The 863047-nt window shown below is 42.0% G+C and overlaps 6 protein-coding genes, 1 long non-coding RNA gene and 3 pseudogenes across 59 annotated transcripts; 8 read left to right on the top strand and 2 right to left on the bottom strand.

Annotated features, from left to right (window-relative positions):
• The first annotated feature begins 153070 nt into the window (after positions 1-153070).
• On the top strand, positions 153071-153988 carry LOC100054963 (small ribosomal subunit protein uS2-like; annotated as a pseudogene).
• Positions 153989-201197: 47209 nt separating this feature from the next.
• LOC138924778 (uncharacterized) lies at positions 201198-203446 on the bottom strand. The gene is made up of 5 exons (XR_011439997.1): positions 203392-203446; positions 203190-203271; positions 202845-203033; positions 202471-202578; positions 201198-201813 (listed from the first exon to the last, which is right to left on the bottom strand). It is a non-coding gene; the product is annotated as an uncharacterized lncRNA (long non-coding RNA).
• An 8654-nt stretch (positions 203447-212100) lies between these two features.
• ONECUT1 (one cut homeobox 1) lies at positions 212101-244948 on the top strand. Of its 2 annotated transcripts, XM_070271091.1 has the most exons (3): positions 212103-213644; positions 216792-216884; positions 242754-244948. In XM_070271091.1, the coding sequence occupies exons 1-3, from the start codon at positions 212540-212542 to the stop codon at positions 243041-243043; spliced, it is 1488 nt and encodes a 495-aa protein (XP_070127192.1). In that variant the 5' UTR covers positions 212103-212539; the 3' UTR covers positions 243044-244948. The 2 variants fall into 2 exon arrangements, with proteins under 2 accessions (XP_023472931.1, XP_070127192.1); XM_023617163.2 differs by lacking the exon at positions 216792-216884 and having other exon boundaries at positions 212101-213644.
• A 50809-nt stretch (positions 244949-295757) lies between these two features.
• Positions 295758-405139, top strand: ATOSA (atos homolog A). 37 transcript variants are annotated; one of them, XM_070271228.1, is made up of 15 exons: positions 313999-314253; positions 315582-315698; positions 366698-366820; positions 370246-370396; positions 378065-378249; positions 379230-379432; positions 379710-379835; positions 380576-382406; positions 384275-384394; positions 387589-387668; positions 388372-388480; positions 393748-393906; positions 398854-398922; positions 401186-401385; positions 404131-405139. In XM_070271228.1, the coding sequence occupies exons 6-15, from the start codon at positions 379293-379295 to the stop codon at positions 404282-404284; spliced, it is 2988 nt and encodes a 995-aa protein (XP_070127329.1). In that variant the 5' UTR covers positions 313999-314253; positions 315582-315698; positions 366698-366820; positions 370246-370396; positions 378065-378249; positions 379230-379292; the 3' UTR covers positions 404285-405139. The 37 variants fall into 37 exon arrangements, 27 of the variants coding, with proteins under 27 accessions (XP_023472971.1, XP_023472967.1, XP_070127252.1 ...); XM_070271244.1 differs by lacking the exon at positions 366698-366820 and having other exon boundaries at positions 314040-314253; positions 384278-384394; XM_070271215.1 differs by lacking the exon at positions 366698-366820 and having other exon boundaries at positions 314042-314253.
• On the bottom strand, positions 311846-311947 carry LOC111769787 (U2 spliceosomal RNA; annotated as a pseudogene).
• A 4865-nt stretch (positions 405140-410004) lies between the features above and the next one.
• On the top strand, positions 410005-440188 carry ARPP19 (cAMP regulated phosphoprotein 19). Of its 11 annotated transcripts, none has more exons than XR_011440663.1 (6): positions 410548-410642; positions 410868-410922; positions 420708-420830; positions 425790-425986; positions 430797-430845; positions 432456-440188. XR_011440663.1 is itself a non-coding variant. In XM_070273218.1 (5 exons), the coding sequence occupies exons 3-5, from the start codon at positions 410878-410880 to the stop codon at positions 425958-425960; spliced, it is 339 nt and encodes a 112-aa protein (XP_070129319.1). In that variant the 5' UTR covers positions 410005-410170; positions 410543-410642; positions 410868-410877; the 3' UTR covers positions 425961-429935.
• Positions 440189-445920: 5732 nt separating this feature from the next.
• MYO5A (myosin VA) lies at positions 445921-633509 on the top strand. Of its 5 annotated transcripts, none has more exons than XM_070271278.1 (41): positions 445921-446486; positions 512615-512725; positions 516191-516362; positions 518646-518790; positions 531293-531449; positions 535824-535967; positions 538147-538228; positions 538859-538966; positions 541648-541754; positions 547026-547291; positions 547788-547869; positions 554702-554842; positions 556562-556687; positions 557977-558060; positions 563022-563183; positions 564383-564480; positions 566407-566493; positions 566581-566689; positions 568946-569157; positions 570080-570236; positions 573817-574056; positions 575065-575313; positions 577946-578039; positions 580337-580485; positions 584730-584843; positions 591337-591480; positions 591738-591791; positions 595653-595880; positions 600727-600827; positions 603958-604038; positions 605848-606046; positions 608819-608893; positions 610137-610230; positions 615318-615464; positions 617514-617668; positions 619772-619861; positions 621451-621601; positions 623812-624094; positions 625592-625766; positions 626940-627020; positions 627309-633509. In XM_070271278.1, exons 1-41 carry the CDS (start codon positions 446460-446462, stop codon positions 627459-627461), a joined length of 5634 nt encoding a protein of 1877 aa, XP_070127379.1. In that variant the 5' UTR covers positions 445921-446459; the 3' UTR covers positions 627462-633509. The 5 variants fall into 5 exon arrangements, with proteins under 5 accessions (XP_070127379.1, XP_023473052.1, XP_070127384.1 ...); XM_070271297.1 differs by lacking the exon at positions 445921-446486 and adding an exon at positions 496616-496799; XM_023617284.2 differs by lacking the exon at positions 608819-608893 and having other exon boundaries at positions 446312-446486.
• Positions 633510-644061: 10552 nt separating this feature from the next.
• MYO5C (myosin VC) lies at positions 644062-736429 on the top strand. 2 transcript variants are annotated; one of them, XM_005603044.4, is made up of 41 exons: positions 644062-644277; positions 654724-654834; positions 657652-657817; positions 658418-658562; positions 661528-661684; positions 663490-663633; positions 664422-664503; positions 665695-665802; positions 671406-671512; positions 674857-675122; positions 678668-678749; positions 682196-682336; positions 683798-683923; positions 686202-686285; positions 688438-688572; positions 689011-689108; positions 690188-690274; positions 690792-690903; positions 691695-691906; positions 694447-694612; positions 694938-695084; positions 696541-696705; positions 698223-698316; positions 701007-701070; positions 703135-703315; positions 705369-705462; positions 705792-705855; positions 705941-706021; positions 707118-707298; positions 708955-709048; positions 709513-709576; positions 710661-710829; positions 716081-716168; positions 718914-719012; positions 720296-720450; positions 722441-722530; positions 724791-724941; positions 725593-725875; positions 733073-733247; positions 733755-733835; positions 735030-736429. In XM_005603044.4, the coding sequence occupies exons 1-41, from the start codon at positions 644251-644253 to the stop codon at positions 735180-735182; spliced, it is 5229 nt and encodes a 1742-aa protein (XP_005603101.2). In that variant the 5' UTR covers positions 644062-644250; the 3' UTR covers positions 735183-736429. The 2 variants fall into 2 exon arrangements, with proteins under 2 accessions (XP_005603101.2, XP_070092519.1); XM_070236418.1 differs by having other exon boundaries at positions 644092-644277; positions 654689-654834.
• A 10018-nt stretch (positions 736430-746447) lies between these two features.
• GNB5 (G protein subunit beta 5) lies at positions 746448-783332 on the top strand. The gene is made up of 11 exons (XM_023617306.2): positions 746448-746709; positions 757467-757603; positions 761349-761390; positions 763613-763689; positions 766914-767046; positions 771755-771898; positions 773867-773958; positions 776301-776349; positions 778613-778709; positions 779634-779800; positions 781031-783332. Exons 1-11 carry the CDS (start codon positions 746598-746600, stop codon positions 781040-781042), a joined length of 1062 nt encoding a protein of 353 aa, XP_023473074.1. The 5' UTR covers positions 746448-746597; the 3' UTR covers positions 781043-783332.
• A 10825-nt stretch (positions 783333-794157) lies between these two features.
• On the top strand, positions 794158-796121 carry LOC100069629 (T-complex protein 1 subunit delta pseudogene; annotated as a pseudogene).
• Positions 796122-863047: the final 66926 nt, after the last annotated feature.

Consider the following 863047-nt stretch of genomic DNA (forward strand, 5'->3'; position numbering starts at 1 on the left):
GGCCCTGAGCTAACATCCGTGCCCATCTTCCTCCACTTTATACATGGAACGCCTACCACAGCATGGCTTAGCCAAGTGGTGCCATGTCCACACCCAGGATTCGAACCAGCAAACCCTGGGCCACCGAAGCAGAACATGTGAACATAACCACTGTGCCACTGGGCCTGCCCCTCGATTATTTACTTTTTTTTTTTTTTAAAGATTTTATTTTTTCCTTTTTCTCCCCAAAGTCCCCCGGTACATAGTTGTATATTCTTCGTTGTGGGTCCTTCTAGTTGTGGCATGTGGGATGCCGCCTCAGTGTGGCTTGATGAGCAGTGTCATGTCCGTGCCCAGGATTCGAACCAACGAAACACTGGGCCGCCTGCAGCAGAGCGCGGGAACTTAACCGCTCGGCCACGGGGCCAGCCCCCTTGATTATTTACATTTTTAAATACAACTTTTTTTCCCCTAAATTCAGTTAAATAGCTCTATGAGAACAGAATCCTGATCTGATTCATCTTTCCTCCCTCACTTAGCAAGCTCAATACCTGGCACACAGATATTGATAAATGAGAAAACTGTTAGTGTTTCTAAATGCAGCCTATTGCCTACTTTTTCCTTTTTTTTTTTAACCAGAAATTGATGTGTGGTCATCAAACCTCATGTCTGAATCACACACAGTCTAATCTACCACAGTCTTTCTCCATGGCCCCATGACTTGTTTGGACCAGAACTCATGCCATCATTATTAGGGCCCTTGTAAGAAGCCACGGTAAATAGCACTGCCTGTTTTCCACATGGCTGGTAGCACTGAGAATGCAGAGCAACAATCACAACTCTGTATTCTTCTGGAAATAGTCTGAATCACTCCTGAGAAAGCTATTTCTAACAGACTTAGCCTTCATGTAAATGGAGCCTTTTAAAGAGTCATAATACTTCAGAGCCAAAAGGCTGCATATAAATTATCTGGTCCATCCCCTATTTGACAGACGGGGACACACAGGCCCAGAAAGACAGGGGTCTGGCCTGCGGTCACATGTCTGGTTGGTAACAGGACTGTAATAAGAGGCCCAGCCTGTGTCCCCACTTTTCTCCGCTCTAACTCCTTCTTCTCCTTCAGCTCTGAACTTAAAGCTTTCGCTGACCTCCACCCCCTCCCAAGTCAGATCCCCCTCCTCACAGTCCTCTCTACCTTTGTACGTTGGTTTGTGGGACTCCGTGTTGAATGTCTGCTCTCCACCAGGACTACCCACTGTTAGTAGCTTGCCGGGCACAGAACAGTCAATACGATTTGTAGAATCAATGGGCAAATGAATGAATGAGTGAGTGAAGAACCCTCTCCAATGCCTTTCCCATTACACTATACAGCTCTTATTTATTGATGTATCTAACACTATGCTTTTTTTTTTACCTATCCTCAAAAAATTGCCTTTTCTGTCTATCCAGAAACATTGGTAAGGAAAACAAAGATTTAAAAAAAAATGTCTCTTTATAAAAATAAGTAAGAGTTTCTAGACATACTAGAAATAGAAGTTTTATAAATCATTTTTGGGGACCCCTTCAGCCCTCAAGGGCTAGGACCATAATTTCTTGATCTTCCTGCCCATTGCTCAGCACATGGTAGGAGCAGCAAGTAGCAGAAAATCAAAAAGCGTTTATTGAATAAAAGAATGAAGAAATGAGTAAGAGATGTATACTGTACATGCAGCCAGGTGTTAGTAAATTATCTGAATGATAAGCTGAAATATCACCTAGAATTTTTTTTTTTTTTTTTACATTTTCTCCAGGATGAGCCATTCGTATCTTCCGGACAGAGCCACATTCTAAGAACTAAGCAGGAGGTTGATGGCACAGCGTTTGAACCCAAAGTGACTACTTGATCTCCGTTACAAGAGGTTAGGAGCCCTGTGTCCTCAAAAGTGAGAATGCGTTGGGGTCACAAAGAGGACAAGGAGTACACCATCCCCTGCCTGCCACAGTAGCAGAGACTCTGGAGCCAGGCTGTCCTTTGCTGTTTATCAAAACCCAGCCAACGCTGCAGCCCGCTGGCTGAGCAACAGCTGAAGAGAAGCCACCCACTGCTCCAATAGAGCCCCCACACAGCCGTGAGGGCAGGAGTGGCTGCCCCCACACAGCTAGGCTGGCCTGACTGTGCCCTTCAAACAGAAGCCTTCTCTGAATTTCAGAGAGACCGACGGCAGCCATCCCTGCAGCAGCCTTGGGTTAAGTCCACGAAAGCAAGGGTTAACATGCAGTGCTGTGTGGTGAAAGCACCGCCTGAATTATGTTAAACCTCCTTTATGTAAAAGGAAAAATCCGACTGTTGTGCAGAAAATCCCTACCCTTTCCGATCGATGCTTCCTACCACTAGGGCATCTAGTAATTTCTGATTCAGTCTTCTGTAGCCTTTACTTCAATGACAGGGCTCAGCAGGCCAGGGGCAGACAGCAGCCAGGCTCCGCAGGGCAAAGCATCAGCCCTGCCAAGAGGTGTGAGTGTTGAGGGGTGATGCGCAAAGCGGAGGGGATGTCACTATGGGTCGTACTGGGACTGTTTTAAGCCATGCCCAGGTCCTCAATCATGGACTCAGAGTTCAAAGGGCCATTAGGCTCTCGGTCACTGATCTCATCTCAAGGTGATAGCCACCTCTGGCCTTTCAGCAGACAGCAAGCCTGCTGTCCATCCATCTTGGAGCAGCTCCACGCTGGATTCTCTACCCATTTTACAGCCAGTGAACATTCCCTATTGATTTATTGATCCGTGTCTGCCTGTGGAGGGAGCTCGGAACAGACTCTGTGTGCACTCACAGCCTCCCGCATGGATTTTTTTTCCCCTCTTTTCTTTTCTCCTTTTTACCAAGGCATGTTAGCAGTCCCGGGTGCAGCGGGAATTAGAGCATGCAGGAGCCCAATTTACCGGTTGTGAATGTGCCCAGCTCCCGTTGGTCAGTCGAGTCTACTTATCTTTTCTTTCCTTTTCCCTTTTTTTGATTTTGTGCCAAACTCTCTGAAATACCCATCCCTCACTCATTCTTGTTTTGTCCTGTGAGTCCATCTTTTCCCTTACCTTTATTTGAGACAGTTCTTAAACCCGACACAGAGCAAGCGGAGAGAAGGGGGCAAGGAGAGCTAACATAGTATGCTTCTCCCTATTGTCTGTTTGCTGTCACATCCCATTACAGGCAGCGCCTTATTTCCAAAAGCAAAAGAGTTCCTCCTTACCCTTGGCTTTTGAATAGGCAATATTTGATTTCTTTGAATCACTTATAATTCAATTCTGAGTCATTCTGCTTGCACAGGTTTCTCTTCTAAAAAAATATTTTTTTTCAGCACACTCATCCTTACTAGAATTTTATGAATGAGCATTCTAAAGTCATGAAATCTGTGTGGTCCTTAAGCTTTTTAATCAGCAGAGCAAGGTTAAGAAAGTGCCTGTGAAGCAAATCCCTTTCTTCAAGGGAGAGACAGAAAGTGCAAAATCCTTATAAACACCACACATCTACCAGGTATAAGATGCAACAATAGAAATCATTCAAACAACAGCTAGTGTGTCTTATAAGCAGACCACATGGCTATGCTTAGCAGTAATTACTTCCAAGGCATCTCAGACGGGATCTACAAATCACACCTCTGGATCCCACGGTTCTTCGCTGCCTTTGGAGTTTTCCATGAAAGGAATCATTTATCTCCTGATAGTAATTAGATGGAAAGATGACCATGGTGTCTTATGAGTAAAATATTACATTGATCTGGACATTGGATACCAAGACCATATTTTATTCACAAATATAGTTTCTCAAAAAATAATAATTTGTTTTGCTTGAAATAAACAAATAGTTCTCACGAGAGCAAAATTTCCCAAATGGACACACTGGAGGGTAAGGCTGCTTCAAATGCCTGCTATTCAGCCTCAGTGTTCTAAAAATTTCTGAAAATATATGGAGTGATTGAAGGCCCTAGTTGCCCCATTTTAATCCCAACCCTTGAAATAAACCTTCTCACTCTGCTTGGAGCTATCAGTTGTCCAAGAAACCTAATTTGACCAATATAAGCTAATTTCCTGTGTTTCCATCTGTTTATTTAATCATATAAGTGGGTTACAGAATTTTAAGTTTTTTAATTATTTGTATCTAATGTTTTTAATTTAATTGAACTAGAGTTTCCAGAGATAAACAAAGTAAGGAAAGACAAAAACAAAATCAAAAAATGCAAATTAAAACAGGTTATCATTTTTTAGCTATTAATTATCAAAAAAATTATTTATAAGACTGGTGAAATATGGTGAAATAAACATACTATAGGCAGTTTAAGTTAGTAAAACCATTTTGAAAAATAATTGAACAGCATATATCGTCTTTAGAATGAATACATCTTTTTGATCTAATCTAAAGAAATAATTTTACATAATAAAAAAATTTATGTTTAGAGAGGTTCATAGCAGTAGTGCATGAAAATAGCACAAAAAAAGAGGAAACAATCTACATTTCAAAAATATAGAATGATTAAGTTGTGGCATAGTTACCTAAGGTAATGAGCCATTATAAAGCATGGATGGCTATGAAAAACGTAATAAGGAAAAATTCCTCTACTGTAGTATTAAGTGGAGGGGACTACCCAACATCATCAACGATACAATTATAACTAGATGGAGGGAAGTGGGCACAGAGGAAATATACGGGAAAGTTCTCTAAATGCCAGCAATAACGTCAGGTTGGAACTATGAGATTATAAATAATCAGTTTTACCCTTACCCAAATGTTCTCTCAATTTGCACACGTGTTTCTAATAAAAATAAACATAAAAACTTGGGAAAAGTGGGACAATATTTTGCCTTTGAAATCATTTGGGATGTTTTTCAAACATGTAAAGAACGTTTCGTATTTTCATTTTCCTAACTGAGAAATCACCTATGGAACAGAGGTAAGGAACTGAGCTATCTGCTTTAGTAAAATGGCTTTGAAAGTAGTTGGACTTTTTTCCCCATAAGCTGTAGAAAGCTTTTCAGCACTGGAGAGCCAGCAAGCCAACAATAGGACAGGAACGAGTAGATATCTTGAAATAGTGCAGCGTAGTAGGAAAAGGCTTTTGGTCAAACACTCTGGATTCAAGATCCAATACTGCCATTAACTAATGGGAAAAAAAAGACCACTGAACTTCTCCCCACGTTAGTATTTTTTCCATTCAAATAGATAAAATCACTTTTAATCCATAAAACTAAAAAGTAATGATAGTTCATTGGGTAAAACATCTGACATTGGGCAAAATAGCTGACATCAGTTCCAACTCTCACTCTCCGTCTAGAATAATAATTACTTGACTTTTTTCACCCTTCTTCTGGCTGGACTGGCCACTTTATAAAGCAACCCCTCAGTTTCATCATCTAGACTGGTGTCAGTGTAGATGTCACTCACTCCTGTAGCGGGATGATTGTCCCAATTTCCACTGCACACACCCAGGCTGATGGTGAGCCCCTCCTGAGGGATGTGCTGACCAATAGCACAGGCCCCCAGGGGGGTGTGGCACAAGGACAAGCTAAGCAAGTCCACTGACCTGTCTATATCTGGGAGCTGGGCTGCAAGAACAAACAAAAGTGATATGTCAGCCCAGATGTCCCAGCCAGAGAACAAAGGTTGAAGCTAGGCATAGCTCTAACAAGATCAAGACAACAGTTGGACAGAATTTTCTAACTAGGTTTCTCTTCTGATGCAGAGTCACAGTCGTCAGATCCAAGCATCACGTTAACACATTCTCCACAAAAATGGCCAGAAGTCTAAGTGACTGTCTTCCTTGCTAAGAACAAATACGAGTGCTTTTCCCAGAGCTACTCGAAGAGTCTAGATGGTCAAGTCACTTGTAAGACCTGCAGAGGCAGGTCTTGAAATGATTCCTTTATTCAACTAGCATTGATAAAGCTCCACAATGTACTAAGCAAAGAGGATGCAACAAAGAATAGGCACAATTCTGGTCTCTGAGGGTTTTGCAGTCCACTGGAAATCATAACCAAATATTACACACTTAGCATCCCGTATAAGATCTGGTGCTTTCCCTGCTGTGCTGCATTTAGCCTCCCAGTAGCCCTATGATTCTTGCTACACAAAAATGTAGCAGTCCATGATGGGCATAGGCTGCCAGACTGGGGAAAGGACACAGTTATGACTAAAAGAGCCTCCTGTGTCCATGTTTGGGATAGGCAAATATCCCAAGAGCAAGGAGAAAATGGGCACAGAATGTGGAAAGCCCACAAAGTTGAAAGAGCATATAGGAATGAGAATCAATCAATCACAGCATGCTATTCTCTTGTGCAAAGAAGCAAAGAAACACATTTGCATATTCTTCACCACAGTGTGCCCTGAGGGTCCCAGGTAGGAGTGCTAAGGAGAAGCAAAGTCCTTTGGGACCCTCCCTTCAGAAGGGAGGGTGACTGTAATTCCTCTGGCTGTGGGGTTCCAGCACCATCAGGCCCCATCCTGAGGTCCAGAGAACTGGGAGTTGCTAAGAGGAAACTCCAGGGAAAAGCTGTGGAGTTGACCCACCCAGCTACAAATTTGGTGCCTATTTTTCCCATCAAGTAGGCTAGAATTCACGTACTGAGAAACTATTTTCCCAGGAGGCAGAGAGCCCTGAACCACCCCTATTCTGCTCAAACCAATGCCCTGTCTTGCTGCCGCAATCTTCCTGGCCCTGAGTAAAGCCTATGGGGAAAAAAAGCATACTATGTCAGAACTGGAAGGAAACTTGGAAATCATTTTGTGCAGTCTCTCATTTTATAAATAGAAAAATGGGAGCCCATACTTTGCCCAAGAGATCACAAATTGGCCTAAGACCACTCAGCCAATCTCCAAACTTTTTGTGACGTGGGCCAAGGAAAATCTACCTGTTCATATATATCTATGCGTCTGTTCATCCATGCAATACTAGAGCAAGCGAGTAACAGGCGTAGAAGCCCATATACACCACTTTCTGTATATTTGTCATGTCAAGGACCACCTGTGCTAGGTTAAACTATGGTTCATACTGCAAAGGAAATACATTTTGGCCAGGACTTCTTTCCCATCTCTGTATTGTAAACATGAACTTGGGGATAAAAGCAAACACAAATGTGGACACTGATGTTATCTTAAAATGGTTTCACCAATGTTGGCAGTGGTATTCCTCATTGATTAGAACCTGCTTTTGACTTATTCATGGCTTAATATTGCTTGTTAAAGAAAATAAATCAGACTCCTAACCATCCAACACACCCGAGGTGTGATACTTGCAGCTTTCAACATGTACTGGTTAGACAAGCTGACAATGATACAAAATCATTCATTCTTGCCACCTTTCTGCCAAACCATTCCTGTGCACAAACACCCCAGCCCTCTGGCCCCTTCTGCCCTGCCACTTGCTGATGCTATTTGCCAGAAAGTCAAGGTGTCTGTGAGGTCTGAAAATTGGATCACAGGGACAGCTCCACACTGGCCCCAGTCATGCTGACGGCAAGACTGATCAATCAATACCCTGTGTGACACTTTTAGAATTCATTGGAAATGATGCCCTTTTCAAATGACACCCACATTTTATTGAGGGCAGCCCTAGTGGGAGAAAAAAAACACCACACCAATGTGTTTTTCTTAGATATACTCGGTTCCAGTAAACTTCGTTGGTTAGAACCTGGAAGAAAAAATGAGTCTGTGTTTCCAACCTCCCCTCTCCCATCTCAAAGACTGAACAGAAGGAGATACAACATTTAGGCCACATTGCAAGTTGACTTTTTCTGAGCCCATAAATCTCACATATAGCATAGAAGATGGTCACACTTCTTTCAACATAATGGGTTTTTAAAGTTCTAAGTTTTGGGGGGACTTCCAGAACACCAGGCTTGTAGAGAAAACAAATGGAAATTTTCTTCCAGAATGAAAGCTTAAAATTGCCAGGCTGCTGTTCTAAATACTTTGACTGGCTTGACCCTTACCTTTCCCCTGTGACACTAGAGAGACACAAAGGCAATAGTTGCTTTCTTTGCAGTAAGTAAGGCCAGCCCAGAAGGCTAGCAGTGTTGCTCAATGAAACCAGAGGGGAAGCTCTGGTTTAATCCCAAGTTCTAATGAGGTGACAGAGAAAGTGTTCCCAGCACATCCTAACATCAGGCAGCCCACCAGGCCCCAGGACTACAGGTTTCAAAGAGCCTTAAGGGACTGAGGAACATGAGAGGTGACTCTTTGACTCTGGAAGACTTGGGAGGAAAGGATGAGAGAAGGGAGCAGACAGAATTAGGACCCCAGCTGCCACGGTTTGAATAAAACCCCAGATACTAAGAGTTAACAGCAGTGATTCTCAGCTTGAGCAGCATCAGGACCACCTGGAGGGCTTGTTCAACTACAGCTTGCTGGGACCCACCCCCAGAGTTTTGGATTCAGTCGGTCTGGGGTGGGGCCCTGGATTTTGCATGTCTAACAAGCTGGCATGTGGTACTGCTGCTGCTGTTCTGCGGACCACATTTTGAGTACTGCCGATTCAGAGCATCTTTAAACTACCTACAAAGCAAATAAACCCAGTTGTGTAAATAGCACTAGAATTTTCCTTATTTTATTGTGCTGATCAGGGTAGATAACGATGAAGCATGTCTTGGACCAATTCCTCAAAATGTTATGGGGTTTTTGTTTGTTTTTCGCTTTTGCTTTTTGTTTTGTTTTTTCTGCCTGGCACTATGAAAGAATAAAGGTGGACTGTGAATTTTCTTCTCTGACAATGACAGTTCTGCAAACAAACAGGCATGCGACTAGTCTTTGGCAGTTCAACCTCCCCTTCAGGTTCAGGGAGCAATCACTGGGGCCTTGGGTATCCAGGTCAACTGAGTTAACCAGACGCTGGTCAATCACGGGCTTTGGGCTGTCACAATGAATGGGCAATCAATGGGCCCTCCCTTTCAGTTGTTCAACACAAAATCTAATGGCTGACCATTTCAGGATCTGGTTATCATGAAATCCAAGTGAGCTATCTTTAAATGGCCAAGTTCTCAAACAAGAAGTAATTTGATCGGTCTCTCAGCAATTTTTTCCCTCAGCCAATCAGGTTAATTATCAAGAACTGCCCAAAAGTCCCAAAATAAAACAATTAAGATAAACTCCACCTTCCTAACAGAAGTTCAAGAAGATTTTATGAGGAACCACTATCGTCTCTGTTTAGGATATCAAATGAAGACAAATCTATGAGCACACGAATGTTAAAATTGCATATAGAGTGTCTCTCTCAAGCCCTAAGCATACTCTACAGAATTCCAGTATCTGTGGGTTTGCTTCTGGGCCGCTTCGTGGCAACTATGAGAATTTCACTTTCAGTTACAGTGTATGAGATGTATGAGTCCCTCCGACTGGGGATAATTAGAAAAAGAGAAAGTAGTGTAGAGAATAGGAAAAGGAGTAAAAAAAGACAGCAGAACATGGATGGGAGTTTTTTCAATGCTTTTCCGTCTCTCAGGACACTGAGAAAATGTAAAATCTGTCCTTAGAAGGGCACACCTGTGCCTGCTCGAAGGCAGGAAGCAGAGATACGATTCTGGGGGCTGAGCACACTTTGTCATGAAGCTAGCTGAGCGAGAGAGTGTCTCAATCTCTGTGTATTAGAGACAGGAGGTGAGAAATACCTACTCAGTAAGAACGAATAGGGTAAATAAAATTTTCCCAAAGGCTTAGGGTTTGCTTATTTGTTAGTTTTTATGTCTCTATATTTTTTTTAATCTTTAACATCCAAGTCACTCTGCATTTCTGAACACAAGAGGATTTGAGAAGAAACAACTCTAAGCCATGATATTTGAAAAGGTACTAAATATTTGAACAGTGGGGAAGACACAAAGAAACGCCCCTTCAACATGAATATGATCTGGAAGAAAGAGGAAGGAGATGAATTCATCTTTTAAAAAGTGTTAAAACAATGGTAGGGGGAATCCTAAAATATTTTGCAGTAACCAAAGAGTGGTAAATAGAAATTAACTGCAATGTAACTTTTATAACCAACTAATAATGAGTAATATCTCACTTTATTGTGTTCTCTTTACTTAGTGGATTAATTTTACAGTTTTATTTTCATCTCATTAAATAGTTTAAATGATTTTTTGTGTGTCTGTCCTCTTCCTCAGTTCCCTACCTCTTTTGCCTATAAGATCATCTGATTCTCAACCATGAATCGTCCTATCTGAGGACTTTCAATAACCTAATCCTTATGGATTTAGAAGCAACTCCTATATTGCAAATGCAAGTCAATAAGCTCTAATCAATTACTGGAGCCGTGCACAGCACTGTATGAGGCAGGAGGCAGAGGAAAGGAAAGGACAGGAAAGAGAGTTAAGACATGTTCCTTGACCTTAAAGAGCTCACAATCTCATGGTGGGGCAGATTAACAAACAACAAACTACACTACAAGTGGGAAGTAAAGAAAAAGTGTCCACGGTGTTTCAGGACCTCTGTTTTTGCAAGAAGGAAGGTTCTAGAAATTTTCACAATGGAAGACACATTAAAATTGAACTCTGAAAAACACACAAGACTTCACCATGCTAGAAATGGGGTAAGAAGAAGGGAATATTCTGGGGTCAAAGTCTGTGGCCTATTCAAGAAAACTACCTGTATCAGTTAGTGTTCACAGCCACCATGCATATTATGGAAATAAGGGATTTATCTTAGGAATTAAGACCTTATACCAATGTGGGACGAACTGGGGAAGTGAAGGTCTGGTTGGGGCAGTCAGGGGATCAAGGAAAAGTCATTAAGCAATCCACCTGGAGCATTGGCAAGGGAGGACAAGTCACAGCTTACTGGGAAATACAAGAAACCAATCCAGCCAGTCAACCAAGTGAAACTACAGAGGAGGAGCTTAAGGGAGGACTAAGGGAAGCTACTCCTTCTTAAATAGCCAACAGCTCAGCACATCCACAGTGAAGAGTCTGATGGTGGGCTTGAGTCCATTACCACTCAGCAGAGCAGCAATTGGGAAGACGAGCTAGACACAGAATGGAGGAGAGCAAGGACCAGCTAGAACCCATCGGGCTCTGCATTGACCAGGACAAACTTCTGGGAGAAATACCTGCTGCTCCTCTCCTACCTTCCAAATTTCATTCAAATTCTTCTTCTGAACAACTCTAGCTGGGAACCATACATCAAGGGAGTTCTGAGAAATATAGTTCCTAGCTTAAACAAGTTGATGTAGCCTTATCCCAAAACACAGTTGTAAGAAAGAAAACCAGAAAGAGTGCTTTAAGACCACGTAATTTGTCTCCTGTTCTGAAGAAACTGGGGAGTCATTAAAAGTTGTAACCACAGATTGCATATCCAATTTCTCTTTATAAAAAATAACTTAAGTGGCTGTATGCCACATATCACAGATGGGGAATGAAGAGGAGATTCTTTCACATCTCTCTGACTTTACTCAAGTTACTTCTCACTGAATTGCAACTCTTCTTGCCCATCCAGTGAAAACTCTTCCTTCCCACAGATTCCACTCAAACATCACCTCCTCTGTGACGACTTCCCTGTCTTCCCACCCGGAATTCTTCATTTCCCTGTCTGGGATCCCATAACATCTTGTACATATTTCTATCGAAGTACTTTTAATGTTATGCTATGGTTTTCTGTTTTCATGTTTCTTTTTCTTCAGTTAACCATTAAGAAGAGGGACCAGGTTTTATTAATCATCGTGTACCCAAAATCTGGTTCATAGTAAGTGCTCAATAAACATGGAGTGACTAAAAGAATGAATGAATGAAACCCAGTGAGGACATTAAGTCAATAGTCCAGGCTAAAGACCCAGAAGGCTTGGATTAGAAGAGTGGCAATAGGAAGGTAGAGAGTGGGAAATATCCAAATAACATTTTAAGAACAGAATGGCTAGGATTTGGTACCAATTGTGGAGGATGTAGAAGACAGACTCTGATAAATGCTATGAATGAAATAAACAAAGTGTAAGGTTGTAGAGGGGTCATGGTTAAGTTTCATGGAAGAGGTGGAATTATTATAACATTAAGAAAATGATATGTCCATAAAGTAAAATGCCGTCAAAGCACTATCTAACAAATGGGCCCAATTTATCAGGTAGTCAAACAACTGAGAGGTGAATAGTATTATATATTAGAATTTTCTATAGGAAACCTTAATTTCTATATTTCCACCTCTATTGTCATTTTGTTTCACTTGGCAGTTATCACCAGGCAGCTTTAATGGAATCAAAAGAACTATAAAAACACATAATGACTTTCAATGCAATTTTAGCATGAAACATCTGGCATTGTTGGTTCATCATAGATTTCCAAAATGGCCCCACACTGAGCTAAACAAGCGAGCTCGCTTTTTCTTTTATTTTGTTTCTTTATTTTTGATAAGCTGAATCTTCTTTGACACCAGCTTGGGCTTGCATTCCAGCTCTACTCCATATTAGCTGAATGATCTCAGACAAGTCTCTTAAGCTTCTGCATCTGTTTTCACATCTGTAAAACTATCTGACCTATGGGGTGGACTGATCCTTGTTTGTTTGCTTTTCCAATATTTTATTTTATTTAAAAAGTTTGAGATAAGTAATACATATATATAGTGCAAAATTCAAAAAGGCTCTAAAGGGGTATTCACTGAAAAGAAATTCTTCTTCCCTCCCTGCCTTCTAGCCACTTGAGTCTCTCTCCAAAGGAAATCACTGTTATTAGCTTTGGAAATATACAATGCGTTTTTCCTACACACAAATGTTTCACTTTATATGCTATTCTGAACCCTGTTTTTTCATTCACTTAACTTTGATGAGCTTTCCGGATAAGTATATACTGCACTGTACATTCCTTTTTTAACAGCTGTTTTATACTTTATTATATGGATCTTTCAAAAATTATTTAAGTGGTCTCTATTAAAGAACATTTCGGTTAGTTTTAATCTTTTGATATTGCAAATAATGTTGCAAAGAGTATGCTAGGACATACATTATTTCACTCACATACAATTGTATCTATGAAATAAATAACTAAAAGTGGAAATGTTGGGTCAAAGGATACATGTATATATATTTTTTAATCATTTTCAGGAAAATACACAAAATAAAAAATGCACATCTCAACGAATTATCACAATGACGTCCCATGCAACCACTGCCCCAGCCAAGAAACAGAATGATGCCAGAATCACAGAAGCCACCTATTCCTAATCAACAACACTTATATCCCCTCAAGGCAACTTCTATCCTGGTTTCTCTGGAAATCCCTCCTTGCCAAAACTCACGCCAAAAATGCTTCACCAAACACCAGAGCCCACCTTTGGCTGTTCTTGGAACTCTGCATAGATGGCATCACAATGCAGGTATGCTTTCAAATCCAGCTTCATTCACTCAAAATTATACTTACAAGTAGCATCCATGTTGTCGCATTTACATGTAGTTTATTCGTTTTCGTGGCCATATAGTATTTCATTATATGAATATACCACAATTCATGTATCCATTCTAGATAGGACATCTGGGTTGTTTACAGTTTCAGCTGTTGGAATAATACTGCTATGAACATTCTTGTATATGTCTCCTGGTGCACATGTGCTCACATTAATATCGGGTATACATCTAGGACTGTAACTGCTGGTCATAGAATACACGTATCTCTGACTTTGATAGATAATACCAAACTGTTTTCCAAAGTGATCCTACCAATATACATTTCAGTGTATCTGAGCTTTCCTTGCTCTATATCTCCAACAAAGCTACGCATTTGTCAGTCCTATTAATTTTAGCTATTCAGAAAGACAGCTAATAGTATCTTCTTATGGTACTAATTTGCATTCCCTTGACTACCAAGGAAATTAAGAACATTTCACATATCTTTTGGCCATTTGAATTTTACATTTTGTGGAGTGCCTGTTCAAGTCTAATATATTTATTAGGTTATTTTTAAATTTCTTTTTTATCCTACATTTTGAATCTAAGTTCTTTGTAATATTTATTGCAAATATCTTCTTGTCTTTTAAGCCTGTTATAGTGAAAAGAAGTTCTGAATTTTAATGTAGCCATTTTGTCTTTTTCTTCTATAGGTAGTGCTTTTCCTACCCTGGACCATAAAGACGTTCCTCTGTATTATCTTCTGGAATGTTATTGTTTTATTTCCTCCATTTGCATCTACAATCTACCAGGAACTGATTTTTTTTTTCATGTTTTTTAATTTTGGTTTTTTTTGAGCAAGATTAGCCCTAAGCTAACATCTGCTGCAATCCTCCTCTTTTTTTTGTTGAGGAAGATTTGCCCTGAGCTAACATCTGTGCCCATCTTCCTCTACTTTATATGTGGGACACCTGCTACAGCATGGCTTGATGAGTGGTGTGTAGGTCCACACCCAGGATCCGAACCAGCGAACCCCAGACAGCCAAAGCCAAACGTGCAAACTTAACCGCTGCGCCACCGGGCTGGCCCCATTTCTCAGATTCTTAAGATGGATGCTTAGCTCATTCATTTCAGCCTCCATCTTTGCTAACATATGCACTTAAGGCTACAAATTTCCTACTAAGCAAAGCTTTGCCATATCCGATAAGTTTTTTTTATTGAAGTATAATTGGCATACAATATTTTATTAGTTTCAGCTCTACATCATAGTGATTTGATATTTATATACATTACCAAATGACTACCAAGTTTAGTTACCATCTGTCACCATATAAACTTAATTACAATATTATTAGCTATATTCCCTATGTTATACATAACAGCCCATGACATTTATTTCATAACTGGAAGTGTATACCTCTTAATCCCTTTCAGCTATTTTGCCCAACCCCATACCCCTCCCATCCCTGGTAACTACCAGTTTATTTCCTGTATCTATGAGTCTGTTTCTGTTTTGTTTTATTTGTTTTGTTTTTTAGATTTCACATATAAGTGAAATCATACGGTATTTGTCTTTCTCTGTTTATTTTACTTAGCATAATACCCTCTAGGTCCATCCATTTCATTCCTTTTTATGGCTGAGTAATATTCCATTGTGTGCATATATATATATATATATATATATATATACCACATCTCCTTTATCCACTCATCTCTTGGTGGACACTCAGGTTGCTTCCATATCTTGGCTATGGTAAATAGTGCTGCAAGGAACATAGGGGTGGTTACATCTCTTTGAATTAGTATTTTCATTTTCTTCAGATAAATATCCAGGAGTGGAATTGCTGAATTGTATGGTAGTTCAATTTTTAGTTTTTTGAGGAACTCCTGTATTGTTTTTCAAGGTGGCTCCAACTGATTTACATTCCTATCAACAGCGTACGAGGGTTCCCTTTTCTCCACATCCTCACCAACACTTGCTATTGCTTGTATTTTGATAACAGCTATTTTGACAGGTATGAGGTGGCATCTCATTGTCGTTTTGATTTGTATTTTCCTGATGATTAGTAATATTGAGCATCTTTTCACGTGCCTATTGGCCATCTGTATGTCTTCTTTGGAAAAATGTCTGTTCAAGTGCTCTGTCCATTTTTTAATTGGGTTGTTTTTTTTGATATTGAGTCGTGTAAGTTCTTTATGTTTTGGATATTAACCCCTTATCAGATGTATGGTTTGCAAATATCTCCTCCCATTCAGTAGGTTGCCTTTTTGTTTTGTGGATGTTGTCCTTTGCTGTGCAAAAGTCTTTTAGTTTGATGCAATCTTAGTTTAATGCAAAATCTTTTAGTTTGCTTACTTTTGCTTTTGTTGCCCTTGCCGGAAGAGATTGGCCCAAAAAATTATTGCTAAGATTGATGTCAAAGAGCTGACTGCCTATGTTTTCGTCTAGGAGTTTTATGGTTTCAGGTCTTACATTCAAGTCTTTAATCCATTATGAATTTATTTTTGCAGATGGTGTAAGACAATGGTCCAGTTTCATTCTTTTGCATGTAGCTGTCCAGTTTTCCAAACACCATTTATTGAAGAAACTGTCTTTCCCTATTCTATATTCTTTCCTCCTTTGTCATAGATTAATGTATCCCAGTTTTGATATGTAAAGTTTCGATATGTAAAATTTTTAGTCATTCAATTCAAAACATTTTCAAATTTTCATCACAATTTCTGCTTTAATGCATGGGTTATTATTTAGAAGGCTATATCTTAACTTTCCAAATGTTTGGAAATTTTCTAGCTTCATTTTTGTTATTGACTTTTAGCTGTGAGTTTTTTTTTCTTATTTTACTTAGTGAGTTGTTTCTAGTCCAGAGCAAATTTTTGTACTTCCTGGCTCACTGTTCAAATAGTTCATGGATGTAGCCAAGTCACAGGTAAAATTCAACTTTTGAATCACATTTCAAAGCTGGCTCTGAAGCCAGCACACCTCCCTAGCTCAGTTACCTTAGTAAATGGTGATTCCCATTATGTACAGGATTCTATTGTTCAGAACAGAAACTTTTCCTCCCACTCTAACTCTACCCACAAATGGTTTTCTGAAACTAGATGAAAAACCCCAACAACCTCTGATTTCAAAAATTCACAGAGATCTCTCTGTGAATGGTCTCAAACATTGCCTAGGCCTCAATATGGTGGCCTTGCTAAGGCTGATCGGCTTTCACCAGTGGGGTCTCTCCTTCAGAACAGCTAAGACACAATGAGTTGAGACCCAAAGCCACGCACTCTCTAAGAATGTGGTCATTAGGGCTATATCATCCGTCACCTTTGGGTGGTAATTAGAAAGGGGAAGTCAATAACAATAGTACATAACACTACTTTACCAAGATTTAAACAAGTTGTAATCTGTGGAACATCTATTGATGAGTCCAAATGTGCCACAGGCTATTGAGTACAGGAGGGCTTTGACGGGAGGCTTTTCATTATTAATTTGATGGGGTGAGGTTTATAGACGTCACAGCGTACATTTTCATTTGTTACATGAGCCCAAGCTTCCCACAGCCATCAAATCTAATCAGCATCTTGTGGGGTGACATCTAAGGTAACAGGGGGAATGCCTCAGAGGTCTGTTTCTGGCACTTCTAACACCACGAAGGGAAAAAACCAAGTCTTGTTGACTTTGTAAGGTTCTTTCCTAAGTGTAGGCAATACTCTAGGGAAGCAAAAGAATGGAACCTGTGATCCTTGGTAAAAAGAACCTCTGGGCTAGGAATCAAGAAGACTGGGTTTAAGTTAAGCTCTGCTAATATCTAGTTCTGTGCCCCTAGGTAGAAGCCTAATGTCACTTTACCTGTCTGGGTTGGAGTTTCTTCATCTATAAAATTATAATCTCTTTTTTTTTTTTTTAAAGATTTTATTTTTTCCTTTTTCTCCCCAAAGCCCCCCTGTACATAGTTGTATATTCTTCGTTGTGGGTCCTTCTAGTTGTGGCATTGTGGGACGCCGCCTCAGCGTGGTCTGATGAGCAGTGCCATGTCCACGCCCAGGATTCGAACCAACGAAACACTGGGCCGCCTGCAGCGGAGCGCGCGAACTTAACCACTCGGCCACGGGGCCAGCCCCTAAAATTATAATCTCTTAAAGTGACTTTCAAGCCCAATATTCTACGATTTCTCTGTCTTGGGTTATCTCTTCCAGTCTCTTGGTTTAAATAACATCTATATGCTAGTGCTTCCTATTTTTATCTCCATCCCTAACCTCTCTCCTGAACTCCAGATTTATATATACAACTGCCTTCTTGACAAATTCGCTTGGATGGCATCTCAAATTTCACATATTCAAAACCACTCTTGCCTTCTTCCTAAAGCCTGCTTCTCCCCAGCCCACCCCATCCCTATCCCAGTCTTTTCATCACAGTAAATGGCAACTACATTCCAGAACTTTCTTTTCAATCTTTTTCCTCCCACATTGCAAATCTAATTCTTTAGCAAATTTTGCTAGTCCTATCTTCGAAATATGCCCATAATCGGATGCCCTCCCCCTGAACATCCTAGTCCAGTGTCCATCTTCTCTCAACCTACCTGGTAGCTCTTCCTTCATTTGTGCCCATCCCTGGACTATTCTCCACACACCAGCAAGAATAATCTCTCCTCTCTTCTTCCCCTAGATATCTAATTTTCTCCTCACTTCCTTCAAGTCTCCAATCAAACTCATTAAAGAGAAGACTTTCCTAACCATCCCATTTAAAATAGTATTTGTACTAGTTTTTTATGCTGCATAGCAAATTACCACAAACTTAGTGGCTTGAAACAGCATGGATTTATTTTCTCACAGTTTCTGTGGGTCAGGAGTCTGGGCACATCTTACTCTCTCAAGGCTGCAATCAAAGTGTTGCCTGGGCTGTATTCTCATCAGAAGGCTTGACAAGGGAAGAATTTGCTTCCAAATTCATTCGGGTTTTTGGCTGAATATATTTCCTTGTGGCTGTATGACTGAGATTCCTGTTTTCTTACTAGTGGAAAGCGGAGGCTGCTCTCAGTTCTTAGAGTCTGCCCTCAGTCCTTGTTATGGGGACCCTTCCATGGGCAGTTCACAACATAGCTGCTCACTTCTTCAGGGCCAATAGGAGAAATTCTCTCTAACCTCAGGTAGGACCCAGTTCCTCTTTTAAAGGCTTTTATCTGATTAAGTCAGGCCCATCCAGGAAAAATCTCCCTTCTGATTAATTAGAATCAACTTATTTGGGACTTTAAAACTTATTTGGGACATCTTCAAAATCCCTCCACTGTATAACATAACGTAATCATAGAAGTGGCATTCCATGATATTCACAGGTCCCATTCAGACTTAAGGTGGGGGAGTGGGTGAGGGTTGGTTATACAAGGAGTATAATCAGGAGCAGGAATCTTGGGGGCCATCTTAGAATTCCACCTATCACAGCATTCCTCTGTAACCTTTACCCCATCTCTTTTTATATTCTTTGCCCCCAACATGTGATTTGTTTACTTATTATTCAACTTCCCCTAAGTAGAATGAAAGATTCCTGAAAGCAAGGACTTTATATTGCTCATTGTCATTTCTCTGGCAACTAGAACAGTGTCTGGCATATAATCAAAGCTGAATAAATATTTGTTGAATGAACAAATGAATGAATGATAAACTCATGTTTATCATGATAAACATGTCTCCTTGACCCCTTCTCATCCCAGGAAGTCCAATGTGTTATCTCCCATACTTTATTATTCTCTATCAGATCCTGGTCACATGCAAGTCAGCTGCAGTGAATATTTATTGAGCACTTACTCTTTACCAGTCACTTGAACACACTGTAGCTAATCCTCACAATAATCCTCTCTAAATCTCACAATCTCTTCTGAGCCTGGCTGGTGGGAAATTGAATTTCAGGCATACTTTGGGGAGTCCTGGACTCCTATCATGGGTACTAAGTATTTATCTATTCTCTCCTTCTTCTATTTAGTAATAAAACTCCTTAGTTTTAGCCGGCCAAATGGCGCCCTGATTATAGAACACCTAACCCAGTTTTTCTTGAAGCTGGTTGTGGCCATAAGTCTAGGTTCAAGTCAGTGGAATGTGAGAACTGATGGGCACAATTTCATCTCTGTAAAGACCAGATTTCTTGCCCTGGACTTCTCTTTTTCTCTTTTGTTAGTGCTGGAGCCATACATAGAGGTGAGCCAGCTTCAACACCCCAGGACAGGGTCTTTAACCTGGGATTGACAGATCTTCAAAGGGGCCGTGGATAGAATTCAGGGGGTCCAGAAACTTGGATGAGAAGTTACATCTTTATTTTCAGTAAGGTCTAATTGAAATTCAGCATTTTCTTTTATTGAATGTAGGCAACAAACCACAGTGGTATTCAGAGTATCTATGACCTTCTCACTATCAGAAACCACAGATATTTTCATATCTACATTTATACAGATATATACATTTATACAGATATCATGAACTAACAGTTCGTGCTTATCACTATTTTGAAACTAAAATACTTATTGGATACACCATTGGATCATGTTAATAATTAATAAAGAAGCATATGCATTAGTATACCACAAATTGTCTTTTTAACATTGTAATAATTGCATTTTATTATAATTTACTTCCTTTATAATCCTCTTATGTATTTTTTTTATTCATTTAAAACCATTATTTGAGACAGAGTTCACACACTTCACCAGATTGCCCAAAAGGGGCCAGGGTGTAAGGTTTTAAAATCCCGTTCTAGGAGATGGTGAGGCACCCAGAAAAGGAACATGGAATCCTAAACATCCTTGCAGTGCAGAGCTGCTTTCCAGACCAGGACAGCTCACTTATTTCCAGACTGCTGGGAGAGAGAGAAAAAAATCTTCCAACTTGTTTGAGCCTCTGTATTTTGAAGTCTCTGTGTTGCAGCAGCTAAGCTTATACCCTAGTTAATATCCCCACCCTAATGTCAAGGCAAAGTCCAAGAGTGACCCTATGCTGTACAAAGCACTTAGGGAAAGACTCTCCAGTCTTCAGACTGCCCTATTACAACTGATGAGCTTACTGTGCAAGCCTCTATGGTTCCTAGAAGACAAGCAACAGTGGGCGCTGGGGCTTTTTAATGTCTGCTGGTCCTAGGGCAATGGCTCTTAAGGTTTGGCCCATCCATCACCCCAGCCTTACCCATCAGAAGTCCTAGTAACTCCACTGTCAGGGAGCACAGTAATGTTCCTGACTCCATGAAACTTACCAAACCCCACACTCTTCCTCATCTCAAAAGGAATTCTCTTTAAACAAAACCTCCCTCATCTTTAGCTTGGCCCACTTCTTCCTCCCAAATTTAATCATTCATCTCTATCTTCCCTACCCCTAAGAATAATCCTAAATAATTCTCTTCAGTGAGCTTCGGCTTTTGCAAACAAAATCCTAGTTAGGTGTTATCTGGAAACTGCTCTTTTTCCCATATCTACTCTCCTTCACACAATTTCCAGAGGCAAAGAACACAAAAGCTAGGTTGCCATCTTGTTGTGGGGGAAAGAAAAACTCCTATAGCAGTGTGGAAAAGGTTATTATCTCAATACGTTATGTTATAGCTACTGCAACAATCCAAATATGAGGTCAAAAGAGCGAATTTTGAAAGGTGGCGAGAGTGGAAAGCGAAAGGAGGGTGGAGATTATAGAGAATTTGTGGAGGTAGAATAAAAACAAATAGTGACTGGTTAGACATGGAAGGACCATGGAAAAAGAAAAATCAAAGTTGGCTGTAAGATTGAAGTTTGAGAAAAAGAGTGATACATGAAAGAGAAACACAAGGAGGAAAATTATTTTGGAGAAGACAACAGCTTTTAAATAAGTTGACTTTGAAAATCCAAGTGGAAATTCCCAAGAGGTATGGGATGAGAGCTCTAAGATCAGTATCCAGATGGAGATGTTGAGAGGCCAAGAGAATGAAGGAGCTCACTGGGGCAGAGAATTAAGAAGGGAAAAGGCAGAAGGCCTCCTCTCATCCTTGAGGAACTCTCACATTTAGTGAACAGAAGAAACCATCAAATGAGACAGAAAAGAAATGATTAGAAAAAGAAGAAGAAAGTTAGGATAGCACAATGTCACAGATAACATGAGTTTTGAGCAAAATGCGTAGAGAAACTAAAGATAAGAACTGAGCAAAGGCTAGCAGATTATGCAATAAAAAAATAGTTGGTTAGCAGATAGCTTATTAATAAGAGGTATACATATAAATAAGTCACCCTGAGGTATAGATATTAGCAGAGACGGAGGCTGACAAGATTCTTTTCAGAGCTATAACGGAGCCACAATCTTCCCTTAACACCTTTGTTACAATTTCTGGCAAACTCACTACAAAAAGTATGTCTACTTGCTATTTACAATCATAAAATGTTCCTGGTTTGAAAAATATCTTCATCCAAGAAGGCATAATTCAAAGGCAAATGGGTTTGGAATTATTAAATGTATTCCATTGGATTGATATCATGAAGAATACTTATTTTCATTTCACTTATCAGAAAACTACATGTATTACATACAGCAGCTCTTAATATATGAAACATTTTCCACAAAGCTGTTCAAATGAAGATATTTCCCTACATTTTCATCCTATATTGAAGGAATAATGTAAGTCCTATTTAGGGTACTCGCTACTGCTGGCCTAAACCCTGCAAATGTTCACCCACGATGGAATCAATAGATGGAATATAGAATTCATCTCACAGATGAATGACGCCTAATGGACCCTTGATTTTAATTCTGAGACATAAACCCAAACTGAAAAGCAAAAAGAAAAGAAAAGAAAGAACAAGTTGTTCTCCAAGTCAGAAATAAACAGAAGTGTATGTATTTAGACAAAGGAAAATTATGCAATTAACAAAGCTCTCATAACCTCTCTGGTGAGCATGAATAAAACATTAACAGATATTATACAGGTTAAATATTGAGGTGCTGGATGCTGGCACTAACCACAAATAATAAGAGCTTTTACACTGATCAGTTATTTACTTATTAAAAGATCTGTGAAACTCAGAAAGAACCATGATCAGACAGAAATTAAAGAAGCATCTTTTCTCTACCATTACCCCTGAAAGAAAAGGAAAATGACAAATTTAGGTTATGCTCAACTTGCCTAACATCTGATAATTTAAAACATTCTCATGGTTGCATGAATTTTTCAATTTCCCTCCAGATATCTGGCAGCATTTGGATGCAGACCTGTGTTCGGTCTCCACATTCTGTTTTCATTAAAGTCAACTGTGTTGTTGCTGGCTACGCGGTCAGACCATCAGCAGTAGATGGCACTGGGCAGGCTCCAATCTGATACAAGTTTCAGGAAGCTGAAATGAGGGGATCTGAGTGATGTCCCTAATGACAGTTCCTCTAGTAGTTACTGTACACTCTTCCCCCACACTCAATCTTAGGATTTCCTCCACCCTCTTGGCCACTGCTCTACTTTGCTGAAATTGGAATTCCCAGCACACACTTCCTCACCAACCCTTGCCCTCCGTCTGTCTTTGAACCCATCATTCCCTCCAGTCTCGTGATAAAATGAGCCTCATTTTCCCCAAGGTAAATCCTCCCACCACTCAGCTTCTCTTTTTCCCTTTATCCACCCTTAGGAGATGGCAGTCATGGAATCCTCAACCCTTTTCAAGCATTTCCACTGGCTCCCCACCCTCAGCCACAAACATCCATTGGCTTCTCCCATTTTGGTTTTGGGGAAAGAACGACCCACCTTCATTTGCAGAGGGGCCTCATTTGTCAATGCATATGTCCATAGACCTCCTTTTCTTCTCTGTCAACCTTTTCTAATAAGTCATCTACAGTGAGCAAAATAAATATGCCGTAGTTAACAGTTAGAAAATAAAAAGGAAAAATGCCATTCACAAAATCAAAAAAATGTGGTAAATATAAGGAAAAACTTAACCCAAAAAATATGCCTTTAGGAAGAACATCACAATACCGAGAGACATAAATTCTTAATAAATAGAGGGTGTTCTGGAGGGGAAAATTGACTAGAAAAAAAATCCCCCCAAAATGTTGGAATATAACTTGGAGAATTTGTCCTGGAGTACATTTTGTTTATGCCCATCAAGAACCTTAAAAAATTGACTATGTCCTTTCGACTCAGTAACAGCATTTCTAGGAATCTACCTGACAGAATTACAGATCAAAATGTGTGTACATTTCATATATTTATGTGTATGTTCATTTCAGTTTTATATGCGATTGTAAAAAAAAACTGGAGACACCCTAAATTTCCAACAAAAGATGAATTATTAAAAAATTTATGGTTTGGGGCCAGCCTGGTGGCACAGCAGTTAAGTGTGCACGTTCTGCTTCGGCAGCCCAGGGTTCACCGGTTCAGATCCCGGGTGCAGACGTGACACCACTTGGCAAGCCATGCTGTGGTAGGCGTCCCACATATAAAGTAGAGAAAGATGGGCACGGATGTTAGCTCAGGGCCAGTCTTCCTCAGCAAAAAGAGGAGGATTGGCAGCAGTTAGCTCAGGGTTAATCTTCCTCAAAAAAAAAAATTTATGGCACATCTAAACAATAAAATGTTTGCCACTGCTAAGGTTCAAGTGACTAAGTGTTTTGGGAAATGCTTATTTTGTACCATTAAGGCCAACAGTGATATGAACTAGTATAAATTCAACTATGCGAAACACTGTACAAGATATTAGAGGAAAGTAGGTCAACATTTTAATAGAAATGGCCTCTGTGGAATGGATTTATGATAAATTTTTTTCTGTTCATTTATACTTTTCTATACTTTCAACTTGTCTAAAATGAGCATGCTATTTTTAAAACATGAAGTTATGAAATTGGGAGAAAAATTAAAAGGAGGGGGTGAGGAGCTCCCAAAACAGTAGAGCTTCGTTTAGGTACATAGTTTTGGCATCAAGCAAACAGTTTCAAGTCCCAATTCTGCCCTTTCTAGTTTTGTGACTTTGGGAAGATACTTCACCCTCTGGAGCTCAGTAGCCGCCTTGGAAAAGGGATGATAACAGAACTGACTCATAGGGTTACTGGAATGATTAAATTATATCATGCATACCCTGGCTGCATATAGAAAAAGTCCTCAAATTAGGCTGCTATTACACCTAATCTAATTCCCCTGATGTAGGAACAGTCTCCTTCCTGCAAGGATGGGTCCCCTTTGCCCCCTGCCAAACCCCCACCAATTCTCTTCCAGAAAAAACTCTCACAAAGGGGAGCAGAGCGGATCTACCTTTACAGAAGAAAAAGACAGATGACTTTCTCATTCTGACGGGAGGTCTGCTTCTGGGGTTTGAGCGGCAGGTAGCAAAGGACTGAGAAGGCAAGCAAAGAGGCCTGAACTGTGAGCTCCATCACCATTCCCTGTGGCTGCATAGACCTGAGCCTTCAAGGGAGAATGTCCAGACAGAATGTGTAGCTGGCCTGGACAGGAATCCAGACTGACTGTGGCTGAAACAGTCGTGAGCCCACACTCTCATTTGCCAAAGGGAAAGTTAGTTCCCATTCATATGACCTACCATACCCCTTCCACCCTCTGATTGTTTATTCACAGACTTCCTCCTGCTAGGAGGCACCCCTACTACTCTACCTGATGCCATCACCCTTTAGGGACCAGCTCCAGAACCACTTTCCCCTGGAGATCCTTCTCAGTCACCCAGTTCACTGGACTCCCCCTGCCCTCACCTCTTGCTGTAGAGACTGTGGCCCCACCCTCAAGCCTGACTCGCTCCCTGCTCTTTCCTGCCAAACAGCTACTCCTTGTAGCCTTCTCTCATCTCCCTACTGGATCATAAGAAGTGGTCTTCACTGTCCTACTGTAACTGTGTGACACAAAAAACCGGTGGGGCTTGAGAAGCCTTTGAATGAATAAATTAGTTTCCTGTTCAGGCAGGGATTAACAAAACTTGTTCCATGGGTAATTTCCCTGTCCTTCAATTTCCCAGGTACAAGAGAACACAGGAGTAAGCCCCCTTCTCCTGCATTTTTCATTTCAACAAAGAATCAGGACGCTGGTGCAGGTAGAATGCTCCTTTTTGTGACCTGCAGCCCTGCAGCGGCTGCCTTAAATCGTGGCCGACTGTATGGATTTTTAGTTTTGAATCTGCCGTACGTACAGTCTCATCTCTCAGAAATCAGATATTGATCCCTGTCTCACTGGGTCTACACAAACTGGATTGCCTGAATTCAGAGATTGTTTTTTAAGGAACAAATTCAGTAAATTAAATGGAGTGGAGTTTTTTCCTACACTATGCCAAATAGCGGCTTTAACTGTCTTTTGCTTTTTATCTAGCTTTTCTGGTGACACAGAAATCTACAACACAGAACAGTTATAGGGAGGCCATTTATTCATGGTTCATCAAAAAATGTACCATAGGTGTAATTTTTGCCAACTTTGTCAAAGGAATAATTGTACCCAAGAAAGCCCTAAAATCAGGGGGCACAAAGCCCAAGAGAAGAGTTAAAGAGGACAAAGCCCAATCCAGGGTCTAATTCACAGATCGCAACAAACATCACAGGTGTTGCCTCCATGGTGAGCCAGCCAGAGAGTCTGCAAATATTTACTGCGCACCTCATGATGAGCCAGATGCAGGAAACAAGGCAGACATGGTCCCTGTCCTCAGAGGCTTTCAGTCCAGTGGGAAAGACAGACCTTAAACTAGTCACTACACCTGTGATGCGGGAGCCTAGAAGTAAAAAGTGCTGTAAACACTCGGCCAGATCTAACCTAGCCTGGAGAGTAGTCCTTAAGGACTTATCATTTTAACAGAACCCTGAACGATGAGTAGGAGTTGACTAGGTTAGTTGGAGCCTAAAGGTGGGTGGGGGTTCAAAGGGAGAAAGGTCATTCCAGACAGAAGGAGCAGCATGCCCCAGGGTCCTGGGATAAAAGAAAGCATGGCCTGTTGGAGAAACAGAGAGATGTCCTCAATGGCCAAAGGTACAAAAACAAGAGGGAAGCCATGAGAGTTGAGACTGGAAGTGTAAGTAATTCAGAATCTAGAAGGCCAGGTAAATATTCTGAACTTCTTCCTACACACAGTGAGAAGGTATTTATGAGTTTTGAGTTTGGTTGTTTTGGATGCAATAAAGAGAACTGTTTGGAAAGGAAAGGATAGACTCAGAGAGGGGACTTAGGAGGCTGCTGCTACAGCCCAAGCAGGAGATGGTGGTGGCCTGGGTAGCACAGTGACAGTGGGCATGGAGAAGAGGACAGACTGGAGGGAGAGTTCCAAAACAGAGTCAATCCTCAGAATCTCGCTGCTACCTCCTTTTACTGAGTCACCACTCAACTCATCCCCCATGGCCAACCTCCCATATCCCACCATCCTTGCCTCTCCCGAGAATATGAAAGTGGCGAGACAAACCACCTTTCTCTTCAGCCATGAAGCATTTTTGAGAATTTATCTATCACAATATCGATTGGAAAGAGGCCCTCTGCCATTACACATGCATATCCCCATTTCCATATCAAATTAACCAATGGTGGCCCTCAGTTCTTCAAAAGGGAAGATATCAGTCCCAGCAAAGCCACCAGGAACCAGAAGTGAAGCCTAAAATTGAGTCTTCCATCTCCTCCCCATCCAGGGTTCTGTCCACTTGACAGTCCAAAGAGAAGGTGGTCAGCCTCAGGCTGCCCTGAGGAGGTGGGAGGCTAACTGCCCTTCCCCTTCGCTTTCATAAAGCCCCAACCACTTCAGGACGAAAATGGACGTTGATCACGGATTCCTAAGAGGAAACAAGTAATATGTTCCCTGCTCTATTGTGTATTTTCCCTAGAAACCTCCTACGAAAGGTTTTTGTTATCCAAGGTAGCTTTTTAGATGTCACTCCAGCCCTAAGTGTATTTGCATTAAGATGCAGCTTATTTCTTGTGTCTCCCAGAACCTTGCCCTCTCGCTATTAGTACATTCACAACCCCTCACACTCACAACAGAACAAGAGATGTCGAAGTAGATGAAAGGGACCAGATCCATTTGCTCCTAACCAGGCCCCTTAAGAGCCTCTTAGAGGATCCCAGGTTACAAATATGTTCATCTTTTCCATTCACGAATACCTTTTTGAAGGCAAAGGCAGGTCTATAAAATGGGACAAGAATAAAGTCTGTTTTTCCCACTGCCCCTTCCAGCATCCTTTTTTCAAAATGTTTTTATCTGCTCTCCACGAGACTGGCTTTAGATGTATACCATTTGTTCCCAAATGTGTTTTAAACATGTAACTCCTTCCCCGGGATTATGGGTTTCTGTGGCAATCAACCTACTGAAAGGTGTGAACAAGGAAAGGACTGGATCCTCTTGTTTTGAAGGACAGAGAGAGAAACCAGGATTTTATGACCACATCTCTATCAGCAGAATTGCATGCACTTTAACAGAAACTTTGTATCGACTTCAAAACCTTTGCAGGGACAACTGCTGGTTTCCATGACAACCACATCTACAGCATCTAGCTTTCCCCCTGCACATTGGTGACACAAGACAGAGGAAGCCACATGTTACGGGTGCAGTTATGCATCAGTTGCAGCCAGGGATATTCAAGAAAGACCACAATTTACCCCGTACCTTGAGAGTTTAAGATGTTATGTAGCCGACATGATGCTGTGGGCAAAGCATGAGGGCATGTGAAAATACAGATCTGCTATAAGCTTGCCTGTGAGCCTTGAACACGGCTGGATTTATGCCTCACATCAGAATGCATTTTTCAGTGAGCCCTGGTGCCTGGATGCAAAATACATAAGGAGTGTTTAATTTCCCTTGATTTTTTCCCCTTCTTTTTCTCAAAGGCTCGTTTTCATTTTTAGACTGGAACAACGACAAAAAACACATTAAACATGAGAATGAGAATCCTAATCTGAACTATCCTTCCAGGCATCCTACTGGAGATACTTATCCTATGAATTAGAGGATTCCTCACGAAAAACATCTTTATGAGAAAGATAAAATAGGTTCTAGGAAAATCATTCTCTCCCAGGGGTTTGACTGTTGATTTCTGTCCTGGTCATACAGAAAGTGCTGCTCGGTGGTTAAGCACAGACAGCCATGAGTCGGGTAGACCTGTGCTCCATCTGGCTCTGTCACTTACAGCTGTGAGGCCTCCGCAAGTTACTTACCATATAAATTCCAGTTTCTTTTTCTATAAACTGGCAATAAAAACTATTTCATAGGATTATTAGGCGTAAGATAATCTGCAGAAAGAGCTTAGCATTGTGCCTGACAGCTGTATTATTCATATTCATGTTAACTATTATTGTATTCATTATACTTCAGTTCAGTACAAGGAGTTATCATCATGTTCTTTTAGGTTAGTATGATGAAATGTTAAGTTATAACTATGATACTCATAATCCAGGGCCTAATTTTTTATCACACCTTGTTAGTAAGTGAATGAAATGTTTTTCTTTAATTCAGTCCAAAAATATTATTTTAATTAAATTTATAATTAATAAATTTATATTTATGGATAATTCCTCAAAATAATATTTTACTTAAATTACCCAAATAATGGCTTCAGTTCTCCACCTTCCATTTGAAGAGACTGTAGATGTGTCAATGACATTCTAAACTGTCGCTCTACATCAGTGTTTTTAAAAATTGGTCTATTTGGACAAACTTTAGCAAAGCCATACTAGGACTTCTAGTAGCCATGGGGAAATTTTGACTATCCAGCCCCTGAAATGCCTTTAAACTTCCTTTATGAATTTAAAAATATTTTTTAATGACATAAAAGTAAAATAAGGATCTGATTCAACAATTTCTTTCCTTAAGACATAAACCTGTTGTTGAAAGAGAATCCCACTGTCCCTCCCAAACACTGTGAACTGTCATTTGCTCAACTCAATTACTGAGGAGCTTTCTCTAGACTAAATCTGAATACAAACTCAACAGCATTAACTACGGCCTCTTCCTTCCAGGAGAGAGTTAAGACTGAGCAGCTAGGCGGTCAAACCAGATTGACCGCTAGATCTCAACCTTTGTTGAAAGCAGTACCCACCACCAAACCAGCTGTTTGTTTAGAACAATCTGGGCTTCAGTTGATTTGCTTTGACCACCAAAACAGTCTTTCAATGCCTGCTGGATGCCTTCTGTCTGCCAAGGCTCAGCTGTTAGCACACCAGCCCTCCCTCAACTCTGCCTTTTGGTTGCCTTGGAATAGACTGAAGTCCCTTCTGCCCTATATCTAGAGCACTTAGGTGCTCTGTCCCTGCTGAGAGAATCACCACTTCTTTTTCTATCAGTCAAAATGGGGGAACCGAAAGACTAATGAAGGCACTATTTATAAGAGTGTGGGCAACTTAAGAGAAACCATCAGGGGTTGGTAAAGCACCCATTAATAGCCCAAAGCCTGACAGATCAAGCAGAGGGGGCCAATTCCAGAACAGGAGTTGTAGCTGTAGCTTTGAAATGCCTCCCTGATAGGCGATATGGACTTCAATAGAGACAAACAAGGACTGTCCACCCACAGCCCAGACAATGAGGGAGCAGAGTAGTAACACCTTTCTCTTTCTCCTCCTGCTCTTTCCTCTTTTGATAGTGTCTTTCATTGGCCAAATTCAACCAGAAGCCACAGAGCAAGAGAACCAGATGGATGTAACCCACAGAGCTCAGCCTTTCGGGGCAAAGCCCAAGGTAAAGAAAGGTGAAGAGCTGATCTGGAAGGTCAAATGGAAAATAGCCAGCATAAACCTATTAGGATCCTCTCTAGCTGTCCACCCTCCCATGAGAACATCATTCACAAGTATGCCAATTTTTCAGAATCCAAAGCAATTTTGCAAGCATCTATAAAACTGATATAATAGGCCACAGTTGCCCTGCCCTCACATTTGTGATGATGACTTTCCCTAATTTAGTGCTTGAAACAAGGTACAGAGACCCTGGAAGTATCCCGTTCATGCCTCAGTCCAATTACTCAAATAGGAGAGATGAAATTCAGGCAGGTAGAAGGGACAGGGGTAGTGATGAAGCTGAGGAACGATGCAGGTAGATTGCTGAAAGTGGGCAAAAGAAGCCAAAGAGGAAGCTGCATGTTTCCAGCAGTGAAAGGGGACAGAGATGCATGTAATCTGCCAGGTATCCGGGAAACATGGGTGAATCTAGCAGTAGAGGACACCCAAGACTGGGACAGACCACGTGGGCAGGGCTCCAGGACAAGGATCTGGGTAGATGAGCTGGGTCAGTGAGCAATAATCAAATAGTTTGGAGGGAAAATTTATTCTTCTTATACAGCTGGCCAGTATTTTTAATAGATCACATGATGGATATAATCATGCTTTTTAAATATGCCATGGGAAACAACATTTGCTATCAATTTTTGAGTGCCTACTATGTACCCTTTGCCATATGGGACAACTTACATACATTATCTCATTTAGTCCTCACAAATCTCACACAAGATTATCTTAGCAGTAGAGATGATAATGTAGGGTCAGAAAGATTAAGTAGCACATTCAAGGATATGCACCTACTAAATAGTGACACTTGGATTCCATCTCAGCTTTGTTTACTCCAAGCCCTGTGCCTTTTCTAGTATGCTTTTGACAATCTCAGTAAAATGTATTACTCCATATTACCTTCCTGTACTCTGTGTATAACAAGTTTCTTCCCTTTAAATTTGATATGAAAAGAGATTACCTTTTATAGTAAAAATACCATGATCATTAATATCCAGTCCTTTAGAATAGCTATCCACAGCAGGAGAAAGTAATTTTCAATCTACTAACTGTGCTTTTGCTTGCATAATTACCCTCAAAGTTAATTATTTCTTTAGTTAACCTACCTTCCCACTCTCTACATTAATTAGACATATTAGCACTCGAAAATGCATCAATGCAGGAGAAGTTGTCTCACATGGTGAGAGTTTAAGCAACTTTCTGCAGAGATCCCTCTATTTCTGCCTCCCTAAGAAGTGCGTAGAAACCATTCACATATTCCAAGAAATTCTGAGTCAGTAGCTCAAAGTTTTATTCCATTTCATATGAAAGTTTAGAAAGTACTTAAGAAAGCAATATACATATGCTGCTAGACATGGGGAAGATATATTGTGATTCAGAATTAAATGCAGTGGAAGATTTAGGACAAAATGCAAAAAGGAAAATAGAATGAAACCTTTGTATATGGATCCACCCAAGGAACACTTGGGCCTGATCTGAAGAGGACCGAAATCACTAAGCAAAAGCAAAAAGATCTATAAGAGACAACATAGGCATCATTTGTATTAAGAGAGTCTAACTGCTGTGATGTTTTATTTTTTTCCTTGGAACTAGGTTTTAACTGGTTTCAACTTCACACTAACCCACTGGCTATGTGTGAAATGGTTGAGAGGTAGGACTAATCAAGCCCCAACAGCCCCTTATAGAGAGAATCAATGATTGTTCAAATATAGTTCAAATTTTATTTATATTTAGCTCTAAGCCCAGAACTCTCTCTCGCCATCCTGTTCCCACTCCACCCAGACTGCTTCTTGGGGTATCATCACTTAATCCAGGGCCCTGGAAAGCATGAAACATAAATTAAATATTTGCAATCCACAGTGTTTCCTCTAATTTTAAAAATTGTATTTTGTCCCTGAAAAGGTAGCCCTATAAGATGAGGGCCAAAGAAAGACTTTGATTGAAAAGAGAGGGTGAATATGTCAATGTAGACTCAATGTGAGAGGCCATATGTGATTTAATTTTTTTTCCTTTTAATTCAGAATCATGGGTAAATCATCATCATACCCCCTCCATGTGGAATTCAAAGACTTGTCAGTCATGTGAGCATTTTTGGTTAGGCTATACAATGTTCATGGAAGAAAGTGGATCTATCATCTGCTCAATTGATCTTTAAGCATATGAATTGTTCCTTAATCACCAACTCACAATATGTACACCATAGCCTCCAGCCAAAGCATATAACTGTGAATTTCCAACAAATAAACTTCTACGACAAGGCCAATTATGCAACATTGTGCTTATTTCTCTTTTAGTGTTGTGTCACCTCCACTGAATTATAAGCCATCCCACCACAAATCTGGCTATTCAGGACTGCATCCTTAGGTTAAGCCATACTATCTAAAAGTTACCTTTCCTATCTTCTTAGCCTCTCACAGAATTGCTTTCACTGAACTGTGCTATGGCTTTTGCCTTTGGCTTAAATCGATACACAACATAAAAAACAAGTTTATGAAATCTATTTTTTTCCAAAAAGTCATTGAGGACATTATCTATTTAATCACTCTGTGACTCCTACATGTAGACAAGGAGGAAGACTATCTTGAGACATAAAGTAAGAAAAAGCTTTGTTTCCCCTGAGGAACAAGTGTGTCTTGCCTTTCCCATTCTCAATTCTTCTCCATGGGCAAGGTGAGTATGTAACTGATGAGGTATCTCTTTGCCTTGGCTGCCAGGAAGCTCAGAGTTAACTTCAGTGAGCAAGCATAATATTAATATAGAACTCTAAGATCTACATGTTTTTACCCTAACTTTCACTCACTCTTTATTTTCTATTGTATTCATACATAGGGTAATTCTCATTTTTAATTAAATTTTTATAAGCCACATCAAATCTGTGAAAAGTGAAGTAAAAAGTAAGAAAGTCAGGAAGAAACAAAAAATTGAACAATATTTATCAAACACCTTTAGTGTAAAGGTGTTATGAGCTTATACCAACAGAAGACTTGTCATTCTGGTTCTCCACAGCTTGTCCACATAACCCTGAAAGTGAGAACACTCTGAAATTAATAATCAGACTCCTCAACTCTTTTTATACTGTAGACAGTTGTAAAGGCATACACTAGCTTTACTGAAAGACATCTTCATCCAGCAACATTTACTGAGCACACACTATTTGCAGTGCAAGTACTGCAGAGAACAAAAAGTGAGTAGAGTGTTTCAGAACACAGACTCTGGAGCCAAACTGCCTGGGTGTGAATCCTGGATCTACCACTAACAAGCTCTGTGACCTTGAGCAAGTTATCCAACCTCTCTGTGCTTCCTTTCCTCATCCGTATAATGGGCTTACTAATAGTACTCATTTCATAGGGCTGTTATGAGAGTGAAGTGAGTTGATACTGCAGGACAGTGCCTGGCAATAGCAGATACTCTGTGAGCTACTATTACGATGAAGAAGAAAAAAGAAGACACAGCTCTTGGTCCCAAGAATCTCAGTGTATAGTAGGAAGACAGATACATAAAAAGGGTTGTTTTTTTTTTTGAGAAATAAGTGCTACCCAAAGACAAGTACAAATTGTCAAGGGTACAAAGGATAGTGTCATTGCTACTGTGTTTGACAACAAGCTCATTCAAAAATAGTGCAGTGCCCACGTATTTACATTCTTGTCATTTTCTGTATGTAATGTGCCTCCGAGAGAATTCTCTTCCTCGAATTCGCATCTAACAACATGTGGTAGTTAATACTTCATTGACATTTAATCTAATTGCCCATACATAATAGCAACAATTACAGTATTTTGTCCCTGACATTTATGTTGCCTGAACACTATACGGCTTAAATTGGCCCACAAGCTGTAACTGTCTTCCATTGCTGTCTGTCTTCAATTTTCCCAAGTTGAGAACATAATTTTAGCACCAGAGTACACACTCTTTCACGTGCAAACCAACCACACGCACAAGCACATATGTACACACAAAGGAGGTGCCTGGTGCCGTAAATGAATCTATCCTAGCCCAGTCAATCTGCTATTATTTTTTATCATTTCAATCGACTGTGCAGCAGTCAACTGGACCGATCACGTGGCAACCCGACCTGGTCATTAAGACAGCTGTGATCATCAGTCAGCTGGGAGACAGTTACTTTGTTCATCCAGAGATGCCAAGAGTCTCCCATGGCAAAAAATTTTGCAACCCGCCCAGGGAGATTTATTGTTTTAAACCAGCATTTCTTTTTCAGGCCACTCACATAATTGGGATTTAATTATCAGGTTCATTTAAAGCATCACTTTTTGAAACGAGCACGCAGGATGTGCAATCGAAACTTGGAAGGTATGTGCTACATCTGCAGAGACTCCCCTCTTAAATAATGCAGTTGGAAAGAGGCACCACGGAGACAAGCAGGCTTTTTGGCTCCTGCATAAAAGGCTGAATTCTTATGGTGCTTAATTTCCCAAGTCGTAATTTCGAAGTCTGCGCAGTGGCAGTGTCTAGTTAGCTACATCTTCATGTCCTGCAGGGTGGTGGGTGCAGCTGGACAGCAGCAGGCTGCTGGTTCAGTTTGATTGTGTGGCCCTGGCTGAAGAGCCTCCTGGGAGCGGCAGTGTTCTGCAAATTAAAGTCGGCCTGGCCTGAAGGTCAGCAGCCATCCCCCAGCAGTCACTGGCCGTCCCAGCCCACTGCCCTTGAGAAATTGGTGCACTGCAAAACATATTTGCTCAGATACGGAGAGAAAGCGATTCTTCAACTAATTACATCCATTTGGCTCCGAACAGATAGATCAGGTCTCTTTGTGGGGGGAACAAAGCAAGAAGGAAAGGGATGTTTATGTTTATCTGTTTGTTAAATCTCTTCAAAATTTTTGTGGGGAAGCTGTGTCGCTAAAATTAGATAAGGAGTGTTTATGCTTTGCGAATTGTACACACTCATAAAAGAGGGAAATAAAGAGTAGGAGAAGGATGGGAAGAAAGAGGGAGGGTGAGAGTGTGCACCCCGCTGTCAGACTGTCTTGCAGAAATGGCCACAGTAAATCCCCATCTACAAATAGCTCTCAACCACAAAAGGCTCCTCTCTAGCCTCTGCCAAAATAACAGTCATTCTCCATCATTCAAGAGCCTCTCTGAGTGCTGCTATCCAATCTTCCTCGGGTCTTTCCAATGTCTTTACTCGTTTGCGAAGAGAGCTAAGTTTCAGCCAGGCACTTCTCATGTAAGCTACTCTGCTAGCTAAGGGTTAAATCAGTGGACAGAGAAGCCCAGAGGAATGTTCTGAAAGTACCCATGCAGCAGCTTGAGAGCCACACCACACTGGTGTGCCGGCCCATGGAGGCAGGGCCAATTGACCTCAAGGCTATTTGGGCCAAATTGCAAAGCAGGTTACAGTCTCTTTGGCCATAAAGGATTCCAGAGCCTTTGCCCACTATATTTGCTCTCAGTTGGTGTTCAGAACGAGTTCCCTCATTCTTTGTCTATTCTTTCCCCACCTCCATCCTCACTATCATCACTCCTTTAATTTTGTCCTCTTAGGCCATTTATTCACACTAAAATATGACAGTCCTCCTAAGTTCAGTTATATTTTAATTGGGGTCAACATCAAAGAGAGAGATCCCTAGATGGAATTTCAGGCCTTGATCAGGGAAGGATTTAGGGTCTTGTGAGACTCTGTGACATCCTTAAACATCCTACCCTGCTGGAGGTCACCACTTTCCCTGTTCTGTGCTGTGCCCCCAGGATCATCCCCACATGGCTGAAGCTTTTCCTGCACAGCCATGCAGAGGGATGACTCAGAAATTATCTTGAGCGCAATGTTCGGTCCAGGAGCCCTGTGAAAATACAGCCCTGGAGAACAAAGGCAGGTGAAAGAGCTGGACTGAGAGCCAACTTTCTCCCCCAACTCCACCAAATTCATCTGAAAAATGAGGATGTTCGCTACCAACTCTTTCTCACACAGCGCCCTGCAGAAGGCAGTGGAAGCCTGTCTTAGAAAGGCTTTGAAACCCTCAGATTAAAGGGATTGTACAGTTTAAGAACAAAGGGTTACAAAGCCCTAATGTACAGTTTAAAACATTATTACCGTCCTGGTTTCTGGTCTTTCAGAGAGAGCCACAGCTTTTCTAGTTATTTTATCTTAATTTCCAAGCAGTCCTAGCTGAATTGTTCATTTATTTCCAAGATCATGCTGTTAGTTACAAGGTTAAGACTCAAATGGGCAAGGGAAAATAAAAAGAAGCAAGGCGGTGGTAAGAAAAGTGAACTCCCTGATCTTCAGTAAGTATTTTGTTTGCAAAGCAAGCATTTCACTCCAGCTGATGGTGAAAACAAACAGATGCGGGAAAGGATCTCTTCACTTTCGGCTCCACAGCATCCTAAGGTTTAGGGTCTGTCCGACTCTCCAACCCTGGCTTGGGCGGAACACCTTTGGAGTCCTGTTCTGGGAGCACTCTCTCTGTTAGACTGACCATGTGAAATGCCCTATTCTTGGTGAGTCCATAGAAAACTCTGAAAATGGAGGTTTGTCTTGGAGAGTCACAAATCTGGCCTTAAGAAAAAACACATAATTTGATTCAAACACTAAACCATAGTTATATTCAGCTCAGAAAACTCCATGCTAAGGAAAGAAGAAAGAAGGAAAGAAGTGAAAAAGACCAGCAATGTGAAGGTGTGTTAAGTACACCAACACTTAATATACTTAGTCGAAGCATATTAACAAATCTTGTCCACTATGTCCTATTAGTGGATCCATAGCTCAATACAAAATTGTATTCAATTTTTAAAAAGAAAAAGAGAGAAAAGAACAAGACTGACTTTTTTGATTCTGTCATTAACTGTGGTAAAGGGATGGTTTTTCAGCCCCTAGATAGCTAAGGGCACTTCATAATAGAATCCAGCGCCTTTCACCCCTAAATCACTGATTTGAATCCAACCCAGGTCACTATTGACAGAATGTTATTACCTCTAGGTGCTGTCTGGTGGCCCATATGGAATGAGTTGATGGTCGCTGTCCTGTTCCATATGGACAGTTGCCCACATCACCCCGTTGTCAGTTTCAAACGAGAAGCCAAGGAGTTAATGGATGTGGAGCCCGAGCCCCCCTCACACCATGAGGTGGTGCCCTCCAGGTCGGAGTGGAGGGCACTGCCTGTGATGTGTGAAGCCGGGCCCCGATCTCCCTCATCACTTTCCGGGACATCAATCCATCTCGTTCTTCCACAATCACCTTTGCTAGGGACAAAGAATAAAAAACATGGCTGGGGTTTTAGCCAGGATTTGTTTCCATTTTTGCTGGCATGGGAGGCTCCCAGTGATGAATGCTGCTTATATTAACTTTCACTTCTCAACTTTTCAGTTCAGAAAAACAGGAATTTGTAACACTAAAGCAAAGCCATATGAAAATTCAGTTTGCAAATCAAATGTTATTGAATTATGTTTCCTACTTGCTTTGAGGTCATAGATTTTGCTGCAGAATAAATCATCTGAATTCAACCAAAGCCACAGGCATAATACTGGAATATCTGTTCAAGAGCGTAAAGACACACGGTTGAGGGATAACGACCATGTATACTCCATACTCCATGACTGTATATATTCCTACCCGGATGAAACTTTAGAGATCATGTCATTCAACCCTCTCATTTTTCTGCAATGAGAAAACTGACGCCCACATTGGCAAAGTGTCTTGTTCAAGGTCACACAGTAAGAAAATAACATGACTAAGATTGATGAGGAAGTCCCTGGACCCATACTGCCGTGCCCTTTCACAGAGGCATTTCATTTCGTTTCACTTAGATGTTTACTGAACACTTCCTGTGAGCCAGGCGCTCTGCCACGTCCTGTGATGGTGGCAGCAGTAGCGATGGTGATAGAAACAGGGGAGTGGGTACAAGAAGAAGAAAGAGAAATTCTCCCAGCTCGGCATCAGCACACAGTCTGGCATATGTCAATAAACAAGCAAGGATGTATGAACAAAAGTTTACATAGAAGGGTTATTTTCTGTGTGGTTTTACCAGAGACATCCTGAGACACAGATGTGAGTGAAAGTAGTTTATTTGGGAGGTAATGCCAGGAAGCAGTGGTAAAGGAGAGGGGAAGTGAGAGAGGGAAGGAAAGAACGGCATGCAAATGCTGAGTGCACTAGAGAGTAGCTTGCTGCTGAGGGCAACTGGGGCTCAGTGTCACTGGGGATGTGTGAAAGATGGTGAGAACACACCTCAGAGTTGTCCCACTAAGACCTGAGGAAGCTGGGGTATCTAGCCACCAACTCCCATCCATCACTCATTGAGAGCCACACAAGCAGCACATCTGGCCTGCCTGTGTGGCAACCAAGCACATTCCCGCAGCTACAGATGACCCTCAGATAGAGGGTCACAGGTGCTGGCAGCAGGACACTATCAGCCTTTCTAGAAACTGTGAATATGGAGGGGGTCTGAGTAGGGCACCAACAGCTTCTGTTATAAGGGTTCATGATCTGGTTAAGAACATATCTAATATTAAAAGATGGTCAATAACACAGAACAAAAATGGCAGGTTTAGAGAAGAAATACAACATGGGCAGTGACTGCTGTGTGTGCTCAGCACAGGAGCAGGGACAAGAGAAGACGCTGCTCCCCATGGAGCATGGCCTTAGCTGTCAGCGCTGTTCCCCTTCTCATTTGCAGCCAGCAACTCGGCGTTCTCCACTCCCTCCACCTCTTCCCCTCTCTGTTCTGCCACCTTCGTAGCCTGCATCCTCCCTAATGGCTCCTCTGTAGAATTCCTTTCTTCCCAAGTCCCTCCCTGGCCTTCAATGCCCGACTTCCAGCCCCATCAAAGCAGCTCCCTCTTTCTTATTGTCTCACTCTCAGAGCCAGCAAAACTGGAGTTTCTGCCTCATTCCATCTTCCAAATATCTTCCTGTTTTTCCGTCTCCTCTCCAACATCCATGGTAATAAATTGGGATTTGCTTCTGAATAACAACAGAGAAGAGTTACTTAAGAGATTCAGTGAATCAATGAATCACCACATTACTAAGTCAAGCTGCCAGAAGTGCTCATAGGAGAACAGGCCAGAGACTGAACTGAGAATTTCCTAGCAACTTTCAGTCCAATTCCTGAAGAAAATTAGACAGACACCACAGCCCTCAGGAATCAGCTGGGTTCCAACGATGTTTGCTGTTACAACTAGAGAAAAAAACCCTTGGAATTCTCATGCCCAAGCACTGTGCAATTCCCAGAACCTTCCTCCAGCTCCAATTTCCCTCAAAGAAACTATCTCAGTAATGTACACAGCATAGCAAGATTGCTTCCATGCACAGTTGCACAGGCATTGAAATAAGGTGCAGGGAGGGAAATCTGTCTCAGAAGATGTCAGGGGAAATGAGAAATCGTCCTCCATTTCCCTCTTGGGCAAACTATAAGGATTTTGGAGGGGAAAGGTCATGCAGAAATGGTGATAAGAATTTTTTTAATTATCTTTTCTTTTGCGGAGGCTGCCCAATAGTTAAGTGCCTATTGTGTGCAAGGAGCTATGTCAAGTGCTTTATACAATATTTAATTTAATCCTAATAAAACCTTATGAATAATAATAAGAACAAGTGGCAATATTTATTGAGGCCATATTCTGGGCACTATGCTAACAAATTTAATATGTTATCTTTCTCAACCCTCACAATATCTTATGAGGTAGGTACAATTATTATCCTTATTTTACTCATGTGTAAACTGAGGTTTTGAAATGTTCTATATCTTCCCAGTCACACAGCTCACTTGGAACTTCTGGATCTGGGATCCATACACCACTTGTCTGACTGTATAAGCCATTCTGTTTCTACCATACCCCACTGTCACGGGGAAAGCCCAGTGGTCCTCCACCCAGGATCTTCCTTATATGGTGGCTCAAATGTCATGAGGTAAGGGGGCATATGGTTACCTTCAGGAATGTCAACGTCAGAAAGTTTGGGACACACATCCCCAAGACCTCACTCCTATAATAATCCATGGATGTGGCATCCATGAATATCCAAGGCTTTGAGACTGTACACACAGGAGGGTCACTTCTAGTCTTCACTGTCACCTTTGCAATCCCACTAGGGCCAAGAATCAGTGAGAGGAAATAGTTTCCTCCACTTTTGCAAACCACAACCTCATGCTGGAGGCAGGCTGAGCTCTGCAGAGTCAGGAGTGGAGTTTTGTGCCTAGCTCCCAACACTAGCCCAAGTCAGCAGAGACTGGGAAATGAGAGCAGCAGGAGAAGGCCCAATGCACATCCATCTCAAGGGAGACATACTCATCTGAGGGACCAATGGCTAAGGCTGTTTTGTGTTGAGCCCTGAGAAAGTCTTGACTCTAATCTGTAGAGCCCACAAACACCAAAAGGTAAGCAGGTAACAAACAACTTAAGAAAGAATGATCCAAAAGGGCATTGTTGGGTCAAAAAGCCAAAAACAAAGCTTTCTGGCTCCTTACTAGACTCATGGCCTCAATCACGGTGGTCATCCCCAGCCTACAATAGTAGTTATTTGAACTATTCTCTGGCTTGTCATTTAATACAGACCCCAAGTTATAATCTGGCTGAACTCACGAGGGCCTCAAGAAGTAATTCAGAACTAACATTTCCTGGGGATGCAGCATTGTTACGAATAAGGGTTTCCAGGGCAGCCCATGAAAACCACCTTAATCTATCATGTATTGTACTTCCATTTGGGATGATGAGACTCTGTCTGCCGCTGACCCCTATTCTGGAGCAGACACGCACTGAACAGATTCAGGTTTTGGGGATGGCACTTTGGAAAGTGGCATGGGACTTGGGCACTGTGGTTGAGCCCCATGCGATACTACCCCAAGGAGATCCGACCCTGGACAGAGGTTCACCAGCTTGTCCATCAGTAGCACCTTCCACGAGAGCAAACACTGGAAGCAAAACAGGGTGTAGGGAGCAACTGCCCCTGGCACATGGTGAGGAGGCACCTGAGGGGCCATAGAAAGAGTTCTGAATTGGGAGACACACAATGGGAGCTGGATGACTTCAACTCTCATCCGCAATATGTGGGCCATGACTAATATCTCACCCACAGGCTACTGTGAGGATTCAGTGAGAAAGTGGAGCTCAAAGTGCCTAGCATGGCAGGTGGCACTTGGTATACACCAAACACATGTTTTTTAAGAGTATATTTGTATTGTAAAAGGAAAACTTTATATTATAATCATAATCATAATACTTTAGACTTGCACATGATGTCTCATTTCATAAAGTGGTTGTGAATATCTGAACTCCAATCTTTGCAACAGTCTTAAGGGTGAGCATTAATATTGTTCCCACTTTGCAAATGAGAAAATTGGCTCAAGACAATTCAATGGCTTGCCCACAGCACACACAGAAAAAGTGGTAGAATGAGACCTTAGGCCCAGGGACTTCTGACTCTACTCTATTGGGGTGTCGGTCATAGACTTCTTGGCTCACCACTTCATGTCTAGAAACAGTGGCATGTAACCTCTCAGGGTCAAAGCGAGAATGGGGTGGGCCATCACCACCCTCCTGAGCCCCACAAATTTGCCCTGTGGAAAAATCAGACGTAAGTAAGAACAATGATGAAGTGGAACAAAGACGTCTACAAGGACCTGGCCCTCTGACTTCTATTTCTCGTCTACCCCAATTCCCTCCACAGGGGAAAGACAACTGGTTCTGACGCTCTCTTCACTGGCCTCCTGTATGCTTCCAGGAACAGCTCAGCTCATTATCTGAGCACTCACACCCCTTCCTTCCATTTCCCAGCCAGCTAAAGCTTCAGAAAAGAGGCCATTGGCTAGTCCAACTCCTCCCTGTTTTCTGGAAGTCAGCAAAGCCTGCCAAATTTCTCCAAGAGCCAACTCTCATCTTTACTTCTTCCAGTGTCACGGGGCAGACGTGGTTGGGAGGGGGGTCAGGGATGAGCGGGGCCCGCAGTCATCATTCTAGTCCACACCATACAGCTCAGCCACCGCCGCTAGACATGCGCACATTTTAAAGCCGAGGCTCTTTTTTATTTGTTTGACCTTTCTTTTCCCATCAGCCTCTGACATTACCACACCTAGACACAGGTTTACAGAAGAGGGAAGCAGGAACCTCTCTTGTCTGTTTGTTTTCTCAAACTGCAGTCACAAAAAGTCCACTCAGAACAAAGATGTTCTCTGTACCCTTCATCTGGCTCATGGCTCTGGCAAGAAAAACTGTATTTAGTCGTGTGATAGAAGAAAGAGAGCTGAAAGCTATAACCCCACATGAACACCATGCCACTTCCTTTTCCGGCTCCTTCCTACAGCTGCCCTGTAACAATGGACAACATGTACAGAGGGGAAAAATTATTTCTGGGGCTAAACGTTAAAACCAAGCCAGCCCAGAGCTAGTTAATTCTTCGAATGGGACAAACATAAATGGTGTGTGGATGTGCAATAAGGTGTAAAAGAGGAAGTGAGATGCATTAGAAGCAGGAGTGCATAATGTATTATCAACAGCTCTGCGGCTTTGATGGGTGAAGGCTTTTTATACAGACGCCGTATTGATAGGTATTTCAACCAGCAGTAAAAAACCGTTCTTGACATTCATCTATAGGGAAAAATATCCATGTACTCTTGGCTGTAGGACCAATTAGTCTGTGAAAGCAGCGGGGAGGGGGGACAGAATATAAATGCAGGATGCATCCGCACTTGATTACTCTAATGAAATGTCCATTGATTCCTATAGATTAATGTGAGAAGAACAGCAGCTGCAGAGTGGCTAACACCTCCAGGTCAGCAGCTGTGTGTGGCGGGGGGTGCACACGTGTGCATGTGTGTGTGCACACACACACCCACCCTGAGTCTTGTGCTGTGGAGAAGAGAGAAATGAGAGGATCACGCATGTGTGTGTGTGTGTTGGGGTGAGACTGATTATGCTGGACAGAATCAAAGAAAGGAAGGGTCTGGCTCCTTTAGAGCTTGAGGGGTGGCTGTGCAAAGTAGTGGACAACAGGAATTCAGCTCAGCCACTTGAAGGCACCAGGACTGAGGGCTCCATTTCCCTTTCCTCTCCCCTCTCTCCTCCCACATTTGACCTTGCTGGGAGGGGGACAGAGCTCACAGGTCACCTAGTTTGGTTCAATTAATTTCATATAGCCTTTAACCACCCAGAGCAAATGTGGAGCTCACAGATGGCTCTCTGCCCACTCACTGGTGCCCACTCTTCCCTTCCCCCTCCTACCCCAAAGCTGATGTTGGCTCGCCCAAGCCACTATTGCACCCTGGGTAAATGTGCCACACTACGTGATAAACTCCTAAGCTTAAAGGACCCACCAACCCTGCGAAATTACTGAGGAACTACTCTATCTCTTCTGGACCTGGCATTAACTTAAACTCTCCATCTCAAGAACAAGGATGTTTAAAAGATGCTCTCTTCATTGCCAGGCAAACAACTCTCCCATGGCTGCAAGGGTCTCCTTTAGAAAATGTTATCTACACAGCCCTGCAACAGAAGGCCCAGGGTCTGCTCAGGGTTTTACCTAAAATCTCTCCTGGTGAGATGAGTGCACACAAATCATTTCCATAAAAATTTGAATCAGCTAGTATATCTTTGCTCCACCTGGTTGGCAACAATTTCTACATACAGAAAAGGAAGTGGCAGAAAAGTCTGGGAACCAGGAGAGCATGCAGGCATCCAACAGCTGCAGAGTTGCTCTGAGAAAGAGCAAGTCTGCCGCACCTGCCCCAGAAGGGAGAACTCAGAGCTTGCTGGGGCTATCTGCAGAGGTGTCTGCAGAAGAGCAAAGATAGGAAAGCTAGTGAGAAGCAGTCAGCCCCGGAAATCTTTTCACACCCAGAGAAGAACTTCTGCTCAGGCAGAACTCAGCACCCAACAGACATGGACTCCTGCTAAGCCCAATAAGATAGGAAACAATAGCCTCAGGGTTCAAAGCCATTTCCTTCTTACTTCCTCAGAGGACCCTAATGGCTAATCAGAACATGCTGATCACCCTCAGTTCTTTGTCTCTGAACCACTGTTTGTTAAAGACCAGCAGGAAAGGGACCCTTCACTGGAAAGTCAAGAAAATGGATGACCAGGGCAGCCTGGTGGTGCAGCAGTTAAGTTCACAAGTTTCCCTTCAGTGGCCCAGGGTTCACCGGTTCGGATCTCAGGTGCAGACGTACGCACCACTTGTCAAGCCATGCTGTGGCAGGTGTCCCACAGATAAAGTAGAGGAAGATAGGTAGGGATGTTAGGTCAGAGCCAGTCTTCCTCAGCAAAAAGAGGAGGATTGGTGGCAGATGTTAGCTCAAGGCTAATCTTCCTCAAAAGAAAAATAAACGAAAGAAAGAAAATGGATGACCAGGACAGAATGCACTAGTGATGCTGCTAGTTAGATATTTAGCATGGAGAGAGAACTCTGCACACTTTACTGCAAAATGCATACATTCAGCATCCATGTATTCGCTCAGCTCATTATCATGAACCTGCTTTTAGATATGGTTAGAGACAGAACCCTAAACCAGAATTTTTTGGAAATATATATATACAGATTTCCAAATATACTGCTACTGTGTGCAAATCTGGTAGATAGATAGATGTTTAATTTTAAATGTAAATAGACCATATTCCTGATTTCTTTCCAACTAACACAAGGCTTTCCAAGTCTCCTTCACCTGTTGGCACCATATAAGTCTGTGTTTTAAGGAGTATAAGCCCAACACTCTTTTTTATTGAGAAGCTGCAGAACTCTAACCGGTGGTTCAATAAATTGTATTACATCTCCCTCACACTGAATGCCCTACACGCTTTGGCTTTCCATGTGTAATTGCAAGCTGTTATTAGCCCTGAGCTGTGTCCGTTACTGGCCACACTCTTGCTGAGCGGTCAATTTTTTCCCCTGCCATTTCCTTTGCTCACACCATGCTGACCACGTTGGCCAGAGGCGGCCCGAGGTTTATAGTGCAGCATTGATTTTTCTTTTCTCTCAATACTGACAGAATCATAGATCCAAGGCAAATAAAGAAATGCATTCTGGGGTGATGAAACGTCTTTCATTCAGGCTGGATTGAATCAAAGCCCATCACAGAAATATAGGGCTCTGAAATGTGAGGGAAGCTCATGCCTCAAATTGTGGAAAAATAAATTTTATGTTTTCTCCACTTTCCTTTGGATTTGTAAATCACTGGGGACTGGGAAAGTCCAACCAGTGACCAACTTGGGCAATGGGGCCATTGTAAACCAAGAGCAGCTGTTACCACCTTCATTAATTGGGGCATTGCTTGTAATTCTGCTTGAAGGATAGTCATTTATTAGCTTAAGTAACACCCAGAGTCTTCCAAAGAACTGTCCTCCTGTAAAAATATTGACTGAGGTTCAGCCTTTGCTAAGAAATGCAAGACAGCAATTCACACAGACTTGTGAAATTCAAGCACATTGCCTATTACCGAGGGGCAGCCGTGACTGACTGCAATAAATTGAGGAAATCTTCACTCAAACAAATAGCTCAAGTTGACACTCGGTGAAGGGTAAATATGACCTTCACTAATTAATTTGGTGATATTCATACCTTGTTTATAGACATTAATCCAAGTTTGATCTTTGGCACACACAAGAGTACATGTTCACAGAGACAGCAGGATATTCAATGGAAACACTCTTAGAGTGGGAAGTCAGGAAACCTGAATTTTCATCCTCACTCTTCCGTTAACAACAAACCATTAGCCCTGAACACAGTACTACACACGTCTTGGTCTTGTTTCCTTATGTACAAAATGGACATGTAATATCCACCATGGGTGGTTTTGATGGTTCCAGTTGGATAACGTATATAAAGCGGCGGCACAGAGCCTGGCACATGTCATTCCTTTGTGCAACATGAGATGTTGAGCATTTACCTACTATGTGGAGGCAACCAGTAGGTACTAAGGACACAGCAGTAATCAAACAGCTGGTTCCTGCCTTCATGACGACTACAGTCTGGTGCACGTCATACAAGTAACAAATGCTCAAGATGTCTGCTATATTATGATTACTGTCATTGGTTGTAGTAGTATGTTTTAGAAATGGAAGGGTTGGGCTGCATGAATTTAGGTCCTTTCCAGCTTTCAGACTCTTTAATCCATGATCAATAATAACTATCTATTTGTGTGTGTATGTTTGTATGTGTATCTGATTATAAGTATAATTAGTATGCAGTAGAGGTTTGCACTTAAGCAGATCTGTCTGCCAAATGGCTCATTTTCTATGTTCAAGTTTGGGACCATTCAAGACTTATGTGTATATTTATTTGTTTTCAACTTGGACTAATTCCAAAAAGTAATTTGAAATAGTATATCATTTTAAATGTAAATTTAAGGAATGCACAAAAAATAACTCACATTGTTCTTTGTCTGACACATCAAATCCAGATCCCCAAAATCTGAAAATGCTACAAGGATACCCAATAAGTTTGACTTATTATAAGTACTTGGAGATACCAAATAGCACAAGGACATCTCTTTGATTTCTGCTGATCTTAAATACTAGACACATCTCTACTTCTATGATATTTAAGTTCCTGGGAAGGAGAAATTTCTGTCATTTTTCATTCATCCAAGGTGCTTGGCACATAATAGGTGCTTAATGAATGTTAGTCAACTAATCAATTAGTGCCCCAATCAGTCAGGCAGTCAGCTCTGCTCCAGGTCCTTCCATAAGCAAACTGTAAAGGCATCAGTTTTCCTTTGTGAATGATCATAGCTAAAAGCTAGGTAGCCATGACACATTTTGGCTTACAGTGCTCAAGGATATCTACAATTTGAAATTCAAAGGCTCTTACCTGTAACCCAGGAAAAATCTCTATAGTTCCTTGAGTTTTGGAAGACTTGAATGCAGAAACCCATGGGAGAGGAGTAATTCTACAATTCAGAAATTCCTAGTATCTTCTCCCTGTACCAACTGGGGTTGGAGAAGGAAGCAAGTCTTTTCATCTCTGCTTCTCACTGATCCTGTCTCAAATTGTCCTCTGGGAAGGATGCCCTCTTCATTGTGTTTGTTTGATTTTTTTTAAAGCCCGAGAGAATACTTCTCTCCAAGTTTATTGACACTTAAGTTGGTTTTGAACAGCTCTTACCATTTTTCTTCATTTGGGCAGTGAGTCACTCTTTTGGACATCTGTTTAACTTTTGGCATATGACAAAATTCCAACAGCTGAGCCAGAATTATAAGCTTAAATGGCAATACTTATAAAATGCTAACATGTATAAAATGCACTCCTTCTGTTTTTGAGAAAAGGGTCTAGTCAATGTGTGAAAGCCATTATTCATACAAGGAACATATGTCAATTTAAACTGTTCTTAATTCTAGCGTCTACTATTCTTAGGTCATTTATGTATAATGGGTTTTATAATTGCTTGGGGTAGAAAGTACTCTGCTCAGTTCTACCTTTGGTCCTGAGGAATGTGCATTCCACAAGCATTTTCTAAGCATCCATGACTGAGATCTGTCCTGGATACCCTTGCAGAAACAAATGCAAGCAAATGGTGAAGACTTAGCTGACAGGGGCCATGACAGAGATTGTGCCTGGTGCTAAAGGATGGTTTGCAGTTGGAGTAAGAGGCATGAGCCAGAAAACACTTCCCAGGCCTTTCTGGACTGAGTCTTAAAGGAAGCATAAGACTAAGGGCAAAGGAAGTTGAAGCCAAGAAAGCAGCATATATAAAGGCCTCTGGGAGTCAAGGAAATTTGTTCCAAAGTTTCCAGAGGGGTATTCTCTTGTGTTCACTCCTTAGATTGTCCCTGAGCTATTCAAAGGAACATCCAAAAATGTCACAGTACTGGGAGGGGGAAACTTCCAGGCCCAGGAGTGGGGGACAGGGTGAGAAAAAAGGGCCCATACCTTGTGATTTTTCCCCAGCTCGACACAGCATGAAGCTATGAGTGGTTCCCTCCAATACTCGCACATGGGGAGTCGCACACTCACAACCTAGAATCTCTGGGTTCTAAACCCCTATAAATTTTCCACACAGACTCAGCCTCCCTCAGCAGGCCTTGGGGATTTTGACCATGGCCAAATGGGGTATCTAGAAAGACAAAGCCCCTTGGTAACTGCTCAGGGTCACCTAGACTTGAGGTTGGCACAGCAGGGCTCAGCTGCTGCCTCTGTGGCTGGAGGTGGGAATGGGGTGGGAGGTGAGGCAGAGAGAGAAGGTCAGCTTTGGTGAAGAGAGAAAAGCAGAGCTAGAGTCAGCCTGAGGCCAGGAGGACAAAGAAAATTCACCCTGAAAACTCACCCAGTCGGCTCCCAGGAGGCAGTCTGACAGCGCATGTTTATCATTCACCTTAGTTCAAATCAATTCTGATTTGCAGGAACATCAGCTGTTTGAAGAGATAGGTGACTTCGCCAATACATTCTTGCTTATCTTTCTTACTGACTAAATTAGTAAATTTAACAACAACAAAAAAACTTCAGGGATTTGGTGAGGAAAAATGTTTGGGTGGAATCACGTAGATCAAAAAGGGTTGATTGAATGTTCACTGTGTGTGTGCACGTGTCCATGGCCACAGAGAGAGAGCATTTTCTGACTTTACAGGAAACTTCAGATCATTTAGAGAATCAACCATACCAGGCACATTAGGCGCCAAAATGTAATACGCTAAAAGTGAATAAAGGGTTATTATTAATATTAATACAACTTAAATATTTTGGAGCAAGATAGATGTAAGTTTTTAATTGTGCAGTACTATTCCTGTACTGGTTACTTTTAGAAAACTTCAGAAGTAATAAATGCTCTGATGTTATCCAGCATCTGGAAGGCCACACACATCCCAGTTTGGGTGGATTTTATATGAACTTAACCGGCTTTATTCTCTCCCTAGAATCTAAAGCTACAACTTAAGAAAGAGCATCTGGTGCCTTTCTCTGGAATTGAGAATTCCACCTACAGGAGAAACCAAACCTTGAGGACCAGTATGGAAATGATGTGTTCACTGCTGTATCCCCAGCACCTAGAACAGTGCCTCGCACATCAGAGCTACTCAGTAAATATCTGTTGAATGAATCAGTGAATGAACGAACGAATGCGTGGGCAAAAGCCTTGTTTCTGATAAACTCACCCATTACTAACATAGCACACTGGACAGCGCCTTCCAGACTCATATGATGTTTCCTCTGCCTAGAGTATTCTTTTCCCAGGTTTCCACCTGGCTGACTCCCCATCATTCAGGTTTATGCCAGTTATCACCTCCTCAGAGTGACCCTCCCCGACAACAGTATTAGAGAAAAAAAAAAATCCATCCCACTCACAGTCACCAGCTATCTCCTTCTCCTGTATTATCTTCTTCAGAGTAATTATTACTCTCACAAGATACATTCATATAATGTATTAGTTTTCTATGGCTGCTGTAACAAATTACCACAGTCCTACTGGCTTCAAACAACACAAGTTTATTATCTTACAGTTCTGTAGGTCGGAAGTTCGACGTGGATCTCACTGGCAAAAATCAAGATGTCAGTAGGGTTGCATTCCTTTCTGGAGACTCTAGGGGGAAATTGGTTTGCTCACCTTTTCTAGCTTTTAGAGCCCACCCACATCCCTTGAAGCCTGGATCCTTCCTCCAACCTCAGAGCAGCAATACTGCATCTCTCGGACCATTCTGCTGTAGTCATGTCTCCTGACCACAGCCAGGAAATATTTTCTACTTTTAAGATCTTCTGTGATTAGACTGGGCACATGGAATAATATAGGATAATCTCCCCATCTCAAGGTCCCTAACTTAATCACATTTGTAAAGTCTCTTTTGCTATTTAAGGCAATATATTCACAGGGCCCTGGAATTAGAATGTGGACATCTTTTGGGGGGCCATTATTCTGTCTACTACAGAAGACAGTCATTTATTTTTTTCTTGTTTATTATCTGATTCCCACAGGCTGTAAGCTCCATGGCAGCCAAGGTTTTTTCTCATTTGCTACTGTATCTGTATCACCTAAAACAGGGACTTGCACACATTGGGCACTTAGTATATATTTGCAAAAGAAATGAATGCCCCCCTGTGTATGGAATAAGTTGTTTGGTCTAATCTTTTGCTGCCCCAGTTTTTATCCCTCGGTAAAGTATTTAGGATCCACCTAAGTCATCCTCTACATATGTGTAGTAATGCCGTAATTACTCAAAATTCTCCAAGAGCTAAAATAGGGCAACGGCATTTTTGTTAATGTTTGAATGTTTCACATCCATTTATTTACTCTCAATGAAAAAGCAGTTGTAGGATTTATTGGAATCAAGTTTTACTAGTACGCCCCTTCCTTTAGCAATTTCTTGCTACATAGACTAAGACTGGTTTAAGCAAGATTGCATGTACTTTGAGAGAGATGGAAAGATTTACATCTATAACCCTTTCTTTCCAATTAAGGATGTTATGCAATTTGGTTCAAAGAGAGATGGATTAACAAATTGCAGGGCTTCCAGTTCACAGAGGGTAGTGTGGTATTATATAAAGAATATCAAAATTAAAGAGACCTAGGTCTCAGTCCTGGTTCCACCACTTTCTAATTGTGTTTTTCTGGGCAATCTCCTTAATTACCAGCCTCAGCATTCTCATCCACAAAAATGGGGGGTAAACGTACCTCTCAGAATGCTGCCATCAGGGACTAGATGAGATGATATATGTCAAAGCATGTATGGCACACATAAAGCACTGGGTAAACATCAGTTCCTTTTCCCTCCTCCTCACTGATCTCATATCCTGAAAGGTTGGAGGATGGGAGAAAGGAAGGTGAGAGCAAGCAGGAAAGGGAACAAAGACACTTGGACAGAATGGAGGAACGAGAGCATGCTGGCAGAAGAGGTGGCTCTTTCAGACAGAAAAAAAAAAAAATCACCTGGATATAAATATCCAAGGAAAACATGTGGGTCTTTCTCATTGTATCGGGGAGGATAACTGAAGCCTGGCATTCAAGTCTTCCATTTCTAACCTTCCCCAATTCCATTGAAAATGACGTGCTTACATTCTCTCTGAAAGAAGAATTCAAGACAACTGTCCATCAGAACAAAGGACACACTGAAATGATTCAATCTTTGTTGAAAGATTCATTGCGTGACACTGCACATGGATTGTTATTTCAGTTTGTCCAACTACAAAATAAATATTTGGCAATAGTTGAAGCATCTGCCCCCCAAGCACATTATAAAGAGAAGTCTTAGCTGACTTTTAAGAGAAAAGAAAACTTAAGGAACTATTATTTTGCTATGACTCCTTCCGTATCATTTGTGACATCTCCCCTATCCAGAATGTCCTATTTATTTCTCCCTATCCCAATCTTATCCATCTTTCAAGGCCCAGCTCAAATTCTTCTATTAAGTCTTTCCTGATCACCCTCAGCCCTAGATGATCTTTTCACCCCCCAATTCTTTAGCTTTTATTATCTCTACTACTGATTCCCAAACCTGGTCAATCATCAAAATCCCCTGGTTAAGGATAGGCCAGATTATGCTACAATAACAAACATGCCAACATTTCAATGGTTTAACACAACAAAGGTTTATTTATTGCTGATGCAAAACCCAGGGCTGGTCTGGGCAACTTTCTAGCACCATTTTGTTCCACGCAGTGACTCAAAGATCCAGGCTAATGAAGACTCCACCATCCTGTACCTGACCTGTCTGGAACACATGGCCTCCCCTGATTGGCACAGCAATGGAAGAGAATGCTAGAAGTTCTGATACTGCCAATTAAATGCTTTAACCCAAAAGTGATATACATAACTTCCACTCTCAACCCACTGGCCAGAATTAGTCATATGGTGCACCCATCCAAAAAGGGCTGGGGAAGTGTAATTTTGCAAGTAGCAAGAAGAAGAATAAAGCAGGATATGGATGAGTCTCTTCCACACCTATAGTCCTTCCTAAAAATACAGGGTCCCAGGAATACACCACAGACCTGTCAAATCCAAACCTCTCTGGGTGGGTCACAAAAATCCCACTTTGAGACCCCACTTTGAGAACTCTTCGTTCATACCACTCATTCTGGTCTACTACTTATTTCCCAGTATTTTCTCTTTTCATGTTCATATAAGCAAGGTCCTTGAAGACAAGTATTACATCTCCATTTAATTCAGGAAATATTTACTAGTCATGGTGACAGAACATGAACATTTGTCTGGCAATCCAAAAACACGGTTACTCACCACATTTCTGCTAGTGGTTAAGTCACTGGTAAAACCTTTTTTTTTTTTTTTTTTTAAAGATTTTATTTTTTCCTTTTTTCTCCCCAAAGTCCCCCGGTACATAGTTGTGTATTTTTAGCTGTGAGTCCTTCTAGTTGTGGCATGTGGGACGCTGCCTCAGCGTGGTTTGATGAGCAGCGCCATGTCCGCACCCAGGATTCGAACCAACGAAACACTGGGCCGCCTGCAGTGGAGTGCGCGAACTTAACCACTCGGCCACGGGGCCAGCCCCAAACCTTTTTTATTTTCAATTGAGATATAATTCACATACCATACAACCCACTTTTAAAATGTACAATTCAATAGTTTTTAGTATATTTGCGAGGTTGCACAGCCATCACCACTATCTAATTCCAGAACATTTCACCACCCCAAAAAGAAACTCCATACCTGTTAGCAGTCATTCCCAATTCCCCAACCCCATTCCCGCCCCTGTCAATCACTAATCTATCTACTGCCTGTCTCTGAGGATTTACCTATTCTGGATATTTCATATAAGCGGAATCATGCAACGCGTGGCCTTTTTTATCTGTATTCTTTCACTTAGAACAATGTTTTCAAAGTTCATCTTTGTTTTGAAGCATGTATCAGTAATTCATTCTTTTTTATTACTAAATATTATTCCATTGTATGGATATATCACAGTTTGTTTATCCATTAACCCACTGATGGTCATTTGGGTTGTTTCCATTTTTACGCTATTATGTACAATGCGGCTATGAACATGTATGTGCCAGTCATTTGCAATTCTCTTGGGTATATCCCTAGAAATAGAATCGCTGGGTCATATGGCAACTCTACATCTCACAGAACCTTGTTAAGTTTGTTATCTATAAAATACGGTGAATAGCCCCCTGACCTGTGAATTCCAAGAGGATGTTACGAGTATCAAATATAAAAGTATTTTGTGAACACTAAAATACTAATAAGCTCTGGGTCTTATCATCCTACTTTAGAAGCACTATGCACAACATCTTACACATGGCAGATGCTCCGTAAAGACGTGTGTGCTGATTGATTTGTGCAATTAACAAACAAGGAGAAAAAGATAGATCATTAGGTGGTATTAAATCCTAAGTATTGTCCCAAACAAGTAGAAGCATGAATACCATGAGCCTGCGTTTGATTTGTTTTCCTGAAGCAGAACGATGAATGCGTTCTTGAAATAAAATACAATTGACTTGATGTCTTTAAAGGGTTTCCACACTGGCTATCTATTTCTTTAGACAGGCTCTGGAGTGAACTGCCTGTGTCCACCAGGGCCGTGCGATATTTAGGAAAGCTGCTCCACCCCAGCTCCTTTGAAGAAGAGCTCTGCCCACTCTCATTTCTTTTCAGGGGTTAAATGTGGAGTCACACCCCTCCCCAACAACTCTAAGGAGGAAGCAGCATTTTTTCAATAAACTGTAAATTGGCATCCATTCATAGCAGACATGTCACTACCATTTCAGTAGTGTGTTCATTCAGGTGTTCTGTCTGAATTGAGACTTTTAGGCACTAATAATAATTAACTACTTTCTTAGCAATGAAAAAAGTCTTAAATGCCTATTTACTTAATGGTCCCCTAGGGTGTCTTTGTTTTGAATGGGATAAAAAAAAAATCTTAGCTGCAAAATAAGCAGGTGATTCTAATCAATAAAGCCAGAGGACTATATTGATTACAAGAACTCCATTCTTTAGTCATTAACCCTGTGAATTCTCTACCAAAGCCAAGTAGGACTATCTCTACCCAGTTGAACATAGAAAGGCTCACTGAGAAACTGGAATCTCATTCCACTTTCATGCCTTCCACTTAGCTCACAGCGCCTATTTAGGGAGTCCATTCCACAGGAAGCACATGTGGGGAGATGCCTCTCGTGACCCTCTCTCAGGAGGGTGTGTGCTTGGAAGTGTTTGGCGGTTTTTTCCCCATTGGTGGCGGATTTGACGTCACGGCATTAAGCCTAGCCTGGGAATTTCCTCCAGCGGGGCAGGAAGTTTCCTCTCCTCTTTGGTGATTGCCAACACTTCTGCATTTCAGAGAGAGTGTAAGGATGAGACAGCCTTGATTTTATTAGTGAGAAACAGCAGTTCATGTGATCCATAGACGGTAGAGCAGGCTTACTCAGCCTGGATACTTCAATCTGGCTGAAGTGGCAAAGTTTAGGTTCAGTGGAATATGTTGTAATTGAACTAGGCATAGTTTCCAATCATTGCTTTCCTCTGAAGTCCCATAGCACCTCATAACAAGGGGTGACACACTGTACACATACTCCACCAAGAATCGGGGGCTGTGGTTTCATGTCCTGACTCTCCCACTAAACCAGCCAAGTTATTTCATCCTTCAGTGCCTGTTTATTCACCTGTAAAATAGATTTGGACCAGATCTGTCCTTCTCAAGTTTTAATGGGAATATGAATCACCTCGGGATCTGGTTAAAAGGCAGATTCTGATTCAGTCTCAAATAGGGCTCAAGATTCTACCCAGGTGAAGCTGAACAGGCTGGCTCGTGGACACATTTGGAGAAGCAGGGACCAGATGATATCCGAGGTTACCTCACTCTAACATCATGGCTCTATGACCTTTGTGTTTCTGATGGCATCAGTATGTTTCTGCTTCGTGCTTTGGATATTTATGTAAATCCCTAATTAAACTTCAAGCTCTGTGATGGCAGAATAATTGTTTCTTGAACTCTGTGTCTTCTCTGTATCCCCTAGGCTGCACAATGTTTTTTATACAGTAGGTGCTCAATAAATATTTACTAAGAAAGGAATGAATAAGGAAATCTGGAATCTTTGCTCATTCTTTCTAAGAATATTCCTTTAGATTCAGAGAGCTGGAAGGAGAGTTTGAAGGAGGAGTCTAGAGAATATTTAGGTTGACAAATTTGCAGTAAATTCTCTTCTGGATATAACTAAATTGCCAGACTGGCACCAGGTAGCCTCAGCAGATTGACAGCCTTCCCATCCTTTGTCTACTCCCTTTTAACTTGAGTAGATGGACATAGTACTAATCTACTGTTTGATAAGGGAAATTTGCTAAATTCCCATGCTACTGGGTGCAAAAATTACTGCTGCAGTGAAAATTATAATGATTATATCATTAATACTTTTTGGTAAAGGAAATTTGCTAAATCACCAGGCTACTGTGTACAGAAATTACTGCTGTAGTGAAATTATATTTATATTATTACTCATTCAACAAAATTTACAGAAGTATGAAGTGCATGAAAGGGAACTTATATCAAGATTAGAGCCATAAGTAAGGGCAGATCATAATAGCTCAGTCTGCCGACAGAGAGGGGAGTCCCGGCAGGGTTTTAAGCCTGGGAGCATCCTGCTTAGATCTGAGCCCTCAGGAGAGAACTCCAGCAGAATGGATAGAGGGGAGACAAGGCAGGAGGCTGAGAGCTCAAATGGGAGGCTGCTACAGAAGGATCTGTAAATAGGGATCTGTATGTTGTTACAGGTTGAATCTCAAATTTGGCTCTGAGCATCCTAGAAACCAAAGGGAAAACAGAGACATGGGTAGTTCTTAGTGTCCAAATAGACCAAAAACATAAAATACCTAAAAACGGCTCTTCATAGGAAACAAAGCCTTCAGCAGTCAGGAAAAACACAAATGTCACATGAGCTTTCATCTAGGAGGCACTGCAGCATGGCATCACAAGGCTCTAGCAGCATCCTTCATGTAAGTGTAGGAGCGACTTTACTCAGTGCATCTCTGGTAGAGGCCTCAATGGAATAACTACATAGTCAGCACAGAAAGACCTTGTCAAGGCAATGGCACATCAACATTTAACAAAGAAAAGAACAGGGGCTGGCCCAGTGGCGCAGCAGCTAAGTTCGCACGTTCCGTTTTGGCGGCCCAGGGTTCGCTGGTCTGGATCCCAGGTGCAGACATGGAACCGCTTGGCAAACCATGCTGTGGTAGGCATCCCACATAGAAAGTAGAGGAAGATGGGCACGGATGTTAGCTCAGGGCCAGTCCTCCTCAGCAAAAAGAGGAGGATTGGCAGCAGATGTTAGCTCAGGGCTAATCTTCCTCAAAAAAAATAATAAAATAAAATAAAATAAGAAGGAAGAGAATAAGCCAATTGACTCACCTCAGAAATCTTAATGAAGTGGCTGCCATTTCTTGATTACAGCTTCTGCTCAAATTCCTGACTATGAAGCTGAGTGATTTTTTTGTTGTTTTTGTTGTTGTTTTTCTCTAACCACTTAACAATCGGCCATTAAGATAGCCCCAATTGCTATAACCAGTTTTGCTCTCAGGGTTGGTCCATTTCTAGCGGATGGTAAGCATCTACCCATTTTAGCTTTAAATAGGGATTGGTCTGGTTTAAAGCAACACAGGAGCATCTATCAGGTCTTATTCAAGGCATCGGTGGTCTGTTTTCTATTTAGAAAAGCTGAAGTGATGCCCAGGTCCCTTTATGTCAAGACTGCCTTGGCTTTGTTTTCTTGGGGTCTTTAGAAAAGTTATCTTTTAAATCCCTAATGGGGACATTAATTTATCACAGATCCTTGTAATCATTTTTTACTTAATTGAAGGAGGAGGAGGAGCGAGAGGAGTAGAAAGAAAAAAGAAAGAGAAAAAAAGAGGCTAGAAAGAAAGATGGGATAACTATTTCCAAAGTATTTAAAAGGCAAAGTCCTCAAGGAAAATCAGAGCACCTTAAGCAAGAGTGAGGACAAGCTATTTTCACCAAGGAAAGACGTTTTGCTAAGCTTGCCTAAAAAGGAGAGAAAGGACATCCTTTAGACAGAATCAGCCATAAATGTAACACTACTGATTTCTCTGTGATTTGACCAGTTTCAGCTTACAGATGTGGTTACCCACATGACCATTTTATCCCTGAGCCTGACTCGTCTGTCTCCACCACACAGCTCCATGTGAAAACACTTCCTGGGCCTGACGCTAGCAGGCCACCTCTGAATGGCGGCGTCTTATAAACACCATCAAAGAGGAAACCAAATCACTAACTGGTATCTCAAAAACTCTGAGTCAACCTACCCACAAGCCCAAATAAGTTCATGCTGACCTTTCAAAATACTTCCTTTTAATTCCTGTATGCCACTGAGAATGCCTTCTTTCCCTAATACCTATGTGGCTCCCTATGGAGTACCAGAGTTGGTTTCTCCAGGTACTGACAGGTGTTAAACAAGGAGGGACGATTGTCTCTGATGGGATTCTGTGAGCTCAGTGAGGGCAAAGATTTTATCTGTTTTGCTAACTGCTCAACCCTCAGTGCCTGGAACAATGTCTGGTACTCTGTAGGTCTTCCATCAAAATACGGTGAATGAATTACCAAGTGTTGGCCATGAGAACTCCATGTCTGACTTGGGAGGGCCCTGCTTCTGTGAAAATAGACGTGCCGGTTTATAGGAATGTTTCTAGAACAATAGAATGTTAGAATTGGACAAAAACTTAGAGGTGTTCTAGTCTAGCCTGAGGTTTAGAAAATACTGACAATGATGATATTAGTAGTAGTAATAATAATAATAGATATTTGCTAAGTACAGCAAAGTTAAGTGACTTCCTCAAGCCACACAGTGAATCTACAGCAAAGCCGAAGCCCCACCCCAGCCTCCCGACTTCTAAGTCGCTGTCCTCTGCACTGCCCCACACAGTCCCCAGGCATTAACTCCACATCCAGGTTCTGAGCTTGACCAAGAGGCTCACAAAGCTGACTGGTCTCAAAGGAAACGGGCGGAAAGTCCAACTTTGATTCTGGGTCCTGTGCATCATGGAGGATAGGGCTAGAAAAATCCATGGGAAAAGGGATGGGGATGAAAAAGGGTTATCCCTAAGGAATATAAGCACCACCCCCCACCCTGCACCCTGAAAGGTCTAGAATAATAACCCTCATGCGTGTCCAGCATTTACTGTACATCTTCACAGTACTTTTGCAGCCATTCTGCATTGAATGTCATGAACTAGCATCCTGCTGGCCTAAACTAGTCCACAGACATACTGTGCATTGACCCATAAATTGATACTCCTATCCTTATTACGGGCTTTTCATTTCTGAAAAACTGATGGTAAAACGAAAAGCCATTAAAAAAAAATTCCATCCATTTGGATGGGAAAAATGGTGATATGTTCTATCCCAAATCAAGATGCCCAAACTACTTTCTCAGGTTTAAAAAAAAAAGGTGGGGCCGGCCCCATAGCCAAGTGGCTAAGTTCGCATGCTCTGCTTTGGCAGCCCAGGGTTCCCCCCTGTTGGGATCCTGGGTGCAGACATGGGACCACTCATCAAGCCATGCTGAGGCAGCATCCCACACAGTAGAACCAGAAGGACCCACACCTAAAAATACAAAACTATGTACTGGGGGGCTTTGGGGAGAAGAAGAAGGGAAAAAAAAAAAAAAGATTAGCAACAGATGTTAGCTCAGGTGCCAATCTCTAAAAATAAAAGAGTATACTGTGGGCCAGCCCGTGGCATAGTGGTTAAGCTCAGCACACTCCACTTTGATGGCCCGGGTTCATGGGTTCAGATCCCAGGCGTGGACCTACCGCACTCATCAGCCATGCTGAGGAGGCATCCAACATATAAATTTGAGGAAGATTGGCACAGTTGTTAGCTCAGGGCTAATCTTCCTCAGCAAAAAAAAAAAAAGGGCATAGCGATTGAACAATGAAAATGAGTATATAAGTAATAAACAACGATTTAAAAGTGAACAAATACAGTTTGCACATAAAATATAATGTGAATATGATGAAGGTTTATTGTGCTCATTTTTTTCCTTCTTTCCACATCATTTTCTTCATCAATTTTTCAACATTTTGGGGGTTCAGGGTCATCTTGCACTCAAACTGCACTTGAAAATAAAGTTATAACACAGAAAAACACCCTCCAGGCAAAATAAAAGCTAAATCAGAGAGCAGTTCAAAATGCGGAAATAGCACACACATGCAGTTGCTGGACAGTCATGAGAAGGTGCTATTTCTTCACCCCTGGCACTTGCATCCATCCACAAAGCAAAGCATTATGGGTTTATACAAACAGTGTGTGTAATTCAAATTCAACCGATATGACACACTCTGACTAGAAACTACTATGTTGAATACATTGGCAAGTGCATTTTTGCCTAGAACCATAATATAAAAATATCACTTTTTACAAATGCATTTATGTAATGTGTATACAAGTGAATAAGTCATTATACACACACCAAAAAAGGGAGGCCAAAAGGAGGTGTAATTTTCCAAAAGCCATTAAGGGTGAAAAGCCTTTAACTAAGGAATTATTATATGTCTGTATTTTAAAGTCAGAATTATTCAGAAACAGTTAAAAATAAAGACTATCACACAGAAATATATAATTCTGGCTTCTCCTGAGAAAGTGGATGATCTCAGTTCACTGGTCTCCAAGTTCTTGCACAGCCACAACTGACCAGAGTAGTGGCTGCCCAGTCAGAGGGCCCCACACACTCCGGTACAACGCAGTCCCCACCAGGCCCACTTCACTCATTTCTATGTCTTGCCTGGTCCCTCTAGACACCCTCAGTCTGGGGATCCTATTTCATTTGACCATTTATTCCAACGCTCCTACATGTGCAGGCTACCTTCCCACATAACCTGCATTCCACAGAAGGACTTGGGCTCCAAAAACAATGAGCTCTTCCAGGATAGACGCCTTGCAGGGCATCGGGCCCAAGGGAAAGAAAATCGGGCAGTTTGGGAGCAGCTATGATGACAAGCTACTGCCTGGGCCGGGTGAACAGGGAAGATCTGGAGTCTAGAAGTTCTGCATGCCCCCTGCTCCTGTCAGCACTCCATACCTTGGACTGTGAATATTCTAGTGCATGTCTTTTCTCCTCTGTTAAACTCTAGGTTTCTTTTATATCTATTCTCTGCCACCCCCATCCTCCCCACGCTCCCACTGACCACCACACATGCACATAGAGCTCCTCCTAGCACAATGCTACACGTTCAAGATGGGAGTAGGGTAATCTTATTATTAAACCCTCACCTTCGGTGTTCCCTCCTGCAGAAGCTCCAGTGCAGGAATAGTAGCTAGATGGGAACCAGAGTGCGCCAAAGCTGTGGTAAACTGTGCTGAGAACCTGCTTAAATTACTACCCATCCAGTAGAGACGTCAGGACTGGAGAGAGGTCCACCATCTCTGCCGGCCACAGAGGCAGAGCCTATACAGAAGGGTTTCCCACATGGGAGCAGGAAGTGCTAAAGAACAGGGGAAGCTTCTGTCTCTATAGCTCTCCCCTCCCGCAGGGAAAACACGGCCCAGTGAAAACCCTAGACTCCGGTCCATCATGGTATTAGCTCCCTTTCCCCGGGAGCAGAATCTAGGAAGTGGGTAACGGAAGGGTGGGAGTATCCCTTCCCAGTGATAGGTACTCAAGAGACTTGACTAATATTTGTTTAGGCAGCCCAGGCATTGTTATCCCCATCGTGCTGGAGAAACTGAGGCCCCAAGATGTCATGTGATATGTTCGAGCCTGGAAATGTAGAACTGGACTAAAATCTAGGTATTTTGACTCAAATTCTCCATCCAGAGCATAGAAGTACTAAGTGGTGCCACTGCTACAAGGTCTGTCCACAAGATTCGGACCATTTCACTAAACGTATCGGGAGGTCATATGTGGAGGGTCTGGAAACAGGTCTAATTTTCTTCACCAGCCTCTCTGACCCCCGTTCTTCCCAGGTGTGTGGTGCTTGTTGTTCCTGAAGGACAGCATCTGGGATCATCTTTCAGTCACAGGAATGTTCTCAACATTGACTGCACCTTGGGTTCACCTGGGGAGTTTAACACATATTGATTCCATCGCTGCACTCCTGAAGATCCCGGTTGAATCATCTGGGTGCAGCCCGGCAGCAGGAGTTCTCAAAGCTGCCCGGGTCATTCTACTGTGGAGCCAGCACTGAGCGGCACAGCGGCAAACTCTCCCCTAGGCTGAGGCTGCACCACTTGCTGAGAAAGTCCTGGCTTTCCCGGGGGCAAGGAGAGTTAATGCCCCTTTCCTACCACCCAGGCCACACAGGGAACTGGGAGCTGATTCCTGTTCCTGAATGTTAAGGCTTCACTTGCCAAATCCAAGGACCCTGTTAGTAATAATAATCATCGTTACTATTTAGGGAGCACTTACTTTGTGCCAAGAACCATACTATCGCTTTGTGTACAGGATCTCATTTAAACTTCAAAAGCGCTCTCTGAGGCAGGCACTACGATTTTCTTTCCCATTTCCAAGACGAAAGCTCAAACAGTTTACACGATTTCGCCAAGTTCATCTAGTTCCTAAGAGGCGGAGCTGGATTCCACCATGGCCTGACCCGGAAGCCTGAGATCTTAAACAATCATGCCACACCGTCCAACCCAGAACTTGCCAGTAGTCCATGCATGTTTTTTATTTATGTAAAACACATAATACAATTTCAATGCTACTAGCAAAAATAGAGTTTTGTTGGCTCTTGGTTAAGAGCAAGGGCTCTGGGGCCACAGTCAGAGTACTGGCCCCAGCCCCTTCACTCATGGCCTGGGTGACTTCGGCTATGGCACTTAACCTTCATCAATTTCAACTAACTTCCTCCTGAAGGGGGCTAATCATAGTCCCTAGACCATAGAGCTGTGATTAGGAGTAAATGACATTAGCAGATTGAAAACACACAGCATGGTGCTTGATTCAGTATTTAATAAATAGCATATTAAATTTTATTTTTTTATCATCATCATAATTATTATTACTATGCAACATCCAGGAAGACAAGGGCTTGGCCCTTAGACCTGTTGGCATAGTTGAGTACAGGCCTAGATTCTACTTTTGTCTGTGATACTTAACAACACATTCAGTTCCATAATATATCTGATACATGCTATTAAATACAGGCCTCCAATTCAATATATATACAGTCATACATTGCTTAACAGTGGGGTTATGCTATGAGAAATGCATCATTAGGTTATTTTGTTATTGTGCAAACATAGATTGTGAATTTACACAAGCCTAGATGGTATAGCCTACTATACACTTAGGCTATAAGATACTACTCTTATGGGACCACCTTTGCCTATGCGGTCTGTTGACCCAAAGGTCATTATGCAGCGCATGACTGCATAGAGAATTAGGACAAGTATCAAGGAAAGAAGTTATAATAAGATGGATCTAAAGGACCCTCTTTTCTGATGGGTCAGCAATTTGCCATCAAATTTGCACGTGCCCTACAGCATCAGAAAGCACCAAGACCAGGGAGCTAATTATATTCTCTTGCTAAAATAGAGAGTTGAGGTCTTGGAGTAAATTTACTCTGGAGGAATTTATAATCCAGATCAGATAGCTACCCAAGATACACAAACCAGCAAACAAGGCTCAATAAAGAGTCTCAACTCACATGAGAATAAAGGAAGATAGTATTCCAACTTTGTAATAATGAGAGGTAAACATATGCTCTGAAAGAGTAAAGGAAGGTAATAGGTTGTTTGAAATTCCAGGGATCAGAGGGGTCTTTCTAGAAGACATACAACATTTAGCACATTGACATGGACAAGTAGGCACTTCATAAGTGTTTTATTATGATAGTAATTAGAATTCAGAACTACTTACTTGTAGTTTAACCTTCTGAATTATTGTTTCGAGGGCCGTTCTCCAAAGGCTTTCTTATTATAATTTCACCTCTGAGTATAATTTCAACTCTGAAAAGAGAGTGGGGAAGGCTAAGAAAATGTTCTGAATGTTTAGAACATTCAAGAGCCCACATATGCTACCTGGATGCTCTGACCTGCTCGTTCTAAATTGGCTGTTGAAGCAGGCTTTGTTCCCTGTGGTCTGTCAGTTGTACTCCCAGTTTGCTGCTTAATCGATCCACATATGTAGATATGTGTCTGAGTGTTAGGATACTTTGCATTTTAGAAAAAAAAAAGACAAGAGGTCTTAGCAATGTGTCTGATACAATTATAGGAGCCCACAAAAAAGCACAGAAAGATTCGATGGAGCCCACAGTGGGAGAAGAATCCAGAACAACTTTATTGGTGGTCTTGAAGAGCTGGGCTAATACACCTCAATGAGCCATTAAAGGAGGAAGGGGAAAGAAAGAGGGTGATAAAGATGCATCTTAGACCCAAATGTACTCATCACAAAAAGCCTACCTTTTCCATATGGACTATACCCAACTGCCTTTCATTTTTAAGTAGTGATCAGAGCTATTGAAGTAGACAGGACCCTTACCTGGAACACCATTAACAAAAACTCTCAACCAGAGGTGGGCAAGGGCTTCTGACCACACATTTATCTTTTCAGCTAAATGCATATGCTCAGGAAGCAATTCTGTTCAAGGGTTATCTTCAAAAAACAAACATACACATTTTGCTCTTGAGCTAAATACATGGTACAAGATGCTCATCTATCTGGCAAAGCCCACACGCAAAATACAGCCCCTTTTCAAAGCTGGCCTTTCTGAAACTCTGTGAGCAGAACTCATCCAAGCATGCAAAACTATTTTATTCAGGATAAAATAAAAACAACAAGGTAATATTATAGCACTTTTAACTGCATTGAAAAATCAACAAGTTCTTTTAAGGAAGTGAATTCCTATTTGTATACAACAGCTGACTTTTAATTAAATAAACAAGATCTTTACAAAGTTAAATTTCAACTTCCCAGTCATTTTTCTCTCTTCTTTAGGTATTTGGGATTGTCAAGGAAGAGGCACTGTTTCTTTTCTGTCCCTCCTCTTCCAACACAGGACTCCAGAAGTTTATCCAAAGCCACAAGGCAACAAATTAAAGATAGGCTGACTTAAAACTCCAAAATTCTTGAGAACATCACCCACAGTCAATGAGAGAACCCAAGAAGTCCAGATTAGAAGATGTCTTAGTCTGTTTGTGCTGCTGTAACAAAATACCATAGACTGGGTGGCTTATAAATAATAGAAATTTATTTCTCACAGTTCTGGAGGCTGGGAAGTCCAAGGTCATGATGCCAGCAGATTAAGTGTCTACTGAGAGCCCACTTCCTAGTTCACAGATAGTGGTCTCTTTTGCTGAGTCCTCTCATGGCAGAAGGGGCAAGGGAGATTTGTGGAACCTCTTTTATAAGGACATTAATCCCATTCATGAGTACTCCACCCTTATGATCTAATCACTTCCCAAAGGCCCCAGCTCCTAATACCATCACAGTGGGAATTAAGTTTCAACATATGAATTTTGAGGGGACACATCCAGTATCTATCATTCCACTCCCGTCCCCCCAAAATTCATGTCCTTCTCACATGCAAAATACATTCATTCCATTCTAATAGCCATGAATGTCTTAACTATTCCAGCATCAACTTTAAAGTCTAAGCCCAAAGTATCATCTAGATATTATGTAAACCTGATATGGGTGAGACTCAAAGTAGGATTCATGCTGAGACAAACTGCACTCTGGCTGTGAACCTATGAAACCAGTATGTTATGCGCTTCCAAAGCACTGTGATGGGGCAGTCCCAAAAGGAGAAATGGGAAAGAAGAAATGCTAACAAATCTCAAGTCCAAACTACAAGGCAAATTCCTCCAGATCTTAAGGCTGAAGAATAATCCTCTTTGGCTTGATACTCTGCCCTCTAGGCTCACTAGGGCAGAGGTCCCACCTTCTGGGTCTACTGAGGCAGTGGTCCTGCCCCTGCAGTTTTGCTAGGCAACAGTTAGGCCCTCATAGCTTAGGGCAGCCCCACCCTAATGACCCCGGCTTAGCAGTTCTTTGCCTGGCCCAGCAGATCTCCAGGACTGGAGCCCAGTGCCCAAGGCTCTGCCAGTAGACTTCATCCTTTGAAATCTAGGTGAAGGTAGTCATGCCCCAACAGCTCTACTGGGTGCCATCCACACAGCTCTGGCGCCCACCATAGAGGTGCACAGGGTGGCCAAGGAGAACAGAGGAGTGTGGGCATGGAGACTGTGATGGGAGGTGCTGGGCAGCCTGCAGAGGTTCCATAGGCACTGGCTGCTCCTCCCTTACAATCTTCCATTATCTTGAACAATAGCCCCTGGCTTCTGTTGAGACGGCTGAATAATCTCATCAAAAGGCGGTTTGGCCACACCCTTAGTGTTCTCTCCCAACCACACTTCTTCTTTTTTTACAATGTGGATAGGCTGGGAATTTCCCAAATCTTTAAGTTCTCTTCCTTCTTTTTTTTTTTTTTTTTTTTTTTTGAGGAAGATTAGCCCTGAGCTAACATCCACCACCAATCTGCCCGTTTTGCTGAGGAAGATTGGCCCTGAGCTAACATCTGCACCCATCTTCCTTTATTTTATACATAGGACAACTGCCACTGCATGTCTTGATAAGCAGTGCGTAGGTCCATGCTCAGGATCCAAACCGGCAAACCTTGGGCTGCCAAAATGGAGTATGCAAACTTAACCATTCAGCCACAGGGCAGGCCCCTGGGGTCTCTTTTATAAGAACATCAATCTCATTCATGAGGGTTCTACCCTCATGACCTAATCACCTCCCAAAGGCCCCACCTCCAAATACCATCACATTGGGGATTAGATTTCAAGATACGAATTTAGGGGGACACAAACATTCAGTCTATAGCAGAAGAAAATAAAAAAAGAAAACTAGAACCAGGATTAAAGATGTCTGAGTTCTAGTCTCAAGATGGTGTCTGACTTCGGTTGAGTCATTTCTTCCTATAAAATCAATAAGTTGGACTGAGGTCTCTTCCAGGATTTTATAAAGTAGGACAACTATAGGAGATAAAACCAATGCTGAGGTGGGGGAAAGGGCATCCAGAGTCAGCAGCAGACCTGTAACAGAGCTACAAAGTGGTAAGTAAGAGCAGAAGAGGAAGTGACTAGTTCTAACTTGAGGACAGCAAGTGCCTCAGAAGATCTGAGCTTCAGTGACTTGGTGTCCAAGGTCACCAAAGAAATGGGGCATCATTTTCTAGCTATTATGGAAGATCTCTTTCAATATGTCCAAGAGATGAGGACTACCTCATTAAAAGTGCCTGGAGGTTATATTTGGAGCTAGTCTTCATTTCACGGTCCTGAGTCTACTCTAAGGCTTGATTAGATCAATGATTTTTTTCACTCTTGACAGAACCCCAGTTCCTGTTCAGAACCCACTCTCAAATGCAAAGATACAAGCTCGCCTCACCACTCCACCCAGGATCAATTCTGCAATGACTCTAAGGCTTCCAGGTCTTATTAACACCCAACCCAGGATAGAAGATGTGCTCACCCATCTGACAGGGATACCAAAGGATCTCAGCAGATCCTTGGATCCTGACTATCTTTATTTATTCATTTCTTTACTCATTTATTCATTTATTTATTCATTCTCAGAAATATTGAGTGTTCACTATGTATAAAACACTATGAAGAAGAAAAACATTAAGAAGCTGTCCCTTTTCTCAAGGAGTTCTTACCCTTGAGTTCTGATCCGCTGGGAAAAAGATTAAGTTGAAGGTGAAATGTCCAATTATTGAGGCACAAAATGCTATGGTACCACAAAGATTGTGGTCCCATGTAAAAAGATTGAAAGTATCCTCAAAAATGACTGCATTCTCACTAGCCTAACTGAGCCTCTTGATGCTCCCCTCCTCTTAGCCTACGTTGAGCACTACTGACCTCATCTGCGGAACCAAGCTATTGCTTGACCTTAGACAATCCTTAGACCTAGCAGGTAACATCTGCATTGGTCATTGCCCAAGCGAGTATTGGGGAATTTGACCAACTGGGAATACTTGTCACATTGTCAAATTGCCTGCCACCCATGAGGAAGGAGGGTGGTCCCAGCATCTCCAGTCAGATTACCAACTTGGAATACTAGGAAAAGCTTCCCAGAGGAGGTGGATTTTGAGCCAGCTGTTGAAAAACTAAATACCATTTTAATACTGCTTGTATATCTCTGTTGGAGGCCAAAGGAAAGGTGAGAAAAAGGGCATTCCAGGCAAAAAGAGATGGTAAGAAAACAAGCACAAAAATGGTACATGTATTCTCTCAGGTACACAACAGGGACAGAAGTTAACACTGTGCCAGTAGAGAATACAGAGGTAGTTACATCAAGCTTCAGGTGGCTTTTGAGCCCCTTTGCCAAATGGGAATATTCATGGATACTAAAGTCCCTACCACAGTGCTAAACACATATAATAGGTAAATAAAACAAAAACTTGTGGAATAATTTAATTACCTCAGCAATTGAGATATATCACCTAAATGCTGTGATCTTAAAGTCCTGGAGACTCACGGTTTGTTAAAATAAATTTGGACAACAGAACTTTTGACTACTTAGGTATACAGTGAAAAGATATTGATTAAACTATCTTTGAACACTATCCTCTTGTTATCATATGTGAAGACCAAATTTAACTGATGAGTAATAGTACAATGAGCCCAAGAAAGCACTAGAAACTAGTCTACAAAGTTTCAAGAACAGATCCTTGTCAGGTTTTAGGGATAGAGGCTAGAGGAAGAATAAGATGGCCAGCACCTACTCACCATCAATCCTTGTGTAAGGATGCTGAGGAAGCCTCACCGTGTCTGAGGCCCCACATCCTGGCTCAGTCTGTCTGGGTGGGCTGGGGAGGCTGGGTACACTGCAGTTCCCCACCCGCAAGGCTTCCTCAACAGCTTCTAGAGCCCCTTAGTCAGCCCTTTGGCCTGGCGGCTGTGGAAGCCACCAGCTAAGAACTGAGTGATTATCTTCCAGAACCAAGCAGAGAGTGAGAAAGGAGGACAGAATTTGGGCAATTCCTCCTCATCTAGCTCTGTCAGGTATGAATGGCAGAGAGAAGAAGTAACTTTCTCTTTGCAAACCTGTTTTCCATCCTGCTTTTATTTGTTTCCACTCCCTTCAAGCTATCCCTGGGGTTTCAATTCCTCTCCATCAAACAACCAGCTTGGTGTGCAGTGCATAAGGAAAATTGTCAGGAGTGGCATTTGCTACTTGACATTTTCCACCAGAATGATAAAAAAAAAAAGTACAGAAAACATTTACAATAAAAAAGCAGGTAAATCATTCATCTTCTGCAGATGCTGCTGGTATGTGAAGACGAAGGCTAATCTGACATTCAATTTTGCTTTCAGTGACCTCTACCCCTAAAATTAACTGCACAGAGGCCTTAACCCAGCAACAATTCTGCCACAGTCTGCTCAATGCCCATTCATCCATATTCAGAGGGAACTCAGGCCAAAAGCCAGGCAGGGTGCATGCCAACATCATTTGAATTCAAGCTTCTTAATGCCAAACTCTGTGCACCAGATGTACCCTTCTATTGATGTTAAACTTGAGCTCTATTGAATTATTTTACATTCCCTGAACCCATACAGTCAAAGGCATTCAATTAATTCCACAAATACTTATTAAGTACTGCTGTGTGTCAGGCATTGTTCTAGATGCTTGGGATATGGCAGTTCACAAGAGAGACAAAACATTGTTTTTACAAAAACACAATAAAGGGAGGGAGGGAGAGAAGGATGAAGAGAAGGAGAGAGGGAGGGAAGCAGGAAAGGTAGTGATTAATTAAATGAAGAAAAATAAAATTAATTAGATAGACAGTGACAGGGTAATGGGAACGAGGAGCTGCTGTTTTAAACAAGGTGATCCAAGAAGACTCTGATATGGAAATATTTGAGCCAAGCCCAAAATGAAGTGAGGGAGCAAGCCATGCAGATATCTAGGGGAACAGTACAGCAGAAAGAGGAGATTGTCAGCACAGAGCAGTGAGGAGCATGCTTGGGGTGTGCAATAAACAGCAAGGGACCATTGTGCTGAAACACAGCAAGCAAGGGGAGGAATGGTCAGAAACAAAGTTGGAACAGTAGGATGTAAGGGGGCGGGGGGTGGTTTCCCTTAGATCATGTAGGGCCTTGTAGACCATTGTGAAACCTCAGCTTTTATTCTGAGAAAGCCATTGCAAGATTTTGAGCAGAGACATAACATCATTGACATGTTTTGGAAGGATCATTCTTGCTGCTGTGTAGAAAGCAGCGTGTATGGGGGACAATCAGCCTCAACACTAACTTCCCAGTCTCCCAGGGGAGCAGATATGAGCCAGGGAGCCTCTTGTCCCCCTCAGCTCTCACCCAGTGGAACTGCTCTCTTTACTCCATAAAATAGTTCTAAAATATTCACCATGCAACTTTAGAGAAGCATTTGATTTCTTAATGCACTTCTCCCTTGAGGTTATTGTTCAGGGATGAGCAAGGAAAGCCACAATTCAGATCCTGAGATGAGGCCAGTGCTACCAACAGACAATTCCCACCATCTTCCTATCTTTTTTCAGTTACCAAGGCAATAAGTGGCCCGACCTCATTGGATACATCCTAAATTACACTAGGTGTTACTCCGTGCATGCATAAGGTGTGGACCCCATTCCAAGTAAATTTCTTAAAAGGGGAACATAAGAAAGAACCTTTGAATCAGAAAAGTTATTTCTGGTCCTAACTGCTATCAACTCACTCTCTGTCCTTGGGAAAGTCTTGGTGTCCTCCTGTGAAAATATGAGGACACTAAGGCCCATCCTTCCATTCATTCATTCCACTCACATTTAACCAGCACGTTTCATGGTCCAGGCCCCTGTCCAAAGTGCTGAAGATAAAAAGATAAGATTTGGGGGGCTGGCCCCATGGCCGAGTGGTTAAGTTCACGCACTCCGCTGCAGGCGGCCCAGTGTTTCGTTGGTTCGAATCCTGGGCGCGGACATGGCACTGCTCATCAAACCACGCTGAGGCAGCGTCCCACATACCACAACTAGAAGAACCCACAACGAAGAATATACAACTATGTACCAGGGGCTTTGGGGAGTAAAAGGAAAAAATAAAATCTTTTTAAAAAAAAAAAAAAAGATAAGATTTGGTCCCTGCTCTCAAGGAGCCTGCAATAAATTGAGAGAAATGGCTTGTTAATTACACATAATATGATGTGATAATTACAATAATAGAGATGAGAACAAAAGCTCTGGAGGGTGCAAAAGAGGAAACTATGTCTAAGTATCTTTGCAACTCCAGCACTCTAATGACCTCTGAATCCACTCTGGAAAATCTGCCACCAGTGGCCTTAGGAAAGCCTTCCCCTAAATAACAATACCCCAACTTTGGCTCACTGAAGTCAGTTCTTCAATAAAATGCTCACTTCACTCTTAGCAGCCAATAGGAAAGAGTCATCAAGAAAGTCAGCCTTTTCTACTAAATTTAGAAAAACTGGCACCACCCCAATTTAAAAAAAATATACATCTCTGAAAAAGCATCATCTGAATCTTGGTGAAGTGTCTCAAAGTGGCTGCCCTAGGGGCATGTGGACCTTGGCTTAGCAGTCTGAGGAGAGGACAGCCCCTTGAGGATACTGGGGAGGCTGGCACCAGTGACTCCTCCATCTGACTGGCACCAATTCCTGCAGCCATATCTCGACAGTTCATTCATTAGCCCCTTGACTGATTATAGGCCCACATGAAGCACAGAGGGACTCTGACCTGGACAGTTTTTTTCATTCACTCAAACATCCATTCTCAAAGAATGCCTGTAGCAGTTGGTATATGCTCATCTCTACACCGGGATGTAAGAATCCCCGTGTTCCTTGGAAGCATAGCTAAACTTGACCCATCAGTCCCTAGCCTCCTGATGTCCTGTGCCTTCCTGTGGCCTTGGGGAGCTCCCAGAACCTTCTGCTAAAGCGTCACTATATCTCATGGGCCAGCAGCAGCACATGCTGCCTCCGTTCCCACTTCATGTTGATTTTAGTGCAAATATCAGCCCACAATAAGTTTTTGCAATGCCAATTACATATACACACACACAAACAGAAAAAAATATTCACTCAAAGCCAAGCATTTAGTGAATTAACCTTACTGAAGATTTTGGAGTAGGGTCAGAGGAAGGGACTATAAGGTCTGTAACATCAGAGAACTGACAGCCTTCCAGCCTGACTCCACCCAGCTTTCTTTTTCTTCTCTTCTTCCCTTATCTCCCCAGAGCAACAGACAAGACACTCCTCTCTTCCCATGCAGAACACACATGCCCACCGTCAGGGCTCCTCTTGGAGGTCTCTTTTTTACACCAAGCTTCCATCAAAGCATTTCCCGCAAACAAATATGGCACCTTTCCTAGGAAGAATTCTGGTTAATAAGGTGTCCTCCGTTTGTTGCATAAAGGATTATGCAAATAAAGAAATTCCAGAGGAGCAGACAGACATCATCAGATCAATGTTATTTGAAAACTGCAGCAGATGAGAATATAGGGGAATTCTTAAAGGTTAACTAATAACTAGGTACAACCTAGTTGCAAGTATTTGAAGTCATTTAACATAACCTTATTCTTTTTTTTTTCTTTGAGGAAGATTAGCCCTGAGCTAACATCTGCTGCCAATCCTCCTCTTTTTGTTGAGGAAAACTGGCCCTGAGCTAACATCCATACCCATCTTCCTCTACTTTATATGTGGGATGCCTACCACAGCATGGCTTGCCAAGCAGTGCCATATCTGTACCCAGGATCCAAACCAGCGAACCCCGGGCCGCAGAAATAGAACATGCGCACTTAACCTCTGCACCACTGGGCCGACCTCAAATAACCTTATTCTTTTAACAAATGTGTATTGAGCGTCAACTCTGTGCCAGGCACTATGGTAAGGTATGATACTTTTTAAAAGAATGCTTAACTACTACTCCCTGCTTCACTGAACTCCATATTTGCTAAAGGAAGAAAGATGAATAATAATATAATGTCAGAGAATAATAAGTGCTGGGAAAAAAAGTAAATCTTAGTGGAACTTTGCTAAGGAGCTTGTGTAACCCACTTAAGTGTAGGCATGCAAAGATTAAACAGGAATCCACCAGGAAGAAATTTCAAAGCCACTGTGAGAGACTATGCCTTACAACACTTCTTTTCTCTCTTAAGGTCAAGAAAATCTATAAAACCCCTCATCCCTAGTCCTTGAAGAGATTCACCAACAACTGCTCTTTAACATTGAAGGAAAGTCACACCTCTCACATTTGCATGGATTTTGCAGTTAGTAATTAAGCACATAAATAGCTTGGAATCTAAGAAGGCAATTTATAAGCCTGTGTAGCATAAGCCAAAACTCTGGCCCTTAGAGACTAAACTTGGAGTAATTGCCAATGTAGACACTGAGTGTTCTCTATCATTGGTATGCTAGTTCTGATACAAGAAGTGCCAAGTCTAACATGGACCATGGATGCCTAAGGTCACCTGAATCGTGGCAAAGCCAGGGTCAGCCTGAAACATTAAGATACATAAACAGAAGAACAAAAACCACACTAAATAGCAGTTCCCTGGATACTCCTGTCTAAAAACCCCACCAATATCCTGGTGAGATCGTGTGAGAATTAACACCAAAACACAGCGAGTTTCCACCTGTATTTGGTATTTGGTGTTCCATGCATGCACACATAGAGTAGAAGCCTTCTCACCATTACAATACTCCATAGCTGATGAGCTAATTGAAAGAGTAAGTTAGGAAGGAAATAAAAATAGTGATGGATTCATACTTTAAACTTTGTTATTTAATCTTAAAGCACATGTATATATTCATTTGTTAATCTTTTGAAGCAGGGCCAACACCCGAGTGTGGGTCGTCTGACTGGGGTCTGTAGTCTTGCTTATGGTCACTACACTCATAACGCCTTGCCTACAATTCCTAGTTTCCATTTCCTTAAAGGAGAACAATAACCTACATGCATTTACAAAGCATCTGATTTGTAGGTTTTTATAATTTCTTCCAATTATTTATAGTTATCTCATCCACACCTATACAAGAGCAAAAATTTTAGAGACTTGATTTTACTAAGACTTTCCAAAGCATTCAGATTAGTTCTGGTAGAAACAATTCTTTCCTTTTTATGCTCACACTTGATTGATTTATGTAATATTTAATTAAACTATATAGTTACAGTAATAAGTGTACGTGGCAGAAACAGGTTTGGAGCAAACACAACTGCCTCTTGGTAAGCATTAACTCACCTGGTGGAGCATCCTGAGTGCCAGCCCACTGGCTGCAGGTGTTGAATGTGCCTTGGGCTCAGTCAGTACATTCTCCAGAGGGAATGGAGAAGCAGGTTAAGTGGAGGTTGGATGAGAGAGATGCTACAGTACAAGCAGTATGTGCGTGTGCATGTACACATAGATTAGAAGTCAAAATAATCCCTTTCTGCTTGAGTGGTCCACCCCGTATGGCTTCAACTGAGAAAGAATGCCTTCTCATTCCCTTTTTGACTGAACTTCATGCATGCAGAGGAAAGGGTCATAGGATATGCCGGTGTCTCTCTGCTGTAATTCCTAAGTCTTCAGCTAAATAAAATAGTGAGGTAAAAAATGCAATGGGAATAGCTGAGATATTGTGAAGGGGCAGCGGCAGGGCCAGCTTTCAGCTCAGTGGAATGAGATAGTTACCACATTGCTACCCTGCCTCAAAATATCACCTCCACGAGTGTTGAAATCATTTATATCCATGTTTATTGACTGAGGCTTATTGTAAGACAAAGAGAAGGCTAATTTTCTCTACATAATATAGTAACTGAGTTTTTATTTTCTGATTTCCTGGAGCATCCTCAAGAGACAGAGGGGCTGCCAGCCCTGGACCTAAGAAAAGAGGAGAGGAGAGAGAAGTGGCCTGGAATGGAAAGTTATCTAGCATCAGGCAGGGAATCAAAGGAAAGATGGCCAAGGAGAGGTTCTGTTATAGAGAAGATTGGAGAACTTCAGGATAACTATGCTGACCATATTTATTTAGTGTATTTACTTATCTGTGCAGTGATGTACCACCCCTCAGATTCCCCAAAACCTCCTGTCAAAGTCTATGACTTGTGATACCTTTCGTTGATGGCATTTTGGGCACAGCACTTCTGTTCCCTGGTAATAGCAATGTGGGCTTACAGAAAGCAGAAGCTTCAGGATGCAAAACATTGGATGGGGACAGAGAATCAAGCAGAGGCAAGAATTTGAAGCAAGAGGAGACAGAAGTCCCTTGGGATAGCCATAGGAACAAGAGACACTGTTCAAGATATTATAAGCAGACTATGCCATCAAGAAGCTTACAGTCTTATCAAGGAAACTGTATGTGTCCACATGAAATATGAACATAAGAGAAGATACCATATACTAATGTGAATGGCAAGTCACTTATATAGTGAAAGTTATACACTAAGCAGGCGGCAGTACTGACTGAAAAGTATTTAACAGGTCAGAAAAGAGAGGATATGCTTTGATCTCATGAAATTCTTATCAGAAACTATTGTTTACATCTAGAAGAAAACAAAGGCACTGAAAAAACAGGATACTTTCTCAGACCCATCCCCACGACTGTTCATCTCTCTATGAGAAGCATGGAGTGCATGAATAATTTCCAATGTCACAAATCTGGACACATTTTCACACTGATTTTTGCTCTAAAACTTTAGTTTACCAATATTTGAAATACACTGACATAAAGAAACTGAACTTTTCTATATCGATAGGCAAGTGTTCCAGGATGTATGGATGGAAAACACTCAAAACCCTGGGCCCAAGAGGCACATGGTCATTACTCATATTCCTCAGATCCTATGATGCGTGTCCTGACAGGGAGCACAGCTTCCTTTGTCACTGTCCACTCTCTCTGCAGTGGCCCACGGTGGCCCTTTCCATGGTACCATGGCTGCAGTTCTCAGCAGGGCAGAGATACACGTAAAATGAATATATGTGGAGCCTGCCTGGGCCCAGGTCACTCCAGCTGAGACTCCCAGAAAGACACCTGAAAACATCTGTGGAACTGAATGGTTGCCAACCTTCACAGATTTCTAAAAGGAAATTTTTAAACATTCTAGTGTGCACAAGTGTATTGACAAGGAATAAAATGAGAGAATCAAAGTTTCCAGTATGGGTCCTTGGATAAGTCTGCCCACTCCATCGTTGTCACATGCTTTAAGTAATTATTACTTACTGTGGGAAAGGAAAATGGTTTTCTCAAACCATTTTTCCCCCACCCATCTGCTGTCAGAAAGGTCATTATGATGGAAGACGTGTCTGCAGAATTGCACAGGACAAACGAACACAGCACTGCTACCAAAAGGCAATAGTGCGTTCACATAAGAGAATGTGAGGTCCCTGTGCTCCATCCCGGTAGTGTGCCCTAGGTTATTATGCACATATTCGTAAGATGGAATGAGACAGAAACTGCACAGGCACACGCTGTGTCCTTCACGTACATCCACACATTTAACTTTAAATGAAAAAATCCTAAAGTCACGTTTTAGCCCATAATTCCCTACACCCTTCATAATCCTGGTTTTGAACTTTACTTTCAACGTGCTGTGTTTATTATTCTTAAAAGGTAGGGGATATAGAGCTGGCAATAACGCTCAGTCATTTGGAGCATGCATTATAAGTTACAGAGAAAACAGAGGTTCTGGTTTATTATGCTGAAGCTGTAAAGCCACGAATACAAAATATGGCTGGCAGTCACCTTGCTTTATTCTTCTTTTAACAACTTACTAACAGTGTGTAAATATAAAAGCAAACTTTGATTTTTCCATCAGAGCTCTCTGAAATGGATACTGGAGTGCATTTAACATTGTGACCAGAAATATTGAAATTTGACAGCTGAGAGGTTAAAGGTCTCAAATTTATACATTGAGGTGTTTGTTCCTGTCATCGTCCCGGCAGCTTGCTCAGAATAACCCCTTTTGCTTACTGAACCTTTGAGAAACAGAGAACATTAAGTAATACATCTTGGCAGACGTCCTGAGATTCTACTTCCACCAGAAAGCAAGCCATCCTAAGCTCACTGAAAGAATTCCAGGGGTATGAAAAGCCATTCGTGCAACCTTTAACTATATTGTGTAGAAAAATCTCCTATTGTTTGGGCCCCCACTCTAAATATGTTAGCCTAAAATTCTGGACTTTGCAGACGTCCTGAGATTCTACTTCCACCAGAAAGCAAGCCATCCTAAGCTCACTGAAAGAATTCCAGGGGTATGAAAGGCCATTCGTGCAACCTTTAACTATATTGTGTAGAAAAATCTCGTATTGTTTGGGCCCCCACTCTAAATATGTTAGCCTAAAATTCTGGACTTTGTTTTAGGACTTTTGTTTTTGCTTAGTTTTCTGCATACCTCTCATCTGACACTTCCTTCTGCTGAAATTATATTTGCTGATAATATAGAAAACGATTGCTTGAACTCGTCCTGAAAAAGCGGGAATACTACCTCACCCAGGCAAAATTTATCTTCAGCACCAACACTCCCTTCCATTTCACTGCCCATTTCAGTGCCTTCCTCCCATTTCAGGCAACATCTCACCCTCCACCCCCACTCCCCAAGCCCCCAGACTGCCCTTTCCTCCACACTGCCCATTAAAACTAGCCAGCTGATCAGAATCCACACTGTGGATATGGAGAAGGGTCTACCACAAAATCTTGACTCTCCAAATGTATAAATCCAGTAGCCAATTAGGCTCATGTCATTTTGTACTCTCTCTTTTTTTCTTTCTTTTTTTTTTACAGAAAGCAACAAAATGGCCATGATTTTTTTTAAGCTGTCTTAGGATAAAGATTCTGGGTAGTCTGCTAGGCTCACTCACTAGGGAAGAATATGACCACTTCCATTGCAAAATGTACAGTTACTAAATGTCATGAATCTTCAAGATCACTTGCAAATCACTGAAGCTTAGAACGGTAAATCCTGGAATACCAGGGTTCTGCCACAAATCCATTCTTAATAAAAAATATTTCATTAAGCAGTTAACATGTTATCCCCCCCACCAGGGATATTTGTCATCTAATAATATCTTAAACCAGAGGGATTAATAGTCAAAGATTGAACACTAGGCACCACCTTTCTGCAAAGAAGGAGAGATGTTTTTGTATCCTTTCAGATTGTGCCAGACCAAATAACCATTTCTCCATCCATGTACAAAGCCTTACTGATGGAAGTAAGACAAAACACGCAGGCCAGACTCGGCACTGCTGCACCTCTGCTTCCAGGTTTTTCAGAAGGAAAGGACATAAAAACCATAACTGAACAGTTAGGAAATGAAATACAATTATTTATTTTTCATGCACAGATGATACTTGGGAACTGCCCCACTAATGCTATGCTAATAAGAAAAAACTTGAAACGTTTCCTTCAACATTCCCTGCATCGGAATGATTTGGAAGGATTGTTAAAACACAGATTGTTGGGCCCCAAATCAGCGTTTCTGATTCTACATTTCCAACAAGTTCCCAAGTAATGCTGATGCTGCTGATCCAAGGACTACACTTTAGAAACAAATGCTTCTTGCCATGGTAGGCAAAGAATGTGTTGGATTTCCCTAGGTGTTTTGGGATGAATGAAGAAGCTAATAGAGGTTCATTTCTAGTAGTGATTCTCAGGGTAGCTCTCAGCATCTATCATGTACTGAACTCTTGTAATGCGCCAAACACTATGCTAGGCATTGAGGGAGACATAGTTCGGGAGATAGACATCAGTGCGTCACACTCAGGGAGGTGAGAAGGTGAGGCTGGAGCTGAGATCTGCAAGATGAATGAGAGTCAGTGCAGCCAAGTGCCTTGGGAAGAGCTTTCCACCAGGAAAAGATCAGATCAACAGACGCTGCAGAGTCAGACTGGGCGAGACTGGCCAGGGAGGCTGAGCTGGAGGCCCCCAGGGCTGTGGAGAGTCAGATCAGCAGCAGGACAGGGAGAGAACTATGCTTCTCAGACCCATGGCCTCCACTGGGGTACCCAAGACCGGGTGGAGGAGGCAGTGCACACAAACATGCACACACCCCTCAGAAACTGCACAAAACAGAGGAGGTAGATGGAAATGACCCCTTTGGGTAAGGGGACTCACACCAAGGGTGATCAGTTTATTTCCCTCCAAAGAAATTGATATTGACATGAACTTCCCCCAAACCTAAGCAGAAGCATAGAGTGAAAAGGAAAAAAAACGCTACAAATAAATAGGCATTTTATGTGTCTGCCATGAAACACCTGCATAAAAGAGAAAAGGGAGGAAAATCTATTTTACACCTCAAATCTAAAGATTTTACATTCCCCTCAAGTTTTTATATTAAGGTCTGGACTTGGCGTTTTATACGTGTAGCCCACTCTTTATAGCTCTCTGATAAAATGAATATGAGGGGGAAAACAGTCTAGACGAGTTACCACATTGCCCCTTCCTCATATTTTGTGAAAATTATCTTTTCTAAGACTCACAAAAGCCTCAAACTCTGCATGATTTACTAGGAAGGCTTTAGAAGCCAAAGGTTTTGTAGACCATTCAGCCATGGCATATGGGCTCAAGTTTTTCTTAGCTCATCTGCAGGTACCAGATTTACTACCCCTCATGGTCAGAAAAACACAACCATGCCATGTGAAGTTTTGAATGATCTGGAATCCATCTTTTGCCTCCATTATGTCCTCTAAAGTTTGAATAAAACTGTTTCAGAAGCCATGAAATCTATTTTCCTACTTCTCATCTAAGAACAAGCTAATAAGCTGCTCGATATCTTCACATCAGCTGTTCTTGATTCCTGGAATGAAAGTCCATCTGTTCGGCCCAGCATCCCTTCCCAAAAAGGCACACTCTCTGTTGATGCCCACACATCACAGCTTCTTTGGGTAATGCATTTTCCCTCAAGCCCTAAAACTTGTTATTAATGGGCCTACAGCACCATTTATGGTGCTTGGAAGCAAGCCTCTCACTAATAAATATTAAATCTCTTGGGTCAATGAGGTCCTCCAGGTTCCCTGGCAGATAGAGTGAGAAAAGATGCCATTTTTTCTTTGGCTACCTAATGAATCACTAACTGCTGATTTGTTTCCCTTTTCAGTCTGGCATAGACAAAAAGGCTTGCAACCCCCTTCCATGGTCGCCTAAGCTCACCAGCCACCGTGCAAAGACAGCAATTTTTCATTATTGATAAAATGTAATGTCATAATGTCATGGCCTTTCAGGTCATCATCTTGGTAAGTCAGCAATGACATTATCACGTTTTATAATGATAACAAATGGCCATAACGTTTGCAAGTAATTTTCATTGGCTCCTTCAGAATGCGGATGGAACTCAATAGCAACTTCAGATGTCTAATTCCTTAGATCCGCTCAAGGCTAATAGTAAAATCTGCATGAATCAAGGCTCATTAAAGGTACAAGGGCCATTTTCCCCGCTTTGAATGAATGTTGTACTTTTAGAATGAAGAATTTTTGCAGAATGTATTTGTACTGTTGAATTTGATCATGTAAATGTATTAAGTGTATCTGCTTGCTATTCATTCATGAACTCTCACTAACCCCTTTCTGTCCTGTGCCTGCCTGTGCTTCCCCAATCTGTCTAGTGAATTCCGAGTACCGTGTTCTGCCTGTTTCACGGTAATCATAGAACACTAATTGGTCTAAATGATAAGAATCATTCATGGAGCACTTATTTCCATATATTAGCCTTCTGACTCCCCTCCTCGCTGAGACAGTGGAAATAATTCATTGTCCAAGCCCAGAACTAAAAACTGCATTCTTTAGAAAGCCTTTTTTTTTTCTGATTCATTGACAACAGAGAGTAGCAAAGTAGAGCTAGAACCAATTTGTATTCCAGTTCTAAATACACTAAGTCTAAAACACACCTGGATGATCTCAATAAACATTTTACAACTCATTTAGCACTTCATGAAGAAGGAAGGAAAGGAGGAGAGGAGGAAAATTATCATTCACTGAGCTCCGGGCTCAGTGAGTATGTTTATATGTATCATCTCATCTAATCTTCACATCTTTGTTGTGAAGATTATCCCAAAAAGATAAGAATCATTCTCTGCTTTAATAGATGAGGAAACTGAGGTTCAGGGAGACTACACAGCTCATGAGTCACAAAACCAGCACTCAGACTTAGCAGTTCTGATTCCTAAATCCATGAGTGTTCCATTCCACAAAACTCCCAAAGCAGATATTCCACTACAGAAGGAAGAATCAAATCTCCCAGCCAGCCCGAAATAAAACCATCATATATTCAGAGAACCAAGAGGTGTGAGGATATTTCAGATGCAGAAACTCTTTATCTTACCATTAATATATCCATTTAGACTGTGATTGGTACCACATTCTCAGAGCAGGCACATCTTAATTGAGTTAATGGCTTCAATGCATCTGTGTGATTCCTTATTGATGTCCTTTCCACCTATTCAGTAGATTTCACTATTGTCATTGAAAACTGAGCCAAATTAGGTAGTTTCATCAGGTTTGTAAATCAGCAGCCCTTTAGCTGACACAATAAAACCATGTGAAAGAGTATATAATGGTGTTGGTATGAGAGCTTCCCAAGCTGGCTCTAGTCAATCAGGGGAGGTGCTCACTACCACTTCCACTTAAAATAACAAAGATTTCTAAAGATTTTACTGCTCACAAAGCACTATCCATTAAACCATTGCATTTATCCTCACAGGTAAGGAAACAGATTACTTGACTTGTCTGAGTTCACGGAGATACCAACTGGCAAAAATAAGAGAGGTCTTTTGGCTCAACTGTCCATGTTCTTTCCACTCTAACAAGGCCTTTACTGTATTTAGGGCAAGTGATTTCTAAAAGCAATGCACCAATATCCAGGGAAAGATCAGCCCTCCCTCTAAAGGGCAGGTCAGGCAAACGTCAGAACCTCAGAGCAATTGAAGGCTTCTGGAAATGGAATGCTGGTATGGGGGAGTGTAGAGGACGGACTTCCAGAGAATGAGGTTTAACAAGCTATTCTATCCAATAAACTGTAAGTACATGCTGGAGAAGCGGAAAGGCTTTCCTTCATTCCTCTTCATTCATTCAACAGATCCTTGGAGTTTCCTCTTCATTCATTCATTCATTTTTTCATTCATTTAATAAATATTACTGAGCACCTCCTCCAGGCCAACATTATGCCAAGCACTGAGGATACAACGGTGAGTGAGACAACACTGACCTGCCCTCATGGAGCTCAAATTTGTTCAGATGAGTTAAACAACTAATGTCATGACAAATCATCTCACTACCCTTTGGTATACGTGAAGACCAGTTTTGAGGATGGAGTGTTACAAGAGGATTCGACCAATCCCAAGGAGTTGAGGAAGACCTCTCTAAGGATGACACATTTAAATTGAGATTTGAAGCATGAATGAATAGGAATCACAAGGCAAAAAACATCAGGGAACCAAGAGAATTGTCCATTCTTGCCACCATCCTTAAGGCTCTTTCCTGCTTGGTTTCTCTTCATTTATTAGCCAAATGTCATGGCCACCATCATGGTTACTAGCTGAACCTTAATTCAGAACTTATCTTGTCTAATTCATTGACAATTTTGAGACCCATATATGTGTCACTTTGGCAGGTCAGAGGCAGCCTGACTGACATGGCTGATGATTTTCTGCCAAGTCTGATTTTAAATTATAGCTAGTGTGGCAATCGGTACATTGACCATCCCTCTTTCCATTTCCTCTCCCTTTGTACGACTCCCCACACTGAGCCAGACATGCCGCTCTGCGCACTAGGCCATGCAAAACTCCACATTGCCTTCCTTCTGTGTCCTCTCTTTCCTTTTACTATTTTTCTGTACATGGATTGCTATGGACTGAATTGTGGCATAATTTATATGATGAAGCCCTAACCCACAATGTGACTGTATTTGGAGATAGGGCCTTTAGAGATGTAATTTAGGTTAAATGAGGTCATAAGGGTGGGCCTTAATCCAATAGGACTGGTGTCCTTAGAAGAAGAGGAAGAGACACCAGAGAGCTCCCTCTCCGTCTTTCTCCCCACTCACACTTTCCTCACACCCACATGTGAGGACACAGTGAGAAGGGGGCTATCCACAAGCCAGAAAGAGAGGCCTCACTAGAAACCAACCCTGCTGGCACTTTGATCTTGGGCTTCCAGCCTCTAGAACTGTGAGAAAATAAATTTCCGTGGTTTAAGCCACCCAGTCTGTGATATTTCGTTAGGGCAGCCCAAGATGACTAATGAAGATTTGAAAACAGAAAATTGCAAGGTAAGCACATGCATAAGAAGTGTTAATGGGGCTGTATACGAGTGTTGCAAAGGTAGTAACTGCACAACTTGTGCTCCTAGCTCTGGTACCTAAGAGGAGGAAATGAAAGTGGCCTGGGGAAAGAAAGAATAATTGTGGAGATTGTCCAGATAAACAGGCTGTGAACTTGCACAGGCACCACTGCATCATTGCAGGTAAATGACAAAAATTTCAGATGTCTATTCTAAAAGCTTGATTTTGAGTTATTGTCACCATATTCTATAATTCTGTTTTCCAAGCAGGGGATACAGACCCTTCCTGAAGAATTTGAGAATGGTTTGTATCAGACAGAGCTGGCAGCCATCAGGGTACTAGGAGCAACCTCCTTGTCTAAAGACAAAGACAATAAAGACATTCCTTTCCAATAAGGGATAGATCTGGAAAGGAGAGAAGTTTTAAAGAAAAGTAAAGATTTTGATAAGGCTTTTCAGATTTGGCAAACTAAATCTCACGGAACTTCATATTCTTGGTGGCCATACAGGTGCCAGATGTAACTATTTTCCCTTGTTCAGTCGTAGGCACGTCAGAGGGAAAGGATCCAAACCACCCCAGCTGATTTGTAGCTCCAGTAATGAAATTGGAGCCTTTCCTTGGGTTAACTGGGAAGCAGACAGAATGCTTCACTCAGGATTAAGTCGTCATCTCCCAAGATTTCCAACACTGAGTAACCTAAAGGAAAAGGCATTGTCTCAGTCAGTTATATGCAACAATGCTGTGTAACAGGCCACCCTAAAACTCAGGGACAATTAACAATAAAGATTCATTGCTCACTCACAAATCAGGGGGTCAGCTGCAGTTTGGCTGATCTAAGCGAGACTTGACTGCAGGTTGGGTTCAGGTCTGCTCCACCAGTCTCATCCTCCTTAGACCAGTAGCTACTCAGACATATTATTCTCCTAGCAAAATTCAGAAGCACAAGAAGGCAAGCACAGCTCCAGAAGGACATCTTAAGCCTTTTCTTTAAGCCTTGGTCAAAGCAAATCCCATAACCAGGCCCAAAATCAAAGTGCAGGGAAGTACATTCCACTCACCATGAGACCCAAACAAGGTATATGGCCAAGCCCAACATCAATGGGGTGGGAAAGTATACTCCTCCCATGGGGGGAGGGGGAGGAAAAGGAGACCAAATATTTGTTTAACTATAATCTAATTAACCATAGGAACGTTATCTGTATTTCACAAACAAGAAAACTGAGGTCACTTGCCCAAAACACAGAGCTAGGATTTGAATCCTAGCCTATGTTTTTCCAAAGTTCACATTCTTTTCATTCAACTGCTACCCAGGTAAAAGAAGGGACAAAATAAGGAAACATTGTCATAGTGGCAATAAATAGCAATAGATTAAAGAGACGTGGTTATAAACTAGGATGGAGGAAAGCCCAGAGGTAGAAAAAACAGATAGAAGTTAGTCTAGCAAACACACATTCACTGCATTTCATCATTCAAAAAATATTTATTGAGCACCCACAATGCACTGAGCACTGTGGTAGGAACTGGAGAAAGACAGGCTCACCATCCTGGATAGGCGTCTGTCAGTTAGGCGACGCCTAGTTAAATGAAGCCAAGCTGTACAGGCCGTGTCTTCCTAGATCCTTTTGAGGGCTTCTTTTATGCCCTCCCTGCCTTCTAACCGCCCCACCCTGCCAGACCCAACCACCTAGACTCCTATCCCCCAAAGCCCTCCTCCACGGCCAGCCAGCTCAGCTCTTTAGAGCAGCTCAGGCCTCTGTCAGCCAAGATCAAGCACCACAAGACCATTCTGACATGGGGCCCATCACTGGAATAACTTCCTAAGCCATCTAGCACTTTCTACCCCATTTATCTTGACTCTCCCTACTACAGTTTTCTTGCTATCTCTCCTATCACCACCCTTTCACGTTATATGTATACACGACTCCAGGTCTCCTGACTACATTCTCTGCTCGTCCAACAGCAAATACTGTCTCTCCATCATAATAATAAATTCTTGGGTTATTTCATGTAACCTATATAAAGCTCAAGCACCTTGCAGTCCAGTCCTGCATGAAGTAATTTAATAGTTCCTGAAGTTGCCCAAAGATGTCATCCATAGCACACAGTGAAGCTTTCTAAAATCCCTTTCACCACATCTCTCTTTATCCCACACATGTGGCACCTAACCCAAAAATTTCTTTCTTTCACCCAAAACTCCCCTAAAATTCTCAGGTGTCCAGCCCCCACTGAGTCCTTTTTCTTATCTTTCCTTCCCCTCTATCCTTTCATTCCTTCACTGCTCTAGAGTGCACTCAATGAGCCACGTGCCCTCCAGCCTCAGCGTCTTGGCCTGGCTGTTCTCTCCGCCCAGAAATGCTCTTCACCTCCATGTCCACCTGGTCCACTCTTGCTCCTCCCTCAGGCCCCTGCTCACATGCCACGTTCGCTGTGAGGCCTCCTCAGCCCATGCCGGGTAAAAGTGCATGCTCCCATCACACACTCCACACCCCCACGCTCCTTCCCTGCTTTCTCTATTTCCATAGCATGCATCCCCATCTGACATACTATATCTTCCACTTCTTCATCTTCTGTCTCCCCTCACCAGAGTGCAAGCTCCATAAAGGTAAGGGTTGTTGTCTGTTTTGTTCACTGCTATATCCCCAGCACAGTGCCCAGTACACAGTGGGCCTTCAAAAATATGTGTCCACCCATTAGTCTTACACTGCAAAATAAAGTACCAAAAAGAAATTGACAAAATTGAGGATGGTGGGGGAGGTGAAAGGGATGGGAGCTATGAATACTCAGCATGTAATATATTTTGTTTTTTTTACTCTGTCATACTGCAGCATTGTCTTTGATCTGACTCAGCCCCCAAGATCATCCTACCTGTACAGGTACCTGCCCACACCCCTCCTCTGGCCCCTCCATGCCACCCTATAACCATTCTGGGTTCCCTCATTCCCTCACATTCTCTCCAGTGTTCTGTCGCCCTCCCAGAAAGAGGTAATCCTTTCATCCACTTTATATATACTCAGTCTACAGATCCAATGACTCCTCGTAAAGCAATGCAGTGCTGTCTGGGGTTATTCTTAAAGCACTTCCCATAAAGACAAGGACTTATCCTATAGGAATAACTCTCTAATGGTTAGAGATTAGGCCTATGAGCCAATCTCTAACCTGAGACACCATCAGCCATAGTTCCTCTGGAGAAAAGCAGCTCATCTACATGCCATAGGAGAGGATTTTTTTCTTTCGTGGAAACAAGATTGCCCACATAGACCACAGATCTCTGTGATGTGATCATGGAAAGACACCTAAAGTGCTCTGCCCTCAAAATGTAAGGCCATCAGAATGTTTCTGAGCACAGACATGTCCTGAAATGTGGTTGGGAGATTATCAGTACATGTATATTTTATCCTTATTCTTCGTAGCTCCCCTTTACCATAGATAATTAGGAATTGACCATATCAGATGGACAGTAAATAGGCGTGTAATTTATTTCTAGTAAAATCAAATCAACTGCTTGTACTCCTCTCTTTCATCATCTACTTCTTTACACTGTTAGTTAAGATAAACTATGACATATATATTATATATATGTAAATATATCACTTAAACAGCCAGAAGGATAAAATGAATTCAAAAAGCAACAAGAAGAAACTATGGGTAAATAGTTATCTGATCTATGTAAGGGAAGTAATATTTAATTATGAAAAGAAAGAAACAAACAACAAAGGAAAATATATTTTATTTTATAAAATATAAAACTGTAACTATTATTTTCATCAAATGATGAGAAAAGGTTTAACATATCTTATATATAAAGAGTTCTTGCAAATTAATAAGAAAAATATGAGCAGCCTGTAGAAATAAATAAATGAAATTATGGACAGCCAATGAACAAAAGAAGAAAATACAGAATCATGAATAAACATATAAAAAAAGTTTAACCTTACCAATAATCAAGAAAGTTGATATAAAAGCAAAATCATGTTTTCTGCCTAAAAATTTGCAAAGATTTCTCTAAATCCTTATATTCAATGAAGATGAGGATGCAGAAACATAAACACTTTTAGATAATGCTGCTAGAAAACTGGTGTCACCTTTCTGGAGAGCAATTTGGCAATTTATACATATTCTTATTTGTTATATAATAATTTCATCCTTAATAACTTATCCTAAGGAAATAATCAGAGATTTCCACAAACACTTATTTATAGTAATGTTTGTTCTCTATAGGGTTTTTTTTCTATTGGAAACACCCTATATGCTTAACAATAAAGAAAGGCTAAGTAAATGGTGATGGTCATGCAGTAAAATTCTATGCAACCACTGAAATTATTTAATTTTGTCACATTGTATTTTCCAAAAATGACTGCAATAATATTTCTGGTCACATGTGCTCTTCCAGAGCCTTCCCATTTCCCACCGTGGCAGGCTGAATAATGGGCCCCCGAAGATATCCACATCCTAATCCCTGTTGTGAATATGTTACCTTACATGGTAAAAGGAACTTTGCAGATGGGATTAAGCTAAGGATTTTGAGATGGGGAGATTATTCGAGACTATACAGGTGAGTCCAATGTAATCATAGGAGTTCTTATAAGAGGGAGGCAGGAGGATCCAAGTCAGAAGAAGAAAATGAAATGATGAGAGCATGGGGTCACGGTCAGAGATCTGAAGATTCTGGGCTGCTGGCCTCATAGATGGAGAAAGGGGCCATGAGCCAAGGAATGCAGGAAGCCTCTTAAAGCTGGAAAAGGCAGGGAGATGGATTGTCCACTAGGGCCTCATAGGAATACAGCCCTGCTGATATCTCGATTTTGGCCCGGTGAAACCCACTTCAGACTTCTGACCTCCAAAACTGTAGGGTAATAAATCTGTGTTGTTTTGAATTTGTGACATCAGTGATAGGAAACTAACAAACATTCCAGAGGTCTATTCAAGGGCAGAGCTTCTGTGGGCTTTTGGCTGGGTTTTTGTGATTGCCTTGGTGAATGGCATGTGGGAAAAGGAATGCTGTGTGACTTCCAAAACCAGGTCATAAAAGGTGAGCTGTCTTCAGACTGACATTTCTCTACGAACATGCACTTGTCACAGAGCCCTGAGCTGCCATACAAGGCGCATGGCTACACTGAAGCCAGCATGCAAGAGAGACCACATTAGAGATGGGAGAAATGTCCAAGAAACCCAGCTGCTTGAGTCTCTCCAGACCGGACACCAGACGTATGTAAGTAAAGCTCAGATAATATGCCCAAGCCACCACCTGACTACAAGTGCATGAAAGACCCTGAGCGAGAACGACTTAGCTGAGCTTCGTCAACTCCCAGAACTCCGAAAGGTAATTATTCTGTGTTTTATGCCACTAGGTTTTGGGGTGGTTTATTATGCATTAGTAACTAACTAATACATTAATAATAAATAGAAATGTTCAGAACATACTATTAAATGAAAAAGTAGTCTATAGGCTAAATATGTGCGTGTGTACATAGAAAAACTAGGAGTCACCAGAATACGCTGCATAAAATGGTTATCTCTGTGTGCTGGGTAAGTAAATTAATATCTTCTTTATATTTTTCTATATTTCCAAAGTCTATATGATATCCATGCATTACTTTTATAATCAGGGAAATATTTTTAAGCTCTTGGGATACTATTACTTGTAAATAAATCATGATTGCAAGTGACATGTGAATGCATCCTGGGTGGGAACACACACACACAGGCACGTATGTGCATATTAAAGATAAAATAGGGAGAACAGGGGAAGAGGGTCACTTGGTTAATCTGAATGAGAACATGAACCTTTAAGTCCTCCTTTTACTCCTCCCTTTCCTACAGTAGCATGGCAGCAGTACCTTTAACAGGCAGTCAAGTACCTAAACCTTTCAGCCACTCCCAACTCAACTGTAATTGACTTACGCAACCGGGTGTGGATTCTTCTCTGTGACACAGATAAAACACTGTCTATAGCTTCTCCTGGAAGGAGGAAAGTAAGCTATACCTTTGAAAATCACCCCTTTGTCTGGGCACAGTGCCTAAAATTCTCTATTTTTGCTGTTCCCCGTCGGTACCTCTGAAAGATGGGCAGTTGGAGAAGAGTGAGGGGTGAGATGAGAGAGTGGAAAGGAAGTAGCGATCCTTGGTCCCAGGACTCCATAGCATCCCATTTCATTCTCACGATAACCCTGGGGGTGGGATTAACAATGCCCATTTTACAGATGAGAAGATTGACGCTCAGAAAGATTAAGTGATTTACCCAAGTTAAAGAGCTATTAATAAATGGCAGAGCTGAATTTCTGATACAAAGTTTCTTATTGTGATAAAACTGCATTTATCTTCTCTTTGCCTGGGTTTCCTGGTTCCTACCTTCAGAGTTGTAGTGTGAATTTTTGAGGATAGAATGAAATTTTGGAGTATACGTTATCACATCATAGTCTCTGGAACAATGTCTACCACTTGAGAACACCATATTATTAGTGTTAGCTGCCATTTCAATTGTATGACTCTAAGTCACATCAGAAAGCGCAAGCAGGCACTGGAGACCCACAACTGTCCTCCTTTCAGAAATCTGTGTTCACTATCTTAGGGTAGGACAGCAACCTACCCAGCAATGGTTGTTTTTCCATGAACACGAAAGCCAGATCCGGAGCCCACAAAGTAGTGACCTAGTGACCCACGTCAGACACATTTTCCTTGCTCTTTTTCAAATTGCACCACAGCTCTCACAGAGTCCAAGGGCTATCATTAAAAGTCAGCTGCTCTCCGAATATGTCGATTCTGGTGGCACTGACAAGTGAGGGTGGGAGGCAGGCGGCCTCCCCCCGTATAAACTGGTGGCTTCTATAAAATAAATGAGGAGGGAAATGGTGGTGGGGTGGGATCTGCCTTCTAAATGCACTGAGAACTGAGGCTCCTGTCTTTTGGCGTTTCCTAAAAGGCCTCTTGAGCTTTCTTTGGCAAGCCTTGAGATTGAGGGTACTCTTAGCTGTTTAAGCCTTCCCCTTCTAACAGGGGTCAAAGGGCTGGAAAGATCTTCTCAAAAGGATAGAGAAGGAATCATTAAAAGGGAGGAGAAGGGAAGCGACAGAAGGTCAGCCTTTTTTTTCCTAATGGGTGGGTCCCTGAGGGTCAGGCTCTGTGGCTGCGTGCTACACACAGGCACCCAGCTTCCAGAAACCTGCAGCAATTCGATTCACACTTCCCTGAGCAGGGGACCCAGAGGAAGCTCAAACCAGCAGCCCACGGAGGGTGTGGAGATGAAAACAGACACGACAGAAACCTGACTGTGATGAGTAAATTTCACTGATCACATTCACTTAAAACAGCAATAGTTTCAATGAGCAAGAAAGAACAAATCCTTGAAATCTTTATGTGTTGTGAGTCTGCCATAAAGCTTATTTCCTTCAAATATAAATTTACACTAAAAATGTCACTTACTGCATCGCACAAAGCTTTATCTAAGGACTGGTTTGGGATTAAAATTCACCTTTACATGCAACACAAGCACACAAATAGTGAAGGTTCTCACTGATTTGCAGTCAACAAGCAATAAACTGCATTTGCACTGACACACCTAGTCCTAACACCCCATCTGGTAACATTTCCACGTTTCAAGGAAAGAAATCAATAGCAATAATCCGTGAGGGACTCATAGGGTGTATATTTTTTATCACACTGCCATTTGAGAAAAAAAATTTCCCTATTTACTTAGAGCAAAAGATTGTTCTTTTTATATGTTCACGTGGAAATGGCACCACTATTATTGGGGAGAGAGTGGATAGAAGGGAAAGGGAGATGAGTCAATTAAAATAAACGTGAGAAAATCTAAACACGTCTTTTTAACAACGCAGGTTCTATTTGAACAACCCAAACGATAAACAGTGCACAAACTGAAAAATCCCCAATCAACCTACAAAGTTCAAAATGATGTTTTGACTCTGTTTCTAAGGAAAGGATGGCTAACTGCGCGTGGATGTAACTTCGAGAGGAACGCTATCCTGCTTTCAACTTGCAGTGCAGGCAGAAAACACCATGCCCAAACCCTGAAATTTAGAACTATGTCATGGCTGATCTTCTGTGCGAGAAGGAAATATGATTCTTTGTTACTGCTCTTATCTATTGCAGACCTTGTCTGGAATCTGGTATTGAAGCTGTGCTTGATGAGTGGCCGCCTTGAACTTTCCACTGATCAATGCCGACGCTGCTGCTGCTGCATCAAAGAATAGCTTTCCGGAGGAGCCACGATCGCGTGGGAAACCTAGCGCGCTTTTTAAAAAATGGGCCAGAGTCTTGTATGCTTAAACTTCGGAACATGCCCCCTCCCAAAAAAAAGATGGCAAATGGTGACCGGCCATTTGGAAATTGGAATGTCACAACAGCAAGAGGTAAGGTGAAAAGCAGAAATCCTCTTTACAGTGAAATGACCAGACACCTCGGGATGAAAACGTGTAGGAAAAAGGAAGGCTAATATGAAGCAAGAGGACAGGAATCATATTTCTTCTCAGCGGGGTGACAAATAAAAAGTTGCCTTTATTTTTCTGTGCAAATAAACTTTACTTTAGGAATTGTGGTAGCGGGTTGGATTCCCATAAAACAGGCTTTATCTGCTGTGGTGACAACCTAAGGCGGGGAGGGGTTAGAGGCAGGGTAATTGCCATCTTTTCCATTATTTTTGTCAATATTTTTGTTATTTTGTGGAGAGATTGCAGGAGAAGTCTAGACAAATGCTATTAAGAATGAAGGGCCAAGAGAAAGGGTTTAATCTAATTCTTCGGCAGTTCGCGTGCAGAGCATGTGTCACTGGCGTTGGCCGGGATGGAATCTTCGAACACATCCAGGTGGGTCTCTGAGTAAAAACCCCCGCCTGTCCACAAGTTCTACATTTTAGGGGCTTCCCTGAATGGGTTACCTATGATAAAAGCATCCACTGGGCAGAAAGTAACCTTTGAGAGAGAAGTACAAGCCATTAGTAGCTGTTGGAAGCCAATGCCTTCTGGAGGGCCCCAGCCAACAATCAAAAGCCATAGAAATCGGGACAAGCCATGAACCTCCATCTAGACTAAGCAACGAAACAAGAGTGAGATCTGAGGCTCAGTATGTTTAACTTAGCTACCTTCACACACTGTCTGTCCATCTTCCTGGGCTGTTCGTGGACAATCAGTATTTTAAATGATTGTTAATCCTACCATGAGTTACTTACATGTTTCATCATTTTTCCCTCCTCCAGACACTCCTAACACTTTCTACTTCCTCTGGTCATGATTTGTGTGCATGCCACACCTTCCCACTCCAGACTCCCCACTGCTTGGTTTAGGTCTTTCCTTCCTTGTACCCTTTATGGTTCCTGGCTCTGTGCTCCATTTATAGTAGGCATCCACATGTTTGTTGAATGACTGATTGATTGAATGAATATATGAGGGCCTCATCCCTAAGTATTGCCATTAAAAATTCACAGCAGAAAATCTCCTCCAGCTCCTGTTCCTATTCCAGTCTGCCTGTCCCATCTCTGGGCCTCTAGACCAACCGTCACACCCATACTCAGGCACTAGCACCCAGCGAGAAGGCGCTTTAGGCTGCTGTTCCTATTCACTAAAACCATCTAAGAGTTGCTTGCTCCTCCACCCTTCTGGCTCCTTCTCAAGCCCTGTTTTCCTGACTCTGACATTGGAATAATATTGCCAGCTCCCAGCCCCAAGACAGAATGGACTATCTGATTTTGCAGCTCCCGGCTTACCCTGAGTGCGGTTTTGTACTTACCTTCCAGCTCTCTCCACATCCAGGTGCCGCTCCCCTCCTTGGAATTACATTCCCCCTACATCTACTTCAGGCAGCAGCCCCCTTGACTGACACTTCCCAGGTCAGACCTGGTCCTCCACGTCAGGGAGTGCTGCCATACCCACAGCCTAATCCTAGTTGGCAATCCCACTCCTTGGCCACACCACCCGGCCTAGACCACTGTGAGTGTCACAACCAGTCAGAGAGAACTACAACACCCCAGTTCTTATTCCAAGGATGGGAAGGCAGGTTCTCTGGCTGCTCAAAGGAAAGGAGATGCCCCTGGATGCTTTATGAGCAAAAGTAGAGACCCTTGAAACTTACAGGAAGACCACGGTCCTGCTTTCCTTACAAAGACACCATAATCAGCATTTGCTGGAGGTGGTCAGACTTGGCACCAGCCCACATGGTGCCCAGTACTGAAGAGAATGCATCCATGATGCAATCCTTGATTTCAATGCATAGCATTGTTCTTTTGTTTATAAAGTTCCATCACAAATATTTCCACGTTTGATCCAAAGCCCCGTTGGGTGGGTAGGACAGTTTTAATTGTGGTCCCATGTAACCCTTTAGAATGGGAGGTACTTCCCAGAGAGTACCATGCATCATGCATTACACACATGCACACACACATTCGCACATGCACACAAATGCTTGCACACACATGTGCTTAGACTGAGACTAACTTCTACATGCAGACAGCAGAGTATCTGGATAAATACTGTTAAATGAATGAACCTGTTGAGTGAGTTCTCAGACTCAGACTGAAACAGTCAGCCTATTTCATTCTAAACCATTGCAACCTCAGAGAAAGTAATTAAGAACTGCTGCTCCCTCTATGCCATTTGGCAATGTCTGGAGGCATTTTTGATATTCACAACCATGGGAAGTGCTATTGGCATCTAGTGGGTAGAGACCAGAGATGCTGCTAATATCCTACATGACCGGACAGCCCCGCTCCCCGACAACAAAGAATCAACCTGCCCCATATGGCAATAGTGCCCAGCTTAAGAAGCCCTGCTCTACACCCTACTTTCAAGTAGCCACCTCTGATGGATCTTAAGATGCCCCACCAACACACAAAGAGAAGGCTCCAGGCCATCCTTAGGGAATAGCCTGAAATTTGTGAAGAGTGTCTTTTTTACCCTCAAATTCTTTTCTCCTTGTCCTCTTGCCATCTCCAAAGACCTGAAAGGTGGCACATATCAGTCCCTTTCATTTCCAAGAAAGTAGCCAGAGGACTAAGCAGAGAGTCTTCAATGCCTGATGATGAGAAAGAAGAGGAGAATCTCAGAAAAGGACTGATTGAAGAGCGGCAGCCCAGAGTCTCTCTGGAGAGGAGAATGTGCACCCTCACACTCACAACCTTCTGTCGCCCTGGAGTCAATGCATTCTGCTTCCTTTCTAAACTTCGGCAGGACAGAGTCAAGTCACAAAGAGTAGGAGACACTGTCATTTATATTGTGCCCTTATCACTGCAGAAATGTGGGTCCATTCGTGAAGACACTGGGAGTGACTCCCACTTCATCCCTCCACCCTCACCACTGTAGCACACTGCTCTGGAGAGCAGTCGTTCTGGCTTGGTTGTGCCTGTGCCCTCACACCTTCTCCTGACCGCTATCCATAAGCCCTGGCTTCTAGGAGCAAGGGGTCAATGGAGCCAGCCTAGGGGGAGAACAAGTAAACAGGCAAATGGTGTCCTGGGCAAAAGGGAGAGCAGCACATACACCAAAAGAACCCACTCCAGGTGTAGAATATGCTCTCTCTCAGTCCACATCAACTCAAAGACTGATCCAGTATCAGTCATCCACAGTTTAGTATAAATAAATTTCCAGGTCCAATTGGAACTGCTGGTGGCCAATCCCAGAAACTGTCTTCTTCAACCCTACGGTGCACTACTGTAACAAGAGCTAACCTTTACTGGACCTGTCCCACAGACAAGGTTCTTGGCACTTTACAATTATTCTCCAATTCAAATCTCTCTATGACCTTAAGATAAAATTATTATTCTTATTATCCCCATTTTACAGATAAGTAAACTGAAGCACAAAAAGCTTAAGTAACTTTCCCTGTGAGTAAGTAGTGAGGACAAGATTCTGATGCAGGCAATCTGGCTCCAAAGTTTGAGCTCTTAACTGCTGCCCTTGGTCTTAAGCTGTTCCTTATCCAGGAGTACTGAGGCAAGGGTACTCTAACCCAGGATCAGTATGCACGCTCTAAGCCTTCTTTTTCTTATCTATAAAATGGGAATAATAAAAGTGCCCATCTCATAGAGCAATTGTGAGGAATAAATTAGATAATATGTGAAACACTTATCCCAGTGCATGGCACACAGCAAGTCCTCTAAGACTGTTATCATTATTATAATTGTTATTATTATCACAAAGCTAGTGAGTGGTGGGGTCAGGAAGCAACTCAGTTTTCTCCAGCTTTGAAGTCTAGACTGGGGAACTATCAAAGGAAAAAAAAGAAATAGTTTAAAAATTTAACTGTTTAGAAGTAAGCCTCTTCCCAATTAAAGATAACTGCCCAACACAAAAATCATTGAACACATTGCAATAATTTAGTGGTCTTATTCTTTTTAATCCTAACCTGTGTTCCTGTAGGCTTCATGGACTTACAGCTCTGGTTCAGACAGATTGTCTGCACTTTAAGAATCCGAAGAGGGGATGATAATGATTCCATAAGTCTGGGCTAAATTTAAAACTAATGTTGGAGGCTTATGGTCTGAACATTATGTGAGTTTGGTCCAGAGCCAAAGAATCATTAAACCATGGAGCTTAACCAAAGGGACTTCCAGTAGTCACACAAGCCATCCCTCTGTATCCAGAGGGACAGAAGCCCATTTTACTTCACTTAGCCACTTGGCATCTTCTGAAAAAAGAAAGCATTACACTGCAGCTAACGATCTTCTTCAGCACACGTTGAAAACATAAATAGCAATTGTGCTCCTTAAGAAACGGATTTTCATATATATAAATGAAGTTTTTTCAAATTCAATTCTTCTATTTCAATACAATTTTTCTGGCCATTCTTCTATTACAGTTTTCCAAATCCACAAAGCTTGTTATAGGTTCAGTATAATATCACCCCAGTGAGAAAGCTAAAAGTACCTAACACAGCATTTGGCACTTAGCATACAATCACTAAATAAGTGATAAAGGCCATGACACCTGGCAGTCCATTCTAGGTCAGCCTTTGGGGGTAGTTTCCTGTCTTCCTCATTTGAGTTAATAAGGAACACCCACACCAAGCCGATTACAGGTCCTTGAAACCCCTTTACATGGCAATTAAAAGTTTATGAGCAGTTAGCATGATCTGAACTTTGTTGCATTCAGCATCCCATCCCTAAGAAGCTTATCCTCCATGTGAATCCCCATTCCATAGCTTTTGCAAGGCCACCATGTTGCATAACTCCAGGGGTACCACAAACACCATGGTCTATGTAGTCCAACCATGGACTTGGTCAACCCTCTTGGTTATTTTCAGTGTACAACCTGCACAGTTGTATACAATAGCTTCTTACAGTTCAGAGACATTTTAGCAAAAGGAGTCCACCATTTTGTGAGAAGGATCCAGTTGCATTTTCCTAAACTACTTGAGCAGAAAAAAGGAGAGAAGTCAGTTCTTTTTGGTGAAATTCCTAACAGACATGGAAAAATTAAAGGTAAGTCTTGCTCCCTGCAGAGACGCCAGCAAATCTCAAAGTGGTGATGTAGTGAAAACCATGAATTCAGAGCTTTACTAGTTCATGGTTCTAATATTTTAGTTAGGGAGCCCTCTCTTGAGACCTTGGTCCTGATAACAGCATTTCTGATCCTGAAAAAACCAAAATGATGCTTCTTCAAAGCCCAAAGAGTATCCCTTTTTTATTGGAAAGCACTCCAAGCAAACAGCTTTCACTTTTCCCTTTGGCTTCAATTTATCATTTAGCCAAATGCAGATTCTATTTATTTCCTTCTGTGCACTTCTACCGTCAACGCTAATTAACTTGTAAGAGTTTCAGTTTTTCAAGTTCTTTAATTTAATCGTGTAATTGCAAATGTCTTAAACCCACAAGACTTCTGTTAAACCACATATGTCTAGAGAATAATGATTTCCAGTTGAATTAGGTGTCAATCTCTTTTGAATGCCTAATTTAGGCACAATGTTCTAACTATAAAATTAGACCAACAGAAAGGTTTTACTTTTTAGAAATTTCATATTTTAACATATGTGATAACCATTTGTTGCAACCTAGGTTGGGGTATGTTCTTAAAAGTCATTTTATATGTGAATGTCTCGTTGAATTTCATGAGCATATTAGTATCACTTAACTGCATGGTTTAATCATCCATGGGAGGTTATTTAGTTCAGTAACTTGTCTTCACTCAAGTAAATATCTGACTAGATGAGATCTCGTGTTGCTCAGTGAAGAGTGATTACTCTAGAAGAAGTCAAGACATGGCGTGTAGGGCACTCCTTCCAGGAGTCTGACTGGAAAAGGGGATGAGGACAAATGGGGCAAGGAGGAGAACAGAAGATCCAGGATGATTGGGTTTTTGTTTCAAAAGTGGGAGAAATTTGAACATGTCTGAATTTGAAAGAAAAGAGCCAACAGAGACAGAGAGACTGTAGAGTGGACAATCACTAGAGCACATCCCTGAAGAGACGTAGGGAATAGGACCCAGGAAACAGTGGAGGGATTCGTCTTCCATAGGAGGAGAAATGCTGCATCTGGCGACAGTTTGTTGAATGCAGGGAGAAGCTGAAGGAGTTCCAACCAGTTAGTCTCTGTTTCCTCTGACCACTATGATTCCAGGTCAAACCACTATAAACTGGAGAAAATTTGGGGGTTTAATGTACCTCTAAATACCATTTTGTTCTTTGCACTGTATTTCACTTTACTCTGTTCCCTTCTTCCACAATTATGCATTAATATTCATTTGCAAATATTTTTACTTAATTGCTCATAAAATATCAAAAAATTTTATGTTCTCTGTTCCTAAGATTTTCTTAAGAGAAATTTGAAATCCATTAGTATTTTTAATTGCTGCACTTTCCAAATAGATGTGAATATTTTTTGCTTAGGTAGAAAGATTGCAGGGAGATGATTCAAAGTGATAACCACATCTCTGCGGTTTTTAAAACCCTCAAGCAGAACAAAACCAGAACTTCAAAAGGGTCTCTATCACTGTCCTGAAACTGCTCTCTCGAAAGTCACTATTCACTAATTTCTTGTCAAACCCAAGTCTTTTTCTCTAGATACCTTGCCAGATATGTCACTTTTAAATTCAACTCCACAAGCATTGCTGAGCATTGGTGATGCGCAAAAATCTATGTGAGTGAGTGGTGAGAGACAGTGAATAAGACATAGCCCAAGGCTTCAAGTCGTTTACAAAATAAAAAGCCAACACACACACACACACACACACCCCACTAACTATAATATAATGTAGTAAGTGCTGCACAAAGAGTACGCTCAAAGGGCTTGGGGAACCAATGGGAGAACAACTAAGTCTGTCCAGAGCAGATCAGGAAAGCCATGACAGGAAGGATTCCCCTGGGCCTTGAAGGATGAAGAGGAGACTGAGATATCAGCTGTTGTGCAGCCATCACAGCACTTTCCCCTTCACCAGGAATTCCTCTCCCCATTCTAAAGGTAGCTCTCCCAGCTCTACTCCAACCCCAACCAAGCCTGCCCTCACTTTTTATTCTTCTCCATAGACACTCGCTCTGTCAGCTCGTCTCCTCTCATTGCTTCTAATTATCAATTTTCTGATGATGTTGCCAGCCAAACCTCTCTCCTGTGGTCTTTCTCCCTTCACAGGACATTTCTACTCATGAGATGCTCCACAACCCAGAACTCAATACTCTCAGACCTGACCTCACTTTCTTGGCCATGACTGGTCTTCTGGGCCCTCTTCCTGAGTGAATATGACTTCCAGGATCACCAAAGCTCACCAGGACCTCTCCCTTTCCCAAAATCTGTTATCTTCCTATCCCTGCACAGTTTAAACTTGTACTGTATACTGTCTGCAACTGTCGCACCAGCTCACATCATTCCTCTCCAACTAAACCACAAGTTTCTTTGGTTAAGAACGATATCTATAGCTTCTCTAGAGACACTTCTCACCCACTCATCCCTACTCTCCCCATTTCCTTAGGGCCTAATCATGGAAAGTAGATGTATGCCATAAAAGCTCCCCTTGGCCATCCTGTGTTTATGGTAGACATGAGCAATCAGGCACAAAATCCAAATTTGCCTCACGATCCTTTTCAACAAAATGTTTCAGGCAGCTACTACCAATCCAGTGGAAAAAGGGCTCTCAGATGAAAATCTACTACCTAATACCTTAATAGACACAGATTTGCTCTTTAATCCATATTTGTTGATTGGTTGGATTTTGGCCTTCTTAGTAAAGTGGCCACAAAATTCTTAAAAACGATTGTATATTAAGTATAATAACTAGCATTAGGTAGTGGCTATATAGGAGAGGATTTGTAGTTTCATTGATAACACATGCTGAATTCTAGTTTCCACTTAAGATGTAGAAAGTTGAAAGAGTTTTGCCCCCACGCTTACAATGAGGGGAAAGCCAGATAATATTCAAAATCATAATTTTTCTTGAACCCATGCAAGAGCTGAGGTTGCAGGGCAAATAAGAAGCCTGAAATCTAAGGAGAGACAAGTGTCTTCAAGAAGAAACAGAACACAAGCTCTGATTTACCTGGGATAGACAATGGCCACCATACAAGCTGGTAAGGAGAATTCAGCTAAAATTATTAACCACTTGCTAAAGGCTGAAAGTGGGCCAGCATGAGACCATGGAACCTCTGGAAGCCACAGACATAGGGAAATCCACACTCATTCACAGGTTCTTCACAGGCCTCAATAGGTGCTCACAAGAAAGACTAGTGTAGAGTGGGAGGCCAGAGAAAACCATCCTCAGTGGTACAGGCCTGGAAAAGGAGAGAAGTCGCCACCGCAGGAAAAACACAATGTCCTGCCCACAGTCTTCCCCAAAGGAACAAAAACTTTAAGTTGTTGGGGAGAGGGCAATAAAACCAGTCACCCACAGGGCACAGGTGAAGATCACTGCAGCTGGGAAAAAGAAAGAGAAAAAACCTCTATCTCTTGGGGAGAGGCAGGAAACAAGACAGGCCCAAACCATTAAAGATCCCTAACATTGGGAAGGGACAAGATTACTGAGAAGACCCCACCATCAAGACTCAAGAGCACAGAGCCTGCCAAAGACTGAAGCCGAACCATGGAAACAGAACATTTCCCATCCCACTACTCCAATACCAGAGTAACAAGAATCAAGTAGCAAGCAACAGCAGAGAAACAAGCGCATGAGAGAGAAACTCTCCGAAATGCAGGCTCACTGGATGGCCTAAGGCTGAGGATGGAACAAAAACATTGAGAAAAAACTTCCAGAAGCTGAGCACCAATCTAAACACAAATTCATACTAGAGAAATGAATTTGTAAAACCTATGATGCACTGAGGGTAACCACAGCAACAACAAAATCCTGATCAACTCCTGACTAGATTGACTCATACACACACACACACTAAGGGCCTAGGGAAAAAAAGAGGTATGCCCATTTTGGACATACAAATATTTACTTCAGCTTCTAATGTCCTACATTAGAAAGATGTCCAGCTTTCAACCAAAAAGTATGAGACACACAAGGAAGCAAGAAAAAACAACACAACACACTGTCTAGAGAAAAAACAACGAACAGAACTGTACTCAGATATGACCCATATGTTGGAACTATCAGACATGGAATTTGAAATAATTCTGATTGACACATTAAAGGTTCAAGTGTAAAAGGTGGAAAGCATGCATGAACAGATGGGGAATTCAGCAGAAGGAGAACTACCAACCAATATCCCTCAGAACATAGATACAAAAATACTCAACATACTTAAAATTGAATCTAGCAATATATAAAAAGAAGAGTACATCGTGACCAAGTGGGATTTATCTCAGGGAATGCAAGGCTGATTCAACATTTGAAAATGAATTGACTTACTTTACCATATCAAAGATTAAAGAAAAAAGCCCTATAGTCATCTCAATAGTTGCAGAAAAACCCATTGGCAAAATCCAAAATCTATTCCTGATTTAAAAAAAAAAACAAAACTTAAAAAACTAGGCATAAAAAACATTCACAACTTGACAAAGAGCATCTACAAAAAATCTACAGCTAACATCTTACTCAACAGTGAATGACTAACTGCTTTTCCCTTAAGGTTGAAAACAAAGCAAGGTTGTCTGCTCTCTACTCATACTCAACATCATATTGGAGGTTCTAGCCACTGCAGTAAAACAATACAAAGGAATAAAAACATACATATTGTAAACAGAAGAAATAAAACTCTCTCCTCATAGGTGACATGACTGTCTGCATGGGAAAATCCTCAAGAAGCTGCCAAAAAAGCTACTACAAGTCCACACACCCATTAGAATAGCCAAAATCTGGACCACTCACAACACCAAATGCCGGTGAACACCTGGAGCAACAGGAACTCTCATTCACTGGTGGAGGGAATGCAAAATGACACAGCCACTTTGGAAGACAGTTTGCCAGTTTCTCACAAAATTGAATATACTCTTATCATACAATCCAGCAATCAGCCTCCTTGGTATTTACCCAAAGAAGTTGAAAACTTATGTCCACACAAAAACCTGCACACGGGCCAGCCCAGTGGCATAGTGGTTAAGTTCATGCATTCTGCTTCGGCAGCCTGGGTTTGGAGCCTGGGTTCACGGGTGTGGATCCTGGGCACAGACCCGTACATTACCCATCAAGCCATGCTATGGTGGCATCCCACATACAAAATAGAAGAAAATTGGCACAGGTATCAGCTCAGTGACAGCCTTCCTTAAGCAAAAAGAGGAAGATTGGCAACAGATGTTAGCTGGGGGCTAATCTTCCTCACCAAAAAAAATAATAATAATAACCTGCACACACATGTTTATAACTGGCTCATTCATAATGGCCAAACTTGGAAGCAACTAAGATGTCCTTCAGTAGGTGAATGGATAAATAAAATGAGTACATGCAGATAATGGAATGTTATTCAGCACTGAAAGAAAATGAGCTACCAAACCATGAAAAGACATGGAGAGGAAACTGAAATGCAGATTACAAAGTGAAAGAAACCAATGTGAAAAGGCTGCATACTATATGCTTCCAACTATAAGATATTCTCGAAAAGGCAAAACAATGGAAACAGTAAAAGGACTCGTGGTTGCCAGGGGTGGGGGAAAGGGAGGGATGAATAGACAGGGCACAGAGGACTTCTACAGAGAGTTTTTACGACAGTGAAACTACCCTGTATGATACCCTAATGATGGATACGTGTCATTGTACATTTGTCCAAACCCATAGAATATACAACACAAAGGGTGAACCTTAATGTAAACTATGGACTTTGGGTGATGATGTGTCAAAGTAGGTTCTTCAGTCATAACAAATGGACCACTCTAGTCGGGGATGTTGATAATGGGGGAGGCTACCCATGTGTTGGGGCAGGGAGTACATGAGAAACCTCTATACCTTCTTCTCAGTCTTGCAGTGAACCTAAAACTGCTCTAAAAAGTAAAGCGTATTTTTTAAAAAAGCAACTAGAACTAATAAGTGAGTTGAGCAATATCAATATACAAAAAATCAATTGTATTTCTATATAATAGCAATGAGCCACTGGAAATTGAAAATTAAAACATAGTATCATTTAAAATAGCACAAAACAAATAAAATACTTAAGCATAAATCTAACAAAATTTGTGCAAGATCTGTATACTGAAAACTATTGAACACCAATAAAAGAAATAAACAGAGACCAAATAAGTGGAGAGATACTGTGTTTGTGGGTTGAAAGCCTCAATATTATTAACATGTTAATTCTCCTCAAACTGATGTGCAGGTTCAACACAAGTTCAATAAAAGTCCCAGCAGGATATTTTGCAAAAACTGACAAGCTGATTCTAAAATTTAAATGGAAAGGCAAAGAAACTAGAGTGAACAAAATAATCTTGAAAAAAAAAAAAGAAGAATGTTGGAAAAGTCACACTACCTGATGCTAAGATATACTATGAAGCTACAGCAATCCAGACAGTGTGTACTGACAGAAGGGTAAACATATATCAATGGGACAGAACAGATACTCTACACACATATGGTCAACTGATTATGGACAAAGGTGCGAAGTCAACTCAATGAGAAAATGCAGTCTTTGTGACAAATGGTGCAGGACCACTTGGATATCCACATGCAAAAATACAAACTTCAATTTACACTCCTACCACATATAAAAATTAACTCAAAATGAATCAGACCTCATTGTGAAACCTAAAACTATAAAACTTCTAGAAGAAAACAGAGGAGAAAATCTTTGTGACACTGGGTTAGGCAAAGATACAAGAGCAAAAGCACAATCCATAAAAGAAAAAGATTGATAAACTGAACATCTTAAAAACCAATAATTTTGGCTCTTCAAAAGACACTATTACTTATATGTGGAAGATAAACAAAAACATGGATAAGGAGAACAGATTAGTGGGTACCAGAGGGGAAGTGGGTGGGAGGAGGGCAAAAGAGGTAAAGGGTATGTATGTATGGTGACGGATAAAAAATAGACTACTGGGGGGTCGACCCAGTGGCATAGTGGTTAAGTTTGCGCACTCTGCTTCAGTGGCCCAGGGTATGCAGTTTCCAGTCTCAGGCACAGACCTAGCAGTGCTCGTCAAGCCATGCTGTGGCAGCATCCTGCATAAAACGGAAGAAGATTGGCACAGATGTGAGCTCAGTAACAATCTTCCTCAAGCAAAAAGAGGAAGATTGGCAACAGATGTTAACTCAGGGCCCATCTTCCTCACCAAAAAAAAAATTAGACTATTGATGGCGAACATGATGCAGTCTATACAGAAACTGAAATACAATAATGTACACCTAAAATGTACACAATGTTTAAGCCAATATGACCTCAATAAAATAATTAAACAAAAAATAAAAACAAAAAACAAAACAGAACAAAAAGGCACTATTACAAGAATGAAAAGATAAGCCACAGACCAGGAAAAAGTACTAGCAAATCTTATATTTGATATAGGACATTGTACACAGAAAATATGAAAAGGTCTCAAAACTTAAGAAGAAGAAAACAAACAACCCAACTAAAAGACAAGCAAAAGATTTAAACGGCATTTTACCAAAGATGATATATGGGTGGGAAATAAGCACATTAAAAGATGTCCAACATCATTAGTCATTACGGAAATGCAAATTAAAATCACAATGAGATACCATTACATGCCTACCAGTATAGCTAAAAAAAATTTTTTTAACTGATAATGCCAAATGCTGATAAGAATAATTGTAACCCGTATACATTGCTGATATGAATGCAAAATGGTGCAACAATTTTGGAAAACAGTTTGGTAGTTTCTTATAAAGTTAAATATACCTTACCATATAACACAACAATCCCATTCCATTTCATTTACCCATGTGAAATGAAAACGTCTGTTCACCAAAAAAAAAAAAACTGTACTTGAATGGTTATAGTAGCTTTATTCATAATCACCACAAACTAGAAATTTGAGTTCTGAATGGATAGACAAACTGGTATACCATGCAATGGAATACTATACAGCAATAAAAAGGAAACAGCTACTGAGACACTCAGCAACATGAGTGAATATCAAATGCAATATGCTAAATGAAAGAAGGCTACATACTGTATGATTTCATTTACATGACATTCTCAAAAAAGCAAAACACAAGGTCAAAGAACACATCAGTGGTTACCTCAGGCTGGAAAGAGGGTTTGATCATAAAGAAGCAAAGGGAATTTTTTGGAATGATAGAACTGTTTTATATCTTGATTGCGGTCGTAGTAATATGACTTATACATTAGTCAGAACTTGTAAAACTATATACTAAAAACGGAGAATTTTACTGTTTGTAAATTATATCTTAAGAAAAAAAGTAGGCTGGGGAGAATGTAAGCTTGTGATCATAGATTGAAGTTCCTGCAACATTCTCTGTGGCCATGTCTTAGACTGAATAGAACTGCATGCATAGATAGCTCCCAAATCCATCCACAAGGAATTTATAATCAAGGTGTTTGTACCCATATCATTTTGAGGATACGTGAGGCCAGGCAGCCTCTTACAACTAGTATGAAAAAAGGATGAGGAGAGGCATCCAACTCTGCCTCTTTGTCTAGCAGGAATGGAGGGAGAGACAGAGGGTGAAAGTCAGGGATTTATAGGTGCATAACTGACACACCATGCCTGTAGACAAACTTTTTGGCCATTAAGGCATCGAAGAAATCCATGCTAGCCTTAAAGTTTGTTCAATATAGTACCTGGTAAAATCCATGTTAGTTTTGGTAATCCCTAATTTACTGATGCAAACAGTCAAGTCAATGAGAGATTTATTCTAGGCAGCCAAGGCACCATGTCATGTGTTAGGGTCAATAAACATGAAAATATATATAATGCGTTCTTTGTAACCTAAGTGATTCTAAATGGACAATCCTGAAAGCTTAGCAAATTTACAAAGCAGCCCAAGTCACATTGACTTGCTTCATCAATTGGACAAATGAAGACAAACAGCTCTTATGCCAAGGAGACTTTATATTTATAATTTCCACTATAAAGAAATTTGTCCCAGAGTTTGCTATTTCCCAGGATTCACCAAGAGCAATAAAACTTCACTGGTCTACAAATTTCACACACAACGCTTATTCTCACGACCTAGGACTATTTATTAAGGCCCCACAAGCAAATGGTACTGTGAAACAAGTCAGCCACTACTCCTGCACTAAACAGATTATAACCTCAATAGACTGCATTCATGTGGACAAATGGCGCACAATGGTACAATGGACAACAGCAAATAATAATTTAACTAAATTACTAATTCAATATCTTCTGCATGTAGGGGTATTATGTGACAAATATTGGAGTATAGTTTAGCAGCCTCATTAGATCCAGAAGGCTTTGTCAACACTACACGAGAACCTGACTGTTGAGTGGACCAGACTGCTGGGTATTAGATAAAGGAGGTAGCAAGGTAGCTGAGCAGGGAATGAATTGAAGGATCAAGGGAAGAAGAAATTATGTAGACAAGCTTGTCTAGGGGAGGTAATTATTTAAAAGAAATTTCCTTTTGAAGATGGGAAATTATTAATAGTTTTTGGATCAAGGTAATAGTCTTGATCACCATCATGTGATTAAGATGGTGCCAGAGGAAAATTACTTTGCAAGAGTGTGTTTGACAGATAATAAAGGGCAAGGGCCAGAGGCAATGAGATCAGGCTGCAGATCAGATGGAATAGATCAGAGGCAGAGCTCCTGAGAAAGAGCGGATGCAGCAGAGGGCAGCAAGAAGTGGAGGGTACAGAGATTTGCTGTACAACAGAGTACCTATAGCCAACGATAAGGTGTGGCGCACTTTAAAATATGTTAAGAGGACAGGTCTAATGTTAAGTGTTCTTACCAACACACACACACACACAAGAACACAAGGAAATTTTTGGAGGTGATGGATATATTTAGTACCTTGGTTGTGGCGATGGTATCACAGATATATACATATGACCAAACTCATCAAGATGTATACATTAAATGTGCGCAATTTTTTGTATACAAATTATATCTCAATAAAGCTAAAAAAAAAAGAAGTTCTTATATATTAAAAATAAAATATTACTCTTTAAAAAAAGTAGAGGGTGAATCCAGGAAATTTGCATGTTTTGCTATGAAGGAAAACAAGATGAATACACGGTACAGACTAAAAGGAGCCCCACGATTGTGAAAATCAGAGACACTAAAGATGCTTATGAGACGAGATCTCAGAGACCAAAGAACATGCAGAGAGAGTAGGGATTGCCAGAACTGGACAAAGGTCAGAAGGAGGGCTGGACAGACAACCACTCACTTTAGTGCAAGCTTACCCACGCCAAACTTCGTGGAGCCTATATTTGCAAAATAAAAGGATGAAAACAAATACCCAGGCAAGGGATTACCTAAGTCAGGTGTTTTCAAATTCTTTTTTTTTTTTTTTAGGATCAGAACCTTTGTTCAAAGGCTACCTTACATGAATATGCAAACAAATACAGTAAACGTAAGTGAGTCTGCTCTGGCTGGGGAGGAGCCCCACCTGGTAAATGCTCTCCTCCCTCCCACCTTAGCAGTGTCACGGCGGGAGGCTCTAGGATCTCAAGGGGTCCGTAAAGCAAAGTTCAAAACCTCTAGAAGTCACCCCAAAGAGATGTTTCCTCTCTCCCTTCTGTAAAACGTGTCCAAGAATGCTGCTCAAATTAACCTACCACGGCAAATATCCTAAAACTACTGCCTCTTCAAACAAACACAGAGGGCCCTGGCTTATCCATCGACGAAAATGCTATCCATCCTTCTTTAATTAAATTCTTCAACCATACATAGAATCTTAAAGTGAACACCAAAGTACCCACCACTTATGTCTAATGGATGTGAATATTTTGCCATACTTGATTACATCATTTTTAAAGAAATAAAACTTTACAGAAGCAGGTGAAAACCCCTTTTTTCTCCTCCCCAATCCCATTCTCCTCTGCGTCTCTCAGCCCAGATACCCACTGTCCTGAGGCTAGTGTTTATTCTTGCTATTAACGAATTCCTTCTTTTACTCTACACGCATATATCCCTGAACCTGCATATTATTTTCTATGTTTTTATAATGACATATGTTATACTGTATTCATCCTTCTGCAGCTTGCTTTTTTTACTCAACATGATGTTTCCAAGATCTATCCATAATGATACACATAAATCTGGCTCGCTTCTTTTAAGGGCTAAATATTACTCCATTACTTGGCTATTCCACATTTATTCATTTCCCTATTGCGGGCATTTAGTTTGCTTCCAAGTTTTCACCATGACAAACAATGCTATAATGAACATCCATGCTTGCCTTATTGTGTGCATGTTCATGACCTCCTTTAGGATATAACTGAGGTGGAATTACTGAGTATAAACAAGTGTCGATCTTTGAAGCCTCAGTTCAATTGCCACCTCCTTCAAGAGGCCTCCCCTGGCCTGCTTGAACAGAATTAAATGCTTTCTCTTCTCTGATCCTAAAAGATCTAGCAAACACCTCTATCTTGTCTTGCACTCACCAGAGGGGTGCAACCATCTCTTTGTATGTCTGTCTCCCCAAGTGAGCCGTGAGCCCCCAGAGGGCAGGGATCCCGTGCCTGGCACACAGTAGGTTCTTAACCAGTGCTCGCTGCATAAAAATTGAGGTTAACTGACAAAAGAAGGCCTGTGGCTGTGTCGGAAGTTATGGGAATGGCAACGTAAACTCCAGGACATGGCACAGATTCCATGCAGAGAGCTGTGCATAAGCCCAAGAGGGGGCCCAAATCAAGAAAAGAGATTGCATGAAATCTGAGGAGAACAGACTGCTTCTGGGTCACATTGCAAAGGAAAACTAGCTGAGCCCAACACCTTGGAGGACCCCATTATTGGTAAAATAAGAAAACAGGCCTAAAAGTAATGAAGACATTTGCCTGAAGTAAAAACTAAGGCACAAAGTCATAGACAATAAAGAGAGGAAGGACCAGGGATTACAATAGTTAAGGCTAAGACAGATATTGAAGTATTTATAGTTCTGTAAGTCTTAATTTTGCCCTACATGTGTCTATTTTTCAATTGCGTGGTTTTGTTGGTAAACATACACTCTCAGATCTTCTTAGCAGGTGTGTGAATTGGTGTACCCTTGTTCAACAACGCCTAGCACAATGATAACTGTGAGCGTCTTTTGACCCATCAACAGCACTGCTAGAATTTGTCTTGTGAATAAATGTGTTTACAAAGTCATAAAACAATTACAGTGGTAAAAGCCGTAAATGACCTAAACGCTCAACAACAGAGGACTATATAAATTATCAGGCCTCCATAGAATAGAATATTGTATGGCCATTAAAAAGAATAAGTTAGAGTTACTCCTGAAAAGGAGCTTACACAACGTGTTAAGTGGGGAAAATATGCTGTTGAATCCAAAAAGAAAAAAAAGGAATAAGGCAATATAAATAAGTATGATTTCATTTCTGTAAAACGGATACATGCTGCAAAAGACACTAGAAAATCAACAGTGTTACCTTTGGATTTTGAAGAGTATAGGGAGTAGAATTAGTTTTTACTGTTCATTTATGCCTTTTGATATTATTTGAATTTATGCGTGTGTGCTGTATTACCTTTTTTTTTTATATTTCAAAATGTCAAAAAATGAATTACTTGAGGTAGGTTGTGGTGTTTATCTGTCTTAACAGTTATGGTCATTGTCACATTTTGAGAAAAGGATGAGGCGAAAAATCATGTAACTGTCTTACAGGCAACAAGGAACGCTGCAGTCTAAGCTGCTTGTCCACACTCCAGCTCATTTCCTAGGTTCCACATTGACTTAAAAAGGCACATCCCGACAAGGCACAATAAAAGGAAAACGAGCAGCCTCTTGCCAGAAGAAACTGAGCTTCTGCGCATTTGAATAAGCCCTGAGAATTCCTTGCAGCTTTTCTGGTATAATCAGAACTCTCCCCAACCCAAGTATCACTTCATCTCATTTTTTAAAATCAACACTAATATACGAAATACAGGGCAATTAAGTTCAGAGCTGCATTTCTTTAATATTTAGGTAAATGGCCTAGTACAAACCACAGTTACGGTCTTTGACTATTCAAATTCTCATACATTCCAGTTGGGGTGGCCCACTTGGGTTTCATCTTGTGTACAAAGAGCACAGAGCCTGTTCGACTCTAATCAGATGTCCTCCTGAGAGCTCCTTCTCCCTCTTCCCTTGTGGCCAAGCCCATCCTAGCAGGGGCTGAGGTCTCCCTAGGGGATTTGGTGCAATATTTTGTCATTTTGATTGAAATGTGTGCTGTCTGGTCCCTATAGTTTAATTTAGAACGATTAAGGTTCAAGGTACATGAGCTGGCAAAGCACATTACAAACAATGGCTGCAGAATCCACTGCAAATCAATCCCCACTAAATCACCCTGAAAATCCCGGCCAGCGCCGCAAAGCCAGCCCGACCCGGCCCTTCCTCCTCTCCCCGCCCATCGTCGCCACAATAAGGAAGTCTCCATTGTTCGGTTTTGTCATGATTTCCAGAAGCGTTCATCCTTCTGGATGTAAAACTTCACAGTCTTGGTCTGGGGTCAAGGGCAGATGGGAAAAGGATGCTGAGATAGGAAAAGGATCCACACAAATGGGGAATACTTTTTCTGTTTCTCAACTCAGCTATTGACACACTATGGAAATGCGGCACCACACCAGGCTGTCTTACCTTATCGGAAATCTTTGCTCTTTCTTCATCTTCTGGTTTATTTAGACTCCTGAGAGGCAACTCCTTCCTTCCTTACCCCTCTATGCACATCTGCCCCATAAAGCTACTTGGTCCAAGAGGATGAACCGCCAATAGAAGAATCTTCTTCAGCTACAACCTACAAACATCCTATGGACCCACCTTCAGCATCCCTTATTACCGTAAAAATGGCTGAGGGCTGGCATGAGCAGCTCACCCTGTTGTCCCAGGTGGGGACACTGCAGGTTGGCACAGACCGCATTTCCAAATTCAAAGGAAGTTATGAAAGCACATTGCATGACATCAAAATTTTAAATGTGCACATCCTTCCATCTAGCAATTCCACTATTAGGGTTTTTTCCAGTAGAACCCTTTTCCCAAAAAGGCAAAGATAGATATGTGAACATTCCTTGAAATGTCGTATAGTATAGAGAAAAATTATAACCAATCTGAATTTCCACCAAGAGGGGAGTGGATAAATAAATGATGCAATTATGCAATAGAAACTCTGCAACCCTTAAAAAGAAATGTACATCTATATGAACTGATTGAGAAAAACTTTCTTAAGATGCAGCTAAATTTACAAATAAATCATAGAATGGATTGAACAGTCTGAACTCATTTTTATAAAATGCATATATGTTAGTATATGCTTTTTTTAAAAAAAATCAGGGAAAATAGATACAATGTCCTTAACAATAGGGGGCCAGCCCCATGGCCAAGTGGTTAAGTTTGCGTGCTCCACTCCAGTGGCCCAGGGTTTCGCCTGTTCTGATCCTGGGCATAGACATGGCACCATTCATCAAGCCATGCTGAGGCAGCAACCCACATGGCACAGCCAGAAGGACCTACAACTAGAATATACAACTACGTACTGGGGAGCTGTGAGGAGAAGAAGAAGAAGGAAAAAGAAAAAGAGAGAAGACTGGCAACAGATGTTAGCTCAGGTGCCAATCTTTAAAAAAAAAAATCCTTGGGGCCAGCCCAGTGGCGCAGCGGTTAAATTCACACATTCCACTTCTCGGCGGCCCGGGGTTCACGGGTTCGGATCCTAGGTGCAGACATGGCACCGCTTGTCAAGCCATGCTGTGGTAGGCGTCCCACATATAAAGTAGAGGAAGATGGGCATGGATGTTAGCTCAGGGCCAGTCTTCCTCAGCAAAAAGAGGAAGATTGGCAGTAGCTGGCTCAGGGCTAATACTCCTGAAAAAAAAAAAATCCTTAACAATAGTTATCTCTGGAGGTGGAATTTCAAGGGAATTTTTTTCTTTACATATTTTCATTTTGTTCAATTTTTTATAAGAAGCATATATTACTTTTTTAATCAGCAAATATATATACACAAATGTAAACATATATAGTAAAGCATGATGTAAACAATGGAATTATCTTCCATTTTGCCTCATTTCTCTATCCATTCGTCATTCAACAGACAGTTGTCAAAAGTCTGTTGATCTGCTGAATGCCACTGTGGTAGGTGGCAAGCCTTTAGAGAGGTTATAATCTAACGATAGGAAACACTACTCTCTATACTTCCATTAGAGCCCACAATCTTGGGCTGGCTTCCCAAACAAGCAAGATAAAGAATTCAAATAATGACCCTGATCAACTCAAGTTCTTTGTCTTCCCCTAAACTCACCTATTATGAATAGACATAAAGGTGATAACTGCCACTCTACAACTCAGGGGCTGGTCATTTGAGATCCTTCCAGCCTCTCGATGCTCAAATCTTCTCAGGGCTTACTAATAGTATAAGTATAATCACTAGCATTTATTCAGCACTTACTGTGTGTCAGACACTGCACCAAATTCTTTACCCATGTTATCTCATGTTGTCCTCACAGCAGCCTTAAGAAATAGTTACCATTATATATATTATCTTTTTTTTTTTTTTTACAGACATGACAGCACAGATCTGCCAAGGTCATCCAGCTAACGCATGGCAAAGCCAAGACTGCATACAGCGCAAATCTTCAGACCCCTCCAGCTGTGCTGGGCATACAGTGAGTGCTCACACCAGAAGTGGTCACTGCGGTAGCTGGTAATTCTAGTAACATTTGCTAAGCTGTCAGCCTGAGAAAGGAAACTGATGAAGCAAGGGAAAAACAAAACACAATTATGAGATTTGGAAAGTCCATGCCAGTAACCTGTCAAACTCATGATTTATGAAAAGCGTTAATGAAGTATAAACAATTCCAGGTGGGTCATTCAATCAAGCTCCTGATGGTGAGCTTTCACTGTTTGCAATCTGGGTGGCTACTGAATAGAATACTAATTCCTTATGGGAAAAAACTTCAGATTGAATTATGTTGTAATTATGAACTCAGGAAGGGGCTGGCATATAAGTATCTGTGTGCTGAGCGTGTGTATTGGCTACAAGACCAGGTCCTATTGCATCAAGCCCTCATGGAATGCAGGATGCTCTGGATTCAAGTCTAAGCTGTGATTATAGGATTTGAGAAGTGAACCCACCTCACCTTCAGTCTCCTCCCCAGCCAGTGAGGATACTGGAGCTGCCCATCTCATAGCAAAGACAATGTGTAGAAGCCAATGCAACAGGTAATCCTTGCTGGGCTCCCATCTCTTAACACTTCAGGCTCAACTTCCTCCCCAATTTCATCTAATAAATAATCTTCTAGCATCTAGCATATGACAGAAACTGTGCTTCAACACAAAGTCAAAAAAGCACATCTCTACCCCTAAGTAGTTCAAAAATCTGGTCAGGGAGCTCAATCCTGGTAGGGGGTCTACAGATAACTTCCCAGGCAGCACACTTTTAGCATGCTACTCCCTTCTGAAGAACCATTAAAAGCTGCCTACCTATTCTCAGATCAAATATAAAATTTACCTACCTTCTAACCCAAAGCATAACTTGTCTTCCTGATAAAACTCTCCAGTTCACAGCTGTCTTTCCTCAACTCCGAATGACTTCAGCATCAGTGCTTAAAATACGTTTTGGATCTCAGAGTTTTTCCTAACCCCATGCTGGGCACACAATTGGATTTTAAAAACATTTTGATCAAAATAATAAAGAAAATGCAATTACAAATGGGGAAAGGGGGATATTAGTATTAACATATTCTTCCTATTCTCATAATGAAGTTAGGCTTCTTTTACTTACTATCAAATTGCTAATTACTTACATGCTTCTGGTGTTTTTAGAACCAAACAGATCCTCAGAAGTCATCTAATTCAACCTCTCATTTTCCAGATGAAAAAATTGCCATCCAGAGAGAGAAAATGATATGTGGATTACAAATCCATCCATTTATTTATTTGATAAATATTTATTGAACATTTATTGCATGCTAGCACTATTCTGGGCCCTGGGGAAATTGACAAAGTCCCAACCCTCATGGAGTTTACATTGTAATGGAGGAGAAAGACAATAAACAAGTAAACAAATGAATATATGCCATAATTTCAAGAAGAGATGAGTGCCATGAAGGAAAAATGGAGTAAAGAGATGGTGGGGTTGGCATGTTACTTCAGATAAAATGTCAGGGAAAGGGAGCAGCAAGTGCAAAGGTCCTGAGGGAAGAATGAACTTAGTGTGCTTAAAGGACTGAGAGAAGTCTGGTGTCATTGGAGCATGGCAAATGAGGAGTAAGAGAGTTTAAAAAACAGAAAAGGACAACATTTTTAGGGCCATGTAAGCTAGGATAGACTTTGGGTTTCACCCTAAGTGAGTTAGGAAACCATTTGTAGACTCTTAAGTACAGGAATGACATGATTATATTACACTTTTAAGAGATCATTCTGTGTGGGGCAATAGGAACTCACATTCATTGCTAATGGGAATACAAAATGGTACAGCCACTTTGGAAGACAATTTGCCGATTTCTTAAAAAACTAAACATCATATCATACAACAATAGTGCTCCTTGGTATTTACCTAAAGGAGTTGAAAACTTAGGTCCACACAAAAACCTGCACATGGATGTTTATGATAGCTTTATTCATAATTGCCAACCTTGGAGACAAGCAAGATGTCCTTCAGTAGGTGAATGGATAGATAAACTGTACTACATCCAGACAATGGAATATTATTCAGCACTGGAAAGAAATGAGCTAGCAAACCATGAAAAGACATGGAGGAATCTGAAATGCATATTAATGAAAGAAGTGAAAGAAGACAATCTGAAAAGGCTGCACACTATATGCTTCCAACTATATGACATTCTGTAAAGTGCAAAACTATGGAGACAGTAAAAAGATGAGTGGTTGCCAGGGGCTGGGGAGAGGGAGGGATAAATAGGCAGAGCAGAGAGGATTTTTAGGACAGTGAAGCTATACTCTGTATGACACTATAATGGTAGATACACGTCATTATACATTTGTCCAGACCCAGAGAATGTACAACACCAAGAGTGAGCCCTACTGTAAACTATGGACTTTGGGCCATAATGATGTGTCAATGTAGGTTCATCAGTTGTAACAAATGTACAGCTCTGGTGGAGGATGTTGATAGTGGGGAAGGCTATGCATGAGGGCAAGGAGTGTATGGAAAAATCTCTGTACATTCCACTCAATTTTGCTGTGAACTTAAAACTGCTCTACAAAACAAAGTCTAAATCAAAATAAAAGGATCATTCTAGCAGCTATATGGAAAATAAAATAGAGATCAGTGAATGGATAAGTAGAGAAATCACTGAAGAGGCTACTGCTAGTCTAGATAAGAAAGAAAGGAAGCGAGGACTAAGATGGGAATGGGGGAGGTAGTGAGAGAGGGTCAGAATTGGAGTATATTTTGAAGGTATAATTGACAGACTTGTTGTTGAACTAGATGTGAAATGCGAAGGAAAAACAGATCTTTGACCTGATGATGCTGAGAAGAGAAGACTGAGGAGGAAACAGATTTGAAGTGAAATCAAAGTCTCCGCTCTGGACCCTTTAAATCTGAAATGCTGTGTTGGACACCTGGGTGGAAACGTCGAGCAGCAGCTGAATATAAATATCTGAGATTCAGGGCTAGTGACAGAAAATTGGGGATCATCAACTTGTATACAGCATCAAGAGCTATGGGACTAGATGAGGTGACCAGGAAGAGTAAATAGCAAAGCAAACAGTAGTCAACTGAACACTGCCCAGGAGCAGGCCAACATTTAGAGTCCAATAAGAAGATATTGACTAAAAGTCACATACCAGTGTGAAAGCAGCAGGGATTTAAGGAGACAGACAAGAACTAAGATCCTCACCAGCCAGAATCTTGAACCAGGAACCCAGAATCTTGAACCAGAATACTGAAATAGTACAGCCTCTATCCCTTTCATATGGATATCAGAAGGCAAGGACCATGAGAGGGGGCACAAATGCACTTGCTTGTGCTTTCTCAGTTGAGGTAAGCTGAGTATGCTTCTATACCCTTGGTACAGCCTCCTGCCTAAGAGGAAAGAAAGCTTTTAACTACAGCAGCAAGAAAGTTGTCTAAACCTTCAGCATGAATAACCAGTGTCAGATCATGGGCAGTAGACAAAAACAAAGAAAAGAACTCATTAGGTGGAGAACAAGGAAGGCAATGCCTTTTGCTTTGAGAAAGTGGGAACCTTCCACAAGTAAAATGGCTCCAACAATCATGAAATGCTGTGGGCAAGTCCTGTGTTGGATACTACAGGGCAGCTGCAGAAATGTGTAAGACAAATCCCAGCTCTTCAAAGAGATGCCAGCCAAGTGGATTGAGGAGAAAGTGGCTAGAAGCTGGACGCCTAACCTGATGTGTGGAAGAAGCCTCACTTCACATCACCCTCCACCCTCACCTTCCTGGAAGCTCACTGTGAAAAGTAAGCTTGATTTTCCAATGTACCATGTTAAAAGGGATCTCGGAGGTGTGTGCCTCGGACAGTCCTGGAGCAAGCTCCCATGTCCACCTCCTGCATCTGATAGTCCTGGTCTCCTGCTACAAGAGTTCACAGTAGCATGCCAATCAAAGCTCTCTTGACAGCAGGGAGGATAAAAGAGTTTGTACAGAAACCATCCCAGTAAGAAATAGGAGAGATTTTCACAACTGTTTGACTGGCACCCTTCAAAAGCCCAGTGGTCTAAAGCTCTCTACCTCTTCTTAATGGGACTTGGGTTCTGCTCCTGACTCTCTTGACCTGTAAGGAGGTTCTGTTGCTGATTTTTAAAAAAACAAAAAAAAACAAAATGAGCAGTGTTACATTGTGTATTGCAGCATTTGCCTGGGGCAAATACCTGTCTTATGTACCTTCTCTCTCCAATCCTTCACTCATGGCAGGCATCACTAATCAATCCTGGTAGACTTCTCCACTGCATCAGGATGCAGCCTCAGAGTCCTTTTCATCACAGCACTGTAGGCAACACTATTAATGAAAATTACTATGTGAGGTGAAACCTATTTCCCAACTCTGGCATAGTAGTTAGCAGCAGAGCTTTTAGAATCAAACACAGTTCTGAATCCTACTTCTCTGTTATTACTAGCCCTGAGACCCTGGGTCTGTTTCACTTCTTCTTAGCTGTTTAATTTTGGATACATTAACTAAATCTCTCTATGCCTCAATTTCTTCATTTGTTCTTCAGAGGAAAAGTCCATGTTCCTATGAGAGCTTAAGATGAGGGGGACACATTTGGACTGAGAGGAGTCAGGCAAGGCTTCCCTGAAGAGGGAGCACTCGGGCTGAGATGTGAGGGAGGACGAGAGCACGCTCACCGCAGGGGAGGAGCATGCTGCATGACAGAAGGTCCATGAATGGACAACAGCGATCAAGGGCTCATCAGGCAAGGGCCAGACTACATAAGGCTTTTGGAGCTTGTTAAAAATTTTGGTCATTAACCAAAATGCCAGGGTTGACCATGCAAAGGATTAAGCAAGGTAGGTGATGTGATCAGTTTCCAATCTGGAAGACATTTCCACTGTCTCTCCTATGGGGAAAACATACCAGAGGGAGACAAGGGGTGAGATGAGACCAGTTGGAAGATGTCTACAGCGCTCAGGGGAAAGCTGCAGTAACTCAGACTAGGGAGGCAGCTTTGGAGACTGGGAGAAGGGAAGAAAATTCAGAGATCTACAAAAGGTTAAAAAGTTGAGGAGGACTTGGTGATGAATTCAGGGAGAGATCAAGGATAATTCCTGGGGTTTTGTCTTAGCTTTTTAGGTGGATGGTGGTGGCATAAACTAAGACAGTGAACATCAAAGAAGACAAGCTCTTTGGGGGGTTTTGTTTTGTATTTTTGTGGGGGAAGATTTGCAGATGCAAGTAAAAGTGTTAAATAGGTAGATGGATAAACAAGAAGGATCCAAATTAAAGATGAAATCATGGAGTCCAAAATCAGTCTTGCTGGCGTATTTAATCAATGCACGAACTCTCACATAGTCTCAAAAGTGCCCCTCCCCAAGATCGCTGAGAAAAGAGGGAATCAGCTGAGTCTCCCATCCCAGCCTGAACACACTACACCTACAGCAGTGCTGACATCTACCCAAATCCCACCTACACTAAGAATACTTGTCCTTGCTGCTTTCGCCTCGAGTCTGGATCCTGAGTAATCCTGGTATCATAGAAAATTAGCTCTAGAAGGAGATACAGAGATCATCCAATGGCACTGTATGCCCACAAGGAGATATGGTGGGACGCAACCAGTTGGACAGAAAGGGCACTGCCCCAGAGAGAGAACACTGGATAATTGCCTTGCTCACTAATACTCTGCTGACCTCATTTTACAGATCTGAAAACTGAGGCCCTTCAAAGTGAAATGATTTGTTCAAGGTTATAAAAGGAGTTAGCTGCAGGGCAGGGACCTAAATCCACATACTCCCAAAACTTTCAGCATTTCCAATTTTTCAAAAATTTTTAAATCCATAATTATAATGAGTACCTGGAGGAGGTATTAGCAAATCCATGAACTTAACCCCCATCCAGACTTCTAGTTTCACTCATTCATTCAACAAAATACACATTGATAACCTCTAAGTGTCAGACACAGGGCCAAAGAGAAGTGCTGGTATAAACTCAGATTTAGTTCATCCAAGGACTGGGTAAATGGCCTGACTGTACGGGTGAAATATAAAGTTGTGAAAATTCAATCACATTTGTGGAAATTCAAAAACATTTTCCAGCTCTCTAAAGGTAGTTACAAAGACCCACACAAGAGCTGACTTGCATCAAATGATTTGCCATCATGAAGTCAGAGGGATAGAAGCTCAAGTACCCATAAGGATCTGATTTGAACACAGGGCAAGAGCACATAAAAGGTGTGACTCCTGCCTGCTTTCTGCAAGGAACATGCTTCCTCATGTGGGATCAGAAAGATTGTGTTCCACAGGTAACAATGGCTGTCTCATGAGGGTCATAGATTTAGCTCAGTGAGGCCCCGGAAAGTTCAGATCTCTATCAGGAACAGCTCAACATAGTTGAGCCCCTTTGATATCTGGTTATCGGGATGAGAACAGGACTTCCGGCACCAGATACTGCTGATGCGCCACAGTAGGTAAGGGGTGTTTATTGCTGTTCTGCTTGGAGTCAGCTTTAAAAAGCTGAATAAAAGAGAAGAGCAAAGGAAAAGATAAACTGGCGCTTTCCAAACCTTAAACTTGCCATTATAGTTCATGTTTTGCACAAACTTCAGACTCCTTGTTCTTTTCACCCACTGTGTGGGACATTGGATGACTTATTTACCATCATTTAAGTTGTGACTAAAAGCAAATGAGAGTATTCACCCACACGTGTACTTTGACATTCTCCCTATGCTTGGATTGCCTACGCAAATTTGAGACCTAGAAGGGTAAGTCTGATCATACAAAATGGATGGGACATTTTTGCAATCATGAAAATTAAAAATAAAAAGACTAGACCGCAACCAAAATAATGTTTATGATGTAATATTAATAAAAGATTGCAAACTGTCACATGTTCTGATTGTGACTTGTGAAAACAGGTCTGCTTACAGTAAGACTAGATACAGACGTAAATGGCATATCATTGTTTGTAAAAGATAGTGTTGTATTAAAATGAAAGGATTAAGGATTAGTAGTGGAAAAGAATATTTTTCAATTTTCTGTAGTGTGGTTTGTTTGAGGGCTATTTTAAGTTATTTTTTTGACAGGGTGAGAACTCCCTATGGTATAGAGAAATAGTCCCCACAAGAAGTAGGTGATAGAATGGAATGCTCTCACTTCTTCCTTTTGTCTGTGTGTCTGTAATCAATATTTGTCCAATTTCAGCCAGTAATAAAGTAGAAGACACATATTTGAAGTCTTGATGAAAATTTCACAGGGAGTAGCTAACATCCTTGGGTCCAGGTACACAGGGAACATCTGTGGAGTTTCAAAAAATGCTGCATTCAAATCCCAACCTGGCCATTTCCCGCATTTCCTTGTCTGTTAAGTGGGAAGAAGGAGAAGGAAGGAATGTTTGCTGAGTGCTTACTATGTACCAAGCTCTGGGCTTGGCAATTTTTCATACGTCTTTTCACCTAATCTTCACATCGGCCCCATGAGACAGGTGTTAGCCTACAGTTTACTGGTGATACACTGAGGCTTCAAGACACTAAATAATGCACTTGCAGTCACACAGCTAGTAAGTGGCCAAGCCAGGATCCAAACTGAGGATTGTCTGTCCCCAGAATCTGCTGCTTTCACTCGGCAACTTCCCAGGGTTATTGTGGGATTGAATTAGCTAATGGGTCAGGCTCACACTGGGGGCATGATAAATATTTGTTGAATCAGAACCTCACTATCACCATCAAAACCCTGTGAGCCCCCACTCTAGTTTCTTCAGCTCCCTTGAACTGCCTAGGAAAGAGAAGTTTCCCCTTTGCCATTGAGTGAGCCTCTGCCTACCCATCCCATGGAGAACGGTCACCCATGTGCCTCCAGTGAGTGGGAGGCAGGCATCTCTCCACCCTGGCAGAACAGCAGCCTGGAGGGATCTGAGGCAGGGCAGCATATGGGCACCTGGCAGCTTCCCCAGGGCCCGGGTCCTGAGCATTCTCCAAGCCCAACAGCACATTGATGCGCAGGCTCAGGTAAGAAATTCTGCACTGCCCTGTTAGAGGAGAAAGAGGACTCAGGAGAAGGAAGAGGGAGCGCTGGGGGGATATCCAAGGGCTCCCTCTTCCCCCCATCACAGCCTCTTCAGCCACAGGCTTCAGCACACTCCAAAGGGACAGTGTTCTGGCTCCTTTGTAAAACAGATCCCTAACCCCAATTCAACATTGCTCCACAGACAGCACATAAAGGTATTTATTTTCTTAGAGTCACCATAATCACATAAACAGAACTTGCCTTTCCTTTTCTCCTTTTGTTCACAGTGAGATACAGATGATTTCCCTCTTTTTAATCCGATCAAGACAATTATTTTCCTTCAAATGCAAGAAAAGAGTAGAAACATTAACAACCCCAAACTGTCCCAGAATATAGTCTTTTCACTGGCCTTTTCACATTACAATACATTTAAAGGCTCAGATGGAGAACAAAATTAAAGACACACGCTTCCCTAGTATTTTGAAATCATTATGAGTTACAATCCTTTTGATGCAAAGGGCTTCTTTTTTTTAACCACGACGTCTTTTATGTGAATAGCAAAAAAATGTTCACAGTAACAAATGCACCAGGAAAAAAAAGATTTGGAAAAAAAAATAAAAATCCTGTTTGTGTCCATAGGTGAATCACTGCTGTGAGGCGGCGGCAATTTGACTTTGTACAAAAAGGGTCACTGAACAGAAGGTCAGGCAGCTGGCCATTTCCATTTCAAAGATGCTATCAAAAGGCCAAGAGGCAGTTCACCCAGCAGCCCTTTAGCAAACAAGATTTTCTCCCCTCTCATTTATGATATTTTTTTATGCCAAGATAGTTTAGCGAGAAAGTCCCTGATTCATTTCTCCCTGAACACAGTGGCTTGTGTGAGGTTTGGGGAGGACTTTAGTTTAAGGAATTGGAAGAGTTTTGAGTAATGAGGAGCCATTTAGTGGCCACTTATCAAAGGTTTTGCAGCGAGGTAATAAATCACAGCAGAGCCCCTTCACTCCGGGCCGAGACAAGTGGGAAAAGGTAGCTCCGTTATTACGAATTATGGCTTGTCACGTCTGCAATGAGAGAACTCAGTTTTACAAACACCTCGCTGGCATTAATTAAGAGCCCCTTGTAAAAACCATAGGAGGAAGGCACAAAATTTGGGGAGATTATGATTTGGGTTGAGTTTGAGGTCTTAGTAGTTAGATCTGACCTAGTAGCCATTGCCAGGCCAAATGATGCAGGGAGAGCTGGAAGTTACCAAGTCCTAAATTTCATGCGCCTATGTGATATAAACACAACAGGAGTAGAAGGCAACTTAGAATGGGAAGAGCAATCCCCCCAGTTCAATATAGTTCACTGTTGAAATTCCTTGTGGATGTTACTATGAGCAGGTCTCCAGTCACTAGAGGAAAAAAAAAAAAAAATGCAGAGGTTAACATTAAAACACCACTCTTTGGTCTGCCCATCAGGGAGGCCGGGGCAGGCTGGACCAATGCTAAGAGAGTCTTGGCCCACTTGTGATCAGAACCACCAGCATGAGGCCAACTCAGAGGACAAGCCAGTCCTAGCAGTGCCAAAAGTCAAGACCAGGGTAGTCCCATCCACCAATTGATCCTAGAAATGCTGAAGAAAGCTAAGAAAAGGTCAGGAGCTGCATAAATGCAGGAACAGGTTAATGCAAAGAGCAAGGATGGATGAAAAACACAAGGTCCATGATAATTACTTTGAATGAGGTGTTTAACAGAACGGGGCTTTGTGGTGAGAGGAGGGATGGTATCTAGTGAGGTCTCAAGGCATAAGCCAGGTCAGATACATATGGGTTGTAATGTTCCCCTAGCTGTCTTTAAGAAGCCCTCATATTTTGCCATCTTTAACCCTTTTCTCTGTAAAATGATACAAATGGCTTCTCAGATGGTGTTTTTGCCCCCATGATAGCATGAGACTTGATTGACCCATCCCTGGATGGCCAGCCATTAAGGGCACAGGGCAGCCATGGAAATCTTGCAGAGGTCAAGGTGGGGTCTGGAAACAGCCCCCTGGGAGAGTACACTAGCAATTTCTTTGCTGCTTTGTGAGCTCTGTGCCCAATGATAAAAATAATTCTAACACTCTTGAGGAATAAATCAAGAGTATGACTAATAACTGATCTGTTTTGAAGACGTACTTAATACCACGAAGGAAAAGTGTGATTACTCCCAATATTCTAGTAGTTTTAATTGAGTGATGTCTAAAATCTAACATAATGAATGACCTTGTATTTTCTTATCATTACATCTTTAAAAGAAACCCTTATTTAAGTCATCTTATGCTTATAGGGGCAAAGAGGATATCCCCTCCTGCTCTTTACATTTTTCCAGCAATTTTCTGTCTCTAGTGCTTAAAAGAAATGTCTGCTGGTGGGAAGGGAGAGGGAGTGGGAGGGAGAGAGAAAAGAAAGGAAGAAAGGAAGGAAAGAAGAGAAGGAGGAAGGGAGGAAGGAAAGAAGAGGGAGAGAGATCCGACACTACACTGGCTGCTGCTCCAAGAAGCAATCACTGGCATCTGTAAGAAGTCCCAATAAATGAGGGCCAGCCTTATCAGGGGTTTGCTCTGCTCCTGTACACCTAATTGTGTGGCCTTGACTATGATGGAATTTGTTCCTTAAGGAAAAGGGGAAACGTAAGCCTTGGTGCTTTAATAGCAAGGTATCTTCTGAAGTAATAAATGACCCGGAGGTTGGTTTTGGCAGCAAGAGAGGCTACTTCCTGTGTTCTCCCCAGAGGTGTCACAACCAGCTGTGATCATTGGAGAGAGAAGGGAGTTTGGGAGGAAGATGGCGTGAGCAGAGAGGATGGGAGGAAAAGTGTGAGGTGATGGCATGGAGGAGAGAAATGGCCTTGCTGGATTCTCTGCCCATTACAGCCAGGTTTTTACCTGTTTGGAAGAATACACTTCAAATAGAATGAGTTGTAGCTCTTTAGTTATCGGGCAAATTCATTAATAAGAACCTTTAAGAGCCGCTGCCTGGTAGTTCCCCAGTGGCAGCTAGTGGGCTTCTAGAACAAGAGAGACTAAGTGCAGACTCACAGTGATGTTGTCACTGCCCTTAATGTTATCTCTGACCTCATTCTGCAGGCAGTCTCTCCTTGCACTCCAGTCCTGCATCCTGTGCCCCACCCCTTGCAGAGTCCCTACAAGGCGGAGAGAATACCATGTTCAAATCCCCAGGACAGGCTCCCATGGCTGGCCCCCTGCATGAGCCTCAGCCCAGAGAGCAACCAGCAGAAGTAAAGAGCGCACACGTGTCTGTGATCGGATTTTCACATTCCCACCTGCACGGGAATCCTATGATCCCCCTGAGAACTCCTAGAGGGGGAAAAAAGAATGTCGGCATCCAAGAGTGTGGGCCAGAAATCGTCTGACCAAAATTTATCCTCTAGGCATGAGAATAATTGAGGGAGCTTGCAATAGCCTCTAATACGAATGCCTTCCTTTTCTTCAACGTGAAAGCCTTTTCATCTACCTACTTTCTTTATTCGTATAGAATGAAAATCCTGTCCAGTTGTTACTATCCTTCCCATTTAATATATGAGGAAAACCGAGGCTTGGATAGGCTAAATGGCTGCTCCAAGGTAGTGAATGGCAGAGCCAGGACAGACATTCTGATCCCCCAACCGCAAGTCCAGTCATCGCAGAGACAGGACTGGGTCTGCTTGAGGGATATGAAAAGTTCTTCCCATCTAAACAATAAATCCCTAATAGACCCGCGATCGTGCTGGCGATCCCCACTGTTTGACATTGCTTTGGGTTAGAGAACAGAATCTCCAGCGTCTTCTCTGGACTGGGCAAATCAGACGGCGTCTCTTAGCCTCAAGTGAGGCAACAAGACAAGAGGAACAGGGAACCAGTTCCTCGTGCCCGCAAATCCTGGTGAGCGGAGGGCAGCCAGGGGGACGTCAGGACTTTCAGAAAGCAGTCAGGAGGTCTCTGATACCAGGTAAAGAGCAGAGAGGTTGGAGGCAAAGAGCTAGGATAAAAGAAAGGAACAATAGAGACTTTCCACTCACAGAGAGGGGAGCAACAAGGAATGGTAAGGTGGCTACAGGAGGCAACAAATTTGCCTCTCCTCTGGATAAGGCTGATGCGGCACCAGTTAGAGGTGGGGAGAGAGAGAGAGCCCAGGGGTACATCTTGGGGGAATGCCCTGGCCCGGTCCACATCCCCTCCCAAGCCCTCTGGACCTCAATCTAAAAATCTCAGATAACACGCTTTACCCTGGGTTTCTTGCAAACCGAGCCGATTTCCAGCTGACAGGGATCACCCTGCCACACTCGGGCTTGTGGGGGAACAATTTATATAATCAGCCCCTCAAAACTCAGTGGTTGTCAAGACAAGGACACCTGGGCTAAAGTGAAAAGAGCACTGGCCTATCTGGAACAGGGGAGGAAAGAACCAACATCTACAGAGTTCCCACTATGTACCAGCCACCGTGCCAGGCACTGCATATGTATTGCTCATTTAATCCTCCCTAGGGACCCTATAAGGTAGGCGTGATTATCCTCATTTTACAGCTGAGGAAACTGAAATTCAGAGATGAAGTAACCTGTCCAAGGTCACACAGCTAGTTAAGCAGCAAAGGCAGAATTTGAGCAATCCAGCACAGACTATGCTCTTTCCATCACACTAAGTAGCTTCAGCAAATCTCATAGAATTTTTCCAAAAATTAAATAAATGTTAATAAAACTACAGATAAACCCAAAGCACTATGCAAAAATTAGCTCTGTGCGCACGTATGTGTACAAACCATACTTACATATAGGCAAGTGTTCATATCTACATTTCCTTGTACAAAACAGCCATGTGAATTAGTCTCACTGGCATGTTTCTCTGCAGAAAGCAAATATGTGTACCTTACACAATTCCCCTGTGAACCCCGTCATCACCACGGCCATTAAGTGTGGTCCCCAGATGAAGTATGAGCATGCTGGTCAAAAATGGATATTCACAGGCTGAAAGCACTTTATGATTACCAAGGGACAAAAAATGAATTAAAATCACACCCTGCTAAGTGCCACAGAAGTATTTTCAAATTAGCATCGAAGCTGCTATCTCCCCGGTCCCTGGCATGTGGGTTGTACCTGCTGACATGTCCCTCAGGAAAACTAATATGTTCAAATCGGACCCGAGACGGCTGATTACAGTTTATTTTCCATACCAATGACAACAGAAACAGGCCCGTTTTGTCAAAGGGGTAAAGTGCTGTGGGCTTTCTCCCTGTCCTAATGAAATGTGTGCCTTTGCTGAGGGTCATTTCCATGAAATAGAAATTCCTAGCAAGGCTGGGACTAGGGTGAGGCAAGAAAGCCTCAAAATTTAAGGAAGAACTGATTCTCCGGTTGTGCAAGTGCTGACCCCGTACTTGCACGTCCCTGATGGTGAACGCCACCTTAGAGCTTGTTCCCCAGGCCCCTTGCTTGCTCACCTTAGTGCAGGTCCTGAATTTCCTAATACCAGCACAGGTACCTTACCGTGAAAGAAAGCAGGAGTCGCTCAGAAGACAGTGGCTGCCCTGAGAGAACGCCGCCAATGCCTCCCTGAGTCCAGTGATACGTTTTCCTAAACTACAAGGCAAAAGAAACCAACAGATGGAAATACACAAGGGCCACACAACACTATTGCTCCAGCACTTGGAAACCATGATAGACACTCTACTGCTCAGGTCCCCACCCTTCCATTATCCCAAATTCTGAGCCACGGGAAGAAGGCAGAGCAAGACTAACTGCTGTGTCTTTGCAGCCTGTCCGTCCTCCTCCCCAGCCCTGAGCTCTAACACACCTCAGAGGAAGGAATGAGGGCGTGACAAAGGGCTTTTCTGCCTGCCCACCTTCCATCAATGTTAGAAGCCTCAGCCTAATGCAACACCAAGTCACAGGTGAGAACTTGCTGTACAATCAAATGTGCTTCATGAACTCAGGAAATGATCAGACAGGAGTCCAGGTTAGACAGGAATCCTTTCTACACCACGCCCCTGTGGATCAGGGTACCCTAGCTCTGTCATTGAAGGGATCAGAGGTAAAGGTTTCAGTGTTCAGATGATCCAGGTTGCATTTTTAGCAAATGGGTACAAACAAACATGCAGGTGGGGCCTGGACACCTCAGACGGTGTGAACCGACTAAGCATAGTTTGGACACTGCATTCTATGGAGCCTAGTAATAGCCGTGTCTATCAATGATGCCATAGGAGAATGGAATCGGTATTCTATTGTGTTCCCAGGAATACAATGTCCACAGAAGCAGTGAGTAGGGGCCCGCCATCCACCTGCCAGGCAGTGAGACTGGAAACCCTCCTCCCCCAGCTCCAAAAGAAAGCTTCCTGAGGTAGGGAATGAGAGGAAAGCTGAGAGAAAGTGAGGGGTCTCCGGAAGGCAAAGGGTGAAGGAGATATGGCTGCCTCCTCACGCTGCAACTCTAAGCCCTCACACAAATCCCCAGGTGAACAGCTGTTCACCCACTTTCTGTAATTCTTTGGACTCCAGAGAGTGGCCCTTTCCATTGTCACCACGTACAACTTCCAAACCGGGTCTCTCCCCTAAAACAGATGGAAAACAGACATCACTTACCAGCTGTGGGACCGCAGGTAAGTCAACTTTTCTGAACCTCAGTTTCCTTATCCATAAAAGAGCAAAAAAGCCTAGCACCAGGCTTAGTTCTCGCTAAATGTTAGCTGCTTCCCTCGTACTGCTGGTTCAAATAGAGATTATTTTTTAAATAGAGATACTACATTAAAGTGGAAAACTGAGCCTAGCTCAAAACGCATGCATAATAAATCCATTCTTCTTGCTCCTCCCTCCCCTCCCCTGCCAAGTCCACACAACACATCCTTTTTGTAATCTGGTCCACATAGGTCCAGACAGAGGCACAATCTCTGTGTGCTCAAAAGGTAGAGGGATCACCAAGATTTAAGCTTTCCTGGGTATTTCATCATCACAGAAGCTCACCCTGGAGCAGAGATGGAGACCCTGGAGTAAAAACCCAAGTGGGATCTGGTTGAGTGGAGCCTTCAAGGAGAAGGGATGAAACTAAGAACCCTGAGACAACCAGCCTCAGCAGTGGAGGAGTGACAGGAGAGCGACCTTCTCATCACCTTTCCCTCTTCCCACCTAACTTGCCATTCACACCCTGAATGATGGGAGATGCAGAAATGGTGGGAATGAGATGACAGACAATTCCAGTCAGCTGCATGCTAAGGGGGCAGGTGAATGAGAAAGGCAGAAGAATCCTGTGGCCACCATACCAAGCAACCCAGGCAGCTTTTTCTAAGAGACATTCCAATTCCAGAGATCGAAGTTAGGAACTGACTGTATTTCCATCTCCAGCATGTGTATTCGGTTAATAACCACTCTCCCTAGGCACAGGGCTGCATGAAACAAGTTACTACACCAACCTTCATTAAGTGAAGAAGCCCAATCAGCCAGAAACTCCAGATCCAAAAAACTGCCTGAAACCCAAATGATGTAGATGTTTTTGACCTGAATTATCCTGATAATAACCTAAATTGTCTACTTGAGTTCTGGAGTGTAGGACCAACCTGCTCCCCTGCTGACCAAAGGCCACACCTTATTGAATGGACCATTCTCTCTTTGCTTACTTTCTAAAAGACATGATCCATGTAAGTGTATAAAATCCTGTATACCTGCAGATTTTCTTAAGATTAGTCATGCTAGTATTTCACCTCTCTTAACAGGAAATCACTTTTCCCTTTATATTTGCCATTTTTTAATTCTAGAAAAGGTAAAACTATAGTGACAGAAGCAGACCAGTGTTTGCCTGGGACTGGGGTTCAGGGGAGTGGATTGACTGCAAATAGGCAGAAGGAAACTTTTTAGGGTTTGAAGGGGGGAGACTCATCAAACTGTATGCATAGAATTACCAAATTTTATTATATGTAAAGTGTACCTCAATAGAGCTGAAAATGTCATTTTGTCACAGTGGAGCAGCATAACTTAAGAATGTCAGTGAAAACGTTTCTGTTACACAGAGATGGAAATATTAGGTCTGCCAAAATGTCTCAATAACAGGGTACTTCATCAGAATATGTCAATATTTCGTGGTATAAATCACCATCTGTCAGCTGTCTGAGGTGGAGCTGTGTAACACTGAACATGCCCAGAGTGTATGTTTCTCCATCACATCCTCAAGGAGCGTTAGTTAACCCATTAGAAGTTAAAGGCAATAGCACTCCTCAGATGGCCAATCTGTAGGGCAGTCTGGTACACAAGAAAAAGAAGGCAAGGGTCAACATAGAACTCTGTCTTTCCATAGCCCAAACATGTGGGTTGCCAGAGACTTATCCTAATGCCATTTCCACATTTACTTGGCAAATCAAAAACTTTTGGCCCAAATGTTTTGCCTTACTCATTTGCTTTACCGAGGGACAGCCTGGTGGCACCCCAAATCCTCTGGGAATCCATAAGGTTGGAGGCTGGTGATAGTAGAAGAAATTTCTCCTACCTTGTTATCCCCAGGGGTGAGGCATCTAGGGCTGTGTAGGTAAAAGTATTGCTCCACCCTTTTTAAGGGTATGCTTGAGTGCCCCCCTCTCAGACCCACCCAGAAGTGCCTGGAGGTCCATGGGGACACTGCATACCCCTTTTGGAATCCCACACAGCCAACCCTAAAAGGAAGGGATAGATGAGGTCTTAGGTTGAGGGCCTGGCACTCAGACTTCTAAATGAAATGTCAGGCTGGGAGTAGAAAGAGGAAACCAATGGTCTACTTATGTCTCTCACTCGACACACCTCCAAGTCACAATTTCAAAAAGAACAACCAGGGGCTGGCCCCATGGCCAAGCGATTGGGTTCGCGTGCTCCACTTCAGTGGCCCAGGGTTTCATCAGTTCGGATCCTGGGCACCAACATGACACCGCTCATCAGGCCGTGCTGGGGCAGCATCTCACACAGCACAACCAGAAGGACCTGCAACTAGAAAACTAGAATATACAACTATGCACTGGGGGGCTTTGGGGAGAAAAAGAAGAAGATTGGCAATAGACGTTACTCAGGTGCCAATCTTTAAAAAAAACAGAGAAGAGAGAGAGACAGAGAGAGAACAACCATTGTTATTTTCAGTCCATCAATTCTTTGTTGATGACATCTAAGAGGAAACTGGATCTGGGAGCTAGAAGGAGCACTTCATTAATTTATGCACTTCAATTCAACATTTTCTAAGCTTCTGCTGGGTAGAAGGCACTGACAGTGTTGTCTTCAGCACTGTCTGTCTTGTCTTCCTCTCCCTAGGTGATCCCATCCACCCCTCAGCTTTGATTGCCAGATTCTCTCTGATGATTTCTAAAACCCCCAGCTCAGCTCCCTCCCTAGCAATGGATTTCCACCTGTCCACTGACCATGGCTTCCTGGATGTTTGGCAAGAAACCCTAATTCAATGAGAGCAAATCCAAACTCAGCATCATTACTCACAAAATATACCCCTCACCCGGACCCGTAAACCAGAGATTAGCACCCAGACAATAGGCACTCAATCACCCAAGCCCCAAACTGAGAGGGTACCTGGAATCCTCTCTCCTCTTCAACCACCATCATATCCAATTGGTTACCGAATTCCATCAATTCTATCTCATAGATATTTCTTAAGTCCACCCACTTCTCTGTCCCCACTGCCACACATCACACTTTTCCTGACAACTCATAGTTTGTTCCTCTACTTCCAGCAGGATTATGTTTTGATTCATCCTCTATAGTCGACACTTCTGGAGCCCACCCATGTGCCCTTTACTACCTGATGCACTTAGTCCCTAGATGCTACAGGTTCAGACTACTAACAGCTCACACCTACGTTCTTTTCTGGAAAACTCTCCACAGCTGATGGAGCCATCTTACCTGGAGATGCCTGAGATGCCATCCTTCCCTTGGAGGCAGCAGGACAACATCTGAAATGAAGTTCTGGCTCCAGGCCTCCCTCAGGATGAAACTGAGGCTGGATTCTTCCTGAAACCACATATTTGCCCAGCTTCTTCCCCTGCCCTGTCCCACTTCCCTCACTCCCTTAAAGTATATTTTTCTCTGAGAGCACTCCTTAAATAAGTCACTTACACAAGGATAAGGATCCCCATCTCGGGCTCTGCTTCTAGGGAGTCCAACCTAAGACATCCTTTATATTGGCAGAGAATAATTTATTTTTAAGGGCGTAGTTTATCATGTAACTCCTTGGCATACATTTTCAAAATTTATACCTCATTATGTACATATAACCCAAGAACCTTAGTGTATCATAAGTTCTTGCCTATTTCTCCAGACACTTTGCCCACCTAGCCCCTGTCCCAAGTTCCCCACTCTAACCAGCCCTTCTATCCTTCCACTCTACTAAACTACCTCACTTCCCCCAAAAACATGCTCTTTCATGCCTCTATATAAGCTCATGTTCTTCTCTTTGCCTGAAATCCATTTCACCATCTTATCTAAGCTCCTGTTCATCCTTGAAGACTCAGATGAAACATCACCTCCTCCTTGAACTTTTCCTGAGGCTTCCTGCCCATTTAGGAGGAGTCAGATACCCAATCCTTCATAATCAAGAGGTGTCATGTATCCACCTCTATTACCACATTTGCCCAGTTGTGTTGTATTTCCTTGTTACCACCAAGATAATTCAGTGCATGTTACTGTGAGTTTTATCAGGTCAGGGACTGTGTCTTAGACATCTTTGTATCCTCAGCGCCTACCAAAGTGCCAGCACAGAGTAAGTGGCAACAAATATTTGTTGAATACATGTATAACCAGGAAGTCTTCCATTCTCTAGCCCTAGGAATACCCTTTCCTTTTGTTTCCATTGTTTTAAAAACAATGGTTTGGGCTCCTTGTTCCACCTTATCCTGCTTCCTATAAAGTCCAGTCTTTACCCTGGTTTCCATCCCCAGGTATTCCCGGGGTGGCTAAGGGATAGATTTGTATCCCAGGGGTCATCTTGGCTGCCACTTGTCATGTGTAGATCTGGAATACCACTCTAGGCTTCTCTGTGGCTCATTACTTGGCTTGGCAAGCTTCTCCAAGTCACCTAAGAATGCTCAGTACCAATTCGTTCCAAGTAATGCCACTGACTCTCCCTTACTTTCCAAGCACACAGTCTTAGGCAGGCTTCAGTGTTCAGCATACCTTTACTAAAGGCTTGGGGGTACCAGAGGGGAGTTATAACCCAGGGAAGACCCACAAAACTTGGTGGGAGCAATCACCGTTTCCAGAGTCCATGGAGTCATGGCTCTGAAGATACCTCTCTCCTTAGTCCCCCAATACACATGCCACTATGTTTCAAAGCCAACCTACTACCTCCATGGACAGAAGCTTTCCACCTAGAAACCAACGCCTGACACCCCCTTCACTTCAGCTGGAGGAGGAACTCTCTCCTTTGTTTCTCAGTCAGTATCAAAACAACCTCTGCAGAGATGCAACTCTCTCACAGTGAACCACATATTACATGATTTTGAGTTTGGCTCCTTTCTCATGGTCTCAAACTATCCTTTCCAAGCAGGATCTGCACTTTACCTTTGTGTTACCAAAGGCATAGTAAAATGTCAGAGTCCCTGGACTAAAAGAAAAGGAAAGAGAGAGAATAGTCCTCCTGGCTTCCAAAATATAAAATCTCTCCCTCTGAAAAACAAAACTGCTATTATCTTTGCAATAGAAAATTTCACTCACTATCAAGCTTTCACATTGTATTCTAGGCTCAGAGTATTGCCCCCTAATGAAATGAATAAATACATAAATGGGTGAAAGAGTAAACCCAAAATATACACATGAAGATATTAAGTAAGCTTTAGGAAAGGGATTTGAGAAAAGAGATCATTTAAACTTACAGAGAAAGAGGAAACTCATTCCAGGTGAAAGAAACCACAGAGCAAAGGTCATAGCCCAGCAAACGGAAACTTTACTGCACTTTCTGGGGAAATCATGGAAGATTTATGCATCAATTAGGAGCAATCAGACCGGAAGGTGAATAAGATCCCTTTCAGTGCAGACATCTACTCTTTCTATAAGGGAAGTGACTTGAATTAAAATATGTACTTAAAGTGATAAGCAATGGCAAATCTTTCAAGGTTTTTACTGTAGTCTTATACCACTTTGTATGTTGCTAACTTTTGGTAGAAATGGTTGCACTGAACCATGTCATTGGATTAGAAAAAGATGTAAGAAAAAAGTGCCAAAATGTTAAGAGTGCATGCCTCTTGATGGCAAAATTATGGATGAGTTGTTGTTGTTGCTGCTACTTTATATATTTCTGCATGTCTCAAAGTTTTTGGAAGGAGCATTTACCATTTATGATTAATTTAAAGAAAAGCATTGCTACAATATTCTTAATTCTTAAAACAAACTCTAGGAGAATGATGTCAGCATCATGGTGGAGTGAGCTCTTCCTTTAGTCTCTCCCCACTAAGATACAATGCAAAGGACATTCATAAACTAACAGAGGACATTCACACAACACAACAGACATCTGAGAGGCCCACACAGCCATACATCTGAAGGGGAGGGTGCTGGATCCCCCAGGAGGCAATGGAAGGAGTTAAGGGGATCTCCTCTCCCTCCTAAATGGAAGTGATCTAAGATGTATGACCTTGCATGATGCCAGTATGTGACTCTGAGAGGAGGGGGGGAAAGGGCAGCCCTCTGGAAGAAGACCTTTGCTCTCGGAGTTGCCTCCAAGCCCAAGAAGGCTAAGCAACTGCAGGGGCTTATTCACCAAACTGAGCAGCCCAGGAGGGCAGGCAGTGAGTGCAGAGCAGGAGCTCCTGGGATCACATGTGCAAAAGGCAGCTCCCCTCCCCCCTCCTGCCTGGCACACCAGCTCAGCTGGTCGGCCAGAGCAGGGGACCCCTGCCAGAGTGCCCACATGCCTATATGTGTAAAGCAGCAGTGGCCAGGAGGCAAATGCAGACAGGCCCTGTCAGCACAGCTTCCAACAGACAGGCACAGCTGCCAGGGATCGTGGCAGGCTCAGAATACACAGCTCCTGCCCACTCCCAGTGGCAGCAGGTGGAATCTGCGACAAGAAACTACCACTATGTGACAGCACAAGTCCACCCCATCAAATAGCATGAAGAGGTATATTAACACTACAGACCAGAAGAAAAATGCAAGTACCCAGAAATCAATCCTGAAGTCTGAGAAATTTGAAATCTAAATGATAGAGAATTCAAAATAGTTATCATAAAGAAACTCAAAGAGTTATGAGAAAACTCAGAAAGACAGTTCAATGAAATCAGGAATAAAATTAAGGAAGAGAGGGCAGTCTTCACAAGAGATTGAAACTATAAATAAAAACCAAGCAGAAATGTTGGAGATGAAAAACACAAGTGAGATAAATAAAAATCTGGAAATCTTAAATAACAGAGCTTATATTATGAAGGACAGAATTAGCAATTTAGAGGACAGAAATATAGAAATGCTTCAGATGGAGGAAGAGAGAACTAAGACTAAGAAGAAATGAAGAAATTATCTGAGAAATATCTGACTCAATTAGGAAATGCAACATAAAGATTATAGGTATTCCAGAGGGAGAAGAGAAGGAGAAAGGAGCAGAGAGCTTCTTCAAAGAAATAATAGCCAAGAACTTTCCAAACCTGGGGAAGCAGCTGGAATTACACATAAATGAAGCTAATAAAACTCATAATTACATCAATGTAAAAAGACTTTCTCCAAGGCATATATTAGTAAAACTGGCAAAAGTCAATGACAAAGAAACACTATTAAGGACAGCAAGGTAGAAGGAAATAACCTACAAGGAAACCCCATCAGACTTTCAGTGGATGTCTCAGCAGAAACCTTACAGGCTCGGAAACAGTGGAATGATATATTCAAAATTCTGAAAGACAAAAACTTTCAGCCAAGAATAATCTACTCAGTGAAAATATCCTTCAGATATGATGGAGAAATGAAAACTTTCCCAGACAAACAAAAGCTAAAGGAGTCCATCGCCATAAGAAACCCCCTACAAGAAATGATCAAGAAGGTGCTCATACCTGAAAAAAACAAAAAGAAAGGGTTTACAAAGCCTTGAGTAAGGGGATAAACAGACAAAATCAGAAAATTGCAACTCTCTATCAGAACAGGTTAGGGACCGGCCCTGTGGCCGAGTGGTTAAGTCTGAATGCTCCGCTGCAGCGGCCCAGGGTTTTGTCGGTTCAGATCCTGGGTGTGGACATGGCACTGCTCGTCAGGCCCCGTTGAAGCGGCATCCCACATGCCACAACTAGAAGGATCTGCAGCTAAGATATACAACTATGTACTGGGGGGATTTGGAGAGATAAAGCAGAAAATAAAAAGATTGGCAACATTTGTTAGCTCAGGTGCCAATCTTTAAAAAAAAAAAAAAGAACAGGTTAACAAACACTTAATTATAACATTAAAGATAAAGGGGAGGAAAATATAAAAAATAACTAGAATCACTCCATTCTAATCACAAACTCACAGCACAAAATGGAATAGGTTGTGACAACAATAACTTAGATGAAGAAGAGGAAAGGGATGGAACCTACTAGACTAAGGAAATAAGAGGCTATCAGAAGATGGAATATCTCATCTACAAGATCTTTTATACAAACCTCACAGGAACCACTACACAAAAAAGTCAGAACAGAGATACATATGATGAATAAAGAGGAAACTGAGAAAACCATCATAGAGAACCACCAAACTGAATTGGCAGTCAGAAATACATGGGACAAGAAAAAAGCAAAAAACAGAACAACCAGAAATCAAGTGACAAAATGGCAGTATTAAACCCTCGTATATCAATAATCACTCTAAATGTAAATGGATTAAATTCTCCAGTCAAAAGACACACAGTGGCTGGATGGATTAAAAAACAAGACCCAAGAATATGCTGCCTCCAGGAAACACATCTCAGCTCTAAAGACAAACATAGGCTCAGAGTGAAGGAATGGAAGACAATACTTCAAGTTAATGGCAAGCAAAAGAAAGCAGGTGTTGCTATGCTTATATCAGACAAGGCAGACTTCAAGATAAAAAAGGCAATGAGAGACAAAGAGGGGCAATGTATAATGACAAAAGGGACACTCCACCAAGAGGACATAACACTTATGAATATATATGCACCTAACATAGGAGCACCAAAGTACATAAAGCAACTATTAACAGACCTAAAAGGAGAATTTAACAGCAACACAATAACAGTAAGGGACCTCAACACCCCACTTACGTCAATGGATAGATCATCCAGACAGAACATCAAAAAAGAAATGGTGGAATTAAATGAAAATCTATACCAGATGGACTTAATAGATATATATAGAACACTCCATCCAAAAAGAGCAGAACACACATTCTTCTCAAGTGTATATGGAACATTCTCAAAGACAGATCATATGCTGGGATACAGGGCAGGCCTCAAGAAATTTAAAAAGATTGAAATCATATCAAGCATCCTTTCTGACCATAATGCCATGAAACTAGAAATTAATTACCAGAAAAAAAAGCTGGGAAAGTGACAAATATGTGGAAACTAAACAACATGCTACTAAATAACCAATGGATCAATGAAGATATTAAAGGAGAAATCAAAAAATATCTATAGACAAATGAAAATGAAAATACACCATACCAATTCATATGGTATGCAGCAAAAGCAGTCCTAGAAGGAAATTCACAGCAATACAGTCCACCTTAACAAGAAAAATCTCAAATAAACAATCTTAAACTACACCTAACAGAACTAGAAAGAGAAGAACAAACAAAGCCCCAAGTCAGCAGAAGGAGGGAAACAATAAAAATTAGAGCAACAACAAAGGAAATTGAAACCAAAAGTACAGTAGAAAGGATCAATGAAACTAAGAGCTAGTTCTTTGAGAAGATAAACAAAATTGACAAACCCTAGCAAGACTCACTAAGAAAAAAGAGAGAAGGCTCAAATAAATAAAATTAGAAATGAAAGAGGAGAAATTACAATGGATACCAGAGAATCACAAAGGATTATAAGAGAACACTATGAAAAATGATATACCCACAAATTGGACAATCTAGAAGAAATGGATAAATTGTTAGACTCATACAACCTCCGAAAACTGGACCAAGAAGAAGTAGAGAATCTGAACAGACCAATCACAAGAGATTGAAACAGTAATCAAAAACCTCCCAAAAAATAAAATTCCAGGACCAGGTGGCTTCTCTGGAGAATTCTACCAAATATTCAAAGAAAATTTAATACCTATCCTTCTCAAACTATTCCAAAAAATTGAAGAAGACAAAACACTTCCTAACACATTCCACGAGGCCAACATCACCCTGATCTCAAAGCCAAACAAGGACAACTCAAAGAAGGAAAATTACAGGCCAATTAGCTGACGAACATCAATGCAAAAATCCTCAACAAACTAGTGGCAAACCAAATACAGCAATACATTAAAAGTATCATTTATACCAGGGATGCAGGGATGGTTCAACATCCACGAATCAATCAATGTGATACACCACATTAACAAAATGAGCAATAAATATCACATGATCATCTCAATAAATGCAGAGAAAGGATTTGACAAGATCCAACATCCATTTGTGATAAAAATTCTCAATAAAATGGGTATAGAAGGATAGTACCTCAACATAATGAAGGCCATATATGAGAAACCCACGGCCAACATCACACTCAACAGGGAAAACTGAAAGCCATCCCTCTGAGAACAGGAACAAGACAAGGGTGCCCACTCTCAACACTCCTATTCTACATAGTACTGAAAGTTTGGGCCAGAGCAATTAGGCAAGAAAAATAAATAAAAGGTATCCATATTGGCAAGGAAGAAGTGAAACTCTCATTGTTTGCAGACGAGATGATTTTATATACAGAAAACCCTAAAGAATCCATTGGAAAACTATTAGAAATAATCAACAACTACAGCAAAGTTGCAGGGTACAAAATCAACTTAGAAAAATCAACTGCATTTCTATACTTTAATAATGAACTAACAGGAAGAGAACTCAAGAATACAAACCCACTTACAATCACAACAAAAAGAATAAAATATCTAGGAATGAATTTAACCAAGGAGGTGAAAGACTTATACAATGAAAACTATAAGACATTATTGAAAGAAATTGATGATGACATAAAGAAATGGAATAATATTCCATGCACATGGATTGGAAGAATAAACATAGTTAAAATGTCCATACTATCTAAAGAATCTACAGATTCAACGCAATCCCAATCAGAACCCCAATGACCTTCTTCACGGAAATAGATCAAAGAATCCTAAAATTCGTATAGTGCAACAAAATACGCCGAATAGCTGAAGCAATCTTGAGAAAAAAGCTGGAGGCATCACAATCCCTGACTTCAAAATATACCACAAAGCTATAGTAATCACAACAGCATGGTACTGGTACCAAAAAAGACACACAGATCAATGGAACATAATTGAAAGCCCAGAAAAAGAACCACATATCTACGGACAGCCAATCTTTGACAAAGGAGCCAAGAACATACTATGGAGAAACAAAAGTCTCTTCAATAAATGGTGTTTGGAAAACTGGACAGCCACCTGCAAAAGAATGAAAGTGGACCATTATCTTTCACCATACACAAAAATTAACTCAAAATGGATTAAAGACTTGAAGGTAAGACATGAAACCATAAAACTCCTTGAAGAAAATATAGGCAGTACGCTCTTTGACATAAGTCTTCGAAGGATCTTTTCAAATACCATTTCTACTCAGGCAAGAGAAACAAAAGAAAAAATAAACAAATGGGACTACATAAGACTAAAGAGCTTCTGCAGGGCAAAGGAAACCAGACATAAAATGAAAAGACAATCCACCAACTGGGAGAAAATATTTGCAAATCATATGTCTTACAAGGGATTAATCTCCAAAATATGTAAAGAATTCATAGAACTCAACAACGAAATAACAAACAACCCAATCAAAAAATGGGCAGAGAATACAAACAGACATTTTCCCAAAGAAGACATACAGATGGTCAACAGGCTTATGAAAAGATGTCCTTAGGGAAGCGTAAATCAACATCATTAATCATTAGAGAAGTGAAAATCAAAACTACAATGATATATCACCTTACACCTGTTTGAATGGCTATATTTACCAAGACAGAAAATAACAAGTGTCAGAGAGGATGTGGTGAAAAGGGAACCCTCAGACACTGCTAATGGGAATGAAAACTGGTGCAGCCACTGTGGGAAACAGTATGGAGATTTCTCAAAAAATTAAAAATAAAAACCATATGATCCAGCTATCCCACTGCTGGGTATTTATCCAAAGAACTTGAAATCAACAATTCAAAGAGACTTATGCATCCCTATTTCATTGCAGCATTATTCACAATAGCAGAGAAGTGGAAGCAACCCAGGTGCCCAACAACTGATGAATGGAGAAAGAAGATATGGTATATATACACAATGGAACACTACTCAGCCATAAAAAACACAAAACTGTGCCATTTGCAACAACATGGATGGACTTTGAGGGTATGATGTTAAGCAAAACATGCCAGACAGAGAAAGACAAACACCATATGATTTCACTCATTCGTGGAAGTAAACAAACACATGACAAAGAGAACAGCTTAGTGGTTGTCAGAGGGGAAGGGAGTTGGAGGTGGCGTTTAAGGGGTATAGGGGCACATTTACATGGTGACTGACAAATGATAATGTACAACTGAAATTTCACAATGTTATAAACTATTATGACCTCAATAAAATACATTTTAAAAATAATTGTATTTAAAATGATAAAAAGAATAAGCATTTAAAGTTTTAAAAAATAAGCTGCACAAGGAAAAAAACCAAACCATAGAGGGATACAAATTTTCATTACCCAAATTTCTTTTTTGACTTTTTTTCCTATAATGCTAGGTTTCTATAAATTATACATGAGAATATTTACTTGAAGTTTAGTTTGGTAGAATAAATCCTAATTTGTAAGCCATAACTGCCATTTTCTGGTTCAGTTACTTTCTCAAAGCACATTGTTTCCCAATCATAAAGCAGTATTTCAGATACTATTCAAGATTCCCTCAATCCTAGAAAAGGTTCATTTCAAAATCCATTCTAATAAAGATGACAAGAACAATATCCATTTTAAAAAAACCTCTAAGGAAGATCCTGGAAAACAGTCAAATTAAAAGAAAGAATCTTCATTTAGCAAACTTAGCCCTCTCTAATGGCACATTAACTAAGATAATTCAGCCCCAAAAGCATTGCTCTCAAAAACTGCAGAGAATGGCAATGACGAAGTCATCATTAAAATCTGAAGAAGTGTATCTCCTTAGTCTGTGCTCAAGCCACCTTATGTTGATGAGGGTACAGAGGCAGAAATATTCCTTTGGGAAAATCTTAGCAAGAGCCAGAGACAAGCAGCACGGTATGGAGGGTTTTGCTTCATCCCAGAAACCCATCTTGTAGGAGCTAAATCGAGAAAGAAGTGGTATGTGTGTGCAGAGCAAGTAACCTCACCTGCTGGCTAGTTACTGAGAGTCTCTAAAAAGGGAGTTGGATTAGAGATTCCAAACAACTGAAGCTCATACTGGAGGAGGAATGAATGAGTTCAAAATGATGTGCTTCTCAGAAAGAAAGCTTTCAAAGAGATATGAAAAAGGAGGACCTAGAGTTAGAATGTGGCCTTACCCATGGGGTGAAAGAAATCCTTCATGGACTTGGGAATCATCACCAAGATTAATGCCAACTCACATAGAGAGCATGAGGCATTGTTTGGAAGATGGAAGCAATATCATGAAATACCTGAGCAAGCCTAAAAGGTGGCAAAACGATGCCTGGAAATGAAAAGACAATGGAGGGGCCAGGTGATCATTCAAAGAAAACACATGGAGAAGGTAAAGGTTGATGGTGAGATGGGAAGAGCTGCCAGTGGGAAGAGCTGGATGAAGGATGAAGTGAGCACAGGGCAGTGGAAAAGGAGTATCAAATGAAAAGGTCATCATACCATATGCGACCTTCTTTGTGGGGGACTCGGCCACCAGCCAACAATTCTTCAGGATAGAAAAGAAATTATCTGCCAGTTTCGAGCTCCGTGACTGTCATCATTCATAGCTAAGCTTTTGCCTGGGTGCTCCAGATCAGCACATTTTAAGAAATTTTGAAATAAAGTAAGTCAGTAGATTCGGGCCATAAGTCTGAGTCTTAAAGCAAAAAGTAGTAAACATTCAGGGAAACACTAGCTGGGAAACACAGATTAGCAATCCAAAGGGTTTTCTAGCTCAGAGGAGGGGTCACACCAGGGTTTTAGGCTTGGTCACTGTGGAATTGCCCCGTCCAAACCAATGGAAAATCCCTGAAAAGTGTATTAAGGGAATCCCAATTCTACAGACAGGACTTAAAAAAGAGGTCTGCAAATGGAAGACAGGAAGTGAAGAAAGAACACATACATTTCCTTATTACCCTCAGGGAAGAGAGAGGGAGGCTGACCAGCCATGGGATACTGAGAAAGAGAAAGGTTGGACTTAACCAAAGATAAAACAAAGGCCACACAGCTACACAGAGACTCACAAGGCAAATAAAAGGTCATTTTTCATGGGCAGAGGATATGAACAGACATTTTTCCAAAGAAGATACACAGATGGCCAACAGGCACATGAAAAGATGTTCAATATCACTAATCATTAGGGAAATGCAAGTGAAAACTACAATGAGATATCACCTCACACCCATCAGAATGGCTATAATTAACAAGACAAAAAATAACAAATGTCAGGGAGGATGTGGAGAAAAAGGAACCCTCATACACTACAGGTGGGAATGCAAACTGGTGTAGCCACTATGGAAAACAGTATGGAGATTTCTCAAAAAGTTAAAAATAGAAATACCATATGACCCAGCTATCTCACTATGGGTACTTATCTAAAGAACCTGAAATTAACAATTCAAAAGATTTATGCATCCATGGCATTATTTACAGTAGCCAACATGTGGAAGCAACTCAAGTGCTCATCAACAGATGAATGGATAAAGAAGATGTGGTGTTTATATATACAACAGAATACTACTCAGCCACAAAAAAGACAAAATCGTCCCATTTGCAACAACATGGATGGACCTAGAGGGTATGATGTTACGTGAAATAAGCCAGACAGAGAAAAACAAACACTGTATGATTTCACTCATATGTGGAAGATAACCAAATATATAGATAAAGAGAACAGATCAGTGGTTACCAGAGGGGAAGAGGATGGGGCAGGGGGTGAAAGGAATAAAGGGGCACATATGTATGATGATGGATAAAAAATAGACTATTAGTGGTGAATTCAATGTAGTCTATACAGAACCTAATATATAATAACGTACACTTGAAATTATACAAGGTTATAAGCCAATATGACCTCAATAAAATAAATTTTTTCGAAAAGTTCATTTTTCTTTTAATTGATTTTATACCCTCAGATAACATTTGTAATCTATTGGCACTAAAGTGGGCTCTAGTTATTCTCTATCACACATGGACTAATATATGCAAGAGAAGTTACATAATAATATACATGGAAGAAGTAGGAATGATGTCTGTCCCACGACTGGTACTCGACAGATAGCATATAGTCATTCACTGATTTATTCATTTAGCAATACTTATTGACTGTCTACTATATGCAAGGCACTGTTCTAGGCACTAAGAATTCAGCATTAAAAAAAAAAAGAAAGACAAAGCCCTCGTGGAGCTTACACTCTGGTGGAAGAGAGTGGCAAATATGCAAATATATACATAACAAAGGCGGAGAGTAGTAAGTGCTATGAAGAAAAAGCAGCAGATTAAGGAAATGGAGAGTGGCTAGGGGGGTCTTCAGATAGGACAGGTGGGAAGGTCTCTCTGAGGAGGTGGCATTCCAGGGGAGACCTGGATGAAACGAGGGAGCCAGCCCCACAGATATCTGAGGAAGCGCCGTGCAGAAAGGGGGCACATGCAACGCCCTGAGTCAAGAAGCGGCAAGGAGGTAAGTGAGGCTGGATCAGAGTGAGGGAAGAGAGAAGGGGTGGGGACTGGGGCTGGAGAGGGAGGTGAGGACCAGGTTGTGGTGACCTTTGTGGGCCATGGGAAGGACTTTGGATAGTATTCCAGATGTGGGGGAAAGCCACTGGAGGGTCCATGCAGGGGAACCACATGACCTGATTTCCAGTTTAAAATAATCACTCTGAGGAGTCTGTAGAGAGTAGACTGTGGAGGTGAGAAAGCAAGAGTAGAAACAGGGAGGCCACTGGACCAAGGAGTGAGGAGATGATGACAGCTTAGTGATGAAATAGAAGGCCATCTCCCTTCCCCAAAGGGAAGGTCCCCAAAGAGTATTTTGGCCAACTTGAATATACAATTTCCAGAATGTGTATGAAATAGTTGAATTTCTACTTAGAACGTTAGGACTTTAATTTCATTCACACACATATTCAAATTACATCTACAGAATCAATGTAGAAATATCAATTTATAAATATTTCTTTCTTGTCACTCTCATATTATATGAGGTAATTATACTCAGACTCATCACAAGCATGTCTGACATCAGTGTCTTTTTAGAGCCACTTTTTGGGTCACTTCACACAAATTTCCAGGGCACGCCATCTTCACTTCCATCCAGGCCTGTTTTGAATCCACGTGTAATGCAGAAGCTGGGTGTTTATCCCAATCTATTGGTGAGGATTCAGATTTTAAAGTAGGACTTACATCAGGGATGTTGTTTTGTTAACTACTGTATCCCAGTGCCTAGAGCAGAGATCATCAAATATGGCCTCTGGGCCAATTTGTGAATAAAGATTTTGTAAACAAAGTTTCACTACAGTCCAGCCCGAGATTTGAGTTCTGTCTGTGGCTGCTTTTGCTCTGTAAAGGCAGACCTGAACAGTGTGGCTTGCAAAGCCTAAAATATTTACTATCTAGCCCTTTACAGAAAGTTTACTGACGCCTGGTCTGGAGCATTGACTAGCACATAGAAGGCACTCAACAAAAATTTGGTATTGACTAAATGGCTATAAGAAATGCCTTATTTTCTGAAGGACAATTTAGAGAAAGGAAAAAACCAAAACCTTACATCCTGCAGTATTTGTTGAATCCGTCCTCAAGCGCCCTCCACACCGGCCCCTTCTAGCGGTTCTTTCCAAGCGCTAAGTGGTATAAAGCCTTTCCGTCTCACTCTTAAAGGAGCGTTTTCTGAGGCAGCTCTCCTCCCCTCCGTGCCACGAATAACTCTAAAGACATCCCTTCTCTCTTCTCTGCCTCCATTTTCCTCAACTTGAAAAGAGAGTGTTTGTGGAACTCGTGTGTCAAGTGTTTTCAGAGAAAAGGCACTGAAGTAGGAGTGTTTGACTTTCATATCTGGAAAAAGCAAAAGGGCAGGAGTGTGGAAAGTCCATACACACGTGCAGGATGGAGGGGCCGGTGGGCAGCTGGAGCCAGGGGGGCGAGGCCCGTGAGAAGAGAGCACCTTTTGAAAAGGGACTTCCTCCTCCATGTGTTTGAGCCACTCTTAGAAGAGCGTGCTTTGAAGGGCTCCTGAAACTCTGTTCCATTCCATGTTCAAAAACTAGGAAGGCAATTTTCTGATCTTTATGGAGCATGCAGGCTCTCTCGGAAAGGAGTTCCCGCCAGCACTCCTGTGGAGGGACTTTGGAAAGATTCGCAGGGAACTCAGCCCAGCTAAGTCTGTCAGCAGCGACACCGCTGGATACCAAACCACCTGAAAGAACTCCAAGCTAGAAAACTGACAGAACGATGATTGCTTGCTTTCTTCTTGTAGAGCAAAGTGGAAATTCCCTCCCTCTGTTGAGAGAGAATCTAGTCTTAGGAGGCAGAAAGACTCCGTTTTTTGGCATTGTAAATGCTCAAAAATGTACTGTTTCCCCCGGTCTCTTTTGTTTTCTCCCACCTCGAAAGGAGCAGAGAGGAGCTGAGAGAACTGAGCGACCCTTTTAAAGTATTTTAGCAACAATTTGTGCTAGAGAACCATCCTAGGAGTGACTTTTTTTTTTTTTTGGTAGCCTGAAATACCCTCAGGGGCAGCAAAGAGAAGCTATGAGGGCTTCTGTGGCTGAGGCTGAAGACCTGGAGGCACGACCCTGCCCCAGAGCGCCCGGGAGACCACAGAGTGAGGCAGCCAGAAGCCCGCGATGGAAGCCACGCTGATGACTGAGCCCGGCTTTCCTCATTAAACATCATTACACGACGGTACTGAAAGAATTAACTCATAATAAATGTGAGAGCACCTATGGCAAATAGGTCACCTTAGTGTGGGATCCCCCTGAGGCAGACCCAGGGTGAGGCACGGTCGTGTATTTGAGAGGCACTGGAAACACGAGTAGGCGAGTGAGGAAGTGAGACCAGGAAAAAAGGAAGCAACAAAGGGTCTCACATCAAGCCACTTACCATTGTGGGTGACTAGGGTTTAGTCCCAGGGAGAAACTCTAGGACACATCGTGTAACAAGAACCTCTGGGTTATCCCACCCCAGGGGCAAGGGAGCTGGGCTCAGTGATTGATTGATAGCTGCCCAGGGCGGTGTTAATTCCCCAGGTACACCCACCCTGGGCGAAGAGATGCGGATACTGGCCAGAAGCCGGAAGTGGCTGGAGTACCTTGATATGGTGAATTCCAATGTATATGGGTGACACCCCCACAACATCTGCGACAGAACCTCTCAGTAAATTTCCTCTTGTCTTTCCTTGCCCACATGCCACTCCTTCATGTACTTGGAAACAAGAAGTTGCCTGGGATGGAGCAATGACATCTGCCACATTTGTAGGGCCCATTATCTTTTGAATAGACTTCCTCTGTCTGGGGACATCCCTGCATTGTGAAGCCAACCTCGCCAAAGTAGAACACAAATGCCCAGCCTCCCTTCAACTAGGACCCGGGCCTGAGGTTTAGGCTCTGCCAGGCAGGCACACAAAGGTGACACTGTGTTTTGGAAGTGAGCAATGTATAAGGCTGAGGGAGGACATCCCTTGGTCCTGGGGAGAGGAGTGACAGAGGCATGCAGTTTTGGGTAGTGGAGGCAGCAATGTCCATGGAGGTTGACTAGTAGTTCAGGGTAGAATTTCTGGCAAAAATGTGGCAGCAGGCAGAGCCGGGCCCGTGGCCTAGTGGTCAAGTTCGGTACACTCCGCTTCAGCAGGCTAGGTTTGGTTTCCAGGTGCAGACCTACACCACTTGTCAGTGGCCATTCTGTGCAGGCAACCCACATACAAAATAGAGGAAGACTGGCACAGATGTTAGCTCAAGGCAAATCTTCCTCAAGCAAAAAGAGGAAGATTGGCAACAGATGTTAGCTCTGGGCAACTTTTCCTCAGCAAAAAAAAAAAAAAAAGTGGCAGCAGGGCTGGTGGTTTAGCACTTGCAGTAACTTTGGTTGTCTGGCATCTGATGCTCAACAGCTTCAGGGCTTTCCCATCAGGCCAGTTTCTGCAACTAGGTGTAAAAAGCCTCCTGGAAGCCTGACCCCAAGCCTGTTTCTCCCAGCTTCAATCTCCTTATGTCAACCCCTTCCTTGCTTAAACTAACCAGAGAGGACTCTGTTCTTCTTGACTGAGCCCGTGACCGATAAATGGGAAAGAATACAGTGTGACATGTGTATCATTTTATAAAAGCATAAAGAAACCCAAAGGGGCTATTTGGTGTCTCCTGTTCCTTACAAAGACAGTTATCTATAAACCATCTCAAACAAGAAACTGATTTTCAAGTCTCCAGGGAGAAAAATCTGCACAACCTAAGCAAGTCCATAATTCCAGGAAACTACAACACCCAACGCTGGAGAGTTCGACCTTAGGACTCAAGGAGATACAAGAACTTTTCATAGTCATTTAAAAGAAAATGTATTTAAATCACCCATTTTCTCACTGAATTTACCCTTAATGGTTTTAATTTTATTATACATGGAGCTGCCAACTGCCAAACATTAGGGAATCATCATCTCCATTTTTTTCCAATTTAACGTGAGTCAGACGAAAACTTGAGAAAAGATAAAGACATCAATATTATATTTAATATAAAAGGACACTGTTTCCATGTCACATGGGCATAAAACACTTGTTTTCAAAAAAGAGCTGACTTCCAGTTTCCCCTCTACTCCTGGTCTTTTTAGGCCAAAGGAGGAAGTCAGGAATACTTCCTCAAATCTCTAGATCAAAAGTCAACATGAGGGGCCAGGCTGGTGGCACAGCAGTTAAGTTCACATGTTCTGTCTGCTTCGGCGGCCCAGGGTTCACAAGTTTGGATCGCGGGTGCGGACCTACGCACCACTTGGCATGCCATGCTGCAGTAGGCGTCCCACATATAAAGTAGAGGAAGATGGGTGCGGATGTTAGCTCAGAGCCAGTCTTCCTCAGCAAAAAAGAGGAGGATTGGCAGCAGTTAGGGCTAATCTTCCTCAAAAAAAAAAGTCAACATGAGGAAGTCCACCTGAATTCCTTCTTTCTCTTGTGAAAATGACAGTCCTCTTTCAAGGGCATAAATTCATCTTCCTCCAGATCTGGAAGGAGGTCTGTCCTGTGATGTTAGCACTTAATGGCAAGAGTTGTGACGACGATGATTACATTTCTATCGGTGGTTTTCAGAAGTCATTTGGGGACTGGGTCTCAGTAGTATTTCATTAACATTTTACCTTATATATTTTACTCCTCGACCTTAAAATACTTCAAAATTCATATTTTTCTTAAAAATTACTGGAAAATGTTATAAGTTAACATAATACGCATGGTGTTTCATGAACAAATCAGGTTGTACTGCATAGGGAAGAAAACCTGGGATCAGACAAGCCTGGACGCTGAGGAAGGACCCGCCCTAATTATAAGTCCACTTCCGTAGTTAACTATGCACCTTGAGCAAGTCAGTTAATTCTCTTAGGAAGATTAGCCCTGAGCTAACTACTGCCAGTCCTCCTCTTTTTGCTGAGGAAGACTGGCCCTGAACTAACATCCCTGCCCACCTTCCTCTACTTTATATGTGGGACTCCTACCACAGCATGGCGTGCCAAGCGGTGCCATGTCCACACCCGGGATCCGAAGCAGTGAACCCCGGGCCGCCGAGAAGCGGAACGTGTGAACTTAACTGCTGCGCCACTGGGCCGGACCCACTTAGACTTAGTTTCTTCATCTGTAAAATGGGGTCACAATACCTGCCACATAGGAGTATTGTGAGGATTAATTGAGATAATATGTAAAGTAAGTAAAACATGCCCAATGTATAATAAAAATTCAGTAAATGGTAGCTGTTTTTCTTTCTTCTTCATTTGACCATGCATCTTACATCTGTACATGATTATTTTCAAATAAATATTACATATATTTCAAGGTGGATGAAATTTTTCTTTTATCTCTTGGCTTCAAAATTTCACAAAGTTTTGCATACCTCATCTTCTGTGATGTGAGCTGTTGTCATCACTTTGTTAAACTTTTGTGTTGAGGACCGTCTCCTCCATCATACCTTCTGACTGGTGCCAAAGTTCTTTTTCCCGAGGATGTGATGAGCACGCCAGCCCGCAATTAATGTGCCAGAGTGGTTTCTCATTGCCCTGCAGATCCAGTTCAAGCTCTTTCTCACTCCAAACACTATTTCAGTCTCCCCACTATGGTCTTTCTCCCACTCCCCAGCTGCGTATCACAGAGTCTGGGAGGCTTAAAATTACATTCCACAGACTCCCTTGCTTAATAAAGTATACCTACAGGAAGTAAAGTTGTGGAATCCTTAGTGATACCAGTGCCCCAACATCAAGGGTCACCAAATGCCCCCCATCCCAGATCTAGGTAGGACCCTAATATGACTATGCTTTTAAAAATTGCTCCTCCACTCTCATTCCAACTTCAAATTTATCTCCTGGATACTTCAGCTCAAACTCAACCCTCCCTCTGTATTTCTTCTCACTCCTCTGAATTCTCTGAGCCCACATTGGTCTCCCTTAGATTGCAAGCTGCTTAAGGGCAAAGAGAGTATCTTGTTCATGGCAGTAAACTATCCTCTCACCCTCCCCACAGGACACACGTGCTCCTGGCAAACTGCTTTGGTACACTGTAGCTCGTTCAAAACAATGCTTTTTTGCATATCTTCACAAAGTTAAGCAATCTTCTCTTTGAATTCAGAACTCAATGGGTTGTTTTGCCCATGGAGCCCAAAATTGTCTCCAGAGAATTGGGCACACATTCCAGGATGACTCCACTGTTTTGCAGAGAATTCTACACAGTCACAAGATAATTGAGATAGGAAGGACCACGGGGGTCATATTGCCCGATCTCTTCAATGGGTAGGTGAAGAAACAGGACAAGAAAGGAGAAAGTGACTTGCCCAAGGGCATTGAGATGTTCTGCCCAGGAAGGGCCTGGAGCCCCCAGCCTCTCTCCACTTGATCCCCCTCTATTGCACTGCATGGCCTGAGGAGGTCAAACCACTCTTGGTGGTGTCCGGAAAGCCCTTCCATCCTTTACGGGGCCAGTGAGAAACCAAAAGTGAACCAGGCAGCAGACTCTCCCCAGCATTCCTGGGTAACAGTCAGGACAGTGACCTCAGTGACGGGTCCCTGAGCACTCCCTCAGCATCCCTGTATCTTGCCCTCCCAACAATCAATCCTTTCTAACTCTTCATTTATCACCCCAGAACTTGAGAGTGAACTCAGAAGGAGAAAAGGCCACCATTACTGTGCATCCTCCAGATCACTCCTCCTGTGCACAATCTCTGGGTAATGATTCCTTTTGCCAGAAGCCCAGCTCCCGAAATAGTGTGCTGCATTGGCGGAGGTCCAGGAGCTAATAGGGACAGCGGCATTATGTCTTACGACCCGTTTTAACTGAGCTAATTTAGAATTTACCTGACCAAGAGTACCATAAAACGTACTCCTCAAGATGAGATTGTTAATTACCACAGGATGATGCGCCTGTGTTTGGCAGCTGGGGGAGAGCTGGAGGGGAAAGGCTGGGTTCCAGAAATAATCCTTCCCTCCTCACCAAATAGGAATTAAATGTGGGAAAGGGGATGGGCGGAGAGATTCACCCACAGGAACTAAATAGGGCTATAATTAGTTTGTGTGTTTGCAGGTGTCATCTTTCACCCTCTGCCCGTGGAGGAGACTGTGGGTAAGCTCAGAATCCTTTGTGTCTCTTGGAGAAGGGCACTGAGATCCTTGGGGTATTCAAGGAAGAGCTGGAAGCAAGATGACTGCTAGGAGCAAGGCAAGTGAAGTCTCTGTGGTGCAGAGAGATGCCCGATGCAATGACCCCCCGAATACAACACTGTTTCCTGACAGCAGCTCGCCTCAGCTATTACAGCGCCGCCTGAGAGAGTCCTAATTAGTGAGGGTTGTCAGCACTCCCATTATAATCCCCAGCTGAGTGAGCTCAGTGTTTATCTCAGCCACTTCAAGTCGCAGCCTCTGAAACACAGCCTTGAGTGGCCAGTTTCAATTTGTTTGTACTCCATGACTTATTCTAACCATCTTTGTGTTTCACATGTGTCTCAAATATATATTTAGACAGAGTCATCTCCTACAAAGCCGTCTCATTGCTGAGATATCTATCATTTTACAAAAGTGTTCTCTCGAAGCACTGTCTTTCGAAATGTTTCCAAGAAATGAGATATAAGTTGGATTCCAAGCATCTTCTTCCACCGTCTCATTTGCTGTTTTCTCTCCCGCTAGCTCTGTACACTGGGTCTTGACCTCACCACAGTGGTTCTGAGTAAGCAGAAATTTGCTCCTGCTCTTGCCTATATTAGACTGTAGTCTTGCGTATTAATCAGTCGGCAATTGTGTTCCGTGAATTCATCCTAAGCATGCTCTCCTTTATATTCATTAATTCATGAAACCCACGTGGAATTTCGACTGTGTTAAATGTTTAATCTTACTGTTATGCCATAAACCTTTACATGACATGATCTCCCTTGATGTATAGACCAGTCCTATTAAAAGAAATGCGTGTCTTGCATTCTGAATCAAGAGAGCATTTTGAAGAACAGGAATAAAACTCAAATGGGATGATATATGTGTAAAAACATAATTCACGTAGATGCAGTCTTGTGAGCACTGCCTCCCTTCTCAGCAAGCCCCTTCTCCACAGCCACAATTGTCAGGAGAATTGCAGGGTGAGGGGGTGGGGGGAGGGCCTTATTTTCTTGAAGTACCAGACAATACCCTAGGTAAGTATATCGAATGTCAGGCTTCCCTTAGACGGTGCAGAGCTGACCTAAGCTTAAGTCTGACACTCAAACCAGTGGTTCTGTGAAACAAGAAGAGTCCAAAAGGTACTAAGAAAATACAGCCCACATTGAACCCTTTTTCAGACCCAAGTAAAATTAACATTAAAGATGCTTGATGTGACTCCATCTATTAAACAACAGTCAAATCCAGTGTGATTTCAATTCACAGAGCCATAATCCAACACTTCAAGAAATTTAATAGCATTTTTAACTTTGTATTATGGAGATTTCCAAATATATACAAAAGCAGAGAGAATACTTTAATGAGCCCCATATATCCATCACCCAGCTTTAATACTATGAACTCCTGGAAAATCTTATTTCATCTCTACTCACCATCACCACCTCTACCCACACACCCCCAGATTATTTTAAAACTAAATTCAGACTATTTTAAGAAATTTACACAGGTGTTTCGCCGTCTTAGCGAGTCCATCTTACGATGGATTGCCATCTCTAGTTAGTGCATTGGACCTACCCCTGCTATACTCTCATACCCCTACCACCCTCAAGAAGGCCTCAAAACTGACCACAGACCCCAGAGAAGTCCTAGCAGGGATGTCTTCAAACATACCATGAGCCCCATCAGTGGCCCGGAATTCAAGGAAGTGACTGGGTGCCCCAAGTAAGAGCAATTGCCGGATAAATCTTACAAGCCAAGGAGCAGCACTACCCATGGCCTGAGAACGGCCCACATGAGCCAGCACAGGACGACATTTCCCAGGCACTAAGGCAACAACAGCAAGTGCTTTATTATCAGAGTTAAAAACAAGAAAGCATCATCCTTACTACAGAAAAGCTCCGTTTCCTTAAAAACCAAAATAAACGCACACATGTGGTTTGTGAACAAGCATAGACTTCATTCTACAGAAATGCATATGGAGAGTGGTATCACTGCAATGAAACCCCCCTAAAAAAAATTAAAAGAGAGTTTGTGATATAATACCAAAACTGGAGACTCCCATAGTCCTCACTACTCATTATATATCTGCCACTATTCTTTCTGGAGTCACATTTAAAAACATGCAAAGAAGAAACCACATTTGCACCCCCTGGAAAGCTACTTAACTTACTCCTAGAGAGTATATGAGCTTGAGGGTGTTGAAAAATGTACAAAATAAATATCTCAGGTGGTAATGACCAGTGAGAATTTTAAGGGTCTGAAAATATTTTTTATATCAGCAAGCCCCTGATCTTGGCACATAAGCAGCTACTACAATACTAAAATGATCTGCCTAGAAAGCATAGGAAAATCAAAGACATTCTCCACTGAGAAGCAAACAAGTTTGATTAGCAAGATGAGCCTGTACTAAACTTCTGATCTTCCCCATCAGAGCAATGGTAAGTCGAGCCATTAATGAGCAAACATACGTTTTTAGATGACATTCTAGAAATACACATCAGAGAGAACGTGCGTCCGCAGAATAGCTAAGTCAGAAAGAAGGCGCGCATCTGAGATACTGGTTAGCAGGAAAAAAGAAAGGAGACCTTTGTAATCAGCCTTTGTCAATCACCACCTGAAACACAAGGAGAATGGCAACACTAGTTACCAGGCCTTGTCAGCAGGGACGGCAGAGCTGGAGGAACCCCAAGAGTTAAAACCCTGTTTACGATGTCTGGGGGTAGTGCAATCTATATACCAATCACTGAAGTCATTTGAGGCTTGCCTGTTGCTGACAAATGTAGATGGACAGATATGTAAAGATGATGCGTCATGAACTACAGCTGATGAATTTCCTGCAGAAGCCCCTGTACTCACATCAGAAGTGTCAAGAGGTGACAGAGCTACATCACACCGAGTCTGGCAGTTTAATTTGGTGTCGGCTATTAGTGTTGACTCTCAGCGCTATTGCCATTCAGTGTTTCTGCTGGCAAGGTGACACAGCCTCAGAGATTGCTAAATTTCTTTGTTGAGTGAAAGAGAGGTTGCATGGTTTGCACAGTAATCCATTGCTGAACAATGGGGATTGCAGAGGAGCAGGGGGAGGAAACAGAGGGAAAAGGAACTCGTTTCACAGGGTTCCCCTAAAACTTCCCTTGCATAGTTTCAGATAAGAATCTGATGGTTTTCTTGGGTAAAAAACAAACGCTGGGGCAAGGATGATTTATGTTGAAGGTTTGGCTTGGCTGAATTAGAAGCTACTGAGTGCACCAGCATCACGGAAGTACTCTCCCCACATCATCCCGGTGAAACCACCACATTCGCTCAGGAAGGAGGACTTGATGCATCGCTCTGACCTCTGGGTGTCACCCAATGAGTCCAGTTCCCTTTTCCTGGCCCCACACTTGTGGGAAAGGCAGGCTTTGGCAGTGTACCCAAGGACTCTTCAAAACCTTCCTTGGTTACCCTTTCTCCAGAGAAAAGAGAAACAGTGCCTATACCCTACATCCCTCCCTACCCCAAGCTACTGCTGGCAGGGTGGCAAGACATGGGGTGCAGGCCAGGGAGGCGCTGGCAGCACCACACCACCTAAAGGAAGCCTGACATTGACTCAAGGGAATTTGGTCAAAGACTAATAATAGATAGTACCTTCTCCACTCTGCCCAGGACAGCACTGCCATAAATGGATGTCCCAGCCCTCACATCATGGAGGCCACAGGAAGGGGATAAAGATTACTAGCTCCTAGGATACACCCTTCCAGAACTGACTATGAGAGTGGGGGAGGGGTTGGAAAAACATGGAGCAGGAGTTACAGTTATTAGTAGTAAAATAATCTCTGTAGCAACAAGAAAAACATGGCTCAAAGTTTAAACAGTTTGTCCAGTTAGGATCAGAGTAGGGCAAAGAGGAAATGCTGTAGGTGTTCCATATTATAAGAAGCAGAGCAGATTGCAACACTCCTTAGCTCCTGCCCTACTACGTTAGACAAGAGCACGCTCACAATACCGGGCTCCTCATATTTTCATGGAATTTCATACTTGTCTGTGGTTTTACTACCATTATCTCATTGAGCCACATTCATTCCACGGCTTCCTGAAGCCGATCCCAGAGGCCACCCTCTGGTTCTGTTCTCTTCCAATATTCCAACTTCTCCCCACACTCTTCCCCTATAGACAGAAAAGCTGCATATTCCAGGAGAATTTCACCCAGTGCCATGGAGCTGACCAATCCGAGACCATCACAATAGGACAACCCAGGCTTTCCAGGGTGGAAGAGCTGGGTAAATTTCTAAGAGGAAAATAGATAGGTTAGTCCAAGGAATTCTGTATAAACAAGGAATGTCTGGGATAACTAAACATTTTAAAAGAACATCCTCAGGATGACTTTACAATCTAAAAGTTTTTGGAGATATAAATTCACAATTACAGTGTTCTCGTGGGGGTTTTTTCCCTGTGAAAATTTCTCCAGTTGAAGGATCCTAGCCCTAATATTCTAAGGATCCTATGTCCCTGATTTCTGCTTTCTGAAACCATCTCCCTTCCATAGACATCTTTATAAAAGTTTCAGAAACATCCTGTAAGGGATATCGGGCTAGATACCTGGACAGACTGCACAGCATAAGTTCAGTGAGAGTCCCTGCTCCATGCTGGTCACCCGCCTGGAATCTCGTGTCCAGTTGTGGAAGCCACACTTTACAAGACGTATCGGCCAGTGGGGCGCATCCACAGGAAAGCAGCTGGGACTGTGAGGAGTCAACCACCCCACAGAGCGTGGTTAAGGGTCCTGGGCCAAAGAAGACAAGAATAAGTACAGTCTAAGTCTTCAATCAGTTGGAGAGATGTCCTGTGAAAACCAAGAGGTGTTATGAAAAACAGAGCAAGGTCTTTCTGCGCTACCCATAGAGGGGTCCGTCTGCACTGTTCTGGGTTCCCGCAGTAACTTAAAGGGAAACTTTCACAATGTCCAGAGCCCTTGATGTCCTGCAAATGAAGAAGGAGGATTTTCTCAAATTCCTTGCAGCAGGAATTCACTTAGGTGGCATCAACCTTGACTTCCAAATGGAACAGTACATCCTCAAAAGGAAAAGTGATGGCCTCTACATCAATCTGAAGAGAACCTGGGAAAAGCTTCTGCAAGCAGCTTGTGCCATTGTTGCCACTGAAAACCCGGCTGATGTCCAAGTCATTTCCTTCAGGAATACCGGCCAATGAGCTGTGCTGAAGTTTGCTGCTGCAGGTAAACCCACTCCTTTGGAGGCCACTTCACTCAGCGGTTCCAGGGGGCCTTCCTGCAGCTCCAACCTCCGCTGGTTACTGATCCCAGGGCCGACCACCAGCCTCTCACAGAGGAGTCCTACGTTAACCTGCCAACCATTGTTATATAACACAGACCCTCCTCTGCCATGTGGACAGTGCCATCCCGTGCAACCACAGGGAGCTCACTGAGCGGGACTGAGATGATGGATGCTGGTCCGGGAAATTCTGCGCATGCGTGGCGCCATCCCATGAACTCCCTTGGAGGTCGCGTCTCGTCTCTACTTCTCAGAGATCCTGAAGAGATTGAAAAGGAAGAACAGGCCGCGGCTGAAACGGCTGTGGCCAGGAGGAATTTCAGGGTGAATGGACTGCTCCAACTCCCGAATTTACTGCTACCCAACCAGAGGTCGCCGGCTGGTCGGAAGGTGCAGGTGTCCCCTGAGCCTGTTCAGCAGTTCCCTACTGAGTCTGACTGGTCTGCAACTGCCACTGCTCAGGCCACCAAACGGGTGGGTACAACCACTGAATGGTCTTAGTCTGTCCTTCCACAGACTGTTCAACAGAAAATGGAAGTAAGGTTGATGGAAAATAAACAGTTTCTAAGAAAAAAGAACGAAAACAGAGCGAGACTCAAACAGTGAGAGTGTCAGAAGGGAAAATCTCAGGTAAGGAAGCCTTCTCTAGTGGCTGGCCTGCCTTGGAAGGGGCTGCGTCAGGAGGCCATGAGTTGCCTCCACAGGGAGGCTAAGTGCTTTGGGGAATGTTGTGAAAGGATCCCTTCATCATATAAGGAGTTGGAATAAATTCTTGCTCAGGTCTCCTCCCACTCTAATGTTCCACGGTCCTGGAATCTTCTCCACTTAAACCTCAATGAATTATAGAATCGTGAAGGAACTTCAGCCATTGCATTGTCCTGTCCATGGGTGAGGAATAAACTGTTGTGGTCAATGAGGCAGAGAAGTTTGAGGTAAGGAAAATGACTCGGTGGGCCCCTTACAATGCGTCTCCAGGTTTCCTTCCTTTTGTTTCGGAGAGGCTTCAAGTCAGAAGTCGGTGCTGGTGAGGAAGGTCCACCTTATTCCAAATCTGACTGGATTTGACTGGCTGGCTGTTTTTTGCAGGCTCAGCTATAGAAACGATACCTTGAGGGTCCAGCACATACAGAGAATAGCAGCCATTTCTGTCCTGTTTCCTCTGCTGTTTAGGAAGGGGTCTCACAGACCACCTGGTCGAAACTCTTCATCTTTTAGATAAGGAAACTGAGACCCAGAAAGGTCAACTGTGTATATCCCAAGGTCATACTGATAATTACTAGCAAAGCTGGGTCTTGAGAATGGACCTCCTGGTCTCCTACCCAGTGGTCTTTCTTCCAATAAAGACCATTTTATCCAGTGGGGATACAAATAGCAGTTTCTCCAACAAATCAATGGCATGGGAAGTGAATAGATTAAAAGAATCAACTAAATGCACTGGTTGGAACTTGTTTGAATTCTCACTCAAGAAAAACAACTAGAAAAAGACATTTTGGAAACATTAGCAAAACTGAATATGAACTAGGTATTAAATAATATTATTTATTGGAATTTTTATTAGATGTGATAATGGCATCAGGTGTATGTAACATTTTTTTAAAGTCCTTATCAGTTTGAACGCATACTGTATTGGCGAGTTACAAAACATGATGTCTTGGATTTGCTTTAAAATACTTCAGAAAAATGAGGGGAGGTGGTCATGGATGAAGTAAGACTGGCAGATGTTGATAATTGCTGAAGCAGGGTAATGGGTACATGTGGGCCTATTAAGCTACTCTCTCTTTGTGTGTACTCGAAAATGTCCGTTTTAAACATATTTAAAAAAAAAATGCTAATCTAGACTTAAGGCTGGGCAGGTTGAAAGCAGAACGTCTCCCCTGTCTTCAGTCAAGCAGCTCTGGGAGTGGGAGTAGAGGGGGCTGCGCCTAGACCACCGCTGCTCCTTCACTCACCCCACTATCTTCTCCTCACTGAAGATGCCAGGTAGGGGGCAGGGCGGGAAATCATACTGTGCTTTATACATATTTATCTGTACGTTAGTTAACAGCAAACTGGAAACTTAGTAGGCCTGTGCTGTGTTTCCCAGACTCTGAAGCTTTGTTAAAATTTAAAAAATAAAAAAAATTAAATTAAGAAACCCTTACCCTCACCCCATGCACAATGTCCTGTTAAATCACATACAGTCTTAGGCTCATCAATAGTTTACTCATGTCACCAATTCTCACCCTCTCTTTGTAGTGTGTCTTCCTCTACACACCCACACACACACACAGCATGAGCCATTCACTGTGCAGGAACCCAGTTTGGTTGCATATTAATCACAAGGATCCTTGGATCCAAATGGAAATTGCCTGCAACGTGGATTCAGAGTGTGGTTTGGCTTTGAACTGCATCTTTTCCCCTGGTAATTTTCTCAAGGGACTTGAGTAAGTTGGGCTTTCATAATTAAAGAAATTGTGTCTTTGTGGGAACATTTGAAATAACTTTGGTCTTGAATCTATTTACCATTGGAATCTCAATCTAATGGCTTGTAATAGTGAATCCAAGGGCATTCACAGGCCTCCACCCAGTGACATAATGAAATAGATTAGAGATGGAAGAGGGGAGAGGGAAAAAACCCACAACCCAGCCTTGGAAAATTTCTTAAAATGATCAGGACTACATAAATTACCTACAACCAAAAAAAATTTAGCTTGATCCTATCACATTTGCTCCTTTCCTGGCCCTAACCATCCCCATCTCCTTTCATTCCTGTTATCTCTCTAGGCCATGATCTTTCAACATCAATGATGCTGTCAGTCATCATAGAGATCCCTTTGACAAGTCAGAAACTTGCCAAATATTACTGTGGCCAATGCTATTGTGAAGGAAACAGGAAGAAACATGATTCTCTGTACCAAGGTTTGGACTCTTAGCAATAAAGCCTGGAAGCGTGAAGTCATGGGGTTTGACTCTAGGCCCCCACATATTGAAAGAAAGCATTCATTAATAATTGCAAAGGACATACTCCAGCCCCGCTCCTTCCCTGTAATGCAGACCCTGTGTGGGTAGGAATTAATATGAGTATAGGGACCATATCTCCCCCTTCTTTGTGTCTCCCACATAGCTCAGCACAGTGCTTGCCGCTTCATAAGAACTCAATAAGTGATTAATAGATTAAAGTGGAGAGTTCCTAGTTAGCAATCTCACACCAGGCACAAAATTCATGAGACTCACCATTGCTGGTGCCTATGTAAATTCATCCTGCTCAGCCCTATGTGCAAATACAGTGGGTTTGTAGCCCTAAAGTTTTGAAGGCATTGATGTGTCCAATCTGGAGAAATTAAGGTATTTTATCCGGTTGCATCTTTCAGTTTAAGATAGTGTATTTGACTAGAACAGAGATTGTAACTTTTACTCAAGAGATATCTCTTCTGGTCTCATTCTATTAGTTACAGTAAGGTCCCATCATTAAAGACTTTACTCCTTTGCTGGGAGAGAACTTGTGATGAGTGACTGACTTCAACAATTGGCTGAGGGAACAAGATTCATTCATTGAATCAAAGAAAAAGAATGTCAAGGAAAGACGAGATTGTCAAAGAATAATTCTCTGATGTGGAGAAAAGGGAACCCTTGTAGACTGCTGGTGGGAATGGAAACTGGTGCAGCCACTGTGGAAAACAGTATGCAGATTTCTCAAAAAATTAAGAATAGAAATACCATACGATCCAGCTATCCCACTACTGGGTTTTTATCCAAAGATCTTCAAATCAACAATCCAAAGAAATTTATGCCCGTATGTTCATTGCAGCATTATTCACAGTAGCCAAGATGTGGAAGCAACCCACTGCCCCGCTACAGATCAATGGATAAAGAAGATGTGGGGTGTGTGTGTGTGTGTGTGTGTGCATATATATATATATATATATATATATATATATAATGGAATACTACTCAGCCATAAAAAAAGACAAAATCGTCCCATTTACAACAACATGAATGGACCTCGAGGGTATGATGTTAAGCAAAATAGTCCAGAGAGAGAAAGACAAATACTGCATGATTTCACTCATATGTGGAAGATAAACTAACACATGGACAAAGAGAACAGATTAGTGGATACCAGAGGGGAAGGGGGCTGGAGGGAGGGCAAAAGGGGTACATATGTATGGTGATGCATAAAAACTAGACTATTGGTGGTGAGCACAATGCAGTCTATACAGAAACTGATAAATCATAATGTACACTGGAAATTATACAGTTATAAACCTTTATGATTTCAATAAAATAATTGGGAAAAAAAGGAATAATTCTCTGAGCTCACTTTTTTTTTTCTTTCCTTGGGTCAGACTACTAGCAGCTTTCTTGGAAATGAGGTAACACTTAGAAGGTGGACCTGAGTGCTCAAGTGCCTTTAGTGGGTCTGTAGCATTCATTAAGCACTGACTGCATACAAATCCTTCAGTGGGATAGCTGCAGCTGGAGAACCCACTGCAGACCTGATCCATGCAGTCTCTGCGTGAGAAGCTTATTATCTCATTAAGAAGCCCTAAAACAGGGGCATGCCCAGCGGCGCAGTGGTTAAGTGTGCATGTTCCGCTTCGGTGGCCTGGGGTTCGCCAGTTTGGATCCCAGATGTGGACATGGTACAGCTTGTCAAGCCATGCTGTGGTAGGTGTCCCACATATAAAGTAGAGGAAGTTGGGCACTGATGTTAGCTCAGGGCCAGTCTTCCTCAGAAAAACAGGAGGATTGGCAGCAGATGTTAGCTCAGGGCTAATCTCCCCCCCCCAAAAAATAGATAAGTAACAACAAAAAAAAAGACCTAAAACAGAGGAGAGGCATTTTTCAGAATAAATAAGAAACAGCATAAAAACCAGTGGAAAATAATAAGGTGCAAATGAAACACCAAAGGGCCAGGGAAAGTTGGATTAAGGCCACATAGAAATCAACATAGAAAATAACAAATAATTGCTTCTATTTGTACAATACTCCAGTTTTCTAAATATTCACACCCATAACCTCTCTTAATTTTCAAACAATTTTATGCAGTAGGCTTTATCTCCCCCAATTTCTCGATGAGAAAACTGAGTCCCACAAAGGTGAGGTGATGTGTCCAAGGACCCTGAGCTATAGGTGGCAGAGCCCAACAGAAGATAATTCAGGGCCCTCATCTGCTGACTTCTAGCCACAGCTGCTTCCACTTCCCCACATTATCACTCAACACTGCATACCTGGGCAGAGCTTTACTTTTACAAAGTATTTCCGCAGACACTTTATCATTCGGTCCTCTCAGCAGCCCAACGAAGAGAGGCAGAGCACAAATTCCAGAGGAGCTCAAACGAAGATCTTGGTGAGTTTTCCCACTTGAAGTCACCCAACCAGAGAGTCAGTGCATCCTGACTCCCAGTACAGGGACCGTTCCTTCGTACCTAATTGTGATCTCACCACAGGGCTGAGCAGGAGAAAGGATAAGTGCAAACTGGGGACATACACTTGCATTTCCTCCTGGATCTGTATCTGTTAGGTATCAGTTCGAACCATGAGACTGGGAGAGGCGCTGAGATCCATATAAGCCTGTTCTCTCAGCAGCTTCCTTGCTTTTCAGAGCATCAGGAATGGTGGGGGTTCCTCCCATCTCCCCCACGCCCCCAAATCTCCCTGGACTCCTTTGCTTGGATCAAGGTGATGGAGTTGGACGGTGAATTTAAACTAAGTCCCCAGTTCCCCGTGCTAACCTGTCTAGCCTGTCAAGGGAACTGCCACAGCCTCCCCTGTTTTGCCTGCCCTCTGTGAAGAAGGAGACGGAGAGAAAGATAACCCCAGGGTGAGCAGGAGAACCACTTTGGGAAATGTATTCCCGCAGCACCCGGGAAGGAGCGGGCTAATTGGCTCCAGAGGCGGCGCGGGCAGGTAGGATCGCGCCGTCCTGTAGGATCGCGCCGTCCTTTATTGACTGGTGCAGTCACTTGTTGGGAACCCGTGTTCATTAGCTGTGTGTAAAGTGATATTAGAGGAGAGACGCTGGGTCCTGTGCTGAATGATTGAGCGCCCCACCTGATGGGAGGTGCATTATGTAAAAGGGCCTGCCAGAGTAATCGAGTTACTTAAGTGGATGTGTTGAGCGTATCGGAGAGGGTGCTGCTGCGAGAATGCAAGATCAGGGACGCTGAAATGTGAAAGGCGATTCTACCTTGACTCTAATAAGCCCTCAGCCTTTTGATACCCATTCTCCACATCTCTCTCTAGTGACTCTGAAACTAAAGGGTCTTCCCACTTGGCCTGTGCTAATTCTTCGGGTTTCTATGGCAAAGGTGGGTAAGCGAGCTGCCAGGATCTGTTTGTCCAGCAGACCCAGGAGGAAAGTGGAGAGGTCAGCTCTTCTTCCTTCAAATCTTCCTTAGTCCTTTCTGTGACATGAGGAAGCTCACTGGCTAGTCCCTAGACTTTAAAATATTCAAGAAATTTTTTAAAAGCTGCTATACCAAGGGTGTCTCCTAGGGTGTTGTAGCTCAAGTCAAAAGTGGCAAAGAGCTCACTGTATTTGCCCCCACACCCCCCAACCTTTGGAGGCATAGAAAGAAAAAGAGCCTGGTTAGATCAGCCTTGTAAGCCCAAACCAGTAGACCAAGCCCCATAATGGGATGTGACAAAGGGCCACATCTCCATCACGGGGGCTCCACAAAATCTCTGTCATCAGTCCTCCCTTGTCCACTGCCCTCCCAGGCCCCTCCTCTTCTCTTAACCGCAGCTCCCCAGTGAGACAATGACGTTGGCACAAAAGCATTTCTCTGGCTCTACCCTCATCCACTCTGCAGGACCTACAGACATCCCCCCGCCCCCCCCCCGCCCCCTCCCCCATCCCGTTCATCTCAAGAATCCCCAGAGGCGTTTCCTAGGAGCTCCAAAACCAAACTTCTGGGCTACCAGTGTCTGCTGTTGTATACTTACGGGGTTATAGGAGGCAACTCCCACTACAGCTGGCACCAAAAGTAACATCTAAGTGCCTCGTAAAGTCTAAGACTCTGGATCCCTCAGGCAGATAGACCCTGGCTGGGTCTATGCTCCTTACCCCAGTCCTCCAGACATGCCACATTCTAAGGCGAGCACAGCTTCAGCTCACACCAGGGCCCAGCCCACCGTCAGCGGCTCCCAACTACCTGCGCAATGCAGCCCAGTTCTTCAGCACAGCATTCAAGGCCCCAGTCACTCTGCTTCCACTGCAGCTCCACTTCTCGCAATCCTGTCCACACACCCAATGCCCCGCCCACCGCCCAGACTGCTTACCTTTCACCAAAACTCTGAATGCTCTCTGCCGTGAGCCTTTATCCTAAAGGTTTCCTGCATCTGACCTGCCCTCCCCTCCACCCACTGCTGCCTTTTGAAGTCCAGCCTGTCAACCAACAAGATCCAGCTCCACACAGTGGCTTTCCTCCTCTCCTGAAGACCAGCTTACGTGAGTCGGTGGTATGTGTCCCTCCCTAAAGTGTGCATTCTGGAGGGCAGGGATTGCATCTCATTTATCTAAATCCCTGTTGTCATAACAGAGTGCTTTGCACATAGTGGCTGCTCAGTAAGCAGTTACTGGATTGAAGAGGCTATAGGCACCCAAAAGATGATGCCTGGGGAAAATAAATCATTTATGCCTAATTATGAAATCGTGTATCCATTTTGTTTCTTTCACCGGACGGTGATCTGGGGAAATAGGGCCCAGAACTGACAAGGTTTGATCGACAAGGTTAGGAATGGGAAATGCCTGAAGCGTGGTCCATGGGACAGCGACGTGTAAGGTCCTTACCACCAGTGGGAACCAGCGAAGACAGAGTAAACGGAGAAACAGAGTGAGGGAAGGTGACAGTCAAAGCAGAGGAGCACATCACCTTCTCTTTCAGGTCTGACCCCCCACCACCACCAATGACTGCTGGTTGATATCCTTCGACCTTTTTATTTCAACTTTCTTTCACAGAGCTAACAAAAGTTGGGATCATTAAATATTAGAATTACATGGTCTAGCCCCTTCATTTTACAGAGCCAGAAATGGAGGCTCAGAGAGGTCCAATGACTTCCCCAAGGTCACACAGCCAATTAGTGTTAACATCAGAACTAAAACCCAGGTCTCCTGACTATACGTGCATATGTTTTAGTAATGTTCTTGTCTTTTCTTCCCATCTCTTTATCATTCATTTTCATAAGAGAAATGGGAATGAAATGAAAGGATGAGGAGGCAAAGAAAGGGAAACTAAAAAGGAATATTCATTCATAAATCTTTGCCATATTTCCAGTGATGCCCCAACATAATCAGTAGAAGGCTTTTGTAAATTCCCTTGTTTTCATGAAAAGGGACAAGAAGACATGGAATTCACAAGTGACTGTGTGTCCAGATGCTGAATGCTAGGTTCCCCTTGCTACATATGGGCCCCTAGCCCTCCTTGATAGGATTGGGGTGGGCTGAGCACACAAGTAGGAGGCCAGATTCTTGACATCATTGTCTTTAGCACTAGTCCCTAATCCTACCAGGCTTTCCTCTCTGATTTATTACCACAAACCCAACACTCTAAAAATATAATTACTGCGTTTAGAGTGTGTTTCCTGTCTATAGGCTGCAGGGGCTTAAGCAGCACATAAACTCTTCTGACACTAAACTATACCCTGGAAACCCAAATCTGTGCACTTTGCAAAGCCAGCCTGACAGCTGGATGATCCAGTGGGCTGCAGACACGGGGTGATGCTCATCAGCAGCTGCCACGTGAATGATGGCAGTAATCATTTTTAACATAAAGTACATCATTTACAGCGAGGGAGGCCGCCTCACAGGTCTTTCTTGATTAGCTTAATATGGGCTGTTTCCTGAGTTTTAAAATATACTTCCAGATTCTCACCCTCAATCTAGAGAGAAACTATAGAATCTCTTTGTGATGTTACTAATATAAGACAAGTGAAAGAGACAAGTTAGGCGTCACGTTTGAATGAAAGGAGTGTCTGGGAGACACAGCTCGTCTTGAGCATGAGTGCTTCAAGCTCTTCCCTCTCCCACCCCTTTGCATCCCCTTTAAACCCCCAAGTGGACTAGTGTCTTGTGCGCCTCAGTCTCCAGGCCCCTCTGGGACTCTGAGAAGGACTTGAGGTGCAGTGATTTAGGGCTCATCCCATCTCTGCCGTGAGTTTGCTGTGCGAGCATGGGAACATGGCTCTCTGTGTCACGGCTACAAAATGGGAATCATATCCTTGCCGTGTGAGCGTGCTGGGCCACCATGACAAAATACCACAGACCGGGCGGCGTAAACAGCAGTATTGTCTTCCTCGCAGTCCTGGATGCTGTAAGTCCAAGATCAAGGTGTTGGCAGAGTTCATTTTATTCCGAGGCCTCTTTCCTCGGCTTGCAGGAGGCTGCCCTCTCCCTGTGTCCCCATATGTTCTTTCCTCTGTGCTTGCACAGCCTTGGTGTCTCTCTGTGTGCCCCAATTTTCTTTCCTTATAAAGACACGAGTTAGATCGGATTAGTGTTCACCCTAACAGCCTTGTTTTAACTTAATCACCTCTTTAAAGGCCTTATCTCCAAATATGATTACATTATGAGACACTAGGGGTTAGGACGTCAACCAATGAATTTGGGGGAGACATAGTCAGCCCATAACACCATGACGTGATGGTGAGAATCAAATGCAGTAATGAATACAAAGTGGCTAACATAGGCTTTCTACACAGTAAATGCACAGTAAATGTCAACTATTACTATTATCATTATTGTGCCTCTTGATAATATAATTTTGAGCTTTAAATAAAATTCAGAGCTCATCATGTGTATTCCCCATTTAGAAAATTTGCAGTGCCAGTGGAAGCTTTTGGCCAGAATAAAGTTCTAAACACCTTAGCGTTACTTACAAAACTCTTCAGAACCTGGGTTTGACCTATCTTTTCTACCTTAGACACTCTTTCACGTACCTGATGCTCTCTGTCACTCCAGACTTCCTGCTGTTCTCCAGACCTGCTGGCTCCATTACACATACAGATACTTCTTCCTTTCACTACACACTTGGTGAACTCCTACACATCCTTCAAGACCCACATTAAATTTTACCTCTTTTGTGAAACCTTTCCCTTAACCCTGAGTCAAAGTCAGTTTCTCTTATTGCTATGCAACTAAATCACTTTGCATATAAATTTACAATATCATATATTTCTTTGTATTTTAACTGTTTTCTATATATGACTGTCTGTGGCTTATTTACCCTTTTTCACATGGTAGGTGAAATTGTATTGCAATACCAAACAAAACTCGTATTGGAATTGAATAAAATTGTATTGGAAGGAAGTGAGGAAGGAAGGGAGACAAAAGAAGAGGGAGTCAGAGAATAAAAGAGAGAAAAAGAAAAGCGGGAAATAAAGGGAGAAAGTCCAGCAAACCAAACCTATGAAAAAGTTATAAAGAGCAGAGGCAATGGAAGCCAGAGTTCAAGCCAAAAGACTAAACTCATCGTGTCCTCATTGATGCAGTGCCCAAGAGAAGACCAAAATCACCAAACAGATAGAAAAGCAGATGTCACCAAAGATGCAAATCTTTTTCAAGAGCATCATACTTCCATTGGCAAAGCGGTGCCTTTTAACTTCAAAGCTGGTGGAAGGCAGAGACCATGTCACCTACTGCCTCCAGAGGATCTAGCCCAATGCATGTTAAATAAATATGAAATAGGGAGCACTCCTAACAACTTCTGACTTGGTGCTGCCTGACTCAAATTGATTTTTGCTCAAATAAACTCTTAAAATTTTTTTTTAATTTTTTAATTTTTATTTTTTTTGGATGTACATCATATTTCAAAAACTCTTAAAATTTTTAATATGCCTTGGTTTATCTTTTAACAGTTCTGGTGTCAGAAGAGGGAACCAAAGGAGACCCCCAAGGGCCCCCAGGGGCACCGAGCAACCAGATGTAGGTACTTGCTGAGTCCTTGAGCTTGCTGCTTTCTCACTGGTTCTATGGGTCGTGGTTAAATCCCTCTTGGACCCTGGGTCCTAGCTCTGCAACTGTTGTGTTATGACTTTCAGACTTTATTTGAGCATTTCTGGTTTTGGACTAAGTCTGGAAGCCTGCCAGAGTCAGACTGGTTCCAACTTAAAAACCAGACTGGGTCCAGTGTTCGATTGGTTCTGACTTAGAAATGGGACCGGTCTGGGGTAGACTGGGTCTGACTTAAACTCGACTGCATCCAGTGTGAGGCCTCAGGTGACTAAAATTCTGTTCTAAGACTGGGCAAGTATGTTAACCTCACCGAAGATAATCTTGAATTACAGCGGCCACAGTGGAGAACTTTTAACCATCTTAGACAAGCTTATCCATTTGTGAGGTGCTCTAGAGAACAAGGGGTCTCAGCCAGGCACTCACTATAAAGGGCAGAAGGAAAATTATTTTTCCTCCTCTACGGTTTCTGGTGACCAAGATGAAACGCTCCAGGACACCCCACTCACTCCAGAGCCTGCAGACAGCATCCTGGGAAAAATGGCAGAAGCTGGCAAAGGGTGAGAATTCTTACCAAAGTCAGCCCTCCTAGGTCTGTGGCTGTAGTGCCTGGTTGAGAGAGGAAAGTAAAACTTTATGTTGTCCCTTCTTTTCCAAATTCAGATTGGCAGGGAAAGAAAACATTGGTTATGGATACTTTCTCTCCCAGGCACAGCTATTGCCTTCTTGTTTGTCTCATTTTGCATCATGAGAACTTAACTTGGCAACTGTCAGGTTGGGGGACCCCAAAAATATGACTGGACAGAAATGTGAGTTGCACCCCACTTGTAGCTAGATCATTTCCAAATAAGATAAAGATAAGATTACTTATGAAAATCCAGTCTTCTCAATATTAAAACAGCTAAGTTTTATTCAAAATATATATATTCATATATATATATGAAATGATGGTCCACGTGCCATTCCCTTGCCTCAGAACAGTGCAGCTGGCAGCATCTGGTTCATTCCTCTGGTTGTTCCTTGCACCTTTCTAAGAGCAATCCATCTGGTCGTGCCCAGCTGAGGGCCACAGAGAGTATATTACAACCCTGGTACCCACTGCCCTTACCCTGAGCCTCTCAACTTCCTGGTGGCTCTCAAGGAGGAATATGGAGCAGGATGCAGATTGTGACAGATTTGGAAGGTACCAGAAAGGCCCTCTAGTCAAAAGTATTCTCCATCCCATGACCTGCTTCACACATACAACTACTCACAGAAAACTAAGTTCTAGATGTTAAGATCATCTAGTTAAGGTTTTTCGCTTGAAAGATGAGAAAATGAGGCCAAAAGATATTGAGATTTAACCCAGGATCAACCTTCCTGGGACCTTCATGTTTGTAAAGGGGTATCTGGAGAGAGGGAAATGCTTGCTGTTCAGAATCAGGAGACTTGGACTAAAATCCTGTTAGCCGGCTAACATCTCTATCACCTGTGATTTCGTTTTACCTGAACAGCGTGGGAACAGCAGAACGTTCCATGACTGGGCTGGTGAAGAGGGAGGTAGAAGCAAGATGAGGAGGTACCCACAGGACCTAGAAAAACATGAGAGACAAGTTTTACCACCTTGACCACTTTGCCTAGGCCCCTGGAGCTAAGTAAGCTAGTGCGGAGACAGCAGGCTTTACATCTCTAAGTGCTCAGATAGCATCTTCTAGAAGAGAGGATGCTGGGGGAACAAAGGGATAGGAGCCTTTGACAGTCAGTTCTCCTCTTATCCCCAACTTCCCCAGCCACACCCTGGGCCAGCCATCATGGAATTACCATTCTCTCTTTGCCTCTCCATGCCTCGTTTTCCCTCACAGGAATGTTTACGATTCAATGATGAATTTTTGCCTTGTCAAGAGAGCACACTGGAATACTAGAAATAGAAAGAGAGAGAGACTTAAATGCAAGATGCTATTGTCGTCACATACCTCAGATAGGTATATGCTACCTGGCCACTGGCCTCAGATAGGAGCTGTGCGTCCTGACTCAGGGCTCGCCCAGCTGCCAGAGAAAGGAGAGGAGGAGCTGCTGCCCACTTGCTGTGAGTGGCCCCAAGATGATCAAGGGCTGCAAAGGACTCAAAATGTGACATCACGACAGAAAATTTGGGCTGGAAAACAAAGAAATAAAACATCCTGGATTTCCCAAGAAATTCTTTCTGTAGAAATTCTCTAGTTATTTCAGATGAAATGTTTTATATTGATCACATGTTACGTGAACACAGAAAAAGGCATATCGACATTACAATTATAACTGCAAAAAGTGTAACTATGATAGTATTATAATAGCCAATGTCTATACAGTATATTATGTGGGTTATGCACTGTACTAAACACTTTACAAGCATTATCCCAATTAACACTCACAAAAATCAGTGGATACGTGCAGTAGTATTTTTTGTTATTCTCATTTTACAGATTCAGAAACAAAAGTGTGCAAATTTAAGCAGTTTGCCTAAGATCACCCAGTAAGTGGCTGCACCAGGATTTGAACCTAGACCTATCTTGTGCTGGAGGTATTGCCTTTGACTGTTCTGTAACACTCTGGCTCTGTGAATAAGTATGTAAAGGGATTGGGAGGGAGCAAGAAAAAAATTAATGTAGATGAGCTGGAAAGGGTAGGAAAATTATGGATTATTTTAATTTTATTATTTTTAGCAGGGGCTGGGCCGGTGGCACAGTGGTTAAGTTCACACATTCCGCTTCTCAGAGGCCCAGGGTTCGCCTGTTAGGATCCCAGGTGTGGACATGGCACCGATTGGCAAAAGCCATGCTGTGGTAGGCGTCCCACATATAAAGTAGAGGAAGATGGGCATGGATGTTAACTCAGGGCCAATCTTCCTCAGCAAAAAGAGGAGGAGGACTGGCAGATGTTAGCTCAGGGATAATCTTCCTCAGAAAAGAGTTGTCACTTATTATTTTTAACAGTATTTGCCCAATAAATATCAAAAACTCATCTGAATAATACATATATATAGTCTCATATATATATCATTACATATTATATGTATTACATTATCTGTATATTACCTTTAGGGTAAGTCATTTATATATTGCACCTCAGTGTTTCTTACTCTGAGATTTCTAAGCTCTGTCCTTTTTAAAGGTTTGATATAAAACCATCCACAAGATCAAAAACCTTCCCAACTGAGAAAGCCTAGCAGATCCCTATCTCCAAGCCACGGTCCAAAAGACAGGCCATGATGGGCTGGCCTGGTGGTGTAGTGGTTAAGTTCCCACCCTCCACTACTGCGGCCAGGGGTTCACTGGCCCAGATCCTGAGCTGGACCTACTCCATTCATCAGCCATGCTGTGGAGGCATCCCACATACAAAACAGAGGAAGGTTGGCACAGATGTCAGCTCAGGGCAAATCTTCCTCACAAAAAAAAAAAAAAAAAAAAGCACCTTCAAACATTTGTCCAAGAAATAAAGTCCATCAGTGGGATTGCCTATGTAACATGGAGCTTCAGCCTTTGCAGAAGAGAACCTCTGACACAGCTCTACCCCCGACTGTCTGTGTGACCTCTAGAAAATCACCTAAGCTCTCTAGGCCTCAGCTTAGAAAAAGAGAGAGAGAGAAATTGTGAAACTACCAAAGAGCTGGGGCTGACCAAGAAAATTTGACGTCCTCTCCATCCATTGGTGTTGGATTTCTCTTGTTTCCCACCAGCTTCGGACACCTTTAAGCACTGCAACAGGTATAAGAGTCAGTGTGTTTGGAAATACACTCAATCGGGAAATAAAGGAAAGGAAGGGCTCATCTGTTTGAATCCAGATAAACTCTCAGTAGTCAGAAGTATCTGAAGATTAGAAGCATCACAAGAAGCTGTGTCTGTTCTTTCCTGCTAGGGATGAATGAGAAAGAACGTGGCCCTGGGGGCTGCTGCAGCCACCTTGTAACCACCAAGGGAGAGTCGGCCTGAGAACGGGGGAATGAGGAAGGTGGGTAGAGAAATGGAGAGAAGTCGGGTCTCCCCATTTGAGCCCCAGATCACACCATCCATAAAGGTTCTGTTCCATGAACCAAAAAATTCCCTTTGTTGTTAAAAAATTTAAAAGAAAGCAGCAACAGAAACTGCAAAGGATAGGTCTCAAAAGAGCACAAAATCTGAGGTGCTCAAAGCTTATTTTGACCAGTTGGAGGTCCTTCTCTTTCTGGAGCAGGTGAATACCAGCTGTTTCTGAAGGCCTTGGCCAAGGCCTTCCTCTCGTCCTCACATCACATGAGAGATGGGTCGCAACTACTTAAGAGGCCCCTTGACGAACCAGAATACCCCAAGAAGAGAAAAGGAAACAGAAGATGCTAGAGCAAATCATATGAGGAAAACTTGGAAGTATTCAGGACATTCACCCAAAAAAAGAGAAGTCCAAGGACAGAAGGTGCTGCCTTCAAATATTTGAAAGGCTGGCAGGTAGAAAATGAAGGAAGTTTATTCTATATGACACCAAAACTGTGTTTACAAAAGGGTTCTGTGGAACATCAAACCTGCAAGATGTGTGATCACAAAGGGTTCCTTGGTCAAATTAGTTTTGGAAATATTACAAACCATCCCTCTGCTTGGAAAATCACAATACACATTAGCATATATTAAAGAATCTGAGAAGTCTTGCAGTAAAAAAACCATGTTTTGCACTGTTTAGTACAGCGTATTCGTCAAGGTTGTCCAGAGAAACAGAACCAATACAATAGAGAGAAAGATATTTATTATATGGAATTGGCTCACACAAGTATGGAGGCTGAGAAGTCCCAAGATCTACAGTTGGCAAGCTGGAGACCCAGGAGAGCCAATGGTCTAGTTCCAGACTGAATCTGAAGGCCTGAGAAGCTAGAAAGCCAATGGTGTAGGTTCTAGTCCAAAAGCCAGTAGGCTCAAAAAGAGTCAAGTTTTCAGTTCAAGTCCAAAGGCAGGAAACTCGTGTCCTGGCTCAAGCAGTCAGGCAGGAGTTCCCTCTTACTCAGCCTTTTTGTTCTATTCAGATCTTCAACTGATTGGATGAGGCCCCCTGCATTAGGGAGGACAATATGCTTTACTCGGTCTACTCATTCAAATGTTAATCTCATCCAGAAACACCTTCACAGACACACTCAGAATATTGTTTGACCAAAGGTCTGGGCATCCCACATCCCAGTCAAGTTGACACATGAAATTAACCATCACACATGGTGTTTCCCAAAACTTCTCCCACCTCAGGTTGCCTCTCTAGAACAGGGTTTCTCTGACACTGGTGGTCCATGGATTACCTATCTCAGAATTACCCGGGCTGTTCTCTTAGAGATCCTCATTCAGAGGTCTGCCTTGTGTCCATGAATCAGTACTTTCAGGACAGTAACACCTGAACCCGTGGCTCAATCTCAGCACCACTAGAAGAGGAAGTCCTCCTGCTGTGACACAGGAGGAAGCACACAGCGCCACCCATCATGTATTCTTGCCCCACAAATGGAACTAAATCTAAACAAGTCTCAGGTCTAAGTGACTATCCGTTAACAGGAAATAGTGGCAAACTAATTAAAATTCACTATTAGGATTCAATCAGCCAAATCCAGAATGTGGTACATTCTATAGGATGAACGATTTGTTTTCTTCAACAAATAAGTGGTACTTTTTTAAATGGATGAGGGACAGTCATAAATTAAAAGACATGAAGAAAAAAAAAAACAATGCAGTGTATAATATATAGAAACCACCTTTAAAAGACACTTTGGAGACAAGGCAATATGAATATGGACTGGGTACTGGCTAATATTAGGAAATTATTGTTAATTTTGTTATATGTGATAATGGCACTGTAAATGCATACAAAGAAGTTGTCATCTGGCAGAGAAGAACTGAAGTATATGCAGATGCAATTATATGATGACTCAGATTTGCTTTAAATTACTCCATTAAAAAAGCAGGAGAGAGAGATGAAATTATGTTTTCAAAGCAATTGATAACTGTTGAAAGTGGGTGATGAGGACATAATTTTTTACACAATTTTCTCTACTATTATATTGTGTATAAAATTTTCCACAATAAAATTAAGAGAAGAGAAAAGGAAAAAGCACCCCTGGGTGATTCTTATACATGCTAAAGTTCTGCTCTCCAGGTAGTGCTAGGACAAATGGGTCATAAGGAGGCAGAAATCAACTCAATATTTCAGAAGGCTTCCATCAGTTAGACATAGCTGACTCTGCGGGTGCTCAGGGAAGGTCAGGGGTAAGGGAAGCTGCAGATGGGACTGTCTGTGTTGTTTCGGGGGCTGGGCAATGACCCATCTAGCCAACAGCTTGTCCACTCCAATGCCTTCCCCTCACCACTCCTGGCTGCACTGATCTCCAAGGGACATTCAGGTTGCCAGGTCCCAGCCAGTTGTCCTCACTCAACATAGTCACAACTCCCATGTTACAGAATCTCTGACCCCCAGCCCTGAGTATGGCGAGGATCCATGGAACCTTTTGTATGACTCACCACCCGCTTTGAACTTTTAAAGTGGCCTGTGCCAAACAAAGGCAGTGGATCACTCACCTGAGCGTCTCTCCAGCCGGCAATTTGAAATATTTGACAGGCCTTGCAAATAGCCACTTGCTCAGGGCAAGAAACTATTTATTAGGGGCACATAGAAAGGGATATTAATTTCACTTACTGGGCTACGTGTATTTGTCCCTGGAGGGCAAGGAGAGATCTAGTTTTTAAAAAAAAGAAAAAGAAAAAGCTATTATGGGCTAAGAGGAATGTAGAATTTTTTAAGTGTGCTGTTTTAAGAATGTAGTCGATTTGAATATCACAAACAAATTCATGTGCTAATTGTCTAGCTTCCCCATTTCCTAACAGAGAACACTTGGAATTGTGAGAAATCCCAGATAATGAGGGAAAATGAGTAATGTCCATTTGTCACTATGGTGCTCATGCTGGAGACAGGCTAATGAAGTTGGCTTGCAAAGTGTCATTTATACTTTGCTCTTAAGGTTATCTGGAGCGTTTTCGTTTCCTTCATTTTTTGCCCTTGAAAGGTTTTCTAGCACTTTTGCTTGTAAAATCCACCTTTGCTAGTAGTGGCACAATTGAACATAGAAATGTGCTCCCTGTTTCAATTCAGAATCCCACACACACAGTTATTCAGTGACTTTTCCCATCAGCCATGTCCATGATAGCTGCACGGCAAGGGGTGCCACCCACAGTTATTTTTCTTCTGCAAATTAATGGTGTTACATGTCTCTGTTAAAATAAGTGTGTTCGACTTTTCTATTAAGGTGTATTATCCTAAATGGGTTGTCAGTCAGATTGTCCTCATTAGGAATTCAAAACGCCAAGTTCATCAGGGAATAGATTTAGAATGGCTAATGATGTTACAAAGCTGCCAACCCTTATTCATAAGAAAAATCAGCTCTGTGATATCTCGGGAATTCATCTCTTCCTTTCTCTTCCCACAAAAATTGCTCTAATTCAGGCCTTCCCTACATCTGGCCTATACAAAAGCCTTCCCCCCGCCGTCTCCACCTACTTCTCTGGGCCTATACACACACACACACACACACACACACACACAGCTTTGCACTTCACTCTGACATTCAAAGCACCAAACCATCTTTCTAGCTTTATCACCATTCCCATCCTCCCACCAACTGAATTGATGTCACAATCAAACCACATCCCATGGTTATCAAGCCCTGAACAGATTTAGCATGCATCCCTTTCCGCTCCTCCCTGCCTGGATGTCCATAGTGCACATCCACACCTGTCAAGTCCTGTTCAAAGCTTCTACATCCAGGAGGGCTTCTCATGTCTTCCAAATAGAATTAAAGTCTTCCTCCTAGTTTCATTCTTTTAACTCTGCTTACACTATTCTTATAGCCTATATTTTTATTATTTATATATTTATAAATATTTGTATATTTTATTATTAATGCATACAGCCTATATTTTTTATAATTACCCAGGTACATACCTTCTCCTCCACCAGAACATGAGCCCGGAAGACAGAGGCCTGTAGTGTTCGTCATTAATTCCCAGGCAACACCTAGCACATGGTAGGTGTTCCACATGTTTTGGGGTCACAGCGAAATGCTAGGCAGTCATTCAAAAAAGATATGAAACTATGGACAACATATAATATTAAGTAAAAAGCAAAGACAGAAAAGTATTTATACTATGCTCCCATCCATGTAAAATAAAATCAGAGGTGGATAGTCATAGATAGACATATAAATTGATTGATCCCTGATACATCTCTCAAGGGATACAAACATACACACACACACACACACACACACACACACACACACAAACTCTGATCAGTGGTTGTCATTGAGGAGCGGGTAGCTACACAGGGTCAGCAGTGGGCGAGAGTCTTACTTTCTCCGTGTACCATTTTATACTGTCTGAATTTTATTACCAGTGCATATATTACCTTGTGCATATTCTACCCACATTACCTATTCAAAGGTAACAATTCAATTCAATTCAATTGAAAGTAATAAAATAAATGTTTGATTTTAATTGAAGCTGAACTGAACAACCCTGAAATTAATAATAGAACTGGCTGGAGTAGTCACATTACCCATTCCCAATGAGTTCAGCATTCAGAGAGAGAATTTTATTCCTCTAATTATATGAGGATCCATTGCCAAGTTGAATTCATTAGTTTTAATAATAGTAATAATAATGAATATGCTTATAAAATTAATAGATCAGATATAATTTTTTTATATTGAGAAATTTTATCCAAGACTGTTTAAATTCTATCAGCTTAGAAAAGCAGTTCACTAACAATGTGAGCTCTCAGCAGTCATTTTTTTACCCAGTGTTATTATTGGAAGGGGTTGCCAAATAGCAAAAGCTGAAACATTGCAATAAATATATCATTAAATTGTACGATTGCATAAATTATATCAGTAAATCCTTGCTGGAAATGTGTGCATAGAGGGAATAAAAACTGTCCTTAGAGTTCAAGGTATGATATAGCCCGAGAAAGCCCTGTCCACGAAGAACATGGTATTTGTGGCTAAGAGGTTTCCAGACTGGGCTGTATGGCCAGGCTTGCAAAGGTCTGTGGAGAAGGTCATCCTTCTAATTTCCTCTGTACAATGAAAGCACTCACTCTATCATACCAACTCAAAACATCATCGTTCCTCTTTAGCTACTTTTATATCATTCCTTCCCTCATGATCTGTTAGCAAATACATGAACATTCAAAGGAAGATCAAAAAAATTAAAAGAATCCCTTCCACAGCATGCGTGGACTGCCAGGTCCCTTCTTCACCCTATCTGGTGAAAAGACCCTGCTCTGGACCCTGGGGTTTCATTGCTTTCATCATTATCCTAGCCTCTGGAGCTACAAATGTTACACATGGCCAGTAAATTATCCGGCCATCGCTAAGATCCCTTTTTAAAGAGTCACCTATGATGTATGAGCAGCAGTGAAACCCACTCCTGAAGACTCTCAGTGGAACGTCGGGGGCAGAACGGAGACCCAGGCTGCAGCAGCAGATCCTGGGGACGCTAATGAGGGGCAGGCCAGTGCTCAAGAGAAGCACTACCTATTATTAACACATTAGCCTCTCAGGGCACTGTGCCAGTTTTAATAAGCAACCAATCTGGCATGCTGCTCAGCGATGAAAGATCTGGAAACTCAGGAAAAAATATCTGCCTCTATTGTAACACCTCATTTCCAGCAGTGCCCAGGAAAACACTTCATAACAACAAAGTCTCAGGCACTGCTAGTCACTTAAATAATCTTAAGTATTATTGCTAATAACAGACATGACTGTTATTACTCTCTACAACCAGTATGGTTATTATAGAGCGAATATACTAAATACACTACCATAGGATTCATGCTAACAATAATAAACTATCACAATATATTTTGTTCACCATTGTACCCCCAGAGACTAGCCTGGGATATGGCAGGTGCCTGATATTTGTTGAATCTAATTGAGTATTTTATACAATATGGTAGATAATATACTATCCTATTTCCAAGAAAAAAGACTCGATTCTTGAAAAGTGATTTCTGACTCCCATATATTTTTATCTTCAGATATCATCATTTACTTGAAAATCAAAAAAAAAAATAAGGAAACAGATAAGTCAGAGATGGGCTCCACCAGAATAAAGACACTAAGGAGAAGGGGCCTTCTGAGCAGCTGTCCAAGGTCAGTTTCTAGCTGCCTTGCCTCTCCTTCCTGCAGTCAGTCTCCCCTGGAAAAGCGTGGGGAGTAGTCCTCTCTTTAGACAAGAAAGCTTGTAATATGTGAGCCTCTGACTCTTCCCTTTAGTGCCTGTCCCTTCTCTGTGTCCTCTGATCCAGGACAGACTCTGAACCGCTTATAGAAAGTATTTGGAACCACTTTCCCCAGAATTGGGAAAAGACATCAGCCATGCCCTTCAAGTTCCAGGTTCTAGTTGTATACTACAGGTTGGCAAGAATATTGGTACAAGGCTTTGAAGAGCAATTTGGCAATGTATTAGCAAGAGCTCTAGAATCGTGCATCCCATTTGGCCCAATAATTCACCTTCTGAAAAGCCAACCTAGGGAAATCATCCAAAATACATAAAAGGCTTTCTAGTCAAATTCATTCAGAATCTCGTCTATAATAGTGAAAATCTGGATGCAAGCTGAATTTCTAATAATAGCAGAATGTTTTATTCCACTCACATATTAGAACATTACATGACCATTAAAAATTCCTTATGAAAAGCATGTAACAAGGATGAATCCTTGTGTTTTAATTATAAGGGGGAAAATATGTGTATATAGAATGATCTTAACTGTATAAAAATGTATGCACAAAAATAAAGAGCTCAATTTCACTGAGGGAAATGCAAATAAAAATTACAATGAGATACCATTTCACACCATCCAATCAGCAGAATTTAAAGGCTAACAACAGTAAATGTTGGTGAGACTGTGGAATGATGAGAACTGGTACCATAAGTTGGCAATATCTAGTAAAACTGAAGAATTTCCTTTCCTGGTATATACCCAAGAGAAACTTTCTACTTGTACATAAAGAGACAACCACAGAAATTTTTACTGCTTGTAATAGGGAACCATGAAAACAACTTATTAATTATTAATAAGAGAATGAATAAATAAATGGTAGTCAATTCCTACAACAGAATACTATACAGCAATGAAAATGGAAGAACTAGAACTACATCAACAAGGCTAACTCTTACACACGTAATATTAAGCATCAAATGCAAATTGCCAATAAAATAGTTATATAAATCTTAAGAACATGTAAAGAAATATCTTGTATTACTTAATGATAGGTGCACATGAATATAAGAATACAAAGAGATGCAGTATAAAGGTTATCTCTTAGGGACAGGGAAAGAGACATGACAGGAAAAGGGTACAAAGGGAGATTCGGTAGAGTGAACACATGTTTTATTTCTTAAGCAGGATGGTGGGTTCCTTGGTATTGGCTTTATTTTTCTTTATATCTTTTGGTATATCTTAAATTGTTCATATGAACTTTAAATTACATGATAAATAAATACACGACACAAAAGAGAAGGGAGTTAACTACATCCAAACAATACAATGTCTACGTCTCTATGGTGGGATAGAGGTGAGATTCTTCTGCTTTCTACTTTTCACTATTTGCTAAGCAACTATGGAAACTAAGCAACCTGGAAACTATGAAACTTATTTACGAATAAATAGGCACCAGTCAGAACCAGGAACTGTAGAGACAGTGGCATTTAGGCGAGTGTGACCAAAGTGACGATGAAAGGGCATCCTTCCTGGATCCCAACTGGTGAGTTCCTTTCCTCTGAGTGATCCCTATGCTCAGTCAGCTCGGATTGACTGGGCCTAGAACACCACAGCCATCTACTGCAGCTCCTGTGAGCTCAATTCAGTTGGTCAATCATACGCAGAAGACCTGCAATGACCTGGCACAGTAGAACAGTCTTGGCTGGTCTCTTCCCTGTACCCACCCACCCTAGACTAAAGGCTCAGTTCTGGCTGCTACCAATGTGCCCAAGGTGCCATCCAAAACTAATCAGGCATGAGGTAGGCATGATTAATATGTCATGTTATGGATGAGGAAACTGAGGCACAAGATCACATAGCTACCAGGTAGTGGAACTGGGAGTCAGACCTAAGCAGCTGGGCTTCAGAACCCAGTCTACTCATCAGTGCTGGACTGCCACTCTACGCACACGAGCTTGTAGGTAGTGGGAATATAAATCCATGTTTTGTCAATAGCCAGATAAAGATAAGACTCCATGTTCCATTGTTTATACTGGGGCCTCACTGGTTCTTATAGGCCCAGAATTTGCCAACAAAAACCCAATAATATGACCCATCTCCACCTGCTATGGACTAACCAAAGATCATGAGCCTTACCAGACTTAAAACCACTCATTCACCCTCTTAGGACCCAGTCCCCACCACCCCACCAATCATCACCATTTGTTCAAATGGCTTATTCTGGCAAGAAGTTTGAGAGAGCAGACCAGTTCTCAGTTCAGGGGTCTCCAGTCAACCTCAGAGGAGGAAGGGACCCTTGCCGGGAGCTGGAAGTGCTCAATGAAGACAGCTTTCAAGATTGAAAGTCAAAATAACAGCAAAATACTTGTCTTTGATTTTTTGCCAGAATGGCAAAAGGTTTTTTTTACTGAATATACACACATATTTTAGAATGGGTGGGGAAACAGGCATTCTCATACACTGTTAGAAAGTATATATTAGTACATTTTGGGTGGAGATATTTTAATAAATCTGTTTAAAAATTTTTCAGTGTGTATACTCTTTAACCCCGCAATTCCACCGCTAGGAAAACACACACACACACACACACACACACACACACGGCTATGAGTGGCAGTAATGCTTGCTATAATAACAAAAAAAAATCAGAAAAAAACTAAATATCCATTATTTAATATAATTTTTAAAATTATAGCACATCTATACAATGGAATACCTCACAGCCCTGACAAAAAATTAGGTAGATCCTGTTCAAATGGAATGGAAATGTGTTTAAAATATATTATCAAATGAAACCCAAAAAAAACTCACTTTAGTAGATGTAATATGCTCCATTCGCTTAAATGTTTTAAAAGCATTTGCCTGCATACACATGGAGAAATTTAAAATTTCTTTCATGGGTCAGCCCCGTGGCTGAGCGGTTAAATTCTCACACTCCACTTCAGTGGCCCAGGGTTTCACCAGCCTGGATCCAGGGCACGGACCTAGCACCACTCATCAGGCCACGCTGAGGCACATCCCACACAGCACAACCAGAGGCACTCACAACTAGAATACACACCTATGTACTAGGAGGCTTTGGGGAGAAGAAGAAGGGAAAAAAAAAAGAAGATTGGCAACAGATGTTAGCGCAGGTCCCAATCTTTAAAAAAAATAAAGAAGGAAAAATTTTTTAATGTAAAAGACTACATGAGAAACTGCTGACAGTGATTCCTGGGGGTGAGGAGTATATAGAGAAAGAGTTTTATTTTTCATTTTATACCCTACTGAATTTTTAATGTATGTATTATTAACCTCAGCTATATTGTTTTTATTTTAACTGTTTCTCTGATTTGTTTAGAAGTAAGTACCTATAATTGTATTTATTCAAGTGCATGTATAGATATATTTATATGTACATGTGCATATTTATGTAAGTGTATGTATGTGTGTGTGTGTATATAAATATATATATATATATATATATGATAAAAAACAAACAAAAGAAGCTCCACTGGATCCACACTAATAGAGACATCAAATATTACACAGTTATTGTGGACATTAAATGATACTGACTTTAAAAAACTTGAAAATATAATTCTATTTCTTAAACCCTCTTTCATTTCCCTTTCTTCCACTTCTGTACATTGTGTTTGTTCTTTTAGGTAGAATGACAAAATATTTCTAATGGACAATATAAAGCCAAATCAGCTATTACAAGTTTCAAGTAAATAGTCCAAATTAATCACTTCGTAGAAATTTTTCCTTTGCGACCCCACAAGATACCTATTATTGTGGAGGCTTCTTAAAGAATATGAGTATTCAGAACAGCAATTGATGGCTAAAAGTGGGAGGGCAGTCACAGGAGGGAGAGAGAATATTTAGGCAAGAGAGTGAAAAACTGAAAAGAAAAAGCTAGACAAGACAGGAAAATATTTCTGTGTCTGTTGGGGATATTGGTGAGAAGTAAATGTGGTTACAAGGGAAGGAGTGTTTCTTTGTAACTGAAACTTGGCAGGAAGGACATTAAGTATGACAGAGTTTGAAAGACTAGATTTGGAAAGGCAAAATCATAAAGCTGTAAGAAACTCTAAGAGATTTCCCACGGTCTTGAAATGACTAGCAATTATTTGATGATATACTGAAAACTTGTGAGGCGAAATTCAACATCATAAGAATATAAATCTGTACCCTGGGTAGATCAGCAAAAGCAATCTTAAAGTGGAAAAAAAAAAGACGCTTGTCTGCTGTGTTTTTACAGATATCTTGGAATAGGGATCATATGCTTGTGAACACACTTCTACAAAGTACAGTGACCGGTCATCACAATTTGCCTGGAACTAAGAGGTTCCTGGGGTGCTGGGCTTTCAGTGCTAAACCCAGGACAGTCTCAGGCCAACTGGGGACAAATTGGTCATCCTAACACAGAGATCCATAGACATAAAGATAGATAGGTAGACAGAGAGATAGATAGATAGATAAACGAATATAGATATTCTTTCATACAGGTCTCTGATACATGTTGTAGAGCATTGCAAAAAAATTAAGATTTTTGCTGTGGCTCCTATTACTTTTTAAGAATTTATTTTTTAGAGCAGTTTTAGGTTCACAACAAGATTGAGAGCAAAGTACAGAGACACTGCAAAATTGAGCAGAAAGTACACAGATTTCCAATAGACACCCTGCCCCGCATAAGCACAGTCGTCCCCATTATCAACATCCTCAACCAGGGTAGTGCATTTGTTACAGCTGAAGAACTGCACTGATGGATAGTCATCGTCCAAAGTCCACAGTTTACATTAGGGTTCACACTAGGCGGTGAACACTGTATCAGTTTGAACAAATGTATAATGACATGTATCCACCATTATAGTATCATACAAAATAGTTTCACTGCCCAAAAACCCTCTGTGCTCCACTGATTTATCTCTTCCTTCCCCTTAACCCCTGGTCTTTTTACTGTCTCCATAGTTTGGCTTTTCCAGAATGTCATATAGTTGGAATCATACAGTATGTAGCCTTTTCAGATTAGCTTCTTTCACTCGGTAATATGCGTTTCAGTTTCCTCCATGGCTTTTCATGGTTTGATAGTTCATTTCTTTTTGTGCTGAATAATATTCCATTGTTTGGATGTACCACAGTTTATTTATTCATTCACTTACTGAAGGACATCTTGGTTGCTTCCAAGTTTTGTTCCATTATGAACAAAGCTAGCATAAACATCCGTGTGCATGCAGGTTTTGTGTGGACAGAAGTTTTCAACTCCTTTGAGTAAATAACAAGGAGAGCAATTGCTGGATTATATGATAAGCGTATGTTTAGTTTTGTAAGAAACTGTCAAATTGTCTTCCAAAGTGGCTGTACCATTCTGCATTCCCATTATCAATGAGAGTTGCCATTGCTCCACACCCTCGTCAGCATTTAGTTTTGTCGGTGTTCCAGATTTTGACCATTCTAATAAGGATATAGTGATATCTCGTTGTTTTAATTTGCTTTTCCCTGATAACATATGATGTGGAATATATTCTCATAAGCTTATTTGCCATCTGTAAATCTTCTTTGATGAGGTGTCAGTTAAGGTCTTTAGCCCATTTTTTAATTAGGTTGTTTGTTTTCTTATTGTTGAATTTTAAAAGTTCTTTGAGTATTTTGGATAACAGCCCTTTATCAGATGTGCCTTTTGCAAATATCCTCTCCCAGTCTATGTCTTATCTTCTCATAATCTTGATGCTGTCTTTCACAGAGCAGAAGTTTTATTTTTAATGAAGTCCAGCTTATTAATTATTTCTTCCATGGATTGTGCTTTTGGTGTTGTATCTAAAAAGGCATTACCATACCCAAAGTAATATAGGTTTGCTCCTATGTTATCTTCTAAGAATTTTATAGTTTTGTGGTTTACATTTAGGTCTGTGATCCATGTTCAGTTAGTTTTTGTGAAGGACGTAAAGTCTGTCTCTAGATTCATTCTTTTGCATGTGGATGTCCAGTTGTTTCAGAACCATTTGTTGAAAAGACTATCTTTGCTCCCTTGTATTGCTTTTGCTCCTTTGTCAAATATCATTGACTGTATTTATGGAGGTCTATCTCTGTCCTTTCTATTCTGTTCCATTGATCTATTTGTTATTTTTCACCAGTACCACACTGTTTTTATAGGAAGTCTTGAAGTCAAGCAGTGTCAGTCCTCCAAAGTCAAGTAATGTCAGTCCCCTAACTTTGTTCTTCTCCTTCAATATTGTGTGGGCTGTTCTCAATCTTTTGCCTCTCCATATAAACTGTATAATCAGTTTGTCATTATCCACAAGGTAACTTGCTGGAATTTTGATTGGAATTGCATTGAATCTATAAATCAAGTTGAGAAGAACTGACATCTTGACAATATTGAGTCATTCTATCCATGAACATGGAATATCTCTCCATTTATTTAGGGGTTTTATTTCATTCATCAGAGTTTTGTAGTTTTCTTCCTATAGGTCCTGCACATATTTGTACATTTGCTAGATTTATAACTAAGTATTTCATTTTGGGGGACTTCAAATTAAATTTTTCATAAAAATAATATAAGTTGAACTCAGCCACTGTTGAAGCCACCTCCAGTAGTGACATTTTCCAAGCAAAATGGCATGGTTTAGTGAAATTCTGCCTACTCTGCACCTAGAAGAAAATGCCTAACATGCCAGTCAAGATTATTACAGTTGAGTTAATTTAAGATCTATTTGCATCCAACTTGATAAGAGAATAGAGCTGATACTTCATAACATTCTTAGATTTTCTTCTTAACTAAGTAGGGCAATTTCTGGCATATGAGAATTATCAGAGTTCATCCACTTATTCAACAAACATTTACTGGGCATCTAGTTTGTGTTATATCATTAATATAATGCAACCAAAATTGTTAATGTAGGAGCGTTCACAGCCTTTTCTCTAACCCCACTCTGCCAGAGATAAAACTATATTTTTCAGCCTAATTTCTCCTCCTTCCCATTCCAAAAGGAGAAAGATTGATCTACATAGTAAAGACTTTGGAAGTGAGGTGGGAGGGAAAAGCAGCATCAAGCTGGACTTAGGAGGAGGTTTGAGGTGAATTGTGGAGCAAAATGCCTTATTGCAGCTGGGGATTGTGAAAGAAGTGGGTGGGAAAGGAAAGAAGATTTTAAGTGTTTCAGTGGATTATATATGTGAATCTTTTCCACATTTTTGAGAAGTACAAGTAAAGAATTTGAGCTATTCTCAACATGTTTTTGGTTATTGGACTGTGTTTAATTGCCAAACTCCAAGAATGAGCCACATGGTTGCTTGCTTTATAGGGATAACATCCAAAACAAAAACACTGTGATTCTCAGGGGCAGTAAAGCAGCTGAGTTGTGTACCATTATACCCATACGTAAAACTTTTTCCCTCTGAAGCCCTTGTACCCGCTTAAGCTCCCCACCCCCATGAGTTCCACAATATCCTCTGCCAAATTATTTCCATGTTGTAAACAGTAAAATCAAACAAAGCAAGTATTGCTTGTTTGCATTTTATTTCTGGTTTTCACAAAAGATTCTACAAGATGATTGAAGCCCAATTGTTCTTCAGACCACAGTGGACACATATGTTTTGGGAGATTAGCTTATCAATCTAAGTACCAAGCCAGAGGTACACAGGCATTTCAAATAAGTGATTTCCACTCAAATCTAAGGGGTGAAGAAAACAATAAGATGATTTGGCTTAGTTAAAATGTAAACTGTGGGTTTTACTGATTTTTGTATTGAATTGTCAAATTTTGCAAGAACAATAGACAACAAAAACCTTAGCAATATAATGGTATTTAGAACAGGAAAACACGTGCTACACAGTGTGAAAAAACTGTTTACAACTTTTCACATCAGCAAATTAAATACTGCATTGGAAAAAGGCAAATATACCAAAATTTTCCACACCATTTATACTTGCAAGCTTAAGGATTTAACAGTACACATCTACAGAGATTCAAAGGTGTGCAGAAGAAAACGAAAACTTAGAGATTATTTGGTACAACTCCTTCCTTTTACAAGGGAAAAATTGAGGTCCAGGGGAATTCAACAACTTTTCTAAAGCCATGTGACTCCAGAGGTGATTAAGTTACTTGAACCCAATCTTTTGACTTGAAATCTATGTCTCACCATAATATGCTGCAACTCGCACAACATTTGCAATATATTTTTCTAAATGATTATCTACATTCACCTTAGACATTTTTATTATAAGAGCAATTTCTTCATGATGGAAATTAAAAGAGACTCCAATTGTTTTTATGCTAACAGAAAAAGATGAAGTCATATCAACTGAAAATATATTTTGTCAAAGATATTTTCACTGTGTCTAGGAAGAACAATTGATGAAGTAGTCACAGAGGTCTAAAAAGAAATTAAATCTTAAGAGAATCTGATATCACGTAAAAAAAAGTTATAAAGTTGGAATAAGGAAAGCTTTTTGGAAATGCTACAAATTCCAATGGCCATAAACAAAAATATAAATTTGCTTACATAAAAATGTAAATAAGACTAATAATGAGACACTATTTTTTACATATCAGACTTAGAAAGATCATTAAGTTTAAAGAAATACAGTGTTGGAAAGAATACAAGGCAATATTTTCAGTCATTATTGGTAGGAATGTAAACTGAAGCAACCTCTTTTCAGTGAAAATTGACAATATCTCAAATTAAATATACTTATAACATTTAACACAACAAAACTTCTTTTAACTTCCACTTGATAAAGAGCATCTACGATAAATCTACAGCTAATATATCTAATGTAATGGTGAAAGACTGAGTGCTTTTTCTCTAAGATGAGGAACAAGGCAAGAACATCCACTCTCCCCACTCTTATTCAACATCGTACTGGCAGTACAATAGGTTAAGAAAAAGAAGGCGAAAATGTACAGATTCTAAAGGAAGAAATAAATCTGTTCCCATTTGCACCTGACATTATTGTCTAGGTAGAAAATTCCAGATAGTATACATTTTTAAAAAATGAAAACCTCCTAAAACTAAGAAGTGAGATCAGCAAAGTCACAGGATTCAAGATCAACACCCAAAAATGAATTGCATATCTGTATATTCACAATGAACATGTGGAAACTTAAAACATGTGGAAACTTAAAACATGTGGAAATTTAAAACAAAATGCCACTTATAATCACCCCAAAGAAAATGAAATATTTAGTATAAACTTAAGCATGTACAGGACTGCTATACTAAAAATTACAAAATTCTGATAAGAGAAATCAAAAGAGATCTAAATAAATGGAAAGAAATAACGTTTGGAAACCATCAACGAAATGAAAAGGTAAACTACAGAACGGGAGAAAATATTTGCAAATCATATATCTGATAAGGGGTCGATATCCAAAATACATAAAGAACTCACACAGCTCAATAGCAAAAAAACAAACAATCCGATTTAAAAAATGGGCAGAGGAACTGAGTAGTTTTCCAAAGAAGACAGACAAATGGCCAACAGGTACATGTGAAAAGGTGCTCAACAACACTAATTATCAGGGAAATGCAAACCAAAACCACAGTGAGATAGCACCTCACATTTGTTAGAATGACTATCAACAAAAAGACAAGCAATAACAAGTGTTGGTGAGGATGTGGAGGAAAGGGAAGCCTTGTACACTGTTGGCGGGAATGTAAATTGGAACAGCAGCCACAGAAAACAGGGTGAGATTTCCTCAAAAAGTTAAAAATAGAACTACCACATGACCCATCAATCTCGCTTCTGTGTATATATCCAAGGGAAATGAAAACAAGATATTGAAGAGATATCTTCACGCTCATGTTCATTGCAGCATTATTCACAATAGCCAAGATATAGAAACAACCTAAGTGTCCTTCAACGAATGAATGAATAAAGAAGATGTGGTATATATATATACACACATATACACAAAGGAATAGTATTCAGCCATAACAAAGAGGGAAATCCTGTTATTTATGATAATGTGGATGGACCCAGAGGGCATTATGCTAGGTGAAATAAGCCAGACAGAGAAAGACAAATACTGCACGGTATCACTTATATGTGGAATCTGAAAAAAAAAAAAAAAAAAAAAAGGTCAAACTCACAGAAACAGAGAGTAGAAAAGTGGTTGCCAGGAACTGGGAGGTGGGAGGTGGGGGAAATAGGATGAGGTTGGTAAAAGGGTACAAACTTTCAGCTATCAGATGGGTAAGGTCTGAGGATCTTATGTATAAACTCGTGATGATAGTTGATAACACTGTATGTTCAATGGAAATTTGCTAAGAGATTAGAACTTAAATGTTATCACCAGAAAAAATAATCAATACATATGTGTGTGTGTATGAGTAGTGAAGGATGTGTCAATTTACTAGATGAGAAGAATCCTTTCACAAGGTACACATATACAAATCATCACAGCATACATTTGAAATGCCTTATAAGTTTATTTGTTAATTATACCTCAAGAAAGCTGGGAAAAAATGAAAAGAAATACCATATTCATGAATGGAAGACAACAAAGTAAAGATGTCAATTCTCCCCAAGTTGATATATGGGTTTAATGCAATTCCTATCAAAATCCCAGCGAGATTTTGTAGATAAAGACGAGCTTATTCTAAAATTTATACAGAAAAACACAGGCCCTAAAATAAGCTTGATGAAGAAAAATAATGTGGGAGAAACTAGTCCTACCTGATGTTAAGGCTCACTATATAGCTACAATAATCACAACAATATGATATTAACTGAGGGATAGACACATATATGACTGAAACAGAATAAAGAGCTCAGACACAGACCCAAACAAATATACCCAGGTGATTGTTTTTATATTTTCATCTTTGGCATATTTAACTATATGAAAAATACATATCATGCATTCTTTTTTAAATTTTGTATTGAAAACAATTCATATACCATAAAATTCATCTTTACAAAGTGTACAAGTCAGTGATTTTTATTGTGTGCAGAAGTTATGCAACCATCACCACTACGTAATTCCAGAATATTTTCATCACCCCAAAAAGCAACTCCATACCCATTAGCAGTCACGTCCCATTCCCTCCTAATTCCAGCCCCTGGCATCCACTAATCCATGTTCTCTCTCTATGGATTTGGCTATTCTGAACATTTCATATAAATGGAATCATACAAGATATGGCCTTTTGTGTCTGGCTTCCTTCACGTAAAGTTTTCAAGATTCATCCATGTTGTAGCATCTATCTGTGCCTCATTCCTTTTTATGCTGAATAGTAAACCGTTGTATGAATATTTTATTTATTCACAGATATGTCACTAGACTTTTGAGTTGTTTCCACTTTTTAGCTGTTATGAATAACGCTGCTTCAAACATTCACGTACAGATTTTTGTGTGGACATGTGTTTTCAGTTCTTTTAGATATATACCTAGAACCGGAATTGCTGGGTCATGTGGTAACTCTATCTTTGACTTTTTATGGAAATGCCAAACTGTTTTCCAAAGCAGCTGCATCATTTTGCATTCCCACTAGCAATGTAAGAGGGTTCCAATTTCTCCACACCCTCTCCAACACTTGTTATTGTCAATCTTTTTGATTATAGACATCCTAGTGGGTAAACTGGTATCTCTTTGTGGTTTGAATTTATGTTTCCCTAATGACTAATAACGTTGAGCATCTTTTCATGTGCATATTGGCCATTTGTATATCTTCTTTGGAGAAATGTCTATTCAAGTCCTTTGCCCATTTATTTCGGAAGTAGCATAACTCACACTTGAAGACCAATTAATGTCAGAAGTAAAGGAAAGGAAGGTATTTAAGATGTATCTGAACCTTCTATTAGGCTGAGTAATGTAAAATTGCCATGTTTGTAAGTCAAAAATTATTGAATTTCACCAATTTAAAATGTCTCAAATGAGAGACTCAGCAAATAGTAGTTCTATAAAAGCAAAATACGGCAAACAGGTAGACTAGCTTATTTGGGAGTAAAGACATGATATTTATTAAACAAAAGAATTGAAGGGTTAATTTCCAGTTTCCAAAGGTAGGCTTAGAGAGATACTTTGTCAGATATGAGGGGAGAGTTCTGTACCTCCTTTCCTTTAAATCAAAGATGGCTTCAGCAAAGCGCAAAGGATGAACCGTGAACTCAAGAACAGGGTCTTTCAGAACTAAGAGACCCGTATCCAATGCTCACCACTGTTTTCTTTCCTCCTGGACACAAAGCTAACCTTCATTCCGCATCATCCCTTGCAGGTGGACGTGGGTGACCAATAGAATGTAGGTGGAAGTGATGGGCACTACTGGACCTTGCACATAAGACCTCTGAGGGGTGGCCCTCATTTTCTTTCCTACCTCCCAAACCAGTGCAGAGGCTCTATCAGAGGACACCAAGCTGGAAGGGCCTTGCATCCCTGAGTGACCACAGTGAAGGCTATCCATCAACCAGGAACATCCATGCTAGACTTTCTTGAACAAGAAATAAACGTTCGCTGGGGTAAGCCATTGAAGTTTTTTTTTTTTGGAAGATTAGCCATGAGCTAAGTACTGCCAATCCTTCTCTTTTTGCTGGGGAAGACTGGCCCTGAGCTAACATCCGTGCCCATCTTCCTCTGCTTTATATGTGGGACACCTACCACAGCATGGCTTTTGCCAAGCGGTGCCATGTCCACACCTGGGATCCAAACCGGCGAACCCCAGGCCGCCGAGAAGCGGAACATGCGAACTTAACTGCTGCACCACTGGGCCAGCCCAGCCATTGAAGTTTTTGAGGTTAGTTTGTTATAGCAGATAGTCTACCCTAACATAAGATCTATAAGAAATAGTCAAGGACTTTGGGTAACGATTTCTTTGCCACTGTGCATCAGTATTGCCTCCTTCAGAGTCATAGAGGGAAAAGTAAATCCATGGTTATGTTCCAGCAGCAATTTCTCATGATGAGTATCCTCCTACTGTTTTCAAAGTGCAAGCCACTCTCCTCTTTCTAACAGGCTGATCAAGCTGACACATTACAGCACTTCAATAAAATCCTGAAAAACAATTTAAAAAAATCATTCAAACGTCGGTTCATCAGGAAAACAAATAAAGTGGGTCCAAAGGTCACTTTATTAACATAACAAGAGACACCTTTATCATTCTCATCACTTAGGAAATTCCAAGGGTTTGGGGAGCTCTGCCAGAAATGGGGACGAACACCAAATATATATTTCTTATTATAAATCACAATATCACAATGTTCATCAAGGATATTGGCCTGTAGTTTTCCTTTCTTTTGAAGTCTTTGTCTGGTTTTGATATCAGGGTAATGTTGACCTCATAAAATGAGTTTGGAAGTGTTCCCTCTTCTTCAATTTTTCTGGAAGAGTTTGAGAAAGATTGGTGTCCAAAAGTTCCATTTTCCTCCCTCTCCACAGCCACCGCTTTCATCTCTCACTTGAAACCATCATCTGTCACCTGAAGCTGCAATAGCCTGTAAACGTTCCCCACGTCCACTCTTGAACTCTTACTCTTCATTCCCCATAGAGCAGCCAGAGGAATCTTTTAAAACACAAATTAGATCATGCCACTGTTAAAATTTCTTCCCATGTTTCCCATTGCATTTGGAATACAATGCAGACATCTTTATCATGACCCACCAAGCCCTGTGTAGTCCAGGCCCTGCTCGAGTCTCCAGTGTTGTCTGGTGCCACTGTAGCACTCAACTACTGTTCTTTAACTATCAAGTGAGTCCATCTTAACAGACACATTTATTGATTTGAGCAAGCATGTCTCAACTTTATTGGAGTCAATAGAAGGAAGGTGGCATACCATCTATATCACCAAACAAAATAAATGATTATCCTAATACATCCATCTCTGTCCTTTTTTAGAAAATCTAACTTGGCATTGCCTTATTTGTGCCTCTTAAATAAAATTTGAAACAAGTAGGAAGATAGCATTGTTCTTTTTTGACAATTGGAAAATTGAAATGAAGCATGCAGAGAAGTCATGATGCATGAAATAGCCATATCTACTTCAACTTAAATGTAAATTAAATGTTAATGGAACTTCAGACTATAATTCATCCTGCAGAGTAATATTAAGTCAGTATCAAATATACACCCTATTGCAAAATCCTTAAGAATGATAATGTTATGTCTCTTACATTCATTTTTAAAGAACCATGTTTTAAACATCTGTATCACTCTGTAGCTCTGCAAATTGTGATATTATTCCAATTCAGATTATCTCTATAAAGCAAAATTGCATTTGAATTGTCATTATGGAAAAAAAAAACTCTTGAAATACGTAAACCACCTATGTTAATAAGGAACTATCATTAATTTTCTAATATCATAAAATCTAGTTAGGGATCTTTGACATTTCATAACAAAACTAAAAACTCAAAAAAACAAGTGGAATATTTTTATCAATATGGGTCAAGACATTTTTATTTGAATGCTAATTTTTAAAAGAGAATTTTTCATTGTATTTGTTCATTTGTTAGTAATCACAGATTTTCCTAAGAATGAGAACTAAATTATCCAGAGGTGCTGAAAATACTGATTACATATGCCTACTTAAGGTCAACAAAAAGAGTAGTAAACAATGCTTTCCCATAGGTTTTGGAGATAAATTCTTTACCCAAACTAATTCATACCCAAAATATTTTATAAAATGGAACTACTCTGCTTTGAGCGGGGCTAAAAGTCCAGATCTCTACCTGTAGGGTAACCTTCTCACCCCAGCTTTCCTAAGAAGAACATAAGGTTTATTAGATTCCTGCTTTATAGTCCACAAAAGTCACTGAAATTTTATTTTTGGTCCCATTGAAAATGATGGATTTTTAACACAAATTTAAGAAGCATTATAGCTTCAATTTGGCTTAAAGTATTATTTCTACTTCTATTCCTATTTCAAACAGCCTATCACTCTCTCTCTCCTTAGATGAGTCACTCTATTTTTATTCTGTTTCCAGACCTACATTTCAGTGACTATGAGTTCTGAATCTCTAGAACACAAGAAGGAAGGAACACACATTTCAAGGAATAGATTCAGCATTTTCATGTATCAGTGTTTTGTTTTAGGAACTTTAGATCAAATGAGTCATAAGACACTGGCCATTGTAATGTGTAACTGGACACCATGCTCAGGAACAACAACAAAAGTCGGTAGTTTGAAGCCAAATGCTCCAGTGTTGAAATAAAAGCAATAACAGAAAAAGGCGTGTGAAGACAGATTTCTACAGATTTGGGGATTTTGTTATTTGTTTCAATAAATCTGAATGGAAAAGTGTATATCGCAACAGAAAATATGATAGTGCTATAAGTTTCAAAGGAGATAGGAATAGATTAATCAAACTCAAGTACAAGAGAAACCCTTAATTGCATGCTTTGTGGACAAGGTCATTTAGGGCATCCTCTTACTAACCAATGTTTCATTCTTTTCAGTCGATGCATAATAGTCTCCATCACTTTCAGCCCCACCTGGATGCAGGCCTGCCTCAGGACCCAGCCCATGTCAGCCTGGGTAAGCAGACATTTTGTGTAACAGTGTCTGGAAGAGAACTGATCAACCTAATCAGACCCAATTCCCCCTTTATTAACAAATATTTCATTACGTCTCCTTTACTACCTTAAAGTATAATTAATTAATAATATAACCTACTGATGCTCACATTTATAATGCTCTAATAGTGATGTAAAGAAGAAATGAAAATAAAGCAATTTATCATTTGAGAGTATATATTTCAAAATATAAATGCTCAAAGATATGCTCACTGAAGATCTAACGAAGTAATTGGAAGCTTACAACTGTCAATAATGAATAAGTCTGGTTTAAGAAGTATAAGAAAATCCAAGGGCCGGCCCTGAGGCCGAGTGGTTAAGTTCGAGTGCTCCACTTCGGCGGCCCAGGGTTTTGCCAGTTCAGATCCTGGGCACGGACTTGGCACTACTCATCAAGCCATGCTGGGGTGGCGTCCTGCATAGCAGAGCCAGAGGGACCTGCGACTAGAATATACAACTATGTACTAGGGGGCTTTGAGGGGAAGAAGAAAAAAATGAAGAAGATTGGCAACAGATGTTAGCTCAGGTGCCAATCTTAAAAAAAAAAAAGAAAGAAAGAAATATGAGAAAATCCAAAGCCATTTCATATGAGAAACAGAGATAAATAAAAGAAGACATATGAATGGGAGCACATACAATAAAAACTAGTGTTAGGATAAGTAACAAGAAATCCAAATGTACCTGTATGCAGTAAGACAAAAAGGGAAATAACCAATATGCCATGATAAGTTACAGACTGTCAAAGTGAAGAAAATGAGGAAATATGATACTTTTGATTGATTAATAATGTCAATACACCCCTGCAAGGATTGCCAGATTTTAGAATCTACTTTCAAAATCTGTGGAGGCTGTATCACTTAGAAATACATTTAGCTGCTAGTAACACATCTGAAATAAGCTTGACTTAAATACGATAAAGGCCTATTTCTCTCCTGTGAAAAAAATCCAGAGGTACACAATTAAAAGCTGAAATGATGGCTCCATGATCATCAGGAACCAGGCTCCTTCTATCTTTCTGCTGTGCCATCTTTAACACATAGCTTTTATCCTCAAAATTGCCTCATAGTGGCAAGATGATCACTGCAGCTCCAACCATCAAGTCTACGATCCAGGCATCAGGAAAAAGAAAGGGGCAAGGATGGAAGGTCACACATCCCAGCTGATTCAGCCCCTTTTAATGTACTTTTCTGGAAGTCTCACCACAAGACACCTGCTTATCTCTCATGGACCACTACTCTTTTCTTCAAGAAAGATTGAGAGATACAGTTGCATATCTGGGCACATTGCTATCCAGCAATATAGGAATTTCATTAGGAAGGAAGAGGGGGAGAAACTTGGGGGGAAGAACAAAGAGATGTTTAAAGATGAACTTTAGGAAGTTTAATGTGTGAGGGCCATATGAGAAAGGGCAGTGTAGGTTTTAAGACACTTTCGAGAAGACATATAGTGAAGATCCACTCTATTCTGCAAGGCTTTTTGAGCTGCTTAGCGTTTTGTTTGAATATGACCAGCTCGCACTGCCAGTGAAGACAAGCTTCCAATCCAGGGACAATGGCTGTCTGCAGAAAACATCCATATCAGGTTCAACAGAGAACGACAAGATTGAAAGGCGAGGCTATGGGGTACTTATTGTAATAGAAGGGAAAATTAACCAAAAGTAATAGTAAACAGAAAAAATCACACATTCTCCTCAGATAAGTTTGATACTATGACTTCTCTGTGGTTAAATAAGAAAAATGGGGATTTGGAAAATCATTTGATGAATTAGGGCTTCACATACACCAGTAGTATGGATACCAGTTGTGTTTTGGTTTGCTGTTTTTGTCGTTTTTATACTGGCCTTCCTGTCCCCAATCTTATTCTGGCACCAGTTATTTTCCTAAGCAATAAATTTGATCATCTCACTTGCCTGCTTAAAAACTTCTGTTGGTTCCCTGTTGAGTAAATGATATCCAAACCCAGCTTGGCAACAAGGCCCTTCACAGGCCCCGGCTGACTTTCTTCTTGAGCTGTACACCTCACGCCCGCCAGGCTGAACACTCAGACTGTAGTGCCTTTGCACATAGTATTCATTCTCTTTGCCTCTATGTCCTTCCCCGTTCTCATCTTCATCTGCCCAACTCCATCTCTCCTCCTCAGTCTGAGGGGGTGTCTCCTTAGGTAAAGCTTTTGATGACAAACTCCCTGGCCCAGGCAGCTACGTACCCCCTCTACTTTGAAAGCTTTCTTCAGATCTCTGAAATAGCATCTAAATATCTATCACTTCCCTCAGATCAGTAACAGGGACCACTTCTTATTTCCTCTTAAATCCTGTGCCCAGCAAGGTGCCGGGCACACAGTGGGCAGTGGATGGCGTAGCAAACATGACGTTTTCCATACTGCTAATCTCTTTCCACCCTCTTCCTAAGATCTTCAGGGGCAACTCCCCATAGCTTAACTCCAAGAGGTCCATTGCCCTCACTCAGGAGGCCCAAGAAGCAGGTAATGAGAGTTTCTAAGCCCACAGCAAGCATTCCCATAGAAGGAATGGTGTCCCCAGAAAGTAACATTCTGGGACACAGCCCTGGGAGCCACTCGTCAAAAACATAGAATAAAAACTAGGTACCTCAAAACAAAATGTTGCGGCGGGGGGCATGCAAAACGTTCCCTTTCTATTTAATGTATCATGACAAAGCAGAAAGAGAAAATGAGAGAGGAAGTGACAGACAGCAGGAGAGTGGAAGAGCAGCACAAGGAAGAAAGAGTGAGCTATCCAGTGCCAGCTTCTGCTATCTGTCTGCCAATACTTCCTACTACTATCTGCTACTTGGGAAACTGTCCAAGCCAATCCCCTACCCCTTTCCAATTGATCTTTTTATCTGGGCTTTTCTATTGCTAACCAAGAACAAAAAGGAAAATTTGATTTGTACCAAAGATCAAAAGGATACGGTTTTACTACGATATTTACTGTATCTAGATAAATATCTATCTTGTCAATATTGATGCCTATATTACATTAAGTAGTATTTATTTTGTGCTGGCAAATAAGAATAATTCAAGGTTTCTATTGTCTCTGTAACCAGCAACATCCAACAAGTCAATTCAATTTTTTCCTCAAATTCTTTGAGAAATATTCTCAGAATAAGATGGGTTGTCTTTGCAAGGTTTTCCATTTAAACGGTGCGAAGCTTCTTTTCCTTTCTTCAGCTGTTTAATGTTCAGCATCTACAGATTCTAGGCCCGGATTTGGATCAGGCTGGAGAGTTTCTAATTTCTTGAACTCTCCGTTCTGGCCCGATTCGTGCCCCCTGGGAAATTTAATGCTGCTTCTGGAATCTTTCTAAACCACACAAGGACTGTTGTGTAAGGACGTTTCAGTGATCAGAGTTTATGACTCAGAGCTCTTGAAAGTCTAAATTCTTGTATCTGTTCTTACATCATCTCTTGGTCCAGGCTGAGGCCTCTCAGTTTCTCCCCACTTCGCATCACAGAAACTAGATCCAAAAATGGATGAGACAAACAACATTTGCAAATATATTGTTAGATTATGGTAACCGGTTATTTCAGAGAAGACAAGAATAAATATAAGGGGAGAGAAAGGTTAATGAACATTTGGCAGGCATTTAGGAATTAACCCAGTATTAATTATCTACTGTATGCCCAGCAATTCCACATATATTCTTCCATTTGATCTTTAAAGTAACCTTGGGGCATAGACATTAATTATCTCCATATTAAAAGAGAAAACTGAGGATCAGAGGGGTTAAATCCTTTGCCCAAGGGTCTTGCTGTTAGTAAGTGTCACAGGATTTGAACTTAGGTCCTTTGACTCCTAGTTTAGAAACCTATTCACTGCACCACTCTGTTGAAAAGACTAGGACGTTCCATAGTTGGAAATTTGTCACCCATTATCTATGATCCACTTTTTAATGTAAGCTGTACTAAAATAAATTCATTTTTATTCTAGTATGACCTCAAAATATTGCCTTGTCTAGAAAAATGAAATTGGGAGGTCGTCCCTATTCTTAGGATGGTCTCACGTAAGCAAGAACTGGGAAAGGTGGAATTTGTAGAGACGTGACACTGCTCCCAGCATCCTTTACAAACAGGACTAAACCCCTATCTAATGCAGACTACTCAATGCCCCCGTCCTTTTGGACTAAATGGGGCCCTTTTACCGAGGAAGCTGCTAATATGGCATCAGGCTATTAATGGGAAAAGCATTTACTTTAGATTAAGAACAGTGTAAAGTAGAGTGGGGGCCCTCTATGACTGGCTATTAGGGATGTTAATTAAATATTTATAATGTCTAAATTAGCATAGTGAAAGCTCAATTCATCAATTTGTTCTGGTCTGTTTGTAAGGGGGAAAAAAATAACTCCAAATGCCCCTGAAGAAAGATGCTACATGAGTCAATAGGAAGATGACTGAACAATTTATTAGGATTGCGGTAAACTTTTTATTTTGATTTTATTTAAAGGCAGTACTTGTTGAAGCACCTTACCTTAAAGACCATTTACCACAGTCAATATACTGGAGGGCCATGCATTATTCATTGTTATCCAATGAAAAATTTGCGAAGGTGCTTCAATGCTGAATGTCTGATTGATTAATTGATTTCTTGATAGTTACTTCCAAAAAGTAGGGACTAGGTTTAATGTTGAGAACTGGGGCTGGAAGCCAGAAGCCCTGGGTCCTTCCTCTATTACTAAGTTGCCTGCTGAAGGACCTAGTTTTCCAAGCCTTGAAATGCTATCTTGCTAATAGAGTTGTTTTCAGGCTTCATGGTTAATAATTGAGAGGAATAGTTGAATCTTCCACTGAAAACTGCTATGTGGCTGCTTCTCCCTCTCTCTAGTGTTAACACCTAAATGTCCACAGCATGTGGATGCTTAATGAATGTATTTTATGAATTCCATTAGTTAAAATTACTTTTTTACCTCATTTTTTTACAGGAAAGTCCCAAAAGGGAAAGGCCCACTGTCCAACCTATTTTCAACTGTAGATGAGGCTGGCTGCAATGGAGACTTTTCATCACCAACATTTTAAATGGAGTTGTCTGTAGCTGGCTGGGGCTCAGCACCACTCACTTAATTATGTTAGTTAAGTCTGGAATTTTTTTTTTAAGATTTTACTTTTTCCTTTTTCTCCCCAAAGCCCCCCGGTACGTAGTTGTATATTGTTCGTTGTGGGTCCCTTGAGTTGTGGCATGTGGGACACTGCCTCAGCGTGGTTTGATGAGCAGTGCCACGTCTGAGCCCAGGATCCCAACCAACGAAACACTGGGCCGCCTGCAGCGGAGCGCGCAAACCTAACCACTCGGCCACGGGGCCAGCCCCAAGTCTGGAATTTTCTCCCCATTCTCCCCACCCTAGCCCAGCAGTTCCATGATCACACTTAATGAATGTACTTCATCCCCAAAACTAAAAATTAAGAAACAAAACTTTATGAAGACCTTGGAGTTTGTTTTAGCTATAAGGAACTGCTTTTCTTCTTACAGGTTTTCTTCTCTTACAGAGAAGTGGCCAGAAATATAGTTTGACCCCTCTTTATTATGGGTGCATCTGATCTCCCTCTCTTTCTTTCCTCCTTCAGACAAGCTGGCCTTCCCTAGAGGGAGGGCTGGTGTGAAAGGGTTAAAGGTTCTCTGGTCAAAATGACCCAACAGAAGGAGCCCGGCCCAGAGCTGAAATCTAAGTGCTAATGACCGCTGCCCTTCACCCCGCTGCTGTCCACCGGCCGGACCTGCGGCCGGGGTGGGGGCCCGGCCTGGGAGAGGACACAATGTTCTGCATTTAACATTTGAACTTCTCCTATCCGAGGCAGCAGGCCGTTTTGTCCTGGGGTCGCTGACCCTGGCTCCTCCATCAGCTGCCCTGAAACCTTAATTGAATGACAGATGGTCATCTTCGGGGGCGCCAGAAGCTGCGGGCTGCCAGCCGAGCGGGGGCCGCGGCCCCAGGCCCCAGCGGTCCTGCCCCGGCTGTGCCAGCAACGCGCGGGCAGCAGAGGCAGCAGGCGGCCTGCGGGACAAGCCCGGCCCGCGGCGCGGCGGGGTCGCTGGGCCTCGGCCAGACGCGCCGCCCCGCGCTCCCGGAGGAAACCAGGGCCCGAGAGGCCGCGCCGGCGAAAAACGGCCGGATCTCGGCGGCCCTGCCAGCCTCCGAGGCCGACGCCCGACGCAGAGCGGGCCCAAGCTAGGCCTGCAGCATGGCTTCCGCCAGGCCTCCGGCAGCCGGGCCCGGCCTCAGGCCCTGGAAGGCGGCCGGTGAGGGACAAAACTTCTCGCCTTCTACGCCGGAAGGCCGGGCTTCCAGCATCCCGACCGTCGAGGTCTGGAGCCTGGGCGGCCTCCGAGCCCAAGATGCCCATCCCCGGGCCTGGCCTGCAGAGGAAAGGCCGGATCCCGCGCCGCACGCCCTGCAGCACGCGGCCTGCCCTGAGCGGCCAGGAGCGCGTTCGCGCGAGCGCCATTCCCGGCGAGAAGCCCAGCGAGCCTCACGGTGCCGGCGGCCCCCGGCCCGGGCCCAGCTAAGACCCGCGCGCTGGAATCCCAAAACCACCCCACGGCGGGGAGCTTTCAGGGCTCTAGGGTAAAAGACGCCGCACGAGGCGCCCGGAGGCCCCGCGGCCCAGCCGCGCTGCTTCAGCCGCCCGCCCGCGCCCTAGTGTCCTATTTCTTTAAAATAAAAGCCGCGAGCCCTACAATTACTGGGATTACAGTGAGCGGGTATTGATCTGCAGCCGGCATTGTAGGATCAAGCAGGCGGGCGGAGGCGGACATCGCCGCCCCCACCCCTCGCAGTCGCCGAGTCCTGCAAAGCGCTAGAAACCGTTTCTAAATGTCTGATTTCAGAAGCACCGTCAACACCTGCTGCAAAAGAATGGACACCCCCCACCCCCCGCCCACCCGAGGGGCCGCACCTCCTCCCCTCCGCCCGTGGGCCGCCCAGGCCTGAGCCAGCTACGCCGCTACCTTCAGCCCTTTTTTTCTTCCCTTTTTTTAATCACTGAGGGAAAATATACACATAAGAAAAAAAACAAAAAGGCTCCCTGGCAGGCGCGAGCGGGGGTGGTGAGGAGGCCGGCGAAGGCAGTAATGCAACCCTAATGCACAGATAGCTGACATCAACTTCCGTCAGGCAGCTCCTGGAGATCGAACCTTTCGATTGTAACTGGGACAATTTGCATAGTGATTCCCTTTCAGAGCTTTCCCGGGTCCATAACAAGCCCAGGCAGCTATTCAAATGCAAGTTGCAACCCCAAATGAGAGGCTGGCCTGACCAAAAAGAGCCATCCGGCGCCCGGGAGAAACAAGAATGGTGCTACGGTTCTCATCCTTTTCTCTTCTTTCTTCTCTCTTTCTCTTCTCCGGTTCCTGATTTAGCTGGGAGCTGTTTATTTATGGCTGCAAATGTGTGTGTGCAAGAGAGAGGGAGAATTGATCTTTGCCTGGACTTAAAGATGGAGCCGAAGGCGCTGGAGGGAATTTGGGTTTGTGCGTCTGGCTCAGACCCTGGGCGCCGAACGGGGCCGCTTGGCACGGAGCCCGAGGTCTTTCTTTGCCGCACCCCTCACCTCGAGACCTTGCAGGAATCCGCGGGCCCAGGAGCGGCCTGACGGGCCCATCTGCCCCGGGCCCGGCTGCCGAGAAAGGCTTCGTGGAGGGGGCCATCCAGTCCCTGTCTTTAAAATGAGCGCAATAAAAGGTATCACCTGCGACGTGTGCGGATTACAATTACTGTGCATTGGCGCGGGGGTAGGGGGTGGCGGGGGTACTTGTAGGTTCGGGGTAGAGGGGAATTAGGGGGCTTGAAATTAGGCTCCCCCGTTTCCTGATTACTTTCTTATTTGAAATTATGCAGATTGACTCTCGTTTCCCTCCCTCCTAGGGGGCAAATCCTCAAACGCGAACCTGATCGCTTGTCACAGAAGCAACTTGCCATGAAATCCGCTAATGCGCCGCGACTCGCCCACCGGGGTAAGCCAGTCTCACAGGCGCATGCGGGGGGTTAGGCCCGGGCAGGGGCTCCAGGGGCCCAGCCACGCTGGTCCACTGCTGAGCCTGCGGCCACGCAAACAGGGTGGGAGCCAAGGGCGGAAGGCAGCAGCCGCGTCACGGCCGGGGAACCGAGGGGGGGCGCCCCCCTTCCAGCTTCTGCCACTAACAGGTCCTCCTGGGGAGTTTAAAGTAGCAAAAGAGGGCGGGGAGGAAGCCTCCCGCACAGCGTGTAAATATCCGGGCGTGCCCAGCGCGGCAGCCGGTGCGCGAGCTCGCGTCTGCGGTTTGTGCGCGGTTCTCCTGGGAAGCAGCGTACGGCGGCAGAACCGCACCTGCATTCGGGTGCGTCGTAGAAAGGGAGCCAGCCAGATTCATTCACCTGGGGAAATCCACAGCTTGGACTTTGCCTGCACTTCCCTGGGCTGGTTCCCGCTAAGTCTCCCAGGTTGATAGGCTGTCTCTCCAAATCCAGCCCAAAGCTGCCAAAGATGATCCCAGGCCACTGTTCTTGTAACACTGACCGTTATCTCGGTGACAGAACCAGCTCCTCTGGTCAGAGGGCATAAAGCGGCGGCTAAATTCGTGTCTTTTCTTTTTTAAGTGATGAGAAAATGTAAGCTTCTTAAACCCACAGAAGCAGCCAAACACACATTTCCCAATGTTCTTTCCTTGTATTGGTTCCAGTGCTGGAAGCTGTCTGGCTATGAGCTTTTTCGTTGCACCTGTTTTACGCAGAGCATTCGGGATATTTTTCTCATTTTTCAAGTCTTGGTATCTTTAAAAATATGTAGAATGCTTTCTCGATCGTTTCACAATAGGTTTCTTAGGGACCAGGTACGTAGAGGAATGTTTGAGATTGAACGGTGAGAAAAGCAGGCTGGAAGGTGCAAATTGAGAACAAAGTGAACAGACAAAATGAGTATGAAAGTAGATGAGGGAATTAACTAGTCTGGAAAGAGCGAGTTTAAGGTCTGAATTTTCCAGATTTAATGGCCATCTATTATAAATCAAAAGTAATTAAATCTATTCCTTTGCCTGTGCATGCACAACCAAAGAACACAGCCCATCGGAGGGCTCTTGGTCAAGTGCACATTTTGAGGCATTTCAAAGGACAATTCAGCTTTGGGAGGCTTTCCTATTTTTTCTGTAAACTACAACCAGTTAGGTGACCTTTAGTTCTGATGGAAAACAATTTAAAATTATTTCTCGCTGTAGGAAAAAAAAAGAAAAAATTTAAAACCCTGATAGTTAAATTATTACTGGTTTCTAAGGGGTTAATTTGATGTAAATAACCTCCATGCCGTTGAGCACAGAAGGAGGAAGGTAGAGGCCCTGGCAGCAAGGAGCCTCTGTCTGGTGGTAGCAGAGCTTTGTGGGTCTAGGGCCGGTGTGGGGTGGCTCTGAACCTAGCTTTGGGTTTGTTGCATCCCTCTCGCTCTCTTAAAACAGTGTCTCAAGATGTAAGTAAAAGTGTTTTCATTTTTTATTGATCCTGCTAACATCTTTCATTATCCAGCATGTAGCCACAGCAAATTATTGCTCATTTGATACCAAGAATTCTATTGACTATCGCTTTCGTTGGAGAGAGAATTCTAACTACTAGGCTGCTATGTAGTCAGTCAGAGCTGAGGCTGAGGACGTTCCTTAGCTAAAACCGAAGTAAATTGAGCCCTCTGCCTCCAGGAATTGATGGAGATGTGTTCATTACATTGAGCCACGTGAACATGCATAGAAATCTGCTTTTTACTCTCCTGGCCTTGCCCCCACTCGTGCGAAAGGTCGGCCCCTTTGGAACACATCTCCCTACTTGGAAGCCTGGGCATTCATTTGCCTCTCCTGGATTCCTTCTGGCAACTTCTTTTCAGCTCTGGCCAGGAAAGCTCTAGGGCACAAGAAACGATGCAATGGAAGCCTGCTCCCAAGGTCAATCCTGTGCTCAAACCACCCCAATTTGGACACCTGCAGAAATCATTAACCTCCCCCCCCCCAAAAAAAATCCTAAAATATCCAGATGAGTGACTTTATTGTCTTGATATCATTTCCGGAATTTAATTGTCCACACCCATGTCATCAGAGAGGAATAAGGAGGGAAGGGAGCCGTGAGATCAGCATCTGTTCTCTCTTTGGTTTGCAATGGGTGCCCTGACTGCAATGACCAGACTCGTGACTCGCGCCATGCCAACGGCTGTGCGGAGAGGAAACCCGGGCCTAGTGAAGGCCTAACCTTTGACCCTCTGCCGGCAGCTCCCTGGTGCTCGAGGCTGGAGAGGGAGGCCGGTCCGGAAAAGAGGCTGGAGAGAGGTACCGGGAAGGGGAAAAAAGAGGTCTGGTTTGTTCCCCCGAGGAACTGGTGGCTGAATCTGCAGAAAGGAGCCCGAGCCGCCCCCCAGCAGGGGCCACCCGACGTCCTAACCCTCCCGCTGCTGTTCTGCTCCCCAAGGAGGCCTCTTCAGGCCACGCGCCCTCACCACCTCCCTTCAGCGTCTGTGGGAAAGGTGACCCGATTCGAGGGTGCGCTGGCCCGGTACGACAGGGGCGGACAGGGGCGAACAGGGAGACGCCGAGGCCGACAGCGGGTGGCAGCTGAGCTAGTGGGGCTCCACCACTGTTAGCCCGGCGTCGGCGCCCAACCGGGCCTGTCTGATTTGCAAGTAACAAATAATCCACTACTGCTTTACCAGGAGGCCAGGATGACCTTGGCTGAGCCCTGCCCCAAGGGACTCCGTGGAAGAGAAGGTTTGGTTGGGTTCCATTTCAGCAACCGCCAGGAGATAAGCCCTCTTGTTTCCAGAACAAAAGGAGGACCAATTAAGTACTTTAACAAATGAGTCCTCTGGCGTGTGCAGCCCTCTAAACAGTGCCAGCTCCAAATCGGAAGGCGCGTCTGGGGCTCTTAGGGACCCGGCTTGGTAGCTATTTTCTTAATGGTGCTAAGTGTTTGTGAAGGTATTCGCTCGCTCTCGAGGGCCGCACTCCATGAACCCTCACGCGTTTGGGAGCCACTTTGTTCTAGAACAAGGCAGTGGACGGTTGGGAGCTGCTCCGTGCACTCTGGACTCTCACTCAAGAGCAGCAGCCGAGAGATGAGGGTAGATTCTAACTCGGCTTTTGGGATTTGGGGGATAGGGGAGAGGAGTTTAAGCTGAGATTCACACGGTGGATTTTTTTTTTTTTTTCTTTTGGTTTTTCTTTTTGTTTTTAACGTAGATCAGTAACCCCCGGCATTGGTGTAACCAGCGCGCGCCCAATGCAGTCGTATTCCTCGAATGCGCGCACCGCCCGCCACACTTGGAGAATCCAGCCCACAGAGGTTTCGGAAACCCCATTTTCCTGATTGCAGCCCAGACTCTGGAACCCCGCAAGCCTTCCGGGGAAGCGAGCCCAATCCAGACCAAGCAGACCTCTGGCGCTGCCGGGTTCGTACAACCACTAAAGCAGCGTCATCTTGAGAGTTATTTTGGGGAAAAAGACCTGGGACCTGGGTTTGAGTTAAAGACGTTAGAGGCAAGGGACAGATGGCCCAGCATTTCTTTGGAACGAGGCAGAACTGAGAACTACCCAGCTGGACCAGCATTGCCGAAAACTGGAGATTAGGAAATGTATTCTCCTCGCACACACAGTAGCACACATCTCCTCCGACGGCGAGTTCACCCCTACGCCAGGGGCCTCTGGCTCCGCCGCTGCGTTTCCCAGACGCCCTTTCGGCCTTCTCCAGGTTTTGCCAGGCAAATGAAACGAGCAGAACTCGATGGTAAATTATTTTGTTCAGCCTTCCGTCTTTTTATAAAAATAAAAGGCAACACTTTGTCATTTTTAATCATATAAGCAGACAATAAACCTAATTTTGATATTGATTTTTTTTCCAGAATCAAGTGATTTTGTGCAGTATCTGTTGTGTTTCCTTTCCGAGGAAGGGCCGTTTGCTGGTAGATTGTCTGGCTATAAGGCTGCCTCCACACCCGGCCAGTGCACTTATCTGAAACACGTAGTCAGTTGTGGACTTTGAAGCTGGATAGCTGAGAAGGGGCTCTTCCTGGGTGGCAGGAAGTTTGGGTTTTGTCTAATTATCTAGATAATGGTTTCAACTGGGCCATCCTTGGTGCCTTAGGGTAGATTTAAGGCTTGGCTGGTGCTTTTAGGAGTTATGGCCTCAGAGACTCACTTTGTTTAATTTTTACTTTTCAAAATACAATCAAATAAATAAAAACAACAACCAAAAAATCTTGCTGATGTCAGGGGCCCAGCTGGCGCCGTGGGGAGCGTTAGCAAAAGGGACGCCCTTGGACGCCCGGGCCCCAAGCTCGGGAAGGGGGCAGGATCCTGAGCCGGCTAGGACGTGGACCCTGCAAAGGCCCAGCTGAGAAGTGTCAGGGGAGCCACGGGGAAAGAGCCCGGAGGTGCAGGTGCTCCCTCCGCATGCCAGTGCTCACTTACCTCTTTCCTTTTTCAAAATAAGATTATTTGCTGTCGATGTAGAATGGAATCAGCACCTTTCATGTGAAAGTCTCAAGGTGCAGAGGGGTGGGCCAGGCCTCCACCTAGCTATAGAAGGAAGAAAAGGAGCGAGGGATGAGGGGAGAAAGCTGCAGAAAAGAAAAGAATGTGAAAGAGGTAGAAAGAAAGAAGGAAAGATAGGAAGAAAAGAAAAGAAAGAAAGAAGGAAGGAAAGATAAGGAAGAAAGGAAGGGAGGAGAAAATGAGAAAGGAGAGGTAGAGAGGAAAAAACAAACGGAAGGAAAGGGGAAAGATAGAAATAAAAGATATGGAAAAAGGGGACTGGCCCGGTGGCGCAGCGGTGAAGTTCCCACCTTCCGCTTCAGCGGCTGAGGTTGGCCGGTTCAGATCCCAGGTGCAGGCCTATGCACCCCTTGTCAAGCCATGCTGTGGCAGGCGTCCCACAGATAAAGCAGAGGAAGATGGACACGGATGTTAGCTCAGGGCCAGTCTTCCTCAGTAAAAAGAGGAGGATTGGTGGCAGATGTTAGCCCAGGGCTAATCTTCCTCAAAAAAAGAAAATGAATTTAAAAAGAAAATTTTAAAGATAGGGAAAAGGAGAAGTGAAAAGGGTGGTGAAGGAGAGTGAAGGAAGGAAAAGGAGGAAAAACAGATTTTAAAGGACCTAATAAAGAAACAGTACAAAATTACAAAATTACCCCATCCTTGGGAGGGAAACTGCGATTGCCCTGGGGACTCCGTGGGACTTTTCCTGAAGCTTCTAGTGGCTTCTCCTCCCTCCTGAAACCCAGAACAAATGATAGTCCTGAGCATAAATTAAAAGCCCCCCAACTTCCTACTCCAATCCAAAAGACTAGACTCAGAGCGCGCCCGGACTGCGATGTCAGACTTGGGACCCACCCGCCACGCTAGCGTCCGCCGACCCGGGCCAGGGCTGGTAGGAGTCACCCTCCCTGCTCCTCCCTCGCCGGTTCCGTGGGCCAGGACCCTGGCTGGGGGAGGGGACCTGGTGGCTCTATGCCTGGCAGAGAGGGATGGAACCTTGGGCCTGTGAGTGACCCTCGGGCTCTGACCTTTCCCGTCGCCCTCCAGGGTCAGTATTTAACCTTTCGCTCCCTGCCCCCCCCCCCCACCTCTGCCACTCAGTGGCCCTCGGCTGGGGAGAGTGGGTCGATATTTGGGACCAGCCGAGGCGGGGCGGGGGGGGCGGGGGGGGGGCCGCCTAGGCCGAATTGCACGAAGATGAGTCCTAAACCAGCGCGCTCCTTCCTCTCCCCACGGCCAGAAAACCGAGCCTCGAGGATCCCGTGCTTGCCTGGCGCCGGTGCCAAGGCCCAGTTAAACCCCGTGCCTGGTAAAGAACCCGCTGGGGCACGGAGGAGGAGAGTGGGCTACTTTCCCAGTTTCCCTGTCCTGTTTAGGGCAGTTTCTTTTCATCCAAAGCTACACACACACACACACACACACACACACACACACACGCTCAGACACCAGTCATCCGTTTGCTTTTTGGGGATCCTGAGAGCCTTGGCCAAATGGGCCGGTGGCGACAGTGCAAGAGTCAGACTTGCGCCCCCCCCACCCTCAAGCCCAAAGCATTTGGCTCCTCCGGGAACGAATGCCAAGAGAACCAGTGAAGAAATCCGTCCAAAGTCCAGGCTACCCGGCCCCACCGATGGCCTCACCGTCCCCGCCGGGACAGTGAGGACCAGCCTCGAGCCTGCCCCGTTCCGCTAACTTCCAAAAGCACCTGCCGCCGGCGCCCCAGAGGGCTCTCCCGGCGGGGACGGGGGAAGGCGGGCGGCAAACCGGAGGCTGCCGAGGCGGGCAGAGCGTCCCCCGCCCCCCAGCCCCCCGCGGCTTGGGGTTTTCGCGGTCTCCCCAGCTGGAGCCGGGGCCGCCAGGAGCCGAGAGCGTTAGGTTCAAATGCATCAGGGCTCTGAAGTCATTTATCCGGTTTCATAAATAATTTTCTTATTATACTTAAGCCCGATTCCTGCCCCCTTCCCGTTTTTATTGCGGGGTTTCAGCGACTAAAAAGTTTCTAAGTCGGGTGGGCCGTTGTTTTCCTTTTTCCATCATTAACATCATTAATATAAGCTATCAATAACCCTGTCGTTCCAAGCCGAGTTTCACGGTATTGATCCACGGGGCTATTCATCTCTGCCATGCAAGACACGGAATAATTTTCGCATTACAGTAGCTTGGATTTGCTTTTAATTCATATTTAAAGCTGCAACCGGCTCGGTGGAGCGCTCTGCGAAAGACTAGAGGCGCCTAATTAATAATAAGTTAGAAACGAAGGAAGGCACTGGCGAATAAATAATTAATACAGACATCTATGTCTCTTTGAATATTGCTCCTTTAAAAATTTAGACTTACCAGGGCCATACTGTAAGTCTGCAATTTATATTATGGGGATGATTTAAGAAAGCTATTTTTTTTCCTTGAAATACAATACTAAATTATTTACAGTGTTTTGCAAACCTAAGTTCCTTCATTAGTCAGTCCCTCCGGTTTGTTTCTTCCAGGTGGAAAACACCAATTTCTTAAAATAATCATAATAAGAATCATAGAGGCTGGTCTGGTGGCATAGTGGTTGGGTTTGGGAAGCCGTGCTGGGGTGCTGGGGTTCGCAGGTTCGGATCCTGGGCGGGGACATACACACCACTTGTCCGGCCATGCTCAGGCAGCGACCCACATAGAAGAATTAGTGGGACCTACAACTAGGATATACAACTATGTACTGGGGCTTTGGGGAGAAAAAAAAAAAGAGGAAGATTGGCAACAGATGTTAGCTTGGGCCAATCTTCCTCACCAAAAAAACAAAAACAAAAACAAAAAAAACCCCATAAACTCCTAACAAGAACCACCAGCTGCGATTAGCTGCAGGTGGCAAGGAGTCTCCAGCCCTCAGAGGGGCTGAGGGCTGCCATACAGGGTTTTTGTTAAGGAGGGAAGACAAAAGCCAAAGTCTTGGGCAGTGACTTTGGGCATCCACTGGTGCTGGAAGGGACAGAGTTGGAGGTTAATTCAGAGTCCTCAAAGGGCCTCAGGAAGGGAAGAGGCTGGGATTTGGAGCGTCCCAGTTTCCCCTCTTGGCAAAAAAAAAAAAAAAAAAAAAAAATACAGGATTTTTAGAGAAAGGCCATTGAAAGCCAGGACTGGATTCTGGACTAGCTAGGAACTGCCAGTGGGATAGGAGAAATAACAAAATTCAAGTGAGTAGGAGTGACTGAAAATCGGACAACGTTTTTGTGTGAGAGACTAGGATTTGTTTGCAATATTGTTAGCAATATTGATTTTTTTGTTACTTGGATTAATGTATGTTAAACAGGAAAGTACAGGCATTAGTCAAGTACATTATAATCATCTATTGTTGAGAGCGACATTTCTCAGGTGACTGCCAGAAACTCGGGGCTGTGAGGCAGTTCCAGGGGCAGGAGACCATCCAGGCACAGGTTGGGGCAGCTCTAGCCCTCAGGGGCTGGCAGTGTGCGAAGGCGGAGGCACCTTCATCTCCAGCTCGCTCTTCCTCCCCTCTCTTAGAATTACAGCCCCGTGTTTAACGAAGCCAATACCCAAGTGTGTCAGGCTCGACCTCTGCCGGGTTAACTGATGATGAGAGAAATCGACAGGTGGACGTGTTCTTGGCCACCGGGGTCCCCCAAAATTCTTCATCGTGCCCACCCATCTTCCCTACAGCCTTCTAACCCTACCTCCAGGTCTCTTGGCCCCGGGGACCATTCCTATAACCCTCATGGGTCTTGACCCAGAGCTGGGGGTTCCTACATCCCAGCGTCGGTGGCCTGACGCCAGGCGGGGCGCACAGCTGGCGCCCCTGCGCAAATACAAGCACAGACACTTACACATGCACCCACACCCGTTAGGCCTGAGAAAAAACATGAGGTGGGGAGGGAGACACACGAGCGGCTCTTCATAAACGCCTGGAGACCCTCCCGCCCGGCTCCTGAACCTTGGGCGCTGGCCCGACCCTGAAAAGTGTGCCTCGGAGACGACCCACATCCCCTACACGTCGATCGCCAGGGACGCCGCTCCCCGCAGGCTCTGCCTCCTCGCCCCGCGTTCGGGGATTGGGGGCCAAAGTCGCGCTCTCAGCTTTTCGTCTCATCTCTGCTCCTGCGCCTGGGGTCCCCGCATTTACAAGGCCAGACCCCGCGACGCACGCAGGCCCCACCGCGCAAGTGAAGGTCTTTTCCGAGCTCCACTGAAGTTAAAGGGCACGCACAGGACCTCTGGGGCCTAGGACGTCCAAGAAAGGGCGAGAGGTTGAGCTTCAGGGTTAGAGGGTGAGGGTCCGGGGAAAAGACTTCAGGGCGCTGACGACTCCATAATCCCGCGCCCGAATGGCGCTCGGGCCAAAGGGCAGGCGCGCTCGCCCGGAACCCGAAGGGTCCCACCGGCCACGGAGTGGAAAGAGATGAGGAGGCCGAGACGTGCAAAGCAGGCGGACAGAGCCGGATCGGCAAGAAAAGAAGGAAAAGAGTGGAGAGTGGGAGTGGGAAAGGAGAGACGAAGGGAAGGAGGGAAAGAGGAAGCTCGGCCTGGAGAAAAGAAAAGGCCCGGCGGGGGCCAGCAGGCCTGGTGGGAGGCGCAGGCAAGGAGTGGGGAGCCGGCACACCGGCGTTTCGTTTTTAAATCTTCTAGGTGTCTGCGGGTCACATAAAGACAAGGGCGGTAACGATTATTCTGTTAAATCTATGGTACTTGACTGCGCAAACACTAATTGATTAGACACCAAAATGATTTGTTTAAAGAGTTTTCCTTCCCAACTGCAGCTGCTCTCGGGCCAGGGTCGGCGTTGTCCTGAGAGGCTGCGGAGAAGCTCGCCAAGTGGGCCGCGCGCCCGGCCGCCGAGCCCGCAGTGGGCCCGGGTGGGGGTGGCTGGCCCACGTCCCTCCGGCCTGAGGCTCCTGGCCGGGCTGCGACTCGCGACTTCCGCCCTTCCTGTCCTTCAGGGTAGGAGGACGGTGCACCTGGAGACCGTCGTGAGCCGACTTTGCCCTCCGCTCTGAGTTTTCCTCACTTCGGGACACTTTGACTGGCACTGGCGCGAGGGTTCCGTCTCCCCGCCCCTGTCGTCGCCACCCCCAGCCCTGGCTCTCTATCCCCGCGCGCGGCTAATCCAGAGAAGGACCCCAGATGCTGAGGCACCAGAAGAGGAGCCTTAACCACCGCCCCAAACCAGGAAAATTCATTGCCCTTCGTGGCGGGCACAGATCTGCTTTGTGATACACTTCAACAATGTAAAGATAAGACCAAGAAAGAAAATCCACTGAAGTGTTGGCGAGAGAAGGGCAACTCCCCGGGAATAGAGCTGGCTGCGTCCAGCGCGGGTTCCTGCGGCCAAAGCGGCACCCCTGGACCACTCTTGCAGCCCCACGGCACCAGAACCCCCCCAATTCCTTCAACGCTTTCGGCCTGAGGTCTTGAAAAGCCCTCACCGAAGTGGGCGACCGCCGGAACGGATCTAAGCCCAAGAGAAGCCGCCTCTAGTTTATGTGATGGCCCAGGAGAGGAAGTAACTGGAGATGCTTGCAGAGGGGTCTGACGTCCGGGGACCGTTGCCCTGGCCGCCCGCGGCGTCTTCTAGAACCCGGAGTCAGCTGGGCTGGGCACGAGCTGTCAAGAGCCCTTCACCAGAGCATCTTCTCTTTGGGATTTGGAAGGGGTTGGTAGGAAATGGAACAAAGGAGAGTAGAAAAATACAGAGTAAAAAAACATATTGTCATGGACAAAAATCGTAATTTGTTAAGAAGGAAAAAAGTTAACGGAACAGGTGATTTAAAACTATAGGCGAAATAGAAGATCTAAGATTGACAAAGAAGGCTAGAATAATTGCTTGCCACTTCCTTGGCCCCCAGAAAGTGAAGTCATTGATTAATTTTAAAAAATATTTTTCAATAGTGAATCACTAGGCCACCCCCTTCTGAATTTCTTGGTGTTCTGTTTTAAGCCAACAACAATTTTCTGAATAAAATTTCTGCAGAGGTGGGAGGAAGACAGGAGGCTTGCAGGAAGCACCCAGGACCAAATTCTTCACCGCACAGTTATCAAGTGCCTACTGTTGCCCGACACCAAAGAAATGTTTTCTCTCCAGGAGTTTAATTCTAGACTTACTATAGAAATCAGACACACTGGCGAATTACCTTCTGAGGCTCTAGCCAAAGGGTCAGCCTTCCCCTGGAGCTCTGGGTGGGCAATCTGCCGTGACTCCCAGCCTTGCTGTTTGTCTGGTCAACAATGGGAAGTAAACATTTGACGGCTCAGAGGGGCTAGGAACATTTCCTTGGAATGGTCCTGAAAACTGGGACTGGGTAAAATGTTGTATCTCTAATCACTCACAAAGAGCACTAAAGCAATAACTTGGAAACTGATTCGGCCAGCATGTGGAGGAATGGCTTTATTCTCATTCTCTTGTCTAAGCCTGGTGAGGTTACTTGGCAAGCTCTAGCCCACCCAGCATAGGAAGGATTGTACCTGCCCAAGCATCACCACCACCACCCTGACATTTACAAAATAAGCAGTCTGAAATCCTTGCTTCCCCACTGAAAATATTGCCAGCAACAAGCATCCAGTGGATAGTCTTATTTCCCTTTTTCTTAAATATACACATGCACATAATTTTGTGGTGGTGATTGACACTATTTTCTTCTTGAAGTTTCCTGCAGCTACTCAAAATCTAACCAGCTGACAGTAGGCCCTCCCCTCAAACTTCTTGGCTGGTATAATGAATTATGCAGCATCTTGTAATCGCATACACTTGGACAACTAAGTAGTTTCAATGGACCCCCTCCTTGGGCTCTAATTCTTTTAACCCCCACAGTGCACCTGATGGATGCCAGGCACTGTGCTGGGCACTGGAAGGGAGAAGGGATGAGAGAGGCAAAATGACAAAAGACTATCCCAGCCTTCCAGCAGATTGCAATCTGCCTGGTGTCCCTCCCACACGTATGCACACATGCACATTCACCTTGACTAGGCCTGAGAGCATCCTTCCCACTCATCACACATCCTTAGTAATAGGAAAAATTTTTGAGAGGTCAAGTAAAATAAAATGTTTCTGAGAAATCGCTGCAATTCGGTCAACTACAGGAAAACAATGGTTAAATAAAAGGCATGAATAGCCACAAAAGATTAGGGAGATTTGCAACCAAAGCAAGTCCTGTGTACATGTTAGCCCAACATATATAATATTTATCCAGATCTTGTCTTTGGCTGACTTTTCCTTTAGGGACCAACACGGGACCAGGACCCCTTTTCATAAGTTGGGGGGCACTGAGCTCACCTGATCCCAGCCCTCTTCATTTAGCCTCCAGGAGCTCAGCTAGGAGCCTCACATGGAGGAGGATTTCCAGGGTCAAGTCCCTAATTAGTTACACAAAGAGAAAACCATGAACAATTTGTGCACTTGCTGGTATTTACTTCTTTCTTTCTTTGAACAAAGTGCCTTTTGGGAAGAGAGTTGTCATAGGGCAAATCAATCATTTTGGGGAGATTAAAATGTGGGGAGGACAACAGGTTAGCTCAAGGGCTGCCTGCTACTTTAACCCAATGTTTGGTCTCATATGAGAGCCACGTGTTCAATGCTATAAGAAAAGAGAACAGAAACAATAAGGAACCAAAGACGCAGCTTCCCATCAACATATTGGAATCCAGAAAATGTATGTTTTATGCTTGTATGTATGTGGGTATGACAAGATAGATATAAGTTTAAATAGAATAATTTTGTTTCCTGAGTTCCTTTATGTCTGTGTTTTTTCCCCCAAAGATCTTTTTTCTCTCTGGGGGCCTTAAATTCCTAAATGTTCTCTGTATAGGTAGATGCTAAGTCCACTGAGATGGACTCCCATTTCCAGGGCCTCCATAGGCATTGTTTGCACAAGATAGGAGTGTCTCTGGTGATGAAACCAGGCAGATTAACCAATCCCAGGACATGACCACTTTCAAGGAAGTCAGGTTGACTGTACCCACTGGCCTTGACCTGCCTAGATCATGATGTTGCTTTGGTGGTGGCAGGGACCAGGGCAAAGAGATGGGCCTGCTCATGCCTTAGCTGGTGAGAAGTGTCCTCCAAGGGTGGCTGGCCCAAGATTTTGCCTAGGGGACCCAGCCACCACTACTACCACCACCCCAGCCCTGGCCTCTCCCAGGGTCTGGGAACATTTCCAGTAGGGACACTGCTGGTGGGCTCCAACCGGGTGCCCCAGCAAAGGAACATACAGTCTGAGTTTGGCCCAGGCCAGGCCACACACACTGTTCCATATCCGGGCCCAGATACCCAGGCTCTGAGAGGCAGTCCCCCATTGTGACCACCACTTGCCTGGGGCTGAGGCTCGGCGCTGACCCGGTCGTAACTGCCAAGGGCTGGACAATGGGCACATCTGTCCTTTCTCTGAGGGATGAAAGCACCTAAGCGGACACGGCTCTGCCTTTTGTTACGGATTTTTTCCCCCTTTCTTTTGTAAATGAAAGAAAGCCGCGGCATGTGGTGGTCTGGTGTACGTCCCACACTGGGGGCCTCCCCACGCGTCCCCACCAGGCCCAAGGACCGGGTTCGATTCCGGATTGGAGCGCGATTGTGAGAAGAGGACAATTATGCCCGAAGCTGAATTGATTTTCAAATCTGGAGGCTTCTCTCGGGGACGCCGGGAAGAGGGCATCCCTACGGGCCAAGCGGAGACTGGCGCGCCCTGTCCCCCCTGCCGGCGTCAGTCCTTCACCAAAGCAGCGGCCTCAGGGTGCTTTACCAGGAGGGCCGTGGAGCAACCGCAGGAACCGCCCGAACCTCAGCGGCCCCACTAGCACCCAGAAGTTAACATGGGAACCCACCAGGGCGCTCCCCCCACCACACACACACACACACAAGCCAAGCCGTTGGCGAAGCCGGCACGCCGCCTTAATTATCAACTGAGCCGGAGAGGGACCCAGGCGGCGGGGGACAGCGAGGTATGGCCCGGGCCCGGACTCTTGGCACTGAGCGCGCCTCTCCCCAGCGCATGGAAGAGGAAAGGTGGGCAGAGGATTATCAGGGAAGATAGAGGTTGCTAGGTCAACTGCCACCAAGCTGACCAAGGCTTTTAAAATATGTGGTCCCCTCCCCCGCAAAAGGACAAGCACCTAGGGAAGCGGAGAGCGCGGACTCCCAGAAGCCCTCCGGGAAATCAAGCTTAGTGGGCTAGGGCGGAAGCAGTGATGACACAGTCCTCAGCTCCTCGGGCAACCTGCGCCGGGAGGCAGCAACTGGAGAGAGAGGCGACGGCTCTCCAGGCACAGCGCGCCACCCGGGATGCGAGCCTGGCAACGGCGGCCCGAGGCTGGGATGAGAGCCCACGCGGGCCAGGGAGCCGAGAGGGGCGCAAGTCTCTCGGGGTTGCGGCGGCGGCCCTAGGTTGCACTCTAGGCCGGGCGTCCCCAGGTGCGCGCCGCTTCCCCGCCACCGGGCGCCGCCAGTAAGGCGCGGGCCCCCCTCCTTCATTTGTACAGGGAAGTCACGGGCCGCGCGCGCGGGGGCCGAGGGGGCGGGGCCAGTCGCGCGCCTGCGCGCTGCGCCTGGCGGGCGTGAGGGCGGGCCGCGGCGGCAGCGGCGGCGGCGGAACCGCGGCCGGAGTCTGCAACAGTAACCCAGCCATGGCTCGAGCTGGCCAGCGGCGCGGGCAGGCAGCAGCCGCGGAAGGCGCGCGGGCTGCGTCAGGGGAGCCGGGGACCTCACAATTCTAAGAAGGAGAGGGGCGAGAGGGGGCCGGGGGCGGGAGGGCCGGGGGCACCGCGCTCGCCCAACGGCGCGGATCCTTTTTGGAAATTAATATTTAAAAAAAAAAAAAAGCGGAGGACGCAGAGGGGAAGGTGGGGGCAAGAGGGAAGGCGAGACACACAGAGAGGGAGACAGAGCCCCACAGTGAGAGGAAGGAAGGAAGGAAGGCAACAGTCGCCAGCAGCCGCTGTGAACACCGGACTCCGTGCGCCCTTCGCCGCCTCTGCCCGGCCTCATCGATGTTGTGTCCGCCGCCCGCTCGCCCGGATCACGATGAACGCACAGCTGACCATGGAGGCGATCGGCGAGCTGCACGGGGTGAGCCATGAGCCGGTTCCAGCCCCTGCCGACCTGCTGGGCGGCAGTCCCCACGCGCGAAGCTCCGTGGCGCACCGCGGCAGCCACCTGCCCCCCGCGCACCCGCGCTCCATGGGCATGGCGTCCCTGCTGGACGGCGGCGGCGGCGGCAGCGATTACCACCACCACCACCGGGCCCCCGAGCACAGCCTGGCTGGCCCCCTGCACCCTACCATGACCATGGCCTGCGAGACTCCCCCAGGTATGAGCATGCCCACCACCTACACCACCTTAACCCCTCTGCAGCCGCTGCCGCCCATCTCCACCGTCTCGGACAAGTTCCCCCACCATCACCACCACCACCATCACCACCATCACCCGCACCACCACCAGCGCCTGGCGGGCAACGTGAGCGGTAGCTTCACGCTCATGCGGGACGAGCGCGGGCTGGCCTCCATGAATAACCTCTATACCCCCTATCACAAGGACGTGGCCGGCATGGGCCAGAGCCTCTCGCCCCTCTCCGGCTCCGGTCTGGGCGGCATCCACAACTCCCAGCAAGGGCTCCCTCACTATGCCCACCCGGGCGCCGCCATGCCCACCGACAAGATGCTCACCCCCAACGGCTTCGAAGCCCACCACCCGGCCATGCTCGGCCGTCACGGGGAGCAGCACCTCACGCCCACCTCGGCCGGCATGGTGCCCATCAACGGCCTTCCTCCGCACCACCCCCACGCCCACCTGAACGCCCAGGGCCACGGGCAGCTCCTGGGCACGGCCCGGGAACCCAACCCTTCGGTGACCGGTGCGCAGGTTAGCAATGGAAGTAATTCAGGGCAGATGGAAGAGATCAATACCAAAGAGGTGGCGCAGCGTATCACCACCGAGCTCAAGCGCTACAGCATCCCACAGGCCATCTTCGCGCAGAGGGTGCTCTGCCGCTCCCAAGGGACCCTCTCGGACCTCCTGCGCAACCCCAAACCCTGGAGCAAACTCAAGTCCGGCCGAGAGACCTTCCGGAGGATGTGGAAGTGGCTGCAGGAGCCAGAGTTCCAGCGCATGTCTGCGCTCCGCTTAGCAGGTGAGCGGGCCAAGGAGCTGGGCGCGCGGAGAGATAAGGGATGGGGAAGCAGGAGGGAGGGAAGGAGGACTGGGAACGCTTCATTCTGTCCCCCTTTCCCTGAGGGGTGGGGGAGATCTCTGGGCCTGGGAGAGCCAGCACCCGGCTCCCGGGAGCAGATCGCCTTCTCCAGGACGATGGGCTGTGGAAGGCTCCGGGAGCTCAGCGGCGCGACCTTCGCGACTGCAGGGGCGCGTTTGTGCTCAGAGACGGCGCTGGAAGGTCGCACGGCCCGAGGCGGAGAGAAATCCCCGCTTCTGGCTGGACACGGTCTGTGCGTCGCTTCTCTGGTTGGGCACTCTGGGTTTGGGGATAGGGAAGCGACGAGTGCGTGGAACTGCGCGCAGGTGCTGCGAGCCAGTACCCCTGGCATATACCCGGGCGCTGGGCTGGAGTGTGCCGGAGTTCCCCGCCAGTGTGTGGCTGATATCGCTGCGGTAACCACCTCCCGCGTTCACTCTACTGGAGCGGGGTGGGGGGATGGGAGAGCGCACTCTGAGAGTTCCGGCAAAAGGTTCCGAAGCCGCGGGGCAGTGGGTGTGTGGCGCGGGCGCTGTGTAAGGCGTAACACGCACTCTGCGCCGGCACCCGGCGGTGGAAAGGAAAGGGAGGCAGACGGTGCCGAGGTCTCGGTGAGGGAGATTTCAGCCGAGCCCAGGGACCGCCTTCGCTGCCGACTCGCTTAGGACTTCGTATTCCGTTTTATTCCTCTGCGCGATTCTTCGTCTGAAAAATGCAGGAGGTTGGGAGGGTGGATGACTCCCAAGTCAGCGAGCAGAGGTTTCCCTGGCCGGGTGTTTCCGATTTGAGCGGGCATGTCCCGGCGGCGCTGCACCGACCCCACGCCTAGCTCCTGCAGCCTCTCTAGGCCAAGGTGCGTGGAAGGCTATGGCCAGAGTAGCCGAGGGGACAGCTGAGCCCAGCCCGAATTGCACCGGGGATTTGAAGCGGATTCGGCGACCCTGAGGGCGGAGGACACAGGGGAGGTAGAGCCAAGGGCAGCCGAGGGCGGACTGGGTTTGATGAGACCCGGGCTGGGCTGATTGACTCCTGGGTCCATGTCCCCCTCCCCTCAATCTCAGCCCTGCGCCCTAGCCTGAGTCCTGGCGAAGAGAAAGGTAAAAAGCCGGAATGAGGGTTTGTTAATTAACTGATCGTTCTCTATTAATTCGTCCCTGGAGGACGAGAGACAGTCAATCCGCTCAGAGCCGGGGGCACTGAGCCGTTTCACAGTCTAAAATCAAAGCGAGAGGCCAGAGCCCCCTCCCCCGCCTCGGGCGGGCCAATGAGAAGCTAGAGAGAGGCAGGTGCCACCGTGCCCGCGAGCCTGCGACTCGAGCCCCGATGCGACCCAAAGCACTCCCAGGGTCTGGGCGCTCGTGGCCTCGCCGCCCTAGCGCCGCGCTGACTGAGCCTCCGCCGGCCCCGCGCTCGTTCGCTCCCAGCGAAGTCCTCGTGCGGGCTCTTGCAGCCCGCGCCTGGAAGCCGGGCGAGGCGGGGGTGGGGGAAGGCTGGGGGAAGGGAGAGATGGACCAGGTGCCCTCTGGGGCTTTCGCGATTCCACCCTCTGGCCTTGTGTGCAGCCACCATATCGCCCCCCCGTGGGCTGACCGAGACCCCAGGGCAGCCGAAGTTCCAGAAGGGGTGGGCAAAACGGCTGCTCCTCTGCCTGACTGCTCCGCCTCCGCCGGCGCCCGAGGTCGTCAGAGCCTTTTCACACGCGCACGCCGGCCCGGAGCCCCGGCTTCAGGACCTTTTACCCAGGCGGTGCCGGCAGAGGCCGGCGAGGGGCGGGGGAAGAGAGGAAGGGAGTGGAAATGGAGAGGGGTGCCCCCAGGGAAGCTCGGTCCACACCCCCGCCCCGTGAAGGCGCTTGCTCGGGACTTCAATGACCTTCCTCCCCCGCTGCCTCCTGTCACCCCTTGGAAAGACAGACTGACAGGTTTTGTTCAGAGACGACTCCTGAGCCCTAGAAACCCGGCCTCGGGCCCTGCCCTGCCCGAGCGCCCCCTCCCCCGATCCCCCCGCGTGGGCACCGCAGTGCAGATGAGGGGACAGTCCCAGTACTGCGACCCGCACACGGGAGGCGCGAGCGGGGTGCCGGCCAGGGCTCACCGGACCCAAGAGGTTCTCGAAGGGGCGCCTACCTGGCACCCAGCAGCCCTCGGCCCTAGGCACGTGGCCTTTTCCTGGGGGAACAAAAAAAAAGGGGGGAAATAGGAGACTCTGTCCGGACATGCATTTGGCGCCAAACCACAAGCGGACTCCGCGTCCTAAGACCCAGATGGAGCGTCACCTCTCTTTCATTTTCCTTTCTTTAACTTAATTAAAGGGGTGGGGACCGCTGGGAGGAGGGCGCGTGCAGAGCGAACCGGGAGCAATCCCATTACCCTGCGAAAGCCACGACCTATTTTTAAGTCACTGAAGAACATCAAGCCGTCCCGTTAACGTTTTCATTTAGGAAAAAAAAAAAAAGTGAGGCCGTTTCCTGAACCCTCCAAATGATCTCTAGTTGGCTCTGCCTGACTGTAGGAGGCTTAAAACGAATACAGGGCACCTTGGCCGCGGCTGTGGGCCGCTGCCGTCTCCTCCCCACCGCAGGCTCCCGTGCACAGAGGTGCCCCTCGCAGCTCTGCTCTCTGCTGCACTCAGAGACCGCTCAGCCTTGTCCCTACCCCATTGGAGGCCGGGCCTACCGAGGTCGGTGCCTTGGCTCGGTGGCAGGAGAGGGGCTTCTCCATGCCCCTCCCTGTACCACAGGCTCGGCGCAGCCTGTGGAGGGTCCAGACCCTCGGCACGTGGCGGCGTGTTTGGGCAGGCGATTTCTCCTTACGAAATTACGTAGGCTGGTGGAAGACGGGAGACAGGAGGAAATTCTCACCAAATTAACTACCTTTAAAAAATCAATATATGTTCCCTCAATGTAATACTTGCCGCTGCCCCATTAAAGTGCAGCGCAACCAGGCCCGCGCGTGTCTTGTCCCAGGTGGGGTGGGCGGGCTGGGCTGTGCCGGTGGGTGGGTGCCCCGCCTCTGACGTGGGCGCCTATTAAGATGTGAGCAGATTAGTTTCCAATTAAAGATTTCAGAAGGCTTCCTTCGTCCACAGAAGGGGAGCTGCCTGCGCAGGAAGAGGCTGTTACGCGCACCCACCAGCCGGTGCAGCACCACGGACCCAGGAGGCGAGGCCCGCAGGCCCCAGGTTCGGGCAGGGGTGGGTGCAGGGCCACTCCGACCCTGCGGTACCTGGAGGTTGGAAACCTCCAAACAGAGCTGGGGGGGGAGGGGGGCGCGGCCGGGTCTTTGCACTCTCTGCGCCCCTCCCTGTCCGGGATTTGCCCCGCCTGAGCCCGGGGCGGGGTTGGGGGGGAGCCGGTCCGGCCAAGAGGTGGCCATGAGAAAGTCTCGCCGGGACCAACCTGGGCCGTGTTTGCCATAAGTGGCCTTGTGGCCTGGTTGATTGATAACTGGCCCCCGCGCAAGTCCATTTGCTTTTTGTTAATATTTATCCCAGTGGTGACATTTCAACTGTCCCCTCGCCTCCCTGGGCCACGGGAGCCAAACAGAAGGAGTGCGGTGCTGAGCCCTGGGAACCCCACTTGCCCAATCCTCGAAGACACCCTGGCCGGGGGAAAAGCCAGGACTGGGCTTGTGGTATGCGGGAACTGGAATGCTTCCTGTACCCGAGAGTAGGAGGAGAAGGCGCCAAGCGGACTGGTTCCGTCGCGCCCCGCGTCTTGGCGCTGCGGGACTCGCGCAGCGCAGCTGCTCCCAGCCGCCAGCAGCGGCGTGAACAAAGGGCCGGCGGGGCACGGCCGACCGCGTCCGCCTCGCAGCCCAGCGGCAAGGGAGGCTGCCGTGGGGAGCTTCTCCTCGGGAGGCCTGGGGTGGCCTCCTCCTCGTGTGGCCGCGGGACCGACCAGTTGTCAGGCGGAGGCCCAGGAGTCCCAGAGTCCCCCCTCCCAAGCCGAATGGTGGCCTTGCGCCAGAGGAGTTGCCTGGGGACCCCTCACACACATCAGCCGAGCAGGAGGAAACCAAAGCGTCTCGCTCTTGGAAACAATCACAAGAAGGCTCTGCGTGGGCCTTTCTCACAGCCATGTCAGACCCCTCGAGGGTGTGGGACAGTAGTTCCCTCTTGCAGTCCCCACTAGGGAGCACAAACCCCAGTGAGGAGAGAAAGGAGTGCATGGGGTTAAAAAGAAGAGTGTGTGTGGTGAAGACTGGAGCCGATAGTTTGACCAGAGTAGAGGAGACTGGCTTCTGGGTCTTGAGGAGGCCTGACGGTTGCTGTGTGGCAACCCTGGTGTCAGCGCATGGAGGACTACCGCCTGAGACAAATAAACCCCGAGGCCTGCTCGGAGGGCAGCTGGCTGTCTCGCCAGCCGGTGCAGCCCCCAGCCACTTGGAAGCGCCTAGAGGGCGATCGGGGTCGGCCAGGGCGACCCACCCGGCCCAGGGCTGTGGCAGTCACTAGAGACCCAGCCCTGCCATCAATGTTTTGTAACTGGCACTTGGGAAGACTATACCAACAATAACACTGTTGTGCAGTAGCAGCCAAGCGACTCAAAGCCCAGGGCGCGTCTTTCTCTATCTTCAAGCCCCGAGCCCTCAGCGCGCCGCGGGGAGCTGGACTCCTGCCCTCCCTGATGCCCCACATTGGGCTCACCTTCTCCCGGTAGCCGGACGGGCTGGCGATAGCTGCGCGCGCCCCCTATGGGACGCCGGGGCCCCGCGCCGGGCAAACCTCGGCGGGTCAACCCGCTGCGAGAGGAAAGGGATATTTGCTGCGGCTTTGTGTTCAGAACACCGTTGTCCTAGTGGTTTTCAAAACGATAACTATTTTGATAGGAAGAGGGTGTGAAGGAGGGAAAAAAAGGATACCGAGTGGGATCTATCTTGGTCCGCAACAATGCCTGGGTATTACCCCACTGATGAGACAAAATTGCCATCCTCAGAAAGTACACCCCTGCTCCAACCTCTCCAAGCAAGATGCATGTTTAGATTTCCTATCTGAATTATGCTTTTGCTGGAATGTTTTTATTTGAGAAAAGCAGAGTCAGAGTAGCAAAGGGGACTCTGGATGTCTGAAGTAGGAGGTTAGGGCTGGGGGATTTGGCACGAGAGGGCGGATTAGCGGTTCCTTTGTTTGGTTGTTTCCCCTTTCAGCTAACTGACTGGAGTTCGGAGGCTGCCCTGAGGCTTTGAGCTTGGAGGTCTTTGTCTCCTCTCGTGTGGGGTGGGGGAAAGGGCGTTTGCAGACGGGCCTGGAGCCCTGGTGCGGCGTCAGGACCCTGGACAGGGCCCCGCCAGCACTTCGCCTGCTCTAGTTTCTCTTCACCCCTGGAAGGTGGCTAGGATGCCTTTGAAGAGTTGTAGTAAGGAAACGAAAACTATCAGCTAATATTCTGAAGTTTATGAGAAATCATGAGGCCCCGCCAGGCATATACACCGGCACAGTCACGGAATCGAAAAGATCAAACCTGTCCTCGTCGATCAGGTGGTTGATCTTTCCTCCCTCCTTGGCTGCTTTCTGCGTGCATCTGACTGCACGTGCACACCTGCTTATAAAATCGGAATTCGAGTCCCAATGGGTGTGACGGGGTTGGATCATTAAGCGAAAACGTTCAATTCACTCCCTTTGATCCGTGCTGGGGAAAATCTATAGTCATCTCTAATCTACGAGGTCTTTAAGGAGGTTGTTACACGAGCTGTTTTGATGTCATCATTTCCACATTCATGGCCAATTCAGCTAATCAAACAGACGCTGCTACCCAAAGTTCTCAGAAGAAATAGTTCTTACAGAGTGTACTGGTAAAATTTATTCTTGATTTCCTTGTAAGAAGGAAAATCCTCAAGTCTGATGAAGGTGGGTAACTAAAAAGAAGGTCGTTGGCTGTCTTGCTCCTCAAAATCCATAATTAGAAACCTTGCCCTTGAAGTAAGTGTTCAGTGCTCTTTGTAAACTCCACGCATTGGAATAAACACCAACTTAATACTTTTAATCAACCAAGGACCTTTGATGGATTGGATGAGAAATGACTAGTTTCATTTCTGTCCCCATTAAAACAGTAGAATTTCCACTTTGGGTAAAACTGAATAGTCCCCAAACTAGAGTAGCAACAGGAGGGCCTTATTGAAGTTATGGTAGTTAGAGGTTAGATTTCTTATAATTCTGGATAAAAGCATTCAACAAGTGTTCATTAAACACTATTTTCATTATGTCTCTATTTAAATAAGATGAAGAAGTACCTTTGAGAGAAGAAAGTCACTTTATTTCCACATAAAAAGTGTCAGCCTCACAGAGCTCAGTAAAAAGCAAAAACTTATTTCCAACAGGAATGAATTTAGTGCACAATCATAAATTCCTATTTTCTTTCCATAGATTTGCACAGGTTTTTCTTTTAACACAAGTGTGTTAACACTAATGACGTTTAATTTCCTCCTGAAGTGATAGGATTGGGTTAGACGACAAGACCAACCACAAGACAATCTGATTATTTTGGCACAAACACACGAATTTATGTTTTATCACCGGCGCTAACTATCAAGTCATCTACACTGTGTTCCTCCCAAAAGATGCTACGTTATCACAAAGTTAGCTTCTAGAAACTTTCTTCTCCTTTAAGTGAGACAGTTTGATAAGACAACAGCTGAACAGAACCAGACCCTGAAATACAACCCATCACGTTTGTCCTGGCAATTGGGAAGGAAGGAGCTTGTATCTGCCGTGCACATTCTATTGGTCAGGTACCGTGCTAGGCACATAGACTTTCTCATTTAATACTTACCATCGATTCCAGTGGCTCCCAAATCTTGCTACACATTGGAATCATTTAGGGATCTTTTTTTTTTTTTTAAATGATTCCTGGCTAAAATCCCAGATCTTCTGTTGTAATTATATAGGGCATGACCTGGCATTGGAATGTTTAAGAGCTTTGAGGTGATTTTAATGCGCAGCAAAGTTTGGGAGCCACTAGTTTATACGCTAGTTGCCGTTATTTTCCCTGTTTCTCTGTTCAGTGAGGTTAAATAACTTGCCTGTGGTAACACAGCTGGAAATCACTCATGCCTTGAACTCAGCTTTCCCGGCTCAAAGCCCAGAACCCTCTGATCCTCTCCCCTGTGCCTCTGTTACTAGTACAGGTCTGCCAGGTCAGTGGGCCCAGAAGGTGGAAATGTCTGAGTCACTGTCATAAACACCCAATCTAGAAAGTCTGTGCATAATAAAAGTCTTGAAATTAAAGAATGCAGATCTCCCCTCTGGGACTCTCAGAGAGTTACTTGTGGAAACTTATTTCTTTTTTACTCAAGACTTATAAGAGAGACTTTTTATTGCTCTCTTTTGAAGAAGTGGCCAGAGGGAATATAAGGCAGTAACAGAGCTGGACGTGGAACCGAAGTCTCCCTATCCATTTGTTCACTTAAACAATTGTTGATGGGCAAGACCCATCTCATTAGATGTGTTCTGTGGGTAGGACTGGTCCACTGGGATGGACGCCTGGAGGAAGGCCCAGAGGCCCGAACCTTGCCCACTTTCAGGCATTGGTGTTCTGATCTGCACTCACACTGCAATTACATTTCTTGGCTTCACATCTGTGCCTGTCTTGCCTGTTACTCATATTTTAGGACTCTGCACTAAAAAATAATAAATTGACTAAAACTCTGTGTATATGTTGGCAATCATCCAGAGGGCAACTTACAATTTCCGTCAAACACCGCATGTTTCCAGTTATCCATGTGTTTCTCATCTTCCTTTGCATATGCCATAGGGTACTCAGAATCGACAGTTTCTGAAATCACTGCTTTCGTTTTCGCATCTGGTGATGATCTCATACTCCCAAAGAGAGGTTATCAAAGGAACACAATAAACTATGTGCTTTTCGCTTTCTTTCCTGTTGTCTTCTAAAACAGATCAATGGGGAAAATTAAATAAATAAACGAGCGAAGCGCGCCACCTAGTGACCCCCGTGCTCACTGCAGGTGGAGTGCGTGAGAGGAGTGGCTAACGCGATTCTAGTATTGATGGAGTCACAAAAATCGTTCATTAAGGCAATTTAATCTTTGCTATTAAATGTCCTTTCAATTCATTTGGGGTAATTAAGATGCAGTTAAAGTGATTAAATTCTAATTACTTATGCTAGACAAAGACATATTTGTCACACTAATGCGGTTAACTAAGGACTCAGAAAGAAAGTTAACATTTACTTCAAATGATGCAACTGGAAAAATCAGTTCCTCTTTTCATCATTAATCCAGTGAGCTGGGTGATTATGTAATGGCACTACAAGCTCATTAAATAGGGGAAGTGCTGATTAAAATGGCTGCTAAGAGGAAAACCTGCTCCAGGAGTACCTCAGTACCGTTGGGTCAGCATTCTCAGCAAAATTACTTAGTGTTCTTTCTCTCCACGCCCCCACCCCAAAGTAATAACCAGCTCCTGGGTTCCATCCTGATGTTAAAAGAGGGATGGCTCACAGAAAGCTTTTATTGCCAGCCTCCAGACAGAGTTAAACCAAAAACTAGTTTTAAATGGTAAATGCGTTCTTGGGGTAGAGGACCAAGGCACATGGCAGGGTGGGTAGGGGGACAGATTCCTGAAACAAACAGCTCCAGAAAGAGATTTTCCACTGCAGGCTTCGGAGCCACTTCCCTTCAAACAGACACCTTTCCTATTAAGTGTTCCTTCTTCCTTCCCCACTTCCACTTTTACTGCCTTTGATGCATGGGGACAGAGTCCTCTACACAAGATCATGCCACCTTTGATTGTTATGCACACTCTGAAGAGCGCTAAGTACCTCAGTTCCGAATTGGTCTCTTTGCAGTGTTTTTCTACATTCATATGTAAAGCCATCTGAGATTATGAACTATCAGGTAACTAAGCCTATTTTGCCATAATGTCCACAAACAGCTCCCAGCTTCTGACTGTTCATAAGAGGAGGATGAATTTAAACTTAGAATTTGAAGTTTGCCTTCCTCACAAAAATGGCTTCTTAAGGCAGTGCCTAGCATCTGCCTGGGAGGATGAGCCAAGGACGGGATGATCAGTCAGAAAATTGGGAATTATTTTCCCCAGGAGATCAGTGTCTTTTAAAAAATATTTGTTAAATTTGCATATTGAAAACTATAATTGTGGAGGTTGCGTCTTTCCCCTATTTATCCCATTGAAATTTAATATTACCCGTGTTTATTTCATAAGCAAAGAAGCTAAAGTTATCAAATTCATCAGTCACTTAAGTCAAACAACTGCCTTTAAAAAATAAATTGGCAGTTATTTGAATATTTAAAGAGTCACTATGAATTTAATAGATCATCTTATGCCATCTTAAATTAATAAAACAAAGGGACAAATGTAAAAAAAAAAAAAAAACGAAAAGCAAAAACCCTGGACTAAGAATCAAGAGCCCAGGAGACAGGTTTTTGCACTAATTAGCTCTGAGAACCTGTCAAGTCATTTAACCTTTCTGGGCCTCAGTCTCCTAAAATGTAGAATGAAGGATTTGGCCTTAGGCTCCTTCCAGGTCCCACATTCTATGATTGATTGCCCTCTATGATGACGGTGTATCCACAGCAAAGTCTCTGATCTCAGTTTAGTGCTCTGTCCTGAAATCAGGATTGAACAAGGTGTAAGGCCCGGGGGCCGATCTCTTGGGCAGAGTCTCAGGCCAGGCTTTCCTGTCAGATGGCCAGGAGGAAACAGCCCATGCAGTCAGGAGTGCCACCTTCTGGCACAAAAATGCTGCCGTTTGAGATTACAATTCCTGTGTCTTAATAATACAAGCTGTTGGCAAGGATATGGATCATCAGGAACTCGCACACAGCTGGTGGGAATGTAAATTGGCACCGTTGCTTCAAAAGATAATTTGGCATTGTCTTATAAACCTGACCCTACACCTATCCAGCAATTCTAATCTTTGGTATATACCTTAGGTAAACTCACAGACACTCCTGGAGACAAGTACGAGACTGCATTGTTCAAAAGAGCAAAAACCCAGAAACAGCCCAAATGTCCACTAAAAAGGAGTGCATAAATAAATTGTGATATATTCATATAAAGCAATAGAATATTGCGATGGAAATGAATGAACCACAGCTATACACAACAGCATGGCTGAATCTTAGCAACAATGTTGAATTTAAAAGAAAGAAAAAGCTAGAGAAGATCACACATTTTTTACAGAGATCAAAAGCCAGCAACGCTAAACTTGCTGCTTAGAGATGCGTAAGTATGTGGTAAAAAACTATTTTAAAGAAACAAATGAATAATAAATACAAATTCAGGAGAGTGGTTACTTCTGTAGGGGAAGACAGGATGATAAGAGGAGAACCCTTGTATTTTATCAAAAAGCAGCTGATATTCTAATTCTTTTGTTGGGTGCTGCCTTCACGGATGGTCATTTTGTTGCTATGCTTCCTATCTTAAATATGTATATTGTTTTGTAAAAGGTAAATATTATTTAATTTTAATATTGGGGAGGAAAAAGATTGTTTTTGTCTGGTTCCCCAACCCAAACAAATTGGACCAAACACACCCCATGACATTGGTATTGTCATTTACTCAGTTCCCAGCCCTGTACTGAATGTCAGCCCTCTTAGGAATTATATCTAACCAGTTGCGGACAAGGCATAAGAAGTGAAAGAGGAAATTTCATTAGATATGGAGAGAGGGGTTCATTCAGTACTGGGGATGGCAGGTCCAGCAGACTTGTCCCCTTGGAACCCACAGTCTAGTAGGGAAGAGAGACAAACAGCTGTTCATATCCTTCTTCTCGGCTGTTTTTTTGTGTGTGTGTGTGCCAAGAAGGAGAAGTTTGGGGTGTAATGAAGGGGCAATTTTGAAGATCCAGAAAATGCATAGGACTTGAGCCAGAAATGGAGGAAGCGGTTTCCAGGCAGAGGGAACAACAGCATGTGTGGAGGCCCTGGCAGAAATCCCTTTGCAGAAGATTTCTTGGATCTGAATTATTATAGAGTCGGAAGCTTCTTTCTTCCCTGGCACAGCTGAGTGACACAGTACCTTCACAGCAATAACAAAGGCCTTCTCCAAGCTGTGGTTTTCAGAGGTGGGGAGGGGTGGGCAGAGGGTTCAGATTCCTCTCAGGGAGCAAATCTGATTGATGGAGAAGAAAGGGGGAGAAGATAGTGCTGGTTAAAAAACCTCCCAGGCGATTCTAATATAACTTCAGGTGGAGAATTAGCATGCTGATACTGAGAATTTAAGAGCAGATGACTTTGGGTTTTGCCCCTTTATTATTTATTTATTTTACCTTTTTTTCTGGAATAACATAGTTTCATAGTTTAATATATATAAAAATATTATATAATGTATGATATAGATATTATATATCATTATATACTATTTCACTTATTTTTATCTCTTTTGAGATCAAAAGTTCACTCAAAAATTCAAGATTCCTGTAAGAATAATTGTTTCCATACTCTCCTCCATCTAAAAAATTATTATTGTTCTCGGGTCAGCCTGGGGCCTAACAGCTAAGTTCCTGCGCTCTGCTTCCGTGCCAGGGCTTCACAGGTTTGGACCCCATGCCCACCCCTGCACCCCCACCCCCACAAGGACCTACACACCACTCATCAGCCATGCTGTGGCGGCATCCCACATACAAAACAGAGGAAGATTGGCCCAGATGTTAGCTCAGGGACATCCTTCCTCACACACACACACAAAAAATAGACTAATAAAATAAATAAATAATTATTACTGTTCTGTAGGTCCTTAGTACTCAAAGTGTGGTGCCCAGACCAGCAGCTTTGGCCTTCTCTGGGAACTTGTATGAAATGCAGATGCCCAGGTTCTACCCCAGACCTACTGAATTGAAATCACCCATAGCCCCTACACAGAGATAACCCATTCTTTTCTTCTGAATATCCTTGGAATCTTTTCTCAAGGGGATGATACATACATACTATTTTGTAACTTTTTAAATTACCCCATATTATTAAATTTACGGTGGAATATTTGAAAATACGTAAAAGAATAATAGAGACAATAAAAAAAAAAAGCCTAATAATTCCACCATTCCTGCTCCCTCCCGAATACCTCAGGAGTAGCATTCATTCATTCAACAGATACATAGGTGTAGATAGATGTTTACAATTTGCAAGACAGCAGAGAAAGAGGTACAAGCGCTCCCTGTGCTCCTGGAACACTCTGTTAGAAAACATTCTACAGGGGCCACCCGAGGCCGGGTGGTTAAGTTCACGTGCTCCACTTCGGCCACCCAGGGTTTCGCTGGTTCAGATCCTGGGCTCGGACATGGTGCCCGCTCATTAGCCCACGTTGAGGCAGCATCCCACATACCACAACTATAAGGACCCACAGCTAAAAGTATACAACTATGTACCAGGGGGCTTTGGGGAGAAAAAGCAGGAAAAAAAAAAAAGGAAGATTGGCAACCGTTGTTGGCACAGGTACCAATCTAGGAAAAAAAAAAGAAAGAAAACATTCTACAGATTTTGTGTTTTACAGCTATGCTATGAGTTAACCAATCCTCTATTTTTGGACACTTAGGTTGGTCCATAAATGGATTGGGTAAACATAAATTTTTACGACTCTATAATATTTTAGAAGTATCATAATTTATATAACCTCTCCAACAACCTTTCCTGTCATTGGACATTTCAATGATTTCAGGTTTTTTTTGTTTGGTTTTGTTTTTCTTATTATTAATGAATGACACGGCAGTCAGCTACCTTATACATGAAACTTAACTGAATATTCGTTTTCCTCTTTCAAAAATTTTCTCTAGTTATTAAAGTAATACATGCTCAATGTAGAAACTTTGGGAAATATGAAACATTATAAACAATACAACAGAGTCAAGCCATCCATAATTGCCTAACCCAGAGATGATACCTGTTTATAGTTGATTTGTTTCCTTCTAGCTTTTTAAGAGTACACAAATAAGATACATCTAAAATTTTTGTATTTCAAAAAGTTGAGCTTATAGAGAATTTATAATTGAACATATCTCGGTGTCCTTAAATATTATGCAAAAGCAATGTTTTTAAAATTTCTATTTGGAAATTATTTCAAAATTTTTAAAGGTACAAAAATAAAATAGTACAAAGAACATCCATATACCCTTTACCCAATTGTTAACATGACCAACTGACCAATTGTTAACATTGTGCCCCATTTGCTTTATCATTTGTACACACATGCTTGAGCTCGCTCTCTCTCTCTCTCTCTCTCTCTCTCTCTCTCTCTCTCTCTCTCTCGTACAGCATTTTTTCCATGGAGCATTTGAGGGTACATGTATGTAGGTAACATGATGCTACATGTGCCATGGCCCCTAACCCCTAACTACTTAGGAATGCATTTCCAATACTAGGGATATTCCCTTATGTATCCACAGTTCACTTTTGTCAGTTGACCCAATAATGTCCTTCATAGCATTCTTCTCCTCCAGTACAAAATCTAGTCTCAGGTTAGTTGTCATATCTCTTTTTTTCTTTAATCTGAAACATTTCCACAGTCTTTCTTTACCTTTTATAATATTGACAAGTTTGAAGAATACAGTCCCCACTTTTTAAAAAAAATATTTCTCAGTCTGTGTTTATCTGATGTATCATCATGTTTACATTGAGGTGATGCTTTCTCGCCCAGAAAGCTGCGTGGGTGAGGTGTGTCCTTCTCAGGGGATCACATGTGGAGGCCCATGAAGTCTGTCTGTTCCTCACTTAGCTGGTGAGTCCATTTTGATCACCCCGTCAAGGTGTTGCCTAATTTCTCTACTGTTTAATCATTGTTTTGGGTGTGAGAGGGTTCTCCCTTACAACTAATAAGCAATCTGTGGAGAGACACTTTAAGATCATGCAAATAGGCCACTCCTCGTCAAAATTCCTCGTAGATTTAGCATCTATTGTTTCTCACCTGACGTAATCTTTATCACCATGGTTTCAAAATGACTTTCCATCTCCAGCACTCCTGCCATGTTTAACAGTCAGCTTTCAGGTTTCTTCCATGAGCAAGAGCACCCGTCCCTCTCTTTTATTTATCCATTTATTATTTGTGTAGACTCATGCATTCCTTCTTTTCCAACAGTTTGCCATTCATTCTTGCACTTACCTTCTTGGGTGCTCAAATTGTCCCAGATTTGGCCAGTGGGAGACCTTTAATCTGGCTCCTGTGTTCTTGCGACATCCTCCCATCTTTTTTTTTTTTTAATTTTTGGCATTATAATAAGATGTTCCAAGCTCATCTGTTACCTACCTTGCCCCAGCCCTAGAATCTGCCCCTTCTTTGATGAGGTTTATTTTGGTGGGAAATGGTATTAGAGAAGACCCAAGAAGATGTGGACACTAGGTGGGCTCATGGCTACTAGGGTGACTTTGTTTTTTGGCCACCTCAGAAAAAGCCAGGAAAAATATGCATGTATATTTACACACACACAAATATACATACACTCATCCATACATAATATACATGTGCACACAAACATGCTTACGTACATACTTTAAAAATCATGAGTTCACACCAGGACCTCCACATCCAATTGCAGTATATCGCCATAGGATTTGTCCTTACCTTCCCCCACTCCGTATTTGTGTGTTCCTTCCTCTACGGTGAGAACCTGGCACCCAATCACCTCTCTCTCCATCTCTCTCTCTCCCCCATGCACACACACACGCACACTTACTCTATTTGCTCAATCCTATGATACATATAAAATAATTTCAAAATTGCTTTACCTATACCCGTAAAATAAACAAACCTGTTAAAAAATATTTAGAGCTCATTTGCAATTCTTCCCCCATACATACACTACAGCATCATATGGAAGCTTGTTAGAAATCCTACTGATTCAGAAACTCTGGGGTAGAGCCCAGTAATCTGTGTTTTTACAAGCTCTTGAAGAGATTCTAAAGCATCGTAAAGTTTGAGAAGCGCATCCCAAATTATGCAGCATGGGTTTACCATATGTGTATGTGCATGTGCCTCCATGTAATTATGTAAAATAATACTTTAGACGTACTCTAAATGTGACAGCCATGAAACATGTCCAGAGCAGACTAATAGGGGTCCTCTGTCAGAGCATGAGTGTGGAGGTGTAGATGTAAAAGAAAATAAACCCCCAGTTTTTTGTTTTTCTCCTGGTGCCAGGGCGGTGGACAATCAGGAGGAAGAGGGAGCAGGTGGGTGTGAAGTACCCTCGCTTGCCGGAGGGGGCGCTCTCCAGCTCCACAGCCGCTGTCCCGCCTCCCTCTGCTTTATGCGTTTGGCCTAAACTCAAGTTGAAGGAGGTTCTGTCAGTGCTGAAACGATCACAGCCAGTAATCTGATCCTTTCCCCTGGTTCTCACCCAACTTCCTCTTTTCTAAGAATCACAGAACAAAAACCTCTGCCTCCAGCACTGAACACCGTGGATGCTTCCACCTCTGGGCTGCCCCAATCCCACACACATCCGCTTCTGTTCCTCTGCAGATGGTCTATGATCGTCCGTGTAGCTGGATTTTACAGGGACAGGTTTATGGTGGAGAGAGGGAGAAGGGTTACCTGGACCTTCCGCAGCCCCACCGAAAGATCTCACCAAGCAGGCTTTCCTCAACCTGAAATCAGAGAGATCACCTGGCACTCTTCTTAAAATACAGATTCCCAGGCCACTACTAAAATTCGAATTTAGCCCGTCTGTATTTTTGACAACCGTATGGGTTGATTCTTTTGGTCTTGGCAAGTGGCTCTCCGACTTTATTGGGCGTCTGAATTACCTGGGAAGCTTATTTAAAATGTATGTTTGTTGATCCCATTCTCTCCGAGAATCTAATTCAGTAGGGATAGAATGGGCTTCTGGAATGTGCATTTTCAACAAGCTTCCCCTTCATGCTCCCAGGTGATGTTGATGTATTTGGCCTACACCTTAGTTAGAGTTTCTGCTCCGGACTCTAGACCGTGGTTACTCAGAGAGCTGTCCTGGACCAGCAGCTGGGGGTTACCTGGGAGCTTGTTAGATGGCAGAATCTCCAGCCCCACCCAGGCCTGCTGAATCAGACAATCATCTTAACAAGACATCCAAATGACTCAAATTTGTACACTCAAGTTGGAGCAGCACTGGTTTAGAGTAGTGGTGCATCCTTGGGTATGTGTTAAAATCTCCTGGAATCTTTGAAAAATCCCAGGCCCAGGCCTCCACTAGGCTGAATAAATCAGAATCTCTGAAGATCCATCCCAGGCATCAGTGTTCTTGAAGTTTCCTGGGTGATTCCAATTTATAGCAAAGGCTAAGAACTTCTGAGGGTCCCTCCAGCCTCTCCCACTGCAAAATTCAGGCCAATCCTGAAACCCAGGGGAAATGACACCCCCACCCATGGATCCAGGCCACCAACAGCCAGAGGCCCTACCCAAGAAGTCCAATGACTTGGCAGTTGCCAGAAGAAAAAGAAACAAAGTGGTATTTCATTTCGCCTTCTTTATAAAGCATTCTTCATCTGAGTCCTTCATCCTGTCAATTGAATTTCTCCAAGATTATTCCCCTGGGGTCATCTCATTAATTTATTGTTATGGTTTCCACCGCACAGACTCTGCAATGGATATTTGCTGAGATTATCCATAAATCAGATCTTTATCAACTCTGTACTTGACTAAGGTATATCTCGACCAATCACCACCCAGACTTAGCAAAAGCAGACACAGACAGTATCCCTCTGCCCTCTGATACCCAGTGCCCCACCTGGGCACCTCATCTGGGTGGGGATGATTGCCCTATTCCTAGCTCATTTCAGTGCCCCAGCCCAAATTCAGCCCCTCCGCACCTTCTGCTCTTCCAGCTCTGTTACTGTAGCCTCCTCCCTACCTGGCCCTGAACCACCTTCTGACTCAATCCTAAGTGTGGTGACACTACCAGCTTCCTTCACCAGGAGCTCAGCCCCTCTTTCACTGACTTCTCAATGACAATTCAGAAATATCCCCCCACAATGTCATTAAACTGCTTCAAAATAAATTATCCAGTAAAAGGATTAAGGAGATCTCATGGAGCTTCACCCTATGTACCCATTTTTGAAAGATAAAGAGTTGTGTCTTGAGCATCTCCATTTTCTATGGGGCCACATCCAACTTATTTATCCAACAAGCATGCTGAGCATACCACAGAAAGAAGCCATGGTCTACTCTTATGGAACTCATGGTCTGGGGAGAGAGGTGGGTAGGGAGATAACTAATTATTCAGGGGGCTCTATCAGCACAGGAGACAGAAGTTCTCCCTGGGTGGGAGAGGAGATGGAGAAGACAGCAGAAAACGAAAGGCTTGAGCTGAGCTTTGATCACATAGGGAACCTTTCGTATGGAAAAAAAAGAGAAGGAAGGACATCAAAGAAAAGGAAGGAAGGAACGATTTGAACAAAGGAATCGAGGTGTGAAAGTTCATAGTGGTTGCAGGACTGACATCTGAGCAGTGTGGCTCAGTGTGGGTGGTGGGTGGGCACCAGAGCGAGTGAGATGGGAAAGGTGGTTGGGGTCAGAGTGTCAAGGTCCTTGAATATCATGATGGAGCAGCAACCAAGGGCTTTCCTCTCAGGCTTTCGGGAGACCCTTGTGAGGCTAATTGTATGATACATGTGATTGGGAGACTGGCATTTACAATTTGACTCTACTGACAACTTTCCAGAAATGGAAACAAGGAAAACCAGTAATTTGAAATTGTTTGTGGAAAATGTCTGATGACTTAGTGAATAGTCAAAATTGTAGGTTATTTTTGAAGGAATTCCATTTTGTAACTTTAAATTGATGTGAATGTTATGAAGTATTATATACAGCTATTAATTAAAGAAATGGGATCAAGCCACTAAGACTTAGAATTCGCAGTAGGCCTATATGAGATAACAATGCGTAATAAGTGTGTAAGTCATCAGATGAGTCATTTGTTTTGACTGTTTTGTGGAATCATCATAACTAGGGCCTCAGTATCATGTATTTCCAATGATTGGGGTCCAGACTATTGGGGGGGCTCTTTAAGATGAGGGATACTGATGTAATAAAATGCCAATGGATCAGGCATTAACAGAAGTTTAGGAATTTAAAAATCAGAATTCCTGAAGCAACCGTTCAGAAAAGAGCCACGTTACCTTTCGTCACTAACTGAAGAGCAGGCGCAAGGCAGCGGCTTCTCTCCCCACCAGTTTCTCTGAAGCCGCAATGCAGGGAAAGGGCTTCATGGAGAGAGGGTCAGAGGGTGGTGTCTCTTCCTGTGAGTATGAGAAACCTTGAGCCTGTGCTCAGGAAGATGTGTGCCTGTGAGCGGGAGCGGGCAGCAAGAGGATGATGCAAGACTCTTAGCGGTTTGGACGTGCGTTCCTTCAACAAGGATGCCCAGCTCATCTTCCTGTCTCAGGTTCAGCCTGTGCCAGAGGGAATACAGGATAAAAAGAGTTTGGGGAGAAGAATGAAGATAGTCTAAAATCACACAAAAAGGGCTGTTTGAGGAGCCATGAAAAGTAGAAGCTGGTAATTCCCTGACTTCCCCCCTGTGCCAGAAGAATACCCAGGCCACATGCCCTGGTCTCCTCCAGGACCATTGCTGGGCCCCCGCACGGGCTCAAACACCTGCTCCACCGTTTACTGGCAAGGTGACGTTGGGCCAGTCTCTTAACCTCTGAGCCTCAGGCTGCCCTCTTTTAAACTAGAGATAATAGTGATACCTATCTCCCATTGTTGTCGTGAGGCTCTGTAAAGTGGTGCGCTTGCTGGCTTAGCACAGAGGAAGCAGCCATATGTTTCAGCTGGTCCTGTTCCACCCTTCCCAGGTCCAGGCATCTTCTGCCCTCCTTTGATGGTAAAGTCCAATAGGCCTGCCTCTCCTGGACTACAGCTAGGGAGCTGTATCTATAGAAGAGCGGTTGATGGAAATGTTTTCTCTGCTGACTTCAGAAGACTCCAGGCAGCAGGTTCGTGGGAAGGCAGGTCTCTGTCCTGGACAGCTCTGTTAAAAAAGCAAACCAAGTGGAGTGGTGAGAGGTTTGGGCGACTTTCCAACCTGAGTTTGATGGAACAGACCTCTCTTAGCTGTAGCTGAAGCCCACCTTCCCCATTTTTCCTTTTCCCGTGGGTCAGCTCAGTTTCCTTCAGTTTTCTCTCAAAGCCAAGAACCATGTGGAGACAGTGTTCTTCTGCACCCCTACTGAAACCAGACTCACTCCGGTCCCTCTCCCAGGCCAGTGTGGGTGTGCAGTCCCCTATGCTGCCCGAACCCCCACCATCTCAGCTTCCATGCAGCCCACTTTCCTGCGTGGGCCAACACAATCCTTTTAGCCACAGCCAGGCAGGTCTGGCTGACAGCCAGCCCGCTGCCCGCAGGCCAACTGCTCCCGTTCCGCTCACCCTGGCTGCGGGTTCCCTGGGCTCCCCTTCCCCAGCTGCTCCTGCCTGTTGAACCATCCTAGGGAAAGTTTTCATGATGTGTCCACTGTGCTGACATCTGCCTCCAGGGCACAGTGGAGTTGGAGGTCCCCAACTTTTAGCTGTGTGCCCATAGGCAAGTTACCTAACCTGACATTGTGTTCTTCATCTACAGAAAAGGAAATATTACCCATTTCTACCTCCCCTGAGTTTTGTGGGGATCACATAGTCAGGCTTTATGGAGGTGGTCTAAGCACTGTAAAGCAAGGTACAGGGGTGAGTTACAGGGATCGTTCCCGACTGGGGATGTCTGCTCTTTGTGTGTTTTCACTAAGCCTTTCGTGTCCATGCTCAGGAGAGTCTCTGCAGGTGCTCCGGCTACCCACAAACTCACAGACACAAGCACAGCTAGCCGTGTCCAGCACGTTGCATTGGCTCCACCTCCCTCTCCTGGGCGTCTCACTTTCCTGACAGTCGGTGCACAAGTTCGCTTCCCGTGCAAGGCTGCCCTTGTCCCTATCAGTTAGAACTCACTAGAGCGGCTTTTCAAATTGGACATTGTGCTGTGCCCTCTAAATTTGCCACTTGAGAGCTGCCTCATTCCAAAAACAGTTGGGGGACCCGGCTTATAAATATATGCACAGTGCAGCAAAATAATCTGAAGCAAAGCAGGTAACGTGATGACCCAGGACTCCTGGAGTCAAAGCTCTAATCCTGAGGCTGTGGCTTTGACCTCCACAGTGTGGGTACTGGCCTGTAAAATGGGTTCAGGAACCTGCCACGTTCGCTCCCATAGCTCCCCTTTATGTCCCTCCCGGCCCCGATCTTGTTTTACTGAAATCTGTTGTATTTGCATGCTTGCTCATCCATATACATCATCTTGTAGAGTTAACTTTGAAAAACAGCTTCAGCTGTCAAGAAGAGGTCTTTGGGGGCTCAGTAGACCTCAGTAACAGCCGACCCCCTCTTGTCCTTGCCACAGTCCAGAAAGGTTCCCTCTCAGTGGCAGACAGGGGGGCAGGAGGGGTGAGAGCAGAGGGCTCGCCCTGTGTGCATGCCCAGCTGCTTTTTTCTTAAACAATTTTATTGAGATATACTTTACGTGCCATACAATTTACCCATTTAGAGTATATAATTCAGTGGCTTTTAGTATAGTCACAGAGCTATGCAGCTATTACCACAATCAATTTTAGAACCTTTCATTGCCTCCAAAAAAAGAAACTCTAAACCATTAGCACTCAATCCCATTTCCTTCCACCACTTGCTCCCATGGGCAACCACCAACCTACTTTCTGTCCCTATGGATTTGCCTATTCTGGCCCGGCTGCTTTTTTATCCTTTTTTCCTGCCCCTGAAGCCCCCAGCTCCCCTGAGCAGAGGTGCAGGGATGTCCCTGCCAAGCCCATCTGGAATTTGGGTAGAATCAAGGGTGTGCTTTTGCCTCACCCGTGCACCCTCCCTGCCCCCAGAGGCACTGGAGCAGCAGAGGAGCTGAGGGGCCTCGGCCGTGCCTGGCTTTCCTCTATATCCAGGCTTGCGACTGGGGACATCACAGGCTTACCTGCTCAAAAGTCCTTGACCTTGTGGCTTGCCATTTTCAGCACTGGCATTGGCCTTTGGGGTGAAGACACTGGGCCTTTAGCAGCCCCTATTAAATGCCACGCTGTCTTTAGGTGGCAAGGCAGTTTCATGGTGCCCTGAAAATCTCAGCCTTTCTCCTTTCCTGCTCTCCCCTGCAATCACGTGAGGACAGCAGGCACTCAGGAGTTTGGAGGGAGAAACTGTGTGGCCACAGTGTAAAGACTCACAGGGTACAAGCCACACGTGAATGGGGAAGCTGTAGGCATAGTCTCCTTCTTCAGTCCATTCGATTTGGACTACCAAGTAAATCTGACTTCAGTCACTCAGGCCTGGCTCTGCGCCAGCCCCCTCAATCCTTGCATCCTGTCTCTAGGGTTCTCCATCCAGACTTCGAGGCTGAAACTGTCCTCTCCTCAGGTTAAGTTCCTCAATTTCCTTTAGCCCATCAAATGCAACACCTCAGAGAGCTGTTGCCAAAATTAAATAAATAATGTGTCTAAAGCGGGAGACACACGGTTTACCATTCATTGGCTCCACTCCCGTCTTATTCTGTCAGATGCCATGCCGCCCTAGAAGTGCGCCAATCCCTGATTTTCTCCTGTCTGTTTGTGCACCCACCGTCCCCCCACCAAAAACACGCATTCTCCATTCTCCTCCTGAGTGTAACTAAGATAAGCTAGAATTTCCCAAAGATTTACAAAATTACATAAATTTACGAATTATGTCTAAGAATAACTCAATTGATGAAGTCCAATTTTCTGACCTTACCTGATAATATTGTTTACTAAGCACACAGGTCTTGTTTCCTTTCCTACCTCATCTAAAGGTGCTCTCCTCCCCAAACTGCCCCCTTCCCCCCCTCCCCCGGCCCATCTTTGCCTGCCAGGAGTGACATGCAGGTAGTGGTATGTGGATAGTCTGACCAAAGAGGGGCATGGACTGGAAGGGTGGCCCAGCTGCCCCTAGAGTGAACAGCTTAACCCTCACACTCTCCAGGCGCCCATTTATGATGTAGAAACCAATGGTCCTGCCTGTACGGTACCACCTGCTGCTTCCCCCAGAGGGATGTTGACAGCTGTTTACACACATCCAGTCATAGAGCGGCACCTAGAAGGGACTGTAAGTTACTTAGTGCAATCCCTTCGTTATACAACCAAAGAACCTGGACCCAGCTTGGTTAAGGGATTTGACCCAGTCATTCAACTAATTCATGACAGAGCCAGGACCAGAACCCAGACCTTCTGACAGCTAGTGCAATGTGTTTGACAGAAGCTTCCTCCGTCATAAGCCAGGAATGTAGAGCACCCTCTGACTAGAGCTGGACCATCAGCGTACTTCCAGAAAGTACACACTGGAACACACACAGCTCTGCTGCCCCCAAGAAGACAGCCTATTCTAATCCACAGTTGCATTCTATGTGAAGCAACCAATTCTGGGACAAATATACCAAGGACCTCAGGAAGCAAGTTAAACAAATTGTCCTACAATTTTAATGAAAAGTAGGAACTCAGTAAAAATATAGTACCTGTCGTTTAATGGCTCAGAGTCCTAGGCAGGTAGATACTTGACTATCCGCAGGGTCTGTGGTGATGGTGGTAGTTGTTTTAACCTCTAAGCTCATGAGGTCAAAGGAACTGTGAGCTTATGTTGTATCACCTTCATTCAGATGAACGTGGTGTGGAGGATTGGCTGGACCGGCTGATGTCCCTGCACAGCCATTGTCTGCTCTCTCTGAGCAGCCGTAGGGATGGAGAAGATGCGGTGGAAAAGTCAACAGAGTGGCGATGTATTCTAAGTGATGGGCTAAGGTTAGCTCGGATGTTTTGAACTGAGAGAATGAGAGCCTTTGGAATCCGGGGGCACCCTGCAGCCGTGCATTTGTTGACTCCAGGGCTTTCGAGCCCGCAGGGGCCTTAGAACACAGCCTGCTCGTTTGATCAAGTGATGCATCCAAGTTCACAGCACAGGCTAGAGACAGCAGAGATGCAAGCCTGCTTTGTAATTCGACGTTTATCCTTTCGTCTCAACTAAAGAAGGAAGGAAGGATCAGAAAATCAAGTTGCAAACGTCTAGAATACTCCTTGAGAGTTTATAGTTTTAACAGTCGCTTCAGTATATCTTATTTAATTCCTATGACAATCTTGTGAGGAAAGAAGGCCACTGTCCCCTGTTTTACAACTGGGTAAACTAAGGCTCAAAGAGGGTGAGGGACTTGCCCCAGATCACACATCTGTCAGTGGCCACAGAGCTGGGACTTGAGCTTGTCTCCTCTGAGCCCAGGTTCATCTAAGAAGTTGTATTATAAATCCCTCTGGCTTTATAAGTGTCTCCCAGGCCAATATGTCTGTGCCTACATACTCCCAGACGAATTCTTGGCAGACGTTTGCACAGCTCGATCAGCAGTTTCCACGCTGTAACGTCCTTTGTGTCATTAAATCAGGAAAATGGATATAAGTTGGTACACGAATGCTTGGCTGACAGTGATTCTAGGATGTTTCTCTGTACCATGTTTGATAAAGTGTGCTCTAAGGCAGGGCTTCTTAAACTCTATGTAGTAAAGGACTAGTTGTTCATTTCTAATTTCCATTTGTCCTGGACCAATAGTTTTGATAGTACAAAAAAAATAATCACACACTTGAATGTTGCAGCAATGTCAAACTGCCGTAAAAATTTCTAATTACTTTTTCTCAATTTTCTGTACTGATCTTGCTGCAGGTCAGTGACAGTTCACAGACCAGCATGGGTCTGGCAACCCCATTTTGAAGAACACTGTTGTAAGCAATACCATTCCTGAGAGAAATTTCCTGAATAAAGAGTTCCTAAATCAAATAAGTTTGGGAGACTCCATAAACTAGAAAGTATCAGTGCATATTAGCATATTAAAGGCTCTGAGAAGTCCTGCAATGAAGAAGCTTGTTTAATTGTTCATTAGCTCAGCATTTCCGAAACTGACTGACCTGAAAACTCATTGTGCATGGAATATCTTTCAATATCATTCAGAATTCATATTTCCTGGAGTACCCTTGGCTCTGTCTTGCCAACTGTGGGCAAAGCACGGGCCCTGGCATACCTGAAATGAAAGCCTCTGTCCTTTGCCCACATCCTCATGCATTGCCTTTTGCTTTTTTTTTTTTTACTCATTATGATCTTTTATTCTTGTGGTGCACAAAGTCATGCTCTGCCTTTTACCATCTTCCATGCCAACTTCTTCCTCCTATGTGGTACCAACTGTGGGTGACCTCACCCACAGAGAAGATCAAAGTCACCTGTCTGAGACAGCCCTGACGACACTTTGCCACTGCATCCTCCAGATACATCTGCTTGCCCACGTCGTGGAGGTGACTCATGACAGGTCATCTTCCTTTTCAGTACTGCCTTTCACAAACGATAGGAATCTCCTTCTCTTTAACCCAGTTGGATAATAAATACTTCTCTATTCTTAGTGGAAACTGCATACCCAAACAGAAAATTTCATATAAAACACAAAATAACTTTCACATAAAACACGTGCAGTACTGCTCCCCAAGCAACAGTAACTCTTGTCATGCTCCGCTCCCACTCCCTTACTCTCTCTGCCTTGCACACTTGTGTGGACTCTCGTGTGCTCCACTTGGGGGCTTCCTACCTTATAATGAGTAATCTCTGCCCTGCAATGAATTCCGTGGAAATTCCAAAACATTGCTCTCATTCATGTTCTCTTAACAGTTCCAAAAACTATAATTTTGTACAACCTTCTAGAAGCATGGTTTTATTTATGTGGGTTGCCTCTCCTAGCCTCCTTGTTGAGATCACCCAGTGACCCTCAACAAATTTTATTCCACTCTCCATTCTGCTGATGTCTCTGCTTTCTTATTAAGCAACTTCAACTTCTACACAGAGTTCTCTCCAAATATACCACGTGCATTTAGTCACAGACACCCCCTCCAGGACCCACACGGGTACTGAGCTCCCCTTCAAGCCAGACACTATGCCAGGATGCCCTGGAGACACAGAATGAGCCAGCCAGGCTCCCTGCTCTGGGAGAATCTCCCTTCCCAGGTTCTGACACTGTGATGTCGACAATGCTTGAGAGCTGGGGGCAGAAACTCCCAAACTGTGTTTCCCCAACGTTAGTAATGGAGGAGACATTATTAGATGGTCTCTACCAAACAGGGTTCTGGGGTTAAGGAAATTTTGGAAATAGAATTACACATGCTAAACACATATTATGAATGTTGAGGAGGAGGCGATATATAGTAGGTTTTTCTAAATGTACTTGACCTGCAAACCATCTTTTCAAGGAACCCCTATTTGAGACAGTATCATTCCTCTGACGCCATTTGGGAGCTGCTGGCTGGAAAGTAGCTTCAGCCCAGTCAGTCCTGCCAAATGCCAAGGACCAAATTGAAGTCATTCGAACATACATCCTGGTTAGGTGGAAAACGGATATCTCTTTGTGACTTCCCTTAGCTATGCCCTTTGAATGATAAAGAAGTTGTGTGCACCTGACACTCAGTTATTTACTTTTCCATATGTGTGTGTTCTATGTAACTTACCATCTAGAGCCCTAATGACTTCCCAGTCTATACTCCTAGCCCAGACCTCTCCCCTGAGCTCCAGACCCCATATATCCTGCTATCTGCTGGACAACCACCTATTGGAGATCTTTAACAGAATGTCCAACAAGCACTTCAAATGCAATTTGTCCCACACAGAAGTGATTACTGCCCTCATAAAACCCAGTTCTCTATCCACATTCCCTAATGGCCCCATTACTACCATCCAAGCAGAAACCTGGGAGATCTTCTGAACTTCACCCTCCCAGCCAAGTAGTCATTAAGTCTTCCTGATTCTACTTTCCAAGAAGCTCTTGAATTTTCTCCCTATTTTCCATCCTCAACTGCCATCATCTAATTTGGGGTCCTCACTGTAGTGGTTTTCTAATTGGCTTCTATCTTAGGCCAGGTTTTCTGGGAAACAGACTCTGGGTTTCTGAGACTTGCATGCAGGAAGGTTATTGGAGAGAGCTATGGAGAATAACTCCAGGGGGGCAGAGGAGAGGGTGGAGAGCAGAGGAAGTAAGCCCAGGCAGAGGGAGAAGTTGAACTTTGATGTAGTTGGGAGAATAGCCTCAACGAATCCTATGGAATGTTCTGGAACTGGATGACCCTTCAGACCTGTCCCAACTTGCTGCAAGGGGATGGGAGGTGGGAGCCTTCAACCAACACATTCCCACTCTCTTCAGCCTCCACCCTCCATACCCACATTCCCTATCCTCCCACCCCCACTGGATGTGGGCAGCCCCCCTCTCCCCCCAAGGGTGGTGCAACCTTTGGCCAATGGCAATTCCAGAATGGACCTCAGCTGAGAGCCACCAGCCCCCAACTCTTACAGCAGGTGGAGGAATGTGTGCCTTAGTCTTGAGGGGGATCAGGGTGATGCGCCACAGCATCCTTGGCCCTAACCTTGCTACTTTCCAATTCATGCCCCACAACAGCGAAGTTTTCTAAACCCAAATTTAATCACACTACACCCTCATTCAAGACCTTTCAATAACTCTTCCTTGCCTACAAGATAATTCATATCTAGTCTCTAGCCTTGCTCCCACAGCTTTCCTCTTTGCATGCACTATTGTGCCACTAACACCAATCTACTAATACTTATCAATCCTTCACAGATGCTGCTCCCCCTGCTGGGAATGAGTTTTCCCCACTTCTCTTGCTAGCAAACTCGTATTCATCCTTTAGGGCCCAGCGTAAGCACCCCCTCCTCTGTGATGCCTTCCTTAATGTGCTCAGGCAGTACTAACATCCTGTATACTCTCTTTATACTCTTGCAGTTATTTACTTATGTGACTGCTAGACTGACCTCCTTAAGAGCAGAGCCTGGGTTATATTCAGTTTTGAATGTGAGTGAACCCATCAGCCATACACATCAGTATTGCATAAAGCTGCGTCCACATGGGTTGTCTCAAACTAATTGAAGCTTACTTCAGTCTAGTCAGCTGTGTTTTCAGGGACTTAATCCAGTTGCTCAATGAAGGCTTAGGTCCCTGGGGGGAGGGACTCTGTTTGGGGCATCTCATCTGGTTCAGTATATGCAGCTCAACACTTTGAGGGAATTGGGCATCAAATGAATACTTCTCATGATGTTGATGCCGCCCCTCACGCAGGGCAGGGGGCATAGCCAGTGACCTACGGGATATGTTATGAAAGGTACCGTAAGGCCTGACTTGCCTAAAAATCTCTCTTTGATGACTGGGGTCTCCCTTCGCGTCCATTCTGAAATTCTTACCCTTATTTTTCCTAACGGTTGGACCAGTCGTCCTGTGAGGGGGGTGAGAGCACTCTAGAGCCTGGGCAAGCTGATGCCTCTGTTGAAGGGAATTTGTATGTCTATTTATTTTTATTTTATGAATGCTTTGTAATGTCCATAATATAGTAATACAATAATACATATATATATAATTTATAAACAAATAATATAAGAGAGTATACACTCAAAACATTTTTTACTAAGTAGTACATCATTAAAAAATCTGAAGACCCCTCAATTGGACTCGAAAGACTGGAAATGTCTTCACCCTTCACCTATTAGCTTCTCAGCGGATCTGATTGTTGGGCACCTAAGGCCTTAGGGGAACTCTGAAATCCAGGATATGGACAGCTAAGAATGACAGGTAGGGGCAGGCAGGGGAGCAGAGCGACATGGGGAGCAGAGGCTACACGTAGCCAGAGCTGGTGGACACCTAGTGAGAGACTGAGAACTGGGATATAGAAAGGCAGGGGGTGGAGCAGGAAACAGCAACAGGCAGGGCAGCCAACTGGAGGACTGGGGAGATACAAAAGAGCAACAGTCCCAACCTCCACCAGGAAGATGGCCCACCTGCCTCTCACTATGGTTGGAGCGCATGTCAGAGTGAGCCAGCCAGATATGAAGATAGCAGTGGCTGCTCTAGAACGCCTACCTAGGGGCCCAAGAGACAGCAATCTGATAGGAGTCAGGGCAGAGGAGCCTTGTCTTAAAGTTGCATCAGCATAACCAGAGCACTGCTTTTACTTGAGTCATATGGTTCTTTGGGGATGGCCGTAGGGATGATGGTGGAGAGTGAGAGGCGGTTAGCAATGCAGCCCTCAGTGCCCCTCTGGCAGGTGGAAGCCAGTGAGCCACATTAGGCTAGAAAGAGGAGGACAGCTTCTGAGGTGGGGAGAGACCCTGACCCAGCACCAAGCCCTGGGGGCCTGAGGGCAGCTTGTGATAGGGTGCTCCATAATAGCTCTAGTAGCCAAGAAGCAGCTTCATGATCCAGGACCAAAGGGCATGAGCAAGGAATGGACCTTCTCAGTGGGAGATGAGGTAAGGGAAGAGGGGGCTCCAAGGGCAAGACTCTCACCACGATCAAAAAGGAGGCCCAGAGAGACCCCAAAGGTGAACACGGCTCACTCGACAGCTTTAGCCCCACAGTGAGGAAGCTGGCTTCACACTGCCACCAGTCCCAGTGCCACTAAAGAGTCAGTGGAAGACTGTTTGATGGGCGTGGTGGGACACGATATGCAGAATCTTCTTACATACAGAGTTTCCTGGAAAACAAAAAAGATCAGAAGGGAAACAAATGCAATTATTTTTTATTTGGTTTTAAGAGTCTCACTTAGGCTCTTGGTATTCTACCAGCAGCAGACTAAAGCCTTTGAAGAATACACCCACTTCTAGCTAATAATATTTTACGTTTGTAAAGCACTTCGGTAAACATAAACTTTTACATGTATTATTTCACATATCCCTACAGCAACCCAGCAAGGTAGGTATTCTCATAACCATTTTGCAGATGATGTTATAAAAATTCAAACAATAAGTTCATTTAGCCAGGACCCTACGTTCTGCTATGAGGAATCTGAGGCCCAGGTAGGGTTAATTGATTTACCACAGACAAAATGCAGATGCTTTTCAAAGCCAGGACCCAGCCCAGGACTCACGGAATTCCCCCTCCTCCTAATTCTCTATCCTTTTGTTACACTTCCCTCCCAGCCCACCATGGCCCTGAAATCAGAAGTCAGCAGACAGAAAGCGGGCGTGAAGAATGACTAACAAATTTTATTGGCTCTACTTTTCTACTCTTGATTCCCCCGGGCAGTTTATCCTAACATCCTCTGTGTTTCTTTGCAGCATGCAAAAGGAAAGAGCAAGAACACGGGAAGGATAGAGGCAACACACCCAAAAAGCCCAGGTTGGTCTTCACAGATGTCCAGCGTCGAACTCTCCATGCAATATTCAAGGAAAATAAGCGTCCATCCAAAGAATTACAAATCACCATTTCCCAGCAGCTGGGGTTGGAGCTGAGCACCGTCAGCAACTTCTTCATGAACGCGAGGAGGAGGAGTCTGGACAAGTGGCAGGACGAGGGCAGCTCCAATTCAGGCAACTCATCTTCATCAAGCACTTGTACCAAAGCATGAAGGAGTAACCACAAACTGAAACCTCGGTGGAAAAGCTTTAAATAAAAAAAAAATTTTTAAAAGACCAGGACCTCAAGATAGCAGGTTTATACTTAGAAATATTTGAAGAAAAAAAAGTGTTATTTATAGTCCAAAGAAACCAAAGACTGAGCTCACCTGCATTCTGACTTTGTTTGGAGACACACACTTCAGCGGGGCGACAACTTGGCAAGAAAAATTATGAGCGGGAAGACACCAGTGGATCTCATCCCTTTAATCTAGGATTGTTCTCGCTGTGCTTGGCTGTTTTGTGGTTTGGAGCATAGTGGTTGGGAGCCGTTGAGTGGACATCTCTTAAGATCGAACTTTCTTATCTGTTCCACTATGCCACGAAGGTGTACGGTGTCTCAGTACTGTGTGTGCATGTGTGCGTGTGTACACACACATGCACACACACACACACACACACCCCACCAGTGGTTAGGGACTTAGGCAGGGCTGGTCTTCAGGAACGGTTGTGCTGTAGGAGTGCAACCAACACAGTGTGGGGTTGTCTGAGTTCATTGGATTCGGAGTGTGGTTTCGCTCGCCTAGCCTAGAGTGTTTGAACCTGCCAGGCCCGCAACCGAAATGCAGATTCAAACCCAGCAGAGGAAATTTGAATGACACCTAAACCAGTGCATTCTCTTTGTTTGTTAAGGAATGTTCAGATATTTTTTAAGAAATGAAACAAGAATCCACCCATTAAAAAAAAATCACCTAGGTACCAAAGAACACACTTAATATTATAGTGCAGGTATTTTATTGCAATGATTTTAATAACCAAAGCTATTTTTACACAAGATACTATGTAAAGTTATACGTGTGAACTGATCTAGCTGTAATACACATGCCACATAGAACCATGACTATTATTTATGACTCTGGAAGCATTTGAAATATTAGTTTTCAGAACTGGCAAGAAAGAATGTAGCTTCAGGGAAGCAATTAATATCATAACAGAGAGGTCGATGCAGAACACGTGTACATCCAGATGGCACACTCCCTTTCGGGATCCATAAATGTCGCATAAGTAGACACAGACATGATTCCATAATCTGTTCACAGCTGAGAAAACCTGGAGATTCTTCCAAAGTAGGGCCCCGTTTGTAAACTACACAACTATGTTTAACAGGGCAGGTAACTAAATTGGAAAATTTGTTCCAAGTAATGCTTTTTAGTAAAAGACCACTGAATAAAAGACTCCATACTTAGGTTAATTTGACTTAAATTCACTTTATGCATTTGACACCAAATAGCTTTTTAAAATACTTTACAAACACAAATAGAGTGAGTAGACCAACAATATTATTAAAATTAACTATATAGTATTTGTAATCATCCTTAAAATGTAATCCAACTGATTTTATTGCCAGTCCCAGACATTTTATGACTTGGACATCAACAAAAATAGCAGGTACGACCAAGAAATGGTAGAATTGGTGGAACTGCATAGAAAAAGCCTGAGCTCTAGTGAAAGACAAGACATTGGGTTCTATACGTATGAAGCTATTTATTTCACAGCATAGCCTCTAAAACATACTGCATTCTTTCTTGCTACTGCATTAAGCTGGAAGCTTTATAACATAAATTCCACTCTCTAGCAGGGACAGATGAAAAACTAGACCTGGGCTTCGAAATACGACATTTTAAATTTCTACTTTTTCAAATCACTTAACCAGGGCTATAGAAATCAAGGCCAAAAAAAAAGATAACAGTTGTAAAAGTAGTACCTGAATGAATCACTTGATTCCTAGAAAAATTCTCTGAATTCCGTTGAATTGTAACTCATATAAGTGGATGCCTTTTGCACTGTTAAGTAAGAATTGGATACTGTTGGTTAATTAACACACCTAACTAGAAATATAAACTTAAATATTAGCTGAACAATAAGTTGTTTATTGAGATTCACTAAAACACTAAAGAAAAAAAATTCAACTATCTTGACACAAAACCTAACTCCTTAGGATCAAATCTCAGCATCTTGTCTAGGTCTGGAAGAGGCAGGCACCTGGAGGAAGGAGGCCAGACCAACAAACCATCTGTGTCTCCTGCGTGTTTGCTGTATAACGAGAAAAGGAAACGAACACCTCCTTCTCCTTTGATGAAATAGCGCGTTTGCCTTGACACATTTTGTCTGAGTATTTTTTTTAATCTCACCCCAAATTCCAGCTTAAAGTTTTCCCTTCTAAATATGGCACAATTATAATTCAGCTGTTAAAGACACCATTTAAATGGCCACCCTTTGAGATTTGCTAAAAATATCATCTTGTCAATGACATAAACAAAAAGGAAAAAAACTGATTAACTTTTTCCCTCTCTCCAGGAATGGAGGGGGCCAAGGGTACAGCTATATAAGGTATTTATAATTTAGGAGGGAGGAAAGCCTTATTTATTTAAAACATGAGAATTTTAAAGGCAGGGAAATTCAAGCTGTGTCTACACACAATCTTACCAAATTCAATACCCTAGGAAAAATGAAAGTTGAATTCAGACAACCATGGGTTTTTTTTGTTTGTTTTTATTATATTACTCCCTCAAATTTATCCAACTGCATTTTAAATTTTCAACCAAGAATTTTAGTACTGTGTAGACACAGTCTCAAAGAATATTACTACATTTTTAATATTCCCACCATAATGGTTTTTTGAAAAATAACCAGTGATCCTCTTTGCTAACACCAAAGATAATTTTCATACCAGCATTGAATTTGCACCCATTATGCAATTTCAGGGGCTAGAGATATATTTTCTCATAAACAGATGCACAAATCAGAGCCTGAAAAGCAATTTTTTTACTTGACTGTTTAAGCATACTCACAGCCTTTGCTTTTTAGAAATCGTAGTGAACAAACTCAGCTTCTCCCAAGCAATACACTACTCCCATCATGTATGACTGGTTCTTTACTGCTTCTGCTTGGCATGTAGAGAGAAAATGCTTCCATTCCCCTTTCATATGGCATTAAGTTATGGCTCAGCTTTCTTAACCTGCCGCATTCAACAGAGCAGATCACGTGCCATTTGTTCACCCTTCATTTCTCAATCCTTTAGCAAAATTCATCTCAAAAGGTATGCCACTCTTTTATTTTTATGTTTGTTTACTCCAAAACTGCACTGCAAATAACATGTTTTGGGGTTTTTTTTGGTAGAATGAAAGTTAGACTGTTTTGGCCATAAACCATTCAGGTCCTCTCGTGACCGGAAGCTTCCCTGAAAGGGGGTCAAGAGAAAGATGGGAGATGTGACGTCTGGACACCCCACAAGCCCAGACTTCAGGCAATGTTCAGGTGAAAGAATTCTGGATGTCAGTAAGTGAGTATTTCAGTCCCTGGATGCAGCTGGAACAGACCCCCCAAACCAAAGAAAATGTGTGGGGAAATTCAGAAGTTCCAACTGAACACGTCACTCACTCTGCCCAAAGAAAGCGTAATTAATTTTCCAGGAAAAAAAGTCAAAGCATTATGTTATGGTGGGACTCATGCCACTCCCATTGCTACCCCAGGTGAATGACCCGCCTTTGCAGGTTAGATGCAAATTTCGCTATACCAAAGAGTCCTAGGACATTTTCACATGAGCTATAAAGGCATTTTCCCTAAGAAAGGTCCTCCCTTCTTTGTACATAAAGAATGAAAACTATGCATTTAGCAAACAAAGAGAAAGCACTTCTTTTCCTATCTAGTTGTTTAGGGTTCATTCAAACCCCAGAGGCTGTTTTGAGACACGATGGGCCTTCTGGACTATTCTTGTGGTGTGGTTAGCTTTACAATACATTTGGTAACTATTTCCTAAATAGTAAGGACAAAGAAACAGAAGGTAAGAAATAGCTACTTCCACGTGTAAAAAAAAAAAAAAAAAAAAAGTGTAAAGATCTACTATTTATAGTGTGAACCAAAGACGCTACCTCACTCGATTTCCATTGGTGATTTTAATCACATTGATGATACCAAAGAATACCAAAGATATTTTCATGCACGGCCTTGGTCTGCAGAGGGAACTCCGCCCCTTTCCCTTTCCCCTCCCCCACCTCCTCTCCCACCCTCCTCACTCTTCACTCAGTGTGTAAACTTGTCTTCATTCTTAATAATAATGATACAATAATAACAACAACGTTAGGAAATACTACTCTTATTACTGCTAGTTCTACTTGTAAATCTCTAGGCAAACATGTTGCAAACTTTGTAAACTCCTAGGATGAGTGCCTTGCTTGAACCAAAGTGTTAAACCGCTGTTGACCTCTCTCACCTTATACTCTTTGAATACCTCAGCCTCTTAGAAAGGCCACTAATGAAAAAAAAAAAAAAACGAATAATTATTCACCGTGGTGCTTTTTCCGTGCAACCATGCAATGAAACTTTCTTTGATACCAAAGGATGACTTTTTGTTCCCAATTTCTTGCTGATAAACCAAAGCTCCTCCTGCTCCTCGTTCCCTCTCAAGGCTCCCCCCACTTCACCGGGTCCCTTCCCCAGGCAGGCCGTGCATCACTTTTACCAATTCTTCCAAATACCTCATAGTAATAAAGTTTTAGGGTTATGTCGTATAGAGAGTCTATGTGATAAGGCAGAACTTACTAGTTTGATAATTGTTAAGGTTACTTTTAAAAGAAACTTTATAATTCTTATTTATTTTGTAGTTTGTATGTTTGGGATGTTCCCCCCCACCCCACCCTCTTCGGTTTGGGGTTTATTTTCTTGGCGGAACTGCTCTGATGCTCAAGGAAGAATTAATTTCTGGAGATGTCCCCCAGGTGGGTTAAGGGTTGTGTAAAAATGCAAGAATGGAATAAGAAATGATTTTCATTTTGGTGGTTACTTATGAAGTTTTTGTGTTTCGTAGTAAATTTGTTTCCACAGGGTAAAATATATATATATAATCTCTTTTTTGTGAAACTGGTTCCTATTTTTCTCTCTAATGTGCTGTGATTTTTTTAATTTAATTACATTTTATATGAGCTTATTTAATCACTGCTTTAATTTATGACTGTGTAGTTTTTAAAATGTATATAGTAGATTCGAAATGGCCAAAGCTTTCTGTTACAATCTTTTCGTTCTTGATGCTAAGATAAGCTGAAGGCAAGAGCTTCTCTTAACTGCAGGGTGTATCTTTAGCTTTTTCTTAGCAGGCACTTCAGTGTGTGTTGTGAACACTGCCAGGTTCCCCCCTCGAAAAATTTGTACATGCCAAAATGAGTGTTTCAAGGTCGTCCTTTTTGTCACTTAGAAAGAAGAAAGGCATTATTTGTATTCTTCCTTTAATTTATTAATTTTTCTTTTTTTGGGAAAAGATTACTTTGCAGGTTAGACCTGAATGAAATTCCAGAGAATTTAAGACTCATTTAATGTTTCAAAGCACCGGCATTGGTGAGATACTTTGCATTTTTTTTTTAAAACCATTCGCACGGGTATGAGAAGTCATGAGTGTGAAAACGCAAAGAGACAAGCTAACTTGAGTTTGGAAATCCTCTGAAGTTTCACCAAGTCTCTGAACTGCTTCAAGGCAGCGGGCAAGGCAGGGAGACAGAGTTCCTTTTGCAGAGCTGGGAGGAGAGGATAATGGCTTTACGCCCTTACGGAGAAATTCCAGACTGTTCTGGGACCAGGCTCCTTGCCCATGTGGTTAACCCATGCAAGAAGCAAAACATGGTTGCTGGACCCCAACTAGCTATCGAGTTTAAAGAAAAGGTTTCAAAGTTACGTATTCCTCCCCACATCTGTTTCTTGGAATCTGCTACCCACAGTTACCCCCTCCCCTCCCCAACCACGCCCACGCCAACAAAATTGGAAGAATTCTCCTCGAATGTCAGGGCCCCGGGTGAATGGACCCCAAGCCTATTTGGGTTTGTCGTTTCCCACTCTTCATCCTCCCACTAGTTTTCTTTTCCACACTAGAGATGATCCCTGCCCCAGGCCCTCTTAATCGAGGCTGTTCAGATACTTGGCTCAGCTTTAAGATCGGCACACACACACAGAGTTCTCAGCTGCCTGGTGGCATCCTCAGAATGCCCAGTACCCACTATTTTAGTTTATTTTGCTGAAATAAGTTATTTCAACTACATGGGATAAATCCATAGATGTAAATACTTTTCCTCCCAATACAAGAATTTGACCTTATTTTCTTTTGCAGGGGTGTTTGGGGTGGGGGGGAAGCAAAGGGAGGGCTTAGACTTTTGGTCAAATGTTACATTTTCTTAGAAACATTTTTATACAGGTTATGTATTTGAATAGGGCAATAAATCTGCTCTGAGTTGCAGGACCATTCAGTGCTCTGGTGGTAAACACTGACTATTTGTTTTTAACACAAACGCTGTGCAGTGAGTTATAGAAAGCCCAGGAAAATGGTTGAGGGAGTAGATTTTTACCATCAGCAGTGAAACGCTGAACAGAGTTGTATTCACAAGGTCATATTTTCTGTTTCTCTCTTAGTCTCGATTTGTTCGTGGTATGTTCTGCATTTATTACATAATCATTGTGGGCTCCTTTTAGATTTGTCGTCTGAACCAAGTGACAAGTATTTTCTAACAAAATAAACTTTAAAACATTGTCTTCCACTTGCTTTGGTAGTTGTCTTCATATCTCCTGTGTTTCTTGTCCCTTCTGGAGTCAGCCCATCTGTCACTCACTTAGGTCTGTCCCTTCCCCCTCTTCTATTTTCAGTATACCTTTACCCTTAGCTATTGTTTGAGTGTGACTCAGTTTCCCTGTTCAAGATAGCTTGATGGTTTATTATGTAAGGAGGGTGCCTAAGACAATCATCAGGTAAAAAAAAAATTAAAATTAAATTAAAATTAAAAAAAAGATCAGTAGAGTAGGAAATTTTCCAAGAGCAGAGGGAGTTCATCCTTAGCAATGAAAAAAAAAAAAAGGTAAATACATAATTAAATAATTAATTTAAAAACCTAACCATGAGGGGCTTAGAAGATTTTTTGATAAAAGACAAATGTTGCTGTCATTTTCTTTGTCAATTAGAAAGCAGTAGTAGTTTCTATGTTGCATCTACATTTCAGACTAAATGATTATTGTACCCAGTTACGGTTGTTTGCAAATATTTTGTCTCTCTCTCTTTCTCTCTGTCCAATGCTTCTTCTGTATTTTTGTGTGTAGCAACAAAAAGTGTAATGCATTAGGCATTATTCTGGTTTGTTTATGAGTATTTCCTGTACTGCATTAAGGTTTCTTTTATTTTTTTTTAAGCTTCGCTACTGTTCTCACTTTATGCCGTGCAATATCATCTGCTGTGTTTGCTAAGCAAAAAAGAAAAAAAGAAAAAAAAGCAAGTGATGATGCCATCATGCTTTTCAGTGTTAAAATGTTTCAGCATTTATGTAGTCACCAAAATGTAGTAAATAAAATGTTGGATTTTCCAGCACTTTAAATTTAGAGAATTCTTGCCTTCTTTTGTTTTTATTCTCTCTGCAATCCTCAGCAAGTCACTCATGGATTTCGTTGGAGGCAGGGTGAAGCCGGGAGGACAAGACACTTGAGAACTAAAGTCACTGCCATGGTTTACAGAAAGATGAATTAAGGGGAAAAAAGAAGGAGGTGTTCTCTAGTGGAGCAAGAGGATGTTTTTAAATGGAAGTGGAACATTCTATTTGTGGATGTTAGCCATTTATAGTATTAACCTGATTGACTCTCGGAAGAAATAAAAATTATTCTTAGAGAGGATGGCCTTTAAAAGTCCTTTCCAGTAAGATAATGTGTGTGTGTGTGTGTGTGTGTCTCAGGAGCTAGAGGCAAGCCGGGAAATTAGGATCCACTTGTATTTAATAGAGTGTAGTGATTGATCAAGAGGCCTAGCTCTGAGAAAAGGAAAACTGGGTTTGAATTCCTGTCATGCTGATTACTAGCTGTGTGACCTCGGGCAAGTGATTTTTCGGTAGTTATTTAACTTCCCCAAATCTCAGTTTCCTCATCTGTAAAATAGGGATAAATGTCTATATTACAGGATTGCTTTGAAGTTTGGAAATTAGAAGTAAGTAAAGCTTAGCACAGTGTCTAGCGTATAACAAACCCTCAATAAATCTTAGCTATTTTTATTATTATCAGTAAACATCTTAAAATGCAGATGTTTTTTCCAATTTAAAAAAATCACTCATTTCTAAGTCAGGTTTTTCATTTTTTAAAATATAAGAACAGGGCTGCTTTCTTCACATAATTCTAGTAATTATGATAATTATTCTCTAAAGGTAAGGGGAAGAAGCTGTGGAATAAAATGTGAATGGGGCCCTCTCAAGTGGTCCAGTGCATTGACCCTGAAGCAGTCTCTAGCTTAATGTCTAAGTACCAGGACACCAGAAAGGAAAAAACAGTTCTCTGTGAAGAAGAAATTTTTGAAGGACGAGTTGACTTTGAACCTTACAGAGGAGGAAGAGACTCCTGGAGGCATCCCAAACAGTGTCCCATGAAAGCCTCAACTGTAGAATCTACAGGAGACTGGAGCTAATTTGGGTAGATTTGGAAAGCTCCACAGGGAGATCCTATGGAAGCTAAGAGTACCTGAGGAAAATGTTATAAATGAAGCCCAGGGGAGGAAAGCCAGAAGAAAAATGGAAGCCTCCCAGATGGGGTCAGTATTGTTCTTCTATCTCATTAAAGCACTGAAAATAGTGTACATACTGACTGCAGATGGCAAATAAAGATCTATAAACTTTAATTGGTTTCCATTACTTCCAAAGCAGTTTTTCCTATTTCTACCCTATTGGGCGGGTCCTTGCTTCCAGCGACCGCATTCATGAAGAGCATGAGCACTCAATAGAGGTGTTCATGAGCATGAAGAGGGTGATGGGAAAGAATTCACCTTGCTCTCTTTTCAGGTGTTTAAACCTTTACTCCCACCTCTAACCCTTTGATGTGTTACCCCTAGAAGTCTCCGAAACCAGGTCATTCACTTCCCTCCACTTGAATTTTAATCAAGTTGCCATGGTCAGGACCACACATTGTTTATTCTATCAGCCGGTTCCTTAGAAAACATTAAGCAGGAGTATTTTTGTTTTGGCTTCTTCCTTAAGGATTTTTGTTTTTGGGGGAAAAAGGGTTAGATCTCAAAAGCCATCTCTCCAAAACAGCAAGAATTTCAGTCATAGGATACAGCACTTTTTCTTAACCAGCAGCCTAAGAAAACAGCTGTTGAAACTGACATCTGGGGAATGATATCAACATTGGTCAAATAAGAAGTCGTTCACTCCTATCCTCTCTTCAACAATAACAACTTGGCATCCATCTGTCCATGCATCCATGGACAAAAGTGGCTTTGTGGGGGCTATGGGATCCAGCACCATAAGCCAAGGGACTTGAGAGGAGTCTCGCCCACCCGTGCATTGAGTAATAGGCATACAGACCTCAGTGCTGGCTGTAGACCCTACTGTGGACCCTGCAATGGACTGTGAACTGGCTCCAGCCCCTCTTGGCCATGGTCCAGGAGCTCCTGGCGAACACTGTCTTAGACAATTACCCATGGACGAGAGAGCTGTTGTGGAAGTCCAGGAGTCCAGCAGAGAAGCTCCAACACACTATTGGAGCAAAAACATATGATTTTGGATGCACTGGAGAGGGTAAGAGAAAGGTTTGACTTTACCTGCGTCATCCCTCCCCCAAGGCGGCACAGCTCCGGGCCAAGAGAGACCTTCTTGGCCCGTGATTTCTCCCACAGGGGAAAGTGAGAGCATATGAGTGAGCACCCAGCTTCCCCAGCTGTGCAGGATGCTGCCAAAGTGGCCCATTTCTCTCTCACTCCATTCAGAATACTAAACCATGAGCTCACAAGTGGGGCGTGGGAAATGGCTGGGAGAGTCACAGATAGGATTCTCAGAGGGCAATAGGAGATGCAGATCCTTTGCCATGGAATCCATCAAGAAGCTCATGCATGATCTACTCGGGAGGCCTCACCTGCAGATCCCCCAACTGGCCACAGGCACCCCCAGCACTCCTCAAGCCTCACCTACACCCCCTACATCCTGTGACAAGCTCCCTGTGTGTGCTCCCGACAGCAGTGAAAGAGCTAGTGAGCACACACAGAAAGACAGTCCGTATCCACGGGCCAGAGTGAGACCACAAACTTGAGCTTTAGCACCACGCTTGGGAAAGCAAAAGGGAGGCTGTCTGCACTTGGCCTGGTGTGTTGCAGGATCAAGAGAAGGCATACAAGCTTAATAATTCTGCCACAAGAGGGAGAAAGAAGTGTGGAGCAGACGTATCCATAGAAGATTTGAGAAAGCCTCAGAATCCCTAGCAGAGCTTATGGAAAGTATTTCTCTCCTGAAGTCAGTCATTAAAGACTGGAGGAGGTGACTGTGGCTTAAAATGTGAAGATAGCAATGCAAGACTTCAAGGGACATGAAAAAAATTAAGGAAGCATGAGACTACCAAAGGATTACAATAATCTTCCAGTAAACTTCCCCAAGGACATGGAGATCTGTGATTTCACCTAATAAAGAATTCAAAACAGCTATTTTAGTGAAGCTCTATGAGCTACAAGAAAACATAGAAAGACAATTCAATGAAATCAGGAAAACAATACAGGAACCAAATGAGAAGTTTAACAGAAAGATAGAAATCATAAAAAAGAACCACACAGAAATTCTGGAGCTGAAGAATATAATGAATGAGATATAAAATGAAATATAAATATAAAATATAAAACAGTGGAGTAGAAAGCATCAACAACAGAATGGATCAGGCAGAAGAAAAACACCTGTGAATTAGAAGACAGGACTTTTGAAATTATCCAATCAGAGGAGAACAAAGAAAAAAGAATGAAAAAGATTAAGGACAGCCTATGTGATCTATGGGATACCATCAAAGAAACAATCTGTGAATTATTGGAGTCTCAGAAGGAGAAGAGAGGGAGAAGGAAGCAGAGAGCTTATTTAAAGAAGTAATGGCTGAGAACTCAAAATGGCTGAAAGAAAAAAAAATATGCCAATCAAGAATACTCTATCTGGCAAAATTGTCCTTTAGAAACAAAGGAGAGACAAAGACTTTTCCAGACAGACAAAACTTAACGGAGTTCATCACCACTAGATCTGCCTTACAAGAAACACTGAAAGGCATTCTTCATGCTGAAATAAAAGGATGTTAATTAGTAACATGAAAACATTAAAATGTACAACACACTGATAAAGGTAAGCGTATATTCAAATTCTGAATACTATAATATGGTGGTGGGTTAACCACTTACCTCTGGTATAAAAGTTAAAGGACAAAAGTATTAAAAATAACTATAATTACAATAATTTGTTAATGAATACAAAATATAAAGAGAGATAAATTGTGATGTCAAAAACATAAAAGGGAAGGAGTAAAAGGGTAGAATTTTTGTAGACAATAAAAATTAAGTTGTTATCAGTGTAAAATAGACTGTTATATCTATGAAAGTTTTATATAAGCCTCATGGTAACCACAAAGTAAAAACCTACAGTAGATATACAAAAGGCAAAGAGAAGGGAATCAAAATATACCACTATGGAAAATCATCAATTCACAAAGGAAGGCAGCAAGAGAGGAGGAAAGGAACAAGGGAACTATAAAACAGCCAGAAAACAATTAGATGGCATTACTAAGTCCTTGCCTATCAATAATTACTCTAAATGTGAATGGATTAAATTCTCCAATCGAAAGGCACAGAGTGGCTGAATGCATAGAAAAACAAGACCCAGAGTCAGGCTGACAGAGGAGGAGGTGCAGGCCATGGTGCCTGCACTGTGGTACCTGGGCAGAGCCTTCAGATGAGCCCAAGGGGGCTTCCCTGGGGCCTTGTGCATGGCATGCTGTCCACACTCGAGGGGCCCTTGCCACTGCACCAAGTTGGCCTCAGGGCCCAGTCTGCACTCTGCACTGCTGCTTCCAGATGCCTTGTGCCTGCTGGTATCCCTGGTCCAGCCCCTGTCTGTGCCCCTACTCCTCCCTCTGCCCCCATGCTCCTGCTCCACTCTCTGGCCAGACATGAGAGGAGGCGGCATCCTGTGGAGCCCTGACTCCACCTTGGACTTGGAAGCTCCCTACAGGATTCATGGGTCCTGCTTGTGGGCCAGAGGAAAAGCACAAGGCAGGTAATGTTGAGTGGAGGTCAGGAGCAGCTCTCTCTCCCCTTCCTGTCCACTGTGGGCTGGTCATTGAGGCTTTTAAAGGGTTTCTAAGAAGTAATTAAATGGTGACATTTGAAAACAAACAAACAAACAAATAAGACCCAACTACATGCTGCCTACAAGGGACTCACTTCAACTTCAAGGACATACGTAGGCTCAAAGTGAAGGGATGGAAAAAGATATTCCATGCAAGTGGAAACCAAAAGAGATCATGGGTAGCTATACTTATATCAGAGAATATAGACTTTAACTCAGAATTTGTAGAGGGGATGTCAGCATCGTGGCAAACTGAATTGTTCCTTTAGTCTCTCCCCTTTAAGTTAAATGGACATTCATTAACCAGCAGAGGATTACCTGCACAGCACAACAGGACGTCTGAGAGATCCATGCAGCTGTGCATCTGAAGGTGGGTGGACTGCATCCCCAGGAGGCAGTGGAACTAGGTGAGCACACCCCTCCCCCACCCCAGTGGCAGCAAGCCAGGTCATGGACCCTCACACAGCATCCAGTGCAACAATAAGAGGAGGCAGGGACAGCCCAATCTGCAAAAGCACTTTTGGAGTTGCAGCCCAGCCCATGCGAGTATCTCCCATGCCATGGTGGCCCCACTGGCAGGAAAGCTCTATACCAAGTGGCAGTGGCTCAGCCCCCAACAAAGGCACCCACCTGCTGAACACAGGACACTTTAGAAGGTGCTATACCTACTATGAAGGTGCCCCTGCTTGTGGAACACAGCAAACTGCAGGACCCACTGAGTGGTGGTTCAGCCCCTGTATAGACACCCCTCCTGCCTAGTGCACAGCAGCTCAGCCAGTCCCATGCTGGGACACAGAGGCCCTGCCTATGGTTCCCAATGTGCCCACCCACGCAGAGGCCCTGCCCACATGAGCACAACCTGCAGAGTGGCTGTGGCCAGCTCAGGCAAATGCAGAGTAGCCCTACCCACAAAACTTCCAGCAGATGGGGCAGGATCAGAAACACAGCTCCTCCTCCACCACCCCCCCAGCAGTAGCAGGTAGAATCTGCAACCTGATACTACTACAAATGTGCTGGCAAAGGATCATTTCATCAAACACCACTAAGAACTACATTGACACTTCAGAGTAGAAGGAAAATGACAAGTCTCCAGAAACCAATCCTGAACTCACAGAAATTTACAATCTAAATGACATGGAATTCAAAACAGATATCACAGAGAAACTCAATGAGTTACAAGAAAACTGAGAGAGACAGTTCAATGAGCTCAGGAATAAAATCAACGAGCAGAAGAAATACTTCACCAAAGAGATGGAAACTCGGGAAAAAACCAAACAGAAATTCTGGAGATGAAGAACACGATTAATGAGATAAAAAAAAAAATCTAGACTCCATAAAAAATACAGCTGCCATTATGGAGGACAGAATTAGTGATTGAGAGGATAGAAATATAGAAATGCTTCTAGTGGAGGAGGAGAAAGAACTAAGATTTTTTTAAAAATGAAGAAATTCTTTGAGAAATATCTGACAATTAGGAAAAGCAACATAAGAATTATAGGTATTCCAGAGGGAGAAGAGAAGCAGAAAGACACAGAGAGCTTGTTCAAAGAAATAATAGCTGAGAATTTCCCAAACCTGGGGAAGAAACTGGACTTACAAGTACATGAAGCCAATAGAACTCCTAATTATATTAAAGCAAAAAGACCTTCTCCAAGGCATATAGTTTTAAAACTGGTGAAAGTCAATGACAAAGAAAAAATATTAAGGGCAGAAAGACAGAAGAAAATAAACTACAAAAGAACCCCTATCAGGCTTTCAGCAGATTTCTCAGCAGAAACTTTACACACTAAGAAAGAATGGAATGATACATTCGAAACATTGAGAGACAAAAACTTTCAGCCAAGAATACTCTATCCAGTGAAACTATCCTTCAGATATCATGGAGAAATAAAAGCTTTCCGAGATAAACAAAAGCTGAAGGAGTTCATCACCACAAGACCTCGTTTACAAGAAATGATGAAGGAAGCCCTCCTACCTGTAACAAAAAGGCAAAGGTTTGCAAAACCTTGAACAAGAGGATAAATAGACAGACAGAATCAGAAAGCTGCAGCTCTATTTCAGAATAGGTCAGTAACCAATTATAACATAAAAGACAAAAGGGAGGAAATCATCAAAAATAACTATAAACACTTCAATTTAGTTGCAGACTTACAACAAAAAAAAGGAACAATTTGTGACAGCACTAACTCAGAGGAGAAGAGGAAAGGGATGAAACCTGCTTGGGCTAAAGGAGATAAGAGGCTATCAGAATATGGACCGTCTCATCTATGAGATCTTTTATATAAACCTCATGGTAGCCACCAAGCAAAAAATGAGAGCAGAGCCACAAATTATAAATAAAGAGAAAAACTGAGAAAATCATCACCATCACCAAACTGAATTGGCAGTCCAAAATACAAGGGGAAAAAACAATGGAAATATAGAACAACTAGAAAACAAGAGATAAAATGGCAGTATTAAGCCCTCATATATCAATAATCACTTTAAATGTAAATGGATTGAATTCTGCAATCAAAAGACACAGAGTGGTGGGATGGATTAAAAAACAAGACTCAAAAATATGCTGCCTCCTGCAATTCCAAAAGTCCCATGCACCCTTATGTTCATCGCAGCATTATTTGCAATAGCCAAGACATGGAACCAACCTAAGTGCCCAGCAACTGATGATTGGATAAAGAAGATACAGTATATATATACAATGGAATACTACTCAGCCGTAAAAAAGGACAAAATCGTCCCATTCCCAACAACATAGTTGGACCTTGAGGGCATTATGTTAAGTGAAATAAGCCAGACAGAGAAAGACAAACTCTGTATGACTCCACTCATAGGTGGAAGTTATCATATACACAAAGAGAACTGATCAGCGGTTACCAGGGAAAAGGGGGAGTGGGGGGAGGGCACAAAGTGTGAAGTGGTGTACCCACAACATGACTAACAATAATGTACAACTGAAATTTCACAAGGTTGTAAACTATCATAATCTTAATTTAAAAAAAAATATGTTGCCTCCAAGAAACACATCTCAGCTCTAAAAACAAACATAGCCTCAAAGTGAAGGGATGGAAGATGATACTCCAAGCTAAGAGCAAGCAAAAGAAAGCAGATGTTGCCATACTTATATCAGACAAAGCAGACTTCAAGATAAAAAAAGACAATGAGAGACAAAGAGAGGCAGTATATAATGAAAAAGGGACATTCCACCAAGAGGACATAGCACATGAATATACATGCACCTAACACAGGAGCACCAAAATACATAAAGCAACTATTAACAGACCTAAAGGAAGAAGTTGACAGCAACACAATAATAGTGGGAGACCTCAACACCATACTTACATCAATGGATAGATCATCCAGACAGAAAGTCTACAAGGAAATAGTATTTCATTTAAAGGAACAAAATACTAGAACAGACGGACTTAATAGATATATATAGAACATTCCATCCAAAAACAGCAGAATACACATTCTTCTCAAGTAGAGAATAGTCTCAAAGATAGACCATATGTTGGGAAACAAGACAACTCAATAAACTTAGGAAGAAGGAAATCATATCAAGCATCTTTTTTCACCGCAATGCTGTGAAACTAGAAAGCAACTACAAGAAAATGGCAGGGAAAGTTAAAAATATGTGGAGACTAAACAACATGCTACTGAACAACCATTGGATCAATGAAGAAATAAAAGGAGAAATTAAAAAAATACCTGGAGGGCCAGCCCAGTGGCTCAGCACTTAGGTTTGCATGTTCTGCTTCGGTGGCCCAGGGTTCACCGGTTCGGATCCCGGATGCGGACATGGTGCCGCTTGGCAAGCTATGCTGTGGTGGGCGTCCCACATATAAAGTGGAGGAAGATGGGCACGGATGTCAGCTCAGGGCTGGTCTTCCTCAGCAAAAAAATTTAAAAATTTAAAACCTACCTAGAGACAAATGAAAATGAAAACAACATACCAACTCTTATGGGATGCAGCAAAAGTGGTGCTAAGAGGGAAATTTATAGCAATACATGCTTACTTCAACAAACAAGAAAAATCTCAAATAAGTAATCTTAAACTACACCTAACAGAATTAGAAAACGAAGAACAAACAAAGCCCAAAGCCAGAAGAAGGAGGGAAATAATAAAAATTAGAGCAGAAATATATGAAATAGAGACTAAAAAAACAATAGAAAGGATCAGTGAGAGCTGGTTCTTTGAGAACATAAACAAAACTGACAAGCCTTTAGCCAGATTCACTAAGGAAAAAAGAGACAAGTCTCAAATAAATAAAATTAAAAATGAAAGAGAAGTTGGGGCCCGCCCCATGGCATAGCGGTTTAAGTTTGCATGCTCAGCTTTGACAGCCTAGAGTTCGCCAGTTCAGATCCCAGGCGTAGACATATGTACCACTTGTCAAGCCACACTGTGGCAGGCTTCCCACATATAAAGTAGAGGAAGATGGCCACAGATGTTAGCTCAGGGCCGATCTTCCTCAAAAAAATAAAATGAAAGAGAAATAATTACAATGGATACCATAGAAATAGAAAGGATTATAAGATGAGAAACTATATTTCAACAAATTGGACAACCTAGAAGAAATTGATAAATTCTTAGAATCGTACAACTTCCCAAAACTGAATCAACAAGAAACAGAGAATCTGAATAGACCAATCACAAGAGATTGAAACAGTAAACAAAAACCTCCCAGGGGCTGAAAACTGGACAGCCATGTGCAAAAGAATGGAAGCAGACCATTATCTCATGCCATACAGAAAAATAAACTCAAAATGGATCAAAAACTTGAAGATAAGTCCTGAAACCATAAAACTCCTGGAAGATAATATAGGTAGTACACTCTGACATCAAACTTAAAAGAATCTTTTCAAATACCATGTCTTTTCAGACAAGCAAAACAAAAGAAAAAATAAACAGGTGGGACTTCATTAGACTAAAGAGCTTCTGCAAGGCAAAAGAAATGAGGATCAAAACAAAAAGATAACCCACCAATTGGAAGAAGACATTTGCAAATCATATATCCGATAAGGGGTTAATCTCCATAATATATAAGGAACTCACATAACTAAACAACAAAAACCAACAGCCCGATCATAAAATGGGCAGAGGATATGAACAGACATTTTTCCAAAGAAGATATACAGGGGCCAATAAACACATGAAAAGATGTACAGCATCACTAATCATCAGGAAAATGCAAATCAAAACTACACTAAGATACCACCTTATGCCTGTTAAAATGGCTATAGTCACTAAGACTAAAAATAACAAATCTTGGAGAGGGTGTGGAGAAAAGAGAACTCTCATACACTGCTGGTAGAAATGCAAACGGGTGCAGCCACCTTGGAAAACAGTATGGAGATTCTTCAAAAAACTGAAAATAGGGCCTGGCCCTGTGGCCAAGTGGTTAAGTTCGCACGCTCCACTTCGGCAGCCCAGGGTTTCCCTGGTTCGGATCCTGGGTGACGACATAGCACCGTTTGTCAGGCCATGCTCAGGCGGTGTCCCACATAGCACAACCAGAGGCAGTCACAACTAGAATATACAACTAGGCACTGGGGGGATTTGGGGAGAAAAAGCAGAAAAAATAAAAAGAAGATTGGCAACATTTGTTAGCTCAGGTGCCAATCTTTAAAAAAAAAAACAACTAAAAACAGAACTACCATATGACCCAGCTATCCCACTACTGCATATCTACCCAAACACTTGAAATCAGCAATCCAAAGTAACATATGTATCCCTATGTTCGCTGCAGCACTGTTCACAATAACCAAGGCATGGAAGCAACCCAAGTGCCCATCAACTAATGATTGGATAAAGAAGATGTGGTACACGCTGAGGCAGCGTCCCACATGCCACAACTAGAAGAACCCACAACAAAGAATATACAACTAAGTACTGGGGGGCTTTGGGGAGAAAAAGGAAAAAATAAAATCTTTAAAAAAAAAAAAAAGATGTGGTATATATATATATATATATATATATACACACACACACACACACAATAGAATACTACTCAGCCAAAAAAAAAAAGACAAAATCATCCCATTTGCAACAATACGGATGGACCTTATGCTGGTCCATCAACAGCATGGAGGGAATTATGCTAAGCAAAATAAGCCAGACTGAGAAAGACAAACACAAGATTATTTCACTCATATGTGGAATATAAACAAACACATGGACAAAGAAAACAGTTCAGTGGTTACCAGAAGAAGGGGGTGTGGGTGGGCACAGGGAGAGAGGGGAGCACTTATGTGGTGACAGACAAGAAATAATGTACAACTGAAACTTCACAATGATATAAACTGTTATGAACTCAAATTTTAAAAAAAGACCTCCCAGGGGCTGGCCCGGTGGTATAGTGGTTAAGTTTGTGCACTCCACTTTAGCAGCCCAGAGTCCATGGGTTTGGATCCCTGGCACAGACCCACACACCACTCATCAAGCCATGCTGTGGTGGTGTCCCACATACAAAAGAGAGGACGATTGGCACAGATGTTAGCTCAGCAGCAATCTTCCTCAAGCAAAAAGAAGAAGATTGGTGACGGATGTTAGCTCAAAACCAATCTTCCTCGCCAAAACAAAACAAACAAACAAACCCAAAAAACAAAAGCCCAGGACCAGGTGTTGTCTCTGGAGAATTCTATCAAACATTCAAAAAAGATTTACTACCTATATTTCTCAAACTATTCCAAAAAATTGAAGAAGACAGAATGCTTCCTAACTCATTCTATGAGACCAACATTACCCTGATACCAAAACCAGATAAGGACAACACAAAGAAGGAAAACTACAGGCCAATATAGCTGATAAACACTGAAACAAAAATCCTCAACAAAATAGTGGCAAACTGAATACAGCAATACGTTAAAAGGATCATACACCGTGATCAAGTGGGATTTATACAAGGGATGCAGGGATGATTCAACATCCACAAATCAATCAATGTGATACACCACATTAACAAAATGAGGAATAAAAATCACATGATCATCTCAATAGATGCAGAGAAAGCATTTGACAAGACCCAACACCCATTTATGATAAAAACTCTCAATAAAACGAGTATAGAAGGAAAGTACCTCAACATGATAAAGGCCATATATGACAGACCCACAGCCAACATCATACTTAATGGTGAAAAACTGAAAGCCATCCCTCTGCAAACAGGAACAAGGGTGCCCACTCTCACCACTCCTATTCAACAGAGTACTGGAGGTTTTGGCAAGTGCAATTAGGCAAGAACAAGAAATAAAAGGTATCCAAATTGGAAAAGACGAATTGAAACTCTTGCTGTTTGTGGACGACATGATTTTACATATAGAAAACCCTAAAGAATCTCCCAGAAAGCTATTAGAAATAATCAACAACTACAGCAAAGTTGCAGAGTACAAAATCAGCTTACAAAAATCAGTTGCATTTCTATATGCTAATAATGTACTAGCAGAAAGAAAAGTCAAGGATACAATCCCATTTACAATCACAACAAAAAGAATAAAATATCTAGGAATAAATTTAACCAAGGAGGTGAAAGACCTATACACTGAAAACTATAAAACATTATTGAAACAAATCGAAGAAGATGTAAAGAAATGGAAAGATATTTCATGCTCATGGATTGGAAGAATAAACATAGTTAAAATGTCTATGTTACCTAAAGCAATCTACAGATTCAATACGATGCCAATCAGAATCCCAGTGACATTCTTAATGGAAATAGAACAAAGAATCCTAAAATTTATATGGAACAACAAAAGACCCCAAATAGCCAAAGCAATCCTGAGAAATAAGAACAAAGCTGGAGGCATCACAACCCCTGACTTCAAAATATACTACAAAGCTATATAATCAAAACAGCATGGTACTGGTACAAAAACAGAGACACAGATCAATAGAACAGCATTGAAAGCCCAGAAATAAAACCACACATCTATGGACAGCTAATCTTCGACAAAGGAGCCAAGACAATACAATGGCGAAAGGAAAGTCTCTTCAATAAATGGTGTTGGGAAAACTGGACAGCCACATGCAAAAGAATGAAAGTAGACCATTATCTTACACCATACACAAAAATTAACTCGAAATGGATTAAAGACTTGAATGTAAGACCTGAAACCATAAAACTCCTTGAAAAAAATATAGGTAGTACGCTTTTTGACATCAGTCTTAGAAGGATCTTTTTGTATACGATGTCTACTCGGATGAGAGAAACAGAAGAAAAGATTAAAAACATGGGACTTGGGGCTGGCCCTGTGGCCGAGTGGTTAAGTTTGTGTGCTCTGCTTCAGAGGCCCAGGGTTTTGCTGGTTCAGATCCTGGGAGCAGACATGGCACTACTCCTCAGGCCACACTGAGGTGGCATCCCACGTGCCACGACTAGAAGGACCCACAACTAAAAAATATACAACTATATACTGGGGGGATTTGGGGAGAAAAAAAGAAGATTGCCAACAGTTGTTAGCTCAGGTGCCAATCTTAAAAAAAAAAAAAAATGGGACTACATCAGACTAAAAAGCTTCTGCAAGGCAAAGGATACCATGAACAAAATGGAAAGACAACCCACCAACTGGAAGAAGATATTTGCAAATCATATATCTGATAAGGGATTAATTTCCAAAATCTATAAAGCACTCATACAACTAAGCAACAAAAAAAAACAACCTCATCAAAAAATGGGCAGAGGATATGAACAGACATTTTTCTAAGGAAGATATACAGATAGCAAACAGGCTATCAAAAGATGCTCAACATCACTAATTATTAGAGAAACGCAAATTAAAACTACAATGAGATATCACCTTACACCTGTCAGAATGGCTATAATCACCAAGACAAAAAATAACAAACATTGGAGAAGATGTGGAGAAAAGGGAACCCTCATACACTGCTGGTGGGAATACAAACTGGTGTAGCCACTATGGAAAACAGTATGGAGATTTCTCAAAAAATTAAAAATAGAAATACCAGGGAAAGCCCCAGGGGCCTAGTGTTTAAGTTCTGCATTCTCTGCTTTGGCAGCCTGGGTTCCATTTCTGGGTGCAGACCTACACCATTTGTCTGTCAGTGGCCATGCTGTGGCAGTGGCTCACATACAAAAAAAAAAAAAAAGAGAGAAAGATTGGCAATAGATGTTAGCTCAGGGTGAATCTTCCTGAGCAAAAAAAATTATATATGTATATATAGAAATACCACACCCTCCAGCTATCCCACTACTGGATATTTATCCAAAGAACATGAAATCAACAATTCAAAGAGATTTATGCACCCCTATGTTCATTGCAGGGTTACTCACAATAGCCAAGATGTGGAAGCAACCCAAGTGCCCATAGACTGATGAATGGATAAAGAAGATGTGGTATATATATATACAATGGAATACTACACAGCTATAAAAAAATACAAAATCATCCCATTTGCAACAACATGGATGGACCTTGAGGGTATTATGTTAAGCAAAATAAGCCAGACAGAAAACAGAAACACCACATGAATTCACTCATATGTGGCAGATAGACAAACACATGGATAAAGAGAACAGATTAGTGGTTACCAGAGGGGAAGGGGGTGGAAGAGGTAAAGGGGCATATATGTATGGTGATTGATAAAAATTAGACTATTGGTGGTGAGCACAATGCAGTCTATACAGAAACTAATATATAATAATGTACATCTGAAATTACACAATGTTATAAACCAAAATGACCTCAATAAAATAATTGAAAACAACATTGTAACAAGAGACAAAGAAGATCATTACATAATGGTAAAGGGGTCAACTCATTGAGGGATATAACAATTGTAAATATATATATGGTCAACACTGGAGCACGTAAATATATTAAACAAGTACTACCAAATCTGTAGGGAGAAATAGACAACACTACAATAACAGTAGGGAACCTCATTAGCTCACTGTCAACAATTTGATGAGGTCTGTGGAACAGTCTGGGTAAGAGCTGGTTGGGTTTAACCTTCCCTTACTTTGTGGCCCAGTCAAACTTCCCAATCAAGATTTTTCTCCTGGGGCCCGCCTGGTGGCAAGTAGTTAAGTTCACACATTCTGCCCCAGCAGCCCGGGGTTCGCTGGTCCGGATTCCGGGTGTGGATCTACGCACCGCTCATCAAGCCACGCTGTGGCAAGCGTCCCACGTATAAGTAGAGGAAGACAGGCACAGATGTTAGCTCAGGGCCAGTCTTCCTCAGCAAAAAGAGGAGGATTGGCAGCAGATGTTAGCTCAGGGCTAATCTTCCTCAAAAAAAAAAAAAAAAAATCCAAAGATTTTTCTCGTCCCTCAAACCCATGGCTTTCCATTGCACATAGGATAAAATTCATATTCTTTATATGTATGTTGCTTACCATAGCCAATAAGTAAGATGACCACAAAAGTTATCGTCTAAACAATATGCTCAGCAAACCAGGACACACAGTCACTTAAAGACCCTGCAGGAGCTGGCCCCTTACTGACCTCCTAAACATCATGCCATCTTCCGCAGGCTTGGCTTCCCAGCCCAGCCTGCCTTAAACTTTGAAGGCCATTCCTTCTGTCTGCAATGCTGTCCTTCCCTTCACCATGCAAAATTGCTCACTGATCTTCACACTACTGGCTCCTCATCCTTTAAGTCTCTTAAGTATTTTTTCCTCATGCCTGACCACCTGAAATAGTTGGTTCCCTCCCTCTGATTCCTTAGCAAAGCCTCCTGGCCCTCATCTCCACCACACTTTTCTTAATTTTTAACTATGTATTTATTTGCCTGCTTTTGTCTGTCTGCTCTTCCAGCGTGTGCATGCACACAGACACACACTCACTCCGGGTGAGTGGACACTGGATCTGTCTTGCTCAGTTGGGCATACAGCCTATGAGATCATTCCTCACAAAATATCTGTTCATCACCATGCTTTCCTGTTACTTAGACTTTGCATTCACAACTATCTGAACTTCCTATCACAACTTAGGAAGTGAACTAACCTAAAGACATTTTCAGAGTCAAAATGTCTGTTAGCTTTCTCAGGAACCTCACATAACACATCATGTTCTCAAAGTGCGGACTCAGAAAAGGGCATGTGAAGTCCTTTTCCCCGATCACAATTCACTGTGCCCAACCCAGGCCCTCAGGACTTTTACATTTTACCCTGAGGAAAAACAGACTTGGCGTGACAAAAGTAACAACATGGTGAAGTTACAAAGGTTTAAAAAAATCTTGAGTTCTGAAGATGTTACCACTGGCCTGTGGTTGCTGGCTTCCTTGCTGAGAGGGCACCTGGACATCAGCTCTGTGCCTTCGTCCTTAGGGCAGAGAGGTGGCAGAATAAAGATCTGCAAAAAGCCACTCCTCCATAACAGCAATGTCAACACTAGCAAAAATTGTCAAAATCAACTTTTTCAGAACTCTAGAAGTTAACTAAAGGCTTATACAATCTGAAGAATGTTTATTTAAGCAAACAGCTGAATCTCAGTAAAAACAGCCAGCTCTGTGGCATTTTAATGTGTGCTATTCCCATCTATTCCCTCCCCTCTTCAGCAGTAGCCTTGACAACTAACAGTCCTGTAATCAGAGTGAAAGCCAACAACCTAGCAGCCACTGGAGGGGGCAAAAGGGGTTGGAGCTCTCCCAAAACACCATTCTCAGAGAATTATCATTATCTGACCTGTCTGAAAGTTCCCTGGAAACTTCCCTTGACAGGGCTTTTTTTAATTTGACCTGACTCAGAGCTCACTCAATTCCAACAAATTTTTCCCTGGGGAATTTGTTGAAAATAATCAGGGACAATTGTTTAATATTGCAGCTGCCTGAGGCAGTGACAACAGTTGGGAGAAACAAGAAGCTGACCGAAAAACTTAAAAGGAAAAGCTGGGAAATGAGATATCCATAAAGGGCTTTGAAAAGCTCTGACATATTCCTGGGAATCTGGACATCTATGTGCACCTGTGTGGGGTAATCTCCTTTACTTACAGTCAACTAATTACAAATAGTAATCAGATCCACAGTCACAGTCACAGCAACATCTAGATTAGTGTTTAATTGAATAACTGGTGACTAGCAACTAGACAAGTTGACACACAAAACTGACCATCACAGGAGAGAACAGAGCTATACAGGAGCAAAATTTTTATATGCTATTGAAATAAAGTTGGTATTAATCATCCTTGAGGCAGAGATCAGCATACTCCCACTATCACACTGGCAGGTCCAAAGCCTACTCATGACTATATATGTGTAAGTGTTAAGAGGTAAATGGACATGATATATGCAACTTGTTCTCCAAAGTTTCAGAGAAAAAACAATAATGTAAACATATACATAAAGAATGATAAAGCAGATGTGACAAAATGTTAAACACTGGGGAGTCTGGCTAATGGGAGTACAAGAATTCTTTATACTATTCTTGCAACTTTTCTGTAAGTTTGAAATTATTTCAAAATAAAATATGTTTTTTAAAACTGTCCACAAAAAGCCTTGTACAAGAAGATTCATATCATCTTTACTAAAAATAGCCAAAAACTGGAAACAGCCCAGGTGTCCATCACTGGGAGAATGGCTAACAAACCATGGTACACAGTAGAATACTACTCAGCACTAAAAAAGACAAACTACTGATACACATTTGCCTACTGAAAGAAGCCACACATCTGAAAAAATAACAGACTGCATGATTCCATTTATGTGACTTTCTAAAATAGGTAAAACTAGTCTTTGGTGATAGAAATCATATCAGTAGTTACTTCTTGAGGTGTTGATTAGGGAAGGGGCACAAGAGAACTTTCTAGAGTGATGGAAATGTTCAGTTTCATGATAGGAGCATGGGTTACAAGAGTATATGCATTTGTCGAAACTGTTTGAAGTATACTTAAAATCTGTAAATTTTACTATGTATAAATTAAAATTGAACAAAAATTAATGATAAAAACTGGATTATTAAAACATCCTCCCAGGAAGCCAGCCCCGTGGCCCAGTGGTTAAGTTCTCTCACTCCACTTCAGCGGCCCAGGGTTTCGCAGATTCGGATCCTGGGCACAGACATGGCACTGCTCATCAGGCCACATTGAGGTGGCATCCCACATGCCACAACTAGAAGAACTCACAACTAAAATATACAACTATATACTGGTGAGATTTGGGGAGAAAAAGCAGAAAGAAAGAAAGAAAAACATTGGTGACAGTTGTTAGCTCAGGTGCCAATCTTAAAAAAAAAAAAGAAAATTCTAAGGGATCTACAAAAAATTATTAGAACTAATAAACTCAGCTAGATTGCAGGATATAAGATCATGATACAAAGGTAAATTTTATTTCTATACACTAGCAATGGACAATCCAAAAATGAAATTAAGAAAAAATTCTACTTACATTAGCATCAAAAATAAAAAAAGACTTAGGAGTACATTTAACAAAAGTAGTGCAAGACTTGTACACTGATGGGGCCGGCCTGGTGGCACAGCGGTTAAGTGCACACCTTCTGCTTCAGCGGCCCAGGGTTCTCCGGTTCAGATCCTGGGTGTGGACATGGCGCCGCTTGGCATGCCATGCTGTGGTAGGCATCCCACATATAAAGTAGAGGAAGATGGGCATGGATGTTAGCTCAGGGCTAGTCTTTGTCAGCAAAAAGAGGAGGATTGGCAGCAGATGTTAGCTCAGGGCTGATCTTCCTCAAAAAAGACTTGTACACTGAAAACTGCATCACATCATTGAAAGAAATTAAATATGGTCTAAGTAAATTAAAATCAGATATACAAATGTCAGGGCAGATAAGCACATGAAAAGATGCTCAGCATCCTTAGTCGTTAGGGAAATGCAAATCAGAACCACAAGGAAATATTGCTTCATACCCACTAGGATGGCTGTAGTAAAAAAAGATATTAACAAGTGTTGTTGATGCTGTAGCGAAGTTGGAACCCTCGTTCATTGCTGGTGAGGATGTACAAAGGTGAGGCCCATTTAGAAAACGATTGGACAGTTCTTCAAAAAGTAAGTCATAGAGTTACCATTTGATCCAGCAATTCTACAAGTAGGTGTATAACCAAAAGAACTGAAAACATATTTTCACACAAAACTCTGTGCACAAATGTTCATAGCAGCATTAGTCATAATAGCCAAAAAGTAGAAACAAGCCAAATGTTCATTATCTGGATAAACGGATAAACAAAACGTGGTATGTTCACATAATTCATTATTATTCACCTATAAAAAGAACTGATTCATGCTACAACATGGGTGAACCTCCAAAACACTATGCTAAATGAAAGAAGCCAGACACAAAAGGCCACATATTATATGATTCCATTTATACAAAATGTCCGGAATAGGCAAGTCCATAGAAAAAGAAAGTAGACTTGTGGTTGCCAGGGGCTGAGGGAAAGGGGAAATGGGGAGTGACTGCTAATGGGTATGGGGGTTTCTTTTGGGGGGTGATTAAAACATTCTAGAATTAGACAGTCGTGATAGTTGCACAATTTTGTGAATATACTAAAACCCACTGAATTGTACACTTTAAAAGTGTGAATTTTATGGTATGTGAATTATATGTTAATAACACTGTTATACAAAAAAAAGAAAAAACTGATGGGGCATGTTGAAAGGCACAGGCGCAGACTTACAAGAGCTCCAAAGGCCTTGGACATTTTTTTAAGATTGGCACCTAACCTAACATCTGTTGCCAATCTTTTTTCTTCTTCTCCTCCTCCTCCCCAAAGTCCCCCAGTATACAGCTGTATATTCTAGTTGGAGGTCCTTCTGGTTGTGCTATGTGGGACACTGCCACAGCATGGCCTGATGAGCTGTGCCATGTCCACACCCAGGATCCAAGCTGGTGAAACCCTGGGCCGCCAAAGCAGATCTCATGAACTTAACCACTTGGCCATGGGGCTGGCCCTGAGCCTTGGATGTTTTGAAGAATAAAATAAATAATGATGGTATTAAATTACAACCCATGGAATAAAATAAATATCCATGAGTCCATACTGATATAAATACATAACTGAGTAAATAAACAAATGGGTAGGGAGGAGGGGAAGCCCTTCCTCATAGGGGAATTCCAATTTAAAAATGTAGGAGAGATGGAAATAGATAATCACCACTAGGCAAATACCACAGTAATAATTGCTGCAGGCAACAACCATTGATGAATGCTAAAATCAGCAGGTGAAAGTATGATGAGGAATAGGATATGTGCAATATCTCAGTATCTACCCACAAGATACTTATTAATGACAAAGCTGAAAATAGTAACTTTACAGCAGAGAAACCTGACAGACATCTCCTTAACCAAGAAATCAAAGTTAGTGTAGGGGAGGAAGACATTTCCTCTACCCACTCTGGGTTCTTCTGGCCGGAGAACAAATTAAATTCACATGAGACAGAATAACAGGAGAAAATTAAACAAAGCTTTATAACATGTGTACACGGGAGAGGCTCAGGAAACCTGAGCAACTTGCCAAAATGGCTGAAGCCACCACCTTAAATATCATCTTCAGCTAAAGACAAAGGAGGATGTTGGGAGTGGAGGGGGAGTGATCATGGGAGATTACCACACAAGTACAGTAAACAAGAGTCAGGTTATTATGCAGACTTGAGTCCTTGCCTTCCTCATTGATAAGAGTTTCTAGAGATAAGGTCATCCCCCCTTCTTCCTGGTACAGAGAGGAAGACACCTTTACAGATGGAGATTTCCTTTACAATGTAAATGTCTCTTAACAAAGGGTAAGTAAATTCTACTTTTCAGAGTTCCTTTCCTGTCTGCAGTTTTTAAAAGTAACCAGCCCAAAATAATCCTCATGCAAAAGAGACACATCTAGGGGTGACCAATTCCAGTCCCCCACATTAGCATCACTATTTATAAATAAGGTGTATCAACATCATGTACCCCCTGATGTGATGCACTGCCCGAAATGCATGTCTTCAGTCTATTTCTTTATGAGAAAGTATCAGACAAACTGAGGGACGTTATCCAAAATAACTGACCAGTACTCTTCAAACGTGTTAAGGTCAAGAAAGACTGAGAAACTGAGAAAACAGTCAAAATTCAAATTAACTGTAGAGTAGCTAAAAGTATCACATTGATGTTAATTTCCCAGTTTCAATAATTGCACTATGGTTATGTAAAATGTTAATATAGGGGAGTCTAAGTAAAGGGTAAACAGCATTCACTGTACTATTTGGGCAAATTTCTCTAAGTCAAATTATTTCAACATAAAAAGTTGAAAAACTCTGATTTAAACCATTATGTCCAGATTCACCTTTCTCTGAAAGTACAGTTGTGGAACACTTCTTTGCTTTATAAGTTGCTAACAGAATAATGTAAAAAGCAGCGCCTCGGTGACTTAGAACACAGCACATTGTCTTGGAAACCTTAAGTTTTAACATTTTCCATGCCAGAGTGCCTTAGTTATATAGACTTTGGCCAGTAGGTGGCAGCACATGACCAGTTTCTCATCCGCACAATCCAGGAAGAGAGAGGCGACTGAAGAGAGGGAGGTAGAACAATGAGACATCCCGGACACAGGAGCTGAAGGTAACAACGTCATTATTCCGCGTACAGTCACTATAGGGAGATGCCGTTTTTATGAGCACTTAAGTGGTGAGGCACGGAGGAAAGAACTTGTAAACGGTGATGTAAGGCTTGGAGGCAAAATTATCTACCCCGCCCTCTCCCCACCCTGCCCCACCCCCAGCCTGGGGCCTCGGGAAGATGTCCCAGGAGCTGCCTCCACCGGGGGCTACTGCCACACTGTTGAAAGACTAACAAAGGGGGCCTTGCAAATTTTTAAAGACGTTCCAAGAATGAATTACAAAGAAACTATAAATTAGTAGGAGTATAGGAAGTTTAATAATTTTTAAATAAGACTATTATCAAATTTTTAGTTAGTTTTTCTTACAACTGTGGGCCTGGAAGGAAGTCTGCTGGATTCTCTTTCTCCTCTCTTCTGCCTTTTCTCTCAAACCCCATCAAAGTGGAGTACTGAACGCAATTATCTCAGCTACCTTTAGTTGTTGTGGGCTCTGGGGGTGGGGGTGGGGCAAGAGACTTGTTTAAAACACCACAGCCAGCAAGTTGCAGAGCTGGGACACAAAGCCAAGACTTGGGTGAGTCCAGTCCTCCTGCCACGGAGTGAAACCCATCCTAAGCACAGCCTTTTACCTGTGAAGAAGTGGGCTCAGAGGCTGATGACAGCAGCGGGCACTGCCCTGATGAAGTTGAGTGATGCTAACTAAGCCCAACCCTCCCCACAATAATTAAGACATGTAAAATATGTATGTTAATAACGTCTTATGTTCTGATTTTCCTAGACTGAGAACTTTTGTTCCTCATTCCACAGCCCCACCCAGCTAGCCTTTTCTTTCCCCCATTGAAGTGGAAGGACAATGGTCATGAAATGTAAAACCCAGAGCTCCCGGCTCCTCTGAAGCTTCTCCCAGAGTGACCTCAATCACTAGGCCTGAAACCAAACAAACAAAAAAAGAAATCTATTTAAAGATATCCTTTCTACCACTCCTAATCCATAGCCGACTGCTAATGGACAGATGGGCATCGTGGTGCCCGCTCAGAGAGAGCCCCAGCAGTATTCAAACACTCAGTTAACACTCACTGCCTGGCATCCTGACCCTGCCCCCCAGCCCTTTCAGCAAAGCAGCAGGTTGGAAGGAGACATGGAAGGACGTGGCCTTCAGAATCAGCCAGAAGCAGCAGGGATCCCTGAGGCCTAGGCTGGAAAGATATGAGGACTGACAGGGATGAGCTTAAAGAATCAGTTCCAACAGGAGCTGTTCCTGACTTTCTGGTCCAGGCCCGGGGGGGTTGGGGGGGGAGGGGGGCACCGAGGGCAGCTGTATCTGTGGGAGTCTCAAGGTCTAGACCAAACCAGCCAGCCCTGAGAGCTGGAGGGCCCAGATAATAGGTGGTTCTTCTCGTTGGTTCCTCCTGAGAAAGGACTCCTTGGAAGGTAGAGGCACAGACACGATTCTGAGGTCTGCATGCTTGGGGGACATGGAAGTCCCATCTGCCTTCTCTCCCAACCAGAGTCTGCGCTGTCCACTTTGACCCACAATAGACTGAGGCCCAGAGCATGGGTTGCAGGCTCAGGGCAGGCCTTTTGTGCTGCTTTGGAGCATCTTGCCACATCTGCTGCTGAATGTGACAGGATGTGGGTAAGAGGACTTACATACCATGATGCAAGAATGCACGGCTTTACACAAGACATGCCCCGCTCTGCTGACCACGAGAAACTTCGTACCAGAACTCAGCGCTTGCACAGAGGCGACTCAAGGAAGACAGCCACGCATAGCCACCAACATTTTGATTTGCTGTTGTGTCTTCCCCACATGCCCCACCCCCAGTTGTCGATGATGACGCTTGCTTTTAACCAGAATGAAAATGAAAATGTAACACAGCTTGGTTACCCTACCCTGATCTGGTAACCTTCATTTTAAGCGCTCAAAGTTTTGGGGGCGGCGGGGGAAAGACACGTATTTGTTGTTTACCTTCAGTGTACGTCTTTTTAAAATAACATTTTTCTACTGTCAAAATAACATTTTCACATTTGACCAAATTGAATTATATAATTATATTCCTTAATATAGAATTCCTTGTTAAAATTCAGATTTCCCAAATTGTCCTTAAAAATGTCCTTTATAGTTGGTTCGTCTAAACTAGGATCCAGTGCCCGGACATACATTGCGCCTCTTTTTTATGTCCTTATCATCTCTTCATCTACAACATTCCCTCTTGTCATACTCCTGACTCTTGAAAGACCGGGTTCAGCTGACCTGGAGAATGCCTGCCTTCTAGGTGTGTCTGGTGGCTTTTTCCAAATGTGGTTTAGCTTGTTTCTCTATCCTTTGAATTTCCTGTAACATGGAAGTTAGAATGAAAAGTTTGAGATTCAGGTAAACATTTTTAAAGTGCCAGAATTCTAAGTTTATTTTATAAATGTTGAAAGTATCCCACAGAAAAGCTGAATTACGTAAATGACAAAGTGTCCCGCGTGGGTTAACTGGTACCGCTCAGTTAGACCACATTTATCTTAATCTCATCCAACACAAAACCTACTTCCTTATTCATTATGTGGATGGAAGTCTACGCATAATTCTGCCTTTAGAATCTCGTAAGTCACAAATATGTGGTCTGCTATGGTTTGGAAGAAATTGGCATGAAAGCAATCAGAATATTTAAACTTTTTTTAGGGAACACTTGTGTTTTCTCTTGGGAAATAGATCAGTGTCCACTTTTTTGACTCACAGCCCTACCCTGACCCCACTCCTGGTTCTGCTCCCAGTCCAAGCCCGCTGCTTCCCACCGGCTCTGCCAGGTCCTCACCTCAGCCCTAAACCCGTACGTGACAAAATCAAGAACAACAACAACAAATCCAGGTAGAAGTTTAGACATTTGAAGTTCTACCTTGTTGTCAAAGATTACAAGAGCTTCTAATTGCAAAACTTCATTTACCTCAAATTCTAAATATTTTGCAATGTTTCGTGGAATAAATAATGTGTTCCTTGAGCTTGTGTCTCACTCAAACAAGTCACCTTACGTGATCTTGGCCATTTTTTCTCTGCAAGGAAATGTGGCACCTCCTGACCATCCTTGGGACAGGTCAGCTCTGCCCTCTGTCGTGGTGATCATGGGACACTGGGCAGCTGCTGGGGAGGGTAAGCTCTGTCTCCAGGTGCCAATTTACCCTCCGAGTCAATCAGTCCATAAGGAAAAGCAAGGAGGAAAAAAAAAAAAAAAGGCAAGGAGCCACAGCTGTGTGCTCACATGCAGGTTAAAACAAAGGTGGAGAGGCTGGCCTGGTGGCGTAGTGGTTAAGTTTGCATGTTCAGCCTCGGCAACCCGGTGTTCGCCAGTTCATATCCTGGGCATGGGCCCACACACCACTCATCAAGCCGTACTGAGGCGGCATCCCACATAGAAGAACCAGAAGGGGCCGGCCCGGTGGTGCAGTGGTTAAGTGCACACGTTCTGCTTCAGTGGCCGGGGGTTCTCCAGTTCAGATCCCTGGTGCAGACATGGCACTGCTTGGCAAGCCATGCTGTGGAAGGCATCCCACATATAAAGTAGGGGAAGAAGGGCATGGATGTTAGCTCAGGGCCAGTCTTCCTCAGCAGAAAGAGGAGGATTGGCAGCAGCAGATGTTAGCTTGGGGCTAATCTTCCTCAAAAAAGGGAAGAACCAGAAGGACGTATAACTAGGACATGCAACTATGTATTGGGGCTTTGGGGAGGTAAAAAAAGGGGGAAGATTAGCAACAGATATTAGCTCAGGGCCAATCTTCCTCACACACGCAAAAAAAAGGTGGAGGCTTTAATGGGACACCTATCTTACATATGCCTGAATATGTATGTGATATGTCTGAAAGGATATATGAGTCTGATGACTATAATTGCTGGCGTAGGGGTGGGGGCGTTGAGGGTATGGGGTGGGAGAAAGATTAATATTAATATACAACCTTTAGTACTATTTTTACCATGTGACTTTTCCAACAACCACCAATTGTTTTTTTATGGTTTGTTTACTGCCTTGATCTGTAGTGTTACCATTCTGGGGAGGATTTGCATTTTCACGTGTCTTCAGCTAAAGGCATCTGTCAGTGATAGAATTTCAGGTGGCTGGGCAGGGCAGGTATTTTCCCCGGGAGAACGCCTTTCCCAACGCTTCCTCTTCCCAACCACCACCCCTGTCCAAGGTGAAGCCTGCTCTCCCCCAGCCAGAGCAGCGAGAGGTATTTTTAACCTGGTGTTGGCTTACACTGAGGTTCAGGTATTCCCCAGGGTGTACTAGGAGACAAGAAAGCTGAGAGCCGACACTTAGACTCATTTGCCCTACCTCAATGTGCTGGTTTTATGCACCTTGGAGAATTGGACTATAAAAGCTGTAATAAGTGAAAACTATTTATTACACTCCCCCAGAAACCCTTTGGATATCATCTTTTTTTTTTTTTTTTGAGGAAGACTAGCCCTGAGCTAACATCTGCCGCCAATCCTCCTCCTTTTGCTGAGGAAGACTGGCCCTGAGCTAACATCTGTGCCCATCTTCCTCTATTTTATATGTCACACGCCTACCACAGCATGGTGTGCCAAGCGGTGCCGTGTCCGCACTGAGGATCTAAACCGCCAAACCCAGGGCAGCCAAAGCAGAATGTGTGCACTTAACCGCTGCGCCACCGGGCCGGCCCCAGGATATCATCTTGCTTTTCTTTCTGACGAAGAAGGGCAGTGCAGCTATGGGTAGCTAACCCCACCCCCTACCCCCATGGGGAAGAGGACAGAAAAATTACCTCCATATCCCCTACCTCAACTAGACCAGGAAGAGAAACCAGATGTGAGTCTATTAGAAAAGAACTCGAATTATACATAAGCTGTTTAGATCCTCTTCAGAAGGTGGGGTGTATGAGTCATAGATCTAATGGCATGTGCATGAGACAAATCAAGTCAACAGGAAGTTGATCATGTTTCTGTGACATGAAGACCAAAGCTGAAGCATGTGTGCTACACAGAAGATTCTTAGGAAATTGGGGGATCATGGATCTTTTTGTCACCAAACCAGAGAGTGAAGGGATACTGATTTACAGATTTCCTAAGGAAAGAGGGATGCAGACACATCACTAAAGTAAACATACATCCCAGCCAGCCACTAGCGACCTGGGCTAGAAAGTAACTAGTCTGGGCCCATTTGGAGATAATGGTCCCTTTGCTTAAGAGAAAGGAAGGAAAACTTAAGCAGGTCGTAAGTTTGTTTCAAAAAAGAAACAATAGGAAGATAAACTCTATAAAGACCCTCAAAATTCTCATTACATGGCTGCATGATCCTTTAATTCCTTGGCCTCTCAGAAAACAGAGCCCACTGAAAAATCGAAATCAAATTGAGTCCAGGTTTTTTGGGTGCACACTGGTCTGTGAATACACTTGCTCCTAGCAGGCTCTCAGATCACCATAAACTAAGAACTGGCTCCTCTTGTATCACTGACGTAGAATGATCCCAGGTGCAAGGTAGGACAGGGTAACATATAGTTTATACCTGTCTCTCTTGTTCCAGATTCCAAAGACTTATTGGGAACCTGTCAAAAGAGCTCCTGAGGGCTGGAAGAAAGGAGGACTGCTTCCAGATTTGTGAATCACCCCAAAAAGGTAACTTTGGTACCCAACTCCTCTCATCTGGGGCGTATCTCCATCTCATCCCTCCAGTCGTGCCTCCCAACTACACATCCCTCTTTTTCCTTTTGGATCTTATCTGTTAGCTTTTTAAAAATCAAACTCTAAGATAATCAAATTATTCTGACATGTAACTATATAACTACTAAATCTTTATTTTCCATTTAATTCCTTTTCATTTCTTCAGCAATATGAAATGGCATAATTGACAGAAGAAACCTGAAATCTTGGTAATTTTAAAAATCAGAATTCATTTTACAGACTAAGTCCCCATGTTGTAAGAGACTTCATGTAGTTATGGCCTAATATCTGTTGCCACACAGACTTAACTAAACAATCTTTGTGCTTCTGTCTTGCTTTTTAATTGGAAGAGGAACCTGGAAATCATTGCCAAATAGGCTGCATGAGTCACAACAGGTGACTGTATTTTCCTCTCTGGTGCGAGGCCGTGCAAGATAAATTTAGTTTCTATTATTTTGTTGTTTCTCAGGAAGAGCAGGACTTGCAAAATAAGTTAGGATTACTGATCTGATTCACCTCAGTTTTCGTTTCCCTCGGGAGTGTTTCTGACCAATAATGGAAGGTCTTTTCATTAACTTCTCAAAGGCTGTCTGTCAATCGAGCCTCAGATGTGATCTTTTTGTTCTTAAAATATATTTGGGCCACTTAATAGCCACAACCCATTCTATGGTTCGTGCAGTCAGTTCAGAGTAATACTGACAGCCAGCAGAGTTTTAGTCCTTTGTTTTTCACTTTATATTCACTCATTTCTTAATCATGAAATCCGTGCCTATGGTGCCTAGGATTGTCTCAGCTGTGGGAGAGAAGAAAGGGTGAGATTTGGCCTCTGATTTCAAGGAAATAGTTGGTGACTAGTTGTAAGGTAGCCTAAATGGCAATACGTAATGTGTATTTAAACGCTAAATGTTTAAGGAGGGGAAGTTGCCATAGGAGAAGATTACTCAGGAAGATATCACAGAAGAAGGAAGAGTTAAATTGGTAACTAAGAAAGTGATCGGATTGGAAGCCCTTCTGGCGGCTTGGTGGGCTGGATACTCTGAGTAGATTCCCTAACAAAACGACTAGGTCTGCAAGGAAACTTACTTTTCCTTGCATCAGGGAGCTTGTAGGAAGTAAGGGAAATTTCCCAGGGGCAGAGATTAAAATGTAAGCTGGAACCAGCAGTGGTGAGTGATAAGCACATGGGAGGAAAGCTGTAGTTACCTAAGGACCTGCACTCTGGAGCCACTATTGGTCTGCTTGGGCAGCCGTAACAGAGTACAACAGACTGGCTGGCTTACACGACAGAAATGGATTTTCTCACAATTCTGAAGGCTAGAAGTCTAAGATCAAGGTGCCAACAGGGTTGGGTTCTTCTGAGGCCTCTCTCTCTTTGGCCTGAAGACTGTCACCCTCTTACTGCCTTTTCACATGGTCATCTCTGGGGTCCCTCCCTTTTATAAGGACACCAGTCTTATTGGATCAGGGTTCCACCCTAACGGCCTCATTTTAACCTTATCACCTCTTTAATGACCTTATCTCCTAATATGGTTACATTCTGAGATACTGGGGATTGGGGTTTCAACATATGAATTTTTGGGGGGTGGGGGAGACACAATTCAGCCCATCACAGAGCTTAAGCCTTGGGTTACAGAGCTGAACCTTAGACTCCAGATTAAGCCAAGGACCCTGGAAGGAGCCAAAAGGTCCCAGAAGGTTAGTGCCACCTGTATGCAGATGCAAATGAAAATTTCCTCTGAAATTTTAGGCCCTGAGAGTTCCTACAGATTAAGAGCAAATTTGCACTCATTAGCAAAGATCAATAAAGAAAAAAGGTACCATGGGTGAGCATCAGCAAAAACAACAAACGACAGAGTTAGAGCCCCCCAAAACTTTAAGTACTAGAATTAGAAAATGAAGAATATAAATAATAATATAGGAAATGTTTAAATAAATAAAAGTTGGGATCACAAAAATGGCAAAAAAGAGACAATCAAAAATGTTGGGCCTGATTGGGAAAAGGTCCATATAGAACTTTTAAAATAAAAAATATAAATATAGAAATTTTTAAAAGCTCAATGGAGAGATAAAATAGCAGATTAGAAACAGTTGAAGCAAAAATTGGCTACCAATTAACCAGAATGTAGCACAAAGAGAAAAGCTAAGACAGAAAAAAAGAACAGGAGGCCAGCCTGGTGGTGTAGTGGTTAAGTTTGTGCACTCTTCTTGGCCCAGGGTTCACGGGTTTGGATCCTGGGCATGCACCCATACACTGCTCATCAAGCCATGCTGTGGCAGTGTCCCACATATAAAAATAGAGGAAGATTGGCACAGATGTTAGCTCAGGGACAGTCTTGCTCACACACACAAAAAAGGAACACTGTTTAGCATATGTCTAATCAGTCTCAAGGAGATATCAGAGAGAATGCAAGAGAGACAATATTTCAAGAGCTCGTTGCTGAGGATTTTCCAGAATGATGAAAGACGAGAATCTACAGATACAGTAAGAACAATCTATGCCAAAAAAGGATAAATTTCTTAAAAATCTAAACCTAGTTATGTCTTAGTAAAATCTGCAGAACACCAGAGACAAAGAAAAGATCTTTTCTCAGAGAGAAAAAACAGATCTCCTACTAAGAAACAGTGATTGGAATGACAGTGGATGATGGCATAACACTTTCAAAGTTAGAGAGAAAACAGCTGACAACCTAGGACTATGTATCCAGCAGAACTCTTTCCCAAGAATAAGAATGAAGTGAAGATGTCTTCAGAGAAACAAAACTGAATTTGCCACCAAGAAACCTGCACTAAGGGAACTTCTGAAGGATCTTGTCTTTGTTGGGGTCCCCCAAAAGTATGCTCTGATTGAGTGAAAGTGGTTTATTTGAGAGGTGATCCCAGGAAACACTTGTAGGAAAGTGGGGAAGTGAGAGAGGAGAAAAAGGAAGCCAGAAATGTGCATCACCATCAAGCAAGTCACCACCATGGGCGACTGGAGCTTCATCCCACTGAGGAGCCCTGCGGCCAGGGTAGAAAACGTCTTAGAGTTTTCCTGCCCGAAGGGCAAGAGAGCTGGGGTGTCCACCAACTCTCTGCTCCCAGGAGGCTTTACTCCCCCGACACTTCTTGCATGCGCCTGGCGGGAGCAGAGGGGCTGCAGCAGCCTGATAGAGCCCTCAGGCCGAGGTGCAGGTGCTGAGAGTTGGAAGTAGGCCGGCCGAGCTTGGAAATGGGAAGTGTTGAGGTGCTATGAACGGCCCCGTACTACCCATGTGCTGCAGGAAAGCTGCAAAACGATTCTGGAAGGGGAAGGTCTGATGTGCTGTGAGGAATAATGACTCAATAAATTGGCAACTGGGTGGGTGCATCTAAACAAACACTGTTAGTATAAAATTATCGTGTTAGTATCTAATATGTAGTCCAACACAAAACAGAACACAACTAAAATATTGGATACCAGCATGTTTTAAAATGACTGCGTGACCATCCTGGGCAAGAAATGCAAAGTTAGGAACCGTTAGTTTTTTGAAAAGAATAATTTGACCACCTGGATTGGTGGAAGGAGGAGAAAGGTATGTCAACGGAGGTTACCTAATGGAAGAGATGCTTAGAGGGGAGCTTGGAGCAGCGTGAGCTTCCAGAAATGGCAGCTTGATTGGAGGAGCTGTGGTGGGGAATGGCTGGAGATGGAAGGCAAGGGGAGGGTGGCTGGAGAAGAACCTCGAAGAGCTAACATTTTATCCTGGAGGCCAAGGGTCCACCATTTTTTTGTCACACACCTCATCCATTATTATGTTATGAGCTTGTATCCCTATATGTAATACTCATACTATCTTACTAATTTATACATTATAAAGCATACTCAAAAAGAATTTTTTATGAGATAGATTAAATAAGCATTTTAAAATACTTTTTAATATTTGTTCTTCCTAAATATGATATTAATAATTTAGGCTTGAGCAATAAGATGGGCTAGGTTTCCTTAGTTCGGAATCTTGACTTACAGAGTATGGTGTACTTTGACATTGGGTTTTAGTGGCTGATATGGCTGACACAAGATACCTCACCAAAATGAAGCAGACCCAAAGGAAGAGGGTGCTTATAAATCATGGTAATTATTTTTTAAATCCCACATACTCATTATGCAAGCATTTTTGTTCAAATTCAGCTAGGAAATTTCCATGTTCTCTGATTTCAATCAGAGGTAATGGCGTACTAATCAGAAAGGGCTGATTTATAGTTTTTTTAACAAATGAGTCCAAACCCCATTGAAATTCTTCATCAGAACAATTTTTAAACAAATTGGAAAATTATGTTTCTGAGGTTTTTAAGCAGGCTGTGCCAGGAGGCCACTGTGGTGTGTGGGTAGGAGGTTGAAGGCCCTCTGGTCAAGAGGCAAGTGTAGAAAGGAGGGGTCTGAGGACACATGTGGCAGCGTTTGGTAATGGCATATGGGAGAGGGAACAAAGAGAACGAGAAGGCTAGGATTGTAAGACCCTGGGAAAGTTAGGTTCTTTCAGGTTGCAAGACACAAAGAAATAATCAACATACCTCCATGAAAGGGAGTGTATTATGAGGATATGAGGAAAACTACAGGGGACAAGGGACCACCTCCATAAGGCATTGCTGGCTGCGTGGAAATGTTGCTCCTGACCTTTCAAGATACTCGTGGCTCTTATAATCCAGAGGCTCGACTGCAGGCATCCTTGATGCCAAGTTTGTGACTCACTTCCTCAGAGCCTGCTCTCAGCTTGCTTTTTCCCTCCTTCCCCACAGTGGACTGACTCCCTGCTTTCCCCATCCACCCTCTGCTCCTGCTACCCACCGTTTCTACTGCCTCACGGCTCCTCTTTGCTGCTTTCTCTGTGTCTCTCTCAGCGAACACCAGTTCACTTGTTCAGCATCCCCTCCCTGCCTCACACTAAAAGTCACAAAGGGAGAGAGGCTGACTGGTCCAGTCACCACGGTGTTGGCCAAAGGTCTCAGGTGAGGCCAACCCATGGGTCCTCGGGTGTCTTTGCAACAGGTGTTCATGCCTGGGGTGGTGGGTCATGTCTCCGGGGCACAATTTAGAGCAGCCTATGCACAAGGAACTCCTCAGAATGGACTGTGATGCTATAAACAACTTGAGGCTTCGCACAGTGAGCTGGATAATGAGCCTGCTGCTTAGACAATCTGTCCATGATAGTCTGGGAGACGGGAAGACAGGATATTCTGGATGTAGCTTATTACGTAACAAAGGCCAGTGACGTGCATGCATGTGTTTCAGTTAATAAGTAAAGCTCCAGGCATTAACATAGGCAATAACAATTAAGAAGTTAGCGTTATTACAGTAGTGCCCCCCTTATCAGCCGGGGACACATTCCAAGATGCCCAGTGGATGCCTGAAACCACAGATAGTACCAAACCCCGTATATGCTATGATTTTCCTATACATACATACCCATGATAAAGTTTAATTTATAAATTAGGCACAGTAAGAGATTAACAACAATAACTAATAATAAAAGAGAACAATTATAACAAGATACTGTAATAAAAGTCATGTCAGAATATCTTATTGTACCATACTCACCCTTCTTCTTGTGATGACGCAAGATGCTACAATGCCTATGTGATGAGATGAAGTGAGGTGAATGACGGACGTGTTGTGACGTAGTGTTATTTTCAGATGGTGATTAACCACAGGTAGCTGAAGCCGTGGAAAGAAAAGCTACAGGTAAGGGAGGACCACAGTGCTAGTAGCAGAAGTATGAGATGCCATGTGGTTAAGATCACAGACTTTGGAACTAGCCTGCCTGGGGTCATATCCCCTGCACTCTCTCTCTGGCTGTACGACCTTGGGCAAATTACTTAACTGATCTGTGCTGCAGTTTTCTCATCTGTCAAGAGAGTATAATAAGACCTATCTCATTGGGTTGTTATGAGAATTAAATCAGTTAATATATTTAAGTCACTTAGAACAGTGCCTGGCATATAATTAGCATTACATGCGTATTTGCTCTTTTACTGTCAATCATGAGTTGAACTCCACCTGTGTCCCAGCATCCATGCATTGTATCTGCCGTTTTAGTCTCTCTGATTTAAGTTCAGTCTCTGACTAAACGTTATTTTGCACTGTTTTCGAATTATTTCCTGTGGCTAGTCTTGGCTCTCTAATAATATTTTATACTTTAATATGTATAAAATAAATATTTTCTTACTCAGAATTTTAAAACTACTCTTTGTGTTCATTTCACAGCCAATTGTAGGACTTCTGAGTCTAAGTCAGAGGGTCAAATTCTAGAAAGGAAATAACTCGTATCATACTAAATATTTTTATTTCCCTTGCTCTTATGTTTGTTTCAGGGTGTTTGTTATATTGTCATGGTTTGATTGATTTCCCTCCGGAGAAGGTCAAGTTCCCTGGAACGTTTGATGTCTTTATTTAGAGATGAAATAGGTGTTACATATTTATTAAAAGTGATCCACAAGAGTGATTCAGAAACCAGGAGGTATACATTGATATTTTTTCCCTCAGTAGTTGTTTTTTTTTTTTTTTTTTGGTGAGGAAGATTGACCCTGAGCTAATGTCTGTTGCCAATCTTCCTCTTATAGCTTGAGAAAGATTGTCCCTGAGCTAACATCTGTGCCAATCTTCCTTTATTTTGTATGTGTGACGGGGCCACAACATGGTTTGATGAGTGGTGTGTAGCTCTGTGCCCAGGACTTGAACCCGCAAACCCCAGGCCACCAAAGCGGAGTGTGTGAACCCAACCAGTACGCCACCGGGCTGGCCCCTGCCTCAGTAGTCTTGCTGGCATGTTTACATACTTGAATTTGAATGCTGGTTCAGATTAATCTTTTATACAATGATCAATAGTTGCTAAGATTTGCTCCAAGTATTGAAACTGCAATGTAAATTTAAACAAACCTTCATGATGTCATTATATTCTTAGATTGCACACCGTAACTGTGGGACATAAATCTACATGGCAACAAGCCAGTAGATACATGAACCAGTAGACTCATCACTCCTGGGACATGGGGTCATCCCATCCTGAACTGAACCCCAAACTCAACCCCAAACCTTACCCTGTCACTGCAACAGTCTTCACTGGCTTCACCTCTGAGGAGTCTGGTTTAGAGCCTGTGTGGGTCTCCTCTCTTTCCTGCCCCTTGGGGTCAACCACTGAGCCAGAGCAGTAACTCACAGACCATCCTGCTTCCCCAAAGCCCTGGAGAGAAAGCCAGCTCCTGCCTCCGGTTTCCCTCTCAGATGGTAGAAGCCACCAGCATGATCGCTAACCCTCCTAGCACATTCTCTTTGTGGATTATTACCGCATCAGTCAGTCTGGGCTTTCCCTCTTCCCCACTGAACCTGGTACAGGTCAGATGCCACTATTGATGGGAGAGAGGGAGGTGAGGATTTTCAAATCAGATGGTTCAAAGGGGCAGGGCGCATGTTTCCACGTTAAAGTCAATGCTGTAGGGTTACGGAGGTGATATATTAAACAGAGAGATTTCATTCCTTCCCATCTTTATCCAATACTGAATTCCTTTTAGATTAGTAATGGTAACCACCATCTCCAAGAGCTCCTCCTCAGGCTGTATGTGCCCCAGGATCTCCAACACCCGACATAGGGTCAAATGGAATCACAGGGACTTGGTGCCTTCCAGCAAACTCAAATGTCCATACTCACACAAGGTGCGGGAATATAAACTTGCGACCCTCCCTGTCATCAATGCAGCACTCGCTAAGCCCAAACTGTGTACTCAGTTCTGGGTGCTGAGGAAATACCAAGATGTGTAAGAGATTTTTCATGTCCTGAAGAAAAGTATAATTTTATTAGAGAGCCAGGACTAGCCACAGGATATAATTTGAAAACAATACAAAATAACATCTCATCAGAAATCATAACTTAAATCAGGGAGAACAAAATGGCAGATACCATGCACCCTGGGGTATCTGGCCTTGGGAGAAGCATTTGTTCTTTCTGGAGCTGACTTTTTGTGTTGATTTTTGTTTTGTTTTTAGGGAGGAATAATATTAATCCTTTACTGTCTCTCCAAGGATCCTGTGATGTACAAACGTAACAGAATATGTCAGCATTTTGAAAAATTCTTTTTTTTTTTTTTGAGGAAGATTAGCCCTGAGCTAACTACTGCCAATCCTCCTCTTTCTGCTGAGGAAAACTGGCCCTGAGCTAACATCCATGCCCCTCTTCCTCTACTTTATACATGGGATGCCTACCACAGCATGGCTTTTGCCAAGCGGTGCCATGTCCACACCCAGGATCCGAACCAGTGAACCCCAGGCCACCGAGAAGCGGAATGTGCAAACTTAACCGCCTTGCCACCGGGATGGCCCCTTAAAGTTTTTTTTTTTTTTTTGAGGAAGATTAGCCGTGGGCTAACATCAGCTGCCAATCCTCCTCTATTTTGCTGAGGAAGACTGGCCCTGAGTTAATATCCGTGCCTGTCTTCCTCTACTTTATATGTGGGATGCCTACCACAGCATGCCTTGACAAGTGTTGCCATGTCCGTACCCGGGATCCTAATCAGTGAACCCCAGGCCACCAAAGTAGAACGTGAGAACTTAACCGCTACACCACAGGGCCAGCTGAAAAATTCTTAATACTATTGAAATGTAAGGCATTATTACTAAATCTGTGATCATTGTCATTGTGATTATTAATACAATACTTGGAGTTCAGAGAGGGGAGGGGTCCTGGTACTCCGGGATGACTGCCCAGAGAAGGAAGTATCTGAAAACCTGAGCCAGCTTCAAAAGATGTGCCAGATTTCGAAGATGGATGGTGGTGGGGAGAGAGCACTATGAGCAGAGCCAGGAGAGGAGAGTGAAGGACACGAGGCATCAATCGGGTGCCCTTGTGGCTGAGCAGAGGGATTGCCGTGGGGAGGGGCAGAACACATACCTGGATGGATGAGGAGGCTGACCCAGCACAGACGTCCCCATCAAGGTGGAGCGTGTGCATGAGTCCTGCAGCTAGAAAGGGAGAAGTTGGCATTGCCTTTCTTCAAGACTAGGGGTTTGCATAGAAAAAGCAAAATATACTTACCAGTTCAGAGGTCTAGAGAATTAAAATGTTTTATTCTACTTCCCTTCCCATGCACTGTCCTGTTCTTCCTAGTGAGGATATTCTTTCCCCATGGCCCAGGGCTTAGCAGATAAGTACCCGAAACTACTGGCTGAATTCAATCCGTACCGCCTGTATTATCTTTCACCATCACTGCTGCTGCTGCTCCCCAATTCCTCTGAGTTACCAGTGACCTCAGTCTATACCAGTCATGGTCATTTCTTTGCCTTCATCCTTGATGACCTCTGCGGAATCTGTGCCTCGTCCTTACTCATTCCGCATTTTCACAGAAGGCTGCATTGTCTCCTGGGTGCCGGGAACAATTCCATCCCCAATTCCCAGGCAAGCAACTTCAGAATTCTGCCTGAAATTTAAACCACTGAGACGTTTATGTCTGTAAACCAGTGTTTTCTTTTAAAATACAACTGCATCCAAGGTGGCTAGAGAGGGCTAACTCTCACATTTCATTCTTAATTATTTTAATTAATCTCTTTCTCTCCTACCCATCTACCTATGAGCTGCGCTTGAAGGAATGAAGGAATGCTTGTTTTGACAAGTTTAGATGGAAGGAAAGGTCATCTGGAAGATGAGGGAATCATGCGGGAGGGCTTTGGTCAAATGAAGAGCAGATTGAGGAGACCAGAGATGAACCTGATTTTCAAAGTTTTGCCAAAACTCCGCCTGGCTCACGCACACATGTCTAGGATCCCCTCACCCAGCCTCCCTTCCCTCCCCCACGGCCCAAACCCAGGCTTTTCTCCCCCCCACCCCCACCCCCACTGACTCAGAAGGGAGACACCTTTCATTCCTCAGGGCAGCTTCAGATGAAAATAAGTATAAATTACTTTCTTCCCTCCAAACACGTCCTGTGGGGTTCTCACGAGGGAATCCTTAGCTCCTTTTCAGGATTGATCTCGGAGTTTCAGTTGCAAACGCTCAAACTGCAAATGACATCTGCTTCCCCCACTCTCCACCCCCACGAGCAACAAGGAGAGAACGTTACCCAGCTCTGCCCTGATTAAAACCTGGGATCGTTTAAAAATATAACTTCCAGGACCCACCTGTTCTGGAATGTTCTTCTGAGAGGATAAGACTGAGTCACAGGAGGGAACACTTCTCTCCTTATTCTCATGTTTCATCCTTGACCCCTCAAATAGTAACTTCTATCCACACTTTGTCCCCTCAGGGAAGCCAGAAAGTGTTCCCAGCTCTGCCTTTGGGGGAGGAGTGACCGCTGGGACCCGGCAGATGGTGTAAAGGTTGTCCTGCTATCTCACTCTCTCTGGCTGAGACCTGCCTGCACATTCTCCTCTCTGATTTTTGTTCTCAAGAAGAAAGCAGAGCTGGGTGGAGGCTCAGGGGCTCCCTTCTGGAGGCTGAGGTCTTCCTGGGCCTCCTCTCTGAGTCTGAGAGGGAGTGAGGGCAGAAAGGCCCTTTCCTGCAGAGGCAGGTCAAGTGTGCTCTCCGCACCCCAGGCAGAACTGAAGGCCCTACCAAGGCCACAGGTGCAAGCTGTGTTCTCAAGTCCAGCTTTATCATTAATAAAGAAGTGGTTTTACACCCACTAGACTCGTGCACCTATTTCTCAACTGATTCAAAACCAGAAGGGAGGAAGCATGTGACTGACCAGCATCCCTTAGATGTCAACGATGACTTGAGAAGAATTGCTTAGCAATGATGTCTACTCCCTTGCTTCTCAGTGCCCTCTGAAGAACAAGAATCTGTTCTATTTTCTTAGAGATCTTGCCCCCAACCCTTACCTCCATCTCTAGCCTTCACCTTTCACCTCCCCGATTTGAGCCTTAGGGATTGTCAAATATATTCCACAGGATGGAGAACACCTAACGTTGGAGATGAGGACCTAGTCACCTACAAGTTATATCCTGTTCCCCTCCCTTTCAGTGTCCCTCAGGCTCTGATTTGGGGCACACTGTGGATTACCAGTGTATGTGGAATGCTCTAAGGGCCCTCAACCCAAGATACACTTAAATCTATGTGGTTTCCCTGCATAGTTATCGATATTAAGAGAAAGAGTGGATCTTTTTTTTTTTTGAGGAAGATCAGCCCTGAACTAACATCTGCTGCCAATCCTCCTCTTTTTGCTGAGGAAGACTGGCCACGAGCTAACATCCACGCCCATCTTCCTCTGCTTTATATGTGGGATGCCTACCACAGCATGGCTTGCCAAGCGGTGCCATGTCCACACCCGGGACCCGAACAGGCGAACCCCGGGCCACTGAAGCACAGCATGTGAACCTAACTAACCGCTGCGCCACCGGGCTGGCCCTGAACCATTTTTTAAATCCTTATTATCCTTTAGGAAGATCAACTGTGGGAATACTGTTATTTATTATTTATCAATGGGACCTTTCATAAGACTAAATATTTTTATCTTTCAAGCAAACATTTGATGGATTACTTTTAAAGAAAGACACATTTTTGTTTCTCATATTACAAGTGGGTTTAGAACAATAACTCTAGAATTCAATTACATTGTCAGAGTTATCTGGCACAAACTATTATTGCAAGGTCTCTTAAAAAGCAATGAAATGAAAAAATAACCATTGTTTTTATGATTGGAATGTTGGCTGGCTGGCTGTCATGGCAATATTCCAATTAGAATAATTATATTTCGTTTACATATTTTCCACTTACAATTCAGCTGGATTGACCCGTAATGAGAAAAGTCATGTCTCAGACTTTTGAGAACTCAGGCTTAGTAAAATCTCACCCCGTTCCACTCTAGAAATAGGCTTTAAAAATTAGTGAGAAAGCAGGGGCCGGCCCTGTGGTGGAGTGGTTGAGTTGGCACGCTCTGCTTCGGTGGCCCAGGGTTTCGCCAGTTTGGATCCTAGGCATGGACCTAGAACCACTCATCAAGCCATGCTGAGGCAGCGTCCTACATAGCAGAACTAAAAGGACCTACAACTAGAATATATAACTATGTACTGGGGGGCTTTGGGGAGAAGAAGAAGAAAAAAGAAGATTGGCAACAGATATTAGCTCAGGGCCAACCTTTTTTTTTTTTTTAGGAAGATCAGTCAATCCTCCTCTTTTTGCTGAGGAAGACTGGCCCTGAGCTAACATCCGTGCCCCTCTTCCTCCACTTTATATGTGGGACGCCTACCACAGCATGGCTTGCCAAGTGGGGTGCCATGTCCGTACCAGGGATCTGAAATGGTGAACCCTGGGCCGCCGGAGCAGAACATGTGAACTTAACCGCTGCGCCACCAGCTGGCCCCAGGGCCAATCTTAAAAAAAAAAAAAATAGTGATAAAGCAATTTCAATAGCCCTGTTTTGCAGCTTATCAAATTCTTAGCCATAAAGGCTACAGAATGAAGTTCATTTGCATGCCTTGAGGTAACATAATATTTAAATAGAAATCACTTATCTTTCTAAAGTATGTTGCTATAAGATATTGCTGTTAAATATTTTTAAGCAAAATTGTTCTTATATCTCATGCTTGGGGCAAATGTTTCAATATCTGCACTACTCTGAACACATATGGTTGAGTGACCATTCTGTTTGAAAATATTTGAGAAAGGGTGTTGCTCAATCACAAAAAACCATACGTGCTAACAAAAATCTGAGATTTCCTATGTCAGAGGGGTTCCTCTGGACCCCACCAATAACCCAGGATTCAAAATTTAGCATCTTCTGTTGCCTCCTTTCTTTTTCGTTCTCCCACATCTTGGTATTTCTAATTACTAGGAAACCTTCCTGTGTGACCTTCCCAATTCTTGTCTTCTTTTCATTCGGTCACAGCCTGGTCACCCTTCACTGGGACTTTTGCAAGAGCCTTGTAACCGCAGTGCAGTTCTCACACCCAGGCGAGAGGGGCCCCCGCCCTGGCCCTCTCTGGCTGTGTCCTTCTGCACAAAGCCAGGATACTGTGGACAGAGCTCAGGGACATGCCACTTGGAATCCAACTCCCCACTTCTAGACCGCTATTGGAACACTGTTGTTCGGATCCTGGGATTTCTTGTCCAAATAGTCCTGAGCCTACTTCCAGAACCTGTGCAGGCTTTTTCCTGGGGTCCATCTTCCCAGCAGTGAATGTTACTACCATTATGCGCACCTCTGGGCCTAAAGGGTGGTCTAGGGCTGGCTGTTTGAAGTGGGTGTGGATGTGCAGTTCGGACGTGGGAGGTAGGGTGTCTACTTACATATGAGAGAGGACTTCACAGAGCTGGATGGTGTCAGGGGAAGAAAAGGGGTGGGCTCTGGGGCAGGGCTGGGAGCCAGGGTCAGCTCTCTCTGTGATGCCACATTTTGATATGAGTTTCCGAGAACTTAAAATTCAAACCTCGCTCTCCAGATTGTTATGAAGGTGTATTGGTGAAGGTAGGAGGATAAAACATATTTTATTTAACAATTGGTCAGCTTTATTTACAACTTTTTTTTTCTGCTTTATCTCCCCAAACCCCCCCTGTACACAGTTGTATATCTTAGTTGCATGTCCTTCTAGTTGTGGGATGTGGGACGCCATCTCAATGTGGCCTTACGAGCAGTGCCATGTCTGCGCCCAGGATTCAAACCCTGGGCCGCCGCAGCGGAGCGCGTGAACTTAACCATCGGCCACAGAGCCGGCCCCTATTTACAACTTTTAAATACTTAGACATACAGTGTACGGGCCTCTGTCTATACTCTTGCCTGCGCCCACTAGCATTAGCGAAAGGCCTGCTACTTGGTCTCCCTACACCCGGAAGTTTTCAAGGTGAGCAACAGATCCTGCCACTCCTACGCTCATGGGGAGACATCAGTGGTATCTTAGGTTTTATCTCTAAGAATCTTTGGAGATGTGCTTTAAGGTTTTGCCCTCAATTATGCATTTTGTGTCATTTTCAAAGAGGTAGAAAAGAAAGCAGCTCGTTGAAACAACTAACTGCACAGGTGAGTCCATCAGCGTCCCCAGCCAATCAAGTTACTAAGGAGTCCAGAGTCCCATTTCTGCGAGCAGAGAGCGCTACATACTAGCACAGAGCAAGCAAATCCATCAACCGCCTATATTTGCATAAGCCTCCATGTAGCTCGTTACCTCATTTGACCCTGACAACTTACTCCATAGGGCATCTAGGTACAATATCATTCCCGTTTGTAGATGAGAAAACAGGCTTGGAGAAGGTGAAGGAGTTAGTAAATTGCCTAAAATGATACAGCTAATAAATGGCAGAGTCTGCTAAGGCCTGATTCCAAATTCCTGCCTCTCAGGGATATGGGATCCAGACTTACTCCAAGACATACACATGGACTTTTTGTGTTTGGAAAAACTACCCTAGGAAAGTGCATTTCGCTTCCGGTTCTGGTTTGGCACTGACCAGTGTTTCTTGGGGAAGTCATCCAACAGAGGTAGGCCTCAGTTTCCATCATTGAGATAAAGGAGTTGAAATTGATCATCTCGAAGGTTTCTTCCAGCTCTGTGGTTCTTGTACAGTCTACACCCCAGATTGCTTTTCACATTCGTGAAAGCCACCCTGAAACCCAGGCAACACGGTTGTGTTATGTTAATGAGTCTTTATCAAATGGCCCCAGGTGTCCTCCATCCCCACAGGTTCATCAGATCATCTGGCACCAGTTTAATCAGAAGTTAAAAATGAACGCTGGGGACAAAATGGCAAACCAACAGTGCTTTTTTGTTGCTATTTCCCAACAGTTTTAGAGACAAGACCACAGGGCAGTGTTTTCCACAGTGTACCAGTTCCAAGGGATATTAACAGGATCTCCTTCAAAAGGGAGCTCTGTGGTCACTGGGTGAAACAACGTCAAACAGGTTTCTCTTGTGGAGATCCTTTAATACTTATATGGGTTATCAATTATTAAGCTCCAGGAGGAAGATTCCTCATCTCCAGGAACTGGTGCTCAGATCATAGTTTTGGAAAACTCCATTCGAAAGCGTTCGGAATCTATGAAGTGTTACCAGCACCTCAGAATTTATCCCCAAAGCAAAGTGTAGCTTTTGGTGACGGCTGTCTATACTAAATGTGATATAAGATGATCAAGCTATTTGTTTGCTTTCTAATAAGCACAAATGCAAGAATTTACCTGTCTACATTGGCAGTTCTCCAAATACTCCCCTAGGAGATGAGAAACTTAGTGCAATGCCCAGTCAAATCTGCCATGGTAATTGATGGGATGATGCTGGTGGTTTTAAAAGTTCCAAAAGTGATCCTTTGAAATTGAATTCTGACTAGATGTGATCCACAGAAGGAAATATTCTTATTATTTAATGGTCAGACTTCTCTCTTTTTTTTTTTTTTTGGAGGAAGATTAGCCCTGAGCTAACATCTGCTGCCAGTCCTCCTCTTTTTGCTGAGGAAGACTGGCCCCTAGCTAACATCCATGCCCATCTTCCTCTACTTTATATATGGGACGCCTGCCATAGCATGGCTTGCCAAGTGGTGCGTAGGTCCGTACCCAGGACCCAAACCGGCAAAACCTGGGCCACCAAAGCAGAACATGCAAACTTAACTGCTGTGTCACTGGGCCGGCCCCAGACTTCTCATTTTTTGAATCCAAGAACAGTTTCACTCATCTACATTTTTCATCAAACTTAACTCCTAATGACTTTCAGCTATTTTTGAAAGTCACTGTGGCAGATTTTATTTTCCAAAGATGCCCACAATAATCCCATCCCACATGCTCTTCTTACAAGAGATCTTGAGCCAGGTCATAAAAGTATCATGCACGTCTCTCTTGCTCTCTTGGGACACTCATTTTTCTTACCGTGCTGTGAGGCAGTCCAGACAAGCCTGTGTGGAAAGACCACAACGAGCGACCTTGTGTAGGTATGCCTAGCCATTAGCCCGCGTCAACTGCCAGACATGGATGACAATGTCTCCATCTGATTCCATCCTTCAGCCCTTGGATCACCCCAGCCTTCTTCCCAGCTGAGGACCCAGAATCACAGAGCAGACGCAAGCTGTCCCCTCTCCGCTCCATCAGAATTCCTAGCTCACAGAATCCACAAGCAGAATAAAATAATTATTTTATGTCCCTAAGTTTCAGGGTGGTTTGTTAGGCAGTAATAGTAACTAAATAACCACCAAAGGAGAAAATTTGTTCTTGCCGAGGAAGTTCAAAAGAATGTGGCAGGGGCCAGCCCCGTGGCCGAGTGGTTAAGTTCGCGCGCTCTGCTGCAGGCGGCCCAGTGTTTCTTCGGTTCGAATCCTGGGCACGGACATGGCGCTGCTCAGCGAGCCATGCTGAGGTGGCGTCCCACATGCCACAACTAGAAGGATCCACAACTAAGAATATACAACTATGTACCAGGGGACTTTGGGGAGAAAAAGGAAAAAATAAAATCTTTAAAAAAAATAAAAAAGAATGTGCAAAAACATTTTATTTTATGAATCGTTATGATTTAAGATTTATAATCCTAGCTTCTTGGGCCTCTTTGTGTTGAAGATTTTTGGACTTGGTACCCAAATTGCTACCATTTTAGCATTTGAATGTCCCCAAATCATAGTTTAACGGAAAATTTCCAGCCATTTCAGAATCCTAAAACTCTCAACATGTCCAGCCCAATGTCTAGAAGCAGGGCCCACAAAATCAAATGCCTTCAGGGGCCTGACAGGTAAAAGAAATGAGTCAAGTAGAGACTTGGGGGCCTGACGGAAACTAGAAGGTTCCAACAAAATTATTGGTGTGTGGCTTCTCGTAGAGGAAAGTGACCTGGTGCCAACTTGCCCTTTCTGAAACTTTAATGGAAGCCCTGTTGGCATATTGCAATCCTTGCCTCATGCCAGATTTCTTTTACAAGCTCTAAAGGACACTCGGAGCCCTGGGACATCCCCAGAATCTGAAATGTTTGAATGTTGAAACATGGATTCAAAGGTTAATCTCAAATTAAACTCACTGAACCTGAAAACTATGCTGATGCCACAGTGCACTCTTGATTAGAATCCCAGCAGAAAATTAGTCTGAGAACTAGAAATAGGTCATTTGCTCCATGGGATCCCATCAAGTTTCCAGGAATAAAATCCTTCTATCAATTCATAAATGTGGCACAGATTCTTGAGAATTCCAGGCTCTGTGGCTGACAGCTCGCCTCCCCCACCAACACTTCTGGTACGTATATTCATAGCAATCTGGGACCAAACAAGCAATTTCTTATTTGTTTAGTGTTTTTTAAGACACAATTTCAATTAATTGATTATTATTTTAATGATTGTCTTCTCTTCTAAACTGGAAGTCTCCTTGAAGGAGCCTTGGCCAGTCTTGTTTGCTGTTATATCTCCAGCACTCAGTGCAATGCCAAGTACCCAATAATGCTTAGTCAATAAATGAATGGTGTCCCATTCATTTAGTCAAAGCACATCTGTTAAACACCTACTATGTGTCAGGCATTGATCTTGGAAGTGGGGATCATGTTGTGAGCAATAAAGGCCCAACTCTGCCCTCATGGCACTTAGAATCTAGTGAGGGGAGGGGAATGGAGAAATACCCAAGTAAACAAACTCAGTAGTTTCAGGTAGTGCTAACGGCTGTGAAGAAAACAAAAGTGTCCTATACCTGAAGGGGGAGTCAGGAGAAAACCTTAGAAAGACTGTTACTCAATGCGCTAATGTATGATGAGGAGCCAGATATTTATGTCAAAGGAGAGAGAGCAGTACCAGTGGGATAAATGTTCCAGTAGCAGAAATAGCCAGTGCAAATGTCCTGAGGCAGAACATGTTTAGCTTATTTAAGGTATATGGTACATTGAGAACACACTGTAGCTGGAGCATAGGGAAAGACGGTCACATGGTAGGTGATAAAGTTGAGATGCTGGCAGGGTCAGAGCAGGGAGGACCTTGTTAGCCATGATAGAGACTGATTCTAGGGCGTGCAAAGAGCAATCTGCAACAAGAGACAAGGAGCTGGTAGGCCCAGGCCTCTCCCCCAAGGACCTCAAATAACGTATAAATACACATACAACAGGAACAGAAAGTTCACTAGTTAACAGCTGCCGTCTTCCAGGTGCCAACTCTCACGCCAGGCCTCTGAACTCTGGGACACCTGGCCTCACTGCTGCCTTTCTTTGGGATCACCTGCCAGCAATACAGCGCCCCAGGGACTGGGCAGCAACTCATTAGCTCTAGAAATTTGGAGTTCTGAGTTCTTGTGGGACAGAGGTCAACCGGGTTTAACATCATTATCATTCTAACAATAAGAAACATCCTGAGCTGCTTCCCTGCAGGTCGGAGGAATCATTCTGCAGGATCTGGAACCAGGCCTTACAACAAAACTATTTGGGGTTAGCCGGGCTGTGACAGTCCAAGGGCCTCCTCCAGCAAGCCAGAGCTCCAGGCCGCCTCCACCTCTCCCTGGAGAACTGCCCTCGGGCTGCCCCTCCCACAGACTCTGCCCTCCTCCTATTTAAAGCAGCCACCTGGGTAGCAGCTACTATCTCCAGACTCCCAGATCCTCATCTTATCTTGTGTGGTGGGGGAGACTTCTGGCCCCTGTGGACAACACTTAGTAGGTATGTGTCTGGAGAAAGGGGGGAGTGGGAAGAGAGAAAAGATAGGAAGGGGTGCATGGGGGTACTGGGTGGGGGTGAAGGGGTAGAGGAGACTAGGCAAGATGAAGGGTTCAGATAGCTTTGTAAGCGGACCTGGAGGATTCGAGGGGTTTAGAACGGAAATTGGGTGCAATCTGGCACTTGTATGCATTTTATGTTAAAAGGTCAATGTGAAAAATAATCCATGCCTTGTTGTTTTGTAATCGGTAGCTTGGTCCTTTAAGAAAGGCAGCAGAATTCGAGATTTGGGGCAAAGTTCTGCAAATACGGGAAACATTTTATGTGAACTTCTCATTCAATAGTAACCACTCTGCTTACAGGCCAGTGATTTTGCAGTGATAGGTGACCAGCAAGAGCCACACAGGTTAATAAATACTGGGAAAGGGGTTTCACACCAGTTACCATGCCAAATGTGAAATTTCAAAATAATCCATCCTGGGATTTGGGAGCTAAAAGGGAATCCAGACATCCTCTGATCTAGAGGAGGCAGAGCTGGCCCACTTGCTGAGATGTGTTTTGTTTGGTCTGCACAGTGACCATCTTTTTTTTTTTTTTTTTTTAATGTGAGGGCTTTCGGGCAGGGCATGCTATCCCCATTGGCCCAGTCCCCACCACTCCCTAAGGCTCACCTCACCTCAGCCAGCTTCACAGAATCCTGTTACCTGGTTGGGTCCTGGAGGCATTTGAGCTTGTGACCTCTGATCAACTAAGAAACCCTATTATACCAGGGAGGAAGGGAGAAGACTCCCATAATGTTTTGGTGTTTTGTTTTTTTCTCCCCAAATCCCCCCAGTACATAGTTGCATATTTTTAGCTGTGGATCCTCCTAGTTGTGGCATATGGGACGCCGCCTCAATATGGCCTGATGTGCGGTGCCATGTCCGCGCCCAGGATCCGAACCACTGAAACCCTGGGCCGCCGAAGCGGAGCTCGTGAACTTAACCACTTGGCCATGGGGCCGGCCCCCCATAATATGTTAATGAAGCAGTTAGCCATCTGTGAACAATTGGATAATATTGGGGTGAGTAACCTAAGGGTTAAAGCAAAAGGCTTGAGGAGAATTTGGTCAGCCCAACTGGAATAGAAAAAAATATATATGCAATTTTAAATTGGTCCTATATTAATTCTTTCCTAAAGGAGTTTAACAGAAACTCTCTCTTTAGTTCCAACAATTTTGTGAGGTAGATTTTTACAAATATAGCTATTCCCACTTTACAGATTGAGAAACAGAGACCGAGTGCCTTGATTTAACCCCTGTACCTTGATTCAAAAATTCTCCCAAAGCGGCGCTCTATTATAAAGCAGTCTGATAGACACACTTTATAAATCCTGCAAGCAGGAAAGCTTGTGCCCTCCATTTTAGTAACAATGATCCCATCAAGGGTTTTAGTTCACTAGGAATCCTAGAATTAACTATCAGCAAATTATAAAGGTAATAAGGACCTCTCTTTTCCTCTTTCTTCCTCCCTCTCTTTACAGCCCAGAAATTTATTTTTTTCCTTTTTCTCAATGGCTCTCTGTTCCAAAACAAGAAAATCTATTGCTAGTTTTTTCTTAGTTCTTTACAATTGTGGAGTGGACTGGTTAGATTCGTTTGCTGTTGACACTTGAGCAGGAATGCATTTTCATGTTTGTGTTACTCTGGTCCATTTATTTGCATTTGAAGACTTTATTGCAAATAAAAGGATTTGCTCTCAGTTTAAAGGATTAAGACTCAGGTGAGTTTATTTTGGGTGGGGAGTGGGAATCAGGAAGCGCCTTTACCAAGGCTAGATCTGAAAGTACTTGATTCACCTTTTGGAACCTGAAAGAATGTGCCCCTCCTTTCTTCCCTCCCTTTTCTTAGGATGTTTTTATGCAAAAGTTTAAATTTTTATGTAGTCAAATGCATTTGTCTTTTCTTTAATTGCATCTGGATTTTGAATCAGTTAGAAATTCTTGGGGCCAGCCTGGTGGCGCAGCAGTTAAGTTCGAATGTTCCATTTGGGCAGCCTGGGGTTCGCTGGTTCGGATCCTGGGTGTGGACCTACACGCTGCTTGTCAAGCCACGCTGTGTCAGGTGTCCCACATATAAAGTAGAAGAAGATGGGCATGGATGTTAGCTCAGGGCCAGCCTTCCTCAGCAAAAAGAGGAGGATTGGTGGCAGATGTTAGCTCAGGGCTAATCCTCCTAAAAAAAAAAAAAAAAAAAAGAAATTCTTTCCCTATATCCACATTATAGAGGAATTCACCTGTGTTTTCTTCTAGTATTACTATGGTTTCATTTTTTACATTTAGATTCCTGATTCCCTTAAAGTTTCTTCTTGTGTGTGGCATGAAGAAAGGATCTAATTCATCTTTTTCTAAATGACTATCCAGCTGTATTGAGATATCAAAAGTCCGTTTTTTGCCCCAGTGATTTGAAAAATCACCTTCATCATATACTATATTTCCATATGTACTTGGGACTATTCTGGATCTTCCATTCTAGTCCAGTGGTCACTCTAATTCAGGTGCCAGCACCACATTGTTTTAAGAATAGAGGCTTTTTTGTGTTTTAATTGTCTGGTAGGACTAGTCCTTTCTCTCCCAGCTATTGTTGTGTGTTTACTTTTGTACATGAACTCTAGTATCAACCTGTCTAGCTCCAGGAAAAAAAAAAAAGCTTGTTAGTAATTTTATTGGGATCATGTTAAATTTATAAGTTAACTTAGAACTGATATTTTGATGACGATTAGATGTTCTAACCACAAGCAAGGGATATCTTTCCTTTTGTTAAACAAAGATATGTTTGAGGTAAGTATATTAAAAAATTGAAACAGAGATTACTTCCATGAGAGACATTAAAAAACAAGTTGGGGCTGGCGCCGTGGTGTAGTGGTTAAATTCTGCGTGCTCTGCTTCAGTGGCCTGGGTTCGCGGGTTTGGATCCCTGGTGTGGACCCACACCACTCATCAGCCATGCTGTAGCAGCAACCCACATATAAAGTGAAGGAAGATTGGCACAGATGTCAGCTCAAAGCTAATCTTCATCAAGCAAGAAAAAAAACACAAAAACCCAGGAAGTCTATCTTGGTTTTTTTCCAATAAAATAATGCAGTGATTTTAAAACCATAGTAATACAGTGCTCAATTATCTTTTGTTGTGTTCAGGAATTGTAAGCAAGTTGGTCTGCAGAGTTCCAGTTTGCTAGATATCACTTCTTTGATTATGCTCTGGGTAAATCTGAGGGGTAGTTGCTTCTAGGTATAAATAATAAATAAATAATAAGCCTAATCACTCTAAGGCCTTTTTAAAAGGGTCTTGGATCCCTTTTAGAGTCTGAAAGCTATGGATTCCCTTTCTCCCAAAATACCTAAGCTCACAGCATTTTTTATATGGGAGGAGAGGGCAGACTCCCTGAAGCATCCTTGAAAGCACTTGATATTGTCAGTCTTCTAAATCTTAGCCTTTTAGGGTGGAAATAGTGTTCTCTCATTGTTCTTTTAATTTGCATTTCCCCATGAGTCATCTAAAGTCCTGCTGAGCTTTATTTCACATGTTTATTGCCCATTTTGATGTCTTCTTTTTCTGAGTGCCTGCTCAAGTCTTTTGCACAATTTTTTTATTGGATTGGTTGTCTTTTTCTTATTGATTTGTAAGAGTCTTTTTTTTTTTTAATGATGGTTCTGAATCCTTTATCAGATGTATGTATTACAAATATCTTCTTCAAGTCTGTAACCTGCAAACAAATGTATTTATAAGCAAATGGAATTTCATGTTCTTAAAGATTAAAAGAAGACTAAGGAAAAAAATCTGAAGCATATTTCATCATGTTTTTATGAACAAAAGAAGTGAGTCATATTCTCAGATCAGTTTTCTAAAAAGGTATTAACTTAGTTCAGTTCAACTAGCCATTTGTGGAGCATCTGTTAATACCCTCTAGGGATCCCAAGGTGTCTAAAATAGTCTCTTCCCATGAGGTGTTACTGTTGAGCAGGAAAGGCAAGCAAGTCAACCAAGACGGCCCCAGGATGTGAAAAGGCATGAATAATGTGCGCTAGGAGTTTGCATGAAGGAGAAATGAATTTGACCTGAGAGGAGGCAGTACTGGAAAAGGGTGAGTCTTGAAGATGGAGCAGGAGTTTTCCATGGTTGGGTGGGCTTTGCAAGGAAAGGAAAGATAACATAAGGAGCAAATGTCCAGAGGAAGGAAGGGGCCAAGGACCAAGGAGCAGCAGGGGTCAGGGTGGTCAGAATGTAGAGTGGGGGAGAGGAGGAATGACTAGCCATAAAGCAGACCAAGTTAGCCAAGCAAAGATGTGGAGAAGCTTGTCAGTAACTCTCAGAATTTAGCATTTTATCCTGTATGCTGGCAAGCCACCTAAGGATTTGGAAAGCATGGAATAAGATCAGGTCCGAATAGATTAGATAGATTAGAACAGGAGTTTTCATCTTTTCCGGACTTTAACCCCTTTGGAAGTCTGAATCCTAAAAAAGCCTATAAATTCTTAATAATAATTTTAAATGTATAAATTAAAATACATGGTAATTAAAAGGAATCCAGTAATGATGAAAATACAAAATATTAATTATGATACGTGCTCTGTTATTAGCACATTGGAAAAATCTAGTGGTCGGTCTAATAATTATAATTTCAAAGTAATAATGAGTATAAATGATGTCTTGAGATGTGTTTCAACTGTTATGTGATATGAAAATATCTGTAGTTTCTGTTGATGATGGTCATGGGTTCTGCTAAAACAATGATTTGTTATTTACATTCATAATCAAAGGAAATACTAAATTTCATCGAGATGTTAGTGAAGATAAAAACGTATGTTTCTCACCAAGGTCACAGACCCTGTGAATTCTATTGTGTATCCCAGATTAAGGTTCCCTGTGATTAGAAAGATACCCTGGCTGATAGAATAAACTAGAAGAGGGGATAAGCTGGAGGCAGGGAGGCCATTTCAATGGTTCAGATAAGCCTGAATGGAGGCTGTGGAAGTAGGGTGGAGGGCAGTGTCTGGTGTTTGGAAATAGAATTGTGTGTGTGTTGGGAGTAGGTGGGGAAATGGTTGGGGAAGTGGGAGAGAGGAATGAGTAGGAGAGTTCACTGAGGTTCTGAGTTAGGTAAGAGGGATGATGGCCATCCAAGCCCCACTGGCTCTTACCTGGATCACAGTAATAGCTTACTAACCAACTAGCAGTGTCTGTCCTTGCCACACTGTAGGGCAATTTCAACAGAGCAGTCAGAGTGGGCTTTTTAAAACTAAGTAAAATTACATAATGTCTCTGCTCAGAGCCCTGCAATGGCCAAAGTCCTTACAATAGTCCTTAAGACCCATGTGATCTGGACCTCCATCCTTTCTCTCACCTTATCTCCTACTGTCTCCGTCCCCTCCCCCACCACCACCCTCACCCTCTCTTCACTGTGTTCCAGCCACAGTTGTTCTTCTCAAACATACAAGGAAATGTTCCTGCCTTGGGTCTTTGCACTGACTCTTCCCTCAATCTGGAGCAGTCTTCCTGTAGATAGGCATGTGCTAACTCCCTGAACTCCTTCGAGTGTTCAAAACTCTTCAAGTTTTTGCTCCCTTAACCTCCTTCGAAGCACAACAATAAGGCCTAGTCTGTCAACAAGTCCTACCTACTCTGCTCCATTTTTTTCTCCCTTTTATATACCGTATCACTTATTCAATTTGTCGTCTATCACCTCTCACTAGAATGTAAGCCCCATGAGGACAGGGATCTTTGTTTTGGTCACTGTGGTATCTTTTTTTAGGAGTAGATCTTTGACTAACTTTTCTATTTCTTAGATGATGATTGGTCTAGTTGGATTCTCTACTTATTCTTGACTCCACTTTATGGTTTGTGTTTGCCATAAGATTATCCACTTCATATTAATTTTCAAATTTGTTTGTATAAAATGAATATAAATAAAATTTTGTGGTAGCTGAATTTTCTTCTGTAGCTGTAGTTACATCGTCTCTCTAATTTTTAATGTTGTCTGTCCTCTGCTTAGAGAGCTGCAGACATTTAAACAGGAACCTACTGAATTGAAGACAAAAAGAGAATTTCCATAGTGATACTACAGCAACCAGACTGAGTCTCATACAGCAATTAGAAGTTCAGGGATTTGGGTATCTTGGAAGGAAGGCCCAAAAAAATCTGATTGGTAGAATACAAGTAAGAGCATTTCAGTCCCTTGATGCTCCAAGTAAAATAATAGCTAGAGAGTCTGAGAAGCTCTGAAGAGCTTTACAGTGTTTCCCCACCTCTCTACTCTCCCTGGACCATCTTATCTCCACTGCGAAAGACACTCACTCTTACTTTTAGTTGGTCTAAGAAATATAGCATTAAAATTTTTTGCTTGACTCTTGAGTTACCAGCAGGATACATCAATGTCAATTCCTTGACATTTCAATTTCACCAAGCACCAGATTCTATCTTCTCCATTTTTCTTCAATCTAGTTTAATGAATCACCTATATCTTTATTTTCAGCCTTGTTATCTTGGGCAATCCATGTCATTAATTTTCAGTTTATCTTTTACTTGGGACTAAGAAAAATGTGCAGCCTTTTTACTCCAGGACTCACTTTCACTTATAGGTAGCACATTACCATTGTTGCAAAATGCTGGCATATAAATGTCATCACTTTATTCTCTTCTCCTGTTGATTTCTGCAAGCCTCATCTTGTTCCTCTGCTTCTGGCTCTACTCAGGGGCCTTGCTCTGGTTAATAGTTTATAGTTTGGCTAACCCTGTTTTCTTTTGTTTGCTTTGTTTCAGATGTGGTAAATCTTAGAAAGTGCTGAACGAAACTTTATTCTGACAAAAAAAATAGATATCCTTAATTAAAGTGTTAACACATGAGTTTTAATCCTATACTCTTGTCAATGTAATATATTTGGAAAACCATGAATTTTTTTTTTTTTTAAAGATTTTTTAAATTTGTTTTCCCCAAAGCCCCCCAGTACATAGTTGTGTATTCTTCGTTGTGGGTCCTTCTAGTTGTGGCATGTGGGACGCTGCCTCAGCGTGGTTTGATGAGCAGTGCCATGTCTGCACCCAGGATTCGAACCAATGAAACACTGGGCCGCCTGCAGCGGAGCATGCGAACTTAACCACTCGGCCATGGGGCCAGCCCCAGAAAACCATGAATATTTAAAACAAAAGAAAAAAAGTGTAGATCACAAGCTTCTGAGCTGTATTAAGTTTAGGTTTGTCCATATAGTACATATTGAGACCCAAGTAGTCTAAATATTCCAGGCTAGACCACAGCACCCTACAGGCCAGAGTCATGTCAGTCTTGTTCCCTACTAAAGTCCTAAGGCTAGTACACGTCTGGCACATGGTAAGTAATCAGTACATATTGTTGATTAAATAATTAATTGACATATGTAGGGAATCTAATTCATTAGTGGATCTATCTTAACATTTCCACTCATGATTTGAAAGCGGTATAAAATTGTGTTGCTTTCAAGTTTCAAGTATCAGAGATGTTCAGGTTGGCTTTGTTATGGGGTTTTTGGGAAGGATTCATGGAGCCGTAAAAGGAAGACAGAAAAATCTCAGCAGGTGTACAGCTAGGCTGCCCAGAAAAATGGACTATCGTCCCCATCATTTGGACTGGCAGCCCTGCAGCAGCCTAATCGCAGCTCTTGGCTTAAGAGCGCTTAATGCTCTTTCAGAATTGGGTGTCTGTTGTTCCTTTGTCCATTGCTCACCGTTACAGAGGCCCCTGTGTCTGCTCCAGCTGCTCCTAACTCTGTGTATCTGAAGCACATCACTACTCTCCCCCCACCGCCATCATAAAGAATATGATTAGCCAGTCACTAACCAATAGAATGTACTCCTGCTGGGCTCAGTTCTCTAGCACTGAGCCACTTCACAGGCCACTTGCCAGCCTATAGAGGCTTGCCTTCAGGTCAGAATGATCACTAGTTCCATCTCTCATGGCCCAGGGAGTAGGATCACATGGCAAAAAGGGGTCTACGAATGAGACAGGTACCCCGAGGCTCCTTGCATGGCCTAGTACTACCTTACAGTTAAAAGCAATCATCAGGTTCTGTCCTGTATCAATATCTAACAATCCAAACAGCTCACTGGTTTTATTTTCTATTCATGTTGCCACATCATCTGCGTGGATTTCATTTGCTAGACAAGCCATCAATACCCAGTCATGTTTCCTAGAATCATGGTGTATCCTGATGAAGAGACAGAAATGAGCCATGATTTATTGAGAGAGAAATGTCATGTATATAGCACACTGAGAGAAATTCAATACATAGGCACTTATGAATAAGAGCTGAGGAGGTTTTTCTCTTTTAATTTTTCTTATGTGATGGTCCTATCAATCAGAAAACATTTCTGAAGTACATTACTCTCAGAGAAACAATTTCTGCAAAATCTCTGCATGTTGGATTTTGCTGGTACACTTCATGAGATCATGGATAATGGTCTTTCTGGGATATAGTACAAAGGAGGCTGAATTCCCAAAATATGTGCTCGGGGTAAATCTATCAACTCTTCTCAGAATTATGCCACACCGACCTGGTGTGAAGTAGTGACCTGATTCAAAGCAACGGCACTGGGAATTTCCCAATTGTGGGTTATTTTCTGGATATAAAGGGAGTTCAGTTGGGCCCAGGCTACCGCTGTCCATTTGTAAAAAAGAGTTTCAAAATTATTCCTTCTCTTATGGCTGACATGATTGCCAACGAAAAGAGTATTTCTTAGTCCTTAGCTTATTTGACTTCTCTGCAACAGCTGACATTGCTGAGCACCTCTCCTTCTTGTATCCATGATACCTTCATCGACACCCCTGGAGTAGCCACCAGTTGTATGCTGATGGTTCTGAGTAACATATATCCAGATGAGACCTCATCCCCAAGCTCCAGAGCAGAATCTTTCTCTCTCTTCAGAATGTCTGTCTAGATGCTTATATGGTTTTCAAATTTAATGTGTCTAAAACTGATTCCCTGTTCCCCACCCCTACCCCAGCCCTCAGTGGCCCATTTGATCTTTCTCTTGTATTTCCTATCTAAAAGTACATGGTGTTCCACCAACTATTCTGAGCCAGGGTGGAGGGGAGGGTTGAGGCAGACAAGTTGCCCTCTCTCTTTGCCTCCAGCCAGTCACCATGCAAATTCTACCTCCTAACTCTCTCTCCAGTCTTTTTCCATTCCTACTGCCGTTGCCTTAGCTCAGGTCTGCATACCCTTGGGGTTGGACCACTGAAATAGCTTCTTTGCCACCACCACCTCCACCATCCTCTTGCCATCTCCATCTTCTGCTTTGTTGGTAAAGCCATCTTTCTGAAATAATCTATTAAAATCCTTTATAGTTTTCTGTCATCTGCAAGATAAAATCCAAATTCACTACTATGACTGTATTGGTTTGCTGTGGCTGCAATAATGCTGCCTAACAAACACTCTAAAACTTAGTGGCTTAAAACTACAATTTCTACTCATGGCTGTATGCGTTGGCTGTGGTTCTGCTAATCAAAGCTGGGTTGAATTGTGAGTCAGCTGAGGCAGCTAAGGTTCATTCGGCTTCTCTCATCTTCCAGGGACCAGCAGGTTAGCCCAGCCATCTTTTTTACATGGTAATGGCAGAGGCGTTATAGAGCAAACAGCCTAGACCTCTTAAGGTCTAGCTCAAAACTGTCACTTCAGCATCATTCTGTTCATTAAAGCAAGTCACGTGGCTAAACCAGGAGCTGAGAAATGTATTCTGACCTATTACTGGTAAAGACTGCAAGTTACATGGGAAAGGCATGGATTTGGGGAGGGATGAAGAACTGGGGCCATTGGCAGACAAACAAACAACCAACCAAACAAAAAACCCCACAACTCTGTCTAACGTTGTACCTAGCATTTATATTTAACTTCCTTAAATCTGACCTAATAAGGCATCGTGAACAGAATATGTTCTATCATGCCTCAGTGATGTGCTGTTTCATCTGTTAGGAACAACTTCCCTCATCTCCAACCCACCCAGTTTTCCCTATCTGATTACTTCCTCTTCATTCTTTAAAACGTAGCCAATATGTTCTCTTTTCCTTCTTTAGCAACCCCTTTGCCTAGAGGGAAGTAACTTTCCCTTCTTTGTGCCACCTGTTTTCCTTATGCATGAATTTTTTTGTTGTTGTCAAACTAAATGGCAGTTATTTATTTACATGGCAATCTTCTTTTAGATTAATAAACTTTTTGAGGGTAAGTACTTGCTTTTCTGGTCTTTGTCTCTCTGGGGCCCAGCAAAGTATTTGGCATACAAAGTTCAATGAATGCTGAATTGAATTAAACTTATGTTAGACAGAAATGACATTTTGGAAATGAAGACCAATTACATTGAGTTGCAAGTACAGAATTTTGCCTGTGCAATTTGGAATAAGACAGCAGCTAATGTTCCATTCTCTCTGAAGCATGGCGGTATGAAATGATTGAGATATACACAGAGGCCAATAAAGGAATCACTTCTAGAATTCTCTTTATGCTGTATTGAGCTTTTGGATTCTGATAGAAGCAGCAGAAATTTGATTAAAAATATATTACAGATTACTCTATCATGTTCTATCTAGTACATGTGAAGAATTTGTTTTCAATTATGAGTTTTCCCATTTGTGAAAAGGACTTGGGAATTTTCTGCATTATTTTTGTGTAGTTTTGTACAAACCGTTTTTTCTTTCGTGAAAAGCTAAGATAACAACATGATAACCTAAGAAAAGATTCTTTCAAATGTTTTTGAAGGATAAGACTCTACTTAAAATTTTTTTCTGAAAATATCTGATTATTTAATTTATCATGTACATTTTGAAATCGAGATCACTGCCATTGTTTATATCTACTTTTCAAGTCAAATTTTATGGATTTCCTTTTTTAACCCTGGAAAGCACTATTGTAGAATTCTCATTAGGATGCAATAAACTGATATGTTCTGATGAAAAGACTTAAAGGATCAGTAACTTGCCTTCGACTTAATGTCTTTACTAAATCAGGAAGAGTTGAACTGTTTAGTGAAGTCCACCCATCTCTGCTTCTGAAAATAGCTCACACTGTTTGGGGTAAGGTAGTTAGTTCTCTGTGTGATCCTCTAACAGGCATGAAGAGAAAAATAACTTCTAGGAAAACCCTACTGCATTTAATGTGTGTGTTTTGAAGGATCATTCACCACTGTGCCTATTTCTAAGGTGTGCTCTCATCACCTTGTGATGCCTTCAAGTTTCGTTAGAATGCATGGAGCTCTTGATAGGATTAGGGCAAGCAGCAAGTTCCCTTAGCCCAAAATTTGCACTGCTAGAAGGTATCACTTGGTTGAGGAGCAGAGCTGATTTTCAAATGTCTTTTTTTTTTTTTTGAGGAAGATCAGCCCTGAGCTAACATCTGCTGCCAATCCTCTGCTTTTTGCTGCGGAAGACTGGCCCTGAGCTAACATCTGTGCCCATCTTCCTCTACTTTATATGGGGGACACCTGCCACAGCATGACTTGCCAAGCGGTGCCGTGTCTGCACCCAGGATCCGAACCAGCGAACCCTTGGCCGCCTTAGCGGAACGTGCGCACTTAACCACTGTGCCACCAGGCCAGCCCCTTAAATGTTTTTGTGTTGCTGCTGCTAAGCCACTAAGTCCTAGAGCAGTCTTGTCTAATAGAAATATGATGTGAGCTACATATGTAACTGTACATTTCCCAGTAGCCATGTTAAAAACTTTTAAAAAGAAACCCAATATATTTACAATAGGACCATTTCAACATGAAATCAATATTTTAAAAGTATTGAGAGATTTTACATTCTTTTTTCATTGAAATCTGATGTATATTTTACACACAGCACATTTCAAGGTGGACACTAAATTCTCATTAGAAATAACTGATCTGTATTTAGATTTTCTAAAAGTTGCACTTGGAAGAATTAGATTTGCATATCCAAGTTGTTCTAAACATACTTAAGTTTTCTAATAATGGAATCAAGAACCAGTCATTAAATTTATATTTAAATTAAAATTAGAAATTGAGTTTCTCAGTTTCACTGGTCACATTTCAAGTGCTTGGCCGCCACCTGTGACTTGTGGCTGCTGCATCGGCTGGAGCAGTTCTAGAGAATAGTGATGGCCTCAGGTCTCCGGGAATCTTTGTACCCAGGCCGGTGCCACTGAACACAAGAAATACAGAGGAACGTGAGGTCACAGTTCATCTCTGCCCTTAAAAGATAAAATGAATATGTGGTTTTAAGATCATAAATAAAATATACATTCAGAGAAAAGACAGATGAGCGTGTGTGTGAGTCTGGATGCTGGAAGGCGTTGTGAGGTAAGACTTTCAGCCTTGAGAGTCCAGAAGGGCTTAGATGGGAAGTGGGGAGGGATGCTATGTGGGGGGAATGGCAAAAGCACAGTGGGAGGAAGGTGCAGGGTTTGAATGGAAAACCAAACTAAATGTGGCGAATACCAGGGAGTGGTTAGGAACTTATGCTCCAAAGTCATGCTCCTTGGGTGTGAATCTGGGCTCTGCAACTTCCTAATTGCTTGACTTTGGGCTTGTAATTTAACTTCCCTTTTCCTGTTTGTTTGGTTATAAAATAGGATGATAATACTTCATAGGGATGTTGTGAGGATTAAATAACTAATACCCATAGAGCACTCAGAACAGTGCTTACTGCTGAAGTGCTTAAGCAATGTTAGCTGCTGTTATTAACTGTGCCTGTTTGCCCTTTGGAGTTTACATATAACAAACCAGAGCTGTTCTGTTTAGAACTGGGATCTCCAAGCATTGACTCTAAATTTATATAAACAAATTTACATTCTAAATGTACCACCATTCTCAACGTTTCTTTCTGAGCCTCAATTTCCCGATTTGAAATTTGGGGAATAATTTAACCTACTTCATAATGTCGTGATGGAAATTAATCCCATTTACAAAGCAGCCTCCTTCCATTTATTAACTGTAGTCTTGGAAAAGTTACTCACGTCCCTGAGACTCAGTTTCCTATTCCACAAGATAAGAGGGTGATATTAGGATCAAATGTATAATAGGTCTGAAGTGCTGAGCACACTGTCATAAAAATCAGCATTTATTATTAATTTTTGAAAAGATCTTAAGTCTTGATGGCTCAGAGACCTCCCCCAGCTCAGCAAACCTTCAGATTAAAGGTTTCCATGGCTTGAAGTTTAGAGGCTTTTTATTTCTAAGTACATACTACAGTCACTTCTGCAGGCAGGAACCAGAAAGAATCATTTTTCACTTCCTTATACCTGTGGTTACAGAAGGTAGACAAACAGGAGCCTCAAAAAAGGACAAACCAGCCAACCACTTGAAGGGAAGGTGGAGGGTTGTGTACGTGAAACAATACCTTAGCAACGACTCCATGATCTTTCTCCCTTAGAAAGAAATGAACCGCAATGAATTAAGTGAATAATCAGAAATGATTTAGCTATGGGAAAGATTGCCTTTCATCTTGTTGCTTCAAGAACTAAAAGTACACAGCTTGATACTTTTTACTTACTATTGAGGACTAGATTTGTCTATATATTTTAATTAATTCTACTGTTCTTTATTTCCACAATACTTTATGATGAAACAGATCTACCAATTACCATATTTAAAATAGTGTATTTTCTTTTTTTTAGTATATGCTTTTTATTTGTTTTTATTTATTTATTATTTGAGGAAGATTAGCCCTGAGCTAACATCTGCCGCCAATCCACCTCTTTTTTTTTTTTTTTTTTTTTTGCTGAGGAAGACTGGCCCTGAGCTAACATCTGTGCCCATCTTCCTCCACTTTATATGTGGGACGCCCGCCACAGCACAGCTTGACAAGTTGTGCATAGGTCCACAGCCGGGATCCAAACTGGCAAACCCTGGGTTGCCAAAGCAGAACATGCGAACTTAACCTCTGTGCCACAAGGCCGGCCCCTAAAATAGTGTATTTTCATTTGATGATCCTCAACCACTTATTCATGATCATTTTTAGCTATGGGTCATAAAGTTCTTTTGTGACACTTGAGAGATTTTCTTCACATTTGCAACCAATTTACTGTACTTTTACAGAATTAAAGATCGCTATGTTTTGGTGACCATTCGGAACCTGGAACTTTTAGAAAACTTGCAATCTCAGCAACGCAACTTAAAGTCCAAGAAAAAATCATGGCAATATTTTTTGCTAGAGTTCTATGTTAGTTTCCTAGGGTCACAGTAACAAAATAACACAAACGTGAGTGGCTTAAAATAACAGAAATTTATTCTCTCACAGTTCTGAAGACTAAATGGATGAAATCAAGGTATCAGCAGGGCCATCCACCCATTGAAGTCTCTGGGGAAGAATCCTTCCTTACCTCTGGCTAGATTCTGGTGGCTCCCGGCAATCTTTTGCATTCTTTGGCTTACAGCTGCATCATTCCAATCTCTGTTGCCTTGTCACATGGCCATTTTCCCTGGGTCTCCTCTGTCTTCAAATCTCACTCACTTATAAAGACACTAGTACAGTCACACGTCGCTTAATGTTGGGGATACGTTCTGAGAAACACGTCATTCGGTGATTTCATCGTTGTGCAAACGTTGCAGAATGTACTGAGGGGAACAAAATCTGCCACCTCCAAATGTGTCTCTTTAACATGAGGATTATTTTAGGCTGATTATTTTTAAGAAACAAAAGACTCTGAAAGTTTTTCTTGTCACCTCTCCCTTAACTGCCCAAAATATTTCAGATAAAAACAAACCTGTCTTGGGCTGGCCCTGTGGCCTAGTGGTTAAGTTCGGCATGCTCCGCTTTGGCAGCCCAGGTTTGGTTCCCAGGCACGGACCTACACCACTTGTTGGCGGTCATGCTGTGGCAGTGACCCACATACAAAATAGAGGAAGACTGGCACAGTTTTTGGCTTAGGGACAATCTTCCTCAAGCAAAAAGAGGAAGACTGGCAACAGATGTTAGCTCAGGGCAAATCTTCCTCAGGAAAAAAAAAAAAACCTGTCTCAGGAAGGGAGCTATCCACCTTAGCATGAGATGGACTAGGTGGTAGACAGAGAGGAACCTAGAAAAGCCTGTGTATTGGGCTCCTGTGTGTGTTCTTCTGTTTCTGTGTGGCCAAACACTTGTCTTCCAAACTTTTGCTCCTTTTCACCTACCTGTGAATTGCCTTCCTTCCCTTTGAAGTCCCTCACTCCCCACCACCAACATTCTCTTTTGTCTTTAGCTGAGAATGGTATTTAAGGTGAGGGCTTCGGCCATTTTGGTGAGTTACTCAGTTTTCCTGGGTTTCTCCCACGTATACACGTTATTAAACTTTTGTTTGTTTTTCTCCTGTTAATCTGTCTCATATCAATTTAACTCTTAGACCAGCCAGAAGGGCCTAGAAGAGTAGAGGAAAATTTCTTCCTCCCCTACAGTACTTACACAAACCTAGATGGTATAGCCTACTACATACCCAGACCAAATGGTACTAATCTTATGAGGCCACCATCATATATGCGGTCCATCATTATCCTATGTGTTGCATCACTGTAGTAGTTGGATTTAGGGCACACCCCAGTCCAGCATGACTTCCTCTTAACTTGACTATATCTGGAAAGACCCTGTTTCCAAATAAGGTCACATTCACAGGTGCACATATTAGCACTTCAACATATCATTTTGGCGGGGGGTGGGGGGGGGGACAATTCAACCCACAACAGGTTCCTATTATTATGAGACAACACCAAAAGTCTAATGAAAATGTATCCTTCACAGATGAGGTTTGTGCCACCCTTTATCAGTTTGTGGGCAAGTACAAGAAAATTTTACTGGGCAGTACAAAGGTTGACATGTATTGAGCTCCTACCCTGCCAGGTCTTTTGCTTGGCACCTTGGTAATAGTAACAGCCTTGTATTAATAAAGTGAGCAAACCAGTTATCCTCATCACCTTAGCCAGTAAAAGAACTTATAGAGAGCTTCATTAAATACATAGTTTTGTTATACATGGCCTATTTCAATAAAACCTGTCAAAGTTGAGGGGATTACTGCCTTGCTGAAGATGAGTTAACTTTTCTGAAGTTAATTACTGATAAGAACAGATACTACGCTTGATCTTAGCCAAAAGTCTGAGAAGCGATGAAGTTTGTTGCTAATAAGCCTTTGGAACACTAGGAGAAAAAAAACTGGAAAGTAAGTCAAATAGAAAAAAGGATGTTTTCTGCCACTTGTTTTGACTTGCTTGCTTCACCCAGCCTCACCCCTCACCAAGTAGAAACCAGAGATGTTTGTTTTGCTTGGGTGACCCAAGGTGCAAACACTTATCACTGACACTTAGGGTTGCTATTGTAGGTAGATCCTTATTTCCAACCACTCTGGACATGTTCTATACGGTTATAAGATTGTTTTAGAATTAGAAATGAAAGAGATTATTTAAAGTCAGATGTCAAACACCCAATTTTTATAGGTGAAAGAAGAGTGTAGAAAGTTACTTGACCAAGGCCATGCCACTATAGTGGGCAGCACTGTAAGCTCCATGAGAGTAAGGACCCTGTTTTCTGTGACCTCTGCAATCTCAGAGAGTAGCATGTGCCTAGCAGATAGTAAGTGCTCAGTAAATGTGTGCTGAGTGAATGAAATAATAATTTCAATAATGAATGAAACAAAAATACACCTCTTTTAAAATACTTTTTCCACTGCCATAATGACCTCCTATTTTTTAACAGATTTAAGATTCTCCATAAAAAGCTTCAGGGTAGTCTAACATATGTTCAGACATCATCATTTGTCCATGTGCTGTTAAACTTAATTATTTAAAAGAGAATTCTTTAGTTTGTGTTCCAGATCATCTAATAGCCTCAGCTTCTGCTTGCAACATTTTTCTGGTCTTTATACCGCTTGCAAATTAGGCAGGGGACGAGGAGCCACATCACAGATTTTGCTGCTTGTTCACCCAGTAAGGCTTTTACAATAGCTCTCTGGTCCCAGCTGTTGTGCTAAATTTAGGATTTTGGATTATCTGTAACTGTTCTTTCTGTCTCCCATTACCAAGGTTAATTGAGAAGTGATTGTAGAACAAGTAAAACCAGCTCATAAAAGAAACTACATGATACAGTATTCAATAATATCAAAGTGCAATCCACTGGGAGTTAACATTTGTAGCCATTACATAGATTAAGGAACTGTTGGCATTTGTCAGAAGTTTCATCTTCATGATTCCGGAACATTCCATGAAAATGAAATGTTACCCTCCTGAATGTTCTGCCCTGTTTTGAGGAGATACAATCTTAAGAGTTAAGGCTGTTAATTGCAGTTGCACATGTAATTTTACTGTACATGTGAAAATATCTAGAAAATATTACAACTTTTTCATAATAGAAATTTCATGTATTTGATCTGAAGCCAGAAAAAGGGCAACACCCAATCTTGTACTTTACAAAAACTTTTCTGTTGTAAAAGTAATACATACTCACTATAAAACTTTGGAAACCTCAGAAGGATACAAAGACTAAATCACCTTTAGACCTTATCCTTGTACTTTCCTGTTGTGATTTTTGTATGCAAAATTATTTCTAAAAAAAATGCTTTCTCTAATGAAACTAAAGAGCATTGCAAATTTTGTACTTCTCCTTGTCTCTGTTTTGAGCTCACAACCCCATGTGTACTTGCCTATAAACTGAGTCGCTAATAGCTTCAGCCCTTGTTAGGCTGCTTTTTTTTAATTACAGCGGATCCTTCTCATCTGTTTGTGTCCAAGTGATGATACAACATCACAACACGAAACGTCATCATGTCACATTGTTATAGCACAACAACAAAATTACAGCTCCCCAACAATAACACGGTGTCAAAAGTGTCCTCCTGCCATTAGTCAGTGTTTTAGATGCTATAAAAGTTATTTTTAGCACCGCGAGCGCCTCAGGAGTTTGGGTTCCGAATCTTACTAAAATCCCTAGTGATTTGGGAAAATTTAGGGTGAGGGGGGGCTTCTCGTTCTTCAACGTCCCAATCCCTGTCGCGCGTGGTTGCCCACTCTCCTGTCCTGGCCACCTTAGCCCCGGGTTCCACCGTGCGCTGCAATCCACTCGGGGCTCGGTCACAACTCTGCGCCAGCATCCCGTGTGCAGGAGGAGGAGGAGGAGACTATAATTATCCTCCACGTCTGGGGCAGGCCCTCGGCTGACATCTCCCCAGTTACCCTGTGGTCTAATAGCGCAGCTCCGACTCTTGGTCGCAGACGCGCCGCAGCCGGCTCCCAGCGCAGACAGGAGCCGCGCGGCCGCAGCGCGCCGCGCCTCTCGGGCCCCCCTGGCACCGCCGGCCCCTCGCAGTCGCCCGGCACCTGCACCGCCACCCAGGCCCCCGAGTGAGCGCCCGGGGCGCGGGGGGCGTTGCCATAACAACCGGGAGCCCGCCGCGGGGGCCGCCAGGGAGGAAGTGACGAGCGGTGGGTTGGCTGTTGTTGGGACACGTGACCCGGGCAGTGTTTTGACAGGGCAAACAGCAGAGAAAGAGCTGGGCGAGCGAGGGGGACCGGGAGCTGGGGCTCCCGAGCTAGCGACAGCGGGCGGGCGAGGAGCTGGCAGAAGCGCGGGGCAAGCGGGCCTGCCGGGGCGGGCGAAGCCCGGGGGCCGCGGGGCTCGGGTGCGAGTCCGGCAGGGCGAGGGGCCGAGCGCCAGGAGCAGAGCGAGGAGGCGGCGGCTGCGGCGGGGGTGGATGGCCGCGGGCGCGCCGGGGCGCCGCGTCGGGCTTGCAGTCTCGGGCCCCCATGGTCCCCTAGCGCAGCCCCGGGGGCCGCTGTGCGCCGCGCTCCGCTCTCGCCGGCCCTGCTCCGCTCGTAGTCTCGGGTCTGGGGCGGGCGTGTGATGTGAGCCGCTGGGCGAGCGGCGGAGAGAAGTGCCAAGAGGAGGAGGGATCGGGGCTGGAGAGGAGCGCGAGTTAGTCAGCAGAGGTCGGCCGAGGGAGCCATGAAAACAACTCTCCGGTGGGGAGCGGGGCCGGCGCGGCGCTCGGGGCGGCGGGGCTGAAGGAAATCCGGGGCCGCGGCGGGACGGAAGGGGCCCGCGGGGCAGGGGCGGGCGCCCGGCTGGAAGCCTACCCGGGGCCGACCCCCGACAGGCCCGGCCCGCACGGGGCTGCGGGTGGTCCCAGCGCGGGGGTGGGGGGAGCGGCCCGGGTCGGCCGGGTGGAGTTCTTTTGGGGCTGGGGGCTGGGCTCGAGGAGATGCCTCGCGTTTCCTTCTGACCCCCTGACTGTGTGAACTTGGCCGCGGCGGCCGCAGGAAGGCCAGCCCAGGGGTGATCGCACAGGTGAGGCCCGCGGGGCGGGCGCAGCTCTTGGCCGGGAGCTGGGGGTCTGGAAGAGTTTCCTGCGCCCGGGCACCAGGTCGGAGAATTTCTAGACCAGCCACTGCGAGGGCCCACTGTTCCCAGAGGCGTTTTTTACAAAGGGGTTAGTTAGTTTGTGTTGCTTGACTCCTTTTTTTTTTTTCCCTTGCCTGTACCTCCGGGTTATAAATAGATCTTCCTTTTGCTTCAGAGACGCTGTGTCAAAGAAGGACACTTTGGCCTGGAGAGCAGGGGGGCGGGGAAGAGGGGTGTTCGGTCCGGAGGAGGTGGGGGAGGCGGTGCAGAGCGAGTTTTGCTTTTTTCAGACCTGCGATGGTGCTGTCACCGCAGTGAGTGCCAGGAAGAGGCCTAACTTAAACAGTAGTTTTCTTCCAAGGTCCGGGTGTTAGAGCAGGATCAGATTAATTTTATTTTGATCTCTTTTTAGCATTTTGAAAACGGAACAGCAGCCACAGAATCAGCGGCGAGCCTGTTGAAAGAACCCACGCGTGTATTTCACAGCACCCTGGGTGGAAATTGGATGTGAAAATGAAGCCAGACCGAGGTAAATGAATTATTTAAGTAGGGTTTTTTTTTTTCCTGTGCCCCATTTTAGAAGCGTTAACCTAATTATGGGGCAGGATCAACTCTTTCTGTATTACATATGATTACTTGTTTCTATTACAGATTCCAGCTGGTGAGGTAGAGGAGGGACATGGAAAAGAGAGTTAGGATGTAGGTGGGAGGATAATTCTTCAAAAGAGTTTGCAAAGTAGTAGTTTCAAGAGAGCCTCTAGTGTAACTCAAAATGAAATTGTCAAGAATAGCATTTGTATCTGTTGCCACAGTACTTGGTGTCATTTTAGAGTTACATGACTCATTTTTAGATAAAGTCAATCTAACTTCAATTTTAAAGAAGTTTACAAGATTTTTCAACTTGAGAATCTGAACTTGATAAATTGAGAAAATTTAAGATTGAATTGACAAATACGATGTTATTACAATTACTGCTTTCATTTAGCTGAGTTTTGTGCTTCAGGCACACCCTAAATGTTTGCTAAGTTCTCTGGGATCTTACTCAGTAGAAAATATATGGACACTTAGGGCCACTAACCTCCTTAGTGATAAGCAAATGTCATTTCCTTTCTATACCTGTATTTTCAGGGTTTATGAGAATTAATGTATCCACTGTATTTTTCAAGGACTTCAAAGGAATTGAAAACTTATTGGATTAGTGGCAAGGACCAAGTTTGGAAGATTTAATATAGTAGTAGTCAGGAGCGAAGGCTTTTCAACCAGATGGGGATTGGATTGGGAGGAACCTGGGAGGAAGAGGATTGTTGTAGTTGGTGGGGAGTTGGTCTAGATAACAGAGTTCCTTCCAAATCTGAGACTGTAGGATCGGAAATGTTAATTTATCCTCATATGAATTTGATGCTCATTTTTAAAAAGATAGGGATTAAACTGGTTATTTTTTTCACATATTCATTTCAAAGTGGGTTAGAAAGACAAGTTTCCTTTTTGAGTTAAAATATGTCTTTGGTAATCGTGTCTTTTAAAATGCACTGGGAAGAAGGTGGAGAAAGCCATACTTAATTTAGTGGTTTGATTTAGTTTTAAGTGTTTGTTTCATAAAATCAGCTATGTATACATGAAGTATTAGCAAGTGTATTGCTACTAAACAAATTACTTGTGTAGAATGCCATATTTAGACTTTTAGATTACATCAGTGACTTTGGGAAAATGTCACCAAGGTCAGTAATTGCATCTCAGAATAAACAAGCAAATAAAATCAAAGTCACTATTTGTTTTGGGTTTCATTGTTGTTAAAAGTTGCTTTAAAGTTGTAAGCAGTTTGAAAAACAGTATTTGCCCACAATCTCTATTTTAGCCAAAACTAGTACTAAACACGATAAAATGTTAGTTGTCTACTGATGTAGATTACTAGAGGAAAAAATTAATTTATTCATCAAGACTCCTAAAGAAGTGACCCTTCTTCCTTTAAAATTGTACCTTTCTTTAGCGTTATGATATAAAAACAATAAGATTGCAAGTTCAGTATTGTGATTAAATTTCATAATAATAATATGAATCTTTAGGCCCGAGGCTGGCTTTCTTTTAACCAGGACCCAGAGTAAGTAGTATCTTTTACTTGCAAAGTAGAATAGAAATATTGAAATAAACATTTTACAAAACACACTTACTGTTACTGTGTGCAGTGTGGTCTTGTATTTTCTGTTCTTTTTCTATTTTTAAAAATTGCTGTTACGACCCATTGAATTGATTTCTTGACCTGCAGTTGGAAAGGCAGTTATGGGCTACACTTAGATAGACAACAGTAATACTTCATTTTTTTTCTACTTTGGTGTCTAAGAAACTATTCTGTATGAGTCATTTTTCTGGATAATTGAAACGTCATTCTTTAAATGCCAAAAATAATTTGAGTTGTAATCATATGTGGATAGACCTCTAAAATAGTAATGCTTCCTTGCCCTTTAAAAAAATAGATGAATATACAGAGTCAATGTAGTTTAACCTTTACTTGATGATAAAGGGGCGTTGTTATGAATTTCAACTTTGTACCTTGTCGTAATCCAGATATGCCCTAAAGAAGTATTTAAATTTATGAGATTGGTTTTTGGCCTCTAGCTTGAATCACTTCAGCCTTTTTGTTTTTTTAGATCTGATTTTTAAATTTCCATGCTGTCAACAGTCTTTATTAACATGCTTATTCTTGCCTCTTGTTAATTTTACTGCTTTTAGTTTCTGGGCTAGAGAACTAGATAACCATGCATGACACTGAGTTCTCTCTGAAATGGGAGTCAATAGGAGAACCTTTCAGCTGTTCCTTCAGAAGCTGAGTGTAGAGTGTAGGGTTCAGGTGTAGAGGCTCTGAGACATTTGCTTTTATGGGCCCCAGCTGTGCTCCAGAGCGTTTCTAAAGAGGCACAGTAGCAGCCCCTTATTCTGCATGATTGGGGGTGGTAGTTGGTTGGCTAGTCAAAAAAGTCAGCTTCAGTGAGGAATCATAAAAGGGAATAGCCTTAATTATTTCACCTGTCTTTTGATGTAGGCTCAAGGCCCTTTTTGGGGGGGTGAAATGGGTCTGTTTTTCAGAGCTAAATATGATCTTTTTTTTTTTTTTTTTTAATGAGGGAGATTGGCCCTAGGCTAACATCTGTTGCCAGTCCTCCTCTTTTTGCTTGAGGAAGATTGTCTGTGAGCTAACAGCTGTGGCAGTCTTCCTCTATTTTGCATACGGGACACCACCACAGCATGGCTTGATGAGCTGTGTGTAGGTCTGCAGCCAGGATCAGAACCTGTGAACTCAGGGCTGCCGAAGCAGAGTGTGTGAACTTAACCACTATGCTACTAGGCCAGGCCCTGATCTTTCTTGTGTAAATCACACCGGTAGTGTACTACACCTAAGATTTCTGGTTTTGATTTCTCTAAGGTAGAATAAGACTCGGCAGAGCAATCTGTGGGTGGAATCTTTTATATTTAAAAAAAAAATGTCGGGCTGGCCCAGTGATGCATCAGTTAAGTTCACACGTTCTGCTTTGGTGGCCCAGGGTTTACCAGTTCGGATCCCAGGTGTGGACCTACGCACTCCTTGTCAAGCCATGCTGTGGCAGGTGTCCCACATATAAAGTAGAGGAAGATGGGCACAGATGTTAGCTCAGGGCTAGTCTTCCAAAAAAAAGAAAAATTAAGGTGCTGTCCCAGTGGCATAGTGGTTAAGTTTGCGTGCTCTACTTCAGCAGCCTGGGGTTTGAGGATTAAGATCCTGGGTGGGGACCTACACACTGCTCATCAAGCCATGCTGTGGCAGTGTCCCACGTATAAAGTATAGGAAGATTGGCATGGATATTAGCTCACAGACAATCTTCCTCAAGCAAAAAGAGAAAGATTGGCAACAGATGTTAGCTCAGGGCCAATCTTCCTCACCAAAGAAAAAAAATATATATTTTTTAATGTTTCACACAATTTTATAGGTGTCTTGCATACACCTAGTCAACAAGAATTTTTTTGGGGGGAAGGGGGACTATAATGTTCATCAAAATTATTGGTTTATATAACATTTAAATAAATTAGTTATTAAAGAGTGGCATGAACAGATTTGGGAACAAACACCAGAAACTGGTTAAGCATACAGTGCAACTAATAGACACAAAAGTGTGCAGTCAACTAGAAAGTACTCTATTAGCTGCTGGTGTCTGTCAGTTTGCTTTTATGGAGGGTATGGAAAACATTGGTCAATCTTGCTAGTTGGTTAAGTGAAAGTCAGTTAGGAGAGCTTCTACTGTACCTTCAGATAATTAAGATGTTACTGTATAGTGTGACAGATGCATTTCACAGTGGTCAATAGTATTTTACAGGGGGTGGCGCAGTGGTTAAGTGCGCATGTTCCACTTCTCAGTCTCCCGGGTTCGCCGGTTCAGATCCCAGATGCGGACATGGCACTGCTTGGCACACCATGCTGTGGTAGGCGTCCCACATATAAAGCAGAGGAGGATGGGCACGGATGTTAACTCAGGGCCAGGCTTCCTCACCAAAAAGAGGAGGACTGGCAGTAGTTAGCTCAGGGCTAATCTTCCTAAAAAAAAAAAGAAAAAGTATTTTACCATAGTCTGAGGTAAATCTTTTTTTTTAATTTTTAAGCAGTTATATAACATTAGTTAGGCAGTGCTGCCAAAGATGAGTCTTTGATGTTATCATTAGCACAGGCTTTGGAATCAGACCTGTATTTATATCCTTGTTCTATTACTTGTTAGCTGGATAATCTTCATCAAATTACTTAATCCCTGACAGTCTCAGGTTTTTGTCTGTAAAATAGGGCTAATTCCTTCTTCTCATAGTTGGAATGACATAGGACAGTGGTTGGCACATAGTAGATATTAAATATGATAACTTTTATCATGTTAAAACATTACAGATGCTTACGGGTTGGTCACTTATGAAATATGTTCAAGAGAGGTAAGGAAATAATCCAATGTGCAGTAACTAATACTATTTTGTTTTATATTCATAGTGTTCGACCTGCTAAGGCTCAAGCAGATTTAATAAGCTTTTAATGTATAGTTATCTGAGAAAATATAAAAGCTACAAAAGGATGCTTGACATATATGTGTAATTTATTTCTTTATACTGTCATTTGTTATTACAATTATGGCTTAATTTGTAGGGGTGAGATGAGTGGACTAAGCTTCTAGGAATAGATTTTTAAATGCTCTTACCTGCTGACTAGAGCTGGGTAGCTGGGGAGGTTAAACAATGTTACTCCACCTTGTACTTAAGGATGTAAAATATGGACCTGGTCTTAGATAGGTATTGAATATCCAGTGTTCAAGAGAAGTCTAAAGTGTGATCTTTGTGTAGAAGTAATTAAAACATTGTGTTGTAAATGTGTGGTATTTCTAATTTTGTTTATTTTTGAATGAGTGCTTGTTTTTTTTCCCCTATAAGGACATATTTCAAAATAATAGAATATAAGCTTATGTTTTGATTTCAAAAGTCCCCAAAGTTTCAGATGTCTTAAATTTGTGGTATTGTACAACAATCTGAGTAGAATCAAAATCTTTTTCATTTAAAAGATAAATGTCAATTTGCTATGCTTTGTGCTTTGGTTAAAAAAAAAAACTTTTCCTAGTAAATCATCAATAAATTGATAAACATACTGTGTTTCAATTCATAGTTGAACACATATTGTAGGCTGTTTATGATTCTTAAGTAAAAACTGTTAGTTCGAAACCTGTTCCACAAACAAAATACCAAACAATTTGATTTTTTTGAGGTTAAAACCGAGAGGAGTGCTGTCTTTGTTTTTTTCCCCTGCTCTAGATTGAATGTTTCTGTCCACCCCCCCACCCCCACCAAATTCATATGTGGAAACCTTAACCACCAAGGTGATGGTATGAGGAGGTGGGGCCTTTGGGAGGTGATTACGGGCTGAGGGTGGAGCCCTCATGAATGGTATTAGTGCCCTTATGAAAGAGGGCCTGGAGAGCACCCTCATCCCTTCCACCATCTGAGGTTACAGTGAAAAGTCAGCCATCTATGAGGAAGCCTGCTCTCACCAGACACCAAATCGGTTGGTGCCTTGATCTTGGACTTCCCAGCCTCTAGGACTGTGAGAAATAAGTTTCTGTTGTTTATAAGCCACCTGGTTTATGGTATTGTTATAACAGCCCAAACGGATTAAGACACTCCCTTTTTGATTATTACTAATTTAGGCTTTAGCCTTGGTATTGCGGCAGCTTATGAACTTACCTATAGTATAATGCAACCCTGTTAACCTCAAACAGTTCCTTCCCGGGCAATTGAGATAGGAGGAAAGAGTGGTAAGGACTAGAAAAAAAAAATAACAAAGGAATTAGTTGCGTTGCTTGCTTGCTAAGAATAGTTCATTGTTAGCCAACCTAAATCAAACAAGAGAAATGACAGCTGGTGGAAAAGAAAAGCAATATTGAGTAGATTAAATAGAGCAGCCTTTTGCTGAATTTCCAGGTGGAGGTGGCAGTGGTAGTAACAATAGCCAACGCTTGTCCATGCTATGTGCTAGGCACTGTTGCAAATAGTTTGCATATATAACTCATTTAATCCTAACAGTTGCTCAAGGAAGTAGGTGCTGTTGTCATCTCCATTTTATAGATAAATGAAACTGAGTCACGGAGAGAGGTTTGGTAACTTACCCAAGGTTGCACAGCTAATAAGATAGCTAGCCTGGACTTGAAGTAAGCTCAAGTACATGCTCTTAACTGGTAACAGTAAGTTATGTTAAAATATCGTAAGATATTGGGACCAAATTGGTTTAAAAATGGGCTTGCGCAAAACTCAAAACAGATTTGGTCAGTATTATGACCTTGGAAAGCTGCTTACCTTCTCCATACCTCAGCTTCTTCATCTGTACAATGAGGGGAATAATACTACCTTGCCTTAGAATGATTTTGAGGATTAAATAAATTGATTTATGTAATGTGCTTGGAACAGTGGCTGGCACATAGTAAACATTCGAATGTGAACTGCTGTTGTTATTATTGGACACATTCTAAATTAAGAAGAAGTCAATCATTTAGGGAGCTCTGGGGAGGACAAAAGAAAGGGGCTGATTCAGCTGCACATGTTTTCGTGTGCTCACCGTAATCTCAAGTCAATGACTGGCTGCTGTTGATCTGTCATCCGTTTACATTGATGAGTCTTGATGCATCAGTAGCTGTCAAATAATTGCTAGTTTGAAACAACTTCTGAGACTCAGATACTAAAGGGATTGACAGAGAGGTTCCCTGTCTATGTTTTTTGCCTGTCATCCAGTAAGAAGGAAATGATTCAGTGGATGGAACACTGTCATTTCTTTGAAGGATGAGAAAAAAGATAATTGGAAGGCAGAATTGAGAGGCTAATGTGTATATAGGGAGAGAGACTTAAAAGTTGATTTCCTTCTCAAAAGATGAAGAAACCCGTGGGGTCTGAGGATTCAGCATCATGAACAAGTATAGAAAAAACATTAGTGGTTAAATGAAGAACATTTATATTTATTTATTCGTTTGCCCTTCAAATGAAGAACATTTATATTTATTTATTCCTTTGCCCTTCTCAACTTTGTATCTAATTATGGTAATGTTTTTTCCCCCATTTGAGGCTGGGGATTTTAAAAACTGAGGGAATGTTAAACTTAGAATAACTTAATACTTTTTTTTTGGTAATGAAAAAGCAGAATGGTAATACCTGGAAACAATACTTCTTTCTCAGAAGGTAAATCAAAGTCAGTTTGTCAATAGCTAATTCTGTCTTTGCTCAAATGGGTGAAAAATCAGAATAGTTTCTTGATTAAGTCAGACTTTCTTATTAAACTGAAACTGGATCAATGGATAAAAATGCCAGGAGCTAGTAAAAATATTAGGTAATAATCCATGTGTAATACCACAGACACCTAGCAATAATCTGAGTTGAGTTTTCTCATATTTTGCTATCCATATAAAAGATACTCATCCAATGAAATTATAATAAGGTCTTTTGCATCTCTTCCCCTTGTTCACCATGCCAAGCCCCACTGACCACCTGTTAGGTTTTTGATTACCACTCAGGCCCTTATATGCACTATTTGGCCTAAAAAGCCTTTCTCCCCGGTCATCACATGAGTAGCTCCTTGTCATCTTTCTGATCTTGGTTTAAATGTCACATTTCAGAGAGGCTTTCTCTGACTGCCCTATGTGAAGTGCTCAATTAATGTTAGCTGTTGCTATTGTTCATTAAATTAGATGTCCTTTGTTGTTCTGTGTCTCAGCAGTCTGTTTCCTTCATAGCATTTTGTTTGTTTATTATCTGTCTCCACAACTAGATTTTAGATTCCAGGAGGCCAGGTGCCTTGTCTCTTGTTCACAGCTGTATTCCCATCACCTAGCAGGCAGCCTTAGACGTGGTAGGTGCATAGGAGGTGCTTAATATATATTTGTTGAAAGAATGAATGACTAGTATGTTTCAATGTTTGTGGAGCAAATAAGAGTACAAGCAGATGGTTGGCAATCATTGCTTGTTTTACTGACACCAGCTAAAATTCTGCCAGTTTAGGGAGTTGTGCGAATTATTGACTATTAGGCTATTACCACAACTTTATACCCAATTTTTTAAAAATAGATTTAAAATACATTTGCCCATAACTTACTTTAAAGGAAAGTTATATTTTTAAACTGATTAAATCTCACTGAATTGGAAGAAAGCACTGTAAAATAGGAGTAGGCAAAAGCAGTTTGGTATAGGTGGTCCCCAGTTTTTATACATCTGATTAACAAGGGATCCATACAAACATTTGCTGGAAGCTCTCTGTCCTCCATGCACCATGCTGAATTTGTTCCTGTTGCTGTTTCTCTGAGAAAGAGAGAGAGAGTCAATTGGTTGAAGAACTTTAGGTTTACAAGAAAGTTAGATAGATTAGTAGGAAAAAGACTCAAAGGATTTAGAGTTTAGATTTGGGACCCATTCTGTCACTTAGAGGTTCTATGACTTGGGTCAAGTCCCAAACTTACTTTCTCATCTGTAAAATATATCAGGCCCAAAGCGTTGCTTCTGAGCTTCAGGTCAGCTCTTGTGTCAGAGATCTTTGTAAGCTATGAAGTGCTATATGTATGTTGACTAGTTTGCCCTGTGGGCGGGAACGTTTAGGTAGATGAGCAAAGGCCAGGCACTCCCAAGCACAGCTAGCTGCATCTTAGTTGGGGCTACTCTGTCTATAAACATCCATTCACACAGTGCCTGATTTTTATTATTTTTGAAGTTTTCTCTTGTTATCCCGACTGAAATTATACCAACTAGGAATTCATTTAGATTAATAAATATATATTTAATTATACATATTTGAGGAATATTGACATGATGGCCATATTTTGGTATAAAATTAGCCCAAAGGGGTCCTTCTAAGCAGCATGCTGTAATGCGGGAAGACTTGAGACCCTGAGGCTTAGATGGAAATTTTAACTTCAGCATTTACCAGCCAAATGACCTTGAGCAAATTATATTGCTTATTTAAACTTCAGTGCTTTTTTCTTCTAACACCATCACCCTTAAGGATTGTGGGAAAGATGAACTGAGAACCTGTGGGTCAGCACCTAGCATATGCCTGGCACAGGGTGGGGATTGGTGTTTTACTTCCAAGAATACACAACTTGGATCAGCTGCACTGGGGAAATGAGTGTATCAGTGCTCTGTTGCGAAGATTTGTCATAACACGCCTGAGAGATCAACAAAGCCTTATTGTATCACTTTGAACCTTGTATTCTGCAGTATACAACTAGAACTCAAAACCAGCCTTGAACTACACATCTGTAATGCACATGCAGTGGGAGAACGAAAGTAGGTAATTGGAGCAAGCCGACTATTTCTGGGTGATAATACACCGTAATGAGCACTTAGGGCAGTGTCAGGGCAAGGAGATTGGGGCGGGGGTGAACATGAGAAGGAGGCTGATGGAAAGTACTGGAGTGGTGAGATGGTGCACCAAATTTCTTTTTTATTTATTTCAGAATATTACCTAGGATTGATTCAGTGCCTGGAACGCGGCCCTTTGCTTCTGTGACCCAGAATTTAGACTTGTTCCATGATGCTACAAGTAATGGCCATTATAGGTTCGGAAACCTTTAATAGACTAGCCTGGGAATCCAGTCATAACTCTCATTTATAAATAATAATATTTATTCCAATTATGACCATTATTTGGACTTAAAAACCTATCCCTTTTGGAGAGCATAACCATTTGTAGTTGGGGATTAACATTTTAAATTAATATGAAGTTTCCATTTTTTAATTTTCCTACTTACCAAACTCATATTCATGAATGGAATTAAAATTTGGTATCAATATCTGAAATCAGGCCATTTATAAAACTTTTTCCTGACATCTAGAAAATTCCTTTACATTTTTTAACCAAATCATTAGTTTTCTTTTGTGAAGAGATATCATGGTTTCTCATATTATCTAGCAGGTTATTTCTACTTAAATTTTAATAGTAAGAGAATGTGTAACTTTAGCACTTAATATTGGCCAATTGCTTTTTGTTTTTGAGGTTTTGGTCTTAAAAATAACTTTAGGTTAAAGTTCTATATCATATTTGGTGTACTTGACAAAAGGAAGCTCATATACAAAAAATTTTCATTTATTCATTTTAAAAAAGAATTGGCCATAGGATTTCTTCAAACTTCCTCACAAGCTTACTCTGTAATTTACATCTAAATTTTTTAAAATTTTAAACCCACGGAAGAGTTGGAATCATACAATTAACATCCAAATAGCTTTTCATAGATTAATTGTGAACATTTACCACTTTTGTTTTCTCTCTTGATAGGTGGGTAGGTAAGTAGATTAGACAGACAGCAGGGGATTTTTGGTTTTTTTTGTTTTTTGTTAGAATTTAAGAGTAACTTGCAGACATCATGACACTTCAACCCTGCATGCTTCAACATGGAGCTGGCTGGTGAAAGCTGATTGTCTGCATTTCCCCCAGCTCTGCATCAAGTTGATTGCCTGAACTCAGCAATGGTGGCAGTATTTACAGCATGGAAATTGGCAGTGCTACAAACCAGAGCTTTTTTTCTCTGCAGAACCAGTTGTTAAACATTTACCACCATACCACTCTGTGTATCTCCTAAAAATAAGAACATTCTCCTACATACCTGCAATACAGTTACACACTCAAGAAATCTAACACTGGCGCAATACTAATATCTAATATACAGTTTGTATTCATGTCTCCGTAGTCATCCTGGTATCATCTTTAGTCACATTCCCTTTTAAGGAAATATGTTGCTTCTTGTTACAGAAAAGGAGTTAGACCCTGATGATGGACAACATTTATAAAGGTTTTAGAGTACCCCATAAGAATATGTAAAGGTAGAAGTGAGTAAAATTTTTGGCTTTTGGGGAAAAAAAATAGGTCATGTAAATAGGACAGTTAATTAAGATTTTACCAGATTTTTCCTTATGTTATTTAGCTTTAAAAAAAATATCGCTTGGACAGAGTGGGTTTAAGAGAAGAATGAGTACTGATGAAATTCTAAGATTTTTTTTCAATTGAAGAAGAATTAATATTTTGAATTCTATTTGCATTGGGAAGAATTATATTTTTCATCCTAGAGCCTCAGGCTGCCTTTCTGACTTCATTTCTTAGTGCTCTTCTACGGTTCCCTGTACTAGGAACATTGGTCTTGCTGTTCTTCAGTCGCCACAAGCACATTGACATCGTGGGGACTTTACATTTGTTGTCCCCTTTTGGAATGCACGTCTTGTGACTCTGTCCTTTACTTCATTTGACTTTGTGCTCAGCTGTCACCTTCTCAGAGAAGCCTTCCCTGACCCCCCCATCAAAACCACTCTAGCTCTTTTATTCCGTCTTCACGCTGCGTCACTCCTCTTCATAGTCCTTATCACTGCTTGCCCTGAGTTTCTGTATTTATTTATTTGCTTTTTTGTCTTTCTCTCCAATAGGAACGTAAGCTTCATGAAGGCAGGGACTTAGTGGTGTTTCTTCACTGCTGTTTCCCCATGTGTGGACTGTGCCTGGCATTTAGTAGCTGCTCAATAAATATTTATTGTTGAATGAATGCTGTATGCATTTTAGTATTTTTGTGATGTAGCATAAAACTTATTACTGGAAAATTTTATGCATTCTTTTTCTGTAATTTTTCTCCTTTTGTAACCCTAAGAATTAATTCTCCAGTGTCAAATGGGGATATTTATGCCCACTTCTCAAGGTTATTGGGGGATCAAATGAAATAACTACACAAAGAAACCTAAGACATTTGATAACTGAATGAATGGTAGAAATAATATCTGCTATCAGAGTTCATAGGGAATAATTAATTTCAGCTGGGATGATTAATTTCAGGGCAGAGGCTGTCTTTTGGCAGAGACAGTAGCTGCACTGAGCCTTAAAAGACAGGTATGATTTGGATAGATGGAAATTTACAGAGATTGAGACGGGAGGACGGGAGGAGAGGACGTTCTGAGCAGTTAAGATGGTCAAGGGATAGCAGGTAGACTAGTAGGAATTGGAGGGGTTACCTGGGAATGGGGGAGATTAGAGTTTTGAATGTTAAGCTAAGGTGTTTGGGATTCATTCATTTGATAATGGGGCACTATTAAGTAGTTTGGTATGATTAAAGAGAACTTGTTGGAAGGACAATTTGGCAGTATATTTCTATTTAATTTCATTACAAACCAGCACAGAGATATTATTGAATATCTGACAACCCTAAAATCAGTTTTTTAGCTCTCAAAATTACATTATGACCTGGTATAAAAATTACCTGACACTCATCTCTACTGTTGGCTCATCTTTTTTCTTCTCCATTTATTTTCTCTTTGCCACCACATTTGTGTTATATGAGGGATTAGTGTTCCCTTTTATGAAAATTCTTGGGAATATTAACATGGCACATAATACTGACAACATCATAGCTATTGTTTTTGATACTCTCGTCTGAGTAGTCAACTGCACTATTTATTTTAAAGTAGCTGTGTGTTAAAACAAATAGAGAGGAGAAAAACAGGGTGAAATTGGGGATTCCTTCTCTCATTCCAGACAATTGCTGGCAAAAACTTAAACTCTGTGAGATTAGAGACCCTTGCACCTCCCAACTTCACGTTGGCTGTAAGAGTAAGGAGACTATGAGCGTGAGAGTAAAAATTGTTTCTCTGGGCACGCGTGTTCTTCTTAAGTTGGTATACTTGTGATTTAGAAATTGAGATAAGGAAGCATACTGTGCCTTTGAGGAAGTATATTCAAATCTTGGTAATTAGTGTGTTGATTGAATGCTGGTCCTGGAGGCATATTTCTATAGTCCAGCGTATAACAACCCTGGCCTGTACTTTTTCTTGTAGCTTGTGTTGCAGAGTTCACCTGTCTGCCAGGGGACTCGGAATGGCCAACAATGAAAAAAAGAAATCCTCAGGTTACATAGCGGTACAGGTGCATAGTGGTTACATAGTGGATTAAATTCCATTATGAAGAGCTCAGGACATGAAAATGCTTTCGTTATTCTGAAATTACTCTCAAAATCATGCTATTGCTAGAAATCAGAGTTGGAAAGGTCCTTAGAGAGTGTTAGTCACGTTCATTTTTTTCATTTCATTTCAAGGCCCCGAGAAAAAGAAGTTAACCTGTCCAACTACAAAAGTAAAACTCAAATTTCCCCTTAGCCAGTTGACTATTTTCTATACTACACTACGTCTAGCAAGAGCACAATTGCCTCTAGGTTCTGGAACCAGAAATGACATAGTGATCATCCAGACTTCCTCAAGGAACTTGAAGGAAACAAAGGGGCTGGGTAATTATATTTTAACATTGTTCTCCAAATAATATATACATAATTTTGGAAGAAAGTCAAATGGTAATAAATAGACTCAAAGTGAAAGACATGTTTCATCCTTGAAACTAGGGTGCTAAAAAGAGAAAGGAACATAAAGAAGTTAGAGATAATGTCTAAAATTTTAAAAATCAAGAAATAGTGTAAGTTTATTTAGAAATAGAGAGGAAATGTCTTCAGTTTTGTCATGTGAAGAGCAGTGCTAGTTATAGTACCTTCTTAAAGGGTTGTCACAGTGAATAAATGAGGTGATCCGTGTAAAGTGCTTGGAATAGTATCTGATTCTGAAGAAATATTCAACAAATGTTCTCTATTGATAATATGTTAACGTTGTTCAACAAGGGAGATGAGTACGCATTCTGAGTGTATGAAGGAAACATACAAAGACTCAGAGAGTGACTGAGGACCGGGAGAAGCCTTCCTTGGTTAGGATGATCAGTAAGGCCTCTCTGAGAAAGTGAGATGAGGACAAGAAGCCAACTGTGGAAGGAGTGAAGGGAGGAACATTCCAGGACAAAGGAGTAGTACGTGCAAAGGTCCTGATTTAGAAAGAGCCTGGGGTGCTCTGGGAACTGAAAGAAGACCAGGACACGAACCACAACTTGTACTTCCTTCATTCACTCGTTTCAGACTGTCTCCTTCACTAGAATATTTGTTCTCCAAGGACAGGGACAACATCTGACTTCTTCCCTGCTGTATCCCTCGCACTTGTCGTGGTCTTTGGTAGAGTTGGCATTTATTTGACACTTGGAAAAACATTTAAGTGACTATTGTGTGCTTAATCATTGCCAGTGCCTTGTGGGTGAGGACATGCTCTTTCTTACCTCTTCCTTCAGACAAGAGGAAGCTAGCATGCAGTGAGTCACATATGGTTAAATTTTTTTTTTAAAGATTTCATTTTTTTCCTTTTTCTCCCCAAAGCCCCCCAGTACATAGTTGGATATTCTTCGTTGTGGGTCCTTCTAGTTGTGGCATGTGGGACGCCACCTCAGCGTGGTTTGATGAGCAGTGCCATGTCGGTGCCCAGGATTCGAACCAACGAAACACTGGGCCACCTGCAGCGGAGCGTGAACTTAACCACTCGGCCACGGGGCCAGCCCTGAATTTTTTTTTTTTTTTTAAGAAAGAACATTTGAAAAACCTGACACACCGTTGTAAAGTATTTCAAATATCACAAAATATTGTAAATTTTATGTTTTGACCCATATCAATGAATTTCATGGAATAAAAAAAAAAATCACAGTTTACTTTTTTTCTTTTGAGGAAGATTAGCCCTGAGCTAACTGCTGCCAATCCTCCTCTTTTTGCTGAGGAAGACTGGCCCTGAGCTAACATCCGTGACCATCTTCCCACATTTTAAAAATTAGTTTGAGTTAACCATTTTGTCTCTTCATTTGACTGGACCGTGAAGTTTAGCTTTTCTTGGGGGATGGGATGGATTGAATGATGCGTGGGATGGTCCTGGTTTATGATACCTGTTGTTCCTGTGTCCAATCCTATTTCATAATTGTCTCCTTTCACTCTAAGTGTATCACTGTTTGGGCAAGGAATTTTATGGTCACCCTAATTATTAGCCATTTTGCTGTCCTGCTAGTGTACTCAAATCATGTCTTCTATTAACTTGTATTTCCTTCTGTATTTAAATAGTGTAAATATGGCTTGAGATAGACAATTTGCCCCAGCTGTGTTCTGTAGGAAATTGCATCTAATATTTTATAATTTATGTGGGCTCTTGTACTAAATCAAGGAATTGACAGCATGGAATGCTTGCCTTGATTTTGTACAAAACACTTGGACTTTGTTTCAGAAATGCTTGATCTCTAAAATGTTTCTACCAAAACACACATATTTTGACAAAATGTTCTTTTTATTCAAAGTCATTTGAATTCTTATAAACAGTGCCTTCTGCGATAAATATGAAATTAGTGATTGCATAGTGTATTGGTAAAATGACATCATTTTTAGAATTTACTGTTAAATGGAGTAAAATTTTAGACATTTGGATCTCTTTCCCTCTCTTTGAAACAAATATATGGAGCACTTGCTATGTGCCTGGTGCACGTGTGCTGGAAGTGCCGTGATGAGCGAAAACTAACACGGCCTCTGGCCTCGGGAACTTGTAGTCAAAGTAGTCTTTCCTGACCTCTAGTCCTGAGTCAGCAGACAGGTCAGGACTGGAGGTTACTTTGTGTTTTGGAAGAGGCGTGGGTGGGGAGTAGGGCGCCTGGCCCAGAGGAAGGAGTATCAGGTGGGCTGCACAGACCTGGAGAGCCCCCGCATTCCACTATCCTTATCTATTTGTAGTGGTCTCAGATATTTTTGGTTTGAACCTAGGAGGTGTGTGTGTGTTAGATGTCCTGTTTTGTTTTTGAGAATGAGGAATGGAAATTTATTCTTAGTAAGTGCAGGTTCCAGTTGAGGTGCTCAGTTTATGAGGCCTTATTGATTTCCCCTTCTAGGCCGTGCAGCTAAAACCTTCCTGGTCTTAAAAGGTTAGAAACTCTTGAGGTATTCAAATGATAAGTACTTTGCACTGGTTTGCTGGGTGAAATACAGTCATGTGTTGCATAATGATGGGGATACTTCTGAGAAATGTGTTGTTAGGCAATTTTGTCCTTGTGTGAACATCAAAGAGTGTACTTACACAAACCTGGATGGTATAGCCTACCACACACCTAGGCCTTGTGGTACTAATCTTATATAAGGGACGACTTTCATACATGTGGTCCGTCGTTGACTGAAACGTCGTTAGGTGGCGCATGATTGTAATTGTATAAACTGAAATTGTGTTGGAAATGGAGAGCTTTGATCTCTGATAGGATGACTGTAGCATTTGTGTGAGGAATAAGAAAACTCCTGGCTCTCTCTATGCAGAAAGGTATGTTCAGTAGTTCCAGTATTTTTATATTCTGAATCCTTAGGGGTCACTAAATATCTCTGTCCCTAGTGATGTAGTGTCATCTCTAGTAAAGAAGGGTTTGTAGAACTGAGTTGTGGCAGTCTGTGAGATATGTGAATTTTGGCTGTAAGTCTCTAGCCACTACTTCTTTCTCAAACTCTATTTAGTAAAATAAAATGTGGTATCAGCCCTTTATACGTGCTTCCAAAGTACATGTTGGTTGAATGTGATATGGTAGAACCAAATACCTACTGGGGACAGTGCAGGGGGGTGGTGGTAATTGAGAGACAGCATCACATGGACCAGTGGCGTTAACATTTTTTTGATGGCCCACAATTACACAATTGATATTGCTGCCCCATAAAACTCCCCCCCCAAGCAAAAGTCATTACTCAATCTTGCTCACGCAAGGGCAGCTGATAGTGTTTTTCCTATTTTATTTAAAAAGAAAATGATAGTTCCAACCCCTTAAATTAATTTTGCGGCACATTTAGTCCTATAGATTGTTTTAGCATTTCAAAGAACTAGAAGGACCTGGGTTCAAATTCTGGTTTTGTCACCTGCTCTACATAAACTTGCTCAAATTACCTAATTTCTCTGAGCTTCAGTTTCCTCATTGGTTAAAATTGCAATAATAATCGTGGCATTCATTTTATAGGTTTGTTATAGTGACATAATCTGAGTAAAGGGGTTGTGCAAGGCATTTAATAAACACATAATCAATACCTATTTTTATTCTCTCCAAAGTTTGTTAGCGTAGGGAATTGGGAGGATGCCAGTGATAATAATGGTAAATCTTATTCAGAGGAAAATTAATTCAGCTTTAGATACACTAGAGTTTGAAGTGATATAGGTATCCAGAAGAGGTTAGTCATATCGTTTGGAAACGACTATATGAAACAGTGTGAAATTAGCAAACGTTTTTAAAATGCAAGCAGAGTATTAAAGCTTTGAGGACATAGTGAGTGAGTCTTTCTGAAAGCTGCATGAGGTTTACTTAATTCTGTACAGTTGCTTCCCTTTACCAGATTTCTGCTAACATTCTCCAAAATTTAAAATACAGAATCTGTCATTTGTATGACTATTGGCATAATTAGTAGAGGTCATGATATCTACCAGTGATAGGTTGTTGTAAGGGGAAGAAAACAGGACTTGGAATTAAGCCTGGCTTATGTGATTCAACTAGGTAACCCACCAGCTGCCTTAATCTCTATGATTCAGTTTCTTCATGTACAAAGTACTCATTTCACAAAAGTTGCGACTGTCAAAGGGACAAGTAAATGTAAATACATTATCTCCATGGAAATACATTGAGTAAAACATCATTTTATCAGAATAAAAAATTCATGGTTGGTTCTAGAATTTTAAGACTGAATTGAACATAGCATTCTTTATAATGTAAAGGAAATTAACAGATTAACATCCCAGAACATGTCTTTAAAGAAGTATGGGTATAGGTAAAGGGGAATCCATGGGCGTCTTGGCACACGTTTTATGTAATAATGGTGCTATTAATTTATAAAGACTACATATTGTAGGATATTAAAAATGAATTCTTTTTTTCTTATGCCTGATCTTGATACTTATTAAATCTGAGTAGTGCGAGTACAAGATATTATTAGATAACGTGTTTGTCCGGTAGCTTAGATTATAAATAACCCCTGTTCTAGCTCATTTTAAACAATGTAGTATGAATGATGCCAAAAAACAGGCTAGAACATTTTCTTCTCTCTAAGATCTGAGATTTGGTAAACAAGGCTGTGCTCCTGGAACCAATCTAGGTCATCATAACCCAAAAATCTTTGGAAAGATGACAACCTCCATTAGGTCTCTTAGGTACTTTTTAATATTTTAGTTTTAAGAAGTGTTTTAGCTCTTGAAAACACATGGGTTTTGGATTGCTGTTTGGCTGCTTGGCTGATTTGTACCATGTTATAATGAATAAAAATCACTGGGTAATCATTTCAGCAATAATGATTGCTAGGAATCTCCGTGCAAGTGGAAATTAATGTAATTTACTATGGCCTAATTTGTCCCAGTGCTGACCTAACATCATAATATTTTGTTTTTGAATAAAAGCTCTGATTTAATGAGAAAAGCCATAAATTTCCCTGTTTTCCAAAATTCTTAACAATGTTAAATTTTAGTTGTTGTTTAGTCTTTCTTACAAATAAGTTATTGAGCTGTAAAATGTGTTATTAAATGTGACATTATTTAAGAAACTTTAAAAATATCAGTCATAAAAATCTTTAGTAGTCAAGATTTAAATTTCATCCCCATTGTTATTGATATGGGATACTCCCAATGTATTGCCTTTTATTGTTGGGTGTGTGTGTGTGGGCGCGTGCACATGCTTTATTAAAATCCTGTAGACCCAAAGTTTGTAAAGGAAAAGAGGAAACAAATTCCTTGAGAGCCAAGTACTGGGCTAGGTGATTTATAACTCTTAGAGCAATTGTTATTCCCACTCTACAGATGAAGAAACAGACTCAGACGTTAAATAATTTGATAGCACAGCTCGTTAAGTGGAAAGAACTTGAACCTCTACCTGTCTCTTTTCCATCATGTCCTGCTGCTTTAAGGGATCTTTCCAGTAATGAGGTTGGATTTTGTGCAAACATGTTGACCCTGCTACCCGCTAGAAGACCACCGGGAATGGTGATATCCTATTTGTGCAGCATGTTGCTGTTTTCAAAACAATTTTATCCTATCCTATTTGTTCCTTACAATACACCAACATTGCAGGCAAAAAGAAAAAAAAAAAAAGAAGAATGATTCCTGACTTAGAAATGAGCAATTTCAGAGAAGTGCCTAAGATCACAAAGCTGATTAGAGGTAGAGTTCAGAGTAGAACCCAGAACCATGGTTCCTGGTTCAGTGTTCTTTTCTACTTCCTTTACTTTCTCGGGATTATGTGTGTGATCTGTGATCATGAAGTAGTGAAGATTGACTCTTCCATTGTGCCCTCATGTAGTGATCACACTACAGCTACAGCCTGGCTCCCTCTTTAGCAGTAAAATCCTGTTTTCCTGTGTTATAAGTAGTGTATCAATGACAGTTTTGAGGTGTAAGGGGGCTGTAGTGGTGGTTATCGAATGAGTAATAGAGGGAAAAATGTTAACTTGAGATTTCTGTATTTAAACTTTATTTTTGTTTAATGCCCTATTTGCCTTATGGAAATGTATATAAGAAAGAAATTGTTAAGGGAAGGATAGCGGTAGTTAAGAGTATGCATGGTAGATTGAGGAAGACCTAAATTTGAATCCTGGCTTTGCCCCACTCAGTTCTGATTACTTGGGCTGGTAACAAGCCAGTTTCCTCATCCGTGGGGATAGTAACTACCTCAGAGTCAGAGGAGATGTCATGTAAAGAGATTAAGCACCGTGTCGGGCCCATGGGCCTACATATATAGTAGCTATTTCATCATTACCTTTGACGAGTTCTTGTTTTTCTACTAGTAATATTTCTTTTTGTTTAGAAAGTGTCCAAGCTAGCATGATCGTCTCTAAAGTATCTTGCTCTCAGTAGATGGTTCCCCACTGTTCCTGCTAAAACAGGGCATAGATGAGCTGAAACAGTTGACACTTGAAATTTTTCCATTTTATATTTGGAATATGTAGTTTTTAAAAACCTCTTATGGAATATCTGCTTTCTTATTTATTTCCTTACATTAGGATAATATAAGTAATTTATATTTCTTGAACAGGTCCATTTGGAGAGTACGATTATGACCATGCTAGGTAGAGTACGGAAAAAAAGGGGATTGTTCATGGCTGGGGGTTGAGAATTGAGAACCTAGGACTAGCACTTATAGAATTTCCTATTATTCAGATTCTTAACTTGTAGACGTTTAAGATCTTACAAAGTAGATAATATGCCGTTATATTATAGCACACCCATTTGTAGCTTTGTGTACCAACATGACCAAACCAGGGAAAAGCAAGCATTCTTCAAAATTATATAAAGTGCCCTTTTGAAATTTATTGGAAAACTGGCAGTACAGAAAAAGCATTTCACTAAATAAATCTGTTGGTTGGATTTTACTTTTTAAGGTGGCATGTTTGTTGGAGTGTTTTATTAATTTGTAACTACATGTTTCTGACTAAATTTAGTATTTTTTTCCATAACTTCTCTTTGTATATGATGTTAATCAATAGTTTTAGATTATAGATATAGGCTGTCATTAGCCTTTAATTAAAAAGTTCAAGAATTTGGGGCCAGCCCGGTGGTGCAGGGGTTAAGTGCACACGTTCCACTTTGGCGGCCTGGGGTTCACCAGTTTGGATCCCAGGTGTGGACATGGCATGGCTTGGCATGCCATGCTGTGGTAAGCATCCCATGTATAAAGTAAAGGAAGACGGGCATGGATGTTAGTTCAGGGCCAGTCTTCCTAAGCAAAAAGAAGAGGATTGGCAGCAGTTAGCTCAGGGCTAATCTTCCTCAAAAAAAAAAATTCAAAAGTTTAAGAATTATAACTGAAAGGAAATATTCTGAAACAATCTAGGGATTATATATCAGTCCTTTTTTGAAAGATATAGGAAAGAGATTATTTTTGAATTATAAAATTATTTAAAAGTTTTTTAAGATGTATTTCCTTTGACTTCTCATTGTATGACTTGAGTAAATAAACTTTTGGAGCTGATTTTCTTATTTGAACAATGTAGATAATGCTACTTGTTCTATTTACCTCCCATGGTTATGAAATCAAATCAAATAATGTGTGGGGTATAAACCAGACATGATGCTAGGTGAGCAATAATGTAGACAGAAACAGTCCCTTCCTTTAAAGTACTTACAGTGTGGTGAGGAGAATGTCATTAAACCAGTCATTTTACAAATAATTATTTAATAATCTGTGAACTAAGTACTAAGAAAAAAGTACAGGGACTCTAAGAGCAGGCTTGGATCAGGGAAAGCTGTCCTGGGGAAGAGAAATTTAAGCTGAGACTTAGCAACTGAAAGCCTTGTGCAAAGACCCCAAATCTTGAAGAACTTAAGGGTCGTTAGCAGCCAAAAGCCCAGTCTGGCTGGCAGAGAGCACCCTGTGCCTTCACGATAGCCCTGTGGGTTAACTTCGTTTTACAGAGGAGAGTGATTTTGTATAGGGTCTTAGTGTTCGTCAATGGCCGACTCATGTTTTGAACCCAGGTTGGTCAGCCTGACTCCAAAATCCTTGTTCCCTCTCCAATGCCATTCCTTCTCTGAGCACTGACTGTGTTCCCAAACTCACCTTCCCTCTTAATATTTCCCAGAGGGCTTGGCAGCTCTCCCTCTGGCTGATTGTGGAGCCAGTGATCAGGTTGTTTCTTTACACTCAGGTAATAGTGAGATTGAACTCCTACAGGTTGTGCATTGTGTACTCCTACTCGTATACTGTAGGACTCCAGGGATCCTAGAAGCTCTTTTTCAGCAGTAGGGCTCTTGTGGATTCTGGAGCTGCTGTGAAACTACAGTGTTGTTTGTGACCTCTGCTTTAATAGTACCAACATTTCCATCAGCCTTTTCTCCCTACCCTCAAGACACTCCAGATAAAGATCAGAGTAATAAACAGCATGCTTCTGCTGTAGCCTCTGCCTACTCCCACAAACCTCTCCTGTATCGAAATCCCAAAGCCACCGCTAATCCTACATTTTATTGGAAGAATGCAAATAAAAAGTTTCCATGGCTTTAAAAGTTGGCAAAATGCTATCCTAGTTTATAGGATGTCTGAGGGAAGTATTGCCTAAATGAGGAATTTTTCTGTCATATCTGATTCTTCATATCTGTTCCTACTACCTGCATTGACTCCCCCAAACGTCTTTGTAAGTTGGGGAGGGATTTTCGTCATGGTTCTTAAAGCTGGTGGAGATGGTGGAGACTGGTACATTGAAGCCCAGTTTTCGAAACCTGAAAAAAAACCTCCTTTGCCTTCGTATCTCCAGATAATTTTATGAGAAAGAAAATAAATGAATTCAGGCTTAATGTCTTTGTTGTTTCATGTAAGAAGAGACATTTTAATGCAAATACCTAGTTAAATCTTTTCTTTTTGTTAGAGTTTACTAAGTAACTGATTTTTCCTCTTTAAATCTTTTTCTGATCAATCCGTTAACCTGTTTTTCTTGCCTCTTAAAAGACGCTGCTTAAATTTGAGGGCGCACTGTTTTAGGCCCGATCCCATTTTAACTATCGAACTGGTTGTGCTTTTCTAGGAATTTGTGAAGTTTGTTCTGAAGTTCTTTGTAGTTCGAGGTAGATGGAGGTTGATGCTTTGTTCGAATTGTTGTAAATTTTTGTATTTCTTTGTTTTCAGAGTGTTTCACTTGGTAGAACCTGATTTACTTGAAACGCGAAGTAATAAATTGATTCCCTCCACCACCGCTCTTTGTCCTCAGTTTTCTGTGAAACGCTGACTGAGATAAATGTCGGCCTTAGGAATTTCTCTCTTTCTGTAAAAGCCCCACAGACAACATTTTAGGAGCTCACGCTAGAATACTTTGTCATTATCGTTCGACTGGTCTTTCCTTTCAAGTGGACTAAACACAGCTGACTTGGTAAGAGGAGCAAAGACAACATGATAGTGCTGCCAAGTAGACAGGAAGCTGTAGTGGACCCAGCGAGCAGGGGCGGCCGGGCTCACCCTCCGTCCAATCAGCTGTGAGTGCTGTTGCTATGTGCGCTCTTACTCTGCTGCCTTTGTGAAAGCCTCACACAGAGGGAAGAGGAATCAGCACCCACCGCTGAACGTTTTAAACACTGCAGGCATCTGGATCCCTCACTTACTGACTATATAGCTATTGACAGCCAGGAGGCAACTTCTTTTACACAAGGATTCCAGTATGGTTTTCAGTGGAAACAAAGGGCTTCTCAGAGAAGGTGTGTAATGAAGTGCTTTTAACGGCTTTATTTGGAAGCTTCCAATTTTCCGTAGCTGTTTACCAGTTGTGGTGTTTGCTCTGCATGGATTTTTAACAAATAGGTCTAGAAGAATGATCTCACTTTGAAAAACATTGAACTTAGGGGATTTTCTTTAGCTTTCTATAGGCTGTTTTCTTTGAACAGCGTTGCTTAAAAGATTATTAAAATGCTGGTCTGAACAATGAATCGGAAGAAAAGAAACCAAAATACAATGTACTCACTTCAATGGGGGGAAAATATGATAAAAATGAGAATACTGGGAAGGGAATGGGGGTTAGTGAGAAGCATTAACTGTATTTGTGGGCAGGAGGTTTTTTTTTTTTTAAATAAAAGCTCTTAAGGGGAATGTATTTAAAATAAGTATTTTTAACTGAAATTCATTGTTTCTAAATTTGACAGATTGTCAGAATTCAGCTTAGTGAGAATTTTGACATAGTTTAAGGAATTCATGTGCTGTCCTCTATAAAGGATTTCTGTGGATGCTACCTCATATTATACAATCTCTTAATTATTTGACCCGATGACTAGTTCTGTACAGTTTGGATAAAGGATAGTCATATAATCCAACTGCAAAGTCAGTGTTGTGTTCTATTAAATATCCATATAGAAAATTGAAATATAAAGGATTTTGAAGATAACATACCACAAATGGTTAAGATAGCATTTTAAAATTAAAGTCAGCCTCTTAGGTAATAATTCCATATCCAACTTAGTTAATACTGCAAATATAGTAAAATCTTATTAAATTAAACCTCACTAATTCAATGTTTGCAATAATTGAACAGAATATGGGTTACAGTTTGTTTTTGTGGGATCTGGAAAAACCGGTTTATCCAACTGATTATAGGAAACTTAAAATATCTTAGATAAACAGAAGTTTTTTACGTATCTCAAATACTGTGAAATTATAGAGTTTACATGGTTGATTTAGCTAATGATTCTTTTAAATTGATTAAAGCAGAACAGAAGACTAATTAGCATATTGCCCATTTATGAACAATTTTCTTTTGCTTATTCAGTTTCACCTGATTGTGTAAGTGGCTCCATTTAATTCATTTAGTGATTTATGTCTGATGAGTAAAATTAGTGTAATATAAATTCAAAATTAATATTCGAGCTTTATTTCTTATCTCTACAAATGATATATTTTGGAATAAGATTGTTTTTGATGTTCTTGTTCTTTTCAAGAAGTACCTGTAATTAGGAAGGCTACAGAATCAATGTTAGCATTATTTGATAGGTGAGAAGGGAGATTTCTTTTCTTTGACAAGAACGCAAAATATGTTTCATGCTTTTGTGCCCATTACTGATCTTTCTTAACAATACATGTATAATGTTTGTATTAAGTTAAAGACTTCAAATAGTAGATACAAATTTACAGAATGAATTGTCCTTAAACATTAAAAAGTGTTTCACATGAACCTAGACGTTGGTGAACTTTAAAAGACTGACATTTCTTAGTTTTTCCAATTTAAGTGTAGCCCAAATCTTGAACTTGATAGGAGTTATAAAAATTATAGCAAAATCAAGAAAGCTATTATATTCTTTAGACTTGGTGGCCTCCACAATAGAAAGCTCTCATTTGCAGAAGAGGAGCATTGACGGGGGCGGGGATGGGAGGCAGAGGTATGTTGAGAGGACCAAGTTCATTAAATATAACTCTAACCACACGGAGGTCAATCTAGTCATTTCCATCTTTTCAGCGATCACTCTCATCAATTACTAATTTTATTTTTAAATTATAGAACCACAAAGAAGCAAAGTTTTACTTGAATTGGTTTGCCACTCTTTTCCCTTTGGTTTATTTCTTAAAAATTAGTAGACTTTCCAAGAGCAGGCTGGTTTTATTCAATTCCACAAAAGATAAAGGAATACGATATTGGCAAGAAAGTTGGGTCTGCTGCTGTGTCACACAAAAGCTTTGCCATTGTGTTGCAGGAGGAATAGTCTTGGCAGAATCCCAGGTTTTATTCCTGGGCTTAGTACTTAAAGATGTTTTTTATATTGAAACATCTGAAAGTTCCTGTTCAGTATCAAGACCTCAGGGTAATAACTGATGTTTATAACCTGGTCAAATATAGTAACATTGCTAGTATATTTCAACTCTTCAAATTTATCTATTATTTGACAGCAGAATTTTTATTGTCTTATTCTATATCAAATCTTTAAATTGGCTATACTGTTTTGTACTTATAAGTAGAAAAATACTTCAGTTCTCAAACAATAATGATTTCTTTTTTGTCTTGGCTGCCTGGTAAAGAATAGCAAATAGAAATGTTAGTATTTATCAGATGCAGTGATTGCTGTAACTGATTTTATTTTAAATAAAATAAATTGGTTTTGTTTATTTTTAAATCATCCACCAACAATCTGTAAATAGTATCTCATTTACAGTTCTCCAAAAAAATTCTATAATTTAAAACTTCAGGTTGGGAAGGGGTAGCAACCTGAGTTTTTCTTTTTCTCTAGGTCTTCTGTGAAATCTTTTTTAATGATTCCTACTTCAAGTGTGGAAATGTTTGATTCCTATATGTATGCTTTAAGTGCTGTGTAACACATTGTTTCTTTGACTCTTTCTTGCAGAACTTCCATTACTTGTTCGTATTCTGAATCCAAAAAAGATTTGATTATCATGGTCAGCTGGGCAGGGAAGTTTAGTCTTGACAACTTTTTGTCAGGCGTTTTCATGTAAGCAACAGTGCTATTGCATAAATTGTATTACTTTTGCAAGAGTATAGTAAATCTTTTTTTTATCTTCAGATGTCACTGTATCTAAAATCAAAGACCTGAGTTTTAAAAATATAGTTGTTTGCAGTATTGCTTGAATCTGATTATATAATCCTTTGTGATGAGGCCAAGTTAAAAGTGGTGGCATGATGGTTATTAACTGAGAAACTAGAAATATCTGCTTGTTTTTTCTTCACTGCTCTCCTCAATTGTACTCATCCAAAGACTTCTGAGCATCAAAGAATTTTAGTTATAAGCTTTGTGATAAGCACAGGGACATTAAAATGATAAATTACAGGAAGTAGTCAAGATAGAGTAGGAAAAATAGTCGGGCCCTAAGGCTCATACATAGTCGGGGCTCACTTTTGCTGCAAGCTTCTTATCCCCCAAAGTATGAAAGGGAAACTGCCAATCACTTATATATGTCCCTGCTATTTAACATTTTATTGTTAAATATTGGCCATTAAAATTTAAGTTGGTTTCTCTTTTCTTAATATTTTGAGGGATTTTTTTTTTGAGGTTTACATTTTGGGTAGCTTGTCTTATCGTGTATGATTTATTATTATTTAGCTATGTGATATTGAGCGTGGTTTCACCTCTTTGAGCAATATGATCATCCATATGATGAGCTGTTAGGGTAATTCTTTAAGTGAAAGAATTATGGAAACTACTTAGATGAGTGACACAGAGTTAACCCTCATAAGTTAACAAATTATAATTTGTTATAATAAACTTCTCTTTTCTTTAAAATTATTCCACATTTTAAAGTCCTGAGAATTTTAAGTATAGTTTTTAGATTTTCCCCCTGAGCTGCACACAGGCAGACATACTTTTAGGTTTCTCGGTTTTCTGAGATAACGTCATGATCTGGTAAGTCATGGAAATAAGGGGTTTAGGACAGAAGGAGAGCAGGGTTCATAGGGAAGTACATGACTAAATCTCTGAGAAAAGATAATAGTCACTAATTGTACGGAAATCATGAGTAAAATGGGAAGATTAAAAAAGAGAAGGCAGGGAAAAAATTTGTTCTGTTTGATGTAGTGATATTTTTGCTGTGCACGCGTGTGCATGCGCAGAGTACCCACAAATGCTGAGCTGACTGACTAGAGTTGCTGAATTCACTGGGGATTTGTTTACTGGGAAGTAACTTGTTTCTGACTCTTCTTTTGAATTTCTCAACTAGGATTGGGCTAAGGGTGACCTTGTATTTGCCACCCATATTAATAACAAAGGACAAATCAGCTGCCTAGGAGCCAGAAGTTAAATATCATCGCATACATGATGAATGTAACTTTCTTGAAATACCAAAATGTCCAGGGCCGACCCAGTGGCTCAGCAGTTAAGTGTGCACGTTCCACTTCAGCGGCCTGGGGTTCCCCATTTTGGATCCCGGGTGCAGACCTGGCACTGCTTGGCACGCTGTGCTGTGTTAGGCGTTCCACATATAAAGTAGAGGAAGATAGGCACAGATGTTAGCTCAGGGCTAGTCTTCCTCAGCAAAAAGAAGAGGATTGGCAGCAGGTGTTAGCTCTGGGCTAATCTTCTCAAAAAAAAAAAAATGTCCAGAACAAAAATCTGGTTGTGGGGCCAGCCCCGTGGCCAAGTGGTTAAGTTGGCACACTCTGCTTTGGTGGCCCATGATTTCACCGGTTCGGATCCTGGGCACGGACATGGCACTGCTCATCCGGCCATGCTGAGGCGGCATCCCACATGGCACAACCAGGGGCAGTCACAACTAGAATATACAACTTTGTACTGGGGGGCTTTGGGAAGGAAAAAAAAAAAGATTGGCAGTAGTTGTTAGGAAAAGAAAAACTGTAGTTGTATAGGGCTAAATTTTGAAAATTCAAACTTCCAAGCTAAAAATGTTCAGAAAATGCTTTTATTTGTCATTTTAATAAGTACACAAAATTTCAGGTTTTTTGCAACTGGCCGCAGTGTTTTCATTGCTTTGAGCAGTCGTAATTTTATGTTATTTTGGGACGGAGGTTTAATCTGGGTTCCCATTCTGGTTTTCGTATTTTCATGAAGTGCTAAGATTTTGTGATTCCTACATAAACTTCTATTATTTAGTCCTCCAATTTGCTGAAGATAGTTTAGTTTATTGAGAGTTAGAGAACAAGCAAATGTAAAGACAAGACCGTCTCTGCCAGGTGTACTCTGTTTTGTCACTGCTAACACCTGCGCTCAGCAGTACTGCCCAAGTAGCTTCTGCATTGGTCCCGAGACTGTTTTGCAATTGACTAAAAGGGTAGGAGAACCCTTTTAGAAATAAGTATCCTGGTTTTACCTGATTGCATTGCATTGATGTCTTTGTTTTGGGTAACACATACTTACCTTAAATCACTTTTCTCAAAAATACCCACACAGAAAAAGAACAAGAGAGATTGCTGTATAGTAGTGTTTCTCATTTTGAGGTATTAACTCTTTTGAGAATCTGATGAAAGCCAGCAACCCCCTTGCTAGGAAAAAAAAATGCATCTCTGTATATCCACACATAACCTTGTGGAAAATATCCAGAGGTTCATAAATTCTCTTAGGTTAAGAAATCTTGTTAAACATAATTTGGTTTTTGTAGGGTTTTTTGGTGAGGAACATTGGCCTTGAGCTAACATCTGTTGCCAACCTTCCTCTTTTTGCTTGAGGAAGATTGTCACTGGGCTAACACCTGTACTCGATCTCCCTCTATTTTGTGTGTGGGACACTGCCACAGCATGGCTTGATGAGCAGTGTGTAGGTCCATGCCCTGGATCTGAACCTGTGAACCCTGGGCCCCTGAAGCAGAGCACATGAACTTAATCACTACACCACCAAGCCAGCCCCAAACATAATTTGGTTTTAGTCTGAAAATAAAAACATTAATTTTTTAAAATGAGGCTTAAAATAGACTGGCTAAAGACTTACGATATGTATTAAAGCAAAGTGTTAAGTAGTGAGCACAGGGCACTGTCTTATAGCTTCTAAAGAGATGGTAAAATGTTCCATCATGTACTCCATACATTAGGACTCTTGCAGATGGATCTGCCCTGGGGAGTACCCCATATTCCTGCACTGACTCCTATATTCTGGAAGGGCTTCTGATGGAGAACCTAGCATAAAAAGACCAGGCCTGGAATGCAGTGTCCATGTCCTCAGGACCTACATGCCATCTCTGAGTTGTAGACTGAGATTAGAGGAGACTTAGGAGGTACCTCCTTTGGCCTTAGGCTACCACCTGGGATCTCTTCCAGAAATTATTCTGTACTAGAGATGACAGGCCCACTGCAGTGGCTGTCACCTGGTTCCATCTTTGTTCAAGAGAACTGAGCAGAACTCATCTTACTGTGTGTGCTCAAGTTTCTCAGCTCTTGATTAAAAACAACTCTCTATTCCATCTACTTTTTGTTTCTGGAGGAGTTTTAGGTTTCACAAACACACACACTCAGTGGAAAATATGAATTGAGAGAAGTAGGGGTCATGCATGTGGTAGAGGGAGGGAGGTTGAAAGGACAGAGGGTATTTTTGGGGACCAGCCTATGTTGTAACCATATTCCCATGAGGTAAAATGTAAGACTAAATTAGGTTAAGCTGGAGGATAATTTTGGAAAGTTATGTGCCAGTTATCTGGGATTAGTAAAACTGGAACAAAACAAACAGCACTAGAACAGTGGATTGTTGCTTTTTTAGCACAAAGTCATCTTTTGAGTGTTTAGCTAAATCTAGAACTTGGGGTTTTGAGAAGCAAGACTTTGTTTCCTTCTGCAACAATATTTTCTTAACTTTTTGTCCCATGGTTCTTTCTGCATGGGGTGTGGAGCCGTAACACCATATAATCAGGGATATTCCCACAAAGGACAGTAGAAGGACAATATTTTCTACTTGAGGATTTTCAGGCCCTGAAACAGTGGTGAATTAGGTCTCCTGGTTCACACAGAGCACAGAGAAATGAAATAAAGTACAGTCAGGACCAGTAAGAGGGAGATGAATAAGATGTGTAGCTCTAAGTTTGTGCCCATGCATCTGTGATGGCCTAGCTAAAAGCACAATTCTGGCAGCCTGAGCTTTAAGGAGGCAAAGCGAAGGGACACTCATAAGTTTCCTCAATGACGCTGACTAGTTCTAATTCTTACATTTCAAATATCAAGTCCTCTGGGAATGATCTCTGACGTCCGTGACTGAGTTCCCTCCTAACATTCCCACAGCACCCTAATCCATCCATGTTGCCATTTATCACATCACCACGAATTGGCCTTATCTGTGTCCTCTCCATAAGATTTCCTCTACGTGAAAGCAGCATGACTGCTTATTCTCCCACTGCCTTCGGGAGAAGAGCTGAATTTCACTTGCATTTTTGGAAATTTAGTGACTTTTTCTTTTTCCACTCTTACCTTCTACCCAATCTTTAAAATTACTTTTAAATCTAGTTTTCTTTCTGGAGCTTGAGTTGCCCCTACCTCATCACATAAGCAGTCTGTTCATCAAGCTGTGATGAATTTTGTCTATAATCCCTTAAAACCTGTCGAGGCCTGGAAATTCCAATAATCACTGTGGAAATTAGAGCTCAGAAAGTGCTCTCTCTCCTTTTTATTTTTGATAATTTAAATGTTTTCACCCTAGGCTAGAGATTTGGTGATTACCTAATGCAATTTCACTATTTTCAAAGTAAATGTTTCCTTGTCTCATTTAAGAGAATTATGTTGATAAGGGCAAAGACAACTCACAAAACAATTTCAGTGCAAAAGAGAGAGGGCAGGAACTGGACCTCTCTTGACTACGACCTGCTTTAGAAAGCAAAGATAGGTCAGGAGATTCCGATTAGGTTCAGTGCAATGTTTCAGGTGATATATTTCTAGAATTTTATTTCCAACTTTGACTTTTTAAACTTGAAAAATTGGCAAAACAGCTGGCAATTAAAATATCAAATCCAAGAGAAGAGTAAACTAATAATTCTCTGGAAAGAGTAACAGCAAGCTTTTATCACTTTAACCAGAAATAAGCTGAAATAAGGGAAGAAAATATGATGGAACGTTAACCATTCGTTGTTTCAACAACTGTTCAATTGCTTGTTTGTGCCAAGCACCGTGCTGGACAACAGTAAGAGAGCTGTCCCTTGTTCTCCTGGAGCTTAGCGGGTTAAAGGAGAGATGCAAATAATGATTTAATTTTATTTGTGCTAAGTTTTAGGAAGGAAAAGTATAAGGTGCAATGAGCTCTTCTCCTAAAAACAATAAAAAGCCATGGAAGAGTGTAATGGGACCAGGTGAGATGAGATAAAAACCTAATGAAGAATTTTGTGTCTGTGCTGAAATAGAGATCATCTCATTATTTCCTGCCCCGTTTTTTTAATCTGTAGAATTTTGATCAAGTGGTAAAGTTAAATTTTTAACTTCATAAGAGTAGAAATTATTTTAGAAAATGTAGTGGGAAAAAAATCCCATACGCAAGAGCAACAAACAAATCTAATTTTGCATGAACTTTGTAGAAATATTCAGGACCTTTGTGAAGAAAGTTTTAAAACTCTACCAAAGAATGTTTTAAAAAGCTTATATAAATGGTGAGATTTGAACCTTTAAAATGCAGTTTTTAAAAAGTTAGTTGAGGGGCCAGCCCAGTGGTGCAGTGGTTAGGTTCGCACATTCTGCTTCTTGGTGGTCCGGGGTTCGCCGGTTCAGATCCCAGGTGCGGACGTGGCACTGCTTGGCACGCCATGCTGTGGTAGGCGTCCCACGTATAAAGTAGAAGAAGATGGGCACGGATGTTAGCTCAGGGCCGGTCTTCCTCAGCAAAAATAGGAGGATTGGCAGAAGTTAGCTCAGGGCTAGTCTTCCTCAAAAAATAAAAATAAAAAAATAAAAAAGTTAGTTGAGGTGATTTTTGAGGCACTAGCTATAATTTGGGGGAATTGTTGATAAATTAGTGCGGTATCTGAAGGATGGAAAAGCAGTAAGAGTGTTAAGGAATTGAATGCTCTCCTGCTGCACAAAAGGATGAATTACCTCCTTACCACAAAGTTTTTCCATGGCATGGCTTTAAGAATACTGGCACAGTTAGAGAGAAGGATTAAAATAACTGAGGTGGAGCTATGAGGCCTGCCAGAAGGGGAGGGCTGGGAACAGGAGGAACTGGAGTGATTCAGTGGAGTACAGAGGGTGGGGTGTCTTGAGGCGGCTCTAGGAGGGAATGAGTAGATCAGTTTGGCCAGAGCACTGGATGCATAAAAGGCAGTAATGGGAGAAGAGGGGAAAAAAGGTTGAGAAGGTCCTTTTTCACCTCCTCTCTCATTACTCACCTTTGTACCTCCAGTGCTCTGGCCAAACTGGAAATGGTGGGGGATCAGATATGGGAGGTTGTTAATAGAACCAGTCAGACTTTACCACTGATGGCTAACTGGGGACAAGAGACAGGGAGGAGGCATAGATGATTCTAAGATTTTGAGTCACAAAAAGCAAAAACAGCTGTGGTTGGGGTAAGTTTTGTACTCTGACCAGCACCCCCATGATTGTTTTCAGTTTGTGGTAGGCTAGATGTTCCAGGATCAGTCTGTGCTTGTGGAGAAAGTGGTACTAACAATAAATGGGACGGTAGTATTTTATAACTCCAAAAATTGGTGCAAGTAGAACTAGATATTATTTAAATTGGAAGGGGCCATCTTAGTTTCACATACCTTCATTTTACAAGTGAGTTTGCTGAGGGTCGCAGAGTTTAACTGACTTTTCCCAAGGTCTTGGGGCTAGTTTATTACAAAGCTGACATTAGAACTCAGATCTTCTGGTGTCTAGTACAGCAATTTTTGTACTATTTGCAAGTTGCTGTAACATTTTTTTTCATTTGATTTTTGTTTTATTAAGAGATCTGTGTGTTTCAAAATCTATTACAAATACAAATGTTGATATTAAGATCTGTTATTTAGCTATCAAAATTTAGGGAAATAAAGTAGACTGGCAAGTTTGTTTTCTAAACGGATGATTTTGGAATACTATGACAATAGTAATTGCTTGATCATAATAGCTATGCTCAATTGACTATAGTTCTAATCATGTGTGAATTGGCTGAACTAAAACCAGTTTAATCTGGTTCCAGGAAATACTCTGTACTTGGCTGACGTTTGATGATAATGACCGCAGAGTCATCCAATAAAACGTTAATTAAAAGCATTACATTAGCATTAAGTCCCACTGCTCGATCATTATCTTTATCAAAGGATGCTGCCTTTGGCAGAGTTACCATTTTAAAGGGGAGATAGAACAGCATGAAACCGCCTTTGAGGAAAAAAATTAGAAAAAAGTATTGTTTCTGTTCTCATCAACCTTATAACAAGGTGCTATCTTTACAATAGCCATTTACAATTCAACTGTAATTTTTCATCCTAAATAATTGATCTCCCCACATTTACACAGAGGTTAATGAATGAATCCACTCAAACAAACAAATGGTTACAAGGGTGGCATTGTCCGCCTGCTTCAACTGGTTGAATCACTGAAGGAACCGGTGGGTATTCTTGCTTGGTGCTATGGATAGTCTTGCTTCGTGCTTTTGGCAAACTGTCATTCTCATAGACTTCTGGTCCATTGTCCCCTTTTTTAGCATTGGCAGTTTTCTACTTTTGTGGAATATGTTCTCTATCATCTTCATCATTGCTCTTTGAAATGATGGATAAGCTTCTTGGACTGATTGAGGTGGGAGCAGTGGGGAGGCGGGGGGAAGGACCCCATAGAATGGTAGTTGGGCTCTTGGTTACTGTTCACACAGATCCTGAGGTCAAGTAGCTTTCAGCTTAGTACCTTCTGATGGTGGCTCCCGAAGGCTGGTCCTCAGACCGCGCTACTCTAACATCAGCTGTTCATCTGTCCATGGCAAAGATGGCAGCCCTTCTCAAGAGGGACTGTCCTTTTTCTGTGATCATGCCTTCCAGTTTTTTGTTATTAAATGCCGTTCCTTTTATGAAATGATGGTGGAAGTAAAAGATAGATAGGTAATACTTTCTCTTTTTTTTTCCTAATTTTGCTTTTATTTAAGAAGTGAAATATTAAAATTTTTTCAGTAGTAAAGCTCATTAGCAAGGAGCTTGAGCAAGCTTATTTTAGCAGACTTTAGCAAGCAAGCAAACTCTAGCAAGCTTATTTCAATTTTTTATATTGTTACTGATACAGATCATCTTTCTATGTTTATGCATTGAAAAAATCATAAGAAATAAAACTATATGTGTTGCTATTTGAATTAATGGACTTTATCATGCATTTTTCTAAATAATACAATTATTTTAATGGTATAAGATACTACATCATGTTGACGTAACATCACTCAAACCATTTTCCATTGGTAATTTAAAAATTTTTTTAACTTTCCTATTATAGTAGATATAACATGGATCTACAATATAGTTTTAAGTTTTATAACTTTGATTAAACATTCTCTTTAGAGAGATTAAACATTCCTCTCTATGTATTTACTCTTTTTATTTCACCTTATGTGAATTAAATCTTTATTTCTCTTTTCATTTGACTTTTGAAATAGCAATACTTTAATTGAAATAGCATATAGAATAGGGCTGGCCCCGTGGCCGAGTGGTTAAGTTCCTGTGCTCTGTTGCAGGCGGCCCAGTGTTTCGTTGGTTCGAATCCTGGGTGCCAACATGGCATTGCTCATCAAACCACGCTGAGGCAGCGTCCCACATGCCACAACTAGAAGGACCCACAACAAAGAATATACAACTATGTACTGGGGGGCTTCGGGGAGAAAAAGGAAAAAAATAAAATAAAATAAAATCTTTAAAAAAAAAAAGAAATAGCATATAGAATAATATAATAGAAATAGGAACACTTTGTCACCCATGTATTACAGAAATATCTCCCCTTCTATTTTTTATCTTTCAGAAATATTTAGATTTTATACATTTTAATCTGCCAATATTTGCCTTTGTGTGTATTTTTGTATTATTTCAAAGCCAAGAAATTTCTCATTATTCCATAGGTTAAATAAATACATATTGAATTTTCTACTAGTTTTCCCCATTAAAATCATATTCTCAATGGGACTGTTTATCTGCGAGGTATTTAATTTGATGTATGATCTAAAGTGCTTTTTCTCGAAGTGTGGGTCAGAGATCACCTGCATCAGAGGCACAGAGCTTTCTTCTTAAACATGCGGCCTACCTGAGTCAGGATCTCTGGGAGTAGGACCCGGAGGTGTACATTTCTACAAGCTCCTGAGATGATACTTGTGTTAGGATCCTATCCTGCTGTAAAAAATTACCACAACTTTGTGGCTTAAAACAACACAAATTTATGTTCTCACAGTTCTGAAGATCAGAAGTTTAAAATAGGTCCAAAGGGCCATGGTCCTTCTGTGGGCTCTAGGGGACGGTCTCCTTGGCTTTCCAGCATTCAGAGGCCACCTATGTTCCTTGACTCATGGCCCCTTCCTCCATCTTCAGAGCTAGCAATGCAGCACCTTCTCTCCTCTCTCACCTCCTGCCCCTCTTTTATTAGGACGTGTCATTATGTTGAGCCCTCTAGGATAATCCAGGAAAATCCCCCTATCTCAAGATCCTTGACTTAATCACACCCGAAAAATTCCTTTTGAATGTGAAGTTACATGTTTACAGGTTCCAGAGATTGGGACATGGACATCTTTGGGGGACCACTATTTTGTCTACCGCAATACTTAGACAAATTAAAATTCGAGAACCACTTGGTGTATGGTAGATACTCAATTATTTCCCCTCAGTCACTATATATACTCAAACTGTTATTAAGTAATATTCTGTTCTGTCTTGAAAAGCTTATATAAGGTAGAGTCCTTAAAGTTTTTTATAGAATTAGTCATTTTGGGAGCTCTCTATTCTATTTCCAAAAAATATCTAGCAAAGTAAAAAGTTGATAATCCTCCTTTAATTTTTTTGTATTTTTAATCTGATTTTGAAAGCTGTTAGGGGCTGGCCTGGTGGTGCAGCGGTTAAGTGCACACATTCCGCTTCGGTGGCCTGGGGTTCACTGGTTTGGATCCCGGGTGCAGACATGGCACTGCCTGGCAAGCCATGCTGTGGCAATCGTCCCACATATAAAATGGAGGAGGATAGGCACAGATGTTAGCTCAGGGTCAGTCTTCCTCAGCAAAAAGAGGAGGATTGGCAGCAGATGTTAGCTCAGGGCTGATCTTCCTCTTCAAAAAAAAAGCTTTTAAAGGCACATGTACCTTGAATGTGTCTCATTTGCTACCCCTCCACCCCAGTTTTGAAAAATTTGATTAAAAATTTACAGAGGTAGGGGCTGGCCCCGTGGCCGAGTGGTTAAGTTCGCGCGCTCCGCTGCAGGTGGCCCAGTGTTTCGTCGGTTCGAATCCTGGGCGCGGACATGGCACTGCTCGTCAGACCACGCTGAGGCAGCGTCCCACATGCCACAACTAGAGGAACCCACAACGAAGAATACACAACTATGTACCGGGGGGCTTTGGGGAGAAAAAGGAAAAAATAAAATCTTTAAAAAAAAAAAAAAAGTCATTTGGCATTACATATGAAAGAAAAAAAACTTCCCTTTACTACCTTTACAGAGGTAGGTAGTATGTGGTGTTTGAAACAAAATTCAAACAAACAAAAAAGTGTATAAACAAATAGGCATAACTTCTGATTCCTCTTTTCCTCCTCCCAGGCTTGCCTTCCCAGGAGTAGCGTGCTGCCGTTTTGTGCATGTATATCCATTCTTTCTCCATCCTAATATGTGTGCATAGTATTATCTATCTTAAAACTCTCTCTAAGCAAAATTAGGATCATACTCTGTACACTGTCCATAACTTGATCTTTTCACGCGGCAGTGTTCATGAGCACCTCCTGTAGAGACGTGTAGATATCTGCTTCATTCCTCAACTTTAGCACAGATCTCCATTGAAGAAACTTAGTATTTTGACTTTTTTACTCTAGGGAACAGATGACTGACTTACGTTGTAGTTTTTTATTTTTTGTTATATAGACACGTATAACATAGCAAACATATGCAACATATAAATGTCTAAATTCAGAAATTAGACATATATAACATAGTCTTGCTCAGCCATTTTTCTAATAAAATAGAGGATGTCCAGTTAAATTTGAATTTCAGATAAATGAGTAATTTTTTATTACAAGTATGTCCTATACTGAAATTCAGATTTAACTGGGCATCATGTATATTTATTTGCTAAATTGGGCAGCCATAAGCATAGAAATTAAATCACACCCCATAACCCTGTGCCACAGCCCCAGAGTTAATTCTAACAAGCAGTTTGGTATGTGTTGGGTTTTTTTTCTGTAAATAATATCAGTTGTGTAACTGTACAAGTGTTATATGCATTTTTATATGCAGTGTTCTACAACTTTTTTTCACTTGATATATCTTAGCAGTTTTACATGTTGGTTTGTATCAGTAATATTAAAAACTTTAAGTACCACATTTAGTAGTATAATCAATTAAAAAAATTTGTGCATGTGTGTGGAAGATTGGCCCTGAGCTAACATCTGTTGCCAATCTTCCTATTTTTTTCTGTTTTTTTGGCTTGAGGTAGATTTTTGCTGAGCTAATATCTGTGCCAGTCTTCCTCTGTTTTCTATGTGGGACACCGCCACAGCATGGCTTGATGAGCAGTGTGTAGGTCCATGCCTGGGATCCAAACCAGCGAACCCCGGGCCACCGAAGTGGAGCAGCTGAACTTAACCACCACACCACCAGGCTGCCCCAATCAATTAAAATTTTTGATAAGAAAGTAGTAAAACTGTGGAAAAGTAGCTATTTCCTCATTTTTAAATGCCAAGTAAAATATTTTCAATGGTTTCAAATTATAATCAAATATAATAATGACATTTAGGATTAACTGGTTTCTAAATCCTTAAGACATCACAGAGACCTCATCTGGGCCAACTTTGTTTCAGTTGTTAAAAACAAAAAGTTATTAAAAAAAAAAAAAAGAGAAAAGAAAATTGGTAGTGAGATCTGCATTTGACTTGGTAGAGGCACTGTTGACTAGGGAGCTAAGTACTGACACAGGACCAAGATATATAAACTATAGAGATTTTCTGTGTACTTTTGGGAGGATCATGTAACTTGTTTAGACTCTTTCTGATACTGCTTTAATCTTTCACCAGGAAGAATAAATAAAAAGTGCTGTATTACTTCAGTGCAATTAAAATGATTGAGTCTACAAATACTAGACCTAAAATACAGTACATCTGACATTGAAATGGACTGTAGGATGCAGGTGTAAGAAAAATCACTTTAATAATGGAGTTGGCTCAGTTTTAGGAACTCTGTCATGTAGTTATAAAGGCCAAGTATGGCTTTTTGCTAACTTCAAGATAATATCTGAGAGAGAGAGAGAGATCTTAAAGATTTTATAAAGTTGAAAACCTCCCCATTATATAATGGAACTGAAATTTGAATCCATTCAGTCTTTCTTCCAAGACTCCCCACAATTGTTTAAGGAAAAAAATTTGGACCAGCTGATATAAGTTATTTTTTTATTACAATGTGGAGAAATGAACTCAATATAATTTCCTTATTCTTATAGCCCTCATACAACTATAAAACCAAAATGATTTTAAAAACTATACGCAAATAAAACTATAGAACCAATAAACTTTAAATTTTTATTGTGTGTTACAAAGTTACTGGTCAAAGTGTGAATATAGTACTTAGTATCATGGGCCAAGTCCTTTTGAGTTAAGCATGCTTGTGATACTACGGCTTGCTATTTGCTTGTCGTTTAACCCACAGTCAACTTTTATTGGTAGCCCAGGCTACAATGACATTTTGCATACAACACAAAAGCATCATCTGTGTGTTTTAAGTCCACATCTCTTATTAGCCCAGAGCTATTAAACACGCTATTTAGGTACTTGCAAAACTGTAAATGTAGACCATAATTGTAAATATGAATATGGCATTGAAATTGTAAGGCAATCTTTGATTATCGCTGGCCACACAGATAATCTAGAATAAGTTTGTGCTTATTTTTTGAGATTTTCGTTGAAAATAAATCACAAATTAAATTTGGGAAGAGAGAGCTGTCAGGTCCTCAGAATGTCCACAGATCCCAATTTGGAAACCACTTCTTCCTCAGTTACATGTAATGAGAGGGTATATTCAAATTCGAGGCTCTAACTGAAAACACAACTCCAGCGTACATCTTTTAAAGTGGGTCTCTTGCTTTGCTAATATCACCACTACTTGCTCTATATGGCGCCCCCTTGCCTAATATCCTCATTTTCTTCCACTGCTTGGTCTTAAGCTTCCAGCTAGAGCAGTGGTTCTCCATCCTGGTTGCACATTAAAATTACCTAAGGAGCTTTTTAAAAGAATATGGTACCCAGTCTTGGATGGGTCCTTGAGTTTTGTTGCTGTTTTTGTTTTTTTGTTTGTTTGTTTTTTTAACAACTGTTGCCAATCTTTTTTTTTTTTTTTTCCTGCTTTATTTCCCCAAACCCCCCCGTACACAGTTGTATATCTTAGTTGCAGGTCCTTCTAGTTGTGGGATACGGGACGCCGCCTCAACGTGGCCTGATGAGTGGTGCCATGTCCGCGCCCAGGATCCGAACCCTGGGCCACCGCAGCGGAGCGCGCGAACTTAACCACTTGGCCACAGAGCTGGCCCCTTTGTTTTTTGTTTTTAAAGCTCTCCAGTTTGTTCAATGTGCAGCTAGGATTCAAAAGTACAAGATTCTAGAACTATTGAAAATTTCTACCAAGCCACTTTGGCTTAGTAAGGATCAGTAGAACTATGCATTATATAATGGAGCTTACTGTATGCAGGACACTGTGTTCAACACAACATACTGTTACCTCATGAAATCAGAGATGCTATGAGATAGGTATTACCTCGTTCTTCAGGAAAGCAACGTTTAGAGAGACTAAGCAGGATTCCTTGGACTACAGAGTTACTAGCAAGAAAACCAAGATTCTAATTGTCTGTTAATCATTGCTCTTAACCAGGAAACTCTAATCCAGTCTTATTTCACCCCGTTATTAAAATATGGATTTACTTTAACCACTATTAAACATACACTTTGATGAAAGTACCTTTACTTTGAGTAGGAATATATAAGCATAAAGTATGAATGCAGTTCATATGGACACCTGCAGCTGTAGCTATCTCTTTTTTTCCCCCTCAGTTAAGAAGTTTGTTGGATAAATTACTTCATTCTCCAAGACTGGATTTCTTTTCAAAAAAATCTGAAAAGCATTCAATTAGTTAGCTCACTATGTTTTCAGATCCATTAAGATATGTTTCATTTAAATCAGAATCTGATAAAACTGATCACTTTAGAGTTACCATATTCGATTGATTTTACTTTGATTTGATTGGTTTTAATTTAATTGATTCCTACACTGTAAATCTTTGAAATCAGGTTGTTTCTTACACTTGATGGCATATTGCAGTTCAATTGGAAGATTTTTTTTTCTTAGTGAAAGATAAAATAGTCATATCTTAAAATTGATGACACCTTAGACTTGATGAATTAGCAATAGTAATTGTACATGAATGACCATTCCATATATAATCGACCTATTTTTGGAGGTAAAACAGTGTGATGTATTATTAGTATTGTGAAGATTAAATAAGATAAAATATTTATCACAGTATCTGGCACACAGTAAGAGCTTAGGAAGTGTCAGCTGTTATTGTAACATCTAACTATTAATGTTATAACTACATGATGGATCCACAACCACAGACCAGATAGCAGTATCTAGCAGTCTTTTCTTCAGTGTAAATGAAAGAAATCAAACTGCCTTTCAGCTATTTTCTTTAGACAAGTCCTTTTATAAACAAATCTGACTACCATTAAATTGATATTTCCCAGGATGCTGAAAGCCACCATTATACAATGTGCTGTACTACTCATTAGGAACTCTTATTCTGACATATTCTCAAAATATAGAATTTAACATGGATATTCAATAGTCTAATCCAGGAGAATTTTGTGCAAGAAATTGTGCACCAGAGGACATATGAAAAACAAGGTTATTGTCAGTTGACTTTGAGAATGTCGGTTATTATGACTTTGTTTCCCTCAGTCACTTAACAACTTTTTACTTATAAGTCCAACAGCAAATAATGTTATAGAAGTAGCATTTCTCCCTTCTCCCAGTAACTAATCTGTTTTTTTCAGGCCCTGAAGACTTCTAAGTGTATTCATACCTATCAGGCATTAAAATGCTTCATGTAAAACATAAACTCTTAATTTAAGTTTGTACAGAAGGCCATTTTTTTGGTCCTGGGACAGTAAAAACTCATCTGAACTTTGATGCTTTTCCTTTTTGCTTGTGTAGTTGCCCTCTCCTATAATTTTTCTTCTTCATAATTCATGCTTCCTAAGAGAAACTTCTTAAGTACTATTTTAGGATAACTGAATAGATTATTTTCATTATTGGTTTTTAGTTTTTAAATCTGCAAAAAGTAAAAAAAAAAAAACATAATATTTTCTGGTATTTTATAGGAAGTAAAATTATTTCAATTAATACATTTTATTATTTTTTTGCTGAGGAAGATTAGCCCTGAGCTAACATCTGTGCCAGTCTTCCTCTAATTTATATGTGGGTCACCGCCACAGTGTGACTGATGAGTGGTATAGGCCTATGCCTGGGATCCAAACCCACAAACCCTGGGCCACCAAAGTGGAACATGCCCAACTCAACCACTACACCATAGGGCCAGCCCCAATACATTTTATTTCTTGAGAGCAGTTTTAGATTCACAGCAAAACTGAGCACAAAGTACAGAGTCTCATATGCACCTTATTCCCCATACATGCACAATGTCTTCTACTGTTAATATCCCACACCACAGTGGTACATTGTTATAATTGATGAACATTGTTACAATTGATGAACCTGTACGTCATCACTAAAGTGTATAGTTTACATTAGAGTTCACAACTGATGAGAAAGGATTTTCTTTCCTGGCATTTTATAGGAGGTAAATATTTTTTAACATATGACTATTTTTTAACTAAAAATAAGTGATATACATTGAAAAATGGTATGTTTTCAGCAATTCTTGTCCACAGGTTTTTTGTTTTTGTTTTTGTTTTTGAGGAAGATTAGCCCTGAGCTAACTACCCCCAATCCTCCTCTTTTTGCTGAGGAAGACTGGCCCTAAGCTAATATCCATGCCCATCTTCCTCTACTTTATACGTGGGACGCCTACCACAGCATGGCTTTTGCCAAGCAGTGCCATGTCCGCACCCAGGATCCAAACTGGCAAACCCCAGGTCGCTGAGAAGCGGAATGTGTGAACTTAACTGCTGCGCCAATGGGCCGGCCCCCTCCACAGGTTTTTTAAAAAAATTTTCTTTAGCATTCATGGGACATTCTGAATTAAGTAAAAGATGGCATTTCCTTGAGGGGTTTATTTTACATGCTTATTTATTGAATCAAAATGACGTCATAAACCTTCTCAACCTGATAAAGAACATCTATGAAAAATTTACACCTAATAATCATACTTAGTGGTGAAATATGGAACACTTTCTTGCTAAGATCAGACAGAAGGCACTCACTCTAGCCACTTCTATACCACATTGTATACCTAGCCATTGCAATAAGGTAAGAAGCAGAACTAAAAGCATAAAGACTGGAAAGAAAGAAATAAAACTATTTGCAGTGACATGATTGTTGATGTAGAAAATCCTTATCTATGGGAAACAGGAATGAATGAGCTAGCCTCTGTCTTCAATACAATAATATCATAAGGAATGTCTACTGACTTCTCTACTAAGTGACTTTTAAATTGATTTTTTTTAAAGATTTTATTTTTTCCTTTTTCTCTGCAAAGCCCCCCAGTACATAGTTATATATTCTTAGTTATGAGTCCTTCTAGTTGTGGCATGTGGGATGCTGCCTCAGCATGGCTTGATGAGTGGTGCCATGTCTGCGCTCAGGATTCGAACTGGCGAAACACTGGGCTGCCGAAGCAGAGCGCACGAACTTAACCACTTGGCCACGGGGCCGGCCCCATAAATTGATTCTTGAAGAGATGGGCCTTTAAATTGTAAATAGTGAGAGCCATTATGGAGATTTAAGCCAACATAATCATGTTTATATTTTAGCTAGAATTCTAACAAGGGGGAAAGGTAAGAAATGAGATACAGGGAGACCAATCACAGAGCTGTTGTAATTATCCATGCAAGAGATGGTGGCCTTAGTCATATTGGCAGGGGCTATAGAATGAGGAAGAGAAGTGGCTAGGGCTATTTAGGAGGTACAGTTTATAGGACTCAATTGCCAAGTTTTTGGCTTGAGCAATTGAGCATAGGCAATATTAGCCTATATATGGAACTCAAGAGGAAGAGCAAATTTGGAGTTGGAGGAGCATGGGTAGTAGGAGAGGGGAGGATATCATGTTGGGCTTAGTGAATTCTACATGTATTTATCAGCATTTTTGTTTTTCTTTTCCCTTTATTCTTCACTCTTTTTTAATTTTCACCCCTTGCCCCTTGCCTCCACCTTGTCTTCATTAAGTAGCCATGCCATAGAACAGAAGGTTTTCTTTTTTCTTTTGAGTAAGACTAATGTAATGATTCAGTGTTTGACATACCTCTCTTCTGATCATCACATCAATGATGTAAGGTGGTTGGATAGTTCTTGTAATTGCTAGGGATTCACGGTTCTACTCACCATTTATCCCTCTGAGTTCCAACTGGATGTACACACGTGATTGGTAGAAGAATAAGAAATAAAGTATCATTTTATTAAACCGGGCACACACCCTTTAACCCCCAAGTGCAGGGCTTCTGGGAACCCATTTATGCCTGGTATTTTCACTCCCTCTCTCGTCAAATGAGAACATCTAAGCTCTAGGCACGGGCTCCAGCATGCCTTATCCAGCAATCTGGAGCTAAGTGCACTATTACCTCCTCTAAGTTTCAGGAAGGGACATGAAATATGGAGCTAAATTCCTGGCTTTGAGCCTTGCTGTGTTAGTCAGCTTGGGCTGCCATAACAAAATACCGTAGACCAGGTGGCTTGATCAACAGAAATTCATTTTCTCACAGTTATGGAAGCTGAGAAGTCCAAGATCAAGGTACCAGCTGATTCAGTAAGGGTTCTCTTCCTGGCTTACAGATGGATGCCTTCTCGCTGTTTGCTCACACAGTCTTTCCTTGGGACTTGTGCCTGGGGGGTGAGAGAGAGAGATCTCTTTCTCTTCCTGTAAGTCACCAATCCTATCAGATTAGGACCCCACCTTCTAAAAGCCCTATCTCAAATACAGTCACATTGGGGGTTAGGGCTTCAGCGTGAGTTTGGGGGGATACAGTTCAGTCCATAGCACTTGGTAACCCACTTCAGAGTACAGTGCTGGTCCATTGACTATTAAAATTACACTAGTCATTTTGTTTCCAAATATTTAGAAATTTTCCAGATATCGTTATCTTATTCTAATTTAATTCCATTGCGATTGGAGAACACACTTTGCATGATTTAAAACCTTTTAAATTTATTGAGACTTGTTTTATGGCCGAGAATATGTTCTATCTTGCTAAATGTTTTTTGTATAACTGGTAAAGATGTGTCTTCTGCTTTTGTTAAGTGGAGTGTTGTATAAGTGCCGGTTAGGTCAAGTTGATGGTACTGTTCAATTTTGTTAATATTCTTACTGATTTTCTGCTACTTGTTCTATTGATTATTGGGAACGAGAATGTTGAAATCTTCAAATATAATTGTGGATGGTCTGTTAATCCTTACAGTTCTATCAGTTTTTACTTTATACATTTTAAAGCTATTTTATTAGTTACATACATGTTTAGTGCTATTATGCTCTCTTGATGGATTAGCTTTGTTATCATTATGAAATGGCCATCATTATCAATTGCAGTATCATTTGCTCTGGAATCTATTTCATCTGACATTAATATAGTCACTCAGCTTTCTTTGGATTAATGTTAGCATGATGTATCTTTTTTGCCAACCTTTAACTTGTAGCCTATTTGTGTCTTTATATTCAAAGTGGGTTTCTTACAGACAGTATATAGTTGTGTCTTGCTTTTTTATCCAATCTGACAATCTCTGCTTTTTAATTAGACCATTTGCATTTAAGATTATTGTTGATGTGGATGGGATTTAATATATCATTGTACAATTTGCTTTCTGTTTGTCCCATCTGGTCTTTGTTCCTTTTTCATTCTTTTGCTGTCGTCTTTTGGATTTTTTAAAATTCCATTTTATCTTCCTTGTTAACCTATTAATTATAATTAAGTTTGTTGGGGGTTTTTGTTTTGGTTTTTAAAAAATTTTTTAACTAGTTATTTTAGGGTATGTGATAATCATCCTTAACTTGTCTACTGTTTACCTGCAAGCAATATTATGCCAGTTTGTGTATAGTATAAGAACCTTACAGCAATGTACTTATAGTTCAGCCTCTCCTGGCCTTTATGCTATTGTTTTAGCCTGCATTTTACTTCTAGACTGTTATAAATTACCCAGTACATTGCTATTATTTTTCCTTTAAATAGTCAATTCTATTTAAAAGTGATTTAAAACCAAGAATAAATTACTTTATATTTACCTACATATTTCTGACTTCCAGCACTCTTTGTGTAGATCCAGATTTGCAAATGTTGTCATTTTCCTACTGACAGAAGGACTTCCTTTAACATTTTTGGTAGTGGTGGTCTGTTGGTGATGAATTTTTTCAGCTTTTCTATGTCTGAAAAAGCATCTGCCTTGTTTTTATAAAGGATTCTAAGTTGACAGGTTGGTTGTTTTTTCACTGCTTCTCTGATTCTCCAAAGCTCTCATTCTGTGTGCTACTCTCTCCTGTCTGATACTCTGCCTTGCAACTCTAGCCACCTTGACCTTTCCTTTCCCTAATTCTTTTGTCCTTCATTCAGGGAGACTGCTGGGCTCTGCCTGACTTGCTCTTCTCTGAGCTTCAACCTGGAAACTTACTTCCAGCAGTAAGGATGGGCAGGGGTAGGGCTTACCTGTTTATTTCCCTCTGAGGGATCACTGTCCTGCACTGTCTGTTGTCTGGTATCTGAAAATAGTTGTTTGTATGTTTTGTGTGGCTTTGGGTATGTGGGTAAATCAGGTCTCCATTATTCCATCTTGACTAGAAATAACCCAGTGACTACCAAAATCAAACCAGTCAGGTTAGCCACCCCACCTGCCTTGTGGAAGAATTCGTAAAATGGGCAAATATAGGAATCAGCCATTTTCCCTCCAGTTTATCCCCTGGTGGGAAGATAAGGCTTGTGGTAACATCTTGCTCTGCCTGTGTACAGAGGCCCAAACTGAGTAAAAAGAAGATATTCCTTTCTCCCCTAACACTTATCATTACCATTTTATAAATGAAGAAATTAAGTAACATGCCTGAACCTGCCCAGGATTGGACTCATGGGATCTTACTGCCTTGGTTGTGAAAATAGTAGCATTTAATCCTACAGTGAAGGTTTTACTTACTGCAGTTACAAAATAGTTATGAGGTCATTTTATTTTCCAATCTTTACATGAATTTTAATTTTTACTTTTCTTTGGGCATCAGTTATGTTGGATATAATCTCATTTCATTTCTGAAGATGAGATTTTCTGCTTCATGGCATTCTTTGAATCAAATACAATATGAAGGAAATAACCCCATGAAATCAATAATTTCTTAATTTATATTCTGGTTCTTTGTATGGAAACCTAACTAATAATGTCTTCTGACTGTAAGGGGCAGTGCATTTATAGTGGATTTTTAAATGCTTGTCACCTACCCTGGGTTTGCTATTTGAAGTTAAATAATAACTGAAAATCTAATCGGATCATTCCTACCAGAGCAGAGTATGCCAAAAATCAAAGGGCAGTGCCTTTTTTTCTCGGAAATTTCTCAGAGGTAAGGATGATGATTTCAACTTGCCTAGAGTCACTCAAATTTTGAATTTACATCTATTTGATCATAAAGCCTGTTTTTTTCCTCCCAGTTAAGCCACAATTATAGAACCATCACAGTTCTATAGAAGAGTATCAAATTTCAATATTTCAGATTTAAAATGATTGTAATTTTGGCATCTTATTTAACCCTTAGAAAAATTCATCTTTAAGATCATTTATCTGAAATCAACAGAAGAAATTATTATAAGCAATATGGTTATCAAACAATAAATCATCTCTTAGATACCAGAGAAATAATTGAGCGCCGCTTGCCTGAGTTCCAGTCAATATTTTATGCTCACTAAATTGAAGCACAGTACCTTTTGAACACTATCAGGAACTAAAATTCAGGTTGAATTGGTCTTTTCTACTTCAAAATGTTTTTAATCAATCGATGTACAGCTAACTTCTTATAATGAAGAGCAAGTTACTTAGGAAACACTAATAGTTCTTGGCTGGGTGTAATACTGATTGATTAGCTTTTTCACAAAGTAGAATTAAATAATTATGTCCACAAATATTTTTGAGTGCATATTGTGTGCCAGCCATAGTTCTGGGGTATTGAGACTATGTCAGTCAACAGAACTGACCAAAATCCTTGCCCTTGTGGAGTTTACAGGGAGGCAGACAGATAGTAACCATACAGATAACTAAATCATATAGTTTGTAAGGAGGATGGGTTTGCTAATAGACGTGGTTTACGTTCTGCCACAAACAGAAAAGAGCCCATGACTCCTAGCAGACTCTGTCACAAGGTGCAAACACTACCCTAGGGAAGCAAGTGGTAGTTGTACAACTTCATAGTAGATTGGGTCTGTTGAATATTTAGTGACATTTACTTAGCCCAAAAGCAACTATTGTGCTAATGTGAAAGCAAAGGACTGCCTATTCAATTTCAAAAGAAAACATTTTGAGCCATGCAATTACTTGGGTCAGCATTGTGTTTTAGAACCTTTTAGTTAATTGTCCAATCGACAAGGAAATCTTCTAACTTTTCATTAATAGTAGCTTCAATTTTGATGTTCAGTTCCAAATAAGTCTTGCTTGAAAACTTGATTCTTACATGAAAAAAGTAAAATTCCTTCTAGAAATAACATTTATGGCAAATTATGCATAGATGTTTGTCTTATTTGAGTTTATCAGCTTTGTATCCTATAAAAAATTAACACTATAAATTGAATATTGTCTTTTTTCCCCTGTGTTTTATGCTACAATTCTTCACCTTAATATTTTGATCAATTCCTAGAATCTTAAAGCTGGCAGGGATTTTTTTTAGAGGTGTTGTAGTTTGACAATAGCCAAAGAAACCTAGAACAAAAGAGGTTAATATGGAAGAATGTAAACCTCATGAATCCTAGCGCAGTGCCTATTTTTCACTAGATAGTAGCATCTTACAGATAATGAGACCCGGGTGACAGATCTAGTGCAGAATTCCCAGATGTCAGCTTTCGATGTGTGTCCTGAAATTTTTGTCATATATGTAAGACAATGTAGTAAGTTACTTTTTTTTAAATTATGGATCACATTGTACATGCAAACAGTATATATGTTAAAGACAGTTTAGGGAGTAATAATAAAACAACCTCTTATACAGCTGTTACTCAAGGACAGTCCCTTGTGCCCTGACTCCTGTGTGCCTCACCTCAATTACAGCCCCACCAGTCACTCTCAAAATATCCACTGTTCTGAATTTTCTAATTATTCCCTCGCACTTCTTTATGCTTTTACCACATGTGTATGGAACCATCAAGTCTGTTGTTTAGTTTTGCTTGTTTTTTAAACTTTTATATAAACAGAATCATGTTAGTTATAGTCGTCTATAACCTGCGTAGCCATCACTTATTCTTGTGTTTTTGTCCACTGTTGTATGGTATCCCATTGTGTGAATATACCACAACTTACTCATTCTGCAGATGATAGACATTTGTTGTTGTTTCTAGGATTTTTGATGTTGTTGCTGACAATGCTTTGAGCATTCTTATATTGGTCTCCTGGTGCACATGCACAAGAGTTTATCTGGGTTATTTACCCAGGGGAGTAATTTTTGAATTGCAGGGTATGCACTTCTTTGCTAGATAATGCCACATTATTTTTCAAAGTAGTTGTATAGTGGGTACTTTTACTGGCAGTGTATGAGTATTTCTGTTGCTGTATGCATTTTCCAACACTTAATTTGGTCAGGCTAGTTTTTTTCCCCCAAATCTGGTAATTGTGAAATGATACCTCATTGTGGCTTTAATTTGTATTTTGTGATGATTAGAGAAGTTCAGCATCTTGTGTTGGTTAGCCTCTCAGGATTCTTAGGTGAAATATTCTGGATATTCTTCTGTTTTTGGTTATTTAGGTTACAAATTTTTTCCCCCTGTTTTTGGCTGTTTTTTTTCCCATCTCTCTGGTGCCTTTGGTGTAGCATTTCATCCTTTACTTCACAGAACCTTCTTAGAGCCTGCCATTTAATAAAGACAACTGTTCTGAAGGCTCAACGACCAACTTGGAAAACAAAGTTTAGATCCAATCCTTTTAGAAGTTCGGGGCTCCTTTTATAGGGGTGCTAGAAGACCGTGGGTGAGAAGACAAGGGAGGCCTACTTTGGGATGTTTGACATTTGGGAGTTTAGGACGAGCGCCTGAGGGACAATTGGGAAACAAAGTAATGACTTTCCCTAAAAGTTTCTTCCAGGCCAGCCCCGTTGCCTAGTGGTTAAGTTCAGCACACTTGCTTCAGCAGCCCAGGTTTGGTTCGTGGACCTGTGCTGCTCTGCTGGGGGCCATGCTGTGCTGGCAGCCCACATACTAAGAATCAGAGGAAGATTAGCATGGATGTTAGCTCAGGGTGAATCTTCCTTAGCAAAAAAAAAAGTTTTTTCTGCCTCATCTGTTCAACTTCCTCCACCTGTACTCTTACTCAGTTTTCTTTATTTTTTCTTTTATCTTTTCCTCCTTCTTATTTTCCTGATGTTTGTTCTTTCCTCTTCATTTATTTTATTTCTCCCTACCCATCCTGTCCCCTTTTCTCTCTTTATTTTGATTCCAATTCTTAGTTACTTACCTTTCTATTCTTTTTCTGGTTGTTTTCTTAAAAAATACCCTTACCTCTACACAAATGACTCTGATCGAATTGGTAAGGAGCCAGGAGGGGAATGTGGATGGCACTTAGAAATTAGAGGTTTTGTGTAATTGGAAGTCAGATTCGAGAGGAAGAGGTGGTGTCTGTTAGGGCAGCTAGTTGCAGTTTTCTGGGGAGAGGGTTGCCTTTCAGAATTGTGTGCAGTAGAAGCATTACCTTCTCAGCTTCTGATGAGCTCTACTCATTGGTGGCCTAGGAAATATATTTGTTAACAATTGGGTGAAATATCCAACAATAAGTTGTTGGATAAATTAGACTGAAATTTTTTACGCATTCACCAATTGTTTTATTACCATAAAAAGTTGTTTCTTTTGTGTTAATGCCTTTGTAGCAATTTTAATTAAAATTATTTTAATGGAACTTATGTAAATACTAATCATAAATGCCATATTTCTTTGTCATGCACACTTTTAATTTTTATAATATAATCACCTGAGCAGTTTAAATGACATAAAATATATGCCTTTTAAAGAAAGTTTAGCTATAAGCTACAATAGTGTGTTTCAAAACTATATAGCATTGTATTTTCTATTACTCTAGTTAATAGGCATGGTAAACAAATTGAAATTGGTGGGTAATTGCTGTTTTAGATTATACAATATTTGCGAAGGAGGGAAAAGGGTTAGTACTTATTTTATTACTTGGCTGTAAGTAACTTAGCGTAGGAACTCAGTGTGGCCTGAGTACACAGGCCTGTCGTAGTTCATATCAAAGGGTACCTTCTCTGTTTCTAGAATTCTCTCATGTTCTTTTTTAGTCGTAGAACTAGAAATATTTGGCTTTTAACTTGTTTAGATCCTTTATTTCAAGAAATTCAAAGTGCTTGATAAAATATTATTACCCTTAAAATATCATAGAATGATTAAGTGAATATCTTATATTGATTTTCTTCACAATCATTGTAAATTTTTGCATATATATAAAATTCACTAAACACTAGTTCCAGAGCTGTTGAATGCAAATGTGAGCAGCAGTGTTAGAAAAATTTAAGGAATATTTTAACGCATTGAAAATAATTGAAATTCCTAATTCCCACATTTCGAATCACTAAGCCTGTCTTTCTTTCACTCTTTTCCATTAGTTATACTAGTTGTGCTAATTTTTAACAAAAGAGAATTAGTGTTTAGAGAATTAGCCAAGGCTTTTCCTTTGACTTCTGTGAGATTTAGTGTGATAAAATCTGCCCCTCAAAATTATCTGCTTTCAGCATTTTGGAGAAGACACTTTCAGACGGCAGAACTGGCTATCAAGTTGGAATTAAGGAAATGAATTCTCTTGAGATACTGATAACTGAGGCCCAGAAACATACACAGATGTCATCATTTTACTGGTGTGTGTGTGTGTGTTAACTCTTTATTAAAATATCAGTGTGAATAAGTTAAATTCTGCTTTTAAAAAAACATTAAAATATAAGTTAAAAGGACTTGTGCATTGCCTAACATCCTGACCACTTTCAACCTGCCATGTTTTGTAGGGCTAATAATCTGAGCTTACCTCTCCTATAATATCTGAATTATTCAAAGTCGGTCATACTTTAACACAGATCTCAAGCTGATCTACAAGTGCCCAAACCCATTAATTAGTTAAATAACTATGCTTCAGCCCTCTTTCATTTTGCTTTGTATTCATCAAGCACCTCCTATATGCCAGGTGCTGGTCATGGAATGATGGCTCCTGCACGCCCAGAGTTTATAGTCTCTTGGAGACAAAGAGCCATTATAGTGGTGTGATAATTACAGTGGGAACACATGAAGCTTATAAGAGGCTTTCTCTCTGCCTCTGCTTCCAACCTGACTTGAAATTTAACTGAAATCAGGGACTAGAAAGAAGTTGGCAGGTTTTTAATTTCCCCATTGGTGGAAAATATGCAGTTTGTAACAGTGCACTCTTTAGTTAAGCCTTTAACCCCTGCTTCCCTTCCCTCTCTGGTGTTTCCTAACTCACTTACATCTCTTCTTTTGCAAAGTTCAAAGTGTCAGGTTTAGAGTTTGGGTGGCCATGGCATATAGGAATGCATATCAGATATAACAGATATCACATAATAATGGCCGCCACCAATGCTTCAGTCTCCGGAGGGGTCTCACCTCCCGCCGAGATGCACCCAGAGCCTACCAGGGTCTTCTTCTGATGGAGCCCAAATTAAGACAGTCAACAACCATCTGGAGGGATAAACTTTGAAGAAGAAAAGAACAAACTTGACAGAAGCAACATCCTACTGCAACATTCAAATCAGGTTGAAATTATCAAGGACTGCTGCTGTAATGCCAGCTCTAAACTAAAGCTACCAGGAAAGGGCCACAAACCAGCCTCAGCACATTTAGCCTGATTTGCGGAAGCCATCGCCTCATCAGGAAAGCACCTGTTATCCAGTCACCTTTATTAAACTCAATGCCAAGTATCATTAGTACAGCAATGCTGTGATGATGCTCTATTCACTGCATCACCAAATATCCTAAATGTCTGTCATTGGAGAACAGCCTTTGTTTCAATAAAATAATATAACTAAAATAGGAAAATGGGAGGCCGTGCATCCCTGTTGCTTTCCTTGGCCCACCACTTCCTAGCGATAAGCTGGGCTTGATTATATCAACGCTAGGGATCCCGATGCATTCTTATTAATGAACTTTCAAACTGAGGCTTGTTTGTTAATAGTTTAATTAAAACCCCAAGTGTTTAAAAAAAAAGATATTAGATATCAAGGAAACACATCTGAGGTAGGTAAGCACCTTATGTCTCAGTGGCAAAAATTTGGATCCAGAGTGGCTGCCTGGGCAGAGAAACACAGAACATTCTGGTAAGAATGCAGAACAGTAGCCATGTAAACTGGAAAGTCCAGTAAGAATTCACAGGAAAACAGAGATTGGGAATTAGACACCAAGATGTTTTACATTAAGGACCAGAATCACCATTCAGAGGCTGGATAACTGATACAGAGTGAGTGACAAGAATGACCTTGATACTAAGCCAACACATACCTAAGGCTGAGTCTCTGTCCCTGATTCTTCCCTGAGCCAGAATTGAACTGGACTAATGTGGAGCTACAGTTTAGGTAGGCACACTGGATGAGACTTGGAAGAAAAGTCCTCAAATTTCTGACTTTGTGCATGCACAGGAGACCTTGGATTAGGGCCTCGTGTTATCGTTATGTTGCTGTGTGTGTCTGAGCAGTCACTTTACCTCTCTGAAGTCCAATTTTTTCATCTATAAATTAATGAAAATACACTCTTGAAGGTTCCCTTGAGTTCTTTAATTCCTGAATTCTATGCAAAAGCCAAGAGTTGGCCTTTTACAAAAAGTTTATCCCTTGTCTTTTTGCCAAAGATTCTGCTTATTTTTCTTTGATAATAAAGGGACCAACCTTGGTTTTAATTAACTCTGAGTGTTTTTTAATGCGCAAAACAGAACATTGAAACACTTTATTTATAAGCAGATATAATAGGGCAGTTTTGCCATGCATTATATGGATAGTGTTTCTAGGTAGGATATGCTCTTGCTCTTTCTGGAACCACATGATCTAGGCCTTTTCCATGATTTCTAAATTGAGAGAGCTTTAAAAGGAGAGACATAAGGAAAGAATGGAGTAGCTGTCCAAATTCTTTCAATACCAGGCATCCTTGAAGATATATCTATCTAAGGAGCTTTCTAGAATCTGTTCCTTGAGTTGGGGGGGTAACCTCTGAGTCATTTTTGTGTGAAATGAAAAATAAATATGAGCTTCTGTAATTAAGAATGTTAAGAACTATTGGTAGCGGAAAGTGGGCTCTTAAAGATGGGTCTGTACTTACCGATAATGTGTGTGACCTTGGCTGGTACTATTATTATCCTCATTTAATAGATTAAAAAAAAAAATCTGAGGTGGGGCTAGCCCTGTGGCCAAGTGGTTGGGTTTGCGCACTCCGCTTTGGCGGCTCAGGGTTTTACTGGCTCGGATCCTGGGTGCGGTCATGGCACTGCTCATCAGGCCATGCTGAGGTGGCGTTCCACATAGCAGAACCAAAAGGACCTGCAACTAGAATATACAACTATGTACTGGGGGGATTTGGGGAGAAGAAAGGGGAAAAAAAGGAAGATGGCAAGAGATGTTAGCTCAGGTGCCAATCTTTAAAAAAAAAAAAAAAACGACAACCTGAGGCAAAGAGAGGTTGTATAACCTGTACAAGGCCAAACAACCAGCAAGTAGTAGAACTGGTTGCCTGACCTGAGAGTTCATGCTCTTAACTAGTACTCTATGCTACATCAAGAAAATTGAAAAGAGGAAGCCCCTGATGAAACACTGCACAACTCGAGATGATGGTGATCATCTTTGTTTAATTGAGTGTTTGGATTATGTGACAATTGAAATTTATAGCCAATTTTCGAAGAGCTAGATTATTATAAAAACATACGCATGACTTAGTTTTTCAGATGGCACCTCAGAATATTGCTGTGCTTTAATCATGATTTTGAACTTTGGTGGTTATTGTATATGAAGCAGATGTAGAGTAGAAATATTGGGTTGAATTTAAACAAACTATATGCCAGCCCAGAAAGTTGCTTTTAAAAGTCAGTCCATAATAAGTTTACAGATTACTTGCCTTTTTCATAATAGAGTGCTGAGGATTTTTAAAATTTCAGTTTAAGTTTTGTTGGTTAATGACAAAAATAAAGAATATTTTTGTATTTGAAAATACTATTCTGTAAGTGAAAATATTTATGTGTAAAACTAATTTTTATAAAGTAATAGTGCACATGTAAGATTGCTCTTTTTGTTTACAGCTACAGCCACTATTTTTTGCACTTGTCACTGAAGTCAACTTTGCCTTTTATTCTCTGCTTGAAGACTTCTCTTGATATATAAATCGAGTTGTGCTAGGGATAAAGAAATCTGGATCCAGTTTGCATCAGTATACCACTTTGAACAAGAAAGGTGATGTCTTTGTACCTTATTTTTCTTCATCTGGGAGTAACGTAGATTAGGCTACATGATTTCTAAGATCCTTTACAATTCTGACTTAAAACAGAAACACACAACACATACCTTTGAGATTGGGACATACAGGTGAAAAACCAAAAATATTTCAATGTGTGTAGAACGTAACCCCTTAGGAGATAATACTCCATGAAATATTAAGAATGTTATTTTAAAGAAACAGATGGGTTGGTGTAACTGTGGAGCGGTTGAGATAGTGCTGAGTTTTTTGTGAAGTGATGGCTGATTTGCACGGATCTGTCCTTCCCTTTTTCATGGTCCCATTTGTGATCAGTGCCCCAGGTTTGGGAGAAGGTTGGCTGAAGTTAGCAGTACAGTCTGTCCATGGAACAGAGTGAAACTTACCCAGGTGGCAGTGAAATTCATGACTTACAGTTGTGTGCCGGCACCCTGAAGTAACCGGGCATAGCCTAGAGGGCTTACATAAGTTCTGGGGAAGAGTACAAAGTAAGTAAAATGTCAGTGTGGAAATGAGTTAGGAAAGGGCTCTTTCATGGAAAAAATAGAGTCAGGAAAGCTCTTCAAAAGTTCGGGATCGGTGGACAGGAGAGGAGGAAGTCGTGTTTGATGGGAAAAAAAGAATGAGCAGTGGCCCAAGGTGGGAATGGAGCATGGTATAGAGAGCAGTTTGGTTGAAGCAGAGAGACCATGAAGGGAGCAGTAGAAGATGGGACAAAGAAGCAAAGGTAGGGTCTTAAGCAGGCTCACTTCGATGTGTAATTTCCAAAGGCAGCAGTCACATCAGAATCTGGCAATGCATAGCCAGAGCAGCTGGCACTGGATGGTGGCCCAGGCCCGAATGTCAGGCTTAAGAGTTTACAGTGGGTTCAGTAGGCAGTTAGGGAGCCAGTGAAACAAACAAACTCAAAAAACTTTTAGCTGAGAGGAACGTGATGGAATGGCTTTTCAAGAAGATTAATCTGCATTAGGGTGCAGGATGAATAAGAATGGGCCTAGAGTCCCACACCGCAGCTAGGAGACTGTTGTAGTAATTCAGGTAAAGTAAAAAAAATCTAAAGTAATAAGAGCCTAACTAGGTAACTGTTTTAGGATTAAAAAGGAAGAGTTTAATTCTAAGAGAAATTTAAAAGAACAAGTTAGTAAGATTTAGTGACTAGATTTCAGGACCATAAAGCAGGAGATTCTCCTGCCCCTGTCCCATAGACTTTGAAGGGAACTTCTTTTATTCTTGTTTTGGGATTTAGAGACAGTTTTGTATGAGTGATGATATTGCATATTTAACTTATCTTTTATAAGAAAGAGCTGTTGTGATCCATCAATGGCCATTGTGTTAAGAGAGGGCTAGGAAAGTAGGCTTTTGTATTTCTCATCTAAACCCTTTAGAATAATTGACAATGTATATCACATCTGTCTAATCTTCCATTATCACCATCTACTGAGATGGCTATTGTCAAGGTCACCAGTGACTTCCTTATTGCCAAATCCAGTGATCGCTTCTTTGTGTTTTATTAAACTTCACCAATGTTTGAGACCGTTGACCAGGCCCTCCTTGAAACTTTTTTTTTCGTGTAGCTTTTATTATACCAAACTTGACAGCTCCTTTTGCTGGTTCATCATCTTCTACCAGATCTGTACTTGCTAGTGTGCCCCAGGGCTCTGACATGAGTTCCCCTCATGTTCTTCTAGATAACTCTTGACTCTAAATACATACATACCCTCGAGATATTGAGAGTTTGGTTCCAGACCACCACAATAAATCAAATATCACAGTAAAGCAAGTCACATGAATTTTTTGTTTCCCAGTGTATGTAAAAGTTATGTTTACACTAGACTGTAGTCTGTTAAGTGTGTAATAGTGTTATATCAAAAAAAAAAAACCCAATGTACTAACCATCATCTGAGCCTTCAGCAAGTCATAGTCTTTTTGCTGATGGAGGGTCTTGTAAAAAATGCAGTATCAGCAAAGCGCAATAAAACAAGGTATGCCTGTGCTATCCAAATGCCAGTGAGCCCCAAAACTATATCCCCAACCTTACAACTGCAGCTACAGTGCCTTCCTGACTAGTATACCTACTTTGGTTCTTTTTCTGCTATTCTGTTATCAACGTAGCAGCCATGGTGCTCGTTTTAAAATGTGAGTTAGATCATGTCATTTCTCTAGTTAAAACCCTTCAATGGCTTCCCATTGCATTTAGGATAAAATCTAAACTCCTTGCCCTAGCTTCCAAATCCTATATGATCTAGTCCCTGCTCACCATTCTAAACTTCATCTCATACCATTTTCCCTCCTTGCCCCCGTCATTCCAGCCTCATTCACCTTCTTTCAGTTCCTGGGACATTACCCTTGCATTGTCACCTTAGACCCTCTGCTCAGAATGCTCTTTCCCCTGATTTTTGAACGGATAGCTCCTTGTTCAGGATCTCAGCTTACATGTCATCTGCTCAGAAAAGCCTTTCCTGAACATATGATATAAAACGTGCACATAATCCTCTGACATCACCCTTTTCACAATTATGGCATCTTTACTCTTAGCACCATCTGATATTTTTCTTATTAATTTGTTTTGGTTTTTCTCTGCCACCGCTAGAATATAAGCTCCAAGTCGCAGCATCTAAGAAAGTACCTGGCACGCGTTAGGTGTATAATAAATATTTATTGAATAAATGAAGTCTTAAGACCTACAGACTGTTTATGTCAACTGAGAGTCCAATTCTTTGAGTATAACATCTTCCACTAATTCTTAACACCCATTCTCAGATCCATCCATATATGTTTTTCATAATATTATCAATATGAGATTCTGGTTCTCATCTAATTTTTTAAAGTTTATTTTTAAAAAGCAAAGAAGAAAAGAGAGTTTCAAACTGCAAAGTTTCACCTTTTCAACACCAGAACCAGTACACTGTTACCTATGTGTCTTCACAAATTCTTGTATTAAGTAACCAAACATGACCTCCTTAGTCGGGGTTCTACAAAACAATAATGCTAATTAATTAAAACATATGACACTAGGTAATACTTTTATTTACATGTTATTTTTCAGTTAATGGGCCTTATCATTTATCTAATACCAGTCAGAGAATAGTGATTTATTTAAAATTTAGTTTGTGTTAGCGTGTTTGCTTATAGGACTGATAATATTTTGTTGTGTGTGTGTCTTTCTACACATGTATGCACATGTGAGCCCACAAACACATAATCATAACATTCTTTCTTTTGAAACATTGTGTTTTCACTTACATTGTAGATAATCTTTCCTTGTCAAAAGTAGATTTATATCATTGTTTTAGATAACTGTCATCTCTAATTTTCTTTCAAATTTCTGCATTTAAATATTTAATACTCTGGCTACGTGATTTAAGTCATCCAACTGCAGCCTCTGATCATGGTTTCAGAAGTTTTTTAGTTTACTATCTAAGGAGATAATGACCAAAGCAACCAAATTTAAGTCAAATGTTATATTATTCAGAACTGCTTTTTTACAACAGTTTAGTTTTTATCACTTGAAACTTGATGATTGCTAGTGCATGAGTAAGCCATGCCCTACTAGGGCTTTGGAGATGAGAAACAGTCATGAGCCCCATAATGACAATTTGGTCAATGACTGACGATGATCCGGTAAGGCTTTTAAGGACAGGATAAACAGTCTTGCTCGGGGGCAATGTTTCAGGCTACAAATTGAAACCCTTTGTGATCTGGCACAGTGAGAACCCCAGGGCCTTCAAGTATATCAGTAAGCACACACTGCCAGTGTACTACAGGAGCAACAAGAAGTCATGGATGACCCAGCTCCTCTTCCAAGATACCCTCCTGAATGGCTGTGCCAGCGAAATGGAGAAGTACTGTTTGGAGAACAACATACCTTTCAAGATTTTGCTTATGTTGATAATGCTCCCAGACATCCTCCTTTTATTGGCGATCTTTATCCCACTATCAAAGCAGTGTTTCTCCCTCCAAACACCACCACTTTGATCCAACTAATGTGATCAAGGAGTTATAGGAGATTTTAAGGCCTCCTACCTGCAGAGGACCTTTCCCAGGCTATTGATACAACTGAGGAAGACACTGATGCAATTCTGGAAGGATTACAACATCTGTGACTGCATCAAGAACCTTGCTTGGGCTTAGGCTGATGTCACCAAGGAGTGTTTGAATGGCATCTGGAAGAAGACGCTCAAGAGGTTCATCCATGACTTCAAAGGATTTCTCAAGGATGAGGAGGTTGCAAAAATCAACAAGGATGTGGTTGAGATGACAAACAACTTTAACCTGAGTGTGGATGAGGATGACATTGAGGAGTTCCTAAAGGTGGCTCCTGAGGGATTGACTAATGAGTTGTTGGAACTGGAACAGGAATGCATAGCTGAAGAATAGGCAAGAGAAAAGGAAACTGCAGGAGAAGAAAAAGAAGAACCCCCAAGAAAATTCACAGTGAAGGGTTTAGCAGAAGCTTTTGCAGACCTCAACAAGCTCCTTAAGAAGTGTGAAAACATGGACCCCAACACTGAAAGGTTTTCATGAATAGAGAGGAATGTTCATGGTTCATTATCTGCTTACAAACAAATGGATGATGAAAAAAAGAAAAAAGCCAAGCAAACCACCATGGACATATTTCTGAAAAGACCTGCCTCAGACAGGTCCTTCAGGAGGTATTCCAGGACAAGGCATTGTCATAGGAGATGACAGCTCCATGCATGTTATTGCCCCTGAAGACCTTCCAGTGGGACAAGACGTGGAAGAGGAAGATAGTGATATCAATTAGAAGAAGGATACAAATAAAAAGTATTTTGTACAGCTGCACAATGTGTTTGTGTTCCAAGCTAAGTGTTACTGCAAAAGTAAAAAAATTTAAAAGTTTATAAAGTAAAAATGTTACAATAAGCTGAAGTTAATTTATTATTGAAGAAAGAAAGATACTTTTTTTATAAATTTAGTGTAGCCTAAGTGTACAGTGTTTATAAAGTCTACAGTAGTGTGCTGTGATGTCCTAGGCTTCCCATTTACCCACCGCTCACTGACTCACCCAGAGCAACTTCAGTCCTGCAAGTTGCACTCATAGTAAGTGCCCTATACAGGTGTACCATTTTTTAGCTTTTCTGCCATATTTTTACTATACCTTTTCTATGTTTAGATATATTTAGATATGCAAATACTTACCATTGTGTTACAATAGCCTACAGTATTCAGTATGGTGACGTGCCGTACAGGTTTGTAGCCTAGGAGCAACAGGCTATACCGTGTAGCCTAGGTGTGTAGTAGGCTACGCCATCCAGGTTTGTGTAAGTCCACTACGTCATTCGCACAATGATGAAATCGCCTAATCATGCATTTCTCAGAACATATCCCCGTTGTTAAGTGACACATGACTGTATAGTTTTGCAGGCATAAGGATAACAAGTCATGGAGTACTGGTAGCCCAAAAGACAACAAACACACTCTCTCTCATACTCCCTGCTTCATGTGCCCTTCCCCCTTTCCTACTCTGACCTGGTAGTTTTCTCTCAGCAGCAGAAACGCTATAGATATATTTTTTTAAAGTAGTAGCATATAAATATGAGACATTACTTAGGCTGTGGACCATCCTTGGTACTCACATGGAGTAGCTGACATCTTGGTATCACTTAGCATTCCATAGATTAGGAGCCACTCCTCTGCCACAATTCTTAACTCTCCAGGATTATCCCACAAGCTAGGGGAGGGAACCGGATGAGCCCAGAGAAATCTCCTGGGAGCCAAAATCATGCCATGTAGCCTATGGCAAGCCTGAGCTGGCCTTGAAAACCCAGAGAACCACCAGAGAAGAGGATTGAATGGATTCCTTTTTACATTTTTTGCTTCCCTCTGAAGGGACACCATGATTTAATTCAGTGAGTCCCAGGAGACCCTTGACTCATGACCTCATTGATTCCTGGAGGAGGGTTGAAAGTTGAGACTTGTCTTTTTTTTTTTTCCCAGTTGGAACATTATTATAAATTAGGATCCTATTCCTGGAAACCAATTCTATACCATATATGTTCTAAAATGTATTATTACAATATGTGTTGAATATATATTATTTTCATTTATATTTTCACAAACATATATTAAAGTATGTAAAAGCAAAATGTATAGCCACAATGAAAGGAAGCATCTACGGGGTGGTTAATGACCCAATTTCTGAACCCAGACGGTGTAGGTTCAAATTCCAACGTTGCCACTCCCTAGCTGGTGATCTTTGGCACGTTGTTTAACCTCTATGCCACAGTTATCTGTAAAAGGCTGGGAATAGTTCCCATCTTCTAGAGCTGCTCATTCATGAGTTAATGTATAGAAAGTACTAAGAACTGGCAATACCTGACAATGTTAGTAAGTGTTGGCTGGTAGTTTATGTGTTGAAAATGGTCATTTTAGGGAAAATTTTTCTGAATGGTCTTAAAATACAAGCTCAATAAAGTTGGCTCTCAAGCCTCCTCCTTTTTCTGATAGCCTTCCTGAGGCTAGAAAGAGGCATTCTTCCTCATACTCTTCAAGGCTTTTCACAATCTGGCTCCATTCTTGCCTTTTCCACACTTTCTCAATACAAATTCTCCATTCAAGTTGCACTTTCTCATGGTTCTGCTCAACACCTACCTCGTTTGCAAAATTTTACCACTGTCACCTGAACAACTTTGGAATTTATTATGCTGCAGTATACTAGTTGTTTTTAAAATCATCTCTGAATCATAAACCCTTTGAGTCTAGGACCTATGTGCAGTGCAACGCGGTGTCCCCCATCACCTAATAATGTAGCAGGCACTTACAAGATGTGTTGCTTAATTGGATTGCACAACAAATTGAATTTTGTGTGTGCATGTATGTGTACATGTGCACACATGTTCAACCTGTGCAACAGGTTAACAATTTTGAAAATGAAAACTGTTTAAAAGAATTAGAGCACTTTTGAGAAATTTAAAAATTACTACAACTAAGTAAAAACATCTGCAGATTAGATCGTTTGGAACTGCGTAGTAACCAAAAGATATCACACTTCATGCACTGCAGTGCAGGCCTGCGTCTCCCGCTGGATCGCTACAGCATTCCTTCCTCTGAAACCACGACAGTCCGAGAAGGCCCCCGTGGCTCATGAATGTCCGCATCACAGAATTAGGGCTGTGAGAACAAGGAGCTAGTTCAAGGAGAAGGGAGAGAAAGGGAGAAACATGCATTTGGATCTGCACCTGTTTCTAATATTTAATAATAGTAATAAACATCTTAGCTAAAAATACATGACATAAGACCTTTTAACCTTTATGACTATTGGTGAAGTTTTGCGTCTGAAAACTATCGTATCTAACATCCAAAAATATAATTACCTATAGGATTATAAATGTGTGCTTGAATCTTAGATATTTTAGCTGTAAGTTTACATAAGAACAATTTTATGCCATAATTTGAACTAGCTTTGTCTTAACTGGAATTTGGAATTATCCATCATCTCCTGACTCTTGTGAATTAAGATTTACTGTATTTTAATTTCCTCATTTTTATTCTCTTCTTTCACTTTTTGTTAGTGAATATACTTGAATATGGAATGTGACATGAGGTATTTTAGGTGTAAAAGATGAATTCTTATCAAGAGCACGTTAAAGTAAGGGTTCTTCTTTTTTCTTTTTTTTAAATACCAGATACTCTTGATGAATATTTTGAATATGATGCAGAAGAGTTCTTGGTCTCTTTGGCCTTGTTAATAACAGAAGGACGAACACCTGAATGTTCTGTGAAAGGTCGCACGGAAAGTTTCCATTGCCCTCCAGCACAGTCCTGTTACCCAGTAACTACCAAACATGAGTGTAGTGACAAGCTGGCCCAGGTGAGAACTGTGTGTTGAATGCTTTTTATTTCTCCTTATATTAACTAGTTTAAATTCTGTCCTTACCTTTGTTACATCACAATTATAATGTTTACATTTAAGTATAAAATTGGCCCAAACCATAAAACAAAGAAGCCTAATCCTGGGTGATAGCTAATAACTTTGGCTCTTAAATGCAGCTCTTGATGGCACAGTAGGTAGCTTTGCCGATCAGAAGGCAGGTGGGCAGCCAATTTCATACCTGCCTGCTCACACACCAGATCTAAGGTTATCTTTGCTACTGTGATTTAACTTTCTTTATTTTTAGAGTCTCAGTCCTGGCTCATCCACTTTATGTTCTTATTTATCTACTAGATTGATGTTGATGATTATTTTTCCCCACATTAACCAATTTCCCACTTATATTCCTTTTTTTTTCCCCCGTGGGCGAATACTATTTGCTATCATATTAATGTTTTTGTATAATACTGTTAAAAGTAATTATTTTGTAGGTAGTGTATAATTTGCTATAAGGATTTTTCTCCCATTTAGTTTCTTAAATATAGTCCAAAATTTTAAACTTTTAAAATCTTGTCTATTTTGAGCATTTAATTAAAATAAGTTTTTAATATTTTGGTCTTCACTTAGAGTGAACCTTTCCTCTGTAATGATGATGCAGTTAACAAACAAGGCAAGGCTGGGCCACCTTGAGGCCTGCCAGACATTGTGTATGGCAGCTCTTTCTCTACCAGACAGAGCAAAGGTATCCGTCCCAAGAAGATTTGCATCATGACTGTTGTTCAATAGTTAATCCCAACACTCTGGAGCTCACGGGTGGTACTCTATTGTTTAATGAGGGAACCTAAAGAGACAAGCCTGAGCAAAGCTCCCTCCACTAGATGACTCATTTCTCATACAGATGTAGGGACTTTATAATTTTCAAATTTAAACAAAATTGGGTGGGTTATTGAGACATTTTGGTTATGTTCATTTTCTCTAAGTGTCGCCAAGCCAGAAGAACCAGGTCTGAGGTCACATTGCTGTGGAAGAATAACCTTCCCATCATGGTGGAAGTGATGCTCCTACCAGACTGCTGCTACAGCGATGATGGGCCCACCACGGAGGGAATTGATCTGCATGATCCTGCGATTAAGCAAGATGCATTGCTGTTAGAGAGATGGAGACTGGAGCCAGTTCCCCGACAGTAAGTTGTTGAATTGAGTTCTAGTTATTCTTGGTAAATTTGGTTTTCCGTTACTTTCTATAAATTATTTTAACAATATATCTTTGAATCTTTCTATTTATGTAGTAAAATTTAGAAATATTAGTACTTAAGTGACTTCACCTGACACCGGTATAGGCACTCCTATCCTTTTGAAAGCACGCATCTCGAGTGATATGTTTATTTCAGCTTCTTTCTTTCTAAAATTCTGTCTTTTGTATTTGCTGATGTTTAGATGCTGCTTTTTTACTTCCCTTAGGAGTGGCGATCGATTTATTGAGGAGAAGACTCTTCTATTGGCTGTCCGCTCATTTGTGTTTTTCTCTCAATTAAGTGCTTGGCTGAGTGTTTCTCATGGTGCTATTCCACGAAATATTCTTTACAGGTATGTCTAGGGCAAAAAAAACGAGTGTATATTCAACTGCATTGGTTAGCTGCTGAATGATATTTTACCTTTTAAGTAGTTTATTTCCTTTATTTCTAAGTGTAAGTGGATAAAATTTACTGAAGTTTGTCTCAAAACAAGTTAGAGAAATTTAGATGTGAATCAGTACGAATTTTGCTTCTTGGGTGTAGAATAGTTTTTAGAAAACTTTTAAGCTTACTTTAGAGAACCAACGATGGACTTGTGCTGCCATTATAAATAAAGTGGAAAAACTTTCTGGGCTGCTGAATTTCCACAATGGTGGACATAATTTTTGGCATCTTGAAAACTATAAACAGGCTACTGAACAACTAGTTGTCTCTTTAGGCAGGTGGCCATGAGAGAGAATATCTCTTAAGCACCTTGCACAATAGAATTAGCTGGGTCCATTTATTTAGTACTAAATACAAAGTCCTTGTTTTTCTGTTTTGACAAATAATTTTAAGTCATAGTCTTTAGCTTTAATGCTTAAGGGATCTAGTGTTCTTAAAGAGAAGATCATCTCTATTCTATGCATAATCTATTGCACTACTTACATTGGTTTTATCAGAATGACATGCATGGTAAAGTAACTAAAAGTAAAACCTCAATAGTAATTAATGCAAACAAAGATAAGTATATGACTTTAAAAATTTTTTAATATGCAGTAATGATATAAATTTTATGATCCATTGATTCGGTATTTTTCTGTGTGATTCTAGAATCAGTGCTGCTGATGTAGACCTACAGTGGAATTTTTCACAGACTCCAATTGAGCATGTGTTTCCTGTTCCCAACGTTTCTCACAATGTGGCCTTGAAAGTCAGCGTTCAGTCCTTGCCCAGACAATCTAATTACCCAGTTTTGACCTGTAGTATTCACGCTAACATTGGCCTTTATGAGAAAAGAATTCAAGACCATGAACTTAAAACCCATCAGCACCGTGGTTCTAATGAAGCAGAACAATGTGGTACAAACAGTTCACAGCGTCTGTGTAGCAAACAAACTTGGACCCTGGCACCTGAAAGTGTACTACATGCAAAGAATGGTACAACTCCAGAATATACTGCAGCTGTCAAAAATGTCAAACTGTATCCGGGTACTGGCAGTAAATCTGACTATGGAACGTCTCAAGCCAGTATTCTGGGCTTCAGTGGTGTAGGAGACAAAAAGTCACAGGAAACATCAGTGAGAACTTTAAAATCATTTTCAATGATTGATTCCAGTGTCTCTAGCCGCCAGAGTTCCTGGCAGTCAGTCAGTGAGACTAATCCTCTAATAGGCTCTTTAATTCAGGAGCGACAAGAAGTTATTGCGAGAATTGCGCAGCATTTGATTCATTGTGATCCAAGTACTTCACATGTTTCTGGACATCCATTTAATGCGCAAGAATCTAGTTCACTTAATTCAAGGTTTTTCCGGGTTTCACAAGAAAATGAAAATGTGAGAAGATGTAAAGAAGCTTTCTCCATTTCTTTTGGTAGTCCAGAGCTTACCTCCTCAGAAGACACCAATGAAGGGAAAATTCGAGTAAAACCAGAAACTCCTCGAAGTGAGGGTTGCATTTCTAATGGTCTTTATTCTCGTCAGCCTGTTGGTGAGACTAATCCTTTGATAGACTCGTTATTCCAGGAGCGGCAAGACGTTATTGCAAGGATTGCTCAACACTTGGAGCATATTGATCCGGCGGCATCGCACATGCCCCGGCAGTCATTCAAAATGCATGACTCCAGTTCGCTTCCTTCTAAAGTGTTTAGGAGTTCGTATGAAGACAAAAATTTGTTGAAGAAGAACAAGGATTATGCCTCTGTTTCCATTTCTAATGCGAAATTTTCCTTGTTAGAAGATAGCAGTGAAGGGAAAAACTTAATACCTAATAAATCTTTTAGTTCTTTTAAATGCAGTAGTAAAGCCAAGTCCTCTTTGAAACCTCAAACAAGACATCTGTATCAGGACAATCCTGGTGAAATCATCCAAAGTACATGTCAAGAGACACAGAGCAAAGCCACTAGTTTACTGACTCCCTCAAATATGTCTCATTGCAAAGAAAATAACTTAGATTTGACAATCAGATTGGAAAATACACTTTCCGAGTGTCAATTTAAGGAGCAAGAAATAAGCAATGGAATTGATAAACAGTATTCATATTGCAACGGTATTGACAAACAGATTTGTGCAAATAAATGTAAGGAAAAAATAATAATAAATGAAAATTGTAATCCAGAATCTTTTAACAATCACCAATTTGATAATTCAAAAAAAAATGACTTGAAAATGAAAGTTACTATGTTGAAAATATCAGGATATTTGAACAAACATGAAAACAAGTGCTCAAATAAAGACTCAAAAAGGCCTAATACTCAACTCAATAGTATTGAAAATTATCTCAATAAAGATAATGAAAGTTTCAAATGCAAAAAGCCAGACCAGTTGAAAAATGAACAGGATAAAAAAGAAGATCCAACTGATGAAAAATCTCAAAACTGTTCCCAGAGAAAGAGCATAAAAGACTGTTTGTCTACATGTGAACGACTGAAAAATACAGAGGTGTTGGTAGGTAATAGCTGATGTTTCAAACATAATTCTCAGACATTTGTTATGGTTTGACTTTTGTTTGTAGGTGATCTAGTTCTAAAGGCCTAGGGTGGCTATTATCTATAGAACGCACAGTCTGATATAGTAAACCTGCTACAGAACTAGTATGGACATTCTTGCAAAGAACCCACCCACTTAAGAGCAAATGCTAGGTAAATTCTTCCTGTTGCCCTTTTTTACTTCAACACTATGAACAATTGCTGGAGAATAAATAAGAATCAGAAATGGAACTCACGTTAGGTTAACATGTTGTTTGTTAGCAGCTCTGGCCTAGTATAAGCAGTATGCTCGTTGGGTTACTGTTGGGAGATTTTAGGAGTATCTATAGCGAAATCACTAGGCTGTTGGTCAAAATACTTGGGCTCCAGCCCTGACTTCACAATTTGGGCCTTGAGTGGCACTGAATAAGTCACGTAACTTCTAAAAACCTCAGTCTCCTCAATTTTAAAATAAGAAATGATAAATCTCTTTTGTGATGACAAATAATAGATTTTAAAATATTTTGTAAACCTTTAATGCACTATATAAATAAAAGATATTTAAGTTACTTCCATTTTATTTGACTTTCCACCAAACCACTTTTTAACTTTAGAAAATGTTTAGGCTCAAATCTCCTCTATTTCTCCAAGTAGTATGACAAATTTATGTCTCAATTATATGGAAAACTACTTCTTAACTGTTTTGATCCAAATCTGAATGACCTTGGTTGATCTTCTTTATCACTCAGATTACTCTGCCAGACGTTAGAGTTTTACAGTTGTGCCATGTTTCCAATTTATATTTTTCAGCAGAAGAGCTCATCTCTCTAACATGGAGGTTTAATCAAACAGTAGTTTCCAATTTCCTAAAACTGTAATTGTCACAAAAACCTAGCCTGGCCTTAAGAATATTAGCTTTTCATGATCCTTTCTGGTACCTAACAGGGAGGCTTAATTTGGCCATAGTATTTTTCAAGCCACTAAGATTCCTTTTCTCCTGTACTTGTTTTAAATGTAGTCATACTTATGTGCCCAGGCACTCTCCTGAATATTTCCCACATGTTGGCTTACCTAATTCTTCCACTACACTATGAGGTTGGGCACTGTTACTAACTCTGGTTTACAGATGAGGACCATAGGCCTGAAGAGGTTGAGTAACTTACCCCAGGTCATAAAGCTAGTAAATGGTAGAGCCAGGACCCAAATTAGTCCTTCCTGATTTTTATCCATGTGTTTTTATGAATTTCTGATCTTTGGGTATAAACTTGCCTAAATTCCTAAGAATTTGCCTGTTTCCTGTATCACTTCAAAAACAGTACTATGACTGCATTAGATATATTTTTAAATTCATATTTATTATATTTCTGTATCATGTCCCACCACATTACATAGTGTGAGAATGGCTCTTGATATTGACATAGTTTAGTATTTTAGAATATTATGCTATTTTTTCTACCTGTGAGTAGTTGTTTTTCCCACAAATTAAAAGAATCAAATATTAGCTTATTAGATGCTAGACTGTAAGTATTTATAAATATGACCATATGTTTATAAGGCAATTGTATTTGGACATACATTCTTTAGAATATTTGAGTCTATTCAGCATGTTAGAAAAAAACTCTTAGACACTGTTTTCTGATTCAAGTGTCTATATATATATGTGTGTGTGTGTGTGTGTGTGTGTGTATATATATATATATATATATGCTTGTATGTACTGGTAAAGATATACAGATCATTAGCTTCACCACCAAGGATGTAATACCTCAGTACATATTAGGAATAAGTCTAAGTTTAAAATGAGAAAATATTTAAATATTACGATTAAAATCTAATTTTTTTTCCTAGCAGAGGACTATACCACTGAAACATTCAAGTGTCTGGCAGAAACATAATTTTCATTCCTTAGATGGAATCTCGACCAGAGCCTTTCATCCTCGAACTGGATTGCCTCTTCTTTCAAGTCCCGTAAGTGTTTTTCTCTTATCTCATGTTTGGAACTTGCAAACATCTAAAATGTTTGTAAATCATGTTATCCGTAATTGAAAAAGATTTAAATACCTTTAAGATAAATTTTCAGTTGGGAAACATTTTATTTTTTGCTACATTTAACAGCTAGGTATTAATATGGGAAAAGGCTGAAAAAATAAATAAAAATGAAATTTATTGTATTGGGATTATAAAATTTCTCTGAAATTCTTTTGTCTAGCATTTTAATTGTTACTAAATGTAAAGAAAATAGTGTCAAGTGGATTTCCTAGAAATAGATTTGTATCCCAGTACTGAAGCTGGTTGACAGCACCAGTTGGGTCATCTGGGAATCAAATTCATGGCTGTCTTTGACTTGGAACCCAGGCACTAAATAATGTTATTCTGAGACGTATACACTTCCCCACTCTACATCTACAAATAGGTTTATAGATCTGAGTGTGATGGTTAAGAGCATCACTTTGGAGTCACCCTGACCTCACCCTAGCTGTGTTACTAGGTGAGCAGTGAGTCATATAATCTCTTTGAGTCTCAGTTTCCTCATCTGTAAAAAGGGTGTGATAATGTTTACCTTAGTGTTTTGCGGATGCTCAGTATCATTCCTGACACACAGTAAGCATTCAGTAGTTAGTTACCATAGCTGCCATTTCAGTTAAACCTGAGATAAGTGGCCAGTACTATAGCAGAACTAGAAACATATATATTTTGCTACTGACATAAGATTATTTTGTTGTCTTATGTCTGGTTTTTTAAATAAACTCAAAAGATACAATATCTGGCATCTTCAAAAATAATTTGTGAATGAGAGATCTATAATTTAAATTTATAACTTGAATTTAGGTTTTTATTTTAGAGTTGAATTCCAAGCAATTTAAAATAACCCCAAATGTTTGACCTACCTGCGAGGTGCTTTCAAAATGCCCAAGTGACCAGAGAAAAAAATGGCAGTGTCATGGTGGTGTAAAAAGCACTACAGACTATTGTTCAATATGGTAGACTGAGTTGATACAAGAAGACCCCTCCTGCTTCCCAAACACAGAAATCCTGGGTAAAATACAATAGAACTTCTAAATACATAATATAGTGTAAGAGCAAGAGAGGTAAATCTCCAAATACTAATTTGAGATAAATTATGGCCCTCTAGGATAGCTGAACCTAATATAGTGCCAGGGGTTAAGGGCCCTGCTGGGACAGGAGTCAAGGCTGCAAATCTGTACCAATCATAGCTGGGGCCTAAAACCAAACTCTCCATAAAACTAAAAACAGGGGAAGACTACCCTTCTAGAAATGAGAGAGGAGAATAAAATTCACCTATTTACTCGAGTGTAACAGGGAGGTGTGAAGTAGATGGGAAAAGAAGCCCCCAAAAGAATTTGAGTCTAAGTCTAAGCCACCCGTGCGAGGGGTTCTGAATTTGTACTGTCTATGAGGTTCAGAAACATCTAGCTAAGAAATAACCATAAAACTGAATTGAAATCTGTGAAATCCAATGGGTCCCAGCCAAGGAAACATGAAACTATCCCACATTTATAACCCGTGGCACCAAAGATTTATTTTCATGGAAGATAACTTTTGCTGAAGATGACCTCAGAGAAAATAAATTAGAAAGCATCTTAAAAAAATAAGCTGGAGGAAGTGGGAAAATTCACATTTAGAAATCGTGTTATCAGAGCAATCTGAAAGAAAGTCAAAAATAATTCTGTTTTTAGGGGCTGGTCTGTGGCCAAGTAGTTAAGTTTGCGCTCTTGGCTTCAGTGGCCCAGAGTTTCACCGGTTCGAATCCTGGGCGCGGGCATGGCTCTGCTCATCAAGCCATGTGAAGCAGCATCCCACATGCCACAACTAGAAGGACCCACAACTAAAAATACACAACTATGTACCAGGGGGCTTTGGGGAGAAAAAGGAAAAATAAAATTTTTAAAAATAATTCTGTTTTTAAAATGTTCCAAGAGGTCAAAGAGAGCAAAAACAGGAGATTGAGATGAAAGAACATGTGGATTTCAAAAAGAGCTAAATAGAAATTCTAAATATGAAAAATATTATAATTGAAATATACACACATACAAGTGTGCATACATATAGAGATGGGTTAAACAGTGGACTAGAATCAGTTGAATAGAGATTTAGTGAATGGATAGACAGATGTTAAAGCAACTAGAATGAAGTGGGAAAAGAACAGAGATGTTAAAATCTGAAAGAGTCATGGAGGATAACCTGAGATGTCCAATATAAGTCTAGCAGAAATTCCAAAAGGAGGAGAAGATGGAATAAGGAAAATGAGATAATGGAAGAAATGAAGGTAGAGACCTTTCTAGAATTGAAGATGTTAGAGTTTAGATGGAAAATTTCACATTAAGTTTGACTGAAAAACAATAGAATTGTGCACTTGTATAACTCTCAAAAATATTGAGGTTTGGGGCCAGCCTAGTGGCACAGTGGTTAAGTGTGCTTCAGCGGCCCAGGGTTCACCAGTTCGGATCCCGGGTGCTGACATGGCAAGGCTTGTCAAGCCATGCTGTGGTAGGGGTCCCACATATAAAGTAGAGGAAGATGGGCACGGATGTTAGCTCAGGGCCAGTCTTCCTCAGCAAAAAGAGGAGAATTGGCAGCAGATGTTAGCTCAGGGCTAATCTTCCTCCAAAGAAAAAAAAATTGAGGTTGTTTAGACTTTCAGTATCATCTGTTTTTTCTTAGTCACCGAATTAGACTAATCACTCAGATGCTTTATATATATTTACTATTAATTCTAGAAACAAAGCTAACTTGCATGTTGTAAATGACTTTATCTTTAATTTACACTTGAGTCTTTCATTCTTATTATATTTTGAGCTAGATGGCGGTTTGTCTTAAATGTAATCTGATATACAATGGTGGTTGAAAATTCTGGTTATATTATATATTGGGATTCCACGTAAGATTTGGTTTTAGAAAAACTGCTTCTTAAAAAATCAAAACCTAGTAAAAGTGCTTTTATTAATCAGCTGTTTTTTCTATACTAGTTAATAAAATGAGAACATAAGAATAATATGTAATAAAAGAGCATGATTTTAAGTAAGCTGTTATGGGAGAATTTTATGATATTTAAGATAATGCTTAGCTTTCTTTTGAAAAGTGTGCTATCAAGAAAAAATTACAGTCTTTTTAAATATCACAAATGATTATTTTGACCTTAGGTTCCTCAAAGAAAGACACAATCAGGTTGCTTTGATCTGGATTCTTCTTTACTGCATCTGAAAAGCTTGTCATCTAGAAGGTATTTATCATAAAATTCACTTGTGGATATGAAACAGTATTACACAAAATTCTGGTCTTCCACAATAAATAATATTGACTCTAAAAATCAAAATTTTAACAGGAATCTTCCTTTCCAGTTGGTTATCATTTTCAATATAATTTCACACACACAGTTACCAAGGATGGGTGAGGGTGAAAGTAAGACAATGAATAGCCACTATACATTGGTCGTAATAAATCATGTTAAAACATTGGTTTTAACGTTTGAGTGGGTTTGCAGATTTCTGGTCATTCACCTCCTCCTTTGCTTTACACTCCTTTGCAGAAAAGCTTTGGCAACTTGTTCCATGTTAACAAATAACATTCTCGTTATAGTCTTCAGTCACATAATTTTGCCTTTGTATTCTCATTTTTAACTGAAAATGCAGGTTGATATAGAAGACTGCATTATTATCTATTTTCAGTAGATGTCACTGTGATATGTTATAAATTCCACCTTGAAAACTTCTAGGATGTTATATATATTCTTTATCAAATATTATAAGAAAATTTATAAAATCTAATCAGAAATTTTAAACAAGATATGTCATATCTTAAAATTTGATTAGATTAAATTTTATTATGGTAGTTTAAGTAAAATTGATCAGATTCTTGCTAAATTAGAAAATATTGTGGCTAATGTGTCTACTTGCTGATTTGTTTTTTTTTTTTTTTTTTACTAGTCCTCGACCATGTTTAAATATTGCAGATGATCCAAATATTCATGAAAGACCATTTCTGAGTTCTAGTGCTCCACCTATAACAAGCCTTAGTCTCTTGGGAAATTTTGAGGTAATGTTCTTTGAAACTATTTTAAGAGTTGACCTTTCTTAACCTAGATCCAGTGTGTCATTTACGTCATTTGTTTGTGAAAGGGAAATAAATGAATGGATTATGTTTTTCCCGAGCCTTGAAATCCCCTTCTTTCCTTTCCTTTCCTTTCCATGAGACGTGAAGCTGGGAGAATGGTTGGCAGTGACATCTTAGAATTGGGTAGCTGGGAGAGGAGAGAGAGGACTCAGGTGAAATCAGGTTGGTTCGAGGTATTGGTTATTCTGGCCAGAGGATTGACTTGATCATACCTTCTTACCCTGTAAAATTGGCTCAGGGACCCAGGAAGGATGATGGTGGGCTGATAACAGCCCCTTCATGATCAAGGAGGTTAAGTTTCAAAATCAAATGATTCTTTGTACTATATTTGCAACTTCTCTGTGAAACTTAATCTATTCTAAAATAAGATTATTTTTAAAAAATCAAATGGTAAAGAGTCTCTGATACATGTGCTACTTTATTTAATATCCGTATTTCTACTTGGGATCAAGTATTATGGGTTTAGTTGTCTTTAATTAGAAAACAACCTTAAACGTGAACCTGTAAATGACATTTTAGAAGTGATTTTAATTGGTGAGTTTTTTACAGGAAAATAATTTAAAATTTGTATTTTTAATTTACATAGCATTACTGGAGTTGTGGTTTGATATATTAACAGTATGCTTTATTGAAAGCAATATTTTAATTTTGAGGCTATCTTTCAAAATTTTAGTGGAAATAAAAAGAAAAGATATTTTATGATAAGTTGATCTCTTTTCCATGTTACTTTTAAGGTACCAGTTCAGAGATGTTAAACTCTCTATTCTTTGTCATCAATTTAAAATTGCATAAGGCCATTGTGAGGGTCAGGTACTCTGTAACCTTTGTATAACAAGAAAATTTATAAGGGGAAAAAGAGAGCATCTGATGTGTGAAAACTTTAGAAAAGAGAAGATCGTTAAAATATCAGTACCTTGTTCTTTTCACGGGATTCTGTTTGTGCAGATATGCACACATTTCCACATGACTTGAGTAGAGAAATACAGGGAAGTTCTGAGACTGTCCAACCCATGGATCCTCCTTAAATTTGTAATGATTTTGATGCTCTCTCCAGTTTATTATAGATGATATTTATTCTACTTAGTGAATTTGACTCTCTATGGCAATTAAAAAATGGGGGAGAGAATAGAATTAAATTGCTAAACTGACACATTGGTCTTGTTTCCTGAAACGGGGCAAAGCCTTACCCTGCAATGTTGTTGAGGAGAATTGTGATACTTTGACATTATTTGTGGGGCTCTAGTCTAGAAACATTGACCCAGAGTAACACCTAAGTAGAAGGCTCTCCATCTGATTTCTGTGGCTAGCTATTAACTTTTTCTTGCTACCATTTAATGTTTTCTCCAAAAACCTTGTCCTCATCCATCCTGTGATTCTCTTCTTCTATCACTTTAGTCTAGCACGATATTGACAGCCATTAGAAGTAGGTTATTTCTCCCACCTGAGGGAATCCCAGTGCTTTCTATCACTATAAAATAGCTTGCATTTTCTAGAATCTTATGTAAGTAGAGTCATTCACTATTTACTCCTTCTTTGAGGTCAAGGGCTTCTTTCATTCACCATCATTATTTTGAGAATGTCCATGTTGTGCTATGTATCAAGAGTTCATTCCTTGTTATTGTTGTTATATGGACATACCATAGTTTATTTATTCACCTGATTTTAGACATTTGGGTCATTTCCAGTTTTTGGCTAAGTAAAGCTGCTATGAATATTCATGTATGAGTTTTTGTGTGGATATGCTTTCATTTTTCTTTAGTAACTACCTAAAGATGGAGTGTCTGCATATGGTAAATGTCTGTTTAACTTCTTAAGAATCTGCCAAACTGGGTTATAACTGGTAGTTGTACCATTTTTAATTCCTACCAGCAGTGTTTGAGAGTTCTACTTCCTCCACATCCTTGCCAAGGTTTGCAATGGTCAGTCTTTTTAATTTGGGCCATTCCAGTGGGTGTATAGTGCTATTGTACTGTGGTTTTAATTTCTATTTCTCTAATGACTAATACTGTTGAACCTCTTTTCTGTGCTTTACCATTTAGCTTTGCTTTCCCAAGTAAGCACATATGTTTTCCAAATATTTTCCCCAAGTCTGAGGCTTAGATTTATATTTTTGTAAGTGTCTTTTGAAGAGCAAAAGATTTAAATTTTGTTGATGTCCAATTTATTATTTTCTTTTAGGGATCTTGATTTTGATGTTGTATCTAAAAAATCTTTTCCTAACCCAAGGCCTCTCAACCTTGGCAGTCTTGATATTTGGGCCAGATACTTCTTTGTTATGGAATCTATCTTACACATAGTAGGATGTTTAGCAGAATCTTTGGGCTTTACCTGCTAGATTCTAGTAAGACCCTGCCCTTAGTCATAGCAACCAAAAAGGTCCCTGAACGTGGACATGTGTCCCCTGGTTGAGAACCATTGACCTAACCCCAAGGTCACAAAACTTTTGTACTAGGAGTTTTATTGTTTTAGCTCTTATATTTAAATCTATGATCTGTTTTGAGTTATTTTTATATATGTGACATGAAGTGTATGGTCAAGGTTCATTTTTATGAATATGAATGTCCAATTATTCCAGTCTTGACATCAGGTAATGTGAGTCCTCTAATGTGGTGTTCTTTCTCAAAATTGCTTTAACTATTCTAGTTCCTGTCCTTCTTCATATAAATTTTAGAATTAGCTTGTCTATTTCTACAAAAGAGCTGCTAAGATTTTGTTTGGATTGGGTTGATATAGATCAATTTATGGAAAATTAACATCTTAAGAATATTAAATCTTTTGATAGATGAACACAGTATATCTCCACATTTATTTAGCTGTTCTTTGGTTTCTTTCATCAGTGTTTCGTAGTTTCCAGCATACAGGTCTTAGACATATTTTTGTAGATTTATATTTAATTATTTTGTATTTTCTGGTGATATTGTAAATTATACTTAAAGAGTTTTTAATTCCCAATTCTTCACTGCTGTATATTTAAGTGATTTTATATGTGTGTATATATGTATGTGTATATATACATATATATAATTGCCTATGACCTTGCTCAACTTAATAATTTTATTGATTTTTTTTTAGATTCTTTGGGATTTTTTACATAGACGCTCATATCATCTTCAAATAGGGACAGTTTTATTGCTTTGTAATCTATATGCTTTCTATTTCCTTTTCTTGTTGTTTTGAACTGAGTAGTGCCTAGCATGCATCCTAGTATATTAATTTAAAGTCAAAAAAATCTGAATAAAGAGAGAAACTAATATGGGTCGTTGGCCTTATCCATAAGCATTTTTGTATGTGTTCTTACTATGTAAATTTTATACATCTTTAGAATATTTTTCTTATTTAAGAAACATTTATTGAGTACCTACTATGCGTCATGTTGTATACTAGGAATACAAAGCTAAGTGATTATGTTTTTTGCCTTAGAGAAATTTATGATCTACTGGAGATGTAAATAATTTATAAAAGCAAGTAATTAGCACTGTGGCAGAAGTTTCCTCAGTCCTCATATACCCACTCTCTCTGCTGAAGGAATTGGGGAAAGCTTTACTGAGGAACTGTCGCTTGAGCTTGGTTACAAAGGATGAGTAGCATTTGCCAAGAAATTTGTGTAGGGAGTGGCAAGGGATTCTAGACAGAGGGAACTACATTTGCAAAGGTAGTAAAAGAACATGGTGATGTTGGAAAGCACCAATTGGAACTGGAGCATGAGACTTCGTGTGCAAGTGGGGAGAAATGAGGCAAGAAAGGTAGGGAGGGGTTTAGATGCCATGCTATGAAGATTTGACTTCATCCTATAGAAAGCAGGAAACCAAGTTTTTAACCTGGTGAGTGACATAAGACTTTTAAAAAAAAAGAAAAGAAAAGAAAAACAACTCTCAGTAATACAGAGGATACACCAGAGATGGAATGACTATTAGAAGATGTTGCATTTGTTCGGAGGAGAGGTTGTAAGGATCTGAGCTAAGTTAGTGATGGTGGAGGAGAGAGCCAAGGCCATGAGACTGAGAGGTCAAATCAATAGGCTATGGATTGGATTGCTTGAGGAGCAGGAGGAGAATAAAGAAGGTTGGTTGTAACATAGGTCTCTTGGTCTTATCTGTTTGACCAGGGGACTTTAGAATTGCTTGTGTCACTATTTCAAATTTAGAGTACACAGACCACTAGACTCATGAGGGCTTGCAGTGTTTTCTTTTTCAAAGAATGACCAAATCAAAGAAATGCTACTCACATTTCATGAAATATGCATATATGTGTTGCTATATGTCTAAAAAAGAGAGCTTACGAAAGGTTTAAAATGTTTTTTATACCTGGAAAGGTAAATACTAAATTGTTAAAGTGGTTATCCCAGCAAGGAACCTTGAGAGAAATGAATAAAGAGCTTCTCTACTGTTTGTGCTTCTGTACTTTTAAGTTTTTTTGTAATGAACATTTACTGTTTTTTAAGTGAAACTAAACAATAAAACATGTCACATAAAACAGGTTTGTTTTTTTTTTGAAAATTTTGATTGGAAATATTTTTGTTGTTATTGTTGAGGAAGACTGGCCTTGAGCTAACATCTGTACCAGTCTTCCTCTATTTTGTACATGGGAGGCCACCACAGCATGGCCTGATGAGCAGTGTGTAGGTCCGCTCCTAGGATCTTAACCCACGAACCCCAGGCTGCCGAAGCGGAGCGAGCAAACTTAACCACTACGTCATTGGGCTGGCCCCAGCAGTATTTTTTTAAGAAGCAACTATTTCTCAGTTCAAGTTAGAAATGGCTTTATCTTTTGGTGGAACTTCTGTATATGATGTGTTAGCAAGTTTTCGACTGTTTTCTCCGTGGCCAGCATCATGAATAAGCACTGCAAGGGATAAGAAAATCTCTGCTGTTATACCTGCTCTGGTAGAGCATATTTTTATTTACAGAGATAAGAATAACATATTACACAATTAGGTCTAACTAATGTTGAAGGTCAAGGAGAGTTCAGCATGGGTTGGAATAGTGAGAGAAGGCCAAACTTTATGGGATGGTAGATTGAAGGGGGAGGGGTTGATTTCAGGTCAGATGGACACCCAAAATGAGGGCGTGGCGATGGTAGCAACCACTTCTCTAGTGCCAGAAAGCATAGTAATGTATTTCTTTAAATAGAAAACATAATGAATGTGTTACCTTTTTAATTCATTTCTTAAAAATTATTTTGTCTTCCAGGAATCTGTCTTGAACTATCGTTTAGATCCTCTCGGCATTGTTGATGGTTTTACTGCCGAGGTAGGGGCAAGTGGTGTTTTCTGCCCCACGCATTTGACTCTTCCAGTTGAAGTGTCGTTCTACAGTGTTTCAGATGATAATGCTCCCTCTCCTTATATGGCAAGTATTTTTTAAATTGTCTTTTTCTGCTAAAATCAACCAACTTATTAACAAGGATCTTTAAGTTTAAAGAGATTTAGGACTGCTTTGACACAATGCTTGAAAATCCAAAGCATTTCCTAAGAGAAAATTGCAGGCTGATTAGAGACTAATATACCTTGAAAGTTGAAGTTGAAAGTTGAAAGGTTACCTTACACCTTCTTTCTGAGCTTGCTGTAACAATAGATATTCTCTTTTGCATTTGAAGATGGTGCTGAAAATTTAGTGTTTTCTCTGTGATTTGAAAAAATGGTAAAACATTGTAATTCCATATCTTGCTAAGTTCACAGAAATTCTCAAGTGTTCACTGTGCCACAAGGGTTCCCTTCACATGTGATCCTCATCTCAGTAGAGTACAGGTGAAAGTTTGGTGACTTAAGCCTTCTGTGAGGCCTTTTTACCCCCTTTCTCCTGTTTGGTTTGTCTTTGGACCATTTTTTTCCTAATCCCATGACTCTTTAGAATACTGGCTATTTCTGACTCCATGCTAATGTTTCAGTGGAGAACAAGATAGCTAAGGGGAATTAGAGCACAGTTTTGAGCACTTTTTATTCCAATGGATTGAGGATAAAATAAGCTTTCAACTGCAAAAATGATACCAAGTTTTGGTGTAGGATTAGTATCTGCCCTTTTCCAGAAGACAAAGAGGGAGGAAGTGGCTAGCAATGCAAGTCTATCCTTTACAGTGATGGTATCAAATATGGAGTCAGATCTGAGTTTTCATGTTAGGTCTTCCTTTGAGGAATACAAATTGCAATAGGTATAGAAATAGACAGCTTTGGTCTCCCTGGAATTTCCTAGCTTACCACCTGGCCCAATTGCTTTCTCTCCTAATATCCCTTTCTCCCACTTTCTAGGTTTTCAAGGACATTAGTAACAGTGTCTTTTGTTATTGGTAAAAATTGTGAAAGGGAATTCTATGTAATTGAGAAACAACAGAGGTAGGGAAGTCATACTTTTTTAGGGATCTAAATATAGCCCATTCGTTATTAGTCCAGTTTGTTCACGAAAGGTTATTTAGCCTTACTCCATTGTAAGCGTGAAAACTTCAGTCAAGAGCCTGATCAATGTTTCATTCTTTGACAGAAAAAGCCTAGGGGTGTCTGCTCATTTATTTAAAGTTTTCTTTTCCCAATAATATTTATACTTGTGGATCATAATCATAAAGATGTACAACATTGGTTGTTATCAAAACCAGAGGCCCACTCCTTCACAAACCTGCCCAGTTATCACATAAATCACCTGTTTTTCATTTACCATAGAAGATATATCCACTTTTCCAGTATAATTTTGAAAAAATAACTGCCAATTTTGGATAATTAATAAAATGGGAAGTATCAGTGAGATAAGTTCAGTATCAGAATAAATGTGTATCATACTGGAATGCTCACAACATTGGAATACAGCTGTAACGATGCCCGTTATGCTTCACCAGGACCTCAGGAAGTTTCCTCAGCTTCACGTACACCATTGGCACGTAGAAGTCGAGAATGGAAAGATAAGGTCTCAAGTACTGTAATCTGTCATTAGTGTAGAGTCCCTGAGGACCATTAGGATGGCTTAGAAACAAGATACAAGAGTGAGTTAGCTAAAAATCAGCTCAAATAAATATGTTTGAGTGAAATTCATGAGTAAGAGGTAATTTGAACTGTGCTTTAAAAGAGCAAAACAGCATTAATCTTTGACTTTGGTTGACATCTAAGAAAATGAAGGATTAAGAGATTAAAGGGTTTTGGGCTGGCCCGGTGGCATGGAGGTTAAGATCGCATGTTCTGCTTCTCAGTGGCCTGGGGTTCACCGGTTCGGATCCTGGCTGCGGACATGGCACTGCTTGTCAAGCCATACTGTGGTAGGCATCCCACATATAAAGTAGAGGAAGATGGGCATGGATGTTAGCTCAGGGCCAGTCTTCCTCAGCAAAAGGAGGATTGGCAGCATATGTTAGCTCAGGGCTAATCTTCCTCAAAAAAAAAGAAGAGAGATAAAGGATTTTGTCACTTTGTCTCCAGAAAGTACATGAAATTGATTACAGATTTTAAGTAGATGTTGGAAAGAGATTAAATCAGGATACTAAGTTGAGTTAGCCTATCCTTTAAGAATCTCTGACTTTTCTCTGATAATATTCTTCAATAAACTTTCCATTATGTAATTTTTTTTCTAAGTTGGTTTACTAAATAAAATGGGTTTCCTTTGCAGCTGACCCAGTCCAAACCTTAGACCACAAATCTTTCCTACTGTAAATTAATAAAATTAATCTTGTTCTTCAGAGAGCCTTATATTTTGGTAGTTTAGTCTGTTTTCAAAGGGCTGATTATGTTTTGGTAAGATAATACATATTCCTGGGGCCAGACCAGTAGTGCAGCTTAGATTAAGTTCGCACATTCCGGTTCGGCGTTCGGGGTTTGCTGGTTCAGATCCCAGGTGCGGACCTAGGACCGCTTGTCAAACCATGCTGTGGCAGGTGTCCCACATATAAAGTAGAGGAAGATGGGTACAGATGTTTAGCTCAGAGCCAGTCTTCCTCAGCAAAAAGAGGAAGATTGGCGGCAGATGTTAGCTCAGGGCTAATCTTACAAAACAAAACAAAAAAAGCTAACACCTATTACAGACCAGCAGAGCTGAGACACCAGAACTCCTATTTGTTACTCTAATAATGACCTTGGGACTTCTTATCACAGATTATCCAAATGACTCACAAAGGAAAATCTTAGCACAGAAAATGTGTCTTTGTGGTGTTGGACTTTTTATTAAATAATTCCTTAAAGATTAACTCAAAGCCATATAATCTCTCTCTCCAATTGGGAGTCAGCGGTAAAAATGTTTTCTAAGCATTATATAATATGACAACATTTCACTGTTTAGGAACTGTTGCATGGTTGGAACCAGGCAGAAAGTTTTAAAGCAGGTGTGCCAGTGGCAAATTCGTGGTATGACTTGCATTATCATCATATTAAAGAACCATATATTATTTTCTTCTGTTTATAATTAACCAAATTAAGATAAACTTCTTTTAGTTTTACTAAGCTTTGCATACTCTCTATTCCACGATACTTTGAGGAGATTTTGTATATGATTTTGACCCAATTTAGTTTATTTTAACCTTTCTATTCCATCCTAAAATATCAGAAGAAAATGTATTTTTATTCTTTATGTTAAATGCAATAACTTTTTCTAGGTAGAAATATTAATATGCTGACCCACTAAAATAATGAAATTACAATAATAAATAATAATAAATTTAATAATATGAATAAAATTCCAAGTAATTCTCAATCCCTTTCTAAAATTCCTCATTTGCCAATGCTGCTACTGGTCTGACATTGCTTAGGAATTGTTGTAAAGTGTTGCCTTGAACTTTAAAGTTAAAAAAAATCTATATTCTGTCTTTATAAATTGATTTAGTTACTCTTATCATGTTCTAAAAACTATCAGAATTGTTATGTATTAAAGGAAATAGGTATACGGTTGGTAGTAGTTTTTGCCTCACCATTTTTCCTATACATATTTAGGGAAGGGTGGCACGGAAAAACAGTGATGTATTGCCTATAGCAATGTGACTATAAAGGTAACTACTATTTAGATATAGTTGACTTTTTCTTTCTGGAACTAGGAAGAAGAGGGGCATCCTATACCATAGCATTCTTCATATAGAGCAGATTGTAAGAGAGAAATTGTTCAAACTTCATTGTTGTTTTGGTTAGGGATGCAGTTTGTTAATATGCTGTTTTCATGCTTTAAATGCCCATGTGATATGTCAGATTTGTTAAGAACCACATATGTCTTTTCAGGGCCCATTTCCATGAACATTTCCCAATGTTAATTTGTTGATTTAATAGTCGGGTCAAGCGCTGTTCACTTGGAATTGGGGTATTCCCATGTCGGAGTCTGGTTCTCCCTTTTACCTTTGTCCACTACTTTTTATTTGCAACCCTGCTCTGTCTGTCAGACCCAACAGAGATGTTGCCTAATGGGATGCTCCTGTTTTATATTTACTTTTACATAAGTGTGACATGTTTTGGCATGTACAGCATAAAATGATGGGATATAAAATGTAGAGCATGCAAGCGCTCTACTTAACGAACTAACTACTCAAAAGAAAACTCTTAGCCCAGTTAAAACAACTGAACCAGGCTTTGTGTCTTAAAGCTATTGAAGAATTAAGTGTTACAGTCACCACCTGTAGTCATTTGGTCATCCTGGTTATTGAGAAACTCTCACATAGTCGATCTTAGCTTCCCTTCCAAACTTGTTTCCCATTGTTTGGACTTCTGCAGTGATGGGAACATCCTTCTCAGAAACTACTTTTATAATGCAGCAGTGCTGCTCAAACTTTAATGTACGAATCTTGTTGAAATGCAGATTCGATTTGCTAGGTCTGGGGAGAAACCAGAAATTCTGCATTTCTAACAAGTTCACAGGTGATGCTGATGATGCTGGTCTGTCTCTAGTCAAAATCCATTTATATAACTTAACTCACTGACTTAAAACCAATAAATTGTTTTACCTCTTCATTTCCCTTCTCCCACATGATACAAGGGAATAATCCTATCATCTCCCTTTATTTCCTTTTTAGTTAAGGAACTTCTTCCTTCTGTATCTTATATCATAGTAGAAATTTCAAGCAGTATGGCTATTGATCTTATATATTATTATATTATATTATTTTATATTATATTATATTATATTATTTATTGCAGCATCTCCAGGAAGAACAGCAAATTATTTCCTTACGGGTGGGCCTGTCACTATTTCATACTCATAGAATGTTTCCCTATTAATTCAATAGAATTAATGAATGTTTTTTCATACGTTGTGAAATCTTAGTAATTACATGATATATTATTCTTATTTTAGTCTTTATATACATATATGTCAGTTTGTACTCAATTTGTCTTCTTTTATTTCAAGGGTGTGATTACTTTAGAGTCCCTTGGTAAAAGGGGTTATCGAGTACCTCCTTCAGGAACAATACAAGTGGTATGTGTTTTATAGCCTACAATTGCAATAATCATTCTCTCACATACATATAGAACTTAGCCCTTTCTCCTGCTACTGCTGCTGCAACAACTTTGGTAAGTAACAGTGGGGCTGCAGCTTTGTTTGGAGTTTCCCTGCTCTGCCCCAGGAATGACCATTTGGGGACCTCCATAAAAGGAAAGCATTAATAAGCTAATCAAGGTGAATGCTTTAGAGAAATAGTATATGACAGTTTACATAACTTAAATAGAGCTATTTTCAATGTAATTAGAGCCTAGCATTACCAGTGCCTTCTATTTCATCTAATAAGCTAGGTTTAGATTGACCTATTTAAAAGGAGACCCCAAATGTTAGTATTGCTTTGGCAGGAAACTTGGGAAGCAAAATTACATCGCCCCTAGTGTAATAATTTCTAAAATTGATCTAAGGAGTTAGTTATACAAATCAGAAATGTAGTCTGACATGTGTCAGGGTAGAGAAGACGTCTTTCCTTTTGGTCTGGGTGTTGATCTAGTTTAGGCTCAGGAGAATTCTTCTAGCCCAGAGCAATCCTTCGTCATCCTTGGTCTAGAGTTCTCAGAAGAATAATTTGATATCAAGGCCAGTTTGTGACTGAGTTCATCTCCAAGTCGGACCCAGGATAATCCCGCAAGCCCAGAAGTCTATTACAGAGTTGGCTCTTGCAGACTGAAAAGAGTTTAGCTGATATTTGTCAATTATACCTCAATAAAGCTGAAATTAAAAAAAAAAAAGTCTACCCGAGTTCTAGATACACTCAGTATCTAGTCTAATTCAACAAGCCGTTTTATGACCTTCGGCCTCAGTGTGATCAGTGCTTGGCCAGACCACTTTGACTCATGACCATTGTCCAGTACAGCAAGGAGTCTGCACGTTTGTTTACTTCACATCACACAGGAATGAAACACAGTACTATGCAATATCGATGTGTGTGTATGTTGCCATATATACATTTATATAAATTTTATTGAGGAAGAATAACTACATATTAAAGTAAGATTTTTATGTTGAATGGATTTCTTGAACTAAAAGAGTGATGATCTTGTATTCTCTTGCCTCTGGCTGTGTAGCTCATGAGTAAGTGTGGGTCACTGGAAAGCTAACTGTCACTTGTCATAATAATGAGGCGTAAACCCAGAGGCAGCACATTCACCTCTTGTTTGAGGACTGCCAACTTTAATGGTTAATTTTAAATCTGAGTTTTGGGTATGTCTTTCATTCCTTCTATAGTTTAATTATGTGTAAACATGGTTTGAACTCCTGGCTTGCTAGTTGTTGCGGTTGTTGAATGTATTAGCCTTAATCTTTTAAGACTCACTAGATTTCAAAAAGTGGATCATAATATTGATATATTTCTCATTTTGATTCAGTGAGTGATGTCCAGTGCCACGGATGAGCTTCTGAAAGCATGGGCACCAAGTTACCTATTGATGTGTTGGTAATTTGGTTAAAGTCAGATCAGCAGCTTGGGATTTTGTTTAAAAATGAATACTTTTAAAAATAATATTCCTTGGATTATTCATAGCCAAGTATCAATTTAATTTAGCCTTCACTAAGGATACATAGTTTGGTCTATTATGATATTGATGATTAAAAAAAGTCTAGTGTCACTGCAGTTTTTGAAATTTTACTTAGCCATCTTTGTAACTAATAATAATGAACTGTATTTTCTAAACTTGGAAAATATTCCAAGTAGGAAAAGATCTCTTTTTTGAGAAAATATTTTTAATTTTACACAACCATATGTACCTAAAATACCAAAAGTCTACTTTTACCAAGCTTTTATTTTTAAAAAATTCTCTTCATCATTAAAATGTGAGGAAAATTAAAATTCTATTTTGAGAACTTTGCAATTGATACACTTTAATGAAGTTAATGTTTGAAATAATTGAACTGAATGTTTTAACCCAGTAAAAGTGTATTTTGCTTAATGTAGTGGAACTATTTCTTAAAATCTGAACAAGGAATAAAGGTTTATTGGCTATTATTAATATGAAATTTGTGACTAAAGATTTTGATTTGTTACAGGATTATTGTGAAATAAAAAATTTAATTGAACTGTTTTTTAAAATATTGGATATTATTCCATAAACTTCTGAAATTTTATTAACTTTAGTCCCAAAACTGACATATCCACTGGGATTACCTTATTATTAAAAAACCTATTTTAATATTGGCACAATCATTTTGAGTCAAATCAACAAATCACTGTTTTTAAAGAATCATTTCTGTATTGTTTCTTCAGACCTTATTTAATCCTAATAAGACTGTGGTGAAGATGTTTGTTGTGATATATGACTTACGAGATATGCCAGCCAATCATCAGACATTCCTACGACAAAGAACTTTTTCTGTACCTGTTAAACAAGAAATGAAGAGAAGTGTTAATAAAGAGAACATCCGACATACAGAAGAACGGTTATTACGCTACCTCATACATCTGAGGTAATGTTTCGAGTGAATGTGAAAATACATTAGTTTAGAAGAACAATTCTAGGGGCCAGCCCTATGGCCAAGTGGTTAAGTTTGCACACTCTGCTTCGGTGGCCCAGGGTTTTGCCGGTTCGGATCCCAGGTGCACGTGGTCCCGCTCATCAGGCTGTGCGGAGGCGGCATCCCACATAGCACAACCAGAGGCACTCACAACTAGAACATACAACTGTGTACGGGGGGCTTTGGGGAGAAGAAGAAAAAAAAAATAGAAGAATAGCAACAGATGTTAGCTCAGGTGCCAGTCTTAGGGGAAGAAAAAGAACAATCCTAAAAGTTTTAGCTTATTTTAAAAAACTGTCACTCTAACTAGACCGGTGCTCCTTGGACTTTGCTTAGCTCAGAAACTCTTGGTGATGTGCCAAGAGGCAGAAAACACACGGCACATCTTCCTGCAGTCATTGTTACTAGAATTTATAGCTGTGTAATGTAAAATGTTTTATATCAAAACAAATGCTGATATATCTGGGGTAGTGAAATACATTTTCTAAACCAATGCTGTCCGATAGAATTGTAATATGAGCCATATATGTGGTTCTATATTTTCTAGCAGACACATAACAAAGTAATAAGAAACAGGAAAAACCAATACATTTTATTTAACCCAATATATCCAAATGTTATAATTTGAGTATATAATCAATATAAAAATTATCAATGAGATATTTTACATTGTTTTGTTGTACTAAATCCTTGAATTCAAGTATGTATTTTACACTAACAGCACAACTGAACTTGAACTAGCCACATTTCAAGTTCTCGATAGCCACGTGTGGCTAGTGGCTGCTGTGTAGGACAGGGAAGTTCGTTCATTCATTCAACAAATATTTATGTGTCAGGCATGCTTCCAGGCACTAGGGAAATAGCGGTGACAAAATCTCTGTTCTCAGAGAGCTTGTAGTGTAGTGATTCCATCAGAACTATCTTTTCCTCTAACTTTTACTACCCAGCTCACAGCTCTACAGCTCTACGTTGTGAGAAATCATTTGTTTGCCCTTGAGGTCCAAGTTGCCAGCATCCTGGGGTAAGGTTTCAGCCCTGAAATCCTATTGTAGCTCTCAGGATCAACAAGCAAGTCATTTGAGTAAGAGAGCGCTCAATAGCCTTTTGTCTGTAACTCTGTTCCTAATAATTTTCTGGTGCCTTTCACAGCAAGTCCTCAGTCACATCAGTGATAGTAATTCATCTTAGCCTAACTCCTTACTCCAAGGAGCCCTGTTCATCAGGAGGAAGCACCTTTCATCCAGGGCCCAGGCAGAGGACCTCTTTAATTGGTTACTGATGGTAACCGCCAGCTCTCTTTCCATAGATCTGCCTTGCAGTGGTGGTCTGGATTGAATAAGGAGTGAGCTGTACACTCAAGTCCCATATTGAAAAAGTCTGTTAAGTTAATTAGATGCCCCCGTAGCACTGCCTAATGGGTGCTGTTACCTTGGGGTCTTCTGCCTGGTGTTCTGCATCCTAAGGACATGTTGAACCAGCACAATGTATTTAAAACCAACTTTACACTGCCTGATATGACCTCGTGGGGAATGTGACACAGATTGTGGGAATGAAAAGTCTACCAAAAACAGACTTGGAAGACTTTAAAAGAGAAATGGTATGAAACAGCAGACTATAAGAATAGCTCCCAGCCCAACCTAGGAAGATTCAACCCTCTAAACATCCGTTTGGCACCATTCCTCTTGAAGTTTAACGACCCTTAACCATGTGTAACCAAGATTCACCAAAGTAAAAATCTGCTTTTATGATTCCCATATAATGATTAGATACTTTGGGTGCTGTAAAGAAACCTCTTTGGGAGTTACGGTATGCTTCCCAAAGCTCACCTTGTTCTCCTTCAGATTGAGAAGGGGAAAAACTTCAGCAAGAACAGAAGAGTGAGCCAGTCAGAGGTCTGCTTTCATTTATACAACTGACCACCAGATCTTTCAGCTAATTTAGGAATAAAATCCACAAACCCAGAGAGTATTTCTGCGATGCCGAGGGGAAAACAGAGAAATTAGCACTGCAAGGTGTGTTTAACTCTATGCCAGATAAGTTTGTACAGTTGAAGACTCCAGCCCCCTGTATTATGCTGTAGATATTAGCAGGGGACAGAAACAGTTCCATATTCAGTTTTGATAACTTTTCATTTCACTGCTAACTTTTCTCTTGATTTTTAATGATTTTATTTAGCTAGCCACTACTGATGATAGCAGTCCTTTCTCATCCTATGATTGTCCTCAAAACTTAATTATTTTCTGTGGTCACTTTTCAAGTGTGGAATCCATGCTAATCTACTCAAAATTATGGGAGTGCAAGTTGCATGAAATGGGTCAGTCTGTGCAGCTAGAAGATGCTAGGGCTGCAAAGCCCAAGTGTAGTATAATTGGCTGATGTGAACTGAAACTTGACGGTGTAGATGAGGAAGGGTGCGCATGCTGTGGGGTCAGGGATGAAAAGTAGGATTGCATGTGAAACCCATGTTCACAGGAAGAAGCATCTCTGGCACTGTAAGAGGGAGGGGAGTGTGGAGTGTTTAGGGAATAGTAAGGCAGAGGCACTTAAATAGGCAGTATAAGACCTTAAATATCTTGTTAATGAGTTACTGTTAATATTGTAGCAAGATTAATTCTTCCTGCTTTCATAATTTACTTTCTCAGGTTGTTTGTTTTAAAGACTCATTCCCTGAAACGATGTACCTTTTTGTTTGTTTAGGTTCCAGAGTTCTAAATCTGGAAAGATCTACCTCCACAGAGATGTACGGCTCCTGTTCTCTAGAAAGTCAATGGAAGTTGATAGCGGTGCTGCATATGAACTCAAATCGTACACTGAATCGCCAACAAACCCTCAGTTTTCACCAAGATGTTGATAAGGAGTGACAATTTAAAGTATTTGCTCAGTACCCAATTTGAAAGTAAAAATTATCATAGAATGGAGTGTACCAAATTAACAACCAGGAGAGTGGACCCTCTCCTGTTATCCTGGACCAGTTTTTATTAAAGGATTCCTGGAATGAGATCCACATATTCCAAGTAGACTGGAAACACTCATGTCCTAATCCTTTTTGTACTGTTGAAACCACTTCATTGGACATGTTGCAATAGCAAACCGCCCCCTGCCCCCAGTTAGATTAGTGTTTACACATTTTATTTCTCAGTTATTTAATATTTAATGTTTCCTTAATACTCAAGTGATGTTTGTCTCTAGTGTTCTAATGTAGCACAAATCCTATGTAAAATCATACTATGTATTTTTGACATTAATGTTGAACTCTGAAATATATGCACAAGTCTTTAATTTTGTGTGATGTGTTTTAAGTACTATTCATTTAAGTTATTGAAAATAAGAATGAAATGTTGAGCTTCTTTAAGATTAACGCACTATGCAAGCATGTATACTTTTTATATTTCCCAAGTTTAGTTTTTACACTGCCCCATCTAGGTTGCTGTCTCACATAGCTGTCCTTTAACACGCTGTGTCGGCAGTGCAGTGCAGACCAGGCTGCTTCATATTCCCTTGGCACGTTCAGATCATCATGCCCATTCATTTTCTTTCTAGAATCCCTTATCCCCCAAACAGTTCTATTTTTCCTTAATCACTACTACAGAGGCTCTACATTAAATTGCTGTCCCATGCTAGATAACTTTTGCAAATTGTTAAAAGAATATGTAATTTGAAAACAAATTAGTATTTATATTGTAAATATATGCAAAAAACTAAGAAACGTGTATTCGGCTTTTATTTTTAGACGAGACATTTATGTGATTGAGTGAATTTCTGGTATCCATCAGGCAGTTTCTATTCTAGCTTTACAGTTGCCAAGAGGAGGGGGAAGATGTCTTGAAACTTGTCCCAGTTTATCGCTTTCTTTGTCAAGGTCACAATAGACGGCATTTGGCAACTGGGAAAACCACCGAGCAAGGGAACTTGACGGAGCATTTCAAAAGCCTTGTCTCCAACCCCCTTGGAAAGAAGAATGTCTTTAGATGTTTGTGCAGGGACAGTGGGCAACAGTAGATCAGAAAACAAGGCACAAACACTGGAGATGCTGGGACAAGGCTGTGAGTACAAGTTAGAAAATACATACCCCTCAAGTAGGCCAGACCCAGGAGACCTGGGAGCGTAGAACCAGGTGAGCAGTCTGGAGTTTGGGAGAAGCGAGTCTTTAACTTGGACCCAGCTGATGGATAGACTATTCAAGAGCATCTGGACAGGTGATGAAGTGTGTGACTGCAGGCTCTGGGGTGGCCAGCAAGACGCCTCTTAGAAGTTTCTTTTAAAATACCCGCTAAAAGAGAAAAGACTATTATATTTCATAAAACCAAACAAAAAAAATGGTTTTCAGTGGCACAAGTTTATATGAAGATTTGTTCTTAATCTCGGGCTGTGTGGAAACATGGGACTGGGACCCGAAAGCTTTGGATGGTAGCCCCAGCTCTCATGGCACCCGATGGGGCTGACTCCAGGAATCCTCACCCCTTCCTGGGTCTGTGTGATTGAGAAAATGGAGTGAGAGTATCGTTAATGTGCCTTCTCTTCTTAAATTCTGCCTCAAATTCTGGGAATAAGTATTTCGATGCATGTATCCAGAACCACTTATACATTTAACAAAAGTCAATATTGATAATTTTACTTAAAACTTGGAAAACACCACGTAGTTAAAACATCAGAATGCTTTTTTTTAAAAAAATGAAAAAAAGTTATTGCTTCTTTGACCTCTCCAGTAATCCAAAAATCAGTGATGTATGTTGTATGCGGGTATCTTTTTACATGGATACCACACTGTGATCTTTCCAGAATTCTTTCTAGTGCATGGTTTTCCATCTTTCTAAGCATTTTTTTGTTCCTCTAAATCTTAGGGACTTTTTTGCCTTTGTTGTTTTCCCAGTGAAATATAGTCACCCAGCACCTGTCGTCTCTTACTTGCCCTGCTCCTGTCTCTATTGCACTGATTCTTTTTCTACCCTTCTTTTGTCACAGGCTGAGACCTCCTATATTGCTCCTCTTCATATTCACAGATATGTCACTAGACTGTTAGCATGCAGGTAAAGATACCAGGGGACAATCAACAGTGATACCTGTGGTAGATAATAGAGATCTCCTCACTCACTGAGGGCTGGCAGACTAAGAAAGTGAGTCGTAACTGATAACTTCCTTTAAAAAGGAACTCCAGGTCAGAAATAACCTGCAGAAAGTTTTTGGAAGTTTTCTTATCATATGAGAATGAAAAATATTCGTGAGGAAATGGGCACTGGCTGGAAGGTACCCAACAGAGGGCTAAAGAAAGGGAAAAATTTCTCCACAGACTTCATCCTTGGGATCCCTACTCTTCCCTCATTAGTTTTGTGAATAAAGCAGTGATTCTCTTTTAAATTTAATTTTTAAAATTTAGGTAATGCATGTTTATCATGAAAACATTTTCATACTACATTATAAAGTAAATGTGAGAGTCCCTCCCTCTGTCTGCCCTTCTAGCTGTCACTTTACAGAGGCTGTAGCTGTTAAGATTTTGGCGTATAACATTCCATATGCCCTGCTAGACTTAGGGACACAGGATCAGTCCAGACGGGAAGTAGGCTTTTCATGAGGGTAGGAATTCACTCTCAATCCCTAAGACCTTCGCTGTGTGGCATTGGAATCGGCCCATTCTACCCCGTCATGGATTATCTGTGGGAGATAAAAGTCTTAAACTTGGACACTGTGGGAGGAGGAAGAGAACGTATGAATGCCTACTATGTGCCAGGCTCTGTAAGGAATTTATATCTTTTTTAATACTTAAAGCCCTACTTCAGAGAGAGTATGAGTATATTCTACAATGAAAGAAAAGGAGGCTTGAAGAGCTTGCCCAAGGTCACGCTGTCAGTAAGTGGAAGAGCCAGGATTCAAATCTATGTCTTTTGCACTCTTCCACACTGGCATTTTGCCTCTTTTTTCATCCTTTTTTCCACTAGTAATTGTGGCCTGGCATTAAAATATAATTTGCATCAATATTCTTGGAAATAAAGTTGGTAATTTGCTCTGAGTGGAGATATATAATAAGGCAATGCCTATTAATTATTAGAGGGAAAAAAGACATTAAAACACAGACTAGGAAGAAATGTTCTAAAGCAACTCAGAGGCCATTCAACTTTGTATACTATCAGAAGGCATGCAAATAGTTGAGGGAAGTTTTAGGAATACATTGTGGTAAATATGAGATTTTTAAAGGTAAGTTTTAAAAGTCTCTTTCAGACCCCGCTGTTTATTTTTCTTTTTAATTCATTCAAAATTTTCCTGTTCTAACCTTTTCAGTTTATGTAAAGTTCTCTCTTCTCACTAAGTCCCTAGAGAAGTGGCATCTTCCACTTTCTCCGTTCCACTTCCAACACTCAAGTTGCTAGAACTGCTCTCTTTACAGTTACCTGACCTGCTTATTCAGGTAGAGTTCCCTGTGCTTTGCTCACAGAAGTCACCATTTATCCTCAGGGTTTTCGGCACTCTCTATCTCACTTGCTTTCCCTGAGTTGATCTTCCAATCTCTTCCTATCTCTCCCTTTCACTAAAAATGTATTCTGTTCTTGATATTTGCCACAATATTGGCAATGATGCAGGTGGGCTTTCTCAGCTGTTTCAAGAATGGTTGGGGTGGGACATTATCTCATCTCCTTTACTCACTCCTAAAAATTCTTGAGTTGGGGGCCGGCCTGGTGGCACAGCGGTTAAGTGCACATGTCCCGCTTCAGCGGCCCGGGGTTTGCCGGTTCAGATCCCGGGTGCAGACATGGCACCACTTGGCAAGCCATGCTGTGGTAGGCGTCCCACATAGAAAATAGAGGAAGATGGGCATGGATGTTAGCTCAGGGCCAATCTTCCTCAGCAAAAAGAGGAGGATTGGCAGCAGTTAGCTGAGGGCTAATCTTCCTCCAAAAAAAAAAATTCTTAGGCTGGAGCACCTAAACCTCAAAAAGACCCCCAATCTTTTTAAAGCTTTTATACACCTACCAAGTTCTAAGCCCGAAAAATCTTTTATACTTGAGTGCATCAGAATTACCACAGGGAGCTTTGGTTAAACATCAGTTCTTGGACTTTGCCCCAGACCTAAGGAGAATCTCTTTAAATTAAAATTAAATGAAGTTAAAAATTGAGTTCCTCAGTTGCACTAGTCACATTTCAAATGTTCAACAGTCATATGCGGCTAGTGGCTACTGTATTGGATAGCACAGATACAGAATATTTCCATCATCACAAAGGTCTGTTGGTCAGCGCTGATCTAGAATATAGATGACATTTGAAGCTATGAGGGTGGAAGTGCTCTCTCGGAGAGTGCAAAACTACAAGAGGAGGGGATCGAAGGACAGAATTGTTAGAATCCTCCCATTCTTAAGGAATGGCCAGAGGAGTAGGAGAGACTGAGAGAGTAGTATCCTAGAGATGAAGAGAAGAAAATTTTGAGAAACAGGGTGTTGGTGGCCAGTGTGCAGTTTTAAACATTAAGGTACGTAGTTGATGATGCAGAGGGTGTTACTTGGGGAAGGATGGTTGCCCAGACAGGTCCCCACAATGAGACATTTGCCTTTGTGAATTCTCCGTTGACCAAAGTCTGCCTCCCAGAAATCCAAACCTGCCCTCATTCAAGTGTCACTGTCTTCCAGGAGCAGATTCTCTTGATCCAAGCTCACATATACTGATTTTCTATACGTGTGTCTATTAGATTTTAACCCAAGCTCACAAATACATTGATATAGGATAGATACCAGAATGCCAATTTATTAATAAAAATACAACTATTAGATACTCCAGTTAGTCTAACTAGTGCATTCTCCTTTCTCCCTATAAAGGGAAGATAAACTTTCCTGCATAAAGGGAAGGCAAACTTTCAGTAGGTTACTTAGTATGGAATGAGAACACTTAGTTGATCTTACGAAGTTTCTCAGCAGGCCCAGGTTAAGGCACTCTCAAGGGAGATCCTCGTCAGAGTTGGCCTCTTGAAACCTTGTATTTTAAATACTTTCTTGCCAGCAAACCCCTAGACCCCTTCCTTTCTCGAAAAAGAGTGTAGTATAACTGTTTTTCAAGTTGCAACCACAATACAGTTCTTCCTGTCTGAAATTCTACCCAGACACCTTGGTTGTGTTTTGATGGTTTCCAAATTCCCACAGAATTACATTCATTGCCTGTTGCTTTTTACTAGTTTAACTCTTAGAGGGCAATCTTATTTCCAAGTTTCTGAGAGACACTTCATTGGAACCACCATGAATTGCCCGTAGCTCTTCGAATTTCAAGTAGAATGAGGATTAAATGTCAAGCCTCAGACTTGGCAATTAAGAAAGTCATTGGGGGCCCCTGCTGTGGAGCAGCAGTTAAGTTCCCATGTTCTGCCCAGGGTTCCCGGTTCGGATCACGGGTGTGGACGTATGCACTACTTGTCAAGCCATGCTGTGGTAGGCATCCCACATATAAAGTAGAGGAAGATGGGCATGATGTTAGCTCAGGGCCAGTCTTCCTCAGCAAAAAAGAGGAGGATTGGCTGCAGATGTTAGCTCAGAGCTAATCTTCTTCTTCTTCAAAAAAGTCATCAGAGGAGTTTGGTGCCAGCAGTTTCAGTAAAGCGTGGGAGTGGATCCCTGGGAGTAGACGAATGGAAGTTGAATTCCTTTGTCAGATATTTATTGAATATCTAGGAAACGCCAGGCTCTGGGAGTGAAATATAAGCAAATAAGGACAAGGTCCCTGCCCTGAGGTGGCTTATCTGAGCAGGAAAGGTGATATTAATAAAGTAAGTGCAACACTTACTTCTAATGATACAGTATGCGTGGTTGGGGAGCAGCGCAGAGACGTGACAGCATTTAAGAGGTGGATTTAACCTAGGGTAGGGGCTCAGGAAAAGCTTTGCTGAGACAGTAACAGAGGATTGGGGTTGTGAAAGATGATCAGGGTTAAGCAGGCGAAGCAGAGGGGGGAAGAGACCTGTGGAGGGAGCAGCACAGAGCTTTGGAGCGCCCAAAAGGAAGCCTGTGTGGCTGCAGATCGGGGAGCGGGCCCAGGCGACTAGGGGGAAGTGGAAATTAAGCTCCTGGAACAGAAGGGACCAGAAGAGGGAGGGACGGGCGGGGAGAGGGCGGCTCCACTTAGAAACTACAATTCCCAGGAAGCACTCGGCAGACGGATGTGAGGTGAGGCGCGAGCCGCGACCTTTGAAGGAAAAAAGGAAGTGCTTCGGCGTCGCAGAGCCGGAGAAGCGGGGGAAGGTAGGCAGGGGCGCGGCGCGGCGCGGGAGGGGCGGCCGGCGGCGGCGGGTCGCTGTCGCCGCCCGCCGAGCGTCGGGAGACTCCGTGTCGTCACAAGGCGGGGGCCGTTTTCGCGGGCGGAGGCGGCCCGGGCGGGCGCTCGGAGGGCGGGGGCGGGCGGGCCTGAGGCGGCCGGGCGGCCTTGGCCCCCGGTAATCGCATCTTTCCCCGGCGTCTCGTCTGCAGAGGGAGCAGTATGTCCGCGGACGTCCCCGAGGCAGCCTCCGCGGAGGAGCAGAAGGTGAGTGGGCGCGGGCCCCGGGCCCGGGGAGCCGGGAGGCTGAGCGCCGTCGCGCCGCGGGCCGGGCCTGGCGGGCGGCCTGCTGGGGCCGCGTGCGGAGGGCGCGCCCGGGGCGGAGCGCTGCTGGTGCCGGTGCGCCCCGGCCTCCCGCACGAGCCCTGGGGCTTGGCGCCAGCGTGGTGGCGGGCTGAACGGTGTCCACGTCCTTCCTGAAACGTGCATTATCGAACGCTCCGTGGTGTCGCGTCTTCCCTGAACCACTTAAACATACGTAAAAGCCGAGGACTCAGTCCTTATGCATGGACCCTAAGGTTTCCTGTGGGCTCCTCTCTGTTAGGAAGTTTGATTTCTCCTTGTACGAACGAACTCTCCAGCTGCTTGTATTGTCTGCGTGCTGTACTCCAGGGGCGGTGTCTCGGGTTTGGGCAGTGAGGCGGGACCTGGGTTGCAATTTCACTTCCAGTCCTTCTTAGCCATGTAACCTTGGTCACTTATGAGCTCTCTAGGCTCCAGTCTCCTCCTCTGTGAAACAAGAATAACAGTACTTGCTTCGTGTGGTGCCTGTGAGGCTTCAAGGACGTGGGTGATTGACAACATTTAGTGCAGTGTGTGCTCAGAAAAGGGAGCGGCTGGGATTCGCATATGGTACTTGATTAAAAATCGAAAGGTCGGAATTGAAACATTTTTACCAACTTAGTTGATCAGGTTTTTCGTGGAAACATAGAAATATTTTGTAAACTGACTTGTAATGTCTTTCTGATGTAGGGAATATGCCCATGAATCAGTGTGATTCAAATTACGAATATAAAGGCCTTAGGTTTTCTCTAGGCTAGTGCTTGTCCTTTCCACCATAGTTATTTCTGCTGCCCTACCCTCCTGGGTACTTGTGGCTGGCCTGCAAAGTACACAGGTCCATGATATCTTGTTTCCTAAATTGTTTATGGAGAGTTACCAACGCTTTCTCTTAAAAAGTCAAGACGGGATCATTATAAACAGGATTTGGTCTAATGCTTGGATTTTGTAAGGGCTTCTGCTTAATGTTGCACCCATGGTGCTTGTGAGGTTGGAAGTTTGATTAGTGTTCTAAACCCTTTCCATATGTTCTTAACCTTGTTAACTTTTCCTGAGTTGGATGGTTCTATTATAGTATTACTTGTAAAGTGACTGGGAAAAAAAAGCAATAACATAAATAATAGGCCATGTTACCGCATTATTCGGGAATATTCCAATGAAAACTATGTTGGATATTTTTCACACTCTGCAAAAAAGTGAACTTTTGGGGCAAAAAATATATATAGTTTAAGAATTATAGTCTTCACCATAATATTAAATATCATTTATTTGTTGTCAACTATTTATCGTGGTGTTCATTATTGCTTGAAACTGAGGAACCCAGAAAAACAACAAACTCATGCCTATGCTGTCTTTTCAACACTGAGATCAACCTCAGGTTTGACTTCTGATCTACAATATAGTGTGCTATGTAATTTTCTTTTATGAGATTTGTTAGTATGTTGCCAAAGTGTAAACTGTTGATTTCTACAGTGTAAATGGTTTTACTTGGAACAGCCTAATTAACAGTCTCCTAATGTTAAGGATATCTGGAACATTTTGTCTATTAAAAGTTTAATTCAGGTCCTTTGGTTTTAGGGCTGCTGTCATTAATACCAAAGTGTGTTAGTAATATAATGTCCCTTCTTGAATTAAGGATTGGCTGTAGATGTTAAGTGCCTGTAGCATGGATACCATCCCTAAACATGAGGAAAATGTGCAGAGTCACTAGTGTGTTCCTATGGGCCAAATCACCTGTTTCTGCTATTTGGAATAATAGTTAGATGACCTAAAAAGTTGAGTTATTGTCTGTATACCCAGTTGACCTTTCAATTAAAGCCAAAGTATTCAGCTAAAATACTTTTACGGTTTTGTGGTACGTTAGTCTGTTGCCTCTGAAAAATTAAGCTAAAGAGATGAGCCCTGAATGAAGTTAAGAGCTAAGTTACTATTTCTCTACCCGAGTAGCATGTGCACCCTTGTTAAGAGAAGAAAGCTGTTTAGACCACTTTTTTTTTTTTTTAATATTTATTATACAGATTGGTTTTTGTTTTTTTGGGGGGTTTTTTTGGTGAAGAAGATTGGCCCTGAGCTAACATCTGTTGCCAGACTTCTTCTTTTTGGTTGAGGAAGATTGTTGCTGAGCTAACGTTTGTGCCAGTCATCGTTTATTTTGTACGTGGGACACCACCACAGCATGGCTTGATGAGTGATGTAGGTCCACACTGGGGATATGAACCCATGAGCCCTGGGCCAGCCCCTAGACTACTATTTTTTATTGGAATATTAATTAAACAAGTGCAAACATAAAAATAAGTGAATATTCCTATCTCTTTTATACCGCTCTTAAAACTAAAACAAATTAAATAACAAATAAAACCAGTCTAAATTATTAATTCAGTGTGGCATGTTATTTTGCTGAAACTAAATTTCCAACGTATTGAGAATATGATAGCAGTTTTTAAAGTGCAGGAGCTTTTTGAGTATGGCAAGTTAGCCCCCCCAGGCCGTTTGATGACTCAGTTTTCCTTTTTAAAAGTAAGCTATGTGGTCATTTAACTCTAGAGTTGTAGATAGGTCGTTTACATTTTAAATTCAGCTCTGTTTTCTCATTATCCTGGACATTTGGAGTAGTACTGCTGAGTCTCTGTCATAAATGAGAGCTCAGACACAGAAATCACATAGCACTAATTAGATATGGCAATTCAGATACCCTAGAATATGCTTATATTTTTCTGTTAGATTATCACTTAAGTGAAAACAAAACGTTGAAAAATTTTTGACAGAGGCCTCACGGATCTATCGTCTGTGAATTCCAGTTTGAATAACGCTAAACTAAGACAAGCATGCACTTTGGTCCTGGGGGTGAGAAGAGGCCTGTGGACACATAAAACAGATAATTCTATTTTCGTTGTGAGTATCTTAAGCTCAGGGACCTCTTTTATTCATCTTTTCTCTCATAGCACCTAGCATCCTGCCTGGCGTTGTTCAGAGAATGTTGGTTGAATGAATTTTTCTTGGAACTTTTTGGTTAAAACTATTGCCAAAGAACTATTCCAATACAAACGGCACAGCTAGTACTGCACTTACAGAGAGGAGTAGACCATGGTAGTGGTAGGAAAGCTGAATGACAATACAGGCATGTGTATGTTTATATTTTTGTATATAGATGGCTGTTAAATTTTTTTTTTAAAAGATCTCAATAGCAGGTTTTCTAGAGATTTTATTAGAAGAGTCATCAAATTGAGTTAGTAAGATGTCTTGGAGGAGACTAACTCCAGCAGAGCTCTCAACTAAAATATTTCTGTCAGTTTAAAAGATATGCTTAGTGCTTTTGTGAGTGGTAGAAAAGGAAGAGAAATATTACTTGAATTAACTTCCATATATCATTAGTAAAGAATGCATGTAAATTGCTTTCCCATTTTCCCAGATTTTAAAAAATTCGGGTTAATATTGGCGTTTTCTCGGGCTGTTTTGACACTACCTTTGGTAACTAAAAGGCTAAAGAGAGTTTTCAATTCAGCGCACAATGTGCTAGTTTAGTTTGGAGCAATCTAGAGGTAAACCCTCAGAAAAGTTTCAAAATGTTTCTCCTTGCTATCTTAACAGTTTGCTGTACAACAGTAAGTACTATAACATGAAATATTTCAAAGGTAAGCTGATGGTGAAACTACCAGGTGTTAAAGTTTCTTACCTTTATTGAAACAGTTGGAGTATTTGTTCCTTCACTAGACTTATTGAACACCCTTTCAATGCCACGCACTGGGCAAGCAACAAGGACTTAACTAAGGCTACACTATTTTTCCCTGGAGCTTGATAGAATTGGTACCTTCCTGGCAATATCCCAAAGGATTTGTTGGCTTTCATTAATCTTTTCCGCTTACTCATCAATGCATCAATGAACATATTGCTGAGCAGATAGAGGAGAATTTGCTTAGAGTGGTCAGACTTTTATTGCTGATGTTGCTGTGTAACTTCTCTGCTGATGGCTTAAAAGTGGTATCAGTCATTCAGACTTATTATCAGTGTATGACAGACTACGAAATAATCCTTAATTATTTAAATGTATTTTTTATATGTATGTATTTCTTACCTTGTACCCCACTTACTTACAGAAAGGATATCTAATGTATTTCAATAGAATAGTTCACAAAAATGCAAGTACCTAACATTAGCAAATGTTAGACCCTGTGCTAGGAATAGAGTATACAACGAAGATAATTTTGGGGCATGTGAACCTGTCAAGAGGATAACTGTCATTTACAATACAGTATTCAAGGTTTTCTTGTACATCATAAGCATATATCTCTGTTAAGATAGCCTGGGTTTCTGCCTACCCAGTTTGTAGACTGTAGTTAGAAGTTCCAGAATTCTTTTTTTTTTTTCAGGATTTTCTTTTCTCCCAAAGCCCCCTGGTACATAGTTGTGTATTTTTAGTTGTATGTCCTTCCAGTTGTGGCATGTGGGATGCTCCCTCAGCGTGGCTTAATGAGCAGTGCTGTGTCCGCGCCCAGGATTTGAACTGGGGAAACCCTGGGTCACCGAAGCAGAGCGCTAGAACTTAACCACTCGGCCACGGGGCCAGCCCCAAGTTCCAGAATTCTAATGATGCTTCTTCTGTCCCCTCCCCCAAGTTATTACCAGCATAGGAACCACTCAGCTAAATGAATCCACTCACATTCCAGCATCTATTTCTAAAAAGTAGTAAAATTGCTGTATAATACAAAGGCTTCTTGGAGAATAAAATTTCAAAACCAGATTTAAATTTTTAAAAATACTTTCTTCTTGGTTGTCATTTCCCGCCTTTGTTGATCCTCTCCATTGTTTCTTTGTTTTCTGTTCATTAATTTCTGCTTTTTATTTTTTGCTATTCTCTTTGGGTTCCGTTCTTTGTCTGACTTCTTAAGTTAGATGCATAGCTCATTGAGTTTTAGTTTTCATCTCTAATATAAGCCCTTAAGGGACACTTGTATCCCACAAGCTTGGTATATGTAGAATTTTCGTTATCAGTGAGTTCCAAGTATTTTTTTTATTCCCATGATTACTTAAATAATCATGAATTATTTAGTAATGTATTTTAATTTCCAAATGACAGGGATATATAAATTTTTTTTGACCTTTAACCTAATGCATTGCATTTATAGATGGTGGTCTGGATGAAAATGGTTAAGACTTGCTTTATGGCCTAGTATTTAGTCAATTTTTCTATTTGTGCTTTAGAAGAATATGCATTTCCTAATTGTTAGGTGCAGAATTAAAATCAAATATCTTGACTACTTTGTCTTTTTCATCAATAATTGAGGAAGGTGTGTCAAAATCTATTTTGAATAGACTTGTCAGTTGCTCCCTGTAATTGTTAGTTTTTGCTTTATATATTTTGAGGCTTTTTTATTAGAGGCGTGACTATTTAGATCCTCTGCATCCCTAATAATGCTTTGGCCTCAAAGTCTGTGTTATCTGAGACTAGTATAGGTGCACTAGCTTTGTTTCTGTGAGCATTTGCCTGCTGTGTTGGTTTTGTTTTTCCATATCGTTACTTTCAACTATGTACTTATACTTAGATTTTTTTTTGTACTCAGGAAGTAGCTAGATTTTATTTTAAATCCAGCCGCTAGATTTGGATGGACAGTTTATCAGTCCATTTATGTTTGTTGTGGTTATTGACATAGTGAGATTTGTTTCTACCATCTTACATTTTGCTTCTTTTTGGTCTTAATTTTTTTTTTTTTTTCCTTTCTTGCCATCCTCCCTCTTTTTTTTTTTGAATTTTCTTTTCTTCTTCCATTTTACCTCCAGTATTAGTTTAGAAGTTGTGTACTTTATTTCTCTTATTTTATTGATTCCCCATGAAATTTTGTGATGCATCCATAACTGAAGAAAATGTAAAATTATCGTAAACTCTTTTCTAAATGATACAGAACCATAGAACACTTAAACTCTAAAAATACTATACTTTTATATAGTATTTTTGTTCTGTCCATTTTTAACCTCACATTTAAGACATTAAAATTAGAAAAGTGATATGTCACTTACATCTCAATAAAGCTGGGGGAAAAATTAGAAAAGTGACTTGTTTGTCAGAATACATGCATGTATACGAATTGCTTTGTTTATTATTCTATATCTCAAACATTTTTTGGGATTTATTTTCATTCTAGCTGAAATAAATGTTTAGGAATTCCTCTGAAGGATGTCCAGAAACATGCAATCACACCAAATTCTGTGTCCCCTTTTATATTTCTTAACATGGCTATAGGGATAAATTGCTTATTTTCCTGATTTTATCATTCAGTGTCTTGTCTGGAAAATAGAAACCACTTTGGGTATTTCAAACAGAAAAGGATGTGATTTAGAGAATTAGATTACAAATTATTAGAAAGGATAGAGGAGCAAAAGAGGGAAGATGATGTTTTCAGAGGTGAGGGATTGCAGACAGCTGTTGACCCTGCCAGAGTGAGCACTGTTCCGAGCCCATTGTCCTCTACCCCGACTCTCCTGTAGCTGCTCTGTGCCCCTCTACAGCAGCTCACAGGGCCTGCAGCTGTCTGCACATTGTTGGTGGCATCACCAGGAACAGAATGGGTTCTTTTTCCCGTGCCTTTCGATGTGCTGTAGGTGCCATTGGCAGAACCTAATGGAATTGAGTCTGGGAAGTGTGTTTCAGGCTTCTAACTGTAGTGATTCAGGGGAGTGTTTAGAGAAGGGTAAGTGTGGGCTGAATGCCAATGGACAGAGTCTGCCGCCTGATGTGTTATTTATACTTCACTCCACAGGCAAATCTGTGGCTGCGTCAGAATGTTGGTAAACAGCCAAGCATTTGAACTTATCAGTAAGGTCCTTGAACTGTCTACATGTGCAGAAGCTTAAGAATGTTTGTGTGATCCATGAGAAGTATTATTGACATCTTGATGATATTTAACTATATTTAAAAAATATAGCTTTGGTCATATTTTTCCCCCTTTTGGTGTCATATGCAGCTGAAATTCTGAATCCAGCTACAAATTTGCAACTGGCAAGTACTTGCCATTGTGCCATGTATTCAGCAAGAGAGTTCAAGAATTGATTTGTTTTTCTAGGATACAGGTAAATCCATTCTAAACCTAAATGATATTTTCACCTGTGGTTGTTATTTTGCCCAAAAGTTTTCTGTAGTAAACTATTTTAGCTTAATTGAGCATGCTTAATATTATATATAAATATATAAATGTATTCCATATTAAGAAAATAAGAGGATGCCAGCTAAGATGGTATATTGTGTACAGTTTTCCCCTCCATATATAAAATGGAGGAAACCTGAAGAAACACTGCAAATTACGGAAAGTTGTTACTACTATACCAGAAATTTTCAGGAATCTCTCTTAGATACAGAGAACTGATGATTCAAATCAAACACGGGAAGAAGTGGAGAGCCCTCATTTCCTGGCCCAAGAAAGCTAGATGGTTTTAGTGGAAATGTGGGACTCAGTTAACACTCTAATTTGAAAGTGCTGGAACTGAAAGGCTGTAATCAGGTTGGATTCCTTTTCAACCCACTTTCAAATGTAATGTCAACCAATTTAAAAAACAACTGTGCAGGGGAACCAAGAGTAGATCCCTCCTCCCAGTTCCACTTCTGAGTTGCAGCGCTGTGATTGCCCTGGAGCTACAGTAGATGCCTCCTGGGAAGGCTGAGCCCCAGAGAAGAAACTGCCGTGACCCAGCCCCCCTTCTTACACTAAACTGGTAACCTTGAATTTATATTCTTTCTCCAGCTTTTGTGATCAGTACAATGTAGTCATATTTTATATGGGGTTAGGTTCTAAAGTTAGTAAGGCAAAAATTACATATAACTAAGTTCATCCTTGAAAATATCCAACGAATTGGAGACTGCCCCATCAGTTCTCAGTAGGTCAATTAGTCACTTTTTTGTTTAGTGTTTGAACAGATGGCTGGGCTGATTGCCAGCTGAGGTAGTAGACTTGTGTTGTGGGCGCTGAATGTTTAAACACTGGAATGATAAACAGTATGTTGATATGCTTACATTCTCAAAGATACCCAGGGATTGAGACCATCATGGGAACAGCAGGTTTGCATCACACACCTTACCCTTGAGCTCTCCCTGGGGCGTACCCTTCTTGAGTGGAATGACTGGCAGAATCCCTGCTGCTGTTTAGAGTCTCTATCTCTGGCTGAGAACACATAGTTGAATTTTGTGTACATCAATGAATGAATGATGTGACCACTGTAAAAAGACTGAAAGTCAAAATAGATGCGTGAAACTGCAGCATAAAGGAGGAAAGTAAAACATTTGAAGCAGAAGGGAGCATACACATAAAAGAAGCCCCTTAGGAGAAGTATATTTGACAGCAGCAGCTTTTATTCTCAAAATCCTCCAAGATGAAAATGAGAAGATGTAATTACACATGAGGAAGCTATTCAAGATGAAGGAGATATTGACAATATGTAAGGTGAATAAAGCTGATTATAAAACATGTATGAATATAATTTGAGGAAAATATATACAAAACTTAATGTGAGGTTGTTTCTCCAGTTCCTAAATTGATAAATGATTACTTGCTGTACGAGAATGGTGGGCTTGGCATTTATGGATTTAACAGTCTTGCTTTTTGACTTTTCATTAATAACCTGGAAGAATCGAGATCTGCGGAGGATGTGATTTTGCTGAGCTGTATGCAGAAATGTGTCCATTAGCCAGAAAGTGCATCTTGCCGTTGCCCAGTCTTCTCTGTCGGGGCAGCTGTTTTCCTTATTCTTTCTTCTGCAGTACTTGCCATAAAGTGGTAAACACTGCTTCTCTAAAAATGTGTAACTTGGGAAGAAAGTAGTCTGTATATCAAGACTAGTATTAAAAGTGAATAGCCTTAATATACTGACAGTCCTTGGTCAGAAAATACATTTTTTGGGGCCGACCAGGTGGTGTATTGGTTAAGTTCACATGCTCTGCTTCAGTGGCCCAGGGATAGGGGGTTCGGGTCCTGGGCGCAGACCTACCCACATTCATGAAGCCATGCTGTAGCAGCATCCCACATACAAAATAGAGGAAGATTGGCACAGATGTTAACTCAGGGCCAATCTTCCTCACCCAAAAAAATAAATAAATAAAATACATTTTTGCTACATTAAAGAATGGAATCTTTGGCATGAACAGTGTCATTAAATATGGGGGGGAAATTAGGCAATATATACACAGATGTGAAGATTGATGAAAATGTTTCTCTCCTTTACAAATATCAAGGTCTTCTTTATTGAGTTATTAAGGGAAAATGTGTGGGAAAGTAAGCTGCTGTTAATTTCCATTAAAGAATCTCAGGAGCTTCCAGTCGCCCGTGATTTTGGCTAAACAGGAACTCAAATCTTTTGTATTTTAACAGTATTAAGACAGTTCTCTAAATATAGGCAAAGAACTGATAGTTCCATAGAAGGTGACTGACTATAAATGTGTTATACATAACTGGAAAGTAATGGCAAGCAAGACTTCAGAGCTGAGCTGTCTTGATATTTTTATCCAGTGTGTGGGGTGTTACACATGCATCACAGCTATAATAGAACTATCACATGGATCATTTGAAAAACAAGATAGAGATGTTTTAAAAGCTTCTGTGCTAGATTTCTTAATCAGATGCTGCGTTATTGGGCATTTGACAACTAAAGTCAGAATCCAGGTATCAAAAAGGTGAATTATTTTAAATTACTGAATTGTAATAGAGAAGTAATTTATTTAAAAATTATTTCAGGAAATGGAAGATAAGGTGACTAGTCCAGAGAAAGCTGAAGAAGCAAAATTAAAAGCAAGGTATCCTCATCTGGGACAAAAGCCTGGAGGTTCAGATTTCTTAAGGAAACGACTGCAGAAAGGGGTAAGTTCTCAGGTGTAATCTTCAGCGTTTAAGCCTGTGAACTCACTGTGCCAGTAGTGATTGTGAAATGGCTATCTGCGTGTCTAGCTCTGTCCCTTACCCTGTATATATGTGTGAAATGTTTTTTCCAATGTTTTATACTGTTCATTCTGTAAATAGGTAGGATGAGAATCTACAGCTCTATCACTTTTAACTATAAACGATTTTAAGCGTTTAGAAAGGTGCAGATAATAATATAACAGAACCCATGTCCTCACCACCCAGATTTAATGTGTTAATACTTTGCCACATTGACTTCAGTTTTAACTTTGTAAGAAAGAAAATGTAGATATAGTTGAAACCTACCTTAAGTATATGTGTATATACCCTTTCTCTCTTCTCCAAAAGCAACCACTATCCAGAAGTTGGTACTCATCCTTCTGCCCATATTTTTTAACTTTTACCTGTTTTAAAGGTGATTTCCACACAATATCCAAAAGCTTAAAATACTTTTTATTTGGATGAAATAATCACTTATAAAAGCATAGCTTACTATCTCCTTTACATAATACATTTCACAGTTAGAGAGTTACTCTAATACAATTTATATATTGTAATTTTAGTAGTTTATTGAAAACATTTTTTCAGAATCTTATTACCATACTTTGTGAGGTAGAAACCATTATTTCTCAATAATGAGTTTTGAATTGAGATAATGCTACATGTTTGTTCCTTAGATTTTCTGTTCTAACCCTTTCCTTTGTTTATAAAAAATTAAAAGGCTCTATCTTCGGTTTAAGCACATTTGAGTTATTAACCATAGAAGGAGCAGGGAATGATAAAATACTACTTACGGAAGAGAATTATTTATTGAATCAGATGCCAAGTCATGTTTGTCCTTAAATAAATACCTTACATATACTGGTATCTGCTGCTTGCTTACAAAAACATGTCTGTGTGTGTGTGTGTTTACATGTGTATATTAGCTGTGGTTATGTATGGATTATTTCCTCAAATAAACCAAATTTCAAAACAACATTTTTTCCAGTGTTAGTGAGATACGACATTGCATAAATTTAGGGTGTACAATGTGGTGATTTGATACTTGTACATATTGCCACAATAAGGTTAGTTAACGCATCTTTTACATAATTACCGTTCTGTTGTTACATTAAAGCCCTACTCATAGCACTTTTCAAGTATACAATTCAATATTGTTACCTATAGTCACCATGCTATGTGTTAGATCCCTGGAACTTAGTCATCTTATAATTGGAAGTCTGTACCGTTTCACCAACATCTCCCCATTTTCCCTACCCCTCAGCCCCTAGCAAGCACTCCTCTCCTCTGTTTCTGAGTTTGATGTTTTTAGATTCCACATATAAGAGAGATCATACACTATTTGTCTTTCTACCAAAAGAATATTTTAACAAATTATTTAGTTTAACAAATTATTTTTTAAAGTGGCAAAATAATAGAATATTTTTTTATTTTACATGAAAGAATAACAGTCACAGCTTTGAAATAATAGGATGACAAGGAAGAATTATACCAATATATAAAAATGTAAAACCTCTGTCCTGTGAGAAGTAATTCACTGGGAAAACTAAGACAAAACTGATAGTAAAAAAAAAAATTTGTAAGGCTCTTTAAAGTATACAGGAAAAACGTTAAGCTGCCCCAGAGAAAGGATTTTTTCTTTTTAATTGGCACCCGAACTAACATCTGTTGCCAGTGTTCTTTTTACTTTCTTCCCAAAGTCCCCCAGTATGTAGTTGTATATTCTAGTTGTGGGTCCTTCTAGTTCTGCTATGTGGGACGCTGCCTCAGCATGGCCTGATGAGTGGTGCTAGGTCCATGCCCAGGATCTGAACTGGCGAAACCCTGGGCCACTAAAGTGGAGTGTGTGAAGTTAAGCACTTGGCCATGGGGCCTGCCCCCTAGATAAAGGATTTTGACGGAGGAAATATGGTTATTAAACACAGAGAAAAATATCTTGATAGACATCAGTGAAATGTAAATTAGAACAATCATACCATATTATATACACTCGCCTAAATTAAAATATTTAAAATAATACCCACTGGTGAGGTTGAAGTTCAATATTGCTAATATGCTCTTTGCTATGTGTAGCATTTAAAATTACTCCTCTCATTTTGGAAAGGGATATGGATCAAGATTTATAAAAATGTTCATATTCTTTGAATGAATAATCTCTTGTGAATTCATCTAAGTATAATTCAATATAAGGAAGAAGTCTCAAGTTTGAAGATATTCTTTGTAGTTTAACTATAATTAGAAGCAGCACCACTATTCAGTAGCAGAGAAATAGTTAAATAAATTGTGATAAGTCAACAAAATAGAATATTGTGTGATCATCTAAAAGCATATGAAGACCATAATATAGGGGATAAATTGGAAAAGCAAAATGAGAAGCATGTTCATTACAAATCTAGGTATGTAGAATGTATTTGTACTGAGTCTCATTTTCAGAATGTCCCATCAGGTGTGGTTTTAGTTATGAAATAAATTATATTGTTGTCTTTGACTATTATTGTTGGGATTTGGGATTTAACTTTTAGTGTTTACAAAGGTTTTCTCCTTTGCTCATCAGTAGCGTAATTTATGCTAACAGGCTTTCTTCCAACATTTGGGCTGTTGTCTCTAATTTCCTCTTGCTTCAACTATTTTTTACATTTTAAGTATCTTGGAGTTGCCAATGAGAAAATGCCGCTTGAATCAAGAAACAATTATATAGAATTTGAGAAGGGAGCTTTTGAATGATTCTGTTTTTACCAAAAATATCAATGAATAAGCACTTTTATATTAGGGAAATGAAATCTTATATTCAATTGTATCATTTCTTACTATGTTAAAAGAGTTTTGTTTTTTTTTTAAGATGTCTAGGTTACAGGGTCCTGGGTTTTAGTTTTCCTCTGTCATAATAGCAAGCTGGCAAGTTACCGTAGTATCTTTAAATAGTTTCTTCTTCATTTGAGAGGGTTGGTTAGATATTATTTATGTCAGGTCCATTTCTCTTTTACTGTAGTTGGTAATGTTATTATGATACCTCTTTTAGGCTTTTAACAATATAACATGTACACAGTGACGTATGGACTGTCAAAACTGGGAAAGATATCAAGAAGCAGTCTGGCCCATGTTTTTTTATATTTGTCAAGTTTGTGAAGTCCTGAGAAAACTGGGGGTCCAGTTTTAAGAAGCATGGCTTTAAAAGTTAAATATTGTCACTTTAGGTGATCACTTAGTGTCAGTGTAATTATAAACACTGATGTAAGTGTGGCCCCTAGATTTGGGTGGGAGGAGGCTTTTAGAAGAATGCCATCCAGATAATGCAGACTGTTTTGTTAATTTTTAAAGATTTTCACTTAAAAACTCAAAATTTAAAAATTCTTTAAGACAGCTAATACTGCCTTCTTAGACTGTATCTGTCCCAATGTGACAGGCAGTGATGTTCACCCCATCCTTGGAACAGTTAAAATTATTAAGCATTGATTTTAGTTTTGTTTCTAGCCACACTAAATAAATTTAATTCCTTTTCCCCAAGCAGAGTAGCCTAATCTACAATTAAGTGAGATCCCCTTATGATGAACTTTTGCTTACTATAAAATAGGTATCATTGGAAACTGACTTTATTACATTGGGAAAAATCCACCTAAAATTTGTAGTGTGTTAAATTTCTGTTTGTGCGTTTGACCCAGTAAAATATTTGGCAGCCTGCTTTGTTCTCTAGAGGCTATTAAACTTCAGAAGTAGCTCTCTAATATAATGCGGTGCATCAGAAGTTCTGAGATTTCGTTTTCACTATACTCATTTTAAAACATGCAGAAATGAAGCTGCAGCAAGCCTTAGAAGGGCCTGGTCCAAGTTTCCTTGTTACTGTTCAATGTGTTACATGAACAGTGACGCAGGAAAAGCTATTTGTAATGTTAGACCCTTTGGCCTTAGGCCAGATCTGACTTATCAAAGAATAGTTCCTGGTGGGAGGCAGCTGATGAGACCTTTTCCCAGGCCACTCAACAATTTTGTACAAATCTCTGAGTTTCCAGCGACTTCATTTACCACGTGAGGTATCCCTGAAGTCTCAAAGAGAATATTTATAGTTTTCTCCCCTTCACCCTTTGTCCAGGGCCTCATCTCATTTCTGGATTATTCCCTCTTGCCTACCCTAGACAGAGGTTCCCCTCTTTTGAGCTCCCATGACACTTCCTCTACTTAAAACAGTATAATGGTTGATTTACCTGACTCTTCATCTTTGTGTCTCTCTCCAGGATTCACACAGTGCCTCAGGTATAGCAGGCACTTTCAGTGAAGGTTGGCTAAACATGATAGGTGGAAGTCAGAACCCAGGCAAATTCATTTGTTTTTACTCTGGAACAGATTACTCATGTAGATTGGCAATATTAAGGTTGATCTTTAGCTCTCATCACAATTTCTATTTTAATGATAAAGGGTATGATTGTTACCTTGTCCATCCCTTCAAAAAAAAAAAAAAGCAATGGTTGTACTTATTCAGTGTCTTAAGTGGAAAATGATGGAGGTGTAGGATAGGGATGTGCATTTTAAGTGATAATTAATTTGTAATGAGTTTATTTCTCTCATTACCCTAGCATTTATATCGTAACCTTAATTTTGATTCTAGTGAACTGCTCTCATTCAAATAAATGATTTAAATCCTTGCAGAAATGTTTGTCCTAGATGACAGAGTAGCAGCAACTATAAATAATAGTTTTAATAAATGAAAGCTTGATTGAAAGTGGGTGGCACATTCTAAATGCAAGTTGGTGAATTATGTGTTTTTCAAAATCATTTCAGCAAGAATTTCAGCCTGATTTTTTCATTAGTAAAAGGTTTGCATTTTACTTTTTAAGTCCAGGACTGTTCATTCCCAGATAGATTGATGAGGAAGTTGATGTCAAACTCTAGTCTGATTTCTTTTTTTTTTTTTTTTTTAATTTCCAGCAAAAATATTTCGATTCTGGGGATTACAACATGGCTAAAGCAAAAATGAAGAACAAGCAACTTCCCACTGCAGCTCCGGATAAGACAGAGGTCACTGGCGACCACATTCCCACTCCACAGGACCTTCCTCAACGGAAACCATCCCTTGTTGCTAGCAAGCTGGCTGGCTGATGAAAGAGCCGAACTGCATGAATCTTGTAATTCCCATTGTTTCTCCTTCATATGTTACTTCTCTGCTTTTTATTTCCTTTCATTCACTGAGTCATTTGAGAGTGACAGCTTTGCAGGTAGCGGTAGTGTGTGCTGCTATTGTAAGGGAATATACACGTGTAGAAGTTTTGATTAGTTTAACAGTGCACTGATGAAAACATGTTAGAGCAACATTAAGTAATCTACTTGAAAATAATTGTATATATTACCTAACTCCTAGTGTAGGACTGGTTCTAACAAGTAACAAGCAAATTTTACACTTCTAATGTTTTGGCTTTCCTTAGTTCATCTTAATTACAGCTTTGTATGTTATTTAATATAACCTCTCTCGTATTGATTTCTTCTGTATTTTCCTTTTGGATTTTGTAAAACAGAAGTTTAAGACCACAAGTTGGAAGAAAGGTCACATTTTGAACACAAATAGTTGGGGCTCCAAATGATTTGTGTTTCTGTGCTTGAACTTGAATGGCCTTAAACCTGTTTCAGCTTTAACAATAGAATTTTACTTGGGCAATATTTGCCCATTCTGGTGTATCTTCTGTGACCCTAGTGCTTAACAGCTGCCGTTGAAGCTAGTATTCTTATTCAGTTCTATAATGTTAGAATACCTTTTGTTGTTGAAGATGTGAATGAAGTGTGCATGTGCATCGACTGTTAAATTCACTTTTGTGCCATTTTTGTAAATACAGTAGTTTTGCACAACCTCTCACAAACGTCTGTATTAATTTCACATGTTAAAAAGTAGATGCTGTGCCAACCAGAAGCACAAGAGCTCCTCCACAAAACTCTGTGTGTCATTAGAGCTTTTGTATAGTAAGAGTAGTTTACCATCTTGGGCTTATAGAATACCAAACAGAAATCTTTGTTCAGTCTGCCATAGACAAGCCTTTTCATTTGTTACTAATACCCATGACATTCAGTGGCCTTGTGCAAATATGATATGTTGCTTAGGCATATCTTTTGTCCTATGCAGAACATTTCGTTTTGACTTTTATGAAAATTGCAATCCATGTAATTTATATAAACTTTTTTAATGTAGAAACTTTTTACTTGAGTCAAATTTTGGGGACACTAGAATAAAAGGCTTCGATATTCTGCCTCCGGTGGCCCCTCCCTCCTTTTTTTCTTGCTTCTTTCACTCAAATCCTGTTGGGCTGTGCTGTTCAGTCTATTCAGAAGCATAGGTGTCTGTATCCTTACTCTTGAAATTTGCTCTGCTGAATGCTGTGTTTTATAACGATGTTTTCCTTATAATTTCTCAGCTGTTAACTACTCTTAATCCTGTATTATTACTAATATTTGACAGTTGTTTAAATAAAAGGAACTTTATAATGAAACAAATACTTGAGAAGACTGGCCCAGGAACCTATGTCAGGATGAGCTGAATTCTGGTAAATAATTTGAATTATAATGAGCTAAGTGAATTTGCCTGTGACAATTAATTTACATAATAGGTGGAACATAGTCATATTAAAATATTTAGATATTTTGCTTCTATAGATGTCACTTTAATAAAATATCAATTTCATTTTACTTGTGGTTTATCTAGTTAGTAAGAACTGTAACAGACTTTATTGGGACAAATTTGCTGCTCTTTTAGGAGCTATTCCCATAAGTTGTTGTAAGGCTGTAGCATGATAATGAGGATCAGTAGCCTGAGATGATAGTATTTTCCTCTTCATCTTTGACTCGTGCAGGGCCTCCCCTCATGTGGATCCAGGCATCTTTTCTGGATCTTGGCTCCATTTGTATACCTGCTTTCCTGTGACCCCAAATCATCATAGACGGTGCCTTGAATATGGCACCTGCACTTAAAGGCTGCCTAGCACTCTGAGGAAAGCTTGCTGATTGTTTTCCTGCTCCACCCACCCCAAAAGGCAAAAAAGCAACAGAATCAGTAATGTGCTAATTTGTAATTTTAAGGATCACTTACGTATATAAATATATTTGTAATGGGAACAAGTAGGTTATTCCACAATATTGTATAATCATTGTAGGATTGATTTAAGAATTACAAAATACCCCAAAGTAGAATTTCTGTAATATCTAGTCTTTTTTTAATGAATATTTGCAAGCTATCACCATTAAATTCACACATCAGACAAGATAAATCTGAAAGATCAGAGACCATGTTATTCTTGGACTTAAACCATAATAGGACTCCTATTGTGGTTTGCGACAAGTGCTGTAACCTCTGAGTTTTAGTTTGTAAAATACAATGCTAATATTTAACCTACCTCAAAACTTGTTGAGGATCTGTGAAATACTGAATAAGTGCCCAAAATAAAATATTGATTGTCTTTTTATTAAAAGTAAATTTCCTCATTACACCAACCTGCCTTCTGTAAGTTCACAGTGCTTAAAATCTCAGGATTTTCCATTAGGAAAGACCTGTCACTAAGGATTTGTAGGTATAATCGCTTAGCCTCCATTTTTGGTGCTCGGGATAGAGAGGTTTAAACTTTTCTGTTCTGTCTCAAAGCTCAGTTTATTTAAGACGTATTTGCAGGCCGTGTTTTACCAGTGCTTGAATGAAGAGTTTAACCAGATGAGCTTAATCATCCATTTCTATGATTTCAGAGTTGTGGTTTGAGAAATGGCTAATTTTAATCAGTGTCCCGTTTATTATCAGTTAATGTCGGGGTAAACTGAAGTTCGAGATAAAACATATTTCATGAAAATTGGCGGAAGTCCAAAATAAATTATCTGATGTTTCATGTTCCATAGCTCCTACTTTGATAGTACAGTTTTAAGAAACATTTCATTTTTAAAGGCTACGTCTGACTAAAACAAGGAAAGTTCTTGGCATGTTGGGATAATAAGGATTGTTGGATTGTTTTTGATGAGCTAGAAGGAGCACGTTTGCAGTCTATTTACAAGTTATTCAATACTCTTGTTTTGTTGACCTAAAAATAAGTCTTAACTGTTCATCAAGGCAGGCCTGGTAAGGTCTCTACTTGTTATTACTTCAACAGTTGGAATTAGTTGCTCTTTTTACTTGATGTAATGAAATTATACCTCTGAATTTTTATTTATACTTTTTACTAAATTAGACATATATTCTTTCTTGATCCCAATTAGTGAAATTTTATCAAAGCCAAAATGTAATCTCTACTTAAATTGTGCTCTAAACTTGTTTGGTGATCCAGAGGCAGGTAGTCTATACGAAGAGCACACCTGAGTGGCAACTAAAGCAGCTTCGCTGGTGGCCTTTTTACATTCCTCAACTTTCAAATACATTTCTTCCAGTTGTCATCTTTTTTCACCTCATCTTACTTTACCCCCCATCCCTGCTTATTTCTTAAGCTCCCTGATGGCATTCATTAAATGGTTTTTAGGGCTGATGAATTATCAATCCTTAACATCCTTCCTAGTATGCCACAATTAAGAACACGTTTTTAATTTTCTAAAACACTATCCTAATCTGGATATGACTGATTTGAGCCACTGTCCTAACTCTGCAACTCAGCACGCACTGCCGGTCTCCATATTGCTTCCTGACTCACCACACCTTGTAAAACTGGGCTCAAGGAAATCTCATTTTGAGATTGTTAATCTAAGGATAAAAACACTGATTTCAAAACTCATTTGTAGTTTCAGCCTTTTAAGTAAGTAGACCTGTGGGTTTTATTCTGCAAATCACTGGTGGTCGTGATAACTGTTAATGTATGTTTGTATTGTGTTACTCATAACTAAACAGCATTTGAAAGAAAACATCTGATTCCTTTAATATGCCCTCAAATCTGTTACTGCATCTCTGTCATTTGTGATGCAATAGGACACTTTGCCTGTATTAAAAGGGCCAAGAGTAAATGCCTTTTTTGTTGAACGTGACTATAGAGTTGGCAGTTAATGCTGAAATTTGTTAAATAGCCCTTCCAAAATTATATTTGTGAAATATACAAAAAATAAATTGATCTACTTAATTTCTATTGATTTAATTTGCAATTTTTGTCTCATTTAAGTATTACATTGTTTTTCAGTATATTTTCTGAAGTTGATCCCTTTAGATTTCACCTATTACATGCAGAAAGAATTTGACTATTAGTTTTAAATTTTGTTTTAATTTAAATAATGTGTTAATGAGATCCTTCCAGTCTAACTTATATTTGTGAAGGTTTTGTCAGTAAGGTAACATTAACTGTTTGCAGATTGTGAGTCTTCTCCATCTCAGGTATAAAACACTCGAGTACAGTACTGTCAGAAATATGATGGGCCCGCGCGGTGGCACAGCGGTTAAGTGCGCACGTTCTGCTTCAGCGGCCCAGGGTTCGCCGGTTGGGATCCTGGGTGCAGACATGGCACCACTTGGCAAGCCATGTTGTGGTGGGCGTCCCACATATAAAGTAGAGGAAGATGGGCACGGATGTTAGCTCAGGGCTAATCTCCCTCAAAAAAAAAAGAAATATGAATATGGATGAGACAGGAGCCCACATTCTGAGAAATATATAAACCTTTTATATATATAAGGTTTAATGCAAGGTAGGAAGTATTACATTTCATAAGAGAGGTAGAAATAAAGTTCCAGGAAGTCTAGAGGAATGAGTTACTCAACTTAGAGGATAAATGGGATGAGTGCTAGATCAGGGAAGTTTTAGAGGTGGCTTTGAGAGACAGGCTGCTGTAGGCATGGGTGAGGGGAAAGGGAGGAAGAAGAGCATTTTAGGTAGAGGGAATGTTATTTTCCAATAGGCAGGGAGTCGTAAAAATGTAGACCTAACTAAGGATGTTTGGTTGGAGAACATGGCATGTGAAGCAACTCTTGATTTTCCTCCCTAACCCTGTTCTTTCTTCCAGCCTTCAACTCAGTAAATGATACGATACCACCGTGCATTTGCCCACTCAGGTACTCAAACCAATCTTGAAGTCATCCTTGATTACTCAGAGGCTGTTACTAACAGATACCAAAATATGCTGAATTTGCTGATTTCTCTCCACTGCTGGCACCATTCCACAAGCCTCTAATATTTCTTACCGGGACAACTGCTATAGTTCCTAACACATCGCTTTCCACTTCTGCTCCCTGGTTCGTGCTGCGCCAGACCTCACTTCCGTTCTTAACATGTCGTGTAACCTCTCAAAGTGTTCCGAGCTCATTCCTGCCCCTGTTCAACACATTTCTTTTCCATTAAATGCTTCCCTGGTTCATAGCTCGGCTGGCTTTTTTCGTTCTGATCTCAGCTCAACTTTTAACTTCCTTAGAGGGATATCTAATTCGTTATTTATCCCTACCACCTAGAAACAGCTTATACATACTCAAATGTTTGTTGAATGAATAAAGGGAAAGGGAATATTGGGTTGGAAATGTTAAGTGGGAAACCAGATTAAGGACATGGATGCGGAGAGAGAATGCTTGCTTCTGTCTCAGCCATGGGGTAGGCTTTCCTTCCCTGAAGTAGGCTTTTACCCCCAGGGTTTCTCTGGCCGAGGAAAGGGCAAAGAGCTGTGCTCATAAACCTCACTTCACTGGAAGTAGTGTACCTGATTTTCCATGGTGGGGACGTAGTACGTGTTCACTGCTTCTCTGCTCTTGCTTATGATCATAACTTTGCAAGCTTTCTCTATCTGCCCCATTACCAATAAATTAGGCTGATTTGTATTCTAGGTTCTTGCTTTTTTGCATCTATATGAGCTAGTATTTCTAGTAACCTTGTCTATAAATGTAAGTTGACAGTTGTTTGAATAAATGCAGAAATGATCACTATAGAGCAGCCATATTTTAGTTTAAGCATAAAGCTGAGAGGCAGACACACCAGTGGGCAGCTTTCTGCTGGGCCACGCTTGTAGGTTACAGGACAAAGACCTTTCATATCTTCCTTAATTCTCAACCACTTTAATATCAATATGAGAAGCCCCAAGTGCTGTGAATATACTTGCTGAAAGGAAAACTAAAAATATTAGGGTTTTTTTTCCAGCAGAAAATTACTACTCTATATAATATGTCTGTCTTGAATATCTTTATATGAGTTAGGTCTGTGGCTCAAGTGTTGCCAGCTGGGGTAATTTAAGATGGTCATATATAGTAGTATTCCTACCAAGTTTATTTTCTCATATGTTAGGTTTATATGTAAACTTTAAAGATCTATTCACTATACTTGTTTCACATCTTGTAACTCCTGGGTATATTCTGTTAGAATATTGCCAGCTGATTGCAGTATATTCACATTCCTATGGGAGATTTGTTCTCCAAGTGTCAGAAGCAAAGGGAGCAACATGTTTTAGTAAGAGGAAGATGCTCTACAGTGTAGAGTGTAGCAGAGCAGTGAGAAGAGTGGGGCCTGAGAAAAGGCCAGTAGGTTTGGACATTGGTATCACTGATCATTTGGAGAGAGCAGTTTCAGTAGAGCAGGTGTGTTTGGGCATGAGGCAGAGGAATAGAAGAGGAATGATAAGTGACTGATGATGAATTAGTGGTGAGGATGTGTTTCTTATTTTATTTTATTTTTTTTGAGGAAGATTAGCCCTGAGCTAACATCCGCTGGCAATCCTCTTTTTGCTGACGAAGACTGGCCCTGAGCTAACATCCGTGCCCATCTTCCTCCACTTGATATGTGGGACGCCTGTCACAGCATGGCTTGACAAGCAGTGTATAGGTCTGCACCTGGGATCCAAACCGGTGAACCCTGGGCTACCAAAGCCCAGTGCATAAACTTAACCACTATGGCACAAGGCTGGCCCCAACAATGTGTTTGTTTTGAGAGATTCTGAGGTACATGAAAGAAGATACAGTTTTTGGTTTTGCTTTTAAATGTAGGAAAGATTTGAGTATGGTTATAGGCAAGACAAAAAGTATGGAAGAAAAATTAAAGATGTAGAGGAAGCAAGAGGGCAAGAACTGGGATGGATGCATGGGCGAAGAGATCAGCTTTGGCATGTCTTTCAAAGAGTCAGAGGACGAATGACTAGAGTTCAGGTGGGGAAAAGGGACAGTGGAGGAGAGGGTTCGCTGAATGGCCTTAATCGCATCCATAAGAGGGAGTGGTGAGGTCATATTCTTGGAGGGCATGAAGAGAAGAGGCTAGAGGTTTGAGACTCAGAAGGGTCTTCACAACTTTGTAAAAGCACGGATGTCCAGAAAGGATCTAGAAATTTAAAAGTGATTTCTTTGGGATCATTGCTTAAATTCATAAGTTTTTTTAAGAGAACCGACTGAAGCAAATGCCATCAGGTGGGGCATCAATCATAGGGTAAAAATATAGAAAAAGAATGATAAAACCAAAACTTACTTCTTTTTTTTTTTGAGGTAACATTGGTTTATAACATTATATTAAATTTCAGGTGTACATCATTATATTTCATTTTTTCTGTGTAGATTATGTCATGTTCACCACCCAAAGGCTGATTATCATCCATAACCATACACCTGTGTGAATCACCCCTTTCACCATCCTCCCTCCCCACTTCCCCTCTGGTAATCACCAGTCCAATCTCTGTCTACGTGTGTGTTTGTTGTTGTTATTGTCTATTTATGAGTGAGATCATATGGCATTTAACTTTCTCCCTCTGACTTATTTCGCTTAGCATAAGTCCTTCAAGTTTCATCCATGTTGTTGCAAATGGCAAGATTTCCTCTTTTTTATGGCTGAGTAGTATTCCATTGTGTATATGTACCACATCTTCTTTATCCATTTGTCCCTTGATGGGCACCTAGATTGCTTCCAAGTCTTGACTATTGTGAAAAAATGCCACAATGAACATAGGAGGGCATTTGTCTTTACACATTTGTGTTTTCATGTTCTTTAGATAAATACCCAGTAGTGGAATAGCCGGATCATATGGTAGTTCTATTCTTAATTTTTGGAGGAATCTCCATACTGCTTTCCATAGTGGCTGCACCAGTTTGCACTCCCACCAGCAGTGTGTGAGAGTTCCCTTCTCTCCACATCCTCTCCAACACTTGTTATTTCTTATCTTGTTAATTATAGCCATTCTGACGGATGTGAGGTGATAGCTCATTGTGGTTTTAATTTGCATTTCCCTAATAATTAGCGATGTTGAACATTTTTCATGTGCCTATTGGCCATCTGTATATCTTCTTTGGAAAAATGTCTCTTCAGATCTTTTGCCCATTTTTTAATTGGGTTATTGGTTTTGTTGTTGTTGAGATGTATGAGCTCTTTATATATTTTGGACATTAACTGCTTATCAGGTATATGGTTTGCAAACATCTTCTCCCAATTGTTAGGTTGTCTTTTTCTTTTGTTGATGGTTTCCTTTGCTGTGCAGATGATTTTTAGTCTGCTGTAGTCCCATTTGTCTATTTTTTTTGTTGTTTCCCTTGCCCAATCAGGCATGGCACTTGAAAATATGCTGCTAAGACTGCCGCCGAAGTGGAGTGCATGAACTTAACCACTACACCACTGGGCCAGCCCCCACCTTATGTCTTTTGATTGGAGCATTTAGTCCATTGACATTTAAAGTAACTATTGATAAGTATGTACTTATTACCATTTTGTTATTTTTTTCTGGGTGTTTTAGTAGTTCTTCTCTGTTCCTTTTTTCTCTTGCCCTCTTCCCTTGTGTTTTGATGGCTTTCTTTAGTATTATGTTTGCATTCCTTTCTCTCAACTTTTTGTGTATTTATTATAGGTTTCTGGTTTGTTCTTACCATGAGGTTCGTATATAATAACCTACATATAGAGCAATCTATATTAAGTTGATAGTCTCTTAAGTTTGATCATTTGCTGGAAGCTCTACTCTTTTACTCTCCTCCTCCCACATTTTACGTTTTTGATACCATATTTAACCTGTTTTTTGTGCATGTGTATCCATTACCCTCTTATCACGGAAATACATAATTTTAGTACTTGTGTCTTTTGACCTTCATGTTATCGTCATAGGTGGTTGATCTGCCACCTTTACTGTATTTTTGCCTTTACCAGGGATTTCTTTTTTCTTTCTTTCTTTCTTTTTTTTGATAATTTTCTTATTCCTATTTGTGGTCTTTTCTTTTCCACTTAAATAAGTTCCTTTAGCATTTCTTGTAAGGCTGGTTTATTGGGGATAAATTCCTTTAGTTTTTGTCTGTCTGGAAAACTCTTTCTCTCTTCTTCCATTCTAAATGATAACCTTGCTGGCTAGAGTATTCTTGGCTGTAGGTTTCTTCCTTTCAGCACTTTAAATATGTTGTGCCACTCCCTTCTAGCCTATAAGGTTTCTGCTAAGAAGTCAGCTGATAGCCTTGTGTTGTTTCCCTGTTGCCTTTCTCTTGTGGCTTTTAGGATTCTCTACCTTTAATTCTGGACATTTTAATTATAAATAATAAATGTGTCTTTGTTTGAGCCTCTTTGGGGTTATCTTGTTTGATGCTCTCTGTGCTTTCTGTGCCTGGATGTCTGTTTCCTTCCTTAGGTTAGGAAAGTTTTCAGTTACTATTTCTTCATATAGATTTTCTACCCCTTTGTCTCTCTCTTCTACTTCTGGGACACCTATAATATGGATGTTAGTGTGCTTGATGTTCTCCCAGAGGTCCCTTAGACTGTCCTTGTTCTTTTTAATTCATTTTTCTATCTGTTCAGCTTGAGTGATTTCCTCTCGTCTTTCATTCACTGATCCATTCTTCTGTATTATCTACTCTGCTATTGAGTCCCTCTAGTGAATTTTTTATTTCCATTATTATATTCTTTATTTCTAACTGGCTCTTTTTTATATTTTCCAATTCTTTGTGGAAGTTCTCATTGAATTCATCCATTCCTCTCCCAGGTTCATGAGCATCCTTATGACTATTAGTTTGTACTCTTTGTCAGGTAGATTGTTTATCTCTGTTTCGTTTAGTTCTTTTTCTGAGGATTTATCCTGTTTCCTTATTTGGAATATATTCCTTTGTCTCCTCATTTTGCCTCTTTCTCTGTAAGGCAAAATGTGTATAAGGTAGATCTGTGTATTAGGTAGATCAGCTAAGGCTCTCAATCTTGGAGAGGTGGCCTTATGTAAGAGATGCCTTATGAGGCCCAGCAATGTGCTTCTCCCTTGTCACCAGTTCCAAATGTTCTGGGAGTGTGAGACTTGGTTCTAAATTAAATTTTTAGACTTGTTTCCCTGCTCCTTTCAGCTTTTTTAACATTAAAATTATACTTGTATGTGATTCTGAAGTCAAGTGGTATAGAAGGACATAGTGAAAAGCTAATAATCACGAAATATACCTCTACCACCAAGTTTAGCTCCTAGAGTAAGAAATACTTGAAATATTCAAAAAACTGTGTTTCTTCTAGCAGTTGCCTCCGTACCTCTCAATACTATGTTTCTACCACTGTTTCTTGATTTTGTAATTTTAGACAGAAATTAATGGTTTTCAAGAGTGCTAAATGAGGATTTAGCATTTAACACTTCCCACTGCCACCCCCCTCCTTCTAGGATCATAACATCACTACTTTCGATTCCTTTATAGGCTTCCTTGACAATGTCTAATAATATATTTTCACCTTTATTTCTCGTTTTATTGGCTATCAACAGTATTTCTTGGTTCTCTAGTATGTAAAATGACAAGATTAATGTCCCGTCCTTCCTTTTGACTCTCCTCCATTCTCTCAACTTTTGTCATCTGTGTTCTTACAATTACATCATCAAGGTTGATAACATGTGCATTCTATTTTATAATCATTATTAATAGTCTTCTCAGCTTTACAGGTTGATAGATAGAGTTCACTGCAGATCACAGTTTGTACCATGATCACATTTCCCTGTATAGCTTTTGTTTTACTTGGTGTTTCTAATTGTTTTTTCCCCTTGTACTTTTGGCCTTTATCATAGCCACAATTATTTTAATGTCTTTCCTCATATCAAGTATTCTGTAGAGTCTTCCTTTTGCTCTAGAAAACTCCCTTGCTTCAATCTGAACTTGTTGCTTTCTTATCCTAATGCACAGGTGTCATCTTGGAACTTAGCTGCTCTCCAGAATTGAATCCATTACTTTCTAGTTTCCATGTATGGCAACCATTGCTTTTTGCCTGTGTCTTAGGTCAAGTTCCCTAAAACGAGTAGAAGTTCTTTATTTAAAAAAAATTTTGTGGATAGGTATATGCATCATAAGTATCTTTCCCCAATCTGTAGCTTGTTTTGTCTTAGTTGGTAATGTCTGTTGATGGACTCCTGGTTACATTTTAGAACTTAATTCAAATGTACATTTGTGAAAATGGAATATTCCCCTCCTCCACATCATGTTAATTGTTTCATCCTCTGAGAGAAAATAACCATTTTTTTAGCCAAGTTAGACCAATAACACTGTTTTAGCAGTTAATCACAATGCGTTCTAATTGCCTTCATTCAGCTGTCCTCCCTTCCAGGAAAGGTATCTTATTATTTTGCTCTAGCGCTCACTTAACCCAGTGTCTGGCCATAGTTTAAATGCCCAATAAATATTTTCTCGATGAAATTATAGCCTTGAATTGTAGTCATTCCCCTTAACCCCTGCTGTTCCACTCTATAGTGATCAGGGTGCATAATTCTGTCTCATTTAAGCAGAAAAGAGATTTATCAAAAGATAGCAGATCACTTATAAAATTGTTGGAAAGGCTTGAGAAACAGTCTTGCTGTAAATCTTCTAGAAACTATCCCCAAAACATGTATAGCAATGGCCTGATATGGACACTGTTACCACCCGTGCTGCCAGCCATCACCACCAACACTGAAAGCCAGAAGCCCAACTTTGATGTGACCACTGTTGTCCCCAGAACTGGGCCGCCTCTGCTGCTACCTTCACTGGCAAATGGAAGTTCTAGATAGAGCCTATTTCTTCACATTTACTCACTCCCATAGCCTAAGTCTTGTGCAGATAAATCTGATCTTTGTAGACTAGGTCATATGACTGTGTCTGAGCTGCAAAAGAGGTGAGGATTTGCATCTTGATTTTTCTATTAGGAGGCAGGACAAGTGTAGAAATTTTCCCAAAATACAGAAAAGATGACAAACAAAGAAATACAACAGATGCCATTACACCTTCCAATATGCCTCCTCAATATGACACTGCAGTGTTGTCTTCTTTAGTGTGTGAGAACTTGAGGAAGTTCAGTATTTCCTTACTCATTTTGATTTGATATGCCTTGACACATTAGAAGAGGCTCTTAATCTATACAGCCAGGTAGTATACGCAGATAAGTCAATACATGTGTACCATCCTAATCTTTGAGCTATTCATCCTTTCTGGCTGACTCCTAAGTTTCATTTTGCTCCCCATCAAAAATGCTCTTTCAGAAGTCACTGAATTCTTGATTCGGCTTCCGTTGAATCCTGAAAAATGACAGAACCAGGCAGTCCAGGGCAGGGAGTGAATATGTAGGGAGAGAGAGCTCTGAAGATTTGATTAATAATATCTTCAAATTGTATGACACAGTCCAGTTTCCAGTACACTTTCTCATTTATCTCATTTGAACCCCTCAACAACAATACACATATAAGTTGTCCTGTTTTTGCTGATGAAAAGAAGATAGGCTCTGGTTTCTTGCTCTTAGAGAATTTACAGGTAAGCCAGGGGAGGAGGCTAGAAGGATCTGTGTGGTAATGGATTGGAGTTGAAGACATCAGTATGGACTCATGTTTAGCTTAATATAAATACAGGTGACTACATATAGAAATATTTTTAGGTATGTCTACATACACAGGTTGGTATACACAGATATTTCCTTGCTCTGTAGCTGAGAGGGGCCTAGAAGCAACAATACTCCCGAGGCAACAAGGCCCAGATCTTAGTTTCTGATACCATCCTCCAAATCAGGGCTCCTTGGAGAAATGGCTGATTCTAGGACTGAAAAAGAAATATACAAGATGAGCCTGCAGCATCTTGTAATGCTAGAAAGTAAAGAAGGGCTCTGAAAAAGAACAAAGCAAAAAAAAACCCACGCAGAACGATGGCGGGTAGGTCAAAGGGACACAGAAACCAAATGAAAGAGCTCCCAGTGGCCAACGCATGAACCGTTTGAGCAAGAAATAAAGTAGTATTAGATTATAACCCAAAGTATAAAATAAATATCCACGAATCTATACTGATGTAAGTAACTGATTTATGTGGGTACTCTGTCCTCAAGGAGGTGCAGCATCACTCCCCACTCCTTAAGTGTGGGCTGCGTGTAGTGACCTCATTCAAAAGAGTGTGAAAGCTGGGGCTGGCCCCGTGGCTGAGTGGTTAAGTTCGCGTGCTCCGCTGTAGGCGGCCCAGTGTTTTGTTGGTTCGAATCCTGGGCACGGACATGGCACTGCTCATCAAACCACGCTGAGGTAGCGTCCCACATGCCACAACTAGAAGGACCCACAACGAAGAATATACAACTATGTACTGGGGGGCTTTGGGGAGAAAAAGGAAAAAAACATAAAATCTTTAAAAAAAAAGAGTGTGAAAGGGGATATATATTAGTTTGCTAGGGCTGCCATAACAAAGCACCATAGACGAGACGACTTAACAGACATTTATTTTCTTACAATTCTGGAGGCTGGAAGTCCACGATCAAGGTGTCAGCAAGTTTTGTTTCTTCTGAAGCGTCTCTCCTTGGCTTGCAGTTGGCTTTCATCAACCTGTGTCTTCACATGGTCTTCCCTCTGTACATGTCTGTGTCCTAATCTCCTCTTCAAAGGACACCAGTCATTGGATTAAGGTCCAAATGACCTCATTTTAACTTAATTACCTCTTTAAGGACAGTATCTCAAAACAGTCACATTCTGAGTTACTGCAAGTTAGGACTTCAATATAAGAATTTTGAGGAAGCACAATTCAGCCTATAAAAAGAGGGAAAGAGTAAATTTACAATTGGGAAATTTGATAAACACAACCTGAGCCAGATGACCAGGTCAATATTGACAGTGATATCTTGTGGATAGTACGACCCTTGATACGGTGTGACGAAAATGGCCCTTTACGTCACAAAAACCTATAACCCCAGTCTAATCAAGACAAATCCCCACTGAGGGACATTCTACAAAATACTCAACCTGTGCTACTCAAAACTGTCATCAAAAACAAGAAAAGGGAGAAACTATCAGCCAAGAAGATCTGAATGAGATATGATAACTAAATGGAATGTGGTATCCTGCATGGGATCTTGGAACAGAAAAAGGACGTGAGGTAAAAACTAAGGAAATCTGAATTAAGCATGGACTTTAGTTATGATAATATATCAATATTGGTTCGTTAATTGTAACAAACATGCTGTACTATTGTATGATGTTAATAATAAAGGCAAACTGGTTGCTGAGTGTCTTAATCTGTTCCAGCTGCTGTAACAAAATGCCATAGACTGGGTGGCTTATAAACAACAGAAATTTATTTCTCTTAGTTCCGGAGGCTGGGAAGTCCAAGATCAAAGTGTCAGCACATTCAGTGTTTGGTGAGAGCCAGCTTCCTCATAGATGGCTGTCTTCTCACTGTGTCCTTACGTGACAGAAGGGGTGAGAGAGCTTTCTGAGGTCTCTTTTATAAGGGCACTAATCCCATTCATGAGGGCTCCACCCTCATGACCACATCACCTCCCAAAGCCTCCATTTCCTACTACCATCCTCTTGGGGGTTAGCATTTCAACATACAAATTTGGTGAGGGGTGGGCAGCAAAAGCATTCAGTCCATTGCACGGATGTATGGGAACTCTCTATTATCTTTGCAATTTCTCTATAAATCTAAACTATTCTAGATTTTTTAATGTTTATTAAAAAAACAAAACAAAAGAAGGCTACCATTGGCTAGGCGGCTTGCCTCAGTCTAGACCTGGGACTAGAATCTAGGTCATTTGAATCTAAGTCATTTTCACTGCTGAGGAGCTTCTGCTGTGACCGCATAGAAGGTAAGCGTGTGTCTGTGGTTGTTGAAGGTACAGGAAGAGTGGCTAGTAAGTACTTAAAATCAAGTAATTCAGGAAGATCAAGGCCATATAAAGTAGGTGAGTGCTATGGCTTTGGGCAGAAAGTATTTCAAGATCCAGAACAATCAACTGATAGAGGGAATCAGGTACCACAGAGCTAGGCATAGAAATGCAGAGGCTGGTCAAATAGCAGGTGGTTAGGACACAGGCAGAAGACTGGGAACAAAGGGCCAGAGATCAGATAGATATTTTAGGAAACAAGATTAGAGTCTAGAATTAGAGTAATAGGTACTGAGAATAAAACTAATTGTACCTTTTGAGCAAATTATGGTACTTTTTATCCTCCTTGCCCAGGGAGCCTTAAAAGGTGGCTAGGCTTGAGCCCACAGGTGAGAGGGAGCTGGGATAACTGGCTGGAGTTGGGGAGGTGAAGGGATGGAGAGCCAGGAGTTCCTGATGCCTGCCTTCCATCTTCACAGTCTTCTAGGTCAGTCTTAATCTAAACTTGGGTTTTTCTCCCTCATAGCCTAGTCCCCTCATGCTGTTCCCTTACATATCCTTCTACCATACATGCCCTCCCACCCATATCATCCTTTGGGTCTTTCAATGAACTATTTGAGCTTCTTCCCTACCCACTCAAATGTCACCTATGCCCAGTGCCTAGTTCTCTGAAACATTAAATATTAGGATACATAAATGCTAACATACTATAACCAGTAACACAGTTCTTTGCCTCTGCCTCTAGAATTAAGCCAATCTTAAATAGTTAGAATTACTATCTTACATGATCATGCCACATGGCCTGCCTCTTCCCCTACCCCTGTAGCCACCCGTTGCAGTGAGCTCCCCAAGGCCAGGGACCATATTTCATTCATCTGTATCTTCGTTATCTTAAGTGCTGGCATATAATAGGCCCTCAATAAATTTTTTTCCAATTTGAATAAAGCAATGGCCACCCTATTAAAATTGCTATTCTCCCCACATTGTCTCTTCTCTGTTTAGTTTTTCTCCATCACACACTGTCATAGGCTGAACTGTGTCCCCCCAAAAGATGTTGAAGTCCTAACCCCCAGCAGCTGTGAACGAGACCTTATTTGGAAATTGGGTCTTTACCAGATGATCAAGTTAAGATGAGGTCATTAGGGTGGGCCCTAATCCATTATGATTATGTCCTCATAAAAAGGAGAAATTTGGACAAAGACATATGCACCCAGGGAGAACGCCACGTGAAGATGAAGACAGAGATTGGGGTGATGCAGCAAAGCCAATGAATGCCCAAGATTGCCAGCAAGCCACTAGGATGTAGGAGAGAGGCATGGAACAGAGTCTCCCTATCAGCTCCCAGAAGGAACCAACCCTGCCAACACCTTGATATGGCACATCTAGCCTCAAGATCATACAGTCCACTACTGTTTTGTGTGTGTGTGTGTGTGTGTGTGCGTGTGTGTGTTTGAAGATTGGCACCTGAGCTAACATCTGTTGTCAATCTTCTTTCTTCTTCTTCTTCTTCTCCCCAAAGGCCCCCAGCACAGAGTTGTATATCCTACTTGAAGGTCCTTCTGGCTGTGCTATGTGGGACGCCGCCTTAACATGGCTTAGATGAGTGGTGCCACGTCCACACCCAGGATCCGAACAGGCAAAACCCTGGACTGCCTAAGCAGAGCATGGGAACTTAACCACTCAGCCATGGGGCCGGCCCCAGTCCATTACTGTTTAAGTCACTCAGTTTATGGTACTTTATTACAGCAGCCCTAGCAAACTAGTACACTTACCACCTTCACCTACTACCTTAATAATTGTCTCCTTGACTAGAAGGTAAGCTCCATGAGGTCAGGCATATTATCTATTTTGTTCACTCATGAGTCCTCAGCATGTAGAACAGTTTCTGGTACACCACAGCTCTCAATATTTGTTGAAAAAAGTAATATGCATGAATGCTTTGGAGAAAAGGAATTCTTGACATTGACTTGGACATTGTTTTCATTTGATTTCAATTATAAAGCAACAATAGAGAACTTTATCAATTTAAAATAAAATATACAACATCCTCTGGGTACCATTTGGGAGGGGGGAATCCTAAACCCTCAGAAGTTGTAGCTCTTGCTGGTTTCCATCGTTCACTATCGGCAAAGTGCTTGGGACCGTGAATATACAGTTATGGTAGGGAGGCCAGCCATCAGGGTTTCCTTGTTGCTCCTTCTGGCTTTTAAGTCTACTCCTCTGAATAAGGGAAAGTAAGGTCAAGGGTAGGAAACTCTTCTCCTCTTCCTTACCTCCACTACCTTCCTTCTACCATGGCCCCAAATCTTTGAATGGTTGAATGCATGTGTTCAGGAATTAGAAGAGAATATTTCTAGTTTCTTTTTCTCCCTGCCACTAAAAAAAACAAAAACCACTTGTATTTATAAGACCCTTTCAGTTTTTTCTCAGTGTAGAAACCGAGTAAAGAAAAAGTTTTCCTCCACCCTTTTAGGGTCCCTGGCTGGATCTGAAAATTAAACTGAGAAAGACAGATTAACAGGATAAAAACATACACATTTATATTGTTTTTCTTTTCTTTCTTTCTTTTTATTTTTTGAGGAAGATTAGCCCTGAGCTAACGACTGCCAGTCCTCCTCTTTTTTGCTGAGGAAGCCTGGCCCTGAGCTAACATCCATGCCCATCTTCCTCTGCTTTATATGTGGGACGCCTACCACAGCACCGCGTGCCAAGCGGTGCCATATCGGCACCCGGGATCCGAACCGGCAAACCCCGGGCCGCCAAGAGGCAGAACGTGCAAACTTAACCGCTGCGCCACCTGGCTGACCCCTATATTAAGTTTTACATGACTTGAGAGACTTCATAAGGAAATGAAGACCCAAAGAAAAGGCAAAACTTACTTGCGTTTATATTCGGTTGGACAAAGAGAAGCAATTGTGGAAAAGTGACTACTAGGTGGGGAGGGTAAAGGAAGATAAGAATAATTTTAATAAGGTCTGTTTGTATAGGATTCTCTTGGTCTCAACTTCTCCTCCTTGATGATAAGAATGTTACTTTCCTTCTAGTATAGGAAGGATATATCTCATACGAATTTCATCTCCTGTTTTTAAGAAAAAAAAGGAAAGTCAGAGTGTTTTTCTTGAATTTGCTGTTTTTCAAGTGCCCCTAACTCAAAATAGTCAATATGGTAGTCCCTCCTTATCCGCCGTTTCACTTTCCATGGTTTCAGTCAGGGGGGATCAACCACGGTTTGAAAATATTACATGGAACATTCCAGAAACAATTCATTAGTTTTAAATTGTGGGCCATTCTGAGTAGTGATATGAAATCTCAAGCTGGCTTGCTCCATCCCACCCAGGACGTGAATCATACCCTTTGTCCAGCATATCCATACTGTATACACTACCCGCCATTCGTCGCTTAGTAACCATCTCGGTTATCAGATCGACTGTGGGAGTACTGCAGTGCTTGTATTTAAGTAACCCTTATTTTACTTCATAATGGCTGCAGAGCTCAAGAGTAGTGATGCTGGCAATTTGGATACGCCAAAGAGAGGCTGGAAAGTGCTTCCTTTAAGGGAAAAGGTGAAAGTTCTCAACTTAAGGAAAGAAAAATATCATACCAGAGGTTGCTAAGATCTACAGTAACTTTTATTAATATTGTTACAATCGATCTACTTTATTATTAGTTATTATGGTAATCTCTTACTGTGCCTAATTTAGAAATTAAACTTTATCATAGGTATGCATATATAGGGAAAAAGCAATATATAGGGTTGGGTACTACCCATGGTTTCAGGCATCCACTGGGGGTCTCAGAATGCGTCCCCCACGGAAAAGGGGGGACTACTGTATGCCAAAGCAGCTTACTGGGGGGACATGCCCTGAGCTCCTTCAGCAGGAGACTCAGCATTTCTCCACAGTCCTAGGAAGTGGGTATTATCTGAAGGGTGAGAAAACAGTCGGTGGTTACCACCTTACCCCAGGCATGAAGAATAAGCAAGGGGTACAAATCAAGCTGTTTACATTTCAATCCAGTGTCCTGTCTGTTGGATGGGTCATAAGCATGCATGTTTTCTCTTTTCATGTCTAGGCAAAGAAAGGAAGGATGGGAACCAAAAACATGAAAGAGACTTGGTTTTAGGATTGGGAGGAACAGAGAGAATTGTGCAGGGCTTTGGACTCTGTAGCCATTACCTCTGGTATCTCTGAGGAGATTGCAGGCACGAGCAAGGGGAGGAGAGGCCTGAGTTCCAGGCAATGAGGACTGGCCCAAGTGTCCCCCTCAGTCAATGGTCTTCCTTCAAATACACAGGCAGGACACACACACAACCAAGGACAGCAGCCTCCAGAGATGGTCTCGATAGAAACCATCCCAGATTCCCACGACAGGCACCGGGCACCACTTAGAGTTCAAGAAATAAGAAAGATGAGCACACGAGAGGCTGGGATGAAAAAATATGGAGATTAGTCAACCAGAAGTGAAAGTGTGGGTGAGGAGGAGGTAGAGAGTGAAGAGCGTGGGGCTGGAGGTGGAAAGACCACATTCTTGTGCTTGATGTGCAAGGGTAACAGTGAGCAGACTGAATGCTGTTTCTGAGATTCCTTTGACCTTTTGATACAGAGCTACGGTGCAGGTATAGACGTTGCCACAAAAGCCCTCAGGTGGCGTCTCGATCAGCTTCACATGGCACTATGGAGCCGATAACCACCAGTGGGAACAGGACGAGGAAGAGGGCTGGGGCAGAAGGGTAGTGGCGCCTCTGCAAATCCACAGGCCTAGGAAGGAGGTAGGCTCCTCGGCTGCCGCCTGGGGGCATCCAGTTTCAAGGCTCACTTAAGCTTCTGTAGCTTAAAACAGGCCCCTACGCTCTGGCATCACGAAACGACCCTGCTGCAAATGCTGCGGTTTCGAGGTGACCTTGGTGACCTTTTATCTCAGATTTACAGTCCTCACTCATTCCCAGATCTCTGCTGCTAAGAAGGGTTTTCTAGAATTCTAGGTTATTCTATGGCCTTCCAAGAAGGCTCCCCGCAACTCCTTTCCCTAGAAATGCTTGGAAGGACAGGCAAAGCAGCCTGGAGACTTCCAGTCATTTATCTGGACACCCCCAGTGACACCAGCTATCGCCACCCCTCTCAGGGGCTGAGCTCTTCTGCACGGTCCAGGGCTCGCTTGGGGTAGGGAGTGTCTGGGATGCGACGCGCCCCTCGGGCGGGGGGTGCCGCCGGCGGGTGTCCTGGGGCGGGCTTCTGGGCCTCGGGAGCGCGGGAGGCGGCCGCCGCTCCGGCTGGCAGGCTGCGGATGCTTGGTGCCCGCAGCCGATGGGAGGCGGCGTGAGCCCGACAGAGCGCGAGCGCTCGAGCGCAGCCTCCTCCCGCTCCCACAATGCACAGGGCGGCGGCGACGGCGGCAGCATCACCGGCCGCCGAAGCGGCGGCGGCGGCGACCCCAAGGCCCCTGGGCACGCGGAGCGCTCGCGCCGGCTCGCGGAGAGCCCGGGAGTGATGGCGAGGCCCCCGCGGGCCGCCCGCGCCTGAGGCGCCCCGCCCCGTCCCGTCCGGCGCGGCCCGCCCCGCCCCGCCCGGCCCAGCCCTGCTCCCTGCCGGCGGCAGCCCGGGCGCTTCCTAGTCGGCGGGGCGGCCGCCCGGGCGAGGTGCGGCCTCCGCGCGGGCGGGGGGCGTCGGCGCCGTGGGCCGCCATGGCCGCGTCCGAGCTCTACACAAAGGTGAGGCGCCCGCGTGGGGAGGGGGCCGCGCGGCCCGGCGCGCCGGCTGTCAGGCTGCGGAGGGGCGGGGGCGCGAGGGCCCGGCCAGCGCCACCCCCTTTCCAGCATTTCAAAACCCCCGGCCCGGCCTGCCCGCCGCCCGCAGAGGCGCCTTCCTCTTTCGGGCGTGGATGCTGAAGAATGCGGCGGCGGGAGGCCTGACTCAGGGGTCCCTGGCCCCTGCTCGCTTCTTGGGCTGCGAGCAGAGCGTGTTCGGAGTGGAAGGGGGGCCCGTGGGGATGGAGGAGGGCGAGCCTGGGTCAGGGTTGCCCAGCCTCCGGCTTACTTTGGGAAAAATCCCTGCTGGTGGGAGATGCTGGATCGGGTAGATCAGATGCTCCCTCCCTTGGGGACACGCGCTTAAAATAACGTCTGTTGGTATGCGGTGCCGCTTCTACCGCCCGCCAACCTTTCTGTGAGATGATTTGGAATCCTGCAAACGGTCGCCAGTCGATTGTCACCTTTCGCCGCCCGGTTTCAGATTGTTGAAATCCGAAATCACCTGGGGCGGCGAGCCCCTGGGGAAGATGCGGCGGGATAAATGGCAGCTGATTCATGGGCTGGGCTGGGAGGGTCGGTACTCATTTGTCGTTGGGAGTTTGCAACCTGCGTGTAATCCCTTAGAGCCTTGTTAGGCTCGATGTCTTCACCGTCCGCTGGGGCGACCCTTTTTCTTCTGGGTTTTGTTTAAGAGAAGTGGCAGCCTTTTCTTTCTTATCCTGACACCAGTATTCTCTAGGTCTGGTAATCTCTGAACGGCTTATTTTGAGAACTGTTCCTTTGAAGACCGTTCTGAAAATTTGTCTTGGGCAGTGCGTGGTGCCCTTTGTGAATGTGGTAGTCATGGCATTTTACACTCTAACTCCTGTGTAGGTAGGTGTTTTGCCAGTTATTAATTACCTCAATTCCAGTTAACAGAACTGGTTTAACTTTCCAAGTTTGCATTTGCAGCTGAATCTCCATTGAGAGTCCTAGAATCATTGATTCCAAACGCGACCCAGCAAGCCCAGGGCCCAAATTGCAGCCTGTTATAGAAGAAAGAGATCTGGACCAACCCTAAAGAGACCTGGATTCTAGCTCTGGCCTTTTCACTCACTGTGTGACCTTGGGCAAGTCATTTAACCTCTGCTTCTTTCCTCACCTGTAAATGGAGTTAATTATACCTGCCCTGCATCTCTTACAAGGCTGCTGTGAGGATCAAACTTAATAATAGATGGCAGGGGACTGGCCCCGTGGCGGAGTGGTCAGGTTCGTGGCCGAGTGGTCAGGTTCGTGCGCTCTGCTTCGTTGGCCCAGGGTTTCCGCCTGTTTGGATTCTGGGCGCCGACGTGGCACCGCTCATCAAGCCATGCTGAGGTGGCGTCCTACATGCCACTACTAGAAGGACCCACAACTAAAGATACACAACTGTGTACCAGGGGGGGCTTTGGGGAGAAAAGGGAAAAAAAATTAAATCTTTAAAAAAAAAAAAGATGGGAAAGCTTTTGTAACCTGTAAATTTCTCTACGAATATGAGGTATATGATTAATTTCTTCAACCATGAAATGAGTTTGCATGAAACTTTCTCTGGGACCCGTCTCCTCCCAGCCCTAGTCTTAAAGACTGCACGATTGGAACTTCTCTCTAAACCTAATTTCTTTAGGCATTGTAGATCGCTAATGTGTGAATGAATACAACTGGAAACTGGTCTGAAGTTACTTTATTCACATTTATATAGTCTAACTATGTGCCAGGTATTGTTCAAAGTGCTTTACAGATATTAACTCGTTTAATCCTCATAGTAAACCGTATAAGGTAGGTACTAAGAAGTATCAGAGTCCTTTTCATCTGAAAAGATATGGATCTGTAAACGTTCTTTAGTTGCATTTTTTTTTTTTAAAGATTGGCCCTGAGCTAACATCTGCCAGTCTTTTTTTTTCTTCTTCTTCTTCTCTCCAGAGCCCCCAGTACATGGTTGTATGTTCTAGTTGTAGGTTCTTCTAGTTCTGCTATGTGGGACGCTGCCTCTTCATGGCTTGATGAGCAGTGCTAAGGTCTGCGCCCAGGATCCAAACTGGTAAAGCCCTGGGCCAGTGAAGCAGAGCACTTGAATTTAACCACTCCGCCACAGGGCGGGCCCCTCCTTAGTTACTTTGTATAGCCCCCCACTCTTCACTGTGGGAGGAGTCCATCCTTGAGCTGCCTAATTGTAGACAACTTAACTAAAGACCGATTGGATAATAAACTGCTGTTGGGTTTTGGATCTGCCTTTTTACTCCCAAGATAACTTTCGAGAAAAAAATAAAAAAGCTACTGAGATTTTTTAATTATAAGGTTTTGGGTTTTGTCATAGCTTCATCACAGCCTGTTTTAAAATTCAGCTTCTAGGGGCCGGCCCAGTGGCGCAGTGGTTAAGTTCGCACCTTCCGCTTTGGTGGCCCAGGGTTCACCAGTTTGGATGCTAGGTGCTGACATGGCACTGCTTGGCGAGCCATGCTGTGGCAGGCGTCCCACATATAAAGTGGAGGAAGATGGGCACAGATGTTAGCTCAGGGCCAGGCTTCCTCAGCAAAAAGAGGAGGATTGGCAGCAGTTAGCTCAGGGCTAATCTTCCTCAAAAATAAATAAATAAATAAATAAAATAATAAAATTCACCTTCTAGTCGTTGTAAAGACAGACTGGTTTAGACATCAAGAATGGAGTTGAGCTTAAGCTGCTTTCTCCTGAATACGCTGATGCCTAAGAATAATCTGGTCACTTGGCTATTTGTTGGCTAATTCTTTTTGTGAATGGGCCTTAGTTTAATGGTGGGCAAAAAATTAATTGAGCACCTCCTGGGTGCCAGGTACTCTGCTTACAGTTGAGAGGTTCTAACAATGATTAAGATACGGTCCTTTCCCTCAAAGGGCTCACAGTCTACTTCTTATAGTCTTGACCCACTTTGAATCTCCAAGGGCACGAATAACCTCCTGCTCCTTCACCAGCAGGCAGACAGCTGGTATGGTATTTATTAGTAGAAGTTAGGGAATGGGGTGGGACATGGGGAAGGTTGGAATGATTCTAGAGATAAACGCTTGGGTAGTGATGATTAGAGGAAGAGGGAAATCATTAGAAGTAATGCCAGTGAATAAACACAAGGATATTTCCCTTGCAGACGATTATAGGGAAGGAAGTTCTGGGGTAGATTACATGGAAAGATGTATTAGTGACATGCCATAATTATGGTATTCAGCATAGCGGTTAAATCTGAAAAATGCCCTTTAAAAAAATGTCATTCAAAGCTTAAAGGCAGATTTTGATGTGTGATACAGATCAGCTCCTATTAAAGCAAGAGACCAATTTATTCTTTTTAGCTAAAATGATAATGGTTTTGTCACAGCGATTTAACAGGGCTTCCATTTTGTAAATTTTCCCAGCAGTATAAACATTTTAAGGGCAATAGTTAGGTTCCTAGGATATAACATATCTGGAAACTAACATTTTGGTTAAAACATGTTTGTTGGTTTTTCAAATAACAGCTTTATTGAGATAGAATTCATATACCGTATAATTCACCAACTTAGAGTGTACAATTCAGTGGTGTTTAGTGTATTCACAGAGTTGTGTGTCGATTTGTTTTTAGATCCGCCTGGCTTGTTCCCAAAAGAATTGAAGGTGGCTGTGATATCTCATTGCTTATGATTTTGAAAATATTGGCTAGTCTTGACTTGCCAGTGAATATCTGAATCATAACATCACCCATAGATGCTTTCAGCAGCTTCCAAGGTTTCAGCATTTGTGGAGCAGGGTTTATTAATTAGACCTAAGTGGATGCCCAGCAGCAATAAAATGGCATGCTAGTCCTCCTCACATTAGGTTCCCAGACACCATGGATAGCACCATAAATGCTGTAGAATGGCCAAGATTACCTGAAGTTGTTTAACTAGGAGTCTCATAGTGTGTCAGGGTGCTGTGTTTTGTAACAGAACAAAAACAATCTAAAACCCCCACTTGGGAAGCCACGTAAACTTTCCTAGATGAAACAGCTGTTTAGGCCAGTGGCTTGTATGTTTGTATTCTTCCTCTCCTACCATATTCCCTTAGACCTGCTGAAGCTACATGGCCTAGATTTTTTCTGGGATAGTTCCAGTTTTATATTCTATGCCATTATCCCTTTGCTTAATTAATTAATTAAATTAATTAATTTTTATTTTATTATTTTGTTTGGTGAGGAAGACTGGCCCTGAGCTAACATCTGTTGCCAGTCTTCCTCTTTTTCGCTTGAGGAAGATTGTCCCTGAGCTAACATCTGTGGCAATCTTCCTCTATTTTGTATGTTCGATGGCACCACAGCATGGCTTGATGAGCAGTATGTAGGACCACGCCCGGGATCCGAACCGGTGAACCCCAGGCTGCTGAAGCTGAGTGTGCAAACTTAACTACTACGACACTGGGCTGGCCCCTCATTGTCCCTCCCTTTAAAGCATCAATCCTGGAAATTCTAGTATTTTGGTGTCAGAATTGCATTTCTTAGACTGCTTCCAACATCTTAAAGCAGGACAGAAATGTCATCTCTGATCATGTGCCCTGATTTAGGGTTTGGCAAGTACGTTTGCTTTCCTCAAGTCTCCTGACCCGCCCCTGCCATCTGTGTTTCCCGCTGATGTCCCCAGGCCTGTTAATGGCTCAGCTCTTCTCCTAGTCCCTCAGGTTGGAAACCTCAGCAGCCTCTTTCCTTGTCTCTCATATTCTCCTCCTTCTATACCAATTCTGATTTTACTTACTTGACGTCCAGCTGACAGTTCTCTGTCTCAATGACCTGTACACATTTCTGTCTTCTTATAGTTATTTGTGTATACGTTTGCCACCCCCACAATACTTAAGCTCCCTGGGATGCTGATCGGGGTTTTGTTCACCTCCTGAGAGCCTAGCACAATGTCTTATGCATAAGTAGGTGCTCATTAAATATTTGTGGGATGAATGAAAGAATACTTAAACAGGATAGAGACAGACTGAAACTAGTGGTTTGGGATGATTAGTCCACTTGTAAGAACGAGTGTCAAGAAGTGGTTAAATGAGTAAGCACATTTGCAGGCCTGTTGAATAGGATGAGTAATTGAGAGCAGAGCTGGGAGCCAGGGAGACCAAGGAAAGTGTTGCAGGAAACAAAATGGGAAGGTCTGGTAGACTGAGGCGCAGGCAGGCAGTATGGGAAAAAGGGGGACAAATCTGAGACAGGTCTCTGGTTAGATATAGAATGGGAGGGAGAGGGAATAGTGTAAGTTAACCCCAGGAGCTCTAGCTTTGGAAACTGGAAGTTAATTCCCATTATATCATGAGTTTTTGCTGACTGTGAGACTTATGAGCTACTCAGAAATGCTTTTTTAGACTTCTTGAGCAAAGCAGAATGCTCATGATTTCCTTTTGAAATTTGTTACTGTCTTTTGAAGTGTGAAAGTTCGGTGTCCTGCCCAGTGGCTAAAAGATGACAAAGAGGTTCCAATTTTAATGAGAGTTGCTACTGCCAGATAACCAGTTTAAAGCTTCCTGCTGCTTTTCGCTTTCTAAAATAGGGGAACACTGGAGGAAAGTCTGAATGAATGGTGTTCCAAGGATTTAACTACAGCCTCCACAAGGTTGAGGTGGCGGGGGGTGGGGGTGTTCATTTCTAGCTTTTCTGTAGGGGAGTGTGGGAGAGGAGAGACAAACCTCCTTACCTTCTGTGTTATCTCAGAAGGTAACTGAGCTGCTCTCTTTTTCATTTTATGGATTTTGCTTCCATCAGGGGAGTCTAGGGGCACATGGCCCACTGCAGGATAGACTTGGCTTTGTCTCCACTTTAGGAAATTCCTAATGAAATGTAAGTTATTCTTGGAAGGGTAAACTCCTGGCTGATCTATGGAATAAGGCCTGGCCCTAGTTAAAATATTGTGTGGGCAACGCCAGTCCTACCACTCCACCCTGACCAGCGTGTCCTCTGTCCCGTAGTGGTCTTCCCAGACTTTTTCCATTTGTCTACCTGGGGAGTTTGTCCTCTCCTTTCTCTCCAGTGCCTGCCTCTCTATGTCTCTCCCTAATCAATTTTACTGAGGTATAATTTACATGTAATAGAATTCATTCATTTTAAGTGTACAGTTTAATGAGTTTTGAGAAATATATTCTGTCATGTAACCACCACCGCATACAAGACAGAGAACGTTTCCATCACCCTCAAAAGTTCCCTTGTGCTTAGCTTCTTCTCTTCCCCACCTTATTCAGAGTCTACTGGAGTTGTGCTTGCCTACCCGGGCAGAGACAAGAGCTGTATGTGTGTTTGTTTTCAAAAATGTATGTTAGAGTTCCAGCTTAGCCCAACCAACAGAGATGCTTAGTGCAGGGGCCTGACCTTGGGTGTCACTCCTTTGGAGTTCCATTGACAGTGGGAGGTGGGAGTAGATGGAAAAGGAGTTCAGGTGGTTTACTTATCTTTGCTTCACACAACTGAGATGTAGTAGATAAATAGGATCTGGATGATTCATGGATCATAGTTGTGACACACCAACTTACCAGATCTCTCTCTGTTTTTTTAAAGATATTTTTCCTATTTCTCCCCAAACCCCCTGGTACAAAGTTGTGTATTTTTAGTTGTGGGTCTAGATGTGGCATATGAGATGCTACCTCAGCATGGCTCGATGACCGGTGCCATGTCTGCACCCAGGATTCCAACCGGTGAAACCCTGGGCTGCCATAGTGGAGTGCACGAACTTAACCACTCGGCCACGAGGCCGCCCCAGATCTCTCTTTGACGGTGTTAAACAGTTTACCAGCCAGAGCTGTTTGAGTTGAAAGTAACAGAAACGAAACTCAAATCCAAAAAGGATTTTATTTGCTTACATGACCTGAATGCCCAGGCATGGCTGGATTCAAGGCTCAGACGTGGGCTCTGGGGCTTTGTCACTGGCTCTCATGTCAGACTGTGCTGTCTGACACTGGTTGCATCCTTAGGACAGCTCTTTTCAGAGTGAAAAAGATGATCAGTGGCGCCTGCAAACCATGTGATCTTCTATCTCTGGGCCTGGGGGAAGAGAGCCTGGTAGAGGAATTCTGGTTGCCCTTGCTTGGGGCCATGTGTCCTCTCCTTTCACTCTGCCATGTAGGCAGTGGGGGAGGAACCCGGGAGTGGTCAAGTCATGCTTATCTCAGAGGCCAGGGGAAGGACAGGGCATCATGATTGATAGTCCTATTGAGACCTGGTGGGGTGGCTGAAAGCTCTTCCCCGTCAGAAGGAATAGAGCTAGGTAGGCAAAACAAAACATCTGCCCTCAATCAGTGTCCACTATGAACAAGGCATCAAAAGTGGCAAAGTGAACAAGTTCTGCCCCTCCTTTTCTGATCTTTGAGCAGAAGAATGGGAGGGTTTTGCATAACTAGGAGGACATTGGATATCTTTCTCCTAGAGAATAATTTTGAATTTAAAAAAAAAAGCCATGGAGAATCCATACCAGTAAATGTTACTAAAAGCATATCAGAGATTGAAGATTGAAAATTATTTTTCATTCAGTCCTAATGGGTGGCCATGAGCCCTGTGTCACCTTTTCCTCTGATCTTTCTGCCATATTTCCTCAGCATTTTATTTCTCCTTGTTTTCTTCACATCCTTGCTTGCATACATTATTCTCTTCCCCCATTTTCACCCTATGATAAACTGCAAGTTTTCTTATTCCCCTCTTTTGACTGTCCGAATCATTCCGTATTCAACTCCACTGTTCTGTCTTTTTCTGCTCTCTTATCTTCTATCTACCCTGTCATCTACTTCTTGATCCCCCTCCTACCTTATTTCATCGGCCCACCCCTAATGCTCTGTTGTGCTTTGTTATAAGCAAATGCACACCTCCCCTCCAAATGGAAGAAAATGCATTCTTATGGAGTGAATTGTTGTTCAGTAACTTAGATTGAGGACAGTACTTCATTTCCCCCAGTCCGCATACTTTTGCTTTGTTACCACTCCCTGAATCTGACCTCACAATAGGAAATACTTTTGTGTGAGTTTACATGAATCATTTTCTATGTATGGGAATGTGTATGTGTTTTAAATAATTTAACTCTTTTGTATTAGACTAGTTTTTAGACTAGTTAGACTACACTAGTTAGAACTTAATTTCTTATTTCCCCACACTGGAGTACATACAGTAAGATGACCAGCTATTTCTTGAAATGATATGATCTCACTTTAAAACATTTTTGTAGCAGTACTTAAAAAACTTTCTACGAAATTGGTCTCTGTATGCTTAAGCTGAGAAAAATCTTACTTCTAGTTTGACAAGCATCGTGCTCAGGTCGGGAGCAGAACTCCTGGAGATGTTTTCTATAAAATCAGAAAATGTGTATTTTAATAACAAGGAATTTGGGTCAAAATCTGGATTAAACCTTCATCAATTCAGAGTGTGTATTTTTTAAATTTTAGAAATGAAAAGTTAGAGAACCTATATTATATTTTAACTCAGTCTTCCTGTTTATACTCATTTTGTTCATCCTAGACCAAGATTTCTCAACCTCTGCTCTTATTGACATAGTAGGCTAGATAATTCTTTTTTTCTGGGGGCTTAGCCTGTGTATTGCAGGATGTTTAGCCAAATCCCTTACCTATATCAGCTAGATCCAGTAGCATCCCCTATCCCCAGTTGTGACAATCAATCCATATTGTCTACAGACATTGCCCAATGTCCCCTGGGGGCCAAATGCCTCCCCCCTCCCCAAGCTTGAGAGCCTCTGCCCTAGACCTTAAGACTTAGACTAGACCTTAAGACTAAGAAAAGTGGGAAAGAGTTAAAAACAGAAAGAGATTGTCTTTTATCTATATTTATAATGATAATTTTTATGATTTTTTAAACCTGATATATATTGTGGGAAGTTTTAAGAATGTTTTTGATGGCTGCATAATATTCCATCATCTGGATGTACCATAATTTATTTAATATTGGGCATTTGCACTATTATAAGAAATATACTATGATGAGCATCGTTGTACATAAATTTTGCTTGAATCAGTCACTTTTAGTCAATTTTAGATTCCAAGTCTCCCTGGCAAGGGTTGGCATTTACATTTATGCAGGGTAGGGCATTCACTTATTTCATTTTAAAAATAGCACTTTTTATGTACATTGCTTCAGGGCCAGGCTGACCGGATGTCCTACTTCTGTGAGATGCTTTCTGCCACCCAGTACCTTTGTTCTGCTTTGAGAAATGCTCTTAGAGTAGAAATATATAAATTCATTTCAAAAACTTAGCCATTTGGAAATCTGAACTCTTTCCTTTTTCTGACTCTATTCCTGATTTTTGCTCTTATTCACTGTTTCCCCTTGTTCTCAGGGGAATCTGGGCCACATAGACTAACTGAATTAGAAAGGATTTTAAAAAGAAAAAAACCATGAAGCTACTGTCTTAAGAGTGTAAACAACATAATTTTAATTTGAAAATTACCTGAAAATACATTATCATTTCATTTATAGATGATATGTCCTCCTAATTAGAATAAACTATCATTTGTCTAGAGTGGTCAGAGGATAGGTTTGCTTTCAGTGGGCGGTCAAGAACCTGAGAGAGGTTCAGCATCATCAGCCTGCTTTAAAACAGTTCGGATGGAGCAGAACACACCCAGTGCTAAAGACAGCCCCCTGGATGGAAGCTGTAGCGCTCGGAAGGTGTTTGGGTTGGTGAGGCCTGCAGGGCGTTGCTGTGTGTAGCAGCCCTCCGTGAGGACTGGTCACCACAAATGTGGTTGAAGGTTGGTGGTGTGGAAACTTAGATATTGAAGGTGTGGAAAACTGAGTGGAAGCCTTAGATTCCTTGGAAGTTTCTTTGCTTTTCTTTCTTCACTACAACTTTGATTTTTACCTTGTTTAGTTGTCATTTGTTTTCTTCTAAAAACTGTGGCTTGCCTAAATGCATGACTCCAAGGTGGTATAATTACCAAATAGTAATGGTTAGTATTTACTGTGGGCCAAACACTATTGTGAGGGCTTTGTTACAACTGTTTCCTTCCTTGACTTCCACCTCTCCTAGTGCCTGAAAGAAAGGCGGTGAGTCATTGCAGTCAAAGCATGGACCCTACCCTTGAGTGTGAATTCTGGTTTCACCATTCACGTTATGTGTAACCTGACCAAGCTGTTTAACATCTCTGTGCCTCAATTTCCTCATTTTTATAATGGGGATAGTATTACCCACCTCAAGTGGTTTTGATGATGACTAAATTGTTTAATATATAGAAAGTGCTTAGAATAATATCTGATACCTAGTATGTACTTATAAATATTAGCTGTTAGGGTTGTTGCTGTTGGGTTATAGCTGTCACTCTCCTTTCTCTCTGGCTGCTTTTTCTTCTTCATAAGCTCAGCTACCTTGTGTTGTTCCTTAGATGCTGGGGCTCCTAGGCTCTGTCCTTGACGTATATTCCCTTCCCACTCCTGAAGAGTTAGGTACGAACCCTGTGCTGATGACTTCCACGTCTGTTTCCAACCTATGTGAGCTCCCTGCAAACCTAGATCCCTGCCTCAACTGCCTTCTGGACGTCTTTGCAAGCACCTCAAACCTGGCATGCTCAAAACTGAGCTTGTCAGCTCCTCCCTCCCTCTTCGTGCCACTCTACCTACTTAGCTTCTCTTTGTCTTAGTTACCTCGTCTATAGGATGGCATCATAGTAATACCTACTTCATAGGGTTGTTAGGATTAAATGAGATAGTTCATGCAAAGCACTAGAATAATATCTGGTACATATTTAAGAAATGTTAGCCACTATAATTGTTATTTTTTATTCTTTGTCTGGTGAATGGCTGTCAACATCCATCTGTTAACCCAAACCAAAACTTAGAAATTGTCTTGATTTATTCCCCTCCATCCCACCCCTGAACTCCAACTAATTAGTTACCATTTCCTGGTACTATCTTTACTCCATTTGGGCCCTTATTATTTCTTTCCTGGATCCTGAAATGGCTTCCTAAGCACTTTTTTTTTTTTTTAAAGATCGACACCGGAGCTAACATCTGTGGCCAATCTTTTTTTTTTCCCTTCTTCTCCCCAAAGCCCCCTAGTACATAGTTGTATATTCTAGTTGTGGGTCCTTCTAGTTGTGACATGTGGGATGCTGCCTCAGCATGGCCTAATGAGCAGTGGTGCCATGTCTGCACCCAGGATCCAAACCAGTGAAACCCTGGGCCACGGAAACAGAGCACGCTAACTTAACCACTCAGCCACGGGACCGGCCCCCCTAAGCACTTTTTATTCTTACCTCTTGTAATCTGTTTTTTGTTCTGCTCCCAGAGTGATCTTTATGTAATGGGTATAACTGATCATGTCACTCTCTGGCTTAAAATTCCTCAGTGATTCCTCATGGGATTTTGTCTTGAGAATAAATTTGTTAGCGTAGCGCTTCTCAAACTTTAGTGTCCATCTGAATCACCTAGGAATTTTGTTAAAATAGAGATTCTGATGTAGGTCTGTGATGGGGTCCCAAGATTCTGCATTTTTAACGACTCTAGGGGTGATGCCAGTGCTGCTGGATTGAGGACCACACCTTGAGCAGTGAGGCTGTAAACTCAGGGCTCTTCCTGACCTGCCTTCACCCTGGGCTGACCTTGTCTCCCGTGTTTCCCTCTGGCATTCAGGTCTTCACTGTAAGTCAAGAGCTCTCCAGGTTGCTTTCTTCCTGCTTGGCAGCATTCGTTCCCCTTGCCTGGCTTTCTCCACTCTTTGTTCATGAATTCCTCCTTCCAGACCCCAGTCTGTCTAAGATGCTCCTTCTGTGTGTTCGTATAGAACCCTCTGTTTACCTCTGTGCTGACACTTACCACACCGCCTGGCAGTTGTCTGTCTCCCCAGTGCTTCTCAGAGCCCCTTAAGGACAGGGGAAATATCTCATTTGTTTTGTTTGGTTTTAATAATTTTGAGATATAAGTCACATGCTATGCACTTCATCCATTTAGAGTGTGTAATTCAGTGGTGCTCATCTGTTTTTCAACCCAGCATCTAGACCAGGGTTTAGTACATAATAAGTAACAAGTTCATGATTGAATGAATGAATGAATTAAATGACATTAAAGTACCATTGGGAAGTTTTCTCCAAATCTTCCTCTTCATATCCATATTTTTTGGGTTTAACATTTCAGCATTCAAATCATTTTATTTATTCATCAATAACTCTTCTCGAGCTTCCTCTACCCACCCCTCTTTTTGGCACTAGGGATGGGACCAGTTTATTCTTCTCTGGGTCAGTTTTACTGCGTCATTAGAGATCACTTTCCTCAGTTCCCCAGTGCTTCCAGTTCACTTTTTCTGAACATGCTGCTCTCCAGCTCAAAACCCCTGTGCAGCCCCATGATCCCCCTGCCCTGACTATGTACTGTAGAATTAACTCATTCTTTAGCCTGGCATTCAAGACTCATGATCTTTTTCTAACCCTGTTCTCTTGGCTTGATCTTTCACAACATTTGGGTTTCTCAGACTTTACTATATGTAGCAATCATCTGGAATGATTTTTATTTTTTTAAATTTACTTATTTTAAAGAAATCCTTATGTATGATTAACATGTCTTTTCTTGTTTTCTTTTCTTTGGTGTGTTTTTTGTTTGTTTGTTTGCCAAGGAAGATTTGCCCTGAGCTAACATCTATTGCCGATCTTCTTTTTTTTGCCTAAGGAAGATTAGCTCTGACCCAGCATCTGTGTCAGTCTTCCTCCATTTTTTGGTTGTGAGTTGCTGCCACAGCATGGCCCATGAGCAGTAGGTCTGCATCTGGGATCGGAACCCATGAACCTGGGCCACCGAAGTGGAGTGCATGGAACTTTAACCACTATGCTATGGAGCTGGCCCGTGGAATGATTTTTAAAATGTAAATTCCTGGGTCTTACCTCCAGAGACTTTGAGCCAATAGGTTTGGGAGCCCCAGGAATGTGCATTTTTGACCAGTACCATACGGGATTCTGATGCAGGTAGTCTGTGGAGTCCCATTCTGAGACGTTGAGCCAACCTTGCTGCCCGAGGCAGTGTTCCAGCTCCACTTGACTTTGGACTTTGTTCACCACACTTTTCTCTTGCCAGATCCCCCACCTAGTAAATGCTCAATAAAAGTTAGTTGAATTGAACTATTTGTTGAGTGGTGGTGGTGAGTCTCTTTAAAACTGTAAGATGATATTACTGTAGATGTATTGTCAGCTACATTTTTTTTTTCCTGGCTATCCTTAATGTTTCACTTTTAATAGAATATGTGAGAAGACCTGGCATATGGTAGTGACCCAGTAAATCTTTTTGCTATTTTTAAAGGCAACTGGAAAAACTGCCTCCCTTGTATTAAAACTTAATTGAGAGTCTTCCATGATGAAAGATGTTCCATTACCTTTACTAATAATAGGTATGAAATAGTATAAGAAATGACTTGCACAATTACAGTGGGAGCTATTTTCCTTTAAAAAAAGCTATTAAAAAACTATAAAAATAATAAACGTTTGGTGCAGAACCTTGGGAAATTCAGAAATGCACAAGAAAAAATTGCATGTGATCCTATCCTCAGATACTCTTAATATTTGATGGAAGTCTAGTCTTTTTTCCTATGTATATTTTCTTTAGCAAAATGGTTTATTTTGTGTATACTATTTTATAGCAAGATTGTTTTCTCTAAGTAGTATATTGTGAGCATTTTCTCACACTAATACACATTCTTCTACAATTTTTTTTTTTTAAAGATTGGCACCTGAGCTAACATCTGTTGCCAATCTTCTTTTTGTTTTCCTTTTCTTTCTCCTCAAAGCCCCCCAGTACATAGTTGTATATTCTAGTTGTAGGTCCTTTTGGCTGTGCTGTGTAGGACGCTGCCTCAGCATGGCTTGATGAGCAGTACTAGGTCTGTGCCCGGAGTCCAAACTGGTGAAACCCTGGGCCACTGAAGCAGAGTGTGTGAACTTAACCACTTGGCCACAGGGCTGGCCCCTACAATATGTTTTTTTAATGGCTTCAGAATATTATATTGCATGAATTTGATATATGTTACTCAACCAGTCCCGTATGATAAGTGCTTCCAACTTTTTGTCAGTTTACGTTAAAACTGCAGGGAACAAAAAGCTTTTGCTTGTTCCTTTAAAAAGAAATCAGTTGTATTTGTTAATGAATTTGACTATAATTACAAAACATCCCATTTTTCTACAATGACAACATTGATACAAAAACTTGATGATTATCATATCAATGTTAAGAAGGTTAATCTAGTTAGAGCTTAAAAGGACTATAAAAACACAGGAATATCAAAACACTCAGGAATAAATCTTTAAATATAATTACATATTTGGGATCTCAGAGTGTGTCAGCCACAACAGCCCACTAGAAGAAAATTCTCCAGACTATAGAGGTAGATAGATCAAGGTTATTAATCAGTGGGCCCGGCGAATCAAGCTCTAGGTTAACTCCAGCTTGAGAGGAGAGTGAATGCCTTCCTCCTCCAGTATTTTGGAAGCCATATAGAGGATGAATTGTCTTGTAATCAACACATTAATATACCTGTCTTTTCTTGTATAGCCATTTGGGATTTGTCAAGCCCCTGCATCCATATTTAATGGCAGGAGAGCCTGGTTGTACAGAAACTGTTTACTTTAGAAATGAACAGGTTGGCTTAGGCTAAAGGGAGAGGAAATATAGCAGAGGCAGTTATTCAAGAAAAAAACACATTTACTAAATCAAGAGAAGTAATGTGGGAAATAATCTCTGAGACATAAGATTGAGATCTTGAAAGCTCTGAAAAGGAGTCTTTTTGTTAATGTATTTCAACCTCCCCCACCCCCTTTTATAAATGCTATAATTAAATGTTTCTTATAACAAGTTTCCAACTGAAATATGCCTGGGAAACTGGCCAGGGGTCCTTAGGGGCCTGGTTCTTCAGAAGACGTCCAATTTCCTTGGGGCAGAGGTGGCATTTCCTTGGATCTGAGAGTTTTCTGAGGCTGTATTTGGAGCAGGGCCTTAGTCTCAGGAAGGTTAGAATAGTCTTTGGACCGTGTGAAGTTGCCTCCTTGGTCCCCGCCCAGTGGACTTATCGAGGTCCAGTTTGTCTTTTGGAGCTGAGGCCTCCACTATTGTGTGTTTAACAAGGATCTGGACAAAGCGTGTAGAGTGCAACTTAACTGGTTAGAGTAAAGATTGGGATGTCTCATCTGAGTTCATGAAAAATCTAAGTGAGGGGAACATTTAAAAGAAAGTCAGTCCCAGTTTAACAAATCTGTAAGACTCAGTTGTAGTCTGTGCTATTCTGTACTTTAAACCTAGATTCTTAAAATAATTTTGTTCTTAAGGTTAAACATCTCTTGTATTCTTATTTGGCTTGCTTATCCATTGGTTATTTTGCAGGATTTTCTAAGGTAACTATCATAGACTATGGTGAAATTTAATAAATGGGAATGAGTGGAGGCCAAATTATTTATTTTAAAATATGTATGGTGAAAAAGATGGAGTAGTGCCATTATACATGATTCCAGCTGGTAGATTGCTTCTGTTGGGCAGTAGTGGTTTTCTAAGTCTGAAAAGATTGAGTTTATTCAGAGTGTGGTCAGTATATAGACAAATAGAGTCTCAGCCAGAGCACTGGGACTGCTTCTGTGTGTGCTTTTCACTTTAGTCAACTGATTCCTTAAGTAGCCAGTTGTCCTTTGGTTTTCGTTCTGCCCTGCCATAGCACAGTGACGTCAGATGCAGCTGGAGCATAAAGAAGAAGGGCCATGTTAATGCATTCCAGTGAAACAAAAACGGCCTCAAATAATTAATGGAATAACAGTCTCATTAAAAGACCTTAGAGCTTTTTTTCCTGCTTTTTTTTTTTTTCAAGGACTAGAGAAGAAGAATGGCACAGATTGTTCACTTGAGACCATTTTATACTACTGGTTCATCTTACAGTCTTCATCTGATGGTTCTGGTTTCAACATGAATCATTCAGACCATGGAGTGATTTTCTCTCATTTTCTCTTGAGGCTCTCTGTTTGCCTTCAGTGACAGTTTTCAAAAGAACAGTCCATGAACTTTGGCTTTGTCAGAATCTAAAAATGGCCTCCATTTTATTGTTTTATTTATAGCTGTCATATTTTAGTTTAAGTACAGTTGACCTAGCAAGCAAACATTTGTGTGTACAAGTAGGGTAGCAAATACCAGGTCAGGTTGCCTGCTGGGTTATTGGAGGGAAGAGGCTATGTGTGTTCCCATCACTGTTTTCTTCAGCCAGTCATACTGTCAGCTGATCTTGCTATTATGAGGTTTGGTTTTTTCTGTCTTCCAAATGGTTAAGGAAAGAAGGATTATTGGACAGAGAAAGCCAGAGTCCGGGAAAATCAGGTTGAGAGATAAGTAGGAAGATCCTTTCCCATATATGATTATCCTGGTTTTCCAACCCAACATTCTTATAATCAGTAGAAGCTTCCATCTTGTCATCTAATCTTTGAAGACACTGCCTTCAAGCAAACTGAAAAGTTTAAGCTACTTCTAATTTTAATAGTAGATGAAAAGCGAATAAGAGGAAGTTAACATATAACATGGTTTATGGTTTTTTGACAGACAAAAAGGTTTAGATTTCTTTTTGTTTTTGAAAATATGCTCAGGATCTTACATGTGTTCAGGAGCTAAATTTCTGGGTACATAATAATAAAGATGTAAAGAAAAGAGGAAAAGATAAGTAAGAGGAAACATAAAAAGCTGAGGACAGGGCAGTTTGAGACTGGGAGATTTGGGTATGGTTACCCAAACATGTGTTCCCATGAATGCGTGGGGCAGCAGGCTTATGTCCTGGGAAGGGAAACTGCACAGTAACCCAGCGACCAATGACTTCCTACGGTTACTACTGGCCATTGTGCTGTAGAGGTAGCGAACACAGAGGAGATGAACAGAGGAGGGATTAGAACAAACAGGACTAGTCTAGATGGATAGTTATGTTTCTGCTTTTGTTGTTTATACGTTGTCTTTGGGTTATGATATCTTTTTTTTGGTTGTTTTGTCAGGTTAGTTGTAATTTTTATCCAAACTCTCTAAAACTAGCTACAAAATCTGTTTAGATTACCTGACTTTAGGTTTTTGAAAGATGTGATTGAACCAGCTTTGCCACTTTAGGATTTGTGTGAACCAGATGTACTATGAAAAGAAAGCAGAGAAAAGACCATTTGCAATATATAAACAAGAGTTAAACTTTATGAATCTGCATGATTAACTAACAAATACATAAATGAATGGGAAATACTGAGAACAAGTCACCAACAGTAATGTGGTATGGTTCAAAGCATATCTTCAGCGTTAGATTGAGCTTCTTGCTGTGTGACTATATGCAAAACAGTGAATGTACTCACTTCATAGGGCAGCTGAGAGGGGACACATATATATGTATGTATGTAAGTATACACATATGTAAACTACACACGTGTGTGTGTGTGTGTGTGTGTGTGTGTATACAGCAGTACTTAGCACATAATGGAGTCCGTTAATGTTAACTCTTAGTTAGTGTTATTGGCTTATCTATTTTAAGTGATTTGTAAAAATTCATTCCCTTGAAGTCAAAGCCCTAGATGGATCACTCCTTATCATACTCTGAAAGCTTCTGGCAGGTTTCAGGGTGTGAGTTGTGTACACTAATGCTATGTTCCCCTCATTTTAGATAGAGTTTGGCTCGAGATACTGTTTCCGTTATAATCTGTCTGCTGCTCAGCGTTGTCAGCACCATCTGACAGAGCTATAGCTTTCATCCCAGGCCCTTTGTAATGTCTCCTTCATCGGCATTCTCAGCTTTTCTTCTGTCAGAAAGAGGAACTTATTGTAAACCAGGGCTCTTAAAAGTCCTGCACTCAGTTATAATTAACTACCATAACTAGCACTTGATGCATAATATAGACATGTGTCACAAACTATTGGTTGAGTCTCAAAAGCCAGTCCCAACCCCTTTTCTCTTGCCGGTATATATTTATAAATATAAATAAACCTTTATTTACATATAGATTTAGAAATATATTTATTTAGAACTATATTTGAATATTTAAATATATTTAGAAATGTACTTCCCAGTGTATTTGTATAGCAATACAAATGTTCCTTTTTCTAACTTTCATTGCAGTTAGAGCTAGCTGTATGATTCAGTTTTGGCTAATGTGATATAACCAGAAATCTTCTGGAGGGCCTCTACAGGGACCAAAAATTGCTTTTTTGATTAAAGGAAGAGAAGCAAGAGAACAGTTTGGATGCATATCCCCTTCTTTCTTCCACTCGCGAGTGTGGAATATGATGTACGGAGTCGTGGCAGCAAAGTTGCAGTCGTGAGGCAGCAGGCCTGAGGATGAAAAGTTAAGGTGGTAGAGCAGAAGGATAGAGGCTGGGTTCTTAATGGTGTTATTGAACTGTCAGCACAACCCTGAGATAACCTTCTCTCGTCTTCTTGTTTCATATGTTGTTAAAGTCTTAAGAGTTTAAGTTAGTTAAACTTTTCTGTTCTTTGTAGCTGAAAGCATTCCTAACTTAAACAAGATATAGCAGCTTTAATGTGAATAAAGTTAATATAAATTTGTCCAATTTTGTATAGTGTTATTTATACACAAAATAAATACAAGTAACATGGGAATATGACAGAATTGAAAAGGTGAAAGATGACTTCTAGTCACTTTTGCTGTTGAGGGACATGGGCAGTACTGTCAAATAATCCAGCCCTAGTCATAATGTCTAGGTTCTCTGGCTGCCTTGTGAGTCCTTTCCCACGTTACCTGTGGCTTTTTTTATCTGCTTTTTTCTCCCCAATCCCCCCGGTACATAGTTGCATATGTTAGTTGTGGGTCCTTCTAGTTGTGGCATGTGGGACGCTGCCTCAGCATGGCCCAATGAGCAGTGCCGTGTCCAAGCCCAGGATCCGAACCGGCGAAACCCTGGGCCACCTAAAGTGGAGCGTGCGAACCCAACCACTCGGCCACAGGCCAGCCCCACCTATGGCTTTTTAAAGTCTTGCTTTCCTCAGGCTTAGAAACCTGAATATGACAGGGGCAGTGCCTGAAGTTTCAATAATAAGGGAAAAGCTGGGTGTGAGTGGGTGGAAGACATCAATTAAAAGATGAGTGTGTAGAGACCATACCAGTGTTCCAGGCAGTCTAGGATATCCTGAAGCTCCCTGTTCTTGAATTTCAATGGGGAACAACAAAGCAAGATAGTAAAAAGACAAAGAAGGAGAAGCAGCAGCAGCGGCAGCAGCAGCATCCGCATCCACATCCGCCGCCACGCTGTTGAAAGCCTAGAAGAATTCTTCACAAGCCTTAAAAGCCCCTTCAGTTTTGAAGTTCACTTCCACTTGGTCTCTCAACTCTGATGTGAAGTTTCTGGTGAAGTTACAGCAACCACATGCTTAACCCAATCCTGTTAAATTTTGGATTATCTAATGATGTTAAGATGTTTGTAAGTTTGTCCGTTCGGTGGGAAAATTTAAAGTAGAGATAGGCAAAGAAGGGAATACAGGTGAGAAAATACAGAGAACTCTTGTGAAAAAAGTAGTTAGAAAATTTGACTATGTCATGAGATGAATATGATAGTAACGTTTTCCATTGAGGAATTGTTCATACTTAAATTTTATCATTGCCTGAGACTCCCAAAGCAATGCTTTTGCATCTTTTTAAAGTTAATCATAAAGGAAAACACTAATTCTTTGTGTAAATGAAGAAATAAACCAAAATACTGTTCACCAGTGGCACAATGAGAGAATTATACTTTAAATGGAGGCTAACACGTGCAAACTCCTATACATGTTCGTTTGTCTTTTACATTGCTCAACGAGCTTGGTAGCCTCTCTGTTCTCGCACTGTCAGTTTTGGAAATGGCTAGCCTTGCTGATCACACATTTCTGTAGATGCAGCATGGTCAGAGGACATATGATTTCTGGTGCAGAGGGAGGCGTTTGTAGAGGCGCTGTAGGTGGCCCTGGGTGGGTGCACCTGCCGCCCTGTTAGATTTAGATCTTCCGTACCAGTGAGACAGAGTCATCCGCAGGCTCCACTTTCCATTTTCTCCTCACTCTCTTGTTCCCCGTTAGACTCTGAGTGTTTTTGATCTTCCAAAAAGAATCCATTTTATCTTGTGTTTTGTGAATATTTTTAAAATTCAGTTTTAGTTTATATATACATACTTCTTGACTGCTGTTTAAAAAGATAATTAATGGCATTTCATATTGATATGGATAGATGTCCAGGATATATTGTTAAGTAAAAAAAGCAAAATGCATTATATGTGTGTGTGTGTGTGTGTGTGTATGTATGCTTATGTTCTAGAAGAATTTATACTAGGCTGTTTAGATTATTGAAAACAGTTATTTCTAGAGGTGAGATTATGGGAGACCTCTGCTTTTTAACTTATTCAGATCTATGAGATTTGAAATTTTATAATCAGCATACATTTCTTTTGTAATCAGAAAAAACAAATATTTTGTTTCTTTTTTTAAGTAGTGTGAACAAAGATGTTTCAAAGAAACATTTTTTGAGTTAAGAAAAGTTTCCTCTGTGTGTGTCTGTGTATAATATATATAATATATTAAGATAATTTATAGTATATCTAAAGGATTATTTGATGCTTTCAGAGCTGAGATGTCTCACTCCTGATCCTTATTTAGTGTTGGAATTAGCATCTTGGGTTAGGCATAAACTAAGAACATTTTTTAGGGGAGAGAAGTGAAAGAGCAAGGCTATCTATACAGTGTGATTTGGAGGGTACTGAAAGAGGCTGCAAATAAAAGAAAATCCATAAAGAGCTCCCACAACTCAACAGCAACCAACGAACAATTTGATTTAAAAATAGGCAAACAGGATCAGCCCTGGTTGTCTTGTAGTTAAGTTTGGTGCGCTCTGCCTCGGTGGCCTGGGTTTGGTTCTCCGGAGCAGACCTATACCACCCGTCTGTTGCGGGCCATGCTGTAGTGTCAGCTCACATATAAAAAGAGGAAGATTGGGGCTGGCCCGGTGGCACAGCAGTTAAGTTCAGGTGTTCCACTTCACTGGCCTGGGCTTCATGGGTTCAGATCCTGGTTGCGGACCTAAGCGCCACTTGGCAAGCCATGCTGTGGCAGGTGTCCCACAGATAAAGTAGAGGAAGATGGGCACGGATGTTAGCTCAGGGCCAGTCTTCCTCAGCAAAAAGAGGAGGATTGGCAGCAGATGTTGGCTCAGGGCTAATCTTCCTCAAAAGAAAAAAAAGCAAACAATTTGAATAGATATTTCTCCAAATAAATATCCACATGGCCAATAAGCTCATGAAAAGATGTTCAAAATCGTTAATCATTAGGGAAATGCAAATCAAAAACACAGTGAGATAACACCTCACGCCTACTGTCAAAAAAACAGAAAATAACAAGTGTTGGAGAGGACGTGGAAAAATTGGAACCCTTGAGTGCTGTTGGTAGGACTGTAAAATAGTGTGGTTACTATGGAAAACTGTATTACGATTTCTCAAAAAATTAAACATAGAATTACCATACAATCCAGCAATTCCACTTCTGGATATATACCCCAAAGAATTGAATGCAGGATCTCATAGAGATATTTGTTCACCCATCTTCATAGCAGCATTATTCATACTAGTCAAAAGGTAGAAGCAACCCAAGTGTTCGTCAGCAGATGAATCGTGTATATATGCAATGGAATATTATTCAGCCTTAAAGAGGAAGGAAATTCTAACACAAGCTGCAACACGATGAACCTTGAGGACATTATGCTAAGTGAAATAAGGCAGTCACAGAATGATGAGTATTATATGATTCCACTTATATGAAGTACCTCGAGTAGTCAAATTTGTAGAGATAGAAAGTAGAATGGTGGTTGCCAGCTGTTGAGGGGAGGGAGGAATGGAGAGTTATTGTTTAATGGGTACAGAGTTTAGTTTTGGAAGAGGAAAAGAGTTCTGGAGATGGATGGTGGTGATGGTAGCACAACAATGTGAATGTACTTAATACTGTTGAACTGTACATTTTGAAATGATGAAGATGGTAAATTCTCTGTTATGTGTACTTTACCACAGTTAATTAAAAAAAAAGAAAACCTATTAATGCCTCAGAATCTTCCCTTCTAAAACTATTCCTAGGCGTTCTCTTTGCAAGTTGTTATTTTTAGAGCATAAAGGTCTTTAATGTCTGGGTGAACAAGTATCAGTCCTTTCTTCAGGGAGAATGCCATAGGTAGCTGGGGGACGCATCTGGAGGGGAGATAAAGGAAAAGCTGCTTCATCAGTTAAAAGGACAAAGAAAGGAGGAGATCCTTTGGGCCACTAAAACAATTTCAGCTACCTCACACTTTTGCCTTACCCTGGCGTGGCCGCACGAAGCCTAGCATCCAGTAGTTTCTCCAGTGTTTTTAAGAATCTTAGATATATTTTACCTTTAATATGCTTTATAGAATTTCAGACTGCACTCCTGGGCCAGCAAGATATTTGTGGCTACTCACCAAGTCTTTACCCAGGCTTTTCCATTAGGAGTTACTGCAGGTGGTTAGTTAGTAATCTTGGGATGGGGCTGGTATTTGTAAACACCAAAGGAAAGACAAGCCATAAAGGAAAAAATTGACAAGAATATAAACAGTTTAGGCTTCTCTACAACAACAACAAAACAAAATGCTCTAAATGACTAATAGGCAAACTGATAGAACAGGAAAACATTTTCAATTCTTTGATTAAGGGCTCAATATCTGTAATATGTAAAAAAGTAATAAAATGTATGACAGACTTAGCACCCTAGTAGAAAAGCAGACAACATTAGGGGGCCGGCCCTGAGGCCGAGTGGTTAAGTTCGTGCACTCCACTGCGGCAGCCCAGGGTTTCACCGGTTTGAATCCTGGGTGCAGACATGGCACCGCTCATTGAGCCATGCTGTGGCATCTCATATGCCACAACTAGAAGGACCCACAACTAAAAATACACAACTTTGTACTGGGGGGCTTTGGGAAGAAATGGGAAAACATAAAATCTTTAAAAAAATTAGACAACATTAATAGGCAGTTCACAAAAGAAGAAACTTAAATAGCTCATAAACATTGAGAAGGTGTTCAACTTCATTAGTAACCTAAGAAATGCAAATTTAAATGAGATTTTATTTTACAAATCAAATTGATAAATATTTTTAAAAATTATACTTGTTATTTACGAACTAACAGAAAAAGAACTCAAGAACACAATACCATTCACAATCGCAACAAAAAGAATAAAATACCTCGGGGTAAATTTAACTAAGGAAGTGAAGGACCTATATAATCAAAATTACAAGGCCTTTCTGAGAGAATTGGATGACAACATAAGGAGATGGAAAGACATTCCACGTACATGGATTGGAAGAATAAACATAGTTAAAATGTCAGTTCTACCTAAAGCAATCTACAGATTCAACGCCATCCCAATCAGAATCCCAATGACATTCTTTACAGAATTAGAACAAAGAATCCTAAAATTCATATGGGGCAACAAAAGACCCCGAATTTCTAAAGCAGTCCTGAGAAAAAAGAACAAAACGGGAGGCATCACAATCCCTGACTTCAAAATATACTACAAAGCTATAGTAATCAAAACAGCATGGTACTGGTACAAAAACAGGTGCACAGATCAATGGAACAGAATTGAAAGCCCAGAAATAAAACCACACATCTATGGACAGCTTATCTTCGACAAAGGAGCTGAGGGCATACAATGGAGAAAAGAAAGTCTTTTCAACAAATGGTGCTGGGAAAACTGGAAAGCCACATGTAAAAGAATGAAAATTGACCTTCTTTCTCACCATTCACCAAAATAAAATCAAAATGGATCAAAGACCTAAAGGTGAGACCTGAAACCATAAGGCTTCTAGAAGAAAACGTAGGCAGTACACTCTTTGACATCAGTATTAAAAGGATCTTTTCGGACACCGTGTCTTCTCAGACAAGGGAAACAATAGAAAGAATAAACAAATGGGACTTCATCAGACCAAAGAGCTTCTTCAAGGCAAATGAAAACAGGATTGAAACCAAAAAACAACCCACTAACTGGGAAAAAATATTTGCAAATCATATATCCGACAAAGGCTTACTATCCATAATATATAAAGAACTCACACAACTCAACAACAAAAAATCAAACAATCCGATCAAAAAATGGGCTGGAGACATGAACAGACATTTCTCCAAAGATATACGGATGGCCAATAGGCGCATGAAAAGATGCTCATCATCGCTGATCATCAGGGAACTGCAAATCAAAACTACACTAAGATATCACCTTACACCCATTAGAATGACAAAAATATCTAAAACTAATAGTAACAAATGTTGGAGAGGTTGTGGAGAAAAAGGAACCCTCATACACTGCTGGTGGGAATGCAAACTGGTGCAGCCACTGTGGAAAACAGCATGGAGATTCCTCAAAAAATTAAAAACAGAACTACCATACAATCCAGCCATCCCACTACTGGGTATTTATCCGAAGAGCTTGAAGTCAGCAATCCCAAAAGTCCTACGTACCCCAATGTTCATTGCAGCATTATTTATAATAGCTAAGACATGGAAGCAACCTAAGTGCCCATCAACAGATGAATGGATAAAGAAGATGTGGTACATATATACAATGGAATACCACTCAGCTGCAAAACAGAACAAAATCATTCCATTTGCAATAACATGGATGGACCTTGAGGGAATTATGTTAAGTGAAATAAGCCAGCTAGAGAAGGATAATCTGTGTATGACTCCACTCATATGAGGAATTTAAAAATGTGGACTAAGAACAGTTTAGTGGCTACCAGGGGAAAGGTGGGGTGGGGGGTGGGCACAAAGGGTGAAGGGGTGCACCTACAACACGAATGACAGACATTAATGTACAACTGAAATTTCACAAGATTGTAACCTATCATTAACTCAATAAAAAAATTATACTTGTTATTTAGGACGTGAACATTAGTCAGTTAACTTTTGACTCCATTGATTTTTCTTTATTGCACATTTTCTAGTTTGTTGATTATTTTTATGTTTCTCTTTTTTATTTCCTTTCTTCTACATTCTTTGAGTTTAATTTACTGTTCTTTTTCTGGCTTCTTGGGATGGATGCTTATACATGGATTTTCAATCTTTCTTCTTTTGTAAATACATGATTTAAGGACATAAATTTCCCTCAAAGCACCTCTTTGGCTATATTCCTCTAGTTTTGATGTTGAATTTTTATTATTGTTCACTTCCAAATATGTTTTTGTCTTGAGAATTCCTCTTTGACTCATGGGTATTTAGAAATACATTGCTTCATTGCCAAAAATTTGGCAGTTTTGTAGTTACTGCTCTGATGCTGATTTGTAGCGTAATTCCACTGTGGACAGTGAACACACCCTGTTATCTGTATATGTTCTTTGAAATTTGTGGACACTTGCCATCTCAACTCCCTGTTCCACCTGCCACCAGCTGCTTTTAAGGTTTTCTCTTTTGTTATGGTTTTCAGCAATTTTACTATGATTTATCTATATACGGTTTCCTTTTCATTTATTCTGTTATGGCTCTTTAGAGCTTCTTGCTATGGCTTAATGTTTTTCATTAGTTTGGGAAAACGTTTGACCAGGATCTCTTGAAATATTAGTTTTGCCATATTCTCTCTGTCCTCCTGGGGCTTGATTGCATATAAGTTAGACTATTTCACTTTATTACCTATGTCTCTGATCCTCTTTTCTCTATGACTTTATTTTTTCTATTTTTGGTTCATATGGTTCTTTTCTACTCACCTGTCTTTTGCTTCTCAGTCTTCTCTTCTGCTGTATCTAAGCCATCTACTGAAGTCTTAATTTTCGTTACTGTGTTTTTCAGTTCTAAAGGTTCTCTTTGCTTTTTTTCGATATTCAAGTTCTCTGGTAAAATGATCAACTGTTTCCATATTTTTTAATTTATTAATCATAGTTATTTTAAAATCTGTATTTGATCACTTCAATATCGAGGTCACCTGTAGCTCCTTTTCTATTAGGTATTTATACTCTTGGTTTTTGGTCATTTAGTCTTTTTTCCTGTCATGCCCGCTGATTTTTCATTGAATGGAGCACATTCTGTATGAAAAATTATAGAGGCTCTGCATGAAATCTTCTTCCAGAAATGATTTAATTTCCTTCTGGCAGCCAGACCGATAATGTTATCCAGTTAGGGATTGAGATATTTAATTGTGTTATGGGCTTGTAAGGTCAGTCAATTTCCAGTTTGGCCTTAATATTCACATATAATGTTTTAAGGATTTCAACTAAAAGCTGGGATATATTCACCAGACTTTTCTTTCTTTCTGGCCCCGAACTCTAATTTTTGTTTCTAACTACTTGAGTTGCCAAGATTTCTACTAAGCTGTTTAGCTTCTTAATGGTTGCTTTCTGCTTGGTTTCTTAGCCACTCCCTGCACATCTGCAATTTAGAAACTGATGAAATGCTCCAAGGGGAAATTGTGAGCTACTGGGACCACCTCTTTTTCTCCGAGATCCTGGCCTCCTCCAATCTTGGAGTTCAAGGCTATTAGTACAGCCAGTTTTTATCTTCTTAGACCAGTGAGACATCACAAGTTCTGGGTCAACACTCTCTGCTCAGCCTTCACACCCCATGGGTGAATTAGGAAATGACTTAAGGAAAAAAAGTAGTAGAAAACGTAGGGCTCACCTAGATACATTTCTCTTCTCTCTGGGCTCTAGCCCCCTCAAATCATGATTCTTTGGCTGTTCTCCAAGACCTCTAGTCTGCTGGGTATTTTTTCATTTTATCTAGGTTTCTTAGTTGTTCTCAGTAAGAATGGTAGTCTGATGCAAGTTACTCCATCATATCTAGAACCAGAAGTCCTTTCCTAAGCTATTTTATAAGTATAATGTAATAAGCACTTATCTTATGCAGATGCAGGAATTATTAGGTGGTTTAATATAAATTTTCTTTTAAATCATTTTAAAGAACATTTCTGGTAGATAAAGTAACAACTTATGAAAATTTTATTTCAGACATCTTATCAATCATTCTAAAGTTATATGACCCAGCATATGTGTGTGTGGGTGTGAAGTAAACCTTAAAATAGCTCTCCATTTTTAAAGGCAGCCTACTTTTTCCTAATATTTTTGGAATTTTCACATTTTTGTTGGTTGTATGGTATACAAAGTAAAAACCTACTTTTGGCTAGTATTCAGTTTATTTTCTGTTTATAAAAATGTTTTTGCATTTTTTATTATAATGTTTCTTAGAGGTAAATTTGAGATAAAGTATATTATATTTTTCTATAGCTAAATTTTCTATATACTAATAGTTACTTCTCTTAAGCAAATTTATTTTTCTATTTTGATTATATTGGGTATAAATCTTTCTAAAATCTATTATTAAAAATAGGATGTAATTTATTTTTTATTTGGAAAATACAGAAGACTCCAGTAAAGAATTAAAAAAACGAAACAAAAAACTACCCTTGGAAGACAAGAAGTACTAATTTTAGGGTATAGTCTCTGTTGTAGATACTGTGCTCCACTGCCCAGATCCATCTTTTGGGACTTCCCTGCTTCCTCTTCCCAGATGTGGCAAAGTTGTTGGGAATTTTCTCAGCTTAAAAGAGCCATTCTGCCGAAGGTCATGCTCTTTTCTAGGGCAGCCAACATCCAGTGACTGGTTGATGCAGAGATGTGAAGGCCTGGCCTCCTTGTACCAACTCGCGGCAACTCCAAAGGGTCATTCCAGTTTCACAACTCCACATGGGGTTGACTGAGGTCTTCGTTCGGCTTACATTGCAGTTCAGCTTCTCCCTCTCCAGTCATACTTCCTTCCCTTCCTCCTATACATGTAGATCCCAAGAGCACTTCCTAATAAGCTGCTTGTATACTAATCTCCATCCCAGACCGTGCTTTCTGGGGAAGTCAAGCTATGACAGTCCCTTTCTGCTTTTTTCCATTCATATTTTTTATATAGTCAAGATTATTTTATATATATATTTTATATATATATATGTTTTTCTATGCAGCTCTTTGCCCCATTTATGATGTGAGCTCTTGTCCTTGTTATTTAAAATTGTTTACTTTTCAGACTATCATATGGATTGGACATTGTTTATTTAAACTTTGTCCTATTGCTGGACATTCATGCTGTTTCCACAGTTTGGGTATTATAAATAATGCTGTTATGAATATTTCAAAAGATACATTTTTATATGTGTTTTGGACTCTTTTCATAGAATCAATTCCTAAAGATAGTTACTGAATATTTTTAAGGTACTTTGTATATAATGCTAAATTTCTTTCCAGAAAGAGTGTACCAGTTTATAACATACTCCCATCAACAGTATAGTACTGTCCTTCACCAAGTGTCCCATTAGTGTAAGTATTCTCTCTCTTTCCAGAGAGGGGATATTGAATACAATTTAAACTTTTGTAAGTGATGGGTCATGATAAGAAATGTGACTAATAGTACAGTGAAGCTTTCCTGGTCTACTAAAGTATTATGGGATATTTGCCCATATACTAAATTACCTCAAGCCAAAATTTTTAGAGGACCTGCATTCTTCATTATGAGGCCATAAAATCTTTTTGCTACTCTCTAGTTCCCAGTATTTTTGTAGCTTCTCTTCTTCTGCAATGGATCGTCTTTAGAGGGTCCTCCTAGATTGTGATGAACCTTCTTTAATCCCCAGCCATTTTGTATAACTCGACATATTTTCTCACCTTCGCCTCATGTGGTTAGACCAGGGGTGGCAACCTGTCCTATGCTGGCCATTCCATGTCCGTTTCCTGAGACTTTCCCAGAGGAGGGAAGCTCACTCCTTGTGGTTAGACCTGTAGACTTGAAGCTCAAGAGCTGTTCATTGAATGTCTTTCACCAGCCATGGGGCCCAGAAAGCAGAGGTTGCAGATAATGCACAAAGGGGCAAAGATGAGAAACGGAGAGGGACTTGATTAGCTTTCTAAGCCCTGCTTCTAGTTCTCTCTGAAGCCCTGTTCCTGTTCTTAGGCTTCTTGACTAAGTTAAACCTCCTTAACTGCCTAAGTTAACTCAAGTTACTTTGGTACTTAGGACAGCATTACTTCTTTGTCTTTAAACTGACATGAACTTGGAACAGATAGAATTGTAAGATAAGACTAGAGGTAGAGTCTTTGAATGGAAATTTGATTCTCCTCCAAATAAAACTTTAGTGCGTACAAAGGCTTTAGGTCTTCTCTTTTGACCACTCATAGGCCATTTTTGCCTTTTATTCTTAATAGTGTTCTGGATAGTTAAATTTTAGCCACTTGTAAGTCAATTGAAATTTTTTTAGTACTTTAGGCTTATATATATTTTTATATATATATCTCAAGAGTGACTGATTACTGACTAACATTGGATTTTGTAAATAGCATAAGGAAAACTAACTTGCCATTTGGACATTGTTGTGAACTATGTAATTGTCAGCCTTTAACATTTATTTAAAAGTCTCTGCAGTGGTTGGTTTCTTAGGTGTTGAAGCACTCAGGTAGATAAATTCAGAAGAATCTTTAGTACTTGCCTGCAGCTTGGCACCTAGATAACAGATAACCAGAAGTGACATCCTACCTTTTATTTACTCAGAATAACTTTTATCTTGATAACAATTATCTCAAAGGAATCCTGTGACTAAATATTGCACTCTATTTGTAACCCACTGCTACATGATGATGACGTGCTTTATGGAGTTGCTGTGCTTTTCCGTTGGCAGGAGAGATCCGTGGGTTTTGGTGCAGAATCAAGGAGACCCTTGGCCCCTTATACATCTGTGAACTTCGTTCTGGTTCCCAGCCCAGAGATTTAATCTTATGTTTTTGGTCACATTGCCAATTGGATGACAGTGTGGATGGATTAGTGAAAAGTCATCCTCACTCATAGGGAATGTTTTATTGATGATGAGTCATTGATGATGAGTCAAATATGCTTTTTGTTTGGAGACCAGGGGTGGCACCACTTAGTGATGAACACATGTTTTCTTCACGTGTGAGAGGGAAGAGGTGTGAGTCTGTCTTGATGATTGGGCTGGTCCTCCCTGCCTCATTCTTTCCCGTCTATTACAGGTGGAGCTCTCATATTGTGGGGTGTTGGAGCAAGGGGCCAGGCAGTGAAGGTTGTTATGCTGGTAGTTCACTCTTGGCCTTTACTTATTTTTTCCACCCTCATATAATACAAGCCAAAACGTGGTTTCATTATATTTATGTTACAAATAATTTGTTATTAAATACAGATTATTTGTAGTTTCAGGGGAAAGGACATACTTTTGTCCGTATTTCCTCCTGTCTCCTTCAGTTCTCCTGTATGCCCCATCTAAGCAAACCAAAATTTAGTGGTGTCTGTGGAGGCTGTGTAGCAGTGAGTCAGAATGCTCTGTGTCTCTAGTGTTTGGAACTTGTTGCCAAGGTTTCAGTCACTCTGAAGCTACTGTCTTCCAGGGTATAATATTATGTGAGTAGCATGTTTCAGTGCTCAAGAACACGTTTTTGAAATGGAAGAAACATTCTCCATTCTCTGTTAATGTGCTGTAGGAAAGAGTGGCTACATATTTATTTTAATGGCTCAGCAATTAATGACTCAAAGTATAATAAATCTGACTTGCAAAACTTTATAGATTAAGATCATTTGCCAGCTACTTAGTCTGTGGCTACAATTAAATCACTCTCAAACTTTTGGCTCTGAGCTGTAGTTTGCCTTGGATAAGAGGCTACCCTTTCTGTTCCTGGCTCACAGAACACATTAACTGACTCTTGAGTGCCGAGATTCGAAGCCTATTCACACATGGCCTGGGACAACCTTCCCCCAGACCTTGGTAATGGAGCAAGGGTTCTACAAGCTCTAGTTCTCATTCCCCACCAGCCCACAGCTTTGTTGATTCACAGCCTAAGTGCTGATTCTGAATTTTCTCCTATAATTAAAACCAAACAAACAGAACTTTTTATTATGGAAAAATTTAAAACATATACTAAAGTAGAAAAAACAGTACAGTAAGTTCCCATGTACCCACCCCCAGCTTCAACAATATCAACTCATGGCCAACCTTATACCTGCACCTGCTTCTGCCCTCCCATATTATTTTGAAGCAAATCCCAGACATACATCCCAAATATTTCAGTATGTTTCTGTACAGGAAAGAGTTATCATATCAAGCCTGACTGTCCTTTGAAGGGCTTGCTTACAAACTTAGCCCTTGGCTGGCGTCTGGGAACTTGGATTAGGGGAGGGTTCTCAGCACCTTAATTGATAGTGGCTCACTGTGCCTAAGCTTTGTGTACAAACAATATGGTTTATGCTGAACACCTGCTTTCCTTCTGGGAGACTAGGATCTTTGTATCTGCTGGACAGAGTGGGCCTGTGTCACCAGCGCACAACGCCTTGAGCACTGAGTCTCTCTTGAGCTGCTCTGGTAGACAACGTTGTCACAACTCGTTGCTGGGGGAATTAAGCACATCCTGTGTGATCCACTGGGAGAAGACTCTTGGAAGCTTGTACCTGGGTTCCTCTAGACTTAACCCATGTGCCTTTTCCCTTTGCTGATTTTGTTCTGTAATATAATAATATATAATAATAATATGTAATATAGTAATCTTTTGCTGTGATAAATCTATTACTGAGTCCTCTGAACTCTCCTAGGAAATCGCTGAACCTGGGAGAGGTCTTGGGGATCCCTGACACAGTGTCTGTCACACAAGCACTTTAAAAAAAGACTATATGTCTCTCCACAATACTATTATTTTTTATTTTTTTATTTTTTGCAATAAATCTCTTAATTTATATTTCCTACCATTTTGTTTCCCTGATTGATCCCTGAATGATACATATTTTGATACCAGAAGTGGTATAGTATTGGAGTAATACACAGAAGAAAAGTAACCAACTTAATTATATCTTAGCACACAGGCTGATTAAAAATGCAAACTGGCAATTTTAGAGCATGAGTTCCCTTCATACACTGAAATTTAAAACAACACATATTAAAATAGCTTCCTTAAAGACATTATGTGGAGCATGATCTACAATTCTTAATAAGCCAGAGAAATAGAAAATGAAATATACTTCTGATACTTTTTTCCATCTTTACTATTATTAAGTGATCAACTGATGTTTCTGATTGCAAAGCAAGTTTTACCTTTAGTGTCCAGGTATGAGTTTAATTCCTTAAGCAAATTAGCAAGATCTTTATAAATCAGTTTTTTAAAAAAAATTTTTATTGAGTTAATGATAGGTTACAGTCTTGTGAAATTTCGGTTGTACGTTATTGTCTGTCAGTCGCGTTGTAGGTGCACCCCTTCACCCTTTGTGCCCACCCCCCACCCCACCTTTCCCCTGGTAGCCACTAATCTGTTCTCTTAGTCCACATTTTTAAATTCCTCATATGAGTGGAGTCATACAGAGATTGTCCTTCTCTATCTGGCTTATTTCACTTAACATAATTCCCTCAAGGTCCATCCACGTTGTTGCAAATGGGACGATTTTGTTCTTTTTTACAGCTGAGTAGTATTCCACACATCTTCTTATCCATTCATCTGTTGATGGGCATTTAGGTTGCTTCCACGTCTTGGCTATTGTAACTAATGCTGTGATGAACATTGGGGTGCATGGGACTTTTGGAATTGCTGACTTCAAGCTCTTTGGATAGATACCCAGTAGTGGGATAGCTGGGTCGTATGGTAGTTCTATTTTTAATTTTTTGAGGAATCTCCATACTGTTTTCCACAGTGGCTGCACCAGTTTGCATTCCCACCAGCGGTGTATGAGGGTTCCTTTTTCTCCACAACCTCTCCAACATTTGGTACTATTAGTTTTAGTTATTTTTGTCATTCTAATGGGTGTAAGGTGATATCTTGGTGCACTTTTGGTTTGCATTTCCCTGATGATCAGTGATGATGAACATCTTTTCATGTACCTATTGGCCATCCATATATCTTCTTTGGAGAAATGTCTGTTCATGTCTCCTGCCCATTTTTTGATCGGGTTGTTTGATTTTTTGTTGTTGAGTTGTGTGAGTTCTTTATATATTATGGATATTAAGCCTTTGTCGGATGTATGACTTGCAAATATTTTTTCCCAGTTAGTGGGTTGTTTTTTGGTTTCAATCCTGTTTTCATTTGCCTTGAAGAAGCTCTTTGGTCTGATGAAGTCCCATTTGTTTATTCTTTCTATTGTTTCCCTTGTCTGAGAAGACACAGTGTCCGAAAAGATCCTTTTAATACTGATGTCAAAGAGTGTACTGCCTACGTTTTCTTCTAGAAGCCTTATGGTTTCAGGTCTCACCTTTAGGTCTTTGATCCATTTTGATTTTATTTTGGTGAATGGTGAGAAAGAAGGTCAATTTTCATTCATTTACACCTCCACAATACCATTATTATTATTATTATTATTATTTTTGAGGAAGATTAGCTCTGAGCCAACATCTGCTGCCAGTCGTCTTTTTTTTGCTGAGGAGGACTGGCCCTGAGCTAACATCCATGCCCATCTTCCTCTACTTGAATATGTGGGATGCCTGCCACAGCATAGCTTGACAAGCTGTACATAGGTCCTCACCTGGGATCCAAACTGGCAAACCCCAGGCCACCAAAGCAGAACGTGTGAACTTAAGCACTGCACCACCAGGCTGGCCCTCCATAATACCATTATTATACATAAAAATATTCATAATAATTACTTAATATCATCAAATGTCAAGTCAGTATTTGCATTTCCAATTGTATCATAAATGTCATAATCTTTTTTTACAGTTTGTTTAAATCAAGTTTCAGATATTGCAATTGGTTGGTATTTCTTTAAGTGTCTCTTAATCTGTAGGTTCTCCCTCCTTCTCTTTTTCTTTTTTTTTTTTTGAAATTTATTTGTTGAAGTAACTGGGTCATTGTCCTGTAGAATTTCCCACAGTCTGGTTTTTGCTGATTATATTGCGATGGTGTAGTTTAGTGCGTGTGCCCCTGTAAATTGGTAGTTGGATCTAGAGGCTTTTTGTGTGAGTTTTTGAAAGCCCAATGCCTTCATATGTCCTGAGGCTGTACCTTAATTTCCATTTAATTAATGTTTGCCAAGCACTTTGAGGTACTTGGATAAAAGGGGCTCTAACAGTAACTGTCTTTGTTTTTATTAGCATGAGACTAGCTCTCCTGACACTTGGAGCCTGACTCACTGCACTCTGGAGAATCCAATCAAAAGTGCGTGGCTTGGTGCTCTGTTCGCTCCCTGTCTTTTCAGGTACTGACTCCGGCAGAGTTCCCTGAACTAAAGCTGGCTCTAATACAGTTGGTTAAGTGCAGTGGTGACCAGATGTTATGATGTAGGTGGAAATGTAGTTTTTTTTGTCTATCTTACTATTTTCTTTAAGATCCTAAAACTTAAAATAGAAAACCTCAGAACCCTACTGAAACCTGTAACCCAACATGTGTTAATTTGCTATGCAACAGAATCTTTCAGTATCTCAGTAACTAAGTTCTCATTAATGAGTTACAAAGTTCCTCTTACTTCAACTCTAGAGATAATCTGACAGCCAGGGTCCAATGTAGTTATAATAGGTCATCTTTGGAGATGTGCCTTTTTGAAATGACTAAGTGTTTGGGCATTTAATAAACATTTAGAATAAAAATGTACATTTAAAAAAATTTTTTAATAAAATACATATAAAATTTCACATCTTAATCATTTTTAAGTGTACAGTTCAGTGGTGTTAATTACATTCATTTTGTGCAACTAACCTCTGGAACTCTTTTCATCTTGCAAAACTAAAACTCTATCTATTAAACGACAACAACGAATTTTGCCCTCCCTCTAGCCGCTGGCATCTGCTTTTCTACTGAGTATGAATTTGGCTACTCTAGGCATATAAGTGGAATCATACAGTATTTGTCTTTTTGTGACTGGCTTATTTCACTTAGCATAATGTCCTCAAGATTCATCCATGTTGTAGCATATGTCAGAATTTCCTTCCTTTTCAAGGCTGAATAATGTTCCACTTTTATATACTACATTTTGTTTATCCATTCATCTGTTGATGGGTACTTGGATTGCTTCCACCTTTTGGACGGTGAATAATGCTGCTGTGAAATGGGTGTACAAATATCTCTTAGAGACCCTGCTTTCACTTCTTTTGGATATAGACCAAGAAGTAGAAATTTCTGGGTTGGATGGTAATTCTATGTTTAATTTTTTTTAAGGACTGCTATACTGTTTTCCATAGCAGGGGCACCATTTTACCAACAGTGCACAAAGGTTCCTATTTCTTTACATCCTCTTCAACACTTGTTATTGTCTGTTTTTTGACAGTAGGCATCCTAATGGGTGTGAGGTAGGATCTCATTGTGGTTTTGATTTGCATTTCCCTAATGATTAATGATGTTGAGCATCTTCTCATATGCTTGTTGGCCATTTGTATAGCTTCTTTGGAGAAACATCTATTGAAGTCCTTTGCCCATTTTAAATCAGATTGTTTATTTTTGTTGTTGTTGAATTGTAGGAGTTCTTTATATATTTTGGATATTGACCCCTTATCAGATATATGATTTGCAAACATTTTCTCCCATTCTCTGGATTGCGTTTTTGCTCTGTTGTTTGTGTACCTTGATGCACAGAAGTTTTTAATTTTGATGTAGTCCAATTTATCTATTTTTTTATTTTGTTGCCTCTGCTTTTGGTGTCATATGTAAGAAATCATTGCCAAGTTCAATGTCAAGAAGCTTTTCCCTGTGTTTTCTTCTGAGTTTTATAGTTTTAGCTCTTACGTTTAGATCTTTGATCTGTTTTGAGTTAATTTTTGTATGTGGTGTAAAGTTAGAGTCTAACTTGGTTCTCTGCGGTTATACTTTTACACTTTGGTTTAATGATGCAGAAGCACACCACCTCAAAAGTGGGGGCAGGGCTCTCCAGTCAGTTATACTCTTGGCAACTGCTTTCCGTGGGAAACTTGCCTTAATGCTTCCTCCTGTGGGCAGTTGTTTCTGATCTCGTTTTTCCCCAAAGAGTCTTTCTAAGTTTTAAGAAGGTAAGAGAAGTTGTTAAATAATATTTATTAATTATTAAATGGTAATTATTTATAACTTTTAGTTTAGATTCTTAAACATCTTATTATGAAATGTTTTCAAACATACACAAAGAGGATAGTAAAACAAACCCCCAGGCACACAGCTTCAACAAACGTCAGCATTTTGCACATCTTGATTCATCTGTTCCCTTTCCCAACTTTTTCCTTTCTAGAGTATTTTAAGGCAAATCCCAATCATTTTGTCATTTTGCTCATATTTATATGTTTAATGTAAATATATAGATTTCTTTTTAAAATATTTTTATTTATTTTTTTATTAAGTTCATAATAGTTTACACCAATATGAGATTTCACTTGTACATATTTCTTGTCTGTCACCTCACAAGTGCTCCTCTTCACCTCCTGTGCCCATCCTCCACCCCCCTTCCCCTGGTAACCACCGAACTGTTTTCTTTGCCCATGTATTTGTTTATATTCCACATATGAGTGAAATCATCGGGTGTTTGTCTTTCTCAGACTGGCTTATTTTGCTTAGCATAATTCCCTCTAGGTCTTTCCATGGTATTGCAAATGGGATGAATTTGTCTTTTTTTTTCACTGAGTAATATTCCATTGTGTGTGTGTATATATATATATATATATATATATATGTACTGCATCTTCTTTATCCAATCATCAGTCGATGGACACTTGGGTTGCTTCCATGTCTTGGCTATTGTGAGTAGTGCTGCAGTGATCATAGGGGTGCATATGTTACTTTGGATTGTTGATTTCACAGTGCTTGGGTAGATACCCAGTAGTGGGATAGCTGGGTCATATGGTAGTTCTATTTTTAGTTTTTTGAGGAATCTCCATATTGTTTTCCATAGTGGCTGCACCAGTTTGCATTCCCACCATCGGTGTATGAGGGTTCCCTTCTCTCCACACCCTCTCTGACACTTGTTATTTTTAGTCTTAGTGATTATAGCCATTTTAACAGGCGTAAGTTGGTATCTTAGTGTAGTTTTGACTTGCATTTCCCTGATGATTAGTGATGTTGAACATCTTTTCATGTGTTTATTGGCCATCTGTATATCTTCTTTGGAAAAATGTCTGTTCATCTCCTCTGCCCATTTTTTTATCAGGTTGTTTGCTTTTTATTGTTCAGTTGTGTGAGTTCCTTATATATTTTGGAGATTAACCCCTTGTCAGATATACGGTTTGCAAATATTTTTCCCAATTGGTGAGCTGTCTCTTTGTTTTGTTTCTAGTTTCTTTTGCCTTGCAGAAGCTCTTTAGTCTGATGAATTCCCACTTGTTTATTTTTTCTTTTGTTTCTCTTGTCTGAGAGGACATGGTATTTGAAAAGATCCTTTTTAGTTTGAGGTCAAAGAGTGTACTACCAGGGGCTGGCCTGGTGGTGCAGCAGTTAAGTTCTCATGTTCCGTTTCTCGGCAGCCCAGGGTTCGCTGGTTCGGATCCCGGGTGTGGACATGGCACCACTTGGCAAAAGCCATGCTGTGGTAGGTGTCCCACATATAAAATAGAGGAAGATTGGCATGGATGTTAGCTCAGGGCTAATCTTCCTCAAAAAAAAAAAAAAGTGTACTACCGGTATTATCTTCCAGGAGTTTTATATCCAGGACGTATCTTCAAGTCTTTGATCCATTTTGAGTTTATTTTTGTGTATGGCATGAGATAGTAGTCTACCTTTATTCTTTTGCATTTGGCTGTCCAGCTTTCCCAACACCATTTATTGAAGAGACTATCTTTTCGCCATTGTATGTTCTTGGCTCCTTTGTCGAAAATTAGCTGTCCGTAGATGTGTGATTTTATTTCTGGGCTTTCAGTTCTGTTCCATTGATCTGTGTGCCTGTTTTTGTACCAATACCATGCCGTTTTGATCACCATGGCTTTGTAGTACATTTTGAAGTCAGGGATTGTGATGGCTCCAGCTTTGTTCTTTTTTCTCAGGATTGCCTTAGCAATTCCGGGTCTTTGGTTGCTCCATGTGAATTTTAGGATTCTTTTCTCTATTTCCATGAAGAATGTCATTGGGATTCTGATAGGGATTGCGTTGGATCTGTAGAATGCTTTGGGTAGTATGGACATTTTAACTATGTTTATTCTTCCAATTCATGAGCAAGGAATCTCTTTATGTCATTATCAATTTCTCTCAGTAATATCTTACAGTTTTCATTGTATAAGTCCTTCACCTCCTTGGTTAAATTTATTCCTAGGTACTTTATTCTTTTAGTTGCGATTGCAAATGGAATTGTAGTCTTGAGTTCTCTTTCGGTAAGTTATTGGAGTATAGAAAAGTAACTGATTTTTGTAGTTGATTCTGTACCCTGCAACTTTACTGTAGTTGTTAATTATTTCTATTAGTTTTCCGATGGATTTTTTGGGGGTTTTCTGTATATAAGATCATGTCATCTGCAAACAGCGAGAGTTTCGCTTCTTCACTCCCTATTTGGATTCCTTTTATTCTTTTCTCTTGCCTAATTGCTCTGGACAAAACCTGTGTTGAGTAAGAGTGGTGACAGTGGGCATCCTTGTCTTGTTCCTGTTTTCAGGGGGATGGTGCTCAGTTTTTGCCCATTGAGTGTGATGTTGGCTGTGGGTTTGTCATATATGGCCTTTATTATGTTGAGGTAATTTTCTTCTATCCCCATTCTGTTGAGAATTTTTATCATAAATGGCTGTTGGATCTTTTCAAATGCTTTCTCTGCTAAATATATAGATTTCTGGTCAAATATGTCTTATGTCAGAATGTGCTTTTCTCTGTATTTATAGTGGAACACTTGTATAATCAATTCATATTGTTTTAAACCCTAGGACTAGGACCAGCAGCAGAATTTTGACATTTCAAATTGCTTCAGAGTTTTATAATTTTGGATATTTGCTTCATGGCATTTCTTTGATTGTATCTATAACTAATAGTACTCCCAAACCTCAGTTATAGCATTGCTCTTTTGGGAAAATATGAACTGCTTTACAGCTCTCCATGTTAGACTGTGGTTTCCAAGAACTCTTATTTACAGTTAGCAGCTACATAAACTGCTATAATGAGAGCTCACAAGAAAGATTACAAAATTACGCTTCTCTTTTTTTACTGTCTCCCTTGGTATTTTGAGTACCAGTAGATATTTTGTGACAAGACGAACCACCTGATCCATTATTCTTTCAACCCCTTAGTTTTTTTAACTGGAGGATTTAATAAAGTTCGGTAAAGTGGGGGACTTTTTGCTATAGAAGAAGTACTATGTGGAAGTTAAGAATTCAAAAACACATGACCATTGAATTGAGAAATAATCGAGCCATCATCCAAGGTTAGAAAGGTTTCTTCTTAGTCTTTGTCTTGCTTGATTGTCCAGTGCTACTGGAGCCCAAAGGTGGGCTCCAGATAGGACTTCCTCAGCAGGCTGTTTGAAGTAGGGCTGTTTGGTAATTGAGGGGTGGAGTAAGGGGGATGGGAGAATGTTGAGAGCTCTTGCTGTACAAGTAAGTTGGTTCCTTCAATCAGGGAGGAATTAAGACTATATACAGGGTGGAAATCCAAGAATGATGGTTAAGGATAATGCAAAATTGAAACCAAGAAAAGCCATAATATAAACCCATTTTAGTGCACTCAGGCATGTTCCATACATGCTTCAGATAAGTAGTTTTATGTCATATAACCTATTTCTCCTCTCTGAGAGCCCCTAAATTTTTAGTATTGAGGTAAAAACTATCACAGAATCTTCTGAAAAAGTATTTAAGAAGCCTTCATGCATAACACAAATACTAATTCATTACTTTCTTAAGAAAGCCCACATTCCCCATGCTGACATTTCAGACTCTGAATGTCTACTTCATCTGCGTGCCTAAAGGGGTGTATCTTTGTGGGGAATCTTCCACAGAGTCTTGATCATGAGCATCTGATGACTCCAAGGGGGCATGACAGTGGTCAGGCGTGCACACTTGGCCTTTAGAATCAGCCCCACTTCTCTTAGCCTTTCAGTGAAGCGACAAGGGAGAAAGTGTAATTCTGGTTTTCTTTTTAACATCATTGTTATTTTTCTCTGCCTGTGTATTATTCCCTTTTTTCTCTTCTTTTTGAAGAATTTTACCTAAGTTACTATTTGAAAAAAATCTCCCAAAGGCTTTCCTTTCTTTGTTTTCAACTGGAAAAGACTCTCATGATTTATTAATGGGTCCAATCTCTTTAAAAATGTGAAGAAAATAAAACTATTAATTATAGAAGGATGGCCTCTCTGAGGCCATCTGACATTTGAGCTGAAGTTTGAATAAGAAAGCTCCTACTGGGGCCGGCCTCCTGGCCAAGTGGTTAAGTTTGCGCGCTCCACTTCGGCGGCGCAGGGTTTCACAGGTTCGGATCCTGGGTGCGGACATGGCATCACTCATCAGGCCATGCTGAGGCAGCGTCCCACATGCCACAATAGAAGGACCCACAACTGAAATATACAACTATGTACTGGGGGGATTTGGGGAGAAAAAGCAGAAAAAACAAAAAGGAAGATTGGCAGCAGTGTTTGCTCAGGTGCCAATCTTTAAGAAAGCTCCTACTAGCACAGTGGAATGGAGGCAGGATGAAAGTTGGGGCTAGACATTCTTGGGTCAACTCCTGGCTCCACTTAACTAACTGTGACGTCTTGGCCAAGCTTCCTTACCTCAACCAAAACAGGAATGGTAATGCCTAATGATATGGCTGTGCAGGTTAAAATAGACCATGGTTCTTTGACCTGCTTTTGACAGTTGATCAGGAAGAGAGGCCTGAACCTGGCAAGCAGAGAACAGACTGTGCTGTCATCTTCCTTGTTCCACTCCCCCACCTTGCAAAGTTTAACACAGAACCTTGTTCACAGGAGGAACTCACTGAGTATATATTGAATTAAAATTTTGTTTGAAAATGAATAGGGAAAATATAGAAGAGGAATGTGATTTAAACAATTTATAAAAATAATTTACCATGGAAATGTGGTAGAACTCTGTCCACCTGACTACTTGTTTATGGTGATAATTGGCAACTTGAAATAATTTTATATGGTTGCTTAATGCCAGGCTCTTGACATCATTTCTGAGGGTCAGCCTAAAGGATTTGCATGGTGTTTTCAAGAGGACAACATTCCGAGCTGACAGGTTGGTTTGCTTCTTGTTATAGGAAAGATTTAAGAAATTTAATTATTTAGCATTACCGTAATGCTAAAAAACAGGGCAACAATCTTTATTCTTGTCTTCTCTGTTAAAGTTGTGGGGCTTTTTCTACCAAAAGTTTAGTTTTGCTTTTTTTTTAATAGTTCACCCACTCCACTTCCTGGCGGTGGTGTGTAAAATTATGTTTGTGTAGTAGAAACATATATAGTTAGCATCCCTGAAAGAGGTTACTTAATAAACCTAAAAAAAGAAAAAGTGTAAAGATTATGCTGATTTATGTTTTTATTTCATTTCAATAACATTGGTCAGTACTACCTAGGGTAAGAATTTCTAAAAAGAGACCTTGTTATTGAGAATTCAGTATCTCATGATCTAATCAGAGGTTTCATGTAGAGGTCAACTGACTTCTTTTAAACAGGGTACTTAACTCATGTGACAGAAAACTTGAACTCTCTAGGAGTCCGCTTAATTCCAGTAGTATTTGTGAATGTGCTCTTATTTTGTTCAAATTCAATACCCAAAATGTTTTTTGACATTTAAATGATTCATCATCTGACCATTTTTTCACGTAGTGAATGCTTGTATTCTCTTTTAAAGATTAGTGTTCTATCATTTACAGATCCTTAATAGAGGAGGAGTAATTTAAAGTATTAGGAACTTCTGTGTCAGTTGAAGACTGATTAAAAGTGAAGATCATTTTTAGTGACTTAGGTACTTCATAGCTGTGAGAAGCTCTGTAATTATTCAACTCAGACTCTCTGTTTATTGCAGTCACTCAAAAGAACAGACAGTTTGTTCAATTAAAAAAAGACAATATTAAGCCAGAAAATATTTGGAAGAATAAGGAAATATCTGCAATTTTTGGTTCTGTCTATAAAGTTGGTTTATTAATTTAGGAACATAAAAATGCACTCTGTATTTTTTTTTTAATCTTTTTAAATTTAAAAAAATTTTTTTTATTTTTTCCTTTTTCTCCCCAAAGCCCCCCGGTACATAGTTGTATATTCTTCGTTGTGGGTCCTTCTAGTTGTGATACGTGGGACGCTGCCTCGGCGTGGTTTGATGAGCAGTGTCATGTCCGCACCCAGGATTCAAACCAACGAAACACTGGGCCGCCTGCAGAGGAGCGTGCGAACTTAACCACTCGGCCACGGGGCCAGCCCTGCACTCTGTATTCTATGGCATCTCATATAATGATTGTTTTGGAATATTTAGGTCTGCAAAAGCCTATGAAAACTGAAACAGTGGTCAGGGTTAAAGTTTATCTCCTGCCCTGTCTTTTTCTGCTAATAAAAAGAACTAGGCGGGTAAAATATTTTTCTCCTCTTTCCTCCCCAGGTTTTGGAACAGATCCGCATTCTTATTTTTTAAAAAATGGATGTGTGAGTGAGTGTGTGTGTGTGAGTGTGTATGTTTGTGTGTTCTACTGTAGCTATCCAACTAGCCAAGGCCTCTTGTTTTCCAGTTCTTTGCATTCTAATTCAACTATACTTTTGAGAAAAATGTAATATGTGAAATCAAGGCAGATTTATAAAATATTCAACTTCCTACAATTGTCATAGAATACTTTTGATTCTGCTTGTATCTAGTCGTTGAGTGAATCTGGCCACTTTAATTTTTCTTAAAATGGGGCTTCAAAGATTAGTTACCTTTTTCCCTGGCCCACTTGTTCGTGTGTTGGAGCTCAGCAATTCCAGTGTATACTAACACATCTTTGAGGAGAGAGAAAGAATGTGGTCTCTCTAGTTCTGACTGACTGCCTAGGGAGATTTCCAGGCTACACCAGATGCTGCCTGATTGGGAGAGGGCTGCTTGCAATTGCTTTAAGAAGGGATTTAGGACTGCCAGAAGCTCATTTCTGTAGTGTGACGTTAGCTGTCAGATCAGACTGTTTTTCCGAATCACTGTGTTGTAATGGTAAAAGTTGAAGAATAACAGTTAGGTCTATGATAAGGGTGTGGACACAGCCATAAGTTAGGGAGAAGGTTCATCTAGCTTGGGAAGGGACCCTTGAATCCTTGCCCCTGTGTCTTTTAAGGTCTCATTTGCTCAATTAAAATGCCTTCAGAACCTAGGATATTGGTGAGTGGGAGACAGATGTTTTTCTAAACTGGGATTGGAATGGGTGGGGAAGGAATGCTGAGTGCTGAGAATGGATTTTTCAGGAATGTCTAGGTGTGTCTTGACTGCTAAAGGCCTTACCCACATACTTTTTTCATTGCGAATTCTCTACTACCACCCAGATGTCATTTTTTCCATCCCCTACTTCTGAGACTTCTGCCAAGGCATTACCGCCATTGGTATATCATAAATGAATTCACAGTCCTTGCCATACCTATAGTCCCTTCTAAGGGTAACTGTCCCCTGCTCCAGGACTCCTGCTGAGGAACCACATGACCCAGCCCCTCTGGCCAAGCCGAGCAGACTAGTGGAGGCCCTGACACGAGGATGGCTCACTCACAGGCTGGCAACGGTCTCATGATGTTGCCCAGTCTCGAAAGTTCTGTCTAAACAGAGGCAGTAGTATTTAACTGAGCCATTCAGATATTCTGTTTTGGAAATTGCAGCTGAAGGAGTATAGAAAAGAGTGATGTAGACACATGGACAATAACGACCCTGTAAGTGGTGCTACATCAGAAAGGCCACAAATCCCTACTGCTGACCTTCCTGGGCCCGCCTTGGACTCAGCACTTTGCTTCAGTTTTTGTCTTTGTGAGACTCAGTCCTTCTCTGGTTCCTTATTCTTTTGTTTCCCCTGTATTCTTAATATGTATGTGCCCTTCCTATCTTTCACTTGAATGAGCCTAAGTGAGTCTCAGCCCCTTGTAATCATAGGAGCCCGATCATAGGCCCTTAAATGCCTGGAGGAGCAAAAACAGGTACTTGGTCCAGAGGTGTCAGGTGTCAGAGTCACAATTCAGGGCCAGGAGATTAGGAACCTGGGCATCAGGCTCCTAGCCTTGAGCTGCTTCAACTTCTATAGTGTTGGACCAGTTTCACTTTTTCTTTTTTTTAAAGATTTTACAGTTTAGAGCAATTTTAGCTTCACAGCACAATTGAGCATGAAGTAGAGTTCCCGTATAACCCTGTTCCTCCACATGCACACCCTCACTTTTTATTTAAAAAGAAAACCAACACTATGAATAGAAAATCAATGTTAGAGATATCAAAAGGATAAACTTCACCTTGTTGAGTTGTTTTTGGTGTGAGTATGATGACAAGTTTTTAGAATTTATGATAGGTAGTTATCATATCTGCATCCCTTGTTAGCCTCATTGCTTCTATTTTCTTATACTTATTGAAAACTGCTCTGGCCCAGAGTTCCCGTGTGTTTCAGTATGGAATTGTTACAGTACGGGGCATGTTGACTTCCTTTTCTCCCAGCTCTGGGCCCTCTTCCCTCTTCTGCAGCAGCAAAGGACTCAAGCCCCCTCACAAGAAACAACCACCAGGAATATAAGTTCACCTCCTTCCCAGTTCAGAGTTTCCTCCATATGATGCCACGAGGAAAGAGAGGAAGAGTCCCAGAAACTTTCTCTGTATGATCTCAGCCTCTGTCTTCTGTAGCGACCACACCCCAACTCTTCTCTGTGGTCAAAAGAATATCAAAACTGTTGGCCACTTCCTCTTTATTATTACTGCGTCTCCTGGTATCCTGCTGAATGAGCCATATTCTTGCTGACAGTGTCATGCTCTCATAATTCTACTAATGCATTATATTCCATTTCTACTAACAAAATGAATGTACAAAACATGCCCAACATGTGTAACCACATGCTCATACCTTTTCCTTGATGAAAGCAGTAGGCAGTTCTTTCATCAACAAGTATTTATTGAACACCTACTATGTGCCAGGCATTTCATGATCCGAGTTCTGGGTATCTCTCTGGTTTCCTCTCATTCCTTGCTATAGTGATTTTAAACTGCTTGTTATTCCTTACACGTATTTCATTCTGTTTTCTCTTCATGCCTTTACTCATGTTGTCTCTGTCTGGAACAGGCTTCCCCCATTTGCCTGGCTAACTCCTACTCATCCTTCTAGTCCCTGTTCAGGTACTGCCTACTTCAAGAAGCCACTGTGTGCTCCATTCCTTTACCCAAGCTGGGTAACATTTGCCTCTGCTGGGTTCTCATGGTGCCTTGTGCATACCTCCACTACCACACTTACCTTATCATACTGACTGTATCTCTTTGTGTCCATCTCATACGCAGACGCTTGACAGGAGGGACAACGTGTGACTCATTTTTTGTTCCTGCAGTTCTTAGAACAGTGCGTGGAATAGAATATACGTAATAAACACTTGTGGAACCAAACAGAGTCAGTCATGGTATAATGTCAGATAGAAAATTTTGTAGAATCTCTAAGGCAATCCATGGTTGCGTTAAACATTTTTCATTGCTAGAGACCATTTACCCAAATCTCCAGCAAGGACGTCCCTAGCATCCATTGCAGCAATATGTCAGTCATGAGCTATAAGGACACCACTTGGTTGTTTTTTTTTTTTTAAAGATTTTAAAATTTTTTCCTTTTTCTCCCCAAAGCCCCCCGGTGCATAGTTGTATGTTCTTTGTTGTGGGTCCTTCTAGTTGTGGCACATGGGACGCTGCCTCAGCGTGGTTTGATGAGCAGTGCCATGTCCACGCCCAGGGTTCGAACCAACGAAACACTGGGCCGCCTGCAGCGGAGCGCGCGAACTTAACCACTCGGCCACAGGGCCAGCCCCACCACCTGGTTTTTATTACAGAGGCTGACCAGGATTTTGGCAGTGTGGATAAATGTGTTGAATCTAGTGCTAGTCCTGACCTCTGAAGTCATTCAGTGGGCTTTATTACGAAGACTTAATACACTAAGTATGTATAGTGTGGTCTGGCACACGACCAAATGTCATGGCTCTTGCAGACCCTTCAGAACCCCAAGTGGATGGGTATAAGGAAACCCAAGCTGCCAGTGCAGATGCTGTATCCCAGGACCTGGAGCTGCACTTGGTATAGAGTCAGTACTCAGTAAATACTTGTTGAATGAGCACGTTTCGATAAATGGATTTAGTTATATGTGAAGGACGTTATTGTTTGGCACTTTGTAGCTCTGTAGATTTTGATTGTGCTGGAAGCGCAGCTAAGAGTTGAGACTAGGGGGAGATGATGCTAAGGAAAGTGTTTTCTCGTGGGACTCCTCAGTACAGCACAGTCTCCAATGATAACTCTGTCTGCTAGGGAAAAAGAGTGTGGGAAACTGAGCTGTGCAATAATGAAGTGGAATTTTAGTTGAGTCTTTTTTGCTTTCCTTGTGCTTTCTGTGCAGCTGTACAATTTCTTACAGATGTATTAGGTCTGACTCAGAGGAGAGGGGGAGAAGGGGAAGGGGAGAGGGAGAGCCTCAGGACTTGGGGCTTAGGGCCTCCTGGGTCTGGTGCTGGGTCTAGTCTGAGCCAGCCTTGCAGTCTAGATGTGTTGCCCTTGGAGCTTTAAGTTGACTTGTGAATGAGATCTTTGGACCAGGTCATCTTTAAGCTCTCTTCTGGTTCCGAAATTTCACTCTTTGTGAGGTTTGAAATAGTTAGGAGTTTTCCTAAATTCTGCCAATGTTTCCTGGGTAGGTTAAAAGCTAAATATAAATAGATCAAATTGTGGATGATGCAGTTGTGATTCTTTGAGTTTTAGCTAAAAACTATGCAGTTTTTTGACAATCAAATTTCCATGGTGATTAGTACTAAGTTCTTATTTCTTCCTTCACCCATGAAGCAAAATTAAAGGAACCAAGTTCTTTTCCTGTCATAATCACTATTAATTTCTAGAACCAACACTGGGATTGATATGAAAAGACAGACCTCATTTATATAAAATGACAAATTTGAAGAAAGTAGGTAACTTTTTTTTAAAGGCTTTATTTTTTTTAGATCAGTTTGGGGTTCACAGAAAAATTGAGGGGGCGATGCAGAGATTTCCCATATACCCTCCTTGCCCCACACATGCATAGCCTTCCTCATGATCAATATTCCCCCACCAAAGTGGTACATTTCTTACAATTGATGAGCCTACATTGGCACATTATAATCGCCTAAAGTCCACCATTTACATTATGATTCACTCTTAGTGTTGTATATTCTCTGGGTTTGGATAAATGTATAATGGCATGTAGCCATCATTATTGTAGAGTTTTTTCACTGCCCTAAAAATCCTCTGTGTTCTACCTATTGATGTCTCCCCTACCCTAACCCTGGCAACCACTGATCTTTTTGTTGTCTTTAAAGTTTTCCCTTTTCCAGAGTGTCATATAGTTGGAGTCATACAGTATGTAGGCTTTCCACATTGGCTTCTTTCACTTGGTAATATGCATTTAAGTTTCCTCCATGTCTTTTCATGGTTTGATAGCTCATTTCTTTTTAGTGTTGAATAATATTCTGTTGTCTGAATGCACCACAGTTTATTTATCCGTTCACCTACTGAAGGACATTTTGTTTGCTTCCAGATTTAGGCAATTATGAATAAAGCTGCTATAAACATCTGTGTGCAGATTTTTGTGTGGACATAAGTTTTCAGTTTCTTTGGGTAAATGTCAAGGAGTACGATTGCAGGATCTTATGGTAAGAGTATGTTTGGTTTTGTAAGAAACCACAAGACTGTCTTCCAAAGTGGCTGTACCATTTTACATTCCCGCCAGCAGTGAATGAGAGTTCCTGTTGCTCCACTCCGTCCCCAGCGTTTGATGTCATCAGTGTTCTGGATTTTGGCCATCCTAATAGGCGTATAGTGGTGTGTCATTGATGTTTCAATTTGCGTTCCTCTGATGATGTATGATGTGGAGCATCTTTTCATATGCTTATTTGCCATTTGTATATCTTCTTTGGTGAGGTGTCTGTTAAGGGTTTTTTGCCTATTTTATTAATCAGGTTGGTTGTTTTCTTATTGTTGAGTTTTGGAGTTCTTTTTATTTTTTTATTTTTTATTTTTTTTATTTTTTTTATTTTTTTAAAGATTTTATTTTTTTCCTTTTTCTCCCCAAAGCCCCCCGGTACATAGTTGTGCATTCTTCGTTGTGGGTTCTTCTAGTTGTGGCATGTGGGACGCTGCCTCAGCGTGGTCTGATGAGCAGTGCCATGTCCGCGCCCAGGATTCGAACCAACGAAACACTGGGCCGCCTGCAGCAGAGCGCGCGAACTTAACCACTCAGCCACGGGGCCAGCCCCTTGGAGTTCTTTTTATATTTTGGATAACTGTCCTTTATCAGATGTGTCTTTTGCAAATATTTTCTCCTCATCTGTGACTTGTCTTCTCATTCTCTTGACATTATCTTTCACAGAGCAGAAGTTTTAAATTTAATGAAGTCCAGCTTATCAATTCTTTCTTTCGTGGATCGTGTCTTTGGTGTTATATCTAAAAAGGCAACACTATATACCCAAGGTCATCTAGGTTTTCTTTTGTATTATCTTCTGAGTTTTATAGTTTTGTATTTTACATTTAGGTCTAGGATCCACTTTGAGTTAAATTTTTTTTTTTTTTTTAAAGATTTTATTATTTCCTTTTTCTCCCCAACGCCCCCCGGTACATAGTTGTATAGTCTTCGTTGTGGATTCTTCTAGTTGGGATATGTGGGACGCTGCCTCAGCGTGGCTTGATGAGCAGTGCCATGTCCGCGCCCAGGATTCGAACCAGTGAAACACTGGGCCGCCTGCAGGGGAGCACGCGAACTTAACCACTCGGCCATGGGGCCAGCCCCTAAATTTTTTTTTTTTGAGGAAGATTAGCCCTGAGTTAACTGCTGCCAGTCCTCCTCTTTTTGCTGAGGAAGACTTGCCCTGAGCTAACATCCTCCTCTACTTTATATGTGTGATGCCTACCACAGCATGGCTTGCCAGGCAGTGCCATGTCTGCACCCGGGATCCGAACTGGCAAACCCCGAGCTGCCAAAGCGGAACATGCAAACTTAACCGCTGTGCCACCGGGCCGGCCCCTGAGTTAATTTTTTTGAAGGGTGTAAAGTGTATGTCTGGATTCATTTTTTTGCATGTGGATATCCAGTTATTACAGCACCACTTATTAAAAAGATTGTCTTTGCTCCATTGTATTGCCTTTGCTCTTTTGTCAAAGGTCATTTAACCATGTTTATGTAGATCTATTTCTGGCCTCTCTGTTCTCTTCCACTGATCTGTTTGTCTGTTCTTTCACCAATACCACAGTGTCTTGATTCCTGTAGCTTTATAGTAAGTCTTGAAGTCAGTCAGTCTGTCCTCTAGTGTTGTTGTTCTTCAATATTGTGTTGGCTATCCTGATCTTTTGCCTCTCCATATAAACTTTCGAATCAGTTTGTCAATATCCACAAAATAGCTTACTGGGATTTTGACTGGGATTGCATTGAATCTGTAAACCAAGTTGGGAAGAACTGACATCTTCACAATATGGAGTCTTTCTAATCATGAATGTGGAATATGTATCCATTTTTTAGTCCTTTTTTGATTTCATTCATCAGAGCTTTCCTCATATAAATCTTGTACATATTTTGTTAGGTTTATACCTAAATATTTCATTTTTGGGCGATGCTAATGTAAAGGGTATTGTGTTTTTAATTTCAAATTCCACTTGTTCATTGCTTGGGTAACTTTTTCTTTTTTAAAGATTGGTGCCTGAGCTAGCACCTATTGCCAATCTCCTTTTTGTGTGTGTGTGCTTTTTCTCCCCAAATCTCCCCAGTACATAGTTGTATGTTTTAGTTGTGGGTCTTTCTTGTTGTGGCATGTGGGACGCCACCTCAGTGTGCCCTAATGAGTGGTACCATGTCCGCACCCAGGATCCGAACCAGCGAAACCCTGGGCCACTGAAGTGGAGCATGAGAACTTAAGTACTTGTCCATGGGGCCGGCCCCTGGGTAACTTTTTATGTAGTATGTTTAATATAATATCCATAATCATATATATGTGTACATATACCATTCATTCATGTGCCAGGCACTGTTCTAGTTGGTAGAGATGCAACAGTGAGCAAACATTGACAGGTTGGAACTTACTAGGAGGAGAGAGCAATGTCGTGTCATAATTGTGCTAAGCACCCAGAAGGGGAGTTCATAGTGCTGTGAGGGCTGATCAATAGGGCTGCTTCTCAGAAAGAGTGAAGGCCAAGTTAAGGTTTGAAAGAAGCCTAGTTGTTAGTGAGGGGAGGGGAGGAGAGTTCCAAGCAGAGGTCAAGATTGTGAGAAGTCCTGTGGTGGGGATTCTGGCACCTTGGAGGAACTGAAAAGGACCAATGAGGTTGGAACACAAAAATATGAGGCGGGGTCGGAGAGAACGGGCTGGAGAGGAGGGCAGAGGCCAGTGACTTTGTAGGCCACGGTTGGGCCGGGATGTGGGGATTGGGTTAGAGGAGACAGTGTATGGTTAGAACAGTCACTTTCAGAGACCTCTTTACATAATCTTCAGTTCCATCACAGGTGCAAACAGATGGCTTTCTTTCACAGCTCTCTCCTGCAAAGAAACAGTTTTCATTTCTTCAGGAGTGCACACACAGACTAATGGAGAAGAGCAAAGAGCAAAGTTGAGGTGGAGACCAGGGCAGGGCCAGGCCCACTGTCTAGCTCTTTTCTCCATTCCCTAAAGAGGTGTCACAGAGGGTGTCACTCATTTATGACTGGGCAAAAGAATAACTGTTCAGATGCCATAGTCCTTCAGCTTTGTATGCAAAGAGTAGAAACCATTAATGAAAATCTGTGATTGCCAAGCCTCTATATTGTATGAATGTGTGAATATATATTGAACAAAAATAGAATCATAAAGTGATGCTTTTTGTAACTCCCCTTTGTCAATTAATAGTGTCTTTCTATGTCAGTACATATAGATTGCCTTATTCTTTTTTAGTATTCCATTGTATAGATGTACCATAATCTATTAACTATATATTACTATAGTTATATTAACTTTTGTATATGTATATATACACACTGTATATTAATCTTTGTGTCATTTCTAAATTTTCACTTTTACAAACAATGCTGTGGGACATTTCTGGGAATAATTATTTGTATTTTTTAGTATCTCATGGGAAAAATTCCTACATATAGACTTTCTGAGTCAAGGATATGCATATTTTTTAAACTTTTGATTTTATTATAAAAATAATATTTATCAAAATGTGAAATATAGAAATACATAAAGTACAAAATTGAAAGTCTGCCCTCTTCCTGGTTTGGTGTGCATCCGTGAAATATACATTTTACATTATAGAAGAAATTACCAAACTGCTGTCTAAAAAGGTTATGCCTGTTTATCTGATCATCAATATATGAAAATGCCTGATTGTTCACTTTCTTCCCAATACATGTTATTATCTACTCTTTAAATCTTTTCAAATCCAATGCACAAAATTTTAATATTGTATTTTAAATTTGCATTTCTTCAATTATTAGTGAGATTGGACATCTTTAATGTTTTTTAGTTGTGCTTCTGTGAGTTTCCTATTGTTTCCTTTTCCCTGTTTTGCTACTGGGTTGTTTATCTTTTTCTTATTAACTTGTAAGAGTTCTTTATACATTAAGGGAATTAGTTTTTTACAAATTTTTTTGGCCAATTTGTATTTTGACTTTGTTTATGATGTTTTTTGCCACCCAGAAGTTTTTAAGTTTTCTTTAACAGCTTTTGAGCCAGCCTTTCTTCCAAATAGAGGATCTGGGTCAACTTTTATAGCTACTTTTCCCAGCTAAAACTCAGCTCAAAGGACACTTAAAAAAAAAAAAAAAAAAAGGGTGGGGGCTGGCCCCGTGGCCGAGTGGTTAAGTTCGCGCGCTCCGCTGCAGGCGGCCCAGTGTTTCGTTGGTTCGAATCCTGGGCGCGGACATGGCACTGCTCATCAAGCCATGCTGAGGCAGCGTCCCACATGCCACAACTAGAAGAACCCACAACGAAGAATACACAACTATGTACCGGGGGGACTTTGGGGAGAAAAAGGAAAAAATAAAATCTTTAAAAAACAAAAAAAAAAAATGGTGAATGGGATAATGAAGCAGCCTGGAGCCCAGAGGTAAACACTTCAATTAAGAAGCAGCCGGGAGAGTTCTTTCCCTTAAGGTGACTCAGTCAGCCAACAGGGTGACTTACTTATTTGCTCTCTCAAAGCCAGCTCATTGCAGGGTCCCCACTCCCTTGGCCCTGCCCCCAACCTTACGCCCAGGCCTCTAGCTCCCATCATTCATGAGGCAATACCAGCTGAACTGCCCTCCCAGCCCCTGCCCTTAGAAGAAGCTGACTCCCAGTCCCTCCAGTACAAAGCCCTTTTGCCTAATAGGAATGACATTTTGGAAGCTGTTATGTGTATATTGGATAAGTCCTGTCTGCAGACAAAGTGTGAGGCGACAGTAGTATACATATCACTTGGGAGAGAACAACTAATCACAAGTAGAAGTTGTACATGTTTTGCTTTTGATTATGATTAAAGAATTGCCCATTAGAACTAGGCTCTTAGAAACATCTGGTCACTCGTTACCCGCTTACAAGCCTTTGATGAATCCCCATCTTCTGCAGGATAAAGGCCAAACTGCCTAACGTGGTGGCCTGTGAGGTCGTTCACAGCCTGGTCCTAGTCTGTCTTTTCAGCTGACTAAACACTACGCTAAGCACTGTCATTCCACACATGCATGGTAAGTAGTATACCTACTACTTACCAGGCATTGTTCTAGGTTCTGGAATTAATCGTGGTCCCTGTTCTTATAGCGCTTTCAGGCTAGTTGGGGAGATAGATAATTCCAAGTAAACAAAGCAACTTATATGGTGGCCAGGGAGGACTTTTCTGAGAAGAAGACATCGAAACTGAGCCCTGAAGAGTGAGAGGGAACCAGCCGTAAGAAGAGTTGTGGGGTGAGGGGAGGATGCTCTGCACAAAGGCACAGTAACAGCCTTGAAGTCGGAAAGAGCTCGGGGTCTTCTAGGAACAAGAGAAGACTGGTACAGCCATGGCTCAGAGGAAGGATGACATTAATATCACCCTGTGAGATGGTGTTAAAGCCCAAGGCAGGGGCCAAATCACACAGTGCACTGTGGAGTATAGTAAGGGAATTCAGATGAAGCACAATGAGGTGCTTAAATCTGGGGTTGGGGTGGGGTAGAGGGGTGACAATACAGTGTAACAGCCTTTAAACTTTACCTCATTTATCTGCATAACAGCTCTCTGACGCAGGTATTATTAGTAACCAGTTTTATGGATGAGGACCCTGAGGAAGGAAGTGGGGTAATTTGCTCAAGGTCACACAGTTAGAAAGTATTGGAGCCACTGGATCTCTCTGACTCCGAAGCCATGCTCTGAACCTCGACTCTGGATTCTAGACTGTCTGACAGCTTTATTTTGTAAGTGAGAAAATGGAAACTCAGATTAAAAATATGCCAGAATGAGTAAGAGGATGTGAGGCATTGTTCAAAAAAATTGGACCCTTCAATCTGAAAGATAAGGAGTGAACTTTTTATCTGGTAAAAGCTCAGAAAGCTATGAAGCACATGAAGAGGGTAACATGGACTTATTCATACATGAATAACAACTCGGGCATCTTTTGAACCTTCAAAGAAGTAATTACAGGTCAAATAAAAGGAAGTACTTTTTACACTGTGGGTAGTGAATAGAAGATACAGATTGAAAATAAAATATATTTAGAGTAGCTTTTATGAAGGCTGTAGAGTGATTTAGCAAAACAGAACTGCTTTTTATATGAAGCATGCTAAAATACCGATGAAATTTTCTGTAATAGAAGCTTAAATAGCTAAGAAAATTAGTAGAAGATGAGTAAGGGTCAGTAACTCTATGTATAATAATAAAAAATGAAAGCAATTTTAGATGTGATAGTTTTGTAATATTTAAAGATTTTAGTTTTTTATTGTATTAGGAAAAAAACGTAAACTCCTGGATTTTTTTTTAAGTGAGAAGCTGCTATAGAAGGACAGAAGGAAATAATATCCTTCCTCAGTCATCACAGACAGAATGAAATTCTTAATTCTGGAGAAATTCATTGTGATCTGCTGTAAGGGTGTGGTCCAGTCAGTGCCTGGACGCCAGCTTAACATCTGAGGAAAAGGCTGAGGCACAAGTTCTTGCACAATCTCTGCTTGCTTGTGCTGCATTTGTCTTTCAAAATACTCTCTCAGCATATACAGTTGGAGTAACTCTTGCTCAAGAACAAGTGGCCTTTACTTCATGAATTATGAGATTTTTACAACCTAAAATAGAGTGACAATTGATTTTGATCTTTCTGTTGTCCCCATTGTCCTGTCAATACTCTCAGTCCCATTGAGAACCCTCAACCACTCAATTTGGAAGATCTTTAACAATTCAGTAGCACGATTTAGCACCTTAGGGCTGTCACAGCTGGGGAAAGAAGAGTGTACTCTTGGTCTCTCTAGAAGTTTGAAAATCGTTGAGTCAGAGATTTCGTAACCTCAATATCTAATTATTTCTGGGTCTTGGTTTTCTAATAAGTGTCTCACCGTAATCAAGGTGCAGGCATGGCCAGCAGCTGGCTTGGGTCCAAAAACCACTTCTGTGATTCTCCTCTTCCTTTAGGATAGCTCTGGGGGCGCCTGCCTCCTTGGTACTCAGCGTGCATCTGGTTGTGCCTTCAATATATCAGATGAACACTGCAGTCTTATATCATTAGCCTAACCTGTTGTATACTGGCATTTAAGAATACTAATGCTACAAAGTAGAAATTGTGGGGTTTGTTCTAACAGTTTTTATGTATGGGAATTCTGTTGATCAAAAGTCTACCCAAGCTATGGGCAGAGGAATAGGTAGCCCAAAAGATCTGAAGACATTTTACTAACCTAGAATCCCTTCATGTTTATGCATGTTCTGTTCATCATCTTTAAAGTAACCTCCTATTGAAAAATCCTGTTTCATGTTGGCAAGCTGGCCACCTGTTTTTAAGCATGGGTGACTGAGTTACTGTTTTTCACTCATTCTTGTAGTTGGTAGCTAATTAAATTATTTCAGTTCTCTTCTGTGGCCTCTGATGTGGCTGGCTTTCTTTCTGTCTATATCTCTCTTTTGTTTTTTTAGTGAGGAAGATTGGCCCTGAGCTAACATCTGTTGCCAGTCTTCCTTTCTTTCTTTCTCCCCAAAGGCCCAGTATATAGTTGTATATTCCAGTTGTAACTCATTGTAGTTCTTCTATGTGGGATGCCGCCACAGCATGGCTTAATGAGCGGTGTGTAGGTCTGGGCCCCGGATCCAAACTCATGAACCCCAGGCTACCAAAAGGGAGCATGTGAACTTAACCACTTGGCCACGGGGCCAGCCCCTGTGACTGGCTTTATGTTTTAGCAAAACATTGCTTTAGATTTCAAATCTGTGGAAGTTCTGTGGCTCCTAAAGACTCATCCATTCATTTATTCATTCATTCTACAAACATCTCTTGAGCATCTACTCTGCTAAGCACTGGGCCAGGTATGGGGGTGATGCCAATGGATAAATCATAGATCTTGTCCTCAAGGAGGTCACAGTCTGGTTAAAGAGACAGACCTGTGAGAAGGTAATAATAATGGAATATGGCAAGTACATAGATGAGATGAAACCCAGATATTCTAGAAAGTCCAAGCAGGAGCCTCTACCTTAACTTATTGGTCAAGGAAGGCTTTCTGGAGGTCATAACACTTAAACTGAGTTTTTTAAATGGGTTATTTTATTTTTAAAATTCTGCCTTATTCAAGAAAGGCTGTAAGTTTCTTTTAGACAAAAGTTTTAAAAGTAGAAGAAAAGAGAAGGAAAAAAATGCAGAAACATAACATAGAGTCAGAGATGTGGGTAAGAATAATGTGTATGATAATGATCTGCTGTATTTACTCAGTTCTGACGTGCAAATTGTTTTTTCATATTAGGAATGCATCTTATTATCGATGGTGTCTTAGAGTTGATGAAATAGGACATTCATTTATTCAGGAGGTAGTTATTAGGCACCTGTTAAAGAGCAGGCACTATGTTTAGCCCTGGGCATTAGTTTTGAGCAAAACAGACATAGTCCCTGTCCTCATTGTTTATTTTATAGTGAAAAAAAGTGAGGGATTATGTGAGAAAGCATAACAGAGGGGCTTAATTTAGATGGAGAAGTTGGGGAGAATCTTTCCAAATAACAGGTGTTCAACCTGAGATTTGAAAGGTAAGTGGGAATCAGTCACAGAATGAGTGAGGCTAAGGGTTCCAGGCCAAGAGAAAGTGTGAGAGAAAGTCTTGAGACTTGAGGTAGCAGGGATTGTTTAAGTAGTTGCGGGAAAACCAGTACAGATGGCCCTTGACAGGGTGGAGAGAGGTGCTAAGCAGTTGGGTAGAGGGGACTATCTTGAGATGAGGCTGGCTCTCTAAAACCTTTTGGAGGCAGGAGCCAAGTAATGCAAAGCTCTAGGGGGTTATGGGAATGTTTTATCCCAAGGTATTAAGGGTTTTAAGCAAGGGTGAGACATCATCAGATTTTCCCATTTCAAAAATATCACTCTGGCTGCTGAATAGAGAATGGGGGAGGGAAAGCTTGATAGAGAGCTATTTCCAGCATCAGGGTGAGAGATGATGGTGATAGGAATGGAGTGGTGGCCGTGGAGGTGGAGAGAGGTGGACCGAAGTTAGGAGAATATCAGAGGTAGTGATACCGAACCTCTTAATCCCAAGTTCATGTGAGTGATGCTCAGTAAGCCAAACACTGAGACATTGGTGCTTGGAGATGGAGAAAGGTTTATTTGAATTGGCCAAAATGAGAAGGCGGGAGCATGGGTCGGCTCAAATCCACCTTAACAAGAATAGAGAACAGAGGGTTTTTTAGAGCTAAGGGACTTGGCAGGAGGAGCTTTGGAGAAACAAAGGGGTCAAAGGAGTCACTCCTGATAAGCCCCTGGGCAATGTGCAATGGCTTCTGGGCTCCGATACCCTGTGATTGCAACCTCCCCCCAGGGCAGTCTCTTTCTTCTGCGAAACAAACTCACAAATCCTCAAGACCAGAGTCACCCCTCAAGTTAAACAAGAAAACAGCAAACGGACAGGGTTCATCTGTCTGTGTTGGGAACAAGGTCAAAAGACAATCACGTTCTTATTGAATATCTACAGTAACCTTCAGGTACCCAGTTTCAGTAGGACTTAGTGGTGGATTTGATGAAGGGGTTCAGGAGAGGGTGGTGCTAAGGATCGGTTTTCTCCCAAGAGCAGCTAACTGGCTGGGTAAAGATACCTATCTGTTACCGAGATGGGGATACGACAGGAAGGACAGATTTAAGGGGAGGTAGAAGAGAAGTTCTGTGTTGGACTTGATAAATTTAAGATGACTATGAGACATCTAAATTGAGATCTTAGGTGGTTATGTGGGTCTGTGGGTCTGGAGTTCAATAGAAAGGTCTAGGCTACAAATGGAAGTTTGGAAAAAAATGGTATTTAAACTCATAAGCGTAGGTGAGATACAGTGTAACTATAGAAATAATAATAGTGATCTGGAATCATAATCATAATATTAACATCAATGAGGATAGCTAATACTTATTGTCTGCATTCTGTGTGCTAAATTCTGTTCTGAGTACTTTACATATATTAACTGATTTAATCCTCATGATAACTCTATGTCATAGGCGTTATTATTACTCTCATTGTAGATGAGGCACAGGAAGGCCACAGAGCTAGTAAACAACAAAACCCAGACAGTCTGAACTCTTAATACTACTTTAGAAGAGAGAAGAGACTCAGCTCAGAGATCTGGGCAATTCCAACATTTAGAGGTTGGATAGAGAAGGCGGACCTGGCACAAGAAACTGAAAAGGAGTGATTTGAGAGGTAGGAGGGAACCATGAGAATGGGGTGTCTCAGAGGCTGGGCAGAGTGTTCCAGGTAGGTTTTAAAGGTCAGCAGTCAAATGCTGCTGAAAGGTGGGCTCTTCGAGGACACATAGGCATTAAATGGGTGATGAGGATGGGGAAAGAGTTTGCCAGACTTGGGGATAATGTGAGTAAAAGAGAGAGATGTGGAGGAACCAGATGCTGTTTGCAGTTGTTAGAGGGTCAAGTGCAAGCTGATAATGATAAGAGATGAAACAGGAGAGGCTGGCCAGGGTTAGATCATGAAAGACCTGTCATGTGCCCCAAGTTAGCACCAGACCATGGTCTCAGCCAGGAGTGTCTGTCCACAGAGCTGGGAGCAAAACAAAGAGAGCCACCTGTTATACACAAGAGGGAACTACATACTGGTGCCTGCTTATCTGTGTTGTCTCATTTAATGTATATATTGTCTGATTCCTTCAAAATTTATGATGTTGAGACATTTTCTTTAAGATTAAAAAATTGCCCATGACTTCTTTCAGCACCAAGTCATTTATCAGAGTGATAGATATTCTTTATAGGAGGAAGACATCTGTATACAGAGGCCTGTGCATATTTAACATGACCCTTTTTTATACTTCTCTGTAAATTGAGAGCAAGTGTTGAAAATAGTACGAAAGTGTGAGTTGTTTTGCTTAATTGGGCAACTTTGGTCACAATCAGGAGAAAGTGATTCATTGGGATTATGTTCGTCTTATTCTTCCTTATACATCCTAAGCATTTTGAAGTCAGAGATCATGCTAGGTTTGAATCCTGCTGAGTGACTTTGGGGCCAGTTACTTAACCTCTTTCAGACAGTTTGTTGAATGAGTGACTTCTTTAAAAATAACATTATTTATAAAGAATATTGCAGGGGCCAGCCCTGTAGCATGGTGGTTAAGTTTGGCACACTCCGTTTTGGCAGCCCTGGTTCATGTGTTTGGATTCTGGACGTGTGGGTTTGGATTCCGGGCACAGATCTACACCACTCATCAGCCATGCTGTGGTGGTGACCCACATACAAAATAGAGGAAGAGTGGCACAGATGTTAGCTCAATGCTAATCTTCCTCAGCAAAAAAAAAAAATAAAAAAGAATATTGCAAGAATTAAGTAAAGGAGAGGAAAGTTGGGAATTTTCTTCATCCTAATTGAACAAAAAGCCTTGCGATGAAGACAATCAGTATAATTCCTTTCTTTGTTACTGACTCTGTTTTTTTATCTTTATTTTACCTATTTAGAATTTTGTAATTTATCCTCAAATACCACTAGCTAATTGTAGATGGAAATAGTAATTTTTCTTGATGTGCATATTAAGACTGTGCTTATAAAGTGAGACCCAATTCCAAAAATAATCTTTACAGGAATATTTAAGAACTGCCGTGTCTAAAAATATTCGTTCCAAAACTCTGCCATCTCACATAAAATTCTAGAGAAATAAGATTTTTTAGTTTTTGCCACTTAATGGTGACAAAACGTATCCATTAATTTGCAAAGTTCCTGTTTTCTTCATGAATTTAAAATAATCATGAATTTAAAATGCCTGTGGGAAGCTGACTTGAGCTTGATTTACTTTTAAACTATGCACATTTCACAGTACATGCAGGGTAGCTTCAAGAGTTACAAAAAAATTAAAAATCTTAAATCAACCTATCATTTGTTGATTTGTAGGAGTAAATGAACCTGGAATCATTTGTTTATTAAAATTTTAGTCCTTGGCATCCTCAGACTATTTTTTGCTGTTATTACCTAAACTCATTTTTTGGCAGAACCTCATTCTGTGGTCAGAGCCAGTTGGAATACTACAGGATGGATGCCAGGCTGATTACCGTGGCTTTGACACATTGTCTTAGATGACACATTCTTAAGTCTCACCCAATGACATGGGCCAGTTTAATAGCTATTTCTGTTAAGATACCAAGAGAAACAGCTTTGGAGTGGGGCAGGGGAGTTTCTTCTTAATGAAATCTACTGATTTAACAAGGGGCAAGTGTGGTGGAGTGGAAAGAATGTTTGGCTTTTAGAATAGACATAGATTTAAACCCCAGCTCTACCACTTTTAAGATCTAAGCCTCAATATCTGCTGAAATGGGTTATTAATGGGGTTATGGTGATGATTGAATGAAATTATCCATGTAAAACACCTAGGCCTTTACTGACACAGAGACAGTGCTCACTAAATGTTGGCTCTCATTCCTCACATCCTTTGTCAAGTTCCATGAAGCAGGGTTGGTGTTTGTCGTTTCACTCATCAGCAGCATTGCTATAAAGTTGTAGCAGGAGCATAGGACACTCTGCTGTGTACTTCCAACCCTCTTCACACGACTGTGTTCACCTCCACCCTTCTTTTCTCTTTCCCCCCATTTTTGTGTGCCCCTTACCCTGCTCTAATCCTCCAGCTTACCTTTCTTCCCATCTGTTCCCTGCTGTGCTGCTCCAGGAGATGGCTGGTGGAAGTGGTGGTCGCAACACTTTGCCTTCTGAGTGAGGATTTGTGGTAGGGTTGAGTGGGGCTCTCTGTTCTAGAAGTGAGGGGTAGCTTCCCACTCCTAATTCCCGCATGAATTATGAGAGGATGGAGGTATAGGTTTGTGTATGGGGGAGAGGAAAGGATCTTTCATTACTTCTCTGCTCCCTACATGCCTCGCTCTTTTTCCTTCTGTCACACCAAGATTTCCTACCTAACTCAACTGTCTAATTTTGCTTGCAAATTTCTTTATTTCTGGAAATTGCAGACCCTTTCAGAAGATTCTGGGAGCCTCTAGCCAATACTTCTTTTAGTCTACCCTCTTAGAGCTTAATGGCTGAGGCCAAGAACATTCATATAACAAGAGTTTATTAAGAAATTATTATAGGCAGGCCCTATGTTAAGTGCTGAAAAGACAAAGATGAGTAAGATACACCCCGCCTCTCAAGGAGCTCACAGACTCTAGATGGAGATAGGCACACAAAGTCATCATTTAGTGGGATGAGGATTCTAGCGGAAGATTGTATGAGGTAATGGGGATGTTGAGAATGGAGTGCCAAATGATGATGAGAAGTCAGGAAAGGCTTCTTAGAGGAGGTGGTACTTTAACACAGATATGCAGGATAAGTAGGAGTCTGCTGGCTGAAAAAGGGGAGAGATTGTGTTCCAGATGGAGGAAATGGCTGAAGCAGAGGCACGGAAGTGTGAGGCAACAGGATACAGCAAACCCATAGTTTGGCGGGACTGGTGAATAGTGATGGTGAGGGAAGATGAAACATTTAAGAATATATTCCATTGGGGAGTTTGACTAGTGTTGGTAATGTTTTATTTCTCAACCTAAGTGGTGGGCATATGGGAATTCATTATATCATTCTTTCATTGACCAAGTGTTTGTTTTATATATATGTATATTTGTGTGTGTATACATGTATCTATATATACATATATATAAAATAAAATTTCTGGAAAGCCTATTATGTGCTTTAGGGTAGTAGTTCCTGAATTTTTTACACCAAAAACATGCCCTAAGTGTTCTGTGAGTTACTTAGTAACTGTGTGGAGTATCAGTGTTAATATCAGGGTTCAGAGGAGGGGCTGTTGATGATTCAGGATTTTATCCTGCATCAGTTGGTAGTCTAGAGAGACAGTTTTTATCATAAGCTTGTTTGAATTAAGCATTCATTTTGAATAAAGCATTCATTTTTGCAGGCATTCACAATGGAATATCAAGAACTGAAGCAGATTCCATGTTGCCAAGCTGCTTATGATGTAAAAGGAGAGCTAGGAAAGATGTGCACGTGTACTGTATGAAAAGCGAATAATGTATGTGGGAGTTCAGGAAAGGAGAGAGAATTACATGGGTCAGAATTTTGGGGATTCAGGGACTGGTCGTTTACTCTGCTGGTGCTGTCAGTCTTGTTCCTGAAGTGTCTGAGGCATCAGAAACAACTGCTCTTAGTGCCCACACCTCAGGGTTCCTTGACTGAGAAAATGCAAGTTAGCAAAACTTCCAGCGAGTCATTGGCATTAATCAAGGAGCTCTTGGGTGTTGTCATTGTGGTAGGATACAAAAAGAAAGATGACTGGTGCCTCCTGAAGTGTGCAGGGATGGGTGTCACCCCTAAGAAGGTGTGGGGGCCGTGTTAGGTGGAGTCAGCACTGTTGGGTGGCCCTCTCTGGTGAGTACCAGTGCAAGCATGTCCCCTGAACCTGCCTTTCCATTAGACTGTCAGAATGACCTCATCACTGCTGGGCAGGCCTCATTAAATTGTGTTGTAGAAGGACAGATGGTTTGTTTTTTCCTGGCAAGCTATTATGCAACTTAAATCTGTGCTAGCATTATTTTCTCAGATTTTGACTGTTACTATAAAATTTAGCCCATCTCCATTTTGTCCTTACTCTCCTTTTAATCAGGTGTTCTTTTGGATTGTCATAAATCTTCTTTGAGGTGTGTTTACATTTTATTGTTACCTATTTTAAGCCTTTTTCTCTTTTCTTCCTCTCCCACAGTTTTTTTGGCTTTAGTCCCAGTACATCAGATCCAAAATCCTTACTTTCCCTTCTACCGGTTCCTACATCAATGTTGACACTTTCCTTGCCTCCTACTTCACGAACCTCTTCTCTCTACATTTCTGACTCCTGCCCCATCTCAACTGTGCTTTGTAACTTCAGGAAAAGTCCTGAGGTGGGCCTGTGAAGTTGCCTTTGCTGCCTCTCATCCCAGCTCTCTATCTTTTTTCCTTTCCTTGCCCAACCTCTGTGTTAAATAAAATTAACACAAATATGTTGCCCACCAACTGTGGGAAAGGAACTTAGCCAACCTTACAGGGGATGCAAAGATGTCTTAAGGAGTATGCAGTTTAGTGTGGGAGGTAGACAGGTCCATAAACTAAAATTACGCCTGAGGTATCGTGAGTGAGATATTTGAGGGGCTCACAAGATAATGAGGGACAAAACTAGTGTGAGTAGAAAAAGGAAATGAGGAGCCTTGCAGGAAAGCCTCACCCTCTATTAGCTAATTAGCTTGCTATTGACAGAGCTGAGTTCTTTGACGTTGGACCCTCCCTTGTCGTGCTGGGAGCTGTGTCCAGTCTGATTCACTTTGGCTAGGGTTATCTTTTACTAACTCCTTCTGTTTCACCAGGAAGCCCCTGAACAGACTTAGTGGGTATGTCCGTCCACTTCTATTTCTGATTCCTGCCTGACTCTTGGTGCCGTGTCCCATTTCTAGATTTCTCATGTGATCTTGGGGCCTCATCTTCCTTCCTGCAGTCTTTGCACTGGATGTGGCTAGACAAGTTTAGTCCTCTTCCTCAGGGCTGCCATGTGTATTTTCACTGGGGGCGTGGAGCAAGAGTGGAAAGTAGGGTTGGAAGTGACAGAGGCAATAGGAAGGGGCATAGTCAGGTTGAGACTGTCTTGGTTTCAGCCACTAAGATATGTATACCTCCCAAATTGACCCAATTCTGGTACAGCTGTTTCTACAGCATCACCATTGATTTTGTCAGTTAAGATGGAAAAGAACCATAAAAAGACAATGGTAGTAAGAGACTGGTTTCTGACCTATTTCTCTCTGGATACTTTCCCAAGAGATAGAGATAAGATAAGGGATGGGGCCCTGTGGCCGAGTGGTTAAGTTCGCATGCTCCGCTTCAGCAGCCCAGGGTTTCACCGGTTTGGATCCTGGGTGCGGACATGGCACTGCTCATCAGGATACGCTGAGGCGGCCTCCCACATACCACAACTAGAGGGACCTACAACTAAAATATACAACTATATACTGGGAGGATTTGGGGAGAAAAAGCAGAAAAAAAAGATTGGCAACAGTTGTTAGGTGCCAAAAAAAAAAGATAAAGGAGAAGTTGGTTATATCAGGGTGATATTTGGTGTTTAAATATCTTAGCCTCTCTCTACTGTCTGTAAGTGTTGTTAACACCTAGCTCTTGGAAATCTAGCTTTTGGCAAAGTGCCTACTTATTACTGTTTCCAAAATACTTGTGGAAATCTGAGCTGGAGCTTGCTATTGACAAAGAACAGGACACTTCTTTCTGGATTTAACTGAAAATCTCCTTGTGTTTAGAGCATGTCAATCATGCTTCTACAAACCCACTTGGACCCATTTTGCTCTTTTGTGCTTTTGTCAGTGTAGTAGGTCATTTCATGACTCTGAATCTCATATATTACATATCTTTTCTGGAAACAGTAAATCCTTCCAGAGAAAGTTATGGAAATACTGGCTTTCTAAGGTGAGCTTCAGAGTGGGAGCAGTTGGTACGCAGAAATGTTTATTGAATGAGTAGGATTTTAGTAATGTGTACAGATGTTGCTCAGTTTATAGACTCTCTAACTTGGGGGAAAGTTACAAAAAAAATTCAGTAGCATATTTGACACATAACATTAGCAATCACTTCTTATGAAAAAAACACTTAGTAACAATCTCAACCTGTACTTGTATATTGATTTGTGCTTTTCACAAGGTTTCTACGTGTGTAAGTCTTTGAGACAAACTAGATGAGTACTGCTGTCATCCCTGTCTTACAGATGCCTGAAGTAAAGGCTAACAGGCCAATATGGTAGCCCTGAGATTAGAGCGCGTGACCTACTTGAGTGCTCTTGCCTCTGCTCACTGTTTAGACAAAAAATTTGCTTGAGTCTCTGATGATAAGAGAAAAATAAAGCAATGGTTGAGTTTTGTTTTGTTTTGTTTGAGGAAGATTAGTCCTGAGCTAACCATCTGCTGCCAATCCTCACCTTTTTGCTGAGGAAGACTGGCCCTGAGCTAACATCCATCCCCATCTTCCTCTACTTTATATGTGGGATGCCTGCCACAACATGGCTTGACAAGTGGTGCCATGTCCACACCTGGGATCCAAACCGGTGAACACTGAGCCGCCTAAGCGGAACGTGCGCACTTAACGGCTGCGCCACCGGGCCAGCCCCAATGGTTGAGTTTTTTATCGTACCGTTTTTATTCAGTTAAGGAGATGCCTTTTATTCTGAGATTCTTTCAACAAATACTAAGTACCCAGCTGTGTACCAGGTGCACAGGTACTCAATATAGTGTTGAACAAGACAGACATGGAGCTTATGTTCTAATGAAGGAAGAGAAATAAGAAGAAGTAAACAAGCAATGACATGACAGGAACTAAGTTCAGGTAGTAATAAGAGTACTGAAGAAAATAAAGTGGAGGAACACTGGTGGTGGTAGTATTTTCATTTGTGATATATTCTTGGAAATGGGCGTCACGGTTTAGTGTACCTGTGTTTTAAAGAGAGATTCCTTCCAGAGGAATCCAGGCAGTCATAAAACATCTCTTCAGCGTGGTGTTTGGGGGCTTCATTCACGTTAATATATTTTGTTCTTTTTCTTCAAAATTGACCTGAAGTCCAAAATCGTCTTAAGTCCGGAGAATGTCTAGATGAGGCTAAAGATTTGCTGCTTCAGGAAACCCTGCTGATTCCATATCTCTTTCATGATATTGAGGCTACGAGGGCCAGGCTTATTGCTGGCCAAATATACCATTTTTATTATTTTCACTCATCTTTTATAAAATAATGAAAGCGAAATACTAGACAACAATATTTTCTCAGTTTTTATTAGCAACAGAACTTTCTTCAAAGAAAATTCCAGATATCCAGTATGTAACACATGCTCCAAAACACAAACTTACTCTCGTCTTCTTTACACCATAATGGCCCCTGAGGAATACCTGAGAAATCACGAAGGCTTTGCAGAGCACAGGATGAAAACCACAATGAAAAATTCAAGTTGTAAATCTTGCCATAAAAAGCTAGCTGTGCCGCTGAAACTGGCAGAGCCACCACACCAGAGCTTCAAAATCATGTTTTGAAATCCATGAAAGCCCACGTTTGGTGAAAAAATAGATTTATATGTACATTTTTACTTATAATTACATTTTCAGGTAGCATGTACTATATAAAGCAAAGTTAGACTTTAATTGTAGCTATTTCTTCAGCGCATACTCCCCCCCCCAGTTTTTATTGAGAGAGGACTGACACACAGCACTGTATAACTTTAAGCGGTACATACAGCGTCGTGATGTGACTTACATATATTGTGAAGTTATTACTACAATACGAAGAATACTTTTCATAATATGTAGACATGATGGTACTACTGGGGCTAAAATACTTTCATCTCCTAATTTAAAAATTACGTTTCATATTGGTCAAGATTTATTTTTCATAAATTGTTTCATTATAAATAAATCCATCGTATATTTTATGTATCATTATGAAATAATCAATTTGCTAGTTTAGATGTTTTTTCTCTTTGTCTTCCAGTTTGCCAGGGTTTGGATACCTGATCCTGAGGAAGTTTGGAAGTCGGCAGAGCTACTGAAAGATTATAAGCCGGGAGACAAAGTCCTTCTGCTTCACCTCGAGGAAGGAAAGGTCGGAACTTTGCTTTTGTTTGTTGTCGTTGGCATAAAGTGAAGGGAATTCAAAAGTGTAAGTTTGCTGTGGCATACTTGACTTCAATTGGAAGGTAAATTTTGAATTAATCTAATATTTTTAGTTACTAAATTGATAAAAATGGCAAAATGGCAAACTCAATTTTCTATCCCAATGGGTTAGTGAAAATAGCCGATACTTTAAAAATCCATTATTTTTGTCTGTGAATTTATTATGATTAGTTTAAATTTACGTCTCATCCTCCCAAAGATATGCCTGTTTATCTGTATTTTGTTTAGGCTAACATTAAAACTATTTAAGGGCTGGCCTAGTGGCATAGTGGTTAAGTTCGTGCGCTCCGCTTCAGCCTGGGCTTTTGCGGTTTCGGATCCCAGGCATGGACCTGCACACCACTCATCAAGGCATGCTGTGGAGGTGACCCACATACAAGCAGAGGACAATTGCCACTAATGTTAGCACAGGGCCAATCTTCCTCACCAAAAAAATAAATAAATAAAAAAGGAAATTAGTTCATATTAACTAAGAAAGCATCATCCAAGGAGCCAGTATGAGATTTGATATTTGCTGGAACTAATCATTTGAAAAGTATTTACTGAGAAGTTATTATGTATAAAGCACTTCACTGGTGATCTGAAAAACTTAAAACCAAGTGTGTCTCTCTACTTTCCCGTCTGCGTTCACTGCGTGAGTGGACTTGTCTTACTTCCACCCTTTTAAATCTCCCCTCTGCATTTGACAAGGCACGTCACAATGTTTTCTTAAAAATGTTTGTGACATTAATTTCCTTTAAATAACTTATAGTCTAGCCAGGGAAACTAGATATAAATGCATGAGAAGTTACACAAAACACAGGATATAAAGAGTAGTTCAATATCACACTACAGAAGATATCAAAAGGTAAATTGCTGATTAACTACCAAATGAGTAACACTCTCCTGACAGTTAACATGTACTGAGCACTTACTCTGTGCCAGCTGTCATTCTAAGTGCTTTATTTGCGATGACTCAGTTAATCCTCACAGCAGTCCTTTGACGCGGGGCTATTGTTACTACCACGTTATGGATGAAGAGCGAGTCTCAGAGGCTTTGGGACTTGCTCAGGGTTATACGGATGTTAAGGGCTGAAGCTGGGACTTAAAGCCAGGAAATCTGCCTTCATGGTCTGTGCTCATAACCACTCTGCTCTCCTGTAAGGACAGTAAGGACCGAGGGTCCTGATAGAGGGAAATGTCATTGTGGGCTGCTTTATCGAGGAAGGTGTCAAGGAGGAGGAAGATTTTGACTGGATGTTAAAAGGTAGGTAGAACTTGGATTGACAGAGAGAAAGGGGGTAGACCTGTGAGGGCTGGAATGTACTTTGGAGATAGTGAATATAACAAGTTGACAGGAGTGGAGATTGAGAAAGGTATGTGTTCTAGTTCATATTAAGATACCTGCTATATGCTATGTTAAGAGGTGGCAAAAGGTATGCTCTCTGACATCAACGTGAAGTAAGAGAAATAGATGTACTTATAGTGTGATGCGTGATATAATAAACGTAAGCAAGAAACAAAAGTAGAACCCAGCAGGAAGTGGTCAGGGGCTGGTGAAGGTAAGAGGTCAGAGAGGCAGTGTCTGAAGAATGAGTGGACGAGGGGGAGTGTGTTTCAGGGACCCAGAAAAGCACGTGCAAAGGCAGGGAGGCGTGCACAGTAGTGTGCGTTTGGGGACCCACACCAGTCCCATGTGGTTGGGAGTGTGGGACTGGCAGGAGGATGGGTGGCACCAGATCACAGAGGGCATTTGTGTGGTCGTGCTGAAACTCTTGGACTGTGGCTAGGATGTTCTGGAGACTGATTGTAGTGTTTTTAAACAGAGGAAGGATGCCAGGTTTGTGTTTTAGAAAGGACTCATTGGTGGCAGCATGGAGGATAAATTTCAGGAGAGCACAGCAGAGACAGGGAGATTAGTTGGGAAGAAGGCACGGAAAAATTAGGCCAGATTAGAAGGGCCTTGAATGCTAAACTAAGAGATTAATTTATTCAACATTTATCGATCCTCTACTCTGTTAGGCACGATGTTAGGCACTTTGGGCTATATTGTCTTATGTTAATTCTCACAGCAACCTGTGGGTTGGTAGCTGATATTATAGCTATTTTCCAAATAAGGAAGCCAAGGATCAAGTAGTTCTGCCTGAGATCACACAGCCAGAAGTGGCTTTTGTGTATTGCAAGGACCAATGCAAGGACCAGTGAGCTTTGGGGAAGGACATTATACCCTAATAAACAGGCAGAGAGAGGTCTAGGGGCAGATTGTAAGTTTTCCTCCTCATTTAGCATAGATCATTCCAACCTGATTTGAATATATGACCTCTGTGTATCTCTTCAGTATTAACAAAAGTGGCTTTTTTCTCCCCAAATTCCCCCAATACATAGTTGTATATTTTAGTTATGGGTCCTTCTAGTTGTGGTATGTGGGATGCTACCTCAACATGGCCTAATGAGCGGTGCCATGTCCGTGCCTGGGATCCGAACCCTGGGCCACCGAAGCAGAGCATGTGAACTTAACCACTCGGCCACAGGACCGGCCCCACAAAAGTGGCTTTTTACAAAACCAGCTTGCCCCTCCCTATAATTAAATTGCATTTTTTTCCGTTTTCACTTGTTGTATGTTATTTGCCCTTAATACATAATTGAGTAACAATTTCCATGCTGGCCTTTGCCATAAAGCCATATTCTCTTGGCTTTAAGGTGACTAGTAATTCTTAAATTTGGGGACCAAGTACCTCAATAACAATCAGATGAAAACTGTGGACTCTCTTTCAAAAAAAAGTGCACATCTGTGTATATATTTACACATATGGACATACACACAAAGTATTACACCTAGTTTCAGGGGATTCTTGGACCTCTCAGAGTTGAGGAGTTCTCGAGTATGTACCATGTGCCAGGCATTGCCTCATTTAATTTTTACCACACCCCTGTGAGCTATTTCTATTATGCTCTTTCTTCAAATAAAGGATTTAGGCTGAGTAATATCTCCAAGACCACAGAAGAATTAAATACCAGTTTCAGGATTTGAACCCGGGTTGATCTGACGCTAAAGCCAAGCTCTTGACCACTCTGTTTTACTGCCTGTCATTTATCAGAGGCAAAGAGAGAAAAACAAAGCTTATTTAGCTAAAGATTAAAAACTTCTGATCCAGTAACTGGGTAAGAAAAAGTCTAGACTATGACTTCTCAAACTATATTAGCAAAAATTGTTAATACGAGTTAACACAGCTAGTGAAAAAGAAGACTATTTTTTACTGTTTCCACCAGTTTCTGTGGGTTTGGAAGGTGCCAGGAAAAGAATGCATTTAATAGCTGAGAAGCAAATCAGGAGGATAAAATAAGCAAAACACACGGACCTGTTTCTCATCTGTTGCCATCACTTATCCAGATGCTGTGTCTTGTGCATTTTCAGGATTTGGAATATCGTCTAGATCCAAAGACCAAGGAACTGCCTCACTTAAGAAACCCTGACATACTTGTGGGTGAAAATGACCTCACGGCCCTCAGCTATCTTCATGAGCCTGCTGTGCTCCACAATCTCAGAGTCCGCTTTATTGATTCAAAACTTATTTATACATATTGTGGTAAGTGTGCCTTGCTGTCTGAGTGGACTGTGAACTTTTTCCTCTAATGGACATAGCCATGGAAATATTGTGCATGGGGAAAGAAGGCTGTGGTTAGATTTTCTCTTAGGGACAAAATTACTTCAGTGTTATCAAAATGATTTACCAGGGCTGGCCCAATGGCCTAGTGATTAAGTTCGGCACGCTCCACTTCGGCAGCCCAGGTTTGGTTCCTGGGTGCAGACCCACACCACTCGTCAGTGGCCATGTTGTGGTGGTGAGCCACATGCAAAATAGAGGAAGCTTGGCAATGGATATTAGCTCAGGGTGAATCTTCCTCAGCAAAAATGAAAAATAAAGATTTCCCAATGTTCATTAGCTAGGTACATTTTATGCTGAATAAGTTCTTTTGTGAACTTATATAATTTTGCTCAATATAAAAAGAACTGGGCGCATCTTTTGATTCTTTTCCCCCACAAAAGTCATGTGCCAAATTCAATGACAATTTGACAGTTATTTTCATCTCTTACAAAACTACCATATGAAGAGTAGATGTCCAAAGACGTATCTTTGTGCCAAGTTCAAGAAGTTTTGTGTTCTCTTTTTCTCAATTACTTAGAGATGCAGGACTGACTTGACTCGTAGTAACTATTCTTGCTTGATCTGCTTGCCTGGACCCCTGCTCGCTGTGGTATTAGCTGCCAGTGACCCAGCTCAGGATTCTTCTCTTAGAAATTAAGCATGCACATGTGTGTGCATTTGGGTTCCTTTCCCCTTTCCTTCTTTTTCTCTCTCTCGGTTTTCTTATCGTTTATTTTCTCCTCATCCCTGCCTCTTTTTTCTTGGTGACTTCTTATCTTTCTTTGCTAATCACTCTCTTATGAGACTCACATCTGAGATTTCCATTGATTTCCTTCTAGATTTGTTTGCTTGGGCACCCCACTCAGTGCTCATCACGTCTTCATTACTCTCCTGTTTTGGACAGGGACAGCCATCTTTTCATCTTAAAAGAGTTTATATCTTTTATATCCTTGATTAACTCTTTTTTTCCCTATTAACTGCATATTTCTTTCTCCATTTTCGTTTTTCTTCAATGTATTTTTTCTTGCGCATACTTACCTTCTGAGTAAAGCCTTCCCTGCCCACCCTATCTAAATTATGAACCCCTCTGCCCCTCCTTCGTATCTGTCTCCCTTCTCTGTTTAGCTTTCCTCCTTTTTTCCTTACTACTGTCTAACCTGTGACATATACTTTTTCTTACTGGTTAATTGTCTGAATTTCCCACTAGACTATAAGGTCCACAAGGGTAAAGATTTGTCATTTTTTGTTTACTCTTGTAAACCTAGCACTTAGAAAGGACTTGACACATAATTGGAGCTGAATAAATATTTGTTGAATGAATGACTTTATTACTTTAATATACACCTACTGTAAATTTTTTGTGTGAGTGTGATGAAGATTCGTCCTGAGCTAACATCTGTGCCAATCTTCCTCTATTTTGTATGTGGAATGCCTCCACAGCATGGCTGATGAGTGGAGTAGGTCCATGCCCGGGATCTGAACCCACCAACCCAGGATGCCAAAGCAAAGCACATGGAACTTTAACCACTCAGCCACAGGGCCAGCCCCCACCTACTGTAAAATTTAGTGAAATACAAAAAAAGTATGAAAAAGGAAAAATAATTGCATGTAATTCACCGCTGAAAAATAACCAGTCTCATGTTGACTTATATGCTATCTATGTGTATATGTGAGAAAGTATAGATATAAAATTGGAATCAGTCTATAGTTTTGTCTCATGTTTTCCTGTGACATTTAATATTCTTTAAAAATGTGATTTGTGGTGGTGGCACAATAGTTTGTCATGTGAATATAACAAAATGTATTTAACCACTCTCCCTTTATTATATATTTTATCTGTTTCCACTTTTTACTGTTTTGAAAAACATTATGATAAACTTTATTTAAAAAACTCTTTGCTTGAATCTTTGATTATTTCATTTGGATAAATTTCTAGAAGTAGAATTTTTGGTTTAAAATTATGAAAATATTTAAAAGTCTTCTAACATTGCCACAATTTTCATTATTTTCAATAATCTATTCCAGTTTTTAGATGGTGTTTTAGTTAGGACTAGGTAGAATGAGGCAAAGACTGTGATGTATTTTGATCCTTAACAATTTTTTAGTTCAATATTAACTGAAATTGAAATTTGTGTTAACTGTGACTCTCACTTTATACCAAGTTTGATATGCCCAGTAGGATATCACTGACTTCTTCTTTTGCTTTTTCACCCCTTCCCCCAGGTATAGTCCTAGTAGCTATAAATCCTTATGAACAGCTGCCTATTTATGGAGAAGATATTATTAATGCATACAGTGGTCAGAACATGGGTGATATGGATCCACATATCTTTGCAGTGGCTGAAGAAGCTTACAAGCAAATGGCCAGGTTGGTGGAAGCTCTGTTTATTATGTCATGACTCTTATTAGATGTGATCATTTCTTCTTTGCTGAGTCACAGATATTTTAAAATGCAGTGAATAGAAACTTGTAAGTTATTATTAATTAAACAGAATGCCTTTGGAATCTTATTATGATTGCGACTGTGCAAGGACAGATGTTGTGTTTCACAGATGAGTGAATCAAGGTTTGGTGGTATTAAGTGACTGGCCCAGTGTCATTCAGCTAATGGGTGGCAGACCAGAACTAAAAGGCCTAAGAGATAGAAGAAACCTTTCTATATCTTGGAGAATTAAAATTCAATTGAATTTTAGTGTTAGTATTATGTGCAGGGACATCAGTGAGCCTGAACAGCATCAGCAAAACGTCTTTGATATTACCCATGGAACCTTAACATTTTGGGAGTGGAGAATTGATGTTGCAGGATCATTCCTTGCCATTTTTTTCTTATCAAGTGAAGATGTTCCCTCTTTACCAGAGGTGGATCCTGGTGTTTCACATTGCCAGTGCTCCTAGAGGCCCCTCACGTCATCTGGAAGGTACAGTTCATCGCTTGTTCAATAGCCCTTTATTGAGCACCATCCAGGCACTGTTCTGGGCACAGGGGACACAGCAGCAAACAAATGAAATTAGACAAAACAGACAAAAATTCTTACCTTCATGGAGTGAAGCAGGATAAACAATAAAAATAAATAAGATACACAGCTTGTCACATATTAATAAGTGCTATCCTGAAAAATAAAGTTAGAAAAGGAGGTAAGAAATGCTAGGTGGGCTGGGGGGTGTATGTACTAGGCTCAGGGAAAGCCTCATTGTAAAGCTGCCTTCTTTTTTCTCCTAAACTTAAAAGATAGTAATTTTAGACTTAGAAAAGGTTGGAAAAATAGTACACAGAGTTATCATGTACCCTACACCCAACTTCCCCAAATGTTAACATGTTATATAACCATAGTAAATTTTTGAAACCAGGAAATTCACATTGATATAATACTATTAACCAATCTGAAAACCTTGTTCACAGTTCCTCCTTTCCCCTCTCATGTCCTTTTTCTGGTCTAGGATTCAATCTAGAATCACGCATTGCGCTTTGTTCTGTCTCCTTAGACTCCTGCAATTTAAGGCCATCCATTACTCTTTCCTTTTCTTTGACACTTTTGAATAATACTCACCAGTTATCTTGCAGGCCCTGAGGACACAACAGTGGAAAAATTAGATAAAACAGATATTAAAAAATCTTACCCTCATGAAAATTTGTTTCAGGTTTTCTCCTGATTAGGTTGAGGTTAGGCGTTTTGGGTAGGAATACCACAGAAGTGATGTTGTACCCTGCATCATACAAAAGAGATACAAGGTGCCGATTACTGGGGATGTTAACTTTGATCACTTGGTTAAGGTGGCATCTACCAGATTTCTCTACTATAAAGTTACTGTTTTAAACTGAAGTTAATAAGTATCCTGTGGAAAAATACTTTGGGATGCTGCAAATATCCTGTTTCTCATCATACTTTCACTCACTAATTTAACATCTGTTGATGATTCTTGCTTGCAACAGTTATTACTGTGGTGTTTACTGAGGGGTTATTTGCTATTCCCATCATTCCCCTACGTGTATGAATAGGAATTCTACTCTGAGGAAGAGCTGTTCCTTTCTCCCCATTTATTTATTATTTATTCATTTTTTATTGTATCAACATAGACTCAGGAATATTTATTTTATTCTATGGATTATTCTCCATTACTATCATTATTTATGTTGTTCGAACTGTCTCAGATTTGGCCATTAGGAGCACTTTCAAGTGTCCTTTCAACATTCTTCCATCATTTTTTGAGAATTTTACTTTCTAGCACCACATGGCTCATTTCCTAATATCCTTGCCCCAACCCTGGAATCGGCCATTTCTTCAAGGAGCCCTGGTTCTTTTTATTGGAGAATGAGACTTAGAAACCAAGATCTGGGTGCTAGGTGTGTTCATTACTACTGGGATGTTATTGCCTCTAAGCCATCTCCATGCACAGAGCTAGGAAATGTACGTTTTCCCACAGGCTCACCAACAGAATATGTTGTTATACTTTTAAATTTTCACCAAACTGACAGGTGAGAAATGGTAACTCAGTGTTGTTTTAATTTGCTTTTCTCTAAATATGAAAGAGTTTGCACATCTTTTCTCACATACACACATTCATATCCATATTTATTTCTGTGTCTATCTGTATGTATATTCAAGCCCATGAGTTCATATTCCAATTCCAACCCAATGCCACAGTTTTTATTCTTGCTCTCTTTTCCCTTCTTTTAACTTCTTTCTTTCATCTTGAGAAACCTGGCTCTCATCCACAGTATATTTACTTGTTTGCTCAATCCCGGAATACTCATAAAGTAATTTCGGAAATGCTAACCCATACCCTGTGAAAAGCAAGTTTACCACTCAGAAACAATATTTGTGTCCAGTTCATTTTGTCTTTAGCCTTACAGAATATAGTTAAAGTGCTGATGTCCAAAGTTACTTAGGTTACTTCTTCTCTTCCCGACCCACTTTATTGGTTTATTCAACCACTTCCCCACGTATGGTCATTTAGATTTTTTTCAACATTTTGCAATTAAAACAATGCTGTAATAAATAACCGCGTATGTATTTTTATATTTTTAGAGATGTAGCTTCAGATAATTTGCTAAAAGTGGCATTGCTAGGTCAAAACGTAGACGTAAATGTAGTTTTATTAGGTATTGCCAATGCCCTCTAGAAGAGTTGTACTGGTTTGCATTCCTGCCAAAAATATTCAAGAGTACGTGTTTCCCCAAAGCCTTGTCAACAGAACGTATAGTCTTTCTTTTTAGTTCTTGCCAATCTAATGGTATCTCAATGTTGTTTTCATTTGCATTTCTTTAAATATGAGTGAGTTTGAACATCTTTTCATAAGTTTAAGAGCCGTTTTATTTATTTGTTTGTTTCATTGTAGGGTGAATGGTCCACTCATGTCTTCTTGCATTTTTCTATTGTGATTTTAGTTTGTTGATCCTCAATTTTAAGAGTTTTAAAAAATATGTTTGGGATATTAGCCCTTTGGAAGTGGTATATATTGCAAATATTTCCCCAGAATTTTTCAGTTTTCTTTTGACTTTGTTTATGGTGTTTTTTTCCATGCAAATTTATCAGTCTTTTCTTTTATTGCTCTGGATTTTGAGTCATTGTTAGGAAACCTTTCCCTACATCAAAGCAAAAGAGGAATTCATCAATGCTGTCTTCTAGTCCTTGTATTGTTTTATAACTTACCTTTAGATCCCTGATCCCATTGAAGTTTATTCTTTTGTATGATGTGAGATATGGATCTAAATTTATCTTTTTTCCCAATGGTTACCCAGTTATCCCAGCATCATTTATCAAGAAACCCATCTTTTGGGGCTGGCCGGTGGCGCAGCAGTTAACTTCACACATTCCACATTCTAGGGTTTGCCGATTTGGATCCCAGGTGCAGACCTACCCACACTTATAAGCCATGCTGTGGCAAGCATCCCACATATAAAGTAGAGGAAGATAGACACAGATATTAGTCAGGGCCAATCTTCCTCAGCAAAAAGAGAAGAATTGGCAGCAGATGTTAACTCAGGGCTCAAAAAAAAAAAAGAAAGAAAAAAACCCGTCTTTGCCCCAGTTATTTGAGATGCCATCTTTATTATATCCTAAATTTTCTAATGTTCTCAGGTCAATTTCTTGGCTCTATTATTTTCGGCTCCTTTTATCTATTTATGTCCCAGTATGGCACTGCTTTAATTTTAACATCTTTTAGTATATTTTAATTGGTATCATTAAAACCCCTCATAGTTCATCTTTTTTCATTATCTTCCTGGCTATGCTTGGATCTTTCTTTTTCCATATAGACTTTGGTATCAACTTACCTAATGCCATAAAAAGTGAAGCTGTTTTTGTTTTGTTTTTTGAGGACGATTAGCCCTTAGCTAACACCTGCCACCAATCCTCCTCTTTTTGCCGAGGAAGACTGGCCCTGAGCTAATGTTCATGCCCATCTTCCTCTACTTTATATGTGGTATGCCTGCCACAACCTGTGAACCCCAGGCTGCCGAAGCGAAATGTGTGAACTTAACCACTGCACCACCGGGCTGGCCCAAAATAAAGCTGTTTTTTGAATAATAACATGAAGGAAAGGAGGAAAGCAAGCCATTCAGATATCTGGGGGGAAGAATATTCCAGGCAGAGAGATCAGCAATTGTGAGGTCCATACGAGGCCTTGTAGACTATTGTAGCAAATTTTACTTTTTCTCTGAGTGTGGATTTTGAGCAGAGGAGTGGCATGATCTGGCAGCTATGTTAAAAACTGACCACAGATTCCTGCCAAAAATACATATCCTGAATTTAATCATGAGGAAACATCGGAAAAACTGAAAATACAAAGTAACTGTATATACTCTTCAAAATTGTCAAGGTCAAAAAAGTCAAAGAAAGGCTGAGGAACAGTTCCAGATTAAAGGAAATGAATGATACATGCCAATTAAATACAATGAATGTTCTGAATTGAATCCCTAATGATGAGGAAGGAAGATCGCTATATAGGGGACATTGCTAAATGATTGATAAAATGAGAATATAGTCTGTGGATTAAACAATGCTATTATATTGTTTATATTACTATTATAATATAAACAATTATACTATTATATCAGTGTTGTATTTCCTGATTTTGGTCACTGTAGATCTGTGAGAGCATGTCATTGCTCTTAGGAAATATACTCTAAAATATGTAGGAAGCATCATGTCTGTAACCTACTCTCAAATGGTTCAGAAAATGTTAGAATAAGAGAAACAGAGAGATTAATAAAACAGATGGGCAAAACCTAAACAATTGGTGAATCTGAGTAAAGCATATATGGTAGTTCTTTTTACTATTTTTTAAATTTTCTGTAAGTTTGAAATCATATCAAAAGTAAAGTTAGAAAACAAAACCAAAAAGAGCAGCCTGTAGTGAGACAAGGGTAAAATCCAAGAGACTAGTTAGGAGGTTTTTGCGTTGATCCAAGCAAGAGATAATGATAATCTAGTTGAGGAGGGTATTAACAGAGATGGTAAGAAGTGGATGGATTCTGGATACATATATATATATGTACATATATATATATTTTTTTTCTCCCCGAAGCACCAGTACATAGTTGTATGTTCTTTTTTTTTGGATATATTTTTAAGAGAATGGACAAAGGCTTGTTTCTTTGGGGCTATGAGAGAAAAAGAGGAGTCAGGGATGGCAGCAAGGTGTTTGGTCTGAGCACCCAAAAGGTTGGTGTTGCTGTTTACTGGGAGGGAGGAGATTGCAGGGAGAACAGGTTGTGTCTGGGGGGTGGGAGGGTGGGAGGGCGGGAGGAGGAAGGGGTTGGAGTTCCACTGTAGATCTTCAAGGTTGAAATGGGATTTCAGACTTCTGACCTCAAAGCAAAGCTGACACAAGTGATTTATGTCCAGTGACAGCAGTGATAACCAGGATCCTTGACTCATGACTCCTTTCTCAAGATGCTCCTTCCAGAAAACAATGGCCTCATAGACCAGCCTGTTAATTTTAATAGTCTTGTTGACTTAAAGAGGAGAAAAACTTTGGGCTGATGTGTCTGTTTTTCTTCTTATATTCTTGTTTCACATTCTTGCCAGTTTATTCTCATGCTAGAACTGATTTCTCTCTTATAACTAAGTCACAATATTATTTTCCTTAAAACATCAGGGTTTTCTCCTTTTGTTTTCTTAAAACTAGGTAATATCGGTTGCTTTAATTTGGTATTATTTTCTCTCCATTGTGAATGGTAAAGTAAATAAATTTTGTTGACTAAATTTCATTTATGGGTCTTCTTGAAATAAATTAGATAGTTATATGTGTAACCTTGGTATAATGAAAAAAGATATCTGTACTAGCCACAGCTCCATCGATAAATAACTGTATAAGCTTAAATCTCCCGATCTCCCTGGGTCTCAGTTTTATCAGTTATAAAATGGAGCGATTTCACTGGATATTCTAGCTTTACATTTATGGTATTTTGTAGTATGCTGCTGTTACCTTTCTGTTTCATGGAGACTAATGCATAAGCATTTTCTTCTTTCTGGTGGAGGGCAGACTGTGGTAAGGAGCTGTGTAGCAAAGCAGAAGGAGCACAGTATAGACTTTCCCCTGGAAACCAGGAGCTGTGGTGTGTGTAACAACCCAGCTCTGCACTAACCTTGGATAAGCCATCTAACCTCTGTGTGTTAGTGTTTCCCCCAACGAGGAAAAGATAATATCTGTCATGCTTACTTCAGAGGTAAACGTTATATTAGATGAAAAACATAAAAGCACTTTGAAAAATACTAAGTAGCATTCAAATATAAGCTGTTACTATCATCACAGTCTTCATCATTATGGAGTCTCTTCTCTGCATTCTCTCTTCATCTGCCTTAGCCTCCCATCTGGTTTGATCACTCCTGACTCTCTTGCTCGGCCTTTCCTTAAGGTATCCCCTTCTTTCATTTGGTTAGGCAGTCTCTGAATGCTTCAGTGTCCTGAGGTTCATCGACCAAGTACTGCTGGCTGTTATAGATTATAAAATCCCTCCTGTTACAACTGTGACTCAGCTGCCAAGTATCCTATTTATGCACATAGACTTGAAGTCACACATGCTACCTGATGATAGTAAATAAAGGTGGGTTAACTTCTATTAAATAATAGCTGCCATATTTAGATACCTTCTATGGGCTAAGCATGGTGTCAGGCATGTTGCCTCTAATCATTACATCCCTGGGAGCAGACATTATCACCCCTCCTCTACAGGTGAGGAAGCTGAGGAGAGTGACTTGTTCAGGTGATCATGCCCATAAATAGTCTCTGGGAACTGAGATTTGAATCCAGCTCTGAGACTCCAAAGCCTTTCTTCTTTGTCATTTAATTTTCTTACTTTCAGCTACACAGTCCTGTTCAAACATGTCTGTTCCCTCCAATTAACATTGCATATTTCTATTTCTGCACCTTTTATTCAGCCTGGAATATCCTTCTCCATGCTCCTTTATCTGCCTGATTTCTGTTTCTTCTTCATGATCCCACTCAGGTTTTACTTTGAGACCGCCTCAGCTCCTGGTAAATGATTGCTCTTCAGAATTCTTTATTTTATGAATTTAGAACTTACTGAGTACTATCTACCCCCTAAAGTTGTAGTAGGAATAAAATACAGTAAGTATGAGTCTATAAAAGTTATAAACAAATATAATTGGCAATTTCTGTTATGGCATTTTTATATTAATCTCATAGGCTCTGTAGTGATGGAACAGAGAAGTCAGATTGACCTGAAAGGATCTGATAGCCATGTGACAGGCTTCTCAGCAGGAATTGAATGACCTCAGCCTGTATCTCTAAGGAACGCTTATTTCCATTTCCTGAATAGTCTCTCTGCCTCTCTAAAGCACAGCTTTCACGAGAGTGCCAGCATACTCTTTCATAGTAAATATTTACACTTCAAAAATAATATTAAATATTGTCATTTTGAACTCACTGTCTGGTATCAACTTTAGAGTTTAAATCTTTTCTTTTTGGGATAGATCAAAAGCAGAAACCTTAGAGAGACAGAGCAGACAGCTTGATTTTCACGAGTGATAATAATGTAGAAAAACTTAGCACTTCTCTAACGAGAGAGGGATTAGAGTCTCAAGAGGAGCCACATCTTTAAGTCACCACAGTAAAAACAGAGCTTTGAAAGATAGCATATAACACTAGCAATATTTTATCTTTTTAGTTAGGGATCAAATAAGGGAGACACAATTTAGATTGACTTTTTGCGAAAAAGTAAAACTCTAGATTTTGTTTCATAAGAACACGTTCACTTATAAGCTAAAAATTAGGCCTAGATGCTTGTAATTTAACTACAGTATATGGCAACACCCAGTGGGTGGTTATCAGAGAGTCAACATCAACATGAGTGGATATACTAAATTGTGTTCCGCATGAGTCAGGTCTGAGGCTGGTGTTACTTAGTTTCCTCATTAATGACCTGGATGTGAATGGAAAGTGTGCTCAGTAAGTTTGCAGAGGACAAGTTGATGGCCTTGGGAGGTATGAATAGTATTCAATATGACCATGAAAAACTAGAGAGATTACTTTTTTTAAAGGGTAAAGTTAAGGACAATCTATAAAATAATACACCTGGTAGAAAATGAAAACATAATAGACATGAAATGAAGAAAAGCTGCACAGACCAAATAGATACAGATACTAAGTAGATATACTGAGGGCCACAGAAGGAACATAGACTAAGAGGTCACACCTCTGGTTTTCATCAACCCGGAGTGGGTATTCTGTCCTTGAATAATTTTTTCCTTGGGTTTCAGGTGCCTCTACATAGTTTAATTCCCATCGCCTTCTTCCCATGCAACCTAGTTTTCTCCTAACTAATATGTCAGAGTCAATTCAGGCGTCACCTCCTTTAGAAAACATTTCTTGACATCCCCTCCTCTCATCTCCCACTAATTCCATACCCTTCCTCCATGCTTTCATCGCATCCTGGATAAACCTCTTTTCTAGCAATTACTCCACTGTATTTTAACTGTATACTCATCAGTCTCTCTCAATAGCTATAACCCTAGAGTCTTTTGTCTTCATAAAGTGCTTGGCACATTGTGGCTGCTCATTACGCATTGAATGAATGAAGGAAGCAGTATTTTAAGGTGGGGGTTTTTAGGTCACATTATAGCCTCTGGAACGACCACTGACTGAAACAGGTCAGAAGAGCTCACCTCTGTTTCGAGACAGCCACTACCCAGGCTATTTAGGACACTGTGGAGGCCCTTAAGAGGACTGGCCAAGCCAGAATCATAAATCTTTGGTCCATGCCTCCTTAGGATGCTCCAGATTGATCAGTCTTTGACAAAGAGTGGAGAATATCTGTTCCTTAACTTGGTTTTATCAGCCCCTTGAAGTGATATCTACATCCCAAAAGAAGAACTAATGTTCTTGTGATGTAAGGACAAGAGCATTCAAAGGATTATGAATAATGGCTGATCAGCCAATCAAAATTTCAAAGAATAATAAGTTATTTACATGTATGCAACAATCTAAAGCCCACAGCGCAAATGAGTAGAAGAGGGTAGACTCTGATATTCGCCTTGAAACCATAACATTTTTATCCCTGATGTTTTTGTCTGTTTTCTCCTCATCTCTGTCATACTCTTCTTATTTTTCCCTTTGTAGGTCTTTATTATGTATTATCCTTCTCCCTTCTGTGTCTCTACTTGGCCCCCTCCGTCTACCTGTTTCTGCTCTTGTCCTGTCTTTTTGACATTTCTTTCTATGGCCACATAGAACTGAAAAACATTTTAAAGACTTTCTTATTTTATAAAGATTTTTATTTTCTGTTCTTAATTTAAAAGCAGGTGAATGGATTATTTACATTTTTTTCTTTGTAGCCCTTTATTGATTTTAGCATTCTCAGATTCAGGGGTCCTCCAGAGAAGAAATGTTGCTCATTTCAAATATAGCCATTCAAGACCGTTTGAGTATCTGTACGCCTGTCCTGTTCCAATAGTATTTGGTCCCAAGAGTTTTACCCTGGCCTAGAGTGCAGGCTCTGGCCAATGTAACATCTGAAAAATCAACTCCAGAGTTGGACTTTTAGCTTATAGCACTTTAGAATTTGAGAGAGACGTTGGATGCTATTTAATCTTAAAGATGAGGAAACTGTGACGCAGAGAGGTCGTGCAGTTGCTCAAAGCCGTGAAGCCAGAAGTGACAGATCTAGCACTAGAATCTGGATTCAGAGAAGTTTATGTAACTGAAGAATGGTACTTATTTATATATTGGAATGCCCTGCTTGGCTTGGGAAAAACGGCAAGCCCCTCTGCAAAAAGTCAGTGAAATATAAGAAATAATAAAGTCCCTTAAAAACATTTAAAAACTGTTGGTCATATGGATCCAGGATCCTAAATCCAGGAAAAGAAAAGGTCTCTGGCTTGCACTTGTCATCAGTGTGTATATGTGTATATTTGTACAAATCTCTGGGATTCATTTGAACAATCCTTGATCTTACTGCTTTTAATATTTTTCTTCTTCCTCATATTATAGGACAGGGCTATTGGTATGAATTTTTATATTTTTTGATACAACATTTTGTCATTAAGAGTGAAGTAGCTTTTCAAAGGCAGTGTAGTTTAGGATAGCAATTCTCATTAATATTTTCTTTTCATCAGATTAGTGGAAGCCTCCTCATCTTGTTTGCTTTTGGAAGGAGTTCTAGGAGAATTTTGTCACGTTAGCTCTCACACAGGGTGTAGTGATAGAGCTGATCATGCAGGAACTAGGACGAGATCATTTTTCTAATCATATTGTAGAAAGGAATCCAAAGACTGCTGATACTGTCCCTTTGACTAATGCATCAAAAGAGATAAATTCTGAGGACATTTTAAATGACTAAAAGAAAGGACATTGGCACCACAATGACAACTGTTTTATTAGAGTGATTTATTTTGAAATCAGCCATGAATGAACAGAGGCAATGGGAGTATCCAGTTTAGTCTAGAAATTCAAATAAAAAAGAAATGACATGGTGAGTAAAAAGTGGGGATTATATGCAAGCTTGTACTGTGTGAATTAAACATTCCTTCGTGTGTCATCTAGGTCCTCCTGATTTTCCCCACAATGTAGAAATCAGAGTGTCAGGAACAGGCTGCTCTGTGGCCCTGGTAGTGTGATGTGAATGGACTTAATCAGGCCTGAATTGGGTACTCCCATTGTATTTTTCAAAGTCTGTAAACTAAGGGAGTGACCCTCATTTCTCAAAGAAAAAGAACCCTTTCCTTAGAAAAGTCCTAAATTTCTACTTTGGAAATTTATTGCCAACTACTGTTGATTTCACCACTTCGGTGTCTCTTAAACCCATCTGCTTCTCTCAGTCACGACCACCACAACCTTTGTTCAGACTGTGATAGTTTTTCATCTGGACCCCTTGCCACCCATACTCCACGTTGCTGCCAGAGTGATTTTACTAATTGGATTGTGTTATTTTCTGTTTAAAACCCTGCAGTGGTACTCCATGACCTTTAGGTAAACTTCAAATGCTTCAACATCTCATGTAAGACCTTTATGATCCAGTTCTTGCTAACCTCTGCAACCTTATCTGTCATTACTCCATGTTCCAACCAAACTGAATTATTTGCTCTTTCCTAACTTCTCATGTATCTGAGCCTTCATTTATGTTTTCTCTCTGGAATGTTCCCTTCCTAACTTTCTCATCTCTTGCTTGCTTTTCCCTACTCATCTTTCTTGACCTTGCTCAGGTATCATCTCCAGGAAGCCTTCCCTGATCACCTCTTCCTCCTCTCATTGCCTCATCATGTGTATTATAATCTTGAATTACTAGTCTGTCTTGCATTGAGGACACAGATCATGGCTTATTTAGCTTATATCCCTAGTATTTAGCACAATGTATGGCATGTAGTAGGTATTTAATAAATATTTGTTGGATAAGTAAATCTCTTTTAAAAGATAAAAAGATTATATTCTTTAGTGAAGTAACCTCTCCGTCTTGTGGCCTTATAGTATAGTTCCACTAAAAACCTTTCAAGTCATCTCGTCTCTTTGTAAATTAAGGGCACAAATGATACTGTCTTTATGTAGTTGTTCAATTATTTTGATGAATTAAAGCTGACTGCTGGTTTCATATCAGGAAGTGGAAGTTTCCTGTTTCTGTCCTAGTAGGAATTATAGCCAAAGTAGAGAGATTTATTCTTAGGCTAGGTTACTCACTGAAGTTCTATTTACTTACAATCAATACTCATTTCTTGAGCATTTGTGATGTGTCAGAATCTGGACTAAGTGCTGGATGTTAAAGATAAAGATGACATAGGTCCACATCCTCAAAGAAATGATAGTCTTGTGAGCAAGCTCATCACTTAGAGTTTTTGAGTCATTGTGTGAATGAATTAAAGATGTAATAGTAGATAGTCTTGGAGTTCTGACATATTTGAACAAATCAGCCGACAAATGAACCATTTCTCCTCTGGTATTGAGGATACTTTAGTACAAGATGGAGTTTGTAGGAGCCACTACTTTATGGACTCTTAGCTCATAGACAGTTTGTAATTTTAATTAAATAGGATTTTCTTCTAAATTCCTTTGCTGTGGCTCCTTTCTCTTTTGAGGTGGTTGACAACAGTTCTGTAATATGCCAAAATAATTCTCTAGGAGTAAAATAATATGGTTGAGATATGTACACAAAAAGTCAGAGACCTTCTGTTACACATTCATCCTTAGATGTGATGCTCTCTAATTTAATGCTTGATATCTTCTTCTCCCTCTCTGTTGATTGTTAGTTTAAGTAGTTATTTTTATTAGGAAATGCCATTCTTATGTTCCTTCCCACATTGTTGCATGTATGAACCAGCAGAAACTCACCCTGCCTCACTGAGGAGAACATAGAGGGAATAATGTTAATCATATTGAGAAGTGGGCAGCACTGTCAGTTACTCTTCTTTGTTTTACAGAGATGAACGAAATCAGTCCATCATTGTAAGTGGAGAATCTGGGGCAGGAAAAACAGTCTCAGCTAAGTATGCCATGCGGTACTTTGCAACTGTAAGTGGTTCTGCCAGTGAAGCCAATGTTGAGGAAAAGGTCTTGGCCTCCAACCCAATCATGGAGGTAAGACAGCAGCAGCCTTGGCCTTGTTAACTATTTTCTCTTGTTAAGAGTAGTGCTCAAAAAACTGATTGATACAGCACATGTCAGAAAGTCTGGGATCTCCCAGCCACTAAAAGTAGGAAAATACTTTTCCACATGTTAGTAAGAGATCTAGGAAAAGTAAAAATTTAGTAAGGTAGACATTTTTGTAAAGTCTAGCTATGGAGGAATCTACTTTATTCCGTAATCCTGCATTTTTAATCCACCATTGAATTGTTGCCTCTAAACAGCTGGCAGTGATACTTCACTTTTTAAAGTGTCTTTCCTCCTAGTTGATTGATTCATAGCTATTGCTCCTGGTACTAGATCTATCAGTTACTCGTTTCCTTCCAATCCCGAGATCTTATTTGAGCTCTTTGCAAAACACGGCCTTCACTATGCTCAGGCATGAATGAGTTTTGTTATTCCTTTGTCCATTTTCTGTACTTAGTCCAACTTGTTTAGGTATAAGTTTTTACTTTTTTCCAGATTTGAACTATAAACTTAAATCATGATCTTGTAAACATTTTTCTTATTTCTGTCAAGCACATCACAGAGCCTTAGGTTAGAAAAAGTAATTCAATAACTAAATTCTTGAGAAAGAAAGAACTATGAAAAGATTTCCTTTCAGAAGTGAAATATATATACAAGGTAGAAATGCTTATGCCAAAGAAAGCAGACCTATTTGTGTGAGAATTTGAGTATTTTAGGATTTGTAACTAGAGAATTATGTGTCTATCAATATGATTTTAGTTTTTGTAAGTAGTCCCTTTAAATGGAGAAAAATAAGTCTCATTAAATGGAGAGAAATTAGTTTGGACATGCAGAAACAAACCTTATTAAAAATTCAAATCAGCGTTTTTTTTTATTCCTGTTTTTTTCCTTTGTCAAACCTTATTTGTCACCCAAACACAGATGGAGTTTAAAACTGGCCTGGTGCACCTGTGGTACAAGTGATTTTTGCAATAATCGGTCCAGAGGTAACTGTGCCTGGTTTGCAGTGCTGTGTGTGACACTTCAGAGCAGAATGCCGTCACCCCCACAGCCCTACAGTGCCTGCAGGGCTTCCCCTAGAGCAGCAGGGCTTCTGTTCTTGGGATCGAGAGAGCAAGATATGCTGGGGAAGTTAAGAGGCCTCCTGGGCTGGGTGCACTATAGAAAGAGAACTGGGAAAGTTTTCTGAAAAAGCATGGACAGGAGGAAACAGATGTTTGTGCCAAAAGAGAGTAGTAAAGATTTTGAGCAAATATTAAAGTTCTGAAAGAATTTAAGTTGCACATATATTGGTGGGTGCCACTAGTGTTAGTACTGGGAAAATATAATCTGTAGAGCCAAATTTTGGTTTTGGATCAGAAAACAACTGGATTTTACTTCCTACCATTATTTTGACTGTTTTTGGTCATGACAACGAATTCTTGGTATTTGGCAATAGTTTAGGCCATTCTTAGTCCCTAATGTTAGAATATCCCAAAGTGTTGATTGTGATGGCATCAGGGAATCTCATCTTTTCTAGGCCTAGACCATATAATAATGTAAGTCTGGAATGAACCTTCTGGAATATGTCAAGTTGAATGAAATATTTTATGACCTTGCTATGTTATCTTTCAAAAAAAAAAGCTACATTGATTTTTCTGCTACACAAATATGAGTTGTGTTAGTAGGAGTGATATTAAAAATTTGGAAGGGCCACAGATACTACTTTTTAATATGCAATTATAAGGAATTTACCCTGTTTGCTAGGATGAACCAAAAAAGATAAAGTCATCAGTTATGCTTAGCTACTTCCTTCTATGTTATGGTTTAGTTTCTCTACAGGAATTTGGAGTAAGAAAATTTGATAAAGAGAGAACTAGTTTTCAACAACTACAAATGAAGGCATCTCAATTTGAAAGATTAAAATGGAATATGGGGCTGAAGAATGGTGACAAAGGGTTTACAGTTACAGGAAGAAAACATAGGTAAAATACTGAATATGTGGCCTAGAAAATTTGTAGCTTTAAATCTGCCTTAAGACTATGTCTCTGTATCAGAGACATTTACTGTGATGTCAAGAAAGGCATGTCCAGGTCTCCAGTGATCTGCTGAAACTCCTCACTGAATAGTGAGCATCCTACACAGTTAGCATCACAGCCCAGGGCCTAAGAGGATTTGCACATTATCCTTTAGAAAGCAAACTTCTCATCCTCAGCAGTCTCCTTTTGCAAAATACGGATGATGTACAGAGAAATGATTCTTTTTTGCTCTATTTGATGACGTTTACTTTTTCTCCTGGAATTTACATCCTACAGTGGGGACAGGGAAGATTCTCGAGACATATTGGGTCTTAATAGTTCTTTTTTATGCTCAAAAATCATAGTTGAAGATTTTCGTCTCCATTTAGTAAAGAAGAGCAACTCACTCAACATTTCACTGACGTCAACAGTAAAATCAAGACCACAAACTTCTCCTTTCCTTTAGCAATTTCTTGCTGATTGAAAGGAAAATACTATTAAGGGAGGGTGTTGTAAGTACAGAACTTATAAGGCACAGGAAGCAATTGGGGGAATGGACAAAAGGTACTGTTTGTATATAGAACCTTCTTTCCATATTAGATTCAAGGCTTAGAATCATGCAATTTTACTTTTGAAAAGAATCCTCATCTATCCTAGTCAATTTACACTTGGGGCACTAATGCTCCTCAGAGGATTAAATGATGGCTAGTTAGTAGTAGGACCTGGTCTGGTACCCAGATCTTCAGACTTCTATTTCATTTGCTCCTTCTACCATTCTTTGCTCTATGTTACTCAAAGACAGAGGAGTCTGTTTCAACCCTGGCCTGCTCACGGCTTCTTCTCACAGAGTGTAGTATTGTTTTGGCAGGTTGGCCACTCTGACTCCCACTCTGAATAGGATGGGGAGAGATGACATATGGAAGGTGGGATACGAGTCAGGGAGGGAGGAGAAATGTGGACCACCCTTCCGCAGCTTGCTTAGTTTCTGGTGGGAACGTGCTTAGGACAGTGCCTGGTAAGCACTCAATAACTGCTGCTTCATGAAACCCTTCATCTGCTCTTTGACAGAATGTTGTGTTGAAAGAAAACTGTGCATTTATCTTTAATTTCTTTTTCTAAACAAAATAAAGATAATGGGACTATATGGAGACTTTTTGTGCTTTTTGTAATATCAAGAAGGGGAATATCTGAGTAAATGTCTATATTGTTAAATTATCTTAAGCTACATTAGATCACTCTGTTGTTTTGCTAGGAAGATAGCTTTCAAGTCATTCTTACCACTTAAAATGTTAACCCGAAATATAGGAGTGTTCTCATTGCCAAAGCAAAATAGGACAGTGCCTGCCCTGTATTTCAGAGAGTGAAAATAGATTTTCTTTGATTGATCAGACAATCTATTGTGTTAACTTTTATGGCTGTGTTGCTACTGTTTTCATCACTTATATTTGTATTGCTTTTTAAACACTCCAGAACTTTTTCACATCTTTCTCTCTGCTGTGGTTTCAATATGTTAATAGTGATAGTCACAAGCTTTGCACAAGTAAAAGATATTAATCTTATATGAAATTATCTCATTAAACGTTTAATATATACATTATGTGAACACTTGCTTTTCTAACTATAGCATGTTTTTGCTTTGCCTTGCAAGAAAAATTTATAGAAGCATGTTACCTAAATCAGAAAGCAGTACATATGCCATTTTAATTTTTAAGACTATATAAAAAATTTAGTAGAAAGTTACATTCTCTGCATTCTGTAGATGTTTTACAAGTTAGATACAAAATCCAAAGCAAATTTTACTATCTCTGGTTTCTGAAAATGGCTTTAAATTGAGTGGGTAATTATTAGTACTCTGCAAGTAAGTAGTCCAACTGGGCCTTTGTTGTCACAAGATAAGATGATAGAAACTTCTGGCTAAAGAGACCCTGAACACCAGAGCAGCATTTCCCAGAAAAATGTTAATTTGTCATAACCAGCTTATTTACATAAAGCAGACTGTTTTTCAAGCAGTCAAAACCCTGATGTTTAACTAAGAGGGCCTGCGGCTTGGCAGCACTCCGTCCCATCCCTTCTCTTTCTTTGCTGGTATGAATGGGTGTGTTCACATACCACAAATGGTATATGAAAACCTCCCAGCTGCTGGGTTAAGGTTTACTGTATCTGAAAATAATTTGTGTGAGAATAACAAGCAAACAAACTATTAGTATATATTTGTGTGGTTGTGCAGTGGGCAAAGCATACACTTGTGCCTGCAAGGGCAAAATTCTTATGTTCTACTCTGTCCTTTCTTTCTCTGAACAGACTCTGTAAATGTCGTGTCATGAATTGCACTTCTAAAATTTTATTTTTTTCCCTTGCTTCTCAGTCAATTGGAAATGCTAAGACAACCAGGAATGATAATAGCAGCCGTTTTGGGAAGTATATTGAGATTGGTTTTGATAAGAGATATCGAATCATTGGTGCCAATATGAGAACTTACCTTTTAGAGAAATCCAGGGTGGTGTTCCAGGTAAGCCAGGCATGCATACATATATACTTGTGTTAGATTGCCATATAATTCCAGAGCTCATGCTTGCTGGTTTGCATTTTATTTACAGATACTCTTGAGCATATTGTGACAATATTACACAAACAACCCTTGGACTGTCAGAGGCTGAGGAATAACCATTAGACTAACCGTCTTTGGGACTGGGCTCTGGTTTAGGTTTAATGGTTTTGACTTTTTCTTACAGATGCTTTTAGGAAAAGCTTAGTTAAGAAGAGGTGCCATTAGTTTAGTCTTGTCTCTCATATTTCCCAATTGATAGGGAAGACGTTGGTTTATGCCTTCAGTGAGTTACAATTTGAATGAAGTTCAAAAAAAATAATCCTTGTCCCTTTCCTTCCTTCTCTTCTCTTAGAATATGATATTGTTTGGATGGAATAATGAGGGTTAAAAAATCTTCACAACCCAGTTACAGACCACTATCAAAGAACACACTCTGTTCTTGCATCTCTGCAGCATTTGCATTCACATATATGCCTTTGGTCCTTTTTTTATCTGCAAGTGGGCAATACTGTACATTTACAACACTGGCAGGCATGCATTTACGTATTTACAGGATGCTAAGAGAATGTGGACCTATCATTAGAAAACTCCCAGTATAGGGCTCCTGGTGGCCCGCTACATGCTGTCAGATTGGTTTTCTGCAGCCCCTTACCTGGCTGCCCCTGCCTTGAGGTTCAGATACGTCTGGCACTGCCGTGTAGCCCAATCTACAGTTTCCGTCGCCTAAGTCTGTTATGGCTTTGAAAGTATCTGGGATATACTGAGACTCATGAGTTTGGGCAGCCTGCAGCTACCCTGGCTTTGGCTTTGGGAGTGTACCTGATCTGTGGCCACTTAAAGTATAATACTTGGTTTGTATAGTAAAGCAGTAGTCACCTTCTCCATTGTTCTCATATACAGATACACACAGAGCATTGTCACTATGTACACATGTATACTTGTATAGTTTTAAGAAAAAACAATGTTTAGTAACCAGAAGAAAGAATGGGGGAACTATATTTAGATATAAGAGAAGATTGACTCTAAACAGTACAAATTTGATTAATGGGCAAACAATTAAAGGTGAAGTGAGTATGGTGACCAGAGGCTAGTAGTGCTTAAGACAAAACATTAAGGCCTAATCCTTATTATCTTGTCTAGAGACATTGAAGTAATTCTAGTTGTTCCCCAACCCCCAGGGCTATATAATATTGAGGATGTTTGCTATGTCAAAATGAGTCAAACAGAGCATGCTTGATATTGTCCTTCATGTGCAAAGATGACCCAAGCATTTCTGCAGACCACTTGCTTTTCTATTGTCTGTGTTCTGGACCACCCGATCTCTCCCCTAATCGTGGTTGTGATCGTTGGTACATTGTTAATTTGTTTACTGTCTACTGTGCCTTGTAATAGGTATTCTTCATCAGACAGCAGCTCCTTTGAAGCATCAACCCTGACCTTGGCCTTACTTGTACTATTCTTTAGTCAGCTGAATACAGTGCAGAATTCAAGGATACGATAGAGTATAAGGATTCAGTTTTGTATGAATAGTATTATTAAAACTGTCTTTAAAGTACGTATGTGGGAAAAGACTCTTAGGAAATACTAAGGAATGATCTCAGAATTGTACATGATTTATTTTCTACTTCATAAAATATTTTTATTGATGTTAAAATATATAAGCTAAAATGGTATAGATGAAGTAGTGCGTTTGTGGATTTCTTACAAACAGCCACAGTAGATGGTCCAGACTAAAACTGGCAGAGACGGGATATTCTTTTTTATTCAAAGTATTAGGAAGACCATGAATCTAAGAGGTACTGTGAGAAAATATTGAGTATTGCAAAAAATGGTTTTAGCTTCTCCACAAAGGCAATGATCTCTTTAGGGAATGCCATATATCACTAGTTGATGTTCACTAGTTGAAAAAGGATTACTATCAGTTATTTTATGTTGAATGTGACCAACAGGTACACACTCACACATATGCATATAGCTAATAAGTCATAAGATCTAATAATCATAAACATGTATTAGGAAATTTGGGAAAAGATAATTTATTGTACCAACAGATAATTAAATATTAAAATTTTATTTCATGATTGAATTTTCTGAGTTTTAGATTGAAATGCTGTAATTGAAAAGTCTTCTTATTTCAAAGGCAGAAGAGGAGAGAAACTATCATATCTTCTATCAGCTTTGTGCCTCAGCAAAGTTACCTGAATTTAAAATGCTGCGATTAGGTATGAATATGGCATTAAATTTATTGTGTTGGTATTGTTTTCTGTTAATTTCTGAGTTCATAGGCTTACTTGTTTAAAAGGAGACTATCTCATACTGAAATATTATGGATGAAATGATAAAAGGTCTGCAGCTGGCTTCAAGATAACCCGTGGGATGGAGAAGGTGTGAGTGGCTGTATAAATGAAACAAGATTGGCCTTGAGTTGATACTTGTTTAAATGGGGGATGAGCACATAGAGGCTCATTGTACTAGTCTCTCTACTTTCGTATGTTTGAAATTTGCCTTTATTAAAAGAAAAAAAATTTAAAGGAGTTTATGTGATGGAGGCCTGTGAGGTTTCTGATGAGAGGAGTAAAGTGTTTGAAGAAATTAACTTAGCATGTAGATTGGAGTAAAACCTTTAAGAGAGGACTATTCATTTTACCAATTAAGATAAATAAACTATGGGCAGTTTACTCTGTTATTTAATTTTGAGTTTTATATTAAAATATAATTGAAAACACAGGTACCTGAAGTCCAGGCTGTATACACTTAACTGTGCTCTCATTGCCTCTAATTCAGAGTGGGCATAAGGGTAGATGTCAACATTTTTTCACAGACTGCAAATCCTTTATTTTCCTTAACTGCAGGAGATGCAAATAACTTTCATTACACGATGCAAGGTGGCAGTCCTGAGATTGAAGGAGTGGATGATGCCAAGGAGATGGCAAATACCAGGCAGGCCTGCACTTTGCTAGGTAAGGTAATTTTATTCTTGGGCTCCTATGAGCAATAGCTTTTTTTTTTTTTCCCAAATCTAAAGTTTTCTATTACGTGAACTAAATTGAATAATCCAAAATGCAAACAAAATATCTTGTATTAGCTTGGTAAGCAACTGGAACAAATAAATCTATCTAAAAGTAGAAACTCTTATATTTGGTGGAAGTTGTGACATTTATATGTCATATAGAAAGAGATGTAATGTTCACAATTTTATTTATTTTTTTATTGAGGTAACATTGATTTATAACATTATATAAATTTTAGGGGTACATCATTATATTTCAACTTCTGTATAGACTACATTGTGTTCACCACCAAAAGGGGGCTGGAGGGAGGGTGAAAGGGGTAAAGGGGCACATTTATACCATGACAGATGAGCAATAGCCTTGTGACTCAAGCGAAGTTTGTTTGGAATATTGGCTGAGCTTTGTGTTAAGTGGTGAGTATCGTTGGGAGATTTAACAATCCTTATGAAACACATTTGGATAGCAAATGGGCATGAGGTTTCTTTTTGCAGTGATGGGAACTATTCTAAAATTATATTGTGGTAATGGTTGCACAACTTTGTAAATTTACTAAAAATCATTGAATTGTAGACTTAAAATAGGTGAATTTTATGGTATGCAAATTATCCCTCAATAAAGCTATTTAAAACACATTCAGGGTATCAGAGGAAGTAGAACTAACTGTTTGCTTAAATTTTTACAGAATTTGAAACTTAGAGCTAAATGAAATGACTTCCTGTATAAACTCACATTTTGTAGGGTTCTTTGGGGAGTCTTTTTGTGTCTGGGAAATGTGGGTGAACTAGCTTGGTGACAAAACAATGTATTACGTGTAGTTTATTCTGTTTTTGAAATGGCTCTGATGTCACTGTCTTGTTTTTAGGATTTAAAAAATATTGGGTCTATATCTAAATAAATTAACTTTTAGAACAGTGGTATACAACTTTTAGTGGTGAATTATTTATTTGAAAACCTCAGAATATGGGTAACTGTAAAATCATATGTTGGTATTTTGAGGAGTACCCTGAGGTGAGTTAATTTAGTTTAAAAGCATTGCTGATCAGAGTATGATCCAGGACCACTGTGGAGCTTGCAAAAATGTAGGATCTCAGACCTAGTGAATCAAAATCTGCATTTTAACAAGATCCATTAGTGGTTTATATGCATGTTAAAGTTTGAAAACGTTGCTTTACTTCTAGGGCTAAATCTGTTTGTTAATAGAAAATTACAAATTTGAAAAATACGTAATGCAAAGATGGCAAAAGCATTCATCATAAGATCAACTCTCAATTACCCTGTATATGATTATATTGTAGGAAGCAGAATTTGCTACCCCAAACTGTGTTTCTTTGGCTTGATTATTTTTAAGAACTAGAGTCAGGAAGAAACTTTGATCTTCCTTCTAACTGCCTAAAAGAATTTTAAAAGGCCTGATCCAGGAAGGAGCTAATACCATAGATAACTATAGTATAATATGAACTAGGTATGGTAGACAGGGAGGAATCTAGCAAGGCCCATTTGATCAAAGTCCTCCCGATGTCCCACTGTCTTTGCAGGGTGTTGCAAACATTTGTTTACTGAACATTGCTTTTCTATCTCCATGTGAATGGCCTTCCTCACCTTTGAAGTCCCAAACTGCTACCCCCAACATCCTGTTTTGTCTTTAGCTGAAGGTGATATTTAACGTGGATGCTTTGGCCATTTTAGCAGGTTACTCAGTTTTCCTGGGTTTCTCCTGTGTATACATGTTATTAAACTTTGTTTGATCTTCTCCTGTTTTTCTGTCTGGTCAATTTAATTCTTAGACCAGCCAGAAGGACCTAGAAGGGTAGAGGAAAGTTTCTTCCTCCCCTACAACATATTTTGAAATAATTTTACTATTTTTACTTGCAAACAATTATATCTAATATTCTGGAAAGTCTTTCCTTATTGAAAAATGAAGCCAGATGTGATAAAAAGCTAAGTTCTCTCAGCTTTCTCATCCTGTCTTATTCTTCAGGGCCTGCTCTAATGCTGCATTTGGACACTCACTTGTCACGCAGGGGTACAACACTAGCCTGAACACTTGTAATCTTGGGGTCTCTTTGACTTGTACTTGGTCTGTAGTTGAAGAAGTAATTAGATAATCTGACTTAAAACAGCCGTATTGGGCTGCAACTTGCATTTGGAGTAGAGAAAAATAGAAAAGGTAATAATATTACTAAAATACTTAAATCCAGTGTGTGATAATGATGATGATAATTTATTTAGCACTTACCATGTGTCACATGGTGTTTTAAGTATACTAAGTGCATTTTCTCATTTGATGCTCACAAACACCCTTTGAGATAGTCACTATTATTCGCATATCTCAAATGAGAAAATGGAAGCATGTACAAGTGAAGTTACCTGCCCACATGAGATGGCAAGTCAGGAGCAGAGCCAGGCCTTGAGCCCAGGTCTGTCTTACTCCACAGCTCATGCTCTCAACAAGGACACTAAACTGCATTATGTGTTAATGTCAACAAAGATGAAAGTGTTGTTAATTACGACACATTGTAATGTGTGCAGCATATTGCACTATTCAGGAGTTAAAAATAGGCTTAAAATTGCCATAATGTTTAGCTCTTATTTTGAAATCAATCACTTGTTCATTTACTCTGTTGTTTCAGGAATTAGTGAATCTTACCAGATGGGAATTTTCCGAATACTTGCTGGAATCCTTCACTTAGGCAATGTTGGATTTACGTCTCGAGATTCAGACAGCTGCACAATACCTGTAAGTTTAGAAAAGCTTAGTGTGATAGCAGTTGATTGTGTTTAGTTTTGTTGGTTCTTTATGAAAGCAATATGTTTGAAGTCTCTCTATCAACATTATCAGAGAGATAATTATCAGAGACATCTATTATCCAAAGTACACTCTTGAACTGAAAATAAAGAAATATGAATTCTAATTCCTGGTGCACAGTGATTGTGTGTGTGTGTATGGAGGGGACAGGAGAGAACTTGGTGCTTGTCTGATCTGTATAACAGGAGGGAAATATTAGATGTGAAAGTTGGATGGGTGAGTCTAGAGGGAAGAGTTCCTTTGGCCCATGGCACAAATACCAAGAATTGATATTTGTTTCTTCTGCTGTGGAGATGTAATATGGTTTAAAAATTATTCAAGAAACTGTTAGCAGTGGTTACTCCTGGGAAGAGGAACTAGATGTCTGGGGGGGATATGGTGTTTTCACTGTGATTTACATAATCTTCCACACTTACTGATAACTACACACTGGGAATTAAAACTCAATTTCATGTGTGGAAACATTTGAACTATAACAAAACCTGACAGTCCCAGATTGTCCTCGTTGAGCATTGAGCATTTGTGATTTGCAGTATTTGCTGATCACACACACACACATATATATACATATATATTTATTAGATATTTTTTAACTTTATTAAGATGGAGGAAGTTTTAATATAATTATTTTTTCCCATCCTGCTTCCTCAAGAATTGTAATTGGAAACAATTTTGAGATTTATGTTTCGCTCTTCAGACACTCAAGTTGTATTAGCAAATCTACATGTAGATTAATTTGTGTGACATAAATTTGGGTAAATTAGACTTGAGTTTTGAAATATATGTTTCCAGTGTCTCTGCCTGGGTTCAACCCCAACTTTACTATTACTCACTCTGTTTTTGAGTGAGTTGCTTAGCTTCTCTGAACCTCAGTTTCCTCATCTATAAAATGAAAAGTACTTTCTTTTCTAGCAGTTTAGGAGTAGGTGCTCTGATTGACCGTCATCCTGGACAAATATGCTTAAAAATATGTTTTTGATAAATACATGAGAATTCAGAGGCCAAAAACTAAGTGAAAACAGGAACTCAGAGAACGAAGCAGAACCCTGTTGCTAGGACTCACCTTGAGGGTATTTGCTGAACCCAGCGACCTTGAGCTTTGGTTTTCATAGCCAAGTGGGGTGCAGAAGACAAAGCCTAGGACTCATATAAACAGGGGAACATATAGGGGAAGCCCTGCCTAAAGCTGAGACCCTAAATGGGGAACTAATAATAAACTTGCCCACTGTCCACTCCAAGAGTGAAGAACAAAGTTAATCTGGCTCAAGGCTTGGTGCTAAGTAGAGGAGGAAAAAATAGTTCCCTAAAAATTTATAACAATGAACTGAGTCTTACACAAACTCCCGGCCTGATTTCGTAATTCCTAGATGGTCCCAGAAAGCTACCTACAGAAACTTAGCTTAAATTGGTCCTAGATCGGTAGTGCCCTAGATGCCCAACAGAAGCAAATGCAAATCTGCTTTGGAGCATCCACCTTCAGTCTAGGCCTGGATAGACTCCAATGAGAAAAGTTACAAGACATCCTGGCTCACAGTCAAAAATCACAAATCCCACAATGAAACAAAATAGATGGAGCTAGGTGAAATAACAGATACCAGAGTTGAACTACTAAAAATGCTGAAAGAAACTAAAGCAGATTTGACACAATTGTGGAGAGAACCAATGAGCTAGAAGACAGAGGTGAGCAAATTATCCAGATTGCAAGATAGGACCCAGAGATGGAGCATTTAAAACAACAGTTAAGGGAGATGAAGGATACAGTAGTAAAATCTCATTTTAATCTAATAAGAATTCCTAAAGGAGAGATAAAAGGTAACGAAACAGACATAATGTTTGAAGAGATAATTACTAACAAATTTCAGAACTTGTGAAAATGACACTAAACCGCAGATTTGGAAAGTCCAAAAAATCTCAAAATAAAAATAATCCACCCATAGGCAGACTGTAATGATACCAAAGGCAGAGAGAAAAATCTTACAACAGGTGGAGAGATAAGACATTACTCTTGAAGAATAGCAATAAACTGATAGCTCACTTCCCAGCTGCAACAGAAGGAGCCAGAAAACAGTAGACTACTATCTTCAGTGTACTAGAGTAAATAATTATATCTTAGAATTGTATATCCAGTAAAAATGTCTTTCTAGAATAAGGGAAAAATAGAAGTGTTTTCAGACAAATAGAAACTTGTGAGAATTTGTCACCAATGGACCCTCAGTACAGGAAATATTAAAAGACATAGTTTAGGCAGAAGGAAAGTGATCCAAAGTAAAAGATCTAAAATGTGAGAAGAAATGATGAATCAGTAAACTAGTAAAGTATGGGCAAATGTAGATAAAACTTGATTAATTAAAACAATAATAACAATGAATAGTGTAGGGGGCTGGAGAAGATAGAACTCCCCACAAAATACTTATTAGTTAGGAAGGGAAAGATAATTATCTTTACAGTGGAGAAACCTGGCAGACATTCCCTTAACCAAGGGACCACAATTGACCTGACCAGTAATGGGACCAATCAGCATCACATAACTCTGATATGGCGCACCCAGGAGAGTGGCACTTCCCTTCTCTGGTATTTCTGCCCGAAAGGCATGACCCAAATCTGATCATGCGGCAACATCACACAGACCCAAATGGAGGGACATGCTCTTCAAAAATGTCAAGGTTGCAAAAGACAAAAAGAGTGAAGAACTGTTCAGATTAAAGGAGACTAATGAAACGTGATAACTAAATTCAATGCATGAACCTAGGTTGGATCCTGGACCATAGGATTCTCTTTTTTTGTTTTGTTTTATTTTCCACAGGGACATGATTAGGTCAATCAGCAAAAACTGAATTAGATCTGCAGGTTAGATTATAGGGTTGTGTATCATTACTAATTTTCTGATTTTGTTCGTTATACCATAGTTATGTAAGATAATGTCTTTGGTTTTTAGGAAATACACACTGGAATATTTAGGACTACAGGCATCATGTTTACTAGTTATTCGCAAAAGGTCCTGAAAAAATAATGTGTATTTATATGGGTGTGAGTGAGAGAGAAAGAAATAAGCAAATATGGTAAAATGTTAATATTTAGAGAATCTGGGTGAAGGGAATTCTTTGTACTATTCTTGCAACTTTTCTATTAGTCTAAAATTAGTTCAACATAAAAAGTTTAAAAAAATGAAGTGAATCACCAGACCCACCTCCTCCCCCCAAAAGATAGAAGTTCTGGATAACAAAGGTTATAGGCTGAGAATGGGGTGTTTGAAGTTAGTTAATTACATTAAATTAACTAATGCAAGTTAATGCTTCTATTATAAAAATAGAAGCAGAAAGTAAGCCTTTCAAACTAATAGAGAGGAAAATGGACTGAAAAAAAATAATCTAAATATAGAAGAAAGGGAGAGGAAAATTTAGAAAAAGTGGGACAAAAAAAGGCACAACATAAGAGAAATAAATGTTACAAATGGACTAACTTTTCAGTTAGAGTGGGTCATTAGACTGGTTTAAGAATTCAGGTATATACTTTTGAAAGAAGCATTCCTAAAACATTAAGGTATAGAAAGTTTGAAAATAAAAGGTTTAGAAAAGACACACCACAATAGCCAGAAAAAAACTGGCAGAGCTATATTGATACCAGACGAAATAGACTTTGAGGCCAAAAGCAGTACTAGAGATAAATAAAGTCACTAGTTAGTGAGAGAGATTTTATTCACCAGGAAGATGTAATAGTTCTAAAGCTGAATGTACTTATTGATGTAGCCTCAAAATATATAAAGCAAAAATCAACAGAAACAACAAGAAGAAAGAGACAAATCTATCAGTGAGAGATTATTGACTTCTCTCAATTATTGGTAGGTGACGAAGTCCAAAAATTAATAAAGTTATAGAAAATTTGAGCAAAACAGTTAACAACCTTGATCTCATAGAACAATGTGGTAACACCATTCAAATAGAATATGTTTAGAGGGTACTGGTCCCCTTTGTGTATATATGAATGAAATAAGCTGCTTATTTAAGGGAATTGAACCATGCTGTTGCTAATGGTGCCACTTTGTATCTGAGGTGATTACTTGGGAGGAGGGGAGATGAAAGAAAGAAGGGACTACGTGAGTGGGAAGGGTCAGAGGATGAGAGTGTCAGGAGACTCAGCTTCTAATGACAATTCTGACATAAACTGGTCATGTGATTTTTGACAAGCTATTCTCTTGGATCTTATTTTCTCATTTGTCAGTTAGAGATGATAATGTTCACCCTGCCTATTCTCCAGGAATGTTATCAGATTCAGTTGAAACATGTGAGTGAAGATTCTGGAAAATATAATACACTAACATAGATTAAATTAAACAAGTGTTTATTGAATGCCTACTCATGCAAGACCTAGGGAAGATGTTGTAGGGGAGGCAGAGATACATAAGTCGTTAAAGAGATTCTAATCTAAGAAGTCACACAAATAACTGTCGAGTTATCTGTTGAAAACCCTTCAGTGACCTCCCGTTGCTCTCAGGATAAAGACCTGTCTCTGGCTCCATCTCATCCCTTTTCTCTCTCACTCAGCTTCAGTGCCTCATGTTGCTGGTTTCCCTCCCACTGCAGGACTTTTATACTATCTGTTCCTTCAGCTTGGAAGACCCTTTCCTCTCCCTTTCACTGAGATGACACCTTCTCATCCTTCAGATCTCAGCTCCGTTTCTCAAGGCACCTGTCTCCCGCCTCCCTGAATAGGGCACACTCCTCTTACGGGGAATCTTAGTGTAGTGTCCTTCTCCTTTGGAGTAATTTTACATTTTAAGGGACAGTCATTTGATTAATATCCATTTCCCCTAGTGAGTGTAAGTTCTTGGAGGACAGGGACCATGTCTATTTTTGTTTACTACCATATAACAGGCACTCAGTAAATATTTGTTGACAAGATGACTGATTTTCTGATTAACTAACTAAATGAATGTGCCAAAAGAGAGATATAAACAAATACTATGAAGAGACAAAGGAAGAGGTAATTTTTGAAGTGAGCCCTAGAAGAGATTGCAAAATGCTGCCTTGATGCTGGTTTGATAGAAGATTGTGGTTATAGTCATTGATCAGCTTCAAGTGATCTTGGTGTTTGTTATAACAAAGAAATTGGTGGGTTTTGTTTGTTACCTCTTTCTTAGTATTTTTCGGTAAATTCTTATTTGATTGATCTGATCATAGGAAATAACCCATTCTCTTCTGGCAGCCCAAGCATGAACCTCTCAGCATCTTCTGTGACCTCATGGGTGTGGACTATGAGGAGATGTGTCACTGGCTCTGCCATCGGAAGCTGGCTACTGCCACAGAGACATACATCAAGCCCATCTCCAAGCTGCAGGCCACAAATGCCCGTGATGCTTTGGCCAAGCACATCTATGCCAAGCTCTTTAGCTGGATTGTAGATCATGTCAATCAAGCTCTCCATTCTGCTGTCAAACAGCACTCTTTTATTGGCGTGCTGGACATTTATGGGTACGTATATTTGGTGTAGTGGTCTGCCAAAGAACATTTCTTCCCAGAGATTATGTTGTAACTCTAAGTGGGTATTTGATTCTATCTCTTACTGGTGAGGAGAAGGGAGATTAGAGGAGAATTTCTAAAAATCTAATTTCATTTGCTAGTTTCCCTTCTCTGGGTACCCTTCTTTAGCTGTTAAGACCCTAACTGTACATTTGTGCTTCTTTGATGCCTAATATTTCATTATCTGGTTCAATTTTTCAAAGGAGCTATGAGATAGCAGAGACTATTCCAATTCCCTTCTATGTGTGTGTAGACACTGTGAATCTGTGAATTGACAAGAGCAATGGCTTTGTCATAATTCTGATTGTTCCCTACTTGGGGATGAATTAGCCCTCAAAAACTCATACTATTGAACACCTCTGACTCTGGAACCTTTAAAAAAAATCTCTCTTCTAAGAAGTTTTTTGTTCTTTTTTCTCCCCTTCCCATATTATTTTTGGTCTTACAGATTTGAAACATTTGAGATAAATAGTTTTGAACAGTTTTGCATAAATTATGCAAATGAAAAACTGCAGCAACAATTCAATATGGTAAGAATTTTCTTCCTTGAATAATATTCTGCTCTAAATTATTCTCTTGAATTTCTAGTCTATGTTTAAAATGTGGTTCCTGAAGTGAAGTTGTGAATTACAGTTATTTTCTGGGGTTTAGAACAGGTAAACTGATGAGGAACGTATGATTAATAAATGATACAACATTAGAAAAATGTTTGTGGTCCAGATAGGATTCAAGGTCATCCTTGGATTGCTGTCTGATAATAAGTGAAAATTTGGTCCAAATAAAGTGAGTGAGGGAAGCAGGTAGTGTGTTAGGTAGTAACATAGGGAGTATGAAGCTTTGAGCCCAGAGATGTCCTTCAGTTTCTTGTTCCTGAGGCTAATTATATGTGAAGTTATGACTATCTTAACTCTTACTTGCTGTATTAGCAAGATATCAGAACGAAAAATCAGAACATATTCTCTTTTCTACATAAATTTTACAGATTCTATTTTATTTATTTTTATTTTTTTAATTTTTATTTTTTTCAGATGTACATCATATTTCGAATTCTGTATGCATTACATCATGTTCACCACCCGAACACTAATTATAGTGCATCCCCTCACATGTGACCCTAATCACCCCTTTTGCCCTCCCCCTCCCCCCTTCCCCAATGGTAACCACCAGTCCAATCTCCAATGCTATGTGTTTTTTTTTGTCGTTTTTATCTTCTACTTATGAGTGAGATCATATGGTATTTGACTTTCTCCCTCTGACTTATTTCACTCAGCATAATACCCTCAAGGTCCATCCATGTTGTCACAAATGGCCGGATTTCGTCATTTCTTATGGCTGAGTAGTAGTCCATTGTGTATAAATACCACATCTTCTTTATCCATTCGTCCTTTGATGGGCACCTAGGTTGCTTCCACGTCTTGGCTATTGTGTATAATGCCGCAGTGAACATAGGGGTGCAAGTATCTTTATGCCTTTGTGTTTTCAAGTTCTTTGGATAAATACCCAGCAGTGAAATAGCTGGATCATATGGTAGATCTGTCCTTAATTTTCTGAGGGTACTCCAAACTGCTTTCCATAGTGGCTGCACCAGTTTGCACTGCCACCAGCAGTGAACAAGGGTTCCCTTCTCTCCACACCCTCTCCAACACTTGTTGTTTCCTGTCTTGTTAATTATAGCCATTCTGACTGGAGTGAGGTGGTACCTCATTGTAGTTTTCATTTGCATTTCCCTGATAGCTAATGATGTTGAGCATCTTTTCATATGCCTGTTGGCCATCTGTACATCTTCTTTGGAGAAATCTCTGTTCAGATCTTTTGCCCATTTTCTAATTGGATTGTTGGTGTTTTTGTTGTTGAGCTGTATGAGTTCTTTGTATATTTTGGATATTAACCCCTTATCTGATATGTGGTTTGCAAGTATCTTCTCCCAATTGTTAGGTTGTCTTTTCGTTTTGTTGATGGTTTCCTTTGCTGTGCAGAAGCTTTTTAGTTTGACGTAGTCCCATTTGTTCATTTTTTCGTTTGTTTCCCTTGCCCGGTGAGACATGGGACTTGAAAATATGCTGCTCAGACCAATGTCATAGAGCGTACTGCCTATGTTTTCGTCCAGAAGTCTCATGGTTTTGGATCTTACATTCAAGTCTTTAATCCATTTTGCGTTGATTTTTGTGCATGGTGTAAGGGAATGGTCTACTTTCATTCTTTTGCATGTGGCTGTCCAGTTTTCCCAACACCGTTTATTGAAGAGACTCTCCTTTCTCCATTGTATGCTCTTGGCTCCCTTGTCGAATATTAGCTGTCCATAAACGTGTGGGTTTACTTCTGGGCTCTCGATTCTGTTCCATTGATCTGTGTGTCTGTTTTTGTACCATGCTGTTTTGGTTACTGTGCCTTTGTAGTATATTTTGAAATCAGGGACTGTGATACCTCCAGCTTTGTTCTTTTTTCTCAGGAATCCGTTGGCTATTCGGGGTCTTTTGTTGTTTCATATAAATTTTAGGATTCTTTGTTCTATTTCTGTAAAAAATGTTGTTGGAACTTTGATAGGGATTGCGTTGAATCTATAGATTGCTTTAGGAAGTATGGACATTTTAACAATGTTAATTCTTCCAATCCAAGAGCATGGAATATCTTTCCATTTCTTTGTGTCTTCTTCGATTTCTTTCAACAATGTTTTATAGTTTTCAGTGTACAGATCTTTCACCTCTTTGGTTAAGTTTATTCCTAGGTATTTTATTCTTTTTGTTGCAATTGTAAATGGGATTGTATTCTTGAGAAGGCTCAAATAAATAAAATCATAAATGAAAGAGGAGAAATTACAACAGACACCTCAGAAATACAAAAGATAATAAGAGAATACTATGAAAAGCTATATGCCAACAAATTGGATAATCTAGAAGAAATGGATAAATTCTTAGAAACATACACCCTTCCAAAACTGGACCAAGAAGATATAGAAAATTTGAATAGACCGATCACCAGTAATGAGATCAAAACAGCAATTAAAAACCTCCAAAAAATAAAGGTCCAGGACCAGATGGCTTCCCTGGTGAATTCTACCAAACATTCAAAGAAGACTTAATACCTATCCTTCTCAAACTCTTCCAAAAAATTGAAGAGGAGGGGAGGCTTCCTAACTCCTTCTACGAAGCAAACATTATCCTGATACCAAAACCAAACAAGGACAACACAAAAAAAGAAAATTACAGGCCAATATCACTGATGAACATCGATGTAAAAATCCTCAACAAAATTCTAGCAAATCAAATACAACAATACATTAAAAAGATCATACATCATGATCAAGTGGGTTTCATTCTGGGGATCAGAGATGGTTCAACATCCGCAAATCTATCAACGTGATACACCACGTTAACAAAATGGAGAATAAAAATCACATAATCATCTCAATAGATGCAGAGAAAGCATTTGACAAGATACAGCATCCATTTATGATAAAAACTCTAAATAAAATGGGTATAGAAGGAAAATACCTCAACATAATAAAGGCCATATATGACAAACCCACAGCAAATATCATTCTCAATGGAGAACAACTGAAAGCTATCCCTCTAAGAACAGGAACCAGACAAGGATGCCCACTGTCACCACTCTTATTTAACATAGTATTGGAAGTCCTAGCCAGAGCAATCAGGCAAGAAAAAGAAGTAAAAGGGATCTACATTGGAAAAGAAGAAGTGAAACTATCACTCTTTGCAGACAACATGATTTTATATCTAGAAAATACATATTCTATTTTATATATTCTCTTTTCAACAGTCTGAGACATTCACCGAGACAATGGCAATGTGAATATTTTGAGAGTGGCTCTTGTGAAGTAGTAATATCGAATATCTTAGAGCATTATCATGGTGTTGGGGGATTTGAAGGTGCCTAATGAGAGGCAGCAGACTGTAATAGCGAAGAGCACAGACCCCCAAGGTGAACTGGTTGGGTTGGAATCCCACTCTACATTGATCATCCAGGGGGCCTTGGGCACATTAATTGACCTTCCTGGGCCTTCGTCTCCTCATCTGTATGATGGGGATAATAATAGTACTTACTGCATATTGTTGTATGGATTAAATGAATTGGGATATGTAAAGTGCTCACCACATGCTAGTCACAGTTCTAACTGCAGGATTGGGGTGGTTATTAGTATCGATGAAAGAGAATATTAAAAATGAGTCACTGATAAGGAATTGGAAGATGGAGGAGAAGACAGCTGAAGGACAGGAAAAGAGCCCTTAATATCCTCATCTTATAATGAGAGGGGTCAAGTGGTATAGTCTATAGTTGATAAACAAAAAATAGAAGTTTAAAGAGATTATCTTAAGTTACAAAATTAATAAAAACCAAAAGAACATATAAAAATAGTAATATTGGGAGGACAGGGGAGGAGCAGTGGAGACATGGTGTATGTGAATTTAGCCTCATCTATCTTATCAAGAAATCAATAGATAATGTTTCAAATGAGTAAATCAAAAAATAGCTGATAAGCATCTTCTTTAGAGGTAAATACTAGAAGAAATGGTTAAGGGAGTTAAAATGGTGCCTCCAGGGAGTGAGGCTGGGATTGGGGAGGGATGAGACAAGGCATTGTTGCTTGTCATCATAAAACTTTTAGACTGATTGATTTTCTTTTAAATATTGCATATACTTTGATAAAAACTTGGATCATCTATATTTAGCAAATTAAGCAACTTAACACAGTGAAATATTGTAGAGGTCGTCTTATAACCTTAGGCTTATGACTGTTTCCAGGAGAATGTGATTGGTATATTTTTCATCTCTACATAAGGAACATTAATAAAAACCATCAGAGACTAAACTGAGCATTAACTTTTCAAGAATTTTTCTGAGTGTCTTAGCACTTTAATCAGTGCCGCAGCCTTCTGCTCTTTCCTAGCATATTTTGGCACAAGGTGACTGGAAATATAAGGAACCAATGCATTCCTTAGCGAGTGGCTAGTTTGTCTATTTCTCAAGGGCCTCATGCGTCTGCATGTGTGTTTCTGACTCTCTTGTTTCTCTTTCTGTCTCTACTCATCTGTTTCTCCTTCTCTGTCTGTCTGTCTGTCCGTCTGTCTCTCCTACACACACACGCCCCCCATACTGCATGTTAGCTTCTTTCTGCACAACTGCTGCACTCCGTCTTACTATCACATGGTGTATTCTTTCCTTCTATTCTGTATGTATTTTCTGAAGGTTTCTGCTTCCTCACTTCAAACTTCCTGTGGACTCAGCAGTGGTTGGAATACTCCTCCATCCTCTTAACTTGCTTAGCTCCCATTCATCTTGACTTCTTTCAGCTTCAGCTTCCACTGTTAGTTGCCTGTTTCCCCAATTCCTATACTTGAGAAAGAGAATTTGATTAACCCAGTTCATGTTTTCATCAGAGATCTCTGGCAATTGACTAGTTGTGACTAGGAATGTGGAGCCTCACAGTAAAGAACTTGGCTTCTTTGGGCCCCTCCCTCAGCAGGGGCTGTGAGTGGGGCAGTGGGCAGGGGAATCATGGTGATTGGCATGTTTGGTGCTTGGAGGCATTACCGTATAGACCAAGGATCTCTTGCCATATTGAACCTCATGCCCACATTGTCTTTTTGACAATTGAGCATCCAAAATTTTTGAGGTCTCATGGATTTTTCTAAACTAGACATAGAGATGCGTGTGAGAAACAAGCTCTATTTAAAGTCTGGAGCAGTGTTTCTGTGGTCAATGTGGAGACTGTATGTACATTAATGAATTAAAAAAAGACAGAGCTCATTGTTTTGGAAAATATTGGTACCAGCAGTTAGAACATCTTGCTTACACATGGTGCCCTATTTGCCTTGTCATTGATCAAAAGAACAGAAAAAATTTGCTTTCTGATTAGCATGACATCAGTATTCATACCATAACCATTTTTTTAACTAAAGCTTATTGCAGCTAGTTAGACTGTAAATGCTGCAAATGAGCCAAGAGTGGCATTTTAATAAGTATAGAATAAAGCGGGAAAGTTCCAGGTGCGTGAGAAGAGTGTATATCAGAAATCTTGGTGACACCTAAGTTTCATGGGGTTTTGGGTCTTAGAAAATGTGTTGTTTGGTCTTAGCCACAGAGGGCTAATCTTCCCAGAACAGTAGCAAGATGTGTCAGAGAACCAAGGGAGACAAAAGAGACAAGTAAAGGAAAGCAGAAACCCCCAGCAACAAATGAGTAGAGGTCGACAGCATCCATAGAGACTAGAAGTTGTGGGTAGCTGCGTTGGCTGGGCGGCCTGAAGCAGGAGCTGCAGCGGTGGTTGGATTGCCCTTCCCACCTGGACTAACTTAACTACCATTCATCTGCAGAGCTCAGATCATGCAGCCCTTCCTCTGGGGAGCCATCCCTCACCACCCTGTGTACAAACTAGATGAGGACTCGTGCTCTCATAGCTCGCATTATTTTCCTCTGTAACATTATTACAGTTTGTAATTATATTCTTTGTGATTATTTTATTTCTGTCTGTTGCTCCCAATAGTCTCCAAACTCCAGGAGAGCAGAGCCCATGTCTGTTTTGTTAATGGTGTGCAGTGACTGCCACATAGTAGACAGTCAATACATATTTTTGCTTAAATGAGTGAATGGTGATTAGAAGCATGTTGAGGACAGTGGCTGAAGCATTTAGCAGAAATAGCAATGGATTGGTACTGGTTACAGCTGCTCGCAGAACTGGATGTAGAATCCAGAAAAGTAAACCATAGATGCCCTGACTGTGGAGAATGATCAAGGCAAACACAAAAGACACTGTTGTCTAATTCTGAGGCACCTGAACTTCAACACCACAGTCCCTTAAGAGAATTACTTTGTTATGCTGTAGGCATTGCTGTAAGCATGGTTCAGTAGTGAGGAGGGCATCTGCTCTGCATAGTTGTTCAAGGCTAGCTAAGGCATTTCTGTGCCCATGGTGTTAGCAGCACTGTGCAAGAATTTAAGAGGCCAAAAAGGGTACAGTGCAGTTTTGGATGTATGCGTATCAAAAAGACTGCCACATTTATCAGCTATTTAAAACATTTACATACCTAGATGTATTTGTTTACAAGAATCCTAGATAGCTGAGGTTTTACTGTCTGCTATTTAAAACATTTACATACCTAGATTTATTTGTTTACAAGAATTCTAGATAGCTGAAGTTTTACTGTCTGCAGTTTTTATTTGCTTTCTTAATTGTTCCCTGTATGTAAATCACATTTCTCCCATGAGATTGTTGTTGCTGGAAGCCATGGACTATCTCAAATTATGCTAGTATCCTCTTAGAGCGTTTTTTATAGAGGTTGTTTCTTAACTAACATTATTATGATAATGATCCAGTGGTGCTAGTGTTTTTCTTTTTCACTTCAGCATGTCTTCAAATTAGAACAAGAGGAATATATGAAGGAACAAATTCCATGGACACTCATAGATTTTTATGATAATCAGCCTTGCATTAATCTTATAGAATCTAAACTGGGCATTCTAGATTTGTTGGATGAGGAATGCAAGGTAAGTATGTTTTTCCGATGTACTTAGTCTATCAAAATAGATATATCAAGGTGAGAAGGTAAGTGAGTTTAAGCAGAGAATCATTAGTGTACAATGAGGTGCCATTGTGGCAACAAGTAGGGGTCACCCTAACTCGCATTCTGAAGGGTCACTAGACCCAAAGGGTGTTAAATACAATTGAAACTAGAATTTTCCTTCTCATTTCAGCTGATTCTAAGTTATGTGGAAAATTGGCATTAGATATAACTACTAATAATTTCAGCCACTTTTGTTAACAATATGCTTATGTTTGGTACTTTTTGTTCACTGGTACGATATATTTAAAGAAATGCAAGACATTGTACAAAAGATATTTTGAATAATATTTCTAAATATTTATAATTTAAAAATTGACTCATTATTCTTTTTTACTGATATATGTGGGAGGGAGGGAGTTTTAGCTTTAATATTTGAAGATGCAGCATGTTGGAAAAATATCAGATCCCCAGCTTTACGGCTAACTGAGTGATCTTAGACAAATAATCTGTCCTTTCTCTTAATTTCTCTTTAGTTTATATGCCATAAGTTACAGTTTACCATATGTTATCCTCCTAAGCATCTAGATTTCCTACAATATTAAAAATACATATAAGGAAAAGATGCTCAGCTTCACTTGAAATTAAATAAAATGCAAATCAAAACAAAAATGGGATACTGCTTTTTACCTATCAGATAGGCGAGTTTAAATTTGGCAATACCAAATGAATATTTATTACATATATACTCTTATAAAGGGCATGAGTTAGTTCAAGGTATTTTAGAGGAAATTTGACAATAGTTATCAAAATTGTAAATGCAGGGAGCCAGCCCCGTGGCCAAGTGGTTAAGTTCGTGCACTCCGCTTTGGTGGCCCACGGTTTCACCGGTTCGGATCCTGGGCATCGATATGGCACCACTCATCAGGCCATGCTGAAGCAGCATCCCACATGCCACAAGTAGAAGGACCTACAACTAAAATATGCGACTATGTACTTGGGGGATTTGGGGAGAAAAAGCAGAAAAAAAAATTGTAAATGCACATAGCTTTTGACCTAGCAGTGGAACTGCTGGGAATTCACTCTATGAATATACTTGCGAAAGTATTCAAGGCATATATATATAAGAAGTCATTGTGGCAGTTTTCATAATAACAAAAATCAATAACAACCTAGTAGCCATAAGTACAAGAATGCTGAAGAAAAAAATGAGAGGAGTTTACAGAATGATCCTATTTGTGTACCTGCCTTTCAAGACAGAAGGATAAAGAAGTTGCTGGAAACGGCAAAAGGAGAATACTCTTCCTTTTATACCTTTCTGAGTTATATAAATATTTTACTATGTTCAAATGTTACCTTTACTTAACAAATTTAAAAAAAATACATGATAGTCATGATATTTCATCTTCATTCGTGAGGCTTTTGTTGTTTTAAAAGCAAATCAAATATTTGTTTGATGACTCCTGGTATAGGCAGATTGAGTTGCCCAAAGATTGGACTGAGTCACCCATGGGAAGGTCTGTCATTGTTCTTTGTTACTAACTGGTTTGGGCCTCTAAGAGAGAAATGTAGAAGGAATGAGTTCCTAAAGTGAATGTAAAATTTGTCAGGAGAAGCAAAAAGTGGTCTCTTGGTTGATGCATCAGAAGAGTCTCAGAACAATATTCACCTTGTTTTCTTCCTTTCTTTTTAACCCTGAATGTAGATGCCTAAAGGTACAGATGACACTTGGGCCCAAAAGTTGTACAACACGCACTTGAACAAATGTGCACTCTTTGAAAAGCCCCGTCTATCAAACAAAGCTTTCATCATCCAACATTTTGCTGACAAAGTAAGAAAATTTTATCTTTTTTTCATTTTGAATACTTAAGTTCAAAGAGGAAAAAGATCAATAATCAAGAGTTAACATTGTTTTCTTTGCTGAAGCTTATGTTCTTTAAGGCCTTATCAGAAAGTGTTAGCTTGTTGGTTTTCTCTTCCTTTAACCTAAATGGAATTATATTATGAAATAAATATGGGTCTACAATCCCCTATCTATAATTCTGAAATCCAAGAAACTCCAAAAACCGAAAGTCTTTTCGTGATTTGTTTAGTGACTATACGTGAGCTCTGACCTGAACTAACGTGAGGTTACTTATAGTCTTCATTTATCCCAGTTAGGCTGGATATTTACGTATTTCAGTGTAGAAATGTTAATGCATTTGATTGCAAATTGCTGCCTCAGGCTCTGCTGAAAAATTCTGTGTTCTAAAGCATAGCTGACACCAAGGGCTTCAGAATAGAGACTGTGGACTTGTATCACCCTCTGTGATTGCTTCTGCGGGTCCCACTAGCAATGCATGCAGACTTGCTGCTTCACAAGTTCTGTAGTCTACTCAGGAAATCAGGAGCCAGGAGACAAATTGACATTTCAAGAAAGTTGTGGGATAGGCTTTGGGGTAAACTTCCTAGAGTCTCCTTCAGGAACTGAGGGCTTTCTGAGTCTCCTTAATCACAGCTGGAAAGCTTGAAATGACTTTAGGGCTACCTAAGGGCTTCTTGGTCCAAGATAGGAAGCCCCTTGAGTGGTGGATGGCTGTTTTGGAGGCAGCAATAGTCCATTCTTGAATAGTTCCATTTACCAAATGTACAGTATTTACCCAGCCTCCACCTCCATCCATCGTCAGCTCTTCAACTTTCTCGCTGTCAGACGCCATTTATTCCTTCTGATCCTCCCTCCCGCTTCAATCTCTTCTCTCCCAAGAGGAGATTTACTCCTGCCAGATGGCGAACCAGGTTAGAAGGAGATGCTTTGGGTCAGCCTTGGAGGAGCTCTCTTTGGCTGGCATGGGAGAAGAGAATCAACTTATGAGTCTGCTTACCCAGGAATTGGGAGGGTCCTTTAGGCCGCAATTAATCAGCACTACCACTGTTCCCTAGGAAACATAGTACTTGGAGAGTTTTACCCTAGAGTTAACGTGCTTCTTACCGAGAAGGTACTAGTTTCTTAGACTAAAACTAATGATACCACTTTGCTGAGAGCCAGTCATATAGTCTGAACCTAAGAAATATTTTTGTTGTTGCTGATAATATCTATTCAAAAGTTTTATTAGTTAAGGAGATTTTTCCTTGTGTTTTCAGGTGGAATACCAGTGTGAAGGCTTTCTGGAAAAGAATAAAGACACTGTTTTTGAAGAACAAATTAAAGTTCTTAAATCAAGCAAGGTAATCATGATAGGCTTTCTCCAGTCAGGATATATTCAATAAAATGTTAATTATTTAAGCATTAGCTTTTTAACAATAATAATGATTTTTCTCACAAAATCAGCCTTACTGTTAGTTTTTAATTTATTAACTACTTAACACTTATTGTGTGTCAGGTCCTTTTTAAATGCCTTAGAAATGTTAACTCACCTGATCCTTATACTAAGGTGATGTTATCATTACTCCTATTTACAGATGAGGGAACTGAGGCACAGAGACTTCATAGCTAGTGTGTTTTCAAGCCAAATTAAAACCCAGGCTGTCTGGCTCAGTCTGCTCTTAACCACTATGTAGTGTTGTCTTTCAGTTTTAGGTGAAATAATTGCCTTCACAGCAGTTCTAGACTCTCATGTGCCTGAGACTATGAGAGAAAATGGGGTTTTTGCTGTGTCATTTTGAAGGGATGTGCTAGAGACGCTGCCTTATGCACTCCATCCAGATGGAGATTGATCTCTAGGTCACTGAGTGCAGTTTCACATGTGGCCCAAAGCACTGCTTTCTAGAGGGAAAAGAATATTCCAGATTGCAAAGGGCTATAATGGCTATACTAAATTGATTTTTAGGTTGATCCCAACCTCCACTCTTTGACTCTCATCATGAAAAGATGGGGATGGGAACACGGCTCACTTTGACCCTATAGGGAGCAAACCAGGAAATCAGTTACTTATTTTAGCAAAGTGAATATTCAAATATTCAGTAAAAAGCTAAAAATTTTCATGTGAATTCTTCTAGATTACTGACCGACACTTTTTGTTTTTCTGGTTTATTCTAAAACAATCCTTTTAACTTCAATGGAATATTATATGAACCATTTAACTCTTGTTTTTGGAGTAAAAACTTTTACTTTCAATTATTTTGATAATAGAAAGATCATGTAAAAACCAAATTACAGTTTTAACCCTCATAAAACAATGATTCCCCGTATCTGTAGGAAAAGTCAATTTTTTGCTTATCTTCATAGCCACTGGGCATTAATACCAATCCCTGAGGATTATGCGTTTAAGGATTATAAATCATTTTGACTTATGAATAATGATGAAAACCATGAAATTCTAGTATGACTACTCTGCCTAAGTAATTTAGCTTAAATAGAACATTCACAGGTTCCCATTCCAGGTACCCATAATCAGTTGTGTCTTTATTCTGACTTAAGTTTTCTGATTGGCTAGTGGATCCTTAGTTATCAGAAGGCAGCTATGTGTTCTGAGGAATCATTTGGAGAGCCTGCCAGTCTTTGTAGGTTGTTGCAGTTGGAGTGGGGACAGTGTGTGAGTTGCATAGCTTAAAGGCCTCCCCTGCTCCCAGTCAGCAGAGACCCAACCTGAGGGTGTGAACTTTGGATTTTAATTCCTCTGCACCTAATAGGAAGCAAGTGTAACATAGTGTTGATTTGTTCTCTTGGAAGTACTAATTTTAGAAGATTAATAATTGTGTAATTGTGTTATGTGTTTTGAATAGAATTATTTTTGTGGTAATACAACATGGGGTTGTGTTTGTGTGTATATGTGTTCTGTCTGGTTTTTTTTTTTTTTTAATTTTGCAGTCTCGAGTCAAATTTACAACCTGAGAAGGAATTAAGGTATTATAAACTCAACATAAGTTTTCTTAATTTATATTTTTCCACCACGAAGGAATCTTCTGTTGCTACATCTGATGTCGGGAAGCACATAAATAAATTGCAACTCAACTAGATATTACTAAATTGCAACTCTACCGAACACCATTAAAAAGGGTTATAACCCCTACTTTCCATGTTGCTAATTGATGAGGGAAAGCACAGTTCATCTACTGAGTTTATGCCTCAGATCTCTCATCTATAAAATGGAATCATGGTAGTATCTACTTTGAAGGGTTGTTATGAGGATTAAATAGGTTGTATTAAGCCCTTAGAACAGTACTCGTGCATAAAAAGCTCTTAGTGAATAATGTTGTTGTTACCGAGATGATTTCCCACATCTACATGAAGTTATTTCTTGGATTCTTCTGTATTCTTTAACGCTATTTCCTAGACATATAAGTTCAGTGTTAAGCACTTCAAAACCCTGTCTTAAGAATAGACAAGATCAAAGAAACAAGATGGAATGTCCAGGCATATCTACCTACTTATATATCTGTCTGTTTATACGTCTCTCTCTCTTTAAATAAAGTTGGCATTCTCAGTCAGTGGGGAATGAATAAATTCTTCAATAAATGACCTAAGAAAATTTGGAATTTAGCAAGGTGAACAAGATAAATGAGATAGGCAGAGGTCCCTGCTCTTGTGGGGAGTTAGGCAATTACCACTTAATCAAATATTTAGATAATATCATGTCATAAAGTGGTAAGTGCTATAAAGAAACTAAAACAGGGTACCAAGGTAGAGAGTGACTAAGCTTGGGCAGGGGTGAGGTCTACGTTAGCTGGGGTGGTCAGGGAAGGCTCTCTGAGGAAGTGACATTTAGGCTATACCCTGAATAATGGGAGACAGCCATGTTAAGGCAGATGGAAGAGCAAGTGAGGAGCACTGAGACTATATAAGCTGGTCCTGGTTGAGGTCCAAAAAGAAGACCAATGTGACTGGAGCATGGTGGGTGAATAGGTTGTGTTGGATGAGTAGACAGGGGCCACTTTCTGGAATGAAGTGTGATAGAGACTGTGGATTTTACTCCTGTTGCCGTGGAAACTCTGGAAGGTTTTCATATGGGGAATGATATGCTGCTGTGTGGACATATACTTGGGGTGGGTGGAGATGGGGCAGTAGTGATCTAGGGGAGAGGGATGGTAGACTGAGATACTGAGATTATACCAGTGGAGATAGTGTATAATTTGTGGGTAGAGTTGACAGGTCTTGGTGGATTGGGTATGGAGAGTGAGGGAATGGGAGAAACTGAGGATGACTTTTGTGGTTTCGGCCTGAGACGCTGGATGGATGATGGTGCCATTTACTGAGGTAAAGACTTATGAAAGATCAGGCTTTTGGAGAAAGATGAAGAGTTCTGTCTTGGACGTGTTTTGCCTAAGATGGCAGTTAGATAGTCAAGTGGACATATCGTATATGAAGTTGGAAATGAAAGTCAGCAGGTCAGGGGAAATGTCAGAGTAGGGATATAAATTTGGTAGTCTTTAGAACTAGATGGTAGTGAAAGCAATGGGACTGGATGAGATTGCTTAGGGAGAGGAAATAGATAAAAAATAGTAGAGAGTAAGGCCAGGGTCTTGAGGCATTCTGACTTTTCGATGCTGGCCTGAGGAAGAATCAGGAAAGAAGTCTGAGAAAAATGGCCCGTGAGAAAGCAGGAATACTGCCTAAAGAAGAAATTGCAGAGCAGTTTCTAACAGAGCAATGTAAAATGTACTCTTTTTTTTTTTTAAGAAAACTCAATGTAGTGAATTTTTAATTTATAATTTCTGTAAAGAGAAAGCTACACACACATGCATATGCATATCTATGTGTATGTGTTCTGAACTTTGAACACTAAGCAGTTTTCTGGTAGATAGTGTAGATATTAATTTAAGTTGTAGCACCTAGTGGTGAATATGATATTGCAGCCCAACTCTGTTACCTATTTCACACAGAAGAGAGAAAAACAAAGTTTAGGTAGGCAGCGCTAATGTAAAGCTAGCAATTTATTTGAGAATGGTAGAATAGCATAGACAAAATTCTTGAGTACTTGGCCTGTCAATGAATAGCCTAGCGTCTTAACCCCATGCTGAGTTTTCAAATCAACTCTATTTGGAACTCTTATTTTTCCCCTTTGAAACACAGCTTTAACATTGTAATTCAAGATAATGATAAAATGCTTTTTTCCTCTTTATAGCCAGCCAAGCTAAAATATATTATTTATACAGTAAAGCAAGGGATACATTCATTTATGTAGCAAGCAACCATTTTTGGTGTGTTATGTATATAACAGTTTGTTATTATACATCATGAATTATCTTCTAAATTATCTTTATGATTGTTACACACACTAAGAGCAAGTGAAATTGTCGGATTTTATTTTTTAATGAAAGAATTCTAAGAAAATTATTTCTTGTCATATTCTGAGATTATTAGACAAATAATTGATAGTTGAATTATAATTTGACTCATAAGAAGGATTCATTTTATTTATATGGAATGTGGCACTGTTGGAAAGATTGTACACATATTGAAGTGTTCCTGTGGATTAGGTTGAAGTCTCTTTTGTTGTGTAAAATTTCTCCCAACCATGTTGACTAATACCATCCACCCTCTTATTAAATAGTACCAGATCTTTTAATAGTCTTTCATATTACTAACTTGGCAGAACACAAAATTGATTATAGGAATTATGCAATCTAGTTATAAATCCCTTGAAAACAAATATAAAAGATTATAGGATAAAGGTAGGGTTTTTACACGTTTTCCTATAATCCAAATTGTTTTCTAAAAATTATTATTACTTCACAGTTATTTTTTAATCTTATAATATTGTGGAACTAGCTCACAACACCCTGCCTGCTGAGGTTTTCAGTGATAGCTTTTAGCCGGCGCTCCCCATTTAAGTTAGTGGGTAGACAAATGAAGCATGATGATAAAACGTTTTGTGGAACTGAGGTAATAAGATAGGACTTCCAATTAGTATTTTGCTCATATAATAATTATAGTTCAAAACCAGTAATATGTTTAGAGTGGCCATTTCCTGTGGATTAGGAGTTAAAGTCTTAGTGGAGTAGTTTTGATTTTGTTTTCCCCAGACATAGTTGTAGAATTATTGCACTTTTCCACCTATATTTTTGTAGCATTTATGTCACTTTCCTCTCATATTTTTGGCTTCCAACACAGATATTGATTACTTCTGGCATGTGACTCTGAAGGGAAGGGAATCACTATGGACTGCAAATCTTCATAATGTTTCTGCGAAGGTTTACGTTTGAGTTTGGGTGTAGAGTGTCATTTCCTTTTACTGTTTCTGACTCAGTTTAAGATGCTACCAGAATTGTTTCAAGATGATGAGAAGGCCATCAGTCCAACCTCAGCCACCTCTTCAGGGCGCACGCCCCTCACCCGCACTCCTGTAAAGCCCACCAAAGGCAGACCAGGCCAGATGGCCAAAGAGCACAAGAAGACAGTGGGGCACCAGGTGAGTTCAGGAGCTGCTGCTGGGCGCTGCTTCCCCGCAGGCCTGGCCGAAGCCTCAGGTCTTCCTTGTCAGCCTCCCAAGTCGGGGGAGGCTAGAGCTTTTGCTGTGAGAACAGGTGACACCGTACACTCTTACTCTTCTCTCCGTGACTCTGCTTAAGCCTTGCCCCAAATAGTTTTCTCTACATCTTAATTCTTCTAGTGTGTATCCTCCCTCACAGACCACTGCCACCTTTGTTTTGTGGTCTGATTGTTCCATCTCTGGATTTGTGCAGAGCGGCAGCTTCTTCAGTGCAGGAAGGGTGCCCTCTCCTTTCTTTGATGGCTTGGGCTCTGTGGGAAGTTGGAAACACTACACACGTGCTTAGCCCCCGCACCAGTGTTGGAGCTTTGGACAGAAGGCTGAGTGCAAGTCAGCTTGTCTTCCTGTGTGTGGGACCCTGTGCCAGGTGCAGATAGGAAGCAGGGCCTGACACAGGTCCAAGGCCTCCAGTCCCGATTCCATGTCCTTAATGGAAACCCCACCCTGGCTGTACTCTTTCCTCCCACTCATTTCCTAGACCCTTAAGTCATCTGCTACTTTTTTCAGTGTTTTAGAGCAAAATTCCCACTGTACATGATTAAATGGCCTTAGTATCCTTAAAACGAGGTTATATTTTTAGTGAAAATTCTGAGCTCACAACAGAAAGCTACAGAAACCTGTATTAAAAGGAGTGTGGGAAGAGTGAATTCTAATGCAAATGGTGGACTTTGGGTGATAATGTTGTGTCAAAGTAGGTTCATCAGTGGTTACAAAGGTACTGCTCTGGTGGGGGATGTTGATAATGGGGGAGGCTGTGCCTGAGTGGGGGCAGGGGTGTGGGGGAAGTCCCTGTACCTTCTGTTCACTTTTGCTGTAAACCTAAAATTGCTCTGAAAAATAAACTCTGTAAAAAAAGGGGGCAGGGGTGGGGAAAAGTGGTGGGAGGAGAGCAAATGTATATTTAGCAGAGGAAGCATGTAAATGGTACAGTTGAAGCCAATTTTAACCTAAAGCCCTAGCATTCTTGTTTAGTAGCAGCTCCCCTTCTGAGGGTGGGTCAGGTTCATAGGTGGCAAAGTCATCTCCACTAGTGTCATTGGAAGAAAATTTTAAATTGTTTTACATCATCTTTGACTTTGACAAAACGTTGCTGCCCCTTTCTGCTCTTTTTCATGCAGTTCCGAAACTCCCTTCACCTGCTTATGGAGACCCTGAACGCCACTACCCCTCACTACGTCCGCTGCATTAAGCCTAATGACTTCAAGTTCCCATTCACGTGAGTGTTTCTCAACTACTGATTAAAAGGGTCCAGCTCTCATAAGGACTACCAAACCAACAGAAGGCTAAAATACTGGGGTGAATCTTCATGTCTTGTAGAGGGAAACTACTAGTTAACAGAATTTTTTCGATTTTTGTTCCCTCTTGACAATGTGAGAACAAAGTAGCAATTGGCCTTCCAAAGATTTTAAAAGTTGAGGTCAACCAGGCGTTCCTAGTTCTGTTTTCTGTTTTGAATTTACTTCAGTTCAAGATCTTTCTGGGCTTTTGTTGGTTTGGGTGCTAGTTACACCCAGAGCTGAGTGGGATGAGGCTGCTTTGGCGAAGACTCGCAGTATCCCTGCTACCTTCCACCTGTTGAAACATCAGAGAATGTCTCCTGTTACCAACATCTTGTCCTGCTTCAAATACCATGCCTGAGGGGAGAATGAATCTTTTTGGAGTTTTTTTTCAAAATGGAAATATCTCTCTAATTTTAAAAGTAATACATGCACATTGTAAAAACAGCTTTTAGAAAATAAAGAATAGTATGAATATAAATAAAAAAGCATCCATCATACCCAGAGAGATAACTGGTATTAACTGGCATAGATCCTTCTTGACCAACCAACATCCCTTCCTTCCTTGCTCCGTGTGTGAGAAAGAGAGAGACTTTAGCAAGTGGGAGGGGCTCATGCTGTGATTGCAGTTTTGTATGTGCTTTTGACTTAATAAATTATGGATGCTTTCTATGTTAGTAAATAAAAATCCACATCATCATTTTGATGGCTATGTAGTATCCCATCATATAGATATCCCATCATTTATTTAAATTTTTCCCTGTTGATATGCATGTAGGTTATTCCACCAATGCTGTGATAAACATCTTTTGCCAAACATTTTTGTATATTTGCATGATTATCTCCTTAGGATAATGTGTTTCTCGAAGTGGAATTTGGGGGTCAAAGACTAGGCACATTTCCCTAAGGTTGTAAGAACTCCCACTCCACAGTATATGAGAGCTCGTTTCCCTCCAGCCCTGCCACTCCTACCCTCCCGAGATTCTGTCTCAGACTGCAGGGCAGTTCTGAAAGACTGTTAGATCCTCCGCGTTGCCAAGAAGCCCTTTCTGGAGGAAGTAGGAGGCAGGAAGAAGCTGCCAAGCTTTGGGCCACTCTCCTGGACAGCCCTAGGAGCCATTGCCTGCCAACCCCATCTCCCACCACCAACGGAACACCTGAGAAGATAGCGCAGCAGAAAACTTGGATAGGCCAGTCAGGGCTTAACTAGAGGGTAAGAGGAGTGATCATCCGGCAAGGGGCAGGCCTTGCTGCTCTCTCCTTTAGTGTCACTTTAACATTAAGATGCCATTTGTCTAGAGTGAAATAAACATAAAGGATATAAAATGTAACAGAAAATGAAACTATTTTTCATTGATGTGGACACTATAAATGCTTAGTATGTACACACTGAGTTGAATAGCTTTTAGAACACTTAATTATTTTTTTTTTTTTAATAACCGAATGGGGCATATTTAATTTGTCCTTCTTGTTAAAGAAGCCTGCAGGGCTGGCCAGTCTATTCCAGGGGAGCTATGTATGGTGAGCTAAAGAATTATCAGAACAGTCAGGCCAAGCCATGTAGTGACTATGGGCAAAGTGCAGGGGAGTTTTTTTGTTTAAATACGCTTAGTGATATTTTCTTATGAGTTTGTGGTATGACCCACAGATAATGTTTGTGGCTGTTTACTTTTACTGCTGATTGTCCCTCCTGACTCCCACATTAAGTTTTCCATTTTGATCACTGCTCATACTTTCGAATGCTTTCTTTTCTAATTTATTCATTTGCTTCTTTGCAAAAGAATTTAATCTTTGGACTGAGCAGAGTAATTTGTGGCTACAGCCAGGCTTCTTTGTGTATTAATGATTTTTACTTTTATGTGTAGGTTTGATGAGAAGAGGGCAGTGCAGCAGCTGAGAGCGTGTGGTGTCCTGGAAACCATCCGAATCAGCGCAGCGGGATTCCCCTCGCGGTGAGCCTAGCAGTTTTCAAATATAAGGATCCTGATGGGAGAGGTTCCTACTTCTTTCCGTAAGCTGACGTGAGGTTCTCTTGGTAGGTGGACTTACCAAGAGTTTTTCAGCCGCTACCGTGTCCTAATGAAGCAAAAAGATGTGCTGAGTGACAGGAAGCAAACGTGCAAGAATGTATTGGAGAAACTGATCCTGGTAAGGAAGATGTTCACTTACCTTTATCTGAACAGATATTGGCCAAAGCCCTTGTGATTGTAACCTTTGAAAGCCCTGGGCACATCCAAATACCACTAATCCAGATTATTTGGGGGTGTGTGGTGGAGGGGCACACTGTCTTGGAGATCGAACCTCACTGTATTTAGGATGCCGGGACTAGTGAGGATGATGGTCCACTCTGGCGAGGCCTGGACCCAGACTTGAGACACATTCTTCCTAGAGTTTGATCATTAGCAGTAAAAATTCACCTAGTACTTAGAGAAGACACAGGGCCAGATGCTGTGTGATTCAGAAAAAATAAGTCTTCTAACATAGTCTCTCTTGGAATTTAATGCATTTTAAAGATAAATATAATATACTTTAGTGTCTACCAATGCTGAGTGAATGAGACAAGAAATCTGAGAAAGGCAAAGCCACATCCAATATGGGAAGGAGGAATGATTTCACAGTAGACGTGTGTTTTGAGTCAGACCCTGAAGAATGGGTTAGATTGTATAAAAATGGAAGAATATTCTAACAGGGAGCAAGGTGTGAAGAAGTGGGAAAGCATAGAGTTTGCTCAGAAAACAGTAAAGTAGTTTTTGCAGTGCAAGATTGCTGTGTGGGACGGTGGAGAAACGGTTAGGAAGTATAGGTTGGTGTTTGGGGAGTCTTGCTTTCCAAGCCAAGGAGTGCTCAAACTTTAGAATCCGTCAGTCACCTGGAGGGCCTGCTAAAACAGATTGCTGGGCCCCACCCAATTCAGTAGGTGGGGGTGGGGCTAGGAGTTTGCATTTCTAACAAGTTCCCAGGTGGTGCTGATGCTGATCTGAGGACTACACTTTGAGAACGCCTGATCCAGGTCACGGAGAATTTGATTCCTGAAAGGTTTTTTACAAAATATTTTCACTTGTTTGACACTAGTCTGGATGGATTACCTCACTTTGAGGTAATTAGTCATAATTACTAGCTATTAACTAAATGTAGAATCTCTTCTTTGGTAATAAATGTTTTTCCTTTGAAAGCACTAAGGCCACTTAGTAATGTGTAAAATAATCTGGTGCTTTTTGAGTTTGGCCCAATTCCTTTCTAACCTGGGTTCCGATGGGAAGGTGGAGCAGAAAGTAGGGACTGTCCTCCGCCTGGCCTCCTCACCCAGACCACCCCAGGCCTGGTCCAGGGCTTTGCCGGCCAGATGTACGGGCTACAAGATAGACAAGTGCAGGGTTGGTGTGGGGTGGAGTCGGGGAAGCAGAGAGGGGTCAGGGAGAGGGAACCACTTTCTAGCTCTTTCTGTTTCTCCAGCTAGGCTTCCTGTGTAAACTTGATTGATTTAAATTGAAATGATTTTATATATTTTAGACATATATGGACATTCCTGATTTTCCCATTTCATGTACAAGATAGGAGATATCTGCTTACAGTGAAAAGTGATTTTCTCTGTTTTCGCTTAGAATTTCAGATCACAGTAGTGATTATTATAAATAAATTCCACTCTTCTTTTGGTATGAGAATGGTTATTAACTTGCATGCTTTTAGATAAGGTGGATCACAGTGTAATAGAGCAAAAATAGCATGCATATCTGTGTTTACTGCTCAACTCTATTTATGATCAAAAGTCAATGAGCAATATAAATGATTATATTTTTATAAAAGGAGTTTTGAAATTTTAGAAGCATTTTAAGTGCATTTATAGGAGTTTGTTTATTTTCAGATACTGTTGATAAAGCCAAGAGATAACTGCTGAGAAACTTAACTCTTAATATGAATATGCAAGGTTTTTTCTTTTTTAATTTTTATTTTATGTGCATTACTCCCTGCCTTATTCTTCACACTGGTGTTTTTGTCCCTTCAGCTTTCTCACGGAATATACAGCCTGATGTAACCCTTACAGCCTGGGTCAGTCAGAGGGAGTGTCACCATCTCCATTTCCTTGAGATATTTAAAATACAAACGAGCAAATAATAGCTGCTTATAACCCACAACCAAGTTTTTGGCCTCAGATAATAATTCCAGGTAGAATAATTCTGGAAAATAACTCTTAAACTGCAGTTTTCCTTAAAATCCCTTCTATTTGCTTAACTTGCATAGGATCAAAAATCTGGCTCCATTAGTTAATTGTGATGTAGCCCAAGTTTTAGCTAATAGATTCATCCCTTTACTGATTCTGCTTTTAGACATATTTTTTCTCTTTTAAAATTTCATTCATAGAGTCATCATTTCTATTTCTGAGCATACAATTTCTTCCAAAAATAGGACAAGGACAAATACCAGTTTGGAAAGACAAAGATCTTTTTCCGTGCCGGTCAAGTGGCCTATCTAGAAAAGCTGAGGGCGGACAAGCTGAGAGCCGCCTGCATCCGGATCCAGAAGACGATCCGAGGGTGGCTGCTGCGGAAGAAGTACCTTCGCATGCGGAAGGCGGCCATCACCGTGCAGAGATACGTGCGCGGCTACCAGGCCCGATGGTAGGTCTCCTGGGGACCAGTCCGCTCTGGCTCGGGCTCCTAAGATTAGAGAGCTCCTTTGATTCATGGTACAACGAAGGACAGTTCTGAGTGGTCACCCTACCTGAGAAGGTAACGCCTCACCTCCTCTTAGTTTCAAGGAAAAACAAATTAACTCATAAGATAGTTAAATAGAATGAAATTGCTCTTACCCTTATGAATGAATGATTCATATACAGCCTCAAAAAAAATGACAAATTACTGCCTACTCATAGCCACAGTATTTTTTGTTTTTTATACTTCTATATGGGCTTGAAGAAATCATCTATAAATTTAAAAAAATTATGACTATGAGCTAGTTAATAATGACTCCATTGAGGGGTTTTCAGGAATAATTAATTGAGAAAGTCCAGAAGAGATTACACTTCAGTGTGATTACCTAGTAGGATAATTTTAATTGAGAAATATCTGTAGAAATGAATTAATGATAAAAAACTTATACACACACAGATAGTTTAAGAAGAAATATCTGTACATTAGTGAGAGATAGATCTAAGAAAGCTGGTGATAACTAAGTATGGCATTACTGTGTATAGCTGGTCTGCTGTGAGGGGACATACCCTGGGACAGTGAGGACCACCCTAGAAAGCATGAACCTTTATGAGCTTCACTTTCTTCATTGTAAAATCAGGAAATATGGGACATCCCACTTTTCAGGGTTAGGGAAGGCTCAAAAAGATGATGAATGCAAAGCTATTTGGGGGAATCTAAATTGCTATACAAATATAGGAAATATAAATGTTGATTTAATATGTACATTATTAGAATAATACAATGGAGGTACCACTTATTATGCTGAAGATATTGGTGCTTTAAGTCTATACAAAATCTATTCCTGGGTTTTTCTGATTACTGATAATGCACCACTCTTTTCTTTGGCCAGCTATGCTAAGTTCCTGCGCAGAACCAAGGCAGCAACCATCATTCAGAAGTACTGGCGCATGTACATAGTTCGCAAGAGGTACAAGATTAAACGAACTGCTACTATCGTTCTTCAGTCTTATTTGCGAGGCTACTTAGCCAGAAATAGGTATCGCAAGGTGAGGCTTTATTTTTAATTTTGTTTATTCATTCTATTAACATGAATCAAATTCCACGTCTGTGCACAGTACCACAGGGGCTCATATGGATGTAGGAGCCATAGGGAGACAACCACCAATTGAAATATATTTTAAAATATTAAATAAGTGCATATATTTATTAACAAGACAATGGAAAAAGAAAATTTACCTCCTTTTTTTCCCCTTGTCTATGTAATTTGAAAAAAAGTGAATATGTTAGTTTCCCGTGGCTGCTGTAATAAATTACTACCAATTGGGTGGCTTAAAATAACAGAAGCTTATTCTCTCACAGTTCTGGAAACCAAAAGTCCAAAGTCACTGAGCCAAAATCAAGGTGTCAGCAGGCTGCACGTGCTCCAGAAGCTCTAGGGGAGAGTCCATTCCTTGCCTCTTCCAGCTTTTGGTGGCTGCTAGTGTTCCTTGTTTTTGGCCACATCACTTCAATCTCTGCCTCTGTCTCCACATCACCTTCTCTGTGTGTCTAGTTTAGCTTCTTTTGTCTGTCTCTTATGAGAATACTTGCCCATCCAGATAATCCAGGATAATCTCCCCATCTCAGAATCCTTAACTTAATCACATCTGCAAAGACCTTTTCCCCAACAGGATAGCATTTACAGATTCCAGGGATTAGGGTCTGATGTCTTTGGGGCCCTTTATTCAGCCGATTATGATGAGCTGTGAAGAGGTAGAATACATGACTCATGGGTAGAAGATTGTTCCAAGAATGAAACAACCTTGGAAGAATTCACCATGGTGAGAAGGAAATAAGTTACACCATTAATGTAATTAAAGTTGTATTGACTGGAATATAATGCTTCAGAAATTTTTGACAAATAATCTTTATATCTAGCAATAATCAACATGGCTATAGATAATGGGTCACCAGAATAATCTTAATCTCACTCCTAACAGTATGTGATCTAGTTGCTGAACGGTTTTTCTCTCATTTTGGCAAAGTTTTGAGTCTGTCTTTTAGGATGTATTCCTAATAAGCCAGAAATACAGTCTGGATCTTAGAGCTCCATGGGCATCACTGTTAGCAGGAGCATCAAGAGAGTGATTTGAAGGTCATGGCTCTCATCACAGGCAGTGCATAGGCATGACCTAGGCCCTACTCATGTATTTATTTTACTTTCTTATTTTAAAGTAACTTTAGGCAACAAAGAAAGTTTGAATGAGCGTATTTAATAGCTATGTTTTGAAGAAAATTTGAAGACATCTACTCTAGGTCTTTCTCTCTGCCCACACCTGCTTTATATCTGGTGCTCTTTCTCTATAGGCATGAGCTTTCAGGGGTGGGAAAAGCCTTATAAAACTTGACTGTTTAGATACGCCAAACTGGTTACCCTCCTGTTTTGCTCACTACTCTCCTTGGGAACATCTGAACTAGGTTTTGAGGCCATTGGTTTAGCAGTAGCAGTCTCTGGCCAGCTCAGCTCCCACTGTGACTGGACACAGTGGGGGTGGCAGATTAGAGGCTAGCTCATGTATAGGCCAATAGCACCCCATTAGTGCTCTTTCTAGCTGTGTTTCTGGTCCAAGTTTCCCCTTCTTGGGGGTTGGGGATCTTAAAGGGAGAGCAGGTGTTATTTAATTTCTCTGACTCACTGATGGAAATGAGATTGAGAATGGAAGCTCTAATTATATGCTGTTTCCATTCAACTGAGATTACAGAAATGGGCCAGTGTCTGAAGTTACACGGAGAGAAGGAAATGGAATAGGAAAATTGGCATTAATAACCTTCCCACTGTGTGCTGCTTGGATTTTAAAGTCTGCAAGTCTTCAATTTGCCCTCACTGAGTCTTATCCAATTGGTCACTATTAATCCAGATAAGACAAGGGGCTCCCTCGGGATTGTGATGGTCAGTGAGAGCTCAGGATGCCTGACCCGCTGCAGCGTGATGCACAGTGACTGCACTTAGTGGAAGCTGAAGGCTGCCTTAGCATTAGGAACACAGCCAAAGGGCCACCCTGGAGTTGGCTGAAGATACTGTTCAGGGGTCCTAAACACCTATGTTTATTTTGTATTGATAGTTTAAAACTTAGCCACTTATTTCTTAAATGTATCCTCTAGAATGGCACATTTTTTTCACTGTTTTTCTTAGCCACATAACCTAAAAATAGAAACTATTCTTTTAATGATCTTATTAAACTGCTACGTATTTAGATGGTTTCAGAAATTTTGACATTTAAAAAGTTTCATAGGAGATTCATTGTGTCCATTGGTAATAATCACTAATAAGAACTTGATAGTGCATACATTTAAACATCATTTGTATCATACAAGAGTTACTTCATAAAGTCATCAACTTAGTAGGACCTCAAGGTTTTGCTAGTTTAACCTTTCTTAAAATTCAAGAATTTCTTCTCCATCATTCCTGGAAATTGTTTACACAATCTCTGCTTGATGGTAGTTAGTGATAAAAAATTTATCTCATAAGGCAACTTTTTTGTTATAAGTTTATAAGTTTAGGGGAACATCATGTTTTGTTTTGTTTTTTAGATAATTATAAACCTATTTCTTTTTTTTTTTTTAAGATTTTATTTTTTTCCTTTTTTCTCCCCAAAGCCCCCCAGTACATAGTTGTATATTCTTCGTTGTGGGTCCTTCTAGTTGTGGCATGTGGGACGCTGCCTCAGCGTGGTCTGATGAGCAGTGCCATGTCCGCACCCAGGATTGGAACCAACGAAACACTGGGCCGCCTGCAGCGGAGCGCACGAACTTAACCACTCGGCCACGGGGCCAGCCCCCATCATGATTTTTTTTAAGAAAATACAACATAAAATCAAAATTAAGATTAGTTTACTTGACTTCATCTTACTTATAGTTTTCCTCTCACAGCTCCATCCCTACTACCTTTGAATCCTGTAAGTGGATTCCTGCTACATTTGAAACAGCAATGGGGAATCCTCACTAGAATGGTATTCCTCAAATATGGCAAACAAGAGTGTCATTTTTTTTGTTTTGGGGGGAAAAATCAATGTCAGTAAGAAACTGTGTGGTGCCCCAAATGTTGGCCTCTACAGCCAGCTTACTTGTCATACCCTTGTCCTCAAGCACAGTGAGATGGTATCAGCAGTAAGGGTGGTGGGTAAGATTTTTATTTTAATAGCACATAGTTTACAGGGAGCCAAGTTCTGTTCATTTTGTAGATCACCAGTTGCTAACAGAAATCGTATATCAATAAGAAACCTAATGCATTTTTTCATTCTTTTAAAAAGTGTTTTCCTTTTAGTCATCTGGTGCCTTTTATTTAGACAACTTCTACGTGTATACTCTGCTTATAATCATACATTTAACATGTGAATGTAACACATTTTTATATATGTTTCTCAAATCCCCTTTTAAAGCCTACTTTTCAAATCACCTTTTAAAATAATTTTGTGCCTCCATATATTTGTGATATGTACAATCCACATAACATATTGTTGCTTCCATTTTTGTATCTTTCCCTTTACGTGATGTATGGATTCTCAGCCTGACATACATAGGTTGATATAGTTGAACTTTGAGCCTAGTCCAGGGTCTGACATTACTTGCACTTACCCTCCCTTGCAGATACTCCGTGAGCACAAAGCAGTCATCATTCAGAAGTGGGTCCGGGGCTGGCTGGCTCGCACTTACTACAAGAGGAGCATGCATGCCATTATCTACCTTCAGTGCTGTTTCCGACGGATGATGGCCAGGCGCGAGCTGAAAAAGCTCAAGATCGAGGCCCGATCCGTGGAGCGCTATAAGAAGCTCCACATTGGCATGGAGAACAAGATCATGCAGCTGCAGCGCAAAGTTGATGAGCAGGTGTGTTTTAAACGGGAGCCCTAGAAGTGGAGCATGCCTTTCTAGAAATCCGCTAGGCTTATTTTCAGCATTGTCTCCCCTTGACTTTACCTTTCAGTCTTAGCAAAAAAGTAAAATAATAATGACAGTAATGAGTGTGGAAATAGTAACAGGATCGGAGGTAAGATTATAATTGCAAGGACTAAGGCAGGAAATTATTTTTGAGAACACAGCCAGATTTACCAGCACTCCAAGCCTTTATGACTGAGAGTCCTATTGTAGTCTAGACTTTATAGAGCTCGTACATCACTATCATTCATTTGCATGTAGTGTAATGTTCCTTTAGCAGGTGAGTTGTTTAGCATTGAAATAGCAAAAGAAGCAGGAAAATATCCCTGCTTCTGAGGAATCTACAGTATATTCACAGAGATAAAAGTTTGATTTCTTAGAGATAGTTGCTAAGTAATGTTTTAGCACATTCAAATGGTATAAAGGTAATTAGTAAGACATGAATACTAAGGAGGGCAAAGGAAAACAGAGAACAGAATTAAATAGGATTCATCAGAAAGTTTTTCTGGGTGGTAAGAAGAGTTTTGAGATAGTAAACAAAGAGATTTGTAAGATACTTGTGATTTTGAGGCCATTTTATCATTCTTATGTATCACCTGGCTAGCACGTGGCTTTTAGTAACACACTGATTTGTTTTCAAAAGCAAGGATAGGTTTTCCTATTTCTTGATTAAGAATCATGAAATTAAGAATTTACTGTAGTAACTTGCCTTGGGACTATAAGAAAATCACATCTATGTTTCCTGTCATGTAAAACAGAAATGATTGTGCCTCTTCTCTTTTCTTTGTGTCACTAAGAGGGTATTGATTATGTTACTGTAAATGTTATGGTTAGTATTTTGGTTAGATACTGTATCAGTGCTGTGATGATATAGTATGAATATGATGAATAAGCATGATTTTTCATTAAATACATTTGATGATGTGTATATTTACTTGTTACTTCTGTGTGTGTTTAAAGAACAAAGACTACAAATGCCTCATGGAGAAACTGACCAATCTGGAAGGAATATACAACTCTGAGACTGAGAAACTACGAAATGACTTAGAACGTCTTCAGCTAAGTGAGGAAGAAGCAAAGATTGCCACCGGACGGGTCCTCAGTCTGCAGGAAGAAATTGCCAAGCTCCGGAAAGACCTGGAACAAACTCAGTCAGAGAAAAAATCCATTGAAGAACGTGCAGATAGATACAAACAAGAAACTGAGCAGGTAGGAAATAATGTTTGTATCCCCATCTACTCTTTTCACAAAGGAAATGTGCTGTCATCTTGACCTGGCCCAAGTAGTTTAATATTGGTTTCAACTGAAGGTGAAGTACAAATTCCAGTTGGTTTGCTATTCATTACTAGTGTGTCCCAAGCGTTTCTCTTACATGATGGATGAGTAGCTGTAGGTGTTTTAGTAGACCCTTTTGACTCTAGTAAGAACAGAGGCAAAGCAGTATTGTAAGAAGAGAATTAATGGCCAACTACTTGCTATCCACTGTTTTTCTTTAAATGCGTAGGTCTGGATGGAGTGTAGACTCCTTTTCTTCAGTAGGGTTAGCATGATTAAGAGTCAAATCAACAATGAACTGTCAGTAGCTTGATAGTAGAGATCTTTATGGAACCTGCATGAAGGCTGTGTTAAGAAGTTCAAGAGGGAGAATCCAAATTTCTGCACACTGGTTGCAGCCAAGAGCTGCTATGCAGATAGAACAACAACAAAATGCTTACAGATTGGTCAGTGCTTCCACACTACAAATAGGTAGTAACTTATGTCAGAACTTTATTAAATACAGAAAACACAAAGGTTCTCAAGCAATAGTGAGATGTATTGTTTAAACAAAATAGAAGTACCTGAACATAAGGCTTACTGGAAAAAGTAATCGAGTTTCAGAGATTCTACTAGTGTTATCATCTTTAAATGAAAGCAGAGTTGATGGCTGTAACTACTGGCAAGAATCCCAATATGCTTTTTCTGTACTGACTTCTGAACATCAACAGCAGCATATGCAAAGAGAACCTGAGAAGGAGCTAGATGCAGTTCCGGTAGGATAGGGTAGCTAATAAAATTGAAATCCGTCTATGATATTCAGGGTCCTAATAAAATAATTCCTCCTATATTTCCAGTGGATCTGGTCTCTGTAAATGGAAACAGCAGTGCCATTATATATGTTATTTTAACATAGCAAGTTTCTTCTGTCAGAAGTCGAGTATACATTCAAAGGGATACTCTTGAGATTTAAGATCTTTTTTTCGCTGTTACCTGAGTCCGTGGAAGCTTTTAAGATCCCTCTGAATCTATAGAGTGTTTAAACTTGGGAGGGGTATTCTCTTTTCCTCTTCAAAGTCAAGTTCATACCTTTCTAGTCTGGTATACTGCACATGAGCAAATTCAGATTTCTGCTTTCTTTTCACTTCATTATCTTCTGCTTCACACAGGGATAGCTATAGACACTACCATTAATTCTTTTGGATGGAGTGTGGTAATGGGGAAAAATGGAAAAATTTCACTGTGATAGCCAGCTTTATGGTCGGGAAAGCTACACTCCCAGTCAGCCTGATCAAGGAGCCCAGAAAGGACACTAGAACTGTGCTTCTTAACCAGGAGTGTCAGAATCTTCTGGAGAGTTCTTAAAAAGAAACCTGCCCAAGCTCTGGGAGTGTGGGCGAGGCACGCGTATTCTGAAAAAGCACCACAGGTGACTGGTTGCACACGCCTGACAAAGAGCAGCTTCTCTCAAGAGCGCGTAGAGGACTCGGGCCTTTCTACTGAAGTGGTTGTTAAGGCCATATCAGCACGGAGGGAAGAGACTGAACCAGCAGAAGGGCCACCTGTGGATTGACTTCTGCTGTGGCAGTGTTGTTCTCTAACTGCGCTGGTCTTCAGGGACCCTTTCTCTGTCTCTGAACTCCTGACACTTTGTCTTTATTATTAAAGCTGTCATTTTAAGAGTTCCTTGAATTTATGCATAGAGAAAGAAATTCCAATTGTACTCATCACAAGCACACATTTTATTCCAAAGGGTGAACTGAGTAAATCATGAACTTTGCAAAGTTACTTTTGGTTTTGATTTTTGCTTCCTGGGACTCCTTATCCAACCAGGAACTAGAAAGTCGATTCTTTTTTTTTTTTTAACTGTGGTAAAATATACATATATATAACAAAATTTATCATTTTAACCATTTTTAAGTGTACAGTTCTGTGGCATTAAGTGCATTCACACTATTGTAAGGTGAGTGCTTAAACGTGGAATAAAAGGACTAGTTTGCAACCTTGCAAAACTCTTAAAAGGAGATGAAATGGAAATTCTCTTTCTCAGGACAAATAGGGAGCTTTAGAAGGTCTTCAGTGAATTTTCAGAACCAAAATACCCTTCATATCTTTCTTAGCCTCCTTAATCTCTCGAGTTGAATCGTGGGTACACATAAGTCTTGTGTTAGAGTGTTGAGGTGAGAAGGATTATCTTTGTTTTAAGAGCAAATGCTTGCTAGGTGCCAGGCAATTGCTAAATGCTCAAGGTACAAAGTAAAACAACACCAGCAATCATCTTTGTCCTTCAGGAATTTCTAGTCTACTAGGGAAGTAAAAGTAAATCATTTATAAAGGCTATAAAGAGGCATATACAGAGTCCTGTTCTAGCCCAGAGGAGAGATGTCCAATTGGAGGGGATTTCCGGGAAGACTCTCTGAGGGGGTTAATGCGTGAGCCAAGTCTGAAAGATGACTAGACATATCTAGGCAAAGAAATGAGGCACAGAGATGTGGAAGTAAGGGGTGACTGCCGTGTGGCCTTTATCCTCGGTATCTGGCTTCCTCTGTCTACTGCAGCCATCCCAGTTTATTGTTTCCTTTTATAGCTGGTATCAAATCTGAAGGAAGAAAATACTTTGCTGAAGCAGGAAAAGGAGGCCCTCAATCACCTTATCGTGGAGCAGGCTAAGGAAATGACAGGTAAGGCTCATTGTGGGCCCAACCTACTGCACTCCGACCAACCTCGGACCAAAGTTTTATAAGTTACAACTTTGCTTAGAGCTTAAATATTTTTAAAAGTTGAGGCTGTTATCAGTAAATTTACAAAGTTCCAACAGGCAAATGCTCTAAATGTTTTGGTTGAATTACTTGATGAACTTGTAAATCTGGTCTCTATGTACAAATGTGAACTCGTGTTTAGTCAATATCATATGTAATTTTAAAAAAATTGTTCTGCATGCATGACTCACTGGTTATGGCTTATAGGATTTCTATTGATCTAAGAATTCTTGAACTAATGTGTGTATGTGTATTATTTTTTGGTTAGTCTTTGCTAAACCAATGGGTATTATTCTCGAAGATCAGCCATTCTTTGCCACCAAACTGAAAAAAAACACTCTTAATTTTTTGAATAGATAACTAATTAGACGTGACATTTATTACATATGCTTTTTGTGCGTTAGATTAGAATGACGATAATTTACAAGGAATCCACATATCCATAAACATGGGATAAGAAGATATGGATCTAAACTACAATAAATGATGGTAGAGATGGAGAGGAAGAGATGGATTGGAGTGAAGCTATATTATATGACCAGAATCAACAGAATGTTAATCATTTTTGATATGGTATTCAAAAAAGGAATAAAAATGTTCTAAAGTTTTGAGATGAGGTATCAAAACAATAATGTTATTAGTAATGAGTAAATTGAGGGAAAAAATACCTGTTTATATGAGGCAAATTAATAAGATCAGTTGTTAGAATGTTAAGATTTGGATGTTAGCCAGGGCCTCCAGATAGAGATGTTCTGAAAGCAAATTGAAATTAAAGATTAGAGAGAGAAAGAAATGAGCCTTAAGATAGCCACTAAAGCTATGATGATAAGAGAACCCTCTGTGCTTTTCCCCACACCACCCCCTCCCTCCCAATTAAAGGGATATAGAGGAAAGAAAAGAAAATCTAGAATTAAGCCTTATAGGATGACCATAAGTAAGAGAAAAGGTGAAGAAAAGAAGCCAGGAAAGAAAATATGGAGAGGAAGGAGAAAGCAGTCACTGAAGACAGGGAAAGAAGGCTGCTAGGATGCAGAATGTGATGGAAGGATCCAGAATGATGAGAATACTTCTGGGAAAACATAAAATGTCATTTGAAACTGAACAATAAAAGCAAAGAAATAACAGTGGATTTGCTTAGGGAAAGTGTGTTGGTAGCCTTGGGCAGCTTCTGCAAGCTGGTAAGAAAAAAAAGGCAATTTATGGAATGTTCTATAGAAAAGACATTCTTTCATTCATTCATTTAGAAATGATTAAAGCCCTACAATAGGGAAACCAGGGAAGCAGTTGTGACAAGACACTTGCAGCCTTGCCCTCATGGTGCTGACAGAGAAAGAAATGGTGAAGCAATAGAAGCAGGCAGGGCAGATTAAGATTTCGCCACAAAATATGAGAAGAAAATGGGCCAATAGTGGTAGGAAGCTTAATATTATAAATGTGACTGGTTGGTTCATTGAGTTAAAACTTAGAGATGAGATTTGAGGCTTTTTTACTTTGCTTTATCTGCAGTCAGGGGTTAACCTCCACTCTCCAGATGATGTCCTAGCCAAATGCAGCCACTGGCAACAGAAAGGGTGAAGTGCGGTGGGTAAATGGAAAGATCAGGGTTCCCTGAGGAGCACATACGAGATGGCCAAGAAGTAAACAGCACAGGTGACCGGGGCTGCGGATCCTATCTGGTTAGAAACTGGGAGTAATAGGACAGGGAGAGAGTTCAGAGTGCAGAAACTATAAGATAGAATCCGGGGCTGAGATGAGCGGAGGGAGACTTTGGAGAAGGCACCTGGGTCCACTGAGAAACCACCATTCCCTCAGAGACATGAGAGATTTTCTGATTTGACAGAGTACACTAATTTAGACAAAAGAATTTTATGAATAGCCAGAAACAGAATACTATTGGAATGAAAAATACATGCTTTACTTACTAGACAATCACTGGTGGATGTTTATCAAGGATGTGCTATACCCGGCGAATGAACTAGTGCACTAAGTCTGTAGTACGTGGAAGAACTCAGTAGGTGATTGCTGTTATTATTAATAAATTATTTCATGTTTTGGTCATGATAGGTTCTCTTTGCCTACATTCCCTAAGCTACTCTTTATAGACCATGGTGGCGCTACAAGTAAAACCCCTTGCAGAGAAGCTGGAGCTCAGTGTACATGTTTGTACTCTGTATTCTGTGGAGCCATTTTCATATGCTTTTCTGTCTTCTTTCTTTCAGAGACTATGGAGAAGAAGTTGGTAGAAGAAACAAAACAACTGGAACTTGATCTTAATGATGAAAGGCTGAGATATCAGAACCTTCTGAATGAGTTCAGTCGCTTGGAAGAACGGTATGATGACCTCAAGGAAGAGATGACTCTGATGGTGGTGAGTCAAACATTTTTGCTTTTTTTAAATGAAAAATTTTAAACATACAGACTAGTAGAATGAACCCCTGTGTGCCCCGTGTACTCATCATCCAGTTCCAGAATGGTCAACACATTTCTACCCCTGGTTCTACCCCTCCATCTCACCCCATCCAAGGGATTAGATTGTCTTAAAGCAAATCCCAGAAATCAGATAACTTTATTCATAAATATGTTGTAAAGTCACTTTAAAGACTGGACTGTCAGATAGCATAAAGTCAATATAGCTGGACTTTGTTTTATGTATTTAGTGTCTTAATGTAAAATTCGCATATAAAGCAAATATTTATGTAATTGAGTATTTCCTCCGCTGGTTTTGATTTTAATTTCAAAGATATATTCCTACAAAAAGAAAATTTAGCCTCTATTTGTAAGAAATTGTCTTATCTCTTTCAAGGACTCTTCTTCATCTGCCAATGTCCCTTTTGTGCTGTTAATAGTTCTGCACACCATTCCTATTCTATTTATCCTGCTATCAGGAAACAAAGAGTTCCCTAGCTCTCTTGTTCCCTACAAGTATCAGCCTTAAAGGTAACTTTCTGGTACAAATGACCAGAAATGCTCTGAAATATCTTTTATAAAAAACAAGATAATTTGATATCTGTGGGGTAGAGTATTTGCTTCAAAGTTTGCTTCTTTCTGGAGCGTTTGACAAAGTTCTTTAAAATGTGACATTTAAAAAGTCAAAATAGAAGAGATTATGTAACACAAAAGAAGTGAAATAAATTTGTCACTTTGCAGATGAGAAAACCTAGTCTCAGAGAGGTTAAAAAGCTAATTTAAATCCCACAGTTGAATTATTATTTCACACCTGACTACTCAGCCCTGATTTATATGTGACAGGGAAATCAGAAGTAGGAGGAGGTCACCATTATCCGTATAATTGACTCATCAGAAGGATCTTGTCTTCCTTGAGCTCCCTGCTGTGTTGGCCATGTTGAGACCTCTCCTCTTTCACATTCTCTCATTCTTAGCTTTCTCTAGAGTCCTTTTCCTCTATCTTTCAATATCATGTTCCCCAGAGTTCCGTTCTTGGGTGTATTTTTATTCTATTTACTAGATAACCACACCAACATTTATGGTTAATCTATGCTTCCATTATGGTTAGAGCTAAGCTTTCTATCCCATTGTGGGTTTCTGAGGCCACTAGTTACTTGGGATGTTAAGAAGTGGTTTTGGGAAAAGGAACGATTGAGGTCAAATAAATGTGTGAATCAGCCATTTTAAACAGAGATACACAGATTATTTTTTTCCTACAGAATTTCTTGAATTCTTTAATAATATGTGCCTTGTGAACCTCAGAAAATAAAATGAAGTAAGAATGTGCCATGTATATATCACTCTCTGACCACTTTCCAGAGATATCTAAGAGGTTAATGGGTCTCTTTAGTCAGAGAGGTAGCCATATCTAGAAAAGACCCTTTAGCACTGGCCATCCTCCAGGAACTTAACAGGGCTGTCCCTTCCTCTGAGCAAGTCTACCTGCTATCCATTCTGTTCTCAGCAGTGCTGTGGAAAAAGAAGCATGGAACCAAGTTCCAGGGGTAGTTTAGTCACTTGATTTTTTTATTTCTCAGCCTATAATCCTCTCCATTGTATGCATGTGACTCATTGTCATTCCTCTTGGGTATGAAAATGGTCAGAAGAGGAAAAAGGGAAAATAGCGGAGGAAAGATCAGAAATTGCTTGCTTCTCACTCAGCTCTTCCATAGGTCTCACTTCCTAGCTCTAGATGCAATCAAGATCACAGTCTTTGCAGAAAATGTTTGCTGAGAATTGCAGAGAATAAAAAATTTGCCTTTATAATTTAGGACTAATTAAAATATTAATAGCAATATCTTATTTTAATGTTTAGATGGAATTTTGAAACTAACAGATGGATACTTGGGTAATATTTCTTATACTGTTTTGCAAATGGAGCTCTCACTGCCACAATGCTAAGAAGCAATTTGTAATAAATAGACTCTTCAAATGGATGGCAGGAAACTTTAGGGAGGGGAATTGATAGACTGCATCAGGGCTTCCTGTAATGTATGTGGTACATGGGCCAAAGACATTTCCACTGATTACTAGGGTCCAGATTTGTTGGCCCTGGTACCAAGAAGTGCTGTAGGATTTTTTTTCCAGGAACATTCAGTTGTAGGGCAGAGTCAATGAAGAAAAGACTGATCTGGGGCTAAGGAGTTTCAAGCCAACAATGAAAGGATAATGAGGCAGGGGAATCCCAGCTTGTGAAGTATTTGAAGATAAATTAATTCCGAGTAAGGAAGCAATCCACCATGTCAACAATGGGGTCATTAATCTTGACAAAAGGAGTAAAACAGATTCAAGAAAAGAAGGAATTATGGGAGAAATGACAGATAAGGAGAAGAGGAGGTGCAGGAAGCAGGTCTTGAAGGAGAATGTGATGATCAAGTCAAATGTTTGTCCTTGTAATTAAATGGTGTATGGACTAAAAACTTGGAGAACTGAAAGGCCACCAACAAGGGAGTTAATCACTTCAGGGTCCTAACAACTATAGCAGCATCAGTGAACATTGATTGAATGTTTGTTACATGCCAGGCACTGCACTAAACTCTTTGCTTGCACTCTCTTATTTAATCCTCACATAAACGCTATGAGGTAAATAATAATATCTCCTTTTTCCCCGATAATGTAAGTGAGGCCTGGAGAAGTTGGGTAAGGGACAAGTAAGTGGCAAAGCTGAGACTCCTACCCAGTTCTCTCCTATTTCAGACCCAGAGCACTCAACTACTTCTCTATATCCAAAAGTTACATTAAATAGCAAATATACAGTTTGCTTCTATTCATACCTTAAGGTATTCATTGTTTTATAATACATACATGTGGGAAAATAGGGGTCTCACTCATCTTTAATAAGCTTATTAAAAATCTTTGTCCTAGCATTTCATGGACCTGTTTTTCTTAGTGACACACCAATTTATTAAATAAACACCATCCCGTACAACTCTTGGCTTGGGCTAGGAACTCTCAGGACGAGTACTTGCGTACATAAACAGAGAGAAACCTGAGTGCATTTGACTGTGTGTGTGGCAAGGCTCCCCTTTAGTGTGCACCCCAGCTGCTAGATGGTGTCAGAGTTTCCGGTGTTCTTGGGTCTTCCCTATGCACTGGAGAATAGGTTGGGCTGGCCTGGGAGACTTTCAGCTGCCCCTAGATGCTGGCTTCCCTTTGGTTGCACTGATTGGTCTGCTCTCTATAAGCCTGGATGTTGGAAGGAAAGAGGCAAAGACGCTCCTTGGGGCTTCTGCCTCTTTTCCTGCAGCTAGGGGAAGGAGTAAAGGAAATTGGACAGATCTGAAAGCTCTCAGGGGCCTCTGTAAAGCTCTCAGGATGTGTAACCGTGTGAGATCCAGGCCACTGAACCTCTCCACCTCTTCTGGGGGCACCCTCAGAGTGAGGGGCACAGACCCAGCAGACCCAGCCTTTTTATTCCTTTTTCTTTCAAATCATTCTTTAACCCCTTCTACAGAAAGGAAGGGATTGGAATTGCTTAACTTTCCTATTCCCCACAAACTTTCTGAACTATTTTCATAGGTACCACATGTTGTAAAAGTGCCGCCTGGAACCCTTGAATTAATAACCCAGGCATCTTCAGAGGATTCCTAGAGCAGCTTTCCTACCTCTCCTGCACTGCTCATCCTTCCCACTGCTGACTCCAGAGAGTCAACTTCATGCATAAAAGTGACAGAAATTAATGTTGCCTCTGTAGAACCCCCCTCTTTTTTTTTTTTTTTATCGTTTATGCCCAAGTACAGTGCAGTAAAATGATTATGCTGTGATTAAACACATCTTATGAACATTTTGGTGAGTTTTATTGATTGCAATACTAAAGTCATTGCTTGGATGCTGAGGCCTCATTCCTGTGCTTCACTCGGTGTGACTGTCACAACTTTAAAAACCTGAAGGGGACTCTGCGAATTATCACAGATGGTTTTCCTTTGAGCATTTGGTTTTGCGACTGTTCTTGTCATGCCCTGTTGGTCCATCTTTCCCTTTCTTTGTGGAGCTCAGAAGGTGACCCTTTTGTAAAGGTTTGGTCAAGACAACATGGAACAGATAATTTGGGCCTGCGATAAGCAAGTCAGAGAGTGAGGATTAGAACCAAGTTAAGGTGGGCACTGTCTTAACTATACCTAGCTTATTTACGTTGTGTTAATCATACCCAGTTTATTTGCCTTGCAGAACGTGCCTAAGCCTGGACACAAGAGAACAGACTCCACCCACAGCAGCAATGAGTCTGAATACACCTTTAGCTCTGAAATTACGGAAACTGAAGACATTCCATCAAGGACAGAGGTATGCCTATCACTAAAAGTAGGATGTGACCGTGCTGTTGTTAACAGAGAACAATTCCATTGCCGAGTGGACTCTATTTGCCCATGTAACATTTGTTTTGAACTGTTTATTCTTCATAAGTGACTTACAGGTGCTTAGTTAACTGTGTACATACATAGTTATTGCATATAGATTTTGTCAATAGACATTTTAGTTTTAATTTTTAATGTAATTTTAATGACCAGATTTTCCCTTTTGTAATTCCGTTTTACACCTTGACATATTCTGTGTACAAAAAACACAGCCTGTCATGAATTTATTTCAGACTGAGGTAATTATTTAAAAAGTAAGCCTTTGTCCTTGAATATTGTAAATACCAATGCCCAAGAGTTTAACAAAAGCACTGCCTCTGTTTGCTGACAGTTTTTACCAATGTAATTTTCTTCCCCCAAAATGCATGAAAAATAGCTTATAAATCTGCCTTAGTGTTTTGTGTTATGTGGTATGAAACCAAAATGATATATTACTGTAACTCGAAGAGTACAGTGACTTTAAGTTAGATTGTTCCCAAACCTATTCTCAGATCTTCTTTTCAAATATGATATTAGTTTCAGTAATGGGTAATTCAGGCACAACTCTTCTATTTTTGTATCATATTCTGAGAAAATGGCCAAGTCAGAAATAGACTGCTTCTGACAGAACAGCTGAAAAAAGTCAAATGATTCTTTCCCTTCTTGTCTTAGTTTTCCTTAGGAATGAAAAGTGTCTGCTATCTCATCCTGTTCATTTTAAAGAAAAACATCCTGTAGTTGGAATGTCATATAGTTGGAATCGTACATACAAGAAGGCAAAGTTACCTGTCCAAGGTCCCAGCTTGTAAGTGGCCGAGCCAGTATTTTAACTGGGGCTTGTCTGCTTGGAGCTCCGTGCTCTGCCTCCTCTCACCCAGGGATTCTGTACTGCAGTTCTCCAGTTCCATTTCTGTCCATAGCCAACATTAGACTGGAGACCATTGATACAGCAGCATGGCCAGTATATAGCAGGATAGAGGTTGTTCCAGTTGTCTCTTGCTGTGCAACAAACCTTCCCAAACTTTAGTGGTTTCAAACGACAGCAATTTGTTATTGCTCACAATTCTTTGGGTTTTGACCGGGCAGTTCTGCCCTGTATGGTGTTGGTTGGGGCATCTCCCTGCAGTCAGCTGGGCTGCCTAAGTTCTCTTCCTTGGACCTCTCCATGTGACCTCTCTTCAGGAGCATGGTGAGTGGTGTTGGGGCTGGGGACAATCCCCTTTCTGCCCTTCGTGTATTCTTATGACTGGATTAATAATAAAATTCACAGAAGACCAGATTAACAGGAGAGAAACCCAGTTTAATACATAAATACTGAAAATAATAGAGAAATAATGCTTGGAGAATAAACAAAGCAGACTGTAAGTGTCTTTTACACAAAGAAACAATAAATTTGTGAAGAAATGACAGGACAAAGAAACTTAGGTTTGGGATACGTAAGGAAATAGTGAGGAGTTTAGGCTTGAGGTGGTAAATTAGCGAGGTTTGTTGCAGGATTCTCGGCCCTGAGCCCCCAGCTCTGGTGATGAGGATGCAGGAGAGCACCTTTCACACGGGAGATTTACTTCCTGCTGTCGGGGGAACAGACAGGAGGGTCAGTATGCCCTTAGTGCTTCTCAAGTAACTTAATTCAAAATCATCAATATGCTATTGTGAGATATTTTGGTGTGGCCTGCCCTGGGCCCAAGCAGTGGGCTCTAAAAGTGCAAGAGCAAAAGATGCCAGGCCTCTTAGGGCCAGGCCCAGAACTGGCACAGCATCAATTCTGCCACATTCTATGGTCCAAGGAAATGACAAGGCAAGCCCAGATGCAAGTGGAGAGGAGTAGACTCCATCTCTTGATGGGAGGAAAGGCATCTGTATTGGGAGGAATCGGTGGTGGCAATCTTTATAAACTACCACCACATTAGACTTTGAAGATTTAAAAATTACGACTTCTGAGCCTCTAGGGGGTATGAAGATTTTAGGATTGCATCCTGTTGGTCTTAATGGGAGTACTCCCTTCCAGGAGTCTGAGGGAGGTATGTTTACAAACTGTCAGCTTCAGCGTGACACTGCAGGGGCAGCTCCTGCACAGGAGGGGGAAAGCTATGACAAAAAGGGTGTGTTTGCTGCAAATTATTTTGTTTTGAACTCAGAGCAAAGAGGCCTCTTGTTGGTAGTTTTGATTGATGACATTAAATTTTTAAAGTCAAAAACTTTTATATGCTTTACCTAATTTTTACTAGTAACAGTATTTGTCAGGGTCTCTACTCTTTTCAAGTTTTCTCTAAATTCTCACAGATTTGAGGGGAAGGGTAACCTTTTTGTTTCTAATTGTCATCTGTTTTCTGCCAAATGTTTTCTCACGTTAAGAGGAAGATTAGAGTGAGATTTAGATTTTTCTCGTCTCTTTTAAATGATGACATATGAATTGTGCTCCACAAATCATAGACAGATCTTGGAGTATTGTGTACTGCCCTTCACTTGCACTGGCCAGAAGCAATAATTCATGCCCCTGGAAGTCTTCTTTCAGTGATGGGGGAGGCTTTCCACTGAACTAGCCATGCTTGTTCCCTGTGACTCCGTACATCATCTGAAATGTGGCTGGCCTTGGTTAGGAGTGCTGTCTTTACCATGAAACAGGCTACAGTAACTCTCCTCCCTGGGACTGACTCCATAACCTCAGCTTCAATCTCTCTGTGCCTCAGTTTCCTCATCTGTGAGGTGATGATGCTATTATTATCTTACTTTATAGTGATATTTTGAAAATTAAATGAGTTAATTCTTGTAAAACACTTGCAACAGTGTTCAATACATTGTAAGTGTTCAAGAAATAAGTGTTTTTGATGTAATAAACAGTGACCATGCTACCATTCTGACTGGTTGTGGTCAGGATCAGAAAGTTGGAAATCTATACAACTGGTAGTAGAAAAAGAGAGATTGATTATCAGAAGGGAAGGGAGACAGGAGAAAAGTATCAGACTAAGACTATGGCTGTGAATTTGTACTTCCAATTACTTGTGACTCCAGGTTTGCATTTCTTACTGCAACTACCTCTGTAATGGCCAGATTTACAAATTGCTCCTAACAAACTAAAGGAAAACTTTCAACTCCTATGTGTAATATCCCCAAGTAGCTCTTTTAGAATCTGGTGCTGGGAAAATAATGGGCCCATCCTTCTTAATGAATTGATTTTTTTAAAAATTAAAATAGATGGAGAGGGGTCTTTCAGCTGTTTTGGAACACCGTTTCCAACCTCATGTAATAACAACAAAATTTGATATAAAAAAGAATTAATGTCTTTCTAGCTTTGCCAAACTTGTGATTTGCTGTTCACATGTCATGATGGCACCTCCATTGCTGTTTCTCTCTGGAGAACTCACCTACAGCTCCGCTTGCTTTGCAGCCCTCCCACATTCCAGCATCTTCCTAGTCTGGGGTTACATTTTTTTGGAACCATTGCTTCTCCCTGCCCTGCCAGCACCTTTCTTACTAGCCATTGACTAATTATCCCAGTTCTGCTCCTGTTCCTGATTTTCCTCATACCTGTCAGCCCAGGTAGAGAGTCACTGTAACTTTCTCAGCTATTGTTAGCAGTGATTCCAGAATGACTGCCAGGCCTGTAGTGGTAATTTTGTGAATAAATTCTGTTATCTTCCTGATTTTCCTCAGATAAGAAACTTGTTATTTTTTAGGTCAGTTTCAAAGCTTCACCTCTCTTGGAAAAGCCCTCGATGACAAAAATCCTTACTAAGGAAGGAAAGCAAAACAAAACCCCAAAAACTTCTCTGAGCCAGATGACCCAATCTTCCTTCTTGCTCATGTGGTATAGAGAGGACAAATACTATCTCTTTAATCAGATGTGTCATTAGGGATAAGAATGGGCAACATCCTATGCACTCTTAAATAATTACCAATCATTATGCCTCAAGCAATTTTGCAGTTGTCAAATGTTATTTTTTGTGTTCTTCCATCTCCTGTTTTAATATTCCTATCTATAGAATTTGTTCTTATCTAGCAATCAACTAATTCTTTATGTAGTATTAGCTGATAGCGAAAGAGTGCCCCCATCCCATTTTAATAGGAGGATTCCTTTTAAACAAAAATGCTCATTCAAGGGTGAGAGGAATGATTCCCAAATGCTGACATTTTAGGTAAAATGAATGAAGTATTATATTCATTCATGGGGTGAAAGCTTTTATTATAGAGTTAAAAAAAAATTCAAAATTTCAGTGACATCAGTTTTAGATAAACAAACATTAAAAATACATAAGATGGAATGTTTACGTTGTAAATAAGCTCAAATATAAGTATTTTGGGGATGTATAGAAATAAGTTTTTATGTGAATAAAATTCTGTAGTAATTTTGTGTTCAGGCAGGATGTCCTCTCTGTTCCGCTAGGTCAGGACAGATTTTGTGGTGAAGATCAGATACCTCAACTTCCTCTTACTGTTGAGCAGTAAGAAAAAGTCAGGTCTAACTAGTTTGTGGATAAATGAATGACAGCCTACATATGCCCCACCTCTTGGTTTAATTGATTCTTCTTTGGTGTTTTTTTAGAACTGGAATAATACTGAACTTGGCACTACTAAGAATTCACAAAAGACCAAAGATAGCTAATGAATACAAAAATTATTCAACCTCATCAAAAGGCAAAGAAATGTAAATTAAAACGACAACGAAATACCGCTTTTTGGTCTATCGACTGAGCCAATTTTTTTTTAATAACTTAAGTCATTCCTGTTCAAGGCAAGGTTGTGTGGTTGCTGATGGAAGCATAAACTGGCCCAACTAATTTAGCAGACTTGAAGATGTTAATGTTTAGATATTTATGTACTAGGATGTTTATTTTAGTATATTTCAATAGCAAAAAATTAGAAACCTCAATACTGATCAGTAAGGTAATAGCTAAGCAAATTATGGTACTCATGTTAATAAAACCATTTAAATTATGATTTCAAATATCGTATTGTAAACCTGGCAAACAACTGTAATATACTAAGTTTAAAAGACAATACAAAATTATAATGAAAAATACTCTTACAATCTTTATAGAAGAAAGACTGAACAAAAATTGTGGATTTTTTCTGGATATGAGATTATGCCTGTGTTTTTCTTCTTTGTACCTTTCTTATTTCCTAAATTCTCTATAAAAGCTTGCTTTGCTTTTATATCAGAAAAAACATTCCTTTTAAAACTTGACAATTAGAAATATGAGACCTGCTAATCAGTTAAGAATTATACCGTGACCATTTAAGTAACTAAGTTAATGTTACTGTTCTCTCTCTAACAAAAAGAGACTCTTTATCCTCTCCATTAAATGTAATGCTACAGTTCTTTCTCTTCTCACCTCATTAAAAGTTCCAACTCGAAGTAAACAAGGTAGGACAATTAAGGCATTCTCTGAACTTCTATGATGGTGGTTAGATGTTTCCATCTGCTTAGCTTTCTTTAGTGTAACTTTGTTTATTCTAGTAGTTCTCACTGTGGTTCTGTGTTAGAACCAAGTGAAATATTTTTAAAATGCTACTAGGTTATCCTTCAGCTTCTTAAGGGCTATATATGTTTTGGTTTTTCACTTTTCTCTCTGGTCCCAATATATCAAAATATATATATATTTATGCTGGCACTTCACCTTTTCAAAAATCATTTTTCCTGATTACAAAAGTAATGCATGCTCATTGTAAACAATTCAAATACAGAAAAGTGTAAAATAGAAGATGAAACTTTCCCATAGTACCTCCCATTCTCCAAGATAACCATTGATGGCTTTCTACATTTTGTATACTTGTATTAGGTATATTTAAAAGCCACATATATTTGGTTTTTTAACAAAAATAAGATCATAATATAAATACTGTCCTGCAACTTGTCTTTTATCTAGAACTTATGTACTCATATAAATCTACTTTATTCTTTTTAACAGCTATAAAATATTTCATAGTTTGGCTATACCGTAATTTATTTAAGCAGCTCTCCTATTGACTGACATTTAGTTTCTTTCCAGTTTTTTGCGTTTATAAAAAATGCTGCAATGAACATTTTTTTCCATGTATTTTTGTGTACTTGTGTAGCTATTTCTGTAGGATTAATTCTTAAACATAGATTGCTAGGTTAAAGAGTATACACATTTAAATTTTAATAAATGCAGCTAATAACTTGGCCTTTTAAAAGGCCTACTTATACTTCCACCAGTGTCACGTAAGACATTGTTAGTAACACATGAGATTATTAATCTTTTCGGTGTTTGCCAATCTGATGAGGGAAAAGTAACACCTTACTGTTGTTGAATTTGCATTTCTTCACTTATTTGCCAAACTGAGCATGTTGTTTGACTATTCTTTGATCATTCATATTTCTTCTATATGTTTGCCTATTTTTTTGTTGGGCCGTTTATCATTTTCTCATTAGCTTGTACATCTTGTGGATCGTCTTGAATGTCTTGTTTTCTGGGGTCTAGGAGCCAAGCGAGAAGAAGGTGCCTCTGGACATGTCATTGTTCCTCAAGCTCCAGAAGCGGGTCACAGAGCTGGAGCAGGAGAAGCAGGTGATGCAGGATGAGCTGGACCGCAAGGAGGAGCAGGTGCTCCGCAGCAAGGCCAAGGTGCGCAGTGCTGTCCCATACGAGGGCCACGGGCTACCTGAGCTGGAGGCTGGGACTTTATGTGCAGTTCTGCAGTCTCTTCTCTAAGGGGAACCCGGTCCAGAAGTACGTTAACCAAGCAGCATTTGGTTCAGGTAGTGAGGGCTAACCTTTCCTCACCATTTTCTGGAAAGCAAGTAAATATTCTAAGAGAAAAAATGTGACAATTAAAACATAACTACTTATTTATAAAGTTTTTAACTTTATATTTTCCCTAGGAAGAAGAAAGACCGCAAATTAGAGGTGCAGAACTGGAGTATGAGTCACTTAAGGTAATGGGAATTTTCTGCCCAAGACTTTGAATGTCTTGTTTTGGCAAGGGACCTCCTCAGAGCCTCCCTTTTTCTCAGAGAACATCTTTAAGGACACCACAGACCCTAGCTTAACCTTTAGTCAGGCATTACTTCTAGCTTTGTGTTGTCTCCTTTTATAGATTCCATTTCATATAAGCTAGACTTCAGTCTAAACAGAAACAGGAGCAGTAGCTGCCATTGAGGTTGTGGAAGGTAGTAAAGGACAAGGACTCTAGCATCACACTGCCTCGGTTCAAATACTAGATCTGGCACCTGATGGCTTTCTGTGCTTCAGTTTTCTCATCTATAAAAGGCAGATGATAATATTTATCTTATAGGACTATCATGAGGATTATATGAAGTAATCCATGTAAACTGCTTAGAATAGTGCCTGACACAGAGTAAGTACCCAGCAAATGTTGGCTGCTGTCATTATCACCATCATTTTTAAATACAGATACTTTACATATATCAGCTCTAACTCTTACAGCAATTCTGCAAATAAGTATTTTAGTTCCCATTTTACAGATGAGGAAATTGAGGCCAAGGTATAAGTAACTTCCCTAGAATCACCCCGCTAGAAACCAACAGGAACAGGAATTGATCGTGGGTATCTGCTCCAAACCCCATGCTCCAACCACCAAACCCCACCGAAACTACGTGTTTGTAGAGAAAGGAAGCTAGATATTAGTTTGTAGAGTAGAAACGTATTCTTATTTCATAAAAACAGTTGGAAGGAGGGGGGTAATGTGGAGAAGTGTGTCTGAGCTATTAGGCTGTCAGCTATCAAGACACCCCCAGCTTCAGAAGTTTTTTAGGTTATTAATTAACTTATTTGTCTTAAACTTATTTTTCTCAGATTTTTTTCTAGCTTATGTCAATTTTTTACTGTTTTCTGCTTTGTCAAATTATAGTCTAGAATAGCTGGAAAATTATAGTAAGGTTTATGATTACAACCAAACAAAGCTAAAAATTAGAAAAGCCACAAAATAGCATAAGGAAACTCATTATTTTAAAGCCCTTATATATATTTGAGAATTGCTAGGGTCTCTCTAAGCTGTCATGAAGTATTTTTCCCCCCAGTAATGTTGCTTCAAGTCTAATCCTGATATATCATTTCCTAATACTATGATTTGGAACAAAATTTATGCACAGAGATAGGACCCTCTGCTCTATAGAGTCCCCGCTGCCCATGGTCCAGAACTGCTGATCACCGCTGCCTCTCCAGCCTGTATGGCGTCTGGTATGGAGAATACCAGTCTTCTACCCTGCCTAAGCCATAATTCTTTTATCAGCTCCTTCCCTGAAGATTGTTAGAACCTTTCCACTGATATTTTAAAAACACTTGAATAATAATACTTTGTATTTACTTTACAGTTTGAAAAGTTTTTCCTACACCTTATCCTGTTTAGTCATTGTTACAACTTCTGGGATAAGTTTCTTTCCTTTCTAAAGCCTCGTAAACTGAGACTTAGAACAGCTAAGAGACCTGCTGTTAGGTGGTAGAGTCTGATCTTGAATCCAGGTCTCCAGACAATCAGAAACTTTCTAAACACCCTGGGTTCCTATCATCACTTGTTTGAAAACTAATTTTTACAAAAAAATAGTATTTACTTTTGAATACCCTAAAGGACCCGTTTGCCCTTTCTAAATTATAGCATGAGTAAATCTCTTGCTCCTTCAATCAAAGTACTACTTGGGTAGTATTTATGATTATGGAAAAAGAAAAGGGTGGCAGCAAAGGGTCGTCTCTTTCATTCTTACTGTCCATTGCCTTTTGTGCTCTTTGTCTGCTAGACTGGATCATGATACGGGTCACACAAGACAGGAATCAGGTGGGATGAGCTGGGACAAGCCAAAGGAATGGGGGTAGGAATCTGATCGTCAGACTTTCTCCCTCTGCCTGCCTCACACAAAAATGGACAAATAAAGACATTCTCTGTAGTATGTTAAAAATAAAGCCCAGATCACAGAGTTCCCAAGTATTAGTTCAGTGTTTCTCAAAATGTGGTCCCTGGGCCAGCAGCATCAACATCACCTGGGAACTTGTTGGAAGTGCAAATCTGTGGGCCTCACACCAGACCTGTTGGATCAGAAGCTCTGGGGGTGGGTCGAGCAATCTGTCCTCCAGGTGCTTCTGACGCACATTGAAGTTTGGGAAACACTGCATGAGAGTTTAGCTGTCAAAGTAAAGACATTCATGTGTTTTCTGTTGCAGAAATGAGCCATATGAATCTGATAACCAGTTGGTGAGAGACTGGGGATAGGAAGGAGCATTCATTTTCATATAAAATGGATTAATTCATGAAAGAAAGGGTTATATATTCTTAAACTAGGAAAAAAAAAAGAACTTTAAATAGTTTTACCATAACATGTTGAAAGGTATGATATGGTGCTACATACCCATGATTGCTTCTCTGGAAGAAACAATAAAATATTTTATCTTTATACACAAGTGTCTCACTTACACTCTCATGAGGCCTTATGTCATGTGCTAAGTAAGGTACCATGGTGCTTTTGTTTTGTTTTGTTTTCCTTTTTCTCCCCAAAGCCCCCCAGTACATAGTTGCTTATTTTTAGATGTGGGTCCTTCGAGTTGTGGCATGTGGGATGCCGCCTCAGCATGGCCTGATGAACGGTACCATGTCTATGCCCAGGATCCAAACTGGCGAAACCCTGGGCCGCCGAAGCGGGGCGTGCAAACTTAACTACTCGTCCATGGGGCCAGCCCCACCTTGGAGCTTTTAAATGACTGTCTACTTCACTTTCCCAACTGGTATCCTGTGGCATTTGTGTTTTAGTGTCAGTAAATAGAATTTAGTGTCAGAACTCAATTCTGGTTCCTAATGCCACTGTTTAAGCAGAGTGTACAGAGGGCGGTGCTAACTGGTGGCATGAGGATGCCTGAGAATAAGAGAAAGTATGGAGGGGGTAAAGGATGTGTATGTCCGTCTGGGTGGCTGAAGGAAGAGGCGGTCTCTCCTCTCCTGCCACCTCCCAAGGTTTTGCCAGCAACTTCGCAAGCACACTTCAAAACACTAAAGGGAATTTTTGGGTGGCCAGCCCAGTAGCCCAGCGGTTAAGTTCACATGTTCCGCTTCAGCAGCCTGGGGTTCGCTGGTTCAGATCACAGGTGCAGACTTATGCACCACTTATCAAGCCATGCGGTGGCAGGCGTCTCACATATAATGTGGAGGAAGATGGGCACGGATGTTAGCTCAGGACCAATCTTTCTCAGCAAAAAGAGGAGGATTGGTGGCAGATGTTAGCTCAGGGCTAATCTTCCTCAAAAAAAAAAAAAAACACCACACACTAAAGAGAATTTTATTAGTTTAAATGATATGTAATTTTTTTATTAGAAGTGAAGAGCCTCGTTTTTCAGTGGTCTTTCCATTTTGCTTTACAAAGGAAATAAGAGGATGCTACTCAAGGTTTCAGGGATCTGCTCATCGGAACCATTCATTGGAAGTAACCTGACCAACTGGACTCTCATACTTGCCCTAGTATTACCCACAAACAAAACTGGGCTTCTTAGCTAAACTTACCCCTTGGGACTCAGCAATCTCTCCAGGCCTGTGAACACACCCTGGGCAGGCCTGGAATAAATTTGACTCTGGAATTTGGATTGATGAAGCAAACTACCATTCACCTTGCTCAACTCCCCTTGACGACTTTCTTAATTTAGTGAACAGAGTTCCCAGTAGCACCTAGAAGCCGTTCACTAGGGTAGCTCTGACAGTCTTTTCCAGCAGAATTCTTCTGCCATCTTCGGGGAAGGTGAGTATCCTGATGTAAAGTTGAGGACGACAGCAATGAACTGTTCCTTGTCTCTTCACACAGCGTCAAGAACTAGAATCAGAAAACAAAAAACTGAAAAATGAGCTAAATGAGTTACGCAAGGCACTCAGTGAGAAAAGTGCCCCGGAGGTGACCGCTCCAGGTGCACCAGCCTACCGTGTCCTCATGGAGCAGCTGACCTCTGTGAGTGAGGAGCTCGATGTCCGCAAGGAGGAGGTCCTCATCTTGAGGTCTCAGCTGGTGAGCCAGAAAGAGGCCATCCAACCCAAGGTAAGCGTGGGCAAGAGGGTAAAGTAGGTGCTGGCCTCCATTTCTCCCTCTCCTTTCCCTCCAATACATAAAGAAGCAAACACTAAAGAGCAGTTTTTAGTCTAGTTGAGGATATCATCCTTTTTAAAAAATTTCAATGTTGTTTTAAAACTGTTGCCAATGCCAACTGGAGTGAGCAAAAAGCAAGTGAAATCCAAAATCATCTTCAAAGTTTCATCTCTCACTTATGAGCAAAGGGCTTTTAAAATGAATCTTTTTGTAGTAATCTGGCCACAATAAATTTTGACCAAAAATCCATAAATTGCCTTGCTGTGAAAAGCAGTAAATATAACTTTAAAATTATTTGTTGAAAATAGCTTGTTTAGCTGGAAAGGTAGCATATGAAAAGGTTAGACATGACATCAGTGAGTGGAAGTTACCCGGAGGTGATTTCTGCTCACTTCAGGGAGTTCTGTTTAATAGGGGAGCTGTCCCTGCTGGGAGGGGCTGTGTTATTGGTTCAACTGAAAGGACCCATGCTGGAGGATCCAGATGGCCCTTTGAAGTCCTCCCCTGCCTTCAGGTAATTTGGGACCCAAGGCCGCCATGTGCTGGTGAGAAATGGGCCTTTTTGTCATTTGCCATCAGAGGGAATCTGAGTAATATATTAAAACCTGACCTGTGTACCTGCCCATGTTCATGCAGCCAAGTGTTACCGAGACTCAGGCAATCCAGTATCCTGGCTGCATGGCATGCCATATAAAAAATGACTATGATATATAATGAACTGGATGCCTGAGAGATCTGAGAATACTTGTCTTAGAAATAATAGTTCTGCATGTGGTTAACATACTGAACCTGGCACCTAACATTTGGATTTGATAAAGACACTTCACACCTGGGACCAACCCTGATCCAGAAAATAGCAAATTCTGAAAACAAGATATCTGACTAAATAATCTTGGGGGAAAAGAAATCCCAGTAACAAGTGGAGGTATATAAAGAAATGGGCTTCCTAGCCCTGATGGCCTAGCAGTTAAAGTTTGGTGCGCTCCACTTCAGTGGCCCTGGCTCGGTTCCCAGGTGCAGAACCACACCACTCGTCTGTCAGTGGCCATGCTGTGGTGGCGGCTCACATAGAAGAACTAGAATATACAGCTATGTACTGGGGCTTTGGGAAGAGGGGAAAAAAAGAGAGGAAGATTGGCAACAAATGTTAGCTCAGAGTAAGTCTTTCCCAGAAAAAAAGGAAATGGGCTTCCGTATTTTAAAACAAATCACAAACCCCGGAAGTCTGAAATGAGAAGAGTTCAGAAGGGGAGTCTCTCCTTTGGCTTGGCCCTATACATCCCACCTTCCCCGAGGCTGTCTCAGTTTGGTTCCCATGATTACCATGGCTCCCTTTGCATGCTAACTGGAGCAGAGTCCAAAACCAGGTTCCTTTCTCTGGTCTCCTTGTGACAAACTGGTATACTCATAAGAAACTTTAGTAAAAGTTAAAGGAAAGGAAAAGGACAATGACCCAAGGAGCATAAAAACAATCCAGCAAACAGAGCACATAGTTCTGGTATCACACACTCTTACCCATTTCACATATTTTGTGTGACCACTGCTCTCCAGCCCCTATGGGCTGGTCCTGTCTAACCAAGATCCCTGCTCCCCAAGCTCCCAATCTATGCATGGCAGCAGCTTGTTCTTTCCTAGGAAAAATGCCCATGACAGTGATTGGGAACTTTCAGATGCAGGGCTGTTTGTCCCCTTCAGTTTCTAGTCAGAGAGACACATCATTTCACAAGTCCTTTGCAGGGCAGTGGTGAGTGACACCCTGCGAGCTGGGTGGTGATCCAGCCCAGCCACATCTGGTTTATCTGCTCCGCCTCCACGAGTGTTCGGGGAGGCTTCACTCGGACGAAGGGCCTCCTATCAGGACATTACTGTAACTCTCACAGACCTGGCTAAGAATTTCACCATATACATTAACAGCAGGGTCATTTTCTTACATACTCACAAATACTTTATAATTAGAAAAACCAAAACAACTCAAAAAGAATCTCAATCACTTGTTCCTGGGAATTAAGAGTTGCCACCACATAAATATATATTAATGTCCACCTTATGCCACTTCCATGAATGCTAATTTATATACTGAGTTAGTTTTAGGAGAAGCAGCTCATGGTTGTTTTTACAGTTAGCTTTTGTCTGTTATGATGGGGACTCATTGATGGAATTTATTTGTGGAACTAAGGGTTTATTGTTTTCTCCATTTGTTTTTTGTGCATGCTGACTTGTGATTTTCAGGATGACAAGGTAATTATAAAATTTTTAGTAAATACTTCTATTTAATCCTAATTTTTGGTTTATAAGTATCCTCCAATATATGCAGTTGATGCTTTCTGGCCACTAAGTGTATTTTGATATTTACAAATTAATATCCTATTTGACCCTTCCTATTTGGAAAGTCAGTGGGAAAATAATGAATGCAGTAGGCACCAACCTAGATCACAGAGAGCTCTCCGTGACTTCTAGTTCATAGTCAGCTCTGTGACTCACTGTGGTAGTTATGGGAGGCCATCCACGGGCAGGGGAGGGAAGCCCTTAAATTGTAGTGCACTCAAACCACAGGCTCTCCGGTGATCTCATTTCTACCAGCTGTGGGTTTGTTGGCCAAGGGTGAGGAAGAGCCTGAGGAGCTGAGCACACCCTTCCTGGAAAGGGTGGGATTTTCCTACGTGGTGCAACCCTTTCAGAAGTTCTGGTCACTGGCCTCGGGACACAAACTGAGCAGTGAGTCAGGAACTTCCTAGTGCTGGCAGTCCAAGTCTGATCCCGTGCCCCAGCCCCCGCTCCTTAGCGAAGGCAGGCCAGGCGAGGGAAGGACTGGCTGCTTACCTGCTACCAGGACAACAGTATGCTAAGAAGCCTGTCTTTTCTTTGGATTAGTTAATTAGACCAAGTTACCTAATTTACTAAAAGTTCAAAGCCACATCATGTAGGGCCTCAGATATCAGAAAATATGTGTAGCATTATTTAATACAGAAACTGAGTCTTTGAGAGTTATTACTTAAAACTTAAAAATCTGAGTATGGCCCTTTATCAAATAGAAAGATTTTATGCCTTTCTGGGAAAGAGGAAAAGAAATTTTCTGTGAAATGTGTACTAAAATATTTATAAAACATAGCTAAAGAAATGCTGCTGTTGGGCCAGCCCAGTGGTGCAGTGGTTAAGTTCGCACGTTCCGCTTCAGCGGCCCGGGGTTCGCCAGTTCGGATCCCGGGTGCGGACGTGGCTCCACTTGGCAAAAGCCATGCTGTGGCAGGCGTCCCACATATAAAGTAGAGGAAGATGGGCATGAATGTTAGGTCAGGGCCAGTCTTCCTCAGCAAAAAGAGGAAGATTGACTGCAGTTAGCTCAGGGCTAATCTTCCTCAAATAAATATATAAATAAATAAAATAATTTTAAAAAAGAAATGCTGCTGCGTGTGGTGTTCATGGGAAAGATTTTTAAAATTCAGTAAAATATGAGTTCTTGTTAATAGCTTTTATCAGATTATATTTGGTCTTCACTAAGGATGCATTTATAAACTCACAAAAGGACAGGATTTTTTTACAGGATATTTCTTATAAACACTGAATTTGAAAAGCAGGTATTTGTAGGCCTCTAGTTGGCATTAAAGTCGCCTTGGAACTGGTCTCGGAGATCCTGGTGTTTGAAGTGTGTGTTGTTAACTCCACCTCCTCCTGAGGCCTGGCTTTAGAGCAAACGTCGACTAAAGAATCCGATGTAGACTATTTAGACAGACAGGATGGGCCCCGGGTTCTCAAGTGTATTATTGTTTAGAGGCTGTGGAGCAGTGTTCTTATTGTCTCTTTTTGCCCTGCTTTAGGAAAGATAAAGAGTAGCTGAGTAGAAGCAAGACTTTGAAATTATGTTGGTTGTCAGACAGATTAAACCCAAAAGGAAAAATAACACATGAAGTAAAAATGTTAGGAAAATAGTCCTTTTTATACAAAATCATTATACAAAACCTGCCAGATGTTTATTTCAAAGGCTTATGTACCGTGCTATACTGTAACAGAGGAAAGAAGAATAACAGCAGGTGGTAGATATTTACAAGGAGCTAAACCCTTCCCCTTTATATATATTCAAAGATGGGAGAAAAACTTTTCTGAAGCATATCATCTGAACACCACCTTTTTTGTACTGAGTTTTTAGTGGAAAAATGAGCTTTATGTCAAATTTTTAGTGTTTTATTGGGACGTTTGTTTTATTATAACTGGTTAGAAAGAAGTAGAAAGAACAGCTTTGTACATTCCATTAAATAGTTGCTCGGTGTTCTTGCCTGGTTATTGTTCTAATGTTATATATATACTTTGAAATATATATATATTTATATATAAAGTGTGTGTGTATATATACACTTAGAAATATATATTTATGCTATATATAAATATAATGCTGTATAATATATATATATACACACACACACACACACACACAGCATTAGAACAATAATCAAGCAAGTACACCAAGGAACTATTTAATGGAATATGTGTATTTCACATAATGTAAAACACACGTAGTCTGTCAGTGATTTTATTTACAGGGCAGTGGTACTCTGGAATCTCACCCGTTTTGTAGTAGAGCATCAGGGATTCTAAGCAGAGGGACTGAAGGTGCCTTTTTCTCTTAACTGCGTGTGCCCCACTCTCTTCTGTAGATGCACAAAGCTGGGGCTGACATTCTGGTGGGGCAGACGTGTGCTGGAGTACTTAAACCTCCCTATTCTGGAGGAACAAAAAATGTTGTATGTGGTCCCAGGCTTTTGAGTTGACTCTTAATGTGGATATGTGTTATTTCCCCCTTCAGAATACAATGACAGATTCCACAATACTTTTGGAAGATGTACAAAAAATGAAAGATAAAGGCGAAATAGCACAAGCATACATTGGTTTGAAAGAAACAAACAGGTAAGTTGATACTTCTTTTATTCGTGTAATCACATCAATGATTATATCAATTCATGTATAATCATATCGATCCTTAGTCTTCAAGCCAGCCTCTTATATAGTCAAAGTGTTTATGCATTGCTTTATTAGACATCAACTGACCTTCACTGGGAATCCAAGGTTTCCAAATAGTCCTAGTTAAAATCTCAAAATTTAAGGTAGCATTATTGATGAGAGATGTCAGGGAAAATATTCTTTACATCAGGGAATATATTTCTGCATATTTTGGGTCTTAGGCTTGAGAGACTGCCTTGAGAAGAAAACCAGTTTCTCACTGTTGGCCTGTCGTGGATGGTCACTTTGATTCGTTCTTCACGATGGTTATCTGTGAAGGTTTGTAGGGGCAACTGCAGCTCTCACTAATTGAAACTTAGTGTGAAGAGAAGTGACGAAGTATCTGCAATCACGTCAGTGTTGGCTATATAATTAATTCTAAAATGGTACTATGACTTCTAGGGTGGGATCTTGATATTCGAGACCAGGTTTTTGTCACATTTTCTAAGAGGTTCTGAGAAAATCCTAACTCTGGTTTTATCCCATTTACTGTAACATGAGTGAAGTTGCAGACGGCACTTAGTTCCATCACTATTCACTTAAGAGCCTCAGGTGGGCTGACTGAGAGTACAGGATTTACACGGTCACTAAATGACTGAACTTTCCCGAAAGCTTTCCCTATAGCTGAGGTTATCACAAAGTGAAGGCTCATCTGTGGAATTCTTTCAGCCTTCCTACCACCCCCTACTTCTCAACAGGGCCTTCATTCTATTGAACTCTGAACTTAAAAGACTGCATGCTTAAACGAATGTGGTCAGCGATGATCACAGAGAAAGACAGTTCTGGAGATTTGTATTCTCAGTGTGCAGCTGAGGTCTCCTGATGCCTAGTATCAGGATTGGTATACAGAAATACTTCACAAACTACAGAATATTGTCATGCAAAATGTAAGGTACTTGTTATCTTCTTTTTTGGGCAAGAGTGGAGAATGCTTTATAGAAGTACTTGGTTAAACTTAAATTTTAATTTATGAAGGTAAATTATAAGCATATCTTCTATCGAAGAATGTCTTAGTATAGCAAGAGCTCTACTGTACTGTTCATCCATCCACTCAGCTATTCGATCACCAGATATGTGTTGTGTGCCTGCTTCATGCCAGGCCCTGTGTCACACACTGGGAGTATAGCAGTAAGCAAGGTAAATACAATCCTTACTTTCACAGAGTTTATAGGTAGTTGGAGAGACAGCCAAGAGAATTTGGATTTCACTCCAATGACAGTGGAAGCTGTTGAAAGGTTTTAAGTAGGAGAATGATATATTTGAATTTTAGAAAGCCAGCCCTGGCTTTTATGTTGGAGAATAAATTGTAGTGGGACAAGATTGGAAACGTAAAGAGTAGTTAAGAGGCTATTGTTGTAACTGAATGACTGATTATGGTGACTTTGACTTGGTTGGTGGCAGTTGGGATTGAGAGAAACAGGACACTTTGAAACATACATAAGAAGATGAGGTCAGGAAGCCTTGTGGCTTATTGGACGTGTGCACAAGGGATAGGGACTTGTGGAGGGTGACTGAAGTGTCTGCCCCGGTACTTGGTTGGATGCACTGATGCCATTTCATGATCCTACGTCTGGGGTGTGGAAATAATCAATAGACTTACAAATATTGAATCTGAGGAACTAGAAAGACATCCAAGGAGAGAAATCCATTAGACAGTTGAAAATATAGACCTGGAGCAGGAGAGATGTGTAGTCTGATATATAAATTTTGAAGTCATCAGCATATAATAATGCAGTTGAGGCCATGCAAATAGGTCAGCTCTCCAGGGAGAGATGGTAGAAGGAAAACAGAAGAGCATTCTCTGGAATTTGTTTTGTGTAAACTTTGTATCAACAACAAAAGTCTAGGAGGAGGCATAAGAACCTGGGCTCCAGTCAGATAGCCCTGGGCTCCGCTACTTGCCAGCTGTAACCTCCACAGGTATCTTACTTCTAAGCCTCCGTGTCTTCCTCTGCAATGTGGCAAATCATATATATTGGGTTACTGGGAGAACTAACCGAAATAATAGATGTGGAAGGATGTAGAACAGTGTCTGACACTTAGCAAACACTCAAAAATATTGTTTTCACACCTTAGGTTGAAAAATCCTGTGATCAACTTTGTCATTATTATTTATTAATTATACATACTTTTAATAAAATCTGTCATTTCTCTAATATAAAAGCAGTTTCCCCAGGTCTTATAATTAATTTTTGATGCAAAAATGTTTTAAAAGTTGTGTCATAAAAGCTGAGAACTTTGGACATATTCTTATTTATAAATTACTCCTGTAAGAATTTTTTAAAACAATTTTGAAAATAGGAAATCAGATTTTATTAAGCTAAAACAAGTTCTTACCCAGAAGACTTAAAACTTCGTTTTGAGGGGCTGGCCCCGTGGCCGAGTGGTTAAGTTCGCGCGCTCCGCTGCAGGCGGCCCAGTGTTTCGTCAGTTCGAATCCTGGGCGCGGACATGGCACTGCTCATCAGACCACGCTGAGGCAGCGTCCCACATGCCACAACTAGAAGAACCCACAACGAAGAATACACAACTATGTACCGGGGGGCTTTGGGGAGAAAAAGGAAAAAATAAAATCTTAAAAAAAAAAAAAAAAAAACTTCGTTTTGAAATGGATTGGGAAGATTGCCACATGAAGACAGTAGCTGAAGTTTTCATTCCATATGTGTGACTGTGTGGTTAGTCTCTAATATAATATGTGACATATAAGATCATTCTGCCAACTGAATAAAATGTTAAAAATGAACCTCTTTCTCACCTTTTCAGTCGTTTCTTATTTTGCAGAAAAAAGAGCTCTAGATCCTTGATTTTTCTTGATTTAATGGATACCCATTTATGTGTGATGTTACATGTTACCCATTTTTTTTAAATTAACCAAAAATAATTTCTGTGGTAACGTCTTAAAGTCATCTGTAATTAATAAAAACAATCTTATTGACAATAAAATATTGAAATACCATGTGCTCCTCTTGACCATCATCATCTCATTACCATCCTGTGTCCCTTTGTGTTTTGCATTGTTGTTCCTTTTGCATGGAAGATCATCTGCTATGGATTGCCATGAGTTGAATGAGGATGGAGAGCTGTGGCTGGTTTATGAAGGGTTAAAACAAGCCAACAGGTTATATTTGTCTCCTCACAATGGAATGTTATTAATTTGTTGTTTTTCTTACTAACAGTGGCGTCCTGACTTTAACTTCTGTATTTCTTGTACTTTAATTGTCTTCCTGGGTAAATTTCAGTAAAACTTAGAACATTCAACCAAAAACATTCTTAAAAACCTTCTCCACTAAGGGATGCTATTAAAGTTGAAATGGATTGATGGTGAATATAAGAGTTGCGGCCCATAAGTGAAGGATGCTCCTAGAGTTCTCTTCAGACGCTAAAAATTTGTGAATATCTCACTAGGAGTTGGAAGAAAGCCAAAACCTTTGAACTAGAGCCCAAACTACTGTTGGAGAGATTAATCCCGATTACTTGGCAGCTGCTTGTTTGGAATGATGATCAATCTAAAGGATACATGTGCCTGTGGCAGTGTGGCTACATTCTTACATATGATTATCATGCTGCCTAACAGCAGTATTAAGTACATGGTTTGGCATTCTGTGTGGTTATCATGAAATTCAAATTTATGAAACAGCAAATCAGGAGGGGTTCCTGCATTGCTGCAGTTCAAAATAATTCCCCAAACTCAGTATGTTAAATCTGTTTAGGAGACAGCAGACAAAACTGAAACAGCGACACCTTTCCAGCACAGACACTCTTCTGCTCTAGTGATATTTGTATCTTAAAAATCTCATAAAAATACCATTTTACTGATTAAATTTTATAAACAGTATACTATTCATTCAGGGGGCTTCTGCTTATTCTGCTTTGTTTGTTCTAATCATAAATCATTGTCATTAACTTTGTGGTGTTATTGGTTCAAATCCTTTTGAAATTTTATAATCACTAAAATATTTTTAGTCTGCTGCTAACAGTTTGCTTGCAATGGCATCGTAAGTTTTGCCCAGCAGTTGGTAACCAAAGGGATTAGAATAAAAGAGTGTCTTTTCTTTCTTCATATTGGTTAATTCCTACCCATAACGTTGTTTGTGTTTGGAAGAGGGGTGAATGTAGAAGTCAGGGTGTGTGGTAAAGGGAGGATGCTATTTCTCTGTATTCTCACTGCCAGTGGCCAGCCTGCTTGGGGACGCAGCTGACTTGTATGTTTGCTCAGAGAACCAGTAACCACTTTGTTGGTCCTATTAATATTTATGTTCTAAAAACATGTCTTGTTAGGATTCTGTTACTAATATGGAAATTTATAGGGAGAGAAAAGATGACAAATTTAGAAAATATATATATGAAATTCCAGAACTGTCTATCTGCTTTGGGTAAATCTGTGTATATTTCAGAGTACCACTCCAACCTTTCTGTCCTTCAGAGATAAGAGTAGAAAGTAAAAATGGGCCCTGGTCACACCCTCTGCCTGAAATTGTTAACACTGAAATTCTTGAAGGCATATTTAACTGGATGGGGAGTTTGTAACCTAGCCCTCTATTGTGCAGAGTTATTTTGCAGGAAAGGTCCTGTCTTTGCCAACTTAAATGCTAGTTTGTAAATGTGGTAAGCCAGGTTAAAGCTATGTCTTTTAATTGATTATTTTAGTCACCATTTCCTATGAACCTTTCAAAAGAGCTAAAATGCTCCTGTTTCTCAGGGCCTTTGAGAACTTTGTATTTGTAGCAGGAATTCAGAAAGACACAAATATGAGAGCATTCATTTCTGGCCTTTGTTTGAATTTCTTGACTTTAATCAAGTCAGAAGTTACACAGACACTAAAGAGCACCCACTTTTCCTGCCCTTGCAAGTGAGCACGAAGCCTTGCACCCACCAGGCAGGGACTCTAGGGTCATCTCCGTTTCCTACCTGTGTGGCTTCTCCACAGGCTCCTGGAATCCCAGCTCCAGTCGCAGAAGAGGAGCCATGAGAATGAGGCTGAAGCCCTCCGCGGGGAGATCCAGAGCCTGAAGGAGGAGAACAACCGGCAGCAGCAGCTGCTGGCCCAGAACCTGCAGCTGCCCCCAGAGGCCCGCATCGAGGCCAGCCTGCAGCATGAGATCACCCGGCTGACCAACGAAAACTTGGTAAGAGGAGGTGCCTGGGCCCACACACTCAGCCAGAAGCGCCTGGCCCTGCAGGACGGTCCTAGTTTCTTTCTTTTTAAAGATTTTATTTTTTTTTCCTTTTTCTCCCCAAAGCCCCCCGGTACATAGAGTTGTATATTCTTCATTGTGGGTCCTTCTAGTTGTGGCATGTGGGACGCTGCCTCAGCGTGGTTTGATGAGCAGTGCCATGTCCGCGCCCACGATACGAACCAATGAAACACTGGGCTGCCTGCAGCCGAGGGCGCGAACTTATCCACTCGGCCACAGGGCCAGCCCCAGTCCTAGTTTCTTTTTGATTAAACCCATCTTTCATGGCTGGAAAACTCACTGCTCTCACTTTAGCAGAGACAGAGTAAGGAAAATGACTGGTGGTGGAAGTGGTGGTGTGCGCACGTTGTTCTCACAGAGGGCTCTGGCACGTCTGAGCATTCTCAGACCTAACCTGGAGAGTCTAGAAGGTATCACCTGACTGTGTGCTGGGCTTTGGACGTCCTTGAGAACTCGGGTGACCTGCTTCCTCCACTTCAGCTGCTGATTCTCTGCCATTTGAGGAGGTTTATTATGTGGTTGTCACAACAGAGACTGGGGGCAAGCTTTGTTCACCTTTGCTCCCTAAGCAGCCGCTGAGGCTATCCCAGCCTCCATCTCCAGCAGACAAGTGGGGTTAGCATTACGGTCAGGGCAGGTGGTTGCCAGAGCCAGTCGGGGCTCTAGTTGACACTGGATGGAGCTCCCAGGTCAGGGAGGAAGAACCTCAAGATTCAAGATTATACGTTTTTGATTCTTTTTGATAGAATTTGTGCAGTGAATGAGAAGGTTTTTTTTTCCCTTCCCAGATTCTGAAGGCTGGCAGAGAGTCCAAGTTTTTTCTTTTTCTTTTACTTTTTTCCTCTTTTTTCTTTTTTTTTTTGCAGAAAATATTTCTTCCTCAGTCACAAAATAACTTTTATTACAGACTTACAGATTTTTTGGGGTTGGGCTTGTTTTTTGGGATTTTTTTGCTGAGGAATACTCGCCCTGACCTGACATCTGTTGCCAGCCTTCCTCCTTTTTTGTATGTGAGCCACCACCACAGCATAGCCACTGACAGACGAGTGGTGTAGGTCTCTGCCCGGGAACCAAACCCAGGCCACTGAAGCAGAGTGTGCCAGACTTAACCACTAGGCAACCAGGGCAGACCCTTACAGATTTTTTTAATCTACTTAAGTTTGATAAATATATTTATTAAATTAAGTGATTGAAAAGTTATAATTCCACATTTCTATGTAAAATCTATATTGTAGTGTCAGCCTGGTTTTGAGAAAACCTGTTTAGGATTGGTGGTGATTTGCCCTTTTTTGTTTCAATTCAGGGTTTTAATGACCTATAATAAAATAGTTTGAATTTTCATTGAAGATTTAACGAGCCGAATTATCCCTTCATTACTCCATTAGTGATCATTTACATTACAAATAGTTTTCTAGTGTCATCTGTTCAACCATGTTTTATATTAATTAGAGGCAAACCTAAAAGCATTCTTTTCACAGTCTGTCTGTCCCTCTGAGGACGGCTTGCTGAGTGAGGCTCCGTTATGGGAGTGGAAGAGGGTGAGAGCAAGTGTTTCCAAAGTGACTGAAATATCACTAATTTGTGGGGGAAAATTTTCTGATTCATGGAATATTTTTGAAATGTTTTATTGCTCTCAAGTATATTGTTGCTTAAATTAAACTAACCATGCTTTAATGCCGGCAAATTGATAAATATCCTGAATAATATAATAACAATTGGTCAGCATATAAATTCTGTGCTTATCAATGATTGTCTTAAAATACAAGGTGAAACCATGAAATCAAGATGCTTTTGGGTGGCAGATTCCCAGAGTTTTTTCACTAAGTTGATTAAGATTTCCCTTGCAACCTTGATTGCAGTATTAATTTTCTTGGCAGTTTTTCATAGCTAATCAAAGATAGACTAAGCCCCCAAAGGTAGAGTCTAGTTAATGAGTTTGTCTGAGTTTTAGGAAAGCCCTTCGTAGGTCAGCTGCTTCTCCTGCTTCACTGACTACTAATTCAGGAGAATGGATTCAAACTTAAGCACAGGGAATGATGCGCTTGTTCAAAATCATTATAGTTTCTTAATCTCAATGTGCATTTCTTTAGGAAACACTTAAGCAGGATATTAAAGCAGCAGTGGACCTAGGCTTGGTGTTCTTGGAAACTCTACCTGCCTAACCCCCCCAACACCTACCCCCAACCCAAAGACAAAGACAGTTTTCTCCCTCAGCTAATGAACGTGCTTCCCAGGCCTCCCCCATGCTGCCTTTCAGGGAAGGAAGGCACACGGCTTCTCACCAGCCCTTCTACCTTCAAACAAGATTGCCAACACTGCTGTTGTTCACGCTTTCATTTTATTTGCCTGCCTCCCTCTTGCTGCTGCTGGCAGCAAAAAAGTGCAACAGCTTGTGAGCAGGTCTAAGGAGTAAACAGCAGCCTTATCTGTGGAATACGGACCAGCGCTCTGTTCACCTGCTAAATGATAGCACCCTCGCCATAGCCTGTTTCCTCTGAGCATGTGAAAATATATGTATATAGATAGTTAGAATCATCTATACTAGGAAGATCAGAGGGCAATGGCAGATGACAGATCAGAGCATTTTGAGCAGAGACAGTTTCATTGTGTTTTAAAATATTTTTAAATTGATTTTGCTGAGAGGTAGCATTCCTCTCAAAGACTCAGAAAAAAAACAAATGTCCATTGTGCCTGTTTTTTCAGTATTTTGAGGAATTATATGCAGATGACCCTAAGAAGTATCAGTCATATCGGATTTCACTGTACAAACGGATGATTGTATGTAAACTCAGAGTGCTTTTCTGTCGCTACTTCTGGCCCTCTGTAACTGAAGAGCACACTCCTGCCCGCCCCTCCCCAGGAAGTCTCTTTGGTGAAACCTGTTTCTCCCCACAGCTGTGTTTAGCCCGTGGTGTCACCTCTCTCAGTGTCCTGCGTCTGTTGTCACGTTTGGTTTGTTATTAACGCTAGGCTTACAGTGTGATGGAAGCAAAATGTGATTTGAAAGATAAAGTGAAATCCAAGAAGCAGAACTGAACACATTGAGATGTCAGCAACTGTTCCCTTGGAATCACAGCTCCAGTATCTCAGTCAGCCCTGTCTAAGCTGGAGAATGAGTGAATATTTGTATTTGTAAACACTTCTTCCCCATAACCTGAATAACAACCACAGATATCACTGATTCATTTCCATTCTAAGTTTCAAGGATGTTATCGTCCAGTGTCTTCTTAATTATCGATCTTTTAACTATGCCTGTCATTGAGAGAACTCTTGACTAAATAGAGAGCCAGTCATCACAAACCTTTTTACCCCCTCCCCTTGGATGTGCTTCTTTTTTCTCTTTTTGCAGAAAGCATTTGGAATTACCTTCTTTTTTTCTCTATAAGCAAAATTATATCACTTGCGAGATTTTATGGGTGTGTTTTGCCGCCTGCCACCTGGTCCTAGGTCAGTAGACCGCTGTTTATCCTGTTCTCTGTGGTTATTTTTTCAAGTTATCTTTTAATTCCCCAAACTTCTTAACTTTGCTTAGGTTACAGAACTAATTTTAGCTTCTCCAAAGGGTGGGTGTCGTAGAGACAGCGCTTCACACACGTGGGTGTCGGTCAGAAACTCCTACCCAAGTTCAACCAGCCTTGAAACTTCCCTCAGAGCTTTTTGTGTGTTCATAAAAATTTATTTTGCCCATTCCCTTTTAAAAGAAAACCTTCCACTGGAATAGCATGCATTTTATGAGCATTTAATTGTTTTACCCACATGGAGCTTACTGGCAAAGGCTCCCCAATTAAGCCTGCTGTCCATCACGCTGTAATGGATTTTACCGCATTGTATATATTTAACATTTGGCTTTTATTGTAGCTGCGTTTCCCACGCCTGCCAGTTTTAGCCAGATGGTGGCTCCACCAACGAGCTTTTATGTAAAACTAACTGCTGTTTTTGTGATTTTGTGTCTGCTTTCCTTCTGTGCATTTTAGAAGGCCTATTTTGATCTTTCTGTTATATTTCTCATTTTGATCTTTAGGATTTGATGGAACAACTTGAAAAACAAGATAAGACTGTCCGGAAACTGAAAAAACAACTGAAAGTATTTGCCAAAAAAATTGGTGAACTAGAAGGTATTTAAACATGTTTTTACACCAATTGCTGAATCTTGATTTTGTATTACTATACTAGTGGCCTAATAGGTTTGCATGCAAATATTAGGGATGATAACAAAAATGACTTTTAGAAACCTGGTCTCTGTGGAGTGGAAATTTCCACTGCAAGGTTGGGGAAAATGTTCTTTTCATGGTAGTAATAATTTACAAAGGGAGAGAATTCATTCAGCAAACATCTAATGACTGTCTTCTATATGTCAGGCACTGTGCTAGGCGGTATAGCATAGAGGTTAAGAGCATAGATTCTGGAGCCAAGTTTCTTGGGTTCAAATCTTGAGTCTTCTACTACTAGTCATCTGATACTGGGCAAGTTACTGAACCTCTCCATGCCTCAGTTTTTGTACCTGTTAAGTGGAAATGATAATGTTGTTTACCTGACATGGTTTGTAAAGATTAAGTGAGTTAATATGTGCCATGTATTTAGTATAGTTCCTGACACATAGTAGATGCAATACACAACTTAGTTATTATTATTGTTGTTGTTTTTATTATTAAGATGAGTAAGATAAAGTCTGTGTCCTCAAAGAACGTACCATGTAATGGAGAAAAAAAGAGGTAAATAAGAAAAAATGAATTATGATTATAAAGAAATAAGATTTTTTAAAACATCTCGTGAGTTTTATATGGTGATGATGGGAAAACACCTTGAGAAATAACCAGATATCAGTTGTTGTGTACAAATGAATCTTGCCTTGTGGATTAGTGTCTTTGTTCCTTCAGTAAGTATTTATTTAGGTGCCAGGGATATAGCAGTGACCAGGGCTAAAGCCAGAATCTAGGCTTATTCCAACCAATGCTCTCGTCGTTCAAGAGATTAGAGACCCTTTGTGGAATTGCCTTCAGACCTATGCAAGCTATTGTCATTTTGACCAAAAATGATACTGTGCAGTCTGATTACCCATCTGTTCTCTCAGTGTCACTCTGCATAATTTTTACTTGGCTCAGAGGGTGAAGATTCCCCATCACTGGGAATGTTCAAAAGAATCTACCATGATTAACTCTGATGTGGTTTTCAGTCCTCCAACATGCCAGGCCCGTCATCACTGTTCCTTCTCTTTGGTCCTCCTGCTTCTCTTGCTCAGCTCCTGCTCATCCTTTGAGAAGAGTCATATGTCACATCCTCAAGAGCAGCCTTTCCTGATCACTCAGACAGATCTGATGGCTCTGCCCTCTATGTACTGCAATTTGCCTCACATCTTTTGTAGTTTTCCCTGTCATATTTTCAGCAGGTTTTCTGTTTGAATTACTGGCTTCCTCAATGGACTGTGAGCTTCCCAAGCATGGGGACCACCTGTTATTTCCCTTTGTTTTCACAGCACCTAGCATAGTGTCTGACCTATCATAATCATCCCATAAATGTTTGTTGAATGAATAAATAAGTTTCAGAAATATTTAGAATAGCAACATGGATGCTTGCTTTGAAGACAGTAATATTCCCTTGGATGTGCAAATGCTAAAATATTTGTTTAGAAATCAGACAGATTACTTTGCAGTCATATTTATATATAATCCTTTAGCATTATGTGATTCATATATTACATTAAAATTTTGAGCCTCCAAATCACACACACATGGGCTATAATGTCTGTTGGCAGAACTTAAAAAATCTTTATTCAGAGAACCTTTCTGCACTTAACTCTGCACTAATTATATCATGAGGTGATAATTAGACAGTAAAGTATTGGCTTGAAAGAAACTGATTTTAAGGGTATTAACTTGTGAGATTATTTTTAAAACCCATAATGGTTCCTTTGCCATACGTTAGTAAATTTTGATAAATAGAAAAGTCACTTACTATTTTAAGCTTTTACTCAGCATTCTTTGATATGTATACTTTTAATTGAAAAAGTAAATTAGAATCTTTCAAGATATTAGCAATTTTAAGCCATTATCAATCATAAATCAAGTTCATCCGTTAAACTATCCTGCCAGCTATGTTCTTAAACTTTTAAGTAGCATTTGAGAAGGCAATTCATAGATTAAACAAAAAAGGCATTTTAATATTCTTAAGAAAAGTTATGTCTAAAGAATAAAATGAAATCGATTTATGTGACTTGGGTACTTGCTGAGTACAGTGTCCCCACCCCTTCCCAAAATTAGAGAATAAAGGGGACAAGCTCCTCCAACATTGTTCTCTTCCTGTCCCTTTATCCCCGCATTATACAGAAAATACTGGCAACCTTGTGAAACAAAGTACCTTATAATATCTAAAAGTTTTTTTTATATTTTTCTTTATTATGCTTAAATTCTTCTATCTTAAAATAGCAAGACTTGCCTCCTCCTATGGGCTGCACTTAATTAAGGAGACTCATTTAAAAGCCAATGAAGACTTTTCTTTTTAACTGCCACATATATAATTTTTAGCAGAAATTATGTAGTTAAATGGAGAGTGTTTCAAAATTTGATCTGCTTTGTGCTATATTTTAATCTAGGAGTGGGTGTTCCATCTCAATTTTCATTCTCAGGGAATTTAGACCTAAAAGAATTCTAGAAATCAGTTAATTATTTCATTGGAGAAAAAAAGCTGAAGCTCAGAAACCATAAGTGGCTTCAAAGGTCTCAGCCAGTTTGTGACCAAACTAGGACTAGAACCCAAGCCTTCTGAGGACTTCACTCCTTTGTCTCATATTTTCCAACAGAATCTCTCTACTTACAGGAATTTATTTGACTGTCTTGATTAAGCCTGAGATCAAGAACTTCCTGGTACTAAATTGATGAAAAATAAATTTTTTAAAAAACTTCCTTTCCCTTTCCAGGACAAAAGTTTCAGAAATATTTTTCCCTCAAGTACAAAGAATCTAGAAAATGGAAATAGAGCTTGCTTCAGATCTTTCTAGAAGGATGTCTGTATTATTAGATGGACCCTTGGACTGAATGACCCCCAGAGTGTCTTGAGTCTTTGAAAACTGGGGTGGTATCTGGGCTTACACAAGGCTTGACATTTTATTTTAATTAGTAAATGATCTGCTGAATAAATCAAAGTTATATTGAGCTGACAGCTATATTTTATCTGTGAGTTTTTGTAGACTCAAATCTCTGGGGAGAATTCAAAAGCAGAAAGAAAGATTTTAATGAAAGTATGGCACATTTTGTCTGACATTTTTGTTCAGAACCAAAAATATCTTAGCTAGAGATTTTGCAAAAGGAAAGTGAAGCTTTCTTTTAAAACATAAAACTCTTATTAAAAATATTCACCATATTTCATAAATTCTCAGGTGCACACTTTTTCACATTTTAGCATCTCTGAAATTAGGATGTGTCTTACAGCGCTGATGGGTTGTAGCTTAATTGGCAGTGATCATCCTTCACTATTATATGAAATAATGGTCTATCTCTCCATCAATGGCACCTTAGATATGATGAGATCAGTAGGTTTAAAACATTCTCTTTGGATTATATGGAGTCCAAATATGTACATTTATTGATAAACTTAGGTGTTGAATCTATTTCCTCCCAGTTTCCCCTCTTAGGATTGTTTCTGTGGCTTAAAGCGACTAGTAACATAGATGGCAGGGATTTTCTTATTTTGTATTTTATACGCAGCATGTACATGAGCTGGGACGGCCACTGTGTGCTGATTCCGAGGTCCTCATGGTGTTGTATTTAAACTGACTCCAGAAATAATTTACGTAAGACTCAAGAGTCTGAATCTCCTGTCTCTTGTATAGAGGCGTACCTTTTGTGTCTGCATCGTGCAGATGAAACACTAGCAGCCTCAACTCTGATCTGTCCATTCACAATGTGATCACTCGTTAGGTATCATAGTGTTGGTGGACGGTGGTGAGTTTCAGCGCTGATAGTCCCGGGGTGTGATGCTGCAGCGGGAGGCGGACGGGCTGTCACCAGGCTCTCTGCCACATAAGCAAGGGCACTGGCAGGTATTGGTGTTCTCTGTGATAACCTCGTCCTGTGGAACTGGCTTCCCAGAACTAACACAGGAAATTGCCCAGAGTGACAGGAGAAGCACTTCTGATACCTTGTGGAGTCGGCAACAGTAAACTTTCTAATGCATCTGATCTGCATTTTGTTTGTTTGAGTACAATCTCTGAAGGCAAACTTAATCCATGCCTACATAGATTTCTTACCTGCCCCTCTTCCTGTAGATAAAAGAATTAAAAACCTGCTTACTAGCATATATCTCCACAAATACCATCATAATCGTGTGTTCCCTTCCCTTCCCTTGCATTTCCCATTCAATTCTCAATTTTGAGATGAAATTAGAAACTTTTTTTCACCCTTAGCATAACTTTTCTCTAGCAGCTTCCATTGACAGTCGTAACCGTTTTTGACATCTGAAAGGGTTGTTAACCAGTGGTTGTGCTTCAACGCTTGCATCTTCATGGTAGGACTTTGGGCACTTTACTAAAAACAAAGAAACAAAAGACAGTAATATTTAGGAAATCATATTAAATAAAGGCTGTTTTATCTGCCCTTGATTTCTTTGGGGCTGAGGGCTGGCAGGGGAAAGTTAGGTCTTTGCCTTATTTGAAGCCTTTGTGAAAAATAAACATTTCACATGGACTTGTGTGAAGAAATCCTCTTCTACCAGCTATGTTGATGTGGTTTAAACTGATTGCAAGGATACATGTAAAAGAAATTGCTCTTTTTCTTTAATGACTAGATTCATAGAACTAAAGGTGAGGGATAATCTTTTGTACTCTTGCTGCCTCTTTGGAGAATATTGTTTTTTCCTTCTGAGAATTAAGGCCTAAATATCTTTAACCGTTTATGATTGGTTCTAATTAGTTAACTAAGAGGTTAAATCACTTACTTTGGGGACATTTAGTCTTAATACAAAGTAAACCTTATTACAAAAAAATGCTTTTGTATCAAGTAAAGTTCTTTTATGTTGACAGTAGCCAAGCACCATATAATTTTGCCATCTTTCCACCCAATTTTAGCAAAAAAAATTTAAGAAAGGACAATTAATTGGCAAATACAGCAAGTTTCTGTTGTTGTAGAGTTCATTTAAAATTAGAGGAACATGGAACCCTCTCATCTTTTCTATCTGGAAAACATGTTTCCTTTTTTTGTTTCTTGTGAAGTGGGCCAGATGGAGAACATCTCCCCAGGACAGATCATTGATGAACCCATCCGTCCAGTCAACATTCCCAGGAAAGAAAAGGATTTCCAAGGAATGCTGGAATACAAGAAGGAGGATGAGCAGAAACTTGTTAAGAACCTGATTCTGGGCAAGTATTTTCTGCATAGGATTAAAGGTCTTTCTGGTACATATGTGAGTAGTGGGAGACTAGCACTAAGTTTTGAAATAGTCAACACCAACTTCTGTCGTCATCATTACCGACTGTGCATTACATGCTTTGGTAGCATCCTGATCACATCACACATTATCAGTCAAACTGCAGGGACACTTGCCTAGGACCCACCCCAGGGGGTCCCTTGACACCAGGCCTTCTCAGCTTGGGCTACACATTAGAATAACGTGGGAAGCTTTTGAGAAGTATTGACGTATGGGCCCCTCTACAGACTAATTACATCAGAATCTCTAAAGGGAAGAGCCTGGATATGTCTAGAGGTGTTTTTTTCAATCTTTCAAGGGATTCTGAAGTGTAGCCATGTTGAACACCATAGCTCTAGGCCATTTAAGTTCCTGAATTTCTCTTTTTCCTTAATTCCCTAGAAAAGTGCATCACTAAATATATCAAGAACAATAGTTCAGTTATAGGGAAGAAACAAAAGAATTAAGGAAAAGATTCCAGCAATGGAAGGAGAGGAGCAGACAAAGGAAATGGGAGTCAAAGCAGCATTTCAGAGCAGCCTAAGGCCCCTAAGACTGGGTGTGAGCCCACTAGCTCTGCAGAAAGACCTTTTAGGGAGATGGGAAATGATTAGGGAGTGCACACAGACCTTAAGTTGTGAACTGAAAACGCTAGAATCCTCTCCTTTCAGCCTCTGCATAGCATTCCTCCCGCCAGGTGCCAGGGCGACAGCAATGTGATTGGCAGTTATACCTAATTTAATGTTCCCATGGTTCATGGCATTGAACTTAGTACTATATATAGGTGCAGAGGCGCTTAAGTTTCAACATGATTGTCAGTTAGCAAAACTGTGAAGGAGCCACTGGTTATTAAGCATAGAGGTAACAAAGATTCATCGATTCGGTAAATATTTAGTGAGCTCCTACCATGTGCTAAGCATTTCCTAGGTACTGAGTAATGAACAAAGCCAAGTCCCTATTCTCATAGAGCTTACATGAGGGGGGATAAAATAAAGATGAAATGAGAAAGAAGGAGAAAGAGTCAAAGCAGGAGTACTAGTTTATACAAAGTTGATAGGAAAGGCTTCTTTGATAAGGTGATCTTCAGACAGAGACCAAAGGAAGGAAGCAAGTCGTGCTGATCTGAAGAAGGAACATTTCAGGCAGAAAACAGTAAATACATAGGCCCTGGGGTGGGAGCATACCTGGCATGTTCAACCGACAGCAAGGAGACCCAGTTAACTGGAACACAGTGAGCTGGGGAGGGGCAATGGGCAGATTACACAGACCATGGTGAGATTTCGGGTATTGTGAAAGAAAGAGATGAGAAGCTACTTGGAAGCTTTTCTGAACAGAAGTGATGTGATCTGACCTACATTGTTTTATAGAACTACTCTGGCTGTGGTGTGACAGATGTCCTCCTGGGAGCAAGGCATGAATCCAGGAGACCAGTTTGGAAGCCCTCGCTATTCAGGAGAAGATGATGGTGGCCTAGACTAGGGTGGCTAGTAGAAAAGTAGTTGGATTCTGGCTATGTGTTGTATGTAGAACCAACAGGATGTGTTGATGGAAAAGATGTGTGCTGTGAGAAAAAGAAAGGAAGATGACAACGTTTATAACCTGAGAAACTAGAAGACTGGAACTGCCACTTACTGAGATGGGCACAGCTCCTGGAAGAGCAGGTTCCACAGGGAATCGAGTTTGGTTTGGAATGGGCTCAGTTTGACATGCCTGAGCAGAGATGGCAAAAGGCAGTTGACGTGAGACTGGAATCCAAGGGAAAAGTCAGAGCAGGAGATATAAATTGCGGAGTTGTCATTGTATAGACAACCAGGATTCACATGTCCCCACCCTCAGGAATTTCTCCACTTAATGAGCTATTAAAATATGCTTTTTTATATGACTTATTTACTCTGAATGATTGAACTCTTACATGAGAGCTGTGCTTTTATATCTCACAAAGCATTCCTCATGAAGACTTTCAGAGTGCTATAAGATTATTTTTCCTCTTTTCTCTTTTCAGAACTGAAGCCGCGTGGTGTAGCAGTCAATTTAATTCCAGGGTTACCAGCATATATCCTCTTTATGTGTGTGCGACATGCTGACTACCTGAATGATGATCAGAAAGTAAGGTCATTGCTAACATCAACAATTAACAGCATCAAAAAAGTATTAAAGGTCAGTTCATGTCAACAAATTCTCCTAATGAATATTATTGATGAGAGAATCTGCACAGAGGTACTTTTCCTTCCTTAGACTTTAGCTTAGTTGCCAGTTATGAACACTTCCCAGTCTTAACCGACACCTTCCGTTGTAAGAAACAGTCTTTCTTGCCACATGTCTATATACCATCTTTCAAAACAGGGCTCGGGATGAACAGTAATCAAAATTAATTTGACATAATTGCATTTAATTGTGGAGTAAATTTAGTTTCTTCATAGACAGAAATAGTCTGCTTTGAGGTCTTACTTAGAACTGAATTGAAAATATGTCGTGCAGTCCATATATATAGGGAATATGATGCTGTAGTTAAAATAGGTATTACATAAGTTCAATAATACATGGCTCATTCATATAAAAAGATGTCTGATAAAAGATTAAAATTTTTCTTCCAACTTTTCTTCCCGTTATTCTCCAACTCCCTGTAATTTTCCTTGTTACCTGAAATGCCTGGTTCCGTATAAGAAGCAACACACAGATACTAATCAGAGAGGGAAGATTTGCAAGAGACAGCAAAATTATATAATAGAGCAGAAAGCCCTACATAACATGGTAATTACTGAGTCACGTTGCATAATCCGCCTCTTGACTCTCGAGAAAAACAATGAACCTTATTCTTAGTTTTAACTCAGCTGTTTCTGTGAGGAGCTAAGAGAATGTGCTCCAGGTACTTTGCTTTCTGATTATCTAACTTAATGAGAACTCTTTTTTTTGAATCAAAATATTCTCTCATTTGGTTTGATTTGATTTGTTGAAGTATGATTGACATGTGACATTACATTAGGTTCAAGTGTAGTTGAGAACTTTTAGGATGGAGATAAGTGAATAGTTAACGTGCCCAGTGGACTCTCTCAAGTCTAAAATGTCTTTCATGAACTATGTTTTGTAACTGTGGTAAAATATACTAACATAAAATTTACCGTTTAACCATTTTTTAGTGCACAGTTCTGTGGCATTAAGTACATTCACATTGTTGTGCAACCATCACTACCATCCATCTCCAGAACTTCTTCATCGTCCCCAACTGAAACTCTGTACCCATTAAACACACCCTCCCCCCAACCCCTGGTAGTGAATTTCTGACAAATGCTGGTTCTCAGTCCATGTTGTGCAGATAGATATTCTGTGTAATTACATTCTGCAGTGCTTACTAAAGCATGGAGTTTCTGAAGATTTAACATTTAAAAGTTGATGAATGTCTTCTGAATGTAACTCATTTGATTTTGGGTGTATTGATACTATATTGCACTTAGATAGACTGCAAGTTTTACTACCTCTTACGTCAGGTCCCACAAAGACAACAAAGCCAAATCACAAAGTTTTCTCCCTCTCATCTTAATTGCAAGAAGATGTTTATCTAATTTGACTAATTATTGTAGCAAATTGTATAAAGATTAAAAGAAGTGGGTACCTGGAACATAACACCTTTTTGATATCATTTAAAATTGACATGCATTTGTCTTACATCCCTGTTTTGAATTGAAATGTATTCATCTTGCATCCCCGTTTTGATTTAGCAGCTGGTTATTTGACATGTGGCCCAGTGCTGATGAAGAGCCAAGCAGCTTCCCTTGTCTCTACTGCTCTGCACAGGACTTGCTCCATGCCATTTCTGATCCACTGCTCACAAACTGTATCAGTGACAAGATTTTTAACCTACTCTGGCTCTCAGTGCCTCACAATCTTTGTGATTCCCTTTTATGTCTTTAGTCTTTTCTGATTCCCTTCAGTAACCCCGAGGGAAGTAAGTCTGGGTAACCTGTGGCTAGGCGAATTTTTTACTGCTTAAAGGGACTGCTGTGCTTACCTCAACTGAATGACTGGGCATCATTTTCTAATGGCAAGAAAATGGATGCCACGCAAAGTAACAACCAACCAATAAACCCAAGTAGTTGAGATTCTCTAGTGATGATGTAAGACTTTACAATTGCAATGTGATTTATTTTTATCATTATTTATAATGGTAACTGAAAGAAATGGGACGTCTGGTATCTGTTGAGTTTTTTTCCGGTTGTTATTTCCCTAAGGAAAAAGCAAATTTAGACTTATTCTTTCTTTCAGAAAAGAGGTGATGATTTTGAAACTGTCTCCTTCTGGCTCTCTAACACATGCCGATTTTTGCACTGCTTGAAGCAGTACAGTGGAGAAGAGGTGAGAAAACCTTGACTATAAAACCAGCTTGCTATACTTGCTCTGGTCTTTTTAGGGACAAATTTTCAAGCACAAAATGGTTAACCATTTGTTACTTGGAAACCTGAGTTCAGGGGTGGCCTGGAAGTTCACAGCTTGGTTTGATGTTTGTTATTTACTAAACAGTGAATTGAGAAGTGACATAGTTCTTCCCTCTGAGAGTCCGTATTTTGAGAAAGCACAGCAGAAATAAAATGAGCATTGGTCAATGAGTAGTTACCAACAATGAAACTTTTTGTCAATATGTGTGGAAGTCAGCTTTTCAAGGACTAATATAGGAATATTGAACTATTTAAAGAAATTAATCAATTTTGGCTTGCCGTAATACATGAAAGGTGATTAAGACACATCTCTTTCAATTTGTCCAAAAATCTGTTTTGCTTTTGTTTTGTAGTGACTTGTTCATCAGTTTGATAGACTTCATATTTCAAATTTATGTAATGTATTAATAATTACCACTTACTAAGGGCTGCCTAGTATGTATCAGACAGCACTTACTATACACTATGTTATTTAATTCTTACAACATCTCTGTGAGGCAGGAATTATAACCCAGTTTTATAGATGAGGAAACTGAAGCTCAGTCATGTTCATCCATTTGCCCAAGTTCTCTCAGCCATAAGGAACAGAGCTGGGATTCTGGGTCTGCCCACCTCCAAGGGCCTGTGCCCCTACCCACTGCTGTCCTTGCCTCCCCATCCTCTGCTGGGTGAACAGGCAGAGAAGCTGAGCAGTAGCACTTCCTGAGTGCACAGAGGCTAGAGGTAGGGCACTGCCCTGGCAAATGATGGGAGATACAAATATGAGCAAGACGTGGTCCCAGAGGAGATGGGATTGACAGACCAGCATCCCCCAGAGGGTCCCTACTTATAGATCATGTTGTTAAGTGGGTTGTAGGGAGGCAGACGCTTGACCATGGGCAGGATCCACCACATAGAAAATTGCCTTTGTCAGGCAGTGTCTGACAAAGGACCTGCCTATACAGATGACTTTCCATTTTAACAAATACCACCAAAAGATTCCTTTCTAAGCTCAGACTGAAAATCATGTATGGATACCATAAAACAGAAAAGAGAAATTTTTAATTTATTCACTGGTCTCTATAGAAACTGGTCTATTTTAAGATTGTGTATGCCCTATGGGTACAATATTTATAAGTAGGACTTAGAACTAATGAACTGAACTTAAGAGATTAGTACTTTAGATAATTTAGTGTTTGGCAGTAAACATCTTGTTTCGTAAATGAAAACACTCAATTTTTTCAAATTAAGTTCCCCCATCTTGTTGCATTGACATTGCTGTTGGAAAGGCTTAAATGCTAGGTTGCCAAGTTTAGATATTATTCAAAAGCTAGTAAGTGGAAGGGGGATATGATGGAAACAAATACATACAGCATTTGAGAAGGATTATTCTGGCATTTATGTGTGGGATGGATGGAAACTCTTTGGAAAGAGGAAAAGAGAGCATGAGGATGCTGATGAAAACAAGATAGTTAAACAGAAGAGAGATTTTATTTCATGTATATCATTAACTTTGCATTATGGCTCTAGGGCTTTATGAAACACAACACATCTCGCCAGAATGAACACTGCCTCACCAATTTTGACCTGGCTGAGTACCGACAGGTGCTAAGTGACTTGGCCATTCAGATCTACCAGCAGCTTGTGCGGGTGTTAGAGAACATCCTTCAGCCAATGATCGGTAAGGCCAGGGCATTGCTGACATCGAGGTCTGCCCACCTCATGTGCCCACCAGTAGATGACCAGCAGTGACACATGTTTCAGAGCACATATTCATATGGGGAACATACAGTAGTAAGACTCAGTTCTAAAATTAGCTGAGGAATCCCAGAACATGGGCTGTTAGCCATGACTAACTAGGATACACCAAAATCACTGCTTCCACATGATCGAAACAGCAGGATCTGGATTCCCTCCCCAGTGCTGTATGCCTCGCTCTGAAGTTTGGGTTATGCTTTATACCCAGCCATAGACCTCATGTCTCATCCAGTTTTCAGAAACACTTTCAACTTTGGGCTGGCACACTGCTACACTACTCCATCTAAAACTAAGGAGCCTGGGAAGGGTTTGTGCTTTGTCTCACAGGCTGCAGTAAAATGGTTGGGAGGCTGCCATGGCAGTAAGAGGTCTCAGACACCACAGGCTGGGTTGTCCATCTCATGGCCCCTAGGGAATGGTTAAAGGCAGTTTGGTTTAACGTAGCAGTTTCTCACTGGATGAGTGACTGGTATGTGTGTGTGTGTGTGTGTATGTTTCTATATGTATTCAGCTAAGTGTGTGATTCCATGCACCTCTCTTTATACGTTTGCAGTCATTCCAGGTGTTTATGTATCATGCTACCTATGTTCCTTTGGAATGTGTAGCATGTGTGAAGTAGGTAGGAATTAGGAGACATGTAAAAATTACAGGCTGCTAATTTTGAATGCATTGAATTAAAAAAAATTTTTTTTAAGTTACCAAACTGTTATCCTCGGGCAAATAATCAAATATCCTCTTGAGGCTACTCCCTGCTACCTTTTCTTTCCCCGCCCATGTGTTTTCCACATTTCCACAACTTCTTCATTTCCCTTCTCTTAGCTCACATTTTCCGTCATAGGCCCACAATTAAACAACTAGAAACACAAAAGGCTGAGGAAGCCATAGGAGATGGCAGTGATTTCATCAGTTGTTCCCTGAAAGGCCATGCATTTAAAGCAACCTTGGTCAGCTACAATGCAAGAGCTATCAGAGGCAAAGAAGGTCAGCTGTAGCCAACCTTTCTATTTTTGCCTGTTTCTATTGGCTGAACAAGAAGTTTGCCTGTAAGATGTCCCACTTTAAACAACTACCCCCATCACTCAGTGACTTAACAGCTACAAACGTTTTGAGTCAGTCTGAGGTTCTGTAAGACTGCATATAGTACCAGGAGATAGAAAAATGAATCAGGCATGGCCTCTGCTGTCAAGGGGCTCCCAGTCCAGGGAGTGGGCCTCCCGAAACCATCCTAGAAGAGGCGTAAGCCAAATGCTATGGGAGCACAGTAGAGGGAGCAGCAGTGCCCCGGATGAGCAGACTGAGTCTTGGGAGGCAGAGGCTAACCCGAGGTTTCTCTGTGCCTGTGGCAAGCTCAGGACAAGGACGGGCCCAGCTCTCCAGCCCCACACAACTGCCCTGCCTGAGTTTTCTCCAAGACATGCCCAGTCTCCCGCCTTCCTCGCTGCTTGATTTGCTTGCCTCTGGGCTCAGCTAGCACTGGAGAATGCTTCTCTTCTCCCTACCTGCTCCTGACCCCTCTCTCAGAAACCCTCCCAAGACACCACACACTTGTGCTCTTACAAGGCTACTGCTTCATGTTTCAGAAAATACACCATTAAGATTAATTTCTTGGTAAATTTTTGTATTTAAGAATTATTTCTTCCTTAAAGTTTAAGATCCAGAAGCCCTTTTTTTGTGAAGTTCTTTTTCCCCTCTATTTTTTTTTTAAAGATTGGCACCTGGGCTAACAATTGTTGCCAATCTTCCTCTTTTTTTTTTAAGGATTGGCACCTGGGCTAACGACTGTTGCCAATTTTTTTTTTTCTGCTTTATCTCCACAAACCCCCCCTGTACACAGTTGTATATCTTAGTTGCCGGTCCTTCTAGTTGTGGGATGTGGGACCCGCCTCAACGTGGCCTGATGAGCAGTGCCATGTCCACGCCCAGGAGCCGAACACTGGGCCACGGCAGTGGAGCACACGAACTTAACCACTCGGCCACGGAGCCGGCCCCTTTTTCCCTCTATCTTGATGCTCAGATAATTTTCCTAAATTGAATGTGTGTTTGTGTATGAGAGTGTGTGTGTGTGTGTGTGTATGCACATGAAACAAGTTTCTTTCCAGATCTTCTCTTGTAACACTTGAACTCCTCCTGCAGTCTCTGGCATGCTGGAGCATGAAACCATTCAGGGCGTATCTGGGGTGAAGCCCACAGGGCTAAGAAAGCGGACTTCCAGCATCGCCGATGAGGGCACCTACACGCTGGACTCCATCCTCCGGCAGCTCAACTCCTTCCATTCGGTCATGTGTCAGCACGGCATGGACCCCGAGCTAATCAAGCAGGTGGTCAAGCAGATGTTCTACATTGTGGGGGCCATCACCCTCAACAACCTCCTCCTGCGGAAGGACATGTGCTCCTGGAGTAAAGGCATGCAGATCAGGTGAGCAAACACCAACACCTGTGGTGGCCTCTTCTCACTGCCCCACCCACCTGCCAGGGCGCAGAGAGCCGATGGCGTTCGAGGTCACGACACCTGATGTCTGCAGCCCCTGGCCAAGCAGCAAGGGAAGACCGGGCATGGAGCCGCTTTCCCTTCCCCTGCTGGACTCCCCCACGTCCTCCATTACTGCTCCCCGCTGTGCCTTTCCTCAGGTTCCACTCGCTGCTTGTTAGGAACCTGCTCCACTGGGGTGGGAACTCCCTTGAGGGAGCGGAGAGATGGTGAAAAATATGTAAAGATGAGATAGCTGCTTCCTCTCCTTTTCTGTGTGTTTTAATTGTAAAATAACAGGATATCAAATTGTAATGAAAAGTTCTAATGTTTTATTGCTCCTAGAAATTTATTTTTGACAAAATACCTTTTTGTACCTATGGCAACAAGAATATGTCTAGTAGATCTTGTACTAACATTTGAAACATGCCCCTTTATATGTTAAGAAAAGCTGCACACAATTTTATGCCCAACTGCTCCTCAGCATAACCTCATTATCATAATAGAATTGATTTTTTTGTAATAATTTATTTTAAAACAGCTAGAATATTCACCAAGAGGGGGAAAAAAGGATTTCTCCTATAAAAGTCTTTAGTTACTCAGTCGCAGGAAACTTTAGTGTTCTTTTCAAATTTTCTGTTCTGACCAACATCATTGTAGTTAAGAAGATAATGCCTTCCACTCAAGTATTAGAGTCTATTTCTCTAGAAGCTTTGTTTACACATGTGCAACACCTGTCGTAAATCATAACACTTCCTATTTGCCTGATTACTAAGTTGTGATTGTGAGTCCATTCGCCTTATTTTAGTTTGAGAACCACTGTCACTTGGTTGACCACCTCATGAAACCTCAGCATCTGTGTAGTTTCCGTGTCTCTGTATATTTGAGGTCTTCATCTTTTCCAGTGGCCCCCACTTGCCCTTCTCTCCTTCCATCACCCAGCCACTATCTCCATCACTCAGCCTCTTCCCTAAAGAAGGCTGGAGCACAAAGTCTGTGTGAGGGGATCTTGTTAGCCAGTTCACTAATTTGGGGTTTGACTTAAGGAAGAGAGAGTACTTAAAAGATTATTGATTCTCACCTCTGAAGTTATCAAAAAAGCTAGAAGGTGTTTTCTGGTCAGCTGTTTCATAAGGACACAGCCATATTATGTGTTCTATTTTGTCTTTCAGCGAGTCTTACTTCATAACTTTTGTTATAATGGCTATATATCTATCTCCCATTAAAGATAATTATATTCTCTATTCATTTACTCTTATATAATCATGATTATAAACCTCATGACTATTTATAATGATAAATTTTTAAGCACAACTGATAAAATTTAAGAAAATTGAACAAAAATACTGCCTGTCATTTTAACTGAAATTTGGGACAAAGCCACACACAAAAAAATTAAGACATTTATGACAACATTCAGTAAATTTGCATTTTTTTTTGGCATAGGTACAATGTCAGTCAGCTGGAAGAATGGTTGCGTGACAAGAATCTGATGAACAGTGGGGCTAAAGAAACCCTGGAACCTCTCATTCAGGCTGCTCAGCTTTTGCAAGTGAAAAAGAAAACAGATGATGATGCAGAAGCCATTTGTTCCATGTGCAATGCGTTAACTACTGCCCAGGTAAAGCAACTTTCTCTTTTATGAAAGAGTTTAACGTTCTTCGAGGGTGATATTTAGGGAAGCAAAGCGGTCTTCTAGCTACTGCTCCTGTCTCTGAGCCGACTGTATCTGTGTCAGAGAAGATAGGCATCTATCCAGATCTGGAAGAAAGTAATGCTTTTCAGTGCTGATCACAGTCATCCACATTCAAGATTCAGGAATTACTGATTGAGTGTCTACAGTGTCCTGCATAATGTTCCAGGCACTAAGATACAGCCATGAACAAAACAAAGTCCCTGCTCAGGGGGTGGACATACCATGGAGCTTGTATTCCACAAAGTAATTTTCAATATTATTTGATAATTGAATGGTTCTTTAGACTTCTCTATTTTAAGACAGATAATTCTTGTTCCTTCAGTTCAGTAAATGACCAATTGAGCTCCTATCTCAAGGCACCTTACTTTTTTCTGGGGGAGATACTTCAGTAAATTAGGAACAATTCCTGCCTAAAAGGAACTTCGAGTTTAGTAGGGAAGACAGATGTCCCAGCTGATTCTACCATAAGAGTTCTAGCAAGTTCTATAGTAAGATATCTGAAGGAAGGGCTGAGGGGCAATAACTGAGGTCCCATTAAGCTGGGTCTTGAAGTGAAGGAAGTGAGAAGGTGGGGAGGGCCTTTGAGGACAGTGTCCACAGCATGAGGCAAGGCATAGGCATAAACAGGCCCTTTTTTTGCCCAGTTATTTCTGTGCTGACTCGGGGACTTTCTTAATGGTCATCACATTTCTCATGACATAGAAATCTCACATAGATTATACACAGAACATGTACAGAAAGTAGCTAGATGGATACTCAGAGAACCCTGTTAACAATGGCCACTTGGGGAGACTCGGAGGATGGGAGTGGGGGCACTTGTACTTTTCATGTTGTGTTCTTTTGTACAGTTTGGATGTTTTTCCAAATTTATATTGCTTCTTAAAATGTGCAAATATTAGATTAATACAGTCGTATTGTAAAAATTCAAATCATAAAGGTAAATGTGCCTTCAGGCCAGCTCCTCCTCCACTTTTGTTCTAACCCGGTCCTGAGTAGCATTGAAAACTGTGTGCACAGATCTTTCTAGTTTTCCAGATTATAAGCACTAGTGTATCTTTGATAATATGCTGAAAACTTTGATCATTTCATTTCTCACAGATTGTCAAAGTGTTAAATTTGTATACTCCAGTTAATGAGTTTGAAGAACGAGTGTCTGTATCGTTTATTCGTACTATACAGGTAAGATCTCCCAAACTTTCTTTTTCTTTGATTCACCAACCCAGTCATTTGAATGGAAATTTTATAATTTATTGAAGGATAATATGTTTTTTATTGTATTGTTTCATTTTAGTTTTACAGTGCATTAACTTTTTTGATAACAGCTTATTGGAAAAATGAAGTGATTTTAAAACAAATATAAACATTCTTCATTAGTCGAGGACTTTTTGGTAGAATTTTTGGCAGAAAAAAAATCTTCGTGGATTCAGAGAACTGATGCTCTTTGTTTTGTTTTTTTAATCTCCTCAGATGCGTTTACGAGACAGGAAGGACTCTCCTCAGCTGCTCATGGATGCTAAACACATCTTTCCTGTCACCTTCCCTTTTAACCCATCCTCTCTCGCGCTGGAAACCATCCAGATCCCAGCCAGCCTGGGCCTGGGCTTCATATCACGGGTCTGAACGTGAGGGCAAGGCAAACAGGGACAGTACATTTCTTGCCTGAAATAAGAACCCATTATTTCCAGTGAGCTACTGAAAACACATTTTTAAAGAGAAAGTACTGATTATCTCCTAAACAAGAGGTTCTTAACTGGAAATCTCCCTAGAATACTTTCATCACCTTGGAAAGAAAGATAGGCTCCTTTGTACTGTGTTACCTTTATAGCAACACTCATCCGCGAGCAGTTAGGTATCCTGAGTTTACATGCAGGTGAATGACGAAAGGAAGGAAGATAAATGTGTCTTCAGATGCCAGCATCTAAATGGTATAAAAAAGGTAAATTCCAGATATGAGCTGTTGTTAGGAAGGTGCCAACAAAGAACGTCGTCTGCACTACGCAGAACTGAAAGAAAAATCGCCGTTGAGTACGTATCATATCAGTTTAGGAATCAGTTATGCTGATATTGTCAAACTGGATCAAAGAAATAAACTGGCAATATGTAAAGTAATTGGTCAAGTAACTTGCTTATATGTGTCACTATGATACAGAGATACTAAGAGAATGTTGGTTTGCTGTATAGCATAGAAGTCCATTTGTACTGTAGTTTACTGAGCATTTTAAATTGCTGCTACATACCGTGTTCTTTAAAATGTAAGCGATATTCTTAGTAGGCACTACAACAATAAGCTTCTCTTTTATCAACTCTGTTTACAATTCAGTCCGGTCACAGTTTTAACTGGAGTATGTGCGAATATCTACAGATTCCTCTGCCCAAGTAGCAGACACTGGGAAGTCCTGCAGTAACATGACCAAATGTTTGACATTTAGGGGTAGAATTAGACAAAGTGGCTCTTGTTGGTGTCATTATTTATTCAGGGTGTATGACACCGATGTGCTTGTTAGTTTTCCCTGGGTGGATATCACATCAGGGGACAGTGTTCTGTGAAGTGACTTATTTTTAGTTCCCAGATCTGATGCCTGCAGTGCATATTTTCAACCATGACAGGTTTTCTTTCTTCTTCTTAATTTATTAAGAATTAATCTCAGTCACTATCTAGAGAGGATTGTCAGAATATTCATGATTCAGGTCTTGAAACTTGATTAGCCTATAAGTTATGCAAAAGAAGGTGTATAATAAATAATTATGATTCAGTTTTTTTAGGCTGTGGAACTTCTGTAAATGTTCTCAGTACTACTAGATACTTTAAAAAGCATCGTAGTAGTAATACTTTAAGATTTGTATAAGAATATAAGAAGATTGCTGAATTTTACAGAGGATTTCCTTCAATAAGACCCACATTCTATAAGTTTTCATTCTGAAATCTGAATAAATATATTCTCCATTTTTCTAGAAATCTTATACAATAAATCTTTCAGGTTGTGCAAAAGCAAGTTCTTAGCTTTCCTCAGAAACTGTGGATCTGAATTACAATCATAAATTTATATAATTTAACTGTTAGATGGTCTAGAAAAAATGACATCTTATTAAAATATGTGCAATATTATTAATGGAAATCAAACAGTTTCAAGTCAGTGATAAAAATTGTTATTAGAAGATAGTCAACTTATTTGGGCTTCAAATTCCTCGTTTATACAATAAGAGGGTTGGACGGCTGATTCCGAAGGTCCCTTCCACATCTGAGCTCCTCTCCTCCCAGTGCCTGGATCGGAGAGAAGTGAGCTGCTCTTACTCAGTAAGTTCACCCTCTCATGGAAAGATCAGTGTTCGGTGCCTGTTAATTCTGAGGGATTAATAAAATAGAAAGTCACAAGTTTGTGTAGCTATAACCTTTCTTAAATGTACATGATTTACATACATGCTTTTAGAAAGTTAGTTTATTTTTTATTGAATCATGTACAGCTGTATTCAGTTTGGATACATTTAATTTGCAAAACCAACCAAAAACACTACTAATTCAGTCAGATTCTCTGAGTTTTCCCTGGTTGTCAGTGTGGTTTTCAATTAACTCTTAACAACCATTTCCTTAGTATGAATGTGTCAGCATCTAAGAGCATGGGTGGGACTTGGGTTGGGGGTTGCTAGAAAAAGCCCACCATGGTACAGGCTGTCCACCCCAGACGCCAAAATCCTCCCAGGCCCTTCCCAGCTTAGTCCTGTGTAGCTTGTCCCACGCACACCCTGAATCTTATCAGGGCTTCAAGATCACGCTGTGGCTCCCACAGCCACTGCAGCCCTTGATCTTAGCCCCAGACAGCCAGATCCTGAAGCATCTCTGGTCTGGGCCTTTCTCTCTCTCCTATCTCCTGTCTTTCTGCGGTCAAGTGCTGGAGCCTCTGTTCCACACCGGGGCCAGCGTCCCTCCTGTTCAGGGACGGCCACACAAAGATTATGCTATTCCAGGGCTCCAACTTCAAGACCTACCCAGAACCCCAGATGGGGATCCGAAGTAACTTCTCTCAGCATCTTTAGTCATACCAAGAATACAACCAGAGAACCCCAAGATCTGATAAATGATGCTGTGTACAACTTTCTTGAGGATGCAACAATATTCTGCAAACTGTGGGGATGCTTTGGCCACTCTGAGGACTGCTCACCCTTCTCGCTCTCCATCCACACTTTCTCACCCAGCTTCAAACACACCTCCAGCAGCCTCCCACCCACCCATTTATCTGTTCTCTCTTCCCTCTCCCTCAGCCGAATCCTAGATCCTATTACCTGCACACTCGTCTGCCCTGACGGTGTTGAAGGCAGTGGATGGAGTCAGCCCACAAGCCCTGCTGGCTCCCTGGTTGCTTACCTTCTGGCCATTCTTGGCACAAGTTCTTGTTGGTCTCACTTCTCTGCAGTACATTCTTTACTATTGTCATTAATTTGCTTTTTCATAAGTCCTCTAAGACACACAATAGAAATTCAAAGAAAGATCTTGAAAGAACAGTTGGTCATTGTCTCCATAGCCCCTTCAGTAGTCTCCACCCCACTCACCTTACACACAGACTCAGCTCACACCTTGGAATGCAAAGCTGAAAAATTAGAAGCACTTTCCCTTCTCGTAGCTTTCCTTAGGTTTCAGGCTTTGATCTGCCTCAGCGTAACCACAAAGAAGGGGAAGATTAACATGGGATAAGAGCCACGAAGTGTAGCTTCATGATCCCTGAGGAAGTTTTGAGAATTCCTCATATACCTGACACTTCTTTTGTCAGGTGCAAAGGTACAAAAATATATATTCCAAAGCCAACTGAAAGGAGATTTGGGGATTCGGGTCAGTTTATATGATTTGCTTTATTTCCTTCATTTCAATGGATAATTGAGAGTTGACTCTTTCTGGGTGAGTCATGATGTGTAATATAGATCAAATCTTTCAATAACAGTGGAGGAGGTTATAGAAATACTTGGAGGATTCAGTAGAGTGATTGCTGTGAGAAATTACTTTGCTGGTTATGCTAGGTAAAGGGGTACTGGCCACTGTCCTGAGAAGTCCTCACACAATTCTTTCTCCCCCTCCCCCTCCCCCCCCCACTCACACACACACACACACACACACGCACGCACACACTCACCAGTTTGTAGAGTTCCCCAGGAGGCATAATCAAGGATCCTCGGGGTAACTTCAACTGTTCAGGATAAAACAGCGAAAATGAGTGTGTGACCCTCACATTCTGCTCCCGAAAGCAGTGTAGAAGCAGTCCCTTGTGTCTGGCTGTGCTTTACTTCAGCGCTTTCCCTGTGTTACCTCCCTGTGTCCTCACAGCAGCACTGGAAGGTAGAAAGGGGAGCTTCTGCACTCTTCTGTGATGATAATTTGAGAGACGATAAGGTCAGTGACTCGCCTGAGGTCACCTCAGCCACCACTTTCCCACATGCAGCAGTGGCAGTGAGGGCAGGTGCCAGGCAGGAGACTTTAGAGAGTCGTGAGTTTCCCTTCTGTTCCTCCCAGTGCCCGTGGGGTGCCCCGGCTCAGCAAGAGGAGCCCTTTTTCCTTATCGGAGTTGGCACCTGGCTTTGGGGACTGAGCAAGTACCCAGTTCTCTGTACTACAAGAGGAAGCGCCCAGAGCCTGGTAGTTTTCTTTTTGTCACAGTTACCTGTTGGGACTAGGTTTGACTTTTTAAAGAATCAGCCCTCCCTGGAGGGTGCACTCCTCTGCGCTTAGGTCATTAATTAGCAGCTGGCTGTCAAGCCTGCGGGAAGCACTGACAGCCTCCTAAAAGTTAAGAGGAAGGTCACAACACAGCCCTCAGAGTCGCTGTTAGGGCCATGAGGTGAGCTGTGGGCCTGCGGAGATCCTGGTCCCTTCTGCGGGCTGTGGCCTGGACAGGCCACATACAAGTCTGTGTGTTTGAATGTTACAGTGTATGCATGCTGCCAGTGTGTCCTGTGGAGCTAGGAGTGTGTTGTGTGCATGCATGTGGAGAGGCTCTGTTGCCGTGGCCTCTGTTCATGGGGAAGTGCACTGTCATTTCTCAGGCTGTGCCGTGAGGGCCGCCTTAACCCCTGCTCCCTTCCCTCCTAGAGCTGCCTTAAGTTCTCTGGAACTTTCCCTCTGCAAGAGGATGTCTTGCCTGGAGAGGATCTCTCGCCCTGTTTCTCAAGGTTTTGTGAGGGCTTTGGTTGGGTGTGGCCTCCGACCATTAGACCATTAATTCTTTTCTTCCCTTCCTGCATGACCCTCTCCTTCCGTTACTTCTTCCTTTTGTTTTCTGTTATTTCCAAACAGGTATTTTAGAACTCTGAGGCTGCAGCGCTCTCAGAGGCAGTGAAACGTGGGCTTACAGAGTGTCCCTGAGTTTGGGGGCTCTGTGTCACAAGTAAGCAAATGAACTTATGGGAGAAATAGAGAGAGACGTTAGATTCTCAGTAATACTTAAATGGCTTGTTTTCCACCGACCTGTGCTTAATACAAGTAAAGGGTACAATGGTAAAACCTTTCATGGACATTCTTTAAAAAAAATTTTAAGAACCCTGTACTATAAAAGATTGAGTGAAAACAGGAAAGAGTGCTCTAAGTTCCAATCCATTGTATTATCCTAAATTAAGTCAACCTGGAGTTAACAGTAGCTTTCTCAATAGGTCAAGAACCCGAAAAGTGCTATGTAAGATATCTGCCCAAAGGCATTTTATACATTGTTTTATTTTATAATGTGGTCTAGCCCAAACATTTATTAGCTTAATTTAATGGGTGTTATTAGATTCATAAAATGTCTGAAAATGGCTAACATTTCCTTAGTATTGTAACACTGCTTGAAATATTTGAAAGAAAAATGTTTTTTGAGTTGAAACTGGTGTGTATAATTCAATGTCTGGTAGGTCAGTACATTTTCATGCATTTTTCAGAGTCAACAGTTTGAAATATTGTTACCATATGTTATAAAACTTTAGCCTACATTTCAGCCTCTCTGAATTACTTGAGCCATTTAATTGTTTCCAACAAATGGTGAATTTTTCCTTTCCATGTGGATATGTGTTGTAATTTATGATTCCTCGCTATGTATTTTTGTGGAATCCTGAAGTAACGTTGACTTTTTGTGTGCTTGGAAAATTTAAATCGCTCTAACGGTGTTGCACAGAATGAGATCATGACATTTAACAAGTTGTATTTTAATTATTAACTTTAATTGTTAACTTACTGTGAAATGAATATGCCTTTTAACTACCATGAAATTGAACATTGCAGTTTTCCAAATATTTTTCATTGTTGAATCTGGAAAAATGATTCTCCTTTGATCTACATAGAAAAACATGAAATAGTTAATCTTTAAAAAGTTCTTAGGTAAAATATTCATCCATTGAAAAGGAAGCAGAAGTACTGAGAAGTGAAAGGCGTTATCAACCAACTCTAGTTTTAAACTGAGCCCATCCCAGCATATCTCACATGAAACTTTTAAAAGTAGGTTAAGAATTCACCTCATATCAACAACAGCCTTTGAAACATAGGTTTTCACTAGATATCACCTAGTGCTAAGATAAAAACCAAAACAATATCAGGTTGACATTTATGCTCTAAATTTGTAGTTGTCTAATGTTGTACTTAGTAAATGTGCATCATTAATGCGATATTCTCCTAGGTATTATAGAAAACTGTTCAAATAAAGATATGGATATAAAGGATTTTTGTTGGTGTCTTATGAATAAACCCACAGCACATGGAACATGGATCATACACCAACAGAGACCACATTCTGGGCTATAAACACGCCTTTAAAATTTAAAAGAATAGAAATCATGTAGTGTATACTTTCAGGTGACAACAGAATTAAACTAGAAATCAATGACAAAAATAGCTGGAAAATCCCTAAATACTTGGAGATTAAACAACACACTTCTAATAACACATGAGTCAAAGAAGAAATCTCAAGAGAAATTTTAAAATATTTTGAAATAAATGAAAATACAACTTATCAAAATTTGTGGGATGCAATGAAAGTACTACTTAGAGGTAAATTTATAGCATTGAATGCATATATTAGAAAAGAAGAAAGACCTAAAAATCAGTCATCTAAGCGTCCATGTTAGGAAACTAAGAAAAGAAAAGGAAATTAAATGCAAAGTAAGCTGAAGAAAAAAAATAAAAATTAGAGCAGAAATCAATGAAATAGGGGACAGGAAATCAATAGAGAAAATCAATGAAACCAAAAGCTTATCAAAAAAAAAGAGGGATGACATAGTAAATTAGTGGTTGCTTAGGGCTAGGAGGAATGGGGATGGGGGGGAGTGGGGAATGGGGCAATAACTAAAGGGCATGGAGTTTCTTTTTGAGATGACAAAAATGTTTTAATTGACTATGGTAATAGTTCAACACATCTGTGAATATACTAAAAACCACTGAGTTGTATACTTTAAATGGGTGAAGTATATGGTATGAGAATTATATCCCAATAAATGTATTTTTTATTTAAATAAATTTTGGCTTCTGGTATGGCAGACTGAGGAGCTCAGCAAATTCTCAAAAAAACCAAGGACAACACTGGACAAAGTGTCAAAAACAACAATTTTACGGATCTGTAAATTGACCAAGAGCATACAACAAATTAGTAGCGGTTATCCACAAAAAACCACTGCACTCTGAGTAAGAACAATGGGAGTTTGACATTCTTGCATGGGCCTGCTCCCATCGTCCTCCCCTCCCCCAGCTCAGATGGCATGGTAGTTCTACAAAGTAGAGCAAGCTCTGAAAACCAGCAGCTTTGCCTTTGGGGGGGCTCGCTTGATTTGGAGTGGAGTGCAGTAAAAACCCACACCCAACAGTCACAGTTGTCATCTCAGAACTGTGAGAGAATACCCAGTTTGTGGTACTTTGTTACAGCAGCGGTAGGAAAGTCATACACTATTAATCGAGTATGTGTGCTAAGTTAAGATGCACATGTTAATCCTTAGAGGAACTACTAAAAATTAAATCAAGAAATAGCGTTTTTGTAAAAGGTGAGAGTTAAAATGGTGCACTAAAAAAGAAAAACTATCACCAAAAATGTCAGTAAAGGAGAAACAGGAACAAAAAAAGACATGAGCCAGGTAGAAAACAACAAATGACAGTCATAAATCCAACCATATCAATGATTACATTAAATGTGAATGGATTAAATGCTTTAATCAGAAGGCACAGAATGTCAGACTGGATCTAAAAAAACAAGACTCAACTATAAGCTGTCTATAAGAGGACATTTTACAATGATGAAAGAGTCAAGTTATTGGGAAGATATAACAATTATAAATGTATACATGGTAAAGTAAGAGAAGTGAGCAGTTAGTGGTAGAAGGAGAAAAAAGAAATGGGGACACTCGTGAGCCCCGTGGTGCCACATGTAGATCCACAGACACTCTTGGCAGCAAGCCTTGCCCAGATCTTGGTGAGAGTTATTCCTCACCAGATCCAGATCTTAGTGTTATTTCTTGGTTCCCATTCCACTATGATTCCCTTGCAGTGTCTGCCCACTCCCCAGCTTGCCCAGGGTTTCCTAAAGAGAGGCAGTCAGAGTTTGTTCCTTGTCCTCCAATATCCATTTTCCCTTCTTTCAGCCCAAAACTACCTTTCCCAGGCTCCTGTGCTGCTAGATGTGATCAAGTGGTCTGGGAAGGAGCCTTAATATGACTCCTCTGCCCATCTTCTTTGTGAGAAAGAAATAAGCCTTGCCTGAGACCTTGTTTAAAAAAAAAAAAAATCTGTACACACCTAACAGAGCCCTAAGATACACAAAGCAAAATTTGACAAAATGGAAAGGAGAAACTGACAACCCAACAATAGATGGAGTCATCAATATCCGTTCTCAATAATTAATAGAACAACTGGACAGAAAACCAGCAAGAATATAGACTTGAAAACACTATCAACCAACTTGATGTAACTGACATTCATAGAACACTACCCTAGAACAGCACAATCCGTATTCTTTTCAAGTCTACACTGATCATTCTCCAGGATAAATCACAGGCAAAACAATAAAACACGTCTTAGTACATTTAAAAGTACTGAAATCACACAAAGCGTGTGCTCTGACCACAGTGGAGAATGGAATTGAATTAGAAATCCGCAACCAAAAGAAATTTTCAAAATCCCCAACCACTTGGAAATTAAATGACACTTCCAGATAACAAAGAAGAAATCACAAAAGAAATTAGAAAATATTTTGAACTGAAAGAAAATAAAAATGCTTTGGAACGTAGCCAAAGCAGGTCATAGAAGGAAACTGAAAGCTTTAGATGCCTTTATTAGAAAAGAAGACTTGTCTCCAATCAGTAACAAGATTCTACCCTAAGAACCTAGGGGAGAAAAAAAGTAAACTAACCCCAAAGCAAGCAGAAGGAAAGAAACAATAAAGATCCAAAGGGAAATCAATGAAATGGAAAACTGAGACACAAAAGAAAATCAAGGAAACCGATGAAAACATTAATAAAATTGACAGAATTTTACCCAGATTGACTACGCAAAAAAGAGAAAAGATACAAATTACCAAAATCAAGAATGAAAGAGGGAACATCATTCCTGAGCAGGGTCAAGACTAGGAGAAGGCAAACAGGCCCTGAGGGAGCAAAATGTAAGGAGGCATTCACTCTCAGGGGCACGCAAATACAGGGTCAACACCTGAGAGTGGGTGCCTCCTTAAATTTTATACCCTAGGCTCCTCATCTCTCACCCAGTCCTGGCCCTGCTACAGAGAGCCTATAGAAATGAAAAAGATAATACAATACCATGAATGACTTTATGCCAACAAATTAGACAAATGAAATGGGCAAATTCCTAGAAAGACACAAATTATGAAAACTGACTCAATAAGATATAAAACTCTGAATAGACTTATAACAAGTAAAATAAATGAATAATTAAAAATCTTATAAAGAAAAGCCCAAACCAGATGGCCTTTTTGGTAACTTTTATAAAATATTTAAAGAAATAACACCACTCTTCAGGAACTCTTTCATAAAATAGAGGAGAGACCACTTCCTAACTCATTCTATGAGGCCAGCATTACCCTGATACCAAAGCCAGACAAAATACATCGCAAGAAAGCTACAGACCAATATCCCTCATGAAGACAGATGCAAAATCCATAACGTAACATTAAAAACTGAATCCAGCAACACATAAAGAGTATTTACATACCACAACCAAGTGGGATTTATCCCAGCAATGCAAAGTTGGTTTAACATTAAAAAATCAATCACTACAGGGGTGGCCCGGTGGCGCAGCAGTTAAGTTTGTATGTTCCTCTTCTCCGCGGCCCAGGGTTCACCAGTTCGGATCCCGGGTGCAGTCATGGCACCGGTTGGCAAAAGCCGTGCTGCAGTAGGCATCCCACATGTAAAGTAGGGGAAGATGGGCATGGATGTTAGCTCAGGGCCAGTCTTCCTCAGCAAAAAGAGGAGGATTGGCAGTAGTTAGCTCAGGGCTAATCTTCCTCAAAAAAAAAAAAAAAAATCAATCACTACAACATGGGGCTTACCCAGTGGTGTAGAGGTTAAGTTTATGAGCTCCATTTTGGCAGCCCAGGGTTTGCAGTTTTGGATCCCGGGCGTGAACCTACATACCACTCATCAAGCCACGCTGTGGTGGCATCCCATATACAAAACAGAGGAAGACTGGCACAGATGTTAGCTCAGGACCAATCTTCCTCAAGCACAAAGAGGAAAATTGGCAACAGATGTTAGCTCAGGGCCAATCTGCCTAACGCACACACAAAAAAATCCATCACTGTAATATACCATATCAATACTATAGAGAACAAAACCCACACAATCATCCCAAGAGATGCAGAAAAAGCATTAACAAAATCCAACACCCATTCAAGACTTTTTTTCTTAATCTCATAACAAACTAGGAATAGGAGGAACTTCTTCAGCCTGACAAAGGACATCTATGGAAAAACAGACAGCTAACCTCATAGTTAATGGCAAAATACTGAATGATTTTCCCCTAAGATTGGGAACAAGGCAAAGATGTCTATTTGTTCTTACCACTGCTATTTCACATTGTGCTGGTGGTTCTAGCCAATGTAATAGGGCACCAAAGAAAAAAAATTAAACATACCCAGATTGAAAAGAAAGAGGTAAAAAATGCATTTGTTTGCAAGGGACATAACCTTGTATGTGAAAAACCCTAAGGAATCCACAAAAATAATCACTAGAACTAATAAACTAGTCCAGAAAAGGTTAGAAGATAGAAGATCAATATACGAAAATCAATTATATTTCTATATACTGGCAATAAACAACCTGAAAATGAAATTAAAAAAACATTCATATACATTTCATATTAACATCAAAAAGAATAATATGCCTAGAAATCCATTTAATAAAAGAAGGGCAAGACTTGTACCTGGCAAACTACAAAACATTGCTGAGAGAAATTAAAGATCTAAATGGAGAGGCATTCCCTGAACTGGAAGACTTGGTCCTGTTAAGATGGGAATTCTCCCCAAATTGATCTACACATTTAACACAATCCCTATCAAAATCCCAGTAGGCTTTTTGGTAGAAATTAACAAGCTGAAACTAAAATTGATATGAAAATGCAAAGGACTCAGAATAGTCAAAACGATTTTGAAAAAGAAAAACAAAGTTGGAAGAACTTCATTTACCAATTTCAAATCTTACTGTGAAGCTCCAGTAATGCAGACAGGTGTGGGACTGGCATAAGTACTGACATAATATCAACAGAATGGAAGTCAACATCCAGAAATCATGGTCAAGTGATTTTTGACCAGGCTGCCAAAGCAAATCAATTCAATTCTTTTCAATAAATGATGCTGGAACAATTTGAATACCCAAACATAGAAAACAAACAAACAAAAAAACCCCATTAATTTAGACCCTTACCTCAATAGCGCACACAAAATTTAATCCAAAAAAGTTCATAGTCCTAAACGTAAGAGCTAAACCTACAAAACTTCTAGAAGAAAATCTTTGTGATTTTAAGCTTGGCAAAGATTTCTTAGATATACCACCAAAAGCATGATCCATAAAAGAAAAAGAATTGATAAACTGGCTTTATCAAGATTTAAAAGTTGGTGCTGCGAAGGACATCATGAAGAAAATGAAAAGACAACCCACACAGTGGGAGAGAATATTTTCCAATCATGTAGCTGATAAAGGATTGATGATTCGTGACCAAAATACACAAAGAAAGATGGATTCAAGGCCTGCATTTATCTCCCCTTCCTCCAGAAGCTCCAGTGAATGATGATAAACTCAAGAAGCGAAAGAGAATGGAAGAGGAGTCAGACAACCATCATTTACTTTCACGAGCCAAGAAGGCTGAAACCTAAACTGGCAGAGCAGGGAGCCCCAAAGTCATCGAGGTCTCATGGCCAAACTCGGAAAAACTCCAGCACAGGCCTCAGAGGAAGCAAGTAACACTGAAAGTGGCATAGCACTGAAAATAGAACTCGCTGAAAATCTGTTTAAGTAGCAGTTCACATGGACTATAGATGTGAACAGAAATTTCACAAAAGAGAATCCCAAAGCAGTCAATAAATAGCCATGATGCAAATGCAAATTGAAACCACCACGAGACATCACAACACCCTCAGAGAGGCTAACATCTAAAAAACTGACAGTATCAAGTGTTGGTAAGGATAGTAAGCAACTGAAACTCTCATATCCTGCTGATACAAGTTGAAATTGATATATATTTTGTGTGTGTGAAGAAGACTCTCACTGAGCTAACATCTGTGCCCATCTTCTTCTATTTTACATATGGGACACCGTCACAGCATGGCTTGATGAGCAGCATGTAGGTCCATGCCCAGGATCCAAACCTGCAAACCCCAGGCCACCAAAGTGGAGTTCATGAACTTAACCACTATGCCACCAGGTCAGCCCCAGAAATTAATATAATTTTTTAAATTCTTTAGCAATATCTACTAAAGTTGAACATTGCATACCTTACAATCCAGCAATTCTGCTTCTTTATATATCCAAAAGAAATGCATATATCTGTGTATCAAAAGACCCATATAAAAATGTTCATAGCAGCATTGTTAATAATAACCACAAACTGAAACAACCCAAATATTTAGCAATAGGATAAGGAATAAATAAGTTGTAGAATATTTATACAATGGAATACTACACAGGAAGAAAAAATAGCAAACTATAGCTACATGCAACAGCATGGATAATAGTCATGTAATAAAGCAGATGCAAAAACGTTACACACATGATCCATTTATAAAAACATCCAAAACAGGTAAAAGTTCGGGGCCAGCCCGGTGGCACAGTGGTTAAGTGTGCATGTTCCACTTCTCGGTGGCCCTGGGTTGGCCGGTTTGGATCCCGGGTGTGGACATGGCACTGCTTGGCATGCCATGCTGCGGTAGGCGTCCCACATATAAAGTAGAGGAAGATGGGCACGATGTTAGCTCAGGGCCAGGCTTTCTCAGCAAAAAGAGGAGGCTTGGCAGCAGTTAGCTCAGGGCTAATCTTCCTCACACAAAAAAAAAACAGGTAAAAGTAACTGATGGTGATAGAAGTCATAACAGTGATTATCTTTGAGGGGTAATGACTTGAAGGGACGTGGAAAGTTTGGGGATGTTGGAAATGTTCTGTCTGGATCTGGGTGGTGGTTACTTGGGTGTGTCAATGTGTTCCATGTGTAAGAATACAGTGAGCTGTACACTTATTTGTGCACTTTTCTGCATATAATCTTATTCTTTGATAAAAATTTTATTTAAAGAAAAAGCAGTTAGACCTTTAGATTCTCTTCTTGATTCTGAGCAGCCAGGCAACTGTCCCTACCCACTTTATGTTCTTTTCTTTTTCTTTATGTTATTGTTTTGGACAATAGGTGCCCCAAATTGAATTTACGATAATCCTCTTCTTGTGAAACCTAGCACTGTTGGTCCCTGCCAGACCCTTTTAAATTTTGGAGGGGTTCCCCTTCTTTCTTTATCTCCAATCTCATTTTTTGTAGATTTAATGGATGACTTTGTAATTTATCATCCACACTTTTATTTAAATATACTTGTATCTGTGAACAACATACAGTATGCAGGGTTTTTTGAGTTTTAAAATATATATAAAGACTTGTGCAGACACAGACATCAACAGAACAGAACTGAAAGCCCAGAAATAAAACCACACATCTACAGACAGCTCATCTTTGACAAAGGAGCTAAGAATATACAACGGATAAAGGAAAGTCTCTTCAACAAATGATATTGGGAAAACTGGACAGCCACCTGCAAAAGAATGAAAGTAGACCATTCTCTTTTGCCATACACAAAAATTAACTCAAAATGGATTAAAGACTTGAAGGTAAGACCTGAAACCATAAAACTCCTAGAAGAAAATATAGGCAGTACACTCTGAGACATCGGTCTAACAAGGATCTTTTCAAACACCATGTCTACTCGGGCAAGGGAAACAAAAGAAAAATAAACAAATGGGACTTCATCAGACTAAAGAGCTTCTGCAAGGCAAAGAAAATCAGTAACAAAACAAAAAGACGACCAACAAACTGGGAGAAAATATTTGCAAATCATATATCCGACAAAGGGTTAATCTCCAAAATCTACAAAGAACTCACATAACTCAACAACAACAAAAACAAACAACCCAATCAAAAACCGGGCAGAGGAGATGAACAGTCATTTTTCCAAAGAAGATATACAGATGGCCAACAGGCGCATCAAAAGATGTTCAACATCACTAATCATTAGGGAAATGCAAATCAACACTACACTAAGATATCACCTTACACCCATTAGAATGGCTATAATTATCAAGACAAAAAATAGCAAAAGTTGGAGAGGACATGGAGACAAGGGAACTCTCATACACTGTTTGTGGGAATGCAAAGAGGTGCAGCCACTATGGAAAACAGTATGGAGACTTCTCAAAAAATTAAAAATAGGAATACCACACGACCCAGCTATCCCACTACTGGGTATTTATCCAAAGAACTTGAAATCAACAATTCAAAGAGACTATGCACCCCCATCTTCATTGCAGCATAATTCACAATAGCTAAGACGTGGAAGCAACCCAAGTGCCCAACAACGGATGAGTGGATAAAGAGGATGTGGTACATATATCTACCACGGAATGCTAGTCAGCCATAAAAAAAGATAAAATTTGCAACAACATGGATGGATCTTGAGGGTATTATGTTAAGTGAAATAAGCCAGACAAAGAAAGACAAACAGGATATGATTTCACTCATATGTGGAAGATAAACACATGGACAAAGAGAAAAGATTAGTGGTTACCAGAGGGGAAGGGGGTCAGGGGGTGGGCATAAGCGGTAAAGGGGCACATATATATGGTGACTGACAATAACGTACAACTGAAATTTCACAATGTTATAGACTATAATAACCTCAATAAAATTAAAATCAAAAAAAGACTGTGCTAGACGTCTACTCAGCCCTGTTTTCTCTCTCTCTGAGGGCTATAGGGAGATCACGTCTGTTCCTACTAGCAGCTGTAGAGCTGTCCATTGTATGTGTATACTATTGTACTTATTCCTTCTCCTATTGAGGGATACTTGTGTTTCCAACTCTGACATACAACTGTTGTGATGAACATCTACTTATCTGTCTCTTTGGGTGACTATGTGAGAATTTTTCTGCCTAAACTTTTCACTAATATTCTCAAATTGCTCTCTCGAATGGGAATATGAGTCTAGTTCCCACCAGCTGTGTGAGCAAAACAGTTCTTATTTTCTCACACTCTAGGCAGCAGTTGATGTTGTCCAACCTAAATATTTTCGCCAGTCTGACGGGTAAAGTGATATCTTGTTATTTTCACTTGTATTTCTCTGATTACTAATAAAGTTGACATCTCTTCATATGCTAACCAGCCATTTGAGTGTCCCCATATGCAAACAGCCTATTAATTTGCTGTCAATTTCCAAGTTTTAAAAATTGGACTTCCTATCTTTTTTCTAACCAATTTACAGTAGTTTCTTATATATTCTAGGTTAGTATTAGTTATTAATCATTTGTTGGTTGTTTAAATTGCAAATATATTTCCTACTGTTGACTCTATTTGTGAATGGTGTTCCTCACTGAACAGAAATCTTTCATTTTGATGACCTCAAATCCATCATTTTTTCCATCTATGGCTGTGCTTGCATCTTAAGACATTCTTTCCTAACCTAACATGTAAAAGATATTATCCTTCATTTTTTCCTAGTAATTTCTTGCTTTGACTTTTAAGTTTTAATCATGAATCCATCTGGAGTTTATTTTTGGATGCAGGGTTTGCCATGGACTCACTTTTCTTGTTACCCCACATAATGGGCCCATTTATTAAGTAATCTTTTCTTTCCCCTGCTGGTCCTCAAGGCCACCATATAATGCAGGGCCCTGTTAGTGGGCTTCATTCTGTTCCATTATTCATTTATCCATTCCCATGCTAGTATCACACTGTTTTAATGACTATGGCTTTGTGATATCCCTTAATACATGGCGGGGCAAATCTCTGTTTTTTGTTTTGAGAGTTGTCTTAGTTATACATGGACTTTTATTCCATATGAAAAATAAACTCATTTTATAATTCTCCAAAAGTCCTGCTAGGATTTTGATTCCAATTCTATGAGGCTTATATATTAATTTGTGTACAATTAGCACCTGTACAATATTAAATATTCCCATCCATGAAAATGGCTTATCTCCCCATTTATTCAAGCCTTCCTTTATGCCTTTGAAGAGAAATTGAAACACTTTCTCCACAAAGGCCAAGTGCATTTTTGTTAGTGTAATCTCTGGACGCTTCATATTTTCGTTGATACTGTCTTATTTTCTATCTCACTTTCTATCCTATTTTCTGAATGGTTATTGCTCCTATAAAGAAAAAGTTTTCATTTCTTTATTTGATTTTGAATATGGTCACACGGCTGAATTCTCTTAACAAGTTCCAGTAGTTTGTTGATTTCCTGAGGCTTGCTTTCTATGGACACGGTCATATCCTCTGCTCTTTCCAGTAAACACGCTGCGACCTCAGGGAGCTGGAACTCGGGCCGGGAGCGTCTCAGAACACACCTGCTGGCTGCCTCCAGGAGTCGCCGAGTCCCGGCTCCGGCCGCACCGGGCCCAACGCTCGGCCCCCGCGCCAGATGCACCGACTTTACAGCCCAGAACTGGCCGGGAGGACGGTCGCGCCCCGCTCGCAGCCACCGCCCCAGCCAATCACAGCGAGGCCTCGCCAAACTGGGTCGGGAAGGACCAATCGGCGACGCTCTCCTCCCGGGGCGCCCGCCCTCGGGAAAGTTAGCCGTTCGCAGAACTTCTCCCGCGAGATGGTCCAGCGCTGATTCCTGGGGCTTCCACGCTTTCTGCCCGGGGCCCCAGAGCGGCGCGCCGGACCCGAGCCTCGCACCGGCGCGGCCCTCGAGCGACGCCGGCTCCTCTCGCCCATGGCGGTGGCCGAGCTCTACACGCAGGTAGGCGGGGGCGCGCGGGAGGGAAGCGGGCCCGGCGCGAATGCTGACTGTACCTGGCGCCCGGGCCACACCTGTGCACCTGGCACGCTCGCCCGGAGGAGGGGCCCGGAGTGTCGCCCCCGCGGGGCTGCGGTCCCTGTGCACGAGGAATGCGCCCCCGGAGCCTGGGTCCCTCCGGATGGGAGACCGAGTGGGAGGGGCTTCCCCTCTCGTCCGCAGCTTCTCGGTGTCTGGTGTCCAGGGGTCGCGCGACACCCCCCACCGTCCCCCGCGACCTTCGACCCCCTCCTCCCGCGCCACGAGTGTAATCAGAGTTGCCCGCGGGACGTAGAAACTTCAGACGTAGGCCAATACCAGCATCCGTAATCTTCCTGACCCACCTGGGAGCCCCTTGAACAACTTGGCACAGGAGTTTAGCGCCACAGTATTCAGGATGCTTTGTAGAATTCCTGGGTCTTCAAAATACTGGCAAATGCTTTGAAGTTCCTCTGATATCCGAAGCTGCAGTCTCACCCGTGGTAGAAACTGAAGGCTTTTGGGAACCCAGGGGTCCTGACGTGCAGTCACAGGTTCTTCACCTAACGTTGGGTGCTTTGCAGTTTATAAAATGCCTTTCACATTCACCCTGACTCCAGGAAACCCTCTAGAGCCTTCCTTCAAAACCTCCTCTTCCCCCAGGCAGAGGGCTTCACCCCTTATCTAGGAAGGGCAGTATTCCCACAGGATGCCCAGAACCCTCTGAGATGAGCTTGGTTAATTATTTGGATAAAGAGTACAAAAGTGTTGGCCCTTTTGAAAAAACCTATCGGAATAGCCATAAAGCAGGCTCTTCCTACACCCCAGGAGAGGAATGTATGGTCCCCAGTATCCGGATGAAAGAGACTAGAATCCATCCATTTCCCCTGACACATGCCCTAACTTTATATTTAAAAAGGCTCTTTTGCTGTAGATATAAAAGATAGCTGTCAATAATTATGTTTCAATGGTTTAAGCAAACTTTTTCCCTTCTACTTTGCTTCATTAGTAACAGCACAAATACAAATCAACCAAATCGTATTTTCCCCTCAATGCATTTCCATTAATAGAGTTAATGTCCAAATGGACAGTGTTTGAATTGCCCTACTTCTGTTCTGGCATAGTTTTACCAGTAAGAATGTGAGCCATCAGATATCCAGTAGTGCTTCTTGGGTCTTCAACTTACTGGAGGTAAAAGAAAGTTCTTGGATAAAACTATTCTTGGAAGAGACTTTGGAGGACAGAGAAAACTGTTGAGGGTTAACCTATTTTAAGTAACCATTTTTCCTGAAACAAAAATAGACAGGTGTGAGCATCTCTATCATCAAGTGCCTCAGCCACAAATATTTATTAAATACCAAGTAGGTACCAGGCACAATGTAGGAAAACTGACATGGAAGAGTTTTCTAGAGATGAGCTGGAATGGACAGAGATCCTGAGAATCCCAGAGCCAGAAGGAGCCTTGATGGCTGTCCCTACCCACCTTGTGTCCAGGTAGACACCTGTGTTCCTTGGCTGCCACCTCCCTTCCAGGTGGTCTGTCTGTCCCACTTTGTCAATTCCAGAGGTGGAAAGCACCCCCCCCCCCATTTGGGTAGCTGCCTGTTTAGATTTTAGAGAGCTTGCTTTGTTAAAGAGTTCTTTCTTAAACTGAGACAACATCTAAACCCTCTTCCTTGCTTCCCTTCCACTCCTCCCCACACCCTCCCAGCCTCTCACCGCACCCCTGCCTCTGCAGATCCAGCCCGATTGTCCTGGAACACCACACAGAATTGGCCTAAGTCACAGCTTATGACTGGGGACCACATTTAGCCACATTGAACCCCCAGGGGTGCTCTGTTTCTTTGCGCAGTGTTAGCCACACAATGTTTTAAAACAACTTGAAATGCATTTCTGCACCCAGAGGCAAACAGTGCCCCTGCTGCAGGGTGACAGGTGGGCTGTCCATTCTAAGATCCCTGTGTGGCAGCCAGATCCTATGTGACAGCTGCACCCACCCCATGATCTCCATGCTGTTGCCTGCCTGGCCCCTGTCTTGTCTTCCTTCTTGCATAGTCCTTGAAGATGGGCATGTTATCTCCCATTAAACATTTATTGAGGAATTTCTGTATGTAAAACATTATGCTTGGGGAGGATACAAAGATATTTTTTTTAAGTAAGTCTTGCCTCTCGAATTTTCTGATTATGGAAATGTCAAGTAATGCGATTACGAAGGACTAGTGGGCATGGAGGAGCCTGCTGGGCAACAGAGCTGAGAAGGTGAGGGTCTTGGCTGCCAAAGAGTCAGGCCAGGGCTTTATACTCCAGTGAAGATTTTGAGTGGGGGACCACAGGATCAAGGGCGGTGTTTTAGGAAGTTGGGTATGCCAGCAGTGCCCATGGGACTCTGTGCCTGGTGGCGAGAGGCTGGAGTCAGGTATGTAAATTCTCAGGTCATCCTAAGTGTGTGGGAAAGAATTAGGGCTGCGCTATTGGAAATGGAGGATGGAGGCAGAGTCCGAGAGTGTGTGGGGGTAGGTGAGGATGAGACTGGGGAGCGTGAGGGAGAGGGATGAGCCCAGGATGACATGGAGGTTAGCATCTGGATGACTGAGAGCAGAGTGGTGCCATTGACACAATTAGGGACGTCAGGAGGAGGGGAAATTTCTTAGGAAAGGCGTGAGACAAATTTTGTACCTGCAGGCGTTAAGTGGTGAGGGGGCTTCCAGGGCGGTGCCCTGGCTGGTTGGAAGTGAGGGTAGAGGATGGGCCAGGGGTCTTCTGCCCAGAGGTAGTAGCAGAAGCCCAGGCAGTGAGGGCCTCCTCAAGCGAGAGAAGAGGGCCAGGAGAGGACACTGGGGAATGCATCTGTTCAGGGAGGGCTGAGACGGAGCCGTCACACAGAGGAGGAGACAGGAGACCTGGCACTGGGAGCCACAGGAAGAGAGGTTCCAAGAAGGAAGAGGGGACTCCTGGGAGGAAGGGTGGCGAGAGTAGCAGTTGCAGGCCCGGTGAAAGTGTAACATGACCCGTCTCTTTTCAAAAGCGCTTTGGCTTCATGCCTTGGAAACGGTCAGAGCATTTGACCCTGCAGCTCCTCTACCTGAAATCTCTGTGAGAAAAACCGGTCTGGCCATTCTCTACTTGAACCTGTCTGGAGGCTCCTGTCATTTTCAGGCTCCCTGACCAGCCCTGAGGTCTCGCCTCTCTGCATCCTCTCCCCACTGCCTGCCAGCTCCTGCCTTGGTTCATGCTCCGCCAAACTTCATGCATTCCTGCAGTGTCACCACTCTCTGCTGTGGCCCAAGGGCTCCCTCTGCTTGAAATGTCTGTCCCCTTTGCTCACCAGCACCTCCACCTTCCAAGTTCAATTTGAGAGCACCTCTCCTGAGAAAGCTTTGCAGCCAGCCCTTCCATCTGGGCACCTTTCACTCATTGACTCTGTCTCCCCCGCCGACCAAAAGTTTCTGGAGAACAGGGAACACTGGCAGCTCAATAAATGTTTGATGTATACATGCATGAATGAATGTTTTCCTGTTTTCAAAAAAAGCTATGGGCATGCGGGTAATGTTGGTGATGGTTACTTTTATCTTGCAGTCATCGACTACTTCTCATGTGCTACATGCCATCCAAAGAACTTTATGTGCCTTTTTTCATTTGATCTGAATAAACAAAGCTGTGTGTTAGATGTTGCAGTTTTATAAATGGCTCAGGTTCAGTTGCCTGAAGTTACATAGAAGTGATGGAGCCAGGATTAAAGGCCTGTGCTCTCACCACGTCCCACTACCACGGCTGCAGTTCAACCTCCCTTATCATCTTCCTCCTCTTCAAGGGATCTGACCATTGCCTCACACACAGAGGGCTTGTGGGAAGTCGATCCACTTCATGGCTGCCTCCCATGACGCCTGGTTCTTTATCAGATTATTCCTTCTAATAACTAAAATGGAACCAACCTCAACATCCAGCGAGAGGGGGAGAGTTACATGAATTATAGAAGCCCCACAGGGTAGAAGGGTATGAAGCCGTCAAAATGCTACTTAAAGAGTTCAAACAACATGGGAAAATAATTCTATTATGTGAAAAATGAGGGTACAAAAACTGTATATGCTGTGTGGTCATGAACATAGAAGATATGCAAACAAAGGAAGATGACCAGGTGCATGAGTAACTAATGACTGGGCAGTTCTGTACGTGCAGAAAACTCAAGGAGGATGAAGGCTGAGGAAGGTCATTAGGTTTGGCTCTCGGAGGTCCTTGGCATTGGATTTGTCATGCCAGTCATTGTAAAACTAAATAATCTATGTAAAATCCTTAGCACAATACCTGACACATAATGCTTAATATAAGTTGGGTTTTTTTTATATTGATGCTATTATAATACGGGTGATTTTTAGTACCTAAATATTGGACTTTACATTTCTCTCTATTAAACTCTCCATCTTGTTGTTTAGTGTAGTGCAGCTTGCCAAGACCTTTCGAATCTTGATCGTCTTTAACTAATGCATCGTTTTATCTGCATGTTTGTTCCACATGTTCTGTTTTCTCATCTAAGACACTGGCAGAAGTGATGAATGGAGGATGAGGCTGTAGAGCTCTGTGGCATGCCTCTAGAGACCTTTCTTAAATTGTTTCTCATTCATCAGGATTCAGGTTATGACTGTTTTTGCCACAGATTCACAAATTATATTATCCTTCAACTGTCAATTTCTCTTGCTTGTACATGAGGAACTCACAGACATCTTCACAAAACTTCTGCTGAAACTCAGATATGCCATCAAAGAAGTATCTTGACAAGCAGTCCAGGGTCTCTGTCTAAAATAAGGTCAAAGGTCAGTTTAATGACTTTCCATTTAGCTATTGTAAGCAGTTTTTAGACTTCTATATATCATTAGCCACTCTGGAAAATTAGATTTATCCATTGTATTATATATGGGTAGTTCAAAAGAGTAAAAAAAGGGACATAAAGACTAAAATACCAAGTTTAGTCTTTAATTGGCACAACTGAACTGCTGTGAATTTGAATTTGTGCTCAGTAGATGTTTATGGAGCGCTCGCTATGGGGAAGTCGTCGTGTTGGATTCCAAGGCACAAAGACGAGGTTCTTGAAGCTCAGGTGCTGGTGCTGGGAGGTGAGACGTTCCCCGGAAACCTGGGGAAGGGGCAGAGAGAGTCTAAAGAGGAAGCGTCTAGGCCTGCCTGGGGTGAGGGTGGCAGGGAACAGGCCACAGAGGACGGGAGTCTTGAGCTGACTCCACTGCTCAGAGCAGTTTGCTCTCCGATGGGGAGAAGAGGGGTGGCTCCGGGGGTGGACGAAAAAGAAGTACAGAGTGCGGAGCCAAGGAAGAGCTTGGCACGTCCTAGAAACTGCTAGTGGTTTTGGTGGCAGCAGGCAGAGGGTGGATTAAAAAGGGAGTAAGCCTGGGTAGGAAAACCGGCTGGGACAGTGCCTCCCCAGGCCAGGCTGTTCATCAGAATCCATAAGGGGGCACTTTGAAAGCTTTCATCTGGCCGGGCCCCACCCATGGAATTTCTGATTCAGGTGGGGGTGAGGGGATCTGTCTGTGCACAGAAGCCTGGTACTCGGCCTGGTTGAGGAAGAGCTCAGCGGGCAGTGGCGCCTGTCAAGAGAGGACTGGTAGGGGCAGGGTGGCGGGAGCTGACTTATGGCCATGGCATTGGGCTGGATGGGGCAGACAGGTGAGACCTGTTTAGGATGCAGGCTTTCCAGCACCTGAGGACCATTTGGCTGTTGGGGGTGGAAGGAGGGTGGGGCAGCCCAGCATTGTCCCAGGTTTCCGACTTGAGGGGCAAGAGAACTGAGGAGGAGGAGTGGATTTGGGCTAGGTATAATGATCGCTTGAGCCTGGAATTTGTGAGTGTCTGAGGACATTTAGGGGTTGACAACTGGGATGCACTTGGAAATGTGGGCTAGACTGGTTGAGGGTTCTGGGCCGGAGGTCTCAATGGTGCACAGGTTTCAGGCCAGTCTCGAAGCCGTGGGAATGGGTGAAACTCTTCAGAAAAAGCCTGTCATGAGAGGAGGCCAGGAAGGACATCGGGAGACATGGGAGGAGGCCTGGGAGGCCAAAGAGGGCCTGGAGGAATGAGTGAAGAGGAGGAAGAGAGGGAGCGTGGTGTCGCTCCCCTGGCCCGGCTCGCCAAGAATGTAGAGACTCCTTTCCAGTCCAGAAAGTGGCTAGAAAGGAACTGATGTCATTCCATATTCCATGTAAAGTCTTCAAGCCATTTCTGTGGTTTTTTGAGAGCCCCTCAAGAAGGCAGGCAGCATGAGACCAGGCCCCTCTCCTCTCATCTAAGCACATGGGGCGGGTGTCTTCGGCATGTTCCTGAAGACAGACGGCTTCCTGGGCTCCGTGCTCCTGAAGCTGTCGCCTCACTCCCGAGCCTCCCTTGGCCTAGGTGCAGCGTGAGTTGGAGGGTGTCGGGGGTGGGGGGCGACCCTCTCTGCTCCTCTGGCCACTGCAGGCCTGCCCCTGGAGGTCTGGCAGGTCATCTGAGTCCTGAGGCTCCTGCTCCCTGGGAAGGAACCGAACTGGGGAGGTCCCGTGAGAGCTTGTCACATTGTTTGGAGGACTGCGTTTGTTTGTTTAAATGATGCAGGGTTAGCTCTTCCTCAGGTTGAAAGCCTTGCCTTGTGGGTCGAGGAATGTGAGGAAGGAGGGAGGGTGCTGAATGGGTGTAACTTGTGTGGAACTGGGTAAACTTGGGCGTGTTTACTTACCAGGCTGGGTTTCAGCTGCGGGGCCCTGATGACTGGTGGCATTACCGGCAGAGGCCCCGGGCCCGGTGGGTGTGGTTGGCCTGGAGAATCCAGCCCAGGAGGCCGTTTGTGCTCCCTCCAGAAGAGAAGCAGACGTTGGGTTCCATCTGTCCTAGTACTCAGCATTTAATGTGACTTTTAGCTGAAACCAACCAGTGAAACAGTCCTGCTGAGCGCTCTCGAGTGGATGGTTGCAGTGGAGAGTTCAGGGTTATTTTCAGGGCCAGACTCATTGAATTAACCAGCTGTTCAAAGTAGGAGTCCCAGGCCCCGGGTCCCCTGGGGTTCTGGCCTTGGAGACTCTCTGTGTGGTGTTTGGTGGGTTACTGAGCCCTCTGAGCTTGTGTTTGGGGATCAGTAAAACAAAAGGCTTCGGTTGGCTTAGTGACTTTAATGTTACTTCTCAGAGCCCCAGGCTTCTGTGGAAGGACCTGAGGGACCTCAGCTGTAGCCCCCAGCTCGGCTCTCCCCAGAACACCTCCCCCTTTACCTGTTCGGCATGGTGGGCGGCTGCCTTGATGGAAGCTTCCTGCAGCTTTCAGAACAACTTTGGCAAACAACCTGGAGTAGCCAGTCTTCAAGGACCCTTTCAGTTCTCAAATTCTATAGTGGCCAAGTCTTGATAAATTGGCGTAGTCCATTAATGATTTCAGCTTTATGACATTAGCAATAATTATTTTCTAAAGCAGACCTGAGGTAGGAAATAGAAGCCCATGGCAGCAAGGATGTGAGGAGTGTGGGTGTGTGTCTGAGAGGTGTGTGTCTGCATGTTTGTTTTTGAGGCTTCTGTCCACCTATTTGCATGGGTGTGTGTTTCTCAGTGTGTGTCACTGTCCCCCGGGTCATTCTCCCTTTCCCCCTCTCTCTCTCAAATCTTACCTATCGTATGCAAGCTCAGCAAGCTCCTGCTCTTAGCTATCTTAGCTAGCTGTCAAAAATTAAAGCAACCCAAAAAACTTAGGGAGTCATGATGTGTATATATATATTACATATACATATAAACGCACACACACACATATATATATATACACATTTTTTTTGTTAAGTGAGCCAATTTATATTAACTAATAGATTAATGGTTATGCTCCTCAACCAACTTTGCCCTTGTCTAGCACTGGCGCCTTGAACTGTGTTTATACTTATTCTCTATTTCCTCCAACATCTTGTTATGAAAATTTTAAGCATACAGCAAAATTGAAAGAACTTTACAGTGAGCATCTGTCCTGCCACCTAGATTCCAGCATGGACATTCTACCATATTTCTTGTATCACCTCTATCCATCTTGCCATCCTTCTAGCCAGCCCTCAACCCATCTTACTTTTTGGAGCGTTTTAGAGTAAATTGCGTACATCAGTGCATGTCCTCCTAAATAATTTAGTATGCCTATTGTTAAGAGTTCCATATTTGCTTAGTTCTTTGTGTAAAATTACCAGACAGTGAAACACACAAATCTTAAGTCTGCATTCTCTGAGGTTTAAAAAGTGCTTAACACCTGTGTAACCCAAATTCCATCAAGATACAGAATGTTGCCACCACCCCAGAACAGTCCCTCCAGTACCTTCCTAGTCACTCCTGCCTGCCCCTGCCCCAAGGCAACTACTACTCTGATTTTTTCCCACCTTATGTTAGTTTTACTATCCCAGCCCTTCATTCAGAGGGGTGCATACAGAATGCACTCATTTGTGTAATGCCTCTTTCATTCAGCCCAGTGCTTTAGAGATTCCTTCATGTTCTCGCTTGTGTCAGTAGATGATTCTTTTTATTGGTAAATAGTATTCCATTGTATGAGTATACCACAGTTTTATTTCTTTTTTTTAATTCATTCTTATATTAATGGGCATCTAGTCTGTTTCCAGTATTTGGCCATAATGAGCACTCTGATGCTCATCTCAGCTCTGCTTCTGGGGAACTTGGAGGCCCTGGGGCCAGTTTTCTCTGGGAAATGAGAGTTAGACGCTGGACAGCCTCTCAGGCTTCCTCTGGATCTGGGATCCTGGGCTGTTGAGCCTTTGGATTCAGAATCTTTCCTGGTTCTGTTTAATGTCTCCACGGGTGTGCTTCTGAATTCGTGTTCCTGTTGGCCTTGTTATGTCCAGGACATTGGGGCACCCTGTAGGGGTCCCCATTGAGAGAAGCCACTGATACTTGAGCAGAGAGATACAGATATACACAGATGCTCATGCAGCTCCAGGCTACAGATTGGCTGGGTTAGTGGGAAGACCATGATGACTAAGAGGAGATGCCTTTCCTTCTTAGTAACCCGGCACTGTGCCCGATACGTACATAATAGATGCTTAGCAAGTGTTTATTGAATGAATGAGTGAACAGATGACCAGGTGAATGAACAAACACATGGCTACAGGAGACTGTGCGATGTGGGGTCTGGGTGGAAGAGCAGACATAGTGCATGATGCAGACAGGATGCCCAGAGGAGAGAGAAGGATGACTCATGGGACCCTATGATGAGAGCTGTAGTATAAGGACATGGCAGTCATCTTGTGTTTGTCGAGCAGCACTCAGGTGCCACTGATGAATTTTGGAGAGTGAGACCGGCCCCTGCTCAGTATGTGAGTGTGAATATTAGATGTATGTATTAGTCTGCTCGGGCTGCCAGAACAGTATACCACAGACTGGGGGCTCAAACAGCATGTATTTTCTCACAGGCCTGGAGGCTGGGCAATCCGAGATCAAAGCATTGGCAGGGTTGGAATGTGGTGAGGGCTTCTCCCCTTGGGTTGCAGGTGGCTGTCTTCTCACTGTGGACTCACATGGCCTTTCTTTGTTGTGTGCAGGTGGAGAGGGAGCCACTGCAAGCTCTCTGGCTTCTCTTCTTATAAGGACATTAATCTTGTCACATCAGGTCCTATGACCTCATTTTACCTTTTACCTCTTAAAGACCCTATCTCCAAATACAGTCACATTGGGGATTAGGGCGTCTACATATGAACTGAGGGGTGTGTGTGTGTGTGTGTGTGTGTGTGTGTGTGTGTGTGTGTTTTGGAGGGGTTAATTTAGTCCATAGCAAACGGTTGTACCTAAAGACTCGCCTATCAGCACTGAGCCAGGTGTACCAATTGCCTGTTGGGAATTGAGCTGGCAGCTTCATCTGGACTTCTGTGTTTCCCACAGTAGGAATCCTTGGCTGCTGACCAATGTAATAAGACTATGATAACACTGCTGTAATTATACTTAGCATTTTGCAGACTGCTTTCAAGTACGCAGTCTAGTTTAACCCCCAGTAAGCCTATAAAGCAGGTATTGTTGTGCCCATTTTATGAATGAGAAAAACGAGGCCCAAGAAGTTGAGCATTTGGCCCAGAGCCCCATAGTCCATCCGTGGGGAACCAAATCTGTCTGCTGCAATTCTTGTAGACAGCACTCAGATCTTCCCGGTAAGGGACTCACACATTTCCTTGCCACTCCCAGGCTTGCATTTTTTAAGGTGTATTTAGGAGGCTTTGGGAATTCTGTTTCCTAAAAATGAAGCAGCTGGCCTGGTGCATTGCAGATACACTAAAGATTACCTCGTAAGCGAACAATTAGGTAAAAGTATTCCTGATGAAGGAACTGACCCAGTGGGCAGAAACAGACCTTCCTGTCTAATCACCTGACCATCTGTGCTTTTGTTTTTAAAGTGCTGAAATGAAGCCTGTCTTGTTCTGTTGGTCAGTACAACAGGGTTTGGATTCCTGATCCTGAAGAAGTTTGGAAGTCTGCTGAAATAGCAAAGGACTACAGAGTTGGTGACAAAGTCCTGCGACTCCTGCTGGAGGATGGAACGGTGAGGGTCCTTGATGGCTACAGCGACCATGATGTGTCAAAGGGTAACCGGGGTTGGGCGGCAGATGCCTCATTGGGAGCAGCCCAGAGGAGAACACCTGAAGGAGTACCCCAAATGGCCAGCCAGTGCTGGGGATCCACTGATGTGTTTGTATCACTTCATCTTCCCTCCCACCCACCCTGCCCCCACCCCATTCTGCCCTACAATGAAGGCATAAAGTGCCCTACATTGACCGGGCCTCTGTCGCAAGGGTCCATATGCCATAGATAGGTCTGTGCCTTGTGCTGCATTTCCAGGATTCAGCATTGTTGGGAGAATGCTGAAAACTCATTAGCCATTTTGGTTTCTGGGGTCTCAGCACAAGACTGGGTGAAGATAAGAAACTTGGAGGGATGTAGTTTGAGCCCAAGGCATAAACTGGTAGAGAAAAACATCAAGATAGGAAGAGGAAGAGAAATAGAAGAGAGAGATAGAAAAGAAGAAGGGAGAGGGAGGTGTAGGGGGGACCAGGGAAGAGAAAGTCGGTCTGTAGATGGATAGAGACATGTAAGAATTGGGACCTCCAGGAGGGAGCGTGACAGGATGCTTAGGGCATTGACAGGGAGATGGCACAAGAGGACGGGAATGCCCAGCTTTGTTCGACATTACAAGGAGCCCCTGCTAGTGCTGGTGCGGCGAGGGAGAGGCGAAGGGGGAGCGGGCAGGTCAGCAGTTGTACCTGTGGTGGAGCGTGTGGTGAGGAGTCCTTTCAAAGGCCACAGATGCCCTTTGAGTACCAGCTTCTGCAGATTTTACCTTTGCTTTCAGTATCCATCGTGAGTCATCCTTTCCCCCCATGGCTCTGAGGACCTCCCACTGGATCTGTAGCTAGGGTGACCTTATGATTTTAGAATCAAGTGTCTGGATACAGAGCTGGACAGAGGATTCGTGCTCTAGCTGAGTGCCAGACGTGGTTGGGGAATATCATTTCAATATTAAAAAGCTGGAATTTCCAAGGCATGTAAATAGCCTCTGTAGAGACAGAACACAGTATTTCCAATCAGACTGTGCTGGATTTGAGAGTCATTGCCTGAGATCCTGGGAAGTGATTAAGGGCACATCGTCTACAATCAGACTCTGGATTCAAATCCTGCCATGCCACTCTCTAAATCTGTGACAGCGAGCCCCTCAGTTTCCTCATGTGTAAAGTGAAGTTAATGACAGTGTGACATCACAGGGTTGCTGAAGATCAAGTGAGATAATCCACGTGTGTGTGTGTGTAAATGTGAGAGACATGTAGCGAGAGGAGCCTGTGTTTCCACTGAGCCTTTGCTCTCGCATCAGCAACTCCTCGCAGCCTTTGTAGAGAACCTCCCAGCACCAAGAGCATTCTGGTTAGGGAGCAGACGGCTTTGTCTGGGGAGAAAAGTCTCAAGGCAGCAGCTGCAGCTTTAGTAATATCAGCAGGGCTTCAGATGGCCGCCTTCCTGGCCCTGAAACCCCTGCTCGGGGGAGGTGGGGCAGAGGCAGGTGCGATGGCAGGCAGCCAGCCTGCTCTTGAGCTTAACCCTTTGTCCATACCGCGAAGGACAAAGCCTGCTCTGTGTGGGAAAATGTCACCTCTGCCTCCAACCGCCAGTCTGATGTTCTTCACATTTTCCCCCTCCTCCAAAGACTGTTCATTCGTCTTTCTCTCTCTCTCCCCCTCTCTGTTTCTCTCACACATCACGCACTCACAACGGCTGAAGTGGAAAAGGAGATCGTTGATTTAAAACAGATAATAGAAAAACTCAGGGAAAGTAAAAATTGTGTATGAGCATTTTTCTTGGTTTTAAGTGCCCCGGTGCTGAGTGTTTGGCATGGGGTCTGCACAGTGGGCGCTGGCTAAGGGGCAGCTGGGTCACCTTGTGGAGCGGGTCCAGGATGAGGTATCAAAAGGAAGACAGTCTGGAAGGTGGAAGGGAAAAAAGCTTGCTGGGTGACCGAGCTCCAATCCCTTCCCCAAGCTGTGGAAGGAAAGTGAGGGCAGTTAGAACAGGTGGTAATAAGGTCCCTCAATGCCCTGACTTTTGGAAGGCCCGGTTGTCTGTGGTATCCACACCGCAAGGCATGCTAATCTCGCCTTCATTCTGCTCAGGCAGCTACTTTAGGAATATGAGGTGAAACCCGGCAGCAGAGAGGCCAGCTGGCAAGTTCCTCAGCCCAGGGCTGAGGATGAGGGCCACAGGCAGCCCTGCAGGGGCAACACGGGAGTAACCCGCTGCGGGGCCTCTCCCAGGGAGACCACCACCCATATGGGCTCCTTCAGACACTTCTCACCACCCAGCGTGTCAACTTCCAGTAGAGATGGAGCAACCTTAGAGCTGCAAGGGACTTTAGGTCCTTGTGTCATTTTAGCAGAATCCTGTTTTCAAACGAAAACTTCTGTAACACCCCACATCTAAACCATGTACAAGTGGAGCCCCTGTGGGATGGAGGAGTCAGGGGTGGAGAGCCCAGGTTTCTGCCCATGTGACTTCCCTCTCATCCTTCATTGAAGCCTCTGTAGCTCCGAGGGCCTCTGATCTGTTCCAGCCAGTCTTTTCATAGATGAGAGAAGAGAGGCTCAGAGAGGGTGAGTAACTCACCCTAGGCACACAGCCAATATCCTGGTCCCCTGGCTCCCACTTTCCAATAGTCAGCCATAAAGATTAATTTCTCTTTGCCATATATAAGTTTGTTTTTCAGAGTGTCAGCTGTCACTATAATGAGGGGAGGGGATGGATAGGACAGAGGACAGTGGTTCAGCAGAAGCAAGCATCTTTCACTTTCGGAACTTGAATTTCCTCGTGTCCACAGGAGCTGGACTATTCCATTGATCCAGAATCTCTGCCTCCTCTTCGGAACCCAGACATCCTCGTGGGTGAGAATGACCTCACGGCCCTCAGCTATCTGCACGAGCCTGCGGTGCTCCACAATCTCAGAATCCGCTTTGCAGAATCCAAACTCATTTACACCTACAGCGGTAAGGAGAACGATTCTAGAAGAGCAAGAATGACACCGAAACCTAATGCCTGATGTCTAGAGCACCCTCATTATGTTCAGTATTATGTTTATGTTAGAAATATTGACCTATGTCAAAATATGTAATCACGCCTAAACATTTACCAAAATTTCTATCTAAAAGGTACAGACATTTGATCTTCTAGAGTTTGTTGTAAATACAGGTGTCTAGGTGGGGAGAATCTTCAGCAACTTGAAAATCTTCACCAAAGAACTAAGATTGGACCAAGAAAAATATGTGTGGCTAAAGCTGGTGTTTGGGTTTCTCGTTGGATTTGATAAATTTATTACTTATTTTGGGCAATGATACTATATTTACATCGAGAATTACAAAAGCCTCTGAGTTTTAGGGCATTCTTTTGTGTCATCTCATCTAACCCTCAGAGTAGCCCAGAACTGTAGGTGGATTGGCAGGGAACCGAGATCCAGAACATTAGGGGACCTGCCCAAAGTCACAGAGAAGGGTTAGTAAGTGGCACAGCTGGGGTTTCTCTGAGAGAAAGAACCTGGAGAAGTGGGTAACTGTAGGAATCTCATCACTGCATCTGACATCTTTCTTCAGGAATCATCTTGGTGGCCATGAATCCTTACAAGCAGTTGCCGATTTATGGAGATGCCATCATCCACGCCTACAGCGGGCAGAACATGGGTGACATGGACCCGCACATATTCGCCGTGGCGGAAGAGGCGTACAAGCAGATGGCCAGGTACCTCCTGCCAGGCGGGGCTTCCTCTTGCTCTCCCAAAGCTGCCTGTGTTTGCTGGGCCCTCACAGGGGAAGGGAGGCATCTGGCTTGGTCTCATTAAAAGTGACCATCAGACCGGAGCGGGCCCTTCGTAGAGGAGACCACCCTTTACCCAGTAGCAAATGACCGTTGCGTGTGACTGACCTGTCTGAACTGAGTTTCCTGGCTTTTGTTCTTTCTGCATAGTCAAAAGTTGGTCCCGCCAATCTGGAAATAGCATATACTTCTCTTGCAGTGTCTTTGGTTGGAAGAATGTTGATTTATTCCCCACTGTGAGAAGTTTACACTTTTTCCCCCATCCAAAGCAGCAGAATCTAACGATAGATGAGCACAGGTTTTAGCTGTAGGAGATTTGGGGTTTTATCCTAATTTTGCCACTTGTTTTTTGTATGGCCTTGTGGAGTTCTTGTTTTGCGAGCAAACGTTTATTCAAAGCCTGCTGTGGACTGGGCACTGTGCAGGCATTCCCACACATCATCCTGGGGGTCCTTAGCCTAGCCTGTGACGAAGATGCCTGGGCAGTAAACTGAGATTTGAGAGTTATCTGTCCAAGGTCACCCAGCACGTAAAAACAGAGCTGGGATTTGTGCTCAGATTTTTTGACTCCATGAGCAGTTTCTTTTCCCATAACTGTCCTCTTTTGGCTTCAGTGTCCTCATCTGTAAAGCATGAAGAATAAAAACACCATCTCATCTTTGTAGATCCTTTTACTTTTGCAAAAGAACTATCACAGACAGTGGTGTCCTTTGTCTTGTGACACCCCTGTGAAGTCAGTTGAGCGGCCGTCGCTGCCCTCATTTCACAGGTGGAAGCCTGAAGCCCAGGCCCTGGACCTGCTAATTATTTACTGCATAACCCTGGGCATGGTACCTGATCTCCCTCAGCTGTGTCCTCGTCTGTGCGCTAGATGCTTAGCACCCATTCCAAGCTCCACTGCTTATAATCAGGAAAAAATAATGGTGGCTTAAACAAGGTAGAAGTATATGCTTCTCTCTTGTAGGGAAGTCTGATGGGCAGTCTGGGGCTAGCCTGGCACCTCTACCAAGTCACCAGGGACCCAGTGCCTTCTAGCTCCCCTGTCCTTGGGGTGGGACCCTCATCCTTAGGGCCAAGCTACTGCTCAGCCAGATCCTCCATATTCTAGGTGACAGAGTGTCCTAGGGCAAGAGTGTGCCCCTCCCTGTTAAGGAGACTTCCCAGAAGCCCACAGAGCACTTCTGCTCATAGCTCATTGGCCATGCCTAGCCGCAAGGGAGGCTGGGATGTGTAGTCTTTTATATGAGCAGCAACATGCCTGCTAAAATTTGGGGCATAGTTCCTAAGTAGGAAGGCGAAGGTGAATGTTGGGTAGAGAATTACCCATTACCAATTAATAACCAATTACCTTCGTTTATGCTGCAGCAAGGTTCCTTCCTACCTTAAAACGCCCGTGGTTGTAGGATTTGCCCTGGCTCCCTGCAAGTCTCCAGGGCATCTGCGTGATTAGAGTCCCTGGCTCAGAGTCTCATGGGCCAGGGCTGCTCCTCGACGTCAGCAGGATGAGCTCATTGGAGCTGCAGGGCTGAGCCAGGTTCAAGCCTGAAGAGCCAGTTTTCTCCCCAGGAGTCTGTCTAAGTGTAATAGCGGAACTAAACAGAAGGCAGGCTCATGCTGGACTTGCTGATGCTAGATTGGGAGTCAGGAGATTTGGGCTGTAGTAACCCTAGTACCGTTCTTCCCGGCCCGGGGACATGAGCTGTCGCTCACCTCAGCATCTGAGCTTCCCATTTTGGACCAGGAGCCCTATCTCTAAGGCCCCCCCAGCATTCACAAGGAGGCTGTGTGCCCTGGGTCAAATCACTTTACCTCTCTGAGTCACCGTTTTCTTGTCTGTAAAATGGATATATATGGCATAGGATCTTTCTGAGGCTCAAATGAGAATCCCTGTAAAGTATTCACCAAGCACCTGGCACAAAAGCAGTGCTAGATACATAGAACAGCATTATAATAAGATTCTACCATCACCGTCTTATGGCATGAAAAGTTTGACGCATTTTTTAAAATCTCTAAATTATATAACAGAGCCTATTGGCTTATGGAGCACATTGGTTTCCAAGCATATTTTCAATAATTACTCTCTAAATAATGTCTTTAAAATATTTTTATAGTTAAGTGGGGCTATGTGGAAAGGAGTTGACATAGGCTGAGACTGCTGTCCTTGGAGTCCTGCTGGTAAGGTTGGCCATGGCTGGCCTCTGGGAGCTTGGATTTCAGGAAGGTTCCCACCATTTCCTAATTGATAAGAGTGGCTCATTGCACCTAAGCTTAAGCGGTTTGTGTAAATGATGTGGTTCTTGCTGAACACCTGCTTTCCTTCTGGGCATCTGGAGCTTTTGTATACGCTAGGCAGAGGACGCCTACATGACCAGCCCCCGATAGAAACCCTGGGCGCTGAGTCTCTGAAGAGCTTCCCCGGTAGGTGGCCTTTCGCAGGTGTTGTCACAGTTCATCGCGGGAGGAGTTACATGTGTCCTGTGGGACTCCACTGGGAGAGGGCTCTTGGAAGTTTACTCCTGGCTTCTCTGCACGTGACAGCATGTGCCTTTCCCTTTGCTGATTTCCTTATATCCTTTAGAGGCAATAAGTCTAGCCATGAGTACAACTATGTGCCAAGTCCTGGGAGTCCTCCTAGCAGATCACTGGCCTGGGATTGGTCTGGGGGACCCTCAACACAGGGGACATAACAGGAAACAAAGTTGTGTGTTCAGTGTGATCACGCAGAAAAACGAGAAGAAAACTCACTGGAATGCTAAAAACAGTTACTTTTGAGTGCTGAAACAAAATTTCGCTTCTTCCATCTTGTCTGCATTTTTCTTAATGAGTATATATTGTCTTTTTAATACAAAGAAATGAACGTTTAAAAATCCTTTCTTTTTTTTGGCTTTAGAAACAATAAAAATCAGTCAATAATTGTGAGCGGGGAGTCGGGTGCTGGAAAGACAGTGTCTGCTCGCTATGCCATGAGGTACTTTGCCACCGTCAGCAAGTCGAGCAGTAATGCGCATGTGGAGGACAAGGTTCTGGCATCGAACCCCATTACTGAGGTGTGTACCCTGCGGGGGGTGGGGAGCAGGGTCAGAGGTAGTGGTGTGTGATGGTGGAGAGGCGGGTTGGTTTGTGTATGTGTTGTCTTGGGTAGCTCAAATTCCCACCCTTTCAAGACCGAAGAAGTGAGGGCAGGAAGGAGCCTGGAAGTCGGTTTTCTGGTGGGATTTGAAGGAGTCTGAGGCAGAGATTGCTGCTTCCAAGGCTCTTCTCCTCTACCTGCTGAGCTAGAAACTCGACTGTCTGATTTCAGGAGTCCCCTGTTTGCACTTATTCCCCAGGGGAAGCGTCCTCAACCACAGACACTGCTGGTGCACTGAGCCCAGTGTGTGCTCCAGCCAGCAGGCACCAGCTTTCATGAGCTGATTGTGAAATATTCAGGAGTTGTTTTTGCGAGCTGATTGTTAACCCTTTGGTAGTTTGAAGTCAGTGTGATGGGAGTATTTTACACCTTACAAATTGGTGAATGCCTCCTGTCAAGGCTCTTCCTCCTCCACCCCCCAAGAGCTGATTCATCAGCACACTGCTGACTGGACTGGAGGTTTGGGCAAGGCCACCACGACGACGACGACGGCACCAGGGGGAATGAGACAACCCTGAGGGAAGAGGTGGCATCCGAAAGGCTCACGGGAGGGCCCAAAGGCCGACTCTGGCTGCCTCGCAAAATGAGGAGGGATTTGGGTTGATTTGGAAACATAGCAGATAATTAAGAACATTAGATTCTTAGACCTTTTCTCCCTGTTTTCTCAAAGCAGAATCCTCACTGGATATTTATCAGTCTGCTTATTTTGTGTAAGTCACTGTGCCAGATAATAGAAGCAGTAATGGAAAAGAATAATAAGGCTCAGTCCCCAAGTTTTAACAGTCCTGTAACATCAGCATATTTTAAAGTTAAAGAGAAACGTAAACCACAATCTAAGATAGCAATAGAAAAGTTGGCAAGAGGGACTGCCCAGTGAGATGCCCAGTGGGTAAATGTGTGTGAGTGTTTGTTTAGGGTTGGTCTCGCCCACTAGACTGTCGGCTCCGTGAAGGCAGGACCACATCTACATGGTTCATCTTGGCCTACTGAGCATGTGGCCCGTAGCAGGTGCTCGGTCAATATATATTGTCAGAAAGCGTGGTGACCTGGGCAGGAAAAGCAGCATGTGTTCCTAAGAAGGGTACTTCTAGATGGAGGGTGCTCAGGAATGGGGAGGGGACGGGCCGAGGAGAGACGGAATTTAAGAGTAGAAGTAAAAAGTAAAAATCATGCTCGGAGTGAAAGGGATGGGAGAGGGCAGTCTTTGGTTGAGTGGAACGTCTGAGTAGAGAAGTGGTAAGGGATGAGGAGAGAAATAAAGGTTGGATGAAGGATGTGGAATTTTAATTGAGCATCTATAATATTTGGGACGTGGATGAATTGAGGCACTTTCTTGTATCTCATTTAATCCCCACAACTCTGTAACATGCATATTATACTCATATTACAAGTAGAGAAATTGAGAGTTGGAAAGATGAATCACGTTTCTAGCATCACACGGATAGTAAAACAGGAACCTAGGGCCATGTAACATCAGAACCCGGGCTCTTTCTGATCCTGCTCAGCGTCTCCCAGCAAGACTGGGGAGAGCCTTGATTGGCAGGCTGAGGATGTGTCAGGTTCCCTGTAAGCCTGGGCTGCTTTCCCCTGCCCCCCGCCCTCCCTCTGCTAATCAGACCTTCCCCCAGCATACAGGACTGGATTTTACTGAAACTGCTCCAATCATATTGATGCAAAGACGTTTTTAGTGTTGTTATTTCAAGAAAGTCCTCTGTTTTGTAGGCTGTTGGAAATGCCAAGACCACTCGCAACGACAACAGTAGTCGGTTTGGGAAATACACAGAAATCAGTTTTGATGAGAAAAATCAAATTATAGGAGCCAACATGAGAACTTACCTGCTGGAGAAATCCAGAGTTGTCTTTCAAGTAAGGATAAAAATATCAGTTAAATTTCCTTTTCCCCAACTTTTTCAGTACTGTTTACATTTATATACTCGTTAGATAGCCTATGTTGTTCTGTGACTTGAAGAATAGTTTCCTCTTTCATTCGCAGTTTGGATTATTTTCTTCTGTTTCTTAACAGCAAAAAATTGATGGGTAGCTGCAGTGTCAGCAGAGTTATATGACTCCACTGAGGGAAAGGGTTACAACTTTTAATTTGGGGCACTTAAAAGATCCTTAGAGTTTAACAATCAAGTTTATCTTTCCAGAACACAAAAACGTCTTGAAGCAGACAAAGCTGTTAGACTGGCTTTCCTATCAGGAAAGGAATGAGATTAGAGCTACTGAGGGGCATTTAAGAGAAAGGCTCTTTTGTCAGTAAAATGGAGAAGATTCTCACAGTTTTGGCCCAGGAGGAGAGTAACAGTAAGCCTCATATTGCAGGGAGTTTCTTAAAAATTCCACCTTGTATGAATTACATCATTCCCATTTCGCAGAATGTTTTCATTTCATGGCATTGTCTCTGGGGTGGTTGTTTGGAGGGCCATCTTGGCCATCAGTTCTCCTTCTGTGGGAGGAAGGGCCTGCCTGTGAGCCAGCGGAGGGGAACAGGTTGGGTCACAGCGTTCTTGACCGCAGCACAACACATGTACATGTCAGGGTCTGTGAGAGCAGAGCTGTCAGTCCAGATGAGCCATCTAATCGGCTGAAAACCGGACATTTTTCACTTGTAAAGAGGTGGTGTCATTTCAGGACTTCTCTTTATTTTGCAGTCAGAAAATGAACGGAATTACCACATTTTCTATCAGCTTTGTGCATCTGCTCAGCAGTCGGAATTTAAACATCTTAAATTGGGTACGTGATGGATGGTGTATGAAAGTCTCTCTTTTATGTAGGGGTTTAAATTCTAAGTTAATTTCTTCTTATAATACCATCGCTTTTTCAAAAAAATATTCTGTCCAAAGATATAAGATTCTTTGGTTTCGGGGTGGAATCGATGCCTCTAACTAAAGAGAGAGATCAGGGCTGAGGGGTGCGGTAAGATCAAGGAGGGGGCGCCCTTCAGCCTCAAAGCTCATGGGCGATTGTGATCATCCAGCTAGAATCGCCTGAGTAAGGCCTCCTGACAGCTGGGCCTTACTGCTTTAAGGTTACCCCAAACCTTTCTTTTTAGCTGAACTCCTTAGATGGTCATTTTTCTAACGTGTGACATAGTTCCCTGTCTTCTGAGACAGAGTACCTCTGTTGTAATTTGAAATTCCTTGGTGACGCCAGGTCATCATTATTTGTAGTCATAGTTAATTATACCTCAGGGAGGGCTAGGACGTAGAGCTATTTGTCTTGTAGTGCAAATGGCCCGACTCCTGTGCCCTCAGCTCTCCTGTCCTGGCCGTTTGTGCTTGTTGGTAGATAGGATTGTTTGAGTAACTTCTAGTGTGTTGGAGCTGAACGCCCATTCCCTAATCTTGGAGAAGTTGCTTGCACTGTGGAATCTAAGTTTCTTCAGCTTTCACATGAAGATGGGATCCATTGCCTTGTCTGACAAACAGAACATGAATGGTGATTGTGGAAGAGATCTGAAGGGTCACCTGCTATTCCAATATCAGATGTACAGTTAGTCATTACCTTGATTGTGGTAATGGTTTTATAAGGGTGTACTTTCACAACTCGTCAAACTGTACATCTTAAATGTGTATGGTTTATTGTATATTCAGTAAACCTCGGTAAAAATATCTGTGATGGAAATGTGGCACAGAAAGCTGTATGAAATTGTTAGGTGCGGGAATAAAATCTGTAAGCTTTGGAGTCAGACAGGCCTCTGTGGAAATTCTTGTCCTGAAATTGGCTGTGGGACCTTGAGCAAGCCACTTCAGTTCTCTGAGCCTCTGCTTCTGTGTCTCTAATGTAGAATTCTGAGGAATAAATGGAATAACGTGTAGAGTGCTTAATGTAGTACCTCAAGTGTGAGCTTCCCTTTGTGCTTCTGATAAACATACATGTCCAAATTTCTGTGTCACACATGTGACAACTCACTTTTGATTTCAGGGAGTGCAGAAGAATTTAATTATACGAGAATGGGAGGCAGTACTGTCATCGAGGGTGTGAATGACAGAGCCGACATGGTGGAGACTCAGAAGACCTTCACGCTACTGGGTAAGTGAAAATATCCTGTCCGAGATGTGGCCGTTTTCTCTTAAAAAGAAAAAAAAAAAAGAAAGGCAGGGATACCTAACTTGCCTATGTTCTGGAGATTCCTAGTAAATGCTAACTTTACGATGAGCTAATCAGAACATATTTGGAGGCCAAGGGCTCACGACTGTGCTTTTCCCCAAAAGATCTAGAAATCAACTCCTTTGCCCTCAGGTTCACTGGGTTGCTGTGAGAGGCACGGGCTGTAAGCCCTGTGGCTGCCGGTTCGCTTTTCTGGGCTGACTACAGAGAAGGCTGGTGAAGGCAAAGGCCTGAGTCAGTCCAGAAGTGTAGTGTTGACCCTGTTTGGCCTTCATGGGTATCCTGAAGATGACAGTGAAATAGCAGGCACTTATAGGGGGCTTACTGTGTGCCATGCACCATCCTGAGCACTTTATTACCCTTATTAACTCATTTGTACCTTACAGCCACCTTATGAGGTAGATGCTGGTATTTCCCCCTTTTTACAATAGGGAAACTGAGGCACAGAGATGGTAAGTAATTTACCCAGGGTCACGTGGCTAGTGCAGGACAGAAGTAGAATTTACACTCAGGGTCTTAACACATCTCATTTTCATAAGGAAAACCCAAACTCCGATTGCTGGGATGGCGACACAGGTGAAGCAGAGACTTTTCCCAGTCTTTCTCTGCCTTCCCTCCCCCGCGTGGAGCTCACGTTGGGGAAGACTGTCAGCCAAATGGCTTTTATAAAAACAGTCATTCTCTTTCCCATTTGGTGTTAGTCTAGACATTTATGTGTAACTGCTAGTCAAGGCTTTGGATCATGTGGGATGATAGGCCGTTTTTACAGCTTACGGAAAACGTTCATCTCAGACCTAGTGGTTTTCATTGGTGTGTCCTGGTTGACTGTATTTGAATGTAAAAGGCAAAGAATTTGAGGTTAAATATGTCAGAGTAATAGGCAAAATGAGCACGAGTGGATAATCAGAATGAAAACAGTATGGTTTCCTAAGCAAAATTGCCATCAGATTCTGCCCCTTCAAAACCGCTTCAAGCAGAAGGGCAATTTAAACGTTTTACAATAGAGAGGTAAACACTTTCGGTACTGGTTAACATTTTCTTAAAATAAGTGCAGTCATAATCTCGGTGTTTGTATAACATAGTCCACTGAGAGGGAACGTGGCATGTGGGGAGGGGCAGGAAGCCTCGCTCTGGCCGGGCTCCCAGGGATCTTGGTCCACGTGCCCTGTCCTTCCTTCCCTCCCCTACCCTTCTGCATGCTCCCTCCCACCTCTGCAAGGTCCTGCTCACAGCGAAATGATGTAGGGGCAATAGAGTAGATTCCGGGATGAAATAAACATGAATTCAGACCCTGGTTGGCATGACTCTGAGGAGATTATCCTCTCTGAGACTCAGTTTCCTGATCTGTAGAATGGCCGTGTTTTTTACCCTGAGGGCTCTCGTGACAACTGGTAAGGAAATGTCTGTGAACCAGGCCAAGCACGTAGCAGGTGCTTGCTAAATATTACTGCCTGCCTTCTGTCTCTCCCTCTAGTCCCCATTTTCCAAGCCCTAACCATCCTTTGAGCAAAACCACCTCCTGCTCCGTGAAACCTTCCCGAATTATCGGAGATCAGCAGTAGCAGTTTTCTCCACTGTGTCCCACAAATTAGATTATTTTCTCAAATGTCCACACCAGCAGGGCCTGGACTAGGGTGAGGTAAGAGAAGCGACTAGGGCACGCAATTGAAGGGGGTGCTCAGGCGATCTCTCTCAGGGTGGCGCAGGTGCAGGGCTGGCCCTGGGTACCTGGCTGGCCTCGCCCTGGCCCTGGCCCTGACCCACCACGCCTGGATGTTTTGGACAAAGCTCCCCGAAGCTTCATGGGAGATAGGGTACAGCACTCTGCTGCCTCTTGTGGCTGTGAAGGGTGATGGCTGCCCGCCGTGCTGGGTGAGGTGGGTAGGGTGGGAGAGAGGTTGGAACAGTCCCACCTCTCTCCTCCTGGAGAGCTCTCTCAGTGGGTGACTGGGCATGGCGGGCAGAATGCCAGGACTCCATGGCATCTACACCTGCTTACTTTCCCCCAAGCGTGTTATGTAAAGATGGTACCCTGAGGACCGCCCTCTCCTCAGATTGCCTATGCATTGGCCACTGGATCTCACAATTTAGTACGTACTCAGTTATCTGTTGCCATGTATTTGCTTCAGTTTTTTCCTTGTGTCATAAGATCAGTCTGTGGCTTTGCACAGGTCATTTATTATCTCTGGGCATCAGTTTCCCCATCTGTATACTGGGGTAATAAGGAAAATATTTAGTTCCAGTTATATATTGCTGTTCCCCAAATTTTAGTGGCTTAAAATGACAATTATTATCTCCTCTCATTCTGGGTTGGCTGGCTTAGCCGGGCGCTTCTCACTTGGGGACTTTCCTGTGATGGTGGCAGGGGCTGGATCCTCTGAAGCTTCTTCTCTCTCTCACGTATGCTAGGAAAGCTAGGGCTGCTGGGGCTGGGCGGGCATCTCTCTCTCCACATGGACCAACTCACAGCGTGCTGATGTCAGGGTGGATGCGCTGTGCATGTTGTGGCTAACTTCGCCTGGAGCCAGTTCCAACAGGCTGAGGTGGACTCTGCGGGGCTTTTTGTGAACCAGCCTCAGAAGTAACCTGGCATCACTCCCTCTGTGTGCTGATGGCCAAAAGCAAGTCAGAGGGCCAGTTCAGACTCATGACTCATGGGGAGGAACTATGCAGGGCCGTCTTTGGAGAGGAGCCACCACAGTAGCTGTAAAGGATGTTGTGAGGATTAAGAGAGAATGTCTAAAATGCGTTATAAACTGTGGCATGCTGTATCAGTGTGAGAGATCAGTACACATTTAATGAAAGCATGACCTCACTGCCTGAATCACTAAAAACTGTCCTAGACCAGGGGTCAGCAGATTGCAGCCTGTTTTTGTAAATAAAGTTTTATTGGACCACAGACACACTTATTTGTTTAAGTATGGTCTATGGCTGTTTTCCTGCTATGGTGGCTGAGTCAAGTAATTGTGACATGGGCCATACAGCCTGCAAAGCCTAATCAGAGAACATTTGCTGACCCTTGTCCTAGATGACGGAGTGAGCATAGTTGGTTAATTCCTTACAGTTTTCTTGCAGTATGTGAGAAGACTTGTGGGTGGAGTTCGTGAAGTCATCTTAGCTTCACTTCAGTGTGCCTGAACGTGGAAGTCCCCTGATGCCCGTGTGCCGGGCAAAGGGGAAGTTTGAGCAGACGCCAGAGGTCCTCACTGTGGTGGAGTGGATTTATGCATGGAACCAGATGACCTCACTGTAACTTTGAGATTGACATCACCCTCCACTCCCCTCCCCCGACAACCTGTGATCTCACGTTGTGTGTTGGTTTCATGATCTCTAAAACAGAATGTCCAAATAGTAGCCACCAGCCGTCAGCCACATGTGACTGTTTACATTTCACTTTAGTTACAATTAAACAAAATTAAAAATTCAGCTCCTGAGTCACACTCGGCATGTTTGAAGTGCTCATAGCCACATGTGCCTAAATAGCTGCTGCGTTGACATAGAGCATCTCCGTCGCCCCTGAAAGTTCTGTCCAACAGTGCATCTCCTAACAGTGTGAATGCCTTGTTTGTACGGCTCGCCCTGTTGCCCATGTCCTCTTCTTTGTGTCTCCGTGTTGTCTCTCTTAGGCGGACATCTCCTCGAGGGCGGACTGCCTCACTTGGGTCACGCATAGGCTTATAACACACTTGGGCAGATCACCCTTTTTTTAAAATATAATGGCTGGGTCACTGCCTGTTGGTGGATCTGTCCATTGCTGTGGTTGGTTATGAAGACAATATAGAGGAATAGGTAAGGTTAGCAGTGAGGTCCTCTAGTTCAACGCACAAATCCTCTTCACAACACGCCCAGTAAATGGACCTCTGGGGCCTGCGCACACTTCCCTTTGCCTGGCCCGGGGTCGGCAGGGGGCATCCACATTTAGACCCACTGGGACGAGCCAGGATGGCTTCCCGAGCTCCACGGGTCTTTCACATATTGCTCTGGTCACTGGCATTACACTGCCTACATATGACATACCCAGTGTGACCTCGGGCAAGTTCCCTAACCCTTGTCTGCCTTAGTTTCCCCTCGAAAGTGGAAACCTGTCATTTATCATGGTGGCAGCCTGGGAGGTTATTTCTGTTAGAGGCATCTGCCCTTCAGATGGAGGCATTAGCTCCAAATGCCTGGACTCAGACTGAGCCAGAGTCTTCTATGTATTTTTAGTTTGAAATCTTGTGTGACTTTGGTTTTGTTTAATTTTTGACATAGACAGGACTCTCTGAGTTTTGAAATTATTGAAGAACTTGCTCTAGCTGCTCCTGAGGTAGTCCAGGGGTCCTCAGGTGAGAAGCAGTAGGTGGCTGCAGTGGCTCTTAGTTGGCATTTAGGGCCTGTTCCTTTTTTGCTTGGAGGGAGTGGGGAGTCAGGGGTCTCCATTCCAGTTGCCATTCTGGTGTGGACCAGGGAGTGTGGATATCAGCTTGAAGGAGCCCGCCCCACCTGCCCGAGTGTAACCCAAGCTCCTCGACTCACTGCAGGGCCATTCCCACCACCTGGTGCTTACCCCCCACCCCCGGGCTCCCACCCTGGGATCCTGACCTAGCAAAGCCCTGCTCACAACTGGCAGGTTCTCCATTGTGATTTATGGGGACTTGCACACAAAGCCCTTCCTAGTAGCTGGGTTGTTATGTTTTGGGTTCTAGGCAATATGCTGATCCCCTCATGACGACCAAATATGTTATATATTCATAATTTATATTCTGCATACATCAGTCAGTGTCCCAACAGGAAACATGAGGCAGACTCAAATTAGGATAAAAGGAGGAGGGTTTGTTTGTGAAGGGAACAACAGCAAGGTTGTCGATGGGTCTGGGGGCTATGAGGGGCAGTAGGGAGCCGAGGACAGTGGCAGAGCTGTTCACTGCTCTTTCCTTCCTGGCATAGGCGTGTTACTGGAGCCTGAGAGGAGGGTTGGGGAAGACATACCCAGAACCTCTCTCCTCCTGCTCTCTGACCTCCTCCAGCTTCCCCATTGGTCAGACCCAATCAGGGGCCAGGGGGCATGAGAGCCCATTGCCTTGATCCAGACAGGTCAGCCTCCTGCGGCAGAGAGCAAGGGTGCAGAGCTGGAGGGGCAAATGGGATCCATCCGACACCTCACCATAAAAAGAATTCAGGGAGCTTATGAGCAAAAAAGAAAAAAAAAATTGGAAATAAAGAAAGTACATAGAATAAATGAGAGATGATTCTCTCAGGAACCTGACATGAAATTGTTAGTTGGGTGTTAATTTTTGTGTTGAACTTCCTAGCAGCCATGGCAAAAGTGGAAACCTAGTGGGTTGTAGAGTTTACATTGCGTGTCTGCAGAAACCAAACCAGGAAGATGGTGAGTCACACTCTCCCTGGGGTCCACTTCCTGTTCCCTGTCCCAGCTCTCAGCACTGGTGCGACTAGAGTATCTTGAAAGAGTTCAGGTGCTTATCTTATTAGTGATTAAGAGAAGAAATGCAATATCCCTAATTTTGGAAAATTTTTGTTTTCAGGTTTCAAGGAGGATTTTCAGATGGATGTTTTTAAGATCCTGGCAGCCATCCTCCATCTGGGCAATGTGCAGATCACAGCAGTGGGCAACGAGAGATCCTTCGTTGATGTAAGGTCCTTGTTTGTTTCACCCTGCCTGTGTTGGCAGGTTTGTAAGCAGATCATGGTTACCCTGCTTTTGCATTTTGGCACCAGGCACTCTGGGCCTACTGCAGAGACCAGTTTCATGGGAACAAGGAAGCAGGGGTTTCCATGGGTTGACTTCAAAGAGGAAAGCCTCTTCCCCTTGCAATAGCAGAGGAGGGAGAGTGCATTCTATGTGTGTTTTCCTTTTCAGAACAGATTGGCCATCTGTTGCCAATCTTCCTATTTTCGCTTGAGGAAGATTCTCCCTGAGCTAACCTCTGTGCCAGTCTTCCTCTATTTTCTATGTGGGACACCACCACAGCATGGCTTGATGAGTGGTGTGTAGTTCTGCACCCAGGATCTGAACCACCAAACCCTGGGCAGCCAAAGCAGAGCATTCGAACTTAACCAGTATGCCATTGGGCCGGCCCCCTGTGTGTTTTTCTTTTATTCAACAAATATTTATTGAGCACTTACTCTGTGCCAGGTGCTGTTGTAGGTGGGGAAACAACAGTGAAGAAAACACAACAAACAGCCCTTCGTCTTATGATCTTATGAGCTTATGATCTGGGGAGGGCGGTGGAGGGGAGGAGACGCAATAGACAAATATAGGTTCTGGCAGCTTGTGATGCCTGTTGAAAATTAAGCAGCATAGGGGTGGAGAGGGGCTGTGCCATTTGTATAAAGGAGTCAGAGAAAGCCTTTCTGTTAAAGTGGCAGTGGGCAGAGGCCTGAAGGAGATGAGGAAGTGATTCATGCCTGTATGTGGGCGAACATTCAAAGTGGAAAGAACAGCAGGTGCAAAGACCCTCGGGCAGGAGTTGTTTTTTGAGAAATAGCAAGAGAGTCAGTGCATCCAGAGAGAAGTGAGTGAAAGTAAGGGTGATAGATGAGGCCAAAAATGTGTGTGTGTTGGGAAGGGTGCAGATCCTGTGGGGCCTTAAGGGCGCTGGACCATTTTAAGCAGAAAGGACACCTTCTCCCTCCTGACACCTGCTTGAATCAAACACCAATGGTGCTGGCTTCCTCCCTGGAACTATAGTCCCATGGAAGTTTTGTGATAGATTTCTTTATTTAATGGACACAAGATAAGTTTATGTGTGACTCTCTTCTGTGACAAATGTTATGAGTAGTGATTCTTGGTAGGGGGCATGTGTTTGGTTATTCTCATCAATGTTCATGTAAAGAAGAAAATAACTCCTAGTAAACCATGTTTCTATGAAATGCAAATTCTCCTTACCTTTAAAGCTCTGTGTTAACATGTCTATCTTGGTCAACTCTGGTTGCCATAACAGAAGGCTGAGTGGCTTAAATGACAGTTGTGGCAGCTGGAATTCTGAGGTCAAGGTGCCAGCGTGGTCAGGTTCTCGGTGAGGCTCCTCTTCCCGGCTTGTAGATGGCCGTCTTCTCACTGTGTCCTCACATGGTAGTGAGAGAGGGAGCTCTAGTCTCTTCTTATCAGGACACTAATCCCGTCATGGGGTCCCCATCCCTGTGACCTCACGTAAGCCCAATCACCTCCCAAAGGCCCCACCTCCAAACACCATCACGTTGCGGGTTAGGACTGCAACATATGAATTTTGGGGGAAAACAAACATTAGTCCATAACAATGTCTATTTTCATGTCCCCCAAAACAACTGATGGGAACAGTTGATAATTTTGTAAACCTGGTGATTTCTCAGCTCTCTGGTAACTGTAATTTAGTGTGGGCGAGAACTGAGCAGAGAAGAAGAGCGGACATGTGCTTTTTGGCTCAGTGCTTCAGTCCTGTTGCCCTATGACCGGGAAGTACTTCTCCTTCCTTTCCTCAAGCTCTCACACTAAGCGCCCCTCCCTTCCCCGCCACTGTCCAGCCCTCACAAAGTCAGTCAGTTCACACAGGACTGAGACGTGTGGAGAGGCGATGGTAGACCTGGGGTAGGAGTACAGTGTGCATGTAGTGGCAGTCCTCTCTGTGTCCTTGCTCACTTACCTCGGAGAAATGGGCTTCTGCACCTTGTCTTCTCAGACTCCCGTAGGCTAAAGATGTGATTTCCACCCAGCAAATGTCGTTGCCTTCAGCTCTGTCTCCTGAAGTTTGTTATGAGGGTAGTACTCTGGAGGAGGAATCAAAATTGATGGCCTGAAAATCCTTTGTCAATCTCTGTAGACTCATTCTGTGAAGATGTCGAATCCTTGTAGGAAATTACCAGTCTTCCAATTATGGTCCTAACTTTGGAACATAGGTCCCATTGATTTGCATCAGGAACTTGAAGGATTGGGCAAATTCAATCTGGATGAAACCACCTTACCTTTTAAAAATTGCTACCCTTTGCCCATCTCCCTGGAGGAGCACCTGTAGCTGAATGTTTTTGACTCAGAAAGTTTAGTTCCTTCTTAGAAGGAAGAAAACCAATGGCTCCGTGCCAAGTGAGGAGGTCAGGCACACCGAAGACAAGCCTCGTGTTACTGTGTGTTGGTCAGAAGGGTGGGAGTGGACAGCAAGGAGACGGGAGGGTGCTTTAGATTGTTGCTCTGCTATAATGTGGTGCTTTTTAAGTACAATTCTGTGGTTTTCTCCATTGGCCGAGATGGTGTCTCCAGATAGCCTGCCCAGAGAGTTCCCCTGCCCGAGAGAATGACAGTGCTCCGTCACATGGGGTCACATCTCCTTGCCAAGTGACAAGGACCCCTTGTCCATGCTGGCTGAAGACAGACAGCAGCAGACCTCTCCTCTCTGCTGGCCAGTGGGGCAGCTCTCGTGCCCGGGCTTGGAGAGAAGCCAAGTTCACTTCATGTGTCCAGGAAATGTCTTCCAACCGCAGCCCTCATGTTGGCTGGAAGCTAGCTCAGTCCAGGGAGCCCTGCCAGGTGCTCTCTGACAATGACACCTAGGTATCTCAGGACCACACCACCCAGGTAAACCCCGAACACACAGGGAGGGAAGGGCGAGCGCACGCTCTGACAGGTGGCCTGGGCGTGATGCAGAGGGAGGAGAGAGGCCGTGAGGCTGTGTCCACATGCACAGGAGGTGGGGAGGACTGCTTCCGCGGCCTTAATCACTACTGACAGACATTCTTTGGCCAAAATGAAAATCCAGTCCAGGACCCCCTGGCCTCACCGCAGCAGGGCTCTGCCAAGGGCCAGGTGCAGACTCAGAGCTGCTGCGGCCCTCCCCCCACCCCAGCTTTTCTCCAGGCCTGGCTCTGTCCCATGAGGCCTGGTCATTCTCATGCCGGCTCTCCCGCACAGGCCCAAGAGTGGAGGCCGTGGGGCCCTGGCTGGGTGGGCTGGTGCTGGTGTAGATGGCCGGGTGGCCCTGATGGAGCTTCTGCTTGTTTTTGAAGGAGGACGACAGTCACCTGAAGGTGTTCTGCGAGCTTCTGGGCCTGGAGAGCAGCAAAGTCGCTCAGTGGCTGTGCAATCGCAAAATCGTCACCACCTCTGAGACAGTGGTGAAACCCATGACCAGGCCGCAGGCTGTCAATGCCAGGGACGCGCTGGCCAAAAAGATCTATGCGCACCTGTTCGACTTCATTGTGGAGAGAATTAACCAAGCGTTGCAGTTTTCAGGCAAGCAGCACACTTTTATTGGTGTTTTGGACATTTATGGGTAAGATTCTCTTCAGTGAGCCTGTCTTTCCTCATTTAAATGTCAAATGCCTGTTATTTTTAGATTTTTTTGTGGTTTCTCTTGTGTTCCACATGATGAGAGAGACGATGTTCTCTGTTTTTGCGTGTGTGGATGTTAAGTACAGTGTTCTGGGTTGCACTGTCTTTTACTTAGAGTGTATTAAATAAATGCTCAATTAATGATGGCCAAGGTCAAGAGCTCACCGTGTGCCAGCTACCGTGCTGAGTGGTTTCCTTGCGCTTTCTCACTTCTCGAACAGCTTGTGATTATCCCCATTTTAGAGATGAAACAACCAAGGCTTGGAAAGACTCAGTGACTTGTTCACGGTTGCTCTGCTCGTGGGAGAACCCAGCGCTGTGTGAGGCTCTTGCCCACTGCTGTTCCCTACAGAGGCAGTGAGGTGTGGGGCCCTGACCTGCCTCTCCCATTTCAGAGCGGGGAAGTGATGGTCCCAGAGGTCCGGCCCCTTGCCCACACTCGCAGGGCCAGAGGAGGACTCAAACCCAGGCCTTTTACCAACCAGCTTCCCTCCTCACACCTAGATCCTCTTCCATCTGGGACAGTAAGGGTTGTACTTGCCCCCGCCCTTCTCCAAGAGTTCTAATACGTCGGGGGACTTGCAGGTTCCCACAGTGGAGCTTGGTTCTTCCTCCTTCTCTTTGCCCAGTCCTGCTTGTCTAAATTCCAGGTCAGACTCATGCTACAGATGCTTACTGCCTAGCCAGAGTGAGCGAGCGACCAGGCCGGCGTAGAGGTGCTCTGGGGGTTGTTAGCACTCAGACTTCTGAATGTTAGCAGCTGGTCTCAAAGGCCCAGCCCTGCCCCCCTCCCAGGACTCCCCCTGGCTTCTCCTTGGGAGAGGGGGCGGAACGTCCCACCTGGCTTGGGGAGCCTTCCACCACACCCTGTGAAAGCAGCTCAGCCTCCCCTCCCCATACAGAGGGGAGAGCCGGGCTTTGGGCCTCGGGGGCATGCTGCCGCCTGCTGGGGGTCGGAGGGGCCACCGGGCTGCTGGTGAACTCTTACCCAGCTGCAGACTCGGCCTTTCCCATAGCTGTTTACCGTGAGACAGTGCCTCCAGGGAGTGACTGTTTAATTTAGATTCTGTTAATGCATATAACTCCCAATTAATAGTATATGTCAACAGTTACAAAACACTGATACATTGCTGGGATCAACTAGTAAATGATTTACCTTACCTTGTTCTAAAAAAGAGGGTTCAACCAGCCAGTAATAATTTAAGTTGACTTTTAATAAAGGAATAATCCTGCTTAACAATAGGCTCTTTCATTGTGGTAGGAATACATGATTGTTATATTATTCTTTTGTATATATTCTGTTATTTTCTATGTTTTTAAAGTGTCTTAAAAATAACTAGCCCTTTATTTTACGAATGTGTTATTCCGTTCATCCAGCGGATATCGATGTGCCTGGTGCTCTGTTGGATGCGATTATTGAACAGACTAGGCACATGGCCCCTGGCCTTTGGGACTTAAATTTCCGTGGAGGAGGCAGGCAGATAATTAGAGGCTGGGATGTGAAGGGAATAAGCAGATGAGGTTTCAGCTGGGAGCTGCGTGAAGGCGTGTGCTTCCTCAGCCAGCCCGGGTGTTGCTGTTCTCTGCATGCAGAGTTGGAAAGGCCGGGGGCTGGGAGTCAGACCCCTGGGAGTGAGCACTGCAGCACATCAGCTGTGTGGTCCTGAGCAAGTCACAGAACCTCTCTGAACCTCAGTTTCTACATCTCTAGGATGGGGCCTCTCTCGCAGTATTATCGTGAAGACCAAATGGAAGTCATTGTGAAGGTGTCTTAAGAACCATAACCATTGCTCAGATGTGAAGCATTGTCATAGCTAAGGTGCTTCTGGCATTTAAGTCATAGATTTAGGTCTTTCCATGTTTTTTTGTTTTTTGTTTTTCCCTGAGAAAGATTCACCCTGAGCTAACATCTGTTGCCAGTGTTCCTGTATTTTGTTTGTGGGTCGCTGCCACACCACGGCCACCAACAAGTGGTGTAGGTCCACACCCAGGATCTGAACTTAGGCCGCTGAAGCAGAGCATGCCAAACTTAACCATGAAGCCATGGGGCTGGCCGCTCCATGAGTTTTGAACTTTAGCTCTGTGTGCTCTTTTTTGAGGGGGGTGTGACAGGGCAGGAAAATAATCATTGATGGTGGATGTTCTGCCCCTGCTCTAGAAAGCCATGTCTTTGGCTGTGGGCTGTGGCGCACAGTGAGGCCCTTTTGACTCTCCCCCAGGCCCAGCCCTGGCCCATCTACAACGTCCAGACTGGCCCTGAGCCTCTGGACCCCCCAGAGTGCTCGTGGAATGGGGCTGCAGAGCTGTGTGGGTTCTGCTCCACGTCACCCTCGAGCTGTCTTAGAGGGTGGTCCAGGCACTTAACCTGCCCAGGAACTCTAAATTAAGCCAAACTGGCTCAGTCAACTGAGACTCCCAGGGGACCCCTGGCTGAGCTGGCAGGAACCCCTTGGGATTAGAGTGATTAAGAACCAAGGCTTTGGAGGCACCAAGAGCAGGCGTCAAGTTGCACACCTGGCACTGCTTGCTGGTGTTGGTCTTTGCGATAGTCACCATCTCCTCTGGCCCTCGTGTGTAACTGTGGGGGTCATGGTAGCCCTCCACCTGGGGCGTGTTAGGGTTAAGTGAGGTGACACCTGAAGCACTCGGCTTCCTCCTGGCAGGTGCGCTCGTCTGGCCAGGTGCTGACTGGGGGGCCCGAGTGTTGTTCAGCCCACACCATGTTTTCCACAGATTATTTGCATCAGAGTCCAGATTTCTGGCTTCTCCTGAGAATGAGGCGATCTAACACCCTGACCTGCGTTAATCCCTGGCCACAGCTGCACACAGCTGGCTGTTGTGCTCTCTCCAGGCTGCTTCCCATTTCTGTCACCTGCCCGCCTCCTCTCGGCTCTTGAGTTGGCAACTCCAGAGAGAGCCACTGAAAGTGTGAAAATGGAGGCAGAGCCGTGTCTGTCTTGGACCTCATGGGGTCTGCTGGATATGGGTATTAAATGACCTTGCCCTTTTCCTCCAGCAACTATGAAACCCCCCTTGGCAAGGCAATGGTGTGCTGCCTCGCCCTCAACAGGCAAAGAGGGCGTTGCTTTTTGACCGAAAGCATAGGCTGCGTCTGACACCAGCTGTGTGACCTTAGGCAAGTTTCCTACCCTCTCAGAGTCTAATTTCCTCATCCTTAAAGTGAGGGTAATAATGCTGCTGTCATTGTCGTGTGAATTAAACGATGCCCCATATCGTGACACGCCTGTTTGAATGCCTGTCTCAGGGTAGGTGTTGTATACATTTCCAGTTTCCTTCCAGGGCCAACCTAGAAAAAGGTGATTTATAAACTGACTGCCAGGATAGCAAAACCAGAAGTTTTAAGATATATTTAAAACTTGCAGAAAACCGACTTTTAAGCTATGAAGTTTGTCAAAAAATACTTATCTATAAATGAATGTCTGTGTCCTTCAAGCTATGTTTTAATTTGTTTAAACTGTATTTCAGTTTTGAAACCTTTGATGTGAACAGCTTTGAACAATTTTGCATCAATTACGCTAATGAAAAACTGCAGCAACAGTTTAACCTGGTAGGTGACTTTTCTGCCTTCTGGAAACTTGTTCTCAGCCGTGTGTGTGTGTGTGTGTGCGTGTGCGTGCGTGTCCGTGTCCGTGTCCGTGTATATGTGTGTGTTCGTGTACAGGGGAACCGATACGGTCAGGCTTCTTCCCTCTACAAACCTCCCCATTATGAGTCCCATGCTGGGTCACTGCACCCTCTTGTGGCCATTTCTTGAAATCGCACCTTCCCGTTCTGTTTCATCTTTGTCGGCCAGTTGCCGACTTTTCCGCTTCAGTTCATCGCCTGCTGTTCCTGAAAACACACCCTCCGTGCAGCCAGACCCAGCGATTCAGTTTCCTGAAGCTGCCAGTCCTTGTGAGGCTCTGTGTTCTTACGCCTGCTGCTCTTTCTGCCATAACCCCCTGCTCCTGTCCTTCCCCACCCTTTCATCTTCACCTGGCACCTCCTGCTTGTCCTCTGAAATTCAGCTGCTCCCACACCACCTCTGAGGAAGACAGTATGCCATCATGCAGAGCCCGGGCTTTTGCCAAAACTGACCTGGGTTTGAATCTCAGCTCTACCACCCCCTTCACTGGACCTTCGGCTCAGAGTCTCGATTTCTTTATTTTAAGAACAGGTCCACAGTATCCGCCTAATATTGTAGTGAGGAGAACACCTAACGTTGAGTCACACTCAGTAAAGGTTTCTTTTCTTTCCTTTTCCTTGCCCCAGAACTAATCTACACATAAGCATTAAATTTCATCCCATTGCAGATTTCTCTTTTGTTAGCATTCTCAAGGACTCTCTGGAAGTTTAGCATTTCATAACTGCAACCAAGGTTTGTTCCAAGTGGATATGCAGCATGACTTGCCTGAAGTCAAACCATGCCTGTCGATCCTGTCCCCTCCCAGGACTCCGGTGCCAGCTTGCTCCCCAGCACAAATGTTCACCTCAACCTCAAAATAAAGCACAGGTGGACGCCTCCTAGAAAATAGCATATCAGGGGCTGGCCCCATGCCTAGTGGTTAAGTTCAGTGCTCTCCACTTTCGTGGCCTGGGTTTGGATCAAAGGTGCAGACCTACACCGCTTATCAGTGGCCATGCTGTGACAGCAACCCACAAACAAAATAGAGGAAGATTGGCACAGATGTTAGCTCAAGGCCAGTCTTCTTCAGCAGAAAATAGAAAAGCATGGGGCTGGCCTGGTGGTGCAGCAGTTAAGTTCCCACATTCTGCTACTCGGCGGCCTGGGGTTCACCGGTTCAGATCCCGGGTGCAGACGTGGCACTGCTTGGCACACCATGCTGTGGTAGGCGTCCCACAGATAAAGTAGAGGAAGATGGGCACGGTTGTTAGCTCAGGGCCAGGCTTCCTCAGCAAAAAGAAGAGGACTGGCAGTAGTTAGCTCAGGGCTAATCTTCCTCAAAAAAAAAAAAAAAAAATAGAAAAGCATATCAGAAACTGCAATTCCATTTTTTCTTTTCTCCTGATCTTCCTCCTGTTTCACTTCCTCCTCTTCCTTTTTCCTCTTCTTTTATTGTGTATCTATTAACGTGCAGATCCTCCTGGAAGGGGGAATACCTTAAAATATCAGCACAAAAGCCATAGTGAGGCCTCTCTCCTGCCTCCTGTCCCGTAAATCGGGCTGCTACTGGCTCTCTGTTCCTGGGTGGCCTCAGGGAGCTCAGTGGTGACAGAGCAAACCCGCCATCTTCCCCTCTTGGCTTCCTCATCCTCTATGCTCCTTTCTGTGGTTAAGCCCCCACCATTGACCCACTGTCCTGAGCCTGGGTTCATCCTAACCTCTTCGCCCTTGCTCATCTTCTTCCCCCAGGGGCCTCTGTTTCACCCCCCACGGCATCCAGACACCACAGAACACTGGGCCGGGTCTTGCCTGGGCTCTCTGCCTCCAGTCCTGCCCTCTTCAAGGCCATCCCCCCGCCAAAGCTGGTTATCTTTCCAGAACGCAGGTCCCACATGCCTTCTGTGGGTCCTCACTGCCCCTAGGAAAAGGCCGCAGGGCTGGAATTCTCGGGGTGGCGGGGGAGGGCAGGGGACATGAGGGTCTTGCATGATCCCCCCTCTGCCATCCTTTGTAGTCCTCGCCTCCGTCACCGCTGTGCTCACTCTCTGACTTGTATGAGCACCGCCCTTCGGTTCACAACCACCTATTACGCTGAGGCTCCCCCTTGGTATTCCTCTGTGGGAGCCTTTCTCCTCACTGCCCCTCCCACTCCTGACACCTGCAGCCAGGAGGAGCCTGAGCTAGCCCTGTGGGAAAGCCTCCCTGATACCCTTATGGCCTGAACAAGTATAGACGGTCCCCGGCTTACAGTGGCTCGACTTAGGATTTTTTGACTTTCTGATGGTGTGAGAGTGAAGGGTATTCGGTAGAAACTGTACATTGAATTTTGCATTCTGATCGTTTCCTGGCCTAGCGATATGCAGTATGGTCCTGTCTTGTGACGCTGGACAGTGGCGGTGAGCCACAGCTCCCAGCCAGCCACGCGATCCTGAGGGTCAACAACGATACACTTAGAGCCATTCTGTTTTTCACTTTGAGTATGGTATTCAATCAATTACATGAGATATTCAGCCATTTATAATAGAATAGGCCTTGTGTTAGATGATTTTGCCCAGCTGTCGGCCAGTGTAAGTGTTCTGAGCATGTTTTTTTTCCTTAAAGATTGGCACCTGAGCTAGCAACTGTTGCCAATCTTCTTTTTTTTTTCTGTTTTTCCCGCCAAATCCCTCTGGTACATAGTTGTCTGTTTTAGTTGTGGGTCCTTCTAGTTGTGGCATGTGGGACGCCTCCTCAGCATGGCCTGACCAGCAGTGCCATGTCCGCACCCAGGATCCAAACCAGCGAAACCCTGGGCCACCAAAGCAGAGTGTGCGAACTTAACCACTCGGCCACGGGGCCAGCCCCCTGAGCACATTTAAGGTTGGCTAGGCTAAGCTGTGATGTTCAGTAGGCTAGGTGTATTAAACGCATTTTTGACTTGATATTTTTAGCTTACGATGGGTTTATTGGGACGTAACCTCATCATAAGTCAAAGATCTATAGTGAACAAAGCTGTCTGAGTTGTTGGCTTCTCATGCTGGCCCCCAGCCAGCATTCTCGGGCAGGCCAGCTCCCACCCAGCCACTGAGGCCTGATCTGTCTTGGATAGCAGCAGTGCCCGTGAGCAGGGAGGGGCCCAGGGCCACCTGAGTGCTGGAGGTAAGAGGCTGGCGCAGGCCTCACACCTGATGAACAGACCCACTCAGACCAGGTGGGAGGATGCCAGCTAGACCCCCAGTAGGAACTCAGCAGCATTGGTCGTGGGTGAGGGGGTTGCCTGTACCTGAGGGTCTTCCGTAAACATTGCAAATCAGTCATGCATCTAAGTTTTCCGAATGCTTATGTCCTGTTCTTCGGAAGCACTCTTTAATACTCTGTTCTACTTTTTGTATTACCTTCTGGATTCCCAGCATGTCTTTAAGCTTGAACAAGAAGAATATATAAAGGAAGATATCCCTTGGACTCTGATAGATTTTTATGACAACCAATCCGTAATTGACCTGATTGAAGCAAAAATGGGCATTTTGGAGTTACTGGATGAAGAATGCTTGGTAACTTTTAAAAATAATTGTTTTCTTCAACTTCTGAGTAGTAACAGATGAACATATTGCAAAGTGGATCTTTTTTAACCTACATGTAAATTCTTGACATGTTACCAACTGGTTAGGTATCAATGCTGGGACAGCAGCCCACGGCAGGGACCCTGGAGGGCCGGGTGAACCTCCACCCTCAGCGTGTGTCGCCTACCCTCGGGCAGCATGCACGACCTCTTAGGTCACATCCAGCAAGGAGGAGCCTTCTGAGGCTGGCCTGGGTGTGTGTACAGTGGACGTGGAAACAGCAAGGGACCACACACTTAATGACGAACGAGAACTGAGTGTTCTTTTACTTCCTGATTCTATGAGTCATCCACCCATGAGGAGGTCTAGCTGAAAAATTAACGTCACGCGATCTGAGAGAAGAGGTGTCTAGGAGTTTTCTTCCTCCTGTTTCCTCTGGGAGGAACAACTTTACAGTGAGTCAGCCTAGCAGGTCCCTCATGGGGCCACAGGAACAAATAATCCCCAGGACAGTACTCATATTTTTGGTTTTAAAGGTTGTATTTGGATGTTTTAAACCCCATTTTGTTTCTTTTCCAGAGATTTATTTGTACCAAAAAAATAATTATAATGTTGAAGACTTACTGGCATTTTCTCCCTAGAATTCTGAATTCCATGCTTCTTCTCACAGATTATTTTTTCTGGTGCCTCGTGTGCCTTGGCCCCTTCAGTGATATAAGATTAAAGGGCAGGCGTCAGGGCCAAGCGTTCTGGAACGATCTACTGGGGGCAGGGTGCAGAGGCCAAGGGAGCTTCTGGGAAATATTTGTACCCCCTCTGCACAGACATTCCCCAGGTGACCAGTATCACAGAGACGATGCAGGCGTCATTTGGACAAGCGGGGCATCAGATTCACAGAGTTCAGGCTGAATATAAATGAGAGCTTCAGAATCACCAGGATCAAGGTTTTGCAATTAGCTGAGTTCAAGGAGGTGAGATCTTAGTTCAAGGAGGTAGTTATTAATTAGGCAGTAAAACAAAGAAAAACTATTTTCCTGAGGTGGGGTGAGAAGACTACATTCGGGTGCCAGTCTCCCCCATTCAACTGAGAATAAAGTCATGGTCACATAGTAAAACCCGTGCCTTTTCCTGAACCTTTGGACTTCTTTGGGAGGAAAGACTAAAATACTACCAATTTTGCGGAAATAAAATTCTTCATTCTTAAGTCGTTATACGACCATTTCCTTTTTGTTTATAACATTTTGTTCTGCTAAAAGGGCATTGATAGATCCATTTAAATATCACTCTAAAGGTTGTTGAGATCAAGGACAGGTTTATGCCTAGAGTTGCTTTGACAAAAAGGAGCCGTGGATCTAGAGCAACTCCCCCTGAGGTGCCAGCTCATCGTGGTTTCTTAGAATTTGCACTTTTCCTCGTTTCTTAGTTGCTATTTGATTTGCTTTTCTCTTCCAGTTACCACATGGAACTGATGAAAACTGGCTTCAAAAGCTGTATAATAATTTCGTCAACAAGAACTCTCTGTTTGAAAAACCCAGAATGTCAAATACATCCTTTATCATCCAGCACTTTGCTGATAAGGTACTGTGGAAGTCTGGAGCGGGGCTGTCTGCCCCAGAGCCAGAGATGTTTCCTGGACGGATTCAAGTCACACTTGGCCTGTAGCTTTGATGAAGGATACCTATGTGTGTGTGTGCATGTGTTAACAGTTCTTAATTTTTTTATCACAAAATATGTGTTTTTATTATACTGCTATAAAGATAAACCTATAGCTAGTGGACTTCATTTCTGATTTTGAATTTATGTGAGTTCATTAACATCTAATCAGTTTATTTTCTCTATGAAGTTGATATAATCAAGACAGCAAAATTGTTTCCTGTATTGAAAGCGGTATCTTTTTTTGAGGTTTTCCTTTTATAAGTTATAATATATTTATTACATTGGTAACATAGGTTGACTTAAGATGATGGGGTTTCTAGGTAATCTTTATTTCCTTCATCTCCTATTTTTTTATGAAACAAATGTTACTTTAATAAAAAGAAAAAATTGTTTTAGAAAATCACATTAACAAAAGCTTAGAAAGTAGAAGGAACAAAAGAAAAATCACCATAACCACCTGTCATGAACATTTGTTCTCATGTTGGTTTCCTTCCCTAAGGAAACTCCTGCCCTCTATGCCGTTGCCTGGATGGGTATTACTCCAGCAGCCTGGCCATGGCCTGGGGATCATGGGAATGGCCTGCACTTGTCTGTCCTAGAGGCTAGTGTTGTGGGTCAGAGTCTGCTGGTCATGCCTGAGTAACGGAGGGGACAAGGAGCTGGAAAGCTGTAATAATATTTGCGGGCTGAAAGAATCCTGTAAAATACAATAGCCTTTCAGTGCTTAGAGTTTTTCAGGTAGTTCCTGAAAAGATACATTAGAAATGAAGGATGCTATGTCCTTATATTTTCTGGTCATTGTTCTTTATAATGTCACTGTTCGGATCTCAAGGGGAAAAAGAAAAAAGAGGGGTCAGACTTGATACAAAGCATAAATGGGATTTACTTCAAGACCCTCTTTGTAATTCATAGTCTCTCTGCATTTAATTCCGTCACCTGGCACTGCCAAGAAGGCCCCCTTGAAAGAGCTGACAGTGCAGCATTTTGTATGGACTGTGTTGGGTCGGAAGACGCCGTACACACTCTCAGGTCAGCTTAGGTTTTCACTTTAATTAGCCGAGGAGATAAAATCATTTCAAAGCAAGGCAGCTATGCTTAGATGCAGGAGGTCAGCACGTCTCCCCTCGGTGCCCAGGGCCCCCAGCAGAGGCACTCAGCCGCCTGTGACACTGTCCCTGTAGATGGTCTCCCTGGGTGGGGAAAGCTCTAGATTTGTTACACCTTTGCCCACTTATACTAGTGGTTTGCACCGCCAGCCTGGAAGAATTTATACAACAGTCATCCGTGTACTCCGTTCACAAGAGAGTGTTTACACACAGCCAGGGTTCCTGGTTCTTAACCCAAACTCTGCACCAATTAAGGACACTTTCTTACCCAGGGGGACAAAGCGGAGTCCCTGCCCAGGGGTCCCTGAATACCCTCTCTGCCTCCAGATCCCAGCACCCCTAAAAGCCTCACAGTTAACTTTTAAAATGTTATTTTTAATGCGTTTTTTTAATTTATGAAGAATATATATCACGTATTAAAATACACAACCCGGAGATTTGCATGTTCAACCAGCCGCATTGGATATCTTGATGTTTGAGGGATTCGAGAGGCCTTATGAATCAGAGAGGGCGGCATGGAGAGTTCCTCCAAGCTAAATTCTCTAAGCTGAGCTAAGCAGTGCAGACCCCGCCCCACTCTCAACCTGACTGACCGTAAGGGCTTCCGTGCCCCTCCGTGGCTTTGCGGTCCGCTGATCAGTGTTTCTTTCCTTTCTACCACATTAATGCTGACTTAGGAGAACGTTTCTGTTTGAACCCAATGGACAGTTACTGAGCTTTTTCCTCCTCCTGGTGAGTTCAAAGGCAAAGTGAGCCCCAAGCCAGGTTTTGTTGTATTAACTGCACACATGGCAGGGAACACTGGTCACCGGTAGCCAGAGGGAACTACCAGCAGGGTGCAGAGCGATCCGTGGCTAGTGGGAAATCCAGGTGTGGGCGAGCCGGGCTCTTTCCATCACCTGACCTAGCCCCGGCTGTCTGAGCTTTCCATAATGGGGTTGCTGTGATCAACAGAAATGAATCTCTTTTTGAAATATTGTCTTTATGTTATAGCCCCTTCATTAATCTTTCTTAAAAAAGAAAAGAAACTTGTGGCGCCTAGATGCTGTCTGCTTTTGCCTCTTTGGAAATAATTCATTCCTTTCTCTGCGTAGGTAGAGTATCAGTGTGAAGGTTTCCTGGAGAAGAACAGAGACACTGTCTATGACATGCTGGTTGAAATCCTGAGAGCAAGCAAGGTTTGTAAAGTCCTGAGGGGTAATTGATGTTCTTCATTAGGTGCTTGACATGGATCTAGATGTGTATGAGGAAAGAGTAAGAAGTGTGTGTGTGTGTATTAACCATCTTGCAGTGGCTAATTGTCGCTTCTACATACAAATAACAGGTATTTTAGAATTGGGACTAAAATATGTTTCTTGCTTCTGAAAGCATACAGATCTCCACTCTATGCAAAATCAGAAATCGAAAGGGCAGATGACAGAGGAGGGACAGCTAATACAACCATTGAAAGAACCACAGGTCACATTTTATGCATTCAATCACAAATATTTATGCAGCACCTGTCATGTACCAAGCAGTGTCGTAGATTCTGAGCATACAGCAGTGAACAAGGCAGGCAGAGTTCCTGCCTCCATGGAGATCACATTCCAGGGGGGCGACGTGCCTTAGAGGGGAAGGCACTGGTCATGCTAAGTGCAGGGGGAAAACAAAGCAAGACCAAGGGAGAGCGACAGGGAGGGAGTGCTGCTTGAGGTGGTGAGCTCCTCACACCCATGGTTCTGTGTGATGAAATGTCGCCAGAAGAACGACTTCTGGCTTTTTCTTTTCCTCTTTAAACATTTCTTTTTTTTTTTGAGGAAGATCAGCCCTGAGCTAACATTGGCTGCCAATCCTTCTCTTTTTGCTGAGGAAGACTGGCCCTGAGCTAACATCCATGCCCATCTTCCTCTGCTTTGTATGTGGGATGCCTACCGCAGCATGGCTTGTCAAGTGGTGCCATGTCTGCACCCGGGATCCGAACCAGCGAACCCTGGGCCGCCAAAGCGGAACATGTGCACTTAACTGCTGCACCACCAGGCCAGCCCTAAAGATTTCCTTATTAAAATTTGAGAATAAGGATATTTCATACATGAGACTTCATTTTTTTGAAGATTTGGTTATCATGTTTAATTTCCTTCTTTTAAAAGATGAGAGATCCCCAGTCCTTTGTCAATGTTCAGGCGGTTTTTTTTTTTGGTGAGGAAGATTGGCCCTGAGCTAACATCTATTGCCAATCTTCCGAAGATTGGCCCTGAGCTAAAATTGTGACAGTCTTCCTGTATATTGTATGTGGAATGCCACCACAGCATGGCTTGATGAACAGTGTGTGGGTCCGTGCCTGGGATGCGAACCCGTGAACCCTGGGCTGCCGAAGTGGAAAGTGTGAACTTAACCACTGTGCCACCAGGCCAGCACCAATGTTCAAGTGTTTTGGCATTTCCCCAAATGAGCATGAGCCCTTCTGCTAATGATCATAAATAAATCACAGGGCATGACAACTTCCATTATTAAAACTGATTTATGATACAGAATTCAATGTGGAAATGGCCTGTATCTTGTGTACAAAATTAGTTGACTTAATACACCAATTGTTCACTCACCCCCAAGCATCCCCTGGGCTCCAGTCTGACAGGTGCAGGCAGGACGTGTCTAAGCACAGATGGCTGTCTCACTAAGCATAAACGCTGTCAGAGGCCCGGGGATTTCAGATCCGCTCGTTGCGTGGGGGCGCACAAGGATGCAGTGCACAGGGACTCTCTTGAAGGAGATTCTCAACGTCTGACTTAAAGAAATATGAGGGTCACTCTAAGAGAGAAAATAAGACGTTTAAAGAAATAATTCATGCAAGATAGAGAGTAATGAGCGTCTTAAAAGAGTTACAAATGAAAGATTAAGGTAGTTCATGGGAAGTTGGGTTAATTCCTGCTGGGGCACGAGGGCAAGTATAGTGAAGGGAAGTAAGGACGGAAAATATTTTAACAGAACCTTGAATATCGGGAAGGGTTCGGATCTGTGGGGATGAGAGCATGGGGTAGGAGGGAGGAGATTCCACGTGCAGACACGTGAGCCGGGGCACAGAGGCAGGAAGAGTAAGTCTTACCGCTTTTCTGATACTTTGAGTGACACCACATGCAGATGTTCACATGGTTGTCCCCTCTGCTCCCGTTCCTGGGAAAGAAGCCACGGGTCATCCTGAATGAGGATAGTCCCCTTGTGGATCTGAGACGTGGCCAAGATTGTTACTTTGCCCTCCCTAGTTTAGAGGGGGTTGTCGTGCCCATTTACTTGGCTTGTACCAGCTGACGGCTGTGGGTGAATACTTGACACTGAAACCCTCTCTGTTCCTTCCAGTTTCATCTCTGCGCCAACTTTTTCATAGAAAATCCAGTTCCTTCTTCCCCTTTCGGTTCAGCAATCACAGTGAAATCTGCAAAGCAAGTCATCAAACCAAACAGCAAGCACTTCCGGAGCACAGTGGGGAGCAAGGTACCGAGAAAGGGTCTGAGGGCAAGGGAGGGGCTGAGGGCACAGGGCCCGCCCCCCAGGGAGCCAGGCCCTGGGAGGACCATTTCAGGCCTGCACACAGGTACTGAGCTGCTTCCAATCTGACATAAATAAAATGCAGAGAAAAGCCCTGGTTCATTGTCATTGTCCCTCAACCTCTAAGGCCACACACACCTGAGCAAACCGCATGTTTGGACGATAACATGATTCACTAAGTTCTCTGCTATCTGGGATTCTTGGACAGAGCTGTGGTCTGCCCAGAACAGTAGTCATGGACTAAAAGCTTTTGTAACAGATATTTATGCATCAAGTCAACTTTTCCTCTTCTTGAGTAGCTTACCAAGGTTGGACTTTTTTTTGTCCGCCTTGATCTGAGCATTAACTTTCAGCACAACTTTGTTCTCTAACCTTGTCCCCTAGTTCCGCAGCTCTCTGTACTTGCTCATGGAGACCCTCAGTGCAACCACGCCCCACTACGTTCGATGCATCAAGCCAAATGATGAGAAGTTACCCTTTGAGTAAGTGTCCTTAAGCACCAGGGAGGGAAACATGGAGGAAGCTGTTTCTGTCATGATGTTGGAGAATTTGCTTATAATTATCTTGAACTTTACTGTTTCTGGGTTTTTAAGTGTCTCATCATAATTCTGCCCTTTGCATACAATGTTAGCACAACCCCTCTGGCTAAGCCACCTCGTCTCCAGGATCAGCAAAGGAGCTAGACTGGAAAGAATAGTCTACAACTGACGCTTATGCAACTGAGAAAGCCAGGACCTTTTCCTTGGTTATAAGAATTTGTATGTGTTTGTAGGAGAAAGGCTGTGGAGGGGTCAGAAGTTTGACCCTAAAACATGACACGAGACATTAGACTTGTTCCCTAGGGCCCCAAGGAAAAGGTCCCAGATCCTTGAGTGGAAGTTACAGTCTCTCTTAGCTGACTCAAGCTAAGAGGAGGCTAAGGGGGACACGCTGTCCATGGAGGTGGTGAACGTGTCTGTGGGTCACCAGGGGGTCAGACCTAAGCCAGAGGACCTCCTGTTGGATGTCTTGTAACGGGAACTCAGGCATCAAATGGGTGCTTGGACGAGGTAAGCTTGAACATTTCTTCCTCTCTGTTGTCATTTGAAGCTCAACACAAGGGCCAGACCCCTACAGGCCTTCTCCTAGTCTCTGGATTCTCTGTATAGCTTTCTGAACTGTCTCAGAGGTGCTGTCTTCCTTTGACATCCAACAGATCCTTATTAAGTATTTGCTGGGTGCCTGGCATGGGAATTACAGAGGTGGATCCTGCCTCTAGGAGCTCACAGTCTGGGCAAGTCTGCACACTGTTTAGGGGCATGTTTATCAATTACAATGACTTAACGCATTACAGTCATATGCTGCGTAATGACGTTTTGGTCACTGACAGGCCACATATACAACGGTGGTCCCAGCAGATTAGTACCATAGAGCCTAGGTGTGTAGTAGGCTCTACCATCTAGGGTTGTCTAAGTCCCCTCTATGATGTTCACACAACGACGAAATCTCCTAACGGCGCCTTTCTCAGAACGTGTCCCCATCCTTAAGCAACATGTGACTGTAGAAACTCATCTACTTTAAGGTTTGACTCCAAAAGAATTGTTCAGCAGCTGCGAGCCTGTGGTGTTTTGGAAACAATTCGCATCAGTGCACAGAGCTACCCTTCCAGGTATGTGGTCAGTCTTTGTTTTCGGGGAATAGTGTCCAACTTCAGGTCCACGCTAAGAACCAAGGGAACAGCTGCGATGTTCTTGGTCAGATACTTTTGTAAAATGCCCCTAAGATTTCTCCCACTGTGCTGTGGGAAGGCGAGAAGAGGGTGATAAATAGGCAGTGTGCAGGACAGAGGCCGCCGTCACCACCACCCCATCACCCCATCACCCATCTCTGCTGCCAGTGAGGGCTGCCTGCTGCCTCCCCGGCGCCCCTGGGAAAGGGAGCTGGAGGGGGAGGAAGAAGACAGTGGCTGGAGTGGAGTGTTAACAAAAACAGTCAGGGTGCAGACAGGTGTGCTCTGGGTGAGGTTTAGGAGGTGTTCTGGGAGGGAGATGGGTCAAAGGTCAGGGGCACCATGCCTGGAACAGATCCCACCCCTACCCCACCAACAGTAGCAGGTCTGGGGGGTCCACAGACATGACACGCTTCCTCTCCAGCACACCTCCTTAGCTCCTGGTTTGACTTTCCAGGTGGACGTACATCGAGTTCTACAGTCGCTACGGTATCCTCATGACCAAGCAGGAGCTTTCGTTCGGTGATAAGAAGGAGGTGTGCAAAGTGGTTTTACACAGGCTCATCCAGGTCAGTCATCCTCATCCCCTGGAATCACGGGCTCTTCCTGAGCAGCTCGTCTCCCAGATGCATTTCCTCATCTTTGCCTCTGTCTCAGGACCGCAGTTGTCACGAATGCCTAAGAAGAATGGCAGCGTGCCCCAGCATTTACGTGCTCAGGAGATCAGAGCAGGCACACTTGTGGGGCGTCATCTCCTGGCAGCAGGAGTCTCCTTTAGGGACCCGCATCCGAACCCTGGCCTCCCCCAGTATCCTCCTGTCCTGCTCAGTTTCCCCACAATCTAGGGAGCTTCCCTGGGCCTGGCTAATGTTACACAGTCAACTAGAGGGACAGTAAGCCAGGGGTCTTCCAGACACGGTTCCCAGTGTGGATTTGAGTTATTGCTGAAGCCATGGATTATGATAGAAAAGAGGTAGAGAAAGAGTTTCGATGGCCAGGAAAGGGGGTGGTGAAGAGAAGCCAAAATGAAGACAGAAACCAAGCCTTTCCAGGTGCCTCTGCTCTTTTGTGCAAACCACATAGGAAAGGCTGAGAATCTCCAAGAATATACACCCCCTGCTCACCCCACAGGTGGACATTTCAGCCTCAAGTCCACTTCTTTCTCCCAAAAGTGGCTTTAAACAGACAAGTTAAAATACAAACTTCTGGATCACAATCAGAATTTTTCTGCTTTGTGCCAAAGAACAGATATGTCAAAATAACCATGTTTTTGGCATGTTTGAATCTCTAAATATCTTTTCCAAATACTGTAGAAAATCTGAAATATTTTGTTTCTGATTATATCCTTTTTCTTTTCCAGGATTCTAATCAGTACCAGTTTGGTAAAACCAAAATTTTCTTCAGAGCGGGACAAGTGGCTTATTTAGAGAAACTCCGATTGGATAAACTGAGGCAGAGTTGTGTCATGATACAAAAGCACATTCGTGGCTGGCTCCAGAGAAAAAAATTCCTCCGAGAGAAACAAGCTGCCCTGATAATCCAGCGGTACTTCCGGGGTCAGCAGACCGTGAGGTATGTGGGAACCAAGGAAGAGTGTGGAATTGTAGAGCTTTCTTCGCCCCTTACCTCTATGGGGAGGGGCCTGTCAAGGACAAAGGGCCTTTTTCCTGGGACCTGGGGTACAGATGTGTGTGTGGGTCCCCAAGGTGGCCATGAGCCTTGAGGTGAGAAGGGTGTCTTCAGGGGCAGATAGTGCTGACTCTGCCTGTTGTCACCATGTGGCAGAGGTGACAACCAGGACCCTGAAGAGAGGAAGCCCCCATCAAGGTGTTGCTAAAGAAGGTCAGAATTCCCAGTGAGACCAGGGAGAGGCACTGGGCCCCTTGTCTATGGGAATTGAAAATGCCTGAGATGATCAGGGTCCTAGCGAAGCCCCTGAGTAAGGACGCCATGAATAGCCGCTGATCAGCTTACGTGCATATGGCGGGGGTGGCGGGAATGGGACATAATACCTGAGGGGATCCATGGCAAGGCCCCGCCAGCAAACACAGAGCCCCCGGGTGGGGCTACTGCATTGGCCCCTAGGGCATGGCTGAGTGGAGGGCAGTTCCACCAGCCTCGCCCCTCCTACCCCTCCTTGAGTGCTTCCAAGAGGCTGCGGCAGGCTGGCCAGTGAGACAGGCATCCTTTCTGGATAGCATTGTGTGCTTCTGTGTGTCCACCCTGCCTCCCTCCTTGGCAGGCTGTGAGGGTAGTTGAGAATGCAGGTGTTTAAGGATCAGGCTGTGCCACTGAGCCTGACCTCTTCCCGAGCTTGAGGCCTGGCCTCCAGCAGCATCTGGGCTTCTCCTTGTGGTTGATGCACCACAGCCTTCAGTTCAGCACGACCCAAATGGACTTGCCGGTTCACCCACCTGCCCCAGGCGACCGTCTTATGTGCACGCGCAGCCAGGCTCCCCTTCCGTGCCCCTGGATCAGTTAATAGCAGCAGTCTACAGGGGAGGAAACTCGAGTTATCCTCTTCCCCAGACTCATCCTCCCTTTCCGTTTGGGAATTACCACGACAATTCTACCCTCCCTTGCCTTTTGTGTCTGTCCTGTTCCTCCATTCCCGTACCCCTACCCTGAGTGAGGCCTTCATCATCTCGTGCCTTACAGTCTTACAGCACAGCCCTCCACCTGTGCCTTTCTCTCCCATCTTCCTAAAGTGGGGCCTGATGGAGCCACTGCCCTGCTCCTGCCGATACTGCCTCCAGGGGCCCCTGCTTCCAGCAGAAGAGCACTCAGTCTCTGACATGGATGGTGTTCAAGGCCCCCATGGCCTAGATGCCCTCATAAGAATGGACTTTCTGTGAGGACAGGGGCTGTACTTGTCTGGTTCCTGTTGCATCCATACCTAGAACACAGCACAGTGGCTATCACGTAGTAGGTGTTCAATAAATATATATATATATATATATATATGTTTTTTGCTGAGGATGATTAGCCTTGAGCTTACATCTGTTGCCAGTCTTCCTCCACTTTATATGAGGGTCGCTGCCATAGCATGGCTGACTAGTGGAGTAGGTCCATGCCTGGGATCCAAACCTGCAAACCTCAGCCCACTGCAGCAGAGCGTGCTGAACTTAACCACTATGCCATTGGGCTGGCCCCCAATAAATATATTTTTTGAATAACAAATGGTCCCCATCTATTTTTCTAACCTCACTGACTGCTAATTTTCTCCATGTATCTTATAGTCTAGCAATTCCAGACAAATTCTTTTTTTCTGAGTGTTTCAGACACTGCTAGACCTCCATGCCTTCTCTGGTCCTGCAGCTTGAGATTCCTTTTCTAACCTTCGTTGTCTAAAGAAATCCCTTTCCATCAAGGGCTGGCTCCCGTGTCAGCCCTTCCCAAGCAGAATGATAGTTCTGTAAGATCTCTCTTACAGCTCTCTTAGTAGTCGTTTTCTTTTTCCTCTTATCTCTCTTGGCCATTTGTCAGTCTGTCTCTTCCATGAGGTTGCAAACTCTGAAGGTGAGAACTTTGTCTTCACTTCCAGTCCTTTAGATAGGAGTCAGCAAACTTTCTGTAAGGGCCAAATACTTTGGGCTTTTTGGGCCATGCAGTTTCTCTCACAACTGTTCAACTCTGCCATGGAAGCATGAAGTCAGCCATGGGCAATATGTAAATAGTCGGTGTGGCTGTGTTCCGATAAAACTCTACTGTAACATGTGGAGGACTGCAGATTTGGCCCCAGGCCGTAGTTTGCCAACCCCCGATCCAGAGCCCGCAGCGTAATTTCCCACAAGAGCACATGCAGTGCCAAAGTACAGTTTTGTGATCAAAGTCTCTGGGTGCGTGAGTGACGGACTGATCAGCCTGATACGAAGAGTGTGAAAGTTCACACGTGGTTCCTCGTGCCTGGATCCTCGTTCAGAGCAGGGTGAAGAGGAGAGGATGACTGATCTTGAGTAGGCGCTAGAATAAGCCCCTTGCAGAGTTTAATGTGTGGATTTGCAAAACGTTTGAATATTCCTGAGTGAAAAGGGCTGCACAAGCTTGTCACTCTGTCGTAGAAGTCGGTGCTCTGTGGATAACAGATTTACTCTACATTCTTTTTAACCAAGGAAAGCTGTCACCGCAACAGCCTTGAAAGAAGCGTGGGCCGCCATAATCATTCAGAAGTACTGTCGTGGATATCTTGTTCGCAACTTGTACCAGCTGATTCGTGTGGCCACCATCACCGTCCAGGCCTACACCCGAGGATTCCTGGCCAGGAGGAGGTATCGAAAGGTGCGCCTGAGACCACGTGCTTTCTTGGGACATGGGTTTCTCAGGGCTCATGTTATTTCTCACCAATAGTAATGAGAGAGTTTCTTTGCATGATGTGGAGCAGGAAGCTCTGGTATGCGACAGTCTGTTCATGCATGTCTGCTGCAGGTAGGACTTGGTTACTGTTTCCGAAGTCTAGGGCTAATAGGGCTGTGCGGGTTCATTACAAGAAATTCATGTTTTACGCTGTAGGGATGTTTTAGTAGTCGCATCTCTCAACATTGGAGGAGTCGATGAGAGAAACAGTGGAGATCCAGTCTGCATTTCACAAAATCTTGTTTTAAAGATGCTGGAGGAGCACAAGGCTGTGATCCTTCAGAAATATGCACGGGCGTGGCTGGCCAGACGCAGATTCCAGAATATCCGACGATTCGTGCTCAACATTCAGCTTACTTACAGGGTCCAGCGTTTGCAGAAAAAGCTAGAAGATCAGGTAGATGTTCATAATGCATCTTTCATATGTACTTTTTCTGACAGATATATTTTGTTCTGGGCCAATTCTTTAGCTATCCTGTCGAGATTTATGCCCATGTTAGGAGGGTCAGACAGTTTATATGGACCACCTGGACTAGAAAACACAAGCACACTGTAAAGGGCTGCCACATGTGGTTGTGTATGTTTTACACTGCACAAAGTCACTTGCCCAAGAGCCTAGGTGAGGCTGAAATCCAGCCTGGCTTCAACTTCCAGCTCATGTGCGTTGGCATAAAGCTGTACCTCCTTGAGGCAGGGGGACCTTTTTCTAATTTGCACAAAGATGCTATCTGCGTGCCAAGCCATGCTCCCTCAGTGCTGTGTTGGCCCAGAGGAACTGCCATTTTCAAATTTGCCCAAAGGTCCATATGGTTTGGCTGCAGCCCTGCCTAGTTTGGGAAGACGCCCCACATCATTCCCACTCGTAGGAAAAAAAAATCCATACACTGTCATCCACTGGGGAAGGGCTGTGGAATATGCAGTGTCCAGATCTATAAAACTCACTCCCAGGCCTGTCTCAGATAATACTGAGGTTCTGCTAAGGCGAACTGTAAACTTAGCCCTGAGCTAGACCATACGAGTCCTTAGTGGATGAACGTGCAAACAAACCGACTTGAGATTTTGGTGCATTTTGTCCTCCTTGTGCTGCTGTATAACAAGAGTGCATGATATATGGCTTGTGCAGAACAGCACTGAAATCAGCCATAGCCAACTGGGAGCAGGGCCCGTGGGACTCCCAACACTGCCCGGGCTCTGCTCTAGGTGTATTCCTGTGCTTGGGCTGCCATAACAAACCACCACAGGCTGGGCAGCTTACACAACAGACATCTATTTTCTCACAGTTCTGGAGGCTGGAAGTCCAAGATCAAGTTGTTGGTAGGGTTCCTTTCTTCTGAAGTGTGTCTCCTTGGCTTGCACTTGGCCATCTTCTCCCTGTGTCTTCACATCATCTTCCTTCTGTGTGTATCTTTGTCCTAATCTCTTCTTATAAGGACACCAGTCAAACTGGATTAGGGCTCACCTCATTTTACCTTGATTGCTTTTTAAAGACCCTAACTCCAAATGCAGTGATGTCCCAAGGTACTGAGTATTAGGACTTCAAGACGTGAATTTGGGGGTGGGCAGTGCAGGACGCAGTTCACCCTGCAACTCTAGGGTTGTCTTGGAGCTCGAGGATTGGACTGTTCCTACTATAAAAGAGCCACCAGCTCAGGAAGACGTTTGCCTGACCAGGTAGATCTTCCTTGCTATTTTCACTGGGATGAAGATGCTGGTACCTGCCATCGTAATGAGAAATGTGATCAGTGTACATAAACCTCTGATAGATTTAGATGCCATGTTAAATGTTGTGAGACATTGGAACAGCATCTTTATTTTGGATAAACCCCTAAGCATCTGCTGTTTCTTTTCTCTAGCACAAAGAGAACCATGGGCTGGTGGAGAAGCTGACCAGCCTGGCTGCTCTTCGGGCCAGTGATGTGGAGAAGATTCAGAAACTGGAATCAGAACTGGACAGAGCAGCTACCCACAGGCACAATTATGAGGAGAAGGGGAAGAGATACAAGGCTGCCATGGAAGAGGTCTGTGTTGCTGGTGACCCTGGAAATGTGTCGTGAGTCTGTCCGTGGAAGAGATCGCAGTGCAGCATTTTCCCACACAGCGGATTTCTGCAGAGCACATCACATTTTGCTATTGGCTTCCATTACCAGAGGGAGCCTGCCTTTTAGGGGAGGGGAGATCAGAGGTGTAGAGTCTGGGGGAAGAGGCGGAGGCTCATGCTACAAGAAGCGCAACATAAGGTTTCCTCTTCTTTTCAACTTTTGTCAAGTGATGAAAAGCATGAGAAGGAGCCCTGGTTGAATGCTTCACTCTCTTCCAGGATGACTTGGTCCTCTATCGCTTGTCCATCTGGTGTGTGCCCTGAAACGTCTTCCCCAGAACAGTAGTGCAAAGCTTGGGGCAGGTTTTCATCTCTGTGGTGTAGGAGAAAGAGCAGTAGACATAGAAATCAGATGTCCCGGGTTCAAATCTTGTCTTTGCTACTGCCTGGCTGGGCAGCCTTAGGCAAGTCCCTTACCCTCTCTGAACTTTAGTTCCATCCTATATAAAATGGGAATAACAAAAAGGGACTGATAGAGTTGTTGTGATGTTAAAATTGTCAGATGAGGTAATTTAGCCAAATGCCTACCATAGAGCCCGGCATAAGCGTGAGCTAGTGTTTTCTGAGGTGGTGGACTTTATTACCGTCCATTCTCCTGCACTTTCCAAAGTCCTACAGCACCCAGAGTTGTGGTGGTCTGAAGCCCCGGGGCATCCCTCTGCCCTCAACATCGCCCAGTGCCCAGCTGCACCCACACAGCTGCTGGCGTTGCCCACCCTGCCAGTCACTAACCATCAGCACCAAGGGGCCTCCAGCTGCCAGCAAGCACTTTACCAAGAGAATCTAGAACTTCTGTCGTGGTCACACATCCTTCCTGAATGATAACACTCTCAAAGTGTGAATCCACTCTATATCATATATTATTTATATCATATTAAATATACAAATACCCTGGTTATCAAGAAGCTCAAGAAAAGGATAGAGGAGTTTCCTTGACTTTGAGGAGACCTTGGCTTTGCATCTTTCTCCTTGATTTTTTTTTTTTTTAAAGATTTTATTTTTTTTTTCCTTTTTCTCCCCAAAGCCCCCCGGTACATAGTTGTATATTCTTCATTGTGAGTCCTTCTAGTTGTGGCATGTGGGACGCCGCCTCAGCGTGGTTTGATGGGCAGTGCCATGTCCGCGTCCGGGATTCGAACCAGTGAAACACTGGGCTGCCTGCAGTGGAGCGCGCGAACTTAACCACTCAGCCACGGGGCCAGCCCCTCTTCCTCCTTGCTTTTAACCATTGCTGGGCCAGGTTGGGCACGAGTGTCTCCTTGAAGTCATGTGGAGCCCTCGCATGTGAAACTGAGTGCAGCATCTTGCAGTGGGCTGGTGCCTGTTGTTATCTGTGGACAGGAGTGGTGACCGGGAAAAAGTTCCCCAAGAGAGGCACTGATGGCAAAACTTGAAGTGAGGTTTTCAAAAAGCTTTTTGTTATCTTCCCTTTGCTAGAAATTGGCAAAGCTTCAGAAGCATAATTCAGAACTGGAAATACAAAAAGAGCAAATACAGCTGAAGCTCCAAGAGAAGACAGAAGAGTTGAAAGGTAAGGCCCAGGGTGGCCTGATACATACATTCATACGTTCCCTTGTCCAGTCCCTCGGGGAAAACTACTGGGTGTGAACCGAGGTTTAGGCTGAATCAGGAGTCTGGTGTATACTTAGTGTAAGGAGAGAATTTTTGCTCCACAGAGAATAACTATATTTTAATTGCGGTAACTTTATCCTTTAGGTTCATCTGTTTTATTTCCGTCTTTTGTCAGACGGCACAGCAATCCCTGACTCAGGACCTCCTGGGCCATTTGCAAAGCACAGGTGGTTAGGCCACCAGCCTGGAGCTTTTCCATCAGGAAATGGGGGCGTGTGTCTGTGTGTGTGCATGGGTGTGTCTGTGGGTGGTGGTGGCAGGGGTGGTTCAGACATATGTGTTTTTTTTTTTTTTTTTTTAACTTTGTGCCGATCCCGATGCACAGTTAGGGTAATGTTGGAGTCATGTTTGTTGCTTGCCAAGGATTTGTGGTCAAATTTGACATCTGTCCAAGTTACTTGGTCTAAGTGGTACCCACATCCTCTGTCACTGCCCTGGCCCTGGACGAAGGGCCCTCCTTAGCGCTTGAGCCACGTCACCCGCAGGCTGTCAGAGGCAGACCCCTGCAACCAGTGGTATCACTTTCATTTAGGGCTTTGGGCAGCTACCCTGAGCCTAGCTCTGTCTGTCCTTAACTTTTCAGCTCAAATTCTAATCGCAAGAACTTGCTATAAATCATTCCAACAGGACCATGAGCCTGGTGGTTCCTGACCAGAGAGTTTAAATCACCACACTCGATTATCTATCTTGTCCAGGGATCTTTGCCTTAAGCTCCGACGTGGAGGCAGCTGGAGCAGGAGGGTTCAGGCCTGGGCATCCAGCACATGCCTTAGGCCCAGTGAGTGGTGGATACACCAGGATCCAGGGGGGCACAGGAGCCCTGGGGTTCATGTGAGAGTGTGGGAGAAGCACATGTGGGCAGGATGAAGTAAACGTCCCGAGTCCTGGCCAACAGAGTAGGAGAGGCCGTTCAGATGATGCCAAGGACGGGCATGACCTCCTGCTCCAGATCCTGCGTGCCCTCCAGCCTGTCTCTAAGGACTGATGGTATGAGCATTGCTGAACAGAGGGAGGTCAGAGGTCTGTGAGTAAACCTCACCCCCGAGTTAGAGAAGGCCTTTCCTCCACCTTTTTTATTACAGTACCCTCCTCTTGGGAATTTGTTGTGTTTTCTAACTTCGAGTGGAATTTCCCACAAGAAAATTTAAATTCCCACAAGTGTGTCCTGAAAATTATATATTTGACAGCATTGACATATTTGGGTGGATAATTTTATGCCTCCTCCTAACAAGTGCCTGAAAACGCTCAGACCCAGTGTTGATGAGCTGCTTACCCGCGGGCCTCCCTGCACGCGGCAAACCACGCTTTGTGAGAAGCACCAACGTTCTTTACCCTGTGACCTGTGACTAAGGGATGTTATCATGTGTCGCTTCCCCTTTTTTGAGATTCCAGCTCAGACACCGTCCTGCTGCCCTTAGGAAGAAAGTCGTATTTGGGCAGCCTCTGTAGCCCCTTTGCAAATGGCCCGAGATGGTATGTGCCAGAACTGAAGCCAGTTAATGTGAGCGAATTGAAAATGGAAATTATGTCAAATATGTTGGCCTCTAAATGAAAGCTTAAGCATTTTCCCGAGTATTTCCTGGCTAACTCATGATGTTCTAAAGCAATCATTTTGATCCAGGGACATTTGATGCTACTTTGGACAAACTATTATTGTTGGCTTTTTAAAATTTTAACCAGGTAATTGGGAGGATTGCTATTGTCTCCTCATCCCTGGGCTCCCCTCTTGGGCAGGACTCAGAAATGAGAGAGAACTCGAGGATGGGTGTCAGCTCAGTACAGAGAGGGACGTCGGGCTCTGATGGGCTGCACCGTTTGTGTGTGGACATGGTCGGAGTGTGGGACTGTCATAGCACAGACTGGCCAGAGCCCCGGGGACTGTTCCCTAGTTGTGCGGTGCCCCTTTACCCTACGGGTTGTAGTAGAGACTCTTGTATTTAAACGCAACAGTGGCTCTTTTATACTTTCTCTTCCCCACATGAAGGCAGACACTTTATCATTTTTTTGGTTATCGTGAATGAGTGGTTCTCAACCAAGGTGCATTTGTTCCGCTCTCCCTTCAGGGGACATTTGGTAATGTCGGAAGACACTTTTGGTTGTCACAGCTGGAGCAGAGGTGCTGCTGGCTTCTGGCAGGTGGAAGCCAGGCATGCTGCTCAGCATCCTACCGTGCACGGGATGGCCCCGCTCTGCAGCAAAGAAGCATCCAGCCTGAAGTGTCAATAGTGCCGAGATTGAGAAACCAAATCATAAATGATCATGTTTCTCCCAAAGGGTTTCTGTTCTAATAATAATGTTTTGTCTCAAAGTCAATATGTCCATTTTAATCAAACAAATGACATTCAGACCAATGAAAGTGCTATAAATGAAACTCTTCATAGATTCCAATATGACATATTTGTGAGAATTATTATTTTGAACTCCCCCTTATCCATATTTCTAATTTTTAAAAATGACAATCTCATCTTAAGTCCTATTGGTAGTAAATATCCTGTGATTGTTCTTACAGTCTCAGTTTCTTAAACATGACATGAAACAGTCAAGGCATTGGCGTGCGGACATATTTCAAAAAGCCTTCTCTTTTCACAGAAAAGATGGATGACCTCACCAAGCAGCTCTTTGATGATGTGCAGAAAGAACAAGAACAAAGAAGGTATGACATCTAGTTTGCCTTAAAGCTCCTGCTTCCTCCTCTCTCTGCTGTCTTCTGTTTGCTTCTCGGCTTGCAGGTAGCAGAGCACGGGTACAGGAGAGCGGGCCTGAGTATTTCGGGGAAGTGAGAGACGTCGAGAATGGTGAGAGCGAGATCCCACAGTGCACCTCTCAGACGCTGCACAGCTTCTGCACTTGTGGGCAGCGGACTCCTGGGGATGGCTTGCTTTCCCTTTATTGCTAAGACAGTGAAAAATTTAGAGGCTGTCACCCCTTTCAACTTCCATTAAGTCCAAGGAAGTAAGATTATTGCTTAGGAAGTAAACTGCCCTCCCTTTGCCACCTGTTGTGTCTGTTAACTTACCTCTTGCCCCAGAGAATATGGGATGTAACCCTCCTCAAAAAGGTGAAGGCGGGTCCCCATGACCTTGTACTGTACCGGCCCCATCTTTCCTATCTCAGTATCAAACCCTTTGCTAATCTCCAACGACTGCAGTCTCGCTCCCTTCTCTTAAGGCGTCAACTCAAAGGCTTTTAGATCTCAAAGGAGGGATGCGTGGTGGGGTGTTGGGGAGATGGGACATTCTTGGCATATCTCTGTTGGGGGCTGGAGGGCTCAGGGCTGCCTGGGGTGGCAGGACCTACGGCTGCCCTGTGCAGTTAGTTAGCAGGAAAGCTTGGGTCTGGTGAGGAGGCCAGATGCCAGACAGTTAGGGGAGGGAGCATCGCTGAAGAGCTCCAGGAGTTCACACATACATGAAGTGTTTGATGAACCTACATCAGTTTTACAATACAGGTATTTGACACTTTACCTTGAATAATCAATTTTTCAATGAACTCTTAACTCTGGGAGAGGAGCTCAGGTCTTCGCACCTCACCCTGTCCTGGGGCCACTAGGGAGTCATCATTTCGAGCAGGGGACTTAGAGAGCCAGGCTGAGCCAAGTCACTTTGAGCTCCTTGCTGTCCTCATCAGCACTCTCCTGTAGCACGGCTGGTCCCCATTCGGCTGACTGGGGAAGCCTTGGCCTCCGTCGAGAGGCACAAAGATGCCTGCAGTCTGTCGGTGCTCTCCTGACCCATTTAGGCTGCAAGTCTAACAGTCTTTTCACGTGAGACTTCTCGTTGCAGTTTGCTTCTTCAAAGGTATTTTTTATTGGGCGCTTAGGAGCACTGTGGTTTTTTTTGAAAAACCTGAAAGCAAAGTTAAAAACTTAGTTAATGTCTATAAAAGGAAATGAAATAAAAATCTATTGGGAATGTAACTCTCTTCCTTGGGGTTTTTCCCTTTGTGCTGTAAAAGCAAGTCGTAAAATGAACCAAGTTGACAGCCCAGCAAGTAGAATGATGATTTAATAAACTCAGGGAGCCTCTAGGACTGCATCAGTTCTGAATGGGCCCCTGTGGCTGTGTTGGGCTGGTCTAGGTCATGTATCTCTCTTTGGTTATTTTCTTGGTCAATCACCCCATATTTAATTGAGCAACTCTCTCACGGAAATTGGGTTTCCATGGACTTCTGGGCACCTGGATTTACTTTAGTTTATTCCAGTATATTTGAAGGGCTGGATCCTTTGACATATTAAATGGCTGTAGTAACTTGTTTAGGAACAACCCAAACCCCTCAAGGATCCTTGGGACTGGGCAGGGGCCAAGACTTGGCAGAATGTGCCAAGGTCTTTGCTGAGGGAAGTGGCCCCTCCCAGTGGTGGCTGAGGGAAGTGGTCCCCTACCACATAGAACCAGTGAGGCTTCGAGAATATAGTACCCCCAACCACCACTGAGTCTTTAAGTTCAGCCTCCCTATCTTGTATTTCCTGTTTGTGACTGTTGTATAACCACACTTCTCAGATCAGAAGGTGTAAGAAGCTTCTTTAACCCAAGGGGACAGGAAACAGACAGCTTAAAATAAGGCTGTTGTCTATTGGAACTGTCACAATCAATGCTAATTGACTTGTCTCCTCCTTTCTGAGTCTCCTCTTGTTATTTTCAAAATGATGTATTGGTCTAATTCAGAATAAAGACTTTAGAGACAATTCTTAATTGTTTTTTTTTCTTTTGCTGCCTAGACTTCTTGAAAAAAGTTTTGAACTGAAAACACAAGACTATGAGAAGCAGATCTGGTCTTTGAAAGAAGAAATTAAAGCTCTCAAAGATGAGAAAATGCAGCTGCAGCATCAACTGGAGGAAGAGTACATCACCGCCGATGGCTTAAGAGGAGAAGTGGCCCAACTGAGGAAGCAGGCGAAGGTAGAAGCCGCTTCTTACTTTTCCAGGCGCTCTTTGGCTAAGTCATCTGACCTGCATGGAGCGAGCAGTTTCACGTTCCCACAGGATCAGACACCTAAAAGCATCTGTGTAAAGGCCAAAGTCGAAAGGACCCTGATTCCTTCAGTTCTCCCAAGTGTACACCCCCAAGCTGCCTTTGACCTCACAATAATTGTTTTTCATATTTTAAAAGTCAGCTTTCTAACTTTTTTGAAGTTATATTTACATAAAGTTATTCAAATATGTTGATCTAGAGAATACTTCCAAATTGCATTCTAAATTGATGTGAGCCCTTGTTATACTATCCATCATGTTCTTATATATCCAGAAACACCTGTTTCAAAATTAAATTACCTTATTATCAGAACCTTCCATTTTAAATGATTGCCAGAAAATCCACGAAAACAATGATGCATGCTGGGAAAATCAAGCCTTATTGAATTCCCTCTCCACTAGAAGAACAAACCTGTGTGTCCCTGTGTTCTTAAATGCAAAACATTTCAGTGTAAGGTCGGAAAGCTTTCAAGCTTCTGCTAAATATGTGAAACATGTGTTAGTAGAAAATTTATTAAGATTATGCAGATATTCTCTGTAATTGTCATGGAAGGGCCATGTGTGGATTAGAAGAGCTTTAGGAATCACTCTGGGTCACATTTGCACGTCACAGCAGAGCTGTCCCTATTGTCTGGGCCCTGGTTTCCTATTGTTTAAAAGTAGGAGATTGGACTGTGGGATCAGGAAGGAGCACATATTCATTCTTAGCAGTCACACAAGACTGTGTCAGTCTGTGGGAGTCCTGTCATCTGGCCACAGTCTGTATCTCGGGAAATCCTGTGGTGGCACTTGGAATAAGGCACCGGTATTTGTCACTCACTTCCTCTTTGGTAGCTGAAACTGTGGTGCAAACACTCCAACTTGGTATGTTAAGGAGATTATTCTGACTTTCAAGGAAAATAAATGCATCATCATCAAGTTCTACATGGTACACATTATAGCATGTTACACATAACACGTTGAACATGTTGCGCACTATAACACGTCATACATGTTACACATAACACGTTATAAATTATACATGTTATGCATTATAACGTTATACATATTATAATTAGTCTGTAAGCAAATACACACATGACTTAGTGTGTTGATTGAAACCTCACAAAGGGCAGGGCTTTCGGATTGGCTAGTTGGGGGCCCCCATCAGGATGCCACGTGCCGCTGAACAGGCCGTTTAACCTAACCAGCTTCAGTTTTCCAATCTATAGAAGATCTCTCTGCTCACCTCATGGGCCTGATATAAGGATTAGGTTGTGTATGTAAAGCGATCAGTGAATGTCGATTTGATCTTCCTTCTCACCCGCTGTGGAAAGAGGAGCTGTCGCCCTTAAACACTTAGACTAACTGAGAAAATATCAAGGGGGGTTGTTCACCTCTGCCTGTCTCCTGCAGCTACAAAAACACAAACCTGTGACCCTTACTCAAGCTGAGCTCACAAGGTAAATTAAGGCAGAATACAGCCTCTTCCCCACCCCCAGAGCTGCCCCTCCGTGGACCCCAGTCTTGCCCCACCACCAACTCCCGACCTCCTGGCTGCCCCTGGTCCTGCTGCTGCACCACCTCTAGTCCTAGGGGAGCCCGAGCCTGCGTTTCCGAAGCGGGCAGCCTTGTCCACATCCTTGCGTCCGAGAGGTCACACAGTGAAAGAATGTATGGAAATTTTACTTCTCTCAGCTCTCCTTCCTCCCCACCCCGCCCCAAGCTTGTAGTAATTACTTTTTCCCTTTATATGGTAGGGAAACTCATTCTATGGGTACAACCAAGTAGATCTGGGAATAACTAACAATACTTGGAGCAGTTCAACATGCTTCAAGGCCACGCTGTATGGGCAGCAATGGTTTAACAAGATTTTAACCAGGAAACCACGGGGAGGACGCCTTGCACAGGTACTCAATACTGTAGTAATATACCCTTTGTCTGCTGTAAAGCATAATAGCTGTTTTTTTCTTCATCTGGTATGGTCATTGCTGTGAAACAGACAATCTCTGAGTTTGAAAAGGAGATAGAGCTGCTTCAGACACAGAAGATAGACGTGGAAAAACATGTGCAGTCACAGAAACGGGAAATGAGAGGTAACGAAAATGAGTCACTGAGCCCCTGGGTGCAGACTGAATTTGTCATAGATGTCACCTCTGAGGAAATGTGTCCTTTGACTGGGATGGGGCTGGTTAGTCACCTGATTGGTTGAATATATGGTAAGTTAAGTAGCTGGTCGGCTTCATAGCTGGCAGGTTGGTTAGTTGAATAGCTGATTGGTTGAACAGCTGGTAAGTTAGTTAGCTGATGAGACGGTTAGCTGGAGATTCTTTGTAAAGCCAGAAAACTAGTCCCTAAAAAGGGAATGGAAGGAGAGAAATCAGGCAAAAATGTAATTTAAACCAGCTCTGCCTTTTCCTCTTAGAAAAGATGTCTGAGATCACCAAACAACTTCTTGATAGCTATGACATTGAAGACGTAAGAAGCAGGTAATCACTTTTGCATTACCAAACATTTAGAAACATGTAACACCTGAGAAAGATGGTGGGTTTTCTCATCCTCCTTGTTTTCCAGGCTCTCTGTGGAAGATTTGGAACATTTAAATGAGGACGGAGAACTCTGGTTTGCTTATGAAGGACTAAAGAAAGCAACACGGTGAGAAATGACCCTCAGGGTTCTTTTTGATTTTTCAGAGATAGACGGTTGGAGAGTCAAAAGTTTATCTTACATTGATTCAGTACACAAGGTAACTTCCTTACAATAGAATAATCTAATCACTGGAAATATTTCTGCAAGAATTAAGTGATTATCTTAGTAATGAAGAACAATCTCTTTATGGGATAAACTGCTGAATAATAAAACCTGTAACATGTACAGTGAAAACTGATTATATCACATAAGTTAGCCAGTGTTGGTATAGGTATATAGATATGTTTAAATTTAAGGAGCTTGCTACTTTTCTTTTTATATTAATAAACTTTATTTTTTAGAGCAGGTTTAGGTTCACAGCAAAACTGAGCAGAAGGCACAGAGATTTCTCATATATCTCCTACCCCCGCCCCTCGCACACACAGCCATTATCAGTATCCCCCATCAGAGTGGTACATTTGTTACAATTGATGAACCTACACTGACATATCGTCACCACCCAGAGTCAGTAGTTTACAGTGGGGTTCACTCTTGGTATTATACATTCGATGGGGTTTGATGAATATATAATGACGTATATCTTGTTGCATCCTACAGAACATACTTTTAAATTATTAGAGTAAAAATGTAATTTTAATAATGTCTAAAATAAAATTTCTCATCATTAACTGCATGTTAGCACCATGTAATGCTTCCTAACTAGCTGGAAGGATTTTTTTTTTTTTAAGATTTTATTTTTCCTTTTTCTCCCAAAGTCCCCTGGTACATAGTTATGTATTTTTAGCTGTGGGTCCTTCTAGTTGTGGCATGAGGGATGCCGCCTCAGTGTGGCTTGATGAGCAGTGCCACGTCTGCGCCCAGGATTCGAACTGGCGAAACCCTGGGCTGCTGAAGCGGAGCATGTGAACTTAACCACTCGGCCACGGGGCCAGCCCCCTGGAAGGGTTTTATAATTGTATCTTCCTAATTCCATAGCCTGTAACTATGTGTACCTAGCGCCTGACTGTAATTGTGGGTTTTCATAACTGCCGCGCATGAACGCACAGCCATCGGCACAGCAGAATAAAGACCAGGTGATCAGTTTCTTCACCCTCCTCTACAGCGTTTTGGAGAGTCATTTCCAGTCCCAGAAGGATTGCTATGAAAAGGAAATTGAAGCTTTGAACTTCAAGGTGGTGCATCTAAGTCAAGAAATCAACCACCTGCAGAAATTGTTTAGAGAAGAGAATGACATCAACGAAAGTATCCGTCATGAAGTTACGAGGCTAACGTCAGAAAACATGGTATGCTCGCAGCCACGGGCCTGGTTGTGGCCATTATTCTAGAGATGTTATTCGTTAGTGGAGTGAAATTCAGTTTCTTAGCAGTAAAATGATGGATCAGAATTAGATTTTCCAGGAGTGAGGTAACTGGGTCAGAAGATAAAACTGTAAAATTACCCTAGGTTGGAGAGCACTTTGATTTGAGAGTGCGTTTGTTTACCATAGAATGGGTCCGGATTCTGTGATTTGTATGTGTGTGAGTGTGTATGTTTTTAAATCTATGTGTTTTAAATCTAGCCCTAACCCCTTGGAAAGTGACAAAGAACATTAAGGTAACAGGAGAACTCTTGAGAGGGGTGTGGGTTCAGGTCAGTCCCTCAACCTGTGCTCCTCATCTCACCTTTCCAAGAACTTTGCTCTTCCATGGTGTCTGTTCTTTCCTGCCACAACTGTCTCACCCTTTCTTCTTACTCATGCCCACTGGCATGGAGAAATGCTTTAGGAATCTCCTTACTCATAAAACATCCCTTAACCCCACATCCCCTGCAGCCACTACCCCATTTCTTTGGGGGAGTTAGCCAGACTTCTCAATGGCCATCCAACTGTGATTTCTCCACTCACCTCCCATTTAACAGCCAGCCCGTTCTGTTGTGTGCCCCTCCCACTGACTGAATCCCCCTTCACAGGGCTGATCACAAAGGGTTCCTTTTCACCCTCATCTTAGACTCTTGGCAGCATTTGATGACATTAATCACTCCCTCTGCCTCCCTACTGTTCCCTGGGCTTCCAGGGCACCATGCTCTCCACGGTTTCTCAACCCACCTCACTGGCTACCTCTTCTCAGCTTCTTGACTGTCTCTTCCTCCTCTGCCTAACCTGAGAATGTTAGGAAATTTCAGGGCTGTGTCAACAAGTGGGGAGACGTGACTCTGGGCACAGCGGACATGTGGAACGGTAGGTAAGGACCTCCACGACATTGTTTATTCCTTGGGTGAAACTTGAATGAGGAATTTGCAGTGAGAGCCAATGGCACAATCAAACAAGTGTTCTTCATCTGAACTTCAGAGGCATGGGTGTTTTTATAAACTTGGACTACAGGAAAACTCTTTACCTGACTGAAAGTGGAGGTCCTAGACATTTAAAGAAGTACACAGATAGACAAGGACAAAGGATTGTGAAGCATACTGGATGATTCCTGACCTCCGCTAACAGAGCAGTGTGCAGCCTAGAATTCAAAGGGCGCAGTGGGGCCCCTTCGAGATGATTTTCCTGTTCTTACATGACGAGATAATGCCTCTGGGCCTGGACCAAAGAGGCTGGCTGCCATTTCCTCACATCACCCCTCCCTCAACTCAGCCTAGAATTCCCATATGCCCTCCCAGACAGTGCACTTCCTTCTCTCCAGGAGACCTCGGTGATATGGGGAGTTGTAGCTGTGTGAGAACCGCTCCCTCTGAGCATGCCAGTGTTTCTTGTGACTTTAGGTCTTCAGATAAAGAAAACAGAACGCCAGTCCAGTCTAATGTCCTGGCTGGCCCTCTGACACAGCTGTACCAGACGTATGCTCCACGGAGTTAAGGTCCTAGACAGTTTAGTTTGCTTCTGAGTAGCTCTGAGATTTTAAAATTTGCAGATGAAAGTATTTTATATTCTAATATTTCTAATTCTTTCGTGAAGATGATCCCAGACTTTAAACAGCAAATTTCAGAACTGGAGAAGCAGAAGCAAGATCTTGAAATTCGCCTGAATGAACAAACTGAAAACATGAAAGGTAACTGGAACCCACAAGAACCTACTTTTAGAAAACGGTTTCTAGTATTCAGGAAATGACACAAAAGTCATCGTACCCAGGGGTCTCAAACTCTGATTCTCTGTGGGGCCAGGCAGGTGGCATAAATGTGAGAAGTGTGCTGGGTGGAGGGTACAGGAAGGTGCATGGGCATTTAAAGGGCCCACATGCCTCCAAGCTCTGCTGGTTGTAGCCAAGCAGGAATACGGACCCCAGTGTTGCTCGATATTCCTATTTTTAAAGAAAAGCCAGAAACACAGATTTTTATATGCAGTACCACAATTTTTAAATAACAGCTTAAAGAAATTTTAAACATTGTTTAGACCAAACAAAACCTAATCTCTAGCTGGATACAGCTTAGGACCCCTGATAACTGAAAATCAACCAAACACAACCAGGATGCAGTGATGTGGCCCCCAAAGTACTGACAGTTCTTCTCATTATAGGAAAACTAGAAGAGTTGACTAATCAGTTGAATCGCAATCGAGAAGAGGAGGGAACTCAAAGAAAGTAAGTGTTAACGTGTATGTACCTCAAGTTCATGTTCATGTCCTGCTTTTCTTTTCTGAAGTTGAGATACCAGGATATGTTATTAAGCCAAAAAAGCAAGGTGCTAATTAAGGTGTGTAATATATTTGCATTCAAATATGAAGAAATACATGAGCACATGTGCAGGTGTGTGCATGCGCGCACACACACGTGTGAGCCTGTGTGGGAGAATGTACAAAAAACAACACAAATAAAACATTGGTTGCCTATGGGGAGGGTGAGTGAGTGGCTGGTGCCCGGGGTTGGAGGAGACTTACTTTCACTGTATTTATACCCTTTTGTACCCTTAGAATGTTATACCATGTGCATGGATTGTTCGAAAAATCCATAAGATTGTGTGAGAGAAAACAGATTTTCTCTTAGCCGACCATTTAGGGGAGGCCGAACATCCATGCTGATAGAGAATCTTCATTGATAATCCCCCCAAATTTATATCCTGACCAGCAGAGGGCCTGGTGCCCTGGCAGAGCCTTGTCAGAGAAATGTCCTGTTTTTCTGCCAGTGAATTGAGATACTTAATTTTAAGAACAATAAATGGACACCCTACATCCCAGAGAGCATTTTTAGTCACATGACTTCATTGGTAGGATTGGGACGAAATGACGACCCAAAACAGTAGGAAAGTGGTACGACAGCATATTGGAACACTCTTGATGGACTCCCTCTGCTCCTCTCTCTGATCCCTGGCTTTTTGAGTGTCTGGTCCCCAGGCCATTTACAAAGGAAGTAATCATCAGGCTCTTGGTCATCAGGGTGTGAGTGAGTGTGGATGCCCCATGGGAGCTTTCAAGGGGTTTAGTCGGGATGGGGGCGAGAATCTCTTCTCAGGTTAAGGAGGCTGGGCTGTCTATGGCCAATTTTATGCCCAGCCAACCCTGGCCTCTCCCCGCCTTCAAGGACTGCCCTATGCAGGTACTATTTGCTTTACACATAAATTGGCCAAAGTATTTTTCCATCTTTGGGAATATCAGTGCTTGCTGTGACAATGAGTGACTTCTCCACGAAGGTTAAACTGACACCAAAATTTCCTCTGTCCTTTTTGCAGGACCATAGAAGCCCAAAATGAAATACACACCAAAGAGAAAGAGAAGCTGATGGGTAAGATTCAAGAAATGCAGGAGGCTGGCGAACACTTGAAGAAACAATTTGAAACTGAAAATGAGGTCAAGAGTAGTTTCCAGCAGGAAGCATCTCGTCTCGCTATAGAAAACAGGGTGAGGAGTTTGCTAACTTGTCGATAAATACTGCCTGTGTGCGGACGCCAGTGCACGGGGCACATGCCCCCTGAAGCATACAGTGAACAGCTGTGGACTCAAAGCCACCTTTCATCAGAGCTGTTTCCTTATCTCAAAAGAGAAGCGGCCTCTGAGGTTACAGCCCACTGCAGGGGAGTCTGGGGGACTTACACAGGCCGCACAGGGAAGGGCCTGATAAGGGAAGGGGGGACAGAGGTGCAGTGGTCCTGAGACTGTCCGATGGACTACACCCATCTGAGATGAGGATGCCCTGGTCTGCAGCACGCTGAGGATGACAGCTGATATGTGAACTTTTCTGAGCAAAACTTACCCCATGAGAGGCCCATGCTTGCTTCTGAGGGTAGGCCCTGCCTGCAGTTTTTAAGAGTCAAAATGTTCTTCTGTGAAATGATCATGATAATAGATGACAAACTTTAAATTGTTAAAGTCTTCATCAAAAATGCCCTTGTCAAGGGTCCAGCCCCGGTGGCCCAGAGGTTAAGGTCGCACATTCCACTTCTGCAGCCTGGGGTTTGCCCGTTCGAATCCCAGGTGCAGACATGGCACTGCTTGGCAAAAGCCATGCTGTGGTAGGCGTCCCACGTATACACTAGAGGAAGATGGGCACGGATGTTAGCTCAGGGCCAGTTTTCCTCAGCAAAAAGAGGAGGATTGGCAGCAGATGTTAGCTCAGAGCTAATCTTCCTCAAAAAACAAAAAACCCTTGTCAAAATGAAGTTCGGCAGCTCTGTGTCAGTTCCCAGCAATTCTTTTGAAATTTTACTGGTGTGTGAAAACCACAAGACTGAGAAGCCCTGAAATCACAGATGGGCGCTTTCCTGGGAGTCGAACACTCTCAGGCCCCTTCCTCACTTGGCGGCCTTCAAGACCGTGACCGGGGAAGGGCTCACCAGGGCAGTGGTCAGCCTGGACATGTCCATGGGCCACAGGCCCTGCTCCCCATTGTCAAAGCCCCCCATTTCCTATCTCGCAGGAGAACCATGATAGGGTAAAATCATTTTTTTTTTTTTATTAATGTTATGATAGATTACAACCTTGTGAGATTTCAGTTGTACATTTTTGTTAGTCATGTTGTGGGTACACCACTTCCCCCTCTGTGCCCTCCCCCCACCCCCCCTTTTCCCTGGTAACCACCGATCAGATCTCCTTATCAATATACTAACTTCCACCTATGAGTGGAGTCATATAGAGTTCGTCTTTCTCTGACTGGCTTATTTCGCTTAACATAATGCCCTCGAGGTCCATCCACGTTGTTGTGAATGGGCCAATTTTGTCTTTTTTTATGGCTGAGTAGTATTCCATTGTGTATATATACCACATCTTCTTTATCCAATCATCAGTTTCTGGGCATGTAGGCTGGTTCCACGTCTTGGCTATTGTAAATAATGCTGCGATGAACATAGGGGTGCAACGGACTCTTGAGATTTCTGATATCAGGTTCTTAGGATAGATACCCAGTAATGGGATGGCTGGGTCATAGGGTATTTCTATTTTTAACTTTTTGAGAAATCTCCATACTGTTTTCCATAGTGGCTGTACCAGTTTGCATTCCCACCAACAGTGTATGAGGGTTCCTTTTTCTCCACATCCTCTCCAACATTTGTCACTCTTGGTTTTGGATGTTTTTGCCAATCTAAACGGGTGTAAGGTGATATCTTAGTGTAGTTTTGATTTGCATTTCCCTGGTGATTAGCGATGATGAACATCTTTTCATGTGTCTATTGGCCATATTCATATCTTCTTTTGAGAAATGTCTGTTCATGTCCTCTGCCCATTTTTTGATCAGGTTGTTTGTTTTTTTGTTGCTGATCAGTGTGAGTTCTTTGTATATTATGGAGATTAACCCTTTGTCAGATAAGTGGCTTGTAAATATTTTTTCCCAATTAGTGAGCTGTCTTTTTGTTTCAATCCTGTTTTCCCTTGCCTTGAAGAAGCTCTTTAGTCTGATGAAGTCCCATTTGTTTATTCTTTCTATTGTTTCCCTCAACTGAGGAGTTACAGTGTCCGAAAAGATTCTTTTGAAACTGATGTCAAAGAGTGTACTGCCTATATTCTCTTCCAAAAGACTTATTGTCTCAGGCCTAATCTTTAGGTCTTTGATCCATTTTGAGTTTATTTTGGTGTGTGGTGAAAAAGAATGGTCAATTTTCAATCTTTTGCATGCGGCTGTCCAGTTTTCCCAGCACCATTTGTTGAAGAGACTTTCTTTTCTCCATTGTAGGCCCTCTGCTCCTTTGTCGAAGATTAGCTGTCTATAGATGTGTGGTTTTATCTCTGGGCTTTCAATTCTGTTCCATTGATCTGTGGACCTGTTTTTGTACCAGTACCATGCTGTTTTGATCACTGTAGCTTTGTAGTATGTTTTGAAATCGGGGATTGTGATTCCGCCGGCTTTGTTTTTGCTCAGGATTGCTTTAGCAATTCGCGGTCTTTTGTTGCCCCATATGAATTTTAGGATTGTTTGTTCAATTTCTGTGAAGAATGTTCTTGGGATTCTGATTGGGGGGTAAAATCATATTTTGCAGTGTCAGAATTTAACTTTGAAGCATAATTATATCTAAAAAGAGGATCCAGGGAGTTTAACATTTAATAGGAAGTAGCGAATTCCAGTCAGGGGCACCTAGATGATGGCCATCTTTTTTGGAGGGGGATATAACTTTCTCAGAGCACAGACTCCTCAGATCACACCAGATAAGCAACAGCTTGCTGAGCGTGTGCGAGATGCTGTCCTGCCTTCTGCAGCTGTGCCTGCGTGTGTGTCCCTTGGGTCTCCGCCGGGGCCAGTGGTAAGGGAAAGGTTTGTGGGGGGGTCTTGTGTGTGTTGTGCATCTTGTCGGGTGTGAACCCTCCTTCCCTAGCTGTGAGCATGTGGCTCTGTGTATGTGTCAGTCCCTGAGTTGTGTAGGATTTGTGTGAGTTTGTTTATGATGCTCCGGGAGCAGTGAGGGCCCCTCCTCAGGAGCCCCCCCTGTGTGTGGCTCTGTTCCCAGGCAGGGACAGGACAGGCCTGCTTCTTCCACAGAGCACTGAGCTGGGGAACAGTCATATCTACGTGTTTATTCCAACATCTATCCCTGAGCCAATGAGTAGCCTCAGAGTTACAGATGAACGTGCAGCAACAGAATTTCTATATAGGAGCTGGTGGTTTTTGCCCATGAATGAGACTTAACTGCATTAGTTTCCTAGAGCTACCATAACAAATTGCCATAAACTGGGTGACCTGAAACAACAGACATTTGTTCTCTCACAGTTGTAGAGGTCAAAGTCCAAATTCAAGGTGCTGGCAGGGCTGCACTCCTCCAGAGTCTCTGGAGGAGAATCCTTCCTTGCCTCTTCCAGCTTCTGGCATTTCTTGGTTTGTGACAGCCTTACTCTGATCTCTGCCTGTGTCTTCATATGGGCTTCTCTCTGTGTGTCTCTGTGTGTCCTCTTCTGTTAAAAGGATAGTCTTATTAGATTTAGGACCCACCCTGATCCAGTATGATCTCATATTGATCCTTAGTTTAATTATAACTGCAGAGACCCAAATATGGTCACATTCTAGGGTTCTAAGTGGACGTGAATTTTGAGGGGACACTATTCAACCTACTTTGAGTCAAAATTGTTAATAAAAAAAGAAATTAAAAAAATTTGGTGGTCATCTCACCATTTATCAAAGAAATTCAAAATTAAAACTAGGTATTATTTTTGCCTCTCAAATAATAGAGATCTTATGGTGCTGGTGAGAATGTTTTGAAGTGGGCACTGTCATACATGGTTTCTGGGAATGTAAATTGGTACAAACTTTCTCAGGGGTGATTTGGAGGCAAATATATCAGGAACCTTTGGAAGCGCATTCCCTTTGGCTCAGTAATGCAACTTCTAAGATTCTATCCTAAGTAAGTAATCAGATATGTGGACAAAGGTTTTGGTTCAGAGTGTTGATCATAATGTTATTAATCATAGCAAAAAAACCCAAGGAAACAAAATGGATGTCCAACAAAAGTAGGGAGGTTAAATTATCGTACGTCATATGACTTAGCCATTAAAATGATTGTTTGGATATATTATCAGTGATATGGGGAAATGTCTGCAATATAATTAGAGAAAAATATAGCATTTAAAACTTTACATACAGTAAGACCCCAATTTTATAAATGTGTATGTGCCACATTAGAAAAAAAGAGAAGAATGAAATAAATCAAAATGTGAACAGTGGTTTCTACCAGGTTCTGGATTGATGAGTGACTTTTTATTATTAGATGTATAATAGGATGGACTCAAATTGGAGGGAAGAAATTGTACCCACATCCCGACTCGCAAGGTCAGATAAAGTTCCTAACGTGCTTTGTCAGGGACACAGAACTGTGGCAGGGGAGAGGTGACCACAGAGTAGAGACTGCACAACTTCCCTCAGCCCCAAGAGTCCCCACAGGGCACACAGCCGCAGTGACTGCATGGTGGGCATTGCTGGATCAGGGAAAACTGAATCTTCTCTTTGTCAAAGCCCTTGGAAGCCAGGAAGAACCTAAATACTCTATGCCCTTGATAGGAAATATTTATAGGCATCCAGGACTCTCCCGGTTCTTGAGCTAGATTCAGCATGGGCAAGACCACCCCTTATCAGGAAGGAAAGGCAAAGCTGGACCCAAATCTCAGAACAGTCTCTCTGTCTCCATCTTCTCACATCCAGAGAGCCCGTTCTTGCACATTCATATTTTTAAATTCTCTACAGTGGGTATTACTTTATTAAGGGAAAAGTAGATCAAGATAAATGTGGTGTGTATCCATACCATGGGATATTATTCAGCCGCAAAAAAGAATGACATGCTCATACATGCTATAGCATGGATGAACCTTGAAAATATTATGCTAAGTGAAAGAAGCCAGACACAAAAGGCCACATATTATATGATTCAATTGATATCGAGTGTCCAGAATAGGCAGATATATAGAGACAGAAAGTAGATTAGTGGTTGCCAGGGGCTGGGAGGGAATGGGGGCACAGGGGATGATGGCTAAAATTTACAGGTTTCTTTTTGGTGTGATGAAAGTGTTCTGGAATAATGGTGATTTTTGCACAATTGACTATACTAAAAACCATTGAGTTGTACACTTTAAATTGTATGTGAATTGTATGGTATGTGAGTTATAGCTCAATAAAGCTGTTACCAAAAAGTGGATTAAGATGCTTCTAAGCTAATGGCCTTGTTTCTTTTGATTTCTGTAGGATCTTGAAGAAGAGTTAGACATGAAGGACAGAGTGATTAAAAAGCTACAAGATCAAGTCAGGACTCTAACCAAGACAATTGAAAAAGGTAGGAAAAATGACATTCACTTCCCTATTCTTTGAGCTTTCAGCTAAAGTCAGCATGCGTTGAAGTGTTTTATTTCCTGATGTGTTTCAAAGTCTTTGAAACCCAAAGGAATGATTCTCAACTGGTAGGGTTTAGGGCTCAGTGATGGGCTGATGGAAAGATCCTTTGAGGCAGGCAGATAGCTCGCCACCCCTCAGATAATACTGGATATGCTCATGTCATTGCAAGGCTCACCCTGAAATGACTATGATGAATAATTAATACTCTTCCTCCGTTAGCTCTCCCCTTTTAAAACTGAAACTATGAGCAAGTTTCTAATTTAACTGCTTTGACATTCACTTCCTCTTCCAGTTACATAGGATCAATATCCCCATTTCTATTAGAAGAAAGAAGTTGAGAACTTAAGAAGCCAGACAGTAGTCCTGGGCATGGACTGAACTTCACACTTTGAGTGTCCTCATGAGCTCCTGTGAAAAAGACTCTGCCTTTCTTTCCTTCATCTGCTTCTGTCACTGAACTTTCCTGACTTCTCTCTTCTAACACTCTTCACGCTTCTGTTCCATATTGCTTCCTTTCTCCCAGCCTTCATCACTAAGGCTATATCTTCAATTATCCGTTCCTTTTTCTATATTCATTTCTTTGAAGAGCTCCTTTATTCAACTCTCAGCTCAAATTTAAAATGTCTAAAACCAAACGAGGATCTCTCCCATTCAGTAATAAACGATAAATGTTGGTGTGCCTGTGGAGGCAGGGACCATGTCTGTCCTTCCCAACCCCCCAATTCCCCGTTGTTGGAATGAATGAATGAACTGCCATCTCGACATAAGGACTTCCATCACCTCCAACTCAGCGTGTCTAAATTGGAATGCATCAGCTTCCCTTCCTGTGTGTTAGTTCTCTTGTCATACAACAAATTACCCAAAACTTAGCAACGTAAAACAGCAAACACTTAACAATGCACAGTTCCTGAGGGTCAAGAATCCAGGAGCAACTTAGCTGGGTGCTTCTGACTCTGAGTTGCTGTCAAGTCGTCAGCAGGGATGTGATCATCTGAAGGCTTAACTGGGGCTGGAGCATCTGCTTCTAAGCTCATTTATGTGGCTCTTGGCAGGAAACCAATATCTCTTGAACACTCCATAAGTGGCATTAGCTTCCAGGGTCCCTGCAAGGAACGTGCCCAGATCTGAGTCATCACACTCGAGAATACCCAAAGTGTGAGGTCCTTATCAGGTATTTCTGCTTCAGTTATTGTTCTCCCTGGTCCAGATGCAATCTACCAGTCAGAGGTCATTCTTATCATACATAGTGTTGCTTAGTAAAACAGCTGACGTTCTACCCCATCAGTCTCCAAGGGAACAGAGCTAGTAAATCCACAGGAGAAATTTTCACGCAGTAATAAGAGAGTTCTGTTAACTCTTTTTCACCCACTAGAGCCCGCTCGCTTTTCTTGGCCCGACTGGAGTGATACCTCCTTCAGGAAGCATTTTTCAACAGTTCTAACCTACCTCTGTGTGAATTCTCATAAGCCCTATATTTATTTCTTATGGCTACTATAACACATCTGCATAAAATTAGTGGCTTGATGGAACACCGATGTATTATCTTACAGTCCTAGAGGTCAGAAGTCCAAAATGGCTTTCACTGGGTTAAAATCAGCATGTCAGCAGGGCCGTGTTCCTTCTGGACACTTCGGGGGAGAATCCGTTCCCTCACCTTTCCCAGCTTCTGGAGGCGGCCTGCGTTTCTTGGCTTGTGGACCCCTTCCTCCATCTTCAAATTCAGTAGCATAGCGTCTTCAAAGTCTTCCTCTCTAACCTCTGCTTCTGTCGTCACATCTCTTTCTCTCAGAATGGATATGAATCTCTGGGGAACAGAGGGCAGACTGTGGCCCACCCAGGATCTCCACATCCCAATGCCTGGAACCTGTGAATATGTTCCCTTACATCGCAACAGGGATTTTTAAGGATCTTGAGATGGGGAGATTATCCTGGATTATCCAGGTGGACCCAATGTCATCATAAGAGACCTTATAAGAGAGAGGCATGGATGCCAGTGTGAGAGAAGGTGATGGAGCAATGGAAGCAGAGGGAGAGGAGGAGATATGATGATGGAAACTGAAGTCAGAGTGATGTGGCCACAAGCCAAGGAATGTGGGCAGCTTCTAGAGCTGGAAATGCAAGAGAGAGGCCCTAGAGCCTCCAGCAGGAGCACAGCTCTGCTGACACTTTGATTTTAGCCCTGTAAGATCCATTTCAGTCTTCTGCCCTCCAGAACTATAAGATTAAAAAAAGTTATGGTATTTTAAGTCACTAAATTTGTGATAACTTGTTCAGCACATAAGAAACTAATACAGTCCCGTTAGGATCACACAGTATGGAACTTGGCCCACCAAATGTTTTCTAAGTCTTGCTTCCTTAACTGTGGCATCAGCATGTTGAAGACAAGAGCAGCATCTGAGATTGCTCTCATCTCCCTGCTCTGCTGGATACATACCAGGCACTCATAAGGATTCCTTCAAGGATAACAGGCTGTTCAGCAGCAACCATACTCAATGATATCCTCACAGATAAGAATCACTACCAGAAGACATTCTTCAGGATTCAGTAAAGTTTTCATTTAGCTGAAAGCCACAAGAGTTCATGTGCAAACCAGTGAGAATGGGGTGGAAAGATACAGAGCAGTCCCGTTATAAAGCTTGTGGAACTTTTTGGGTGTATTTAGCTGACTGTTTACCTCTCTCTGCAGCCAATGATGTGCACTTGTCTTCAGGACCCAAGGAGTACCTGGGGATGCTGGAATACAAGAGAGAAGATGAGGCCAAGCTTATTCAAAACCTCATTCTTGGTAGTTAAACCTGGAAGTCTGAAGTTTTGTTTTGTCTTTGAGAACCTGAACGTCATTCATTGCCACAGTCCGGGGCAGGGGCAGTCCCTTCTCTTCCTCCCCTGCTCTCCCCCAGCCCCGAGTTTCTCAGCCTCAGCACTATTGACCAGATGATTCTTTGTTGTGAGGGACTACGCTCTGGAGGATATTGAGCAGCATGCTTGGCTTCTACCCTCTCGAAGCCAGTAGCAGCACCTAGTCATGACAATAAAAAGTGTTTCCAGATGTTGCCAAATGCTCCCTGGAAGCCAAAATTGCCCTCAGTTGAGAAGCACTGCCTAACCTCTTCCCAAGACTAGTCGCAGGGTCTGGATAGAAGACGTATCTCCTTATCTTTGTGTCTCAGCACAGGAGTCACCGCAGAAGTAATTGTGGCTTCTATGCTCCATTCAACTTCTGACAAATTTACATGCAGGCAGTATGACGGGGGCTTCCGAGCCACGCCTCCGTTACAGGAATGCCCCAGTGTGCATGCCCAGGGGTGGGTGATCTTAGAACTAATCTCACTAGACGTCTTCACCATGAAAACCACATGGTTTTCCAGAGGAAGGGAGAAAAGCTCCTCCCTATCAGCTTGTCTCAAAGCAGAAAGCCAGCATGTAGCCTGCTTCCTCTTCTTCTAAGTGACCCCCTCAGAGCGTGTGCGCACACCTCCCTTTTCCCTCCCGCCCTTCCTAGGGCACAGCTGTGGAGCCTCTGCTTTGTTCTCCTGTCTTCATGCAGCCATGGGGCGGTCTTTGTGTGCTTATCTTAGCTTGTCCTATGAAGTTTCTGTCTCCCCTTCATCCCCATCTGTCTCACAGCCATTCTCTTCCCCCCAAGGCCAGCGAGACCCCCTCTGAGGACTGTTGTGTACCTGTCTTCCCGATTCAAGGCGGGTGCATGTGATCACCGAGATCATATCCATCCTCATCCTGGAGCCTTTGGTGGGGTGCTTGGAGCTGGGGTTCCCCTCTCACCTTGGAGATCTGAAATCCAGGGTCTCCACACCAGGGAGAAGTCAAATTCTGTCTCTTATTCAGCCTTTTAAAAAAGAGGAAGTACTTTGCAAATGAGAAGTAAGAGGAGCAGAGGGCACCTGTATATTTTTGCCAGACTGAATTCCTCAAAGAGAAAAGACATCCCTATGCATTCAGGCACAGCATTGAGTATGGAAAAGCAAACACCCCTGCCCCGTAGTCAGAGGTTCTTTAGGGGGAGAGCTGACCGTCAGCTGTAATCCTCATCGACTATCCCTGCTCCAGACTTGAAGCCCCGCGGCGTGGTGGTGAACATGATCCCCGGGCTGCCGGCTCACATCCTGTTCATGTGTCTACGCTACGCAGACTCTCTAAATGATGCCAACATGGTCAAGTCCCTCATGAACAGCACCATTAATGGCATCAAGCAGGTGATTAAGGTAGGAACCAGCTTTGACATTGGCCCTTGGTATTATGGCTACTTTAGGAGCACCTGTGGGAATGACCAGATGCCCATACTTTGCCCATTCTTCATCTCCAGTCTTTGGTGAACCACGTGATTCTTCAAGCCAGTTTGAAGCCCAATCAGTGAAAGAAGCCAAGCTGGTAGGAAAAGACAGGCAAGGTCAGGGATCGCCAAGGATAAGGACCTGCCAATAGATCTCAAAGCCGTCCCTTGGAGTGTACAACATGGTAGCCGCCACCCCCACCACTCCTATCCCCTCAGGGTGTGAGATTCCTGGCTGTGAGGAATACAGGTTCAGTTGGTGTAGCAAGTGTTTATGGTGAGGGATGGGAAGGACTGAAGACTTAGTCATCTCTTTCCTTGGCATTTATATAATTCTCCCTTCTAAAACCACAGTATGTACTTTTATGCCCAGCCCAGAACTGAAGGTAAGCTACGTGTTAGCTGGGAGCAGTAAAATATAGGTCCAATATTTTTCATCCCCCTTCCAAATGAGGAGTAATGTTTGATGTTGGGATATATTTGAATTTTTTAGTTGGGGCAGTCTTACCTCACTTTTAGTAAAATATATGTTCTAGAAGAGTCATGAGTAATTAAACCCTATTTTAAATAATCTAGGAAAAGAGAAGAATAAAAACAGTGAATGCATAAGAGGTCAAAGTATGAGTAATTCTCCTCAACCCTCCCTCCCCCGCAAAAAAAAACTGGTACCAAGAATTCATTACTCATCAGGAGCTAGGAGTAGAAAATTAGCATTTGTTTGGTGCTGGGTGCTTTATAGTCACTGTCTTCACAGGACCCACCAGTGTGTCTTTGGAAGGAGCGCCCATAAATTGATGTTTTCTCTGTCCATATTTTCATAAGCTGGTTTTTCTTAGTTCAAACTTGCATTGTTTCAGGCCATAGGCACACAGTATTTGCCCCATCTTGCTGCTCTGGGGCGTTTACATGTTTAGAAACTGAAAGATGCATGGCATGAGGAGTATAAATCCCCTTTCTCACCAGCATCTTCCATCTCAGCTTCTCCAGGGTCTCCCTGCCCTCCGTCTTTGTTGGTACAGAGGACCTGCCTCTCCCCCTGCCAGTGCACAGCACCCCTCACTTGGCCCACGTACCCCTTAGCCATGGTGCCTTTTTCTCCACCCCCCTGGCTGCCAAAGCACTTGAACTACTTGTCTCCACCAATTCTCTTTCTCACTCCTTGCAATCTGGCTTCTACCCCTATCATGCCACAGAAAGATCACCAAGAGTTCCTCTTGCTAAATCCAATGGTATTTCCTTAACTTTTATTCGCCTTAAATGGCCTGAAACATTAGGACCATCTCTTTGGAACCCTCTTGCCTTGTCTTTCAGGACGTTCCCAGTTTTCCCCTTTCCTCTTTGATCACCACACCTCTGCCTTCTTTGCTTGTTGCTCTTCTTCCTGCCCCATAAGCAGGGGTGTTCTCCCCAACAGAGTCCTTTATCCTGAGCTCTTGTCTATCCAGTCCTTTCAAGGAGGACATCCTCCCGTCTCTCTCATGAGGTTTGCTCAGCTACCCGCATTCCCCATCATCTCTCCATCCTCTAAGCTTTTGTGGCACAATCTGCGTCCATCCTGTGGACATTTGGCCACCTGTTTACTGTGTCCTATTTATGTTATGTCTGTCTTCCCAGTCAGAGCGTGAACTTTGGAGGGCAAAGACCAAGACTTAGATTCCTCAGGCATTCTTGCAGCGTATGCTTCAAATTTCATAATGTATCATAACCTGTACAGAAATACTTTGCAAACCATAGCCTGCTATATAAATATAAGAGCTTATCATTATAGTATAAATTTAATGAAGGCTTTTGTGAATAAAAGAAGAATTCCTTTTGGTCAAAAGCTACCACCTAACCAAACAGGTAAGATATATCTATTCTTGCCTCATAGGCACCAGTAATCACCAAATTCAGCTTTGTCTTTTGTTGGTTTTTTTTTAAAGGAACATTTAGAAGACTTTGAGATGCTGTCCTTTTGGCTTGCCAATACTTGTCATTTCCTCAATTGCCTGAAGCAGTACAGTGGAGAAGAGGTAGGGTTGCCTGTCTGCTCTGTGTTCTGTGCTGCCTGTGGGTCTGTAACCTCCTGAGCCAGAGCTCACCGTAAGGGCTGGGAACTGGGACACCTAGCTCCGGGACAGCCTCTGCTCCAGCTGGCTTTCTGGCTTCCTCCTCACCCAGGAGGGCAACTTCACATCACTGGTTGGACACAAGGCACAGGCAGAAGACTTCTAGAAAGAGACTTAGACCTTGGGCATGGCACTCGACCTCACTTTCCTTGACTTTTAAACCCACGAGGTAGATGCAATGATTTTTAAGTTTCCTTCTGGTTGTAAAATTCTGAAGTTTTCACTATTATGACTGTAAAATACAGCCTTTAGTCCTTCATGCCTGTTCCTTCATAGCTGTTGTCTCTACGAGATTCGGATTATTCCTCCATAATCTGTAAATCCTCTGCCATCCTGACTCTGCTTCCAAGGGGCTAACATCATAAAGAAGTTCTCCACCTTCAAGTACTCACAGAGCAAAATTTCATTGACCTAAAACAGCAAAATGGCTTTTTAGGGTTTTCACTGCTCTTCAGAATGGTTGTACCATGTAACAGTCTCACCAGCAGTGGATGAGGTTTTCAGTGTCTCGTACCTTTACCAACACTAGCTATTGACAGACATTTGATTATTTACCAATCTCATGGATATAAAAAGATACCTTGTTGACTTAGATGGCAATTACTGGATCACTAGTGAGGTCCGGCATCATTTCCTGCTTATTGGTCATTTGGGTTTCCTTTTAAATTGCCTACTCACAGTCATTCTCCATTTTTCTTGGGGGGTCTTTTTTTCTTGCTGATTTGTAAGAGGTTTTTATGGATTATGGATAGATTATGGCTTGTCTTCCAATTTTCTTTATGGAGTTTGTTGTACACGGTTTTTGAATTTTGACATACTTGAATCTCTCAATCCTGTTCTTTTATAATATGTATGTTTGAATGTCTTGCTCAAGAAATTCTTCCCTACCCTGGGATCATGAAGTTGTTCTCTTACTTTCTTCTAAACTCTTATAATTCAGAGTTTAGAATTTAATTCTAAACTCATATCTTATTCATGGATAGCCAATTGTCCCAATGGAGAGAAAGTAGAATAAAATATAAAAGTAATCCTAGTATGATAGAGCAAGAGGAGAAATGAGTCTGGGAAATCCTTCCTCTGACAAATGAGTACCAAAAGCAGTGAGGGCACAGACTAGTCCGTTGAAGACAGACTGGCATCTGTGAGACGTTAATGGGAGAGGATATTATTCAACACCATTTATTTTTTGATCCTTTCTTTGCCCCCTTCAGCCATGTACGATGTTCTTGTCCCTGAGTGTTTTCTCAATTACTGTAATTTTATTTCTAAAATTTCAATGGTTCTTTTCCACTCTGCCTCTTACTATAATATCCTATTCTTGTCCTGTTTTGTTTTTCTTCTATCGCTTTGAACATGTTAAACATAGTGTATTAGTCTGCTTGGCCTGCTCTAACAAAATACCACAGACTGGGGGCGCTTAAACAACAGAAATTTATTTTCTCACAGTTTTGGAGGCTAGAAGTCTGAAATCAGGCTGCCAACACGCTGGTTCAGTGCTGAGGGCTCACTGCCTGGCTTGCAGACAGCTACCTTCTCGCTGTGTCCTCACACGGCCTTCCCACCTCCGTGCATGGGGTGGAAAGAGAGAGAGTGAGCTCTCTCATGTCTCTTCTTACAAGGACACTCATCCTATCAGATCAGGGCCCCATCCTTAGGACCTCAGTTACCCTTAGTTACTTCCTTAAAGGCCTCATCTCCAAATACAGCCACACTGGAGGTTAGGGCTTCAACATAGGAATTTGAGGAGGATGCAAATATTCAGTCCACAACACATTTTAAAATATTTTAGATTGGTCTATGTTCTTACTTAGAAAGTTATGAATCTCATTTATTACATCCACTGGCCTCTTACAGCAGTATGTTTCCTGGGGTGCTTTGCAGTTTTTTTCTAGGAGCTTCCAGGGGCGTTGTTTCCCACTGTAGTCTGTAGACTCTAGGGGCACATACTTCTAGGGGGAGTAAGCGGTTCAGTGACATTTAGTTAGTTCTGGAAAATAAATGCTACCCCAAACATCAAGAGCTCATTGGATACAAATCAGACGTTAAGTTTTAAAGTACAGGAGTTATAGTGGAAGCTGATTATAACAGCATTAGTAGAGACAGCATTTTAATTTCCCGCATGTCTATGTAATTCTAATACGCATATGCTCAAAATTACTTTCAGGAATTCATGAAGCATAACAGTCCACATCAGAATAAGAATTGCTTGAACAATTTTGACCTTTCAGAATACAGACAGATTCTTAGTGATGTGGCTATACGAATATATCATCAGTTTGTTATCGTAATGGAAAATAACATTCAACCAATAATAGGTAAGAAAAGAATTGATGACCAAAAAGTATTTATAATAACATTGAAACCTTAAAAAATAAATCCAGTGTATGGAATGTGTGATTATAAAGAAAACAGTTTTAAAACAAGAAGCTTTAATGGTGTAAAGGTCCACTTTTTAACTCTTTGATTGCTTAAAATGATTGCATGTATGAAAGTACACGGGTCTGGTTTTCTCTCTGTGAGGGTGGTTCATCCTGAAGGGAAAGATTTGGGAGAACTGTGGAGAACTCCTGCTACTCACATGGCTAATCCTGGGTGTCAGGCAAGTATTTTTGAAATCCTGAAGTCCCACTCAAATTCTTGCAGACTTTCTCCAATTTCTGAAATGTAAGTACTTGAGGCTTTAAATAGTTCTAGACCAGGAGTTATCATGCTAACCCGCTGTCTTTCCTGTGAAGTTGAAAGTAGAGATGCTCCAAGCCTGTAAGAACTGCGTCCCTCCATCCCCATCCACCTCCTAGGCACCCTGGTGCTCCCCAATTCTTTTGCTTTCTCTGTCGGAACTACATCCTCTACAAACTCTTGTAGAAAATGGCCCACCTCCTGAAACAGACATGCGAAAGCAGTGAAAAATGTTCTCCGGGTGTGCCCACTGTGTGCACAAGAAAAGTTTCCATTTTTCTCTTTAGTGCCAGGCATGCTGGAGTATGAGAGTCTGCAGGGCATTTCCGGCCTGAAGCCCACAGGCTTCCGAAAGCGGTCATCCAGCATAGACGACACGGACGGCTACACGATGACCTCCATCCTGCAGCAGCTAAGCTACTTCTACAGTACCATGTGCCAGAACGGCCTGGACCCCGAGCTCGTGAGGCAGGCCGTGAAGCAGCTCTTCTTCCTGATCGGGGCCGTCACCCTGAACAGCCTCTTTCTGCGGAAGGACATGTGCTCCTGCAGAAAAGGGATGCAGATCAGGTAAAACCCGTAAACCACCACTTACCCCGGGGAGGCTGGCCGGAAAGAATGCCCTTAAAGTCTGAGACCACACACTCCCGCCCCACCCTCCATAAGAGCTGCACTGCTGGGGAGCTGTGAACAAGATGACTCGAGAACTTTGGAGATGTCACCATCTGATGCCCAGCCCCTCCTCCCATCACTCCCTACCATGCTAACTTGACGCTCTGCCAGAGAGACTTTAACTGGGAACTAGTAATTGTATACTGTAGCTATGGTTACCATGCACTCAACCAGTATGTATTGACCGCCATCTCTGTGAACAGCACCGCCTAGTGGAGGACACAGGAAACAAAGGATCCCAGCTTTGGAGAAGCTCAAAGTAGCTAATACCAATTCAAGGCAGCTATGAGTAAGTCTCCAATGAGGGGTGCAGGAAGTGCTTGAGAGATTGTCATGGACAGAAAAGTTAAGGGAGCCTCAGAGCTGTGTGCTGAGTGATTTTAAAAAAGAGGAAGGACATTCCAGGCAGAGGAAATGAGGCAGGCAGAGGCACAGTGGTAGAACTGATGAGCACCCCTCCTGAGGCCACAGTAGACAGCTCTGTCTGGGTTGAGCAGAGGTTTGTTTGGGGAGCAGCAGGACCAAGTAGAGTAGTAGGTTGGCTCCAGACTGGGAGGGTCTGGAATGCCAGGCCAAGGCATTTGGAATTCATCCCGAAGACATGGTGATCCACGGTTTGGAGGTGTGTCACCTTCTGTTTATCTCTAATTAAGGAAACACAGATCCTGGCCTATGTTTGAATTATAATATGGGGTAGATATTTAAGATGTTTTAATATGTACAGGAATTTGATACGTGTATGTGATGTGAGACCCTGGGGTGGTGACGATGGCAATGAAGTAAGGGAAAGTGACAACGGAAGTATCTTAAGCCAAGAACTAAACATGAGACGTCCATCACACTTTTTCAGCATTAGTGAAACTTGGAGCTGGACATGCCCACAAACCACTGTGGCAAATGCCCATGACAGCAGGTCGTGGTCCTCAGAGGAGGGGCATTCAGAAGGACTGGGCTTTCAGGGCCTTTTTCTCTTCACTCTGTTCATTTCACAGCTCCATGCAGACACCCTGAGGGCCTCCGAGGTAGGTTTTAGCTCTATTTAACGTAAAGCCATAAACCTAAATGTGCCAGCAGAGCCTTTGCCAAACAACTCTCATTCCATCGGTAGGTCCCAAGATGCCTGAACATGGGACATGAGTGAAAAGGGTCATGAGCAATCCTGTAACAACTATTTTGAGGATGAGCAACATCTGTCCCCGTAGGTGCCCAGTACTCCTTCCGTTCACGGATTGAAAGCGGCCACCTGGGCAGCGAGGCCTTTACAGTGAGTTGCTCTGAGTAGCACGTGTGTTTTAGAAGCATTCACTCACTCACTCAGATATTTATGTAGCTGCTGCCATAAGCAAAGCCCAGTAGGATTTCGGTGGCTTTACAATGAAAACATAAATAACCCAATAATAAAACACGAACACAAGTGGAAAATCAAGACCAAAGAAAAGAAAAATAGGAACAGTGGACGGAGTGGCTTGAAAACTGCCTCCAGGCTTTCTGGCTGCCAGGACAAACAGCAAAACATCATCAGCTCTCTGGTCTCGTTGGGTATGGTGAGGCAGACCGGTTCCTGAGAAAGTATAAGGATACCATAGTACGTAATTCTTTTTTGTTCCTAGTCGTGAATTGTAAAAATAATATATCGTGTAGACTTTATGTCACAATCTCCACAAATAGCATTTTTACAGCAAGTGACATTGTGGCAGCTTTTGCCAGTGAACTTTGATGAAGGCCTGGGGAGTGCTCATGGAGACAGTTCTGTCGGGAACGGGAATGACGTGGCCCAGGTACATGCATTGCTGTCTCCCGAGGGAATCTGGGAAGAATATGAAAGGCATTGAGTTGGGTCTTGAAGGACTGGTAGGATTTCAGCAGGCCAGGAATCAGAGGAGTGAGCCCAGGCCTCGCTGAGGGACAACTGGTGGCAGGGTGTCAATAGCCCCCTGTGAAAGGAGCACCAGGAGTGATGAGAGAACCTGGCAAGATTGGTTCGAAAGAGAAGGTGGAATGCCAGCGTTAGAAATGCGTGCTTTAGTCCCTCCGCAGTGGCAGCCACCACCGATTTTTCCTTTTTCAGCATGCTTTAAGCTATGAATTCAATTTCCTTAATAGTTGTAGGACTATCAGGCTATATATTTCATCTAAGGTGAGTTTTGGTTGTTTTTGGTTTTCAAGGAATTGGTCCACTTCATCGAAGTTGTTGAGTTTCTCTGCATAGAGCTGTTCATAACATTTCCTTGTTATTCTTTTAACTTCCGCAGAATTTGTAGTGACATCCCCTCTTCCGTTCCTATTACGGTATGGTAACCTGTGTCTGCTCCTTTTTCCTTGGCCATTCTTGCTAGAGCTTATCAATTTTACTGATCTTTTCAAAGAATCAGTTTTTGCTTTCATTTCGTTTTTCTCTGTTTGTAAATTTAATTGATTTTTGTTATTGTCTCTGTTATTTCATTCCTTCTGCTTACTTTGGATTAATTTTGCTCTTTTTTCTTAAGAAATTACTGACTTTGAGACCTTTGTTTTCTAACATAGCGTTTAATGCTATAAATTTCTCTCTAAGAACTACTTTAACTCTGTCCCACAAATTTTTGATACGTTGTATTTTCGTTTTTGTTCAGTTTAAAATATTTTCTTATTTCCCTTGAGGATTACTCTTTGACCCATGGTTTACTTAGAAGTATGTTGCTTAATTTCCAAGTGTTTAGAGACTTTCTTCTTAGCTTTCTGTTATTGATTTTTCGTTTAATTCCATTATGGTCAAAAAACATACTTTTCGGTCAAACTCTTAGAAGTAGAAGGTAGAATGGTGGTTGCCTGGGGCTGAGGAGAGAGAGAAAGGGGGAATTGTTGTTCAATGGATATAGAGTTTCAGTTTTGCAAGATGAAAATTTCTGGGGATCTATTGTACAACCTGGTGCATATAGTTAACACTAGTGTACTCTACACTTAAAAATGGTTAAGATAGTAAATTTTATGTTTTCTACCACAATAAAAAAATATCTCAAGGTATGTAGAGGTTGAACTATACGATAAATCATGATACTAGAGTCACCAACCCTCCCACTTTGCCTGAGACTTTTCCAGGTTTATTTTTAAAATAAAAACTCCTAAATATTTTTACATTACATCCTTTTACTTTTACCCTACCTGTATCATATTTGAAGTGAGTTTCTTGTAGGCAGCATATATTTGGATCCTGGGGGCTTTTTTTTCCTTTGGGTCTTTGTGGTTGTTTTTTGTCCAATCTGACCATCTATGCTTCTTAATTGGGGTGTTTAGACCAGTTTAATTTAATGTAATTATTGATAGATTTAAGTCTACCATTTTATTATTTTTCTATTTGTTCCTTCTGGGTTTTATTTCTCTGATTTCCTTTTCTGCCTCCTTTTGGGTTCTTTGAACATCTTTTGGTACCCCTTTTTAATTTACCTATTGTGTTTTCACTATATACATTTAATATTGTTTTTAGAGGTCACTCTAGGGATTACATGTAAGTCTGCATACTTAACTTTTCAGTCTATTTAGAATCAATGTCTAACAATATCAGTCAAGCGGAAAGTAGAAACCTTACCATCATATAGGCCCTTTTGCCCTCTCCACTTTATGTCAGAGTTGTTTTATGTATTATATCTACATACATCAAAAACTCTACCAATGTTATAATTTTTGTTTTAAACCATCCAACACATCTTAATGAACAGTAGGAGAATAATCTATTACATTTACACAGATATTTACCATTTCTGTTGTTCCTTCTTCATTCCTAATGTTTCAAGTACCATTTTTTTCCCCACATTTCATTTTGACACCATTTCCCTTCTTCCTGAAGAAATTCTTTCAGTAGACCTTTTAGAGCAGGTTCGCTGTCAATACATTCTCTTAGTTTTCTTTATTTGAAAATGTCTTCATCTCACCTTCATTCCTGAAGTATGTTTTTTGCAGATGTAGAATTTTGGGTTGACAGTCCTTTTTTTTGGTCACTTGAAAAGTGTTTCACTTTATTCTGGCTTCCACGGTTTCTGATGAGAAATGCAGTCATTTGAATTATTGTTTCCCTACAAGTAATGCCTAGTTTTTCTCTGACTGCTTCCAAGGTTTTTTTTCTTTGTGTTTACTTTTTCACGGATTGGTGATGATGGGTCTGGGTGTGGATTTCTTTGGGCTTAACCTCTTTGAGATTGCCTAAGCTTCTTGAATCTGCAGGTTTGTGCATTTTACCAAATATGGGACATTTTCAGCCACTATTTCTTCAAATATTTTTCTGCACCGTACTTTCTTTTTTCCTTCTAGAACTTCAGTGACACATATGTTAGACCTTTCATTATTGTTCCCTGGGTCCCTGAAGTTCTGTTCATGTGGTTCAGGTTTTTTCCCCATGCTCTTCAGATTGGATAATCTCTGTTGGTCCCTTTAAGTTCACTGACTCTTTCTTCTGCCATTTCTATTCTGCAGTTGAGCCCACTCAGTGAGTTCTTTTATTTCTGTTATTGTACTTTTCGGTTCTAAAATTTTCATTTGTTTTTTCTTTATATCTTCTACTTCTTTTCTGAGACTTCTATCTTTGCATTTATTTCAAGATAGTTTGTCTTTACTTTTTGGAGCATTTTCATGATAGCTTCTTTAAAGTCACTGTCAGATAACTCCAGCATCTGTGCCATCTCAGAGCTGACACCTATTGATTGTCTTGTTTAATGCAAGTTGAGATTTTCCTGGTTCTTGAGCTGCCAAATAATTTTGAATTGTGTCCTGCACACTTTTAATATTATACTGTGAGACTCTGCGTCTTTGAATCCTGTGGAGAATGTTGACGTTTTTATCAGATAATCAACCCACTTGGGTTCAGGCTGCAAGTTCTATGGGGCTTGAATGTGAGAAAATGAAGAAAAAGAAAGAAAAAAGAGAAAAATGAAAAATGGGGGATTTCCACCCTCCCTCTGAGCATGAGGACACCCTTTTCAGCATCTAAAGCCAGAACCAGAGGGCTCCTCCTGGAGCTCTTTGTCAGTATCAGTGCCCACTACTGAGTTCAGGCTGCTTTGAGTTCAAGCCAATGAATAGCGGAGTGAAAAAACTGGTAAACTACCAATTTGAAGACAATTCAAATTTTGGTCTTCTTCCCCAATCCACCTGCTACTATTTTTTTCAAAGTCCTCAAAAATCTGCTCCATGCATTCTGTCAAGGTTTTATAGCTACATTCAGTAGGAGAGACGAAGTGGAGTGTGCTTACTCCATCTTAGCAAGAACCAGACCGCCACCACAGATTTTTGAGCAGGAGAATTAACATGCTCACAATTCAGGTTTAGAAAGAACTGTGGCAGGATTGAATAGAATGGATTAGAAGGGGTGAGATGGGAGGCCCATTAGATAGGAAGCTCTATTATATTGTAAACTAAAAGTAATAACTCAAGGGGCTGGCCCCCTGGCCGAGTGGTTAAGTTCGCGCGCTCTGCTGCAGGTGGCCCAGTGTTTTGTCGGTTCGAATCCTGGGCACGGACATGGCACTGCTCATCAAACCACGCTGAGGCAGCGTCCCACATGCCACAACTAGAAGGACCCACAACGAAGAATATACAACTATGTACTGGGGGGCTTTGGGGAGAAAAAGGAAAAAAATAAAATCTTTAAAAATAATAATAATAATAATAACTCAAACCAGTGTGACAGCTGTGACAATGCAAAAAAAGGGGGGGAACCAGTGCAGGGGATGTTATCTCACAGTCATTACATCCCTATGGGATACATTAATTCACCATTATTGTCCCAATTTTATAGCCAAAGAGAAGAGCCCTATGGGGAGCTGCTAATCTTGGAAGGTCAGAGCTGGAACTGACCTTAGAGTTCACCTCGTTCAACGCTCAATTTTTTTTTAAACGGCTTCATTGATATACAATTTACATACCATAAAGTTTACCCATTTAAAGTGTGTAGTTCAATGGTTTTTGGTATATTTATAGAGTTGTACAACTATCACCATTATGTAATTTTAGAATATTTTCATCACACCAAAAAGAAACCTTATACGCATTAGCTCATTAACAGCCGCTCTTATCTGCTACCCACATCCCCTCTCCTCAGCCCTCTCCTCCTCAGCTTAGGCAACCATGAATATATTTTCTTTCTCTATAGATTTGCCTGTTCTGGACTTTGTTTTATAAATGGAATCATAAAGCATATTGTCCTTCGTGACTGGCATTTTTTGCTCAGCATGATGTTTTCACAGTTCATTGGTGCTGCAGCTTGTATCAATACCTCATTCCTTTTATTGCGGAATAAGATCCCAGTGTATGGTTCTTCCACAATTTGTTTACCCATTCATCAGTTGGCAGTCATTTAGGTTGTTTCCATTTTTTGGCTATTGTGAATAATGCTGCTATGAACATTTGTGTACAGGTTTTTGTGTGGACATTTTTCCGTTCTCTTGAGTATATATCTAGGAGTGGAGTTGCTAGGTCATGTGGTAACTCTATGTTTAACATTTTGAGAAACTGCCACACTGTTTTCCTTAGCAGCTGTTCCATTTTGCATTCCCACTAGCAATGTCTGAGGGTTCTCAACATTCTCCTCTACCCAGAGAGGGTGAGGAGCTTTCCAGGCTTACACAGTAGATTGGTGGGACTAAAACCCATGCCTATTAACTCATAAAGCTATGATAATTAGTGACAGAAACAAGAATAAAAACCTCAGTGGACTTAAAGTCTTCTACCAAGTGAAAAATTTCTGCCAATGTAGGAAAAGATCAAACAATTTTTATACCACTGTAAGTCTTCTCTTCAAATATCACTGTGACTTTGTCCTTTCATAGATTTTCAAAACTCTATTTCTAAATTATTGCAGCCCCTCTTCTTTGCTCGGATTTCCCCCGAAGTTTATAGCTGTTACGGCCCCTGCCCTAGACGGTCATGGTCATTAGAACCGTGACTCCTGAGAGCTGATCGCCTGGTCCAAGCCCCTCAAGTTATGGATGAGGAAACTGCTGGACTGTGGTCCTGAGGCTCCCGGTGAACTCTGGGACCCTCAGGACACACTGCGGGATTTGGCACCCTCCCCTAAAGTGTTATAAATGGATCACCCCCTATTCTATGCTCCTCTGGCTTTTACTGCAGGTGCAACATCAGCTACTTAGAAGAATGGCTTAAAGATAAGAATTTGCAGAACAGCTTGGCCAAGGAAACCTTGGAACCGCTCTCTCAGGCAGCCTGGTTGCTTCAGGTCAAGAAGACTACAGACAGCGATGCCAAGGAGATCTATGAACGCTGTACCTCACTGTCTGCTGTGCAGGTGACCAGGCTTGTTGAGTGTCTCCCTGATCTTTGCTGACAGATTGTATAATTGATGTCGCCTTTTCTGACAGCCAGCTGTGGGGTACATCTGAGTCTCTGTGTGCCCTGTGGGGAGCATACATCTCTCTCACGGCCCACCTTCTTATCTGATAAGCATTTATTAAACACTAACTCAAGGCCTTGAAAACACCAAAGTGCAGATAACTCATTCCCTGCCCGCTAAACTCACAGATGTGTACGTGTGTGGGGTGGGAAGGGGGCGGGGAGGAGGCTGAGGGCCAAGAATTGTCTTTCTGTCATCTAATTAGGTGATTTGTCTTTGCTCCCTTCTGCGCTCTTTTCACCTCGTCATCTCGTTTCTTGGAAATAAATAACACATGGTTCCTAGAGCCAAATTACAGTATAAAAGAACAGCCTGTGGTTCCCAACTCTTCCCAAATCACCATTATTTCATGAAGCGTTGTCATTTTTCATTGTCTAACAGCATCTTATGTACTGTTCACAGATCATAAAGATCCTTAATTCATACACACCTATAGATGACTTCGAGAAAAGAGTGACTCCATCCTTTGTTCGCAAAGTACAGGTGAGATCCTTAAGGATGTGCCTTTTAATTTTTAGTATAAGAAACTGAAATGTAATTAACATTATAGAAACCCAGGATTGAAGTGTATTTGCCAAACATGCAAACAAAAGACATCCGACTCAAAAGCAGCAGGAATTTTCCCCGTCAGATCCCCCAGTTTTCAGAATCCATTTTAGCCCTGCTGGGAGGGGAATGAAAACACCAAGAGCATGACACACATGCTCTGTTCGTCAGCATGGCTTGTTTCTTATCAGGCTCCGAGGACCCTGCAAGTGAGCCTGGGCTGAATGGAAACAGGGACCCATGTGCCCATTTTTCTTATTTTACTCCCTAAAGTTTCTTCCCCAATGAACTAAGGCAGCAGCTCTCAAAGTTTGGTTCAAGGGTCCCTGGGTGTCCTTGAGACCCTTTCAAGGGGTCTGCAAAGTCTTCCTTTTTCCAAATATGTATCTGTGTAAGGTAGACGTTTCTTCACATACTTCAGTCAAAGTAACGTATCTCAACAGGTTGAATGCAGAAGCAGAGACGAGATCCCACCTGTCTTGTATTGTCAGACATTTAAAAGATTTACAAAAATATGAAAAAATACCACTTCTCACTAATTTTTTTTGTTTTCAAAAACATAGTTATTTTTCAATAAAAATATGTTAATGTGTATTGGGTTTATTTTTTTGAATTAATAAATCTTTTAAATTATTGTTTTAATTATTAATATGGTAAATATCAATAATTATACCCATATACACAAAAGCTCTTGAGGTGCTCAGTAATTTTTAAGAGTACAAAGGGGTCCTAAGATCAAAAAAGTTTACAAACTACTGAACTAAAAAGAAAGGTGAGTGCAATAAAAATTTAATATTTGAGATCTACTCCTGTTTGGGCTTAGAATTATGCCATGAGAATAGATAAGAATGGAAAACAGATCCATTTACAGTCAGTCCATCCTGTGGGAAATTAACTTCTGAAGTGAAAGAGGAGGTAAGTATCCGTGAGAGCTGATCTGGAAGTCCTGGATAGACCATTCCACCTTGGACATGTGCTGTTAAGAAGCCCTTTTGTGTTTTCTCTCACATGATTTTGAAAGTAGTTTTTCACTGGAGATGAGTTGTGTTTTCCTTGCTCTTAACTTCCAGATAGCAATAAAGTGCAGTGCGCTGGTTTCCTGATTCATTTTCCCTCTGGTTCTAATTTCAGGCTCTCCTAAATAGTCGGGAGGATTCCTCGCAGCTGATGTTGGATACCAAATATCTCTTTCAAGTCACGTTTCCTTTTACTCCCTCTCCACATGCTCTGGAAATGATCCAGATCCCCAGCAGTTTCAAACTGGGCTTTCTCAATAGATTATAGCAGAAGAAAAGAGAGTAAAAGCACTTTTCCCTCGAAAGCTGACTGAAGGGCAAATACAAGGGATGTGATTTATTAATTGGAACTAGAAATGTTTTGGAATGTGATTTAAGGAAGAAAATAAGAATTTTCCCACATGGGCCACATCTTCTCTCACTCACAATGATGGTGCTGCCGCCGAAACTGTCATTTTGTAAGAATTAACACACACCAGTTGTGGTTGGAAACACCATGTCTAGCTTTGGACTCTCAGCTGGCTTTTACTAGAATTGCTGGAAGACTCATATTTTCTTCCAGGTGCCTTTTGTCTAGATCTATCTTGTGACAGGGCTGCAGCCAGAGGGAGCAAGATCTGGGGACACAGTGTCTCCCAAGGTTTCTAAGGTTCATGTGAAACCCAGGTACACGTATGAAGCCACAACTGGGTTCCAGGGCTGAGTCGGCCAGAGAATAATCCCATTTGGCCATGATGGCCTGTCAAAAGTCCTTTTACCCAAGCCTGCTTGGGGGGGCCTGGTGTTTCACTCTCTTTTTGCTAAAAATGCTCCTGCATAAAAAAATATTTATTTCAGACCCCTCTTATTTTTAAGAGAATATTCAATCTGAAATGAATCATATGAAGTATTTTTATGTATATATCTATTTAAAACTAATATATTATTAAAGCTTAATTGCCATGCCATTTATCATCTCCTCCAAAAGAACATTCCTTTAAATTTTATCTGCCAACATATTTGCCATAATTTTTCATTGTTTAATATCTTTCCTATAATAACTTTTAAAAACTGTTTAAAAAGGCAACCTAAGTGATTTTCTCTATCTTATCAACATTCAAATATATTTTAAATTTTTCTCATAAAAATAAGTGAAGAATTCTATCAATTCTTCCTTTTGAGAAACCTACGTTTCCCAAGTTTTATGGGAACGACTGTATTCCTTGTCCTTTCAGAGCATTTGATAAGCAGTTCTAGCCTGTGGCCTGGGGATCCAGCTCTTTTCGTCAGCACGTCGAGAATCCAGTCACGCTTCTGTTTCTGACTGTCACAGGCAATGGCTGTGGTTCTATAACACAGATGTATATCTTAGGAGTGGAAATAATACATGACTGTAAAGCAACATCACCCTACTAATGTGTAATCATGTCTTTTCATATTGCAAATGATTTAATTTAGTTCATTTAGATACACTGTATATGAAGAAATGCAAAATAGAACTTTGTAATATTTTAATCAATAAAATAAATTACCAAATGAATTGGGTCAGGTTCTTTTCATTGCTAGAAGATTACGTTTTTCTTAATGCACAAGTTTTATGCTTCGCTTTAAGGGTCATACTTAAAGATGCTGGAATCTTTATAGATTCATAATATCTCATTAAAAGGATATAAACATTTTTAGAGAGGAAGTAAATATGTCTAAGTCCTGGCTCAGGCTGTGTCTCCGTGGGGCTCCCAGACTGTGCCAGAAGGAGGGCTATGTGGCCGGGAGCTGGCTGGGTTTCTGGTCCACACCCGTGGCCTCCCTTCTTCCTGCCCCTCGCAGGACCTTCCCTACGCCATGAGAGGCCCATCACCTTTCATTTCCAGCCCCTTAACGCAGGGTCTGGCCTGTTTTACAGCACTTACCCTGCGCTATAAGCCAGCCGCGTTGCCCGTTTCTCTGCTGGCCTGTGAGCTCCTGGAGAGCAGGTCGTCATCCTCCTCCCCACGTTGGTCATGATGCTGGCGAGATAGGAGAGAACTGCAGGAGCAAAGGCCTGTTGGAGGTGGCAGGGTTCAGAGTGTGCAGCAGGGCGGGGGTGTGCTGGTCAGCCTTGGGAAGCAGCAGATCTTGTTAGGGGACAAGACAAGGGGACCTGCAGAGACCGAGAAATTTATGCACGGAGAAGGGAGGAGAGGGAGGCGCTCACTCCACAGTCTTGATCAGTTCTACAAAGCTGAAGTTGGGAAGGTAGCACTGGTGGGATGGGGGCTGTGAGGAGGCCGGAGGTGCTGATGACGTTCAGTCACAGGGGAAAGTCAGGGTCAAACCTGCTGACCTCTGCCTCCCGCAGAGGGCAGAGAACTGGACCAGAGAAACGAGTCAGCAGGGATTCTGAGGGCAGCGTGGATGGGCAGAAGGTTCCAAGGTGAATGAATGATGCAAAGGGCAGTGAGTGCCCCAGCAGTGAACACGCAACTGCAGGTGGGAGGGACGGAGCCGCTGAGCTGTGATGCCACATAAGGAGATTAGATGTGTTGGTCGCTTTTACACCTTCGAACAGCAGCTCTGACTTCTCGCCTTCCTGCTGATTGGGTTGACTCTCTGGAAGGTATGTACGTGTTAACATTAAATTAGAATACTCAGGCTTGCTTAAATGCTCAGAAAAGTGTCCTGATATGTACATACCAAGGTGTTAACCATGGTATTTGTGTGTGATGGGAGCACCTGTGGGGCATGGTGCTGGTTAATCTGTACGTTCTAATTTTTCTACCATTCACATGCATTTGTTTTGAAATAAGGTGTTTTCTTTTTTTAAATATATTTAGTATTGGCATCAGTGGAAAAATTAGGCATCTTTACAATCATTTAATCAATTTTAAAAATTGATCCAGGTGGCACTTTACATGTCAACATAAGCCTTGCAGTGCAGCTTAAGGAATAGAAAGAAGTCTGACACTGAACACTCTATAGTCATAGTCTGTGAGATACATCCACATTGTCATGTGTATTGGTAGTTTATTTTTTATTGCATGAAATCATGATTTATTTATCTAGTCTACTATTGGTAAACATCTGGGTTTTTCTAGTTTGGGGCTATTATGAATAAAGCTGCTAAGACATTCTTATTCATGGTTTTCTTGAGGATATAAGCATTCTTTTCTGTTGAGTATATATCCAGGAGAAGAATTGCCAGCTCACAGATTATATGTATGTTTAGCTTTAGTAGGTCCTGTCAACCGTTTTCCAAAGTGGTTGTACCAATTTATACTCCCACCAGCAGGAAAGAGATCCGGTTCTCCACGTCCTCGCCCACACTTCAGATTGTGAGTCCTTTTAATTTTAGGTCTTTTGGTGAGTAAGTAGTGGTATCACAGTGTGACTTTAATTTGCATTCCTTTGATGACTAATGATTTGAACACCTCTTTACATGTTTATTGACCATATGAATATCTGCATTTGTGAAGTATGTTCAAGTCTTTTGCCCATTTTAAAAATAAGTTTTATTAAGATATAATGTACATAAAACTCACCATTTTAAAGCATACATTTCAGTGGTTTTTAGTATATTCACAAGGATGTGCATTATTTAATTTCAGAGCATTTCCATCACCCCAAAAAGAAACCCCATACCCAGTAAGCAGTCACTCCCAATTCCCCCCTCCCTACACCCCCTGGCAACCTCTAATCTACTTTCTGTCTCTATGGATTTCCTATCCCGGACATTTCATATGAATGAAATCACAGTGTGTGGCCTTTTGTGTCTGGCTTATTTTACTTAGCATAATGTTTTCAAGGTCTGTCCATGTTGGAGCATGTGTCAGTACTCTATTCTTTTTTATTGCCAAATAACAGTCCACTGTATGGATATACCACATTTTGTTTATCCATTCATCAGTTGATGGACATTTGAACTGTTTCCACTTTTTGGCTTAAACGCTGCTAAAAATGCTTAAATGCTGCTTAAAGCATTCATATATATGTGAACATACATTTTCAATTATCTTGGGTTATACATCTAGGAGTCGATTTGCTGGGTCAGATGGTAACAACTCTGTTTAACTTCTTGAGTAACTGCCAACTTGTTTTCCACAGCGACTGCGCCATTTTACATTCCCACCAGCAAAGGATGAGGGTTCTTTTGCCCATTTTTAATTGGCTCAATGAAGCAGTATTTTAAAAGTAAAAACTGGAGATTCCCTATATATCCAACAATAGGACATTGGTTTAATAAATCATGATACCGCATAGTAGAGAATAATACTGAAGCTATTACCAAAAAACAGATCTATAAGGAGTAATAGAATAAGTTAGGTGAAAAAAGCAAGTTCCTAACAGCCCCATTTGTATAAATAACAAAGCTTTATCTGTGGTGTCAGAAAAGTCTAGAAGAATATGCACCAAACTAAATAAGAGGAGTGAAGGCCAGGCAGGTGATGGGGATTTCCCTTTAGAATTTCTATCTTTGTCGCTGACTCTTTTAAAAATAAATATGGGGGGGTTGTAATTTTCAAACTATATATTTAGGTGAAATAGACTTCAAAGAAATGTTGTGCTTGGCATAGGGTTGAGGAAGATTTGAGAAGTTCTATGAACTCCTACTGCAGAGCAACCATGTCAAAACTTGTTAAAATGGGGCATTTTTACCTTTTTCTTATCAAAATGCTCAGAGAAGCATCGGCTGTAGTTGTGAAAAGTTCCCTCACCGTGACAGTAAGGACAATAGAATGTACTAAAGTTAAATTTATCTCATGATAAAATACTAAATGGAAAAACATCAGGATATAAAAATATAAACAGTGTACATGAACGTATAACCCCAATGGTCCAGAAAAATCTGTCCTTGCGTTCACCAAAATGTGGAAAGGCTAGCGGGATTATAGGTAATTGTTTTCTTCCTTATATCTTTTTGATTTTTCCAAACTTTCTACAATGACCATGTATAACATTTATAGCTTTAAAATACTATCATCTTTCAAAGTTAGTTTGTGGCTTGCCCGTGTTTAACCAACTAGATCTAAAATGCTATCCTATATGTATGATTGAAAGTTGAAGCGACTCAAAACTTGTGGTCTCCATTAAAAAATGGTGTTTTCCAAGAATATGCAATGATGTGAAGACGAAAACACTATTAGGCAAAAAATGAAAGTTCAAAATTGTATATGACACATAATTTCAATTTTTTAAAAGGTCTACACATGTGCATATGAAGACATTAGAAGAAAATATAAATGCTAACAGAGGGCAGTTATTTGTTGCTATAGGGCTTGTAGGTGATCAGTTTTCCTTCTTGTCCTTCAGTTTCCAATTATTTATAATGAATGTGTGCAGATTTTATCATTTGAAAAAAGTAGAATTCAGTCTGGGAAGGAAAACATTGTCTCTGTTCAGATTTGGAGTGTCGGCCATCTCTTCTACTTCTCTTTTTCTTGATCTCCCACAACCCCTAGCCATCCTTCTATTCCTTCTCCACTTGGTCCCCGGGGTTCCTCTCGCCTTCTACTCCTGCAGCGGCTGCTCAGTCCAGAGCTCTTTGCCTCTTTCCCAGAACATAACAACAATCTCTCAACCGAGTTGATGCTCCTGCGGCACACTCTCTCTCTGACCCACTTCCGGAAGCACAAATGCTGGAATAATCCTCTTGAATACCCATGCCTCACCTTCCTAATGCTATTACTTGGAGTCCTCAGCACGACCTAAGGACTGGCCGCCTTGACAGGCTTGGGCATTGAGGGGCGACATCACAGAGCCCCCACAGAGGGCCAGGCTCTGAGGGGAGGCCCTTTCGTGTTCTTTCACTCACTTGTTGTGACAAAGCAGAGCAGCTTGATTGTGCTAGCACCACAAGCAAGGGTTGTGGAGTTTCACTACACACAGATTCAGGCTCCACTGCTGACCTGGAACTGGTCGTTTAGTCCCTCGCTTTTCCTCAGCAGGGACACAGACGTCCTGTCTCCCCCTCTCAGGGCGGTTGGGAGAGGTCAGGGCCGAGCGCTCCATGGTGGTCAGTAGCTGGTTCCCTTCCGATCGCTCATCCCTGAGGGACTGCCCTCTACTCTGTTGTTACCTAGCCATCTCAAGAACTATGCCAGCTGCCCCTTTGCTGTAGGAGTTCAACCCATTCATGAGCTCCCCATTCTCTCTCCAGCTCCATGGTGACCTCTGCATGCTAGACATTCCCCCTCAGAGGTGTCCCCACTGCCCCCTCCCCCACAAATGCATCCCTCTCAGGTTTGGCTCTGTTGAGAAATTCAGACAAGTGCTCCAAAAAAACTCAGGGGGTCATTTCTTTGAACCTTAATGTGGCCCACTCTCTGGACGCCACAGCTACAAAGGCTGCTCCTTCCCACCTTAATCTTATTCTCCTTCTCCAACAGGGGCACCCCAACCCCTCAGCCCCCAAACAGAAACCTAGGAGACACAGACATCTCCATCTCCTCGTCCGCACATGTTGCCAAGTCCAGCACCTTCTCCTTCTTGTTCGTAAGTGTGGTCCAAATCCATCCCACAGCATTGCTGTAGTTCAGGCCTTCATCGTGTCTTGCCTGAACTGCAGCCATGGGCTCCTCTCTGCTCTTTCTGCATCTCCAGCCGCGTCCCCTTTCCCTCCCCTCCATCCCGCTGCTGCTGCTGCTATCGCAGCCACTCACAGGGCAGCATAACATCTCCCGAGCACTCACTCTAGTCCGGCCTTGAGTTAAGTGCTCTATGCACTCTCTCTTAGAATTCGCCTGACGAGCCTGTGATGTTAGATTTTAAGACCTTCATTTGATAGATTAGCAAACGAAGATTCAGAAAGGTCAAGTAACCTGCCTAAGTAGCGGGGCCCGGATCTGGTCAGCCAGAGTCAGCACCCTTAGCCACTAGATGGTTTTGCATCCTTGAGGCTGCCCTCCCTTCTGTGGCCTGGGCCTGTCTGTTGACTTCTGGGTGGACAGGCAGGGACCCTGGGTCTGCAGCTGTCAAATGTTTAATGAATGGGATGAGTTCCCTGCAGGGAACCACCACCACATTTACTCAGCCTCATGGTATTGGTGGAGGTCAGGCTGCACCATTTTCTGACTCTTGTTTTTACTCCAAATTCACCCTGAGGGGAGGAATTTTTTTTTTTAGCTTTAAATTACAGTATCCATTACAACAACGCTTTCCACTGTGAAGCCCCACAGGATTAATATTGTGCTGCAAAGATCAGTTGGGACCATGTCTGCAAGTTGCCAAAAACCGGTTAAACATAAGCTCAGAAAACCTGCTGTCTGACGCTTTCTTACTGATTGAATAACTGAGTTGGTGTTGACCCAGCGTGTTGCAATAAATCACAGGTTACAGATTAACTGCATATTCTTTATCCCACACGTAGCGGTCAGAACCACCACATGATAAAGGAAGATGAGGTCTGAGAACGCTGGTTCTGTCAGCTTTTCTGTCTTACACTTACACACCATTTTTTTCTCTTTCTTTTTCAGCTTCATCTGGGGTGAAAGATGTGTGATCAGACCTTTCTAGTTAATGTATTTGGCTCTTGTGACAAATGTTTCAAACAAAGGGCTCTGAGATCAGTTTTCAAGAAATCTCAACAGTTCAGCTACTGTTCAACATGTGCAGAAATTGTAAGTGCCACTTTTTAAAAATTTAAGTAGTTACCTGTCTTAAAACGATGTCTAATGGGAGGGTCCCGTGGCAGATGAATTGCCATGGAAGCCGTTTACACACAATTTTCAGCACACCTGGGCTGGGTGGGGCAGCAGAGCATGCGGGTCTGGGGTATGGACTCCAGTCTCTGCCTGCCTGGGTTCGAATCCTGGTCATGCTCCATGGTGACCGCGTGCCAATGGACCTCACCTCTCTCAAGAGGTCTGGATTCCATCTGCAAAATAGGAACAATATCATCTATCGCAAAGGGTTTTGTGAGGATCAAATGAGTTCATTTGATAAAGTGTTTAAAACAGTACCCAGCACAGGAAGTGCTCAAGGAATGTTGTCGCTATTCTTATTTTTTAGGGCTAAGGCTTTTTTCTTCTGTCTTCTACTAGTCTGCTTGGCCAGCAACCAAGCTAAAAGGGACTCTGGCAAACAAACAACGTGGGAGCACTTTTCCAAAGGCCCTGTGCCAGCTGTCCCTGGGGACAGTGCTCTTGAATACCGAACCAGACAGGGTCTCAGTAGTGAGCAAAATTAAGCCCAAGGAAAAGTGCTCCTTGGGCCTAAACCTTCAGCAAGGGCCAGGGACAGGACACAAATCCTGCCATTTTTCAAAGTACACAAATCAGTCGTCACCAGAGGTGGCTATGCTCAGGTTTCAGATCTTGCAGCAAAAATGCCCACAGCACGGCTGAAGCCCTAGGAATCGTTAGTCTTGTCTCAGAGGATTTGCAAAGCTGTGCTCAGTAGTGCAGCTGAGTGGAGCCCCCACCTGGTCAAAAGCGGGAAAGCACTCTTCCCCAAAAGCCCAATAGGAAATCCCAATTATCAACACGCGAAAAACATACATATCAAAGAGAGGAAAGATGACATTTACGTTTTATTCGACTGAAGAGGAGAGGCAATATTCATCCTCCCGGTCCCACTGTAACCCCTGCCAATGATTACATTTTAAGAAATTATTCCCATAAAGCAATTGGCAGGTAAACAGGATAGGGTGGCACGCAGGCTACGGTACAGCAGAGTCATCCGGAGGTCACAGGATTCAGGCTCCGGGGACGGACTTCTACCTGAAGCACGCTGCGCTCTAAACCCGGTTCTGCAAGTCCTCAAACTGAGGACATTCAGTTCTTAAAATCAGCCTGCTTTCTGGTGGCCCTCCCACCCTGGAGCAGAGCGATTTATTAATCTAGCTCTTCTGTCTTTTAAACAACTTCCTCTGTGGACAGGAGCCCAGAATGCCAGACATCGCATCCTCCGTAGCATCCTAGGTTCTCCGCGGGTCAGAGTCCCTGCCTGCAGGGGACTGTCGCTGGCTCTCTCCACCACCGGCACGTGGAGGGGGGAGGGGGAGGTTCCCAAATATTCAGACTCCTTTGGCTGAGGAGACTTCCAAATGACTGACAGCTGACATTTTATCCAGGCGCTTAGGATTGTGTCCACACAGCCCCCAGTGGACACTTTTCATGAAAAGGGGCAACGCTGGACCTCCACCACTGCTGAAATGTAGCAGACTCCAACTTGTCTGATCTCCGGCTCCCTCATTTATAAAAAGTAGTGAACACCAAAGTACGGGAAGGCACTTTGCAAACTTTTCCAGCCATTAAAAAGTTACGCTGGGTGGGGGGGGGGTGGGGGGGGAGGGGCGGGCAGCCTGCTGGCATAATGGTTAAGTCTGCTGGCTCTGCTTCAGCAGCCCAGGTTCACCAGGTCAGATCCCAGGGGCAGACCTACACACAGCTTATCAAGCCATGCTGTGGTGGCATCCCACATACAAAATAGATGAAGATTGGCATGGATGTTGGCTCAGGGCCAATCTTCCTCACCCCCCCCCAAAAAAAAAAAGTTACATGGCCTCATCTCTATATGGTAGGCTCTCCAGCTAGGAGGATGTCTGGGGTTTATTTTGCACAGAGAACCTCCAGAGGAGGGCACACAGCGGTGTGAAGCTCCCCTCACCCCACTTGCCCTAGCCTCTTGAGATGACCCTTGTGAGAAGGGTCCCTCATGACCTAGTGTCTCATTTAAATTACTCCATGTGAATTGCTCAAGTGTATCAGGCAGTCTTAAAAATAATGAGCATATGCTGTGTGCCACACATCCTGCTGAATGCTCTAAGTAGTCACTCCTGCTGAGGACCCTACCAGGAAGGTGTTATCTCCATTTTCAGATGAGGAGCCTGAGACACAGAGAAGTTAAGTAAACCACCCAAGACCACACAGCACAGCCAGGATTTGCCCCCAGGCAGTCTGATCTAGATAGAACCTATGCTCGTAACCTTTGCTCTAAGAACTCTGAAACAGATCTAATGTTTTTGCTTTTATAAATAGCTGAAAGTATCTAGAACATTTATAAATTTTGTCTCATTTTATATATTTGTTTTATTTTAATTACATATTTCACATGTATTTATATCATATATTTATTACGATTTATACACCCATTTTATAAGCTAACATTAACTGAGCACCTACCATATACCAGTTCTCATGCTAAGTCCTGAGGATAAATGATGACTAAGCCCATATTCATGGGCAGGGAGAGGGGAACTGGCAGTTAATAAGCATCTGCTATGATGGAGATGATAGAGAAGTTGGTGAGGTTCCCACATATCATCTTACTGAATTCTCACAACAGCCCTACGAAGTAGATGCCCTGACACAGATTTTCCAGATAAGGAAACCGAGGAGTCAGACTCTAACCTCCCAGCCAACTATGTAGATTATTTCCAACTTTTCTTAGATAGAGACGGCTCAGGACACAAGTCAAGGCTGGATTCCTCAGGAAGGGAGGGGTACCAAACAGGGTGGGGATGGCACCCGATTCTGCGGGGTGATGTCCACTTTAGAATTTGTAACCTTCATCTGCCTCCCCGTTCTGTAGAGAAATGCACGCATGCCAGGTCACGGAGAGGGGAGGAGGGAAAAGCCGCGGGTTCGGTCCTCCACAACCGAGGCCAGAGGCATGTGGCTGAACGGAGCCCGAAAGCCTGGGTCCAAATCCTGCCTTTGCCTCTTTCTGGGAGTGCGAACCGTCCAAATAGTTTAACCTTTCTGTGCCTCAGTTTCCTCATCTGTGAAATGGGGATGGTAACAGTACCATGCAGGGTGACTGTTGTGAGGATTAAACGAGTTAACGTGAAGCAGTTGGAACAATGCCTGGCCCTACAGGGGACTGGAAGAGGGGATGCTGGAGTCTGCCCTAAAGTCACTACCTTTGCGACAGTGAGAGAACTGTCGCCGCCCTTCAGTGTAAGCTGGAGGACGCTGCCTCACGTCTCAGATCTCTGGGCGCGGGCTCCGAAGCCCCGGGTCTGGGCCCCTGGGCGCCCCCCACCCCGCCAGGGACTTAATTCCCGAGTGACGAAGGGAAAAGCAAAACCAAGAGCGGGCCTCCTAAGGCCGCAGAGCCCCCAGCGCTGCTCGGGAGGCAGCGCTAGTTTTATTTTTGTCTATTTAACTTAACCAACGAGGAAATCTTCCGGTTCGTTGTCTGGGGGGCACCAGAGCTACCCAGGCTCGGGCCGGGTGTCAGAGGCGCGGGCCGGCCCAGTGCCCTCGCCTCTCTCCTCCACTCTCTGCAGGTATCAAGTCCCAAGGAAGGGAGATCTGTGCACGGGGTGGGGGGGTGAGGGGTACTGTGTCACTAGGACTTCCCCAGACTCCCAGGAGCCGGGCAGGCCTGGGGTGGAACGCCAGTTGGGCCCTTAACTCCGCGCGCGTCCTCCCGGCAAGTCAGCATCCTGTCTGAGCCTCGGTTTTCCCATCGGTGAAACGGGCCGACGCTCCCCGCTTCTCCAGGGCGTGCGCGCAGCAGCGCCACCGCGGGGTCGCCCGGGGCCTGCGCCAGGGCGCGCGGCAGGTGCCGGGGCCGGGGTTGGGGGTGGGGGGAGCCGGGGGGTGGGGGGACGGCCGGCGGCGGGGCGGGGGGGGGCGCGGCCACAGCCCGGCCCGCAGCGGCAGCGTCAGCGCCGGAGGGCGGGGCCGCGCGGGGACACGGCGCCGGAGCTGCGCCCGCGGCCTCGGCCGCCCGCTCACCGCCTCCCCGCTCTCGCTTCCCTCGCCGCGGCGTCCCCGCGAAGATGGCCACCGACGGGCTGCACGAGAACGAGACGCTGGCGTCGCTGAAGAGCGAGGCCGAGAGCCTCAAGGGCAAACTGGAGGAGGAGCGGGCCAAGCTGCACGACGTGGAGCGTGAGTGCGGGCCGGGGGCGGGGGTGGGGTGGGGGCCGCCGGGCCTGCGCCGTTCCCGGGATGCAGCTCCGCCTGCGCGCCAGGGGAGGCTGGGGGGGGGGGGCGCGGGGGGCGCGGGGCGGCCCTCGGAGGCTCCGGGCACCTGGCGGAGCCCGCGCCCCGCTCTGGGCGGGGGCGCCTGGTGGTAGCGGCCCCTGCCGCTGTCCTCCCGGCGAAGGATCGTGGGAGCAGCTCCCGTCGTCACTTGCCTGGAAGATGCACACTGTCCCCATCCCTGCCCTTCCCAGGCGGGGCGGGGCGGGGCGGACGGGGTGGCTGTGGCGGCGAGCGCCGCGAGTCCGAGTGGGCGCGGCCTAGGGTCAGCTCCTGTTTTGTTGTTTAATCCTTTGGCTTTCTCCATCAGTGTCGTGTCCTTTCTCAGTTTTGCTTTTATAAGGAATCAGACTCTGACTTAAAAGCTCATTTTTCCAATCTGCGCCCTCTCCCTGGGAGTGGAGAGCCGGATGGGGGAAGGGAAGCAGAGGCGCTCACCAGGTCTAACCGTTTAGTTCATTTAAGGCTGTTGAAGAGCTTTTTTTGGACGGATGCGGTGTGATTGGTGTAAAAGAGCAACAGCAAATCTTAAACTTACGTTGTTGACCGCTGCCGTAATTCAGAAGGGGCTCTGATTTCCTGAGTGAGCATTTAGATAGCCAGGTTACAGGGCTCTTGGCGGGATCAGCTTCCCTTGACTCTGCCAGATGGGTCGTCCTCAGCAGAGCTTGGGCGCGGAGCCAGGCTTGGCGAAGTGACCTTATCTGCTTACTTTTCAGCTCTGAGGGTGGCAGCTCCCCTTTGTTGAGCACGGCCTCCCCATGGTGCCCTCAGACACACCTATACATTGTGCTCCTGCCATTCCTAGTTGGTACCACTTGCTTTAAATTCTATTTGGAAAAGAAAAACGGGGTTCATGCTAGGTCCCTTAGCCCCTGGTTCCTTTCTTTGAAAATCACTTGAAAGAAGCAGAAGACCTGAATCTCGAGTGTGCTGTGCCTTTGTAGGGGCCTCCTTTAAACAGGAGGCACCCTAAGCCCCTGTATCATTTAGAAATGTGTCCAGCTACAATTAACTATAAACCCCAAATAAAGTAGTTAAGCAGATTGGGAATTATTTTTCTTACACAACGAGAACAAAGGTAGGCCATCACCAGCATTGTTCAGCTGTCCAATGTGCCATCAGGGACCCACGCTCCTGTCTTTATCCTCCACCACCCTGAGAGTGCTGGCATTTGCCCCACGATTATAAAGTGACTGCCACAGCTCCACACATCACCTCTGTATCCAGGGCAGGAAGAAGGGGGAATGTGGACACCAGCCTCTGTTTCTCTTTGTCAGGAAAGTAAAAGTTTTCCCCAAAACCTCCTTTCTCCCCGACAGACTTCTGTTGGCAGTTTGTTAGCCAGAGCTAGGTCACATGGCTACTGCAGGGGAGGCTGGGAAAGGGAGAACTGAGTTGGCACACTGCCGTCCCCAGAGAGCTGGGTTTCAGGGAAGAAGTAGGGAATGGATATTGGGAGGTGTGGGACAGGGTCTGCCCCATTTCCCTTTGCAAATGCCTGCACTCAGCAGGTGATAACAACGGTGCTGTAAGCGTGGCCATAGTGCCTCTCAGATAGGCCATCTGATTTCTCCGTTTCACAGATGAGGAAACTGAGGCACAGAGAGGCAAAAGGACTTGCTGCCAGACCCCAGCTAGTGAGTGCTGGGGCAGAACCCTTAGTGCTCCACGCAGAGGATTTCTCCAGACACTTGCTGACTCAGTAGGGGCAGCTGCCCACAGGCATGTTTTTCAGCCTTTTCTGCAAATTGGTAAATTGCCTGAAGGCAGAGGCATAGTCAGGACGCACTTTTCAACAGGGAGTCCTTCTTCTGCCCCGATGGTGTGTCCTCAGGGGCCAGGGCCCAGTTTTGGACCCACAGTGGAAGGATCTGTCCTCACCTGCATAAGTCAGAATTTTTGAGTTGAAAAGACCAGAAGTCATGTGGTGAAGTTTTCCTTCATTCCCCCTGTAGCTTCCAGACCAGTTCTCCACTCCCGTGTAAAACCCATGCTCCTCTGAGCCTCCTGTCATTTACCTGACCTGTCTCTTCCCCTCCTCCGTGCTGCTGCCTCCTGACCTCCCAGCCAGGCTCCCTCATTTCTTAAGGACTTTGGCCCACACCTTGAGCCTTCTTTTTGACCCTAAGCCCTGCCCCATCGCTGGTGTCTTCAGGGTCCACAAGGGTGACCCTCCTCACACGCTGGCCCCTCGCTCCATCACAGCCCCCCCCGGATCTTCTTAGTAATCAGAACTGCTCTTTCGCCGACCACGGTGTCTCCCACGGAGATGTCCACGATCTGGGATCTCTGGGCTCTTCTCTCTTCCGGTTCTCAGCCTCTTCCTGAGACTACATTTGTGCATTGTGATGGTGTTACATAGATGGAGCCCCTATCCTAGTCGGAGAAACCTCTTTAGGCCGTAAGCTAAGGTGCAAGTCATTCCGGTTTGCCTGGGACTCTACATTTTAAAATGGAAAGTCCTGCATTCTGGGAAACCCTCAGTCCTAGGCAAACTGGGACAGTTGGTCAGCCTTCTGTTAGTTCTGACTTGCCCAAAGTCTTGCCTTTAAAGAGTCAATGCAACGAAATTGTAGAGGAAACTTGAGGAAATGTGAAGGAAAGTGAAATTTGGAGAGAAAGTGATATTTTCCTAACTCAAGACAAGACCCTCACTTCCTCAGCTCCCACCCCTTTGACCCTCAGACCAGCCCCTGTTGGGCCCTCGTTGTCAAGTCAGACCCTTGGCCAACATTAAATACAGGAAGTGGCTTAGACGGGTGGCCTATGGGGATGCCAGCTGTCGACGAAAATAATCCATAACCAATCTATAAATGAAAATTTGGGGTGAGTTTATTCTGAGCTAAAATATGAGGACCGTGGCCCAGGGCCTTTCTTCTCGAAGGAAGAAAGGGCATCAAAGAAGTGGGCTGTACAGACTGGTTATATACCCCCAGAGAGGATGTTTCACATATGATTGAAATGTCCCTTTTACAATAGTCGCGAGACTGCTCCGTTGGCACAGCGATTGATGGACACAACAGGTAGGTCTGCTGTCTCGGTGGACACAGCAGGGTGGCAGGTCTGTTGTCTTGAGCTGGGTGGTCACAGGTGAGCTGGGTGATCAAAGGTGAGCGCAGCCATCAGTTCCTAGCCTAAGGAAAGATGCTTATGCCTAAGGAAATGCCAGTGTGGGGGAAAGTTGCACCTTTATCTTAAGGCCATTTGTCCTTGCCATAGTAAATGTTTAAAGCAGATATACAATGCATGCTTGATGGCCATGTCAGGCCCTTTTGGAAAAAACAGAGTCAGGCCAAATTAGGTTTATACCAAATGGCTTCCTCATATACTCCAATATATCCTATTGCTTGCCGTTTCTATTTGTCACAGCCTACATCAGACTTCAGGCTCCGTGCCTGGCCCCTGCCTTCCCCCTTACTCCTCCAGAGCTTCCTGCTTCTCCCAGGGTGTTCCCCCTGTCAACTTCTGCTCACCTTCTACCATGGGGAAGTGCTCCCTTCTTGATACTAAGGTGTTTTAGAATCACGAGGTTACAGCTTGCTTTAGTTTCCTATTGCTGTTGTACAAATTCCCACAGACATAGTGGCTTAAAGCAACATAAATTTCCTCTCTTACTGTTCTGGAGGGCAGGGGTCTCAAATGTGTCAGCAGGTCTGTGTTCCTCCTGGCGGCTTTAAGGGAGAGTCCATTCCTTGCCTTTTCCAGCTTCTAGAGGCTGCATTCCTTGGCTTGTGGCCCCACGTCACTCCAACCTCGTTTCTGTCATCACGTCCTCTTTGACTGATCCTCCACCCTTCCGTCTTCCAAGGACCCTTGTGATTGCATTGGGCCCACCTGAATGATCCAGGATAATCTTTCCATCTCAAGATCCTTACCTCAATCACATCTGCCAAGTCCCTTTGCCGTGTAATAAGGTAACATATTCGCGGGTTCCAGAGATGAAGATGTGGACCTTTTGGAGGGCCTGTCACACAGCCCGTGAAACTGGAAAGGACCACCTGCTTCAGCCTCGGTCTTCAGACACAAAAAGTTTTCTTCTCTTCCCAACAACCCACCCCCTTTCCTTAGGGATGAGGGAGCAGCTGAGATCCAGGGACGATTTCGGGGATTTCCCTAAGGTTATACAGAGAGTGGGGGTAGACGCCAGGCTCCTTGTACAGCTCTCCTTCTCACCATGCCAGGCCACCTCTCAGAGAGCTGAGATTTACATTTAAAAGGAATTAAAGTAAATATGTGTGTGTGTGTATGAAAAGGTGTCAAGTAAAAAAGAAAAATAAGATGAGTATATAACATATGATCTTATTAGCTTAAACAAGAGATGCTTGTGTATGCATTAAGTTTCTGGAAGGATACAAAAGAAACTTGTCATCTCTACCAAGGGATCCTGGGAGGTGGGGGAAATAGACGTACTTTATACGTATCTTGGCGTTTAGTGCTTTTATAATAAAAAGGAAAAAATGAGTACTGGAATCAGAGTCAAGATCAAGAAAACAAGGGGAGTTCAGCTATAAAGAGTCCTTAACTTGACATTAAATTGACAAATGATCTGGAAGACAGGCTGAAAGCAGACAGAGCAGAAAGGGCGCCATGTTCATTGCAGCCGACATACACAGCAGCCTCGTGGGGCCGTGTGGGGGCTTCATCCAGATTCCCAGCTCCTCAGGGCAGATTCTAACATTGTCTATGAATGAAGCAACTCTAAGAAGATTTATATAATTTCCCTAAGTGCAAATCCAAATGAAATTTGGGCAAATGACAAGATTTATTATTAGATGCGATTCGCTTTTCTATCTTTCCCAAATGTAACTTCGTGAAAGGTTTTATTCTCAAAGGCTTTATGATTGGAGCCTGGGGCTGTTCTGATTTTATGATGTAGGAACAAATCTAGAAGAGCCAGATTTCTGGATTAGTCTGAAGCTAGTGTGTTGATTCACTTTTCCCGTGTTCTAGGAGAGATGCTGTGTGTACTGAGGCTTATAGAAGTGAGCTTCCCTACGGAGTAATCCGCTTCCCGGCTGCCCTTCCATGTGCCACCCGCCCACAGCCCTCAGAGGGAGCAGAGGGCAAACCTGCCCTTTGCCTCCTCTCCCTTCCTGCTGCTCTGTGTTCATAGTTACACACGAGCCGGCTAGCATCTCGTCCTGAGAAACTAGTGCCCACTGCAGCAGATTTAGAAATAGAGAAGAAACAAGTCATCCGTGACCACACTGCCCAGGGGTAGCCACTTTTAATATTTTGATGTACTTCCTAGCTTATGTTTTTATGCTTGTGTATCTGTTTGTAAGCATACTTGAGATTGTACCAGATAAAGAGTTTGGGCCTAGTTTTAATTTAACACAATGGATTGAATAGCTCCCCCTGTTGCATGTTTTCACTTTATGAATTTATATGTTTTGGATTCTTGTGTATTGACCTGCACACTGTCCATGTTACTTTAGGTTCATGTGTGCACAGATTATAAAATAAATTGTAAGGGGCTGGCCCCGTGGCCCAGTGGTTAAGTTCGCGCGCTCCGCTGCAGGCGGCCCAGTGTTTCGTTGGTTCGAATCCTGGGCGCGGACATGGCACTGCTCACCAAACCACGCTGAGGCAGCGTCCCACATACCACAACTAGAGGGACGCACAACGAAGAATATACAACTATGTACCAGGAGGCTTTGGGGAGAAAAAGGAAAAAAATAAATAAAATCTTAAAAAAAATAAAAAATAAAAATAAATTGTAAAACTATTCCCTGAAAGTTGAGAGGAAGCCACATCTTGATGAAAAGTTCGTCTTTACCTGAAACCAGAATTGTAGATTATTTCCAAGGCCCCATTTAGATAAACTCTTCACTCCCTCCTTTCACAGAGGAGGGCACAGGCTCCGAGGAGACATTTGTTTACTGCTGATTTCTAAGTTGTCCCCTCCCCTCACGCCTTCTTTTCCTTTTCTGCGTCTTGCTCCGCATGACTTGAGTTGCTAAGGTCTCTTCTTGCTCTAACTCTGCCCGACTCTCCCAGCCCGATGGTGGCCAAGCCAGGACCGGGGCGCATTTCTTGACTTGGGTTCTAGAATCCTTAACTCTGACCCACTGCTCCAGCTACATCAGGAAGTGTGGGGTGTCTCCTGCATTAAGAAGCCATTGTCACTGCCTCACTAGTCCTTGACTTTCTAAAGAATTGCAGCCACCTGCCCAGAGTTTACCCTAATAGGGGAGGTATTTATCTGTTCTTAGGGGTTCAAGTGTATGTGCATAAGGTCCTTAGCCTCTCTGAGCTTCAGTTTTTCTTTTCTGTAGAAGTGAGGACAAAGCCTGTGTCCTCAGGCTGTGTGTAAAGCTCTCAGCCCACCGCCTGTCCCCCAGGAGACATGTGACAAATGGTGGATATTGCAACATGCTTTTAAAGCCTTTAAAAATGTGCTTTCCCTTTGACTCAGCAATGCTACGAATTGGAATTTATCTAAGGAGATAATGCAGTACAGGGGTCTCAGGGCAGTCCCAGAGCACAGTAAGTGTCCACCAGTAGGGAAGTTTTGGATAATGGTATATCCATACCGTGGAATGTTATGCAGTCATTAAAAATGACAGATAATTACCTTTGAAGTGGAAAGACATCCATAAATATGAGGTGAAGAAACAGGTCCCCCAAATTGTATGTGAAGTATGATCTGCTCACACACGTATACACATGTGCACACATATGCAGAGAAAAGTCTGGAGGATGTATACCAAATGTTAAGAATGGTCAGGCTAAGCGGAATTATAAGTGATCATGTGTTTCTATCTTCTGATTATTTTCAATGGACATGCATTTACTTCTATCAGTATATGAAAAGAAATTAAGAAAAATCCCTCTCCTGTCGGTAAACCTCTCGTTCATTCTCCCGTTCTCTCCTTTCTTAAACCCAGTCTCTAGTTTTCGTGGCCCGTCCATTTCAGAAGCCCTCTTTCCTCTAGGTTATCTTGTTTCTGATTTTCTAGCCCCCAGTGCCTACTACCCCAACTCTACATTTTTTTTTTTTTTTGAGGACAGTTAGCCCTGAGCTAACATCTGCCACCAATCCTTCTCTTTTTGCTGAGGAAGAGTGGCCCTGAACTAACATCCATGCCTGTCTTTGTCTACTTTATATGTGGGACACCTGCCACAGCATGGCTTGCCAAGTGGTGTGTAGGTCCGCACCTGGGATCCGAACCAGTGAACCCCAGGCCACTGAAGCAGAACATGCAAACTTAACCACTGCACTACCAGGCTAGCCCCCCAACTCTACATTTTTGATTCCTGACCTGCCAGACACCTGTTAGGCACTTTAATTTGCTTTCCCAGTTAGACCTCAGAACACCCCCATGGATTAGGTCCTTGTCTTCCATTTTACTGAACAAACAGAAATAGTTATTAGGAAGCTAGCTTCCTGCCTCCCCTTTCCTTACTCCAACTCCTGGGCATCCTTCAAAACCAGGGTCCTGTGACGTCTCTCTGACAGCCACACCTGCCAGCAGGGTCAGCCCTGTGACCCTCGGCGCCCTGACCCTTCCCGCTGCACTCCAGCTGTTACCTGTGATCTCGCTTGTCTACCCCTGCAGGCTGTGAGCTCAGTAAGAGCAGGGACTGTCTTCTTTTCTGTATCCAAGCCTCTGGCACAGTACTTGGCACGTAGGAGGGGTTCTGGAAACGTCATTCAAGCAGCAAACATTTATTGGCCTCTACTTCTAGCTCTGTCCCTTCTCTTGAGTTCCAGCCATGGCTGTCAGTTTCTACTGCCTAAACCACTTGCACTTCATTCATCAAAAGGAGCACATACCATCTTTATTCCCAGCCAGCTCCTTTTGGAATTGCCCGTTTGCATTTGGGGCACCACTGTTTTCTCATCCACGGACTCTGGAATCCTCCCCTTCTCTGCCCTGCCCCCCTCTTTTCCAAGAAGCTACCTTTTTGAACCTTCTCAGAGCTGCCTCCACCTCCATCATTAGTGGGCATAACTCACCTGGGGAGCTTGTGGAAATGCAGGGTCCCTTGCTCCACCCGTGGATTCTGATTCCTTGGAACAGGAAACAGGCGTGTCTTCCACCCCTAATGCCAGCGAGTTTGCCCTGGTAAAACGAGGAATTGCTTGGCAGCTGAAGCAGAGGTGATGGATTAGGAGTAGGGAGAGGTACAGAAAAAGAAGGGAAAGGGGCTTAAAAGTTATGTTGATCTGCCAAAAACTGCTTCTTAGGATTGCTACAGTTGACTGAAATTTAATAAATACTAAGCATTTCATTTATTCTTTCAATAAATACTTACCTGGTCCCCACTGTGTGCCAAGCCAGAGAACATTAACTAACACTCATCGGGTGTTCCCTCTGTGCCAGGCTCGAATAGTCATCCCAACAACCCCATGGGGGAAGCCAGCAGCGGGAAGGTAAGCAGCGTGCCCAGGATGCACAGCTGGTGTGTGGCAGAGCCGGGCTCTGACCCAGCGGCCTGACCCAAAGCCAGGATTCCTGAGCGCTCGGCTCCGTTATGCCCTAAGGAGAGGGAGCAAGACAGCACCTGTCCGCCTGCTCCTTGCCTTCTAGTGGAATTTCTGAACAGGTTATCATTGTATTCTAGTAAGTTCTTATTATAGAAACCAGCTGGTTGTGTTCATCATTTCTTTAAAAAAAAAAAAAAAAAGTTAAATCCTGGAAGGTGATCCATCAGAAGGCAGAGAAACCACATCTGCCCTGAGCCGACAGGACACAAATAATTCACAGAACATACTGAGTTCATTCCCAGTTTGGGGTTTTTTTTTGCTTTCTGGTATTAAAATTTTCTTAACTCTTTAATTCAACAGATGTGAGATTTGGCAGATAGAAGAGGACTGAGTGGGTGGGGAGTGAATCTATATGGTAGGAAGGGAAAATGCAGTGAGAAAATAATTAATAGTTGGGATGTGTTCAGATTCACATTATGTAAGGTGCTATTTTGGTTAGATGAATCATTTTTTTGGTAAGAGGGACATGAAATAGCTATAGTTGTCCTATTGCTGAATTCGGGGACGTGGCAATAATATCTGTGACGGGAACTCAGGGGCAGTCTGTGACGTTCCTGCCTAACACGCGTTACCTGAATCTAATCATGAGGAAGCATCAGACAAGCCCGAATTGGGGAGTAAAATAGCTGGAGACTAAAGAGACATGACAGCTGAATGCACCCCGTGGTCTGGGATTTCCATTTGCAATAAAGATATTCTGGGGCGATGGAGCCTATCTCAGTAAGGTCTGTGGTTTAGACATGGTATCGTTTCAGTGTTAATTTACTGACTCTGAGGGTTATACCGTGGTTATGTAAGAGGGTTCCTGGTTTTGGGGAGTACACACCGAAGTGTTTAGAGAGGAGGAGGGAGGGGAGAAGGAAGGATTTCTCTAGAGAAGGGGTGCAGTTGTCACATGGCTTAAACCCCACTCAGCCCCTCTGGGAGAGCCCAGGGTTCTGAGGATAACACGAGGAGGCGGGCCCGTCCCCAGCAGGCTCCGGCAGCTCATGGGAAGGATCGAGGGCCTGTGTTTGCCTCACACCAGCACCACGATGTTGCTCTGTCTGTGCTAGGACATCATGCCTTTCGTGGGGCTGTCCCCTCCCCCCCCTCCCCACCAGCCTGGAGAAAGGCCCAGCTGGGAGGCCCAGAGGAAGGAGGAGTGGAGGGCGCCTTAGGAGGCCGGGCTCCTTCTGGCACAGCCTCCAACCAGAAAGGGGGGCACTCCACGAGGGGAGAAGCCCCGTGACCCCCACCTCACCTGCACCATGAGGACCTGGGCTAGCCACTCTCTGTGGCCCTTTCTGCTGCTTCATGGGAGCCTGCCTCCCTCTGAGAGGCATCCGGGACAGCCTCTCTCCAAGCCCCTGGAAGGCTCTCCCTTGGCCACGGGAGAGAAGCTGTGGGCCCTGTCCCGGAGGGGTTGGTTCCTGAGGCTCCTTCGTGGCGTAGGTACCTTCTGGAGGTCGTGTGTTCAGATTGTTGAATGTTGGGTTGATCTCTGCCAACGCCATAAGTCTTCGCAGACCCACAGTGTACCGTTTGGTGGTTCACTCAATTGCTGTTTCCTGCAGCACATGAGTGGGGCGCCTACCATGTCCCGGGCCTGTGCTAGGCACAGGGGCATCAGTTAGGAGTCACAGTGCCTGCTGTGGAGCAGCAAGGGTGCACATTATGGTACCTGATGGGACAGTTTTGGTAAAGTGACTTTTCTTTGTGACTGGAAAGTGGTAAGGAAAAGAACCAGAAGCCCTTGCTTCACTCCCAGTTAGTTGTATGAACTCGTATTAGCCAGATAACCTCCGTGAGCCTCAGTCTCCTCACCTATTAAATGGGGTAGCCGTCTCCCTCTGCTGCCTGCCCTGCCCACCTTGCAGAGCTGGGCCCTTCAGTGGAGAAGTCTATATACTGCTTTACAAATACGAGGTAGTCTTGGCGTTGATCCCTCAGCATGCATATATGGAAGTGCTTTGAAAAACGTAGGGTCTTAAACACAAAGAGAGAATGACAGTGTTGTCTCTACCCTCCACTGAGCTTAAAAGAGAGAGCATTGCGAGGGCGTGGTAGTAAAGACCGGGAGAGTAAAGCTGTGGCCACAGAGAAAGACCAGCGTCTTCCCTGTGGCAGCACAGGGCTTGGAACCTGGTCCTTGGTAGTGGAATTGATGGCGGCCTTGTCCTTCCAGTGCACCAGGTGGCGGAGCGGGTGGAGGCCCTGGGGCAGTTTGTCATGAAGACCAGAAGGACCCTCAAAGGCCATGGGAATAAAGTTCTCTGCATGGACTGGTGCAAAGACAAGAGGAGGATCGTGAGCTCATCGCAGGTACGTCACAGCTGTTGCATGGTGGAGAGCTCGCTTCTGCTAAGGGGGAAAGAGCTGTCCTTTTCAAAAAGCCCTTTCTGGTCTTTGTGTCTCTGCTTATTCTCCAGAGGACATGAGTTAGCACAGCTAAGCATTCTCTTGCAGACTGTAGAACTTCAACTTAACTGATTTGGGTAGATTTGGAATTGGTGAACACAGAAACGTTATAAACTATATTTCACAAGCCATTCAAAATTATTTCTTCCTGAGCCTATTTCAAGGTCTTATTTGTGAGTGAAACCATCTTTAAAATAGTGTGGGTTTTTTTCTCCAAATTGAGGGCATAGTGGTTCAGATTCCACTGTGGCTTCTTTCAGTTTAAGAGTTTAGCAATTTGTATACCTTAAAAAACAAATTTAAGATACGTATTTTGTGAAGTGTAGTTTTTCATTCATTTTGTGTAGTTGGGACATAGTTTATTTTACATCTTGTATATTAGTTATCTGTTGCTACATAACAAATTACCCCAAAACTTAGCAACTTAAAACAACAAATATCATACGTGATTGCTGAGAGTCAAAAGTCCGGAGCAGCTTAGCTGGGTGGTTCTGGCTCAGGGTCTCTCATGAGGCTGCTGTCAGGATGTTGGTGGGGGCTGTGGTCATCTGACAGCTCGACTGAGGTGCAAATTCACTTCCAGAATGGCTCTGTCACGTGGCGATAGGCTGGAGGCCTTAGCTCCTCACCATGTGGACTTACCATGGGCTGACATGGTAGCTGGCCTCCCCCAGAGCAAGAGAAGGAGACAGAGGCAGAAGCTGCCCTGTCTTTTATGACCTGGCCTCACAAGGGACATTCTGTCACTTCTGCTGTATTCCACTGGTCACAGAGAGCAACCTGATATAATGAGGGAGGGGCCACACAAGGGTCTTGACTATCAGGAGGCTGGCTACCACTGCTTAGTACTTTTTATGTCCTAGGTAGCACATAGGACTGTAGTACTGTCCTTTTCAATGTTACGTGCTTTGAAGATAAAACTATAAACTGAAGTCATATATTTTTATGGCCAGTTTGGGCTTCCCCAACCCCTGCGTTCAGCCCAGCTTTTCATAGGACAATTTTTTATAACCCTTTTAAGTATAAAAACTGTACGTGTTCTCAATAACCACAAGCTCTGACGTCTCTGTCAGTGTTGTTTGTCACTAATCTGCCGTATTACCTACAAATCTAGTAGGTCACATTGCATTTGCTTTATGTTCATAAAAAATTTATCATGTGTATTTTACCTATAGAAACACTGAAAAAGAGAACAAAGAAAAGGTTTTTTTTTTTTTTTTTTTTTTTTTTTAAAGATTTTATTTTTTCCTTTTTCTCCCCAAAGCCCCCCGGTACATAGTTGTATATTCTTTGTTGTGGGTCCTTCTAGTTGTGGCATGTGGGACGCTGCCTCAGCGTGGTTTGATGAGCAGTGTCATGTCCGCGCCCAGGATTCGAACCAACGAAACACTGGGCCGCCTGCAGCGGAGTGCGCGAACTTAACCGCTCAGCCACGGGGCCAGCCCCCAAAGAAAAGGTTTTTTACTCCCACTACCCCTTCACAACCGTTATTATTATTTTAGAGCATTTTATTCTAGACCTTTTTGTTCAAATGCTCGTTTTTACAAAGTGGTTATCGAGATGTACATGTTGCTACCTATCCTTTTAGACTTTTTTTTTATCCTTGAAAGTATAACATATGTTGGATTTTCTGTCACTCGTGGACTGCTCTCATGGGGGGGGACGGGTGGTGCCTCGGCACTGCTGACACGCTCCATCCACCCACCTCTGCTGCAGGAAGAGTGGGATGGGATGTGGGAGGAAGCTGAAAACATCAGGAAGGCTCTGGAAAAGTCTTTGAGTGACTCAGAGCAGCCCTTCTTCCTTAAAAGGCAGGAGCTTAATCAACCTGACTATGTGGGTTAGGGTTGGGGTGGAGGCACAGTCTGTCCAGGGACGTAGGCCCCTAGTGTATAAATCTGTGCTCACGAAGGGACCACATTTAGTTCCGTGAGACTGATTTTAGCCTCTTGGGTGCGTGTTTCTCTCTACAGTGCACGTGGAGTTGGTGGGGGACAGGCAGGCAAGCAGTGTGGTGAGGAAGCCACCGAAGTGAACACTGACCTGGGCAGTGCACTGAGTCAGCACCCCTGCCCAGCATGGGGGGCCTCCAGGCATGGAGAACCCGAGGAATGGGACTGGAGCCCCTGCTCTGTTCTCCGCTTGTTTACGTAATCTACCCCACATGTCATGTTAGTCAGAGAAACTAGACTAGAAGAAACAATGTGTTTAGGGGTCTTTTTTTTTTTAAAGATTTTATTTTTTCCTTTTTCTCCCCAAAGCCACCCGGTACATAGCTGTATGTTCTTAGCTGTGGGTCCTTCTAGTTGTGGCATGTGGGACGCCGCCCCAGCATGGCCCGATGAGCGGTGCCATGTCCATGCCCAGGATCCGAACTGGCGAAACCCCGGGCTGCTGCAACAGAGTGCAAACCTAACCACTCGGCCACGGGGCCAGCCCCTGTTTAGGGGTCTTGAAAGGCCTGAAACTGCCAACTTTGACCTTGTTTCAGGGCCCCTCAGCCGCGTGCAGCATGAATATGGAACTCTTCCATCAGATCACTCAAAGCAAGCAGCTGCATCACTTTAGAGAATCAGACCTTGTCTGTGCCCCTACATGGCATCCTCTCCCTCTCCCCCCACGGACTCATTCACCAGATTCAGCTCCAAGGGCTTAAGTGATTAAAAATATCAAGCCTGCCTTAGAGGCTGCAGACTTACCATCCTGAGGATGCGTGGGGGACCCGGCTAAGCCATCCCCTTCCACTGTGTTCAGAGCCTCAGGGCCCAGAGAACGCACACGCCCCGTTCTGGGCAGGTGACTGCATTGTAGGGACCAGGGCTCATGTGGATTTATCTCTGGTAGGTTGTGCTACAAATAGATGCCATTGGAGTCACTCCCCACACCCCCAGTCTGGGCTGCAGCAGCGGTTACAGTGAAAGTGGCAGCATTGTCTGTGGCATCACCAGCCCAGAGCTCACCCTGGACAGGGAGTGCTCTTTGTTTACTGAACAACTGCCCACAGTGGGTCCCCCCCATTATAAGTGCGAGTCTCAGGTTGTTGGCAGCATAGATGTGAAATGTCAGGGTTGGGGCCTGCGATGTCTGCAAGCACTGGAGAAGTTAGACTGATCTCAGGCCCACAGCGCTCCCAGCTGTCCAGCCAAGACGTGGACCAAGAATGGGAGTGGGGCTCCTACACGTTCCTGCGGGAAGCCAGGCAAATGTAGAGAGGACAGGCTGGTGGGGATGCTGAGGGAGAAAGTCAGAGACCGTTAGTTACCTGTCAGGTATCTAAAGGTAATTTCAGGCTTATCTCACCCCTGTATAACTTTTTGACAGTTAGGATATGGCGGGTGATAACAGGTTACCAACAATTTATGCTTGGTTTATACGTGATATAAAAGAAGTGTCTGAGTATTGCCGACTGTCATCGTATCTATACAAGGGATGTGAGGTTGAGAGCCAAGCCCTTAGGCAGGCTGGAAAGCTCTGTCCCCACTCACTGCCTTTTTTCCAAGGATAGGTTGGAGGGTCTTGGTTATCTAGATCTTACTCTGGCTTTCCCCCTTGCACTGCCCAGCTGGACACAGCTGCTACGAGCAGTTCCCAGCAGTCACCTGTAGGGACTTGTTGACAGCTCCTGAACTGTTTCCTCTTTTCCCTCCAGGACGGGAAGGTGATCGTGTGGGATTCCTTCACTACCAACAAGGTAAGGCTGCCTCGGAACCCCAGGCCCATCCTCATTCCCTGCCTCTCGGGAGTCCATCTGGGGATGGAAACCCCACGAAAGCCCATTCGTGTTCTGACAGCTCAGCAGTCCATTCATGCGTTCATTCCTCTCTGGAGCTGAAATCCCTCACTCAGGGAAGAGTGTGTAGGACCAACATAAGGGTGCAAATACTGAAACAGGAAAGGGCATGGCCTGGAAAGCTTGTCAAATTCACACATGCAGCTGCATTTATTATTTTTCTTCTGAGTGATGATAAATCCCAAACCCCCAATGATAAAACCCAAATCCCCAGTTTTTTGTGCCCTCTGTCTTTGACAGACTCCACAGCACTGTGGACACGTGCAAATGGTGGATGGGGAAGCCGAGGCTGTCATGAGGTTGAACTGCCCTATCTGGGAACATAGGGGTCTGGGCCCCTTGCAAGTCTGGCCTGGGCACGCATGGCTCCAGATTAGACCTAAATTTAGACTCTTGACTAAAGAGAAAGGCTGAAATCCATATGTAGGTGTCTTGCATGCCTGCGTTGTGTTGGCACTTAGAATAACAAGTATTGTATATTAAATATGAATTCCAATATTTATCTAGAAAGAAAGTCTTCCTTTTCACTGTATAAAAAAGGAGACCTATATGTGTCTCAAATTGAACAGCGTCCATACTCTGCATTATTGAATGTGTTTAGTAAATGTCGTGGTAGACAGCTGTGACAGGACCTGATCGTGTGGGGCCCCAGAACCATCTTGTAGAGCAGAGTCCCTAATAGGCCCCTAGGGAATAATAAAAATGGCAACATTTTGCAAAGAGCTGTCCTATACATCACCTCCCTCCGTGGAGGCCTCTGCCTTTCCCAGCGCTCCTCAGCATCTTCAGGAGTGTGTGGGGTTTTGCTGCTTCTGTTTATGCCTTAGCGTGGCATGGAGCATACACTGCCTGGTTCCTGGGGAGCTGTGGGGTTGCCCCGTGTGGCCCCTGGCAGGGAACATAGTCATTACACATAGGGAAACGTCCGGGGATGCCCTCCGCTGAGAGTGGCCACCTCAGCTCATTCCCCTGCAGTAGATTATTCCTGATCTGAAAGGCTGCGAGACTGGGAGCGACGTCAGGATCTTGACAGGCAGTATCAGGGTCCATGTTTCCCCACAAAAAAACAGAGAATCATAACAGGAAAGAAAACCAGCACTTGAGTGTACTTTGGAAATCATCTAGTCGTATCCTCTCCCTTCACAGACAGAGCATGAGCCCAAGGTAGGACAAATGGCTGGCCTGCGTGAGGTTGCACGTCTTGCTGGTGTTGGAGCCAGGACCAGGGCCCATGTCTCCATGGAGACGGACTCAGAAGTTTTTGAATTGTGGTCTTGTTTGCTTCTCTGCATGCAGGCGAATATGGGTGACTCCACCACCAGCAAGAAGCCAGGGACTGTTACACCTTGTTCTTAATGCACCATTTCACGGGCTCTCTTTTGTCCCCGATTGCAACTCCCGATCATCCTCTCCACCCCCACCCCCATTCTTACCTTCCCAGGAATGGTTTTAGGACCCGTAGGGGACAGAGGCTCTTGTATACTCAGAAGTAAATAAACTTACGATATACATGTAGAAAGTCATTCAAGAATATATTTTGAAAATGGGGAAATCTGAGTAAATAAGTGAAAGTATCTGAAATGAAATTCGGGTGGACCTTTCAAAGAAGACAAAGCCCAATATTCGTAGATGAACAAAGCGAGTATAAGATTAAGAAAGAAGTAAAACATTAAGGATATTTTTTGCTAGTTGAGTGTTTAGGGTTTTTTTTTTTTTTTTTTGCTAAAGATTGGCCCTGAGCTAGCATCAGTTGCCATTCTTTGTTTTTTCCCCTTCTTCTCCCCAAGGCCCCCCAGTACATAGTTGTATATTTTAGTTGCAGGTCCTTCTAGTTCTGCAATGTGGGACGCCACGTCTGCACCCCGGATCCAAACCAGCAAAACCCTGGGCCACACCAACTTAACCACTCTGCCATGGGGCCAGCCCCCTGCTAGTTGAGATTTTTAACTTTTAGAATATATGATGTAAAGTTTGGTTGATTATGAAGGAGCTGAGTCTCGTCAGTCTCAGGCTGATGTAATTTAGTAGGAACTTCAGTGATCTTATTTTGTAAAAATTAAAGATTGAGACCTTTGTGTGAAAGCCCCCCTCATTCGTTGTGTGAACGGTGTTCTGTGTTTCAGGAGCACGCGGTCACTATGCCCTGCACGTGGGTGATGGCGTGTGCGTACGCCCCATCAGGATGTGCCATTGCGTGTGGGTAAGTAGGGGCTTACCGCAGCAGCTTTTTAGATTTCCTGTTAGCCATAAAATACGGTTCTGTGGGCAAAACCAAGCAAACAGGTAGACAGAGTTCGGGGTGGAGGGATGGCTGGTGCCTTAATCTCAGCCATCTCTGTTTCCTGGGCCCTGGCACGTGGTCGATGGTCCATACCTGTGCTGGCTGCCCCACAGGTGATTATAAAAACCAAAGCAGAAGAAGTTCAAGGTGTATTCGTGAAAGCGTTTTTTAAAATATGGGGGGTCCAGTGGATGAGGAGAGAGCATCAGAAACTAACCTGAGAAAGCCTGACTCCTCTTGGATGAGGGCACTGTCTGCCCGACCGAGACCTTTCCCTGCAGCTGCTAAGGGCAACTGGGGTGCATTTGAGCGTCCAGTGAAAATCGAACACAGCGTTTCCCAGCCGTGGCTTTGTGACACCCCTGTAAGTCCATTTTCACACAGAACCACACCTGTGCCACGTTCTCTAAATGTCCTTATTGCTAATACCGGGGAGATTTTTATCTCCATCTGCATGGCTCCTGGGTCTATGTCTCAGTTGGTTCCAGACTTGAAAGCTAAAGCTCCAACAGTAGTGACACAATCCCCTTCTCAAAAATGTGTCCATTGATTTCATATATATATAAAGTTTTTTTTTCTTTGAGGAAGATTAGCCCTGAGCTAACTGCTGCCAATCCTCCTCTTTTTGCTGAGGAAGCCTTTCCCTGAGCCAACATCCGTGCCCATCTTCCTCTACTTTATATGTGGGACGCCTATCACAGCATGGCGTGCAAAGCGGTGCCATGTCCGCACCGGGGCTCTGAACCCGCAAACCCCGGGCCGCCGAAGCGGAACGTGTGCACTTAACCGCTGCGCCACCAGGCCAGCCCCGTAAAGTATTGTTTATTTGAGAGCCATATCTCTGAGAAGGCTTCATTCAGGTGTTGTACACTCACTATGAGCGGCTGTGTGCAGGGCACTGCACTGGGGGTCCTAGGGGCATTCAAAGATGAATCAAACCCAGTTCCTCCTCCAAGCAAGAATAATATGAAAATAATGACAGTAACCACTACTGAGCTTCCATTGTCAAGGGCCATTCTAAACTCAATATAATCTTCACAACAGCCCCTTGTGATCGGTGGGTGGGATCCACTCCATTTTACAATTCAGGAAACTGAGGCTCAGGCAACCTGAAAAAACACAACCACAAAATGAGTTAGGGACTAAAGCAGAGATCCGACCCCAGATGCATCACACTGCAGAACTTCTCTGCCCCACATAACAGTGCAGATAACGCGAAGTAGTGAGATTCCCAGCAGAGCCACAGAAATGACTCTGAAGCCTCAGCCTGGGAGAACGCGTCCCAGCTTGAGGGTCAGGGAAGCCCAGAGTCCACAGCATGCTGGTTCATTGCCACTGCCAAGTGCAAATCATTCTCACCCACACAGTCTATACTAAACAAGCTCGCCAAGGCTAACTGCAGTAATAGATGACCCAGGTGTACACCTGCACCTCCAAGCAGTCGGAAAGGCAGAGCGGTCCCCTACCTTCCCCAGGGCCTCAGAAGAGAGTGTCCTCTTCTAAATGTCATTCCCCACTAAAGGGAAGCAGGGCTCCGTGGAGTAAGGCTGACTATAGGTCTGGGGCAGGAAGAGAGTAAAGTGAGCCTAGAATATTTTCTTGTTTCAGAAAGCAAGGTAACATTCAAGAACCAATAGTCGTATCAGAAGGAAACAGTCTGCTTGAAGGGGCCCCACTGTCCAAATTTGGGACAATTAGAGCATCCCATGAATAATGATAGTAATGTATCATAACACAGTTGAAGAGAAAAAAAGAATCCGTGGGTGTGCAATGGACAAAGGGGAGCTTTTCTTTACAGAAAAATACCAGCCAACAAATGCAGAGGGAATTATCAAATTAAAGGTCACTATTTTGTAGCCTTAATAATATTTGATTCAAACAAGGGTAATCATGCTGAAGCCATGGTATGAAGGGTTGTTGGGGAACAGATGTTCACATGGCCTCAAAGTATCACACCACAGATTATTACTAATCACAAACAAATCACCTTTACCAAGGAGAGAGCTGGTGGTCCCCACCTTGACCAAGTGATCAAAGTTGGCATCACCAGTCTTGGGACAACAGGCATCACAAGCCTCCTGGACTGAAGCAGTAAGAATGAAGTACACAATATCACCTTTATGCTCTATCATCAAAAATGTTACCCTTGAATCTAACCATTAAGAAACAATGTGAGAAATCCAAAGCGTGTGACATTCCATAAAATAGTGGACCTAAGATCTCTTGTCATAACAAAAAAATAGGTGGGAGGTCTGTTCTAAATTAAAAGATCTTAAAAAAATATAGAGCCAGCCCTGGTGATCTAGTGGTTAAGATTCTGGGCTCTCACCACCGCGGCCCAGGTTCATTTCCTGGTCGTGGAACCACACCACCCATCTGTCAGTTGTCATCCTGTGGCGCCAGTTCACATGGAGAACTAAAACTAACAACTAGATACACAACCATGCACTGAATCTTTAAAAAGTAATAATAATAAAAACAAAATACAATGTATGGGCTTGGGCCGTGGATCCTGGAGACCATTGGGAAGATTGAATATGGATGGCTTATTACATGGTGTTATGCAATTTTTGTTAGTTTTCTCAGATGTGATCATGATTTAGTGGCTACATAGGAGAATGGTCTTATTTTTAGAAGATGTAAATCTGCAAATTAAAGTATTTTGATGTGATATGTCGTGTCTGTAATTTGCATTCAAATGTTTCAGAATTTGTTCCCGCAAGTAGGGCAGAATTTAAGTTAGTGAATCCCTATCTCCTGGTCTGAGTGGCGGTTGCAGGGTGCTTACGTTTGTCAAACTTCACTGAGCTGCTGAGCTTCAGAGTCCTGCACTTTATACCCCTCAGGGTACCTGCTTTACACTCCTGTTTTAACAAATGCAAAAAGAAAAAGCCTCAGACAGTTAATCTGCCCTACTTTGAATAAACCACAATCTGGTTTCATCTGGAATCTGGGTGTTCATTGTACTATTTTTCTTTCAGTTTTACTGTACGTTGAAAGTCTTCAAAGTAAAAGTTGGGGGAAGGTTATAGTATGTGATAGTGCCAAAGAAAAACATTCTGAAAAGTTGGTGTGAACGAGAAAGTATACGCTTATTCTATTGCCCTATAGTAACACTTGACACTTGTTTCCTTCCGTGCTAGTGGTTTGGATAATAAGTGTTCTGTGTATCCACTGACGTTTGACAAAAATGAAAACATGGCTGCCAAAAAGAAGTCTGTTGCTATGCATACCAACTACCTTTCGGCCTGCAGCTTCACCAACTCTGACATGCAGGTAAACGAGCGGCCGCGTGATGGCTCAGCCTGCTGGAGAGCAGGGTCAGTCACAGAGAACTAAAGAGGAGTGGCAAGGAGAGGAAGCTTTTCCCGTGTCCCTCCTAACAGGAGGGCTGTGATCCAGCACTTGGCTCGAAGAGGAAGCTCCTGTTGTTTCTCACTGGTTATTTATTTGTTTTAAATACAATCAGAACTGGGAACAGTCAGGGCTATCGATTGTTGATAGAGTGGAGATAAACTATAAACCACATTGAACATGCTCCTCTAATTGACTTGGTGGGGTGGGAGTGGAACAGAGAACCTTCTGGGCTGTGGAAATCCCTATCTCCTGGTCTGAGTGGCGGTTGCAGGGTGCTTACATGTGTCAAACTTCACTGAGCTGCTGAGCTTCAGAGTCCTGCACTTTATACCCCTCAGGGTACCTGCTTTACACTCCTGTTTTAACAAATGCAAAAAGAAAAAGCTTCAGATAGTTAATCTGCCCTACTTTGAATAAACCACAAAGTGAAAACAATACAACTTCAACATTTTGACTCAGTTCTCTTCAGTCGTAAAAGCATCTGTAGTTTATTTGTTCATATCTGTTCAGCAGGCCCTCCTAGGCGCCCACCACCCACACTGCCAGATACCACTTGGCTCTGGGGCTGGAAGCACGCTCCATCTCTGCCCTTGGGGACCTTCAGGGAAACCAGCCATGATGGAAGCTGGGGGTTCGAAGCAGGAGCAGGTGGTCACAAACTTGCTGCAAGAGGCTGCCTGAGCCAGCCTTGGAGGGAGAGGAGGTGTCGCCAGTGGAGTGTGAGGGGAGCACAGTGGGAGGCAGGCAGCCTGAAAGGTGGGCAGGGCCAGATCCCAGGGCGCCCTGATGTCTTGGCTGACCCTGTAGACAAGCGGGAACCATTGCAGGCACGGGGTCAGATTTGGGTTTGTTTTAAGGAGGGGAGTATCTGAGTCAGGTTAAAGCCTTCCATGGCCTGCTGTGGCTTCAGCTGAGTGCTGTCAGGCCGTGAGGGGAGGCTGGCGGCAGGGAGACAGGTGACTGGGTAATTGCTTAATTGCTGACTGGAGGGATGCTCGGATCTGGAGTGCAGTGTTTGCACCTCTCGTTTGAGCCTGACCAGGAGTCTTGCAGACCTGTACAGTAGGGGGCGCTGTGGTCCCGGCAGCTGTGTTGGGCAGAACCAGATGTCTTTGGGCCTGAGGAGCAGCCAAAGCAACAGAGCACGTTTAGTCCGGGTGAAGGAAGCCTCAGAAGGATGCAGGAACAGTGGGTCTTGCAGGGTGTGCCTGCATCTGAAGTCCCTCTGGTGGAGACCCATCCCCCTCGCCCTGTGTTGCTGGAGGTGGGGATTAAAGGGCGCACCTGTGAAGTAGAAAGTGCTTTCTTCCTAACAAGCAGTTAGCCGGAGATAGAGGGGAGTCCCTGATGGCTGCCTCGGCGGGATGCAGCCTGGGAAGCAGAGGGAGACAGCCAGGGTCAAATCCTGGCTCCACTGTGTTCTGGCTGTCAGTCCTAAATAAGGTGTGATTCTGTATGCTTCGTTTTTCTTACCTGCAAGTGAGGATGGTAATAAATTTCTCCCTCATAAGGCTTTCCGTGGATTGAATGCTATGATTCGTGTAAAATACTTAGTACCGTCCCTGGTCAATATCAATAAATGTCAACTCTTACTACTTTATTATTATTAATATTAATACAAAGCTTCATGGGTGATTCAGATGCATGGCCTGGTTTGGTGCCACTGAACTAATGAACCTTAAGCTTCCTTCCATCTCTGGGATCTAGGATGAAAAAGAAAAGCTCAAGTGGCTGCTATAACACTATGGTTCTAAACCTGCAGATTCTCCACATTCCAGAATAAATGAGTGACAGTGATTTAGGGGTCCTGTTTAGTGCCTTTATCATAATGAATGTTAGTTTTTTAAAATTTATTTTTATTTACATTGTAATGAGGATCACAAAAATATTTTTAAAAATTTTAAATATTTTTTAAAATATTAAGAATTTACTTTTAACTTTTAAAAACTATTCATTTCTTTGAAGAGTATAGTATGGAAAAATTCCCAAATTAAAAAGCTAGAGTGAGGTTATTGTTTAAATTGTTTTGGGACCTTATGTCGCCCCAAAATTGGAGATTTGGGGCCCTTTGCAAGTGTTAGGACAGGAATGAGGTGGAGCATTCATTAGTGGGTGTGGGCCAGGAGAGAATTTCCTAGAAAGAAATTCTAGGAAAACATATTACGAAATGTAAGTACCCCAATTAAGACGCAGTCCAAGTCTTGTGTGTTCATGAGCTACTTTTTACCAGCCTCAGTGACCCTGTCAGATGTCCACAGGCCTCTTGAAGGAAGTCAAGGCTGGAGGGAATCCCGTGGACAGCAGCAGGGGCTTTGCAACCATGAAGATTGCCCAGATTTGAGAGCTGCCCCTGAGTGGGGGCTTGGAGGAGGGCCTTGGGGGCCACACCCAAGAAGGCTGGGAGCTCTGGAAGTTACCCAGCTCTTGCTCCAGGGAGGAGCTCCAAAGACGCCTCTCCTGGCTGCACAGAGGTCCTAGGCCTCCCCAGACTGCCTGGCAGCCGGCGGGCGCAAGGCCAGGGTGGGAGCAGATTCCCCTCCTTTGTGTTCCATCCCTGCAGAGAAAGGAGATTCTTTATAAGCACTAGGCCTGGCATGCAAGAGAGAAGGGAAGAGAACAGAAGGAGGGGGAGAGGGGTGGAGGGAGAAGAGCCAGCACGTGGAAATTGGAGGGGCAGCGTGGTCCCTGGGTGCAGTGAATGCTAGCAGTTTTTAAGGCCTGGTTCCTGTTTTCTCTCCTGGGCCATCAGTAATCACCACCCACAGAGGGCTCTCTGGTGTGGTCCCTTGCACCACCAGAGCCACTTCCTGCACCGTCTTATCACCTCATCCACACCCTGGGAGCAGCCAGAAGGTGGGGTAGAGGGAGGCTCTGCTATCCAGGGCTAACCTTTGTGGATCCCCCCCAAAGCTGCTGAGGACCAAGCTGGCTCCAGGGCTCTGCGATACAGTCAGCTGGGTCTATGAGGCCATGAGCCCTGGGTCCCCGCTGCCTTTCTCCCAACCCCACAAAGGTATGCTCAGCCAGAGCCCAAGCCTCACAGACACTGGCAGTGACAAAACTTAAAACCCGAGTCTGCCCCGACGCCTTTCCCAAGGCTCCCCAGAGTTCCTCTCCCTGTGTGGGCCAGACTTTGTACTTGTAAGCTCTACAGAGGCTGCTGAGCGGGAACCACACTGACCTCAGACAGATTTCCCTAAAATATACCCTTGCTCTTACCATTCTCCCGGTCAGAAGTTTCCACAGCTCCCTCTTGCCTACAGGCTAAAGTCCTCGCTCTCATGCAGGCACCCCGTCCGCTCAGTGCGGAGGACACCTTCACCCGCGGTGCCCTCCCCACCGCTCCCCTGCCTGGGCCAGCTCTCCCTAATCCTCTAAGACCAGCCCAGACGTTGCCAGAGCCTAGGGGAGACCCTCCCAAGGGCCTGCCTGTGTCTCAGCGCTTCTCACGCTGTCTGTCCTAAGTGATCCTTCACGTCTGGGGGACCGGCAGAAAAACTCGCCTTCCAGTAATGCTAAGTTCTCTGGACCTACTGCAGAAAGGGAGACCCCCCCAACTTGACAGCACCTCCATAGTCTCTCAAAATGGAGAAATTAGGGCAGGGTACCTGGAGGCTGTCAGGCTGGGTGATTTTAAGGTGGGTCTTTCAAAGCAGGAAACTGGTTATGACGTAATAGCTTTGGATTGGTGAGCCGAGCGAGGTGAGGGTCTTGATGAGCAAGCCATTAGTCTTGATAAGGAAGTTGTGTACAGTCTTGTTGCAGGAGCAGGTATTTCCGGGGGCAGCGGCGAGGCCGTTTTCTCTTGGTCTCAGTGTTGTATCACACAGCACCGGCCAAGTGTGCCTGGTCCCAGAATGTTGAACATGAGGACAGAGTAGATTAGGCTGGTTTCAGTTCGTGCCGCCTGTCCTGTTAAACTGAGCTCCAGGAGAGCAGAGACCAAGACACAGTCTTTCTGCAAACCCCAAGGCCTAGCAGAGCGCCTGGATGTCATCAGCACACAGCAAATGCTTGTTGAACCTGAGCATGCATGAGTGTCAGCACCTCTTGGTGGCCCCGGGAGCCTCTGGGGCAAAGCAGCAATGAGAGAAGGTGTCTGACAAAGTGCTGCCTCGATCCTTACTGCACTGGGTGGGGTCCAGTGAGCAGGGTCGATGTCACCTGGGAGTTGGTGAGAACTGTAAAATCTCAGCCCCTCTGCCATCCCCAACTCTATATTAGGAGGCAGCCGGGTGACCGGGATGCACGTTAATGTCTGAGAAGCACGACAGTGGGCTTGGCTGCTTGTCTGCTCGAGGTTCTGTTCAGCAGGTGTTCATGGACTAGGTGCTACGTGCTGGGCAGGCCTAGAGCCCTGCAGTATGGGCAGGCCTCCCGGATTTCGTTCTCTGGAGGACAGGCACATAAACACACAGCTCAAGGACAGTGAGGGTGTTGAAAATGAACTCTTTTTTCTCAGTACGGGAGAAATGTTTCTGAGCTTACATCAGATTTAGCGAGGTGGATGTCTGCATGCGTGTTTACTGAGCCTCCTTTTCCTGGTGGAAGTTTAAGCATCTGACTGACTGCCCCTGACAGAAGGCATAATAAGCTCAGCATCCCTCCTGTCCTTTTCTGCGGGCAGATCCTGACGGCGAGCGGCGATGGGACGTGTGCCCTGTGGGACGTGGAGAGCGGGCAGCTGCTTCAGAGCTTCCACGGACATGGGGCCGACGTGCTCTGCTTGGACCTGGCCCCCTCGGAAACGGGAAACACCTTCGTGTCTGGGGTAAAGAGCCAAGGGAAATCTCTAGGCGTCCTTTGTCCACTAGAGGGGCTTATGGTGTCAATTCTTGTCAATTCATGGGACTAGACTGGACACTTCCATAGAAAGGGCAGCCAGAATTGTCCTCAGCTCCCACAGCTACTGCAACCTCAGCTGCTGCAGCATTGGTGGTACTTGGTGGGCAGTTACAGTGCTGGCCTGTGAGGATCTCCAGTTCTGCTGCTGACATTCAGCAGTCTACCGAGGGATCTGGAATGTTCTCCTGCTGTGAATACTGTGACTCAAGATGCATATCTGCCACATTTAAAAATGTCAAATAGTAGAGTTACATCTGAGAGCATTAGAGACAGCCACAAGGTCACCGGGCTGGTCAGGTGGCTGCTGAGGTGAGGCAACGCTGTGCTGTGATCAGGGCTTGGGGCTTATGGGATACTCTCCCACCCCACCCCTGCAGTTGCCATCCCCCTCCCACCCCAGGGCACAGAGAACAGCATATTTGAAGGCTCAGAGTAGGACAGACAAGGCACAGAGGAGCAGCAGACGAGGAGTCAGGACCCAGGACCTGGGTCCTGGCTTTGCTATAGCTTCTAAATTTCACCATCTCTAAATTTGGCATAATGCACACTAGTACTTGCCCCCCACCTTCCCCAGGATATTATAAGCAGTAGATGGACGAGCTTACACTGTGTTATGCCAATGGGAGGGCGAGTATTTCTGCGGACAGCTGCCAGTAAGAATGGAGAACCGAGCTGGCTGGCCTGACCCCGGCTCCTCTCGCACTTTGGTCAGGAGGCACTGGTGAGAGAGGATGGGGGTACACAAGCCGTCAATGGCTTTCACAGCTGGAAGAAAGAAAGGGCCCTTTGCTCTGACCTGCCTGCCTTTCAGTCCTGGGCATAAGATGAGGGCTGGGTGGCCTCTAATCGACAGGGACCCCCGATTTTCTTCTTGGGTATTTGGCCCCATCTGTCTATGTCTCATTCCTGTGTCTTTGTATAACTGTATTTATCCCTCCTCAGCTGCACTGATGGGATTGTAGATTATATTGTCTGTTTCAGAGCACTAAACTCCATCTGCTCTAGTGTCTTCTAAAGATTTGAAGACGCTCTCGATTCCTTTGGCCACATTCTCAGTAAAGATAGGCAGAGTCCTGAACCCCCGCAGCGGGTCCTCCTGAGATCCAGTTATGGTCCTTCACCCGACCCTTTGCTGAGCTGAAACCAGTAACTTGGACACCAGTTTGAAGCCACTCCCTTTTCTACTGGCCTACTGAAAGTCCACATTATACTGCCCAAGCTTGGTGACAGGACTACTCTGCAGGAATTTGTCAGAATGCCCCTGGAACCGTGACAGTATAACGTGAAAGCTCCTGTTTAGTGTTCTCTGGGTCGTGTTGGCAGCCCAGAGTGTTTCCTTTACAAGGTGAGGCGGAAGCCCAGGGAGGTGACTTGTCTAAGCCACCCAGCTAACTGCTGGCAGGGCCTGACTAGCTCCTAGTCCGCCGAGTCCCAGCTGGCACGCTGCTGGGGATGCAGGTGGCCCAGGGACACCTGGCTCTCCACCTTTGCTCAGGGCGGCCCCAAACACCTGAGACAAAGCTGGGGGCTCCCACTGTGCACCCTTCTGTCTGCCTGCCTTCCCATCTGGGCTTAGGGAAGCAGAGATAAAGAGGAGGGAGGAAGGAAAGAGAAAAATGAAGAGAGGGGAAGTGCCCAGGAGGAGGGTGGGCAGGAGGCTGTGGAGACACATTGGGTGCCTTTCCCTGCTCCCCCCCACCCTAAGACCCAGTTCTGGCCTTCCTAAGGGCTAATCGGTTGAGGAAAGTGGCCTTAGGTGAAGCTAGTCCCAGAGAAGCATGTTGTCAGCCATTTTCTAATGGAAAATTAACGGTCTCTGTGACATGACTGGAACTCAGGTCGGTGTAGACAGTCCTTGCTGTGGCCATAACTCTGGGTAACTTTGCATTTGTAGGGATGTGACAAGAAAGCCATGGTGTGGGACATGCGCTCTGGCCAGTGCGTGCAGGCCTTTGAAACACACGAGTCTGACATCAACAGTGTCCGGTCAGTGAGTAGAACTGTCACGTTACTTCTCTGTTCTCCTGCGTTCTCTGGCCTAGGGTCATGCTTAGCCCAGGAACCACGTCCTGGCTCAGTTTACTTGGCTGAGAGAGGCCTCCCCAGCAAGACGGGCTGATTTGTGGTGGGACTGAACAGCACTCCAGATCTCTTGGAGAATTTTAACTTAATTGCACCAGGAGCAATTGCTATTGTCCTCTCTAAATCAAGTCAGTATTTCTCATTCATTCATTCAACAAATATTTATTGAGTACTTATATGCTGGACATTATTCCAGGAACTGGGAATACAGCTGTGAACAAGATAGATAAAGTCTCTACTCTCCTGCAGGAGACAACCGAGACAAAACACAAATAAACAAATGTACAGTTTGATTTAAGATGCTGGTAAGTGCTATAAAAAAATAAATAGGGAGATGGGGTGGGTTATTATTTAAAATGGTCAAGGAAGGCCTGTCTGAGAAAGTGACATTTAAATTGAGGCCAGGATGATGAAAGAGCCAGGCTTGCAAAGAGCTGGGGGAAGATGAGATGTTAAGGGACCTAACAAAAGGCTAGCTGGAGAGTTTTGAGTTGGGGAGGTGGCTAACATGATCTCTGTTTTGCCTCTGAAAGATCTCTGGCTGCTGTATGGAGAATAGTTTGTAGGGGAGCAAGAATGGAAGTATGACCTCCAGCTGAAGGTTGTTGTGTAAGTTCAAGAAAGAAATGCTGGTGGCTGGAACTAAAGGACACAAATGTCAAGAATTAGAAAGGGTCTGAGATTTTATGCTAGCTGCAAGCTAACAAGTTAGGCTGCCACAGTTTCATGGATGCTGGTAGAAGACATGAGACTCCTGGGTTAGAGATGAAGGACAATTTATTACTCATAGCAATGGCAACAGCCAGGGTACCAGCATTTTTGTGCTGGTTACCTGAGCCCCAGTTCCACAGGGTGTCATGCAAAGGGCCAAATGACACCTGCCATGCAAGGGGTTGCATTATAGGAAGAGAACCCTGAACCTAGGGAAGCCACATTTTTTATAAGGGGCAGTAAGCAGTGATCCATTTTCTAAGACAGGGAAGACTGGAGGCAGTGCAGGTAGGGGGCAGTGGTTGCATGTGGATTCTGGAGCTCTGTTTTGGGCAAGTTTGAGATGCCTGCTAGACAACCAAATGGAGATGTCAAGGAGTAGCAGGATCTGTGAACCAGATCCCAAGAGAGAGGTCAGGACTTGACATTCAAATTTGGAAAGCGACACTGTCTAGACAGTATAGAAAGTGTAATCACCCAAAAATCACTATACTCAGTGGGAAACGCTAGACTTGTTCCCCTTAAAAGCAAGAACAAAATAAACATACTTATGTACTTCAGTAGTAGAAATACTAGTAAGAATTGTCCAGCTCCCCGCCCTCAAATGTGGGGTAAGGAAAAAGGAAAAATGCTATCACTTTTTGCAAATGTGCAGCACTTACCTAGAAAATCAAAGGAAATCATTCCAGAAATTACTACAGATAGTAAATGAAGTTATTAAGATACAGGATAGAATATAAAGCACAAAAATAAATTAAACCCCTCTATGTTTGTGAAATACAGCATCAAGATTCATGTTCTCTCACTTGAGCTGCTCTAGCTACCTGAAGCCTATTCCTCTAATGTCTGTTATTCTGTCAGGTCTCAACTTGGGCTTCCCTCTCTCCAGGAAGCCTGATTCTCGGGAAGAGAATGACAGTAAGAGGAGAAATCATCAGTTAGTGAATGCTTTTTATTTGGCACCGCACCAAGTTCTTTGCATACATCTGTCTTACTCAGTCTTTATGACAGGAAACATGCATTGTCATCTTCATTGTCAGATGAGGAAACTGAGGCTGGGCAAGGTGAAGTCACTTGGCAAAAGTATCACGTGTAGTCAGTTTGCAGTGCAGAGATCTGCACATGGCTGTGTGTATCTGATCCCAGTGTCTGTGTCTATAACCACTGTCTTATCCCTGAGCTAAGTCTGTGGAATGGGATCTGTGATCAAGGGAAAGTACGGTTACGGGGGCCTGCCCCGGGTTCCATGCCTGGCGCAGATGCACATAGTATCGCATTTCCTCCTCGCCAACACTCTGCAAGGCCAGTGTCAGTGTCCCATACTTACAGGGAAGAAAACTAGAGACCAATGGGCCTGTCGGATGAGCCTCCCTTTCTTTGCTCTGTAACTAGTGGTCCTTGTGTCCTTAGAGGTGGAGATTCTGATTCCGAGGGCCTAGCACAGGGCAGCCTTCCCAGGCAGTTCTGATGGGCATGCAGGATGGGGTATCACCACCATCAATTAAAGTGCTTTCTCCCCAAACTCTCTCTCTCAGATACTACCCGAGTGGAGATGCCTTTGCCTCAGGATCAGATGATGCTACGGTATGTTTCTAAGTTATTGAGGGCTCTTCCTAGTTGAAAGAGAGATGTGCTGACTTAATTTTACTTTTTTAAAAATAACTTTTTTTCTGATTACGGAAGTAATATGTATTTAATGAAAAAAACTTAGGAAAAAAATTAAATTACCTTAATCTCTCTACCCAAGAAAAATCACAATTGGGTGAATTCCTTTGTCTTTTTTCTTTTTAAACAAAATGCTTTATAATTTGCTTTTTTCGCTTAGCAATAGATTGTGAACATTTTCCCATGCCAATAAACATTTTTCTACATCGTATTTTCTTAACAATTGAAAAATTTTCCATGTTATGGACAGGCCATAATTTATTCAACCAGTCTTCAATTTTTGGACACTTAGGGTTTTTTCTAAGGGTTTTCTTTTTCTGTTAAAAATGCTGCTATAGGGGCAGGCCCCGTGTGAGTGGTTAAGTTCGCATACTCCACTTTGGTGGCCCAGGGTTTCACCAGTTCGGATCCTGGGCACAGACATGGCGCCACTCATCAGGCCATGCTGAGGTGGCGTCCCACATGCCACAACTAGAAGGACCCACAACTAAAATATACAGCTATCTACTGGGGGGATTTAGGGAGAAAAAGCAGAAAAAAAGAAAAAGAAGATTGGCAACGGTTGTTAGCTCAGGTGCCAATCTTTAAAAAATTTGGTACCTCTCCTATTACTTCCTTAGAATTCTCAGACATGAACTTACTGAGTTAAAAATAGTTTTAAGGCTTTTGATACTAATTGCTAAATTATGTTGACTGACTTCTCAAGAGGAAAAAAATACCTTATGTGCCCCAAAAATATCAAATACCTTACTAAATAGTGGATTTCATCCTGATTTGCTACTGTGGGAGAAATTACAAACAAATAGATTGAGAGTTTTGATAATAAAATTTAAAACTTCTGTATGTCAAAAAATACATAACAAAATATAAGACCATACATTTCAGAAAAATTCTTGCCACGTATATGACAGACCAAAGTGAAATCCTTTAGTATATGAGTGGGGTTCATATCATATCATCAATAAGGTAAACACTTCAATTAAAAACAAATGATAAAAATACAGACTCTTTGCAGAGCAATGAATCCAAAATGGCAAATAAACACCTGAAAATGTTTTCAAAGTTACCTGTAATCCAAGAAATGCAAATTTAAGTGATCAGACGCTCCTTTGCCTCTTGGATTAGCAGGGAAGTGCTGAGTGATGGAGCTGGTGCAGTAAAGCAGCCTTGGTACCACCCTTCTGGACAGCAGTTTTGTGATATGAATCAAGAGCTTTTAAAACATCCCTACCCTTTGATCCAGTCATGCTATTTCTTGGAAACAATTCTATCCTAAGAATTCTATTCCTTAGCTATTCTAAGGAAAATATCAGAGATATAGAGGTATAAGGATTTTTACATAAGAATGGTTATCATAATTTTATTCATAAAAGAGAAAAATTAGACACAATTAGACACAATCAAAACACTTAACAGGGGTCAGCCCTGGTGGCCTAGTGGTTAAGTTTGGCACACTTTGCTTCAGCAGCCTGGATTCAGTTCCCGGGCATGAACCTACACCACGTGTCTGTCAGTGGCTGTGTTGAGGTGGCGGCTCACATACAAAAGAAAAAAAAGAGGAAAATTGGCAGCAAATGTTAACTCAGGGCAAATCTTCCTCAGCAACAAAAAAAATCCCACAACACCACACTTAGCATATGGCTAAATAGATTCTGATGTAGCCACAAGAGGAATATTCAGCAACCAAGTTAATCATGTTTTTTTGAAGATTATTTAGGGATATGAGAAAATACTCATAATGTTAATAGAAGTAATAATGACACATCTACCCCATTTAAATATACACACACATAAAATAGAAATAAGACGAAGGAAATAGCCCACATGTTAGTAAATACCTCTAGGATTTGGGGTGACTTTTATTTCCTTCTTTATGCATTTCTGAGTTTTTCTGAACTTTCTACAATGAACATGTATCCTTTATCAGAAAAAAAGAGGGGTTTCGTTCTTTTTTTTGTACTTGAAGAAATCTGTACTCACGGTTCTTTTGAATCTTCATTGATCCCTGAAGATTAATATGAATCAGGATTGAGGGAGAAAAGACTAGGAGAGAAAACTAGAGGTTTTCCTTTATCCTTCGAACTACACCGGCCACCAGCACTTGCCTATAGCCCTATGGTCATCGCTTCACCAAACTGGAGCCAGAAGTAAGTGCTTCCTTGTCTCTCTGTGTGCACCCCAGTGTCGCCTCTACGACCTCCGCGCAGACAGGGAGGTCGCCATCTATTCCAAAGAGAGTATCATATTTGGAGCCTCCAGCGTGGACTTCTCCCTCAGTGGTAAGATTTTATTTCAGCAACGTCCCCAGGGCTGTAAAACAGGGCCTGGATGAAACCCAGCTCTCTGTCCAGCTTCCCCTCAGCTAAACTTCCTGGGGGCCCACATGCTAAATAGTCGACCTTTGCACAAGTTTTCCTCCCCTTGCTTCTTGACCCCCCACTTCACCCTGCCCGCAGCTGCCTCCCCCAGCCCCACTCACCTCAGGGGAAGTGAAGGCTGTGCCCACCTGATGCTGTGCTTCAAGACAGCGATGTAGCGAAACTTCACATCTGCAGTCCCTTTAGGCATTTCCTCCCCTGCCTCCCATTCTCCTCATCAACCCTGAAAAGGGTCTTTTTTCAGAGGTGGAGGGGGTGAAGCAAGAGTCCCTGTCTCGATGCCCTGAAGCTTATGGCACCTCTGCCCTCACAGCTGGGGAGGCTGCTAGTTACACTGGGTCACTGGACCTTTCAGTTTCCCCAGACACCCCCTCTCATTCTGCATCTGTGCCTTTGTGCGTGCATGCTGCTACTGCTGCCTGGAACAGCCTTCCCCTCCCTTCTCTGCATGGCAAACGCCTGCTCAGCCCTCAAGAGCCAACTCAGATATTGGTTCCTCTGCAGAGCCCTCCTTGATCCCCCTGCCTCTATGATCACATAGCACTTCACACACGCCTGAGCACTTCCATGATCGCCCTTACCACACGGTGCTACAGTGATTTGTGTGTCTGCCTGCCCACCACCACCCTCCACAGGGGGTGGCGACCGTGCTTTCCCCTCTTTGAATCTCCAGGGCAAAGCACAGTGCCTGGAACATAGGGGAACTAATCACAAATGAATGAATGTGTGAGTGAGTGAGTGAGCGAGTGAATGAGTGACATTGACACAAAGAAAAACAGGAAGGGAGGAACTGGTTCAGTAACCATCATATCCTCCGGCTTCGAGGGCGCCTGCTATTTGCTGGATACAACGATTATACCATCAACGTCTGGGATGTTCTCAAGGGATCCCGAGTCTCCATCCTGTTTGGTCATGAAAACCGCGTTAGTACTCTCCGAGTTTCCCCTGATGGGACTGCGTTTTGCTCAGGATCGTGGGATCATACCCTAAGAGTAAGAAGGTTTTCTGTTTTACTCCGTGTGTGAGAGGAGGAGTGATTGGCCTTCCAGAAAGCAGAGGGGTCAGAGTAGCCAGGATGGGCCTGGTCAGCTAAACAGCTCTAATCCCAGCTCTGCCCGTGGCCACAGAAGGAATACGTTGCCTGGGCAAGTCATGAGTGCCCCCATCAGCGCGGGTGTTCCAGCGTGGATTAAACAACTGTGTACCAGCAGGTTGTTGAGGGAATAATTGGGCTACATGATCCAAAAGGTTCCTTTTGACCCTAAAAGTCTGATTCTTGTGATTCTAGCCTTTGACAAACCAGATTGCCAGTCTCACCTCCTAGTAGTGCACGGGTCTTATTCTGTGATCACAGACCCCTGTGAGACCAACAGGGGGCTTCAGGAGACCCATGAAGGCCCTGAAGTTATGTGCCAAATTGTGTGTGTGTGTGCACGCATTTTTCCAGGAAAAGTATCTTCATGGCTTTCATCAGATTCTCAAAGAATGTTGGCTCCCCAGAAGTACCACCAAAATAGCCTGTTCCTAAAGCAAAGCCATGTTTACTGCATACCTCAGCGTGGAGGATCACAAACGTGACAGTCTTCAGAGCATCTCAGAAGGGGACAGCGAGGCAGATGTTTGTGAGGCCTCGGGGTCTGGTTGAAAGCAAGTCTTTTGATGGAGGATTAAGTAGGATTGGACAGATTTGTGGCCTACTAGCTTAAGATTGCTGGACACGGGGTGAGGGAAGGGAGAAGAGTTCAAAGAAAGTCTTCAAGGGCCAACCCGTCATTTGATGCTCTGTGTTGTCCTGAGAAGTGAGTGTCTTCTCTAAAGAGGGTGGTTGAGTGGTCCAGTCTTAGGATAAATAGATCAAAGGATTTTGTGAAGTTGCTGAAACAAAGTTATTTGTGACTTCATCTTCCTGGGCAAGAGTTTCCTAAATTAGTAAAGTCCTGTTCATGTACCTAGTGAACTGTGTGGGTCCTGATGGTTTCTGGAGTCAATCTAAGAGTTACCAGTGCTAGTAAGGAGGCCACAGATGCCCTTCAGAAGATTAACTGAGGGAGGGGGGAGTCAGGTCCAAACAAGCACCTTTGAGTTGCCAGGAGTAAAGTGTTATTCCTCCAACACATGTGAGTGTGTGTGTATTATAGACTTTGATGTTATCTCGTTAAACTCGGGTTTGACAGGTCCTTAACTCCTAAGGGACTAAAAATTTTCTGTTTGTGTCTTTGCAGGTCTGGGCTTGATCGTCTTCTCAGAAAGTACACATAGGTACCTGAGGATAGAATCTGAAATCGTCCCATGTAACTAGAACTTACTTCTAGAGGATCTGAGGGTTTACTGCAACTTAGCTTAGAGGAGAAACTCAAGGCTGCAGGTTCACTTGGCGTCTCCATATTACTATTACAACTACCGCCCCTAGAAAGGGTCCAGGGGGAGCCTTCAGCACCAGAACACCTGCAAGTACAGTGTTTGTCATTTTGAACACTTTTTAAAATTTATCCGTTTTTAAGCTTATTCTAAATTATACTAGTCTCAGTTCATCCTGTTACCAATAGAATTCAGCGTTTAATACATCCCCTATTATTTCCTTGAATCAAATTTGTTTTCAGAGCACTTTAAAATCTGCTTTTTCTAAGTGCGCACTGTGCTTGCTTCGGCAGCGCATACTCTAAGTGCTCACTGTGACTTCTGGAACCTTCCTCTAGAATTGCTGATCTTAATGGACTGTATGAGGAGGGCTGTGTTAATTGGGTTCTGATAGTAGAAAATTCCAATTCCAAATGCAATTGGACAAAATCACTTTTTAAAAAATGTGTTTTTATTGTGCAAGTATCTTTTTTCAGTCTTACATTCAACTGTCATTTTTCAGATAAAATATTTTCATCTATGTGACCTTTTATAAATGAAGCAGAGATACGCGTAAGATGCACGGGATGTTTGGTTTATGAATTATGTGATGATGTGAGGTATCGCTGTTTCACTGGAACAGGACATTTTCTTTCATTTGAGGGAAAAGCTGAATGCTGTTTGTGACGCAAATGCTTCTCAGAGCAACCAAAACTGTTCTGTGTGGGAACACAGACAGTAGCTTTATTTAAAAACCTATTATTAGCAGTAGACGTATTAGGATTGGTAGTATCCACTCAGGCTAAAGTGGATCTCGTCCATATAAAGTATACTCATATTTATTGCATTGCTAATGTGATTACATACACAAATTAACTGATAGGTCTCGAAATGATAATGTCTTTGCTTCTCTTATATTGAGAAAAAAATAACATAAAAAATATCTTGTCTCTATTTGAAATTCAGCAGTTCCTTCTGGAAGATACCAAATGCTTTTGTTACAGGGTCTCTTCATTTTTTTGTTTTTTTGTTTAAGGTGTCGAGGCTTATTCTTTGTTTTAGAAAACTCCTCATTCATCATGATGGCATGCATTACTTAGGGGAATAAAAGGTCACCTGAGACACCAAAAATCATTCCTGGGAGAGGCTGGCCCTGTGGGTGGCCTAGGGTCTGACAGGCCAGGTCCTTGTAGTGCCCGAGGGCTGTGTGTGCTCAGTCCCCTGGATCGTCCGGTCTCCTCTCTCAGCCCTGCTCCAGCCTGCCCCTTCTCCTGGTGGCAGTTCTGGCTTTGCGGGCCCAGCCTGAGGCCCCGCTGCTCGGAGAGGCCCTTCCAGCGCTGGAGCCTGCCACAGCCATGGGACAGGCCTGCACCTGGCGCTCCTGTAAACATCAGTGGCTGTACGAGGCCCACCCTCAAAACTACTTTTCAGGTATCATAATGGACCAGTCAGTCAAAATTCAGCCTGGCCAGTTTTTCCATCAATTCTTTTTAAATAAACATAATGGTTATATTCAGTCATTTGCCAATCAAACATTTACTGAGGATATAGAGAGAGAAAAAGAAAAGGCCCCTGCTGTCTTGGAAGAGCCCAGAGGGAGGGAGAGAGCCTGGTCCAGAGGGACCATCTTTCAGCCCCTTCTCCCCGCTTCCCTGGTAGATTCCAGTCTGGGCAGGTGCTCAGGGAGATGGGCACAGGGTCTCCCCAGCTCCTGCCAGCTGCTCAAGGGGTCTGGCCCCAGAGTGTGTCCCATGGAATTCTGGAGCTCTGCTCCCAAAACGTTCCCGAGTTTGCCCCTAGTCTCCTAGTTAGGGTATGGCCTTCCCTCTCTCCCACAGACCCTTAGGTGTCTCTGCACTCTGAGCTGGGCCTCCCAGAATGAAGGAAGACAGGGCAAAGGAAAAGTCACCTAGACTCAAGGGAAGCAATTCAAGGTTACATGTTTGGGAGGCGTAGAGCATCTTCAGTATATGTGCAGAATAGCCCATAACTTTACAATCAAAAAGGTGACTTTAAAGGCCATCTGCAAGTATTCCCTGCAACACTCACTCGCCCCCGTGGCAGGAAGCCACCGCCCCGTAAGTCTTTCCTCTCGCAGTGGTGTTCTTTAGGATTTATTGATGAAATACTTGTTTGGGGACTCCAGGGAAAATTCCAGGTAATAAATTGTATTTTGCATATTGAAAATAATGCTGAGTGGAGTTTTTTAATCAGCTTTTTCTTTAAAGAAGTTGGGGGCAAATCTACCAAGCCAGTTGTGAAGGGGCCAAAAGGGTGTGCCCCCAGGTGTGCACAGCCCTGTTCAGCCCCTCCCCAGCCAGAGAAGAGAACGGTTAGGCAGGAGGGTGGTCAGGTAAGGATGCATGTGCTGACGGGTGTTTACGGGAAATCCCTGTGAACTGAAACCAAGGCGGCTGCTTTGGAGCAGGCGGCAGGCTTCACGGAAGTGGGGCCCAGCTGCCGGCCCTGTTCCAGAATGAGCCAGAGGCAGGGGCTCCATGTCCACTTCCCTCTTCCCCTCCCGTGACCCCCTCCACACCTTCCCTGGATCGTAAGTGGCTTAAAGGCAGCAGAAGGCTGTCAAGGCCTTTGCATCCTGGGCTCATAGCTGCTTGGCCAGCTGCCTAGAAGGTGGCATCACTGACACTAGGACTCATCTGTAAGTCAGAAGGGGGCACGGCATGGTGCCAAAGGATGTGCACCTAGGTTCAAACCCAGCTCTGTCACTTTTACGGGATAAATAATATCTAAATGTCTCTCAGCCTCAGTGTCTTCATCTATGAAGTGGGTCATATCACGTGACTAAAGCATGTCAAGTGCCTACCTCGGCTTCTGGTGCATCTTCAACAAGGGTTATTCCTCTGCTTCCTCCCTCCCACCAGTTCTGTCCCCTCCTCCCTTTCCTGGTCCCTTCCTCTCCCTTCTCTCTCTCTGCCCCCATCTCCTCCTCTCTCATCTCCTTGTCCCTTCCTCCTCCTCCCTTCTCCCCATTCCCCTTCCCCTTGTTTCTTCTCTCCCCATCTCCCCACCCTGCAAGCAGTCCCCACTCATGTATCAAATTAGTAATTATCATCAATTGCAGATTCATCTGGGCCAGTGGTTCTCAAAGTTTTTGGTCTTAGGATCCCTCTATACTCTTAAAAATTGTTGAGGACCCCAAAGAGCTTTTTGTTTATGTGGGTATCAGTATGTATTGTATTAGAAATTAAAACTGAGAAAAATTGTGGGGCTGGCCCGGTGGCACAGCAGTTAAGTTCGCGTGTTCTGCTTCTCGATGGCCTGGAGTTCGCTGGTTCGGATCCCGGGTGTGGACATGGCACTGCTTGGCAAAAGCCATGCTGTGGTAGGCATCCCATGTATAAAGTAGAGGAAGATGGGCATGGATGTTAGCTCAGAGCCAGTCTTCCTCAGCAAAAAGAGGAGGATTGGCAGTAGTTAGCTCAGGGCTAATCTTCCTAAAAAAAAAAAAAAAAACAGAAAAATTGTAAAACACAAGAATACAGAAGCACACGTTCCATTGGTGATACTTTCACCACACATGAGAAGCCTCTGGGAAACTCCTGAGAGAATGAGAGTTTAAAAAGCCATATATGCAAAAAAAAAAAAAAAGTATTATGAAAATAGTTTTGACCTTGGAGGACCCCCTGAAAGGGTCTCAGGGACCCCCGGGTGAGGACCATTCTTTGAAGTCAGCTGATCTGGGTTAATGAGCCCTTTTCATGCACCCCTGTGTGAAACCTCAAACCTCCCTGAGGCCATTCAGGCCTTTTGGAAAAGGAGGAGGAAGAGGTGCTAGAGGAGGGGCTGGAGGAGAGGCCCTCACAGGAGGCTTTGGGGTGACCACAAGCAATTTTGGAGGTCCCAGAGGGGCACAGAGAGGCAGTGGGAAAGGCTGGAGACCAACTGGGGCCTGTGAACCACTGAAAATGGTTCGAAGGAGCACCCTGGGATCCTGGGGTAAACCCAGCTGATAGATGAGATTAGCTGGGCTTGGGGTTGGGGCCTCATTTGCTGCCAGCTGGCTTCTCCTCCAGCCCAGGAGAGCTGACTGAGCAGGGATTTGTAGAGCTGCATTTCCCAAACTTTCTGCTAAGAAAAATCATCCGAATCAACAACAGGTTACAAATACAGATCCTTAAGGCCCCTCCCTTGAAGGTTTGGACTGGGCAGGACGGAGGTGGGCCAGGAGCTCCAATGAGGGAGTAAGTTGGGGAAACCTCTCGGAATCTTCTTGTCTCTGTGGACCCTTTGCAAGAATGTGAGGCTAACCCGCTCACCCTCTCTTTCATGATAGGAGAGAATCGGGTAACTCTTCAAGGCATACCACAGCCCCCTCGTTCTCTAGGCAGGGCCTGGCTGGAGCTTGACTGGCCTTCAGGACTGTCAGTCTCCACGGCGGGCTGACTTATGGCTATTTCTGGTGAAAGAAATGAAATTAATATGTGTCATTGTAAAAAGGATACAAACCCTCTAGTGAGGAGATGGGACCAGGAATGATGCTTCAGTTAATTTAACCACATAAATAAAAATGAATGACTACATGTAAGTATGGTATGTGACAACAGCACGTGCCTGTCTTTGACCCCAAGGTTATCTAAACAACACACCACTGGTGAACACTTAACTTTGTCATAAACCAGGAACCATGAAGCAGGGGCCACGGTTTCCCAGCCGTCTGGGCTCCCCAATAACCGGCGGCCTCCCCCTACCAGGTCTGTACCCAAGAGAAATGAAGACATGTCCACACAGAAACTTGAACACAAATGTTCATAACAGCCCAAAGTGGAACAAAGTGACGAACGGATGAACAAAATGTGGTCTATCCATACAAGGGGATATTATTTGGAAATAAAAAGGAATGAAGTACTGATTCATACTACAACATGGATGAACCTTGAAAACATTATGCTAAGTGAAAGAAGCCAGACACAAGGACCACATAGTGTATGATTCCATTTATCTGAAATAGCCAGAATAGGCAAAGCCACAGAGACAGAAAGTAGATTAGTGGTTACTTAGGGCCGGGGGTGGGACGAATGGGGAGTGACTGCTAATGGGTACGGGATTTCCTTTGAGGTAATGGAATTAGATAGTAGTGATGTGAATATACTAAAAAGCACTGAACTACAGACTTTAAAAGGGTGAATTATATTGCAGTAAAGCTGTTAAAGTATACATGGAAAAAACAGCAGGCAGTCTCTAGCTATTGTCAGTATTAAAGCGCAAACAAACAAACAAAACCCCAGAAACCATATAGGTAAGGCTTACCAAAATGTCACACTTTGGTTTTTGGTTAAAAGTGGGACAAGTGAGCAAGGTAACCCTGGTTAGTTCATACCAACAATAAAAGCTGCTCTGTAAAGAGCCTTCACTGTGTGCCAGGCACCATGCTAGCACTTGGCATACACTTACTCATATAATCTTCCTAACAGCTCTCTGATGCACACAGTATATTACCTCCATTTTTTAGGGGGAGAAATTGAGGCTAGGAGAGCTGAGTAACTTGCTCCTGGTTGCACAGCTTGTAAGTGGCAGACCCAGAATTTTAACCAAGTCTGACTGCAAACTGCCACCTTGCATCGTGTGGATGGCAAATTCTGAGTGGAGGTTAATTTATCGATTCGTTATTTAGTTCAACTGATAATTATTAAGAGTCAACCAATGGCAGGGCCAGAGGATTTACCGCTCACCCCCAAGCTACTCCAAATCTAAGAAAAAACTCTGTGCTTGCTGCTAAAATATAATGTTCAAAAAGGTAAAATCATGACATTCTTGCAAATAAAATATAGACATATGTCAACACGTTTATTTAACTTAGTAATTAATGAGGGAACGCATAAGATGTCAAAATGAGTCCAAATGGGAATGTGATGTACACAGTTTTATATTCCCGTCTGACAAAATTCATTTGGCTCGTAGAAAGGAACCACTGGCATTGGCAAGTCAGGCCCCCAGCAGTAGCGTTAGCCAGCTCAGCCTTTGTAGGGAGAATTCCATAGTTGTCACATCCTCTCTCCTGCCATGGCCACTTTGTTCATGGGCCCATAGAGCAAGAGATGCAGTAGCTGGCTAAAGAAGCTCTCTGACATCCACAGGGCACCGAATTTTGTCCATCTGATTGTTAAGAGGCTCCTCTGCAGTGGTTTCCATTTGGGGGCATTCACATGGTACATGAGTATCTTCACAGTCTGCTGGGAGCCGTGGCTACATCATTTGATCGGCTGTTTGACAGGGTCCAGCCGATTAACGCCGAGGGGTGCAGGGTCGCCCCTTGGTGAAGAATAACTGGCCAGCCCCTCACATAATTCTGAAACCTGTGCTGCTTCTAATTGCCCTTCATTCCTTTTCCTTTCTTAACCTCCAGTTTTCACTCCTTTCGTTGGCTGCTTGGGAGGCACTACCTCCCGGGAAAATTAAATATAGTAAGAGAATGTGACCACCTGCAGGTAACTATCAAGATATTTTTCAGTTAATTATTGGAGGAGCACACAGTCCCATTTGAGACAATCAGAAAGGAATCCTGCCCAGATAAGATGTCGAATTAGGTTTATGGCCTCTGGTTAATGTTTCCTCCTCCCTCCAGTTCTTTGTCTAAATATATTTGCATCGTCCTTCTAAGTTTGCTGGTTAATTGGATGATCAAGAAGTATCTACATATTATTCTTGCCCTTCTGCTTTCTGTTAAGATGTTATAGAGGTTTTCTCCTAAAAGCAATAAATAATAAATAATTGATGAGAAGGGCCGAGGGGTGCAAGAATGCCCCTCGGTGAAGAATGGCCGGCCGACACCCCTGATATTTTCTGAATTATATGCATGCTTTCTATCAAGGTTATGTCTATACTTATTTCTGTATTTTATTCTTGAAGATATATAGTTTAGCTTAGCTTTTCAGCCCTTTACTTTACTAACAAAATGATACTTTCTCCGGCAGAGTGCTTAAGGGACTGTTAGCTCCACAATCTAAAAGACAAAGGAATGCTTTCACCCCCTAAAGGGCGCAAAAATGTAAAGATGTTTAACTGCCCACTGAGAATGCAGATAGCCCTGGGGATAAGACACCCTGGAGTCGCTTTTGTTCCCATTAACCATCTACACTAATGGCGTAAATGATTGAGGGAGGCAGGGATGGCTCCACCAGGATGTAACCAGACGGACTGCTGTCCTGTCCGGAGGCCTGGACCTTCTCTCTTTGATTTAACTTTACCATGAATTACAACAGACGCCTAGGTACCTATCTCCTTTAGCTTAGAGACAACAAACACTAGTTAATTGCGGAGAAGACTACCATTAACCTTATGCTATATAGAATGGAATGCTAATAAATATTCTTGTGCTCGATTTTTTTACTTCCTTATCTCTCTGAGAATATTTGTAGAACCATTTCTGTACGAATCCTGAAAAATATATAAACGACACTTGTGCACAGTAAAGTCGGACTTGCTAACACCAACCCAAGTCTCACGTCCCCTTTATTTTCCCCTCATTGCGCCGACGCCGTCCATCCCTCAGGAACCTGGACTCCGCAAGAGTCTGTGCCCGTTCAGAGGGGTCCAGCCACATACCTCTTTCTAAGATTTCCTTGTCACCAATCTTCCAATCCTCTTCCTTTCAAGGCTCTGACCATCCAGCAAAACCATCAGCAACTGCCCATGAATCAATGTAGATCTGTGCTCTGGCCCTCTCTCACCCCAGACATAGTGGACAATCAAATATCCGGCTTGAATTTCTGCCCACTGGGAGGATTTTCCTTCACCACTGTCTTCACAGTCATCCCTGAGTGGGGCTGGAATGCTACAGCTGTCCACTTTCATGTGATACTAGCATATCACATAGACCCATCTATAATCCAGGCTGGAGTTTTTCTCCATCAGTCAACTGTCATAAGCAACCCCCTGGAGCCCATAGGCATGGGATAAGGGAGGAGGCAATGCCACAGGAGTTGGTGTTGCAGGAGCCTGAGCCATCTGCTCATGCAATTTACTTGTACCTAATAGACCTGCCTGAGTTCAGCCCCTTATATACCATTTCCACTTGATGAGAGATTGCTGCTGCGCACACCCAACCTTATAACTAGGGAGGTCAGACAATATCGATATCATAATGAGAACTCAAGCTGCATGATCACCTGATGTCCCATGGTTAGGCATTCAGTGCCTGCTTCTCTAAAGGAGAATAGTGATATGCAGAAAAGGACATAGATTTGCTTAAAAATCCTAGAGGTCTGCACTGTAATTCTCCTATTGGTGCTTGCTAGAGGCTCCATACAGCCTCTCTATTTGACACTTCAAGTACCATTGGATCTGTTGGATCATAAGACCCACGTGGTGGAGCAACTTGTATAGCAGCGTGGACGTGCTGCAGGGCCTTCTCTTGTTCTGCTCCCCCAGCCACCAGCCTGTATACGGGCTGAAGTCACACACTCAATTGTGGTGTACGTACGTTGCCTCCAAAATCCAAAATGACCTATCAAGCGTTGTGCCTCTTTTTTCTTGGAGGTGATACAAGATAAAGCAACTCATCTTTCACCCGGGGCAGGATATTTCAACATGCTCCAGACCACTGAACCCCAAGGAATTCCGCTACTGGTACTAATTATGTATCATTCTGGGTTCAATCAGGAGAAAGAAGCCATAGTGTAACATAAACAGCGAAAGATTACTATAAGACGTATTAACTGTAACAGGAGATTGGAGTATTGAGGGACTGGCCAGGAAAAAGAGAACTCTAAGCGATGTAAGAATGGCAGCCCTAGGAAGCAACCGCTATCATAAAGCTGAAACTCCCTCAACTTCTCCTAATATAGTGATAAACTCTACCATGATGGTCTGTTTCTTTGTCCCAGTATTAGACTGTAGAGTCCTTGAGAGCAGGGACTATATGTCTTATTCTCCATTACATCTCCAGTGCTAAGAGGGGGAGGCCTAGCACCTATCATAGGCTCTGAATAAATATGAGTGAATGAAGCCAATATTGGCACTCTAGCAGCCTAAACGAAACTTAGCCTGTTTCCTGCCACATAGGCCAGGCCCAAAGAAAGCTATCTCCAACACACACCTGGATGCTTCAGTCCAATCGGAGATGCTGATAATCCTCGCAAGGGAGCCACCAGTGGAGAGCTGGCTAATAACCCCGAAAGAGTCTCTGCCCCTGATAGCTACATGAACACATGCACGCCGCTGGGCCTCGCCTCCCAGTCTGGACCAAGTGCAGGTGGGAATCCGTCAAAGGCTCCTCTCCAGACCTAAAACAACAACGGACTGGGCAGGACCTAGAAAGCAGGCGGGGGTCGAGCGGGCAGAGGTCCAGCCGTGGCGGAGGCGCTGAGGGAGCGCACGGCGCTACTGCTGATCGACTACCTGCAGCGCCGCGCCCGGGAGCCGGCCACGCCCGAGGTGGCCGTGCTGCGCTGCGTGGCCGCCCAGATACAGCCCCGCAACCAGCGTGTTCTTTCCCGCTACCGCGGCTTCCGCGGGGACCACGTCGGGCTGGCGGCACGGATGGCGCAGGCGATCTTCGGAGACCGCCACGTCCCCAGCTGGGGCCGCGTGGCGGCGCTCGTGACCCTGGCGGGGACGCTGCTGGAGAGAGCCCCGCGGGGAACCTACCGAAAGCCGAAGCGGGGCTACAAGCTGGAGCTGAGGGAGTGGAAGGCCGGCGTGGACCGGGACTGGCTGCGCGCCTGGTGGACTTCCTGTGCGCATGGCTCAAGGGGCGGCACCGCGCCTGGCTGGAGGCTCACTATGGCTGGGTGGCGCGGGGAGCCGGGTCCCTGCGGCGCTGGCCCCGTGGGACGTTGGGTATGAAGTCCGGCTGTCTCCTCTCTTGGCGCAGGCCGACTGGCAGATACCGGCCTTGCTCTCTTCTTAACCCAGTCTGAAGCAGCCGCGCACGAGTTGGGTTTGCTCTCCGTGGCCTTGCCCTTTCCTTGCCCGCCCTCGGGGTTTTAGGATGCGCCCACGTTAGGTCTGGATGATTTAGGCTACAGAGATGCCCGTACTGGTATAGGTAGTAATGGCGTGTCCCAGGTCAGATGGATTCTTTCTCCTCTGCCTGTTAAAGGCACCTTTGGAGAGACTCAGACTCATGGCCCCCCCGCCACAGGTCTGCAGGCCGGAGAGCACCAGCCTAAACCAGCAGAGTGAAAAGGCATCCCCTTGTCCAGCCCAGACACCTCTCAGAAACGGCCGAGGCCAGAGGTGTTGGAGGGCGTGCGCCGGCACCCTGTGTTCATTCTGACTCAGAGTTCCTTAACTTCGAATCCAATGCGCCGAGACCTCAGTTGGGAGATGGACAAGCGCCCTGGCTTTCAGCTGTAGGTCGTTGATCTGTTGTTTAGGCCAGAGCGGCACACCCTGGGCCTGCAGCTCCTAAACCCAGCTCTTTCAAGGAAAGCCCGCCGCCCTTCCGTAAGAGGGTAGCCTGCCTCTTAGGTTCTGAGCTAGACCCCTTTTCTTTCCTCTCTTCCTTACTGGAGCTGAAGCAAGGACTGCAGTGACGCAGGCTGTAGAATAAATACAGCCAAACTACTAAAACCAGTGATGTAAAAAAAAAAAAGAATCCAAGGAACTCGGGAAGATGCTGCAGTAGATTTAGCCTCCTGTCGGCAGTTTCCCATTAGGCCTGTGGTGTTGAACTGGGCTCCATTTGTGGAGGAGAGGTGGCACTGCATCAGAACCTCGACCTTATGAACAGTTTTAGGTGTTAGCATCAACTCCTGCCTTCTTTATACTGTGTGTGTGTTGGTCTTCAACCATCAAGGCCTGTGAACTTAAGAACCCCACCTGCACCATTGTCTTAACAAGGCATTTGGCTCCTAAGGACCCTATGCACTTATAAAGGAAATTGATGGGGAGAAGGGCATTGTTTTTGTTTTCATCTTTTGGCTGATCGACATTGAGTAAGGAATAATCTTTTAACATCAAGAAGCCGGAATTCTCCAGTTGAGTAAACAGGACACCCCCAGACCTCTCCCAGGTGCGGTTTAAATGCCGCAGTCTGGACTTTTAATTCCCTCCCTCTCTCTTTTTCTGAAGGGAGCGGCCTGCTGTATCGTCTCAGGTGATAACTTTTAATCTAATGATTTAACACTTTCCTAAATGGCATGGGTCCTTTGCTCAGGAAAGAACCTGATATAGGAGCCTACTTTCCTCTTGACTTTTCAAAGAAGTGAGTCAAAGGATGAGTAATCCTGCTCTAAGTGACAAAGTGTCCCCTATGTCCTGCTGTCCCCTGTGTTGGACGACTTCTTACAAATCCTAACTCATCACATCTTCCTAATTACAGGTTGCCTATTGCTCAGTATTTTTTTGACTTTTTAAATCCAGAAGTTCTCTTATGTTTAGTCTAGAACCTCCTGTGTATCTTATCGAGTTCAGGTTTTGAGCATTGTGAAGCAATCCAATTCTTCTCTTCTCCCTCCCCCTTGTAGGATGGCTTTTGTGACTTCTCACTCACACTGCCAGCTTCTCAGAGGATACTGCTGGTCCGGTTTCTTCTGTCATGCTTTTCAGCATCAGTCTTAATCTACCTCTGGACAAAATTATCATGAGTTCTAAAGTTTTTAACCCATTTCTGCCTGCCTAACTGTGACCAACCGAGTGAATTTGAGATGTGAAAGAACAGAACAGCATAACCCACCTTCTCAGACGTCTTTACCCGCCTTCACTTAAGGAGTCCCGAAGTGATGACTCAGCTAGGGTTGTAACTGCTGACCAGTGCCCAGAGGTGTTAAGACCAAGGCGCAAACGGCTCCCCTTTGAGTGGGGGAAGTGGGAAGGCTGAAGGCTTATTGCTCCGAAGAATTACAGAAGAAACTGCATTCCATTAAATAGGAATATGGTGCTATTTGCTACATTTGGATGAGAGTGGATGTGAGTCTCTGTCTCTCCAGGAATTCACATGCTACTGCTGACTAATTTATCAAGGCAATGGGTCAGGGCGAAATGATCCCAAAAGTGCTCCAGGTTCCAGTTTAACAAAGAATGTAGAATTCAAACCTTTTGTAAGGTATTCTTTCTAAATCTGTTGAAATCTAATTCCTGGGACTTCTAGGTTTCTAGAGTTAATATATTAAGAATTTATTTTTCTGCCTTCAATAAATCATTAAATATCTTCAGAGTTTTAATAAATATATGCATCTTTTTTAAAAAAGAAACTTAGTTGGTTTTCCTTGGGATTCAATCAGCCCTTATTCTTAGGAGTAACTTGAATTGATGACAATTTCCTTTTTTATTGTCTCTTTAAATACAAGACGTACAATTCTTTATTTTAACCATTTAGTCGATGCACAAGCTCATAAAAAGGCCCTCTCTCCCTCCTCCCATTCTGCAGTCAGCCCATCTACCTGCAAGGTGATGGAGAGGAAGAATATTTCTTCTGCCGTCTTAGGTTCTATGCCTGAGCCCTGTAAATTTAGCAGACAATAGATTAACAGGAGAAAAACATACAAATTTTATTTAATGTTAATGTTTTTATAGGGGACTTCATAGAAAAGAAGTGAAAACTCCAAAGAAGTGGTTAGATTCAAGGCTTATATACCATTTTAACAAAGGGTGATAAATTGTGGAGAAGTGACCAGACAGGAAAGGGGTTTGGCCTTCCAGGGGTGGTATATTGTGGGAAAGTGATTAGGAAATATATGTGGGAAACACATGGGAAGATCAGGGTTATTCTAGTAAAGTTTGTACAGACTCATCTTGGTATTGACTCCTGTCTCCAGTGATGAGAGTGTTCTCTCCCCTTCTGGGTACAATAGAGCACCATTCTCACAAGAAATCTATGCCCTGCTTTTAGGGGCGGGGGCGGGGTACAGAGCCCCTTGCTGTATGTGCTATTTCTCAGTTACTCAGTTACCTTCAGCTCAAAATAATCAATATGCCAAAGTGGCATATTTTGGGGTGACATGTTTTGATCCCCTTCAGTGATTAACAGCACACATTATTATCCTGTGGCCAGCTGGAATCTGCATCCATCTGTCCTTTCTGAGCCTGCACAGACCCAGTCAAGCTTGCCATGCCTGAGAAGTGGTATTTTGGAGTGGGGCTTGCTAGGGCTGCCAGCTGTCATGCGAAAAGCACCTATGAAGACCATGACAAGCCAGCCCAGATCTGCTTCAGCAATATGTCCACAGCCAAAGCCGTTGCTGATGCTATTAGAACAAGCCTTGGACCAAAAGGAATGGATAAAATGATTCAAGTTGGAAAAGGTGATGTGGCCGTTCCCAAATGATGGTGCTAGCATCTGAAACAAACACAGGTGTTACATCCAGCGGCCAGAATGCTGGGGGAACTAAGGCTCAAGATAAAGAAGCGGGAGGTGGCACCACATCGGTGCTCTTCACTGCTGGCTCTCTTAGATTCCTGTACCAAGCTCTTTCAGAAACAGATTTGTCCAATCACCGTTTCCAAGTCATTCCGGAAGGATTTGGAAAAGGGTATTGAAATCTTGACATGTCTTGACCTGTGGAACTGAGTGACAGAGAAACTTTGTTAAATAGTGCAACCACTTCACTGAACGCAAGGGTTGTCTTAGTATTCAAGTCTGCTTTCTCCAGTGAGTGTCAATGCAGTGAGGACAGTCACCCAGCCACAGCTACTGGTGTAGATCTTAGAGATATTAAAATAGTTAAGAAACTTGGCAATGCCCTCAAGGGTGTTCTGCTAAGTGAAATAAGTCAGACAGAGACACACAGTTACCTTCTGATCTCTTTTATAGGTGGAAGCTAAAAAATAATAAAACAAGCTCATAGATACAGAGAACAGATTGGTAGTTGCCAGAGGCGGAGGTTGGGGGCTGGGAGAAATGGGTGAGCTGTTTTTGTGTGTTTTTTAGTTTAAAGAAATTGTTATTAAAAAGATAATAACTTGGTGGGACAATTGATGGCTGGAAGTTGGTGGAAGGGCTTGTTCTCACCCAAAATTGGTGGCTAATTCTGACAAAACCAGAGTTGAAAAGACTAAGATTGGGCTTATTCAGTTTAGCTTATCTGCTCCCAGAACAGATATGGATAATCAAACAGTAATTTCTGATATGCCCGGATGGACTGAGCGCTTCGAGAGGAGAGAGCCTGCATTCTATATTTAGTGAACCAAATTTTAAAAACAGGATATAGTATGCTTCTCATATAGAAGTCTATTCTTAAGAGAGGCTCTTAGTGATCTTTCATGACATCTCATTAACAAAATGAAGATGATGGTTAAGGATACGGAAAATGAAGACGTTGAAGTTGTTTGTAAGACAGTTGGAACCAACCCAGTTGCTCATTTTGACCAATTCACTCCTGACCTGCTGGGTTTGGCTGAGTTAGCTGAGGGGGTCCATTTAAATGGTTCTGGCAAACTACTCAAGGTTACAGGCTGTGCACGCCCTGGAAAAAGTTACAGTTGCTGTTCGTGGTTCTAAAAAATTGGTGATTGAAGAAGCTGAGCGCTCCATTCACGACGCGTGATGTGTTATTCGCTGTTTAGTGAAGAGGAGAGCTCTTATTGCATGACATGGTGTGCCAGAACTAGAGTTGGCCCTGTGGTTAACTGAGTATTCATGAACATTGAGTGGATGGGATCCTGCTGCGTTCGTGCCTTTGCAGGTGTTATGGAGGTCATTCTACCGACGCTATCTGAAACTGCTGGCCTGAGTCCCGTTTCTGCAGTAACAGAACTAAGGAACTGGCATGCCCAGAGAGAAAAACTACAGGCATTAATGTCCGAAAGGATGGTATTTCCAGTGTTTTGGAGGAACTGGTTGTCCAGCCTTTGTTGGTTTCAGTCAGTGTGCTGACTCTGGCAACTGATACTGTCTGGATCAGTCTGCAAATTGATGATGTGGTAAACGTGGTAATCTGGATAATGCTGCCTGGCACCGTCATGGCCTTGGATAGTGTGGCCGGAGTGGAAGACGGCCTACATGTTCCTTATTTTTTGGATGATTGTTTCCTCTTTGAATTTCTGGGCTTGATCTTCCATTTGGCATTTGTTTGAAATTGTACTGACACAATGAAAATATTAAATATTTGCTTTCAAAACAGAGTTTGGTGTCCCGCCAGACCGTCCTGGCCATTATTAGACTTGTGTTTATAAAACAACGGGACCAGATCTTTTGACTCGTCTTATGAGCCCTTCCTCTTCAGAATGCCTTGCTGTTCTGACTGTCGCAGTGGATGCTGCATTATGGCAGGATAAACTGACTTAACCTTCCATCACTGTGCATTTTAGGGTGTTTTTCCTCTTATAGGCTTTGGAAACCATGTTACATGGGATTTTTTTGTGCATAGCCGTGCGTGATTATGTCTGTAGGAGAAAGAGATTGTCACAGTTTATATGTATTAAAATTTGGCTACTACCAAATTATTATTTAAAACAGGTTCTACCAATCCAGACTCACACCAGGGTAGGGAATGCTCAGCTCTTCACACTCTTGCCAGTGTTAAATCATCCTAAATTTTTGCCTTTATGCTTTTGGCGTTTGGAAGGTCATTCTTGTCCCAAGATTATAAAGAAAGTATTCTATGTCCTCAGTCACTGATTCCTTCTGGAATTCTTTCAGTGTAGTATGAAGTAAGACTCACTTCTTCTAAAAGAAGAGTTGAGATAGATATTTCAGTGTTGTTTATATGGTCCATTTTATTCCCTACTGATGTGAACGTATTCTCTACTTTGTTGACTTATCTTTTCCTCTGTGAATAGCACTCTGCTTCAGTTACTGCATGTTTGTGGTCTATTTGAATATCTGTGGTATAAGTCTAATCTCCTCCCCCACTATTGTTCTTTTTTAAAAAAAAAAAATCCTTGGCTATTTTTTGTCAATTGTTTAAGGTGAATTATAAAAACCAGTTCATAAAGAATCCAGTAAGACATTGCTTTAGGATTTTGATTAGAATGGGATGGGATTATAGATCGACTTGGAAATAAGTAGTATCTTTACAATATTGCCTCTTCCCTCCTAAGAACATGAACTCCTATTCCACTTATTTACATCTCTCATGGTTTTCTTCATATAGGTCCTGTGTTCTTGTCATCGTTATTCTAGCATGTTCAATTCTGTTCCTATTGGGAATGGAATCTGGAGAGGAAGGTTTGCCTTCTCAGAAGCCATTTCCCCTGACACCTCAGTTTTCTTGTTGGCAACGAACTCTTGTTTGTCTTTAGACCATGTGATTCGGGGGGTCGACTCCTCCCCACTTTACCCCACCCCAAGATCGGGAATATGACCCAGTCCTGGCCTAACAGAGCCCATTCCTAAGTGGAGTTAACATGACTCAAATTCCAGGATTTTAATGGACACTATCAGGTGAGAATCTTTCTTCGCTGGGGTGTCTCCACCGCGTGGGGAGAGCTGCCTGGAGGAAAAGACCTCACAGAAGGATGGAGGTCAGAGATTCCGGGTGGGATGGAGTGTGGAGAAACAGTTCTAGTCATATCGCTGAAGTCTCACAATTTGGCTGTAAATAAAGCTACTTGGGGCTCAATAAATTTCCTTTTCTGCTTAAACTGATTTTTGTCACAAGTGAAACTCAATTCATGCCTGAGTCAGAGAATCAATTTTTCCCTGTTACATTTATTTGGTTATGGCTGCCATCAAAAGAAATTTAACATACCTTTTAAATCTGGCTATTTTGAACTCTCATTAGTTCTAATTAATATTTCTTTCTTAACATCTGTATCTCACTTTCTTTTCCTTGGTTAGTTGTATAGGTTTGCGAGTGGTAGTGATAGCTGTTTTCTATCTGCCAGGAATTCCCTTGCTTTCTGGTCTGTTGATGGCCTTTTCTTCCAGCACTGTTTTTCTCTCTAGCGTTTTAGGAGGAAGGCGTTGTGGAGGCATAGCTCAGACCATAATTTGACGTAGGATCTCTCAGGTTCTTTGAGTAAGTGAGGGGTTAGGCACACCTGTGTTAATCCTCTGCCGTAAGAAACTATCCTACAGGCGAGCAACACTGACAGTGCTGAGCGATGAGGATTCCAGTTTCCAGGAGTGTTTTTGACTACAGTCTGTAGCCATAAGAGGAGATATTTTTCCCAAGAATGTGGTAATCTTGTCCTTGTTTTTAGCATGTGGATGATTCTTCCACGAGCTAAGTATTCTGGGCTCAGGAGAGGAAGATGGCTAGCATGATGCAGCTCTGATTAATGTGACTGTTCAGGGCACTCTTGGGGTGCTGGCTTCAAGTGCATTTTCTTAGTGGTATTCTTCCCCTCGGCCTGTAAAGCATTAGGTCCCTCAGATAGCACTTCTCAAAGGTGACAGTCCTGGAGTCTTGGAGATCAGGGACTTTTTGCCTGATAACCGTATCTTTTATCTACATGGAAGGGTAACATCCCTATTCTCTCACGTTTTTCCTACATTTCTAGCCTCTAGCTGGGTGCTTCTAGGTAAATGCTGTTTGCTGCAAACTCATCCGTTTTTTCCAGTTGTACTTTCCCTGTAAACTTGGAGTCCTTTTGGACCCCCCCACCCCCACCCCCTCATCTTCCTGCTGCTTTTCCCAACCCACACAGCTATCATTTCGGGGACTACTCTTTCCATCTTTTAATCAAAATGTGCTCCATTCCTCTTCTAGAAGTCCTTTCCTGCCCCAGATTCCTTTGACCTTAAAACCTCCTTCCAGGTCTCTTTGAGCACTTGCCATCCTTACATACACCAAATCCCTCTGCACCTCTGCTACCTGGAGTTACTGGTAAAACACTTCTCAGGGGTGCATCCTTGTCCAAAAATCATTACGGATTCCTCATGGCCTACAAAGGAACCAGTCCAGATCCCCTAGACTGGCTTTCCCTCGGCCCTCCCTCATATTCCTGCCAGTCCGTCCCACTGTCCCCTGGATTCAGGTTGTCCATCCTGTCTCTGAACCATATTTTGTTCATGCTGTTTCCCCAACAGGACCCCTCTTTCCCATCTACCGTCATCACTCGTTGAAATGCTTCAATACCCATATTAAATTTTCTCCCAAGTGAAGTGTCGAGAGAACATTTCCCTCTCAGTGCTAAGCGCTCTTTGTTCTCCGCAGCTCCTGCTTTGTATTTTAGTTCTTTCCGTACCGCTGCCATTCCCTTCTCTCATCCCCCTCAAATGGGCTGCAGATTATTAAAGGAAGCACAAATCTCTGTCTTCAGCTACCCCCAACTCATTATCAACACAGAGCCAAGCACTTAGGGTGTTCAGAATACTTCCTAACGACCCTTCATTACCTCTGTTTAAATTGAGGTGTAAATAACATATAACATTGTATTAGTTTCAGGTGAATAACGTGATTTGCTATTTGTACATCCTGCAAAACGATTGCAATAAGTCTAGTTAACATCTATCACCATGCATTATTATAGAAGTGTTTTCCTTGTGATGATAATTTTTAAGATTTATTCTCTTAGCAACTTTCAAATATATCCCTCAGTCACCGTGCTGTACATTACATCCCATGACTTATTTATTTTATAACTAGAAGTTGTACCTTTCACACTCTTCACTCATTTTGCCCACCCCCTCCCTCTGGCCACCACCAATCTGTTGTCTGTATCTGTGAGCGTGGTGGTGGTGGTGGTGGTGGTGATTGTTGTTTAGATTCCACATATAAATGAGATCATATGGTATTTGTCTTTCTCTAACTTATTTCACTTGGCATAATGCCCTTAAGTTCCATGTATGTTGTCTCAAATGGCAAGATTTTATTCTTTTTTAGGGCTGAATAATATTCCATTTTATATATAAACCACATTTTCTTTATTGTGACCCATCGATGGACACTTAGGTTATTTCCATGTTTTGGCTATTGTGAATAATGGTGCAATGAACATGGAGGTGCATATATCTTTTCAAGTTAGTGTTTTTGTTTTCTTTAGATAAATACCCAGACATAAAATTGCTGGATCATTTGGTAGTTCTATTTCTAATTTTTTGAGGAAATGCCACACTGTTTTCCGTAGTGGCTGCCAATTTACATTTCCACCAACAGTGCACAAGGGTTCTGTTTTCTCCAAATCCTTGCTGATACTTGTTATTTCTTGTCTTTTTGATATTAGCCAGTCTAACAGGTATGAGGTGATAGCTCATTGTGGTTTTGATTTTCATTTCCGTGATGACTGAGCATCTTTTCATATTCCTGTTGGCCATCTGTATGTCTTCTTTGGAAAAATGTCTTTCAGGTCTTCTACCAATTTCTTTTTCTTCTTTTCTTTCTTTTTTTTTTTGTGAGGAAGATTGTCACTGAGCTAACATCTGTGCCAATCTTCCTGTATTTTGTATGTGGGATGCCTCCACAGCATGGATTGATGAGCAGTGTGCCAGTCCACACCCGGGATACAAACCCGCAAACCTCAGGCTGCCAAAGCAGAGCATGCAAACTTAACTACTATGCCATTGGGCTGGCTCCCTCTCCCCCTTTTTTTTTTTGAGGAAGATTGCCCCTGAGCTAACATCCACCACCAATTCTCTTTTTGCTGAGGAAGACTGGCCCTAAGCTAACATCCATGCCCATCTTCCTCTATTTTATGTGGGATGCCTGCCACAGCATGGCTTGACAAGCAGTGAGTAGGTCCGCACCCAGGATCCGAACTGGCAAACCCTGGGCTGCCAAAGTGGAATGTGCGAACTTAACCACTGTGCCACCAAGCCAGCCCCTGCCCATTTTTTAATTGGATTGTTTGGTTTTTTGCTATTCAGTTGAGTTCTTTATATGTTTCGTATGTTAACCCCTTAGACGTATGATTTGCAAAAATTTTCTCCCATGCAATAGATTCCCCCCCGCTTTTTTATTGGTGAGGAAGATTGGCCTGAGCTAACATCTGTTGCCAGTCTTCCTCTTTTTGCTTGAGGAAGATTGTTGCTGAGCTAACATCTGTGCCAGTCTTCCTGTATTTTGTATGTGGAATGCTTCCGCAGCATGTCTTGATGAGCACTGTGTAGGTTCGTGCCTGGGATCCAAACCCACGAACCCTAGGCAGCCGAAGCAGAATGTGCGAACTTAATCACTATGCCACTGGGCCAGCCCTGGTTGCCTTTTCATTTTGTTGATGGTTTCCTTTGCTGCGCAGAAGCATTTTAGTTTGATGTAGTCCCACTTGTGTGTTTTTGCTTTAGTTGCCTTTACTTTTGGTGTCAACTACAAAAAGTCATCACCAAAACTGATGTCAAGGAACTTCTTCTAGGAGTTTTATGGTTTCAGGTTTTACATTCAAATCTTTAATCCATTTTGAGTTACTTTTTGTGTGTGGTGTAAGATAGTGGTCCAGTTTCATTCTTTTGCATGTGGTTGTCCAGTTTTCCCAGCACCATTTGTCGAAGAGACTGTTCTTTCCCTATTGTATATTTTTGGCTCCTTCATCATAAATTAATTGACCATATATGCGTAGGTTTATTTCTGGGCTCTCAATTTCGTTCCATTGCTCTATGTGTCTGTTTCTAGGCCACCACCATACTGTTTTGATTACTATAACTTTGTAATATAGTCTGAAATCAGGAATCATAATACCTCCAGCTTTCTTCTTCTTCCTCAAGATTGCTTTGACTGAGGTCTTTCGTGATTCTGTATTAATTTTAGGATTGTTTGTTCTATTTCTGTGAAAAATCTCATTGGAATTTTGATAGGGATTGCGTTGAATCTGTAGATTGCTTTGGGTAGTATGGACATTTTAACAATATTAATTCTTCCAGTCCATGAGCATGGAATATTTTTCCATTTGTTGATGTCTCCTTCAGTTTCTTACATCACCGTCTTGTAGTTTTCGGTGTACAGTCACGTGTTGCTTAACAGCAGGGATACGTTCTGAGAAATGTGTCTTTAGGCGATTTCATCATCATGTGAATGTCATAAAGCACACTTACACAAACTTGGATGATATAGCCTGCTACACACCTGGGCCATATGGACTAACCTTATGGGGCCACTGTCGTATACGCAGTCCGTCGTTGACTGAAGCCTCACGAGGCACATGACTGCACAGGTCTTGCACCTCCTTGGTTGAATTTATTCCTAGATATTTTATTCTTTTTGATGCAATTGTAAATGGACTTGTTTTCTTAATTTCTCTTTCTGGTAGTTCGTTATTAGTGTATAGAAATGCAACAGATTTCTGTATATTGATTTTGTATTCTGCAACTTTACTGATTTATTTATTAGCTCCAACAGTTTTTTGGTGGACTCTTTAGGGTTTTCTATATAGTGTCATCAGCCGCATAACAACGTTTCAGTCGACAATGGACTGCGTATACTTCATAAGATTGTAATGGAGCTGAACAGTTCCTATCACCTAGTGATGTCATAGTCATCTTAACATCGTAGCACAATGCATTACTCACGTGTTTGTGGTGATGCTGGTGTAAACAAACCCATGCTGCCAGTTGTATAAAACTATAGCACATACAATTATGTACAGTACATGATACTAGATAATGATAATAAGTGACTATGTTACTGGTTTATATGTTTACTGTAGTCTTTTATTATTTTATTTATTTATTTATTTTTAAGATGGGCACCTGAACTAACAACTGTTGCCAATCTTTTTTTTTTTTCCTGCCTTATCTCCCTAAATCCCCCTGGTACATAGTTGTATATCTTAGTTGCATGTCCTTCTAGTTGTGGCGTGTGGAATGCTGCCTCAGCATGGCTTGACGAGCGGTGCCCTGTCCGCGCCCAGGATCCGAACCTGCGAAACCCTGGGCCGCCGCAGCGGAGCGCGCAGACTTAACTGCTGAGCCACAGGGCCGGCCCCTATTTTTTATTATTTTAGAGTGTACTCTTTCTACTTATAACAAAAGTTTACTGTAAAACAGTATGCCCTGTTAGGCCAGCAGCAGCTTCGTACGTCTTATATACCACATCTCTTGATTGCATCATTTTCTCTTGTGCTCTATTTCATGTCATGTTGTTTTGTTCATCGTGGCCCCTAGCCATACAAAATCCACTGCTGATGTTGCCAGTAAGAGGCCATGTTGAGTGATTGGCCTGGAAATGAAATGAAGTGATTAAGGCCTACAAAGGTGGGAAATCAGTGATGGTTATTATTTACCAGTCAGGCATGGCCCATTCTGCCATAGCTGTGATCTTGAAGAACAAGAACAAAGTGACGGAAGCTGTTAAAGGATCTGCTTCATTGAAGGCAACAAGACTCACAAAAATTTGAAAAGGGCTTTTATCAGACATGGAGAAACTTCTATGAAGACCAGACGCAGAAGCATATCCCTCTCCACACGGTGACAATCACGGCCAAAGCAAAAGTTCGTTTCCCATGTTGAAAGAAAAGGCTGGACCCAACTATGATGTCGAATTTACTGCTAGCTCTGGGTGGTTTAAACAATTCAAGAATCATTAGTCATTACATCATGTGAAAGTGAGTGGCAGTCTGCGAGGCTGATGTGAAGACAGCTGAAGAATTTTTGGAAACTCTAGTTAAGCCAGTCATAAAGGAAAACTACCTGCCAGAGCAAATATTCAATACGAATGGAACCTCCCTATTCTAGAAATAGATGCGTGAAAGGACCTTCATCCAGGATAACAGTCTTGCTCGGTGGCAATGTTGCAGGCTACAAATTGAAACCCTTTGTGATTTTGCACAGTGAGGACCCCAGAGTCTTCCAACATGTCAGTAAGCACACTGCCAGCGTACTACAGGAACAAAAAGAAGTCATGGATGACCCAGCTCCTCTTCCAAGATGCCCTCCTGAATGGCTGTGCCAGTGAAATGGAGAGGTACCGTTTGAAGGATAACATATCTTTCAAGATTTTGCTTATTGTTGATAACGCTCCTGGATATCCTCCTTTTATTGATGATCTTCATATTAAAGCAATGTTTCTCCCTGCAAACACCACTTCTTTGATCCAACTAATGGATCAAGCAGGTATAGCAGCTTTTAAGGCCTCCTGCCTGAGGAGGACTCTGCCCAGGCTATTGCCGTTACTGAAGAAGACACTGATGCAATTCTGGAAGGATTACATCTGTGACTGCATCAAGAACCTTGTTTGGGCTTCGGGTGATGGCACCAAGGAGTGTATGAATGGCATCTGGAAGAAGATACTCAAGAGGTTCGTCCATAACTTCAAAGGATTTGCTAAGAACAAGTAAGTTGCAAAAATCAACAAGGATGTGGTTGAGATGGCAACTTTAACCTGGGTGTGGAAGAGCAGTTGTTGAAACTGGAACAGGAATGCATAGCTGAAAAGGCAAGAGAAAAAGAAACTGCAGGAGAAGAAAAAGAAGAAGAACCCCTCAGAAAATTCACAGTGAAAGGTTTAGCAGAAGCTTTTGCAGATGTCAACAAGCTCCTTAAAAAGTTTGAAAATGTGGACCCAAACTCTGAACCAACACTGAAAGGTTTTCATTAATGGAGAGGAATGTTCATGGCACATAGTCAGCTTACAAGCAAATTTATGATGAAAAAAGAAACAAGCCAAGGAAACCGCCAGGGACATATTTCTGAAAAGAGTGACCCCTGCTCAAGAAGAACCTTAGGCTGGTCCTTCAGTAGGTATTCCAGAAGAAGGCATTGTTACCATAGGAGACGACAGATCCATGAGTGTAACTGCCCCTGAAGACCTTCCAGGGGGACAAGATGTGGAGGCGGAAGACAGTGATATCGGTGATCCTGACCCTGCGTGGCCTAGGCTAATGTGTGTGTTTGTGTCTTAGTTTTTAACAAAAAAGTTTAAACAGTAAAAAACTTAAAAATTTTAAAAATAGAAAAAAGCTTATAGAGTAAGTATATGTAAAGAAAGAAAATATTTTAGTACAGCTGTACAATGTTTGCGTTTTAAACTTATTATAAAAGAGTCAAAAGTTTTAAAAAATTAAAGTTTATAAAATAAAAAAGTTACAGTAATCTAAGGTTAATTTATTCTTGAAGAAAGAAAGATATTCTTTATAAATTTAGTAACTTTAGCGTAGCCTAAGTGTACAGTGGTTCTAGAGCCCACAGCAGTGTCCAGTGACGTCCTAGGACTTCACATTCACTCACCACTCACTCACTGACTCCCCCAGAGCAACTTCCAGTCCTGCGAGCGCCATTCATTCATGGTGAGTGCTCTGTACAGGTTTACCATTTTTCAATCTTTTATGCCATATTTTTACTGTACCTTTTCTATGTTTAGATACACAAATACGTACCATTGTGTTATAATTGCCTACAGTATTCAGTATAGTAACGCACTGTGCAGGTTTGTAGCCTAGGAGCAGTAGGCTATACTATGTAGCCCAGCTGTGTACTGGGCTGTACCACCCAGGTTTGTCTAAGTACACTCTATGATATTCACACAAGGATGAAATCGCCTAATGATGCATCTCTCAGAATGTATCCCTGTCATTGAGTGATGCATGGCTGTATAGCATCATGTCATCTGCAAATAGTGACAGTTTTACTTCTTCCTTTCCAATTCGGATGCCTTTTATTTCTTTTTCTTGCCTAACTGCTCTGGCTATGACTTCCAATACTAAGTTGAATTAAAGTGGTGAGAATGGGCATCCTTGTCTTGTTCCTGATCTCAGACACTTTCAGCTTTTCAGCATTGAGTGTGATGTTAGCTGTGGCCTTGTCATATATGGCCTTTGTTATGTTGAGGTACATTCCCTCTAGACCCACTTTGTTCACAGTTTTTTTCATAAGTGGATGTTGAATTTTGTTAAGTGCTTTTTCTGCATCTGTTGAGATGATCATGATTTTTATCCTTCATTTTGTTGATGTGGTGTTTCACATTGGTTGACTTTGTGAATGTAGAACCATCCTTGCATCCCTGGAATAAATCCCACTTGATCATAGTGTATGATCCTTTTAACATATTGTTGAATTTGGTTTGCTAATGTTTCTGCTGAGGATTTTTGCATCTATGTTCATCAGGGATATTGGCCTGTAATTTTCTTTTCTTGTGGGGTCCTTGTCTGGTTTTGGACAGGATGATGCTGGCCTTGTAAAATGAGTTTGAAAGTACTCCCTCCTTCTCCATTTTTTGGAAGAGTTTGAGAAGGATTGGTATTAATTCTTCTTTGAATGTTTGGTAGAATTCACCAGTGAAGCCGTCTAGCCCGGGACATTTGCTTGTAGAAAGTTTACTGATTTGATCTCCTTACTAGTAATCAGTCTGTTCAGATTTTTCTATTTCTTCATGATTTAGTCTTTGAAGGTTTTATGTTTCTAGGAATTTATCCATTTCTTCTAGGTTGTCCAGTTTATTGGGTATGATTGTTCATAGTAGCCTTTTATGATCCTTTGTATTTCTGCAGTAACAGTCATAACATCTCCTCCTCTTTCATTTCTGATTTTATGTATTTGAGCCCTCTCTCTTTCTCATTAACTTTTTAATGGCCCCCAGGTGCATAGAATCACATTAACCATAATCATTAGCTCATCACTTACTCATTATTGATCTATGCCCATGGACTTTATACTGATTTTTAATGAAATATGAACCATGAACCTGCCACACAATATGAAAGCTGGGACCTTGACCCAAACATAGCTCTGTGGTCTTTCCCAAACCTTCCCTTTTCAAGCACTTAAAACTACAAAATGAAGTGCTGTGAGGGTGTAACAGTCAGGGCTAACCTAGACCAGGGATTCCAGGAAGGCCTCCCTATAGAGGTGATGTTTGAGTCCCAGGAGGAGTGGAGAGCCCTGAGGAGCAGAGAGGAGGAAACCAGGAGTGTGATGGAATCCAAGAAGAGGCAGTGCTTTAAGAAGTCTAGACTCCGTACATTACATGACAGAAACTGCAGGAATAATGTAGGGCTTTGCTTTCTGATTGACCCACACGGCTCCTGCCTTGAGTGGACATCCTTGTTCTCCTCCCAATGGATCTTGACTGGACTCCTTACTCTGTCCCTCCTGCCACCAGCAGGGCAATGACACAGTGAGGTGGCAGGTGTACTCTCTCTGTCTAGTTGCCACATGGCAGCAGGAGTTACTGTGACAATATGCACTGGATGGAGTGGCCTGCAGAACAATCAACTGTTGCAGGTGGCAGCAGGGAAGGTAAACTCAGTGACGGAGTGTGCCCACCAGGAGCAAACAAGATGTGCTCTTGCCTAGTGCTGCTTCTCCAAGGCTTAGTTCCTGGCACTACTCAAGAGTCAGTGAGTCACTCCAGGACTTTTCTAGGAAACCTTTGGTCCCTTTCAAATTCATCAGCTGGGTCTTTGCAGCTTGCAACTGAAAGAACCTTAACCAATCTATTAGACCCCAGACACCTGGGTGATGGGCAGGAGAAAGGAGCCCTTAGTGGGCCACATGATTTTTCTCAGCAGCTCCTGGTGGGCACTGTTTTATCTTCATTCACCTATAAAATTTGATCCCTTTACTCTTCTCCTTTTATTTTTTATTTTTTGAGGAAGATTAGCCCTGAGCTAATATCTCCCACCAATCCTCCTCTTTTTGCTGAGGAAGACTGGCCCTGAGTTAACATCCATGCCCATCTTCCTCTGCTTTATATGTGGGACGCCTGCCACAGCATGGCTTGATAAGCGGTGCACAGGTCCACACCCAGGATCCGAACCGGTGAACCCTGGGCTGCCAAAGCGGAACATACAAACTTAACCACTGGGTTGGCCCCAACCCCTTTTATATTTTTGATGTGACAGTTTACCTTTCTATGCTGTGAATCTGTTACCAACTTGTATTAGCTTATAGTTATTTTCAGTGCTCTTTTAATGTTTATGCTATGATTGTTTAATATACTATTCTAGAGTTACAGTTTTCTAATTCTGTCTATTTATCACCTTAATCAGAGTTTTGTGTACTTCTGTCTTTTTATTTCAGTTTGAAGAGCTCCATTCAACATTCCTTATAAGGCAGCTCTAGTGGCGGCAAACTCCCTCAGCTTCCTTTATTTCTCCTTCATATATGAAGGATAACTTTGCTGGATAGAATGTGTTTGGCTGGCAATTTTTATCTTTAATACTTTGAATATGTCATTCCACTCTTCCCTGGCCTGTACGGTTTCTGCTAAGAAATCTGCTGATAGCCTAATGGGGGTTCCTTTGTGGGTTACTGGGTTTTTTTCCCCTGGATGCCTTTAGAATTCTTTATCATTGACTTTTTTTTTCCCGACAAGTAAAACTGGTGCTGATCTTCCTCTTTCTTTTTTGCCTGTCCAAAGCCCCAGTGCATGGTTGTATATTTGAGTTGTAAGTCCTTGTAGTTCTTTTTTTTCTGTGAGCCACCATGACAGCACAGTAACTGACAGACAGATGGTGTGGTTCCACGACTGGGAAGTGAACCTGAGCCACCAAAGTGGTGAGAGCGCCAAACTTTAACCACTACACCATTAGGGCTGGCCCTGTCATTGACTTTTGACAGTTTCGTTTATAATGTGTCTTAGAGAAGGTCTTTTTGCATTGAGATAATAAGGTGTTCTATTAGCTTTGTGGACTTGTATATCCAGTTCTTCCCCTAGGTTTGGGAAGTTCTCAGTGATTATTTCTTTAAATAAACTCTCTGCCTCCTTCTCTCTCTGTTCTCCTTCTGGTATACCCATTAATCTTATGTTGGCTTTTCTAATGGAGTTTGATAATTCTTGTAGAGTTTCTTCTCTTTTTTAAAATCTTAGGTCTCTCTCCTCTTCCACTTGAATCATTTCCAAATTCCCATCTTCCATCTCACTAATTCTCTCTTCTATCTGATCTGCTCTATTTCCAATGCTTTCTGATGCATTCTTTATCTCATTTATTATGTTCTTCAGCTCCATAATTTTGTTTGGTTCTTTTTTAGAATTTCAATCTCTTTGGTAAAGTACTCCTTCTGTTCATTAATTTTATTCCTGAGTTCATTGAATTGTCTTTCTGAGTTTTCTTGTACCTCATTGAATTTCTTCATAGCAGCTATTTTGGATTCTTTATCAATTAGATCACAGTATTTCATGTCTTTGGGTTCGATTTCTGGAGAATTGTCATTTTCTGTGATACCATATTACCATGATTTTTCATAGTGTTTGAAATATGCCTCCGCTGCCACATTTTAAGTAGCGAACACCTTTCTTATTTAGGTAAGGCTTTGTTTACTTTGATTCTAACAGTTCTACAGGTTGGCAATAAGAAGCCTTTCTTTTGTTTTCCAGAAGGTGGCACTATAGCACAGGTTTTTTATTTCTCTTAGGGAATTAACTTGTGGCTAAAGGTGGGAGCGCCTGCATTAAAAAGCTGGCATTTAGGGGATGGCCCCGTGGCCGAGTGGTTGGGTTCGCGTGCTCCGCTGCGGGCGGCCCAGTGTTTCGTTGGTTCAGGTCCTGGGCACGGACATGGCGCCGCTCATCGGGCCACACTGGGGTGGCGTCCCGCATGCCACAGCTGGAGGGGCCCACAGCGAAGAGTGTACAACTGTGTACTGGGGGGCTTTAGGGAGAAAAAGGAAAAAAATAAAATTTCCAAAAAAAAAAGCTGGCATTTAAAAAAAGAAAGCTGGATGACTCCACTCATATGAGGAATTTAAAAACGCAGACAAAGAACAGATTAGTGGCCACCAGGGGAAAGGTGGGGTGGGGGGTGGGCACAAAGGGTGAAGGGGTGCACCTACAACACGACTGACAGACAATAATGTACAACTGAAATTTCACAAGATTGTAACCTATCATTAACTGAACAAAAATTAAAAATAAAAAAAAGGGGGAAAGCTGGTGGCAGAGTCAGGGCAAGTGTGTGCTTAGCACTTGGGGCTTTGGGGGTGCCCACAGCCCAGTAGGGGGATCCTCAAGTGGGGGAGTCCCAGTGGTCCATGGGTAGACCTATTGCTGGAACCGCCCAGGGCAGACAGCAGGAAATGCATAACTTCCATTGTGTTTGCCCACCCTCATCCTTTTCCTTTCCCTCCCCGCAGTCACACAGGTCTCTCTTCAGGTCCCCTCAGGTATCTGGGTGTTGCTGAGGAGACCTTCCATGGGCAGACTTTCACTCACTCCATCCGCTTTGCATTTCCTCTGCTAGAGAGGCTGCTGCCGCCACCACTGCTGCTGTGACTCCCCTGGCTCCATGGCCTCCTCTGGGGTCCAGTCCACCAACTTTCAGACGTACAGACGGATGGGTCTCTCAGGTGTCTTGCTGTGCTGTGCAGAGGCACTTTTGTTAGGTTATGGGTAGCCGATTAGTTTTAAGTCAAAGGGGTGGGTACAAAGGAACAACTCACACCACCATGTTGCTGACATCACTCGCAGCCTCACTCTTGTGACCAACTGCCGACGTTTGCATTCTGCCTTGAAACACATCCTTTCTTGGTCCAAAACTAACACTAGGTGGGAATCAAATCTATGGTCTGGGTTTCAGAAGTCATGTTTACTCAGTGGAGTTAATGAAGTAAGAATAACATCACTGCTGATGACAACTGCAAGTTCCCCGCCAGCCTGCTTTCCTCCCAGAGGGAGGAAGGGTTTCAAGGAGAAAGGAGTGATTAGCTGTGGGATCTTGCTGATAGGTAAGATGAGGACAGAGAAATGACCACTGGGTTTAACACTGTGGAGGTCCTTAGAGACCTTAAAAAAAGCAATTTTGCTGGAATGGTAGGGGAAAAAGCTTGAACGAAGTGGATTCAAGAGAGAATGGGAGGGAAAAAATCAGAGTCTGCATGTATAGAAACTATTTCAAGGAGTATTGACATAAAGGGAAGGAAAGGATGTAATAGCTGGAGAGGAATTGGAATTGAGATAATTTTTTTTACCTTTTCCATGTACATTTTCAAGCATACATAAAGAATAGAGGGAAGAGTAAGATGGACCCAAATGTACTCATTTCCCAGTTTCAACAGCTAGTGATATTTTGAGAGTCTTGTTTCATCCATAACCACATTCCTTTTCTGATGGGAGTATTTTAAAGAATCATAATTTCACCTCTAATAACTTTCGTATGTATCATTTATAGATGAGAATTAAAGATTATAATCACAATGCCATGATCACAATAGCAATATTAATAACAGTGTCAGTGTAACTTAACTCGTCTGTACTTAACTTTTTCCAATAGAAGATCTTTTTTTAAGGAAGAAGAAACAGCATTTGTGTACGCTGATGGGAATGACCCAAGAGATGGAAGACTTGATGATTCAGGAAAGAGAGAAGATGAGCCCCAGCGCCCTTGTTGGGGCGTGGACCTCAGGGAGCTGCAGAGTGCTAACCCTCCAGGGGAGCTCTGAGAGGAGGCTGAGCGCGCACGCACAGATGCGCAGCACGGAAGGACGCGGAGGAGAGGGTGTGGCGGTTCTATTCAGATGCTTTCATTTTCTCAGCTCGAAATAAGCATCAGGTTCTTCATCTGAGAGTGAGGATGGGAGAGAAGGTGTTGGAGGTGTGAGGAGAAGGAGAGAGTGTGCAATAGCAGCGGCCGAGCGCTAGTTACCTAGAACCTGATCCTTAAGAGGAGGAGGGAGGCAAGTCACTCCGCCTGTCCGCCATTAAAAAACAATGCAAAGGGAGCGCCCGAGGTAAGAGGTGCACAAGCAAAGCCTCATCGTTTCTGGGATTTGTCTTTGTTTTGGACATGATCTGTATGCCAAGTCACCGGACATTCTGTTTTTGAAGAATCGCTGTTAATGAGTGGTCCATTTCAAGGCCCAATGAGCCAGTCGTTGCAGAATCTTTCATCTGAGCCTGAAAGGGAGACACTGCTGTTGCCTCCACTTCATTTTATGCCTGAGCTTTTGCTTTCTGATTTGAATGTATGCACTATGTTTGAATTTTCCTTAACTTTTTCGTGGCTAATTTGAAATAAAAAATTCTTCAAAGGGTACTTGATTTCCCCTCTCCTTTTTCCCCTTTACCTTTATCTAAGCTCTCCTCTGTATATTCACTCCTGTTTTGCTTTCGCAAGTATCAATAATTTATCGTGGTTAATTAACATTTATTCAGCATTTACTCTATGCTGAGTCGTACTCATTTGAGGAAACCGAGACTTTGAGAGGTTGAGTGACTTGGGAAGTGGCCAGTTCTTGAACCAGGATCATCTGACTTCCGAGACGTCAGTCTTGGCCACAAGACTTCACCCACCTGGTTATCACCCGGAGGTTCCCCCACAACCAACAGCAAGATGATGTGCTGGAAAGCACACTCAGAACTTGGGCGGGACTCCTGACCCTGCCTGCCCGAGTCTCAGCTCTGCCTCTTTTTAGTTGAATAACGTTGGACAAATTACGTAACGTCTTGTAATGTCTGTTACATCATCAGGGGGAAAAATACCTATTAATAGTATTTACAAATAAGGGTTTTCTGAAGATTGAATTATACAATACATATAATGAGCTTAGCCCAAAGCCTGACACATAACAAGTACTAAATAAATGTTACCTAAAACTATTGTTATTAATGCTCATCAGCTTCAGGCAAGGGACTTCCTATCTCAGAATATCATGTTCCCCATCTGTAAAATGAGGCCCCAATATCCCCCTCTTTTACTTTGACAGAGCTTTGGAATCACTGCACAATGTGAGATATTCCATGGGTGACCATGTATCCTGGTTTTGTCCTGTTAAAATGATAAATTATAAGAACACCCCCATTTCCCTTTAACTGTCCTACGAAACTCATTTCTCTTTTTCTTGCAGTGATTACATTTGTTCTGGGGAGCTCTTACCTCCTATCTGCCTGTTATTTATTTGGGACTACAGTGCAGAGACCCTTTATTTTTTTTGTCAGTGCTGGTTTCCCACAGAGAGAGTAATTTTAATAATAAACCACACAAAAATTACATAAAAACAAAAGAAGTTAATGTTTTCAGGGGGACCAGCCCCACGGCCAAGTGGTTAAGTTTGCACGTTCCACTTCGGCAGCCCAGAGTTTGCCGGTTCAGATCCTGGGTGTGGACCTACCAACCGCTCGTGAAGCCATGCTGTGGCAGCATCCCACATAGAAGAGCTAGAGTAACTTACAACTAGGATATACAACTATGTACTGGGGCTTTGGGGAAGAAAAACATAATGGTTTTAGGGTGAGAGGTATATAATATTCAGTTTACCAGAGATGAAAAAGCTGACAGACAGGTTCATCAGCGTTCAGTTCTGTCCAGCAGTCAGATGGGCAGGGAGTAGGGAGAAGGGGACGGCTCTGGGCTCTGAGGCGACGGGCTGGGTCTAAAGTCAGCTGCTCTTATTCCACCCTGAGGGTCACCTGGGCTGGGGCATCAGAGCAGATTGTCACTGTCTACATCTCCCTTTGAAATGTCCCCCTGGCAACAAATGGTCTTTACAGGACTGGGAAACCACCTCTTGGTTTTAACTTCAAAGCTTACTTTGGAATTAACTGTTACCCCCAGAAAGAATGACTCTGGCTTTCATAGCTTATTTTGGAAGCGTACTGGTGTCTCTTTAGTCACCTTGCACACAAGCCTTTTGTATTTAAAAGTGTTCAAGAATTTTATACTTTGAGAGGTACGTCTACTTTATCTCAACATATCTGAAAATGACATTTGTCTTTAAATCAAAAGCATAAGATTAGTTGGTTCCTCTGGGGAAAATGTGCAGAGAAAACTAATGGCATCCATCAGTTCCCAACCACTTCCCCAGGTCTCTGACCTGTATATTGACATTCTCTGGGCCAGTTTCCTCGCAGGTGGCTGTCAATTTAAACTGAGCTCATAGGTTAAAGTTACCAGCTGTCACTATATTTCCAAATGGGGAGAAATTGGAGTTTAAGACATTTGCGAAAACAGTTGTTGACTATTTCTATATTTGCACTGTAACAAACACGCCTGGGCTCCCTAAGAAAATGGTTCTCCCTCCCTCAAGTATCAAGTGTGATCCACCAATGGATCAGGCAACATGGTTATCCGCAGTTAAAAAAACTAATTGTCCCTTTATTCCTTATATATTTTATTTCTTGGATATTTCGTTTAGACTTATAAATATTAAGGGCAAAATGCTTAAAGGCATTGTTCTAACAAGTACAGTTGTGAAACTCCTCCGCTGAAGTTGCAGTTTCATAGTTATCTTCATCTTTATTGGCTCAATAAATTGTCTGTAAGAGGCCCGCACTGGCCAAATTTGGGACAATTTGAGCATCAAATAATGATAGTAAAGGATTAGAATCCATTGAATAAAGTGAAAAACCATGAGCCCATGCTGATATAAATAAACAAATAACCAAGTGAAGAAGGGAAAGCCATTTCTCTGAGACCTGCTTGCTTTTAGCAGCAGTTGATACTAACATGCTGAATTACATTTTACTTAAAAAGTTTAAAAGTCGGATGAACATAGAAATAAAAATTTAATTTTTTTAGCAAGACTATGTTTAATGGATGAAACTTAGCTCTTTATCCTTTTATGTTCTATTTTTATCACCAATTACTTGAAAGTATCAATTTTGATAATAGGAAATCAACTATTCAAGGTTTTTAAAATTTATTAGCATATAATTGAATATGTATTTTGAAACTTTAAAGCAGAAATAGTATTCAGGACATATTATTCAACTGCATATCTGTTAACCTCCCCCTCTCTTCCCAAATTCTATTGAAAAGACAGAATACAGTGCAGTAATCAATAGCAGCATTAGAAACTTGGGAGGTTGCCATCAGCAGTGTGGGATTTCCAGATTTTACTGTTAATGGGAACAAATTGATGGTAGAACCCAGCAGGGCTGAGGGATCTTCAGCCCACTTCAGATAATAAAGAGCATCTCCAAAAAAAGTTTTTCTCCCACAAGCTGGAATGAAGCCAAGATCAGAAGCGGCAAAGGAGGGAGCAGTGCCTGGGCGGTGGGTGGCATGAAATAAAGAGGAAAGCAGCTGGGCCAGTCTCCCACTACCAGCCTCTGATTCTAGCTGTGTCCCAGTGGATGAAGGCACAATTACAGCCTCCTGAAATGAGAGTGCTGGCAAGGGTTAAGCCTAAGAAGCAACAGGGCTGGAGATGACAACCCTGTGAGGAGGGTCAAGGAGCCCCACGCGCAGACACCTGGACCCCGCTAGTGTTGCTCACCTCCCGCAGTAACCTAAGGTAAGAGTTTCCTGGCCCTCCACGGTCACCCAGCTTACAGTTTCCTGTCCCCACAGTTACCTAAAGTAGAGACTCCTGGCCCCAAATTGACCTAAGGCAGAGTGTGCTGGTTCCACTACCACCTAAGGTAGAAATTCCTGGGCCCCCACTATCACCTAAGGCAGAGTTTCCTGGGTGTCCACAATCACCTAAGCGAGGTTTTCCTGGGTGCTACAGTCACCTAAGCTGAATTTCCTTCATTTAAGGTCGAGTTTCCCTTGCCCACAGTCACCTAAGGTCGAGTTTCCTGGGACCCTACTATGACCTGTCTGTCTACATTCTTGGTCCCTCACAATTACCTAACTGGAGATTTATGCCCCCCCCCCCCCCCCATTATCTAAGGCAGTTTGCTCACCCTCACCAATCACCTAGAGTGGAGTGGCCTGGGCCACCACAGTCATGTAATGTAGCGTTTCCTGAACCCCACAATCACAGCAGAGTTACCTGGAGCCCTAGAGTCACCTAAGATAGACCTCCTGGTTTCCCCAAATCACCAAAAGTAGAGTTTCCTACCCTAAAGACTCCACCAAAAAATTATTAGAAATAAACAAATCTAGCAAAGTTTCAGGGCACAAAACCAACGTACAAAAATCAGTTGCAATTTCTATACACTAAAATGAACTAGCAGAAAGAGAAATCAAGAATACAGTCTCATTTACAATTGCAACAAAAAGAATAAAATGTCTAGGAATAAATTTAACCAAGGAAGTGAAAGATGTGTACACTGAAAACCAAAAGACATTGTTGAAAGAAATCAAAGACACAAATAAATGGGAAGATATTCTGTGCTCATGGATTGGAGGAATTAACATAGTTAAAACGTCCATATTACCTAAAGCAATCTACAGATTCATTGCAATCCCTATCAAAATCCCAATGACATTTTTCTTAGAAATAATATTTATATGGAACAACAAAAGACCCCAAATAGTCAAAGCAATCCTGAGAAAAAAGAACAAAGCTGGAGGCATCACACTCCCTGACTTCAAAATGTACTACAAAGCTACAGTAACCAAAACAGCACGGTATTGGCACAAAAACAGACACACTGATCAATGGAACAGAATTGGGAGCCCAGAAATAAACCCACCTATTTATGGACAGCTCATTTTCAGTGAAGGAGCCAAGAACATACAGTGGAGAAAGGAAAGTCTCTTCAATAAATGATGCTGGGAAAACTGGACAGCCACGTGCAAAAGAATCAAAGTAGACCACTATTTTAAACCATACACAAAAACTAAGTCAAAGTGGATTAAAGACTTGAATGTAAGACCTGAAACCATAAAACTTCTAGAGAAAAAACATAGGCAATATGCTCTTTGACATCAGTCTCAGCAATGTCTTTTTGGATGTGTCTCCTCAAGGAAGGGAAACAGAAGAAAAACTAAATGGGACCACATCAAACTAAAAAGCTTCTGCACAGCAAAGAAAACCATCAACAAAGTGAAAAGACAACCCACTGAGTGGAAGAAGATATTTGCAAACCATGTCTGATAAGGGGTTAATATCCAAAATATATAAAATCTCATATGACTCAACAACAAAAAACAAACAACCCTGTTAAAAAATAGATAGAGGATCTGAGCAGACACTTTTCCAAAAAAAAGATATACAGATAGCCAACAGGCACATGAAAAGATGTTCAACATCACTGATTATTAGAGAGATGCAAATTAAACCACAATGAGGGTCCGGCCCCATAGCCTAGTGGTTAAGTTTGGTGTGCTCCACTTCGGCAGCCCCCCTTCGCAGGTTCATATCCCAGGCACGGACCTACACTACTGGTCAGCCATGTAGTGACAGTGATCCACACATAAAGTGGAGGAAGATTGGCACAGATGTTAGCTCAGGACTAGTCTTCCTCAGCAAAAAAATAAATAAATAAACAAAAACCACAATGAGATATCACCTCATGCCCATCAGAATGGCTATTATTAAAAAGACAAGAAATAACAAGTGTTGGAGAGGATGTGGAGAAAACCCTCATACACTGCTGGTAGGAATGTAAATTAGTGAAGCCACTGTGGGAACCAGTGTGGAGATTCCTCAAAAAATTAAAAATAGAACTACCATATGATCCAGCTATTCCACTTCTGAGTATTTATCCAAAGACCATGAAAATACTAATTTGAAAAGATATACGCACCCCTATGTTCACTGTAGCATTATTCACAATAGCCAAGACTTGGAAACAATGTAATTGCCCAATAATGGATGAATGGATAAAGATGTGGTACATATACACAATGGAATGCTACTCAGCCATAAAAGAAGATGAAAGCTTGCCATTTGCAACAACGTGGATGGACCTTGAAGGTATTTTGCTAAATGAAATACGTCAGATGGAGAAAGCTAAATACTGCATGATTTCACTCATATGTGGAAGATAAAAAACAAACACATAGATATAGAGGACAAATTGGTGGTTACCAGAGGGAAAGGGGGGTAGGGGAGGGCAAAAATGGTAAACAGGGACATTTGAACAGTGACAGATGGCATCTAGGCTTTTGGTGGTAAACATGATGTAGTCTATACATAAGTCAAAATATAATGATGTACACATGAAATTTATACAACGTTATAAACTAGTGTTACCTCAATTAAAAAAATAAAATTGATTCAATAAAAAATGTTTCCTGGGTCCTTAAAATTACCTAAGGTAGAGTTCCCTGGGCCCCCATAATCCCCTAATTTAGTGTTTCCTGGGCCCCCACAATCACCTAAGGTAGAGTTTCTGACCCCTAAAATCACCAAAGGTAGAGTTTCCTGTGCCCCAAAAACCACCTGAATTAGTGTTCCTGGCCACCCATAATCACCTAAGGTAGAGTTTCCTGGGCTCCCACAATGGCCTAAAGTAAGAGGTGTTGTGTTTTTTTTTGTTTTTTTTTTTTGTGGTGAGGAAGATTGGCCCTGAGCCAACATCTGTGCCAATCTTCCTTGATTTTGTATGTGGGATGCCACCATAGCATGGTGTGATGAGCAGTGTGTCAGTCTGCACAATGGATTCAAGCCTACAAACCCTGGACCACTGAAGTAGAGTGCATAAACTTAACCACTACACCACCTGGCTGGCCCCAAAAGTAAGAGTTTTGGGTCCCTTCCAATCATGAGGAGGAATATCCTGGCCCCCTACAATCACCCAAAGTAGTGTTTCCTGGGCCCCCACAATCACCTAAAGACTTAGGAAACTCTCCATGAGGTGATTTGGGGTCCAGGAACTGTAGTTTAGGTGGTTGTGGGGCCCCAAGAAACTCCACATGAGGGTAATCACCTAAAGTAAAAATTTTTGGTTCCCCACAATCACCTACTAGTGTTCCCTGGGCCCCCACAATCACCTAACATATATTTTCCTGGACCCTCACAATCCCTTAAGTTAAGGTTTCCTGGGCCCCCACAGTCCCATAAGCTAGAGTTTCCTAAGCCCTAAAAATCACCTACAGTAGAGTATCCTGGACCCCCAGATTAACCTAAGGTAGAGTGTTTTGGCCCCACAATCGCTTAGTAGAGTTTGCATATCCCTCACAATCAATTAAGGTAGAGTTTGCTGACCCCCTACAATACCTAAGATAGAGTTTCCTACCACCACTGTCACCTAGAGTAGAGTAGACTGGGCCCCCACATTACCCTCATGTGGAGTTTCTTGGGGCCCCACAATCACCTAAACTACAGTTCCTGGACCCCAAATCACCTCATGGAGAGTTTCCTAAGTCTCCACAGTAATTTAGGTAGATTTTCCTAGGCCCACATGACCTAAAGTAATAGTTTTTGGCCCCCCACAAACACACAAGGAAGAATTTCTGGTCCCCCCCCATAATCACTGAATATAGAATTTCCTGAGCCCCCATAATCACTATGGTCGAGTTTCACGGCCCCTAAATCACTGAGGTTGAGTTTCCTGGGCCCCCAATCACCTAAACTAGTGTTTTCTGGTTTCACAATCGGCTAAGGTGGAGTTTCAGTGGCTCCAATAATCACACAAAGTAGACTTTGCAGGGCCTCAGTGATTTCCTAATCTAGCATTTCATGGGCCTCCAGAGTAACCTAAGGTAGAATTTCCTGAGCCCCCACTATCCCCTACAGTAGAGTTTCCTGGGCCCCTACTATCCCCTAAGGTAGAGTTTCTGGGCCCCCACGATCACCTAAGGAAGAGTTTATAGGCCCCCAACAATCACCTAATGTAGAATTTCCTGGGCCCACACTCTCCTAAGGTAGAATTTCCATGGGCCCCACAATCACCTAAAGTAGTTACCTGGCCCCCTACAATCAAGGTAGTGTTTATGGGCCCCCATAATCTCTTTAGGTGGAGTTAACTGGCCCTCTACAATCACCTCAACTAGTGTTTCCTGGGCACGTGTTCGCCTAGAGTTCCTGAGTTCATCTAAAATAGAGTTCCTGGCCCCACGATCACCTAAGCTGGATTTTCAGTTGCTCCTACAATCACATAGAATTCACTGCCGCACCCCCACCCCCAACACCCCCCACCAACATTAGAGCATCCTGGGCCCCACATCACATAAGGCAGAGGTTTCTGGGTCTTAACAATCTCCTAATGTAGAATTTTCAAGACCCCTATAATCTCATAATCTAGCATTTTGGGGCCCGCACAATTACCTAAGGTAGTTTCCAGGCATCCCACAATCACCGAAGTAGAGATTCATGGGCCCCCACAAATCACATAAGGTAGAGTTACTTGGCCCCTCACAATCAATTAAGAAATTTTCCTGGGCCCACACAACCCCCACAGTAAGAGCCTCCTGGGCGCCCCCCCCAATCCCATAAGGTAGGGCCCCGATTACCTCCTAATCTAGCCTTTCCTGGGCCACCACAATCACCTAAGGTAGAGATACCTAGGCCCCCACGATTGACTAAAGTAGACTTTGCTTGGCCCCCACAACCCCCTGGATTAGAATTTCCTGGGTTAGAATTACCTCAATCACCTAAGGTAGAGTTTCCTGGGCCCCCAATCACCTAAGATACAGATAACTGGCACCCACAAACACAGAAGGAAGACTTTCCTGGCCCTGCCATAATCACCAGCTGTAGAATTTCCTGAGCCCCCACAATCACTAAAGTAGAGTTTCCTGACCCCACATTCTTCTAATGCAGAGCTCCCCGGATCTCAGAGTCACCGAAGGGAGATTTTCCTCACCCCACAATCCCCTAAGGTACAGTTGCCTCATCCCACAGTCCACCTAAAGTAATACTTTTTGACCCTCTACAATCACAGAGGGAAAAATATCCTGGCACCCCCACAATCCCCTAAGGTAGAATATCCTGGGCCCCCCCGCCCCGTCATCTCAGGTAGACTTTCCTTTGCCCCCACAATCACTGAGGTAGTTTTTACTGGACTCCCACAATGAAATAAAGAAAAGTTTCCTGGGCCCCCACAATCACCTAACCTCGAGTTACCTGGGCCCCCCTTATTGACTAAGGTAGCGGTTCCTGGACACAATCACCTAAGGTAGAGTGTCTTGGGCCCCACACAATCACCTAAGGCACGGTTTCTGGGCCCCCACAACCAGATAAATTAGTGTTTCCCAGGCCCCCACATTCACCTAAGGGAAAAGCTCCTACCAGGAAATGGGCTCAGACTTCACACCTCCCTGAAATCCTGATGCAGTTGGTCTATACACCAACTACAGCATCTCAAGGTGTCTAGTCAGCAGCCACAGTTAATAAGTACTGATCCGGACTCTCCTCAATAACTCTTAACTCACCCCCAAGAATCACCCAACATTGATTACGTGGCAGAAGTAATGAACTCAGCAGAAAGAATATTCCCAAGGAAGCAGCAACAAAGAAGAAACTAGAATAAAATTTTAAAATAAACATTAATACCTCAGATTTGGATGGATCTCCAGTCATTTAAACATCTTCCTGTGAGAAAAGTTCTTGGAAATTAAAAATATTACTGAAATAAATTTGCTGGGCATTACTTTTATAACTTAAAAAACAAGTTGTCTTTTAAGGTTGTTTTTTCTTCCACTATTTTTTTGCAATTTTTACTTAAAACTTATCATTTTAACCATTTTAAAGTGTACAATTCAATGGTTTTTAATGTATTTACAATGTTATATGACCATCACCATTATCTAATTCCAGACATTTCCATGCCTTCAAAAAGAAACTCTGTCTCCATAGGCAGTCACTCCAGTTTCCCTTCCCCCAACCCCTGGCAACCAGTAATCTACTTTCCGTCCCTATGGATTTGCCTATTTTGGACATTTCACATAAGTGGAATTATACAACAAGTGGCTTTTGTGTCTGGCTTCTTCATTTAGCGTCATGTTTTCAAGTTGCATCCATGTTGTAGCATGTATCAGCATTCATTGCTTTTTTGGCTAACACTCCACTGTTTGGATAGACCACACTTTGTCTATCCATTCACCTGTTGATGGACATTTGGATGATTTGCACTTTTTGACTAGGAAGAATAATACTGCTATGAATGTTCTTTAACAAAGTGTTTGGACATCTATTTTCAATTCTCTTGAGTGTATTCCTAGGAGTGGAATTAGTGGGTCATATGGTAGTTCTGTGTTTAACATTTTGAGGAATTGCAGACTGTTTTTTCCACCCTGTCACGTGGGTATCCAGTATTTTTGCCGAAAGCATCTTTGCCTCAAGCGTTTCGCCGCAATCATTTTTGCCACACAACTAATTGTCCATAAGGCAATTTTGGTAAAATTGAGATAAAAGTAAGAGAGAAAAATAACTGGCAACAGTTTTGGTTTCATTTGCTTACAAACGGTTTTCATAAAGAAACAGGAAAAATGAATAACAAAATTAAAAAGACTGGGGCCCGTGCGGTGGCACAGCAGTTAAGTGCACACATTCTGCTTTGGCAGCCCTGGGGTTCGCCGGTTTGGCTCCCAGGTGTGGACATGGCACTGCTTGGCACGCCATACTGTGGTAGGTGTCCCACATATAAAGTAGAGGAAGTTGGGCATGGATGTTAGCTCAGTGCCAGTCTTCCTCAGCAAGAAAGAGGAGGATTGGTGGCAGATGTTAGCTCAGGGCTAATCTTCCTCAAAAAAAAAAAAAATTAATTAAAAAAAATTTAAAAGACTGCAAAAATGGAAATATAAAATATTTAATACAAATATTTGAATATTTAAATGTGTGTAGATTCATGGCAATACTGTACAAAGAACTGATTTTATTTTGTGGATTATTACCTAAGCACTTTGTCTTCTGTCTTTTATTCATAGTATTATACTTTTTTTTTTTTGCTTGTTGAGTCGTCTCATGTGGCATTGCACTTTTTTTCCTGAAATGTCTTCCTTCATTAAGAAAGGGATCAGTTTCATCCAAATACTAGGACACATATTTGTAACCAAATGAAACCAAAACTGTCAATCAACCAGTTTTATCTTTTACAGCAAAATTGCCTTTACCAACAATCAGTTGTGCGGGAACCTGCTTGCGGCAAAGATTCTTAAAGCAAAAATACCTGGAACCATTTTCCACAGCGATTGTGCTATTTAAAATTCCCATCAGCAACGTATGAGGGGTCCAACTTCGTCAGCTTTTAAACCTTCAAAGAGGAAAAGGAGCGATCTGTCCAGGATGATCTGAGGAAAATACGCTTTGTGCCTTTAAAACACAGAGAGAACCAATGACCTCTGCGCCCTGCCCCCTGCCTTTCCCAGTGCCACACAGCCACCCAGCCTGAGTGGCCAGCCCCACAGCCAGAAGGCAGGGCCCCTCTCCTAGACAAGGCTGGGGGTCAGCCCCTGTCATCCTCCCTTGCCTCATACAGAGCCAAAGGTGCTTCTGTTAACCCGCGACACTCAGCTGCTTCTGCCACAAGGCTTCCATCCTCATTTGTCTGCCATTCAGTTGCTGTTGTAAGTTTTGCCCGAGGGGCTAACCAAGTGTGTCAGTTTACATCTCTCAGCCATGCCTCTTCTAATTCTTTTGAAATTCAAAGGAATTGAAAATGTGGGTGACTACACTCAGTAAAAACCCTGTAACAAAGCACTACTGTCCTCATTTGGTTAGGCATACACTTGGCGATAGGCTTATGACTTATGGCTACAGCTCTCCAACTTTGATCGCCAATTTAATAAGCATCTTGAGTCTGAATGCACAGATCCGGACAGTGCCTTCCTCTGCGGTACCTACATCACAGAGCCGCATTCTAACGTCCCTCCCAAACTCCCACGGAGGCCCATGTATTTGTGAACAGGCACCGAGAACACAACTGGTCCCATTGCGCTATGCCCCACGTGCAGGTGCGCTCCTATTGCAAGGCAAACCTCTTCCTGGTCCGCTGGCCCTGTGGACCTCAGCGCCAGGTGGGAAGCCATTTGCCTCCCACTGCACATTGAGACAGCCATACGCATCAGGCCAGAGGTGTGTGTTAATGCTGGAGCACTCCAGGCCCCACCTGGCCCATGTGTTTTTCCCAAAGAGAGGATTCGACAGCAAGCAGCAGAGATGAGCTGGGATGGGAGGGTTGAATGAAGGAGGAAAGAGAAGCCAAGAATGGGGGCCACCTGGCACCACCATCACCTCCACCTTTTACCACCTCCGAGCAGCCCTCCTGGCATTATTTCCAGAGTCCTTTTTGCCCTGTGGATATTTAACCGAGTGCCGTCCTGGCATGAGCCTTCTACCTTGAATTCTGATTCTTCTTTGCAACTACCCCAAGTCCTTCACCCAGAGACCTCAGTGATGATAATATGCACAAAGCACTTAGAACATTGTTATTATATCTCCACTCCTGATCCGAGGGCCAGGCACAGAGAGATCTAGCAATGCCTAGAGGGAAAAAGGGGTCGAGGTCCAGAGGGAGTTTATGTTTCAGGGAGATGGGACTCTCCATTTTGCTTGCAAGCCAGTTTCCATCCTATGCCTCAGATAAGGGCACCCTGGAACTGCCGAAACTACATCCTAAGAGGTGAGACCCATAAGTCATTGCTCTTGACTTGGATTGTAATGATAGTGACCTTGATTTCCTGATGCAGCCCTGGATATCCTGGCACGGTCTTGCCTCCAAGTGTTCTCTGCATTCGATTTACAAAGAATGCCAAGTGGGGAAGGCATTTCTGCTGAGCTAATGCTTGTCCATAAAATGTGTTATTAAAAATAGGATGCAGACCTGATGAATCGTGAAGTCATACTGCCCCCAAGACTAATAAAAGATGGTCTTGCAGCCCAAAGGGAGGGACGGGATTGTAAGGGGGTCATCAGCTTGCATTTACCATCTGCTAAAAATAATCGTCTTGAAGGCTTGATTTTATACGTTTGTGTTTTCAAGGAGTCACTGGCTAACTTGTGCTCTGATCACCTGATGAAGAGCAGCTCTTCCAGCATTTGGTTTTCAGGAGGAGTTGAAAATACAAAAAGAAGGGACAAAGTAAATAAATCTATGACGTGCACCCTGCAACACCTATCCTGTGTTGAGACCATAGAGGCAGCTGCTCTGCTCGCCTTAGGATTGTAGTGACACTGACCTTGACTTCTCCGTACAGCCTAGATACCGTGTTCCAGTCGCCCCTCCAAGCTGGGTCTGCATGTCAGCCTCCACTTACATCTTCCATGTCACCTCCTTCTTCTGGGAGTGGGACCAAACCCTTCGTTAGATTTTGTGCCACTAATTAAGTATCCTCTGTGCTGCATTGAAAGGAAATATGTTCCTCAGGTTGTAGTTAGACTGGTGGTTCTCAATCTTGATACACATTAGAATCATCCGAAGTACTTTTAAAACTAAGCATGCCTCTGCCGGCTCTGGAGATTCCGTTTGATTGGTGTAGACATGGCTTGAGCAGATTCTTAAAGTGCCCCAGCTGACTCTAATGTGCAGCCAGGGCACCTGCTAAATAGAGCAGTTCTATTTGAGCTCAATCAACTTAATTGACCAGTTAAGATTTCAATTAAATCTTAAGATACTTAAAATAAGGATGTCCACTTGAATTAGATGAGTGTCAACTTTCTTTTTCTTTTTTTTACTTTTTTTCTTTTGGAAGTTATACATAGTCATTATTTAAAGAGTCCCATAGTTCAATAAGATTGTTATATGTTAGGAAAAAACAGTCCCTACTCCCCCTCCTGTCATTTCCCAGCCCCAGAGACAACTTCTTTTAACTCTTTTAACTGATTCTTTTGACGTTTGCCTCTATATCTTTAAATAGAATGCTTGGATTGCTATTTCTTTTTTCTTTTTTTTGAGGAAGATTAGCCCTGAGCTACCTACTGCCAATCCTCCTCTTTTTGCTGAGGAAGACTGGCCCTGAGCTAACATCCATGCCCATCTTCCTCTACTTTATACATGGGACACCTACCACAGCATGGCTTTTGCCAAGCGGTGCCATGTCCCCACCCGGGATCCAAACTGGCGAACCCTGGGCCGCCAAGGAGCAGAAGGTGCGAACTTAACCACTGTGCCACTGGGCTGACCCCTGATTGCTATTTCTTGATTTTCGGTCTCGGATATTATCTGTTGTCTTCAAAGCATGACAGGTGAAGATTTATTTCTTTTATCCCCCCCTCATCTCCTGCCACACTCAGATTTCTGTCTCTCTGCCCCACCCAATATAGTTATATCATAATTTTGCTTAAAGAAGTATTCATTTTTTACATTATTGTGATTTTGTATGCCATTCAGAGCTGAGCCATGTAACAAACTATGATTACTTCTCCTTTCTTGTACATTTCTTTTATTTTCTTGAGTTAAGAATTATCTTAATTTTTCACTTGACTAGTTTTTTATTAGTTTTCTATGGATTTTTCAGTAATCCATCCTTAAATTCTCCACTAGTTGTTTAAATCTCTTCTCAAGACATTTATTCACATCAGGTGTTTTGTACATTTCATATTGCTGAAGCACCGTCTCCCCGAGTCTTCTGACCTGCTCAGATCTGGGTTGGTTGTCCTCTGGAACACATAGGAACACAATTTAACCTGGAACACAATTGTCATCCTTCAACATCCCTTCAGTATCACCAACCTGGGATTCCCTTTGATTTTCTCCCCTGTTGGATTTCCTATTTCTGTATCCCATCTTTTCTCTTTCTTGGTTTACTCCTTCATTTTGCTGAAATACGTCCTCCAGTAACGTCCTCAGAAAGAGTATGTGGGAGCTAAAAAAATTTGAAGATTTGCATTTGTCTGAAAATGTCTTTATTCCACTTTCACATTTGACTAATACCTTGGGTATAAAATCCTAAATTTTAAATTGTTTTCCTTCAGATTTTTAGAGGCATTTCTCCATTTTCTTCTAGCTTCCAGTGTTAAAGGCATTTTTCCATGTTCTTTTAGCTTCTAGTGTTGATTCGTGATGGGTTTTTTGTGTTTGTGTGTGGCCTGTTTTTTCTCTCTAGAAGCCCATAGAATTTCCTCTTTGACCCCAGGGTTCTGAAATTTCACAAGGATGTGTGGGTATATTTTCCTCCATTGTGCTGGGCACTTAGATGAGCCCTTTCAATATGGAAACTTGTGTCCTTCAGTTCCGGGAGGTTTTCTTAAAGCATTTCATTGATGATTTCCTCCACTCTATTTTTCTGTTCTTTTCCTAGAACTTCTGATATTTGGGTGTTGGACTTCCTTGGTGCCCTTCACTTTTCCAAATACAGTTGGAAGTGTCTCATTGTGGACACTGTAGTTTGGCTGATCAAGTGCCCATTCCCAACTTTCTTCTTTCTTGGAATCTACATTTAGAATCGGAAAAGCTAAGTAGTTGCTTTCTCAGCTACCTTTGCAGCTAGAAGTGGCCATGTGACATGGTTCTGGTCAATGAGGTCTGTTGGGAGGTTCTGTGAAATCTTTTGTTCTCCTGCTATTAAGGCAGAATGTTAGCTTGGCCACTTATTCCTTCTCCGTGCCTTGAACATGGATTCATGTAGATGAATACGGAGCTGTAAAAGTTATTTTGAACTCATGAGGGAAAGATAAAATAATCACAGATGTTATCCCTGATATTTTTCAGCCACTGAACCAATACCAGAAGCTGCATCTTTCCTGAATTTTTGTTACATGAGAAAAATGAATCTGTTTTTTCAAACTTCTATAGGATGATTTTTCTGTTCCTTGCAGCCAAATTTATTGCTAACTGATAGACTCCTGCTGACAGTGGATGCTTGATAAGTGTTTGTTTGGCTGAATTCTATAGAGGGGGTGAGAGATCTGAGCTCGTAGACGTCACATGTGAAATTATGTCTTCTCCAAGGGAGAAAACTAAGAGAAAGGAAAGTACCCACATCTCTCTTGTTGTCTTCAGAACGTCTGTAGAAAAGCATTAAGAGGACCAAGAGGAACTTGGTCAAAGTAGGAGAGAAAGAGCCTAGAGGAGTTTGGGGAGAACGAGAAGAGATCAGTGCCGTGGCCATGAAAGAGCATGTGAAATCCTCCGCACACAAAACCACCTTTTCCCTTAGAAAAGAGAAAGTAGAGAATTATAGTATTTGAACAGTAAGAGGTGGCATTTGTTAAAGTAGCAGGAGAGGAAAAAGACCTAAAAGGTCTGGCAGAGGAAAACTTGATTTTATCCAAAATACAGGCATATCCATTTGCGCTTCTTGCCTGTTATAGATGTTGAACCAAAATAATAATTACCCTGTAACTTGTGCTCCCAATGTAGATTATCCTGGAATCAGTGTTTTAACAGGGAGCCAAAGAATGGCATAAAAAATAAAGCTCATTTCATCCTTAAAAACCAGACCTTGAAGCTTTCTAGAAATAAATGCATTTCAGCATGATTGTAACTGTATGTTTCCATCCGCCTAAAAATCAAGCGGCTAAAGCAAGAGTCAATTTGATTTAAAAGATATATATTAAGCACCAATTGCACATCCAGAAAAGGCCCAATTTGACTACGAAATTGGTTTACTGCTGAAAAGTCAGGCAGGGTCAGATAAAGGGGGGCCAGGGCCACCGCCCACCACGGGATTTCGTGTACCTTTCGGAACTGGAGTTCCCCCCACTGGAGACAGACCAGCTATTCATTGGGAGAAGACTATTTCTCAGAAATCAGCTTACGGGAGAGAAAAGGTGGGTTGACTGTGGTTTGACAGCTTTGACCACGGTCTTCACCGCAGCTATTTATATCTTTCAAGATGCTTTCCAGTAACCGTGAGCAGCCAGCCCTCAAGGCTGGCAATCGTCCCAGGAGGCCTGCAACCACAGAGACCCTCCTGCTGCGGCCCAGGGCCTGTGCCACAGGGAGATGGAAGGTGGGCGGTGGGCTGGATAAAAGAGGGGGCCAAAAGATAGCAAGTGGCATTATAGTGAGGGAGGGAGAGGGGACCTGGTGGGCTACGGGCTGCCAGGTGACCTGGTGCAGGCTGAGCCACAGCATAGAGTGTGCCAGAATCTATGCCGCCTGAGGAAGGCACTCAGATACAGCCTCTCTGCTCTCTGCCTGTGTCCCAACACGACCTCCTCGCGGGTACTGAAGAGATGAGAAGAGGCTCTTGAACAGTAACTCTTAGTAACTCTGGCTCCTCTCCTCATCAGGGATCAGCTAACTCACCCTAGGCTGTTGCTTCAGAGGGTCCCCTTCTGGTGATGTGGAGGGATAACTTGCCCCCAGGAGCCCTGGATACGTGGAACCAGGACGGTTGCCTTTGCCTCTAGACTCACAGAATTGGTCTTCTGGGGCCCAGGGCACTTGGTTTGCCCCCTTTCTGCTCCCAGAGGAGAGAATAAGGGAGCACAAATGCGCACCAATCACATGATTGCCAGTGTGGTTCCTCTGGCTTATCTTCTTTTTTTTGGTGAGGAAGATTGGTCCTGAGCGGAGGAAGATTGTCACTGAGCTAACATCTGTGCCAATCTTCCTCTATTTTGTATGTGGGATGCCACCACAGCATGACCTGATGAGCGGTGTGTAGGTCCATGCCTGGGATCCGAAACTGTGAACCCCAGGCTGCCAAAGCGGAGCAGTCAAACTTAACCACTACACCACCGTGCCGGCCCCATGGCTTATCTTCTTTTGCGAAGAATTGAAATTCTCTCACAACCTTAGCCCTTCCCTTTTGAAGCTAGATATTTCAATTACTTATTCTTTTAACTTTGTATACAATTAGGTTTGCAAATTTTTACAACTTGATCCTTTTTATACTCAAAGTTTTCAAACTCTCAGCCTAAATGATACTTTGTCTTTAAAAATGTATTTAGAGGGGCTGGCCCAGTAGCGCAGCAGTTAAATTCACATGTTCTGCTTTGGCTGCCTGGGGTTTGCCAGCTCGGATCCCAGGTATGGACCTACACACTGTTTGACAAGCCGCGCTGTGGCACGCATTCCACAGATGAAGTAGAGGAAGATGGGCACAGATGTTAGCTCAGGGCCAGTCTTCCTCAGCAAAAAGAGGAGGATTTGTGGCAGTTGTTAGCTCAGGGCTAATCTTCCTCAAAGAAAGGAAGGAAAGAAGGAAGGAAGAAAAGAAAGAAAGAAAGAAAGAGAAAAATTTCACACACAAAAAAATGTATTTAGAATAATAGAAGGATGTACAAATAATTTATAATACTTCAACTCCATGTAGCCAGTTTAAATTATAATTTTGATTCTACGATTCCTGATAAAGGGAATAGAAATTGGCCCACACACTTTTTATTTTATTATTTTTAGATTTTTATTATGGACAATTTCATAAATACAAATTTAGAGGAAATAACATAATGAATCCTCACAAACGCGACATCCAGCTGAAAGAGTTATCAACTCAGCCAATCTTGTTTCACCCGTACCCTCCTTATACCCTGTCTTTGCACATAAGCAAACCCCAGCCTCTCCATGCAAGCTCCTGAGTTCTTTGAGTCACGTAGTGGTCCTCCGTAGTGAACGTAGTGGTCCTCAAGTGGTCCTGCTTTCTGGTATGACAAGATGGTCCAGGTTCATCCCATACCTTTGCTGTCCCAGTGGAATCAGCCATTTCCTTTCAATAAGAAATCGTATTTGGAGACCACAATCTGGGTTCTCAGGGTGCTGGTCACTGTCTCTAGGCGACAGTGCCCACTTTGGCATTCTTTTCAGACTCTAGTAGACATTTGGACTCACACAACTACACTAGGCCACGCTTGGCAGTGACTTCACTTAGAATAAGGATACAAGGACAGGAAACACAGCACAGTAGCTGGGCAGCAGCAGGCATTTGTCTAGGCACCCCACACACACTGTTGGAGGAGGTCTTGAGAGGACATGACTGCCAGTTGACCCACCCGCTGGATCCAAGCAATCAGAGGCTCCTCATCATCTCTTGGAATGTACACTCTGCCTACCCTTCCCACAGTGGGAGCTGTTCCAAGGACGCAGCCTTGAGGGAGTAAGGCGTTGCTGAGGCCATCTGGATGGTACACATGACTGAACCCAGTAAAGGCCTCCACATAAACTTTTAAGATTCTGGGTGTGGAGGTCTACTCATCTTGCAGCCGCCCAAGACAAGCCTCGTATGTAAGTTCCCTTGCTTATTAAAACCTGCCACCTACCAATCTGGAGTGGTCTGCCTCTGTCTTTGGTCTCTCCCTCCCCTCTGTGTACAGGGCTGATTTTCAAACCAACACCACCCCATAGGGTTGCCAGATAAAATACAGGACGCCCAGTTAAACTTGAATTTCAGATAAACAGTGAATAAAAGCCTCATATCCCAATTAGCAACCAGTACCTCTAGTAACAATTTTATGAGAACACCTTGCTTCCAGGTCCCCTCCAGGGACATGTCCAGTTCCAAGAGTCATCATTCTCAGGGAACTCCAAAGCCACAGCCTCCCACCAGGTCTTCCGAATTCGTTCACCATCCTTACTGTCCAGCTGCAGAGGGTCACTCTGACCACAAGCAACGTTGCCTGGGAACACAGCTCACATTGCCCTTCATCAGATCTCCAGAACAGAGCTAGAGCAAGTCAACTCCATGGAGAAGGAGAAGTGATTTTTTTTTTAGCCCTTTCCATATATAGGCCTTTTCAGTGGTCAGAGCTAGAACACTACATAGAGATAGATAGATAGATGATAGATGGTGCAAAGGGAAAACTCTGTTTTCTACTTGTGTAGGGAAAAACCCAGTTCTTCCCCACGCTCTCTCTTTCCTGTGTGTCTCCTTCACTACTCACACAAAGCACTTCACTTCTGACACTTCTGGTCACCAAATGTGTAGAGGTTTTTCCCACACCAAGCAATTCTCTGCAACACCAGCTGGAGCTGGGTGTCCCACAGTTCAACTCACTTCTGACACTACCGGAAGACAGCATCAGATCGCGCAGGTTAAGGGCTCAGTCCCACAGGACACCTCCGAGCGCCCACCCCCAGCCTATACACACACACTTCAGGTGCCAGTTGAAAGCCCAGGTTGTCACCTGAGCTTCTGACCAACCAGCTGTAGATCAGAGGTTCCAATGACCCCTTCCTTGGGTTGGATTAATTTGCCAGGGTGGCTCACCGAACTCAGAGAAACATTTCACTTACTATATCAACGGTTTATTACAAAAGGATATAACTCAGGAACAGCCAGATGGAAGAGACGCATAGGGCAAGATAGGCAGGAAGGAGTTTCCACGCCCTCTTGGAGCTTCCACACCGTCTCTGCCACTCTCCCAGCATGTCCACGTGTTCACCACCCAGAAACTCTGAGAAGCCCATCCTTTAGGGTTCTTATGGAGGCTTCATTATATAGGCGCTATTGATTAAATCATTGGCCACTGGCAACAGATTTAACCGCCAGCCATCCCTCCTCTCCTCCCCGGAGGGCAGGGGGTGGGACTGAAAATTCCAACCCTCCAATCACAGGGTTGGTTCTCCTGGCAACCAGCTCCCATCCTTAGGCAGAGTCCAAAAGTCAGCTCGTTGACATAACAAAAGATAAAATATTGCTTTCATCGCTTAGGAAATTCCAAGGGTTCTAGAAGCTCTGTGGCAGAAAAGATCAAATATACATTTATTATAAATCACAATATCATAGATAGATAGATAATATCATACATAGATAGATAAATAGATGTGATGGATAGATAAAGATGATTCATAGATATAGAGATCGATAGACAATTGGATAGAAAAACACATTATGAGTTCATATTGATACTTCCAACTCTAATACAGGATTATGAGTTTTTATTTAACTTTATTGATCTTCATCTCCACCTCCTTTCTCCAGTGCTAAAAAATCCCAGTTCTCAACACACAAGCAAACACTCATTTACTTTTTTGCACAATATATACCTGACGTCTTGAGATAAGAATACTGAGGCTAGCGGCTGGCCCCATGGCCTAGCAGTTAAGTTCAGCACACTCCACTTTGTTCAGATGCCCAGATTCAGTTCCCAGGTGGCCATGCTGTGGCATCAACCCACATACAAAACAGAGGAAGATTGGCACAGATGTTAGCTCAGGGCAAATCTTCCTTAGCAAAAAAAAAAAAAGAAGAAGAAGAAGAAGAAGAAGAAGATACCAACACTATCACTAATGATATGATTACCCAGAATAGTTTCAGATATTTTTGCAGTTCTTTTGTCCTTAGGGATGTATAATCAAATAACTCTGTTTTAAAGTTACTAGGAAGAGTTCTTCTTTATATAGTTAAAAGAACTAAAACTTGATACAAAATTCATGTTGTTGTTACTTGTTTAGGGATTTATTCCTTAAATTTGTTGTATAATTATACAAGCATTTTCATGGTTCCAAAGCCAAATCTACAAAGTCTGTTCAGAGAATTCCAGCATCTATCTCTGACCCTTCAACCCTATCCCCTTTCTCTCCCCATAGGTAACAATTTATTTGTATTTTATGGTTTATCCTTCCCTTGTGATTTTGAAGCTGGGTACCTGAGGGTTACGGAAAATATTCAATAAGATTACCTTTCACCTTGTTATGAAGAGAAGTTAGTCTTGTCAATTTGCTGTTTTCCTGTTTAACCTGAGGGGTGACTCAAGGGTCACAGGGGTTTATGAGCTTGTTTTATAGAAGAAAGAGAATGCCTTCAAGGATCAGACAACCAGCCCTCAGCTGCTGTTGGTGCCCAGAAGTCGGATTGCCCAGGGGCTGATCTGGAGTGAGAGAAACATGGATTGCCCCTTCATTTCTCCGAAACTCCTCCGGCCACACCCCTTAGCTCTATAAAACCCCGTGCTTTCTTCTCTTGTGAAGGTGGATTTGAGAGAACCCATGCTTCTGCTTTCTGGTTTTGGCCAATTCGAATAACCCTTTCTCCGTCTCTAAGCTCTGATGTCTCAGTGTTTGGCTTACTGTGCATCGGGCACAGGAACTTGACATTAAGAGGTTTGGTATCAATATTTCTACTATACTTTTAGCTTTCCTCTTAGGAAAACAGTAGCATATTGTATGCTTCTCTATCTTGTTTTTTTCAAATTCAATTTTTAATATAATAGCTTTATTAAGATATAATTCAAAATCCACTCATTTAAAGTGTACATCTCCATTTTTTTTAGTATATTCAGACAGTTGTGCAACCACAATCAATTTTAGAACATTACTCCCAAAAGAAGCAATGTACTTGTGAAGAGATTTTCACATATTCAGGTATATAGGGTAATGATTTGGGTTCAGACTGATTCAGCTTGAACTAAAGAAGCCTGACCTATGGCCTATTGAACATACATTGCACATTTGCTTTTACCACCAAAGTAGAGAACGCACTCTCTTAAGATAAGGATGGATCCTTCCCCACCTATGCCCTGTTGGTAACGCCCACACCCCGTATTAGTCCCTTTTCCTGACATTAGGGTCATGTTGACCTGCTAATATGCAACTAAATAGCTCTTGGAAACTTTGAAAATGTATGCTGGGTGTGTTTAATGTATGCTCTTTGCTCTAAAAAGATACAAGCCTGTTCTGAAAACCATGCTTCTCTGGAACAGTTTCTAAGGCTTTCCCGGGTTATAATCCTCACTCTGGCTGGAATAAAACTCACCTTATTTCTCTATCTAGAGAATGGTTATTGATTATTTTGTGTCCACATACCCACGAGCAGTCACTCCCCACTTTCCCCAACTCCCAGTCCCAGCCCTACACACCCATTAATCTACTTTCTCTCTCTTTACGGAATTGCCTGTTGTGACTATTTCATATTGTCGACGAAAATGATCCATAACCAATCTATAAATGAAAATTTGGGTGAGTTTATTCTGAGCTTAAATCTGAGGATTATAACCCGGGAGAGTCTTTCCACAAAGGAACAGAGGACTCCAAAGAAGTGGGGGTATACAGGGTCATTATATACCCTCAAAGAGGATGTTTCATGTATGATTGAAATGTCCCTTTTACAATAGTCACGAGGCTGCTCTGTCAGCACAGTGATTGATGGAAACGGCAGATAGGTCTGCTGTCTCAGTGAACGCCGTGGGGTGGCAGGTGTGTTGCCTCGGGCTGGGCGGTCACAGATGAGCGCTGCAATTGGTTCCCAGAAAAAAGAAAGATGCTTAATCTTTAAGGAGATGCCAACGTTGGGAGGGGGAGAGAAGTTGCACCTTTATCTCAAGGGCCTTTGCTCTTGCCATAGGGAATCTCTAAAGCAGATATACAATGCATGCTCAACGGTCAGGCCCTTTTGGAAAGACAAGGTCAGGGCAAATTAGGTTTACACCAAATGGCTTCCTCATATTCTCCAATATATCCTATTGCTTACCATTTTTATTTGTCAATATAAATACTTCATTCTTCATTCAGCACTTCATGTCTTTTTATTGCTGAATAATATTCCATTATATGGGTATACCACATTTTATTTCTCCATTTTTACTTTGCTTTATCCACTTAATAATATATTTTGGAGATCACTCTATGGTATTATACAGAGTTATCCATCATTAGCACACCCTAGCGTAGACTTGCCATAGTTTATTCAACCAGTCCTTTATTAACGGACATGTGGGTTATTTCTAGTGTTTTACAAATAGTAGTGCAAGAAAAAGCCTTGTGCTTACATCTTTTTGGGGCAATGGGGAGCTGACTCATGACTTGCTCTGTCCTCAAGTTTCCTCATCTGTACAATGACAGTACAGTACATTGGCTTCAGTAACTGCTAAGGAGCCTTTCAGCTTCAAAGATCTCTGATTGATCCCGGGAGAGTGACATTAACATTCTCTGGGTTCCTGGGGGCCGTGATGGTGGCTGACGCCCTTCTATGGCAAGCTCTGATTGCGTAACGTTTGCATGTTCTCATTTGGGTGGTCTTTGTTTATTTCCACCGAATGAGCGGGAACACTTTTTTACTAGGGAATTCCATGAGTTTAAGGATCCGGGACAGCTGTCACACCTAAACTCTTCCCCTCATGAGAAGTAGATCCTTGCTTTTGTGGAAATATCCAAAGGCCTGTGGCATATCAGTAGGAATCTCCACTGATTTGCTTTAAAGATAGCCCCAACTTGGAATGTGGGTGTTTCCTGGGACCCCACCCACTGTTGTCTAGCAGAGAGCAGAGCAAAGGCCAGGGGTGGGACACTGGAAGGCTACAAGGAGCATCGCCCAGGGAAGGAGAGGCAGAAGATGTGACAACCTCACAAGGTACCTCTCCACAAGATGCATGTTCCCTTGTTCAAACTGATGGAGTCATTGAAGTGGGGACTAAACTGTAGCTCTGTTCCCGGTCCCCAAGCCTCTGGATTGTCCCCTCAGAAGCCTATAAGGCCAGGCAAGAAAATAAGTAAGTGAAGTGAGCCAGGGGACACATGACTCATCTAAAAGGGGGAGCTCCCACTGAGTTTTGCCAGGTTGGAAATCTGGATTTTTCTGTGAAATTTGCTGATTTTTTCCCCAAGTTTGGCAAACATGTTTGGGAGTTGTATCCAAACCTCTGTAAAAACAGAAAATTCAGGGAACTGGCCCAATTGAGGATTTGACTCAGGAAATCCATGAGGGTGTGTCCTTCCGTGGCCCCCTCTAGTATGGCAACCACACCTCTGGCTTCTGAAGCCAGATTTCCCCACCCACCACCCACCTGCCACCCAGCCTCCAATAGCTCACGGGGACATTCCTGGAGCTAGAGCCCAACATTTCCCCTTTGCTTCCTCATCTTTAAAATGGAGAATGAAGTCACTGACAGTGGCCATGAACCGTAATCTGCAACGTGTGGTGTGAATGGGAAGTGGCCTTCAGCCTGAGCAGTTCAAAAGCAGGTGTTAGGTTAATTAAATTGACTCATCTCCTTGGCATCTCATAAAAATTTTGAGAAATTAAGAGCTAAAATTTTTTTTGAGAGATAAGGAGGAACTTGAAAATACAAATATCAAAAGTATTATAATGCTACAATAATCAAAACAGCATAATAGCAATGCTACAACCAACTGGCAAATCAATAGCTACCCCAAGAATAAATCCTAATATACTTAAGTACTTTATAAATAATAATAAAATAATCAGAAAGGCATCAATTATTTACTAAGTATAATTGGAAACTTAATCATTTGGGGAAAAAATCAACTGAGATATCCACCTTACACTATATACCAAGGTCAATTTAAGAATTAAGTGTAAGGATTAGGATCACAAAAATATCTGTGCATTTAGAACAACTTTCTAAGCATAAAAGCAGTGAAACACAAACTAAAGAAAAATGCTCATAGATCTAAGTACAAAAAAAACTTTTTACCTCCTGGATATTTTTTAAAGCCATAATTAAAACAACAATCTGGGCAAAACATGAGTGATAAATGATGAGGATTTTAGGCTGGTTAATTTTAAAAAACTGCAGATGAGAAGCAGGCTCTGAGGACTGGAATTTGCTTGCTCTTTGAGAGATATTTGCATTTGTGAAGGAAGGGGGGATGACCTTGTAGGGACCTGAAATTGGCCACCCCAGGATGTGTCTCTTTGGCATCGGGATTGTTTTGGGCTGATTGCTTTTGATAAACTAGGACAGGGAAGGAGGCTCTGAGGAATGGAACTTGCCCTTGTTGGGACACATTTACATTTGTAAGGTAAATCTCTATCTGTAAAGGTGCCTCCCTCTCTGTACCAGGAAGAAGAAGAGAGATGACCTTGTCCCTAGAAACTCTTAATGGGGAAGGCAAGAACTTAAGCTGGTTGCTGTCTGGAAACCTCATGTAACTGATTTAGGGGGGTGGCTTCTAACCTTTCTAACCTTTACTTAATCCGATTTGATTCTTGTCTAAAAGTCATGGGATCACCCAATGACCAGACCCCACCTGCACTGATACCATTTTAACTTTTTTTCATGTTCTTTCCTTTGTCTTGTAAAGAAATGACTCACATACCCATGCCTTATAAAATTAGCCCTAACCCTCAACTCGGGGCAGCAGCAGGAGCTCTGACTGCCCGTGGGTCTTGTCCCCATGCACCAGCTCTGCCTGCCCATGGGTCCTGTCCCCAGGCCAGTGGGGGCAGCAGAGCGGCAGCAGAAGCTCTGACTGCCCATGGGTCCTGTCCCAATGCTATTCTATACTATCCTCTAAATAAAAGAGCACTACCGCCAGATCTTAAGAGTCTAAGAAATCTTTCTTTCGACTCCTTGGCTCACCAACCCTGCATCAATAAATATAATAAGCGGTAATACCTAAAGATATAAATATTAATATTAAATGCAAAGAGCTCAGATGATTTAATAAGGAAACAAATCCCTAAAATATTAAGCAAATATATAAATTGACATATTACAGGGGGAAAAAAACCGAAATGGCCAATACCTGTGACAATTTTTGTAACTTCTTTAAAAATCACAGACATGCAAATTAAAGTGAGATATAATTTTTTTTTGCCTGGAAATTAGCCAAGATTAAAAAGAGGATCTATTCAAAGCCAGCATTATGTGGGTGAGACTGGGTGAATATTATCATATAGTACAAGCATTGTGGAAATTGTCGACGAAAATAATCCATAACCAATCTGTAAATGAAAATTTGGGTGAGTTTATTCTGAGCTGAAATCTAAGGACCATGGCCTGGGGCCTTTCTTCCTGAAGGAAGAAAGGGCATCAAAGAAATGAGGTGTACAGAATGGTTATATACCCCCAAAGAGGGTGCTTTACATATGATTGAAATGTCCCTCCCACAATAGTCACAAGATTGCCCTGTCTGCACAGCGCTTGATGGACACAGCAGGTAGTGGGTCTGCTATCTTTGTGGGTGTAGCAGGAGGCAAGTCTATTGGCTCGAGCTGGGTGGTCACAGATGAGCGCAGCAATCAGTTTCTAGCCTAAGGAAAGATGCTTAATCCTTAAGGAGACACCAACGTTGGGAGGGGGAGGGAAGTTGCACCTTTATCTCAAGGGCCTTTTGCTCTTGCCATAGGGAATCTCTAAAGCAGATATACAATGCATGCTCAACGGCCTAGGTCAGGCCCTTTTGGAAAGACAAGGTCAGGCCGAATTAGGTTTACACCAAAATGGCTTCCTCATATATTCCAATATATCCTATTACTTGCCATTTTTATTTGACAAAATCAACTGGGTATTGCCATCAGGAAAACTTCAAATGTTACCACCACACAACCCAGCAATTAACCTTCCAGAAATGGATTCTAAGAAAATAATGAGAAATATGAACAGATTTAAGTACAAAGAGGTCAAGCAAAACATTATTTATCATGATGGAGAATTATAATCAGCCTAAATGACTTAAAATAAGGGAATGGTTAAATCATGACACAGCCATAGATCGGAGTATTATACATTGTTGTTTATTATATATGTTCACAAATGATGTTTTAGTAATGAAAAATAGAAGTTATCCTAAGTCATGCTTCCACAAGAGTTTCATGGCACCCACCATGTGCCTAGTACCGTTCTAGGCATTGGGGAGACACCATTGAACAAAACTGACAAGATCTGCTTCTGGGAGTTCAACGGCAAGGGTGTGTGAGAGAGAGACACACAATAAACATAAGAAATGAGAAAACTGTATAACAGGTTAAAGGTGACGTGTTGAAGAAAACAAAATGAGAGCAGGATAGGGAGCCAGGAGCGCTGATGGGGGGGATGAAGGCGGGTTGCAGGGATAACGAGGGGCCCACAGACTTGAAGGCCTTGGGCTTAGCCACCCTCATGTCAAGAGGAGGAGCACAGCCGGGTACAAAAGCACATCTGTGACCTCACCCACTAAATTTATATTTTAACTTCTATGTTACATATATATCCTTATATAGATTCTTTACATATCTCATATATTTTCATAGAAAGAAATACACCAAAATGTCAACAGTGGCTATCTGTGGAAGGTGGGATTGCGATGATTTTTTATTTTATCCTTTTTTATAGTTTTTTAAATATTTATATCTTTTTTATAGTTTATATTATTCGCTAATTTTATAACATGAGTAGGCCCAGTTTTATTATCAGGAATAAAGCAATATAGGACATTACACGTTTTAAAAAGCAAAGTTCATCTACCCTTTAACCCTGGGGAGGGTTTTCTGAAAGGTGCAAAGTGTGGTTTAAAGGTGGGGGGAGGGGCTGGCCCCGAGGCCAAGTAGTTAAGTTCGAGCGCTCCGCTGCAGGTGGCCCAGTGTTTCGTTGGTTCAAATCCTGGGGGCGGACCTGGCACTGCTCATCAAACCACGCTGAGGCAGCGTCCCACGTGCCACAACCAGAAGGACCCACAACGAAGAATATACAACTATGTACCAGGGGATTTTGGGGAGAAAAAGGAAAAAATAAAATCTTAAAAAAAAAAAAAAAGGTGGGGAGGGGTCTGACCCTTCTGAGGAGACTGTGTTCTTCCCCAAGGGGGTGCCCTGCCCTGAAGTGAGGAGCCAGCAGAGCCGTCAGTTGGGAGTGGGATGTTAAGGGAGCGGTGTGCCAAGGGGAGAGGGGAAAGCTTGCCTAATGTCACCTCCATGCCCAGAACCACACTCTCAGGGGCTCGAAAGCTCTGGCCCTCTAACGCCTGCCTTCTTGGTCAGTAATAATATGAAAGTCCATTTTCCCCCAAATCAGCTGGCAAGTACAGTTTAGCAAGGCTTGGGCTCAGCAAACACAAGGAGGAAGAGCACGCTCCTTGCCCTTGGGGAGTTAATAACCCAACCAGAAAGGCCAAACGCACAGTGACCTTTGCACAGCGTAAGTGCTGGGCGAGAAGGAGACCTGTGGGGCAAGGGAAGATCTGGCAAAGATTAATCGATGCAGAAGCAAACGTGGGATGTTATCAGATGCTTGAAAGATGGGAGCATGGAGGAGGGAAGGGCCCGGGGGAGGAGGGCAGGTGGAGAGGGAGAGAGAGGCAGAGGCCAGGCTGTACCGGGAGGTACTGCAGCACCATGAAAAGCCTCTGACCTGAATGGCGCTGGGGATTTTGCAACCTAATGACCCCGAGGACCAGGTTATCAAGCATTGCTCTCCAGACCCTGGTCTCTTAGCAACCCTGACCTACAGAAACCAAAGAGCAAAGAGACATCTGTGGCTCATGGTGCTAACGTAGCCACTCGGTCACTGCCGGCCAATTTGGCTTGCAAGTGTTTATTTGTCTGGTCAGAGGGAATTGGCATGCAGCCCTACTTCCCTGTCACCAAGGCTTGCTTCCCTGCATGCTTGGAAACATAGTGGGGCAGGCCCCGGCCAGAAGATTGGGGAATGACTGTGGATAAGAGATGTTCCTGGGACAAAATACCCCTTACTCATCCCAGCACACAATGCGACGGGAAGAAAGAAGAGGACCACCCAACCCAACCTGGGAGTCAGGGAAGGCTTCCTGGAGGAGATGGTAATTGAGCTAGTCAGGAAGGACATATGGAAGTTTGAGAGGAGGAAAGGGTTCCAGGCAGAGGGAATAGCACAAGAACCAGAGAGAATGTGGCATCTGTCATGCAAGTAGCTTGGCATGGCTGGAGCCTGGGAGGAGTGTGGAAGTGTTGAGAGGAGACGCTGAAGTGGAGTCCACTTTATTTGGAGGTACTGGGAAGCCATAAGGATTTTAAACAGTGACGTTACCTGATCATTGACACGGAAGTTTGCTAAAGTCCCCAGTGACTTCTGTGTTGCCAAATCCATTGGATACTTTTCAATCTGGATCTTATGGGAATTCTCTCCGTAGCATTTGGTACTGCTGCCCTCCCCCTCCATCCTGGAGCATTCTCATGGCTTGACTTCTCAGTTACCATGTTCCTCGTTTTCTGTCTGCCTCTCTGGTCCCTTTTTCTCAGCATCCACACTGGCGGCTCCTTCTCTCTCTGACTTCTGAATGTTAGTGTCCCACAGGGACACTATCTTGGTCACTTATCACCATTCACTCTGACTCTCAACAACCCCATTTATTCCCGTGGCTTCGCATGCATCTATTATATAGAACAGCACTGGGGGGAGGGGAGGGTCCAGAATCAAGCATGGGGTCATATCTCCTGGGTGTCATGGCTGAGAGAGCATGTTCATGCTGAATCATGAGCCAATGTGGGATGAGTCAGGGTGGAGAGGGTCAGAATGAGGAGTTCAGGGACAAGCAGAGGCATATATTGGAGGGGGAAGAGAGGTGCTAGTTAGTATAGTCATGTCCTGGATCTGAACGAAAGCAGAGTCCAGGACTCACTGTTCCCAAGTGTGGAGGGAGTGGTGAGCACGGTGATGTGCATTAAAAGACCAAGTCCAAGGTCTGAGAAGCACAAGCACGCAGGGAGGTACGGGAAAGATGTGTGCGCCCAACAGGGCATGCTGATTCCAAAGTCCGGGAAGCCACCAAAGGCAAAGATCCAGGCCACAAGAGCAAGGCCAGCAGACTGGGTGGTGGCCTCTGGCCTGGCTTGGATCTCTGCTGCAGTGAGGGCAGGCAGGCATCCAAGGACATGCTCCCAGCCTGAGGGACAAAGGCGTGGGGGTGTTGGTGGGCTCTGTGTGCTGTCCAGACCACACTGACACATCGTGAGCCATTCGTGATCCGTTCTGTTTTCCAACCTCAGATGCCAACATGTCAAAGAATTTCTCAAGGCTCCAACACTACAGTCACTTATAAAGCAAATTTGTTCTGTGCCTCATCAGGAATAGGGTTGCAATCAAAATCCAAAATGGTGGGGCTGACCCAGTGGCACAGCAGTAAAGTGTGCACATTCCACTTCAGCAGCCTGGGGTTCGCCAGTTCGGATCCTGGGTGCAGACATGGCACTGCTTGGCAAGCCACACTGTGGTAGGCGTCCCACATATAAAGTAGAGGAAGATGGGCATGGATGTTAGCTCAGGGCCAGTCTTCCTCAGCAAAAAAGAGGAGGATCGGCAGCAGATGCTAGCTCAGGGCTAATCTTCCTAAAAAAAAAAAAAATCAAAAATGGTCTAAAGAAGTTTTTGTGGCATTTATGATGAGCAGGAACAGGTAGATTATTCAGTAAATGGTGTTAGAACAATTGACTATCTATTTAGAAAAAAATTGTTAAAGTCCCACCTTAACATCATGCACAAAAATAATTCTCATAATTAGTAATTAATTGAAAAACTTCCCACCAAAGGAAAGCCCAGGCCCAGATGACGTCACTGATTTCTACAAAACGTTCAAAGAAGAACTAATACCAATCCTTCACAACTCTTCCAAAAAATAGAAAAGGAAGAAATATTTCCCAACACATTCTATGAAAAGAGAACCCACAGAATGAGAGAAAATATTTGCAAATCATATATCTGATAAGGGATTTGTATCTAGAATATGCGAAGAACTCTTACAACTCAATAATAAAAAGACAACCCAATTTAAAAATGGGCAAAGGATCTGGATTGATGTTTCTCCAATGAAGATAAACAGCCAATATACATGTAAAAATATAGCAACATCACTAGTCATTAGGGAAATGGAAATCAAAAATCACAATGAGACACCACTCCGTATTGCCTAGGATGGGTATAACGAAAAAAACAGGTAATAACAAGTATTGGCAAGGATGTGGAGAAACTGGAACCCTCATACATCGTTGGCGGTATTGTAAAATGGTGCAGCCGCTGTGGAAAAGAATTTGGCGGTTCCTCAAAAAATTCAACATAGAGTTACCATATCACCCAGCAATCCCACTCTTAGGTAGATATTCGAGAGAATTGAAAACATACTTCCACACAAAAATCGTATGCTAATATACATAGTATCATTCACAGTAGCCAAAAGTGACAACAAACCACATGTCTATCAAGCGATGGGTGGATGAACAAATTGTGGAATACTATGGAATATTATTCAGCAAAAAAATAAATGAAGTACCGATACGTGCTCCAGCATGGATGAGTCTGGAAAACACTATGCTAAATGGAAGACAGCATTCACAAAAAGACTACATATTATATGAGTTTATTATTTCAAATGTCCAGAAAAGGCCAAACTAGAGAGACAGGAAGTAGCCCAGTGGTTGCAGGGGAGTGGAGAGGCGCAGGGTTCCTTCAGGGGAGATGAAAATGTTCTGAAATTAGAGTGTGGTGATGGTTGCACAACCCTGTGAATATAGCAAAAAGCATGTCATTCAAAAAAGGGTGACTTGTATGGCATGCAAGTTACATCAAAATTAAGCTGCTCAACAAATAAAGAAATAAATCTGAGGTGGATTAAAGATATAAATGGAAAATAAACCTTAAAAATAAAAGAAAATATAGAAGACTGGTTCAATAATTTTCGTGTGGGAAGGCTATTCTAAGCATGATACAAAACTCAGACTATATAAATGACAATATTAACAGATCAAGTACATTGAAATAAACAATCTTCAGTGTGAAAAGACATTATAAAATTTATGGGGCCGGCCCGGTGGTGCAGTGCTTAAGTTCACACATTCTGCTTCGGTGGCCTGGGGTTCGCGGTTTGGATCCCGGTTGTGGACCTACACACCGCTTGTCAAGCCATGCTGTGGCAGGCATCCCACATATAAAGTAAAGGAAGATGGGCACGGATGTTAGCTCAGGGCCAGTCTTCCTCAGCAAAAAGAGGAGGATTGGTGGCAGATGTTAGCTCAACGCTAATCTTCCTCAAAAAAAAAACAGATAGCGGCCAGCCCCATGGCCGAGCGGTTAAGTTTGCACGCTCTGCTGCAGTGGCCCAGGGTTTCGCTGGTTTGGATCTTGGGCTCAGACATGGCACCACTCATCAGGCCACCCTGAGGCGGCATCCCACGTGCCACAACTGGAAGGACCCACAACTAAAATATACAACTGTGTACCAGGAGGATTTGGGGAGAAAAAGCAGAAAGAAAAAAAAAAGAAGATTGGCGACAGTTGTTAGCTCAGGTGCCAATCTTTAAAAAAAAAAAAATTAAATATATATATATATATATAAATATATATATATATATAAATCATTAAGGACTTTTGCAAATGTGTAACAGATAGATTTAGAGAATGGTCTTTAAAATCATTGTGAAAAAGATCAACTCCCCAGTAATATGCCGTGCTGGCCAGAGTGAGGAGAAGGGGCATTCATGTGGAGAACCAGTGAGTATAAATTGGTGCAGCCATTTGGAGGGCAATAGAGTATCCAGGAGTGACCCGCAAAACATTCCCAATGGATATGGCACAGTTCCAGTCAGAAGCACCAGCCGAGAATGACCTGCCTACCACTCTGAGGCAGGCAGGCTGAAAGCCAGCCCTGTGGGGATCTATCCAAAATGTTCAGTGTAAGCACTGTGGTCCCAGCATTCCTACTTCTAGAATTATGTCTTCAGAAACACTTTAAAGGTACAAAAAGAATGTTTACTACAGCAATGTTTATAATAGTAAACAATTAATGCCCGTTCACAGGAAATTGGTTATGTAAATGATGCAAGCTCTCCACTGAATACTACGCAGCCATCAAAAAGAACAACATAGCTCAATTATCACCAACATAGAAAGGTGCTTGAAATTCATTGTTAGAGAAGAAAAGTAAGTTGCAGAACAATGTGGGTAATATGATCCCAATTTTGATAAAATAATTGTATATATGTTTGTACATGCATAGAAAAACCTCTGGGGGCTGGCCTGGTGGTGTAATGGTTAAGTTCACGCTCTCCACTTCAGTAGCCCAGGGTTTGCAGGTTTGAAACCCTGGGTGTGGACATACATACTGCTCATCTAGCCATGCTGTGGCAGCATCCCACATACAAAATACAGGAAGATTGGCATGGATGTTAGCTCAGCAACAATCTTCCTCAAGCAAAAAGAGGAAGATTGGCAATAGATGTTAGCTTGGGCCAATCTTCCTCACCAAAAAAAAAAAGAAAGAAAGAAAAAATTCTGAATAAATGCATAACAACCTATTGGCAGTGGTTACCTGTGGGAACTGGGATATCTGGAGGGGAGAGAGTGTAGAGAGAGGGAAAAGAGGAAATAATTTTATGCATCATTGAATTATTTTTACACTTTTGTAAATATGGAAAAATAAAGCAATTGGCTTGGGAGAAAACAAGGAAGAAAGGAAGGAGAGAGGACGAGAGGGAAGATACAATCCATGAATAGTGTTTAACAGTGACTTTACCTGGGAGATAGGGAATTTTTCCCATTTGCTTATTTGCATTTTGTAATTTTCCAACGAGTTTTTATTACTTGTTATAAAAAATAGAAATAAAAGAACATCCTCATGCCTTTCTGCTCACCCACTGGACAGATAAGGGAAGGCCTGGTGATGTGGGTGCAAAGGAGACAGATCCTAACCAATGAGGCCATTTAGAAGATGATGCTAAGAGAGTTAGTGATGGGAACATTGAGAAGAATGAGATCCTACACCACATATTGAGCAATCATGAAAGCGTCTCTTTGAGACATCAGGACTTCAAATTCTTAATGTATATTTTGTGAAACATGGACTTGAACCTCTAAGGTTCTATTATGCTAATTGATCATTCTGGACAACAGAAGTTAAATGACATCTGTGAGGCCAGATGTATATAAATTAACATTTTGATTTGTTAAGTCTTAGAACTCCTTTGTCTTTTCTCCTGTTGTGCATAACGGTAGCTAGATCAACGAGTCAGGTAGGTTCTCTGTCTTAAAGCAATAAGTACGAGAAAGTTTATCCCAACAATATGGCATTTTTGAAAAATAATTTTTTAAACTCTAAAAAGCATATATGCATATGTGTGTGTGTGTATATTGCGTGTATATATGTACGCATATATACAATCAGAACACTGTGTAAAGATACGTATGATTACCTGGCATATATGGTGGAGCTTTCTGAGAGGGAGAAGACAACTGGGGAGAACGAAGCCAAGAAAATAAAATGCACTAAAAATGTGTGAAATTACATTTATGCATTTGTGTTATATCAAAAATAGATTCAACAAATATTTGAGGGTTTGCTACATGCAGGCCCTGGTCTAAGTGTTGGGGTAAATAAGTGAACATTTCTGACAAAGACCCCTACCCTTGTGGAGCTTATGTTCCAGAAGATTAGAAATCATACACATGATATGCTGGGAAATCATAAATGACACAACTGTGGTGATGTAAAAGGAAATTAAGTAAATAAAAACATTAAATGAATGAGCAGAAAACCTTCACTTCTCCTGTGTGTCTTTCCTTTACTCGCACACTTCTACCACACTCACGACACTCTGATGCCAGATGGGTAGTGGGTTTTCCCACACCAAGCGATTCTCCAACACCAGCCAGGTGTCCTACAATTTAACTCTATGCTGACACTGTCTACCTGGAGATAGTGGCACATCCCACAGGTGAAGGGCTCAGTCTCACGAGACTGCCCCCCACTTCAGATGCCAATCGCAAGCAGTAGGTCTCCAGGGTACCTACAACTTCTGTCCGACTTGGCTACAAATTGGGGGTTCCCATGGCCTCCTCCCCTTTCGATTCAATTATTTGCTAGAACAGCTCACAGAACTCAGGGAAACACTTACTTACATTTACCAGTTTATTACGTAATAAAGGGTATGATGAGGGATAGAGACGAACAGCCAGATGAAGAGATACATAGGGTGAGGTCTGGGAGGGTCCCGAGGACAGGAGCTTCTGTCCCTGTGGAGTTGGGGTGTGTCACCTTCCTGGTACATGGATGTGTTCACCAAGCTGGAAGCTCCCTGAACCCTATAGCTTTGGGACTTTTATGGAGGCTTCCTCATGTAGGCATGATCAATCATTAACTCCATTTCCAGCCCCTCCCCCATCTCTGGAGAACAGGAGGTAGGCAAAGTTCCAAGCTTCTAGTCATGGTTTGGTCTTTCTGGTGACCAGCCCCCATCCAGGAGACCATGAAGACACACTTCATTAGAACAGAAGATACTGCTATCACCCAGGAAATTCCAAGGGATTTAGGAACTCTGTGTCAGGAACTGGGGTCGAAAACCAAATATTAGAACAAAAGATGCTCCTAGTGCTCTCACCACTTAGGAAACTACAAGGGTCTTAGGGGCTCTGTGCCAGGAAGCAGGGGCAGAGACCAATAGATATTTTTTCTATTCTCTCTCAATGAATAAATATAATTTTAAGAATTACAATTAATTATAACATGATAGGTGTATAAAAATTAAATTAAAACATATGCAAACATTTTGAAATTAAAAGTAAAAAATCAGTAATTTAGAATTTAACACCACCAACAAAAAAGAAATATGTTGAATGGTGTGACACTTAGCAGACATTTATGTAAATTTTTATTCTAAAAAGAAAACTGAAAACACATCTAAGAATCAGGTGGCCTGAATTCTAGTCCTGATTCTACCACTGCCCAAACTTGGGCAAGTTACTTATTTTCTTTATTTTGTATCCTTCACTTGCAGATGGCGATAATATCTGGTCTACTTGACTGCATAGGGTTATTGTGATACTCACACTAAGTGTGGAAGGATGCTCTAAAAATCATCAAACACTATACACAAGTCAAAGAATTGTGATTGATAAAGCTATAGACTGTCCTGATGAATCCAACAAGAGACAGGTCAGTGGAATCAATGCTTGGAGGACCCCAATGGATCCAGTTGGAGAAGCAGTGCCTTTCAGAATGGTCAAGCGACTGAAAAATAAGAGGAAAGAGTTTATTACCATGTGTTACAGATACATTTGGGGACAGCCAGGCAAAAATGACTCTCCTCTCTGCCTTCGTTTCTCCATCAACAAGGTTGACTCCCAGCAGCAGTGTTTCCTCAACATAACCCTGCCACTCGGCCATAGCTAACTGGACTGGGGTGGGCCAATAAGATTTCCTTCTAGAGAAACTCTGAATGTGGAGAGAGAAATAGACAGAGGATGGACAGCCAGACAGAAGAATTCTATATAGTTGGAAGAGTTACATTTAAGTTGGCACTACGAGCAGCCATCTTTGGACCAGAAAGCCGGGTCAAGAAAGAACAAGGCAGGGCTGGCCCCGTGGCCGAGTGGTTAAGTTCACGCGCTCCGCTGCAGGCAGCCCAGTGTTTCGTTGGTTCGAATCCTGGGCGCGGACATGGCACTGCTCATCAGACCACACTGAGGCAGCATCCCACATGCCACAACTAGAAGAACCCACAATGAAGAATACACAACTATGTACCGGGGGGCGTTGGGGAGAAAAAGGAAAAAAATAAAATCTTTAAAAAAAAAAAAAAAAGAAAGAACAAGGCAGAGATGAGAAACAGCCCAATCCTCCTTGGCCCACGTGCCCTCTGGCTTGGTTCTGGTTCTTCCTGAGGTTCAGTTCTTGGGATCCATGAGTCACTCTGGAATCCTGATAGATTTCCCCTTTTTTCAAAGGGTAGCATGAGATGGTTTCGGTTGCCAAAAATCCTTAACTAAACATATAATCTAGGCCTGGCTCATTTGGCAGGGTTACAATGAACAGGAATAGAACAGAGGCAGTTAAAAAACCAACCACCTTGCACTGTCTTAACCGGATCATGAACATATTGTGCAACCCTGACAGGTACAGTCATTTGAACAAAGAGAACAGGAAAACAGGCAAGCGGCTGAGTCAGGAGCCGTACGGTCGTTAACCTAAACTGCACCCACATTTGACAACATGGTTCAGGATGATAAACCTGCTGAACCAGACTGCATTGCCCGAGAATTTTGAACTGCTGTTCAGACTGCAACTTAGAGCTTGCTGGCTGTGGAGAGTCACACCTAAGGAACCCCAAAGTTACAGACTCCCCCCTGCAAATGATAGAAAGTTGGAGAAACCACTTGATAAATGAACGCCAGAACTATCGATGGAGCCGCACTGCTCCTGAGCCCCGTCAATCCAAAAGGCATTTAGAAAACAGCAGTCGTAGTTTCCCTCTTGCCTTCATTCACTGAGCAAACGCTGAGTGCTTATCCTGTGCCAAGCACTGGGTTAGGGAATACAGCTGGGGATACAGCAGTGACTAAAACCGATGAAGTCTCTGCCTCAAGGGGCTTCTACTCTAAGTGGAGGGAGAGAGACAGCCTAAAATGAGGATATAACCTGTTGGTGTATGTGCTGGAAAGAAAAATGAAGCAGGGCGGGTGTATAAGCGTGACAGATTTGTGTTATTTTATATACACTGGTGAGGCACAGCCTCTGTGATAAGGAGACATTTGAGCAGAGACTTGTAAGGAGGGAGGGAGAAGATGATGCAGCTCCCTGGGCCAAGAGCTTTCCAGGCAGAGGGAAGAGCTAGCAGACAACCTAAGGTGGGAGCGAGTGGGAGCCAGTGTGGCTGGCGCCAAGTGAGTTCAGGAAATAGTGGAGGGTACGTTGTAGGCCTTGGTAAAGACTCTTACATGTCCTCTGAGTAGGGGAGTTGTTCAGATTTTGAGTAACCAGAGGAGTGACGTGGTCTGACCTATGATCTAGAAGGATCCCTCTGGCTGCTGTATTGAGAGTAAACTGTAGGGTCCCAGGGAGACCAGTTAGGAGTGTATTGCCACAGTCCAGTGTGCTGGTGGATTAGGGTCCGTGGCAGCGGTGGAGATGGCAAGAAGTGGTCAGATCCTGGATATTGCCACCGGATCCACTGAGGCATGGGATGTGGGTTTCAGAGAAAGGAGTTCAAGGTGACTCCCAGGCTTTTGGCTTCCAAGTGAAGATGCTCGTTCAGGGCAGGGTGGGGGAGGCAATGTAGACCACTCATGGCAAACACGGCAAGTGGACAGGAACTCAGTCTAGTCCTCGGAGATCTGAGAGCTCCCCTTGCTGAAGCAGCTCCAGGCAAGGGTCTGGGCTGATGAAAAAGGACTGAAAACCGGAGCCACGAGTTGGGTAGAGCTAATAAGCAGTCTGGCCAGAACAGAAAACTATCTGTAGGTCAAGGCCAGCAGTGCAGATACTTAGATAAGGGGATGCAATACTAAAAGCAAAGTCAAGGTCAGAGTTCAGCTTCACTCCAATTTGGGAGGCAAGGGCAATAATCCAAACTGGACAAGAGCAACGATAATTTATGAAATACCAGGCACTACGCTAAAAGGCATCGTGTACAGCCTCTCATTCAATCCTTACAACAGCTCACGAATTAGGTGTTATTAGCCCTATTTTACAAATGAGGAAAATCAGAGGTTAAATAGCCTACAAGGCTGGTAAGCCGTAGAAAGCAATTTTTAAGCTTAGTTTTGGATCGGACACTGAAGCGTGTGTACTTAAAAACTACGCAATGCTGCAAGGTTCAATGTGTCAGTTGGCTGCTGAAGTCATCTCAGAGGTTCAAGTTAGGTGGGCGTGGGAGTTGTAAGCACAGGTAGAGGCAGAGTCCAAGTGTACCGACAAATACGGATCCAAGTTTGTTGTGGTTGAAGTTGGGCAAGAAGACACAGGCTCAGACTGGAGTTTGAACCAGGAGCCAAGGATCTGGAACAGCACCACACTCACCCTACGGCGGCAGCACCAGGAACCGGGCGAGGCATCGCAGATGCTGCCAGTTGTAATAGAAGGTAAGTATTCTGCTTGGCTAGATTTGTAACACTGCCACTGCATTATACCAAGGCATCAAAGACAAACGTGCAAATCCAAGGGAATCTGATTGTTAGGGCTCCACATTGGAACTGAGACAGTGCCTCAACACGGTGATCAAACGTCCCTCTCTTCTGTAAGGTACTTGTTACATACCGACCATGGGAAGAGCTCACAGAGACCCTTCTCTTCGCTGGCTTCTTTAAGGAGACTGCCCCAGCACTGTGAGGAAGGGGCTTGGTGAGTTAGCACTGCTCATTCAAAGGTAAACAACCTTGGGTTTCCAATACTTTTGTCTCTTTTCCTCCACTGGTCAAATGGTAAGGGCACACTGAACACAAAATTTCATTCTCCATCTGCTTAAAAGGCACATTAAGACACCCAGTCCAATACAGCTATTATAGAAATAAGACCTCTGAGCAGTATACACTCGTAAGGGCTAATCCTTGTGGTTATTATAGTGCGTTAGAATTCAACAAGAATTCACTGTCCTGTTCAGCTGTCCCAGGTAGACTGCAATGTTAGGCCTAAGTAATTTGCATTCTACTTAATAAGGAACTTAGGCCCAGAGAGATAAGTGACACCCAAGGGACAGAGAGTAAGTGGTGAAATTGGATCCAGAACTCAGATCTCTCAATTCCCAGTTTGTCCTTTTTCTTTTCTATCCAGAAGATTTTAATACGAGGTACTAGACTTGAATGATAAGCAATCCTGGTATGAACAGGCATAGGGTAAAACTACAATTGACTACTATTAGATACATGGTAAATCCATTTAGGGTAGAGTCTCTATTGGCTTTGAATTCAACAGTAAACGAGAATTGAAAAGGCTGAGATTAGGAGGTGGTGAACAATTCAGTGAGTCAAAGAACATGATGACCAGCCCACTAATTAAATGTGCTATATAATGCACACCACAGCCTCTGATGGAAAATGGTATTTTTTTCCTTTGGTGATGAAGATTCACCCTGAGCTAACATCTGTGCCAATCTTTTTTTTTTTTTTTTTTGCATGTGGGACACCACCACAGCATGGCTTGATGAGTGGTGTGTAGGTCCATGCCTGGGATCTGAATTCCTGAACCTTGGGCTGCCTGAAGAGGAGTGTAGGAACTTAACCACTATGCCACCAGGCCAGCCCCAGAAAATGGTACTTTTAAATAAAATAATTGTATAAGGAGCAATACCATGCAGAACCTACACTATTTTAACCTAGAAGCAAAGGTGGTACCACGTTGGATTTTATTTTGAAAACAGCCTTTGATTGATGACGCTCCACTTTTACTCCTTAGATATAGGCCCCGGGTAAACTATATAGTCACGTGCTGCGTTATGATGTTTCAGTTGATAGACTGCATATACGAATGTGGTCCCATAGATCAATACCATATGTAAGTAGGCTATGCCATCTGGGTTTGTGTAAGTACCTTCTATGATGCACACACGACAAAATCACCTAACACCACATTTCTCAGAACGTATCCCCATTGTTAAGTGACACATGATGGTAATTGACTCAGCCTTGAAGATTTAAACCACCTGTTCCCAAGCTATAGCAACTGCAATAGGAAACAAGAAACAAGACTATCTCATCATCATTGAAGTGGCTGCATAAGGATCCCTAAGGTGTAGTCTTGACTTTGTCATGCAGTTGTTTGGAATTAGAAATTCTGATTCCTGCTGTAAAGCAAACTAAACACAGCAAGCCTGGTAGGTTAATTGAGTGGAAAGGACTTGTTTTCTTGTTTGGGAGGATGTGGATGAACAGGAATGCTCATATGCTGCTGGCAGGAGTGTAAATCAGTACAATCACTTTGGGACAGCAATACGGCATCTCACAGACTTGAAGACATACACTCTCTGTGACCCAGCAATTTTACTTCTAAAGACACTCTTACACATGTTCATAAGAATTCTCAGGGCCAGCTCCGTGACGTAGTGGTTAAGTGTGCCGTGCTCCACTTCAGTGGCCTGGGTTTGTGGGTTTGGATCCCAGGCACGGACCTAAACCACTTGTCAGCCATGCTGTGGCAGTGACCCACATATAAAGTGGAGGAAGGTTGGCACAGTTGTTAGCTCAGGGCTAATCTTCCTCAAGCAAAAAAAGAGGAGGATTGGCAATAGATGTTAGCTCAGGTAATCTTCCTCAGTGGGGGGAAAAAAAGAATTCTCACTGTAAATATGTTTGCAGGGGCAGAATTTTGAAAACAAACGTCATTTTAAAAGTGAATAAATATATTGCAACATAGCAATTAAAATGGAATTAGAGCTACATGTATCAACACAGTTAAATTTCAGAGACATGTTGAGTAAAAAATGCAAGTTGCAAAAAGATATGAACAATATGCCATATGAGATTTTAAAACATACAAAATAATATCCGTTTACAAAATCATATATAGTAAAAGTATAAAACTATGTGTGAGAATGAAAAAGAAAACTCACAAGTGTCTACCTCTAAAGAGAAAGGCAGGGAAATGAGATGTGGGAGGGTTAAACAGAGGGACACAATTGTATCTATTTATCTGATGCAGATCAAGATTAGATGAACTGACAAAACAAGTAGTATATACGTGTTTTTTAAAAATCCTATAAGCGGAGGGGATTCCAAGATGGCGCCGTGAGTAGTCCTCTTTGTCTCTCGCCCTTCGAGTCTACAATTATTTGGACACTTATCGCTTGACAAAGGATATCCAGACAGCACCTCAGGACGTCTGAGACACCCACGCGACTATACATCGGAAGGCGGACGGACTTTCCTCCGGGAGGATGTGGAAATAGGTGAAAACTCTCCGACCCCGACGGGCAGCCTAGTACCCGCAAGCGGCTTTCTTCCAACGGACGCCCCCAGAGGATCCACACACATCTAGGGCAGGAGCGAGAACACAACAGAGGAGCGACGGTGGAAACAGGTGACCAGAACCCTACTTAAACCCCCTGCAATTACTCCTAAACGCAGAGGGAAACTTTGGAGTTGCACACCTGAGCCCGCGGGGAGAGTCTCTCTCCGCCATTGGCGGGGAGACCCAGCCTGGTGCTCGGGGCGCCCGGAGGGTCCCAGAGAGACGCCCGCCCCAGGGGACTAGGGATTGCCGGAGATCTCGGAGAGGACCGGGGCGGGGGAACTTTCAAAGGCGCATCCGGCGACCCGGTGGGGAAGCGCCGGAGCTCCGCCAGGCAGCAGACAAAACTCTCTGTCTGCCAGTAGCAGAGGGGCCACGCTGAGCACTCAGGGCTCCCGGCAGAGGCCCGGAGAGAAGCCCAGAGGGCGGGGCGACCCCCAGCTGCCATTGCCCGCCCCGGGGGACTAGGGATTGCCGGAGATCTCGGAGAGGACCGGGGCGGGGGAACTTTCAAAGGCGCATCCGGCGACCCGGTGGGGAAGCGCCGGAGCTCCGCCAGGCAGCAGACAAAACTCTCTGTCTGCCGGTAGCAGAGGGGCCACGCTGAGCACTCAGGGCTCCCGGCAGAGGCCCGGAGAGAAGCCCAGAGGGCGGGGCGACCCCCAGCTGCCGTTGCCCGCCCCGTGGGACTAGGGATTGCCGGAGATCTCGGAGAGGACCGGGGCGGGGGAACTTTCAAAGGCGGGTCCGGCGACCCGGTGGAGAAGCGCCGGAGCTCCGCCAGGCAGCAGACAAAACTCTCTGTCTGCCGGTAGCAGAGGGGCCACGCTGAGCACTCAGGGCTCCCGGCAGAGGCCCGGAGAGAAGCCCAGAGGGCGGGGCGACCCCCAGCTGCCGTTGCCCGCCCCGTGGGACTAGGGATTGCCGGAGATCTCGGAGAGGACCGGGGCGGGGGAACTTTCAAAGGCGCATCCGGCGACCCGGAGGGGAAGCGCCGGAGCTCCGCCAGGCAGCAGACAAAACTCTCTGTCTGCCGGTAGCAGAGGGGCCACGCTGAGCATTCAGAGCTCCCGGCAGAGGCCCGGAGAGAAGCCCAGAGGACGGGGCGACCCCCAGCTGCCGTTGCCCACCCGGTGAGGCTAGGGATTGCCGGAGATCTCGGAGAGGACTGGGGCTGGAGAGAGTTCCAGAGACCCAGCTTAGTAGCCTAGGGGGAAACCCTACAGGCTCACAGAAGCCTTAGGGAAAGCCTCTGCACAGCACCAGTAGAAGGCACCCAGCCGCCAGCCACAAGGCTGGAAGACCCCAGGGCAAAAGCAGCATAGCTAGGTGTACTAACCACAGACTGTAGAAGATGCCAATAGCTCTCCTGCGACCCATAGAGGACAAGTGAGATTTGGTGGGTGCCGACAGCAACGGAGCGACAAATATAAGTGATCCCACCCCTGGCCGCTGGAAAAGCCCATAACACCGTTGCAGACCCCAAGGAGAGAGCGCATCTAGGTGGGCAACAACAGTAGGCCCCTGCAGCCTGAAGCCCCCCGTGACGGCCCCCACGGCAGAGGAGGGAATCCAAAGGGCCACTGTGGCTACGAAGAGGGGCCCAGGCCCAGTTAGCAACTACGGACAGGGTTCCTGGTTGGTGAAGTATAAACAGCTGCTCCCCCCACCGCAGCAGCTGAAACAAGTGAAAGGAGCAACTAAACTCTATCTCCATGCGGAGGCACAAATCAACATCATCAAGCAATATGAAAAAATACATTAAATCTCCAGAACAGAAAGAAAGTAACAAATACACAGAAAACAATCCCAAAGAAAATGAGATATATAACCTAAATGATGATGACTTCAAAACAGCCATCATTAAAATACTCACTGAGTTAAGAGAGAATTCTGACCGACAACTCAACGAGTTCAGGAGCTATGTCACAAAAGAGTTTGATACGATAAAGAAGAACCAAACAGAAATATTGGAAATGAAGAACACAATAGAGGAGATTAAGAAAAATCTAGATGCTCTGAACAGTAGGGCCGATAATATGGAGGAAAGAATTAGCAATTTGGAAGATGGCAATATAGAATTGTTGCAGGCAGAGGAGGAGAGAGAAGCAAGACTTAAAAGAAGTGAAGAAACTCTCCGAGAATTATCAGACACAATTAGGAGATGCAACGTAAGGATTATAGGTATACCAGAGGGAGAAGAGAAGGAGAAAGGGGCAGAAAACCTATTCAAAGAAATAATGGCTGAGAACTTCCCAAATCTGGTGAGGGAGATGGATCTTCAGGTGACAGAAGCCAATAGATCTCCAAACTTTATCAATGCAAGAAGACCAACTCCACGGCATATAGTAGTGAAGCTAGCAAAAGTCAACGACAAGGAGAAAATATTAAGGACAGCCAGGCAAAAGGAACTAACCTACAAAGGAACCCCCATCAGGCTATCAGCAGATCTCTCAGCAGAAACTTTACAGGCTAGAAGAGAGTGGAATGATATATTCAAAAATCTGAAGGACAAAAACCTACAGCCGAGAATTCTCTACCCAGCGAAAATATCCTTCAAATACGATGGAGAAATAAAAACTTTCCCAGATAAACAAAAATTAAGGGAGTTCATTGCCACAAAACCTCCTCTTCAGGAAATCCTCAGGAAAACCCTCATTCCTGAAAAATCCAAAAAAGGAAAGGGGCTACAAAACCAAGAGCAGAGGAGATAAGTAGAAGGACAACAACAGAGAGTAGCAGCTCTACATCAGAACAGATTAAACCATGGGACGAGAAACAAAGGAAACTGAAGAAAACCGGAAAACAAGACACAAAATGGTAGTGGTAGGTCCCCACGTCTCAATAATCACTCTAAATGTAAATGGATTGAACTCCCCAATCAAAAGACACAGAGTGGCAGGATGGATCAAAGAACAAGATCCAACAATATGCTGCCTCCAGGAAACACACCTCAGCCCCAAAGACAAACACAGACTCAGAGTGAAGGGATGGAGAACAATACTCCAAGCTAATAATGAACAAAAGAAAGCAGGTGTCGCTATACTAATATCAGACAAGGTAGATTTCAAAGCAAAACAGATAAAGAAAGACAAAGAGGGACAGTATATAATGATAAAAGGGACTCTCCACCAAGAAGACATAACACTTATAAATATATACGCACCCAACACAGGAGCACCAAAATTTGTAAAGCAACTCTTAATAGAACTAAAAGAAGACATCAACAACAATACAATAATAGTAGGGGACCTCAACACACCATTAACACCAATGGACAGAACATCCAGACAGAAAATCAACAAGGAAATAATAGAATTAAATGAAAAATTAGACCAGATGGACTTAATAGATATATATAGAACACTTCATCCAAAAACAGCAGGTTACACATTCTTCTCAAGTGCACATGGAACATTCTCAAGGATTGACCATATTTTGGGAACCAAAGCAAACATCAATAAATACAAGAGAGTTGAAATAATATCAAGCATCTTTTCTGATCATAACGCTATTAAACTAGAAATCAACTACAAGAAAAAAGCAGAGAAAGGTGCAAAAATGTGGAGACTAAACAACACGCTTCTCAACAAACAATGGATCATTGAAGAAATTAAAGAAGAAATCAAATATTATCTGGAGACAAATGAAAATGAGAACACGACATACCAAATCATTTGGGATGCAGCAAAAGCAGTCCTAAGAGGGAAATTCATCGCAATACAGGCTCACCTCACTAAACAAGAAAAAGCTCACGTAAGCAACCTCAAACGACACCTAACAGAACTAGAAAAAGAAGAACAAACAAGGCCCAGAGTCAGTAGAAGGAGGGAAATAATAAAAATAAGAGCAGAAATAAACGATATTGAAACAAAAAAGACAATAGAAAGGATCAATGAAACAAAGAGTTGGTTCTTCGAAAGAATTAACAAAATTGACAAACCCCTAGCCAGACTCACCAAGAAAAGAAGAGAGAAATCGCAAATTAATAAAATCAGGAATGACAGAGGAGAAATCACAACAGATACCAATGAAATACAAGAGATCATAAGAGAATACTATGAAAAACTATATGCCAACAAATTGAACAACCTGGAAGAAATGGACAAATTCCTAGACTCCTACAATCTCCCCAAACTGAATCAGGAAGAAATGGAGAATCTGAATAGACCAATCACAAGTAAGGAAATAGAAACGGTAATCAAAAACCTCCCCAAAAATAAGAGTCCAGGACCAGACGGCTTCTCTGGAGAATTCTACCAAACATTCAAAGAAGACTTAATACCTATTCTCCTCAAACTGTTCCAGAAAATTGAGAAAGATGGAGAACTCCCTAACACATTCTATGAAGCCAACATCACTCTGATCCCCAAACCTGACAAGGACAACACAAAGAAGGAGAACTACAGGCCGATATCACTGATGAACATAGATGCAAAAATCCTCAACAAAATTTTGGCTAACCGATTACAGCAATACATCAAAAAGATTATACACCATGATCAAGTGGGATTTATACCAGGGACACAGGGATGGTTCAACATCCGCAAGTCAATCAACGTGATACACTACATCAACAAAATGAAAACCAAAAACCACATGATCATCTCAATAGATGCAGAGAAAGCATTCGACAAGATCCAACACCCATTTATGATAAAAACCCTCAGTAAAATGGGTATAGAAGGAAAGTACCTCAACATAATAAAGGCCATATATGATAGACCCACAGCCAACATCATACTCAATGGACAAAAGCTGAAAGCCATCCCTCTGAGGACAGGAACAAGACAAGGGTGCCCACTTTCACCACTCCTATTCAACATAGTTCTGGAGGTGCTGGCCAGAGCAATTCGGCAGGAAAAAGAAATAAAAGGAATCCAAATAGGTAACGAAGAAGTAAAACTCTCGTTGTTTGCAGACGACATGATCTTATACATAGAAAACCCCAAAGAATCCACAGAAAAACTATTAGAAATAATCAACAACTACAGCAAAGTAGCAGGGTATAAAATTAACGTGCATAAATCAGTAGCATTTCTATACACTAACAATAAACTAACAGAAAAAGAACTCAAGAACTCTATCCCATTCACAATCGCAACGAAAAGAATAAAATACCTTGGGATAAACTTAACCAAGGAAGTGAAGGATCTATACAATGAAAACTACAAGACTTTCTTGAAAGAAATAGGCGATGACATAAAGAGATGGAAAAACATTCCTTGCACATGGATTGGAAGAATAAACATAGTTAAAATGTCCATACTACCTAAAGCAATATACAGGTTCAATGCTATCCCAATCAGAATCCCAAGAACATTCTTCACAGAAATTGAACAAACAATCCTAAAATTCATATGGGGCAACAAAAGACCGCGAATTGCTAAAGCAATCCTGAGCAAGAAAAACAAAGCCGGCGGAATCACAATCCCCGATTTCAAAACATACTACAAAGCTACAGTGATCAAAACAGCATGGTACTGGTACAAAAACAGGTCCACAGATCAATGGAACAGAATTGAAAGCCCAGAGATAAAACCACACATCTATGGACAGCTAATCTTCGACAAAGGAGCAGAGGGCCTACAATGGAGAAAAGAAAGTCTCTTCAACAAATGGTGCTGGGAAAACTGGACAGCCACATGCAAAAGATTGAAAATTGACCATTCTTTTTCACCACACACCAAAATAAACTCAAAATGGATCAAAGACCTAAAGATTAGGCCTGAGACAATAAGTCTTTTGGAAGAGAATATAGGCAGTACACTCTTTGACATCAGTTTCAAAAGAATCTTTTCGGACACTGTAACTCCTCAGTTGAGGGAAACAATAGAAAGAATAAACAAATGGGACTTCATCAGACTAAAGAGCTTCTTCAAGGCAAGGGAAAACAGGATTGAAACAAAAAAACAGCTCACTAATTGGGAAAAAATATTTACAAGCCACTTATCCGACAAAGGGTTAATCTCCATAATATACAAAGAACTCACACTGCTTAACAACAAAAAAACAAACAACCCGATCAAAAAATGGGCAGAGGACATGAACAGACATTTCTCAAAAGAAGATATGAATATGGCCAATAGACACATGAAAAGATGTTCATCATCGCTAATCATCAGGGAAATGCAAATCAAAACTACACTAAGATATCACCTTACCCCCGTTAGATTGGCAAAAACATCCAAAACCAAGAACGACAAATGTTGGAGAGGTTGTGGAGAAAGAGGAACCCTCATACACTGTTGGTGGGAATGCAAACTGGTACAGCCACTATGGAAAACAGTATGGAGATTTCTCAAAAAGTTAAAAATAGAAATACCCTATGACCCAGCCATCCCATTACTGGGTATCTATCCTAAGAACCTGATATCAGATATCTCAAGAGTCCGTTGCACCCCTATGTTCATCGCAGCATTATTTACAATAGCCAAGACGTGGAACCAGCCTACATGCCCAGAAACTGATGATTGGATAAAGAAGATGTGGTATATATACACAATGGAATACTACTCAGCCATAAAAAAAGACGAAATTGGCCCATTCACAACAATGTGGATGGACCTCGAGGGCATTATGTTAAGCGAAATAAGTCAGTCAGAGAAAGACGAACTCTATATGACTCCACTCATAGGTGGAAATTAGCATATTGATAAGGAGATCTGATCGGTGGTTACCAGGGAAAAGGGGGGGTGGGGGGAGGGTACGGAGGGGGAAGTGGTGTACCCACAACATGACTAACAAAAATGTACAACTGAAATCTCACAAGGTTGTAATCTATCATAACATTAATAAAAAAAAAAAAAAATAAAAAAAAAAAATAAAAATCCTATAAGCTTTTTCTATATCCTTGAAATCTCATTTAAAAAACAACCAAAAAAGTTGGGGGGGGGGGGGAGTGTACTGGCTCAAAATTAAGACTAATATCTAAGCTTCAGAAATAGTTCTAAAAATTGTGATGCCAAGCCATCAGTTCAGAGATGCGACAAATCTCAAAAGTCTGAACGCTGCACAGCAGCTGGAACATCCCTCTAAGTCAGAATCAGTCATTTAAAAAGTAAACTATTTTTGGACATAAGCAAGATGGCAGCATAGGAAGCCTCAAACCTCACAACCCCACACAGAGAGTGACTTACGAATATATGGTCCAAAAAGCCTTTATGAGAACTCCAGAAGCCAGTTAGATGTCACAGTACCTAGGCAACCTTGAAGCCAAGAACAAGTGCACTGAAATGGGTAAGAAAAACCGTTTCATTTCAACCATGTCAGCCCCTCCCCCTAGCCAGCACAGCTCATGACTGGGAGGAAAAGCCCCCCTCACAGCTTCTCCTTTGGGAGGGAAAGAGAAGAGTCGAACCATCGACCAATGTGCCAGGCTTTGGGGTTTGCCCAAGAGACTGATTTCAGTTCTGGCCTGACTCAAAGCACTACTTTGGATGCCTGAGGGCTGCTAAGAACAAGAGAGCTCAGCAGGTTGTTGCAATGCCAGAGAACCTGCAGTACCTGAGACACCAGACCAAGAAGAGACTAACCTCCTGAAAAAGAAGCTGTAAAGCCTGGGGTAGAGGTCGGGGAGCTCACACACACAAGACGACACGTTCCCATAAAAAGTTTGAGATGTCCCCAGAATCTCCAGACGGGATGACTGGTGAAGATCTTCCCCAGCACAAAGCCAGTCTGTAAAGACACACAGAGGTGGCTGTTCTTTCAAATGCAAAAGTCACAACAAAAAATAACAAGGCAAATGAAGAAACAGGGAAACATGACCCAATCAAAGAAACAAAGTAAATCTCCATAAACTCACCAAAAGGAAATGGAGACCTAAGAATTACCACGAAGAATTAGAAATAATCATCTTAAAGGAGCTCAATGTGCCACAAGAGAAAAACTATACAAAATCAGGAAAACAATGCATGAACAAAATGAGAATACAACAAAGATATAGAGACTATAAAAAAAGGAAACAAATGGAAATTGTGAAGCTAAAGAACACAAGAACTGGGGCCTGCCCCGTGGCTGAGTGGTTAAAGTTCTGCATACTCAACTTTGGTGGCCCTGGTTCACAGGTTCGGATCCTGGGCATGGACCTACTCCACTCATCAGCCATGCTGTGGAGGCATCCCACATACAAAAAAAAAGAGGAAGATTGGCACAGATGTTAGCTCAGGGCGAATCTGTCTCACCTCCCCCAGCCCCAAAAGACTACAAGAACCGAATTGAAAAACTCACTAGAGGTAATCAACATTAGACTTGATCCAACAAAAGAAAGAATCAGTAAACTTGAAGATAGGTCATTTGAAATTATCAAGTCAGAGGAACAAAAAGAAAAAAGAATTAACAAAAGTGAAGAAAGACTAAGAGACTTATGAGACACAATTAAGTGGATCAATGCATATTACTAAATGACAGAAGCCAGTCTGAAAAGGCTGCATACTGTACAATTCCAACTATATCACATTCTGGAAAAGGCAAGACTACGGAGAAAGAGATCAGTGGTTGCCTGGGGTTAAGGGGAAGGAGGGATGAGTAGGCAGAACACAGAATTTTTAGGACAGTGAAACTACTCTGTATGATACTACAATGGTGGAAACGTGTCATCATACATTTCTCCAAAACTGTAGAATGTGTAACACCAAGAGTGAACCCTAATGTGAACTACGACTTTGGGTGATAATGATGTGTCAATGTAGGTTCATCAGTTGTAAGAACTGTACCACTATGACGGGGGACGTTGATAATGGGGGAGGCTATGCATATGTGGGTACATCAGAAATCTCTGTATCTTTTGCTTAATTTTGCTTTGAAGGTCAAACTACTCTAAAAAATAAAGTTTATTAAAAAAAAAAGGACCTCAAATCAACAATCTAACTTTACACCTCAAAGAACTAAAAAAAGAACAAACTAAACCCAAAGTTAACGTGAGGAAGGAAATAAAAATTAGAGTGGAAATACAGATGGTCCCCAACTTATGAGGGTTCAACTTATGATTTTTCAACTTGACGATGGTGTGAAAGTGATACAAATTCAATAAAAACCGTACTTTGAATTTCGATCTTTTCCTGGGCTAGTGATATGCAGTATGCTACTCTCTCCTGATGCGGGGCAGCAGCAGCGAGCCGCAGCTCCCAGTCAGCCATGTGATCACGTGGGTAAACAACCGATACACTTACAACCATTCCATACCCATACAACCATTCCTTTTTTCACTTTCAGTACAATATTCAATAAATTATATGAGATAGTCAACACTTTATTATAAAACAGGCTTTGTGTTAGACGATTTTGCCGAACTGTAGGCGAATGTAAGTGTTCGCAGCACATTTAAAGTAGGCGAGGCTAAACTATGATGTTTGGTAGGTTAGGTGTGTTGAATATATTTTCAACCTACGATACTTTCAACTTATGATAAGTTTATCAGGACATAACCCTGTTGTAAGTTGTAAGAAGATCTGTACATGGAATAGAGAACAGAAAGGT

This window comes from Equus caballus, chromosome 1, assembly GCF_041296265.1.
Source record: "Equus caballus isolate H_3958 breed thoroughbred chromosome 1, TB-T2T, whole genome shotgun sequence".
NCBI lineage: Eukaryota > Metazoa > Chordata > Mammalia > Perissodactyla > Equidae > Equus > Equus caballus.

What these genes read in the sequence shown, in the direction of transcription:
- ONECUT1 (XM_070271091.1), top strand. Translation starts at nt 212,540, where the DNA reads ATGAACGCACAGCTGACCATGGAGGCGATCGGCGAGCTGCACGGGGTG. An exon ending in GTCTGCGCTCCGCTTAGCAG is followed by an intron (nt 213,645 to 216,791) that starts GTGAGCGGGCCA and finishes CTTCGTCCACAG; the next exon opens with AAGGGGAGCTGCCTGCGCAG. An exon ending in GCGAGGCCCGCAGGCCCCAG is followed by an intron (nt 216,885 to 242,753) that starts GTTCGGGCAGGG and finishes GTTTCTTTGCAG; the next exon opens with CATGCAAAAGGAAAGAGCAA.
- ATOSA (XM_023617175.2), top strand. Translation starts at nt 338,701, where the DNA reads ATGGTTTTCAGTGGAAACAAAGGGCTTCTCAGAGAAG. An exon ending in CAAAGGGCTTCTCAGAGAAG is followed by an intron (nt 338,738 to 378,064) that starts GTGTGTAATGAA and finishes TTTAAATACCAG; the next exon opens with ATACTCTTGATGAATATTTT. An exon ending in CTGGAGCCAGTTCCCCGACA is followed by an intron (nt 379,433 to 379,709) that starts GTAAGTTGTTGA and finishes TACTTCCCTTAG; the next exon opens with GAGTGGCGATCGATTTATTG.
- ARPP19 (XM_005603042.4), top strand. Translation starts at nt 420,435, where the DNA reads ATGGCAAGCAAGACTTCAGAGCTGAGCTGTCTTGATATTTTTATCCAG. An exon ending in CAACTAAAGTCAGAATCCAG is followed by an intron (nt 420,636 to 420,707) that starts GTATCAAAAAGG and finishes AAATTATTTCAG; the next exon opens with GAAATGGAAGATAAGGTGAC. An exon ending in GGAAACGACTGCAGAAAGGG is followed by an intron (nt 420,831 to 425,789) that starts GTAAGTTCTCAG and finishes TTTAATTTCCAG; the next exon opens with CAAAAATATTTCGATTCTGG.
- MYO5A (XM_070271278.1), top strand. Translation starts at nt 446,460, where the DNA reads ATGGCCGCGTCCGAGCTCTACACAAAG. An exon ending in GGCGTGCTGGACATTTATGG is followed by an intron (nt 547,292 to 547,787) that starts GTACGTATATTT and finishes TTGGTCTTACAG; the next exon opens with ATTTGAAACATTTGAGATAA. An exon ending in AGTAAAGGCATGCAGATCAG is followed by an intron (nt 624,095 to 625,591) that starts GTGAGCAAACAC and finishes TTTTTGGCATAG; the next exon opens with GTACAATGTCAGTCAGCTGG.
- MYO5C (XM_005603044.4), top strand. Translation starts at nt 644,251, where the DNA reads ATGGCGGTGGCCGAGCTCTACACGCAG. An exon ending in AACCAAGACAATTGAAAAAG is followed by an intron (nt 716,169 to 718,913) that starts GTAGGAAAAATG and finishes CTCTCTCTGCAG; the next exon opens with CCAATGATGTGCACTTGTCT. An exon ending in AGAAAAGGGATGCAGATCAG is followed by an intron (nt 725,876 to 733,072) that starts GTAAAACCCGTA and finishes CTTTTACTGCAG; the next exon opens with GTGCAACATCAGCTACTTAG.
- GNB5 (XM_023617306.2), top strand. Translation starts at nt 746,598, where the DNA reads ATGGCCACCGACGGGCTGCACGAGAACGAGACGCTGGCGTCGCTGAAG. An exon ending in TCACCAACTCTGACATGCAG is followed by an intron (nt 767,047 to 771,754) that starts GTAAACGAGCGG and finishes TTCTGCGGGCAG; the next exon opens with ATCCTGACGGCGAGCGGCGA. An exon ending in GAAACACCTTCGTGTCTGGG is followed by an intron (nt 771,899 to 773,866) that starts GTAAAGAGCCAA and finishes TTGCATTTGTAG; the next exon opens with GGATGTGACAAGAAAGCCAT.